Source organism: Melospiza melodia, chromosome 1 (assembly GCF_035770615.1).
Source record: "Melospiza melodia melodia isolate bMelMel2 chromosome 1, bMelMel2.pri, whole genome shotgun sequence".
NCBI lineage: Eukaryota > Metazoa > Chordata > Aves > Passeriformes > Passerellidae > Melospiza > Melospiza melodia.
This window is the reverse complement of record NC_086194.1, coordinates 100,816,733-101,970,165: the sequence shown is the minus strand read 5'-3', so window position 1 is coordinate 101,970,165 and position 1,153,433 is coordinate 100,816,733. Positions and strand designations below refer to the sequence as shown.

Here is a 1,153,433-nt window from a genome sequence, read left to right as displayed (position 1 = left end):
ATATCCCTCTGAACAGGGGGTTTAAGGGCCAGTCCTTGGTATGGGAGCTGGGAATGGTCACCTCTGGGGCTCAAGGAGGGCAGCACTTTCTGCAGCTGAAGCAGACGCCATCAGCCACTGTCACCCCTGGGCTCCCAGGGAAAACCCCAAGTCTCCACATATTTCTCCCAAACCACTCCAGCCCCAGCTGAACACAGGTAGTGACTGACCCAGCTCAAGGCACTCTGGCAGTCATGGGATTTGATCTGGGGACTATTCCAGTGATTATTCAGGAAGATATGGCAGCCTGAGACAAGACAGCAGCTTGGCAGCCCCTGGTGACTCAGTCATTCAGCTGCCACCAGTGCTAGTAGCAAGGTGCAGGGCAGCTGTGCAGGATGCTGCTGCAAATGTTGAAGGGTTTAGACCCCTGGAGATGCCCAGTGGCCTCTCATGTAGAAGTCTTCCTTAATCAGGTGGCAACATTCAAGGCAATAAGTTTCCCAAAGTCAGCAGCTCCTTGTTTGATGGCCCAACAAATTGTCGGGTGGCCCCAGCTTGGGGGCAAGCCACCATGGTCCCTGCCTGACTGGCCACTGCAGGCCCCAGAGATGCTCCTTCTCCTCTGCCACCTTCTTCTCAGGGTCCCCAAAATCCTCCTGGGCCTGGAGTAGAGGTGCCCTCTGGTGGCACCCTTGGAGTTCTGTCACCTCTCTGCATCGGTCCATGCTCCTGCTCCTCGTGTCCAGGTCCCCGTTGCCATGAGATTCTTTCACTGCACATTGCATAATCTTGCTGTAGGTTGAGATAAGGCTGACTGACCTGTAGTTCCATGAATTCTCTTGTTTTGCTTTGAAAATTGTTGTTTCCCTGTTTTCAAGCATCTTTTCCCTGTTTTCAAGCATCTCTCCCTATTACCATTTTTTACTTAGGATCATGGAATGGTCTGGGTTGGAAGGCACTTTAAAGATCATCTTGTTGCAACCCCTCCACCATGGGCAGGGACACTTTTCACCAGACCAGGTTGCTCAGAGCCCCATCCAGCCTAGCCTTGAGCAACGCTTCCAGGGATGGAGAATCCACAACTCCTCTGGGCAAATTTTTCTAGTCTTTCCCTTAGCCCCACTCGCACTCCTCCCATCTTGCCCTGCTCACCTTGGCCGTGCTATTCACCATGATCCTTTCCACCATGATCCTTTCCACCATGATCCTTTCCACCATGCATCTCTCTGGCTCCTGGCTGATCTTCCTGCACTCTTCCATGGTAGCACCTCTATCCACAGAAGAAACTGTATTTGCCCAGCTTCTGTTTACCCTCATTGGGAGTGAGTTTGAGGGAGAAAAAGAGTTGTCCGTGAGCCTTTGCTTTCATTGAAGCTAATTCTCCCCTACCTTTCCATAGAATCAGGATCAAGAACTTGGCTCAACATGACCAGGAGCATAAGGAAAGCAGAAATAAATGAATCTCCTCAAGAATCCATAAATAATTTGAAGACCCCTGATTTCCTTCCTGTAGAAGATCAGTAAAAGAAGAGGTAAAAGGAGTAGAACGAAACTTGGCGATCCAGAGAAAAATGAAAGAGGAGAACCCAGTTTGTCACCCTGAATATGTAAGATCTTACTGGAAATTTTGGTAAAAAATTTTGACAGCATTTTCTGCTCTCAGGGCTGATGTGATAGTGAATCAGAAAAGACAGGCTCTCAGAAGACTTTTCCACCCTAAACAGTCATAAACTCCATACTGACTTTTAAGGTAGGAATTTTCCCAGATGTTCTCAATTGATAAGTGCATATTCCAAACAAGGTTGTTCTCAAAAACTGAATGGTGATACTGAATGCAGCTGCTTAAATAGTCTTCAGACCCACTGAGGACCAGGCCATCAGAATGAAATACCATGCACTGCCATTTCTCTGTGTGTTGTCATCTTTGTGAGATTACTTCTTCTTTAGCACCTCTAACCAGGCTGAGGCCCTGGCAGAGGCCCACATTACATGACTACGCTAAAAAGTGAGTCTAACAAAAAAAAAAAAAAAAAAAAAAAAAAAAGTGTAATTGATACACAAAGGAGAGTGAAGAGAATGTACCTTTTGAGTAGTAAGCATGTTTGACATTTCATATCAGTCACCCAACTGAAAATCTACTTCACTGAGCCAAGCACTTTTTTTAGACAGCAAATATGTTCTTACCATAGGGAAATGAGTAAAAGCTGGGGGGTTTGGCTGGCCCGTGATGCACATTCTGTGTGCAAGCTACTGTGAAGTGAAAGTCACCACAGAAATCAGACAACCTCACAAAACAGAGGTCATTGACTCTGACCACCCTGTAATAACTCTGACCTTTAACCATGCCTCACAAACATTTGAGGAAAAGCAATGACAAAGTTACTACAAATCGAAGCCCTTCTGTACTCCTTTCCCAATCAGTGCTGCAGAAGCGCAGGCAGTGACACAGGTGTTGTTATAGAATGTGTAACTATAGTGACTATGTGTATCATTCTCCCTAGCAGACACATTTTCTTTTTGGCAACTCTCATGGTTTTAAATGAAGTAGAACTGAACCTTGCCCTGAGGAATTAAATTTAATTTGGTTGCCAGTCATAATGTTTAATATTGCCTGGAAGGTCAAGATAAAGGTTTCTGGGAAAATAAGATTGTTTCTTCTAAATACAGAGGATAATCCTAACTGCTGTCATCTGCAGGGATATTTTCACAGAATTTTAAAGACATGAGAACCAACATGTCCTCAGAAGCACTCATACACAGTCACTTGATGATGGTAGTGTTTCACACCACACCTTCTATTACCCAGGAGATCAAAGTTCTAGAAGTAGGAAAAAAAATCTTTCTAATCTAATGACACAAATATCTAACTATCTAAAAGATTCACTTGGACATGATGAAAGTGTTTTAGGTGAAGAACTGTATACTTCAAATGATAAGACAGTTACTAGGAATGGGATATTCTGAAAGACCAATACAGCCTTTTTTTTTTTTTCTTGAATGCAGGAGGCCTCCATCGAGTAACCACAGCCACAGAGCTCTGAATCCCAAGTAGATTGATTAAATTTAAAAATTAAAAAAAATAACAGCCATTGGCTCCATTCCCAGCATGAAGGCAGCATCCTAATCAAGCTGATGTGGCCTATATTTCAAATAGGAAATCCACTGCAACACGTGTGAAAAGATCCCTGCTGTGCTTAAGAGAAATAATTTGGTGAAGCACATTCTGCAGATCTTGAAAAGAGCCATGAGGTTCAGCAAATACTTCTTTACTCCATGGAAATGGCTTGTGTTAATTATCAAAGTATTGCCTAGGTTCTTAAAATCTAGACATGTATAAACAGCCTTGTTTGTCTTTTCAGTCAGACTCATTAAACAGTAGCATCATCTAGACTGGGTTTATTTATCTCATCTCTCACTTAAAATGCTAGTGGAAATAGTTTTTTTTTCTTGGTTGAAATATTAATAATCCATAGAACAAACAGGAGATGCGTAGCCAAGCATCTCCTCAGAAACAGTTTCTGAAATAAACAGGTCTAGAGCCTGTGTCATGGCTGTGTCTGATGATGCTCAGCCATTATGCCCATCCTTTAATTTATGTTTAGTGCAGTACTAAACATTTCATAGCACAAAACATGAACCACAAGTCACACATTCATTCAGGAAGTTTGACTCCTGCATTAGCTACTAATCATAGCCCAGGTTTAGTAAGAAGCAAGCACCAGCTGAAGGGAAACACGGTTCAGTAGCTCACATACTGAGGTGTCAGAGTCAGTATTTAGCACCAGGGCAGCAGCCTGGCCAATCTCCTGGTGCAGCAGCAAACACCATTGCATTCACTGTACATCTGAGAGTGCTTCTCTCCATCTTCATCCCAGGAACCCATGGCCACAGCAGCTACCTGCTGGTTTGGGATGGTTCAGGAGATGTCAAGGCAGAGCACCACTGGCCAGGAAGCACGTGCTCTAAAGCCCCTGAGTGCACAGGGAAGATCCAGGCTGGCAGTGTTTTTCACCAAGACCTCTGTGCTTTCTGATTGTGTCAGGCCAATTTTCTGTGGCCCATATTTTGTGCTACACACCAAAGAGCCTGTTTTGATGGCTCTTCTCCTGCCAGGGAAGCTCTGGGCCTCCCTAGTGATGGTGCATCATTTAGGTACCAGATACATGTTCACTCCAAATACTGCTTGGTTTGTCAAGAAAAGCTGACATCCACTTCATTTTACTTAAGATAACCCACTGTGTTTTCCACATTTCTGGAAGTTGCTGTTCATAACTAACTGAACCAATTTTGCAGCGCAAGTGAGGTGAACAGCTGAGGGAAAAAAACTGGGACAACACTGAAAAAAACCTCAAAACCACTGGTTGAGAAAATAAATGCATTTTGAAGTGTTCATCTACAGAAAAATTGAAAAGCAGTAGCTTTTGCTGTTTGGTTTTTTCAATGCTCTGAACTTTCAAAATAACTAAGAGTGTAAGGGAATCATTTTTATGAAGCCATTTGAAAATGACAGGAAATATATAAATGTCACTACAAATGCTGAATAGTTTTCATTTTGCAATTATTGTTTTGTATTCTCTTAATATAACTCTTGAATTAAAATGCATTATCTACACATTTAACTCATGTAAAACCAAAACAAGACCATTTTGAAAAGAACCTTGTCTTTTTTTCTACTCTTACTATCCCCACTTATAAACATGCCTTTCCTTTTGCCATAACCTTCTTTCATTTGGAGTTATATCTATTACTGTCTTCAGTTTACACCTGTACAATTACCATGTTTCCTCCATAATCTAGATAATAACTTGTATGGATCAGAGACTTTGGTTTTGTTGTTCAGCATATTTGTTCAGCGCCTGTTTGCAGTAATTCTTGACCTTGTCAAGAGTCAAAAGCTAATAATAACCTAACGTCCTTCTTTACCAAAAAATTAAAATCTACATAAGCCATCGGTATTTCTTAAGCAAAAAACACCTAATATATTACTAAAAAGACAAGGCTTAATAACACGTTTGCCAAAAACACCAAGAAGGCTGAGAGATACTTAATTTAATTTACCCTACAATAACATACTATAGGTTTTTGGTTTTTTTACTGTTTAAATTATAATGGTCTGCCTCCAACTCACGTTTACTGGTAAGTAAGCTAACTATATAGCCCATATTGAAACACTAGGTGTGAACAAAATTTTGGGATAAATTCTCTCTAAATGCTGAGAAGATGGTACAAATGAAATATTTGGTAAGTAATTTAAATGGCTGAACAGACAGATACACACAGGCATGAAATTATTCACTGGCAACAGACAGCAACTCCTTTCAAAAGCTTTAATTAAATTTCAAGAAGCCTACCATGAGAGACTGAAATTGAAGAATTATATACATTAATCTTGCCATGGTCTTTGAATGCAAATTATAATTTAGAGACTTTTATTGACATTTAATTTACATTTATCACAGCAGAGTAACCATGTTGTAATGAAGAATGGTTAAATGTTTGGAAAATAAAGAGTGGGAATTAGGAATATACTTGGAAATTGAAAGTCTCCGTTTCTTGGCTTTTTCTCCTGTTTTTTTTCCATTGATTTTTCCTTGCATTGGCAAAATTAGTATTGCAGCATTTCCCACATTCTCAGTACTACGCTGGCAGATTTTTAATAGGCCAAGATAATTTGCTGACACTGAGCAAAGCGAAACTCAAAAATGAGCTTATTTTAAAACAAACAGATTTTTTTTTGGAGTTATAAGCGGGAATTTTTCCACCTTGCCTTTCAGAGCAGAGGGACACAGAAGAGCTGAGTATGGTTGTCTAGCCCAAGTGTATTTATTGCAGGACTTTACTGTACTTTTTCAGCTATTGGAGAGCTGTATGAAGCCTTCACTTTTTCCTTAATTTTTTTGGTTACACAGGCCAGTATCATACACTCCACCAGCTTGAAAAATGTAATTTTGAAGGAACGAACATGGTTGCAGTTTAGGAAAATAGAGTTTTAAAATCACAAATTGGGCACGTGCCACCTCTGGCCTCTAAGGTCAGACTTGAATTTCCAACCACTCTGCAGCTGACACAGAGCCTGAAGGCTGAATGCAAAGGATTTAATGACTGCCTGGACACAAAGATCATATGCGAAAGAGAGCTGAGGGTGGCTACGACTCATTGATCAACTATAGGTGTTGAAGCAGCTGCCACAATGGAACGCTAAAACAAGGCACGCATACATTTCATCAGGATGGAATTCATCCCTACCCTGAGTAAAATTAAATTGTTTTCTTCCTTAACAGTGTTCCTGCCAACTCAGCAGAGCCCGAGCGACAGCTCTGAGCGCACGCGGCAGAGTACAAAGTTTTAATGCGTGCTGCCCTGGCTATGTAGGGCAGCAAGACATGGAAACATAAATGATTAAGCTAAGAGAGAATTTTGTGCTTTGCTGTGCGGTTTATAGCTCGGTTGAAAAGGCCCAGCTCCGGAAGGGATGGTGAGATTTCGCAAACAGCACAGGTAACGCTGAGGAGGAGCTCAGCTGTTTCCAGGGCTTACACATCCCTGATCCCTGGAACATTGATCCTCTCAAAATCTGGCCGACTTCACCTAGGGATGCAGCGTTTCTCTCCGGTTTGGAGTAGAACTTAAAACCAGTTTTGGCTACATTTTGTCCGACTCCCATGCTCTTCCCCTGCCCTTCCCACTGCCCTGGACATGGACCCGCCCGAGCCGCGCTGGCAGGGCTGCAGGGACAAGTGCTGAGTCCTGAACTTGGGTCACAGCAACGCCAGGCAGAGCTACAGGCTGGGGGAAGAGTGTCTGGAAAGCTGCCCATGGGAACAGGGCCTAGGGGTGTTGGTCAGCAGCTGGCTGAACATGAGCCAGGGTGCGTCCTGGTGGCCAGTGGCATCCTGGCTTGGATCAGGAACAGCGGGACCAGGGCAGTGATTGTGCCCCTGTACTCAGCATTGATGGGGCCACAACTCGAGTGCCATTTCCAGCTCTGGGCCTCTCAGTTCAGGACACTGAAGTGCTAGAAATTGTCCAGAGAGAAACAGCGAGGCCGGCGACTGCTGTGGAACACCAGTCCCCTGAGGAATGGCTGAAGCAGCCGGGGTTGTTTAGCCTGGAATAGAGGCTCAGGGGAGGACATTATCACTGTGCAACTGTGAAAAGTGCATATTATATGGCTCTACGCAGATATTTAATATATGTATTTTGATGTACTGATTACTAGTGCTGTGTCAACATTTTAATAATATGATACATGTAGTCTTGTAGTTAAAAGGTAACTTTTGTGGTTAAAATAAGAATTATGTAAGTGAGATATCTTTTTAAGAAAAGTATGAAGCACTCGCACCAGATAGCAGCCACAAGACACCTAAATCTTTCAGAGAAAAAGAATTTATTGTTCTCTTATCAGAAGAAACTGAATTCTTCCTGCCTAGCTAAAGATCGACGGTGCCTTAAGATTAAGAAGAAGTTTACGATGACCAAACCCAATCCTTTGTTTGAATAGAATTTATGCATCATGTAAGAGGTGTATGAATTTTCAACAAGCTATTGCTCTTAGAAGTTAATCCTTTGTTAAGAGGTGTCTTTTTTTGGGCTCGTGCTGCCCAGAAAAACGTACCTGGACATCCGTAACTCTTTGTCTCTATTGTCTCATATTGTCCTAATTCAAATTGTCCAAATTATTATTACTCTAATTGTATTACTATTTTTATAACCATTTTATTGCTATTAAACTTTTAAAATTTTTAAAAAAAACCCACAAGTGATTGTGGTTGTTTTCCACACAACCACATGAAATGAGGTTGTAGCTGTGTCGGAGTCAACATCTTCTTCCCAGACAAGTAGTGATAGGAGAGAGGCCATAGTCGCAAGATGCAGCAGGGAAAGCTCAGATTGGACATAATGAGGAATTTCTCCACAAAAAGAGTGATTGGGCATTGGAATGGGCTGCCCAGGGAGGTGCTGGAGTCACCGTTCCTGGAGGTGTTTCAGGAAAAGCTGTATGTGGCCTTTAGTTGACATGGAGGTGCTGGTTCACAGGTTGGACCCGATGTTCTCGGAGGTCTTTTCCAACCCAACTGACTCAGTGTTTCTGTAGATGAGAGCGGGGCAGGCCCGCAGCAGCTCCCGCCCATCCCGGCCCATCCCGGGCCGCCAGCCCCATCCCGGGCCTCCCAGCCGGTGTTCCCGGCAGGCGGCGCTGTGGGCGGGCGGGCGGCGCTCCGTCCCCGCGCCGCCGCGCTCTGTGGCCGCGGGCTCGGCGGCGCGGCCGGTCCGTCCGCTCTGCGCGCGGCCCCGCCCCCCCGGTCACACCACCCGCCCGGCCGGCGCTGCGTCAGCCCGGCAAGATGGAGACCGCTGAGGAAGGTACGGCTCGCCCCGCCACCGCCGCCAGTCCCGGCCGGGGGCTCTGCCGGGGCAGCCTCGCAGGGTGGAGGGGCGCGGGGGAGGAGGCGGAGAATGTCACTGGGCCCGCTGTGCGGTCTGAGGGCTGTTCACGCCCAGAGGGGCTTCTCGCACCGGGGCTGCAGGTGCCCGGGCCCTGCGCCCCCCCACGCCGTGCCGGGCCCGCCGTGCCGCGGGAGCCGGGCCGGGCCGGACCGAACCGAATCGGGCCGGACCGAGGGGGCAGTGTGTGAGGCGGAGCGCACGGGTGCCCCTTACATAACCACGGGGAAAGGGGGGCGGTGCTGGCAACACCCGGAGCGGGGCTGGGACGGGCCCTGCCGGGGCACCGGGGCCTGCCGGAACCTCCCGCTGGCTGAGGAAGTGGGGCCCGGGGAGAAGTGAGAGCCTGGGGCGGGGAGCAGCGCAGCAGCGGGGTGCGCACGCCGGGGCAGCGGAAGAAGGGCACTGCCCGCGGCTCCCTCCTGGCCAGCGGACTCTGTCGGACCCGGCCGGCCCTGGAGCCCAGGGAGCCTCACAGTTCCGCGTTTGGCTGAGGAGTAATAGCTGCTCCTTTCGCAAAGCTGGCTTTGTTACGTGCGCTGGGCAATCTGCTTGAAAAATTGAAATATGCAGGAGCTGACATGTTTTTCTGTCTAATACGTAGTCACTTATCTAACTTTAAAAAGGCTAATAAGTAGTCACTTATCTAACTTTAAAAAAAAAAGAATTGTCAAACATATAGTCATGAGGTGGGTTTTGTGTGTGGTATCCATTTCTAAGGGTATTGCTTCATTTGAGATCAAGCATGGATATGTTTAGTCAGCACTTTCGTTATGCTTAGATAATCACAAAACCACAGCACTTTTAAGGTTGTCAGGGACCTCTGGAGTTCATGTACTCAAAGCCCCCTGCCAAGGCAGGTCACCTAGAGCAGGTGACACAGGAATGTGTCCAGGTGGGTTTTGAATGTCTCCAGAGAGGGAGAGGGACTGTGTCGTTCAAGCAGATGCTGGGGAACTTCGACAGATCAGCACTTCATATTGTAGGGTAAACCAAACTAAATAAAGCATGTTTGTTGTGCTGTGTTTCCTGCAGTATCTGAGCTTTGTTTATCATCTCAACAATGAGTGCAAATACATATTGCAGTACCAAGGCAGTTCCAAGGAAAACATTTTGTGTTTTAGCTTTTGTTACTTTGGCATCATTTTGAATGTAGTTTTTTATCAGGTGCTTGAGAGGATAAAAAAAAAAAAGGAAAAATATGAACCACTGGATGAAGTAAGACAGCACCTTTGTAGTAGTGTTCTTTGGGTTGTGCTGTAGGCATCCTTAATACCCATGATCACTGATGGTTTATCAAAATATTAGTGTTTCTTAAATCTAACATTTAAAATTGCTTGCTGCAGATTTGTAGACCAAGTCACTTACACCAATGAAGTCCACAACAAAGTGAAACTTTGATTGCTTTTCCTCTGGTAGCCCAGAAAAACTGGTTTTTTTGCAAGCTGTGAAGTGGATACTCAGAAATGACCTCCTGATTTTCCTCCACTCCAGCAGCTGGTAAATCCATCTCGGTGGATTCAATTCAAACAGCGTAGTTGATAATTTGTTACAGGCTGTTACCAGTGGTAGACTTTGATCATACCTGACTTAAGTAGGTGAACAGACCAGCAAGACAAAGAGGAGGTTTTTAGTTACATCTTAAGGCATTGTCGTCTTTAAACCTTTGTGTTAAATTCCACGCTTGACATTTTGACTTTTCTGGTTTTATATACAAGCACACCCCAAGGCACATGTATATGCAGCCTTAGATATTCTGTTGTGGCCTTATCAGTGTTGACCTCAAAAGCTCCCAGTGGCAGCGTGAAAGTAACCGGTCTGGTCTATATCCTCACTTTCCATAAATACCACCAGAATGTTACAACTTCTACAGTTTCAAGCCTCAGATCCTACTATTAGAACTTCACGGGGCTTGCCAGAACGCTGAAGAGACTTCCCAAGGTTAGAAAGCTCTGAGCAGCAGCAGCAGCAGCAAACACTGTGTTAGTGCCTTGAGGAAGAGGAAATATGATATTATTGTGTGTGCTTGAGCTTCTGCTGCAGAGTGTCAGGTGGACTTTGTGAGCTGGTGCTTGTCTGGTAGCGGCGTTCCGGCCCTGTGGTTCTGATGCGTGACTGAAGCGTATTGAGGAGCTGGGAACGGAGCTGTGTGGTGAGAGCTGAGGTAAGAGAGGCACTCTGGGGTCAGCTCAGACCTGAGTGGGAGCTGCTTCCCCTCGGAGCGAATGTGAAAGTTGCCTCTCTGCAGCACCTGAAAGCACCAGATACCCAGCTTTGCTGGAGAGGTAGTTCTGGTTCTTTCTAGATAAATCACTTTGTTGCTAAATAACGTAATCTTCACTTTTTGGTATTCCAGTGTTGGATTCAGTTGGAGAGATAATAGGCAGTGAATCATTCTCGGGGGAACAGGAAAGAATTTATTATTCAAGGTCATTTTTTCCAAAACATGTGCCTGAAGAACAGGATGCAAAGTGTGGGTGCACATAGAGAAATAGTGACTCTTGCACAGTGCAATTCTCTGACTATGGCTGTAGGTCATAAGGTGCATAGCTTAACACATTGACCCTCAGCAGAGTTTATTGATTTGAAGCTATCAGTTGCTTAACAGTCCAAACAATTACACTCATAATATGTTTATTTGGATTTATAAAACAAGTGGAAATATCTAGAAATTATCATAGCTTTGAAAAAATAAAATTTAGGTTTATTTTAGTAAGCTAACAGGCAGTCTTTTCTCAAGTAAAGAGCTCTTTTGCTCACAGTAATGCAAATTGCTTTTCCCAGAACTTTTGACAATAAGTGAAGAGTTTGCTGTGAGAGTCAACAGGCCATTAAATGGACAGATTCAGAGAGCTGTGGGCATCCTTCAGGGAACAGTGTGCTTTTAGCTTGCTTTCATTGGAGCCAGAGTGGCCTTAGAGCAGTGGTTTCGTGTGCTGTCTCGTGCTTGTCTGGCCCCTTGTGAGGCTGAGCCAGCCTGCAAAGCTGCCCAGTGCTGCAGTGAAACAGCTCCCGTGGAAGGAATGCCACAGCCAGGGGGTAGGGCAGGGCCCGCCTGTCGGCTGGAGAGACTGTCCTGTGCAGCCATCTGGAAGTGCTCTCTGGGATGAAAGAATCGTTTGTTGAGAGAAGCAGCAGTTCTGATCATTCCTGTCAGCAGAGGAACCGGGCACTCCTGGTGTTGGCAGCAATACTGCCAATCATTGCTGCTACATGTCGCAGTGATGGAAGTGCTCTTTATTCTCTTTGCGGCATCACTGATGTGGTATTGAATTCCTGCTTCTGTTAATGCTGGGCTTTCATGCTGCATAATGAATTCACTCAACATTTTCATAAATAGAAAATTGTTTGAATTTAATAATTTGAATTCTTATGCTTTATGTGTAGAAACTGTCCTAAAAGTCTATAAACTGTGGGTATGGTCATAATGTGACTTCTATATAGAAAAAAAAAATCAGTCTTTGGTGCCTTTTTGAAGTTTTTGTAGAAAAGCATAAACTTTTGAAGATTTTGGCCAAGAACAAAGATAGGTGATTTAGATTTGGAATTGCATATTTGCAGTATTCTCACATCAGCCGGTTTTTTCTGACAAAGATCTCTGATATTCATGTGTTCCATTCTTGCACATTTGCTGGGTAGTGGCTGATAGAGAAATAATTGACAAAAGATAAAATCTCAAACTCACATATTCTATTAAAACGGGTATTTTATGTTCACTTTCTTAATAGAAGTAAAAGGAAGAGTCAAGGAAAGATGTATCTGTCAATAAACAGATAAAACTTGATTTTTATTTCTATTTAATTGTGTGTTTAGAGCTCTGGCTAACTGAATAGTTTAGATGGAAAAGTTTATGCTCGCTTCTTTATCCATAAAACTTCTTGCAACCTTTAATTGCAAGAAAATGTCAAAAGCAGGGAATAAAGAAGGTGTGGGATGTATGGAAATATTACTGAAATTACAAAATAAGAAATAGAAAGTGACTTTTCTTACTAGACAGTAGCCTGTCTCCAAGTTGGGTAGCAAATTGTAAAATACCTGTGTCTGTTATATTGGATTTTTTTCCTTTCATCAAGAGCACCAAAGAAATATGTGTGTTAGGTTCAAGCAAAGTATTTAAGTAATTGTTGGACATTTTTAAACATCCAAACTGAGATGGAATTTTTCTGTTTCAAAGTATCCACATTCAGGAAAATTATCCTTAACAGTTTTTATGTTGTTTTAGTGATAACTCTTCAGGTAGAAAACACATCCTCCTGTAGTTTTACTGTGTGTATTTCCTAGAAATCCTAAAATTCTTTAAGACATGTTTTGAGTTTGTGTAACATGATCAGGCAGATAATGTTCGTGTTGCTCTTGCTGGTGATCTCCCAGTCTCTGTCTTCATCAGATGAAATCTCTTTCATCCTATTTCAATTTATCCTGGCTTCATTTTGCTACATGGTAAAGTTTCTAGCATGTAATTGTGTAATTTGTCTTGAAGATGTAAGTTCTTTAAGCAGAAGTGTAATAAGCTTTTTGTCCTTGTCAGCAGATATATGCAGAGTCTGTCGGTCGGAAGGAACTCCCGAGAAACCCCTCTATCACCCGTGTGTGTGTACTGGCAGTATTAAATTCATTCATCAGGAATGGTGAGTTCTGTGTCTCTGTGTTCCTTAAATTTTTTTTTTCCTCATGAAAGCATATTAATATGTTTCTAAAAATACCTCAAGTCTTGAGGTTAACTAGTGAAAAAAACAGTTTTCAGTGGAAACATGTTTGGGGTTTTGATGTTGTTTACCTGATAATTTGTTACAATTCAGGAAAAATTTAGTAATTATATATGGAAAGAAAGCACTGATAATTATTTGTATTTGCGACTGCAGTTCTGATTGTATGTCAGCTTAATGAACACTAAGCAGAAAATCAGCATGTTGGGGCTTTTTTACGCACTTATAGTTGTGAACAGAAAAAAAAAAAAAACCCTAATGCTTTTTAGTCATTTTGAGGTGTGTTTGATCAGGAAGTGCTAAAGTAAAAACTGTCTTTCTGGTCTATATGGTCATTTCTGATATTTAGTAGTCCTTCTTTCACAAATACAGCAGTTGTAAATCTTAGCTGTGCATCCATATGTCTATCTTGAAGGATTTATAAGAGCCATGTCACTGGTGGGTGTCGGCGCCGGGTGTCTGCTTTGATCAATAACGTACTCAAAGAATGAGTGTTCTTTAGCAACACTGGGACACATTGTCAGTTTACCTTCTTCTACTGTTTGAAACTTACTTCATGGCCTAAATGGACTCCATAAACATGCTAATTTAAGTCCTGCTTCACAGTACAAATATCCTGATTTAAGTGTGAAAGCAGGGAATTGGTGTGTTTTCCTTAATGGAGGGATAGGGCTGAGAGATGTATAGTGTGTGTTAATGTGATCACTTTTTATTGCAGCTTAGTTCAGTGGCTTAAGCACAGCAGAAAAGAATACTGTGAATTATGTAAGCACAGATTTGCTTTCACACCAAGTAAGTATGTTTTACTTGCTCCTATTTTTTTTCAGAATTTTTCTCATATAATATCTATGAAGTGATTACTTTTTCATTCAGTGTGGTCGATCCAAACTTGTGGCGTAACTTCTGTATTCTTGTTTTAAATGCAATTTCTATGCATGTTATTGCAGACTGTGAATTGCTTAAATGATGGATAATTTGGTTCTTTCATAATCTTAAGTGAGACATAGAAGTATTATTCTGCACCTTTTTCTGCCAGCCTCAGTCCCATTCTTTTGTTGCCAACAGTACAGAGTGTTGCATATTTTCAGCTTCATTGATAAATTTGAGTTTTTGGAAGTCTGAATGGTAAAGTGAAACAATTCAAATTTGAAAGGCAGTTTTCAGTTACCTTTAAAGGATCTACTGCAACACTAATACTTGGATTCTGTCAGTTTCAGTTGAAGTGGTCTTGACAGCTAATAGAAATTATGATTATTCCACTTACATTTCAGTCAAGATATGCTAACTACCCAGTGTTAAATTGACTTTTATCTTAGATACAACTAAATAGAATGATGAAGAATATTCATATAGTTCCCAGAGGATTCTTAATTACATTTTGGATGACTGTAGTAGGAATAGGTGAAGTGGCAGGCTAGTGTTGTCAGTTTATTGCCTGTTGAGCAGGTAAAGTGGGTTTTATGCTACATTTTTCCCTTTAAATTTACTGATTTATTCCTGCTCCCCTCTCACCTTTTTTGTGGGTGTTTGGGTTTTTTCCCTCCTAGTTTTGTACTTTGGTAGAGAAAACTTAGGTCAAGGTGGTTTAGTTCATGTATTTTCTGTTCCAAAAATCCCTCAATGGACCTTCTTTCTATATGTTGAGCCTTGGTATAATGTATTCCTGCCAAGAATTAATTAAACACATTAGACTGTCAGAGAAATGTGTGATATTAACTCTGTCTTGGGAGGGCAATATTGTATTTTACATTGAACACAGCAGTGCTTTCCAGTTACTATTCTTAAATACTACAGTGACCTGTATGAGGATTGTTAGAGATCATCTGCTTGCAGGTTTTATTTGTTACATATTTTTGTAGAGGTATTGTATTACTTCTGTATGGAACTTGCACAAACTAAAAGCGATATGCAGTTCTGAATCTCCCTACAAGCTAATTAGCCACTTCCAAAATTGCATACTGTGACCAGGTCCTCTACAGGATTTAATGTGCAAGACCAGAAAATGGCATTTCAGTGATATATTAGTTGTTAAGAAAGAAGACTTCCTAGTTTTGTATGAAAAAAAGAAAGCAAATCAAAAAAGTTAATAGTGTTTTCCTTGGGATCTAGAAAAAGAGGATAAGCCATTCCAAACTAAATACATTTTATATGCATGTTATTCTTGATAAGAGGAAGCTTAGTTGCTGCCCTTATCAACAGAGGTGTTCCTGCAGAAGTTAATTCTTTACTGACACTGCTGTTGCCAGCACAGCTTGTAATGTACTTGCAGGTTATGGACAGGGGAGAAAACTTAGTTGAGTTAATGTGGCTCAAAAAAATTACCATTTTTCATAGGACCTTTGAAATTGGTAATAAGCAATCTCATTCTTCCTTATGCAATAGAGTGTGTCCTCCACATTCAGCCTCTAGTAAAGGTCTGCTTATCCTCTGCCACACACTTGTCACTCCCTTGAGTGAGCAGGCTCAGCTGATAAGGTTTCCTTCTCAGCTTTCCACATTGCAGTGTGCTTTTTTCTACCGGGCTTCACACAGTGGTAGCAGGTCAGGTACCCTGCACAGATTCCTCCTGCCCTTCCTACCCATGGGATCTTCTTTCACTGTTTCCCTCACACCCAACACTCATGCAGTTACAGTTTCCTTAATTTCTCATATCCCTCTTTCTTTGGAAGATAATGTGGCTGTCGAGTCTGGAAACTGGATCTGCTTGTGGGAGCAGGGAAGGAGTCACAGGTGCTGGAGAGAGAATAAGGCAGAAAAAAAAGGTGACTTAAGTGTGTGCCAGTCATCCCAAGCAAAGATGGGTCTGGTCTGTAACCATGCCCGGTGTAACACATTTTCAGATAAGTTGATTTCACCACAGGATGTGGTCAAATAAACACATGCATGTAATGAGTATCTGTGCTCCAGCAGACAAGCACTAGTGGTGTAATAGAGTATTAGTGCAGTAATACCAGCAGCTCCTCTCTTGTTTAGCTTGGTTTGCTTGCTGAGGCTGTTGCTGTCCTTCTGTCAAAAATGCTCCCTTACTAGTGGAACTTGTCATCCATGGAGTATTCATAAACTATTTCTAGTGCATTATTCTCTAAGTTCTGTAACATTTTGGGATTTTTTTAAGCACCTGAACTACTAGTTTAGTTATTGCTTGGAAAGAAGGAAAAAGGAGAAGATTCAACTTGTATTTTGGCTGGAGTACAAAGGAACAAATTTTTCTTTTGAATGATAGCATCATTCTCTAAATGTGTTTAGTCATGTTGGTAAATTACTTGATTTCAAATGCATTCTTTAAAGCTAAATTTTTATGTTTTAAAATTAATTACTTTTCTGCAGTTCTACAAGTTAAGAAGTAATACAACTATGAAAAAAGCAGCTTTTGATATTTTTTGATTATCAAGGTACTTGTTAATTTTTAATTTGTGAGTTTTCTTCCTGAGTTTTTAAAGACACATGCACTTTCTTTTGTCATGTGCAAGGATGTGCTTCTGTTAGTGCTACACTAAACGTAAGCATCGACACATGAAAGATGGTGAGGCCATATTTCCTAAGAAAATACAGTTGTCAGAACTTCTCCACTCTGTAGGAGGTAATTTTAACATAAATACTGTCAAAACCACAAATGCAGAAGCAGACTAGGCTGATCTTTGTCTGAGGATTGGGAGGGGTTCACTTCTGCCCTTCCTGTGCAGCTTCATTGCCAGTATGCAGTTCATTCAATGTCTCAAGCTTAGTTAAAACAAAGACTGTAAAACTAAAGGAACCCATATGAGTAGGGTGTTCCTTATCATGTAATTTGGATATTACATTATTGAAGGATATAATAAACTGATATCTCTACCTGTTTTGATAAACTTTTAACACAGTAGTCCATAGCTTCAGCATTTCTAGAAAGGCTAATTTCAAGAAATAAACTTCTGGAACAAACTACTACATGCTGGCACAGAATTCAGTGTGCCTTCTGCCAGTTCCAGTGTGCAGAATATGCACACAGCTGAGAGTTGTATGAATGTTACTTCATATATTAGAGCTGTGCTTGTCTGAGAAGGAGTGAAGTTTTTCTCCTTTTACCTTAGTGGTCTGAAGCAAAGTCTGCATGTGTTTGAAGGGTGTAAAACACAGAAACATAGAGTGGTTTGGGTTGGAAGGGTCTTATGAAGATCATCTAGTCCAACCTAAAGAATAACTCACAAGCCCTGTTTTACCAAATCAGTGTTTCCACCCAGGAGCTATCAAGTATATGGTTTTTACTTATGAGTTACACAGTCTTATTTCACGATCAGTGCACGAGCATGACTGAGGTGGCATATAAATGGCTTGCAAATGTAGTAGTAAATAAAGAACCTGTGGGTGAGAGGGTTGCAGGTGTGATGATTCTGTGAAGTAAGCTAAATAGCAGCTTCTAAAGCTAGCCTTGTGGTTTTCCTACCTTATTTATGTCAGTGTAAGAGCATATTTTTTGTCATACCATCTGTTTTGGAGAAGTAAAATTAATAATTGTGTTCCTGGAAAAGTTAGGCTTACAGGAGAGGAGGGTAGAAGAAAACCCCACCTCCTGAAAACAACCAGCCAAACAAAAAAACCCCACCTAAATTTAGGATTCACAACTAAATTAGCAGTTACACTGCATAGCTGTGACCTAAATATCCAAAAAGCTTTCTAGTAGTTTTTCTATAACCTGTACAGCTCAAAGAATTTGAGCTAAACCTATGAAAAACTCACCCAAAGTCTGTTTGAATTTCATACTGTAATAGAAAAAAAAGACAAGCTATTGTTTCAATTGGTCTCTAGTAGAAAGATCTTTACTTGGAGGAACTGTGGTAAATAAAGTAGGGATTTGCTTTCTCAAACTGAGTTAGGAAAGGTTACTGGGGTGGAAAGTAAGGGATGGAGGTGCAGTGAGGAGGATGGATGCTGTGGTGGCAGGGGTCAAAGTGGTGGTGGGGAGGGGGTGCAGGGAGCTGCAGTGTGGACAGAAAATGGCACTGGGTGACAGACACAGGTGGGGAGAGAAGTTATAAAAATCACTGGCAGCAAGCTGCAGTGGTGCAGGATGATTGCACACCAGGGGTTCCTGTCATGCTGGGAATTCCTGCATTTCATGCACCTCAGTGTTGCAGGACAGCAGGATTTTACCTTGTCATCATGATATAAAGCTTATAGTGGAAAAAGCTGTACATATTTTAAGGTGTGCACAGGACAGTGCACAGAAAAACCAGCTTTCTTCCCACCCTCAGCTTCTCAAATCATCAAAAATCACCAAATGGTTAAAATTTGGGGGATATAGCTTGTGTTCTCTGAGTAGTAGCTACGTTGTGCTTTTATTTGAAAAAGCTCTGTTGTAACTCTGAAGCCTTTAGAAAAATGAGCGCACAAAAATGCCAACTTCTGTAAGCACTTTCTGCTTTAAGTTAGGATGGACATTCTTTCTTATAGTTCTTTGTGTGTGTTTGGTAATTCCTGGAAGATGCATTTTTAAATTTCAAATCTTTCCAACTTAACAACTTGTCCCTAACAAATTAATCATTAATACAAAGTTAATGTTTTCTGTGTAGTCCTTGTTGCAAAGTGTAGATCAAAATGCATTTTTTGAAAATGAGAAGGTTCTCTAAGTATCTGCTGAATTGTCTGTGAGTGGTGCCATAAATATTTAACAGATGCACTCTAAATAGATATTCTTTTGCACCCTTGACAAAGCTTTTTTGTCTCTCCTGTGGCAGAAATTTTCCAGAATGTTTGTTCAGTGTGAGCTGAGATCATTAGTTAGACTTCGGCTGGCATTTTCTATAGTTCCAAATTGTGTACTAAATCTGTTTCTGTAACAAGAAAATTTTAAGACAATGTCAAAATATGTTTGTGTCCTGCTTTCAGTTCACTACTCTGTGCTCTCACAGCTACAGTTCCCTAGTGTTATACTTTCAGTCCTGTGTTTCATGAATTCCAGTTCCCTGCCAGATACCTGGCGAATAACAAGCTTTGAAATTTCAAACCAGTTACTACTGGGGTCCTGTGCTGTTGTTACTTTGTGTCAGTTGTAATCCACACATTGCTGAAATGCACCAGTCTCTCCCCATTCCTTGACTGCTTCTGGATGTTGATACTCTTTGTCTGTGTTCTTGACTTCTCTTTACAATACAGAAACTGAAGGAAATAGCTCTGGAGAGAAAAGAGTTTTTCTCCTGTAGAGGCTTCTTCTCTGAGCCTAGTAAAAGGATGATTGGGAATGTAGGTGAAGGAGCTGCAGGTAGATAGCATAAAGCAGTATTTATTAGACACTTAAAGGATTGCTCATGAGAGGAATTGAAAACTTCTCTCTATTTATTCTTATAAAAATTGAGTATCCTTGTGCAGTTAGAAGTATGTAAGGTTTTAAAAGATAGTCCATGATGTTAAACTCAGATGTTTCCAACATTACAAACATCCAAGCAGAAATGTCTTTGTGCAACTCCCAAATATAGTTTATCTTCTTTATTCAAATCTGTTATTGATGCTGTGCATTACCACTTCTTAGTATCATGTAAGTGTGTAGAAGCTAAGTACAGGTAATGAAATTTTTACATGTTTTCTAATTGTTTGCAAAAGAACACTTCACCACTGTTTTTCTTGGCTTTTGAGTAGGGATGGACCTATGCAACATATAGGTGTTGAGTTTAAAATGTCAAGAAAATCTAGTATATGAGAATATCTGTGCAGGATCAGAGATTTGCATTGTGCTCTGTAGTAGGAGCGTTCCTAGAAGAAATTCTGCCTGATATGAAGCAGATATTTGTTGAAAGTCAGTCATGGTGTGTAAATTTCAATGTCTGTGGATACTTTATCAGTTCTCTCCAATTTTCCTCCCTGCGTGCTGCTTTTATTTTGCTGGGTTTTTTTTTTTTTTTTTTTTGGTCTGTGCTGTTGGATGGCAAGTAGGATCTAAATTATGTAGCACAAACAAATGGATAGTGTGCAAAATTGCTAATTTGTGTTATTCCTCGTGCCCTGTCCATGAACTAGGTTTATAAATAACAGAGGGAATCTTTGAGGTAGTGTTGAGTGAGAGTTACACTGATTTTAGAATCTGCTTTTTCTTGAGCTTATTTTTAGGTAATTGGAGTTTACAGTTAACAAATAAAGCTATTAAAAAAAACTTCTGTTAGGTCAAAATTGGCATGGAGCTTATTAATTTTCCCATTCCACTCAGTACACATTGAAACAAATGTGTTATGTGAATTTTCTTGTTGTTTGGAGTCGTCTCCTGAGAATATACAATATGCTTATTCTTCTAGTAAGCTTTTGTGAGATGCAAACAGTTTGTAGTTGGCAGGACTTTACATAAATGCTTCTCTAAAGGGCAAACTGTTTCATAAGTGCCTTTTTCCACACAGTTTATTCCCCAGATATGCCTTCACGGCTTCCAATCCAAGACATCTTTGCTGGACTGGTTACAAGTATTGGCACAGCAATACGATACTGGTTTCATTATACACTTGTGGCCTTTGCATGGTTGGGAGTAGTACCTCTTACTGCATGTAAGTATTCATTTTCTGTACATAATGCTCTTATACACATGGAAATGTGCTGCTTCCTGCAACAAAATTTTGTGAGACCATTATTGTCTATTAAAAAATAAAAATTCAAGGATGCTGTTTCGTTTATTTTCACTCAGAAATTCTACCTGTTTGATTCTTAAGCCAGTAGTGCAATGCAAAAATGTTAAGACATAGGAGAGAATGCATGAAAGAGCTTTTAAATGTCTTACTCCAATAAAATGCCTCTTCATTATCTTCTTTAAAATCTACATGGAAGGTTTTTATGCCATTTACTAATATTAGGATAGAAGAATTGTCCTATTTTTATTAATCATCTCTAAATGGAAGTGCAGGGGTTATGTGAAAAGTAAAATTCCTTTACAATCGTGGACAAATTGATTTGTGAAACTTTTAAATATCAAAGTCATGTAAGTAGTAAAGGAATTCAGAAAAGAGAGCACACATTTAAATTACTGTAGTATACAGTTTGAAATTTACTTTCCAAATAGATATTTGCAGTGATACTTCTTGTGTCTTTAACCTGCTTCCATATTCTTCCTTAGGCATCCATTAGTGTGACCAGTGCTGGACACAGATCTAGATGAATCTTGGCTCTAATCTAGCATGGCAGTTGTTACACTTTGACTGCGTACTTTTTAAAGATGTGCAGCTGAAGTGCAGCTTTGTTCCACTTGGTTGTATATGATCTTGAGTTCTGTTCATGCACTGAAAGTTGAGATTTTCTTCCACGTCATAAATTTAGTTGGCCACCAGGTGACAAGAGGGTACCTGGGGGTCCTTTCCAAGTGAAGCTATAGCCAAAATTGAATTTATATCAAGCTTCTGTTTATTCCCGCAGGTCGTATCTACAAGTGCTTGTTTACTGGCTCTGTGAGCTCACTACTGACACTGCCATTAGATATTCTGTCCACGTAAGTACTTCAGCAGTTTGATACAAAAACCTGTTTTGGTCAGGTTATCTTGAAAACAGGAACTTTGGACCTTAGTTTCCTTTCATCCAGTTACACTTGCTGTCTTCTACCATCTTAATAAGCAACTGCCCCATTACCCTTTGCACAGCCAGATGTATGGACAACACCATTACAGTAGAAATCATTTCACTTTGGAGTTCCATTATTCAGGATCTTTGGAGCTGGAAAACAGACTTTGCAAAGCAGGCCCTAGTTAATGAAAATTTGTATTTGATGTCAAGAAAACTTATGCTGCAAAATTACACTTAAAAATTTAAAAAATCAAGTTCCTATGGTTTAAATCAGATACATAGTAGAATATTAAGAAATGTGTCCCTAATAATGTCACTTGGTTTTCTTTGTTGCATTTTTATATTTTGAATTTAATTTTATCCATTCTGAGTCTCTTATGTGAGAGGGATTTTTTTTTTATCAGATTTCCATCTAGCTGATACTTGGGTTTTTAATGCTTCAATCACCATCTGCTATTGCACATTGTATTTCCTTGTCCTTTTTACACCAATTTTGCCTGTAGAATCAATAAATACCAAACAACAGAATTCCAAGCTTACCTAAATTCAAGCCTCTTACTTTTTCCTTATCTTGAACATGAGGAACTGAAACTGAGTTTAAGTAGAACCAGCTGCAAATCAAGCAAATTTGGAATGAATGTTCTCTGTGGTTCATCTAAATTATCTCAATTGGGCTCATTGATTTGAGAAATCAGGTCAAGTTGCATTTAACTTATTTTCATTATTGGAGAGACGTGCTTGTTTCAGTCTAATAACAGTATATTTCCTGTTAATTCTGTAGTGTAGATTGTATTTTTATGTTTTGGAGAAGAGTCTGTAACTGAAACCTAGAGCACCTCATGTCTATTACAGTCTAGGGAGAAAATAAGAGACTCAAGTGTTTGTCAGATTTTAATGGTGTGTGGAACTGTTTTGACATTTACTTCTTTGGCAGAGTCAATTACAGTAGCTTCTTGTGTCATCTTTTCATTTTGGACTTCATGTCCCCATGGTATTCATTGTGCTCTGCAGGCACAAGTTTGCAGCTTCAAGGGAGACCCGACTGATGCTTCTTTGGGGATTGCAAAGTACTATGATGCCACCTTTCTTACTTATTTTTAAGAACATATTGTCGTTTTCCAAGGAGGAACCTGAAATTAGGGATGAGAACTGCTTAAGATGATTTAAGTACCTCTTGCATTGCATGAAACCCTAGTTTTGGTTGGCTGACTGAACTTTGCTTTGCTGCTGCTATACAGTTATGTATGATCTGATTGAGTAAGATTTTTAAGGTACAGAGATATCTGAGGTAAAATGCTAGCTGAAATGCAGAGCAATTGAAGGGGAAACCCAGCAGTTCCATTCTACTGGTTCAGGTAGCTCAGCAGATAAAATGCTTTATGTGGTGGACTGGATATTATGCATTTTGCCATTTAAGTGAACCTCTTACTATATCAAACCATTTACTTAGTGACTATTGTATTTCCTTTGCTGTTCTGGAAGATTGTTTTTTCTGAGCTACTCTGTAGTGTTCCCAGCAAAATATTGTTTTCATTAGGTTTTGTTTTTTGGTTTTATTTTTAACAGGGAGAACTTACTGGCTGACTGTTTGCAGGGCTGTTTTGTGGTGACATGCACTCTGTGTGCATTTATCAGCCTTGTTTGGTTACGTGAACAGATCGTCCATGGAGGAGCACCACAGTGGTTGGAACAAAATCAACAGCAGCCACTCAATGGGGTTGGTCAACAAAATGAGGTAAAACTCACTGCTCATTAGTTCACAGTTAATTTAGAAAATGTGGTTCTGGCAGTAAATACTTTATCAGAACACAGCAGTAATGGTATTTTACTTCATGGTATCTTTATTTGTTAGCATAATTTGAGCACTTTTTGCTGTATAAATTCGGTGACACCACTGTTATGTTTCTGAAGTTGTTTTATTGTGTAGCATTGCATAGATTTTTAGCTCTGTATTGGCACCATTTTTTAAGATAACTTTATGCACATAAAGCTGAATTCTCAGGCATAGTCAATGAAGATACAGCTTGCTTTTATTTTGTCTTTTTCATAAGTATGCTAGTAGTTCATGAGGTAACAATTCACTGTTCTCAAAGCAATTGGAAGTTTTGTTGACACCACTGAAGTTGGAGCTTCTGTGCCCTCTTCCCACTCCCTACACACCACATGCACTCCTTCGGTGCTTTCAGGAGTCTCTTGGGTGAAGAAGTGATCATATAAGCAATCCATTCATAGGGAAAAAGTAATTCAAAATGTTGTTTTCGTTTTAGTAAATGTCAGTTTTTAAAAGACAGAGATTGTCATCTTGGTGACTGGCTTGAGTTGGCCTTGAGCTATCATCTTCCTCATGTAATGATAGTTTCCATGAGGGAGTTCCCTTCTATTAAGCACTGGTGAAACCACATCTGGAGTGCTATATCCAGTTTTAGGGTCCCCCAGTACAAAAGAGGCATCAACAGTCTGGGATGAGTGCAGTGAGGAGCCAACAGAAATTATTAAAGGACTGGAATGTCTGACGTTATGAGAGGGTTGGAGAATTGGAATTATTTTGTTTGAAAATGGGAATGCTCAGGGTGGACCTTACCAGTCTGTATGAATGCCTGATGGAGGACTGTGAAGAAGACAGAGCCAGGGCAGTAGGCTTAAATTAAAATGCAGGAAATTTCATTTAGATTAAAAAAAAGGTGGGTTTTACCTTTTTTTTAAATATACTACTACTGTGATCACCTACTGGAAGAGGTTGCTTAGAGAGGTCATAAAGTTTCCGTTTCAGGAAAAGGTGGCTCAAAAGCCAAGTGGAAACAGCACTGACCCTGCCATAGCTGACCCTGCTTTGAGTAGTCAGATTGGCTAGATGATCTCTAGAGGCCCTTTCCTACCTCAGCTACTCTGTGAAGTTATCTGAATGTTTCTTTTCCTGTTTTTAGAGGTTTAGTGGTCCCAAGTTTATTTCTTATCTAGAAAATATATTATTGACTTTTTTTAATACTGTTCAGTTTCATGCATATGCAGGATAAAAGCATGAAGAGTGCTCTATCAGTTTAACCAAGTACTAAATCCTGTTTCTGCAGGCTCAGGCTGCTGTAAATGGAGGTGTTGATAATGCTGTGCTTGATCAACCTGCTAACCCAGCTGCTGAGAATGTAGTTGTAGGTGAGAACCCTGAAATTCAAGAGGAACAAGTAGATGAAGAGGAGGAAGATAATGAAGATGAAGAGGATGCTGTAGTAGAAGATGCAGCAGATGCAAACAATGGAGCACAAGGTAACAGGTGACTCAAAACATTAATGTTCTAGTTCTTATTAAATATAAATTAATTGAATACCGAGCTGTTGTAATTGAAGGAAGCTGTGTAAGTTCCCACTTTAGCTTATTTATCTTGCCTCTGCAATTTTCATGCATTTTGAGTGCTAAAGCATCTGCTTGCTGAAAAGCTGTCAACAGTTACAAGATGGATATTTTGCACTAAAGTCTTTTTGTTCATTTAGAACATAACATAGAGTGGTTACATCTTGTGTTGAGTGATCTAACAGCTGTAAAAATGGCCATTGTCTCTTCAGATGACATGAACTGGAATGCTTTGGAATGGGATCGAGCAGCAGAAGAACTTACTTGGGAGCGAGTGAGTAAGAATGATTTTCTTGGATTTAATAATTCAGGCTCATACTTGAAATTATTTGTAGTATTGCTGTGTTAAAATGCACCTGGGATAGATTTGGAAATAATTCTTTTGTAAGAGCCTTTAGACCTAGAAAAGTTGTTACATTATAAACAAAATGTTATTATGTTACTTCTTAACCATTATAGAAAGCATTTTTTTCAATTTTAAGTATAGGAGCAGCTTATAAGTATTTAGTAGCAGCATAAAACATTTTTAGTAGTCTTTTCTGAAGTCTTCCATAGAACTGACTTGCAGCTTGCTTTGAGGACACTGGGCCAAATTAGGAGTGCAAAGATGTTGCGTTAGATGTAGTTTAAGGTTTAATTTTTGTGTTCATGAAAGCATTAGACTAAAGAAAAGAGAAATGGAATGTGTTTCTCCGAAAAATGATGGAGCATTTTAATGTAACATGTTTCTGTATTGTTTATGGATCACAAATTCCATAACTGGAGCATGACATGCATGTACACTGTAATCATGGAGTAGAGTAGAGACTTGAAAATTAGGTTTTTTGTAGCTGGTCTAGAGGTACCTAACATCTTGAGTTCTAAGCTCACCACATGCAAAATCTGCCTGAAGGTCGGTGCAGCAGCTTCATGTGATTTATCAGCATCACTACTAGGCTGTGGTATACTTGTTGTCTTGATTGCAGGGTGGCAGAAATACAGTTTTCATCGTGAGTGGCACATCTTGATATTTGTTTTGTATCTATTGAAAGCTTCTTAGTGTGTTTTGAAAGATATTTCATAAAAAAGGATGGACATAAATTCAGGTTCCTGAACCATTCTCTTGTTTATTTCAGGATGGAAGTGCTGTATTTCTGAACCCAATTTATTTGCTAGAAAGTGCTGATATATTCCTAACTGATGATATTTTGTTGCTTTTCCCTGAATAGAGAAGTCAGTTTCAGCATACTCTCATAACCACTTCCAATGTTATGTGCTGACAGGGGCAATAGATGTGTAGTCGACATTTAGTATTGAAATGCGGGTAGCCTCCTTATTATAATATAAAAATACCATGCAAGTTTTCTGAATTTTCAAACATTTTTGCATCTTAGTTTGATTTGTAAAATATGTGCAACTCTTATATCTTGGAACTTAATGCAAAGTCCTCATACAAAAGAGCCTTGAACATGGAACTTTACCGTGGTAATTGTGGATTAGGAGTGTCTCAATAGAAATAGTAACATACACTCAAAGTGGGGGGAAAGGAGAATTTTTTTCTTTTTGTGATGGATGCTTTATTTTTGACTGCTCTGTGGATGCTTCCCATAACAGCTGTGCTGAGTGATGAAGAATTTGTTTCCCGTCTTCCCTAGCTGTAAAACAGTTCTGTTCAGAAGTTAATAGCATACAGTGTAGCAAATTACCCTGTTAGCAGTTGCTTACACATCGAGGGTAAAATACTAACTTTTCTCAGTGCAGCATAAACTGATATTTTGCAAGTAGGATGAAACAAAAATTTGCTCTTGTATTTAAATATTGAGTTGATTAAACATGTACTTAAATAGCCATTCAATCACTACAATATTTTGTAAATGCAATATCTTTGTCAAAGTCTTCAAAGTCATGGAGAGAAACAGCTTATAAATTGATTCTGTGATTGGTTTGACTAAACACATATAGATACATGTGTATTCAGATATTCCACATGTATATCACTGCCTTTGAGCACCTGAGTTTTCTGTGTTGAATGAGAACTTAGTTTCTCTCTTTATTGGTAAGAATTTACTTGCCAATACTGTTGGTTGAGCCATTAAAAAACTCTTTGACTGCATTGGACAATAAAGGTCAATGTGAAAGAGGCTTATTTTAGATTCAGGTTAGTTTTTCTGATAAGTAAAAATAATTTTCTTACCTTCACAGATGCTTGGACTTGATGGATCTCTGGTTTTCTTAGTAAGTGCAATCTTGTTTTTCAAGAATTTCTACCGAAGGATTTTTTTTAAGTATCTGTATTTTTTGATATACATAATTGTATTTAAAGTCCTTATTTTCATGTTATATATATATTTCTTTAAAGAGACTTACATATGATGTCATGTTCAAGCAAACTGGGATTTTAGGAGTTTCACAAATTAGTGGGGTGTGTGTAGCATAAAAGTGGAATTTCTTAAAAGATATAGATAACTTTGGATCACTTACTCCACTGAAAATAAAAACTAGACCTTTTAAAAAGCACGCACTGAAAATACATATGTGTTCTAACCTTATGTTTTGATCTTTGTTATAATTAAAATACAGTTCTCATTCAAATATATTTTTTGTCCTAATACCACCATAACTGCTGCATCTAGTGTAGACTAGATTTTAATACCTAAGCTCTTCAGTTGACTCTATTTTCAAAATACTCTTAGAATCATTCAGTTTGAAAAATACCTCAAAGGTCATTAATGTCTCTTATTTAAATGTGATGCCTTAGGTTTACAATTATGTTATGAGTCATTTACGTTGAATATTAATATCAAAAGTAGTAAAAATCCAGTGTACTTGTGGCTGAGGTCACATCTTAGCTAAAAGTAATATTAAAAAATGGAGTTGTGCTGTCATTTCTAGAGTCAGAGCTGTCAGTTTTGTTGATGCATTTGTTGTGGCAAAGGCTAATTGTTAAAAGTTCAGATGAACATATCTCATTTATAAAAAAAAGTATCCACATACATTTCATGTAATTCTTTTTAAAGATGGAACTATTTGTATAGACTTTAAAATAAAAGCCTACTTTTACAAAATGTAAGCAAGAGTAAGTGCACTTATCTAGATAAATGTTCATGAATGTGACTGAGCTGCATGTTAGAGCAAAACTTCCTGGCTCTGACATGAGATGTGCAAGTCCTGGTGATAATAGACTCTTGAAATAAGAAGTTGAGATACAAAAGTCAAGTCACTTATTTAAAAGCTGACATTTATGTACTGTTTTCTTGTCACTTCCTTGTTCTTTCCCCTGTACTCCTTACAGGAACATGTGTTTTGGGTGGTGTCTTTAAATACCCTGTTCATACTTGTCTTTGGTGAGTATTGCTTGCTCTTAGGTTTTAAAATGATCCTTCTTTGTGAATTGGTAGTGCAGGTCTATTTTAAGGCTGTTCGAGAAAAGTGAAGATGTGACCTCTAAAAACAGAACCAAAAATGAACTGGCAATATGAATAACAAATATTTTTTTTTCTAGTTTTGTCATTTTAATTTCTTTAAGTGAATAGATTTAAAATAGGAAACCTAGCAGAACCTTAACCATGTCAACTAAAGCACAGAAAATATTTATTTCCAATATTGTTAAATTAAAGGAGGAATCTCAGGGATTTAAATTTGCGAGGAAATGCAGTGCTTTGAGGAATAGCTAAGACTTTTTTTTCTCTTCATAATTCTTACTAGATAGTTATACAAATTTTTCCATTAAGAATCTATTCTTGGAGCTCAGACTGAAAGGGAGGGAGGTATGCAAGAATGTACCATTTTAGTGACAAATGAAGCATGTTATACACTTCAAAAAATACCAGACAAAAAAACGACAAAGTTTCACTTCCTCTGAATGAGCAGTTCAGAAAACAATTTTGTTATGTTGCTTTGGTGTGTTTTCAGTGGTCTTTCTTGGCAGAAGGGTTGGAGGTTGAAAAGCTGAAGTTGTACTGTAGATAAGTTTTTACTGACAAAGTAAAGCTCATGACACTGAACCAGTAATTTGAGCACCTAGATACTGAAACGGAACAGCAAATCAAAAGCAAATAAGCATAAGTACATTGTATGTTTAATTCATGAGAAACTGTAACTGTTCTAAAGTAAGAGGTGGAAAATACTTGAATTATTTCTTTCTGATAATTATTCTATTTTAATACGTAGTTATCAGAAGTTAATTGGAATTTTTTAAGCTGCTATAATACATTGGCTTTTTTACTAAGTAGATAATAACCATGGAATTTCTAAACCATAGATTAAAATTCAATAATAAGGAAGTAATAAGAATGCTTAATGAGGCTGTTGTATAGAAACATTTTCAGTAGCGGCTTTGCCACGGGGAAACTCCCAAATAGAGAAGAGAATGACTTTCCTAAGTAAGCAGGAGGTCTGGGAATTTAATATGTGCCTCTCTAGCCTATTTTTAGTATCTTTCCCATTAAGTAATACTGCTTAATTTGCAACTGCCAAATCTCTAGTAATTTGTAATTATAGTACTTGTGAGTTCAGATGTCACAGGAGGTACTTGATAAAACAGAAAGAAAGCATTTGTAATCTTAATTAGTGGTCCAGAAATTCTCCTTGGACAAATTAATTCATTTCAACTTAATTAATATTTTCTATAGCTCAGTCTAGTACTCACAGAGGAGTTTGTACTCCTTTGTGCTTTTTTTTTTTTTAAGGAATCCATTAGAAAATGTTTTAAATAATGTTATTTTAAAAGCATGACCAACTGTGCACTATATTCTCATAAAATGTCAAAAATGCAACTTAATTTATTAGTCTGATATCTGTAGGAGTTGTGATGTGATCTTTGTCATCTCACTTTTCTTCCTCTTGTTCTTACTGGACAGGGAGAGTTCAAGTCCTCCTCCCTTTATCTTTTACATGTTTGCTTTTCCCAATAACTGCTGATTTTCCTAAAAGAGACATAAATTAAAACTTTTCTTATCATTGATTAGGGTAATATGAATCCTGCTAAATCTTTTCCTGTTTTTTTGGTTTTTGTTGGTTTGTTTGCTTCTTGGGTTTTGAAGTTGGAATTTTTTTTATGTTTGTCATACAGAAATGAAGAGAGAGAAAATCATCACACTTTTCATTTGAGGGGATGTTTAGTCTGTACAGTTCCCAGGGTGGGCTGCCATGATGTAGTGAAGACAATATAGGTGAAAACAGAAGCTTGCCACCTCTGCAGCCCCTTCTCTTTATACTGATGCACTCTGTTCCTGTAAAACAATTATTTGAATTCTGTAGTCCTTCATAACTTGGTTGGAAGAAAACAGAGTGAGATAAAGTAACTAAAAATTTGATTTAGTTGCAAATATACAGGTTACTAAAAATGGGGAAGTGCTGTGTTTTCTAATGCATTTCCCCTGAAACCTCAGAATGGTCAGGAGTGAGTTCTCAGGAATAATGAACAGTTTTCAGTACATTAATTCAAAGTAAAAGACTTCTCAGTTGCTCCTCATCCCTTCACTGGGTGTCATCTTTCTCCACCTCCTCTTCCCTCTGCAAATTTCTGCAGGGCTTCCATTTTTCACAATATTTTAAGTATTCTTAAGAATTAAAGTACTGGAACTGAAGCCTTGCTAAAGCAAGTCCCATCTCACCAGGCTGTAAAATGGCTACTGAAATCTTTTAGTGCACAGGAAAAAATGAATATACTGCATAGGTTCCTTCAGGAGTCTGACAGATGCCATCCTAGTACATAACTCTGAGAAGTGGAATTAATTTACAGAGTGCAATGTGAAGTAAGAAGGAAAAGACTGTCCTCTTATTCTGTGTAGTTTTATATTGTTTTAGTCCTTAAGTGCAAATTATGATCTGATTTCCAGTGTTTGTAAAATTATAGGAATCTAACACTTGCAAATACTTGCACAGAAATTATTTTTTTGTATTTTTTTCATGAAATTTACAAGAGGTAGAATAAGACCATGTTATAATATTCATCCTGCAAATAAGGGTCCATTTACCAGTTTTCATGGCCTTTTTTTCTCCTTTCTGCTTACATTATACAGCATTTTGTCCATACCACATTGGTCACTTCTCCATTGTTGGCCTGGGCTTTGAGGAATATGTGAGTACTGTTTTATAATTGCAAATGAAAAATAAACTACCACTGTTTATTCGATCACAATATTTTTGTAGCATCTTTCCATTTTCTATTTGTGGTTGCAAAAGTAACTTTGAGTATGTCTTCTTACTAGTTCTTCAGCCTTTTTGAATATATGATTGAAAATGTTGTCCCACTCTTTTCCACTTCCTCCATTATTTACATCTCAAGTGAAGTTTTTACTATTTGTAAAAACTGTGTGTGTCTTCAGGGTTTTTTAACAACCTCTTGTTCCTTGTGTACATTTTATACTTGTTTACCAAGTTTCATAATGGATGATACTGAGATGGGGAAACTAGGGGATGAATGAAACAGTGTAAGGTGGCACTTTTTGTTTCATATATTAAGGTTGTTTTGGGTTTGAAGAAAGCAGTTGTAATGTAAATGTAAACATTATCTATTCTTGATGAAGTACAATGATAGTAGATTATTAAAATATGTAAAAACTAGAGAAACTTGGCATTCTTCTTGAAGAGTTGAAATTTGGAATTTATCTTAGTTACATAAAAAGGACATGTAATCTTCTAAGAGACTGATAAACTTTCACCTGTTTTCCTCTTTGCTCCAGGTCCAAGCATCTCACTTTGAAGGCCTGATTACAACTATAGTGGGATATGTTCTTCTAGCAGTGACTCTAATTGTTTGTCATGTATCCTTTTGTCAGTACTTACCTGGTTCAGATTTATGTGTCAATAATTTTTTCTGACTGTGCTTTGTGGAGGTGATGTAGGTGCACTTAACTCACCATTTTTCTCTGCTCTTTTGGTGAAATTGGAAGGAAAGATCTCTTCTGTTCTCTCGGAGATTTAGAAGTTGTCAGTGTGACTGCCTGCTTTCAAATACTGTCACATGCTTAACAACACAATCAAGGGCTTTTATGTTTGCTTGAGAGTCTGTCTGAGAAGAGTGTAGAATCATTTTTTCCTCACTATCTGTAGGCTTCTGCTGTGAACTGTAGTTCCAGCAGAGAGATTATAAAAGGAGGTATGATGGGAAATTTATTCAAATATTTTTGATCCTGCCAGATTTTTGAATAAGAATTATTTTCGTTTCTTTGTTATGTCTCTGAACTACTGAGAGTTTGCAGCAAGAATTTCTTTCTCATTATTACTTTCTCAGAGAAAACTACTTTCTCTTAGATGTAGAAAATAAAGTACTGGAAGCTGGAAGGATTTATTTGGTCACAACTAAGAAAGCTGCAGTCAAGCTGCATGGTTTTTTACATCAGCTTCAATTTGAAAGAATATACACTTGTTACCAGCTTTCTGTGCAAAAGTAAATGAAGTTAACATTGACTTTCCACATCAGTATACTGATGTGCAGTGCATGTGTAAAGCATTAGTAGATTAGCATGTAGGTTTTGCCTCCTGAAAAAAAAAACCCAAAACAAACTCCCAAAGTGCAGTTGCATCCAACTTTTCTTGAAAAAGGTGAGAATTTGATTTACACAGCAGTGAAGGGAAAGCTGCTATTTAAAGTAGGTCTTAAGTTTTTAAATTTACTTATTTGTAGCAGATGTTTTCAGAGACAACTATTTATTTCTCGAGAAAACTGCTGGTTGTTTAATTTAAGAAAGGTCCTATTATTAATTGATATTTATTTACTTTAGATGCATGTTTAGGGATGTTACTCAGCACACCAGATCATGACTACTGCCAGTTCTGGAAATAGAATCCTGATAGTACACATACTTACTATTTGATTTTTCTCTTTTATAGAATTTCCTATTGCTAAAATCAGTGTAATATAATGTTTGATATTAGACTATTACAAAATGTTTTCCAGTGCTATTTTCTTGACAAAGTTATTCAGGGTTTGGCAGCTCTTGTTAAGTTTCAGCGATCACGTCGTTTACTAGGAGTTTGCTATATTGTTGTCAAGGTAATCCTAATTTTTTGTGTGCAGAAAAAAAACCCTCTCATTTTAAGCTGACATTATCATTTTCTTAGCAATTTTTGTTAAACTAGTGAGATGTTATTTTCTGTCTTTTCCTAAAGGTTTCCTTGTTAGTGGTGGTTGAAATTGGTGTGTTTCCTCTCATCTGTGGCTGGTGGTTGGATATATGCTCCTTGGTAAGAACAGAAACAAATAATGATAAAATCTTTTGTAGCTGTTTATATTTGAAGCAGAAAAAAAAAGTTCTGATGCGAAGAGAGCTCTTAATGTGAGTTTGACAGCACTCTACTGTTTTCATAAACAGCATTTCCAGAGGGAAATTTCTCGGGTTTTTTAGGTACTGCCTAATACTAATTTTGGGGTTTTTTATGTTACTAAATACAAATTAACATGCTATTACTAAAATCACAAGATCCTAATCCTTTTTAGTGCAGTTACAAGACCACTGTGATAATGAGCTTACTTATAGGCAAACTTGTGCTCTGAATAAACCTCTTTATGTAGCCATCTCATGTGGAATGGTAATGACTTTGTATTTTAAGTTGTCCAGTCTCTTTCTGTTTCGAAAAAGATCTTTGCTGCACTTGTTTGGAATTGAGGACAGTTTTTCTGTCCTGAAAAATACTGAGTGATGAATTTGAAATTGACAAAATTAGTTTTTTCGAACCTTGGTAGAAATAGAATTTTACTTAGGAATTATTTGCTTCCATCATAGTGTCACTTTGTTTGAATTGATTTATAATTTATCTAGAGTCTGTTAGTGATTGAGTTCACATATTTCTTCTTTCAGAAGAAATAAATTGATCAGGTATTGATCTTTATTTGCTGTTCTTATCATAAATAATCCCTTTTTTCTATAAATTGTGTATTTATGTGTTAAAGCAAACATTTAAATTATGCTTAGTATATATATTTAACTGGGGTAAACAAAATGAGTACGTGTGGATGTTTGCCAAACTTTATTCAAATTTGTCTACTACTTACCTTCTTCTAGGAGATGTTTGATGCCACTCTAAAAGACAGAGAATTGAGCTTTCAGTCTGCCCCAGGCACCACAATGTTTCTGCATTGGTTGGTTGGAATGGTTTATGTTTTCTATTTTGCATCCTTCATCCTTTTGCTAAGAGAGGTGAGTCTGTAAAAGCAAGATTGGTATGTAACACAGTTAGAGGCTTATATACAGAACTGTTAAATCTTTCATGTGTGGGTATTGCTTCTACCATTTTTTGTGTGTCTATTGGATTCAGTTTTATGTAAAAAGGGCCATGCTGGTACTTACTGTAGTGGAAAAATCATGATTTTGAGTACATTTTACTTAGAGATTTTTGTTTAACTGTTAAATCTGAGCGTTGCCTTCAAATGAATCCAAATATGTTTTAGTTGTTGAAGATCAATCAGTACTTGAAAATTAAGCTTGTATTTGGTTATTAGTTCTCTAGTTCCCTGTTCTATTTCTGTGCAATTTTGGTGAATCTTGTTCAACCAATATCCCTATTATGGTAAAGCTTATTTTCTGCAGCAGTGTTGTTCAAAATGAAAAATAAATACAAAGATTATGTTGTCCTCATATTTTTTTTATTTCCTACTTCAGGTATTGAGACCTGGTGTCTTATGGTTTCTCAGGAATTTGAATGATCCAGACTTCAATCCTGTGCAGGAAATGATTCACTTGCCCATCTATAGACATCTCAGGAGGTTTATCTTATCAGTGGTGAGGACTTGTCAAAAAGATTTCTTTATTTGGAAATATAGCTTCATATGTACTGTGTATATAAAGAGGAACATTTTCACCATGGAAGTAAACTGGTACTGGAACAGGTTGCCAGCAGAATCTGCATCTTTCAATATTCAAACTCAATAAGATACGGTTCTTAGCAGCCTGATGTATGTGGGTCTGCTCAGAGCAGGGGTTTGAGGAGAGTTGGTTGTACTTCAGAGCTCTCTTCTAAACCAAGTATCTTATGCTAAGTCCCAGAAAATGTTTGGATATTCAGAAAACAAGTGTTGTTATAATGGTTATTGTAAATCGCATAACTTTCATGATGCCCTCAGTTACTGCAGTAAACATTGTGTGTCCAGTTCAGCCAAAGTAGTGCAGCAGAGAAAGTAATTTTCTGGACAGATTCTGGATTGGAGTCTGCTGCTGTAGCCAGTGGTGGCTGTTTCCAGATTATCACTGTAAGACAGTGAAAACTTTGAGAGTTTTTTCCCTTTGGTTGTTTGTCTGAGGTTTGCTGAGCACTGCTGAGGATGCAGTGAAGGAAGGGTCGCAGACCGTCTTTGACATAAATGTTACATGAACTGTGTAAGCTGACACACCACAAACATTGTTTGATGTACTGTGTTGTTACACCTGAGCTGCTTTAAGCAGTGAAAGCTCAGAGAGATCCTGGTTTGTTACAGAGCCCTTCAGTATGAGTGGAGTTGACCTTTCCACCTTTCTGAGTATTCTGTCCTTAGATAATGGTAATTCTTCAGTTGCATGAAATTTCATGGTACATCAGGTGGCCCAAATACAAGCCAAGATCTACTGGTTGCTCATGATCTCACTTATGTTGTCACACATAAGTGTTGAACAGGCAGTTACTTGAACTTCACCTTTTGACTTGCTCAGCTGATTAATTCAGAATTTTCACTAGCCTCATGCTAAAATATGGGGTCCAGAATGGTAATCATTTACCATTTCAAAGAATAAATCACACCTTTCAAGCTCTGTTGATCTTTCTGTATTTTAAAGAGATGTCTCGTGTATGACATAAACTCTTATTTTTCAGGAAGAAGGGGATTTTTCTATTTGACCTAGTTAAACACAATTTTTTTTTCCACATCTTTAGTCTATTTCATTTATATGAAATGTAAGAATGTGTTTAAAATGTACTTAATTTTTCATCGGCTTCCTTAAGGAAACAGGAATCATAAAAGTGCATTGTCTTCAGGCACTTGATGTCCCCCACTGAATTTTGGTCTTTCAGTCAATTTGAAATGTGAAGAAATAGGAACTGAAAGGTCTTTTGATGCTTCAGCAGGTTGCCTAAGAAGTCAGCCACTTAGAAAAGAGAGGAATACAAAATAAGCAATCCTGTTGTTGGGGAAGGGGAAGAAAGAACTCTCTGACATTGCTCTAGCTGTCAGCAGGCTTATTCTGGTGCTTATTCAGCTGCAGTCCTATTTGGCAAGGGCATCACAGTCAACTGGTGTGCCTAGGATGGATTTGATTTTCTTCATAGTGTCTTCAGATGTCCTTCTGCACCTGAATGGGCAGCTGGAACAGTGTTGCTAACACAGGCCTGTTGGCTGTGGCTGGACAGTGCTTGCTCAGCATCCAGGCATTTTCTTTGCTGCTCTGCCCTGCTCCCTCACCTCCAGTGAACAAGCTGTAGGCTGGAAGGAGGGTATCCCTGGAACAGCTGACCTGAACTGACCAGAGGGATATGACATCATGCTCAGCAGTAAAAGCTGTGAGAAAGGAGGTTGGGAGGGGATGTTCATGGTTATGGTGTTTGCCTTCCTGACTTCCCAGGAAATTGTTGCTTGTCTGTCTGCTGATGGGAAGTAGAGAGTGGATTCTTACTGTTTTGATTGCTTACTTGGTGCTTTCTCTATTAAATTGCCATTATCTCAGTCTTGCCTGCCTTCTGTTTTGCCTTCCCCTTCAGCTGAAGAGGGGAATAAGCAAGCAGCTGGGAAGGCATTCAGCTGTTAGCCTGGGCTAGCCCACCACCCCAGGGAACATGTCAGAGATGAGTGGGAAACTAGGTTTGGTAGTTTCTACTTTTTGGACTAATTTGTTTACTTTATAATTGCAGATTGTCTTTGGATCAATTGTACTACTCATGCTCTGGCTTCCTATACGCATTATTAAGTATCTCCTGCCTAACTTTCTTCCATATAATGTTATGCTCTACAGGTGAGCATTTATTTTAAAAAGATGGGGTTTTTTTAATGTTTGTATAACTGGAGAAAGTGTATTTGCTCTCCCTGAGCATTAAAGTGACATTTTTTGTTATGTTATTTTGTCTTCCATTAATCTAATCTTCATTGTTCTAAGAGAAGTAAAGGGTAAAGGACATGGCTACATCATACAATGTGACAAATTAAAAGCTGCTTGAAAAAAGAAGCATTTTGTATTCCTTCCATAAAGATAACTATTTGGGGCTTTATGCCCTCAAAACACTTCCCATTTCAATTTTCTGATAGTGAAGTTCCTTTTGTGTTTGCTCTTTTAACACACTCATTCCTGATTGTCATTGCTTCAGGAGTAAAAGAATATCTGTAACTGCATTTTTTTAATGGTAGCAGTTTTTTCATATTTCTGAAAAATAATTCAAAGAGTAATTATAGATGCAAATAGGGATGCATACTATATTCTTAGATATAATCTTTCTCAATGTTTTTTTCCTAAATTTGTTATAAGCCAAAGTGGCTAACCTCTCTGCTCAGGGTAGTATATAGGGAAAAACCATAACAAAAAATGAAGAATTTTCCTTTTTGGCAAAATACAATGTGTTTTTGTATTGTAGTGGCATTAATAGGATTCAGTGTAAAATATTTCTATTGGGATGTTCCTTATGTTTGATTTTGTGCTCTTTCCATTGTTTCCAGTGATGCTCCAGTAAGTGAACTTTCCCTAGAGCTGCTTTTGCTTCAGGTGGTGCTTCCAGCTTTGTTAGAGCAAGGACATACAAGACAGTGGTTGAAAGGTCTTGTACGAGCATGGACTGTTACTGCTGGATACTTGCTGTAAGTACAGAAATCCAAAATCAACTACTACCACTGTGCCCAGTTGGGCCTTTACACATGAGGGGAGCTTTCCAGAAGGTTATCCCAACAAGTAGGTTTAATAGCTTTTCTACAGATAAAGACATTATGAAAAACTTCTATAGTGATTGCTTTCTTCTAAGCAGTAGATGTACATACTTCTGGACTAGCCTTTGACAAGTAATTCTTTTGGTATACCATTACAGCATTTGCTTAGTGAAAGAAATCTGTAAAAGTATGACTGACATCTTCTTCACTCCCTTATTATATGAAAATAAGGATATAAATATCAGCAGTGTGTTTCCATGAATCATCTAAATAAAATTCATGTGCACTTCTTAGATTTCTTACTATAAGAAGGAAAAATAATTTAGAACGTTGAGCTGAAGAAGTAAGCAACTTAAATTAGTGGTTTTAAAGTTGCAAGTTCAGATTTTAGAGAAGGATAAAACCATTTCTTTGTCAAATAAAGTAAGTTAATGTACTGCCAGGCAGAGTTCTAGCACTTGAAATTATTTTTTAGTTCATCACTTGTTTGCCAAATTAGTCAAGAAAAAAGTAAGGTTGATTTTGTTTCTGTACAGTTTTCAGTTTAACTTCATAGGATATTGGCATTCTCCCACCATGTTGCACTCTTAGAATAAGGAATTATTCTTTGCCAAGTTATGTCTGAGAAAGTGAGTGAATGAATGAAAGATTTTTTCTTCACTGTAACCCAAAATGTTTATTTTAGTTTCTCATAAAGAAACTCTGCTCACCTCCTCTTCTCTTGGTTTACATTTTGAAGAAGTTTTAATTATTTTCCAAGTTTTGATTATGTTTAAGTATAGTGTAACACGAGAGTTTTAGAGATTATGATAGAAATTACTTTTCTTACTCCACTGTTGCCGCTCTTTAGGACAATTGCAAATTACCTCCTCAGTAATTTTAGTTTAGCACATATGAAAATCTTCTGCTCTGTCATTCCCAAAAAGCAAACTGTTGGGTAAATTTCATTGCTAATAGAATATCTGCACATACTTTACTCTGCTAAAGCTGAGGAAAACTAAGTTCTAAATATTCAGTTTTAATCAGACTCAAATTTTGCTAATTGTATGTGTGGAAAACATCAACAGAATAATTTTTAAGTAGATTGATTTTTTCCTAGGATTGATATTCTTAAAAAGCTGTGAACAGGTTTGAGCAATTTAGAATCTTCTTGAAAGGCTCTGCCTGCCTCTGCAGTTTGACAGCACGTCCATAGCAATGCAGCACCATCCTTGTATGGTTTAGGTTTGAAGGCCCTTGTTTCCTATAGAGCTTGGTGATGGTAACATAAGAGCTGTTAGTAGAGCTGTGTGCTTACATGAACTGAAATATCCATGTCATTTTCCTTTCATGTGCACAACACCTTTAATACCAGGTGGTGTTTTTAAAGCAGTCAAACAGATAAGTGATCTTCCCTTGTGATGGGATTCTGACTGCATCCACAGCAGCACTTCCCTTCGATATTGTGTTTATGATGATATTGAGTATGTCACCAAAAAAGGCTTATTTTACTTAATCAAGATTCTGCCAGCACTCCTGTATTAGTTTTGTACAACCTGTATGGATTCTGGGTAGGCCTATATTTCTGTAAGTTTCTCATTCATACCAAACAGAACAAAACTGAAATTTTGACTGTTGCAGGGATCTTCATTCTTACCTACTTGGTGATCAGGAAGAGAACGAAAACAATGCAAATCAGCAACCTAACAACCAGCATGCTCGCAATAATAATGCCATTCCAGTTGTGGGAGAAGGTCTCCATGCGGCCCATCAAGCCATACTTCAACAGGGAGGACCTGTGGGTTTCCAGCCTTATCGTAGGCCTTTAAAATTCCCACTCAGGGTATGTATACCTAACACATCAAGAGAAAAGAAAAAGGCATTTGAGAAGTTTTCTTTTCTAAGAAAGATTTAGCCCATGTTGTCAGAATCACACGGTTGGTCCTGTTTTATGTGGTTTGCAGCTTTCAAAACATAGAGTTGCAGTCATGCTCATATATATATATATATATATATATATATATATATATATATATATATATATATATATATATATATGCCTGTAAGATCTTCAATTACAATTTTATTTACAGGTCCCATATATGTTGAGTATTATGTGTCAATGACATCTTATTTTCTTTACACTAAGTAATGGAGAGAAAGACAATAAGCCCCTCTCAAACAGGTAGTTCAGGTGTGCCTCTAACAAGGCATGGCTTTCAAGGGGGCATACTTTGGTCTTGTAGCTGAAGGGTGTTTAGAACTATTTTGCTTCATTAAGAAAATAAACAGAGAACTTCTGTTGCTTCTACATCTGTATTAAATATAGAAAGGCATCATATAATGCTTGAAAGTTCTAAATCCTTAAAATTAGAAAGGAAATTTTATTGGCAAATACTTACATTTCTAGAACAATATACAGCTTAAACTAGATAGCTGTTTTGTTGTTAGTAGAACTCTGAGTTAAATATAAACTGCACCACAGCTCACTTAGTGTGGTTTCAGGTGTAGCTGAAGAATGGAAGTAATGGCTAACATTGGGTCAGTGTGGTATTGCATCTGAAGGTTCCTTCCTTTATACCCAAATGTCTTGTCAAGGAAAGTCTGTTCCAGATTGAACTGTCTCTTGGCAGTCTGTTGGAATAAGGTGTTAGCTGTCCCATAGCAAGCTTGCTTGTTGTGTGGCTTTGATAATTAGTGAAGCAGAACTTCATAGCACCTGGTGCTTGAAAAATATTTTAAAAAGTCAAGTACATAGTAATTCTCTGGTAAGGTGAAAACCTGGCTGAGGAGTAATCAGCTTCACTGTCAGCTTCTGGTCACAGAAACCTGAGCACATCTGGAAGAACTTTGTCAGCAGCGTTTTCCTTTTAAAACCACTGTCTTGCTCATATGGCATACAGAGCTAGAAATCTTTCAGGATTATATGGGAGTCATGCTGCTCAGTGCAGAAATTGAGGTGGTCTTTTTTTTATGTGACAAAGCAAAGAACTTAAGTCATTCTGGATTCATATGTTATTTTTTAATGTTGGAACAGTTAATGGAAAGTCTTAGAAATACACAACACTGCAGGTGTTCTGCATGTACTGGGGTTAGGTTTCTTTTTGCTGATTTATTTATAGTGAAACATCAGTTAGTATTTGAACATCCTAGTTTAGCTGCCTTTCTAGGATAATGTATTTTTTGTGCTGGGATTTCTTGGGGTTTGGTTAAATAACTTTCTTACGCACTTCCCTTCCTTTTTTTTCCCTTTTTCAGATATTTCTTTTGATTGTTTTCATGTGCATAACATTACTGATTGCTAGTCTTATCTGCCTTACCTTACCAGGTGAGTCTATTACAGTAAACTATCATTAAAAACAACTCAGTATGTTGCCATGGCCAACCATGGCAGATGTTTTGAAACCATTGTTTGAAATCAAAAGGCAAAAATATGGAAACTAGTCTAATTTTTAATAATTTGTTGTCAAATTGTAATCTAAAAATCTAAACAACGGAGATTGCCATTCCCTTTTTGTTGTAGAATAATTTTCTTCTGAGGACAGGGCTTCAAGTGCTTCAATCTCAGTAGTATTGACTGGAAAATAATTGAAATTCTTGCACCTGTTTTACTGTTTCGAGAAGGAAAATATGTAGATTGTTACCAGGTCTTCTACAGTATTTTCTTTAATTAAATATTCTGAAGGTGCCATTTTTGAGTACTGCGAGGAGCAGGGGGTTGGACTCCATGATCCTTAGGAGTTCCTTCCAACTTGAGATACTCTATCCTTCTGTGATCTTGACACATCACTAGGAGATTTTGTGAAGTGGCATGTATATCACTTTAAAATGTCCAAATAAGTACTTCAAGAACACTTGGTATTTTTAAAAATAATTTGGAGTAAATGAAGCCATGTCAACCAGCATAAATTTCATAACCTGTCTGCTGTAATACTATGTAATTTATTACCTTCTTCTATTAATGAAGAATTTCATAACCTGTCTGCTGTAATACCATGTAATTTATTTCTTCTACTAATGATCCTAAAGTCAATAATGAGTTAAGATCAAAGTTATAAATTCTGTGATTGTTTTAGTAGTAGGACATAAAATAATTCCACTGTAATACTAGGGAAATGAAAACACTATTAAAAAATGAACTGTAGCAAATCAGTCTCCCATTTTTGTCAGAGAACTTCAGAAGCCCCATCAGTAAGTCTTAAAAAATTACATGAGACAGTGAAACGACCCAAAGATAGCTCATATAATTTAAGTTCAGGCTTACACACTAATGCATGATCGCCGTTGCAGTTTTGAAGATCAGTATTTAGGCTCTGAACAGTGCTTTGTTTTGCTGTAGCTCAGGTCACATTGCTGTCCTAATGAAAATTTAGGTGGAAAAGGATTTCTATGTGTTTATTTGGCATAATTTTTGAAACCCTTTGCATAGTACTTCATACCTTTATGCATTACGAGTATAGTACCAAAATAACTGTTTTATGAGGAATAATATTTATGCAGGAATATTTCAAATATATTTGCTGAGTACTTTTTTAATCCTTCCCTAATAGATCCAGAAGCATTACTGTATGTAACAGTGCTTGTGTTTGCAGTGTTTGCTGGCCGGTGGTTAATGTCATTTTGGACGGGGACTGCCAAAATCCATGAGCTGTACACAGCTGCCTGTGGTCTCTATGTCTGCTGGCTGACTATCCGAGCTGTGACAGTGCTGGTGGCCTGGATGCCACAGGGTCGTAGAGTCATTTTCCAGAAGGTCAAAGAATGGTCTCTCATGGTGAGTCTTGAGAAAAAGTTCTACTGAACTACCAAAATTTAGCTAATGGCACTTGTTTTATTTTTTGCTTGGAGGCTTTACTCTGTCGTATGTACTACATTTTGCTTTTCAGACCATTTTGAAGCTTTTGCAGCTTACGTTCCCATTGCCTAGGCTAACTGTTTTTGGAAGGCAATCAGTGTAAATATGTTTGGGTGTATATATGTTTAAATATATGTATGTGTATGTTTTTCTGTTTTCCTTTAAAAGTGAATTTATTGCATTATTATGGCATATGTTACATGTTCTCAAAAACATTTACATTTTCACATACACCTGGAAACTTAACAATTTACTTGTTTAGTTACATGAAATTATCAAATGGGAAAACCTAATAAAGCTGATAGATGATGATGACCATATCTCTACAAAGTAGCTTGATGCATATTTTCAGGAAGATCTTTATCAGCTGTTGAACTTGCATGGTTCAAATAAAGATATTTTCCTCAAAAATATTAATTATGAGGAGTTGGCATTCTCAGCCTGAAAACAAATTCATACCCCAACTTTTTATCTTGGTGTTGATTTTGAGGATTTCTGTAGTAGATTTCTTGCTAGTTCCTTTAAACATCAATAGCATAAATGTATCTTGTTATGGACATTTTAATGTATTTATTGAATTGTTACACTGTACATGTTCTTCATGTACTACCATGTTTCCCAAATACCTCATCCATCGTTTTGATTTTAGCTTCTTCAAGAAAATTCATAGCTAAAGCTTAATTTCTACTTGTTCTTTGCTGCTTCTTATTATCTTAATTAAGTCAGGCTACTTTGTATGATGCAGTTAAACTAGGAGAATTTTAGAATAAAGATTCAAATACTGTGTTCTGAGTCCTCCATTTTTAAGTCAAATATTCCATAATGACTGAATTTTTAAGGTTGGTTTTGTTCCAGAGAAAAAATTTGCAGCCTTGGATTTTTATTTTTTTTAATTTCCCAGCATATGAGCGAGCATATGCAATATATTGAAGTGCCTTTGGACAGTATTCCCTATTGATAACAGTCAATGTGACTGTGGTTTAGAACTATATGAAAACTAGTAGGCACAGTCATGGTTTTTTCTGGAATTCCTTTTCCTATGGAATAGGACCCAATCTTGAAAACTTGCATTGCAAAACTATGCATGTAGTAAAAATTGTTTCTAGGGGTGTATATGTGTGAAATAGAGGTTTATGTAGTTTTGGGGTTTATTTACCGGGGCTGTGTGTTTATGTTCTAATTACATTTTTTAATTTAAACTAAGAATCCTCTGGCAAATACATTAATTAAATGTCTTGGGTTTTTTAGATAATGAAGACATTGATAGTGGCTATACTGCTCGCTGGTGTGGTTCCACTTTTGCTTGGTCTTTTGTTTGAACTGGTCATTGTCGCACCTTTGAGAGTTCCTTTGGATCAAACACCTCTCTTCTATCCCTGGCAGGTCAGTTGCTCCCACTCTTTTGCTGCTGTTGATGTAAGGAGTATGGGCTGCCTTGCTTCATGTGGATTCGGTGCTTCAGAGCATTTTCCACAAATGTGTTTGTATGTGGCAGAGAAAAGGCAGCTAGTCTGGATGTGAGAATTATTTGAACCAAAAGGATATGCTGAGGAATTTAAACTATGAAAAGCTGAACTGTTGTGAGATGACATCAGAGGTTGCATTTCAGTGATCAGCTATTTTTCCAGTAGCATAATTGTAAAGTTATGTAAGAAGTTAGTATATCTATATGTATGTGTGCACAGATGCACATACTCTAATCCTGCTGGAAAGCTTTCTGCATACAGTTATGCAGCAAGAGGTTCTGGTATTTTTTTTTTCCTTGAAAGACTTTAATTCAGTGATGAGGCACATTATGAATGTAATTTTTAAATTATTTAGGGTCGTGCTGATTTTGGCCTGAGTTGTCAAATCATTAATACAAAATTTTGAGGTAGTTATGTGTTATTACTCTTCAGTCACGTCTCACAGGCTGAATGCAAATTTCTGTCCTGCAAGTTGGGAGATGAAATGAAGATACAGGATTGAATGACAAATGCTTCCATCACTTTAGAAGTCATAACTCAAACAAACCCATCTGAGGGAACCATAACTCAGGCATCTAGAATGCCATTACTAAATAAGAAGAGAGTGTTCAGGGACAGTGACTTTCTAAGCTGCCCTAAGCTTTCATTTACTTTCAATGTCCAAATGTTTAAAAGCCGTAATGCAAAGGAGAATTTGGCTACAAATTTAATTATTCCATTATTTTAAAATCCAAGTATATTTTTGAGCTGAGTAGATGACCAGAAAATCAGGACATCATATAATTACAGTGGTAGATGATCATGGTTTCCAAACAATTTTGGAAAGAATTTGTAATGGTAGAGATTATAAAAATTCTTTAATATTGCATAATAGTTCCTTAAAAGTTTTAAAAGAAGTATACTGATAAGCTTTATTTTCATGTAGCAGAACTTCTTCAAAATATAGGATAAGTGTGATTTGAGACTTGTTCTAAATGAACAAGGAACTATCAAAATTGAGACAAATTTCCATTTTTCCCAAAAGAGTTATGCAGAGGTTACATTCTTAAATAAACATGAATCAACTTTAATACTGGTGCTTTTTTTGTAACAATTTTTAAAATCCTTTAGAATTGGCATTAACAAAAGTTGTCTTTTTAAATAATCAGTTCAAGAAAATGTATTTCCCCAGCAGGTTAAGAAAGTTAATTTTTGGCAGGTTTTGTTGAAAATCTCTTACAAATATCTGTAATCCAGAAAGGATGGACTTACGATGTGAAGTGTTTACTAGAAGCCAGTAGTTACAGTGTCCTAATTCCATACCATAATAAGTGCAGTTTATGTCAAAACAAAAATTTTCCATGAAAGAGTATGACTTTTTTTGTTAAGACCATTGTTTTGCTTTAAGCTTTCTTACATTGGGTAGGGTTTTGGGAATAATTAAACTTCAGAAGAACTTGTTTCCTAATGCATGATATCATCTTTGTATCTTTTTTTATTCTTCTATAGAGAAAGGAAATTAATTTCCTTTTATGTAAGTTAGTTTTTAACCAGAATGTTAGTCAATTGCTTTAAGTCTAATGCTTTTATTTTGTATTTGCCTTTGGTTTAATAGAAGTAGTGATTTTCCTGGTCCCAGGGAGCTAAATTTACAGATGTCAGTTAATCTTGAGAGCATTCTCTTTTTCATAGGAATTTGCAGATGATGTCATCTCTGTGGATCAATGTCTCATGTAAATGGAAAAATAATTATATTTTCACTTATAAGTAATATTAACACATTGCTCTTAAAGCTTTTGGTTGCCAGACTTTTTAAAGATATGTTATTGCTAACACTATACATTTTTACAAAATTAGGACTGGGCTCTTGGAGTTCTGCATGCCAAAATAATTGCTGCCATAACACTGATGGGTCCCCAGTGGTGGCTGAAAACTGTTATTGAACAGGTAGGAAAAATTCTTCATGTGAATTATCTGCAAAATACATTTTTTATGTTTCTAACTGTGTGTCAAAAACCAGCGTTACTCTTGCAGTAATGGGTAATTGAGTAGAATTCAACTAGTCTTGTAAAAACCTTTTAAATTGTATAGCCTAATCCATTAAGGTACACTTAACAGTAAAACAAAAAATCAGAAATCTGAATTCAAGAAAATGCTTTGTATACATATATGCGTTTTTCTCAGGTTTGTAATAAAATTAGAAAGAAACATGATTATTTCTTCAGATGAAGTGTATGTGTCCAAATACTTGTCCAAATATTGGGCAGTATTTACATCCACAAGTCAAGAACACAGAATTTTACTTTTTCTGCAGCTGTAGGGATTACCCCATTCATAGATCACTAGAGATGAAAGACACAATTTCTGTTCCCCTTTGATTATTAAGCAACACAGAACAGTTTCTCTGAGCAGTTTAGAGGCACATGGCCTGTAGCTTTGTTAGAAGTATTTTTTTTCTTGATTATAACTGTTAAATTCCATAGTTGTCATCTCAATGAAGTATCTCAGTTGTTTGTCAGAAGGTAATTTTTCAGCCCTGCACTGTATGTGATGCCTGTGGTGCATGTCCCAACCTCTGTACACAAGGTGCCCCTCATGAGTAAGTCTAGCACACAGTCCATTATTAAATCACTTCAGCTGCCACAGTGCAGAAATATAGTCTTAGTCTGGGAGTATGTTTGATGCACACCACGGCTCCCTGTTCCATTCTGAACGCTCTCCATGGGCTGTTTACCCACCCTCCTGAGCCTTCCAGGGTGTGGCACAGCCTGGCTGTGGCCATTGTTTAGCTGTAGCTGGTAGCCATTCAAAACTGCTTTTTTCCCATGCTTAATCTGGTTGTGTTTTGACCTTAGCTTCTGGTAGTAACTGGAGAAGCTTAAGAATGTGGAGGCCTTTTTTTTCAGGCACAGACTCTATGTACAGAGGCTCTGGTCTGCCCCACCAAATAAAATAGGATCCTATTTTCTGCCCATTACAAAATGTAATAATTTATTCTATTAGCCAATACAGGCTCCTCTTCTAGTAAGTTAAGAGCGCAAAGTGATCCCAGGTCACCCACAGAACCATTGTCCACAGCTCTATGAAATGATCTTTCAGAAGGTCTCTTGCATTCCTGCAGCTGAATCTCAACTCTGTTCCAGTTTAAGTTGGTCTCTTGGGCATTGTTTAAATGATTTCCTGGAACCTTCATGATGTAAATTGGCAGAGTTTTTTCTTCTTCAGCTGTGGTCATGGAAACACCCATTTCCTTTCATAAGGAGAATTGTGTTAAACCTTCTGATTATTACTGTAAGTGCAAAGCAAGTCTTTCTTAATTGATCTGTTCTAACTTGTTCCATTTCAGGTATATGCAAATGGGATTCGTAACATTGACCTACACTTCATCATCCGTAAACTGGCAGCGCCCGTAATCTCTGTCCTCTTACTTTCCCTGTGTGTGCCGTACATCATAGCTTCTGGTGTTGTACCTTTACTGGGTATGTATGCATTCAGAACACCTGTTTGTCATCTCATGGTTTACAGCAGGATAGATATGTTTGTGGAAATAAAACTTCAAGCTTTAGTTTATTAAAAAAACAAAACCAAAGAAACCCACCACAAAAATGCAAACAAAAAACTCCTGCTGAGAAGTGTAAATGTTTAAAGACTTCCAAGAATCACACCATGTTCCAGGAATATTCAAAATACTTCTTGAACTCTGTCAGGCTTGGTGCTGTGACCACTTCCCTGAGGAGCCTGTGCCAGTGCCCAGCCACTCTCTGGGGGAAGAACCTTTTTCTAATACCCAGCCCAAGCCCTTCCCTAACATAGCTTGAGGCTGCTCCTTGGGTCCTGTCACTGGTCACCGCAGCGAAGAAATCCGTGTCTGCCCCTCCTCTTACTCAAGAAGAGGGGCAGACACTGATTTCTTCTCTGTGCATTTTAGGTATCTAGCTAGTTTGTGAAAGGAATGATTAATTAATTTTTTTCTTTGGACTATCAGCCTTTGATTTTAGTCCCTCTATATACTGAGTTGAGGCCATCTTTTTCTGACTTGTCAGATTCTAAATAAAGCTTAGAACAGGTGAAAATCATGGGTTTGTTTTGAGGTTTTAATAGTATTAAAATGTAAATTTTAAATATATAGGGTTTTTTCAGACTTTCCTATCTCCTAATAATTGAGGTAAATAATTTGATTAGAACAAGGGTATATAAGCTTTTTCATCAAGACTTGTCTTGTACTAGTTAGTTTCGATGTTAACATGTTCAAGAAGTCCCGCTTTATTCTTCAGTCTCACTTGAATGCCGACCATTATTGCATTGACTTTTCTGACACAAGGACAAGTCAGTAAGCAGATAAGCAGAAGTTAATAGGCAAAAAGAACTGATAAGCTCTTTTCTTTTTCTACTCTGGATTTTCACCCTGTTAATGGAAAACTTTCCACTCATAGTGCTTCAGATTAAAAAGAACAGCAGCTGTCACATTGGATCTTTGAACTAAATGGATGTGTCATTTATTTCACAGCCCTTCTACTGAAGTTACAGTATAGCAAAAAGTATGGAAGCAAGAAGTGAAGCAGAAATATGTTAGTTGAGCAGTATTACAATGTCTAAGGATTGTGTCTTGTTTTGTAGGAGTTACAGCTGAAATGCAGAACCTCGTTCAGCGACGCATTTATCCTTTTCTGCTTATGGTGGTGGTTTTGATGGGAATTCTGTCCTTCCAAGTCCGCCAGTTCAAGCGCCTTTATGAACATATTAAAAATGACAAGTGAGTATATAGTGGGGTTTTTAAAATTTTTCCTCTTTATATGTATCTATATATGTGAATACTTCAGGTCAAATTCAGGTGTTGTAAATACGTAGGACTAAAAGGGTTTTTAAGAAGTTTTGTAGACAAATGACGCTCTAAAACAGACAAAGTGTTCTTGGCGGATGTTTTATCTGTGGTTCAGGTAGATAAACACAGGGATAGACTGTCTTTATAAAGGGAAGACACTCCCCATGTCTAACATGAGTGTGTTTTCCCACAAATGAAGCTGACTGTTGGTCTCACCTGTAGTCTTGAATAACAAGTGACTATAATGAATTACAACATACGTGGAAGTTAAAATAATCTCAAGCTGCTGCTTATAAAACCATTTCTTCAACCTTTTCTGTATAACTGTTTTTCTTACTCTTTGTACTTATTAGTCCAGCTAACCTGTTAAAGAATGTTCAGTTGTTTTGATAGTTTGTCCTTACCAAATTTTGAGTGATTTTCTGATGTTTTCAGTAATTATTACTCTGTATTACTCAGAAGCCTGATAAAAATAATAATTTTCCTATTATTTTCTGGTTATCTTGCTTAGTTGAACCTTTTATTTGTGTTATTAAATTATTTTTGGTGTTACCCTAATTTCCTTTTTTATGGATTAAGAAGATTAGCAATTGATCTAGCAACTACTTCATAGGTGTGTAGGGCTCTTGTACACACAGAACTAGTATGCAAATAGGAAGCATGAAAAGAAATTTAGGTGGCAAAAAGCGTGGAATAGTGATATAGAGGAAGCAAGGAATAATGTGAAATGTATGAAAACTGTTAAGCTGCTCTGATAGTTAACTTCCTTTCAATATCACACTAAAGGAAGCCTGCAGCCCTTAAGCTTTCCATGGAGTAGCATCAGGATATTTTCTTTCCCTTTAAGAAAGCTTAAGGACCAGCTAAAATTGTTCCTTTACAATTTATAGAATAACTTTTTATTGAAATGAAAACATTACTTTGGCAGCAAAGGAGATAGAGTGGATTTGTGTTACAAAATAGTATTCTCTTGTGTTAAATTCTGTTTTTACTGTGATCCCAGGTACCTTGTTGGACAACGACTTGTGAATTATGAACGGAAGTCTGGTAAACCAGGCACATCAACAACTCCACCTCAGTCTTCACAAGAATAGATGGTCATATTAAACATGTTGACCTTCCCTTTGCCTTTACATGTCCTTTTTTCATAGACTCTTCTCGTCTTTGGATATCTCTCCCAATAATACTCTCAGCAGTGTTTTGGCTTCTGTTGGTAGCATCAAGATAGCAGTTAAGGCTCTGTTTCTTATCTGCATTTTCTGATGTTGTAAATGCTGTCTGAGATCTGTATATGTGTATATAGAAGTGTCCTGACACCCTAAAACCTTGGATTAAAAAGAATGTGCATTGTACATCTTTAAAAAGTATATTAATTTATTAAATCTAGTTGTCACTTTATTTTGGACTGCTGTTCTGTTGACAATGTGCCACAAAGCAATAGTGCGAAGAGGCAAGATGTTTTTATAAAATTTGGAGCTTATTTTATGGTGTTCATAACAGTTCTTATTGTAGTAATACAGTATGATTTTTCATGAGTGGAAAGGCCACGTAGAGAGTATCAAAAGTAAATAACTGTCTTACAGTCAGCAATGAAGTTGCTGTGTTGAGAACATAATGAACTATGTATCTTGCTGTCCAGTCTTTTTTATTATTTTGTATAACACCAAAGCTGTTGTACATTTTTCTATTGCCTGATTGTTTTTCATGTGTCAGAGTTTGTAATATTGTACAGTTGCTGTTAAATCAAGAAAATATTTCCTCTTCTGAGAATTCAGATGTACTTGTTGAGGCTCAGCTGGGTTTTTCTGTTTGGTTGAAGGGGGTAGGTGGGTGTTTGCTTTGGGATCAGGAATCCATTAACTGAAGCAGTAAGTAAAAATTTACTAAGGCTAGGTGATGGAAGTATTTAAAGGTACCGAGAAAAATTAAATAGGTTCACAACTTAAATTGTAGCCAATTTCTTATCAATATTAGAATTTTTCAGGATCTCAAGAAAAGGGATGAACATTAACTGATGTGCTTGCACAGCACGAAGAGCACAGTGTGAGCAACGTCCTGACCTGATCCTTAGTTAAATGGCGTGAAATCTTTTTTCTGTAAGTTACCAAAGTTGAAAATTGTAGTATGAATTTTATATTGCACAATTACTTTTAAAAAAAACCAAACCCAACCAAAAAAAAATTCTCTCAGAATTGGTCACTGTGAATTTTTACAGGAATAATGCTGAGGAAGTGATTTATCATGTACCATTTATGGCCTGAGGGGCAGGGAAATACATATGCTATTAAACAGGCAAGGAAAAGTTAGCAGATTTCTTTGCAAGAACACAGTCAAACAAGAGCCACCAAATCAAGTCTGTGTTATTTCTATATGTAGATAGTTCTTTTGCAGTAATATTTGGGGGTGGGGGTTATGTAGATAAAGAAAACACATAACAGTATCTCAAAGCTTTAAGTAGCATCAAATCACATGCTTAGATTGCAGTATCTTTCCTGGACCAATGTGGAAAATGTGAATATCCATTGCTGTAATGAGAAAGTGAATGGAACATTTAACTTGCTATTCAGTACACTCTCCTTCAGTATTCTGTACTTTACCATGTGTGTATATAATTAATACTTGAGAATCTGGCAGGTGCTTTTAAAGTATCATCTCCTTTTATTGTTGTTGCATCTCTGATCTGACATGGTATGAGCTAATGTGGTCCAGGCTGTGATGGTGGTGGTTCATTCTTTGGTGTCTGGACTCATGTTCTAAGGCAGTGAGCACAAGCCAAATGCATCTGAATCTAGTGGCAGGAGGATTGGGCTGTCACTCTCAGATCCATACTATTTTACAGAATCACTGTTGTCCTGATGGTTTTGAACCACAAATATTACCCTTTGGAGTGATTTATTAGAAAATTTCCAGTGAAATGAAATCATAGAAAAATAGCCAAAATATTTTTTTCATTTACTGTTGCTGATTTAATGCTGAACTGAGTATATATTCGCCCCATATATTTTTGATGTTCATAAATATTGCATTTGATTATTTACAGTGGTGTACATTGTGGGACAGATATATTTTCACAATAATAAATTCACTGGTAACATACATTATTACTTATGCCAAGATTCTGTTTTTGACCTACCTTTCACAAACAGTTCCAAAATGGTCTTGCCACTCAAATGTTGCGAGCACTACTGTGCATCATGCAGAATTTGCAGTAGTGTGGTACTTGTAACTGTGTTTTTATCCAGACAAACTGGTCTTAATATTAAAATTTATTAAGGAAAAGCCTTTGTGCTGTTTCTACTGGTATTTTACAAGTCATGAAAGAAAACAGCAAATCAGGTCAGTCATGCAATGCGAACTGCAGCTATTTTGATGTAGCTCACAGTATCTGTAATTGCTTTTTTTTAAATGGAAAACTGGTTTCAAATCCAACTGTTGTGCCGGCATTTGCACTGCTTTACAGATCCCAGGTAAAGTTTGTTTCCAGAACTGCCCATTGTGAACTTCTCAGAAATCTCATCTCCTCATCTTATTTTTACACATTTTTGAAAGAATATGGAGGTTGTAGAGAACAGGAATTAAATAACAGTACTTTATAAATTGTTTTAAATTTCAGTGGTTTGCCTTATTGTGTGCTATGTACTCCCCTGGCATAGAAACCTGATAAGTAAGCTTGTAAGTGGCTGTTTCTGACACAGCTGATGAGCCCTGTACCAGTGGCTTCCATCTGTGCTGGAGTGATGCAGAGTGGTGTGTGCTCCTGTTACTTTTCAAGTGGGAAAGTGAAAGTGTGTGAGTGTGTGTGTGTGCACTCTTCCACCACAATTTGTGTTGACCTTGGTCTTGACTGGAGGTGTTGGAGGTGTGTAGTGGCACAATTGTGTCCCCTTTGTGTGTTGAGAATCTGATGCTGTTGTTAGTTCCACAAGCCTTCATCCATCCAAGAACTGTCAGATGGCTCTGTAGCTATCTTGTGCATATTGAAAAAAGTTAATTGCAGAATAGCTTTGACTGTTTTTACACAGGTTATTTTATATTGATTAAAAATAGTTAAAACTCTGCATCTTTTCTGTCTGCCCCTTCTCTATTGAGTGAAGCCGAAGTTACTTGTTTTTGTTTCTGAGGGCCCTTCGGTGCCTGTAACTGCTCTGTATCAGTGACTTCTCAGTAAGGTGCCAACTCCAGCCTATTTCAGTGCTCACATCACTTTTCTGCTGAGTGTGTTAATTCTTTGCTTGCCTTCCCCTATACTTGCGAAAAGGTTCTCATAAAAATCTTCACAGCAGCTGCGCTGTTCTTCAGAGACCTCTGCAAAAAGCTTCACAAAGGCCTGTACCTCACAAAGCACAAATGGCTGGGGTTTGATTGCCTGGCATGCTGATCAGCATCATTGTGTTTCCTTGGACGTCACTGTCCATTTTTCTACATCCACATTGGAAAGTTTTTGTGGTAGGATCAGTGTTCTTGTTCTGCTTGCCTTGGGAATAATGGCCATGGTACAGCCTGGGCAATGAGTGAGGCTCTTGGCAGAAATGATGATACAAATAGTAAAAACATTAAACAAGGAATTCAATCTTGGTAGTGTAATGAAGTTCTGGGTGCAAAATAGAAGAAGCTGTTTTCTGAAAAGAGATGAGGAAACAACTTTTACAAGCATAATGGTAAGTTAGAGCTGTCTTACTGTGGCATTTCAGTTCTTAATTAGTAGCTGGAACTAAAGAATTGCATAGTTAACAGCATTTTTTAAAAACTGCATCTGGTTTTAATTTCTTCATTAAGAAGTAACCATAAATTGAGAAATCATATGCAGAAATCAAAGTTATTCAATAATGGAAAATTTTTAAAGATTGTATTTCTAGAGGTCAAATACCATTTCAAAATAAACTGAATGCTTTGAGGTCAGTATAATACTGAGAGATGGAGCAATGGCAAAATTATTTCACAGCTCTGCATATCAATTTTTCTGCTTATCTGCATACCTGCTATTATCTCTTACCTGTTGAGTACTGGCCAACACCAAAGCTGCAGAGGCATTTTCCCCTGTATAAGGTGAAGTCAAACATCTGCAGGTGTCTACATCAGGCATGGGAAGAGTGGGTGGTATTTAACATTACTTGCCTTTCAAGGGCTGTTTGTGTTCCTGGAAAAGGACACTAGTTTTACTTAGAATTCCTTGTTGCTTACAAAACCAGAGAACAGTGCAAAGCTCTTTTATTTATATTGGATAGAATTTCTGTATTAAAACCTAAATAGTGCAGAGCTGCACTGGTGTGCCACGTTCAGCAGATACAAATTGCCAAAGTGGCTTGCTAGGGTTAGGTAAGGAATGTGATGCATCTAAAAAATACTGCTGGATTAGAATGGAGAGTCCGTGGGATGTTTTGACTAGTTGTTAGCAGGAGTCATGGAAGTAGGAAGCAGCAGAAATTCTAAGGTATGCTGCTTTATAGCAGCATTTCTGGCAGTGCTGCTATAAAGCAACAATTACATCCATGGATATACTTCTAAATGTTCTTTATATACGAGACTCTGCATTACACAGTGGGAGGAAATACTTCTAGGAAGCAGCATAGATTCATATAAAGAGTATTTACAAGAGCATGTAGTGACAGGACAAGGGGGGAGTGGCTTCAAACTGAGAGACAGTAAGTTTAATTAGATGTTAGGAAGACATTCTCTACTGTGAGGGTGATGGGACACTGGAACAGATTGCCCAGAAAATATGTGGATGCCCCACCACTGGAAATGTGAAAGGTTGGATGGAGCTCTGAGTAGTTTGGTGTAGTGTAAGTACTTGTGCCTGTGGCAGGAGGGTTGGAACTAGGTGATTTCTAAGGTCCAAGCCAGGCCAGTCTATGATTCTATGAAAATACATTTAATTAAATGCAGGAAAAAATTTCCACCTACATGCTGCTGTTTCCCATAATACAGTGTGGCAGCTTTATGCATAATTTCACTGCACTGGACCAAATTGCTGGAAGAATTCAGAGTATGACATCTACTTTTGGAGCATTTTAGGGATAGTTTTGAGTGTGTGCAAGGACCACAGATGAGAGATAATATGCATCTTGTTGTTAATCTGTTATCACTAGGCACCTTTGAGAAACTGCACTGTGAGATTGGTTTAATTGAATTCTATTCTCTGAGTTCCTGAAGGATAATGTTTCCTTCATGTTTTTCTTGCTATACATTCTTAAATGAGGAGATGCTTTAAAACAACTAAAGGGTAGAAATGTATGTCATTATATGTCAGAAGTTACTGTTTTCTTTAGTTACAGGAATCTGTAAAGTATTTTGAGGCCAAATAATTAGCCTGTAGCTTATGCTAAGTGTTCCTGTTTTATGAAAGATTAAACAGTTGTTAAAATGTGTGCTTATTGCTTTCCACAACCCACAATTTTATCTTTGTCCTGCATGGCCTTGCATGTTCATCAGCAGAGACATAATGTGGATTAAAAAGGCCTGGCTTCAAATAGGATTGTGTGCTTCTGCTTGGCCTGTTTTGAGCATGCAGCACCCAAGTTTCTTTGGAGCAATGGCTTGAGAAGGCTTTCTGAAATGAGTAATCCTATTACCAAGTTGATTTGAGTGCTCAGGCTGTGTACAGTCCATTTTAGAAGGTACAGGAGGGGTATTGCTTTGTAACCAAGAGATGTGCTGGCATCTTTACAGAGGATGCAAGTCAGGTTACCTCTGGTGCTGTTTTTATCCACAGTGGAAAGAAGACTTTGTGGCAGAGAGGGCACTTTGGTTCCTCACATTCTGGAGCAGTGGGAGAGCCCACGCTGCCTCATGGTGCCAGTTTGGACCAGCAGGTGCTGAGAAGCTGCTGCCACTGGCTGTGCTCTCTCCATGGTGCCAGATTCTCGGTGGTGCTGCTGTCCTGAATGTCCATCACTGTGGAGCCTGACCAGCAGACATTGATTGTGGCTGAGCTGTCCTTGGAAGCAGCAGCTTCCAAGGGAATTTTTGGGGATACATTGTCCTGTCTCTTTTTCAGCTCACTCACCATTTCTTCACATTTCATCCAAGCCAGGAAAGGAGGTGCAAGAATGCCAAAGGCAAGATGGACATGCCACCCTAACACTGCTCACCCAGTAGAACATCCTTGTGGCCAGGGGACATGCAGGGGCCAGCAGGCTACAGGGAACCCAGGCACCTGCAGGAACCAGCCTTCCCAGCCATGGCTCTGCCAATTACATGGGGCTCAGATGTTCACAGAATTGATCAAGTTGGAAAAGATGTCTGAGATAAAGATCAGCCTATGACTGAACACCCTAGCACCTAGACCGTGGCACAAAGTGCTAGGGTGGTGTTTCCATACAGTCTTTCCATAAACACCACCTGGGATGGTGATTCTACCACCTCCCTGGATCGACCCTTCTACTGTCTAATCACCCCTTCTTGTGAAGAAATTCTGCTTAATGTCCAACCTGAATGTCTTGATGTCCCCTGCCACAGCTTAAAGAGCCCTCTTACTCTGTCACTGGTTGCTTGGGAGAAGATGCCAACCTTCACTTGCCTACAGCCTCCTTTCAGGCAGTTGTAGAGAGCAATAAGGTTACCCCTGAGACTCTTCTTCTACAGGCTAAACAACCCTACCTTCCCCCGCTGTTCCTCATAGGACTTGTGCTCCAGGCTCTTGTCCAGCTTTGACACCCTTCCCTGCAGCATCCTCCAGCACCCTCCAGTTCCTCCCTGAATTGAGAGGACACAGGATTCGAGGTGTAGCCTCAGCAGGGCCGTGTACAGGGGAAGAATCACTTCCCCCATCCTGCTGGCAACACTACTGCTGTTACAGGCAGGATGCCGCGGGCCTTTTTGGCCACCTGGGCCCACTGCTGGCTCCTGTCCCGCCGCTGTATCCTCCAGCCTACTGCGACCCACTCTGCAGGCTGCGTCTGTGACTGTACGAAAGTACAGTTCGTAACTTTACATTCAATCTCCTCATCCATGGTTTGGGCCTTTTCCAAAGTTTGTACAAAGAGCAGGTGCCGCTGTTGCCCTTTAAAGCTCGCCGCCATTGAGTTTTGCCCCGCCCCGGCCGGTCCCTGCGCGTTGCCGGGGCAGCGGGGCCGCGGAGCGGGGCAGGTGAGGGGCTGTGTCCGGGCCCTCCCCGAGCCCCGGGCCGGCCTCCGCGGGGGTGTCCGGGGCTCTGGGGCCGTGGGCGGCCCTGGGGCTCCCTCCGGCCTGTGAGGGGCCGCTGCCCGCCGGCGGTGCCTGCCCGCAGCTCGGGGCTGACGGGCCGCGGGCAGCCGGGGCTGGGCCGGTCCCATCTGCGTGCGGACACGCCTTGGCCTTGTTTCCTGAGCACCTGGGGCTGGCTTGGGTTCGCGGAAGGAAAAAAGTAGAAAATTAGAGGGAAGTGAAAGTAGTGAGCTGATCTTTGTCTGTAGCGGGAGTAACCCATTCTGAAGGGGTGCAGAGGCTGCCTGACCTAGCTGTGCTTTTCTTTGACCATTAGGTGTGTATATATGTGCAGGAGGTTCCCTCTGGACAGCAAGAAACCTTCTTTCACTGTGAGGGAGACCAGGCACTGGCACAGGTTGCCCAGGGGAGTGTGGAGTCTCCATCCTTGGAGATTCTTGGAACACACCTGGACATGGATCTTTGGCACCCTGCTCATAGGTTGTGCAGGGGTTCAGACCAGGTGACCTCCAAGAAGTCTCTGGCCACTTCTGCCCTTCTTAATGGCTTACTGTAGAAAAGCAGCTCTTGCAATACATTTTTTTTTATGATTTTAATTTTAATTCTTTTATTTGATTACTTCCCAAGGGTACATGCATACCCCGCTGTTTTCCTTCCTCAGAGTTCTTCTGTTATCCTGAAATCCTCAGCTTTTTTGCCTTCAGCTTCTGTTCCTTGGCTAGAGCTGTGTTTTTGAATCATTACTGAAAGTGTGTGACCAATGTGGTAATTAAATGTGCACTTTGAAGTCTGTTTCTGATGCAAATTGCCTGCATTGGAGTGATGAAGATGCTGTACCCTGTCTGCATTTCTCCATAAATAAAGCTCTAAGTATGGCTTGATCCTCAAAGGAGCCTTGAGCCACAGCAGTTCCATTGCTCTATCTCTGACTTTTAATTTTTTTCTTTTCCGCTACAGGAAAATTAATGTGAGAAAGCCATCTGCCAGGTACTCTTATCTTTAAAAGGTCCAAAGGGATAGAGGATTCTGTTACATGATTCCTGATTACTTTCTTAATGCTGTTGCTTTTACTGCTCCTCCTTTCTGCAAACAACTAACCATCTTAGGTTCTTGTTGCTAAATCAAATTAAGCATGCCATAGTTCGTCCTGGAAATGATGAGAAGAGTTTCCACCAAATGTGCTCCATTGCTATGGGACAAGAACCATACAATAGCCTATCTCTGTCCCTTCTTTTGGATTCCTTGCAACAAATGAGTTAAATCCTGAATGAGACAGACACACCTGTAGAGCTGTATGAGCCAAGTGGGATATGTGCTTGCAGCGCACGTGAATGTTTTGTTTGTCACTGTAATTGTTTGAAGTAAAGTCTGTCACGAGCACAAATTAGTAACTTTTTGCCACAGCATTTCTGAATACATAAACACAGTACAGACTTGCTCATCTGCGTATTCTGGTATCTGTACAAAAATGCCAAGATTTTCCTTGGCATGCAGTAGTGACTTGTCAGTGTAGATACCTTTCATGTTGGCATGTGCGGTGTGACTTGTCTTGACTGCCCATTTTACAAATTTTCTTTGTGGTAGGTTTGAGGAGAAAAATCAGTTTAAAACTATCTGAAGTCACCTGTTAAAGCAGTAGTTGTCACCCATCAGTGATTGGTGCCCAAGCTGATGCGCTTTACTTGGTGTAGCCATAAAGTTTTTTAGAGCCTAGAGCCACACAGGGCTTTGTCTATTTACCCTTTGAAGTCTGTCAGCACCCCAGAAACCCTAGCTGTCAAGTAGGACAGGAGAAAATCTGGGGACAGGCACTATTCACTCCCATGTGCACACACAGCTTTTCATTCCCTTTCTGCATCTGTGAACTGCTGTTTTATTTCTTTCAGGTCCTTGTGGCTGGACACCATGCCTCTTCCAGAAACCATGTTCTGTGCTCAGCAGATCAAAATCCCCCCGGAGCTACCCGATATTCTGAAGCAATTTACTAAAGCTGCTATCAGGACTCAGCCTTTTGATGTTTTGCAGTGGGCAGCTGCGTAAGTATGGTGTTCACCTAACAACAGAGAGCTCTACATATGGACCCTCAAAACCTCACTCTCCTCTTTACTGTATAGTGGACACAGCTTTGAATATTGCATCAGCATATACATTGCATATACACTTCTGTGAACTAATGCAGCACGTAAGCCTTTAAAAATTTTTATTTATTTTATTTCTTTTCTGTTTCCTTGAGGTTTAGGGCTGGCTTACTTCTGAAATAACTGGATTTCCATTCAGAAAAATGCACCTTAATTTGATTTTTGTTATTAGTTCTTCTATCTGAAAGACCAACTCTTTTTCCTTTTGGTTTGGTTTGGTATTTCTTTTCTCATCTGAGATTCAGTTCTTGGAATTTAAAGGAAAAAATAGACATTAGCTTTCTAATTCTTAAGCCTGGTTAGGTTTCTCTTCTTTCTTTCTTTCTGGGAAAAGTACCTGAAAAATTGCACCTTTAAAGTGATAATCGGCATAATAAATCTCTTTCTATAAAGTTGATTTAGATGTTTAAATGTTTCTCCTTTAACAGTTTGTTTGTTTTACCTCAACTGCTCAGTATAATTTTTTTCCTGCCCTATGGTTTGTGTGGGCAAGCTCTTGCAAGGTATCTGTGAGATGTTCTCAGCTGGGGGGATTGGAAAACATCTGTACCGTTTGAGGGAGGGGAGGTTGTTAACACAGCCAGGCTGGAGTCCGGCTTGTCTGTTAGAAAGAAAATAATCTGAAGCTGAATTGTTACCGCTGCAGTGTTGGACAAAGCCAGCAGGACCACCTTGAAATGGTGTGGCGTTTCTTAGGAATGTGATGGAGGTGAGGTGCGGCTGCCCGTGTAGCTGGAGCCTGCTGGGACTGGGGCTGCGGGAGCAGGGGCAGCCCCGAGCTCTGCCTGAGCACTGCAGCAGCGCGGCTGCTGGGATCCTCCTGCTGCTCCCATCGCAGCCCCTCTCTCTGGAGCATGCTCCCGACCTGGCAGAGCAAGATCCGTCCCTGGGAGCCATGCAATGCAGAGCAAAGCTGTGGCTTCACACGTGCTGCTGCTGCTGTAGTGCTGGTGCCTGTGAATCATCAGATGAGCAACTGGATCTGGGTGAAAAATAGCCCGGGTGTTATCTGTGCATGCATACTGTGCATCTGTTTCTGTAGTCACACTAATTCAGTTCTGGAGTGCTGCCTGCTGTATTTTAGCAGGTATTTGCACAGCATGGGATAACCTGGACATGGACAGGGATGACCAGGGCAGATGAGGCAGGACAGGTGGAGAAACTTGTTAATTAGATGCACCTGAATAAAAACTGAGTTTTCCTTGCACAATTCAGTTTGCTGGCCAGTTAAGGCAGAGGCAGTTCTTAAGGTTGATAGCCTTAAAATTAAAAGGATGTGCATCCAATGCCCTTTATGCTCTACTCTTAAATTTTACTTTAGAGTGGACAGAAATGCTGAGTGGCAATGTGAATATGCAGATGTACATTTTGGGTAGTGCATGAGGGGAGTGTTAAACAGATAGGTCCTCAGGTTCATCAACCAAAAGAACTGAATATAGCATGCACAAAATAAGTTAAATACCTTAAGAATTATTAGAGTGTCATGAAAAGGGGCAAGTAAAGTCTAAAGATTGTGGGTTTTGGGCACAGGAATATGGGAGTTGTGCATGTAGGCAACTTACCCGGTGCTGCTGCTCCTGTGGGGGAGCCTGCAGACTCTTACACTGAACTGTAAGAGAATTTACTTTTGTGCAGTTTGTAATGGCCATGGGCATTGAGGTGTGTTGCTCTTTCCATTCACTTAGGTATTTTTCAGCCTTATCTAAAGGTGAACCCCTTCCTGTGAAGGAGAGGCTCGAAATGCCATTAGCAACAGAGAAAAAAGATGCTGGTTTGACCCCAGGACTCCTTAAGGTCTTGCACAAACAGGTACAAGCTGTTCTTTATCAAATGCACAATGCTATTGAGGAATGCTGATGTGTTGGGGATGGCTGGGGAGAGAGACTGTCAAGTATTTGAAGTATTTTGGGGAGACACTGTGTTCTTAAATTTGTTCTGGTTTTTGGAGTTCTTATAGTGGTACCATGATTTTGTTCAAAGCTTTCTTCCAAAGGCATGGTGGCCATTGCAGAACTGAGGGAAAAATGGAAGCATTTGGGCTTGCCAGAGGAGCAGCTGGAAGCTATCCTGCAGTTGGACAGTTTTGGCGAGGAGGTGGAATGGATGAAGTTTCTGGCACTTGGGTGCAGCGTGCTTGGTGGGGTACGTTCACAGCAGCAGCCCTCATATCCAAACACAAGGGGTTGCCTAGGATCCATATGCTAGATAGACCATAGAACAATTAATGCAGAGGGATTTGGGGAATGATGATTGCTTTTGCAGCAGCTGGTAAAGTGGCTTGAGTGTTTACTTCCCTTGTGAATCAGATTTTGGTCTGGGGAACTTAACCAGAAGGATGGCTAAGTCCTCAGTGGAAGAGCAAGTGTGTCTGCCGGGTGCTTGTCCTGTGTGAGAGAGGATGATGCAGGAATGATGCTGATGGCATCAGTGTAAATGTCCATGAAGGAGAAGTGAAGGGAGAAATTAAAGAAACCATTTTTAATTGATTGTGTAACCAATTAAATTTTCTCAGCAGCATTTAATGTTACTACAGCTGCACTTAATTCTTTTAATGTCAGTAATAAAATCTCAGCAGAGCATTTCAACAGAATGAAAGATTATAAAATGCATTAAGCTGATGTTCTTATAAAGTATAATACTTCTAATGATTTCTACAGTAGGGAAGAAGAGGTACTAAAAAGAAAATATATGTGAAATAATTTTTTGTGAATGTTGCAATATCTGGAAGGCCTGAATGTTAGCCTGGCCTGGCAGTGCAACTGTGCAATTGTCTGTCTGTGTGTCTATCCATCTGTCTTTCCATCTGTCTGTCTTTATTTACTTGATTCTAGTCTTCCTCCCAAAATGATCTTGTCATTCAGGCTCTTCTCTTAATTTAAAAATAGTAACAGCAACATTACTTATCTAAAAGACAACAACCCCTCTCTCCTGCAAAAAAACCCCAAATAAACCAAAACTAAAAATGGAGTCACAGGAACATCATTCTGATGGAGCTAGACAGACTAAATTTCACCATCTCACCATCCTTTTGGATAGTAGGTGAACGGTTTGATTTCAGTACTACATAATGAAACCTAGATCTCAGTTTCCTGAACCAGAGAGAAAGACATACATGAGAAATTTACATTCATTTCCTGCAGCTGTAAATTGTGTTCACAGTCAGACAGGGTCATGGTTGAGATACAAGAGTAGACAAATACAAACTTCTTAAGAGCACCAGTCTGAAGTATCCTTTTTGTAAAGCATCAATACATTTTTACAAAAGCCTTTACAAAAGGAGAAATGACCACACAGGTAGCCTGTTAAATTGTCTTTCAAAGTTGGCAAAATGGATGTGAATAACTTTGCTGTGTTGTGAGAGAGACCGTGGCAGTTTGGGGTGGCAGGACCAGAAAGGACAGTAGAGGGGCAGCCAAATGCAAAATGTAGAGTTGGCCATCATAGGGTCAGCTGCTTCTCTTTTCCCTGAAAAGTCTTCCAGGGGAGAAGATACATTAAGTAAAACTGGTAAGAGATTATACGATGACACTTCTTTGGCCTGTGTTCTAGATCTTAAACAGATATTTTATTTATTTTAAGTATTGCTATTCTACTGTTAGGAAATACTTTCTTTTTACATAGATGTCGCTTGCTTGTTAATGAAAATGTAAGAGTAAATTTTGAAAAAGTTGCAGTGAAAAATATTAAGACTTAGGTGGAAGAAAGCCTGTGTGGGTTTGGTTTTGTGCTTTTATATTTTGAATATATATGGTGCATATTTGGTGCATGGTGGTTTTACTTGTTTGTTTCTTCAATGGCATCCAATCAGTCTTTGAATGAAACTCAATGCTGAAATTTTCAACACTTTTCCCAATATAGCTCAGCATGCATAGGGCATTGGATTGTCAACACCATATTAAAGGAAGTATTTTTTCAAATTATATTTGGAACTAATGATTTGAAGCATGTTTTTTAAAGGTAACTTGGATGTTATTGACCTTTGACTAAACTGAAATATTCTTTAAATGCCTTTGCCTCAGTGCTTTTTCTACTATTGATTAAAATGAAACTTGCATAGAGATAGGGGAAACAGTAAATATCAGCCAAAATATAATCTAAAAATTATGTAATATAATATCATAATAAAATTACCAAACCTGTATTTATTTTCTGGGGGTTGTAAACTTATCTATATTAACTGCTGCTGAGAATTCATTTGGAGCAATTGAGATAATATACACACACAAAAAGATCTTTTACTAGATACAGTGATGTTGGAGCTTTTACAGTAGCAGAACAGAGCAATTCGGCCCTAATGGAGAGAGAGCTCAGATTACCCTATGCAATCTTTAACCATCACAAGATTCTGGTATTTTTTACTCCTGCCTCTACTAGAAATACATTATTGTTTCCATCCTTGGGCCTGCACTAGACAGTAAATTTGGGGTTTAAAGCTAGGCAATGATGATAACGCCTCCATCTCATTTACCCTCCCTTTTAATGGCTTACAGTGTGGATTTTGCCATGATATGCAAGGATGTTCATGGCTCTGATACTTTTCCTTTCATTTCTTGCTGGAACCCTGCAGTCCTTACTGAGTTCAATGAAGCAGGCCTGTGAGATCCTAACAAGAGACCCAGAAGGTGGAGCAGCTCGAATTCCCTTCGAAACATTCTCGTTCCTTTATTTGTATTTGGCCAGTATTGATGGAGAGATATCAGAGACAGAAACTAATGCATTCCTCGAGGAAATTAAAGAAAAAGCGTAAGTAAAAAATCTGTGCAAGGAATTTTAATGTATCAGTTGCCTCTGGGTTCTCCATAAGCCTTTAATTTCAGGTGAATAGTACATTTTCTTTTGGGCATAGCCATGATGACTAAGATTGTATCAAAAATATACAGAGTTATTTTTTGTCAACTTCAGCGTTTACACTGTTAAAAGATAAATTGTTATTTATCCATCTTTCTGTGAAATATTGAAGTCTTTGCAGGATGGTATAATTTTCCCTGTAGGAAGCTATTATATACAGGCTTGTAACATCTGCATAGTCCCGCTTCTGGAACCAGCAGCATTTTCTGGGCTGTTTCTTTGATTTAACAGATCATAAATCCCCTTTTTATTGCATTTCATATAGACCTAAATTGTATCTTTACCAACACACTAGATTTACCATGTGAAAGTGCCATTTAAAAATTTTGGTTTATTCCTTTCCAGGGACAAACACTCTGGCATGGTGCTGATCAGACACTTCCTGCCATACTCCTTCATATTTTATTGATCAACCTTACCAACCCTACTCTTCAGCATGAGGTGAGAAGAAAAATAAAAGAAGGAATAAATAAGTTCAAGAAAGTAATTTGTGTTCAAAGTACCATAATTTGCACATTTCAGAACAACATGATCTTCTTCTCCTCCTCTTCTCATTTCCTTTTCTTTGTCGTGCTTTTGAGATGGCCCTTCAGGGGATGTTGATTGAATAATACATGGTTATATTGTTCTCCAGCCTCTCAGACACTGATGGCCACCCCTAGGGAGTAACCCCTTCACTCATCTGCTGATACTGAATTGAGCAAAAGTTGTTTTGTTACCGAGCTTCCTACCTACACTTGATAGCTGATTAAGTAAAACATGGAATTGAGTTAAGCCAGGGCAGATGTAACTGGAGCATTTCTCATTATGCTTCTGGTAGCTCTCACTTCATTTTGACTCTGCACAAATACAGCTTGTCTGCCAGGACATGCTCTATTTAAACTGTTCTACCAGGCCCTACTGAAAGAACTTAATGAACTTAACAAAAGCAATCACCCTGTGGCTGAGCTGGTAGACAAAACCAATGCAAGGACTGCAGTGGTTCCATATTGTTTTCCCTCTAATTAGAAGCCTTTTAGATCTTAAATACTCTTTTTCATTTTTGGATAAACTTGTCTAAATAAGGATGTTTTAAAATATATTTTGTTTTCTGACAGGTAAAGCTACTGCATTTATCATACAGGTGAGGAATACCTTACACAGAGTTGTTTGGTTAAACTGCTGTAACAGGTATAGAAGTCTAAATCCATCAAAACTAGACCAAATATTTACTGACAGATAGTCACACTTAATTGCAGAAACAACTGAGATATGAAAGAGGATACTAGAGGCTACAGTAAAACTGGGAAGATTCCCTTTGACTGAGAAGGCCACAACCAGGAGCAACATGAAGTGCCCTTTCTTGGCACATTGAATAAACAGAAGTATTTTAGGAAAGATGGATCTTGTTCTCTTATAGTTGTTTACTTTGTTGAGGCAAGAAGCTTGGCTGATGGTGACTGACCTTCCTGAAGTAATTGTGTGAGGAATTAACAGAACAGTACATCCTTAATATCTACCTGCATGTTTAAAGTCTGTTTCAGCAACCTCTATCACAAACACATGTATGTTAGTTCACAGTGTGGGAAGTCTTCCTAGTTAGTGCTGGAAGGAAATGCACCTGCTGTTTGAATATGGTACTCAGCAATACTCAAGTGTCCTTGGTGCCTCCCCCCAGCTTCTGTGGAGAGCTACATTCTCATCACCTTTGCCAGATTGTATTGTTCTGAATTTTCTTTGCGCATGAGCTTGGGAACACTAACTTTTGTGTTATTGTCCATTTAACACCAGCTGCAGCTGAAGATGTTTTATCCTGTTGGAGAACTGTGAAATCTGCCCTCTGACAGATGCTGTAAGTAGGCAATGTCACCTGCAGGTAACAGTGTCAGGTAGGAGAGGGAGCTCTCTTCATGCCTTCCCTGTTTGTAACTGATCTGGACTCCAGGGATTAGCTCTGTTCTATATCCACTACTTACAGGCCAGGAAGGCCAGTAAGTACAGCCTCTCATAAATTTTATTCTTCAGCCTTGTCAGAATAACTCAAATACATGACAGATCAATATAATTTATTAACAGATGTATAAATGTTACAGATTTACACATTATCTGAAATACACTGCTTCCATCATGACAAACTGTAGCACTTTTTTCGTCTCCAAGCAGCACAGGTGTGATGCAACACCAATATTATGTGCACACCTTTACTGTCTTGGGCAAAACAGTAGTAACAATAGTTCTTGTGGAAGTTATGTTTTGAACAGCTGACAAACAAAATCATCAGGTTGTTGTTCCTACTTTCTTCTTTTATGATTGTAATACTTGTCTTCATCCCTGAAACAAAAATATAAACATTGTGTGGGGCTGTTAGGCTCAGCATGAAAGTCTGAAGAGAAAAAACAACTTGGAAAATGGAAAGCTCTCTAAATGTAGTCCTCTAAGAAGAGAAAGTAAACTGCTCTTAGACAGTTTATTTTCCATGCTGCTTTAATCAAGCCTTGTCATGCAGTGCCAGAGTGGCAATTAGTTTAGGATGAATGGCATCACAGTGTAATGAAGCCAGCTTTTAGACAAGCCATCATTGCCATCCCTGCAGTTATGTAATGCATTTACCCACACACAAGGGGCAAGGCAGCATTTCTTCTGCACAACAGTCCCTATCATGTCTGCTCAAACACAGGTCCCACACACCTGTGCTCCTGCAGATGTAAATATCAACTTTGTTGATGGTATTACAAGCTGTGGCCTAGATTTATTTTCTTTTGTTAAATTGTATATCCAGATGTACCAAAGAGCAATAGCATTGTTTTGAAGCATCTAATGTGGAAAGGTTAATAATACTATTTATTAAGGTCTAGAGCCAACTAGAGCAGAAATCATCATTAGACATGACAGGCACTTAGTTGTGGATGAGAAACATGCTGTCCCTTTAACCATACTGATCAAGGAGCAAAATCAACAGCCTGTTACAGTACTGTTGCAACCCTGCAAGCATGCTACAGAAAGTGCCACCTTTCAGATGTGCCAGTAAATTCTGAAGTCTGGATCACAGTTTGTGATCTCACAGTATGTTCTGTTTAGTATTAGTAGCCTCATACCACTGACTTGTCATACTGCACATGAGGCTGGCCTAGCTTTTTAACTGGATGAGACATTCTCAACCTCTGCATGAAGTTCTCACAGAAAACGGCTACAGCTGCCTGACTGGGAAGCAGGAGTCAGCTGTCACTGTTTCTGCTCACCTCTCTCTTTTTCTCCGCGAGTCTCTGTCTTTGCCTCTCTCGCGACTCCTCCTCCGTTTACTGGGACTCCTGCTGGTGTCTCTCCTGTGTCTCGTGCACTCCGTGTCCTTGCTGCTGCCCCCTGACTGCCGCGAGTCTGCCGAAGCTGACCGCCTGTCCTCCCTTCTGAAAGTAAACTTAAGTGACTTTCATCAATAAAAACAGTTTCACAGTCACTGCTTCCAGTACCAGTTTTGTAATATAGTGACATACTACTGATGTAAGACAGAAGACATATCTTTTACAAAGCCTTTCTTTCTAAGAAATGCAATACCTCCCAAAAGAGGCCCAATGTCCATGTGCATATTTCAGCACTCTAACCCAGTTATTTCCTATGAGCACTGCTCCTTAACACCTCTGCTTGTCAAACAGGAGACAGTAGAAGGGGTTCACTCTGTTTTGCTTCAAATCTTTTAACTCTTCAAGCACCTGCCTTAAGCTGCAACCTACAGCTGGAGAACCTAAGTCGTGATCTGACAGAATCACAGAATTGTTTGGGTTGGAAGGGACCTCTGGAGATCTTCTAATCCACTCCCCTTGCCAAGGCAGGGTCACCTAGAGCAGGTTACACAGGAACCTGTTCAGGTGGGTTTTGAATTTCTCTAGACAGGGAGACTCCAGGATCTCCCTGGGCAGACTGTTCCAGTGCTCTGCCACCCATTTATCTTCATTTTAACGCTGTCACTTTCTAGCGTGTTTCAAAAACATTCTCCTCTCAAAGACCTGAAGAGGCACAAATAGACAATCACTAGGTCATGACTCCATGTCTACTTCAGGGACAAACACGTGGAAGGGTGTGCAGTGTTGCTTGACACAGCAGAAATATGTATAGCTACAACACCATCCCATTTAGCACAGCAGCATTTGCAGGGATAAGAACTGTAAAGCCTCCCCATATTTACTATGTTATGGAAACTTTTACTCTGAGGTGTAATATATCTAGCACATGTCATGTGGTAGGGAAGGGTAAGAAATTGTGTACTTGTATTTCCAAGTGTCCTTCTGTGCCCAGCTACAAGATATATACACATTTGGGCACAGAGGGAGCACTATTCATCCCCCAGCTCCACCAGAAACTCGCTGTTCAGCTGAATTACTTGCAACTAACCTACTTACCTCTGAAAGAAAGATACTTATTAATTTTTCTCCATCCTCCATGCGGGCAGAGTTTCTCAAGCAAGACTTAATAGAATTAGTATAAAATAAACCATGCATATGACTCAAATAATGTTGATATGTGCTATTAGAAGAAGGTGGTAAGATAAAATTACAATCTGCTTCGTGCCTGAAGAAGCTGTCAGCTGTGGCATACCTTCCTGAAGCCTTTGACTTCCCTCCTTCACATATCTCTGAATTATCCAACCTATTCTCCTCCTGCCACTGATTGCTGAGTTCTTCCATATGCACACCAATCACATCCCGAATCACCTGGAGATTAAGATATATTAAAAACAAACATCTCATGGTAGTGCCTGAACTAGCACTAAACAAACTGTAAACATCTCAAAAAAAAACCTAACCTCACAAAAATCTCCCCCAAACCCTGTACATCAGATATTTGAATGGAAAGTCTTATTTGCAGAAAAATGTTTCAGCATACATTTAAATAGCACCATTTTATGATAGTGAGCTATATCTTGCTGGCATTTTCACATTCAAACTTTAGCAGTTAGAAATGTTCATTATTTGTAACTTGCTGCAACAAACCAAAAACATTCCTCTACAGTTTGCAACAATAACAAAGCAGAATACAAGAAGCAGAGAAAGACCCATTATTTGTCTTTGAAAGCATATGTATGCTGATATAATATAATAAACATTTTGTGCAAAAAAGCCTTTTTTCCCATCTCACCTCAGTGTAGGACTTCTTTGTTATGTGAACATTCTTAGCTCTGTATGACTGCCGCCGCCTTTTGTAATCTCGCATTTCAGCCAGAATTTCAAGATGGGACTTTGGACCTTTCTGACTATCATCTAGCAAAAAATTGGAAGTAAAACAAATGGTCATTAGCAGGATGTTAGCACCTACAGGTGTGCAGGCCTCGTATGTTCAGAAACATAAAATAATTGTGCTCTTTCTCAAGTTCCTCCTGTACTTAGTAACTATGGTGAATTTATCTCAAGCTTCCTCCTCCAACCTTCTTGCTGGCTGCTTACACACAAGTAAAAAGCCACCAAGCAAATGCTGTTATGTGATCTCGGTCTCCAAACTGTGATCCACACCAATATACAGGCTTGTGATTTGGTCAAATGCCTTCTAAATACAAATCATGTTTTCAAAGCCAGTATTACACTAAGACACAGAATGAGAAAGCCAGATTCTGTAAAAAAGTTACCTGCATAGATGCCAAGCACTGTCACACCTCCTAGGCACAGCAGGGCCTGCAGGGTGACACAGATGCTTTTGCTGCACTTGGAAGTTACAAACTGGCATGACTCAACAGGGATGAGAGGTTCCAGAACAACACCAAAGTATGTTTGCTCAAGAACTCCACCTGGATGACTCCCAACCTCTCCTGTTCAGCTTTTACTGTTAAGCAATCTTTAATCTCACCACGTCTTACAGCAAATAACTGTTCCAGGCTGCACAGCACAGTGGCAACATTAGGCAACCTGGAGACAGCTGCAGCAAAGACAGAAGATCCATCCACTGAGATACCCATAATACATGTGCAAAGGGCAGAGCACTGAGATTTTCCAAGAAGGTAAACATCATAAAGGACAACAAACTAGCATTTTGTTATCCCAGATCTTTGTTGTAGCTCTTAAGAACAGTATGCTCTCCACAAAAAAAAAAAAAAAACAAAAAAAAAACAAAAAAAAAACCAACAACAACAAAAAAAAAAAACCAAAACCAAAAAAACCCACAATCAATTCTGTTTGGCTACCAACAAAACTCATGTAACTGGACAAAGTGAAAGTTCTGAGCCATAAATTCAACAACAGATCATTCTTCAAACCTTGGGTGATTTTTGCTGCTAAATCCACAAAGAGATCACTGTCATTTTCCGTAATCTGGGATCTGGACCTCTGTTTCTTTGTCTCCTCAACAACGTAATCGTACAGGGCAAGGCGGTCAGCTTGGGTCAGGTCACAGGTGAAACGCTTGTGGTTTTGAGGAACTTCTATGGGCAGTAATGAGTAAGAACCTGGAGGTTGGACAGAGAGCTGTTACTTGTAAAGTAGCATAATTATGCAGGAAAATAGCAAGAAGCTCGACAAACAAACAATGCAATATCTCCCAGGCTGTTTTCATCCTTCCCCTATGTATCTGTAAGAAGTTTCAACTTTCTTAATTTGAAAAGATGAAAACTGCTCCCAAGCCCTCCTCAGGCTGTAAAACCCCTCTTGATTGCTTACACAGATACAGTTTTCATATGCCACAAAGGAATCATACTAGATTAGATCAAAGCAACCTCTGTAATTTCCCATGAGTTTCAGCTCTTGGCTTACAAGCTAAATCAAGAGAGGCTGCAGCTCTATCTTGTGGGTTTATCTTACTCCTAAAATGTTACATAAAGTGCTAGCTGCACAATACCTGTTCTGCCAGCAGGAATGAAAGGTTCTAGGAGACTAGATAACCAAGCACTGTGAAAATCAGTCTCACTCACGCTGCCACCTTCTCTACAGAGCTTTTATAAGAGACTGACACAGGAATTTATAGCTAAAAGGACTACAAAGGCACTTTCAAAGCGCTCCAGATCAGATAACTGACTTAAAGCTATGGAAACAAACACTCTGCCTGAACACTCTTCTTTCCCATCCCCCAGTTAAAACACACATGCCTTCAAACTAACAAATCCATTCTCAATCCATTGTAACAGCAGTTAAGTGACTTCCACAAAGATCCAGGATGCAATCCTCTAGGACATTGCCAGCAGAACACCATTTGAGTCAAAAACTTTCAGGTTTCCTGCAACCATTGATCTGACCTCCATAATCCTGCCTCTTCCAACACAATCCCACACATCTCCAGGCAGACAGCAGAGCCAATACATAAGAAGGATGTATGCAACAACAGCAAACCTAGAACTTTTCCAGATTATTCAGCTCTTAATGGAAGCTGGGCAATCTTTCACATCCTACTGTCACTAAAGACACTAAAAAAGAGGAAGAGAAACCACAGTAACTCTACAAACAAACCTAAAATACAAGATTTCAGCATTACTGTACTTGGAACCTAAATCAGAACTGTTCTAACATGAACAAATGAATTTAAACACAAAAACTAGAAGTCTCTTTTTAAAATGCACTGTTCTTAAAGGTCACAGAAGTCCATAAAAATGCACTGATAATTACATGCTTGTGATTTTAGAGGAATTACACAACTTGTGATTAAGACGAGTTTTTCTTTTCAACAATATGCTTGCTACTATTATAAATATGGTTGGAATTGAAAAAAGAAAACAAAGAAAGAAAATCTCTTCCTTTGAGACAGTGACTCAAAAGGAAATTTACAATGAAAAATTATTTTTCTTTTGTTTCTGTTGCCAAAGCCTTTACAAATCTCACAACAGGCCAAGCTGTCACAATGAGAACCACCGATCCAGTTTTAGTGTTATCCTCAGGGCAAGGCAAGCTTGCAGGACAGTCTGGGCAGTGAACACTGGCATCTAGTGGCTCACTGGTGCACCTCTGCAATGAACCACTCCACAAAGGGTTTATCTGCTGCTTCTCTACTTGGATGTGGTTGTGTCAAATTTATGAGTTCCCATGTCCCTTCAGAGGAAATGCACCTGGCATGCTCACAGCACAGTGCTCATCCCAGGACTTCCCCTTTCCAAGAAACTGTCCATTAAGCCTCTATTTGCTATGCCAGAGAAACAAAGAAACCATGAAAAGCTGTGCAAGCAAGTGCTGCTGTATTTCACTGTCAGAAAAGTTTCAGTGTTACTTTTCCTTCTGCCTATATATGTTTAACAAACCAAAGTCTACAGAGAGCAAGTGTTCTTTCAGGTGTTGCAGTAATTTCTCAACCATACACTAAATCTCAACAGATTCCGCAGGGAGCCCTATTTTTCTGCTTGATCTAAATCTGAACCTTCAAAGACTCCATCCTAGCCTGATCCCCTGTCTGGTGACAAAACCCAGTGAAAAATGAAATGTAAAGGAATTAGTGAGCCTGGAGCAGTGACAAAGGACAACATCACATTTGCAAATGTGCCAGCATAGTTCTTATACAACTTCTTAGTTCAGTCTTGAAACAGTCCAACATAGTAACCAGCTTGTTGCTTGGTTTTTTCAGTCCTGAAGGCAATAAGAGATATGAGCACAACAAACTCAAAGTCTCTCATCTAGCTGCCCCAAGTGTAGAACCTAATCATGCTCCAAGACGTGCAGGGGAAGGGATATTAAAAATAAATGAAGTGAAATTCCTCACAGCAGTTCTCAGTGGAATGAAGGAAGCAGCAAGGAGGGAGACAAGGGCAGCTCTCCACAGGAGGCTGGTGAAATCACATCAGTATCTGCTTGCTCCTTACCTTCACTGTAGCCTGCACCTTCCTTCACACTTTGGGCTCTAGCCTGCTTAACAATGTGAAACTGTAGATCTTTATCTGCAGGCAGAGAAGAAAATAAAATCATAACACTTTTACATCATGTTCTTGAGTACTTGATTGAGTTACTCTTCATTCCTCAACCTCTATTATGACACTTACGGTATGGCACAAAACATCATAGTTTTGTTCATTTGAACTAAAAATGTAATTTTCATCTATTACATATTTGAAATGAGGGGAGAAAATTAAGGAAAAAAATGTATTTCTGGGGTTACAAGGATACGGAAAAAGAAATGTATGTATATTGCTCTGTGTACCACTGCTTTATCTCTAAATTCTACAGACAATCTCCCCACCTTCTAAGCATTCATTTTAATACATTTTCTGCATTTGATGCAAGAGTGAGGACTGAGAACACAGGAAGAAACTCCTAAGAGGGCAAAACAGATCCTCCTTGGATTTTAAGACAAAAATATAAAAGTAATACAGAGTAGAATTACACAGTGATACAAGCATAACAACGGTAAATTAAGGCAAATTGCAAATTACAATTTGAGAAAACTAACGTACTGATTGAAACAGTCAAGACTTTCAGGAGGTCTTGGGGAGTTTACAGCTACCGTGAGGACCCGGCCTCCTTAGTCCCACATCTCTGTCCTTCCCCGGGATCTCCCCGCGGCCCCTCATCCCCTGCACTCCTCAGCGTGTGCCGCCGCTGCCGCTTACCCATGGCGATGCTGGGAACCTTCAGGTTTCCGTAGAAAAAGCTGGAGTCGTACATCTCGGCCTGCGGGACCAAAGGGCTCGGTCAAGGCCCGGCCCGGCGCCGCCGAGCGGCGCTGGCAGCCCAGGGCAGCAGCCCCATTGCCGAGCCCGCTTCCCGAGCCGCGCTCCCACCTCCTCCTCGGCGGAGTATCCCATCCTGCGGAGCCGGCAGGACGCCGCGTGCCTCTCCAGCGACGCGCGGGGCACACGGTGATGGACGTCGTAGGGGCACAGCACCCACTCCACCTGCGAGGGGACACGGGTGGGTCAGCCCCGGCCCGCCGGCCCCGCCGCCCTGCCCCGCGCAGCGCCCCGCCGCCTCACCGGGTCCCCGCCGAGCCACACGGCGCTGCGAGCCGCCATCGCTGCAACGGGCGCCGCCATGGCCGCGCCGCGCAGCCCCGTGACCGAGAGGGGCGGCCCCGGCACCGCCTTCCTGAGGGCGCCCCCACCTCCGAGGGGCGGCAGCCGGTCTGCAGGGGGTGCGGAGGGGTCTGAGTCAAGCTTTGCCTTTTATTTTTTAAAATTAGTGTCCGGTAGCTGGTCAGTTACGATTAATCAGTTGCATTGTCAGCATCGGATGCTTGGTTAGTGTCAAAAATGCATATTTTATGATTGGCTTTTCGCAAATATTAAAATGAATACTATGTGTGTTGTGTTAGAAAGTAATGCTGCATTCATTCTCTTAAGTAGTGTGTTAAATATAGTTTTAGGTTATAAAAAAATGTTAAAATAGAAACTATGCTATGGAGGATACTTTTTTAAAAGAAAAGACTTGCAGCGAGATAGCAGCCACAGGACACCCAAATCTTTCAGAGAAAAAGAATTTATTGCCCTCTTATCAGAAGAAATAAACTTCTTCCCGCCTCGAAGGCGCTGTCAGGATTCAGAGGAAGAAGTTGGCGATGACCAGACAGAATCCTGCGTTTGAATTGAATTTATGCATCATGTATGAATATGCAACAGGTTATTGTTTTTAAGGGTTAATCCTTTGTTAATGGGTGTCCTTTTTCGGGCTCATGCTGCCCAGAAAAAGGTACCCAGACATCCGTAACTCTTTGTCTTTATTGTCTCATATTGTCCTAATTCAAATTGTCCAAATTATTATTATTCTAATTGTATTACTATTTTTATAACTATTTTATTACTATTAAACTTTTAAAAATTTAAAAACAAGTGATTGGCGTTTTTCACAGTTAGAATTTTAGGAAGTAGGGAAGACAATCCCAAGTCGGACGGGCTGGTCGGACGAGAGGCACCAGGAGCAGAGTGAGGTGGCTGAGCAGTAATTGGGGACTGTAATCCCGGCAGTGGGCGATCCGCGACCTCCGACTCCCTGGCCACTCAGAACGGACCCCAGGCTCAGATGGAGAGCAGGACCGCGCCGCGGACTGATTAACATGAGCAGCAAGAGACACAGCCAGCAGATGGGGATTGAGTAGCAATGAACACAAAGGTTACGTAATTTGCAACCAATGACTGCTAATGCCCCTGCTTGCTGAAATGTGTAAACAGCGTGACGTTTACACTCGGCAAGGCAGCGGCGTGCGGGTCACTCCCAGCTGACGGCCTGGCGAGACAGGAGCAAGCATCGGGAATGCCGCGGTGCCTCGGGGCCGCGGGCGCCGCCTGCCGGCGGGAGGCCGCGGGAACACGCCCGCCCTGCCCCGGGGGACAGCGGGCTTCGCCTTCCCTGCACAGGCCGGGGTGCCCGCCCGCCTCATGAGGGCTCCTCGCTGGGCCCACAGAGCCGCCAAAGCGCTCCCGTGATCGTGACGGGGCAGGAGGAACATCAGCCCCCCTGTCGCCATCCAGGACCTGAGGCCCGATTCTCTCTTGGAACATGTGAAAAACCCCAAAAACGCCAATCACTTGGTTTTGGTTTTTTTTTTTTTTTTTTTTTTTTTTTTTTTTTTTAAAGTTTAATAGTAATAAAATGGTTATAAACATAGTAATACAACTAGAGTAATAATAATTTGGACAATTTGAATTAGGACAATATGAGACAATAAAGACAAAGAGTTACAGATGTCTGGGTACCTTTTTCTGGGCAGCACGAGCAAGGACACCCATTAACAAAGGATTAACCCTTAAAAACAACAGCCTGTTGCATATTCATACACTTCATACATGATGCATAAAAATTCCATTCAAATACAGGATTCTGTCTAGTCATCATCAACTTCTTCCTCTGAATCCTGACAGCGCCTTCGAGGCGGGAAGAAGTTTGTTTCTTCTGATAAGAGGGCAATAAATTCTTTTTCTCTGAAAGATTTAGGTGTCCTGTGGCTGCTACCTTGCTTCAAGTCCTTTCTTTAAAAAAAAGTATCCTACATAGCATAGTTTCTATTTTAACATTTTTTTATAACCTAAAACTATATTTAACACACTACTTAAGAGAATTAATACAGTGTTACTTTCTAACACAACACATTTAATATTCATTTCAATATTTGCGAAAAGCCAATCATAAAATACGCGTTTTTCACAGAACATGAGGAATGTGGTGTGAGATGACAGCAGGCCCTGCAGCAGGCCACTGCCACGGGACCGTGAGAGGATGCCCAAGCAGCAGGATATGCAGGGCAGAACCAGGATGGGTTTGTGTCCCTGTGGAGCACAGGGGTGTTGTCAGTGCGGGAGCAGCTGCATGGCTGCACAGGGATACCTCAGGGTCCTGCCCAGTACTTGGCATTTCGCTGAGGGGCTGAGGGAGCAATAGGGCTCAATCAGACTGTAAGGCAGGATGAGGAAAGAAGGACTACGTTAAGGAATAGATTTCACATGATTGACATCTGTGCTTGCCTATTTGCTGTCTCTGGAAAGCACACGACTAGATGGAACAGTGGGTCTATCAAGGCAGGGTGGGGGAGAGGCAGCATGACAGATGCAGCTGCCAGAATGACTTCTGTACATCTGCTTTTCGTTAGCAGATTACAGCCCTTCCCTGCACAGTGAATTTGAGACTCAGCTGGGATTTTAGCCCTCTGAGAGATTTGGTGCCTCTAACTACATTTGCCTGGGGATCTTTGACATCACATGATACAGAATACTTGTTGTGAAGACTCTTCCCAGCTGCACTTGCATTTTCATCCATGCTGTGCTGCAGTACACTCGCTAGCATTAACACATTTTATCAAAAGAGGACTGAGAAAAGCTGTGCAAAACTGTTTTGACCATCTTCACTGGAAAAAAAAAAATTTATTCAAAGTTATGAAAGTCAAATTCAACAAAGTATCCAAGCAGATTTGTTTTATGACTAATAATTAAACAAAAAATTGATTTTGTTTGTTTATAAATTAAATTGGTAGTAATCGGGGTAGATGTTTTGTTCAGTTAAACAACAATATTTTGAATGATTCAAAATTATTTTAGGGGCTTCTTTTCCTCTAAAAAACCCCAGTTCCTGTTATCATGGTACAATTGTGGCTACAGACTTTCCAGGAGTAAACTGACTGGATGGGAGAAAAAGATCATCAGCTTACAAAAGTTCATAGCACCACTTTTTCTTCCAGGCACAATCACACTTAGGTTGGCTTCCCATCAAGCACAGAATGGGATTGTCACAGTCTTTCAGCTAAAACTCTTCCCCAGCTGTTGTCTCCAGTCTGTGGCACACCCTCTCCTGCACCCAGCACTGTGCTGCTGCTGCCCAACAGCGCTGTGACTTTGTCATCAAACATTAACACGTGGTTAATAATGTAAGCTTAACACTCTCAGTCTCATGGTCCCTTCTGAGAAGGAGAGAGGAAAGTGCACAGCTGCACTTCCCCAGGCAGGAATGCTGCCTCACTGCAGGATGCTGCAGCAGGGGTGCTTGAGGATGGTGCAGCGCCTTTGCAGAGCTGCAATTAATGGCAAGGAGTGTGGTGCTTTTGTAGGCGCTCTTTCTGGACAGCACTGATCTATGGAGAAAGGCTCTGTGGAAATCAGCCCCAAATATCCTCACAGTGCAGCAGAACAGTCCTAAACTGCTGGACAAGCAGAAGGTACAACAGGGAATTGGTGCATACATGAAGCCAACATAAAAACCATACAGTGCTTCTGGAGAACTCCTTAAATGTACCACCTTGTGCTTTCCTTTAGATTGAATTTATACTGCTAGATACTCCAGCTGTTGGCACATCAGGAACCACCTAGTTTAGGATCATACCCTGGGGCACAAAGCTTAACCTAGGTTGAATGATCCCAAGCCAACAAAGTCACTTGGTACCTCCAAGACTGCCAGGTTGAAACCACGCTGAAATCACACTGCTCTTAAGGTCCAAACCTTCCTAATGGATATGCAGGAGGAGTGGGAGGCTCCTCCTGAGCAGCAAACCTCTTCCCCACACAGCTGACACAGGGAGGAGCATCCCATGGCTTGTGTTAGATTTTTCCTCCACTACTAAAAGAACCTTGCAGACTTTCTGCAGCCAGGTATTTGTTTAGAAGTATACTAAATTTTTCTCTAACATGAAAGAAAGATATTTTTCATGTTTAGCATTCTTTCTATTCCTTAGATTCAAAGCACTACTTAGTTTGATTGTGTTCACTGTTACTCCTAGAAACAAGGGAAAAAATGTGAAAGCTCAGTTTATTAATTTTTTAAAACATGCTTTGGGTAAAGAGAAATAAAACAAGCTTTGTAACAGTTTTCTCAATCCTTACCACATTCGGCATGCACATTTCTGGATGGGAAAAGGGCCATGGAGCCAGGCAAAACAAGCTGTAGGATGAACAGAAACCTCATGGGACTACCCAAAAGCCAAAATGGAAGCAGCCTGGCTTGTGGGCCCGGACAGCCCATGCAGGCCTGGGAGATAGAAAAGACAGCTCCTGACCTCCAACTGTGACAGATTTTTGCTGGTTCCAGCCCAACATGCTTGGCAAATCTACAACAAGATCTGTGCATCTTTGTGAAGGATATGGAGTAGGCAGCCAGCACCTGGCAGACCACAGTCTATCCTGCAGCAGGGAATGACTCTCCCAGGACATATGCCATGCAGATCCCTAGGGCAGTTGAAACTGCAGCTGCTTCCTTAACACTCACCCCTTGGCCTGCAGGAGCAGGGGGTGTTGGACAGGAAGGTTGGGGGTCCCACCCTGGTGCTGAGATCGACTGTACTCACCTCAGAGCAGCTCTGGCTGTTGCCACCTCTTCTCCGTTGCCCCTGGAGCATGCATGTCAGCCTCATCTTCTCCAGGGAAGGAGTTGTGATATACAGGCTGGTAGCAACAGTGTCACTCTGCAAAAATGAAAGAGATTTGGTGAAGATGAAGCACACTTGAATTTCAGACACTTAAATTTCATTGTTGTAGTGTGTTTTGTTGGTATGTTCTGTTTCTCCCCCATTTTGTTGTGATGGTTCTGTCCTCCCAGTTTGCCCCGCCTCAGTTTCTGTCTATTATGCAGTTGTCATGGTTTTCCCTATGTTATATAATTTCCCCCCCCCTCCATTTCCAAATATGAATGGTTTTCTCTCCTCCCTGGGACCAGTCAATCGCTCCCCACCCCTCCCAGTTTTCCAGAATGTTCCCCTCAGTGGGAGACGTGATTGGCTGTGGTCCCGGGGCCCCTCCTATACTATGTATCCATTGGTTCTCCCTTCAAGTCTGTCATGTTCAGTTCATCCCCCAACCTCTCGTGATTGGTTTTCTGTAAACCCCTCCTTTGGTTCCCACCTCCCTTTATATCCTCATGCTCTACCACCTTTCCTTGTCACTCCCTCCTGGTCGCCCTCGGGCATTAAACTTGTTTGGATCCCAGGAAGTGTCCGGCTCTCACTCGCTTCGTCCAGATTCGCAGCTCTCCCCCGAGACCTCGTCCCGCGGGCACAGCCCGAGGCCTCGCCGCCGAGGGGTGCCTGAAGCTGCCAGCCCTGGGGCCCTGCCACGGCACTGACACCCCCGCTGCAGTGCGGCTGTTGGCCGCCCTCTCTACTAGCCGGGTCAACAGGTCTCAGGCGGCGGTCCGCGCTGCATTTCATTCTTTTTTGGTCACTGTTGGTTTTACTCTCTTCTACCTTAGACTTCAGCAAAGATGCCACATTCAAAATCTGTAACCTCAATTCAGCTGAACCAGCTTTTTTATCTACAGGGACATGAGATGAGCTTCTCTAGCACATATGAATCAATTTATATAAGTATCATTTATGCCATAGGCATATTTTCCAAAATTGCCTTTACCAGACCACTGACAAGAGTTTAATTTTCATCTTTTGCTGTCCAAGTTCTCATTTTCTTGCCTTCCAGCTCATCCAAAAGTCCAGTGTCGAGCAGTACAGGTGCTGATGGCAACCAGAGAAATCAGAGAATGCTCAGACCTCACTGCTTTCTCTGCTGGGGGAGTGCAGCTGATTTTTTGCTTCAGCTGTGTAGCACTCAGAGCCTGCTGTAACTCGCTTAGCTCGTGGATGTTTATTCCTTTGTAACTTAGTCCAGTTCACAATTACAGCCTGTGGTGTATTTTATGAACTGCAGTGCACTGGACAACTCCAAATTGATTTACAGGCAGCAACTCTAGCATCTATTAATGCCTTACTGATTCTTCTCTCTATATCTCTCTGTGATCTCTCATGGATTAATCAGATATAGATCAGTTTAATCAGGCTGGTATCATTCTCATCTTTCAAGATAAAGCATGGTGTTCTCACTTGATGGAGCTGGGAGTTCACTGTTAAACAACCAGAAGTAAATCCAATGCCCTCTTGCACACTCAAGTTTTAACATGTATTTTGAAGCCTTCATGGGTTTTTATTTTTAAGCCCTTCACAGTTTCTGCCCTGCAAACCTGGATTCTTTGCCTGCTCCCTTCTCTGCCCTTCCCTTGCTGTGAGCTTTCCAACAAGGTAATACCTGCCACCTGCCTGGAGCCCAGGTTTCTCCCTTGCCTTTTCCTCCTTGGTTGTTAATGGTCTAGTGGGCATCATTATTTATTTAATTAATTTTTCATTAACACCTGTTGTGATTAAACATAATCCCTGTGAAGAACAAAAGCCTCTTCCATACTTTTTGTCACAAATACTCTGAGAAGGAAACTGGCTAAACTGAAATGTGGCCGTGACTGTGGAAAAGTGGCAGTCTCTGGCAGGTAACTCAGCCCCTTCTTTTGCGTAGCTGTGCCAGTGCCCTGCTTGCCACAGATGTGGAGATCCTTCCAGCACAGGGCTCCTTGTGTTCTTTGCCAGGAGGCACAGAAGAGCCTGTGCTTTTCTTTTAAAAGCATGCTATTGATTTCTGATTGATGCCTGCTTGAAATGCCACACAAGGGAGCTGAAACAGCACAGACCTTGCCACGCTCTCTGCACTTGCACTACTCGGGAAGCTTTAGAGCAACACAGAAGTCCTGTGCCAACTGCATGTTTCAGCTGGTGCTACAGTTTCCCCTGCATTTATCATGTGGGCATGTCTTAATTGTACCTCATTTTGCACTGATCTAGGGAGCTTCATCTCCTCTCTTGGGGCCCCAGTGAATCCTTGGCATGAGGCTGATGGTCAGTGTTTGGACACATGGATCAAACCACCTACTTTTGCTGTAACTGCAGGGTTGTGCAGCCTTAGAGGTCACTTTCAAAAATGTGGTCTCTCATGTTCAGCACTATTAGTGCAGTAAATAATGATAGCTGTCCCTGGATGCTGCCCTTTCTTCTCATATGTGAAACAAAGAATATTACTTTTACCTGAAGCAACATTTCAAAGGAGGAACTTATGCACAACAATTTCCTTGGAAACAAGTCAGCAGATGCAAGGACAGGCCAGGTGTTATAACAAGCTTAATATTCTGGGTGTGGATCTGCAAGTGCTGCCTACAAGCATCCTTCCTCTTCCAGGAGGATTAGTGTAGGGGATTATGGAGAATCTTTGAAGAGATTGGCATATGCTCAAATGGTCACACACTGCAGCTTTCCAAGCTCATGGGGGCAGGGAGGAGAAAGCAAGTGCAGGGGAGAAACAGATCCTGCTCAGTAATTGCCAATGGGGAGAGTACACTGTGGCTTTTGCTCTCACAGGTACTCATAATTCAAGATCAGCATATTTGCTGAGCTCATCAGTGATAGTGTTTCATCAGCACAACTCCCAGTATGTATCCTAGTGTCATCACATTTGGAAGTTCATCCCTCGTCTGAGACACAAAGCAGAAGTGCTGCTTGCTTGTGATCAGAAGTGGTCCTCAAGCACTTGTGAATGCCTCAATTACAATGTCAAATTCTACCCTTTGGCCAGTTTCTCCCAGCTCTGCACACACACAAGTCATTACAGTTTTGCACTTAAAGTACTGCACTCGCCACAGACACTGTGGTTTCCACATCCCGCTGTTCCCTGGTGCAGGCTTCTTTCCATGCTGTTCCTTCTGTGCAAGCTTTCCCCCATTTCCTCCCCAGTCACAGCTGTGGTTTGGTAGGCATCCCCACCCATTATGTCAGAAGCTGCACAATCCCAGGTCTTTCTGACTCTGCCACTGATACCCAAAACCTTCACTGAAAACCACGTTGCTTACCAGTGTGTCTGCAGATCTGACCCATCCTGCTGTCTGTCCCCAGCACACGCTTTGTCTGTCACAAGCTCAGCCTTGCAAGGCAAAGAGCAGCCTGGCTGCAGTGCCAGGAAAAGCATCCACCCTCACCCACTTCTCCAGGTCTTCATTCCCAGTGCACGCAGCAGCCTGGCACATACTTCTCTGCAAGTGTGCGTGAAGAATTAGGTTATTTTCTTTGAGCACTTGTTTATTCCACTTTCCAGACTTCCAGGCAGAGCTTTGCATGTGCTGTTCTCTGTGCCTGTCAAACTGCTGAGCAGTGAAGTGCCTCACCTCAGATGTGTCTCTTGCCCACCTGAGCAGAAGCAGTATAGAAGCACTAACAGGACATATCTTACTTAGGAGGCAAACAGCTCCACTCCCATCAGCAAAAAGCTGTTAGGAAAGCCAAAGCATGTCAATAATCAGAGTCCACCTAATACACACACAGAAGCATAAGCTGTGTAAAAAGAACTGGTTTAAAACTACATGGTTTAAGCTGCAAAGTGCAATGTTTTCCTATCTGTAGCAGAGCTCACAGGCAGTGCTGGTGCCTCTCACACCTCCAGCACGTGTGGAGAACACAGCCTGGTGGGTGGGCAGCAGATCCCACCTGCACATATTGCACAAGGCACTGCCTGGCAGAGTGAGCTAAGTGAAGATGACACACACACATGGCCGTGAATTACAAAACTCTCTGGAAGGATGCTGGGCACCAGGATTACTCTGGTCTATTCCTGGCTCCGGCAGCAGACTCTTAATGGGTACAGCCATGATTAGAAGCAGGATAAGCAGGAGCCTACAGCTGAAAGGGCTCCCTCTGAAGATCTTCATGCCTGCTTCTGGGGGGCAACCATGGGGGATTTGAGTCTGTTCTGCAAGCCATATCTCCAACCCTAAACCTGTCCTGCTAAAGAGAGAGAAGGCTATTTACACACCTTATAGGAATAGAGATGCAGCCAGGAAAGTCAGAATACCTCAGCTCAGTCTTGCCTTTCCCTGTCTGTAGGTGGCTGCATAGGGAACCAGATGAGGAGTAGAAACACTGATTTAGAAACAGATACTAGTGCAAGGTATAGTAGCATCATCTCTGCTCTGAAGGTTCATCACTCACTATTGAGAAAAAAACCCCAATGGCTACTGTGTACCAATGAAAAAAGCGACATCCTCCAAACCAGGCTTTATTTTCTGCTTGCAGACATGTACCCCAGAGCTGAAGATTCAGGATCCCATTCCCTGATACCAAGGTTTCCCCATCTCCTCATGGCGTTGCTCAGGTGCAATTGCCCAGGCAGCAGCTGCAGGGTGCGATTCAGAGCTCCCTGACTACCTCCTGTCTCCTCAGCCTGGGATCTCGGGGGCAGCAAGTTGTAAACACACAGTTCCTAATAAAAGCCTTTAGCTGTGGCTGCTCTTGCCCACAGAAAGCAAGCCTGACTGGCTGCTGTTTTAGCACAGGAGCCAGCGGTGCAGCAGCATGCTCCGGGTGGCACCTGGGGTTTGTCACTGCTCACAGCCTGGTCACGCTGATAAATGAGAAGGCCATCAATAGTTTATCCCAGTAAGTGATACTTGGCATAAAAGATCCAAGTGCCAGTCCATCCTTTCTTATAAAACCACTCTAGAACAGGGCAGCTGCAAAGCTGAAGGGTGTCGGGTACCAGCGCTGCTCCGGGCAAAGGGCAGAGCCGCGGCAGGCAGGAGGCGGCGGTACCCACCAGGGACCCCGGGAGGCCTTCCCAGGGAAGCAGTTTTGTTACGCACCGAGAGAATGGCAGTGGAGGTTTGGGATATAGGAGCAGCTTTGGAAGGTCTACCCTGCCGTGGCCCGACACCAGGTGGTGCTGTGGAAAGCGGCGGAGTCCCGTACACGGGCCGGCACCGGAGCACGGAGGGGCTCCCTGTCCCCAGACAGACACAGTCCACAGCTTTGCCGTGCGACCCTGGCTCTTCCTTGTCGCATCCACGCCTGCTGCAGGTAGCGACTGGGGACCTTCCTCCCCGCTGCCAGGATGGCACAGCAGCACGGACGCAGGGATATTTCAGTAGTGGAAAGGCTGCACGAAGCCTTTCCTTAGCTCCTGGAGCGGGCTGGTGTCTTACAGCACCTGGGGAAGCCCTACACTCCCCCCGTAATAAACCTGGAGCACAGCCTCCACGCTGCCTTTTCCCCATTTTATTTGGGAGCTTTCTTTACCAACCCCACGAGGAATCCTGTGAACGTTCCTTCCCCCGTGGGCAGCTCAGTTCTCTCTCGTTCTCCCCTGTCCCGGAGCTCGCATCGGCTCCAGGAGCAGGCAAGGAGAGCAGAGGCCAGGGCTGCAGGCTGGTGCCTGTGATCCATCTGTGCGGCGAGGTGCATGTGGCCCAAAGGTCAGTGTCCGGCTAGCTGTGGTAAAGGCCGACACCCAGCTTCATTCCCTGCCAGCACCCCTCGGCGTCTGAGGCCTCAGGCTGTGCTGGCTGCGGACAGGATCTCGCTGCAGGCAGGACGAGAAAGGAGCAGGACACTCACTGGGCGTGAAGTCAGACTTATTGCCCGAGGAAACCAATCAGGGAGTGACCAGGAATGGAGGGTGGAACAAGCTTATAAAGGGGGTGGGTGTACAAAGGAGGGGTTTACAAGTAACCAACAGGGGAAGACAAGGGAGTGAACTCAGCATGACAAACAGCATAAGAGAACCAATAAACATAAAGTAGGGGAGGGGCCCCGGGACCTCAGCCAACCACAACCCCCAGAGAGAAGATGATTCTGGAAACCTGGGAGAAGTGGGGGGTGATTGACTGGGCCCAGGGAGGAAAAGAAGTTTACATATAAGGAGACAAGGGGGAGGAGGAATTATATAACTTAAAGGACGGACAGTACAAGTGGCGGGAAAACTGGGAAGGGCAGAACCATTTACCTAAACGGGGGGAACAATACAAAAATGGGGGAGTAATACAGTAAACTTAACAAACACACCACAACACATCTGCAAAGTGAGGGCAGGGGAGACAGCAACTCTCCGAGCCCCCTGCCAGCCCAAACCGGGCACTGCTCCGCTCCCAGCCAAAGTGGAAAGGCTTCCACGCTGACATTTTACCTGCATTTTTCCTTCCTGGGGCTATGAAATAAAGATACAAGAAAATTTCAACTGTGCGAGCCTGGGGCGAGGTCAGATTGAAGGCACCACAAGACAAGCAGAGCTATTGCACTCACACAAAGCCCACAGCAATAACATGCCACGAGCAGTTCTGCAAAACCCCTGTTTCCTGCAGCCAGCAGGAGGGCTTTGTGCTTTGGAAGGCAACATCTCAAATTAAGATTGCTCCTATGCTTCCCAATGGTGTGGCCTATTGCAACTCTGGTGCAAAAACCACAGATATTAGACCTTGTCATCTATTCCTTGATGTTTGCCCATCCCAATCTGACATGAGAATTGTTTTAAACCCAGGAGATTACACAGGATTCTCTTCATTATGACAAAATGACAGGGGAAGCAAGACAGGGTTCCTCCAACATTGCCCTTCTGCTTCTGAACTATTGCTTCCAAAATCCTCCCCCCAGCAGCAATTCCCCATTCCACCATTCTATAACTCTTGCTCACAGTCTGAAATTACATATAAAAAAACAACCCACAACACAATTTCTAGAAGCAAAAGAGGCCTTCAGGTTCATCTGTCTGGAGATCTATTTCAAGAGGCTTCTAAGAATTTTCTAATATCTCTTCATTCCCCTTATACTTCTCCAGCCTCACTCATGACCTGCATGAACAAAAATTTTTAAATTAAAGAAAAATTCCCCAAGGAAGTGAGATATTTTTATATTACATGTGCATATATAATATATATATATATAAATTGTATATTATTTATGTATACATTTGAAAGGTCAACAGTGTTTATATATACATATTTATATGCATGAATATATGCATAGATATACATAAAAGGTCAACAGTATGATTAAAGAAAGTGTCTACATTTTAAGCTTTTTTTCCTATTCCTTTTTTCTATTTTTAGATTTTTTTTTCATTACCCTCTTCTGCAGGTTTTATAGGCTTACCTGCAGAAATCCTCCAGCTTTGGAGAAAATCCCCACAGAGTCTTTTTCCACCAAGCCTGGTAAATTCAACAACATTCTTCATCATGGAATATTTTTCATCTAATCATGGGGAGGATGAGTGGTGTGGGACAGGGACATTATACACATGACACCACTGTAGATTATAGTATGATCTTGTACAAACTACCCTAATTGAATGAACTAAAGGGCTTGTGTGAAACCAATCAGGGAAAGAAAAAAAAGTGAGTGGATAACAGATGGCCCACAGATAGGGGAAGCTATGAAATGAGCTCAACTGGACTAAGTCATTAGAGGCTTCCAAACAAACAGGCAAAAATAGCTGCTGCTTAATACTGGAATCATTATCAAAGATACAATTATGTCTGTAAATGACACGATGTTTCTGCTAAAAGCAAGGCTAAAAAGTACAACCTCCTTCTTGTGCAAATTTACCACAAGTGCCTTTATGAAAAGTATGCATTCCTGCTCAAGCACCAATAGTGAGCTTTTGTAACATATTAGTGTGACCTGTCAGCACAGGGGTGAAAACAAGAAATGCTTGGTTTCCTCTTACTAGAAGGTAGGAAAATCTGGTAGCAGTTCATCTTACTTGTATTCCTGTGTGCACACCTCATCTGAAGATTAAGGCCCTGATCTAGCAAAGCAGAAATGCACACTCAGCTCCCAGCAGACCTGGCTTTAGAGTTGAAATCACTGGGAAGAACCACACACTAACAGCAGATGCTGGAGCATATCCGGGTGCAGCCCACCAGGTTCTCATGTTCCAAGATTCTCAGGAGAGCTTTGAGCTGCACAGGCAACCAAGAACAAAAGCAGGACTCAGCTCTGACTGATTGTGGTGGAGAATACAACTTTTAGATGAAGTTTGTAGTCACAGTTTTTCCCTCCTACTGCCAGTGTAGGACAGTCAGTGCAAAATGCCAAGTCTTGAATTCTCTTCTTGTTGAAGTTTTTACCAGTTTCCTAAGGATGTGAGGTTAATGTCATCCTATTCAGTATATCACTGGTTTTACCTCCTTCCCACAAATATACCAGAGGCAGAATTTGAAATTGAGAAACTGGAGGAACAAAGAGCAAAAAATTTATGAAATTTTGTCAAGACTAGTGAAAAACACTGCCCTTGGGCAGGAGTAATTAATTTCAGGAGTACAAATCAGGACCAAATAGGAAGTTTTGGAGAACAGTTTCTGGGGTTTATAGTGGACCATGAGCTGAACACAAGCCTGTGGCAGACTGCTGTGCAATACAGGACCATGAAAATTGGAGATGAGTGAACAAGACCAACAAGTAATCCTGCAAATATTTCTTGCATTCTGTTGAGCATTTTTAAGGCCTCTGCAGGAGATATATGCCTAGATTGAACACTGTTTTTCAAAAACAAAATGAATCTGGAATAAACTGAAGTCAGAGAGGCTGTGGAAACTCCAGTGCTAGAAACTTGTAAGTACAATTTAGCTCCATACTAAACTTTTACCAGTAATGTTTTTTTCTGTACTCAGGAAGATGATATCATGTAGTTCATGATGCCCCATGACCAACCAAGAGGGTGACAACATTCCAAGCTATGCATGGAAATTCTTGCTTTTAGCTGGTAGTCAGAGCACAGTGTCTTTGTAGCTCTGTGCTTCAGCACAGTGTTTTTCAGGTAACTAGCACCACTGTGCTTATTTTAAGGGAGTCAGAGAATCCCTTAACTGCAAAAGAAAAAAATCCCAAGTGAGGTTAAAAAGGAAAGTGGCAAAAAAAAGAGTCTTGTAGAAATTTGAGAGTAGCATCAGGGAATAAACTTCCAGAGGGGGTGGGCTGGGGGGGGGGCGAGCAATGCTTTAAATCACTTGGGTGGGATTTTTTTTAAATGAAAAGCCTTTAGAAGATAACAGAACACTTGTGGTTGACCACTGTCTGTTTTCCTTTCTCTATTTCACATGTGATTTGTTACAATAAGGAAGATGTGCTGTCCTCTGTGCAGGCATCGATGACAGGATTCCTCGATCCTCTGCAAAATACTGCAAGTGAAATGCATGAAGCAGCAACATGGATTAGCCAGTGAGATCATGCCCTTGGGGAAGGGTCATGGGAGATGAGGGACATGCCTACCTCACCATGCATTGCTAAAGAAGACTGCCACAAAACCATCAAAATGGTTTCTTAACAACATGCCAGCCAAGTCACTCACTGATAGGCTTAGCTTTACCCTTCTAATTTTCATAGCAGGAAAGAAAATATGACAGCAATTAATATTACTTGCCAAATGGAGAGGAATCCAGAGAGACAGCAGGGTGTGCAGACAGCAGTGAGGAAGGTGGGCAGCAGAGCTGGGATCAGAATTCAGTCTGACCCAAGCAGAACTCCCCTCGGGGGCATTGCCTCAGGTGCAGGTGGGTTACACCTGCCTTTGCAGCTCTGAGTAAAACCACTATGAGTGCCTGTAAAAAACACATGCTTTTTCAGTTCTTGGTCAACATTTACCACCAACATAGACAATAAATATCCTTATCACTTTTGCAAATGAGTCATTCATTACATACAGAGTTGAAATGCTGTCAAAGTCTATTCCTCCCATGCTGCTCCACACAGAGCGGCACTCTGGTTATCTCACACTGAAAAGGAGATATTTTGGTAGAAAATGAGACTGGGTGAACTGACTTAGGGAAATGAGAAAACCAGTCAGAGAAGAAAGCAAAATATTGCACAGTACAAGTAGTACTCAGATCTTGTCTCCTACGTGTTTAGCAGTACAAATAACTTTCAAGTTATGAAAGAGAGGAACAAGTCAATGTAAGAAAGAGTATTTTTATCCCTCGTTCATACATACATGCATAGAAAGAATGAGATACGACGTCACCATGTAGTACAAAGTAAATTGCAGTAGGTTTTTCAGAGGAAACAGAGATTGGTATTATACCTACCAATCATACACTTTTATGAAAAGACCATGGAGGAAACAACTTTTTCACCATTCATCATCATTCATCATGCTCACCTTAACTCTTTGTTTTCTTTTGAATGCACATAGTTTAAGCTACTATGTATGTTGCTTTGTGTACTTTTCACTGGTCATGTTGGAAGGAAATTTGCCCTGGAATTATTATCTCACCTGTAAATAGTACAAGAAATACAATTTTTTTGCACTTTTAAAGCTGCAATGATCAAGGTGATGGCTTTTTCTAAATTGGTGCTTTAATGGCTTACCTATTTCAAAATACATTTAACTTTTTGCTATCTAAGTTTTGAAACTCCTTACTTGCCAGCTGAAAATAAAGCAGACTGTGGGTTGAGGCAGGTGGCAGATGGACAGAGAGGAAGAACTACCATCCCTCAACAGGCTACACCCACGCTTGCTAGGGAATCAGTTTCCTCAAAGCACAGTCCTAATTTAGGTTAGCTGGCAGCAATTCAGTTTTGAAGAAGTCTTATGATACCCAATGTTAAAAGAAAGAGTCAATAAGATGTATTGTTGCATCTCATGCACCTCTAGAACAGCGAAAAAAACTTACAATACACGATAGATTAACAAAAAACTCTGTGAAAAATAAAGACACTGATTTTCTCTCCTCACATGTCCTATGTTTTAAGCTATGTACATTCAGAGCTAGTAGAAAATCCCACAGAGTAGTTTTTATTTTCACATGATAGCTGCATGAGATACTTAGTATGGTGGAAATACCATTTACTGAAGTCACATTTTCCTGGGGGGGGAGGAAAGAAGAATGTCCAAGTAATCTCTTTTAAAAGAATAAAAAAATAAGTAAACAGGGTGGACTTGTGAGTGATGAAAGATGGGGATTCCCAAGGGGTATTGTAATTGGTGCTATCTGCAACAGCAGCAATAAATAGAGTTTATTCTTCCATGTCATAAACTATTTGGTTAGACATCTGGGAAAGAAAGTTTCTTGTGCGTATGGTGCCCTGTATCCCAAAATACACAAGGAAGTGCTCATGGTTCTTGTGGGACTTGACTGCACAGTTTTCACACAGGCAGGAAAACAAGGGATTGAACTGAAGGACCACGAGGCTGAGCCATAAACATCACTGCTGAACAGGGACTATGGTTTTGTCTGCCACTGAAAGCCCTGAAAGACACCGTCCTCACTGGCTCACTCTTTGTCCTTTCCAAGGGAGGCTTCATTCAGCTGGGGTCAAGCTGGGGTGACAGTCTAGCAAAGTGCAATTGCAAATTTAAAATCTGACAAATAAACTATCAGGTCACACATGACAAAATTCTACTGCCACTGGTCTGTTAGCATAAAAGAATGCAGACTGCTGAGCCTACAAAAGCATTAGCCACCATAAACAAACAAAATGCATGACTTCTCTTAAACATTTATCCTGCAGTAAAGCTGGTACAAGTAAATTATGATAATTATTTGCTAATGACAGTTTTTGGACTACTAGTAAGGTCAATATTTTAGGGGCTTCTATCTGTCCAGTCAGAGGGCAGAAACGACAGGCACTTTTGGTGAGTTGCTCATTTCTCTGTGCTCAGTGTGGTTGCTGGCTGTAAATAACTGTTTCATATTAAGGGAAAGGAAAACCTGCTGGGATTTACAGACTCATCACAGCAGTGTTCACTTGGCAATCACAGTGAGTTATGGGAGCTGCCCTACACTGCCCTGCACTTCCTAAAGTGAAAGCTGCTTCAACTTTACAAGAAAATAAGACTTATTAGCTAAATTAAAAAAAAAAAAAAAAAGCACTGGATCCACCCAGGCAATTTTCAGTTCTGCTCTAGGAATACCACAGCCTGTGACTGACTGCTCCCATGCAACTGACTGCATTGGCAGTGCATACAGATTAAGAAATGCACTCATGTACAAGCAAATTACAGGAGTAGAACCTTAGACTTTAAATTCTCCAGCACAGAACGCCCTTTTTAGCAGGAGTTATATACAATATATATTAAAAATTTGAGGCATATTTTAAAATATGCCCACTCATTATTATTATCACCACATTACAGTATTAATAATAATTTACTTTATGCCAAAATTTCCCCAGAAAGCATCTAAGTTGTTAACATTCCTAGGAAATTTTATTTTGCCATCCTAATTCCTGGCACAAAAATAGAACACTAACACCCTGCTAAACAACAATCAAAACGAACACAGAAAACACCCTCAAACACTAGCATTCTTCATCCTCTCACTAAAAGGTACTTTCTTGAGGGAGCTTAATTATTTAACAGGCAGTTTAATTCACCTCATCAACCCACTCTGCTTGGTCTTTCTTCTGCAGCTGGTTGCTCGGGGCTGCTGTGCCTGCTCCCAAACTGCCAGCTCCACACAGCCTCAGTATCCACAGCATCTGGAGCGATGATTTTCCCTGCCCAGTGCCAGCCAGCAGCCCTGCAAAGCTCCTGCACGGCTCCCAGCACATCACTCATCCAAAGCGCTGCCAGGCATTGGACAGGTACAGGTGGGGGGCTGCTCCTGTCGTTTGGATGCAGCCACGTGGTTCTGGGTGGTGGGAGAGAAGAACTCTGTGCCTGCACACTGCTCTGTCGGCTCAGCTCAGAAAACAGGACTTGAGCTGTTCTAGTGCCTTCGCAGATGTTGCTTGTGGGTCTCAGTGCACAGCAGCACTCCCCCCTTTCACCTCATCACACACGAGCACACAAACCCTCACTGGAGCCCTCAGCTTCCCAGATGTCCAAATGTGGGACAACTTCCCAAACATCCAGACCAAAGGATTACATTTAGGCAAGCATTTTGAGCCCCCCACCCCCAAGCACAGAGTAAAAGGATGAATTAGGCAAAGGACTGCCTTTCAAAGAGAAACTGTGGTTTGAAACAGGGTAAGTATTGAGACTCCAAATTAATACCCAAGCTGGACATAAATGCATTTTCTAACCCACTGCACTGTATTCTATTCCTAAACACATTGCAAAAATTATGGAGAGGAAAAAATGCATGAAAGGGCCATTATAGACTGTTAAGCATAGTTTAACAAGACAGTTTTATGCCTAAAAGACAACCAGAGTCCTATGAAAGAATCAAGGGAGACATTAACAGCACCAGAAAGAAAACTTGCTGCTGGTGGAAATTGGTGATTAACAATATGGCAATACTGCAGCAGTTCAACCAAACAATCCAATTTGACTGTCAGTCTGCTGGTTGTGACCATTTTCAGGATGTGCCTGGTCGTAATAACTGGGATTTTTTAACACTATAAGTTAAATCCTAATCACTCTTAATATTGGTAAAGAAATATATCTCAAATAATAAAAATACATTGTTAAAATGCTTAAGAATAATTAGTTATATTTTCAATAGTATCCTAAATTAAGTCTTTTATGTTGTTTTTACATAAAAGCGTGTTAACTGGTGGTGATCAGAACATTTGTTCAAGCTTAGTAAATAACAAGTGGGCTTGATTAAAGTGAAGATTTCAGCAAGTACTTTTTAATCAGAAAGTTCATGTCAATTGTTTAAATACATCAAAGATCAGGAGAAATGGGAGATTTACTGATTAGCTTATTAGAAGCATTCAAACCTTGCCTGTGTTGGTGTTACAAGCTTTGCTTTGGTAGATTAAAAAAATGCTTGACTCCTAATCCAGACATTATTTTTTCAAGGAACTTTCAAGAAAGGGGGGCTTGTAACTAGTGGATAGGTTTTATCTGTATTTCTGAAAAGAAGATGAATTTATTGTATCACCTGAGGAGCGCATTATCCTGTAAGTTGCTTCACTTTCCTCAAAGACACTGAATAAACCTTTTATTTACAGGGGGGTTATTTCATCAATATCTTAAAACAAATCTTCAGTAGATCACCCAAGCACTGTTTCTTTCCTCTTTAGAAAGATCCTGGAGCATAATGATATGAAACTAAACTTAAAACAGATAAAAATATGTAATTTTGCTTCTGGAGCAAGTATATTTTTCTAATGTGGCTCCATTTGCTGATATTGGCCCCAGGTGTCAACCCAAAATTAAACTCACTGTACCACTGGCAATATGGCCACCTCTATTTTTAGGCTGACTGTGTGCACAGCCAGCATTCTCAGTTAGCCATACAAGGCAGCCTCCTTTCCAGCTGCTGAATTAATTAAAATTGCACATGTACCACTCTAAGATAGAGTTCATCCCTCTTCTAACCATGGTCAGGCCACTGGGGCTGCTGAGTGGCTGCCCATCTGATGTGGGGTGGCCATCCATAGCATGTTACATGGGAGGCTGCACCTCTGGGTTTGTCTCTGAGCTTGTGCCATAATCAGGCAAAGGTTTTTTAAATACTCTGAGGACTGTTTTTCAGACATGCTCTTCTCTACAATTAATGGGTTCAGACAGCTCCATCTGTAATGAGCATATTCTCATTAGAGTATTGTCTCAAGGTACACTCTGCAAATTTACTTTTCTGATGCAGTGAAAAACTTGAAGTGAAATCAAAAAGTGAACTATCACAGTAATATTTAGACATTTCTAGTGTTGCCACCAAAAAGCCCTCTGGCAATAATAGGGAGGATCACAGAAGGGCTGAGACTGAAAGGAACCTCTGGGGATAATTTCATCCAACATATCCCCATCCCTATCAAGACAGGATCAGCTAGACACAGCTGGCCAGGACTATTTCCAAGCAGCTTTTGAATATCTCCAGGAACTCCACCACCTCTTTGGGCAACCTCTGCCAGCACTCAGCCACCCTCACAGTTAAATTGTGTTCTCTGATCTTCAGAGGAAACATAAGTGTTTCAGTTTTTATGCTTTGCTCTGACTCTCTCACCGGGGACGACTGTAAAATGTCTCACTTCATCTTCTTAACAACTTTCCTCCAGGTATTTACATACACATATTGACAAGTTCAGCCATGAGCCTTCTCCCCTCCAGGATAAAGAGTCCCAGCTCCCTCAGCCTTTCCTAAGAGATGCTCTAGCCCATCATCTTTGTACCTGGACCTTATATGGACTTTCTCCAATGCACCAATGTCTCATCCCTCTTACACTGAGGAGCTCAGACCAACAGTGTGCCAGGTGTGGCCTCACCAGTGCTGAGCTGATGGGCAGAATCACCTCCTTGGTGTGCAGAGGAGAGTGGCCAGAGGGTTGGAGGAGTTTCAGCACTCCCTCCATGGCACCCTCAGTCATAGCACAGGCAGCAGAACTGCTCTAGGTGAGGGTCAGATCAGCACATGGCTGCCTGTGTCCCCTGCAGCAGGGAGGTTCCTGTTTCCATGGCCTCACCATTTCATCCCCGTAGTCTTGCATTTAGGGTCAGATGGAGCAGATTCTTTTCCTGAAGGCATACCTGGCTCCTCATGAACTTTGAGGGCAGGGAATGCATCTCCCAGTTTTAAGTGCTTAGATGGGGCCAGGAACATTTCCTAAGTGATAGAAGTCATGAACTTCCATCCTTCCCATTGTCCAGCAGTTACACTTACCTCAATATTAGTGGTGGATTCTGCCTGCTTCTCTGCTGCAGTTGCAGTCTAGGGTTCTTCACACTACTGAGAAGAACCTTTCCTTTTTTTTTTTTTTTTTTTTTTCCCACAAAAATACTCATCTATCTCCTTTTTTGGCTTCTCTGATGCTGCACAGCTTGCTCACTCCCACCTGTAACTCCTCCATTTGGTCTGCATATCCTCCAAGATAGCACACATTTGGCAGGACAGGCCATCTCTAAGGCATCAGAGAGAAGCTTCAGGTACTCCCCACAGCCCAGGGCTTGGAGGCCTTAATCTGCTATCCAGAGTCTGCCTCAGGCCACTACCCTGGCAGGAACAGCTGCTCCAACACCTGCCAGGCAGGCTGCCCTGTGACACATCACTGCCATAGCTGAGACTGTCACAACACTATAAATCCCACAGAAGCCCCTTCCCTTGTTGTCTGCTGCACAAACTGCTGCCTTGGAGCTGTGCTCCAAACCAGGTTCCTTATATAGTCCTCACCCGAGCCCTGACTAAATGTGCTTCACCCTTCTAAGGATGGGCAGCTGGCACAAAGGCTCCAGGCATGCTGGGTTAAGGGCAGCTGATCATGATCATCAGAAGCTGCCAGAGCTTCCTTGAGCCCACCCCTTCCCTTGCTCTTGTCTGACAGCAGCAGGCACTCTCTAGTTTCCCAGCGTTTCCCAGGTGTACCCAATGATCCTGGATACCCCTTGATCCTTGTCCCTGGAAGATCCAGAAGCTCCCAAAGCAGAATGCAGAGACTGCTGCCCAAACTATTGGCTGCACCCGAGTATGTATTTAATCTGTGAATAACATTCAATTTTATTGTGTCTATATATCTATAAATTTCAGGCTCCCTTTGTATTTGAGCTGTTAGCAGCCTAAATCACGGATTGGTCTCTCTGATGTGTTTGACTGCTTATTGTTGGAGCTGTGCATTAAGAATTCTGGAGAGCATGTCTGAGCTCCAAGATGGCTGAGTATGCAAAAGGTGAAACTGTAGGGAGTTTAGGTGTAGAGGCATCAGAATAGCTGCATGGCATCAGACAAGGGTTCCACCTGAGAGTGTCCCACCCTGGATACCTAGGAGCTTCCCCAGTCTCCAGGGGTCTGTGTAGCAGAGAGGGACTCCTTAACTCCCTTTATGACCCCTCTGCCAAACCACAGATTCAGGCTGAGGTGAGTTGGGATTTACTCATAAATTCAGCTTCTTTGAACATGTGAATTACTCAGGGTTTACTGACAGCCATTAAACCCAAGTGAGTTAAATAGCTCAAAGTTAAATAGCTAAAAGAGCTATCCTCAGGGTATTTAATTAAAAATAGGCTCCTGACCAAAGGTATTTCATCAGATTATCTTTCATGAAAGCATTACTGTGAAAGGATATAATTGCTTGGGAAAGACATCACATAGCATGTTCTTCTGTTATAAAAACCCTTTTCCTTCACATTCCAGGCATTCTGCCAAGAAACAGAGAACCATACCTGTGTATGTTTTTTTCTTTCTATGTAGTGTTTTAAGATTATTTGACAAGAATTTGCAAAAAAACATTCTTTAGTTCTTTAATAAAGCAAAAATCAAGATCCTGCCTCTCATGGGAGGTAGTTTTGACCAGGTTAGCATCAAATCATAATTTTCTTGAAAACAGGGTTTAAAAAAAACAACTCTAACATATTTTGCATGTCAGAGTTTTTTTGATTTTTATTAAGCTTTCTTAACTAAAACATTAAAAGCTCCATAGAGATGGACCCAAGGCTGCAACAGGGGAAGGTGTGAGGAATCTTTCCCCTGATGAGGAAGAAGTATCTGAGACAACATGGGATGAGCTGACAGCAGCTTCTTCTTTTTTGGTGCACCTTTTCTGTTGCATGTGTAGGTTTCAATGTTAGGGATACAATGATAGGTTTCAATGAAGGGATACAAGTAATTGGAAGTGCCTTAGATTACTGCTTATCTAAGGCCTTCCGCAAATTCCCTGGTGTCAGACTATCACCATGCTCAGCCCTTCCTCATAAGAGGCTCTCCAGCTGAGACAAGATCCTGAGAGGGCATGAAGGACATGCAAATGCTGAGCTGGCCTTGCCCTCTGCTATTCAAGGCAGGATACTCATCCTGTAGCAAAGAAACACAAATGCCAGGGGATTCAGGAAAACAAGCAGTGAGCAGGACCACGAGTGACTTATTTAATCTCTTTTTGGCTGGAACTAGGGAACTAGAGCGCAAGTCTTGTAAGCAGCAGCTGAGGGAGCTGGGGATGTTTAGCCTGGAGGAAAGGAGGCTCAGGAGGGACCTTGTTTCTCTCTACAACTGCCTGAAGGGAGGCAAGGAGGCTGTAGCCAGGTGGGGGTTGGTCTCTTCTGAAAATTAACAAAGGACAGAATGAGGGGGAACTGCCTTGAGATGCACCAGAAGAGCTTTAGAGTGATTATTAGGAAAAACATAATTCACGGAAAGGGCAGTCAGGCATAGAAACAGGCTGCCCAGGGATGTGGTGAAATCACCATTCCTAGAAGCATTCAAACAAATGTGTAAATGTGGTGCCTGGGAACATGGTTTAGTGGTGGGCTTGCAGTCCTAGTTAATGGTTGAACTTGATGATCTTTGAGCTCTCTTCCAACCTAAAGGATTCTATGGAACCTGCATACCTGGACTATTAATTAACATACAGTTAATTAATACCTCGGAAACATGTTTAAACTCTTTGTGGTCTAGAATTATTTAGTTTCTTCTCTATGCTACATCAGCATTCCAGGGACTGCTTTACTTTTATTTGATGCACAATTCAAGGTGAATTGTTCTCTCTTTGTACCAGGTGCCATTGACCAGGCTGCACCTCTGGATGCCATGGGTTCTACCATTGCAGTTCTAGTGGTGGGATGTCACCGACTTTTTTTTCATAAAAATCCTTTCTTTGGGATTTTTCCTCTTCTGGGAAGCTGAGGCCCTAGAAATAGAATGTAAACAATAATTATCTGCTGCTGTGGAATGCAGCAGGTAGGTGCATCTGTGATTGGTCTTCTGTGAGCGTTTGGATTTTCTGACCACTCACAGGAGAGCTTTCTTGCTTTCTGCCTGGACACAGAACTTTGTTGATTCGATTCCTATTCTCTTAGCTGAGCAGCTTCTGAACTTTTCTCTCTATTCCTTTTAGTATAGTCTTGGTGTATTATATATCATAAATTAATAAATCCAGCCTTCTGATCATGAAGCAAGATTCTTGTCTATCTCTCTCACCCTGAGGAACCCTTGCAAAGCCATGTAACAGTGGGATGACTTGTGGATGACTCCAGACTCTTCCAACTGCCATACACTTGTTGAACAGTTCAAAGGAAAATCAGGCAACTAGGTTTAGACAAGAAGGGATGAGCATTTCAAAGGAGCATTGTACTGACTTCTCCCCTGGTGCTGACACCTGTTTGTGTCAGCATCTAATTGCCCCCTTTCTTTGCACTGCTGTCAGCCTGATAAAAGTCATGGTTTGTTTACTTGTTCTTCTATAACTTTCTTTTTGATCAAATAAACAAACAAAAAACGAAGCCATCCCTGTTACTCATTTGCACAAAAATATTAACAAAGCTGTATCTTTTTAAAGTCAAACAACTCTCACATGGAGAACTGGCTCACCATCTGGATGTGAAAAGAAATGTCAGGATTGCTTTTCCATTTTTCTGACACCTCAGTTTTTACTGTCTCTTCCACCTTCGCTGCCTGTGGAAGCTGAATCATGGGTCATGGTCCCTGCACTGATGAGCACTTCCATCCCCTCTACCACTACCTTATTCTCCAGTGAAACTTGATGCAATTTTTCATAATGGAAAAGGCAATCAGTAACCCAGTTGAAGAGGGGAGAATTTTAACCTCCTGGGAGCATGTCATTTGAGACAATATTTTTGCCAGACAAATAATTAACCTCTATGGAGCATGGAAAGCACAGGTTGTATGCAGTGAAGCCTTGCTCAAATATCAGATTTTTTTTTTTTTTACATCCCTTGGCTCTTAACACATTTTATTATGTTGAGCCCTCTAATTGTGCTGTTCTGATACCAGTGGGACATCAGGGTTAACACAGCCTTGCCCTAACACAGCCTGTGCTGTGAAGAAATAAGATGTCAAGATCTTAGGAGTATAATGTGGTAAAAGATCCCATTGTGTAGCAGCACACCCCTCCAGTTAGGCCAAGACTGGCCTGATCAGAAGAAAGAGAGCAATATACATTCATTGGAAAAAAGGTAATGAAGGTGGAATAGTTAACACTATGACAGTGTCCTAAAATGCTGCTCACAATCAGAGTTATGGCTGAACTGCCCTGCTGGTAGGAGGCCAGATATCCTGGGTGCAGCTTCACAACACTCCTGAAGTGGTCTATGCCCACAAGTCATAATGCAAATCTGTTCATAAGTGATTTAGGTATTTTGTTAAAACCCCTCTGACTCTGTAGGAGCACTTGATAATCTTTTGCTATCCCCAAAGCAGTGAATACTGACACCAAAAGCAATCAGCTTGGCTGGATGCTGTGGTTAAGGCATACAACTCTTGCAGTAAGCACACTCTGCTTGCTCTCCAGAGAGCAGTACAATGGGCAGCCTTGCCACCACACCTCCCTCCTCTTTGTATCAGTAGCTCTGAGTTCAGCTGGGTTGCAATTACCTTGGCTTAATCCATCACCATCACCTGATAACAACACAGCTGTTATCAAATGCTCAGCGTGGTCCTCTTTCTCCTGGAAAGAGATTTTTACTTTCTTAACTGGTCCCTTGGTGGATATAATTCTATAAGGGCCTGGAATAATATGTTCTTTGCTAAATTTTCTATATAATAACCTTGGCAACATTGCATCAGATCAATGTCAGTTTCCCTCAGTTATCCCCCCAAAACAGTTCCTTTGGGCAAACTCTGTCTTTTGTCATTCAGCATTTGACAATGGTAACTTTATTCACCCCACTGAGAAGGAAATACTTCGTTTACTCCATATAAAACAAACATCCCAGAGAATTATTCCTACATTAAGCATTAGGAAAGATGGTAATGAAAGATCTTGTTTCACTGGGCAGCTAATTACACTTGCTGGGGATGACAGCTTAAAGAGTAATGTAAACAAACCCAGTGATGCAGCAATTCCCCTCAGGACATGCCTTGTGTTATTCTGTAGTAAATAAAGTCAGCTGAGACCCTCTTGGCCAAAATGTCATTAGTGACATTAACAAAATGCCAACGCTTGCTGATTTATACAAAGTATGGGGATTCTTCAGAACTAGAGAAAATGTTCCCTGTAAATGTGAAGTCCAACAAAACTGCAGTTTTGTACAGTTTTTTCAAGTAATTTTGTCATTCACACATGCTAGCTTAAAACAAACAAAAATAATTTCATGATTTCACACCTGATTCAGCACCTGAACTCAGAATATAACTACACTGCATCAACAGACGTCGCTCTAGAAGGTTGCTAGAAGATAGAAAAATAACCTTTTAAAAGAAAATTAAATTCCATGTGCATCTACAGGGAATATTTAGTTTCGCCATCTCTTGTTCACTCACAGCTCACTGTGTGATCTTTAGCACCCTTTCTCTCTACTCTTTTATGAGTTCTGACCAGCCCAGACCAACAGTAGTGCTCAAATAAGACAGTGTCCAATTGTACAAGAAATATGTAATTATCCCTCTTTTGTGCCAATGGGTTCTGTTCTGCAGCCTTGGTCGAGCTTTAATGTTCAGGCTAGCTGCTGACAAGCTGGGTAGAGCTTTTACTCCTGAATTTTGTGTGACCACAATGCAGTAGCTCTATCTGGGCCAGGTGTAGGATCCATCTAATGCTGTCAGTGGACAGTTAGGGAGTTCATCAACATTTAGGGTTGCTCCAAGACAATATGTAATTTTTAATGCTGGCATAGCCTATGCTGTTTGCTTCCCTAAGTTAAATAAAAAATGTCCCATCTGCCTTTGCTCTATTATCAATCATGTGTAGCCACAAGCAATCTAGAAGGATTTGCCACACCTCTCATTGGAGCTGATTTGTGTGCACTGTGTGGCAGTAGCAGAAATGTTGCAGATGCTCTGCCCTCAGTAAAATATACATATTTGCAAGCAGAGAAAACTGAACCTCAGAGCAAATTTCCAAGACTTTAAATTCCTGCTCTAGCCCTGTATCCCATCCCAATTTGACAGGTTCCACTAGGTCATGCACAGCACCACACTGTTTCAGGCCCGGAGTAATTGAGTGGCAAAGGTGTGGGCAAGCCACTGGCTCAGCAAGACTCCAGGCTTCCGTGTTTGCAGGTTCTGCCACCTCAGTGGTAGGAAGTTTTATTGGGGTATCAAGCTGATCAAAGCTTTGTGTCTCTTTTTGTAAAACCTGTGGCTTCTGATCCAATACATTTTTTATTCACATTCATTGAACTTCTTTGTGACTTCATGCCATAGCATGCTTGTTTCTGCCCTATATCCGCAGGGCTCAGTTCTTCCCAGATTTTTTTACTCGCCTCTACACTGACCACTGGTACTTGGCTATAGTGCTCCCACAGTTGACACACCAGGGATGTGCCAGACATCACTAAACCCCCATCTGACCTGCAAAATCGATGGCAATTTCACTGGTTGCTACATATTTTCCTCATTAAAAAAATTGCTTTTCTGTTCAGCTTCTACAGCTCAAAGCAGGGAATCTGCTCTTCTTTTTTCAATTTTCTTTGAATGTCATTTACCCATGATTCTGTTAGGAATAAAGCATAGTTAAATGAATTTCTTTTGTCTCTGGTTAATATAAGCAGAATTAATATAATTGAGATGGGAGTACCAAATCCAACCTGCCTTTCAATTTCTTTCAATTAGGTTTCATTAAAATTACACTGTGTCATTGGGAACAGTTATGTCAGGTTTATTTGCTAAGAAAGGAGCCAGCTTCAAATGACAATTTCCTACCACATGAAAACAATAACATTTCTGTAACTACTAAGCATCTTTATTATCATTCATGCAATCTTCTTATAGATGCAAATTTCTTTATATCATTCTGGAATAAATAAATACATTATTCCTGAACAAAACCCTTGGGTGCACCCCTTTCTTTGTGCACAATTTGCTTATAATGTTTTAGTTTATAAAGATATACATCTTGGTGTTCAAATGAGAGACTATTTTTGGCTCACAGGCAGGAATTGCACATCACTTAATTCTGCTCTAATAATATTTGAATCATTTAGGGAAATAGTCATCTTGACAAAAACTATGCAGATCTTGTCCTGTTGTGGTGTGAGGAATTCCTTTCCAGAGATGTCAAAGTCATCAGAAGATGTGTAATTAGTAGCATTGATCATTTTTGTTCTTCATGTTGCTTACACTTTAATAAAAATCTTTGCAAGAGTTCTCCTTAACCTGTTAACAAAAGTTATAGGCAATAAGATCATATGCATGCAAAATGAGTGCTCATTCTATTGTTTTCACTGGTTTTATCCCCTGAATCCTATTTCCTCTGAACTTTGTGATTTTTAATTTTGTTTACTGCTGTGGTAAATTTTCTCTTTTAATTACTTTCTCTCTACGCAGCACAAAGGCATCACTGAAAAGCTCAATACAGAGAAGCTTTGCAAGCTATTCTAGGATAAAAACTCTGAAGATGATCCAAAATCCAGTGAAGTCTGTGAGAAACCTCCCTCCCCCTGTCCTTTGGAATCTGTCCCAAATGAGGTGCTGCACTTTTGTGCCAGGCTCTCCATTCTCCCCAAGGGAAACAACAGTGACTACCTGGCTCCAGCTTTTGTTCCTCACACAAAGCACTGGAGAAGAGATGGCAGCAGCTCAGCTTCTCACTGAAACAGTCTAAACAATGAGGCCAACATGTTTATGCAGGAGTGTACAGGAGTGTTTATATGCCAGCCCTGTTCTTAGAGACTCTCACTGTAGGAAAATGAGAAAATAAAGTACTTAACTGTGCAAGTAATTTCAGCTGGAGCCCATTATCCATCTGCTAATACAGTGCAGCCTGGAAGCTTTGTCAATGACAGATTAAGGTCAAACAAATGATCATTCCTACACTATACACTCCTCTTCCTATATGTATTTTTCTTTTATCATGTTGTGAAATTCTGATCAAAAAGCCTATAATAATATTATATTAGTAAAAATTTCCTGCAGTGAAGCTACAGCAAGTTTCTTGAGTTACATTTGGATCCAGAAAAGCCCGACAGTCTATTTAAGACAGGTACTCTGGACTCAAGAGCTTGCAGGCCAAAAAGGCAAAACATTGGAAGAACTGCATAAAGAAGGTGCTGTTGTTTCCTTTTACAGGGGCAGAACTAAAGCAGAGGGCTTGTGGGAATGGGGTATGCAAGGATTGCAGGCACAGAAATAATAGTGGCAATTTTAAAGCCTGCATCCCGTGTCAGGGTGAGACTGAAAATCCCCCATGATGTGCCTAAAAATATTTTCCCCCAAACTTCAATTTGTGCTGAATTTTTTTAACAGAAGCACTGCTTTAAAAGATTTTTCAAGATCAGCTGTCTTTAAAGATAAAACTGTTCAGATAGAAAATCCTAACCTGCACAGCTGTGCACACACACAGACTACATGCAACTAAAGAAGGTCTTAGTGTGAAGTGTTAAGCAAATCAATCTATAGGGACTGCTTGTTCTGCAGCCCAAAATATAACACATCAGAGACAGGAAGGTAATTAGCAGTATTTAATTTCATGCCTGCAAAGTTACACAAGGATAATTTAGGTATGTTTTGGATTCAGCCACGGGTCTTAACACTAAATAGATAAGCCTTGTTCACTCAGGCACATTGCTCAAGCGTTTTAAATCTTTGCACAAGCTGTCTTGTCTTTTACCATTGCTCTGACCAGCAGAAAAATGCCCTTTCTTCAAAGTCAGACTCTGAATATGTAAATTGAGGATGATAACACTGACTTTTCTTTTTTTTTTTTTAAAGAGCATTTTATTGTCTGATGAGAGCACTGCCTGGACGCTGGGTACCATTATGTAAACTGCAGATGTCTCACCAATTCTTGTGTAACAGGCTGAGAGGGGTGGTGCCTGCTTGCCTCCTCCCCAAGAAGCTGCTTTGCACAGGGGATAAGACTTTACTCAGCCTGTCCCACAGCACCTGAGCCCTGGCAGTGCCCCATCTCTGCTGCACACAGCACAGGTAGGAAAAGCTGTGGCATGTCACTGCCTCATCAGGGACCACAGCGCAGAATGCCAAGCACATGAGGAATCATGATGAAAAAAATGTTTTGAGCAACACTTTTGAAGTGGGGGGGGGGGGGGGGCTGTTAAAAAATGGAGTCTGCTAAAAGTAAAGGCAGTCAGGAAAATATTCAGATTTTTTTAAGATAGTCCAGAAACTACTTTACTATTCTTCTCTACTTAACTTTCATATTTCCTGGCTCAAAAAAAAAAGTAGAAGTGAAATCTGACTTTTTAAAGAGAATGCTACACTGTGAAATAAATTTTTTCACATACTGAAAAAGCTTTTTCAAAGGAGATGCACAGAGATGTGTCTACTAATTTAGAGCACATCACAGGAGGTGCCAATTCACAGCCGGCAAACATTTTATTTTATTTAGGTACCTAATGCATGTGCCTATTTACCTTCACTTTTCTCTTAGGAATTTCACAGGTGCTCTCTCTGTCCAGCATAGGTATGTTTCAGCTGCCATAGTGAATGATCAGCATTTTTGAAAAAAAGGATCAAGGACTTTGAAAAGAAGAAATCAAGGCTCTCTGAAAACCAGAAACACACAGCTGGTGATCACTAGTCAGCTTGGTTCAAAGGGCTGAAATATGATATGGCTGGAAAAAAAGAATTCATCATAATATTTACAGAATAACCACATTCAGAGATGACACCAGTTGTTTTAACATGCCACATGAGCACAATTGTTCTGGTTTTTTTCCCTTCTTGAATGTAACAAAATGACTTAGTTAAAAAAAGCCAAAACCAAAGTCATAGAAGCACCCTTCCTAAAATCCAAGGAATTTTTCCCAAGTATCATGAACTTTTAAGTAACAGAACAAGGTTCATTTAATGGGAAAATGTAAAACCAACTTAATTACATCAGGCACCAAGTGGCTGAAGCTCTGTCATGGAAAGATTGATATCGATTACAAACTGCAGAAACTTCTCTCTTAAAATGATGCTGGGTCTCCACTAACGAGAGGCTTATTATATGAAATCAGTTTATTATGTCCTTGAGCCACATATGAAAAACTTCCAATGCAGGAATGAAATCTAAAAGCACATGCAGAAAAGTAGCCAAGAATTTGCTGGATTATAGACTGGATTGTCCATTATTTCTGAAAGATTATTTTGATTATGTATCAGAATAATAGGGCAATAAAATGTGCCTCTTGTACTACTAACATGTTCCTCCCATGTTAGGTGTGTACTTCACAGGTTCCTCACATATCAGTGAGGTTCCAAAACACTGATCCCAAATTAGGAAATGTCAAATTAGGCAGAGATTTTACTGATTATTTGCTAGCTTGTGAAGTCATTGAGATATTGAGATATATTATTGCACTGTATCCATCAGCAAGCACTGGGAAAGTGGGATCTGTATCCCAGATTGCAGAGAAATTAGCTCAGATGGGTGATGAACCTGGGGACTGCTCCCAGTTTGTGCATTTGGTAGAAATGCATGACAGTGGATTCACAGATTTCAAGGCCTGCTACACTCAAACTTCCAAAGATCCTGCACTCAGCAACATAAATCACTAGATTATCTCCAAAATCATGAGCTATGTAAAATAATAGATTCACCATTACTTTTACTCATCTTTTTAGTTTAGAAGTGACATTTAGAGCTAAGCAGATGATTTCAGGAGCTCTGACTTTCAGCCAAATGGGAACATCATGAGACATCAGGACAAAAACACGACAGTTGGTTACTCAGGATCATGGCCTGTTCTTGTTATTAATAACATGTTTTCCCACCAGCATATATCTTGTTCTCAAAAGTTACTCCCAGTGGATCTCAAAGCACTTCCAAGCCCTTTAATGTGTCTCTCAGCAGCAGCCTTTGCTAAAACTTCCACTGTAACCCTCTAGTTGTGTCAGCAGCTGCCCTGGCAATGTAAACCTGTAAGGTGATCCCTATTCCATAGTCTCTGGCCTGGGCATATTGTTGGCACTGATCCTCCTCAGGCTCTTCAGAGGAATGAGGGACTTTGCTCACACCATGCCTCACTTGCCAACCAGACCAGAGGAGCACCACCAGAGGAATGTGCCCCTCCTCCGCATTTGTAATTAGCTCAAAATGCTGATGTAATATCTAAATGTAATTTAGACAGCATGTAGCTATTGACTTAATGAAAAGTTCAAATTCCTTTTCTTTCATACCCTGCTGGGAGTCACTGCCTGGTGTCGTTTTGAGCTGCAGTGCTGGGTAGGGGAGGCCTCCTTACTCAGCCTACCCCTCCTGCTCTTCCTTCATCCCTGAAGGAAGCAAATCCACCTGTTGCACGAAACCTGGTGATTCTGCTGGGAATTTGCACCATCTGTGCTGAGCTGACACCACCCCGCAGGAAGAAACACTGCCTCTTTTGCAGCACTGATGCTGGTGCACTTGGCACACACACCCGAAAATGACTCACTGCAAAACCTTCAAATGGGCAAATTATGTGTTGAACTTGGCTGTCACAGCTCTCAGCTCTGTGTTTCTTGCAGAGATGAAGTGGTTTAAAGTGTTATTAATACATTTGTCTTACGCGACTAGGGATTTACTAGGCAGAGGTAAATAAAATGGGGTGAAGAGCACACAGGATGTCACTAGGAAGAATTCTGAATCCCAGGAAACATGTGCTGCTGTCACCCCAGGAGAGGAGGAGGATAAGCCCACACCAGTGAGGTGATGTGGCTCTCCCCTCTGGGGCACATGCTCTGCTCCTCTCAGTGCCCCTCACCCAGGCCAGCCCCCAGTCTTTGGCCTCACTCCTCAGCCTCCCAGCTGTGAATCACATGGAGAACTCATTCACTCTGCTCACTTTATGAGTGTCAGGACATATTTGCTATTCAAATATTTACCACTACCTTGTGTCGTGTAAAACCAGTGGCACCCGGTGAAAACATACCTTTGATCCAAGCTATATTCATGAAACGAGACTCTGGTCATTTTGTACCTTTGCTTCTTGTTACAGAAGTCATCCCAATGGCATCAGCAAAGGATTTTCTCCCCAGAAAAATGTTGGTGCTTGCCCACATAAAAACAATTGAATCTCACCAAAACTGCTAGTAACAAGGCTCATTTAAATAACAATATTTTGTAGCTGTTTAAAGGGAATTTCATTAACTTCCACAACTATAATTGTAAACCCTGATTATTTTACAGAAACACAGGAGCGAGTTTTGGCTCTGACACAAGGAAAAGTTTATAGTTTCCAAAGTTAGGTTTGATATGGGTAAGCAAAAAGATAATTTGTGAAACTAAATGTTAGATCTCCATGGTTTTTTTTTTTCAGTATTGGAAAATGTATTTTTAATTTAGCTAAGAGCAAGAGAGAAGTGCAACAGAAGGGGGTTTAAATTGAATGCCATGTCACCATTTTTGATGGCAAAAACTTATCTGTTGCAGTTAGCAAATTGTACAGCAAGACCTTATAGCTGTGCTGACAGTTTTTTTGTAACTAGAATGGTTTTCCCTCTCTCAGTAACCTTACTTGAATGTACTTACCTTTACAACAAAAACCAGCAGCAATTTATCTTTTATAAATGTGATGTATCCTCTTATTCCCAAACCAACATTTTCAGCAGTTTCCAATCAAACACAGCTCAATATAGAGGTCCCTGCAGGTAAATCTCCTTGCTGAGTGATAAACAAGATGCCATTTTTATAAACCAATCAACAAAAAAAATTAAATCAGCTTGCTAGCAAGATCTCAATTCTATCTTAATATTTTATAAATAAAATCCCTCATGGAAATTTCTAGGAAACATCAAGGTTTATTTTTCTTGTTTGTATTCTGAAATGTCATTTTTTTACAGATCACTTAGTTCACACTGAACCCTTGTACCAATTATGCTTCATTATGTTGCTTGTAATGCTAATGTGCTAACTGGTGTAATGAAACTTTCACGAGCAATATAACTAACTGTGTTCCTAATTAAAGCAAAGCATGTGCCCTTCCAGGCTGCCAAAATACCATCTCAAGGCTTCTGATCTGAGAGTTATCATCTGCCTCAGCTGCATTCCCCAGCTTGTGCTTCCCCTCATCGATTGGCCCCATGTGGGGCATTACATGATGAGGATGATCAGTGCCTCCAGGCAGGACATGCCTCCTCCAGGCACCAATGAGAGAGGAGATACCTGACTTGACGACTCTGCCAGAAGAAGAAATATGCAGCATGACAGGGAGTCAGATCATGTGCTAAGTTAAAGGAAACACCTGTCTTCTTCCAGTGCTGATTACTAAATTAGGCAGCATATCTATATTTTCTGTGCCATGTGTGCTGAAAATGGAAAAAACCTCTGCTTTGGCCACGTGCCTTAATGTGAGGGTGAGGGCCGATCAGTGCAAAACATTCAAGTTTTGTAGTTAACTTTCCCCTCCTCAACGTTTAAGAGCCCAAATTAATGAGTACAAAAACTGATGCCATTGGGGGGCCATCTGGTCAGGGCTTCAGTAACAAATTCCCTGTCTGTGGTGCAAGCACACTGTACAGCTCGTGGGCTGCAGCAGCACCTGCCACCATGCCTGGAGTCCCCTTCAAACAGGACTGCATGGACATGGAGAAGAGTCAAGTGTAAAGCTCTCTCTCTTCTAGAGAGCCGCCTCCTCTGGTCCTGTCCCTTCCCTACACTCTCCTCTGGGAAAGCAAGATGATCTTTCTTTCCTTCCTTTTTTTCATGAGGAAAGTGCCTGTTTTCATCTTTTCCACAACCACCCACAGAATAGATGATAATTTTCCTTCACTTAGTGTGCAAGTTCCTTCATGAATGTGAGACAGACTGTAGTGAAGCAAACCAGAGAAATCTAAGTACAAGTTAGCTTTGAGAGCAACCGTGGTATTTAAGGAAAATTTCCTCATGAGATGTTAATGCTGTTGTAAGTGCAAATAAACAGAGGGAGCAAATGCAGTTATCTACAGCTGTACATAAGACAAAACTCTAAAACCTAAAATGATTGAAGATGTCTTTGACCAAGACTTAACATTGCCCTAATAATTGAAGCAAGAACTTTTAACTTGGTTACAACACTTATGGCAAATAAATAAGTGTTCAGATTTCCATGATTTCTGAAAATGTGCAGTCTTTTTGATTTTGTAGGCTTCAAAAGTTTGCAATTCATGTCATTAATTTAGCCATCGAAGTCCAACCATAAATTTTAAATTGGAAGATGTTGACCTTGACCTCGTTATTTCAATTTCACCAGCTGAAAAGCTGAGATAACAATATTTATCTATCTCAGTGTCTTCTGATTGTTAATTGCTGCTTCTGAAGTGGCTTGACTATGGAAATGTCATCCCTTGATGCCATTCTTTTTACAGGGGAAGTTAAAAAAAGTACTTGTTGCTGGAAATGTGAGAAGTAATCAAAAGGAAATCACGTTGGACCCATGGGATGTTTCCAAAGAAAATACAACCACACAGAAACATCTGTGTCCTTTACTGGGTCAGTAACAGACTTTACACAGAGTTGTAAAGAAAATGCAGGCAATGAGAACATCACAGGAAGGAGATGCTGCCCTCTCCATTTGGCACTGCTTGTTAACTGGCCCTGTAAAGGGGGTCAGCAGGACCCTCCATGCCTGCCCTCTGTGGCAGAACATGCTCTGAGCAGGGGCTGCTCTTCAGTTCCATATTCTGTATGCACACAGGGGCTATGGGCACTAACAGAGCTGAAATGCAACTGCAGAGGATTTACCACCACAATGCAGTCAGACTTAGCTACTGACTTACCCCACTAATTCCTTCTCCAGCAAATTAATGGGAACATATTTTCTTAAGTGAAAGAATTCTGATAAAAGGGGATGAAACAGAGGGAGCAGGATATTTTAAATTGCTTAAATGACTGTCACATGGGAGGTGTGATTTCTAAAGGGGAATGTTTTACAGATAATCTACTTTCACTTGAACATCTCCTGGGATGAGTCCCATGATGTTTGTGATTTGTGAAAATCACATTATGAAAACACCAAGAAACAATGGAACCATTGGGCTAGATAAGCATCTGTTTATTTTAACTTGGCAGTATGGCAATTCTAATGATTTCAGGATAATGTTAAATAATCTCATGGGAGAATATTGCATTTCTGCAAAGATGAAAATGAGTATGATCCTATTAGAGACAAGGAAACCTAATAGATAATGCACACAATAGGGAAACAATAATAGCCCCACAGTTATTCTGTGGGTTTCTAAAATGTTTTCAAACCACACACATCTTATCAGGATACTAATTCTTTCAATCACTTAAATACATGCACAAAGCTTTTTCCAGAATATGTAAGTATATTTGTCTTTCAATGAAAGCCTCTGGTTGTTCACATGTTTACATAGTCTGGTGAAATACCATTTAACACCAGAGACCAATTATCTCAGGATGGGGTGGGAGAGGAAAAATAAGAAATCCTCATAGCATGACTCATTGCACATACAAGGACTCACATTTCCAAATACAGGGTGATATTATTTTGATACTGTATGAAGAAACAAATACAATCTCTGAAATCACCTAGTAAGGCAATAAGCTGGATTTGTGTCCACACGGCCTTGCTGGAGCCCACTTTGTATCTCAGTATCCTGGTTTATATTTAAGAGCATAGAAGAAACAGGTGGAGAAAAATTCAATGCACTGATTATAATAATCAGTGCTAAAGTGCTACTTGTAATTTTCTGGCCAGTGTTCATTATGTTCTAAAAAGAGAAATAGTTCCAAGATGACCATTTGTGGCCCTTGATGGAGATACACCACATGGACTCAGATGGATTTCTCTAATGGTCCCACTTGGTAACCACACCCTATACTCCATTTGCCTAATTATGTAGGTATATGGATAAGCCATTTGAACCATGAGTCATTTAAAGCATTTGAGTAATGCCAAAATAAGACATCTGTATGTTTGATATATTATACAATGCCCTGCTGCATTTGAGTAGTCTGCAATTCAATTTCAGCATCTATAAAATGGCTATGACATTCACCTTTACAGCATGAGATGAGATATTTTGCTGAAACCTGTCATTCAATGCAAGCTGAAGTATAAAGCACTCCAAATTCTCACAGGAGAATGGATAATAAAATAAGACGGTATATATTAATAAATTATGGCAGCAAATTCTAGATTTTCCCTTTAATTTCTTTGCTTTTTTGAAAAGATTTCTGTTTCTGCTTTTATGCCAATGTTTTTCCAGTACTGGACTGCATTAGGTAGCAGTGTCCAATCCCCAGATTGAATTAGACAAAACTGAAATGGAAAGAGGATTAAAGCCATAATATTTCAGAAATAGAAACTGGGTCACATATTAAGGCTTTCTCTAGGGTTTGTCAGAAAGATTAAAATTAGGATGAATTTATCACTGACTTCTTTACAGCTTCCTGATGCAGGGCAACAGTGGGGATAGATGGACACGTATCTGGGCTACTTTCAAAACTTGAATTCAAACACCATCAGAAACTCTATCAAACAGCAATGCCCTCGGGTCCCAAACTTCCCAGAAACAGAGAGAAGTACCATTATTGTAATTCAAGAACAAAACCTCAGATATGGAGAAGCTTAAAGCTCTCACAGCCACGCAGGAAATGCGTGTAGAAGAGGAGTGAACTGATCAGAAGTGCAAGCGTAGATGTGCTACATGCTTTCTCCAGATGGAATGGCATCAGCAGGCTTACTCATACCAGCATCAAACCAGCCTATTTTTGGGTGCATAATTTCACAATAAAGGAAGAGGAATAATTTGAGGAAAATGGGAAGCAGATACATGGTTTATCCCCTGTATGTCGAAAGAATTCCTTTAGGCAGGAACAAAAGATTTTGGTATAAAAATAACATTAGTTATTTATTCTAGATACCCAACTGGGGGACACATTTTCACACATATATGTGGGGAATCTTCTTCTTCAGTAGAGTGCAAAAATAAAATAACAATTCCCAAATAAATTCTCATGTGTGCTAATCCAATCAATCCCTACCTGCAGCCCTGATGACCTAATAATCTTGCAATGGAATATATACGGGATTATTTTCCCTAATAATTTTTATACATGTGTTAATGTCTAGTATTGTGCTATTTTGCTAAAAGATATCAAAATACAGAAAAATAAAATTAAACTTATGGTTTGAGAAACATTTTTCTCTCCTTCTCTCAATCTTTGTTAATCTTCCTCCACGAAAAAAGAAATCCACTGACATTTCAAGCCATGCTCTTTCCCTATTATTATGTGGTTTTGTGGCAGTTTAAGAAATTATATGCCAAGTTAAAAGGAAAAAGAATTATTTTGAAGAGGTGATTTTAAAAATGTACTCTTCAGAGATAGAAGACTCCCACACAAAGATTTTATGCAAATCTCTGGTTTTCATCAATAAATCAACATCTGGACAACAACAAATTTTCAACAGTTTTCTCCCAAGAAATTCCCTACGACAGAAATATGAAAGCAGAAGTTCCATGCTGAAGAATTATTGAGAAGCCTCAAGGATCTTCAGCATCACAGTCTACAGCAGCATATAGTTGAAAAGAGCAGCTCTGTGGGAGCTAGAGTACTCTCCATCTTTCCCCTCTTCACTTGCACAGCCTCCTCCACTTCTACCTACTACATTCAAAAATATCAAACCACACATAAAAGCAAGCTCAGCATATTTGGTGTGCCTTACTTGTTCTTTTCAGTCTTGAGGAAATAGTCCAAAAATATTTTAGTAGCTTCCATACTTCTCCAGTGAAGCTGAACCCCACCAGGCAGTGCTTAGGTGGCAGGTCCCCACCTTTCAGGTGCCCCTGGCTATCAGGAACTGCCCTACGTGCCCAGAACCATCACAGAACTCTTACCCTGAGAGACCTACCTGCTGCTAACCACTGCTGTCCTCAGCACTGACAGGGCTTGCAAACTTTGGCTACAACTAGGTCGAGATTAGCTAGATCCAAGACCATGCCTTGAGGAACAATTCCTTTTCTGGAAAGGGCTATACTTTAGATGTCAGTGCAAACAAAATACAGGTTCATACTGAAAGCAGAACATTGATTATTTTCAGTCAGAGCTAGTGAATGAAATTAAATGAACTGGTATTACATTTATACCCTTATAACCCTTTATTGTATTAACTGCACAGAGATACCAATAAGCTGGTACTACAGATGCTTTAAACAGCATTTAATTTGCCAGACCAAGTGCTGGAAAAATACTAGCAACTGAGGAAACAGTAATATTTAATAAGATTGTTGCTAATATTTTTTATTCTCTGGCTCTGCTCTCATCATTCAGCTCAAGCCTTTGGTTTCTAGGAAACATATTGCAACTTCCACTCATGACTCCTTAGCAGCTGTTACTATTCAGATCAACCAGGATTTCACATCAAGTCTTGGACAGAGCTTAGGAAAAATGAGACTCCAACCTTTCTCCTTCCAGAGGACTTTTTAAGTGGGGAAGTCTTAGCAAGTGCTGCGGAATCTGTTAGTTTATAAACGCTCTCTCCAACACCTCAAATCAGGTAAATATGAAAACAACTGTGTCTCTCTTTGGCTCTTTAGAGCTGAGAGGGGACATTTTCTTAATCATTTCTTCAGCTTAATTCTTTACCTTGAATGCCTTCTTCACACACACCTTGCCAATAGCACACCACCTGATGTTTTTTGACTAAGTTAATTGCACTTTGATGCCTCACAGCAGCCAGCCTGCTTGCAGTCCTGCTACAACCCCCGAAAATCACCCCATTTAAAAACACATTATTATTATTATTAGGCATGATAAACAAGAATTTGGATTTATTAGCCTGCTAGCTCTGCCAAGAACTCAGCAACCCCAGAAACCAGTTTGCTTACACCTATGCCTACAAACTCTCTTGAGATTAACTTCAACCAGACAGTTTTTGAAGATGCAGGCACTCTGTTTTGAGGACCAATGTGAGGCTTGGAGGCAGTAATTGTGAAAGTCTCTCCCCAAAATTCCAAACGATGCTGTCAGTAAAAAGCGGTATCTTATCTCTTTTAGCACCTTGTTTCTCTCAGTGCCTACATTCCTCCCTGGACCACCTGTGGTGGCCTTTGGCATGAACCAGGGCAGCACTGGGATGATGCTGACTTAGGTCATGACACCAAACCCCCTCCCCACACTGGCTTTTTCGGGGCTTCAGCTCCTCTCCCATCTGTGAAGATAGGAGCCAGCTCAAGAGAGGTTTCCTTGTGCTCTGGATGCTTCCTTTAGTGGTGCTGGTGGAAATGCTGTGAAAGAGAGCTGCAGTGTCCACAGAAACTCCTCCTGTGCACCTCAGAGTTTTTACAAGCTGCTAAACAGAGAGAGGGGGTGAGTGATTTGCCTCTCATGTTTAACACTGTGGCGTTGCTATTACTGCAGGCGCTGCCAGGTAAGGAGATGCTGCTCCGTGCTTTCACCTGCTCCCAGCACAAACCTACAAAGAAATGAGTGAGGAGTCAGATGGATGCAGAAAAACCTGCCTGGTGTGCCACCAAGAGTTTGTGAAACCCTTGGATCACTGAAGTGGCTAAAGTTGCCAGTTGGTGGGAATACACCAGCAAGGTGCCTAAACAGCCTAAATGTCTTACCAGCAAATGCTCGCTCAGCCTCAGATTACCTAAGATATTTTTACAGGCAGGTCAACTAAGGAAGGGAAAAATACCCTCTGAATTTCAAAAGTGAGTGTTTAGATGTCAGATGGGTAAAAAAACCAAACAACCTGGCTTCTTGTTATTCAGAAATTTTGAACACCTGAGTAATGGAAACAACCAAAATGAAACATTTATTTTATTTTATTTTATTTTATTTTATTTTATTTTATTTTATTTTATTTTATTTTATTTTATTTTATGTTATTTTTATTTTTATTTTATTTTATTTTCCAGTGCTTTTGAAGTGACTAGATTTCATCTTTTAGGAATACTGGCAATAGCTTTCAGTGTGTTAGGAATTTTTTCCTTAGATTAAATTTTTCAATGTAAGAAGAACATATAAAATGCACTGAGTCTTACTATTTTTCTTACTATTGTCTTTATTATTGCACATAAATCTCATTAAATCTCGATTTCAGAGTGTTTTATAAATGCAACAGTTTCCAAACCTTAACGAGGCAAATTGGGGGCATCCCATGATATAGTCATTTCAAAAATTGGTTTTCTTCAAGGGAAGCTTTGTCTGCATAGGGCCAGGTATCTGCACTGAGTATTTTAATTTCCTGCCTTGGTAATTCCCAGCAATAGATTTTAATGAGATATGGATGGTGATAATGACTCATAATTCTGGGGTATTTGCTTTGAGATTTTGATACAAAGTTTAGGAATACAAGAATTTAATTCAATTATATTAAGTGGTTTCTTTTCCAGATGAAAGTTTGAGGCTGTCCTCTTACAAATGCCATGAAAATAGGGGTTGTTTTGGAAAATTTGAAAGAATCTGCAGATTTACTCTATGGCCTTTCCTCACCTTCTTTTGTTTTGATTTACAAACTGACGCACAAGTGACAAGAAGTCCCGTTTGTCACATGCAAGCTGTGTCACTGAAAGAATCAAGAAACCAGACATCATCTGCTTTACACCTATGGCTGTGCCCAAGCAGAGCAGCCTTGGTGGGCACCTGTGTGTCACAAGATAAATGGCTGCATCAGCATCTTAGAGTCAAGTAACAGTTTATGTCCGATTAGCTGCACCAGCTTTTTTGTCAAGATGCATCCAGGTTAAATAATTTGAAATACAGCCTCAATACCAGTTGTAAAAGTGAAAAATTCAAGGAGAAACACTATGTCTGCCCTGTTGCAGCCTGACACCTTGCTTTGAAAGCTTAAGCAGTATAGCACTGTTCTTTGAGAGAAGAGATGAAAGTGACAGGCTGAGGTAAGAGAAAACAGTTTTCATCTCCAAGGTCCCTGCAGAATTACTACAGCTGTGGGAGAAAACTGATTCATTTCTCCTCTATTAATAAGCTGATAAGGTAAACTGAACACAGAGAAAAAAAAAAAAGGATGACTTTCCAGAGTCAAACTTTTTTTCCTGTATAACTGTGTTTTCCCTCTAGTTAGCATTAAGGTTTTTCAAGGTTGTTTTTTTTTTGTTGTTGACTTTGGTTTTCTTTATATTCAGAGTTACTGGTCTCTGCCTCTTTGCTAAGAAATTTCACATAACATTTTAAAAAACAGTCTGGTAATGTGGTAAATATTTATTCTTCTGAATTGATTTTATAAGAAAGAAACAAAGCAAGTATATTTGATTAATGAATTCTTACAGATGAGCTGAATCTTCATTAAAAAACCCCTTTGTTCCCCTGTAGTTTCTGCTATTTGAAGTTACTAGAGCCAAGAGACTTTCTGGGCTTTTCTGATGAGTTCAGGCTGAGAAAACTCAAATGCTCCTCACCAGCTGCGGGATCTCAGGCAAAAATGAAGTTTTCTCAAGATACAAGTGCTATTGTAAGAGGTAGCGTTCTGTTAAGCAGCTCATTCATTGGCCATGCTGACTGAGAAGAAAACCATAAGTTGAATGAATGGACCCCTTAAACTCTGTGAATGCAAATACATAACAAATGGATAGGCAATAAGCGTAGAAAGTGAATCCTACAGCACTGTCATGCAGCAGCTAAAGGCAGCTCAGAAGTGTTTGATTTGGGCACAGACACACCCAGCAGCAGTGGAGAAAAGGCCTGTCCTTACCCAAGCAAATAACAGCAGACAGCATGAGCAAGCTGGTAATCTACACAGCTGTGATCTCAGAGGTGTCTGGAGGTGAGGGGATAGTTTAATCTCCTTCCTTCCCAGTTTAGCTCCTTTGCAGAAGCAGCCAATCAGGGAACTATTTAATACTAATTCTGCTTACAGATATCCTCCTGCTGGGCACTGGGATAACCCTGCCAGTCAGGATTCAGCAAGAAGCTGCTGGGTTTTGTATCACCCATCATGTCTGGTTTACACAATGATTTCTCGTAAGACTGTAAACAACTACTATTTGGGGCCCCTTAATTCACAGTTACGCTTTACTTTTCCTTCCTATGTTCTTTTAGTGGAAAAAATGTGGCTCATAGTCTGCCTCCCCTCGTGCAGAAATATCACCTCCTTTCTCTCCCATCAGACAGGGACTTGGACCTTGGACATTCACTTGCTGAAGGATGTCAAATGTATGAGATTCACTTCAAAAAGCTGTTGAGGAAAGCAACCCTATTTTGTTGGCCAAAGGATTTCTCCCCACTGTTTCCTTGGCAGAGAACAGTGCTAATCCCTGACATTTGTAAGGGAAAGAGACTTTAGAGGAACTGTGACAAAGCAGGAACTCAATTTATACATGTATTATTCCTCTCAACATAATCTCCAAATGCCTTCCATAAAAAGTACGTGCCTGATATCTCTACAGCTGCTAGAGCATCTGGGCTGATTTAATGAATTGCTTGCTTTTACAGCACGGCAATTCTGTGCAGTCATTCCCCTTAGTTTCAGTGTTTATTTCAAAAGACGAATTCCGCACAGGCCGGTTGTATTCCTGAAAAGTTTTTGCGTACATCGCTGCAGCCGCGGCTCTCGGCACCACGCAGTTGGTGCTGAAGGACCAGCGGCGGCCGGGGCCGCTCCCGCCTCTGCCCCCGCGGGTTCCTCCGAGCCCAGGAGTCTGAGGAGCCCCGGCGGCGCTCGGGGAGCCGCGGTCCCGCACCTGCAGCTCGGTTCCCGCAGGGAGCAGCCGCGCCGCCCCCGCTCCCCCCTCACGCCGCCCCGGCACCGCGCCCCGCCGCTAAACCCCAGCGCCAATCTCCGCACAGCGATGCTGAGCGGATTACGGGCCGGGAGTTCGACAAGTGCCTGCGCTCCCCAGAGCCGCCCTGCCCGCCCGCAGCCTCTCCCCGCTCCTCACGGCGGCGGCAGCTCCCCCGGGCCGGGCCGGCGGCGGAGAGCGGCCCCCGCGGAGCCGGAGCCTCCCCTCAGGCGGCGGCATGCCCCGGCCCGGGGGGCGGCCGGGCTGCCGCGGGGCCGCCCGCGGGAGGGGGCTGACCCTTGCGTGAGGGGGCAGCGGCAGCCGGGCCCGGCGAGGCAGAGTCGCGGCTGCCGGGCGCCCTGAGCGCCCCGCGGGGCCCGGGCATGGTGCTGCTGTCCGGGCACGGCGAGCAGCTGCCCGGGGAGCGCGTCTGCCCCGCGCCCGCCGCCGCCAAGGAGATGCCCGGCGCCGGGGCGGAGAGCAGCCCCGAGCAGGGGGCGGCGGAGGCTGCCGCCGAGGAGCCGGACGAAGAGGAGGAAGAGGAGAAGGAGGTGGAGGAGGAGGATTGCGAGGAGTACGAGGACTTCTCCGAGCTGCCCGACACCTGCAGCATCGCCTCGGACGACTCCTTCTACCCTCCTAGGGGGCTGGACGACGACGACGAGGACATCTGGTCCCTGGAAGGGGACGAGCGCGACAGCCCCGAGGCGCTCAGCCTCTTCCGAGCCTGCTGCACCAACAACAGCATCGTGCTGAAGGCGCTCATCCGCCAGGGCCCCCAGGAGGAGGAGGTGCGGGAGGCCGACCGCAACCGCAGGGTGAGTGAGCACTGAGCATCGCCCGCCGCCCCGCAGCCCCGCACCCTGCCCGGGGCAGCGCGGCTCGGCTGCCGCCTCCGCCCCCAGCGCCGAGCCGAGCCGTGCCGGGGCAGCAGCCGAGCCGGGGCTGAGTGCCGCCCCTCCCGCCTCCTGGGGTGCTGCCCTGCAGCCCCGCGGGGAACGGGACCCCGGCAGCGAAGGGCAGAGATGGGTGTGACTTTACAGCCCTGACTTTCCGCCTTCGGCTAAGGAAGGGTCCGGTTTATGGGATGAGACGGAGGTAGAGATTCCGGTTTTCCCGCTATCAGTTTTGAATTGTCTTGTTTTCCCTCTGTTTATTGAGGACAGAGAGGGGCATCGCTGGTAATGGTTGTGTTCAGCATCAAAAAACCTTCCTCTTTTCTGGGCTGTTCATCCCCTGCAGTATACTTTATGATATTCACCTTGAAATTTTGAACTGCTGCTAATTTCTTTTTCATTTTTCCCCCTTTTCATATTAGTTTTTTTTTTGTTTGTTTTTGGTTTTGTTTTTGTTTTTGTTTTTTTTTTTTTTTTCTTTTAGCTCCCTCAAAAACATAAGCTTGTTCCTGGTTCCTAGACTGCCAAGCAGGGTTCAGGGTGTTCCTGTGTTAAAATCAGCATTTTTCAGAGTTCTCCTTGTGTTTATTTTGTGGCTGATAGTCTATTTTTGGGGCTTGTATCACTACAAGTTTTGCGGCTCTGTTTTTTCCTGCTGCTCAGTTAATTGCAGAGGCAGAAGTGTACTCCTCTAAATCAGAAAGTGAAAACTTGGGAAAGATTTTCTGGCTAATGAGTTTCTGGGACATTTGAACAACAATATTGAAGATTAGCAATATTGCTACAGTTTGTTTTAAACTTAAGTTATTTTGCATAAACAATCTGCAAAAACAATTCTGTGACTAATATGTGACAGCAGTGTTTTGAAAGGAAACCTGTATTATTGGGCAAGTAACTTGCACATTCTGGCAACATAAGTTGTCTTTATGTCAAAAGGAATGCCATGATTTGTGTTTGGTTCTGTCTGGAGAGGAACTTTTCTTGTGGCTTAGATGTATGTACTTCTAGGATTTTTGCTAAAAAAAAAATCTTTACTTCTTCTCCAAAGGATTGATTTTAATACAGATTTTCAGTAATCAGACTTACTGTAAATTTCTTAAAAAGACAAAAGGTCATATTAACACATCTGAGGGAGAAGCAACCTATGGTGTGAAGGTGGGAATGAGCAACAAAGGACAGAAATAATTTACATCAGCTCTTCTGCCTGGGCCAGGATATGATGATCTGGGGTTCTGCAGACCTCAGTCAATAGGAATGACAGAGCTCAGCACAAGCATCAGCCCTCATCCTGCAGCTGCTCTTCTGGCAAAGGTGATCAGATCAGGGTTGTGAAAGCAGCAAATTCTCCTCTTTGGACAGCCTTCCCTTCACTATCCTCCTCCCAAAAAAGCAAGGTGTTCTTTATCTCTTCAGCTCCAGAGAAAAGAGACAAAATTTTAGTTTGAATCCGAAAGTTTATTTTCTTTGTTCGTACTGCAAAAACCCAAAACCCAACAAAACAAAACAAAAAGAATATCTACTTAGGCAAATATTCAATTTGACCTGAAATTAAAAATTGGCATAAAATTCTGTTTTCTTCATTTTTTTTATGAATACAAAGGAAAAGGTTCTGGAATTCAGCAACTTGTGAAGCTACAGGAATGATATGGTAGACATGAGTTCACTTTCTCTCTGCCTTCCTCACAGAAGAGCCCCAGTCACAGCAGTACAGGACACTCAGAGCAGGACACTTGTTCTTTTCCTGAGATGTGAAGGGGGTGGGAGAAATCTTTTGACTAGGAAGCAGAAACTTCAGGTGTGACTCCTGCTCGGAGGTATAGAGGCAAATTCTCGTTATTTTGCAAAGGAAATTCACCTTTTTTAGAGAACTTTACCTAACAGATGGAAATTTCACACAAAGGGCCTTTTATTGCCCTTTCTGCGGATTTTTTTTTCTCTTGAATTTCATTATAAAATCATTGGATATTATTCATGAACAAGACAATTTTGCTGCCACAAAGTAACAGAACAATTTACACATACCTGTTGTTCTCATGAAGTTTTTTAGTTGGTGAAACTAAAACTATTATTGGCTTTCAGCATCTTCTTTTGACAGGATAATATTTTTTCTACAATGTTATCTTGTATGCATTTGTTAGGAAGCTCTATTTTTTTCTTGTTTTAAAATATTTTTACCTTTCTTTTTTTAACTTTTTTTCTCTTCTTTTTTTCTCCACACTGTGACCAAATAAGCTAGACTTTTGTGTCTTCAAAGTTTTAATTTCTTTTTCATGTGACAGGGTAGAGAATGAAGAATAACTTGCTTTTTGAGAAGTGGGTGGTGAAGGGGAGGGCTGTCCATCTGAGGATATTAACTATTTTCGGCATCCTGATCTGATAACCTCAGGTATGTAGGTACATTACAGTCTATTTTCACAATTTCAAAATCAAGTTTTCTTCAAAACAGACAAAACAAGTAACAAGATATTGTAGTAAGACAACACCATATACTTTGATTCTGAAAGTAAATAAAATCAGCTCACAAAATGTAACATGAAATAACTTCCAAATGCCCTAAACTGGGCACAATGAGCCTGCTTTGTTTTTAATGTTTTACCTTGTTCCTGAAGTGTAAGTGTATAAATGTAAGATGTAGAAGCAGTTCTCCAGGAATTGCTAGGATCCAGAGGTACTCTTACTTATTTTCCTGCACCCTTTGTGCCAAAATACATCAATTGTCTCTTTAGAGTCAATTTCCCAAGCTTGGGTAGTGCCTTTTTGTGTCATTTCTCCAGAAGAGTGTTTTCCCTGCACACTGTTTGTGAGCTGCAGAACCTCCTGCCAGGCACAAGTCTTCATTAAATCCACCTTCCTGCAGTAAACCAGACTCCACAACATCTGATTTATTAGTCACCACATGTAGCCTGAAGATCTGCACCTTCCCTGTCTTCTTTTCATTACTGTCAAGACAAAAGCAGTCTCTATATCATCGACTGCAGAGGATCCCCAAGCGGCTGATCCCCTCATCTTCTCTTGCACCGCTGGCTGCCCATGGAATTTTCGGAAAGACTGGATTGGTACTGCTCATTTCCTCTCCTGACCCAAACTAACAGTGAAATATTTGGAAAATAACTATGACAGCAAAGAATATACAAATTGTACATAGTGCAGGGTGACCTCTCATTCTTCAGTGTGTGTTCGTTTATCCTAACAGTAAAGAGGGATTTGAAAATACACAAGGGAAAATAAAATCATGGGTCTGGTGAAACTTCCTGACCTGACTGAGACCCTAGTATCACCTGGCTAATGGTGCTGCTTTTCACCTTACCACATGGGATCTGGTTCTCCTTCCTCACTAGTCAAATTTCTAGAATTTCAGATATTTTTATCTCATCATTTTAACATCACTTAATATCAAATTTTGCCTGGCAACCAGGTTTATATATATATGTATACTTAGAAAGACAGAGTTTCAAAATCTGGTGTTACCTAACTGCAGAATACAAGCAAATTTAGAAATTTGCCATGACAATAGAGAAAGCATTAGGAGATGGGGGAGAGAGACGAGAAGGCAAAGAACGTTCCCTTGCCAGGTTGAAAATAATCACTGCAGCTGATCCACAGAAAGATTTTGTGCTGATCTTACATGTGGTATAGCCCATATTAGCAAGAATATTAGAATATTCTGTTGTAGTATTTTTTACTTATTCCTTTTTTTTTTTTTTTTTTGAGTCTTTTGTCCAGTTCCATAGACAGCTATGGACATAACTGTGGGAATGTTTCTCTGAGTGCAGCCTAGGCGTGTTTGTGCACTGCACACTGTGAGTGGATGTTTTGGAATGGCATCACTCACCTGGTTTCCTCACTGGGTCCATGACAGTATCCAAGGCATCAGACCTGTCATGTTCTCCTTTCCCGGTGGTGCAGGCTGCTCCTCAGGCTCTGCACTGCCACAGTGAAACTGCTTTGGGAAACTCACCCAATTTAGGGAGCTTTGCCCTTCAGAATTTTTCTCAGAGCAATGCACAGTGAATCCTCCATGGAGCTGACACCTGAATTTGTCCTTGCCAAAGGGCTGGCCTTCTGAAATTGCAATTGGTTGTGAAGTACAGGGAGCCAGTGGTTCGATTCCCACTTTCTGGGTGAGGGAACTTTGTCTTGGATGAGGCTTTTCTAAAAAGTCATGTATCACAAAAAGCACCAGAGCTTGTGTAACACTCCATTAACTCGTTTTATATTTATATATATATATATATTTTTTTAATCTTCAGAATGTTAACTTGTAAAAATAAAAAATCAGGAGCCTAACATTTTCTGGTAAGGGATGAAGTTCCCCTGTCACATGTTGCTTTTCAGTTTTCATGGCACATAGCTAACCCAAGTTAACCCATGTCAGACAAAGGATTTTAAGAACATAATCTCCTACAGTGCTCAGAATATTTTTTTTCATTATTATTTTCATAGACAGCTTCAATTCCTTCATATTATCTTATACAGGGCATTCTCATGGAAACAATTGTATTGAAACTTAACATCATGACACTGAACCATGAAAGGGAATTTTTTGGAGTGAAAGTACTTTTAAAAAGACAACAAAAGTAATATAATTTAAATCCTTTAAAAAGTACAGAAATCCTCAAATGCAGTAAAAAATGTCCCTGGAAATACATGTTTGTGCTTAAAAAGGAAGTGAGCAGAGAATTATAGATGTCAAAAAGGGGGGAATTCTTCTAATACAGTAATTACAGCTCAAGGTTAGCCATCAGAAAGGAGTAGACAAAGCACGGAAAATATGAAGTGAGCTGGCTAAGAGGGAATTTGGTAAGCTAACCAAAGAGCACGAACCAGACTGATGCAGGTAGGCACTCAGAGGCATTATCAGAAGAGCGTGGGCAGGTTAGCTGTCTGCCTCCTCTCCTCTGTATTCATCTGCACTGTTAGGTGACTAATGCCTATGTAAACCTGGCACAAAAAATAATCCTTTAAAGTAACTTTACTGGAGAAAAAGTATGTGCACAGAAGATAATTTCTATAGATTAAAGAGAACAATTAATAAGGACCCTGAGGGTGTGTAGAATTAAAGAATGGCAATGCAGGTCTTTAGTGCACTGCTGGAAATGCATGGCCAGAGCAGGCTGTGTCCTTCATGGAGCTGACAGGTAATATGACATAATTTGTACTTAGTGTCAAAAGCAGCATTAGCTAATAGATGTAGGTCCTACTGGAATGGACAAATACAGATTTGGAGACCAGATGAAAAAGTTGTGCAAGTTTAATCTACTTTCAAGTGATAGTTTCAGCTTCTAGAGAAACCAGATGAAGAGTAGCTTCCTTGAAGAATTTTGACAAATTGCTTAATGGGAAGTGTATGGAACAGGAGAAGTGTTTTTAGTCAGACAGTGTACAGGAGTAAAGGTCACATCAATCTTCTGTTCTGCTTTAAGCAATGTTTCATGTTAGTGTCTTAAATCAAGTGTGTGGCTTGCAGGGCTCCTCAGAGATGCAGGGATGATCCTGGTTACCCCTCTGAGCACAAATTGGCTGCAGATATTTAAAAATACAGCTGCATTTAAAATCCCATGGTAGCCTAACAAGACTGGTTGTCCTGGACAGCTTTCATCAGTAATTATGACAGACATATAATGTGTTTTTAGCATAACATGTCCATAACACATGGGACTTTGGGGTGTCTTACTGCCTTTTCCTAGAAGAATAGTAACGCTTTATTTCACAGTGCATAAATTGACACTGCTAATGCCTTCAATCCATTAGGAAATTCAAATTTATGTTCTCATAGAGGAATTGCTCAAGAAGGAATATTGGCACTAATTTCCTTTTGTAAAGCTTCCAAAGATTCCTCGGGGAAAATTTATTGAGGAATCATAGGAAGTTGAGGCAGAGAGCACTGCTACAAAACATCTGATTGCTCTAAAAAAATGGGTTCCTGTTGAGTTCAGTAGCTTATAGGAGGTACTGGACTTCAAATCTGCTGGGAAAGGAAGTGGTCCAAAAGCCCCAATATTCCCAAATTCTTCAGCTCCAAGCTAAGTAAGAGTAAGCTCCAGTAAGGCAACAGTGGTACCTCGATTTATCAAGGCTTTAGGTCTCAAGGCAAGGGCTCTGAGGAAGAAATAAAAAACGTTCCTGTCTCAGACACCAGATTCAAAGCTGCCTGGTGGTGGAAGTGGTGATCTGGGCTGTGGCTCTTGGAGGCTCCTGAGTCAGTATCAACAGATGGAAAGGCAGGGACAGGGATGTCAGCCCCTCATCAGGGAGTTCCCTTTTCAGAGGTGTGAGACTTGGTTGTCTTTCACTCAGTCTGCCTTGGTGCTGGGTTTCAGGGGACATTTCCAAAAGGGTTTTGAAAGAGGCATTAATGTTCCCTTTTGTGTGTGGCACAGAAACCACTTGCCATCACCTTAATTTTAGTCACACACTCTTGTGTTTATGCTTGGGAATATAAAATATGACAATAAGTTGAAACTAAAAAAAGTTGAATGAGGAGTACAAGCAATCAAAACATCTAATTGGATCTACTGCTCAAGAAGAAATAGACAGAAAGATAAAATCCCCAAAACTCCATTGTACATTCTGGAAAATATCACTGTCTGACAGAGACCGGCAAAAATCAGGTGTTTTACTGTAATACTTCTGTATTTTGATAGTACTTCAACTTCACAGAGGAGATGAGTAGGTAACTCTTGTATGACTTTACAGGGATTGATTGCTTCCCACTAGAAGAGCCAAATTTATCAAGTTTATGTAAAATTATATTTCATTAAAAGACATTTTTCTTCCTCTAAAGAGAAGTTGATACATGGTCACCAACTAAAATTCACTGTTAGTTTTGAAATAAAGGTAGACTTGAAAGATGTAAGCACCTTTACTTATAGAAAATACTGCCTAGATGAGCATGGGTGTGTGTGTGCATCGCCAAAGGAAACCATCTCTGGCACAGGAGCACCTGTGCAGCTCAGCTCACATCTACCCTGTGCAGGGTTAGCATCTCTGGTGTGGACACAGCCAGCACCTGGCCTGCATTTTCCCACAATCCCAGTCTGTTCTCCTCATTCATCATTTGATTTTAGGCTTTTGAGCTCAAACGCCCAAACTGGCATCATTTGTTGCGTTACGGTGTTTTGGAAATCATTAACTATGCTGGTACTAAAACTGGTAAAATACCTATTTGCACATACTTATTTCAGATATGGAAAGATGGCTTTCAAGTAGGATAACATAGATCATAAAATACTGCAGTTTTTCCCAAACTGGAATTCTGGTCATTAATTTCCATATCTTTTCCAGTGCTTGTACTTATTGGACAAATTATTCTGTTTTGGCTGAGGTTGGGGGGGAGGGGTTAGCAATTTATCTAAGTGCTGTATTGCCTGCTGAGAATTTTCCTGCATGTTCTTTCTGTATCATCTGTCATTGCACTGTGGAATTAGGTTTATCTTTTGGGAATGAGGTAGAATTGTACTAAAAACTAATGGCAACGTTGCTAAAAACTGCTGGTAGATTTTTTAAAAATAGAATAGAAAATCTCTGGAGAATGTGAAAGCAATGAAGAATTCCCACAGGCCTTATCTGAGACAGGAGTTCACTTTTAATGTTTTCATAAATAAAATTTCTCTCAGAAGATTACCCTTTTAAATGATTTTAAATATTATGCCACATCAGTTTGAATTTACCTGTTTCTGACCGTTCTTTAATTAAATACAAAAATGGAAACCCTCCAACTTGGGCTAGATATAATCCTGTATATAATCCTGATATAATCCTCAGTGAGTCACAAGAAGAAATAATCAAGTACTGTAGGAAGAGGATTGTTGTCACAGTGTCTGTGGTTGCACATCTGGCAGTGAATTAGCAATTCAAATTGTATCCACTGTGGGAAAAGCCCACTATGTGGAAATAGTTCCCAGTTTTCAATTCTATTATTTGCTATCATGTCTGTTAAATTCCATGGGGAGCAATTTGAAAGCAGGATGATGCAGAATGGGAATGACTCACGGTAAGGCTTTTGTCGGTTCACACGTTTCGGATGTACAAAGTTCTGAGCCCGATCCTGTAATATCCTCTCACATGTGAGGGTTGGGGATTTTTTTTTTTTTGTCTTCTGCCTCTCAGTACATGAGGCCTCATCTTTGGGACAGCTTGTGTGTGGACAGACCAACTGCTGGCAACAAGAGATGCTGCCAGCAGCCACCAGAGCTCAGAACTGGGCTCATGGAGAAGTTTTGAAGTTTTGTTTCTATTACTATAGGAGGGAAGCTTATGCAGAATCCATTGTTATTAGTTTTCTGAAGTTCAAAAGTAGCAGATAATGGGACATATTCAATCTGTTCATAAAAAGAGCCTTTCAGGCGGCATTTGGCTTCTTTTCTTTCTTTTTTCTTCTTTACAAAAGCTAGATATCTTGCTATTTGGAGCTAATAGTAGCAAGGCTCAGCTCAACTGTTTAGCATTTGATTGAGAAACACAGGAAGGGTATCCATGTATTCATAAAAGTGTCTTTAAGTGTGGATGAAAGGAAAGGAAGAGTTTCTTTGAAAGGTGGTGAGGTACTTCTGTGTATCTGCAAGTATCACACGAGTTTGATAAAGGATCCAAGAGAAGACAGAGTCAAAGCTCAGCTCCACAAAGGAGTTAATTTAAAATACTTTTCTTTCTACAGAGTTTTCTGCAGATTTTCTCTAAAAAGAATGAAGTAGCAATAACTTGTTAGACAAAGAATGTAGTCTAACACACATTTGCCAGTTCTGCAAAATTAAGTACAAGTATTAGTGAAATACCACAAACACTAATGCAATAGAAGTGTTTAGACTTCAAACACTAATGAAATATAAGAGCCCTTCTGAGCTAGTAAAAATATAAACATAGTAGAGAAGTCTTCTGGTTCCACTGAGACAAGCTGTAAATGCCTGGAAGCATGGAACAATGCCAGCCAGAGGAAACCTGTGTCTGGGAAGAAAAAGGTTGTTTTCTCTGCTGTCCTACAGGCACTTTGCAGGCTCACTGCTGTGTTAGGTGAGTCCATGGACAGCACGACTGTGTCAGAGACACTGCTCTGCTGCACTGCTTCAGCTGAGCTCCCCATGCAGAGCTGCCAGCCTGGAATAAAACACACAGGGTTCCTGGAGGAATAGCCTTGCCAGTGGTTTGAGAGGGGAGGGAAACCATTCATGGCTGACAGGGAAGAAACACAATGTCAAGGACTCTGGGAATGGAGTGAAAGCCTCTTTCTTGTACCCCAGGGACAGGGGCAATCTCCCAGGCAGAGGCTGTGCCACAGCCTGCAAGCAGAGGCTGTGTGAAGGAGCTCTGGTGGTTCTGGGATCCCCCTCAACCTCCTGCCATCACCAGTCAGTGGGACAGGCCAAGCTGTGCTGAGTCCTGCTGTCATTTATGTAGGGGGGGGGACTGAACCTTCCTTGCCACCTGTTTGTGGCTGTGCTTTCTTTTGTTTTACTGCACTGATGCTGTATGGTCTGCAGGAATTTTACAGTCCAGAAAATTCTTCCTCTTGTGAGGATGCAACAAGGATGCTCCAATTGCGAAGATATCCATGAGCAGAACTGCCTGTGGAATAGGAACTGGAACTGAGTACTTGATACATGCTAATCTTATTAATTCCTTACTTGAATTAAAATAGTGTGTTTATTGAAGTCAGATATGTCAGTGCATTTACAATACTTATCTTCATAAAAGTTCCCACGAAGTGTGTAAGATCCTTTACATATATGTGGATACATGAAGCAAATATTGAAATATTGAATACTCAAGTTAAACATTTTAGAAGCAGTAAGTTTCTAAAGCACCTGATAGGAGATTGTGGTAGGGTGGGGGTCGTCCTCTTTCTCCCAAATAACAAGTGACAGGACAAGGGCAAATGGCCTCAGGTTGTGTCAGGGGAAGTTCAGGTTGGGTACTAAAAAAATTTTTTTCACCAAAACAGTGGTTAAAAGAGGAATCTGTGTGAGGAGCTGCAGAAATCACTTGGTTTTTTCAGCCTGGGGAAAGGGAGACTGAGAGGAGACCTCATTGCAGTTACAGCTTTGTGAGAGGAAGAGGAGAGGCAGGCAGTGATCTCTGCTGTGTGGTAACAGTGACAGGACCCAGAGAATGGCCTGAAGCTGAGTCAGGGGAGGTTTAGATTGGATATTAGAAAAGGGTTTTTCACCCAGAGGGTGTCTGAGCACTGGAACAAGCTCCCCAGGAAAATGGTCACAGCACCAAGTCTTACAGTGTTCAAGAAACCTTTGGACAGTTGTCTGAGGGACAAGGTGTGATTCTTGGGGTGACCTGCCTAGGGCCAGGAGTTGGACTTTGTGATCCTGATGGGTCCCTTCCAAGCCAGCTTATTCTGTGTGTTTCTGTGTCATTCTGTGATTAAGTGTTGGAACAGGTTGTTCAGGGAAGCGGTGTGGTCACCATGCCTGCAAATGTTGAATAATGAGTAGATGTGGCACTTCTCAGTGTGGCTTAGTGAGCATGCTGGCATTCCATTGAAGGCTGCATTTGATGATCTTGGATGTCTTTCCCAGCCTTATTGATCCTATGATTCTGATATCAGCAGCCCAGAACCAAAAAAAACCAAAAAAACAAAAAGAGATGGTGAAAAAATGTCAACCTTTCTCTTAAAATTAATCACCCAAATTATTTTCTTCTAAGGCAAGAGATTATGAAATGTCTCTTACTTGCTATTGCCATTTTTTCTTTCTGTGGGCGTTTTTAGCTTGACCTAGTTTATGCTTATTACAGTCAGCACAGCTGATTTATGAGCAGAGGCTCCATTCACAGATGGGTGCAGGCAGAGCTGAGGTATTCAGGTATACATCTATGGCAATGTTCACAAATGCATTTACCATCCTCTTAGGATCTGAAGCCAAATGAGGCAAAAAAGGCCTAGCATGGAGGTTTCAAGTAAGGTAATGCTGTTTCTCATATCTCACCACTCTCTTTTCTGCTGTTGTTAAAATGATGAAACCCCTCAGCTATCATGTGTCAGCAGAAAGTGCTGTGATCTCTCTTTGGAGCTTCAGTACCTGATGCTAGATCAGTAGGAACTCCCTCCTGCAGGGGATGCACAGACAGTAACCATGGGGAGAAACAGATCAACACTGCCGACTGAATATCATGGATATGTGTGATATGGATGAAGATACCACAGAGGGTTTTAAAAATCACAGGGGTTCCTTTAGTGGCAGTGGAAAGAAGAGTGACTCCAGGGCAGGCCATGGCGGTGCAGGAGCAGGGTGCCCAGGGCACAGGCACTGAACCCACGGGGATGCTCTCACCCTGCAGCTTCCAGCTCAGGTGCCAGCTGCTGTGTCTGCTGGGGCAGGGGACCATTCCCTGCCTCACCTGCTCACCGGGCCACATTCACAGGTACTCACTAGTCATGTGCCATTCCCCTTTGTTTACCTGCTGTGCATGTGTCACTGAGGGACATCTCCCCAGCAGAGTGAGCTGCGGGCTGGTGGCTTCAGGCTGCACTGCTTAGAGGGCAACACAGACATTCTGTCTGAACACTTCCCAAGTTGGGTGAGCAGGGGAGCACAATCTTGTTCACAATCTTGTAATGAATATCCTTGGTGAGCTAGCCTACTGTCGTTTATCTGTCTGCCTGCAGAGTTTGAAAATTTAGGTCAAATATATCCAAATTCATGCTTTGAGAATTTATAAAAATAAATTAATTGTTTTGAGAATTAACAAAAAAAAAAAATCAGTGCTGGTTTTTCTGTAATGTAAAATAGTAACTGTAGTAATTGCAGTTGTGAGTTTAATGTGTGTATTGGCCCTTTTTTCTGTTTACTCCCTGCCATCCACAAAACACATTCCTCTGGGGAAGAGGTTTTTAAAATAGTGCTTAGTTACCCTGTTTAGATTTTGAGTACTTGCCTAAAAATACTGTATTTTCCTCTTTCTCATGTAATTTCTATTTCTAGTACAGTGACTTCATCAGTTGTGATTTATTACTAAATTGTTAGTGTGTATCCTAAAGGAACTAAGAACTAGAGCAAAGCCTGTACAGTTTGACAGCTTATCAGTCACAGGGGAAAGGGCAAGTGAGCATTGTTCATGTGATTTGTAAACCCTTACAAAAACATTCAAATATTGTCAGCATTGCTTTCACAAACTTTCTTCTCTTCCCAGAGCTGTATCCTGCTATTTCCTTTCAGATTTTAAGGTCCTCAGGGAGTGCATCTGGAATGATCCTACTTCATTACTGGTGATACTGCATCCAGTAACATTCCAAAATACATGATCTTGAAGTCTACCTATATTGGTTGAGCTTTCAGGATTATTGCTACAAAGCAATATCAGTTGGTATAACCATGTTATTTACAGAAATTCTACAGTAAATTCAAAAATCCAACGTGAGATTTACAAATGTTAAGGGGAAGAAGGTGATTTTTGGCTGTAGGGTTTTGATACCAACGTTAGTTAGAATCAGTTAATTGCAACTAGCCTTCATTTTGGGTAGGTGCTACTATTTGTTTCTTTCCAGAGATAGATTGAAGGAGTCAGACTCTGAAGGGAGCAGGAGACAGCCTGCCCATAATTTTCAGGTAGAAATGAAAAGACCAGATTTGGTCTTTAAAAGATTTCTGTACTACCAAGTAGCATTCTCTCATTTTGTGTCAGAGAAATAGAAAAATAACTCCAAATACTGAGAAAAACATTCAAAAATATTCTGCTACTGCTTCTAGGTGTCTGAATACTGTGGGAGAAAAACATAAGTTTTGCCATTCTTCCACTGCTACTTTGTGGTCTCTTTAGCTAATGGAGATAATAGAGTTCTCAGAAAATCTGGGATGAGAAATTGCAGCATTTGGTAAGTAACTGTAAACACTCTAAGCATGTCAGCTTCCACTCCTCAAATAAGAGAAAAGAAAACAAAGCCCAAACAGTATCTTCTGAAGTAATGAGAAAGATGAACTGTTAATTGGAACAAATCCATATTTATTCTTATTTTTTAATTCAATTTCTTTTCTTTTCCATAAAAATTTGCCTTTCTCATTGATGTGAGTAAAGGAAGATCTTAGGAAACCTTCCTGTTGCTTTTACTACACTGCAGCTTTTCTACACAAACCTAAGCGACCTTAATTCCTATTGAACTATTAGTAAAAGCCAGTGGAAACTCACAACTTCACAGCCAACCTCCAGATCAAGGCATTTTGAAAGAGTGATGAAAATTTTAGCAGCAGGGAAAGGAGAAACCAGTAATTACTTAGGAAATTGATTATATAGTCTCTGAAAAGATCCTAAGTCTAAGTAAACATGAGGAATTATTCCTACAGCAAATATTTAGGCCAGAGATCTATGATGCAGAAAGGCACATATTGATGAGGTTATTCATGCCATAAAAATGTAATATGAATGAAGATACACAGAAAGTAAAATGCTGTAAAATTCACAATTTTCAAATCTGAGTGTACAAGTTTTCTTAGCAAGGAATTTAAAAAGAGAAGGAGATTATAAGTTGTTAGTCTTTCAGTAGAGGCAAAATCTTGGTATTTCCTCCCTGTGCTTTCTAATATCCAGCTATGTAGGATAGGTTAGAACACACTTTTTATAAGGTTAGATGGGAGACATGACACTCCTGAATCAAAAACAGAAAGGAGCATAACCTGTAAAAGTCTTTGAAGTCATTAAGGTACACATGCCCTTCAGTTTACTGCTGTACGAGTCATTGGCTTTGTGCAGCTGACACAATCTCATCTGACCTCTGTTTCCTACCTGAGGGGTTTTGGCTCTCATTTGGTACAGCTGGGCAGAGCCTGGTGGCCTTCTGTACCAAGTGGCATGTTCTCTGTGGAATAAAGGGCTTAGAGGCTTTGAAACCTACATAGAATATAATCTCACACCTTTTCAGAACTGAAAGTATCATTTGTGCATTTCTTTGGCCAAAGAACAAGGTGGGAATCGGACCTAGGAAATGAGACACTTAGCACTGGATGATAAAATGCTTATTAGAGGAATTTAAAAAATGAAGAGCAGAATGTGTAACTCTCAGTGCCTCTGCTTTTAGAGGTTAGGGCTGAAGAACCTGCACCTTTGTAGATTTGGTGGTAAGGAAGGAGAGTGTTTGTTGCTGCTGAGCCCTGTGTCCATGCCCAGGGCAAGAGAGGAGCAAGATTTGGCAGCAGCCTGTGCTGCTGGTTTGCCTCACAAGCTCCTGTGGCTGAGCTGCTCTAGTAGGGGCTCTGTCTAAGCAAATAGGCTGGGAGGCTGAGGCTCCCTGGGGAGCTGTGCATGGAGCTGGGAGGTTTAATGCTGCTGAGATTTACTGTCCTCAGGCCATGCATAGATGGATTTACAGATGCTCCTTAAGGGTCTACTGGTGAAGGAGAGCAGCTAGTGCTCCACATTCTCAGTTGTGATGAAATGGAAACAAGTGTCAAAAAAAAAAAAAAATCTGGGCATAATATTTACCATTTATCATCTTAATTATGGTTGAATGTATTCAATCATCAATCAAATCTAGAAAAGCGAATCTTCTGGTTTTGCCTCCATCTCCTCTAAAACTGCTTGGTTTGTTCTTGAGTATGGCTTGTGAGTGACTGCTAAAAGGACAAGGGCTAACTTTAGAAAAAATATTGTTATTCTTTATGAAGTAGGTACATAGTGGGTTTTGTTCAGTGTATGCAATTATGTTGCACAGCTGAAAATTTATGTTGTCATACATTTCTAGTAAGAGAATACCAAATTTATAATAGAATAGTTAATTACACCAGCATTTACTATCTTCCTTTTAAATACAGAAATACCTCTTCTTTCCAGCTTTTTATTCTCATTATTCCTATTTACTGCTAACCACTCCATGCTTTTCTAATGGTCTAGGAGTTTCCTTCTCTGTCTTGCTCTTCAGCATTATGAAATGTAAAAATTGCACAAATAATAATGGAATCTTCTTTGCAGTACTTCTTCAAAGCAAATGTGCTTCTTCTCATGTCTTAAGAAATTCTGTAGCTTTGGAGTTGGGCACCACAAAAATGAAGAAAATTGTGTTTACAAGTCACCTGTACTATTTGAATGAACAAGTCAACGAACCAATCATTGCAGTTACAGCTTACTCGTGAGGACGAGAGGAGAGACAGACACTGATCTCTTCTCTCTGGTGACCGGTGACAGGACCCATGGGAATGGCCTAAAGCTGAGTCTGGGGAGGTTTAGTTTGGATATATGGACAAAGGTTCTTCCCCCAGAGGGTGTTTGGGCACTGGGACAGGCTCCCCAGGGCAGTGGTCACAGCACAAAGCCTGACAGATTTCAAGAAGCGTTTGGACAATTGTCTCAGGCACAAGTGTGACTCTTGGGGATGGTGCTGTGTAGGGCCAGGAGATATACTTGATGTTCCTGATGGGTCCCTTCCAACTCAGCATGTTCTGTGTAATTCTGAGTGTTATTTTCCTCCTGCACACTGAAAATTTCCTATAAGCCAGCTATCTTTTCTTTGCTCCAGGGCCTGCAGCATCATTCGAAGTTCCTGCAGTGTGTTCAGATACTGCTTTCATTAGTGAGCTGCTATCCAAAAAATGCCACCCTGCAGTCAAGCAAAGTCTTGACATACCCAAATACTCTTGTAATTCAGCTGCTGTGATACACAGAGATCTGTCAAGCTCACTGCAAACTGCTCTGAGAAACCTCCATCAGATTGATACATGCTGGGTTTTTGTAGAGTGCTTCTTTTCAGAAAAGCTGTTCATTTGTTGAGAAATCTGTGTTCTAAATGTCTACCATTTCTCCCATAGGTATCGGTCCCTAAATTAAAAAGCAGATTGCTTATATGAATTCCTGGACTCCTGTCTTAGTAATGTCTGTGTTACGGTTTATCTAAATATTCTCCAATTTTATGGAGTAGAACTGTTTCTGGATTGCTTGACTGAAACTGCTTTATAAAGTATAGGTATTGTATTAATGATTTAGCTGTTTTAACAAAGGCAAGTGATCTCTAGAAATTCCAGCTATTGGAATATAAATGTGAAATTGCTTCTCCCTCTTTTTTTCACAGATATTTAATTCTGTCTTCTTCAGATTCAATAGTATGTTAATGTTCAATTACTCCCTATATTTCTTTATTACTTAGGTGAATGGGGTGTATTCATTAGAAGATTTAAGTTTTTAGATCCAAGCACAGAGGAAGAAGATCTTTCCTGCCTTTCATTGCATGGAGCTAGACTCAGCTGAGATAAACAGGGTGGTCACAGGCTCTACAGAAGAGGGAACACTAAATCTGCTCTTGCCACCAGGCAAGGACATGCAGTACCAGCGTGTGCTGTATTTGCTTATTAAACTCAAGTTGTAATACTGTAGTTACCTTGAGACAGATAAGATGGTGATGCTACTGTGTCCCACCTGGGTATTCCGAACATGATTTTTTATCTTTCTTGAGCTGTCTACTCACACCCTGATACCTGTTAGCTGTTACAGCTACAGTGAATCCTTATCTAGCCAACTGAGATAATAAAAGGGAAATTTAAAATGGGAATGCACACTTAAGAAAAATAATGAAACCCAACAGCAAACCCCAAGCCTGCTTTTGAACCACATTACTCATGATTTTTAAAAAGTTGAGTATAAAAAAACAGTGAGCTACTAGAGGAAAAAATGTCCCTCTGGACAGATTGATTCCATGTCACAATGTGTGCTTTCTCAAACAAAAAACGCCAGGCTGAGCCTCTTTCAGATTAATAAGGTGGATGAGCCTATTCCCTAAATACATCACTAAATTAATGTGAAGCTATTCACTAGGACTTGCAAGCCAGTAGCAGCAGCATTCTTGGTTTAGCCAAGTGCTAGTCTCTGATCTTACAAAACTGTAATTCTGCCTTTTCTTAAAATAGATGTATTTTTCACAGGGTGATGCTAAACCTTCAGGAAGGAACCGTTCCTTAATGAGAAGCCTGAGGCATGCTGGATTTCCTCTCCAGTGGCTGTGTGCAGCCTATCAGTTACTTTATTACTTAAATAGACAGGATTGTAGGTTTATGGGTTTTATAGTAGGAGTCCTTGCTCTCTAATCAGCCATGAACATTACAGAGCCAGTGTTGTAGGTGTAAGTCACAAGAGCACAACCATGTTTGACCTTGACCAAAGAACATTTACATAAAAAATAGAGGTCTTACTGAAACACAGGTCATGTGTTCTGCTGTAATTTAAAATGTGATCACAGTCACCAGTGGTTCTAACAGCTATAAAAAATGAAAAAAAAAGAGAATAAAATTTATAGTGCTTGTGAACCATGCATTACTGCAAAATTGCATACTTTGTTTGAAGTTAGTGCTTTCACCCGGAAATTAAAATCTCCAGGATTCAGAAACTGTGAATTTTTCAAGATTGTATTTAGAAAAATAATTATTAGTGCCTCTTTTCTCTCTCTCTCTCTCTCTCTCTCTCCCTTTTTTTTTTTTTTTCTTCTTTTTATGGAGACTCAGTTTCAGTGCAGTTTGTGGAGTGCTACTAATAAGCCATGCATAGATGGGAAAGAGCAAAAAAACTTCCTATGAAGTCAGGAACTGTGGTACTTTCCTCCAAGTTTCACACACCTGAATACTAGGAATAATACCTATAAAATACATTTTTTTGCCTCCAGCATGGTCATCTGTGATATTCCACAGCAGCTGCATTCCGTAGAATTGTAGGATTACAGGATTGCAACCTTTTAGGATCACAAGAGTTGACACTAATCCACACATATAAAAATCCACTTTAGGTCTCTGAGTGAAAAACAGTCCCATCCATTCACCACAGATGCATCTGTTGCTCAAAACCACTTATTTTCTAATAAAAAGCAGGAGACTTTTTTATATTTATACACAAAAAAAAATTTTTTTTTGCTTTTTTAGAGCTAGGGAAAGAAAAAGAAGGGGCATAAATCAGTGGAAAACTAGACTAGGTAAAACCAGAAGCATAACCAAGATGAAGGAAGCTTTTTCATTGTGGAAAGCATAATGAAAAGGGCTTTTAAGAACCTGGACACTTTGACATCCAAAGAACCATTGTCACTTGCAGTAGTTGATGATAACCTGAAGGGCAAGATAGTGAGATTCCAACAGTGGGACCTTTGCTTGATAGAAGTAAAATAGCAATGTTTGGTCCAGGTGGAGAATCCCTTTCATATCTACCAGTAATATTTCAACATACCGTTCTTTCTACATTAGTATTAACCTTGCATTTCCATGAACAACAAGGTTGTTGTCACCATGTTATCCTCTTGTTTGAAAAGAGGATTTTGGCTGTTGCTATGTGATAGCACAGCCAGAGAGAAGGATGTAAGGTGAATCCTGTAGGGGAAATACTAATACTCTCATCTGAGACACCTGTGCCCTTCTGCTGTGCAAGGGCAGCTGCTCCCTTTGCCCTGTCTTTTTTTCACTGGGGAAGAAAGTTTGCCACATTTTCCTGGTCCATTCGGGTCAATTTCAGGATCAATAAGCTTATTAGAAGATCCAAGATCAAGAAGGAAGGTTATTATTAGAAGTGCTAGAGAAAAGGAAGCAATGAAGTTCAAGAGGTGGAGCACAGGATTAGCTGGGAAGAAGACACAATGAGGGTGTTACGTTTCCACTGATGCCATTATGAAACTCATTGTCAAATGGCACTCTAATACGGAGACTGGGCTCCTAGTGCTCTTGCAGCTTCCATGGATCAAAGGGTGAGGAAATAGGCTGGCCCTATTGTGTGTGGTATTACTGAATCATACAGCAGGTTGGGTTGGAGGGGAGTTTAAAACTCATCTAGTTTTTTTTACTTGCCTCATTATGCAGCACTGTGTGTAGTGTACGCTCAGTTCCCCTCTTTGGAGTCATAAGAAGGGTGTACAGTTTCTCTTCTTGAGAGAATAGGGCCTCTGCAAGGAAGAGATTTCACCCTGATGGGTATTTTACTTCATCAAGTTGATTTCTTCTGAGGAAAAAAGAGCTTTCAGGTTTAAGGCTTTTGTTTGGTTGGTTTTTGGGTTTTTTAGTTGGTTGGGGCTTTGGGTTTGTTTTTCCCCCCTGTGTCAGATTAGCCACTGATGGACTGAATTGCTTCTGGGCTCTTTCATTGCAAGGTTTGGGTCTGGTGTGATTTCACAGAAGAACAATTGCAAAATGAATTTACAGAAGTTGGAGGAAAACTTGGGAAACTTCTTGGGAAGGTCTTTCCTAAAGAAAACTGCAGTACCTTACTGCCACAAGAGGGTGCTTGCAAGCTCATAACTGGTCATTTCAGAGACTTTCACAGTGAAAATGTTCTGGGGGCTTTAAAATATTATTTACAGAAGAGACAGATTAGATACAGTGATAGATTCTGATGGTGTGAAAGGTTGTACATTCATCTTTTGCTCGGTGTCAAGTTAAAATTTATCTTTATGAAGATTTTGTGAGAGGTCTCCTGAAAAAAACCCTATGCATTCAAACACTCTATTAAACTTCTTGCAGCAGATCTCAACTACAACCTGCCTGCATCTGACAGAACATAACAAAAAGGAAAATGCATCTATTAAACACAGAGAGGAGTTGAATCATACACTTTAAAGCCAAAGGGAGCTCTTTTTGACAGAGTTATGTCAGTGCACACAATGCATTTCACATGGCTTCTGAATGCCCTACAAAATGCTTTTTAAATGATGTAAACTCTCCTTTTCATCCTAAGTGTGTATGAAGGTGTACATATATTTAAAGGCAAGGAGAGAAGTTGACAGCAGAGTTTGTCAGGCACAGGAGCTGAAGTTCACATCTAAACTTGTTTCTGAATGTTCCCAGAGGTCTTTTGTGCTGAGAGAGTGCACTGCACACAGGTCACACCAGGTTTGGTTATGCTGTTAGATGACCCAGCTTTGACTATCACTTTGTTTACCTTTTAGGAGGTTTAGTCATTCTGAAAACAGAGTAAACAAAATGCTTGTGATAGAGAAGGCTACAATTTTGACATTGGATTTTGAAGTAATCTGGCAATTGAGAGACTCTCCAAAATGTTTTACATATAATCATATCCACAAAAGGTACAGTTTGAGCTTTATTACAAGCACTCCTTCTTCCAGTGATGCCCAAACCCACTGCAGCTCTGTGCAGCAAACAGCCAAAGCAGCAGGTGATCCCAGCCTCAGGTGTCTTTAGGAGGAAGCAGTCTGCACTTTTCTGCTTTGAATCTATCAATAGTTGGAAACAGCTATTCCAAGCAAAGCACAGTAAGGTACTGTTCATTTAAGCACCCAGAAATACATTATCCTTGTGCACAGAATGGTTTCCAGCCATTGGGAGCCTTGGTGAATGCTGCATATCAAGTCAGAAAGAAAAAGAAATGAAATTAAAATCTACTCACCATTTGCTTTAGCAGGACCCTGATGCTGGCAGGAGTCTGTCCAATTGCCTCCCCAGCCTTCTGCAGTGAATGGTTTGAGTTGCTAATGTTCAAAGCACCTTGAAGTTAAGACATGAGACTTGTGGTAGAAATGCCTTCAGGGTTTATATCAGGACCCCCTAATTAAATAAATTACAGAATCACAGAATGCTTTGGGTTTGAAGAGGCCTTAAAGATCATTTGGTTCCCGCCCCTCTGCAGTGGGCAGGGACACCTTCCACTAGACGAGGCTGCTCAGGGCCCGTCCGACCTGGCCTGAACACTGCCAGGGATGGGGCACCCACAGCTTCTCTGGGCAGCCTGCTCCAGTGCCCCACCACCCTCACGGTACATCATTTACATTCTTTTCTGAAGCCAGACCTCTTGCTTTTTGTAAGGCAGAATGTCCTGCATTTAGCACTGATGCCAAAACATAGAGGACTGTATAAATTTGCTGCTGTGGGTCTTGTGTTACTACCACCAACACTATGAAATCTCAGCACTAACATTTGTCAATACTAACACTTGTTACTATGTGCAGTACAAACAGGTAAGCTAGGATTAGTAAAGGCTGCACTATTTATCAGGGATTATTGCTATTTATTAGTTGTACCCAGTATGACAGTCTAAATAAAATTAAAATATGACATTTAATCTGATACAATTCGTGTTGCTTCGCCTGCCATTTTCTCACACTACTTTCTGTTCTTTGCAGCAAGGCACCTCATAAACAGAACACAGAACCCTTTCTCAAAAATGGAATTCTGGACTGTTTTGCCATGTTATTGAATCTTGATATAACTTCTTTTTATCTTATGTATAATGATGGTAAACTCCACTAGATGACCTGTCAGTTCATTTGAAGGATATGTTATTTGTATTAATCGGTATTTCCCTGAAGTTTCCTTACTTAGTCCTTCTCTAAATTATGCCTTGTTTAGTTCTGCTGTGACCAGAGATCCTGCATACATTGCTAAGCTTTGTTTTGGACTGATTGCACACATCAAATATCACTCTGTGGGAAAATGATCCCAGTTTCCTCTCTTTCCATATAAACTTCTTGATTCTGTATGTTGCTTTGTTGCATGTCATTTGGCTGTGACTAGCAAAGGAACTTCTTCCTGCTGAAATTTCAGATTGATGAGTAGATTCCTAATCCTTTCCCATCTGTCACTGAAAAATAATATAGTATTTTAACAGAATTGGTATCGAGCATGAATGTGTAGATCTGCTAACATTTTGAGCAGTTTTTATTTTTTTTTAATACGTGTTAATGGAATCACATTAAATAACCTAACTCATGCATCTCAACATTTAAATATGCCCAAGCTAGTTGTGGCTGCTGCTGGTTCTTGTTCACATGTTCAGCTCCAGCTGAGGTTCAGAGGAGAGAGCTGCAAAAGATTTTTCACATGATAACATAGATCTAGTTGCTGCTGTTTCAAGAAGTGTCATCAGCATAAGTCAGAGGAAAACAGCTGGCAATGCAGCCCAGGCCTCCTGCCACTCAGTCAGCACAACATCCCTTGGCTCATGTTTTTTCTGCAGGGTTGTTCCCACTGTTAGATGTAATCCTGAGTGTCCTCTGCTTCTGGCCTGCTTCTGCCATGGAAATGATTGTCCAGAGGATGTGATACCGCCAGGAACAAAGCAGCCCTTTTCTCTGGTGATGGGGAGAGATGGTGCTGGCCACCACAGGCTGCTGGTCAGGTTGTACAGTCCAAAAATATCTTCTGTGCTTCATCACCCCCCAGGCCCCTGGACATGGTGTGGTTTGGGGTGAGAGGTGGCAGTGTGTAGGGTGGGAGGTGGTGGCAGATGGAGCAGATAAAGAAGTGTGAGAGAGAAGTCAGCCTCCACAGCTCCTGGAGCATCCCTGGGGTGCAGGATGAGGTGTGGGGCTCCCGAGCACCCAGGTGTAGACTTACCTGGACTTTGCCTCATGGGAAGATTAGAACTGCCTCAGGAGCAAGGAGGAAGGAAGGATCACTATTTTTGGTGTAATGCTCCTGTTCTCCTCCCATCAGGCTTCCCATAGGCTGAAGATCATCTCTTCCCCTGTCCTCTCCCCTAGACTTTGGTCAAGAAAGCTGTGTCAAAAGGCAGCCAGATGGCTGGTGTTGGGATACATGGGGCACTGCTGGAGCTGGGCACATGTTTCAGCCTCCTGTGGAACAGTGCACAACCCTTAGGTCCCCATCAGCTCATGGGGTTTAGATTTCCTACTGAATTATTTGCTTTTATTATGTATCTTGATATTATTAAAAAAAAAAGTAGAGAAGGTTAATATCTCATAAGCATCTCTCAGAATTGCCATGTATTTCTTATATATCCCACGCACTGGAATATCTCTGACTACTCAGCATGTATTTTTTTGCTTGTAAGTCCCTTATGGCTCTTAGCAGTTACTTCTGGTTTCTGCCAGCTGCTTGCATCACCAGTGATGCTGAAACTAATTCAGATGATGTACATGTTAGTGAATAAGGAAAATCCCACTATTTTTATTACCTTTTCCTGTTGTCTGCTTTATTACACAAGTGGCACGGCTTCTCTTTGTTGCGTAATGCAAGCTTTTGCAGGCATAGTAAAACGAACTTTGCTGGCACTATTTTTAGAGGTGATCACGGGGATTTGGATTAGAATAGATTAAGTAAGGATTTCTGCAGAGATGATACATATACCTTTCCTTAAAGACATGTGGCCTGACTGATTGAAGAGGTGCTTATGGAATAAGTGAAGCTGAACACATCAAAAAAATTGGAGCAGAAAATTGATGGGTCATCGTCTGTGTGTCCATGGACTGGATTGTGTTTTTATGTAGTGGAGCACGGTCCATACTGAGAAATGAATCTGTAAATGCTCACAACTCTGCAAAGCAAAGGTGGCAATTTTGTGCCTGTGGTATTGAGTCCCTGGCAGGGGCAGCACCATTTGAGCTCGATTTTGGATGCAGGATTAGGCTTTGGGCTACTCTGTTCCTCTGCAGAGCAGGCAGAGAGTTTTGCACACTGATGCTCCATCCATGCTTGGACACCCTTTTGTACTTCTCTGAACACTTTCCCTGGCAAAATTAACCTCTCCCTCCTTTCCCCTCCAGGCATGTGGAGTTGTCATCAAGCAACCGTTGGACAAAACTTATTTAAATTTCCCGTTCTTTTTTTGTCTCTTTCGCAATACAAATGTGCATGTGGCTAAGCCATTGCAGTCCTTTCTTTAAAAGGTCAGCCTAAATTATTTTCTGCAGATAATATTAGGGCTTATGTGCTTGATGGATTTCTGTAGCACATCAACACCACTTCTTGAGGGACTGATGACCTGAATAATTACCTCGTCTCTGTCGCTGTTGAAATAATCAACCTAAACCAAATATAAAATAAGCTCAAGCCACTTCTGAAAGTTTCTCAGATTGCCATTTTTATACTGGAAGGTTTTGTGCATGATACAAAATTAGTATGTAGCAGATCATGGTGCTCAGTGCTACATTTTGCTTTTTAAATACAACATAAATGTAAAATCTGTGTTAGAGTGAAGTTTCACACAGTTGCAGAGCTTTTAGTGGCAATCAGAATTATCAGAATTACCCTGAAATTATTTAAAATTCTGTTATCGTATGAGTTTTGTATAAGACAAAATATTAAACACATGAATTATTATTTTTATGAATCAACAAGAAAATGCTTCAAAACAGCTTTTTATTCCTTTATTCTTTTTTATTCTTTCATTTCTACTACTTTCAATATTTTTTAATAACATGTTTTTAACTTACACTTAATTTTCATTGTTGTCCTTGCATGTGATTATGGATTACAATGAATCATTATCTCATTTAATTCAATTACATGTGGTTTTAATCACTGCTAGTAAACCAGCCTTGCAGAATTGTCATTAGCACTTACAGATGCATGCAAAGCAAACTGGACAGTTGTTTATCACAGTGCTTGTGGAGAGAAATGGGTAATACCACTTTAGCCTTTTGCCAGACTCATTTTGTCTGGGGTAATTGGCAAAAAACTATAATAAGCTGTTTTCATTCTCAGCATGTTGGTGGAAAATAGGTTGCCTGAAGAGAACTTTAAAAAAGCTAAATAAATTGCATGCTGCATGTGATTTGCTTGTTATTCAGCTTGAGTTCAATATTGATCCTTCGGTATTTCTTGTGATCCCTATTATCTGTAATGATCTAGCATACAAATAGCCCTACATCAGTAATTTTGTCATAATATCTGATTTATAAAATTGTCTCTTGAGGTATCCATGACCTCACTTAATCAGACATGTTATTATGTCATTAGCCAACACAGCTGAGCAAAACAGAGTTTATTTTCATAGTGGCAGCACTGTTCCAGTCTTGCATGAAATCAAAGGCACATGGAGAATTTTAATTTGAAACAGAATCAGAAGATTCACTGCTTGAGGAAGGTGTTGCAACATCTGAGTAACTTCAGGTAGTCCCATACCTGTTGTGTTAATTTGTGTACTGTGAGAAGAAATTAAGAAAAGTAGTTATACTTTATTTAGAATGTATGGAAAACAAGTATTTTATTTGGGACTGTTTTGTCATATATTCTAAACATTTTTAATTTTTCTGACACTTCAAAACAAAGGGGGATCTTTCAAAAATGTGCTGGTTACACAAAAGTCAGGTATATCATATACCACAGAAAAAATGTGGGAAAGCTCCGTGTAATGTCAAATATTCCCCAGAGAAAAGACAGAGCCCTCAACACCTGGAAGTATTGTGGCTTCTACTTGGAAAACACCCATTCCTGAGCTGCTTTCCACCTCCCCTTCTGTGGAAAAATGACAGTAAATGTTAATGTAGTTGGTGTGATGGATGGCTCACGCTTTCCTGTTTGTCACACAGGGCCTGTGCATGGTATTTGAAAAATGAAATAGGATCAGTTGCAAACCTTGTTTCATATTTTAAATCTCTTATGCACAGAGAATCTGTCTCATTGGTCTGGGAGAATGATGGGCAGCAACCTGGCCACTGATCGGGAGAGAGCGAGGCAGATAACAGAGTATCCCTGAAAAGCAAGGATGCTCTGCTTGCACCTTGTGACATGTGTACAGTTACACTAATAATTGATACTTATTATTATATATTAATGGGAACTGTTTGAGTTTTGTTATTATTTAAAATAAGTGGTGTTGGAGGACATGGAGAAGGGAAGAGAGGGGAAAGGATGCTGTCGAAGTTTAGGCAGAGAATATTCTTTGAAGAATTATCAATCTTTCTTTCTCCTAAAGCTGTCACAAGTAGTGAGTACTTCTGAGAATTGATCTTTGTGACAAAAATAATGGTAAGATTCAATTTTAAAAATACTTTTTTTCCCATATACACTAACCATTTCATAATTGCACTGTGGCCTTTCATATAAGGAACAGAATAATGGATGCCTTTGGTAGAATATTATTGTCATGTCTCTTCTGAGGGTAACCAGATTGTTCAGGTTCAGTATTTTCTAACTAAAACTCATTTATTTTAGATTTTGAAAAGACATTAAGTTCACAGCTGTATTTTCCTGCACACTGCTGTGATAAAGGCTACTGCTTTATTGATCTCTTCAAAAGACAGTTTGCTGGAGGCGATTTTGTATCACTTATTAATTGAGACTGTTGAAGGAGTTTTTAATATATGGAAGTACTTATTGGTATATGAATTTAAAGATTCTAGACTGAGTCACTTTGATAGTGACTGATTTCACATGCTGGCTGATCTGTTTGTACTAGCTTTCAGCAAGCAGAATATAGACAGGGTCAGAAATGGATGCAAAGGAAAAAAAATAGGAAAAAGAAAAGCAACCTGAAAACACAAATTATCATTGTATCATTGCATGAAGTTTGGAAAATAACCATCAAATCCAGAAGTCTATTGCAGCTTTCATGGTAAAGCTGCAGCCTCCTGCACCCCCTTTCAGCATCTGACACTAGGGTGGGAAGGGTTGTGCAAAGGAAAGCAGTCCCTCAGCAAGCAGTCTGTCTCACCCACCTCCCATAGAACTGCAAAAGGGGTGAAAAAAACCACATCAGCTTTATAGAAGGGATTTGTTTTTATTTTTTCATGCCATAGCTTGTTTTGCTTCTCACCCAGGGACTGCTAGGTGTGCACTCCCCCGTATACTGGGTTCTCACACTCTTATCTGGCGCACTTCAGATTTGTAAAACTGTTCTTCAAGGATGATTTTCTGTGCTACTGCATCATGTAATCCCTCAGAAAGCTCCTGCTCTCTCTTGCTTTTCTTTATCCTTAAGCAAGCAGTCTTTGATAGCATCTTTGGAAAATAAACTTCAGAAAATGTTGACACCTAAGTAATCCTTCTGGTGTTTAAACACAGAATGGTGAGTGAGTTTGATTGATTTGAAGATAATTTGTGTCTTATATCTGCTGAAATCAGAATGCCAGTGTTAGATGTATCAGTTCCTATCTGTCCACTAAAAGTAGGACAAAATCCCTCCATACTGTAATGGAAAAGCCTCTTGCAAAAAACCCCTCCAAAAAACCCCCCAAAAACCAAAAAACCCACTAATGTTTGTTATCTTTTTTTTTTTTTTTTTTTTTTTTACTGCACTTTAACAATATTTTAACTTCATACTTTTACAAAGAGAACAAAAAACCAAACTTATTTTAAGCATTTGGTAACTATTTTTAGAACAAAAAAATGTTCTGTGAAAACATGCTGTGAAAATATCCTCCAGATATTGGGTGAAACAGGTTGCTTTTATTTTTTTCATTAGAGGTAGAGATAGCTACGTTTTTTTTTTATTCTTACAACCTTTTTGAAACTATCTTCAAAAATGCCATTTTTTCCAGTGAATAATAGAATCTCTTTTGTTATTGTCAAAAGCTTTTGGTCTCCAAACAATTGTAAACTTAATTTTCTGCTATCAGAAGTAACGGACATTTTACTGAATGACTGCATGGTGTTTTAAATCTTCACTGTTTTTGGAGTTGTAAAGACCTATATCCTGATCATCAGGTGAAAAATTAAATTATTAAAGAATGGAAATAATGCTCAAACCCTTAGAAAATGGACATTGACACATTTTTCTTAAAGCTAAAGACTGTTACATTACAGTAAAACTTGGATTAATCTGTACAATCTCACCAGGAAAGTACATACGTTCAGTAAAAAAAAGCTGAAAATAAATGACTTTTGGCAGAATCCTCTGTTCCTCTGTACAATTCCAATGGAAGGCTTTGAAGTATTAGATGTACTTCACAAGAAAATGAAGATGCCCTTTATAAAGCAAGATGCCCTTTATAAAGCAATGGTAGGTGTCGCTTCATGCTGAGGGCAAGAGCGAATTGAGAACAAAAGAAAGCAGAGTAATTACTTTATTGAGAGATGTAATTGAGAAATAACCTACATAGCCTGTGAACAGCCTGAAGAGTATCTCTCACTCCTGTATCTCAGTGAAGGTGTTTGCCTCCTCAGCCAAGAGAACTATCCAGAACAACAGTGAAACAGGACACTGAATAAGTAACTAGTTAAGATGACAATAAATAAGAGGCCACAGTTGTCATCTGCTGAACATCTCCGTCTTAGTAATGTCCATGGAGAAAGAAATAAAGAGAATGTGTAGGCAAGAGAAAAATGATGGAGGAGTCGGGCTGGGCCAGTCTGTTTGCATAACCAGGTTCTCCCTGCAGGTCTTTGGTGTGAGTGCATTCCAGGCAGGCAGGGCAAGCAGGCAGTTTGAGATTTGTGTCTCTGCCCCCATCTTTTGGGCAGTCAGTCAGTCAGATGCTCATGCAGAGCTCAGGCTCGCTGAGTGACGCGCTGGCAGCAGCGAGGGAGCGCAGGGAGCGCTGATGCGTCTGCGCCTGCCCTCCCCTACACACATCAGGCCCAGGCTGAACCAGGGCTGCCCAAGCAATCCTGAAGACTGGAGATAATGGCTTTAATCCTGGTGGTCAAGAGAGCAGCCAGGATTAAGCACTGTGGTTCTATTTAATTAATGACACGTGTATTTTGCAGTATTTTAGGGAAGCTGTCAGTTTGCTGCTGTGGAGTGAAACACAATCTGGGTACCGAGCATAGTTACAGGGTTTACCTCCTGGCTTGGCTTCCTCTTGGAAATTTTACAGCCTCCATCTGTCATAAAACACATTAAACAGGATCTCTTCTAAAAGCAATTTAATTTTATTTATGATTATAAAAAAAGGAGGCATAGTTCTAATGGGAAATTTGAATTATTTAACAATAGCAACAGGCAGTATGAACACAACTCCTGCCCACCACTTTCCCTTCATGGAACAAATAGCTGTTTTTCAGAGAATTAATATTCAGAACAGGTCCAGTTCATCTTACCTGCTGCGTTCATTTTATTATATAATAAAATCAGATTTATTCTCATTTGGGTATAGAGTATATAGCCAAATAAGCATAAGCCATTTATAAACAGTTACTTTGCATGTAGTATAATGTAATACCTACTCTCTTAGGTATTTATGAGGAATATCAAACATTACTTGCCAAAGGGCAGAGATAAAAAGAAGTGTATGGATCTGAACATTGTGCCTGGAGGTGATCACTAGTTGTGCTGGTACCTTTTCAGTTCTTCAGTCTGGAAGAAAAAAAAAAATTAAACAGCTGTCTAGTAAGCTTCTTCAGTGAATTTTTCTCAGTCTGGCAAACCTAAGTCTCTCTTTATATTTTACTTACAGAATGGTCTTATCGTTGCCTGTTACCAAGGTTATGTGGATATTGTAATGGCCTTAGCACAATGCCCTCACCTTGATGTGAACTGGCAGGACAACGAGGGGAACACGGCTCTAATTACAGCTGCTCAGGCAGGTAAGGCTCTCTGTATCACCTCTTACATGCAGGGTCTTGGGAGGAGTGTGTGTTTAGGTCGCTTAATTTTAGGATTTTTTTTCAAATCCCTGAAAGAAATTATTCTGTGTAAAATAATTCTGGCTAAGCCCACTCCCAAATAGGGTTGTCGTGATTTTCTTTGAACTAATTAATCTACAATAGTATTTATCCAGCAGATTAAGGGAGCAAAAGTTATATGTTTTTAGTAGACACCATTAATTATTTTAGCCTAAAATAAAGAAAACCTCATCCCAAGTGTGCAGTATTATAGTGCTTCGTTCCTTTAAGCTGATTTTCCTATGTTTGCTCTGGCGAGCAACAGTTGAGCACTGGACATGTAATATGCTGCATTAGTGCTTTCCTCCCATATTTGCTGCACCTGCCTCAGAGAGTCTGTAGGAATTGATAACTGTAGGAAAACATATCATCATTAAGAAATACCTTATCTGCTAAGACATCCTTCATCCACTCCACAGCTGAAAAGCAAAAAATCTCAGCAGGATTTAGGATTTGCCAATGATCCTTTTGTAACAGCTGATATCAACATCAACCATGTTAATCCTGATGCAGGCTGGAGTTTAGCACAAGGTTTTGCTTTTATCGCACCCAGCATGGTAATGTACAGTGAATGAGTCTTATAGATCATTTAGATGTAAGAGAAGCTCCCAGGAGAGTTCCTTGCTTCCAGTGTTGAGTTAGAAAACAATAATTTGATTATTTCTGTTTAAACTGAAGGGCTGTGCTTCAATCTTTAAGGGAAGGTTTAGTTTCCTCTAACAAGTGTCAACAAAGTGCGAAACCATGTAAATCAGGAAAAATTTCTCCAAGGAAGGAAGCCATCACTTTGTGGTGTAAAAGCCGGGGATTGCCTGGCTCTGCATCTCTGGTTTCCTTTGCGTGTTTTAAGGCACTCTGAAAAGGCAGTCACTTTCCAAGGCAATGCACAGCTGGCCTTTATCATGTCTGCTGACTGGTGAGGAGTCTGGGATGTTTGTGGGAGCTCCTGGGACATAGTCCTTACTCCTGGACACTGGCTGCCTGAAGGGAACTGATTGCCATCAGGGAGCATCAATGGGCATTACAAGCCACATTTAAAGACTGGAGCAGTTCGGTTTCCATGTCAATTTAGTAATAGCGCCACTGGACATTTCCAGGTAGTACCTAACCTTGCTTTGTATTGTACCAAAAAGTGAACTCTGTGAAAGTTCCTGCAAGATGGGTCTTGAATACTGGAAAAAAGAACTGTGACCACATTCATAGCAAAGTCATGAGTACAGTAGCTTTCCAAAGAAGGTGGAGAAGTCCCCAAAACACTAATCTACTTTTATTTATCTGCCCTAATATAAATTTGAACTAAAAAAGGTTTAACATTGCCTCCTTCTTGACCTTTATAACTCATGATAATGAGCTCAGAATTAATCCAGTGGGCTGACATTGACTTGACACTCTCTGCCAGTACTTGCTATTGATCCCAAAAGCAACTGGAAATTACTGTAGTCAACAGAAATTTATACAAACCCCCAACAACTTGGATGTTTTCCCCTGCCTGTGCTAATCCTGAGCTACAGGGTTTACACCAATACTGCTGCAGTGTTAATAGAGATTACTGTGAGGCTAACATTGCAACCAGAGGAGTTACAGTGCAATAGATGCTGCTTAATTATTGCCGGATGTTAAGTAGTAACTCTGAGCAATGCATTATAATGACCTGAAAGCAAAGCTTATGCAAGCTTGCCTTCAGTGGAGAATTTATTTGCTGGGGGAGGGGTTAACTTTAGGCTGTGAAAGTAATCACACTTTTGCAAAATAAGTTATTCTGAAATCACTGTTGTTTATACCAAAACTATGGGGTTTGCTGTGGAAAGTCTAATAGCAAATCCACGTTATTTCAGATATCTGTGAGATGACATCTGAAGGTTTCAGAAAGTGCTGCCATTTTTGTTATGATCCACTGCCAGGTGGGCCATCGTGTATTGCCAGACCTCAAAGGGGAGCTGGATGGGAAAAATCATGTGGTCTTGAGGAGTTGTTCCTTGTGTATAGATACCAAAACAGATGACAGGGAGGTCTCTTCACTTGTGCTGAGGAGTTTAAAATCCACATTTGCCTATGCCATTTCTAATTTGAGATTCTCATCCTCCAACAAAAGTATCCAAGGCTGAAGTGTTCTTCATGGGCTAACCAGAGAAAGACAGTTTGGAAGGATCAGTGAAAAGCAGTTCTGTCTTAACAAGCTTATTAATATAGAAAAATAACCACAAAGTGCTCTGCTTTGTATGTAAAGGTCACATTTGAAAATTGGTCTGTTCGCCTGCTTACTCTAGGTTTCCTATTTCTTATATCCCTTTTCAGAGAGAGCTTGCCTTCCAGAACTGTAAATGCATTGCAGTCTGCAGCAGGTGGTGCCCAGAAATGGGTGGCAATGCTATTGAAGCAGAAGCAAAATCATTAAATATCATTACAAGGACAGTGCAGAAAAAAAAGGGAGATTGATACAAACATGTGGTTGAAATAACAAGTGGAAAAGGAGAAGAAGGAAAATTACAATTTTTTTTTTCTCAGTTCTGCTGCTGATGGGGACATAGCTACATCAGTGTATAGTAATTGGCATGCACTGGTGCTCAGAGGGAGTTGTATTTGCTTACAAAGTATGGATGTTTTATGTTACAGCCACCAGTTTGAGAGCCTTGCTGGGAACACAAAATTGGAAGTTATCCCAGTTTCTGTTTATTAAGAAAGACATGAGAACACAAACACCTAAAGCACCCAGAGGATAAAGCCTTCTGGGTGTCTTTGGTTCCATCCATCTGTGAGGAAGCATTCGCTGCCCGCAGGCCAAACACAAGAATTTTGCAGGTACAGTTCAGGAGTGAGATGTTATTTGACAAAGGGTCTTCCTTACTATGCAGCTTATCCTTCTGCCTGCATTACACAGATTATTAGGTAATATTGTCATCATTACAGGCCTTTCCTTTGTGGCAGCAATTAAGTGAATTAAGCTATTACAGACATCTGTGCTGATCTCTAAATATGGCTCGCAGGGAGAAGAAGTGAGCCCTTGGCATGCCAGTTCTGGTAGGAAGTAGATCTGGCTTGCAAACAGCAAAAGCCTGCTTTGAATTCAGTATCACCAAACAGGCTGAGCCCAGGCTCGTTTATTTTAGAGCTGCACAGGGCTTTCACAGCAGACTTTACATCACAGGAGGCTCACCCAGTTTATAAATTAGGTACAGGCTGCTCATTCACGCAGACACAGGAGAACCAAAGCAAACTTCATGGCATTAAATCAAAAGTGTACGACAGGGTTTGAACTAAAACTTGGCAGCTCTGAGTTTTGCTTTGAATTTGATATCTGTTTGAACTGGAAATCTGAAGCAAAACCTCAGAGGACAGAAGATCCTCCAGATTAAAACTGGTTTTCAGGAATCCCTGAGACACAAAACTTCTGTGAATCACAAACTTCTTAATTTTCTTTCATATTTTACAGCTCTTATTTTTTTCTGTCTAATTTGAGGCCATTTCTAGTCCCTTGGAGAGTTTTGGTTAAGGTCTTTCAGGATTAATTCTAAGGATCAGTCCAGATTTGCAAAACATCTCTTACTGTAATTATACTTTTGGCAAAAGGAAGAACATTGTCAGTGATGTAATAACTGCTGAAAAATCTTCCATTTTATTATTACTACTTCTTCAGCTTGTCTCTAGTCTTTGTGGTCAAAAAGCAGGATTTTGTTCCAAAACCTTCATGAAGACACATGTTGCATATCACTGAATTAGAGCATGTCCTGCAAAACAATTTGGGCACAAAAATTCTCCCAGAAGCAACTGACTCCTTTCTAGGATTTGATTTTATGCCATAGAATCAGCAAAGCTGAATTCTCTGTATTGAGTAAGCAGGACCAGGTCACTTGATCCTGCCCTGAACACAGTTCACTTTTGCTTTGTTCAGCTTGTTGTGGTTTGATGAAACTTTATATTTCATTCTCATCAGACTGCTCAAGGTACAGGGAGCTTTTTATTTGGTTTTCTCTGGCTCTGGAGTTGCTCATCTGATCTGCATTATCTCTACATCTGCTCAGGTTTCATGAGAGTCTCCAGTTAAGCAGAAAGGTAACAGAGTAAAAAAAATTTAGGAGAGAAAGAGTAACACCTGCAACACAAAATAATTGTTAAAGACTTTCTTAACTTGCTTTTCAAAATGAATAGAGGACTGTGTTGGTACAAAGTGGCTGCTGATGAAATCTACAGCAGATGTGATGCTACAGACTTTTAACATTGTCCTGTATGAATTCTAATCTGCTTCAGTAACATTTCTAGATGAATTTGAATGGCATGCATCACTGAATAGTCATCTGGTCTGCAGAGCAAAATGAGAGAATATTTTTACAGCTCTTGCTAATTAAATTGTGATTGTTGCAGCTGCCTGACAGACGGCATTATTTTATAGAGCATCAAAGCATCATAAAATGATTGACAAGTGAAGGGAAAACTGTTTTGAATGAGTCATAATGGCCCTAGCTATTCATCTGATAGTCCAGTTATAAAGATTTGATGTCTTAATTGGTCTTCCAACCATTTAGTCAGAGATGTGTTCAGCTCCTCCATATAGCCTTGTAGACACCAGTTATCCTGGCACATGAGGCACATGAGTGGCAACAACAGTTGCTTTCATAATCAGAACTTAAATAATTAATTTTACTACCAAAACTGAACATCAATCCCATTTCCCAACTGCGGGAGAGTAGACAAGTGGCTTTACACTGTCAGATGGAAAAATAAAAATGTGGGATGCTACACAAAATACTACTTTCTCTTGTATCAGGCCTGGCATAGTTTGAAAGCATTGTTGGCTGGAACAACTATGTGCAGTCATCACTTTTTAATGAAGCAGCATGATTGTAGGGCTCAAATTTACCAGGGGAGGGAAAAAGCTGAACCTTTGCAATAAGTTGCCCCTGGTGATGGGGCATCGGGTGTAGGATTCCCTCTGCAGTGCTACTCACTGGGTCAAGAAACTGGGGCCCCTTGCAAACTCAGAGTGACCATTTCTGATCTTGAATTATTGCCTTACCTTAAACTGACTTTTCAGAAAGGAGAGAAATTTGAGAGAAGGTGGGAACCCAGATTTTCCACCTCCTATCCCCATATTCTGGTCAAAGTCAGGACCACTTAACCCTAAGGCTGATGACAGCATTGAGTGGATGAGGACACAAAGAAAAAATATCTTATTAATTATCTGCATTTTCCAGTTATCAGACCTGCAGGAGTAAATTTTTGGTTTATCCTTGAGAGAGCACCTGCATTGTATGACATTTTCTCTGCTTTTTTGTTTCTTTAAAGGGCACATAACCATTACAAACTATTTGTTGAACTATTTTCCTGGGCTTGATATTGAGAAGAGGAATGCGTTTGGATTCACAGCCCTGATGAAATCTGCAATGCAAGGCCGAACAGAATGTGTGAAAGCCTTGATGATGGCAGGTATGCAAAGTGCTTTTCTTCCTCTTTGTCGCCATCTAACAACTATCAAGAAGAAAATTGGCTCTTGGGATGTTTGGTCTGAGGACTGTGGTACAGCCTTCCCTGGAAATGGGTGCAGCTTTTAAATAAGCCATAGGCAAGACAGTGAAGGCATGTGCTGCAGGAGTTTGCTTGTACAACCTCGCCCAGGAGCTCTCCTAGAGCTGTGAAGGTGAGATTTATTGTCTCCAGGAGCGTCTGGGGAGCAGGATCACCAAAATTTGTAGAACAGGAGTTAATGAAATCCATGACACAGGGGGAAAGACACGCTGGTCGCTGGCTGCCATCTCTGTGTGTGGCAGACACTGCAAGGGTGGGACCACAGCCAGACCTCCATTTCTGCCTTGAACTGTGCTGGGGACTGGAAAACTTGGGGGGCGCCAGCCCCTGTCAGGAGTGTTGGGTGTAGGGGCCACATCCCACCAGGGAACACTGGTGGGAAATCTGGTCACTTACTTTTTTGTTAATGCCTCTGCAGCTCTGAGTTTGGTCTCCAGGTTTATGAGCAACGGGGTACCACCAGGTCTGTGTCTGCTGCAAGGAGGGAGCTGTGGCACAGGGAGTGAGCAGGTCCCTCTCTGCCCACCTGTCTCTCTTTGCATCGGAGAACAGGAATTATGTTTCTTGCTCTTGGCTCTTGTCTGCTGTTGAATTTCTGGCTGTGTTGCATTGCAAGGTGAAGGGGTCCTGGAGAGGAGAATCAGAAGGCCCCTTGAGGGGCAGGCACCAGCCTCTACAAGAGCAGTCCTAACATACAGCATTTTTCAGCCACAATATTGTATGGGTTTTTTATATGAAGTAAGTGTTATATAAACTGTTAGATAACAATTAAATAACTAGCTTATACTAGTATATATTCTTGTTTTTCAGATGCAAATATGAAAACACAAATTAAATATTGTGGGAATAATAACAAATGGCATGTGAATATTGTTACTGTCCAGATCAAGAGTCTTACAGGTCCATCTCATTGGGAGAGATCTTGAACAAGGAGTTCATTTCAGTGATTTTGCTGTCACAAGAGTCTAACCCTTCATAATCAGAGTATTTTAAGTCACACAATTTTATCAAGCATAGTGATATTACTATCCTTCATTCCATAATATCCAGTTTCTAGACATTGATATGACACAGAAAACATGATGTGGTAACTGGTGTGTTATTTTCTGCTAGGTTCTGTAGCCTCTTACTCTGGAACAAAGGCTTAGGAACTGGATCATTCATTTTAAATTTTTATGACAGAAAATTATGAAACTACTGCCAGAGCTCGAATACCACTAGAAACAGATGCACTGCCTGGACTCACACATACATCATGCAGATGCTAGTTCAGAATTTTCCAGTGAGTGTTATAAATCATCACTTAAAATGAAACTTCAATCCTACGATTTTCTGACTTGTCAAATTTGCCTTATGGTGTCATGACCTATTATTATCACTAGAGATCTGAGGGAAGCTTGTTCTTTCTGTTTGGGTCACTAGGAGCTGTTTCCCAACCTTTCATCTATGCAAATAACCCAGTACTTGTTTTTCTGATTCTTATACTAAAATATTATTATCAAAGTTCACTTCTGTGGTTGCTGCCTCTGGCATCTGAATAGCCATTTCTTGTTTCCATGATTCATAAAAAACCAGAACATTGGGGAGAACAAACCTTTAGACGGCCATAAAATGGCTTTTTTTAGCCTCCATCTTGAGTTTGCCTACAGAAAGCTTTATCAGCCTGTTTTTGCATCAGAGATGGAGAGGATACCAAAGGTCATCCACCAACTAAAGATCTGGCATGTTAATATACTTTTCATTTTCTAAATTGCAGTTTTCGTGAGTACTTGCAGTTCCTCACATTCTCAGCTGAAATTAGGGGCCACAAAGGAAGTGCAGTGATTTGCCTTCACCCATTTTAATATCCGAGTATTTTTTAGCACTGCACAGTCTGGTGAAATGGAGGGAGGGGAGGAGGGAAATTCTCATTCAGAATGGATTTAGAAGTAGTTTGTGATTTAAGAGACACTGAGTGGGTGCTGACAATTAAGTACCAGTGAGCTGCAGGAGGTAAAAGACGTCATTAAAAGATTTGGTGAAAAAATAAATTTCACAAATAAAGCAGCAAAATTTTGATATTAAAATGTAAAATGCATGGCAGGATAGAGGGGAAAGACCCATAATTAGCTATGGGTCTCCTTGCACAGCTACAAAGCAGTTATGTGTGTTTAGAAAAGAGTTACAGCCAGGAGGTTTTAAATCTGGTATCCATTCAGTGGCTTGGGTAAGACCTCTGCTGATGGCAATGCAGGAGGTCAGCAAAGCAGAATAACTCACCTTCCTAGCTGCCTTAGCATGGATTGAGCACAGTCAGTTGGGGAAAGAGGTAACAGCAATGTGTGACAGATGGTCGGAGCTGGATTGCCAAAGCAACTGCTCTTTCTGAAATTTGAGTTCGTGGAGGGGGGCCAAGGTCAATCACTACAAGATTAAGGCACTCTGCGACACTTGGCCATAGCATTGCTCTTTCAGAGGAGCCTTTGGAACATGTGAATGTGCTGTTTGTGAGCGCACAGCGGGTGAAGGGGGCCCGCTCTCCCACCGGCAGTTTGTCACAGGCTGCTGCGCTGCCAGCACCGCGCCGCTGCCAGCGCTCATCAGGGGAGCCAGCCACAAATGCTGGTTGCTGTTCACGTGTCAAGCCCTGCTGTAATCTCCAGTCTGAACTCAGTGCTGCTTTAGTAATGCTGTCAGAGTGGCCCTGGATCTGGAGACTGGGCTTTAAACACCACCCAAAAACCAGCTGGCAACAGACAACTGAGCCTCCTCAGCCCCGTCTTTAAAATCAAGATGCCAGTTCTGCATCTGAAAAGGACTTGAAGTCTTAATAAAATAGGATATTTATATCCTAAAGGAGCATGTGTGTTCAAATTGATTGTGCTGAAAATGATCTTCAGGGAAACTTCTAGGAAAAGCAAGGCAAGTGGTAAGTGCAGCATTCCTGAAAGAAAACTTGTAGGCTATAGTTACACTGAAATGGCAATTAGTTCTATAAGACTGCTATCACATTTACAAAGAGACATGACTACTCATGTATATTCCAGATAAGGCATTCTGCTGAATGACAAGTTTGTTCAGGAATGTCTCCTGATTTGTGCAGAAAGTCAATAAAACTATGGTGAATTATGCCTTAGAAGAGATTTTGTGATACAAGGTACAAAGTCAGCATTGATTTCTGTTGGTAGGTTGGGATTTCAGTACTCTGTAGTATTGTTTTCTGAGACAGAGTTTCCAAAACACCTGGGGACCCATCTGTCAGAAAGAATGGGCTTCTCCTCCGAGGAAGGTAAGCCAAGGGTGACAGCACCAGCCTCATCAACAATAGTGCTCCTTTAAGGAACGTGGCAGGGCTGGTGTCAATAACCTGGATCAGGCAGCACTGCAGTGATTGCCAGGCAAGTCCACGATGACAAAGGCAAGTTCATAGAGACAAGGTAGGTCTGAGGCAAAAAAAAATATTAAGTCTGTGGGTCAGGGTCCAGGCCAGCAGGGCACAGGCATAGCCCAGACAAGGATCAGAGCTGAGTGCAGGCCCCAAGCAAAGGTGGGGAGCCCCCAGTGAGCACTTTCTCACACTGTTCTTTTCGAACTACTCTGCTCCAGATTCTCACAGCTGCACCATATCAGAGCTGAAATTACTTTTTCTTGAAGATAATGGTAAACAGCTGTTCAGACCTCTTGCTTGTTTACAAGCTGAGAATTAATTTTTTTTATTTGAAGACAATTTCTTTAGCTGCTGTTATTCCTGTATTAATTCCTTGTCTGTTATATGTACATCAAGGAAACAACTTCCATAATTTGCCACAGTCACAGTGAGCTCTTTTGGGAAGGAATTCAGATTCAGGCAAGTGTTGAGAAGAGACTAGGGCAAGAGGCTATTGTGAGATGAGGGAAATCCAAAGATAGGAAGTTTGTGTAGGGAGGCTCAAAAAGAGGTTAGTGAAGCAGGAGGTATGTGATGGTATGTCTTTTTCCCTTCCCTCACTGATTTATCTGTAATTTCTGCAGTCATGAACTTCATCAAACCATTCTGCCTCTGAGATCTTGCAATCCTTTCTTCAAATCCATAGCTCGTGAACTCTTTGATTTGATTCCTTCCTTCTCTTTGGTTCCTTTCTGCCTTCCAGTCTGGGTCCCATGCTTGACTCCTTGCAGTGCCCTGGTGCTCTCTCTCTGAGTGTCCTTTCTGCAAATTTCACTTACGTTACAGTTGAACTGTTATCAGCAATTTTGCTTAGGGTATCTCCTTCCACATCCATTCTTGATCTATGTCTCCAGCGTCTTCTCTTTAGGGATATTCTCAGAGACTTAGGAACTAATTTAATAAAGCTGAGGTTTTAATCACTTTTCCTGTGCTCTCTTTTTGCCTTTATCTTCCTCTAATGACAAAACGTCCTTTGTGGGAAAGGTTATACTGAACCCACCACAAACTGGATTGTGGTTGCTTTTCCTTATATCAAGTACTCCTTATTCCAGTTTGAAATGCTGTCTCCAAGATAATCTACCTGGAAAAAAAAATTATTATTATTCTCTGTACCAGTATTCTGGTAACAGTCTCATTACCAGTATTCTCTGGTCCTTTCCTCAGATTTCTGGACATCTCCTTCTTGCAAAGCAATGGGATTGACTGTCACTTTTGTGACAGTTTTGTGTTGGCTGTTTGAAACTAGTCCTTCATCTGGTAAAGAAGCCCTTCAATAAATCAAATGTTCTTTGTATCCCAGCTTTAAACTCTTTCAAGAAACCCAGGAACTGTCTGCAGGGACAGAGATATGAGTAAACCATGACTAAATGTTGCAGAGCTCAGTATGTTGAAGGCGGCTGGGCAAAGTGCCTGTGCCTGTCCCAGGGAACAGATCTGCTGAGCAGTCTGCAGACTGGAGCGTGCAAAGCTCCCTCTGAGATCAGTCAAATTTCAAAGACAGAATATAAACCAAAGGATTTTCAGTTTAAGAACCTGTCTGCCTGACACCAAAGAGTATTCCTTCATTCTCTCATTGATTTCATTCTTCACCTTCACACTCATGTACTGTAAAGCATCAAGATGTGTGTGCCCAGGTGGTGTGCCTAGGATCACTTGGATGCAAAGCACAGGATATGGTGCCAGTTGTCAAGTCCTTGACACGTCTCTGAGATTCTTTTTAATTGGTGCCATCGAGCCAATTTTTTGACAGGTCTTTTGTATCCTTTAGCATTCACCAGCTGTAATCTGCTGGCTGCTTGCAACAGTGTCCTGCTAACTTCAGCTTCCAGAACCCCTTGCTGCTGTTCATTGTTCTGCAGCAATTCTTCCACAGGTGCACTTTGAATTTAGCTTCCTGTGTCCTTGACAGAGCTCTTTTCTGTCAGCAGGACTGGGCACATGCCACTCTCCTTGACAAATGCCCACAGCCCCACCTCAATATCATGGGAGGACTTCCCTGAAATTTTCTGGTTGCCAAGGAATGTGGGTATGATACTAAGGAATACCATAGGGCAGACTAGGATGCCTGCTTCTCATGATATTCTTGTATCCTCTTTACAAGCACCCAAGGGCCCCGGGGAGAAGAGTGTAACTCCACTTGAAAACAAAAGAGTGAAGAACAAGGGCAAAAGCTAATGTGTGGGGTCTTATAGGAAGATGGACAGATCAAAAGAAATTCAAAGATGGAGAAGGATGCAGAAATATGTGAGAAAGAAAGAATGGTGATGGGGACAGACATCAGAATTGGAGAGATAAAGATCATAAATTGGGAATGGGAGGAGGATAGGCCACTTGAATTAATTTCCTTCCAGGACAAAAGACTTCAGATGTCTAAGCCTCTGCTGTGTAGCCTGTATCACAGCTGCCTTTTATGGCCAGTCCACTTAGCAATAGCAGAATGTTTTGGCTAACAATTCATTTCCTTAGGGCTGGTAATCTCAGGTAGATGAGAACAGCTGTTCGGGGTTCGGAGTGAAGGCCATCTCACCCATTATCCACTCTTTGACATTTATGGATACTTTCCTTATATTTGATCACTCTTGTTACCATCTTCTCAACATTTCCTAATTCTACAGGGTCCTTTCAGACATAAGAGAGCATGAATTGCACATTTTTAACTTTCTTTTTCCCCCCCATTTTTAATGGAGATAGTTTAAAAGAAATTAATTATATTTTATTTGCTATTTTTACCCATAATGAGCAGTGAGTGGACATTTTCATGGAACTTGCGATCATTAGCCTAAGACCTTTCTTCCAAGTGGAAGTGACCAGTAAGAAGTCCACCATTCTATATGGAGAAGGATTTCTTTGTTGAGAATTGTTTCTTTCCGTATCTGTAACTCTTTTCTTGTGAGCTCATGGATATTAAAATGGCAGTCAAGATTAAATGCAGGTGAAATTCATTATTTCATTATTTGTAATTTTATGAGAATTTCATATATGCAGTCTTAATGCCTTTTACCTTGTTTTAAATACATTAGGAGTTCATAAAGTCAGCAATCAGTATCCTTATTGCATGTTCATTTTGACACAAATATTATTGTGTATTTTATGTGATATTTTTGTGTAGGGATCTGCCTGACTCACCTCTGATAACAGAAATGTGGGTGTTTTAATTAATTAATGCTAATTGTTTTTCTTTTGAGGTGCAAATGTTCATGCAACTGACCCAAGCCGGGGACTGACTTCGTGGGAATGGGCTTGTTTCACAGGAAGATCAGAGTCTGCCTTCGTCATGCAGAAGCTGATGGACAGGCCATGCCCAGAACAGTTTTCTGATCAATATAAACCAGAATGGCCAAAAATGAAGGAACTTCTTGCCAAGGCTGCAGAGCCAAAAAGCTGTTTGCAGAAGATTTCTGAGTGCGTAAGGGCTGCCGTCTCGTTCCGGTCTTTCTATGGCCCGGAAGAGGATGGGGTCCTTGACCACATGGTGAAGGTGACAACAAGTTTGGGAAGTCCCTTCATCGCCCTGGGGTGCCGGACTGTGTGCCCAGGCAGCCCACCTTGTGTGGGGAAACGCAGACTGGCCGTGCAGGAGATCCTTAGGAAGCAGAGAGCAGAGGAGATCCGATCTCAAGACAAAGACCACGTTAGCAGCTACGAGAAGCTCTTCCAGAACTCCAAAGTCACCGTGGTCGCCAAGAAGAAGGAGCGAAGAGCCAGCCTGCAGCCCATCAGCATGGCCATGTCCCAGGTGACCACAGTAGCCACGAGGAAAGCAAGCCTGCTGCCGCTCCACCTGCTTCGACGGAGCAGCGTCCGGCCGGGATTTGTCATCCCCAAGGTCCGTGTCAGCAAGGCTCCTCCGCCCACCTTCCAGCCAGAAAAGGCCAGGAGGAGGAGCAGTGCCAAGGAGGACCCCTACCTGCAGATTCCCAAATGGAGATACAAGGAGCTGAAAGAGGAGCGGAGGAAGGCAGAGGAGCTGGAGAAGAATAGAGCAGCAGAGGCTCAAAAGCCCAGGCAGGTGTCTCCTGCCCAGAGCAGGACCTGATTTGAGGGTAGCTGCTGAGGAGGTTCTTGAGCTGCTAGTCTTGTTATCCCAGCAAGGTAACAGACTGAATGCCTTTGTGCATGCCCACTGCTCATGGAGCTGGAATACTGAGTCATGGCAGGAGCAGGGAAGGAGCATAAATACAGCAAGGGCTATACCACAGCAAGGCTGATGGTGGAGCAGGAAGCTATTTTGAGCTGGAAAACTTACTAGGTTTACTGGTCTGCTGTTGACAGGACGTTCTAAGTGGTGCAGTCCTCTTGTGGATTCCTGTTTTTCCAGCTCCTGGTGAATGACTGTGAAACAGCTTGAAAAATGTGTTTGAAAGGATTGTGGTTTGTGTTTGTTCATTTTGTAATGGACAAAATTAAGGAGTTGTGCTTTTGACACTAGACATTCCTCCCTCTTCTTCCTTAGGTAGACATATTGCAAAGGTTTACAGTAATAATTAAAAGTTTAAAATTTACCACAGTGATGGTTGGCAGTGAAAATACAGGTCTACAGTTGTTTTGGATATACTAAGCACTTTATTTCTATTGCAGTAAACAGATTTTAAGTACAGGTCTATACAGTCTGTATGGATGCAGTTCTTAATGCTATTGTTTGCTCTGTTGAACCTAAAAAGGGCTGAATATGAATATCTGTGCAGTTGAGGTATTCACATCTTCTGCAAGTGTAATTCAGGTGCAGGGAGTGATTTGAAGAAATATAGAAGATGAGAAAATTTATTTCTTTGAAGAAATATAGAAGATGAGACAATTTTTGATTGCCACCATCACCTAAGATATGCCTCCTCCAATAGATTTCCCTTTATCCATTATCTGTTGTCTCCTTTTTAGTCTCAGGGAATATTTTGTCATTGCTTTTAACTGTGAAATAAGGGAGATGGTGAAGCACAGTGGATAGTTTTTAGGTTGATATTTAAGTTTCTTTTTAAAAAACTCACCAGGTTTATTGTCAGCCTTTCCAGAATATAGCCAGGACAAGAATATTATGCAGCTTTCAGAGGTTCAAGCAACTTTCCCAGGTGTCAAGTGCAGCCACAAGCTGTGAATACCCAGTCAGAGGTGCAGTACCAGGCAGCTCAGGCACTGATGTGGCCAGATGTCCCTGTAAGCTTGGGTACCACACCTCTGCGTGCCCCAGGAGGGCAGTACCTCACCCCCTGTCTCCACACCGGGAGAAAATCTTCCCTAGCATGGAAGTGCATCTCCAAGTGGCAGTTGCCACAGGTTGCTGCAAGTTTTTGTGCTCCTTTAAGGATCCATTACGTAGTCCTCTGGTTGTACCAGCCATCAGGCTGAACAGCAAGCCAAGCCCTGGCAGATTTTGGTCAGGAAGGGCTGTAAACCTGCTGCTTGCTGAAGAAAGACCACGCTCATAGAAGTAGAGGTCCCATGCAAACAGCACAGAGCACATACTCAGGTTTTGCTCAGGCTTTGCACACATTTGAACTGAAATGTGCTACAGTGTCTCCTTCTGAAGGTGTTGCTGTGCTGGAGCCCAGGCAGACTCCAGCAGCTGCTGCTGCTGTCCCAAGTTTGTTCCCTCAATTAAAGAGAGGAAAAACTTTTCCATCCTTTAGTCCCACAGCACAAAGGCTGGCCACAGTCTCACTGAATTTGTAATGAAACTGTGCATGCCATGGGAGAAATAAATTCAGGAGATTGAAAACTGGAGCCCAGATCCGCACTGCCATTTCCTGTCTGCGGGGTCTGACAGGGGTTAGGACAGATGTGGGAGATAAAGATTTTTCCACACAGCCTGTTCTTTGTACTTCTGTGCTGGCCAGACTACAGTGCCAGGTGGCACCTCCTGGGTCAGAGCTGGAGGAATATGCACCTGCCAATACACCTGCCCAGACCTGGGAATGTGAATAGCAGTTTAATCTGCAAGTGCATCAGGGCTGTGCAATTCATAGGCACCAATTTTGTAATGGCTTTGGGGTGACCAGAGTACAAGCTGAACAAATTTATTTGGAAAGCAGGCAGATAATCTTCTGGCTGGCTGTGGCAAAGGTATCAGGATAGATTTCAAATTGGTACACTGGATTGAATGGTTTAACTGTTAATTTTTGTTTACTGCCAACCCAGGGTTTTGAAGATTTAGCACTCAGATTTGGTTCTGAAAAGCAACCTGTGCTACAGCTGAGCACTTGAATTTGCACTTTCAGTACCACCTGCAAGAGACCGACAATTGACAGGTGCACTCAGGGATTAATGAACAGTATGTTAGAATTAGGGGCTGGAAATTAAGCCTATTTTCTAATCCTTTGTACTTTACTGTGTTTATGTGCATAAACGTGATATTTCCATTAAAAGAGGCACAAGATGTTAAACTTACTTGGCACTCTCATTCTTCCGAGGGGCTTGGGGATGCTGCCTTTCACTTTCCAGTGGATCTAAAAGCCCATTCACTTTCATCAAAAGACTCACCAGCATCACCAAAAAGCTGTTTAGTTTCCCTGGAGTTATTGTGGGTTAACTTCCATTCATTTTGAATTTTTCCCTCGGAGTTAAGGAAAACTATTGCTTTTGTTTCCCATCAGGTTTTCACTGGTTGTCTTGCTGGAGGGAGAAGTCATTGCTTTGCTGGCCTGTGTCCATGCTGCTCTGCTGCAAGCAGGTGGTCTCCCAGTATCCTTGCTGAGAGTGGGACTCCACTTGGGGAGTCTGTGTAAAGCTTTCACTTGCTAGTTTTGGCAGTGCAGGCCACAGGTTTCTGTGTCCTCATTGCCTTCCTCCCCTGCTGCCTCTCTGCTCTCCTGCTATCTTCCCCTCTTCATCATTGTCCTCTCCCTAAAGGCTGCACCCCTCACTGTTTATCTTACCAGTCTGAAGGTTGCAGTGGGCAAAGCTCCCACAAAACTCTTCCTGAAACCTGTGGCAAAGGGACCACAGTGGAGGAGGAGGAGGAGGAGAAGAAGAAGGAGGGGGAGGAGAAGGAGGAGGAGGAGGCACACCTGGACTGCTTTTAGCCACCTGTCCCCTCGAGCTGCTGCTGCCAAGGAGGATTTGAGTTCTGTTGGATTTCAGCACAAATAGTGTGGCTTGATCTGTGTTTTGTTGTGCATTTCTTTTCCCCCAAGAGATCCATAACTATGAAATGCCAGGCAATACTGGCTGCACTTCAGGTTGCTCCTGGTCACTCAAGCAGCACAGTTTACCTCCTGAAAAAGAGCAAGCAAACCCTTGGCAGCACTTCTGGCAGCTGGAGCCCCTGAGGGAAGGCAGAGGTGCTGCTGCAGAAAGATGCTCCTCAGAGGGAAACAGGACATTAATTCCTAGGGCAGAGGGAGGTGTTGTACCTGCCTTCAGTGCCAGGCTGTAGGGTGGCACATTAGTGGGAGGAATGTGCTGGAGTGCTGTAACTGGAATGGGGGCTGTGTCTGCCAGCACAGCCATTCCTTGTCTCGGTGCCCTGGGATCATCTCACCACGGTGCTCCCAGGAAGCTCCCACCCCCATGGCCAACCTGGTTCTGCAGTAATTGTGCTAACAGGGATTTAATGACAGTGACAGTGGAAGATAGAAGTCCTACTGCTTCCCAACATTTTCTAAAATTGTTCTCTCATCTCTGGTAAGGAAGATCTTCAGCATGGGGTTCCCAGTAGCCTTGCTCCTGAAAGGCACCATCTTCCCCATCACCCAATACCAGCCACTGCTCTGGGCATCATCCAAGTAAGGAAAAAAACCAAAAGGTATTCATAGATACCTCCCAAGGTATCACAGGCTGTCACAGTATTAGAAAAGAAGCCGGAAAATGAGAAGGGCCAACTCATCTTATTCTGGAGAGCAGGAATTTTCTTCTGTTTGGTGAATTCCTATGTACAGCTAAGTATAGCATTTATGGAAAAGCTCTGTGAACTCTGGACCCTTTTTGCTTTGGCTGTGGAGCTGCTGACCACTGGGAAGTATAAATGATGTCAGCCAAATCCATGCTGAGACTGAGATGTGTTTTATAATGCTAAATATGCTAAATATGGATATCCCAGACTGGGCAAACTGGATGCTCCAAATCAGTTCCCCACCTATCTAATTAGGTAATTTTAATTACACATGGTATTACACTTAACCATACCTATAAAACAACCTGCAGATAACAGGCACACATAAACACCATTCCAGTATAAAGTAATAATGAGATACGTACATAAAATATATAGATACATACATAATTTAAATTTTTTAAACATATATTATTAACACATATACATGTAAAAAGCCTCTTACCTCCTAGTGATATTCTGCAGCACTTATATATGTTAATGATGACCATCTCTCAAAAAGCCAGTATTAAATAATTGTTCTGTATGTGGAACAAATAATTTGGGATATATTATGGAGGCTACAAAGGGAAAACACACCAGCTGCCTTTTCACTGAACACTATGGAGCACTTGCATGAGAAGAGGCAGGGGATTATGTGAAAATTGTACTTCATTGGATAATTAAAGTTCTTATGCACATTAATTTTGCCTAGTCAGGTTTAAATTTGCCACTTCTCTTGGCACATTTGAATTTACAATGGCTTTGGATGCTTTTATATCTATAAAACTGTGCACAGGTTTGTGGATAATTAGTGGGCCAAATGCTCCTGTTTCAGTTGTCTCTCAGGGAAACAGAAGAGGTTGGGAAATGGATTCAGGTACTTCATTTTCCCCTTCTTGTTGTAGCAGCTTCCCACACAAATGCCAGTTTGTTCTTTGCCCAAGCCCTTCCTCCCAAACAGAAAATGAGCAGAAACCCTCCAGAGGCAGATGTGCAAAATCTGTGCTCATGGGTGCTGTCCTGGATGCATCCAGTGATTTCTCACAAGGCACGGATGGAACAGTGAGCTCCTGTAAATGCGGATCAGGAAAGGGGCCCAGGAGCTGCTGGAACATCTCTGCTCCGTGTGTGTGCGTGCCAATGGGGTTTTTACTCTGGGTGCCATAGTAACTGAAGTCAGCTCAGAGAGGTGTTAACCACCAAAGGTGCTTCCTGAGCCTCTGTGCACAGCTTTCTGCTGTCAAAGGTGATAAAATATTTACTTTCACACCACATGCAGCAGCAGGGAGTTAATGTTTCCTTGTGTTTGCTGCCACTATACTGAAGCCAGCTTTTTGCAGAATCCAGTGTTCTGCATTTTTTTGCAGAATCCAGTGTTCTGCATTTTTGTGTGACAGTGTTAATGGGACACAAATCAATAAGTAAATGGGGAATTTAAGTTATAGCCCCACTAAAAGTTCTGTTCCAAACCAAAGTGAAGTACTATTTAAAAAGAATATACAAACATAGTTGTACTGAGAGCAGACATGCTGTATCATCAGCTTGGCTGCTTTCACAGGGAAGGCTAGTGGAAGAGTAGTCATGCAGCATTTACTCATGTTCTGCTCAAGGGAAATGTGGTCTTTTACTGCCTGGTATCCTTTTCAAAAAGCTGCAGTTACAGCCTCCTGAAGTGCATTCATATGAGTGAAATAGAATATTTGTTTGGTGAGCAACAGAACCGAACAGACCAGCCTTATTAAAATTATTTTCCTTTGTTTCAGTCTCAAAAATTTGTTTGGCAAACAGAAATTCCACTAACATGATCATAAAAATGCACTTTGTGGGTATTTTACACAATCAGTTTCTCAGCTCTAGCTTTTGAAAAATGTGGGGTTTATTCTTCGCATGATTGACTGCATTATCCTTTTTTTATGTTCATGGGCATGATGAGCAGTGTTTGCCTGTGGTTTCCCAGGTCTTCTGCAAGAGCCTTTTTAGGCTTCTGAAGGGTTTCCAGCCCTCATGAGAATCTGCATGACTGACTAGGATACCGTGCTCAGAGAAAGCCAAGGGAGAAGTGCTCTACGTCAGCTGTCCAGAGAAGAGATAGCCAGGCAACATGGCAAGGTCTGGTCTGTTGCCTTTAAAGACAACACAAAAAAACCCCAATTGAGCCATTTTAAGCTGAACTAATGTGCACAAACTCTCTTGGGTTGGTTTTAATCAGGTTTGTATTCACTTGACTTAACCAATCAGAAGCAGTTTGTGGTTACAGAGATATAAATCATTCATCCTGAAAGTGGTTTCCGTGCAGAGAGCTGTGGCCCCTTAAGTGTGTTGTTTCCAGCAAAGAGAGCTGCCTTGCCACATCCTTGACTTGGGGGAGGGCTCTCACCTGGGCTCTCTGCTTGTCCTTGCTGGTTTCTTGCAGCTTCCATTTTTCCAAGCAGGTACTTGTTGCCCTTTTACTCGTTGATGATGAGCTCTCTCACACACAGCAGCCAATGGCTTCTCCTGGAGCCACTCAGTGCCTCTTGCTCACCTTCAGCTAATTACCAGTGTCACTTTCATTAACATGGCTCACAACTGCCAGGGATCCTTCCCTTCACACCATCCCCAGCAGCACGCTGCAGCTTTGCTCTGTCATTTGGATTTGGGAAAATCCAAACCCCCACATGCAGCACTGGGTAAGAGCCGCATTGTCACCATCCTCCACAGAGAACTGCTCTCTTCCCATCAAGTAAAACACTGGCTTAATCTTTAATTCAACACTGTCTTTTGAGGATCACAGCCCCTGCTCAGGAACAAAGTGAGCCTGACAACAGTCAGAGTCAGAAGATGAAATATTAATCCATGCTTTCGTGACATTCAGGCTGGATTACAGTAATTCCCTGTCTGCAGGTCTCCCAGGGCCACCTCCTACAAAACACAGTTTGTACAGGAGCCAGCCATGGGATTTAACCCCTGCAGACAATCAGCCCACCTCCCAGACTGCAAACCTGGGACTTGACTGGAGACCTCCCGTCCTTCTTTATCTCCAGGTGTGTTCTTCAATTGCCACATGCAGACCACCAAAAACTGTAGCTATTTTTAGTCACTAAAAAAAAAACCCCAGCTTCGGGATGTGTCAAATAAAAAAAAAAAAAAGGCATAAAAACAACAAATATGATATGAATATTCTACAAATATGATAGACTATCACTCTGGCTCTTTGTCTCCTAAGCCCATCATCCCAGGGCACAGAGCGTATGTTATATGGGTCACTCTTCTTTTAGGGCATTGAATGGCATTTCCTTGGGGCAAGAATTAGTTAAATTGCAAAAGCAACAAAATGAGGCCATAGTGAAGAGCTGAGTGTTGCACACCAGTCAGCTCAAATCTGACCAAAGTCAAGAGAATGCAAGGTTGTATGAGAGAAAGAAATCCACCACCACAGAGGGATACAACTGAACAAAACTCTGAGGGAAGGAAACAGGTTAAAGCCAAGCTCTCCATCTGGTATTTCCATAAGCATCAAAGATGCAGCTGTTGCTGTGCTGGCATGTGTTGGATCAAGTGCAGGGCTTGTTCCAGTCAGACTTGCTCATTTCCTGTGTGCCTCAGTCTACCCCTCAATTAAAGAGAAATATTTTCCTCAATACCAAGTTAATCCATAAAGTCAGCTCTTGGTTATCAGGTAGTGAGGGGAAAAGGATGGATGGGAAAATCCACAGAAACAAAACCATGTAACGAAAACTATGTCAGTCAAGCAAAGCGAGAACATGATCTCTTAGCTTTGGAAAACCACGCAAAACTCTTCAGAGGTGGCAGCTGGGACAGCAGGGGCCTGTGGAGCCTGTGACAATCCCCGTGGCAGTGTTCAGATGTCAGGTGCTGGTGAGGCTGGACACATCCAGGACACATCCAGCACACAGATCATCTTTGCTCATGGCTGCAGAGTGGCTGAGCCCACACAGCTTCTGGAGACAAAGAAGGGCTAGAGTGCTCATGCATTCCCTACAGTACAGATAGATAATATTAAAGGTGCCCTCCCTCAAACACATGTGAAAAGTATCCTTCCCTCTGAGGAACAGGAAGCTTACCGTGCCCTTGGCCTGTTTTTTCCACCAAGTGATTTCCTTAGGTAAATGCGTATTGGCTGTATAGGAAAGCTTGGCCTAAAACACAAGATTAAGAAAGTTTTGCATCATATACCACCATTATGCCCTACTCTGCTGAAGAATTCCAGCTTTTGAAGATTCCAGTGGGCCATTTAAGAGATTTATGAAGTTATGAAAGCAAAAGTCAGGTCTGTGCAGTTTAAATGCCATAAAATCCCTGTGTTGCCATTTCCCATTAGCTGGGTTCTTCTGAAAGCCTTATGCCAGCTGAGAAGGCACATCTGAGAATGACACTTGGGGGGAATTTAAATGAACCCAGGGCAGGGAAAAAAAGGAGGGAGAGGTGGCAGCAGCAGACCAGCAACAGCAGCAGACCAGCAACAGCAGCAATAAGTCTGACAAAGCCAAGATCTAATTTAACAGTGATCATCCCTCACACAGTTATTTTAAAATCACATTAATGTATGGACATGAATCTTCTTACAGAATTGTGGGTTTACACTCACCCAAAACAGCCTTTGGACTCCTAGACACAAGGAAAAGTGAAGAAATCCTTGTGGCCTGAAGATCTCTCCCTCAAGCCAGAGAAGGCAACACTGCTCACATTTTCAGGGTAGTGTCAAGAAAATCATTGTGGTGGGAAGGAGCTGAATTGGGAATTCTTGAGTACCATGCTACACCCACAGCTCTGCAGGAAGGTCTGCACTGCAGAAAGGTCTACACCTGTGAAATATTTTGAGAGCACTCATACCTTTTCTAGGATTCCTTGCAAAGTGTTTTGCTAATTTCAATTTTATCCACATCTTTCCTTTGAGAAAATATCTACTGAGTTGGGCAGTGAATGCTGGGATGCTGGCAGGGCATATAGCTATTTAAGGGCTTTTTCACATCTGTTTTCACAGGCAAACCCTATTAAATTTTAACAATAAACCACATGGATTTTACTGGTAAGCAATCAATTTCCATGAAAGATAACAAAAGCTTTCACTGAAATGGACTAGAAATCCAAATCCCTTAAAATCTGAGTCTGTATTATAAGCACCACGCTGCAGGCACTGCAGTAAACACTGCTCAGGGTGTGGTTTTCTTACACCAGCAGATGCAGTCACAGGTGGCGGGGTAACCCCACACACTTTCTGCCTGCTGGAAACTCCAGACACATCCAGTGGGCCAGAACAAAACACTCTTTTTGCCCTCTCTTCCAGCACAAGAAGCTCTCACAGCCTCTCCTGGGGGCTGGATGCCTCTGCTCACCAGAAATGCCTCATGGGCTGGCACTCTCTGAGGTGCCTGGTCCCCAAAGATCATGCAAAGCCTGTCCTGAGAGGTGGCCCTGGCAGTGGCTCTCCAAACTCCCATGTCAATAACACTTGGGGATAAACCTCAAAGAGCCTCCCCAAGGAAGGGTACAGAGACCACACTCTGGTCTTCCATGCCAGCCTCTGGCTAAGACCAAAGGCTGTCCACTGCATTGTCCAGAGAACTGACTGGGACAGAACAACACCAGAAGACTCACCTCTAATAAAAAAGAATCTTGAGAATACTTCAAAATGCTTTCAAATGCTTTCTAATACTGCACAACACCTTTTAGGCTTTGTTGATGCTCCAAGGCATCGACATTTCCAAGATGCATTTGTAAAAAAGGCTCTAGCATTTTCCTCTCAAAATATCAAAGCTAAAACAGCTCAGTTGCTGTAGCCTCACACCATTGATTTTCATTAATTATTGTATTTGCGTTGCCCGCAGACGAAGGGAGGAATGATAAATCTGACTCCATATTCTCAGAAGGCTAATTTATAATATTAAGATACTGTATTATATTAAAGAATGCTATACTAAACTATACTAAAGAATACAGAAAGGATACTTATGGAATGCTAAAAAGATAATAGTGAAAACTCATGACTCTCTCCAGAGTCTCAACACAGTTTGGCACTAATGAGTGAAAACAACTCATACCAGAAACCAATGAAACAATCACCTGTTGGATAAACAATCTTCAAACACATCCCACATGAACAAAACAGAGGAGAAGCAAATCAGATAATTATTGGTTTCCTTTTACTCTGAGGCTTCTCAGCTTCCCAAGAGAAAAATCCTGGGTGAAGGAATTTTTCAGAAAATGTGAATGTGACAATTGATATCTTCCCCAAATTCTGTTCATCAGCTAAACCATCCCTCAGTGAACCTACAGAAAAGGCCCACCTGGTGCTCAGCATGCACTGGCAGCTTTAGGGAGTGAAGATACAAGTTCAGCTTGAGTTCTCTCCACTGGATGCTCTCCCAGCTGCTGCTTTTAGTCACCTCCCCACACCTGAGTAAGGTCCCACCTTTAAGCAGTGTAGCACCCCACAAAACAGAACCGTGGCTACATCAAAGTTAATCTGTGGCTTTGCAAGGCACAGGCAGGAGCTGGGCCATGACGAGTGGTGACGGGTTGTCCTTGAGAGTGCAGCACTGGGGAGCAGAGGCCAGCAGATGACACAGGCTGTTAGACACCGCTGCCTCTCGGTGACTCCAGGCACACAGGGAGTGAAGATTTCGCTTTAAGAAGCATTTCTGTTAAGTTTGCAGAATAAAAACAAATTCACCTCTCCTTTTACACTTGAAGAGCTGCACAGCTGATGAAAGGCAAAAAGGCTTCAGCTCTATGGTTATTAATGCCAGCAAATAAGGCTGAAAAAATATACAGGGCTCATATTCATTCCTTGTGGCTTTTATTACCTATTGGAACTATAATGCTATCAAAGTGCTGTTCTCCATTTACATGGGCCCTAGCATTTCACCTTGAGCACAAATGCTAAGCTATCAAAATGGAGTGCTCAAAATGAATATGAAGGTGCCATCTTTACTCAGCCACCTTTCAGAATGCTAGTACTGGGTCAGTAATGCTATTTAGAATTGTTTCTCAGGGTAATTGGTACAGCTCTTCCTCAAGTGCTGTTCTTTAATCTTTTCACTCTATAATCTCAGCCATAGAAATATTTGTATTTTCGGAACATAAAGCACAATAAATCAAGAGTGAAGTTCTCGTTTGATTCTGACTATTAAAAGCATTTCAATAGCACCTGCAGGCTGAGCTGACATCTTGCCAGTTGTTTTGCAATCTTGTTTGATTATAGGCAAAGCAACCAGTAAAAGAGAAACTGCAGAGCAGTAACCCTGGGAGTGCCTTTGTAAATAAACAAAGGATATAATTTTAAAAATATACATTTATATATAATGTTTATGTCATTCCTCAGAAAGGGGATGTTGTTGTGTTTATGCTTGTTTCTGATGAAACAGACTGTACACTTGTTTACTAGTAAATGAAAAATTAGGATCTTTCCCCCTTAGTTATTAAAACCAGGTATACTGAATTATACAAATATATATGTTTAGAAGTACATGTACACCTGTATATTAAAACAGTGATTCCCCTCTCCTTCTCTCTCATAAGCTAATTTACTCTGAAGCATTTTGTTCAACTGTTTAAAAAATAACTCATATTCTCACTCATATAATCTTTTCTTCTATACTTGCTGTTCCAGCAAGGAGCACTGCACAGACCTGTGCTCCTTCTTCCAAGGAGCTCTGTTGAATTTCAGTCCCCTGTTTTTGTAATCATGGCGCCTACACAACTATAGGGTCATATTTTGCATGACAAATTTCATTTCATGCCCTGAAGCCAGAGCTTCAGAACACATTTGTGAGCCAGGAAAAAGCCCAGAAATCAATGTTGAAGAAGTGGCTTAGCAGTGACCAAGCTGCAGAACTGAAGATGGGACACAGCCCTGTAACGCCAGCATTCCTCTGCAGGCCTCCACAAACACAACTCACATAAAGGAAAGGATCTGCCCATAAATCTTCTCCACCACCTTTCAGGTTGATAGACCTTACATTTGTTGTAAGAGGGATGTTTGGAGGTCTCTAGGTCATGTACAATACCTAGTTTGACTCTCCAGTCCTGCAAAATAAATCTGAACTTGCCTTAATTCCTTGGAGAGTAGAACTGAAGTTAACAGGACTATAAACACAAAGTAGAAATCCTCTAAAAGACCACTGGCCGGCATGAGATGGGAAAATAACCTGCCTTGAAGGAACTTACACTTGTAGGAATCCTAAATCTCCCAGGGGAAATCTGCTTAGATGACATTGGTAACATTTTCCATACTTTTTAATGCTTAGATTCTGCCTTTTAAGACTCTTTTTTATCCTGCACCCACTAACAAAGTCATTGCTATTGTGAAGGACCAGCCATCAGAGAGTGACACACACAGCACACCACAACAGCCAGGAACAAAACCAGGTGCACAAACAAACTAAACAAATGCATCGAGGGGAGAGGGATATCATGGGTCATGATAAATAGTTGGATCAAGCTCAGCGCTTTCTTTAAGTATTTACTTAGCCACCACTGGCTGGTGGCGAGCCAGCCATCAGCATGCAAGGCACAGTTCTCACGCTGTGAAATTTTCACTGTGGATGCTGTAGGAGCTCTTTGGGGCCATGAAAAACAAAGTCTTAACCAAGGATCTTAACCAAGATCCTCGTAACAAGCTCAGTTGACAGGCTTATTTAAGGCTTCAGCCTTTCATTCCAAACCCCTCCAGCTGTCACAACTGTCACATCAGCAGCAGGCTAATGTTTATTATGTTCTGGGTAATACATCAGGCCCTAAAAGGAGAATTCTTGCATTTGCTATTCATTATCTCTTGTCCAGAGGGAAGGAATAAGGTAAGGAATTAGCTTCTGATGTGAGTCTTTTTTATTAGCGACTCAGATGTAACACTAGCTACCTGCAAAAAGGATGTTAAAGGTGTTCACCCAAACTGCATGTTCCAAAGAATCTGATCTCCCATTGCTTAATACCTCTGGGATGAATGAAATCTTACATCCTATTTTTTAAAACTGGCTGTTCTCTCATTGTAGGGACACACACACACATACATGAATATTAATTAGATCTCAGTTCAACTAAAGTATATCTTAATTCTACATCCTTTATTCACATACATGCTGCCTTTTGCAGTGAAGAGAGATAATATACATTTCTTTATGCTTAACCTTGTAGGTTAAAATAACCAGAATTTATTGAAATGCATTTGCATTTGCAAATTTCCCTCATCCAAAGGCCTCTTCCACGCAAAAAGATTCAAGGACATGTAGATTTACAAATCAAAGAATTGTCCTCTCAGTATGTAATTAGGCATGGGGAATTGAGGTCAGCACAAGAAATGGCCAGTGTACAGTTCTGAAAGAATATGACAGTTCTGCTGCTTTTCTCTTATCATCCTCTAACAACAGCTTTACAGAGCACAACTGAATCCACTTCTGTGCTGATCCATTTACTGTTCTACTTTTAATATTTAAAGCTTTACTTCTCTGATCACAGCTCCTCTTCACTGCTGATTTAAATACACAGAAAGTAAAATGAAGTGTGCAACATTCCACTGGCATGTGCCCCAGTCTGGTGGTCTTCAAGAGACAAAGCCAGATGACCTTTATGGCCTCAGAGATACCATTTGAAAAATCAGATATAGCTTAAGATGAGGTGCACATCTCATCTTTGAAATAAGGCTTAGAAACAAGGCTTTTTTTCTTTTTTTTTTTAATACCAAGTGAAGTTTTTAGTTAAACACATTAGGTTCACAAGTAGAGCATGAAACAAGGAAAAAGGTGATGCCTCTCTTCCTTCAGACCCAAACACCGGCACATTTGTGCAATTTTACTCCAAAAGGCATTGAATATGTGGCTTCAGTCACATCTGAAACATGGGAAGATATTTGTCATTTCAGCTGCTACCAGCATACAGAAATAAGTGACTAACTCTTGCTTTTCATTTTAACTAACTCCACTGTTCTATATTTTAAAAGGCACTTCTGGTTTAAGAGAGAAGCCAGGTGGGTTCCATTGTGACTCTGAGATAACTCAGTTGGCCAGAGCATGGTGCTAACCCACACCAGGGCTGTGGGTCCAATCCCCCCAGGGGCCATTCACTTAATTGGACTCACTGGGCCCTTGTGAGTCCCTTCCAACTCAGAGTATTCCGTGATTTGGAAACTGATCTCATTGCTGTGCTCTCCAGTTCACTCACTCCTCTCTCTGTGTGCAACGAAGTGATGTCACTATCCATCGTAACCTGGTATCAGACACCCACTGACACCTGAGCAGCTGCCACACATGGCTTGTAAGAACTCATTCCACACACCTTCCTAGCCTGCCACTTGCTCCTCTGCCAGAAAGGAGGATAAAAACCATTATGCTGAACCAGCTTTAGTCAGGACAATGAGACTTTACTGAGGTAACACGACGTTGCCTCACTGACACTGATGCGAGCTGCAGTGTCATCAGCAGCTGACCAATTTCATAATCCTTAAAATCACTGGGGATTACTGATGCTTTTCTTTTTCTAAAGCTACAAGTGACCTATAGAATGCCAGACATTCACGTTTTCTAAAAATACCTCCAATGTAAGCAGAGATTATGTTACAGGGCTTCTTTCAAGGTCACTTGCAAGATCTATGCTTGCCATGCCTTTAGTATCCCTCATTTCAGTTTTGTCATCGGCAGCATTCTGTGTTTTGCAAAACATCATCAGCAACCATGCATGCCTATGAGCTCCAAATAGTAATAAATTCCATTCCCAGAATGGGGTATCGTACTCTTTTTCTCACCTCTGATCAGCATTCTGAAGGGAAGGAAAACAGCCATTGCAATAGAAATTACTTCTTTGTTTTCAGAGTGCTTTGTCAAATACAGCGCACTCCACCTCTCCTCTCAGGCCTCATATCTGAATGCTAGTGCTTCCATTTTATGATTCAAGAAATAGCATACACTAGCTGCAGTATTTTCTCTGATGGGGGATGAAGAAAATCAATAAAAGCACATTCTTGAAGGAGACCCAAAACCACAGGGACAAGCAAAATACAAACCTTCCCCTTCTTAAGAAACTACCTTTACTAATTTTATATGATAGAATCATGCACAGCACTTACCAAAGGTTACAGCTACAATGCTGACTTATTTTACCTATCTGCTGAAGAAATCCCATGGTTTACTACTGCTGACTTGACTGTTTCTTCTTGAGCCTGCTAGTCAACATGATCTGCATCCCTCTGCATCCTTATATGGCAGATAACGTTAGCTGTAACCAGCTATATTTAAATGTCTTTATTTTGTGAGAGGTTTGTGTGCAAAGAATTGAAATTATAACAGAGATTTGGCTTAATTCTTTACATCATTGCAGCCTCTGACCAGCAGCATAGCCCCATTGTAAAAGTAACTGCACCCATACTGACATCCCCACATTTTCTAAAATGCAATTATGAGTACTAATCCAGCATCTTAAGGCACTAGCTTAGACTTAAAATATAATTTTGAACTCATTATACCCAAATCTGAAGTGGACACAAGAAGTGCCTTATAAAGCCCACACCTCCCTCCCCCATGAAGATGGTGAGTATACAGAATAAAGTTATTCCAAAGGGATAAAAACATATGTTAGTTCATTCCCTTCATCTTTGTATGGAAAACTGCTGGGACTATTCTCATTAAACAGCCAGGAGCATACAGGGATCACAGTACTGTGGAAAACAGTACAAGACTTCTGTTTCAAGGCATTCAGTGACAAAAGGGTAGATCATGCCATTGACATAGAAGTAAGTAATTTCTAATTACTAACAACATTTGCAATACTGCTGATTACAAGGCCACGAAATTTGGAGTAACAATGGACAATGCAATCAACAGCATGCTCGACACCATGCACATGTATTTTCCCAAAATTTTAGTGAAAGAAGGTATCTTTTGAATAGTGTAGCACGAAAAGGAGGCTGAGAAGAGACCCTATTGCTCATTACAACTGCCTGTAAGGAGGTTGTAGCAAGGTGGGGTTGGCCTCTTCTCCAAGGTAACAAGTGACAATGTAAGAGGAAATGGCCTCAGGGGAGATTTAGATTGGATATGAGGAAAACTTTCTTCACCAAAATGGTTTCAAGCTTTAGAACAGGCTGCCCAGGGAAGTGGTTAAGTCACCACCCCAGAGATATTTAGAAGATGTATGGACGTGGCTCTTGGGGACATGGTTTAGTGGTGGACTTGGCAGCGCTGGTTAATGCTTGGACTCAATGACTTTAAGGGTTTTTCCAACCTAAACATTCTATGACCATGTGAGTGCAGCGCCTGAGGATGCAATGCTGCACTAGTCCCAGGGCAGCAGCCACCACCTCTGCACTGTACCACACCATTTGCTGCATTACATGCACACCACACATGCACTAAACACGGGATGCCCAAAGTATCAGAAAGGGCCCAGAAACACTCAGCAACTTCTCCGTATTCTTCAGCAAATCACTTGGGTTTTGGCCTGCACTGTGTAAACTGCAGCTTTATGAAAAGCTTGCCACCTCTTCTGATTACAATACTTGCTTTTTGTGAAAGACTAGAACTTGAAAAGCGGTGAAAAATGTTACATTTAGTTTCCTTTACCATCCTGGTTTGTTACCAGGGTTAGATTCTCCAGCTTCACAGGGGCTGAGTGAGCATCTCCAATTTCATAGTGGAAAACAGCAACTCCCATTCTAGCTGGTGGCATCTACTTTTTATTTTACATGAGACTGGACTATTCAAAACAGCTCATCCACTGTGTCATAAAACTTCATAATAAATTTCACTATCTATAAAATGTTGATTAGTCATGCAGCAATCTGTAATAAAATCCCATAAATGCCACAAAGCTGCACCCTGCTGATTTACATTGCACTTACAGAGAAAAAAGAGCCCAATATACAACTTCATGCTTTATTGTTGCATTATTGCCACATTGACAATTACAGCAAATTTCTTTTGCAGATATTTCAAGGTAACATCTGAACATCTCCTATGCTTATATGCTATTGCAACATATTTTAAAAGTATCAATAACCATCAGTAAGAAATCCAGTTCACCAGTTATGATTATTTTGGAAAAGGTAATGCTTTGGTAAGGACATCTATGTATAAACATGGATACCTCCCAACAATATATAGCTTTCATACAGAGACATTTTCTAATCATATAGGAATTTCTGTGCTCTAAAAGCCACTAAAGCTATCTTAAGAGCCATACCTCATTGTACAAACTTACATATCTATCTAAGTAATCAAAGACAAAAATCAGGTATTATCTATATATGCTGTATATATTGCATTAATAACAAGGAGCAGTAGTTTGCAATTTGAAAGCATCCACGCTCCTAACTTTTACTGTCAGAATGGAGATGTGGTGTGGCTTTCAAAGCTGTTTTTACCTATTACAAGGCATGGAGCAGAGGTACCCAGCCCCACCTCACCGTGTACCTCCACACCGAGGTTTAGTTTCCCACAGCAGTCAGTGGAGCCAGGAGCGATCCAGCTCACCCTGAAACTCTTCCCTTTGGGCAATGGTGCCATGCCTAAGCTCTGCTGACCCTCCTGACTGCACCGGGCTCCAGGCACTGCTCCAGATGCAGGCACAGCAGGAGGCAGAGCTGGACCCCAGCCAGCTGCCCTGAGCCAGCGGGTACCGGAGGTGACGGCGACGCTCTGCTCTGCTCCATCGCCAACACAGCCCTCGGACAGCTGCGGCGGCACCACCACCCACCTCCTGTGCCCTGCCCGCAAACATTCCTGCCAGCAAATCCTCTCCTGCACACAGCCCAAGAGGCTCAGCCATGCTGCCCTCATGAATGAGCTGCTCAGGTGTGAATCACCTGTACACTCACAAGCAGCTACAAACAAGGCCTCTGCTGCACCGACATCAGACACAGACAGCAGATTTGAAAAGTTACGCATACTCTAATACAGAATAATTCTTACAAACAACACTCATTCCTTAGGGCAAGTATGGTTTCCAATCAAATTGAAAATAAGGACTGCATATGTAGATTGTAGATCTTTCCTTGGGTTTAGAATAAGTATGTCCGTGCATATCATTTGTAAAACATCATTTTCATTTCAAGCCTACAAAGAGATGGAAATGTCAGGTCCCTTGCACCTAGACAAAGTGAGTTGTTCCACTTGTGAAATGGGCCATATTTCCCATTATTTGGTTGCTGTTGTTTAAAATCAGCTGCTCAGGAAATATTTATTAAATCTACAGAATGTTTAAAAAATAATAATTTCTAAACTTTCCACACAGTTTTTTAACCACAAATGAACTGCTAAAGCCCCAAGTGACCTTAACATTTCAGTGATTTGCCAGGTGAATGGCTGCAACATTAGCTCCCACTTTTCTGACATCATTAGAAACTTTATAAACCTGGAGGCTTTATAAACCAAAGGCTGTATTGTATTTATAGTCAGTTAAAAACAGAAGGACACTTTAAAATAGGTAGAATGTATAAAACTTTTTTCCTGGTTTTTACAGAGGTGAGTTATGGAAGGAAAATGACAGAGCTAAGTGATTTTGAACTGAGAAATTAAATGATTTGATTATCTGGCAAAAATAAACTGATTGCTCCATTTGGAAATAACTTTCTTTTTACTCCCTCATATCACTACTGTATTTCAGAATAAGAAGACTAGGAAAAAAAACGATGTACAAAAGAGATTGGATCATAAACATATTTACTAATGGTACCTCTTAGTTTCAAAAGGTGATCTCAAATTCTAAATTAAAAAAAGGAAACTGATTTTTCACCAACTTATTATAAGTTCAACATGGAGGGTCATTAACTCCTTTAGCTTGCTATTGGGATGTGAAATAATCACCTCAAAAATATAGCCCCCAGTGAGACCCATGAGATTACAAATGAGCTGTCTACAGCAGCAGTCTTCTTGTAATTCTGATTTCTCTCTCCTCTCCATTCCCACAGACCACCAGAGGGAAAAATCTCAGCAAGACTGTGTGAGTGCAAAGGGGTGTAAAGAAGATTCAGCTGCATCTCTGCCCACTTGAGAATGTATGGGGGCCCTGTCATCATCTCCCTGGCTGAATCCAGAGGGCACAGGGGTGGAACACTGAGGATACTGAAGGCTGCAAGGGTTCTACATAATCAAGACTTCTGTCTCAACACACCCAACAAACTCCCTCCAGACAGTAAAGGTACCAGTACAAAAGGGCTGCTCTTCCTCACTGGCTTAGCATAAAAACTACATTAACTATCTGCTACTCTGAGTCCACAACTAAAAGTACAGATTTTAAGCCGATTAATCATATTATTCATACTGAAGTTTTTATCTTGGCAATAAGAAAATCTTATAAAAAAGCACCCCTGATCAGCAAATACCCAATACAGAATTTTCCATCTGGGATAACAACTGAACAATGTCTTCATTCTTATGACCCTTGAGAATTAAAGTAAAAGAAACAGCATTTTATTTTAGATGTCAATTTTACAGACTTGACAGTGTGACTACTAGAGGGTTTTTGTCTTCTCTTGCACACATTCAGTGAAGCAGGCTGGCAGAGGTCCTGGCGGGAGCTCACTTGCGCGGCTGGTGGATGTGCTGTTTGACGTGCTGAGGGTGGGGAAGCTTCTCCACAGAAGGATGTGGCTTCTGATGAGCCACCTGAGCTGCAGCTGGAGGGAAGTCCTTATCACCCTGTTTGAAGAACACAGCAGGAAAAGTTTAAGGAATCTTAAAAGTGTACTTTCCAGTTCAAATTGATGTAAATTCTAAAAACTGTGAAAATCAGATGAAAAACAGTGTTGCATGTCACTTTGGGGTCCTCCTTTACACATTCTATGTTTTTATTCTTACTAGCCAACTTCAAAATTTTTCTTATGCAAGCTTCACTTCTTCCAGTTACACACACTATCCAATAATAAGGTATCTTAATGTGAGCCCAGGGGAAAAAAATCAAAATATTCCTATCTTCAGACGTGTTTGGTTTCAAAGAAGCCACTAGAAAGAATAGACTATTTTAAAAGTAAGTTAAGGCAGCATGAAAAATACCTGCACAAAAAGCCTGCTGCAGGAATCAGAGTTGTGGAATGGCCTGGGTTGGAAGCAATCTTAAAGATCATCCAGTTCCAACATCAATGCCATGGGCAGGGACGCCCTCCACTAGACCACGTTGTTCAGGACTCCATCCTGAGGGATGCAGTTAAGTCACCCCAAGGCCTTCTCTTTCCCAAACTAAACAAAGCCAGTTTCTTTAGGAAGAAAGCAGGATCTAAAACTACTTATGACTCAAATCTTAGGGATGGCTGGCTTTGAAGTTTCACATGCTCTTTTAACCAGGTCTGCTAGTGTTGGCTCTCAGGTGCTGCTGCTGGGCAGCCTCAGTCCAGGTGTAACCCATATGTCACCTACTTACCATTGCCATTTCTAGGCTCAGTCCTGTGGGGCTTTCAAAAAGCAACAGGAAACAAATATATCAGTGCTCAGCCACAAGGGGACAATAGTGAAGGGGGACACAACTTCCCTCTTCAGAAAGGGGGACAAACATCATATGCCAGAAGCTCTGGGCATTCCACTGGCTCACAGGGCAACAACCATACACTGTTTTGTTTTGGTTTCATTTTAATCACTTTGTTAACTTGTTACATTTGGTAATTTTTACTCTTCTCCAACTTGCTTCTAGTGTTCAAAGATCTGCTTTCCTCAGACCTGACATTTTCTGCCTTCCCTCCCCCGATGCTGCCAACTGCCCATTCCTTATGGGCTAAGGAAAATGGCATCAGCTCACTCCTTCCTATGGGATCTGACACAAGCACAGCATCTCACAGTAAAGCACACTGCAACCCCCAGTGATGTAAGGTAGCCACCACACAAAGCCATGATAAAACCCTGCCACAATGCAGGAATTACTGATCACATGATTAATGGCTAGTTAATACTAAGGATTTACAGGTCCTGCCTGCTCCTAAAGTCCAGGGAATAGCACCCTAAATCCCAAGTACCTCAAGGCACATATGGCAGCTGAAACACTCAATCTTCAAGCATGTAACCTCACAGGCAGGAGGGTTGCTCCTCATCACAGATCAAGCTACAGCAGCAGTTTAATATGCAGCTGCCTCCAAAGGAAATGAATACAGTAATATCTAGCTTAGATATAAAAAGATGATCCAATAAACTTAAAGTGCTAAAATTCAAAGAAAAACGGTGGAAATAATTTCAATGAATAATTTCAATTTCACACAAACCCAGAAAGAATGCTCAAAGGGCCTTACATGAATATAGAAAACACAAAGCCTCCTCTCACAAAAGAGGAAGGGGTATGAAAAAGATTAATTTTGCTCTGATTGGAGGTAATTCTGAAAAGCTTACAGTAATTTTGCTATGGCTGAGAGAAATTTACTGATAATCTTACCCTAGCAATGACACCGGAGATGAACACTGCTGGCTTAGGTGGGCTGAAAAAAATAAGAGAGATTATTTGTATCACTTATTTAGAAGGTAAAAATGAAATCACACATACAGTGCAAAAAAGAAAGGTGGCATTTTTGGAAACTGATTAATTTTTCAAACAGACAAGACAAATTTTCTCTTCAAATGATTATTGCCTTAGTAGTACTTACTGCAGCCAAAACCAGACCTTTAGGTTTTTGCTGCTATTACTTCACAATGATTGTGACAGAAGAGGCTAGTCCAACAATATTGCTTCTCAAAGCTGAGTCTTTGTTTGCGCTGGTTTCTTAATCCTCAAATTTTTTACATAAACTGCCAGCAGTACTTTAGACACAGTGTATTTGTATTGCACAATTGAAACTGTAGCTGGACTAAAGTCATTGCTGTGTTAGAGAATAAAAGGAATTTCAAGTTTACATCTGTCAATCGAAAAAATGAGGATTCTGAGTCTCAGAAAGAGCAACAGACTGCACTTTAAATCACAGATTTTCAAGCAGGTAGTCTATTACAATAAAAAGAAACATGTCTGTAATCAAACAAATATTGAAAACATAAAGCAAAGCCTTTCCTGGTTTCTCATTTGCAGCCCCTCCACCCACACCAACAGGAACAGACTCTCCACAGCCAGAGTTCTCTGTAGCTTGGTCAGCACAAGCCATTGGTTTCCCTGGGTCAGCACAAGCCATTGGTTTCCCTGATCTCCTGAAGTGACCACCTCTACCTGGAGGCTACAGCATAGCCACATCCAACTGCTCGCCCTGCTGGCACTGCCAGAGTCTGAATTACAGACACAGCAACCTCAGTGCCTCTGGGGCAGGTAAAACCACACATCTGCATGGAGTCTGCAGAAGGGCTGGGGCCTGGAGCTCCAGAAAATCTCCACAGCAGGGGTAATTCTCCTGTAAGAAATCCAGGTAAGCTGAGGCACTGCAGAGGGAAGCAGAGTGGGGAGCTGAAGGTGTCCCTCCCCTGAGAACACCTGTAACTGAGAACTCAGAGCAGCTCCATTAACCTGGACCACAAGTGGGGTTCTACCCCGAGATGTTACAGCTCGCAGGGCTGGAACAACACAAGGCACACACAAATCAAATGACTTATTAGAGGAATGATAGTGATTACTATGATGCACTTTACAACTACACAGCTTGTAAAAATTTATTAACATGATGTTGTGTGAAGTTAAGATAACAAGCAGCACAGTATTAGACTAGTTATAATGAACTCATAAATATTGCCTGAGCCCTGTTTAAGTGATGGTATTGCTGCTCAGTCTCTGAACAGCCTGGTTATTTAACAAGGCTCAGAATCCCTCCTAGACATTTTTAAAAAGTCAGAAAGACAAGGTTAGAAAAAAAGGAGAAAGGAAAAGAGTTCTGCTCTAAAATACTTCCATGGAAGAATAACAATGATATTTCCTGCCATGAGAAATAACATTTTAATAGCTGTATTAGACTTTTTCTATCCAATTTTCTGTCAGTACAAGCTAATAACAAGCAAAGATCAATAGCAAAACACTTCCATTTCATTCTAATTATACTGAGCCAATTAGTATGCTACAGTCTGCATGAGACTTACTGGATGCTGAGTAACAAACTCAAAGAAATAACTCTGACTGAGAAAATACAGATGTACTGCAGTGGCTCAAGGTACAATTCACACATTTACACCATGACATTATAAAGGAAATGAACAGTAAATGAAAAAAAAGTATGATAATTTATTTTTCAACTATACATGGAATCTGGCTTTAGTCACACTCAGAGAAACTGTTTTTTGCTTGACATTATATTATTAACAATACTGGATGGTGAAAAAGTCAAATCAGATGGATTTTTTTTTTTAATATTCTTAACATGACCTTTCAATGTTCATTATGCTTGGATGATGCATGAAATTCAAATCAACATTTCCCCAGCAGAGCCTGTATTTGCTGAATGTGCCATGAGCTGTTCTTCAACTACCACACTGTATTACCTGCTGTGGAGTTCATAATTCTTACTTTAAAAACAAGTGCAATGTTCTATGGCTTTGGCCAAATCAGAAGGAATCTCTTGCATAATGGTCATTTCAAAAACATCTTTTACCACTGCAAATTACAAAAATCTGCTTAGAAACCCCAGCCTCCTGTTAAAATGTCATGCTATTCATGTTCACAGGGCCCAAACTTGCAAGTGTTAAGTCTCCCAAGTACACAATAGAGCTGGATATGGTTAGACTATTTGGCAGATTTCTGTATTTATTTTAATTTGTATTTATTTTAATTGTACGTTCTTTTGTCTCAGGAATTAGGCTGAAGATCCTGTAAAGATCACTGTCATTTTCAGGTAAACTAAAATCCAGTCTGAGGTTTATGCTTCAGGTAGTACCTCAGAAGCAGCTAGCACGTCTTTATAAAGAAGATGAAAGTCAGCAGTACCATTTTCCTAGTAAAAACTGTATTTTTCAGACACAAAGCATTTGTGTTGAACACTATCACAACACAACCTTGCAGCCTTGTTTGTATGCAGTGGGTTCTGTGACTGCCTTTAGTTACACTGCCTTGGAAACAGGACACTGATGAGGCTCTCCCAAAGGTGAGTGGTAAGCACCAAAACACCTCACTTAGAGTTCATGTGGGACACTCTAGGATAGTGCTGACACACAGACAACAACCTAACAGGAATTTAGAGTTGCAAAAGGTATCTACTCCCTGATGCAGCTGGAACAGTTTTCTCCTTGACTTTCCCCCTTGTTTGTCATCTTCATGGATTTTTTGACTGGACTCCCCCTGCTCCATACTAGATTTCCAGTTTTTAAATGGAAGAACTAATGGGAATGCTGACCCAGCTTCCAGCTCAAGCACCTCTACCTTCCATCCACAAAGATCTTGCAGAAACCCTGGCATTTGTCTCTGGCTGCCCCAGGTTTCCATGATCAGCTGCAGGTGCACACAGTAATGAGGCTTCACCTCTCTATTTAACTTGTTACACAGGAAAAATGCTTCCCTCCTACAAGAGACACACCAGCTTAATAGGAAGCTCATTTCCATGTATTAATTATCCAGTAGCAGGGAAAAGAACCAAAAGCTGGCCAGAAATTGGAATGATTGAGTGTGTTGGTATTTATGTCCCATGTCAAGCCACTGGCTTTCCTTACATTTCTACCAGATTACATTGTTTCAGAAAAAATCTTAAAAAAATTAGTATTATTCATTATCTTTGATGATCTATAGAACCAGAACCAGGCCAGAGCATATATAATCACACATCTGTACTAATGAAGAATTCAACAGATCAGAGAAAGGCCTGGATAATCAGTCACTGATTCATGCTTTAATTTCATTCCTAATGAGAGAAATCTTTCCACAGATGAACTTTGTCATAATAAATTCAATCTCTACTGCCAGACTCCCAAATCATGGGCTTTTGTGGACCCAGATTAGCTGCCAGGACCATAACTCTCTAATTGCACTCTGAGACATCTACTGGGATTGCAGTGTTGCAATATCGCTCATTATCTTTCCCAAGAACTTTCTGAAAATAGAAACAAAAATGGAGAACAGGCACAGGCTATCATTGCTACATTTATACAACACTTTTAAGTGCTTTAAATTCTATTGGTGTTTTATACAAAGCACAACCTACATTTCCAGTATTTTGTAAGCTGTGATGGTTTTTCTGAGGATATACTTAATCTGATGAAAATCGGTTTGACAGATGTTGTTTTGAAGATGCAGCATTCCTTTGTGTAGGCATCAGTAAACAAGAAAGCAAAAAAAATTTATTTTCTGACAAAACCTGATTTTGTTTATACATATTCGTGCTTTACAGCTATTTAATGCACACATTTATTTAAAGTTAATGAATAGTCACAGCTGATACTGTGTAAGGAACACAGTTTTGTGTTTGCCAAGACTGGTTAGTGTTTGTGTCAATACTTTCAAAGCAAATCCTTATTTTGTTCTAACATATGGAGAAAAAGAACACATCTGTTAAGATCTAAGTGTTCAGAGAACTCACCCTGATTTTACATGTGCAATGCTGCACCTGTTTAACATTAGATTCTCTATTGGATTCATTTCTCCTGACTGTTCAAATAGAATAGATTTCTATTATTCCAAAATACTTAGCTCAAATAGGATCTTTATCTGACACGGAAGGCAAATCACAAAGATGAAATAACTTGCAAAGATCATTAACTAGATGAAACGAGGCATTGATAATACTAAAATCTTGTGCCTTCACCTCAGAGGGATTGGTTGAACTGAAGTATGACAGACATACTATAAAGACAAACACAGTGACACAGGAGTCACTGTGAAATCTCCTAGAGGCCACAGAACACACATAGAGCAGATGAGCATTTATCCAACTCCACTAAAACAGAGATCCTGACTAAATCAGTTTTGTAACTCAACAGGGAAATTTACAGTTAACTGTATCTCTCTCTATAAATGCAGTGAAGGTGTGCACATATGTGCAGAGGCTGTGCACGTATGCACACAGAGATGACACAAATTCACAGCTGTTTCACAGTGGGCCCACATGCAGAACAAAGCAGAGCACATTGCTGTGGGGGGGGATGAACACCTGCACCCACTCTGGTGCACCCAAATTACCTACAGCATCCCTTACCTGATAGGATGGAATGCATATAATGCTGGCTTCCAGCAGAAGTTTGAAGAGCAGATCCAGTCTGGAGGAAGGATTGTGAGCACTGCTCACAGTGCCATCCAAACCAAAGGGCTCCATTCAGAGTTGACAAAACCAGGAAACACCCCCAAACATTGCTGCTGTCCACACAAACATAAAAGCTTCTAAAATGGGAAGTGGGTCTCACTGCAGCCACAGTGGAGAAGGTAAGTGCCCCATGTACACTGATGATCAGAAAAATCAAAATAACGTACCAAGACAAAGAAAGAATGAGAAAAAGCAATAGTAAAAATAGTAGCTCACAGTATACCTCTATTAAAATATGGTATTCAGACCAGGAACACCATAAGCGAAGAACAAGAACAAAAATATAGATGGAAAAAATAGTTTAGAGAGCACAAAGAACCCACATAAGGAGACAGCTAAGAACTCTTAGATACAGTATACAAAGGAGTAGGCAATAGTGCTCTCATCTACCTCGTTACAGTACAAGTAGAAAGTGACACTTGCAGAAGACTAAATTTAAAATTATTAATAGCAGATACCTTTAAAATAGATTTAAATGTAGACTCTCCTGAAAATAAGGCATCAATCTCAAAATTTCCACTATGCCAACATTCAAAACAGGTTAGCCCACTTTAAAAAGGACAAAACTACATAGATGCAAGGCTTTTATTAGACTGGATTATTTTTTTTGTCAAAATATTTTAGACTAAAGTTAAATCATTAAAACTGCATTAAACTAATCTTCTAGATGGAATTATTCATATTTAGGATTAAAGAATGGGAATTATTCATATTTATCTTTTCATATTTGTGGGAATTAATGGTATGTCTTAAAACTGGTGATCACCTTTTGCTCTTTTAAGTAAGCCTGGCAAACAGATACATGGAATCTATAAATACATGTTTTTCAAAGACTTTGGAACCAGAAATTACATCATCATTTTTAACTACCCAAGAATAATGCTGGAATTTGTGACTTGATGTTTCCTTGTTTTAATCAAATCATCCACTGGCATGTACTGTGACTCACAGTTGGCCTATAGCTGTGGAAAGCAAAGGAGCAATTACTGTGACAGGCAGGGAAAACACAAAGGAGAAATTCCTGCAAACCAAAGAGATTCCAGCACAGCACCTGGGGCTGCACCCAGCTCCCTGACCCTGCAGGCAAAGGCAGCACACAGACAGTATACCCTTGCCCCTCCAGCACCCCAAAACAGCAAGGACTTGAGAAGTGAGCAGAACCTTCCACTGATCAGCTTGCCTTTATTTCCCTGCTCATTTTCAAATAAACACCATTCACTTTCCTGACAATTAACTTTGGCAAGCAAAATGAAAACTATAGATGAAATACTAAGAACTGTAGTTACTCATTGATTCCCCAACTGCTTCCTAATGAGAGCAAGTTTTGTGGGTTTTTACTTTTTTTCCTGGCATGATATCCACTCCATGAACAGGTTCCCCAAGTATTCTGAGCAGAATTTCCTTTTCAGTCAACAAAACATCATACTTTAAACCTGCCCTTCTATTTCTGCAATTGAAAGTATTGTGCCCAGTTGTTCAAATCATTCACCTTAATCTTCAAAGTTGTTTGGGAATTTGTATTTTCTGGTTATGAAACATGAACATTAACTAGTCTTAGTTTCAATCTAATGCTTCTCTAAAGATGTCCAGATATGTCATTACAGGGGTGCTTATTTGAATTTACAGAGTTGCCTTTGATTTTGGCATTGTCTGCAAAAACAAATTCTAAGATGATTAAAACCACACTGAGATGATTAAAATCACACTTCTCAGCAACAGAACAAAACTAACAAGCCTGCTCATCAGCTTGCTTGAAATAATTTCCCGTTGGTTGTAATACGTTTAGGTTATCAATTTTATGGACAGAAAAGTAATAATTAGTCTGACTGACTACCAGAGGGAAATGTTTTAGCTGATTGCATTGGGACATACAGTATCTGATATTCTACGATTATTTATTGTGTTGAGGTCATTTATCTGCCAAAGCTTTCAGATCTTTAAGACCATCCACAGGATGGCACTGTTGAACCTCAGAGTCTCCTGCAGACGAAGAAGGGAACAACCTCAAAAACATCCAGGTGCTGCAGAAAATACTAAAACAAGTAAAAAGCAGTACTTCCCCTTGATGACAAATGCTGACAAAACACAGTGCATATACAAATACACACAAAATTCTTACACATACCTAGAGATGCTACTTTGGGATACAACTTTCCTGTCTGCGTGTCTTAGGCTGTGCCCTGACACACCCCAAGAGAATGCAATGCCCTATCAGAAAATTATAATTACTATTTATTTTGCTATTCACATACAAGCAAATCGGGTGTCCTGATCTTTTAATGAGGTGGTAAATGACTGGCCATTACATTTAATAGCAACTGATTGACATTCACTATTCTAAGATTCACTATTAAGGCATTGCAGCATATGGCCTGATTAATCTCACCAGCCTCTCATTCATCTTTTTAGTTCAAGTATAACCCATAAAAAGAAATTATTTAAGAAAGAGATCCCATCTCTTATCTATATTGTTATACATGATATTGCTATCAGAGAATAAATTTCTCTTTCAAGCTGCCTTCTGATCACAAAATGAAGATTTAAGTATTTCACCTTTTCCATAGACTCAGAGGATTTAGAAATAGTCCGCAATTCTCCAACTGCTGGTTGATTTATAAAGGTTCCATCCTGTTATTGCAGTATCTCCATTAGCTCTTAGTGAACACCCATGATCAACTTCTCACATGCAGCTACTGCAGCATCAGCCCACTTAATAATCTTTAACTACTTAACTGTGGAAAAAAGAGAGCTGTGAAAACTTACATGAAGTAAGCAGTGCTTAAAGGGTGATGCAACTCCAAGGAAACTCTAAAATAAGGAAGGAAATAGGGTAGACTTCAAGCATTTGCAAAATTACCAAAGACCATGGTTCAAAAGGGAGAGAAGACCAAATTTTCCACGTGTTTGTCAGGTGCTGAAGTGCATCCCTGTGCACGTTCCCATGACAGCAGTGCACTTCCATGCTGAGAATATCATGAGCATGGGCCTGCACCGCAGTCTTGGCTGCAGAGATGTAGGAGTCAGTTGTGGCACTGTTGTACTCCTCCATCTCTCAGCAGATGAAAGATGGAGTGCAACTGGAAGAACGGCTTGATGCTGTACCAGGAATAGAGGATGTCAGTGCAGTGAGAAAAACATAAGAAGATAGAGGCTGAGAAGGTGAAAATCTCATCATTTCTGCCCAGGTGAAGCTGTGTTTGTCTCAGAGCCACACAGCAGTGGCCTGAAATTTCCCAACCTTTCCCGTTAAGAGTTCATAACCTGAATCTTGCTTTCCAATGTTTCACAGTATTAATCATTCAGTAGATGTGCACCTTTCACTCTCCTAGTGCTTTGAGCAATTGCAGTATCATTTGTTATTATCCCCAAAACCAGTGCAGACATGAAGTCAAACATGCAGGCATTGCACATGCATAAACACTACATCACCTTCCACAGCCATACAGCTGTAGTGAAAAGCCTTCTCAACCCAATTTTACACTCTTCATTCTGAATGGTTTCCATTCTACACTCACACCCTACTGTTATGTGAAGCTCTCCAAAGGAAATGTCTCTGCCCATGGCAAAAGGGACCATAAGGAATTTCCTGTCCATTTCAATAGGCCACTCCTGGGGAAGCTCTGAACATGATAAAGGATGCTGTTGGAAGGTCATGAAGATGCTCTGGTAGTATCAGATGCCAGCTGAAGGTTGTGTAAGCTGACTGTTCTTAGTCAAAAACTTGCTTTAGTTCAAACCCTGCCAAAGTTATCGACACAATTTTCCCTATTCTCCAGTGGCAAGTGGAGTCATAAATCATGTCATCCAGACATAGAGAACATTCTTTAAATATGCAATTTTATATTCAGAGCTCACACAGGAGCAACAGAAGATGGAATTAAGAAATGTTTTTAACTTAACAGCTTACTTTAAATAGCAAGAAACCCCCTAGTCCCTAATACACTTAGCCCAGATAGGTTTTTACTGTGACACAAGACAAGGAACTAAGTTCTCTCAAAAGGATTCAGACACAGGTGCATCTTCATTTAAATGAACTTGTTGAACTACAATTTCTCCACAGAGAAGCTGACCTCCACTGACCTGAGAGGAAGCAACCACTCGATTCCTCCACTACCATTACAGTGCCTGTGCTGAGAGGTGGTGGCTGGAAAGGCAGCATCACTTTCCATCCAGAAACATCCAGTCCCCTGAACACTACCAGAACAGGCTGTTTCTTCCTTCCATATTAATCTTATGGGTTTAATCTGGAAGGTCAATATCAGATATTACTACAATCATCTGCAAAACTTCCACTGTCAATGGGACTGGGACTTGGTGCCATGAAAATACACAGAAAATAACCTTCGGGAAATCAATAGCAATGGGATTCAAAGCATTGTAATCTGAAGGATGTCAAGAGGAGTTCTTAGACACCAAGCTTTCACTCTGTGTGAAATAAATGTCTAGCTTTGTAAAGTGATAACAGAAGCCATGACAATTCAAATGGATAACAGATCAATGTGCTGTTAAATCTGAATATAGTACTAAAGTAGTACCCATTCATTTCAATGGGCTGTAGAAATTTTAAAGCAACTACAAACTCCTGAATGTCAATACCACTAGTGATTTTTCTGTTAATCAAAGAAGAATGACTGCTACTTTTCTAGTTCAATCTCTTAGATCTGCCACTTCTTGGTGTTCTATTTGTTTGAATGGCTTTAGTAACAGCAAAAGCAGTTCATTTCCTTAAAGAAGCACCATAGCACCTGCAGGATAGCAGCTGACTACCTGGCAGAATTACCTGCTACCATACAGAGCAGGTTAGACTACATTTTTTCTGTTTGTGGTGCACATCTTTGCTTCTTCACTTTGCTTCTATGGGACATATAGATCAGCCTCTCTGAGGAATGAAAATAAAACATGCATGCACAGTCTCAGCTGAGCTTACATTTATTAAGCAGCAGCAGTACTAGTGGTACTTCATGCTGCCAGTTTGTACTAGTATTTTATACTGGTCATTCCCACACACAGCACAACAGAAAAGAACGAAGATGCACTAAAAGTTACTAATTTTACTTTATCCACTACCTGGTGGGACAGTTCTGGCTAGGGTACTGTCTAAAGCTGCATTTCCATCCTTCCAGCTGAAGGGTGTCCCCAGCAAGAACACCATTTTTCCAAAATAACTGCCTGGTGGCAGTACCTTTGGCCACTGTCTGGATGTTATAACAAACGACAATATAATAATGGGAACTGACTTAAGAAATCATTACCATACTCACCTTTGAAAAGTGTACCTATCTAAGATTTGTTTGGATTAGCAAAATTAACAATACCGTTCCTCTGTATGCTTCAAAAACCTATTTCTGTAATTCTGTGCATATTTGGACATAGAACCATTTTAATTAACGGCTTTTTATTTACTACTGAATTGCAACATGCTTTGTAAAAGCCTATTAACATGCAAATGCAGATTTCCCATGATTCAGGTAATCTTTACTTTTATGTAGTAATGTACCCAGTACATCATGTGAAGATTAATGAAAACATACAACACCACAATCAGATTTTCAGATCATTAAAAAGTGAAATAGCAATTGTCACAATAACTACACTATCTATCATACAGCCAATTTGTAAACACTACTTTTTATAACTTTTCATAATGTGGGGTGACTCATAGCCTATTCTTTTCAAATTTTCCTATTTGGAAGAAACATTTTGTAAATAGGAGCAATTTCTACTACAAAAATGTATTTTTGATTATTTATCTCTTGATTTGATTATATTTCCTTATTTCCCCTCACACCTTTAAGACTCCTCAATATGCTGGGACTCAGGGCTAAATATGTGTGGAATGCTGATTATTTTAAGAGTTCAGTATAAAACACATCCCTGCTGGGTTTTCATTACGAAAGCAAGTGGTTAGAGGGAGCTCAAGATCTGCACGAACAAGTACCAGAGGAAATTTTTCAATGGTACTTTTTTGGTAGAGGGTACAGGGGAGGTAATGATCCTGTCCTTCTCTAACAGCCTTTTAGCCCCCAAGGACTTGATCCCAAACCAGTAGTTTTTGTAGTTGTTTTTAATGGCAAGACATTAACTATGCAACAGTGGCAAGTTAATCACCACGCTCTTTATTTTCTATGATGTGATGACTTTGGATAATGTATTTCCAAAGTCAGTGCTTTCCTGAGAAAGCATCTCTGTAACTTGCAGCATAATCACTTCACATGTAAATACATCAGGAATTTGGAACCTGTAGCAACCAAATTTTGCTACAGGCTGGAGTGTAAGATGATGCACTGCCTGACTCAGCTGAATTCTTCTGGATTCACATGATCTTAGACACAGCTGAAAACCTTTGCAACGAGAAGTCCTAAAAATACTTTAGAGGAACAACAGCACCAATGTAGATCTTACAGTTCTTCCTCTTTTTTTAATCAAAGACTCAGGAAGAGGACAGAAAATATACTGCCCTGGGATTGCTAAGTCAAAGAACACAGGGAAGGATTCAGTTGGTTATCCTGCTTTCATTAGAAAAACATCTCATGGAGAGCGTGAGACACAGGAGAAATCATACTGACAGAAATGCATGTATCTGAGAGAGGCCTCAGATTCCATTAAGGCTGTACATTCTGGTTTGATATCTTACAATACAGATAATCTTGAAAAACTGAGCCCCCCCCCCAAAAATAAAAGTTTTCATTTAACTTAGGTATTATTAAAATAGAGGTATTATTTGAATATTTTATTTAGCAGAGAGCTGCAAAACATAGAATAGCAAAGGTCAGCAGAATGCAACAATGCTAGAAGTAGCAATAATGTATTTTTGGTGTCATTTGTTGTCACTTCTCAGTCTCTGAGTGACTCCCAGAGCACCTACTCATGGCAGGTGCAAATAAGCCATGAGGCCAGACTGCATTTGAGGCTGCTCAGACACAGAAAGCTGTGGTTCAGTGAAAATGTATTCGCTGAACAGAGGCTGAAAAAACCCCAACGCATGCACTACAACAGGTTTTTGGTAACAACCAGAGAGCTGTGACCTCAAAAAGCTCAAACTAAGAATTTAAGAAGCCAAAACAGTGTCTGAGATATTTACTGCTTGTACTTGTATTCACTTATAAGTCTCCTTTGACATTATATTCTGAGATCACATTTTATAAATTGATACATGTAAATTTTTGACCAACAAACAAGTTTGCACACACCTTTAACATCAAATGCCTACCCATTCCTTATGTGACCACAAAAAAAAAAAAAAAAAAAAAGGCAAAAAGAGCAGGTGTAAAGTGAATGTCCTTAATTTATCAAAAGGACAAATAATTTTCTAATTTTCATCCTCCATATTTATGGAAAAAGTTTCCATTAACCAACACGGCATTCCTATTATTAACCTGCACTGTCAAGAGAGGAGACAGATTCTCTTGTGTATTCTTGCTCTGAGTACTTGCTGCTATGACATTAAAATTGACAGAAGGGTATTGGGCTCCTGTCATATTTATTTAAAATCTTCATACAGAAGAAGCCCACAGAGACATACCCTAGGCACCCAGATGACAGCAATGCTACTGCTGCTACATAATGGCCAGCTGCAAACTGAAGTTTAATTTCATTTTTGCCTATCAGAGGGATCTCTTCTAGTGACTTCCAGTTGTGAAGAAAGGTCCATGAATTTTACAGCACCAATCCTCATTCATAACCGTAGCACATCAAAAGGAGTAGAAAGTAAGGCATGCAGGAGCTTTAGGGGAGAATAGCAAGTTTTGTAGTGAAGCTCTGCTATAGAGAACAGCAACACTTCCTGAGGCAACACAGAGGGGACAGTAACACAATCCAGAGCTCAGAAGAAACACGGGGCAATCATGCTACTTGATCCGTGAATAAAGCAAGAAGAGAAGGGCTCATTCCTCCTAGGTTCACGAGTTTTTTGAGTATTGGGCAGAGGTACAGTAGGAAAGAAAACTACAAGGAGAGGGAACAGAAAGTGAAAAGAAAGGGAAAGGAGGAGGGGAAGGAAAAAAAGAAAGAAAAAATGAACATCCTCTCCTTTGGCAGCACTGCGGAATATGCATCAGGAAAAATTTCCTAAAACACAGTGGAAGTGTAAGCTTCTACGACGGGCCCCAATAACAGGGCAGGAGAAATATCCAGGGATATGCTCCATGTCAAGCACAAGCTATCTTGTGTTAATAAGTAAGGCTAGAGAAAGGCCATGAAAAGACAATGCAAGGATGCCACTGACCCGCCTATGAAGTGCCTCATGTAGGCACCCCAGGGTATCAGTGACAAGTTGCCATGGACTTCCCACCTCAGGCAGACAAAGGGCTCAGCCATGACCTTGTTAAGCACACAAAGGGACACAACACTGGTGCACAAATATTCTTTCCTCTCCCCCTTTTCTGTGTGGGTGGGCTAAGTATAATCACGCGTATGCAATTCTTATCCCCAATCCCCTTCCCCCCCAGTTTTATAGTTGTGACATGGAGAAATGATCCAAGTGTTTTGTAGCCTATGCAGAGATGAGAAACACTGCCATTCTTCTGAAAGACCATCAAAAGGCAGATTTGCCACTCATATGTAAAGCACCAATAAGCTATCAGCAGTAATGAACTACCAGACATTTATTTTGGTACCTCTGCTATTTCCTGAAGCCCAATTTCCATACAGACCACTGGAGAGCCTCAATCTTTTATGAATCAAAACATTACGACTTTCAAATGTGAGAGAGGAAAGCCACATCTCTCCTCAACAGAAGAAAATTGAATGGAGAATTTCCCACTCTCTGTATCTGCCTGTGCTGGCATGACAGACCACACTGTGTGACAGAAAGCAGCTACCCAGCATTATGTCAAAGGGAGAGCTATGATCACCCTTGGAAGTGGCAAAGTCATGCTGATTTTAGCCTGCATTCGCTTTGCAGAGCTTCAAGTAACAGTAGGGTGTTAACAACGAATGGAAACACTCCAGAAAACACGAGCTAAGGCAATTCACTATTGCAAAAGTCCAGCCTGAAGTAATTCCTGTCTTTCCCTAGGTATCACAGACTGGCAAGCAGCCCCTCGTAACTTTCTCATAAACCACTCAATGCTCAGAAAGTTTCATTTTTTTATTTCACCAAATGTTATCTCACTGTCACTCTTGGCACATGAAGCAATTTCATCATCTGTTACCATTTCTTTTAGGTATGGTAATCTTAAGGAACAAATTAATTAAAAGCTTAAACCAGACTGACAGGTGTGACTTCAGTAGCAGTTTTTTAATGAAAATGCGTATTTTAGAACTTCAGGAAGGCTGGTAATTATTTCAGGTAGGTCAGGTTTTAGACCAAATCAAAATATTAACATAACAATGGGAAGATGTAATTTGGTGATGTTTATGTCCTTGGAAAACCTAAGGAAACCCATTCAGCATCTTGGCTGTTGTCCACATAACACAACAGTTTCAAATGCAGTTTGTAAACTTGAACTCTGGCTATTTTCATTAGTATACCCTGCTGCATTTTTCAAAGGGCTTGGGCCTTCACAAATGTGACTGATTTAAACAGGAGCATCTGTACCTCTGAAAACTGAGTGAAGATTATTAAGTACGGTACTTGCACTTGAGAAACCACTTCTGAATTTTCAGTAGAATGTGTGACTGAGCCTGCAGAACCACTATCACAGAAGCATGAGAGAAGTGAAATATCTGATATAATCCTCAAGGAAAAGATGAAAAGAATTTGAGCACAAATTCTTTGAGAATAAACAGGATAGTGCAAAAGAGCTGGCTGTTCATCTTCTCACGTGCACTTTTTAACGATTAACAATTTGGTTGTAATGACAAAGAAATATAGTATTCTGCAAAATGTGGACTTGACAGCCCAGAAGATCATAATCCTTTTAAGCACAGAACAGGCAATGCAAGCAGAGGCCAACTCAAACATTGTTGCTAGTGTGACCTTGTCCCCAGACCTGCACTTCAGTGTCTTCCCTAGCGGTGCATCTGGCTGCAGCTCAGGCTCAGTCAGCAGTGCCCACACACAGATGCCAAGCCACAGATAACAATCCCATCACTGCAGCCTGTGCTGGGTCAGTGCTCAGGGCAGCCTGCCTCTCTGGAGGTTCACATGCTCATGGCAGCTGCTTTGCTCTGAAGATCACCAGCTTTTTCCTCCTCCATGGAGCATTTCATTGTGAATGTATTATTTTTTTGCACTCATCTGACACTGGCAGCCTACTGATCAGAACTCTGCTCACTTTGGACCAACACAACTGTACAGACAACCAAGAGCAGGTTCCACATTGCCCCATCAGATCATTTATAAGATGTGGGGATGGCTGTACAAGGCCACACTCTGAAAAGGCTAGATGGCTCTCCTGGATCATCCAGTCTCCAGTACGTGCTGCTTGGGTGGCTCCTCCTGGACAGCAGCACAAAGGACAAGCTTCCTCTGATATCCCTCTTAGCAGAGATCTGCCACTACACTTCAGATAGAAACTGAAAATCAATCTTAGATTATAACACTTCAACCTAAGAGAGTCTTGGAAACACTCATTCCTAACCTATTCTCTGGACATACACATACAGAGTTCATAAACCAAAACTGCCTTCAATTATTTGAGAAGAGAGTATAGTCTAGACAGCCTAAAAGTCTAAAAGACAAACAACACTGAAAAAAACTAATGAAACAAATTACAGAACTGTAATTACAGAGCACTCCACAAGAGAACCACAGAAGGGCTGAGGTTGGCAGTGACCTCAGGAGATCATGTGATCCAAGCCCCTGCTCAAGCTCAGCAATCAAGAACACAGGCTGCCCAAAACAATGTCCAGGCAGCTTTCTATTATCTCGAAGGATCAAGACTCAAAAATCTCTTTGGGAAATATGTGCCAGTGCTCAGTCCCTCTCACAGGAAACACCTTTTTTTTTGACTGATGTCCAGAGAATTTCAGTTTGTGCCTGTTGTCTCTGGTCCTGTGACAAGGCATCACTGAAAACCACTGTCTCCCTTTTCTTTGTGCCCTACCTGCAGGTATTTATATATATTGAAAAGCTCTCCCTGGCTCTTTCAATCTCTCTTCACAGCAAAGGTGCTCCAATTTCTTCATCCTTTTTGTGGCCCTTCACTGAGTTGACCATCTTCAGTAGCTCCAACTTCCTCTTGTACCAAGGAGCCCAAAACTGAACACAATCCTGTGGCACATCAGCCCTTCCTCACAGTTTTGTGTCGTATGCAAACTTGTTGTGGGCAAGGTCTGCCCCATCACCTGGATCATCAATGAAGATGTTGAAGAGGATTGGACCAGATCCAGTACTGACCCCAGGGATACAGTGCTAATAACTGGTCTCTAACTAGACTTCCTTTAAATGATCAGTTCTCTGGCCCTGGCTATTCAAGCAGTTTTCAACTGACCTCACTCTGCTCATCAAGCCCATGCTTCATCAGATCCTCTCCATGGAGATCTTTCAGCAGAGAGCTTTGAAGGCCTTTCTGAGACCTAGGTAGAAAACATCCAACGCTCTCCCCTTGTCGATCAAGCTGGTATTTTCACTGCAGAAGTTTATTAAGTTTATCAAATATGACTTCCCTTTGATGCATCTATGTGGACTTTTCCATCCCTTTCATGTCCTTCTAGTACCTGAAAGTAGTTTCCCTGATTGCCTGCTCTATCAGGAAGTGAGGTAAGTCTGACCAGCCTGTAGCTCCCTAGCTCTTCCTGACTGCCTTTTCTGAAGTGCTTCTAAACACTGGGAATTTTTTAATATTCCAAGAGTTTCTGTTAGGTACTTCAAGAAAACAAAAAAGCTATTGTAAGGGTGGGACTGAAAAGTCAAAATTATGAATAAGGTATTTGATTCTTCAAAACATTTTAACTTAGCTGAATCTTTTAACTGTCAAATACAGTTCCATATAAAGCATTCAACACTTTTAAAGTTGAGGCATAGACATCAGATTATGCAGTGATTATTCTGAATTAAATACCAAACATAATTACAGAACTATGAACTCATGAAGTGATCAAGATACTCACATTTGCATTTTATAGTTTAGAATTAACCATGTACATTCCTCTAGGAAATACATATTAGTGAATTTCAGCTGTATTATTATTGTATTTTGCTATAGACATGGTTATTATCTACCAAAATAGTTTTTTATATAGTGCTATTGCACAGTTAAATTCAATTTCCTCCTTTCCTGCATTTATGAAGTCAAGTTCTGCATAAAGCAATTCAACAATTCTAATATAATCATCTAACAACTGAGAGACTTCTGGGGTATGGAAACTTCAGGAATTATTATATGAAGACATATTTAAATTAAGCAGAACATGTAACACTAAAAATGTACTGTAGCACTGATACAAAGTCTAGACAAATTATGAGCTCCTAAAAATGGAAGATTCATGTAAAATTTCTAGACCGTAGACAATATGGAAAACAATGGGCCTCTGCAGTCAACGCAATTCCTCTTCAGAGAAAATGTGTGGATTAAGAGACATTAAAAACTTAACAGAAGACTGGTGAACTTTTGACTCAGCAGCAACTTAGTCAAATCCCATGAAAGTTAACTTGTAAACTGCTTTTTTTCCACCATTAGCCTTTTTACCCTAAAATAAAGCTGTCCAAAGGTTGGCTGGTTGCTGTTTAATCCCCTTTTGTGTGAGACCAGAATCATGACAGAGGAAGCAAAGTCTCTGTCAGAGTTACCACAGTAAAATTTAAGTAAAATGACTTTAAAAGTCCAGTTCTGAGAGCAGAGAATAGGGAACCACTGATAAAAGTGACACCCCAAAAATAATTCTCTAACTGCAATATGTAAACAAAGGCAAACAAATGAAATTAGATCCTAGGAACTGCCTTTTATTTTGGTGGGCCTGAGATGCTTCATCCTGTCCAAGCTTGGACACAAGAACCTACAACATCCCCTTTAAAAGGAATACCTAATACCCTTCACAGCACAGTTGGCTTTGGCTGACGTGAATTCCACAGCCAGGAAGAAATGCACATTTCATATATAAGGCTGATATCAAAACTTCAAGTAACAGGTTTATCTTACTCTAAGACACAGGGCCAATCTTTTTCTATTGAAAACACAAAGCTTGTAACAAACATTTCTTTCCATTTTACCATGGTATAGATATCTAGACTTTAGGCTTTCCACTTGTCTGTGAGCCCAGGTCTACAAATCTAATTTTAAAAAAAATCCAATGCATATCTAGATGGCCATTCCTGTGCTGTAATTTGACAGCATTACTTCATTCATTGCAGACAATTTCAACTATGAGAGCTTCATCCAAGATAATGTCTCTCTCAGTACGAATGAACCCCTTATCCATGGCAAGAAGTGCTCTCCAAATGCTGAGCTGTTTGGTTGCAGCAGACTGATGAGAGTCTTACATGTTCTATATTATTATCCTTTGAATTAAAAAAAAAACAAACAGCAAAATTACCTCAGTTTCTCCCAGGATACCTTAAGACCAGCAAGCTGATTAGGTAAGGGTTGTTTTCTGGGATCAACTGGCTCTTGCAATCCAGCTATAAATGCAAATGAAGATCTTGAAGAGATGCACAGCAGAAGTCACAAGGTGGGACTCAGATGACATTACTTACTTGAACAACACCTATATGTAATTCAGAATATATTACCTCATAGCTTATTAAAAATTCATCCTGATACTTCTTGAAATATTCCTGTGTGATAGATAGCAGAATTAAAACAGTTCCATCCAGGACTTGACTTCCTCCACAGCAACAAGGCTGTCCACCCTCTGCAGGCAGAAGTATCTACTCCATAAAGTGCAGATCCTCTGGAAAACAGGGATGTAGCCTAAGTCTCTGAATAACTATCTTCAAGGAAGATCAGCTGCTCTGCCATACTGAGAATGAAAGCAACTTTAAGAAGATATGGCAATGCCCCGGCTTACCAGGGACTCTCAATTGCCACTTGTTTGTCAGGAACATTCTCTGTGGCATTTGTGCATGTGGCAAAAAATGAGGCATAGAGGCCACAGTCCCAATAATGGGACCACACTGTTCCAATGATGTGACACAAGTAAAGCAAGATGTGTAGGAATCTTCAGGCATGAAACAGAAGTCTGAGTATTTCAAATATATAAAGGTTCACAAGACCAAGAGGTCATCCAAATTTTCAGCTCTGCGAGTAGGTCTAATGAGATACACCATCTGTGCTTGCAGATAAGGCATTTCTGCTTGCAGGTATCTGCTCTGCATGGCTAAGGCCAAGAAAATACAGCTTCACCTGTACAAGATTTTCAAAGCTTCATGAGCCAAATGAGACTGTCCTGCAATTTTGGCAGACAGCAATATCCCCAAAAACAACACATAAAACACCAGCTACTCTTTATCACCATTGCTTCTATTTGTTGTCCCTACTATACACAGTTACAAAGGAAAGTCCCAGGAGATCCAAGGGCAGAAAATATGAGCTTCACAGGCCAGGCAGGCACAGATGCAGACAAAAAAGACAAAAGATTGGGATTTGTGAAAACAGAGGTAAATACACCTAAAGCTAGTCTGGAGAGAAACTTGACATAGAGTGATAAGTTATGAAACACAGGCTATAGATGATGAGGCTGATGAAGAGATCAGACTAAATTTTACAACTAATATAACTAATTTCTCTCTTGGATACCTGGTGAACAGCAAGCTGAACATGAGCCAGCAGCATTTTCTAGTAGCCTAAAAGCTGGCTTTATTTTGTGCTGAAGATTAACCCGCTCTGCTGAGTGCTCACTAGACCATGTTTGGAATAATGTGTCCAGTTCTGGGCTCCCAAAACATCAATAAAGTAGTGTGAGCTCAGGGAGGGCCATCAGGATGCTCCCATGGTTGGATCATTTATCCTCTGAGGAAAGGCTCAGGGAACTGGGTTTGTTCAACCTGCCGGAACAAAGGCTTTGGGAAAACCTAACAGCAGCTTGTCAATGCCTGCAAGGATGTTACCAAGAAGCCAGGCTTTAAACAGTGATGCATGGCTGCAGGATGGGACAGCAGGGGAAAGCTGAAAAAAGGGAGGTTCTGTGCAGACAAAGTTGCCACGAGGACAGTGGAGCAGAAGAACAGGTTGCTTGTAGGGATTGCACAGCCTCCATCTCTGGAGATTTACAAGACCTGGGTCAATAAAGCCATGAGTATTCATTCTGGTCTGAGCTCTGCTCATCCCTGCTTTGAGCCTACACTACAGATCTCTCAGGCCATCTCCACCCTGAGTTATCTCATGATCCAGAGCCTGGACTGTGTCCGTAGATGCTATGGCTTATAAGAAGCTCAGAAATTTAACCCAGGCAATCTGCACCTAGCAATTAGTTTCTAATAGTGACCAATTGCAAAAGTTTAGCAAAAGTGCTAATGACTAAATTAAGTTCAAAGTGATCATTTCCCTGCTATTCATCTCATAAACAGCCCATTGTCTTAATCTGCTCCCATCCATTTTGGCAATTGGATGAGAGATTTCCAAAGTCTCACCATGGTCTGCACACATCTGAAATCATCTCCAATTAGTGCACACTCCCATCTAGCATGTAACCAGTAGAAAACAAAATTCTGCTAATGGTATGTAAATTGTTTTAAAATGAAAGAGGCTGAGAAAGCAAAAGAAAAGTAGCATGAAGGTGTGGATGAACCAGATGTTACTTACTGGAATTTAGATGATTCTACACAGTTTGTCTACTAATAAACAGAACTCACAAATTGCACTGAATGCTCCACTAATTTCTTTTACGTTACCCTCACATAAACCCTTTCTTCAGCAAACAGAACAGACCTCTGGTTATCAATGAGGATTACACAAGAGGTGCCCTTGCTGTAACAGCTGGAAAGGATTTAGGAAAAAAGCTAGGGAATGCTCAAGAAAGAAGACATCTAGAACTAAAGGAGTCTAGTAATCTCCCAGAAAATATTCAAAAGCTATACTTAGCAAATCACATAATCAAGCTTTTCACAGATTAAACTTTTTTTTTTTTTATAGCATCCAACTTGAGATGTTAAATTCAATGCAGGAAAGACCAACGCAAATAAAGGCAATAGGAGCTATAGCTGGAAAATACCAAGTGCTACGTGCAAAGTAAGTATTCTAATATGACTGCACCTTAGGGTCAAGCTGGCCAGCCCATTAATTATACTTTAACTTCAAACTTGGCTTCCTTATACCTGAAGAACATTTTAAAAATAAACTCATTCTGAAAGCACCACTTATAAGCACCATCAAAAAGCCCATAAGGAAATTATTCAGAGACTGCTGTGAAAAAAGATTTTTAAAGTGTAATAAATAGGAACTAGAGCCACAGGAAATTCAATAGGTATTATAAAAAGTTGGGCAAGCACCTTCTTAATGGCATAAATTCTGGAGAATAAAGTAAGTTCTGAAGAAAACCTGAAGAGTTGATCAGGCAACTAAAGTTTCTCAGTGAATATATAGATGGAACAGATTTGACCCCAATCCTTAGGTTTGAGGGGATTTGTTTGCTTGAATGAAGTCATACTGTTATTTTAAGACAACTACTGCACATATGGAGCTTCTGATTGGTATAATTTCAGTGTGATGGTCTAATAATTAAGAGAAGTTAAATCTGAAACAGTTGTTATTGAATTCTCAAGTCTGAAAGAACTGACAGGTTTTTTGCAGCCCCCATTTCATTTAAAAGAAAACACCAAAACAAAGATCAGTGAAGGTCAAGTTGATTTCTTTTTTTTAAGCTTGGCTTAGCCTACCCTAGTAATATCATTTAGGCTGAAATCTGTCTTGCAGCAGGGTAAGGAAAAGGGAGAAAGCTTTTTTTGCTCTTCCGAAGATGGCTTTCACAAGGGGTGCAGGGCAGCACACAGCTCATTAGATGGTAAGCCTGCATGGGACTAAATCTCCTAGTCTGCCTTTAACAGGTGAAGTTGGAAAACAGAGTTCATCATGCTAATCATCACACTGATGAAGGTTAGCCACTTAAGCCAGAAGGGTGATAATAGTAATGAGCCCTCTGCACTGGCTAGCACTGCATGAGGTAAGGACACTGCTGACATCTTGTGTCTAGTTCCTGGCCACAAAGGAGAATGAGCAGAAGTATTAGGAGCAAATCCATTTTCCTGCACTGAACTCCCTTCTGTTTCTCAAGTTTAATCCCTTCTGCCATTCTAGTAAGTCTTGATTTTGATCTCTTCCTTCCTCTCCCTCTTTCTATCCAGCTCTTTATTAATTTCAGTAAGCCTATCACTCAGTTTTCTGCCCTATCTAGTACAGTTCAGGGGTCTCTTTCACACTCAAGACAATCACCTTCACATTATCTTTTCAGAAAATAGTAATCTTTTCTTCCAAGAGTCTCCTATTCCTTGACCCTCCCTTCTTTGTCCTAGAAAGATATTCATCCCCTCAGGATCTTTAATTCCTTTCCCTTATTATCTAGCTCTGATAAATTACTGCTCGGAGACATTAGTCCCTGGATGCTTCTACAGCAAGGATCCTCTGCTGATTTACATCTTGTTGCAGGATCAAAAAGGAACTTCAGAAAACAGAACATTTCCCTGCTGCCACTAACCAGTACCCCTCCAGAGATGACAGCAGACTGCAAAACAAGAGAAAAAAACCAATTCCTTAAGAAAGAAACAAATGCTTACACATATTTAGGAGTCAACTCAACTTGAAAGCTGTGCTGAAAATCATTCTGGTACTGTTGCACAGTTTTGGCTACTGTCACAAGGCAATGTTAAGTGACTTCTTCAGAAAATCAAAACAACTGCTGGAACAAAGCAAAGAGAAGAAACTGGTGGCAGCAGTAAAGACAGCTGCCTACAAAGACAGTACTTAGCCCAGATTTGTGCCTGAAGTCCTACCTTCCTGACAAACCACTGCCTTTTCTATTTCAAAGCCAGTCTCACAGCAAGCTGCTTTTAATTTTTGAGAGGGAGACTACATTCTATGTCTGCCCAAAAGGTAATGCCTAATTACACCAGTCTGAAGCCATAACAATAAAACTTTGATGATTCATACAATTGGTTCCAAGTTTATCTATGTGATTTGCCAGGCAGTTATTTTCAGTCTTCACTTTGATCAGAGAAAGTGACCTTGCTGTCCTTTTAATACCAGCTGTAAAATAAGCTTGCAATTAGTTCTTTAAAGTTCAAGTGATTCTAATGAAATCTCTTATGACCAAAAATGCAAATTAATTCTTTAGTTCTACATCTCAGTAGTTTAGGGAATTCAGATTGCTCTCTATCCTGGATATGCTTGAGTAGGGAAGAAAAACAGGATAAACATACTAACGTTACCAGAGCTAGCAATATTTTTATGCCTATGTTAATTAGCAAAGATTATGAAACAAGAGTACAACAGTTTTTAAAAGCATTTGATGAAAAGAGCCCAAAAATCTTGCATTATTTCTACGTAAGCAAAACTTATAGGCAGCTGTTCCTAAAAACATTCATGTTTCAGCTCTTCCTTTCTCATTAAGTCAAACAACAGTTAGATAATAGAGCTGAAAACGATTTTTGGTACCAATGTATTTATCACGTTTCCCAGCACATCAAGCTGTCAGACTAACAATTAGTTTCATTTCAAATTAGACCTGACAGGCAATCCCATGGTGACAGAACACGCACTAATTTAACTAAAACACATACCTCTTCTCTTTCAAAATACTGCTTCCATCAAGCACACAGCTTTCTTGATACTCCTCCTGCTAGGTGGGACTGCTCTTCCTGTCATTCCACAAATTCTTACAGTGAATACAGCAAACCTCTTAGTTACCCTTAGGTGGTAAACAAAACAGAGGTTTTCTCTGCCCCCTAAAGAAGCAGACATGAAATCCAGACTTAGGTGTCACCATCATACACTAGTGACCCTGCTGCTAATGTACAGGAAACAAGACAACTGCTCCTGTATTACCCTGTTAAATAAGGATGGCAGCCCCTCTGAGGAACTGACATTCACTAAGCCAAATACCCTCTACACTTCATTGCTTTTCCTCAGACAGATTCTTCATCTGTCCATGCCCTTATCCTTTTGCAGCTGAGGTCTACAAGGTGCCTCCAGGCCTAAGGAACAATAGCCAAAGTCACGCAATGGGAACCCTTGATGTTTAACTACCAGAAACCAAAGGACACTGAAGGACAGCTGTCTTCCCACATCAAATGAAAAGAAATACTCAAAGAAATGCCAGGAAAATCAGCCTTGAAGACTTGGTATTTTTAATTCATTATCAGTCAGTGTTCCCTTTCCTTCACAGCCTCATCTTGCCTCAGGAAGAGGTGTCAGACATACAACAGCAAGCAAACTGTACCAGAATCTGCTTATAAGGAAACTTCTTTCTACTGTATCATATGGAGGCTGGTATTTTTTAACGAAAATGGTTTATACATAAATGAGGCTATAAACATTGCTACTCCAAGTTTTTCTTTTTCAAATCTTCCACAGCTCTTGTTTGCAATAACACCAAATCTCTGCATCAAATGTGCTTCAGTTAAACATTTGTTTTTTGCCTGGACTTTTAAAAATACAGTCATAAGTCAATGTCTGAAATCCCCTCCTCTCAAAATATTAAACAACATAGGCACTACCTGTAGACACAGAACCACCAAATGGTTTGGGTTGTAAGGGTTGTTAGACATGATCTAGTCATGTTTAAACATGACTCTCTGCCATGGGCAGGGACATCTTTAAGGTTGCCTTGAGCAGTCTGCTCAAGGTCCCATCCAACCTGATTTTGAGTACTTCCAACAACAGAGCATCCACTACTTCCCCGGGGAACCTCTTCCAGCACCTGATGACTCTCACAGTAAAGAATTTCTTCTTAACATCTAATTTAAATCTACCTTCTTTCAGCTTAAACCATTGCCCCTTGTGGTAGTTGGTCCTATTAAAAAGTCTGTCCCCATCTCTCTTGTCAAATCCCTATAGAAGATGAAAAGCCACAAAGAGGTATCCTGGGAACCTGCTCTTCTCCAGGCTTAATAATCAAAACTCTCTCAGCCTTTCCTCATGGGAGAGGTGCTCCAACCCTCTCACCATTTTTGTGGCCTTCCTCTAGACCAACTCCAACAGGTCCACATCCTTTTTACCTTGGGAGTCCTCAGAGCTGGATATAATACTCCAGGTGGGTGCAGACCAAGGTACAGCTTGCCTTCTGGGCAGCAAGTGCACATGTTCAGCCCCTCATCCACCAGAATCCCCACAAGTTTTTCTCTGCAGGGCTGCTCTCAATCCATTGATCACACAGCCTGTGTGATGGCAATTGTCCCAGCCTAGGTGCAGGACTTTGCACCTGGCCATGCTGCACTTCACCATGTTCACAATGGCTCCCCTCTCCAGCCTGTAAAGCCTGCCAACCAACCTCAACTCCGTCCTTCTGCTCACTCAGGCAGGAAGTGCCAACTTATCTGGCAAAGCTGATTCTTTTTTTAAGAGACTTGGAGTATGTCAGATTTTCATAACCTACTCACAACACTCTTGCAGCATGTTTTGCTGAGGAAACTCAAGTTCCAGCAGCTGTGTTTACTGCATGCCAGGTAATGAAGAACAAATATGAAGGACTTGCATTTAAATCCCAAAACTCCACAACTGATTAATGAACTTCAATAAGAACAAGCAGAGATCTCAACAGAGCAGTGGCACAGATGCAGAAGATTATTTCATAAATATTTTAAGGACCTATGCACTGGATACTGCTTCTCAGTGAGTGCTGATAGAGCACACAGCACCACCTGCACCAGGGGTCAAAGATCCCATGTTTAAAGGCAGGTAAAAAAAAGAAGATTTTAAAGCTGATGCCTCCACACCTTTGCTTACGCCAGGAGTGCAACACCAACCTGACTGCCTTGCAGGGCTCCTCAATAATATCTTTTCTTATCTCTGCTGGCCTGAGTACAACCCGGCTTGCAGTCTTTAAAACGTGCCTTAGGCCCTGAAGAATTTTTCCATATATTACCCAGAGCAGGAAACAGATACCCATAGATAGCAGCTCAAGTGGCCTCTAGGGCAAATACCCAATTGCCTGCAATTTCTCTTGGATGATCACAGACAGGTGGGAACACAATCCAACAGTTTCCACAACCATTTGTTTTTTCAGAGATTGCTTACAGAAATGAACACTTATGCGGCATCATTTTTTTACTATGACAAGATCATAAATTTACAGTTTGTAATTTCTAACTCACAATTGGGCTCATATAAAGCAAATCATTCACCTCTACAGAAACGTGAGAGAAGTAGTAGCCAACTTTGTTGCCTCACAAATTTATTTCTCCTCAAGAAGGTATTTCAAATTGAAGTTAGAGGGTTAGCAGTATAGTCTGCAAACCCAAAACCACTACAAGCTTGTTCCTGGCTAAGCTGAAAAGTAAGCACAGAGCTCAAATGCTCTGTAGATAACCTCAGGCAACAGATTATTCCTCCTCGCTGGTGCAAGTAGGGGAAGTAGGTTATTTCTCACTCCGGTTGCAGCCTAGACTTCAGATATTTTATTTGTTAACCAGCACAAAACTGTGTTAGCCCATGGCCAGGGCTTGCAACAGCAGCAGAGCTCCCACTGCAGAGGAGATGCATAACTGTTTTACTGTCTGACCTCACTGGCAGCATGCTGCCCCCACCTCCACTCTTCCGTCTTTCCCTACCACCATGCCAGAGACAGGAATCTAGTCAAGATGCAAAGGTGCCACATGAATATTTCAGACAGTAACAAGACTGCCAGCAGCCTGAAAGTGTTCCAATCTGCAAGGCAAAGCAGGGACGACAGTACAACTGAAGGGATTTTCATCTTCTGTTTCTCATGCTGTTGTGGTACTTGATCATAAAAAAATCCCTCCCTATCCATAACTCCTGGATTAAGACTGGGGGAGATGAGCAAAACCAAAATAATGCAGGTTCTTGCTTATCATGAACCTTATAGGAAAGGGCTCCAAACCAGGGCGCTCCAAGAGTGGAAGTGAACAGGAAGGACAGGTCCTTCTTGAGCTCAGACTGGTCTTCCAGCTTCAAGTTGGGTTTACACTGGGTGCTTGTGACCTTGTTCCCAAAACACAGTACCACCCACAGCCCAGGCACCAATGCCACTCACCAGCCTACCTGACAGCCCTTCAGATAAATGCCCTACCAGTGGAGAGGAATTCCAGAATGGCATCAAACTCTGCAAAAAAGTTTGGATTACAAAGGCCACTGAAAAATTAATAGAAAATGGTTGGTTGAAGGATGCTATATACAGGGATACAAGAAGACTTGTATCATGCTTTCAGAAGAGTCCTCTTGCCTCAGGAAATGCTGCTGTTGCTCCAGTTTAAAGAGATTTACTTTTGAATGCTGCTGAAGAAGTGTCTCTGCGTGGGCACGTGACAGATGTCAGTTCTGATCATCTCTGGCTTGCCTGTAATTACCAGCTGATGAGTGCCGCAGACAAGCGCCACAAAAGTCAATATTTATGCTGCCAATAGCACTCCCACCAAATGTGAACCCTTCCAGGACATTGTACCTAAAGGAACATCTCCTCCAAATGAAATATTTCAAGATGCCTAGCAGCAGATGGACAACAGACTTACATCCAAAATGAAAACCACCAGGGCTGCAGGGGCAGGTGAGTGAAGAGAAGTTTATTACTGAATATGAAAAGTCATGAACATCAAGTACTACACACTGAATTAAAGCAACTCAATTCTGCATAAAGATTTTCCAGGCTTCTTTCCATAAAGCAGTATTTCATATCTTCCAATGGTTTACTTTAGGGAAGTGAAAGTAAAAGATGTATGCACAGAATCAAATTAAACTTTAACATCAAAACCATCCATATCTTGATATTCATCCAAAGATTGATTGATCTTACTAGAACTTATTTGCAGAGACTGTGCTAGTTAGACTAACATGTGGTACTTAAATTTTTCATCTCTATTTACCAGGTTGTTTTCTCAATTTTAATCTGCAGAAACACACACATTTCTCCACAAAAATATCTGCCAAGTTTGTGGTAAAATCCTTTTTTTGTGAGAACACTTATATTTCCTTCCTTTTCCCTATTTTGAAAGCTAAAACATGACTTTCGGGTGGGCTATTTTTCCCCTCCTCTTTTAGTCAAGCTTATTTTGGCAGATCATGAATCACCAACTAACACTGCAACTCTTACCTTCCTTAATCTTATGAAAGAAAAAATCAAACTGAAAAATGTATAAATTGAGGCTCTTTTCCTCTCTTCGCTTTTCATTCCTTTCTTGTATCCGCTAGAAAAGCTCAGTGCATATTTACATCTGTGACTACAGTCTGAAGAAACCAGAGAAGAATTACCCATTGAATTTATGCCACATGTTAAAGATAATGGATACAAATCTAAGGAAAGCCTAGGAAAATCAAGGTGCTAATTCATACACTGTTATGCCAAAACTGAACCTCTGGAAGCACTTCTTGGCAATGACATCTTAAAAAGAAACCAAAACAAACAAACATATGTATGCCTTGAATTCACCCTCCCCCAAACTAATTCTCAGAGTCTAGCCAGGAGACATGCTCTGAGGTACTCTAAACAGTATCAGTGTTATGTCTGAGCAATTAAGATTTAAATTTTTTTCTAGCCCTTTTCGCCTAGGGAATCTTGCGAGATTAAAGGTATTAATAATATGTGCAGCAGTGGTGAATCCAGAGAGCAACACTGCTTTTGAGTTGTTCTGTGAATTTGCTCTACGTAGAGCCTACAGACAGCGCACACAACACAGGATACAGAGACTCAATCCTCATGTGAGGCTATGGAGGCAGGCCTGTCACTGCCTGAGACTCTAGCCTATTTATCCTACATCCAGCAGGGCTAAGAAAAGCAGCAGGTTATCAGAATAACTTAGAATCAGTTTTAAAATGCCTTCTTAGAAGGTGCTTCTGATTTTTCAAGTCCCTAAAAATCCAGTGCAAATGTTTTGCAGCCCAATACAGCAGTACCAGGTTACCTCTGTAACCAACCAATACCACCACAGCTACCGAGAAGAAATTCCCAAACATTTCCCTTACTCAGTTTAACTACATAAAGCTTTCATGAGATCATCACTTCTTCCCAACACATCTCTCTATTGAAACAGCAACTCATGTTAACATGAACTCAGCCTACAATCAGCGGGACCACATGCTCCCCTCGCTGCCCCTGGGTTGAAGATGGAGCAAGCAGAAGCGAGCTCCTGAGAGCACTCTCCAGAAATCTGCAACTCAGAACTTCCCAAGCCAGAGGCTGTGTCCTTGTATTGTCCTATAGTACCAACTGCATTCCAAGGATTTTGTAATCCAAAATTGTTTTTTTGCAGACTTTACTGATGCACTTCTGGAGTTCCTCACCATTGGTGTGGCATTTAACTAAGCAAAACAGCTATTTACCATTAGCACACTTGAAGATTCACTGTTTACTTCCAAGGTCACTGACAACAATCAACCCTGCTACTGTTGCATAGATCAAGTAATATGCCCACCATTCCCATAAACACAGCTTTTGTTTATTTATTCAAATCCTAATGCATGACTGTTTGCCCAGAAGCTTGGCTCAGCACTGCCTTCTCTACTAAAAGGTGGGACACACCACGGAATCTCATGGCTGTAAACACTCCCTGAAATTATGGCAGACTAAACATCAACTGTGATGATTCAGTAACTCCAATGTTAGAAAAACATCACTAAAAAGGCTGGGACAACCCAAGGGGATGTCTGATGGAAATTTTGCTGCAAGGTTCTTTGCACAGACACTTTGTCCCATTTGATGATATTTTCACCACATTTGTAGTAACATAATTAAGTTCAAATAAAAACAAATGAATGCCACTTATCTCACAGAAGCTATTTATTTGCCAAGGTTTCTCTCAAGTATGTACATAAAGATAGCTTAGAAAAGGAAATACTAAAAACAAGCAAATAAAGATTTCTTTTTTTTTCAGCAATATGAATGCTATTTTAGATTCAGCAGATGAATCTATTACTTAATAGCTTTGTTTGCATATTTTTGCATGCTATCTAACAATGTAGTAGTATTAGGAAATCTTAGCTGAGGATTTTCTAGCAAGAGAATGAGTGTTTAAGGTAAAGTTACTGTAAAATACCCCAAAACAGAGTTTATATTTGTTGGCTAAATATTTAACAGGATTGGTATTAAAATTCGAATCAATGATCAAGTGAAAAAAAAAAAGTCAGTCTATTTGGTATGCACAGAATTCCAAAAAATGCAAACAAGGCTCCTCAGTAGATAAACTGAGTTATCATGGGATATGGCAGAAGACACTCTCGAGAATCACAAACTGAAAATAGAGCAGAGGAATAAATCAAATATCATAATGATGGAGGTTAACAGTGGGATCCTGCAAGAAACTTCAAAACAGGTCTAAATAGATGACAATATATGCTAATGTTAGTGAATTATTCAAGACAAAAAAAAGCCTGAATGTAAACAGTTACAAGAGATCTCAGAGGAATGACAGAACAATAAAGGGAAAGAAGAAAGATGGCACCATGATAAATGCAGAAAACACACACTGAGAAAAACAATCTTAACTGAACCTACATGATGATAGCCTCTACCACAGTTATTAAACTCAATAACAAATGTTATCACTGGGAAAAGATTTTTGAAATCAGCAGTTTAATACCTAAAAGGCATTTAAAAAGACAGCTGTAACACAAGAACAATTAAGAGAAGGAAAACAAGCAGAAAAATAGAACTTTTTCAGTGCATATGTCTTGGGCAGGCTTTTACCCTCCACACTGCAGTTCTAGTTATGACCCCAAAAAACCAAACAAACTGATAAAAGAGAACTCAAGAAAAATATACAATAAAGAGGAGAATGTAAATTATTCAGTATTTCTTAGTATGTAATACTTGAGGGACACAGGAAAAAGTTACCAGGCATGCAAAAAGAAAAACTTTTTGCAGCACACACTACTTGGAGTGTGATCATCAAGGTGAGAAATGTCCATATGGTCGAAAGAGGGATAGAAAAACAGGAACTAGGCTGAATGTCAGTACTTTGATTAGCAAGTTCCTCAGGAGTAATTTGGATTGCTAGATGCTAGGGGAATTTATGGGGCTCATTGTACACAAATTCGCCTTGCACACTGGCCCAAAGGACCATCTGCTGGGGAGTGCTGCACAGGCAGATATTTGTGCCGGCCCTGCAGAGACATCCACACTCTCTAAAACAGAAGAGAAAGATAGAGGCTATAACAAGGTTATTACTCCCTCTTTCCTTCATTGTATTGCTACTTATTTATTGTTTTAGAAGACATGGGAACAGTATCTTAAAAAGTCATTATGTAATTAACCTACAAAAATTTTTAAAAAGGTAGAAAGGAAGACAAAATCTGGCACATTAACTGTGAGCAGTTATCTTCCCTTTTCTCCTCCCACAGCAGAGGACAACAATGTGCATTAATTTGGCAAGTTTCTCTTCCCAGTAAAAGGTATTAAAACCTGAGGGGAATTATCAAAGCAAAAAAACACCCAAAAATCTTCTAGCCTACTGGGTATGCAGAGATTTCCAAAAACACCAGTAAGACCTCTCCCTAAACTGAGTTAGCATGGGATAAAGCAGAGAGAAATGGCAATAGTCAAATACAGAAATGACACATAAATGGCCTTAAAACATATGACTATTACCATCTAGTTCTGTTAGAACTTCACAGCTCCTAAACAGCAGATTTATTTATTTCTCAGTCTGACACATAAAATTTTAATATAAGAGCCAAGTCCTGATCATCAGACCAGCTAATCTGCTAGCTCTGCATAGGAGGATGAAAAGTATACAGGTCTCTCAACATTAAAACTCTTCTCAGGAGTTAAAAAAAAAAAGGTGATTTAGGAAAATACAACAGGATGACAATAACTGGTGATCACTAACTAATAAAGAAATCACTTAAAGAGTCAGACACAACACAAAATAAGAATTTGAACTAGGAAACAAGGTGTTATGAAGAGAGATCTTCAAAGGAACTGCAGAAGGAATAGATAATACATTATCAGCAGGAATTCAAATTTTCGCTAATAGCAATTGTTCCTAAGATATGAGGGAAAAATGTAATATTAAACTTCGAAGCCATACAGAGGTAATCCAAACCATCCCAATACAGGGAAGGAACCAAACCAACCAATGTCATCAACCAGAAAGCCTATGCTTGGAGAAAACAGCAGAATACAAAGCTCCACTCCTCTGAAGCTTTTTTTTGTTCTGGACTTTTTTCCCTATTGTAAACTGGAAGGAGAATAAAATCTTTCAAACACACCAGCAGAAACAGAATCGTGTAACCTCTGAAAACAGGAAATTAATTCACCAGCAGTTTTCAAAGCAAAAAATAAGAAGGCTAAATTTCATTTAGTCACGAGCCTTCTAAATAGCCTTATGTGGAAGAATTTGTGGTAATGCTATTAGTGTCACTGTTGATATAAAACAGCATACACATGGCTAAATACACTTTTCCTCTAGAATCACTGGGTAGCATGATACCAGAAATAAAGGAAGAATTACAGAAGTGAAAAATACTCAGTTCAACTTAGAATTTCATTCCATCACCTCCCATACAAAAGCAACATTTTAACAAGCAAGCCAAATGGGGCTGTCACTTAACTGATTGATTAATTCCTTAGTGCTCCACAAAACAATTTTACATTACAAGCAAAAGAAATTTGCTTTTTAGCAACAATAACATGTTGCACATGAGCACATATGTTAATAAGCTGCATGGAAAAATAAAATATTCAAACACAAATAAAAATCTAGCAATTTTTAACTAGCAACCACTAAACAGTAAACACAGTTTACAACTGCATGTTCTAAACACTCATATGAGGTTGCAGTCTCAGGAAAGTGATCATCAGCACTGGAATGCAGTCAAGCTTATTAGCAACATCCAAGGTGTACAAGGATGGACACAGTGAGTAATGAGATTTTGGTTACTGAATTATTTTGCACATTTTTGGTAGTTTAAATACTCTCATAAGAGACACTTCAACTTAAACTGTTCTAGCAAAAAGTCAAGCCTAGCTCTTCCACTGTAACACCCAGAGCTCTGCACTGATTTATTTATTTAAAGTAAAAAAGAAGGCTTTAGAATAGGGTTTGGAAAGCAATGGGCAAACACTCAGCACTCAAAAGTACCTGGATCTCAAGGACTGTTTGATTCAGTACTGCAGTGTGAGGTGCTAGATGAAGCTAGACATAACTGAGAGCTAGCCTAGTATTTTATTATAGCTATAACAAGCTGGGGGAAAAAAAGAAGAAGAAAACAGTTAAATTTCAAGATTATTAGGGAAAAGAACTAACCACTTTGGTTGTACCCAGCAGCAACAAAGCCAGCTGCCCTGTGAATACAGTACCAGCTCCAGGCACTACATATATTCTAAGGAGTAAGTCCCAGAGAAACTGAAACTTTCCAGAACTAAGATTTGTGTGAATGTTGCTAAAGTATTTTTACTAACTGCCATCTATTTAACATGATGTCTGTGACCAAGATGTGGTGATTAAAATGTTACAGTAATATCACTGCAAGCCTACTGCAGTGAACACTCCCCCAGCAAGCAACGACAAGCAGCCACAGCAGACTAAATAAAACTCTAATGATGACAATGTAACAAATGTTTTCAGTGTTGTTCTTATCTATCTCCCATGTATCTCTCGCTTCTTGTACCAGTGTTCTGGGAGCAGCTGGGAGTGAAATAAATTCCCTCCTGTTTGGAACAGTGACAGTTAAGAAACGATAATTCAAAGTTTATTTTAATATTAAACTACTTCAAAGTTTGGTGCCTGATGCAGCTGAGGCAGAAGAAACTTAAAGGAGAGAAAGGTGCTACTGGAAAAAGACCCCCCTCCTTGGCACACAGTGACAATCGCACGCACCTCCTACTCATTTTCAGCTCTTAGTGACTTCACTTCAAACACAGGACTGTGATGCTAAATAAATGAGTAGCATCTGGTCCTCTGCAAGCTTTTGCTAGGAGAAATTAATACCTTTAGCTTTAGAAATACTCTTAGTGTTGTTGAACACTTAAATAATAGAGATTTGGGCTCAGTTAGCATAGTGAAATGGATTTGACTGTACTTCTGGGTTTGAAATTTTTTGTGCTTTATAATACCTGTGCTTTTAGACAGACTGGCATAGTCACCTTCATCCCATGCATTCCAATACTTCAGAAAGATATCAAGAGAAAAGAACTAGAAAATACCACACAAGCTATTAGTTCAAGATCATTGACTTTTCTGTAGTGACATGGAATGCTGTGCTAACTAAGCTGTGCCACAGTAAAGACAGTGCTTCTCATCCATTTTCTTCTCATATATGACTAAGCTGTTCTCACCTTTCTCATCACACAGAATACAAATTAAAGACTTTCATTCTTTCAAAATCTTTTTTCTTACACCAGCTTGGCTGACAATTCAACTCAGCTTTCCAGATAATTTCATAAGGCAGCATATGTTTTTTCAGGACAGAACCTGGCTCTCGCTGAGCTGGATGGCGTTATCTTCTATTCACTTTGAGGGGGAGAAATATCAGATCTTTTTTAGTTCTTTCACACATGCACACAGTACTTTAGGAATGTGAAAAGAACTATCCATATAATGTCATAACTGGCACTTATACTGATGGATTTATCAACTTACCGCTTCAATCATCAAGAAATACTGGAAGCATAAAACAGTCTTTCAGAAGGCTCTCATCTTCCTGTATGAGAATGCTTCATTCATAATCTTGCTTAGCTTTTTCCCCATTTCCTACATTCACAGATATTTTCAGTTCTTAAATGGAGATATTCACAGCCTATTTTCTTGCTTTACAGTAGCTCTGCATTTAAAAAATCAGTATTACACATTCTATTCTCTGTACATACACTTAAGTCTGTTACTGCAAAGGCGTTTGATAGAGGTGAACAGAGGTCATAGCAATTACTCTGCTACTTCTCAAAGTAACTGGTCATCTGCAGAAGGTATTGTCCTGAAAAATCACATGAACACAGCTAATATTGTTTTCAGGTTTTATAACTAATCAAATTATGTATGTATAAACTTTAGCAGACTTGAGCATCTGCAAATCATAAAAACCCTAGGCAAAAGATTGAGACACAAAGATGAATAATAAAGTAGAAAAATGCATTGAAGGCAATGCCACTTATGTAAAGGAGAATGGTATAACACTATTAAGAAGCTATTCCCTTAACTGTGAAGTAAATTTAAGTCCAAAATAATAAAGATAAGAATGGGGAAGGGATTAAAAAAAACCCCAAGCACTAAGCACTGTATTTTTTTTTGGAAATAAAGATATTTTGGAAGCTATCTCCCTAACTCTGCTATGTTGCTTAATAATGCTTATTATTATGCTTAATAATATTACAAAATTATAGTTGCAGTTCTTTGACAGCATTTTTCCAGCAGAACCTTCTTTTAACCTTTGGAATATTGAGCCAAGTAAAGAAAGAGTTAGTCACACAAAGCTCTAATATGACCATGGGGTAACACCCAGCGTTTGCTGCAATTCCCAGAAACCACAAGTATTCACAGCCAGGCTGCTTTTCCATTGCATCTCCACCAGACATTTCATTTTCAAGGCCAGTTGCCTCCAAAGCTCCATATCTGAGTAACAAGAGTTCAAAAGCCAAAGACAGGAATAAAAACCTCTCAGTCATACCCATTATATCCATATGTTTAATCAAATTTCATTTTTTATGTGGTCAAATGTAAAATGACAATACAATCTATGAACATAACCTCTTTTGTGCAACCATATCAGCTCATGGAGGTAACATAATCAGGCCACAAAGATGGGAAAAAAGAGATGGTTAGAAATATGGTGGAAGAAATTTGAATTTTGTCCAAGAAGAGGATGACAGATGCTTTTACAGAGTACTAGTTCACTCCTTCAAGGCTGCCTCCACTGACACAGTAGCCCAAGGGACCTTTGAAGCAAAAGGGGACTCAGTCAGTCCTCTACCCACCAAAGTTGCACATTTCCTCTCCAGAAACTTACGCAGAAGGTGTAGCACTCTGTCTGTCCTGACCTGTGTCTTTCTTTTAACCTTAAATATTCACCACACTGAGTCAACGCCTGCTTACATTTCCATAACTTTGGTTTTACAGATACATGAACATAGGTAACGAGGTCTTTTTCAGCTTTACGTCAGTGCACTTCATGGGAGGAACACCAATGGGTTATTCACTCCGAGTATTTATGGAAGTTCATTGCTACCTGCTCACATTTATATGGGTTTGCTTTCCATGTTTAACAAGCTGAAAAGTTTTGGGAGGGATTTTGTTTGTTTACACATAACTATACAATATTTCCCTCTGTCAAACACCTGTTGACTCTACAACAAACTACATCAGAACCACCTGGACTAGGACATCTTCATACATGATGGAAACTACCTCCTAAAGGATGTGCATGCAAGTGGACTGAACACTACACATCATTTCCCAGGTCGCAGCTGTCCTGAACAGCAGTTATTCCCAAGCTAAAGGGTCAGAACTTTGACTCTACACTTTCTACCCCAGCTAAAACAACCAGAACAATAAAGTACAAAGAACAGAAACAGTTCCAAACACTTCCATATTCAGGAAGTAAACAGACATACAGACCTTCTCTAATGGCTTAATTATAAAGCCAATTTATATTTTTTTAATTCTGTCAGAAGTTTGGTCAACATAGGTCACGATAAGGCAAAAACTAAGAATATTTTAATGACAGGAGAATCTTCAGTGGCAAATAAAAAAACAGAAATGCCTGAGACTTATTTCTTGTCAGTTGCAGCAGAGCAAAGTGAGGAAAAGGAAAAACAAATTTGCTCTTGAATGAAAGTATATACCCACACCCAAGTTTTTGAGATTTTCACTGCACTTCCGAAAGAAAAAACCAGTTTTAGCTCAACTTGCATATTCAGACTTAACAAGTAACACTGAAGGATAACAGGTGCCTTTGACAACTCCTCTCTCACCATGTAACTAAGTTTTGAGAGTACTCTTTGACATACAAACACCCATATGCTTCATTAGCATAATTTTGCTTTTGAGTCAACATTCTAAATTACTCTCTTGGCTTTTTTCCTTTCACCCGATGGATGAAAGGCAAATATCCACAACCTAAAAGTCAGGCATAATGTTGGGTTCACAATCTCCAGGTAGGCTTAAGATACAAAACACATACAATTTAAACATATATAGAGAAACTACACTACTGCATTTATCTTGAGTAATTAAATCATGGTAATTACCCACTTTATTTCACAAACACAACAAAAGAGAAGGCAAGAGTCTTTAAGACATAAAAGCCTTTGCAGTTTACCCTGTTTGTTAAAAACAAGCCAGATACTTTAAATATTTTTTTAAATCCAGATCCTGATAGATAATTACAGTTTCTTTTTCTTGAGATCCCAGAGTGACAATTAAAGAATCTCTTGTGCAAAACTGAACATGCAGCTCTCAATTCAAATTATCTGTCTTTCAGGAGTATTTATTATGTCTAGAGTCAGCTGCTGGCACAGGAATGCACATGATACTGCAAAACTCAGTAAAACAGGCATTAACGGGATTTTAATAAAGACTAGGACTGTGAGTAGCCTATTTATTCCAGATAATTTCTATGATAACATACAGTCCTGAAAAATGATGGTTTTGATTCATATCCATACTTCTATTTATATGGTTCACCCTCCTCTAGCATCACAAAAAAAGCTTCCAGCAGCAATCAGTATGACTGTCAATCAATAAAAACTGCAACCATATCCAAAAAACCAAACCAACACAAGTGTTAAGAAATTATACCCAGGGTTATATAACCCTGAGAAAAATCAGTAATTCATCAGTATAGAAGTTCAGCCAGACAGCATCCTAGCTCTAAACAAGTTGATCAAAATAATTCATCTTGAAAAGAATATGGGCCAAGGATCCTACCACACAGCACAGTTTGACATGGACACCCTGACCACGGGGGTGCCACTGGCTTTGATGCCACACATACCTTTAGTTCACCTAAATCAAACTGTGCAACTTTCTTCCATTGAGCCTTCTCCACCATATAATCATATCCAGACATTCCTTTTTTAAGTAAAACTGTATTTATACTAAAGACATGAAATTATTTCTGCTACAACTCAAGGCTGAGATTGGCCCTGCAGGAAAAGTTTAAATTTGTGCAAAACGGTCTTTATCACATATTGTTTTAAGGGATTGCAAATCACCACCCTGACAAGTCTCCCTACAATTTCATGAAATGGGAGGTTGCCATAACAATTTTATTTTATTTTGGGAAACAGAATTGAGTAAAATACTTTGCAGAGTAAATTACAGTAACTGACTTCAAGTAGCTAAACAACTGAGAAAAAGAAACATCAAAGACCTACCTGGTGAATGTTAAAGTCACCTTTATCACAGCACAGTTAGCTATGTCAGGGGTGTTTACCTATGTCTGCTTCGTTTACATTAAGACTAGAAACACTGATCCAATTCTTTTCCTGCAAGCTGCAAAAACAATGCCAGCTGTCTCCAAAACCACAAATAGTTCTATGAACTGAAGCCTTCTTGCTCAGCAACCGCTCAGATCTGTGCCATTATGGGGAGGTCATGTGCTCTCAGAGTTCCCAGAGAACTCTGAATTCTTCTGCTTCCATTTACTGCCAGTTCCACTAATCTGTCTTCAGATATGTTTACAATGGGATTGAAATAATGACTCATCCTAGCCTCCCTCTTCACACATAAATTACTCTTCTCTGTTTTCTTATTTTCTCACCCCATTGTCAGCTGCCCATATCAGCAGACAGAAATTTCCTGAAGGGCTGTTTGCTTCTTTTGACGTCAGATGCAATGGGAGTAGAGATTGCATCATATCAACAATACTGCCTTAAAATGGCAAAGACTAAAACCACGGCTAGTACAAAGTTAAAAACACGGATGTTTCCACACTTGCCTAACAAAGGGACATAAAATACCAGCTAACTAAGCCACAAAAGTACATATATATTGGTGCTGGAGAGCAATGCTCACTTCACCCCTCCTAACAAATCCATGTCCTGATAAACCACCCCTCATGCACAATCAGGAATCCAAGAGTTTTCAAACAGCACCATGAATCATCTGGAGCAGACACAAACTCTGGGGGACTGCACCTTCCAGCACAAAAGCAGCCGATGTACTGCAAACCTAATTTAATTCTGACTAGCTTATTCTGTCTACGGCTAAATACCTTCTTGCTCACATAGACTGTACTGCCACCAGAGCTGTGCAAGTATTCCCAAAGGAGCCTACAACAGACACATTAAATCCTTTCCCTTACATACACAAAAAGCCATCAGTTCTACCAGGAAAACAACTTCTCTTGACTTGTAAACAAACTTATAATTTACATTAATTCCCACCTAACTATGCTTACGTCCTCCTGCTGCTTTCTTTCTCAAGAGGATCAGATCAAAGAAATAAAATAGTTCAACTCAATGCTTTCAGTCTGATACACAGACTCAGAATAACTATATGTACAAGTCCCTAATACGAACCAATAATGTATCCTCCAAATGAAAACCAAAGCAAAGGGCACACTCGAAGTGCATGTTTTGACAATCAGGTCATGATTGTCAAAACATGACGAAGGAATGGATTCTGATGTACCACAGCTAGTTAATAAAATAGCTCTAGAAGTCTTTAAACTTTCTTCTCTGTCTTAAAAGCATTACCTTTGCTCACAGTATTAAAATACAGTTTATTTTTGTTAGCATCTACAGATCAAGAGTTCACCTCTTGCCCAATCATTCCAACCTAGCTGTCTAGGCTTTGTTTCACACTGGGGACTGGTCTCAGGTCACCTCACCTAGACTCCCTGAGGTGATGCTAAACTGACACACACATTTCAAGGAGACACCTAACACATGCCAGCTGGGATTGGTCCTTCAGTCCAGATGACCAAACTAATTTATCTCTAAAACACACACAGTGTGAACATGAAGTCCTCAGCACCCACTGCATACCTCTATCGATGTGCTTCTACTGTGTCACAGCACCTGCTACAGCAGACACAGCCACAAAAATCAAGGTTAAATTTTAACTTTTCCCTGCACCATTTGAGTGAAACAGGGAAAACATAATCTTGTTTGAAGAAGGGAATAAAGCAGGTGCTGTGTTTTAAGAGAGGCTTAGATCTGTGAACAGGCACAAGTAGTCTTGTCATTTGGATCCTAATGAGGCTCCTTGCCACGAGGCTGGCGTGCCAGTGAAAGATAAGCAGATGTACAACACTGAGCAGGGTCTGGCTGAGGTGGTAGATTCTTGCCACAGCAGCCCTCCCAGTGCCCTGCTTGGCACTGGTAGCTAGGAACACCACATGACATAAAACACACCAGCTTTCCCTACTGCCGAGCAGCACTTCCACAGAACCTAAGCTGCTTCTCCAACGTTATCCTCTCACCCTCAGGCAGTGGGTACACAAGATCTTGGGGGGGACACAGCCAGGACAGTGACCCCAACTGACCAAGGGAATATTCCAGACCACCCACTCAGCAATACAAACTAGGAGAAAGGAGGAGGAGGAGGAGGAGGAGGAGGAGGAGGAGGCAGGGAGAATTCATTACTATGACATTTGTCTTCCAGAGCAATCCCCAACACATACTGAAGCCCTACTTCCCAGGAAGTGATGGACATCATCTGTGGATGGGACATAGTGGATACACATTTTATTTTCCTTTGCTCCCATGCATGGCCTTCGCTTTTCCTTTATTAAACTGCTCTTATCTTGACAGATGTGCTTTTTCATCTTACTTTCTCCCTCCTTGTCCTGCCGAGCAGGGGAATAATAGGGCAGCTTGGTGGACACTGGCTGCCCAGTCAAGGTCAACACACCTCAAATAAAATGAAGTATTCCCCACACAAAGTTTAAATTGACCCCAAGATAAAATTTCTTACTTTAGACAAAACTTGACTGCAATACAGACACTTTCAACTGATGTGTCATAGTGCAGAATTACAAGATGACCAACTTGGCTGATGAAGAAAGGACACAAATTTTAATTCTCCTGACTGGTACTTGAATTTATTAATTAAAATTACTTTTCCCTTCTCAAAAAGGTGTTTCCTATTCAAGTAAATGAACACATTTGGGTTTATTTCTAGACATTTTCACAATGCTTATTTATTACCACTATTTTACGTGTAAAATAAATATCATCTAAGTCAGTCTACTTACCAAAACACAGGAATGGTTCTCTAGTTTGTTTTTTTAACTTGAGCAAATAGCAAGGACAAACCCATGCCCTAAGTTAGTAGATAAACATTTCAGGTAAATATAGTCTTGGCTGGAAAGAAAAACAGCTAGCTGAGGAAAGCAGCACAAAACCAGGTGGCTTTTGTAAGAACAGAAAAACAGCGATAGTCCATCGAACCTCCCTGCTTTCATTTCTAAACAGCAGTAATCCCACAAATCTAGTTAAAACTGCTAAGCAACTGCAGTCTTAGTATCCTCCACCACTAAAACTGATAGATTCCCATCTAAAAATAAAAGCAGATAATATTAGTACCACATATTTTTACTTGTCTATTCAAAAGCACCATACCATCAAAGACCTCACAGACAGAATTAGGGGCCAAGGGGTAAAAGGAAACACCCCGCACACCAAAAGATCACCTCATATACGGACTGCCAGCCTGATACCTGTGTTCAAGTATGCCCAGCCTCTATGCTTCTGCACAGTCTGAACTGAAACATCTTAGGAAAGCTGAGGTTTTACTTCTATTGTACTTTTTTTCTCCAGCCTTGTCTCACATGACAGGATCATTTAAAGAAGGCTCAGCAATATGAAAATTCCCAAATTCCCCAATTGCCTTGAAGGAGTGTCCAACTTGCTACTGCTTTATGATACAAAAACAACTGCATCCTTGGTCTGCTAGTCACAAGGAAAACAAACTGGAGATAAGGTTCAAGGTCATGGAAATTCACTGTACCACATGCACCAAATCAAAGTGCTCACCTGCTGGTTTCCCAGTCTTGGTCATCCTTATCTTTTTCTTCTTTGGCATCTGAATTGTGTGGGTGTTTCTGCACAATCCGCATCCCACCGGCTTTCACTGGAATGAAAATTAAATAGATAACAACAAACCTCAGTCAAATCAATGCTAAGTGAAGAATGTAAGGAATTCCTTACACTCTGCTTCCCTCCTGATACTTTTCATAGCAATTTAACAGTAACCACAGTTTGAAAAAGAGGCACAAAGGGTTAAAAAGTGGCAGGCCTAAAGAACAGCTCCTTCAGGACCACATCTGCCATTCTCCTTCACATGACGCCATCTTTGCTTATTCTGAGAACCTGTAGCTCATTTTACCGCCTGCTTCCAATGACATTTTAGAAAACTCAATTCTGTTTTAATTCCTCCTTCACCCCACACCAACTCGCAGCAGTCAGAAGAAACTGAGGCAATGACTTGCATAATACTACACAAAAGGCCACAAACCAAAGAAACTGACTTGCCATTTCATGTTAAAAGCTACATCTATAATAATGGTATTTATACAAAGAAGTACTTCACAAATGGTGTAATAAAAAGCAAAATTTAGGAGAACCGTTAACTTGGATTTAGAAGAGAATTTTTTGGTTTGTAAAACATATGAGCATTTACAACATTTCAAATCCTTGCATCATTTAAGTTTTAGAAGTGATGCAAACATGAAAGCAGCCCTTTGAAACACAAAACAAGAAGTGAAAGCAGATCCACTTATGCGCATCACTTATCCACTCCAAAGTGCAATCTAAAACAGGAAGCAAGCCAGGCTTAGCACTGCAGCTACTAAGCAGAGCAACAGACAGGCTGCTCTCGATCTGCTTTCTGGTTCAATAGTGTACTTGTCTTTTTCTTCAACAATTGCTACACATGCTTACAGGACAGCACAGGATAAGATGATGCATCTCATTAGCTAATTGGATAGGTTACACTACCATCAGCAACCACATCAGGAAACCACTATAGTGGTCAGAAGTCAATAAAACCACGCAGAGACGCACTGGTTTGTGTCTCACAGTGCCTGACACAGCGTCTGTGGTGAGCCTCGGCAGAGGCGTCACAGCTGGAGCGAGCAGGACGCCAGAGCAGCACTCGGAGAAGCTGAAGCTGGCAGGGACAGGGCGGCTGTGCTTCTGACAGCCCTCCTGTGTCCTGCCACAGAGGGAGCAGGGCACTCGCAGCTGCTCAGTGCTACCCCAGAAACCTAGACACAGGTCTAATTCCCAATTCTTAACCAGGACAGCAATGGAAAGGCCACTGCTGTGCATAAATTTTACAGCCTGGGTGAAGGAAAGCAGGAAAGAGAAAGTGACCTGCACCAGGAGAAAGCGAAAGCTTTGGCCCTGTCTTTTAAAAACAATTTTACGTTCTGAGTGATATTTGATTGACAAACTTCTAATTCAATAAAGGTCATTAACTAAAGACAGGCAATCAACAGACAAACTCAAAGAAATATCTTTTAAAACCTGTCAAAACTGTGGCCTCCTATCATGCACTAAAAAAACCCCAAACCCAAATCATTTGTGTTCCCTCTTCAGTGTAAAACTTAAATCGGTAAGAAATGTTTCACATGGGACAAAGAAAGAAAGACTACATTTCTTTGCAGAAAACTACATTTCTTTGTTGCCTGAAGTGAAGCAAAAATTAAAATTCCAATTAATTTGTCTTGATTCAAGCTCCTTAGAAATTTAAATTTGTTTGCAAAAGCAAACACTGAGTTTTGTCAAGTGCAGACTTCTTTTAACATCTCAGTTAATCACAGTACTGCCATGCTTTATTTACATTTATTTATAAATTATTGATTTATTTTAATTAATTTCTAAATTTAACATCATTGGACAGTCAGGACCTTTTACTTATTTGTTTCAAATGACTCTTCATGGAAGACACTGTCTCCACAGCAACATCTGCCAGGGTTACAAACAACAGTTCTGAGCAATACACACACTTCCATGTCCTTCAACATCTAACAGAAAACTAGAGAAAATGATACCTGAAGATTTGGTGCTAATTTAGATCTAAAATGTCTCTCCTCTCACATTGTATATCATCAGGCCACCAGCCACTCCTTTTCTCTTTATCTGTCACTGGAAAAAATACACAGCTAACACATTCAGATTTGCCTGTATTAAAAAGCAGGGATTAAAAAGCAAATAACCAGACAACTAAAAAGGCGTAAGAGTGACTAATGCAGTAACTTAGAATTTTAAATGTGATTTTTTTGAACTAGTATCGTCAGGCATAGTACATACAGCTTAGAGTACTTTGGTGCATAATCAAATTATATTTAGCAATCCAAGGTTACTGTGCAGACACAACCAGCAAACAGCTGCAATAATCATGTGTATTTGTGAGACCAGAAGTGAAATAAATAGACAGCATTCTGTACATATTTGCCACCCATGACACAGCATGCTCATACCCAACCCAGTTTTAGGAGATTTAGCTTAAGATGATAAATACTCTTGCAGCATAACTCACCTTCCTTTTCAAAAGGTATCAGCTAAGCTACATTACCTCAGGGTGTGACAAGAGAAGAACTGATTACATCCACGAAGCTAATGAAAAACACACTCAACACCTGGAGATTTTTTTCTCAGGAATTATGAAGAATCAGCTACTTCCTACTTGCCTAGCATTTACTACATAATTCGACAGATGCTTACCATGGTGATTTTGTCACTTAAAAATTATCCTTAAAAGAGCTCAGATTTCCTTATCCTGCAAACAAAGGATTTAAATAACTGATAAACCACCTTCCAGAACACTGTCAGACAGCAGTGTCCAGAAGTGGATGGTGTCAACGACCCTGTGCTGGGATTAGGAAGAAAACAGCTCCTAAGCTGAAGAGCAAGTGCAGAGCTCAGGCGCTAAGGCAGGAGAGGACAGGAAATGGCTCCCTGGAGTGGTGACAGCCAAGTGGCCCTAAGCCTTTACTAAAGTGTGAAATAAAGAAGGGATCATTTGCCAGCACACTCAGAAGAGCAACAAGTCTATCTGCTTCACTACTGAATACAAGTTTTGGATTTTAATTATCACACATCATGTTTCCCCCCCTTGAGAGGTAGACAGGACTACCTTGTCAGTCCTGTGAATGCCAGCCTGTGTTCCTCATAAGGGAATGGCTACTCCTTCTGGAAATGTATTAAGTAACTGTGTTAATCAATTACCACTCAAGCTGATCTGCAGTCAGGAAGCATGCTGCTTTTTCCTCCCTGCCCCCACTGCTGGACTGCTCTCTGTTTCTGAGACTGAATTCTGAAATAAACCCCAGTGAGTTGGAGCAAGTACCGAGAGCCTAGAGAAGCACCACAGGTCAGGGACAGGGCTGGCCCCATCTGGCTCAGAGTGCAGACCATAGCAGCTTTCCTATTCCTTGAGTGTGTATTCCATATTAACATAAAACTTTATTTCTTATGTAGTGTGTAGTAACAGATTCCATTACGATGATAAGATGTATGAAAAGGGAAACACAAAATATGCCGTTGTACATTATATTAAGGGAGCATACACTAGTGTTCAACAAAGTAAGGAGTTATTATGCCTTCATTTCACAGAAATCTCAACTCAGAGCTGTTTTTTTTCAATGTACAAAAAAAGCATATAACTATTTTCACAAATCTATCATAAAACTTCATAAATGCACTATTAACACCATCACCTTCCTTTAACCCTCCACAGCATGTACCAGATGAACAGCTAAAGCATAATTACACAGATCTCTTCAGAGGAACTGTACAAACCTACTCAGCAATGTATTATGGGCACACTTGAGCTCAATGACAGGCGGATATTTAATAAAGATTAAGTTAGGGCCCTCTTAAATTTCAGAGGGGAGGTCAAAGTCACTTCCTGCACTGAGGTCTTGAGGTTTCTTTCCATTTCATTACCCTTTGTCTTTTCAAGAGCCTTTTCTTTTCCCCCTATGTGAAAGATCAATGCAGAGGAATGCAATGCAGTCAGTAAGCAAGGGCCAACGGTGCACTTGAAACACAACAGATTTGTCAATTTTGCTTTTAATTTGATGACCCAAATCCTTCTAAACTTACATGTCCAACATACTCAGTAGGGTAAGACACATCTGTAATTACAGGTAGAGCTCTTTATAGAACTGTATGCAGCAAAACCTGGGCTTTTAAGCCATTTATCAAAAGAGATCACACCTTTTCTTTGAAAGAAATTTGCCTTGTTATTTATGAGTAAAATTCCACCTGTATTAACTTTTTAAAAGAATTTCTTACTTTCATTTTATTAAAACTTGTTTGCAGACTGATCTATTGCATTATTCTAATATTCAGGGATCTAAATAAGGTTTTATTCCTCTATGTCAAGCTATCTTCAACTACTAGAGTAAATATATACTCTTGCTAGTCATAACACTTCTTGTGGGTTTTCCAAGTCGTAAATGACCAAAGGGCCAAACAGTTTAGAAAAATCTTCTTAACAAAGTGACCTGGAGATATGGTAAAGCATTAGGGGGTTTTTTGCCTCAAAGACAGGCTGAGTGATTACCCTTCTTCCAAAGATAAATTTTGTGTGCATGTTCACAAAGATAGAAAAAAAACCAAAACAGGTATGCCTTAAATGGCACATAGGTGAAGGTGCTCTTCAATTCATGTGTGGGCCCATGTTTTAAAAAGTCAAAAGCTCAAACTGAAACATTCTGACGGCAAAGGAAACCTGTACTGTACTCCAGCTGAGGTTTTACATTGTGCATTGCTAGTTTCTCATGTGGCCTAGAGAGACTCACTTCAGGTCTTTAAAATTTTTTTGCCAGTTTCAAAAGACAGGTTTTGAAGCAAAACCTTCAAACATGGAACAACACCAGAAAATACAGTTGCAAAGCATATTTGTTTCATCAATGTTGTAGCTGGAAGACAGAGCTAAACCAATGTAAGATCTTAATGATCCCTGCACTCTGAAGCTGACATATACCTCAAGACAAGCCAGCTCCAGGAGCTAGGGCAACAAAAGCTGTCAGCACTGGAAAATGATGCTTTGGTTTGCTCCCTGAAGCAGCTCAGCAAGAAGCCAGGTAAGAGCTAATGCCATGACAAGGGAGGCTGCAGGACTGGAATGACTGCTCAGCCAAGAGACTGACTTACCTGCACTGCTGAACTGTACCTGCCATGCAAAAAGCCATTATTTCTCACTTCTATTTTGAGGAATTTCAGGTCCTCATTATAAAGAGCACAGAATTCAATTATGGTTCAACAGCTGTTTACAAATTTAGCTTTAAATCTCACTAACTGATTTGAATGTAAAACTAGCGACCTTGGGATTTTTTACTGAAATACTTAAAATAAAAAGCTCACCAACTACTCCACAGGGAAACATTAGATGACATATGTAAAGCTGCTGATGCAGGGACCAAAGTTCCCCTTTCTAAGAAAACTGTAAGAAGCAAAACTAACAGTACTTGACGGAACAGAACTTCGATATTGCAAGGAATTGAACCCCACTTGAGCATAGAGAGGTGCTACCGTCTATGGACCCTGGCAGGTCAGTTTCCCAATGGAGGTGACACACAGCTCCTGCCATGACTGTCCACTGGCATACAGCAGCAGGACGCCAGGCGATGGAGCTCCTTTGCTGGGCACTTTTCAAGCAGCTTTACCTGTTTCCTATCCTGCCAGGCTCCAGAATCGCAGCCAGGAGCACGCAGGATGCTCTGGCACTCACACCTTGATGCCCACAGGCAAAATGGATGCACAGAGCACTCCTGGTCTGCAGTGTCTGTTCACACTCAGCGTACACTCTGCTGGAACAGCCCCGCAAGCTGCCTGGGGCCGAGACCGCTCCGCTCCCCTCCACCAGCCCCAGGCGGGGTTCCGGAGGCCTCCGCCGCCTTTCGAGGGCGGGATGCCGGAGCAGACAACGCAGCCCGGCTGCCGGGTGGGAGCCTGGAGATGCCAAGCTGCGCACACCCGAGGAGGGTTTGGCCATAAGCGGAGCTCTCCTCGGGGCGAGGCAGGGCACGGAGCGTGGCCTGTCACCGGGAGAGGCTGCCGGAGGGCAGAGAGCGCCGCGGGCGCCCAGGGCTCAGGCGGGGATCCCAGCGCACCTCCCGCGCCCGGAGCGCAGTGGAGAGCGAGGAAACCCACCGGGGCTCGCACCCTCGGGGTCTCGGACCTACCGGAGCTCACACCCCCGGGCTCGCATCCCCGGCAGTGGCGGGACCCGCCCGAGGCCGCCCTCGCCCTCCTCAGCCCCGGCGCGCACAGGAGGGGACCTGGCGGGGAACCGGCGCCCGGCCCCGCCGGCCCGAGGCCGCCCCGGCCCCCCCGCCCCGTCCCCCGGCGTGGCAAGAGAAAGAGCGGAGAGACGGGAACCGGCGGCCGTACCAGCAGGAGGGTGTCCGGCCCGCGTCTCTGCTTTCTCTTTGGGAGGCGAAGACATTTTTACTGTGGCAGCTGCCCCGCTCCCGCACCGGCTACCCGCACCCCGACACGGCCCGGCGAACACGGCCCACGCCCGCCCTGTCAACGTGGCCGCCGGGGGGGCGGCGCCGCGCCGGGCGCCGGGCCCTGCCCCGGCCGGGCGGGCGGGGACGTGGCGCCTGCAACAGGCGGTGTCTGCCGTGCCGTGCCGTGCCGTGCCGTGCCGTGCCGTGCCGTGCCGTGCCGTGCCGTGCCGTGCCGTGCCGGCAGTGCACGCAGCTCCTACGGCCTGATCCGCCCTGCTGGTTTTATGTGCTGAGGGGAAACGGCGCGGGCAGTTAACGGCGTGGTTTTGAATCGTCTGCCCTTCTAATAGTACTTGTAATTAGTGACTAATTGGCAGTGCGCGCCTTGCGCTTGGTTGTGTTCTGCCAAACCGCGTTGTGCGAAGCGGCATAAAGAGATGTGCAGTTTTTGGCTGAGGTGGAGTTAATTTTCTTCGAGATTGCCGGTATGGACCATATTTTGGAATTGTGCTGGAGACCCTGTTAATAACTCGGAGCAATAAATGCCCACCTTGCCTTTGCTTCAGACCTTACTGCCTTGGTGTTTCAAATTACAGACCTGATTCACATAGTTTTAAACATTTTTCAAACACTTGAGTTAGCTTTTCCAAGTCATGTGGAAAGGCACAGAGCATAGTATCTGAATGAATTATATTTGCAGCAAGGTGTAAACCATGCAGGCCATTCTTATTTTCTTTTACAGTTTGAAATAAGAAAGCGAGTGCCCCAAAAGATGAGTGTATGATGTTTGAAAGTTGACCCTCCCTGCCTCCAAAGCGGTATAGAAATATTTCATCACACATTTGTTATAGGGAAATTAGTGTAATAATATTTTATTTATTTGCTATAATTTTATGTAACAATCATATTATCATTGCAAAAATACATGTGATGTGTAAATCAAAATACATTTTGGGTTTTTTTTTGCAACAGTCCAAAATATATTCACGTCATGGCATCCTTAACAGCTTGAATGAACACATGTAAAAATACTGTAACTAAGTTCTTACATTTTGCTGCTGGGTTATTTCAATTTCTTACACATGCAGCGTGTTAGAGTCTGAGATTGTATTTTCAGCTCTGTCACCTTCCGTGTAGCCTAACACAAATTACTCCAATTTCCTTTCTAGTCTCTGTCAAAGTCTATCCAGATTATAATTTTTTTCTGGAGTAGTATTATGAGATTTTAATGCTTTTTTGTCTACTGTCCTCTGAATTTGAATTCATTTTCACTTTTTCTTGGTTTTCCCAGGTTTATTTGCCTTGGATTTCCCTATGCTGATTACCAAAGTTGATAGAAATTTTTGCCATCACAGATTTAATCTAAGCCAGCTGTTATCGAAATGAGATTAAAGAAAAATCTGCTATATTAAATTGAAACATCTGCAAGTTAATGATTTTTCTCTAAGGAACAATTTAATAATTTCCTATTTAAGCACAAAGTTTTAGTACATGAAGGTGCACTGGGTGGAATTATTACATCAAAGATGTGCTTTGGCTGTTCTTGCTACAGTCAGCAACATTTCTTTATGTTACGAGAATTCATGTTGCCATTAACACAAGTATTTGTGTGAAGGCTTGCTGTGGCTTTGCAGCTAAACTACAACGTCCACCCTGAATATTTCTCAGAGACACAGGGCTGAAATTTCCTGAAAGCGCAGCTGTGGGTGAGGTTTGGAAGCTGGGATCTCAAGGCAAACCATAATAGTGCAGAAGGAGCAAGAACTGCAAGAGGGGAAGACAGATTGAAACAGAATGAAATGAGGGACAGGAGGACTTAGCCTTAGTGGACCAGGAGACAAGGTCAAAAAGTTGAGTAGGGGGTGCTGGAGGGGTAACATGAGAATTGTGAAGCAGGGTAAACACCATGGCAGAAGGAAATACATGTTTTCCTCAAACAATGAAGTAGGAGCTAGAGCTGGTTGAGTGAGATGAGGATGAGGACCCCAGGGAGCAGGGAAAGGGGACTGAAGGTAGGTCAGGCAGGAGCAAGCACGCAGAGCATCAGGCTTGTGGGAGGCAGAGGGGAGGATCTCTGCTGCTTTCCACGGTCTGGGGCTTCTCAGACCGACCTCTCTGTAGCTGTCAGTGCACATAATTACTGCTTTCCTCAAGAGACTGGGGACTGTGCCAATGCTAAGTTTCTATGCTTGCAGAAGAGTTATAGAGGTGTCAGTATGATACCATAGGATAGAATTTAATTTTCAGATATTGTTCTTAAATTGTTGCAAGAAAAGCAACAAGAGGACAAAAATCCAAAATTAAAACAAATGCATAAGTAAATAAATTGAGACTTGTAGAATCAAGCACCTAAATGAGGAGATGCCGTAAAGTTTTTAAGTGGTACTTCTGTTTTGTGAAACAGTGTGATGGTTTCTTTGGCAAATATAAGGCAACATGCATTTTTCCAGCTATGGTAGTGCCATAATATTAGTAACAATCACAGTATCAGAGAGTCATTAGGGATGGAAAAGACCCTGAAGATCATCAAGTCCGACCATCAACTTGGAAGTGTTCAAACGTGTGGATATGGCAATTGAGGACACGGTTTAATAGTTTGCCCTGAGCAGTCTGTTCCAGTCCTTTGCAACCCCTTCCATGAAGACACTTTTCCTAATATCCAGTGTAAACCCTCACCCTGGCAGAACTTGAGGCCATTTCCTCTCATCCTGTTAGTTGTTATCTGGGAGCAGAGACTGGCACACGCCTGGCTACAGCCTCCCTTCACAGGTACCTGTATAGAGCAGTAAGGTCTGCCTCCTTTTCCCCAGGCTAAACAATGTCCTGCTCAATTATGCCGACCTACAAGAAACAGAGAGGCATTCTTAGTGACTGGCAGTGAAATGCCAGGATTTTTCACTCACTTAGTCATTTCCAGCAGGCCGGTTGTTTGTACCAGCACGCACACATGGCAGCAACAGTGGGAAACTTTGTCGGAAAACAGGCAGAGTTTTTACAAAAAGCTGGCTGTGGAGTCGCTTCCTTTGCCAATTCAGCCACGCCTGGTGCTGACACACTTTCCCCAGAGACTGTAGCAAAGTCAAGTCTCTACTGGAAAATGAGTGAATGACAGCATTGCAGGGCACTGAAATGTAGCAGCACACTGAGGGAAGAGTAAATAAAACATGTTGTTTAGGATATTTCATGTTTTGACGTGTTTTGAAGACTGCTGGATGTTTTAGAGTATAAGTGTTTTTGTACAGGAATCCACCACTTACCTCTTCAGTTCATGGGTAAGAGCTGCTAATAGACATCTTAAATCCCTGTGACATTATCCAGCACAATCAAGAAAGAGAACCCTCCAGTTGCTACAAATTTTAACTAAAATAGAGAGCAGAAAGAAGCTATGTCTTTTGTGGTGATGGTGCAGGCAAAAAAAAAAATAAGCCAGCCAAAAATAGGAAAAAGTCCTTTACAAATTCCAAAGGCTAAGTTAAAAAAACAACCTGAAGAGAATAGTTAGGGAAGTTTGCAAAAGCATGTATGTAGCAGCTATTTTTAGTGGCAGTTGGGCATTCACAGCACTTTTGACAGTAATACCAGGTTCTTATTTTTTGTCCTATATAGCCTAAAGTATGTTCAGTAAGCAGTCTTTTTTAAACATAAACAGTCTGTTGAACTATGATTAGGACACCATTTTTTGTCAGTTTTGAAAATGCTCACCAGTACTAAACAGATGGCTGTAGTTTTGGTGCTTTTGCTTGGGCCCTGCAGCAGAATTTTGTGTTCTTTCTGAAAATACTGCAACGCATAGAAAAGCAATTTTTGGGTTCAAGTCAATGGGAAATTATAATAGTGCATCCTAGGGTCACTCAGCATTTAAAAGGCAGCTAACTGCTTTGCCACACGACTTCTGTTGTCATTTCCAGCACACATATGCACATACATGCTGTAAATCTGGGAAGTACAATAATCTGCTCTGTTTGGCTACAGGGTATGCAAAAATCTCTCAGTGAACAGGGTTTTGCCCAAGCTATAGACAGACATCAAGTCAATGAAAACTATCAGCTGATTTTGATAATCCATCCAAGGTAGTTTTGCCTCAAAGCAGTTAGTTGTTTTGAAATTTTGTTTTATTTCAACAATATGTTTTAAAATTTTGCTATTTTTAAACCTGAAAAACCATGGGGAAATAAAATAATTTTCTCTTTTATCTTCTTATTTTTCTTTTTTTCCCCCCTGCTAGTTCATAAAAATATCAGTTATCCATAGAGTTCCAATCCTTTGTGACATTTTTAGGGTGCCTTAATTTCTGAGAAATTATAAAACAAACTTAAAGGTTTACTTAGAAATTTGATCCTTCACTTTGACTTTCTGAGTTTGCAGATCTTTATTTGTATATGTTGCCGCCCACTACTTAAGAGAATGGGCTTAGTTTGATGCAGCCAGTTGGGAAAATTCCTTGTTTTTTTTACCTATGTGGAAATATGTAAAGCCTTTAGCAAAAGCCAAATAATGCCATTTCAGTTCTGTCTCACTTTTATGCCAGCCTGAGAAAAGGGTGCTGGGTTTAGGATTGTGCTTTGTTAGGAAATTTTCAGAGTTGTGTGGGATGCACCCAAAAAGGTGATTTTATTTTAATGTGCAGACTTGGGAAAATAATTTGTGTAAGTGAATAAGCAAATAAATTTGGAGCAAGGAGTAATTTGCTTTAGAAATTATTTTCTACCCTTCCCTTACCAATTGTCATTGCATTGACTCATTGAAGTCACTTGGGTTGCAGTGTTTGCTGGTTTCTCTGTATCTGGATGATCTGATTAATTCCATTTTGTTACTCTAACTGTACTCTTATTCTGACAAGGAACTCAAATTTATTTGCTTTTTTGATTTACTAATTCAATTTTCCAGGAAAACCTATATAATTAATTTTTTTTCTTTAGGGTTTGAATAAGTTTCCATTGGGTCAAACATAAATTTGTTGAGTGTTAAAAGTTTCTGAATTGAATCACAATGTAATTGTAAGACTCAAATACTCTTTTTTCTTAGTGTTTTACTAGATTTCCTTGGACATATTTCTGATAAAAAGTATGCTATGGGTCTTTCTCATGAGAAAGGTAGAATGATGATGTTTTCAGAAAGAAATGTTGCAATCTTACATTGCCACTCTTATATTGTCATGAAGTTCAGACTTCTAAGCTGTTATCAAATATTAAATCAGCATGAAAAGCAATTTCTCAGTATGATGGATTACTACTGAGATATGAATCAAATTCAGGAGACTTGTAGCAAATTAAGAAATTGTTCTGTATGCCTTTTTCAGAAAAACAGTCTGTTACTCTGCTAATATCGATCTTAGCTATGACTGGATTTTACATTTGCTTCTCCCCACTCTACAATATTATTTTAACTGTTAAGTTTTAGACATGGTGCATGCTAGAGTGACACAATTTGTTGTAGGTTTCTTTTCGTTCAAGAACAGGTTGCTGGTTGCCATACAGCTGAAGTAAAAATTTATATTGAGTTCACATGAGAATCCTGCCTTTAAGGAATACCCAAATGGAAACTGCTATCACCATACATCCTCACATTAAGCTAAAATTTATTGCTTTTCATTAAATGAAAATAAAATTATATAAAAATGGCTTTACTGCTATATACTGAAAGGAAAATAAAGAGAATAAATGTGTGTGAGTTTCCAGAGTCTTTGCCTTGCAAAATATTAATTCTTCCTCCAACGCAGTGCACTGCAGTTCTGCTTTAAAATGCTACTCATGGTGATACTGCCATAGAAGTATTCTGATATGGAAGATTACCAAAGCAATTTATAGATTCAATGGAAGAAAGGTAGAAAGGGGGAAGGAGGAAGAAGGAAGAAGAAAGAGAGCGGGAAAGAGAAAAAAAGAAGGAAAGTAGGGAGGAATATGTCTCTTCAACAGAGAAAGTAAATTTCATCTTTTGGAGGTTTTTTATCCAAAAAGACCAATGTTCTGTGTAAAGGCCATAATTTCCTTTGTCCACTGCCTTAGAATGGATAAGCAGAAGTACAGAAAATTAAGTTGCCAAGACAGAACTAGTGGCGGAGATGAAAACAGAAGGCTCTGCCAGTGCCCCTTGGGGCACGGTTCTCTCTCGATTGTCTCATTAATCTGGGACTTACTGAAGAAACAGTGTATTTTATCATGATAGAAAATGGGCTCATCAGTGCTGCCCACTTAGAGAGGTCTTGTTGTTCTAGCTCTGTAGAAGACAAGGCCTCCCTCCGCTTGAGATAAATGTGCAAAACCTCTTGCAATTATGGACTTCCATCACAGCCTCAGGATCAGTGTGAGTGGGGGCTGTGATTGCTCCTGGGAGTTACTGGTGTTCATACCAAATGAGACTCAAGAGAATTAGATTTTGCACTCAGCAAGTGAGCCTTACCCACTCCTCTCTTCCTTTCTTTGCCATCCCATTCTCTCTTACTGATTTGTACCTGTGCAAGCTGTGCTTTTTCAAAAAAGGAAGGAATTAATGTTGGCTCAAAAGTGAAAATGAAAAAAGTCAAGCTGATTTAACTTCTTAGTGTTTACAAACACGTTGGATTTGGTGGGGGTTTTTTCTACATTTTTTTTCTGAAAACAGTTATCATCTATGTGGGGGTTTTGTGGTTGTGATGGAAACTAAGAACCTGACTAACAACAAGCCTTGCAGTAAGCACTTAGTACAGAACTGATGGTTGCTTACTGTCCATATTTCATATTTAAAGTCAGATAACATGGTAAATAACATCAAATGTAATTGATTTCGGTATCTTCAGGTTCTTTCTAATTTTTCACAAAAGCTTTGTTGGCTTGAGGGGGAGTTTTGTATGTACACAAGTAAGTTGCCTTTAGCTTCTAGGAAATAACTTCTTAAGTTGTAGTTTGACTGCTGCAGGTGCTAAAGAGCACAACCTCATCATAGGTCAGCACCTTTCAGTACCTGACAGTGTGGTGTCTTTTAGCTTAGATACAACCACTCCTAAGGCAGGAGTGAAGTTGGTACTCAGCTTCCCCCAGCACCAGTACCTGACACAGGCTTTGCCTGGCTCTGCATTACCCTTCTCATGCATCCAGACCTATTCCAAAAGACACTTTTTCTTCTGGAAGAGCCTTAGTGCCTTGGTTTCAGACCTAAGATTTCTGTTAACTTTGCAGCAAACATATCAATTGCAAAGTTCTGGTCTTTACACTCTGCATTATTTATTTATGTTTCTTCCAGAGAATGTTAAGTAATATGCAACAAGAAATTATATATTGTGGTGTATATTTAGTCCAAATATGTCTTTGTCTAGAGTAATGTAGTCATTTTTTAATCTTTGAACTGATCTGAACACATACCTCAATTGTAAATGTACCCAATAATTTTCCTTTAGAAACACTACTTTATGTTTCAGAGAGAACTAATTGCTAAACAGCAAAATCCCTTTTCAGTTGAATTCTAGATGCCAGATTTCCAACCATAATTCTTCACTCTTATTAGAAGGAGTCTCGGTGTGTCAACATTCTTATTGATGTTTTCTGCTGAATGCTTTGTTATAAACTGAACATAATTAAATGTAAGTAGACTGGTATTTCATCACAGCTCAAGGGTATAAGGCTAACACATTTTTTCTCCTGTTATCTCTCCAGTCCTCTTTCTTCTTACATGAAAAGAATGCAAAGTATCAGCATTCTTTAAGTTTGGGAAGTTTTATGACCTCTCCTTAGGAAGCTGCAGCATTTGAACAGTGGTGGAAGGGTTATTTTGCTTTTCAGTTGTGTTTCAGAATTATGTCAGTTTTAATGAGTATATTTTCAAAGTACTTGCTGGCTGACAGATAAAGGTTATAAGATGTTTTTAGAGTATGTATCTATATTTTATTTTTTCTTTGCACAAATATTCAGCTTGTTTAGCAGTTTTCATTTTTTCCTGCTGTCCAGATTACATAATTTAAATTCTTCTTTATTTTTCTTTATTTTTTGTTGTTGCTAATATTACAATTTTTTATACTTTCCACAGAAATCTAGTTTTATGTTCACCAATTAACCTGTGTTAAGAATTTATCAAAATATCATTGGAATGTTTTTCATGCTTGTGCTGTGTCAGTCAGGGATGGTGGTGATTCTCATCATAACTGCCCTTATGGTCCTGTGTTTTGGATTTGTGAGCAAAGCAGTGTTAACAGTGTTTGGGCTGTTGCTGAGCAGTGCTTGCACAGCATCGAGGCTTTCTCTATTTCCCACTCTGTGCCCCTCAGTAAGAGGGAGAAAGCGGGTGTGTGGGTGCCTGGCTGTTGGCCCAGGTCATCCCACCAGAGTGCAGACTGTGGGAAGCTGAGTCCCAGCTTCACCGTGTCTTGGGTGACTCTTGCCAAAGTCACCTTTGCAGCTTTACTGCTTGTGCCAAAGATGATCGCCCTGTCAGCTACTGAAAGGCACTGACCTACGATGAGTCTGTGCTCATGGCAGCTCTTTAGCACCTGTAACAGTCAACCCTACAGTCCTAAGTGGCTTCCAGGAAAAATTGTTCCCCAACTTCTCCATACAGGGCTGGATGGCTTGTTTTCTCTGGATCTTCCTTCTTGAAGAAGGGTGTGAAATTTACTTTCTTCTGTCTTCAGAAACCTATTTGTGATTGCCATGCCCTCTCAAAAATGATGAACTTGCAATGGCAGCAGACCTCTGTCCCAGCACTATGGAATGCACCCCATCAAGTCTCATATGCTGGCTTAAGTGATTCCTAGCCCTGCTAGTTACCCTTTACCATGAGTAAAGTTGCATGGACTATTATTAAGTTCCTGGCATACCTGAGAGAAGAACATGTCAGTAAAAACTGAAGCAAAAAGGACATAAAGTACCTCACCTTCTCCATATTCTTTGTTAGTGCCTGCCACCACATTTTTGTGTAGTACTGTTCTTTCTTCCCTCCCTTTCCAGCTAAAACCTGAGGACAATTAGATGCCAGAAGCTTTCCACTTCCCATTTCATTGCCTGTAGTGCACTGAGATGAATTACCAGAGGCAGTACCAGCCACCAGGCAACACACTGACATTGCTTTCTTGAAGAAATACTGTCCCTGGATCTTGAATCCCAGCAAATTTGGAATAATGGTGTTGATCTGGTAATAGCTGAACTACCAATTTGGTGTTGCAATTTGCAAGCCATGTTACAAGGCCATGGGGAAAAATGTCTGATACTGGCGGGTCAAGGAAAATGTGTATCAACAAGCACATTGAGGGTCACCACCATCATTTATGGACACTGTGCAAGGGTAAGATGTGGGCTGAATGGATCATTCTGAATTCATCACATTCTACTGTCAATATCTGTGCTAGAGGACTAAAGGGTCCTATAGTCCTCTTTTCAGAGACCTCATTTATTATTTTTTATAGGCCATTTCTTTCCAATTCTACTGATTTTAAATTCTTGGCTGTTACAGTATTCCAGGTTCCCCCTGAAGGACAAGTCTGCTAGAAATACTGTCCCTTAGGGTCATCCTGAAACAGCCTCAAGTTTATACAGGTTACCTGGGGAAGTTCTGCCTCCCCAAACTACCTCATCCTTCTGTCCAAAGGTTAGTGCTTCTTCCTTGCCCTTATCATCTACTCCTTATCATCCTGCTTCCCCTCTTCCATGGCACAAACTTATCTTGGTTTCCAAAGCTGTGTCTAACACAGGTTTGAGAGTTTATAACCCTAAAAGACAGTGCTCTGCACTGAAACTGAGCTGCACTTCTTCTGTCATTAGCAGCAGCCCTAAGTCATGTTCATGCTACCATCCCCTGTACATCAGTTAATTCCTGTTTAAAGTCAATTGCAGGTTCAAAATGCAGTCTTCAAAACAGTCTAATAGGCATGCCTCTGCTTCTGTAATACTTGTTGCTGCCTCTAGCCTCTCCTTTCTCCTCTGTTGCTATGTTTCCAGTGCAACAATGAAAATAGCTCCATGTGGTCCTCTTTCAAATGCCTTTACAGAAGATTAGCCAGTCTCCCATGTTGCTACTAGTTCCAAACACCTAATGAAAATCCCTTCACTAACAGGTTGTTCAGGAAGAAATGCCCTGTTTCTTTGCCCTTCTCAGCCCCATATGTCAGTTAAATGCATGCTGTTTTGCATGCTTCTGCTCTTGGATTTTGGAGACAATCCTGGAACAAGGCCCTGCTGCATCAAACTCACCTTCAGCAAATGAAATATATATGATAATATAGATACTTTTTAGTCTCATGGGAATTTGTCATATCTCATGACTCCCAAGTCTAAGGAAAATTAAAAACCCAATATTAAAAATACCAAACAAAAAATCTCACACAATCCCCAAATGCTTGCACTCTGTCTCTTGAAAGTGGTTTTTATGGCCTGTTGCTCATACTCCTTGTCCCACATGGATATTTCTGCTGTCTCTTCAGCTCTGCAAATGCTGAGAATCCAGCAAAGGTAACCTATGCCTGGGGAGGCTTCATCTGTTCCTGCAGTGGCTTTGGAGTGCTGTGGCAATGTCTCAGAAGTGCTGTGTGAGAGCCTGCATGCTGCACTGACCACAGTTAGCCACAGCATGGACCTGAAATGAATCAAACCCTGTGCTACAAATATGTGTCAGCTGGGGAAACTCTTCACACATCCCATGCCTGACTTATTCTGTGACTTGCCTGAGCTCAGTTGCGTCAGGGATTATATCTGACAGACAGATGTGGCATAGTCCATTGTTATGTTTGTATAAAACATGGACAAAGCCTTAGGTGAAATGAAACTTTCTTATTAAAATGATAATATACACTGACTTCCAGAAGTTTTTTCAGTTTTGGTCAGGTAGGAAGAGATGTGCATCATCTGGTTATAAACTTATTAACAGTTTGCTAATACTCAAGCCAATGAGACAACTATGTCTGGTTTGCCAGAAAGAAAGCAGCATTATCACAGGGGCATGGGAAATTAATACTCAAGAAAAAGGTCCAAAGTGAAGGAGCACTTTTCATTTAGGAAGTTAAAGTTAAAAATGTTGTGGGAAGATGTGAGGAAATCACTGAGGTTAAAAAGATAATGGCATGGAAGTTCTAGAGAAATATGCAGTTGCTACTCCCTGTATGGAATGCAGTCAGCGTGTCCAACTTCCCCCACACAATGCAGTCCAAGGGGGACTAAACAGATGACGGAGCAGAGTGAAGCCACCGTGACCAGGCTCTGCCAAAACCCTTGCAGAGGAGAGAACTCAGTGGTACTTTCCAGCTGATAAACCACACAGCAGCTGAAAACCAAGGGAGATAAAGGAAGATGTCCTGCTGTTGCATCAGCAACAGCGCCAAAACTTTGGACTGACCCATGTCCCCTTCCCAAGGTTATCCTGAGATACCCAGCCCCAAATATGACCACGTGGTCATACTTACTTACTAGTCATACTAGGAAGATGTATGACTAAAGTCACCCAAATTCCACCTAAATGTAAAGATATAGTGTAAAATATAAGAGAGGGAAGTGGGGAAGACTCCAGCTGGAATCAGTTGAAGGGATGAACCTGTCTTCTCCCCCACAGAGATGCCTTTCTAGTAAAGAACTGTGTTCTCTGCATGCTGAATGATCATCTTCAGCCAACTTTTACTGGGGATTAGTGTCTTGGTATATTGGTTTGAATTACTATATAGCATTGAGTATATATTTGCAGTCAGGTACTATCACCAGCAATTTTAGAACCTTAAACTCTCACAATTTCATTTATGAAGAGTTTTATTCTGTAAACTGTTAATGTGAGTATTTCAAGGGTTCTGGCAGTCACTGGGAGTGGGTAAAGGTGTGGAGACCCAAGAGGGGTTTCTCTGCTTGGTGTGTGACCCTGAACAAGTCAGTCTCTGATCTAGTGAACTGCTCACTGAAGGGAACCCCTAAAGGGATGCTGGCAGGCTGGTTGGGCACAAGAGTCTCAGCATTCCTGGGTCTTGGCTTTCCTTGACTAATCAAACACAAAGGGTTTGGGTAAATCTCTCTTTTTCATCTGGTAGAAAAGAAATTTCATCCTTAAAATGTGTTTAAGTCAACATGTTATGAAAGGTAACATTCTTTCCTGAGCCAAGATCCCCTTCCATGACCTCAGCCTGAGGATGTTTTCAGATTTTTCAAGACTGAATCCTCTCTCAAGAAGATGTGAATTTCTAGTCTCAGCTGCCTCATAATGGGCGAGAAGAAACTTTAGAGCCAACATAAATAATGACTAAAGATCTGCATGCATTTTCTGTTTCCTTTTAGCACTTAGACATCAGAAAATTCTGCAAGCACCTATTTTAAATTCTGTAAGCAAACATTTTTTTGTCTTTAGTTTAGGCTTCAGTTAAGGGTGATTTCAAGGTAAATAGCTAATGACTTGATCCCATAGGTGCAGCTAACCTTAGAACCAGTTTAGTGTAATATCCTTGCAATACCCAGCAGCCTGTACTTTTTTTTTTTGCCATTTTAGAGCTTGTCAGATGGGGATTTAAGTGGAAGAAACATTGCCTGGTGACTTCAGCTAGTCAGAAAAGCACCAGAATAATGGAGGAGAATATTTAACCTACGAATTCTGCCAGTTTTGGTGTCAAAGCATTTCCTAATACTGAATGAAAAGATTTTTTAAAATGTCGAGTTTCATAAAGCGAAAGGCATGCAGCCCTGGGAGAAGCAGTAGGAAAATGGTCTGTTATAAATATTTGAACTCTTGCTGAGTTATCTTTTCTCCTTTGTCCTCCCTGGTATAGCTAAAACTAACATCTCTATTCAACTTAAAGAACCAGGTCAATCAACTATTGAACACAGAGTGTTTGTCACCTAGGGAAATGAATAATTAATGCAGCTTCACTAATCTGATATCAAAGGGAAGTAAATGTAATAGCAAATAGGCCTATGTGTAAGGGGGGGAAAAAGGGAAAAGCAACATTCTATCAGCTCTGCTCAAGCGATTCACACACATGAACCTGAGCTGAGGATGCAAACTGAAATGCTGAGTGAAAAGAGGCTGACTGAAAAACCAGAATGATTTCTTTTGCTGGGAAGAAAAGTGAGATGAAGGAAGAAAAGGTTTCTCAGCCTGTTCAAAAGAAAGCAAGGAAAGTATTTTCAGCTGGAGATTTTGGACTTAGAGATGAAATCACTGCTGCTAAGCTTGGCTATTCTCTAAGGTAATGAAAGATTCAGCCTGCTTGTATTTCTGTAACTTCTTCAGTATATCCTGCCTCTGAATGTAACTTAACCAAATTGAGAGGTATAAATCCATTTTATTTTCTATTCAGTGTCAGAATATTTCTTTTTAATGGTTCTTTTTCTATTAAAAGGTAAGAATGTTTGGGGGGGATGGGGGGAGAATATTCTGAAGATATTCCTAGAAGCTTGGTTAAATTTTTGAAAGGCGATGCTGTAGTCCAAATGTTCAAAATTGTTTTAGAGCCTGTACAATTCACAGAGAAAGTGTGGAAAAAGAAGGGTAAAAAAGGAAACAGGAGCTGGTGAACAGGAAGTGTCACCACAAGAACATTTCTTGAGATTGTTGAGGTCCCCAGAAGCTGCAGTGAAATTTATGCAAGTTTCTGTTTTCTGAAACAGCTGAAAAGCTGAGTTTCCAATCAGAAGTGTGGAAAGGATGGGGAACTCAGAGTACAGTGGGAAGAATACTCTAGGGGACTGAATATATTTTTTTCTCATCTTGCTGTGTATATTTTAAAGCCTTTTCTCCATGAGAAAGTTGCACCAGTCTGTTTAGGTGTGCAGTTTTAAATAAATATGATAGACATTCCTAATTAAGCTGAAACCATTTTCTCTCTTTAATTCAGGACAATGAAAAACTTGCATAAGCTGTATAGAGTAAGAAGGTCTACACAAGAACCTACATTTATTAAACAAGGTTGGTTTAAAACCTGGTTTAAATTGAAATAATGTATTTTTCTGTTGTGAGGAAGGCTTCCTGCATGTGTATTGTCCCCATCAGAGGCCAACCTGCTACAAGTATTTCACAGCTGTTGAGAGACAACTGAGGATTCACCATTATTCAGAGAAGTACTTTGAAAAAGAAGCTGGAAATAATAAAATTTGTCTGTCTCATAAAACAATGACAACAAAAAGAAGTCAAATACCAGCACCTCAAACAAACAGGAAATTCCAAATACAGCACAAAATTGGATGACAAAGTCAGAAACAAAATATATTGAAAGACAAAAGGGCCTGTTCACCAAACAGCTTTAAGGAAAGCAGGATCATTCATAGAGTCAGAGGAGCATCACATTTAGCTTGGTGAAGGAACCAGCTGACAAATTCAGAGAATCCAAATCATGTCATATTTAACTCTCAGAAAGGTGACAGAAGAGTTGGTGACACATCTTTGTTTTTAACAGGCTGAAGCTAAGTCAGAAAGGCTGCTGTGTTTGCACGTCGTAGGCAAAGGGCACACACAAAGTCACGTTCGTCCCTGCTCTGTTCAGCGCAGAAGAGAACTGCAATCTGGACTTAAAAAAGATCACTGTTGCATTCTGCTGCAAGGTGGGTGGACCATAGGAAATCTGTTATGAGGGAAGGAAGCTGAACTCCTTTCTCAAAAGGTTGATATGGAGATTTTCTCTTCTCCAGTGGTTCGTATATTTTTGTGAAAGCATAGTAAGCAGTAAAAGGGAGTCTGGGTAGTAGACAGACTGCTCAGATCTAGGAAATAAAGCAAAATACAGAATTTGAGGAGAAATAAATTACAAATTTTGCAGTATTTTTAATGAAAAATTTCCTCCTTTTACAACCATCTGTATGTTGCAATGAGGTGACCATGAGAGAATTATGAAAAGATAAAGTATATGAGATTCTTTCAATAACACAGAGTGGCAGTGAAGGGAGAAAAGCAATTCTGGTAAGAAATGTAAGCTAGGGAAAGAAAGAAGGCATAGCTGAGAAATAAGAGAATCCATGGACTAAAAATACCTAGTGGTAGTAGTAGGAGACCATTACATGGCTGACTGCAGACTAATTGCATTTGTTCAGTCATTGTGAAAATGGATACAGATGGGATGCACAAGTTTGGAAATATCTTACTGCTAAAGAGAAAATAAAGCACATGTTACGTGATAAGCCATTACCTAAGATGATGTTGGAGAGAACTCAGAAGATCATATGACTAAAGTATTCTTTTCTGCTTTAGCAGCTCTTTTAATTAAATTTACTAGTTCTTTTTTCCCAACAAAAAGAAATGGAGGATGGTGATTGGGTGAGAAAAAGGAGGCCAATCTTAACCAGTGAAATAGGATTTTTTAGTCTGCCACTAAGTAAAGCTTCCTTGCTTGAAACTGAACTTAGTTTTGTTGAAGTGCTAGAGTTGGTTGTAGTGATTCAGTGTCTCAATGAGTGTTTTGCATTTTCTTCACTGCTGTGGTAATGCAAGTTCTTAGTGGGATGCCATTGGAGGCACAGTCCAGATTTTACGAGCTTTTTCTAAGTAGAAACAGCTGGGGATGCAGCTGATATCAAACTTAACAATTCCTCAGAGTTCTGAATACATTCCAGATTAAAAAGGAGAAAAAGAAAAGCCCTATCTATCTTTTGTATCTGATTTTCGTATACTGATAATACAGCTAGTGGCAACTGAAACTCACAGCTGTTACTCCTGACTGCTCTGATTTTATTAAATGGTTCCTGGAAAGTTATTTTGAGCCCCAGCAAATTTTGTATTGGTCAGAGGGAAAGCATAAAGTATAAAAACTCTGTCTCCAGCTGCATAAACAATACAGTGGAGTCTTAGTTGTCAAATTAATAGAGATGGCTGATGTAAGCCAGGGAGGAAATCTGCCTTGCCAGTTAGTGTCCATCATGTCCCGCGGTTCAGACAGATTTGCCACTCAGAGCCACCAGGCAGCCTTTGGGCCAGCTGGCTGGCGCATCCTGCTCTGCAGCTGGGGAGGGACACGTGGCACCCTTCTCTGGAGCAATCCTGAGCGGTACAGGGCGCTGTGTTCCTCTGAGCAGGGTGACTGAGACATTTAGCGAGAGCCTCTCAGAGAGCTACTTCACTCTGCATCACTGCACCGCAGGTAGGTCAGCTTTACTGCAAGCACTTTTCACTTTATTTGTCTCTTAAAACACCCTGACACAAAACTGGTACATGGTTTTGTGTTTTCTTTTTTTTTTTTTCAAAATTCTTTGAGGCTGTTGGATAAAAGCAGAAAGAAAATGCAAAAGATATTTTGTGAATAGATTTAAGTCGGAAGATTAAAATACTCTGCGTGATGAGCAACTCTGAGGTATTTATGGTACTTCTTTAGGCTCTCTCAATTACCCAAATAAAGAGGAAGTGTAAGCCCTTGAGCTCTGGTAATTTAGCACAAATTTTCGTTAATTTTGACTAAATTGCTACAAACTTACACAAGCCACATTAAGTCTGAAGAGCAGGAAACAGCAGCAGGAAGGACCTGTCAGAGAAGACCTTATGGCCTTTGAAAAAAATCCTAGAAAACTGTAGAAAAGATTAAAATTGCACCACAGAAACTCAGAAAATTGAATTGCCAGGGGGAAAAAGAGCTTGTGAGGAAGAGAACAATAGGGAGGGGAGACTGAGCCAGTGATAGTAGATTCAATGTTATTTAGAAGAAAGAGGAGGTCAGGCAGAGCAGTATACACCAAAGAATTGTGTCTGGAACTTCACAAATCAGAAGGAAGAGCACACATACTTACTAGCTATAATCCACTTTTTTCACATTTAGCTGACAGAAACAGGGAAGACTGAAAAAGCACTCCTGTGGGTACATAACTAAAAGTTTAGAGAGTATTGCTATTCACTCTGAGAAAGATGGATATTAAATATTTAAATAAATTTAAATGCAACTGTTCTATTCTAAGTCAGAGAAAATACGCAAGTGCATCAAAGATGCGTGTGGGTTTTGGAAGCAGGCTTTCCAAGGAAAGGACCTGAAATGCCATTACCTGAGATGTAATACCTAAGCAACTGTCATGTCTGAAAATAGGGTGCTTAACTGGTATGACAAAGCCATTTTCCAAATATGTGGGTTGTGGCTGCAAAGGAGAGGCTCTCATTAGTATTCACTGATGTGTGTCCTGTGGACTCCCAGCCTCAGTGTGTTCCTCCATCTGAGCCTACAAGAGACCAAGCAGGGATGCCTGTAACAGGTACATTTCTAACATGACTCCAGAACCATGGCTGGTCAGGCCAAACAAGAGCCACGCTTCCTGGTTAGAAGCAGGAGAGGTTAGAGCAGGTTAGAGAGGCTAGAGGTTAGAGCAGCTGTGTGGATGGCAGATGTGCCTATAAGCATGGTTCTCTGTACCTTGGTATCAGAGGTGGCGCTAAGCAAGTACTTAAAAATAAGAATTTGGAGAGAATCAGATGAACCATAATGCCTAATATCACAGCTCTGAAGTTTGACTTATGCAGTTGGATATATTAACCTGAGTGGAAGCTTTTGCTTGGTAACAGAAATCAAAGATCCCATTTCCTCTGAAAAAACAAATTGAAGATTCAAATCCACATCAGTGGTTTTCTAGGAGAACATTCTCAACAATGAACAGATCATTATCCCAGTGAAAGGGAGTAGGAGAGTGCTCCTGCTAGGACTTTCCCCTTGGCTATACTGGCTGGAGCACACTTGACCAAAGGGTTCATGTTATATTTAGACACAATTGTTCACCTGCAACTATGTCTCTACCAATATATTAAACAGCACTTAAGAGTCTTCTGTGGCCATGAGCTTTGTACATCTGGCATGGCTGGCTTGACCTGTTCATGACAGGTCCTCTGTGGGCCTTTCTGTGACTCCAGGATGTAAATACCAGGTTTCTGCCCACCTTTTACTTCATAGTGTCTGAGGCAAGGAGAGTGCTGAAAGACAGCTGGTTATTGCTGAAACAGAAATCATGTATTGCATGCATGCATTATGATGGGGCTTGAGAGTGTATAAAAATTGTTTTGGTTGCACAGTCCCCTGCAAGTGCACTGAAGGACAGTGCAGGTTAAGCAAGTGTGCTACAGTCCTGTCCATGCTTCCTGGTGTTCTTGGTCTTTGGTTCAGCTGTCACAGAGACTGTGGGCAGGTGTGGGCAAACCTGTGTTAGGGACCATGCTAAGCAATGTGGCACAGAGTCAGGCTGGCACAGAGCATTCTTGAATGAGCCTCCAAATCTTGTTCTAGTAAGGTGCACAAGTACAGTCAAAAAAGGATCAGTCCATGTACAAGAGCAAAACTTCAAGTATCAAAGTAGCTTGACTGCTGGAAACAAAAATGCTCAATGGAATAAAAAGGAGCTTTTAAGACTCAGGTGCTTAAATTGTTTTCTAGCCTTTGTGTACCTCAGCATGTCAGCAGTGAGGGTAACCACATGTCCTTCTGCTCAATGTTGTGAGGATGAATAATATAATGATTTTGTAGGATTCAAATAAAAGAAAAATGAGGGCCAAACAAAGACTTTGAACAGTTTGGCCATGAAACAGAGTTTGACCACAGTAATTTCCCTCAGTGTTGAAGATTCTCTCAACTCTGTCAACTGTAATTGACTGCGGAATTTTAAATTGGCCATAGTATTGTGTTGAAATTTTCCAATTCCAGATGCCTCTGTAGCCATTTGAATAACCACTGAGGCAGTAGCATGTGCTTAAGCCAGGTTCCTCTGATCCACACTGCTGATGAGGATACCAAAAATTGATGTATGTAATTATTCTTGCACTCCCTCTTTTCATGTGAATCTCCTACATCACTCACCAAAGCCCTCAAACTACAGCAAGTCAGCCTCCAAGGTGCACTGAAATCCCAGGTGGGTTGGGCTGTCTCTGTTTCATGCTATAAGCTCCATGACAGCACTATGATATAGAACCCTGTTCACCCTCCAGAAACTGGAGATTCATTGCATAGTATGTCCTTCCCAGGCTGGGCTTAGTTCATGCTATTATAGGCTGCATAACAATCTCTCTGATGTCAGCATTTGAATTCTGTCAGAAATCCCAGTTAGTTGTTTTTCCCTTTGTAGATCAGAGAAAGTATTTTAGATGCCCTTTAGTGTTGCTTTTGCAGTGCCTTGAAATCTTCTGAGTTTTACGGATCCCTTCTCCTTCAGAATTTGGTGCAGTTCATGTAATCTGTTACTGCTTCCAAGCACCATTCCCTGGAAAGGACATGCTGTAGAAGAACTGGGTCTTTTGCCCCAGCACATAGCATGGAAAGCCCTTTCCTATAAGGACAGGCTGAGAGATCTGGGTCTGCTCAGCCTGGAGAAGAGAAAGCTCCAGGGAGGCCTTAGAGCACCTTCCAGTATCTAAAGGGCCTGTAAAAAAAGATGGGAAAAAATTTTAGTAAGGCCTGTTGGGATTGGGCAAGGAGCAATAATTTTTATACTAAAAGAGGGTTGGCCTAAACTAAATATAAGGAAAACATTTTTTACAATGAGAAGGATAAAACAGGGGTGCAGGTTGACCAGAGAAGTTGCAGGTGCCCTATCCTTGGAAATATTCAAGGCCAGATTGGACAGGGCTCTGAGCAACCTGATCTACTTGAAGAAATCCCTCCTCATTGCAGGGGAGTTGGACTAGATGACCTTTACTGGTCCCTTCCAACCCAGATTATTAAGGGTTCATAACTTTAGTGTTGGATCTGGAGTGAGTGGACTAAGTTGCAGGGAAACGGGAGCTCTGGTTTTGAGAGCTGCAAGCTCATTTCCAAGGTGTTGTTGTACAGTTTACTTCATTTGTAAGAGTACTCTGTCCTGTTCCCTGGGCACCCTGGGCCTGTTAGAAAGAACATTGCCAGCAGGTTTCCTTCTGCTCAGCACTAGTGAAGCTGGGTCTGGAGTGGTGGCTTTCCCAGTATGAGACATTGGCATACTGGGGCAAGAGTGAAGAGCCACAAAGATGATGAAGGGACTGGAGTGTGTGTCACATGGGGAAAGGGTGAGAGAACTGGTGCTGTTCAACCTGAAGAAGACAAGGCGCAAAGAGGATGTAGATTAAATGGAGCCATATTTTTCTCAGTAGTGCCCAGGAACAGGACAAGAGGCAATGGGTAGAAACTGGCACACAGGAAATTCTACTTAAACCTGTGAAGAACACTTCTTTTACTGTGAAGCTGAGTGAGCACTGGAATGGGCAGTCCAGAAAGATTGTGGAGTGTGTCCATCCACTGAGATATCTGGACATGACCCTGTGTAACTTGCTGTGGGTGACTTTGTTTTGAGCAGAGGGTTTGGACTGGAGAGTCTTCAGAGGTCCTTCCAGTTTCAGTGATTGTCTGATGCTGTGATTCTGTTTTATCTGTTTCCAAGGTAGAACAGGGACTCTACAAGAGATGATGGCAGCTGTGAAGTGCTTGAATACTTCAGTAATAATGTGAAAAAATTACCTATAAAGCCAAGCTTTGAAAATATAGTTTTCCCTGGAGAATACTGACGAAAGGCTAGTGATGTCTTCATGCCTAAATACATTGCTCTCTACAGCCTGTGCAGTTTCAGGTGTTTTAATACAGTCATTTGCTATTTGCTCTATTACAGAAATACAGTTCAGACTTCCCAGGCACATTTAAGAGCTGTATCAGGAACTTAAAATGAGTCAGTGCTGTAACTAAGGGTTTTCCATCTTTGTTTTTGTCCTGCTTTAGCAATCATATTGCAGGCTGCACTGCCTAGATTCAATTCTGGTACAAAGGGAATTTATTTATTCATTTATTTATTGTAAGAGGAAATTGACTTTGGTGTGTATGCTAAATAGCCCAATAGAAATATTCTACAGCTGGAAAAGCCTAATGTTAAGATGCATTGTTCCATTGTTTTCCTGTCGTGGCATATTTAATTGTTGCCAAGCATTCTGGTACATTTTTGTAATGCCAAGGCAGATTCTCAGTGGAATGGAGTTTTTATCTATCATGTTAATGAATGGTTTAATAATACAGTAAGAAAGACTACTCACATAAAATGCTTTAATGATGGATGTCAGAACAGTATCTAGAATGGATTTGTTTTAACAAAGGCAAATGTGCTTCTTCAGGCATCTGTGGGATTGCTACTAATAAAAATAAGAAACGTCATTAAACTGGTAACATCATGTGCCTACACTTTTATCACCCTTACTTTTTTCTTTTATTACATTTTACTAGATGTTTTTGGAACATAAATTGTAAAATATTTTTTGTCACATTGATCAGTGGAGTTGAAGAACCAGTGTTCATTGCAGTGTTCCCCACAGCATGTTCCTCTTGTAGCATGTCTTTAAATATGTCTAAGCCTCACACACACAGAAGTTATAACACTGCCACTCTGTCTATTGGATTGATGTTCCTTGGGAATAATCAATAGCCAATGATGATGCTATAAAAAATGCAATCAGTGTTCTGTATTTGAGAGAGTGTTATAAGCATTTTTTTCTTTGTTTAATTAGCAAGTCATGGCTGCATTTTAAACCTAACAGGAATAAAATCTCTAACAGGTAATTCAGATTATTACCCTAAAGTAGTAAACACCAAATCTTTATTCCTAGTATTTCTGTAAAGATATAATTAGAAAAGTTGTGTTAATTTTTTCTGATACCAGGAACAGAAACAAGACAGGTATGGAAAGGAGAAGTCCTGAGTAAAAGCAGAAAAAGAAGAACAGAATTAAAGACACAACAGATTTCTTTACAATACTGAAACTGTTTATATTATAAAATAGCAATTCTTGTTGAATGTTTTATCCTATAATATCATACTAATCTCTAGTATCATGTAGGAAACTGTTTTATTTAACAACCAATACCTGCAAAATTTGTACTGCTTTCAGAGGTAGAAAAAAAGTTGTAAATCACATGTCTCTTTTATAAAAATATATCCATGCTTTTCATGTCTTGTGTATATCCTAGGTAATACACTGGGGAGACAGTCTTTTCTCCATGCATGAAACTCTCATTTAGCGGCATAGTAAACCTGAAATTAAATTATTTATTCAGTCTCTGTGTTTTTGCTGCACTGGAACCATAGAGTTGCAAGCTTATGTTAAGTATATTTCAATTCAAGTTGGAAACTCTGCCAGTGGCCAGCACTTGGTGCATGAGATGGGAGAAGCAAACCAACAAACCAAAATCTGATTGTGTACTACTAACCACCCAGGGTAGAAATTTCATCCTCACTCTTGCTAAGATCATTATTATACGTGAAGCAAGTGACATAAGGGCTTCTCTACATTTGTGTCCTATTTTTGTCCAAAAGGAATTTTTGGAAAGCTACTGCAGGTAAAAAAATTATCTAATGTAGTATATATATATATAACATGTGTACATGTATCAGGTACACATATCAGTTAAATTTGTATTTGTGTATGTATATATATGTAGATATATCAAATAATACACAAGCAGAATATGATATCATTTTAGTCAGACATAAGAGATTTTTCTGAGAATTTTCCAAATATTTCATTTCATTGATAAAAATAACATTTAAAGGTCAATTGCAAATTGTTTGTATTCTTTTTCTGTGTTTTTGCCTTGACAGCTGTACTCTAAAGCTTTGACAAGTTTCCAGGGGAACTAATGTCTGCAAATGAGACTGATAATTGAATAACACAATTTTATTTCCTAATGGTACTACTAAATCTAATTGGCATAATGCACTTTTCTGAAATTTTTGTGTCTTTAAAAAGTGAGTCTTCTTTTGTCAATTCTATAAAAATATATATAATTAGTGTTCATTATTGCACAAGTTATGATTTGTTCTTTTTTCTACCCCTCTAGAAAGCTGGAAAAGGGCGTTTGCATACAGGTCCACATAACTGTTTGGAAAGGATTTAGATATCTAACACCAACCTTACAACCAACATTATAAAGTTGCCTTTTTTTTTTTAATATATTACTGGTGTATTTGTGCTTATGAACAAACTTAGAAGAGTTTGAGTAATTTCAGGGCAAAGCCTCTCCAAACCTATTTATGCATAGTCTCAGGTAGACATACTTTGCCAGAGGGACCTTGTCACAGGCACTGCCTTAAAATTGTTATGCAAGAAAATTACTGATAGATATGCATTTTCTCTGGTGTTGTGTTCATCTGGCTGGTGTCCCTCTAGGTGTCAAAATTAAGATTCGAGTCTTCCTCAAGATGAATGGTGAGTCAGAACAAATCATCAGCATCCTCAGCTCTCAGTTGGGCACAGGGTATCCCTCTTTCACTCCTGCAGTTTTCCTGTCACAACCTGCCTCCTCCTTTCTGCTTCCCAGCCACACAATGTGCCCTCCCCATTGCTCCACAGGTCCTATTTGTCCGACGGAGACTAAGTAGGGGTACCAGCCTCCTGTCCTGGGTGCTCTCAGAGTGAAATCAGAGCAGGGGAGGCCACAGGCACGTGGCCATTGAATGACTGCTGACACCTCGTGCCATAGCAGGAAACACACATCCTGGGACCCTGCACTCTCTATAGCACAAGCCTCTGGCCATTTGTTTGATAGCAAACCCAAAATTTAGTGAGTTGCAATGTGCTCGTCCTGTTTTGATCAGGTTTTTCCAGTTTTGGTCATTGCCAAATGGAAAAGGCTGCCCAGGGAAGTGCTGAAGTCACCATCCCTGGAAGTATTTAAAAGACACATCTATGTGGCTTTTAGGGACATGGTTTTGTGGTAGGCTTAGCAGTGCTGGGTTAACAGTTGGATTCAATGATCTATAAGGTCTTTCTCCAACCTAAAATATTCCATGATTTTGTGACTGCTTCTGCAAAGCCTCAAGCCAGCTCTGCCTCAGGTTAGAAGTGTGGGATGCACATTATATCTTTAGTCAACAGTCATAATTTTTTTCTACTCAAACAAATTCCCTTAGAAATCAATTGATTGAAAGCTTTGGAATTTGCAATAGTTGCAATAAAAATTTTGGTTTCTAAATAAGTCTCCAGGCCATCTACAGTGCTTTCAAAAAAGGTGTGTCTTTCCTCACAATTTTAAACTTGCAGAAATCTATGCTATGGTACAGAGGGGCATATGTCAAAACAAGACTGCAGCCTGCCAAACTACTTCATGAGTAAAACTTTCAGAACATTAAATTTTACTAGTGCAAGAAATTAGAGAAGGTAAGAAAGGGGCATCTGCCTCCTCAAATGTGCAGGACAAGTCACCAGGTCATGGTGAAATATGCTTCTGCCAGACCTCATTCAAAATTGTCAGTGCTCCAATTTTTCTCCTGTTTAGTGTCTTTTGTCATTTTGTTTATATTCAATCAGCACAGTATGTTGAATTGTCTAGGTGCAGAGAGATCTATAGCCACATGTTCACTACTGTTCCTGCAGGCCTCCCAGGATTCTAAGCCATAAACAACATAATGCTGCTTTGATACTATGCTTTAACTTCAGTAGATTGCTACATTTTTTTTCCAATCTTTGCTATCCTTGTTTAAAATCAAATTTAAATTAAAAGTGAGGGAAAAGAATAGCTCAACCTTTTAGTTATTCCTGGACTGTTGTCCAGAGTTACGCTGTCAGACTCAGATCAATAATCACATCTGACAGCTTCAAGTAAAGGTTTATTCTTGACTAAGGGGAAATAAAATAAAAGTTGGTGTAGACGAAGTTTATTTCTAGAATGACCATTTTTCTCTATTACCCCATATAGAGGTGTCACAGAGATAGACTGCATAGAAGACTCTGAAGATACTAAAAAGTCCACAAAGTGACAAAGTGCTTATTTATAGAGAGTTGAAATATTTCCCAGCGGTCTATCTTAACTGCAGCACCCTTTTTATCCCAGTGTAAACAGACTCTGATTTTAAAGGTAGAAGCCACTAATATGCATTTAAGTGATCTTGACTTGTCACAGCAGAAAACGTCTCTTTTTCCTTTTTTTTTTTTAATTTTGTTTTATCAGCCAACAAATACATTTCATTTCAACCCACAGTGTGGGCAGAAGAAAGGCTCGGGGCGCAGGTGCACCTGGCAGAAAGGACAGAATTTTGCTTTAGTGGTTAAAATTGTACCCTATATTTAACAGTACTGACTAAAGCTCAGCAGTGAACTTCCATAAGGACAAAACTCTTTTAATCTGTCTAGACAATTTCCCAGTCTACAAGGGATGTGGAGAAATTAAAGTAGAATTTGAAGTGGTCTTTAGATTTTTTCATACAGTTAATCTGTAAATTTTCCACAATAATATTCCAACAAGTCCTGCATTTTGCTAACTACAAGACATAGGAATGCTACAATTACTATAACTCCCACTATTCAAGTGTTTTAGCAGTTGAAAAATGAAAATAGTAATCCATACTCCCCAAGGGGATGGTTTTGCAATGAAGAGTAGTGGTTAGGTTAAAGAGATGGTTAATGCATCTCTGGAATCAACATCTTCCTAAACGTTTTGAAACAGCAAACACAGATACATTTCTTTTAACCGATCTTTATGTTTGCTGAAAGTGATGCCTTGTGAAGGCTGACCTAGAACAGAGGCTAGACAGAGCTAACGAATAAAGTAGGGATTTATTAGAAGGCCTCAGTGGATCCACCTTGGGCAGCCCAAGGGCCCAGCCGGGGCTACACCCAAGATGAACCCAAAATGAACCCAAAATGAATGACTGGTCATGGGGTCTCACAATTTTGTAGGTTCTGATCCATTTGCATATTGGAGTTAATTGTCCAATTACAGCTTTAGCTTATGAAGTTGCATCCTTCTTGTTTTTCTCTCTTCAGTCCACCATTGTTTATGCACTTGGGCCTGAAATTTGGATCAGTTGTGTTTGGTCCTCAGCTAGAGAAGGAATTGTTCTATAACCTCTCTGTGAAGGGAGGTTATTATATCCTAACATGAAGCTCAGAAGTACGCACTAAAGCAGTACAGAATCTGAAAAATATAAAAGCTAAAACCCGAGGCATCAACAGCCATATATATTTTTATTTTTGTTGAAAGCATTTTAAAGTTTTTCTGTAGTTATTTGATGTTTGTATAAACACTAATGTTTAAAATCCCTTCCTCATTTCCAATGCATCTACATAAAACCTTTTTAGAGCAAGTCCAATCTGTGAAATTTCCTGCTTTTCCCATTGAACATGGTGAGAACCAGCTACTTTTATTGGGCACTCTGCTTGGTAACTGAGAAAAGCAGTTCCTATATCAGGAAGCAGGCAAGAATTCTTTCTTCTTTTGAGGTTATTTAAAAAACAATTTATTTTTCAATCACATGCAGGCACTCAAGTTAGAGTGAGGCTCCACTTTAAGGGAAAGCTTATGAAGCAGAAATAGATCCTATATCCTAAAAATATTTCTAGTCTAATGCTTTAGCCACATTGAGATTTATGTTTCTACTTTAGGAGGGCCCTAATGTCATGCAGATGGAGGAGCTCTTGCAGGATTGGACAGAGCTAAGATTAATGCCAAAAAAACTCATCATGATCAACAGAAAGGTGGGGAAGACAGGCAGAACAAAACTGTAATCATGTGGTGAAAGAAAACATCTGTGAGAAGTAAAATGACTGGTGTTTATTTTCATTTTAATTGAAAAATACCAGATAAAACCTATAGAAAATGCTACAACAGGGAAAAATAAAACTTTACTAATGAAAGGCATATGTCTGCTATGAGTTTTATCAAAAGTTGTTACAAATACCTGTCTTTCCTCTAACATAATTAATAATTTTGGTTTTATTTTTTTGAGTCCTGGCAGGTACACAAAGCAAATCACAGCCACACTGAAACTTTATCCATTCAGGAAACCTCTTGTAAAGCAGATGACATTGGAGGTGCCCCAGCTAAAAAGGCAGCCAGTTCAATGATTGCAGCACATTCCAATATCTGAGGCAGTCCAACTGGAAATAAACAACGTGCTGATTCTCCATCTAAAGAATAGACTTGCATCAGAAGAAAACACATGTGTTGATAAGGCCTCACTTTTACTTACCTGTGGTAGAGAAAATTTGAATTCAGTCTGGAACTGATGCTGGAGAGAAGGTCTATTAGAATTATGAGAAAAGGAGGGGCTAACACACGGAAGATTATTCAGACCCTTCTTAGGAAAAGGAGTTCAAATGCTGCATAAAGACTTCAGGGTTCAGCATGCATTATCAGGAGGGAAAAAGAGCTGCTTGAAATATTGGACATGTAGGAGAGATATTCCCTGGAGCACTTCACCTGGATTCAAAAGGCAGCTTCAACTGCATCCCAGCACAGTCTGGATAGTGACCTGCATGTCTTTCTGCCCAAGCAGGCAGTCAAAGCAATAGGTAAGAGGTATGTTTATCCTCTCTCCAGTAGTTTCATGTGAAGTAGAGCTACTGTAACAGAAGAAACAAAATCTCCTTCATGATATTGTAAACCAGAATGCTTCAGCCTGACATCTCTCATATTGTGGTATGCCCAAAAAGTATGAATGCTCCATCTTCTTCCCAAGGAAAAGGTGCAAAAATGTTGCTACAGCAAAATTTATTTTTACACAGCCATCATCTCCAATGCAACACACTTTGTTTTGGTAAGGCTGGTACTTCTTTTAGGATTTCTGGACCTAGATGGTCAAAACATTTTCCTTCATAAGAGGTATTTCAAGAGAAAGCTGAACTGGAAGATGCCTTTTTTTTTTCTTCTTCCCCTTCCTTCTTGGTTAGGTAAACTCTCTGCCTGGCAGAGCCAGCCTGCTGTCTTGTGTGGATTCTTTAGGCATGTATCTCTCTGTCTTCATGGTTTATACAGAGAAACCAAGCCTGAAAATAACTTCTGCATTCTGCCTCATTGATGGCTTCATGTCAAGTGTGCAAGATTTAAGCATATGAGAAAAAGGTTGTGACAGGCAGATGTTAGTGAAATTGCTTCAGGCTCTACTGGAAGTTCCTCTGATGACAAAAATGCAGCCTAGTTAAAAATTTCTAGATATTCATGGTACGAATTATACAAAGCTTTGGTTTTCCTTGCTTACATAAATCTACCTAGAAATCTTGCAGTCCAGTTGAGTTTATTGTGCAGAATAAATCTTTATTCTATTTTGCAATCCCTTATATTTTTAGCATATATATCTTGTAAATTCAGTGCAGGATTTTTAATGCATCAGTGTTCAGATGACTAGAGGCCAAGATGTTCTGATCTCAGTATAAACTTTTCATTATTTTGTCACAAAAAACTTGTTAATCTAAAAAGAAGACACTGAATACAGTAACTAGCTTTCCCTTGTTTCTTTTTTTACCCCTATGTCCCATTTTTCCAAAACACACAGCAAAGTTATAAAAAATTGAAAAGTAGAACTATTAATGAGTCTCAACCATCATGATGGGGTTTTTTTCTTTTCTGTTTATCAAAGTATCAAAGAACCACACTTTTTTTTTTTCTTTTTTCAGCATAGCACAGTTCCTTAAGGCATCTAATCACAAAAATCTTGGCTTCAATCAAGGAAAGGGAATGAAATGTTTAGCCCAACCTGAGTCAAAACCTATTGAAAAATCCCTGCCAAAAACACAGGGATTCTTTGACCACAATTTCTTTCTGAGCAGTCAGCCTGTGGAGTTATCATTTCCAGCCAGCCAGATCTCACAATTCCCAGAAGATGGCTGCAGGAACTGGTGAGCAGCTAAAATGAGCATCAAAGATAAAATTACTAACACTATAGTTGAAATGATGTGTGAAAGACTGGAATAAAAAAAGGTAATTAACTTTGAGACTACTGCCAGAGCAAAGGCTTCATAACGAGCAGATTACTCAGAATTGGGGGATTTAGTTTTGTTTCTAAAATAGAATGCAGATTACCTTTTAAGTGTCTCCTTTTTACAGTCTTGTTTATGAGTAATCCTGTGAACAGCTGTTTAACCCAACACTTTGAGCAAAGAGCCCAAGTGACTGACCTGATGTAACCTCTCTGCAGCTACTGCTGCTCATCTAGACTGCCATCAGAGACTCCTGCTGCAATGCAACCACTGCGGCTAATTGATAGATTATTTTCTTCCCCCAATTTTAAGACTTCAGTAAAAAAATATAGTGAATAGCCAGGCTGCTGCCAAAAGTAAAAAAAAGATCTTGCTTCATGAAAGGACAAACAGGAATTGACTCATTATGCCTGAGATGTGCAGGACAACATTGCAAATTAAACACAAAGGATTTTACTATATGATATTTCACACGCGTTTGACTCTTACATTTATACACGTAATTAAAACCTTTGGACATTGCAGTTGTGTCCTTACAGTTAAAGTCAGTTTTCTAGATGTTGGATTGTAAGGATATAGGCAGTAGCTGCACATGTATATTTCAGAATTAATTCTGCTTTTACTGTCCAAGTCAAGCTGGAATTTGAGAGCAGTTCCAGTTTGTACTATTACCACACCCCATTATTAGATTTACTGATGTAACAACAAATTCGGGCTTCTGAAAAGAAGCAAGTTTTAGTCTATTTATGATACAGGTGAAGGCTTTTGAAGTGTACCAATTTCTGCCACCAAGGTAAATAGGGTATGAATATATAGACAAAGACAGACATTCCCTGGTAAGCAGACATTTTTTAGATGGATCTGCCCAGCTGTTAAGCATCTTAGCAGTGGAAGGTGTATATAGTTGCTCAAGAGACATGAACAATTATAATGTGAAGACGCAGCTCCCTCAGAATCCTCTTCACCTTCTTCATGTGTGTGTGCTGAGCTCTCAGTCATTGCTGCATGATCTGGTTTTTGTATATGGAAAGTTGGTACAGAAGTCTGACTTGAGTGTCATGTAATTTCTCCTGACATGCAAAGGCCAAAATGAGAATGATGTGACACTTGTATTAATAAGGACTGGGAAATAATTATTCTGGTTTTGATGTTATTCAACCTTCTGCCCTGCTCTTCTTGTGAGTGAGTGAGTGAGTGAGTGAGTGAGTGAGTGAGTGAGTGAGTGAGTGAGTGAGTGAGTGAGTGAGTGAGACTTTGAGGAGCTTACAAACAGCTCCATTTAGCTGAGGACCTGATCCATGAAACAGGTTTCTGAATTAGCCCAGGCTAAGAAAGAACAGATGAAAGATGAATGGATGGAACAGAACAGTTGTGAAATTCTCCTTTTCCTTCATTGACTTAATAATGGGTAATGACTTCCCAGTCTGTTCCTGAACCATTTAGTAGGGTAAATACGATGGCATATGTCTAGTTAATCAGTAATTATTATCTTAATATTAATTGCAGTTTGTGAAATGTAGTGAAAAACCTCAGTGTGTTGATGTGTTGAAGAAACAAGGCCAAAACACTTTTTGAGTTTGAAGCTTCAATTATTTCCATATGTATTTGGCATAGTATTTTCAGACTAGGCATATAAAACAAAAAATAATAGCATGGATTGATATGGCTCATCCAGGACAGCAAAGCCCACAGTATAACCAAATTTTGACACTAAATACATAATATCCTAGTAATAGCCACAATTGGTGTAAAAACAAAAAAAAACAAAAAAAAAAAAAAAAAAGGAAAAGTGTCTTGCCAGAAAAGGAAGGAACACAGAGTAATTGCTAACTTGTTCTACCTCCAGCATCTAAATGGTTTTTGTTTTCAGCCTTGATAAATTATTATGAAAAATCAAGTATATATTTAATAATTCATTGATATTGAAATTAAATTATTTTGAAATGTATCGTTAGTTGGATATTTAATATGTTGTACATACATGAGGTTGAAGGCAGACACATACATGCTAGAAGAACAAAGAACAAAACAGATATTAACACTTTCTAGAATCACTCCCATGCATCAAAATCATAAAAAGGCAAAGTTGAAATACTCTGTAAGCTAAAATAATTTATTTTATAGCTGAAGTAATACTTGAAAGATAAAAATATTGTACTGCAGTGACAAAGTCTTCTTTTCTGATAAGAATTCTTTCGAGGCAATAGTTTGTCATAGGAGATACCAGCCACTTCAACGGCACTGTGCTGACTGCTTCCTTATTTCAGATGAAATAAGTCACTGAGGTCTGACCAAGCCTGCCTGCACTCTCAGGACTTGAAAGGATGAAATATGCTGTTTAGCTAGAGTAGCCCCTGGCATTTACAGTTTTTGCAATCAACAAAGGCTGCTTCTGCCAAAAAGATTACTTTCTGTAGCCTAGCTAATGCCTGGGAGCCTGTGTAGAACAATCTACATCCTGCAGTACACACACAAGTCGTGACTGCAATAACCCAGAGAAAGCCTCTAGCACTCATGACTTAGTGAAATCTTGTTTCAAGCTAATCTGCAACCAGAATGAGATCATCATTTTCACTCTCAGATGCCCTGTTCCTGATAGAGAGTGCTAGGGACCAGACGTGCACAGCTGAGGCAGCTTCAGGCCAATGTGCAAAACTCTGCTGCAGAGAATCCCTGTAATGAGAATTTAGAGACTTGCTGGACTTTCTGCTTGGAGGGCTATGTTCTCTTGAAAGAACTAATTCCTTCCTTTTGAAACACTGAAGCCTCTATAATGAAGTAATCATCAGAGCTGTAAGTCACAGTGACAGATGGTCTCAGCTGCTATGACCCTATAAGTAATATATTCAAGGATATCAATGAATGGGTCTTATTAAATGTAAAACTTAGAAACTGAAAAATTCCTATTGAGTTGACCCATTTGCTGTAGTTTTCAGAGGTTTCAAAATGGAAATTCCACTCTACTCTTTTGAGACCCCATCTGGAGTGCTGCATCCAGCCCGGGCCCCCCAATATAAGAAGGACGTGGACCTGCTGGAGCAAGTCCAAAGGAAGGCCACAGAGATGATCAGAGGGCTGGAGCACCTCTCCTATGAAGACAGGCTGAGAGAGTTGGGGATGTTCTACCTGGAAAAGAGAAGTTCCAGAGAGAACTTTGAGCACCTTCCAGTACCTAAAAGAGCTGACAGGAAAGCTTGAGAGGGACATTTCACACAGGCAATTTTTATGATCTGATCATGAAGAGATGCCTCTGCAAGGTTAAAGTGCAAACAAGATCATATGTCAAAGTCAAAAATATGGATTCTATTCAACATAGAATGTGAATAGAGATAGAAAGATATAGGAAAGGGGGGTTGGGAGAGAAAAAGAGTCAGAGATACAGAATAAGCAGAAAGTTATCAGTTATTATTACAGAATAATACAGAAAGTTATCCCCACCCCATGGATCCAGGTGATATCCTGTTGGTCTTTCTTTTTCTGCCCTTCTCAGGGGTGGGGGTCCCCAGGTTGTTCTGGGTATCACCTTCATACAGTCCAAGTTTGGTGTCCACAGGGCATAGATGCCATGCCCATAACTTGGCATAGCAGGTCTTTAAGCAGTTGCTTCCTTTCCCTCAGTCTGCCACAATGAGAATTTTTTCTGGATGCATTATCTAGGAGGTGATAAGCAAAGCTCCCCTCTGCTAGGCCTGGAATCAGTGCCTTCTTGTTGCACTTCCCTCTCCTCTGTGCTTATCTGAAGTTCCTGCTGTGGTGGTTTTTCCTATACCAAATTCCTTCTGTGGCCTTGATAATGTTTAAAGGCAATTGTGATCTTTAAGTGTCTTACAGCATGTAGTGACAGAACAAGTGGCAATGGCTTTAAACAGAAAGAGTGCTGGTTTATATTAGATTAGAGTAGGAAGAAATTTTTGCCATAACGGTGGTGAGACACTGAAAGAAGTGGCCAGAGAAATTGTGGATGTCCATCCCTGGAGGTATTTAAAGGCAAGTTGACTGGGACTCTGAGTAACCTGGTCTAATGGTAGATTTCCTGCCCACAGCAGTAGAACTTGAACTAGATGTTCTTTTAAGGTCCCTTCCAGCCCAAATGATTCTATGATTATGTTTAAAAATGCCTTCTTACACAGTACATTCTAACTCAGCATAACTGAGGAACTGTCTTGTGACTCTGGAAGCTACAGGTTTTGAGGAAGTTCAGCTGTGGCACGGGGTCTTTCAAGAGCATCATTTTGTAGGATTATGGTTTTACTGATCTGTCACTGATCAGAAAGATTTGAACAGCAGTGCAAATGATATCAGAAAAATCTCATGTTCTTTTCTAGGGTACTGAGATTTTACTTTTGTGCTTATTGCTTAGAGGCCACATTTTTAGTGCTCTTTGATTTGCCTGGATTTTGTCTTGCTACACAAATCTTTGCTCACAAACTCTGGGGAATTCTCTTGGAGAAAAGATCTACCTAGCAAAAAGCCATCAGACCCTTGTTGCAGTTTAACTGTGAATTTATATCCTTGTGCCGACAGTTTTATTTAGTAGGCATTCATATATGAAGGTCTCAAAGTAACTTAAGAGTAAACCTAAGAGAAGCCTAAAGAGAAATAAAAACCTAAGAGAATAAATCTAAGAGAATGTGCCTACCAAATCGGACAAACCCATTGTAAGGAAAGGAAATATTTTTTATCCCTTTAGCTAGAAAACTCCCCCTCCCATTTCTCTTTTTTGGTCTGAGTCAATCTTCCTTTTGTAGTTTAGGAATGGCATTCCCCAACTTAATATTCCCACTAAAACACTCCCAACCATGCACTGCTTGCTCACTTCCCCTTGCCCTGCCCCATTCTCCTTCCCTCTGAGGAAGGACGGAGAGGAGAATTAAAGGCACAAAAAGTAAAGATCACGGGTTGAGGTAAGAACAATTTATTGGAAACAGCAATGAAATAAGAAAGCAAACGGTATCAGCTACAACATCCATAACAAGTGTACAGGATAGGCAAATGATTCACACACAGTTGCTTGGAAACTGTGGTACCCAACCACTCCCTTTGCCACCCTTGACTCATTACACTTCCCCTGGCCTGGCTCAGTGGCTTCCAGGGAGAGAACAAGCTTTTACTCTGTCCAGAGATTTCTTCTGACTCAGCCTGCAGCAGCCAGGACAAGGCTGTGGGGTAGTGTAAGGCGCGTTACGTAGTAAACCACAGACACAGCAGATGTCAACGGCCAAAGCCACTCACTTCCTTCTCTTCTCTCTCTGTTGGCTTTGCAGGTCTTTGCACAAGAAATGGCATTCATTAATAGATTCATAGAATCTTTTAGGTTTGAAAAGACCTCTAAAATTATAGAGTCCAAACAATATTTTGGGACAACGAAGTCTGCCATTCCAAACACTTCCGCTGAATGTCACATCAAAGCATCTTTTAAATGCCTCCAGGGATGGTGGCCACCACTTCCTTGGGCAGTGTGGTCCAGTACTTATAAATACTAACAGTGTCTGTTAGAAAAAGTGATTCTATGAACAAGGGACACCTATGCTAACGCATCTGCAACAGAGACTTCACTCACAGAAAAAGAGAGGAGCAAATGATCAAGCAAACTGTACATAAGCATCTAGAAAAAAATGAAGTGACACATCCAGAGTGGACTTCTTAATCCATCCAGAATTACAAATCTGTGTATATGGAGGAAGCATCAGAGTTCATATATCTTGTGTTTCAATAGGCATTGCCTTCCATTCTTCTATAATTAAGTTAAAAAAACATGAACTACTACATGAATTCATTTTATGCAGGGGAAAAACTGTCTAGAAAATAAGACACTGTCAGAATGGGAGATATGCAAAGCAGCATTCCAGTAAGAGTTGATCTGCATACAGTGTTTAATAAAATTTTCATTATTAACTTGAGTCAGGAAGTTTGGGGACAGAAAGTGAGACAGTGGAAGCAACAGAGGGGAAAGTATGACTACTGAATCTGCAGATGATGTCAGACTAGGAAGGACCTTAGAGAGCAAGCTTAGGATTCTGGATAATTTTGTTGAATTGGATGAATATTCTTCAAAGAAGGCTGCTTACCATTAGGAATAAGAAGAAATACACTTAGTCAGGAACAGTCCTTTATGTTAACAGTGCAAGAGTAAGAATTGGCAAGAAATCCTTCGGTGGGGAAAAGAATTGTAGTGAAGGATATAAGTCAGCAATGTCATGTTATTGCTAAAAAAAAAAAAAAAAGGCAACCCTAAACCCTCTATACTGAAAGATAATTTATATTTTTATATCCCTATATATGGTTAGAGAAAGAAGGGATTATATCTTAAAAGACTGAATTTCACTGCAGTCAGCATTGCCAGGGTCTCAGCAGGACATCTAAGTCCACTTTCGATGACATGCTTCAAAAAGGCTGAGCAAAAAGTCATTGCAGAGACAACAATGAGAGCACTATAAAATATCACCTACAGGGAAAAGTTAAGTCAACTGAGGCTATTTAATCTGGAGAGAAAAATGTCAAGGAGAGACATAATAACGGTCTTTGGATGTTTAAAGACATTGCTGCTAAAAGCAAGTGAATAAGCTATTCTCTATGTCTGTAATTCGCAGGGGGATAAAGTAATAGGCTTAAACTCAGGAGGAAAGATTCAGGTTCGACATCTGGATATCAGGCATACTCCATGTTCCCACTGAAAGAAGAAAATTTAAGACAATGGAGCTTGATTTATCTCACCAAGGTGACTGCACGTAATAGAGACTCAGGGAATGATCAAAACTTTCCCGACGATTACGGAATTTGATGCTGTGATGTGGAGAGAGGAAAGGTGAAGAGTACGGTGTAAATAACATTGCAGAAGAAAGATTAAAGAGGAGAATTAGGAGAAAGTAGGTGAAAGGAAGAAAAGGGAAATAAATTAGGTGGTGAGGGGAAAGTAAGGATGCGCTGAGAAGATAAAAGGTGAGGACGGGGGTGAGAAAGAGAGAATCTTGCACAGAAGATCCAGTCCTAGATGGATCCATTTAGAGCTCTGGGGTAGTGACATAGAAAAGTGGTCCAAAATATTTATTGCCTCCCAGATTTTTCTATTTAACAGTGCTTTCCAAACTCTTCCACAAAGCCCTCTGTTTGCATTCTTCTCTGCTCAGGAATGACTGTAAAACCACCTGGCAGTTTCATCACTTTCTTCTTCCTAGTTTTCTCGCAGCAGTTCTTTGCACAGCCCCAAGATTTCTCAGTCAGTATTCTCAGAGGGTGACACTTTGGCAAACCCAGCCCTTTCTGTGCTTGACTTTGGGTACCAGGAACTAATTACTTTGGAAAGTAACTTTAGTAATGGGCATCGTGTAGGAATTCTCCAGCAGGAGTCTGGGGGATAAAGTACTTTTCTCCATGGCACCATTCTGCTGGCTCATACCTTCTTTTTGTTCCTGCAGGCTCCTTCTTTACTCACCCCATACTTCCCAAAGGCTGCAACGTGGGAATCGAGGGAGCTGTAGGAAACAATGTAATTTGATGCTTGACTACCTCTTCCATCTGCAGCCTTCAGACATTGCACAGCAACCAAAGCCCAGGAGTTAGACATCCAAATAATACTTCTGAGGGTCTGGCAGTAACATGCTGGTATCTTTTACTGTTCCTGTAGTATAAATATAAAATAATAATCATAAACCTACAAAGTATAGCAAACACTGCTTGAAGTGAGGATGTATTAACAGCACAGAGATGGTTGCCCCTTTTGGGCAGTGTTATAGGCTCCCACTTTTTCTGTGGCAATGGAAGGGAATCACTAGCCATGATGATTTATTTGTGAATGCTAGTGTCAGTGACAAAATAAGAGGGAGGAGAACCATCAAACAGCACACAAGAGGGAAAAATGTCTGAGCAATTTGCTTCCCATGGCACAAAGTGTAGTGTTGCAACTTTAAACAGCCAAATATTTAAGATCACACAGAGGAGGCATTTAGAATTGGAAAAAACCCCAAGTTCATTTTAAAAATGTGTTTCCCCATTAATGTTTTCAGCCACATGTCTGTAAATAATTTATCAGCTAATTCTCTGCAGGTGCATTGCCTTGGAAGTATAACTTTTTCCCCTCTCAGCAACACTGCTTAATTTGATGAAAAGTGTTGTCATGATGAGCTTCAATAATTTTCCCCTAGCCCATAATTCATTGAATTACAGCCAGACTAGTGCAACTTTATGAAATTAGAAAGAGCCCCCAACAAATTCTTCTGTGAGAGAAGGAACTGAACACTCTGGTGTTTAATTGCCTGAGAAAGGGGCATGATGGCTGTGACACCAATTTAAACAAGTCACAGACCTGCTGCAGTTCTTGGGAGGTGGGGGAGTGTTGCTGTAAGCCAGAGTTTTTCACCATCTTAGTAAAGAAATTTTACATGAAAAATTCAGAAGGCTCCAGTTTTTATCAAGCCTTCTACATTATGACTTTTTTCCCTTTAGGGAATGTTTTCTAACTGGGTTATAATTAGGATCAGTATATATTTTTAAATGTAGTTTGTTTGGATTGGTAGCAATATTCATAGGAAAAAAAATCCCAATGATATTAAGATCCCAATGATATCTGTCAAGCTGAAGAGAAAGTCATGAACAAAAACCAAACAAGGTAAAAAGGTCAAACTAATAGCAAACAAGTAGTTTCCAGATCTTGTGTGCAATAATGTTTTCAAAGTCTGAACACAAAGCTCCACTTCTATAATTTCTGCCCTTTTTGGCCTGCTATATCCTCACTTTTAAAACTATTTCCTAATGACAAAGAAAGAGAAAATTAAACTGGACAACCCTTAGCTCCCAGGAACTGTGCCTCTCACCACATCCTGAACTGAAACAGAAGAGCATCCCTAGTGTACAAAGAAATTGTTCTAATTAACTTATTTTCTCCCCCACTCAGACATAAAAGATAGTTTTCCTGAAGTGAAGCTGCTGTTAGAAGGTGCCATTGAAGTAAAGCAGCAGCAGGCAGCCATTATTTCTGTATTCTACTGAGACAAGAAGAAATTATTTTCTTGTTTTAAACAACAAACAAAATTCAGAATTTGAAAACAAATTTCAGAAGTCTTACAGTATAAACCTATGCTCCTTTCACTTCATTCAGAAGGTTCTCTCTGTTTTCATTTCTCTCCTAAAGAACAAACACTATTTTGATAAGGTTTCCTCACACAGGGATTTTGAAACCTTAGTTCACAGTCCTCCTTCACTTTTTCAGAAGGAATTTTCAAAACAGATGAAAGTTCTAGACATCTTTTGTTGGATGTCCCAGGGTATTTCCTTCATATTAGAAAGTGTGCAGTCTCCAGTGAGAACAAAATGTGTCTTGCTTTCAACAGAATCATTAATGGATACAATTAATTACATCCAATGCTACATTTTCTTTTTTCTTTATGTTTTAACAGTGATTTGTGTTTATGCAGATTGAGCAATCCTTAAAAAACAAGCTATGTCTTCTACCCTTCCCTGCAATAGAGCACTGTGCTCCATGGCTGGACAAAACCAAATTACTCAAGGCTCATTGCACATAGGTGAAAAGAGCAGATTTTGAAATCCCTCAACACAGTGCTTTTCATGTAATCAGACAGATTTTTATAAGAAGATTGTTTTTGAGGAAATAAATGTGAAATAACAGTACAGCAGCAACAAAATTTTTGGAAGGATGGCTAAGAGGGGCTATCCTGCATAGCTGGCCACTTAAAAGATGGGAAGCTGAGCAGTGTTGCAGGACTGGACAGTGGTACTGGACAGGAGAGTGCAGTGCTTCTACATGCCAATGGAAAGAGAAAAGCAGGAGATGGATGAAGCGACCTTGAGTTCTGTGCCCTCTTGCTTGCCTTGGTCCTGCCAGAGGGTTCCCTGGGTAAGCAGCATCCAAGAGCTCCACCATTTGTCCTGGGTGTTCTGAAAGCTGGTGACAAGGCTGTGCTCTCAGCGTGGCTTCACTATCCCTGCAGTGCACACTGGGTAGTTCCTGCAGTTCCTGTGACTGGATCAGGGTGTTTGGAATTATACCCTTGCTGCTAGTGCAAAAGAGCTTTCTGAAGTGTGGAGGTATGGATCACTTATGTACTGCCTTGGAGCAGCAAGCTGGCTTGCACTCTATGTGCTTCTCTTTAGAGAACAAAAAAGGCATATCAGGATGGCTTCAGATCACTAAGCCAGTGTTGGAATTGAGTCAGTCATTTCTGTGCACATTTGAATCTGTTGTCCCACAGTTCTTTTAGATTTTGTCACTTTTTGACCTGTATTATTACATGGTTGGTTGCCTGCACTGTCTTTTGTTATGTATCATGTAGATGCTGAATCCTGTCTATATTACATAGCTGTACTGCTGTGCTGGACAGAGATTTGCTGGATGCACTTAATATGACAAAAGCAATTGATGCCCTATATCAATACTACTAAAACCCATTAAAATGCAAACTGCAGTTTCAGTTATTACAGGAGACAAGTACTGTGAAGGTTCTTGTTTGTACAGAGATGGCTAGAAGTTCAGTATAACATGGTTTTCATGTGAAAACAAGAAATTCCTCTGATTTTGTGTGAGAGATTAAAAATATTTTAAAGTTTTGCCTTCTGGTTGGGTGGGACTTTCTGATTGGCTTTTTTGTTGCTGTTGTTGTTTTTCTCCCCTAGGTTTCACTAGAAGGCAATTAAGGTAATTTCATTCATTTAGGAGAACCAAACAAAGCAAGGATGCTGACAGCCTTTCACTATCTGGGCAGGTCAGGCTGCAGTTAGAAAGAATTGAGCTTTTGTAGTCTGCAGGAGAAGAAAATAAGGAGCCATGTAATAGCTGCCCACAGTACTTCAGGGAAATCACAAAGATAAGGAGACAAATTCTGCATAGCAGTCACAGATTGTGCAGCAGGGTGCAAAGGGCACCAGTTGTACCTTGGTAACTTCAGATGGAATTTGAGGAAAAGCTTTCCCACTAAGAGGTCAGTGCAGCACAGGAACTGCTTACCTGGGAACATGGGAAACCTTGAAGGTTTTCAGTAAGTGGCCCGGCAAAGCCATAGCTGACCTGAAAATGAGTTGCTGATACTTGTGCTTTGAATGACATAGTGGACTCAATAATTTTTAGAGGTCCCTTCCTGGCAACATGACCATGATGCTTTGATTGCTTACCAACCTGTAGTGCAAATGAGAATTTTTGTATTATTAGCAATTGAAAAGCCATTCTAGATAACCTATCCACAGGAGGTACAAGCACAATATTAATTTCCCAGAAGAACTATATTACATTTTTCCTGTTAAGAAACAGTTCCAACAGTTCATTTTTCAATTTTACCTTCCACTTTGGGCACAAGATGTCCACAATAAGGGTGTTTTCCTGAAATAAGGACATACATCATAACATTTCTGCCTTCCCGAAACAGAAAAGTTAATATTGGCCTTCCTTTGATTGTTGTTGTATTGAACAAGATTAACTTAGCACTGTTGTTTTTTGCATAATGATAACTGCTAGCAGTGCCAAAACATCTTTCACCACTGTGTCTGTTGCTACCCATAGTAAGAGTGAATCATTGCCATAATGAATGGGCAGCCTAGAGCAAATAATGGCAGAAAGGGAGTATACATAGTGGAAAACAGAGCAAGGGACATAAGCCATGATTCACCAAACATTGCAGAGGATGGGGAAAGATGAGCTGTTAGGTAAATAATGTTCCTTTATGGTCTAAGTCAGTATTACCAGAACACAAACATCTTCCAATAATTGTTAAAGCTGGCGTTGGTTTTGTTTGTTCCACTAATGAACAGAGTGGAGTTTCCAGAAAATCACATTCTTCAGCCTCCCAGGGAAACTAGACACTTTCATAATGATTTTGATGAAGTGTCCTGGGTCTCTGCCCCTGTTGCTTGCTGCACAGGCAGAGAAGTTCCCAGTTCTTCTTTCAGAAAGAACTTCAGACAGGTTTTTGTGGCAGTTTTATTTCATTCACTGCCTTTGAGAGTATATACGTATTGCTCAGGGCAGAGGCTCAGCTCAGTAGCAAATTACTGAAGTCACAATTCATGTTTGGATTTTCTAACAGCAGAGTCATGTCTGTCTCATTTATAAGCGGAGGCAGAAATGATATCATGAGCAAACAAACCTGTGGATGTAAAGCTTTCTTGCAGCTTACAAATACAGGAAAGAGTCCCCAGTGAGTCCTGAACTGGTTTGTTCCTTGGGTTTAGCTGATCTAACAGATTATTTGTGTGCTGTTCTGTAGTTCCTGTCGGCCAAGGGTGAACATCAAGGCCAGATATCTCAAATATTGTTTCCTCTAGGAATTCCAGATTGTGTTCAAAGCTGACCTCTTCACTTCTACATGTTGAGCCAAAGTGCTGCCTACAAGGCACAGAAGTAAGAGTACGTCAGCTACAGTGGTAGGTGCATTACAAAATCATCCCACACAGCTGAAGAACAGCACAGACAAAGAGTTTTGGACATTAGGAAGATGATGGTATATAATATGAAGCAGAGCAAAATATATTTTACAAAATACATGTGCCTCAAAGCCCTTCTTCAAATTGCCAGTTCCCTGAGATAATATATAATGTGTGTCCAGATTTGCAAGACAAGTGATCTGCATTGGTCAAAAAAGTGACTGGAAAAAGCCATGGTAGGAATAAGCCATTCATGGCTACTAAATCCAGAGACACCTGTTCTGGTTCAGCAAGTCCCTAGAGGGACGGCAATTTAGTTGGGTGTGCTTGCACTCAGAATCTATTTACACTCCAAGCCTTGTTATTGGCATAAAGGAATAATTTAACATCAGCCCTACTAATATTTTAACAGCCCAATAGTCCAAATTACTAGTGCATTTACAGTAAAATGCACTCTAAGTCCAAATTTAATATAGAGAAACCTCATGAGTAATGCAGTTAAAATTGTTTACAAGAAGATGTATTGATATCACCTTCTTTTCTCTGATGCTCTGAAGAGCCTTCCAAGGGCTCTCTCAGGCTCTCTCCTCCAAGGTAAAGGAGCTGAGTTTCCCTTATAAAAGGTGGAGTGGGATTCAAACAAATAAATAGTGTCCTTATGTATTTGCTGTGAGCAGTGTGAGGATGACCAGGAATCTTCTTCTACTTAGCCTTGGGTCTCTTTGGAGATATTTTTATATAAGGTTTTATCACAGCCTACCTCCTTCTCCCTGTTTCCCAGACAAGGTTTGGCGTAGCTGTTTGTCCAACAGTGACTACATCCTGCCCTGGGCACACCCAGAGCAGAGGAAATGCAGGGATGCAGCAGGCACATGGCCACCAATCAGTTTGATGCCCCAGCTAAAACCCGTGTGTCAAAAATCTTATTCACAGGGTTACAACTATGAGAAAATTTTAAGAAAATACTGTCATTGCTGTAAGTTATCTTACTTTATAGCCTCTTCTGTGTATGTTTGCTGTTGTCTGCTCCTGAATTGAGGGCCCCAGAGTAGACAGATGCTCGGCTTGCCCCACTGCAGCCCTCTTTATGTCTCTGTATACAGAGGTGGAGCCAAAAGCCACTATCCTGTCAGCTGTACATAGTGCCAGTGCCTCTTAGCCTTCTGAATTTTTAAAAGCACCACCTAAAAAGCACATCTTTAGCAAGGATGCATCATAGTTTGTGCTTCCTTGAGTATGAGAGTCTGACAGAACACAGAACACTGGTAGATCTTAAGGAGGAAGGGCAGAATCAGTGAGAAGTGGAAGAGAGTTTGCAGAGCTGTAGGCATTCTTTCACAGGAGCATGATGTGATGCTGAACATGAGAAGAGAGGCCAGGGAAGGTGAGGTTAGCACAAGAGTACTGGTAGGAAATATGGGAGAGCTGAGAGGGTGATGATTCCTCATGCAAACATCATCTGATATCAAGAAGAGATCCATTACACATTTTAGTAAAGTCTTCATTGAATGCCTGATTGACTCATCATAGAGTTTCTATTTGGGGACCCAACAAGAGTTTACATCTCTCAGCTGAAGACAGATAAATGCAATCCTAAATTATGTAATAAAATTATCAACTGAAAAAAGAGACTACATTATGTCCCAACTGAGTTCTTTCTTGGTGCCTGCTGAAACATGAAGGTTTTTGCTTAGGAGCAATGAGTAGTTTCAACGGTACAGGTAATGGTTTTTCTTCATTATTTGCACCTTTGCTGTTGCAGTTGTAATGGACTTTTTAAAGCATACGCTTTAGAAGGTGATGACAACGCTTGTTCCAAAACCTGAATCTTCTTATCATCTCTCTCCTTTCTTCTATGACAACATTACCAGAGTGCCCAGGCATTTTTGTCCTGCTCCATAAACAGGAGTAAACTTCTTTATGGAGTAAGTGCTGACAAGTTATTACTCATTCCTTTGCTAATCTAGTCATTTCTCCACAGAGAATGATTTTCATGTTTCATTTTTTCCTCTTCTGCAATGCATTGTCTGGGGATGCATCCATCACAAGAATGAGCTGGAGTAGCTCCTGTGAGATCAATGATACAGATTTTGTGAAATTTTATTAATCTGACCCATACTGACTTTTTGACACATTGTATATTAAAATTGTGTATTGAATGCAAACATTTATTTTCACAAAACAGAATGATAGAGAAACTTATGTCTGAATGCTTTATATGAAACATGTTATTAGGAACTTGTTGAGGTTATTGATCCAAAAAGAGCAGCATGATAGGTCTGCATTTTTATATACTGCATATTGGATTCATAAGCCAGTTCATCTAAACAATCTGCTTCAACACGGAAGCAGTGTTAACTGTTACTTTACCTCTCTTATTAAATTACTTTCTAAATGAAGTATGTCTGATTAAATCATTTTAAAGACCAAACAAACAGTTCCAAATTTGATTAATTTGCTATTTATGAGCCACACTGAAGTCAGAAGAGACTTTGTTTAGCAATAAATTGATATTAAACAATGCAGGTTCATGTTCCTTCAGTATCACTGAAAACCCAATAGAAAATATGCCTTACTTGAATAGTTTATTTAAACTGACATAGACTGACAAAGGATTAATAATCACATTTATCAGCTTCTTCTTGCTTTACTGTAAAAAGTTAGGAATATTTACACTGAAACAATTGTTCTTGCTGAGATGGAAATTTGTAATCAATAGACAAAGAGGGCCCATATTTGTGACAGTGACACTCAGTGGGGCTTTCCACGCTCACTTCAATGTCTTTGTGTTTGCCTGGTGTTGGCCATAATTTTGTCCTTTTCTCCCTGCATGAATTTAGCAACATTTGTTTTTAGATGTCTCTATCTAGGGCAAGAATCACCCTTCATTTTATTAGCCCTCTAGGGTAAGATACAACGTCATGGCTACTGACTTCACTGGCCCTGGATATCACTAAACACCATCATGGAATTCACACTTTACCATTCTAAAATACAGATCCTTGGTTTAAGGACAGCTGTTTCAGCTCCCTTCATAGTTAACTGGGAAGAAAATAGGTACGTCCAGAAGTCAATTAATTTGATACCAAGATGAATCCCTCTTTTATACAAATATACAATACATGGGAGACTTAAATAACTACCTTAAACTAGATGCCTCATAGTGGCTGCAGCTTGATGGGATATGTCTCATCCCTTTGTCTAAAGAAGGGAAACAGCTACAACCTCTACAGTCTGACGTTCAATATGATGCATGTTTTTCTTAATGGTGAATACTTGAAAATACATCACTGATAACTCACCCAGAATTGCAACAGCAGGTCACTGAGGCTGCTATTTACAGCAAAGCTTATTATCATTTATCCTCCTCGGGTTGAGTGACCTTGGAAATTTTGCACATCAGACCCTTGAAATTTCGTTTCTTGCCTGGGATCTGACAAGGGAAGGAGACCATCTACATGCTCTGGTTGTTAATGTGAGCAGATACAGTGCTCAGCCTCTTCATTTGGCTTTTTACCCTTGCCCTGTGGTGACAGCAAATTGTTATGACATCCCACTTTGTAAAGAAGGGAGGAGTTAATGAGCTTCAGCCTAGCACAGGTGCTTCTGTCTGGAGTGTCTTCTGTCTTTTATCCCCCTTCTTTTTAGTTATTTCCATCACAGGCACCATGAGCAAAGCTTTCAAGGCAGGGTGCCACAATTCAGAATATGGATATGAAGAATACAAGCATGGAAAACATAAAACCATGGACAGTGCTGTGAACTCCCTTTATTCTGATCAAACACTCATAACCTCCCCCTCTGTTCCACAGAGATTAACTTTTGTTGTTTTCTATCCAGAAGAGTTTTTTTCCTGTAAAATCATGCAATTTCCCACTCAGTGGAAAATCAGACTCCCAGGCAGTTGCACACGTAGATGAACACATTGACACAATGGTACAACCTAAGGCGACATGGCAGTCTGTCTGTGGTTTGTTTATGCTGCCCTGACCTTGCAGCTGCAATAACACCTTTCTTGAGAAGGCATTTTGTGAACAACTGCCTAAAGTTCTTAAAATGCCAACGTAAACATAAGAAAACCAACATAAATATTTCTGCCAGTGAACCACCACCTGTAGCATCAGGAGGTTAGACCTATTTTATCCTAAAGTTTCCCTACTTTGAGGCAATTTTTTAATTGAGTTTATAATTTCTGGACATTCTGTAGTCATTGATGTCTGTAGTCTCAACACACCAGTGCACAAGATGAAGTCATTCAAGCCAATTTCACATTTATATTTGATCTCCAAGTGATATATCACTTTTATCCAGAACTGCAGCTTGCAACTGCAAAATATCCAGTTAATTATTTTCAGGCTTATGTAGCGCTTATGATTAAAACCTAAGTCTGAAAGTCAGGCTTTACATACAAAGAGGAAGCTTTGATTCCCAGAAGTGATTCTAGTTCTCACAATCTGAGTGATCAGGGCACAAAAAGCAGTTTGTTTCCTGAGTTCCACTGTCTGATTTAAATGCTTCCAGCTTGTACACTGCTGAGGAGAGCAGTCACTTCTGAGAAAAAAGGGACAAAAGGTTGTTCTGTAAGGCAACCTAAGGCTGTATGTAGCTACTTTTCACAAAGCTTTCTCCAGGACCCTCAGCAGAAGACCCTTATGTTAAAAAAAAAAAAAAGAAAAGGAAGAAACAATATTCTTCCCAGCTGGCTCTTGGGTATGTGAACCCAAATCCTTGCGAATACTCCAGAGAAGTTATCTAAAAACTTGCTTGCTGTGAAAAGCCACTGCGGTCCTACTGTCTGTCCCACAGCTCTGATGTCAGGATATCTGAAAGGACAACCTTGCACAGGCTCTCTCCAGCCACATCATTCACCTCATTGTGCCCCCCAGAGAGAAGGGGAATCTGCCCATCATCTTGTGTCTCCTGCTTTCCTTCCACACCACTAGTATTCCTAGGAAGTGGTGTTAATATCTACACTTGCTCTCTACTCTTTACACAGATACACAGGTTAGAACACTAGAGGATTAAAAACAATACTAAAAGTTTATATTTAGAAGGGTTTTTAGTCTATTTCACACATCACTCAGTTATTTAATACCTCAAAATTATCACTTTTCTTCTTCCCTTTTCTTCAATTTGGAATAGATACTGTAAAAGAAAATAAACCCTTGGTAGCTCCAGGTCAGCTCTCCACATTTTCCTTTGTTGCTTTAAATGGTATCCATTTCTTTGTCTTGTGCACTGTGTAATACACAGTATCTGCAGACTCCACAAATTATTTTCTGTAATCTCTGCTGAAAGGTAAACTGCTCAAAGTGCAGCATAATCTTTCCAAGACTGACTATTTCATTTTAGAAAGACATATGTATAGATAACCAAATGGTAGGTAGCATGGGGCCTATTCATAATATAATCAGGCAGTTTCAATTTTGAAACACATTATTCCAACAGCAGCTTCCATCGTTAATAAAAAAGATATTCCAGTTGCTGCTGGACATTATGCTAGCCACGTTCTCTCTGCTTTGTGGATCAGTGGAGAATTCCTGACTCCAGGAACTTCTCTCCTGTCCTATGTAGTTTAAGAAGGTCTCTGTCAGCAGCTTGTAGGCTGCATACAGAGAACCAAATCTTCAGATGTTGTGGTTGCTGTGTGTTCTGAGGGAAGTCCTCTTGCTTTCTGCCTCTCAGGAGATCCACCCAGGACCTGGGTAGGCTGCTTCATATGTATGAGCTGAACTAGACAGATAACAAGGCTTCCATATCTCTGGATGCTCTTCAGGTATAATTATATCTAATTCCTCTGATCATTACTTTGAAGGTTTCTATTATTTTCAAACACCCTGCAGTTATGCTCCTCTGCATCTGGAAATATGTTTCATAACAACTTCAAATACACAGCCATGCTGGGAAGGAACTGTGACCCTGCATGGTTCTCTGTTTTCCAATGTACCATATTCAATGACAGCTTTGAATTTTTCAGTGAGAGCTCAGATCTTTGATTTTTAAAATGTCAGGAGTCGTGATTTGAGATGAAAGGAAATCAGTATTATAGGTTGGCTTTATAAATGTAGCAGACCATTGTATTCTGTCTGCTGTAATACATATGAAAAGTGTATCCTTGTCCATCTTGCATGACAGCAAACATGCACCAAATGGCATAAATGCATAAATACATAAAAAACATTTCTTCACTGTTTTCCTCAGTTCTTATAACATGTCCTATATTTACCCAGTTCCCAGTAATTCACTATAATCAGAAAAGGTCTGTGCATTGTTTGGTGTGCACCAACCAAGCATGATATTAAGAGTAATAAATGTATAAATATTACAATATATTAAAATAAATAATAAATATATATAAGATATTAAATATCAAAGGCTTTGTGCCTCCTGCTGCCTCATGTGAAAGTTAGTTTCAAATTCCAAACAATGTGATAATGCTACAAGGAGATATAGAAGAAAATATCCCAAGTGGAAGAAAAAAATTATAAAAAGAATCCTGAGAGATTTATTATTTTTTTTATTAATCAAAATCTGTGCTCTGTTCATTTTGGCTTTGCATTAGGGGCAAAGATAGGTAATTTCTCATTAAACTTTTTAAACTCTTAAACTTATTTAGAAGGAGTTTGATGATACTAATTTGCTTTAAATGTACATTTGATGCTATTAAGAGCTGGATGGTTACTGCTTGATACATGGTCCTACAATTTCCTGTAAAGATCAGTGTAGGCGTAGTTCCAACATTAGGAGGTGAGAGGGGGCATGTTTGAGAGATGTATTAGTCACATCTTGGTGTCCTGGAATCTACATCAGCAAATCTTGTTCTGGGCTTTGGGCTTCTTCATAGCATTATAAGCTAATTTTTTTTTGTACTGCCGAAAGACATTTTTTTACTTTTTGTTCATTTGCTTTTCTCAAGAAAGGTGGCATCTTTCAACAAATAGACCTACAACCACAGAGCACTTTAAAGAGAAAATATGCTACACATCACCTAGGCAGAATGCTTAGCAGTAATGACAGTAGGTTACTAGCAGCCTGCAAAAACATTCCCATATAACAATCTGTCCAAAGACCACAAAACAGTGACATTTCACTTGAAAGTAGACCTTTCAACTCTAACTATGTTAATCAGACAGAGGAAGATTGATTGGACTTATTGTGAGTAAATTTACAGACTGACTTAACCAGTTTCCCTGTCCAGCAATCTGTTGTTCCATATGTCCAAATCTACGGCAGAGAAGTTTTCAGAAGAGAGCAAAACACAGTTTGTACTCTGAGGCATCTATCACAGCTGGGTCTGAGCTTTGCCTCCTGAAATATTTGCAGCAGTGCCCACAACTGCCTTCCTCATCAGCTGTGGGCACTTCCTCATCAAATGAGCCTACCTACCAGAGCTGTTTTGCAGCTCCAGCTGAAGGGAAAATGCGGAGTGGTAGTCAGAGGTCTTACAATTTTAAGCCTTCCTCCAAAGCCAGCCAGTTGCCAGGGAGATGATGGAAGGCACACAGCCCAGGAGCTACCCTAGACACGCTATTAGAAAGCACTTAATGGTACTGGAGCTGCTGCAGTCTCAACAAACATCATATGTCATGCCTTGGTCTGTTCTCTAAGAATGAAGATGTGATAAATGAGCAGAAGATCACTGAGACGCAGCAGTGCCATTTGCCTTGCTTTTTCAAGGCACTGAATGAAAGTTTAGACAAGTAGCTTCCTTGGAAGTGGATAGATGTGGTTCCAAACATTCACAGAGCTGCCAAGGGCTTTGATTTGTGTGTCTATTTGGTCCATGGTTAAGAGGCCTGTACTTGGCAGAAATACACATCATTCTTTGGTTCTTCCCCAGAAAACTGATTAAAAACCACCAAACCTTCCTAAAATAGTCTAAAATATCAATAAAAATACCTTTGTCCCTGTAATAGGAACAGGCCATTCTTTAATAGAGTGTGGGGTTTAAAGCCAATCCCCAGCGTGCTCCATGATGTGACTTCTTTGATGCAACAGATGTTTAAAAATGCCACAGGCAAGCTAGGGAAGGAAAACCAACTGCTCATCAAAGAGCACTCTCAAAACAAACAAAAAAAGTCCAACTAACTGGACTGGTAACTAATTTTAGAGAATTCTTTTGGTTTTGGCCATTGCTATTTAGTTAGAAGAAGACTATCAGTATTGCCTCCACTCAAAGACTCCTTCAAACAAAAGAGCAGCCAGATGAGTGGAAGTCAATTTGGAGAAAAAGCACTGTGATGTGATGTGATTAGTTTGCTTCTGAAGCAGGTAGAAAATCTCTCTTGTTCAGTACCTCTTGCAAAACTGCTGCCTAAATAATGACTTGGCATATCTTTTTCAGTTTTTATGAAATTTAGATTTTGAATATATAATTCAAAAATTTGGATGCTGAGCTTTATTTATACTAATAAACAATATATAGTTCACGAATATGTGATATACCACATATACATGATAAGAAATCACACAGCTTGACAGAAGAACAAAAAAAAAACCCTCAGAAACAACCACCCAACCCACCAAAAAGACTCCAGCAAAACCCCAAACACCTTTGGCATATTTTTCTGCTTTTCAGGTTAGCATTTATCAATGCTTTTATTGCTTTCCACTTTCCTTGGAAAACAATAGTTCAAGTTCACTACAGACCATGATTTCTAAGACTCCAATAAATTATCCTGACATTATTCTGTGCGGCTTTGTAATTCCATCTTCCAAAAATTTATATGGATCCCTAGCCCTTAAAAATGTTCCTTACTTTCTTAGATACAAAAGTTGCTGCTAGGCACACCTTTCTTTTTAAAAATCACTTTTGCATGTTCCTACTCTGTCTTAGTATACATGTTGTAGCTGGGCCAGGCTGGAACTTCTTGGGGCAATATTTATTGAAACCTACTCATAAATTTCATGTACTTGTTCCTGCACATAATTATTTCAAGAGATACCTGCTGTGATGAATGGTACAGTGTTTGTGAGAAGCCCTACCATCTACAAAACCACTTCTACAAGTAAAGAACAAGATAGAAATACACAGACATATGTGCAGCTCATCCTGACAGACCTGCTTGAGGTCTAGATTGGCTTGGAAGAGGAGTGTGAATGAGTAAAAGAGTGCAGCATGTTGTTCCATACTTTAGAAATACCTGTGAAGAATGTCAAACTCTAAAAAAAAGTAATCATTGGGTGACACCTGAATAAGACAATACTTCATAGTTTCTGGATATGCTGAAATTTCTTTAAAATTGGGAATAATTTTGAGCTATAAAATGAAAAAGCTGCTTAGGCTATATTTTGTATGTCAAACAATGCATAGTTTCAAGGCCAAATAAAATTTCAGATTGGGAAGTTAAAGTATACAAAGGAAAATGAAGAGTGCAATAGAAAAAATATTTCAGGAATTCCACATTGCAACACAGAAAGTATTTCAGAAATGCCATATCTTTCTCTCCTTGCCTTGGATATCCCAATCAGACTTTACTACTTCGTTTCAAAAGGGACATAAGTGAAGCAGAAGCAGTTGGCTTGAGAAGAGCGGCAGATCATCAGAGAGTTGGAGCTGCTGCTTATGTGAAGGGAGTTGCAAATGATCATGGCTATTACTGGAAAGAGCATTAAGAGAAGATATGATAAGGGAACCTAAAATGCTGTTGCAACTCAGGCCAGACAGCTAAAACCCAGGAAAGAAATATTGGAGCCATTGCTGACTGTCTTCTAAACTCACTGATCTGCTGTGAAACAGCAGCCAGAAAAGTCAGTGAGGCTCTGGGCATCATCAGGAAAAGTATTGGGAATGCCACATCTCCAGAAGAGCATGGTGGTCTCAGAGAAGTTACAGTGAAGAAAAACTGCAGCAATCAAAGGCATGTGATGCAGGGGTTTCTTCACAAGGAATGACAAAGAGGCTGTGGCTCATGTGTGATTGGAGGAGGAGGTGGATGGGGCATAAGACTGAGGTCACAAATCACAGAGGCAGAAGATGAACTAAATATGTAACTGGGCTGTTAACGGGATCCCATGAAGTACTGGCACTGGGTGTGCTCAGGGACACTGGTAGGAGACCGAATTAAGATGGAGAAATGAAAGCACTTTTCTGGGCTGTGGGTGGTGAGCACCTGGTGTTCTTTGCTGTGGGATGTTGTGGAGGCACACATGGTCAGCAGGTCCCGTGGGGAGGGCAGTAGTCAAATTCAGGGTCTGCAGGTGCACACAAACCTGTCAAACAGAACAAGCAGGGCTGCACACCCTCTGGCATCCCTCACACCATCCTCATTGATGGAGGGGCACGAGCAGGGTGGGCTGTAGATAGTGGCAGCCATATCCCACCTCTGTGAGATTGTTAATCTGCACCCATTAGGCATTTTGTATATTCTCAATACATAATGTAGTAGAAACAATGAGGACATCTCAGTACCACCAGTCTATAAAACATAGGCAAAGAGACACTTCATTTATTGTATATTCAACAAAGTGTAAACAAAAAAATAGAAATTGTCTTGAATACTCTGAATTCACGGAAATCATTGTGAGTGACACGCAGTTAAGTAGGTCATCCAGCTCAGACATGAGCCTATCCACCAATTAGGGTAACATCAAGAGGAATACTTGTCAGGGAATCCCTGAAGACAGGAAGATATTAATTCTGTATGTAATTTGTTAATCACAATATGACTTGGGTTGGTTTGCTTGTTTTCTGGCATTGTTTCTCTTGGCCATGTAGAAGAAGGTAATTAATTCACTGTATATTTCTGTCACTTTCTACAAGGGCAAAGACTTTAAAGGGGGGGCAGAAGAAGGTAACTTCCATAATGTGAGTGCTTTTACTTCTCCTTCCATAACCGTGGCAGTTAAGAACTCAGGAAAGGCGGCTGTGTTCAGCTACTTCAATACACAGAATTTGGCTCACAAAAGAAAGCAGGTTTGTTCATGAACTTCCTGAATGTAAACATTTTCTTAAGTTGTCTCTCCACTGGTCATGTCTGCCAACTATTGCTCTTTCTTGTTATTGCCTGGCACTGTAGGCAGTAGTTTTTCTTTTGCTTTTATATTAGACCAGTTTGAGGGCCCAGAGCTGAGCTCCATGCTCCTGAGAGGCAATGAACCATGGCCAGTGAAATCTCCAGTAGCACACGTGGAGTCCTCAATCCAATGATTGGAAAATATGTTATAATTTCAAAACAGGAGTGAAACCCCAGGGTGTGACGGTGTAGATGGCTTTGTATGAGAACACTGATTTTTTCAGCTTTTTACCCTAATAGAAAATTAGGTTTTCAGTAGCCAAATTGTTAGGAGTTATAGGTATTTATTGCTATTTTCTTTATGGTTCTAGATGTCACATTTATCAAGGTAAGTTATAAATGGCACTTCTAGCCACTGCATGAAAGAGAGGTATTTAGGGTGAGTTTGGTTTTTAGGTTGTTGGTTTTTTCTTTTTCTTTTCTTTCTTTTCTTTTCTTTTCTTTTCTTTTCTTTTCTTTTCTTTTCTTTTCTTTTCTTTTCTTTTCTTTTCTTTTCTTTTCTTTTCTTTTCTTTTCTTTTCTTTTCTTTTCTTTTTTCTTTTTTTTTTTTAACTTTGAATTTCTAATTTTAGAAAGTCTTGAAGATTTAGACATGTTTCGCTGTTCTGGTTTTCCTCCTCTCTGTGTCCCTCCTATTAAACATGGACACTGTACTACGAGAGTTTCTTGATGTGGGCTTTAGAGGTTATTGCACAGTAATGCTGCTGATAGTTATTTCTAGTGCTGAAACTCCACATTAAAAGGCAGTGACTGAAAACTAACTTAACATATTGCTTCCACATGAAGTCACAACTATAAGAAATGTTTTGATGGAACTTTGTGCTATAAACCTACTCTCCTACCCTAGTCAGCATCCAAAATTCTTGGGAATCTGAGATGCTTTTGTGTCAGGTCACGCTTAAATCATGCAACAAGACAGTTCACACATCCTTGCAGCCCTTTGTAGATGCAGGTGCCTTGGATTACAGGATTAGCTGCATCTACAACATCCGTGTTTTGTGGTGTCTGTGTTCAGCTCATGTCTCAGGATCTGACTGACAGCAGGAAGGGTCAGCAGTAAGTTCAAGTTTCAGCATTACTAATAAAACACCGGCTTTCATTCCTATCCAGAAACTGGGGGAAATTAAATTAAACTTATAGTTCCTCAATGACGTAATCTTCCTCATTTGTGAATGAATTTGCTTTATGAAAGAGCAGAGCATAAAGGAAGAATATGAAGAATATCCCCTCAGATACACTTACACAAGCATGCTCCATGGATCTCTTTTATTAATCTCTTCTTTCCATCAGGTGTCAAGAGGAGAGGCTGTTCTGCCTTTCAAGACATCACCAACTTCAAGCTCCTGTGCACAGGATCTGTCTGCATTGACAAGAAAGGGGACTGTAGCTGCAAACGTAAGGAAAAAACAGTGGAATCATGTTCTTTAAATGGAAATAAATGGGGTTTTATCAGTGTTATACTGCTAGCTTTGTCCTGCTGGGAAAAAAAGGAGACAGGAAACTTTCCTGCAAATCTTTCAGTGTATTTGCGGCAGAAAAAAAAGTATCCATCGTAACTGTGGTCCCATCAGCAGGGGAGCATGTGGTAAATATGCCCAACCTGGTAATGATGGATGGCTCCTCTGTGTAGTGCTCAGGTACAACTGAAACATTTCAGGCAGCTCACCTCTGTCAGATCTCCCCAGCAATCACTGAACGCAGAGTGCAACAACTAGGGGAAAAAAAACCCAAAACAGCACCACAAAAAAAAAAAAAAAAAAAAAAAAAAAAAAAAAAAAAAAAAGCCTCCCTGGAAAGTATGAGTAAGCACTTAAAATCTGAGGAAAACTGAATCCCTCCAGAAGCCAGGAGGACACCTTGGGGACTGAAAGCTGCCCCTTGCTTGGGTTCTGCAAGCAGCACCTGCCGACATGAATGACACAGAGGGTGCCTCAGTTTTTAATTCTGATAGTTTTACTACTTTTCAGGTAACTAGGTAGGTTTTACTGACGTGGAACTGGTATTGTCTGTGTTTACAGGGAGTACCGAAGGAGACGAAAACAAATAATTTGAGGGTGGCTTAAGGCTAAGGGATGTATTCTGCAATTTTGGCAGCAACACCAAACAGCAGAAAAAGAAGTTTACCTTGGCATCACAGCTACTGTCATCAGCCAAGGAAAGCAACAGAGCATACGGGCAGCACGAGCACTGCAAGGGTTCAGCCCACATGCAGCTGAGAGAATCACATCAGACAAATCCATTTCACAATGCCACAAACAATGTCACCTCCAAATTCCTGAAAGAGGGGGGAGTAAAGGTGGCTGGTTTTGCCTGATGGGATTTTATCAACGGCTGTTGTTTTGAAATTAGAAACCCAGAACCTACTGATGTCAAAGCAGAGACCATGAAGTTCACAACAGGCTACTGCACAGATTAGCCATTAGACTCTAGGTAATGCAAATATGTAAAGACTTCAATTTTGCAGTGTGTGACAGGACAGTTTATTTTAATTTCAAATGCTGCTGTTGGATTTGTTTCAGAGAAAAAAATGAGAAGGTCTTGTCATGACTCAGTGGGAATAGGTCACTGAGTTGTGGGGCCGCTCAGGATCTGGGTGCAGTGCTGTGAAAGAGAGATAGTGTGCTCCTTAATCATCCTTCAATGGAGTGCAAGGCTGGGGACAGGCAGTGGGATGAATGTGCCTGAGAGAAAGGCTGGAGATCTCCAGATATGTTTCTTGGAAGCAATGCTGCCCAGAGACACTTACAGAGCAAGGACATGTAAATTGAAATCTAATGGGACAAAGGCCCTTCAGCATTTACCACCTTATGCTCAAAAATGCATGTGACAGGTCTCCAGATGGTGCACAAATGTGAAGTGGATTTGCCTGGACCTTTTCCTGCAGTGAATTCCCCAAGCAGCTCTTAAACTCAGAAAAGCCCAGGTTCATTGCAATACTCCACTGCTCACATTTGTGAATGGAGACAGCAAAAAGCCACAGATAGGGCTGCAATCCCAGACAAGGCAGAGCCAAGAAGATAGAGAAGGGTAAAGTCCTGGCAGGATTAGTGAGTATTCTATCAAATTTGTGCCGTGTTTTCAAATACCTGTAAGATTTTAACTGTCATAATTGAGTTGGGAATATTCCCCCAGCTACTTCTCAATGTATCAGTAGTGGAGTTGATTTTTTACGGACAAAATTTTCTTGCTTTAATTAGTCTTGAAATGTTGGCTTCATTACTGTTTTTTGACTCCTGCCTTCATTCCATACTGACTTTCTAACAAGCTCTTCCTCCAAGCAGCCTTCATCTCCACATTGTAAGACTGTGATAATTAGCTGGAGCTTTGCTGAATTTATGAAAATCTTGTAAAGTGAAGTCATTATAATAGACTTCAGTGTTTCAGCCTCTTGCTTTTATTTGCAAATTATTGTCTTGATAAAAGAAACAGATTTTGACTATGTGATGGCTGTGGATACTTGAAAATTTGTCTCCAAAATGGTCTCTTAGTTAAGTGTAGGGTACAATCCCTTATTTAAGGGTTACAGTGATGTTGTGGGCAGGACATCCAGGAATATGGTGACAAGTGGGTGCCATTCAGCTTACATAATAAAGCAACACTGGCATTAGTTACCAGTCCCCACGGCAGTTAAACACTTATATTTGCATCTTGTTACCACTTTTTGTGGGTTCAAAATTGTCTTTAGTCTAAAAGCACACAAATGAAAAATTATTTGCCTTCTCTAGTTTATTCAGTAGTGAATCTGGCAGTGTAAGGCAAGTGGTGTATTTGAAAACTGAAGAAATTCAGTGTCATTAATAAAAGCATGAACTTACAGACCTCTAGAAATGACATCTCCTACAAAAGTTCTATCTCAGTAAGAAAAACCCCTCCAAGGCAAACTGGGCATCCAGCAATGCAGCTGTCTTTGTAGACTATTTAAAGGGAAATGGTTTGATAGAACAGATAATAAAGGAAGGGGCACAATGAAACCAAAGAAAAATTGGGTATGTTTGCAATGACAGCCAGCTGATGGAAAAGCCAAACAAGTGCTGAGTGAGTCAGAGTCTGGCTGGGAGGCACAGCAGGTGTTAATGGGCTCCAGTGACTGAAGGGGCTTTTGAACTGAAAGGTATGGAAAAGTCAGGCCAGGATAAGGATGGCCAAGTGCTAAACTTCCACCTTAACGATCAGCTGATGTTGAAAGAAAATGAAAGTTCAGCTCAGGCTCCATATTGGAACAGGAATTGAAAATTAATATCTTGTGACTCCCAGTAATGCTATCCAAGGATATGTAATGGTGTTTAAATAAGGGAATCTGTAGAGCCAGCTTGTTCATCTGTCTTACTAAGAGGGTTAATGTTGGGAACCAAAGGCAATTAATCAGTGCATCTTCCAAACCTGTTTATTTCCCGTGGGAGTTGATTTCAGACTTGAAAGTCTGAGAGTCCTTATGGCTAAATAAAACAACTCAGTGCAACATTTGAAGTATGCAAATGGTTCTATGACAATTGTAGCTCTTTTTCTTCCAGCAAAGCATTTGCCAACAGGCTATGAATCTGAATTTGTTCCCAAACCAATTTCAACATAATTTTAGCATAATTTTTGTCAGCTTGCCATGATGAGTATTCATTGTTTATTTGCACTGTATGAATATTCATTCAAGTTTGCAATGATGTTTCTCTCTACTGATTTGGCAACAATCACATAAGCAAATAATTCATTGAATACATGTAATTTTTAAATACATCTTTGGTCTGAAGTCTACCAAGAGCATTGCAGCACTGAGAAAGTTTTTCATCCAGACACTCTCAAAAGTATTTGTGTTAGTGGATTTGATGTTTGGCTTTTGACAAAACTTCATGAACCCGTCATCCTCAACTTGCCACCTCAGTGCTGCAGCACAGACTGCAGTCACAGATTTGCATAACTGCTGAAGTTTGAACTACTGATTTAATAGTTTATTCATGGAGTGAATAACCTACAATATACATAATTTAAGATTTTGTAAACCATCTTGTGGTGCCTATAGGCATGGCTGTGTCAAGTGTTATGCTTATGTAATATACAAGTTTTCATCTAAGGCTCTTAAAGGCAAGGTTAGCAAAAGGGATTTCAATATAATATAGCATAATGAGGATTATTTGTTGGTTATGTTTAATGCTGATTATTTTAACTATCCAATTTTCTGACAGAAAAGAAATTGATTTTCTAATGGAAATGAGAACTTTTCAATTTTCCATTCACTTCTATTTCCTTCCATATTTCATTTTATATTTTAAAACAAGAGAAAAAACTAACTAAAAGAGTATTTGAGTGGAATATTTTTCTGGCTGCCATCACATTTTTTAATGTCTCCCAAGCCCACAAAGTAATCATGAGGTAATTGTGGCACTTTTCTTCTGTCTATAAATTGATAATTATATGCAGAGGCTCTGTCTTAGGGTAATCTTTTCAAAAATATTTTTAATCTCAAAAATGTGTTGATAAAAAGATAGTACAAGCAATCCATAGGTGCTGTCAAGGGCTAGTGAAGTTTCTTTGATAAAATTCTCAGGCACCATATTGTGAACTTCTCTGCAGTGATTCATTCCAGAGCTATTTTCCAGTTTACAGTTTCTCTGATTGTTTGAGTAGAATAAAACCTGAGAACAGAATAAAAATAAAGGAACAGTAAAAGTTTTCCACCTTGGATTATATTTAGTGTTTGGAAAATTGAGAAATTGATCATGCAACTGGAATGGCATATTTCTCTTTTCATAATTGCTCTGTATGAGGTATTTCTAAAATAGAACATTTTGGGTGCAAACCAACTCCATTACTGTTACTGTGTTATTTTTTGTCTTTTGCCCACTTTGTTGGTTGTTTGGTAAAAGGAAAAATCAGTAAGCCTTGTGTTCATGTTCATTGCCATACTCTGAAGATAAAAATGGGGCAATCGGCATGGTTTTCTAATTGTTTATCTTGATTTGCCTTTCACTTGGATTAATGGAACGCATTGCTTAAATTCCTGCTCAATATCCCACTTTATTCTTAAAGCAGGTGGCAACTGGTACTCAAAGTATGCAGTAGGTCTGGAAATGGCAATCAGACATCTGCTGTGTGTGGAAATGAAGGGAGGGGTGTGTCTGTATATACACAAATACCTAAATATACACACATACGTATAAAAATGTGCATTCATATTTGCACCTATCTGTTACACATGCATGCAAAAGCAAACATACGTGCATATTCTAGATTTTCAAAATAAACCCTCAAATTAACCAGGTAACACATTCTGCTTAAGAGTTTTTCTCTGATTTCACCGCTAATATTTCCATGTGGGATTTTTTGTTTTGAAAATAAACAAGTAAATATTTTTCTGTCTCAACCTCCCCCACTCACATTATCTTCCCAGACAGCACAATTTCTCTTATTTATTTTCCATTTCATGTTTTCTCTCAAAGAAGCACCTCTGACTCCTTCTCCAAAATCACAGGGCTCTGACAGCTGTCTGCTCTTAACTGTTTTTTTTTTCTCTTTGAAATACAGCATTCCTGGCAGTCCAACGCCCTGTACTGTAGCTGCATTGTAGTTTTAAATTCTTCTCCACCCTCCACACCCATTAGTCACATTCTCTTCCCCACGGTGGATCTCTGTGTTTATCTTGCTCACCATGATGAATTTACCCTGTGCTGGTTAACGATGTGCTCACAGAGCCAATTCATAAAACTAACTTAGGTATTTATTAAGAGCAGTGATGGAGAGGTGCAATTGCACCTGCCTTTTAGCAATGTGTACACAGCCTTCAAATCATGCCTTCCTCAGGCTTGGACTCACCAATTCCCATGCAGCCTAGTAGTAGATTTGAAAAATAGCTTTTAATGGCTTGGATTTCTCAGTTATTCTGCTATCAGTTTATCACTGCCGTATCTGTATGGCACTACTATAAAGCCACCTGTGAAGGCATGTCTATTTCATATTTTGCATTGTGGCAGTTGGCCTTGAGACATCATCTCAAAAGCATTTTATTGACCTGTGCAACTGGAAGGGTGTTTGCAAGCTAATTTTCTAGTTAATTAGCTCTGCTAGAAATCCCATTGATGCTCTTCCTTCCAAAGTAAAGTAAAATGTCTTGGAGGGAAGTCTTTCATCTGCTTTCCAACAGAACCAGGGAACATTTGGGCAATATTTTATGCATTGTTGTATGTGTAGGAAATGTGTCCTGGAGGAATTGATTGTAAAATCTGAGGAAAAGCTTGCCTCCCACTTATTTCACGACAGGTACAAGTTAATAAGGAAAAATACAACTGCACTCCTGAACTTAATTTAGTCAGCAGTGTTTGAGCTCATGCATAGAGCAATTAGCAATACCCAAGCTCTTCCTTTCACCAAAAAGAAAAGGAAAAACCCCATCTGTTTGAAGTGGTCTGAGACAATTCACTGAGGGTAGGAAGTGAGCGACTTCTCCCAGTTGTCCCCCATGATTGTACCAAAAGGGACAGCAAACTGGCAGCCTGCTCAGATGAATCTTTCAGTTAAAAACCATGTAGGTTTTTTTTCTGAAAATATAAATTATTATCTTTTACACAGTAGTTAATTCTTCAAAGTGCGTGTTCAGAGCAGTTACTATAATCTATTTCTGTGCAAATGATGTGAGACTTTCGCAAAGTGCTGAAAAAATATTTAATTACAAAAGAAATCTGAGAACTCTGTCTTTTCACAATTATATCAGAGCCTTTAGAATTTCATTTACTTAATTACTGTCAAGAAATGTTTCAATGGTTTTGAGTGTAGGGTAGAAACTAGAGATGATAATTGCCCTGTTTTGCATGTGATACCTTGCAATAACCAGCAAATTTAAGTTATGGAGAATAAATGAGCAAGAGAAACTGAGGCTGTGTCCTTTGTCAAGCAAAGGCACTTTCTGGAGCCTGCCTCTCACCTCTTCCTTTGCTCCCATCAGAGGTTGTTCAGAAACTGATGGTGGATTTCCCCTGCCTTTGTGTGGCCCTTGTTTGGAAGCGACACCAGAATGGGACAAACCAGGATGTTGAAGCATCTCTGTGCTGTGGAACAGGAATGTGACCCAGGCCAGCAGGACTGGGGCAGAGCAGAGGGTTTGTAGGTTATATTAAGTGCTGTGTCCATTATTCTCTTGTTCTAGAATTGATCTTTGAAATCTTTATGGTCCAAATTTCAATCTGTGATGTTATCATGAATCTGTAGATGACATGCTTTAAGATCAAATTGGATTGGTTCATTACCAATGTCAGAATTGTGCTAAGCCTCTTGCTGAAATAAACACTCATGTATCAAATATGGCTACACACACACACACACACACACACACACAAACAATGAATATATATATAATCTATATGACTGACAATGCACAATACTTTAATAGCACTCTTTAACATTCTGTTAATTTTATTTTCACTTTAACTCTGCATGCCAGCTTTAACTTTTTATTTCAATGTTTTGGCTTTTTTTTTTCAAAAAAACCTACAACTTTGTTGTAATGTTAACAGAGTTGGGTTTGGGGGCTATATTTATTTCTGCTTTTTTTTTTTTTTTTTTTTACTTTAGAAAAGAAATTTTGCCTTGAAAGTGAATTTAATAGTTATAGATTCCAAGCCAGGTGCTGTAAATAGATGGCTAGATGATGATATAAAATGGAAATAAAATCTGAGAGATCAGAAACTGTTCTTAGAGAAATAGAACTAAATCTTTTAAATATCTCAGAATTTATTTTTTTGAGTAATAGTAAACAAAGTTATGTGTTTGTATGTTGGTTATATAGTCAAGTTAGAACTGACTTTATGAGGAACCTGACTAATTTTTCTGAAATTTCATCCCCTAATAATGAAAATACAGTATTTCTGCTATTTGTGGGGTTTTTTATAACCAAAAAGCATTAGGTTTAAGACATCATTATTTCTTAAGAAGCTCTGAAATGATTGTTTCCCAGTCAGGAGTGAAGGTGGCAAAGAACCCTGCAGTTGCACAAGAGCACAACAACCTCTCTGCTGAGGCAGATGTCCTTTAATGGAACTCATTGAGTGGTGCTAACTACACAATACTTACCCAAGTCTTATCAGGAAACAACCAAACCATCTCTGGGTGACTGGGCAGAATCAGTGTCCTTCCCAGCAAGGTTCTTATGGCTTTGATTCAGGTGGCTGATGGCAACTTTAGTGGAAAAGTCAGCAGGCCCATACCTAGAGCTGAGCAAAGTCCTTTCCGCCATACACAGAAAACAGGAATGTCAACCCACCCTAACCACATGAGTCTCACAAACTGTGAACAATTTGGAGCAAAATATTTTCTTGAGCTCTGTATAAAATAAATTCCCATCCTGTGGTCAAATATGTGAGAAGTTTAAAATTTCAGACAAGCAGAACTTGTGCCAAGAGGACATTATCTGTTTTAGTATAATATACATCAGATGTCAGAGAAGGGCCTGCTTGGTGAGCTTGAAAGCTATAAAGATCTCAACATAGAAAATTACAAGGTTCTCTATGGGACAATGTCCAATATTACAACTAAGGTAGCAGAGAAGCAACTCAGGAAACCTCCACTACATGCATGTGCTCTCAGCTGAGCCCTGGTGCCCCGAATTACTCCAAGCTGGATTTCTGTTGTTGTCTCATCTCCTGCTCATGCTCATGCTCGCTGTTAGTCAGAAGAACATTACAAAACAGGATTGTCTTACAAAAGTTTTTCAGGTCTTAAATATAATATCTGGCATTTGGGCTCCAGGGAATGTACAAAATCAGATCAACTTAAGGGAAAATAAAATAGTTTTAAGCAGAATTTCCACTGATTTACGTGGAAGTGACAGAGGAAACTGAGGCCTCTGTTCACCCTCAGGGCATGGAGGAACATTTTGCACTCTAAAGCCCAAGTGGGAAGTTAGGACTCTGATCTTGAAAATAATGCACAGTCCTGTGCAGCTTAGCACCTACAAATGCTCTTCCACCTTCATGGAGGCTGTGGTGCTCACATGCAGAAATGTCTGCAGCATCAAGCCCAAATGAGAAGTGGCAGTCCCAGATGTAGTATTCGTAATTCCCATTTCTCAGGCCCAGCTCTAACCACCATAAGATTTAAAATAAGAAGGCCTGCTGTCCTAATTGTACAGTGATTTGTGATCTTAAATATTATAAATATGTTTAAATCATAATAAAAATAAAATCAGATTTATAAAGCTTCCCCCTGCCCCTGAAATCCATCTTATTTTTTTCCTCACTGACCCTGAAAAATGTTTAATTTTTGTGTTTTATCACAGTCACTCTCTTTCAGAGAATAATGTGTGTTTTCAAATTAGGAAGATTTGGGCAGTCCTTTCTTGCTAAAACTGAAAAAGGTCAGTCTTGGCTTGGGTTCTTTAAAATTTAAGCTCTTGTCCATTTCTATTGTTGGTGTTGTTAAAATATTGTAAGTATACATCCAAAATCTCCTAGAGGTGAAACAAACATCTGGTGCAGGAACTTCCATGCCAACAGTTAGCCTCATGGCAATGCAAATTTTAGCCCAAATTTCAACTCAAAATGTAAAGGCAGAGGGACTGCAGGGATTCAGGACCTGTCAGGTTATGCTTACCTGTCAGGTTTCTTTCTATCATCTGCCAACTAATTAAAGTAACCTTGTAAAAAAATTAAATCAATACTCAAGTGACATGACAGAGCTTTAGATGTTCTGGTTAGAGGTTATCCCATTTCTCTCTTCTTGGCTGCAAGTTGCTGTTGCACACAGCTTTCTGCTGCCCCACTGATGTTATTTTACATTGCACCACTGAGATATTGCAGAGATGATTAATCTTTCTTCTTCACAAAGCCAACTTCTTTTTTCTGTCTGCTTTCTTGTTGAATTTTATGCACAGCAGTCAGACAAAACAAGGGTTGCACAGTGGAAGGGTTTTGGGCCGTAGAAACACAACATAAAGAGTGAGGACATGGTGCCCATTTTTGCTGGCATTACTGCAAACACACTGTGCAGCCCATCAGCTGTTTGGTAGGAGATGTATTTTATGAAAGAGGGTCAGGGAAAAAGTTTTCAAAAGGAACTCATGTTTACTAATGAGATCTTCTGAAAAAATATCTGTCCATGAAAATTATGTCTGAAGATTTAAAGTGCTGAGAATTTTATAGTTTTTTTTAATGCTTGTTAGGTTTATCTCTATGCTTTTCATTACTTTGATTCTTCATCCATGTAAAAGTGCTTTGCCTCTTACAGACATTTGGGGTAAAGGACTTTATTCCTGTCTGGAACACCATCACCACCTGAGAAAAATCACTGAGAAAGGCCCATTGGGTGGGCAGGAGAGCATCCTACTGCATACACCTAATCCACATTTTCCACCTCTGACATTTGTGATCTGTTAAATTCAATAAACATAAATGAGGTACAGTTGGAACTATAGGTAGGTTTTCTTCAGAAAGCCCCCAGTATGAATATCAGAACTGAATAGGATTATAAAGTAGATTGTTTATGAAAAACTCAAGTAAAAGAGCCTGTTGAATTGGAAACATTGGAACAATCACTTAAATTAGTGAAAATATGACAAGGAAAAAAGAAGCTGAAGCAGCAGTGTCAGCTAAAAGTAGAGTTATCAGTGAATTTAATAGCTCTCCAGGGAGGGGAAAGACTCAAGACATAGAAATAAAAATTTGCAAGCTCATTGAGGCAGGAGAACAAATGCTAAAGGATACAAATATACTTGCTTTTATAAGAGGTAAATAAGGAATATTGGAAATGAATACTGAATTAATAAGCAACGCTTGGAGCAATTATTTTGCAAGAATACCACATGAAGAAAAAGCAAGAGAGGAATTAAATAATATAAATCCAACTAGGATGAGATAGGCTGTATTTAGAAGGAGCAAGTCATAAAACCAGGTAGGAATATCAAAGTGAGGAAAGTCTCTTGATGAAGTGCCAATACATTTGCTGAGGTGACTTGTTATGGAAGATATGTTTGATTGTTTTCCTAAGTCTGAGAAAGTACTAAACCAATGCTGTGAAAGCTTTGCAGGGTATTTATTTAAATGTGGAAAAGTGTTAAGCTCAGCACAAATTATTCAAGTGAAATGGTGCTGCAGAATATGAAGCCTTGGCATAGATTACTGGAAGCATCTGTAGAGAGACTGAAATTTAGATGTGTTAGACAATTTCATGACAGGAGAGAGTGGAAAACTTGCTGTATTTATTTTCTTGAAAATTAAGATAAAAAAGACAGCTACTGAAATGGTTCTTGTAGAAATGGAAAAGGCACATGTAAGAGAATGAGAACAAGCAAGCTGGTTTGGAGAGCTTTGTATGTGTCACCTTCACCAGAAAAGGTGCTCAAAAGAGACAAAATATGAGGGGGACTACCACAGAACATGCTATCACATAATGAGATGCAAAAGCTTGTGATGGCATTTCAGCTAAATGTTAGCTATGGCAGCACTTTCTTACTCAGGCATGAGTGAGGGTGATTGTTGGCAAGAATGAAGCCTTGGCAGGAATTGAAAAGCATCCTCCACAAATCACAGCAAAGGACAAGACTTTAGAGGATGCAGTTCTAATACCTCTTTCTGATCACCTTTTCATTGCACTTTAGCTCCATAGTGTTAGTGTAGCTCAGATTTGCTCTATTTTTTAAAGACAGTGTAGAAAATCAGTGTGCTTTAATTTCTGGAAATTATGCCGTATAGTTGGTCAAATGCTTGGCTACTCTGTGAAAGTGAAAAAAAAAAGAAATAAAAATTTTAGTTCAGCTCCAGATAAGCAGGGGGATTAAAAGAAAAAAAGGCACAATTTTGTCTGGGTTGTACAAAGGCACCTCAGGACTGTATTAGTAGGACAGTCCTAAAATAACAGAGACAATTGAGAGAGGGAGGTCATAGACTTCACATTCAGACAGGATTTAGAAGCAAGAAAATTTTTAAGAGATAGTTGGTTACAGGCATGGTAAAGAACAATGCAAATATTGCTGACTTCAATCAAGAAGAATTGTACAACAGAAGAACAGCTAGGAATTTTGCCTCTTTTCTAAAAACCTGTCATAATCCAAAAATGCTGTGTTTGGAACACAAAACACAGGGGAAATCTATTTGGCATCTCAAGCACAGGCAAATAACCTGTATTATAGACATGTTCAGTTTCCTCTTCCTCTCACAGGACAAATGCAGTCTCCACATATGCGAAGAATATGTCTAGACAGACAGCAGGGTATTGGTTCTGGCTCTCCGACCAGCCTTTGGAAGCCATCAAAAAGATTTGATCCAAAATCTTCAGTGCCCAAGTTTATGATCATCACATCGATCTAGTTATGGCCATCAGTCAGGTTGCATGTTAAATTCTTCATAAGACTGACATCATATTGCCTACTTTAGCACTTTTATGACTGGACAAAAAAGGGGCTGCAAGCTGATTGTGAAAGCTGGACTTTGCAAATGAAGAGTCCAGAGCACTTACCAAATCCTCAATTTGTTCTGCATACTGCCACCAAGTCTTGGCTTTGGGATTCCTGTTTGTTTTGGGATGTGGTTTGGTGTGTGGGTAATCCAGGCCCTCCCAGCTCTGCTCTACAGACACAGCATGGCATTCTCGTGATGCTTTCCTTCCACAGACATCTGCTGGCAGACAAAAGCCTTTTGAAGCAGAGCTCTCTCTTCAAGCTGTTAACCCTGTGACTAGCTACTGCCTTGTTAGCTCTCCAGTATGTTCTATATTACTTTGGGTTCTGTAATTATTTTCTCTAACATTAATCTAGCTTACAGTTGGCATCAAAAGCCATGGATTTTGCTCACACTGTTTTTCTGCAAGAAGAAACAATTCTTTAATATGCAAATCAGAGCAGCAAAATTAGATGAATGTAGTCAGCATGCCCTTGAAGGAAAGAAAGTCTTTCATGGAAGACTCAAGGTTGCAGTTATGTTCCTAAGAGTGATGAAAAAGCTACTTAACCCTTTAGAACAGATAAGGGGGAAATTGTTTTCTCATGAAATTATTCTTGTGTAAGATATAAACAAAAAATGGGAGCTAATTAGTGGAAGGGATGATATGAGGAAACTGAACTGTCATTTTGACAAATGCTGCAGGCTTCTCTTTCTTATTTTATTGGACAGAATGGACATTCAAGCTCTAGTTAGCATCCTAAAACAACCTGTCCTCATACACACACTTCAGGAATCCATCTGGAAAATATCTTGACAAAAGAAGTCTTCTTATGCTAACAGGTGTTGGATTAGGCAAATACAATTTAATTTGATTACATCACTATAAAGTGATTGTGAGCTGTAAGATTTGAAGCCTGTCAAGCAATATGGTCATACAGACTCTTTAGGAAGATTTTTCTGATGAGTGAAGTTTCCCTTCAGGACTGAAAAGAAATATTGACTTACTGAAATGTATGAAACCCTCTTCAACAAGTCCCTGTGCATGTGTTTTTCAGAAAGCACATATCTAGATTAAAAACTCAGCTAAAATGTATGTTTGTCCTATATTCAGAACTTCTCTTTCCTCCAGCCTACATCACATCTGTGAGTCCAAAACAAGAGATGTTCCCTGCAACATAAAATGTTTATTGACTTTGATGGGATGAGTAAAGGAATTCTGGAACTAAACTTGACCCAGGACAAAAAGCTCTAGGCACCCTCTGATGTAAATCCAGTGTTAGGATCTCATTTATGCTTTTATGAAGACCCTTCAGACAGTTTTATAAAGGACAAAACTCCAATGTCTATTGAACTCAATGACTTGATCACTCTTTGTTCTTGATGCCTCCTGAAAGCAGTAGAAAGCCAGTTATGCATTATTTGATTATCACTGTAAGGCTTCAGTGAATTAATAGAAATTGCAGGTAAATAGTCTGGTTCCGGAAAAATCAATATAATCCATATTGTTCTACTTGGCTCTATCAACATTAAGGAAATTCAATAATAATGCAAATCAATTATCAAGCACATAAAAAGAACATTCATCATCCTTTCAGGAGACAGTAATAACAGCATAAAGAACACGGATGAGAACACCAGTATTTGATTTCTTCTATCTACACTGAATTCTGTCTATATTTTAAAGCATCTGTACTAATCAGAGTCAGCTTCATCAGGCCATGGGAAAAGGATATTCCATTCTGCCTTCAGAAAACTGACCTCAGGAAGAAAGGTTGATTATAGCAAAATCACCACCTGATCAAGTACAACCTTTGAATTGTCATGTGGACATCCCCTCTGATGCAATTAGTCTTCAACAGGCTTCAACAGGACTTTTGTTCCACAAAAGCTACTGAGTCCTCTCCCATGACATTCCAGCAGGCAGGAATGCCATGTGGCATTTTCCTCTCCTGAAAGCTTTTGATTTTTTAATTGCCCAAAAGAATGTTTCTTTTCCAACAAAATGAAACAAAACCAGAATTGAGCAGCTCTGTGACTTTCACAGTTGAGGACTGACTGAAGCAGTACCTTATTAGAATAATTTTTGAGGTCCTCACCTATAAATTCACAGTTGTAAATGTGCTAGGAAAGATTCACTCCCCTTCTGTTTTTCATGCTGGGACAGACGTGGATGCTGCACTGATTTACAGGTCTTGGATACTTGGTGCTGCACACCAACAACTTGGCAACTCTTCCTGATTTTTGATGTAGCTTTAGCATGATCTCACACATGTGAAGAACAGACACACATTCAGACCTAAGCTCATTTTCCTTGCCCAGGCTTTCCAGGCTTGAGAAATGTCAGACTAGAGCTCCTTCTGCCCAGAGCATCCTCTTCTGGTACCCCTGCACTGAGAGGAAAATACAGCCTCTCCCTTACATATCTGCTGCTCACCAGTTAACATCCAGTTCCTGTTACAGGTTGCTTGGTTTGTGGGCACAGCCATGCTCTTTAAGTGCTGTTAGCTTGGCCTTGGATGCAGCTCGTCCTCCTTTCCTCACCCATCACGTGCTGTTCATGCCTTAAATCTGCAACTCTTTAATTGGTTATACTTTATCCCTCTGGTATTTGGATGAGTATTTTTGCTCATGCTGACTGCTGACACCACACAATTGTGCAAGGCTAAGCAAAACCTCAGCTAAGACATACAAATACTGAGACAGCCAAAGAAAGATGGATAGCAGAGCTGCTGCTACAAAAGTTTCCAGCACAATTTTTCCATATACTGCTAAAATGGGTTAAACCCCAGACAAATCCAGACAAGGCTTAAAAAATTCTGTTATTGTTATAAAGATCAGAATTTACTGTAACTGTAGAAATGCATGATTGCCATTAATATAACTTTTGTTTGACAGCCTTGCAGACCTTGGTGAGTGTCTGTCCCATTGCCTGAGTTCAGTGAAGCCTTGGTTCCCCATGGCTCTCCTCAGCTCTTGTACCCCTGCCAGTGCCCCCCAAGCATGGGACAAGCTCTGCTGCTGTCCTGCTGTGGCCACTCAGACTGTGCCAGAGGAAAAGCTGCTGCAAACCCCCTGGCAGTGCCATCTGCTCTGGGGAAGAGCGGCTGGTGCCTGCTGTCCTGAGCAAAGGCACCGAAACGCACGTGCTGCAAACTGGGTCCAGCTTGGCAGGCAGCTGTGCAAGGGCCTGGCAGACTCAGAGCTCCTCTGCCTCTTCTGTTGCCTTTCATCCCTTTCTGTGATGAGGGGACCCCTTTGACCTCTTTTTTCAGAGGACACTTTAAACCATCTCAGGGTCTTGCAAGTCTCCTCCATTATCTCAGGGCTGAGAGTGACCCTGAGATGCATTGGAAAGTCTCTTTTCCCTGCTCGGCGCTCAAAGAAGGAGTCAAAGCTCTTCATTTCTCAGTCTCAAGGTTCATTGTTCCTTATCTATAAAATTCTTTCTCCTGTCCAGCCAAGGTCTGCTCAGCAGGACACTCTGCCTGTCCCCGGGGGCGGTGTATCTTTTTATACTAAAAACTACATGTACAGTGTTTAAATTACTTTCCAATACCTATCACCTATGTTAGACAGTGAGCTTCTACTCTAGACCAATCTGTAAGTGCCACCATCACAGCAGAAGATGGAGGCCAAGAAGAAGAAGAAGGAGAAAGGCTGGACACGCCCAGATCCCTCCATCTTGTCCCCTGAACCCCCATTCTAAAAACTCTAAAAAATCAATTTTTCACCCTGTGACTATCATTCTACTTAAAATTTCGTGGCTTGTAATTCTTCATGCAAGGTTGGTAATTGTTTTTTCCAAGGGCTAAATCAAAGGCAGAGGGATCTTGGGCTCTGTGCCAAGGTCTCTGAGCCCCCAGACAGGGGCTCGAGTCCTCCAGGGCAGCCAGAGGAATTTCCTGGGTTCTGACACCATTACATCAAACTGCTTTGACTTTTTAAGCCTCAGCTCACTTCACTTCCCAGTGTCACTATTTCATAACTTGCTATTGAACCAGGTACAGGAACTAAGCAAGCCTGCAAGGGTGTGGGTGTCAGTAAGGGGAGCAGTGGGTACATATAAGGAGGTTGCTAATAAAACATTGGCTTTAGCACCCTTAGAGGTGCTGAGGGGAAGAAAATTAGGCTGAAAGTTTTTCTGCATACAATAAGCTGGATTTCTCCCTTCGCCATGGGGCACCCTTTGCCACTTGAGTACCCACACCAAAAAAAAGAAAAGAGCTGTGGGTTCATTAGAGAGTTTTAGATGCTCCTAGTCCCACGTGGTGATTTATTTCAAATAGGCTGGGGCAGTGATGTCCCCTTTGTGCTCTTCTAGCCCTGTGCGGGGTGGACAAAGGTCTCGGAGCAAGGATCAGGAATTCAGTTGTGACAAGATGCAAAGCTGCTGATTTGCTTTCCAAGCACCTACTGCTCTGCTGGGATGTCAGGAAAATATTGTTGGCCTTTCTCTGGGGTTCCAGTAGTGCCTTGACAGATGGTCTTGTGAGAGGCAGTAAGTGCCATCAGCAAGGGACAGAGTAAATCCCTGGAAGTAAAAGAGTCCCAGTTTTTCTGGGATAATTCATGATCTCTGGACATGGTATTGGAAACACAATAAAAGACTACATCGTTCATTTCCTACTTTTTACATCCCTCAGTCCAACAGGTCAGGCTTAGTTGTGACTGAAGGTGTTCTGGTTTATAAAACTACTTTTATTTTCAAAGTTAAAGTTAATACGGCAGACAAACATCATACTTAAACTGTGGCATGTCAGAGACAAGATTCATGACAGCCATCATCTGTCACTTTATGAAGCAGCTACACAATCTTCCTGTCTTTTACCATTTTAACCTTAATTTTGCTGATTTGAGCAGTCGTTAATTAACTGTGTATAGGATACACTGCTGATAGACCTGGAATTTCACAGTCTATTAGAGTATTACATAATTTGCATTTACATCACAGTGTTGTTGAACCAAATCATTATCTTAAACTACACATATACATCAAACTTTAGGAAATCAAACCAATTTGTCTTCGGCTGTTTTTTTTCAGTTGCATTTATTAATGTCATTTTCTTTTTGCTTATTCAAAACGTATTCCACAGATGGTTGCATCAAAAATGTTTTTGTCCTAAACCATACTAATAAAAACAAAAAAACCAAAAAAACAAAAAAACCCCCAAAAACAAACCACAACAAAACCCAAAAAAGCCCAAATCCCCAAACTACAGACCTTAGCAGTGGGAAGGATTGCTCACACTTTACATAGCAAACAACTGTAGTGTTAAATCTCCTGGTATCTGGTTCCCAGCTTTACATTTCCCTCCTGAAAACTTTAAAAGCCACTTCAGACGTCCATATGCTTTTCCCCTCTGTGGGGACTGTGGAGTAAGCCATGGTCAGGGTGTCCCCACTGGGGTCAGATTTCCCCTACTGTGGGGCAGGCTGTCCCCACTTTGGGCAGTCTCCTTGCCTGCCCAACATCCTGGTGCCGTGTGCCCGGCCAGCTCAGGGCTGGGAGCTGTGCCCAGGCTATAGTGCACCAGCAAGCCATGCATACTTAAACACCCCTTTGTTTTGCTCAGAACATATCATCTAGGAGCTGAGATTTTATTTTTTCACTACATTACAGATAAACTGGGAGTGCAAGAGCAGATTGAGCTGCTGATATGCAAGCATTGGCTCTGCACCTGGGTTTTGGCAATCGGAGTGGACACTAACAACTGCTTCACTATTACAAAGAAACTGAAGAGAACAAAACAAACCCAAAAGGTAAGCTCTTAAACCATTCTGACTAAAGGCAGATAGTGATGGGACAAGTGGAGTGGTTAAACTAAAAGACAGGAGATTTAGATTAGATGTTAGGATGAAATTCTTCACTGTGAGGCTGGTGAGACACTGGAACACATTGCCCAGAGAAGTTGTGGATGTCCCATCCCTGGAAGTGTTTAAGGCCAGGCTGGATAGGGCTCTGAGAAACCTGGTCCAGTGGTAGGTGCTCCTGCCCACAAGAGGGAATTTAGACTAAATTATCTTTAAGGTCCCTTCAACCATTCCATGATTTTATGAAGTGTTGCATTGCTAGAAAAAGGACCAGAAGAAAAAAAAAAAGAAAAAAAAGAGAATAAACAGGTTACCTCTTAAACCATTCTAACTGAAAGCAAAGCAAAAATCCGGAGAGGAATCCGTGGTGGAGCTGCAGGAGCAGAGTAAGGCAGCAGTGCCTGGTCAGCTCTGAGTCTCTTGAAGCTGCAGCACCCTCAGCACTCTCAGGCCAGCACCAGCTCCTTGGCCCCAGCGTTTGTGCCCTGCCGAGGTCCGAGACGCTTCTGCCCAATTTTGCCCTCTGTGCCCGCCCTTGAGCCCCACATCCTCGTGCCCATGGTGCTCCCACAGGCCGTGGCTGCCCCACACTCTGTCCCAGCCTGTCCTGCTCAGCCCTGTGGCAGGGACAGCCGCAGGCAGTCTGTCTGTCCCGAGCAGCTTGGCACAGCTCACTCCTTTGCTCTCGGCTGTGCCTGTGGAACAGGAGGCTGACACTCTCTTTTTTCCTTCCCACAGTGACAAGCCTGCAGTGGTAGCCAGGGTATTGGAAGTGGTGGCTGTCACATTTGGCAATGCAGCTGCTATTTGGCATACTTTGATTTAATTTTTGCTTAATGCGGCTACAGCACTACAGTGGGTGGTGCTCTTGCCCACATCCACAGACCTTAGGCAGAAACAAAAGCAACACAATATATTGTTCAAATATTGCATAGAGTGCAAATTCTCCTCCCTTCCTGTCACCCCAATACAAACTCAAACCCAGGGTAGCTTAAGGAAAAGGCTGAGAGATTTTGGGGTGGTGGTTTTTTGTTTGTTTGTTTTTGGTGCTGTTTTTCTGAAGGAAAGAGTAGAAGTCTTTTTCAAAATGGACTTATATTTGCTAAAGAAGATGTTAGGCCTGAAATGGTGGAAGAGGCTTCTTTTCTCTCTCTCTCCCTTGATGACAGAGGTAATAATTGATACTGCCTGCACACAGTAGCCTGAATTCCATGGCACAAATTTTCTCTCTTCTCTTGATGTTATTAAACAAGTTACTGTCTTGATGTTTAGCTATCAACATTTTCCGCCTGTGTAACATTAACGTAAAATAAATAAATTTTGTAAAAATCAGCACCCACAGCAAGAGTTACTATTTTAATTGAATTTGTGAAAAAAAAAAAAAAAAAAAAGAATCAGCAAACCACTGTCATTTTGCTTTCCTAGATTTAGTGGCAAGTTTCAGATTTTACCTGCTTGGAAAAAGAAAGATATTTCAGCGTTTGAAACTACTCATCCAACTACTGAAATTAACTGCAACTATCAGTCACTGTGAGTACCTTTTATCTATGTCACTCTCTGAAAGCAGTGAAAGTAAAAGTGCAGAAAGGCAAAGGCTCTAGAGTAAATTTTGACAGATGGGTACTAGCAAATAACCTTTTGCTCCTGTTAGCTATTAGAAGGTTGCAGCCTTTGATGTGCCGGCAAGAGTGACCGTGATGAGGAGGTACTCCTTTGAGAAGGTTGGATCAATTCTTCACCTGTTCTCACTTGGGTCTGCTGAAGCTGATGGAAATCTTTCCAGGGAATTCCATAGGCTTTGAAATTGGGTGGAAGCTTAAACATTTCCAGGTTGTAAGAGTTTAGCATGTGCTTTCTTCTGGCAAAGCAGTACCGATGCTCACAGAGGAAGGAAACTGCTTTTAAAATTGCATTAAAATACTAAAGTGAGTTTGACTGAGAATCATGTTTAAGAACAATGAATTGGCATGGTGTCCTGCTAGAGCAGTGCACCTGACTAGCACCAGTACCCATGCATGTGCCTTGCTGGACTTGCAGAGAACTGTGGTGTGCTGCTCTTTGGACTGATGTGTCCCAGGTGAGAGGGTGCAGAACCCAGGGGCAGCACTGGCAAGGAATAAGTAGAAATGTTTGTGTTGTGTGGAGCTGTTTGGTTTGGCCCTCAGAAGAGCAGAGCACAAGTTAGAAGCAAGTGCTCCTAACACAGGTTGTCAGAAGGTGTGCAATAGTCAGTACAGCGCTTCTCTTCTCTTCCTGTGTTTCAGAACATCCTGGAAGGTGGGGATGCCCTTCTCCTTACAGTTACCAACCACAGGCTTCAGCCCCCTTGCCTAGGGATGAAACTCAAATCTCTCAGCCTAAATGTCTGAAACTGGCTTTGGGCCACTATTTAGAAACTGTCTCATCCCTGGGAAAGAGCCAGGATTGCACAGCTCTTTGGCAGATGTTGGTGCCCATCTGTCCTCCAGGGAAAATGCTGGACTTCAAATTCAAAGTGGCTGCAGCTGCTCAACAGCCCTGGCTCTGGCAGCAGTCAGACACACACCTGCACCAGGTATTTTCCAGCTGAGAGAAAAGAGCCTTTGCAAGGCCCTTGATAGGATTGCCCCCCATGTGCACCATGTGTCTGCCAGGGGGAACCTCACTCTGCCACTGAGGGTGGTGGGGCAAGGGGCAGGTCTGCAAAAAGTGGCTTCTGTTTCAGCTAATGTTGTTTTGAGTGAATCTGAAAGGCTTGGGCCTAAAGCTATTCCTCGAGAGTCATCCCTCTCCTTCACAGCAGTAAGCAGCCTCTGCCCTCATGCCCAACACCTGCTGGCTGAAACTGGGAGTGCCCAGTGGTGACCTGTGTCTCCTCTCTGTCACCCCCTCCCACTTTTCTAGCATAAAGCTTTGTGTGCATCACACTGCTACTATTAAATGTTCATTACATTAACTTGATGGTAATATTTGAAGATCTTGCTGCATAAAATCTCCTGTTGGGTCAGTTCCACTGTTAGTAATTATGAGTGAGGATCTGTCTTCATGCACACACTCGGAGTGTATTTTTAGGCCCTTCTGTTTCCTCCCCATGGTTCAGATTGCTGTCTCCATCTCTCCCACTCATGATACACGCAATAACTCTAAACTCAGGGCTCTTTCTGTCTGCTGGCAGGAGAAGATGAGTAACAGTGACAGAGGAGATGAGAAAGCCTTCCTTGCCATGCACTGGCGTGCACAGCCTGTGCTGTGCCAAGGTACAAAAAGATTCAGCATTTCTGATTTGAGTTGCAAGTCTCCTGGCGAGACACGTCTGCAAGCTCATGGAACCTGGGAAACAATTATTCCAGAGCCTTTATATGCACTGTGTGCTGGGTCTTCCAGCAATGCACAAGAAAATTAATGTTCTGCTCTTTGTTTCTTGGCTGTGGTCGATGCAACCTGTGGCCAAGATCATATATTTTACAGCATGTTTCCTATCCAGTGGCACCAGCCTTGAGCTTTTCAGGGTTTTTCTAGGGGTGCAGATAAACTCTCTCTACTAGTGGTGGCGGCTGAACCCTTGCAGACATAATTAGGGGTGAACTGGGTGCTCTCAAAAATATCTTTCCCCTTGGCTGGTTGATGTAGAGCAGCTTGTGCTCATCAACCTTGTGGAGAGGGAGAGGGCAGTGACTGACTTCAGAGCTGAAAGTTAGGTTTCTGATCAATATTTAAAATACTTAAATCACAAGGATCTGTTTGCTGTGTGAAGCTGGGCAGCTTCTACAGAGTCAACTTCTGAGTTTAAACATACTGCACTATGACCAGCGATTCTCCACAATACAGTAGGATTTATTAATAGAAAATACGTCAATATGAGTTTGTCTTTGTACATGTTAGCAACATGTACAGTGAAACACTTTTTTTTTTTCTCAATCTATATTGTTATAGTTCTTTTGTGTTATCTGACATAACCATTTATATTTTGGGCTTAAATATGTTATTTGTCAAAATGTACTTTCAGTGTTAATATACCTTTAAAATCATAGTTTATCTTTCAAATATTGAATTCATATTATTTTTTTTTCAAATCAATATTGCTCATGTTAGTGCAAATTTGTTAAATCTTGAGATAGGTTAACCATTCCTTCCAGACCATAAACAGCATTTAATAAAACAGTGAGATTTATATAGCTCTACACAGCTGAACAAGATTCTAATACGAAGCTTGTTAAAAAAAAAATCCGACATTTTACAGTACATCAATTGCATTTTATACATTTTTTTTGAACAATTTTGTTTCATCTCTATTTCTGTGTGTGATCTAGTACAAGAATGAAGGGAACAGCAATAGGTAATGATACTTTCCTCAGTATTAAAAAGAATGCATCATATATATCTTGCTCTGTATGGCAGCAGTGTTGTATTTCCAAACCTGGAAAAGAAGCCGGGAAATTCAACACCTTCTCAAAACCAAGTACAGCAAGAGTGAACGTTACCAGTCGGAGCACTTGCCACTACAGAAAAATGGAAACAAACCAACACAAAGTATAGACAAAAGGTATTTTATGCCACGTCATCAATCCAGAATCTCTCACTTGAGCAATGGTCAACATTTGACTCCAAGTAATTCCTAAGAGGAGCTGAAAGAGGGCAATGTGGGCATTTCAGTAGTTTGAAGAATGGAAATATATCCAACTTACAATGATCTCCTGTCCTAAGAGCTTCAAACAGAACGATGCATCCCCTCGGCCTGTTGGCAAACCTGTGCCTGGAGAGCTGCACCAGCCTGCTGCTTGTCAGGCAGTCAAGAAGAACTTCCAGCTGCGAGTGACATTCTTTATTAAAAAAAAGTTTTTATACTGAAAATGTGCTTTGTTCAAAAGAGCACTGCAAATGTCACTTATTAAAATCAATGTAATAAATAAAATATAAACAACCTGTGTCCAAAACTATGAATAGTATTTTTATCTACCTCACTATACATCTGGCCCACTGTGCCCCTCCCACCCACCCTTTCTGAAATTTTTTAAAAAGTTTTTTGCATGCTATTTTTTTTCCCCTTGTTTACTACAAAGAGCAAAGGTTACATATCGTACACTGGGAAAAGCTGCCCAAAAGATTAAACTATAGTCCTAGATTACCAATAAACCAATTCTACATCACAATACCCGCCTGCATGAACTACTTGGGCTGCATCCTATAGAGCAGGTGATGACTTGTGAGAGACTTCTCCCCCTGGGCACAGCCAGAAGTGCGCCAGGTGATGTTAAAACTATTACAGTGACTAACCACAGAAATGTTTGCAACCTAAAACAAATTCCTTATTGGCAACTGAAGCAATTTACAACTACTCCATTAGTTGTGGGTCTTATGCTCTGAAAACTGTATGCTGAAGTGTTTGTTGCCTGAATCATGGAAATGAAGAAATGCTTCTATTTTCCCTTCCAGCATTACAAGTGCTAGGATGAATATGCCAGCTCTTCTGGCCTCCTAGACTATATAGCTGTTGTTTACTTTTAAAATTAAAAAAAAAAAAATTTCTCTGTCCCTTACATTTTTTAGAATTTCACTTTAAATGCACAGAAATGGTCTTTATTATCATATTTGAGGAATGTGTTCTGGGTGTTGGGTTTTATTTTTGGTATGGGTTAAAATAAATGATTGTCCTAATGGTTCAAGAATTGGACCCTTCTGTAGTCAAAAGAGTTTGGAGAGTCCAGATTAAAGTCTGATGGGTCTCAGTTTTTCATTCCCTCAGGGAGATGGCAAGATCAAACTCTGCCTTCCTTGAGCACTTACTGGTTGGTGGCTGGAGAGTAATGAAATTTCCTCAAGAGGAGATCGAAAGATGTTATTTTGAAGGAAATGGCATCTAAGGGTGATGGAGTTGGTGATAAAAAATCAGCTACCCCTTCTTTTGTGAGCATGTGGCCTAGCAATGTTGAATTGCTATCGATGGTTACGGAAGTGAGTAAGAGAAAGCACATACTGGAGTTTCCACTGTTTAAAAGAACTGAAAATCAAACAAAAACTGAAGCTTGACAAGGAGAACATTGGATGAAAAGAAGTCTTACGCCACACAAACACACACACTCAAACACACGCACACGGAATACTATGCATACATGGACACACACGAGTAAGAATGTGTATTTGTATGGTAGGCTCTTGGAAATAGACATTCTTAGCAAATATGGATGACAGATCAATTGTAATTTATTTTCTTTTAACACTGTATCATCATAAAGAAAACTGGTATAAATGAAAAAAAATCTATTTCAAATATCTACATCTAAAATTTTAGGCAGTGAAAAAGCACTTTGTTGACAAGGAGTGTGGAATGATGAATGTTAATTGTCAGAAACTGCTGAATGCCTTTTTTTTTTGAGTTGCCACAAACAAAGTCACATATCAGAACAAACAATACTGCTAAATATTCCTTTTTGCTTTTTTTGATTTTTTTTTTGATTTTTTTTTTTGTTAAAACGCACCGGGGAAAAGAAAACAAAAAACTGGAAATTCATACATCTTTCAAAATTTGAAATTGAAGCAATATTTAGAACCATAGATGAAGAAACACTGTGGCATTGGTGTAATATACACAATGCACCTTTTTTTTTTATCTGTAATGTACATCAAATACTTTACAACAATGCATTAACAAAAGGCAAGAAACATCTTGCTGTACAGAGGAAACCCCAAATGCAACTTGAAGCCTAGATTCACAATGAATGAGGATATTAAACAAGGTGTGAGAAGCTGTTCCCCATAAAGTATATATGCTGCTCAGTAACTTGTGCTTAACTCTTGACCCAGATCCACTGTCATGTTCTTCCTCCTTCCTTCAGCCACGTTCAATATACAGCACTGAACTTTAGACTCTACAGGCCAACAGTAAAGTTGCCCCACACTGTAAAATATATATATGTATATATATATTTCTTTCTAATTACTCCCAGGTTTAGCTTTCATATCTTTTAGCCTTCTAAAAAAATCTCTTAATTTTCTCCATACTGGTTATCTGTGCCTTCCTATGGAACAGGCTTTAACAAACTAAATTTGCAGGAAAAAAAAATGTCTCGTGGTATGCATGCACATGCACAGTTCCTGGAGCTTTTGTATCTGCCCAAGTCTCAAACCCAGGAGTCGGGAGAGGCTGGATAGTGGCTTGTTTCATAGTTAAGTTCACTATAGGGACGAGCAGCTGAGTAGAAGTCGACGTAGTTGCCAGTTGACTTTAGTCCCAGGTGCATGTTGTATTCGCTTGCAGGCGGACGATGATGCACTTGGTCCTCAAAGAAGGACTCGTCATAGTTTCTTGTTGAATTCTGAAATGACTGATATGGTTCATAATCTTTTCTGCTGGGCTCCTGTGGAACTGGCTGTGTTGAAACCTGAAAGACAGCAACACCCACACCTTGTGAGACACAACTTGTTGTAGGCAACAGGATGGAAGGAGTTAATCTTGCTTACATTTCTCATGCTAAAAATACAAAATTGTGCATTATCTTAACTTCTGCTCAAAGACAGTCCTCTAACCTAAGGTTGCCATGCTTTTTTTCCAACATCCCTAGTGAATCTCTGATTTTATAGCTGAGACTTTACTGAAATCTGAAATGTATAAACACATGCTTACTATCCTACAAGACTATCCCCTGCTTCATTCCACCTCTGTAAGGTGGGACAGACTTTGTGGCTGCAAAATGAGGTAGCCTGTCATTCCTCAGATGGCTATCACTGGGAATACCAATGCTCAGACACCAATGTGAGAATACTTTGTGGATCCTGCTGCTCTGTACATGTTAGTAATGTTCCCTCAAGATGGCAGGAACAGTCGCATTGCTATGACCCAAACTCCTTGATATTTGTTCAGAACAAGTATCTGCATTGCACTCTAAGAAGGGATTGAAAAAGGCTGCCTAAGTTCACAACTTTTAGCAGTCCCACAAGTGATGTTACAAGTTTTGGTCTGATATTACAACTGCACAGGAGAGTGCAACTACTCTAGTTTCTATTTCTAGAACTGCTATGAAGGAGTAAATGACCTTCAGGACCTCATTTCAGTTCCCATATTCAAACACAGTTGTTTGATTTGGACACATGAGCAAAATTCTACATGAAGCAATGTGTTTATCTGTGATGTTTTTAAATTTTTCCCATTTCCATATACAATGTTGCACCAGTCTTTTGCCATCTGGAGCAGTAACATTTTAGTCTCTGTACTTACCTGGTTATGTTTGATATCTTCAGCAGGCGCACCATATGAATTCCTGTACAAAGTTGAGATTCCAGTGTTCTGAGCTGCAGAGAGAGAAAAAAAGCAGGTTTACCGAACATGCCTCTTTGGCCTCAAACTGAATTCTTCATTAAGTACATCATACAAAGCCTGTTTCCCACACACAAAAGTCTTTAAAAGCATCTGCAGGCTTTTCCTCCCACTGAATGGTCATCATCTTTGCTTTGGTGTACATACATCTCTTTGGTATTTATTTATTAATGGTAACAGGCTCCATGCCATGCTCATAACAATCTTGTGCACTTCTTATATGCATCAACAAAATAATTTCATATAAATCTAGCATTCAATAATAAATTTCGGGTTATAGATGGGCTTATGTAACACATGTAACAAACAGCAGCTGTAAATATTAAGAAACATTTCAGTTCTTTCACTTCAGTTGCACAATGTGGATCATTAATCCTACAGTCATTTTGCTTTATTATGAAATTATTCAAGCATAAAGTGATTAAATATAAGTGACAAAAAAGTATATATGCAAAAAGTAATATGCACTTATACTGAAGAGGTCTGGCCAAGACAGTCTCAAATACATGACTGCTGTCACTGCTGCCACTTTCTTCTCAGGTGTCCTACTACTCAAATCCACAGACAAAACTGAGCTATGAGTTTGAAACTGGAGTATTTCTAAAGAGGAGGATGATATACAGTCTTGCAAAAATTTATTTCTGACCCCACCCCAAAAAACCCCAAATGAAAAGCAAAGGATATTCCTTGCAAAGCTGACTCCACTGAGCCGTCTGATTTGGCAATGTAGCTGAAGCTTAGTTTGCTTGTAGGACTTGAAAGACTGTAGTTACTTCTCATATTTGAAAGACTGTGAAGATAGCATTTTGTGTGGCTGCTCCACACTTTTCATGCATTATTAACTTTCCAGACATTCTAACCAATGACTGAATGCTGTTATGAGGATTCTTACTATAAAAGAACAGGCCTGAAAGTAAAAATTGAGTAGCTGTGAATCAGAGTCACGAGTGGAACTGAAACACTTCGCTCATGACTACTCTCAGGTGTCTGTGCAATGGCAAAAAAACTGGAGGCACCAAGAGTGGCCTTTAATACTTCCACAGCTCAAAACCTGTGACAACAAGTGTTGAGCATCAGAGCTGAAAGCTGGATCTGGATCCAAGTTAGTCACATCACTAGGAAGAACCATGTTACTGAAGATGTAAGCACTCTTTCTTCCTTTGGCAATGTACAAGCATGGACATATGCATGTGAAACTTCCTCTACCTTTCCTCCCACCACTGCACCCCTTCTGGAGAAAGAAATGGCATGGCCTTAAGGCAAAGCTGACTGGAATACATTAATTCTGGTCTTCACATCTGCCATGGGTTCCATGATGAGGGTATAATTTTTGTCAGTTTGATGCACTGCTCCATGTTGCTGCTTTCCAGATCTTAGATGGTTTTTCTTAAAGATCTTCACTGTTTGTGAAAACAGGATAAAGACAGGGCTTATATGGTGGCTTGATGAGCTCTAACAGCTGGAAAATGAGACTTTTCATTTCACAGCCATTAACTGATAGGGGTGAAACCCCTCTTGTTCCTTGAAGAGCTGGATGCAATAACTAAGAGAGTGCAGAGTCCTGTGTAGGAAATGGAGGAGAGCTCCAGAGCCAAGTGCAGCATGACCCTTTTTTTTTAAGGTGGCAAGAATATGAACTCTAGTGACAGATGGTGGTTGGGCTCCTCCCGTGGTAGATACTCTTAATTCTATCTATATGCCAACAGGCTGTAACAGATAGAAAGAGGAAAAATGATGGAAAGTAGTGCTTGAATAGTTTTCTTTGGTTGTCAAAATTAATGCCAAAGATGTTGTCAACATTAATGCCAAAAGAGTTGCTCTGCAGAGGGTTGTCACTGTTCAGGTTACATTTTGTCACTTAAGGGATTTTTGAGACTTGACTGTTATTTCAGTGGGTTTCTTTATATTCCACCTGCAGCCTCTGCTGTGGTGTTTGAAAATACCCCTCCTGATGATCTTAGGTATTAGAGAAGTTTGCATCAACATTGCTCTTTATGGTGCATCTCATGACAACACAACTCTCAGTAGTACAGCTGCCAGATCTTTCCTTTATAGCAACTTTTTAATGACATTTTTTTTTATTTTCTTGCTTGTCCCACAAAATGCCAGAAGTTTTGTTATACAAATTCCTCTTCTCAAGATCTAAAGATACTCAAGTATTTCAGACATCCATTTTGTGAAGTCTTAGTTCTTAAAAAAACATTAAAGTGACATTCAATGTATTGGACTGGCTAGATGGAGGAAGAACTTCTTGTAACCATTTTGCTTTTATGAACATATGTGCCAAGACAAGTGGGTTGGAAGTTTCACGCATGTGAGTTTCTACTCAGACATGACTGGACATACTGAGTTCAGACAGGTCAATGCTGTTCCTGTTGTCTGATGTCAAGAGCAAAAGACTGGTACAAGGTTCAACTGTAATCTGAGGGTATTATGAAGAATCCGATGAAAATAGCAAACTGGACACATGCTAATTTGCTTGTTGTCCCTTCAGACAATCAGACATTAGGAGGGAGGTCATGACCTTTCCATATTGAGATATACAAAGACATGTGTACATATGTTCTGCTATTAGCCATGACTATTATAAACCTAGAAATAGTTCAGAGTTGGTGTGTAGCTGTCCAGTGCACTACTGTGACATTTGCACTGATGTGCTCACAAATGTCACATACCAGACTGAAATTTTACGGTCTCTTGGATCACATATTCTGCAATGGAAAACTGATAATTTCAGCTTATGAAAACAGTTGCAAGCTCTGTGTGGCTGACTTCACTGCAGTGATGGGGATACAAATTCAAAAGTTAAAAATGAAAAAAAAAAAAGCCTCCTCAAACCCTTAGTAATATTTTCTCAAAGCAATAAAAACAATGAGACATAAAATGCTTGACAATAAATCCCAGGAGTTCAAGAACAAGAAATCTTGGCTTAGGCTAGCTTGGAGGTTGAGGTAATTCTGATTCTGAAGGAAATGTAAGTCAAGAATGTAGCTGCTAGCAGTGAATGCAGCCCTGCTCCTGTATCTGCTTCTGAACATGCAGGTGGAATCCCTGGGAACTCCATTCCCACTCTGCCATGATAATGGGAGCAGTTGACTCTTGCTATCCAAAATCAGAGGACAAATATACAAGAAAGGAGAGAATGAGCTAGATGAATGGACAGATAGTGTGGTTAACTTCTGATTTTTCCTGATAATATATATTTATCAGTATAATAAAACTGTAGAACAAATGGAAAGAGAAGTCAATAAAGTATTTTTAAAAATAAAAATGGCAAGAGAAGGGAAAGGAGGGAAAGGAGAAAGAAACAGACATATTTCTGCAGCCATATTTCTTCACAGAGATGTGAGAACCACCTGAAAATTAAATTAAGACAGAAGTGATCAGCGTGTGTGTTTATGTGTGTATTTTATGCATCTCTAAACATCAGTCCGTGATAACGCTGAAGAGGCAAAATTGTGAACATTCTAAAATGAATACTATGATCAACCTGCAGTACTTTGTGGCTCAGTTGCATAGAGGGCATTTATAGAAAAACAGCTTTCTTTCTCCCTTCTGTTCAGTCTTCTAGGTGATACTGGTTAAAAAAAAAGTCACATAGTTGCCTATAGCAGTTTTCTTCAAAGAGGACAAAAATTGAAAATTATGTTACTCAGTGGTTTACATGACTAAGATGTCATTGACCAAATTCATCCCCATATATCCCAGTCACTTGATTAATGGTTTAACATTTGGCTTTCAGATCTTGGAAGTGCTTATTCTGAACACATTTACAGACACTTTGGAATAACAAGATGCTAGCCTTCTGCCCTCAGGAACAAACTGATAGCAAGAAAGGACAGCTCTGCTGGACAGGTAGTCTTCCTCATCTGGTATCACACAACCTGCTTTTTCTGCTATTAGCAGCAGGTCTCCATTTAAGAAAATTTAGTTCAACACAGTAAAGGAAAATGTTTCTGTGCCTCACAAATCTTAGGTAACAGAGATCATTACCTGTCACTACCACTGTCACCTTCCTGCACAGTGAAAAATGAGGTAAGGGCATGAGAAAAAGATTACAGTGCATTATTGTTTCTGAAAACAACAACAACAACAACAATAATAATAATAATAATCATCATCATCATCTGAGCACCTGTAGCACCTGATGGTGGTTTTTTTGTGTTCCAAATATGCATGGACTTGCCAGTAAGTTTAAATAACAAAAGTATTCATGATTGATTCTCCACAACCAAAGGAAAAAGGAATTAATTTTTCTCTGCTGCTGGAAGAGAAGACACAGCATGTTGACTATGATGTACATATTAGTTCACTGAGGGAACTAAAAAAGAAAAAGAAACCTCAAAGAAGGAGTCCCATGATGGTCCACAGGGACATTATCTTCCCTGTCCTGAAAGAAAACAATATGGCGTAAATAACATTATCACAGGCACTTACAGTTCCCATTTCCCTAAATGGAATATAATAGCTTTTGTCTTAAAAATATACTTTAGGTGACAAAATTTTGTAATTGGTTATTATTTTCTACAGAGAGGAGAAAATAGACAGTACATATAAAAGGCATCATAAACCTGTGAAGAGGGCAATGAAAACTTTGATACTGTGCCTCTTTTTTTTTATCTATCCTCGTGAAATCAATGTAAGTTACCGTCTTCAGCCAAACTGTTTACTTCATAGATTCTCCATTTTCCCCAGAGGTTCCCTGACAAATCCTCAGGATGGCAGGAAGCCAACATTCCTACTTCGAGAATCCATCAAAAAACCTTCATTTCAGTCTCTGCTCAAAGGTCATAAAATTTTTCAACTATAAACTGAGAAGAGCTTTGGAGAAGAGCATGGAGACAGTCATGGATAAATTGGGACTACAGCTTTGGCTCTACGCTCTGTGTAAAATCCCTAAGTCAAAGCAAGCTTTGTGTAATACATCAGCTTGGCACAAAAGTAGAAGAGCAGATCAAAATATGTGTGTGCCAGGTGGAACCTGAGAAAACATTCATCTAAGTCCCATCCACGTGGATGTATCGGCTGCAATGCACTGTCAGATGCACAAAAGGAAACGCAGGCATCGTAAGAAATGTGCTACACGAACTTGTATTGGGCCACTCAAGCCAAGTCAAAATGTCTCACAAAATCACAAATACTGACTTTATATGTTTTTTAAAATCAAATATTTATTATTTAACGAGGTACAATTATGTTACATAAATTCCATGTTGAATATTGATGAGCAAAACTCCTTCTGTCATTTTCTTTTGTTCTTATAATGGTGCTTAATTTGAGCTTAGACGAAACGTGCAGAGATTTGGTGATCTGAAAGAGAGAAAGTTACTTGTTAATTCCATAATTATTTGTACATTGTTCATGTAAGATTGTGAAATATTACATTTTTTGATTTGAATTAGTTTGATTCTTTTTCCCCTCGCTGACCTCAGGAGCTGGAAAGACAGCTGATAGCTGAGTATGATGCTAACAGTTTCAAGTCTCCTTACTAAAAGCCCACCCAAATAATCGACCCATATGGACAAAATACAAGACAATACTAGAAGAAAACACAATGGAAAAATCAAAGTGGAGTAAAGGTTTCTGAGGCAGTATAAACCCCATGATCTGAAAATTATACTGCGAGAGAAAGGAATTAAGGGAAGTAGGAATCAGACAAGAAAAGCACCACATTCAAAAAGAAAGTGAAAAGGGGTGTGAAAAAAGAAGTCAATTTTCTTAACGTGTGGACAGAGGCAAGACTATATGCAAGGAAACCCACATATTCAGCATGGAGACACTGTATTTTGGTGAACTTCCTGATATAATTTGCTAATCTGAATTTACAGATACAGCTAGAACAAAATACTACTGATTCTGCCTTTTCCTTTCCAGCCTGATGCTCTTATTCCCAAGATTCACCCTTTATGGGTCCTTGACAAATGGCTGAAAAACACATCAGTGCTTTCCTTCACAATCAGCCAAGCAGGGGCCACTGAACTCTTATGGAAAACTACCTCGTGCAGTGACTATGAAACACTCAAACAAGACAGACACATAAAATGCAGTACCTTGACTGAATCTTCTGTACTTGCCCGTAGTACCCTACAGAATTCATTCAGAACACTCCGAATTTCTGTGGTTTTTAAATGCTCTTCACTGTCATTCTTCTCTTCAGATTTCCACCTTCAGGCTAATTAACGCTCCATATTGCATTTTCACACAAGTTCCAAGGCTGCTATTTAGGTTTTCATTACATAATCACATTTAACGTAGTAGATACAGTGTGAGTATCTTCATATCCTGAATACAGCCTTGAAAGATGGATCTTATGGATGGATTGATGGTGAGTCACCATGTTCCTGGTGAGCAACTCATTCTGCCTCTGAGAAAGACCTCTACAGAGGGCATGGGAGAAGGTAACTGGCATTCAGACTTCTCACTGAGATTTTCTGCCTGCCCTGAGGCAGCATTTGGAGGAGACCGTGATGCTTGGTGCTGTATAAATGTGACAAAAAGTTCAATAACGGTTATTTCAGCCCCATGATGGTGCAATAGTGATGGAAACCAACATGTGTTTTGCAAGAGAATTCATGAAGAGGTACAGTGCCGGGAAAAACACTCAAGATTTCCTAATTACTGAAATGGTAAGAGATTAATGAGCTCACTGGGGAAGAGAGGCCTTCAGAGAAACCTGCAACAGATGCTACAACATACACAGAAGTTACTGTGTTTAAATCAGCCCCACTAGGAAAGTAACATGGATAAACTTTACAAAGAGCTGCAAACTTCCTATGAATACTGACATACAAAATAAGGTAACTCATCCTGGAGAGCATTCCCTGCAAAAGACAGATGTTAGGGATCACTGCACATGCTCAAATATACCAGTTAATTCAAAGTGATCAACCAACTTCCTCCTGAAATGAAAACAAATGTAAAATTGAAAAAGACACGCAAGATTTGATTTAGAGCCTTTCTTCTGTGAAGAACCATGGTGTTCACAAATCATTTTCACATAGTCTTGTATTCATTCAAATATATCTTCAGTTGTATTTCTCAAGGTGGCTAAAACTTGGGAATTAATGAAAGCAGGTTGACCCTTTTCCACAGTGCAGCAAGCCCAGGCAATCCTATAAAATCAGTGTTCTATCACAGCTGATTTATATATATGCTATGCAAGCAAAATCTCACCTGTCATGGTGTCTTTCCTAGAAGTGTGTTCTCCCTTGCTTCCATGGTAAGTGGCGTTAGTTCCAGTTGATTCATAGTCTGTTTTTCTTTCTTTTAGGCTGATCATTTCCCGAGGTGAGGCTGGGGCACTTGCTAGATAACAAAAATGGATTTTTTCTTTTTTTAATCATACATGACTGAAAGTAGGGTTTAACTCTTGAGTAAGCACTCCTGTAAAGTTTACATCTGTTAGTTTTCTAACATGAAGCTGATTGAAGAAACACTACCACATTATGGAGGAAAAGAAGAGATGCTGTTATTTCAAGGACAAGGCAAATGTATTTATTGGACAATCAACTGCAAACATAATTTTATTTATACATGTTAAATTTCTTTTTACTTACATCCAACATCTAAGACGATTGCTATTAAAGAAAAAAAAAGTTCAACAATATTTTTTTTCTCCTTTTGCTTTTCAGTTTCTTTAACTTGTCAAAACTTTCTGGTTATGGGCACTTCCATTTTTCCCTCAAAAGGGTTACTTTATTTCCATTGAAAAGACTTAACTTTCAACTGTGTGGGAAAAACCCTTATAAAACTACCTTCTTCCCTTTTCTCTTGAAAGTAAATAAATTAAATTATTTGAATGGAAAAGGGAAGAAAAGAACGCCTTTTTCATCCTAGAAGACAGATATCAAAGAATGCCTAGCAGTTAAAGGTAACTCAAATAATTTCTCTGTCTTTAAATAGCTATATGTGTCAATAACTGCCATTAAAGCAACAACTGCTACATTAAGCTATTTTTATAAAAACTAAAGGCTTCATCACCTATACTCAAGGTACAGCTAAAAGGAGGAAAGCACAGGTAGCACAAAAGAGAACTGGGCTTTGTACTCAAGTCTCACACACTGGAGAATGTGGAAGTGATCACTGTCACTGATCATGAAGCCTTAGAGCTTGCAATGCTTAGGTAAAGGAGAAAAGCAAAGGAAAAAAATAATGGCTTTCAAGTGAACTGACTTCAATATATTTAGGTACTGGTTAATAAAGTGCACTTTCCCTGTTGTAGGGGCAGGAGGAGCACGGGGTGAGTGGCAGAGCTCCCCAGAGCCTCGTAAGGGCACAGTGGCACAAACATTACTAAAGTACTGGTGCTTGCCCCTGCACACTTCCCTGCCTCCATCCAGGTATTTGCTATGTAAAAAGAAGCTCAAAAACAGTAACAATCCCTTTGCTCATAAACAAAGAAAAGAAAAAAAATTGAAAATGTAATACAAACTCTTTGTGAAGACTGACCTTGAGGCATATCTTCCAGCATCTCTAAACTATGTTACATTTTTTAGTTGAGCAACAGTGAAGTACTTGCACTCAACTATGGAGTAGGGAAGCACAAGTGATGTTGAATTCTGCTTTGATTGGTTTTGTTGGCTCTGGCCTCTGAATTTACAGAGCAAATGCAGGACAGATGTTCTTTCTTATGAAGCCATTAGAATTGGGGATTGCTTTTAAACTGTTTGCCAATAGTGATGTAAATCTAAAGCTGATAATCCAGCAGATATAAAGAAACATGACGTTAAACCACCAAATCAGCTAATGGCAGCTTGAGTCTAATGGGGAGAGGGCCAGAATGCAAACCTTGAAAAAGCTGCTAGTAGAGAGACACATTTTGTTTCACATACTCTGGTAATGGTTATAAACACTGGTGTTTTGAACAAAATTGACTGATACAGATAAAATCATCTGTCTCTGTTCCCTGTGGGAATTTCCTCGCTCCTCCCATGAGAGGAAAACTACTTTCTGGAAAGCATTAAAATGCAGAATCAACCCTCTTTCAGAGCTTTTACTGGAAGCAAAGATGAAGAGTCTGGTTGATATTAGACCGAAAATTGATATAATGTTTTTCTGCTCTAATTCTTAAAGGACACAGAAAAGTCTTTTATCACCCAGTCCTAGGGATGGATGGGATGGTGTGAGTTCATTTACTTCAACTCTTTACCCCAAGGTAGGATCCAGCATACCAACATAATTCTTGACAGATTTTAATCTGGAACTAAAGATCTCTAATGACAGAGATCACATAACTGCTCCAAGCACTCTGTTCCAGTGCTTTCTTTCTACACTGCTAGGAAATGTCTAGCCTGACTCCTTGCTGCTCATTATTTCCATTTGTCTGCTATGAAAGCAGAAAAAGTTCACACCATTCCTCTTCATGGCTGGCTGTTACATGCTTGAAGACTTGGTGTGTACCTCTTCCCATTGACTCCTTCTCATGTCTCTTTTACCTGAGTTAAACAATTTCAGTCCTTTCAGTATATTCTCATACCCTAATTTTTCCACCTTCCAATTCATGTGTGCAACTGACAAAAATTGCCAGATAATTTCTAAAGAACTTTAGAAATTAGGAACGTCACCTAGTCAGACATTCTCCTTATAGCTTATTTTTAAAGGACTGGTTAATTTTTTCCCTTTGAACATTACCTCAAATTTCTCAGGATCACTCTGAATTTCAATAATGCCCACCAAAGAACATGAGTGTCTCCCAGGTTTACGTCACCCACAAAGTTAATAGGTAACTTTTGCAAATTACTAAAACCACTGAAGGGTACTGGACCCAAGCTAGGCTCTAAGCACAGCATTCTGCCATTTTGGCAATAAACAATACCCTTTCCTTGTGAATGGTTTTCAGTAAGTTTTTTATTTACCACATAGGATGTTTTCTGAACTGTTGGCTAGCTTGCCTTAGGCTTTTCCATACAAATGTTGTGTGAAAGAGTCTTACTGATCATAGGATATTGTACTTACTGACTTTTCTTTCTGCAAATTCTTGTAGCAGGAATTCAGATGGATTTAATAAGAGAAATTGGTATTGAATCGATGGTTGAATTTGATATGGATACTACCAGACATACAGCAACTTATGTTATTATGTAGAAATAGATACTCCTAGAACTAAGTAATATCTTATGTTCCTACTACCTTTGAGCTATTCAGGTTCTGATTATTTGTTCCAGCAATTTTCTAGACTGACATTGAGCTGACTGGTATGTAATGACATGGGCTCTTCTTCCTTCAGAAACAGCCACTATTATTTGTGCTTTTCCAGTCTTATGATAACTGAGGATGGCAGTAAAATTTCATCCAAAATTTAGAGTAACAGAAGTGAGAAGATGGCTCTGGCAAGAGAAAGAACTAAGATCTCAGGGCCAGACATTTCAAGTACCTTGCACATACAGTCAAGATGAGCTCTTTATGGACTTGTGTAAGGGCAGATTTTCAAAACAGAGTAGCAGCTTTTGCTGTACTTCTGGCTACATTTTCACATCTCCTCAATTGTTGCTCTGCAGGACTAAGATACAGCTTCTAGATAATTAACAAAACAATTTTCTTGAAAAAAACCTATAGCATGATGGTAATAATAAGTTTGGCAATTTTAATCCTAAACCCTTTGTGTACCTATGGAATGACAGCATTTGACTGAACAAGCAGCAGAAAGGCCACTGAAAGACTGTCAGTGCACTCTGCTTATCTTGAAAATTTTTCACTGGGAATGGTTTTATCTAATGAAGGTATGTTTTACCTTAGAGTATAGTGAGGGAAAGATTACCCGATTTCTAGATAGAAAAATTAATTTGCACTATGGCATTAGTGGAGATACTTACATTAGTTCATTGTGCAGATCATATAAAATTGATAATAGCTGGTGTAAATATACTATCAATGTTAGGAAGATGTGTAGACAAATTTATGGAACTTACATTTGTTTATGTATACATACATACCCAGAATAAAAGCTGACAAAAAAAGTAATGTGGGTCTTTAAAATTCTGCTAAGTATGCAAAATGGTCATAAACCACATAGTGGCTTTCATGACTAGCAAAGTGAGCAACAGAATTTCCTGGTGGTACCAATGGATGCCATTGCCCTGGGATCTAAACAGGTAATCCTCATCAAGAAAACATTTTGGGAGAATTTATGACAAAATGTTATGGAAAAATCTTTTTTCTGTAAAACTTTACGAGATGCTAATGAAAAAAAATTAAATCCTGTTTTGACCTAATAATTTGGTGACAGTAAAGAATACACTTTGTGCCCTTTCCCCAGAGTGAACAACAATCCAGATGTTAGGGAAAATGACGGTGATGGATTTTTACCTGTGCCTTTGCCTGGGCCTGGCCTTACCTGAGCGGTTGTTGGGAGACATGCGCACGGGAGAGATGGAGGGCGTGCGGGATGAGGAGTACGGTCTTTGCCGATCCCTTTCTATTGTTGAAGATGAGGCTACAAAGTGATACTGTGACCATCCATCCTGCAACACCAAGAAGGGTGACAATGGTCAGTGAAAACGCCACACGGCTCCCTGCTTTAAGCAGAGTGTTCTTCTCTGGTGTTTTCACTATGGATACACTGGTAGGCTGCTGTCTTCTTCCTGCCACTGGGTGGTAAGTGTAGTTAGTGGTACAGGATAGGATGTGCTGACTGTGCTGACACAGCAAGATTGAAAATAAATGGAGAAAGTTCTATAAAATGACAAACCTCAGAATGACTCAAATTATTAACACTGTTTTAGGATATTTGTTTAATAGTTCTGCCTTTTTTTCCAAACCTAAATTTTCACATTGCAAGCAGCATTGGCTTGAAATATTTTTGTTTGTTTGCTTGTTGCTTGAAACATTTCATTCTGGCTTGAAATATTTTTCATTTTTATGGAGTTTTGGAATAAGAAGATTGGGAAGTTCCAGGATTATCAGTCCTCTTTTTCTCTCATGCTTGCATATGAGAGAAAAAGAATCAATGCATTTTGTTCCAGCTTTGATCAAGGCATATAGAATGAAATTATATTCCTTCTATTTAAAACTGTGTTCATGGTGATGTATTAAAAAACTGCAACAAAGTAATGGAAATACTAAAAACAGCTAGTTCAAAAATAAAAAAGGAAATGGTTTATTCCTGCTCCATAACATAGTGCAATAAACCAAAATAATGTACTTCACATTTTTAAAAACGTATTATGTATAGTCTGAAACTATCATGAGAGCATAAACTGATTTCTGGTAGTGTTCTTATTAAATGACAGTATTTCATTTAATTATTCATTTAGTATTTCATCTGCCTTCAGTATTGATAGATTGCAACTGTCTTTATTAGTTCTTAATGTTAAATCTAAATCAGTAACACTGAGATTTTCAGTCTCACACAGTTTTAAAAATGCCCACTTTCTGTTGGACTCGGGAAATCGAGTCACGCACCAGGCATGGTGCTAAACACAAGTTTTGCAACAAAATGCTTAAAGAAATAAACACAATAAACATTACCAAAAACCAGCTGGAATTTTCCTCTTGCTCACAGAAGAATAATTCATGGTTGGGGTAGTAAAGACTATTCTCATCCCCTAACTCAGCTATTCCACGCATCCAGCAATGAATCCCACACATCCAACAATGAATCCCACACATCCAGCAAAATGTCTTTGCTCAAGGTATCTGACTTTGTTCCATCCACAGAAACTATGGGCACCTGGCTCTCAGAAGAGAAGATGGGTTGAAAATCCCCTTTCCAGGAGACTCTTAGAAAAGAGGACTCATCAAGACTGACACAGCAGGAGGAAAGAAGATACACTTCTTGTAGAGGAAAATTTTATAAACAACTTAGGACAGCCAGAGGTCACACCTAACTATGGGTGCTGAATGACTGTATTCCTCATGTAATGCATTTGTACTAACAGGGGTGCATCTCAGCTGCAATTTCAAAGACAAAAATGAGCAAGAATGAAATCTGGCCTATGGCATTTACAGTACAGTCAGGACTTTCCCTGGAGTCAGCAGTGACTGTTTGTCCTCTATTGCTCCTGTTTAAGACACGTCACTGAACTGCACCTCATATTTAATCACAGTCATATAAGAAAATATAAGGGAGAAATCTTGTTAATTAATAAAAATTAGTAAGAGTAACTTGAAAAAAGAAATACTTGATCTTTAATACAACTTCTTCAAACGAAAATTTTCTATATACAACATTTCCAATCTATATCCCATCTCCAAAAAGAAGCTTCTACACAAACCACATCCTCCAAGCTAGAGGGAGGGTTCATGATAACGGAAGAAAAAAAATCTGTGAAGCCCTAACTTCTTAAAGCAAACTGGAAATTACTATACATGATATGTATATATATATAAAAAACATGTATTTTAAAGAAGACATAATAGTTTATAGTTAAAGCTGTAAGTCCATTAATCTTATCCAAGTTATTGGATAGTTAAGTCCAATAATCTTATCCAAGACTTCAAGTAACACATATAGCCTTATTTTTTTGTCTCTGGTTGACAGTAACTTGTGCATTCATTTCTTTATTATGAAACTGAAGGAGCAAACATGTAAGAAGCCTATGTCTTTATCCTGATGAAGAAAAATTGTTCTTCTTTCTCCTTCTCTGGGGTTAAGAATTTCTTACAAGAAAGGTGACTATATCTCATGTTGTTGCAGTTTTCTACAAAAGAATTTATTTCTGTTAAAAAAAAAATTCTTTTAAACAGAAGGAAGAAAGGGAAGCGATGAAGAGGACAGAGTTCAGATCTGACAAAAGGAAAAGGGATGTACTCACTATTCATTACTCTCTGCCTGCAAAAGAAGAGACATCAACCATGCTTACATAGAGCAAGGTAGAAATGTTTCCAGTTTTGTGGATTTGCATACATCCATGGCCAAGTATACTCTCCTTTTGCACTCTTGTTTCCCTCAAGTAAAACCTTCGCATATTGTTCAGGGAAAAGTGACAAGAGTCTTTCCCGAAGTCTTTCTTACTGTTTCGTATTCCATTGGTGTTGTATCCATTAATACCTGCAGCCTGTTTCTGAAAGGAAGCGGATGAAATAAATCCCTGACACCTGCACCGTCCCACGGACTCTGCAGGAACAGCACATGGCACTGGTTTGGCTGTGCAGGATATCAACAGGTGCTTTGTCAATGCTGCTTCCTCAGACACAGCCCTGTGAGGTGCCTGAGCAGCAAGGAGAGCTGCTTGGATGCTGGCACCAGCAGTCTTTTTCTGCAGCGGAGTTTTTCCCTTCTTCTCTTCCCTGCAAATTTTCATTTTTCTCTCTGGTGACAATAGTGCTTATAATGAGGCCTTTAAATAAATTCTGCTACAAACTCCCAAGCTGGCAAGCCAAATCAGCTCAATAAGACAAGTGAGGCAAACAATAAACTCTAAGGCAAGTTTTGTACTGACTTAGCATTGCCTTTGACTAAACAAGGCACACACCTATCACTGTATGATGACTTCCATGGTGTTTTTCCACAGACTGCAGGCAGCTCCCAGACCTCACAGTATTTCAAAACCCTAATACTTTCAAGTTATTTATCCTTAGCTCTCTTCTGGAGCAAGCAACAAGCTTCTTTCCTTGAAAACATAAACAGTTTGTAACAAATTTATTAAAACTATACCATTAATGATTCCAAAAGCTATTAGTTTTAAATATTGAAACTAATTTTTAAGAGCCTAAAGGGGGTATTTTCAATTTAATGGCTAGATAAATACCACCTGACATGATGGCTGCTTTCATTATTTTGTTTCAGGTCTACTGCCTGTAATGAAATTTAATTAAATTGACTTGGATACTTAAAGGTACAGTATACAGCAGTGTCCTGAAGAGAAGAAAGCTAACTCAAGAGCAAAGTATGTGAGGCTGAATTTAAGAAACCAATTTACTAGCCACAAATGTGATCTAGGAGAGGAAGAGGAAGACAAAAGGATGTGACAAATTGGAAAGCAATTCAATGCAATTCTGTTACAGAATGGATGTATTTTTTAAATGCAATGTTAAATGTATTTTGTTACATTAATTAATAGGTGACAACTGCACAGTACAGGAGGACAGAGAACAAACAGAGTACAGAAATATCACTATACATCCTTCCAAAACATCTTCTACTGGGCATTTGTCTATATTTTGACTATACTGAATATATCCATTGTACTATTGTATCAATTATACTTTATAAATTCCAAATGCTAAAGCTTGTTTGGTAGTGACATGTTTCTGACAACATCCTCTTGGACAAGCTGCAGGATTAAAACTGGGAAGGGAGTTGGATGATCGTTATAGAAAATGAAAGTGATATTGTAGTCTCTCAGTACACCTTTTACTGGGCTTATGGGGTGAACAGGTTCTTTATCTCCCTGCTCAACTTTCAGTCATTTTGAAAATAAATCATTTTCATCAGGCCCATGTGAAAATAATTATTTTGCCAGGATGACTAATCTTATTGCACCAAACACCTATTGCATGTGTCTCATGAAAATATAATTTTCTTTCTCTTTCTTTCTTTCTTTCTTTCTTTCTTTCTTTCTTTCTTTCTTTCTTTCTTTCTTTCTTTCTTTCTTTCTTTCTTTCTTTCTTTCTTTCTTTCTTTCTTTCTTTCTTTCTTTCTTTCTTTCTTTCTTTCTTTCTTTCTTTCTTTCTTTCTTTCTTTCTTTCTTTCTTTCTTTCTTTCTTTCTTTCTTTCTTTCTTTCTTTCTTTCTTTCCTTCCTTCCTTCCTTCCTTCCTTCCTTCCTTCCTTCCTTCCTTCCTTCCTTCCTTCCTTCCTTCCTTCCTTCCTTCCTTCCTTCCTTCCTTCCTTCCTTCCTTCCTTCCTTCCTTCCTTCCTTCCTTCCTTCCTTCCTTCCTTCCTTCCTTCCTTCCTTCCTTCCTTCCTTCCTTCCTTCCTTTTCTCTTTGTGTTTAAAATGTAAGGACAAAATGGGAATCAGATTTCTATTGTGTTTGCAAGAATTTCAAATCTTCAGAAGTCACTGGTAGGGGAGTCTGATTTGAGGAGAAGATTTGTGGAGGTGGATGATATCAGACACACCATTTTCTCTCTTGTAGTACAGTAACATTGTGAAGACTGAATTAAATTAAGTTCTGATGGGAACTGACAACATGGTGACTCAACAGTTCCCAACAGGAACAAGGAAAGTCCAGGAGTCAGGAAGGGTACGGTGCCTAACCTGGACACCACACAGCATGCACTCAGAGAGAAATCCCACAACAGTCCATGTGCCAATAGTCATGCAGCAAAAGTGAAAACAAGCCCTATCTTCTGACTGATCAACTTCTATAGGAAGACACTGCCTTGAAAAGCACTGAGTGCTCTAGAAGAACTGTACGAGGTATGATGGCTGTGTGATGGCTCAGTATCTTTCAGTGTTGAAGAGCACAGCCTGCTCTGACTCCTGGCCATAGGTGTTTGAACATTGTCAGGAATAGAGAAGAACAACTTCCTGTAAATGGGAAATTTCTAGTAGAGAAAAAAAAAATTAAAATGAAGCAAAAAATCCCATAAAAAAACAGCTAAAGCCTGAAAAACTATAGATAATGTTGTGTCCTACCTTCCTGAAATTTACAACCTTGCCAGCGTGCTACTTCTTGCTTCAGGTCTGATCCTCTGGTAACCTAATTTAATAGACATTTTACAGACAACTTGAAGCACATAGAACCAGACTTGCTTCATCATCCTACTTCCTTATCCATAACTCAGCTTTTCACTGGTTCCAGGATATTAATTGAAGTAATAACTGCTCTCGTAATGGTTATAAGCTGAAGAAATGTGAAGTTTTATTAGATAACCTCTTGCAGGTATCAGTAACTAGAAACCCACTGTGATGTTAGGAGTAGGTGACACAGCAACAAGGCAAGGTGCCTGTAAGTGTGTAACTGAGGATCTACTCACTGAAACTCAGCCAGACACTGCTCTGAGTGCTGCTTCCTTCACCAGCCACAGCAGCACTGTCAGGTTCAATGAAACCTTCCAACTGCTGTGCACCAGTGTGACGCCGTCTACAGCAAAGGATAAATCTGATGTGAATTAAGTCAAGGCTCATCACACTTACATAGGTCTGGGCAATTCCTCAGCGGGAATTTGCTGTCACAACTCTAATAGGACAAAGCAGAAATTACAACTGGATCAAATAATCTAGATACATTGCCATCTGAAAATTATGTGTATGACTTGACTGTGGTGAGAAATCTGAAATGGTCACAAAGTTGGGGTAATCCACATAAATATCTCATGGAGCTCTCACATGGGATTTTCGAAATAATAAAATTTTACGATCACCAACAACCACCCTTACTTATTAGGATTTACAATCTGGAATCATATTATTTTGTTTTAATAAAAGAAAAAGAATAAATACATTTCCCAATGTTTCTCAAAAAAATACCAAGCCAGCCCCGTGGCAGCAAGGGAAGAAGCTAACTAGTCCCCACCAACAGAACCTGTGCACCACTGGAGGGGTGACAAGGAAATGTGAGCTGCTGAGGAAGAGATGGTTATTCAACTGCTCTCTTAAAAAAGCCCCTGCCTTTGTACTTGAAGAGTATTGCCTTTGGAAGAGAGATTTCAACTAAATTCTTACAGCTACAAAAACTCTAGAAACACTCCTGAAAAAAAAAAACCCAACTAGTTTTATATAAACTATATAATTTAAACCCAATGTTTTTTTTTTAAATTTTTAATTTGAATTTACAAATTCAAATTGAATTTACACTGTCAAATCCTATGAACAGTAAATGACTCCTCAAAGTATTGTTTTTTTCTGGATTTGCTTGTGTAGTTTCCAGAAAAGAATTCCTGGGCATTGATCTGCTTTACTATGTATTATGAATAAACATAGTTTTACTGCCAGAAGTTACTCTACAATTCTAATGAGTATTACCATGTTTATTCCTAGGATTTTATCTTTTGCTTCTGAAGAGGTAAATGAAAATATGCTGCTCAAGACAAGAGTAGGGATTGAGCCTAGAAGGTCCTGGAGTTCTCCCAGTTCACATGTCCATTTGGCTTAAATCCTTTATTCTGGAGCAATTTCAATGGCTTCAGAAGGGCTGCTGACTCCAAATGTCATGTTTCTCCTCCTCTCCCAAGGAGTTATGAGCCAAGCACCCAAAATCAACAGACCCAAAGTGAAGACATGCATCACTGAAGCTCATCTTAATTTGAAGATTTTAGTATTTGTGCTTGTAGTCTCATTCCACAGCTTATGGAAGCCAGAAGATTATTTTTAGAAGAGAAATTATTCAAGTTTCAGGGCTTTAAAAATATTACTTTAATTTGGATAAAAGTTGGTGACAGGATGAGAAGTTAGACAAAGCGGTTAATGGAAAGCACAGCTTGCTTCCCATGCCTTTTCATGATGATGGTGAAGCCAGCTGTTTGCTGGCTGAAGGTCATGCTGGGAGTACCACTCCTGTGTGAGCCTCTGAGGAAGGCCACTCCCTCCTCCTCTGCACAGACCTAACTGGGAGGAGAGGACGGAGACTCTGTTGAGAACCCCGTGGAAGCAGTGCCATCACTTGAGCATTAGCAGCAGGGCCAGGCAGGTGGCAGAGCTCCCCTGGAGCAGCCAGCCCTCCCAGGGACCCTCAGTCCCCTGTGCCAGCGCCACACGCTGGGGCTGCCACGTTGCTCCACAGCTGCTGCAGCTGTGTGACACACACAGTGCTTCTGTCTCCTAGCCGGTGCAGAGGGCTTGACCTCAGTGCTTCTCGTCTTCTCACTCTGAATTTCAGTGTACAAATGGCTTTTACTTACACGCGACCCTTTCTGCAGTCCAGACACAGCACAAGTTCAATGCTTAAGAAGCCGAAAGACAAATAGATATTGAAATACATATTTAGGGCAGCATGAGGCTTAAAGAAGGGCTCCTAGTCAGACAGTCATTAACTGCAGCAAAACTGTCTGGAACTGGCTGAGGATTATTAAGTTTTCTGTAGGCTCTTTGAAGTGACATTTTCAGAATCGGTGGTTAAACTCATTTTTTTTTGAAATGAGATATACACCTCCCAGCCTCCACCTCGGCTTCTCTGAAAGCAACACCATTATTCTCCCACTGTCAGCATTCCACCTCAAAATAATCTATAATATTTTCTCTCCCTGTTTTTCTCTTCCATTGCAGTGCAAGGGATACTATATGCTTCTGAGAGTATCATCCATTTTTTTTCTTTCAAAATACTGCAGATGGCCTTGGTGACTTTTCTCTTTTTTCTAATGCACTTTTTGATGTGCATTGTTATCATCTTCTAATCACAGATCTTGTACCTTAATTTTACACCTCATCCCTTGATTTTAGCTATGAAGAGACACACGATGAGGGAGAGATAAGTGCTAATTACTTGCCAAATCTATTCAAGTGAGAAACAGCAAGGAAACTATCCCCGGTGGTTTTATAAAGTGCAAGTCTTGGATGTTTTAGGCAATCAGTGAGGCATTGCTTTACCTATCCATAATTAATTATTGATTTCCTGTTGTGTGAATTGCAAAGATGACAAGACCTAATCTGATAAATAAAATAGCTGCAAGAAAAGAGAATTGTATGTGAGGCAAAGCATGAAGGACAAGACTTCAGATATGGCAGAGTTCATTATTCATTTTGCTAAGGTTATATGCAGCCAAAAAAAACCCCTTTCAAAACACTGCAATAAAATGAAATAAATTCATTTCTCAAAGCATCACTTTGCCTCTTATATGGGAAAAAAATTGTTTCCATATATTTTAGAAGAAATGAAGGCAGTACTTGGCCTTTCAGCTAGAATTTCTGTTCTTCTATTTTCTCCTGCACAATGTATATAAGCTATAATTTAAATTGTTAGAATCACAAAAGAGCTATTCTTGCTTGCATCTTGTATGTACAAAAAATATGTACAATGATTTTTTATTTGTATTGTAATTTTCATTCCAGTACTGCAATTCCATCTATCTTAACATGTATATGATCTAGAAATGTGAACTGTGGCTCTTGGCCACAAAATTTCAGGAGAGAGACAAGTACTACTTTATGTTCATGGTCAGTTTCTTAAATCTACTGTCCTTCCAAAGGCTAGAAACCAATCAACCTCTTACTCTCACTTTTCATGCATTAAATCATAAAATCAACCACATACAACTCTTCTATTATACCCGTGAGTGTAAAATATGTAAAAAAAAATCATTAGCAAAGTGAAATTTGCACCATTCTCCCTTATGGTAAAGAACATGGTACACTAATGATACTAACTGTGATCAAGAGCCATTAGAAGTTTGTGCTTCTCAAACAGCAGCAGTGCAGCTGAAAACAGACAATCATTTTGTTCAAATGTGGAGCTGTCTGACACAATAGGAATCAGTGCCCCTTCAGAAAACTCACTGGAGGAACTCATGCTGTCCTTGGTTTTAGGTGAGAAGTTTGTGCATAACACACTTGGATCAGAGAGTTAGAGATCCCAGTTATTGCTGTTAACCTGTGTGAGTTTAAGGATATTCTGCTTTGAACATGTAGCTCACCAGCACACATGGACATTAATAATGAGAAATGCACATTGTTTTTTACTGATACCCCTTTAACAGTTTCCAATTCACAAAGTAAGGATTGTTAACTCAAAGAGAAACATTGCTATTGCACCAAAGATTACAACTCTCAATGTAGAGGATCCTCAACTTTCTCTAAAAGCACTCTGTTCAATTAGAAGTAATAAACCAATTCAGAAACTTCCAGTGAAACTTCTCATTTTCTACTTTTTGCAGGAAGAAGTAGCTACAGCTTTTTCATCAAGACAAACTGTATCAGCAACTAAGGAAGTAAAACACGCAGAACAAAGCACACATACTACAAAAGAGACTCCTTTCAAAATATGAAGTTTCTTTCTTTTTTCAAGTCTGAAATGGCAGACATATTTAGGGTATTTTTGAATTTCTTTAGCAGTTCTAGGAAGAGAAGAAGAAAGAAATGAGAAGGACTTCCTAGTAGTTTTTCCCCCATCCATTATTAGATGATGTAGAACATCAAAGAGATGAAAGTAGGATGTTGATGCAGCAGCTTAATATTTCATTGACCTTTGACTGAATAAACATGTACCAGCCATACTGAACACACACTTTTGACCTCCTTGTAGAACCCAGAAGGACGAAGATGGTGATGGTACCAGTACAGCAACACAGCTCAGGGTCCCAAAGACACCCACTGTTCTGCACTGACTATCCCAGCTCAGCCATTTACCTCTGAGACAGAAATATGCTGTGACTGACACAGCAATTAACTGATTTCCCTCCCCTCTGTGCTCCATGAGTGTGCTACTACTGCAAGTAAGAGTTCTAGTGGTCTGATTCACTGTGAGCAGCCATCCAACACCACCCAACAATCCTGCTCAAGTCTGCTGAGAGGAACCGAGTTCCTCACCCATACTCCTAACTGCACATCTACTCTTGATCTGTGCCTGGACCTAGATATGCAAATATTAAGCATATAAGTTAATTAAATATGACATTTTGTTCAGAATGGTAGAAATCATATTCCTTGAATGACTTTTGGAGAAAAATATTGACATCAATTAAAAATAGTTTCTCTTTGCATGTATCTGTAAAACACCTTTGAAACTCTTTAGGAAGATGTCTGGATTTTTTTCAGTGTTGTGCATATGAATCCAGCTAACCATTGTTTTCCATTAACTAATGGAAATTAGTTTTAAAACATTTAATACCTTATTTAAATGGACTAAAAATGCTCCCAGTGCCAAAAGATATGTAGTTAATTTTCTTAGGTCACTATATTAAATTCAAATATTAAAATCCTATTTTATTCTGAGGTACCATACTTTTGAAAAAATATCTGCAGATGTGACCTATGCATAACCTTCTGGATTCTGGATGCCTCCTCATAGCTCTACCCTAAGGATATTTCAGAAACTTCAGTTATACAATTCCCTTCAGAAAGAAAGCTTTAACTTAAAGATACTGACTCCTGGGCTGCATTTTAAATTTTCTTTTCTTCAGAAAAGTTCAAAGGGTGGAGTACTTTGGGGACAGACTTTACACAAGTATGAGATTAAATGTCTCTCTTCTAAATCTGTACTTAGCAACCTTAGAGTGGGCTTCAGGTTTTAAGTGAACAATACCTCATCATTGCCTTATGAATCAGCTAGAGCTTACCATGAGACCCAGCATCAATGCTGAGGATGCTTCAGTGTCACATATATATGGTGCATCCTAGAGGATTGTTCGGATAAACTTTGATTCTTTACTCATTTGTTTAGCACCTCTTGAATCTAGTAGATTTTGAATGAGAATGGTGCTAGCTTCCATGCTCTCCTTAGTGATTATCTGGAAGAATTACTGTGAAATTTGGTTGTTGAATTATTGCTTGCAACAATGCTCAATGCTAGAGGGAAGTACTATCACGCCCTTAGCACCCTCAGGGGAAAAGCAACAGTCAACTGCAGCTGTAGATACTTTCTAAGCACACAATTAGAACCATTAAGGTTTATTTCTTTAACATTCCCAAGGTCACTTTGTTTGGACATAGAATCACAAATCTCCTGAATCAGAAGGGACCCGTCTGTCGCAGACATCTTTTCATGAAAAATCCTTTCCTTAGGATTTTTCTTCCTGAGAAGCTGAGAGGCCTCAGGAACAAAATGTAAACAATGGTTATCTGCTGCTGTGAAATGCAACAGGTGCACCTGTGATTGGCCCATGTTGGATGTTTACAATTAATGGCCAATCACAGCCCAGTTAGCTTGGACTCTGTGTCCAAGACACAAACCTTTGTTATTCATTTCTTTCTAAGCTTAGCTTAGCTAGCCTTCTGAGATGAAACTTTTCTTTCTATTCTTTTTAGTATAGTTATAATATAATATATATATAATAAAATAATAAATCAAGCCTTCTGAAACATGGAGTCAACATTCTTGTCTCTTCCCTCATCTGAAAACTCCTGTGAACACAGTCACACCCATCAGAATCATCAAGTCCAACTCTTGCTCCTGGCACAGGACACCCCAAAGGTCACACCCTGTGGCTGAGAGCATTGTCCAAACCCTTCTTGAACTCTGCAGGCTGGTGCTGTGACCACTCCCCTGGGGAGCCTGTTCCAGTGCCCAGCCACCCTCTGGGTGAACAACCTTTGCACAATATCCAACCTGTGGGTATTGTGGGCACCATAATTAAAGGCAGTGTCCTCTAAATCTACCCTGTGGTTGCCTTCAAGTTTTACATCAACACAGCCCGTTTGTGTATACATGTACATGTATGTGCAGAGAGGTATTTACCACCGAACACCCAGTACGTTGTCCAACAGACACACAAGTATTTGCAAAAAAAAAAAAAAAACAATTAGTTTTGCTCTAATTCTGCTCAGTTGTCATACCTGATTTTTTAAAAATATCTCATTTATTATTGAAATAGTACAAGTAAGGGCAGGCCTGTTTTCATGAAAAATGATGGCTGGTATTGAATTTTCAGTTCAGCCCAGACTATCTTAGATTGCTGTTAATATTTTCAATATCATCATAGACATGGAAAATGTTTTAGAGAGAAACATGTATATGCTGAAAGATAATCAAAGGAATGGTAGGTGATACTTCATAGTAAAAAAATCTTTGTTGAGGGCATCACAAAAATTTTGACTATGTAAAATGCAAAATTATTAAAATAAATTATGATTATTAGTATATAGTAAATTATGAAATCCATTAGGATAAAAGAACTGAGAACATCTCCTTGCAACAACTGATGTTGAAACAAATAATTTGATACTTCTCCATGTGTTGCCATTGTGATATAGGTAAGAACATGAATAGTTTGCATTGCAAAATGTTTTTTACCCTCTCCAGGCCATGCAAAGTATATTTTTATAATAGTAATCACTTCCTATCTTTCAAGTACTGTTTGAAATAGTTAATAAACTGAAAATTAGAAGGACTAGAAAAAAAAATTGAGACGATGAAAGGCAAGGAAATCAGAACATATTCACTTGATGCCACTAGTGAAATGATAATTATGAGCATTAAAAGGAAATCAAAACAACATTTAGTTTGACTTAGCATTTTGTAATGTTTTTGTCTTTTTGTAATTGCTCTTCTTAAAAAAGTATCCAAAAGATTTAGAATGGTAGCACAGATAGGTGAAAACAATACATGTTTTGACAAATGATGAAATTTTTCTTTCTCTATTTTTAAAAATTCAGAAGTGGTTTTTACATCACTTTTTTCCTGTGTGAATACTCCTCACCACTTCTGCATAAGCCAAAGAGTTTGCCTCTATATGTCAGTTCATTTTATTTGCACAATTTCCCCTTTTGGATTCATGATTTTTCTCATGATATGTAAATTCCTATTGTGAAGACAAATAGGGTGCTATTCAAGCAGGCAATTGGCAATCAAAAAGTCAGAAATGTTAAAATTTTCTTGCCAAAGGTTTGAATGATTCTTAAAAAAACAATCCCTGGGAAGCTTTATGCAATCAAAAGAGGAAGTAATTTAAATGGTGAGTTTATATGGTGATGCTGCCTAGGGAAAATTATGTTGAAAAAGTAACATCAAGGTAAAAATGAAATTCTAGACTCTCATATCACTGCTCACTGAAGAGGTTCTCGTGTCTCTAAGAAATAATGTGAAAAGATTATCATATTATTCTTTGCTCTGTAGCAACTACCTGTTATTTGCTGCAGAATACAAAATATACCTTTGCTTTAATGATGAAATTCTTCATCTATTTGCGTGCATTGGGATAGGCAATCCTATCTAACATGAACATTGGAAAGTAATATTCAACATAAAATGTAGAATTAAGAATGCACACACACAAATCAGTAATGCTAACATTTTCTCTAGTAATGAATCCAGTGACAATTTCAGGATTCAGTAATTTGCAATACTGCCAGTTGATAAAAAGCCACATTTAAAATGCTTAACTAAAGGCAAATCACATGTTCCTTAAGAAAGAAAAAACCAAAAGTATACATTTGTAGACTATAACTCTTTTGCTACATTGGTTATAGAATCTCTTTCTACTAAAACTAATCAGATGATAATTTAAAAAGGCCTGAGAGTATTTTACTTTGGCAAAAGATTTTCACATTTCCTTTATTTAAAGTCAAATTAGGACTTTGCCTAGTTCCTAATTAACAAAAGAAAGTACTGTAATATATCAGATGATGAAATGCTGGGTGTTTTAACTATATTCCTGTTAGCTAAAGATGAAAAGGATTTACCCTAACCTTGAAAGATATTTATGTCTGGAATATTTAAATGAGGTCTTCTCTGATGTCTTCTCTTTTCCAGGCAAACTTAGTACAAAAAACCAAAGAGATGAAAGAAATAGCATAGCTACTATGTTCTGTGGGGCCAGGAAAAACACGTAAATTCCAACTTCCTCTAAATATTTTATCAGAGATAATATACAGACATATATGTATGACTGCCTATATACATCTATATATATGTATATATATATAAAAATAAATAAATATATATATATATATATATATATATGTATATGTATACATACATGCATAATGCACAGACATAAACACAATCATTCATGGACTTACTAGGATGTTGTGCAAATGCAGAAGGCGATTTGGTTTTGCCATAATGCCACAAAGTAGTATTTTATTTTGGAAAGAAATATTAAAAAAAAAAAAAAAAGGCCAGTCCAGCTAATTCTCATCTATAATTCTGTCTGAAGGAAACATATATTATCACTTTTAATAAAGATTTTAAAATTAGCATTTTAAGAATCTCATTGACTCTTAGACACACTGATTTTTCTATAAATGTGCCATTTTACCAGTTTACCTGGGATCCCCTTATTGAAACGTTCAGCCATTGCTTTTATTCTTAAGAGATGTTGTTGTGGCAGAAAACAAAGCAATGTGCTTGATAAATTTAAAATGCTGTTGCAACACATTGCTTATCAGCCTCCTTTCTCTTTGGAAGGTTGAGACAATCAGGAAAGAGATCAGAGAAATGCTAGGAGGATTGTCAGGGAACTGGATTTAATGCACTTGTCCCTCTCATTGCTGTGTGCTGTCCTCAGAGAGAGCAGAGCTCTGCACACCTTCCTTGCAGGTACCCTTCTAAGTGAAGTGAGGCACTTTCCATCTAGAACCTACAGGGTTCAGTGAATTACACTGTGCAACTTAAGAACATATTCTCCAGTCAGGCTTTGTTACTTTTGATTCAAAGGTCTCCTGAAGAACAGCTTTGGGTACAAATCTCAGTATGCATGAAACACAACAATTCAAGACTGGTCAGCTGACAGCCAGAATACCTGGGTTGGGGAATAGATTCTGGTTTCTTGGCTCTGGGAGAGAGTATGCTGAGCGTGCCATGACCCAGAGTCGTGGGTTGGTGAAAATCCTCTGTCATCAGTCACACTGAAGCTTGGGGACGCCCACTGCCATAAATCAATCAATCAGTCAATCATTTATTAATCAGGTACTTGCATTTTCATAGTTAATATAAAAATGGGCTCTAGACAATGCCTTCTCTATAATGATACTTTAGTTCATATTACAGAGGGGGGTTTATCTTAAATTAATTCATCCTTTTTCTAAGAGGGTGACATATTAATCTGAAAAGCTTTTGCCAATTGTACAGAAATAAATTAAGCCCTGCTGAAAGATCAGCACTGCAAAGTACATATGCTCATGAATAATCTGAACACATGAATAGTTCCTTCAAGTCAAGCCACTATTTTTGAGGAATTATTATGCTCTGGATTTAGAATTTAGATCTTTAATGTAAGGTTTAAGTTCTGCACAGACCTTTTCACTAGATAAATTTAACCTGAACCAGCTTCCTTTTGGGGGATGTCTGACTGATGATAATAACCTTACCAGAAGAAAATCCAAATGATGTGTCCCAAGTTTACATGATTGGACGTTGTAATTAACATTTTTAAAAGGTGAGTAGATATATTTTATTTAAGAAAAGAATTTAGATTCAAAAGTCCTTGAGACTAAGATTTTGAATTTTAATGCTGTCAATTTTCATGGAGCATTTATTCATAAAGGACTTCTCATAAAAGCCATCTTCTTCTTATTCTGAAAGTCGCATGAAAAGCAAGTCTTTTTCTATATCCACATGGCCTTAACTGTTAAGAAGACTTCAGGCAATTCTATGTATTTTTTCTAACCAATGACAGACGAGGCCATCTTCAGAGTGACTCCATTAAATGCCTATCACAAAAGTATGCCTGCTGTAAATGGCACAGTACAAGCTGAAGCCCTGCACAGCATCCCTGGTTTTCAACATTGGGTGCCATTCTTATTCAGCTGGCAGGCGAATGGGACAATAATTTCTAATATTCCGTGCAGAACAGAAACCTACCACAATAAATGGGAAAGAAAAATATTTTCTACAAATTCATCATGACCTCTACTTACACACTGGAAGACAGAGTAAATGTAAACATAATGATAGAATGTAAACATATTTTGTTGGAGCCTGAGCAGTTAGGCAAAGCAAACCAATTACCAGAAAACATATTCTTCCTCACAGTTCCTCCAGCTCTTTAATACTACACACATTTAATGTTAATTGAAGCTTGTTTTTAGCTAATAAATTTTCTTTCATGTTAAGCTCATTTAGCACAACCCTTTTGCTCAAATTTCCTCATGTAATTTAACAAGCTATCTGTATTTAAGAATAGTTGGTTATTTTCTTGAATACTGACATAGAAAAGAGTTTACCAGCTAATGGAAATTTGCTCTCTTACAGACACACCTGTATTTTCCCAGCTGTCCCCAAACATTCAACCAGTGAACACCCTAGAGACTGGAGCAGGGACAGTGATACTGAGTCAAAAATAGGTGCCTTTAAAGAGGCCATGTAGCAGCTCTTAAGAGGCTAAGCATAAATAGGGCAGGATCTGTCTTTCTGGATGCTGTAAGCAGCACTTATTTCTCCTGCTAACTCTATAATACAGGTTACCAAGACACTTGAAGAGGAGGGGTGTACCAGGAGTCTGAAACATAGGAACAAGCTGTGGGATACCTTCTGTACCTTGTTTTGCCGACATGTTGAGCCACTGATCCACCCATGGGGCTTTGGGCCATGGGACCATAAAGGATGTGTGAAAATCAGATTTTAAGTAATTTGGATCAAACTCATGAAAACAAAGATAAATGATCATTTATGAATATATGTCTTGTTTGCCGAAAACAAAGTTTGAAAATGATGATATTGTCTTCGGGAGACCATATTTCCTATACCAATGAAAAATGTCATCATCTTTCTAGAAATTAATCACACTAAATAATCTAATCACTGTCTATATGTGACTAAACCTGAACATTGTTTTCCTCTTGGCGGACTTTTTCAGACTAGATTTCTGTACCAGCTATTGCTTGTAAATTAAGCAGTACTTCCGATGAGCTCTTGCATGATGAAGGACCTGCAACTTTTGGGGTGGCTGGCAACTCCTTCATTTCAAGACTAAATTAATTGCTTCCTCTTTGTCTGTTAAGCCTCCTTTTTTTTTTTTTTTTTTTCTCTACAGTTTTAGAACCAAGAATATTTATGCATTTTTGTAATTTTTCCTTGCTGTACTGTGTTAGGATAGTGCCAACTTAACCACGTCAGGGAGCAAAGTTGATTTTTTTTCCCTCAAAGCACAAGCCTACAGAGGACTTTCTAGGACTACTGCCTCACTCACAGATCTGAAGGCTGTTTACTTTCTATGTCTTTTCTATGCCAGCCCAGCATAAAGAGTCTGTGTGTCCCAGTAAAGCCACAACACAGCTTCCATGACCTAGAAATCACCGGACACTGGATAGAACCTGCAAGTGCAGGGTACAGCTTGTGGCACAGCTTTGCAAACACAGTGCATAAGATATTGTGAACCTAAAGAGCATCCACACCAATCCCCAACTCTGGATTTCTGTCAGTGCAGTTTATCTTCTGCTGGCTGTAGGATGTTCCTCACAATGTTGAGCAAAATTAGAAAAATGAAAGAGGTTTTTGTGTTTTGGGGATCCAGTCATACTTGGACGAAATATACTGACTGCTACTGTATCAACAGTAAACATGTACTGCCTTCTTTGCCCATTAATACAAAGAATACTACTTCCATTCATTTTACAACTTCTTACTTTATTGAACATGTGAACATGTAGCTCTAAAATATGCCACGATTCAAACTATTTGGTTATATTGTTTCTCACACAGAAGATAAGTGTTGCTGCTTTCACTTAACTATAATGGGATGCTTGCAATTTCCTTGTATTACAATACAAAGTTGTATCACTGTTGGCCAATTCTTTGAAAGCAGTTGTATAGATACTTTGGTATATGGGAGCAAATTGCTATGGTTATGCAATGGGATTTACCTGCACTTCAAATAAAGGCTGTGCAAGTGCAAGATACTGCAAGTGCCGATCACATTACACTCAGCATTCATTTTTACTAGTACATATATATTTTAATGGGACAAAACAAAGATTGCAATAATCCAGTATCTTTATATTACATAAGTAGCAAACTATTAGTCTAATGCAAACTTCTGTAATTTTCCTATCATTAAACCATTGCCACTGCCTTCAAAACAATGGTTAAACTCAGACAGCCTGAGTCAGTCTATTACATGCAAGTTTAATAAATGTTATAATTTTATAAAGATTATTGTATGTATTTCAACAAAAAGGAGTATTTAAAATTAACTATCTGAACATTTTTATTAAAAGAAACCATATTTATACAAGGCTTAACAGCACATATAATAACATGTAATTAATATACAAATATGTAGCAGAGACTGATCTTCATTTTAAGATTTTGTGTAGGAGTTAAGTAATATAGATACTAATACAATTCTCTTCCTGATATTATAGGTGATCTGTCTGCTATGAGTGTCGGGAAGCTACCTCTAAAGCTAGCCTGCCCTATTTTCCATATCACAATTATGCATTTGTGGCCATGAAAAATGCTGTTGTAAGCATGTAAGGTACTTAGCACCTGAGCATGCTTAGCATGTAAGTCCATCACCAGCAGTCACACCAGCAGCCAACAGTGTCCCTTAGGTAGCAGTAAACTCAGCAGCCACACAGCACAAACATTATTACCTCCTGCATAGAGCAACCCCAGAAACTGCTTTTCCATCACAGCACATATATACAGACAGAAGGTTGGACATGAGCCAGATATTGTAAGAACCTCTAAGTGATTATGGTGCAGAACAGCTCAGCCTCTACAGTGCAGCCACCCACAAGCACAGAAGTCAGGCTATGCACACTTCCACTGTGTTATTGCCTTGGATCAAGAAAAGCCTGCTCATGTTCGTTCCCACCTCTTAATGGGACAGTTGAGGACCAGCTTGTGACTTGGAACGTCTTCACATATGGTATCCCTATGGCTGCCAAGGATGACTGAAAATACTGGAAGTGAACAATGGGAGAGACTCAACAATCATCTTCCTCACTCCTCAGACTTGACACAAGCAGGGCTGAGGCATGCAAAAGAACAGCATTTCACACAGAAGGTCAGCTTCTGCCAGCTTGAGATTTGCTGCATACATTTCATGTAACTAAGCTATTTTCTTGCGCAGAATACGTACAACACAGGCCACACCACTGTGAACCTTCCCTACTTCACAATCCTTATGACTCAGCCTTAACTAGGGCCTGAACTGAAGACACCACATGAAGTCTTAGCTTTCTCTGATGGGATTCCAAATACAAGTATCACTTACATAAGATGTGGCATTCCAAGCAAGAAGACACAGAAGAACTAAATCTGCAGGCTGATACTCACACGGACCATAATTCAGTTTGGAAATATTCAGCAAGAATTACTGTAAATGTTTCCATTTACTAAGTAGACACTTACATTAAAAAAGCTATAAGGAATGTTGTTTCACAGGGTTATATTACTCTACTGCAATTCATTTCCAAGATGTTAGCAGGCCTGTGGGAATGGCACGGTACTATGGACTCAACAGGCTGAAAACCAAGTATATGTTGCCACTGTCTGCTGGCTGATTAGAAACAAAGCTACAGGTTTCTGCCCAGCTCCATATGGAGCTGGTCCCTAAGCACCTCTCCTTCAGATACTCTTGTTTACAATCTCATGAGGAAATTTGGGAGCTGAAGGGCTGGAAATCTGCTAATCTCCTCAGAAACACGAGGAGGCGTAAGAAAGACTGTTCTAGTAGGAGACCTTACATACGTTTGTTCAATGAACAGAGGATTTCACTCTCCAGGGCTGTCAGATCCAGCACCTTTTGTATGAATTTATTTCAAAATAAAATTTACATCCACTTTTCACCACCACATACATTTTCAAAGGGCATTTTAATGTTAAAAGTAGAAGTTAAGGAAAAAAAAGAACGCCAAGTATCTGAAACTTTAAACTCCAAGTGAATTTCCAGTCCCATAAACAAATATTTTGGTCTAAAGTCTCTCAGCCCCCAAATTTGGATAACAGTATGAAAGATGATAAATCTAGAAAAAACCCAAGCCTTACCTTCTTGTAGAGACTTCTCAGGTCTCTGTACTGCCACATACTATTGAGGACCTGAGATGCTGCTTTCACCACTTTAGGCGAATGTCTGTTACACACGTACATTTAAAAAGGGAGAGAGAGAGAAAAAAAGAGTGAGAAAGAGACTGTTAAATAAAGGACACCATACATTCCAGTTTTCAGATGCATTGCTACAGATTTAAACTTTTCCATTTCTCACAAATGAAGTGTGTTTCAAGTATACTGTAAGATCTTTGCCTGGCATCTTGGAGACCAAGGTGTTTTTAGGCAAGGGCAAGATATCTTATCTCTATAGTATTAATCAATCAGTGAGGGGGAAAGAACTTTTGCATCTCAGTACACACAGGGATTTCTGCTGAGAGCATAGTAAGAGGAACAGGAGGTAACAATTGGCAAAATTGATGAGGACCCAACTGGCATTATGTACATCTAAGATATGCTACAACTTTTGGCATAAAGGACAATGAGACAGAACAAAATTTCTTTCTTTGCAAGCTGCTGAACTCTAGCTCAGGACAGTCTGCTCAACTCACTTAGTTCCTCTCAGTAGTGGCCAAAAGAAATTCCAGATGAGTGATAAGCACTGGTTTTGAAATGCAGAGCCAAGATGCAGAAATACAACTGATTACAAAGTTATGATAAATTTCATTAGGAATCCAAAGGTGGACTAGGATTTTGCTCACACCATTATCCTTTAATGACAGGAATACAATGGGGTGTTGAAAACCATGTAACTTCACATGGTATTTCTCTTCAGAGAAGTTTTGAAAGAAGATCCAAACTATGGTTACAATCAGCGGATGTCATATAATCCTGCTGGAATAGGTAATTTAAAAATCTAAAAAAAATTCCCCAAAACAAAAAGGGGTCAAATAGAAAAGGACCAGGAAGCTAACCCAGCCCATTAAGGAAGCATACATTGTGCAGGATCAAAAGTACACATGGAACAGTAGATTGCTAGAAAACCTTGCAAAGGCCAAAGTCCAGAGTGAGGATTGATGGAGTCTGAGGGAGTCATTGAGGTGATTTATGTTTTACTCAGAGGAGGTATATGGTTTGAAACATCAAAGACAAACCAGAAGACCAGCAACTGCTGGTTTGGGCAGAGGCCAGGCTTTGGTTCATTCTGTGACTTCTGAGAAGAATCACTGGTAGGCTGACGTGCAAGCTGGTAAAGCGTTTTTATGACACAACTAATTCATTAATACAATTCCCTAGTAATTTATTTGGTGCTTTTTTCCCACTTCTATTCCATTTCTCACCCAGAGTGGAGCAGTAGGTGGGTAATTGGTGAGTAAACGGGGTTTTGATAAGCCCTTTCAAGCATAATTGTTTTTATTATACTTCCAGCTGTACTGGCTAGTGGGGCGCTGATAAGCATGGAGTAACCAGGAAAATAACTGTGACAACCACTCCATAAGTACTGAGGAGAGACAGGAGTTATGTGAAGCTGATATGGGCTTGGACAATATAAATAACCTTATGAACACCAGTTCTCTCATGTGGTCATACAGAGAGGCTGATCAAGCCCTGGGCATATTCCAAAGGCTATCAGGGCCAGACTACTGGCACTGACACATACCAGGATGCATGGCCAGTTCAGTATCCTGCACATTCAGAAGCAGTTGCTTCATACTGGACAAAATAACTTCATACAGAAGTGATTTACTGTATTAAAGTGAGCATGTCAGAATTTTCTATCAGTCCAACAACTGGCAATTTCGGTTTTCAAACAATGAATTACCTGTAAGACACCAAACCAACAGCACACAGTACTGACACTTCTGAAAGCTGAAAAATGGAACTTTTACTTAAGATGGGCATTTGCAGCACTTTGTGCTGACAGGTTTTCTTGTTCTAGAACTGTGTAACCTGTAAAAATAATAATATGGGACTGCAGGTCTAAGTACTTGAGAGGAGGGATACATATCATGACTTGGAAGGGCATTTGGGAATTACTCTGCTCTAGATTAATTAGAAATAGATGTCTTTCACAGTTATGAGGTATATTCAGACAAGTAATTATGCCCTTGTATCCTCCTAAAACTGCCCATGATACTTCAAAAATACCAGACTCAACAGGTATTAGTATTCTTTACCAGATAATGAACAGGTAGACAGATGCATTATTCTGAGGAAATACATATTCAACTTAAGAGAAATGGATATGAACCTGCTTGCAATGTCAGTACATTTGATCTAGAAAATAGAAATAAAATATTCAAGTAGATTCAGTAATAACAAACTGCAAATATAAATAAATTGGCAGAGCATGGGGAGCTCCCAAAGCTGGAATCACAAACTTGGTCACACTACTTTTTACGCCTTACAATTTGAATGCAAGAATGTTTCAATAATGAATTTGGTATGAAAGGAAAAGGGTGACAATAGAGGAAAAGAAATGCAATTAAATTATATTGGCAATGCTCCGATCACAGAGGCGAGCATAAGTTCTCATACCAAATGTAGGGTGCATAAATCTTTCCTTCAGGTTGTGGCCTGGCTTTGTGGGGCTCTTTAAGAGCTCTGATGCTGCAGTAGGCTGTGTGATGACAGCTCCAAGTAGGTGGACTGATGGGTTTTGTACACTACAGTGAAGGCTTTTTGTTTTCAAACTGCCATAGTCCCATTGCACTATACTTCATCAGCTTGACAAATATGAGAACCAGGCTATCTGTTTTAGGCAAAAGAAGGATAAAGAGTGAACTCCTCATGAAGAGTGTGTACATAGCCAAACAGACAAGACGAAATTGTAGCTGTTCTGAAAATGTCACAGTTGTGTGCAAGACATTTTTTTGCCTCACAAAGCAGCCTAAAGGCTCTCTCAGAAGCAACCAGTTAGAAAATCCATGGATCTACTACCAAGCTGGTGGCAGGGAAAAGGGTGCTGTGAAGAGGGACAGTGACTTTACATTCTTCACTTCTAGATCAAGAGAAGCAGTACCAGCACTGTGGTGAGGTCCTTCCTTTCAAAGGACCCCTCCACCTGCATGTCACGCCTTGTACAGGGTGCAATCCAACCACTCTGATCCCTAATGTTTATTGGGATCTTCTGCAATTTCTTAGAGGTAGGGGTTACTGTAGATAATTACTTTTCCTTAAAATGCACATGGACTGCACTCCCTGCACTGAGGATGGCACATAAAAAATAAACCAAAGCAGAGGGAGACTTTTGGTATTGGCACTGTCTGTTTCTTGTCACCCTTTGCACTAGGCCACGTGATATCTGTTGAAACTAAAGGATTCAACTTGCGATTGCACAGAGAAGGCAAACACATTCAGGACTAGTAATAACTGCTGCAGAGGTTAAAAAGGTGCAAGGTGATTTGCAAAACATACTTGTCTCCTTTACTCTTAGATATGCCAACCAGTTTCTCAATGCCGCCTGCGTCCCGTAAGGCCTTGGCATTCTCCATGTTTTTAGTGATGACTTCGTGCAGAGTGCAGCAAATGGCAGTCACGGTGTCATCAGACATGGCCTTGCTCGCTGAGCTGTTGCTGTTGTTAGCGCCTGGCAGTCGGTGGACCAGATCCCTCATGGCATACTTGCCTTTGTTGAAAGAAAACGAAGGGACAATTCAGAAGATACAGCAATAAAGGTTGAGGGAGCAGTACAGGGAAAACACGCAAGACTAACAGCACCATTTGCATCATTGCAGGTAATTTAATTGGATACTGATGTTAATTTGGAGCAAGTGATATTTACATGATTGCACGTTCAAGCATTTCACACATTACAGACTCTGTTAATACTTCCATACTGCATCAGAGGCTTTGGATATGGCCACATCACACCCGTAAGAGAACGGAACTGTGACGGCAAGGCCCAGTATCTGCACAAAGATAATCTGAATGCCACAACTCACAGAACTTGGCAAGTCCTCACCAAACATCTCACAGCTGGTTACCACAAAGTGAATGTGCATCAATTGTTAAAACCACAACAGCGAATGCAAACCCAGTCATGTTGTTATTTGTGAAAAGGTTTTCTCTGAAGACTTCTCCCCTGTACAAGGTTAATTCTAATCTACATGCAACAATTTAAATGGGTTTAGTGGTGTTTCTTAGACTGTATTGCTCAAGAGGATGCCAGCTTTTCCACACATCCTTAGTTGTATGCACGGTACTGGCCAAAAAAGGAGTCTTTCTAACATTTATTCCAATCTGGCATTTTGCAAGGATTTCCTGAATAAAACACTAACCTCCAGAACTTAAAATCTCCTCAAATGAAAAGAATTTTTAAATGGTCACATCAAACATTTAAATAAAAAGAAATTCTGTATATTATGTTTAGGCTTGATGATCTTTTCAACCTAAGTGATTCTAAGATTATTATAATTTTTTTCATGCTTAAATAAACAGATTTCTTTTTCAAAATTGCACCTAAAAGTCATGCAGTGCTTGTGAAAATAACAAAAGATCAGCTTCTGAGAATCAATCTATCTATCTATCTATCTATCTATCTATCTATCTATCTATCTATCTATCTATCTATCTATCCATCCATCCATCCATCCATCCATCCATCCATCCATCCATCCATCCATCCATCTGGCAGGATTAGCAGCACAGATACACCAGATATATGGCAGCACAGATAGACCAGAAGCCTCACATCAGTTCTAGAAGATTTCTCTTATGGTGACTGCTCAATCCTTCAATGTGATAAAGAGAAGATCAGAGAAGGTGAAGGCCTGATGAAATTATTACTGAGGTCAGTGAAACAACTCTGAATCACCTTCGGTGCAGATGTGCTAAGAATTTGCATACAGCAATCACCATGAGTGTATCATGCAGGATGAAAAGGACAGGAAAATTGGGGAATATAAACATAATTAGTAATCTAATCTACATTACATTTTGTGAATGATCAGGTATGATTATTGTATATAATATGGTAATTTAATCAGATTTTTTTGATAACTTAAAAATGTTTACACTTAGTGTTTATGCATACTTATTAAAAATCTTATTTCTGAATTCAGAAATTCAGTTCTTTGTATCCATATCTGAAGCAGAGGCAAGAGGAAAATCACATCTTTTAACTATCAGACATTGAATAATTTTTATTTCTCACAGTTTTGCCTGATGTAGTGGAACTACAATCAGTCATTTGAACAGAATATTCATAATACATACAAAAACTTAAATCTCTGTACTGAACGGTTAAAGATAATCAAATAGATTTTTGTGGTAATGCGAAGTGTTAGAAAATACTCAGTCTATATTATGTAAAAACATTCCTGATTATAAAAAGCATTAGACTGTGTACAAAATGTGTACAGTAGGATTTGAATCTTTCCAGTGTGCTGCAATACAAATACAAATCCTGTCCTCAAATATTTTTATTTCTTTGAACTTAATATTTAATTTACTTTCACTGTAATGATTTTAAGCAATATTATTAATATCAGATGTAGAACAGTTGTTAGAATTTCTTTCTCTTTCAGAAATGATTTGTTTGAGCAAACTGAAAATCTTCCTTTTCCCCACACATTTATGAAATAAACTGCAGGAAAGTCTGAAATGCTATTTTCACCTGCATCTGTCAGTTCTGTGGAACATGAACACATTAATATCTGTATATCACTTACAGTGAGTACTTCAGTTTGCAACACATATCAAATTAAGCTGGTGTTTCAAAAAATAAACTATCATTTGATGTAGCTTTTTCTCCTCTAGTGCAGTGTCTGCCACTGGTTGGGAGTAAGTACAAGTAGATAAATCAGATCAGTGAGACTTTTCTGCTTTACTCTGTGCACACACCCAGACTAGACCAATATTCCTTTTTCTTTTTAGACCTCACTTAAATTGAAAGAGAGCATCTCAGCACCTCAGTCCTCTAGTGGAATCAGTTCATGATGATAATTTCATTAGCAGCCAAAAATTACATCCCAGAACAGTGGATGTAAGGAAATCAGGATGGCTGCCCCAAGCAGATTTCTTTCCTGGAACTGGTCTAGTATTCCAGGCAGTAGTATTCACACCAGTACACATGCCTAGACATGCAAGATGGTTCTTAAAACAAATAAAGGCTTTGGAGCTATCAGAGAAAGCTCAGTTGGAAAAATTTAATAGACACAATCAAGCAGGTTATAAGCATTCTGGAAATGCCAATGCTGAGCAGTTCTAACATTTCAGCTGTGCACACCCTTCAGTAAGGCATGAGAAGAATAAGTCAGTATTAAATATTTTAAAACAATAAAACAGGCTTTTTATACATAATGTGTAACAGTGGCATAGTACAGCATTCCTTATTCTGAGCAGTTGTAGTAATTCTAGCCCAATATTACCATTCGATTCTTAAGCAGAAGCATATTTAAAGTAAAATATATTCTGAGTGGGTTTGGTAGGGTTTTTAAATTGCTTTACCCTTCTTTCTCCCCCAAGAATTGCATCGAATGTAGCCTTTGGATAGCAAGTAGAAGCAGAAGACTCACATTTTGTAGATCTAAAATCTAGAGGCTGTATTTCATCTGCGGCAGCTGTGCAAGCTGGTGCCCAGTTTGGAGACCTCCCTACCAGAAGCTGTAATGCCAATGCCAGACTCCCTGCCAGGAGCTGCCTGTTGGGGATGCAGGCCTCCCTCTTCTCCCTGCCCTGTCCCCAGGATGCAGCAAAAGCCAGAACTGCTGCCTCCAACAAAGCTGCTCACCCATGTGGGTACAGCAACCGACCACAATCCAGCAGGCATCATGGTCAGGACACCAAAATGTCCTTCCAGAGGTTCACCAAACACAGGTGGCACACCAGCTGGAAGAAGGAGGGAGTGGCTGAGCTACAGAGTTGATCCAAGTCACTGTTTACGTTGGTCTTAGAACCTATTAAGGAGTGTAACTGTTAGCCCATTTTCTGTGGTTTAAGTACTTCAAACACTGTGTTAGCTATGTGAAAATGTACTGAAAAAGCAGGGAATTTGCTTTAATACAGAATTAAGCCATGGAATTTGAAAGTCAAGTATATATAAAGTACATTCTTTATATTGCAAGAAGTTTTTCTAAAACTATACATATAGTTAGTTAATAAATCTCTGTAGAACATGCACAGAAAAAAAACCTGTTAGTTATTGGTTAATTTCTCTTATCTCAGTTATTCTCCTACTTCTTCACTACAGACATGAAGAAGAGTCATGTTTTCTACCACCAGCTATAGAAGAAACCTTGCTCTACAGTGGTGTGAATGTGAAGTCCTCCCACAGGTATTGTTGCACCAGCCCAACACAACTGCGATCCCTGACTTCTGCACTGGTGTGTGCTACATTCTGCAGAGTTTTTGCACTTTGAATTTTGTTTGTCCATGTTAAGAGCCTCTTCTGGAAGCAGACTGAAATGTGTAATGGAAACCAGTGTTGGAATGTCAGCAAAATGATATCTAGCACTACTGTTATCTAGCACCACTAGTAGGAGAGCTGAGCAATTCAGCTTGCAATACAAGAAGCCTCCCTGAATGGAAGAAATGAGAACTGATGGGGATGCTGGGAAGAGAGGCAGATGTGTGTGAGGATTATATTTAAATTAAATAGCCTTGTTAATTTTCTTTAGGGTCCATGCAGAACTACTTTAATCTACAAACAAATTGATTTTTAAAATTTATTTTTTGTATTTGAACAACATTACACACTGTAAGACCCAAAATTGATTTGAAGCTTTTAAAGAGGATTTACATAATACGATTAAACATAGCCAACAACTAGACGAGGAAAAAAGAAAACGTATTTATTTGTCCAATTTTACTTTTAAAGGAAGGAAGGAAGACATAGAATAGACATAATAGGAAAGGGGTTATCTTGTGGGTGCTTGGAAGAGCATTTTTCTGATACTATACATTTAAAAGTTATTTTTCTAAGATAAGACTTCCATCATTTTCATATTAAGAAGGTGATTCATCTAGCACCATCCACTGTCTTTGACTGTAAGAGGATAGCATCTGCTTATTATTTCAACAATGAAGATTTAATGTCTTTTCCTTTGCATGATAAAAGCCTCAGCACCTTAATACCTGCCTCCATTACTTAATTCAGGAAAATTTTCACATCAGAGGATCAAAAAACTGTCCTAAGAATGATTCTGCCTTCAGAGCCAAACAGCACAGCAAACTATTCTTGTGGTAGATTAAACCAGAGCAAAACCATCACAGATAAGGTTCTACTTCTGGAAATACTTTCCTAGTATTGCCTTGAGACAAATTCGCTGCTGTTGTAACATTGTTGAAACCACTTCCATTTTCACTCATCTCTGAATAATGTCTTTGACACATTGGCAAATGTATTTAATAGTTGTGACATGGTTCCTAGTTTGAGAGTACAAGATTAGGAAAATTGACCTATTAAAGAAACAAGACACCCCAAACAGATATTAATTCCAACACAGACCCCTGTCCTAGAGATAGATCTTTTTCAGTAAAAGTAATTGTTCACTATTCCTCCCCTCCAAAGATATCCATTAATTCGTATCATGTAGCTAGCTAATATAAAAATGGCAAAATGCCACCATACTTTGTTGTAAAGGCACAGAGAACTACTGGTGCCTGTATGTCAGAATATATCTGAATTTTCTTCTCTTCATGATAACATGTGCACTCCACTTAGACTTACGTGGTTTGGGGCACTTTCACCACCCCCGTGTTTTTAATACTACTCAACTTCAGTGTTTCACAGACTTATGGAAAGAATATGACTGGGAGAGCTTTTATTATTACTTTCAATCATTACTTAAGAAATATGCCAAAACTGTCAACTTAATTTTTATGGAACCAATTTTGGTCTTAAGTCAGTGTATTATTCAACTGGTAGTCTAATAAATTAGAGTGTATTTATCACATGTCAGCAGTGGCAAAAACACAGCTATATTTGATGATTCATTCCTGCACTATGCTTTCCCTGTCAGATACCACTGTTTTAAGTGTAATATATTACCACTACTGGCACCTGTGGAGCACCTGGAACTCCCTCAGCTGTCGGTGTTCCAGAGGAGCTCTGTGCGTACTCTGAACACTGGAAATTTTCTAGTACATACTGAGGTGCAAGAGCCCATAAAAAAAAGAAAGATTATGCTTATTGCAATATGTAGCAGACTCTGGTCTTGGACAATACAAGTTAAGTTATAGTGTAGGCATCAGAGCAGCAGTCAACCTTATAACATTCTGGAGGGTAAAGGTGTGTTAGTTTGCATAAGGAGATTTTCTATCACCAGTGAAAGACTCAAGGGAGAAAACTGCCTTGAATTTTAAAGACAAAATAGGCTAAGAGATAAGAAATGCTGTCACACTGGGTCTTAGAGCCAAACACGTGCTTTTTTTGGGGGCAGAGTTGGAAGAAGCCCAAAAAGATGAAGCAGGGTAATGCCAGAGCTGCTGAGCCAGGAGTAAAGGCAGCAGATGGAAGGAGACACAAACCTATATCTTTGAAAGCAAAAAAGACTGCAGTACTGAGGCTGAGAGACACTTGACCCACTGAGTAAATGATTACTCCTCAGACTTTGGGGAGCAGCAGGAAAGGTGAGCGAAGAGTAAGAAAAAATCCACCTTATGAAGCAATGTTGGTTTATAAAGGTTTGTAACCTTTTGAAAGAAGGTTTATAAAAGAAGACAGAGCAGCACAATCTGAAATAAGGGTCATCAGCCAACACAGAGTTTAATGACCTCTTGCTCACTACTAAATGACATGACTGTCTCCAGACAGGCTTTCCACTGCAACCACTGAGCCAGTGACTTGGCTCTCCATCCGAATCTGTAAGACAGAGTCTGTGGCAGTGCCTGCTGCAGGGTACCCTGCATGTGAGGGACCGCAAGTTTGCATACAGCAATGGTCTCTTCCCTCTCTCTGGGGCCCCTCATTTGACATGACTTCAGCTGTGGACAGAGCAGGTTTGTGATACGCCAAGGTAATGTCCACTGTCAAACTCCCATGGCCTGGCCTGTGCTGGCTCATGGTCTGTGCTGCTGCTCAGCACAACACATCAGTTGCTTATTCCCAGGACCACCGTGCATGAATCGTTACTGGAAGATGAAAGTGGAAAAACCCCGGAGCAGTAGGACTGAAAAGCATGCCTCAAATAGCATGAGCCCCACCACTTCTGCAAGTGTCAGAGAATGGATGATTCTGGATCACTCTGGGATGGAAGTGTATAAAAAGATCAAACCATTTTCAGGTAAACACAGGGAAATTTATGTGTCCAAATAGACGGGGGCAATGTGGTTTCAAATTCCCTTGGATACCTGAGATACCTGCACAGTTAGTAGACCTATGGAAGACACACAGCCTTCTGGAAAAGCACATGTAAACAAAATTAGATACCCTTTGCTCTTTAAAGTTTAATGCTTATCTCTAGGCACCTAGATATCATTCTCAATGTTTGACCAAAAATGTTGATTAGGTATTCAGGTTCTTTTAAGTGACATGCACAAACATTTGTAACCTCTGGCACTTCAAAATAATTGCGTATTGCACTACATAATGGGAATTGACTATAGTACTGCAATTATCCATATCCAAAAAAAACTATCACCTCAGCTCAATCATTTATAAAGGAAAGAGTGATGAGTTAACTTAAACTGGTTTTAGTAAACAGCTTAAGCCTTATGATGAGCTGGAAGCCACTCTTTTAGCTGCTCCACATTAGGCATAACTTGCCAATTAAGTTGGGATAATGAGTACTTTGAGCTAGAGAACAATACCAGATATAATTTCCTTGCAGTTTTTTTTTTAATTTTAAATTTTAAGCGTCTGTAGAGATACATTATTGTTTGAGAATAAAGAAAGAATAAAAACCATTACACACGCATGCCCTCCCGTGCCCCCAAGGATCCAGGTGCACTCTGCTGATGGCTGCTGAGACTGAACAAAGAATCAGGTGGAAGTCTCAGATTCCCTCTTCACTTCAGATAAGTGATACACACTTTCAGGTTTTCACCATCTCTGATGACAAGCAGCAAGATTTCCAGACATAAGATTGGTATTTGGTATGGACCACAACAAAGAGGAACAGTATCTTCCCAGATGCATTATATGTGATGCGTCAGTCATTGGTTTTCTTTTTTAAAATCCTTTTTATCAAGAAGAAATTCAGCCATCAGCAGTGTAGCATATAAAGCCCTACAGTGAGCAGGAATAGTAACCTTTTACAGTTTTAGGGAAGAAACCCTTGAACTACCACAGAGTGATGAAAGCATGTAGAACACCAATAACTGCGTGGCAATGTCAGTTGAGATTTGCTTGTAAAAGAATCAAGTATCTAAAAGGGTAACCAATATAGAAGCTTTTATCTTTTGAAAAAGATTAAAGATGTTGGTAATATATTTTGCAAAAGGTATGAGGAGAACAAGGAATGACAAAGGGCACATCCATAACAAGGATGAAAGAGCAGCATGTATAGAAACTATTAGCATTGCACAAAGCAAAAGAGAAGCATTTTGGTATTTGGAACCTGAACATGCCATGGGAAATCACAACTGGGTGCAGTGCAAACAGTGCTTTTCAGCAATGTGCTTTCTCAGACCCTTCACAGATCTTCTTTCCTGAAACAGCATTTTCACCCAGTTACCAGCTTCTCTGAAGCTTCTCTTTCTGCTCCCAGAAACATAACTTTTCCATTTCTTATGTTTCCTCCCTCCCTCTGGCTGATTACTTTTCTTGTGTTCAACTCATTTTCTCAGGGCTACACCCTCTTCCTTCTATTACATGACTAATAATTTTTCTTGAGCTGCATCTCCTCGAACCTTTGGGTCTTAACTGTGAAGTTTTCATTGTCCTTTGCCATATCTTGTAAATCTCTGCATCTGCCTTGTTTGCTAAGCTTTTCCAATCTCTCCTCATTTTGGTTTAACTACCTACACTTTGATGATCAGCTGGATGTTGCTTTTGTCACACCCCGGCATTCCCAGTCCCACCCCAACCCAACACAGACTCACGCTTTTTAATGTTCTAGACTAAAGGACATTTTTAGCTAGTTTGCAAGCACAGATTTTAGACTCAAAAGTACCAGTATGTTTAAATACTATTGCTCTTGTACTACCCTTGCTGCCTCTCTTGTATATCTCAATTCCACGGGCAGCTATTTGATCTCCTGTTACTTTTAATACTGATTTTACTCCTTTCTCAACAGCACCCCATATTCTGGTTGTCTCCCACACAGTGAGACTACAGATATTCACACTTTATGCCACCAGTTATAGTAAAAACTACAGACTGAAGATTTCCCAGGGCTCTTTGGCTGACCATAACCTGCTGATTCACACTCTAACATGTGTTTTAAAGGCTAGATGTATGTCTGCACTTTGCATGCAGAAGCCCTTCAGCTGGCTCTACCAGAGGTAATGCCAAAGGTCGAGCACTGCATTGAGACCCTGCTGAACATCTCTGCCTCCTCCATCTTTGCTGCTGTCCTTTTGGCAGTTTTCATGGGATGCATGCCGCCTGCCACGTGGATTTCTGGAGAAACCAGATGTCCTTCAGGGGCGTAAATGTCTGCAGCAAAACAGCCAGAAGACTAATCCTGAAATGGATTTATGTGTACCGTGGCCAAATGGATTTTCTGTTTCGTAACAACACCTCTCACCCAGCGCAGTGGATGGCTTCTGCTCTGAATGTTCACCCATGCATCAGCAATCCTCCTCTCTCATGCTGGAGAAGTAAAGCAAACACCAAACACAACCCAGCTCAAGGGTGTGCTCTCTGACTTGCAATCTGCTTTATGAAGATGAATTTGGGAAGAAGTGCAAGCATTAATTTGTTGACTGTCTCACCCATGCTGGGACTATAAAAATGAGTCAGTTCAAGTTCAGCATGACCTATCTAATTATCTGCTGACCTGGTATGCCAAACAACTGCTGGGTCCACAGAAGGAGAAAAATACCCACTAGTAAGATTCTATTTGTCACCCTCAGCAGTGAAGAAAGCAGCATTTTTTTAAGGCAATCAGAGGTATTGCTACTGTTCTGCTGCTTCTGGTCTCTTGGCCAGAAAAAAGGATTTGAGTGGTGGCTTTGGCTGTCTCCCTTGCAGACTTAGCTCTGGAGGGTTGTCTGAGAACAAAAATGACAACCTCAGGCTTAATTGTTGTTGGATCCAAGGAATTTATTCTTGCACGTTTGGGTTTTATACCCAGAATGGATGGAGTCCATGTGTGCAATAACTCAAATAATTTCCTTTCTAATTAATTTTGATTGCATTTCCTGCCAGGTATACAAACTAGAAAATGTGTGGAAAGGAGCTGTGAGCCTACCTATTGATTCAAGTAGTGCAAATACATCCAATTAACCAGCTCCTTTACACGCCAAGAGAGCTATTTCTTGTTTAGACTGCACTGTCATCTTTCCTTTCATCTTTCCACTAGCCCAAGGTAAAAAAGATTCTGCAAGGGAAGTGATTCCTCAGTTTAATTGCTGCAGGCTAAGTTTTCTGATTACTGGAGCTGGTTTAAGTCCCTTGCTATGCTCTCCCCTGCTCCCTGCAGAGAAGAGAGCTTTTGGAAAGCTGAATTTTTTTAAAAATATAGTCATTTAATTAATGCAATGATTAATCAGTGATGCTAAAATGCTTTGAAGAGGAAAAGTACTATATGAGAGTTGAGCAGAATTTTAGTTTTATCTGCATTATTTTCAGAGATAGGATAATATTTTGTTAATAGTCTGATTCAAGGGACTTCAAATTAGGGCATAATGAAGAAATAAAAATGTTATCTATTTTTGGAAAAGTAAGTTTAGGCTTCCAGATCTATAGCCTGATCCAACACCCATTGAAATTAATGAGCCTGTCTACCAACGTTAAAAGGTATGAAATTGGATGCAGAAAAAAGTAGCTTTTCTTTTCCACTTTGGTTTCTATTTTGTGTCCAAAACAGAGCAAGATTCTGACAGGGGTAGGCAGAGGAAATTGCAACTAGACATTATCCTGCTTTAAGTGTCCATGAAGGAATTGCAATTTATTTGCTACTCTTTTCTGCTTCTTTACTTGTGCTAGAATATTGCCTGAAACTCAAGAAGAAATTTGTTCCCGTGGTATGGTCTGAAAGACTGATTGTTTTTGCATGCTTTTATATACAACACCATGGTGAAAACATGCAGATTCTTTTACTTCACATTAAGAGAAATAAAAGAGATCCTCATGATCTTCTCTGTTATTAAAGGTTAAATAAAAAGCATAGATGTAAATGAATTAGCTCAATAAATAAAAATCTTGTCAAAGTGGTAGTGTCTTTTGAGAGCAACTCTTCCAACAGACATCAAAACCACTTCAAGTCATACTGCAATGTTCATCTATTTTGTAATTACTTCAGTGTTCAAATATTTCTTAAGTCATCACCATGAAAAAGCTACATGGAATAGTGAGGATAATTAATAATGATGGCATAACAAATCTGAGGATATTCAAGAGCATTTCACATTGCTTTACTGTGCACCATAAAATAAAATAATTTATATTTCAGTTACAAAATACAGGTTTAGTTTCTAAGGCTCAGTGAAATCATACACTAACTTCACAGATTTCAGTGGCTGGGAGAAGGACATAAGGGAAAAGAACAAGTCACAAACAGCATCAGAAAAAGTGATGGGTGTTTAAAAGTTATTTTTAAAAACTTTAAAGACAATTAATTCATGAATGGGTAAGAATATAATACAGTATTTGATTTTTTTTTTCCCCTGCAATTTGCAATTGTTAGCAAATACCTCATGGAAACAGTGTTCATCTGTTGAACTAATAATGTATCACTATAACTAAACCAGACCATCCAAAGGTCTGCTGGGGTAATGAAGCTATAAATACATTTATTAGAAACAGGGCCTCTCACATTACTCATGTAGAAAGTGGACATGCAGTTGGTTCTACAGGTATTTTTTAGAGGTCAATTAATTTTGCAAATATTACTAATGTTCTGACTCAGTTAAATTCCTGTTCCCACTGGAAAAGAGCAAACTATATTGTAGTTCTATATTTTAAATCACCTAAAGCTACTGCAATATAAGTACAGTAAGTGAATACAGTAATTATGTGAGAAAGGATATGTACAGTGTAGAGTCAAAGGAGGTTCTGTGTTCTCATAGGAAGGCCAAAAATGCATCCAATAACCTTCTTTAACAAATGAGCAGTATATTATTGTTTTGACTACAACACTAATAATTCTTACATTTCTCATAAAAAAGTTTCTCAGCTCTTCTAAGACATACAGCTCATTTTCAGTTGTGTTTAAAGAAATTGTGTCAAACAAATCCTAGTCCCAACTGATCCATCAGAGTATAGATCTACTGGAGCACAGTTCTGTTTGTGCTTCCTCAGGAGGTGGAAGTCAAACAGTTCATAACGTGACTTGCTTTTGGGTTGTGCTACTGCTGATCCTTTCAAAGTAACAGCTCCAGGCACCACCTTCAGGCTAGGAGCTGATCAAGCCTTCTCTCTAGTGGCCCACAAAGAAACCTTGCCTCCAGACACTCATTTGAGGTTGCTCAGTGTCATTAAACTGTTGCTTTTTTAACCCAAGTCACAGCTGCTCACCTATAGCTCAGTAACACATGGCAGGAGGATTCTCAGGACTGTGTACCTACTCAGTTTCCTTTTCCTACATCCATGGAGATGCAGTTGGCCACATGGCAAGAGTTAGAGAGTCCATATGTTAAACTTGTTCTGCTGGGCTTCATCTCCTCCTTAGAGACAGGCTGGACAGAGGAGACCAGCTTAAGGCAAAGCGCAAAACCTCCGAGATCCTTCAGGTTCACTGACTTCTCCAACACTGGCTGACCTCAGTTACTTCCAAAGAGAGGGGGAGAACTGGGCAAGTATTGCAAAATACTTCTTCCCCCTTCAGATTTATGGAAAAGACAAATCTGGCAGAGACCAGCTGTCTCCCAGGCTCCAGTGCCTTATTTTAAATGATCAGAGTGCTCTGAAAAACTAGGGAGGAGTCAGAGTGAAAATTTTACATGTACCCAGCAGTCTTGCTACTTCCCTGAGATGTGGCAGAATATAAACTACACTCTGCATTGCAGGGGAGGGATGGGAGATTAGGCTGGAAAAGATTTGACATAACAACAACAGAAAAACAAGGCCGAAAAAGAAATGCTCTCAGCTACATGAAACAGCTAACAGGTCAGATGCAATGCTGACTTCCTAATCACAGGAGATTCAGGGGACAATATTACCAAAGGTAAAATATTTATTGATAGACTGCTCCTCTGAAAACCATTAAGTCTGCAGAATGTCATGTTCTCTTTGTGAGAGCAATCTTTGTTGTCAGTTTCACCTTGAAAAACTTTATACACAAATATATGACTTTGCATATTCTGATGCTAATAGAAGCATTTTCCTCTAATTAAAATTAGCACTGATGATTTGCTAAAATATTCTTGAGTTATGAAATCCAAATAATGTATAAAACATATCACTTTAAGAGCACCCTGAGTAGCACACAATCTAAGAGATCCTGTAACTTTTCTCCTGAGAGGAGTAAGTAATGAGACAATTTAGTTTTCTCATATTGCACATTAGATCCACCAAACAGCGGGTGAACTCTGAACACCACCATGGCACATTCTTTTGGTACACAGAGCTCATGCTGCAAAATCTGTAAATCTGGACTAGGAGCATTTTTATCTCTCTTAAGGTTGCAGAGAACTTCTCAGAAGAAAAGGTTACAGCCTGTACCTTGAATAAAATACAGGAACAGCCATAAAACAGCAGGGTCACTGATTAAATTGACTAAGCTCCCTATGTTAGAAAGATTAGCCCATCTCTGTTTGTATTCCCCAAAGGACTAAGTGTGTAAAACTGAAATGCAACCACAAATGAATGAGGCTCCTAGCATAGTCATGCTTGATTGTGGACCTTGATACTTCTAGCAAAAATTAAATAAATATTTATGCAAATAATTTCCTTATAGATTATGGAACAGTTGAGGTTGACAGGGTTCTCTAGAGATAACCTAGTTTAACCCCTCTGTTCAATGTAAGTTCAGCTCAGGGTTCTCTTTTACTCAGGTGGAATTTCCTGTATTTCAATTTGTGCTGATGAACTCTTGTCCTGACAGCATCACATCAAGAAGAGTCTGGCTCTGTCCTCTTTACATCTTCCCATCAGGCATTTAAACACTGTGTAAGATCTCACTGAGCCTCCTCTTTGGGCTGAACAGTCCCTGCTCCTTGAGCCTCTCCTCACAGGAGAGATGCTCCAGGCCCATAATTATCCTTAGGACCCATAACTTTCTCCAGTATGTCTGCGCCTCTCCTGCACTGCTGAGCCCAGAACTGGACTTGGTGTTCCATGTGTTGTCTCACCAGTGCTGAGCTGAGGGGCATGATCACCTTCACTGACCTGGAGCTAACACTCCTGACAGCCCAAGGGCTGCTGGCCCACTTTGCTGCTGGGGTGTGCTGCTGACTTCAGGACTTATTTAGTCTGATTTGTCTTGACAATGAAAGCGATGGCAGCATAGTGGGTACAGCAAACACAAGAGCACACTGCTGAAGCCCTTTTCCAACTCTGGCTACTAACACAAAGTCCATGTAACCTGACCCCTAAACCTTCACTAAACCCTAACTCACTATCCCAGCACCCTTCACTAAACCCTAACCCCAAGCTCTGTCACAAAGGCCAAAAGCAAACCTGAAACCCTTTCTTTTATCCCTACCCCAAATCCTTGTTCTGATGGCAGCCCTAATCTGCTGTCCCTAACCCTAATCCTAGTCCTCACTGTGACTCCACCTCCAACCTACATCCCAACGGCTTACCAAAGACTCTTCAAGGAACTCCACACTCTGACCCAAAGCCCTTCTGTAACTCTAAAGCCTCCCCAGAAGGCAGGCTCAACCCCCAGCAGGCATATTCCCAAAGCCTCAGCCCTCCTTCTTCACGCTGGACATTCAGCCTCTCTCCTGACCCCGCTCTCGGGTGCCAGTGCCCAGGAGGTGGGAGATGGGCAGGGGTCAAGGAGGACAGAATGCTTCAGCTGGATCCCTGGGGGTCCTCGTGCCTCAGCTCTTGAACAGGGAGAACCTGGAGGCTGCCATGTGAAGCTCACACAAAGGGTGTGGGAGAGCTGGGCCAGCAAGGAAGGGCTGATTTTGTGGCTGTAAGTGGGCTTTGGGTGTTAGACCATGCTTGTTAAGCCTTTACACTAACTCTGACCACTAACCCCAAGCCTGACTCCTAGATCCTACGTCTCCCTCACCTCCTACCCCAATCCCAAACTCTAATCCTTGACCTCAACAGCACAAATGACTTCTGAATCTATAACAAAACCCAAGACCAAGTAAGCTGGTAAAAGTACAAAATAAGCTGACACAAATGTTTATAACTGCCAAAAAAGAAACCAGCTTTTTTGGCATGATCTTGCTCTCATAAAACTGAGCAGGAGCAATGAGGTAAGGCTTCATTTATCACTGTCTCAAGCAAACATTAGTCTTCACTATGTGAGAAAATTAAAGATTTTACTCCTGTTAGCCCTGCTTTTCCTGCAGCTCAAGCTGGTTCCCAGCTTGATTTAGCAGAAAGACCCAATTAAAATTCCTGCCTATGAATCAAATATGATGCAATGCACTGGCAAGTGGCAGTGGTCTTCCCTTTAACAATTATGCTAAATACTCCATTTAAATGGCACCATTAAGCTAAATGGACCTTAAATATCATAGTGCTACTCCCAAAAAAATCCACTCAGATAAAATGAAACTTTTGTGAAATACATGAGGGAAGGAGAATATTAGCATGGGCATATCAGCTTTTGAGTGAGACACAGTTAACAGCAATACTGTGCAGCCACACATTCATTTAAACAAGAGCTCCTTATCTAATATAAACAGCAATACAAAGCACATTTGCAGTCATGTTGCATCAAATTTATAGCAGACAAACCATACTGAAAAGATTCTTTAAAGATCATTAATATAAAGCACTCTCTTACCAATTATGAGATATTCTACTGGGTAGCTCTTAGCTCCCAGATTTATCCACACACATATCCTTATCTTTGAAAATGTCTGAAATACATCCTTAGAACATATTTATTTCAAACATTAAAAGTAAATATACTGAAGAATATCTTGGAACCTGGCCCACTTTTCAGCTACAAAATCCTCTCCTGAAAGCAAAAATAAGTAGATAGATCTGTCATTTATGTTCAATTCTCTTTATCCTGGAATTACTTCTCCTTTCAGAGACTGATAATGCTGTCCTTATAATTCATAGAAGTATTTTACTTAATGTAGATACACATAAAAAATGATTTTATTAATATCAAGTAAATTTAAAAATTACATGTAGAACCAGAATAACTGAGGTTGGAAAGGGCATTGGGAGCTTGTCTAACCTAACCTCCCTGCCCACAACAAATGCAAAACCAATGCAATGCAAATCCATCATGAGACAACTGCAGATCAATAGAAAAGTGCTAAAAAAAATACATTTATTATATCTCATATAGTTGACATAACACACTAGATGGCACCTAATAGCCCCTCTGCTGCTCTCCTGTCAAAAAGATTATTATTCATAATCGAAGAAACATTTAAATACAATGAATGTGTGTCTTCATGTGTGCACATTTGTTTAGTCTCTTCTCCCAGTACAAATTTTAACTATATAAAGATGATAATGGGCAGCATTCTTTTTGATATGAATATATTCTGGGATATGAAGGCAGCAAGAGTATGCAAGAAAGATTAAGTAATACAGAGGAGAAAATATGTATTTATTGACAGAATGGAGATGGAAACTAAGATGGAACTGGTGCAAATAGGATGAAAAAATGTTTACATGGTGTTAATCAGAACAGGTACTAATGGCTCATCAATGAAATATAAGCATTTATCAAAAAAAGAATTTGGTAGATAACATGAATTAATTTCTGTAGACAATCTTCTATCCTGGATCTATGTCCATCCTGTGTGACAGTCTGTTGTATGGACAGAAAAAAGGACAGAGGGTGAAAAATGTTTGAGGACTGGTTCAGATTTCAGTTATCTTGATTTTGGAAGATGGAATTCATTAAAGTCAAATGGATAATATTATTACACAGAAGCAGGAGATGATTATCTGCACAAATACAGATGAAGAACAATTTAGGGAGTAGCAATTCTGGAGGAAAGGATCAGGAAGCCAGAGAAGATCGTAAGAGAGGCATGTGTTACAGGATGGGTTGCCGTGACAAAGACAGCTATTCAGGAGTGTATTAACAACTATTCCTGGCAGAACATACAGATGGTAGGTTCTCTGTGTAGAGCTTATGAAGAAATACCACAATTCAATGGCAGACTTCAGAAAACACAGGGACCAACCAGACTGAGTCCAAATGAAAGCAACAAGAGTAGCTAGGAAGACAGACTGAACTGACTGCCATCTCAGCTTTGACTAGGTATTCAGCTACTTTACACCTTCAACCAGCAAACAAGGAATGATGCAGTGTTCCTTATGGTAATGTACTGCAGTGGCACCATTCTTACGCACTGCCTTCATGCACAACATACATGGCAGAGGAGGCTGCTACTGGAGACGGCAGGTCACCAAGAGATGGCAGAAAAAGCAGAGTCCCTGGACATATTGCCCACTGCATGTTTAGGATCAGGTCTCCATATGATCTACTTAAAGAACTGGAACAAAGGAAATTGCAAGCCAAGCGTCCAAAATGGGAGGAAAGAACTGGTTCATTTGGAAAATGTTATTGCTTGCTTGCAATCTGCTCTTACTGGCCTTGAAATAGAGTGGTTCACCTTACATGTGAGGTCCATCTCAGTTTCCCATTTCTTATTTACTGAACGAACATCATATTTATAAAGGGTCAATTAGGACTGAGACAGTTTCCTTCAGTGAGATAGTCTGGATCCCCAGACTATCCCCTTCCCTTCCAGGAAGGCACTTGTTCTGACAGATTTTGGGGTCACAGTACATCAGGCACAGCACCACTGATTTCAGGAATGTTAATCCATGAGGCCCTGACATTACTGAGGGCCTAAGAAGCATTTTATATTCTCTTTGACTAAGAGTGGAAAGGTTGTTTTTTGCAGATTTTGAAACAGATTTCTCACTCTAGTCCATCTGGAATATACCCTGTGGTACAAAAATACTAGCACCAGATGCTATGGAGCTGAACACACCACCATAGCTGTTAAATACACCTCTTGCTGTGCTGCAACAGTGTGTCTGTGGTCTTCCCTCTCATCCTTGAGTGCTGAAGGGCTAATAGGAATGGCTTTAGGAACAGCATTAACATTATTGGGCTGATACTTAGGATTGTTGAACCTGTTCACTGAAGGTATTGTTGCCATTCCACTGTCAAACTTGGGAAGCTGCAATAAGCTGTGTGCTTTTGAAACAGCTTAGCGGGAATTGGGTTGATGAGAACTGAGAGATTTTGATGGTGACTGTGATTTATGTTGAACTTCACTTGTCAAGAGATTGTGTTTGGGTTTAGGACTTCCAAACTTGTGCTCAAAGGGCCTTGCAGCACTGGGTAAGGTTTTATTGTAAAGCAGTTGTAAGGAGTGAGTGTTTTCTGAATCTGTTAGTTGTGTTAACAGGGCCTTTGTCAGGGAAGCTTTCCTGAGGATAAGAAGTGAACCGCACCATGTCCTCTCCAGAGGATCTGAGAATTGCTGGCTTATTCTGAGGTGGAGGAGGGTCAGGCACAGATTTAACTTCACAAAGTGGAGGCTTGTAATGTGCTGGGAGAGACAGGACAGGACTATCAATTGACTGAGGTTGTGTATGCTGTATGTTGGAAGAGTGAAAGGTGGAGCTGTAGCTTGATGGATCAGCTCATAGCGCTTTTTACTGACAGGCCTATCAACTGATTCAGCATCAGTTCTTTCCCTATAGAATAACTGGTGAATCTCAGCTGATTCTGCAAATGAATTGGTTTAGTGGGCTCAGACTGATGGCTGCCAGGAACCTGCACACAGAGCTTATTTTCAAAACTCCTGCAGTCAAAATATAATATCTGCTTTTGATAACACCCTGTATCTTCTTCAGGATCATAATGGCTTGAGACTTTTGCTTGAAGTCTCTGTGGTTCAGGGCCCTGTAAACATACTCCTCAGATGAAATACTCTTTTAGCTTGTGAATGAGTGCAATACTTGTTGGATGATAATTTGATCTTTCAAAAGGAATGAACTGTTTAACTTCCTGGTACTTCGAAGAAAGGGAAAAAAAGAGATCCAAGGCAAAAACCTAGATGAGAAATGGCAGATTCACAATATGAATCCCCAGATCTAGGTCTCTGAATATTTTCCTTACATTTTATAACTGCACAATTCCTTGAGTACATTTGACCACCATCATTCTTTCTTGCTCATTGCTGTCTGCTCCTTTCAGAATCAGACAAGGCAGAATGCTGAGACATCTTATCTTCCTCCACTCCTCTTCATAATCCAGGGAATATTCTTCCTCTTTGTGCACAGCCTTCAGGTGACTTGGCTCCTGGGTCAGCTGCCATGGCCAGATGGCCAAGTGCCTACTCTGGCTCACCCATCCTGCAAGAGTTATGCACACACACTGATGGGTCCATACTCAAAAGCACTGCTCTTTCCAAGAAGATTAGTGTGTGAACAGCTCACCTTGGATGCTTTCTCCTGGGTTCCCACTGCAATCTAATCCAGGCTGTGCCCCAGGACTGGTTAAAAAGCCCATGCCATCCTAACTTTCAAATTAGTACCACTGCTTCTGGAAGTACTTCCATCTTTTTGTAATAATGATGTGCTTTTTAGAATTTCTTTTAGTGGGTGATGTCTAGACAGTTTCTGCACACTAATTTTATCTGACAATGACAAAGCTACACATGGTTATTCACTCACAGTTACAGAAACAAAGGCAAAATAGGCCAAAGTCCAACTCAAGAAGCCACCTAAGACTTAGTGTTTTTCTCCTCAGGAATGATTGAAGCAAATTAATTCTTCATTTGCTTTATAAATAATTTCATTCTCTTACTTTGGCGGCAACTCTACAACTAATCTCTAGCCACAGGGCTCTAAAGTGCAGCTTGTTACTAATATTGCCAGACTAATAGTTACTGATCTCTTAAGTTTTAAGTAGATTTTAGAATAAAATGGGGAAGGAAAGAGACAACATTTAATTTTCATGAGAATGTGGGAAGGGTTACAGCGAAGCTAATCTCTGACTTTTAATCGATTTTTGTATTGTTTGAAGATTGAACTAGAGGTGCAGTTCTTTTCTCTCTCTCTTTTAATAACTTTGCCTCAGCTTTGAAGTTTCTGTAAGCTGAGCACAGCTTATCAGAAAAGTCCTAGTGAATGAAAGATGCTTGAACAGGGCTACAACTGAACGAGATGAATTTCAGTCTCCCTAGGAAGAAGCTGAGCCTTTCAGTATAAGGCATATACATATTGAATCCCAAGGCAGAAGAATGGATTTAACTACAGTGGATAATGCACAAAAATCCACCCTCAGAACACCCTGTCTCAAAGGCTTTGCTTGTGATGTACTTGGTATTTCAGATTGTTAGTGGCTCACAAGAGAGAAGGAGACCTGGCCTTTTCTTTGGGGCTTGATTTAGACATTGTGGTACAGAATTGTACAGCACAGGATAACACCTTTAGCTGCTGAAGATTTAATACCAATGTAGAGAAATTACACATGCCAGCTTCCCAGCCTGCCTGATACCATTATATTCCAAAGGACCCTGCTTTTGTCTGTCCAAGGAACACACCTTCTTTGTTTTCCTATTCTAATTTTCCAGTAAGACATGAAGGAATTCCCAAAACTGGTTGTTTTGTTTTGTTTCATTTTGTTTTGGGAGGGAGGGAGGGAGGGAGGGGAAGGGCAGGTTTTTAGTAAAGCAACAGTTTACAGTAGTGCAATAATATTAAGATAGGCTTCATGGTGGCTGGATTCTAAGAAAATAAAACATCTTTCAGGCTGTGGGCAGACCTCCAGTATGCAAGTGTGAAAATTTATCATTTTGAGCCTCATAAGCACTAGTGGGGCAAGTCAGCGTTTTTCACATCTCAGGCTGGCTGCTCATCTGACTCATTTGAGTTTGTTGTGTTTAATGAAATTAGTCTGCAAGAGGAAACAGTAATCCTTGTGCTCCCCCAGTTCATTCTGACAGATTAGTCAGGCAGTGCTGACTCAATGTAGTTGTGATGTGCTAATGAGGGGCTGAATAGAAGCCAGAAGCAGGAGGATATTGTGTCACTGACTGGGTCACAGTGAACTACCATGGGTTAGCTTAGGGAACTGTAGCCTCTTCAACAGGCTAACTCAATCAGCTGAGAACCTATAATTTTCAGAGTGAAAAGAAATTCCACTATTAAAAATTGAACTGTATTATAAAATATATTTAACATTAATTTATTTCTATTAAATATACTTAATGGTGTAAGTACAGTATTTTCAAAGGATCAAAGTGAATTAACCGGCTTGCAACTCTGGTTTTCATAATAAACTGTTAGTTCCTTAAAAAAGTCCATTTAATGCCTATGTTATGACTGAAAACAGAAATTCAGTTCTTATTTTACCATCAGGCACCTAAGAATTTTACCCAGATGTTATTAACATGGTAAGAATAACTTGTACTTTCCTTTTACTCTCCTATTTAATTAAGTGATTTAAAGTAGACTTGAACATTGTTTGGCATTGTATGGTAATTAGTACCTATGCAGCCTACTCACTCTATCTTAATAATGCTGCTTTGTTACTCTGAGTTGAATCCTGCTTCTGAGGAACTTGATGGAAAAATTCCTTCTAGCTCCCATGAGATGATAAGGCTGACAGCAACAAGATTTTCTTCTAGTTGTTGCAATTGTATGCCATAATACAATGTGTGTTTTACATGAAGAGAGTAATTTTCTACATGCACGTGTACTCCTCAGCACAGCTTCTCTTCCTCTTTGGTGCAGCTTAAAGGCTGGAAGAGAACCCACCTAAATATATATGAACACACACTACCACATACATATATAGTGCTGCAGTGTGTATATATTAATGTAAATAAAGATTAGGTTAAAGGAACTCTACATCACTTTAATATGCGGGTACTTTTGCAGATGATATTAAGAGGTGAATTTGAATAAAGTTATTTTAAATGACAGAATAAAAATGCTTTTGTACATAAGAATGTTCTGATTACATTTCTTACAACCATTTTTTTCCATGAGTTTGAAATAACTTAAAATTTATGTTATTGCTACACAATGGAATTATGTATCAGATGAGAATCTATTAGTCTACATGTGGTTAGTTTAATAATAGGCATCACTGTTGAAGACTAGAGAAATTACATTTACTTCCGCTGATTTGAAAGTAATTAATTCCAAAGACTAACTTAAATGTTAGGAAAAGGTTTTTCACCTAGAGGGTGGTTGGGCACTGGAATAAGCTCCCCAGGGAAGTGGTCACAGCATCAGCCTGACAAAATTCAAGAAGAGTTTGGACAATGCTCTCAGGCACACGGTGTCTCATGGGGATCATCCTGTTCAGGGCCAAGAGTTGGACTCGATGATCCTTGCAGGTCTCTTCTAACTTAGGACATTCTATGACATTCCACAGTATTTCCTTTTTAAAATCTGCAAGTATGGTGCCTTACTAAAAATGCAACAAATGGAGCTACTATTACAATTCCCTCTGGTAAATAAAGCAAACTTCTATGTTTGAGTGAATTTAGTTACAATTATCCTATTATGGCCCTGATTCCACAATAACATGGTTATTCCCTGAAGCTTATATACACTGCCACACTGAATCTGTGGTTTAAAATTCAGTGAACCTTGTCCTGAAGTAACTTAAGTATCTGCAATGATGTCACTGAGGTTAAAGACATTTAAATTGCATTTATCCACTTCTAATTTAGGAATTAGAGACTTTACACTGCTTGAAATAACAAATGTGGCAGTTTACCCTTACTCCATATAGTGTCCTTACTGAGATTTTGACCAGATAAGTAGATGATGTGGTGGGCAGAAAACTGCTTGGACAAAAGGGTTTCATTGCCAGTATGAAACCCAGCTGGCAGCTGGTTACTTAGAGGTGCCCCGTGGGTGGTGGTACTGGGGGCAAGACTCTTTCACATCTTCATTGCCAGCCTGAAGGACAGGACAGAAAGAAAGACTGTGGTCCATGTATTTACTAGTTCTCCCATGTGCTGGGACAACTAGTCAATACAGTAAAGGGCAGGACTGCTATTCAGATGGACAGCTGAACAGCAAACTCAAAGTTCAACAAAGGCAAATGCACTCAAGATTAAACAAGCCCCTGTACCAGCACACAGATGGGTGCCAACTGGTTAGAAAGCAACTTTTAAAGAAAAAAACCCTGAAACCTAGAAGTGCTGGTAGAGAAGTTGAGCATGAATCCAGAATGTGCCCTTGCAGTGCAGAAGGCCAATGACATCCTGGGCTTTATTACATGCAGTTTTTTTCTGCCCAGTACAAAAAGGCATTGCAAAATACTGGAACAAATTCAGTGGAGCACCACAAAGACAGCTGGGGACTGGAACACCTGGCAGACAATAACCGCATCATCAGGGCCTTAAAGGAAAGTTATGGAGAGATCTTGCTATTGTTTACTTCTACCTAATGGAATGGTGTGGAGAAGATGGGGTCAGGATTGTCTTAATGAGTTCCAGTTTAAGAAGAAGAAGAAGAAGCAAAAGACACGCTGCAATACAGGAAATTCCAACTGATAGAAGGAAGACTAATTTTGCTATGGTGGTGGTCAAACAACAGAAGAGGTTGCCCAGGAAGGTTGAGGAATCTCCATCTCATCTGCTGGATAAAGTTTGAAGCAACTTTCTGTTACTGAACCAGCTTGACCTTTGGAGGCCCCTTCCAAGCCAAACAGATCCAGTAATACCAAATTTTGTCATTATTACACTTGCAGACTGAAGCCTTCCCTACAACCTGAAAAAGTTACTTCATTTTTAAGTGTATTTTCCAAAGTTTCCCAATTAACCTAATTTTCTAGGCTTATATGGACTAAAGGAAGTAAACTGGCACAATATCATCTAGTGACCAAAGGAATTTCATAGTACATGTATTCCAGACTGTTAGCAATTACTTAACAGCTGAGACCACAAAGACAATCAATTTTGAAATTCATTGCTGTTTCCTTCCCTGCACATTTATGAAGGTTTATAAACCATCAGCAAGGTAGGCTTTATTTCTATTTCTTTTTGTAAGGTAAACAAGCTTGTCAATCTACTGACAATTCTCAAAACTATCTCTCTCTAAAGATGTCTCTCTGATTATGTTTGCCTAAAGTCTTGATTCTCGAATACTGGAATGATTGTATCAATTATTTAGTTCATTTTTTTAAACAATAAAGGCCTTCAATTTTAAGTGCTAACAACATGCTATTTTCTTTTGTCTTAACCTGGTCTTTCAATTTGCACTGCTCATATTACACATCAATACAAAAAGCATGGATTTAAGCATTAATGCATCTTAATACTTTCTTAGGTCAATTCCTGAAATCCAATCTATCATTATAAAATATCATATATTATACATATATCAAATTGCTAACTCTAGGGGGTAGTCATTGAATCTTTTTCACGTTCACTCAACCTCTTGCATAACACAGCCACAAGAGGAAGCAAAAGGAAAATGGAAAACATAGTAACACAGAAGATTGTATCAGTAATACCAGATTTTATAGAGATGCCATGGAGAGATCAATGGGGCTTTGAAGCTGATTCTGAAGGTTCTCTAGGCTTTCCTTGGGAGCAAAACTACATTTCTTTACTTTTGTTTAATTGAGCCCATCGAGATATTAAGTAGAAGAATCACAGTCTTACCGTATGGAATTATGATAATAAGGCCCCTCAGCAAATTGATTATTCCCTCACTTATCTCAGATGATGAGAATTTGTTACCCTTTTAATATTTTGTAACTGTGTATTGCAAAACTGCTGCTGTTCAATCCCACCAGTTACAAGCATGAAACAGCAGATTTTGATTTTGTAAAATACTGCTTGTTAAGTAGGGGTGGAAGTGGATTTTTTCTAAGACTTATTTAACCAATAAAGAAATATGAGTCCATAAATTACCAGAAACCTAAGATATAGTGACAGTGCTACCAGCCAGTCCCAGCCAGTGCCTTCTGAGAGGCTACATGTGCATAAAGGTACAATATTAATAGGAAATACAAGCATTCATTTGCAAAGGCTGCAGCAAAAGACCATTATTCTGCTATCCGTAATTAAGAGGATATTTTAAGTTTTACTAGTGTTATCTGAAACAAGGGCCTTTAACACTGAAACTCATAATAAATGACGGAAACAACCAGGGTATGACTTGGCTCTTACAAGCGAAAACATCCTACATTGAAGTACTTTATGAAGACAAATTAAACTGTCAGAAAGCAGAAGCCTCTGAAGATGGCATGCAGAAGCCAACAAGTGTTGTGACTGACTGCCTTTTTTATATCCATCAACGACTAAACCAACACATGCTCACAGGTATTTTAGCACAGAGTGCATATAACCCAACAAAGAACTACCATCACCTTCTGCCCATACTGGGCAAGTGCTACGAACCAGAATACTGTGTAAGCACCTAACAGTCAGGAATAGAAGGAATAACTAAATTCAAATTAATTGCACTGAGATTTAGTTAAAATGCCAGTTTTAAGAATCCAGATATTCACAATCTTTCCTAATCCTGCATTCTTTGAACACTAACTCTCCAGTATCTTCTACCTTTGCTGTTGTCCAAGTTTCAGTCAAGGACAGAGTTAATTTTCTGAGTAGCTGTGATGGGGCAGAGCCTGGAGCTGTGTAGGTGTGGCCAAGATATGGTGTTATTAAACACTATCATTGTCTCAGGCTTGAGGGAAAAAGAAAGCATGGATGTGGACAGTCTGTCCACTGTTTTGTTCACTGTCCTGGTTGGAGAGCAATTTTTGCCTGTAGAACAGCCTCTTTTTGTACCAATTCTGTATCTTTTTGTTATCAACTTTGTTGCTGTTCCTGTTACTGTCTGTCTTCTTATCTCATTGTGGTTTCCAGTAAATTGTTCTTATCTCAGCTTGGTATGTCTGCCATTTGTCTCTCACTGGAGGGGATGGGGACAGGGAAGCAGCTTGTGGTTTTTCACTTCAGTGGGAGCACTAAATTAAGGAATACCATTTCTAAACCCTGACAGTTGCATTTTTATCCAGTGAAAATGAGACATTCTATGGTGCATTTTTAAATCTAATAGACGATGACAAACACATGGGTTGCATATTTGCAGGTATTTTATTTCTGTGTTAGCCTACAATTAGTCCTCCTGTGCAAGGACATAGCTTAGGTCCCTGCAATCAGAATTTTCTACCAGTATTACCTTTGTGAATGAATGCTGTTCGGGTTTTGTCCTTAACATTTTTCCTTTTCAAACACTCTAAAACATGAAGAAAACTTTGGGGACACTAAAATACAAGTGGAAGTATCTCTTAAAAGCCACACGAGGTGAGGGGGACATTGTGTGCTGCCCACTTCACCTGTCAACATCTAACCTGGGAACTAGGATTGAATGAGATTTTGCAGGACCAACTGCACTAATTTAGAGAGTGCATGGATGTAGATGCACATAGAAAATTACTGTTAATATGACTGAAAGCCATCTATAAGTAGTTTAAATTTAATCAATACACATTCATTCTTCCTTTTCTTACTGGTTTAAAATTTTTCCATTTCTCAGATTCCACCTTCAACATCTTTTGAAACTACAGTGGCCCAGACCCATTCTCAGGGTCTTCACACGTGAGAAGAAAACAACATTCCTTTATCAGATGCTAATTCACCTGTCATGTTCTACTGTCTTGTTCTACTGACATTTCATGAATGGGAATTTGAGTTACTTCAAAGAAAAGTGCTTTTAGTAAAAAATTCCATATATGTCACTTTTATAATTTAAAAGTCATTTAAGGTGATATGTATTTCAGGGCAAAACACTATTTTGAATCTTACGGAGAATAAAACTAGCTCGCTGTTTCATCAATTGAAGTTCATACAGAATAGGCTGGAAACATGTTTTGATACACTTATCTGTTACTGTAAGGCTGTCACAAAACCTGGATCTTCAAAGCTGTTTTTCCATTCTCATGGATTTAAAAGTGCTTTTAAAATTACTTTGGCAGTTTCTGAAATTTGCATTTCTACCTTTGTATATTTCATGTGACTAAATTATACGCACTTTTTAGATCAGAACTCCAAAAGGTAAGTGGCACTTCTCAGCATGAACGTACTGAGAAACAGAGATGAAAATTAATATTGCATTGCTTGAAATGTCAATCTTCTGAGTGAGAAAAGCAGATGCAGTTACAGTTTAATTGCTTGCTACCATGTGCAGGAGAAGGGAAATGAACAGAAATTGTTTATCTCAAACAAAATGTAAGGTGCAGGTCAGGGCACTTTCTCATGTGTGAAATGCACATCAGTGAAGTGAAAAGGCACATCCCTCAGCTGTTTTTGGATGTGGTGGTGTTTTTGGCAGTCACAATTAGTCTAGGCTTTCTTGGGCCACCTCTACAAGATTTTGCAATTTTTATGACTTGCATTCAGAATTCAATCTTAAGTAATACTGAATGTAAATACAAAATGATAAAACCTCTAATAAAAACTTCAAGGTTTATAAACCTTAAAGCTCTATATGGCATCATTTAACATTACCATCATCACCTAGAGAAGCTGTCATGGTGCAATACTGAAGATGATTCTCTTGATTACAGCACTTAAAATAGAAATACAGGCATTTTACAGGCATTTCCCCACAGTTTACTCTACTAGAAGGAACAGCTGACCTATGACTCGGTTGTGGTTACAATCTGTGAAGCATCTTGACCTTACTATGACAGAGATGAAATGATTCTCTGACTTGGCATTACAAGTAAAAACAGATCAGTGGAAGTAGTATTCCCCATTATCCTAGATTTGAATTTGCATGCAGTTATTTCTGCTGTTTTGGGTGACAATGAAAATTTGTAGAGCTTTTTCACTAATTGCCCTTGCCAAGTCTATTGACCTAATTAAAGGGGAGCAGGACAGTGCTTAGCCTGTATTATGAGAACAACTTCTGATGGAATACTACTTCCCTATCTTAGTGACACAAAAGTTGCCCACTCAGTCTCTGGCCACTTCTCTAGGTTCTCACACAGGACCCATTAGACTGTAAGATCAAACATTTTATGTGATAGAGATAAGTGGGATAAACACCTAGAGGTGCCACTTTCTTTCTACTGTTCAGAAGCCCAGCTGACTACATGAAACACCATTTATTTCAGATATTTCATGGAAGAGAAAAATCCCTCCAAATCCAGACAGGTGTACTTAGGCAATAGGAAAGTTCAGATGTAGAAATGTTGCTCGAATTCTGAAAGTGTTTGATCTTGAGTTTGATACTAAAAAAAAATTCAGTTTTACCAGTGTTAGTTTTCCTCCTAAATCTTCATGTGAGAGTGTTACTTAATAAGAAATGACTGAGATTGAAAACCTTTTCTAACCTCTGTAATTACCAGGTCTGCTTGTCACAACTATATTTCAGGAAACAGAGAGAAAAAAGCAATATGCAAGTGGCTAAGGCACATGAAAGTCAATGTCTCCTTGACACAAGGCTTTTACACCACAATGGAAAAAGTACTTAACATTTAAACATTCATCAGGTTAAATTCTCAACTAACTTATTTATACAACACTAAAAACCTAAAGGAGTTCTGATGTTGCTATACAGGTGCTATAAAACATCATAGTTTAATTAATCCTCTACTAACTTAAATAGCATCTTTCTCTTCACTGTGAAGAGTAAGGAGCACCAGTTATTAATGTATGACAGTATGTTTAATTTTGTAAATCAACTTCCTCAACTTCTTGATGACAGCCTGTTCTCATTCAGGTATCTGTTTATTTTTTTGCCCAGCTCAACTATCAAACACAAAAATGAAGTGCAATAAAAAAGGACATACATTTAAAAATGGCAGGATATATTATATTGTCACCTTCTTCTGAACAAATGCCTGATTAGTGCTTTCTGGAATCTTCTGCATTGCAAATTTATGTCAATTTAGCATTCCAGTGACTACGATACTTTATATATCAATTAAAAATTCTATAGAAAACATCACTCTCTCTCATTGTCAGCAGATGCTTGTGTGAGAAATTCGGAAATGCTCACATCCAAAAATAAGAGAGCTGCATGTAGGCACTATTAAGGGGGATGAAAGCTGCATATTTGATTTAATCATCTCCCAATACATCCCCACATTCCCTATCAATGTACATTACTGGGACTCAGCTGTTCTTGTAACTCCAAAACTGGAAACTCTTTTCACTTAGAATTATTACTAATTCTAAAACAAAATGCAACCATGCTCTAAGATAGGAGGACTCCATGTAGCTGTTAATAAACCAGAAGAGCCATGCTCTGCTCTGAGAATGCAAATACTTGATTCTGATCCATTTTCAGCCTCACAGCAAAAAAGCAGTCTTTCCAAACGTTGATATCACACTTTGAAATAAGATATCTGAACTTTCTTTGAGTGCAAAGCTAGGCAAGGTGACCCTGTGAGTTTCCTTCCAACATGAATTATTCTGCAAATCTAACAATTCATTAGAGTTGTGAACTCCTGATACATCATTCAGTCAAACTTTCTCAAGTTTAGCAATAAAAATTTGAAACAAACACCAGGCACCCAAACAGACTCATACTGCTATGAGATCACAAGACATACACTGACAATTTACACACTTCTTAGTTGGTTTTCATCACTAAACAACAGTGATATGGTAATACAGGGCAACTTCCATCTTCTCACAATAACTAGTATCTTATTTTTAGACAAAATAAGTCACTTTCTGTGAGTCTCTCAGTCACCTATAAGGGCATCCAATACAGGCATCTTATTTATCTTAGACAATGAACTTCTGGACACCTAGCAAAAGTAAGCAGTTTCCAGCATCCATTAGGTAATAATTTAATTGATGTGCTACTGTTGATTTTTGCATGTATAACCGCATTACTGACAGACAAACAGTGAAAAGAGGATAATAATTCAGTACAGACACACAGTCTCCAACTCAGGAACCATTATTTAAAAATGAGCCCTGCTACAGGCTCTGTTTTGAAACCTAATTCAAAACTCTGTGAAGGCAGAAGAAATCATACCACTAACTTTACTTATCTGAATCAAGCTTTTACAATAACAGCTGTAACAAGAAAGTTTTAAATATTACAACACTTCAACTTATCCCATCAAACTTCATAGAATCTAGAGCCCTGAACAGACACCTGGATTCTCTAAACATTTTAAGGGCATAGATATGCAAGGACTTCTTTTCTACACAATATAAGAAGTCAACAAAAACTCTTAGGTGGAACTGTCCTCCTTTTTCCCAAGGGATTAAAATACTACCAGTCTCTAAAAAAGGAAAAAAAAAAGTCTTTTATTTAACTGCAAAAGTGCAGACCAAGAGGCCAAGAGAAAGAATGATACTTTTCAATTACTAGTACAATATTCCTCCTAATCAGAATTCTGACCCAGAACGGCATTAGAAACCATTGTCAGGATAAAATGAAAGTGACAGAACAACTTAAAGCACAAAACTGTGCATTGAAGTTTTATACATTTTACCTCCAGCTCTGCTTTCTCTCCAAAGCCCGTACTCTGTGGACTTACCACTGAACAGTACCAATACAAATTCCAAATTTTCCTTCAAGAGGAAAAATCCTATATTGTACATATTTTGCAGTACATGAATAGTGACAAATTTCTCATCTGGGGCAGCTAGAAAATCAGCCTAACTTGTTTGAAAGACCGCCTACTGCACTTCAAAATACCACAGTAATTGCCATTTAAAATAAAAGGTAACTGCCGTGCATACAGAAAAACAAGGAAAACGCAAATTCTGGGGATAGTCATCCTTCAAAAATTTCAGACAGGGATAGTCTGTACATTCTTGTTTAGGTAGAATAACAAGTCACATTATTTTTCAATTAACTGTATAACGCATAATCTCCTCTGTCAAAGAGGTCGTGGATAACAGCAGAGAGGAAAATGCTGTCTGTCTTTCAGATAAAGGAAAGATGAAGCTGGCTTGTTTCCCAGGACTGAATGGGGAATCCTGACTTGGAAACCTTCTCACATGCAGAGTGGGGAGAGAAGGGAGGCTGCTGCACCAGTGCTGGCTGGGAGAATCCTAAGGACAAAAGTGTGCAGTGCAGGCTCAGGTAACCACAGAAAGTTCCCCAAAAGTCCAGAGGAGGACTTTTGAACCAGAAAGCCGTGGAGGGCGTTTGAACCAGAAACCCACTGAAGGTTGCTGGGGCAGACTGCAAGAAAACAATTCATCCTGCAAAGATGCTGTTTACAGGAGATGGATTTATTTTTTACTTTCTGCCCCATCCAGCTGATCCAAGTTTCTTGTTATTGAAGAAAAGAAACTATATTGAGTTAGCAATTTCTGATAGCATGCCAACGAAATGTGGCTTTAGAAAATGGAAGTTTGCAGGTGCACTCACTGTAGGGAAGACAGTGGGACAGCTTTGGTGTGAGGTGCTGGCCTTACCAGCACTGCCAGAAGCAAGAGGTCTGCAGAAAATCCTCAAGTTAAAAACTGCATTCCCAGCAGAAAGATAATAATATCATATTCTCAATCTAAGGTGCCAGTATAGCTCTGAGGAACACAGAATGGTGGGTTTGTTATTCTACTTTCCTTTACTCACCTTTTTTTTTTTTGAGAGAAAGGGACAGAAGAAGAAGAGGGAATGAACATGGGAATGACATAACTGCACAAAGGTCATCAACATAGCTTTTAGAGGACCTGTGGGATAAAAGTGATTTTCTTCTGCCTAAGTGAACAGTTGAAAACAAATAAAAGTGATTTTTGTCAACTCAGTGACATCTACAGGTGCTGGGGGTGAGAACCTAATGGACCCATGGAGAAGTTTAGCAGAGACAGAACCTGCTTCAAGGAAGGAAAAGAAGCCTTCCAAAATGCTGAGCACATGAATAGGAGTGGAAAGAAAAATGTGGCACCAGAGGGACACAGGGATGCTGTGCAGCCTAGATCACTGAAACCAAGGAAGAACAAAATGGGCAACATCAGTAGTGGATCTTCCCCTCAGCTGGGAGAGAGAAAAGGCTGAGAAACCTTTCCCTTGAGTGCTCTCTTGGGAACAACAAAGACTGCGTACTATTTTATGCAAACAAGGGTCCTGGAAGTCAACTGAAAATGAATGTTGTCTAACCTGTGACCAGGAATGAACCCGGGCAGTGTGTTCAAGAAGAGAAAACTGGGTGTTGTATTATCTATTCCAGTACTAAGTAGGCCAGATTTACCATGTTTTTGAGGGCAGTTGAATTTTGGGAAGGAGGATGAATATGTCTGCTGTCTCAGCCAAGGGACACACGGCACAATGCAAATGCAACGAGGAAGGAGAAAAGAGCAGGTCCTTGGAGCATGCCTGGAATGAAACCCAGGAAGAAGACCTCAATATAAATAAAGAAAATGTTGCTATGGGGATGGCTCAGATAAATTATAACTGAAGGCTCTCACCAGCCTTTAGCAATATAGCATCATAGTTGATAAATCTGTGTGGAAAACAAAACAGATTGGTCAATTCAATGAAGTCTAGTATGAAACTTCTGGCCTTTGAGAAAAGAGTCTTTTTGTTTCTTTTGTAGCACAGCACAGGTGAGCCTGGCTTTTAGCAAGCTTTCTAATATATTTTCCAGGTTCCTCAATACTGATTTATGGGCTGCTTGGCAGCAGCAGAATTAAATATATCATTCTCTGGCACATTTCAGTAAAAAAATGTCAGTCGGGAATGGAACGACGGCACCACTGAAAAGAAAGCTTTCTAAAGGCACTAAAACTCCCCAACCAACTCAATCCTAGCTATGTAACTTTACTATATATACAGTTGGAAAATTCTCCTTTAGGAAAGATAACCTTTAGGAAAGGTTGTTTTATGGGGAAAATTCCAGCTTGTGAGGCAGTGTGTCACCACAAGAATATGATGCACTAACAACAATCAGAAAGAGAAAAGATAAATAGCATGTTGATTTTGCCTAGGCAGAAGGATGCTTGAGGAACTACCCTGATAAAGCACAAGCTCCTTTTGAGGCTTCCTTTGCATAGCAACAGCTAAGGCATCCTGCAATACATATACAATACACAGAAGTGCAATATCACAAAAATGGATGGACTACAACATGAGTTGAAATCCTTGACCACTGCTGATGTTTAGCATTTCTAAAAATCAGCTCTAGGATAGGCCCTATTTGCTAAGAAATACTAGAGAACAAGAGCAGTAATGACCGCTATTACTGTTTCTTTGAAGTCCAATGATGAAAGTCGAAGAAATGAACATACAAAGATCACAGCTGAAATCGTCCAAGAATTATAATCATAACTCCCCTGTCATATTGGCATGTTTGGACTGTTTTTAAGCTGCAGAAAATTACTATTGCAATTATGAAGTACAATTTCTCAGAATAACATTATAAATAACATAAAGCAGAGCAGCATCCTACAGCTATTATTAGCTGGCTACATAAATAAATATATTAGGCTATTATATTCACCAGACTCTTCCCACATTTTTTAAATTTATCTTTGCTTTTATGATGTGTTATTTAAGAATTTCATAAATTACTAAAATGTTGAGGTTGTGCAAATTTACTATCCATAATTTAACCAGTATTTTGAATGGCACACCAGAGTAAAACAGTCCAATTTTAAATGTATAGTGTTACATTCCTAAATGAAATTTGCAGATCCGGGAACATTAGTACAATAAGGCACTCCTCCCAATATGAGAGGAGTGATTGCCCTGTTTTAACAACTTGCAGAGCACTGCCGTAAAGAAGCATTAACCCTAAGATAGCACTGGATGCAAATAATAAACATTATGATAACAGTATCTATTTACATAATTCTGTCATCAAAAGCAGAGAAGAAATATGCTGTAATGATAAAAAATTAACAAGTTAGGAAAATTAACAGAAAATATGCTCTTAATGTACAGAAGTAGAAATAATCTGGTTATGATTGTTGAAATAGTTAAAAATCAAGGAAGTGATTATTTTTCAAAGACAGAACATGAAAATAAAAGCTCAATGACCCACAGTGTTTGGATGAATTTCAGCTAAAAGAACCCACTAAAAACCTGAACAAAATAAAACCCCCATATGTGTGCTTCCTGTACGATCAGAATTTGGGGCAATAACGATTTACATGAATTATTGTCCTATTCCTTAAGACCATATTTGCTTGTGAAGCAAGAGTCTCCCAGGTCTCTTGCTGGAGCTACTAATCTGCCCAGTAAATTCCTGTAACCTTCCTAAAATTTTTATGACTTGTTACTTCATGACTCCAAAGTTATTTGCAATAGGTAATCTGAGGATCAGGAGGGGTGCTCTGCTTAGATCCTTGATCTGGAAGATGCAAGTGCTACTGCCAGCCTAAGAATGAAATGCTAAAGCAGAACAAAGCCATTGCTTTTCTTACAGAGATTATAGCCTGAGAGATCAAGAAACATTGCATGATGTTTAATTAATTTAACAATTCCTTGATATATACTAGCAAGCTGTCACATAAAATCTGAATATGACACACTAGAGAAAGAATTAAAGAAATTGTTCTAGAAATGTGAGAATAATTTTCATTGTGCTCATTCTGTTGCAAACTGGAAAAAAAAAAAACCCAGCCCCAATCCCACAGTATATATAGATTGTTTGGAAAGAACATACCTATTAACTCTTTATTTCTGACATCTAAGGCCATGTTTCGTAAAGCTGTAGCGACTGCACATACCACCCGGTCATTGTCTATCCGGAGCAGCTCCACCAGGATGGGCAATCCTTTCTCCTTGCGGACGGCAGCGCGGATGTACACTGACCACTGCGAACACACGGGACAGAGAGAGGGGACACGGTGAGCAATGTGTCACAGTTCAGTTCACACCTGAACTCACAACACAGTAAGGGGCTAACAGAAGCACCTGGATGCAAAATTCAAAGGAGTGGAAATAATTGCATTGATGATGCCAGGCAACCACTTGATTTGGCAATCAGCACTTTTTTTTTTTTTTATGGTGACAGAGAAATTAAATGATGAATTGACTTCTTTCCCAGCACACCTGGTTACATTTTCATGGCCCAAGTCTGCAGACAACTTACTTTTCACCAGCGTTTTGTATGCAACATCTAATGATGCTTGTTTACTGCTAAACTAACAATATTTATTTTACAAAATATGTCTTTGTATTACAAAGCAAGTTCAAGAGGTCTGAGTATTTATTCTTTGTTGTTACCCTAAGAATTATTCAGTCTATAAACATGAAAACACTATTATCATTTCTCTTGTGATTGTTAACTTTTTCAGAAGGAGAACTGAGGATAATTTCATGCCTGGTTTTGGCAGCTGTAGTGATCCTAACTGGAATACTATTGTACATTGAAGGGCCAGCCCTTCCCTCAAGAGCTGACCTGAGGGCAGTGTGTGCCTGTGCTGTGCCTGGCTGCAGGTACCACGTGGCTGCAGGATAAAGCCAGTGGCTGATTCTATCAGAGAAGCCTGTAGGCATCTCCCACTTGACAGCTGGTCATGACACCACTGGCACGGCCCTGTCTTTGTACCAAAGTGAGCAGAATGTTCTCATGTAAACATCCTTTTCATTTGACAGCAGAAATGATGAATGGAGTTGTTTACTTCTAAAAAACTCTTCAGGAGCTCTACAGATTATCACGTCAGTGAACAAGGGATCTGTGCAGTGTGTTGTAATTGGTTAGGAAATCCATCCAGAGCTGTACAACTTGGGGTTCTCCCAGCACATAAAGGGGTGAAAGATCAGCTATACTACCCTGTTTTGCATTCTGTTGCTATCTCCAGCAGTTGCAAAACATAAACAGGACAGCAGCTGTGACCTTGTGGGTTTAAAGTATATGGGTACTGCCAAAGTTAAGTTGTTTGGACACCTGTGGATGCACAGGTCTCCTCAGCACAGCCCACTTCAAAACAAGCCATCCACAGGCACACATTCCTTTCACTTCATGTTCTCTTCTCTGCAATTTCCATAAAGTTCACATTCATGTTTCTTGTACTGACAGTTGAAAGGAAATTATTGAAGCAGAATGTCTTCTTCCTTTCAGTGCCATGGCATGGATGCTTATCTTGCCATTGTACCTGGAAGGTGAAGACAAGTTCTGGAAGGCCTTTGCTTTTGAAATATTTCAATTATTTCAGAAACTAGGATGATAAGTCTTAGGATTTTCTGATCTAGATGGCTCTTCTCTTTTGACAAAGACATCCCACTGTAAAGAATAATTACATTGCAATAGCATTACTCCATAACCAGGCAGAGTAAAAAAAAAAAGCACATTCACTGTAAGCAGACCATGCTTAACCCCTGCATACAGCCTCTACTTACCACAGCTGAAGAGCTCACTTTAAAAGCATCTGTTTATATCAGATATATGCCCTGAATAGCAAAAACCAGAATACATATTTATGATAAAAACAGTAGATGTGGAGATAGACAAGAACTCCAGTGCTGCAATGTCCGTAGCAGAAGTTCATTCCAGGTGATATGATTCAGGGGAAATTGGGAAAAAAGGAACACAAACCAGAATTCCAGAATTTAAAGAGTATTTTTTATTAATTCTCCTCTGTAGCAACTATGCATAACAAAAGCCAGTTGGCTGGACTTTGCTGAAGATGAAAGTGATAACAGTTATGATAAGCTATCTTGTCAGCTACGTTGGACAAGGGGTTCTCAGCATCCCTGGGCATAATAATGTGTCTAAAACATAAATGTGCTGACATTTTGTGCTGCAAAGCAAACAGCATAGGGGAGATAAATGATAGCAGGACTCCTTGTTGATCTTTTTCTATGCTCTCTCCTCCAGTCTCTTCTCTAGAACCAGTGTGTAGGATGATCATCAGATAAAAAAAATAAAACAGATCTTAAGGATTAAAGAGTTTAACAGGAAGTATTTTGTGAAAAAGTTTGTTCCCTATACATTAATTTTAATGGGATATTAAGTATAAAGGATGCTATGGAAACAACAAATGGATATTTTCAACCTTCCTGGCTTAATAAATATGTATTTAACTGCCAGTTAGATTTATTCTCACCTGCAGCTGGGAAATGAGCAATACCTCCTTGCACTTAAAAAATGCTGTATTTTGTACATCTCTCCCAGGGGAAGCATCTGTTGTGTCTGCTGTGATTACAAGGTGACTGCCAGCGTGAGAGTTCAAGATAACAGCGAGAATATTTTGAGAAAGAAGTTAGCCTGTCTGGTTGAGGTGAGAGTTCAGGCTGGCTGAGAGTATTCTGAAAGATGCGGCTGTTCATTGCAGAAGTAAATCACAGATGTAGCATCTCCAGAATGGGCTGCATGTGGAACCAGTGGGGGTGTTTGTTTTGAGAGAAAAAAAACCTTATCTATATCTGTTCAATACCAGGGAGAATCAAAAATAATCCCTTAGATTATTCACTATATTTTAAAAACCTCCATTCTAAAACCTCAGTAAACAGTTTTTCTTTGATTTTTTTTAGCCACCTACCAAGAGAAAACATAAGCACATATTTTATAAAGCCAGGTTACAACAGACTTCTTAGGATGTAGCACTTTTATCATCCATTCCAACCTAAAAGTTTAAGAGGAACAAATTAGGAAATGTTTTGCTTTTAAGCTAGAGAGAGAGTAGGAGACACTGTAGAAGAAACACTGAAATAACTCAGAATGAAAAAAAAAGAGAAAATATAAACCTCCTTACTAAATAAACAACATGCAAGCCTTCAGGATCTGTAATGAACCAATCAATTTGATTACAACAGTAAAAAAGAGAGCTCCAAAGCTTTCACAGGGGAAAGATCCAGACATAATTTTTTACAGATGCACATATGCACACATACATATAGAACAATGGGTGGAGTACGACAGAAAAGTTAGGTACAAAACCTCTCCTCTCTCCTGTGTACTCCTCTCCTTCCCAAGCTGTCTTTTTCCAGAGGATGTCATCCACTTTGGGAAAAGTTCACAGACTCCTCAATGTGTGATTTGCTATCATTTAATCTGCTGCTTCAAGTCATGAACCTTAGGCAGAAAGAGAGAAACGCTTTTAATTGTTTCAAAGGTCTCTGGAGAACTTTCCATGTGGAAAGTGGTATGAACTGTCTGGTCCTCTTTCCTTAAGCTGCCAATTAGGACAAGTCTCTGCAAGCAATTATGCTGCACTGTGTGGATTTCAGGAAAGCTCAAATGGAGGTGCCTCAAAAGGCTATTTCATTCTTGCAGAGAATGGAGAAATTGATTCAGCCTTGTGTACACTGATGATCCCTCTGTTTGCCTAAAGCCATCGTGTGGTGCCTGCATTTCCACATTGTGGGTCAATTGCTAATACGAGCTCAGTGAAGCATAAAAGCAAAGAGATGAAAAAATCATAAAAAAGAAAAAGAGACAAAGGGTTTGTTGCCTATCAGTAAGTAAATGAGGCACTCTGCTAGTACACTTAATCATCCTGTTACTGCACACATCAGTGGCAGTGTCAATGATCAAATAGCTGTTCAGTTTGTAAAGCAAAACCATCCCTGTGGGAACAGCAAACACTTTAGTGGGAACAAGCAGCCAGAAAATAAAATCAAATCATTGTTGTTGCATCAGATTGAGGCTAAATTATCAGAGACAAGCACAGGAGCCAAAGTCTGTGCATGAATACACTTTACCAATAATGGAATTTGGGGGGCATAACTACTACACATCCCTTTGAAGGTAAACAGTAGAGCTCTATGTCCACTTTCATTAGTAGCTTCCTTTTTATTTTCATCACAGTAATTAGGTAGAAAAATAGAGTAAACTTGCAAATTATTTTTTTGTTTGTCAGATACCATCTGCACAAGTGAATGCCTCTAGGGATTTAAGATTATATTAGGCTGAAAGTCAAGAAAAGAGTAATTACTCTAGATAAAACTCAATTATATTTTTCAGAAGAATTTAAAAGCACTTATTCACTTAACTCCTTTTGGTGTTTCATATGGTTTTCTTTATTTCTCTATGAAGCAGGAACACAGGAGACCAATTTGAACAATGAAGAAATTTCCATCATAAAATGAGAAAGAAGAACACTACCAAAACAAATCCCCCCTCTAAAAATGCAAGAAGCACCAACAACTGTATACACTTGACATTTTGAATGGATTCACTTTCCTGCCATTGACATCAGTGCTCCCCAAGTGTCTGCAGAATATTTCATCCCATACTTCAGCTTTGACTAGAATTTGGATTGTACTGTACAGTTCAACACTGTGACCCAAAGACTATTGAGTTACTGAATACTAAAAGGAACTACTGCGACATAAAGCACAACATGAAAGTTAAATCAGGGGAGCAGGCATGACACAGCAAACTAAATTACTCAGCAAACTAGAGTACCAGGAAGATTAGAGAGACTTGAGGTCTGCTATCAAAGGCTTAGAAAGAGTCCATGCTAACAGTAGTAAAATAGAAGACCATGAAAGAGAACTGCATGTGAAATAATCGAAGATCAGTGAGTAATTAAAGACTAGTATTCCTCTCTGTCCGATCAGACTCAATGTAATATACCTATCAGGAAAAAAGGAAAATATTTTTATATTCAAAAATTACAGATCTACTTTACTCAAAAAACTCTATTGGGATCCCTAAGAACTCACATCCCCTGACGGAGAGCAAAGCTCTGGAATCTTGGTTAACTCTCTGCAGTTTCTGAAGAGAGCAGAAAGAGACTTCCCAAGGACTTTCTGTCCCAACTGTGGTGTTCTGCTCTCAGAAATGATTCTATCTGGTATACTACTAGCAAGCTCTCTACATCTTTGTGTTGGGACAAGAGTAAAGTATTAACTACTTACTCTTTTGTTCCACAACCTTAGTCAAGGTTAAAGAGAAAGGAAAAAGTCCAGTGGGTAAAGATACAAAGTTAAGTAAATAAACTAGAGAAAAATGAAAGTGTTAACAGATGTTACCTTAAGCAGGAAGGCAAAACCGATAAGTAACTGCCTTTGCACCTCATCATTCTTGGTATTAAGTTTCCAAAATCATCTGAGAACTTTTATGATCAGTTTTCCAAACATTGTAACTAATATAATTAAAAAAGAAAAGATTTGGGACAAAAGTGACACATCTCATGGCAAGAAAACTGCTTATAGTAAGGGATTACCTTGAACATGAAGCCACTATGAACTACTGTGCTCCCATTCCATATACAGATGGCCATGCTAATTTCTTTATGATATCTGTGATCCAAGTGTTTGCAGCAGCAGGTCTTGCTTTTTAAATATTGTCCTGTCCCTTCAATTTTGTCTTCTGTCCTCTAGAGCCAATACATGTCCAATGTATTAACAATTTATGTATTTATACAATGCAATGTATTTAACAATTGATGCTGCCTCATTTATGAGGTGTTTCTACCCAGGTAAAAATTCCTGACAGAACAAAGCATTGGGATTCCTGACAGAATAAAGCATTGGTTATTTTAAAAATTGACTTTGTTGATTACATAGTATGTTATAAGTGATCTTCTGCATCCCATCACATAATGATTCATAATACTACTGTTTTGGAGAAAATGAAAGTAAGCCTTTTCACTGTAATCCAAGAAAACTTTCTCCTGGAACAGCCTGATGAAACTTCAAAGGGTTAATACATAAATAACTAGAGTCATCAGAAAAGTCTGGCAAAGAACCCACAATATGTCCTTGCCTGATAAGAGAAGATTGATAACCTAGATGTCTGCTGCTTTAAAAAATAATTACTTATTATCTTCAAGAGTCTGCATGGTAAGGAGCTTGAAACTCTCTCTCATACTGCTCTTTGAAGCAGCTGCACTGACCTTGTGCCTAAAATGGTCTCTTTTATGTTTTCAGTTTCCTTATCTAATAATTTACTTAATGGAGCTCTTGCTCCTATGAGAGTTAGATTTCCCTGGCATGGAATTAACAAAATAAATGCAGTTGCTTGTGTAAGGAACAAAGACCAAGATAGCATCTAGCCAATCTCAAGAGATCAGGCCAATGTGCCGTAAACACCATTCACATGGGTATTGTACCTGTATGTTAGGGATCAAAGGCAGGGACATTCAGCAGTCCGACCAAAGAGCTCCTCATTCCCTGCTGAGTATGATCAAACATGGAACAGAAAGGAGAGGCACTAGAAAGAACCAGCCAAGGAACGCTGGAGTTTCCTGAGACTGATACTGACCTCAACAGAGCAGCACTTGCTCCTCATGTTACAGTCAAAGGATAAGAAAGGAGGAGGCTCAGCAGAACTGCTACCTTGGACTTGCAGAGGACAAACTCTGGTCTGTGAGGGAGATTGGTTTACCTTGGGAGACAGTACTGAAGGGCAAAGAAGTCCAGGAAGGCTAGACGTTGTTCAAGTTGGAAATCATAAAAGCTTGTTCCAGTTGTTGAGAGGAACAAGTCATCCCTCTATGTTAAAAGATGAGCTGGTGGGGAAAAGCAGCAGCCTGGTTGAACAAAGCTGGAGCTCTGGAAAAAATGAACCGAGTTTTTCCCTCCCCTTCAGAAGAAGGGAGCTCAGGAGGACTACATGGATGTTCTGAGGTTTCAGGGAGAAAATCAGAAGGGCCAAAGCCCAGCTAGAATTTAATCTGGCTACTGCTGTAAAAGACAACAAAAATATAAATTTCTATAAATACAGCACCAACAAAAAGAAGGCTAAGGAGAATCTCAATCCTTTATTGGATGCAGGGAGAAACACAGTGACAGGGGTTGAGGAAAAGGCTGAGGTGCCAAATGCTCCTTGCCCTTGGATCACAACACCCCTGGGCAGTGCCACAGGCTGGGGGCAGAGTGGCTGGGAAGTGGCCCAGTGAAAAAGGACCTGGGGGTGCTTCTTGACAGTGGCTGAACATGATCCAATGTGTGTCCAGGTGGCCAAGAAGGCCAAGGGCATCCTGACCTGTACCAGCAATACTGTGGACAAGGAAGTTGGCCATCCTGTCATTAAAGCAGATGAGAGAGTTCATAAAGCCTGTAAAGTAACTGAGACAGAAGACTGAGTGCACAGAAGGGACTAAGCAAGGCCCAGAGCAGGTGTGCTATTGGTTCCAATGTAAGCCAGAAGAAATAAAGTAAATCTTGTTTCCTGGTTTTAAAAGATAGGTATTGCCTATTAAGTCATGATAGTAGTTTTTTTTAAAGAATCATATGAATGAAGATTTTATTTTTAAGGGTTTGACTAAACTAAGGAAATGCCACTTGTGGTGACAACATTGTGTTACAACCGCATGTAACAGCAAAGGTTATGTAGGAGCAGAGGCAATGGGCAATAATTGAAACACAGGACTTTTGCAAAACAGCAGGAATTGCTCCTTCACTTGTGAGGGGGTCTGAACACAAGCACAGGTTGCCCAGAGAGGCTGTAGAGTCTCCAGTCTTGGAGACATTCAGAAAACCATCTGGACGTGGCCCCAGGCAACTGCCTCCGGGTGGCCTGGCCTAAGCAGGGGTTGGACCCGATGACCTCCACAGGTCCCCGCCAACCTGAGCTCCTTCGTGATTCTATGAGTTGAGAGCAACAGGTCTTGCAATATTGCAGTAATGTCTGGCAGATAAACTGACATCAACCTAACTTCAGCTGTCAGATACACACAAAGACACAGTAATAAGGAGATAGCCTAATATTTCCTTTCTTCCTGAGAGGGTAATTTTATTCAGAAGGGTGCTTGGATGCTTGACATTGTTAACTCGAGGACATTTTGCATATAACTTTTTACAGGCTCAGGAGATTTAATGTGTTAATAGCCAATTGACCAAGGTGAAAACTAAAAAGAATTTGCCACTTTTATTTTTACCGTCTGAGGAGAAGTACTAATGCCAGACTACATATAAAAAGATAATCTTTTACAGGATCACTCTTGTAATTTTAAACCATGTAATTTTTTTCAATCCAAGGCACTAAAAGAAAAAAAATTATATGAAGTTGCAGAAAGAACTTCTGGTTTGAAGAGTCATAATGGGAGAGATTTCTTAATAAGCAGGCAATTGTCTTCAGAATACAGCTGGGAGAGTCAGAAAGTCTCCTTTTTTCTTATTCTACATTTTTGCACAAATTTGGTTAAACACAAATTAAGTGGCAAAGAAAAATAACAGACCTCCCAGTGAAAGTTAATACCTAATGGGAAATAAAGAGTTTGCACTGCTTCCAAAGGCATGTCTCAAACCTTATTTGTTCAGGGAAAACTCCATCTAAGATTGATGAGGAAAGTGTTTCCCTAGTTTTATTATTTCATATTTCTAAGCAGCTTTAATATTCAAGTTCACATCAAGTATAATTACAAAAAGCCCATTCTTTAAAAAAAAAATCTTAGAGAGGCAATGAGAGGAAGCAAAGCCTAACCCAATGGCCATGCTTTTCACGTGTTGCTCCCTCTGCCTGCAGGATGTTCAGGATATCATGAAACTACTGTGGTTATGATCTGATGGGATAAAATATTTTGGGAAGCAATGACTTCTCTAAAACAGTAACCCTTGCAGTCCCATGTAGCAGCTGAGCTCAGCAGAAGGTGGTGGGTGGGTGCAGCTCCAGGGCTGACAAACTGCCCCACTGCTGTCAGGCAGCAGCACTGTGCTTGGAGTGGGTATTATGGCTATAGAATGTACTATAGAGGGACATGCAGTGACCCTGGCTGGTGTCAGAAGTCACTGTGCAGGGCAGCAGTTGGACCTTAGGCAATGTGATGCTCTGTCCAGTCTTTCCAAAAGACTTACATATTGGCTGTCTCTACAGATATTATTCCAGAAGGGCCAATCCTATTTTTCATGGATGCATCAAGTAAGCACATGAACAAAAAAGATATCTCTGTGTGGATATGCATGTAATTTTCCATGACAAAGATGCTTCTTCTCCTTCAGATTCCAATACCAGTGTCCTTTTTATGTGATGACATCTTGATGCTGAACAGTGAGATGAACAAATGTCTGTGTTTATCTGAAACAGTCGCTTCCAAAATAAGTTCTGCTTTGTATATAAGCTGTCAATCTTTTTCAAAACCAGAATATACACCAAAGTCATAAATTATGCCAGGTTAAATTTTCACATTGAAAATATTCTTCCTCATACCTCAAAATCAGTATCCTGTTGTATTGATAAATCTTCATTTGGATCTCTTAATGTATTTGCCACAGAGATGCTCCTTTTCTGGTTTGTTACAGACTGTGCTTGGTGTAGTAATAATTGCACTGACCAAATATGTTATTGGTCATTATAAAAAAGTCCCAAGTTTTACTTTGCAGATGAGTAATATATGTCAAGACTTTAGTCCTAAGTGTTTCATTTGACATAGAAAAATTGTCTGTAAATATAAGTAAGTCCCACTTTTTTCTTTTATGTTAGTATTTGGCTTTAGAAGGAATTCCTGCAACTGAAGCAGTCCTAAAATTGTCCCACAGATTCTGTTTCATCATGTGCATGTGTTGATTTTATGTGTATATATCCCTGAGAAACTATACACCCTGAAATAATGAAAACTTTCAGCCTTTCTGAGCTATTAATCCTGAAAACTACATACTGCTGCTTTCTTTTTGTGCCTGAAATTCTCCAAAGCAGTCTAGGGGATTTAGACACATATCGTCTGTTAATTCTAGTGGTAGACATTTATCTAAATCCCCTACATAACTTTTTATTTTTTAAAAATTACTCAGGCTTCCTTTTATCTGCTCACTTTCTCTCAGTAATAGCACTGGCTAAGCACTGCCTGTGTTAAAAATATTACCTCCTGGCCACCCAAGAGGATTAGACGGCTTTGTACCAGAGGAACCAAAAGGGTGAAACAGCTAGGAAAGAACTGTGCAAGTGTATCAATTGCATTGTATTTTTTTCCAGAAGAGACTGTATCTTCAGTAGTGTGTGAGCACACCTGGTAGGCTGGGTGCTTCATATAGTCTGTGATTCTTCTGGTGTTAAAATAATGCTAATTGGAAAAAGCCCACAACTGCTATTGCCATTGTTATTAATAGCAACACTGTTTATCTTCATACAGTTTGCTCTTCTCTCTTTCAGTTTTAAGTTTCAGTAATCATAAAGTTCTTGAAAGAATTCAAGTAAAAAAAATGTAATTCCATTCTTTATACAATTACCATTTGTTGGAGGAACTAAAAAAATTAAAATCTCCCTTAGGAATAACCTCTTCTTTTAAGAGTTTTCTATCTTTTATTTCAGTAATTTTATATCTGGACTGCAGCAGCGGAAAGGAGAGGTCAAAAGGTGGAAACATCATGCTTATGTAATCCCCAAAGAGGATTACTCCCCTCACAAAAATGGCTAGTATGACATGTGAAATTAAGGATATTCATTCTGTGTCTGCACATCCCTTGTAATAGAATTGGTAAATCTTTAGAAAAATAGAGCAATATGAGAACAACCCAGCTTTTCCCATGGTATCAGCACAGATAGTATTAAAGTCCAAAACCAGTTTTTCTAAGCCAGCACTCGCCAAAGAGCTCTGCAGAGCCTCCCTTCCTCTCACTGTACACTTCTGCCAACTAAGGGATGACAGGTATACAGATTTATTAGAAATGGGAGAAGGGACACCACTTGGATTTTAGCACTTCCATTAGTCCTGGCAAACATGCATGCATTGTTTTCTCATTTGGACCAGGACTACACCCATTCCCAGATGGACAGTACACATTTATTACATTTTGCTGCCAGGATTACACCATCTGAAGCAGTCTAAAACATGAGAATAATAAAACCATAATGATTTTCAGGCACAGTGCTACACAGGACAAAAATCACTGAACAGATACTTTGTTAAATCATTTTACATGCCATTGAATGCAACAGTCAATGACATATTATAAATCTGGTGGAACACCATTATAAAAAAAAACCCAAAAGCATAATATGTCTTGGAAGAGGTATTGAGTGTGCCAACCCAACTTCCAATAAAACTTTATGTGAAAAAGAAAACAACTTCTTAGTGCCAGTGCTAATATTTCAAAATGAATGCCTAATTAAATTGGTATTTACATATCACATACGAATGCCCAACTGCTTAAAACCCAACAGGATACCTTTTGAGACATAACTTTGATCAGTGCATTTCCCTGTACATGACTGTTTTCATTGCAAACGAGAAAAATTCCTGCTGAGAGTTAATTTAAAATCAATGCATTATAGTTACACCATAGGATAACACAGTTAGTACTTTCAGCCAATTAAACCAGTTTACCACCAGGAAAGTTGCCCTAAAAAGTAAGCAAAGTTCAATGTTGAATTTTACTGATCTGTTCTAAATTTGAAAGCATTTTCTTAAATTTTTCACTGGACATACTGCAAATAATACGCAAAAGAAAAATGGTGCTTTTGAATACAATTGAAAAGTAGGATTAGCTGGAACAGAGTGCCTTGATTGCACGTTTCCTCACTCATTGCATATAATTAATCATATTATGAATGTATTTTAATAATGCCTTATTTTTAAAAAAAGGAGATGCTAAGATTACTTGCTGTCACATCATTTATATCTTGCTCTGCCCTGCCCTGACTTCTCCTAAGGGACAGAATGCCAACCAGTTTCTGCAGTGACAAAACAATATGGATTCATTTGATTGTCAATCGTGGCATTTTTGGCTCATTTTTCATGGCTCTGTCACCCAGGTTCATAAAGAATTGCTTCTCCTTATTCTCCATATTTGGATATTGGTTTTCAGTGGCAATTTTTCATACTTGACTTGGCCGATGTGATCTTTGCTGCTGTACGCTGACATTTGCTATGATACGAGTACCTAGGACTTGAAATACTATCTCAGATTTGACTTCAGATAGTTCTATGAGAACAGAAGGTTATTCCACTACCCGAAGCAATTAGATACATTTATATCACCAGCCTGCTGTCGGCTGCAGGTACAGAACTGAAGAGGAAACACGTATTGGGTTAATATTCCTACCTTCCAACTCCCAGCAGCCAAGTTCTGCAGTGCCCCCGCTGCCCCCTCCAGCGTGTCTGGATTTGAGCACTCAGAAAGAAGTGTGAGGTAGGGTTTGACTATTGAAGGGTGCCACAGCATCTGGATTCCTTTGGGTGGTTCTGCACAGTCTGGGAGAGGTCCTACGCCATCCCACTGTTGGAAAGCATAAATCAGATTGTCAGCAAGGAACAGTGAAATACATTTGAGAATTGCCTCAGATGCAACTATAACATCTGTGAAGGCATCTGCCCATAAACAGATGTTCTCAATTTTTGCACATCATGTGATTGTTCATGGAGGAACCAAATTTCCTACTCAGCATTCCATACAGACGAACTATCAGATTGGCAGAAATCCCAATGTTTTAGCTAGCTGAAAAAACAAAAACACTTTTCAATGTATGTATATTTTTTGTGTTTGTGTGGGAACAGAAGGCAAATGAACATTATCATAAGAGGCAAATCTAGAACTTGCATGGGGAGAAGAGATTTTCTTTTCACATCCGTCTCAGTTCTCCACATTGTCTGTCTTCCCATGAGAAGAGAAACAGCACAAAATGCTACTATGAAAAACGAAATCATTCAAGGCCATGAGCCCTCTGTGCCATGAAAGGCACAAGTGTGACAAGTCTTCTTCAATGGCACAACTTCTGGCTTCTCACAATGAGAGTGCAGGAGGTACCAGCCAGCCAGCTGTGTGGTCTGAGACTCCAATGCAACCGGCAGAATCAGCCCTCACAAAACATGCTGTTCCTCTCATCACATGCAGAGTATTGCCATGAAAAACAACCCAAGTCTGATATCCAAAATGTGCGATATTTAACCTGAACAAATGGTAGGTTATTGCAAAAACCCACTCTTACCAGAAATAACTATATTCCAGGAGGACAGGGGTTCTCCTCTCCAGTGGAGCACACAACACTTGCACCTACATACGGAACATCTCAAAGGAAAATACACAGACTTTCTTTTTGCCTTTTAAACAAAAGTAAGATGTGGAATGCACTTTCAATAAAAATTTAAATGGAAATCTACTTATATATTTATTGTATATTTTGTTTTGTTTTGTACAGATAAATAGATTTTAATAACTCATGGCACTAATGCAACTGTTAGAAACAAGTCTGAACTTTTTAAGAAATACCTTTTCTAACACTTCTGACATGTCGACATTGTGTAACAGAATAAACAGTAAACTTTTAGTACCTTGGGTTACTGTGAGAGGTTACTGTGCCTAAATAAACAGAAAATCTGTACCATAACATTAATATCCACTAAACTGATAGCATAAGTCAAATTAACTCCGGTTTTAAATCTGCAACAGTTAATTTAACTAGGTTTATTGTGAGCGTACAATAATCCTTGCACTGGGAAAGACCTAGAACCTCTTGTTTTCAGAAAGTATCAACCATCATTTTATTTACAATAACGTTAAAAATAAAATACATATATTTTAAGGAACAATCAATCAAGTGTTCCCTAATAACAACTAACACAATTTCAAGGTTTTGTGTGATTAATGTCTTTAGGAATGAAACCTGCTATTCTTTTCTAAATTAAATCAGAACAAACACCTAAGTGGAAAGCTAGAGGAACCATTTCATACACATGAGCAGTTACCAGAAAGCAGCTCAGGTGTGAAACTCACTATGCTGGACAAATGTTATCATAGTTCAAAAGAACTGGCATAGCAATGCCCAGTGGTGGTTGAGAAAGTAGAGGACAAATGCCTTCTGGAGAAACAATGCCTTCAAATGACACTATTATGGGGCTGTGCCTTTGAAATTTTTAATGCATTTCTGCCTTTAAACCAATAGATTGTTTTCAGTGCATGTGATTCAATTCTTCTTCTTCCTCCTTATAAATCACCAGCCTTGCTAGAAATGAGTTCTTTTCAGCTCATAAAAAATACATTAAAGCCTGCTTCTTATTTTAACTCTCAGAATTCAATCATTCACACTGTCAGATTTTTTTGAAAACAAATGAGAGACATATCTTACAGGTCAAATCTGACTTCACCCCAGGTTTAGGTTTTGAACCTTAGTAAGATCACTAATGAATGACTTGTGATGTCCAAGGGGACCAGTTCAAGTCTTCACTTGTCTCATTCCAACTTGCACGAATTATGCATTATGCAACTAAAGAGTGTTTGTACAGGGTATATTATTTCAAGGACAAAGCACATGAAATGCATCAAATATACCAGATCTACCCATATGAGGGGGTATACCTCTGTGGGGGTATGAGTTTTTTTTATGCTCAGCTATTTACACTTGTATGATCCCAAGGACTACTGAAAATCAGCTGATATAAACAGAGCTCCATATACATGTTCATGCTGTGCTGGTACATATAAAGCACTGGAAATGATCTAGCAGATAAATTAATATTTAATGTTGTTTTGCCATTCTGCCCAGTAATGAGAAAACATAAAAAAAAAAAAAAAAGAAACAAATTACTGCATTTCCCTGCCCTCCTTGCAACTCACTTTCAGCATGATTACATTAATTTATCACCAACTGAGAGGGAAGACCCTTTTTCCCAAGATGCTGCGATGCCTTAGAGCCCATGTAATAATGATGAAAATCTTTGGTACCACACATGCATGCGCAGGGAAAGCACAGGAAATTCAGTCACCCTGGAAAATGTCCTGCAGTGCTCTCCACATGTGGTGTGTGCGCCCAGAGCGAGCAGCTGAGGGGCGGCACAGGGAGGGTGGCACTGCTCACCACGCTGTGCTGCTCTTGCCTGGGTAATTACCTGCACAGTAGTTGGTATGGAGCCATGTTTTCAATTTGTGCTGGAAACAGTGTTGATAACCCAGGGATGTTTTAGCCGCAGCTGAGTAGCACTGACACTCGCACTGAGTAACACAGCCTTTTCTGCTCCTCATCCCATGCCACCAGCGAGGAGAATGGGGATGCACAGAGCTGGGAGGGAATACAGTCAGGACAGCTGACTCCAGCTGACCAAGGGACATTCCATACCACATGGTGTCATGCTCAGAATATAAAGCTATGAGGAAGAAGAAGGAAGGGAGGACATTCACATGTGGTTTGTTTACCCAAATCACTGTTATGCATTGTGGAGCCCTGCTTTCCTGGGGATGGCTGAAGATGGGAAACATTTATGCTTGCCCATGGGAAGTGGTGAATGAATTCCTCCCTTTGCTTTGCTTCCCTGTGGGGCTTTTGCTTTCCCCATTAAACTGCTTTTACCTCAACCCACACATTTTCTCACTTTCACTGTTTTTCACCCCCTCCCACTGGGTGAGGCTGTGTGGGTTTGGCTGCTGACTGGGGTTAAACCACGACACCTGTGGCTGCTGTGTCTGTGGCAGCCTCTTCACTGGAGGGCTTGGTGGCTTCTGGTGGCTTCTGTGTAGCTGAGCCCAACTGTGCAGCACACACAGAAGCTGTGCAGCCCAACTGCTGCAGCACACACAGAACTGACAGGGGTAAGCAAAGAGCCTATTGCAAAAGAGATTTGCCTGATATCTTCATTCATTTATTTTGTATTTCACAAACATCAGCTGCCTGAGCAAAGAAAAGGATATTTTTCCCTGAGTGGTATTAGAGTCCATATCTAAAATAGTGGCTAAGGCATGGCAAAAGTTGCTTTGCAGTTTGCATTGCTAAATATTAATGAGCTGTGGCAGCATCCTCACCCAGTAAACACTTCTACCCAGTAAATTACTGGAAGAGTTACTGTACTGTTGCTGCCCATCAGGAATGATCAGGAAGGTCTATCTGAAATAGACTGAGGCTGCAGTAGGAGCCTCTGAAATAGAAAAAACATGCAATTACTCTTCCTAGCTTATACCAAGGAAGAAAAAAAAAAGTCATAAACAAATATTCCTTCCAGGCTTCCCTCCTTCAGCTGAAATTACCCACATATATTGTGGTTGAAGCTTGTTACGTGGGTGAGATACAAATCTCTCATTTCCTGAAACTGATGCAAAAAAAGAATAAAGTCTAGAAAAATAAAAAGCCAGATATCAAGATCTTTTAAGAACAACAGAATTTTGATAGTAAGAGTACTCCAATAAAATTTCCAAATTTTCATAATTGGAACTTTGAGAGGAGAAAAAGATCACTTATCGAGATGCTTTCCTGTGCTGCACAATAGATTATCTACCACCACATTCTCATTTTAATGAAAGTAAATCCAAATTTATAGTGCAATTGTACTAAATACCTGGGAAGGCTGCAGCTCAGCAAGAGAAGTATATTCTGCAGATTTTAGGGTTTGTACTAACAACCTCAAATTGTTGGGGTTTGCTTTTAAATTGGTATCACATGACCATTGGTTTTCCTGTGGTAACAAAGAAACGGTGCTCGATTTGAATCTGTTACATATGAATACTTCCTTTACCCCAGTCTGTACGAAATACCACTACTGAAAAAATCTAGGGAAAAAAAAGCAACAAACCCAGCAATGTCTAAAACCATCTAGACCTCTCTCCAATGATCCCAGACGTTTGGGATGGTATGATTACACTGTAGCTATGTCCCTTGAAGCAGCAGTGACAAAATTCACATGAGCAATTCACAGTGCTTACTAAAACCATCTCTGAAATAACAAAGACTTTTAAATTAAAAGGCCACTTAAGAAGACACTGATATCTCATCCTGCATGTCTTAGTGGCTGTGACAGTCTCTGCCAGCTCTCCCTAGACATGTCACTCCAATAACCTCTTTTGGACAGCTTTGTCCAAGACGTGAATTGGCCAATGCTAAACAAAGAGTAGAAACCAGAAATTCAGCAACAAAAAAATACAACGAAGTCACAGAGCTTGATTTCAGAATCCATGCAGCTGGTACTAAGCAGGCAGGAATACCACTGTTTACATCAAATCAAACTTCAGTTTAGATATCCAGGCCTAAATAAAGGTGGTGAATATAAATGCAGGTGTTAACTGACACAGAGACTAGAGTAGAATGGTGGGAGAGAGAACAGAATAAATAAAGGTACCTTTCCCAGTTTGATGTAACATTTACAATTGCAGGAAAGATGTTTGAAATGCTTTCAAAACATTTAAATGTATTGAATCATTATAATGAATTCCAGATACTAATAAATCTAAATTTTACTTTACATTGTACATTACACTCTTAAAATAATTGTCAGTGCCTTTACTTAACTTTTTAATAATATGCTTAATATTAGCTAAGAAAAAAATAATAATTCACTTTGTATATTTTCTCTTTGCTTAAAAAAAGACCCTTACCAAATGAAGGGGGATGGAGTTAAAGCTGCATGCCCTTCTCCTCTCCACAGAAAGCTGAAGCTAATTGGCTTTGCAGTATGTTCCAGGAACTGACCAATACAAATTATATTTAATAACCCTGCAGTTTTGACTTTGAAAACAAATTGGCCATACATGACACTGAGAGTCTCACAGAGTATCTGGCAAGATGTTGTGTTGGCAAGCAAGAAAGCAGAAATGCTTTCCAAAACGCTCTGTAAGGAATTGCTCAGGACAGTTGATTCTTGCTACTCAACATCTGACATAACCACCTTGTGCAAGACGAGGAAGAACAAGTGGAAATAATATTCCTTCTGAGCAAGAATGTATTGGCAACACAGCTTTTCATCCCTAATCACATCCCTTTTCATCCCTAAGTTCATGTTATTGGTTAAACCCAGGAGCTGCCACCATTTCTCTGTTTCTGGGCTTATTAGCTTGGTATGGCTTGGTAGAGCATGAAGCACACTTGGTAAAACAGTGGTCTCACCACATGAAAAGACTTATCTGGCAGGTTTATTTTTTATGCTTTTTGAAATATTATTGCCTTAAACCTTCTATTTCACATAGATAGAAGAATTTATAGGCCATTTAGCAAGCATGCTAAAGAGGTGTGCCAGTTAATTCTTAATGATATATAACTTGAAATGTTGCTGTTATAGCTTCAGGCTCCTGACAGAAGGTGAAAAAGAAGGTCAGGCTCATTTCAGAAGTGTCACTTCCAATCAAAAACAGACTTTGGGCTAGATTCTGGTTTGACAAGAATGATCACAGATGGGGAACTCGAGACAAGCATGAAGCCAAGAAGTCAACTTGTTTCTCTTACAGAAGAAAGGAAAAGAAATGAAATTGTGCCACATGTATACATAATGGGCTGTATAACAAGAAACAAATAAGGATTAATGACAACTCCCTGGCATTTTTTTTTTATTGAAGTTGGACCACACACCTGATTTGTCCTAACTGCTTTTTGTCATAATCCTCATTTCTCACACAGCTCAAAGAATAAATCTGTTTGCAGCAGTGAGCATGCCAGCAGCATGAACAGCATTTTCAGCAGTGGAAGAATCAGCTTCCATTTGAGGAGTGACACAATACAAGGCAGAGAGGTTGATGTCTACAAGGTTCTAATCAGAGATGAAGGGGTCTGAGGCTGGAGAGCTTATTGGGGTGAGGGTTCATACCAGCTGATCACAGGTAGGCAGCAGAGGAAAACTAACAAAACAGCAAAGAAGTACAGGTTTGAGACAGAAGCCAAGTGAGCTTTTATTTTCCTGAGGCCTTAACAGAAGTTTTGATTTCTGTATTTCCAAAACTAAAACCAGTGCTATACCTAGATTTTATCACAAACCTTCAAAAGGTTTGGGCATCTTCTAACATTTAATTTGTGCAACAAAGCAGATGCCTCAGAAACCTCTCTCAGCTCTAGTAAAACAATTGTGGCTCTTTTAACATCTCCCACTTTTATTCTGGAATGTGGAGAACACTTGTTTCATGTGATCCTAAGGGAATTCTTAAAGTAAAGTAATTTGCAAGGTGTCATTAGACCTATGATCTGAACAAAGACACATGTCTTACTTGATTCCAAGGTGCACAGAAGTTGCCATTATAGACAACTGATAGACGATTGGCATCATTAATAAAAATTAAATTCCAGTTTGTTCTTGAAAGGCCTTTGAAAGAAGACACATTTTATACTACCACTCAGTTCTGTTCTTTCCTTTAAGTAATTTACATGCGACTACACCTGAAACATAACTTAGAAAAAATTGGGATACTTGCTCCATAAATCATAAACCAAAGAAATGAACTTGTACTCTCTTTGTAGAGAAAACCCATGAGAAAGTGACTTTGATATTAAACTTCTCCTGTTTCATGGCTTAAGAAACAAAGTCCCCTGTTGTGTGAAGGATTTTTTGCAAGTACAGAAAAGTGCATCTTGATTCACATTCTTGGTCTAAAATTATACTGTTTTTCTTTTGCAACTACAATAGTTTTGCTACTATTTTTTTTACAAAGACTTTTATGCAAAAATTAAAGACTACCTCATAAATGCACAATGAAATTCAAGTAAATACACATAAAAATGAAGAAACTAAGTTACAGCGATACTGTAACGGGAAAATTTCAAAACTGCATTCACTTAAATCTGAACAATTTTCCTCCACACCGTTTTGTACATCTTATATTCTGAGAAGAACTGAAACAGCAATTTTGTTTTGCAAAAACCCCATGGGCTGCCAATAAAGGAAAAAAACCCTACACCCTGAACACATATCTTCTGGGGACATAAAATGTAGTAACCATAGAGTGGACACTACTCCCCTGTACTGAGGTGTCACAACTGACAGAGATCTGCCTGTGCCCTGGGCTTTACCTGAAAAGATAAAACTCCCAAGTATTAAAGGAACCACAAACACAAAGAAGCAGATCTTTTCACACAATTGAACAATTGTGTCCACACTGGACAAGCACCTCTGAACATACTTTTGCACTTATTTTTGCAAAATAAATGGACAAAAAGGTTAAATTTACCCTTATCACAGTTTAAGTTATTTTATGCTATTAATATAAATGTGGTTACATGAAAAAGATTGCTTTTCTTTTCCATTTTTGAGGATAAGTTGGGAGAGCTGTTTCTGGCACAGTGATCTTGCTGCTATTGTTTTTGGTGGCACTCTAGTTAACTTGATAATATATTAACTTGATAATATACTTCAAATCATTTGGAATGTTCAACAGCAATCGAGGATTATGGGGTGAAAATAACCTGCAGAAGGCTCACAAGGCCCCCTTAAAATTCCTGAACTGAGTAATATCCACATGTGAGACCTTGAATATGGCAAGATGAAGAAGGATGTCTGGATTTAAAGGAAATTAGATGAAAGAGAAAACACCATTAGAAAAATGTTTCTAATACTTGTAAGACAAAGCAGTCCTATGCACAACAGAATCAGTTCTGGAAAGAGTAAATTTATGTCCTTGCCACAGAAAATCCTAGTGGTCATAAACTTGAAAATATGTGTGTAGTTTTATTGTTCTTTACACTTTAAAAATTATATAAAACCATTCCATGAGGCCAACACTAACAGCTCTGAGGAAATCTTTACCATGCAACATACTGATAACGAGCACTCATAGAAACAGACAAAAAATATCTAAGAGCAGGCAAAAGCATGCACATTGTAAAGATAATTGGCCAAAAGGGCTCAGCTCTTTGGCCTGGAGGAGCAAAAAAATGTTTTTAAGGGAACCATTACAGTACAGAGAGGCCCCATGGGAATAGTGAAAGAGTCAACAGTACAGAGTTAAAAGTATGACTGTGAGATCCAAAAGTCACAGAAGAAAGAGAAGAGGAAGACTTAAAAAGCCTTTAGCTAGTGAGTGTGTGTGCATGTGTTAGTAAACAGAGCAGCAGAGAGCAAGCCAAGCTGCAGTGTGACACATTCATACCCAGACATGCTATTTTTTGCTCCTGCACTTTGAATAACTGCAAGCACAGTGTGTGAGAACTGTTAATTCAGTAACAGGGATGATGACTACTTCATGGGGTAAAATTAGTTTGCTTCAACACTTCTAATCTCACTGTAGCCTAACACAGGAATCCCAACAAAAGGCCATAATAAATTCAAGTTACCTGATGATAGGGTGTTTAACCACAAGAGTAGGTGAAATAAGTCTTACTAGTAATGAGTGCTGCATTTTTCAGTATCCAAAGCTTTAGCTTAGTAGTGTTGCTAGAACCTTTCCACATCAACACAATTTGGCTTCAGGAATTTAGGAATATTTTCAGTACTGGTTGACATAATTTATTACCCTGTGCACTTAATTGCTTACTCAAATAAATATTTTCTTTGAGCATTCTGAAACAGAAATAAACTACAATGCAAAAAACTGAGTAAGTGTAGGAAGAGGTGGAAAACTTACTACTGCCAGCACAGGCTGTCTGAAAAAGCCCATAAATCAGTAGCCATTCTTATTGCTATTTGCTGTGTGTACAGTGTCTTTCTCTGCAATACAACTGTTAGTATTCCCCAAATTATAAGTTCTTAATAGTATAAAAAAAGAGATAAACACATTTTAACAATCAACCCACCCAAAATGATAACCTGTGAAATAACTTGAGGAAGCAATCAAGGCTTAGCTTTTCAACTTTTCTTTGGTAACAACATAAAATATATCAAAATATGAATGCTTTTATAACAGTCACTCGTATTACTTGATTCAGTCCTGTACAGTTTTCTTTCAATGTGTAGAGACATGGTACAGGACTAACTTTGAGGCAAGTGAGTGTATATATACAAGCCTGATGTTTGTTTGCATTAAAGCCTTTCTACACACACGTGGCACCGTGGAATTACAGTGTAAAGTATATGCAGATTACACTTTTCATTAGAAATGGCTTCCTTTCAAAGAGCATTTTATGGTATTTATGGCATTCACAGTGTACCCATGACTACAGTTTCCAGGTGCACCACATAATGTACAATTTCTCAAGCAAACATATTTTATTACTCCAGAGCCATATTCTACTTTAAGCTCCCAGCTAATTAACAAGGACAACAGTTTTGTATATTATGCATGACGCATTTAATTCCTAATACAGTGCATTAATTATTTATATTTTAAATGATGGGCACTTCAACCACTCACAACACAGCTGCAAATAAGTTTCATTACCTGATCTTGTGATTTCTTTTTCTTCTTCTTCTTCCCCCAGCACCCTGAACTCTCTGCATCTTTTCCATTGGCATCACCACAGAGTAATCCATCAAGTTCATCTGTTCCCATCTGCTGTCCCTGAGATGTTTCTGCAGCTAGCCTGTATGAGAGGTTCCTCAAAATGCACACACAGTTTTCAACGGTCTGAAAAGTATGACAAAAAGAAAAATACAGAAAACAAAACCAGAGAAAGATTAAAATCCTCCCCTTGCTCACTCTGAATATGAAGCAGAAGGTATGCCATCTATCTTTGAATGTGGATTTTCCCAGCACAATTCTTATGCACACATTTCTGAGTGCTCCCCAGTTAATAACAGGTTAAGAGATTCAGAAATTTTTATGGTAACAAAGCAGTGGTCTGAACAATACTTTACTGGGAGTTTTTTTATTGTTGTTCTGAATTTCACACTGCAGCCCCATGTGAAACAGATGTCGAGGTAAAAAGCAATCAAGAGAACCTGAACACTCCGAATGTCAGAAAACTCCCAGCTCAGTGAATAGAAAAGGCTACAAACAGAAAGTGGTAACAGATCCTGGGTTTTGTCCTTTTAGAACCAGAAATGACCTTTTTTTCTGGCAGAAATTCTATGTAAATTGCCATAAAATTTGGTCTGAGTTCCATTTCACACGTACTAGTAGCATGAACGGATGATGTTTCTCCAGCCCCAGAAGTAGGACTAGAAATCTGTCTTGCTGTTTTTACTGCTTCTAGCCAGGCTGCAAACAGATACCTTGTGTGCAGCCTTTCCCTTTCATCCATTTATCCCCCTAATAGGTTGTGCCTTCTGTAGAAGATGCAAGCAGGAATCCATAAATGGATGAGACCCAGTGGAGGAAAATTCACTTGTAATTCAACCTAATTTCTCCAAGTCTAAAAGAAGTTCAGTTTAGATGTGAAACCTGCTCATTTAGTTGGTTCAATTTGGTTTGATTATCCCTAATAAGAAGGATATGAGCTTAATTTTCTCCCCACAAGGAAAGCATGGTTAAAAAAGCCATTCTCTATCTATTTATATTTATTTCAACTGCTTCTAATGCTCTATGGAGATAAAAAGCAATAGCCACTACATCCCAGCTCTTTTGCTCCATTAACCCAGAATGGAATGACTGTGAGGTTTTGAGCTCTACCATACTCTGCCATATTCACCAGTGAGGCAAACAGATGGGGCTTCATTTCCTTCCATGTATGGCATGAGCTTCTGCCAGGTATGCACTCAGCACACATTTTTTTGTGATGACACAAAGCTCCAGAGGTGACATAGAATTCAGATTCATCTACACAAGAACACTTATGTATCTGTTTTTTAACATAGATGAAATGTCACAATTTTGCAATATATTTGTACTGATTTGAAATTTCTGCCAAATACATAAACACATGTGGAAATATGTATGCATGTGTGTGTCTGTGTCTAGAAAGTACTCTTAGTGCAGCTTTCACAGCTGAAAGCTTTGCAAACATCATAGTGACCATAATTATTTTTCAAAGTTTGCTACCTCTTTGTTTTTTTTTTACATGAATTTTATTCACTTCTGATATAGCATGCTGAAGTTAAAGCTTTGCATCTGTTGATTAGAATACTAAACTTTAATTTTCCTTTTAATAAACCATAGTTTTTGCATTTAAAAATCTCATTTTGTGGAAAACATAAGGTAAGGTAACAAGGTAACCTTGTTACCTTAAAGTAAAAACTGATAAGCAAACTTGCAAGGCTCCAATTCAATCAACACCTTCTCTATTAAGGCGAACTCCTACATGCCAAGAAAGCTGGTTCTAACCACACAGCTGGACAGACTTCACTCCTCCTTGACTTCCAGGGATCCTTGAGTTCCTTACTCTGTTTTCAGTTTCATCATAAAGGGGCTAGGTACAAGTTCACTAGTTTTTCTGCTCCAGCTACTTTTAAGCTACTCTGAAGCTAATGAAGTCAAAAACACCCCTGTGTTTGGGGACTGGCAACAGCCAGGTTTGCCCCAAACCCTGCTGCCAGGTGTTGTGCCTGCCTTGTGGGTTGGTGTCCTTCTAGCATCCCTCTACTAAACTTCTATTAATGGAACATTGATTACAGGGTAATGGGTTGTGAGATTTTTTTGGGTGTTTTGAGGGTTTTTCTAAAAAAAAAACCAAACAAGCCATGCTGTTAGCCCAGCACCTCATGCTATGAACCTCTCTTAATTCCTCTCTCTGTCCCCTGAACTCACAGGCAAATTTCCCCTATTTGATTCAGATGGTAGCCAGAGACTCCTGGAGATTATTCCTCTAAAATCTATAAACCCATGGGGGTCCACAGACAACCCTGTGAAGTAGTATTTGGAAATACAAGCCGAGTGGGCTTTAAAACCTTGCTGCATAAAAGGCTGCTCTCCTGCAATTCCTAGGGGTTTGCAAATGGACCAAGGTTGCCCTAGAGCAGGAACTGTAATTAATTTAGCACCATTTACTGAAAGCAAAAGAAACTGGCCTTTTTCTTCTTCTCTGGAATACTTTAATGCATTACAAATCTTCAATTTGTAAATGCTTGGAGTCTTTTTAATTAGGGAGTGCCTTTCACCTCTGGAGAAGCTTGTTCATAGACTAGCATTTTAAGAGAAGTAAAGTTGACATAATGAGGCATCTTAACACAGTTGTTATTGAAAGCATTCATTGATCCTCTTCAAAGAAGAAATAATGTTGGTTTTACTGCAAAACTGCTATTAATTGCCCAATTCTTTTTTGCTTGTTTGCCTTTTAAGCCTACCTCACTCTCATTAGCTCTCATACTGGGTACTAAAAATCAATTTTAAGGTAAAACTGGCAGAGCAATGTAAGGAACTTTACAGGGAATATGACATATTTTCTCTTCTTAAACCAGTATCATACTTTCTACTTCAATAATTCAATAGAGAGGATGACATGTTTACCTGTCCACACTACACTGGTACAAATACAATGCTTAGCACATGAAAATAAACAGCTCAGCAGAAAAAAAAAAAAAAAGGAAGAGATGGGCTAAATTATGCTTTGCTAAGACATTCCTCACAATGCATTGAAAAAGGAATATCAAGAAAAACTGGTCTGTTTATAGTCCCCATGTACCCTGAATACCTGTATTTGCTGCTGAAAAGACAAAGAGGACAAACCTTACTATCAATTTCACTGCTCCCCAGAGCAGACTGGATCACGTACAGCAATGCATCTGTCAGGCCATCACACTCCCTCATTCTTCTGCGGGCCTCCTCTCCAGCAGAGCTGACATTCCTGCAAGGCAACAGCAAGGGTCACTATGCACACAGCTCCCTGCCCCACTGAAACCTTCTCACAGTTCACACACAGATAGAACACACGTTTTCCTTCTTCCTCTCATCAGGTCAGAGCTGTGAATAATGGAGACAGCTGCAAATGAGCTCAGGAAATGTAACGCAGAGGGGAACAAAGGGAAGACATCAGGTCCTCCACAGGATGGGGCTGAGTGGCCAAGCAGCATGCGCCCACCTGCATGGGGAGACTCATGGCCCACTAAATTTGGAGAAGGGCTGATAATTTCCTTCCCCTTCCCTTCCCTTCCCTTCCTCCTTTCTTTTTAAAATATGCATATGTACATATAAATCAGGATTTTAAAAGTCTAGAGGTTTTGACAAATACATCTCCTAGGAACTGAAGAGCCCAGTAGTTAGGGTTCTTAACCTGAGAGACAAATATTATCAGAGCATAATATAAAACACCTGCTGTTGCTTGCTTCTCATTTTACATGAGGGTTTCTTTTTCTCTTTCATTTTGAGAGAATGTTAATGCCTCAATCTTCTCTTTACGTAGTTTATTTTGCATTGCAAAACTTAAGGCCTCCGATTATTACAAGAACATTGTAATTCTTGTGTTCCTTAGATGGGGCCACATGGCCTTCTGAATATATTTATACAAATCCAATTAAAACAAAATTCACTGCATAACATATTGTGTCATAAAGTTCAAAGTACTGATACACAAAGAAACAAATATGTATGAATGAGCATTTACAAACAGAATCTATATTTGCTAACATCAACTCTCCCAGAGAAAAACTGTATGCAAATATGCATAGCAGGTTTGATTTGGAAATGGGTGAATTAGCAATCTCAAGAATGGGGTAAAACTTTACAGAGTGTCTTTCAGTAGGGGAAGGTAACCCTTTGCTGATGTGGCTCATCTGCAGCTCTTCCCTCCCCACTACTAAAGTTTACACAAAGAACATTAAAAGCACACACACCACACCTATGTAGTTAACGCTAATGTGTGGAAATGGAAGGGAGGACACTGGCCCTTGAATTTGGGAAGAAGGCAAGGCACTTTCTATCTTTTATGCCATATTCAATGACCTTTGCACTAAAGGTGGAAAAGGCAGAGGAATCCTGGGAAAGAGGAAAGAATTTCAGATGGAAGAAGATGAGAAGACTTAGGGCTAGGTTTCCTTTCAATCTTTTTCTGTTCTATCTACTTCATCTTGCTCTGCCTCCTTATTATCTAAAAAAAAATCTGAAAAAAGCATTTTCATTTCCCCAAAGCAACAGAGTCCTATAACTGGACAATCCCCCAGTTCCAATGCAGGTTCCTAACTGACTCTGCCCCCTAAACATATATGATTTGCCATCTATACTTGCATCCCCACACAGTCCTAATTAGTGCTGCTCTCCCACACACAAACTGGCCCAATTAATTCAATACTATTCCCTTCACCTCAGCAGACAGCTTGACAGAAAACATATAGCCCCGGAGCACTGGAATGAATTCTTGTATCTCTCTAGCAAACAAATTCAGCCTCCTTGAAACCCCTCATTTTTGGCCACATTACACATCAGAAGCCTGCCCTTCATAACAGATTGCAAGTTTTGTGTTGTCTGGTTCCTCTGGTCCCTAAAGTCTAATGCCTCCTTCCTTTATCTCTCTGCTGCTATAAGATCAGCAGGTGAGTGGTTTTCCTCCAATTCATGGGGAAACTTTCTTCTAGGAAGTAGGGTCTGGATAACATCAATAGAAAAACTCTCTCCCTTAGAAGTGATGGAATCTTCTGACTTACCTTTGTGTGGCAGAAATAAGAAGGTAAATATATAGAGTATGGTTTTCCCCAAACAAGTATCTGTGCCCTATATTTGCAGGGCTGGGGACTCCACCTGAAGTAGAGTAGACCACACTCTTTTAAAGGCAAGAGCTCTACTGATATTCTGAAAGGGCAACACATGGAGGAAAAGCACAATCATGGACTGGAAAAGCTCATTGTGGGGTTTAGAGTGAGGACAAGAAGGATTATTTGCCTTCTTTCTGAAACTTCATTCTCTTACCCTCTAGGCAGATAAAGACAGCAGTAGGTAGATAAATAGAGATGGAGAGAGGGCACTGAGGCACTGGTGCAGGTTACCCAAAGAAGTTCTGGATGTCCCATTCCCTGCTAGTGTTCAAGGCCAGACTGGATGGGGCTTTGAGCAATCTGGTCTAGTGGAAGGTGTTACTGCCCATGGTAAGGTGTTAAAATTCAATAGTCTTTAAGATGCATTCAACCTTAACTGTTTTATGATCCTATGACTGCATGATGAAGAAAGTTGTATCCAGCCCTAGAAGAGCAACTGCAGAATAGGAGGATGCTGAGGAAGAGTTCTCAGCATGGCTTTGCACCTTTCTTTGCACCACTAGGAAAAAAAAAAAAGTGAAATATTCCTGAATCCTTTTAAACAGATGTACTAGAATAATTTGTAACTAGAATAATAAGGCTTCTTTAAATACTGAGTGCAAGCTTTCAAAATAAACTGATTTAGACACCACCAGAAACAGAGATATAGTCTTCCTGATCTTCTAATTGAGGTGATTTTTCCTTCTCTCTATCACAGTGAACCGCATGTCTCACACCTTGACTGTGCAGAGCCTGCAAAGACTGTCAGCCTCTCAGCTCCTCTCCAAGTTCACCAGAAACTCCTCTTCACCAAGACAGCAATGTAGACAACCTTATAGTCCCTGAGCTGTGAGCTATCTGCCTCATTCATTTCCAGCAAACAAAGAATATGAGGCCTCTGCACAAAGCAATACAGACACACCAGGGGCACATCTTGCACAGACAATGCATTTCCTGGCTCTGTATGGAGGAGATGTCGAGTCGGGTTCTTCTGTTTATCATCCTTCCCCATTATGCTCCAGTTGCTCCTTTAATCAAGAGATGGATATTCTGAATCCCCATGACTGCCTTTTTTTTTCTTACAAAAGTCACTGTTTACTTTCTGCACTGACTCACAGCTACTACAGCTCCCACTGAGATATGGTGCATTTATTTACATAGGAAACAGCTAAAAAACAACACAAATCCCAACCTTGCCTCAGCATTTTGGCAGAAATAATCAGTTGATTATTTCAAAAGACATACACCCCAATATCTAGTTAGTCTCATGTCACCTCTACTGAAGTAATCACTCTTAACTGAGACAATTCACAGAGGGTCTCTAATACCACCATGTTCAGGCTATGCAGTTCTGCAAAAGAGAAACACGTTCCAGATTTAATGAGCGGTCAAAGAAAACACGCTGTCATTTAACTTGGACATGCTGTAGCTGTCAGTGTGACAGGGAATAAGACATGATTTGCCATTTGTGAATTTACAGGCCACTGTGCAGATGTTAAATTGGAACATTAGTAGTATCTCCTGTTGGTAAGATGTCCCACTAAGTCAGTGAATATTTTTCCAGCGTCATTTTTCAAACAGGTGAAACCATGTTTTCTGGATGTCTTACAGGATGTGGAGATACAATACACAAGTTTTCAGGGAAAAAATACTTCTCCATTATAAATGCAGCCACCCTGTATACTTTGATTCTTAGTGTAAACTCTACTCATGGTGTCATTTTGAATCTAACAGGACAAGGAGTCCTTCAGCCTGCCATAAAACAGTAAAATGAATTTCAACTAGAATCCAGTCATGCAGGAATACCTAGAATACAGAGGGCTGAAGAATAACTCTCAGTTTAGTCAGAAGGTTCCAGGTAGACCTTGAAAACCCAGCTAATGTAAATAGCTTTTTCTGATGAGAAGAAGACTAAGGACAGATGGATCAAGAGCTCAGACCCATGGTTCATCAAACTGATTTTCTGAACAAATGGCAGATTGACTTTGCTAATTACCTAGAAATGGGAAGAGAATTAAAATAATCCAGCTTCAGTTTCATGGGAAAATGTGCCAACTATCATATCATCACCTGAAAGCTATCAGCAGGCATGACCCTCCATACCTAGGGCATGTCAATCCAAAGTTCTCGGGATATGAAGGGTGTGGTATAAAGGAGAGCACTGTGCAGAACACACCTGGCTCCTGTTAACCCTGGCACTAGCATTAGTTATTCAATGCCATCGTCAGGCTTTGAGGTAGGGGAAGATGGGTGGTGCCAAGCAATTTCTTTCTGCTTTAGGGTCATTTTGCATACATTCATACAAACTGTGGAAAGTTCAGAGCAATGTCTTTATGATTCTAGGATAACTAAAATAATCTGCCTTATACAGAGGCAAGACATAGATTTCTACAGAAACATAATTCAAAAGGCAAGCCAGTGTGCTGAGACATGAACTCTGGATATGGGAATATTTAGCAAGCTGTTGAAACTACTCCCAAGGCAGTTTTATCCATCTCAAAGACAGAATTAAAGCATCTGACTACTCCCAAGGCAGTTTTATCCATCTCAAAGACAGAATTAAAGCATCTGCACCTGCCTTCCCTAAGCATGCTCAGGTCTTGCCAAGTAGTAGGACCTTCCCTGTAGCAGCTACCAGTCTTCAGATTGCAGATCTCATTGAAGTCATGCCAGATAATGGTTGAAAACAAATAATCTGCATTTAGCAATGGTGAAATTGAGACAGGCATCCTCAAAGCCCCATGACAAAAAGAGAAAGTATGTTTAATATCTAGCATATGTAATATTTTGTCATGGACTGAATAAGAGAGGACAGACATGGGAAGGATAATATCCTAAATTAGCTGGAAAGCAGAAGTTATCTTCATCACCATGAAACTTCAGGGGCTTTCCAAATATATAATTATTCCAAGAAGTTTTGTGTAAAAGGGACTAATCATAAAAGCCTCAATCTTTTTCATCTTTCTACAGGTTATAAGAGCCATCAAAAAAAGATTTTTCACAGCAATAGGGAAAGGTTTACAAAAATCAAGAACTATACCAACCCCATTAATATTATAGCAACTGCGATTATGTTTGCCTGAGGATGCCTAGGATGGGAAAAGCCCTCAGAATACTGAGTAACTGAGTTACAACTGGCACACAAAATAATTGTCTTTAAATCACAAACCCAAACAAACAAAACCCCACCCTGAAACTGGCCTTCTCTAGATCTGCTCTTTTATATGCTGCCTGTTTCTATTTCTGTCTGACTGAGCATTTCTCCTTCAGGGACCAAGCCTTGTCTCAGGGGGAAGCTGGCATCCCCAGTCCCATCAGAGGGTGCTGTGGTGATGATCCTCTGAGCTGGCCTGCCATGTAACACATGATCCCCTAAGAGCTACTTCTGTATTTCTGTGCTTTTTCTGTACACTCCCAGCTGCTTCTGGCAGCATTCAGGCTCTTTGCTGCAAGTGTTTAATACAGTGACACAGACAGCAAAATGAAGCAATTAACACCATGTATGTATCCATCAAGTGTGCCCAGTGTTGTCAGCAGACCCTGTGCAACCATACAGTTTGGGGGGCTTTTTATAGTGAAGTAGACCTCGAGTCACATTGGCTTATCTGTGAGCACTCAGGGCAGCCTTTGGACATGGAATAGATAGGTTAGCTGTAGTAGTTCTGGTTACTACTGCAAACTTTAGACAAATTTTGATTTTTTATCATTTGTACTGTAAGAATTTTTAAAATAATTTCTTATTGCTGGAAACTAAACTAGCTGATAAGACTAGCTACTTCTCAGACAAAATAGAAATTTAAACAAAGCAGTGAGACAAAACCTTAGAAAACACAAGACGGTTCATTCTTCATTATTAGAGTTTCTAAGTGCTAGGCTTTCAGTGACTATAAAATCAGCTTATAGTTTGGAGGTAAAAATAAATTAAAATAGATTTTTCAGTCACTGCCACAGATTTCCCCTTAACTTTTCCTGACTTGAATGACAGTTCAGTGCTGTATCACCAAAATCAGCAATATTTCTTCTTTGTAAGTATTCTTAGCACCACTTATAGCTTTCTCTATAAGCTGGCTTCCAGAATTTAGCAATACTGTATGTGGATTAAGTTTAACCTAAGTTTTGGGCAAAACCTGTCTTGTATTAATTAGAATAGCTCAACTTTGTTAAAGAAGATCATTCTATATCAAAAAGGAACTTGGCCTAAGTGAGATCTTTCTCTCTTTCACTTTAAAAGAATAATTTGCAATTAGACAAACATCTGACAGTCTAATACAGTCTTGGTTATTAACCTTTCTATCAAATGCTATGACAGTGTTATTTAGCTTTGGTTATTCTGTGGTACCTATTGTTTTCAAAGCATCAGAGCAATTACCCTACAAAGTCAAGCACTCAACAGGTGCCTTTTACTGCCGTGCTTCTGCATGTCCAATCCCGAGGCTAAATGCACTGTTTTGAAGGACTGCTCTGTGGGATTTGTGAAGCAGTTGACTCCTAACATCATTTTTTGCTATTTTGATAGTTTTGAAAGATACACAATGGGACAGAACATGAACTGCAGTAAACATCTTAAAAGAAACTGTCTCTGTAAAACAAACCCAAAACCACCCCAAATTTTCTAGCAGGAACAATTTTGGTAAGATTTCATGTTATAATCAACCCTGGCTTCATCTAAAAGGAAAAAAAAATTCTATTTACCCCTCTCCTTTTTTGCTGTGTTTTCATTTGATGTGCAATTCTATTTAACTACAATACACAGAATTAGACATAGTGTATTGAGGGAATCTTTAAAATTATGGTATAAAAAAATCCTAACTGCATCAAATTTCTGTTTTGATATTTAATTTCTCTGACATGTAGTATTTGGTTTTATAAAAATCACTGCACTCATTAATGCTCATTAATGTTTGTACAGCTTTTAATACACTACCTCTTCATTCAGAAAGAGCTGAAATATTGAGTCACTTACTGCCCTGGGGAAGACCTGCTGTGGTACAGACTCTGAAGGGCAAAATGGGAATAGTTTAAATATGTCAGTGTCAAGATACTTTTCTCCATTTACAATTGTCATGGTGCTAAATGGAGCTGTAGATGTGTTGAAGACTGCAAGAATGTAAATACAACAGCATCAGCTTTTGATGATCCAGTATTAAATACCAGCATTAGCTCAGGTACTTCTGTCCTACAGAAGCACTGTCCAGAGGACTCTGCAGCTCTTCCTCTGTTCATGGACTGAAGAGCAACAGGACAAATTTGTGGGGAAGGATGGCACTGAGGCTGCCAAGTGCGGGTATCACTCCCTCCACCAGCACTCAGTGAAACACCCACGTGCCCGGTGGGAGCATGCCCTGAGGAACTACTACTGGTCTCATTCCACATTTCTTCCCTGGCTACCTGTTCTGATCACTGTGAAAACTCAAAATTACTGTGTCAGATGCTTCAGCATTGAAAAGCAGTCCGTTTTCATTTTTCTGTTCAGCTTGTTATCTTATTCAGAACAAAACTGATCAGACATAAATGGTTTTAAATTAACCTCCTTCTACTTATTGTTTATCAGGTTATTTTCTTCAAATTCTTATATATTGGTCTGTTTTGATGCTCTTTCTCTACATTAACTATTCAAGCAATCTCTAAAGTATTATAATTCGGATTATTTGTACATAATTTCTATGTCTACTTTTCTTCTCCACTAAAAGATGAAGCCTCTGTTTGTCCAGTTTAGGGCTGTGGGAAAGCCTTTGACTTGCATGAGACTGCCCTAGCAAAAATACTTCTGCAAGAATAAAAATGTCCCCTCTTTTATTTTTTGTAGGCTTTAGTCTCAGGAAAAACTTGGTATTACAACTGCATTCTTAAGAACAATTGAAAAGAAGCAGACAAAATGCTTTAAAGCTTGCACTAAGCATCAAAGAAATATACTATCTGTAAAAGGCAATAATTTACTGTGTCTAAAATATTATTCTGAGTGTACCAGCACACCTTACACTGCTGAGACCTCTTTATAAAATTGTTTGAAAGTTATTTCTCTAATACAATTTTAAAGAAAAGTCACTCTCCTTCAGTGAAAATTGTAACATACACAACAGCTGAGGAAAGGATTTTCATTCGTACCTGAAACTTGGAAAAGGAATTTAGCCAACTTCTCACAGTGTGTGAAATTTCTTGCCATCCTTTGATGTATTTGACCTTTTTTTTTTTTATCTTAAGAACAACTAGTACTAACAAATGAAAAAAAAAGTCTTAGTTTTGACAGCTCTTTCCCCATGACTTAATCCCAGTGTAGCTCTTGTGCTTTTCAAGAATACATGCAAGCCCCTTTTCTATGCAGTGAGAAATATTTCAATGCCTGAGTTGGTCATGACAAAAGGGGAACTTCAGAATCCAACATGGGGCCAAAATACATTCCTGGCCTGCTGCCAGATTTTACCTGGAACTGGTCACTACTAGTGGGCACATTCTACCTACAGAAGACCTATTTGACTATAGTAATAGAAAAGGACCAAACCATCACATATAAGCATGATGCCTTTTCTAGCAGAAAAGCAGGTTTTCCTATTTAATTAAACTTAGGTTTTCCTATTTAATTAAACTTCTAAACAACAACAACTAAAAAATCTATGAAAAAGTTTCACAAGTATAATTTCTGTAATCAGAAAAAAACCCCCAAAATCTAAGGGCAAAACCTATGAAAAACAGACTTTGGGTTATACTGGTCTTAAAGGACTAATTTGTGCATCCTTTCTCCCATTTCTCAAGTAATGATGAACTCAGTACCAGAGATTTGGTACCCTCTGGAGCCATCCTCTGCTCCATTCTAATAAGGCACTTAGAACTGGGTCTCCAGCACACTCAGAAGTCTTTGTGCAAAGAATGCCATTGCACTACCTCACAGAAGCAAAAAAGGAAGTGATTTGAAGCCCAATATCTCTGTATTAAAACTTTCTCAGTCATTTGAGTGTCTTGCAGTCCAGTGAGTCCTGCGGTCCCTAAATTCCCTTAACTGAAAACTATGTAAGAAAAAAGTGCTTTAATGCTAAATTGTGGCTCCCTGTCTTGGTCTCCTTTGTGGCTCATACAAACAAATGGAACAGTAGGAAGTCAATTTTCTAGAAAAACCAGCCCATTTAAATATCCAGTGAATGCCTGTTGCATGGAAAACAGTCCATTTGCCACATACACCCACTGGCCACACAAATTGAGTTTAAGAGCAACCAAACAAAGGTAGTAAAAAGCAAAGTGTCACAACTGTCAAACTCCTTCTACAACATGATGCAAGAAAATAAATCTGTGATTCAGGTATAAACCCAGTAATTTTACATTTCCAAATAAACAGAGACTTTGAAAGGATGGGAAGCTGAAATGAGTTCTCCTAGTTTGATGATAAAGGGATGTGAATGCATTTCTAGGCAAACAGGAAAGCCACATCTTGAAAAAAAATTAAAAAATAAAATGAAAAATAAATAGAGCTTATTTCAGACATAGCAACTCAGGAGAGCATCTGTATGAGGAAAAACTACTTTAAACCCTGGGATGGGATTCCCTGACGCTGTCATTTTGGTTTCTCACTCTGTTAAAACAAGTATTCTACTTGGGCTAGATTATTACAGCGACCTGAAGAGGTCTCCAGGGTGAGAGAAGGATGAGAATCTTGTTTGATGATCAGAAGGCTGGATTTATTGATAGATGATATATAATACATTATAACTATACTAAAAAGAGTAAGGAGAGAAGTTGCAGAGCTGCTAAGCTAAGAATAGCATAGAAGAGAATCAATAACAAAGTTCAGTGTCCAGGGAATCTTTTCCTGAGCTTGCCCTGTGATTGGCCCTTAATTGTACACATGGAACATGAACCAATCACAGGTGCATCCTATTGCATTTCACAGCAGCTGATAACAATTGTTTACATTCTCTTCTGGGGCCTCTGCTTCCCAGAAGATGCACAAATCCAAAAGGAAGGATTTCTATGAAAAATGTCTGTGACACTAGATGACAGTTCAGATGTGACTTTCTAGTTGTATAAATATGAAAATAAATAATGGCATTAGAGATGAATTTTCGATTCCATTTTGACAGAAGATTATACTTTTTATGCTCTGATTTTCACTTTTCCATTGGGTAGGCTGATTTTTAAGTTGACACTGTTGTTACTAAACCAAACCTGAAAGTTTTTTATGAGATATTATAACATATTGCATATTATTTTTATATACTTTAGTAGACACTTAAGCTCAAGTAAGCCTGTTTGCCTCTGCCCTTAAATGTGAAACATTTAAAAGCATTATCGGGAATGCAGTTCTTCTCAGGTCTTATGAATCAAAGTACTGGAAAGTTATACTGCTCTCTTGCTTTGGTTTTAGAACTCAGTGGACAAGATAACTGCAAAAATAAGACCAGAAACAGTGTAAATAGGTATATTTAATGAAGTTACCACTCTAAAAATCCTATTAATAAAGATTAGGTTCCAGAAAAAACACAAGCAATATGCAATCCGATCAAACTGGAGGAACAAACAAACAGGATGGTGATTGCTCAAGTAAGATGATTCCCTTAACCTACAAAGCAATCTCCCTGTCACATCTGAGTTTCAAGTGCCTTCCTGCATCTATTTTGCAGTCTTGAAAAGCCGTTATCAGTGCAGTGCCTTGAGAAGAAAGGAGGGTAAATCAGCTTTGGTTGTTGACTAATCAGATGAGCACAATTAATTACAACACCAATCAGTTCATTAGATTATTAGCTTCATCTCTTTTTGATCAGCTACTTAGAAATTTTAATACAGAGGATAAGAAGTCACAATGCAGAACACTTATTAGAGTATCAGAAGTATGAAATGCTGCTCTGAAACAAATTAAGTTGGACCACAGCAAAATAGCACAGCAAAGTAGAAGACACGCTTTTCATCAGTGTGATTGCCCATGCTCTCAGTGAATTGACTGCTATGGACATTTATCTGGCTGGAGTCTCTCTCCAAATCTGAGAGGCATCTTTCTTCCCTACCAAACTAAAAATCTTTAGAAAAGCTGCTTATTTGCCATTTCTCCCTGCTCTTTGTCTAAACTAATTTGCAGTATGTAAGTTCTTTTACTGCCATAACCCTGTCACAAACGCTCTGTTACCAGCCCCTTCCTCCAAATTTTCAGTTAGGCATCTTAAAATTAGTTTATTATTTGCTCATGTTATTTCTTTCTAGTCGCATAATTAAATGATACTGTTCCTGTGAAATTGCATTTTCTTATTTCTAGAACAATCTCAACCCTCAATTTTCTTTTCTTTATGCTTTAAATCCATTGAAGACATCAAGGTATCTCTGCTGTTTCCCAGTAATAGCATCTCAGATTGCTATGAATTTTTGAGCTAAATACCTGTTAAAAAATCTCATTATCATAAATTGCCTAATTGCAAAAACATATAATGTGATGCATAATAAATTACAATTCTTATGCTTTGTCCAAATGTGCCTTCAGCATAAGAAATAAGTATGTATGTTTGTGTCCTATTTTTATGACAGTTCACCTAAAATGGCCACTGTGCATCCTACCTCACATTACGTCACATCATCTCATCTCCAAAGGGCTCCAAATGTGCACCCTGAGGGATGGTGAAAGAACTGACCCTCTAGGGTGCCCTTCAGCCTAATGAGCCCCTGTGCACCACTGCTGCTTAGCACCATGCTCTAACCAACTGAGCTAATCTCAGGGCCAACCTGTAAAAAAGAAGGGGATCATTCTACCACAACTCTACTTAGCCCCACTTAGCCCATGCCATACAGAACAATGAACAAACTCTGCTATGAGGGTTACTGTTGATGCTCTGCACCCCTTTGGCTGGTACTCCAGGGATGGCATCTGACAACCTGGATCTTCTGCCAGAACCAGCTTCTTATGAACTGCTCAGGAGGTATTACTTATTGTCAGAGATTAAATTTTTCCCTTTTCATTTTAGCAGATACCCTTTGAATCAATTCGCTCATTCCTGCTAAACTAAATGCCAAATTCAAACTTTGCATTGGTGCCTTAAAATGCTTGCAAAACTCCTGCATGTGTATCAGACTCTCTACTTTCTTATTTGCTTGCCCATGAAATACACTATTATGCTTCAGATATTCCCCCCCCCGCCCGGTCTGCAAAGACATGCATTTAACACATTACTGTATTTGTCTCATCCTGATTCTTCCTATACATTGTACCAAAACACTTGTATGCCGTGAAAGAAGAGAACACCTCACCCTCAACCCTTTCTCTTCCCCAAAATATAGTTTGCAGGAGCTGTGTGTATCTGACTGAGTAAAGTTTTGTGCAGAATCATTGTCTCCTTTCTCTCATGATGCACCTTTGTGTGTCCTATTTCCATCAAGTTTCACCTTACATAAGAGGACATGTACATAGATACACGTTTCTTGGGCCAAGAGACAGAATGCATTGTGTTCTAGAAACACACAATTCGCCAACAATAAAAAAAAAAAAAAACAGTGGGGGAAAAATTTATGCAAACCGAATAACCAGAAAAAGTTGAGAGTTGGTTTCAAGTGCAAAGTTACTGGTGCTGTGATAAACTTCAGCCTCGGTCTCTAGTTAATTATTCCTATGCTGAGGAATTCCTGCTGTTGTTCTTACTTTTCAGTTGACAATAAGAATTCCCTGAGCAAGAGATACTCAGCACCATCAGTACCTGCTGCCATGGGACCTGCTTTTACAACAAACCTCACCTCTAACAGTGCTCTGACTGCAGTGGTGCTATGCGCGGGAAAAGAATCATCCTCTGCTTTGTTTGCCAGTCAGACCAAATTAGCAAAAAGATAATTACAGCTTATAAAGGTGCCTGTTCTTTTATGAACAAACACTCATTCTGATTTTGTAATTATTATTTTACCATTCTCAGTTAATTGTCAGTTACTTGAAAACATAGCTTCCTCTGAAACAGTGCAAACACAATTCCCTGAATTACAGTAAAATTTCCTGTATTAGGTATAAAGACTGCAAATTATTTAATAGAACTTCAGGAAGCTTAGTACTTATTTCCCAGCTCAGAGAAGATTTCCATTGCCAAAACCTTGCTGAAATAAATATGTTAGTACCAAATCCAAGACCATTTTTTCTTCCTTTCTTAGCAGGTGGTGTCGCGGACATCTTTTCATTAAAAATCCTTTTTTAGGATTTTTCTTCCTGAGAAGCTGAGAGGCTTCAGGAACAAAATGTAAACCATGGTTATCTATTATTCCAATGCTGTGGAATGCAACAGGTGCATCTGTGATTGGCCCATCTTGGATGTTTAGAATTAATGGCCAATCACAGCCCAGTTAGCTTGGACTCTCTGTCCGAGACACAAACCTTTATTATTCATTCCTTTCTATTCTTAGCTTAGCTAGCCTTCTGAGATGAAACTTTCCTTCTATTGTTTTTAATATAGTTATAATGTAATATATATATCATAAAATAATAAATCAAGCCTTCTGAACATGGAGTCAACATTCTCATCTCTTCCCTCACCTGAAAACCCCTGTGAACACGGTCACACAGGTGGCTCTGGTAAAATGACACTCCATCAAGACAGTACGTGTATAAACTGAGTATTGCAATGTTCCAGTTCCTTGTCCTTGAGTTATCTTTCTGCCTAGAGCAGACTGTCTCCATGTCCCTCCTCTGGACTTGCTTCAACAGGTCCATGACCTTCTGATTTTGGGGGCCCCAGAGCTGGATGCAGCACTCCAGCTGCTCTCTCAGGAATAGTAGAGCAGTGCAGGAGAGCCACCTCCCTCAACCTCCTGGCTACACTGCTTTTGATGCAGCCCAGGCTACCACTGGGCTGTAAGCACACACTCTTGGCTCATGTCCAGCCTCTCATCCACCAGAACTCCCAAGTGTTTCTTGGCAGGGCTGCTCTCAGTGGCTTCTCCCAGCCAGCACTCACCTCTGTGATTGCCCTGACCCAGGTGTGGCACCTTGCAGTTTGACTTGTTGAGCTTCATGAGGTTCTCATCGGCTTTACTTCTCAAGTTTGTCCAGGTCCTCCTGATTGAGACCCCTTCCTTCTCTGGTGTCACCTGCACTGCTCAGCTTGATGTCACCTGAATATTCACTGAAGGTGCACTTGATCACTGATGGTGATGAGCACCGGCCTCAAGACAGAGCCTTGAGGGGCATCACTCACCACAAATCTCCCCTTAAGACAGAGCCATTGACCACAACTCTCTGTGTGCATCCATCCAGCCAATTCCTTATCCACCATGTGAGGCAGAGGTATTGGAGGGGCCTCATCTGGGCTCACCCTCTCTTCCCTACTGCAACCAGAGTCAGAGAGTGATTGGGCTTTGCTGAGCACAAGCACCACTCCCTGTATCCTTGGGCTCTGGCAGCTGGTGTGTCTCTGATCACAGCTCTGGGAACTTCTTGGCTGTATAAAACCACACCAGGGTTTACAGGAAGGGAAGAACTGCACACCTGCACTGCAGGAACATCCCCAGGCACCAGCTGGTGCCACTGAACACTTCAGGGACATTCAGGCACTGTATGAAGTCTTCTACTGGAGGAAGCTTTGGAAAAGTTATCTGTATTTCATGGGCAGTATTTATCCTGTACTAACTTCCTCTGGTGACACAGGGTCTACCCTGAGAGTATTCACTGGGAGAATTACTGAAAAACAATTATTCTGCAGTTCTTTGCTTTATGCTATTCCAGAGTGCAGTGAAGACCCTATGATAAAACTCTTAGTTACAACAGACAAGAAGTAATCCATACCCAGCTTCAATTTTATCTGCTTAATCTGCCTGATTCTCACCAAATATATCTTCACTCTTGCCTCACCATTTTACCTAAAATGTTGCCTTCAGCATCATGGTATTAAGCCACACAACACCACTGTCATCCATGTCATCTGTACTCTTGAGAATCTCCATGGAAAGCAGCACCCTGGCAGATGGAAGACACATATTCAGTGTTTTCCCACAGTTTTGGGGGTGTGCTGGGCTTCTCCAAATACCACGTGAGCCGGTGGTACTGCTGTGACCAGTGGTACTGCTGTGATGGCTGCAGTCAAAGCCACTCACATGATTTTGGTGAATGCCTGAAATTCAATCCACACCATGAAATATTTTCTCAAAACATGCCTAATTAAACTGAGCTCTTAAACATTCCTAATTCAGGCAGCAAAACCTCATACACCTGTCTTTGCTATCTGTTATAGCCTCTTAGGAATCACATCATGACTATCAATACGCCTCCTACCCTCTTTCCCCAAGTAAAAGTTATATCACCTAGGTCTTCAATTTACACATTTATAACCCAAAGTCCACTTGAAAACTGGCACTATAACCTGCCTCAGAAGATTCAGGCAGTCTGCTAGGCTGTAAACTTGATTTACAAATCTGCCCTGTTAACTGAACAAAACATGACAGCCAAAAAAAATAGCAATGCCTGAGAAGTTGATCACTACTATAACACCAGAAAGAACTGCAGTAACAAGCATAAACTCTCAAAGTTTACTTTAAAGTTTAAGTGCAACCATCTTTATTTATTTAGACCAATAGTGGAGTCACTCTGAACAAACAACACAGAGTTCTGGAAATACTGCAATATACGAATTCACAGAACTCCAGAAAAATATGGAAGTATCAGTGAGACTGAAAAATAAGACCTAAATGTTCCAAAGTTGTATTAGTTAGGTAAAGTGATTAACAAAAAAATCTACTGTCTTTCCTCTATGTCCAGTTCTTCAAAAATTGTAGTATTAATATTTTGCATAGAATTTTCAAGTTTGGTTGCGATTTCAAGGGGATTTAACTGAATTTAGAGACTTACAAATGGCAAGACACTGTAAATGTAATGGTCAATACTTTTTCTCTGCAATTTCATCTTGATGTAAAGAATATGAAAACCAGCTAGCAAATGCAATTCTGAAAGTGTCTATTTAAATTAACATTAATTAAAAATGTCCAATTTGTAACTGTATATATAAATTAAAAGTACCATCAAAATATCACTTATTTGCTTATCTATTAAGAGACCCCAAATGAACACTCATTAGCCTATGTGACCATAACTGAAAAACAATTTTCAAGTACAAATCTTTCTCGAGCTGTTTGGCTGACATTTGAAAGTAACATACTTGCAATTGCTAATCAGCTCGTTGTAACATGCTTTACAGACCAGTACAGTTAGAAAGTCAAGCACTAAAAACTCACTTAATACCTAAATTAAGCTGGCCTCTGCATTCTTCATTCTACCCATTTTACAGAATGGTTGTGATATGTTGTCTACGCTGTCACTTTTCACCCCTGTAGAACTCACTGTGTGTGTGGGAACCCACCACACACAATGGATTTATTTGATGTGAATGTCAGTTTCGCTTAGAAGGGTTTGTTGGGGCTGTTTTCCATTAGCCTGCTCACCTCTGTCAGCAAGTGCTCCATGATCAATGCAAGGCAAGATGAATAATGGCCCTGACTTGAGAAAGGAGGGAAGGGAATTTTGTTCAATTCCAGATTTTGTCTCAGAGCTTGTACTTTCTGTATTCCCAGTTTTCCAGGGGCTTGACTTGGAACTTGAGTCACTCACGTAATCTTAGAGCTGTTGGTTGGAAGACCCATCAGGAAGCCATCAGAGTCCAGCCTGCTGCCTATGGAAGGATTATCAAGACCAGATATGGTCAATGGTTTTGTTGGATAGCCTTGAAGTGATCCAAGGATGGTACATTCCACCACCTCTCTGTTCAAGAGCTGCACTGCGTACCTGGTGAAGTGCAATGTCCAATCCGAACTTCCCAAGCTGAAACTTGTGACCTCTTCCCTGCACCCTCTCCAGATTCTGAGAATTCTTATTGAATGGAGTAGGCTCAAAGATGGAAACAGCGTTGCCCAGGTGTCCATAGCAGTACCAAGAAAAGGGAGATAATCTTCCATGCACCTGCTGGTCACAGATGTATCCCAGTCTACCATATACAGGAGGAAAAGACATTGCTGGCTCATATTTGGATTGGTGTCCGCTATAAACCCCAGTTGCTTTTCAAAAGTGTGCTGTTTTAGTCAGGATTTACAGCCTGTACTAATAAAACAATAAAGGAATAGTATATTCCATCAGCACTCTCCTTTCATCCATGTGGACAAACACTTTATTACACAAGGCAATCATGCTCACTAAACATGATTTGCAAGTGGCAAATCCATGCCGACTGTTCCTCCATCATATGCTTTCAAATGGATTCTAAAAAGTCATAGTCCATGTTTTTTTCGAGGTTTGAGATAAAGATGATCTTCAGACTATTTCTGTTCTCCTCAAAGCCAGATTAATTTTCAGCCTTTCTCTACTTAGCCACCTCCCCAAAACACCAGTGAGACAGATGCCTCACAACTGCACCAATTAGCTTTTTTTGCAGTACCCTTGGGTAAATTCCATCCAGTGTCATGGATCCAAATACATACATACATACATATATATATTCTGTTGATGCCCATTCCTGCTTCTTCTTGCTCTTCTTAAAACACACTGAAATGTACAGGAGTCCAGGAGCAGGATTTGCCTGATAAAACTGTGGCACAACAGGTGTTGAGTTCTTCAGTCTTTTCCCTTTTATCCATCACTAATTTGTCTTCCCCATGCATTAATAGACTTATATTTTCTCAACTTACTTCTCCTTTTAGGATACGTATGCTTCTAAAATCCCCTACTGTGACTCTTTATATTCCAAGTTACCTCCTGCTGGTCTTTGATCTTCCTCATTTTATCTCCAAATGCAGCTTCTCATATTCCTTTAAAGGAATATGAAAAGCTGCATTTGTTGTTCTGGTGTCCATTCTGGTTTCTTCTTGTGTTTCAGGAGACTTTCTGTTTACCCAAGTGAGTGGTTCTGCCATAATTTCCAGTCTTCCTGTATAGCAGCATGATTTGCTTCTAAGTTTCCAGCAAGCTGATTGCTTTTTGTTTGGTGGTTTGAGGGATTTTTTTGTTTGTTTGTTTTGGGTTTGTTTTTTTTTCTTTTTTTTTTTTTTTAATTTGTGCACACTTTTCTCCTCTGAAATAGATTCACAAAGGATTCCAAGTCCACTGAGTGTGTGACTGCCATGGATACCCTGATGCTGCAGTCAGGAGGAATGACCAAATACCTGGGCAGGAATGTTTAACAACCAAACTTAAACTTAGAAGAATGCCACTAGAGTTGAGAATAACAATCTAAATGTATAGTAAACAACCACAGGAGGCTGATATCAGATGCAACAGTCTGTACTGCTGGCTGAATGTGAACCTGCTGCAGGGCACACGTACCCAGTGCCGCGAGTTACCTTCCACTTGCACTGCCAACATCATTCCTATTTCCTGCCTGGGTATCAAAGACTGCAACAGCAGTACTGCTTCAGGTGAGACAGTAGCAGGAGCTGTGCTGAAGTCCCTAACTTCGTTTCACACTAATTATGAAAAAAGCAGAGCAAACTCCCAAGTGGCATCTTCTGGAAACATTCTGTTTCTCATTGCAGATTCTAAGCATGAGCAAATATTTATTATTGATAAAATTGATTAATTGTTTCTTACTGAATACATGAACTTGAAACAATGAATAGCACAAGGACAGACCTCCAGCAGAGAGGAGTAGATGTGAAATGATTAAACAGGAAAAGCATGAAGAACCTTAGATGCCTGCCAAGAGACCAATTCCCAATACTGCTGCATGTCTGCAGCAGTAAAAACCCCAGGTATTCAGATGTCACTATAAACATGATCAATCTCCTTTCTTTCCTTATCTAAGAGTAAGAAGTAAGGAATGAAAGAAGGAAATGTTATTATTGGTACTATTTGAAACCAAGAAGAGACCAGGTAGGTAGTTTCACTGTTATCCTCATAACACATTCCTGCTCTTGATTTAAGATGGGGGCTTATCAGGGTAATTTAGATTATAAGGAACAATGGAAATCAATTTCTTTTACTGTATGGCAGCTACCTCAGAAGTTTTTGATAGATGAAGGTCAGTACATGACAGTTACCACAGTATTTAAAAAACTCCAGTTCCTGCATATTTTAAAAAATCTATTACATCTGATACAAGCTGTGGCTTGCATTAGAATCCCCCAAACTGTACTAAATGGAAAATACATGAAGTACCCTCACACAAAGTTAAATATATTTATTTTGCTAAAGTATGATCAGTTGAAGGTCTCACATATTTATAGGAGAGGAAATATAAATAGTATCTAAGGGTTATGCTACTTTCATTTTGTAAACTCTAATCTTTTTAGTTTATAGTATAAAGATAATTTACTATAATGGTCTACCCAAACCATTGAAGAATGGCTGACTACATAACACATCCACTAGCAATAAAACATAATGATAGGGCTCATGCTATGAAAAACTAACATTTGTTTACATAAATTAGCCCCTATTTAGCAATTACACTGCATGTCTGCCATAAGGTCAGGCAAAATGTAACCCCAGCAGCAGCAACACTGTAAGCATTATAATTTAGACAGAGATATGTTGGAGAATTATGGGGGATAATTAATCAGTTAGTGCTTTCAATGGTGTTTCATGATATGTGGAGCCATGATCCTCCAATAAAATATTTGTGCTAATGCAATCACTTCCCAGTGCCTCAAAACAAATTCTACCAACCCCATTATTCAGACCAAAGAGTACAAAAAAAAATATATAAATACATACAATTCCCTCTAGAGATGCACACATCGTCCTGTTTTATTAGAAAGTAATTATGCATTTTCATTACAGATAATAATACTAGAGAAGTGCTTAAAGTACCTACATATTCAGGGGAAACAATTGTTAAAAAACCTGATTATTTACAGATCACCTTTGTAAACACAAATGTGATATACATACAGCACTAGTATGCCTCTAAACAACCAGTACCTCATTCAGGTGTCCAGTTAAATACGACACCTAAAACAAGTCATAAATTGCTTTTATAATCAAAGGAAGACAATTTGTTTTCCTGAAATCCTTCAAGGTGGAAACACTGCCTGTTTATGTACTCCAGTTTTTTTTTTTTTTTTTTTTACTAAAGCACAAATAGAATAATAATAAAAAAAATCTTGGAAATCTTTGAGTAATTCAGTGCCCAAGGACTCTTTTAGATGATTATTCTATAACCTAGGTGAACGTAAAAACAAAACCACCAATTCTCTAAAAGGGAAACAAAAAAAGCAAACACGTTGTTCTTGTAAAAACAATTACAAACTCCCATGTCATTCCTGTATAAAATTTCAGTTCTGAAAATGGTATCATTCATGTGAATTTCCCTCTTCCCTGTTTCAGGGCTGGTGACTCCAGTGGCAGCCACACTCCTGCTGATTTTACTGGTGGATCCTATGCCTTGAGTGTGGACCAGTGACAGGGAAGGGTGGGTGACAGGTTCCATCTACGAGTGGGCTAAGGAGGATTGCACTGTTTCCAAAGCACATTGATACCCAGCACAGAAGATACCACCCTTGTCACATCACCATCCTTAATGTTAAATTAATAAAGCTGCACCCTCCTTACTTAACTTGGCACTGTTGGTTCTTCTCTTAAATGCGTCCCAGTTGATCCTTCTGTGGCGCACAGCAAACATTCACCCTAACTCACAAATGTTTGGTGTTGGTCATGCTGTTGGTGAATGCAAACAGAAACACTACTCTCTGCTCTGCTCCCTTTATTACATGGGCTATAAAAAGGATGAACTCACACTTTAGTTTGTTAACTAAAAATAAGATAGTCCTTATTCCTGTGGGTTTATGAAACTTAGATAGTTCTGAGGTGATTAGCTGTGCCCAAGGCCAGGCAGCTGTAGGAGTGTAGGTCTCTCTCGTCACTGACTGCAAGTGCCCACCTGTGCAGGCAGACCACGAGCACAGGCAGCTGACTCTCATGCCTAAATAACTACCATGAGTGCAAACAACATTGGGCATTTTCTCATATTTGCATTGATTAGAAGACACTTCTTTTTAACATGAAGTCTGGCAAGCAAACACAGCAGGTATCAAAATCAACCAAAGTCAATCAATTTGACTAGTCAACTAAAAAACCTCCTCAGCACAAATCAATTATATAAAGTGAATACAGGGAATTAAGTAAGTTTTTTTGTAAAGAACTATTTTTATTATTCATTCTAGTGGGTATTTTTACTTCATTAGGGGATTAAAAAACCTCCTAAACTCAAATTTGTGTGGGCACAATACTTATATTGTGCCCTCTCGTGACCATATTTTTTGAACATTTTCCGAATATTGTTCTTTTGTGCACAGTAAATCCAATACAAAGATGGATGAATGACAGCAGGGGGAGAAGAGGAGGTGTTTCACAATACTACTGTCCTTCAAGAGGAAACACTGAAGCTGGAACCAACTAACTGCAATAAATGACTACATGACAAAAATAAATGAGCTGTGAATGTAAAAAAGCTACACTAGGACAAATACTCCACAAGTACTTTGTCACAGAAACTGTCTGCATGGAGTGTGTAATCCTAGCTAAAAATGGTATTATAGAATCACAAAATGGTCTGGGTTGGAAGGGGCCTTATAGACCATCTGGCTGCAGCCTCCCTGCCATGGGCAGGGACACTTTCCACTGTCCCAGGTTGCTCAAATTCCCATCTAGCCTGGCCTTGAACACTTCCAGGGATGGGCATACACAAGTTCTCTGGACAACCAGTTCCAGTGCCTTACCACCCTCACAGTAAAGAATTTCCTTCTAACATAATCTAAACCTACTCTCAATTTGAAACCATTCCTTCTTGTCACTATATGCTCTGGTAAAAGGGCATCTATCAGGCAGATGTTAAATGTTTTCATAGTACGTGCTTATGCATTTAAAATACAGGATTCCTAAATTTTTTTACTGAATGTATTCTTTCCCAAGAAAACTGTCCCACCAGTAATAAAGACATTGAAAATACTGTATATGAAGCTAATTTAGGGAAGACAGTCGGGAATAAATACCTGAAATACAACCCCCCCCCCTTATCTCTAACTAATTTTAGAAGAGGTCAGTGTGCCACCCTGTTTTCTGTATTAGACAAAAGCAGCACAGACTTTGCTGGCAGAACACACAAAAATCTCTCCTTTTATGCTGCTGCTGCCTTTCTGAGGCAGTGTTTGCAAGGCTGTGTGTGTCTCAGTAAGCTGTAGCTGGAAATCAGCACCACCTTGCCCCAAGATTTAAACCATCTCACTTCACTTGTGTGTTAGTTTGTATTATGATCACAGAAATATTCAAACTGGATAAAATCAACAAAATAGAATTGAATTAGTGAAAAAACATCACTTGCTTTTTACTTCAGTTTTTATGGAAGCGTCAATTTATCCTCAAATCACCTGTCCACTTTACTAATCCTCTCAGAAAGGGGAGAATCCATTTTATTGCAAGTAGTGGTCCTCATCTCCATTTCTCAATGTGTTCTTACCAGACTGCCTGCCCTCTCTTCATCAAAAGAGATCAACAACAAATCTTTCAAAGTGCTGTAACTCCTCTATGGAGATTTGCAGTGATGATAACAAGAACACAATCTCAACACTCACTAATCAGTTTCACAAAATATGATATTCTGAAATGATCTGCTTTTCAGGGTTCAGATCAGACATTCTAAGTGGACTGCAAATCAAGCAGGCCTGGCAGTCTGCATGTTTCATTCCACCCCTCAGGAGCTGTATTTTTATTTATTTACTTACTTCATCAGGAGAGTTCTTGAGTTCTTGAGAAAATGTTTCCCAAACAGAAAAAAAAAGTTACAAAGTTTGTGAATGCGATTAGTAGGGACTGCAGCTCTTGGGGCTTCAGTGCTACACTTACTGCTGGAGAGCATTTCTCACCAGCTCTCAGCAGCTCACCAACTTGCAGACATGGGGAATGCCATCAAAGCATCTCTCAGGAGAAGATTTGAGCACTGCCTCAACTTGGGTTGCTGGCATTAATTACTCCTGTGTCTGAAGCCAAACAGTTCACACAACCACAACATTCTGAAAGGAGGTGATAAAATGTTTACTCTGTGATGTGGGCTGGCTTATCCAGAAGGCTGAAGCAAGCTCAGTGTACTTCACACACATCTCTCTACTGCAAATGCTCAGACTGAGCAGAGACCAAATGATCTCCCATTCCTAGGCAAAATTTATTCAGATTTGAAGCCATTTATCAAGAGACAAAGAGGGAAAGTTGCAGAAGTACACCCTGCTCTCCTTCACTATTCAGAGCCACGTGTTTTCACATGTTTCTTTTTCATATTGCCTAGTAATGCAAATAGTTTTAGGAAGAGAAAATCTAGTCAGTATAGAAACCATGCAATAAGCACCAAAGAACCCAAACTTACTGAGTGTTATTTTATTATCTCTGGTGAAATTGAGTGGGCATACAAACTCTGAAGGACTGTGTTTCTCATCTTTCTTGGGTAAATAAAACATCATCCTCTATCATCAATCACTGTGACCATGAGTGGTGCCACAGAATTGTCACAATCAGCTTTTCTCTCATGCTGAGACAAATAATATTTTCTGTGGAGCCAGACTATATGAGTTTGTCAAAGCACCCATTCAAAAAGGACTATTTAGGATTTTTGATGGTCAGCAAAGCCACAACAGAGGAACACCTTGATTCCCAGGGACACTCCTGGTTATTCTTCTCAATGGGCCCAGACAGCCAAGCAAAAATTGGCTCCAACTCTTTATCTTCCCACACAGTGACTGCATGGATGAGCTCTAAAATACATGTGGTACCACACAGGCTTAGGGGGCTCTTCCCTGAAAGAAAACATCTGTGGCACTGTGATACTCAGCTCTGCAGCTGGCCAGTGAGGAGACCTGTTATTGTCAGCTGTGCTTCAGAGTCAGCTAAAATCAAACCAGCAGGACACTAAGACTCAAATAAAATAATGCTTTATTACAGTGTCTGCCAAGCTAACACTTGTTACTGCATAAACAGAAACTGTTTTGAAATGACAAAAAACCCAAACAACAAAGTTGAAGCCATTTCACAAAATAAACTATTTACTTTCTTCAAAGCATTCACATCCACAAGGCTTAAACCTCTGGCAGAAGAAAATGTAAATTAACACTACCTAACTATGCAAATAAGAATGGACATTTAATTTTCACATTAGGCACTACTTAACAGTAGGCATTCAACCTGAAAGGAATTAAAAATCATCAAAATCTGGTAAAACAGCCAGTCCTTCAAAATATACTTGAGATATTCAACACCCCCCACATTTCAGGCTAGGGCACATCATAAGCCATTCAGCCTTAGAAGGAACACTTTATAATTTTGTCACTGTTGCTGAGCCTAAGAATATCATAAGATGCAAAAGGCATATTCATCCTTTTCACATGTAGGTCTATAATTCCAGAAACAGTAAATTACTTAAATACAGGAAGAACACACTCCTGCCATGGCAATAAGTAAATACTTTTAATTGTATGACACCCAGTTAAGCTGGGGACTTTTCCCCTGAAATAATCCACATACACTCATGTTAAAGAGAATAAAGTATGTCAGTTGAAGAATAAGAACTAAATTTCAGCTAGGTCGTCAACTCTCAACATAGAAGTTAAGTATTTCTATTTGGTATCCACACAAGAAGCCCCAGTGACCCATGAGTGAGTTTCCTCGTTTGCCCAGGAACCATTTACTCAGTTATTTTGAAGATGTATGTTGACAGATCACGTTTTGGCTAACTCTGTGCAAAATCAATACATTGGGAGTTTGTTCTGTGTTTGAAAGCAGATTTTTGCAGAGCAGCCCAGCATCTCTTTTATCAGATAAAATGATGCAGGAAGGAGATATGCTACCAAAGCTTCTATGTTTTTAAGTACAGAAAAGTAAAAAGTGGCTGGAATTATGTTGTATTATTTTTTAGACCAAAAAATGATATAAAGAGCATTCCATAATATCAGCTGAAAATCAAAATTTCTGTTTAAGATTTTCATTAGCTTCAGCCCAGAATAAACTTCTAGAGCTATATAGAATTTGAAGCATCAATTTGATATGTTGAAATAATGCTTTTGCCAGGAATGCTGAAGAAGCATTAAAAGCACTATACTTGAGAGTGCTATTTGAATGCCACTGCTATAATTAATACAGTATGACCTTGTATAAACCTTATAAATTAGTTCATGAATATGCAAATTAGGAATAACTACACTGTGAAGAAAAAGTGGGGTGCTTAAATATCTGACACAACTACACATTTAATTCTGTTGGTACTTTTCCCTTGAGTATCTTCTGAATAAAAATATTACAGCAGTAATCAGAGGACGCTGATCTATTCCTACTAAAATCTCTCTCTCCCTCTGAGTCTTAACATTAGACTTTCATTTCAGCTACATTTCTGAACAATTGCAGCATTTAGGAAGGAACAATCTCTTTAATATTTTGCAGAAATTCACCTTCAAAACTTTAGGCTTAACTGGGATGCAATTGTTGTGACCTCTCGATTGGTTTGTGACTCTTTTCTAGGCTGGAACCTAGATTCTTGAAAAGGTGATATACACATTTTCCTGCAGACTTTTTTATTTCCTCTGCTTTTTCCCATTTTGGCTTGTGGGAACTGCTTGTAGTAACAGTCCCTCCCTTGAGGAGGCTGTCTGTGGAAATACACAATTCAGTTGAGTTTTGTCCTAACTTTGCATTCTGACAGGTTTCTTTCTGACAGAAAATATGGGCTTTCTGTGGACAAAATTACATGGTCAGAGCCTGAGAAGAGCTCCACGTTCTAGAAAAGCATGGAAACAACTGAGATGGGTTGGTAAGTGCAAAATATCTATGTCCACCACAGCATGAACAGAGATGGATAAAACATGGCTGCTCTGTTAACAGGTCCTACTGTAAGAAGCCAGCTGCATCTATACTCAACAGCAGATCTTCAGAGCTTGCAGCAGTCAGTGAAGACAGAAAGGTATCATGGTTTCCATAATCATACTTTCTATATCAGAATGTATACAACACAAACACACACACACCCTTGCACATACATACACGTATCACTTTAGTCTCAAACATATTTCACATACATGTGTGTACATATATATTTCTCTAGACTAAACAGATGACAAGTAATACGGTCTGAGACATTTATTTGATGCTGTTCCCATGTCTTATTTTGTCAGTATGCAGCATGTTCTACTGAAAACAGAGTACAGAAGTTCCTAAGGACAGGAGTCAGACTTTGGATGTTTAGAAGAGAACGGGAGAAGATATAAGACAGTGAGACAAATGCATTGGATGTAAATCTCTGTGAGATACATCACTCAGCCGCAAACCAGCTGACAACATTTGATATTCAGGTGTCACAGCTAACAAAAATTGTTTTAACAAGGCAGTTTGTTGCTTCCAAAAGTTGATCTATCCAGAAAATACTACTGAGTCAGTTATTCAAGTCAAGTTCTAAAAGCACTTTTCCCCTTTGCTCTTCTACTTTGAGAGCTCGTTACATATTTATTCAGTTGAAAAATAATTGTAATTAACAAGGTATTTTGTTAAAGGTTTATAAGTAAGTAAGTAAGTATGAAGTATGAAGCTTGAAAAGATGTGGAGCTTTCTAAATAAATAACTTCTTGAATGATACTCCCATACAATTTCTAACAGACTAATGGGGTAAAGAAAAATATTTTAACAAGTCTTTGATTTTCACAGTTGTCCCTGTACTTTCAGTGTATGATTATAGATTAAGTACAACATGGAAGAAAGAAAAATAATTTAACAATTCTGTGTCTAAACCCACATTAGAATTTTAAAATAGTAAAGTCTTAAAATTCTTTTAAGTCCTCAGATTGTATTCATTTAACTTAAATTAATTTTAAATTAATAGAAAAAACAAAGTTCTAGATTGCACAAGGCAAAAATTTTTGAAAATTTTTTTGCCTGCAATTTTTTTCAAATAAATCGCTGGACAGGGATTTATACTTTTGTGATAAGTAACCTTGATGTTTCAGGTTAAGACGACATCATTCAGTGTCTCTCTTGCTGATTTTTAAATTTCAGTTTGGGGATTGCAAACCCCCTCCCATTAACAACTGGGATTACAAATTCAGTTTTCACCTGACTATCCCTAACTTGTTTAAGTGGATCAGAAATTATAAATCAAAGATACAGTATTTCCCTAACACAAGTAAAAGAGTCACAGCTAAAATACAAAAGGAAAAAAAGAAGTCTAACTTGACCAGAGCTTAACGAGTAAGGTACTAGTATCTCAGTGGGGAGGCAACTAAATTGGGTGATTACTCCAACGTGTCACACTGAGGTCTGGCAATTTATGAAAGCTGAATATTCAGATTAAATTTTTAAGTGATAGCCATAATGCTGTATTTAGATCTTTGAATTATCTAAACAATTTCAAAGTGTTACAGCTATTAATTTGTTTCAAAACTAATTCGTACAATATTGTATCAAAATAATTTATTTTTTTAAATTAGAAAAGTATGCAAAGTGTAGTTTGTAAATAACATCTTTAAGGAAAAGAGGAAATAACAGGAGAAGGTCTGCTATTGCTGCTGCTTTTTATGTGATTTCAGCTGCATTACTGGGTGACTGGAGTTACAGACATAAGAATGTGGTTAAGAAAGATAATGAGTAAGCATGAGTACTAAAAATTGTAGGTAATGACTAAATTTTTAAATTGAAAAATTGTAAGAAATTCTCATCAAAAAACTGAGAAAACAAAGATCAGCAGAAAGAATAATGATTCATATACTGCTGTGACAAAAACACAAAATAAAGAACTCACTATTCCTGCATAATGGTCATTGTAAACTACTTACTAGTATTGTACATGGGATGGATTATATTACATCACCTCTCAGATATGATTTCATGTTTTCAGCAGTGAATACACCAGACAAGCCAAGTCATAGAAGACTGAAAAAACCCTCAAGCCCAAATCCTCCTGGCGTATTTGTTAGCATTAAACCTATGTAATACAACCTGAAGTCTCTAAAATTTGCCAACATCAGATATTCAGAATTTGTCAAGTATCCTGAACACCACTACTCTTCCTCTGATACTGAGCACTGTCACAGGTAATCCCAATGCAAGTGAATTTTAACAGCATCCCCTCAAAATGAGCTCTAGCAAAAACAGAAAAAGAAAACAGCAAAGGACAACCAAACCAGAGTCTTAGAAGAAACTCTCTCATGGAAGATGACAATGGACTTTCCATTTAGCAGATAAGCACAGCACAAACTCAGCCAGCAACCACATTACATCTTTTTGATTTACCTCCCATGTCCACTGAGATCTTGAAATGGAAATACAGGTCTTGTAACTAGACCCAAGTGGAAAGTGTGAAAGCTGTTCAGTTTATTGAGGGTGGTGGGTATTTCACGTGAACAGACCCAAGACTCCAGCCATCTTCACATAATTTTCTAATCTTTTCATTCTGACACCTGCTGTTTCCTCCAGTCTACAGTCCCAGTATATTACATGAACTCAACCAGAAGAAACCAGTTACCTTCTCAGGGGTGAGCTTGCACTTCTCTCTTGCACAGTCTCAGATTTGACATTTTGCATAGAGAGAGATATTTTCAACAGTGGGGAAAAGTAAGCAAGAGAAGTTACCGCTGGTGTGAAGCAGAAGCAAGTTTCAACCCTCTCCAAATGTTCTTGCTCTGCCAAAGAGCATCCACACAGACTCAGTGGGATGGAACTATCTAAAGAAGATGGATGGAGGCCAAAAAAATATCTGAAGCCACTATAGAGGATAGAAAGATGCATTTGGGAAATAGTGAGAGTTTGATATCAGAAAGATATTAAAAAGCTGTATTATGAATGAAAGGCCTGGGTTTAGAAGGAAGACCAAGCTGCTCAGGACAGCAGTTTGAGCTGCTGCTACAGCTACCTGAGAAGGACTGAGGAGTTATAATATGCACAGTCTTTTGCAGGCAGATATGAGCTTATCTAGCACGAGCTGCCCAGAAGCCATTCTGCTGTGAGAGCAGCCCACCAAGCGCTGGCTAGGAAGCCTTGCTGCAAAGCCGTGTGTGTTCCAGAGGCAACGTACCCTTCTGCCGCGGCCCCAGTCCTCAGGCTCACCCGGGCTGCAGGCTACTGTAAGCTCACATCAGTTTGCAAATGGGCGTGCACACGCACTCACAAGGAAAAAAAACAGAAAGAAGAAAGATTTCAAGACCAGTGTGCAATGAATCCATCAACTAAGAGATAGGAAAAACTGAAGTTTGCAGGATCAGGGATGAGCATTGGTCGCTGAGAAGCACTTGAGAAAAATTAACAGGAAGATGGAGCTTGTGGTGAGGGGAGAGCAACACCAGACATGCTCACTCAGAGAGGGGACACTGTGAAGACCCAAATTTGTAACAGAAGTTTCTTTCAGAGGCAGCTCTTCAACTGAGACACATTAAATACTGGAAATGTGAGACTTTTATGGTAGTAAAGGTCTTCATGTTACACCTTCTGTCACCTCCTAGTGATTATGGCAACTTTTTTTGGCAGTGATTTGAATTCAATGCAACACAATTATATCATAAACTCTTTTCAAAAAAAGTCAAAACAACTCAGGTACAAACACCTGGCTTCAGTCACATACCCCAAGATAGCTGGTATTCACATAATTACACCTGGGTTGAAGTCCAATACTGCACTACTGCATTTAATTCCATATTTGCAATATGGAAATTATTATCTTCTATCTTTCATTCTCTACTGATTGCATACAAACTGTCAATAATATTTATTGCCTTTTCCCTTAAACTTTTCAAATATAAATTTGGAAAGGGGGGCATTTCATTTGATGAAAGAGCACAATGACAAAAAGGTGTTTGCTACAGATACATTAAAAATATTGCTATTTTACTTTGCCTCCTATCACTTTTTTATTTAGCTCTTTAATGTATATCTGCTTTGGATGCAGCATACAACATAGATTGCCTTACTGACACTTACTATTCACTATGTTATTTCCTGTGATGTATGTAAAAATATTAACTAATTTATTTTCATATCTCTGGGACAGATTATTTTCTCCAATATATCTGGAGAAAAAAAATCTACACTTAAAAAGAACCTGCCTAGTATCTTAAAACATTTCATGAAAATTATATGCATTGGAATTCAGAAGTTGCTATGACTCTATCCTTTAGTTTATCAAAACTGAAACTCTTGCTCATTCTACTTTCATTCTCCCATCTACAATGACTTTCAGTCATGGACAGATCAAATTACACATATTTATATAAATGCACCTTTGCATGGCATATACAAGTTTGGCATTGAAACACAAACATAAATAGTTATATTTTGTAAAGATTTATTTAAGTATTTTGGTTGAAAAATGTTAAATTGATTGGACTCTTACTGAAATTCTCATCTTCCCAGAGCATAAAAAAATCTACCTATATATTTGCCACAACTCCAGCAATGGCATCTGGAACCTTTAAGACACGTTACTTTTTGTGAATATCTTAATCATTTTTTGTACTGATTAAATTTGATGTAATAGTGAGAACATACTGACTTTATTTTAGTAAATGGGGGAATAAGAAAAAATCTACAAGAGAGAAAATACATGTAATATACAAGCTTGGATGAAAACAGCTAAGAAAAACAGAAAACCCCCAACAGTCCTTCTAAAGATTGTTTTTTAATGACCTGAAGCTTGTATTCTAAATAATTTCCAGCTTTGGGTTTACATCACTGAAAGTCATCATCTTTCTTGATGGACAAAGCAGTTGTTTAGTTCATAAATGTTTAAGAATAAGGAATAGCAATTCAAACAAAAGCAAGATGATTAAGGCAGAGCACAGGTTTTGAAGTACTCACCGTAGGCACCCAGTGGCATTGCGCAGCACCTGTGATGAATGGAGCTGTATTTTATGATCATCCTGGAGTGGAGAGTTTTCCCATCCAGAGTGAGGGATGATCACTGCATTGGTCAACACTGCAAGGGCATCCTGGATGATTGGCATTTTCAGTGCATCACAGGAGGAGAGATTCCAGAGAACTCCTACAAAAAGTAAAATGACTAATAATTAACACTTCTCCAAAACAAGTTTGAATGGTTTTTTTGTTTAAAAAAACCCAATCCAAACCAATATATTTAACAGCACTGGTGTGTTTAATTTAGCTGTTTCTGTCAAAAATAAAACAGACTACATTGTAGATGGGGCTGAATGACACCTGCAAACTTTTGAATATGAAACATGTAGACACAGGAGCACTGGAAATTTCTCAGAGCTCTGCCTAAAAACTGAGCAGCTGGTTATGATCTAGGCCTACACAGGCTGTGAAGCACACATGGAATGAAGGAGTATTACAAGGAATTTTTTAGGGCTTGGTCTTCAGATAACTTCCTTCTAAGTAAATTTAATAAAAACCAGTAGCAGAAAACAGGTTCTGATTCACACTAAAACTTTCACTGTTGATAGAGAGAACAAAACCTCTACCCTGTGATCATCACTGTGATGGAAGTAACTGTCTAGGCTTGCTGGTCCTACAAGCAAAAAGACTTCCTCCACAACCTGATACAGTAGTACTTGAAGCAAGTAATATTATATTTTGTAAATATTTAGCTATACAAGTTTGAGAATACTGTAATTTTTACATGAAAACAGCAAGCTCAATGGTGCAACTAACAAGGAGATTTACTGAAGTTTAAAAAAACCAAAATCCCTTCCGTAGCAACTTGCAATGGGCCAAAGAAGAAGAAGAGAAATCAAGAGTCAAAAGTTTTCTAAGCACATCTACAAAGATCAAGGTCACTGCAACTGTGTCACACAGAAGGCAGACAAGAAATTGTTAGGAGCAAAAGACACCCTGCTTTCCATTCCCATATTTATGTATTTGTGTATTTGCTGGAAAAGCACATGTGACTTCAGTGCTGTGCCAAGTGCCTGATGCTGCTGGGCAGCTCTTACTGCTGGGGGAAGCTGGAGGACCATTTGCTGTTCTGAAGAACCAGTGGCCTTTATTTTAGCTCAGCACCCTCCCAGGAGTAGCTGGAAGAGGAAGCTGCCTCATCATGCCCCTCCCTTCGCCAACATGCATCCTCCTCTGTAGAATCCAATCCTACTCCGCCCTACTCTCCTTCTCAAAGGACAGTAGCCTGGCATCATGCCTGTCTTGAGGGGCAAAATTGAGTTTTGATTTTACATCCATCAAAGTTTTCAACCAAAAGAGAAGAACTACTATCATCATCATCATTGTACATAGGTTACAAATACACTACAAAAAATCCAAGTGGGTGTTGTGGGAGGATAATGCTGAAGGAAGGCCTTAGGAACACAGACTCAGATATTTATAAATACAAGCAGCAAGAACACTTCTTGCTCGAAATTTTCCTCAGCATTCTGTGCTTTGACAGAGCAGTATAATTAACAGGAATCAACTTACATTTTTGGATTTCCCTTTGAAATTAATTACTTCTATGGGGAGACTGTTTCAGTTATACCATTTCATGTTTAAATTATTTTATATGTAACTATCTGCAAAGGTAGTTACACAGTTTAATATAAAACTTTGATCAGTACACCAGTAAAAGAAACCCTATTAACATGATCTGCATGAGGCAGACCAACTTCAGCTACAGACAAAAAAACCCAGAAATAAGAAAAATGTTCATTTTAATAATATTCATTTTTTCATTAAGAATTGCTACTTTAAAGGGAAAAGAGTGTTTTGAATTCTGTTCTGAATGTCATTATGAAAAGGAATTCCACATTTAAAGGAATAAAGATCTTCCTAAGGATAATTATATTTGCTTTTCTGTGTGTTCTTGCTCTTGGAAAGCTTTAATGGCACATCGACTATTCTTGAAATACCTAGCATTGGCATTTTGCTGGGTTTTGTCAGTAAAAACAACAATACGGTTGCCTTTTTTTTTATATATTTATCTAGACAGGTGTAAATGATGTGCATGGTATAAAAGCAGAGAATCAGAATTCAAATCTTTCCCCCTTCAAAGTTCAATTTAGTTCTTATGCAAGACAATAGGCTGTAACTTTGTAAAGAAGTCCAATTTTAAAAGTGAAGCAGAAGAGAGTATTTTGATGGCAACAAAACAATATTTTGTGTTTCAAGAAGCAGTCATGAACTGGAAAAGCAGAAAAGAATACAAAACAAGCAAACATAAGAGCCCCATCTAGAAAAATGCTTAAAAACATGTATGTCAAAACTATTTTCTATTCACTTCAGATTCTTGCTAATTTAAAGTAAACTCACATAAACATACGGTATTGAGCAATAGCTGAGCCTAGAAATATTCTTTCAACCCTCTTTCTCTCTGATTTCTCTAACTGGAAAATTAAGCCTTCAGAGTAAGAGGATGATGGGATCACCAGGCTAAAATGCCTATTACACCTTCTCCTAGAATGATTTTAAATCAAGGCAGAAGCATTGCCCAGTAAGCCTGATGCCTTCTTCCAAGTTTTTACTGCTCACAGTTTTAAAGAGTGAGATAATCCTCTTCCCTCCAGAACAATGTGTTTTATCTAATTGTGAGACTGAATACTACCAACCATATTAATCAAAAATTTTCTCCTGATATGTTACAATTTATTCTCACAAGTAGTGCAGTCTGCTACATGCTGAGGTTGGCATTCTACACACCTCCTTGTAACCTTCTTAATTAAGAATTTGCAATTAAGAAAGGGCACTGGCAATTCACTTCTCACTCTTTTTGCTGAGGATAACATGGAGCTAGATTTATGTGGGGTCTGAGAAGATGATCCATTGCCTTGACTTTGCAAGGGAGAATGACAATAAAATAAATCCTTTACCTGATATACCTTCCTTTCCAGAGCCACCTTTTCACCACGTGATTCTGAACATTATTTTCCAAGTGTCTATTCATGACATGCCTTTAGGGCTACTCTAAGAAGCTTACAGAATATTCTGAAAGCCCTGCCTGACCTGGGTTTCTGAGCACAAGAAGCAACTCTGCAATAGCCCCAGAGTGCCTTGACTGACCCCTGGAGAATGGGCATTGTCATCAGCTGCTCACAGGAAGGTAAGGGACTGGACCCACCAGTGGCCAATGTCAAAAAGTGGGATCCACTCAACAACCCAACAGTCCAACCCAACTGTTTACCATCCACAGACTGACTCTTGTGAGAGGTATGAAATAAAGAACTAATCAGTGTTGAACACCTCTTAATCACTTTCATTCATATCTTATCTTCTTGCTTTTAAAGCTGTGAGGCATTCAGATTAAGCATTTTGTGTTCCCATTTTCAGATCACTTTTTGGTTATATTAGAAGACTTGTAGAAAGACAAAAAGAGCTACACCAGACTGAGCAAGTCTTTTTGCAGGTTGAGGTTTTCCACCCCTACATATAAAAAATGGAAATACAGTGAAAAAGTATATTGCAATCACATTTTAAACTTAAAATTGAGGAGAAACTGGTATTGAAAATATTCAGTTCATTCCAGTTAGAAGATGAATTTTGAGTCTGAGTATTAGTCTAGCAGACATCAGATGAAGGATTCTTAGAGAAGACTATAGGAATGCTTATTCTGGAGATCTTACTGCATCAAGTTGCATCTTCTGGAGCAGTTTATCAGAGGTCATGCAACTGCTATGGCCAATGGGTTGCTCGGTTTATTGGAGCAGTCAGAGTGAAAACCCCATAATTTCTGAAACAGGCTGGAGCTCAAACTCATGGTGATTAAACACTTCAATGCATTTTTGTGCTTGGTGTTTTAGTTACAACTGGTATATGTATATCTATAGTCAGATATAACTCAAGACCTGATAAGCCACATGCTATCCTTATTCCATTCAAAGTTAAGAACATAGAGATCACATACATCTATGCAAAAAATACCATCATAGTAAGAGAACATATGCAAAACCACAAAAGTCTAAACAACTATTTAGCTCATGATTTAATGCAACCTCAAATTATGACACATATAAAAAACAAACCTATCAGAACAACTTAAGACTACAAATATAAATGGAAACCAAGAAACTGGAAAAGTCATCTTTTCCAGAAAGCATTACACCTGCCACTATGTTTTTAAAAATAAATTATATGATAAAAAGATTGTCAGTAAACAAACACTGTTTGGAAAAACAACACTGATTCTTCTCAATATGGGATGTTTAGGTCAACTTTCATATTCTCTGTAAAAATAAAAATCAAAAAGTATTCTAATACATCCAGGTTCTCCTTTCCATTATAATTTAATAGTTTGGTCATGGAATGATGCAGAAATCGATTTGATATTGCTGGGAGACTGCATACCACAAATAGAGACCAAAGCATTGGCAGGCATTTTTGTTTATATGCTGAAGGCACAGAAATACTACTGGGAGTTTCCCTTACAAACATGACAATTAAGATTGAAATCTGAGTGCTAAATACCCTGCACAGAAGCCAAGCACAAGGGATCTTTTGCTGGAATCCTTAGGAAAAACAACTTCTACCCCAAACTCCCAAGTGCTAGAAAAGTCATTTGCTGGCTGCTGTGTGGAGGCCCTGCTGTAATTGCAAGGCTGCTCTGCAGAGCTGGATCTGCTCCCTGGCAGCAGGTGTGGGCTCCTGATAGATCACAGCAGTTCTGCTGCAGAGATGCTGAATATCAACCACAACATTTCTTAATACAAAGTGCAGTAAGACTTCACAGCCAGCTCAACCGTGAGAAACTGGCTCAGTAACAGACTTTCTGTAGGAAAGAAAAAGTGGCTGATTTGAAAAGTTCTGGCACCTGAACAACACACAGCTCAGAAGGAATCTCCTTAAAAGCACACTCTGAAAGTAAGTTAAAAATTGGCATAACAGATCAGGAACTTTCACCAGTTTTCTTGAAATATTTATCTGGTTTGTGAACAAGTACCTATGCATACCTTGCTGTAATTCACAGGTTGACATGCACAGAGGTGGTTTGCTATCTGCGTATAAGCTGACATAGGAAAATTCCTCACTGAGAAATACTGAGCTTCAGGAAAAGCCACGAGCAGGCAGGAGCTAATGGAATGCTAAGCAAAGTCGCAGCAGTAATTTCTTTGCCTTTGCATCCACTCATAGACTTACAAGGGAGAAGCTTCCACAGAGGAGAAGGATTATTGTGGTGTGACTTTTTTGTTTTATTACAAAAGATACAACTGATCTTGACTACATAAAAATACAAGACTACATAGAGTATAAAAAAAGAAATAATTCCTCTGAAAAACTAGCCCTTTTTTTCCTCAATTGCTGCTCTTTTCATCTGAAAATTACATCTTGGATTTTATTAAAAGAAAAAGGAGGGGCCAATTTTAGTAATAAAACCAAGTTCCACCCAAATGCTATTGCAGTATTGTATTTCTCTAATGGGACTGAATTCTGACCCAAGGTTGCTCCTCTTTTTCTGCTGTACACTGAAAATTATCACATAACTGTGGAAGGGAAGAAGTATCAGCCAAGAATGTTAGAGAGTTATTAGCCTTCATGTTAAACAGCAGAGGAAATACTAGGAGAGCTGACCAAGGTTACTGCGGAAAGATCAGTAGTTCCTGCTTAATTTCCTTTCCTGGCTGATGAAATCCATGGAGTGCTGTTAAACACTGAAGCCAAACCTAAACCAATTCATTCTAAGTGACAGAAACACAGAAAAATATCTCAACTGCTTTCAAAAAAACTTTTATCCTAACACATGACTAATGGCAATGCCACTCCAAATTAAGTACTTTATTAGAAAACATGGGAACCTAACAAGGATGGATATATATGAATGGCAAGGTGTTTCTCAGTGCTTACACCTGCATTAGCACCCAAATCAAAACACATGTTTGATAACAGACCCTAATACAGAGAATAAAAATGCTATAACTAAAGCTGAACATTAAGTTACAGCTCTAAATACAAAACTCCATTCTAAAAAGAACCAGTTAGAAAGTTAGTCCTATCTATAAAATTGCATCTATGTGCAAAATGAAAGCCTTGGTGTACAGCTGCTAGAAAACAATAAAGAAGGAAACATTTACTAACCAAATTGTTCCTAAGAAAAAGAGAGCACTGTAAATAACATTAAATGTAAATAACATTTGGGAGGGAAGAAGGGAAGTTGGCCTTTGAACTTAAAAACAACAAATAAAATTTTAAAAATAAATAAAAATAATTAAATTACTGGGCATAGTGAAAACAGTAATTTGACCACAGAATGAACATGTTTCACCATAACCTCAAACTTTCATTTTGTAAATGAAAAGTGAAATATTCCAATCTTTTTCTAAACAAAAAAACATTTTCAAAATAAAATTTAAGTACTTGGTGTGGCAAATCTCAAACATTTCAAAATACAGAGTGGTTTTAAACTGCAACTTCAATAATCCATCTTCGGGTAGGCCCATCAAAACTGCAAGTCCAGCTGACTTTTTCCAAAGAATTACTACTTGCTGAAAAAGTTCAATGCAGCTCTCATGTCAAGCCATATGCTGCAACAGATGTCCTCTATTTATCAATCCAGATTACCCTGTTTGATATTTCCTCTTAAACTTAAAATTTGACTGAAGTAAAAAAAATAAAAAAAGAAAATTATTTATGTAATACATTAACAAGCAAATTATGAAATCAGTTTCACTGCTCCATGAACTAAAACATGGGCAAAACTTGAATGAATTTTCTATAGAAGATGCATCTCACTGTACAAGAGAAAAACAGTTATTCCCACTTAGAGAGAAAAGGAGAGCAAAAAGGGACCACCTTGGGTTTTGTGTTGCTACTGAGGGTGGTAAATGCAGGACACATGGGTGTGAATTTGCCTGGGAAATAGGGAGAAGGAAGCAGGCTGTGATGAGAAAACAGATTAAACCAGCCCAAGCAGAGCCCTAAGAGAGAGGAGAGGGACTCCCCGGGCAGGAGCATTGCACTGTTCCAGCAGAGACCTCAGCACCAGTGCCTTCTTCTGCTCTGCCACATTCACCTCCAGGGAAACAGGCACTGCCAGCCTGGGGAAGGTTTGCTATTGCTGTGGAACAGTACATTCCCTTCCACCTCTAAAAATCCTTTGGATTTAACACCTTACACGATAAATCAGTACCCCAGCCTGTTGCTAGGAAAGCAGGGTGTAAGATTTGAGAAAGTAGCTATTTTAACACATCTCCTGATTTAACTGGGAGCAGCAGGGGGTGAAGAAGTTAATCTGATGATTCAGAAAAAGTTGAGAATAAATCTTCGTGAAGACAACAGATTCTATCAGTGGGTTTTCCCATTTTCAGAGCCAAAATAGTGACAGCATATTGAGAAAGGGGGCAAAGATTGTTTTATAATTAGACAGTAAAATTGTAATAGATATGGTGTAAAATGATCCAGTTGAACTGTCAACATTGTTTGCCCAAGTGTTATTTGATAAGCCAGCATCATTTCTGAAGAAAAATTACACAATTTTTATTAAATTACTTCTAGATTTCCTGGTACATATGAACTATAAATAGGATGTGTTTTGAATGACTCTGGAATTTCTTTAAGATGTCACAGCCTATAGGCTGGAAATCAGTATCCCAACATCATATGAGTGTAAGCTGTAGAACCTTTTACCTTCCTGTTTTGTAAGGAAAATGACTACAGAGATTTGGTATTTTGGTGAGTGGTGCCACACTGGGTTCATATGAAAACTTCATAAAATTCCAATTAATTCCTGCTCTGAATTTGTTTGAAAATCACTTCCACATTTCCAGAAGTAATGACAGTATTTTCTGTAGGTGATGTTAAAATCTAAATCTAAATTTAAACTCTGCCACACTGTAGAATTATACTGTAAAGTACAACACACAGCTGTGCCTAGCTGTAGCACATGCACTGACTATGAAACGTCAGCCTATTAGTCTGGAGAAGTACAAATAGTACATAATACAAAATTCAAGTATTTTACGAAAATAATGATGATGATGATGCAATATTGGTTTTTGGAGACTGTCTGTAAAACCTTAAAGTAACTGATGTCTGGGGTGGAAAAACAGAGTTGCCATGCAGCCCACTAACCCTGCCACAGGGCTTGCACTACCTTGGTGGAGTTGTTTGAAGTTGTGTTGGGGCACTTGGACCTTCACCTGAGCAGCTGCTCCTGCAGACCACATGCCTTCATTTATTTGGCTTTTGCTTAGCTTTGATAATGGCCTGGATTAAGCAAAATTTTATCAAGGTAGCAGTAACAAGTAGTCTTTCTGAGTTAAATAAACCCTTGGTTTCCTTTTGTCCCCCCAAAAGATTTTAGATGTAACAGTATAAAGTGACAAACTAACCGGTGCAAAGTTTTGGCTGTGAGATGAAACACAGCCTTTAAAGGCAAGCTGAGACTTGCGGGGAATTTGACAGAGTCTGGCTTTTTTTTTTTTAATTCTCAATGGTTCACAGAACTCAGGGTGGAGGTTGAAGTGAGGAGGTTTGCTTAAAAATGTCTCAAGCTAAAGGAAGGAGTCAAATTACTATGTAACCTCAGGGAACTGAAAGAGCTCTTATACTTGAAAGAAATACTGAAGAAACTAAAGTAATTCTTTATTCAGCCACTGGCTTCGATCCAGAGTAAATAGATAGGAATTTTCATTACACAAATAATCTTGTTAATGTTGAAAACAACTTTTATTTAAAACACCTAATTAGAAGTAAATTACTTCATAAGCTTTAATCAACTTTTAAAATTGATTGTGGTAGGATATTGTACTTGCAATTACATCCATTTAACGAAGGAGTAGGAAAGGTTTATTAGAGCTAATGCCCTTTAAATCTCAATTTTAAATAGAAATCATTTAAAACATACAAGCAAACTTTAGTGCCCAGGCAAGTAGATTTGTAATTTGTTAATCTTATCCTAAATCTGTTGGTGGAAAAATAATTCAAGTCTGTAAGGCACCTGCCTTTGCTTGGCAGAGTTCCTCAAAACACTTGTTTGAAGTTACCATAGAGAATTCGCTTATGTTCAGAGCAGACACTAAGTAAGAAATGAATGAACATATTTTCCTGCCAAAATCTAAATCATCACTTCTAAAAGCAGTGTTCTGTGCTAGCAGTTATCTAACTCCATGCTTAACCTTTCTAATTTCTCTGACTTGACAGGACACAGATACTGGAGGTGGAGGAGCTGCACCTTAAGAGGCACTTGTGTACTTTCTGCATTTGTCCCACATCTACATTTTGTTTTGCCACATGCATTATGGGCCCCAAAGGATATTTGGCAGTCTTATTCTCTTAGCTAAGCATATATTGGACCAGAGCTATGTCAACCTTGTTGCAGCAGTCTTACAGCATGACAATTTAAACACACATATATGGCTTTCCATGTCATCTTGTTTGAAAAGCTTCTGATAGGCAGGCTATGTATCTGAACCTAAATCATGTATCTTTATAATCTGCTTTTCAGTTTGTGGAATGCTGAAATCGTCTCTTTGGTTACAAAAGCAAGCCACTTTGTACATTTATCTTCCTACTTATCTTTTTACATTACATATCAAAAGCTGCTAATTAATTAGCTTTGTCTGGTCAGGCTTCCTTACACTTGCAATGCTCCATTTCAAAACCTGAATACAGCTAAGAAATGGGATACTTTATACGAGCAATACTGGAGCAACACCTAATATAAACCTGCGAAGGAAAAGGGATATAATAGAGATTTAAGGAATTACATCAAGGTGAAATACTGTAAGAATACAGAACTCACGGAAGAGTTTGGTGTTTTTGGTTGGTTTTTTTTTTTACTTAAGGCTGTGGGAAAGTCATCTCAGAATGGGATAAAAGAGCCTTTATTCATTTTCAAATCAAATTTCCAGAGAGCAATAAGATTACAAATAGGTGCCAGCTCCAAATGAATGTTTATATCACAATAAAATTTCACATCTGTGTTTACACACTCCAGTAACTCAGGTATGTCAAGGGCACATTTGCAGAAAACTATTAAATTATTAAATTAAACTGCTTCAAGATCCTAAGTACTAAACAGTCAACCCTTTGCCATAATATTCTCAAATAAGATTTACTATACAAAAAAATCACAAGTGTGATACCTTACAAAGTCCAATTAGAAAATAACATTACAAATAGAAAACAATTGCAGACATGTGATTATGACTTTGGGAACCCACAACAGAACAGCCACTGTACTAGGGAGTTAAAGATTCTAAATAATTGGCTAGAATTACTTTAAAAAAATAAAATCCAATTAAATATTCCACTGAAGTGAACTAAAAGGTCCATTTAAATAGAACACTCACTTAACCATGCTTTACATATCACTGCAGGCTCACTAACTTAAAACTACACAAGTTAGCAAAGGCAGACACAGGGCTCAAAGGGGCCTTCTGGAGTGACTTGACCAATCTGCCAATGATTTATGCACATGCTAAGAAGCAGCATACAATCAAAAGGAGCTTTCTCCTGCAGTACTTAACTCATACCAGACAGATCTAAGGTGAACAACATGCAATTGCTTTCAGTGACACTGAGAGTTTATCCATAAGGTTATAAACCCCTCCTTATAAACACACAGCAGCTACTAAAACTGAAACAGGACCATGCAATAATATTGCATAACATGGGGTGAAAACAGGGGACCAACCAGGCCAAAACACAAATTGGCCACAGCTGAAATTAAAGACAGCACTAATGAATACTGCAATCCAAAATCTGGGAAGTAAATGAAATTTTTCCCTGTCCAGCTTGACTGTGGGCTAAGGACACTTGGAGAACTAATGCTTCTTTGAAAGAAATATTTTTGTATGCAGTATCTTGTAACATTTTGCAGGAATGGAATATAAGCCATTTAATTCAGTGAATAAAAATTTGAATGAAGTACACAGAGTCAATATCTACCTATCTATATTTAGTATATATGTATAGTGTCAGTTTCTGCTTTATAAGTTTTTTAATGTGCTAATTTTTATAATTTATATATTTTTAGTAGACAACAGTTAAATCTCTGACACTTTATTGTCAACCAAAATAAGCAGGAGACTGGCTGCTGGCACAGGAAAAAACCAGTTTCTCCTGACATTTATAGCTGCAGCTTTTTATCATCATGTACTTTCTAAAAGTGGATTATCCACTTCTACCTTTCAATCAGAAATGGTATTTACAGATTTTAAACAGGTGATGCAGTCATACAAGGGCCCTCTTTAAAAGGAGTTTCTTAAATCCAGCTACCTCATTGTTCATAGGCAGAAGCTGTCATTCTAGCTGTGAAGGATCTTGTTTGTCAAAACTGAGAAGAATAACAGTTTAAACTATTTCATCTCAGACAGAGATCAACCAAGTCAACCAATCAAGCAGATGGAAGAAGGAGCAAGCATAAGTTGAATCACAGAATTATAGAACAGCCTGAGTTGGAAAGGATCTAGCAACAGCTGCTTGACCTCACCTTCTGCACAAGGCATCCATGGGATTCCTCTCTTATCCTTACTAAAATGTCAGATTTTTTCCATGTATTTTTCCCTGACAGTAAAACAAATAGAAAAAAATTATAAAATAGAATTTTGGGGAAGGGTTCATAATTAACTTGTTAAAGGCAAGAGAATTAGAAATCAGTTACTCATTGTCATTATTACCAAGTGAAAACATTTCTTTCTACCATCTGCAGGATCTGCGCTAATTTTGTACTGTGTTCCTCTCTATTTATATTTATTAGAAAAGCGTTAACATTTAATTATTTTAAAATAGAAGGCTTTTATTTTTTCCCATTAACAGGTGCTACTGTGGAAACTGGCAGCACTGTGCTGGGGTAAAAAGATGGCTAGATTAAGTGTGGTGCATCCAGCTTAACCTGTATTTCTTTTTATTTACACACTTACATTGTGATTCAGGTTCTCTCTGTGTCTTTGGAAACTACCAGATGCTGTAGGCAATGCCAACATCTCTATTTCTATGAGAGTATTTCACTTTTGCACAAATGTTCATGGGTATACCTAATTTTATCCATGTTCTTCTAGTAAAAACCTGTAACTGTGGAAGTGTTTCTGTATGAATAATCTTTCCATATCTCAGGAAATATTTCCTGGGCATTAACATAATTTAATTTAATAACAGCCAAGCAGCACACTTCCCTCAGAGCTTCTTCATGGGAGCCTGCACTGAAACCATTTCCTTGACATAAGACAGCCTTGAAACTCTAACACTTTGCTATAAGGTTAAGTTTGTGCAGTGGTAAGGTTTTCCAGTATTAGCCCATGACCTCTGCTGAGGAGGAGGAGAGAGACAAGATAAAAGAAAAAGTAAAAAACCTCTGTTTTGGAGAGATTATGGCAGAAAGAAATCTCTGGAAAAGAGGACAAGCCACAAATGGTGCTGAAGGCAATCCTGACAATCAAGGAGCTACTGGGCTAGAAAGCTGGTCTGCAGGTTTAAATACCCTTCCAAAACCAGGCTTGAGATTGCCAGAAATTGAAGTTATAATCTACTTAGAGAAGAGCAACAAGAAGGAAGAGAATGTGCATGTTTGAGGAAGAAACTAATATCAGAACTTTTGCTCTGCTGGGCAAGTGCTTCATGGTACTTGGGGCAGGCAATGAATGCTTCACCACTGCCAGACAAATTGAGCTGCTAAAAATCCTCTCCAGGCCATATTTCTTCCCTTGCAGCTGGGTGCCTACTCAGAGTGATTCACACCTTCATCTTGCCAGATTTCTGGACAGGTCATTTACACTTGATAGGCTCAGTTCCCCATCTGTAGGACCGAGATAATGATACTTCTCCACCAAAGAGAAGTGCTCTGCAGACAAATGTGGATGACTATTTAGGGACAGCCATGTCAGAGCCTCTATGAATTCCTAAGGCATGAACTTCGTGTCCTCCCTAAAAGTAACGAACGAGAGCAGCCTTTATACAGACAGGATGCACAATGAACATGAGATGGAAAGGCTCAAGGTATTATGTTTACTCCCAAAACAGACATTTGTTATTATTTTCTCTGAATCTCCTCCAGGCTGTGGAGCCCCTACTGAAATAATTAGCTTCCTGCCACCTCAGCTCAGGAAGGCTGATGGAAAGCATGAGGAACTTTTTACTTTTCCTTAAGCCTGCCACCAAGTCAAATCTTTTCATTACCAAGGGAGCTGCTGCAGGAGCTACCTTTCATTCCCCAGAAAGGACAGAAAGAGGGAATTCAGCTGTCACACTACAAAATTTTACCAAAATAAAAAGGAAAGGAGAACTGAATCAGATGCACGGCTTTAGCCTGTTTCCTAAGAGATGCAAGATGAAAGCTGCAGCTATGAGCCTTGCTTTGGAAGGAGGCTTTGCAGAGCACTACCACAAACACATCTGCATTTTGAAAGCCAGGGCCAGTGATCTGCATTCTGAGAGGCACAAAACATCTGCCTTTCAGAAAACATGGTACTGTGTCCCAGGGCAAGCAGTGGCCTTCTGGGATGTAATGGCTATTAAAAACAAACAGAAAACTCCAACAGAGAAATAGGCTCAGGAATAAAATCTTGAAATACTACTGACTTTGATTCCATTCCTCAGGGTCACCATCTTGGTCTTCTCCCCTTTTGTACACATCCAGCACTCCTGATGCTCACCATCCCTGGGAGCTGCATCTACCTGTACAAAGGCAGGTTACTGCCCACCACTAATGGTCAGTGCCTACTCCTCTTGGTAATAACACTTTGAGGGCATACTAGAAAAGAAACATCCTTTCTTTCAGTGGGAATTTGGGAATATTTAACAACATACTGTGCAATGGAACCAATGTAAACTGTAGCCCAGTATATATTTTTTAAATGACCTAATGACATTGTGTGTTCCATCCACATGGCGTGGGAAGTGCCACGGTGACTGCTGAGGTGTATTAGCAGTTTGTCACTTACTACTCAGAATAAATAGGCAGGATGTTCCCTGGAGCCAGGATACTGACAACATAACCAAGAGACAAACAAGTATGCTGAATATGAAGAAGTGGTTACACTTTATTAGATCTGTCAGTAATTCTGTCACTCCACAGGAGGCACAATTTGAGCTCATGTAACCTGTATCTCTGCCCCATTAATCCTGACTAACAAGTAGGAGGTGATAACTGTTGCAACTAAGAAACAAAATTAAATATAAAAAATCTACATTTAATAAATACCATGCAGATTATTCAAACACCCTCAAGGAAGAAACCTGGACCCAACCAAAGGATGATAATCTTATCAGCTGTATCCTAAATGAGGCCTGATGTACAAGGCTAAGTAATTTCTGCACAAACATAGATGATAACGTGTACTCTGATGATTCGTGACAGAAATGACAAATTTTCTTACATATTTTAGTAGGAAAGTCATAATGAAAATACAATTGAAAACTGGAAACAGGATAATAAATATATTTTTGATTTATAGTTTTAAATATTCACCAAATAGAATGAAATCACGAAGTGAAAAATAAAAAAAAAAACCCTCTATCTCACTTCTTTTTGCATATTAGATACACTAGCTTAAGGGCAAGGTGAAAAAAAAAACTCCAAACATTTCATATCAGTCCCGTTTGACAGCACTCCTGTATTCCTGAATACCACCACCCCTCCCTTGAATTTCAGAAAGGAAAAAATCCACACAATCTTAAAAGACCAGATCCTCCTACATCAAGGAAAGAAATAAACTACCACTACCTGCATGCTCTGTGTGCAACACATCACATAGCATGCTACCAAATATCAGAGAAAAGGCTTCAGAAGGTGATGTGCACACCTCTCCAACAGTTTTCCACTTTCTGGTAAGAGCCCCAAGAAAGGCAGAAAATCCCTGAACGAATCCTCCCTCTCACAACATCACTACATAGGATATAAAAGAAATGAGTAACAGTTTCTAAGTCAATTCAGTAAAATATGGCTCTTGCCTGGCCAGCCCTACACAAGACAGGAGGGAGAGCAGAGGATTCCCACCAGAACATATCCATGTGTGGAGTACATCTCCCACAAGAGCACTCACAGATAACCAAGAACAAAGTGAACCAGCAACGACTGGCATAAACCATACCTACATCTGTAAACTGCATGATATTGAAAGCTATTCATACATTTACATAAATCCAAAGGGCTTGAAAGCTTTTTGTTATGGCAAATAGGATGGCCATGAAATGGTTACTGATGGAGCAAGTGGCATGTGGCACAGAACTGTGCTTGCAAGAATGACAGAGAGTTTGAACAAAAAATATTGAAAAATTCAAACCTGTGACCAGTTCTCTGATTTCCAAATCCGTAGTCTTGCGGAGTAACCGTACTAATGCTGGGATACCACCACAGTTTTTCAGAGCTATTTTGTTGTCATCGTTTGCTTTCCCATATACCAAGTTTCTCAAAGCTCCACAGGCACTACGGTGGACTTCTGTCATCCGATGGTCCAATAGGTCCACCAGTAATTGTATTCCGCCTTGTCTTCTTATCTGAAACGGGCCAAAGTGATAATCACACAGTTAGGCAATGAACACCACTACCAATAAATGCTGTCCAATGTAATGAAGCTGTGTTTTAGGCAGGCTGCAGGGCAGTAAAGGTGTGCTGGTAACACCACAGAGCTGCTACATTTCACTGCCTCGATTGCTAGTATTATTCCTTCAGTGGCAACAAAACTGTACACTGACAAACCAGAACTTCTGTAAAAGCAGCCAAAATTAGTCAAGTGTTTCTCACAGTTCGTCAAGGTTTGCCTTGGCAAGAGTTTCTTCTGTGCTAGAGAAACATCATCTCCTTCAGAGTGTAACACATCACAAGCTAGGGAAAAATCACAAGGATACAGCAAACAAAATAAAGCACTTAACATCATACAGTTTTTAGGCGTCCTGCCTTTACATTTTTTTATTACTGGGAATGGGAACAACTACTGTAGTCTTAGTAAGGACATTATATCAATTAAACTGGGATGAGCAATGATGAAAGGAAAAGGAGGAACCACCAGAAACGTAAAGATAAGGATATGAAATAAATTGTGGTAAGCTTGTTCTAACAATATTGAGGGAGACCCTTAAGTGATGCAGGAACAGAAGTCTTATGTGTACCCAAGGTGCCTACAAATAAATTTCTAATGTGATATCTCATATAAAAATAATTCTTAAAAAAGCATATCTAAAAAATATTTGAGACCAATTATCAAGAAGGTCAGGAATACTAAGCACAATTTAATATGAAACCATTTCAAACAAATACTTTATTGTTCTGTGGCACTATTTGTTTCTCAAAGAGTAATGATTTTTGGATGTAATTTTAAGAAACCGCACAGGTTCGTAACTAACAGCTGAAGAGTACAATGCTTTAGCTTCAAGCAAATTACACAGACAACTCTGAAAAGGCCAAGAAATTTCCCCGTATGTGTCGTTGGCTAAGGCCCAAAACAAGCCAGGCATTTCAGCTGGCCATTTTACATTTAGGACAACAAAAATTAATTTGAAATATTTGTGAAGCAGTGTTTGCATGGACGTGTGTTCTTGGGGCTCTGCTGGGGAAAGTCTCGGAAGAAGGAAACAGTTAAAATACAATAAAATCTATTAGGAGATCAAGCTTAAAAGTAATGTCTATACAGCTACCACACAGCTTTGGTCTAAATGCCAAAGTGATAGTGTTTAAAGATAAACTAGGATATTTTTCCTTAAATAGGCATTATATCAGTACTAATGTGCAACTTTCTGAGCAACATGCAGGTCACCTCAAAGACTGCAGCAGCTGGCACTACATGATGCATGAAGAGATATGAATGGACATTGGTAAAATATATCAATTTCAGGCAGAAAAATTCACCAATCGTTTTGAGACTTTATGCTTCTGCTGCTTAGAGAAAACATGACCTCTTTCAGTTTAGAAATGAGAAAAGCAGGTCAAAGAGAAAAGGTGCTGCAAATTATATCACTAGTCAAATATTTTCCATGTGAACAGGATGACTTGCAATTAAATAATTAGCTCATTTCTGAGTCAGAAAAAAATTGACCAAGTTAATCTGGGAGAGACGCGGGGTGAATCTTGCTTGCTTTGTTTTGTTTGCTTGGCTTCACAACCCATTACCATTTAACCTTCATATAAAAATACATTTGCTTCCCCTACTAACCAGTTTTTAAAAACCAAGCATGCTACATGAAGAGCCACCTACATGACAAAATGGATGACATTTACTAAAAAGACTAGGAACAAAAATTTATGCATCAGTTCTACAAAAGGTGAATCAACCGCAGAGCTTCACACTTCAACCTTGGAAAAGAAACAAGATCTGATAGAAGAAAGAATACAGTTAAAAAATATATGAGTTGCCTGGTGTGATGAGTAATATCAGGAACAACAGAATGAAAACATGCCTGCTGATCTTTGTGAATTATATTTTTAAACCACAATATGTTGAATGAATATTTTAATTGCTTTGCTGCTAAAAAAAAAGGAGTAAGAATGAAAAAGTATCAATTTGTAGAAAAATGATTTTGTGTGCTACAATTCAGCTAAAGACTCAGAGGGCTCTGTCTCCATTCAGAAGGACTCTGTGCCTATGCTGTTTTTCCCACTCTTCCCCTTGCACATAATCAAGTGGTATCTCATGCTCCCCAGCAGTTTATCCTGTGGGTGCTCTCAGGTGATAGGCTTTACTATCTTCTGCTCATTTCTAAAGGGAAATGTGTGGTTCTGCAACACTGAGACTATTCCTGAGCTGCACCTTCCCTTTCCAGTTATGGTAGCTGACAGCACACTAGTGTTCAGCTCATGCAGCTCCTCCTCTCCCAGGAACCTGAAGCCAGCAGCAGACTAAAGTGATTCAAAGATAGCTTCTTAAAAGCAAAGGCATTAAATATTAATCTAAAATGCATTTCTGTCAGAAAAAAAGGGTAATACAACAGAAATGAAACAGTTGTTACATAACGCTTTACATAACTTGACAAAATTTCTTGAATTTTACTGAAGAAAGAACCTATTCTTACCTAGGAAATAGAAGATTTATTTTACAAACTTTTCATGAATTTCCAAGCTCAGGTATTTGGCAGAGTAACTGTGTCATGCAGGGAGAGATGGAGCTGATTGTTCACAACTAGGAGCCCAGTTTCTGATGCTGTTCTTTATCTGGACTCCTCTCTTGCTTTGGCTGTTTTTTCTTTTTTTTTACAACAGGACTTTATTCACCCCATCTTCATGCTTCTATCAAATATCTATATAGATGTTTAGAACTATACTCTCCAGCAGTTTAAGTAAGCCTGACAAATTGTGAGATTGGGATGGATGTTAGCAGGATCTATTTAAATGTATTGAAATAGAGGCAACACACAAAGGAAATGAAATTATTTGTTCAAGTCCCTTAGGGAGCTAAGAGCCATAGCCAGGAGGACAATTCTGACCTAGTCTCCTGGGGCAGATCTCAGCTAAGTTAGTCACAGCTCCAGTGAATTCAGCAGTGCTACTGCCAAATGTCTATGCCAAAAATGCCTGGATGGATGGATGGATGGATGGATAGATGGATAAGCAGCAATTTGCACCAATGGGGCATCAAATCTCAAATCCCAATTTGATACCTCTGTCTCTTTCCTAACTTAAGATGAAGAAAACATTTCTTAATACAATATTTACTGACATATCAGTGGCTGCTGCCTTGGTACATCTAGGAGGAAAAGAAAATAGAATATGTCAGAGTCTGCTTAACCCATAAAGATGAACAGTGGAGTACCAATTTGTCAGGAGATACAGAGGACCAACTCTACTCTCACACAGAGCAGCCCTAAGGTAGCCATTTCTGATCCCAAAAGAATGACCTTCAACTCCCCAGCAACCGAGTATGCCCAGTTGCATCTACCCATGTCCCAAATGCATTGTTCTCTTTTTACACCATCTTTTCTCAAAAATAAAAAAGAGGAGCAGAGGAGAAGGATTAACAATATTAACAAGGCTAGGTGAATCTGTGTTGTGTTCTTTCTCAGAACTCTCTTAATCCAGGGATGCCAGTAATTTCTGAAAGTTATTTTCCTTCCTTTTTCTCACTGAAAATATTTTGTAGATGTCTTAGGAAGACACTGTTAGAGAGCTGTTAAATACAGAGCTGTGATTAGGAATCTATGCCAATCAAAGTGAAAACTGAAAGAACAGAGATTACATAAATTTTGGGAAAAAAACTATTTCCATGGAAGAATGCATCTTTCTTCTTTCATCTGAGAAACTGTGTTTCCTTTAACCAGGATATTTTCAAACTTTCCTTTAAAGTTGGCTCTTTGCTGTTAACGTCACTGTCTACTTCCTGGCCACAAGCACTTGACCAGGCTCATTGATGCCAAAACACAGGCAGACAGGACAGGAATAGGTGCCAGACTCTCCAGTACACAGATTGACAAAAGTGCACTCATGTCAGCTTGATGACAGTCTTCTCTGGCATAATATGAAGTTTTTTTACATTACATCTGAGAACATGTATTTGCATCCACACTATGAAAATAAAACTTAGATTCAAGAAGGGGTTCAGGCTGCTACTGGAGGCAGTGAAGATGTCAATTATGTTCTTAGTAAGGACAGCTTCTATACCCCTTGCCAAGAGCCTATGAGAAATTAATTTATCTGTTTCAAGGTTTATCTTTGACTCAGTGGTGTTCATCCCAAGAGTGGACTGTTAGACACTCAATCTACCAGGAGTTACACATGACCAGCCTGAAGCATATGTGAGGATAAAAACAAGTCAAGACATCAACAATATGTCTGAAACTATATCTATATACATATATATATATCTGTATGCTTGATTACTGTAAGATTTTAGCATATGAATTCTTGATAGCCTGCTTTCCCAATTCAATACAACAGATTGTCTGAATGTGTGGAAGGAAATTAAATGCAGGATGTGAAGGGTATGTAGATACTTGGAATGTAGAGGCACCTGTTTTGTGAGGGCATCTGCTCAGTGGCTGTCCAGTATATAAACACAGATGAGATGGGAAAAGTAATAAACCACACTGATGTACACAAACCCTGCAGAGCAAGGGACAATGCCAAACACCAGGTCTGGGAGGTCACTGCTCAATGGGCTGCTGAAGGAACCACTCCAAGGCTTGGGGAGGTTCAGCCTGAGCTTTGTTAATTGGTAAAGGGAGGAAGGAATGGAAAGGTCCTATGGTAAAGAGCTTGCTGATGGGATTGTGGCAATGTGCCAGACTCACAGGATGTTTAGCAGAAGGGCAAAGATAGGAAAAGGGAGTCATTCCAAATGCATGGGGGAGGAACAACATGAGGAAATAGAAAAAGGGCACAATGAAAGGGATTGGTCACCTGTAAATAAGTTGTGCTTCACCATGTGTGTCTGGTCACACTCCTCATTTGATCACTGCACCTTGTTTTACCTTCTTATTAATCCTAATTGCTAACAATGGCATAACACTAGTGAACCTTTAGCTGGAATAGCTGAGGTGAACAGGAGATGTGGGAAAGAGCTATCAGAGACACTGTGGTTCTCAAGGATAGATGCCGGTGAGACCAGGGTGGACAAAATGTAGGTGAGTGACCTCTCTTCATATCAAGCTATGAGAAATCTGGCCCTGGAACCTGGCTATTGCAACAGCAGAAGCAAAGTTAAAACAAATAGATATTATCTGTTTTGACTCTCACTAAGGTTTTGAACCCAATTTTGAAATATATTCTTTGAAATATGTGGAGTGGAAATTATTCGATTCCTCACAGCAGCAAAGAAAAGAAGCAAAACCCTTTCTTTCAATCACTACATAATGGAAATTGCCTCTTGCAATTGGAATCCCTTGGAATGCTACAAAAATTAGAGCTAGAGATACAAAAAGAAAGAAAAGTGAAGGTTCAAGTTTTAAACAGTTTAGCCAAAGACTGTTAGATAATGAAGTATTCCAAAACAGCCTAAAAATACTTCTGTGACAGAAACCAAAACAGCCGTCCTCTTCTATTTATACTCAGCAAGTGGGTATCTGAGATATTGTTCAAATTTTGCCAGTAGGTATAACTGAAACATCCTTTTCTGCATTTCATTTTGAGTACCCTGCCTAACAAAGTAAAATATAATGGAAACAGAAGAGAAGTAGGAATAGGTAAAAAAAAAAAAAACAACCTGTTAGACTGACAGAATGATGAAGTGTGCTGCTAAAATAACACAATCTCCTCTTCCCAGTAAGACATTAAGTGTTCCACTATTAACAGCTCCATGTTCCTAATTCAAAGATTAATTCACAGTTAGATGCTTACTTTCTACATTTTTCTTAATAATCACTATTGAGTAACTCTTCATCCAGAGGAGGTGAAGGAAATCTAGCAACAATCAATCCTTTCTACATATCATAGATATTAATTGCCAGTTTAATTGACATAACACACTGCATCATCTGCCACTTATTCTGTGACATTTCTGCTATCAAGAAAGCATGTTTTAATATATCAAAATACACATATTTAAACACATGGAATTATTTTTAATGCTACTCTGTTACATATATAACAGAACTAGAAAATAACTGCCTGCTAGCACTGGTGATGTTATGTATGCAACAAACACCAAATTAAAAGAACAATTCAGTTTAAGTCTGCTTCTGGAAACAATTAGTAAGAACTGGCTTTAATGTTTTTAGATACTGGTTTTCCAACCAGCAGGGCAAGTGCTACTACTTCCTGTATGAATGGATTTTGAGCAACTCTGTTCCACCAGTGCTGGAAGGAGAAGCTACAAGAGCCAAACCAAATTCCCAAGAATATTTAAATGGTAGCAGGCTGTGTGGTGAGACACTCTGACTACAGGCACCCTGTTCTTCTCAGGCTCACTGTGTGAGCTGACTGGTTTGGCCACAAGCACCAGGGCACTGCAGCCAGGGCCAAGATGGCTGCACAGCAACCTGACTGCACTGGCTGTTTATCCACAATATCCATGAAATGATTCTATTTCTTCATGATTTTACTGCAGTTACAAATTCTCTAAGTTATTTATCTTTGTCTTGTTTACATTACTAAAATGACTTCCATCTAAGAGGGTAAGAGCCACACTATTTTTTTGGAGAAGGGTTTGGAAGACAAGCAGCCCCACTGCTAGCTAGTTTCGGAGGCCTGACTCCTAGAACTTCAAATGGATGTGGAAGGGAGAAAACAACTCATAAAAACAAAATATGGGAATAATATTTAGTTCAGCACATCCCTTAAGACAAATATACTGGTTCAAACTTTAAGTCCTCTCCATTATTTCTTCTGATGTGCCTATGGAACAGCAGGTAGACAATGCAAAATCTGTACATTGCAAATGCACATGAGATTTATTACAGACAAATTCACCTGTAACATCACAGGGTAATTTTGCCTCATTAGTGAAGTAATTTGCTACAGGTTTAAAAAAGTGCTGAGCAATTTTAGCTGAAAATAGAGCAGAATGTTATGCAAATTGCTGCATTAACTCCAAAGTCTAATTTGTTTAGGTGATCTAAATCAGGGTTTGGATGTAGGTCCCATTTAAGAATGGCTTTCTCACTAGGACTTTTTAGATCAGATACAAAGGTAACATAAAGCTGTGAACAGGCATAATGTAAATAAATTCAACTACCAGTATATATACAATATTCTGCTTAAAATGAAACAAGAATTGTTCCCTCTGTGTTAAACTGCACTGTGTGGAGAAGGATGGGGATCTCTTTTTCTGTGTCTATAGAAACCAGGTGGGTGTTTGGTGGAAAGGTTGAGTGACATGAGGATGTAAAGCATGGGATCAATACTCAGGAGCTTTTTTTTTCAGGAGTTGGTATCTTATTTTTGTTACTGAGTACAGATTGTTTTTTTCCCTGTGTCTCTTAAGTGACCTCTTTAGATCTTGGGATCTATGCCTGGGGTTGACAGAGGGTCAAAACTATTTTCTGAACAGGAGGAGACTCAAAATCATGTTCTAAAATTGCCCTGAGAAGGTATGAATAAATCTGTTGCTTTCTCAGTCAGTAAGCCTTAATGTATTCTGCTCTGTGACACATTTTGTTTTTCATGCTTGGTAGGAAGGCTATACCTATCATAAATCAAAGTTTTCATGTGATTTGAGATTTTACAAAAAAAAAATCCCTGGGTAGGCCTGAGTTACCTATAATTGTAAAGCACTTTAATACTTTCAAAAAACATTACATTTGAAGGACAACACAAGTATGCTACTCTAATCATGAAGGGCTAGTGGGATCTTCCAAATAACACTTCTAACTGCAAGCACAGAGCTGACCTTTGTGCTTGTCTGACTGAGAAGGCATCAGAAAAGCAATTTTCAGTCCCACTGTTAAAAGCAGTGGGACTAAAAAAAAAAAAAAGCAGTGGGACTAAAATTAACAGATTGGCATTGACCCACATTATAAACTGAGGAGCACACATAAATATGATAAAATCCACACATGCCAAAGCCCTCAGCAGGTATTGCAACTACTTGATATTGATTCAGGGTCTTTGTTTTCCAAAAAGTGCAGAATGCCAAAGAAGGTTCAGCAGTGTGCACTACACAGATAGTGCAACAGCAATATTAATTTAGGATGCAAAGCCATTGGCATTACTCAACCAATTAACAGATTTAGAACTGTCTGACATTAAATGAAAAATTATGATTAACACCAATGGTTTGGATCATTCTTTCTGGTATTTAAAAATGATGAATTATCTATTTGAGAAAGAAGGTTTACATTTATTATTGGTGAAAAGAATTGACATATCTATTTAAACTAAAAACATCCTGGTATTCCTATAACCAGCTATCTAGTGAAGCTTAACAAAATAAAGAAAATTCAATTTTTTTAAAATGTAAAGCAAAAGTAAGTTTTTTATAGCAGATAGCTGTACATCACTTTGAATATTTTAACAGCAACAAAGGACATCACCTCAGTGACATATGAAAATTTTTGAAGCTGTAGTTCACTCTATTCAGTTAAGGGTATAATAAATGGGATTTAGTCGATGTGAACACAAACAAGATCAAAGAATTTTTTTTTCCCAATCATTTAAGCCCGAACAACAAAACAACTCTATCTGACATTTCAGCTGTAATTGGAAATTCAAGGAGTTCCTTTTTATTGATGCTTGCTGTAGCTACCTGAGTTTGCCTCACAGAATAAACAAAAGGCCTCTTCTCAGATTAAAAATACATTTACAGTTTATTATGTTGAACATCACACCTGATGACCTCTGCTCTCAAGAGATTCTATACAGTGATTTGAATGTGAGGTGCTCTCTTCTGAGAAATGAGGTATTATCCTTCAAAGAGTCTCAGTCACATGAGAATTTTCTGTCCTGAAGTATTTTGGGAGCAAGCTACTCCCTCAAGAGCTAATGAACGCATTCTAACAACATCCCTCTTTGGTAGGAAGCTTTGCTAACAGAAGCCCAGGCACATAAAATTTTAATTTTTGTCTAAGCTCACAAAAGCAGGCTAAGACCTGCAGTTTAAGAATTTCAGTGAAGCAGAAAGCAGAATTTTTCCTCAATTTCCCCATTTACATGAGTTTTATAAATTAAGTAAAAGTCAGCACAAGTAAACACCTGCCTCACAGCTAATACACTTAGTATTACCCACAGATGCAAAACTTTATATATATATATATATAAAAAATATTAAAAAAAAAGAATATATGTAATATATGTACTGGATTCAAGGTGGGCATTTCTGTTTTAGAGCCTTAGGTTCTCTTATGTCTCTACAAACCTGTGCCTTCTGCTGCCACCATTCTCAGTAGCTAAATAACAGACATCTCTTTGTATTTTTCAACACATTTTGAAGATCAACTGATGGTCTTTACCTTAAAAGTTTCATTTGGCAGGTCCTTTTTATCAGGACTATGATTTTCCTTATTGAAATCATTTTGCTGTCAACCTTTTTAGTAGAGATATGTTGAGAAAGCACCAAATTACAGATACTGATATCAGTCTAGGTTATTTTATTTCTATATATAGTGTGCAAAGTCTTACCATGGCTTGCTGGATGATAACAGTAATAAAAAATATGCTCTACAATAGGAAAGTGATCCTCTGCATTCACACATCAGTCTAATAAATCAGAGAAACAATTGGCAGGAGAGTTATGAATAGAAAGAAATCCACTATATTGCTTGAAAAAGCTGCAAATATATTTATTACCCATTCAAAATGTCACACTACCTATGCCAAATGACACTGACTTTCAGTGAATTACCCTTCTTTCCCTACCACCGAATATTTTCAAACACAAAATATAAAGCTTTTGCAAATGTTTTGATACAACTATGACATGCTTTCCTCAGACAGTGGAGAGAGGAACAGTACAGTGCAATGCTCTTTCTGTGTCTGCTGCATACCACAGAAAGAAGCACAAAGGCATTCATCTTGCACACATTATACTGCTTTTTTTTTCCTCTTCTAACTGCATGAAAAGCATTTTCACCAGATATTCACATCTGAATTTTTTGGCTTATCAAATTCATTGACTGAAATTCTTTTCTAGGTGCTTATTCTGGCTGCCCAGAGATGAAAAAGATAGAAACCTTTAGCCAGTACTCCCATCTCCAGTGAGGCAGACTGAAGGAATGGATGCTAAACCCAGATAAATAGAGAATCTAGACAGGTTCTTGTCCAGACTCTCCCTTCAGCCTGCAAGAAGACCAGAATCAAGATCCTAAACAGCAGCAGAACAAAGGTCAAATTCTGCATCCCAAAGATGTTTGTGAACAGCTGCTACCAGCTTCCACTGTAGCGAATTAACAGCAGAGCACAAAGAGCAAAGTTGCAATTATCCAAATAAAACACAGGCATTTGTGAACTAGTACTATTACCTAAATATATATAAAATTTTGGCTCACTTTCACTCTAAAAAATTGTTGCTGACTATTACTATCAGAAAAACCTTAGAGATAAACTTCTTGGAAGAGTGGGGAAAATACTGTCCTTTTGGTTAGTCCCTGGAGAGGGAATAACTGGGCAGTGGGAGAGGAGGAACACAAAAGCAGTGTAAAGCAGTGTTGAGATGAAATCACTAACATATGTTCTCAATATTAAGCCCACAATTTCATAAAATAATGTTTTAAGTCACCTTGTAAATTTGCTTGATTCAATCTTTTTTCAAGATGAGATGCTACAAAACAACTGAAAACAGTAAGGCAAGAAAAATATCTAATTTTTGCTTACCCAGCATTAACTCAAAAAACCCCAACCACAACTAGATGTTCCAGTACATTTATGAAATAATACACTCATAGTTACTTCTTTTTAAAATCATGTCACTTTACAGGACTAAAGCTTTTTTCCAACAGAAATAATGCTTGCCATAAACCCAAAGCATTTATCAAGATCCTTAGCAGAGCAGAGGATTACAAGACAAGAACTGGCCCCAGCAATCTCCCACTACTTTGCTGTGCAATGTTCAGTTAACATCCCAACTTAACATCCTAAATCTGCCTTTCCCCTTTATAAGAAATGTTACTCCTGCGGGGCTTGTCATTAATTCATTTATTGAACAAATGGAACATTTTCCTTAAGTCAAGTGAAATATATGCCAGGTACACAGTAAATCATTATTATAATTCAGGCACAGTATCTCGATGATGAAATCAAGAATAACATTGGTTTAATGATCGCAGAGGGATCCCAGAGTGTGAAATGACACTTTAGTGCTACAGAAAGCACATATTATGGGGACACAGCACAGCACTCAGTGACAGTCATTAATACTCAGTCTCAATCAGTGTAAAGACTGTGCACAAGACAGAGATGAAAAGAGAAATATCATCTCTCATCAGAAAACAGAACTATAATAAAATGGTACTGTGTAAGTAAGATGGCAAAAAGAAACACAGAAATGCATTCAGAATTGCTTTTGAAAACAAGACTGCAGCGTAAGATTTAAATGCTAGATAGAAAGTACACTTTTACACTTTTTTCCTGTGAAAAAGTGAAAAGGTCTACCACTTTATCATTTTATCTGGAAGTTACTAGCAAAATTAAGACAATATATTAGCAAGAAAAAAACAGATACTTTCATAAGTATTATTTAGTAACGCAGTGTTGGTCTGTAGACCGAGAAACATAATTACAATAGCTTATGTAAAGTGACTGAAACTGGGTTTTTATTAGCATTGTAATTAAGACCACTCATATTTAGGTGGTCTTAACAGTGTTAACATAGACTATTGTGTCAAGACCAATGTAGCCATTTCTGCCTCACCTGTTCTAGTTAATATTAAAGAGGAAAAATTTTCAGCCACAGGCTTGTACTCTATGCACAACTGAAACAGGAGAGAGGGTATCATGGAGATGGCATAAAGGGACATCCAGAGCAGACATATGAGACACTTCAAACTGGCACTGTAGATACTGAAATGCTGTCATATAAACTCTCTTGTACACCTGTCAATAGAGAAGAGCTTGAAGCACAGATATCATTGCTTTGCTCAGGAGAGACAAGCCATTTATATCTGCCTGTGTTAACAGAGAAAGAGAATTCAAGCTACTGATTGTTGGAATGGATAAAATGGAAGGGAGCAGAGTGATCACAAGTGGTTACTTAGTGTAAAAGATGGGATTAAAAAAAAGAAGAAAATCAAAACCACATAGAAGTAGCAGAAAATGGGCTACTCTACTACTAAGTTTTCTAAAAAAATTTCTGTGGAAAGAAGGTAAGAAGGTGGGACAAGCCATAGTTAGTGTATCCAAATGATGGGATTTTGATCATATGAGAATAAAAGGACATAATTTTTATTTCAAACAAAAAGTGGATTCATCTTTCAGCAGTCCCAGGTGCTTTAGAGCTCTTCCAATAGGACAGGGGAAAAGATATCTTCAGCCCCTCTAGACCACTTCAAATTACTGGGACTGCAAGAATACCACAAGATGTATGATGCCAGGCAAAGTGCCTGCCCATGCAAAGTGATGGAATAGGAAATTCTTTGTTTTGCTGTGACAAATTAATTCCTTCATTTGCTTTCCTAGTGTATGTGGCTTTTGCTCTCCTTATTAAAGTGTCTCCTTTATTGCATCTCTTGAGTTTTTTTACTTTTCACTTTTTTCACTCCTCCATCCCACTGTGGGGAAGTGAGCGAGTGGCTGCGTGGGGTTTAGCTGCTGGTTGGGGTCAAGCCACAACAGAGGAACAGCCCTCACAAATGTTTTCATCCTGAAGCCATGTAGGAGTTGATATTGACAGGTTGTTGCCAACTTAGAACCCTTAAGAAGAGTAAAAGGAAATAGTAATAATAATAAAAAATTAACATCCCCGTTTACAAGAGTGCCCATTGTCACACAGAGCTAAAAATGGGCCATGGGTTTGAAACTTAATCAAATGCTTTCACTATAAACCCTTTTAATTTCAAGTACATTCATGTCTACAGCTTTTACTTGACATATTTGCTATTTGTGATACTCTCACACATTGACCCCTTTCTCTTCTCTGTCTGATGCTAATGAAATATAAATATGTGGGGATTTTTTTTCATGTCACAGCATGATAGGAGTATTTGAGCCATACGTGTGCTACAGAAAGCTACAGCAATGGATACTCAAATTGATCAAATTTATCATTCCTGTCACAGTTTGGTTTTGTAATTATCAACCACCCAGTCGACCAAATGTCATTTAGTAATTGCAGGTCAGTTATTTGACACTCAAAGTTACTTCTCTTGTAAGGTATATGCAGTACACCAGAAATACTGTAACAGTGCAGCCTCTCTTGGCTGAAATGCATTTTTTAAGTAGTTCAACAGCTCTTTGGAAAACTAACATTAAAATATAAATAAATTTTGAGGTAGAATGAAAAATGGCATTCCTCATTCTAAAGAACAAAAATCTTGAACACAGTGGGACAAGAAGTAATCATATATCTATTTGCATGCCTTGTCTTCCTTGTCTTACTGTGAAGAGTGAGACTCCCTGGGGGTGTTGATGGCTCTGCATGGAAGTTACACCTAACTTTCTCTCAGTGTAAAATCATATCGTTGAATAACAAGATGCTAAGAGTGGAAAGCCTTGCTGCAGAAACTATTTCAACAATGCAAACTAAGACAATTTACAAAAGACAAATCAAAGGATCATTTCCAAAAATGCTTTGAGAGTAAAGTATAAAAAACCCTAAACATGCAGCATTTTGTCTTTGAATATTTGACACTAAATAATCAATAAAACCTTCCAACCTTTACTGCAAAACTATATACCAACTGTTGATTGACTTCTTAGAAAACAAACCAGAGATCAGTAAGAACCCAAAGGTAAGTCTTGTAAAATTGTCAATGAGGCTTTAGAAAATAAAATAAAAAATAAAAAGAAAAATTCAAAGACTGTTTCTGGGTATGCCACTGGGTGCTGCTTTACTTCAGTTAAGTAATTTCTACCAGTAAAAACTCCACAGAAAGTGTATTGCAAATGGATTGCTTGATGTCTGCCTGCAGAGATGAACACAGCTGCCCAGGGGAATGTGGGCATAGACACAAACTGTACTGCAGTAATCCAAACACAGGTAAGCAAAAGCATGCAGATCTCAGTGTTCATTTTAGTAATCAGGTACAGGCAAGCACCTTTTAATATAAAAAATCATCACTACAATAGGAAATTCCTTGTGAAGGCATTGAGGGAAGTATTTCTCAAATTGTGAGATTTTACCCATAGAGTTATATTAATATATGAAAATTACGGTACTTATCAGAGTACTAACAAAATGTTTATGACCAAACAGGAAAGTAAAATTTCTCCAAAGGTATACAGGTGTTGTCTGCACTAAAATGCACTCTCAACAAATGCTGTAGAGTCTCTGCAATTACTACAGTGCTTTACAGTATCACCTGTGAGATACTTCTTTCACTTAAATTAAATACTAGGCCTATATCTTCTTGTATGCAGAAAGTAGAGGAGTTCTCATAACGTCTTTAATGGAAAACTGACAGGATCACCAGTGTACAAGCCACATTCCAGCCTTTAACTGAAGACATTTTAGAAGTAAAAGGAGAAGAGCAAGGCTACGTATGGGAAAGTGAATCCAGAACTAAAATTCTTACTCAAACACATAGGGGGGAAAAAAGAACATCAAGTCATTTGGGTTAGAAAAGACCTTTAAGATCATTGAGTCCAAGCATTAACCCAGCACTGCCAAGTCCACCACCAAACTATATCCTCTAAGTGCCACATCTGCACGACCAGCCCTTTCACCTGCTGCCCTTCTCTAGGCATGCTTTGGCACTTTGACGTCCTTCTGGTAGTGAGAGGCCCAGAACTGGACTGGTACTCAAGGTGCAGCCTCACCAGTGCTGTGTGCAGGGGGACAATCACTGCCCTGCTGGTACAAGCCAGGATGCCACTGACCTTCTTGGCCTCCTGGGCACAGCTGGCTCATGTTCAGCTGGCTGTTGACCAGCACCAGGTGGATATCCTTTCCTGCTGGGCAGCATTCCAGCTTTTCCAGTAACTCTCTTCCCCAAGCCTGCAGCATGGTAAGATAATCTGTTTTCTCTGATATCCTTATGGAAACAGAGGGGAATCTTGCAGAACACTGTAGAATTCAAATCAAGATACCCTCTGAGGATGATGTGAGCACTTCCAATCACCCTTCTGGATCCTTCAAATACTATGAAGATTTCTGTCAGTCAGCATGTCTAAAAGCAACTTTTTCTCCATCACCCCATAGTAAATGCAAATATTCCCTGGGAGAAAACCATGCTAGAAACAGGTATGTGAGTATCCTTGATCATCAGGAATCTATGTTGAAACGGGCAGCACTGAAGTTACTACGACACTGCAACTGTGTGTATTATAAAGAAGATGAATGAGGGGCTAATGGAGTTTATGTCCACTGCCTGACACGTGAACAAGCAGGGTACTGTGTTGGAAGGGTGCTGGGCACAGTCTAAAGAACTCACAGAAGAAGATGTAGAAATACCTTTAGTTTAGTGAAAAAATGACTGTGAATGATGGGCTTCAATGAGTTGGGAAAAGAGATGCTTTCAATGTGCGGTCACTTAGTTTTTACAATTCCATGTTATAGTGTCTGGACTGATACTTTTCTTCTGAAGGGAGTTTATGGAAATGCCCTCCAAGATAATGAGGACACTGTCCAATTCAGCACTATTAATTAAGGATGCAAGGGAAGGCTTCAGGCAGGACAGTTCAGCAGTTGCTGTTCTTTTATTTGGCATCTTTGAATTATTTTCCTGAGACGAGAATCTCAAGTGTTGTGACTTTGCTGGCAAAAATTAATTTCCTAGCTTGAGGAAGGGAATCACTGGTGCCAAAACCCCCGAGTGAACTGTTACACCTCTGCAGCTGATGGCAGGCTGCCATTTTCCATGAGGGCAAAATGGTGTTGGCGTGTGAAACTGCACAATTCAATCCTTTTATATGGTGACCTCATGCAAAGGAGGAAAATGTCATTATAGGAAGAAAAGAATGCTGTGGAAGAATGAACCCTGTGTTTAATAGAATGTGCTCTTTTAAAGAAATTTTCTCCGTGGAGTATTTTAAAATGCTTCTCCTTTCCTATATCCCCTGTCTGTTCCTTCTTGGCATCCAGGAGCAGCTACTCTGGCCCTGCTCACAATCTCACCATTGTTGGTGTAAGAGCCTCTCCTGAGGAGAAAAATGACATCTGAAAGGGTCTTCTTGTGCTCTTCTGCCTGATAGGCTTGTCATTTGCTTTCAAATATCTGATGAAAACTTCTTCCCTCCTTCCCTTTTGCCTTTAAGCTACATTCTTCACTGTTACCAGTGAAAGAATAATTTATAGAAGAATTTACTGAAGTATTCTGAGACTCTCAATTTTGGAATTATTATGCCTAACTGAAATAGGCTGCCTGGCAAATTTTATAATCTTTATATTATGACTTCTGCCTCCCTTTGTCCCCTTCTACTTATGTGAGACCTTCAGAGATGATTGGTCACTACTCAAAGGAAGATGAAAAATCTATCTATCAAACAATAGCAAAAACAATCCAATTTCTTCAACTCCATTCTAATATCTGCTGCACCACATAAACACCCAGCACATGGAATAAAAATGAAGGCACAGAATGAGAAGCACTACTGAGAACATGTATAGCACCTGCCTTGCAATCAGCAAGACTCAAGGAGACTCAGGAGTAGCATTTGTGAAAAACTTTCAGATTAGAGCAGCAGTTACAACTGTACTTTGAAATAAAGACTTGCACTGAATGGTTCTGAGCAGCGTAGAAGTGGCAGCACCTGCAAGAAGTAACACCACCATCTTGATCAATGGCCAGTGCTTATTGCATTTGCCCATTGCTGTTCTGCTGTGATCAGGGATGATAAGGGAAAAATAGAAATACAGAACCTAATTCACTCCAGAAGCTGGGTTTACTCTGTGAGAAAGAAAATTACTTCTGATAACCTTAGCAATCAGCCTGGGACATCTTCACATAAAGTTACCAACTTTGTTTGAAGTACTTAAGGATAGAGAAAGGGATTTGCAGACCTCATTGATATGTAAGACTGGGTGGGACATTTATGTTGATGCAGTAATAAAAGCACATTTCCAGTGACATCACCAAATTCATAAGCACATCTGTGATCAATGTGCTCTAGAAATAACACCTACTATAAAGAACATGGTCAGGAAAGGAAAAATAGCTCTAGTTTCCCTAGTCGTGCATCCAACATTTTTGACCGAGCATCTTCTTCTCAGATGTTTTCTGTGGAGAACATTTCCACTTCTTTACTTGAGGGGAGGGTTCAGAAGAAGCAAGGGGTAGTGTTCCACACTTCAGCCACAGAAATTGAAATATTTTAGAAGATAAAAACATAACGGTAAAACCATAAAAGATACTAGGAATCTCAGAAATGCATATAGTCACAGCTGCTATTATCTATTTCTAATAGAAATAGATTCTAAATTTTAGGTGACACTCTTCCACAAAAGGAATAGAAGATAGGCCTTTGTCCTACCAAGTACATGAGGAGAAATTTTATACATATCCCACTAATTTATGGGAGTAGGACAAGTCTGCCACTATACAAAAAACAAGTCTGAAACAATGGTAAGGTTCAGAGGAAAGATCATTAATCATCTTTTTGGATAGGTGATAGAGTCTAAATCATGTTTAAAAGAATAATAAAAAAAGAAGTATTTCAGAACAGTTATTTCCAGAAACTCTGGATGAAATAGCCATTAATTGCAGTGTGAGAATTCGATGCTCAGAAGTGACAAAGGTAAGAGAAAATTTTTTCAGCTAACTCCAGAGTTAAAACTTTAACAATTGCATTACATTTCACATTCAATACAACCAGGTAAACAAACTAAGTTGTTGTATAATATTATTCTTTCTGTTCATGCATGATCAAGTGTACATTAAAGATTAACACTTAAAAACTTATTTTGTGAATTCATTTGCCTTTTCCTCAGTGGCTGTCAGGCACACAAAATAGCAGCAGCTATTCTTTACTTACACATATTTATGTTTGTCCTTTCTCTAGGATTTGAAAGACCACCAAGAGAGTTTCTTATCTTTAGCCAAGTCCTTTGCTATATTAAAGCTAGGTATTTAATCAAAGAGCATTTTTCTCTGCTTCAAAAGAAATTTTTGGAAATTTTTTTGCTCTGTAATCTCAGTAAGAGATTGTAAGGAAAATATACTGTATCCTGGTACTTTTTTCCTTGTGTCAGGGCTGGCAAGATTCCTTGCAACCATGTGCAGTAGGACTGGAATGCTGCTAGAAGGAATTCAATATTAAATGTGGTCATTTTCACACAGAGGAGGACTGGCCATGACGCACAACTACAACACAAATACTTTGCAGAAAAGAGAATTTTGGTATCAGTGTGTATTATTTAGGTGTATTATTTATAATTCAACTCATAATTCAGATACATCCTTAACAGTTATCACAGGAGTTGTCCTGGGCAGGTTTGACAGGACTGCTCAAGCTCCTCTGGCTAGGTATACACCTATGAAGAACCTGAGATATCTGTTGTGATATCTCCTTATCAACAGGATTTTGAACTCTCACAAAAAAGGCTCCTTGAGAAACTGACTCAGTGGAAGGTCGAGCAGGCACTAGGCACACTTCTGAGCCATTTGGGTAGACCCTGATCCCAACAAGCAAACACAGAAACTGTTTCAAGTGCTCTGCGAGGCATGACCTAAACACAACAGGACTTGCCATTAAACAACAGAGGTGGGTACATAGATAGATACAGAGAGGGATAAAATAGTTTGATAATGTTGGGTGCTTTAGACTGAAAAGCTCCACAAAGCATTGGGAAAGTATTACAATACATCCCCTCATTTTGTCATCTTACAAAAGTCCAAAGTACCAGAAGTTTGAAAGCATATTCTTAGACAAACTGTTTTAAGAAAGTTACTTTGGTTTGTTTACATAGCAGTTTGCATTATTACATAGTGAGTGGTATATAAAAGTCCAAATGAAATGGCAAATGAAATGGGGGAATCCTTGTTTTTTCTGTTATCCCTTCTCACAGAAGAAGCTCTGAATGCTGCCTAGTGCTCTAGTGTTGTATTTACCTACCTTCACCCTCCCAGCTCACGAGCCTGAAGCTTACGAGGGCTGATGTCCAAAGGCTGCTGGGATGGGTGAGATCAACAATGATCAGACCCCTTTTTTCCTAAATGGTTAGCAACAGAAATTACACCATCTGCCTCCCTCAAATGGGACAGCTAGTTGAGGAGTCTCAATCTATGGCTAACAGGAGCCAGCAGAGATTGTGCAATGAATAAAGTGCTCTAACAATTGTGCAATGACTAAAGTGCTGTAATAATTGTGCAATGAGTAAAGTGCTCTAATAATTTCACTTCCTTTCTCAGGGATTTATCAGTTCTTTTACTGAAGAACTTATTTTTGAATAAGGATGAGAGTCAAGTACAGAGAGAGCATGCAGTTAAAATTTTCAGTGGTACCTGTACCAGAGTTCTCTTCTCCAGTGCACAAACATTCTTCACTTTACATTCATGCAAATATTTTTATTACTATATCTAAGATGTTTGAGGTGATGTTTGCAACCAGTGCAGTTCTGCCAACACCAGCAGACTACATGCTTACCCACTAAAGAATTTCCTGAGCATGAAAAAGCCTGCAAGGGAAAGTTCTATAGTGGGATGGATCCACAGAGTGGGTTTGCTAAGGGTGAGGAAGATGAAGCACTGGCAAGTCAGCATCACTGCACAGTTCTGACAAACAGGCAGTAGCAGATCTTGATCTCAGTTTCTCTTTACATGCCAGGCTAAAAGGTGCCAGTAGAGGCACAGATTTATGTGCACACCACATGTCCCTGATTAGCAGTGTCTCTGAGAGGGCCAGGGGAAGCAGCTGGGGCTGGTAACGGCTTCACTCATTCAATTTTAATTGACTGCTGTGTGTTTGTCAGATCCCTCAGAGCTTCTGTTTAACTTGTGCCAAAAGCTGTGCTGGTCCCATTAACCACAGGGAACAAACAAGAAAGAAGTACCTGTCAGCTACAGGTACAGAACAAGATGTATGCTGATGTCTGAATTACATTTTAGATACAATCTGCACTGAATTCCAAGATCACAGACAAATGAGCACCATTCAAGCTGCAAATACAGCCAAATTAAACCTATTCACACAATTATGCATTAAAGGATGCTTTGATTTAGAAATTTCTTGCTTAATTTTATTATTCTGTGTTTGTATTTAGTGTCTAGATGGCTCTCAGAGAACCCTAAGGAAATGCCCATATGTTTCAGAGAGATCAAGACTACACCACTAGCTGATTACTGAACAACTATGATACAGTGTTTAAATGGTATGCAATCAATCAAACTATTCCAAAGAAAAGAAAACAATAAGTTACAACAGTATTTTATGCATGTTTTTCATTTTGTAACAGTAACAAATTACTTAAATGAAAGCTTTAGTAAGAAAAGAAAGCCAGGCATATATCCATGATGTCTCTTTTAAGCTTTTTAAAGCACATATAAATAATTGTTGATGATAAATAGCAGACAGCAATACTGCTGGGAAAAGGGTTTATAAATCTTACCTCTGCTTTTATTTTATTGTCTCCGAAACAGAGGTGTTGTAAGTAGGCTGCAGCATTTGACTGTACTGAGGGAAATTGATGCTGTAACATCTGTATAACTTCTGGAAGCTCCGGATCCCGCCATCCAAACTCTCTGTGCAAAAGCAAATACAAAAAGAAATCAAAAAATCTGCTATTAGTGGATAAATGTGCCAACAGTTAGGTCAACAAAGACGACAGAAATGTCTAAATAAAATCTTTTTTGCCTCCATCATTGTCAAAGCAAACATTAAAATAAAATTTGAAGCTATTTGTCATTTTAAGCTGTACTCCTCTGGAAAAAGAATTAAACAAAGTATCACTTTGTTTATCAGAAGTATCAGAAGAAGTAACCATGGATAAGTTTTCTAAATAAAAAGGCTTCATGAAATCTTAAAGTAATAAAAGAAAGAAAATGCATGCTCATATCACCACAAATGGTTTGCTATGAAATGCTAATCTGCAAAAAAGTCCTTTTTACTTATTGCTGTCTCTATGCAATACCAAATGCTATCTTATACAGAAAGCAATGACCAATTTTGTCTTTTGTTTGGGTTTTTTTCAGATACAGTCAGTGTAAAACTCTTACACATTTTTGGCCCTGCTTGAGCACTCAAGTCTTTGCACTTTAATCATACAAAACATGAAACACCATTAGCATCACGTAAAAGAACTGAATTCAAGTATGCAGAACAAGCCCCAGTCTGTATTATGAAGCTTCCAGACCTGAACTTAAAATCAATCTATCAGTTCAAGTGAATTTTTCCACTCTAGGTTTACAGGTAAAATCATTCATGGAAATGGTTTTGGACTTCATGTCCCTAAAACTAGAGATACACACATGATATATTTAGTTATCATATGCCTTTTCCCCAAGAGATTATTTTTTGTGACATAGAAATATTTTGACCATTTTCCATCTAGTGATACATTTTTAAGCTAAAAAAGGGAAATTAGGGAAACTCGGAAAAAGAGGTAACTTACAAAAAAGTTCTCTGTTGCAGTTACTGTGATCATCTGGGACCTCATTGCCAAAAAACCCCTGGCAGACCTGTTGCAGACTTCAGCTATAATATTTGGCTAAATATAATACTTATCACAGTGTCCTTCCTAAATTATAAAGATTTTTCTGCACTGAGGCCAAGTTTACGTCACAAGGGGAATTCACAGCATCTCTCCAATCTGTCCCAAGCACACTTTAAATACAACAATTCCCAACAACATTTCAGGGAAGGAAGACTTATCTTACAATAATAATGAATTGCTACGGAAAGAGGGATTGTTTATTCTTTTCTCATATGTGACATTTGCCAGACTGAGTGTTGTCACTACAGCTGTGTCTTTATGGAGATTCAGAATACGAATATGAGATGTAAAACACCACTCAGAATTTCATTGGTTATTTCTCCTCTGCCAAAACGTAAGTTAACTCATAAATATTAGAATTCATATTAAATATTTAATACAAAGAAACCATAAAGATGTAGTAATAAATCACATATGGACTATTCCAATGAATTTTTAGATGATACAGACTGCTGGAAATCTTTGCAAGAGATATCTTTATTTGCATAGGTTCAGAAAGATTTTAACATTTAACTGATGCTTGGAAAAGTTAGAGAACATTGTAAAAAGTATCAGGGAAGGCTACAAACTTCAGTAGCCAAAGATTGTGAACATCATTGTTTCCAGTTAACCATAACTCTGTCAACAGGTGAAAAGAAAGAGATTCACTGGGCACACTTTTTTTTATGTTTGAATTGCTAGAGATCATAGAAACCTGACAGGGCATCTTCCTCTTACATCTGCTTTCTTTCAATTAACAATATTAACACTTCCTAACAGGTTCTTCAAACCTGTTAGAACTGCATTCTATAAAAACATCTCTAAACAAACCAAAGACATCTTCCAGATTTTTTTGTTTAAACAAAAATAAGAAATGAGAGCAAAATCCAATAAACTAACTGAAGACAGGTTAATTATCCTATCTCCATTTCTTATTTATTCTCATTTTCAATCCTAGATGCTAAATGCAGGTGTGGGTAATTTGGAGATCACACAAAATACCACAAGAAAACAGCCTGAATGACAAGACTACAGTACGTGTTGAAGTGTTGGAACTTGTACCAACAAATTCTCTTGAAAAGGAAATTTCCCCCTTCTCAACATGTGTACTACTTAATCCAACCAAGAAACAAACCAACCAAAACCAAACCAAACAAAAGGTGGTTTGGTTTTGGTTTTGTGCAGTGGTAAATTATGGGCTCTAACCATCTGCTCAGGTTTTTCTTCCTCATGTCTGGGAATCCAGAACAGAACAGGCAATGAGGGGGCAAAAGGAAAAAGGTCCCTTCATCAAAGGAAGAGTTAAGTGCTCTGAGGTACCTGAAGCCTCTACATGGTATTTAAGTATGAAAACAAGCTCTCCCTTCTTTCACCCTCTGATCTCCCAAAGCAGTCAGCATATGAGTGAATTATGGCTACTTGTTGCAAATGGATGTGGGCACACTGGATGTAAGCAGAAAATCAATTCAGAAAATAAGCCCTTAGCACTGAATACTGAGTTTGTTAAGTAACCAGTTTTTTGAGAGATAATGAACAAAGCAGGAAAAGAAGTTTAAAAATTTAGCCCTAGTATGAACTGTCATTTTAAGCAGATGGTCTCTAAGATGATTTTATTTTTAGTAGTTTCTAAATGAAATACAGTAGCTACATAAAACAAACAAAAACTTCTGTCAACAGTTAGGGCTGCCTGGATAATTGTGATAATTTTAGCCACCTTCAGGGCAAGAAAGAGTAGTTTCTAGGAGTTTAAATTTTTCATTTGTTTTATATAAGCATTTTATAGGTGGAAAAAAGTGAGAATGAGAAAGAGGATTTTTTTTTAAGAACAGCAAGTTTGCAGCTCTATTAACATTTATTTAAAAAAATTAAATATAGGTTTATTTTTTTAAATTTAGCCTTATTATGAAAAGTTACAAGGCTACTTAATGAAGTCATCTGGCAGATGCCTGGAGAAGGAAGGAGGACTGGTATTCTTTAAAGACAAAGGCACAAAATGTATATGGAACAATTTGCATGGATGTGGGGGAAAATCAAGGCCATGCCTCCACGTATACCTACTTAAATGACAAAAAAAAAAAAATGTATTAAAATAGAGAGCCAAACAAAAAGTAACAACTAGTAGAAAAGACCTATAATTCAGTGATCTTTTACTCCCTACCAACGAAAAGCAGCAGGGTCAGTATTTGACAGAGATGAGATGAAAGGAAAGTAGAAGGTTAATCAAAATCCAATCCACCTTGATTTCTGTGAAATGATACTGTGCCACATGCAAATTGACAAAACTTGCATTTACTAAAATTATAAAGTAGAATTAAGCGGAATTTGAAATCACAGTGAACACCCTAAACAAACACTATCTAAGTCTGTGTCCCTTATTAAAACATCACCATGCTTACAAAATCTGAGCGAGGCAATCCACACAGATGGTGAAACAAGCTGAAAGGCTGGAGTAAATCTGAGGAGGTGTGTGGCATTTTGAGAATGTTAACAAAGTATCTGTGTGGTAGATCCAAAAATTAAGAGTAAGGTAGTGGCTGCACATGCAAGATCTTTTCCTAATCTACCATTTGCCTATGATTTCCCTGGAGTAAGAGCACTAATCCATTTAGGTCAGCCTAAGACTTCTGCTGGCAGTGTGAGTTTGTCCACAAGAGAATCCCAGCTGTACAAGAACTTCACAGTTTGTCTGGAAGGCAGCATTTGCCATGGACTCCAAATACTTTGGCAGGTTGTAAAAGTGCATTTTTTCTAGGAAGCATCTTCATCTGAGGAGACTGACTGGAACACAGCAAGGTGTTCCAACCTTCTTTTTTTATGAAAATTGTGGTCTAGGATTGTAGGATCGATCTGATTTTGAATCCTGCAGAAGGTTTTAGCTTGAAGTGATGACCAAGGCAGATGTTCCAGGGATTACACCAGACTGCTGCTCCTCTAAGTAGAAGAGGAACCAAGGGGGAGCTCAAAGCTCTATGTAAACTGGCAATATATATGCCTAGAGTTATTCCAAAAGGCTATGCCATATTATGAAAAACTGAAGAGAATCAAGGAGGAGTTCTACACAAAACACAACTCTGATATAGAAGCAGTAGCACTGAGAAATCCAGGCTGACTTGGGTACTGCAAGTAATGCACTGAAAACAGGTCCTGCTCCTGCTATCATATCACTTACACATGCCAGGAAGTAAGAGAGATGCAAACTTAAAAGAGATTGTTTGCAATACAGCTGGGTGCATTGGCTCTGTGGGTTCACTGAGAAGTGCTGCTGAACACAGAGGATGTACTGCATCTGAATATTTGCTTTAATAATGCCAGAATTTTCTCCTTCCGCTACTGAAAATGCTGATGGTACACAGAAAAGCAAAACCAAAAATCCTGTTACATATATATATCTGCACTGATTTAAAAAAGGCTACTAAGTGAGTTTTAAAACCACAGGTCTCCAGCTGGTGACTAAGGATACTGATTGCTTCTACAAAGCATTGCAAGAGCAGGTGTGATGGCTCTGTCTACTCCCCAGCCATTGGTCACAGTGAATCTCACGAGAGCTTGGTTCTTATTTCTGATTTACATTATTAGAGCAGAACATTCACATCTGATCAGGCAGTTGGCACAGGCAAGCACTGACACCCAGAGCTATTCCTGTCTCTGCAGCATTCCCCAAAGGCAGTGCTGTGAAGACGCCCGCTATAAAGAACCATATGCTTGACAAAGACTGAACTACCACCAAGCATTTATCAAACAAAGGGAATGCACAATTTTTTATTACAAGACTGTTTAAACCAAACTCGCCTGTGTGTTCCTGGTTGTCTTAATATGCATGTGAAACAGTCTTAAACTGGAGAAGGAAAGTTTTTCATATATGAAGTAGTGCTCAAAAGCAAAGGCAATTCAATTTGAGCTAAGATTATTTCCTCAATTTTTACCTCATATACATTGTGGCATTGTTAATGCCAGTTTAAAAGACTTTCTGTTGAATTTATGCCTACAGACATAGACCCTTCTGTTTGCTTCCTCCCTCAATTCAATAAAGTCTGAAAATCTCTTTTCTCTCATTTCAGAAAGGAGAGCTGTGAAAATGGTTTTCTGGTAGTACTAAAAGAAAATAAACTACATGTAGCTCAGGATCAAACAAGGAGAACTAATCAAAAGCCAAGAGAAGATCAAAGAACCAGCTTCTGTGTTTAAAGGGAGAAATTAACTTCTATTAAAATATTTGGAAGGCAATATACCAATACTACAAGAATCTCTCTCTAAGGACCTGGTACATAAAGAAAAAACAACAACATAGGAAGTTACACCCAAATAGAAAAAGAAATCAAGAATACTTAAACATAATCCACAGAAAATGTACGTGATATAAAGAGGAAGGAGCCATCTAACAACTCCATTTCCTTATTTTCTTTCTGTGGTTCTCTGACAGTCGGTCAAACACAAGAGAACACAGAGTTATTATACTTAATTTATTGTGAGTTAAATTTGAAGTGCTTCCTTAAAGTACTTTCTCTTTTTCAAACACACTTCTCCATATATATACACACATACACAGAGATTGCCAGCCCGCTCTGAATGATCTCCTACAGTTTGAGAGGAGGCAGAACCATTATAATTTGAAAATGGAACATATGAATACTGGGTAACTTCAGCACTCAATTTTAGGAAACAAAACTGATATGTCAATCTCTCTTCCTCTCACCTTGGAAAACCCTCAAAACCCTTCAGCATACTCACTTCCCCAGTCAAACCTGGTCAAAGGAGTGAACCCTAACAAGCAATTGATCATCATCCTCAGACCCATGGTGACACAAACAACACATAACCCAGCACAAAGTGTAGTAATGGCCTGTTTGGGCCTAATGCAAACCCCTTAGGAGAGAAATGAACCCTTATCAGCAGACAGTTCCCTATGCTTCTCCTTTTGTCCTTTCAAATTAGATAAGCCAAAACTTACTGAAAAAGTAAGGAACAAAATAATCTGACATAGTTTAGTCTAAATTTGGAAGCACCAGAAGGACGACAGAGAAAAGGCACTGAAGATGTATTTTTATTTTCTATGAATAAAAACATTAAGTTCATATGAAACAAAGAAATATGTTATTGTTTATTCCAACCTGAAAACTGTAGCCTATGTGGGGCTGGTCAGAGGTAATCCTTCAACATGACTGTATGTAAAACATGAAAAAGTTGTTGGCACTCCTGCCAAAAATTTGGATGTTGTTCTTGGGTTATGACATTTTCCTTTGTTTATGCTTTCATGTGGCCTAAACTAAAACTGCCATGCAGTAGTGCTTACACAGATTCAGCACTATGTGGTTTTTACAATACATTTGTGTCTGCTAATGAGGTGCAGAGAAGGATGTGATGTACCAGATGCACAGGATTCTTGTCAAGCAGCGATGGAGATGCTCAGCGTGTCCCAGGTTCTTAACACAGCCCTAAACCTGTGGTCTCAGGGTTAATCCAGTACTTCAAAAACTTACATCTTGAATACAGCAAAGGGCTAAAACTGGCTTGTACAATGGCAAATATATCCTCCTGCAGTTCTGCCTTTGTATCCTCGACATTTTCTCTGATAAGGCATCACTCTTCTGCTATTTAGATTTTAGAATTAAAAAAACCCTAAGAGGTGAGCATGCAAAGAGGGAAGATGAGAACTATTTCAACATAACAAAAATGGCCTGGAGCTGAACCATCTTTAGATTTTGTGAACATTTCATTAGGCGGAAAAGATTTTAAAGATGATTTAGTTGAGTAAAGATTATCAATTGACACTGGACAATGTGTTACTACTTACAGCTCCAGGTTACTCCCTTCAATACAACGTGGTTATATTCAGAGTATAAGTATCATTTACTCAAGGTTACCCTCATTTCATTTACAAATGTTGTTTTTATGAACATTTATGAAATATTTTTTTCACTCTGTATTGGTACTGATCTATATATTAATTCTCTCACATCTTGTGAGGGAGCTTGCATTACTTATTCTTATGAGAAAAGTTGCCTGTACGGCGAGGTAACCATACCCTCAGCACCTGGTACAGTGTTATCTCTCCTCTAGACTGTGTTTGGAGCAGGGACTTCAGTGCTTTAGACTATCTCTTTCCCATTTGTATTACTTGGTTTGTTTAGTTTGTTTTAGTTAGAAAGTGGTATTTGTCTTTAGGGGCTGTTGAGCTGAAACTCTTGAAAAACTTGTTTTATCTGTTCCTCTGCAGGTATTTGCATATACAGGGACTCCCTCTGCAAAAGCAAGTAAGAGGCAAATTAGCTAAGCTATCAAGATGTCTTTAAGCTGCCTAATTTATCTTCTTTTTACCTGTGATGAATAACATTTTTCTGACCTGCAACTACCACAGGGCCTTACAGTAGCTTAATACATTGCAGCTGTGAAAATGTGCCAAGTTAACCCTTCCCTAGGAGACCAGCTTACACTTGGCCTCCCTCCATCTACAGGAGTTCACACATCACAGGGCAGATTCCAGGAGATTGTGAAATGTTATTCCACTGGCAGCACTGCTGTTACAGATGCAGATATGTTTTCCTCATAGATCAGAAAGGTGGGAACATAGGCAGGAGATCAGAACAGTACACAGACCTCGGGGATTCCAGCCTTGACTCTGTCATTGACTTACACTGTCAGACAGAATTATTTACTTTAATGCCTTTCTCTGAGGTTTGAGAAGTTTTCCACCTCCACAGCCCCATAAATCAAAGCTGTCTCCTTTTCCAGAACTACTGTTACAACTAAGAGGCTCCTAAACCATTCTCTATTTCAACAACAGGGGAAAAAAAAGGCTTTTGAGCCTCTGCTCCTATACGGCCATATAGAAATGTATCCTTTCTAAAGAACAAATGTTACTCCACAAACCCCTGATTTCCCTAGGAAAATGGGAGAAGCATTTTAGAAAGGAAGATATTTATTTTATTTCCCTACACGTATGATAACACCTAAACATTGCAGCTATAAAAAAAGAAAGTGAAAAAAGCAGCAGGAGCATTCAAACATTAGCCTAACAGCACCAATGTTAATGACTGAAACCACATTCATCTGCAGGAGGGGAAGCTGGCACGCACAGTGTTCCCTGAAAGGCTCAAAGCATCCACATTATTTTTTTTAATAACCAGAAACATGAAAAGTTTCCAAAAGGTTTTGAGGCACTGCACCTCTCTCCAATCAAAGCTTTTCAATGTTGTGCAATTAAGCAGCATGAGTTTCACAATAAGGGATGTGACAACACATGGTTTGTCTCTCCCTGCTGCTCTCTTTGCCTGATCAAGCTTCTGGCTCCAGATCCCAAGTTCGATGGCAGTGACAGGAAAACTGCTTCTAACCTTTTCCAGAAGGGATGACAAAGTCAAGCTTTTAAAGGTTTAGGCAAACTAAGAAACAATGAAACTGGATGTTTCTCTCATGTTCTCAAATGTAAAGCTTGGACTTACCACTGCCTGGGTAACCTGGAACTGCCAAAGGAAAGCAGTGACCACCAACACTAGAAACTGGGTGTTTTCTATGTGTGCAAATAGCAAACAATGGGAAATTCCAACAGAGCATACAGTTAAGCACAAGCTGCAGAATTACTTTTTACAGTTGGGCTGGGGCACCAGAAAAAGGCATTAATCTAAACTAACAGAAAGTCTTAATCCTAAATATCTTGTGTTGTCTCAGTCCTTAAATGATTACTCCACTGAGTGCACTATTGCCTTGATTTCTTGCTGCACAGCAGAAATCCAAACCATTCTCATCCCCACACATACATACCAGGTATTATTCTTATCTATGCAACATTTTCCAGCACTCCCTGTTTTCCTGAGCACAGTAAACTCTTCATAATAGGCATTCATTTGATGCTTAAGAATGAATATTAAACAGCAAAACTTAACAGTGAATCAAGACATTGATAAAAACAATACAAATTGGTAAGTCCAGAATTTGTCCTGAAACACCAACTCTGGAAAGCCAAGAAAAAAGCTTACATAAATTTCTAATACTGAATTTTAAAAAAGAGAAACAACAAACAGTATTCATTTTCTTTTCTTACAACTAGACTCCTATTCAGTCTTTTGGAAAACTAAGGAATTAATTCTGTTCACTAAAGTTGCAAGCTGTACAGTACTATAAATGCCCTTGAAATTGCTTTTCTTGTCAAGGGGAAATACAGACTAATGGTTTTCCTGCGCTGCCTTTATTTCAGTTTTCATTAAGCATGGAAAAACTGATCTCTTGCATGCTAGCTTGATATACCCCACTGTACAACCACCAAAACAATGCAATAATGCAAGGCATACTTGACACTCATAAGACAGAAAGTTCATGGAGTCAGTACGAGGGGAGTTAAGTTGTTACAAAATTGCTCAAATAAAAGCCGTTGGATTGAAGAAAATGTATCTAACAGCAGTGAGTAGCTCTACTCAAATACTATTGCTATTTCCCATCACATGCTTTTCATCTTCTTCAAAGCCTTGTAGAAATTCTAGGGAACTCTCCTAATGCAGTACACAGATATCATCATCTTCACGCCAAGCATGGGTAAAGACAGACAGTGCTTACATGACTCTCTGATAGAGAGGAAAAAAATTGGCAAAAGCTAAAAGGCTGCTATTAAATCCTCAGCCCCGGAACCCAGAGAGACTGATGCACCATTAGCTGACTGCAAAAGGTTTTCAAGTGTATCAAAAATGCAGAGAAACTGGACAGCACTTCAGGGGAGTGCAGGGCAAGAGGAGACCTTCTGGGCTGCCAAAGCCAACCTCTGACTGTGACCCTCCTGCTCTTTGGCATGGATGCTCCCACATCCATTCCTTAAGCTAAAGATGGCTTCTTGTAGCCATCAATTGGCTTGAATTTAAATCAATCTCAGATTCTGTTGATACAAACTAACAACAATTTCATTTTATAAATAATAACAATAATAAAGATCTGTCACACATTCTTTCAGAAAAAGTGCTTTTGTTTATTGGTATTGCTGTTTCTAACTGGGTACTTTGATTTCATCCTATTCCATGCAAAGCACCAACAAACACAATACATGTCCCACTTTTCTGAATATTAAGAAAACAAGGCTGTGCTTCAGCACTTAAAGGGGGAAATTAACAGAGAAAGGATGGTTTCTAGCTGGCTACCTAGCATGGTAATGTCTCTGATCTCTATTTGGGCCACAGGGTAACTCAGAGAGCCTTCACAATGACTCAAAAGCCAGCAGAAGAATGATGAGTTTGTCAGTGGTTAAAGTACTACCAAGTTCTTGTCAACACCAGAGAAATCCACAACCCTGAACTGATGTATCAGCAACAAAAGCAGACCAAAAACAGTGAATCTCGGCTGAAATCAGGAAGTATCTTACTAACATTAATGCAAAAGCTGAATCAGAAAAAAAAAATAAATTTACACGGATGATATTCAGATATGAATATGATATTTAGTGCAGAAGTAGGCTGCATCTTTTAAAAGAACCTAAAATAAACATTTCACATGTATATTTGATAGTTTTACCTGAGTAAAATCCAGCTCACAGAAAAACACCCTTTGAATGAGGAAAACTAGCTCCTCCCTTAATTGCCATCCTGCCCGGATACAATGGGGAGATAATTCTTCTACTCTTGAGTAAAAGAAGGAGGCTGCAGAATGTGCTGCACAGCATTTCTACAGAAACGTTTCCAGCTGAACTGTGAAACACTGCATGCATCTAATAAATCCACTGGAGACAACAATCATGGCACTGACTCAGGGAATTGCCCTTATTAACAAATGACAGATATACTGCCAAGGAGCTGTCATTTGGAAATCAGAATCAATATCTTAAAGAGGCCTTTGAAATTTGAATATATTAAAGGAAAATGTGTGCCTCAATCTATCAAAAATCTTTCCTCAGCCAGTGGAAGTACAGCTATTGACACAAAAAGAGTTACTAGTATTTTGCTCAGTTGCTACTTCTATGGTACTTATTTCCATACAACATGTTCTGGGTGGATTTTTCATCTGATATACTAAATTCCAGTGCCCATTCCTTTCACTGATCCAACAATTTAGTTGGTGAGTGACACTCTGCAACATGTTTTGCCAGCAGCAAGAAGTACAGACTGTGAATCGTACCTTTCCCTTTTCACCTCAGAATTGATTCCTTTCAGACTTTGCTAATCTTTCCCTCCATATTTCCTTATTGGAACTGAAAGGACAACACCACTCCCTCAAACTTTGAAACTCTTCTCTCTGTGCTCAACTGATACCATCAACTACAGCTATAAAATCCTTCGAAGCAGAAAAAATAAGTTTTTTTGCACATTCTAATTTTACATTTTTGTTCATATTAGGAAAAACAGGTATGATTTGGAAATTCATATTGCAAATTCTTGTTGCAAATTCCAAAGCCAATTTCAAACATGACAAAGTTTGAAACAGACAACACAGATTTTCAGCTGTGTTGTCTGCACAAGGGAGACTGGAAGTGGGAAAAGTCTGAGATTATTTAGGTTTGTGTCAATACCTGCTGTTCATAAGTTTTGTTCTAATGGCAAATACAAATTCACCTAGGAGCTGGTGTTCTTGCTATAACTTGATAAAAATGAAACTGATATCCAATTTCATTAAAACTCACTGTGGAAAAGCCATGGAACTGTTCTGCAACAGAGGATATTATATCTGGTATTATTTATTTATTAGGGGAGAAATCACTATATAGGTATCGAAATTATTTTTCTCTGTTTCATAAAAATATGTCCCTCTTCTATGTTTTTTCATTTCAGCATAAAGAAAGATGATCATACAGTAAAGCCCTGTAGGCAACACTGCACATGAAGTTCAGAGCACACCAGACTTGTGTTTGAGATTGCACTTTTTAATCACTACTTTAATTTAAACTGGAGTCTCTTTCACTCCAAAGTCAATGGAAGGCATTATTATGCCCAGGGGTGGCTTAGAAAAATTTCTATATATGAATTTATATGCACAAATCAAGCTACTGTATCAGATTTTCCTAGAAACTGATACTAATATACATCAGGAGAATGTTCTGCAGCCTTCCTTTCACACTTGTGAACACCTGAGACGTACAGCTATAAAGGGAATTTTTGGAACATATAAAATTACATGTTTGTTCGCAAACACCTCAAGGCTTTCAGTCTTTTAGATGGGGGTCAAGTAATTCTGTGTTCTTTGGTTTTCAGGACTACTGTACCATGACTATGCACTACAATACTCTAAGAGATATTTAGTGGATGTATCTGAGCATAAAAGTAATTTGTTCTTTTCTTCCTAAAGCCATGCTAAGGACTAATGCCAGCTGGCTGACAAATACAAAAATTAAAGTTAGATATACACAGAAAATAAAGTCTCTATCTTAATTTGCTACACAATGAGATCCAAAGCAATTTAACTTTTGTGGAGAGTACAAGACACTGATGCTGTAACTGCTTTAGTATGAATTACAGCTATAACTGTCAAACTGGCAACCACATGGATTACTTGCATAATATATATTTTAAGTAGAAATAAAGTTTGTTAATTAGCGACTTGTGTCCATTGCAAGTTCCGACTAGGAAAACTAAGAAAAATTCCAGCAAAACAATAATTAAAGAGAGATTCAGAGTACACTCCCCATTGGCTTTGCAATATATTCATTTCTCAAGCTTTAGTATAACTGATTATATCTTTTTTTTTTAATTTTTACAAGTAAATAGCAAAACTAATTAGCTGCACACTATTAAGTTAATGCACATTTATCTACAACAATTCGATTCTGACTGTGAAATAATCTTTCTAGCCCATAATTACACTCCAGCTTAATTAGCATAATTTCCGCAGCACATTCTTTAATAAAGAAGCTGACATAAGGGTTGTTCTAAAACACCAAGGATATTCTAGACAAGTAGAAAAAGGGAGACAGGCAGAGCTGCATTAAACACCTATTATGTTACCAAGATAGTACACATAAAACAAGAGTATGAATTCAATACTCTCTGTACCAGCACAAGCATCTCAAGATGCTTTTGCTAAAGATAAGCAAAATACTTGAAGGATTTGAGATGTCTCTTGTCCACTTCACTAGAAGTGGCTCCACATCCTTCACAGCTCCTTCCTCCCCTGCCACTGCATCTCACCCCCCTCACCACGGGTAGCCTGCAGATTATTCATTCGCCCACTCCGTGCATTAGTTTCCTTCAGAAAGAAAACACATACTGTCTTGCATTTCTTACACTAACTTAAGCACAGGCAGTCAAATTCCACTGAAGAGAGTCACTGTAGGTGAAAACACAAATCAGTCTCCAGGCTCATTTAGTCTTTGGTTTGCTAGTGAGGATTTAGCAACTGGGACTCCTGTGGACACCTATTTCTAGTACCACCACACCAAACTAGTTTTCTATGGCCAATGCAGACAATGGCACCTGAGTACTGCTGTGCTTGATATTAACACTGAGTTTGGAGGAGAGGCTCTGCCTCCCTCAGCAACCCTCTGATTCAACTTGTTCTTCTCCTGCCAAAGCCCATGATGAGCTGGGTGTCAGAGTGTATCTGACTACAAAATGTAATCTGGCTGTATCTGGGCTACAAAATGTAATCTCAACCATAACACAGTCACAAAATCTCTACTGACAGCAAAGAACTATAATTTAAAAAAACTGCAAACAAAGAAACTTTTTTGTCTTCACCTGTCTGTTTCTAAGTAAAGGTCATTTAAAATGAATTGTTATCTGAAGTGCTCTTGGATTCTGTGAAAAATTTTGACTAAATCTATGCTGTTGGTGAGGATGTCCTTGTACTCCTCCACAGCTGAGAGTGGTGAATTTCACCTGAGAAGAATTTCCATTTATTGTGTGAAATGATGAAAGACTCTAAGATTATCAAAATCAGCAAGGTGATTTAAAGCCAAAGTTCTATTTTCATGTAATCTCATAAAGGATTTTAATTTAATCAGGTTTCCAAAATGCCTAAGACTCTCCTGAAAAAGCGTAGACTTCAGCTTTTAAATCACAGAGGCACTTTTAATAACTTCACTTGCTCTAATTAACTTTTTATTTTGAGGTTAGTACTATTAGGCAAGACCTGGACCAAAATGATCTCTGCATACTAATCAGTCATGGACTGCTTCTGCTGCAACATAACATAGGAGGAGATGTCCTAGAAATTCAACAAAATTCAGAGCAACTGATAAAACAGGTCTTGGAAAAAAAAAAAAATCGGGAATTCCTATTTCAACAAACTGCTTTCTTCAGAATACATTCAACTAGGCAAGTTCTGCCTGATTAGAATTTAAGATAAGGAAATACGTCCTAAATTAGGTCCTAACAGAATTTTTGTTCAGACATATAAATGATGCATCAGCTCCTGTCTCGACACTATACAAACACAGCCCGTCCAACAGGTTCCAGAAGCGCGGGGGACACTGAAGATGCCCTGCGAAGCTGCTCCGCTGCCCCGTCCCAGAAGTGATGCCATCCCACACTGAGGGAGCCCCTGCTTGGGCAAAGCAGGGAGGGAAGGAGGGACTGAGACCACGGCTAACCAGAACTACACCTGCAAAATCTGCTTGACCCTCAGGCCCAGGGCTGCTCAGGAGGATGCTCCTGAGACAGGCAGCTTGGGTCTAACCCAGCACCAGCCAGGTTTGCTTCCAGCTGCAGCTGTGCAGCTCCCAGCAGTCTGCATTGCAAAGCCAACAACAGCTGAGCCTTCTGTTCTCTTCCCTTTGAACTGGAGTTCCACACAGCAGAAATTAAAAGCTGGCTTGTCAGAAGACAAGCATTACCTTTTTTTGAAGGTAAACTTTCCTTGTGATAATTAAGATTAGAACACAGGAACAATAAAAATAGTAATATTTTTCAAAAGACTGAATTACCTTTGGAAATAACATTTTATTTTAGCCAGCTGTTTAAAATCAGGTTATCTATAAAGATAGTGTGGTAGCCAAGTTTCTTAAAAGATGCTAACGGTTTTGGCTGCCAAATTACAAGGGCCTGGCTGTGAGTCTTCGTCAACTGCATATCCAAAATGAATGCACCTAAAATTACTAGCCAATTTTGAAGACCTTGATCTGCTAGGTTTGTCTTGTTCTTTCTCTTTGACAGTTATTTACCTCTGCCAAATTTTCCTTGGAGACATCAGAGCACTGAGAAAAGAAGAAAGCAAATCAGCTTTGCCTTCAGTCCTGCAGCTTTGAGTTAGGAGATAAAGAGTTATGGCTTGAAGACATGAGATAAAAGCAAAGCAATATAGTCACAGCCACAAACTCCATGAATTAAACTAAGAAAAAACCCCTGTGGGTCAGACAGAGATCATGCAGAGTAAGCACAGAAAGAGACAAGGAAATGGGAGGCATAAATATATTGTTATTTTTTCCATGTCATTTCATATGTCTATACATCTGGTTTGCTACCTATTAAAAATAGCCCTTCTGAATGGCCCTTTTGAAAGATTTTTGAGACCTTGCTATAAAAATCACTGACTCCAGGGCAAAATGTTATTATTAGTGCTGCCACAGAAGTGCAGAGTAGTCACCGAGACCGAAATGGTTTTAAAGAGGGTGAAGATCTAAGACAAAAAAACCCATCAGGAGGCAAATTATTGACTATCATTTGTTAAGCAAGCACTGTGCAAAAGAAAATGAGAGCAGTTTAGTAAAATGCAATTTGTTTCACATGCCTAAAGAAATTCTGTTTCTCAATTACGTTGTCAGGTATTTTGCCTTAACTCAAATTTCCTTGGAATATAATCCTAACATCCCAGTTCTGAGAACTGATGCTGACTGGAGAATACAGGCACTACATGTATCTAAAGAGAGGCTTAAGAAAAAATTCCTCACCTTATTAAAATTAATCCCAGTGTATGCAGCTGCAAAATGGTAAATTACAAATACTCACTGAGGACAGCCCTTAATAAAATAACACCTTAGGTCAGCATTTTACCTGATACCACATTGCTGACAAAATACATGAATGACTCTCCCAGTTGAATAATTGAAACTGGGTGGTTTCATGACTGTTTTAGCAAGTTAGACTAGCTCTTGATTTTTCCCATGATAATGGAATTACTCAGCAATACAGAGGCTGAAAATTTGGATTTTGCTTTACATACACTCAAGAGCAATGTAATGACAAATCTTGAACAGACCTGGGATGTAGACACAGGATAGCTGAGTATTTACGGGATACCAATCACCAGACTCACCAATACCTATCAGCCTGTACTGCCATCTGTTCAGCAGTCTCAACTGTTTACCAACTGAGAAGCATCTAAATACTACTCCCACCATTTTCCTTTAAAATACTTTCATCATCCACTACAACCAGATAATCAGCTTACATTTCTAGTGAGTGCTGCTGGCCTTGGAACTGATGTCCTTCCACATCAATAAGGGATAACATTTTTAAGAGTCAAAATTTTGCTTATCAATGTGGTTTCTCAGCACTAGATTTTCTTTTCAGACATTTTGATTTTTATATTATAGCCACATACTTGGATGGCATCTTTTATTTCATTCTAAGTGACAGCAAAATTAAAGTATCAAATAGTTTCTTTGTTGACTGGAATTCACTGCTGTGTGTTTCATTAACTGCAATTTATGTGTTAATAGTTTGACATTGCATTTTATCCAATGTTCTTTTTCCTCATAAATGGTATCTACAAGCATACAAACCACAGCATTCAGACTGTCAGGGGGCTTTTTCATGAGGAAAGTCAAATGTGAATGAGGGAGAACAAGGAACATGACGAGAAATTTTCCATTATTCTGGAGAAGACTTCTGAGAGTTGGAGATCAAATAAGCTGTGTGACTATTTAATGTGTAATTAACTGATCCTGGAAGGAGGACAAAAGTTTTGTGCAAGTGCCATGGGGGTATCAATAAAGAGGTAACACTCACCCAGGAAAAAAGCAATTGAACTAATCAAGCCATTTGCAAACTTTTATCCACAGCTGTGTTGAGTAATTGTTAAGAACACATTTATTACCACATTAAACCTTCTATGTCTTTCCAAGACTATCTTTGGTGCATGGTAAAACTCATGAGCCAAATGTTTCTCTACCTTTAAGAATTTATTGACATACTGCAGATCTACTTTCTTCCTGACTTCTACACATCTCAAAATAAGGACTTTAAAGGAAAACCTCCTCTAAAATGCCTGTTGTGAGGTGAAGTCATGAGCCTTGCCCATGTAAAACATCCCCACTGGCTGTTTCTTTGGCAGACAACTGCTCATGATCTCCAGGTGTGACTGGACTGACTGACAGGCAGTTTCTTACACATCCAAGTGTTAAATCAAAGAGCTATATCACACTTCATTGTGGTGATTAGGCATAATCTAAAAACTCCAAAGCCCTGTTTAAACTCATGAGGAGGCAACGGTGAGATAAATAACCCTCTGTGAAAACCACATGTCATATGAACCCCAGAGAAGAGGAATGCTCAGCCAGGAGCCTGTCCAAGCTGCTCAGCTTTCCTTTGGGTGTATCTGTCCATCTGGACTGTGACTGGATCAGGGTGTCCAGCCCTTGGAGATGCACTGACTGAAGTAGCTGCTGAAATGACCAAAACTATTTCAGCAAATCCCATTTTGTAGAGGTAACAGCTCATGGATTTTTAAAAAGCAATGCATTTTTAATGTTTGTAATGAAATCCAGAAGTTAAAAGTCTGTGATAATTCAAACATTTCCTAGAGCTGTAATGGAGGTAAAAAGCAATAATTATCAATATTTTCATGTGATACATTTTGAACAAGAATGCATAATAATGTTCTAAGACTCACTATTGCTGAAATTCAGATGGGGCCTCAGGAGTAAATAAGATCATTCATCACACAGCTCAGTGACAAGGACAGTGATACAGTTAAAAAAACCTTATGGCTCTCTGTGAGATTCATTTGACAGTGCTGGAAGTTAAGGACTAGCCAAAGGAATGTACAGAAAAACTAAATAATGACTTGCTTTCAGCAAAGGCTTGGTTTAAGGTATATTCAGAGCAAACTGGCCTTCAAGCATCTGCTGATATTTCGATTTCCATTTCAAAGGTGCTCACAGACATGGTAAGTAGACAAAAGAACTCCCAGCTATTCTCTCTTCCCTAAGAGAAAGCAAAACCTTTATATAACTATCTGCTCAAAGAATGTTGTCCTACCACTGCTAGATAAAAGGACATGGAAAAGATAACAATCCATCAGTGCAGAGCAGGGAGTTACCAGATTTAAACTCAGCAAGATCCAGTGAGAGAAGCAGCAATTAGATGTGGAACACTGCAGTCAGGGGACAGCTTTCTGAGCTGAGGATGCACACAGGCACGCACAGGATGCCAAGGCTGTACCAGCAGCTCCTAAGACACAAGAAAGTGGTGCCATAAAACACCCACAAGGAGCACTGAAATGTGCAGTCAGGCTTGCAAATGTGTGCTGCTCAAAGGTTTGTTCACTTAATCACTAGGATTTCTGCATCTCCCTATGACCTTCTACTCTAGCTTTTAGTCTTTAAACAGAACATTCACTTTCCATATAGAAGATCTGCTACTATTTCAGTAAAAGATGTGAAAGCAGGGATGAGTTTTCTTCTCTTTTAAATAGTGGTCGATCCTATGTACAGATACAGAAATCCTTAAAAGTTACAGACACTTTTCCCTTTCTAAAATTTCTCCATGCACATTAAAAATGACAATTAATAGTGCTAGATCTTGTAGTGGAATGCACTAGAAGATAATGAGGTCCAGCTGTCCAGACACAGAAATAGGGGAAAAAAATGAAAAGCATCCATTAGCTTCAGAAAAGCACAAATATGTACACAGGGGGTTAAGCAAAAGAAGAATAAAACCAGAAGATGTCTTCTGCACCATTCAACTGGACCCTGAAAATCATCAGTTTTTCTGGCATATATTTAACATGCCTTTTCTATTTCAGCAGAAATAGAACACGCCTTTTCTATTTCAGCAGAAAAAAAATAAAACATTTAATTTAGTTTGTATATGATACTGATATTCAAATAATTTCCATATATTTAAGTTAACTGCAAGAACAGAGAATTCTCTGAAGTGGATGAAAAACAAGCAGCTAACACATACAACAGTCTTTACATTTTCAAACATGGCCATTTAAAAAATATCTTTGCAACAGGAAGGAGGCCAAGTTGACACTGCCACTGCACTGAAGAGCCGTGTCCATACAAAGCCTTCTAACATGGGCTGTTGACACTTGGGAACAAGTGAGCTGTGTCCTGCTTCACAAAACAAGTGAGCTAAGAACAGCCAATTTTTAGAAGGATAGCACAGCCTTGAATTTGCATTATCTATTAGAGAGTATTCTGAATTTGGGATATATCAACTGCCTGTTGTTGATACAACACGTGCTTATGTGAGTCTTCTTTTACCACTGGTTAAACAAGATGGACAGTGTATGCAGTTAACATCTTTATACGCAAACTTTTCTTTTAGATTGTACATACATTCCTGTGACCATGAATTCAAATCAGGTTTAAGAAACTTGTACAAGGAGCCATTTAGCTTTAAAACGTTTCTTAGCCCTGGCTATATATGGAGCAAAAACCTGCAAACACTTGCAGTACTTCATAATAAAATTAAAAGTCTGCCCACGACACTTTTGCTTTTCTTCTCAGTGTAACAACGAGAATACAGAAAACTGACACAATTAATACTGTAGTTCTTCAGGGAAAAAACTTTTGAGGTTTTTAAAAATATTGTCATTAAGCATAGTACAGAATATATCAACATATTTATTTGAATCTGTGAGATAGCATCAATTAGCCACAGTGAGGCAGCCACTGAACTTGGCAGATTTGAAGCTTCTGACAGGTTACCAGGTATTTTTCTTCATTTTCTTCAGTTCACTTGTTTGGCCATAGAGCTCTCTGACCACCCAGTGCCACAGAAAATTTGGGATGAGTGTATTATCTTACACTGAAGCCCCCAGTGAAGGTAGCTGCTGGCATTCTGGCTTAATAGGGAAACATGGGTATTTTAGCTGCCAGAGCAACTCAACTCTGAGCACATGCCATTTGTGCACAATGACATTCTGTCAGCAAACTGCACCACTGAGCAATCCCAACGTTATTAGATTCTTAAATCCTAATTTGTTTCAGGTTGACATGACATAGTATGTTTCAGCTCCTGCTGTTAGTGATATTGTTGCAATGAAGAAAAAAACCCATCTGTATCTTCCCACACAGTCAATGCCTGTGAGAATCTGCATGCTAATGGATTTTTTTTTGCTGCTCTGGAGTGTGAAGACATTAAAATACATCTCTACCACAAACAGCATGAATGAGTGTTTAGATTTTCTAGTAGGTTTGTTAGTTTTTTGTTGGTGGTTTTTTTTTGTTTTGCTGTTTGGGAGGGCATGGGGTTGTGTACAAATGTACATTTTTTGCCAAAATCTTCAGTTTTCTCCACAGTTTTAATTTTTGAACAGTGCTTTGGATCATGTAGCTGAGTCGCTGCATTTGTTAATACAGTGTTGTTAATAATAATTGTTAATTGTGTGTTTTAAATTAGACTGGCACTGTTGGGAAAGAACAGAAAATGGCAGTTGGTTGTGGAGACCCATAGAAGTGATTTAAAAGTCTATTTGGGACACACTTCTCAACATCATTTATGACTCACAAAGCAAAAGATCACTGATGTAGGGCTAGCACTTCCACAGAAGAAAGGACAGCATGTGGTAAATCTCAATAATTACACTTAATAAAAAAGGTCTAATTTTATGAGTTGGAGGAAAGATACTTTAGTAATAAAAATGTATTTCACTGGTGGAGTAGATTTTAAGAAGACTGTGAAGAATTGCATGTGGACTAAAACCTTTTACTCCACCAGAAATCAAGGTTTATAGTAGTTCTGACCGAAAGTGTAGCAGAAGAATGGGCTCTCTCTCATTCTCAATGCATGATGTGAAAACAATATTTTTCATTTGTATCTAAGAAACAGTACAGAATGCATAAATTAATTCTCTGCTTATGCTACTTAAAAATGGTAATATCAACCCACATTGTGTTTTGAATGGTTAAATGGCTGTCATGTGGGTTTTTGCTCTGAAGAACTTTGTTACCTTATCAAAACCAAGACCTCTGACTGCTTATTCTTTGAAAGTTTTCAGCAGTAAATTCTGATGAAGATAAACAGATCTGAAACAGGCAGATGCTACTGGAAAATTTGGGAAACAATTCAGGACTATTTCAAATGGCAGTGAACTTGCAAAGCTAAATCAAAGTTTAAAAAATGCAATTCTGAGTTATACGTTACAAAGTAGGAAAAGCCATTCTGGGTTGAGCTACCAGGTCATCTCAGGCACTTCTTTTCAGCATCTTGTTACTGACAACTAAACAACCATTTTAATGGAATGATCACCACAAGACCCTCTTCATGCCTCATACTGGCTTACAATGCATCACATGTCTATTTGAAGTCACGACTTTTCCACATACATCACTTCAGACTTGCACAAAATCAATTTCAACTGATTTCAGTGTGGCATCACAATTTCCTTCTTAAAAACTCAGTGTTTTTTCTCTCACACCACATTGTATGAGCATGCGAGCTAATCAGTTCTGCTCTTGATTGCCTTTTCTATTAGTCTGATGCAAATGTGATATAGATCTGAGCTGCCTAGACCTACGTGGAAGCCCATCTGGAACACAGGCGTCCTATGAGACATTTTGTGGAGGCTAAAAGAGAAACTATAGCCTTCAGTTTAGCTCTTTTGTTTCTGAGTGCTCTTGCTACTCTCGGATGAACATTATCTAGTCCTGGCAATCTGTTATTCCTAATTCAGTATTTGTTCCCCAATTTTGCCACTGATACATTTTGAGATATTTCCTATAAATTATTTTTCTCTTCTCTCAGAAATGCTTTCAGAAGGAGAGAAAGCCAAAGCTTTTCACTTGCTCTTCAGTGAGCAAGTGCTGGCAGAGAAACTCAGGAAGAAATAAATGTTCCTCTAGTGTAACAAACACTGTGATTCACAGGCTGAACCAACTATTGGCAAAGTCTGCACAAGCAATCTGACACCAAGGGCATTTTCACTGAACTATTTCATTACATTCTTCTTGCCTTCATGCAAGCTCTTGTCACTTCTATGCTTTGCCTACCTAGACTTCAGAACAGAACATCATTTTACATGACGACATGAGGCCATTTTCCAGGTTAAAAGCTGGCCATCAGCTGGGAATGGGCATATACATCTGTGCCTTAAAAACTGTGAGAATCAAATGGGAGGCAGTGCAGGCTCAGGGGGCCAGGAGGTCAACAGGTAGCATGGGAATATTTGTCTCAAAGCTACCCAATGCTACATCAAACTCATAGCTATGACCAAATGGCTCACCATCCCTTATGCAGCAGAGAAAATATGGAAATTTTCTGGGCAAACCACAGCCTATGAGAGAAGGGGAAACCTGGAAGTCTTACAGACCAAGATTACCCTGTCAGTCTTGATCACGAGAAAATGAGTAAAATGAGATTGAGAGATGCTGCGAGTAGGCTTGGGAACTTCTATACTGCATTAGGGGTGGTAGGATATAAAACCTCACACCAGACTCACTGAATCCAGCAGGTTTAGCACATTATGTTTTGGACAATCCCTTATTCAAGAACGGCAAGTTTATTCATGGCACAGTGTATATCAGGGAAAAAAATATCAAATTTAATGTGGTGTCTCAAAAATAAAACTTGGAACAAAATTTAAGGTTAATTGTTAGATAGTAAAACTTTAAATTCCAAACACTATGAATCAGAACTTACTAAGCCAGAATTCCATACCAAGCTTCTTACTTGTGCTTCTTCATATAGAATTTGTAATAGTTAGAGGGAGGAGGAAAAAACATGCAAGTTGGGTTGAGGCGCTCTCAGCTTTCCACGTTCTTCTGTCTCCTCAAGGAATTATGTAGACACAGAGCAAATTCAACATGTAATTCCTGGCCAACTCTGCTGTATTAATAAGAAGTAGATTCTTTCCTGACAGCAGGTATAATTTGAATTAACCACAAGATGGAAAAAAACCCCAAAACAAGCTAGCTAGGAGAACACATATACAGGACTCAATATTTTGGTAGTTCTGGAATAACTTATTAAAAGAAAAATAAAAAATATCTGATTTTCAGAGGAGCTACAGTGCCAGTATTGAGCTGTGCAAGCACCTGGCACTTCTGGAATGCAATTCCCTTTAAATGTATTGATCATCTCTATTCAGTAGTAGTTGACTTTAATATATTGAACTTTGGCTTTGTTTTTCCTGCTTTTGTTGTTTCATTGAAAAGATGTCATAAACTGTGATTGTGACAAGGTAAATTACAAAAGTAATCCAAATTACATATTTTAATATTAATTTTAGGTTAATGAGAAACTTCATAAATTTCTTTTTTACAGCAATAAAAGTTATGTGATCTGCTTATTCACTATTTTCAGATTTTGCAATTTGCTTCTCCAATGAAGAGTAAAATTTGATTTAGATAAACACAATTATTTACATTTTTTCAGCAAATGCTTCTCAGATGAACTAGAAAACAATTACACTCTGCATACCCAAAGGAGTATCAAAATTCCTGCAAACAGCAACCCATACAGAAAATTTTAACTAGCTTTTTCTTTCCTGTGTTAAATTTAACACAGGTGCCTGTCCATCTTCTGACTAATTCTGAAGAACACCTTCCTGCATGTTATCCTGGTTAGCTTTCAAGTCACAAAATTTTTTTGCACTTAACCATAGAAGAGTCTTGTAAATTACTGTATCTCAAACATCATACCTCTAAAATATCTGATTTGCCCTTCACTCTCATTTGTCATAATTTTTTCTTCAAAATCTTCTTCAAACACATTATCAGTTTGAATGTAAATACAAGGATTTTACTTACTGCCTTTTCTAGGTCTTTGATTTTTCCCTATTTTTCTGAGGTACTGTAAGGCAGGCTTCCAAAGAAGAACTGCTTAGGGCTTTTATTGTTGTGTTTCCTCACTCCCTCTTTGGCTTTTTTAATATAGACATCTCATTTAGAATGATCAGCCACAGACATTATTTCAAAAAATATACATTTTTCCACAACCTAAGCCAAAAGATTTAATAATCATGACTAATCTAAAGCCTTTAACAAGCTCTTGGAATAGATGACAACATTCAAACTGAAAATACGTGAATTAATTTGAGACATATTTCATGTGACACAGTATAAAATGCAAACGTAAATCCTAATAGATTTCATATAATCTCCCCAAAGTACTAATTAAAATTGCAATAAGACACGCCAAAATTACAGATGTCTGTTCAGTTTTCTGTAGTACAAAAACAAAACATAAAAAAAACCGAACGGGACAATCATAATGAAACAATGGTCATAGAAGATTTATGACTGCTGGAAATTTATAATTGAAGTCTGAAACAGCCCTTTAAGAAAACATCCAGGCTACAAAAGAATAAATACAGCAAGAGAAAACAGGGATAAGTAAATGAATCAATGCTGTAAGTGTTGTGGAAAAGCTCATGCCATTTACACATCTATATGTCAAAGTCTGTTCCCTTGGAACACTGCTGAATCACTCAGTGCTCAGCAGCTACGTATCCTCCCTTACGCAAAACTCAGAATATTCTGACACAAAGTACCTCTGAAAACACAAATCATCTATCCTGCATAAACCAAAACAGAATAATGCATTTTTATATTGCTACCAAACACAGATATGCAGCCACAGTAATGGGAAAACGAACATGATGATATAAGGCCAGGAACAGTTTCTGTGAAATACCTGAAGGACCACACTACTCACAGATCAGGATGCTTCAAGTCAATTGCAGAATGAACTCACAGAACTGCCCTCAGTTAAACCAGGAATTTCTTGGAATAACAGAGTGTGCATTCACTTGGTTAATTTTTGTTGAGGATGATGAACTTTTGCTCCAGCGGTCCTAAGTGGTTAAAGCTCTTCAGCCCAGTGAGACTCAGCTCACCATTTCTGGGATCAATTCACTGTCCACATACAGAGCTAATACAGGGACATTTTGTTTGGATTTTTGTTGGCATTGGTCCAGTAAACAACATGATGCTCTTGTTAACAACTTATTTAAGAATACCGGGGTCAGTTCAGATAAAATAATATGAAATGGCTAGGGATCGAACCTGGAGATACCCCAAAGAAGGTAGACACACCCAAGCCTTGCCAACTCCAAGAAAGCCCTCAAAAAATGGGGTGACCATGTAGCAATATGCCCGTTATGGATAAAGGTGGTAAGGTAACCTCAAGGTAACCTCAAGCTGTTACTGCCTCTCCCTTAAGCATGATTGATTCCTGCTCAGAGGATGTAGCTAGTTTTGGTCTAATTTCCCTAAACTAGGAAAGTCATGGTCTATTTTCCTATAGAAAATAGATGATATATGGAAAATTTTCCATATTTTACTATTTTGTATATTTTATAAGTGATGTTCAAAGACAAGTTCCTAATACAATTCTCCGCAGTAAACTGCTCATTTAAACTGAAATAAAAACTATTGGAAATTCTGTTTTGACCATGGCATATTCCTTAAGGCTCTTCCTATTTTTCAAAGACAGGATCTAGGTTTCTCTCTGGTAATTTAAAATATGTTACGTGAATATATCACTTTGTGCAAAAATATTTACATGTTTTGGCTTTGTTCCTCTTGCATTAATAAGAAAGCAGTCAAATTTCTGTAAGATCAAGAACAGGTACTTACTCAGTAATGCACTATGTGTGGCAGGAAGAAGGAAGAGAGGGAAAGATGCAGCTAAAAATCTGAAATTAGCAATGGGGCTCTTGCTGAAGGTAACATGAGTCCTAGTGTAGAGTGAGCAGAGCTCCTGGAAACATCAGAGGAAGTGAGCTGAGAAGAAAAAATGGGTTTTTGGATCCAGGAGCAATTCAGCAACATCTGGAAATCTGCCAGTTAGGTGAATCACTGTGATACAGAAACCATCTTAAAGAGTTGCTGTTACCCATCCAGAATAAAAAATGAAGATAGAGCTTTAGCAAGGAGATATCTGTTGAACATTTCATGTACAAATACTGAACCACAGGAAAGCAGCCCTGATGCACCATGATGAAGACAGCATTTCTGGGAGCTTTTCTGAGGGGGTTGGACCAAAGGGACTCCAGAGAAACACAATCCCTGTGTTAGAGGCAGTGTTTACAGAGACACTGGTGAGCAATCTGCTCTCCAAACACAGAAACCAAGTCCTCTGAGAAAGAGGATGATCAGCCTGGACAGAAGATTTTCAGGAAGTTCAGGAAACAACACTCAGGTGCAGGCTAAAGCCCATTCCATCACATGGCAGGAGGACATGGCAATAAGACCACTGACAGCTGTGCTGAGACATTTCTATCCAAACACCAAGTATCCTTCTGTCCTTGAACCAGGGACTTAATGATAAAGGGAAAAGTGGGATTGGCACTGAGGAACTAGAGGTTTTCAGGACCAGACAGCGCCACACAGTCACTCACTTGCTGGAGGCAAAGTCATATGAGGGGCACAAAGGTTGTGGATCACCAGGGAAGAAGCACTGGGTCTGAGAAGACTGCATATCTCCTTTCTGTGGCTGCCAGTAGTACAGAGAAAAGCCAAGAAAAAGATTTTAGAGAGAAAATCCAGGACCCTACAAGGGAAGCTGGAATCAAGGTCTTCCATGTAATTATGTGCTCGTATACCATACAGGACTGCAAATGGACAAATTTTCAAGGATGCTTGGCTAAAAAGTGGGGTTTCCTACTCATACTGGAGTGGAGATTCCTTTGTATGAGACATTTGAAGCTAGACACAAGAAGCTCATTTGAATCTTAAGGGAATCAACCTGTTAGCAATTCAAATCCAGAAGGTCATGAATGAGCTTCTTACTGACTAGTGGGGGCAGGAGAGTGGCAGGGGGGGTAAAAGATGGAGGGTGCAGAATAGCACATGGTCTAGGGTGGGTCTTCTGCTGATGAAGACAAACAGTAAAACTCCTGCTTAAGGAGTCCAAACCAGAAAGTGCAACTCTTGCCTCTGATGTGTAATCTCTTGTTTGAGCTCTTGCAACTAAAGACACATTCCTCAAGTGACTAGAATGTCCTTTGGCTCAACATCCCAATGTGAAACATGAAGACCACAATATCTTCCAGTCTCACTGAACTTCAGAGAAGGGAGCTACAAAAAAAGAAAACGACTTTCCTCATAAAAGGGGTAGTGATGATACTTAACGCAGTATCAATGCTCCTTTCCAGTACCCTAAGGAAAGGACAATAGTAGCAGGAATCACCTATCAAAAGGACCCTCACGAAAGGGAAAAACAAGCAAAAAAGATGAGAAAAATTCATTTATATGATGTGCTTCTGAGATCTTTGAAAATACAAGCCAGTGAAGTTGAAGAATGAAGATGAATCAAAAGCAGGCTTAACTCTTCAACTCACTACAGGCATTGTGAAATGTTCTATCAACATTGATTGCATCAAACCCATGAGATGTGTCAGTAAGGGAAGAAGTATTTGCATAGAGGTCAAGGATAACAGCAATATAGCATTTAAACTGTCTTGTGATGTGCGAAGTCAAAAAGAACCTATGAAAGGAGTACCTAAACAATTTTTGTGCTGTTCTCACTTCACCCTAAGAGCTGAAAATAAAAAACAGTTTACTGAGATGGATAAAATGTCTGGTTTAGGAATGAAGTCACATCTGAACTGGGACTTAACAATGGCTGAACACTATTTCCAAATGCTCAGAAAGAGCATATCATTATTTCATTGTAAGGCTAGAACAGGAGCTAGCTAATTATCTCACCGAAGGAGCAAATAAAACTAGATTCTGTCATTGAGGAAAGAGTCAGGCCTTTGGATATTCTCTCTTTGCTGGCACTCCCCTACCATGACCCAAAAGGCAGAGCTACCCTGACCTGCTGCCTTCCTAGCATCCTTCAAAGGTTGTATTTGAATGTGCTTCTGGCACACGCCTAGAAAAGTGATAAAATCTGAAGAGATGGAAGCACAAGCCAGGAGGAGGAGGAAGCCATAGTACAAGTTAAGGTGAGAGACACATTTAGAACACTTTGCTGAACAAATCATTATTTTTTAATCTTTGCTGCATAAGGATACATAGAGAACAACTCTCTGGACAGTGATTAATGAATACTTCCTATTTGCTACCAAAGCAGCAATTGCGAAATCTTTACAAACAAATGATTTTCAAAAGCTGAATATTATGAAACATTTCAGAAAACGTACTGCTGTGGAAAAACAAGGGGAAAGGCACAGATATGGGAAGTTAAAAGAATAACAAGAAACTCTAAAGTAATAAGTCAGTAGGGAATTTACCCTCTGGATCCTTTCCGTTTCGAGATTTTGCATGACTTGCATGATTCATTAGACTATTGAACTAGACAGTTCATTAGTCAAAATGTCTCTTGTTCCTGAAGAGCATCATGGCCAAGTACCAGTACCTAAATTCATCTAAGTCTGTTAAAAAATAGCTTGAAGCACTTAAAAACATTAATTGAGTTTATTATAACTAGCGACAGTGTTTAGTAAAATGAGATCAGTGGCATATGTGATTTAGTGAATATAACTTAGGCTGAAACAAATGTCTACTGACCATCATCAATGACTAGTTGCAATAGTATTTTAGCTACTCTTTCAACCCTCTAGTAACTACTTTTTATTGAAATCATATCCATATACTTTGTGAAACCCAAACATATGCTTCCAGGCAAATTATTGAGCCATTTTTATGGATTTCCAGCACTGATACCACGTCTATCAAGTTGATGTTCACCAACATCAATTCAAAGCCAGACAAAAGACATCAAGATCATTATGTGTGATCTTAAAACATGAGTGCCATCTCTTGTACTGCAGCTGAGTTAACTCAGGCAATACGTGGAACCCTCAGTTACTGAGCTGGCACACATTTCCAGAGTACAAAAACTGTATTGATTCAAAAGACTTTGACCTTTTGGATACAGCACTTGATCTGTATTTTAGTCTACTTTAGTGAAGTATGTGGGAATGAACTATACATATGTAAGCAACTAAATCCAAGCTAAATTTTGAAGACTTTCTATTGCACAGAAGTACCATGGCTGCATGATGCTTGGTTGCCAGCCTGGGTGAAACCACAGCTTAGTACAAAAAATTTTTATTTTTACCCCAATTAAATCATAACACATAGAAATCAGAGAAGCAATTCTAACCTGGGTCATTGCTTGGACTGTTATTATTCCTTTCCTGTTGAATCAAGATGGTGTGATCTGATGTCCAACCACGGAAAATATGGAGAGGAGACTCTTGGTGACTCCAGAGAAAATAGCGCGATACAAAAATTCACCCATAACAATACTTGAGGGAACACTGGGTCCTTGCTATTCTTTGAATTGCTGGGATAATCTCATCCTGAAGGGTAAAAATCTTACTGATACTTTAACATTTGCATAGTGACTGAGCAGTACTGGCTTGAGGTATTTTGAGAGACAACTAAAGAGATTATAGAAAAAGTCAAACTAAGAGACTGAAAACAAGCATTTTATCAAGCAAATTTCTTAATCTGACTGGAGAAAATAATTTTTTAAAGCTGACTTTAAAAACTGTAAAACTAACAAAGAGCAATACCAAGATTCTCTGGATAATGTTTTAAAATAAATACGATTATCTTCATTAATCAATGAATATGAAGCTTGTCATCCCAATAATTATTTGGCTGTTGTTATTGCAGCTGATCATTTTCTTTCACTTATTTACACTCGTCCTAGTTTTTTTAGGTACATTTTCCAACTTGTTCATGTACTATCCCCACTTAGATACAAACACAGCAAGTCGTTTTAAGATGTCAAGCAACAGCTCCTCAAAGAGCAGCTTATTGATTCCAAGCAATGCAGGTTTGTATATAGTAAAAATGAAATTACACCAGAAATTTATTATTAAATCTGTAATTTAAATGTGTTTTCCTAGACATACACTCCTGAACATGCAACTGCACATATTGTGAATTAATTTCTTAAGTGAATGGTTATTATTCCAGAGCAATCCCTCTATGAAGTGACTAACATAAATGCTATGTTACACATACTATGTAAACATCTGTCCAGCTTACTATGCAGTCACTGTTTCTTGAAAAACAATCTTCAGAAGAAACTGTAACAGGAACACTGTAATGACTGTGGAATTTTCCTGCAGGATTCACTAGAAATGATAAAAACAATTTGGTATAAACAATGGCATTATACCTTCATTTTCTGAATTTTCTATTTGTTATCATTAATTTGACATTTAGTGAATTTCATATTTATAAAATATAAAGCTAGCATTACTTGCTAAATGCTAAGAAGTACTTTTTCAATATGTTTTATAGAAGCAAAGTTTTAATATGCTGTAGAGACTAAAACCAGCAAGATATAGTAGCAAATATCAAGCAAATGTCATGCATAATCTCATATGCAGCAGAGGACATTACTTAAATATTCTCTACTTTTTTGAGACTGCTTGAACAGAAATTTTAAAAGAAATACATGAGAACACAGGTGAAGAAAGTAAATTTCAGTGTTTCAGGTCTGAAATTATTCTACTATTTTTTTATTGTTATTAAAGGATAAAACCCAAACCACAGTTCCACACACAATGAAAGCAATAAGGAAGAAAGTCAGGCACAAAGATACCTGTTGCTGAAATAAGTTTCCCTTCCCAGACAGCAGATGTAAAAGAAATGCTGGTTTCTTTTCTATCCCCCAGTTTCATTCACCACAGTGTTGGCAAGCAAGTACTTGCTGCCTGAAGGAGTATCAGTGCAAGAAACACACTTGGCATTCTGAGCTGCTGTAAAACAACTCCAGTTTTGCTGTTCCTGTGCTTGTGCTGATTAACTTCTGCATGACAGATTTTCCTGATAACTGTTTATGCTTTTCAATGTATTCAGATGGCTTTTTCACACTGCAAAATGGCCAAATTCAATGGCTGCCTGTAGCCTCTGTTCTGCTTAAGAATCCATAACAGTTTAACCATGCTCCCTAACGCTCCAGAACATCCTAGTGACAGATTTAGCAATATGCCAGTTTTCTTTTTATCCCTGTGAAGTTTCAACTCAGCCTTCAACCTGTGATTTAAGTGCAGAACTGATTACTCAATTTACTTATTACAAATGACTAAAACCAAAAGGTCCACACTTGCTCAACACTGTCACATATTCTAGTAGTTTTCCTTAAATCCCAATCTGACCTGTTTTTCCCCTCTCTGCCAAACAGCAACTCATCTTTGCAGGAAAGGGCAGCTCCTTCTTTCCTCATCCATGAGTGGAGAACTTTGTAATACAGCTCTCTGCACTCCCATCATGCTGCCAGGGAGAAGGAATGCCAAGGGTGTCTTGTAGTACCATTATTTCCTACATGAGTGTCTCTGTCTTTAAATAAATAAATTGGCCTCATTTCCCCTCAATTACATTAGCTTGTAATTTCCAAGTCAAATACCATTCTGCCTTTTTTTTTCCCCAATAAAAATATAATCATGCCAAATCATATTATGCTCTGTCCTGACTGGTAAAGTACAAGATTCTTCAATTCATAAGGTTCCATTTATGCAAAGAAAAATATAAAATAAAATTGAACATATGTTTGCATTCTTTCCAAATTAATAATGAGGATAGAGAGTGGGACTGTTCCCAGCATCAAGCTCCTGGCACCATATGCTTTGCTGTCTATCCATACATTGCTGTCTAACCTTCTAAACAGTGTTTAGCTTATTTTTCCTTATGAGATCCAGCTTTTACATCAGCTGCTTTGAATTCATGACAGGCAGTATCAACTGTTACACAGACACACAAAGGCTACATCTCCTCTATCCAATTTCTTCCAGACAGGACATATTTCTCTAATTTTTCTCCGGATTAAAGACTACATTGATAGTCTTCGATTTTACAGTAAATTAATGTTACTGGCATGACCTTTCCACAAAGCATGGATGAGTTTCAGTTATCACTGGAAACCTAGCTGAAGCTTCTCAGAAAATTCCAGACATGTGTTCTAAATACTGATTTATTTGTAAGACTAATTCAAATGAAGAAAATTAAGGCTAATTAACTGAATTATTTTTAGCATTTCATTCTCAGCTTTTTTCATAGGACAAAGTTTGCATCAAGAAAGAAGAAAGAAACGTCAAGTTTTAATACTGAATAGACCACAAGTCAAGATTGTGTTAGTGTACCAGGTAAAAAGTCTGAGGAACTCACCACTGAGCTCCAGAGTAGCAAGGACGGGTACATGGGATGCAAGTGAGGACAGGATGTGGAAAGAGGAAAGCAGAAATACAGCCTGAACATGCATGGGTGCTGCTAAGAAAGCTGAAAATGAGCTTGAATTGAGATATGTAAGCAATATCAAAGGCAATGAAAACAGCACTTATTGCAACAGTAACACCAGAAGATGAACAATGAAACTACAAATTTGATTACTAAACCAGTAATCACACTCAGGATGAAGGACAAGATCAAGTACCTGATACCTTCTGTCAGTCTTCCCCAACAAAGTACCCCTGGGTTTTATGTCGGAAGAGTTCAAGGAGGAGAGACACTGACACAGAACAGTTTGCAAATAGTGAAAGACTTGCCAAATCTGCTGCATGTGATGGTGCTGAGAGCCTGCTGGTGACCCTGAAAGTCTGCCATTTGGCATGGAATGAAGACTGGCTAAGGGCCTCAGTAACAGAGGGAAAAGAACAACTACACTGGTGTTTAAAAAATGGCAAAGGGATGGGACAGTCTTTCTTTGGCACCTGGAAAAATCACGGAGGAAGTTCTCCTGAAAGCCAATTCTAGACACATGGATCAGAAACACAAATCTTTGCACTTCATCCAAAATTCCTCTGTTCCAACGTGTGTCTGCTGCCTCTTATCATACCTGGGGGCAACTTTGAGAGCTGTGCAGACAAACCTGGGGTCAGACTGGAGGAACAGACCACAGCAGGAACCTCATGACATACAAAATGGACAAATGCAAAGTTCTGCTTCTAGGAGTAAACACTTGCAATGGTACAGGGTAGGAAATAACTTTCTGGGGAGCAGGACCTAACAGCAACCTTCCTTTATGTAAGAGGAGGTTTATATACCAAAGGTATAAGCTCATTACTGAGATCCGTGGCTGAAGCATAAAAGACCATGGTCAAAAATTAAAATGAGGGAGGCTCTGACTTGGCATAAAGAAAGGAATGTTTAAAATAGGAGAATTAAGCACTATAAAACATTGGCTAAGGAGGCAGCATAATCTCTGTTCTTGAAGATTCTCAAGGCACGCCTAGAATTCAGCATTCTGGTCTAAATTTGGTCTAAATTTGGTGTTGACTTTTTGCTGAGAAGATCACTGGATCAGAACTTCCCAAGAGGTTACAGTGTCAGAATTTCTACAATCTTACTAGCTCTTTTCAGGAAAGCACTAACCTGGCAACTAAAAACACAGAAAAAACACACCACTCCCCCCACAAACCAAACCAAACCAAACCAATCCAATCCAATCCAAACCACAACAATAAAAATATCACCACCAGTAGCATAGCCACCTTCTATTTGGCTAATATAATGTTTTCTCAGCTAGTTAGAATTGACACTGGATTTACAGTCTCAGTGTTCATACACTGCAGATTTTTCAAAACAGTACTAAGTTGTTTCCACTTCAATGATTCAAGAATTTAATAATGTTTACTTCATGAGATAGAAAACATTTACTTCTTTCTATGATGGTGCATAATTTCTACAGCAACATGCAAGTAGCAAATTCAGCTCTTCACCTTTTTAGATGTAAACACAGTGGGAATAATGCCATTTTTCCTGCTCAATAAGACAGACACAAAACAATGTTTTGTTTGTTTCATGTGAGATAACAGAAGATTTTCTTACTGTAGATGGTCTGTGCAACCATATCACAATGTAACCATATGTATGTTCTAGTTTCTTGGCCAGCACTGTTACAGATATAAAAATCATTAAATGTGTTTCACTTACCCTTAATTTCAGAGAAGTATGTGCACCAACTCCAAAATCATTATTAATGAGCCTTAGTAGAAGCAAATCTCTTGAACTGATAATGACTAGTTGTGTAAGAAAGGACTATTTACATGAGAAAGGAACACCAAATACTTCCCATCTCGAATATTATACCTTAATAAGTATGTTTAGTGTCTTTATATGATGACTGAACAGGAAAAGACTTAATTTGAATTTCTCTTTTATAGTTAAGCTGCAGGCTAAGCAACATAAACTGCTTCTTCTAATACAAAAATTATTTTAACAATCTGACCAACTTAAACCATAAAGCTACTAGGAAACTGTAATTACAACTACTCATACCTCTTAAGTGACCTGTTCAAGTGGATTAGAGGGGCAAATGAAAACATAAAGTAGTTTAAAAACCTTTGTGCTGTAACAATTACTCCTCTCTAAAGGATTCTCTGACCCTCTTAAAAAAATTTCAGCAGTGATTAATACTTGCCTATTCTCATATAAATAGGAAAGCAAACAACATGTACAAGATAATTAGGTCTTTCTTTAGGAATATTTAAGTACTGAAGTATTAATAAAACAGCCTCTGTTTATGATGTTTGAGGGAAAAAAATAGCAACATGAAAATTTTGTTTCAAATGAGGGCAAAATTCCTATTATGATTTTTTCTTTGATTAGTGCCAGCATGAACATACAGAACACAATAAAATTATAAACCAATTATCTTTCCATAATGAATTAGTGTAAGCAGGTTATTTTAGAAACTCATAAAGCACATTAAATATTAACTCAAATAAACAATGCACACTGATTACTATTTATTTTTTTTTCCATGCAACCAGAAGGTTACTCAGAGGTTTCCCACAACACAGATACAGGTTTTCAGCTCCTCAGGCTAAAACATGGGTTGTAGAGATATGCACAATACTCTAATTTAAAATTTCAATTCAGTAGGGTTTGTCCTTAAAATTACTTTTTAAACTATTAATTCTTTTTATGATGTTTACCATTAAACTACTAAATCCCCCATGAAATACTGGGCAGCTTTATGTTAGACATTTATACAATAATAGAAGTTACCAAAGTGCTTTGAACATGTAAACTATGATGAAATATTATAACATTATTTTTCAACTTATTTTTGACTTCTGTCTAGCATCTGTCCCACATTGCTGCAATATAAGAACCCATTATAGTTTTCTAAACAGTGTACAAATTTTTATGTCAAAACTTTACGATGAACTTCATCATTTAAGGATGATGAAGGAACTGGATGTGAATTATGAAATGCCACCAATGACAAACAGGTCTGGAGCTGTCAGCCAGCTACAGAAACAACTGCTTTGTCCTATGTGCCTTACATGTTTGCCTTAGTTTGCTCCCTAGAGATAAAAAGGATTATCAAGGATTTGCAATTCGGTAGATTTACAGAATCACAGAATATGCTACATTGGAAAAGACCTACAAGGTTCATTGAGGCCAATCCTGGTGCTATGCAGGACGCCCCAAGAGTTACACCCTGTGCCTGAGAGCATTGTCCAAATGCTTTTTGAACTCTGTCAGGCTGGTGCTGTGACCACTTCCTTGGAGAGCCTGTTCAGTGCCCAGTCACCATCTGGGTGAAGAACTTTCTCCTGATATCCATCCATCCATCTCGCCCTGACTCAGCCTCATGTCATTTCCTCAAGTCCTGTCACTGGTCATGAGAGTGAAAATATCAGTGCCTGCCCTTCCACTTCCCCTCATGAGGAAGCTGTAACTGCAGTGAGGTGTCCCTTCAGTCTCCTCCAGGCTGAACAGACCAAGTGACCTCAGCTGCTCCTCACAGAGCTTCCCCTCAAGGCCCCTCACCATCCTTGTGACCCTCCTTGGGGCACTCTCTGGTAGTTCAATGTCATTTCTATACTGGGGCACCCAAACCTGCACACAGGACTCAAGATAAGGCTGCACCAGTGGAGACCAAAGTGGGACAATCCCCTCCCTTGCCTGGCTGTGATGCTGTGCCTGATGCACCCCAGGACAGGGTTAACCCTCCTGGCTGCCAGGGCACTGCTGGCTCATGTTCAACTTGCCATCAACCAGGACCCCCAGGGCCCTTTCAGCAGCACTGCATTTAGTTGCTAAAGTTTACTTTAAAGAAATTTGCCTCTCTTCATTCCTTTAATCCCTAAAAACAATTAGTATTTCAAAATAAACAGCTAGAAATGGTGAACATCAATGAAAGTATAGCAGCATACCCATTCCTTGAGTTCTTTGCCAAATGTGAATGACTTCACAGCAGCAGTTTCTCAAGGAAAAAACATATATCCTACATATAATTATGTATGTGTATATACAGACATAGCTGTATGTATATTAAAATATATATATTAAACTCTATGCTAATAAATGCATTTATGTGTACACATACATAAATATGCACAACTTCTTGAAGTACTTTGCATTAAGAGGAGCAGAGTCATCACACCCTGTGGTATTTACACATCTGTTTACTCTTTTAATATGCAAAAACTGGATTGCTCGACTTGATCCCTTTCCTTTCAGATGCCATTAGGATTCATGCACTATTTTGTGGAGGTTTTATACATACAAGATTTTTAACAGGTGATTATCTGCCACAGTCCACAAGTAGAGGGCAAAACAACCCAAGCCCTCTTTGAGGAAAGAAATGCATTTTGATACTGAGTCCAGAGCATACACCAGATTTTGAAAATTGCTGTGATTTGGCCCCACAATCAGATTAGGCTTGCATTGAATTAAAAGTCCCATTTCTAAGGAAAACCAGATGTTGGGATCCTAGAGGAAGGTAATGCACCTCTAGGTGAAACAGAGAAAGGTTTACTGTATCTCTGTTTGAAGTGCTGATCACAGCTGCTGAGACTTGTCTTGCATTGAACACACAAGAGCCATTTATGTTGGACAACAAAAAACTGGGTTATCTTCTACAAGACTAAATGCTACAGCAAATAATTATTAATGCTGGCAGAAATGTTTTGTTTGCTATTTTTTTCAGATGCGTCCACCTAACCTCTGATTCAGCACTATTTGATTCATAGTCATGTTATTTCTATTATCCACATATCCACACATTCCTTAACAGATGTTCAACTCCTAATACTTTGTTAAACTAGAAGGTGAAATTTCTCTGAAGTGAATACTATGTTGTGAAATAACTACCATACAAACTATTAGATATATACTTGGGATGGGCTCTCAAATAGATCGGTCATGACTACATATGAGACTGACAAATCCTGACAAAAACTGCAGTGGAATAAAGACATCTGTAAATGGCGCATTAAATCTCAGTTAATCTTAGTTCTGTGGAGTCCTAATGGAGATTTTGCTTTTTCAACTGATGTTAATGTCAGCACAGAGTGGAATTTACCTATCATTCTCAAAAATGACAGCTGGTTCCCAGCTCTTTTGGTCATCCTGCAGTCCCTGTGACAAATGTCTGAGTGGCAAGCCTGAATGGTGATATTCTCACTAAGATGCAGGGGGAAAAGGTTTCTCTCGTCTTCCAAACATGACCTGGAGGAACCAAATCTACGACTCAGTGGGCAGTTCAGAAACCAGATCCAGTCATTTATTGTATGTTTTCCTGTCCATAACCCTGGAGAACACTGCAACATTGTGTCTAGAACTGAACACCTATTCTAGGCTCCTAATACTACTTGACCCCTTGAAAAGCAACTGTGATTCCTGACGTTGTGCCGTAGCCTCCATGCCCTCATCAGCAAGAGAGGGGAGAACATAACAGTGCTGTGGCCAATCCCCATCAGCTCAAATGCTGGAGCACAGAGCTGTACATCCAACAAGCCCAAGCACTGGTGGCAATTCCTGTCATGGGACACTGACTCTGTATGAGCTAAGTCCTTTCCTACCCCTGCCAACGTTAAAGATAAACTTTAAGAAATATAACACCAAAAACTATTTCACTGAAAAGCATGTCACAGCCTGTATGCAAACAACCAGATGGAGAAAGGAGGCAACTTTCATTTGCATAACGACTTTAATTGGAAATGCTTTGCAAACACAGCATTAACAGCATGTAATATATCATTGTTACTACAGTGGCGTCCCCAAATAGCACCGATGGGATCTAGGCCTCGTTAGAAGATGTACTCTATAAATGTATACGTAGAGACATAAACCATACTTTTAAAAAACCTTTCATCTATTACAGAATCTCATCTACCCCAACTAACTACAACGCATGGAAAGGCAACAGATGGTTCAGATGGCAACTGTAAACAAATTTTACAGATAACTAAACTGCTCCTAAATATATCAGCTTTGAGATCTGCTGCACCTTCACAATTCATAATGAGCAGCCCCCTTAACCTCTCTATAAAAGTAACTACTGACTCCCTGCTTCTAGTTCAACACTTTCTCTGTCAACTGGAGTTTTTCCTTGCTCCCTTTATTAGTCTTCTAGAAGGAATGGAAAAGGTATGGAAAAGGGTTTCCCTTAGCTACTGCCCGAACTAGGAAAAGACTGGACAGAAAGAACAGCAGCTCAGGCAAAATTCACATTAGGGGTAAGGCAATGTTTCTGTGTGGTCTTGCCTTATGTTGCCTCCTTGTGCAATAGTACCTGGTAGGGTCTTGACCAGCCTCTCGAAGGGCCAAGGAACTGGAGCCTCAGGTCACTGAGACAAGTCTGTTGCCATGGATAAGAGTGGCAGAAGGGCACCTGTCTCCCTGTCTCTTCATTTGGATATCACTGCTCCCCACCCTCCTGATGCTTCATTTTAGGGAACAGTTTCTGGTTAGTTACAATACATTATTTAAGCTCTCATTATTCTCATTGTTTCTCTTTACAAGGGAATATCTAAAGCTAATTGCCATCTCATGGAGGGAAAAAATGGATCTTTTGTTACCTACAAGGAACATTTCTAGGTAGTCACCATGAGAAAAGTGCAGAAAAGTACCATTCTATTTTGAGAGCTTGAGTGCCCTCTTAGCTTTTAGTAAACTGAATGTCTAATGACTGCCTCATATATTGTGGTTGTAATCCCAGGATTCATGCTCTTTTCCCCAAGATAAAAAGAATGTGTATGTTAACAGGAAACACACACATGGGTGGAGGCTGTAATTATGCTTTCTGTCCTCAAAGTCAGCTACTACCTACACCTCTTTTTTGCAGTATGGACACAGAGCACCGGTCACATGTAAAAAAGAGAAACAGCACCTGAACCCTAGGTCCAAATGATGTCCTGAAACAAGATTTTGCAGAGCTCATTCACTACCATACCTATAAGAGGACTGCAGCTCAGTTTGGTTAATGATCTTCAGTCTAGTTTAACAATGGAAGGTTTTATTTTATCTGTCATTGTGAAAGTATACACAATTTAAATCATACTTTTAATTCTGAAATGTATCATGAAATAAGAGTTTCTTTACTTTAAGTCCAAGTTATAGTTGTAATATCTGTAATTTAATTTTCAGTGCTGTGTTCTAGCAATATTTTTAAACTGAGATGTTACACTAGTGGATATATTCAACCCTGATTCCTTGGGAGAAACACAAGCAGCCCAGCCTAATGAAACAGAGACATTAGGGAAAAAGTGCTCAACAACCTTAAGGCAAGCAAAACAAAAAAGTGACATTCATATACTCCAGCACTTGTGTTAGGCTTACTTGATTTCTTAGCAGGCGTATTAGGAGTTCTATATACCTGAATTGAGTTTTAAACCTAGTAAATCATAACAAATTCCATCAAAACCTCAGTAGCTTTGGGCAACATTTTCTTTCAGGGGAAGCACTGTAAAATATCAGATCTGACTCTGCCTCAGGGACTATTTGTCTTCCTGTGCCAGCCTTCCTAACAACGAGTTGGGCTCAGATTGCAGCAAGGTGCATTCAAAGTCACCCGAAATTCAAACTGCTTTAACTGCCAGCTAATTAGGAAAAAACCTAATGGGTATAAACAGGGAATTCAGATAGCATTTTAAGAGTGTTGAAAAATGATGATCCAGTGGGGAACAGAGTGCTTTCACAAAGAAATATGACAGAACCAGTAACTGTGTAGGGACCAAATGACAGCTACTGATGTTCAAAGTGAGCTCTTGGTACGTTTGCCCACTGCTTGTCCCTCCCAAGCTTTCCATCTTGTTCTTCTTTTTAAGAAAATCTATCCCTGCCTTTGAATACTCCATGTAAGAATACAGAATACAGCAAAGACACCTTTGGTCATGAACAGTAAGTAGTAACCACTCTTTAGCAACAGATTGCAATAACCACAACAAACTGGTTTATTTCACATCATCCACACTACTTTCACTCCTAATTTCTAAAAAATCATTAATTCACCTCAAATTCTTCATGTACACATGTATGCGTATGCATATACACACACATACAGTAAAAAAAAAAAAAAAACCCTTGTAATTTTTTTCTGAAGGTCCAGTCAAACAGCTGGTAAGAATTAATGGTCATTCTTGGATGAGCTTGTGAACAAACTCAGAAAGTTTAGGTTGGAAGTGACAACCAAAGATCACCTCCTCCCACCTCCTGTTCAGAGCAGGGTAAGCTTCAGACTAGATTGTGCAGGGTTTAAACTTGTCAGGTTTCATGTCCTGAAAATCTCAAGGATAAAAACCAGAGCATCGCTGAGAGCAACCTCTTCCCAGTTCGAGCCTCCATGTGGTAATAAAGGTTTTCTACATGAGGTCTACACCTCTCCTGTTTCAACCCTCCTCCTGTCCTTCTACCACACAATACGGTGAAAACACTTCTCAGTAACATCCTACTAGGCACTAGAAAAGACACCACCAAAGCCTTCTCCATAAGCTCCATTCTCTGAGGATCTCCTCATGGGACTTACATCTAGCTCCCTGCTCATCTTTGGGGTTCCCTTCACAGGAGCTGCTTTGGTTTGCTGACATCCCTCCTGTATCAGGTGGGGGATTTGTGCACAGTAACTTACATGTGACTCAACAAGCACTAGCCAGAGACAGATCATTCTTCCCCTGCTGTCCTGGCTGTGCCCCTCTTGACACAGCCCAGGGTGCAGCACGCTGTCCCTGAAGTCAGGACACAGTGCTGGCTCTGCCCAGCTTGTGCCTGCCAAGATGCCATGTCCCTTGCTGCAAAGCTGCTCCCAACCAGCCTGAGTCACTGCATGGCCTTATTCCTTGTCAGATGCAGGACTTGGCACCTGTCCACCCGAAATTTCCTAAGGTTCCTCTGCTAACCCATTGTCCTCAAGGGTATCTGGTGTCATCTAGAAATTTGAATACAGTGTTCTCTATTATTTCTTGCCAGTTATTGATAAAGAAATTAAGCAGGACAGGTCCCAGGATATTTCACCTGCTACTGGCCTTCAGGCATAGGATGTCCTTCAATCAGCCTCAGTGATTCTCTCCTCTGCTCTGCTCTGGTGAGACCCCATCTGCAGTATTGCATCCAGCTCTGGGGTCCCAGAGGACAGAAAGGACGTGGAACTGTTGGAGTGAGTCCAGACAAGGGGCACAGAAATGATTAGAGGACTGGATCACTTCTCCCACGTGGAAATGCTGAGAGAGCTGGAGCTGAGGTCCTCTTATTGTGGTCTTTCACTACTTAAAGGGAGTGTCCTAGAAAGCTGGGGACAAAGTTTTTAGCAGCAACAGAACAAGGGGAATTGTTTTAAACTGAAGGAGGGTAGTCTGAGACAAGATCAAAGGAAGATGTTTTTTAGATGTCTTCCAGATGAGGATGATGAAACACTGAAACTGGCTGCCCAGGTAGATGCCCCATCTCTGGAAACATTCAAGGTCAGGTTAGATGGGATTCTGAGCCACCTGGTGTAGTTGAAGATCCCTGCCCATTGCAGGGGAGGTAGATTAGATGGCCTGTAAAGGTCCCTTCCAACTCAACTATTCTGTGATGGCATGCACAGTGAAAGAAACGCAAGGATGAAATAGGAGAACCTCTAGCTCCTCTAGCTAAACTGTGCAAACTCCTGCTTAAAATTACATGTGTATTAAGTAATGGGGTGGGGGGGGGCAGATAGAGGAATGCTAATTAAAAAAGAAGTAAGTTGCAGGGAATATTTAGGGAACCACAGACCTGGTCAAATTTTTAGAAAGTATTTTTCAAAACTGAAATAATGAGCACATGCAACCACATGAGCCACTGGAAGCTTGTGAAGAAGCCAAAGAGTGCATTGTTTTTCAAAAATGAAAAAAACTTGGATTACAACAGATCTAGGAAAGCATCAGCTTCATACTGTGAAACATCTGTGAAATCAATATGTGATTAGAAAAACAATGTAAGACAAAGGCACCATTGTCATTATCTTTACTTGCATATCTGTGGCACAAACCTTGAATGCCTGGTTGTAGCCTCCCTCTTGCAAAAAGAATTAAGCAAATCTTAATGAAAATGGAGAAGACAGTAAGGGAAACCTAACAGTTAATTAGCAGCTTCAATAATATATACTTCTAAATATACAGAGAATGCTTCAACCTATAAAACAAATGAGTTACAGGACATGTGGTAGAGATCTACACAATCATGACTGCCATGGAGAAGAGGAATATGGATCTCCTTTTAAAAGCTGTGTTCAGTACAAGAACTGAAAGACATCTAACTAAAATATCAAATGCAAGTTTCCCAAGAGATCTTCAAAGAAGGTGCATGTGAGTTGAAACACTCCTTGAACACAACATGGATGCAAAAACATTTTGTATAATAACAGCAGGCTTGTTCTGTCCTCTTCCCTGGGCGCTGGCCTCTGTCAGAGGGGATACAGGACTCAAAAGCCCTTTGAGCTAACTTAGAATCACAATTCTGAAGTTTCATTGCTTGCTCTGCCAGAATGTTGTGAGTGTACAGACCTCATTTAACATCTCAGATTGAAGTCAACAGGAATTTGAGAGGAGGGGAAAAATACATATATGTCCCTTCCAGTGGTATTAATAAATAAAAAAGCATGGTGACTTCAGAGCAGAAAATCAGCTAACACAATTCCATTGAGGAGTCTCCTTTGAAGAACAGTTATCCCTTAAGTTAAGAGGGCATTTAGACACCTTGAGGTAGCTGATGATGTGACCTTGTTTCAGACACACTATCAGCCTGCAAGGACAGGCTCATCTCCTGTATTGCTACATAATATCCTTTTTAATCAGGAATATCCTTCCTTCCCTCACCTACCAAAGTACAGAAGCATCTGCCTTTGTATAAAAACTGTGTACCTACCACAACTATCTCTATTTCCCTGAACTGAAAGAAACAACAGACACAAAGAAAATGCTTTGAAGCACTAATTTCTTTCATTTTTCTTCATTGGTAATAGCATTTAACAATCCTAGGCTTCAACAAGTTGCACCATCCAGCATTTCCTGACCAGACTTTTTTCTTTAGTGCATTCCTGGCTGCAGCTGAACTCCCTAGGACAAGGAGTGTTTTGGACTTTGAACAAAGTATGTTATGCCATTATTCTAGTCTTATATTTTACCTGGCCAAATCTTACTAAAGGATAGTTACAATTTTAGAGATAGAAACACTCTCAAGAATGTTTGGCCTAAAGAGTATTGTTTTCATTGCTACTGAATGATGAAATAGACAGACCAGATAGGCAGTCTAGAAAAAAATGACAGATTAGAAAAACTGAAGTAACTTTAAAAGGATTTTCTAGCAACATCTTGTAACAAGAAAAGAGGAGGTCTCATAGCTAACAAGCTTCATGAGCAATATCAATCTAAAAACCACCTTCCAGGTTGTACAGTGTGATAAAAATAACTGATGTTTTTGAAGTTTATAAACTACTTTAACCTATATAAGGTAAGAAATGCTCAGAATCCACACAAGCTGTCTCCCTCTTGGATTTTGTGTAAGTGAAGTCTCTAAGCAGAGCACAAAAAAATATTGTAGTAGGAGGGTGTAAAAAACATGATGGGAAAGCCTCCCCTAGGGAAGTTGATTTTAATACAGATCTTGCACTGTACTCTGGAATATCACAGTGTTAAGAAAAATAAGTACATTGTTTTATCATCTAAAAGCCCAGATGGCCACCAAGGAGCTGTTATTCAAGATAAGCTCCAGCATCTCAGAGGATTTCCAGTTTAATAATATGAAGTCATTATGCATCTGAAAAAGTATGGAAACATTTTTTTTTTATCTCAAGTCTAGTTAATCTTTTTTTAATGTATGGAGAGATATGGCCAGCAGTAAAAATTAGCACAGTACAGCTCTCATGGATAATTTCCAATGTGCTATGTGACAAATCTGTGTGTGTCGCCATGTCTGCTTTTCAAATGAGATGCTATTCCCCTGCTGAACAGAAAATGTTCTCAAGCATGTAACAGGAAAACAACTAAAACTGCTAGTTTAGGTTGTGGTTTGTTTTTATTTCTTTTAATTCAAATCACAGTGTTCAGCTTTCTTATGTTTAGAAATTTTTTTAGTAGTAATACAGTATCTGCATGCCTACATTTAACCTCTGGCCAGAATGAGAGGTATATAATGAACCCAAGAGGGTTTTTGTGGAAGCTGAGCAACAAGATTTCATATGCATTGCAGTTGGCTTCTCACCAGATGATCCTATAATCACACATGGCTGAACAATGCAACTACAATTTGGAAGGCTACTCACAACTCATTTGTAAAAAAGATGGTATTCTTACTCCCAAACCTTTATGGAGACATAAAGCAAGTATTCAGTCACCATAAAGCAAAGCAGACACAGCTGATAATCAAACTCTGTCAAGTAATCTAAAAAACTCCAAAAACCCAAACAAACACCAAAATCCCCTAAGAAAAAACTTTAAGAAGGTATGTTCAGCCATTGAAAATAAACCCCAAACAAAATACTCCAGGTCAACTCTTTATGCCACCTCTCTAAACACTATCTACACAACTACAGGATGAGTTCTCCCTTTACTCTCCAGTAAAGTTCTATACATGAACCAGAAGTATGAAATAATATTACTTACTACCTGTTAGAATGAATTAGGATAATAGTACCTCAAGAAATTTCCAAGGATTATTTCAATTTGCAGATAAGGGGATTAAGGAGAGTAGGTAAATACTCTGGGCCTGAAGCAACTGATAGCAATACAATAAATGTGAACCACAGCTTTACATGCATGACTGTAGAACAAATACCAAGAACACATGAAAGGGATCATTTTAAAAACCCGACTTGTCTCAAAGTAGTGCAAAACAAAAACAGAATCTGTGTCCAAAATTAGTGCTCATAACTGAGAAAAGCAGCATTTTGCTTCATGGGTAAGGCTGAAACAGGAAAATACCTGAACAACAACTATTACATAGTAAATCATGACTGTTTCCACAAGCCAAACTGGACCAATATTGCTGGAGCTGCACAGGCACTGTAACAGCCACCCTGTGACATGACACAGGCTGAGTTCTGTACTAGACAGTGTAAATGAAAGATAAGGGATGTCACATGCCTTTTTTATTCCCACTTTTCCTTCTCTGTAGCTACTATCCATCACACCTTTTACTGGACTTGAAGAGATTAAGCCTGTTTCTGTGATACACAAGCAGCTACACATGTATCACCTCCCTTAGGACAACCTGCCTTCTCCTGAAGATGACAGTGGACAGTAAGGTGGGCAAAATTTGCAGACTCAGAACCCACCCAAGCTAGAAATAATGTACTCTGTAAACACTGTCATGCATTCAAATACTGTCCTCTGGAAGTCCCAGAGACGGGTATCTTTCGCTCACATCAACAAACAGATTTTCTTGACAACCTGTGAAAATTTTTGTTGGAGAATTCAGTAATTTCAGTGTATATACAAGCTAGACAGAGTTTATGCTGACAATTCAAACTATCTTTCAGTTATAGCTGCCTCACCTTCCCGCTGAGATAGCCCGTGACAGCCTCATTTTTTGGATTGCTTCGCAGAGCGATCTTGGTTGTGCACATTGTTATCAGCACCCAGGCTGCCTGGCTCAGGTTCACAATACTTTATTTATTCTGCCTGTGTCAAACTAACAGTACTGTACATGCACCTTTAGAGACAAGGCATCACCTTCAACACTTAGAGCTTAACGAGAGGTTGCAAAGAGTATATTTTAGAACATTTATTTTGAATCAGATACTAAACCTTCTGTTAGAGATTAGTTAAGACCAAGTGTCCAAACAAAAAATGTAAATTTTGTAAATAAAATGAAGAATGCCATTTCATGTGAGTGCATTGAAAAATTTCCTCCTCTCAGTATTTTATACTCCAGATACTCCTGATACTCTCTCCACTGAAATTCTATTAAACAAAAACTTAATTCATGTATTTGAAAGCATAACTTTGTATCTTAGAATGCAAAGACTGAAACATAATTTTATGCCTCCTTTATTAATAAAAAGTTCAAGAAAGGCACTTTCCTTTCTGAAGGCATCTACATGCTTCTTCAACCATATAAAAATAAAAAGCCAAAATACAGAAAAAATTGCATTTTGTCTGAAATAATTTAGAATATTTAAACTGTTTTGTAAATTCAGAATGAAGGCACAAAGACAATTCCCTTAAAAAAACATTAAAATAATTTTAAACCAGCAAACATTTAGTAATGCCATATTTTAGTACTTTACAGGTTCATATAATCTTCAACTTTACTAATCTGTTGGAACAAGAACCCTCAGACCTCTCAGTCTTTTTTGTGGGGAAAGGCAGACTTCATCCCTTGTTCTCGTTTTCCTGGTGCAGAATTACTGAGGCTATTGATATAAACTACAAGTAACTGCAACAAGTCACAGCTTTCAGGCCAGCCTTAATTCTGAAAATATTCATTAACTGCCCATGACAAGATTCTTGATCCTTGCTTCCCCCCTCAAATGGCATTCCATATGGCACACCATAAATTGCACTGCTGCAGTCTAACTACAACTTGTGGAGGAGACAGGGCCATGGAGGGAGGCAAAAAAGACACCCTCCTCTATGTGCATCCAACCAGCTTGAAAACCAAGAGGATAAGTTTTTCAATTATACAATACAAGTCCAGTAAACTTTGAAAAATGAAATCCAGACCTGGTTTCCAGTGTTGTTTCTGGAAGTCTGATATACACAAAAGGCTCCTACCACTACCTCATTAATATATAATTTCTCAGCAGCAGCTTTCTATCAACCCTCAGAGCTTCTTCTACCAACTGCAACCAATATGGTTGTGCTTATTAGACCTGTTCCTAAAAACATCAGACACACCAGCTAGTGAACTGCCAATCATGACAATCCAAATACTAAACAAAAATAAGTCAAATTGATATAGCCTAAGCATATTATGTACAGTACAGCAAGGAATAAGCCCCTCGGCGAGTATGTGTCTCCTCCACCACCAAATTTAAGCTGTAATTTGCCCTATGAGCTATTCTGAATGATGAGGCATTAAAGCCTTACATTTCACAGCTGATGTATCACCACACTGTCTTCTTTTACCCTTCCTAGCATGTAAACAAATAAGAGCTCAGCTTCACTCTCTCAGCTACCCACAACACTTTCTGCAACCATAATAAAATCCTGCTCTGAATTCTTCCTCTTTCAGCAGAGAAGTTAGTAGTTAGCCCAATAAAAAACTGGCCAGCATCCTGCTCCGTGAGGAGAAAAAAAAGGTGTGCGCGTGAAATAGAATTCCCACTTGCATCAGGGACCACTTTAGACTGAAAACCCACATGAGATGACATGGCCGCACACCCTGGCACAGAGCACATCATTAGAGGCTCTGAAAATTATTTAAAAAAAAAAGAGAAATAAAGGAAGAGACCAAGTGCCATTCCAAGGGAGTGTTACTTAACAGGACTCATGCATGCTACAGTTCCCACAAACATTAAGAGAGGAAATCCGGAATGATGCCTTACACGTCACATTTCTAATTTGAAGGTTCAGAAGCCCAAGAGCCAGAAATGCCTCCTAGGATGAAAATAAGCAGGCAACAAATTCGCAACTAGGATACAGCTCTTGGAATTCACAAGCAAATCTACTTTACTGTAGGTCTTAAAAAGTTTTTCTGCTTCACCCTTTGACAAATTTAGAAGAAACACATTCATGTCAATCTTCTGACCATTTAAATTCATTCTAGTTTTATATCTGCCACTCTCCTACATATTTTTAGCTACTTGTTGAAAAATCACTCAGCTCTGTCTAGTTGAAGTGTCAAATAAGAGAACAGGAAAGGAAGAAAGTACCTATTTTAAGAACTTCAGAGACTCAAGTCTTTGGTTTGGAAGTGAAGGTAACACAGGAGGAGGAATTTTCACTTGACTCCTACTAGATTTGTATTCTTGCAATGTTTCTGAAATTACCGAGGGATACAAAAAAAAAAAAACACACAAACAAAAAACCCAAAAAAACCCCAGACAATTTATTACATTCCCTAATTTCTTGAGGTTCCATGGAGACCAGTCTTATGTAATAGGCTATAAAATATAAATCTCTATTAAGCACATAGAGAATCTGCTTCCTACCCAAAAGAAGAAAGCATCATCTTATTAAATGTAACGTACAATCCTCTTAAATTATTTTACAGGTCCTCAGCAAATGCAATTTTGAGTCTAAAAATTAAAATTAAAACACTATTCAGGGATAAATGTTCTTACAAAATTTTTAATAAAAAGCAAACAAACAAAGAAATAAACAGTACCACATCAGCCAATAATTAAATCTCATTTGAAAACACAACTTTGTTGTCCTAAATGGCAAATTTGTCTTTTTACAACACAGAATTTGGTCACATAGATGTGAAATATGCAATAAATAAATATACTTATTTAATATGAATATTACTATTACTCTATAACTAATGCCTTAAATAGTACTAGTACTCTTTAAAGTTCAGGCAAATCCAGGTCCCAGTGATGCATCTTGTAGGAAGAGCAACATCTCCTAGCAAGCAAATTAGCTAGGACTTCAACAAATCCTACTTATTCCTTTACCTTTTTTGAATTGGAAAGCTTTTTTCCATCATAAACTTAGCCGTGAAACAAAGATAGAGAACTTCAGTCTCACAGATCGGTTCTGCTGGGGGAGAGCTTCCAAATATCACACCCCTAGTAAGACACCAGCCTTTCCTAGACATGCCAGCTGATGCAAACCAAGTCAGAACTCCTGTCACTTCAGGATTACACTACCTTGTCACATATCTTGGTTCTTCATATAATATGCCTGTGGATGCAATTTGGTTAGTCTGGTTAACCACTGAACTGGATGTGCGTTACTATCCAAGGTAAAGTTTTAATGTGAAACCCAGGAAATATATTGCTCTTTTTTGAATACTCAAATTATTTTCATTTCTTTTTGACAAAACATCCATATTAATTCTGTATTTGAAACCATGGAAATAAGAGATTCTCTGTAACTTGCCTGTAACTTAAACACTGAAAATGACCATGACTGTTCCTTGAGCTGTCAGTGAAAACCATCACAAATACCTGAAATAAAATGATACTGGAGTTTCCACTTTATAATCAAGGAAATCCCAATGGCACAAATAAAACTAGCTGCTGCAATTGAATTTGCATATGTATAATTTGCACCTCCTGAGTTTGTAATTTCAGACAACAGAAGAGATACTTTGGAGAGACCAGCAGGAAGACCATAAAGGATATGGGGAATGACTCTACCTTAAGCAGAGGACACAATGAACATGTATCTTTTCTGAAGGTGACACAGGACACACCATGTCATTTGAACCTGAGGTTTCTTTGTGAAGACTGCTGGAGAGGCTGGGGTCTACATCAGGCCAAGTGCTTATCAGCATTTCCCAGAATCATAGCCTCACTGAATGGTTTGGGTTGGAACACATCTCCCAGTTCCACTCCCCCATGACCACGGGCTGTGACCTTACACTAGCCTGTGTTGCTCAAAGCCTCATCCCATCAAGCCTTGAACACTTTCAGGGCTGGGGCATCCCCAGCTTCTCCTGGCAACCTGTTCCAGTGCCTCACCACCCTCACAATGAGTAATTTCTTCCTAATATCTAAGCTAAATGTACTCTTTTACAGTTTGATTTACACAAGGACTTTCAGCAGCAGCCAAGGAGATTCCACTCACGCTTTTCTGATACTGTTTCTTATAAACCAAAGTAATCTCACATGTCTTTGAATACAAATCACACCCTGCTCCCGTGCTCCAACTCCTCCCCTACACACATACGCTGTCAGCATACAGATTCAAGCCAGACAAACATGGATTATGGTTTCTACATATGCATATAAATTGTAAATATATAAATTGCATTTATTCTATATACAGAAAGACTGAAGTTTCCACAGGAGGACTTCCACTGTCCTTTCGTTGATAAAAATCCTGTGCTCTGTGCTTTCTCTTTTCAAGACATTCCATGGCCAGCACCTGCTCAAGCTAAAAGCCCTAGTTAATACTACATACAGAGATAAATACACAAAAATACATGTTTATATAATAAGCTAAGAATAGCAAATGCCATGTGTGGAGTAGTAAAGGAAACAGATATTTTTTCCAAGTTAGTTAACCAGACTTAATAGTCATGCAGTTAAATTGCTACTCTACTTCAAAGATATGGGTTTTTCATTCCAGCAATCAAGCTTTCAAAGCAATTTTGATTTTTACAAGATGGTATCATGAGACTGTTGAATACAGTTGGGTACATTTTCCACATAGTTTCCTTAGATGTCCAAGGTCCTTCAGAGTTCTGCCCTTCACCGGCAGTCTTTGAAAAGTTCCTTTAACAACAACCTTGAGTATGTATTTGCCCACATTTTCCAAAAATATTTTTGCAATTTTCACACTGCATCCTTCTTACAGGCCTTCATAGCAGACCTTTCCAGAAAGAAGCTACTGATTCTTAATCCCTGGCATAACTAAACAATTTAACTGTTCTTGTTTTCAATCCTGCCTTTCTTTCTCTTGTTCTTCATCAGTCCAGCTTTTCACATCTCATTTCAAATTGAACATGAGCTTTTTGGAACTGAACATGTACAGCAAAATGAAACCACTGGACCATTTAAATGCTAGCAAGATGTGCAGAAACAGTGGCATCAACCCATATTTTTTACTTTTGGTTTGCATATTAGAAGGGGATGCTGGCCAGTAATTCTCCAGGCACTTTTCACAGCCTCCATTCCAACTTGCATCTTCTCAAGAGAGCTGCATCACTATCACAGGCTCATATTGAGAGAGATAAATAAATCTTCACACTAGTCTCCTTTACAATGGGATCCTAAGAGAATTCAGTATTACAAAGCCTAAATTTTACATGGGTGTGGGGAGAATGAGGAAGAAAATGTTCTTTGCCAAAATGTTCTTTCCCCAAGGTCAAAGAAACAAAGGCAGAGATCATATTTTTTAAAATATTACAACACTCATGTAAAGGCAGCCATCTCTCTTCCCTCTGAACTTTCTAAACACCCAATCAGTCTTTAAAGTCCCAGAAAACATAAAAGCTACATTTATTAATTTTAGCTTTTATTCTTTTTTTCCTGGCTTTTATTTCAAAAGAGCATTACTTTTTTCTGAATTTTCTAAACAAAACCAAACTCCAGTATATGAAAATCTTACTTGCTCTATTAAAAATTTATTTGCTTTACTTTTTTACCACTGAAAGTTTGATCTTTAGGTCTTACAAGAAAATCTAAAACATGTCTCTCCAGAAGTTTAAATTTTTTTAAGCTGGATGCATGACATCCCAACTGAAACAAAATCCTTACTTCAGAGAGATGCTGATAGTAAAAAATTCTTCTCTTGTTACACTGACATCTTATAATTTGAGTGATAAGTTGTTAGTCAGTTAATATCCAAGAAATGTTGTTTTCTTGTTGAAATCAAGCAGCTTTATTCATTTGAAAGTATGAAAAAAATCCCATCCCTGAACTGCTTCTAGCTGCTGTGAACTTGCTGAGACTCAGCTGTTGCACATAAGAGAGGTTCAGGGAAACTACAAGACTATTTTAAAGGAAACAGGATGAAAATGTTTTCTCCGCGTATTTCTCATTGCACATATTTTGTGAATTTGACAACAATGCCTTTTAAACATTTTCTCCCCCACATACAAGATTCATGAAGTGGAGAATAATATACTGATAAAACTCCTGACTCTGCTTGTACTGTGAACAAATGCTGAACTTCAAACTATCATCACCAAATTCCTGAACCTCAGTAGTTTACACTGTAATCTAACAAAATGTCACATGACAGTTTTATCCTCTTAGCCTCCTCTTAGCCTCTTTTTTTTCTTTTTTTTATCAAAAACTAAAAAACTGCCTTTTAACCACTGATGACCAAAACTCATGGTCAATATTCCAGTAGAATAGAAGTTTCTTTGAATTGTTGCACTTACTCCATTCAAAGTCATGTCACAAACTAAATGAAATTTCTCCTTTGAAAAGACTGGAGGATTTAGCTTATATTTCTTATATTCAGCACAACTGGGAGCACTATAAGTTTAGCTTTTCCAAGAAGCCTGCAACAGCAAGGAACTAAATCAACACCACATGCAGAGAATTGCATTTTCCAAAAAGTTTAAAATGTTAGAGACGTGAGCTCATAAATAGTTCTTCTTTAAAATGTTTCTGAAAAGAAACTTTGTGCATTTAATGATCCTTCAGGCTATGCTGAAGTTCTCAATACAAGTGTAGCAGGCTACCTTCACTATTCTGCATGTCTCAGCTGTCACCTACCAGCTCTATCATTTCTCTGCCATTCATTTTATTCATAATTGTAGAGAGACAAAATAAATAAATAGTGCTCTGAAATAAATTTTAGTGAGATTGATACATTTTTTTTCCTGACAAACTTTCTTTTGAAGGAAAACAGCTCAATCAGCTCTTCCCTTCACCCTTCCAAACCACCTCTTTTTTTCCTTTTAGCAATGAAGTGTACACTGTTTCTCATCACATGTTCTTGGAAAACAGTTGAGAAGCTAATGACTCCTACCCCACTCTCAGTGCTAACTACAAAAAATAATTAACAAAAAAAGTCCACAATACAAACACTGAAACAGAATGAAACTTAGTCATGTTTAATATTAAAAAATAATAAAATCTAAACCAAAAGCTGACTTTATTTTAGAACAAGAGCAAAGAAGATGTAAATTTGGTATCAGATAGTTTTATGTTGGTGAATATGAAATGAAACAGGAATAAGGCTTCTGCATTCACACTGCAGTTATTAAGTTATTCTGAGAGGCTGTCTGCATTATTATTATAAGGCAAATCTGGCTTAGTAATAAACCTACTGTGGATTAGGAACTATTAGGCTCAGTTTCACTGCACCCATGTGTACAACTGAAATGATTACAAGCATATAGGAGGTGATAAACAGGCTTCTCAATGAAAGTATTTCCACTTAGCTGACTTGAAAATTGATCAGCTCAAACTCATAACTGGAAAGAAAAAGGTGGAGAGGTGTTCAGTGTGCATTTCTCCTGAATTTCTCTGTGAAAGTCATGCACACACACTTTTGAATGAGAAAATTTCATGCAGGCCATTTCCCCCTGTGCAAAAGCAGCCCCTTCCTCCTGTGAAGCATAATTAAATTGCTCTAAAGTCTCTCTTATCAGACCCAAGAGCTGGTCACTCACATTTACTGAAATCACTTATATAATCTTACATACTTCAAATGAAGCTTTTGTGCAACACTTCTCTACAGTTTTGTTTTTGTGGTTTTGTTTTGGTTTTTTTGTTTTTTTTTTTAGGAGGGGAGATTCTGGTGTGTAAATCATGCAGCAGCAGAAAGGTAACAGGTGGTTGCTGGAGCCACGCCACAGAAAAGCAGTGGCTGACAGGATCTGTTATCCCTTCACAGCTGCAGATAAAACCTTGACAGTTTGGGATAAAATTTCATTTAAAAAAATGTAGCTGCTGACAAATGAAAAAACATCCACCAAAGAAGACTATGCAAAGAAGATTTCATCCTGCAGAGATGATTTCATGCATTTAAAAGAATTTCTAAATACATGAGAGAGGAACTGCTTTGCTGAAACAGAGGTTCTGCAATTTGACCAATCATGGCAAACTCAGGTAAAGGCACAAGAGAAATCAAATGCCTTTTCCCCATTTCTTCCTGAAAAAGATAACAGCAAAATATCTAAAAGATCCCCTTGTGTGTCCATTTGTGTGCAGCAAGAGCTTTACAAGACATTTGACAGGTATTCTCATGCAGAAAAATGTCAAGCTTTCTTTATAAAAAGGTACTGACTGGACAGAATCAGAACTATACAGAAACCTAAAAAAGCATCAAAAGGGTAAGCCCTTAAAAGCCAATTTCTTGCAGGATGAAAACAAATTCCTTTTATTTTAAGGCCATAAATCTAGCTATGGTGTAATGTAATTCATACTATGTGTGTAATTATAGGATCATTTCACCAAAAAAAGAGGCTGCTTCTCTGTGTGAATCATTGGACATGAATTAAAACTGACTAAAACAGTTCAAATATTTTGTGTCTTCATCTGCAGTAAACTTCACAGGCAGCAAAGCCCCTGTTGTGAGCAGGCCTGGACACCCTGGCTCCCTGCAAGCAAGGAACTCCTGCTTCAGATCTGCAGCTCCAGGTTCTGAATTGGAATGGGCATGGCAGCAATATCCCACAGCTAACAGGAAAGTACCAACACCTCTGAAAAACAAACACCTCTGGGTTGCTCCAGACTCACCCTTGGCCTAGACTCCTAGCAGCCATCTCCTGGTGAAGAAAAGGGACCACTTTTCACACTAGCAACAGGAGCTGGAGGAAGTGAGGCTGATGGATCAGCACAGATTCTGAGAGAGAGTCACAATGAAATGTTACACAGCCCTGGCTAATGGGAAAGTAATGGAATTGCTTTTACTAAGAAACCTGCGTTGTCTGTACTCATTCCTCTCACCAACACACACACACACACACACACACACTCTCTCTCTCTCTCTCTCTCTCTCTCTCTCTCTCTCTCTCTCCTTAAGTTGCAGCTATTAGGCCCAAACTTTAAACCAAGTTTTTACACTCAAGATGCTCAAATCCAGGTAGGTTCAGAAAGAAATTATTTTCAGAAAGAAAAACATAGCATCAAACAGAATAAAACCAAAAATCAGCCCTCCTCTTCAAAAAGAAATCTATGAAATAAATACATCATGTCCTCACATGAAATAAAAATATTATCAAGCTAACTACAAACGATTTCTAAAGAGTAAAAAGCTGTATTAAAATACTTTCCTTAAACCTGTATAGCTTTTGGTCATTTCCTGACATAAATTATTTGTCTTGGGACAGAGTTTACATAGCTCTTCCTTCTCCACATTTTTACCTTTGGTATGTTCAGGAAACCTAGATATCTCACTCTCAGCCCTCCTTTGGGCTAAGAATACTCAACCATTTCATTCCAGGTCTTCAGCTATCCAGAAGTTATTCAGGTATCCAGATCCTTCTACTTGATTAAACAGTGAAGACAAACAAAACATGACCCCCAAATTGTTAATGGTAAGTGGCAAGCTAAGCAGCAAGTGGTCACACTGATACTGCAGTGGCTTAAAGAAACTAACCAACCAAAACCAAACAAGTAAAAACTCCAAATATTTCACACTAAGTCCAGAGACTAGGAGTTTCCCTGGCAACAATGGCTGCAGTTTTCTATGGGATCATTGGTATCTTTTGCTTCCTAGGAAACCGCTTGCCTAATGCTAAGAACTGAGGTGATTCTGTGAACCTCACTTGTTCACTGAGCTCCTGCAGTGGGGCACTGGAGTGGGCTGAGAAAGAACAATCTAAGTGAAGCTGGTGGAGATTGCCAGGGAACACTGATGCACCAGAGAAATAAAAGGTGGAGTCTGGACTTCACATCAGGCTCTGATCCCAAAAGAGGGCTATGAAGATGGTGAAGGGCCTTGAGGGGAAGCTGAATGAGGAATGGCTGAGGTCACTTGGTCTCTTCAGCCTGGAGAAGAAAAGACTGAGCTGAGACCTCACTGCAGTTACAACTTCTTCATGACAGGAAGAAGAGGGGCAGACACTGATCTCTACTCTGTGGCAACCAGTGACAGGAGCTGAGGGAATGGCCTGAGTTGTGTCAGAGAAGATTTAGTTTTGGTATCAGGAGAAGGTTCTTCATCCAGAGGTTGGGCACTGGAACAGGCTCCACAGGGACCTCCACAGGTCACAGCACCAAGTCTGACAGAGCTCAAGAAGCCTTTGTACAATGTTTTCAGGCCCAGGGTATCACTCCCTGTGCAGGGACCATTCTATGGTCATTTGATGATCCTTATGGGCCTCTTCTGACTCAGAATATTCTGAGTTTCTGTGATCTTGAGTGAGCTAGCAGAGATAGATAGGTCTATTACCATCTAAAATTTTAAATCTACATAGAGCTGAAGTTATCAAAGTTTTTAATTTATAAAAGATAATTTCTGCTAGAAGCTAATAAAAGTTGTTGATCACTCTTTTCCTTCAAACATTTTAGCTCTGCACTACACTAGAGATATTTTTTTAGCAAACACTTGATACTATTATCTTGAAGAATGTTCAGAACTCTCAATGTTAGCTCTTGTTTCCTGCTTATAAAATAGCTATGGTATATGACACTGAGGTCCAGGTTCTGAAATCTGCATGGCAATTTATCTCACGATCAAGGATGACTTTCAATTGCTTTTTTTAATGAAAAAAATGAGACTATGCATCCTGACCTTCTATCACTTCTTTAAATTTCCCCCCATTCATCATCTCCATCTATTTCCCTCTTCTTGCTCCCATTGTATTTTTGTATTTCCCATGAAAGTAAAAGCACTATTATCCTTTGATCCATCTTAAAAATTTAACTTATTCTCAATGTCTCTGTAAAAAAGATCATTATTATCCATTTGGCTGATGAGTTGTTCAAGAGCTATTACTGAGAAGCTTCTTATGTGGTTTATCTTGCCAGAAGATCATAACAGCTTACAATGAGCCCAGTAAAGCCTGAAAGTATGATTCTTCTCCTTGTTTTTAATGTCTGGTTGGAAAATATACTTACAACATTTCCTGGCTCTTACAGTCTGTCATCACAGAAAGGCACCACACAGATTTTGCATCTGTCAAAGTTAGCAAATGAGCCACAGGATGCTGAGCAAAACGTGTGGCAAACAAAGGCAAAAACTGCACTGAAACATATATTTGCCATTAGAAGCTCAGTAATGCCATGCAAAAACCAGAAATGAGCTATGAACGGTATGAAGTACACTGTCCACTGGCTCCTTCTTGGATGAATGAGGCCATTAAAATACACATCAGATGAAGAGAGAAAGAGAGGGAAGTGCTTTGTTGCTGTTCTTCAAGTGGCAGTCCAGCACTGGGGAGGAAGGGAGGTTAGAAATAACAAAACTTCAAAAAGGAAACATCATTCTTATCTCCCCTGAGCTATGAGAAGTGCATTTACCACACTACTGGCTCTCCTGTCAGCATCCTCCTGAACACCCTGCCTTGGTCACAAGCACCTAAGGAGCCTTTTGCTTCTCTCCCTTCAGCATAATGGAAAGGAATTACTTTCTGGTAGAAGGAGAGGACTGGAAGAGCAAAACTTGCAGATCAAAACAAGAGACATCTCTCTCAAAATTATACCCTGCTGCTAAAAATAAAATAGTTATACATAACCTCTTCTACTCTGTTCACAGGTTAGGAACTGTAAGCTGTCCTAGACATACTCATTATTCAAAATTCATGGACCAGCACCATCCATCTTACTGCAATACCCTGAAAGTGTGATGTTCTGTGAGCACAACAGAGCAGATTTTCTAATGATAGGATTGGATTTCTTGAAAGACAGGATGGCAACATTACTGAGTGGCCTCCTGCACTGTCAGTAAAATGGTACCAGTCAAAAAGGAGAGAAAGAGGGCAGTAAGTACTTCATAAGCTAAAAGCAGAGTCACTTAATTCCTGTAGATTACAGTTCAAAAGAGATGTTTTAAAATGTTGTTTCTTTGGTTCAGTTTGTTTTGGTTTTTTTTTACTACCAAGCATTTATCCTAGAGAAAGAAAGTTGCTAAATAATATAGGGCAAATTCCAGTGAGAAAAAAATAGCAAATACAGGTGGATAATTCTGTACATACAGAACTGCATTTGCTGTGCTGTAAGATAGTTCCACCTGTGCCCAACGCCTCCCGCCTCCCCAGCCATTTATAAACCACATCAATGTAAACAGTGGAAAGACAGGAACTGTTAGCACATACCACAATGTGCTCAAATACAAACAAAAATAAATTTTACAAGTTTTGGATATCGATTCTTTCCCTCACCATAAGTTCACACTTGCAAGGACAAGTTAGGTGCCTGTTTATTTTGCCATGCTCAAGCGGAATTAAATATTCTCTGCGAAAATCTTTCCCAGACAAGGTTTCCAGCTAGGTCCCAAAATCCCAAATTAACAGACTGTAGGACAGTCTATGGATTCTATCCCCATCTATTTTAAGGAAGCAAGATTCATCCTTAATTACCTTCATCAGGAAAGGAAAACAGATTGCTGTTTATTTTATCATAGCTGTTATGCTTTTTAAAAACTAACTTGTGCACTAAGTAAAAATTCCCACCTTCCATGTAGAAGAGATCTCTATGAAGAATTCCAATGTGCTCCAGACACATTGCTATTCTTGAATTGGGCATATCTTTGTGCTGTTTAGACTCTTCAAATTTATTCTTCTGGGGTCAGTTTGTCATACTGAGGAGAAGTATAGATTAAATCCTGAGAGACTGTATGATTTCTGGGTAGGGAAAGCAAACCTGGTATTTCCTTCCTGTATGAAAGAAATACTTAAACACAGACCCATGAAATGAGCACTCTCAAACACCGTCCAGTTTGTTCTACCAATACAAGGGGCCTGGCCTGAGTAAATCTGATATTAAAAAATCCCCAAAAACTGAAGGTGTTCATAGGACCTAGAAAGTTGAAACATTTGCTTCTGGAGATAAAGCCTACACTGCCAAAATTTATATTATCTGATTCACTAAAAGTGTGTTTCCCATGGCTGCCCTACTACCACCACCTCTGGAGAAATCTTCCCCTTTACCCTTAATTTCAGATAAGGGTAAGAAGGACCAATTAAGAGAAAAGGAGAGCTGCCTATCATGCCTTGTGTCACATAAAAGCAGGAAGAGTATCTGCAAGCCCTGTTCTGTCTCATCCAGACTGGGAATGTGAACTTCAATCTTCTACACCTTGCATTAGAGAGTTAGGCCAGAAACCCACCGATGGCACCACCAGTCCCTTGGGATTCTGAAAATTCCAGCCAATGTCTCAGGCCTGAAAACAGCAGTGTTGCACAGTGCTGCCACGAGCTATACCACAGCCATAGCAATGCCTTCCATCTCACCAGAAGTTTCTTTCTGAAAGTGACAACCCTTCCCAAAGAACCTACCAGAAATGTTCCCACCAAGATTGCCAACGTCCCACCCATGTAGGATTACACTGTTATCTTCTTAATTCTTTAGACTCTCAGAGTGCCTGGCCGCTATTCAGACTTACAGCAGACTAACACTATTAATATTGAGACAATCCTTGTAACAGAGTGAGATTAAGTATTTGGAGAAGACTCCTGCAGAAACATTTAACAGGCCTTGCTCCAAACTCTGTGTGCTAATCTCATAAGCAGTTTTACGGGAGCACAGAAATTAAACTAGAGTTTATTTTACTTCTGTCATTTTTCCTACAGAAAAAGAATGCTCTCTAGCTTGTATTTTGCAAATGAAATATATTTCTGGGAAAAAAAAAAAAAGAGAAAAAAGATGAGTTTTGAAACTTACAGTTCACATAAAATGTTCTGATCTAATTTATATCCTTTCATAAGTGAAAAGAAAGCTAGTTTAGAAGTCTAGAAGATAGACAGCACTGTTGTTTTCTGCTTAGGAGGAAATTAAGGTCAGCAGAGGTAATGAAATGAGAAGTTGACTCTGAAAATGCAAAACCGACCAGAAACGTTTCAGAGTATTACAGTTAAGTCCTGCATCTCCTGGAAACTTTTGTCTCTGTGCTGACTTACACCCAGACAGTTCTAAAGGTGAGGACTGCCACAAGATAACTGGGGTTTATTTCTTTTTTTCTTCTGAAGTTGCAACATGATTCTCTAATGATAATGTGCTGTTTTTTCTTTTTAGACAAGAGCCAAATCATTATTGCAGTCTGTTCTATAATGAATAATGTACCTTTAACAGTTTAATTCTCCAAATTATCCCACTTTTTCTGAATAAATAGTTCTAAAGGTTCTGAAGCACATGGAAAGTGAAGCCATAATGGAAAGTTTTAAGTACAGATCAATATAATTCAAGGCAATATGAAAAGGGACAGTGAGCTCTGAAAACCACTTTGGTATCCATGGTGGAGTGTATTTCACACAATTCTTGCTGTTACCTCAGCTTTCTGCCAGCTTCTTTGCAGGAGATGACCTGTCTATACGTGTGTAAATAAAAACAGGTGGGAAGTCACACAACAATGAAGAACACCTGGTGACTGCACACATCAAACCACACAGCTTGAGTTCATAAACCAGCAAAACCACTGCAATCACAAAACCTCACTGCTATGTATTTAAATGGAGGAGATGAAAATGTTCTATTTTCATCTGTCGTGTAGCAAGTGTAACTTAGCCACAGTGGTTCACGTATGCGGTTTCTTACTAGATTAAAACTTCAAAAATTAACTAACTTATATACATTTGGCAAGTGTGGAATTTGGAATTAAATCTGGAAGGCACGCATATTGACAACTGGATCTCAAAATTTCTAGGATTCCCCAGTTTTCCTAAAATTTAGAAACAGACAAGATAAAATTGAAGAATAAAATAATAATAAAATAATAACAATAACAATAAATATACACAAGTCACAGATAACTTGTTGGTGCCAAGAGAAAGATTAACCTTCCTTCATGAAAGTAGGCTGGTAAATATCACATTAACATGTATTTCTGATACCTTAAAACACTCAGGACTTCTCTCAATCACAGTTCAGAAGAAACTAAATAATTATAAAACAGATATTGTGCTATTTCCCTCCTTACACTATATCTTCATATAAGAAATTATGGCATGAAACAGTTGATAACACAGCCCTAGCACATATTTCTTTTCTTTTTTTTTATATGAAGGAAACATGAAAGAATGCTCTAAAAAATCGGTCTGCAATGATATGAATTTTTCCATTTCCCATTTGCAGAACTTCAGTATTATTTCTGACAGTGATATGGGACTTATTTCCTTTTCAAACAGTAAAGCCTCACTCTCCAACAGGATAGATGTGTAAAGTTTTTACTACCTGTCTATAAACGCCTATGAGATAACAGTCTACCTGCAAAAATTAAAAATTATCCCCTGCCACAAACTTGATTGTAAACATTTTAATACCCTTTTTTTTTTTAACATTTTTGTCCTAAACTTTAACTTAATGAACATTGAACTGCATTTTATGACAGCTGGATGATGCAGAACAGATGTTGAGCTAAAATTTCATGTGCCAAATGTCAGCTCAGAACACGTATTTAAAATGAGGAGTATCAGTAAGACAAACTACATGGTGAAAACAATGGAAAAAAATGTCAATTACATCAGTGTCTGCCAACCATTTTTCTGGGCCTCCAGACAGAAATTCTGCCTGAATTAAAGATTCCAGAAAATTATGTTCAATTTTAGGAATGCTAATTGCTTATAAGGGTTGAGTACTATCTCTTCTGGATATCTACATTTTCATCTTGAGCTGAATGATACATAGGCTAATCAAAAGCCTACAGATAGTGTGCTTTTGTCTTGCAGATTTTCCTCTGCCACTGAGCATTTTTTTTGACCTCTGGTTGGACAGGTAGGTTTGGTGCCTGAAAACAATGCCTACTATTGCCCTCTACAACTTGTGACAGTCATAAAACACTCTGACCGCTAGCCAACAAAAGCAGCAACATGTCTGTAAGGACACTTGTGACTCATCAGCTGACAAAGTGCAGCTGCTGACCAACCTGTGTCCTTTTTTATTGCAGTGTAAGACATAACTGGTAACCCTCTGGGGCACACAGCACAACTCAACACAGCCACTGAAAACCTGTATTGCATTTGGGTCATCTTCCTTTTCCTGATTGTATCTCCCACATTCTACCCAGAGTCATTTCAATCCTTCCATAGTATTTCTTGAAGTATCTGGAAAGTCTTTCATTTTATCACTTCCACACTAGTAATACATTGGCATTTTTGTAATCTATTCATATAAATCAACATGTTAAAAGCATTCTGATTGCTTTTGTAACTTTTTTCCCAACTCCTTTCAAATGATCCATGTCTTTCCAATAGCTGAATGATCAGCAACTGCTGTAGGGCCACAGAGAGTTTCACAAGTCAGTCTGCCTCCGTGGAGTATGGCTTCTGGGGATTAAGGCATAACATAACCAAGCGTGTTTCTGACATTTCTTTATCAGAATTATTCAAACTAACACGCAAGGGTAGAAATACTAATATATACCACACACTGCCTACGGATCAAATAAATGAAATCAAGAGTAATGCAAACCCATTTACAAAAGGTTTGTACAAATTTCCAACCCATCTAACAGTAATCAGTAATAATATTTAATGATCCCCTCTAAAGGGTTTATGAAGTTCATTTTATACTTAGATGCTTCCTCGCTCCTATTTTACCTCCAGAAATCAATACTCATGAATGTACAAATGGCACGACAAGGAAGAGCCAAAAAAGAAGCAAATGAAAAATACTAGCACATATTCTATACATTAACAGTTACAAAGTGATAGCAAAGGAATTGAACAAAAATAACCTTTTCTTAGAAAGATTATATCTAAGACCTGTAGAGATATTGTAAGTACGTCTTTCCTGTTTAGAGGGAATAGCATTTTCAACACCATCATGCTTCTCCTGAGAACATTTCATCCAGATTACAGTCATTTCTCATCTGGTCTAGTGCACTCCTAATGTAAGTTTCCTTAACTTTCAACATAACACAATTACAAAGCAAAGCTCTTTTTTATACATGGGCTCTTGTATTCTGGAATAGAAATATAATACCATCATTTCAGAAAAATACCTTTCCCCTCTTGTTACTAATGTTTCCTTTGGCACAGGGGGAAGAAAGGAAGGAATTAAATACAATTTTTTTTCAAATTTCTCCAGTTAAAGCTAAGAGGGAAAAAAAAAAGCTTGAAGACAGAAGTGTTCTCAACAAGTAAAACCCTGCAAGCAGTGATGTTTCTGATGTGCTGCAAAATGTTATCTGCTGTTCTGTTCCTGGGTGGAGAGAGAAAAAGAATTGCTATACTGCTAAACAAGTAAATAATCAGTTTATGAATTTATGTTTTAGATTTTGGGAAAGAAGTTTCTTCAAATTGTTACTTAAAAACCTCCAGCATTTTTGTTGCAGGCAAATTTTTGGACTCTCCTATTATTAAGTTACACATTACAACAAACAAATAAATCACACCATCTGCCAAAGAAAAACATTGGTATAAACTAACACTTTCAACAAGTTCAAAGTCAAGTTACTAAAGGGAATTGTTTCTTTTCCCTCAGAAAACAGAACAGAATCACAAAGTGCATTGAGGATTCCAGCTAGCACTTCTGTTGCTGTTATCATAGAAGTCAAATAATTTCCCAGAAAAGTCTCTCTCTAATCTATGTGCCTGCTTGGGCTGTTAAGTTTCCTCCTTGCACCTTCCCTAAGTAGATTAGGATGGTCATCAGCAACATTAAAAATTGTGCTAAATATTTGAAAGGCATGCACAGCAATAACCATTTCTGCAAAACTGTAATCATACATTCTATTACCACATACTGGCACTGCAAGCCTGTACAACACATGGGATGAAAGACAACCCTGGTTACATGTTGTTTTCACATTGCTCAGTCTCACTCGCAACACCCAAATATCCTTTTCCGCAGCATTTTAAACATGACATGTAGACAAACCAAGAACTGCAACAACTTCTGCCCAAGAAGCAACTTGAAAATTCAATCCACAATGGCTACAGAGCCAACAGTCACTCCACTCCTCCCATTTCCAGAGAAAATTACTTTTCTTAAGCTTTTGAGGGGTGGCACTACTGAAAGCAGGCTAAACACACACACATTCAGGACCACACCTATCATTTCATTGCTCATGAGAGCTTTCCAAGGTGAAGCATCAGGGCAATGCTGACATGCAACCAAAGTCTTTAGTGTACCACCACGGGTGTTTCTTTTACATCCAACAGCAGAAACACGCAAAGCAAACCGCCACTACAACCCTCAGCGCGAGCGGGAAATAAATAAAAGACAATGAAGAAGGTTTCACCCACCTGGGGTCTTTCTGAATGCTATCAATGGAAGGTGACCTAGCCAAGGTCCCTTCGGGTGGGATGGCTGGCCCAGATTTGCTGTATGGTGATTCAACAGAAGGACAATACTGCAGCTGTCGGTAGGGGTCTGCGTAATTGGAGGCGGGGCCGGCCGCATAGCTGGCCCTCTGGAAGGTCGCGGTTGCGTTCTGTGTGCCGTGCTGGCTGCCTGTGCGCTGTAAGGGTACGGAGTCGACACCAGGGGAAGATGGGGCTACGACAGGAAAGTAGGGACAAAGTAAAAAATTGAGGACCTGTTCACAGAAATGGTTAACCAGGTCTAGGCAGAGGAAAAAAAAAACACACACATATAAAACGAGGGTTCAAAAAGAATGAGAAAAAAAACAAACAAAAAGAAACAAGCAACATTGTCATTTTCCAAACCTTAGAAGGAAATAAACATCAAACAAATTTCTAAATGGCATGCCAGTTCTGGACTAGAAGACCTTAATTCCAATTAAACAAATTGGAGAGGCATTTTCACCCAGGGTTCTAACTGCACTAACATGAAATGAAGTACAGAAGCAGCATGGGCACGAATATTCAAGCTAAAGTTCACAACCACCACTGAGTGAGGCTTTTGCAGTCCTTACAGGGGTGGAAGTCAGTCAGATCCACCAACAGGAGGAAGATCAAAGCAGGCTCAAGAGTCCAAAATGAGACAGATGGCTCTCCAGCAGAAGAAATACCCAGCCATCCTGAATTTGTAGCCCTGGTATCCATAAAGCAGGTAAAACCAGACACCTGCTACTGAGATTCACTGCTTATGCTTTGTTAACCCATCTCCTGGAAATTCACCTTAAGACTTAGGAGAGTGTTATTGCTAACTCAGTCTGAAAAAGAGCTAAGCACAAGGTGACCATGTAGATGTCTTAATGCACACCAGCAGCGGCTGCGCTCATACACCACAGCTCAAGATTAATGCATTACCAGTTCTGAGCAGCTTAACCAATAGCTTTAAACTGGCTTAATGCTTTTGCGACTCAAAAATCTTATTAATCTCTCTTGTAGCCCATTATCTTTCTGTTACAGCACTGGGTAGCAGTCCACTGGATTAAACATGCAGTATTTTTGAACCAAAGTCCAGTTAATGGCAAATGGATTATCACTGTAAGGGCAAGAGGACCAATACCCACACGATCTTTGGCATGGAGACAGATACAAATTAAATGCTGGCTCTGCTCAGAAGAAAATTTGGACTGTTTGAAGTGGCACATGAACTCATGGTGGTTGCCATTTCTTCCTGTCCCAAAACAACAAGAATTCTTTTGCCAAAAGGAGTGGCCTGAGTCCAGGGCTGTTTTTAGCTGGGTCAAATTCATATGCTAAACTGCAGACAAAACCACATGCTGAAGAGACAGGTTTTTATAACAGATATTCCAACCATTTTTCATTGGCATGCACGTTTTAAAATAAATATTTAATGCATTATATGTTCATGAAAGGGATTGTAAGCATTTTATCTCAAAGTGTCAGCAAACGAAATACAATGAGCTTTAAATACAATTAACATGGTTTTGTATGACCTTGTACTTATCAAAATTACAACACCTGAAAATTTTAAATTTATGTTGAATTTTTTTACTTATGTTAATTTTTTTTCTTATGGTCCAAAAGTATTTAATTTTACAATAGCAAGTATTGTAACTTCATTCCAAACATAAGAAAGTGGGATCACCCACTTATCTATTACCCCATCCTTGGAAGTGCTCAAGGTCAGGTTAGATGGAGCTTGAGCAACCTGATCTAGTTGAAAGAGTCCCTGCTCATTGCAGGGGGCTGAAACTGGATGACCATAAAGGTGCCTTCCAACCCAAACCACTCTTTGATTCTATAATCACATTTACTCACATATATAGTAACATTTTACATGTATTGTTTTGGTTTAATTACTAGTCTGTATATATATACATACTTCTTTAAAAAATGAGTAATTAAGACACACAGACCTTTTCATAAAACTGCATCAGTTCAAATACATTAACAGTATCACCATATTTATACACACCATGCACAAATCATGCTAAATTCAGTGTTAGAAAGACAAACATCACATTTTAACAGAAAATACAGAGTTCAAAACCAAAATCAGGCGCCTTGTGAGAAAAAAGAGTAATAAAACAAGTTAGAGAAAATACTAGAAATATTTTCAAGTGAAAAAGAGAAAATGTAATTGCATACTGACATAGCATACTCTTAAGCACTGTCATTCCATAGAATATGCTACTACCTTTTGACAAATTGTGTGGGGAATTGCAAAAAACTCTACACCAATACTGCAGAAAACAAGAACTTCATCGTAATGTTTATTGCTTTGCAAAATACTCCACTGTATTTCCTTCATCTTCTTTGCAAGACAGTTCAATGAAAATCCTGTTTGTTTTTAAATTATTTGAAAAGTTTTCTTTGTATTTTCTCCTTTGTCTTGTTATCAAAATAAGTATTTATATAAACTGAAACTGGCTGTCATCCTAACACCTACAAGCTTATCAAGTCACTCTGATTCATTTCTCAAATTACCTTCCTAGCAGACTGCTACCTCCTTTTGAATTTTATCACTATGAACACAGAAATGCCATATTCAAAATATGAGAATCAGACAAATCTATGACTTAAAACATCCACAATTGTGTTTATTTTAACTGTGTTACCCAGATCAATTAAAAGAAAAACAAAAAACCCAAACAACTACACATTAGAAAAACTTCTACATCTAACTTGACTACATCCACGGTCATTGACTGCGCATAGGTTATGCTTTAGCAGACATTTTTACAAAAATAAGTGTATGTAAAACTGAAAAAAGTTATCTTCTACCAATATACTTCCCTTGCCTAAACAAAACCCTTTGGCAGCCAAACCTACTGAGTGAACTGCGGCTCTTTCAGGCTGTGGCAAACTATTGAGGGCTCCCATCTATTTAGCTATTCAAACAGCAAAGCCAGAGTGATTATGTCTAACAAAACAGATTTAGAAGTTGATTTCCTCACCCAGCACAGTAAATCTCCTCTGAGCACAGGGCATCCAGAAGGCAAACACCTGGACTGAACCAGAAAGCATTCACATACCAGGAACATTTGCAGATGGTCAGGCAACCTTTTAACCTGTTTGTCAATTGAAGACAGCCCTTTCTCTAACTTTTGCATTTGAGTGTCCTGTCAAATCCAAGTCAGCTACACCTTGACCAGAACCAGGTCAGTTTAGGTGAGCTGACAAGGACAGGGGGTTTGCCCCAGCAAGGGAAGAGAGGAACAAAAAGGAATTGCAACAGAATGTTTCTGGAGAAATGGGCTGTCTTTCCCTCTCCCACCAGCTTGAGATCTGGCCTGGCTGAAGCAGAATCATGGTCAAACCATGTTGTTTCCTTGTGCCTACCGCTGACCCTATTCTGCCTCTATATAAAGGTAAAATCAAAACTCATAACCACACTGTGAAGAAGCAGGTTTAGTTTTGTGAAGCTTGAAGGAAAAGGTGTCCACAAAACTAGACCTTCCTCTGATCTTCAAAGTCCCAAAGTTCACAAGGGAGATCAAGATTAAAATCAAATAAGCAGAAGAACTCGAAACCTTATTTATCCTCTATTGTGTCTTACTTAAGTGAAAACACTTCTTTCAATAGTGACTGCTCTCCTCACTTTTTAGGCATTTACCTGGAAATTCAGTGGATTCTGATGTCAGGTAAGTTTCTGAAGCTCTGCTTGCTCCTTTTGCACTGGTTGGCCTTGCCACAGCTCCTGCTCAGCACAGTGGCCTTGCAGAGACACAAGGAGAGGGTGACTGGGACCTGACTCCCCTCCCAAGGGTCCCACTCCAGACACACAGGAAGGGCTTGCACTGTCCCTGGCCTGCAGCTGAGGCTGGCTCATGCTGGAGGGAAAGCCACAGCACACACTCTGTGCTGCAGCCAGCAAAGAACCAGCACAAAAAATGACATGCTCAGTTGGAGGCCAATAAATCTCTATATATTATCAATAATTAAACTTCAATGTAAGAACTGTCCTTGAAAAGGAAAATTTTAATTTTGGATTGAGAAAAGGGTTTTACTGAGAATTTCTGAAATGAGAATTTTCCAAGTGAGCATCTCACACTGCAAATCAAGCACTACAGTCTCAGTGATCTCAGTTTGTCCCCTAAACATTTAAGATCTTGCTTTAATTTGTCATGCCATTAATACCTAAAAGATACTGTATCATCTCGGCCCCTCACTACTCCAACCAAAATCACATACCTAGTAAATAGAGTATCTGGGGTACCACACAGGCATTTAGTATGTTCTTACAAATTCTGTCAAAGAGAAAGAAAAGCCCCTGTTAAATATAATGAAAACCCTCTGAAGACCTGATATATGCCCTAATTATTGTTCTCTTGATTGCAGAAACAGCATATAGAAAAGCCAGTCTTTATAATTTAAATATCACAACTTTAATATTAATGCTGAAAATTTAGGTGTATCACTAAATATGCTCATAATGTGATACTCAGAAGCTAACTTTCAGCTTTTGAATGTTCTTCTCACATCTGTGGCAGATGTTAGGAACCACTAATGTAAAAAGCAGGAACACCTTGATCTAGGCAGGGATACTATTGTACCATACCTGAGTATCTTAGGGAGACCAAGTTTGCATATGAACTGCCAAAAAGTTCAGACTTTCTAGAAGCCAAAGGACATTTTGCCAAGTTAACATAAGAATGATCAGACCTTCAGCAATTATAAACTCATTAATGAGAATTATCTTGCTACACCTGCTTGCTGAAAATTACCTCACGGATGCTGCTGTCTGATTTGCAGGTATTACCTTGTAATTTTTTCTTCTTATTATTTGATATTAGACATTCAATTCCTGTGCTAACATTCTCCTAGTTTCTTCCATGGAGATTTCAAAATTACTTTCTTTGTTTTCTCCCTTTATTTGTTTTCTTCACTGATTTGCAATTGCAGTTGATTTATATCCTTTCATGAAAGTTGAAAATTGGATCCCAGTGAGATATCTTTTCAGGACAAAGTATGTCCACCATCCCACCATGAGTTCATAAACTACATAAATGCAGTGCATTCTGTTGATACCAAATGTATAAGAAGATTTATAAAGGAGATCCTTTTCTCATCTAATATACCATAAAAATAACAAGTGCCTTCTCTGTGAATTATGAAAAAAAACTCATCAAGCTTGGGACACACAAACACTTTAATTCAAAATGCTGAAATTAGTGTTTTAAGGCATATACCAGCCTTTTTGGCATAGAAGTTTAAGAAAATAGATGTTAATCAAGCTAATAGCTAACTGGCAATCCAAAGGAACAAGCACAAACATTCAATTTTAATACTGCTCAAAGTGCACGGTATTACATATAAAAATAATAAATAATACTGATAATAAATTGCTTAGATGTTACTTTTAGAAGCATTTTTCCACATCGGAAGTATAAAATTTTAGAGAAATACATGGTTGAGGGAAACTGAAAATATTTACTGAAAGAGGGTAAAAATCCTTCCCTGTGCTTGGTATTAGCAACTACCTCTAATGCGGTCAAGATTTGATACAGACACTATCATATCTTCTGCTCAAAATACAGATGCACATGCAATTTTGTACTTCAGACATGCAAAGTAAGAACAGAACAAAACAAAACAAAAAAGCAAATACTACAGGATTTCAAGATACAAGGCTTCAGTTTAGATTTAAAATATTTAGGACCTTCTGCAAATACTAAATACCACAGGAGTTCTCTGGAGGCTGACATCTTTGCTATGTGACTTCTCATACTCAAACCAGAAAAAACCACTGTGAAAACTCCTACAGCTTTCTATTTCTCTTGTTTTCCATTTGTTCCTTCCTCACTTTACTGCACTCTTTATTTTGTCCTATCTAGTTTTTCTTGCAATCAAAATTCTCAGCCAGGGACAAATGAAAAGGACTTTTGAGCAAATCTTCCTTTGCATCCTCATGAGATGGGCTCTTCACCAGCCAGCCAGCCTTTGATTTCAAACACATCAGCCCTTTAGGGCTTCCAGGATTGTTCTGCCTAATTCTTTCTGTGGGCTCCAGATGCTTCTATTTTGTGTAAGTCAGGGGAAATACAACCTCCTTCCCTTCAGTCAGCTTCCCCATGCTCAGCTCCATGCTTTAAGTAGCTGGTCATGGCAAACAGGTCTCCCTGCTGCACAAGGATATCTTTTAAGGGAACACAGCACAATGTACAAGGGAAATGCAAGCAAACTAAAAAAAATTAACACAGAACAGGATGGTGCATAGCAAAAAAGGCCTCTTTTCCACCCACAAACATGTTAGTCATAATTTCCTCAAGTACTGGTTACACCTAGCTGTCACACCTACTTGTAATTAGCATGTCTACAAGCTGGTGCAAGTAGGTATTCAGTAATATTTTAATCATCGGATATTTTCATGACATGGTGAGGAGGAAGTCTTTTTATCAAGGCAACATCCCTGTCTACCAGATACCATCACAGGAGATTTATATTTTTCTCACTTTTCCATCCCATCTTAAAAACCACAGGTGTCTGTTTAGCTGCTACACCCTCACTGCTATGGGAAATACTCAGGGCCTCTCTGAATTATTTAATAGGCACATTGCCATTGCTGGCAGCTGTAAAGTACTAATCCTAATGAAGGTCATGAACACACTCAAAGTGAGTGTACACTCCAACCAATCATCTCCTCACCTCTGCAATATCTGCAAGCCGTTCTTTTGCAGAAGAATTCCTTGTTTCAGAGAAATCAAGGAAACATCACTTGTGCTCTGTATATTGTGTTCAATGAGTCTTTCAACAGAAAAATGGACAATTTTTGAAGACTGAAGAACTGAACTTGCTACTGCACAGAGGTGTCCTTTCAGTTCCATTTTCTAAGAGTGTTCTTTAGATCTAACACTAATTGTAACAGTAAGGCTGAACACTCCTTTGCTTAGAAACCGACGTTTATTCTATAATGCAGGAAGGGTCAGTCAAAGAAAACACTGCAAATACTGCTTCCTTGGTTTCTGAGCTATTCCTCTCTTCACATTACAGCTGTTACCTGGGCACTTTGAAGGCTTTTGTCCATCTTGTTTCACATCAGTTTGCCCACTCTCACACTGTGTCTTAGTTCCTTTTTTTTTTCTTCTATTGGGGGAAGTTGTGTAACTGGCACTGCCTAAACCTCAGCATGGAAAATCATGGAATTATTTTCTTCATTGCAAATTTAGACTTGGCATTTCTTTACTACTAATTATTTTACTTATGGGTTCATTAGGTGATTAGCTGGTGTTAATCTGAAATCACCTGGTACCACCAGGGTTGGCAAGGGACGCAAATGACTTTATGAATGAAGCAATCTATAAAGATTTTTGTACTTCTAAGCAAATGCTAATGCAGAAACAGGTAGATGAAGTAAGTCGGTGAGCAGCAATGGTGACAGAATTTGTATTTTAGAAACCTGTATTTCAATTCAACAGATATAGTGGCTGAGATGAGTGAGTTCCTGCCCAAGCTAATTTTGAAACAGTGCTTCATGAGTCTTCAGTGAAGCCTGAAGTCCAAACCTGAATGCAGCCTCTTCCACAGCTGGGTTTGTCACAGGCTTCAGGGCTGTGCCCCATCTCACATCCCCCCACCCACAACCTTCTCCAATTCTACATCCTTTCCTCCAGTCATTTACCACCAGGAGGTTCCAGAGTTACGGGGTGTCCAACACAGTAATATTGCCTGCATCTCAAAAGCACATATAGTTAAAGCATAATTTTAAAATCCACATAGTATAAGTGGACACCAGGGTTTTATGCAGATATTAGAATTTCAACTATATATTTTCATTATTTCAGATTTCCAGCTCAAGGCTGGAACGACTTCCTTGTTTACAACCAAACAGAGGAGAAGCCTCATTTTTCAAGTTATCAGTATTAAGAAATATAACACTCCTTTCCACCTCCAGGAACTGACTGCATTTTAAATCTGCCAGATTTTAATCTCAGTAATATATGCAACTTTCATTCTCAGGTTCAGCTTCTACCATGTTTCAGTGATGCTGCTCTGCACGTAAAAAATGGTGCGTACACATAATGTGATAATCAGATGCCAACTTTGGCTGCTGAAAACGTTATTGCCAAGATCTTTTCTCAGATTGTGTCTTCTCTCTCTGAGCTCCATCCCTCAGTTTAGGAAGAACATGCAGTTTAATTCATTTGTTACACGAGCATTTAAACAGAGAAATCAACAACTGCCCTTCCAGAATTTGACATACTAAAATTCATCATGGGAATTTCCTCACTAGAGATAAAATTCAACCCTGAGCAATGGCACAATATAGGAGACATTATACATCACTTTCCTCCTCTTTGCAGTAATACATGATTTCACATTCTGTGCGTGGGACAAAATGACCCAATCACAGCAAATCCACACAGACCACGCTGATGCACATAAATGAGCCTACTGCAACTAAATCTCTGCTTTCACTCCTAAAAGAACATTCTCTTAAAATTTCTGAAGTTTCCCGTCCATCTGGCCAGCATAAAGCTGAACACTCAGATAGAAGTCACACTTAATATATAAAAAATATATATAAATAGTATGACACAATACAGATTAACAGATTGCACTGCATCATGCTACAGCCATCAAGCACATGGACATCTTCTCCTTCATATTTTGAGTTTTCCTTATTTAGGGCACTATAATCCTCAGTAGTCAAGTGGCTACTAAATGGTATTTCTTAGAACACCCTAATAAGCTTCAGCTATTTTAATTAGTAGTTTCCACTCTGGAATAGACAGTTGTTTTGTTATTAAGGTAATCACATTTGTGTTCCAGTGCCAGACCACGTGGTATGTTCACCCTAAACATTAACCTAACTTCTGCAAATGATAGTTTAAAAGTTGTTGAATACATTTAAATAAAAACTACTCTATTTGTATACTTGTACTCAGAAAAAACCACATGTGAACTGCTTAAATTATGACAAAGGGATAGTTCTAAAAGTAGCCAGTCTTATACTAAGAAAAAAGAGACAGAGTACAGCCCGAGTAAAAAAAAAAATAATGGGCTGGTGATTTTTAAGAGTGCCTTTAAATGTAATATGCAGAAGGAATGATCCTCTAACAAAAGATTTAGTCATCTTAAAGACATGACTGGGTAGTTACCTGAAGCACAGCAGTGTTTTTGTTCAGCAAAGATTTACAAGAATGAAATTTATGAAAGGTGTTTGAATTGAATTTTTATTTCATGAATGACAGCCTTGCATTTCTATGCAACACTGAATTATATAAATGAGAATGGGTGTCCTGCATCACTTAAATCTAATGTGATGAATCTTTAAAGAGAGATTACACCTGTACAGTAAATAGATGACAAATACACCTACAGTTTCTGGCACAAACACTGTATTTCTTAGAAGTGGCAGATGAGATTTACAGAGTATGTACTCCCCTGAGCAAGATTTTATAATCACAGCTCTCCCTCAACAGGTGGCAAAAGTCAAGGGGCACCTGAGAAATGCTCAGACATGTTACAAGTCATTCTTCTATGAAAAAAGGAGAATAGAAGAAAATATATGGAATAAAATAAAAGTCTCTGGAGGTATCCTGCTCATGGGACACAGGAAAGAAGTCATGGATACTAACCATTCTAAAATGTTTCTATTCCGAGCGGTAAAATCTTGTCTGTATTCATATAGGTGCAATTCCTCTACAGAACCCAATCATGGGTTCAGTACTTTGAAACTACAACTGTTTTATTTGGAAGATGCTTCTGCACTATAAGGAAGGGGGGGGGGTGGGTATTGCTTTCAGATTTCAGTGATTCTATAGGGTTTTAAACTCTGGCCCCTCCCTCTCCACTCCTGTCCACAGGATACTGCTGAAGTTGAAAACAACGCATTTTGTTATTCCTCTGCCAAATTTTTAATAGGAAGGAAATAAAATAGAAAATCCTTTCTCATAGAAGAAAAAAAAATCACCTAAAACATATATGCAAGACCATAACACAGGTAGGACTATATGAGTGAACCTGGATCTGACAAATGAAATGAGATTATGACTTTGTATTGCTTTGAGGTGATTTGTTACTCTTTATGCAGATTACTAAGGTATTTTCTGCTCAATTTACTTTGTACTGAAGATTTGTTCCCTGCTTGCTTCCTATAATTCTCTCTCCCAAAACAATGTTATCAAGTGGATGTCAGTTAGGAGTACAGGTCTATTATCACAACATTACCAAACTGAAAGAGATGCAGTCTTAGGAGTAATTCTTCTTTTTAATTTCTCTGAAAACATTATGTCCTATAGCCAGAACTCCATGCTGTGTGATTTATCAGCATGATCCTCAATTAATCTACAGCTGTGCCATCACAGCACATCCATATACAGCAGCTTATGACACAACAAAACAACCTGTCCCCCAGCCAGAAAAAAAGCCACCATCTAAGCAGAAAGAAGTGATCTTTGGTGTTTATAGTCTAACTCTTCTAGGTCAGGAAGAATGAAAAATTAAATACAGATTTGAGAAGCAGCATAAAGGACAAAGTGTTTAATCTAAATGGGGCAAGTGAAAGCTGATATTTTTGTTGCTCCTCCTTTTCCCCTGAACTGAGAGTTTTAGAGACAAATAAAGAAAAATGTATAATTGAAACCAAAGTTCCCTTTTTCTTTTAAATCAAGTATTTGTAATACGGGAAAGAGCATGTAATGGGTAACTTCTCATTAACAGCTAGATGACATTCTGAAATTAATTACTATACCAATGTACTCACTAGTGCCCCCTGTAAGAACCTGAAAATATCTAACTGCTTGTATACACAATTTTTTCTCCTCTAAGCCCCTTTAGATTCCTTTCACTCATTAATCTGAAGTCTATGGAATTAGAAGTGATACATCTGGTTAACTAAATTCCAGTTCCCTGCTGAAAAGCAATACTTAACCTGAGAAAGGATAACTGTCCATTTACCAGGATATGAAGTGCCTTTGGAAACTGCCACTAGTGATATGCACGGATCAGACTTCCGATTCCCAAAGCTGAAGTTATGCTTGCACACCTTACAGGTGTAGAAAACTGAACGAAACCCTCTGTATGTGATTCATCATGGCACTAGAACTGCAGTCCCTCAATGTCATTTTACATAGTCTCATTTTATTTCATGCTGTGGTAATTTTCTAAATTTTCTTCAGCATGTGTAAATCATAAGACAGCTTCACTGATTTGAAACAGCTAATAACAAACAAGTTACCAAGGGACCATCAAAAAGATATATCTCCAAGTAAAGCTTAAAAAAAAATCCCTTGTATTTGTTTCAGATATCATCTGAATGTTGAGTATCAAATGCAAGGTGCAGAAAACCTGTGGTATCAATACAGGTTGGGGGATGAAGGGATTAAGAGCAGGCCTGCCCAGAAGGACCTGGGGGTGGATGAGAGGCTGGACACGACCCAGCCATGGGCACTCACAGCCCAGAAACCCATTGTATCCTGGGCTGCAGCCAAAGCAGCACAGGCAGCAGGGTGGGGGGGGGGGGATTCTCCCCAGGTAAGCTGCTCTGGTGGGACCCCACCTGGAGTGCTGCAGCCAGCTCAGCATAAGAAAGACACAGACAGGTTAGACATGGTCCAGAGGAGGCCCACAGAGATGGTCAGAGGGCTGGAGTGCCTCTCTGATGATGAGAGGCTGAGAAAGTTGGGGATGTTCAGCCTGGAAAAGAGAAAGCTTCAGGGAGACCTGAAAGGGTACCTGAAGGAGGCCTGAAATAAATCTGGGGAGGGACCTTTTAGCAGGGCTGTTGCAATAGGACAAGAGGCAATGGTTTTAAACAGAGGCTAGAAAGAAGGAAGGCTTTTTTTACAATGAAGTTTGTGAAGGAGCAACTGGAACAGGTTGCCCAGAGGCAGGTGGTAGATTGCCCATCCCTGGAGACATTCAAGGTCAGGTTGGACAGGGCTCTGCACAGCCTGGTCTGGTTGAAGAAGTCCCTCCCTACTGCAGAAGGTTTGGACTACAAGATCTTTGGAGGCCCCTTGCAACTCAACCTATTCTATGACTATCATTCTGTTTTAAACTATTTCATAACCATTAAAAAATCCCAACAAATTTCAAAGGTCAAAATATTAAGGTTTAAAACCTTAAAAATGGTTCAAAAACAATTTATCTGTAAAAGCATACAGAAAAGCACAATCCATTTGCGATGAAACACAACTGCAATAAAGTAGCTTAACTGTTCTTGAAAGAAGAGTAAATCACTCTAAGGGACTCAGACATCTAAATTTTTCATACGTCAAATTTTTGAGTATTTGAAAATTACTTCACAATATGTAAAAAATACACATTGAAATAATGACTTCTAAAAATTTCAAAGATATTCACTACTTTATTACATACCAAGACAAATATTTAGGATCTTGTGAAGATGATGTACTTTGGCTCATTTCATGCATTCTCTATAGTCTCATTCTCCTTTTGTACAGGGCAACAAAGGAGGTAAGAGACATGAGAAAAAGGTGAGAACCAAAGAATGGCTAAGCTGGACCAGCATAAAAAACATAGAGCAAATGAAGCCCTTGGGTATTTCAAAGCAGCATTAAGAAGCCCTCTCCTCCATCCTTGCTGTAAAAATCTGTTAAAAAAACATTCCTTGGACCTACTCAGCAATTACTGTTTCCACAGACCTCTGGCTCCCTTGGTGGCAAGGCAGGGCCATGGGACAGCAGAGCAGCACTCCCTCCCAGGACAAGGCAAGGTCTGTGCCCCACCAGGTCAGCTGCAGAGGGAGGGCAGGGCAGAGGCAAGGAGATGGTGGCCAGTGCAGCTTTCCAGGAGCCACTCCACAATGCCAGACTTCTGTCTACCAGGTCAGTGAGATGGAAGTTTGAAGAGGTCAGACCTTTCATAGAGAGAGGGAGCCTCCAGAGAGCAGGGGCAAATGACACAGGAACCTGGCTCTGAGAACCTGGACTGCCCCACTTCACTTGTGCAAAGCAAATGAGAAGAGGCAGAGTCAGAGCCATTTGAAAACTCCCAAGAACCAAAACTAGTAATGTCCCCTCCCTGCAAAAAAACAAACAAAGAACACAATTTTTTTTGATTGGGCTGTTCCTGCCTGGAGCAGAAGAAAAATGGGCATTTGGCTTCTCCCTCCTACCTCTTTAGGTCATGAATAGAGACATGATCCTCACCACAGACACCTCATCAGACAGAACAAGGCTCTCATGTTGTGAGAAAGCCATCAGCCCAGCGACAAAAGAAGGACTAGGTTTTCTTGTACACCTTCTCCTTGGACACTGCCTAAACTTCAGGACAGCAAAAGCCAAGCCCAAGTGTTGTAGTGTGTTCGTTAAGTTCATTTAATTCCTCCCCCATTTTAAGTATCTGCTCCCCCCCATTTTGTGTACAATGGCTTTGCCCTCCTCAGTTTTCCCGCCACAGCCCTGCCAGTTCTATTGTCAATCTGTTAGGTTATATAATTCCTCCTCCCCTTTTTCCCTTATATGTATGCTTTTTCTCCTCCCTGGGCTAAGTCAATCCCCCCCCCACTCCACCTAGTATTCCAGAAGCTTCTCCTCTTTGGGGATTGTGGTTGGCTGTGGTCCCGGGGCCCCTCCCATACCTTGTACCTATTGGGGTCTCCACTATGTCATTTGTGTTAAGCTCATCCCCTCTTCTCCCCCTATTGGTCTTCTGTAAACCCCTCCTAGGTCCACTCCTTCCCTTTATAACCCTGATGCACTTTTTGTTCTGGGTCACTCGCTGGTACATCACGGGGTCCCTCCCTTACTGGCATCGTGGGCTTTCCAATAAACCTATTTTGCCCCCAGCGAGTGTCCAGCTCCTTCCTTCTCGTCGTTTAGCAGCGATGCAGTCCGCAGCCAGCACAGCCTGAGGCCTTACAACGCCGAGGGGTGCTGGCAGACCATGCAGCTGGGTGTCGGCCTTAACCTCAGCTAGCTGGACTCTGACCTTGAAGGCCAGTTACACCTCGCCGCACCCAAGTGCAGCAGGCATGAAGCAGCAAATGCTGCCACTGCCACCTGGTTCCTCTTCCCATCCCTTCAGCAGCATCTAGTCCATGAAGAAAGACTGGACTCCAGAAACAAACCCTGCTTCTACCCTACTAAAGCAAAACACACCTTTACTGGAGAAATGCAACATTACTACAAGTAGCCCTTGAGATAAAGCATCCTTGGTGCAGACACTTTCTTCAGCAAATGAAGTACGAGGCAGGAGTGGGATGGAAGGCAGAGAAGAGGGCAAGAGCATCCATCCAGATACACAATGGCAATTCTCACCTTTGTCAGTTTTTCCTGAGCTGCATCACAGGACAATGAAATACTGCGTTTATCCTTGCCACTGGCAAATGGCCAGGAGCAGCAGATAACTCTTTCCTTTGAAAGGCAGCTGCCTTGGCTGTTAACAGCTCTTCAGTCAGCATTCTTCCTCCACACAGAAACCCAGCTTGCAAGCTGACATATTTCTGCTTTGCACCTGCCATCACAAATTCCACAGGCCTCTTCTCTTGGATCTCTGTGCCATGATGCCCAGGAAGTGGTGCAGCCTGCGGCAGCACAGCTTTTGGGAACAGACATCTTCAGAGGTGCTGGTGTACTGGTGGAAGCACTCAAGCATCAGTGGGAGGAATCTCAGGGAGATGGACCTGGCCTGAAGGAATGGAGGCTGTCAGAGAAGCCTGCGGGCAGCCTGGCAGCTGTCTGCACACACAGGGACATTGGGCAGTTCTGAGGGTAGCAGGCAGTGCTGCAGTGTGCACTTGCCACAAACATATTCCCCAATAGGTAACCCATTGCAAGAGCATGCCTGATGAGCCCTGCAGATCCCACCCTAAGTGACTCTTCAGAGACAGTAAAACTTCTACTGCTTAGCCTTCTACTATCCAACCTCCTTTCAATTAATCCTTCCTTTCAGGGTTCTCTTTAATTCCAGCAGATCAATCACAGCTCCTCATTCTCCTAATGCTCTCAGAACAGTCTCTGCAGTACCTTGCATGCCCTGTCTCTATCAAGGAAAGGAGGCAGCTCAGCTCCACGCACCCAGCACTCCAACGAGCACCAAGTGGTTGTGGAACCATATGAAGCAGCTGGACTTTGAAGTCCATTCAACTATGACTGAACTGTGTCACAACACCTTCCCTATGGTGACCTTCTGGGGACTGAGACAGACATTCTCAGGTTGTGTGCATTCTGAGACTCTCCCTAAGCTTTCACCCAGGCTGCCAGGGTTGTTCTGATGCCAGCAAGATTCATGTGCCCTTCACAGAGCTGTGGAGGACAGGCTCACTCCTCCAGTGCATCTTTGTCACTTTTGTAAGGTTGCGGTCAAAAGTATTTGCCTGCAGCCCCTGAAATCAGTGAGTGCTCTTAAAGCATGGTTTAAGACCTCAGCAGGTTTTAAGATCTAAATGCTCACAGTTTACCAGCAGCACCAGTGCTCTTACACAGCAACACTTACTTCATCTGATAAAGTCGTTCTTTGTAGGGAGCTCAGAACAAGCACAGCTCTCCCATTTCTCATCCCACCGCCCCAGACCACTGGGGATATTACTCTTCAAGGCTTTTACAAACTTTATCTGGAAGTTACATCCTTTTTACAGAAGAGGGCTCATCTGTTTCTCTGAGGGAGCACAACAGAAGCATGAGCTTCCAGACAGTGATGCCAGCCTCTGGAGGGTGATGACAACTGTTCACACAGACCCCACAGCTGACAAAGCTGTGCTCCCGAGCTCAGCACTGACAGCCCACAACCAGAACAGTGAGGATGCTTTGTCCTCATGGCAGCTACAGAAACCCCAGGCTTGCAAAATAGTGTGATTTTGTCTGTTTTGCCTGGTTTCATGTTTGACGTGGATTAAATGTCAATAACTATAGACTAAACCTCTAGTTCAAAATTCCAATTCTGCAAATAAGCAAACAGTCATTGATTCCATGTGCCACTCTGGCTGAAAGGCAACCCTTCCTCCCTCTTAATTAACAGCCCTCTTCAAATTCCATCAGTGTTCATGTAAACATCCCATCAAAAAAGCTTATCTCTCCTATATGAATAATTCAAAACCTTTAGGTTTATGAGGAAAATCAGTAACAAACCTGCCTGAACAAAAATTATTAGTGTTATTTGGTTGAGTTAAAAATACAAGCTGTAAGTTGCTTTTCAGTAAATAAATTAATTTGCCTTTTGTATTGTATCTGAGTGCTCCCTCCAAGCACATCCTTTGAGGCTTCCGATTTCAAAAGGAAAATTTCACACTTATTGCTTTTAGTGCAGAAGTCTAGGCTAGTACTTTTTATATGAGAGAAGGCATTACCCTTTGAAGAGCAAAAGGGATTGTTAAGTAAAAGCTTAACAACCAAAAGAGCTTTTACAGCTACTGCTGTCAAATTTGAAACATTATTTTTAGCTTAGACAGCATGACAGTAACACACCCAGTTATAATTTACACCACAGGTACAGGCTGGCTGGAGAATGGAACAAGACTAGACCTGGCGAGACAGACTGGGAATGTTTGTGGATGAAAAGCTCAACGTGACCTGGCAATTTGTGCTTGCAGTCCAGAAATCCAACTGTGTCCTGGGCTGCATCCAAAGCACCATGGCCAGGAGGGCCACGGAGGGGATTCTGCCCCTCTCCTCTGGTCTCCTCTGACACCCCACCTGCAGTGCTGCAGCTCTGGGGTCCTCTGCACAGGAGGGACAGGGAACTGCTGGAGCAAGCCCAGAGGAGGCCACCCAGATGCTCAGAGGGCTGGAGCACCTCTCCTGTGAAGATAGGCTGAGAGAGTTGTGGCTGCTCAGCCTAGAGAAGGCTCCAGGAAGACCTTAGAGCCCCCTTCAGTACCTGAAGAGGCCCTACAAGCGCTGGAGAGTGACTTTTCACAAGAGCACTAAGTGACAGGACAAGGGGGAATAGAGTTAAACTAAAGGAGGATAGGTTTAGATAAGATATGAGGATGAAATTCTTCATGCTGAGGGTGGTGAGGCTCTGAAACAGGTTGTCCACAGAAGCTGTGGACTCCCCATCCCTGGAAATCCTCAACACCAGGCTGGATGGGGCTCTGAGCAACCTGGTCTAGTGAAAGGTTTCCTGACAGGGACAGGGAAGACAGAATGGGATGATCTTTAAGGTCCTTTTCTACACAAATCATTCTGTTATTCTATGAAGAAGTCATCATCTCTAAAGGTATTAGGGAAAATTGTTCAGACATGTTTTGCACCTTCTGCAGTAGGTACTGCAGAACTATCACCATGCATTTCATTCTCAAGTGAAATACAAAGGAAATACTAAATTTAAGAACCAAAACATCACCCAAAAAAGAACAAACTTAATTAAGAACAAACTTAATTTAGTTCACCCCATAGAGAAATTTTAGCCTATTGTATTTTGCTTACTGAATGTTCATTCACCTAGAAGACAAAAAACTCTTGAGAAGGCTTTATCCTCAGTTGTGTAAACATTCTTGAATGTAATATGTATTTAAGGGCTCATAAAATAGAAAGAGGTGATGTCTATAATAAGTAACCATTCTTGGTTACTTTTCCAAAGTAAGTGAAATTTTCAAATTCAGGAATAATTTTCTTTAAAAGCAAAACAAACAAACACACCAAAGAAAAACCCCATAAAAATCCCCTCAGACACCACAAAGTCCAACAAAACTAAAAAAAAAAAACCAAACCAAAGTCAACCAAAAAGAAACCCCACTAAAAAAAAAAAAAATAAATGGCTTGCAAGTATAACTAACTTAATTTTAATTTTCAATGGGCAGTGTCAGCTGCAGAGAAAAAAATCCTTTGGACAACATCTTTAAGTTTGTCTTCCCTTTTCTTTCTGTCAGATGTGGAAAAGCATGCATCATCATCACGATTAATGCTATTTTTGTCATACACAAAGGGTGTGAACCATGGTGTTCGAAGGAGCGCTCTGAAGTTTTAAAGCTCCCCACTCTGCCATGACTCATGTACACGGAATATACAGGCCATGAATCTTTGGCACGTATCTTCATGAAGTACACAGTAATCTACCTGCCCCGTATCTTACACCAAATAGCAATCTAGTCCTAAAAGAAAATAAAAAAAATTAAAAAAAGAAAAATCAACACTTATGAAAACCCAATAAAGGAAAAAAAATGTGCAAACTTGAACTCTTTTCCCTCCTTTCTGTTAATTTGAAAAAAATTGCATGGTCTCCATCAGAAAGGATATGTTCCTATTGGTATTTGTGCTAGAGGCAGGAGTCTGAGAGCTAATCCAATGCAGCTCAAAATTCCCTCTGAGCACAGACAGCTCTTCAGCCTGGCTGTGTGAAAAGCTGACAGCTACCACCAGAGCACCAGAGTGATAGGACTGGCACACATCCATCTGCTCGCGTTTCCCCTGACCCTGATGATAGGGGTGCAGGGTGGAAGGCATGGGAGGATCAACCCAATACAAAGCTGGACTGATGGGGTCTTTCTTCGGAGGGAGCCTGCAGCAATGTTCAAATCCACATTCCAAGTGCCAAAACAAAACTCATCTTCACAGTGGATGTTTCTGCTACCCATATGACTGTGGGGATTTTTAATTTTTTTTCTCTTTCCTTTGAAAACCCATCTCCATGTGTAACCAACTAACATCCCGTGTCCCAGTTCAATTCACTGTAATTGTCATCTGTGTTGACTAGGTTTCCTTCCTTACTGAGGTGCTGTGAGCAGTACAGTCACAAGAGAGCCTGCTACTCCAGCACAGACAACCAAAGGGATATTTTGAAAGCAGAACAAGAAAACCCTCTTCAGGGCATGTCAGGGAAAGAGGGCATCCTATAGGCACTATGAGGCAGCCACAGGTGGAACAGAATGCTTAAAGTTCAACAGAAACAGTAGTTTCAATCACTACCACTGTCTCCACAATTCACTGATGTAAGCAGATATTTTTCTCCCTTTCATGCAAAGAATAGTAATTTTTCCTCTTATCCATGTGTGACTCTATACAAAAAATGAGACTGTGATAGTTTCTTTAACAGATGGGAAATGGTGAAATGGTGCTCTTCAAAAAGCATAAAGCTGTTACAGGTATTTTGCTAGATAATTCTCTGGCTAAATTTCCTTTTTAAGATTTCCTCTTGTACTCTGAACATCCAAACTTGCATAAGGCAGTAGGACATGCAAAAAGTGCCAGCTTTTCCCTTGGAGAAATGGGTTTTTTAAAGAAGTTTTAAAAAAATAGTTTAAAAAGAAAGTGAAGTATCTTGCTCTGGAAAGTGCACTTAACTTTTCCTTGATGAAAATAGGAGTGATCTGAAAATGGACATAATCTTCCCTCTTTGATCAACACAGCAAAGATGAAACACCAGAAATACTTACAATTCCTAAGGCAAGTTTCTTCTACATCTGCTTTAGGCTATTTTGGCTGTAGCATTTATATACTCTAATTATTTTGTGCATTAAATACCATAAATATCCCTGTTGATTTTTGATCTATTTGTGGGTTCCAACATACAGCTGTATTTCATTTGGCTGAGAGGACATTCTGCAAGTAGGACTTGTACACCAATGCATTTCAGGGACAATCATTATTATTTATGGATAAATCAGTGATGCTAACAGCTTTTCCCTATGTTATTGTTCAATTTTATATCTGTGTACCTACAGCAAAGCATAGCTCTGTGGGACAGAGGAAGAAAATGTACTTATGATTTACTTTGAAGTCAAGTGAACAATCACTTAGCTTTATGTGGCAGGAACTTTGCAGTCCATTTGCAACACAAAAAATAGCTTTGTAAGCAAAAAAATCCTAGCAATTTCTTCAGAGACAGCAGATCTTTCTCCAAGACAATACACTAGATTAACAGAAGTATTTTCTCTCCGTTTATGAGTAAGCTCCCTCCTCAAATTAGCTTAACCTACTGTACATGTAGCACAACATTAAGTATTTCTCCCTTTTGTGCATGTATCTGGGGTTCTATTGGTAGCTGCCATCTGCAAAAGGTATTTTATTTGACTGGCATGCACAGAATACATTTGGTTAAGCACATGAGGAAGAGAAGAAGAGTTAGTAGCAGAGAGTAAGTTACATATCTCAGAAAGACAATCATGCAGGTTACATCCACCTACCTGTACTAGTGCGATATGTGCCTGTGTGTGCTGGTTGCAGAGGGTCCCCCTGGCTCTGGCTGAGACTCCTCATAGGGGGCTTCTGATAAACTCTGTCTTCGTAAATAGGATCTATGTGGTGCTCTGGAGACTGCAGTGCCCTTAACTCCGAGCCAAGGTGGCTGTGCTGGCTGCTGTAAGATGCCCGAGACCCAGCTGCAAACAGATTTATAAGAGACGTTTAAGAGGGAGAAAACAAGAGACAAATACAGCATCTGACTGATAAAATTTTACTTTAGCATTTAAACACAAAAAAAATCCCCAAAGCTAAGTAGTAAGTGTTTTCAACATGCAAATAGAAATAGCAAGCAAGGGCAGCTACAGCTCCACTTAAACCCTTTAGCTGCATCATTCAGCTGCCTGCATCTACACAAAAATCCCATTTCTTCCAAGGAAACTACATATTTTGGTGAGATTGATATCATGATTACCATCTCTTCTTAAAGAGAGACCAAAGAACCCACCACCTCCTCTCAAAAAAAAAGAAGAAAAACGCCAACTCTCCCACTTCCAAAACACAAAAAAATCCCCAAACCGAACTAAACCCAAACCAATCCCCCACCCCCTCATTAAAAAAAGAAAAACCCAAACAAACAAAACCAAACAAACAAGAAAAGACAAAAGCTGTACAACCCAGGAATGTCCTCAACTAAACGGGTCCAGGACTGGGGAAGGTAGGAGGGTTGGGGAGAAAAAAGCAGCAGCAGACAGAAGGAGTTTCACATGTTATGCCCACATCTGAAGACCTACAAATAAAATAAGCTGGAGTAGATGAATGGATCTAGATTTACATGAAGGCTTATCTTTCAAATGCTTCTCAAAATCGCAAGAGAATGGTTGTGCCTTATCAACATTTTGTCTTCAACACTTTGAAAAAAAATCAAGTTGCTAAGACTTTCTACAACTTAAATATCCTCTGAGAATGAATAAATATCCTCCTGAAAAAAACCATTTTAATGATACAGCATATTTTTTTTTGTAAATAACAAGATCAAATGCGATTTTAATAAAACATCTTATTCTACTATTAAAACCAGATTATATTAGAACATTTAAAAATGAGACTTGTATATTTCCAGCCGTGATTGAAGTTGTCACTTCAATCCTTTTGCCACTCAGGTACTTCAGCTCTGTGGTCTGTTATCAAGAGTGGCAAGAAGAGTCATGGGGATGCTGTACAAACATTACACGTTTTGAAGGTAAGAATAAAGTAAAGTAGGCAATAAGTATGCAAGTGACACTTTGCAAATGTCAGATCTATACCACAAAGTGGTAACATGCTACTTCAGTGTTTAGGAAAGCAATCACAGATACAACTGTTCTGGCCCTTGCTGCTAGTTCTGTGAGGTTGAAATGGGGATGTAGGTGATGTTCCACTGGCTGAGCTTGTACTGCTCACACCACGGGCGTAGCTATTCCTGCTGAAAGCCTCTGCCACAATCATTGTGCTTGCAGTGGTTTTGTTGCATAAACAGACACTGAATACTTTTAAAATGCAAAGCACAGATATAAAGTAAGATGAGATAGCAACACAGGATGGAAATGAAAAATATACACTGACACAACATTACTTAAACTTTAATACAAATTGTCTGGAGAAAAGAATAATTTATTCCCTTTCCTTCTTCTAATCAGCTTGTGCCATATATGTGTTTTCTTCCAAATTTTTCAACTTTTGTGCATGTTTTTAGTGGAATGCCCTATTTGCATATTTTTCCCTTCAAACATTTTTCAGTCTGAATCACCATTAGCACACTGCTGAAAGTAATTCTGTTGCTCCCCTTACTAGAAAGTCTGCCAAGAGTCCCAAATATTTTATCTATAACTACAGCAATTATCCAGAAAGTTGATATTACTATTACAGAATTAAATTTTTCATGGTCTACATTTTCAAAGTGCTCTTTAGCCCCGCACCCTTGAGACAGATTTTCAAAGCAGCTGAACTGCTCCCACCAAGGTCTAGTATCCTTCAGAGTGGCCTGAAAAACAGCCTGTTGTGATTATGTCCAAATTTCAGTGCATATTTGGCTCAATCTGCATCAAAGGAAAAAATACAGAAAAATTGAGAACATTTCAGACATTTACCAGTATATCAACAAATCAGACTTGCTATAAAATAAAGAATTACAAGCCCATTCTAGAAGCATTACAATTCTTTTGCCCATATACAAGTTAACAGTGGTTTTCAAACAACAGATTTTCTTTCTAATTCAGCTTCCTGTAAGCCAAAAGATTTTTCCCACTGAACTCAGTAGCAGTATAATCCAGATATCAGCATGTTTCCAAACTGTTATGGTAATCTTCTGGTGATGTGGGCTTAATTCAACCTCCTTCATACTCTATCAATAGTTCTGCACTTAAAAGTGCTGATAGTAGTCTAAATAGAAGCTTAATAATAGTTTTTTATGCTAATATTGAACAGAGATTTATTTGCAAATTATACATGTAATTAAGACTTTACTACTGTAGTAAACAGTAAGCACATGTATAACCAGAGAAACTTCTTGACCAAAACATTTAATCAACCTGTTTTGACTGAAAACAGTTAAGTGGCAATCTAAAAACAACTTCAAAGCATCTGAGTAACACATTATGACTGAACATCCCTCCCAAGAAGGTCAAGAGTTAAAACCCTATCAGTGAGTAACTGCCACTATCCCTCTAACACTTCAGAAAAATGAAGATTTCAACATGTAACCAAAATATTTTCATTTTAGAAACTAAACTACTCTCAAATCTCAGAAATTAAGGCCATTTTAAAATCATGTCTCTTAAACACCTTAAGTTTTAAGCAAAAATGATACTTTTCTATATGCAATTTTACTACACTATTTCCAAATTACCAGGTATCAATATTTAAACACAAAATACTACTACCCTTTAAGGTTCTTAAATCTAGCTAAAAAGACAGTAAGTCAGAAGATTGAAAAAGAGATGTAACACCATCATACTTTTTAATGTTTCTATTAAGTAGGTATTTAAAAAACTACAACAGCAAGTTGATTTAAGTTAAAATTTCCTTTCAGTTGCTCCTAGAAGTTTTTCTATGTATTAATTTATTCAAGTCTCAACTAAAAAGCAACAAGTTTTTATTGCATATTTATTTTAAATATTAAAATCAACTAACTAGTAGCTGTTATATCAAGAGTTATATCCAGGAAAGGTCACACAGATAACTTAGGGATTTCAGACAACTGAATCCCACCTCATCTACACACTCAACCCTGCACCATATTCTGCTGCTTTGGAAGGCACTGGAGGGACAGTTGAGATGACTGATCAAAACAAGGACCATGAACTCAAAGAACTGATGTCACTGAGAAGGACAGGTGGAATGGGGCTCCTGCCTGTATCCCGGGTTAGCAGCCAACAGCGACATCCTTTCCTGTTCAAAGCTGCAAGCTGATCTGTACCACTGCCTTCAAAAACTCTTGCATTAAAGCAGTTTGAAGCTCACAGAGGCTGGAAAAGCAACCAGATTGGAATGGAGAAGCAGCAACCAATATACCACCGGAAGCAATAGAAGCAAGGCCCACAAGCAGTCTCGCATTAAGGAAGCTCAGCACCCTCAAAAACAGTTTCCCTAAATGTAGAGGCATCATCAATGCACTCACTAAACCTTCTTATCCAGCTGCCAGCCCTTCTCCCCTGCACTAATAGCCCTGCCCCTCTCTGGGTGCCTGAAATCAAAGCAGTGATGTGCAGCAAGGCCTAGTTACTACTGTTTACTACAGTAGTAAAGTCTTAATTACATGTATAATTTGCAAATAAATCTCTGTTCAACATTAGCATAATAAACTAATATTAAGCTTCTATTTAGACTACTATCAGCACTTTTAAGTGCAGAACTATTGATAGAGTATGAAGGAGGCTGAATGAAGCCCACATAATAAAACCTTTCTCCTACATAATCTGAAAATGGACTCAGCCCCACTCCCTGGCCAGCCTGCCCTAACAGCAATGCTGGTTTTATTTCACAGACGTAATCAGGCATCAAGCCCATTCACAGACAGGTCTATGCTCAAGTTCAAAGAAAACTCATTATTAAACTTTCAGTCCTGCTAGTTGTTATTTATAGTTGTTATTTATGATGTATCCAGCATCAGCGCATAGCCAGAACTCTCATGATCATGGTGGTCAAAAAGTGGGGTAGGAGATTAATTTAAAAAGCCCAAACAAACCAAACCAATCCAAAACCACTGAGAAGAACTAAACCATTATTTAGGTGTTCAATAAACCATCCATTAATCAATTATTCCAATAGTGCAGTCTTGTTTGACAAATGCACCTGTGGCATCACAGCAGAAGGCATATAGAAGACTATACAGCTTTAAAATAGCTGTGAGAGGCACAAAATCAAGAAAAAAAATTAATATATTTTTTAGAACAGAAACTGATTAACTATTTGAACCAAAGCATATGGTAAGAAGAGTCTTCTCTGTCTTCCGAAGCCTCCAAGACTGAAACCTGACAGCAAGTGGGACATCCTATCTTCTGCATCACTGTGGAGCTTTTACAAGTCATCTGTGGCACGGTTCCACTGGAGTATCACATGAGCCCCTAGTCAGGTGAACTGGATTAGGGCAACAAGGATAACCTAGAACTGTCCAGATGAAATTACATATTCCTACATGTGGTATTTCCTCTCTTCCCACATTCAAGAGGAGCGATATGAAAAGTGCAGTCCTACCAAAATGGATCAAAAAGTTGATCTCCACTCTTCACACCTGAAAAATGCCCACCCTACTAGCTAAATCTTTCCACATCAGTTTGATACGTTCCTCCGCAGCACAGGGAAATAGTTGTTTCCTAGGAAATGCTCTTTTTTGACAAAGTCTCACTTCCCACAGGAAGATAAATACTGTAATCAGACAAGTGTAACATGAGAGATATACACCAAATAATCCCTAATTGCTCTTCATAGCTGGTGCAGGCTGTCAAGAAAATAAATACAACAGATACATTTGAATGACACTGCTGATCTGACAGTTCAGGTCAATAAAGTAAACCAATATATTGCATTTGTCATTGCAAGAAACTAAAGACATTAAAATTCCTGAAATTAACGGATCACGGGCATTGCATATGCTCTAATAAATCTTGGACAGTTTTTATTTGTGCCTCTTTGGAAAGGCTTTATAACCTATCATCCTACCTTGCTACACCTTTAAGAAGAAGCCCTACAAAGTCATAATACTCTCTAAACATCTCTAATAGCAAGAGCATACAGTACTGTCCTCCTGTCCAGGATTTAAGAGCTCCTTGGAAACACAAAATATGAAAGTGATAATCTCAATGTTAAAAAACCCATTCAGATCTAACCAGGTATACCATTCAGCCCTCATTCAGAAATTCGGGATCATTAAATACATTGATCAAGAGTCCTGTTAAACAATCTCCTTATGTATATGATGGAGGAACATCATTAGTGACACATGAGCTGAAGATCAACAGCCATTGTATTATCCCTTACCAGTTACATGTTAACAGCTTAATTTAATTAATTAAACTTGGTGCAACTCCAGACCTTCCAACACACAGCAGACCTCTGGCTACTTAAGGCTCTAAGTACCAAAATCAGACTGAACACACTACAACACTACACTTAGAAGATGCATCTTTCTGACAAGGAAGATTAAAGATCTACAGCTGGCTGCATCAATTTTTAACTTTAAATATAATGACAACGTTGCTTACATTACAAGTTAAAAAAAAACCAAAAACCAACAACAAACAACAATCAACCTCAGAGTATGATAAAATTGCAATAATTCCATCATTGAGATAAGAGCCTGCAGGCACAAAATCTGAAAGAGAATCATAGGAATTTTGTGGCTTTGATATATTGCATGCTTTTCAGAAGACTGAAAAAACTTTTTGATTTAAATAGCACATGATGGCTGAAAACCCTTTTTGATGTAACTTTCTCTTAGATGCTTGTCCTGAAATGCTACTATTAAATAAACAGTAGCATAATAATAATGCTACTTATTAAATAAATATATATATACAGTAGATCAGGTCAGAGCTTCACTGCAATTCTGAAAACACAACATGTGAGAAAGAGCATATGTACAGTGGGATTTTTACTTTGAACTCATATGTTATGAAACCTGTTTTACAGACACTAACTTATTTTAATTTACATAGCAAAGAAATTGATGTGAACACAAGTGCAGAATTAGAAGCGAACAGGAGGAGAAGTGGAGTCAAACATTCACAGCTCAAGTTTTGATACTGACTTTGTTTTGTGCCAGAAATTTAAGCAGAAACATCTCCAAAATGCCTGCCTGAATGTACGCATCTTCAAGTCATAACATCGGAAAAGGGAAGTATGATCTCCAAGTAATATGATTATAAATAAAACTAATAGAACTCAGATAAGGGAAATGTAACAGCACTGTATGATGAAAATTACTGTACCAAAGAGAAGAAAACCCTTCTAACCTGACTACTGAAAGTGAATACAAATTGTTAAGACATGACAGATGGTTAAATTAACCAGTAAGACATGACAGGCCATATGGCAGCTCCAGCTAATGCACACCTTGGTACATCAGCTTGGGCCCCTAGCACACCAAAGACCTGCAGTCACTAGAATCAGAACCAGTGAATTCTTTTTAACTGGGTTTAGGGGTTTTTTAAACACAGGATTCTCACCTGTTTAGATTTTACATACACACAGACACAAATGTTTCAATTTTTTCTTTCCCGAAATACCAGAATGAAAGATTAACTAATGAAAGCTCAGAATTGAAACTAATTTCTGTTTTTACAGTTTTTCCATTCTCGCTACATCATTCTCTCTCTGACTCAGGACTATTTGTACAGATACAGAAAGAAATAATGCCCTCAGTGAATTGACTAATTACTCATGACATCTTTCAACTGATATCAAACTCTGGATGCCTGAAAAAAGCCCTACAGATATGCTACTCTGGCATCCTCAGCCCACACTATAGGAGCTCACCACCAAACAAAAACTCTGCCCCAATATTCAAGTCCCCAGAGCTAAAAGAGCAGCCTTGCCTCACCTGTCAGTATCTTAGATTGCTTTTCTCCAGGTTTTCTCCTTAAAGGATTGAAGTAGAATACAATGCATGGTCTGGAGTGTTTCTGCAAACTCTCACTGCACTGTCAAACCTATTAGCAGTGTCACCGTCAGGATACTGCCACATTCAGCTCACACTGAGGAATTTCCCAGACATAATTTGTCCATTAACCAGATTAAGCATCTTAGAAAAGTCCTTTGAAACAGATTGGCTTTGGCTGCTTAAGGGACACTGCAAAACCAACATCTGAACTAAGGCCAGCAGTTTTCACATTAGTGCTAAAAACAGAGAAAGGAAGGAGGAAAACAAGAATTACACTTTCATAAGTGCAATAAACAGGCCTCAAATAAACTTTAAAAATCATTTAATTAAGTTTATTGTGTCTTATAAGAGATATCCACATAATTTTTATCCTATTTAAACTAAGCAAATATTAAGTTAATAAGTTTTTAACCAAATATTGGCATCCATTACATTTCTCAGCATGTTTAAAAGAAAAATAAAGGCAGAAATATTTTTAAATAGTCCATGATTTTAGCCATGCAATCTAACTTCACTGTAAAGTATTGTATCAGTTATTACAATTCTAAGAACCTAGGGAAAACTGAAGGAGACCACACTAGAAATTTGTACCTCAACCTGAGCATTTTCTTCTTTCTGCTACTGCCCTTGTTTTGTTGAAAAGCACTCACCTGCTTACAACATTTTATCAAAAATAAATTGCTGGTGGAAAAGAAAAGTTTGACTGGGAGCAAAGATATAAGCAGCAAATACAGCCAGGAAGAAACAGCAGATTAAATGTGACAGACAAATTCAGGGAGATAATTCCTATTTCATTTCTCATCTAGGGTACTGTCAGTGAAGAAAAAACTAAAAACAGAAACTGCCCCAAAGAAACCACTACCACACATCAACAATTTGCCTTCAGCTGGGAAGGAAGTAAAAGATAATGTTTTTTTAAACCATTTAGCAAATGATCATCCTGGGTGATACTTTGTGTTTGTTTGGTGTTTTTTCTCTCCCCTCTTTCAAGCTCTGCCTCTTCCATGCCCCTCAGCCCTGCCAATTTCACAAGAAAAGGGAAGAGAAGTGCCACGCACAAATGGGAACAGATGCTGCTGTCTGGTTATACAAATCCCTGTTCCTAACTTTCCTGCTCGCTACCCACTTTGAGTGAGGGCCGAGTGCCTCAGCAACAGGATGATGTTACCAAGCAACACGGCCAAGCAGCTCTGCAGACGCTGTTTGGATAGCTCACCACAGCTCCACGACTGTTGAAAACAATATGAGGCCTTTGCAGCAGCACAGAACTTTGAAGTTTTGCTTATCTTGATCTTAGAAAAGATAAAAATTTAATATTTCCAATTCTTAATGTTTATAGTTTGTGTTGCACCATGGGCTCTATGCTGATGCAGGGGTTGTGGCAATGCATTCAACTCAGGATTTCCCAGGAAAGGAATGAAATACTGGTGTATTGATGAGACAGGCCCCAAAAGCAAATATCCAGAAATAAACCCTCTATGGAATAGTCCGTGAAGCCCCACAGTGAATGCTTCACTGACAAGGATTGCAAACTAAAGGGAAGTAACAGTTCATCTTTAATTCCCCAGGCTGTGTCTTCCCTCTTTCACAAGGCTGTACCTAAGCAAACTTGGAGACCCAATTTCTGCTGGTTAAGCAGCAGTATGGGCTAAACATCCAAAACCCTAAAGGTCTTTGGAGGGCTAGAGACAACTTCCAGCAGCATGAGTGATTTGCTAAGAAGCACTGCTGCCTCCAGCAAAACAAATCAGGCACTACTGCACTAATGCCTGCTGGTGAAAATTTAACTTTCTGATCGTGTTTAACACTGTGGAAAAGCACAGCAGCTAAAAACCCCAGCAATTCTGAAGCCTTCCCCCAAACCAAATATCAGCTCAGTCAACCTTAAACGGAGCAAGTTCTCACAGCAGCTCTGGTGCAGGGGGAAGGGGAAAACCTTTCCACATCAACTCCTCCCTGCACAGGGAACAGAAAGAATATCTAGAGCTTAAATCCAACTAGAAGTGAGATTCTCAAGATTTTCAGAGAATTTGTTAAGCAAGGTGTTTTGCGGAACAGTGGTTCCCAAACAAAAAAAAAAAAAGTGTCACTGTGCAACACTTTGGAAAAGGTAACAACAGAAAAAACCAAAACTCAATTGGGTAATGAAGTGTCAAGTCTGCCCAACTACAGTATTCATCAACTGGCTTTTGCTGGGCAACCTGAATTTTTTATCTAATGGTAATGTCCTTCCTAGAACTTCACTGTTCCAAGCTGAGGTTTTCCTGCTAACAGGGAAGAGGCAAACATAGTTCTAACGAATCTCAATCACACATGCACCTTTTAAAAAGTATTAACTTATTGTGAATATTTTTATTTTGAGAATCTGTGTTCCAGTTTCTTGCAGACACAGCTGAAATCTCAGACACTGCATCTGGGGTTTGCTCACAGAAAAGTGTTGGGCACTTATCTTTTGTAATTCCTTTTACAATAAGATTGCAGATTATTAGAGGTCTGAACAACACCAAATTTGGAAATTTTATCTGTAACTCTTTGCATTCAAACTTGCCTTTCATTAAGAGAATAGAGAAAAGCATTAGTAGTATTTGTTTGTTCATGTAAGGTCACCTTTGATGGAATCTTAAACTTTCTCCTCCTCAGTGAACACTTAACTTGCAGCCCCTGGTTTCCAGACTTCACCAAGACATGAGGTATAAGTATGTGACATTCCAGGAGAAAAAAATGGAGCTCATTATCATTGTCTTTTTCTCAATGCCAAATTCAAGAAAGGGAAGATATCTCTGGGTATTTTGTGATACTCTATTACTCATCAAGTTTTCACTATCCATTTGAGACTCATTGCATTTAAAATATGGGAGTTAAAACATGGACATTTTAATAAATGTATACAAATCAATTTGAATGCAATTGAACTAAAGAATTTAGTTATGCCTGTAAAGAAGTTTAGACCAACAATTACTCACTTTTAGAATTATGCTCAAAAGATTATTGTACCGTTATTCAAACTGGTTTTAGGTTGTTTCCATTATGTACCTATTGAGACCTCTACTAGAAAACTTAAAATAATCTCCTATTACTAAAGTCATTATAATCTAAAGCAATTCTAACAGGGATGCTCTAAATAAAAGAAATGCTGAACGTAGAGACAAAGAAAAGGAATACTGTTAACACCAAGACATGAGTAGCTCAAGGACTTAAAATTTATGCTGAAATAATCGTTGCATCCCATAAAATAAAATTCTCTTTTAATTAATTATTCTTACTAATATAGCAATCACTCAATAGCATGCATTTAGCATCCAACTTCCAAAGATTCAGAAAAATACCTTAAGTAAAACCTTTCACAATAAGCAACAAGCAAAGGAGGAATGGATGGCTACAGATTCTTTTTAGCAGGAACTTATTGTAAGGAAAAAAAAAAAAGAGCAGAGAAGAAAAGAAACAAACACAGAAAAACAGACTTTGCAATTAACCTCACAAATTCAGATTATTGCTGAAAAGCATGGCCAGAAAAGAACCTTAGGCTGAAAGAGTGCTGTCACTCCAGCAGAGAGTCCATGCTAAAATGAGATGGCCATGACAAATGCTGCAGGAGACAAATGGTGAAAGAAGGTCACTGGCAAAAGGAAAGTAGATCTAAGATAAGGAACATAAGAAATGTGCTCAGAGCAGTTTGCAATAAACTACTGGAAGTGTTTAGCCTCAAGAATGGCTTAACAGTAATTCCAATTAGAAGAATGCGATTCATGTGGTCCAAAGGTGACAAACACTTGAGGCATTCTGAAGTGTCAGGCCATTAGTTACTGGTTATTCATAAATGCAAATTGACACTATTTGCATGTCAATGGCAGCTTTGCCGGTGAAGCCAACACTTCCATAGCCATATGGCAGGCTGAAGACATGTTGTGCCTGCATCAAGTATGCCTGATTTCAAAAAAGTGGTCCAAAATCTACTGCTGACTGAAAAAAGCAGTGACATGCAATCACAGCCTTGATAAACTTCAGAGAAAAAGAGTTTTTCAGCTAAGACAATTAATTCTTGAATTTCTGGATTCACAAATAGGATCTTAAGCATGGTAGGACACAAACTAGATCACTTGGGAGAAGATGTTCAGTTATGCTCATGCATTAGCTGATTCTTGCCAAAGGCATCTCAAGATGCAACACAGACAAGGATGACATGAGCTACACAGGAACTACAACTCTGGAGAGAAAGAAACACAAAATTTCAACTAATAAACCTTGAAAACTTTGAAGTTTGGTCAGAGAGCAGACAAAGAGCAATCAAGGCTGGGAGGTCACTGTATTCACTAGGGCTATCAGGTTCAAATCTTTTGAGGGAAAATGGAGGAGCACTAGCTGACAAAGATGCTCCAGTCAAACACATCCTGGCCAGTTAGCCAAAGCCCTAAAATCAAAGGGTGATGGTAAAAAGCCACCCAGAAGATACCTTTAGCTCTCTTTCCCTCCTTGGTCAGATGAATTATAGAAATAAAAACTTGAGTTGGAAGGAACCTTACAAATCACCTAATTTCAAACACCCTGCACCATAGTTCATCAGAGATGAACTATACTAAAAGCTGCCAGGGACTCAACTAATCCTGTATTTTTTCAAAGAAAGTAAATCCTTCATCAAATTAATTATTTTTACCAGGACCCAGCACTCTTAACAAATAACCTCTATTTACTGTGAGAAGCTATATAATCTAGCAGCCTCTCCTCTGTTAAGAAATGGAAGAAACACTAAATCAGGTCTGTGTACACCAAGCTTCTTTATTTCTTGATAACCCATGCAGGACAGTTCAGAAGAAATGAAGGCTAGAAAGTGTCTCTTGCCTACAGAGGGTCACAGCTGTGTACAGTTCTTCAGATGAAGTCCTAACTCTGTGTACAGCTCCCAGTTTTGCTTGTTCTGTGGGGCCATGAAATATTCTATTACGTTCCTAATACAGGTGGCTGAGATATGCTGTACTCAACCAGGTCACATAGGTATTCTCCTGCTCTTCTTTTCAGCCAAAGATTCTGAACATGCAACCAGCTATTAAGTGTATTATTACCTCGGCTCCAATCCTTTTCTTCCCCTTCCATCTTTCTATCTTCCATCTTTCTACACAGGATTTATCTTCCTCTCTTCAGAAAATGCCTCCTAATATTCCACTATCAAGAAGTTTCCTTGGCTTATTTCATGGTTTTGTGCCAAGATAATAAAAATAAAAAGTACTTTTCAAGTAGCCAAAAAGAGTTCTCCTTGTGGAACTTTATTAGGAGTACTCTTTCTTTCCGTTACTTCAATCTTCAAAATGACAAACTGAAAATGTTCCTTTACCCAGGTCCCTGCCCAGCTACACTCTTGCAAGAATATCCATCTTCTCTAGCTTAAGTAAACATTTCCCAAGTGGCACTACAGGAAAATCCATGCTCAGAGCCCTGACAGGAAATAGAAAGACATCAAATATCATCTAAGAAAAGGTCAGTAAGTATGTCATTCCAGCACAATCTGGTTTTGGAGAACTCCTCTTGCAAATTATCCCTTTGACCATTTACTACCTTCATTCTTATATTATCCTTTCTATCAGTTTATGTTGTAATGTCCAAAGAGCACTGTGATTAGCAGGCCTGTAATTTTTCTTTCATTCAGTCCTCCCTTTCTCCATGGTATATTAGCCCCAAATACACAGAGGGCTGTCATCTTGTCCCACTCCACCTTCTCTTCCCCCACAAATATCTGAAAGAGTCCATCTCACCCTCCTTTATGGACCATGCTCCCAGAACTTTGAAGAGCTCATGACACCTTTTGGTGATCAAATGTAAACATGACTGCATTCCCACTGAACTAGGATGTTCAGGACAGTAGTGGGGTGAGGGAAAGGCCCCATGGAGAGGTGTCATTTTGCTCTCCAATGACAGGAAATCTGCCCTGGTATCAGAGGGTCACAGTTCCTTCTCCACCCTTACTTTCCTCCCAGGCAACACTCTTTAAACCCAGCGCCAGCTTTAGATGGATGATCAAAAGCTTTTACTGCCCAAGAGCAGCACAGCTGGCTAGCTGATAAAAGGGATGCTTTGCACCTGGTTTGGACTGAGAGGATAAGGGGCCATAAGGCCACAAGACATAGACATACACTGTGGAGGAAGTAAATATAGAGAAGCATATGCAAAAATTCCCTCAGTAAAGGGAGGATTGCATGAGATTGCAAACCACTTGTATTCAAACTAACACAGCACTTTACTATTATAGCATCACAGAACGGTTTGGGCTGGAAGGGATCTTAAAGATTAGTTTCAACCCCCTGTCATGGGCAGGGACACTTCACTAACACTGTAAGTTGCAACCTGATGTACTTAGTAAAAATCTGTGTGATCCAACTGGCAGTTTCATATGCCATGCCTTATAACTGTAAGATTAGTCATCACTTGGTCCTCCTCATATCAGCATATTAAATTGTGACTTTAGCTTCTAACCGCTTATGATAATGTACAGTTCCATGAATTCATTATCATTACACAATATCACTCTGTCCTCTCCAGTATCACTTCTATAAAACCAAAAGGTATTCTGTTCTAGGTCCACATCTATGTCATCTTCAAATTTGACCCTATGATTACTGAAGAATTGCCTCATTTATCTCCCATGATTGCTCATAGAGCAAATTTGGCCCAATGTAGCTTCTGGCAGGTGTTACCACTGACAAGTAATGTGTTTCACCCATGAGCACTCTGCATGTGGCACAGGCAGACATGGGCAAACTCCCCACACAGGCTTTGGCCTTAAAGAAAGGGGCTTTCCACAACTGCCCATTTTGCCATCTTCTTTCTGCCATAATTAATTATTCTTGACAGAGGCACCTGCACTGCTTTAAAGAGAGTGTGTGCACACAACAACCAAAAAGCCATTAGATATGCCAACAAATTAATACTTATATTACTGATGAGCTGCATTCCAGCTTCCTAAATCTGAGCTACTCCACCTATTACTAAAAGTTTCTGTGCCACAGCAACTGGAAAGGATGATATTTTCCACCATAGTAAAAATGAAGGGCTTGTTCTCACATCCCTTACATACCCAAAAACCATGATGAACATAAGATTTCTGTCATTTTTTTATCAATACTTTTGCAACAAACATTTCCAGGCTACTGGATAACGCCTTGCAACAGGGTTTGAGACTGAGGAAGCTGCAGCTTTCACATGTACCTTCTTTGCCCAGTGCACAAGCAATACAAACACAGTCATCCCATTTTGGACTGTATAGCAGAAATAAAACCATGCCATAAAAGACTGAATGTCAGAAATTTGATAGAAGGGGACCTTGCCTTTGCTTATACTCCCTATCCCATACAACAGCACTCTCCTCTGCCCTCAAGGAGCGAGTTTGAGGCCAAAGACCTATAGCACAGAACCACACTCATGGCAACTGAAGAGAACAATAGGTACATGAGAACACCACTGAGATGGTGTCCTGAAGGCAAAAAATGGGCTGTAATAGGCAAGGATGAGACTTAGCCTCACTAGCACACCCTTAAGACCCAAAGGTTTGGATGTATAATCGTTTATGAGGCTCTATTATCTTCCTGCAATCTCATACTAAACAGAACACAGATCAGTATAAGCAAGACGAGCATAGGAACTGTAGTGCCAACACTGGTTAATGTATTTCCATTGCTCTAACCTAAATTCCATAAAGTCAGGTTCCCAAAACACTGCTCTTTAACTTCATACATTCCATTGGATTTCAGTAGCCAAGAAAAACTGGCAAATTCCAGCTCCTTGGCTTAACCATCCTTCTGCTAGGGACAGAGACTCTTCTCTGTTACCTTTTGTCAACTTCACCTCCTTCTTGTCCTCCTGCCCAACAGGTATATAAGCAGAGACACTCCAAATTCTGCTCTGATGCTTAAGAAATTTCTTCTAGTGACTTGCATGCTTAAATTTGAATCCTGGCCTTCTTAGGTATACTACTAAAGTTCAGGACCAGAGGCCAGAAACCACATTTGTGGTTACCAAGCAACAGCACAGGCCTCAGTAGTCCCCAGAAGCATGTCTGATGTTACATTCACCCAAAATCCCAGAAACAGCCACTGCCACACAGTTTCCCAGTCATTTCATTAAAATGCTTGCAGCTTTATACAAGTTGAACTAATTTCCAGCAGTACTGCACACTGGTGCTCTTTGCCCAAAAAGCTTGTTAGTCTGCAATGTTATTTGATTTAACACCCCTCTGAAAGATCATTAGGAGGATCAGCCAAACAATGTCCCTTATCAAGAATGGGAAGCAAAGGGAAAGGTGGTAATCAGTGAAAGAACAGGACCCAAGTTTAGACATATTTTTTGTGTTTGCTCACATTGGGAGCCAACATCAAGTTCATTAACTCAAAGATGCACATGGGGCTTCTGTATTTGGCTCTTGTCAATTATTCCTCTCCTACGAGGAAGCTAATTTCATGTGATCTAAATCTGAAAAATACAGGAGCAAAAATCATGGCAATAATAACATATTTCAAAGTCATTCACCCTATTCCTTCTGCTTTCTTGCTGTACACTGTCCATTGTGGATACCTTTTCCAAACTGGAATCGAGCGCAATTGTAAAGGTTCCAGTTGTAACAATCAGAAACACAACTATTGCTAAAGAAAGAGGTAGAATAAGTGACAAAGAAAATCAAAGTGAACATTTAGTTGCACATTTGTATCAACTCTAAAGCAACACCAGCATACCTAACCCCCAGGCTGCAATGTGGGAGCAAGTAAGTTTGTATCTTGAAAGACACCAAATTCCATGTTCTAATTAATATCTGATATATTGCTGGATATTACTCAAAATCTTCCACTTTGTTTTCTTATCTGAAAGAAAGAGTCTCAAAACAAAAAAGAGTAAAAGGAGAAGAAAAAACTCCTAAGACTGCAGTGTCTGTCCCAGAACAAAAGAGCGTTAACAGTGTTCTCATGTGTAAAGGCCCTGGCAGCAGATAAAGGAATTTTCCAGCTAATAAAAACAAAGAAAAAAAAAAACTTAGAAAAAAAATCTATGGAAAACTACTTTGGTTAAAATTAATGAAGCAATTTGGTTCTCTCTATAAAAGAGATACTCTCGGGATTCTGTAAAAATACAGAATAGTTACGGGAAACAACTGAGTGTCCTTTCTGTTATGATCAATCATATAGATGGTCCAAGAGCTTATCTTAAAGCCAAAAAAAAATTCAAATATTTTTCTTCCTTGCCTGTCCAAAAATGTACAATGGACACATCACACGTAGACTATTTTATTAGGTCAGCCCTGTGTCTCAGGTGGGGGTTTAAAGGCAGGGAACTTTTAATTCTAGATTTACTTTGGCTGTAAGTTAACAGTAGTGCAGCTCTTCTAGCACAAGTACAAGTGAAGTGTGATTTACTGGAGACCTCTAACACTTAACAAGATAATCTTTATAAAGATGGCAATGAACTAGTTGATATACAGATGATCCAATATTTTCATGCAATCAAAAGGAAACATTAATCCATGCTAATAATAATGTACATCAGTTATCCCACAGAAAGTTGCTTAAGCTGCTCTGTGCCCCTATGACTGCACACTGACATACTTTAACATGTCAACACTCACCACCAAATAGAAGTCCTGCCTAAGTCCCACAGGAAACCAGGGTTCAACACATCATATACAGTGAAAAGCTTACAGAAGGAGAAAGGATAAAGGATGGTCCCCAGCAAAGAGAGATGAGTGAGGCAAGACATATGAAGGAGCAGAAGGAACCAATTAAGAGCCTGATAAATTTAGAACTCTTTGCTCAACAAGGAGTGGAAAGCATATTTTATGTATTAACCCATGCCACAGTTTTATAAACTGCTGTTATTTTAATGTTAGTATTACACTTGCATACAAACAGTCCTCTTCAGAAAGGAAAAATTCTTTTCCATTTTGTTTTACTTGAAAGAAGATTATAAACACCAGGCTGAGCACTGAAGTTTTCAGCACTGGTAGAAGCAGAGCTGTCGAGAGGGATGCTGCAGCTCTTGTTTCAGTGAAATGTGTCACCACTACATGAAAGATAGCTGTGTAATATTCCTTCCATCTAACATTACATCAAGTGATTCACACCAACACTCATTTCTTAAACTTAACCTTTTAGTATAGCTTATGAAATATGGTGCAGTCTTCAAGCAGGATTACTCTCCTTTGAATTTTCTGTAATAAGGCAATACATAAAACTACTTTCCATTGCTTTGCGTGTCCCTAGTCTTCCCTAAACCTGGATGAAGAGACAGGAATGGCTTTGTAACATTGGGGCTGCTCCCAGGGACATAACCTGAGGCACAAACCACATGAACAACACAGTTTGACTGCCTCCTTCCCCTTTGCTCCTAAATAAACTCAGTACTCCTCTAGCACTGTCTGTCTGATTCTGCCCACCAGAAGATGCATCAGAAGAGCGTGAAGAGTGGGCACCTGTGCCATGACCTGCCTCCTGAAAGAGTTTTCCCAGCAAGAGTTTCTGCTGCTTGCTGTCCTAAACACTCCTCCTTCCAGGCAAAATGGGCTGCTTTGGGGAGTCTGGCTCCCAGCAGCACTCTGAAGCTCAGTGCAGGTGTGGAAGCTGCAAGAAGGTATTTACAAACTGTGCTGTCTGGATTTGGATCGCTGCTTGAACAGACGGTCGAATATGCTTTGGAGCAGTGCAGAGCAGAAAACTACTTCTAAAACTGTAATTGCAGATCATAGCAATGAAGCAGCTAGACTAAGAATAAACACAGCAAATGTACACTCACCAGAGCCACTATATACACATGTACACACACACCCATACACACACACTTGGCAGTGGCAGCAGCTCAAATATAACTAGACTAAAAGCCATTTCTGAAGACGTTTCTAAGGTTACTCGGTTAAAACTGAGTCATTGCACACTGTTGCATGTCTCATTTGAAATTCAGGATGAAGTCTAAGAATTGCCATTTTTAAAATTTCAAGTTGTTTCATAATCAAATTTGTAGGAAATTAACATAAATAATGCCATCTCCTCAGTTAAGTCTCAGACAGATTATATTTTGGGTCATCTATGTAACTTTTTACTTGAGTTTTTTTAAAAAATGGATCTTATCTGAATGTTTTCTCTTTTAAATATCTAAATCTGGCATTGATACAGTTTGGCTTGTTTAGCACACTGAAACCCAGTAGTATTCATGAACTAGATAGCTCCAGGACAAATTTCTAGTATAATGCAAAAATAATTAAAACAAATGCATCATTTGTGGTTTTAGTAATTACTACAAATACTTACATTTTTATTGCCAGATATAACAAAGATTACTTAGTATAACATCATCCCTGTGATGACACATACATGCCAATGCAACTTCACATTAATCACAGTAGGCATACCATCAATCAGTGCAATGTGACAACTGTTCTCCATTCTTCCTCCTCCTCCTCTCTCTCTCTCTCTCTCTCAAAAACCCCAAAAAACTTCAACTCATCTTTGGATGTTTTGAACAAGAAACAAAACCACTATTTATTGAACATTATTTTTTCAAAGTACAATTGCTTGCTTTCCTTCTCAGTGAGTTTGATTTCTAACACAATGACTGAAAAACTCCTGCAAAAATATAATATACTTAGAGCCCAAATTCCAAACCTACTCTGAGCAAAAATACTTACAGAAGGAAGGAAGAAATTAAGATTACCTCAGTAGTATCTGTAACATCTGATCCTGGCTAACTCTAAAGCATATGCTAATTTTAAGCCTCTGAGTAGTCCATTGGCTTCAGTGAATCCAGTGAAAGTCTAGAAGATTAGTCAGGCACTTAACACTGCTGGCAAATGTGTAACTCTGGGATGGCAGTCAGGCCACGAGGAACATGCATAAGAATGGCAGTGGAAAATAAGGGGTAGGAGCTCACAATAGAAAACCTTTGCAAAAGAATGGATCATGTGAGAGAGCTCCTTTCAAGGACTACTTGAAAGGCATGTCACCACTGTGGGGAAAAAAAAAAAAAAAAAAAAAGAAAAGGTATTTACTAACATACCCTTGCTTACACTGAGTCTTTGAAGTAGCAGAACTTTCTCTCTCCAGGTCTGCCACCTAATACTTATTCAAGTTACACGATTTTCCATTTGTTATAAAACAACGAGGGTTTTTACATATCTTAAAATCAAATCCCTAAGGGATGAGTGACCCAGTTGATTGTTTTGTTTGCTCTGATCAGTCCAGCACTAAGCAAAGTTAGTGCTGCTTTATCAATTTTTACAAACTCAACAGCAAACTCAAATGGTCAATCACTACTTCCCTCCCATAGGAAAATCCACACAATATACACCAGCCATTTCCTAATTAATTCCTAAACGCATGTATCATCTACAGGCTTTTTATTTCACCAAAGCCATAAATCAGTAAATCAGCCAACGCCCTGCAGTAGGCTTTAAAAATATGCAGGTTATGCAAGATGCAGAAGTCTAATCAAAAGCTTTTATTTAAAAGCAATCCAAGAAAATTAACGTCAGTTCCTTAACTTTCATTCAAAACAAAGCAGAAAATTCTGTTAGGAATATCTATAGAAGCATTATTGGCCAAGAAGGCCAAAAGAGCCTAAACCCAAGTTTCAACTTGGATCTAGCTCAGGACAAACAGCTTCTGTAGCACTTCAGAGTCATTATGCTGGACCTTAACCCCTAAATAAAAAAGTTTTGGACTAAGCTACCATGACAGACTTGATGCTGCAATGATACAAAGATGCCTTCTTAAAAAAAAAAACCAAAACCAAACCCCTAACACAACACAAATGTCAATGCTAACAGTCCACAAACAGGAAAAAGTACTTTGCCTGTTAGAAACTTCCCAAAGCAAATACTTCTATCCTAGAATAAAGGTAAGAAAAAATCAGGCAAATACTGATAGCTCATAGCCACAGGTATATAAGTTTTAAATCGATTTTTTTTTCTCCATTCCCTTGATGCTGACATCCATGCCTTTTTAGACTCAAACTCTTGCTATACAACAAAGTTATAAAACTACCTAAAATACAAAGTCTGTGGCAATCCTAAATTTCCATTGTACAAAGGCAGTATTTAATACTTGTGGCCAACAGTGTACTGGACTACAGCAAGAAAAAGTTGTATTAATATAAATGGTAAATAAACCACTTAGTGTTCTGAGACTCAGTATTTGCCAACAGGCTTGATACAAGCATCCCGAGATCTTGAATTTCGCCTTAATTTAATGATACTGACACTTTACTCATTCTGAAATTAAAATGTGGTGTTATATATACATAAAGATACAAAATTCTAAAATTCTTGCCCTTAAAATATGAAAAAAAAATCCAGCAAATAGTTCTTACAAGGAGATAGATCAAAACAGTATTTTATTATTAGTTAATTCCATCTGTGTGTTTAGACACACAGGAATTACATAGGATGCTGACAACAGCTGGAGTGGGGGAGGGGAGGTGGGTGAGAGGAGAAAGGGGGTGAGGTCCTCACTCCAGTAGGAGACTTGTGTACCTGACTGATAAACTCAGCCTAACTTCTTCATGTATCCTATTTATCTTCAAATCTATTTATGTCACACAAGAGAACATATGAGCATAGCAGCTGTTACTATAGCAATGAAACTGAAAATTTTGAGAACACAAAAAACCCACCCCTGAAGGATGCTCAGTTTAGCAAAGAGATGGTTTAGAGAACAGCGCACCAGTATCTCACTTCTTGGATCTGCTCAAAGTCTGCGTTTACAGAGACATGAAATCAGCTGTAACAGCCTGTTCCCCAAAGAGCACTCGGAGCCAAATCACCGCTACCTCTTACTCGGCACGACTCGGTACACCGGCAGTTCCTGCTAAGTAACCCCAAACTTGTCAAGTACGCCTGAGCCGCCTGTAAATCCGGGGAAAAGCGATTCCCTGCAAAAGGCTCAGAGGTTCTGATGGCGGCAGAGAAGAGATTCGCCATAGTAACAAACCCCCCACCCGCACCGCGGGTCACAGCGGGGAGCGCGGCGAGCCCCGCACCCCCGGCCGCACGCACACCTGCCCGGCGCCGGGAGGGCGGCACGGGCCGGGACAACTCAGGTACTTCGCTCCAGCAGCGGCAGGCAGCCTCCCCGAGCACGGCCCGGGATGAAACCCACCCGCAATTCCCCCAAGTGCCGTTCTCCTGTCAAACGCCCCCCGCTCCCTCCTCCCGTTCCCGGCCGGCGGCCCTGCCCCCCGCCTCACGCCGTCCCTCGCCCCTCGCCGCCCCCCTCCGCGGGCGCGCCGGCCCCGCGCAGCCCCGGCCCCGCTGCCGGCCGCGGTTTTACCTGCGAGGGAGCCGGGTCTCTGCAGGGTGGCGGTGGCGTACAGCTCCTGGGAGTGCTTGCTGTACTGATCGGCAGCGTGAACAAGCCGCTTGGTAGGCGACAGGGTGGCGTAAGTGCCGATGGTGGAGCTTAACTGGTGGATAGGAGAGGAGGAAATGTTAGACTGGACGGTGGGCGGGGAGGTCACTCGGATGGGGGACGGCGACAGTCCCGCCGAGGAGACGACGATGTTGATGGGCGAGCTGGTGCTGTAGGACTTGGCCAGGCGGCTGGGGGACTGCTTCGGGGAGGAGAGGCGCTGCGCGGTGGCGTAGGCGGCGCCCTCGGCGGCGGAGCCGGCCCGTGGCAGCTTGGTGGGGGAGCCGCCGGGCTGGGCGGGCAGCGGGGAGCTCACCCGCTGCGCCGGCAGCGTGGAGCTGGCGTAGTAGAGCGCGGCGGCGTGCTGGGGCTCGGGCAGGTGGAAGGCGCTGCCGTGGCTGGGCGCGAAGGGCTCCCGCGGCTGCGGGGCGGCGGGCGGCGGCGGCGGCTCCGGGCCGCCCGGGTGGGCGCCGCGGCCCCCCGGGCCCTGCTGCGGGAAGGAAAGGCAGAGGCGTCAGCGGCGGCGGGCGCCCGGCTCCCCCGGCCCTGCGCGGGGCGATGCGGGCCCGCCGGCCGGAGCAGCCCCCTCGCTGACCTCGAACCAGGCCGGCACCCGGCGCCCGCGGGATTACGGGAGTTGGTAATCTGCTAAAGCATTCTCGGCCTTTCAGGGGAAAAACCAGCCGCCGGCTCGGCCCGAGAGGTGTGGAAACTCCCCCCGACGGCTGAAGCCGGCACCCGGCCGTGGGGCACAGCGCTCCGGGGCGCCGGCTCCGGAATGCGCTCGCCTGCCAACCCCTAAATCAGGCAGGGTTTAGCCCCGGGTCAAATACTTACGTACGTACATACACACAGATAAATACACCCGCGCCCCTTTATTCTGCATACATTAGAGAAGAGCGGCCGAAGCCCCTCGGAAAAGCCTTTAATCGAGTAACTTTCCTCGGTTTCCAGCAACCTGTGTCCCTAACGAGGAGAGGCACCGCACCGGGAGCTCGCTGCTCCCCGCGGGCCGGACCTGTGTGAAGGGGCGGAGGGAGGGGAAGCCCGGGCCGGTGCACGCCGAGCCGCCCTGGCAGCACAGCACGGCACGGCACGGCACGGCACAGCGAGCGGCCGCCTCGCACTCAGTTACGCGGCACGAAGGGGGCGGGGGGTACGGGAGGAGCTGCCGGGGCCGGGCGCTTCCCTGGGCCGCTTCCAGCGGGGAATCTGCATAGACAAGGAGGGAGAGAGCTCCCTGCGCCGACCCGCTGGCCGCCGGCAAGGCAGCGCTGAGCTCCCTCTAAGACCAGTAATTGAGGGGGGCTGGGATGAGGGAGCGAGAGAAAATCCTCGGGAGATACTGCCTATGAGAAATTTCGGTTCTGTGCCTGAGCCGCTTCTGAAGCCGCAGAGGATGCAGCTTGCCCTTACATACAGGCGGCTCCCCCTTTTTTTTTTTTTTTATCGGGGATCTTAGGCTCAAGAGATCATCTGTGAGTCTGGTAACATTAAAATCCTCTCATAACTGCACCCCGCAGTGAGGGAGAGCTCAGTGCTCTGTTGGAAGATGTGCTGTTAGATTCAGATACTGGGTTTTTTCTGGTTAGTCAGGGGATTTACTTGAACCTCAAAAAGTGCTCTGGATCCTCAGAGTTGACAGCATAGTTTGAATCGGTCTGACCGATGCTTTGCCCGAACACATGCACACGCCTCTCAGCTACTGATTTCCTTAGCCAGAAGAAGCTTTAAAATGTGAATGATGAATTTTGTGACTCAATTCAAAGAGGTGTTGTGAATGCCAACAGTAGCATTGTTATACATTGAATAGCAATGTGATTTTCCAGTAGCATCCTACAAAAAAACAAGTGGGCAAAAGCACCATGTTCCTGGTATGAAATTTGATTTATTTGCACTAGGATACTCAATAAAGGATTTGGTCAGGAACGGAGGACAGCATAACTAATTGCAGCAGAAAATAAACAATATTCAAAATGCCAGAAATCTGTACTTCTTCCTATGTACACCCACTGGAAATGTTTGTGGGTTTTTTTTTACTTTTGGAGCCTGCCCTTCATCTTAAATGCTTTGTGTCTGGAGGAAGAATATGTATTTCCCTAGACAGAGACAAGAAACAAGGCTTTGGAGAAGCTCCTCCTGGAGCTTTGCTCCCAGTTGCTAGTCGCATGGAAGAAGCTACCAGCACTGACATTGCTCAGGCTTCTTTAGAGAGCACTGCCAGAGCCAAACCTCCCTGGCTGTGCAGCTCACAGAGCAATGGCTTTACACATAAATGAAACGTGAACTGTCCCACTCCAGGTGCTCTGTATGGTGACTGCCAGGTGAGCAAGGGGCTCACAGATGGGAGTAGCTGCTCTCTTTTGAGCTGGACTATTGGGATTGCAGCAGCGAGTGACAAACACCACAGCTTCAAGGGCAAGTCTTGACATTCTCAAAAATGGTCAACAAGCTCAAGTTGCTCACTTGAAAGGCTCCTAACAAAAACCAAGAAGGAAAACTGTGGGAACACCAGCAAACTTTTCAAAGCTACTTTCACACTGAGCTACTTACCATACATGCTTTAAAGTGGAAAGAAGGACTAATCTTCAGCTGACTGTCCAATAATGTATTTGACAGGAGTACAGTTTTCATTTTCCAGGTTTAGACTATATGGTAACAACTTTCATTAGACAAAAAAAAAGACAACATGGGCAGAGCAAATTTTGCACTTAAGAAAATGTCATTCAAACTAGCTACATTATCTATTGATATTTGTTAATAAATTTTACTTTTTGGACTTTTAAGTGGCATAATAATAATAATTTTCTAATAAACAGTGCTCCAAAATACAGTCTTTTGCAATGTTACCAGTGCACCAAGTACTTCTTCAACACACTGGTAACTTTAACAGTTTGCTGTTGATGCTAAGGGTTTTAGGCAAGTACTGTCATCATGTATACAAAATTTCTTTTACTAATCTACTTCTACACTGCTTAATGTGTCAAGGATTTACAGTAATTAATTTCAAGTAAATCAGTATTATCCCATATTCCTAATAAATCTCTATAAAGCTGTGAGCATTCTGCAAGCACTAATTCAAAAAAAACCCCAAAAATCCTATTTCCTGATGATTTGTTATAGGGAACAAGGTGTAGTGGTGAGACACAATAATTAAATGCTTAATTAAAAATGCAGTGTATATCACTTCCTAAAAAGCTAAGCATGTGCTCTGTGTGAAGGAGAGAACTTGTGGATGAACAGATTGCAATGAAAACACCAGCATGCAGTATTTTCTAGGATGTGACTAATCTCAGACCTGTCTTAAATGTACCGTGAGGTTCTTAGGCTTTTTCAAAGGGCCAAGTGTGCAGTAACATTCTCCACACATCTTTTCAGAGACAAAATGTGGTTTAGTTTTTCATTGTGTTTCTCCCTGTCTCTGGCTTAAGACAGACACAAAGACACATCATTGTTCACCCTGCAATGTGACATACTTTGTATGGAAGAATAAAATACAGTGGTATTTTTCCCTTATTTTTTCCATTTATCCATTATTTTTGTCAACCTGATAACAAAACTGTGTTTAAGCTAATAAACTAAGAGCAAATTTGCTTCTCAGTAATTATATTCTCTACCATCATCCTATTTCATAGATGTGAATAAAAATCAAGGACTTTCTTACTACAGCCCTATGAATATCTATTCCAAGACACAGGGGTTTCATTTCCCTGGCATCCCAACGAAAAGTAGCCTTGCTTATTTCGATTCAATATATGGATTCTGGTATATCCTTTTTAGAAACAGGAATGTGTGAAAAAAACATGAGAACATTAACACAGCTATAAAAATATTTTCTTTCCCATTTAATGTTACTAAGAAGATAATTTTCTACTGATTCAAAACAGTATCTTTAGAGCTTCATACAGAAAATTACTGGGGGTATCCAGATTATAGGAGACTCAGTTAGGTTATAGGAGACTAGAGAACAGTCTAACTGTTGTTTGCCTGTTCATTCAAGCATTTAATGCCCAGAATTCCAGGAAATTAGTTTTTTGGGGGTTGGGTTTTTTTGTGTTTTTTTTGGTCGTTTGGTTGTTCTTGTGTGGGGATTCTTTTGTTGTTGTTTGGCTTTTTTTTTGTTTTGTTTTTGTTTTGGTTTTTGTTTGTTTGGTTTTTGTTTGTTTGTTTTTACAATCCAATTGATAACTTAAATTGAAACTTTACCCAAGAAAGAGTAAATAAAAGACTGCAATGTAAGATTTCTGTTCTATAGAGTAGAATCGAGAGGGCCAAATAACTAAAGTGTTGACTTATTTATTCTTCAGAAAATTTTTCATGGATAAGGAATTACAAAACAGCTAGACAGCTTTAAGTGAAACTTTGGGGTCAGCTGCTAATATGAATCAGTGTATTGATTCTTGGAGATTGCTCCCAGAGGTTTGAGTAAGTCTGCATGCCCATCTTAGCTCTGGATGAACTTTAGTTTAGCAGTAAATACCAGTGCCAGTTTTTAGCTCATTTTTCTCTCTGGATCTCTTTGCCTTTATAAATCTCAAACAAGCCACATCTGATGAATACTAACAGTCATATACAGTGCACCGTGGTCCCTGAGGAGACCCTTTCTCTTGATTTTAGGGAGCATTTTCCAAGTTGTGTAGAAAACCTCCCTCCAGGCCCCTTTGGCTTTTAACTATTGGTGTGTGTTGGTAGCTTTAGGCAGAAAAATTGTTCATCCTGGTCAGGGTTTTCTAGAGACAGTCCACAGGTGCAGCTCCATTTCACAGTCTCAGTGATGCTCTGAGCTTTGTCAGAGACTGCTAGACTTGCCAGTCTGTTGAGGGCTCCTTTTCTTCCTGTAAGCCCAAAGAACCTTCCATAAGGCTTCACTCAAGGCATCACTCTGCTGTGGTCCAATGCCTCAATCAACACTCTCACAAAGAGAAGAGGGCATGGAAATTGCATAACTTTCTCTAGGCTTGGAATGCACCCTTCAGTCTTTGGCCAGGACCTATAGAAGAGCCTTTCTTCTGCAAGACTACTTTAATATAATTTCTAAGTTCCTGACCAGAAAGATTCTACCTATGTTCAAATGCTTTCATACAAAAACAGATGCTAGACTATACCTCTGGGTCCCTCAAATATGGCCTATTCCATCTCTTTCTCCTGATTTTGTTCCATCGTTCCATTCCAAAATTCCAACACTATTAGGAAAATTTGTCAGCATACCATATCCTGCTCTCAAAGGTCATATATATAGATGAAGGTAGGTCATTGTAGTCTTCTACATGCATAAACAGAATGGTGTGAGACCTTCTGAAAGTGTCCAGAGATGGTCCATCTCTGGTTTTAAAGCAGCAGTGAATGCTACAGTCATTACCTACGGCAGAATCAAAGCAGCATTGCAGATTTCCCCTGCCATAATCTCTACTAGTGAATTGTTCTCCGAGTGCTGTAATAAGAGTAATCTGTCTTAAGATTTCATCTTGTTTCCTTTATGACAGAAAAATTCTTAGGTTTATATCTGGAATTTGGTTTTAAACACATTGTCATTGGCCATACCTACCAGAAGAAAAATATTTATTTCAGCTTTCATCTGGGTAGGTTATCAAGCAGCCTGTTACCTTGTGGCCAGTACACAGATTCTGCTTAAAAACTTTAAGCATTTGTTAGTGAGGTGTGGTGGTCTGACAAACTTGTTTCTAGGAAAAAGGAAACAAGTTAGAACACTAACTGTAAAATGTGTTTTCAAGACTTTTTAATCACCTTTAATTTCCATATAATTTTTTGATTTTAAGGTTTTCCAATTCTGTGCCAGCTTATTCAGTCCAAAAGCATCAGGTGCACAGGATAATGCACAGTAGGGATTTACCTGTGTTGCAGCCACAGCCTCTGAAAAGACTTAACATTACCAAGAGCGAAACAAGTCCTCATCCAGAACGTAAACTTCCTTTCCTGTTCCCTTGCAAACACATGGCAGAGCATGCAGAAAACTACTCTATTTACTACACGCTGTACTTTATACTCCTTTGATATCTCTGATATCATTGATAAGATGATCATTCTCCAAGTTGCATGGAACCTGACTGGACACTGAATTTGAAAAGCAGTTTTCAGTGGGGAAGCAGAGTAATTCCCTGCTAGAGGAGCAGTTTTTGCTAAGAAATGTGTCCCAGTAGTATTTAGAAGATAAAAGTTTTATGTTCAAAAGTAGGCAAAGCACTGGAAAAACTCTATGATCTATAATGAACTCCACCAAATTGACAAAAATGTTAGATTGCACTTTGCAACACTATACAGGAAGTCCCAAAACTAATCAGTTTCGCTTTTTTATACAATTGCATTTTCATAAATTGTTCTTGCTGTCACAGCTGGCCTTGGGACTATTTACATTTTTTTTTTGCAAGCATTTGGACTATCATTCATGTTGAGAGATAGCTATATTCCTTGCACAAATACCAAAGGAAATTATCACAATCTGAGAAGCTTCAGCTCCTGAGGCTTATTTTAATTATAATAGGTATAGCAAAACAATTCTTAGGATTGACTTTTTTTTTCCTTGTAATTGTGGGATCAGCAATGGTCATATTCAGAATTTTTAAATTTTAACTTTTGAATTTTCCTCTTCCTGTTTACCTCTTTTAAAAGCCCTTTTACATACTTTTAATGGTATTAATCAATAGTTTATGTGGCAGTTTGTTAGTATTTTCAAAATATATATAAATTCATCTGAAGTTGTCAAGCATCTTTTGCAGCATCATGGTGTGAAAAAATATTAAGTTCTCTGAATTATTTTCCTGCAGGAATATCTATCCTACAATGTGTATGAAAATAGAAAGAACATCTATTTTCTGTCCTCTCATACCAAGGAAAACAAAGGATAGGGAATGTTGCCTTACTAATTACCTTTCTGAAAAAAACCAGTTCTCTCTGAAGTGATGGTTCAGGAGAGCTTCTCAGATCAAAGCAATGTCTGACCAGTGTAATTCCAATGAAAAAAAAAATCTAGGTCATTAATTTTTCCCCCTCCATAAATTCATCTTTTTCTATCAATGAGTATAATAGAATTTATATTAAGAATATATCTATTTCTAACCTTTACAAATCTGCATGATTTTCCTTCCTGCCTTTAAAAAAAAAAGATTCTTTCTCCTTCCCCTCTCAATTTTACTTTGTTTTTGTTTCTGTTCTCCCATAACCTGCTCTGTTTCCATCATCTTATTTTTCCAGCCTTCTTAAAGACTGCATCACAGTCTTTCAGGGTAACCCCCAGGGTAAGATGCTTTTCAAAAAGCAGAACTCCAGATGATTTTTTCTGCTATTTTCCACAAGATGCACCTGGAGAAGCTGGCAGCCCATGGCATGGCTGGGTGCACTCTTCACTGGGTAAAAACCTGGCTGGGTGACTGGGCCTAGGGAATGGTTGCATCAAGGGGGTGGCCTGCCACAAGTGGAATTCCCCAGGGATCTCTGTGATATCTTTAACAATGACCTGGGCAAGGGGATGGAGTACACCCTCAACCAGTTTGCAGAAATAAACCAAGCTGGCTGGGAGTGTTGATCTGCTAGAGGGTAGGCAGGCTCTGCAGAGGGATCTGGGCAGGCAGGATCAATGGGCCAGGGCCAGCTGCATGAGGTTCAGCAAGGTCAAGTGCCACGTCCTGCACTTTGGCCACTACAGCCTCATGCAGCTCCACAACATGGGGGAAGAGTGGCTGGAAAGTTGCCCATGGAAAAGGACATGGCAGGGCTGATACAGGCAACTGAACATGAGCCATTATAAGCCCAGGTGGCCCAGGTGGCCAAGGGCACCCTGGCCTGGAGCAGCAATGGTGTGGCCAGCAGGAGCAGGGCAGTGATCATCATCCTGCACTCAGCACCGCTGAGGCCACACCTCAGATCCTGTGTCCAGCTTTGGATCTCTCAATGCAAGAAAGACATTGAGGTGCTGGAGTGTGTCCAGAGAAGGGCAGCAGAGCTGGTGAAGGGTCTGGAGCACAAGTGTTATTGTTATCAGGAGCAGCTGAGGGAGCTGGGGTTGTTTAGCCTGGAGGGAGAGAGGCTCAGGGGAGACCTCACTGCTCTCTACACCTGCCAGAAAGGAGACTGTAGCCAGGTGGACGTCAGTCCTTCTTCCCAGGCAACCACCCACAGGACAAGAGGAAATGGTTTCAAGCTGCACCAGGTGAGGTTCAGGTTGGACATCAGGAAGAATTTTTTTCACTGAAAGGGTTGTCAAATCACCATCCCTGAGGGTATTTAGAAGATATGCATATGTGGCACTTGGGGACATGACTCGCTGATGGCCAGTCCTGGGTTAATATTTGGACTCTGTTCTTACCTACACAATTTGAAATTTAATTTAACTGTGCTTTATTTCATTTTTCAGTCTTAAGGAATAGAGAGCTTTTCTAAGAAAATTGAGAGAATAGAATATTGTATGTCTCTCAGCATCTCACAAACTGTGCAACGACTCTAATACTTGAAATCTCTTAGCAATTTTAGGCTTTGAAATTCAAATAACTACTCTCTTCTACAGAATCCTGAACTGCAAAATGTCCTGGTATCACACTGAGATGATCTGCTTTGCTAGGATGGTTAGCATCTAAACAGAGAAAATAACCAGTGCTGACCGACACAACCCAGTTAGACTTTTAGGTACAGAAGCATGAACACATCTTGTCTAAAATGAAGCTTAACTTTCTCCTGAGAGGCTTTGATGTCACAGTGAAAAGCAAAGAAGGTGAGAGGGTTACATATCAGAGCCAGGAGAGATGGTTTAGACAGGCAGAGGGATTTACAAAGTTTTCATGTGTATCTGAGACAATCTTTCAAAATGTTTCAAAAGCAAAGGCGACAATCCTACAATATGTAGTGAAAAAAACTGTTTCCTACACTTGAGATGAGGCCATAGCACCATGTGATGCCTGGTATCCCAGGCAGGTTTCACATCTGGTGTCAGCCTGGCTTTGTTTGTTTCCTGGCACTTACTGCTTTCAGTAATGTGGCAATACTGGCAGGTCCTAGACTTTAGGATGGACTCATAATCAGCACAGGCACAGAAATTTGCTGTGAAAACTAAATGCCTGAACATGCTATTACCAAAATATATATAAGCAAGCAAGTTAATCTGGTAGGCAGATCTCCTTGTTAATCAGGATTACTTTATCACTATGCAAAGTCAACCCACCAGAGATTTACAAAAATCAAGATGGTAACTCCACCCTGCTGCAGGTGTGTTGAACAAGACAGAAAGTAAAGGCAGAAATGCAGGTGTGGGAAGCAGCAAACAGCTCTTTCCTGGGAGCTCCTCCACACAATTTCAGGAGAGAAAGACCACAGTTGCTCAGGACACGTACCTGGCTGTAGCTCTGGATGGCACCTCTGGCCTGACTGCTGCGGGACGGGAGCTGGGCAGAAGCTGTTTCACCCAGGGCGAGGGTCTGGTTGCTGTGGTAGCTGGCTGAATACTGGAAGGATCCTTCAGGTTTGGAATTGAGCTGGAGTGCACTCTGGGAGAGGAGGCTGGGCCCTGTGGGAACAGGATTTGAGAGCAGTCAGAAGGCCTCAGTGAAAGAGCATACCAGCATTATCTGTCAAGTGAGTCTTGAAATTATCAGATGTATCTGGCTTCAGATTTTCAGAATTTGACTTTTTAGTAATTAAAACACATGCATTACTTTGTTTCCTTACCACTCAGTCATCATGTTCAAACAACAGACCACATTGCTTTCTTTGTAGGAAATGTATCATTTTGACTGGTGAAGAAATTCTATGCCTGAACAAATCCAACCATACTATTTGGTAGAGAACTGCTTTTCAACTCAGAATAGCTGATGAGGGTTTTTCCCCCTAAGGATAAGCCTTGTTTATTTCTCTTAATTATATCCAGTCATTCTGCCTGGGAAATGCTAACTTGTCCCTCCCTGAGCCCCCAGCACATTAGATCTATTGATTACTGCCACTGTCCTGTACACAGAGTGATGTAATACTTTGGTGCCTGTAGGGATGGATGGCAGCCTTTAAAATATTAATTGCTCTTCTCATGATGCAGGACACACCCTGATCTCAGTGAACATTGATAACTATTTTTCAGCTATCTTATCTTCCCCACCACAGCACTGCATAGCAGGAGAGCCAAGTACAGGCAGCAAGCCTGAACTGGGGCTGCCAGACTGAAGGGCATGTCAGGACCAGGAACACTTTCCACAGTTATTTAGTAGCTCTGTGAAACTAAAACATGTCCTAATCTTCATTAAGTTCACCTGCAAGTGATTTAGCTTACCACATGCACATAGCAAATTTCCCACAGGAATCAAGTGCACCTGCAGCAAATTTGAAGATGACACCAAGATGAGTGGTGTAGTTGCCACACCTGAAGTATGGGATGGCATCCAGAGGGACCTGGACAAGCTTCAGAAGTGGGTGCATGGGAATCTCATGATGTTTAACAAGACCAAGTGCAAGGTGCTGCTCCTGGATCAGGGTAAATCCTGGTATCAACCCAGGCTGGAGGATGAACAGATCCAGAGCCTCCCTGCCCAGAAGGACTTTGGGGTGCTGGAGAGGCTGGACATGACCCAGCCATGGGCACTCACAGCCCAGAGAGCCAAAGCAGTGTGGGCAGCAGGGAGAGGGAGGGAATTCTGCCCCTCTGCTCTGGTGACATCCCACCTGCAGTGCTGCACCCAGCTCTGGGCATCCCAGCACAGGAAGAACATCTGTTGGAGCAAGTCCAGAGAAGGGCCACTAAGTTAAATGGAGCACCTCTCCTATGATGAAAGGCTAAGAGAATTGGGATTGCTCAGTCTGGAAAAGTAAAGGCTTTAGGGTGATCTAACTGTGGGCTTCCACCACCTGAAGGGAACCTACAAGAAAGATGGAGAGAGACTTTTTATAAGGGCATGCAGTGGCAGCACAATGGCTTCACATTGACAGCTTTTCTTCCTAACAGCTTTAAATTAGCTGTTAGGAAGAAAATCTTGCCTGTGGTGGTGAGGCAATGGCACAAGTTCTTCAGAGAAGATGTGGATAACTCATCTCTGTAAGGGTTCAAGGCCAGGTGGGATGGAGCCCTGAGCAACCCAGTCTAAATGGAGATGTCCCGATCCACAGCTGTGGGGTTGGAACTAGATGATCCTAAAGATTCTCTCTGACCCAAGCCATTCTGTCATTCTACACACAGAGAGCTACATTAAAGAATACACACTTAATCCTCTCTCTGTCTTCGCTGATACTATTTCAGTGTCTGGGCCCAGGAAGTGAAATACAAGAGGAGGAAAAAGGGTTGTACCTTGGCCATTGCACAGGTTACCTTCAACCCAACAGCTGTCATGTGTAGCACACTCAGTGGCTCCACAGGGATGACAGGTTCATCCTTTGGTTAGCACTAACAAGCTCATGAGAGCACAGAAGGTGACACAAGCCTTAAGAGATGTGAAATGATTACAGTGATTTTGCTCCTACAGAACATGTGGTAAGTTCAGTTTTAAACAGACTCACAATGGAAAAATTCCAATAAATTTACCAGAAATAACATCCAGTACATTCCTGATACAAAGGCAGTTTTTATGACCTTTAAATCTTTGCTATGAGGATGTAAAGCTGTTCCAAAATGATTTCCACTTAGAAAACATGCAAACAACCCCACCCCCGAATTACACAGAGAGTATTTTTTCCTCTAGCCCATTTCTCAGAAATGGCAGAACCATTAGAACTGCTATTTTCCAAATCCAACCTGGACTGCTCGTATTATAAACAAATTGTAGTAGGCTATGTAAAGAGGAAGTGCTCCCATCTAAATGCAGACTGGGATTTTGACACTATTTTACACATCAACACAATTTATACTGCGAAATCAATGGCATTCATCACAACATTTGACATACAGGACAAATTGAGAACGTAAGTTCTGGTCTCTGGATTTTCCTTACAAGTACAGAAGGAGGTAGAGCACTGTGTATGCTGTGAGGCCAGTGAAAATGTATCACATCCACAAGAGAGCTGAATTTAATCTTCTATGGGTAAGGCTTATAAATCCAGCCTTTGGTATTTTCCATTCCCTGGCTCTGCAAATAGGGTTTATTTAGCGTTTTCCATTTAACTGGTTGTGTTGCAAAATTTCTTCTTTATTAAATAAATACTTTCACTTTTTTTTTTTTTTTAATTTTAAGAGCATAAAGAAAATACACGCTTAGTTCTAAAAAGATCTGTAGGGTTTATTTCAATCTCTTGGATTTTGAATTTTCACTGATAATTTTTCTGTGATCAAGTGATGAACAAGATCAAGTTCAGAAATTTCACAAAGGCATAAGTTTCCCATGAGAAGCAAAAGTTGCAAGAAGAAAGAATTTTTTGTGCATGAAAGTGTTTGTACTCATTCTGAAAGTAATTATGCTGTGACATTTCTAAAGCTTAAATAATGATTAAACTATCACATGCTATGAATGCAATATGTTTAAATTTTCATTGCATCTGGCTTTCAAGTGCTGCTTTCATATTACTGTGGCTCACTAGGGGATTTACATTGCCAGCTAGAAACACATACATGGGTTCCCTGCACCATTTAGTTTAAACACTTCCATGCACTTAAAGAAACTTATCCAACCTCTTAAAAAAAGAATGTTAAAAGTTTGGCACACATAGTTTGAAGTTCACTAAAATACTGGTTTTATTTAGCAGTTTTTATTTTTTACCTTAACAAGCAGTAATGAACAATTAAAATGAACATACATTTCAATAATTACAATAATTATTTCAATAATTAATAATTTTTAAAAAGCCCAAGCAAGTGTAGAATAGAGTAGTGGTTGCTCACCTGTAAATAGCAAAGCCCTAAATCAAGCATACAAACTAGAAGATACATTTGAGATAATCGAAGTGACCATGAGAAAACACGAGTTTGTTTTTTAGGGAGTACAAGCATTCCCCCCTTGTCTGATAGGGAAAAGATGGATTGCTTTTCTCATTAACATTCTTAAGATTTCAAACTGAAGGTAAAACCAAATCTTCTAAAGAGCCTGCAGTTCACTCAGAAGAGAAGTTTGTGTCCTGTACACTGATGCCTCTTGACAATAACCTATCATTTCTTCCAGGCTAGAATTTAAACTCTGTTCATCCAACTGTTTTTCATTTGCTTTCAGAAGAGTTAAGGCAGCTGGAAATTCTCAATTTTCAGCTATGCACTGGAAATCACTAGTTAACTGCTAGCACAATTCAGTCTTACTGGTTCCCTTAATGAGACATAATTTAAAACAAACACTTTGGGCTTCATAAGATTTGGTGTAGCAGATATCAATGATCTGTAGTATTGCTTTAAAATTTTGTACTGTTTGGTTTCCATTTGAGTCTATGGGGAAGACATAAATACCTGTTCTCCCTTATGCTTTCACCACCACATTAAAAAAAGAAAAATTCCTTGTGAAAGAATATTGATGTTGGATTATTCAGGGTTGATAGTACCAATTTTTCTCTGATTCAGTTTGTGCCACTCTCCTCCTTTATTGAAATGGTAGAGGTAAGAGTGAAAATTCAGGAAACTGAGTCAGAGCCATCATACTGCAAGAGACACCTCTGTGGACTCACTTTGAATGATGGAGCAGGGTAGAGCAATCAACTCTTTAACTTGTCTCCAGTTTGGAGGACAGATACTGCAGACAATACCTTCCTCTTCATCTTATCCTTGAGCAGAGCAGTGTGCAAGCCTCCCTAGGTGGCTCCCCTTGGCCTCTGTAACCCAGCTCGGAAAGGAGCTGGCAGGACAGGGAGAGGGAGGTGTCTTGCTTGGGACACAAAGTGCACTAGACTGGGGGAAAGCTGCTGGAGCACAGAGAAGACCAGGCAAGAAGAGAACAGATGTAGATGGAGGATATGCTTACATCAGGGAGCCAACCCACAAAGAAACTTCAGAGGTGATGGAGAGCAGAGGACTTTTCTAGGATCAGAGAAGGGAAACTGGAATTTCTTCTGTGGTTTGGAAGTCCAGGTGCTGGCAGGCACTGACAGGGTTAGAGGAAAATGACTCTCCCATTCAGGCAGTGAGGAGAGGGGGCCTTGTGTGAAGCCCTTTCCCTTAGTTTATATTATCCACCCCTCTTGCTGCCAGTTATGCTGGTTATTATAAGGTTATAATTTTTTTGTATTTCAAAACTTCCTAGTTTAAGAGATGTGGAGGACCTGAGTGTACCTCGCACACCTCAAGCCAAATGGACAAGAGGAGCAGAGGCAGTGCCCTCTTACCAAAGAGAGCAGCACTGAAGCCCACACTTGCCATCTTCCTGCCACACTGCATTTGCCAAAGCAGTCTGACACTGCACTGGCCAGCCTGGTTCTGGGCACGGGGAACTCTGCATTGGCCATCAGTGTAACCTGGTGAGCTCCAGGCTCCAGACAAACCACAGCAGAGGGAGCTTCCACAGCAGCTGCCTGCTGCTGCCACGGGGGAACCAGGAAAAGCAGGAGGCCAGGGCTGCAGGATGAGCCCCATGGCACAGCTGGGGCTGAGCTGTGCCCCCTGGCCTGGGAGCAACAGGGATCTGCACTGGTGGGATTCCTGCAGGGGCCACTGCTTTTCCCTCTGAAAATACCATGCACAATGCTGCAATGAGGTGCAGTGTAGCTATTTAAAAACCAAACTAAGGAAGTGAGTGGTCTTAAATGATGAGACTATTATTAATTCAAGGACCTCACAGTAGGAGTTGATTACGGGAAGCAAGTGATGCAAAGAACCGAGGCTACTATTATAATTCATGACTGGGTCAAAAGTGAACAAAAAAAATGAAATTATGAAAACATTTGTCTTTTTAATTTTCAAGAGCAATATTTTCTTTGAAAATAAAATATCTTGCCTGTCATTTCTGCTCTCTTCAGGTCATGTCCTCTTCCTTCTTACAACATTCAGGGTAATAAAACCAAAAATCAAACCAAGGAAACAAAAGCACAACCTAAAAATTTAATTTTTAGTTTATGTTTTAAATAAATTATTCTTGAATGGAAAGTGTTTGCAAGCAAAACTATTTTAAATAGCAGAAAAACAAAATACTAAGAAACTTCCCAGTACCTGCTTATACTGTTCCAGCTAAAAAATAAAAAACAAATCAAACCAAAACCAACGAAGACCAAAGTGCATCAACACACTGACTTTTGATTCAATGAAAAGTCATTAATGCTGACTGAAGCTTCATTGAGAGATTACAAAAAATAGGCATCAGCACCAACAGTTGTTGAAAAGACAGGAATCTTGTTTGGGCGTCAGAGCTGGTGAGTCATTAAATGTTTTCTTCCCTTTAACCGTAGGGTAAGAACTTGTCTAGTGACCACACAAGTAGCAGAGCTCACCTGAATCATACCCCATGGTGGTCATAAGCAGAAGAGTATCTCATATAAGAAAGCTAGTAGGAACTTGGGCTCCAAGGAGCTTACCAGTGTCAGAAGATAAGCAATTTTCTAAGTGCTGAGAGATTAATTCAGTACACTGACATTGATTTGAGATGGGGGGCAATGAAGCTCATCCTATTAAATTTGTAATATTTCTAATACTACCAGATCACAAGTGAGGTTTTAAAAACAAACACAGGATGGAATCATAGAATTGTTAAGGTTGAAAAAGACTCCAGGATCACAGAATCCAACCTTTGACTGAACACCACTTTATCAACTAAACCACAGCACTAAATGCAACTTCCAGTTGTTTCCTGAACACTTCCAGGGATCATGACTCCATCACCTCCCTGGGAAGCGTCTTAACCACCCCTTAAGTGAAAAAAAATCTTCCTGATGTCCAACCTGAACCTCACCTGGTGCAGCTTGAGACCATGTCCTCTTGTCCTGTGGGTGGTTGCCTGGGAGAAGAAGCCAACCTCCACCTGGCTACAGTCTCCTTTCTGGCAGGTGTAGAGAGCAGTGAGGTCTCCCCTGAGCCTCTCTTCCTCCAGGCTAAACAACCCCAGCTCCCTCAGCTGCTCCTGACCCTTCACCAGCTCTCCTGCCCTTCTCTGGACATGCTCCAGCACCTCAATGTCTTTCTTGCATTGAGAGGTCCAAAGCTGGACACAGGATCTGAGGTGTGGCCTCAGCAGTGCTGAGTGCAGGATGATGATCACTGCCCTGCTCCTGCTGGCCACACCATTGCTGCTCCAGGCCAGGGTGCCCTTGGCCTTCTGGGCCACCTGGGCTTATAATGGCTCATGTTCAGTTGCCTGTATCAGCACCCCCATGTCCTTTTCCACGGGCAACTTTCCAGCCACTCTTCCCCCATGTTGTGGAGCTGCATGAGGCTGATGTGGCCAAAGTGCAGGATGTGGCACTTCACCTTGTTGAACCTCGTGCAGCTGGCCCTGGCCCATTGATCCTGCCTGCCCAGATCCCTCTGCAGAGCCTGCCTACCCTCTAGCAGATCAACACTCCTGCCCAACTTGTTGTGAACCATGAACTTGCTCAGGGTGCACTCCATCCGCTTGTCCAGATTGTTGATAAAGATATTAAATAGGACTGGCTCAAATCCTGGCCACAACTGACTGGCCACCAAGTGGATGCAGCAACATTCACCACCACTCTTAGGCTCTGGCTGTCATTCCAGTTTTTAACCCAAGTCCAAGCCATAGGCTGCCAGTTTTCCCAGGAGAATGCTGTGGGCAAAAGCTTTTCTGAAGTCCAGGTAGATTAAATCCATAGTCTTTCCCTCATAATCAAAGCAGGTCACCTGGTCATAGAAGGAGATCAGGTTGGTGAACAGGACTTGCCTTTCCTGAACCTGATCCTGACAGGGCCTGATACCCTGCTTGTCCAATATGTGCCATGTGATCACACTCAGGATAATCTGTTCCATAATCTTCCCCAGCACCAAGGTTGGGCTGACAGCCCTGTAGTTCCTCCTTCCAAAACTTCTTGTAGACAGGCATCCCATCTGCCAGCCTCCTGTTGTCTGGGACCACCCTGGTCAACCATCATGGTAACTGATGGTAACTGATGGAGAGCGACTTGGTGAGCTCTGCCAACTCCCTCAGCGCCCTCTGGGAATCCCATCCTGCCCCATACAGACTTGTGAGTGTCTCAGTGGCACAACAGGTCACTCACAACTTCCCTTGCATTGCAGAAGTCAGTTCTGCTCTCCATGCCTGTCTACCAGCTCAGGGGTCTGGTTCTTCTGAGGGTAACTGGTCTTTCTGATAAAGACTCAGGCAAAGAAGACATTAAATACTTTAGCCTTGTTCCCCCTCCTGCCCAAATCCAATAATGGCATTGGCAATGTTCCCCCTCCTGCCCAAATCCAATAATGGATGGAGATTTTCCTGGGCCCTCCTTTTGTTGTTAATGTATTTGTATAAACACATTTTATTATCTTTCACAGCAGTTAACAGATTGAGTTCTAGTGAGCTTTTGCCTTTCTCATTTTCTCTCTGCATGACCAAATGACATCTTTGTAGCCTTCCTGAGTTGCCTACCCCTTCTTCCAAAGGTAATAAACTCTTCTTTTCCACCTAAGTTCCAGCAAAAGCTCCTCTTCAGCCAGGCTGGACTTCTTCCTCATCAGCTCATCTTTTGGCATGGAAGGATGGCCTACTCCTGCGCCATTAAGATTTCCTTCCTAAAGTGTGTCCAGCCTAGCAGGACCCCTTTTTTCCTAAGGACAGTTTCCCAAGGGAAAGTCTGATAAGATTTAAGTACAATCAGTACTTGTGATACATATTTAAACTACAGGAGAGCAAGTTAAGGTTGCAGGGGTGTGGATTTAACTCTATTACACACTGAAAGATCTTTACAGTTTTTCTGACACATTGTAGCACCATTACTGTGTCACAAAGCTAAATAGTCAGATAAATGTGAGTTTTCTTGTAAAGGAGGAACTCCCAAAAAGAAACAACAGAAATTGCTCTCTTGGGGATATCAATGATAATCTATCCCTAGTGTCTGCCTGTCAAACATCTGAAAAGTTGCTCCCATTTCCTAATCCTTAGACCACAGTATCTTAGGGAATAGTTCAAACATTTTAGCTTCACAGTATCTAACAATTCAAGATATAGCAATAGTATGGTTGATCTCCAAAACAAACAAACAAAACAAATAAAAAGGCTGATTTATGAAACAGGATTAATATATTACACCACAGAGTAGAATTTAGTGTGCAACAAGTATTCAATAATACATTATCTGATCGTTTTTCCATTATAAAATAAATATCAGATAATGACAAGTTACATACAGCGTTATATTATTGCAAAATAATGGTACGATTAATTCAGTATTCCAAATCTGTGCAATAATTACCTCTGAATTGGCTAAAATAATCACAGTACAAACAACAGAAACATCTACCTAGTCACCCTCTGTGAGGTAATTGCATGTTTGTTACCTGAGTTTTTCATGTGAAGTTACAAACAAAAATAGCAGACAAGTGAAAGGAGAAGGGTTTTTTCTTCTTGAGATTAAATGTCTGTTGGCTTCCCATTTGCTTCTCCAAGTAAGTAGTAAAATGTAGCACTACTATTGTGCTATACATCTCCATTTGGTCAGTCATCTATTACGATGCCAGTTCTAATTGACAAAGGAAATAGACCAAAACGTGCTTGAACGACCATTTAATTAGCTCCCATACCAATTATAAACAACACTTCACTCACCTTCGATCAACTGACAAAAGTAGTAATGATAAATTATAGAGTAAGTGTAAATAAAGTGTTTTTAATTAGTGTAATTAATCACTTCACACATTCTTCAACCTGCTTTGCTCATTTGGATAACAGTTGAAAGAAAAACACCGGCAAAACTCCTTTAATGTCCTTTAAACATTCATTTACAGAGTTAATAGGTTGAGGTGCCTCACATCCCATTGAGAGGAGCCACCTCCTAACTGTTAGTATATGCCTAATTAAGGATCTCAAATACCAAAAAGTCATCACTTACTTGTTTCTTCTGCCTCCCAGGTCATTTAATTTGAATGCAAAAGATCGATTCCTACCCTACAACCTACTTTTTTGTTAGTTCATTAAAGTGTCTGCACTCCGACTAAGCAGTTGCCAACCCCTCCTAAAGCTGAGTTCTATTTGTTGCCCAGTTTTGCAAAGGAATGGATAATTTAAAAAGAACAGAGAGAGTTTCTGATGGTAACCTGCTGGTGTCCTTCCACAGTATCTGCTATTGGAGAAGAGGTGATTATAGTTAATGACAAAGTGGACAGACTATTCCTGGTGATACTGAATTCTTTGGCATCTCACTAGTACATCCTGGTTTCTAAGTCCTGCTCCCAGAATTAAACTGCTCCATCTAGAATGAGGAGTGAACTTTCCTTCCAAATCAGAAGGTTAAAGAACACTTATCTGTCTGTTTTAACCCCCTCTGTTGCCCTTTGTCCTATTTTGAGGTCATCTGAAACATTCTTTGAAGAAACTCTCTATTGCCAAGATGATTTAGGATGGTTTTGGAAGTGGAGGGATTGAGTGAGCAGAAGGGAGGCCCTGCAGTACCACAGAGGGTGGCAAAACACAGTGACAATGCTATATAGGTACACACCTTCTCCATTTTCTAGTCTCCAGGGAAGCTGAGAGAAATGCAGAGGCACGGGGCAATAAGGAAAGTCCTTGGGAACTAGATGACAGAACTTTGCGGCAATCTTAAAAAGAAGACATTTTCTTAACTTGAAAAGGGAGAGATTTAACCAAAGCAAAACTTAAGATCTGCAGTTGGAAACACAACTTGTCAAACAGATGTTGTAGGAAAAGAATGGTTTTCAAGGCACCTGTTAGTCTGACCTCAAATAGGAGATAACAAGCAGCTCTCCTATACCAACAGTAATAAGCATGGCACCCATTCTCCCTCCAAATCTTAGACTAGAACTAGAATAGGTCTAGGAAAACATTTCAACATCCACCTCCTAGGAGATATTAAATATTAAATATATCTAGCTTTATATTACTAGAAAAAATGCTAAGGCTGCACAACAGCAAAGGAATTCCATACCCTATAAATGAAGAAAGTTGAAGGGCAAAAAAAGGCAGGGGAAGGTAAGAGGGGGAACACCATCTGCATACTTAAAATGAAGAAATAAATGGTAATACTTTAAATGCTTAATCACAAGCAGCTCCCTTGTTACGAACCAAACACATCTCTTTAGATGAGAGGCAGTAAATCTTAAATGGCTACACTGAAAACAAACCTGTTTTACAAAAAAGGAAAGTAATTTATATGCAATGCCATGCTCTACCAGCATTAAGAGGGCTGTGTTCTACCTACAAATACAGAAAAGGTCTTTAGTACTGCAATAGAATGTATTCTTAGGTAGTGGAAAATAGGATTTTGTGGAATGCATTCACAAGAGTAGAAAAAGTTCATTTTTAACCAAGAATTCTATAACTGATACATACATATATATATATGGAGAAATGATGCAAAAAACTAGGCTGATACCATTATATAAGTGAACAATACAAGGATATTCCTTCTAACTCTCCTTCTGACCTAATTACTATTGGAAAGAAAGATGAAAAACACTTCATCAGTAATTGAACTGTAAATAAAAACTAATTTCATTAGATACTGATTATCTTATGCTTTTTGCACAAGGTAAATCTTCTGCCAATACTGTAAGAAGAAAACAGGCATCTTCTAGGATTTGAAATAATAAATCTCTACTCCAAGGGATAGCAAAGCACCATAAATGTCCACAAGAAGTAGTAGAAAAGTATAAGACTTGAAGGGCATAGGAAAAAAAAAAGTTTTCATTCCATCCCTACAGTAAATATTTCTTTTTTGATTCTTGGAAGATTTTTTTTTTAAACCTCATAGAGTAAGGTAACATAGTAAAGCTTAAGTAATCCTGACATGATAGGGTAACTTCAGATAGTATGTATTTTGCTTTTTATACCATATCATGCGTAGCATTACTCCAGATGTTTGTATGAAATGCAAAACCAGCCAGATCTTCTTTCATAAGCAATACTGGGTAATGTTTGACAGCAGAAAAAATCTGGAGTTCCATTACTAATGAGAGAAATTCCTGAAGATGCTGCAGACCAGGACTGAAATACATGCACTGAGCAAGAATAGATCTATACATATTTAAGCTCGGAATATAGAAGCTGGCCTCGTCTTTGTTTTTCTTCTGTTTGTTTGTTTTGGTTTTTTTAACAGAAAATCTATCCTCAACTGAGTTTAAAACCAAGGATAACCATACTAATGTGAGATTTTAATTGACCACATGATTAAACCAATTTTTTTTGGTAGAAGATTAATCATATTTTATGAAATTATTTGCTAAACCCTGCCGATATCGAAATCAGATAGCCTCTGAACAAGATAATTTATCACTGGCCATTAGGACAATGAGCTTTATTGGAGCAATAGATAGACACAGTACAAGAACAAGATGGGCAGCATGGATGATAACTAAATTACATTTCTGCATTACAGAAGACACAAAGAGGAAAAATAATATCCTCAAGCCTTTCTGATGCTGCTTCTGTGACACTGTGCAGCACTAGGAGTGGTAGAACACTTCAGTGTAACAGAAGCACGCTCTCTATTAAAATATCACTGTGGAACCACGGGAGAACAGAGGGGCTCCTTCATGGGATTAGATACATTTGTGAAAGTGACCAGAAGAAGAAACTCGTGTACAGAAAGAGGCACTGCATGTCGCAACACAGACAGGAAACTCCAACTCAGAAGGAACTGCCATCTTTCCATCTGAGAAGCACTGGGTTTTGGCATTAAAAACTGTCATTTTTTAATTTGTGTTTTCATTATCAGTGTCCCATTTTTAAAGGAATAACTATATTTTAAATGGTGTGTGGGCTTTGTTTACAGGGAAAAAAAAAGGGCTGACTACATTAAGAACATATTTTGCATTATTAAATCTTAATTTTTTCTACCTGTGAAAACCAGCTGCGAGCATCAAGTGTTTCTAGTACCCTCTGTGCCTAGCACAGCCTAAAACTGCTATCAATAGTACTTAACTAATGTGTTCCCTTTTTATTACTAGGAAATACAATCAGATGTTTATAGACATCCCACAAACATGATGCACATGGAAGCTGAATGCATTATCTGAAAAGAAAACGAACAGACAAATCTCCTCTGATAGACCTAAATTAGACTGCTGGAAAAAAAAAAAGTGCCCAACAGCTTCTGATTATAAAAGCCTATAAAACCCCTCACAGATATATGGATCTAATACAAAAGATATCAGCAGATCTATTACACTATTATGTTGCTCTATGAACTTAACTACTAGCACAAAACAGGTTTCTTCTTCTTGTGCAAGGCAGAACGCAATTTTTTTCCAGACCTTTGACAGGCTTAAATCCTGAATCTTTTCTGTCCACAAAAGAAAATGACTATTTGGTCTCTGAGGTGAGGCAGTTCAGAATGTGTTTAGCTCTGTTGCAGAAGTCAATTAAAAAGTAAGTCAAAAAGGTCAAAATTTTATTACGATCTTTTTCATCTGCCAAAACCTCCTCTGCCATGAACCAGAAAGTATACCCTTCTGCTTTCTTTCTCTGTGTCCACACAAATGAGCACCATTCTCTGCTCTCACATTGTCCTGAGAAAATGCATTTCTCCATTTGTAATGCCAGAATGGAAAAAATGGAAGCAGCTCCCTAATCTGCATTACCACAGAAGTCACAAAATTCCTACTTGATTGAGAGCTGTGTAAACTGCATGTAGCACAACAGAAATCAAACCCAAATCCATACCTGCCAAAATTTTATCTTCCACATACATCATTTTACATAGGGTAACAAGCCAACTACCTCTTTTTTCAGGGCTGCCTCTCCACAATGCTTATGCTCCCAAGCTGGCAGCGGCAGATCGCAGAATTATGCGGCTCTTGGCACTCGTGACTGAGCCGAGTGTGCAGGCACTGGCACTGCCACTGAGGCAGGAGCAGGGTGAGTGGCTGATCAGTCTGCTGTGGGATGTGGGTGCATTTGTTTCCTGGCCTGTACTACAGGCACAATATTTACTGATGTTCTTTTGCGCTCTGGCTTCGCATGCCAAAAGCCTTTCTTTGTTCTGCTCCTACAGATGCTACTATAAGTCACTGTCATTTCCTAACGAGCTTCAGTAGCTGCTTCCTGCAGTGGATGAGGAAACACCTGGTTGCCTGTAAAGGATTTGTGTTTGACACAGACTAAGCATTACAAACCGATCATTACCTCCTATCCATCTTTGACATTGCCACTAATTGTTCCTGCTGTCCTGGTCTTGACTCTCATCTTTCCATTTTCCCCCTCCACGTATGTTTTACCTGCTGTTACTGCTTTAGTTTTTTTTTTTTTTTTTATTCTCTACTACAGTACTAAAGCTAGATTGTGAGGGGTTCTTTTCCTTAAGCATGGACTTTAAGTCAGTTGCACAGCATTAAATGACACCAGATACCAAAATCAGATTCGTCACAGGACAAGTTCAGAGAAATGAAGTAATATTGTGATATCGGTATGGAATTTATATATAAACACATGTTTCATCTTGCAGATATAAGTAAACATCAAGAAAATCCATGTTACAGGTCACAGCACATTTAAACAAAAATTCAGCCTGTATGCTGCTGTGCAGAAATTGAGGGAAATTAGAAATTCATTAGTTGCAATGTTCTCATAGAGGTACTTCTGACACAGCAATACACAATCTGGGTTTGCTTCTACTTAATGGGAAAGCATGTGAAAAGTCAGGATAGCAAGGTCACTTATATGCAGAAAATGTGTGTGGGATTTGGGGAGTTTTGATGGATTTTTTTTTTGTCTCTGAGGATGAATGATCATCTGTTTTGGGGACAAGCACTGAGGCTTTATTGCATGCCATGCGAAAAAATAAAAGATAAAGGAAATAGATAAAAGAAAATATGGGAATTGAAACAAGAAAGGATGCAAAAGACAAGGATGTGGTAAGACAGAAATGGGTGGTTTAGGGAAAGATGGTGCACTAAGAAAAGGCAAGAGAGCACAGGAAGGGAGAAGGGTGGATGTTAAGAAGGTGTGAGTGTCTCCATCTGGAGAACTTCCTGAGGAGAGGAAATTGCAAGAGGCAGCCTGCAGAAGTTTAGGTCCAACAATAAGGGCATGTGCTGGGCTATCAGTTTTGAACAGCACTTCTAGTGCTTTCCCCCAGAAGCCTGTAAACTTCCCTAGGCACCTACCAATCTGCAGAAGGGCAGCAGAAGAATTGAGATGATTGAAGCTCTGCACAGGAGGGTGCCTACAGCTACTTCTGTGCCACCTCTGAGGAAACCAGGGAGAGCATAAACTGCTTCCCTGAACACATTCAGCCTTCACCAGGTTTCCTGCTTGCAACAATCACACATGAACTTGAAGACAGGCAGCAAACCAAAGAGTAGCTGGACCTGAGTCCATCCTGAAGAAGATACCAAAGTCTGTCAGGAATCCTGGTGGTGAAAGCCCATTCTGTGACTCTGCTCCTAAGACTGCTCTCCTGCCTGCATAAGGGAAGCAGCCTAAAAGGAAAACTTCATTCCTGCATTTAAAGTAAGAACACTGGCATGAATTTACCAGGATGTGATATGTCAGTCACAACGTTGTGCCTGTTATACCATCCTGATACCCAGAAGGGCAGAGGTGATGGAGTACTGCATGGCAGTGTTTAAGCTACATCTCTTCTTCTGGGGCTCAATGTCTTTGAGCTCTGCCTGTGACAGAGAATGAAAATATTCAATGGAGTCCAAGCTAAGGATGCTCAGTGCTGATGGAGCATTTCCTGAGGCAGCACTGGCTGTAAACACTGCTGCTGAGATGTAAGAGCTGCTCTCAGCAGCACTAGAGCCAACTTCATTTCATCAAATCCTAATGTCTTAGTGGGGTGTAGCAATGAATCTACAGGAGCTTTTCATTGTCAGATATTTGGTAAAGACATTCATCTCCTGCTGAGGATTGCCCCTGGAAAGCAGGGCTCTGCTTGTGATCAGCCAGTGGCTATTACAATGTTAAATGACTTAATTCATGATCACACTTAGGGTGACTAGGGCCAAAAAGGGGAGATGGGTAAAGGCAACAACATCTTATCCCCATTTCTAACAAATATACATATTTAACAACTACTTCAAAAGACTGAATTTGACTCACAGTTGAGACGATTCCTTTAAAACTTTCTCTGTGAGAACACACAATGAACAACTGTAAAACCATCCTTTGAAAAATGGTGTTCCCCTTTCAGTGATTTACTCCATTACAAATTGGTCAAAAATGACTTTAAAACCCTGAAGATTTGAAGGAAAGATTGGCCAAAGTCTTGTTTTAGAAGAGATGAACTGAGTAAAGAGAGGCATACAAAATGTCCAACCATAAATATTTACCCTAAATATATTACAATACTGACAGAAGTTTCCCTAATAAATCAAAATTTCATCAGACTTCATACTCAGAGAGATTTACCTGGAGCTATGAACTCTTGAATCAGACACTGCCAGGTTTGCATTAATGCAGCAGCCAGAAAGATAGTGTAGCCTGTGTTAGGCACTTATGCCACTTCTACTCCTAAAACTCTGATCCTGAAATGGAGGAGGGGCATGCACACTTCCTAGGGGTTTTTCAGCTTGGAACATGCTCAAAGAGCACATGATTCTATTAGTGTGTATGTTTACCAGGAGATCCCACAAGAACACCTCCTTTGTGTGCACAAAGAATGACTAAACTGGACAGCTCTGGCTCTCAGAGCAGATAATGAAATGGAAATAACTTCATCTGTCAAAAACTGTGATGTGCACTGTTGCCAAATTTCATCTCATTGAGCATGTCCAGCCATCTGACAGGTGGCAATTTCACAAAGCAGTAGCTATGGGATGGAAAACAGACATCCTTTTACACATTCATTGTGTAAATAGTGCCTTTTTGTTTCAATCCATTTTCAGTATCTATAATAAAATCAGCTGATAAAAGCTGAAAATCATACAGGTTGAACAAGGAGTGCTTTTTTCATGCTGGAACAACTGCTTTCCATTAGGTAAGGAGGATCTCTCTTATTACAAAAAATTGCTGAAACAAAAGTGAATTAAGAGAATAAATTAAGAGTTTAGCCTACCTTTTCAGTCTCATAATTAGACAGGGGTTTTAAGTGAAATCCACATCTGTCTAATGCAAGATTTGTATGTAATTTCATGTGGTAAAATGCTCTTGTAACACAATTCATTCTTCAGAGGGAAAAAACCCCAGCATCTCAATGGTACTACTACCTGTTTGTGTTACATTTGGGGCAAACAGTTTAAAATTACTAAAAAAGTTAATATACTGTGGGATTGAGACCAGAGTGGTTAACCATTTTTTTCTTCCCTAGAAGAACTTGGACACACTTAATTGCCTGCATTTCTGTCAATATGTAGCATCTGTGAAGCGCATTAGGAAATGGCCTTAGCCAAGAAGATGGCATTATTAAATCTGCATTGTATTTATTCTCTTATCAGTGCTCTGAATTCTGCAATTAATCCTGAGCACCACGACAACAGGGTCACAGACATAAATAAAAATATGTATCCATAAAATGTGGGGAAAAAAATTCATTTGGAGTACTGGCAGTGTTGTGTGGGAAACACTGCAATCCTAATAGAAACTGCTTGTTCTAAAAAAAAATTAAATACTGAAATTAAAAATGAGCATTTAAAAATTATCAAGACAATTAGGAGAACTATCCAGGAAGTTTTTTGATCCATGTCAACAAGAGCCCAGTTCCTACAGTCTGTACTGTTGATTTAGAGAGCAAACAAGGAAGGTTGCCAAATGAAGTGATGAAGCAAGTGAAAAATAATGAAATTATTCTGTTTCACTTAGAAAATAAACACCAAAAGCTTCATAAATCTGACCAATAATCCTTTAAAGACCAGTCCCATGGTTATTTTGTGGAGGCTGAAGCAAAGGAAGAAATGTGGAAGATTTAAGAATAGATAAATTAAAATTAGAGACTTCTGTATTAGCAGACATTTAAGCCTGTGGTTTAAGCTAGGAAGAAAGTGCCAATGGATTTGTTCAGTAATCTTTGAAGTCTGCTACCCCTCCTTTTGCTAATGGCGTAACAGAAAGAAAAACCACTGCCTGTCTCCACCACTGCAGACTGTAAGGAAGCAGTGTATTCTGTAAAGACACAGTGAGCTTCAGCTAATTCTCTCAGAAACTGTTTTGATGACAGTGTCACATCAATCCTCTAATGTGGCATGCTAGTGACCCACAGGAACAGGGGGACAGAGAAACTATTAGAAGGGTAAGAAATACGGAACCAACTTTTCTTCTTGTTCCACTTTTACCTTACACTACCCATCTGTAAACTGCAAATTTACAAACATCAGGAAAAGACAGTTTGGTCTAAACAACTGCTTAGAGGACTGCAGTTTCTCTGTCACAGAGTATGAACATCTGGGGGCCTCAGGCAGCTCATCAGGACCTTTCCCACTCATCTGCAGGCCACACTGCAACCTTATTAAACCTTCATGACAAACGTCCTCAGCAACCAATCTTCTTAACTCAGACAGCTGTATATCTGTGTTTACTCTCCTTCCTCCCATGCAGCTTTCCACCTTTTCAATTGTTCTTACACATAATGTGAGTGGAATAAAGGAAAAAAACAAAACAAAACCAAAAAAGGAGATGCATTGACAAGGTAGTAAAAGGAATGGATCTGAAGTAGTTGTGTGATTTTGAGACAGTGGTGCAGTGATGGGAAGGGGAGGAAATAATGTCTTGCTTCTTTTAGCCTGCATTTTTCCAAGATTTCTAGTCAGAAATATTAACTTTTTGTCTCCACAGTGTATACTCAGCCCTCACAAAATTTATTTTCACATGCTTTTTCTCACTAGATTAAACCATTCTGCTATGAAAATACCCTTCCTGAGCTACATTCACTGTTCAGTATTGCTGTGTCTCCTGAAACATCCTTAATGAGATAACTCTGTTCTGAACTAAATTTTGTTCCTCTGCATGCTACCTCACCCAGTGACTTCAGGTCCTGCAGTTACTGTGCATTCCCATCCCTCTTCCATGACTCATTTCCAGCATCTTATATGTGATTACATTGGCTCTCGCACATCTGGTCTTTCCCCTGACCCTATTTGGGGAGGCAGTTACTTATCTTCATTTATGCGAAAGCACTGCTTTGGAGTTAGAAAAAGCTAATGGCAGAAGGAAGAAATGTTTTCAGAGAGGAGCAGCCAGGCAAGCTGGGTGTTTCAGCAATGAGGAGCAGGGAGGAGGATGGATTGGGTGCCCTCAGGGTGACCCCTGGACCCTCTGTACCTGATGTCTGCCGACACCAGCAGGAGCTGTATGTGCCCTCCCTCGGGGACTGGGGGGATGTGTGGGCCACTGCTGTTCTGCTGATGATCCCCAGGAACACTCAGGACAGGCTGAACACCCCTCTGAGGCCACAAAACTATGACATGTTTGATGTAAACTGCAGTGACATAGTCTTGACAGATCTAGAGCTACACGGAGACAATGAGAAATCACTGCAGTATGGGAACTGGACCATGGAGATGCAGGCTCAGGGCTCCAGTCAGATGCAGCTTCTTGCATAATTTTGGAAGTTTCCTGACTTTTTGTCTGTCGGTTGTAGCTGGAAGCACATGGTTTGAGGAAGACAACTAACACTGAGTTGGGACAGAAGAAATAGGTGGGGGACAGTGCAGGAGCTCTCCTTGGTGGCATATAACCTTGTCCAGGGTCAGCTCCACCACAGGAAGCTTGTATGAGAGCTTGCAGCAGTTATGAATCTGCCTGTCTGCTAATAATTACTTTAAAAGCAATGATCACTCTGCTTTCATTTCACCAAATAAAGAAGTTAAAACTTAAAGTTTTTAACATTTGCTGATTCACTCTCAGTAAAGATGATTAGTGAGCATCTCTATTAGCAATCCAGAGCCCCTCCTGTGTAAGCCTCTTTCATGTGACTTGTCCCATTAGCCTTTTTTTCACAGCTTTTATTTGCTACCAAAGGAATAGCACATGTGAAGTGATGTTTGGGATTTAGAGTATTATAACAGCTCACTGCTATGTGACAACTTTTTACAATTAAGTCTGAGAAAATCAGAGTGCGTGAAACCAAATTGTAAAGATCCTGAGTAGAGACACACTAATCCTCTCCAAAGGCAGGGCTACTGGTAGATTAAGTCATTAGACTAGATGCACACAGTTCAGAAAAGGAAGCTGTGGTCACATCACTGGGCAGGCTTTCATATGATGATTTCAAAAAATCTGCTTCAAATGCATGGCAGGCAGGAAATGCTCTCCTCAGAGTCAGTCTTGTTACTTAAAATACAGTTTTGCAGTCAAACTGCAGAGAAGTAAACATAAGTAAAATTGTCAAATTGGGAGCTCAAAAGTTAGAAAATGCCAGACTAAGTTTCCTTTTCTGAGTCATCGCTCTTCCCCTCCTTCCATGCCTTATGGCCAGTGCACACAATGCAAGATGGTTCTGTGGCTTTTATGCACCACATCAGGTCTCCACTGGAAAACGTTCAATACAAAGAAAAAACTAACAATAGCATCCTGGTGGATAATTCTACAGCACTCCATGTTTATTTCAGATACATCACAAATGGTGATTTTTGGAATATCTGTAAAGTGAGACATTTATATAGATCTCATTTCCTATTTCAAAATTGAAGGGATTAAGAACTGAAGTGTCTAGGAAATGCAAATACTGTGTTTGAGACATTACAGAGTGGGCTTTAAACTTCCTTTTTGTATCATGCTTCAAATATTTGAGACTGTGCTCCCACAGTGTTCTGTAACAACAGTTTGTTCTCAGCACACCTAACTGGGAACACCTAAAACTAAGTATCAGCAGAAAATACTTTGAATGATTTCACAACTATAACAGGAAAGCTGTGGCACAAAGGAGGGACACAACAAAATATTAAGTAAATATGAGACTTTTGTTTTCATTGTGTATGTGTGTTCTACTCGTTGTTACAGAAGTCAGAAGCACTCTTCCCTCTAGTGTGCTGTTGCAATTTGAGCCTCAGCTTGGGGTAAATTAGGCATAGACAGAAAATGTAAAAAATAGGACATGATAATAATTGTTTTCTAATGAATTCATAAGGAATTCAAATTATGCTGTACAGTCTTGACTTTTGACTTTTGAAACACAGTAACATTTTACCTGTCCAAAGTGTTCGTAACATTTTACTCGAAATTCAAAAAAGACCTCCAAACCAGAAAAAAAAAAAATCCAGTATATGACATCCTAATTATATTTATGAGTGATTAGCAGAGCTGCAACTGTTAGCTTTGGCATATAGATCTGATTCTTAATTAAACCCATAAATGGCAAATAGAAATCTAGTTTTATTACAAGCTGAGCCCAGAGCAGAGGAATAAGGGCACTGTGACAAAAGGCTTTATAAATATTTCCTGACAATAGAAGATCAAGCTTGCAGCCCTGTGGGGAAGCCTGCTTCCCTGTGAGCACATGCACCTGCCTGTTCTCTCCAAACCTGTGTTTCTTAGGGACAGCTACTGTCCTGTCCATGATAGCACTTTTCCTTTTCTGGGCTGTCATTCTCATCACCCTGTTGTCCCCTTTCTTTGCACTTAGCTCTTGCTCCACAAACAAATCATCCAGCCAAGCAAATTCTGCTTTCAACATTCTGTATGGACCTCCTCCTTCAACAAACCTCAGTTCCTCTCCTGATGATCCCCTACAAATCCATCTCTATTGTTCCTCTTCTCCATCGCCATTTTCCATTTGCCCATGTTCTTTATTTTTCTATCTACCTGCATTCCTATTTGTCTTTTAGCTTATGCTGATGCTCCTCAGAAATGTCTTTAGTATTAGTTTTCTTCACATACACAGACTTCATTCCATGTACTATCTTCATCTTTCTCCAATTTTTTTTTCTTAGTTTCCATCTCTTAAGCCAGTTTTTGGCAGCTCTCCATACAAGTTGGCCCCACTTTGCTCTCAATCTCCTCTATTGCCATCTACCCAGTTTCATTTTTTTATCACAGTATCACATTTTGAAGGCAATCCTTATCATGCTAGTCTGTTTTGTTTCTCCTCACCCCCAAATGAAGAAAAAAACAAGGGCTTGCATTGTTTCATCACTTTCCCCATTTTGATCAGATCAAGCAACATTTTAACAGATGTCAATCATACAGACTGTGCTCAGATTAAGCAAAACCATAACAAAAGTGTTAGTGACACTGTTGGCCCAGAAATCTTGTGCACATGAAAAATGAAACACTTTCTACTGTCCCAGGATTGTCAGCCTTTATTTGACAGCAAACCTTGTTTTAAAATAATGAAAAGTGTTCTGGAAAAATAAAATTCTGTATCCAATGTGCAATGTCTTCCTTCTGTCACCTGATGACCATATTGCAGGTGATGACTTGTCATTGCTAGAGACACTTTGAAGAAGGTGCTTGTCACAGTTCATCAACTTCATCAGATGCAGGGGAGATTTTCCCTTTTGATATCAAGAAAGCTGAATTTGGGCAGCCACCTCCAAAGATGTGACTCAGTCAGAAGGTACTGGGTAGCAGGGATCAACTGAGAAAGAGGGAATGAGACGCAGAGAAATACTAAAGAAAAGCAAAGCCAGTGTCAGGAACTGCAGAGAAGTGAATGTGGGTTTATATTGTGGCAGATGGGAACAGAATATGAGATAGGAGGCTGAGAAAAAAAGAAAGGAATCTAGGGAATTAACCTGCTTTTCCATCATCTAGTGCTACATCTGATAACAGACCAGTTAACATGCTGGAAAACAGTCTTGGTGTGACTCATGAGCACAACTCTTGGTAGACATCTGCTCAACAAACACACTGAGTGGCATGTCCCTTGATCACTTTTGCTGTTGTGGAGCCTTGATTCCCTTCCCCAGTGGCTGGTTCCAGCAATCCATCCACTCACTGAATGGCTGGTAAGTGACCAGTGAGCCAACCTTGGAGACAAGACTTCACTTTTTTGCTCCAGCTGCTGTTCTGTGCATCATCCTTAAGTTCACTTAGTTCTGTCTCTGTGTCCACAAGAAAATTTTAGTTGTAAGGAGTTACCAGCTACCTGGCCAAGTGGTTACAATCAGACATCAGACTTCCTCACAGCCACCCAGTATGTTTCATTTTATTACCTTTGGATAGTGAAAAATTGCTGTTTGAATGTTGTTTTTATGGTTGTTTTATGTTTTTATGGTGGCGATGCTGAAGTTTTGTAACATGACCTTATAGTATAGTACAGCAACATTGCAATTAGAAAATATTTTCCTTAAAATATATTTCATGTGCTTGTTTTTGCCCCAAAAAACTAGCAGCACTTAAACACATGCATTCAGTTTTAAAGTAAGAAATTTTTGAGTTCTAGAAAATGTATTTCTAGCAACTTACTTTCACTGGCTGCATAATCCTGTGGATCAAGTATCCCTGATTCCTGCAGCGATCTAATACAGGAGTCCACCAGCTCCAGACCAGTGGTGAGTTCATCTTCTATATCCTTCTGACCATCTGTAATGAAATTAACAACATAAAAATGTAAAAGAAGGCCAAAAAGGTAAAGCCATATACAAGACAAAAGCTAAAACCAGTTTTTTGTGACTAAGCATTCACAGCTGATGAAGGGATGGAGGCCACACATTCCCAGGACACTGGCCATACTGAAAATTGTGCCATCCTTTGAAAGCATGGCCTTGGATTAATAAAAGCAAAATGAGAATATTTAGTTCTAGTAGTAAAAAAAGCCAGAGACACATGTAGCAGTGCCCCTTCTCAAAACTCTACTTAGTTTCAGTGTACTTTTTGTCAATCCTAAAAACTTTTGCCAAATCTTGTCACTTTTTAAGTACAGTTTTCATGCACTAGCAATTAGAAAAAACACAAAAAACCCCCAACAAAAACCTCCACACACATCAATGTGCTTTCCCTCTCCATCTTTTTTAGGTAAAAATGATCTTTCTGGGAGAGAATGTAAGTAATACATAGGTGTAGATAGGTACATTACCTTGTGTTTGCCAGTGAAACTGCTCTTCTGTTGAACTGGAAAGAGAAAGAAAAACGTGATAATTTTTAATTAAATTGTTTGGTAGTGTGCCATGAATATTCAGATATAAATCTATTCTGAAGGAACTGATTTAAGAGAAGAACACACTTAAGAATAAAAAAACCTATTTAGAATACATAATTATATATATTTTTTAATTAATGACTTGTACATCATTCACTCAGCTGGAGGGAAGCATCCTTATTTCTTTATGAAGTAATTTCAATCATGCATATAGAAATTGGCCTCTTGGTCTTGATACACAAACTACACTATTTCCAAAAAAAATTAGCATTCTTCAACTTTTTTGGATCCTTCCATTTGTCTGATTCTCCATGTTTATCAAGAAAATTATAAATTGCTTTTTTAAGTGAACAGTTACATGTGATTTCTGAAAGAAATTATGAGTCCTGGTTCTACTGATCATTATGTGCATTTTTATATTATTCAAATGTGCAGCCAAGTTAATTCAATTGGCCTACACAGGAGAGTAAATTTAGATATGTTTGTGCTTCTATGTACAAGCACTTAAGCAACAGAAGGTCTTGATTTTAAAATAATGAGCATGCACACCAGAGGATGGGTTAGGTAGGGAGTTTTTTTCCAATAAAATGAAAGATACATTCAAATGAATTATAAAATAAATTGTACATTCAATTAGGAAATGACTACACTTTCCTCCAAGGCATGTTCTGTTTATGCTTCAATATAGGTCTTTCTCACAGGACAAGAATACAAAAAGGATTGAAGTTACCCAGTGCTACCCATTCTTTTGATAACAATGAACTGATTATTACATCCATGACTGAATGATTTTTGTGTACATTTTTGTAAGATACTTACAGGGGAGAACAACATTATCTGTTGCATCCATAAGTTAAAAAAAAAAAAAAGAAAAAAACAAAGACTGAAATGATTTTAACTTTTCCAACAATTATATTTATTTTTTCATTTATTTTATGATGTTGAGACTAAATGCTCTTTTGGATTAATAAAAGGATTTAAATCTCCAATTATTTTCCCTTTTCCCAGCAGATGCTGGATCACTTATATATCAGTATACCTCCTACTATCTAAGTTCTGAACAATAGTAATGTAAATGAAATTAAATGCTTCCTTGTGGAAGTTTATTTTTACAGTAAAGAACTTGTGCAAATTATTTACCAGATTTGATAGTGTTAAGAACAAAATATTGTCTAATTTACATAAAAATAGTTCTAAAAGAACTTTTAATTTCTACCTGGCATCATAAATGTTAACATGGCCAGTTCAAATCTATACATCATCATAAACTTCCTAATATTGATGGTCTGTGGTTTATCTTGATTCACAGTAGTGAGATGTTATAGATTAAGAAGCCAGTCCTTGGATGAGATAGTGAACTAAAATTCTTGCATTCAAGTCCACTGAAATTAACAATATTGAAGATAAGTGCTGCCAGAGTCCTCAGATAAACAATAATAACTGCAAAGTACTGAACTGGATGAAATTACTTTAAATTAAATTACCTTTGAAATGAAGTCCTAGTCGTGACTAGGGACAGTGACTTTTTTTGAAATAACATTTTTTCCAATTTTACATTCCTTTTGTCTGATTTTCAGAAGTACTAAATAACTGCAGCTTCATCTGACACACTGGGACTTGAGAGCAATCTTCCCTTCTGTAATTAGCACAATCCATAATAAGTAATGTACTACTTTCCACTCCGAAGTCCCTCTTTCAGTATCCAGACTTCTTTGTGATAGATATCACCTCACCAGCCAGAAAAAAAGTAATATCTCAGGTGGCATTCTTGCTGGCAGAATGAATTACTAGATGTTGCTGGCAAGAACATCATGATGTAAAAGCCTATGCCACCTCATCCAAATAAGTTAGAAAAGAAAATCAAGTCATGCATAAAGAGTGAATTACCACTTACAGGAATTCCAGCTTAGCCCATTTCAAGTAGCAAACTCGTACAAAATTTAACAAAGGTCATTATGTTCAATGAATCACTTATGGTTGATTCATAGTAATCCCCAATATCACTTGTCTGACTTCCACAGAAACACTGTGCAGTATCCATATTAATCTCAGGATCACAATGAATTTTCACCACATTTTGACATTTCCAATTTTAGTCATGCTTCTCCTCACCAGTACTGTAATGGTCTTTCAATAAATAATGTAGCTTTTAGAGTCACGATGGCAGAACCACCATCAGAATTTTTATCCCAATGCTACCTTCTTATTCAGCATGTGGAACATGACCCAGGCTGAGCAGGGCAGTGGTGAGTCCCCGTCCCTGGAGGTATTTAAAACGTGTGTAGATGTGACACCTGGGGACATGGTTTAGTGGTGGACTTGGCAGTGCTGGGTTAATGCTTGGACTCGATGGTCACAAAGGTCTTTTCCAACATAAAAGATTCTGTGATTCTCTATTAAAGTTGTATTTGCTCCTACAAAAATATCAGTATATTCTGGTATGGAAAGAGTGCTGTTTTCCTTAATTAAATTCATGTTCTCTAGTGTTTTAACAATCCAATATAGTTGGACATTGAAGCTGCCATTTCTTGGTTGCAATGCAATGCCAGAGCCTTGCAAACAAAAATTTAAAGGGTTTCACTAGAGAACTTTATTAGAATTTGCCATAGTTTTAATCTAAATACTCTTTATTTTTCCTTTTTCCCTTTTTTTAACTGAGCTTCCCCTGCTTTTGGCCTGAAAAAGATTCCTGACTGAAGCAACCTGACTTGTTTGTGCAGGAAGCCTTTAGGCTGTGTCACAACTGTGCCAAATCTGCTTGAGTGAATAAAAGGGCACACTTTTCTGTCCTTTGCTTTCAGGTGTTTCCCATTTGCACAAGAGATCAGTACAATTGACTGCACAGTTATATCGAATACATGAAAAGACAAAAAAACAATAATTAACAATTAACAACAAAAAAACAATAATTAATAAGAAGTATTGTCCTAATGAATTTTTTCAGCATGTTCAGCAAGAAGTATTTTTGCTTCATATTTTTTTTATAAAGAAAAAAATGCATTAGCAACCACTTTTCTGAATATTCCTATGCCTCATTATGTAAGTTTGCAAATGTTAGGATCTTTGTCTGAGATAGATGAGCAATAAAATTCTGTATCAAGCTGTTCTGAGCTATGGTAAACCTGAGCCCACCTTAAGAGTTTGAGGGAGGGATTTTGACTAGAACTACATTGGTATAGCATTAGAAAATCCTAGCATAAAAAACGGCTGAGAACTCAAGCAGGTAGAACTACTACATCCCTTAACCCAAACTCAGAAGAATAATTGTAATTTATTTAGTCTTCTTTTATTTTTGGTAGTCACTGCATCCTACTTATACTTCAAATGTTCTAGGTACTACTGTTCTAATTAATTCTACCCGACTTACAGAAAGAATCCTCCATCACTATTCATCTATGCAAAACTTGATTCTGCTATGCTTATATTGTCTTTGGAAAACTCCATGTATTGAAGGAAAATTGCAAGGAAGCTGAGTAACTTAAGAATGAGAAGATAATGCTAAAACCCAAACAAATTAGCAAAACACTAAGAAGAATATTTTTATATGATTAGTTCTTGATGTTAATGTTTAAGCTAATGAACCTATCTTCTGTAAAGATGCACTACATTGTGCTTAAAGCCTTACCTTTAATAACCACCTAGGAAAGGAGATATTCCAGTGAAATTTTTTTTACCTCCCTAGGCAAGAATGAGGAAAGTAAATATCCACAGAAGAGTCATCTTGATTCCAGCTGAACTCACACGTTCCCATTTCTGCACAAATGGCATAAAAGCACCAAAGCAGTGAGAACCCTCTGTGTGTGCCCTTGAATGTGGGGAGGGCAAAAGGCAAATGAGCACAGCACGCTGCAGGGAGCTCGTTTTGGGGAGCATCACCTGGGGAGCTCTACCTGCCTCTGCACAGCCAGGGAACAGCAGCAGCACAGAGCATTGCAAAAACACAGATTTTCTACAGCCAGCTGAGGATGTCTGACTCTTACCAGCAGCTCTGTACATCAAGTTTATCCCTTTTCAGGCACAAACAGAAAATTCCCAGACTGACCTACAGTTTGTCCACAAACAAGCAACAAACCAGGCCTTAGAGAGCCTTCATTTTTTCCTGTGCCTCAAGTCGAAGCGCGTGTCCCTTCATGATGGACTTAATAGGAATCCACCATGATAAGATCAGCCAGCACCTGAATAGCAAGGTGAGTTACAGAAGACCATCAAATGCCTCCCCCAGCAATTTACAGGAGTCAAAAGCAGTTTTGGTGGTGTAGCAGTGAATGCTCCACATGACGCCAAAATAACACTTTCCTGGACAACATTCACCATATTTCTATAAAAGCAACCAAAGTCCTCAAGGGAGGTAACCCAGAGGTGGGGAAGGCTACTGAGTATTTTGGCAGAAGGAAAGCTGCCTGGGACACCCTCAGACTGTGTTGCTGTTAGGGCCTGTACAAACACCCAAAGATTCCCTTCCAAAGCAGGTGCTGGGAAGCAGCAAGGGCACCTTGGACACAGCTGAACTCCTGGAAGGTGGACGTGTGCCTGTGGCACTGGCAGCAGGGACAATGGTAGGCAAGGGTAAGTTACACCAAACCCCAGGCCAAGACACATTTTGCACACTACCTGGCCACAGCAGTACTTGCAGCATCACTTGGGTTTAGTTTGAGACATTACATGGCCTAATGTGAGACCAGGCCCACTTCAGAGGAATGCCTTGATAGGATCAGAACCTTTCCGTGCAAGAAGGAGCTCCACTGCCCTGCACAGCCTTCTCCAGCAATGGTATTTACTAGGCAGCCTGCAGAAATTCATTGTTCTTCCCACATGCACCAAAACACAGCAGTGCACATGCACAGCAGGCCACAGCAGTTATGGGCATTCACTGCCTTGCTGCTCCCCAGGAGAACACCACAGCAGAGAAACTCACTTCTTGTTGGGAAGGGAGGTGGGTCTTCCTTCATTCACTGTTCCTGGCACACTCCTTGCTTTATCACTGAGCCTGCATACAGGCTGCCAGGACAAATTCACACTTCTGTATTCTCTAATTACCCAAGAAATGTTTGTGTGCCTCTCCTTTGTGGGAAGTCATTCAGTTTACAGTTGTCACTCATTTTTTGAAAAACTGCTATAGCTATCTGCTACACCAAAATATTTTTCTTGTTTTCTAAAACAATAATGAAATTATATCTAAAACAATTAATGAAATTATATATAACACTATTGTAGAAAAGCTATGAAAGCATTTTACAAGGAGTTGTATCAGCACATGGTCTTTTAAATTATTTCTACAATGAAGCTACACAACCATTGCTGTATATATAATTACAGGCAGATATTGTCTCATTGATTTTAAAATTTTTTTTTGTTGTGGAAGGTGGAAGAAAAAAGATCCAGAAGCATTTCACAAAAAGCAAGGAGGCTGAAAAACTAATATTCCATCTAAAGCAAAGGAGAATCAAATTTTAAATCATCAGTACATTTCAGGTTATCTGCAAAACAGTAAACAACTTTTAGCATCAACTATCTGTTGGGGAAAAAAACCAAACAGCCTAAGAATAAATTTTACATTAAATAACCCTGCAAAAAAGTACCAACCCTTCAATAAATTGCCATAATAAAAAACAATCCTCAAGAGCAACTTTTGGGTTTTGAGGCCAATTTAAAATAACATCAAAATCTATGACATTGGTAGGCACTCCCTTCACCTCTATAAATGTGACACTGTAGGCTCTCTCAAATATTGAATAGCACTCTGTTAGTCAGCTGTGGTATCAACTCGGCTGCCCTACCAAGAAGTCCTTTTTCATGTTCCAACAAACTTCATCCAATTCCCTACAATGATCCTGGAAAATGAAAAAAAAAAAAAAAATACAACCCAGTCCAACAAACCAAAATAAATAAACAATACCCCCACAAACCCACACATATTTTACTGATGGCTGCTGTCTTATACCTTGGAAATTTCAAACTGATTTTTAGAATGATGACAAAGTTCTTAGCTGCAGATGCCAGGAAACCATTCAGGTGGTTAATTCCCACCTTTATTAGAATAGCCTCACTTCAAGTTCCTGCAGGGAAAGAAAACTGTCTAACTTTTTTTCACAGAAAAATGATTGTTATTCCCTAGGTTTTATGAAATCAATAGCACAACTTTGTGGCTCTGCTATGAAAGTTTTGTACTTCTTTCCAATGATACAGGGAAATATTTGCAGCCAAATTTCCAAACAGGTCTCAAGAATCAATGCTTTCCTCTACATTTAATACCTGCAGAAATTTACATTATTTTCCTTTAAAAACAATTTTTAAACTGCTTTGGTCCTATTTATAATTTCCTTATGCTGATTGTGCTTAATAAAAGTGTTCTGTTTCTTCTTATTTAAAAATTATTTAAAATTCAGGTGCTACACCACTAAGAACACTGTTCAAGTACACAGCACGCATGGAAAGGCAGCAGCAGCCTGGCATTCCACACAGTGCCCTGCTAAAGGGCTTGCAAAGAGGTGCCAGAGGCTGTTATTTAATGGACAATATCAAACATAGCCTGTTTCCCTGTAGTTTTTGACCACCACTCCTGAAATGGTCTACAAGAGCATCAATGATAGTAAATTTTATTTTGTAACTGAATTAATTTCACACAGACCAAACCCCCAAAACCCATTTTCTTCAGTTTTGAATTAACTTGGTCACCTAGGGAGAGAACACTTGCTACTTCACTTGCAACCAGCCAGTTTCCTTTAGCTTCAGTTCTGCAGACAGACCCGGCATGACAGTGAACACAGAGAATTCCTTCAGAGTGGAAGCCTTGAAAGCTCTGCTGTTCTAAGGAAAAGAATTCAGAGGGCAATAGGTACTTGGTGTATTTATTTAACTTTAAACTTGGACACCATTACAACATTAGGGAAACAAGCACCATGTGATTGCCCTGTTGTCACTCTTCCCCCAATGTCCCTTTCATGCCCTTAAGCATTCCAGCCAGGATACTGGGCTGCATAGACCCCGGTTTTGAATCAATACAGCCACTCTTCTGTTCTTATTTAGAGAAGCCAAAATCAAACCAAATTACTTAATTTTGTAATTTCCCATTATTAATTAATTAAGAAAAAGGATAATGGTTCACAATAAGAAGGAATTAGCTCAAGGCTGGATTTCTGCTACTAATGTTAGTTCTTCTGGTTTGCTTCAAACCTATTTTTATTTGAGGAAAGAGCTCATTTCCCAAACTGAACATAGCTACACAGGAACACATTTAGAAGAGAATAGAATTAGAATATTTCACAATTGCAAGGGATCTACAATGACCATTGACTCCAAATACCTAACCACTCCAGGGCCGACTGAAGCTCATACAGCAGATTATTAAGGTCATTGTCCAAAAGCTTCTTACACTGACAGGTCTGGGGCCTCAAGCACCTCTCTAGGAGCCTGCTCCAGTGTTTGACCACTCTCTTGGTAAAGAAATGCTTCTTCATGCCCAGTCTGAGCATCTCCTGACACAGCTTTGAACTGCTCCCGCGTGTGCTCTGTCTCTGGATCCCAGGGGGAAGAGCTCAGCTCTTCCTTCTCTCCTTCACCTCCTCAGTCAGCAATGAGCTCACTGGTCAGCTATGTTAAAATTTAAATTTTGCCCCTTCTACACAGCAGAGCCGTTTAGACAGCAGCATACTGTGATATTCATTCAGTCCCAGTGGTGGTATTTGGATCTGATCCAAACTCAACAAGCATCTAAAATAGAACCAGAAATGGCAAATTAGAGAAATCAATAGTGGATAGATAGAATCATCTCTGCCCTAAGGCAACAGAGCAGTCTGGTGTCTAAATCACACCACAGCCTATCAGTACCCATAAAACTGTGATCTTCAAGCATGCCTTATTGACAACATTGCACAAAAAGTAGGATAGTTGTTGCCATGCTTTAAAGAGAACACTACCATGCCCTAAAAGATAAAGTGGGGTCTAGTTTCTTCATTCCCTTCTCCCTCTTATTCCAAAAGTTTAGCTATTAAAGCAGTCATGCACAATGTGATGGAACCAGTTACAGTATTTTGTGAGAAATCAAAGCAGTGATTAAGTTCAATGTAACCATCGGGCTATTCCCTGTCTTTCCTATTGAAACTTCTACTCTGTATAGAAAACAAGAAATTATTTTGGTTAAGAAACTCCATTATAAAAGACACCATCACAGCTATATTTCCTTCACACCAAGTTTTGAAAGATGCCTTCAGGGAAAGAGTGCACACAGTAGCACTGAGGAAAGGTATTTTCCCAGTGGAGCAGAAAAAGGTACTGAACACCAAGGAGTGAGAGTGAATTTCTTGCAAGGTGCTTTGAACAACCCGTGTTTTGATGCTGGCTAAGAAACATTCAGTGAATATGAGATTGATTCTTTTCTGAGGCACATAGTTCCCTATGCATTGTATGAGCACTGTGGTTTGGGTGTTAACTCAAACCATGGATGTGTGGAGACAGTCACCTAAAAATAAGCATTACAACACATTTTTTCAGTGCATTTTTGGTTCTGGTCCTTGGTACCATAACATTCATTTCCAAATATATATGGTGTAATGTAAATGAAATTCCTTTAAGGAAACCCACTTCTGTAACTGAATACATTGCAATATTTTTTTCCTAGGGACAGCTAATTGCTAGAGCAGGTAAAAAAGACACAGCACTAGTAACATGAAGCTCCTTCTCTTTTCAATACCAGCAAATTGCACAAGGATATCCCTTCTGCAGAAGAGTTAATCCTTAACATGAAGATCAAGCTGAGAGCCTCATGCTGACCATTGTTTTAGGTAAATTATGTATGTACTTTATATGACTATTTCAGCTACAATATTTGTTCTGTGTTGTCCTTGGTAAATAATAGAAAGGGATTTTCTCAATGTTTGGAGGAGATGATTCATTTTAAATTCAGCACTTCCTTAGGGAAATAAAGCAGACAGAAGCCAGACGGCCTCTACCTTGAAGAAAGTGCACTCCATGCAGGAAATTCCCAATACACACACACAGAGCCTGTCACCGTGAAATCACACATCACAGCCCTCCCCAGCTCTTCTCCCTTACAGCCTCTTCACATTAGCTTCACTCAGCTGCTTCCAAGAAACCTCCCTTCACAGGGCTCTCACCTTCACCTCTTTCCTTGTAAACAATTCTTTCCTTTTCTTTGCATTCCTTTTCCCCTCTACAGAAGAAAATATAGAATCAGGATGTTTCTTCTTTTTATTTAGCTACTTCCTTCCCTGCAGCTTATGCCTGTTGGAGCCAAGAAGCAAACTCCTACTGTGCCTCCACAGTGGTCGGAAGGCCCCTGTAACTAACAAAGAATAGTCTCAGTGTCAATATATTGTCTGAATTTGGCACTGAAGAGACTGCATGGTGGTCACCCATACCTTATAGATTGTCTTCTGTTTCCGTATTCTCCACCAGATGTGTGAGCATGAAACACTCTCATTAAACACTCCCATTAAACACTCCCATTAAACACTCCCATTAAACACTCCCATTAAACACTCCCATGAAACAGAAGCAGATTCTGCAGGAAGCAGGAAAGATTTTGTTGATCTTTTTAAAGGGAGAATTTGGCAACATTTGGTCCAGTTCCCACTTAAAGCTGGGCTACTTTCAAAGTACTGTCCTGGACGTAATTCAGCAAGGCACATGGGAGACTCCATCAGTAATCTGCTGTTCAGCATTTGTTCAGTTAATTATCTTTTTTTAATAGAGAAAATAAACACTGGTAAAAGGTGAAATCAGAAGAGTTTGGTGAATTTAGATGAAAGAATTGAAGTCTGAGAAGGGAGCACATCTGGCTTTTATAATTTAGCAAGGTTGAAGAACAGGAGAAAAAGAAATAGAGGAAGCACATATGGGACAAGGACAAACAAGTTCAAGCTGGTCACTGAAATTTTTGATGGAACTTAAAAAAATGTATTAAAACATCGCAGAAGCAGCCAATCCCACACAATCTGAGTTGAGGTGTGAAAACTATACTCACTCTGCTCTTAGAAGGCTGGTTGGTAAGTTTATTAGAAAGAGCTGATATTAGCTCCAGCTTCAAGAACTGGAGGGCAGCCCAGGATGGTGCCTCCAGTTCTGTATTTGAAATAACCTTAATCTGTGATGCTGGCAAAGTGATGATTGTTACAGAGCAGTATCCACAATAACTGACACCACCAGAAACACAGGCAATAGAGTTTTCTAGAAGCAGCCAGTACCAAGAATAATGTATGCAAGAACTGATGAGTGGAACATTTATATTTCAGTGGATGAACATAAAGACAACAGAAAACTACTTTCTAACCTAAAATGTTAGATGAATATAAAGGTAATTGGGTCTGTTGGGTGGGTGATAAGCAGCTGGATCAATCCATGAAGAATTGCTATTGGTTTATGATTTTAACAACAGGAGTGAAAGTTCTTATTTGTAAACTGTCTGTTTGTATATAGAGTTGACAAATTATCCAAGCAACTAAAATGGCACATGGTAATAAGAGCTACTTAGCTATATGGATAACCTTTAATCACACATTTATTACTGAAAATGACTAAAATTATATTAATGCAAGCTGACAAAAAATAAATGTAACCTTTAGACAGATTGGGAGCATTGTTTTAAGCACAGAGTCTTTTTATTCTGGCTTTTTCCACCACTAAGGTGCAGAGGGGAAAACAAGAATCAGTTCCCTATGAAAATACTATTTCTTCCATTATTCATTGCCTACAAGAAGAAATAGAACATAGGAGACACAACACAAGTAAAACCAGGTTCATAGGTCAGACATTTAGCAAAGACAGATGTAAGAAATATGCTGTATTTTTAAAAATTATATGCAGGCATTAAAAAAAATATTCCTAAAGAGTAAAAGGATATTTTTTTAGAATAAAGAAGAAAATATCTTACAGATATCATACTAGTGATGCTGAAAAAAATATTATTTTCAATCATCTTTATTCTTAGAATATTACAATACAAAATATTGTGAAAGTTACTAGACAACTGAACTAATCCTTTGAAATTTTGTTTTGTTAACAAAAGGATGAAATCATCTTTCTGCTTATATTCTTTACATCCAGAACATGAAGTCTCACAAGACAGTTAAATATTAAATCTTTTAATTTAATATATAATCTACATATTTCAATACTGAATTACTTCTGTTGCAATTACTTTGCAACAGAACTTTATGTCCTGATCCAGTCCCGAAGGTTTGCCAGCCAGGTAAGCCACGAAGGGATGTACTGCAGTAGCCAGAGTTCGACTAAAACTCTGATCAGATCCAAAAACAAGTGCTCAGTCAACTTTGGAAATTTTACATGCAACTCCTTTGTTCTTTTTGGCTTTTCTATAACCACTCCATTGCTCACTGTCTGCATATTGAAGCAAGCTCCAAATTCCCCATCTGCACCTATTGCCATGCAGCTGATATTGCTACAGCTGAGCTGCAAATTCTGTCCTAACACTTGTGGCCTGTTTTGGGCAATCTTACCAATACTCATTAAAAACAAAAGCATACCCTTGAATTCCATATCACTGCTCTGTTAAGCTGCAAAAAAGACCATCTTTCTCTCCACAAAATGGGGAGACCAAAGCAGAGTGTAAATTGGAAAAGTACTGAAAGCTGTCTGTTACTTATTTATTGTAAAGTTTTCCAATGCAAATGTGGCAAATATTAAAGAAGTGACAATATTCCCAAATATTACAGGTTCTCACGTTACATTGAAAAAAAATGCAGGAGGCTTAGCTATATGTTTTTATCACTTGGAAATATTTAAGAGACCATTTAGTCTGTCATTTATGGTAGCACCTGAGTTCATATCTAACAACATTTTAATAAAAGAATTCAACTGCTGAGATGGCTTGTTTGATAAAAATTCTACCGACTGCAGTCCTCAAAGCACTTCAAATTTGAAAGTTGTAAAACTTTAAAGCACTAAGATAGGGCAGTGATCCTCATCCTGTGCACAGGACCATCAAATACTTTCTATAAAGTCTGCACAATTATGCAGAAAAATATTAAACTGTTTGGTTAAATAAAATCACTGCTTTTTTCTGCTGAGTCTGCTGAAACAGTAGACAAGGGAATGAAATCCAGATCTCAAATAACTAGCTGAGCTTTACACTGCCAGATACAATTCTTTGAAAGTTCTTTGTTTTGGTGAAAAGGTTACTGAACCATAAGAAAATTGAGTTCTTGGCTACCTATGCAAATCCCTCTCTAGGATGCCTCAACATCACTTGTTCAAAACAATTAATTAAATTTTTTTCTTTCCCATGCCATGTAGATCCAGAATCCTGCTAGTTTTCACTAAAGCTCATGCCACTAAGTAGTATTTTCCTCTTCATGCCCATCTAAATCACCATGTTCCAAGTTCAGAAATACTACATATATATAGAAGTTACCAGCTTTGCATTTATTTTAAGCTTTCTTTTCTCTGATTACACTAAATGAAACTTCAAGGGGTTGTCAACTGAGTTATGCCATCATTCACTAACTCTCTTAGCTTCCTTCTCCTTGAATACCTTAATCTAGTCTTAAAAGCTGATTGTAAAATTGAGATTTTCTATTACTTATTCAGTACATCTTGGAAATAGTTCAATCAAAAAGCTAAATCTGTTCTCACTGCAAAACAGAGCTAATATGAAAAGCAAGGAAGCCGATTTATTTTTTTTCTCTCTGAATATGAATCACATAAAATCTGTTCTAGACTTCACAAAATTAATTTTTCACAGTACAGAAATGATAAAGCTAAGAGTTGAAAACAATAATTTTGCTGAAGAATACAATAAGTTTTGTGGCCATTTTGAGGAAGAACAGTATTTGCAAGTTAGCTTCAGGGCTGTCAGTGTCAAGAGTAGAGAAAAATTTTTACTGCTCATCATGCAGCAAAACCTCTGCTCAAAGCCAGATCAATGAGTGCTGGTTGGGAGGTATTCCTAGTCTTCAATTGTTAAAAATTGTATCCAGATCCTAATTTTTCTTATGTTTAAGAAAAAAAAACCAAAACAGTGAGTAAGCAAAAAGTTTATAAAGAATACATGAAAATACCCACTGACAAACAAAATTCTAAGAATTTCAATTTCAAAAATTTCTTGTATTGAGAAATACAGTTCAATACAACTCTGTGCACAACAACTGGGTAGTTTAGACTTCAATGCAAAACAGCCTTGTTGTTAGGATGAACTGGAATAGGAGTGACCTGTGCAGAGAAAAGCATTTATCTGGCCTGTTTTCAACAAGAATGGTGTTCTACTCAGGGATAATGGTAAGGAGAAATTTAATAATACAGTATACTCAATGTGCCATGATGAACTATATTGTGTCCAGTCCATAAGTGAAATAAGCAGACGTAATCACACATTTTGTTATTCCATCAAGCTGGGGGTGGCAATTTCTAAACAGACATTACAAAATATCATACCTATTTAAGAAAGGAGGAAAAAATCAAAACTATCAACTCAAGCCTAAGCTGGCTTCTGAAGTTAAAAATTTGCTAATAAGTTAAAAGGAAAAGAAGTAAATGCACTTGATTTATTAAGGTTTCACAGAGCACAATTTCTTTCATGGAGTAAAAAAAAAAGTAGATCTAATACATCTGGAATTCCATTGGGCATTTGACCCATTATCAGATGACATTGCCAAGTTAATAGCTTCAAAAAGAAAGTGAGAAACAGTACAAGATTCAAACGCTGTTCATAAAAAGAGCCAGACAAGAGACAATTGGCAGTGTTAAACTGAAGCTGAGCAAGTGAGACACAACCCAAAAGTCAGTCCTGGGGGAATTCAGTTTTGCACAGAAGCATGCAAGACAAATTCAGGCAGTTTGAAAGTGAGGCAAGATCAGTACCTGAAAAAAGGTATTAAAGCAGTCCTTTGGTATTAGATAAGACTGCACTTCTTGACCTCTGTCTGAAACTAAATACTATTAAAAATTGCATGTGAAATGTCAGCGATGCACACTAATAGTGGCCAAAAGTTTTCTGTCCTATTTTTCTAGTCATTGTTCTCACCACTGAAGAAAAGAAAAATTTGAAAACCTGTTCTTCTGCAGCACTGTGAGCCCGTAACACCTTTAAAATTTCCATCTTACACATAAAAGACTTCCTTCTCAAGACTGACATGTTCTGTGAAGCCCTCTTTTCAAGAGCAGAAGCGCTTTCAAGAAGTAATACATAATTAAAATAACCTACACAGGAATCCAGGTTGCACTCCATCACCGAGTGACTCCCCTGTGTGCCAGGTCAGCTCCAGGCAGCTGCAGAGCACAGAGCTGGGGACACTGACAGGAGGTGACCTTGGTGTGACAGCCAGCACCCTCGGCTGCCCTTTCACAGGGTGAGCCGAACCAGTGCTGGACAGAAGCCAGAAATACCGGAGCGCATGAGTGAGCACATCACCAGGAGCAGGAGAAGGGGATCGAGGGTTCCCTGGTAAAGGAATGAGGGAAAGCTCTCCTACCGCACACGGTGTTTGTACCCATGGTGGGTGGCCTGACTGCCTAGTTCCTTCCTCTTCACTCCAACCCAAAACTTCTATGTTCCTGCTACCCAGCACCTCTACCCAAAGAGCTGAAAACCTTTTACATGAGTTCCTTGGGGTTTTTTTTAGATTTTGTTCTGTTTATTTTTTTTCAGAATTATTATCTTCTCCTCCCATCTCCTGCCAATTACAATAAGCATTTAATGGAACCTGTGACAAGACTGAGCACACTGGAATCTCAAATACTATTTATCCAGTGAATAAATATATTTATTGCAAACAATTAATGGATCCTTTTGTTTCTTCCTAAGCAGATTTTAGATTCAGATTTTACTCAGATTAGTAGGAGTTGAAGAAGGTAGATTACTATGCAAGTGAGGTTGTCCATAAAACATGAGATTAAAAATGCTGGTATATTAAGCAACTTGATTCCAAGTACATGAAGCAGGTATATTTGCACATGCCAGTACTTAGTTTCCACACATAGATTTAACTCCTGTAAACCCAGAGCCAATGCTACTTAGAAAAAGCAGGTGGTTTTTTCTGGTTTGTACAGTGTGCTTGGCATTACTGTTGGTGTCTTTTAACCAGGACATCATATGTAAGAAGGTCTGGCTGCCTTTAAAATCCAGTCTCAAATTGCATTGCAGACAGTGAAAAGAGAAGGTGAATGCAATCCCCATGTTTGCTTTGAACCTGTGAAAGTATAACCTGGAGTAACTGGGACAGCAGAAACAGCAGGCCATGATACCATCTTCTCAGGGCTGAGTTACATTTTCAGAAACGTATTTGAAAGGAAAGGATTCTTTCAACAACTTCTTCAGCTGAGGGCGAGACATATGTGGCATCTCCTGAAAATCAAGTGAATCTTGTGGCCAGAAACCTGCCTTCATGGAAATTCACTCTCTAGAGTGCTGACACAAGATATACATGTGACAGATAGGGCCGCCTTTCTCACAGCTGCAGAACAACCTCCTAACCAAAAGTGTGACATCAACTAAGTGAAAGGCTATCTGACATAAGATGGGCACCTTCCCCTTTCTCCTTCAAGCCCTTTATAAATGGTCATTTGAGCAAAAAGCTCTTACTTCTGGAGAAAAAAAAATTCCTTGTCAGTGTATAACTAGCTCAGGACACTTGACATAATTACTGTGTGTGGCAAATTCAGCTTTATGGGTGTAGCTGACCGCACAGTTATTCTGTAGTTTTCACTTTCTTCCACAAGGCTCAAGCTTTTCTGTTAATCCAAACAAATTTGTAACATCAGCCCCATTACTTAATGAAAGCCTTGACTACCTGGATGTGTCCATAAAAAGCTGGGCTCTACGATGATGTAGATTACACCTGCCCTGAATTCAGCCTCTTTTCTCCATATCCCCCAATGCCCCTGTCCTATTTTATATCTTAAATGCCCTGCCAGGAATCTCCAACAGGCAGATTCCACATTGCTCCTCTGCAATGTAAGTCACCTGTGTCTGACTTACTGCATCAGAGCCATCAGCCAAGGGTGCCCACAGCTCAGACACTCCACTATTGCCACTACACCTTTCTGAACCTATCACGCCGACTTCAAGTGCATTTCCATTTCCTTCCTGCTCAGTGACAAACTGAACGTGGTTAAAATGCTCTGCATTGTAGTAGCCAAACAATACTGCCTTCCTTAGGAGTACAAACTCCTCTCAACTTCTCAGGCTAAGAGACCAGCCAGGGTCAGCACACCTTGTTGGCCCCACTCATGACATGTGCACCAGCAGGTGATCCACTTGACAGCCACACTCTTTGGCTGAGGAAGCTACAGGCTACTAGACTGTCAGAAAACTACTTCCCTTACAAATTTGCCACGTCTATGTAGCAAGTTCTAGACATACTTACAGCAGCAATAATATTTGAATAATTCTATAAGACTAGAACATGGCCCAATCAGTAGCTAAGAGGTTTATTTTTGTTTTATTTATTTATTTAATTAAAGAAGCTATGCTCACTCCTCACATCACAGTGTGAATCACATTTAAAATTAATTTAACCTTATAAATATTCCAGTCACAAACATTTTTTTTATCTTTCTCTGACTTCCATGTCTAAATTCTATTTTATCAATTTTCAGCTTTAAGGTCGTGAGTAATACTTTGATTTTTATACAAATGGATTACTGGATCCACAGCTGTCAGTACAATTATGGCCAAGAACTTTGTAGCCTAAACAAAACTACGGAAACATTTAAATACAACCTACTTAAATGAATAACAAATAAACCGATATTCCTGATAAAAATATATTTCCAAGGAGAAAGTTTTTAAAGATGTTTTTATTGTCCATTAAGTATGAACTTTGAAATTGTGAACTACTATGTACAGACATATGTAGAATACAGATTAGGTACGGCAGCAGTAATTTTATGATGCTATTATCTGCTAAAAATTTGATAAAGCAATATGTAAGAAGACATTTAAACAGAATGAGATATGTACTTAGGGATCAAATACAGATAACAGTAAATTTAGGAGATGTTACATGTGTAAGGTAGAAGATGAATACAGTGAAAATCAGAAACAGCTGCTAGAGGTTATTTCCCTTTCAGTGAGCCAGACCCAAAATTAATACATTTGGAGCACAAAATGAATTCAGAATGAGGCCTTGCATCTGAAAATGCTGCATTTTTACAGTATTCATAACCAGACTCACCTAAGTTTCCAAGTCCAATATCCTTTACATCTGAACTGTTGTTTTGTAGCCTCTTGTGAGGCTACAGGAAATTAAGAAGTGGTCTTTTGTTGTTTGTATACAGCACATCTATTCCCTAACATATATTGCCTCTCTTGATCAATTCAAGGGAAAGGCAGCTGGTTGAAAATACCACATGAATTATATCAGTGTGGAGATGAGCATTTTGAGCATCATAATTTAACTGTGTAGATAATTGGACAGAGTGCAGCCTCAGCAAGTTTAGAGATGATGAAAAATTTTGAGAAGCGTATGAGAGACATGGGGATTGTGTTGCCATTCAGAGAGATCTCAGCAGACTGAAGAAATGGGCTGACAGAAACCTCACCAAGTTTGTGGGATCTCAGCACCTCAGGATGAGGGTGCAGAGTGACCGAGACCACCCTTGGGGGGCTCGGGAGTCCTGGAATGTTGCCAGAAGTGTCTGGTGGCTGGACTTTGATCCCACACAGGAGATAACATCTGTATGAGGACTGGGAGGATTTCACTGGGGTGAATGGTGAAGGGATAAGTTAATTAAGGTGTAGAACACAGGGTTTAGGATTTCTGTACAGGGGGGTCTAAAGAAGTAAGATGGAGGAATTGGGGCGTGTCCTGTCCTTCTTCTTCTTCTTCTTGGCCTCCATCTTCTGTGGTGATGGTGGCACTTTGGGATTGGTCTTTACTAGAAGTGCACCGGTTAATAAGAGTAGAAGGTATTGGGGAAAAATTATAAATATTGTACACGTAACTTTAGGTATAAAGATAAGTGACCGCCCCGGAGGCTCGGGAGTGTGCCCATGGCTGACTTGCTGTGCAGACCTCTGTCGGGCTGAAAGAAAATCTTTTAGATAAACAATTAATAAACACCGAGACCGAAACAAGATCAGAAGTCTCTCCTCGTCCTTTGAAGCGCCGGGCTGTCCAAGGCCACTCTGGGCCTTTCCAAGTCTTTGAAACAGCCGAGAAACCGAGCAAGTGGCATCCCTGAGCTATCTCCGGACATAAATCAGCCGGGAAGAGAAACCGACAACCAGCAAACATAAATCAACCATAAAACAGAAGAGAAAGAGAAAAATGGGATCCGACACAAGTTCAACAAGGGTTAAGGAGGAACAATCCCACCAGTGCAGGCTGGGGTCTAACCAGCTAGAAAGAATCTTTGCAGAGAAGTCCTTTTGGGTAGTAAGTAGCACACAAACCAACAGTGTGACCTTGCAGTGAAAGGTGGCCAAGAGGACCCAGAGCTGTATGAAGAAAATCATTGCCAGTGAGCTGAGGGAGGTGATCCTTCCCCTCTGCTCAGCACGGGTGAGGCCACACACTGTGCACAGGGGGCACTTCTGGCCTTCAGGACACAGGATACAGGGAAATTGAGTGAGTCCAGTGAGGGGCCACAAAGATGACAACTGCACTTGAGTCTCTGCCATGCAAGGAAAGGCTGAGAGAGCTGTGAAGGCTTCAAGAAGGAAAGGTTGGAGGAATTGTACTGATTTGTGTAAGAACCTGATGGAAGGGTGCAAAGAAGAGCCAGGCTTCTCAGTGGCAGTGAGTGAGAGGACAAGTGGCAATGAGCCCAAATTAAGACTGAAGAAAATCCACTTAAACATGAAGAAAATTGTCTTACAGTTAGTAACTAGAACAGGTTGGTGAGAGAGGTTGTGGAGCCAACCCCACTGGATGCAATCTTGAGAAACCTGCTCTAGCTGACCCAGCTTTGAGCTGGCACCAGACACTTCCACAGGTGCCTTGCAATCTTGACAGTTCACTGGTTTTACATCAGAATGTCAAAAAGATGGAGCATATTGGCATCTCAATATAATTTAAAAATACTTGTGTTTTGTAAAGGAACAGAGAGTAAAGGAAACCAATTTCTAGATTACCCTAAGACAATGTTATCAAGATCAGATAAATTATAAACCAGAATTTAAACCCAGGCATGCTGAAAACTGCAAAATAAATAAGTTGGCAAAAATGCTAAAAGATCATTGTCTTCAACCTTTACATGCAACTTTGTGGCCACAGAGAAAGTATGAATATTCTCTGTTTAGAAAAGTAAAGCATGAACTTGTACTGCAGGTCTCAGCCCCTAACCACGGTGGTTCCCCTGGCTGAAGTGCTGATCTTCTGAAGAGATCTGTCCCACCCATGTGGGCCATGTACCTGACTGTACATCATCACTTTTCATTTTAATGAAAATAAAATGCACCTGCTTTTGGAATAGAAGGATGATGCCAGCAGGTACAGAACTCTCTGACTGCTTAACAACATATGGTTTCATTTCGATCTAGTCTTGAGGATGCATACATGGCAAAAAATGTCATGTAAGTTACCCTTGTATGCCTCCTCCCCTGCTGCTTGCTATCACAATCACAGACCTAATTAAGAAGACTCTATATTATTATTTTTCAAATTAAGAGTATTTTGAAGACAACATAGACACATTTTTCAGAAGACAAAGTGATGTTCGTATTTGCAAAAGAAAGTACAATCACAAACAATTTTTTTAAAAGAATCTTAGCAGTACCCCACTCTCCTGTAACTCAGGTTCTTTTAAGTTTCAGAACTCAAATGGATTATTGTTCCATCATCTAATGGTCAGCTGGAAGAAACTGAGATTTGATTTAAAACTGAAAAGACATCCTGAAAATAAGAAATGTTTGCAGCTCCCAAAACCCTTTGCCAGCACATATCAACTTAGCTGGATCATAAGCAAGCATCGGAAATACCACTTCTATTTTCAGAACATCATGCATCCAGGATGAAAGCTGGGTTCCTCCCACATCTAAATTGCTCAGTAAATCTTATATTTCAAGAACAGTCTCATGATAAATGTCAATTTTGTGCTAACTGCATTCTGCAAATATTTAAACTGAGATGTGCACAAAAAACAGATATGGTTTTTTGAACTGAGGATGCACCTTGACCAAGCAAGAAAAACATTTAAGCCATGTTTTTGTACACCCTTAAGATGAGTTAAAAATATAACTTTTCATACAAGTGGAATGATTAAATATGAAGGTATGTGATACTACAAAATAATCACAGTTAGAACTTGGGAAAAAAAATTAATAGACAGATGGTCTCCACTTACTCTGAAAAGTTAAAAAAAAATATGATCATTCTAATCCCTGCACAGCAAACTATTTTTAAATTCCAGATTTTTGTGATGTATTAAAAAATAATCTGTTCAAATCAGATAGACATGGGAAATGAAAGCCTTGTTCAAATTTTCTGCCAATGCTGATTTCAGTTAAAATTATCATTACCTGAAACTTGAACTATTAGAAATCTTTTCTTTCATGAAAAGTGTGACACCAGTACTCCTTCTAATTAAAACAGGGATTGCTACTAAATAGCATCTTCTATATATGAGTTATATAAGTATAGAAAAAAGAAATTACAACTCTGAGACAAACTAGCTTATCATTCAAAAGAATCAAAATATTCCTTTATTGAGTTCTAAACCTCAGAACTGAATAAATATCTACCATGACTACCCCTCTATAAACTGCCTGATTTTTTATAGTTATGTTCTTCTACTGCAATAAGCAGAGCAAAGGCAGATAGGATAAGGATCTCCTCTTATTGTCTAAACTGGAATCCAAATTGGAAAGACTGTGTCCCCAGCTAGCTGGTGGTTTGTGGATTAAAATTGAGTGGGTAGTTTCAGTTCAATTTTTCCACAGACAAAACCAATAATAACTAAAGAAAGACAGCTTGGTTATCAGTCTTAGTGCAGTGAGAGGTAGGCCTGGAGATGATCCCTGTCTCTATAATGTGATACCCCAACATGTACTCTTGAAAATAGGCCTAAGAATTAGTACCTGAATATTCAGAGCATTTTAGTCCTTCCCGTACTTAATATCCTCTTTATGAAGTCAATGTATTTCAATTGTTTCTGGATATTTGTCATGCATTAAGAGAAATCAGAGGCCCTTACAGCAAGTATCATCTATGCAAAATTCTGAGGTTGTAGCTGAATCAAATAACAAAGGGCAAAATCTGAGCAGTACACAGTAAGTATTGCTGCTAGAAAGGCATCTCTAAGAAGTCTGGATAAAGCTACTGAAGATGCAAACACTGACTTTCTCTCACTTGCAAAATATTGTCAAATCATTATGACAGTGCATGCACAGCTGTACATAAATGTTTAGTAATGATGATGGTATCCGTGCAAGAAATGAAAGAATAAGGATAGAATAAGTGGCTCCAGAGTCATCTTGACAGAAAGAAAAGCTTCTTCTGAAGAGATCTATAGATAGTAAATAATATAACTGGTTACTGAAAGCTATTTTATTTTTGAATATTTGAAGACATTTTATACTGTAATCATTATGAGAAGGCCAAAGAGAATTTTGGCTAAAAAAAATCAAACTGCATAATCAGTGGAGAATAATATACATAGATTGAAGGAATGTTTCTAAATGGAAACATCATGGGAATATATTTTGAATAACATTACTCACTACCCAATATTTCTTAAGCTACAGCTGCAAAAATCTGTAACATTTTTATTTAATAGCTGAAGCTATTGAATTTTACTTGCTCTACAGAATTCATGTCTCTCCTTAGTTGTCTTTTCCTGGAGTAAAAGATTAAACTAAAAAATTTGTATTGGAAATAAATGTTTCAATGGGCAACTGTGAACAGAGTATGAATCTTGTACTTCCCCATCAGCTAGAGATACAAACTTCTAGAAGATGCCTGAAGTAGATCAAAATTTTGAAGGCAAGAAGCCAAACTCTGCCAGTGTTCAGACTAGGAACAGTGAGATATATTCTCACTTATGGCACATTCACAAAAGCCATAAAATGGGCACATAAAAGAAACCACAAGTTGTTTGACAAAGGCAAAAGGCCATTCACTGGACAGTTAACAGTAAGCACACACCAAAGGAAGGGAGCTGTTTTCTCCTGCTCATATCTCTGAATATTACATACTTTTGAATTACTCATTGTGAGTACCATATAACTTAATCAGGCTAATCACCAACGAGTGCTGCAAAGTGCTGTGATGCTGTATTGTTCTTCCTTTCGAGCAAATTTGCCAGGAAAAATGAAAGTGATTACATGTAGAGCTCCCAGCAATGTGAATTATATGCAAGCATAAATACTTTAATTTTCATATTGTATTTTTGCTACAACTATAACATTGACACATGCATTATCTACATGCTCCTGGTTCCTTAAGTGTTTTGGACAATTTTACACAAAAATAAGAATGGCACTTCATCCTGTAAAATTGACACAATTGGGATGCTTTTTTTTTTTTTTTTTGATGCTGGACAAAAGAATTTAATTGAAAAAGGAGAAGAAAAAGGTCTTAGCTTTGTTATAAATGACTGTAACAACTGCCGATGTCAAATACAGCGTCACCCACCAGACTTGGCAAAGACACGCAAATCTTTGTATTTACTGTTTGAGGGGATCATCCACCCTTATCAGCAGGCTCCAGAGCAGTCCCTGTACCCTGTCACCTCCAGCTCCCACACTGTGTGCTAATCCAAGCCAGATGGCTCCTACCTACATCTCCTCAGCTGAACCCCTGAACGGGACAGTCAAGGGAGGGGAGGCTGCTTCGCTCTGTGATCCTTCACAGCTGATCCTCAAGCGCGACGCAGCCACCAGCGAGCGCTGCCACAGCTGTGGGAGCTGCTGAACTCACTGCTCTGCTCTCTGTCAAGCCTGGTGTAGAAAGCATGGTCTGATACTATGTCTGATGGTTTAAAAAAAAAAGAAAAAAAGGCAAAAGGCAAGCTGCCCCCCTTTCCCCTCAGAACCGGGTACTGTCACAAACATTATGAACATCCTGCACACCTGCAGGCATATTAAAACCTACAGAAACAGATTTGTCTCACCTGAAAAAGTAATCTTGACACTGCTGTGATTCAAATGTGAGAATCTAATATATTATACAGTCCAAACTACTTAACAATTTGAATAATGGAAAAGAGAAGACTGTGGGGTTTTAATTAAAACAAAAATTTAATACAGAAAACTCTACATTCAGTTAATAGGTTAGTTTATTCCTGGATCCTATAAAAAGAATGGTGAATTATTTACAACAGATAGCAAATGCAACACCTTACAAAGCATGTGAAGGGCAGTTACAACAATTCCAATACTGGCTCATTTGCCTGTGATCTCAAATGCTGATTCCAAAACCCTTCTGTCTCAATGCTGTCTCAATGAATTTAAAAAAGGTCAAGGTTAATCTCTTGCACAATTTACACTTGAAAATTGTAAGATTCACAATCAAATTTAAGTCACATATTCTAGTTAGCAACTTAGATTTAAACCTGTATTCTGGTAAGACAATTAATTGTAAACATACTGACTGGCTGGACTATGCATGAACATTCAGGTACTATTAGGTAGTCTTGCTTATTTTCAAGAATACACTGAATACTGGACTATAGGACTATAGAGATATTTTGTTCACATCACTTGTGATCCAGTTATCAGACTATATGTTGGTTCAAACTGTAAATTTTTTTAGAGAACTCTGGTCAACAAAAAAAATAGTATATTGTTCTAAGCATAAATTTGTCAATACATCATGCCTGAGTAACAATCATGGAAGCTGAAATTCTTTTGAGGGGTTCTACGGCAAGGGAGAGGAGAGACAACTTTATGAAAGTCTTTTTACAATTTTTGCTTAGTCTACCTTATTATTCTTCCACTTGCTGAATCAATTGGTGGGACTATTAAGGTATTTTATCTTTGCAGAGACCAAGAGCTGGTCTCAAATGTCAGGCAATAACAGCTTACCAAGAATAGTTATTACAAACTAATCTCATTGTCTTCCTAGATCTAAAGTTTCCCTTTTTAAAATTAATGGTAGATACAGTTTACACAATGCCATTCTGCATCATATTTTCAGACAGAAAATAGGACTGGGCAGAATCAAAGCACATGTAGAGAAATGGCTGACATCTTCTGTAGCAAATGGGACAGTATGTAGGACAGCTAACACTATTTTCACTGATGAGCTGTAAGAAAGTATTACAATGACTTGATAAAGCTTGCTGATGCCTGGCAAAATTATTAGATGCGAAGGAAACAAATGGAAAGAAAAATTATGACTACTTTCCTAGGTATAAGTGTGTTTTATTAAGGTCAAAAGAAGAGTAATTCATTAAACAATAAGGAATTCTGTTTTTTTCCTGAAAAATGGAGAATGTATCTTGGTAAAACAGTTAAAGAGGATTTTTGATGTTATGCTTAAATATTTAGGTAAGCAATATGCTGTGGCAGAAAGAGCAAATTTAAAAACCTTCAATGTAAAAAGAGCACAAAAATAGTGAAGAATATTCTATTTCAGTTAAAGGCTTCCAGAAATATTCTTGATATTCAAATATGACTTAGAGAGATAAAATTCAAAAGGAGTCATTGAAAGAACTGGAGAAAAAAGTGAAGAATAATACAAATTAAACTAATGAAAATGTCTCTCTATGACCTGTATGATTAAAAGGCTTCTTTTGATCAGTTAATCAAGAAGATTGAGAGGGTTTCTGATTACAATATATGAAACTTTCTCCCAGTCAAAGCATTAGGGTTTTCTCCTGGTACAGAAAGCAGAACAGGAGAACATTACAATAGCAAAGTCTTCCTTTGAATAATCTGATATAAATATTCATAAATGTATGTAACCACTAGAGCTGCAAACTACCAAGGGCACTTATGGACTTTCCATTCCTTAATGCCTATAAATCAAGAGTTTGCATTTATCTGAAAATTATGTGAGGTAAACACATGTTAGTCAAGAACATATTAGCTGGCTGAAATGAAATGGCTTAAGGCAAATGAGAGGTCAGATCTGAACACTCACAGGGTCATCTCTGTCCATGATACTTTTAAAGACTGCACCCAATTTTTATCTCCATAACAGGGAAAGTAGTGAAATCCATACACAGAAGTTAGTGATTATGCTGAAAACCAGAAAACCAATGGCACAAGTCAGACATAGTTTCAACTACCGATATTTAGTAAGTAGATTCTTGAGCTCCTGTGGGATCTATACTGTCCTGATAACCATGGCCTAGACTTCACATTCAACTTTTCTCCAGAGCTCCTCCACCCTATCAGAATTCTGCTCCACTTTAAAGACCAAGACCATAAAACTCTGTCTTTAGAAGCAACTGCATGAGAAAGGCAATTAGTGAGTACAATATAGTCCCCAAGTGCTTTATGAATGCCAAAACAAGCTAGACTTAGTTTATATAAAAATCCAGTTTCTGCTCTATAAAGTACCCAAATAATATGATGATGGGTGAAAAGGTAGAAGAAAATGGGTGCCCTGAAGTGGCCTTTCTTATGTCACATGGGCTGTCTTCCAGTTCTGACAGCCTTCCAGTTCTCAATATCAACCTGCTCTGTAACCATCAGAGAATGCTTTCAGTTTTATTCAGTGACTGTGACAGTATATACCTAACTTTTGCAGCCCCCCCTCACAAACACAGAAGACAGATCCGACAGCTAGGTGAGCTGAAAATTGACTTTGGACCTTAGCAATCAGCCTGTCCTATTGCTCTGTAAGAGTTTCACACAAACATTTTGAAAGGATGAAAGTGCAACAATGCATGTGTCAGGATCATTTAGGTCTTGTATGCACTTGCTTACAAGGTTCAGACTTATTTGCATCAAGTTTTCCTAATTCTCAGCCAGATCCAGAATAAATAAATGTTTTCAACTGCCATGGGCACTCATGAATTGATGGGAAATCAGAAAATAATGAACAAATGAAGTGCTGAAATTCATAGCTGCAGATTAAGTGTTTATTCTTTATTTCTGATTTCACCTAAAGCATTATTATAATCACAAACACACACGTATGCTTTTCCATGTTGCTCATGAAATTGCCTGGATGATTACAAAGACATAAAGATGAAGTGCACTACAACAGATTATTCTAACACTTGATTGGTTTCAGATAGCTGCAGGGCTTTGACAGCTGATACTTGGCAGATGTGCTTCCCTTTTAATACTGTTTATCTCCAAGTGATCTACTTCAAGGCATTTGATCTTTTATTTGAAATGTGTGATTGTCTTCAGCAGGATCAGGCTAACCCTATGTAACCACTGGACTGCGTGCACTGAACTAGAAGTGTTAACTGTATAAAAAAGTGTAAACTTAGCTTGTAAAACCTTAGAAACAGGATTCATAAGGATAATTATTCTTATGACATCTGGCTCAAATGCTAAGGCTTAATATTTCACAAGTTTTGTTTCTCTGCATGTTGTTGCATGAGCAATGAATTGAACGTTGATGTTCTTTCTGTGAGAGCTACTTCTAACTTTGTGGTTATACTGCTTCTCAGTGTAGAAAAAGCTGGTGGGAGAAGGAAATTACCATTCCTTCTCATCAGCCTTCTGTTCTCCTAAAAAACTAAAATAATTTCTTAGTTAATTTATATCTCAAACCAACACAGAGCTAGGTATACTTGCAGGTAATGGGAACAGCTCTTGTCCTGGATTTCAATAGAAGATGTGATTTTCCAAGTTACAGTTCTCTCTTTTTTTTTTTTTCTCCCTAAGGTTCACAATACCACTGGGATATTCTCAAAAGAGAAGTGCTCAAGTATGACATTTGTGTGTGTTGCCAACAGCACAGTAGCAGTGATGTGTAAGATCATATCCACAGCTCCATGGGTGCTGATTTAAAAAAAACCAAACAAACACAACCTTTTGAACAGAAAGCCTGTGACTTTTTATAAAGCCCACCAAATTTGATATATACTCTCACCTCCCTGTGCCATTCTTATTGAACACCCTTAAACAATTTCAGTTACACAAACTGTATTCTAACCTTCTCATAACAGAAGATCCACTGCTTTTTTTAACACCAACAAGCAGAGAAATGACAAAACATCTTTCCATTTATGTTATTGCATTTGTTTACCTAAAAAAAAAATCACTCTTAGCAAATGTGACATGCAGTGGTGATAAAGAGAAAAAATAAAAATAAAAGCTTTAGGTTTCAAAGGCTGATATTTCAGTGCATGAAATCACAGTACAGAAACAGTCCTGGAAGCACAGATGGAAATGCAGGTACCTCCCCAGCTGTCAGAATAATGTTCCTTGACCTCTTTCCACTCTAATGAATCTTCAGTTCTGTGCATAGTAGAACAGCCATCATAGGAAGTATAAAAATAAATCTTAGCCAAAATAATTTATATTTCTTGTCATTAGAAAATTCTCCCTGTTGGTTGGGGAAATGAATTGGACTTAGCTTTCATACATTTTCTATCTAGAGCATAGAACACCTTTCCTGGTGGCCTTTTGGATATGAGTGGAAGACACCTGGTACATGTTTTAATACACCAGAGAAGATTTAGGCCAGCATGCCTTAGCTGGACAGAGCTGACCTCCTGAAGGTTGCAGTGCTGGACTGAAAATGTGACTAGCTGTGCACAGCTGTGTTCTAATATGCTGTTGATTCAGGTGGTGCCATGTTCAGTATGCTGCCTGTTCCACATCCCACTGACATGCTCCTAACCTCATGTGGTTTAGCTCACAGTAAGAGTAATTTAAAGACCAGTTATGCCTACTGTAGGTAGTATTTAAACTCTTTGGTACACAGTGCACTTGAAAAAAACTCCAGGCATACCAAAAGACACTCAGCAAATGTCTGGTAGAGCAGTAACTTCACTGCCCTATGCATCTACCTGACCAAACCACAAATACCAGAGATGAGCTCACAGAGCCTTACACACATGAAATTGAGGGTAACAGCATAAACATGAGCTATAATCAAATGCAACCACACTAAAAGCTATGCATCTTTCCAGAATTATCCAAAAGATAGGTTATGATTATTACTATGTCGGCCTTCAAAATATTTGGCTACAGGTCAAATGATAACTCAGCCTTATTTTGAATTACACTACTTTTCTGGACACTGAGACTCACAAGGAATTTGTTTCAATATCCTTGAAGCATTTCATGATAAATCTTGAAGCCAAAACTCCATTTTTACAGAGCTAAAGTTCCAGTCATCCCCAAAGATTTTCTCAAAGCTGTAAGATTTGACCTGAGATAACAGATGTCAGAAGAGATACGTGCACAAATTTTTAACACAGGAAAAGAAGACAGGTATGTCCATGATGGCTAGGCAGGACCAAACAAACAGATCATCCCTTAAAAGTACTTCAAGAATCAAAATGGAAAAAGAAAGAACAAATCTTTTATTTTGCTTTATCCTACAAGTTACTAAACAATACACAACTTTATGAGCACTATACTATAAGGAACCATACATTATGTCTCAATCTTGTGCTCTCTATCATTGTGACAGTTCTTGCATCTGCTGCTTATTGTTTTTAACTTTCTGTGTAAAATCAGTATTTAGATACCAGAAGATTAGTAATTCAATTTATGTTAAAGGAAACTCTGGGAGGAGTCAGTGCATTTGATTTCATTATTCCAAACCAGAATTTTGGTATTATTATAAATATTTTGGATAACACATTCCTTTTCTATCTAAAATTCCTTTACAGGTGGACCCTCTGCCACTTTCACTTGATTTTCTAGTGTGGTAGCAATGCTATTTAGATTAAAATCTGTAGCCGCTTTGGCAATCTAGACTAGAGAACGTTTTCTTTCTGAAACATAAATGCATGAATATCACACACTGTGATTTTAGTCTTCAGCACACAAATATCCAAAGGTCCTGCACTTGAAATGGTGTTAAGAAGTGCTCTGAATTTCAAATCTCCTGTTGATTACAGCTGGTTGAATGTAGATAATGAACATTTGATTCCTATTAAGCGCTTTATACTGGGCATTCACCTGATGCTCAGTTATTTTATTTCTGCCAAAATTATGCTTCATAATATTACCCCCAAAATGAAGTAACAGAAACCTTAAAGCAATTACTAACACTGCTGTCATTTCTGTATTTGCTATAACAATTAGAAGTTGCTATATACCTGTTCTCTTAGGTAAACATGTAGGAAAGTTAATATTAAGAACTAATGCTTACCTAGTAAGCACTGAAATGAACTTATAACTAAGAATTTGCTCTGGTTAAAGATGACTTTTCTTTTTAAAGAGAGAAGAAAAAAACAGATTTGAACTGATAACTTCCAAGGGATTTGGCACAGGATTTTTTTTTTGGTTTTTTGGTTTTTTTTTTGTATACTTTGGTCATGAGAAAAGCCATTCACATATACTTTAGCTAAATGCAAACAACAACCTCACCTCAAAGAATCCATATTTTGTCTCTTTTGATGTAAGTTCTAGAGGAAAAACACTGGACCTTTGATATAAAGAGCAAAAAATACCCATAAACATATTGGCCTCTATACTTTGGCTGAACTTGAACAATACAGAGTAATGTAAGAAAATCATCCAACATGGTAAAGTATATTGAAGATAGGACTTCTATCATTTTCAACATGTGAAAAATGCATCTTTCTATCTAATAAATGAATAAGAAAATATATAAAATTAAAAAGAAGCTACTACATTGAACAGAGAATTAAGCAATTTTTTTGTGCAGTAGTTTTTGTGTCTTAGATAGCTGTATTTATAGAATCATGGAGCAGAATTGTTGAAACTGGCTTGCAATAACAATCAAATAATGCAACTCAATACACCTCCCTAAATTAGTTACCATCTTGGCACACTACAAAAGAGAAAGGTTTAAAAAAGTGTTTATAGCTAATATTCCTCACAGAAAAAGAAGACCACAGATAGAAAGCTTGGTTGATACGTATCAGCAAGGTTTTTGTTTCTGTCCCTTCTAATAGCACAGTGGCCTCGCATTCTTATATCTCCTCCAGGAAAGTCACTATTCTTCCCAAAATACTTTAAGCATTTACTCACTCATCAACTGCTGTTCCTTGGACTTCAGAAATAGAAAATCAGATCCAAGAGCTCATCTCCTTTGGCTTTAAAGGGACAGCATTCAGACCCAGCAGAACACAGTTTCTCATTTCTTGGCTGATTCAAAGAATAAGAATAGGTGATAACTGAACTTGAAACCCAGTGCAACATTTTTCCTTAGAGAAGCAAAGTAATTTCCAACCAAAAAGCATTTGGCAACACAGATTTTGTACTGCTTGCCATGCTGTGGTTTCTTCTATTAACACAAGGGACATCTACAGGCATGGCCACGAATATGCAGTGCTCAATCTCAACCATTTTTATACTTTAAGAAATACAGATTCCTATCCCAGTTGTAAACAAACTACTGTCTGTAGAAGGGAAAACTAGAAACCATAACTTCTTGCCTTCATGCATTTTCCTAAGACACATCAGTGCTTGTCTCAGAAAGAGGGAAAGTGACATACACTGCAGCAAAGTAGAGCTGGCAAACCCTGCAGGGGTTTTAGGGTTTTTATTGTGGTGCAACTGTTTCCCCCTCCCCTTTTAAAAATCTATTTCTTGATCTCACATGTAATCAGCCCAGTATTAACATGAGCTGCAGCCCAAGGGAAAAAAGTAACCAAAAGAACAAAAGCTGACAATGCAAGAAAGCCACAAGAAGTGTGGCTTGGAGAATAACTGTTGCAAGCACATGGATGAAATATGAGGTCACAAGGGTCAGACAACTGGTGAAATTCAAATCACGTTTAAGCCCCAAACAAGGTGGCATCAATTTGAAATGCACGTTCAGAATTGCAGAGGGAGGGAAAATGCAGTATTGAGGTTCTACAGCTTTTTAAAGTCATTACTCTGACAAATGCTGTATTCTGTGACTTAACAAGCCTGCTAACTGTTTGGCTAAGCTTGAGGAAGAAAAGAATTCATGGGATATCTCACCATTATGTGCCAAGTGATGTACCTGTCTAAGTAAAATCTACTGAGTACTCATGGAAAGTATGAATAGAAAGCAAGAGTAGTTCAGGAAGCTTCAGAAATCATACCCAAAGTGAGTGACTACGCAATCATCTTTTAGGGTAAGAGATGAGAAGATTCCCATGGAAGACATGAGGACACCAGCTTTTGTGTCAATTTTTGACCTAAATCTCATCCTCTAAACCATTCAGATCCTACACTGCCTGGTTTTCTGCATTGCAGCAAGGCATGCCTCTCAAGGAGAGGCAATTTATCAGGACAGCCATTGCAGATGGCACAGAAGCCCCTTCTCCAAATCCTGCACTAACACAACCCTTTTTTTTTTCTTCAAAGAACCTTTCATGTTCCTGGTAGTATTACCAGTTAGTAAGTTTTAAAATTGCCAAAAGAACTTCAGTTGTGGATTGGATTATTTCACTAACAGAACTTTCAGATCAGAACAGAAATACATAGGAGACCTTAGATGGTCTTTACATTATTTGACATTTCAGCCCTTAAAATTCGATTTAAACAATAAATTCTAAGGAAAATAATTTTGAGAAATTCCCAAATCTTCCATCAGCTTTTTTTTCAGACAGAAAACTGTTTTTATGTAAATAAAGATTAGGAATGCTTGGATTTTCATGCTAATTGACTTTGAAGACGTACTAATGTTAATCAGCAAATCAAGACTTAAGACTAAATCATACTTAGATATATAAAAGCCAATGAAAAACCCAATAACTTGCTTGCTGCTGATAAATGTTAAAATTTCAGAACAATTTTTCAATAGTATAAGGATGAAATGCAGTAATCTTGAGGGAAGCTGGTGAGGGATAAATGCACTCCAGTTGTTTATTAAAACAAGAATACTTCTCTAATTTTTAACACAGTACACTTCAGTTTGGGAACTGAGTACATCACTAACCATGATTACAACCACTGATCATCTGTGATTGATCATGACTGCAACTATTATAAATGCTGTTATATTTGCTAAAAGACAAAAAAATATTTGAATAGAAAGTCCATGTAAAATGTTTTCATCTATGGCTGAATAAAAAAAGAAGGAGGATTTGTGGCTCAGATTACTAATGAATCTGAGACACTGGAATGCAATACTGAGGAAGTGATGAGCAGTCATAACAGTATCAGATCATGTAGTAAGAAACTTTACTACTACTCAATTGATTAAGGTTAATAATTACCTCACTCACATTAACTGTTGCATTAGTTGTACCAGCAACTATCACAGTCAGTAGGATCTCCCAGCCCATTAAAATAATTACTTTTAAATGTTTCTTTCACTCTTTGCATATAAATTACAGGAAAGAGAACAGATGTTTTCACCCTGCAACGATTTCTGGATATTAAAACTTGTAGAAAATCTTGATAGTTTATTGCAGATACAATGTTACTGATTTTCTGAAGTCTACTAAACTACTTGTTTCTTTGTTTTTTCACTGATTTTAAAGCATTTCTATGCAAACTTAGTGTTTCATCTATCTTATTTTTTCATAAATTCCCTGTTCTCAAATGATTTTTTTTTACCAATTTACCAACCCTTGGATTGATTAGTCTTTCAGGTAGCATCCACACCTGTGGCCAGTTACACGATTTCAAACCAGTGTCCTTAGTTAAGGACACTGTACTTTAGACAGTCAATGATGAACTTTCATTAGGAAAGGTAAATTGGATTATGGATTATCTAATCTCCTTCAGGACTAGCCCATTTTATTTCCATGGTGAACAGATCAGCAATGCTTCCCTGAGCCCCACTCCTCCAGTTCAATTAGGCCAAATTAAAAGTGGAAATTATGCCATCAGACAATTTGTCACCTAAAGCAATACAAGTGAACTCAAGAATACTCAAGAAATTTCCTTTTGAGAGACTAAAGCTATGTTAAATTTGTTTGGCTGTTTGTTTTTCTGCTTTCTATCCTTTTTTCAGAGCAGAAACAGAATGGAAACTGTGTAGCAAGACAAACTCCTACCTGCACTAGCAAGACATTTCCTTTGGTCAGAGGGTTCCAGGAAGCTCTCTGAGGAAAGTGTTACAGGCTGCCACCATCAGTGCTTTAGGGAAATGTGCAGAGGCCTCCCCACTAGCCTAAGGCCTCAAATCTTTGACCAGCTCTTTCCCTGGACAGATGGTAACATTTCAGCATTCATCTTCTGTCTGCCCTACACGTGCCTTACACCTCTTTGTGGACACACAGTGTTACAAATAAATCTGCAGCTTATCACTTTCTCCTGTAAGAGTCTTAATTTCCTCCTTGGCTTGCACCCCCATTCCAGGCTCTCCCCTCAGAACCTTCCTGTTACACCAAAACACAAGGATAACTTATTGTATCAACACAACCTTATGCAGGACACCATTTCTGCATCCCCCACTGAAACTGCAAGATGAATGCAATGCAGGAGAACCCATGGCAGTTGCTAGGTCAACTTGAAAGCCAAGTGAAGAGAATAAATAGCTTAGGAATTTCAGGTTAAGAAGTAATGCAGTCTTTTTTTTTTTTTAATTAGTTGGTTATGGATGAATTTCTTATTGTTGTCTATATATTTTTTTGCCATAAGGAGATGAATTGTATATATACACACACACACACACACGTATCTCTTTTCATGTTATACAACTGGTATCTACATAACTTGATGCTGACTGCTCCATCTTAGCAATACATGTGCATGTGAGTGTGTAACTGTGTGTTTTCAAGGCCTGTCCTGATTCTACCATGAAAAATATGCCAAGCAAACACTGCTCCATAAGACACCAAGATCCTACATTTAATTAATTTCACTCTTTGCTAAGGCTTCACAGCTGAGTTACAGTAGATGTGAGACATCACACAGATCTAATTCAAAGCTACTTAAACAAAGACTTTTATAAGGCAGGAAGAAGCAGACACACCTACATCAAAGCCTTAATTTGGAGACATGCTTCCTGCTGTTAGCTTTTCCTATTCCTCAAAAAGGTGTAGGGAACAAACTGAGGTGGCAGACACACCCACTGAGTCCTGCCTTAGGATCCATCTTGTGAACAACAGCAATGCCCACTGAAGGATTGCTACTAGGCAATCCAAAACAGCGTGCACCCAACCAGTTTACCTACTTTATGTTCATGAAAAATCAGGTGTAAGACCAGGACCCTAAAGACATCTTTCATGATATCAGACATCATTCCCCGAACCCAACATGCAACAGCTCAATACAAGATGACTCAATTTTTTTTTTACTGGAATACTTTTTAACAAGGCTTTTCAAAATGCGCAAGTCTGCCTAAAGATAAAGAAATCACAGCACATTTTTGTATTCTGTAAGATTTTGCAACTTACCATATTTTTCTCACAATTATTTCCCTTCAATCATGGCAGCTATTTAACTTAAGATAAATGGACTTTATAACTCCAAATCAGCAGTATTTAATTTTCATCTAGCTATCTGCCATGAAATTCAAACATTAACTATTTTTGTGACACCACTGAGGAGAGTGGCTGCATAAGTATTTCAGAAATAAAAAAAATTCACATGTATCAACTCTAATATTTACTTCTGTAGCTCGCATCACAGAAATTTTTCTCTTCACAGTTCAGGTATAATCCATAGTTGAATTCTTAACTAAGTTCTGCAAAGAAGCCCTAGAGCTGCAAGAGAGAGGATGCTGGCTTCTTCCAAATACAACAAATTAAGTGCCTGAAAACAAAATGTACACACCAGGAATAAAAGGCTGCTTGTAAGAAAAGTCCAGGATCATACATAGATCATACAGAGTTCTTTCCATTCACTGAGACTGCACTACTAAGATTTGTGTTTTGCAGATAAATCCTGTTAGACATTCGGGATAAGTAGCCATAAAAATCTAAAAAAAATGGAGGAAATCATTCCAACTTATCCCTGTTCCTCATAAAGGTGACATACAATTTTCTGGACTTGCAGTGAGAAAACATGAATTGGAATCACACAGTTGGTAAAGACATGCTTGAGAATTTGACTTCCCTAAAAAGCATTTGCATTATGGCTGATTTAACACATAAGATTACGTTTAGAGGTGTTACTATATTTTTGTTTTAATTATAATTATTTATTTTTAGACTGTCTGGCCAAAAATTGCAAGGAGCGCCTGGGAGACAGAAGGAAGTGTGGCAATTCCAAAGGCATCCAGTAAGCTTTTTTCTCTCAAATGGCATAGTTCTGCTAGAGTGAACAATACAGAATAACTGGATTAATAAAATTTTAATATATCTTACAATTAAATAACTTATGTTGAAGCTACATTGTGGATAAATGTATTTCCCACTGACCTCAGCATTAGTTTATGCTGAAATTTCTTTAGCCTAGTGACATTTGAAAGCAGCAAGTTTTATTTCTAAGAGAAATTGCCTGAGCTTACTCTATTATGACTTGACATTTACATCACAGTCACAGCCTGCAGCTCCAGCCAAGATCAAATCCTCACTGTTCATGCCCATATAAATGAATGGTCCCTGCTCCAGGGGATTTAAATCTGAGGTCATCTGCTAAGCCAGCTACAGAAAACCAGAGAAACTAAATAAAAAATTACTTAGGTAGCCATTTAGACAACTACAACCCTGAGGTTATAGTTACTGACATAAAAAAGCCTGAAGGAGGATCTTTGTTACCCACAGCAAAACTACTTTTTGCATGCAGCCCACATAATCTGGGTAAATATGCTTTCTATGATGGAAACCAAACAACATGGATTTGTTGTGTGGTCTAGTATTTGAATACAGCAGCTTTTCTTGTGCATTAACATCATGCCATGCTTCAAACCACTGAGGAAGAGTCATTAATTTAGAATTCAATTTATTTTACTTGCACATGAAAGGTTTGCCTTACCAATTTCACTGAAGTTTTATTATGCTTGCTCAGATGAAAGCATACTTCTTGGAAAGGGTTTCATTTTCCACTTAAAAAAGCAGACCTTGTTGAAGTCTATACTTGGATCTTACATTTGATTGTGAAATGCACCTTAACTTGATTTCTATGTCAACAAAACTGGAGAAATATTGAAGGGCTATCTACAGGTCAAAGACCTGGACTTTTCTCTTAATATTTGCAAGGCAACTAAACAGTGCACTGTTTAGCTCTACCTCTGTATTAGTTACTCTTAATCCCTTCTAAGATTCTTTTTTCAACTCCTGCTCTACAATAGTCCCACCTACATTAAAAAATCAAACTCAAATACAGATCAGTAAATACTTATCAAACACATAGCTGCCAATGCTTAATATTTTAAATTTTTTACCTGGCCTAAAGTCTACTGCTTGATGTAACTGCGCAGCCTGCCAGTGAACTGTGAGCAGTTGGCATCCAAAATTCAATGTCATCCTATTTGGGAAGGTCACACAGTGGGACACTGATAGGTTTCTCAACCCTCCCTCATTCTGTCTCCCCTGCATAGGTGTCTTTAGCAAGAAATTCTCTGGTGTCAGATAAACACCTTCAGGCACTAATAGCATTACAGAGACAGGGCTTTTTCAATCAGTGTTGCAGCAATTGCTGGTGACCCAGCCTGTTGTAATTCTGCAACTAAAGCAAGACCCGTTCTCTATTACAAGACATTTCCTTAAGCATGGTCATGAAAGATTTTGCTGTCTCAAACTTTTTTTAGGCAAAATCTATTGAATCTTTCCTTTAAAACATTCTCCATATAGAGGTTCTTTACAGCATGCGTTTTTAGCTGTTCAAGACTCTAAGACTGCCACTATATCCAGTATTTTTTTCTATGCTCAGCTTGTTGCTTACATGTGGAAAGGTAGCGAGCTTCTTTCACAACTGTACTAATCTTTTGTAATTCACTAGCAAACTACTTCTCTGAATACTTAGGAAAAACAAAACACTTGGTTTTCATGGCTGGAGAGTTTTCACTTTAAATTTCTCTGTTTGAGTAACTGCTTTCATATGCTGTATTTGACACTCCTTCACCACTTTGGATCAGACAGAGGAAAATTAGAAAGGCAGATATTTTGCTCAAACATAATTTTGTAGGGGTTTATAATTTTCTGGAGTCAAGAAGTATAAATATTAGAGCTGAATCTTAAGAGCTAAAAAGCCTAAAAGACAAAAAACTTTACACAGTAGAATACACAATGTGAATGTCATTATTAGAATTTCTTTTTCTTCATATTCAAATAAGTGTTCAGATTTTCCATTAAAAGAATGCTTTCTTGTTAATCCAAATCTGAGTTAAATTCTTGAGTTAAATTTTACTATTACACTTGGAATACTTTTGTAATGCTATTTAAATTCTTTTACTGCATGACTGCATATCTCTGTTATGAAGAACTTTATTGGTTTGCTGGATATACTTCAAGTGCTATTAAAGTTTACTCAGGATTTTGTTTCACTAGTTATTTTCCCAGCAGTGAACACAAACTATTTTGTTGCACCTTTCACCAATCTTGATTTGATCAATTTTATGCTTTCAAGGTTTTTTCAGGCCACTTGCCAATAAAGTTGCTCAAATACCTTATTTATTAAAAGTGGCTGCATCTTCTGCTAAGTTAGGTGGATGAACCAATTACAAGTACTTATTGAATTAAAACAATGACTGAGGTTTTAACTATTATTGTAATTTTCTCTGATTGGGATTATATCAACATTCATATTATTCATAGCGGTATCCTTTGAACTCTGAAGGTGATGAAGAAACTGAGATGCCAGTTTCAAGTTAGTGAAGCTCTAGAAGCTTTTAGACTTCATGAGGAGTTTAAAATCCAGCATTACTATTACAAAGCTCCTTTACTGTGTGGTTTGGATACATTTCAAACAGAGCCACTGACAGAACATGTCTCTGTCCCTGGCCCAGCCTATAGACAGACCTGTTGACCATCATTCAGATAAACACCTTCCTGTGTGCTCTCACTTGTCTTCGTTTGTCAAAGTCTACTGGACTGAGAAGTCCTTCAAAAAGTTTGAATTCTGCCAGGATTTCTACTTCATTAATGACAGCACCCTCCCAGTCACAGAAGAGGAAAGGGAGACTTCAAGAACAAAGTGAAGGAAAAGGCAGCACCTCTCCAGCTCAACTACAAGCAATTCTTTTTTGAAAATTACAGCCATTTTGAAAAAAGAAAATACAGGTCAATAAGGAAAACAGAGTTACTCACTTCATCTAGCTGCCCTAATGCCATCCCTGTGATTTACTCCACTGCACTCATAACAAAGTTTTTGCTTCATTGTCTCCTGTAGCTTTTGAAAGTATGTCTAAGGTGTACAAACATTTTATTCTAATGCCTGTAATATCTACTTGCAGCTGTTTGGGGTGTCCATTTTTGGGGGTTTTTTTCCCCTAAAAGATGCTGCCAGTAGACTCCTGCTGTCATGAGTGGTCAATTCATGAGCTGCCCAGACATGTCAGGAACCCACGAGGCCTTGCAGTCCCTGCCCAGTCTTCCTGGGTGCTCCCCAAACCTAGCCACAGCCCAGGACCTCATGTCAGTCCCCCAGGGCTGTCAGCCTCTACCCCAGTGATGCTGCAGCAGGGCCAGTCTCCAGCTCCCCACAGCCCTGCCCAGCCAGGGATGGGCCCAAGTCCCAGCCTGACCTTCTCCCATCCCCAGGGAGGTGCCCAGTGCCAGGGCTGGATCTTCCCCTGTGCCTCTCTCAGCTGCCCTGCTTGATCTGAAAACTTCTAAGTTCAACACCAGCCCTAAATCACTGCCTTTTTTGCTGCCATCAGCAGAAATCCAAGCCTGCCACAAGCAGCTCACGGGCACTGTGCCCCTCCTCACAGTTTTTGTCAATGGAAATACTCATAATGCAGCAAGGCACAGACACTGGCAAACAGTCATTGAGAAAAAACACCAAAACTTGCTAATCTATATGCTTTGCCTTGGGTAGCACTCCCAGTCATACACAGATTTCACACAGAGCATGGCCAGCTGCTGTCTGAGTGGCAGCAGCAGCCTCTGCATGCACCCCTGCAGCAGTGGCTGCAACTTGGGTGAGATCTCCAGACTGCTCTGCTGGATTCCCACCAGAATCACATGGCACCATGTCTCCTAGCTGTCTTACCTCCTGGCATCATCATTTCTGCATCCAAAGAAGTGGCTTACAATGGATCATTTAAAATTACCCACATGCAGTTCAGCAAATTTGATGGTTGAAGGCTCCTGGTGTTGGCCACTTCCAGAGCAGTTGCAAAGACAAATGCTGAAATAACACAAGTCTAGCTCTGAATATGGATAATCATTTGGGTTATAAACTTTCCACATAAGAAAATCACAGTGCTTATTTTAAAATAATGATGGTCTATTCCATTCAGCAGCGCTGCTGTAAGACCAACCCAGGTGAGTACTGGAATATCAGGAATGCAAGAAATAGGCTCATTTTCTCATAACAACACTGATTTCTTAGCAGAAACATGGCAAGCTATTTTGTCAAATATTGGAAAAAACCACGAAGTTCAAGCCCATCAGCTTTTGCCTTTTTTTCTGAATATTTAGGCACACATAGATAAAACAATTCTAGATCTCTCTGAATCATCAAATCGTGCTAGCTGAAAGATGTATGTAGACTACATGTTATGGAGTTTTTCTTGGCAAGACTGAAGGTTTTAAAATGCTAATCACAACACACAAAACTCAAAAATCAAGCATCACATTACCAAGTCACAGTAAGAGGTGATCTGAAGTCAGTTTGCTAGAAACAGATATTCATTCTAGGAGGGTCAAGATAATTTTCATGCTTTTCAACACAATTTTGACACTACAGCCATATACACGTTAGTGACTACTTTAAATACAAAATGAAAAATGCTCACATTTATATGCAGTGTATTCAACCTCACGCTGTACCACAACCTATTTCACTTAATATTCAAATACTTCATTTCTAGTTTCAGTCACCACATTTATACTGTGTCATCTTTTGCAGATGTCTAGCTGCTAAAAAATCTTTTAAAATACAGTATGAAAACAAAATTAGTTGATTAAAATTTTTTGAGTCTTTGTATATACCTAGTGACATAACATAACCATTACAATGCAAGAAACAAAGTGACTCTATACAGCCTATGAACAATTACTGAAATGCTAATAATCTCCTGACAGTGTTAATAATTATTTGATGGCTATGTCCCCTTGAGGCTTTCTTTGGATTAAACTGAAGTGATTGATGCTCACTTAGAAGGGTGGAAGGTATTTAAGCACACTGGTAAAAAGATATCACTAAACATGGACAGTTAGTTCAGTATCCTATATTCCAAAACACTTTGTCTGATGAAAACAATTTTTTTCTGGAATAAAAAATGAAACAAAAATCATTTCAAGGCAAAAAAAGAAAATGATGAAGCAAGATTGCTCAGTGACACTGACCAAAGCCCTGTGGCACCTAAATATTCCCTGGAGTTCCTGTGTCTGTTAGGCTTTTCCTGCTGAAGAGATGAGACAGCATTATGCAGATTTGCAGTGGGAAAAGACAATTTCCATTAGCAGTAAGGCTCACTAATTTTACTAGGTCTTCTGTAAAGAAAGAACTACTCACTGAGTGGTGAAAGCATGTGCCAGGTACAAAGGGAGAAGTTCTAAAGTATTACTGACAGATGTACCACTTAGTGCAGATGGCGCACACAGAATATTAAAAGCAGTGCTGCCATCTCTTGGTTGCTTTTGGCTGTAGTAAATACTGTATTTGCCACATCTGAACAAAACCAACAATGAAACTGCAGAAATGATTGCCACAAGGCAACACTGTCGAGCAGTGTCTGGACGAAAGGACATGAAAGGGTGACATTCAAATATTTCAGGAAATGGAATTAACCTTACAGATTAAGTCTGTTCCTCCCTCTTTGCCACACAGGAGACATATATACAGTGGTGGATGTTTTCCCCCTTTCTCTTTTTGCCTTTTGGGTAATTTTACTTCCTGAGAAAAGATCATATTTGGGTTAGACAGAAACAAAATATCTCAGGGAATATTTAGGATGTTATCTGTTAAATCCTAGGCATATACGTGTACGAGTCCTGCAGGGAAGATTTCTGCTGGGTTTCATTTTTTTACTCAAGAGAATACATCTTCTACATTTCTATGTTTTTATATGTATGCATTTAAGTTTTTTCATATATACAAGAATGTAGAAGCAATACAGTTCTCCTGTTACCTTGGAGGAATTACAATTCATTTATCAATACTGCACAGATGTTTGGTGTTGCTGTTCTGGGAGAACCCAAAAGGGAAAACTTCCTAATGAAACATCAGAGTTATAGCCTTGTCTTCTCTGTCTACATTTCAACTTCCTTGATTTGTGAACAAAGATTGTATTGTATTGTATTTCCTTCCATAGAAAAAATACAATAATCATGGTGCAAGAGAAATCTACATCTTGTCTCTCTTATGATTTAACACTCCTAATATTCTTAAAATAGATGCTTATTGCTGTGGCCCTATTCAACTAAGTTTTGCTTGGATATCAATTTTAGAGACCCTGAAAATAGTCCTGTCTAACTTAATTTTTAAGATACTCCAATACTTACTTCCTACAAAGCCTTTCATAAGTTCTCAGCTGAAAATCTAAAACTTGAGTCAGTCACTGAAAAAAAAACCAAAAAACAACAGGTTAAAATGTTCTTCATAGTAAATTCATTAGACATAGTGGAAGTCACAAAATTCAGAAGCACTTTTTGAAAAATGTACCTCATTTAAGTTTGATTTCTTCTTTTAGATTGAAAATTATATACATGAAAGTAAAAAACATCCCAAATTCAACAATGAAGTTGCTACATTAGGTACTTTCTGCTACCCATGAAGGGCTCACCCTTGCTTATCATGAAACTATAGAGAAATTAGGGTCACAAAAGACCTCTGGGGACCATTTAGCCCAGCTCTCTGCCCAAAGCACTTCCAAGTAGATCAGGTTCTCAAGGCTGCATTTGTGTGAGGATTCAATATTTATGAGGATGAAATTCCACAATCAAAGTGTGCACCTGTTCCCAAACCTGACTGCTCTTACGGTGAAAATAAAAGAATCCACAATATTTAATCAGAATTGGCTGTGCTGCAGTTTGTGACTGATGCCTTTCATTCTGTCAATGCTGGTTCATGTCTGCTGTAGACCAGGGCCCCTGAGCTGCTTTCCACCCAGGCAGCCCCAGCCCTGCTTTTGGATGGGGTGATTCCATTTCAGATGCAGAACTTAAATTGTGTGTAAAATGGAGACAACTGGAGGACATCAGACAATTGTCACGAGTGATTAAATGAAGTACAGGGTAGAAAGATAATACTGAAAAATACTCTTTTCAATGAGCACCCACCTCCAGGGTTAGTTTTGTTTGGGGATTTTTTGCTTGTTTTGTGTTTGTTTTGGTTTGGTCTGGTTTTGTTTTACAGCAGCTATTTGGCAGCTAATTTCTCTGTCACCAGGGTACAGGTGCAGGATGGGAAAGGCATCAGATTATCAATTATCTGCGGTAGCAGGACAGCCAAGTAGCGAATTGCAATTTATAATATAACTCTGTCACACACGGCTTCCTGCTGCTTTGCTCCTGCATGGATAACTCATGACAATTCAGCTGCCTTTAGATTTGGATGCAGGTAACCACTCTGTGGTATTGGGGCCCCTCTGTAAGTAGCATGGGCAGAAAAGAAGAAAAATGAGAAGCCAAAGCACAAAAATGAAAAAAAGCTAACCATGATAAATAGAATTTAAAATCTGCCATAGATCAAACTAAGATATTCTGCCTAGAGCAGCAAAAGTATGCTAGTAATTAGTATGTCAGGTAACACAAGAGAAGGGAAATGCTCTGGTACTAAGCTGCATGGAAACTAAACAAAAACCTTCAGTACACTGTACAAACTTAACTGATTAAAATTATCTCAGTATCACGAAATCCTTTATTATATGTCAATATTGATACAGTCAAGCACTTCAAATGGTGTACTCAGACATTTATATTTTTTCTTTCAATATCCCAGTGTTTTTGTCCAAGGGGATATAAGCAAAAATAACCATTACGTGAAGAAACTTATACTTAAGACTGAATGGATATCTCCATCTACTTACCTGCAGTTTGGCCTGACGTGTCTCAAATCTTTAAGTCCAAAGTGTGCTTAATTATTTAAAATTGGAGAAGTTGCAATAAAAATCAAGAACCACTAGGATATACCATTCTGAACCTTCTTTCCTTATATTACTGAACCCAATTTTCAACAATAAATGGTCCTTCATCAGATTATACTGACTAGTCACAAGCATGACGAGAAACAGACAAGCTGTGGGAGATGCAATATTATGTTATGCTACAAAGAAATTTTATCCCTCAGTGATATCAAGAAGAATACAGAATCACCTTTTGTACTCAAATAATGCGGTTAGAATGGTTTAAAATAATTTACAAAGGAACCACAAATAATGCTTTTTAAGATATTATATACCTGTTGCAGTATTTTACCATATAATTCAAGCATCATTTGCCATGCAAACAGTGTTTCATATTAACTAGGGGCATCCAAAGGGCACCTGTAGTACGGAAGTCATCAGATGCAAGAGCTGGGACTGCTCCGCCTGGGGAAGAGAAGACTCAGGAAGGATCTTATTAATGGCTATAAATTACTGAAGGAAGATGCAAAGAAGATGGTGCCAGACTCTTTGAAAGTGGTGACTAGGGACAGAACAAGAGCCAATGGACACAAGGTGAAACACAGAAAGTACCCCATGAACATCAGGAGACATTTTTGTACTTTCCAGGTAGTGACACACTGTTGTAGCATCTCCATCGCTGGAGACATTCAAGAGCTGCCTGGACATGGCTATGGACAAGTAGATCTAGGTGGTTCTGCTTGAGAGGCCCCTTCCAACACCATGAGACCAAGAAGGCATGAGAATAACTGGCACATAATATGGCATCACTGTCACTACCAAAAGCAATCATCCTGCACCAACTGTAGGAGCTAACAACCATACATAGCTATCAAAATGTTTGAAGACATTCTCCAAGGTCTAAAGCATCATTTCTGTATGACAGTTGCTCAGGTAGTTTTCCAGGGCATTATGTTTATTACTTTCAATAGCATTTGGGTCATAAATTAACCACTTTTCACAGACACACACAATATTAACAAGAATGGTAATTACAATAGTGTTTTATGTACTATTGACCTTCCACAAGTATATAATCTACATAACCATGAATTTTTATAACAGTATCAGTCTCTGACAAGGCTTTTATTTATCACTTCTTTAGTTACAGTATCTAACACTGGCAGTTTATCTGATGGATCCAACAATAACCTGGAACCAAGTTATCTACTTTTTTATGAGACACCTCTACTCTCATCAGTGCAGCAATGTACTGTCGTTATTGTGACTGATGGACATTATATGGAATTTTATGGTTGGGACACTGGAACAGAGGCTAATGCCATAATCACCTGTAACATTTTTTTCAGTACCATTCCTATGGATTTTCCAGGCTGCAATATAGGAATGCTTGTCAGTTATATTAATTACTATTTTCACTGAATCCTGTTTCTTAGGAATCTTACTGATACTATTTCCTACTTAAATCAGAAAAAGAAGAAAAATGAGGACAGACCCTAACTCAAGGGACATTTTCAGAAACTAAATGAGAAGATTTATTTACGTAAGACAAGCAATAGTACAGGCTGGGGGCAGAACTGTTGAGAATGAAATGAAACTCTTTTACTCCTGTTTTGTTCACAACAGGTACTACCTCAGTGCTCTTTGCTAATATATATGCATGGTTTTCTTAACCACTTGAACTCAAACTGCCTTGCACAACATATAAAGTTGAATTAATGATGGTTTTGTCTCATATAAGCTCAGAGAGAATACTGCTCTTCCTAAATAAATATGTCAATAGCAGTGAGTTTAAAGGTTTAAAAACAGCACACGAAGTGGCCAAAAATAGTGGTTTTTTAGCTATTGAAATTATTAACACATATGAGAGAAGAGACAGAACGTTATCTTCATGAAAAAATTCCTTAGTGAAGCCCATTTCTCACCTGAAATTCACAAAATGTCCTATTTCAGAAAATCAGCATGACTTCCAGCATTCAACCCAGCTCTTGGCTATTCTGTAAACTGTACATCCACATGCAGCCTCTGAAGCCTCTGCATCCTCCAGTGTCATGTCCCACAGGAATCCAGGTACTATCAGATCTTCCTAACTGTCTGTTAACCATAAGACTTGCCTTAAAAAGAAATTGGTTGGTGTGGAGACAGCTACAGAAAGGAAAAATTCATCCCAAATTTGTCTCCTCCTTTCATATTGCCAGTATAAATATAATAGACAGTGGTACATTCTGTACTATTTATCTCTATCCCCTTCTATGAACTTCTCACAAGAGAGCTCCCTAGCTATAATGAAGAAAAAAATAAAAGAGTTGCTCCTAGAAATCTCAAGATCAAGGAGTTTGTTATGAAACTTTCTTCAGTTTCCAATGTTAACCCATTGAAATGCACTATGTGAGGTCAATTCACTTTCCTAGAATATCTGTGAAGCACATTCCACAGCTAGAAACCTTTTACAGACAAGTTTCCACAGGCTCACCACCTTTAAGGATGAGCCATAAGCTTAAGAGTTCATGTTATCCACAGCTGTGATAAGGATAAAAGCAAACTTTCTAACAGGCAGGTACTGGTCTTTGATAGTGGCCCAATGGCAGATTTCCTCCTAGGGCTTAATTGAAAAAAGATGTGAGCTGTCTCAGACAAGGTTGTTACCTGGAAGCCAAAGAAGAAAGCCTACAAGGAGGGAACTGAAAACACTTTCAGGAGGGTGAAGGAGGCCCATTTTACAGCAATATGTGCCCCCTTCATCCACCAGGCTAGAGAGAAGTGTTTGCCATGGATGTGGCAATGATTTCAATACATTAATTAATTTTCAATGTTTTTCTTCTACATCTGTTCTACCCTACTTCCCTCCAATGCTAATGTAGGATGTGCATTTTCAGGAAGGTATAAGTGTCCAGATCTATGAAGCTTAAATTGTAACTGTGAATCAAAACCAAAATTATAAATCAGTTATGCCTGGGTATCAGGGATTTATCTGTGTGCACATCCAGGATGTCAGCCATCAGTTCCCTGGGTGGACCAAGACCTGCTATGCTTGGGTGAACCTAAGTGACAACCTGGACTGATCTGAGCCACTGGACTAAGTGATCTCCACACTAGCTGTTTTTCAACAAGCAGCCTGTCAGTGAGCACATGCTCCATGCAACAAATATATCCAGCAGATCAGACACTGGAATCAAGAAGAAATGTTTCTCAGTTAGGGTGAAAACTGATAAAGGCTATTTCCCCTGCCTCTACCCCCTCTTTCCTGAAGAGCAGAATGTGATTAAGATTAATTAACAGAGATATATTACCATGTCCAACCAATGGTTTGTCCCTTAGTGCTTACACCCTGTACAGAAAAAAATATTTCTCAGATAAAAAGACTGCCCAGGGTATTGCTCAGAGAGCTCTCTGACTATGCAGGGAAAACTTCAAAGCATCACATGGTGGGGACATTTTCATTAATCAAAAGGAAATTGGTCAATAAAAGAACAGCACAATCACATTAAGTTTGACTTTGAGAAAATCCCAGTACTGCTTAAAACCTGTGTTTATCTAAGACTTAAGTCTCCCCAAGTCCAGTGCAGACTCACAACCTCAAATGTCAATTGAGAGTCAAGGTAGAGCCAGGAACAGTTGTTCTTCACTGAGAAACTGGAATGTGAGCTGGTCACTTCAGGTACACTTAGATACAAGAAACCCACAGCAAGCAGCTGTCCAGGAAGAAGCTAAAGACCTACTTGAGGAGTCTTAGCCTATAATTTCCTGAAAAAAGATTGTTCAGTCAAACCAATACTAGGTGAAAAATGAAACCTAAACCAGTATGTTACCCAAGATACAGCAAATATTATGTTTACACAATTTGTCCAGAAGGAGTTGAACTAAGGCTGTTTGACAAATGATATCTGCCACCAAAATGGCCACATAATCAATGGAGAAATAAAATCATGACAAAACCATTAATGAAAAGAGGTTAAAAAAACATCTGGACTAGTAGACCCTCCTACATGCAGGTTAAGTTGTGTTTGTAGCATTATTAGGCACTAACCTACACCTTTGTGTATCCCTAACCTTTATGGAGGTTAGTGCCTAAGAGATCCTCATTTGTGTCATCCTCCACTGTGCCAGGAGCTATTATAGCTTGCAAGTCTTTAATAGGTATTGTAATCATAGAAGTCTTCATTTTATTTCTAAAATTCTAAAGGGCGTGTTTATAAGTATCTATGGTGAACCTATAAACAACTTTCTTTAAAAAACACTTCCATTTCAATTTCTAATAAACCATTTTTATTTCATGCTTTACTACTTACCCATCATCCTGGATCATGTGAGATGCTTCTACTGTTTATTAGACATCAATTGACCTTGGTATAACATCCACCTCAGAAAAAAATTCAGTGAATGAAATCATGTTTAGCTATATGTGAAAGACCTAGACAGTTCTGATGAGAGAGTATACAGTTTAATAGAGGTCCAGGCTTTGGGAATTGCATTACCACTTGCATCAGCCTAAATGATCCTACAACAAGCATCTCACATTGACACAGCTTGCAGATTTATGCACTGTGTAGCAAAGAGCCAGCCTTATCACAGCTCATCCTCTATCAAGTGCTTGGAAAAGATAAGAATTCATTTGCATTTTTAATGATGGTTCAATGTCTTGACTTCTTTGCAGATGCTACACTGACAAATATAAATTATAGCTGCAAAAATTCACTTCCTCTAAGCTTACTACATGTATTTTGGGGATGCATTTCTTCAATAAAGATCAAGTACTTGTATGGCACCAAATGACACAGTTGAGTAATTGTGCAGTATTTAAAGCTATATTAATTCTTTGATGGAGTATTTAAATATAACCTACAACCTCCTAGATCAGAGGACTGAAACCTTATTTGCATTCCAAGTCCACCCTTTCAATAAGAGACATCACTAAAAAGGGTTGCCAATTGATATACACAGCACAGAATTTTTTTCCATCCCTTATTCACATTCCTGTTCTGCCCTCATCAGCAAAATATGCATGGAAGACTGAAATAATCCACATTCACTTGCTAAATTACCTAGTTGTTAATGATAGGTATTGGGCAGACTTCGATAGCGTTATCTCCTTTGTTTAGTTTTAACAGATACTCTTTGTTTCACCAATGTCCTTCCTCAAAAAAAGTATAATAAAATGGATGTAGGATATCCTGATAGTAAAACATTCACAAAAAGACAATCTAAGATACTGTTAATGAGCTATGCACCATCTCTTTGACTTAGGATCAGCGTATGACCTTCTTACTACAAAGGTTTTAAAAAAGTGGCGTAGATCTCCTAAGAAGATAAGCTGAGATGAAGAATAATTAGCAAACCTAACACAAACCACATTGCAAGTCATTTAATTAAACATTTAGTTCTGATACATTTCTAGGAATGCACACTGACTTTATATGATTTCTTATGTCTGTACCCAAAATTCTGTATACTCTGAATTAAACACTATTCATTCCCTTTCCAGATGTTAACTCCTTACACCCTGTGACTATGGAACATTAACCATCCCTGCTCAAATCTCAGTTGATTAACAAGGCTGCTGCTCATCTTCTGAGGCATTTGGTAAGGCATGGCAGATAAAGACATTTAGATAAATTCCATGCTGACACACATAATGTGCAACTTCACTGAAGGATTTGTATTTAAATCAGCCGAAGCATCTTGTATCATCATCACATGTGTTTTACAGCAGCTATTTAAAAAATGCAACAGCAACTTCCTAGAGGAGCTTTCACAGGAAATAGCAACAGAAGAGGGAGGTTGCAGAGTGCTTCTTCCACAGGGCTCACTTACTTACAACTCCATCATACACTATAGCATGTTCCACCGTAGTGACAGTTATATGCAATTTTCTCTCACATTAATGCTTTGGTTATATACAAAAGATAGAAAAAGTGGAAGTAAATCACTGTTGACAGTGAATACACTGTAGGAGACTCAAATATGTTTTACTGTAACAGTGATGGATGGACCGCTCAGTGGATAAGGAATTGCTCAGATGGTCATATCCAGAGTAATGGTCAATGGCTCAATATCTGAACAGAGATCAGTGATGAGCGGCGTCCCTCAGGGGTTTGTACTGGCACCAGAACTGTTTAACATCTCCATCAATGACACAGAGAGAGGGACTGAGTGAACACACAGCAAGCCTGCAGGTGCCACCAAGCAGCACGGTGAGCTGACAGGCCTGAGGAATGGGATGCCATCCAGAGGGACCGGCACAAACCTGAGACGTGGGTGCATGGGAATCTCATGAGGTGCAGCAATGCCAAGCACGAGGCTGTGTGCCTGAGTCAGGCCAACCCCTGGTATCAAGAGAGGCTGGGAGATGAAGGGACTTGAGAGCAGTCCTGCCAAGAAGGACTTGGGGCTGCTGGCGAATGAAAAGCTGGACAGGAGCCAACAATGTGTACTTGCAGCCCAGAAAGCCAACGGTATCCTGGGCTGTATCCAAACAAATACGGGCAGCACGCTCTGCCCCTCTGCTCTGCGCTGCTGAGACCCTGCTCCAAGTACTCCATCCAGCTCGGATCCTCAGCACAGGAAAGACATGGGATGGGTTCACAAGGCAGTCACAAAGATGATTACAGGACAAGGTGAGAGAGTTGGGCTTGTCCAGACTGAAGAGGAAAGGGTCCAAGGAGACCTCGTTGTGTCCTTTCAGTACTTACAGAGTGCTTCTAACAAAGTTGAGGACAAACATTTTAGTGGAGCCTGTTGTGACAGGACGGGGGGTAAAGGTTTCAAAGTAAAAGAGAGTAGATTTAAATTACATGTAAGGACAACATTTTGAACTATGAGGCTGGTGAAACATCAGAGTGATTTGCACAGAGAGCTGTCAGATGCCCCATCCCTGAAAATATTCATGGTCAGGCTGGGTAGGTCTCTGAGCAACCTGACCTAGATGAAGTTGTCCCTGCTCTTTGCTTGGGGTTTGGACTAGATGATCTTTAAAGGTCCCTTCCAACACAAATTCTGCATTCCCATAAGAATGGAAATAGATATATTTTATAATTCCATAACAATGAAAACTAACAGCTCAAAGTAACTTGTGCAATATAAGAAATTTTCTCAAAATGTGTCTGAAAATACAGGCACCTATCACAGTTATATTAGAGTAAGAAACTTTTTCTCAGTATTACCTACTTTGTTACTAAACACAATACTTTAAACAGCAACAGTGTTATTTCACAAACCCATAGCCAAATGTAAAACTTGGCAACACACAGGCTAATTAATGTGTGTCCATCAAGAGAGCATAAAAACAAGTATGTATTTGTTGGACTGTATATTTAGTATTTGTTAATTTTGCTAGCAAACAACATACTTGTTTTCTCAGACTTCCATCTCTTAATTACTAGATTTTTCCTCAAAAGTTAAATATTTGACTTCTATTATATACCCTTTCATCCTACAATGCAATTTTATTTATAATTTTATTTGCACTCTCAGACATTCATATTTTACATTAACAACTTAATATTTGTACAAGTATTTTGATTTTTTTACACATAACCGAATCATTTATATCTAAAATGATAAATCAAATTCTTCAGCTCTGAAGGAGATTTAAGTAATTAGGCCTGCAACTTCTCCTTAAAATTAACAGGAATTGATAACTTTATCAAGGCTTCTTTGAAAATCTTAAATCAGAAGATCAACCTGCTAATTTTTAATTTTTTTCTTCATTTACCTAATCTACTTGTATATACAATTTTAAGTTCTTGCTCACATTAGCCATAATATTTTTGTCCCAAATTTTTACAACTCTTTGTTTCTATTTTACATAGTTTTCTCTTTGTGCAGTCATATATTTGCTATGTTCATATTTCACTTATGCCCAAGTCACAAGGGCAAGTGTAGCTACCACTTGTGTGTGCAGCACATGTGTGTGCCTGTGTGAGGCACAGAGAATGCTCATGCCTTTTAGGATAACTGAGAGAAGCCTTCTTTGGCTCAGTGCTCTCAGCTCCACACAAAATGAAATCACAATCTAAGTCTCTACCCTTCTACCTCTTGCAAGCAATGATTGGACAGAAAACTTATTGCTGTAATGAAAAATGTTTCATCCACAGACACCCTGCAAAGAAAAGAAAGAACAAAACAAAGGGAAGTACTAACCCAGGCCCACAGTGACTTACAGAGTCGGCATTGCAAAACTGAAGTCAAATTGCAAAATTTATTCCATCTTGTGAAACCAGTGAAGCAATCCCACACATTTTCTTCAGTCCCACACTCAGTCCTCTCTTTAGACATCTATCCTGCTAGTTCATATATTCTTGGTTACTTTTTATTACCAATGCACTTAATTTTACTAATTTGGTGAAGTCAGAGATGTTTTCAATTAGCAATTTTTGCATGCCTTTAGCTGGATGTTAAATAAAGATGACAGGCAATATCCACAGTACAGTACACGTTACGGTATGCATCAGAAAATTTCATCTGTAAACTACTCACAATACACTACTGGGCATGCAAAAGAAATCTGAATCAATGCAGCAATAATAGCTCCTTATTTTGGTGAAAATATTTTCATGCAACATTTGAAATATTTCAAAAATTCAATCAAAGAAGTCTCCATGTATGCTGTCAAAACCCTGGGCTTTTAGCAAAATACAGATGTAGTCATCCATTGCTGTTTATCTGACCTGACAGGCAACAAAATTGCACAAAGCTCTGGTGTTCCAGCACCCCTTTATGAGAAAAAGGTTGCCTTCTTCTGCTGAAGACTCCACACCTACCACTTCATTAACTCAAAGGTTTAAATAGGATTAGTCCCTACGCTCCAGGAGCTCTTTGAATAAATTCAATTTCTTCCCTTTGACCTCTGTGATGGAGCATTAGTAAATCTGCAGGTGGTAAGACAACACATTAGTATTGCTTGTTGACCTTTTTTATTTTTTAAGCAATTTTAGATAGGCAACCTTAAGACTGCAGTAGCTCATCTTTCTGCATTCAAATACAAGTACTGTACACAAGCACTAACTAAATACATTGATGGAACAGGATAAAATTTGACATTTTGGAATGTAGGAAATGCTATTAAATCAAATTTTTAGAGTAGTATAAAATTCTCATTTTATTAGAAGGAATCAATCAACCAGTGCATATTCTGATCTTTGCATGCCCTGCAGCACAGCATCTGCGCACAAATTACAGTTTTACTGGGAAACAAGGAGCAATTTTCAGTAAACACAAACAGTTAGGAATATAAAAATTGCTTATGGAGAAAGGGAATATACACATACTCAAGCCATTCAAAATGTAGAAATTAAGTGTCCCACACAGTTCTTCGCAGCCATCTGATTGAGACAGTTTAAATGTGGCACACTCAATAGCAGATGTATGGAATACAACATTCTCTCAGATAAACAGGAATCATGAATATTAGCTTAAGTTTCCAAGAATTTAAAAGTCCTTGAAAAAAATTTCATAATTTTTCTTGTCATGTCTTCCCATACTCCCTGATATTGTATTTCAGAATTTAAACTGAGATGCAAAATAGATATGTACAGTTAACTTCAGTTATACTCCTATACATTCTCTAGAAGAAGAGCAAAATTTTAAAAGAGATGCAGATATGACAAAGCAATGGAAAGGAGAAAATAATGAAGTAACAGGATAATAAATTCTCACTTTCTCCATGTGCTCTTTACAGCCTGTAGAAATTTAAGACAGCTTAAGAGTCCACAGTGGATTACCAGTTTTTTATGCCAATCCTTCATATTCTCAAAAGGAATAAGTTTGTTACCTGCAAAGTTATGATTTTCAAATAAAAATCCTGGCAGTCTGGGAATTCATGCTGAGCACATACACACCAGTGCTGAAGTTTTGATTAACTGATCCAGAAAAGGGCTCCTAAGCAGGTCAAAATAACTCTCCCTGTCTGATGAACTTACTCGAAGGCTATAGACTCAATGACCGTCAACACATTTAATGTCAATATTTCAATCTTTGGGAACAGGCTCCCAAATTCACTGTTGTCAAATGAAATCCTCAGACTTCCATTCAGTTTTCAGTGGTTAATTTGTTACCTAAAAAGAGGAAGTGACTATTGAAACATGACTGAGTTTTGCAATGTCCATCATTAATGACATGTATGTGCCAGCAAAACCACAAAGTGGAATTTCACAGTAAATAACATCACAAAAACTAAATATTTCTTATGGTGGTGGAACCTTTGTGTACAGAGAACAGTGACAAATTGAAGTCAAACAGTCATGTGTGAAATTTTACTATAGCTGATTTCTCAGAAATTGAAGGTTTTCCTCTTTCTTCTCAGCACAAATGCATTGCTTCCATTACAGTCCATGTTCACACCTTACACTTGCCCTCTCTTGAGAAGCCAGTCAGAAAATGTCTTTGATTAGTTTATGGATTAAAAAGAAAAAAGGTGAAGAAAAAGAACCAGGAGATCAAAAAATCCTTATTCTTAAATGCTTGGGAGTTCTGGAAGTCACTGCTAGCAAATAAATTGTCCATTCCACTCAAGGCACATGAGCTGAAGACCACAACTTTGACTTGTCATCTGTAGCCTCAGGAGTTGCTATTGAAAGAGTTTCAACTTTTTTTTGATTGTAATTGCAGGGTTAAACCAGGAAAGCTCCAGTAATAGCAGTAAAAAATACATTTAACTTGAAACAAATGTTACTAACTCTAATCTTGAATAGAGGCCTTAATGTTTCACTCCTGAATTACAGAGAGGATTAAATGCAAGTCCTTTTGCTGCATCTACAGTCCTGGAATAGTTCTTGTCAGTTACTAGTTACAAAAGAAAAACAAGCAGCAGTTAATCTTTAAAGAAAGCAAAGTTAGTCAAAAACTAAAAGTATTCTCCATAAATACTTATTTCTCCTTCCTTCCTTCTTTGTGGAAGCACCTCAAGTTGACTTACAAATTTACTCAAATTGATACAGTATCAATGTCACACATTTTAAAAAACAGACAGATATAGGAAACATAATTTTGGGGTTTTATCTGATGTTATACTGTAGCCATTTTCAGTTTTTTTTTCTCCTCCTAACATGTAATTAGAGTAGTCGTCATTAAATACTAGAGCTATTTGTTTGAACATGAAAAAAAGACATGCACTACTATCCCGACATTTGTTCTTTTGAACTAGACATTTTAAAATAATTTTTTTTCTCTCAAGTCAGAAAAAATACTAAAAAGAACAAGCATAATCTACAAATTAGGTAATTGCAATCCTTGTCACTTGTCAAGATGGTTTTCAGTCAAAGATATCATCTTCATGTCAAAATCCTTTGGGTTGGAAGGCACCTTTAAAAATCTTCTACTTTCATTTATGTGACAATGAGATGGACTAGATGTCTAAACTGATGACAACTACTATTTTTAAAATTACATACCTGGATGTTTTCAGAGATTTAAAAGAAAAAAAAAAATCAAAATGAGTAATATTTCCAAAGTAAGAATTCTTTAAATACTGGCTGTAGTGAAACAATCAGGTTCAGCCAGGGCCCCGTGGAGACTCTGAATAACTGAATGCTGACACAGCAGCAAGAAGCTTCCTGACTCCAGGGACATCCGCCCTATAACCTATCCCTATAGCCATGTAAGGCAATATCTTGTTAACCCTACAATTGGTCACGTATGGTCCTTCTAACCTCCTGCCATTGGTCAGGATTGGATAGGTAGCATACTGTACCCCTACTAACTCGGAAGAAGAAGAGCCAAGACCCTTCACGGAACCCCTGCAATAAAGCCATACTCGTGGAACAGCCAGTGTCTTCTGCTTCTCCTCTCTCTACTGTCTGCTGGAGCCTTAGGCCAAGGGAAAGCCCCTAGCAAGCAAAGCTGAAATCACAAGAGCTGCCTAATCACTAAGAGCTGAATATTCCCTGCTTGCTATGGGCTGACCCCCGGCCTTGGTCTGAGCGAGCTGGCCTCTGGCACTCAGTCCCCTTGGGGGCTGAGCTCTGCTGCTGTGATAGCTTGCATAGGATAAGACCAATTAAGGCTCATTTAACTGGCAATCTTTTATCAAATGTTTCCTTCAATTTTGCTTGCTCATCTCTTTATCAACATATTTTTCCTTCTCTACTTCCTTCAGTTCCTGTCTTCTTGATTGGTTTTTTTTTTCCTGCATATGGAAGTTCTGATCCTGTTAAATAATGAGGTTTGTTGACATACATGACCAGATTAAAATGTGGTCATCTTCTGCAGGCATTTTCTAACAGAAGGCAAGCTGTTTAAAAAAAAATTACCCCTCTTCATAAAGGTGAAATGCTGCAGATTATACACATGAGAGCCTCCCTGAACCTCTACAGGCATGGAAGAAAATATCAGCACTGGAAATAAAATGGCAAGTCAAACCTTCTGAACTACTGTCATAGGGTGACACACATCACTTACTTCTAACAGGATTCTTTTTTTTTCAACATGTCTGTAAGCACTGCTGTTTTTCTCTGAAAAAAGGTTCAGAATCTCAGTTTAAGATGACTAATATGATTTCCTGGATGTTTACAGTAACTGTTTGCTTAAAAATCTGAAGAGCTTAACCTGTTCATGGCTCTTTTGAAAAGACTGGGCCACACTACACAAGTGTAGAGTGCAGACTAGACTTCATGGATTTGGGATAGATACTGTGTGTGACCTCCTCTTGATGAAAAGACAATAATTCTAACTAAACACAAGCTCAGTCACTGAAGCACAAAAACCATGAAATGTGCATTCTGTAAGCAACAGCATTATCTTTTCCAAATTAATATGGAACTCTTTTTATTCATGAAGTTAAAGAGAGTATGCAAAAATAATGAAGATTAAAGAGATGAAAAAAGTAACAAATTTAAATGCTTCAAACCTATCACTGAAATACTTGACAAAACTTCTTCTGCCCTTTGAACTGTAATATGCCTTCATCTTTGTTTTAATTTACATATTAGATTTTAATATCTTTGAATCTTAAGTGAGTCCTGAACCTACTACAGTGAATATTTAGTTATTAATTATTTAATTGCTATTATACCATGGACAGCCATTTGTTCAAATAAAAATGGCACCAAGTAAGCTTGCTGCACTTTTCCAAATTGGTGACTAAAGTGCAAACACTCCAACTGATAACTATTTGCCAATGGATTTAATATCTTCCAGAGTATGCTGTCACCTCAGAAGACAATGATTTTGAAAAAGCAAAGACTGCTTTGGTAATAAAGCAGGACAAGGGGAAAAAACCAACTGGGTAGAAGTGGCCTAGTTAACCCATGCTATTAAGTACAAGGCCCAAGGGCTCCAAGCCGATCTGTACAGTGGGGAAAGGTTAATTTCTTCTGTATATTTTGTATTCCATTTTTTACTGGTCTAGTTTCAGAAATCACCTCAGAAAATCTGAGCTCTAATTTTCTGAAGTACAACTGTTGCCTTCACAGAGTAGATGTTCTTGTTTCCATTTGGTCACTTACAAATACCTGGATACTTGAAATTTCTAGTTAAAAACTATATCAAATAGCTGCTAAAAAACAAACAACAGAAATGCCTTTCAATCTATCACTTGTTCCAACTATGTAGCTATATATAATTTCTCTTGGACTCAAAAACCCTTTCTCTTGCACCTTGTTTTTAAATAAGCTGGAATTACCTTATCTTCAGCAAGGCATTGTAAATGAAATATAAAAAGACGCCATTGGTTTTAATCTGCTTTTGTAGTCCTCCTCTCTTTTGCTCGAGATTTTATGCATGTAAAAATTGTATTTTAGCAGAGGAAAGAAAAAAGCTACAGAAATTTAAACAAAAAAAATCTGACATATTTTTCTTATAGTTTTCTCTTTAGCTTTGTTCCCCTTTCTTTGCCCATTCTTCTGCACTTAAAGAGTTCAGCTGAAGCTTCTATTTACAGTTTTATATTTTAAACCTAGGCAATGGGAATCCCAAAATATTTTGCCAAGAGTAAGGAAAAAATCAATCTAAAATAGGACATTGAATCACATACTAGTTTGAGTAACTAATTTCTTGCTCAGAATACATACTAAACCAATCATATGGCTCAGTTACCATCAGTATTGCACACACAGTCTGTAAGTGAGAACAGATTGAAAGGAACAAGCAGGGAGCTCAGGTGAACAGTGCAGCTTTAGAAACAGATACCTAAAATTATACTGTGGTAAATAACTAAATTTTTACTTCAAAAGTTTACCAAGGCTATACTCTTTGGATATACAATATCATTTAACAGTGCCATGTGTCAGAATTCAAAAGGATCTTTTCAGCACTTGTTTTAGTGTTCTGTTTTCCAAACATTTTGGGGGTGGAGGGCATAGGCAAAGAACAGGATAGTGCTAAAAACTTAGGCTTCTATTTTATTTTTTCAAAGCATATTCAAATATGAAGGTTTTTATCAATAGGTAATAAGATTTCTTAAATTAAAATAAATGTGCAGACAAAATGGGGGTAGTAACAGTCTTTGTTCACAGGAAACTGTAAACCAATAGAAGGGTAAAAAGCCAGACAAGCTAAAAAGATATGTCACTTGGAGGATTTCTACCCATTATTTACTGGATAGATATTTGACAAATTCATCTTACTCAGCTTGTGAAGAAATACAAAAGATTCAAAACATAATGTCAGTGTCAGCTTTTTAGTGAAAAACCCATCAAGCTGCAGTCCCGACAGCCATTCAATGTTTCTGCCTGCTCTGGTGTGACACTTGGAAAAGCCACTCAACAACCATTTAGTACAGGGCACCTTTTCTTGTTTCCCTGCACTTGCCCATTTTCATAGCACACACACCCTTATTAGCAGGTGTGGTATAACACAACAAAGAGGACTACCACTGAGAAAAGATGCCAGAACTACTTTGAGATGCTGAGGAAAATTTCCTCCAATCCTGTGCTTGGAATTAAGAATTTTCCTCACTTGTATATTGTCTCCACAGAAGCAGTACAAAATCACACAGAAAGTAGGGAAGGTTGCTCAAATGAAGAAATATCAGCTTTATTAAGTCCTGGTTACCAGCAAACCCACATCTCTAGCAGTATTAAAGCACTCTTCCCTTTGATTGTCTAGTAACAGTAAGCCTTTAAATTCCAGAATAATTAAGGCTGCAGGCTGTTATTCCTTAAGTCAAGGGCAGCTTTGTTTTGCCTCTGCCTGAACTGTGATTTAGCAATTGCTGGAAAGCAGCAGGCAGCTGCATGCTGAGTAATTCAGTGTCTGTGGGGAAAGCTCTCACCATCCTCCTCATCGAGGCCTGGGCTCCCAGAGGTACACTGCGCTCCCTGAAGGGACGGGGCTGGAGCCTGTGCTTCCCCGCTGGGATGCCCAGGGATGCCACCTAAAAGCAGAATGCCTGCTGGGGCAGGTGGCCGTGGTAGCATGTGAGGTGTGGGGGGAAGAAGAGAAGCCAGAGGAACTCTGGAGCAGCTGGACAATAGGGGTAAGCAGAGAGGAAATGCAGCAAATCATGGCAGGGGAAGGAGGAGGGGGAGAAAATGTTCACAGTTTGCAACTCAAGGTCACTAGCTGGCATAAAGCAAGCCCAAAAGGACTAAATCACTGTACCATGACACAGTAGGAGCCACTTTCACCTCTGTGCTATTTTCTTAGTCATTTGGAATTTTTCTGTATTTAAAAGATAAGTTTTCTACCTTCTTTTTTTTTCCCCCGCTGCCCCTTCTGCACTTAAGAACCCTTTTCATCTTCTTTGGGGAGCTTCTTTTTAGGGGGAAGACTAGGCTTCTTCATCTCACTTGAGATCTTGTCACAACCTCCCACATCTAGCAGCAAGGTAACTTCAGTAAGGTTCTGGTCTGAGGAATGGTTTTCAAATCAGCTAGCACATAATTTCTGCCTTACTGACTTTTCCTCTAAGAAGCCACAAATACAAAGAGAGGGTGATGGGTTCTTCTGAAACAGAAGTTGGAATACTGGAGTGGTATCATCTCATTGTCAGAAAGACTTAAAGACAATATACTGTATACGCATTTCAGAATTATTATCCTTGACAATAAACTAATATGTCTATAAATCATTAGGGTGTTCTAACACTTTCAGATTTTGTAGCATTTTTTCCAAAGATAATTGAGGCTACATATCCCTTTTCACAAATTAAATTCAACACAATGTTCTTTATTAACTGTACTAATCCAGGAATTTGGCAGCATTGCTTGAATGCACTCGCCATTTCAAAATAAAACTTTCTAAGTGCACTTAAGTTGAACAGTTAAAAAACCACACATAGCAAAAATATTTTAATTTTTATACAAACCATGTACCATTCAGAACAAGAACCTACACAACAATTTTACAGCCACAAGTAAGTTTTCCTCATGCTTTTCGCTGCCTCTGGGGAGAAAAAAAAGTCTTCCAACTTTTATTCCTGACAAGTATGTATTAACTTAAGTACCGAAGTAAATTTTACTTTTAATGTATGTTGAAATTATTTTCTTTACTACAAAACCTCCAGTTTTCCTACTCACTCCTTTCCAGTGCACCATTAATCTAGTCAGAAAATAAACAAATAAAAATTAGTAAACAAAAATTACTGAGCCATCAAATGCAGTCTTCCCTAAACATACAGACAGTTTTGATTTAAGGGACTTTGTGTTTTTCCTGAATTGCTTTGTGCTGTGTCATTGCTCTATGCTGCTTTTGGCTGCTTCTCGCTACTTTTCTACATGACAGAAAATAGGTCCTGACACCTGTCAGAGTTCCCCTTGATCACAGAAGTTCAACAATGTCCCAGAACATTATCAGAGTAACCAGAAACCTCTCATTAAGTTAATTATTTAATTGCAGGGAAACAAAAGCAGAGAAGGTAAGAAAAAATAACAAGCCTTAATAGCAGCTGGTGCCTTTAGCTGGGGTGAATGCCAAAGAAACTCTGAAGCACAAAATCCCCTCAGCAGTTCCCTGCAGACTCCCTGCCGAATGTCCCCACAATGCACAGAAAGCTTTGCATGGGCTGTACATAAAACACTGCCTTGATTCCAGTACTGAGGTCCACAGAAACATATCACTAAATATCTATTCTGGTATATTCTGCAGGCAGGTCACAGTTGTCAGCAAGTGCCAGAAGAGACAGCTTTCCACTTCCTAAAGTCTGCCCACTAAATTGTGCCCAGGATCCCATAAATCTTCAGCCAGGAGAGCTAAGAGGCTAAGTCCATAGGGACAGGTGAGCCAGCTCCAGCAGGGAAAAAATACCCCATGCTTCATGGTTATGGAAGGGGGAAGTCCTTCCCAATGGCAGTGAGCAGAAGAAATTGCACAGAGGGCACAGCTTGCACACAAAACTGCAAGGCATCACATCTACCTTGCCTTGCTGAAAAATACTTCTTGCAGCTTTTGCTGCTTCACAAAACTTGATACTACAATGTTGGATGTGAGGGGCTAGTCCTAAAAGAGAGAAAATGGAGAGAGCCTTCATTTATCCTTTTATTATATCGTTTAAGACCACGTGAATGATGCTGTCACTTATGCTGACCATAAGGTTAGCATCTGTGCCAGGTATAGTAAATTCAGTATTTGAGCTTCTGTTAATGATTCACTGAAACGTTTTTGTTGCAAGTATGTGGAATGTAAATAAGGAGAGGAGTCCCTCCTTAAGCTGAGCTTTCCTGGGATGACATTACCTCCATGAGTCATGGAAGTGATGAACAGAGGCCCTCACAGAGACCACCTAGCTTGCCTCCTATCATTCCCCACCCACTACCTTCCTATGCCAGAAGAGGAAGAAATAGTCTATGGATGCGACTTTTTGTAAAAAAATTAGATACTCTTTTGCTGATAAAAGCACATCCAGGGGGCTGAAGATCTTAAAATTTATTTCCCTTAGATCTGCTCTGTGGCAGGGTAAGCTAATCTGCCTACAGTACCTGAAAGCAAGTGTCAGTCTCTGAAAGCAGACTTTCATGTCTGCCTCGTCACTGGTTGACATGTAGGGTCTGCCTCCATCATAGAGAGCAGAGATTTGAATGTCATTGATCTGTGAATAAACAGTATAAACAAGCAGTCTTATATAGTTTTTCAAAATTTTTTTATAATTCTTGACCGTTCCATGTGCTATGGAAGATACCCCAGTGGGTTGTTCTTGGAGATGTATCAGAAATGTTTTTACTTTGTTAAACATTGATCAAAAGAGAGTATTTTCTTATCACTGTTATGAGGGAGACAGAAGTGAGACTTCCCAGTGATTGTCTAGACTGCAACACACTCCAGCCCAGCTTTGTGTGGCAAAAGCAGTGCTGAGATATCCTGGCAAGCCTGAAAGAACTTTTCAGGAGAAGCTGGAAGAAGGTTTGGTGGCTGCCCTACCCCTTGTGTAGGAGTGGCTGCAGAGCTGAGGCTGCCACACTTGGCCACAGCCACGTGAGCTATGCTGCCACCACACTGCAGGTGCCTGTGCCCGGCCACCAATCCCACTGAGCCAGAGCCAGACTGACTTCCCAGGCTGGCACAGGAACTGCCTCATCCCTGGGATCTCACCTGGGGCCTCTGCACTCAGGCTGACCCAGCTACTGCCTCTGGGCCTGCCTCAAGCAGGAGTCACTGACTGCTCTCCTGGGCTTCACCTCACCCTGCCTCATCACCAGGAACTTGTCTGACCTCTTCTGAACCTGGGGTGAACTCCTTTCTCCTCAGAACCTTGTTCCTGCCTCCAGCCCCACCCTGCTGGGACCCTGAGGGTCAGGGTCCTGGCTGGTGAGCCCCCATGCTGCCAGGCTTGTTAGCATGCTCTGCCCTGGCTCCTCGGTGCTGATGGCCAGCCATCCCTTGCTGGGGCTGACAGTCACGCTGGAACCGGGAATACAGACCGGATGCCCACAAAATAAAGGTCTGGCACCGTGTTAGAGCCCTGCTGAGTTGGAAAAAGAATCCAAGAGCATCCTGTTAAGTGGTAAGAAATACTATTTTGTATTTAAACACTGTAGCCTTTGTGAGGGATGCTGGCACAGCAGCAAAGTAAAACCTCTCGAACAGTCATTCCAAAAGCAGAATTTATACTCCTTCAGCCTGACGCTGGGCAAAAGAGAACCTCAGCTCCCCGCAACAGTTTGTGGTGTGGGATGATCCCACACAACAGAAATAGACTGCCAATGTGCTGACTAGTCTGATCACAATGGAAGTCTTTTGGCCATCAAATTTTAGTGCTGGGCCAGTTAAACAGCAACTGAACATAACCAGTAAATTACAGTATCACCCTCTAGTGATATTAAAAGCAAAGTCACATACACAAGAAAACTGTACAAGATTTTGGGCACTGTGACTGAAGTTTAACATTAATGGGAAAATACACTAACTTTGACAAGAAAACAAGTGGTATACTGTAATACATATACAGAGATTAAGTCAATCTCCAAAATGCCCAAATGTTCCATTCAATCAACATACTCTGAGCACTGTAAGTTCTTAAGTTTTTTTAGACAGAGTCATCTAGAGGCAACATCATCCTGAGCATCAACTAAGAACACTCAGTGCTGTGGTGTATCTAACATTTATTGTAGATTATAACCTATATCTTGACACCGATATTTGACAAGTGAGCAACTTTATAAATTTGCATTGTCTGATACTGAGTTGCCAATTTTAAAGTTACTCCATACAAGATAATAGAAAACATTTTTTCTTCCTTCTGTTAGTTCTTAACTTAAAATATCATCTATCAAACCCAGATACTTGACCCAGCCATCAAAACTTGCATTTCCCACAAGTGATGCACCAAGTTCTAAGAACCATGGCCTGACAAAAGAAGGGTAAAATTGAGGAAAATAGAGGCCAACTAATTATCCATCATACTTTTCCACTGCAACACATTTAAGCTCATTAAGTACAGCACTTAAACCACTCTGGCTACATGAAAGGAGTCAGAGCCACAGGTGCAGAGCCCTGCAGACAGTGGTTGCTGGACTGATTGTGTAACCTGCTCCTGGCACTGCCCTCCCAGAACTGTGTCTTCTCCCCTAGTGCTGCACACAGCTGCAAGCACAGCAAAACACAGCACAGGGAAATCCAAGCTCCCTGAGTGTCTCTATAGTCAGGAAGGACAAGACAAATCCCAGCTAGCTCACACAAAAGGCACGGTAGCCCCCTGGGTACGGTGGCCCCCAAAACACAAGCAGTTCCAGTTCTTGGGCAGCAGGTCAGCAAAAAGGAGTGTCTGCAAACACTGCCACAATAGATTTTGAGTTATAATTTAAACTTTCTCCTTCCCCCAGTCTTGGCATTTCAATTGCAGCTCAATAGGAACGTTTTTTTCCTGCAATTCCAGATCTCAATTAGTCTGTCGGTACTTTCCATGCCCAGAGCAAAAAGACCTAGACAGGGGATGAGCCAGAATGTGCAATGAACATGCCCTCTTTGGAGTTAAGTATTGAGTTTGAGCAGTGATCCCTGAATCACTTACTCTGCCGCAATAAGAATCCTTGAGATTAATCAAACCATGGAAAGAAAGCTGTGTATGCACCGGGCTTTCTTCCCAAAAGACACAGCACTGACGTTTTTCCAAAAAATAAAAATCAAAAATTAACAAAGTCTCCCCATCAGTGACACTTACATTTCTTGGTATGTTCAAGAGAGCCTAAAATATATGTTGGTACTGAGTCGGACTTTTTGAGCTCAATTTACCAATAAATTAGATTGATGACTGGGTTGAAAAATGATTTTTTTTCTGAAAGATAATCAAAATACATCTAAGCTGAGCACTTACTTTACTGTACTGATATCAAACAAAATTGTTATTGCTTTTACCTGCCATTTAATACCATGGACCAAAAATCCCTGCACTACAGCCTCAACACACACCTTGATTGTCTCATTACAAATACATGTTTTGGCTTCATCCTCATCTACTAGTTTTGTTGATAAATTCTTCTTTTCCTAGAAAGGAAAAAGCAGGTTATTGTCAAAGACTGAATATCCAATTCAACTGTTTTTTCTTAAGTATATCCAAAATATAACAAAAGCACAGATTAAATAAGTTTTTCCATTCATTAGACTGTAACTGGCACCCTGACATGATACAACAAACCTATTACTGCAAGTGAAGAGGAGTGCAGAAGTCTGCATGTGTCCAGAGATCTATATTCTGTGTGTATAAATATATATATATAAAGATTATTAGGAACTTATTTTTGAGAATATTGAGTACAATACAACCCATTTAAACATATTAATCTTTAACTTTTATAACCTCAAACAGCATAATAATTATGAACTATTCTGAGAGCTGTTTGCAGAATGACACAAATGATTGTAGAAAAATACCCCTGATCACCCTCTTAAGCATTGTAACTTAAAATGCATAAAATACTATTAACCTTGAAAATCTTCAACACAGATACAACCTATTGCACAGTTTTCTCCATAAATACAGCATCATGCTGAGATCCATGCAGATCAATAGTATGATGAGACTTGGCTTTGAATTGGTTTTGCATTCTGTATTAACACAGTAGTTGGCAGATTTGCAGGCTGGTACACTTTGCCTGTAACAAGACTGGACACTTGCTGACAGCAAAGAATGGGAACATGCAGGATCAATTCTGAAACCAAACCCACTTTCCTGGAGGATATTAGTTCCTGCTCCAGAAGGCTACCTTTTCTCCAAGCCTAACCTCCCCTGCTTTATAGTGCCAAGCTGTTTTGCCAAGTCCTGTATCCACAAGTACACCATAAACATAAGTCTGGCATCCCTTCCTTGGGTTGGAGGCAGTCAGACTCCATCTCCCTACACAGTGATATGGAGGTTCACTTTTCACTTTTGATTATAACTCCAGCATCTTGTCTTTTCCATCAGCCTTTCTCCCTTAGCTATGTAAATACAGTTTTGGCTATCACTAGCACAAGGTCAGAGGCTTGTTGCTCAGTCAGGAGCATGGATGTGTCTGGCTCTGCCTTGGTGGAAGCTGCTTTTAGCTGCTGTCTGGTGGCCACATGCCTGTGCTTCCCTACAATGGCTTTGGTTTGGGGGCACCCAGAGCATGGGGCTGGCACTCCATAACCCTGTGTGACAAACAGCCCCTCCTGTGTAATGGGACTCGTGGAGGCAGTGTGCAGCTCCCCAGTTTGGAAAGCAGGGGGAAGACAGGCTGTGGTAAGATAGTACATAAAAAAATCCCAAGACTGAGGAGAAAGGGACTGCCTCTGTTAACCTTGTTCAGCAAAGCCCTCACACTGCTGACTTGTTCCAATTGCCCCTGCTCCTCTTCAGAAACATTGACACTTTCAGCTCCAGAACCCAGAGCAGCACTGAAAGAATACACACAGCAGCAGGGTGAAGGAGCAGCTACTTTAAAGTGTCTCTTGTATTTAAAATGTAAAAGCTATTTCCAATGGGGTTTTCCTTCCTTTAAAGCTATTTAAACTTTTAGACAATTGAAGTATTTATTTGCATTGGAGGGGTCCTCTTTACATATCTATATGGTATGTACCCTTTTGTTGATAATAAGATTTTGAGTCTAACAATCATCATTTTGTGCTGAAACAGGTTTTCTTTATCTTTAAACTGCCTACCCACTTCCTTTGGCTCCCATCGACCCAGCCTAGTTCCTTTTATAATCTCATGTTACTCTTTTCTCAAGCTATGGTACACCACTGCCTTCCTGTGTTTGCTCATCCAGTCCCAGCTTGCCATTCACCCTCTCCTGCTCCTAAATTACTCTCCTTACCTTGCTACTAAATTCCTGGTCATCTCACCATTAAACATCTATTTAAATTTCTCTGCCACCTCCTCATGGCTTTTTTTAGGTTTTGCTCTGTTCTGTTCCTACCTTCCCCCTTTCTCATGAAATAGTAGCAGGTTCTTCACAAGGAGAACCTTATGAAGACAAAAGGTCTGGAGGCTTACACTCCCTGCACAGAGCAGACCCTTCTGAAGGCCAGAAGAGTCAGGGGCTGTATCCACCCTCCTCACATTTATCAAGGACATGCAGAGAGAAGGCACATTTGCCAGCTTCTTTCAAGAAGCCCTAGGTATTCATGTGGAGGTTCAAGAGCTGAGGGAAAACAGAGACTGACTTGTTTGCTCAGGTGAGATATAAAAAGGACTTAGGAATGAGGAATTCACCAATTCTGTCTCCTAAGTTTTTAAAAGATGAAATGTACAGAATCATGGAATATTCTGAGTTGTAAGGGACTCACAAGGATCACTGAGTTCAATTCTTAGCTATGCACAATAACTCCCTAGAATCACACTATGTGCCTGAGAGCATTATCCAAAATGCCTCTTGAACTCTTGTGGTTTTAGTGGTGCTGTGACCATTTCCCTGGGGAGCCTGTTCCAGCGCCCAAACATCCTCTGGGTGAAGAACCTTATTCTAATATCCAACCTAAAAACTCTCATGACACAACTTCAGGCCATTCCCTTGAGTCCTGTCACTGGTCACCACAGAGAAGTGGTCACTGTTTGTTCCTCCTCTTCCACCTCATGAAGAAGCTGTAACTGCAATGAGAACTCCCCTCAGTCCCCTCCAGGCTGAACAGACCAAGTGACACTCCTCATGCAGCTTCCCCTCAAGGCCCCTCAGCATCCTTGTGGCTCTCCTCTGGATGCTAAGAGATTAATGACTTTTTTTTACTGCAGCATCCAAACCTGCCCCCAGCACTCGAGGTGAGGCTGCCCCAGCTCAGAGCAGAGCAGGACAATCCCTTCCCTTGCCCAGCTGTGATGCTGTGCCTGATGCCCCCCAGGACAGGGTTGGCTCTCCTGGCTGCCAGGGCAGAGCTGACTGAGATTCAAGTTGCCATCAATGAGAACCCACAGGTCCCTTTCTGTGGCACTGCTTTCCAGCTTCTCATTCCCCAGTCTGTCTGAACATCCAGGGTTGTCCCATCCCAGGTGTAGAATCCACCACTCGCCCTTATTAAAATTCATATGGTTGTGCCTTGGACTAGTTTTTGTCTCGGACTATTCTTGACTTCCTTATGTTGTTTTTTTCAGTTGGATGAAACTCAGAAGTGCAACCAGAAGAGACACAACAATTTCACCCAATATTATGGGGAGAGACAGGTTCCTTGGGGACCCTAGGCAAAACAATGAAGGTACCAGGGGAGCAGGGAGTACCTGTGACAAACAGATGTGGGTCCTCCTTGAGGTCAGCAAAATTTGTGATAAAATGCCATGTATGCAAATTCTCTGTAAATAATGACTCTAAAGCTTGTTCTAGCACAATCCTTAAGCACTCTCCAGAAGCAATTACTTGGCAATTTCTGTCTAAATCTCCAACACACAAACTTACATACTTCAATATGTCCTGTCACAACCTTGCTGGACATACTCACATGTGCATTTTTCACAGCAGAAAAATCATTTTGGTTTCATGAATAGTAGCCATGGAATTGTCAGTTCAGCCAAGGTCTCCATAGCTAGATTTGTTTATCTCACTTCACTTTCCCAAAGCATGCTTAATGTAATGGATATAATAAACATCAGATACCTCAAATTGTTCAACCATTCAGTTGTAGTCATTTGACACACACCTAGTACTAAATCTGGACTGTCCTAGCTACAAGAGGCTCACAACAACTGCAGGATTTAATTAAGGCCAAAGGATCTTCCTTGGTATCTGCTTCTGTCTTCATAATTTAACAGTGTGTTGGGCAAATTGTGCTGTTGAATGTGATGCACAAACATTATCTGCTATTATTGCTAAAAGTGTGCGTGGTCAGCTATCTTTCCTGGCTGCTGCACTCGGAACAATTATCCAGAGGGAAGAGGAAGGGCTTCCAGGATGAGGCTGAAAGGCAGAAATGCCCAGTAGGGAGAGGCTCTGCTCAGAGCAGAAAGCAGACGTCAGCCACACTGCAGAGCAATCTCTGGGGAAAAAAAGCCCAGACCCTTAGGAGCCTAGGAGGAAATGTATGGTACCTGTTCCATCTGGAAAAATCTCCACAAGCTGCTAGTGTACAAAAGCAGCAAGAAACAACTTACAGTACAAGAATACAAAAGATTTTATTTTAAAACTTCCACCTTAATCTGCCCATACATCAGCACTGAGACTTCCCCATTTCCACAACTAATATGCTCTAATTAGATAACCTTATTTCTTACAAAATGTATATTTAGGGAATAGAATACTCTCCCGCTGTTTCTGTTCAGTTTAGCTCAAAGTGAGCTGAGAGTAGTTCCAGCAGGAGACTCAAAATTCAATCCTAGACTGAGTGGTGTTTTAATATGGCATTTTATGGTGGTGTTTTTTTCTTAGAAGAAGATAAATAGATTGGAAAGAAAGCCGATAATATGAGTTTTGTAAATTATAGGTAGAAAAATACAATACAAAACTTTTATCTTTATCATCATGCAAGTACAGATACACAAAACCATATTAAAATTTGGAAAAACACTGACCTCATACTAAAAAAGATTTTGGAAAGATGAATAAAAGAAGCATGATCTTAGTGGTGCATTAGCTACTGCATCTGCCTGTGAATATCATACTGATTATAACAGTTCACTGTTAGTTTCTGAATTTTTTTCATTCTTCTGAGAAGGTCAGAATAAAAGAAGAAAACCAAACACAAATCCAGTGTTTTTCCATTTGTCAGGAAAGACCTACATGAGACATCTGACAATGCTTATTATCTGCTGAAAAAAAAATCTCAGGAATTTGGGGAATTCCACCACATTTCTTAAACAGTGACTCTTCAGCTGTGTGAATTCTCAACCAGTAGCAACAGTGATAATCTTCTCTAAATAAATTCACATGCTTCTCCTTCAGGGTGTATTTTCATATTAGACTTAATTCAATCTAACAGCAGGCGGAGGCCAGAGGGGGTAGACCTGTGTTCTCCCTGCTTTTCTGACACTTCCCTTGAGTTAAATTTAGTAATTGTGCAACTCTCTTGTGGCTCTCCTCAGCTTGCTGATCTGAGGGAAAACTCAGAGGTTTTCATGAGTTAGCTTTCCCTCCAAGCAGAGAACATTTAGTGTGACAGTAGAACTCAGAAGAGGAAGCAGAAGGAGCACACAAAAAGTGATGTGAGCACAAGACAACTCTTGCTCCTTTCAGTGGCAGGCAGTCATCATAAGATGAACCTATGTCCTAAGGCTGCATCTATGGTACTCTTTTCAGTCTTAAGCAGTAGGATCATTTTGAAGCCAATCCATGAAGCAAAGACCCTTTGGAATGCCAGTTCAGCTTGCAGAATTGGTACAGGGTATGCTAACTAGATCCTTTTAGGAGGAAATTTAGCTGAAAACATTGTTCCAGAGGTACACCCAACACTCACTAAACATTCGTATGCCATCCAAAAGGCTCTTGAAAGGCTTAGGGGCTCAGAGCTACTTTCTAGTGCTTCTTACACTACACTGCAATGTGCAAGCTGACCAGGGGCTGCACTGTCTTCATGGAGATGAAAACCTTCGTCTTTGAAGACCCTAAACCACCACCAGACATTGGGGGTAGCAAAACAGGCATGTCTCTGTAGCAGGGATCCCGAGCTCATTCTCATACGGAAACACAGCACCTGAGCTTTGATCTCATTTGGATACCCCCACCCACAGAACCAGGATCATCACATGGGAGAATCCTTCAGGATAGAAGTCTTCAAGCCCCCAAGGACAGAAGACCCTTATGAAGAAACATCCAGGGACTAATCTTCGGTGTGCTCAATGGCCCACACTGTGCTGTGGGTAACCTACTCACTCTTGCCAAGGAATTGAGCAGACAGGGTGCTGGTATCAGTCTACCTACAGTTTCTGAAGCAGTGAAGTAACTGATTGGGTCTAGAATCCATCTAGGGGCTTGAGTCACAAGCATCCAGAGATAGGGCTGGGAACAGACCTGAACACAAGCTGTAGTGCACATGCAAGAGGTCCATCCAGGAGAGAAGTTACCCATAATATAAATCCAAGGTGCCCCTGGGTGACACAACCATCCACAAGGCTGAAGACATGGCTACCTACAACAGACATTCAGTGCTCCTCAAGGAAATGGGACTGGAAAAGGAAAACCTACAAACTGGCTCTGTGCCCTTAGGACAGGGACACTTGGTCTCAGTGTCATACATTTTCAGGCTGAAAGCTAGCCCACATGGAAAGACATGGAAAGTTTTCTAGAAACTTGAGCATTATTAGTGTACCATTCTGTAAATTTATCTTGCAGGGGGGCAAGGATACCCACACTCTTCATTTATTTTCCATTGGCCCCTGAATGCCTTACCAATACTATGTTGACAGCAGACAAAGAATGCTATCACAGATAACTTAAATTGCTCTGGGTAGGGTAATGAAATGGAAATGACATTAAAGATACCAGTGTATAGCAAAGTAATGGTGACACATTCATTTCAAGCATGACCTGCCTATACGTTTATGGAGTAGCATAAGCAAAATAAAAAGCAAGTTCTGTGTCACTGTCACTCTCGCAGCCAGCCTGCAAGTGCAGTCATCCTGTACACATCTCAAAGAGAACAAATATATTGCCACTTGGCTGCAACACTTGGTAAAACTGACAACACTATCTATCAGAGAAGCAGTATACATTTTCTGCAGGTGAAGCACTGGAATACATTCAGAAGAGATTTTCAGGTATAATTAGTTCAGAGAATGCTTAATTAGTCCCCATTAAGTAATTCCTTGCCTTTTTATTTGCTACAGCTTTTTTTCTTTACAGATACTCTCTAAAAATGTCTGTGAAAGCCTTAGTATACATTTTTTATAGCTTTCATTGAAATGGGACGGTTCCTTAACACCACTTACATTTTATTACACAGTTGTCCTGTGTCCAAGGCAGCAATGACAGGTGCCTTGCTACAGTACACCAACTGTCCCTGGTATGTCATTACCATGACACAAGAGCAAGCATAAATTTAAAGTTTCAAGTGCAAAACAGATTAAAACTATGAAAAATTCATAGGTGAAGTAAGAACCAAAAGGCACAGCTGGCTTCCACTTGAAAAGAACTTGGTTGAACAGACAGTGATGGAGCTAGAACCAGACACCCAGAACTCCAGGTCTGGACAACTGGTGGCCAAGGGCAATGAGATTGTAAGGCACATAAAGCCAGTCACTACAGAAACCTTAAAGTTGCCTTTATTCCCCAAGTACCAGTAGAACAACTCATAGTATCCAAAATATCACAATTTTGAATGTAATTGAGCGCTACCTTTAATAGTTATTAACTATTTTGAACACTTGAACTTTTAGGCTTTTTTACTTACAACATGCTTAAAATCTCAGAGAAAATCTGGAAACCAGTGAAGAACTCACAATAGACTTTCAAAGAATTGCCTAATATAATTTTCATAATTTTGATTCTGAGGAAAAAACTCAGCTTTTTACATAGAAGATATTTCCTGCAGTAATTATTGTATAGCTCATGAATTTAGATGAAATATGAAAATAATCATATGCTGCAATATTGAAAAAAAATTAATCTGAGCTGTAAGGCATTTCTTTTCTTATAGTAATAGCTGGAAATCCCTATGGTTGCCATAACTTCTAATAATGTATTGAGCTTGTTTAAACTTATTTAAAAAAAGGTATTTTGGGAAAATAACCACACTTATTGGAATACCCAATGCAGTTAACACTGGCATTTGAAGGCATTTTGAACTGCATTCAGAAAGTAAGCAATGCCATTTTAGATGCTATATTTCCCATAAGAGGCTGTGTGTCCTCATGTATTTGAATCTTTTTTCCTTAGTGTTAATAGCTTTGCCCCCTAATGCTACCTAAAGGCCATCAAGATGCAGTGGAGAAGATAAGAAAAGTCACACTAACTGTGCTTATTGTCCTATCAAAAAAGTAAAGAGACTTTATATCACATTCATTATTCCTCCCCTCTGTTGCCATTTCCTTCACTGCAAGCCTTCTGCTCAAACAGAACTGGCCAAGCTTTTCCAGGCAGTAGCTGATGCTGAATCCTTCCCAACAGGCTTCATGCTACCACACTGCAAAACCACAGGCCTAAAAGCTCCTAGTTTTAGAAAGTCTCCAACTTCAAAATAAAGGAGCTATCACAGTGTGACAATCTTGGCAGGGTACTGATGCCACAGAAGAGAATGGCGGCCTTGGCAGAACTGAATGCTTCATTCAATCCCTGCCCTTCCTCCATGCAAATAAAGCTCTTTTTTCCTTTTATTTTTTTTTCATTTCTTCTTCTTTTCCTTTTTCTTTTTTCCCATTTCCCTGCACATGGGAACAAAAGAACTGAAAGAAGGAAATCAACTTGCCTCCACAGGGTACAGCACCTAGGTCCCTTCCTTTTAAAAAGAAGCATGACAATTCAGCAGAGAAGTAAAACTTCAATATTTATCTCTGTTCAAACTGTGTTATAAAAAGCAATTAAGATTTCACCTTGGATCATAAAAGTGGTCCATTAGGAAATCACCTTGAATTTCTGCCCTGATGCTCTTTATAATCTTATTCCTAGAGATATTCAGGGGTCTCAAGTTCCACAAAAGAGAACTTGTAATTTAATACATATTGTTTAAATTTAACTGCGACTGTATAGGTTGTTTTGAAGCCTCTGCTTTCTCTTGCAATTCCATCTTACAAGAAGGACCAATGTCAACCAGATGCTGTAAGGTGGGAGTTTTGTATTTTTTCTGTTTTGTTTTTCTTGGAGATTAACCCTTAACTATGACATATTAAGTTAAAGTAAACACAGAAGCAAATCTACAGAATGTACTTCCGATTTTGTATTTACTACCTTTTGTTCTGCTTCCACAGAACATTCCTTTCCATAGGAATGATGCAGCATTTAAACAGGCAAAATCAAAGGTCATTTTCTAACTTCTTTACCCAAGCAATACCAATGAAATAATGAGCAGTCAATGAATTGAAAACTGGCTGCAAGATGTGTATCTTCCACTAAAAGGCTTGCTGCCCACTTACAAGTCACATTGCATGGTATCCCTATTTGTCTGCAATAAAATTAAACATCAGTCAAAACAGGTTTATTGGATTAATTTTTTAATAGATTACTTGCAAACTTCAGCAACATTTACTGGAAGACTTTCAGACTTAGCAGTTCAAAGGAACCCAAGGCAGGAAGGCAAGCACATTTCATTGAAAATCATAAAATTTTAGCTGCAATAAGTGCATGTGTTTGCTTATAATATTCTATTTATAGTGACTATCAAGAAATGTAGCATGCAGTATTTCTGACAGACCTTCATAAAAGTACTTTTCTCAGTCAGACTGCTGACTGATCATCAGTACCAATGACAGCATGACCATTTTTTCCAAACTACACTGCCTCTTGTCTTGTGTCCCCTGACTCTGACCCAGGAACCATTTATTGAATTAGCAGAACATGGAGGGGCCTATCATCACCATCAAGTGATGGAAAAGCAATTCATTGTTCTTGCAGAAGCAAATAACAAGATGCCACCAAAGCCAAAAGAGAAAGTGGTACGGAGATTCTAAAGAAAGTAGATTGGAAAATCCTGTATCTCCTCCTAGATGAGAACCAGAGATATCAACAGAGAATAAAAATCTCTGTCCTTTTAGACACACCTTGTTTATCAGAGTAGGTTACTTGGTAAGGATTTGCAGTCATTAAGACTTCAGGGCCCTTGGGTCTTGAAACTCAGGAATATGACATCACTCCAGTAAAATAAATTATTTACCTCATCAGACATTCCAGGGTGGCAAAACTATTGAATCATACAGAACAGATCACTGCTCACCAAAAGGCCTACACATTTATAATATCAACAGAAGAGAAAAGGAAAGAGAAGAAACTGCTATAAATATGGCAAAATCTAAAGCAGAACTGAAATGTTAAGAAAAATACAGAAGTGATTGAAAAAATGAGATTTCAAAAAGTACAAAAATGAGATTAAGAATATTCTTGTAGTTTCTTTCATGAGATCTGCTGTACCTCACAAGCTAATTCAAGCCACTTGAACTCTGAACAGCAATAGTAACATCAAAACAACTTACTCCTGGGTATAATTTGAAAAAAATAAAAGTAAAATAAACCTTTAAAATCCTATCTTTATAATTGGATTAGATTAGGACTATTTAGCATTATTACTGCTTAGAATCACTTAATATAGCTTTAAATCATAACAGGATAGAGTAAAAAAAAAAAATTAAGATCCAAAAAATTGTACCCTAGGCTGGCTGCACTCTGAAATAATGATTTGCTAATATCAAAACATTCAATAAATGCAGTACTCCTTTTCACTAAAGTCAACATTAATGCACAAAGCTGTACATTAACCACAATATCTTTCTAAATGACTAGCCACAATTGTATCTCTTCGCTATGTGTATCCTGCATTATTTTGAATAAAATAAAAGTAATTCATAACCAACATTTTCCCTAAATGCTTTAAATATTCAAAAAATGCTTTAAATAATCAAAACCTGACAAGGGTTATATTATGCATGGTAACAGGGCCTTCTTTAAATTTTATTCATCAAGGGATAAAAATCATGCTTATTGAAATATCCTTGATGTTAGGTGGTTCCTGTCACAGATTATTTTAATAGCATGAAAAAGGGCATTTACTGTAATTATATAAATATCCCTTTTTTGTTGTTGGGTTTTTCTTCTAAGCTGAATATAAATTGTCATCTAAATGCACTGCAAAGGAGTAAAGCAACATAGTACCAGTGTCTCACTGCAGAAACAGAGATTAATATTGAAACAGTTATTATTCTAAAGCCACTAAAATAAGTCCATATTTAGGTTTTATTAGTAGAGTTGACTATAGAAAGATTTACATGGATTTAAAAAACAGTTCAAAATCAGAACAAAAGTGACTTGTAGTACAATTAGATTCTTATAGTGGTAAGGAGGGTAGTGCACAATGTCCTCTTCAGATTAGTGCCAAAAATAAAGACTCAAGGAAGGTCAAAGTCTTAAAGTCTTTCTCTTCAAATATAAATGCAGTGCCTTCTTAATTATGGCACTAATTGAGAATACTATGACGATATAAGTCAGGAGGAAAGGAAAGGAGAAGAGGTGGATGAGAAAATACCCTATAATAAAAGTCCTAGTCTTCTGACATCTAAATGGAGGTATCTTTTACATCATAAACAAAAGCTGGGAAACAAATGCTGCTACAGAAGCTGTTTCAGATTAACTTCTAGAATCTACTGCATAAAGTACATTGCACTTTTCAAGAGCAGATTTATAAACACCATTAAGTACGGATAAACTACATCTCTGGCTCATTTCTTCAACACGATTAACATGGACTGGATGGAGGAAATCAGAAAGCTTTTTGCAAAAGCCTTTCATAAATATACAGAGTTCCTTATGCCCTTATGTTTACATATCCCTAGGAAGCAACATGTAATATATTGTGATGCAATATATTTAGCAGACTAAGAAAGAAAGTGGAGATGATGATTACTTCAAATTATTAATAGGGTCTTCTGTTCTCATCAGAAATTTGCAATGATTCCTCCTAACAGCTACATTTACCAATTTACATCCAATACATTTCATTGACAAATTATTTGGCCATGAGCTTCCAAAGATCTGCCAGAGCTTTCAGTGAATCAACAAGAAGGAGAAAATCAGATAGCTGAACTACAAAGCACTGATTATAACTGAATGGGTCCTGTGAGTGTATTAAAGCAAATTCTTGTAATGCTCTCTACCTACTAGTCTGGTGTTCTGACTAAAAGTGGCTCCATGCAGACTAACACTGTCAGATCGATGCTGCTGAAATGCTGTTCCTGTGTTAGCCTGACGTGCTTGAAATGGGTTTAGATTTCAATACTACTTACAATTGGTATTTAGAATGAACAAATTTATTCATGAGTGATCTAAAAGTGAAAAGGAATGGCATAATAGTACCCCAACTGCACATGCCTCAGCTTACAGAACAGAACTTATCCCAGTACAGGCAATACCTGCCTTTAAGGACAAGATCCCTTAGGTACTGGGAACTACACCAAGTGTGGCATGAACCTACTGTAAAGATAACTGTACATATTATTCAGTAAACCCAAAACCTAGGCCAAAAATTAAAATAATAATGACATCTCTCTTTCACACTGTGAGAATGGGGGGAAAAGGCAGTGAAAGGGGGAGAAGAAGCAAACTACAACTTTGATGTAGTTGTTGCTGCTGCCTCTGCATTCCCTACACAGTGCCTGATGCTGTCAAAGGAGGACTGCAGCTCTCACATGGTTTAGGTGAGAGGGAAACTCCCATCCGCCCATCCACAGCTCCCTTGCTCATCTTGCCAACACTACTGTCCTGCACACCTTTCTTGCAGAGCCTGAGCTAAAGCAGGACTGCTTCTAAAAGGCTTCAATCAGACTCTTCAGCAGAAAGGTTATTACCACTGAGAGATTAGTCCTCCATCCCAGCACTCTCCAAAGTGGGATGCAGATACTCCAGGCATTCCACAACACAAGTTGCTGGAGTGCAGGAAAAAATTCTTTTTGTACCATCACCACATAAAAGAAACATTTTTTTTATTGTGTTTACTTCATTTTTTATCCCATATTTTTTTAATTTCTGGGGGTTCATAAGGTTCATAATATATTAATACAATAGTACACAAATGTAATGGATAAATAAATAACCATATATTGTGGGTCCATGCTCAAAAATGTTTTACTGATAGGGGTTCATTAACAAATAGGTTTGGAGAGCAGTGCTCAAACCCAGAAGGGAGCCTGGAAGTACTGGCCAGAATCCATAGAACCTACTACCAAGTTAATCCTCTTGAAAGTGTGGATTCACTAGTGGGGGGAGGAATGCCATTGCTGTGAAGCTCGTTGAAGTCCTCCTGAAACTAAAACTTTTCTACCAACAACTGGTGCCCTTTAATTTTTTTTAATGCCGTTTCTGATAAGCTTTGAAGAAAGCATTCTTACCCAAGCTAAAGACATTCTTTTCAGGTTAGCCACTGACTCCAGCTAGCCATTCATGAATAAGGCTATAAAGTCAGTAGCTCTATTGGGAACATTTAAGGTAACTTTCATAGGATATTTGAAATTAGGCAAACTTCACACTGTATTCAGTTCAACATGAATTCTATTGCAGCTGCACTCACAGCCAGCTTTGTGATAATATGCATGTTGAAGACTTTCAAGACAAAATTCAGAAAATAGATTTAAATGAAAATACAGGTATATAATCTTGTTCTAGTTAAGATAATAGAACAAACATAAATGCAACATTTGTACTAAATTTTCCTTCTCTATAGCTGGGGAGTTGGGGTATATTGCTCTATAGAGAGTAAAGAAGCAGTGAGAGATGTGTGCAAAAGTTTTGGGTTTTTGCTTGGTTTTGGGTTTTTTTTTGTTTGGTTAGTTTTGGTCTTTGGGTTTTTTCACTGCATGTTTGTACAAACAAGCAGGATAGAGAACAAGGTAAAAATGAAAGGGGTAAAGGAAAGCCAGCAGGAGGCACAGTATTTATTCACAATTAGCAATAGCTGAGAGTACATCTATGAGTTGAAAGCATGAGAGATTTAAAAGCTCCTCTAAGTTTAATGTAATAAAGTCTATAAAATATTCCTTAACTGCTGAAGTGGCAACATGCCTAGAAAGCATCTAAACCTAGCCATTCAAAGTACACTGCTATCCAGTTCTGAGATGCCAGTGGAATAGAACTGTGTCCATTCATGCCTTTCATGGAATTCAACTAAATATACTAGTAATACTTCCTGAGCCCTTCTGGTAGTTGAAATACTTGAGTATCAAAGAACGCATAGCTCAGTTTCCACTACAGAACAGTCACAGTTGTAGCAGCACCAGTAAGAAGTTCATGTCAATCCAACAGAAAAGTATACAGACAACACAAAGGATAATTGGACCAATTATCACATATCAGCAAGGAGAGAATACCTAATAATTAAGAGCATTAGAACAGTCAATTTCTAAAGTTAGGATAAAAGAATAGAAAAAAAAAACCCACCCCCAAATTGTTTTCGAAGTGAATTGGTAAGTTTAAAATTTGCTGTATCAAACACTACAGCTAAATACAACAAAATTAATCTTTTTTTTATCAAGATGAATCACGGCAAGATACAGGATCCACTGTTGCTCTGACTGCAGAAATTACTACTGCCAAGAGGAGTATATCTTTGAGAGCTGTGACTTCTGGGAAGTCTGTAACTTCCACCAATACATTTCTCCTGAAAATCAGTTTCTTAAGATTGCATTGGAAAATAAGTATGCTTTAATAAAATCAAGAACTCAAAAAATGCCACCTTAATAGAAAAATAACTTGCTAGGGACAGATAAAGTAGCCAGGATGAGGGTTTGGCTGGGACCTTTAGTAACTGTTCCCATATCTGCACTGAAAGGTGGGCAGGACTTGTCAAAGCAAGGAAGTACTGAGAGCATGAGGTAAGAGCTCTATTTTACAGCTCAAATTACAGTCTAGTGATTTAGATGGAATTTAAATTTAGGCAGGGTTGAAGAAGAAAGATATCAGAAGAGTGGATGCTCCAGACATAATTCAAGGTTGTCTACACAAGATCAGATGGTGAGAACCAGAAGGCAGGGGTGGTAAAGGGAGAGAAATTACCATGCCTGACTGCAAAAGTTCTTTGAAATATTTCTTTGAAACTCAACATCAGACTTTTTTTTTCCCCTCAAGAAATCAAAAAGATTGGCTTTGTTTTTACTGGTGAAACACACGCACAGGAAGAAAAGGTATACCTGGAATTCTGGGACACCTTCAGCTGGTTGCATTTTGACTTAGTCCTTGTACAAATGCATTGTTACACAACTTCTGTTTCATGATCACTTCATTTCTAAAATGCTTGAGGGATAAGTCATACTTGTCTGGAGGGACACTTGTTTACAGGACCAATAGATTTCACAACTCGCAAAACGTGCATTAGGAAAAGAACTATCTATCTATCTCCTTGTAATAGCTGAAGGCAATCCAGTGGAATGATATCTGTGGAATTGTTCTACTGCCTAATGCTGCTAATGGAAAGATTCATTTGAAACCCTGTCAGGTATTGCTTCTTATTTCTCTGTACAGCTTTCCAGACATGCAGGGATCCTAATAATCAGATCAGGAATCCATGCAAAGATGTGATGACTGCTTATAGCCACAAATGAAGCCAGCAAGATCTCTTCAGCAATTACTCTGAGATTTCTCACACTGAGTAGCCAGGATAAAAGGATATTTTCAACTTTAGTCTTTGATCCTCCAGCTGTAAGGAAAGAACATAGCTCCCTGACTCCTCTGCCTTAGCCACCTCTTCTGCTCTTCTCTGCTCCTGTTTCTTCCTCATCCTTCTTCAACCCACTCTTCACTTCTCAAGTCTCCAATTTTGACCAATCTACACTTTATAGACTGAATCTGCATTCTACCAGATGCCTCATCCACATTTTGAACAAAGGTTCCTCCCCTCTAACCTTCCCCCATCCATGCATTAACTGGGATGTTAAATGCAGCTGGAAATCTGCTTCTTAACCTCTTGCCACTGCACTCAAAGGACACCTCCTTACCCTGACAACATGGAAGGAAGGATGGAACAACACTGAAGAGACTTCCCTCCACGCTCCACTATTCTGCCCCATCATACACCACATTAGATAGAAAGCAAAAGCACTGTAGGAAAATAGGGAATTATCTCCATAACTCTGTGCAAAGCTATGTTTAATTCCTCTGATAACAGCAATGTCTTTTGGTACAAATTTATAAAAACAGCAAGTTGCTTAGCTGAAATTCCCTTCAAAACCTCAGTATGTGCATTTTGGAAAGGAAATACTCAACCTGGAAGGTGCAGCTTATCAAAATAAGGAACAACTGAAATCCTGGTTCTATAAAAAGCAGCAAGCAACTTTGTATCTATCTACAAAGCAGATAGCACTTTGGTCTCTGTCCACAGTTTTTCAGAACTGACATCTTGAAGCATCTTGGATACCTTAATTCTGTTTCAATGTTTGATGTCAATTGCCCATGGCCATTTTTTACTGGCACCACGTTACAGGATTTGTTCTCAGCTGTATTCTACATCTAAGATATCACAAAATCACTATCTAGTACCTTTGACTCACAAGCAGTAAGCACTAAAAACGAGCATTCCTGGAGAAGTTTTATCAAACTTGCCTTCAAGCACTCTAAATTCAAGAACTTTTAATAATAAGGCACTTTCTCTCAGTATATTCTCAATTTTGTCTTCCTCCTAACCAATCCAAAAACATTTTGACATACAATAAGGAAGGATAGGAACAAAAAGAATGCTGTCCAATTATTAAAGCAGTGCCCAGCAAGGAGAGCTAGAAGGGCTGCAGAGAAATAGACTTGTCACTCGTGTCCCATTCTTGATAGATATTCTACATATCCTTAAGTTTCAAATGATAGTTTTTATTATTGTGTCCTTGGGCAAACTGCTACAGTTTGCTTATCAACCCCTTATGATAAACTGAAGTGTCCTGATATTTCAACAAACAGCTTGTGAACAGCAGGCTGAACACAGAACCTCACTTTGTAAGACATAACCAAGTTTTACATTAACAATATATTTCCTAAGATCTGCAATTCCATGTATATTTCATATTAGCCATACACAAGTGTCAGGTTTTCAAAAACACATTGAAATTGTGAACGCAAAATTTGAAAACCGTTTTCAAATAACTTATTAGCCTGCCAAAAATGCACTAAGGTAGAGAATTTACTATTAAGTACAGTCTTCACTGGCCCACATATCAGTAAAAGTTGATAAGTAAAGTATCAGCTTTTTCTGTTGTCATTCTGCTTTTTTGTGCTTTTGCTTATGTTCTTTTTCCTGTATTATTCCTGTATGTTCTGTATTAATAAAACAGAAGACATAATGAAAAGCTTGAGAGGGAATATAAGTGACAATTGGCAGCCCCATATAAGGCTTTCAGACTTTAAGAGCCTTTCTTAGGGCAGAAAAATGTCCATATCCTTACTGACATATCTTCTCTTTATGAAATTAAATAAAAATCTGATACTTGATTTCATTAACGCGCCAATGTAATGAGTTTGGCAATGCTGGATATTACTGTGTTACTTCTCTCATGGGGATGGCATCCCGGGAGGGTATTCAGCAAGCAGAAAAAGAGGGAGAATATCTGTAGAAAGGGTGTTTTAAAAGTCCTGTTGGAGCTTGTGCCTTCAGAGGTTTATCTATTTGGGAATTATATGATCCATATTATTGCTGTAAAAGATATGGATGTACTGTAAGAAACAAAATTACACCAAACCTGATTATTTGAACATATGCTGGAAACTTGCCTTTTAGCAACAGAAGCTTATCTGTTCCAAAACTATGAAACTAGTTAGTTTTTGGCAGAGGCTAACTGGACTAATCTAATAAACTTTTTCTTGATATATCTCATTGTGGAGAACCAGCACAAAGAAGCTACAAATATTCTAGTAATTGAAATAAAAACAAAAAAAGTGGACAACCTTTGACTCTATCTCATTTTTTTGCTCCGGTACCAATTCCTTATCTCAGTATTTTTTAAACCATTTCCTTCAACGCTGGACGTACTACAAACTGAGGACAAACAAGCTCAAACTTAATCTAAAATCAGATTGTATAGAATGATCATTTCACAAATCTGATACTTTAATCCAGTAAAATGTCATTCTTCAGAATATAATTAAGTAGGCACATTACCAGTATTAATTGTGTAACTGTTCCAGCCATAATTTACTTCCTAGAGTGACATTTTCTTCAAATCTTCTTCTCTTGGTGGATTCAAACTAATTTATTGACCAAGCCTAACAGCATACAGAGTTCATCACATTTCAGGTCTCTAGGTCTCACAATCGAAAGGTCAAGAGGTACCAAGTACAAGGTGATACTGAAGCATTGAAAATATTATCCCTGGTATTTCCCTGACCTTTTCTATGACTCAGACACTCTTATATGTGGTGGCAAACACAACACCAGGAGCATCAATTTGATGTCAAACTGTGTAGGAAATTAGGCCTGGAAATTAGGTACACAGTTACAACAACAAGCAGAATCTGCCCACTCTACTTCTGGACAACTTACAGTATTCCACAAAATTCTGATTTCCAAGATTTCACAATCAGAGAAACACAGAATATGCTGAGTTGGAAGCAACCCACAAGGATCATCGAGTTTCCCAGTTCCTGGCCCAGAGCAGGACACCCCAAGAGTCACATCCTGTGCCTGAGAGCATTGTCCAAACACTGCCTGAACTCTCAGGCTGGTGCTGTGACCGCTTCCCTGGGGAGCCTGTTCCAGTGCCCAACCACACTCCAGGTGAAAAACCTTTTCCTGATGTCCAACTTAAACCTCCCCTGGCTCAGGGCTTCATGTTGTTTCGAGCCCTACCACTGCTCCCAAGGGTGAGGAGATCAGCACCCAGCCCTGCACCTTCCCATCATGAGTAGTGCCTAAATGCTGTGATTTAGCATGGGAATCAGTAGCTCAATTTTCAGAAGTGCTTCCAGCTATTTTCAGAAGGATTCCAGCTATTACCTAGCTGAGTACACATTAGCACAGTGACTATCAACCATCAGCTAGCAATCCTAGCAACCCAACAAAGTCACAAACATTTTTTGTGGTAGCTCAGTCGATTATTGGAAAAGATGAATGGTGTGGGGAAGAATCCCTCAATGACTTAGTCAAGCTCTAGGCTGAAAACTGACATGGGAAAAAAACAAACAAACATCAAAACAACAAAACAAATCAAACCAACCTTTTAAAAAGCGGCAAGCATTTTTCATTCTAAATTATGGTCTGACAAAGGCTGCTTCAGTTTCTTTGTTTCTGAGATAATAGAAATGAACTCCTTAAGGATTCTGAATGTAAGAAAAATACCATCTTTTCAAATTTTTTTAAGAAAACCTCTGTGTTTCACTGTTTTGTTTAGTTTTTTTTTTTTACAGTAGTGATGCTTTTAAAGGTACTTTTTTTGATTCATGCCTTCCAGAGATAGCAAAGGACTCACTCAAATAATGCAAACACTTCAATGAAAACCTTCTGGCACAACAAACTCATGGACATTTTCCATTGTTTTGTTCTAATTGAATGCTTCCTTCCAGCTAACTTCATTTTCATTCTGGCTTAACAGTATTATAACCAAAACTAGGTTTCCTAGCAAAGAATGTAGGATGTTTTTAATCTCTTCGACCTTGAAACCCACAACATATTTTTACTAGCATGTTCGGGATGGGGGGGGGGTCGGAACACAACAAATAAAAACCCTACAAAATATTCTCTTATCACAGCTAATGAATTCTGACTTGTACAATTTGTGATGAATATTTTCGCAATCTTGCATTTTCAAAAACCTGCATGCTTTTACTGCCATTTTTAATTTTATTTCAGATAAACTTTTTTATTAATTCAGTTGACAAAAGTTCATCCAAGTATGAATTGTTAAGCTTTACACAATCCACAATGATGAACAACAGTGTGTGAAAAAAAATTAAAGCTTATTCAGCTTCTGAACTACTAAGCAAACACACATTACAGAATGAGATTAATTTTAAGCTACAGCATTTGCTGACAAAAGTTTAGTAAAATCTTCTCTTCCCACTGGTGAAATGTCCATCTCTTTAAAGAACATCACTATTTAAAATCCTGGTAAAAATAGCCATGTTATTAGCTTGTTTTTATTAAATAAGTACAAACATGATTGGCATTTCCATAGCTAATGAAAAAATACTGATCCTTTTAAATTCTGCTCTGCAATAATTGTTGATTTTTTTTTCTTTTTAAAAGTTAGCTTTCTAATTTACATATAATTAAAAAGATTTTTTAGTTTTTGTTTTCAAGTTAGAAGCTTTCCAGTAGCATTTGAAGATATTACTGTAAGCAAATCAATGTGAAACAGTTTAACACATTTAACTGATAAATCTTGAGTTGACAAAGAACCACAATGCAGGCTAAAGTATTTTGTAGGAAATGTATGCTCAATATGTATGATGGTGTATAAATTTTACTTGAAAGCTGCAGTATTTTATCTGCAGGACTGCTGATCAAACTCTTTGCATCAAAAAACCCTGTTCTGTCCTCATAATATGACAAACACATCTTTGTCTTTTGGCTCATGTTTTACTCCAGAATCCATACTAACTGTGTATTTTTCAACTTTATTTTAATAACTATATTCTTATTTTAACACCCACATTCAGAGGCAAAAGCAAAAACATTCATCAGTTCAGGTAAGAGAGGGATTTTTTCTGAAATACTTGAATAGAAGAATCATAGAATATCCTGAGTCAAAAGGGACCCACAAAGATCATCCTGGCACTGCACAGGACAGCCCCAAGAATCCGACCATGTGCCTGACTTATCTAAATGCTTCTTGCATTCTGGCAGCCTCGATGCTGTGACCACTTCCATGGGGAGCCTGTCATTTTATGGGGAAAAAAAGAACACTAGAATACTAATACAATTCTATTCCCTGGATTTATGAAGAAATAGTAATAAAAAACACAGGAAAATTTAGGTGGGAACAGAAAGTCCTTATTATTTCTACAGACGGAAACTCTAGAATGTATCAGCGCAACCTGCGACAATGTATAACCAAATTCATTTTGAAAAACACCTTACACCTAATTAGAATGTTCTGTGTTCCACCTTCCATCTGTCACCCATCATTCTACCCACTGCACCTCTGAGAACACTCTTGCCCTGTCTTCTGTATGTCCTTCCTTTACCTGGTTGCAATCAGAAGCTGCCCCCTCCTGACCCTTCTCTTGTAGTTAAAGCCCCTTCTTTCCTCAGCCTCTTCTCACACCCCAGGTGCTCCCTGGCCACCTGCCTTCCTGGCACTCCTGCACAGAACCTGCTCCAGCATGCCGATGTCTTTCCTATAGTGGGATGCCCAAAACTGGATGAGGCACTCAAGATGGATCCCTTCAAACAGAAGGGATGAATCACTTGTCCTGATCTCTTGGCTACACTTTTGCTGCTGCAGCCCAAGGTGCAGCTGGCCTTTGCTGCAAGGACACACTGCTGACTCAGAGAACCACTAACTATCACAGTAATTCAGACAATCACTTAGGTTGGAAAAGACCTCCAAGGTCCTGAAGGTCTTTTCCTGCAAGGCTGTTTTCTATCCCCGGCTGTGTTGTAACAAGGGGATACTCCATCCCAGATGCATTTGCAACCATTTATGAATTTCAACTTGATACGGTTCCATTCAGCCCATTTCTCCAGTCTGTGCAGGTCTAGGTTCCAGCAGCCTCGCCTCTTATGAGGCTACTGGATTTGACAATCCTTAAAATTAAATATCTAAAAAGACTACCATATACCCCTTCACAGTAAGTAGCCTAAATTAGATTGAACACTGACAGCTGTACAGGAAAACTCTAATTGCAATTTTATTTACTTGACCAACACAGCAGCAGCTGTCTGCTCATGTCACAATGCATCCCAGCTATTTCTTCAATGAAGAAATGAAAGGTCTTATATGTTTATTAATTAGACTTGCTGTACTTTTATTTTCAGTGAATTTGCAAAAATTGTATCTAACTAAGGAAAATATAATTTTCCTGGTAATAAAGTGTGAATAACATAGGCATTTCTAAGGGAGAGAATTTTACTGAAAAAAAGCATTTATAAAGCAGGTATGTTATCCACACTATTCAATTTATTATACTGTATTTTTGCTACTTGTAAGATACAGAAACTTCAGCATATTGCTTCAGGCACTCAGGCAAAAATGCCAGTCTATTCAAGAGACCTTCAATAACAAATGGCACATCACTTCTACCAATTTCAGTAGTAAGTAGAAATTCAGTTGAGAAAAAGTCTCTTGCCTGACCAATTTGCAAACACTGTGTTCAAAGAAGAAAAGTCGGCTAGGCTTGAGCTATGCTCCTCAGTTCGAACACTAAGGATTTTTCAAAAAAAAAAAACCCTAAACAACAAAAACCCAAATAAACTGCTCAACACAGTGATAAACAGTGATAAAGACTATGAAATAGTAACTTAAAGTTTTAAGGATTTGCTAACAGTAGATTTCTTTAATATGTGCTTAAAATTATCAGAGACTGAAGAACTCTAAAGATACGCTGGCATCCAATTCCCCCCCCAGTACCAAAGGGAGTGACAGACTGACAGGTCTGGCCCAGAAGGAATAAGCACTTCAGCCAGAGGAATGGAGCAGCACAAAACATCACTTGTCTCCTTATGGAATGTATCATGAAATTTTGATACTCAGCAGGCTGAGTAATGAACTGTTCAGTATCTGCCAACAGGGAAACTGGGGAAGGGAAGAGTTCACAAGTTTTGTCCTAACTCGTGGTCTAAGCATTTTATTCAGTTTTATCAGGAGCGACTGATTCTGCCTTTGGTTCATAGCCAAGTACCTGTTCCTGAAAAGAATGCACTCAAGTCCTTTTTTAGCAAAATTCCTATTGAACACAGTCCCCAACCCCCTTAAAAATTTACTAGGTCAAGTATATGTCAAAGAATACAATGCTAAAGAAACTTTCTCAAATCTGGATGACCACTGGAAAGTCAGCACAGCAGGCAGAAAGATACCTGACTGCATTTTGTATTTGTGTTAGTTCTAAGCCCCTCTAATGAGGATTTAGAATTTTTTGGACAGAAGATTACTAATTTAATAGATATGGGATAAACAACAACCCAACAAAAACAATATTAGATTATTATTTATTTCCTCTTTACATCACTTGCCAAGTCAAAGGACAGCTATCTAACTGTAAGCTTTCAATGTTATTTTTTACAAAACACTCTTTTGGGTATTTCTTAATATGAATTTACTTTAAATGCTAGAAACTGCACATGTAAAACATCTCAAGGCCAATTACAGATATCAAGAATTTGCTTAAAATCTCTTCTGTTATACTATTCCATTATTCTTCTGTTATTCACAGATTAGCAGTCCAATTATTAAACTTCTGGAATAACCGGAGTCTCAGAACTCATTCCAAGTCATCTGACCATGACACCACTGATAACTCTAAAGTATAAATTTATCAATAGGAAAAAGGTTCGCCAAGGAAGCATCTCCTGCAGAGCAAGAAACTTCCCAACCTTCATACCACTGACTGGAATAATCCTAAAATAACAGCATTATTTAAACATACCTCAGTATTACTCAAACATATTCAGATAACTTTCTTGAAATGCAGTCAAACCATTTTTAAATTAAAATTTAAAGTGCTAGAGAAGCAAACTTGACATGCCAACATAGGCCATGCTTAAAGAATTTTAAGTAACTTTCTCTACTGTTAGCAAGTCTAGATGGTGACATTATATAAAATAAGAGTTTATCTTAAGGAGTTAATTCTCACCTGATTTATTAAGAATGATACATTTAAGTCAACTTCACATACAGCTTCTGCTGAATTTGTGAAAGACTCTTCTGACTTCTGCCATTTTTAACTGAACTTGCATTCCATATTTTTGTTACATCTTTGGCATTCTACTGAATAGTTATGGAAAAATCACTCATTTCACTTGATTGAGGGGTGGTTTTAATTGCTTAAACTGAGGAAGTGAGCAATGTTTTTTGTAAATTTTTGCTACTATTATCACACAAAATTTTGCATTGAGCTTGCCATGTTATACTTAATATTATCTATTCATATTTCCACTGATAAAAGAACACATGCCTATACAACTTATTTTTTCCTCAATTCTTGAAACTCAAGTACCATCATCTTCCATTTTTTAGGTTCACTGAGAAAACAAAGAAACACTTATCAAGAAGCTAAAAAATGAAAAGTCTTCACTTCCATGAAATTCACCAAGAGACCAGTTTCCTTTTGTTACAATTTCTTAAATAAACCTGTCATCCTCCAAACAATGTACCAGAAGAATTTCTTCAAGTAAACCAATATTTAAACAAAGAGAGGGACTTCTCATCTCCTCATGAAGATATAAGATACACCTGACATTTTGAAGACAGGTCAGCAGCTTTACATAATTAATTCCAAACTTTTAATACCTTGAATAATAAAATTGTGGTTAAACAGCTTCACAAAACTTCACAAATCAGTCTCTGCAAGTAGGAAGCTAAAAGTCTTCAGCTGAAAATTAAAGCAGTATTGGTGGTGGAAATAAGTTGCTGATAATCCATTCAAGCTCCAGCAAATCAATGAATTCCAAATAAGACTACTATTTTATTACTGAACAAAAAGATACAAAATTGCAAGAAATTTTCTTTTTAAAAAGCAGGTCATAATGCAAATTTTCAAACTCCACTAAAATCTCATGCTCCCTAGTGTATATTATTTTTACAAAAAAAAAAAAAAATCAAACTTGTTCTTGGTGATGATTCATAACAGCAACAAAGTTTACTAATTATAAAGATATCAACAATTTGTACATTACCTAATGCTGCTCATGCTTCCAGTTTCTGATCCAAGCTTACATCTCTCCAGTTGGCTTGCCACAATCTGACGTTCAGCCTCAAGTTCTCGAGTCAGTCTCTCAAACTGCAGTTCCTGAAAAAAATAATTTAAACAATTTGCTTTGACTTCTCTTGAGATTAAGAAGTAATTGCAGCACATAAAAATGAAATTTTTGCAAGAATTATTAGCTTAATATCTTATAACAGAGTTTTCTTTTTTTCTTTTTTTAACACATTCAAAGTTCACATTTTTGTGGTGACACCTACTTGTTCCTTCCTTTATTCTAACAATGTATGTCATAGAATAAGACTGTTTATCAGGAAAGGAAATTCTAAATATATTAAATAATTTAACTTACATATTCATGCAGATCTCTCAGTAACACTGAGATCCTAGCAAACTGATCTAAGTGTGATCACAATTAAGTACAATTGGTGTTACTGATAAAAAAAGATGCTAAGTTCTGTGGATAATCAAATTTAAGTTTTCTGCACTTACACTTAAAAAGATAACCATCACAGTATACACCAGTGAAATAAACTAAATGGAAGGTGTGTTGATATGGCTTGAGCACAGCTTAATTTCTGCAGTTAATGATGTGTAGAAGGGAAGCTCAAGTAGTTTAGGGCAAAAGTTGTGCTTAAATTCCTACCACTAATTAATTTTCTTTTATTCTATCAAGGAAACCAAACCAGTCCTACCAGATAAGATTTATCCACAGAGCTTATAAAGGTACTTATAAAGTGACTTTTTTTATACACAAAAGATTCTTTTTTTATTAAAAAAAAAAAAAAAAAGGAAAACCAATATAATTAAAATCTCCACCATTTCTCAAAGGGCTACATTCCTCACATATTGTAGTACTACTTTTTTCAAATAAAGAAATCAAACACCTTTAGGGAGTCATAGTTATTGTGAATTTGTCAAGTGTTGCTGCCCTTTCATTTTGAACATTGCATCATCTTCACAGGTAAACAAAAACATCTCTCCTGCCCCTTTTGTTTAGGCTTGTTGAAGGCTCAAGGAGAAATATCTTGAGAATCCATTTCTTAAATAATTCCCTTATCCACACAAATGAACCCATTATCTCTTTCTCCCTCTATTTTTTTCCAAAACGACCCCCCTGTAATGCAGAGGCGCAGGAGGGAGTCCCTTGAATAACTCCCCAGCAAAGTTCTGCTGGGCAGAACAGCACTAGAAATTACTGGAGTCATGATTTATGCCCACCAAGGGACATTGAAGGACTTAATATCTGAGAGAAAGGAAGAAATGACAGAAATAGAGCAGGATTTGTAAGTGCTCATTTTAAGTCCTACCTAAAACTTCTGACCAAGTAATCAAGGGTAAATAAAGGCCTTACACTTTTCAAATCTCTGAAATGAGGCAAATGATAACTGAAATGTAAGAAGGAACTGGCTGATCATCATTCTGCTTAATCCAGCTGGATCACTCCCCTTTGTTTCTCTTGCTATTGTCATGGAATAATTTTTACCCTGCACTATGAGTAAAAGGGGCATCTACATAGGGAATATTCAGCATGAAATAGCCAGTGAATACTTAAATGGCCACTCACTATGTGACAAAGCCTGCTTAAGTGTGAATTTATTACTCCAAACAAATCCATACAGAGTACAAGAATACCACTGAAAGTCAGATTGGTGTAAAGACCAAAACATCACTGTTCATTAAATGTCAACACTGCTGTAGTAATCAATAGTTAATAATATTGTCTGCACATTTTTGTAGTGTACAGCAACACCTTTTTCACTGCTGTCTGAAGACACAATTAACAAAAATCACCTGACAATAATCATCTATTTCATATATGCCTCCTTCACAGAGAGTATTCCTCTCACCTAGAAGAATCAATTGCCTGAAAAGCTGAAGAGACAGTTTATCGGCTTTTCAAGAGTTATTATTCAAATCCAGATCTTGTTTGCATAAAATAAAACCCTGAATGCAGTAAGGATTGTATTAGAAATATTACTAAATTGTTGAAGAATGAGAAATCAAAGTGGTACAGCATTTGCCATGCCAGCATGCTTAAATCGAAGTGTGTAAGCCTGGAGAAATTATGATAGTATAAAATACCCAAGAAAATCTAACTGAGCATTATGTTTACTTTCAAAATACAAGCAGAACTTTAACAGCTATTCTGTGCCACTGCATTTTTTAAGCCACTTGAGTCTATCTCAACAATGCAAATTGAGGTGCTTAGCACAGGTTTTCACCCAGTCACTTCAGCTCTCACCATCCCAGGTGAGGCAGGTCAGGAGTGCTCTTTGCCATGGCTCAGCACGGGCACTTGCCTGACCTGCCCAGTGAGGAGGCGCAGCTGTCCCCTCAGTGCTGCTGAGAGAATGTTAAGCACCAAGAACTCAGGCAGAAATGCTCCTCACTCTCCATGTTGTCCCACTTGCCTTTGCCTAGACAAAAAAGTTCAGCTCCTTGTGTTGTTTAAGTCTAGTAGGGGTGCAAACAATGGTTCTCTAGTTTCTCCCTTTTGTCCATGCTATCCCAAGTCAACTAAATACAGAAATGCCTCAATCCTATTTTACAGAAATACTTCAAAAGTAAATATTATTCTGCCTTTTTTTTTCCTTTCTTAAGCTCTCCAGATTGTATGTCTTCTTATACTTTTCTATGCTTTCTATTCCTTCAGTTAATTACTCTGATTGACATTTCCAGAAACTTCTGCATTTCCTCAACAAATACCCTTTAGCTATGATTACTTTGTCGCCAGAAGATTTTTTTTCTCATTACTCTAGTCTCTAAAATATACTTTTCTACTCTTCACTCTGTCTTTTTTTTCCTACTTACAGCTTTCTGTTCTCTTCTGCCTTCCATCTTTCTTTCATTTCCTAGTGTATTTCATGACTCATCCTCCACTAAATCTCTTTCAGTCCTATTACACAAAGTGCTACTCCAGCAAATGCCCTAAATTGATTGGTTTAAAGAGTTTCTCTCATTCTCTCTCTCCCTGGGTCCTTATTGAGGAAACTCTTCTTTTCTTAAGATGTACAAATTGATGTTTTCTGGTTTCACTGCCCACATAATTTAAGTCCTGCCCTGCAGAGATGATTAGCAAAGGGCAGTTGCATCTACATCACTCCTCAAGCAGGAAGCAAAGAAAGAAATAACTTAAGAAAGAAATAACCTCGGGTTTCTAACACATGAAAATGGCTAGGCAACATGAACAGGAACTTCACTACTAGCTCTTTAATTGCTACTATTTCTTACTTAATTATCTTCTGTCAGGTGCCACCAGAAGTTAGAAATGAAAGTAAGGAAACAAAAGGTGGGGAGGTGGGACATATGCAGAGCCAAACAATTATAACTTCAAGAACTGTCCCCTAAATTGAATTTAATAAGCAGTTTTCTTTGGTATTCCCTCATGCCCATAAAAAAGGTGCAGGTCCACAGGATTGCCTTTGGACTGAAAAAAGGAAAGAAGAGCTCAAGTATGATTTGCAAATCTGTTTTCCCTCCATATCAAGAAATCCTGGCAGAAAACAAATTAATAAGCTTCCTTGTCTTTGCTTGGGAAGCAGTGAGACTGACTAATATTTGAATAAATCCATATCTTTAGATTTCAAGCAGCTGTCATGGTGCAAGTAGACAGAAACCAGAAATAGCATTTGCTTACATTTTATAAAAATAATCACTGAACCTGACTCCATCATTTGTATTATTTGTTGTGTTTACAATTACTCTCACCAGTTCATGCCACGTTGTGTTATCTTCACAACTTTCTATTATTTCTCTGAATCAAGCTAATCAGAACATCAAAATTAAAAACAAATTCCTACTCACTGATTATGCAAATCTGTTGTCAAGACAATTGCAGAATGAAGAACAGCAGAAACCACAATGCAACATCAAAATCAATTTCCATAATAACATGTCAAGAGCAGCCTCAAGGACTGTGCTGCAAAGGGCAATAATGCCAACGCAAGTGCCCACACAAAGGCACTACAAAGTGCAGTGACCAGCCTGGCAGTCCTGGCACTTGGCACCAGGAGGGGGTGTGGGAGTGGGAAGCCACCAGAGATCAGAGATAATGATGAGAGTAATCCAGAGAAATCACTCAAGAGAGCAACTTGGAAAAGGAGGAACTTCATGATAACCTTATCAAATTGTTTTGAAGTGATACAAAGTATTTATTCAGGCTAGGGCCTGATGTAATTTATGTTTTAAAAATGGTATTGTCCACAAACATGGTGGGGTTTATTTTGTAAAAATAATTCATTATTCCATAGATGGCAATTCAATGTACTTTCATTGTCAGCATGAGTTTTGTATTTTATCTATCCTCTGCAGCCACCAAAGCTTCAAGCACAATATAAGACTTGAGCCAGGTCATAACATTTCACAGTGATTCAAACAATGAACAAGCAAGAAGGAAATCTTCACAGCCTTTGGACAAGTTACGAACTCCTGAGCTCAGGGCACACAAACCAGAGGGTATTTTTTTATGTTTTATGCTTTACATCTGAATGGCCATCTACTGTATAGACACATTTGAATGTTGGGAAGGGAAAAATAGGGCAAAAGAAATTTAGCTGGTATTTGGAGTTGATCTCATTTTACTTTGTCCTTTACAATCTTAAAGTAATCCTTCAATCCTTCCACAGAGATGTGTACCATTGCTAAGCAAAAGACACATCAAAACCAGTACTGACAGTAAAAAGCAGCTAAAAAAACAACAAAAAAAAACCTTAAAAAAATCTAAATTTAGGCACAAGAGGCTTGCAAAATTATTGGGTTCCTAAGAATCTTTAGGTCATGACATTAAAAAAGGAGAAGTGTCTAGCCAAATATGCTTTACAAAACCTAATTGGGGCACTGGTGATCATTGGAATCTTGAAATACAGACAAATAACAGCACTGATAATCCAGGGTGGGAATCCCTGGTGAGATGAATACAGGAAACCTGATTACAGCTACACAAACAAATAAATTGTCTCTGGGATTGAAGTCTATCAGAGGAATATGTTTAGAAACCACAGAACTTCAAAAAGTACACAGGCGGTAAAAGTGTACAGCATTGGCTCTACCCTTTTGTAACCTATTAAACAAGACAAAACTTACCTCAATTAACATCACAAATATGTGAATATTCCTAGGCACATCCTATAGCATCATGCACAATTCCACATACTCCACATCTGTACATTCCACTGAATGCCACCACTCAAAGCCATGCTGGCAACAAACTATTTTTAACCTACAGTACCAACCGCACATGAGCAGCAAAAACTGGAGCACGTACTTCCTAAGGAAAAGAGCAAAATCCAGGAAAGTCTAACTTGGCAGAAATATAGGAACAGATATCATCAGACATAAACCAGACCTGACAACCCATCCTGTAAACAGAAGGAAAACAAGAGTGTCTTCATGCTTTCAAAACGGGAAAAAAACACCACTAGCAGTGCCCCTAAACAACTGACACCAAATGTTGTTCAAAAGCTTCAAAACTGGGCTTTAGAATGTACCAATCAATACCTTTCACATTTTCTACACTCTCCATTGCCGGACTGCATTTTCATTTGTTCTGTTCTTACCCTTTTTCACTGGATTGTTTCATGCTTCCATTATACTGAATAACATGAGGGTGATGGAAAAAGCTCACAGAAAGGTAATTATGTAAGCAGAGAGGCAGCAGATTCAGACACTCAGAGGTGGGTATGTATGTTCTTGCAGAATCTTAGTGGAGAGATGACTGCACCTATAAGCAAGTCCAAGTCTCCAGGTAACTAACCTGAAGGAAGCAATTCATACACTGGAGGGCAGGACTACAATTCAGAGGAACTCTGACAAGCTGGAAGAATAAGCCAACAAGAGTGTCATGAAGCTGAGAAAAGAAAAACAAACAGTCCTGCAGAGAGGATGGAATGCCATGTAACAGTACAGCATCTCCCCAGGAAGGACCGGGGGTGTGGCAGACACAAAGTTATGACTTAGCAGTGCATTCCTGGGGTGACAACGGCCAGCCACTCATTTCATTGCAATAACAAGAGAGCCCCTAGCAGAACAAGGAAAGAATTGAGCAAATTATTCCCTTTTATTTGCTGCTCCTTCAGCTGCATCTCGAGTACAGTGGTTGGCTTTGGGCCACCAGGACAAGACAAGACGAGATTTTGAAGCAAGATCACCAGAGGGCCACAAAAATGATCAGAAGATTAAAGGGCACATTGTACAACCAGAAAGTGGAGGAATTTGGTTTGTTTAGCATGGAGAAGAGACCATCTAGGGAGGATGTATTTTATAGAATCTCCAAGGCTGGAAAAGATCTCCAAGATTAAAAGTCCAAGCTTTGACCAAATACTGCCCTGTCAACTAGACCATAGAACTAAGTTACACATCCAGTCGTTTCTTGAACACTTCCAGGGATGACTCTGTTCCAATGCTTAACAACCCTGTCAGAGAAAAAAATAATTCTGATGCCCAATCTTAACCTGCCCTGGCACAGTTTGACGCTGTTGTGCCCTTGTCCTCTCACTGGCTGCCTGGAAGAAGAGACTCATGACTTCTGATACCAGAAGAGACTGGTGAGGTGACTCCCTCCTGTCAGGCACTTGTAGAGAGCAACAAGGTCACCCCTGAGTATGCTTTTCTCCAGGCTAAACAACCCCAGCTCCCTCAGCCACTCCTCATACAAATGACCCTCCAAATCCCTGACCAGTTCTGCTGCCCTCCTCTGGACACACTACAGCCCCTCAAAGTCATTCTTGCAGGGAGTGGCCCAGAAGTGAACACAGGATTCGAGGTGTGCCCTCACCAGTGCTGAGTCCAAGAGGAAAATCTCTGCCCTGCTCCTGCTGACCACACTATTGCTAGCACAGGCCAGGATGCCATTTGACTTCTTGGCCACCTGGGCACAAGCTGGCTCATGTTCAACACCCCCAGGTCCTTCTTTGCTGGGCAGCTTTCCAGATGCTCTGCCCCCAGCCTGTAGCGTGGTTGTCACACACTTGCACTTCTTTAAGGCAATTACAGTGAACACATCACCAGGCTCTTGCCAGACATACGCAGCAAGGAGACACAGGCAACAGTGACAAGCTGCAATGAAGTAAATTCTAACTGAACAAGAAGTAAAAGAACAAACACAAGCAACCAAAACAGTAATTAAAAAAAATCCAAAACCAAACAAAAAATTAAGGGTCGTGAAACACTGGAACAGGTGAAACACTGGTACACATAGAATTGCCATTCTTGGAGATTTCAAAATCTATCTTCACATGTAATCTAACATTGAAGCTAGACTTGCTTGGAGCAGACCTCCAGAGTCTCTTTTAACCTATTTCCTCCATGATCCTAGAACTGATGACCTCTGAATATTTTTTTCAAGTCTTTATACCATGGTTATTGATTAGATCAGAGGTTACCAAACTCCCCGAACATGATGATTACATACAGACAGATTTCACTTGATGTAAATGCTTGTATTTTATCAGCCTGAATTTCTCTAGCTTATTCCTTCACCTGATTTGACTGCTTTAGTCATCCCATGCTTCTTTACAAGAGATTAGCATGGCATCTAGGCTATTATGCATATGGATTATTTATGGGATAAAGAACTGGTTTGGCAGATTACAGTGTTTAAAAATAAACTATTCCTTCATTTTCATGTAGGATTACTTCAAAGAAGTCCCTTTTATGCCTTTAACAACTTTTATAGAAATAAGGCCCTATTTTATTTTCTATGTTTAGGATTCTCATACAAATATGGTGACAATTGCATTCCATGGCATTGTTTTAGCTCTCTAGGCATTCTGCCCTGTTCCTCTGTGAATTGCAGGCAGGCCTTGCTCTCTGAAGGCACACTGCCCAACTGCCTGGACTTCTGTTCCTAGGCAAATTGCATTATTTCTTTTCCAACATGATCACCAAAGTTTTTAAAATTTCAAATGGTCCTTTTTTATCCCATTTTTTCTTCTCTGTTTTATGCTCAGCTTCAATCTTTAAGCTAACTCTTTTCTTCTTCTCATTAGTTTTTACATCCCTTGCCAACACTCCCAATGGTTCATCACCCACCATGATTGCTGTGCTATTCCACTTCCTCCCATGCAAACTACTACTATCCATAAAGCAATAAACTCTAAGTAAAAACTTTAGAGTGTTAGGACAGGATTAGGACTGCTATGAGCTTTCTAATGTAACTGCTGTGCTTCTCCACCCTCTGCCGCAGCAATTTAAGGAGTATGTAAGATAAAATTGACTTTCTACCTTACCTAACTTTGACCTGCTTTAGGGCTTACCGTTATTTTTCATAAAGCTCAATGTGAGAGCAAAACACCTCATCAAAGTGGTAGGCCCTCTCCAAGGAGAGCAAGAGAAGTAGGGTTGCAGGTTAGTAACAGACCCTGACTCTTCAGTCTCACACTGGCCAGAGCTTGTAATTCTCATTTACTTCTCAGCTGTCCAAGCATATGTCTAAGTGGAAAAGGGTAATTCTATTTACAGTAGCAGCTCTTGAAGCCTGACTTTAGATTTTCAGCAAATCTAATATAAAAGACAAAACTGTAGACTGATGGATTTTTACCTTGATTTTCCAGTACATATCTGCAGAGTCATTTTATTAAGATGGAAGATGCTTAATTATACATATATTTGTATATAGTTTAAAGACATGTGGAAAGGAAGTTTAATGACATGGTCACAAAACGTGAAACTTCTAAAAATGCCCTAGACATTGAAGCACTAAGAAAGCTTTTTTTGGTTCTGACAACATCCTCAGGTACTACTTTCCCTTTCTTATCTGATTAGATCTGCGCTCTGTTGGGAAATGTGCCAAGATGCCAGCAATAGCTGCAGAGCTGTCAGAGCACACACCAACCCATGTGCACACCAGGGACACACACAACTTCTTCACCAGTCTGTCTACGTGCTTGGAGATCTGAAGTCTTCTACATCATTTTATTCATGGACTTCTCCAGTTCCCTATCTATATGCCTCTGAACTAGTTCTCCCTCCCAGAGAATGCACTGGAAACAGATGGAGAACCAGCACGATAAATCATTAGCTTTACAATTGCCCAAAATGGTCTAAATGTACAGCCAACTATTCTCTTTCTCTTCTCCTACTTGAATTGAGGAAATTATTCTGGTGAATAATTTTTTCTTTTGATTCTCCTCATCTGATAAGAAAAACTTATTTCTCAACACAGATATAGAACCACAGAATCACAGAATTTCTAGGTTGGGAAAGACCTTTAAGATCATCGAGTCCAACCCATGTTCTAACACCTCAACTAGATCATGGCACCAAGTGCCACATCCAGTCTTTTTTTAAACTCTTCGAGGGATGGTGACTCTACCACCTCCCTGGGTAGATGATTCCAGTATTTGACCACTCCTTCTGTGAAAAACTTCCTACCTAATTCTAGCCTATATCTCCCTTGGCGCAACTGGAGATATAGACTGTAAGTACGGCATATCCAAGAACACACTCCATAATTTGCAATAATCCCTGAATTTATGAATTAATTAGGATACTAGATCTGAATATTTCCATGAGTAGCTATTAAAAAGCTGGTCATTAGCAAGTTACTAAGAGATTCAAAAGTTATCTAACAAAGCAAGATGGGCCTCTTTTTTTGAAGACAACCTAGCACATGCAAATGAATACCTATAGGATTTTTTTTTCTTGTCTTGAGACTAACAACTTAGAAGCTTGATTTTCTGCACACTTGAGACATGCAGTTAGCTGCACTAACTTAATGTGGATGCACTTTCAAATAAATAAAGGATTACATCAAAATTGTAAATTCAGCTCAAATACAGAGATGTTCATAAAAAAAAATCTAGTATTCTGGCTGACAGTATATTGATTAGTCAAATAATTAATTTATTTGTGCTACTAAGTATTATTAAGTGCTAAAGAAAAAAATTCCCAGCATGGGCTAAAAAAAATTTGAACTCAAGGACTGCAAACCCTTGAGATTTTCACATTTTCTTCACAGATGATTCTATGGCAGTAGCAGTTAACTTTAATAGCTTTTGAATATTTCCTCTTTTATTATATCTTTTATTACAAAGAAGAGAACTAGTAAAATAATTAGGCAATTCATTCCTTTTCTGGCTACCCTACGGAAATACCACAGTTTCATGAAATTCCCAACAGATTCATATTGTTCCTTATGAAAGGAAAAAGCAATTAGTAATGAAAATGTTAGTTTTAAGAAGTATCATTAAGATCTTATTCTTCTAATTTCTGGTATGAATAGCTCATCTTTTCAACAAAGTAAAAACGTTTCCGTGATGAAATTACAGGCTTAAAATCACCTGTTTGAAAACAAATAGGTAAGGAACATGTACCTCAGGGTAACATTTATAATATGGGGAATGATAGGTAGGGACAGAGCTTAGAACCAGTAAAAGAAACAATCTCACTGAATAAAAATTCCTTTTATGAGTTGACATATGGGTTGACGCAGTCCTGAGTTGGCAGAGATGTAGTTTGAAAGATGGGTACAAAATGCAATAGTTCTGAGAGTCTTCAATTACCCCAACACTTGGTACAAAAAACAAAATAAAGTAACATGAAAAGGTGGCACATAAGCTGAATTTTAGATAATATCATACACAGATGCTTGGGATGCCCACAGGAAAAGATTAAATTCTTGACTTGGTCAAGCAAGATAGTTTCACATCTTGCAGCTGAGAAGCCAACCTTAGTGAACATTCTGTCTTTGAATCCAACATCCCCACGGAAAGCAGAGCATCTGCCAGTTAGGAATCACATAAAAAGAGAATACTTTAGCAAAAAAATATCAAAAATTTTGCTTAAAGCTAAAAGTAAAGTATTTATAGACAGCAGGGAAAATAATTGTTGGAAGTGTACGATGAATATACAGAATCAAGGCAGTGTATCAAGAAAAGGTCAAGACACAGAAGGTTAGCAAGGGCAAACGAAGCTGTTACCAAAAAAAGCCCTTTTTCTGAAAGTTGAAATTATCCTTAAGTGAAGAAAATACAATAGCGTAAATGTTGACAGGTTAAACATAAGAATACAAGACAACACGATTTGATTTTAAAGGACAAATAGCCAAAAGCATCAAAGCAACCAACAAATATTTCTCCAAATGTATCAGGAGCAAGAATCTGCCTGGAGAGTCTGTAAAACCACTGGTGAGGATATAAAAGGGCTCACTGAAGAGAAACCAAATGAATCCCTCATGGAGATTTTTACTATTTTATGGGAAATTCTTGTGCTAAGAAATCATTGAGGGAGTCTTATCAGAGGATCTGCCCGAAATTGAAGTGAATAGGTCATGAAACAAACTGACAAAACAACCTGTAGCAAATTGAAGATCAGATGGTATTTGCTCAGTAGTTCTAAGAAACTAAGAAATACACAGCTTAAAATTATAAGACACTGAATGTAAGGCCAGTTTCAGGGAGATCTAGAAGACCACAGACTAGCAAGCCAGATAATCTTACTGGAAAAATTATCAGTCTGTAACATAGAAGAGAATCCGTGCCCCTAAGATAAACATGAACAAGTTATCTAGAAGGCTTCTGCGTGGATAAGTTTTTCTTGAACAGGAAGTCAAATGAGGAAATAAATGGTAAATTCTCCCAGCTGAAGGTGTCCACCAGTGAAGTTCTGGTGCCATGTTCCACTGTTTAATACATATAGAATGACTTGAAATAAAGAACAAGCAACAGGTCAACAAAGTTAGGCAACAATAAAAAGTTATGGAGGACAGTGGGGCTGAAGGGCAACAACACTTGACCCTTCTGCATTATCAGTGGTTTGCCATTTGCTTTGCTATTTCTTTTTGACGCAGAGTTTTGGGGCCTGTTGTTACCCAAGAAGAGAGGCCGACTGCCTCAGCCTTTTCTGTGCCATTTTTGATGAACTCACTGGCTCTTGGCAGCAGCAGAGCTGTATCTTTCTTGTACTCCTACTTGCTAACATACTTGCAGAAACTCTTAAGTTATTCTTATTATCTCTTGCTGCTTTGAGTTCCAGCTGAGCTTTTGCCTTCCTAATTGCATCTCTGTACACTGAAGCAGTACCTCTCTATTCATCTGTGGAAGCTTGTCCCCTTTTGCATTGCTCCAGTGCTCCTTTTCTCATTTGAGCTCTTTTGGTAGCTTGCTGCCTTTCCAACTGATTTCTTTTTATGTCTGCTCCTTTTCCTGCTTAGGGGGATAGACTGCTCTTTTGTACTTCAAGAAGCAGCTGCACTGGGAAATCTCCCAACATTCCTGAGCTTCTTTGCCATCCAAGACAGGTTCCCATTGGATCCTTCCTAGAAGTTCCCTGACTGAGTTGAAATCCGCTTTTCTGAAGTTCAGGTCTTTATTTGATCACTTCTCCTCCTCAAGTCCTTGGCCTCTATGCTCTTACAGTCTCTGCAGCTGCTGTTGACATTTTTATCTCCCAACATGTCTTTACTGGTAAACATTCGGTCCAGGAGAGCACTGCTGCTAGCTGGTCCATCCACAATGACATGAAGGAGCTGTTCCCAACACATCCTGGAAATATCCCAGATTGTTATGCACCATTGTGCTGTTTTCCCAGAATGGCTGAATTCCCTCTTGAGAACCAGAGCCTGAGGCCTCCTGCAAACGAAGATTTGACCCATCTCTTCTTCCTCACCTAGGTCCATAGCAGGCACCATGAGATTTCTCTCATAGCTCTTATTTTGACCCAGGAACACTCTACTGAATTGAAAACAGATGAAAGAAAATGATTCTTTATGTAACAGGCATGCTTGTGATGGTTACTAAGTACATCATAACTTCACTGGGTCGTGGAAACCTGAAAAGGGGTGGCTCTTGAGAATTGTAAGGCACTACCACATATTATAGTCCTGTTCTTGCTCTTTAGTTAGCATTTACTTGATGTCATCGGTGAAGACAGTTCATCCAACCAACAATGGCTGTTCTTGCTAGTGAAACATACATTTACTGCCACCAAACAGATACCAGAAAACATAATGTATCAGGTTTTTCTACAGAAGAATAGATTTTCATCCTTAAAACATCCAGATCGGGAATCCAGGCTATTCTTTCAAAAAAAAAAAAACAAAAAAACACTAAACAGATTTTACTGCTGAGTTCTCAAACAATCAATCAGAAATATTCCAGATTTGTACTACTCATTGTAAATAAAGCAATGAATACAACAGAATAGTTAAATATACTGGACTAGATTTGTGGCTATGCCTCTGGGAGATCAGACACACAAGCAACACTTGCTGCACTCCGGAATTACCATGCCTCACTAAGACAACTGTGCTGCTTCCACAATTACAGCACAGATTTCAGTTCAAAGACTACTCAGTTGTCACCAAAATAATGTCAAGGAAACTGTCAGTAGACAAAAAAAAAGAAGCATCTCTACAGGGATGCTCTTTACAGAAGGAATATCAAAATTATTCCTATGCTACAATTATAAAATAAGAGAGCCATAAGAATCATTGTTACTGTCATTGATTCAGAGGAAAAAAAAAGAGGGAAGAGAGAATGAGTAGGAATAATGAATTAATAAATTTGTTGTACGACTTCAATCAGAATATTTAATTGATAGTATTGTGAAAGTCACTTGAAATTTAAGTCTTTATTACAGCAAAACACAGTCATCAAAACTGCATCTATCCATGTGGAACTGGGTTCCTGCTAGGAACCTTCTAGCAGTGTTGATAACAAGTCCAAGACCTGTCTCAAACAATGCATATTATTAAAGCCCCTGATTCCAAATGCAGACTAAGCAGGGAGGAGTTGCAACTCCCTTTTTAGGAAAAAAAAGGTTCATGATGTCACAGAATTGAAAAGGAAAGGCAAAGTAAATGGAAACAAGCCATGCATGCAAAATTTTAAACTCAGTGTTTTAAGTGAATTTAATGGCAGAGAGGCAATTCAAATTAATTTCCAGACATGATTTCCAGGCTGCTGTTTAGAGCCATACAGTTCCTTACCCTGCCTCCTCATCTTAAATCTGACATCTCTTTCCCCAGTGGGAATTTGGACTGGGTAAAATGAGGCCTCTCTCCTCCCCACACCTGGCAGCAGCTGAATGCCACACATATCCCTTCTTCTGTGACTCCAGGCACCGTTTCCATGACAGCAACAGGAAAGTCATTTCAAACTGGCCTGGGAGGGAGGGAATGAGAATCACCCCTCCAGCAGAGCTCCCCCTCACCTCCCTGGACAAGGCATTCTGAGAAACCAGGGACAAGAGTGAAGGTGATTGCACATTCCAGGAGGGACCGAGGGCCCAGCAGCACCATGCAGCCTGAGAACCTCTCTTTGTGCCTGGTGAGAGCTGCTGAGGTCCAAGCCCATGTGATGTGGTGGATGGTGTGCCCAGCTTTGCTGGTATGTGGGAGCAGATCTGGGATGGGCAGAAAGCATTTGGCTCTCCTGCCCTCCCAAAACACTTTGATTGTACAGCAGATGGATTTCTGGCCATTCCATGGCTGAGGGGAAGTGGAGATATGTACTTGCTATGAACTGAAGCAGCACAAGGGGAACATTGTTTCTGCTTCACATATCAGAAATACCAAACCCATGGTACCAAAGTTTTAGCTGTATTTTTCAGCATCTCAGAACTGTGTATGTGTTGGGATTACCCGTCAAAGCCATATGATTTGCAGAGCCAAACATCTCAAAGACAGAAATGAGATGCGATGTGACACTTCTGAATGATCTTCGCTAGCCTGAAATAATGAGAATCTGGAACGGCAATCTCTGCTTACACGACAGAACTAAGATGCAAGATTACTCTGTCTGTTTCCAGTCCCCAGCCTGCTCACAAGCCAGCATGTAAAGCATCAGCACTAGACATATGCCCTAACCACGCATGGCAGGCACCTTTAAAGGACCACAGAAGTGTGGAGGTAGGTAGGGGCCTCTGGAAGCTTCCTTGTCCAACTCACAGAGGGCCACGCTGAGCAAGCTGCCCAGGACCATGTCCAGGTAGCTTCTGAATATTTCTAAAGAAGAAGAACCTACAATCTCTCTGGGCAACTTGCTCCAATGTTCAGTCACTCTCCCAGTAATGGTGTGTCTCCTGGTTTTCATACAGTGTCACTGTCACATTTTCTGAAAAATCCCTTTGCCAGGATTTCTTCTCTTGGGAGTTGAGAAGCCTCAGAGACAAATGTAAATAATAATTATCTGATTTGCTTCTCCTGTGTTTGCTGCTTTGGAATGTGGTTTGGATATTGTTTGCCAACAGGTGCACGTTTGATTGGTATCATGGGAATTGTTTTTATTTAATGACCAATCACCATCAGCTGTGTCAGATTCTGAGGAGTCTATCATGAGTTCTCATTATCATTCTTGTTAAGCCTTCTGTCTATATCCTTCTCTTTCTTTAGTATAGTTTTAGTATAGCATTCTATCATATCATATCATAATAAATCAGCCTTCTGAGAACATGGAATCAGATTCCTCATCTCTCACCTCATCCTAGGGACCCTCACAAACTCAAGACATACAGCACCTTCTGTGTTTCAGTTTGTGTCCACTGGCTTTGGTCCTGTCCCTGGGCACCACTGAAAAGAATCTGACTCCCTCTTCTTTGCACCCTCTGTTCAGGTGTTTGTACATTTTGATGACTTCCTTCCTCAAGCCTTCTCATCCCCAGGCTGAACAGTCTCAGCTCTCAGCCTTTCCTCAAAGAAGAGATGTCCCCCTCATCATCTTAAGTGGCTCTTTGCTGGACTCCCTCCAATATGTCTGTATCTGTCTGGAACTAAAAACCCCAGAACTGGACCCAGTGTTGAGGTGTGGCCTTACCAGTGCTGAGAGGAGGAGAAAGATCACCTTGACCTGCTGGCCACACTCATCCTCCTAAGGCAGCCAAGAACACTGGTTACCCTCTTTGTCACAAGGGCATATTTCTGTCTCATGCTCAACTTGATGTCCACTAGGACCCCTCGGAGCTTTTTATGGCAAAGCCACTTGTCAGCCAGGTAGCTCCCAGCGTGTCCTGGTGCATGGAGTTACTGGGCACAGCCCTGTCTGAAACCAACCTTATCAAGGTTACTGAGGCAAACACATCACCTCAGAAGCAGCAAAATTTGACCAGACAGTTGTCAGGCACACTGTACTAGGTAAATTTTTTTTTGTGCCATCAAAATTATTTTCCCTCTCAGAACGCTTCTGCAGTAAAAGAGAGATCTTCTAGAATTTTTCTCTGTCTAATCAGAGTGAGAGGTGTACCTTCTTCCTAGTGTGCCTGAGGGCTAGGAATGGCTAAGATATCAGATTATATCAATTTAGGAGAATACTGTTTTATTTTCTGAATTGATCATAGATGGTTCAACTTATCTTACCTTACAAAGTTTATTCCTCTCATCTCCCAGACACTCTAATTTAAACAATAGCCTGTGCCATGCAAAACACTAACTTCCCCTAGTCTGATAGCTGCACTGGATCCAGTCCTGAGAAGCCTCTTTGCTCAGAAAGTCTGGCTCCTTGGATTCAGACCCTTTCGAGGACAGTCTCACCAGACTGGAATACACAAGTACCAGAAACATTTGCAATGCTAAACTGTAAGAATAAAAGAAAAGCTACTTAATTTTCTGGACCTGTTCTGTTGTCTATTCCTTCTGTATTTTACATTATCCAATCATGTGACAAGCAAAATGTGACATCAAACTGATTTAGCAAGTGCTAAAAATTTATACAGCAAGTTCCTCTCTGTCTTAAAAAGGGAAAATATATATTTAGTGTACCGAAATCAGGATTTTGAACCAAATTTCACCCCTGCTGAAGCTTTCTTATTATTGTGTTACTTTCCCATCCCTAACGCTTGATTCCTATTTAGTACAGACTGGGTTTTTTTATTGCATGGCTGGCAAAGTGTGTTTCCTTTCCAAAAGCAAAGTCACTGAAATTAGAATGAAAGAAATAATTTAATGGGATGCACTTTACTTCATTTCCTCAAACAAGAGACTGCATTGACCAGGAAAGACATTTCTCTGGCTCATATCCACTGCAGAGAACAGCCAGAAAGAGAGAGACAGAGAGAGAGAAATACACCATACCCTCCCTTGAATACATTCATGAAAAGTGGGCAGAGACCTTGCAACAATGTTTGGGATGTCTTTGACAGCATCATTGGAATATAAAGTGACTCTAACCACTTTTCATGTCTTTTTATGGAAGAGCAGTCCTCCAACAGTGTAATACCACTTAAAGAGGAGGACTTTGAAAATTAAAGCCTTATAAATCAGTTTCCTTCCTTTTAAGCAGCTTCACAAACACTGCAGACAGTTTCTACCTTTTGTTCCTCCAGCTCATGTTTGATACAGGAGACATGCAAGTAGCCCTTATGGATCCAGTACTTGCATAGGGTACAGTCTCTACATACAATCCTAATTGAAGTTTGGCACCTGGATTATGGTCAGGACTGGACAGAGGGGAACATAACCTCCTGGAGGTAAGCCAAAGTGCATAGGGTTTGGTTACTGTAGGATTTCACCTTCCTTTCCTGCGTTTACAGAACACATCTCTCAAGCCAGTGACACAGGTTTTGTACCTGCCAGCGAATTTTCTGCACACCGCTGCTTTGGGCATGTTTGTGCCAGGCTGGACTATCACTTTCCTAGGAAGACAGGATGACAGGTGTCTCCATAGCAACTGAGTACACACGGCTCTGGATACAGCACCTCACATAAATATCTTGCAACTATGCGTTCCCTAAAAGAAAATACTCTACAGTTAGAATTCCACTAAAATGGAAACTACAGAATTATTTACAGTGAAACAAGCTTAAGCTTGAGAAGCAGTCATGTGAGAAATAACACTCCAAATAATGGATAGCACAAAAACTATGTGACCTAAATTATAATTTCAAATATTTCTAAATGAGAAAGCTTTGGATAACTCAAACAACTGCAAACACTGAAAATGCTAACTTTCTAATGACAATGACTGTATGCAAATGATCTAATTACAAACATCAACACACAATGCCTTGTTGAAAAACAGGGGGAAACATTTTGAGCAGCTTAGGAAGAAGAAAAAATTACACTTTGAAAATATTATCATGCATATGGAATAATGAGGCCTCATAATAAATGCTGCATCTTATTTACTAAAATTTTGCTGTTTGATTCAGATGTTAATTTTGTGCTGCATTAAATGAATAGCAGATAAACCCCCTTTCCTTTAAATGTTCACATCAGCTTCAAAATTATAGTTTAATACATTTTTTGAATTAATCTTACAAAGCACTGAATTTAAATTTGCAAGCTGTGTTGATTTAGAATTTTAAGGAGTTCTAGTAGTGGGAATGAAAAGAGACAGGAACAGATAATAGACAGAGGATGCCCTACCCATGCCAACAGGACCTGATGATAGAACAGCTGGATACACTACCACTTTTAATTATACATCAATGGATCTGAAGAACAATGACTCATAAGTTAAACATCTGTCTAAATATTTTCAGTAATTATTGATACATTTTATATTCCATAGATCAAGTTGAATCAACATTCTATTTCAGTAATTTTAGGAGTAGATATACTTCTGGCACACACAGAGCAGAAGATAAAAATCAAAAGTAAAAGTTATTCAGTTAGATAAACCTAAAGGCTTTTTTTTTTTCCCTAAGGGGGACATTTGAAAAGTGTGCAATTTATCTTCTTCTGCCTGTAAAGGTCTGAAGTATCCAGTCACACTGCAAGAATACCCTGTTGTATGTCAAAACCATAAAGCAATTCATCCCACTGTAGTCAAACCTAGCACTTCAATATATTTGGAAAGAAAGGGTAGGGGAAAAAAAAAAAAAGGTAAAAAATCCTGCAGCTAAGGCTGCAAAATATGGATGGCTGCTGCAACAGGTGAACTGTTTTGCAAGATTAGCAGCCTGCCAAAAAATCCTTCTTTGTAAGAGGGCAAACCACAACACGAGCGTAGATAAACTCCATTACAGTGAATTTAAGTACGTGTAACCATGTAGACAGAATAAGACAAACATCTGCCCATGTTTTTTTCTATACTTTGTTGATGTTGCTATCATCTGGACACATTATCCAAATGTCCCCTGAAACCATGTATTGCAATTTCCATCAAACGCTATTACACCTGCTGAAGAGGGCAGAACTGATCGACTACAGCTTCTCCTGCTGTTGAGCTCAGCCAACAAGCTGTTTCTGAATCCTGCTCATGTTTTGGTAAACTGAGCCAAATTGATTTTGTTTGTAAACTGATTTTTTTAATTCGTTTTCAAACTATTTTTTTAATACTGTTTTTCAAAGCTATATTGTGCCTTACTAGTGCATGCTTCAAAACTTAACTAAAATCAGTATGAGGTGAATGACAAAAATCATAATGAAAATTGATTCCTTTATATATAAAAGAAATAGTATGTCATGCACAAAGATACTCTGAAACAATAAGGACAGCGCTGCCAAACAGTAATGACCGGGCCTCTCATTCCCAGAAAAACTTTCAATCTGTTCACAATGCTTGTATATAATTTCTTTTTTTCCAAATTCCCTTTCAAATATACTGATTTTTAGATGGAAGAGCATATTTGAGGTTTCTTAATAAACCTACTTTGCCATTCAGAAAAATCAATCATAAAATGCCAAGTCCCAATGGTGACTGTCCCAAATCTGCATCTGACTTCTCCATCCAAATAACAAAATGGCTAATTATTCTTTTAAAGCATTCCATGAATATTAACAGTAAATATTTAAAGGAAGAAAAGACAGCAAAACACAAGGAGGTTGTGTAAGAACTTGGAAAATGCACCTAGGTCCAAATAGGAATTTCACTGATTTTATGGACAGCTGTTTTACAAGGGCCAGTACTAATTAAAACTTAGGTTCTGTCTCTTTCCTGTCTTAAAAATGTTAAAAGATTACATTAGGAGGCCCATGTGCAATAAAAGCCCAATCATAAGGCATTTTAGAGTTTGTCTAAACAGATATCCAGAGTCTATCTGGAGGTCACAGCCAAGAAGGCAGTTTCTTTATCCTGCAGCTCTACCCTGCAGCTATGCCACAGCCACCCTTACTTGTATGACTTCCTAACCCAAAGCAGTTATTAACAAGTGTCCAGGCACTGCCTTTATCCATTTATCCAAGCTTATTCTCATTTTAAGGCATTATAACACTGATGCCAAAGAACTAAAAACAAGAATAGAAAAACAGTTGAGATTATTGCTACCAGACTTTCTGAGTAGAAGCCCCTGAACACATTACAGAAGGAAGCAGTGTAATGAGATACTGACAGTCAAATAATGTCATAGATTTTAAGCATGCAAAACTGATAGCAGGGCACTAACTAATAGTATGAGTCAATAATACCTGAAATCTTAAAATAAACAAAATAGCAAATAAATCACATTTTGTTTGGAAAAAGAAAATCAGAAGCTTTACTCTTCATGCATATATAGACAAAATAAACCCTTTTTAGATGGATGCAGGTGCTATTTGTACATGCATTCCTGTTTAGGAGTAAATGAGTCCACTTATATCTAATGCTGCATTTACCACAGCCAAATATGTAATTTCCAACCATTTAAATAACTCAAAAAGAACTCAGAATTTCATTATAAAATAATTTCAGACACACGATTCCTAATGAAAAACAACAAACAGTTCAACATATAATATCAGACAAGAAAATTACACCCCTAACTCAGAGAACTCTTCAAGAATGTAGCAAGACCCATTCATAACACATCAGTAGAGAACGGCAGGCGTGAACACAGAGCAAAAGTTTGGGAGAAGAAAGAAAGTGGTGCAGCAATGCTAGAATCACTGCTGCACTTGTTTACTCCCAATGCACCAATTATTCCTGGGGAAAAAAGCAGAGAGAAAGTAATGACAAAGAAAACATTCTGTTGCATAAACCACAGGAGAGAACTCAGAGTCAGGAGACAATGGAAGTAAGGCCATCCTGGAGCCTGCCAGAACAGACACCCTCCCAAGTGCTTGACACTTCCTCAGTGGTCTGAGATCAACCAGGGAAACACTTCTAAGCACATAAACATTTAAGCCCAATCTGATTTTAACATCACCTAGTTCCCAGAAACACTGGCTGCTTAGCACGCTAACCAAACTTGTCGAGTTGCTTCTGGGTTTTACTCTCTAGAAAAGCACAGAAGTGCAAACTCAAGTCAGGGGTGTCAAGATTTTTCAGCTCAGATGCTGCCAGCTCACTAGCCTGGTACCTGACCATCCAGGTAGTAACAGAAATGGCCTCAAGTTGCAATGCAAGGGGCTGTCCTCCATGTGAGCACTTGAAAATGATGGGCAGCTGCTTTGTAACTTGTCTAAACATCATAGCAAAGACACTCCAAAGTATGTAGAATTTTACTATTATTCAAAACAGTAAACGTCTTATAAAACACCTTCACTTGTCTTCATGTTAGCAGTGCAGTAACATGGATGACAAAGGAGCCACAGCCAAATTTATTCCCCCTATTTTTCTTCAAACATCACCAAGCACGTTCACAAGGCTGAGATGCCTTGTGTCTTTCCATATGGCAAGGCTATAAATAAAATTTCATATACTTGAAGTAGACTCCTGGTATTTCCAGAATATTAGTTCAGGTAACATTTTCTGCAAAGAGATAAATTCACATGTGTAATGCACATGCTCTGAAGCAATGCTATTGTGTCTGTGTGCAAGTCATCAACAACACATGAACAAACTGGCAACATTTAAAAAAAAATCTGTCATGACAGCCTAAAGAAGAGAACCTAAAGATAGAAGTGTCAAGAAGCTGTTATCACAAGAGTTTATCCATTAAAGGAAATCCTGTAACTTTTAAGGAATTTTTTCAGGTAATCCAGCAGATAGTGTATTGCCATAGTCCACTGGAAAAAGATGAACTTTGCCCATTCCATTTGAGTGTAACCCAGTCCTGAGATGCCTACAGGGACATTGCAAAAGTGCTTTGGGTCTCATTCAAGGTGTGATAGATCTATAAACCCTTCTGCTTTAATCTTTCCTTGAAAATGTCTATACATTTTTACTGCACTGTTAAAATAATAGCAGCCTTTTTTCTTTAGTTGGAAGGACCAATTTGTCAGCTACATGTCCAAATGAAAAATATCACCACCTTTGAAGACTTTACTTTTTGTTTCCCCCTTCCCCTTACCTGCCTCCCTGAAGCTGTGACCTAGTGTTAGCTCTTCAGCACAGAACTACAGCTACCAAGCAAATGAAGTTCTGGCCTACCCCATCAACTCAATCAAGGAGCATCTGTCTGATTTACACCAAATTCTCATTGTACAAAATTTACAGTATAAGCCAGACAGCTCATACGGTATTAGTAATAACTTATTTTTTATGTGCTGCACAGGTTCATTATGATAATTTAACACTAATTTAAAAATATACTTTAAACTACTATTAAACACAGTGAAAATAAAAGACCGTCAAACTGAAAGACACTGTGAAAATAACAATTTATTAGGACTAATATTGTGTGAAATGCCACTTTTCAAAGACAGACAACTTGTACAAAGAGCACTGAGGGAGTACAAAGATGCACATTCCAGGTAAAGTTCCTATTTAAATACAGAGCAAATATGGTCATAGCTAATTTTGATATCATTCTTCATTTAATTCAGCACTGTAGTTGTATGTACATGGGCTTTAAAAAAACTACAGAAGCTTGTTTAAGAGGGGCAATGGCACTTGAAAAACCCCACTAATAGGTATGCTAAAAAAATAGGTAAATAACTTTTTTTTGGTGGTAAATACTTATTAGAAACAAAGTACATAGAGTACCCAGAGCAATAACTATATTACAGCTGTAAAGTGAACAAAGTAATTATTTCATCTATGAAACAAAATTTAAGCAATAGTAGTAAAAACACAGACCATAAAACCAAACCAAAAAAACACAACAAAACAACAACAAACAAACAAAACAAACCCAAAGACCACCAAAAAGAAACAAAAAACCAAACAAATCCCAAACCAAAACCATGGACTGCCAGCACATTACAAGAGCAGGAATGGGAGAATGGAGATACAACATGACCTCCTCAAAAGTGTATGCAAGTAACTCATATGAGAAAAAATGAATGAGAAATCTATACACTCCATTATGCTACTGCTGAAGGAAAATTCTCCATCTCTGTAACTACAATTTCAATACATTTAATATTTTGGTACTGAATACACAGTCTCTGTTATTTGTGATGAAAATCACAAATCACTGTTGGACCACAGCATACATAGCCTTACAGTGAACTGAGGCAGAAAAAGAATTATGAAGAAGGAAATATGATTAATGCTGGGGTTACTCAATACTCACATGCAGAATTAATCTCATACAGGAACAATTGTATTAAAATAAAATTGCTGTAAATTCTTTTCTATATGTTTGTTCAATAATAGATTAGGGACCGCAAGTTATTCATCAGATCCTAGCACCAGCAAATCATTTACTGGAAATGACTTTTTAGGCATCTGTGCTTGGTTAAAATTAAACCCAAAATACATCAGTGTTTGAAACATTATGAATGTCAAGCACACACCCTTCCAGTGCAATGTCTACCCTTATGACTGTTTAGAGGGGAACAAACATGGTGAGGATGCTGTAAAGTTATTTAGGAAAGTCCAAGGGCTTTTGCAGTTTATATATTATTTTCTTTTCTCTTTTAATTACATACTTCTAAGCACATAATTTCAAATACAGTTTATGCAGATAAAGCTGGTGACATTTCACCTCCTCCACAGGATATGCTGTAGTTTACTATGGCTGAAGTTACTTAAAGCAGTTGTGTAGCAGTTTCAGCAAGAGCACAACAAAACATTCGGGTTCCATCAGGTCAGGCAAGTCTTCCATAACTGCAAGGGCAACATAAGGCAAACCAACACAGATCCACCTCCTGGTAAGTAAGCCAAGTTCCACTAATTTCAGCAAATCTTGATACCTCATTTTAAACCATCTGAGAACTTCTGGCTTTGACTGAGTATCAACAAGTTCATTAGAAAAAAAAAAAGAAAGTACTAGAGACAGATCACTAAAAATATTTCCTGATTCAGCAGCCACAAACTTCCCTCCCTAATGGCTCCAAATTTCACATGAGAACTGAGGAGCATCCCTCTCCCCAGCTAATGGCCTGGACTGGACTGACAGGAGCTTTTCTGAAGGACTTTACCCATGTGACTGAGTATCAATTAGGTGGGAATTATTTAAAAAGAGTCATAGCTCAGCAGTATAGAGCTGTGAATACATAATGGCTTTGAATGCCACAGAAAGACAATGAAAAACAACAGAGCCACTGTGCAGACTGAGGTGGAGAAAAGGAGCGCAGACCAAGGACAAAGATGAGAACCCACTCCTCACAGAAAGCTGTCAGGGAGCCATTTGCACGCTTGACTCTCAATTTGAAATTTGACTATTCAATTTTTATCACATAAAAAGACAATTGAGAGGGTCAGCTGAGGAGCCAAAAGAAATCTAACCTGAAATCAGGGCAGGAAAGACAGGTAGCCCAGTAACCTTTAAAAAAAAGAATTGCAAAACTGTTTATTGGGATTTGAAGGGTTTTGTTTGCTTAAAATCTCTGCTATCCTTCTATTTTAATTCTTTGTCTTCACCTATTGTCAGTTAACCATCTCTTGCATTAGAAGAATGTTTTAGGCTTTCTAAGTTAGTTCCCAGCAACAGGCTGACTTTTCTACTGCTTAAAGGCCATCTTGTGACAACTAAGAGTTTCAAGACTTTAAAAGATAAAAACATGACTACAAGGCTCATGCTAGACTGGGCTCAGCAATAAAATACTGACCCTTCTGACAATGGCCATTAACTGCAAAAAAACTACAAGTGTGTAATATTTCCTCTTCACTTTTTGTCATTGTCATATTTTCTGAAAAATCCCTTAGCCAGGATTTCTTCTCCTGGGAAGCTGAGAAGCCTCAGAAAAGAATGAAAACAATAATTATCTGATAGCTTCTCCCTGTTTTGCTACTTTGGAATGTGGTCTGGAGATTGTTTACCAACTGCTCAATGTTTGACTGGTTTCATGTGAATTGTTTTTATTTAATGACCAATCACCATCAGCTGTGTGAGACTCTGAGGAGTCAGTCATGAGTTTTCATTGTTCTTTCTTGTTAAGCCTTCTGTCTGTATCCTTCTCTATCTTTAGTATAGTTTTAGTATAGCATTCTTAAATATATTATATAATATCAAAAAATAATGAATCAGCCTTCTGAGAACATGGAGTCAGACTTTCAATTCCTCCTTTGTCCTGGGGACCTCACAAACTCGACAACTTTTATATTGTTTTCTACATCTTAGTCAACAACACCCCTCTGACGTTATTGATGATGCAGTCATTTTAACCCTCTGTGCAAGAGATTTGTATCAGACATGTCCCTTTTGCACATTCATGAACTCTGCCAGTTAAGAAAAGTGGAAAGAGCTGGAAACACAGAAAAGCAAACTTATTAGACTTCAGATTTACTACAAATTCCAAATGTGCAGTGGGTTCACAAAAAATAAATGAGAAAACCAGTGCTGTAGAAGAAATGCTGTAACTTATTTATAGTCTGCTGGGCCATCCAGGAGGCTGGACAAGCAGTCTGCCCTTTTCCCACCATGGCAACAACATCATCTTTGAGCCACTGTGCATGCAAACATCACAAGGAATGGGTACCTGTGCCAGGTGAAACAGCCCTGAGCAAATGCCAGAATGAGAGCCTGTACATACTAGAAAGCAAAAGCATCTTCTACCCTCAGTTTCCAAACTGACAGCTTGGTACCACTCCACATGTAGATATCCTTACAAAACACTTGTACAAAGCTAAGAGAATGGCAATAATCAGTATTAATTAATTTATTCATTACACAATCAAAATATCTTAGATACACAGTGTACACCTGCTCAGTGGTAATATTATTTAAAAGAAATCAAGTTTTCTTTTTAAAAAAAATCAGTATTCATCACCACCAGGAAAACTGATGCCAGAACTAGGAAAAAACCCCAAAAACGTGATGACATCTGAGTACCCGCTGATCACCAAACAACTTAATGTAATTGCTAAACAGTTCAAAAAAATAATATTTCTCTGCCTATAGTTTTAGAAGAAATTGTCAATAAATGTTTATTGCAGTCTCAAGAGACTTTTACAGAATTCCTTGGTACAGAAGAAAGAGGTGTCCCAAGACTTAGCTTCTCTGACAACTGCTAAAGCTACAAAAGTTATTTGACTCCCAACATGTTTCATTCCACTAAGAATAACACTCATAGAACTGGTCTTAACAGGAATTACACACAATGGTGAGAACTCCTTGGCAACATCTTAAATGTGTGTTTTTCTTATTGACTCCCAAGTTCTGATTTGCTCCACTGTGCTGTGCTAACAGGAAGGACTTTTGCTGAATAAGATGGCTGTGCACACTGTCATTAGAAAATGTTAGACACGGGGTGTATTAAGCAGACCCTAACTTCAACTGAGTGTAATCAAAGCTCTATTTCCACCTACTTTTTCTTCCAGACCCCTAAAACTGCTCACTGGCAGAGAGGTTTCTCATGGGTTCACAGCTAGGAGGACAAAGTTTCTGCTTCAATTTTCAGGTTAGCTTTTTCAAAAGCCAATTACTGGAATGAGCATTCTGAGAATGCCACACAAAGGCCTTGATCTCTGGCAGAAATTATTCATAATTGCATGAACCCCATGCTAAGGGTCTTCTGATAGGATCGCTCTGGATCTTAAAATTAAATAGTTAAATTTGACATAAAAATTTCTTCAACAACATTATCTTCTTAAAGAAAGAAATAAAGAAAGAAAACTCCCCCACAAACAATAACTTCTTTCATATACACATTTAAATGTAGGGATAGTAGCTTCCATCAAATGCATGATATACTCTGCCATGTGAATGACCTGCTCAGAGACAGCATTTTAAACCCAGTCCATGCAAATGGATCAAGGCTTTCCATTTTCTGTTACCTCTGCCTCTCATTGTAAGTTAAAGCAAGTACCTAGTTATTTAAAACAGAGATAAATGTACAGTTTGTATATACACATACACACAAATGCAGCACATCAGTATCATGGACCAAGGCACAAAAGGCTGCTTAAAACAGGCAAAGAGAGTGGATTGCAGTACAAAGAAGTGTGTCAAGAACTTCTAAGTTAGTAGGTTATGAGGATGAACTTTCACCAATGACAGAAAGCTGGTTTATCCCACCTCTCAGTCACTTCAGCAACCAAAACACTAGCCATGGGGTTTTTTTCAGAAAAAAAAGGAAGAAAAATTAAATTATACATTCTGCTTACAATTATCTTAATGAAGAAATGCTTAAGCTAGCAAACATTAATAGTTAGTGTACAAACAACTCTTACCTGTATAATAAAATCACCAAAGTAATTCCTACTTTGCCTTGGACTTCCAAAAAGCAAGATGTACACATATGGTTGAATTAGCTCAGTTACTCAGAAATCAGTGGAGTAGTACCAAAGATAGATTTGGCCCATTATCTACCTGCACAGCACAAATGAATAATGCAAATGTGTATGCAAAGGACCATGAAGTATCTCAGCTTAGCAGTGCATTTAAAATGTATCACTAACTTTCAGCTTCTTGAAATATTTATCAACCGCAGGAGGTTCTACTGAGAGCACACTGTATTAGGAACTTCACTGAATTTTTATTTCTACACCTGACTCAGAGGACTTTAGTAAAGGAGACTGGAATTAACTGCTGTAACAACTCCAAGTACTGCTCTGACACCACAGGTTTCACGAGCACTTCATGAGTGTTCCTAAGTCACTTTCATGTTCTTCCCACCGTTGAGACCAACTGGGGCCTTTATGCAGCACATCTTAAGAGGGAGTGGAAGAATGTACCCAGTTTCTGCAAAAGACTTCAGAAGCCACTAAAACTAAACTGTCTCAAATTAGAAAGCTACTGAAAGAATCCACAGTAAATGAGCACACTTTAAGATGCCACAATCAAGTGAAAAAAAAACACAGAACAAGTTAAGCAGTCTTACTAAAATCAGTCCAGTGGTGTAAACTTGTTAAAATTACTAGTTGGAGCAAGTGAGAAAAAGCTTGGATCAATTGCACACAGCACTTAAAACTACTGAGCACAGTCAAATGTTAAATCTGTCTTACAAAACTTTTTTTGAAATAAAATTTTGTCTTGAAGTAATTGCAGAAGTTCTATTGGTCTAATAAAGATGGTAACATCTGAAGAAAGACGAATACTCTAGATTACCAAAAGGAAAAAAATAAGGAAAAACAAACAAACCAAACCCACACCACAAAACACCCCAGCACTTAGCCTAACATTGAGTAGTTATACCATTTTGATCTAGAAAACCTTTTGTTTCCTACTTTAGCTGATAAAACCTCACTATATCAGAAAAAAAAAAAATCCCCAAAGCCATGTGCTTCAGTCCTTATGGACTTTGGGAGGATACATGTTTACTCCTTTAATTGCACAAATGCAGTCACCTAGTAAACACATCAAGACATTCCTGCAGTGTTTTGATTCAGGAAAAATGCATAAAAACAACATGCTCTAAAAACTCTTCTCTTTTTTTATTGTTAGTAGAGAGTACTAGACATAAGGAAGGGTGGTTTGTTTTTACATTTTATGTATTTCATTTATTCAGCCAAAAGACAAAACTACTGAACTGTTACCTTAACAAGTATACAGATCTGTGTAAAAGAAGGCTGTCGGGACTTTTTCCACACAACTGCCTTCCACATGAAATTCATTTATTTAATCCCTTGAACAGTCAGTCACATTTCCCTGGGACTTGGGCAGCACCAGATGAAACTATCAAGTCATAACCATGCATTATTTTACTATCTGTAATAAATTGCAAATTAGCCGATGCAACCAAAAAAAAAAAAAAAATCTACCTGAAAAGCCCCCAGCAAAGTCTGAAAGGCTAAATATAAGACTATAATTTGAAAAGAGATATATCACTATAGTTGAGTATATGCCATTTTACTGAGAACATTTTCTAGGGCGACAGTACAAAGCAACAGGTCTGCGAACTCAAAAGCATGCATCTACAGAAACACATTTTTGCACAAGGGAGATCGGCTCGTTGAATTATTATAACTCTGGAATTACTTAAAGCTTTGCTTTAGACGGGTCGCACCAAGAAATAGCCGCGGTCAAATCAAGCGCTGCTCAACAAGAACACGAGGCATTTGGGGGAAATAAGGTACTGAAGAGTAACATTCTTGCCATTCCTGTGAACTCTAAAATGTGGCCAATTGTGCTACCTATGGTAAGAGACTTACAGCACTTTGAAGTCGAACACCATCCGAAAGACATTCAAAAGTGACGTTTTGAGACTAGTCACAAACCTTTCCACGAAAGCTCCCATTCCATCTCACACAAGCGATCCATCTTTCAGGCTTTACCTTTTGTCGCCCACTTCTAAATTAATCTCCCGAATCAGTTCACTGTGCCCGGGGAAGCCTCCTCACCGCCGGGGCGACTTTCCCTTCTCTCCGGAGCGGCGGCTCTAGCAGCTCTACTCTTCTTTTTCAATACCCCCTCTCCTTTTAACTCTTACAAAGAGAAACTTGGGGGCGGCAGCAGCAGCAGCAGCAGCAGCGGCCGCTCCCAGCGGCGGGCAGGGCGCGGGGCCGACAACAACAGGCAGGGCAGCGCAGCGCAGCCCGCGCCGCCGTGCGCTGAGGCGGGCGGGGGCCGGGGGCGCGGCCGGGCCGCGGGCAGCGGCGGCAGCTGCCGGGCCGGGGGCAGCGCGGGCGGGCCGGGGGAGGCGCTCCGCGGGCACAAAGGGCTCCATGGCAACGGCGGGACGAGCCCCCCGCGCCCCCGGAGCCGCCCACGCCACCCCCCGCCGCAGCGAGCGCGACAGCGGCTCGGGGAAAGGGCGCTCGGCGACACGGGCCGGGAGCTGCAGCCCCTGGCCCTCACACACCTCTTCAGCATTTTCTTTTTTCCTACCAGAGTGCAGATCAGTCTCCTCACACAGGTATAGTCACTTAGGGTTTCTAATTGAGGGAAGTCGATAAGCTACTAGTGAACAAATTGGAGGGCTGGGCGATCACCAGCCCTGCGAAGTTTAACAAGGGAAAGTGCCGGATTCTGCAGCTGGGACGGGCAATCCTGGGTGTATGGGCAGACTGGGAACCAGAGGCTGGAAATCAGCGCCATGGAAAGGGACCTGGGGGTCCTGATGGATGGCAACTTGAATCTGTGTCAGCAGTGCCCTGGCAGCCAGGAGAGCCAACCCTGTCCTGGGGTGCATCAGGCCCAGCATCACAGCCCGGCAAGGAAGGGGATTGTCCTGCTCTGCTCTGCACTGGGGTGGCCCCACCTCGAGTGCTGGGGGCAGGTTTGGGTGCCACAATATAAAAAGGACTTTAAGCTTTTAGAGACCATGCAAAGGAGACCCACGGGGATGGTGGAAGGCCTTGAGGGAAGCTGCTGAGGAGTGTATGAGGTCACTTGGTCTATTCAGCCTGGAGGAGACTGAGGGGAAACATCATTGCAGATACAATTTCCTTGTGAGGGGAAGCAGAGAGGCAGACACTGATCCCTTCTCTATGGTGACCAGTGACAGGACCCCAAGGAATGACTTGAAGCTGTGTTAGAGGTTTGGGTTGGATATTAGAATAAGGTTTTTTACCCAGAGGATTCTTGGGCACTGGAAGCTCCTCAGGGAAGTGTTAACAGCACCAAGCTGGACAGAGTTCAAGAAGTGTTCAGACAATGCTCTCAGGCACAGGGTGAGATGTCTTGGGGCTGTGCTGTGCAGGGCCAGGGGTTGACATTCCTTGTAGGTCCTGTCCAACTCAGATACTGTATGATTCTATGCATAGCATAACTTCACAGTGAATGGATTTAACTCCATATCAGAGTCTGACAGGTCTTACCAGTCTCTTGCAATACATGAAATTACATTTTGGGGCATATATTATTTTTTAAACTTTTCTTTTAAACTTCTGCTTTGCAGACTGTAGGACCTGAAGCTGTGAAACTTTAAAATATACAGTCATCTAAAAAATGAAACTTACTCTTGAATTTTTGCACAGCAACAGGTGAGAAGGTCACAAGCGAAGGGATAAGTGCAAGGCCCAGCCTTCAGTGGGGACAACTCTGAGGCTCCAAACCACGTTGCTAGGAACAGATCCCTGTACAGCATTACTTGCCACTGAATGCAGCAAGACCTTGTGTGCACCCTGAAGGCTGAGAGCTCTTGGGTCAAGGATCAAGATGCCAAAGATGGAAATGCAACTCAAACAATATTCATGAGAAATTTCTACAATCCCAGGCAGGACCCTCATAGTTGTAATTATGCCCATAAAAGAGTGGTGGTGTTTTTGGCATGGTGTAAATGCTAAAGTGGTTCAACTATTCTACTGAAGTCAAAAAGATTTAACTTGCTCCTAAAAATTTCTTGCTAAAGTGCCTTATTCAGTACATGCATTTCCATTGGTCAACACCTCTGTGATCTGAATGCTGGTGGAAAACAACTGTTCCATTATTTTGTATATAAATAATGATATATACAAAAGGCAAAATAGCCTTCTCTTGTTTCACATAAATATTACGTTTCATACTCAAATACTTGGTGTGAATAAACTGTCAGCTTAGATTCCAAAATGAGCCCTTCCCAAGTTTTTTAATGTAATTTTTATACCCATTTTAATTTAAAAAGAATTCCTTGCACACAGCCTTTGTTATTTGCTGCCAATGATTAGGTAAAAGGCTGCAGGACTTGACTAGAGACTTGCATTTTAGCCTTTTCTTAAAATTCCATATTCAGTACAGATCTCAAAAAAGCCGCTCCTTTCTACTTACACAGAGCCATCCCTTTCTCTGAACCCCAGTGACCATGTACTTAACATTCCCTATCATTAATATTTACCACTTTTGATTAGGAATCATAAAACTTCACTGCACACTTCAGTAGCCTTCTCTCAAAATGTCACAATGAAGCTGAGGTCACTTTTGCTTGATTTGACAGGACGAGGCGTACACATTGAGGAAGGAAAAGCAGCATTTCAGGATCTGAAGGGACAAAAATGTAGCTGATTTGGCTTCTACCAATCTTGCCTGGGTTTGTGTGTGCTGCCAGGTGCAGGGATTGCCCTCAGATTCCTCCCAAAAGAGGGAAGAAACAGATAGCTCCAAAGAGGGTTCAGAGGTTTAGCACCAGAAACTTATTTTAAACACCTGCTGAGGCCAAATAAATAATAATAGTAACAACAACAACAACAACAACAACAACAACAATAATAATAATAATAATAATAATATTGTTAAAGGAAACAATCAGCTACTTATCCCAGAAACCTTTGGAGGGGGAAAAATCCAACCGTTAATTGTATTTCTAAAATTTCAAGGAAGTAAAATGTTGCTGGGAGCAACGGATAAGTCCTTTATTTTAGCTCCTGAATGGCAAACCTACCAGCTTCCTTGTATCTCTGCCAAGCTGTAAGTGTCATTTAAGGAGGGCAATACAACAGTTTATTGTTGTGCTCCAGCGCTGCTTAGGATGTAGAAAGAAGACTGTTTGTGATACATTAAAGGTCACAAATAAATGGCAATTTAATAGGAAAAAAATCTACTCTACATGCAAGAATATCTCAAAGGCATAAGTTAATTACATAGCAGCCTGAGCGTGTTCTCTTTTATTAAAATATTGTGAAGGGCCATCCTGTTTCATTTCAATGAGCTAATATGCATCACCACCTCAGAAAAGCTCTGTTAAAAAAATAAGAAAGCACATACTATGAGGTTATTGCATCTATTGCAGCACTGCACAACACTCAGGCCATTTTGCAGTATATTTAATAGAGAAATTTAACCTATCAATACAATTCAAAGGGATTTCACTCTCATTGCCAAAATCAATGATTGGTATTAAAATGGATTGCCACATATTCATGAAAGAGTTGTTCAATCATTTGACATTTGTGCAGATTGCTATCTTTATATAAAGGGATTCTATCTCATAAAACTGATTGATGAAAATGGAGGAAAACTATACCCATTTCAAACCCATATACTGTTACTCTATATGGATAGAATACCTACTTTTTCTGAATCACAGAAACTCCTACACACTTAAAATTGATCAACTCCTTAAGTGCTCTGTTGATATTTGACCCATTGCATGCTGAAGCCATGCAAACTTTGAGAGTTTGAACAGAGAGAAACAGAAAGAAACCCTATAATTTATTCTTGAACTACTGGAATAAAAGGAAAACTGTGTTTTAGTTGGAACGCTGAGAAAGGAGATCATATGTATGATTTTTCTTTCATTCATGCAACACATGAACAGTTATCTCTGAACCATAATTCAGTGTTTTTATGCAAACATCCACACCTCACTTTAATCTACAGAAGTGCTCATTCCCCTTTTTTCATGTTGGCTCATCAAGAATAATTTGAAACATCTCCAAACATCAAGAGTGTAGTGCCTAAGTGGATTCATTGTAATTTGACTGAAAAACATCAATACAGAAATCTATGTTTTCAGAAAAGATACATCTGTAAACATTTCAATGCAGTTGTACTAAGGCCAGAGCCAAGGGTTAGCTTGTGCTATCCATAATGTGTGTAGTGAGCCAACACTCATGCACAGGATAAACTGCTGTACCTGCTAGAAATAAGAGTATTTCATTTAGATGAAATCAAGTAAATATATCTACTGATGTAGTTTCTGTACTGAGCTCTGGTAGGGTTTTTTTCCTCCTAAACCCTTTCTAAGGGGACTCTTTGCTGTTCTGCTTGACAATCTATGCCTATGCAGACAGAGACTACTCCAGAATTTTTCCTTTTTCTCTACTAACATTTTCTGGGACACTAAGTTACCATGAAATAGTCCTCAAATACTGCAAAACTTCAGATGTTTTTCAGAAGCTCAGGCCTCTGTCAGAATATCTTATTATATTTTACTCATGTTTCTCTCTTGATTTGATAACCCTATGGGGACACCCACTCTAAGAATAAGCAAGAGGTTTGTGAGATACTGGGCATGGTGGCCCTGCAGATCCCTACAATTTTTCTTCCACAACATACTAAGCTCTGGCAAATTGAATAAACAGGGAATTTTGTTCTTGCATAATAAATGAAGAAAGCTTTTTTCAGGGTCTGTATAGACAGTAGTAGATAGCAGTTATTTCCACCAACTTTTGCTCTTTATCTTGTGTAACACCAATGAATAGCAAAATTATTGTAAAATTATATTACAGGCCACAGAGTCTTTAAGACTTACTCTGTTTTCCTGTTTGGGGGAATAACCAGTTCAGTAACAGAAAGCAAGAAGATAAAATGCCCATTTGCTAGGCAGCTTTGTTAAAAGAACCACTAAGAATTTCCTACTACTGTGTAGCAGCTTTGAGAAAAACATTATTGCTCAATGTTTTTAACACTCAGCAAGAAGTTTGAAGAAAGTGAGCCACATTTAAGTCATAGAATAGAAAGCAAAACAATTCCAGAAGGCATGCTGAAGATAATCCCAGTTTCTTGGAGAGAACATGGATCACCTGGGCTATGCAGAGCCTTGCTACAGAAAGCTGCTCTGAGCTTTGTATTAGAGAAGTGGGATGGGACAAAAAAGGGCAAAAAATAAGAAGGTTATTCCACAGTGTAATCTGCATGGTTTTTTCTGTTGATGATTTAATCACCATCAGAACCATGGGATCTGATAGATAACCTCCTTCTCCAGAAACCCACACCACCCACCTCTCACAGGCAGTGCTCAATGGTCAGTACTGTTCTGTGCTACTTAGTACTTCTCACTATCACAAAGATTAAATGCAAGCATAACAAGAGGACACAGAAGCCATGACGCTGGGGATTTTTTCCCCTTGCTTTCAAATCTTGGTTGTTGACTTATGCAGATAATATAGGAGAAATTGAAGAAATTCTCCCTCAAAAGAATATTCTGTTTCTACCATCTATGTGCATTTATGGCTATATTGCAATGAGCACAAATGAGACTAATTTGTAGCCTGCAATTTGTTTATAATATTTCATCCTGAATAGCTATAGTTAAAACAGAAGAAAATTGGTGCACTGGTAGGCTTTACTGCTAGGTAAGTCATCCAGAATAGCTTCATTGCCTGTTCACAACATGAGAAAAACCTATTAGATGACCAGCAATGCAGAATACAATGCATTAGGATAAGAGGAAAGAATCACAGATTTGTAGAATAGTTTTAGTTGGAAGGGACCTTAAAGATCATGTAGTTTCAACCCTCCCTCCATGGGCAGGGCCACTTTCCACTAGACCAGGTTGCACAGTGCCCCATCCATGCTGGACTTTGAACGCTTCCAGAGATGGGGCATCCACAATCTCTCTGGGCAACCCATTCCAGTGCTTCACCACCCACATTTCTTCCTAATATCTAAACTGAACCTGCCATCCTTCAGCTTAGGGTCATTCCCCCTTGTCCTGTCACTACACGCCCTTGTAACAAATCCCTCTCTTGCTTTCCTGTAGGCCCCCTTTAGGCACTGGAAGGTGCTATAAGGTGCCCCTGGAGCCTTCTCTTCTGCAGGCTGAATAGCCCCGATCTCTCAGTCTGTTTTCATAGGAGAGGAGCTCCAGCCCTCTGAGCATCTTCAGGGCCTTCCTCTTGACTCAAACCAACAGGTCCTTGTCTTTCTTTTGTTTGGAACTCCACAGCTGGATGCAGCACTCCAGGTGGGGTCTCACAAGAGCAGACCAGACAGGCAGAATCACCTCCATTGATCTGCTGGTCCTGCTTCCTTGGATGCATCTCAGGATACAGTTGACCTTCTGGGCTACAAATACATATTGTCAACTCACATCAAGCTTCTTGTCCAGCAATGCCCCCAAGTCCTTCTCCACAGGGCTCCTCTCAATCCATTCTCCACAGAGCCTATATTTGTGCTTGGGATTGCCCTGACCCAGATGCAGCACCTTGCACTTGGTCTTGCTGAATTTCACGAGGATTGCAAAGGTCCACCTCTCAAGTTTGTCCAGGTCCTGCTGGATGGTATCCCTTCCTTCTGTCGTGTTGATCACATCACTGAGCTTGGTGTCATCAGCAAACCTGCTAAGAGTGAACTCTGTCCCAGTTCCATGTTGCCAACAAAGATGCTGAACATCACAGTCCTGATACCAATCAATGAGGGACACCACTTGTCACTGGTCTCCACTTGGACTGCCAATTCACTTCCCCCACATCAAGTTGTCAGTAAAGATTTCCTGATCAAAATTTGATCTTTCAAATTTGATGCCAGTTCAGAGTTCGTGTTCACATCCTTCTAGGACAACTTTAAGAAATGTAGGGAGGGAAGGTGCTTTGGTTACATATGTATTCTTATTAAACTTCAACAACACAGAATTCTGGAAAACCAAATTAATGAGAGGATGTGCTCAACTGTATAAAATCCTGGAGGATTGGGTAATGTGGGCTATTTTCACTTGAATTATAGGATCTTTTTTAGTTAGTATTTACTGTTTGAATAGAGAAATCCTCAAAATTTGCTGCATTTAACCTCAAAGAAAGTCTAAGGCTATATTGGAAAAAGATTAATCAATACTGGAACTAACAAATGGAATTGAAAATGTGTTATTACAGCCATGTAGTCCATTGCTGGCAGGGTGATCAGTGGCAGAAACAATTCATCATCACAACACAAAACAATGTCTGTAACGCAGCTTCACTTGCTTCATCTTATATGATGTATACAAGCATCAAGAAAAGTTCAACATCTGTGAGGCTGAAGCTTTGTAATAGTCAAACATTATGATGGGTTTTCTATCAAACTAAAAAGAGTTCAAGACTCAATACTTTGCACAGAACAAGTGCACAGAAGCGGTGTGTGTCATATACAGCCTTACACGGTGTCACTTCTTCAGCCTCCAAGTCACTTTGAACAAGTAGAAAGCTTTTGAAGTCTGACTTTGTGTCACAAGGCAAAGAAGATATATATCCTTTTATCTGGGAATTCATCTCTGACCAGAAATAAAGACTTGCTGCTCACAACAGGTTGTTTTTCTTCTCTTTCTGAATATAAAAATACAGTACAGGTCAGGTAGCATGAGGCTGCTTTCTGCTCTCAAAAAGATCTTTAAAATGAAACTACACATTTGGAGAAGGAAGATTTGGATCTTAAAGCAAACCAGAATATAAACAGGACAGGAGCTGGCAATCAAAGTAACAATGCACAGAAATCCATAAAGGGAGTGTAGAATATTGACAAACATGCTTTTCATTAGAAAAGACATTTTTGCATCAATTTTTAAATTAAGAAAATCAATGAGAAGTGAAGATATATGCTGGACAGCAGCATGAGGAAGCAGCAAAAGTTCAACAGAGAGAAGCAGTGCAATCAATTTGACCTTTTGTCAGACACTTTACCAACTCCACAGAAACTGGGTATTAAGCAAGTAGCCATAAAATAGGTTGAATTATTTAGCAAGTGTGGGACTTCTAAATCAACCCAGGCTATGACCTACCTGTGTCAGCAAATCCAACTGCACTGGAAAACTGAGTCTCCCAGGATGCAGCCATGGTTTGATGGGAGAGTAAGAATAAGGAGAAGTTCTTCAGGACAGAAAAGCCAAAATCTGTGTTCAATTCAGTTAGCCAGCAGATGCAACTAAAATTTTAGAGGGAAATACAGAAGTGTTTTTAAAATCAAACTGATGGGAGAAAAAAATTGGGGGAGGTTATGAGTGAGCATAAAAGGTGTTTCAGGCTTCTCTTTTCATAGTTAAAAACTCCACTTTTTGAAAATTACTGTATGATGCTGACTTATTTTTTTCCATGTATATTTAAAATGGACATTATAAAATCATTGGGCAGAGACATAATAATGTTAACAACTCCTCTTTTTTCATGCAAAATTTCTTTGACAGCTTGGCATATAGTTAATCACATTTTAAAAACTGAATGCACCCCAATGCAGCAGACCTAATTTTTTAATCTGTCAGCCAGAATTTGTCATTAACAAACTTTAAAAAACTGATTAAATACTTTATTTTTTTCCTCAAGTTTGTGCCTTGGCAATGGGCTGAAGAAAATGTGTATTTCCAGCAAGATTAATGAGCAATTATTGGTTGAGATTAAACTGCTATATAGATTTAATGGATTTCTGTTTGGGCTGTAGAAGTACTCAGAATAAACTGATGAATGATTGCCACAAATGAAAACAAGTTAACCTGATCAGAAGGGAGTTGAGGAGGCTGAGGGATAAAAAGAGAACAGATAAAAAGCTGGGGATGAATCTGATGTTCAGAAAGGTGTATGGGACACTGATGCTACCAGGAAAGAGAGAGAGGCACCTGTTAATGACGGCACCCACCCTTCCTCTCAAGGTGACAGCCTTAACCTTCCCTTGCTACAGCAGTCATATCAGTTAAAAAAAATAAATCTGTTTCAGGGAATTCTTTTGAACAAGCATGACTGCTTGGCTACTGGAGTTAAGGTTTTTAATGGGATAAGGATGGAGCTGTACTTTTGGTATTGGTTTGGTGTGGTTTTGGTATTGGGGTTTTTTTTCTCCTAAAAGCACACAGTGCATCTGTTCCATAAGTTTTATTACAGACACAATGATTTTGTAGAACAGAAAGTTATGAAGTATAGTCACATATTACTATAGCAAATACTAAATGCCTCACATTCTACCTGTTGAATATTTGTGGCAAAAACCAAGGAACAATGTTATGTACACCCAAGAGAAAGCAACCTGGACAATGATTAACAGAACAATTAATTAAGTTATTTAAACTTCTGCTAACATTCTCCAGTCAATAAGGCATTCATTCTAATAACAATGCTACGTTAAATAACATCCTTTTCACACTTTGTCTTCAACTCTGCAGCTCCGTATTTTTCTTCTTCTCTTCTCAATCACTCCCTTAATTCTTTCCAGCCACTTTGCTCTCCTTACAGTAAATCCAGTTCTCTTAAGGAAAAACAAATCCCAGCAATGCTCAAGCACACAATTCCTTCCCTCTGTTGGCATGTTATCTCTCTGCCCGTGTCCTCAAATAAATGAAACAGTATTTTGTGAAGAAATAACACCTACTGCCCTTTATGCACACACTCTTGGAGACTATGTTGCTTGTTACTTATAGTGCAGTAAGCATGAGCTGTAGTAGTATATTTTTTAAAGTCCAACTTGCCTTCCAATTCCTTCTTTCCACTTCAAAACATTGCAGGAGGTTTTAAGCACCCCAAAAACCTCAGTGCCCCAAAACCACACAACTATTTCAATTCAGCCTGGAAGCCAGACCCACTGTTTCCTGTGCAACACCAACAGGCTGCAGTGCCAGACCTTCACTGCCCAGCTAGGGCACACACCCCTGCCCATGTGAGAAGGGGCTGAATTCCAGCTCTGCTTTGAGCACGGGGTGCTGGCTCCAGTGACCATCAGGGAGCAGCAGGGCTGAGCTGCACTGGAGCAGGGAGAGGCATGTCTCCACCATGGGCAGGGCAGGGTCCTCCCCAAGCAGGTTCCTGTCTAGAGCACCTCTTTTATTCTTCAAATGTGACAGTACACATAATACCTAAAATATCTTTCACCCCACCTTTATGTGCCCAGTAAACCACAAGTAACTTTGACCTAGTGGATTATTATTTTCCTGTGCACAGGGTGCTCCACCACAATATTTTCTTCTCCCTCTTCAGAGGTGCCAAGAGATTTTGGTCATTGCATCTTCCCATGCTGTGATGCAAATTTATTGTCTCCTTTTTTTTCATGGCAACACATTGTGCAAGAATTTCTGCTTGTGTCTTGGCCCATGCTGAGCTGTCTGTCAGCCTTTACACCTTGCCCACAAGTGTTAAATTCAAAATCTGTTTCTAAGCTTTTTGAGTAGCTGTCCTCATGTGATATAAAAGCTATCAGGAAACCAAGCTGATATGCTGGGTAGAAAACATTAGTGGAAACTACCAAGTGAATGTTCAGTCTAAGAACTTATATTTATGAGATGGCATTATCTCTATAAACTGGACAGTGAAAAGTTACATTGTGTTGACCCACATAAGAACTCAAATTCCCTACATTCAAAATATTTGCTGGGAGTGGACACAGAAAGGTAGCAATACATTTCCTAGGATGTCTTAGTTGAGTAAGGAATTTAACCCTTCTAATGAGAACCTTTTTCACTCTGTCTACCTTTATAAGAAGAACTGCTAAATCTTCCCTAACTCATGCCTCCTGAACAACTTTGAAATAGCTGACAACACCATGTCTCAGGGAAGACTGTCTCCTTCCCTTGGCCTCCAGAGTAAAAGGGGTGTCTTTGGGGTGTGTTCAAAAACGGGTGGATAGGGCCTAGTTACTGTAAATGAAGTTGCCTTTATGCTTTGCTAGTTGCAGACAGAATTTCTCCCAGCTAGGATGTTATGGAGATTAAAACCAAGGGCATGACAGAGAACAGGGACTTTCTGCATGAATACAAGCAATTGTATCTGCCTAAAAGAATCTTGAGACCTATTCTGCAGGCATTTGTGTAAATTACAATTGAAATTTCCTTCATCATGAGGAAAGTGATGCCTACTGCACATTTCTAAACTAAAAACACCTAACTGCACAGACACATGCTGGGTTTCTTCCACTTTACAGACTGGGTTGTGCTCCCTGTGACCTAGGGAGAGCAGTTCTGCTCACTCACATGCAGACATATCCCATACATGTCAGCTGGAGCTGCTCTGGAGAACAAAAGAACTGATTCTAATAGACCTGCATGGCTTAGACAGCATCCAATTTGGCCTTTACTTATTCGAACAATAAAAATAATTGCAAATAAATGCAGATTCATGGAAGGAAGTTACACTTGCTCAAGTTGAAAGGTCTGAAACAGGTAAATGTTTATGCGACACTGGAATATGTGGTATATAGCTGCAACATAGCTGCCATATGCATTCCAGGAGTAAATATATGAGCAGAAAGTGTTGCACTCATTTAAATAAGCTTTTCCATACTTGAAATCTTTATGCAAAAGGTACCTAGAGCTTAATCTGCTTAGAACTTACAGAATATTATATTACTTATAGCTGTGGGTAGTACAGCCTTCTAGCAGGCAATATGTGACAACCACCTTGTTCTTAGAGACAGCAAGAAGTACCAGAACAACAATCAAAAACTTGTGGGTTTTAATGAAACTGTTTTTCTCATATTCAATAAAACAAGTAGACTTATCAAGCATCTAGAATTTCAAGCAGATGTAAATAAGTGATAATCATAATTGATACTCATGTCCACCTTTCTGCTCCTTTGCTTTACTGAAAACAATGAGAAAATGAGATATGCTTCAGTAAAAAAAACAATTCTTTTGCCAGCTGTTTAGCACTAAGTAGTGAAATAAAATCAGTCTGGAGATTAATTCACACTACTTCATAAGCCTAAAGCAAATTATTTAGACTGTGGGAAGGCAATTGAAAGCAGTGAGTAAGGAGAGCATAGAGTCCAGTGAGGCAATTTTCCCTGCTCTCACAGCCTGGGGGGATATTCACTTTTAGCATTGCAGCAGGAAATCATGGACAGGAGCCTGTGGCAGTGTGCTCATGGGCAGTGTTCCACTGAACAGGACAATGGCTTGGAAACACCATGTTAGAAGTCAGCTGTATTCCTTATACCAGCCACCAATTCACACAAACATTCTGGTTTTGGGGTACATCATGGGCTTTGAATCATTTTGGGACCTTGATAAGAAAGGCCGTGGAGCATCCTGGGGAGAAGCAGGAGTGAGTAAATCTCAGTCACTCGGAAGGGTGAGGCCTTTTCTGGGGTTCTGTCTCTTGCTGACAGCTGCTGCTGTTAATGAAGCAGGAGGTGGTGAGGAGGTAGAGGAAGCGTTTAGCACTGAACACAAGGCTTGGTGCACAAAGTGTTTGCTTGCTTGGTTTCTCTTGACTCTCTGCAACCTAACATTTTGAAGCTATTTTTCTTATTCTTGCCTTTTCCAGTTTCTTTTCTCCATTGCTCACAGCTTTTGCTGTTTTTATTGGAATGTCTCTCTAATTATTTTCCTCCATGCTAAAGTAAGGGCAACTATGCTTTTCCTTCCTTCAAATTTAAAACTGTATGAAGTTCATGGAAAACAACTGAGTTACCACACAGTATTTTTCCTTTTAATTAAGATAACTGCTTCAGAAATCTACTAAATTCTATTTCACCTAAAATGGCAGGTAATTTTTCAATTCAGGATTTGCATAAAACAGAGAACCTGCAAGCCCCCTACTGATTGTTTAATTAAGAAAAAATTGATATGGCCTTGAAGACATGAAAAATTCTCTGTGGCCCAGACAATTTGTCATCTGCTGCTCTATCACTGGAGATAAAAGCATCAAGTGCTTTCAGAATTTCTCCTATAATAAAGATTTGATCCAGCTAAGTGAAATATCTAAGACAAAAAAAAATAATGGAAAGCACCATGTGCCAAATGTGTCATATCTTTCTCAATGTGAAGATATTTTTAATTTGATAAACTTACCATGACCAATCTCTTAAAGTAAATGCTGGCTGTATCAAGCAATTAAAGATCACTGAGGAATTGTTTAAATGTTGACATTATTACATGGCCTTATAATATGTTTAACTTCTAGACTTAGAGAAAATGTATGAGTATTATTTATCAGATCAAAATACACTGACTCTTTTCTGGAAAAGCACACTTTAGAAATGGGAAGAAGTTTATAAATCCAGAGCAACCCTATACCTTAAGAATTAATACTTTGTTATTGAAGACTGAAACAAGTCAGAGTCATCCTTTTGGGCTAAAGAGAATATTGGAATATAAAAATATAAAATTATATGAAGATAAAGGTAACAGTAACAAGAATTGCATCTCAGCTTGGAGCGTAATAAAAAAGGAATACATGGAATTTACATAAGAAATTTTAAAGTACAAACAATAACACTTCTTTTCCATTCCACCATGACTTTATATATTTATAACCAAATGTGTGACAAACAGACACACAGTATGCAATTCTTTATGTAAAATTGCATCAGTGAGAGAGAAGTTGCTAAATGGCTGTGTAGAAGTTAAGGAGTATTTGTGGGATCTCAGCACCTCAGGATGGAGGTGCAGAGTGGCCAAGAACACCCTTGGAGGGGCTCGGGAGTCCTGGAATGTTGCCAGAAGTGTCTGGTGGCTGGACTTTGATCCTACACAGGAGATGACACCTGTATGAGGACTGGGAGGATTTCACTGGGGTGAATGGTGAAGGGATAAGTTAATTAAGGTGTAGAACACAGGGTTTAGGATTTCTGTACAGGGGGGTCTAGAGAAGTAAGATGGAGGAATTGGGGCGTGTCCTGTCCTTCTTCTTCTTCTTCTTGGCCTCCATCTTCTGTGGTGATGGTGGCACTTTGGGATTGGTCTTTACTAGAAGTGCACCGGTTAATAAGGGTAGAAGGTATTGGGGAAAAATTATAAATATTGTACACGTAACTTCGGGTATAAAGATAGGTGACCAACCCGGGGGCTGCGGAGTGTGCCCATGGCTGACTGCTGTGCAGACCTCTGTTGGGCTGAAAGAAAATCTTTTGGATAAACAATTAATAAACACCGAGACCGAGAAAAGATCAGAAGTCTCTCCTCGTCCTTTGAAGCGCCGGGCTGTCCAAGGCCACCCTGGGCCTTTCCAGGCCACCTAAACAGCCCAGAAACTGACAAGTATTCACTTTTTGTTCTGTTATCCAAAGTAAATCACTGCCCAAACACAAAATGCCCATGGTGGCTTGGTGGCACTATAGGCACTAGGAGGTACTGACATAATTTCATGGTCTCAGTTGATATCACTGGTGCTACTCACATGTATTTGTACAGTTCAAAAGTTAGATATCATAGCTAGGAAGAGTTACAAATCTCCTTGTTGTAACATTAAAACAATTAAAACTTTAATTCCTTCAGTGAGAAGGAATTTGGAATGAAATTACAAAATGTCGGTTAAGAAGAATAAAGGCAACAATACCCCTAAATACCACATGATGTTTTCAACTTTTTAAGCACTTTCAAAATAATTACAGCAGAGTACATGTATTATTTTAAAAATGGCTGAGATATAGTACCATAGTACTATGAGAATATGACACATGCTATGGCAGGTTTTGTCTGTTAGGAAACAAAATGTTTAATTTTTAAAATAAGTTTATGTGGCTTTAGCAGTGTAATAGCCTTATAGATTGTATGTTTTGCATCAGCACTCAACCAAAATGGCACTGCCATGCATTGTATTTGAAACCTATTTTGTGAAAGGCTTTTGAAACCAACATACCAGAAAATCTGTTGTTTGATAAAGGAATAAAGCTTTACTAGAGTATTAAACCCCCCCAAATGGTAGGTATTTGAGACTTGCTCTTGGAAAGAAGGAGAGCAAAGAAATAAAACCCCCTTGTGTATGTATCTCTTGCATAGAAAATTTGTTGCCTGAAGTCCAATGATATGAAATAAATAGAAAAAAAGAAAAATTCATTTGTATGATGGAAACTGTATTCAAGCTAACATCAAAAGAAAAGTGTACTCAGAGGGAACAGTTTCCTAAAAATTGAATCTTTCCTTTTTTCCCATCTTTTTCTCTCACAAACTCACTTTAATAGCCTTGAACTCCCACTCTCTCAAAAAGAAACACTATAACACTCTTTCTTTGTATTTACAGGATCAGTGCTGCTATAAAAGATGAAGTGCTTGGAAAAACTACAGTTGATGAGCAATGTCAAAAATTTATCCTGCACAAGATACATTTAAATATTTGCATCCAATCTTTTTTTTTTTTTTTTGAGGGTCTTTGAACTTCTGCTGTGCAATCTATACACACAAATCTGTCTGAGCAGGTGAACTCCAGAAGGGTGACAGCACATGGCCATTCACCTCATTTGCACAATGTTTTACAGAATCACAGACTCACAGAATCCACTATGTTGGAAAAGATCTTTGAGATCATCAAGTCCAACTTATGAACTAGCACCACTGTGTCAACTAGACCATGGTATAAAATGCCAGAACCAGTCTTTCCTTAAACACCTCCAGGGACAGTGACTCCACCACTTCCTTGGGCAGCCCCTTCCAGTATCAAATCACCCTTTCTGTGGAGAACTTCTTCCTACTTAAACCTCCCCTGGCACAGCTCAAGACTGTCCTCTTTTACTACTGCTAGTTGCCTTGGAGATGAGACTGTCCTTCACCTGGCTACATCTTAATTTTAGAGACAATGTAAAGGGTGGCGAGGTCTCCTCTGAGCCTCCTTTTCCCAGGCTAAACAGTCCCAGCTTCCTCAGCCACTCCAGACCCTTCACCAGCCTTGTCCTTCTCTGGACACGTTGAAGCATCTCAACATCCTTCCTGTACTGCAGGGCCCTGAACTGGACACAGCACTCAGTGTGCCCTCACCAGTGCTGAGTACAGGGTGGCAATCTCTGCCCTGGTCCTGCTGGGCACACTATTGCTGACACAGGCCAGGATGCCACTGGCCTTCTTTGTCACAGACATGTTTTATGAAAAATCCTTTCCTTAGGATTTTTTCTCCTGAGAATCTGAGAGGCCTCAGGAACAAAATGTAAACAATGGTTATCTGCTGGTGTGGGATGCAACAGGTGCATCTGTGACTGGCCCATGTTGGTTGTTTTTAATTAACGGCCAATCACAGTCAGCTGGCTCAGGATCTCTGAGACTCAGGAGCTTTTGTTATTATTTCATTCCTTCTCTATTCTTAGCTAGCCTTCTGATTAATTCCTTTCTTCTATTCTTTTAGTATAGTTTTATTGTAATATATCTCATAAAATAATAAATCAAGCCTTCTGAAAAGTGGAGTTAACATTCTCATCTCTTCCCTCATCCTGGGACCCCTGCAAACACCACCACACTTCTTGGCCACCTGGGCACATGCTGGCTCATGTTCAGTTGACTCCCCCAGCAACCCTAGGTCCTTCTTCACCAGGCAGTTTTCCAGCCAGTCTCCATCCAGCCTGTAGCACTGCAGGGAGTTGTTGTGGCCAAAGTGCTGGACCTGGCACTTGGTCTTGTTGACCCTCATGTTGTTAGATTTGGCCTATAGATCCAGCCTGTCTTGGTCCTTCTGCAGAGTCCTCGTACCCTCCAGCAGATAGACACTCCCTCCTACTTGGTGTCATCTGCACATTTGCTAATGGTAGACTCAACAACCTCATCCAGATCATCAATAAAAGTATTGAACAGGGCTGGGCCCAACCCAGATCCCTGGGGGACCCTGCCAGTGACTGGCCACCAGCTGGGTACAGCACCATTCACCACAGCTCTCTGGGCCTGGCCATGCAGCCAGGAGAGCACCTGTCCATGCTGCAGGCTGCCAGCTTTCCCGGGAATATGCTGTGAGAGATGGTGTCAAAGGCTTTGCTACCATCCAGGTATACAACATTCACGGCCTCTCCCTCACCCACCAGATGTCTCACCTGGTGATAAAGGGAGATGAGGTTGGTCAGGCAGAACCTGCCCCTCCTAAATCCATGCTGGGTGGGTGTGACCCCCCCAAACACCCTGTAGGTGCCATGTGATGGCACTCAAGATGGTAACTGTTCAAGTTAGGAATGAAAGACTGAGATCGTAGTGAAGACTACTGGATTTCATAAATAAAAAGCTTTCTCATGAGAATAGTAAGTCATATCCTGAATAAGGGCTTCCGGCCTTTATGAACTCACATAGCAAGAAAGCCATTATTAACAATCTAATTTCAGGTTTACAGATAAATTTAGAAATTAAAATAGTTACTAGTTACCTTGCAACATTTTCTTTCTTTGTATCTCATACGTTATTTTGCCTTAATAGTGTTGTTTTCTGCTCTACCTAAGACAGAATGGGAAAATGTGTAATATGGACTTTTCATCTCTACTAATCTCCAGAGTCCTGCTCTAGTGTCAGCCTGACTTCTCTGTACTTTAATGTATTGTTGCTTTACTCACAAAGGTGAATAACACTGGGACAGACTTTGTGCACTTTCTGCTGACTTTTGATGCTTGGTTATTATATTTGCAGTTGAAGATGGAGAGTTACACATTATTAATGTTGATGATGCTTCTAATTGGCATTGCAAGCTTTATCAATGGGGATGCTGAGCCAATTTGGACAAAGAGATTGACAGCAGAAAGGCAGTGATGCATGTACTAATCACAGGAACCAAGGGCCACACTGCCTCAAAGGCTAATTTTGCTTCCTAGCATGTCTCAGAACATTTCCCTGCACAGGGTCACGTAACGAAATAGTACAGCACTGGGACCATTCCTGATGTAATTCAGCACCCCTTTGTTTTCCCCCTGAAAACTTTTGCTTGTGTTTCAGGAAAACCAGGATGCAGCTGGGGGAAAGAAAAACCATCTGAAACAGTATTCAAGCCCTCCATCATCTTCAGCAGCATATACAGGAGTAGAGAGCCTTGTGCTGCTGCTGCTCAGTGCTGCAAGCCATTACAATCTTCAGAACTGTCACCAGACCTAGAACAGGCTAGAAAGACAGAATTTAAAGCAAAGGCCATTTAAGATAATAACTCCTGAATCCACTTCCTGTTTTCTATATTCAGTTTAGGTCAGAATTTCAATTCTGATTTCAATTATTTTCCATAAGAATCAATAAAACTACTAACATTGTGATAATAATCAGAAAGTCATTGAGTACTGCTTCTTCAGAAGCACAAGTACACTGGATTCAAAATACTTTTTCTCCGTAGCCCCTCTAGTATTTACTCTTGGTGCCACCTATAGGTAGCCCTCACTGAAAAACATTAGTCCACTAAGACAGTGAAATGTGTTATGATCACCGACACAACTTTTTTAATGCAGAAGCTGTTGGGGTCTAGTAAGAACAATTAAAATTTCACTTGTTTTTAAATTACATCTAAGCATTATTAATCTAAACTTAAGACTCAAACTCATCTTCATTTGTTTGCATTTTTAGAATTCACTAAAATAGCCACTGAATGTCTGAAAATTGAAATTTCCATGTGATTTGAGGAGAAAGTCAAGACAGAAATCTCAGTTGAAAATAAGCTATAAAAGTTACCAACAATTTCTTTGGCCAGCATACAATGCAGATGTAGGATTTTGTGCAAACACTGTTAGGCTGATATAAAGATATAATTATTTTGGAGTTATACCTAGAACAGGAAAAGAAAACCTTCTAATATTCCCTTTCAAAAGCCTTACATAGAAAAAAAGTCATCTTCCTCTGACCCAGCAAAATGAAAAGGGGAAAAAAATGCTTTCTTAATAGGCCATGAAGAAAGGAACCTAGGAAAAGAACTTTAATATATGCAATATTGTTGCACTAATTTAAGATGTATCTTTTTCTTGCACACATGTACTATCATGATGACTTAGCTCTTTTATGATGCAGGAAAGGAGAAATCTATTCTTGTATGTATTTAATGCAAAACCTGTATTTGGATAACCTAAAACAAAAAAATAATGGTTCATATGCATGTGGTGTGTAGCAGACTTCAATTTGTTTTACTAAATCTAAAACACTTTAAGGTGAAAAACTAATAATTAAATCCATAGTATTTCTGCATTTTTCAGTTCAGGATCATGCTTGGTTTTGGTCTCTCAGTTGAAATGGAATACTTTATACAAACCATGAGCATCACCCAAGCAATTCTTTTGAATTGTAAACTTTAGGAATTGCCTTATTTTAATTATTACCAGGAAGAAATAATCTGAAAAGCTTTAGCTATAGTATATAAAAAGGATTTACATGAGAAAGAAAACCTCTTTAGTTGACAGTTCAAGTAGACTTAGGTGAAGAAAAGTAAAAAAAATTGATAAATAAGATGGAAAGTTTAAACAATAAAGGAAATAAAAATTTTGAGTAACTTTCCAGCATTGTACTGGATTATGCATCACTTCCTCTTTTTATACTGTGTCTTTCTAAAACAATTCAATAGATCAGCCACAGCTTTTGAAACAAATACTAGGATTGTTTGCTGAAATCCTATGGCCTACATAATATATGATGGACTATCAGAATGTGCCCCTTTATCCTTACAATGTATGAAATAAAAATCTGAATGGATGACAGCAGAGATATCAAATGAAGACATTGCTCGTAATCATAAATACAAGTCTTTCTAACCTCACATTACATCTTTAGAAAGTATATCAGCCTTAGAATGTGAATATATTCAATTATTGCATGTGCTCTGAAAGGTATTGATGTAAACAGTAGTTTTTCATGTAAATGGATAATCAATTAATTTCAAATAGAAATAATTCAAGAGGTAGTAGAAGTGGAAAGAGAAAACAAACCTAAAAAGAAAAATGGGTAAATAAAGGATTTTTATATTACCCAAAAAAATCTGAACTGATGTGTTCTTTTATATCATAGCCAACAAGAAATGACTTCAGTATTTCATTATCAGAGATGTAATGTATTTACAAAAGATAGGCAAAGGTATAAGACATTCTTTCTCTACATGTGATAGTATCTGCCAGTGAATTGATATATTTACACAGTGAATGACAAGCCTCTACCAACATTTGCATGGCTTCAACAAGCTCTGTCAAGTACCCTCCTCTGACATCCTTTCCACCTACCATCTAGTTCCTGTTTTATACTTACCCTGGAGTCCACATCATTTAATTAGCCAATAAATGCTATCAGGAAAAGGTTTGCCCGATGCTTTTTTTGACTGTTCAACTGCATGTTATAAACTGATTATTTGTTGCCCAGTGATGCAAACTGATTACCTGAGTTAAAACCCTTAATTAAATAGCCATTCATTAAACTCACAGTTAAACAGAACACATGATACTTTGTAATTAAAACAAATCGTTGTACGCAATATCTTTTAATTTTATGGATTTATGACCTATTAACAGTATATGAAGCTTGAATACAAAAGAAGCCCTGTGACTGAAGTGAAAAAAGGCATATACCATATGCTTCAAATGGGAAATAGCTATATAGCAGGAAATAGTTATCATTTATTATAGCTTTTATTATTTTGTATCACATTTAAACTAGCTCACAATTATCTCACTCACTGGGGCCACTTTTAATGCCTGAACATATACTATGTGTTTTCTATGAGGTGATCACTGCTCTCTAAATAGAACATGTGACTGGTGCTGCCATCTACTATTATTAGAATATAACAATTCAGGTTTTCTTTAGCAGAATATAAATAAGCACAAAATCATTCCAGTTCTACATTTAAGGATTTGAAGATGTTTCCCTGACCCAGTAAACCAGTTTCTTTCTGAGGCTTTTCCCAATATCACCATTTGTTTTTTGAGCTCCAGCACAGCTTCCTTTCACCTCATGACAAGACTCAGAGAGTTTTCTAGCTTCACCCTTGTCCCTGCAATTCTGCTCCCCGAACTATTCCTTTCCTTTTTCCTTAACCATCTGAGTCTAGTCAGGTCATCCTGCTCTTTCAGAGAGAAAGCTATTTCTTTTTCATCCTCCCAGGACAGCACAAGGACCACTTGGACTCGACTAAATGAGAGCTGGAAAGGAGGTGATTTTTATCACAGCAGGGCAAAAGGTAAGATAAAAGCAGCTTATGCAACTCCATACAACAGAGAGAAAACCACTATGAAATATGTGGTTAACTTCCCCAAGGATACATATGAAAAACCACGGCCTTTTTCAGGGGAAAAGTTATCTTCAAATCACAAGGCTTTTGCTGGTTTATTCTTCAACAGGCCCTTCACTGCCCTGTTGCACATAGGTAGATTTTCACCCTCTTATGGAATAAACCCAAATCAACACTATGAATTCTGTCAGTTTTCTCAGATGAAGCGGTAAAGAAAACAAGGAGGAAGAAAGTATAACTCCTTCATTCTTCACACTCCAAGTTCTCATATAGGGAATAATGACCCAAGAAATTGAAGTATGTTTTAGGTGAATTTTTTATTAGAGGACCCAGGAAAAAAAAGAAATTGAATAAAGTTTGCCCAGCATGATCTCTGTATAATATAGAGTACTTGGGTTTTTTTATATTCAAAGTAGACAAATAATTTCCTGGTTGGAAGCTTCTGAATAATGGCACTTTCCTCTATTTTGAGTTCCTCTAATTTTTTTTTTCTTCTGTCAATTAAAAATAACTTGATAAAAATAGCTTTATAAAGAATAACTTAATAAAATGCTTATAGTTTAATCCTTTAATGAGAATCAGCACATAGTACCAATTTTATTCAAGTGCATTTAAAAATCTTACCTACTTGCTGCTAAAAACTGAATTATCTGAAAGTCAAGTCAATGTCAAATTAAATCTTGCTTTTATCCTGCAAAAGAAGGCTCATGAAGATCCAAAGAGCTGCAAGATTAAGGCAGCATAACTAATACCTGAAAGCTAAGATAACTCACCTGGTTTTACTTTCGGAGTACAGTGCTCTGTGTGCAGCACAGAATTGGTCTCACACCTTGTCCTAAAATTACAAGATTTTATCAGCATGGCTGCCTGTGCTGGGGCAAGAGCCATGACTGTGAAACACAGATCTCAGTTAAGTGGTATCCCATATTGTAACATGGGAATGGTTTTCCATAATGAAGGCAATGAATGGTTTTGCATAAAAATGAAGGCAATCTCAGACAAACAGTTGTAAAGAGAGGGTTACAATCAAGAAGAAGCATTACAAAGTAATATTAATAGAACAGACTATTCACAGTCTCTCTTGACTACTGATAACTGCTATTAAGTTGCAGGCATAGTGCAACTCTGAACTTCATCAGTCATCATGAAGCCTACCCTTTTCTCACCTTTAGCTGCGAACATCAGCTGAAAGGTCTCGCTATGTGCCCTTTATTTACAATATTCCAAACAACCTTCCAATCCTACTGGACTACTTATCAAGGAGATACAGATCTGCAGTGATGAGACATTTGTCTGCCTAGGCATCAGAGTCAATGTGAAGTGACAAGTTCTGCACTCATTTTAGGAGTCTAGACAACACATGTTTCTAAGTTACAATATTTATTTCCACACAAGAAGAAATTCTCAGAATATGCCAATTCTGTTGGCAATGGCATATATTACTTAATACTGCTGAAATTGTGTAGTCCACTTCTCAAATGGATTTGTTCTTGTGTTAGTGCCATACTAAAAAATGGTACATGCAATATGAGCAAAATCAAACCTTCCCTGATCCCTGTTCCTTCACTGTAGCACTGTACCACTTTTATCACCCTATGCTTTTTCCTGTCTACCATTATCTCTCTCCCTCTCAGTGTTTGCCTCCATTCCACTGCCTTTCCCACTCGAATAAAACATCATCACAGAATTTTCACAATATTTCTTCTATCATTCTTGTTTGGTGTACCCCTCATGCTATGTATGCAGAGTGTGTCCACTAAACAGCTCAGGATAAGATGGAAACACTAAAATTTTCTGTTTGCCCTGTACCTAGAATGACTATATTCAGCCTTGATTCTTAGTCAATGTAACTAGGAAGTCAGGGATTATGATTTATTTGGAGCTAAATGATTTCTGTTACAGTAATATCTGATATCTAGCCCCTTTTAATCTTTTTCTCCTTATGTACACCATTAAGCAGGGAAATGTGGAGAACTGGGAAACAAAGAAATTCAGTGTCATAAAAGCATTAACAAGAGAAAAAAAAATGTAAGCATCTGGTACCTATTGACCTGTCAATTGTGTCTCACCACCACAATCCATGAGAATCGTTACCTCCTCTCAGGATGAAATTCAACCTCAGTATCACCAATAACCTTTTAAGTGCTCCCATTGGTCTTGCTGTTGATGCCATAGCATCTAAACCTCTAAATACAGGATAGTGTATCAGTAACCACTCCGCCTCCAGCTATTCCAATAACTGTCACAATGAATATGAGGAGCAGCTGAATTGACCTACATCACTACTCACTCACACAGTTACTTTATTTTCACAGCATTGGAACAAAGCGTTTGCTTGGTGTATTTTATATCTTTGTTTTGTCAAATAACAACAATCTTTGCATTGTATTTTCACTTACAATGCATGCCAAAAAAAAAAAAAAAGTCAAAGGTCTTTGTAATCTACAAACATTTAAAAAAAAATGTCAGTGCACTCCATTTCCAGTCTTCTTAGAATCTGAAATATGAGTTGCAATTCACATCTGGAATCTCTCATTGGTGGTAAGTGAAAAATCGATAATGTTATAGTGTATTAATATAGTATTCATTCGGGAAACACAGAAATCAAGGAAAAGTAGTGACATAAACTTGCCAACATAAAGGGATGATCAGAGTTTTTCATAACATAAAGAAAAAAACGCCCAAAGCATGAAAAAATAAAGCATAAAAATCAATGAGAACACTTTGAATTTAATGAAAACACTTATCTATTTTCTTCTGGGCATCTGATTCTGAAAGAGATGCAAGGCCAAAAGTCCAAAAGTACAGACTAGAGCAGAACTTCTTGGTAAGGTAAAAAATGAAATAGCATTCCAATACCATAACTAGTCAGAAAAAATTGTCTAATGTATTTTTAAAAAGTAAAGGAACTTGCTTTCCAGAATGTGACCTTTCAGGATACAATATGGATTAGAAACATGACAGCAATACAGATTATGAGAGACTTCTTTTAAACATGATAAACTAGATTTGGGATTAAATGTTGGTTACATCCTACCCAAGTCACAATTAAGTGTATTTATATGACTAACACATGTACACTGGCAGGATTTTTTTCAGGGTCCAAAAAATAGACCTGTAATGGGAACTGATAGTGTATTTTGCTACTTAAAAAGGAATGACACCATTTATACCACTAGATGAACTTGCAAGGGAAAGCAGGTGAGAGACAGAAGACAAGAATTGCTTAAAAACTACCCTCCCACCTACACATATAGATTCTCACAAAACGCCTTCTTTGTACATCAAAAGACAAAGTTTCTGAAAACTCCTAAAAAAAGTAACACAAATAGAACTTGTTTTGGTCCTCTGCTTTGCCCCCATTCACCACCAGAGGAAACAAATTGTTAAGGGTGCACTGCTGAATCTTACTCAACCATCCTTTGACAAAAAGAATTGTTTTTGTGGAATAAGCAAAATGTGTAAATTTGGGTTCTAGAAGAGTTGAGCATCTTGCCTGCTTGACAGTGAGTCAGGAAGGGGTGAAAAACTTGTCTTGGCCAGGCAGATCTGCATTTTGACAGTCTGCTGACCATAACCTAAGCTTGTTAAATTGTTCAGGGATTTCTTACATAACACAGTCTAAAACATTAGTAATTGTCAAGAACTAGCTGGATTCAATTTAGCAAGCAATTTAAATAAGAGAATTTTTTAAATGATCCAAATAAAATTCATGTATGAGTTCAGGGTGATTCTCATCCATAGGAAATACTACAGAACTGCAAGGGGGATGCTGATAGAAAAAGTGTAAAGACACCCTAGGAGTCAGTAACTGTCCAGGCCAGCACATTCTGCCATGGCTGCAAAGGATGACAACAGCAATTAAAGGGATCACTCTGTGCACTCTATTAGATAATTATCCAGATAAGGTCAAGGCTCACATTCTCCTCAAGTGCTCTGATAATGGTTTATTACAGCAGCCCATTTCAAGTCACATTAGGCTGACAGCTGGTGTATGGAATACATTTCAGCACAGCTGCAACAAAACGGTCTGCAGATTAATGGGGGGGGACTGGCAGTCAGAAGGACAGGCTTCTTCTCCCCCCACTTCCTCCCCAAGGGCTGGAAGAGTGGCACATAAGGCTGCACTTTCTGTGCAGTCCCAACAGGATACACACCCCCAGAGTGTGCTACTTCCTTAGTCACATGAGACCTGGGCATTGAACCGGCAGCTTCTGCAGCCAAGGGTTTCTGCTGACGGGCTTTGAGGACAAAATGTCTCTTGTGGTGTTAAGAGCCCACCCCTGGGATTCTTCTTATTTGCACAAGCCCTGCAGAGAAACCATAGCCAAGCCTTGCAGTAAGCGCTATTTTATTGTTTTAACAAAGTCCTCTTTTCATCTGTATTTTTAAACCTGAATTTTCAAAACAATATTGTAATGACTAAAAAGCACTTTAACAGTGCTGTTGAAGATATAATTTTAAAATTATCGATGCATATATACCCTTGTAAAGCTCTAGCTAAAATAAAGAACTTAACAAAAAATATAATTTTATTTCTTCTACTGACATTAATGAACTTTAAATTATGCCTATTAGTGCCACTCTTTGACTTCCAAACACCTGCTGTAGCTGAAGACTCTATTCATTTGATATTAAGCCCTGCTTACAAGAATTTATTTATGGATGAACTCTTCAGAGAAGGCACATTATGATTTCCCTATATAATGAAAGCTCTTCTTAAATTTTTTAGTATTCTGAGAAGACAAGATAACCAAAGCTAGCTTCGTAATTCCATACTTGAAGCAGCTGTTTAAGTGACCTCATTAAAAAAAGAGAAAAAAACCTAAAAACTTTGCACATTTCCTCTTAACTTTACTGAGAGACGCTGAGTGCTCAGAACTGAAAATAAAGTTACATTTTCAGCTTCTTTACTTTGATTTAATTCATCATACCACAGTTCAGAAAATATGGTCAGAAAGATTTTAAATCAAATTTTCAAATGCAAGCTGCAGAGGTTTTTCACCTCCCAGGATTTTGCTTCCTAGATTAGAAAAGGAACTTGGCTCTCTGACATAAATGAGATTGCTCAGATAAAAACCAAATAGATTGTACTCTCTTGTGTCTTAGATTTAACATTGTCCTATTAACTCCTCTTTGAAACTCTCTGTAAATGCCAACTAATTAATCCTTATAACACAGTGGGAAGAAAACGCCGCATTTTACAACTGGGAGAAGAGAAGCAAGAGCCACACCTGCCAAAAGAAGCGTGTAACAGCAGGTAGGAAAGCTCAAAAGTTCTGTCCTCAATCCCCATTACTAGATCTGGGCATCCTGCTGTACTGTGCACACTGACCCCATAGGCTGTCTGCCTCATTCATTTATCAAGAGCACAAAGTAAGCGGTGGCGGTGCACATGCATCAACAGTCTTGCTGTTACTGCATAATCTTTTGATTACACCACTCTGTCAAGTGACTAAAATAGCTGTCTTGAGACAGCATGCTATCTTGCAGCACACCTTTTGAGGTCTCGTAGTAATTCCCTTTGTAACAAGAAAATTACTCTCTCCCTCTGGTGATGGGATACTACCAGAACAGGTGGGCCAATGAAAGGGCTGGCTTCAAATAATTCCATCAGTCAGCCCTTTTCTCCTGTTGGGATTTCATGACAGATCTTGACTGTTTGTTAGTTCACAGTAGCTTTAGGCTTTTGCTCATGTGCTTGTAAAAAAGCAGTAAAGCTTGTGCTGCTTGTAAAAAAAGGAGTAAATATTGTTCCAGCACAAGAAGTTAAGCTGCCTGGATCCAGTGGCTCTAACCATGTACAGCAGGCATCTCCACTGGATGGCAAAGTGCTTGAGATTGGCAGGGGTCTCTGGAGCTCATCTGCTCTAACCCACCTGCTCAGGCTGGGACACATAAATAAATCCGCTTGTTCAGCACTGTGTCTCGGTAGCTTTTCAATACCTCCAAAGAGGGAGACTCTGCAGCCTCCCTGGGCACTCGGTGTCAGTGCTCAGCCACCCTCATAGTGAAAAAGTGTTTCCTGATGTTAACAGGGAACCTTCAATGTTTCAGTTTGTGCCCATGGTCTCTGATCCTGTCACTGGCCATCAAGGAAAAGAGCCTGGCTCCCTCCTTGTTGCATCCTCCCTTTATGTATATACATACATGGATCAGATTCCCTCTGAGCTCCATCCTCCATCATGTAACACTTCAGCAAGCACCAGTAAACAAAAGTAGAGGTTTCAAGTGAACACATTCAGACTGAATGCAGCATGAACAGAAGTTGATGCATGCATATATACCAAGCAGTAACATTTTTTTCTTGAAGCTTAGGAAACCTCACCCATAGCAGAATTTGACTTTTAAAAAAAATTGGTTTTTTGCCTTAAATTTATGACTGTCAAGTAATTCACTATCCAATTCACTAGTTGCATTTTAGATTTGAAAGCAAGAGTACAAAGCTCAGTCCTTGCTGTGTTAAGCAATACATCCAGCAGCCATGCCCATGAGGCACCATTTTGAAGAACCAATTGCACCAAAATTTTAATGCTATCTGTTAATAAAACTTTTGAAATTATTTAGCCAATTTTTGTCTCAGATCTTAAAAATGAAATATTTAGTCCTTACAACAGTGAAAAGGTGTGAAAGCCAGTGTTTAAGATAATTCAACCCAAAAACTTAAAATACCTTTTAGACCTAAGTGCTTTGTATTTTTAGGGTCTCTCTCCTCACTCTATGAGCATGTACAGCTCAACACATTCTCTTATAGGCATTCTCCTTATAAAGCACACCTGCCTACCAACCAATTATGCACAAGATTAAATGCTTCTAAGTATAGCTGCTCCCTTTTGCAACCAAGACCTTTTAGAAAAATGGTGTACAGCAAGCCAGCTTGCCTTTTAGACTTCCTAGATCTTACTCTACATCTGACTCTTATATCTTACTCTTTTTCTACAAAGATTTCCTACAAATATACTATTATTTAGTTTCCTTCCACTTCTTTAGAAAAAATTAGTAAAAAATAGTATTTATTTCCCGTACTAAATTATCTTAAGTGAATAGATCCTTTACCCTTATAGGAATTCAGCACATTACAAAGTGTTGGAGATGATCCAGATTTTGATCTGTGAAGTGTTTGCAGTAATGATTCACTGTATATATCAAAAAAACTTAGTGAGAAACAAAAGCTAAGCTGCATTGTACAGTGAAGATAGGGTTGAAAATCCTGTTGAAAACTAGCATTTCACTGTTAAAGTAAAAATTAGGGGGAAATATATGATCCAGCATATTTAAAATAGCATGATAACTTTTCTTTATCATAAAATTTGCTCCAAATCTTTTGCCCAAGTTAAACTTATCAGGACAGAGTTCCATAATGTTATCTGCTGAACTTGTCAAAAGGCAGGAAGGCAGGAAGGAAGGAAGGAACTGAACTAAGCTAGGACAAGAGTGAAGGTTAGTTTACTTGATTTTTTTATGGACAAAATATAGCTTGAAGACATGGTTGCTAGGAAATGGAAGGATGGAAGGATAATGCACTTTCTCTAATTTCTCTCCTGGTAAGGACCAATTCTTTATTTGCTTGTCTTCTAGCAGGCAGAATTTCAGACATTCAGTGCTATGTGAACAGAAGCTGAGAGTAAAGTTGTTTATAATTATTAACAGAACAATCTATTTCATACTGAAATAAATCATCTAACTTTACAGAAAACATTATGTTCAAAACCTCTGCTGATTATCATATCCCTGTATTATGTGGTCATGCTACCAACATTAAGGTTTACATTTTTATTCTTATTTCTTATTCCTTAGCTGAAACACTTGCTATTGAAGCATACACTAACCTGCCTTTGTTTTTTGAGTCTTACATACAAAAAACTCTCTTTTTACACCACTATAAAGGATGAGTACCTTACTTCCCAACAGTGGGATATTGCAGGATAAATAATATCTGGTTATAAAGCCAAACTCTAAGACTGATTTTTAGTCAGGAATCTTGCGTGAGTGTAGAGAGAAGTCAAACATAAAAACAAACAAGCAAACAAACACAAAAAAACCCCTAAATCCTGAAACTCACTGTCCTCTCATCTATTTTGCTAAGGTGGAAACCACCAGATTATATGGGACTCAGACATATGCATCAGCAACAAGTAGGAAAGACTGCTCTTACCCAAGTTCTCATCCTACTTTGGAAAGGAATGAATTTCATTGAAGTCAATTAAATTTTTGACATGAAAATTAGCTTTGGAAGTATTATGGATTTTTTTGGTCATATTTAAGATGTACCAAGGAAAAATGTTGCATCCCTGTTTATGACCTTAGTTAAAATATTCTAACCAGCAACTTTTCATCTATATTGATTACAGTTCAAACATGCTGTAAAGGTTAACACTGTTAGCAGTACCCATGGCATTTCCTCACTGTAAATGCACAAAATAGAGAATATTGGTTGAAGTGGTAGTAATTATAAATTTGAATGAACTGCTAAAGTGGATTTATTGCATAGATCATTGAAATGTTAAAGCAATTAGAACAACTTTTTTCAGCAGATTAATTCAGGAAAAATTCCAAGCAATGGTAAAGTAGCTCTTGGAAAATAATTACTAATACAGCAAATGGAGTTCATAATCAATAAAGATGCTAACTTAAAATGAAGCACAGTTTCCTCCTGAATAGATGGCATGTCATGTCACCTGTTTTGGTTGGTTCAGTTTTGCTCAGCCTGGTTTTTTGGGGGTTGGGGGGACACAGAGGTGGCTTCAGTGAGAAGCTGCTGGAAGCTTCCACCACGTCCAACAGAGCCAGTCCCTGATGGCTCTGAAGATGGACATGCTGCTGGTCAGGGCTGGGCCAATTAGAGATGATGGTAATGCCTCTGTGATAACAAATTTAGAAGAAAATATAAACAAAAGCACACACAGTTTTTTTCCTAGAGAGGAGGAGGAGGTGAGAACATGTGAGAGAAACAACATGGAGACACCAAGGTCATTCAGGAAGGAGGGGCAGGAGGTGCTGAGGTTCCTCTGCAGTCTGTGGTGAGACCATGGTGAAGCAGCTGTGCACCTGCAGTCCACGGGGATCCACAGGGGATGCAGAGATCCACCCACAGCCCATGGGGGAGGTGCCCACGCTGGAACTGATGGATGCCCGGAGGAGGCTGTGATCCAGTGGGAGACCCATTAGAGAGAGGGGACCCTGCTTCCAGGCTGGAGCAGCTTGGCCCTGGAGGACTGCAATCCATGGAAACAGAGTCATAGCAGTTTTGGGAGGACTCTGCCCATGTGAGGGACTCAAGTTGCAGCAGTTTTGTCAGGACTGCGGCTCATGAGAGTGGACCCACACTGGAGAAGTTCACAGAGAACTGTCTCTCATGGGAGGGACCCCACAGTCTCAAAGGGGAAGGACTCCTCTCCCTGGGCAGTGAAAGAAAACCTCAGGTGTTGAACTGTCCAAAACCCCCACGCCACTGTCTCCCTGTGCTGTCAGTGGGAAGGAGGGAGGGGTTGGGGGGAAAAAGCTATTTTAAGGGCTTATTTCACTTCTCATTATCCTGCTCTGATTTAGTTGGTAATAAATTCACTTTGTACCTTTAAGTTGAACCTGTTTTACCCCTGAAATATTTTCTCCCAATCCTTATCTCAACTCATGAATCCTTTGTTAATTTTTTTTCTCTCCACTGCCCAGCTGTGGCAGGGGAGGGTGAGTGAGCGACTTTTCTGTGTGCCTAGCACTTGGCCAGTGTCAAACCACAACATCATCCTAACCAAACTACATGCAGGTCACTTGAAATCATATTTTGAGGAAAGAAAATAAACTACTACAGGAATACTGGCTCACACATTACATTTCTGCTGGAACTGCTTTAATTTAGAGAAATTGTAGCTACTCATCACTGAAATGTAGCTTCAATAAAGGACATAGAAGTAAGAGGAAGAAAGAGGAGACAATGTTGTAGTCATGGTAGTATCATGATAGTTATGAGGAAACTATTTCACTAACTAGTTCCAAATGCTCATCTAAGTAAATGCTCAGACAAACTTTAACAGCAAAAATTTGGGGCTATTTGGTAGCAAGGAGACAAGATACATGGCAGATAATATTAGCTTTCTGAGGAAAACTAGAATTTTTGGAGCCACTTTATGGTACATTTAAAATCTGTTTTGTTACAGAACACAGATTGCTATACTGTTTATAATCTGTATTGGCATTTTTTTGTTACATTCTAAATACATCTTGGATGCTGCATTTCAGAATATTGCAGAGAGTTTTGAATCTCTTCAAGTATCCTAAAAAGGGCAGCCCAAAGTGCCAAGGCAAAAATGCCACGCCTGAAAGGCAGGTTGCAGTATCTGATTCAATAATACTGGGAGGACTAGGGAATACTGAACAGGCAGTAAGTTTATCACTTTCCAGTTGAGAAGGGTCCTGACAGGCAGACCCAGGTTGCACTGGGAATCTGTATCAGAAGGCAGGGCAACTCCAACGAGAGGGAGAGAAATAATACATCTGACTCCATTGATAACAGAAGGCTAATTAATTACTTTATCATACTATATTATTCTGTACCATATTACACTACATCTAAACTGAGTCTGCACAAGCACCCAACTCAACTGAACTGCTCAGAATCTCATGACTATCAGCTGACAGTCCCGACACATGCACACACACACAGCCCTGACAGGCCAAGGAAACAAAGCACCATCATTTTGGGTAAACAATCTCCATATTGCATTCTACTTTGGCACAAACACAGGAGCAGCAAATGAGATAAGAATTGTTTTGATCATTCTCTTCTCTGGTTCTCTCAGGTTCAGAGAATGTGAATCCCACAATCTGCTCTAGTGCCAACCCTTCTTTATCTCAGCTGAGCGCCACCATCCATGTCCCTGGCTGCTGCAGCTGGTCATGCTACAGCACAGGAGCTACACTCAAGATGTTGCTGGTCTATTTGGTGGTTTAAAAGCCTAAAGAGGCCAAGGCAGGAGAGCCACAGGCATGTGGCCACCAAAGAGCTGCTGCCCCTGCTAAACCTAGCTCTCACCAAGGCAAGGCCACACGTGTCCTGAGACACTATCAGGTCTGCACCAAGCCTGTGGCCTCCTACTGTCAAAGCCAAAATTGTATTTACTGGATTTCAGAGTGGGAGGGATGATGGAGAAATTAGCACCAGCTCCTGTAACATCTGCTTTTGGTCTATTTAGCCAAAACAAGACTTGAAATCTTGTGCAAAACAGAAAAAGCATTAGTCTGATTAGTGGTTTTAATTTGAAGAGAATGCCTGGCAGAAAGTCTGCTCCCACAGCACATTGGCTGTTGAGCCAAGTTCTTAATAGGGGCAAGGACTACAACAGCTAACTACTACCTCTGAAGGGGAATATTTTTCTGGAGGAGACACTTAAAGGACTTCCTAGGAAGATTGCTCAACAGGATGTGGAACAATTCAGAACTGAGTGCAAGTAACAGGGTAGGCACTGGGCTGGGGTTTTTCCTGGCCAGAGGCATATGTCTACAAGGCTCATTTCTTCATGGACAGCTCTTCAATGGCATTTCTGTCAACATTCCTTCTCCCTGGAGTAGCAACACATGCTTAGATGGAGGCTGTAGATGCTACAGGGGAGGCTTCAGAATGTAGGCCCTGGCAGATGACAGGAGCCGCAAAAAACATTCTATCATGCACAAAGGCTGGCCAACAGTGACAGAAACTGGACACCCATTCTGCATTCCTGGGATCTGTATGCGTCAGTCAGTTTCAGTCAAGAACAAATTGTTAGGTTGTTTGGGGTTTTTTGGTTTGGTTCCTTTTTATTTTTTTTTAACTCAATGGCTCCAGTATGATTTGGCCAAGCGAATTCCGGCAAGGCATTCCTGTTATCCAATTACAATATATTACAATATGGAGAAAAGAAAAAATAATTTGGAAACTCTGGAAAATTTGGCTTCTTTCTTTTGTCATATATAAACATACAAGGGGTTAAATCTTGTAATTTAATCTTTCTCTTTTCTCTAGGAGAAAACCAGAAGTAAAAAACGCCATAGATTTGGAAGAATAAGTGCTTTGGGTGCTCTTCTCTATAATAGGAAAACCTTCATTAATAATTAAATCAAGAGATGAATCAATGAAACTCAGTAGAAATAACCTGATTAATAGAATATGGAAGTCTGATAGATTTTGAAAAACCAGAAACAGGATACACATAAAGTACCACTTCACCTAGAATGTAACCTATTTTGGTTTTACTTAGTTTCTTTCCCAGTATCAAATATGAGTATTATTTTTTTGGAACAAAATGTCTGCAGTGAAATTATCCAAAAAAAGTCCTGCTGATTTCATGAAACTTTAATTGGAACAGTATTTGCAAAGGCTTATCATATTTTAAAAGACTATTTTACTGATCCATTTATGCAGAAATTAGAAAGTTCATCCTGAATTGTTGTAATAACTATTACTTACCTCTGAATCAAAACCAGGAATAAAGAGCAAGAAATATGGAAATAACTGTAGCTTAATCCATCCCTTTGAAATGGTGAATGAAAAGGTTGAGATTTTTTAATGAACTGTTATGCCAGGATAAGATGGCACCTGTATGTTCAGCTTTCTGAATGGGTGGAAGGATTATTCATGTTTATTTAAGAAAAGACTCTGTCATCTTCATTTATCAAGGTAATTGCTTTTCGAGGCAAGTAGTCCAACTCTCTCAGCTAGGGCTTTCATGTGGAATAAAGTATAAGACACTGTGAATAAAGATGGTAGGAATTGGCACAAAGTCAGCATTTTCATTTCCTTTTGTGAGGAGCCAGTTCGTTTACCATATAAATTATCAACCACTTTTTTAATATGCTTAGAAATTCATCAGTTATTTTTTTCTTTTAAAATCAATTGCAGCTGAACAGTAATGACTGCAATAAAACTAATTTTAAGTAGAAAAGAACTTCATTGACATTTTTGAGTAAAATCTTCACAAAAACACAGTTTTACTGCAGAATACATGTTCTGTGAAACCTAATGACCTTCTAGCATAATAAGAAGAAAATTTAATATTCATAAATTTGGAATCAAGTTTTAGCACAGAATTCTTTCTCATTCTTCTAACTGAAGTTTTTCAAAGATATAATCTAATGATCAAACACATTCCATAATCTAAATTCATTAGAGGTTTTCATTAATATTCATTCATTACATTTGAAGCACTCAGGTAGAGAATTGCAAGGACACTCAATTAGCAAGTGATCAGAAAGCAAAGAAGTTTCACTTGTGCCACATTTCAAACAGACCAGATATTCTTAAAATGCATAAAATACATTAGCTCAAATTAACCCCTATCAGACACTCAGGAACTGGCATCCCTGGGCTTATAGATGTGGAAGGCTGCTGGAGTAGGGACTTCCTAGATACAGACTGTAATTTAGGGGGCAACCAAAAAGGCAAAATCACAAAAAATTACTGTACTTTGAGCCTTATCTTCAAAGCTGAGAGGGAAAAGTAGCAATCTTATTTCTGCTTCAACACTTGCAAAGTATTTTTCACTCAAGTATCTACTTCACTCTTCTTTAGAAAAGATGGCTGGTATTCACTACTTCTAAAGTACAATCAACATATAAAAAGTTCTGTTTAAAAGGCTTTCAATGTTAGGTTGCACCTTGGGATATTGAAACTCTTAAGTCACTACACCAAATATTAGGTGAGAGAGTATTATTTTTGCCATTCTTTTGCTAGGTAACAAGCCCTAAATAACTGAGGAAATGCCTAATCCTAGCCTGGTGTATGAGCTTTCCAGATTACATATTAACTTGTGTGCTATTTCACACATGCACATTTATGTTACACGTGTACAAAAATGAGTTCAACATGTCAGTTGTCACAGCTGAAGTACTGCAACTTCTGAAAATCTGAAATAATAATCCCAATAAATTGATTTATTCCCCCTTGCTGTGGTCAGTTTACTTAGCAAGTGCATCTAACAGCCCCCAAAAAAAACCAGAGAAAGACAACAGACTGTACAGATACATTATCTTTCTAGAAATTACTTTCTCAACAACCAGCAGCCACTTCTTACACAAGTAAAGTTACCAGTTATCCTTGCTATAAGATGGCAAGAAGCACAGTATATAATTACCAGAGTAAAAACACAAGTTGCTAGGCAGGAAGCCACTTTCTATGAGCCTCCACTCCTAAGGACATAATGGTAAATAAATGCTGGTTACTTTTGGACTTTGGTTTGTATTGCTGAGCCTCAGAGCTGAACTGCAGAGAAGGGAAGAATTTAAGTTGCTTTGTGATGTTTTGTTCAGATCAGAGAAACTATCAAGCATCCAGTCTGCCTCTATTCCTTTAGTCTTCATTGCAGGAAAGAATTTGAGCACATAGATAGTTTCAATTTGCTTTATTAGGATTTAAAGGTATGTTAAACTACTTCTAATTGTATTCTGACTTGGCATCTCAATGATTAACACACCAAGAATATTTTCTGTTGCCATTACTGGGAACCCAAATGAGTTTTAGACAATAGAGGGGCCTGTCATGAGGTGAGAAACTGCTTCTCAACACACTGGAAGATATTTCAGGCATGTTAAATTTTTAATCCCATCACTTTAGAGGTCGATCATATGTTCCAAGAAAGCAGCAAACATGGCACTAGTTCTACAGGCATTTGAAATACCTTTTATGGTACAATTCCTTTTTAAATCAAACTAGAAAATATGCTGTTGAAAACACTATTCACTAATTTTATCCCCCTCCAAGTTAATCACTGCCATGCTCCTACAATTTACGTGATCTTGTGTAAGAGAGAAATCACTAGATTTGTATTTGAAAAATATGTATTTTATAATTGCAAACAACAGCTGAGATAATTCCAACTAAAAGGGATTTGGGAAAGACTAATTACACAAAGGTATCTAGTGACTTTACATCTTACAGCTTTTTCCCACCAGGAAGATGAGCCCTCACAATCTACGCTGAAGCTTTTTCATGGAAACAGAAAGAAAAATAGAGACTTTTTTTTTTTTTTTTAAAGAAATTAAATATAATCATGAAGAAATCCTACTTCAGGTAAGCACTAGTGAAATCTATGGCTCAAGGCCAACTAACAGTATGAAACTCAAAATCACTATTATATAAACTAAAAGTGTTTAAGAAAGGCATTCAGGGAGGAAATTTCCTGTTTCATTTTCACAAGATGCTCCAATTAAACAAATTCCCCACAAATACAAATTCATAACATTTGAAATTATTTCTTACTGCCCAGGAAAGAAAAAGTCTTTGTGACTGACAAGTAACTGATGTCTTACTGAAGTAGTCAGGCTGTTCATTAACCTGAGACCTGCCACAGGAATGCTACATTACAGTCTGAGACTGCTAAATGTTAAGACCCTTGCTGTGGCTCCTCAGGTAAGATTACCCAGCATTGCAGTGGATGGTCCAAAGCAGCCCTGTCTTTGCTCCTTGCTCCTGTAACAGCTGTGACTTTTTTATTATAACATTAACTTATGTTTAGATATTATTGAAACTTCCACTTGTAACACCTGCAGGTGTAAACTTAGAATTCAGATTTTCAGCGATAGCTTTTAAGGCTCAGATTCAAAAAGCACTTAAGTAAATATTTAACATGTGGTTCGAGCTCCAAAGCGTTCCTGCAATTGTTAATGGGCTCTGGAGCAGATTTCAAAAACATCTTCTTTACTAAATGAAAAAAACCCCACCATGTGGACATTAGCTAGCAGAAAATAGAGTGCCCCTGTGGAGTGAGAACTGCTCTTATATTAAGCCCAGCAGGAAAACTCTCAAGTTCCCTGGATTGCTGGTACATTTCTCACTTTTTGCCAATAAACTCCCATACATTTGAAAAACCAGATAAAAATAGATCAACATTTCTAAAATAAAACACGCTAAACTGATTCCCATCCCAAAAGCCCTATGACAAGGCAAGCAGTTAGGTAAATTTTGACAAATTCTTGAAATACTGGCCTTGGTTGCAAGAATCACTCTGTGCAAGGAAAATTACTGCAATGAGCTATTTTTTCCTGACTACTGACAAAAAATCACTGGTTTCAGCCATCTTGATATTCAGCAGCTGCCAAAGTTTTCCATGTAACTAAAAATCAGTTCTTTAAGTATCTACACCGAGGCTGAAGTAAACAGAAACCTTTCCTTATTTAAATGCTGGCAGTGTTCTTGCACAACACATTTCCAACAAGGACTAGAAGTTTTGAAAAGAAAGTTAGTGGAATGGATATCATTTTATGGAACATCCTCAATGCTCAGACAACAGTGGGTTGCAATGACATGGAACTAAAGAGGGCTCATCTGTTGGGTAAGCTGAGCAGGGCCTCTGCCAGAGCACTGGTGTGTCATTTCAAGCCAGTGTCTTGAGCTCAGCTCAAGCAATACACATTTGCAACTTCTATTCAGTTGCAAGCTTGTCATACTGGTCCTGCTTGTTACTTCTGAATGACCTCTTGCACATGTGAGTTGTGCATCAATGTCTGCTAACTTTAGCAACCACTCATACCCAAGATGGCTCCATTTTTCTGAGCCATTGCCATCCGACTGCCTCCTACCTGCTCCAGAGCTCCACTTCTCCTCACTCTATGAGAGACTTACAAGCAAGATAGAGAGAAGCTTTTTACCCAGGCCTGCAGTGACAGGATAAGGGGCAAAATTTTTAAACTGAAAGAGGGTAAATTTGGATCAGATAAAAGAAACTTTTTTTTTTTGGGGTTCTTTAAAGATGAGAACATAAAATATTTTATGTGGAACAGGTTGTCCAGAGGGGCTGTAGATATCCTGTCCCTGGAAGTTCAGGGCCAGGCTGGATGGGGCTTTGAGTGACCTGGATCATTGAAACATGTCCCTGCCCATGGCAGGGGGGTTGGACTGTGTGATCTTTAGAGGTCTCTTGCAGCTGAAATTAAACTATGGTTCTAAAATTTCATTTCTATCTCCAAGGTATCTATAACTGTAGGTCCTTCACAGATGAAGGTTTTTAACAACACATTTATTAGCTAAAGAAGGATAGAAATTCTGGCCTCAAAATGTTTTATTTTCAATTAATGAAAAAAAGCACATATGTCCAATTAACTACTGTTGTGGTGGGTTTTAAATGTCTTTTAGACCTGGTCAATCCCTTTTCTGTGTGTACCCTGGAATAATGCTGAAGCCAACTGGGTGTTGTCTATTCATCCAGCCTTTTTATTTCTTCAGGTTCTTTAAGCAAGGGGTCAGTATCAGCTACACCTATTCATACCAATCTTAGTTTTGGTTCTCCCTTGGCAGTGATAGTAATAAAGTTCAATCAAATTCTTTTCTAAAAAACGTATTTGGAAATAAATACTGTAATTACATTTTTCTGAAATACAGCAAAATAATTTGGTTTCTTGCCTCAGGCAAGAGCTAATAATTTTCTAAAATCAAAATTGGTACTGATGGAAAAAGTCATCTTCCTCTCTAATATTCCTAAAGACTTTCTCTATTAAAAAATAAAAATCCTCTTATTTTCCAAAGGCTCCCTAAAGGCAAATTGTCTTCTAAATTTCAAGAGTTTCTTTTATAACGCAAAGATTACATTCTCAATAAAACCTTCCTTTTACACTGAGTTTCTATTCAAATGGACATATTCCATCAAGCAGTCTCCAAAAATTGACTGGAGAAGAGGCCCTCTCACCTGACTGAAGTTTTCCAGCTCACCAATTTCATTGCTAAAACTCATCAGGTATAACCATTTTTCTTATTTATAAGGAAAGGGAAAATACCCTCACTTTTTACTGCTTCATCCTTGAAGAGAGCTTTACTGTTTAAGCTTTAGTGTCTCATCCCCATCGGCTGCCATCATCAACCCATGTAGAAAACAACAATAAAATGAATTCACCCATAGAGGTCATTCCTTTTGTCCTGTGATAATATGAAGACCCAGAAGCCTAGCAATGAATTCCAGAACTTTAACAACCTGAATAAATTGTGAAGTACAAAGCAGAATGGATATAGGATATAACAGTCATTTCACATGAGTCAGTGCACAGAGGTGCTGTCTGAAATCTGCAAAAATATCCTCTTGTTTTTACAGAGGAAAAATGACAATGAAAGGAAATGATTGCTTTTTATATACATCTTTCTCAGTAAGGCAAAATAATTTTTTAAAAAAAAGTGTGAAAGTGTAAATAGAATACATCTGAATGCAAGTACTCCAAAATTGAAACAGAGGACAAGTGACTGACCTAAGTCTTCTGATTATTCCAGTTCCTTTCTCTCTCTCTGTCTCTCCCTCCCTTCTTTTCTCTTTCTTTGTTCTGTTCTCTCTCTTCCTTCTTTCCTCCCTGCCTCCCTCCCTCCCTTTTACTTCATTATGCAGTTTGTGACAAACAAAACCAACAAAGCCAAACCAAATCCCAAAATCCATACCTAAACCTTGTTACTAAGCAAATTCCTGAAATAGACTTGTAATGACTCAAGCTGGACGATCACAACACAAATGCTTATTTAACAGCACCATCTTTTGATTGAAAAAAGCTTCAGTTAAGCCTGATCACCAAAATGATGATCTGACAATTTGCATTCATGTAGTTTTATCACTGTAAAATACTAGCATTACTTATGTGATAGCACAGAACTCAACATTAAAGAAACATAGAAACAGTCAAATTTTCCAAGCCCCCAAGATGATCTCTTGATGACTCAGCTTAAAGAACCCAAGCATGGTTGTCACCTTAAGGTTTTGAGATTCATATAAAGTAATAAAAACAATACATTTTGTAGATTCAATAACTACAGCACGTTTGATATGACACCATCTTTCAAGTTGCTTTCAAGTTGCTATTTCTTCCTCACAATATGACTCTACATCTGTTTTTCTTTTTTTCAAAGACCTACAATTGACACCTATGATTTATGTGTATTTCAGAAATACACATTGCTTTCTGTGAGTTCATTGTTGCCAATTTGTAATTTTAAGACTGTTTGGCTGCCCCAGGGAAAAATCCATAGCAAATATGCCTCAAAGCAAGGGAATACAGTAAATATAAGCAGTCATAATTCCAACATATATCTGAGTAGTTGTATGTTTACTACAGAATTTTTTTCCAGAAAAAAATACTTCATGGCTTTTGATTCCTTTATTTATTAATTCAGTTCCTGCATTTAATAAATCAGGTGATATATATGACACGTAAATGAAAAAAAAGTCATGCCTTGTTTAGCCTGTTATATACTGCAGTAAAATGATATTTGGCAGGAAACAATCTCTCTTGTGACAGAACTCACTCAATACAGAGACAAAGACCAATTTAAATTGGACAGATAAAGATTTTACAACAAAAGACATAAATTAGGTAACATTCAAGGAATTCATGACTTAATCTCTGAAGCTTGAAGGAGAAGTGATATCTTTGTTTATACTCTCAAATCCAATGTTAACCACAAGCTACAATCACATGAAGTGAAGCTTCTAAATAACTAAAACCCCCACTTTGGTTTACATGTTTATATTTCCTGCTCATCCTGTGCTGACATAACAACAGCAATGTGATACAACACTTTTATTCTATGAGTTCCAAGGGGCTTCAATTAAAATCACAGTTCGTGTTTATCAGATTCACTTTAAAGACATGAGATTCTTTTTTCTTCCAGATGTTGCACTCCAATCAGACAAAATCTAGAGACTTACCGGAAGGGATAATCACAAGAAAGATATAAGATTTCAATCAAGTTAAGCAGAAAGATTTTAACCAAAATAATAATAATAAAAATACTGCACTCTTCCTGACAGGCTTAAACTTCAGAAAGGAAGATGATAGTGTTATATCCAATAAGGTTTCTTTGGAAATAAGAAACAGCAGCACACCCTTATTATAGAAACTGAAAGTGATTACATCACATTACCATGGGACCACTTATGCAAAGTGTGCAGGAATAACAACAGAAACAGTAATCAGAAAATGTGTCATTGACTTTATAAAACCCAACGTTTCCATTTCCTCTCTCCTCAACATGCAGAAAAGCTTGCTATCAGCAGTGATTTTATGGCTCTTTCTAACTTTAGAATTTTAATACTATGCACTTCAAAAACTGTATCACATTATCCTTTGAAACAGAATGCTGTATAAATTAAGTATAATAAAAGGTCATGTTGCAGGAACCTCAGAATGACAGTGCAAAATAAGAAGACACCTTTGTCTGTAATTGCTCAGTCTCAGTTCCCCATCACTGAAAGATGGAATCTGTATTCTTCCACTGTAATCAAGTCTGTGCTATTAGAAACTGTCGTGGAAAAGCCAATGAGGAATTTTAAAAATCTATCTTAAATCACAAGGCAAGTGGTAATAATTAATAGGACCCGAGGCTGAAAGAAGGTAAAACAAATTGCTAAACAGCCAAGTGAATACTAAACCCTTTATAAAGTAAAGAAGGCAAATGCTGTGGAAAATTGTGTTGTGATCATGTAACAGGAGATTTTCTGAGTGTGAACATAAATAGTTTCCAGACAAAGCTTAATCCCAATGACTCAAGTTTTGAGCAACTGGTTATTAAACATAGGTTTAATAACCCTAATGATTGCTGTCTTTCTGCAATTATTTCAAAAATTAACAATATCATATTGGTCCTAAGTTTCATAAAACAGAACGACCAGGAGAATGTCATTCAACTTCTCTGAAATTCACAAAGCATTTCCTCACTTTCAAATGATGTTTTACCAGCATCTTGATTTATTTCCTTTTCCAGAGTTTTTTTCCGCAGGCATTTATCTCTGATGTGAAAGCCTGTCAAATTCTTTTTGAAATGTGAGGATGCTACATCCTCTAAATTTTCCTTATCTTTCTTACCACTAGTATCTTCAAAGAACTCAAACAGATTAGCTCAGCATGACCTCTTCTGCCTGAATTCATGCTGGATATCCTTTATCAAACTGTGTTATTCTGCCACATCTTTCTCAAAATAGGGGCTTTGGGATATTGTTTTTTTTCACTTTACTCTCCCTTCAGACAACTATTGTGCCATCTAAGAAATCTCAAGCATTGTATAGAATATTTAATTAATCTTCATAACAAGTGAGAGTTGTGCTGAGGTTTTTTTTAACATTATATACTTTGCAGATAATGCATATATTTAATAAAGGCTGTATCTATTATCACTGTACTGCACCTCAAGTCTCTGCACAGAATTTCTGTACCTGTTTCTTGCCTGTTTCGCCAGCACCATCTACTTTCAGGTGGTAAGGAAGGTGGCCTATGTTTTTGATAAATATCCAGGCCCTCTGATACAGAATTTCCCCACATGCACTTTTCAAGCAGACAAGGTTATTTGAGTTAGTGTTAGAATTGAAAAGATCCATACCCAGACCATCTCACAGTACCTGAGATTTTTTGGAAACTCTTCTCCTGAGCTGCATTTCAGTACAATTATACTGGATTAATAACTATTCTTAGCTATTTCTAGCAATAATTTCAGGGCAGAAAAACTTCCTTGACATACCTCCCACCAGATGGAGAAGCACATCAGCACTGAACTGCACACCATCAGACAAGGTAGGATAAGCAGGACCACAGACAATGACAAGAAGCAAAACCTCTGATCTTACAGAGAAGAGAGAGTGTTCCTGTGGAAAGCGAAACCACAGCAACAGATGTGGTTGGTATTATAAACAACTATAGTTCTAGTTTTCTCTTTCATTGTGTGACTTTTTCTTACATAATTTAGCCTCTTGCCTGTCAAAAATCCCTCCCACTTATAATTATCTTCTATAAGGAACAAGCATCTCACACCTTATTTTCAGCCATAATACTATACATTTAGGCCTTTTTCTGTGGTGATTAGGTTCTGTTTTTCTTTGCTTCTCTTTCCAATTAGAAATTATTCTTTTCCTGGTTGCTGTCACCAGTTTACAGGTTCTCTCTATTTCATTCTTTATGCTACTTCTAATTCTAATTCTCTTGCATTACTACTAAATGATAGTGTTCAGTCTTTTTCTTTACTCTGCATTTTAATATTCTCAGTGTTTTCTTAATTATAATAAGCTACAATTGCTTATGCTCCTTTCTCACATATTTTAGGTTTCCAGTATGACTTTTGGGTATGGGTTACTCCACATTTACATATCTCTTTACTCTCCAGTACGGACCTTTCAGATGCTACAGAGTTTTCCTCAAATCATTCGATTTTCCCTCAGAGTCTGCTTTACAGAAGTCAAATATTTTCCTACTACTGCTTGCAGAACCCATTTTTGGCGCAGTAAATTCTAGGTGCTCTCCCAGATGAATGCATTTATCACACTTGACTCATAGCCAGTAATTTTCCATGTCCAGTATAGCTTTTGACTGTATTGATTGCTCAGCATTCTACATCTGACTGAAACTGCATTTGCAGCTTAGGTTACACTGTCAAGATGTCTGGTTGCCTTTTCTGAGAGGGAATTTCCCTACATAAGAGGAAGTGCTTCTGGCCTTTTGTGCTCCCCAGTATCTGACTGCCAGAGAATTCTGCCAGCTTTGATTAGCATAGAGTCAGGCAAGGACATTCATTGGCATAGCTGGAGTTGAATTCCAGACCAAATGGCAAAGCCTGTTTATTCTCCCCTCATGTTATTCTCTCCCATCTCTCTCTCTCTCTCAATCCTCTCACTTTCTTTTCATTGCACTGTTCCTTTTGTGCACTCCCATCTCTTAACTTCCTACTTCCTTTTTATCTATTTAAAACCAAGGAAACACTCTTTCCTTGTGTTGGAAGAGGATGCTATCCAGCATCCAACACTGCCATAAGCTTTTTCTCAGTGTCCCACCTTGGGGTTCACTCAGGACATCTCACAGGGAAGCGGAGGAGGCTGACAATGCCCTCGCACAACCCTTGGGCAGCATATTCTTGGTACCAGCTACATCCTGCTGTGTGTACTGAGAAGCTCCTGCTAAGCTGTTGTGCTTGTGAGATCATTTGTGGGAACACAGTGAACAAGAGTTGCTTGTCTTTGTCCCTATTCTGTATTTAGCTGTCACCAATAACCTTTTTTTGTGCCAACTGTTCAGTGTTTGAAACCATTGTTCTTTTTTCTGCATTTGCTTCCTGCCAGATTTTTCTATTACCCTTATAATTACCTACTTGAATGAATTTTTTTACTACCCATGTAAAATGGACTGGTTTAAATGAGTAAGTCATTACACAGTCCAAAGATATGGGTTAAAGCTAGATTTTATAATACCAGTAGTTACATTTGTTGATGATTATGCTTATGTTTCATAACATGAAAAAAACAAAACTGTAAGAACCTCATAATAGTATCTAATACTGAAGAATGGAAGTATTATATTATTTTCCAATCAACTTTACCTAAATCAAACGAATCTGGGCAACTAACCTGAATATAATGATGTGCTTTACTTGCAGGTAAAATAGGCCTTTTGGCATTATTCTCTATCCCTCTGTTTGGAAAAAGGTACAATAGTAATGCATTCCTTCATTTCTTGCCTTTATCAGGTACAAGCTCATACATTTGTAACTGGGGACACTGTCCCAGCCCCTCATGCTCCAAGCCCACTAAATACACCTTCTTTACCCATTTAATATGATGACACAGGCTTCATACCACCAGCATAGTGTTTTCTTCAATCAGTTATTTTTGTTTGTATTTCTGGGTTGGTATGCTGCACGCAAACAGCTGAACTAAACTGAATTTATATTCTAGGGCAAAATCCAAAATTGGATCTCCAGTGGGGTCAGCCTGATTAAAGGAACAATTATACTCTGATTTCAATGGCAACCATCAGCTTTCAGTTCCATAGAAGTCAAAAGTCTTAAAAAGCAAGCTCCCTACTATACATGTAGATTAAATTCCTTTCCTCACCATATTTTTTGCTTTTATTGAGGAATTTGAGATATCTAAACTCCCAAATTAGAAAAAAAAAACAACAAACCACTAAACAGAAAACAAAAGCCATTCAATCAACCAACCAAAAAGTAAAAAAAAACAAAAAAAACAAAAAAAACAAAAACAAAAAACCCAAACAACCAAAAAACCCCTTAAGCCAAAAAAAAAATCTTTTTCAGAGTCTATTAAAATTTCTTGTTTGGTAATCATATGAGAGGTAGGATTGCGAAGGACAGCAAATCTTTTTAAAAAGTACTTTCCCTTTTCTAAAGATTTACAATCTTTTTATATGGAGAGAAGCACTCTAGCAATCCGATAAGTCTGTGTAAAATAAGAGTTGAAATGTCATTTTTAACAAGATTTATTGTTTCTCTCATAATTTATCACATTCAGATGTAAAATTCCTAAAGTACTCACTGGCTCAAAACCCAACAGTGGCTATTTATTTATTTATTTTTCTTGTACAGGCTTGTTTGGATTTCAGTGAATACCTGCAGCAGTTTCTGAATCATGCATGTAAAAAGCAAAGAAATCCCTATACTCACTGAGCATCCACACATACACAAAAAACCCTCCAACAAACTAAAAAACCCTACACACCAGGCTTATCACTTCTCTACCATTTGCTGTGGAATAAAAAGATAAAATGTTCACTTCTGTCTCAGCCAAGATTAGCAATTCAGCTTATAAAATCTATAAACAAACTCATGTTTATTTGAAGTTTTAAAGAATTATTTAAACTGGTCTTTAAATGTTCCATCTTTGGCATTCCACATCTTTCAAACACCTTCTTGCATAAATATTGATTATAGTATATAAAGATGCTTTTTCTTCTTGTTCGTGGTTCTTTGATTTAAATCAAAATGAAATTAAGTCACTAAGTTTTAAAAGTCTTTTTCTATTTTTTTCCATCCCTCAAAAAAATTTACTTCCTTCAGTCAGTAATCATTAGGACATATTTATTTCACTTTTAAATGGCTGAATATGGATACAACTGCTAACTACAGAAATGAACAAGGAAGGTCTTAGTGAGGTTGGGGACAAAATGAAACGCTATCAATATATGGCTCAAGAAGTAAATGAACAATTCACTCAATTTTTAGAAAGGAAAACTGTTTAAGAAGGAGTAAAGGAGAACGACAAGTGGAATGGAAACAAATAGCAATGTCCAAATTGGAAAAAGTATTGAAGAAAAAAATCATGGACCTTATAATGTTCAAACCAAGACATGACAAAACTTAATGATTGAATTCTAATGCAGCTAATATAATATTACTCACTGAATAGCAGCCAGTGCATGGAGTGACTGTAAAACATTGTAACTGAATTTCAGAAAGGAAAAAACATCTTGTATATGTCTAGAGATACACAGAACACTTGTGTTCACGGCACAGGCCAAGAGGTATTTTGTGCTTTTGATGTCTCGCTTTTAGAATGGCCTAAAGAGCCCTTCAGCTGTGTGCCTTGATCCCTTTGCTCAAGCTGTGATGGGAGTGCTTTCTAGAGCCTCACTGGCAGCATTTTCTCTGCTGTTCTTATGCACTCATTCTTGTGGTGTAATTCCTATGGCCTTTTACCTGCTGCAGACCCCAACAGTGTTCTCCTGGTGGTTGTTAAGGGAAAGAACTATCACTGGTCACTCCTTCCTCCCCCTTTTCATTGTAGCTCTTGGGTTTTCATTTGGGCAATCAATTTATGCATGCAGAGAGCTTAACAGGATGGGGTTCCCTGGCACTTCTCCTCCTCCTGCCCAAGGGGAGTTTATCCTTTCTCTCTTGTTCCTCTCCTCCTCTTTTTCCATTTCCCCCAGAAGTTTCCATTTCCCACCATTTGAGGCAATATGTGGCTCATTAGCCAGAGATCTCTGCATCAGTATATATGAACTCTCTTGTATTCCTTTTTCTACACACATTACATACATTCTTGTGACTGAACACAGGACACTCAGGTGGATCTTTGCAGTGGTTTGCTGTAACATTGATTATATCAAGCACAAATTGAACTGCTATAAGTCAGTGAACCCACACCTTTCGTATTATGAAGGATTACTGAGTAATAAAATTGTTCTTAACATTAAAATTTGAGTCATTATATATTACTTCCCAAGGGCTGGTAAAAATATTTTGTGGTAATTACATCTACTTTGGCTTCCAAAACAAAAAGAACTTGCAATTTCTTTCTTTCTTTTCTTTAAGCATTCATAAGGTGTCTCTGAACTAAGCATTCACACACAATAGAATAATTTTGATGGTATATATGTGATAATTCTTGTAACAGTTTATCAACAGTTAATCAAAATTAAATCTTATTTAATTTTATTGTCAACAATTTATTACCTGAGTCTGAATTTTCATAGCTTCAATTTCCACAGTTTGGATGATTTACTTCTGGTGCACTACAAATTAACCCTGTTATCAGATATCTTTTTTCTAGGCAGGTACCTCTTATCATCCCCTTGATAAACTAATCAGATCAAGTTCTGTGAATCTTTCACCACAGAGAAAGTTTTCTTGATCTTTGGTCATTCTCATTCTGTAAATACTCTTAAGTTTATCAGCATCTTTCTTGAACTGTTGACAAATAAGAACTAGTTAGTAAACTCCTGTAGGACTTGAATTAAAAACAAAGACGCTCTTAAAATAATCACTCCACTCCAACGAAATAATATGCTTGGCTTTAAAGTCTCACTTGGAACTGTCCCATCCTGGCTTCCAGTCATTTGCCCAACAAAGCTGCCTACATTAAGTATGGTCTGAAATCTTCGTGTATAAAAGTTACAAAGATATATCTCCATAATGATATCTATCTATCTATCCTGCATGGCATCTTCTTTGACCCTTCTGAGACAATATTGATTAACCTTAAATTTGCTAGCCATGACTTGCTCCTTTACCAACAATAAGCCTTTTCTAATTGTAGCATTCATCCTTAAAATACATGTAATATCTAGGAGGTAAGCAACAATCTTGTTTTGTCATCTGGGACACTACAAAGAAAGACTTACAGAAAAAAGAGAAAGTTTTTTGCTGTTGACTACACATAGCTGCATTTGAAGGCTTTTTCCTGATACATCTGAAATTCATCAGACCCCTGTCTTTTATAATTATTTAATGCATGCTATTTTAATTTCTTAGGACAGAGGTAATATTAAATCAAGTGTATTATGAAAGCCTATTCTACTATTTCTGTCATGTTTATTAATGCAATTTGAATTTAATTAAGAAAAGGTATAATCATCTTGTTTCTTCAGTTCTTAATTAAACAGCAATGATTCTGTTTCCTCTTTGAAGACTGTAGTAATAATACTAATAACAACAATAAACCCCCCATTAATTGAAGTAACTTTTTGACTTTTAGTATGCCATGTAATATCAACTCCTGTTATACTTCAAAAACCACTCTTTTGTTGCCTCTACTTTCCTTATTACACTTCTGTTTATAGTTCTCACCAGCTATTTTCTAAATGTTCCAGATTCCTCAGATTGTGTTTACATCCAATGGCTTGAATTTTTAATCTATTTGTGTATATACACATGCAAATATATACATATTTTTAAACTGACTTAGATTGCATTTTTCTTCATGCTGCTCTTTTCTACCCAGTTTATTTCTAACTGGCATTATGTTCTAGCTCTCTTGAAAATTAATTGCTTTCCAAATATTATTTCTTCTTCTTTCTTAAATACTTCCTTCCAAATAATATTACTTATGATGGTGAAAACCATTATAAAATCATCTATTTAGAAACAGCACCTATAATTCCTATTAACTTAGATTTTAATCCATTTCGATGCAATAAATAATAATCTGATATTTTATAGAGGTCATTTCATTAACCTTTATTTAACAGGTCAGAAACAGAAAGGATCTTTCCATTATTAACTTAAGCTTAAAAAGTAACCTCTCCACACTTATGATCTGAGAACTCTAAGAATACTTTCTCTTCCTTTTGCCAGTCACGATTTGCTATGGCAGGATGGGTTTTTTCATTTGTGATTTTCTAAGCTACTTCTAACTCTGGAATACGACCGCAGATGAAAGAAACCTTAACATACATCTCACTCACTGATATTCCAAGTCTTTGCATTTCTTCTGTGTTATTCATTTGTCTTTCACATTTTTTCTCTTAGATAGTACCACAAAATGCTGCTCTTGTTTTGTGCAATGCAATTCTGATGTATTCCACTGCAGAGACCAACAGGTTTTCATGTAAGCAGGTAACAAATTATTCACACGAATAAGAACCAAGATGGCATAATTTGGAATTTCCCTTCTAGTACACATAGTTGATACAACATGCTTCCCCATTCTGGGGAATCCACCATTAAAACAAACCCGGCTCCTAAGGAATTACTTTGACAAGGAATATGCTGACTTAGGAGCACCAAATGTAGAACACATCTTGCAAACAGGTTTGCCTAAAGCCTAAATATGGAAGATGTATCACAAAGATTTTAATAAGAGTCACAGTCTATGGCAAATCACCCCTATAACTCTATGAAAAAGAACCTCATGAAACTGTGTTAAATTTTTAATTTAATAAATAAGTAGTAATAAACAAGCAAAGAATGTTGCTAAGGACACCATGACGGATATTATTAAGCCAACATTTTAAGGACTACGGCAACAAGAAAAATAAAACCAAAAAATACAACAAAAGAGATGGAAATATTTCTTACAAATTTATTTCTGCTGTAGAGTGTTGCATCCAAAACATAGACCAGTTATTCTCCATGTGACAAATAAAAGGGATATGGACTGTTTCACTTCCATTTTACCACTGAAAAGAACAAAACACCTGAGGTGTTTTTTGCACTCCTCTCAAATATACTAATAAGCTATTGCAATTGTATTTCACTTCAGTTGATCATCATTATTTGATCTATATAGTTTAATAAGTATGCTTTTTTTGAATTTCTGAAATAAATTAGTAGCTGAAATAAACAAGTAGCTGAAATACTGTAAAAATCTTCCAAATCTGTAGGTTGCTTGAGGAGAGGAGGGGGAAGCTAAAATAAGTTTAAGCAATTTTACATTTATTCCTATCTTCTAAAGGGATTTGAGATGAAAAAGAGTTAGAAAACACAATGTGGGATGAAAGAAGATCAATGAAGGCTGGAAAATGATTTAATTGATTATCATTACAAGCTGTAGTAAAATAGAGGTCAATTAAATGAATGAGTTGCAAAGAAATATATTTGCAATATTAATATAAAGCATTTATTTAACACTTATCAGAGAAGTGCTCTGCAAACAATGAATAAGTCTTTACAAAAAACAACGGTTAAGAAGGCCAGAAAGTTGATTTAATTCCATCTTTTCTTTTGTCTTTGTTTTGAGCAGAATTCATTCTATTGTATTACAAAACAAGTTACCTTAGAATAGGGAGTTAAGAATATAAGAAGAATTGACTATGGCTCAACAGGTTTGAACCACTATCTCATTTAAAAACACGTTTTGTCTCTTGATTACTAGCTTACACACAGCTGATACTGTTTTATTTAAAAAATGGAGAAATTCAAGTGTCAGAACAAAGATGTCTCATATAAATGAAGTAACCTTTTGAGCTTGCAAAGAAATACCTCATGTTTGTACTGTAAACTGTTAAGATAAAAAAGACAAATTTATGTAAATGTAGATTTTTAGTCAAGCATATTATGATCTGAGCTTGTGATTCAAAATTAATTGGAAGCTGTGCAAACCCATTAAACAGCTTAGACTGCTGGAAACAATGCACTGCATGGAAGTGTAAAGGAAGTAAAAGCAAGGGTGTTGGAAGTCCAATGCTTGAACACGTATTTCAGAAAAATTACATCTGAAAAACCTAATTAAACAGAGATCTTTTGTCCTTGTTGGGTGTTTGGGTTCTTTTATTGGGGTTTTTGGGTAATTTTTTTTTTACAGGAAATGGTAATTTCTCCATTCTTTTGGTCAAATACAAGCATACAACCAGAATATGCTTTTTTTGCAAGTTTTTTCCCCTTTTTTCAGAGAGGCTGTGAGTACATTAGCAATCCCATTTAGATAAACACTCTCAAACCAAATTCTCTGGTTCGCTTCACTGCGTTTCCTGTGTGCTTGCTCAGTTCTCAGAGCAGTTTTGAAAACAAATTAGATTTTAGAAAAATCAACTCGAAGCACTGCACCAAAGTGCTCGACAACTCTGATGGGGATAATTACGTCCAAACTCCTACAGAGCTGACACTGCCACATGCAACTTTCAGCACCACTAAAAGTTTGTAAAGTACAGCAAACATGAGGAAGCTCCTCCACTACACCAAGTGGCTGAAAGTTCTTGAACTATTCTTCAATTCTGCTGTTCCTTCTTCAGTCACACACATTTTGTGCTCTGCAAGCCTTTCTTTTCTTTACCTGCACTTTCTTCTACTGCAATCACCCCTGGTTAAGCTAATTTTTGCTACTATTACCTATTATAGTTTTCTATATTTAACCACCTTCTGTCTTCTGTCACCAACGGCTACCTCTTGCAACTCTTGAAAAAAGAGAAATGACTTCATGAATATGACATTACCTTACATATCTTAACCTCTGAAAGAGGACTACAAGTGTCTAGGGCAGTGGTTCAGCAGTATCAGCAGGTTTGTAACTTACAACTGCAGTCCAGTGTGAGAAGAATATTCCATTAAACCAAAAAAGGTGAAGTCAAGTTTCTTGGAAACAAGGAATAATAATCATAATACAAGTAAAACTACTTTAAGTAAGACATTAATCTACTAAAAAGGGGGTTCTGACAGAACCACATCACTGAACCCTCCATTTTATAAGGGATGAGCTGATCTCTGCAGTTATTTGAACCCCAACTTCCAGGCTTGCTGTGAAGGAGAACCTGAGAAGACCACACCATCCATCACTGAAGTATTACTCCCACATGCATTCCTTACATGTTTATCCTTGGGAGTTTGGGGACAACGTGGGTGGCACAGGAAGCACAGACCCAGATGCATCAATGGATTGTCATCATTTGGGAGGTGCATGGACACTCAATGAATTGCTCCCTTTAACCTGGTGATAGGTACACCAGGGCACTTGGTCAGTAGCTGCTCCTTGTGCAGAACAGACTTTGGAGAACAGAAAAGGTTTCTGTATGAGGTCTGAGGTTCCTCAGACCTTTTGCATGGTGATTATCCATCTGAAGGTAGAAGATCCACATCCACTCATAACAAAGAGAGGTGATATCTCCTGAGTGTTGAATATAGTATGGAAAATAAGATGGAGGTTCTTCTCTCTCTGGGCAAAGAGAGACAAAAAGGCTTCCTTATTGAGAGGGCTCTCTCCCACAGGCACAATTAACTACTTCTGCCCTTGGTTCAACTCTCACCAGGAAGTTGCCCTCTCTCCCAAGCCATGGACTCTACATTCACACCCTTTTCAAGTCCCCCTTCCATTCTGTCTCACAGCACCTACATGCAGCACTTCTGAGCAAAGAGCAAAGCCTCTCTCCCTTGCTCCTGAACAGGGACTGCTGCTCCCACCCACAGTTCCTTAGCTCACTTTGCACTCCCACCTCCTTTCCTTGGGCAGTGATTTACAGAGCTCTAAGCTGGCAACCAGCTACTGAGATCCTCTACTGATACACAGAAAGAGTAAACACAGAAAGTGTGGGACTGTGCCAATGGCTACTTCTGAGGCTTCAGGACCTCTGCAGTAAGAGGTAGGGTTCAAGGAGGCAAGGACCTGCCATCAGGTAAGGGATTACTCATGAGAGCTCAGCAAGTCTGTAGGATCTGCTGCACCTCACCATCCTAGGCTGCTGCAGAGCTGGCTGAAGTCATAAGAAAGCCAGTCAGCCTCACTTCAACCCAAGGGAAAATCATGGAGCAAGTTCTCTTGGAGCAAGTTCTGAGACGTGAAGGACAAAGACCTATTTCAGTAGGAGGTTGGCATAAATTCCTACTGAGGTGCCTTTTAGCCTGAATATCATCTGGAAAATTTACAGAGATTTATGCTACTGACAGTGCTTCTTGTATAGGAAAATAAAAAGTCACTGGAGCAAGTGTCCAGAGAATGGAAGCATGACCTAACATTATCGAAAAGATTTAAATACACAAGATATATGGAGTGCACTATAACTGATAAAAAATATTCCAAGTGTAAGGTCATTTTCTGCAATCTTACTAGCAATGTGCATAAACCAAATCACAACTGGAAAAAGCACATCTGCATGTATAATGTTGGCAGGTAATATGTATGTATTGCCAAGTAATGTAAAAGCTTAAAATTTAAAATTACTCCCAAGAGTTATAGCTTTTTATTCTTATCTTACAAATATCAGATATTGTTCTTCATAAGCACAAATAAACCTTTTTGAGTTGAAATTTTCATTTATAGAAATTATAAGCACTGAAAATTCTGTATAGATGAGACCAGATGACAGTAGCAATATATGTATAATGCTCAGTATATATATATATATATATATATATATATATATATATATATATATATATATATATACTGAGCACTTGTATAAAGGTAATATCAAGATGCCTTAAGGCTCCTGGAGACTGTGATATGACAGAATGCCACTCCTAATGTGTGTACAGGCAGCTGGAGTACAGTGACAGCAGTCTCTAGAAACACAATTTGCACCACTGACTCTGGATGTCTGAAACAAAACGTGGAACAAATATAATGAAGGAAGGAGAAATAGGCAGGGGGGATAAATCCAGTAAATGTCAAACCCCTTTTTATGATACCCAAAACAATGACATCCTGCATATTAGTAGGCTTCTCATTACCACTTCCACACAGTACTTGAAGTGGAATTAAATGAAGATAAAACGGAAAAAGAAATTTTCAGCTTCTTCATTCTCCTTTCACCAACAGAGCTACTTCATTTTTTAGGTTTCCTGTGATACCATGACCTAACACAAGACAAAAACTCTTCTACTTTTCAGGGAGATTTGTCCTTGAATCAACACATAAAGCCCCCTGCTTCAGCCACATATATGCTTCATTTAGCAGCCCCACTCAAGAGCTTCTTATACTAACAACTCTTTTGAAAATATAAAAACTTCAGCATGTCAAAGTAGCTTGCTTCTAAATTTCTCATTTGACAGTCTCCCATGTAATATATTTTTCCATGTATAACTAACATATTTCCCCTCTTGAGTTTTTGGGGGCTTTCATTAGGCTTTGGGAAGTTTGAGTTTTTTCACTTTGTTTTGGGTTTTTCTTGTATGTATTATCATGCCTCTCAATCTCTCTTTCTGAAACCAGTTATTGGGGGTTTTTTTTAAATACCTTATGTTAAAAATACTACCCTTTTCTCCTTAGCAACAACAGCTTCCTTTTTTCCCTTTCTTCATTTGCTAAATTCAGAATTGTTTTGTTGCCTCAAGTAAATTTACAACATTTGGGAAGACATCAAGTTATGGGGTTTTCTTAGTAGTTTATGAAGGGTTGGGAACAGAGTGCCACTGAAACAATGGTTATTATAAGAAGCCCTGACTACTTAATTATTATGTTTTTAGTAGTATTAATATTAGCATTAACATTAGTATTATTATTAAGAGCAGAACATAAGAGCTTAGGTTTGGCTAAGCATTAAAAATATGAATGCTCAGATGAATTCTGTGTTCCCCTAATAATTTATTGGAAGATAGAAAGTAAGATTATATCATTCTGTGTGCTAGATGAAAACACAGTTGAGGCAGAATGATCTAAAACTGCAGTACTGCCAACACTTTTATATGTGAGAAAGAACATGCAAACTGCTTATGATTAAGTTAATCAAACATTTGAAGCAGAGAAAGTTTGAACTGAAAAATGACATTTTACTTAAAAAATGGCCATAATAATTTTGTGGTAGAGTTACTTCCAACTTTGGACTCTAGGGATGAATGAGATGACCTCATAGATCTTCTCTAGCTGAAATTTTTTAATGGTTCCATGAAACAAACCAGATGAAACAATGTGAAATGACAGATTATACTAATCTTTCAATGAACAATATACACTCTTTCCAATACTGTATGGAATTATGTTAATGCAGAAAAAGACATACAAACTAAATGCACTGTGAAAGCTTATAATATTAAACCTTTGCCAAGAGCAGCCTCCCTTAGTAAAAGGAGCTATTGGGATTTCTGATAATATGTCTGGCTATAGCAGATCTGTAGGAAGGGTTAAAGGAAAAATAATGACCTTCTTTTGAGAACAAGCTATCATACTGCATCATCTTACTTGGATATTGCAAATGAGTGCTGATGTTGGGTTCCCTAAAGCAATCCAACAGAAATAATCAAGCCTAATACTGTGGAAATACAAGACAAAAAAAGTTTGAAAAAATACTGTGACCATCTGCAGCAGCTTGGGGGAAGAATTTTGGCAATGGGGGAAAAAAGTAAGAAGAATAAGCTTTGTTTTAAATCAATCATTTTCCATCATTTGAAAAGCTTCTTCCATTTAAAGTCATTAGCCACAGCTAACAAGGCATCCAACTGATCATCCTCTCTCAGTTTTTATGCCTTAAATTGTGATTTTCAAGACAATAAAGTAAAAGAAAAGGCTTTTAATCTACAGTAAAACATTAGTTACTTTTACTCCAGTAAAATAAAATGCATGAACAATTACTATATGCATCTGTTTGGCTCCATGTATTGTGCAGAATGAGGAATTTGGGACATGTGCTTAATAATAAATTCATACTTAAACTATGTAATCAAATGTGTGAGTGACATTTCTGAGTAAAGAATGAAAAGAATATGAGCAGTCTTCTACTGTCAGATGTTGTTTACAAAAAGAGTTTCAAACAACAATGAATTATTTAAAGAGCTAAAATTTGGGTGCACCTGTTGACATTGAACAGGACTGTGTAATTCTGCTACTTGAATGAACTTGAGGGAATATGAGACAAAAGACATTCACCAAGAGAGACAGAACTGCACAGAAAGTCAATAAAAACTACTGAGTGATAAGGCTTTCTGCTGTTTTCCAGCATGGAAAACATCCTGAAATGCACCTTGGGGAGTTTCTTCTCTCATAGGCATTTTACAAACAGGTAGTTGAACTGTTAAAAAGAAAATGAGTTTGTGTAATTCATTTCTACCTAAATGTTGAGATAAAATGGATTAAAATTATAAGACACAGTCATGAAAATACATTTTTAAATTATGTAATCTTCCCAGATAATTGCCTAGGTGTTATTTTTTATTAAAAAAATCCATTGCTTTCTTACTCAATTATAAATTTGCTATGGATTATTAAGGTCTCTGCCATAGTAACTGTAAATTGCTTCATACTCATTTGATCCTTCTTCTGATGAATTTATAAGTGAAGTGCTTATCTATATGGCAGTTAGATTATAAATAGAAAAGCATGAGAATTCATGAGAATGCAACAAAGATGATGAAAAGGACAAAAATGTATTTAGTCTGTTAGAAACTTGAGCTAGATTCTAGCAAAGCATGTTCTGCAATATTTTTTTCCTGCACGAAACTCCTTGTTGTGAGGTGCTACATACATGGCTATGATCTCCCATGCATAATGTTAATTTTGACTGTAGCTGTTTACATACTGACTGGAATTCTTGATTTTAAAGTAGAAATTTGGAGAATTCCCTTAACAGACTTAATTTTAATCTAACCCAGTGTGCAAAGGGTTTCTTTGCACTCAGTTGCCTTCTGATAATGAGCAAGTGAACAAAAAACTACGTTTAGTGTGCAAAACAGCAAGGCTGCCTCTCAGAAAGGTAGATCTGAACAGCTTGCTGGCCCCTGTGCAGGTAAATGCCATAATTATTGTCCTGGCCTTCCCACTGTTACTGAGTAACTCAATAATAGACCATCTGCAGCTCACTGCTAGTGAATCATCTTGCATCCTAATACGTCTTTTGAATTATCTTCATACTACTTAGTAGATGTGATGCAAACATTATAAGCAAAATATTTAAGAAAGGTGGCTGTGTATCTGAGTAGCTGCTCCTTATGCTCCTAAAGGAGGATTTATAAAATAATCTAAGCCAATCCATTTAGTGGAAGTATGGTTCAAGAGAGAATGCTTCTACATAGCCATATGCACTACTTGCTATTAATAAAACTGATGGCAATGAGATGATATTGCACTTCCCCTACATCACCTAGAACTTCAGAGATGTCCTTACAAGGGAAATATAAAACAGCAAGCAGGCAGGCAGTTCAGTTCCCAAAACAGCCCTTGCCCTGGTATCTACATCAGATGCCAATCTTAAACCGTGCAGTCAAAAGCACCAGAACAGTGTATTTTTTTCTTTAGATATCATCTCTGGGGCAAAAGGTGAAAGGAAAAGGGAGGGGGAAAAGGCCCCACAACAAAAAATAAAATAGAGAATACAGAAGTTCCTTTCACAAACTTAAGCCATTAAAAACAAGATTTTTAACAGCCTTTTTCCAAAACTTGGTAACATCCTTAAGAAAATGTAAACATACTACAAAAAGCTGAATTTTTCAGGCCTACAGCTTGTTTTCAAATTCTGCTTGGGATTTTGATCTCTATTCTTATTTCATCCAAGTTTATAGTCTTATTTTCCATTCAACTCAGCTACCCTCCCTGCCACAGTATGCATTCGTGTAACTTGCTAATCTTGTCCTCTGTTCTTGCCTTTTAGGCATTTCTTTCCTTCAGAGAATTGTGTAAGTGGAGGGACCAGCCAATAGTTGAAATACATACATATACACATATATATGAAATACATACATATATACATATAGATATATATATTCCTCAGCAAATGCTGAAGAAAAAACCCCAAACTTTAACCCCAGAAACACCCATAAACAAGACACTAATAAGGCCAAGGTTAGAGTATTTAATTTCCTCCCTGTTTTTAATCTACAAAGATAAGCTTTCAGGCATATGCATATCTTAAAACTGTTTTGAGATTTTTTTGTTTGTTTGCTTGTGCTTGGGATTTTTTTTTTTTTTTTTTTTTTTGCTTTAGGTTATTTGGAGAGGTTAGTGGCTCTTTTTCAGCAGTCCTCATAAATACATTAAAATCTGCAGAATAATAGGAGCATAAATCCTTTTCCCTTAATGATAATACATATTGTTATACCAAGGAAACACCACAGTCCAATGGACCCACAGTACTTTGGAGAAGCAACACCTGTGGAATATAACATGGGAAAAGAGTAAAAGAAAGGACTATTTTGCTAGAGGCTGAAAATATTCAATTCATATCCTCCTCTACCTAGCTGAACTCAGGGAGCAACTCTGCACTCACATACTCACATAGGGCACACATCTCCTCTTTCCTTAACTTTTGTTACATCATTCTGACCCTTCCCAGGGTCACAATTCCTGTGTGATTTAGGAAATCTAAAAAAGTCTGGATGATGTGAATTACCCTGAAAAGTCAGTCTTGTATTTCATGTATCTCTTGTGCTTCCTATTCTGTTTCATATGCTGTAGGGATCAGCAGGAGAAAGCGCTTTTGTCTCCCTCAGCAGTTTTTCTTCACTTCCAAGAACAAAAGGGCTCCTGACATTCACTGGAAACCTCAAAAAAGTAACCTGAAACTTTCCAGGGTTCACTGGCTAGGGGGCAGATGCAAGTGTAAAACCCCAGGGAACACGTGTGGAGAAGGAAACAGAGTTAGTGCCTTCTCCTCCAGTAAATATCAGCTTTTTTGTAATTTTTAGAGGTGATAACAGGTAACAGCAAACGACCAAGGGGGAAGGGAAGTCTGTATAGGGGTAATAACACTGCAGACAAACTCCTGAAACAGAAGCAGTAACCGAAAGGACACCAAGCTGTGGAGAAGTCCATGTGATACCAGGAAATAACATGGCTTCAAGGCTTCTTGTGGAGGCCACACTGACCACTTACTGAGACACTGAAGCTTCCACTAGAAGGACTAGTGGAAGTTAGTGGAAAGACTGGAAATTGTCTTCAGCAGCAGTCCAGATTCAAAACAGTCTTCACTTGGTGGAAGTCAGTGAAGACAAAAGCTCTTCAGATGCACCTTCAGCTCCAGCAGCTTTCCCACTCAGGCCCTTCATGCCATATCCTTCAGCAATGGAGGCCAGCAGGAGGACATGGGTGACAGTGACTCCCAGACACAGGGCTCAGGACCATCAAAAACTGGGAAAAGTGAATCTCCCTGAAGCAGCCATCACCTGGTATTCCACCGAGGCCAGATCTGCCTCTTGTGTGATGCAGCTCAGTGTCACTGTCAGCACCAGGACTGAACCTCCCTGTCTCTGTAGAAACTGCTGCAGAATTAGCTGACAAACTGGTACCTTCTCTGTCTCAAGCTTCTGCAGCACATGCTTTCCCTGGAGTCATACGTAGGCACATCAGGCACTTGAAGGAACAGAACAGCAAACTGGGCAGTGAGAGCAGCTGTAGGCATACTTGAGTTGATGAGTTAGCTTACCCATCAGTTCTAATCTTCATACTTTTTAAATGGCACTTTTTAAAATTGGTATTGAGCCACATTACTTGAGATTTAAAAATCAAAGGTTTTTTCCCACCAGATTAAAAGAACTTTGCATCAGTATAGAAATAAAGCGGTTTTCTTATGCAATTTGGCCATAGAATTAAGATACAGACTCTTAAATTTACTGCTTGTTCTCATTGTGAAATGAGGAATTAAAATATCATTCTTTTCCATACTGAGTTATTATTGGATTGAGTTAAGAAAGGAAAAGCAGTTTCCCATAAATTTTGCAAAGTTTTAAAAGGCTCTGGTATTTTTTAAACAAAAAGACCTGCCCAGCAGATTTACCACTCAACAACATACAGGGTGCAACCTGAAATATTTTGCTTTTAATCTGGCAGAGTGAATACACAAACCAGCTACTCCTGGCTTATTTCTCTTTTCTTAAGTATGGATCTCAAACAGTAGCAGTTTCTCAAAGCCCTGCTAAGATGACACCAAAAAAATTACAGAATTACAGCTAGTTTAATGCAGAATTTCTGAAAGGTTTAATAAATTTTACCACATCTAACCTACTTTATGATTACACATATGAGGCTTAGACCCAGGTTTTCTTTTTGTTTTTAAGTCATTTTATCAAGCCCTTCTCTTCTAAAGCTGAAATTTAAGCCACCTATGAAGTCACCCACCAAATCTTTTTATTTGCATATTTAGAGAATTAAGATTTTCAAGATTGCATAATATAAGTAGATTTTAATAAATCTGTGGTTCTGAGATATTTTGCCTCCCACTTTGATTTGACATTTTGCTTAGAGATGATCTGAAAAGGTATGATTTTCTCTATTCTGAAGCCTTTTTATTACCTTGTTCTATCAGTCTACTTTATCATTTGCAATTGTATTCAGCTCTCTCCTGAATGCGTTAAAATTCTTTGATGACACATGTTCCTTGTATCTTTATTAAAATCAACACACCCTATTTCTCACCTTACTAGTATGTCAGGTTTTTCCAATACTTTTCATACATAAAAGGCTTTGATAACTTCTCACAATGTCCCTATTTATGATTCCCATTGTTGCTCACAAGTCAAAGGTTGACTTCAGTGTTTATAATCTGTATTTCATCTGAAGCACTTATACTTGCAAGGGGAAGCTATATATTAAATAATTTCTATGTGTTTAGGAATATAATTAGTACCTAGGACAATTGCTTCTGGCAAATGATGTAAGCCTAACCCAAGAATAGGCATCACAATGCCTTGAACATCTGTGTCAACTGATGCTCAGAAAATTTGAGGATAATATTTAAGAAGAAAGTTGTATGGAGTGAGATTTTGGAAGATATGCTGAGACTGAGCTATGCAAAATGTGTAAGACAAATGTATACAATATGAGGTATCTAAGCCAAGGTCAAAGAGTATTGTCACCTGATCAGAAGTGGAAAAATGGAAGAAAATTATGAACAGCAGACCTAAATTGGACAATATAATCTATCAAACATCTCCAAGACCTAATCTGGTTGATGCTAATAAAAAGACCAAAAGAGAACGAAAGGTTATTAAAAGCAGAACAAAAAAACAAGAATGGAACAGAAAGCTGCCTAATGAAGATGCAAAATAAGGAAAACCTTTAGTAAAATAAAAGATTTTTTTCCTTTTTTTTTAAACAACTATCAGCAAATTCTACCTACATGAGGTTTGGGGGAGAAAAAATAAATCACAGATCACCTAAAAAAATAGTGCTTTGCATTTCTGAGAACAAAATGCTATGATCTCTGAGAAAAACATGCTGATGTGTATCAGATCATTGGAGTCTTAAAATTAAAGCACATATTTCAAAAGAAAGGCAACAAAAAACCAATTGTCCCTAAAAACCTCCCTCACTGTTTCTTCACATTAAATATTTTAATTTAAATGGAACAGATGAAGTAGATTTTTCAGTGCTGTTTTTTCCATACTTTTCCAGGACCAGCACTACAGTTATGTAAATTCTGTACCTATTACAAAGTAAGCTTAAGGCAGATAGAAATTTTGTATTTTTCTTTATCATTTGCTATTTTTTTAACTCCATATTCTATGGATATTTGCTGGCACTTAGGTTTCTATTCTTCTTTACCTTTCATTACAAACAAAATCAATCTACGTTCCATAATTCCCCAGTACAACGCCATCTGTGTGGGCTACAAAATAGGACTGCAGCAATCTATTTCTGTTGGAAGAATTCAGGTGTGTTCAACAGACCTTTTATTTTGTTACAGGGGCTAAATGTATCTCTTACTTTCCCAAGGTGTTCACTGGGCTGCTACTGGGCAAAATACTGACAAAATACAGAGCCCTACACCACCAAGGGTTCTCTCCATAGGTTGTTACAGCGATTTTTGTTTGTTTGTTCCTTGGGTGGCCTTTTTTAAGACACAGAATGGCCAAGAGCAATCCCTTCTTGTAGGGGGGAGAGATACGACGTGGCTGCACTGAACGTGGCAGCCTAACAAAGGATCCCCGTCTCGAGAAGCTCCCTCCGAAATTCTGTGTGAAGCCTGCCAGCTGCCTTACCGCATGGTCAGATAAAAGGGAAGTTTTTCTGTGGGAAGCAACTATGCAGTGAGAATGGGATCTTCCTTTTTAACTAGTTCTGGAAGCAAAAATAGTACCAGTAAAAAATGCATGCTATTTAGAGTATTACTATAGAAGTGACAACAAACAGACCATGAAGAAATTTCATTGAAATCAGTCATGAGCAAGATACTTATGCACAGCATTTGTAACTTGAAAACACTGTCTATTCCAATGACTTTGACCTATTCTTGTTGTGACAAGTTCAAACACTGTAACTGAAAAGGGGTTTCGAGAGGGAGGGATTTATTTTTTAGAAATGCACTCTCTCCTGTACAATCCTGCAAAAAAAGAGAGTACTTTAGGCTATCCAGATGTCTGTACCACACATAAGGAATCCCTTAAAGTGAATCAAACCCTGACAGGAGTCCTACAGGTTGTGTCTTTTGTTTGTTTTTTCCAGATCCATTTTTCTTCATTAATTTAATATCATCAAGTGAGAAAAAAAATAGTCAGTATATTAGGTAACTTTGACAATGAGAATTAACACTTAGCTTAAATCAGCTCATTAGTGGAGAAGACACACAAAATATAGGGATGTACATCATACCTTTTTAGTTAATAAATAGAAAATCATGTTTCCTTCCTAAAACAAGTTTCAAAGTTTATTTTATTTATTATGCTATGCCATAGGATATTGGCCTTTTTAATTCACAGCTATTTGACAAAGACAAAGGTCAAGTTATAGTAGATTCTCTTTTGTTTTTTTTGGCTGGTAAGTAATCAACCTAATCCTGTTACATTCTCCCCTAACTTTGAGCTCTTTTATGATTAACTACTCTGGACACATATTCGAATTGTGTAGCAGCAGAAGTCAACATGACTCATAATCCAGCATGTAAATTAGTGTTATAATTCAGTCACTCTAATACATTTACTGAAACACTTGCTTCTAGTGTGCACACCTCTTGCAGGTACGCAAGAAAGGGGACCTGTAACAAAGAGCATTCAGAAAGCTCTGGGGACAAAACCATTCTTCTTTCCACTGCCTTTTACGCTTCCTTATTTAAGAGAAGATTCAGACCACACACAAACTCTTAAGACACGCTAAAGCAGAAAGAAAAACTTTAAGAGATTATTTTGTAATGTGCATAGTTTACATGATGAAGATTGGCCTCTTGATACTTCAGATGTGGAGTTGTACTTTGTAACAATCCTGAGTAGAAGGAGGTGAAAGATGAACCACTGACAGCTGATAAACTCTGTTTCATGGGATTCAAACTGATATATTAAAGGAACTGAAAAACACATCTTCATTCCCAATGAGCATCTCACATGGAAAGATGCAGCTTCCATTTATAGGATGGTACAGTGGCACAGAGATGAGACTCTACCAGATCATGCAAGAGCATCTGCCACACCAAACAGTGCCAAGAAAAGGCAAAGTCACTGTAAGGCAAAGTCACTGTAGCTCGTGTGATAAACCTGTGTCTGTCTCACACCTGTTGTGCCATGCTCTTGGACCTCAAACTCCCAGTCATTATTTAGAAAATTATGTTATCCTATACTTAAATATAAATATGTCATAATCTTCTTAATCAAAAGCTATCAAAATAAAGAGGCAAGAATTTTCTGAAATCATTGGATGAATCTGCTTCCAAAAAGTTGAAGTGTCTGGCATTCTTCCTTAAATCAGAAAGTCTCTCAGGAAAATAGTATTCACCATGATTACATCATTACAGGCAAAGAGTGACAACAACTAAAATCCACAACAGAAAAAAAACAGAAAAATTAAGAAAGACACTCCTATGAAAATTTTCAAAGTTGAAAGAGTTGCATCTTTTCAAACCTAGGACACCGAGAAACTATTTCTAAGATAAGTGAACACAGTGATGGAAATTACTTTTTTAATCAAGCTTTAAAACTAATGGGATTTCAGCTTACTGGCAGAAATTCTGAATGCTTAGGAAAATACTAAGGCTATTAATTTATATAGGGAAAACTGACCAAAACAGTTTCTGATCAATCCAAGATGTACAAATAATTTAGAAATCATTCTTAGGTAGCAAAACAAAGCCCAGTTCAGCTACAATAAACTTTATATAGCTAGATACTGTGATGACAAAACTTGATGTAATATCAACTCCAATGTGGTCTTAAGTACAGTATTACTGCTGTTAGTTCATAAAATGAAATCTAAATAATATTGAGTGGCTATTCAGTGAGGCTTCTAAACAAATTCATTAACAAAGAAATAAGATTATATGCCTAGCCAAAATACAAAGAGTAAAATATAGATATATTATTTCATTTCTTGGCTCAGTTAAACACATGCCTTTCATAAACAAAAAACCTTAAATAACCCTCATGATTTCATTATTGCCAAGTTGAATACAAAAACTACCAGAAACCAGATAATACGAAACTATTTTAAATCTTTAACACAAAGACAGGTAAGACAATTCCCTTAAAAGCAACCCCTAGAGAAACATCCAGTATCATCATCACTGGACATGCTATTCTAGCTGCACATATATTATATACACAGTTTACCGCAAATAACCTCAGTTTGGAACTCTATATATGAAGGAAATTCATCACATTCAAACAAAGGAACAGAATAAGCATTCTGCCTCTCAGCATCAGCAGGAACTGATGTCTCAGCCTCTAAAGACAATATGTTTTAGGAGCAACACAGAAGCAAAGGCCACTTAAACTTTGCAGCTGAGAGCACTGGACTCCCTTTTTGGCCACAAAACAAAAGATTCCTCAGTAGAAAGAGTTAAGTGATGAGGTAAATTAAACCATATTAAAAAAAAAAAAAATCATGACCACTGAGGAAAAAACACAAAACACCAGATTAACACTTCCTCTTCATTACTCCTTATCTTGTTTCCTCACACTATGACATCTGTCAGTCAGTGCTATAGAGGTAGGATTTACTCTTTAATCCCATTTTACTCCAAACAATTACTCAATGCCACTCTGGGGCATGTATTTCTTATCCTCCCTTCTCTCACAGAGAGTTGAAATATACTTGCTGAGATCCAAGCTGCTATCCGCAATAAGGCTGCAAAAGAATTTACTTAGCATCCTCCAAAATGACTGTACTCCATCTTTCACAGATGGGTAAAGAGAATGCTCTTTGCCAGATTTTAATGACATGGATCAAAATATGAAATGAAAACCTTCCATACAAAATTTTATGCTACATCTTCTTAATAACAAACCTAATTGCTCTGTGAATACTTTCAAACATGTCTGTTGGAAACAGGAGCCTGTATATAATTACTGTCAAAATAACAAATTGAATGGGTATGCCTTTAAAAAAAAATGTTTTTCTTTGGTTTTTACCATCCTTTAGTAAGTTAACTACAAAATCTATATATAAAGTATAAATGTAGCCTTTTTTAGCTGATTTCCCCTATCAGAAGACTCAGTGAGAGGGCAGGGATTCAGAAACTGGAAGAAAAGCCAGGAAATACCCTACAAGAGGTATTTGTTTGTCTGGTGAATCAGCAGGTATCAGCAGGGATCAGTGTGGGATTTGAAAAGTATGTTTTCTCAGAACATGTCTGTAGGTACACAAAGACCATAAGGCATGAAAAGAATCAATATTATCTTCAACCAGAATTTTCAGAGCTTGATGTCTGAATTTAGGCTTGTAGATTTTTTTTCATTCACCAAATGCATAGCTGCTTTTAAAATGTGGAACACTTGCTGTATCCACTAGCATCAATAACTTTAGAGTGTTCACTAACTAAAAGCAATATACCCCTTTCTGGATGCAAATATTAAATGTCTACACAGAGGCTTAGGGCTTTAGAAACCAAGTTTTGAAATTCTCTGTTTTCTTTCAGTTTTGGCAAAAATGTATGTTCTCAGTTACATGAATATTTCATTTTGCTTTTCACGTAATTATATGACTTTGAATATTCAGGCTACTTCTGACTATTATGGATAACAGTTGTGTTTCCTCACCCCTCATGCAAGCTTCACCTGTGTGTAGACTAGACATGAAGTTTTAGCAGAAATATGTAAAACATATGTAAAATATGAATTTGGGTGTGTTAAGAGACAAATGACCAATTTACAAGCCAACATTATAGTTCATGTACTGGGAATTTAAAAGGGAATCTTGTGAGGCTAGACCTGAGCTCTACATTCTCACAAAATTACAATTAAAAATAGTCATGAATGAACTTTAAAAATATCAGGGCAATAAATCTGGCTTCTTTTATATTTCAAAAAATAAGAATTATTTCCTTGGGCTTTTTAATGGTACAGAGCTTGACAGCACAGACATGAAGCGGTCTTTTTTCTCCATGATCTGACAGAGTTCAGATGAATCAATTATCAACTGGATTTCAGGTACTCTACAGCTGACACACACAGATACTCACACTTCAAGAATATTGGCATATGCAGTGCAGCTCTAAAATTACTGCAAGTAACTCCAAAGGGAATAGCAAGGATCTACCTACACACTTCCTTGCTTTCATGCCCACTCCTGCAATTAATATTTGTAAAAATAGGCTGTGACATCCACTTGTCTGCTCAGCAGTGTAGCTGCTCAAGGCGATCAGCAGGGATGCTCAGGATTCTGGAACCATTTGGAGCCATGCTGCCACTCTTCAGGTCATCCATTTCCTCAAATTAACACCTGTGTGACATTTGAGAGGCACACCCCAACAAGCTCTTGGCCCTTTCTTTTACAATGTCTATTCCATTACTGCTGTTCTCTGCTCATGTGTCCCAGATTGTGCAACACCTAGCTCTGACAGCTGCAGGTCGAAACTGCAATCAGGCGTCCAAACCTGTATTTAAAAGCATAAAAGCAGGATACCTTTTAAGTAGTATGGATGTCAATGACTTACCAAAATGTTTTCAGTTATATAACAAGCAACTTCTAAGTCTGACATAAGCTTTGCTATGCAAAAATAGAATTATTTCTGTGTTCAAATATATTCTGCCCTGAAGATTTCAGTGAAACTGAAGTGTGCCTTTGGAAAGCAGCTGTGATAAAGCACTTACGGTTGTGTGGGCATTGGTGATAGGGCTGTTAAAGTTACATGAGTGCCCTAAGTGTACATTTCCATATCACAATATGGCTCACCTAATTTTAGAAAAAGCATAAATAGCTGAAACTTCATGTATCTAAATAAGGTTTGTACCTTGCCATATGTAATGGGCTTGATCTGATTCACTGAATAACTCTTCTAAATGACTACCTTACTTCATAACTCCCCTTAAATTGAATTTTGGAATATTCAGTAACACTTATTGTCCTCTCTATTTCATAACAGATAAACAACATACTGTCTCTGTTGTGAGTGGGTAGTAACAAGACACTATCAAAAGAAAACATTTGATCATCATGTGGATTACAACTGTAATCATATTGAATATCACAAGATAGCAATTGAACATTGCTGAGATTATTATAATAATAATTTGGAACAGAATAACTGGTGATTCTTTCATATAAATCTGTTACTACAGTGGTAGGCAGAGACACACTAGATAAGTAACTAAGCAAAACAACTACAGATGCACAGAACTGAGTTTTTAGTGGTTCTTCTTCCTTTTTAGCATAGTCTATATTTAAGATTCAGTAATCATACAATATATAAAAGACTTGAATCATACAATATATAAAAGACTTGAGGCTTAGTTAAAATTTGTTTAAAAAATCATATTTTCCATACACGTTTTCTAAACTATCTCTCCTTCTGAAATCTCTTTATTTTATGTAAAATTTCCAAATAAATATCAATACCTAAATCATTAACTGGAGAAATCATATTAAAAAAATTCACTTGACCTCAAGTCTTCAACTTTCTTCCCCATTAATACAATACACATATATAGAAGTTTTGAAAATAGAATCCAGAGAAAGACATCTTTTACTCCAAGATACTTATCAGTAGAGAGTTCCAAGAGGAATAGAACTATGATTCTGAATATTTTTATTACTGCTAAAAGCACTAGTCAAATGCAATTTTTTTGTATTGAACTATAAAATAAACTGGACCAAATTACAGTCACTCCAGTGGTGCTGAGGATAAATGATAACAGAAAGCAAAGCTTTCACATTGTGTACATCACATCATTCCTACAGAAGCATTTAATAATGTTTCTCCACCAAGGAACTGTTATGCACAAACTGATGAGAGAAAGCCCACGTAGAAGTCTCCTGTGTACCTCTCAAAGTGCAAGCTTCAAGTGCTTCTATTTATATGCAGTTTCCCAGTTTTCTCACACATGCAGTGAGCATTCACATAAACTAAATATAAATGGAATAAAACTCTTCCTCCGTCAGAAGATGGAAGCAGAGACAAGCTATAAAGGAGAAGTTTGAAAACACTGCCTGGGCATGCAGGGGATGGTTTAGGAAAGGCCAAAGCTGAACTAGAGTAAGATTTGCAAAAGAAATTGAATACAACAAAGAGACCAATAAATTACTGGTAAAAGTGAAACAAGGCAAACGTGGCACTATGTTGAATGGGGTGGGTGATTTAATGACAGCAGACACAGACTGAGATAGACACATTGAGATAACTGATGCCACCTCTGCCTCCTTCTGAAGGTGAAACGACAAGGTCTCCCAGTTCTCTATTTCCATAGGACAAGATAGGAAAGGAGAATTACTAGGCATAAAGGAGGATCCAGTCAATGATTACCTGAGAGATCTTGTTCCACAAGTAGAACATGACCGGCTTCACCCAAGCATGCTGAGAGCTGTCTGATGTTCAGATCCAGAAGGACAGCTGGACAGTGGACCACAAATTATTGGGAAGGATACAGAGTGGATACAATTCTTGTAGTTGTGTTCATCAGAGGAAAAGGGGTGGTTCATGGGGAAAAGGAGTGTCTCAGACCTGTCTCAGAAGCCTTTTCATTTCTGCTTGGGGGGACTTGGATCTGACAACCCTATCTTCCAAAGCCATAGGTTCTGGAAAGGCAACCTCCTTGCCTTCTCCCTGCATATTTGATGGAGCACAGCCCTGTTGCACTGTGCATGTGATCATTTCTGAGATCCAACCCCGCTCCTCTGAGCAGAGCATGAGATGCCTGCTGAGTGGCACTCTGCTTAGCAACTGGGATGAAACTTGGAAAACAGGCATGGCTGGTGCCTGAGACAGGTGTCCCCAGACAGGACAGGTGATGTACAACCACAGAGCTAAAGAAGCCTTCTTATTCTCTAGACATCTGATAACTCACTCTCATCCATCTGAGAATCTTTTGTGCCTCTGCCTTTAGTAAAATCAAGATTATATTTAAGGAGGATTTATAAATCTTCTAAAAATTGCATGCTTACTAAAATTCAAAAGGGTTATGTCAGTGATCCAAATTTGGGAGGGGGATGGTGAAGGAAGGGAAGGAGGGAGGCAACAAGAGGGAAAAGAGACTTTAAAAAATCAATTTTCTTTGGATTTTTATTTTTTTTACTAGTTTATTGGATTTGGAAGTCTGTGTTGTTGTATTTTACTTGGAGGCTTAATCAAAAGTGCTCACATTCTAATTTCTAGGTACATACTTTAGACACTAATATGATACAGGTACTATAAGGAATGAGCATTCAACAAAGAAATACGGCCTACAAACCAATGGCATGTAGCTATATGCAAATTTGCATTTAAGCTCTACTCCCTGCTTTCCTCTCTAAGACTTTAGTCTCTCCCTCTGCCTTTCTTACTCTGTTGCCATATGACATTCACAATCCTCTGCAGATTTACTGAAGTGAAGGAAATGGTCAGAGAGATGAACAAATCCTAAATTTTGGTTGTGAATGAACAAGTGAAGACAGGTTAAATAGGAGAGCTAAATTTAATATATAAACTGAGCTAAATGACAAACTACTTTTTGTTGTCCACTGATACACTGTTTGAGATACAGAGGACTAAAGAAGCACAAAACAGAAAAATGGCAATATTTGAGTAGTATCAGATTCTAAAATTATTTTAAAACGTTGTGGGTAAGGAAAAAGGTAAAAGTGATGGCCTACATGTTGAAAGGGATGAGCGATTAGGGAGTGGAGCAGCAGAGTTAATCAGCTTAAACTTAAGAGTTAGATGCTTAAAATTACTTTTCCCCACAGATGCCTAAAGCTGTTAAGGCTGAAATGAAAACTGTGATTTCATTCACCAGTCTCATTAAGTAGTTAAACTGAAAAAATCCAGCCTCAGCCCCTCCCACAGCAGCGCAGAAAAGTGGGGAGAAGCCCTTTGCAATTGTGTATTCTCCTTGTAAGTCATGGTGAGAGCAGCGCCACAACCACTGCCTGCAATCCTCACATCTGCCCCGCCCTGTGTGCTCATGGCCTCTTGAAAGCAATACTTGCACTGTACTTTGATTAATTACAAGATACATGGTTAAATTCAGGCATCCTTGAATTTGTCTGTGCTATCTATTGTCTTTGCAACCCAACTTCAATTACTTGAATACTCAGAAAGCTAGTATTCGAGATCCATGTCTGATAGCCAGCACTGTCCCCCTCCTCCAGAGACTGCCTCCAAACTTACACAGTTTTACTAGAAAGCTGCACTGAAATAATGACTGAAATGCTTAGTTTACTCTATATAAAGAAAATAATCTGCTTATGCTTACACTGTTTCCAGCCTACGCAATCCCTCCCATCATACACACGATGCCACCCACCACCACACTATTTGTACTTGGCTAGCATTTCACTTAAAAACCTCATTTAACTTTCACTTCACTGCTAAGGATCTCTAAGGAAAAGGACACATATGTCTGAACTACAAAAGATAAAACTGAGAAAAAACTTCCATGTATATTTGCTTGTTTTGTTTTTGCTTTATTCTGACCAGCACAAATAAAGGTATATCCAAATGGTATTCTCCTAGCAAACAAAACAAAGCTAAAAACTATTAAAACATTGTTTAAAGTGAAGTAAACCTCAGTAAGCCAAAGAGCCCAACTCTTCTAGATTTAACCCAAAATTTGAGAGTCTATGGGTTGTGTTTTAAATCCTTCAAAGAGATAAATGCTGAGATGACTTTATTTCATTCAGAGGATATGCAGGATGCTATATAATTATGATGTGAAAATTTTATATAGGAAACTGTCAACAGGTTAGAAGGAACAACTTTGTAAATATTCAATTAATATAATTTTACTAATAGTCATAGCTTTTGCCTTTCTACCACTCCTTCCTAGAAAACTGAGTCTCAATGAGTAAATTAAACTTGTATCCATTACAAGCCTAACTATTTGAGTCTAACTTCTTTCACAAAAAAATCTTTTAATGAAACAGTTCAAATTTTATGGAGCTACCACTCACAGTTCAATTTTGTAATGGTATTTGAGGTTCCACTCCTTTCCACAAAAAATATTTCAGTAATGTTCCCTTTACTTACAAATCAATGTAATAGTATAGGCTTAATATCTCATAAAGTACAGTGTTTTACAGGGAAAGGCCCAGAGTTATTACACCAATTTTCTTTATGAGAAGATTAGTGTTTAAAGGTTTACACAGTCTATGAAGTACGAAAGGTTGAAACAAAAGTTTTATCTTTTAAGTACTGTAGTTGAAAAAAAATCTTCTTAATTAGAAATAAAGAAGTTTGGTGTTCCTTTCCTTTTTCTGCCTTTTCAAAAATAAAAAAAATAATTTTTTTTTAAATTAAAAATTAATGATCTCAAGTTGAAACAGCGCCTGGAGTAATTTCAGCCTCTGAAAAGCACTTGAAGTTACAAGCATTTAAAAATCTATGGGTTAGGTAATGAAAACTGCATTTCAACATGACATTTGCTTATTAGCACTGTCTTCCAGACTTTCAAAAACCATTTAAGCAGTGTCTGAGCTTTGTAGCTGTAAGCTACAGAAATGCAAATCTTCTCCTGACTCCCAGCAATGCATCACAAACAAGCAGACACACAGGTGAGATTTGTAGCTGTGTTCTTTATGGAGATACGGAGAGGTTTAGATTTTTAAAACTGTAAAGATAGGAAGCACCTTACTGAGTAATCCCAGGATTCCATGGCAGCTTTAGCTGTGTCCATTGGCACACAGCACTAAGATAAGCAGCTCTCAGTAGAGATCCATGAGAGCCAAGAACAAGGTGTTGACTTTCTCCAGGGTCCCTCTACAAAGGTCAGCCCTGCTCCATCCAGTGTGGCCAGCACTGAAACAGAGCCAACAAGGTGACTTATACCCAAGCTGAGTCTCAATTAACAAGTTAGCTACTTGAAGGATGACCCCAAAGCTCATGTGCACAAAGATTTACCAAAACAGACTTGTTGCATGTACAGGGAGCCATTTAAGTTGAAAAACCATATGTGTGCAAATAGACTTTTCTGGTTCACAGACCACTTGTGTGTACAGCTTTACATACAAATGTAGGAGTTACCTCAGAATTAGCCAACCCATTTTTGTGTCTTGTTTAACTCACACCATTTTGCATATGGGTGACCCCACTCCTGGGCAGTCACCAAGACATTTGTGTGCCTAAGATTCCATGAATCTCTTCCTACAAGTGTTCCAGGGCACAGCTGTCTTTCCAAGGGCAGTGTGACCCACAGCATTCCCACGGCATCACAGGTAACAGGAAGCTGACTGTATTACAGAAAACTGCATGCTCCAAAATATTTACTGAAGAAGGCTATAAAATAGAAAAAGTAGAGAATGTACCTAGGTTTAAATATATGTCTTTACTGCCAGAGTAAAGAGCTGGGGTTTTTTAATAGGTTACAGTAACAGGGAACAACCAGAGGTGACAGCAGATACTGATCTGGTTTTTGTATTTACTATGTTCTTGAGGTAATGCATGTTCATGAGGTAATTTGAGAAGGTTCTAGTCAATAAGAACACATGAAAAATGTGAAGCCTGACCATATACTAAGTGGATTATAAAATGAGTGTCTAATATACATTTTATTTTAAATACTAGGTGATATGGATTTTCAGGCAGGAATGAATTAAGTGAAAAACTGTTGTGAAATCTCAGTGTTTACTCTACAGGGATCACACGGGATCAATGCACTAATTAAGAATGAGGTGACAGTGAGAATTTCACATCCTCTTAGTCTCAGCTACCTGCAGAGCTGGCTGTGACTGGGTAAACAAAAATTGAAAACTGAATCATTCATCAAAATAAAATATCAGCTTGCTCATATAATTTGCATTGTATTTCAAGAAAATTACTCTGCAATAATCACTTCTAACTATGACATGACCACAGAATTCAGCTGGAAGCAGTTTTCACTTTACTCCTTATCCTGCCATCAGAAATACTGTATGGCAAAACCATAGTATTACACTGCTCATTCTCTTGCTGAAAGGAATTTGAGACACTCCTATGCATGTTGGTGGATTTGTCCCACACCAAAATAATTTACTGACATTTTTTTGCAATTACAAACACTACATTTTGCACCCCCCTTTTCACTAATTTGTTTCTCCTCTCTCACCCAGAAATTTTGAAGTCTGTTATTTTTGTACTCAATTCTTTCAACAAGTCTTTATACCTCAGTATAACTCTTACTGACTGTGATGATATGACAAATCGAGTCCTGGGCTATTCTACTGCATCATCAAGGCTCCTTGATGTTCACGTTTTCATATGTAGAAGTTCAGATGAAAGAGGTATCTACTCAGTTTTCAATGTAACTTAGTGCAGGACTAGGGGCTAGAGCTGGGATGTGTCCAAAAACAACTGGAGTATCCAGTACCACTTGGACACTCCCCTGAGTCAGTGAGAATCCTAAAACTCCCTGCTACTCCTACCAAGCACCACCCTTACATGTGCTGGGTAAAACATCACCCCATGCAACACAAATTGCTTTTAAGATTAATCAAACTGACTTGGACTTTAACAGAATTTAGATACTCTCATTTTCGTGACACTCAAAAAGCACCCTGTTCCTAACTGTGATTTGGAAGTTGGACAGGCTGAGGTCTATCATTCCCCATAAACCATGAGAAAATGGCATTGGCCAAAATTACCTGTACCCATTTTCAGCTTTTTAATTATTTTCTAGCTACGCTGAACATGTGTCAGGTATTTTGATTTTCTGCCCATGTAAAATTATGCCATTTTGCTCAGATTTTGAGATTTCTGCATAAGTACAACAGTAGCCAGAAAAGTAGATTAAAACCTGTACCTGTGCTGGCCTGTCAGCAATTCTAAGAAGACTGTTATTTAAATGCAACTTTGACAGCAAATTAAATATTAGTTTAATTTGAAATTACACTCTAAATCAAATTTTCTGGTAAGGGCAGTGAATGTTTGCTACTGAGTGATAGTTTAATTTATTTCTAACAGGGGCTTAAAAGACTTCTCTCGTAATTGTAACTGAAAAAAAAAGTGGAACAGAGTAAATGAATACAAAAAGTCTTTTGTAGATATTAGAATTTTGGGCATCATAAAAATGGCAAGTTAAAACCTTTTAGAGACTCATAAGCCATGAAGTTTAACACCAGAATTATCTTTCGAATTATTTAAACCATTAGGGGAGAGGAAGGGGTTGTTTAGAAACATCTGGGGGACTGCCTTTATATTTTATTTTACATGGCTCCCTGAAAATTGTAAAAAAAAATAATTCCTCAACAGTTTCAGTCCCTGTTGCTACATACTGCTACTATGAACATAAAAAAAGACTGGAGTCACCAAAATATTCACACATGAATTATTGACTTCTAGTGACTGATTGATGCTCAAAACAGCTGGTTTTAATATGTCCCACCACTGGATATTAGGTCATTTATTTACCCACACAAACATGAATGTGGTAGGCCAATATCAAGATTAAAACCAAAACCAAAATCAAAACAACAACACAGAGAAATGCAACTCAATCCAAAAGACTCTACAATAAAGGAACAGAAGCAATAGGGCCTCATTCTTCTCCTTCCCAGAAGCCAAAACCATATTTCAAGTACCCATCACTGCTCACTGCTTCTAGCTCCAAGTTTCTGCATCACAGATTCTGCACCTCAAGAATTTACAAGAATGTGATATCACTTTGACTACCTGGCATTTGAAGAGTTATCTACTGCGTTTTTAAAGCAATGGTGTAATTGCCAGTGTTCTGCTGATACAGATATTTAGATCAGTGATAGAAATGAAGGGAGAGAGGCTGGGAAGAGTATTCTTTTACCTACTACACTGTAGATAGACCATGTTTATAAAAAGATCAAAAAGTAATGGAGAGACTTGAAAACAGCTTAAAATACCAGTGGCTTCAGTGGCTGTTTTATCTTTTTTGCCCTCAACATTTTGAGAAACTTTGACAAACAATCAAGGAAATTTTGCCTTACATTATTTTTCCATTGAAATGATTGTAATTCAAATAATATGTAGTATCCATAAATATACTTTAACTGAGCTAAGGGTTTGGGTAGAGTTGTTTGAAACCAAACTAGGAATTACTTCTTATTAGAAGCTTAATTATTTTATTGTAAAACTATGAAAAAAATAAGTACTACTTCTGACAAAGATTTAGTAATGCTTTGTCATTTACTCCTCATACTTTAAACTGAGGTAAATGTTAATTTTATCCTTTGTGTTTAATGTAATGAAACTTTTCTGTGTGTTTACATTTGCACAATCTATTAGTATTGTGACTCTTAAATGAATCCAAGAGTGGCTTGCTTATAGCTCAACAATGCTCAACTTGCACTTCAAAGCAATAATTTTAATAAACACACACATTAGTGGATTGACTATATAGTACCTGCTTATTTGGTATGTCAATCATCATAAATGGAGACAGATATTCTAGGAATTCCTGTACTTGAGAAACAGTAGCTAAGTTCAGACAACTACGCAGGCTATTTCTTAGCTTAAGATCCTGTAAGGAAGAGTTATTTCCTCTGAAAAATCAGAATTCTCTCTGAAAAACTCTCAAGAATAATAAGAAACCCTACTGTTATTGTTCCTGAAGGGATGCAGCAAATTTTTCTCATACTTTGTCCCTACCTATACAAAAGGTAGGTAATAAAGGAAGCCTTCAGTCATTTGTTGTCGGACTTCCTGAAACTTCTGCCTTCTTTGCTCTCTGGTAGTCAGCAAGAAAATCTCATTTTTCATCCAAAAAGAAAGGCCTATATTTATGTAAAAGCACGAAAGTAAGTGAATTCCTATGTTCAAAATCTGAAAGATTAAACAAAAGCAAACCAAAATAAAATAAAAGGACTTTTCTTGGCCTGTCTGATCACATGTTTGGTACTAAAAATCGTGTCTGAGGAAACTGATGTTCTCCATTATGATACAGAAGAAGAAATCTTTACAGTCTGGTTTCTACATGTACCACCAGAGTGGCACAAGGTAAGAGCCCATCCTGCTTCCCTTTCCCACAATGAATAGGCTTGTAGGAGGCAGAAGTTTCTCTCATTACAAGATATAATAGTAACTTATCAGTGCCATTGAAAACATGGTCACATTTTGAAATAAGTTTAAAGAACTTCTTTCAAGTTCAAATTTTTGCATTGCCTCGCCAGCATTCTGCTTGATGCAATAGGAGAGAGATATAAAAGTATTTATTGCAACAAAAGATTGAATTAGGTGTTTCCACATGTGAACCATGATGGAAAATATACTTGTTTCAGCATATGCCAAAAACTACGGCATGTGAAGGATAAACCAAACATTGCCAATTCCTTAGGCATATTTTAAAACTTACTAGGACTAACAACTTCATCTCAAACCACTTCAGTGCTCCTTATCCTGCAGACAGCCAGCAGCAGATTGATCTCTCCGGATATAGAAGGGCTGCCTGCCCCTGCCAGGCTGGCCAAAGAAGAGACAGTGCTATCGGTTATGTTGGAAAAACAGGAAATGCAACCCTCAGTGCAACACCAAGTCACCAGCACTGGCTACTGTCTTGTTTCTTCTCAGTTTACTGTCATACAGTGTCAGCAACATCCAGAGGCAATGGATTTAGCAAGCACAGTTGAGCACTGTAGCATATATTCCCACAGGATCTGAAGCACCCACCATACCTTACTCCAAGACTTGAAGTAAAGAATAAAATTCCAAATTAAAAAAAAGAAAGGCACAACAACACTTTTCCCCTCTTGAAACTGAAGCACATCATAATTTTTATTTATATACTTATATATGAATAAATTTTCCCCACTCTCCAAGCACAGGAATACAAAAACTTTTTCCTACAGTGGAATATTTTCTTATTCTAACAAAAAAAAATACAAACAAAAAATTATTTTAGCAACTGAGAGCTTTCACCTTTTTTAAATCTGACAGGAAAAAGGAAAAAACTGTTGCCAGATTTACATGGAGGGAACACAGGCACCTCAGGCAAGAACATAATTAACTGCAATCAGATCAGAAAACATAATTTGAACTTTCCTGTTTTACTAAGAGCAAAGATAAAATATTTATATGTTATTGCAAAATGACTGTTTTTATTATTATTATATTTATTTGTTTCACTGAAACTGACACTAAGCAGAGGAAGTATAAATAAATACAAAACCAAAAAGCCCATAAAAAATACTGAAAATATTTGGATGGCAGATTTGTTCCTTCAATCTTCCTTTTCGGTTTCAAAACCTGCCATTAACAGAACTGCAAAGAAGGAAGAATAAAGAGCTGCTCAACGAATTGTTTGTTTCTTAAAGTACTAAAGAAATGAAATATTCATTTACTGGTAATTTATTTACCTTGGAAATTAAAACCAAAAAGCAAGTAAGAAACCTGCATTGAATTGAGAATTTCTTTACAAATAAATTAATGAATGATCTGTCTGATTTGATTCTTAATAGGATCCTGGGGAGTCTAATGCAGAAATCCAAAATATATGTTAAAAAAACTACTTTTAAAGCTATCTTTAAAAACTCCACACTGTCTATGTGACTGATCAAAGCTGATTATAAAACATTAAAACTATTTTGGAATGAAGGCATGGTACTACAGTTCTGAACAGCACAGCCCTTCAGCAGCTTTTCATTACGTTCAAGTGAGGCTGGCTTTATGCTAAAAGCATCTTATATCCTTTTGTGCCTATACAGACCATACAGTCCTGCCTGCGTATGTCAGCTCACAGTGACTGTGCTCATGACACACACCCAATCCCATTTGCTAGACTGCCCTCGGCCACTGCACGCTTCTGTCAGCTCCTTGCACAGCCCAACCTGTGCTGTGCCTTTGTGCCCCTGGTGCAAAGGCAGGACAGACAGACAGCACGTACGAAAGCACAGGCTGCCTCTGGAGTCGGGCACAAGAGCTCCCTGACTCCAGCCTCAGCAGACAGACTGCTGCTCCCTGCTTACAGCACTGCCTTGATCTGAGCTTCTCAGGCCAACCTGCACCACTGGGGAAAATCTCAGGGCAAATCAGCTTGAAATCTTCAAGGCGTCGTTTTTGTGAACCTACAGAGCAGGAACAGCAGAAAACTGTATTTATAAAACAAACACATCCTGCACTAAATATGAATTACGAGCAGCAGTTGAACAGGTACAACCCCACTAGAGAGATGTTTCCTCATTCCAGTCTTTATGCCTGCTGTAATGCTGTGAAATTATCTAACTGCAGAGTATAAAAGTGCTCATTCTGGAAGCTTAAAATACATACTTCTATGTACACAAAATAAATGGCTTTATTTTGATAGCCATGATCAATATTCAGGCACAGCTGTTTCTGCCACAATCACACACACTCAACTAGAGAGCATTAGGATACACTTCTGTTACTGTAAGATAACGTAAATATGAGCAGAAATTTTTCCATATTGGTCAAACTTTTAGAAGACAGTGGGAGCCCACACTTCTCACTGTGGGTTGACTTGAAAAGACTGACTTCACTGACTTGAAAAGACTAAGAATGCTAAGCATCTGAGAATTAAAGAGACTATATTTTCTTTCCTTTTTTTTTTGGGTGGGATTTTTTTTCTTTGTTTAGTTTTTTTGGTTTGTTTTGTTATTGGGTTTTTTTTTCCTTTTTTTCTTTTTTCCCCCTAGGTTTGGTTGATTTTTTTTTTGAACATTCTCAGTGCAAAATGATTTCATTTTGTGAGAATCACTTGTATATTGGTTCTGGCAAAGTTCCTGAGATCTATAATCAAGCTCATTTTGTCCTGTTTTCATATCTGCAAGTAAGGATGATGAGGCAGTTCAGACTCATATCACTGCAGCTGTGCAACTACTTGTATTTAATTTAGCTTGCAGTGATAACTAATAAAATTCAATGAGCTTGCAAAGGAGTAAATGAAGACAGAATGCAAACATTCAGAGCTCAGAGAAAAAAAAAGACAGCAGATGCATGAGATCAAAATGATCGCTCTCACAACTCTACTATAGCAGCAGAAATAAAATAGCCTTGCAGTTTTCACTAAATGCATCAGATTTTGTGCATTTAATGAGTAAGATCTTTAAAAACAGTTTCCTCTTCGTGTTAAATAACAAATGTAAAATTAATTTGCATCAGTAGTTTGGTAATATTTATAATTTTCACTGCTTGTCATATTGGAATTGGGTTGTGCAAGTGGTCCAGAATTGCTTTGCACACTGATTAGGTAACATTAAAGTTTTAGCTGTACTTTCCATTAGATTCCCTTTAAAGCATTCTGCTGAAATATTTCCTTGTTGGAAAACGATTATTAGTCAGAAGCAAGATATTACCTTGGAAGTTGAGAGACAGGAAGCAGGGGAAAGGAAGAAAGATGGAATATTTCAACAAGTGTCAAACGTTTCATCCTGAGCATGTTTGGAAAATAACAGTATTTTTTTTTCAGAAAAAAACCCCAAAAACAAAGAAAGAAAAAAAACAAACAAACAAATATGATTTTGGACAATTATTTATTGGGACCTTGCGATGGAGAGAACAAGAATGTAGAGAGCGTAGTTCTGTATTACTATATAATAAGACAGGAAAACTAACCTTGCTAACTCAGCTAAATAATCCTCAAACACCTACACATCCCACCACAGTCTCCAAGTCCTCAATTGTAGATTATCTAGCTTTCTACTGATACAGTTATTTTTATTAATAATCTCCTAAAGGTTATTATTAAGGTTATATTAAGTTTATATTAACTAATCTTTTATATTTTATATATAGTTTATATTAACTAAGTGTTCAAATATTTCTCTTCAGTAGAAGATATTTCTTTCTGGCCATTGAAAAAAAATCCAATTAAAAAAACCCACCACCACCACCACTACCCAACGAGAATAACTTGAAAGACATAAAAGCCAGTGTGCTTTTTACCAAGAGAGAAATAACAAAAGCTGTAATAGGGTTTTAACTAATTTCTCAATTAAGACTTGTTCAGCATTGGACTAGACTTCTAACATTATACTGACTTTTTAGTATTTTAAAATATAAAGGAAATTTCCAAATTCTTGTACAAATACATAGCTCAGATACAGATGTCTTAAATTTGAAACCCATCTAAAGTTTGAAATTTACGAAAAAGTTGACAAAACCCTTCTGAAAGCCACATAACTTGTTACATACTATAAGTTGTTAGTATATATATTATTCATATACAGGTTATTTGCTATACTTTAAATTTGTGTAATGTCACGTAAACATATCCTGCTTCCTTTTAAAACAGGAAAGTAAGTTCAAATAGTCAAAAAAAGAAAGCTGCTGTAAAAGAGTCATAGAATTTGGATACTGTATCACTCACATTTGGAAATTTATATGCTAAAATTGCTTTTGTACTTCCATGTAATTATTTATTTTCAGGAATTAACTTAAATATCACTTGAATCCCAGTCTTCAAAGCCATCTCTTCAAAATGAAATTCAGGATTCTACTCAAATCTCTAAGCCCTCTGACTGGCAAACAATTCATACAAGTAACTTCACCAGCTGTATTATGATTTTCAGGTGAGCACAGTTATGCTCAAGGATCTGCAGGATTATTCCCCTTTCACTATAATATTTACATAGAAATTGCTAGAAAATTTAACTTCTAGCTACTCATATGAACACAGCTACATCAGCACTTGGGAAAGGACTCCCCAGATGCCCAAGTACAGCAAGAGTGTGACAGGGAGGTCACATAAAGAACTGAGTAACTCTTTCCTGCCCAAGAAGTAAGATCATTTCATATTTACCATATCCAGACAAATAATCTCCTTTTGTATAATTTCTTTTTGTACCATTTTGGTTTTTAGCAGCCCTGTAGGTGGATGCCTTTAGAACCTTTCATAGCTCAGAAGACTGAACACAACTTGGTCTAACAAAGGCAACTTTGGAGCGTGGAGAAAGTGAAGTTCAGGGAGCTGAATCCCAGAAGACAGCAACATAAAACAAAGTCCTGCACCTAGGGAATTGTGGAGAGCTGAGAGGTCAAGAAGAGACAGGTAGAGCACCAAGCCTCTGTGAGCCATTCATTCAGCACATGCCGGGATCTAGAAGCAATTCATTTATTTCATTTTGAGACTGCAAGTGCTCAAAACCACGGGAAATTCTGATCACCTGAAGCCACCTCTGGTCATCCTCAGCATATTAACACATGCAGTACTAGCCCTCCCAGATACTGTCTGTCTGTCAAGCCACTGAGAGAGAGCTACACCTGTATTAATGATGTTGCTCCATTACAAAGGTGTGCAAATGAAAAGGTCTTGTTTACAAAAACGTGCTCCTGGAGATTGTCCTAACTCACTATGGAAGTGTCAAAGATACTGAAGATTAAGTTATTTTAATTCAAAAATTGTATGACAGCATCCATAGGTCCTAGCAATGGGAAAGGATTTTACTGTGTTGGGAATAAAATGCTAATGGAAAAAAATAAGCTTTTTATTCACTATGCAAGTCCCTCTTTCAATAAAATATGTCACACTAATGAAAAAAATTGAGATACTAACATGATAACTGCATAGGAATTCTTGTGTTGTAGAACAACAACTTCATTAGGGCTAAAATTAACTAGTTGAAATGCAAAACCTACTGAAAAAATAACCCAAACACAGATGATTTCTGTAATCCAAAGCTAGGCAGCATCTTAGTCAGAAAGCATCTTGATTCCTGTAATAATCAAGAACACTATGGCAAAATTACTTTAAATGGCCAAAATCACAGAAACTTGCTGTAGACAGTAAGGCTTTACAAGTATATGAAAATGCAGAACATCAGTTTTACTGATAGTGATGCAACAGAAGGAATTGGAGAAAGTAAACTTTAACTGTGAACAGACTGCTGAAGAAAATGCTTGCACATTAAACAATGCACATTAGCTGCAGCAGATTCTGCAGAAAATTGTATTATTATTACATCCCCCTTCTGGGCACTGCTCAAATACATTGGATTATAGGGTATGGCCCAGATTTGAACAACAATACTCATTAAGAGTAGCATAAAAGGTAAACCAGCACTGTTGAATAGCATCTCCGTAAACTACAAGAGGTTCACAAAAGCCCTTAAAGTACAGATTTTCTTTAAAGCACCAAGCATTTCTTAGGATTTAAGGAAGAAGGGCAGGAACAGGTATTGGTATATGTCTACTGTATAAATAGTCTGATAAAATAGGCAGAAAAAGGCCACAATCAAACTTCTGTTGCCTGAAATCCTCATCTGGCATGCTGGAACTTCTTCTAAACAACTCCTAAAAGAACAAGAACTGTGTCTGACGTGAAAGTCATGTATTTTCATGCCAACCAGTTCAGTATTAGAAAGATAACAATCAACATACTATATCCTAAAATCCATCATTACAACAATTACATTGTATTTCTCCCTCAGCTCAAGGGAGAGCAGAACAAACACCAGGAAATACCTTGCTGAATCTGAGGATTAACACAAAGAATAGTCTCCTGCAGAACTGATCATGCATTCAAAAAGTGTTGACTGTTCTCTGTGCCACTGAGATCAAGCAGTCACAGACAGTCAGTTTATTGCAGCAACATGAAATCTCTCAGTCTCCTTTATTAGCAATATCTTGTTCTGGTTTCCAGCCTAATTATTTATATGCTACACATGCTACACACAGCCTATGAAGTGATTAATTTTCCTGCTGAAGGCCTAACTGACTTGCCTGGACTTATTTTCTGTGACCTGAGGTCCAAGTCACATGGGGAGATCCAAAGTCTCTATGAATTAGCTCTGAATCCTCTGAAGGGAAGGTTCAGCCCTCATGAGATAGGAATCTTTGCCATATTAAAGTGTGTAACATCGTTTTCATACCTGTTTTGCTCTTCTCCAGATATTCAACCTGACACAAGCAACTGAGAGAAAAGTGCCCTCTCTCCCTTAAGGGACCCATGCTGTCTTTCTTCTTGTACATATACACGCAAGCTGTCTGAAAAAAAAGGTAAATGCTACTTTTCCAAATAAAAAAAAAAATTAAAAAGCTAAGGCATTGTGAAAAGAATGGATCAGTCATACAAAGTTTGACAGAAAGGATATCAAATCTAAACGTGAGGCTACCTTTACACTTTTGTATTATAATATCAAGTAAACACCAATTATTTATTTCCACATGTTTATCTCTTGCAAATACTAAATTCTGATAGAGTTTGAGAATTAATAAAATTGGTGTCTAAAATCTATTTTAAAAGATAGATGACATCTCCAGGGTTGAAAAAAACCTAAATCTTATCAAAATCTTCCAGTATTCCACTCTGTGTTAGCTAATTTTCCTCTTTATCCACCAGTTTTGTTGGTTGATCTATTCCATTGCTTGCCACTTAATATAAACAGTGAAAAGTATTGAGATTATACTTCAATAATCAGTTATCCTCAGTTTCTATACTGTTTTTAAAGCATTAAAAACTAAGTAATCACAATGGGGGAAATGTTAAGCTACACTGTCCTCCCTTACATTTTATTTTCCCTAGTCTACATAAAAAAATATTTAAATCATAATTTCAGTAAAATTGTATGTTATCAAAGAATCAATACAGAATCACAGAAATTTTGGCTGGAAGTCACTTAGTCTCACCTCCCACTAAAAATATGGTCATTACCAACACCAGATCAGGATTTATGTATTTGACTGGAAAAGATCAAACTCACAGTGTTTCTAGTAACCTCTTCCATTCCTACAGTTAACTCTTCATGAAGAAAATTTTCCTGTGTCCAGCCTGAACTCCTCAAGCTGTAATTGATGGTATTGCCCACTGCTGAACTGTATACCACTACTGAGAAAAGTCTGGTGCCATCATCTTTGTCCCTCCTTTTGATGATATTGTGAACTAAAGCTAAACACACCCTCAGCCTCTGCTTCACCTGGCCCAGCTCCCTGAAAATCACAGCTCCTTAACTGCTCCCATTACATCATGTTGTCTATGTCTCCAACCAGTTTAGTATCTTGAACTCCAGATTTCTCAATATCCTCTCTGTACTGGGGTTACCAAAACAACACACTGTTGTGCAAGAAGCAGCTCCAAGTAGGGATGGTAACAATTTCCTTCAGTCTGCCAGTCATGTTCCTCCTTCCCTCTAATGCAGCTCAGTACACAGGGAGTTTTGTCTGCAGTGCTGGCTCCTATTCAGCTTGACATTCCTAATGATTACAGGTCCTTTTCAGCAGGGCTGTGACTCAGACAGGTGCTTCCCAGCCATGGTGTTGTTCTACCTCAGATGCAGGATTTCAATCTGTTCTTCTTTAAATGCATGGGTTTCCTATTGGCTCAGTCCTCAGTTCATTCAAGGTCTCAGAATGATTTAAGACTGAAGCTCAATCTGGCTTTCCAAGCATCGCCTTAATTTAGTATCATTCATAAATCTGCTGAGGGTGCATTCTGTTCAGTTCTGTCATCCAAGTCACTGCAGAATTGAGTAGCAGGAGTGCCAGAATCAACCCTTGAAGTATTTTCACTTTACTGTCTGATAGTTGGTCAATTGGTTAGTTGCTAATATTGATTACTACTCTTTCAGTACAGTAGTGCAGCCAATTTTCAGCCCACTCAACACCCAGCCCATGCTTCCTCAGCTTACTACTCACAACAGCGTGGGAGAAGGAATCAGAAGCCTTAATAAAGTTACAGTTTACACCACACCACATGTGCTCCCCTCATTCACAGGCAAATAAAACACTGAATGCACTGCAGAAATCTGTTCTGACTCTTTCTAGACACACTTGCCCTTCTCATCAGAGGATGATGCTCTCCATGATCCCCCTGGAGACTGACACTGACCTGACACAGCCTGCATATCCCACCCAGTACCATTCTCCTTACTTTGGTAAAGGCTGCTATAAGATTAGGACTTTCCTCTGACCATGTTTCCTCTTGGATGACAGCTGCCTTGCAGTACTATTACATAAATGAGCTCTGGTCAGTCTTGGCATAGATCCCCAAGAAGGTGAATACATCCATTTTCTACTAAAAAGTTCTGAACCTGTGTCTCTGTCATGGTACTGTCCCTTGTTTGGGAACCACTAAGAAAACAAAGAAAATTTCTGTTTTTTCTATATTTCTACGTCCACCATTAGATTACTGCCGACATTCAACCATGGACCTGCAGATTTCCTAAGTTCCCTCTGGAAAATACTTGAAGGATCCTTTCTCACTATTCTATGTGTTCACATTCAGCTCCAAGAAGGCTTTGGCCTTCCTGATTCCTATTTCACTCCTTCAGAAATAATGCAGGAGAAATTAAAGGCACTATATGAAGCACAACAGCAAACTTGAATTCAACTTAAAGATCATAACAATGTTAGGAATGAATTCTGTGTTCTTTGAAGGAATGGTGGTGTAGGCTTTTTCTTCAGTGACATAAGGCATCACACATAGAAACTTTCATCTAGTAGGTAATGCAGGTGAAAAAATTCTTAGAAGTCTCAGGGATCATTGCAGAAAAAGAAATGAAAATAGATGAGTTTTTCCTGCTATAAATCAACTAGTCTGATGCCGGGGAGGGGGAAGGGGGGAAAGAAAAGCATACAGCTGGTGATAACCTGTTTAATTTACCTAACAGAGTGAATGGAATTGAAGTGATCTTTCTCATATTATGCATTTTAGTAATGAATAGAAACATTTTAAAACCTGCACGGCAATTTTTATCAAAAGCAATTAATCTTGAACTCCAGGGAAAAAGGGCAATATTAGACCACAACTGAAGGACACCCTGATGCCACCATTTAATGACTCTTTTAAGTACATATACAGAAAACAAATCTTAAAAGTAAACACACCCAACTAGGAAGGTCTATATCAAGAATATTAAAATTAAAATCAGAATTATTTTCATTTAAGTCGCTTGTGCATCTTTGTCAATGTTAATTTAATCCCTTTCAATGTTAACCAGAAGATTTTCACTTTTCTTTAGTTTGTCCATTCATACCTCACCACAATCATTGATGAGAGTTTAAACAACTTCTCTGCCTATTTCTCCATTTTCAAGTAATGAAGATTATTAATGCAGATTACGGATCAAAGAAGTCCATTTAGAAAAAATCAAACTTAAGTTTCACAATGTGGAAATCTTCACAAATATCTAAAATACTGAGCAGAACAGACACAAATTAATATTCTTTTTTAAAAATACTGCTCTGTATGCCTATCTGTGCACTGCTACACTAAAAGGAACCACTGAACTAAAAAAAAAAAAAAAGGTAAATACTGAGGTGCATAAGTTAGACCACAGTAAAGGGTGCAGTTGGCCTCATAAAAGTTGTTAATTATACCTATAAATCTTGCATTATGGCTACAGAGTCACAGCTTACCTTAGTAAATAAAAACCAGCAACAACCAAAAACTCAAGGGACTCTATGTACCATTCAAATTCAGTGTAAGAAGCCATAATAAGGCAGCTCTTTGCATGGCCACAGATTGAGAGGGAGTAGACAAAGTTGTCAACGCATGAAAATAAAAAGCAAAACTCCTTATGTGGTGGGGAAAACTGAGATGAATAAACTTCACATGAATCTCACTGTACACAAAAAAGATAAAAAGAGGAGGGAACACACTTGTTTCTGCTCTGACTAAACTTATGACAACCAGACAGATTTCTTTAAATTCCTTTCACCCCAATGCATAAAGGAAACACATTTAAGTATGGCCTTTGCAAACCAAAATGCACTAGAACTAGTGACAGTGTAAAGGTTCTCTCTCTCACACAAAAACAACCTAGCAAAGGCTCCAAGTATTGGAAAATTTCTCCTGCCAAATATGAAAATACAGCTGCAGATCACTGACACATCACTGGTGAAGAAAGTACTTTTTTATTTATTTTTATTTTTAAAAATTTGTGGAATAAGCTGTAGTTCACTTTCTAAAATTAAATGTAAAGCACTTAGTGGACTTCTCATCAGCCTTTAAATATTGATGTATTACTAAATAAATAAGTGATTTATTTAAGTTATTAACTCAGCTCTTCTGCATTTAGATAGGCATCACTGTGGCATATGCTATCCATTAATTTATATTTCTGTGTCTGACAGACAATCTGGCAGGTAAAGCACAGCACCAGCAGCAGTGAGAATTCAGAATCAGCCAACAGGCACTGGTCCAAACCTCAGTTTTAGTGGCCATCAGATTCATCATGGACAACTGTTGAGGTTCCAGCTGGTCAGCCCCTCATGCAGCCTCAGTGTGACAAACCTCCAGGGTGGATGCTGGTGCTGCCTTTTGGCTGGGGGATTTTTGGCTGTGGGGATTTTGGCAAATCCCCACAGCCTGCAGTCTGTATCCCTGCAGCCTGTGGTCTGTACCCCTACCTGCACTGCTTCTCAACCCAATGTCACCACAGTGGGACACCCAGTCCCACTTTCAGCAACACAGGCCTTACCTAGTGTTGTACCTGGTTCCATAATACATTTGTTGGGCATGTAGGATGAAAATACATTGCTAGTTTAATCTCAAGAATTTATTCATTGTTTATAAAAACCTTTAAGGACTAGTACAGAATGTGACAACGATGTCATTTTTGGATTTTCAAAGCTCCAGCACCACATACAGTGGTCAAAGGTTTCAGAATGGTGCCCATGCACATGCTGCAGACAGAGCTGCTCCTAACTCCATTTCTGTGGCTGCAGCCATACAGAACACAACCTATTCCCAGGTTTTCCATGCCTGAAAATTTTTAGCCAGTAGAACAGCATCTTAGAGCTATACCATGCACCTACCTTTGTAGCAAGAATGAGTACTATTTGGTTGGTCTCTGACACAATTTGTGCCAAACTAACAAACAAAAAACTAATCCCAAGAATCATCTATTTTCACAGCACAGGCTATTGAAAGATACAGTAAGAGAAATAGTATTTTCTAAGATCTGGAACAAAGAGAACAGCATAAAATGCGTTTGAACAAGTTTTCTTGTGCAAGCACTGCTTTGTGAAAAGAAAAATAGAAGTTTTAAAAAACATAATTAAAAAAGAGATCATCTAAAGAGTCCATTTCACCCTTCTAAACAAAATTAGTAATCCTGCATTAATTCAAAATTACTAAATTCTGGAATGTCAGTTTTGAAGATGTTAATTAATTAAACATGATTATGTTACTGGCTGACAGAAGAATGCAGTAGACCTTCCATTTCATCAAACCTACTACAAAGCCAAGAGTTTCCAAGTGAATCTGCTGACTTATTATGAAGAATCAGCCCTATTTATAGCATCAGATGTACTTACCCTCAAGAGGTCTGTCAACAAAAGCTTCAAATAATGACCTAGATTGACAATGAGCTGAACAAAGACGAATCTAACTATGCACAGGAAAAATAAAAAAGGAGGAAAAAATCTGCAACCACTTTGAAATATGAAAACAATATTTTCCAGGAGTACCAGCTGTAAAACCTAAAGCACTGAGCTACTTCAGAAAATAGCAATACACTGAATATATAAACAGGATTTTACCAAGATGTCTTACTCTGCTGGAATCAGGGGGAACAAAATATTTACTGTTTTCAAGACAATACACAGTACAATTCTTAAACCTACTTATTTACATCAAGACTCTGAAGATTATGAAATATGTAGAAGTGAACACATAAAGTTGCAAAATTTTCCCATTCTGAGCTTGTTTTTTTATTTTCATTTTCACTGAAAAAATCTGTTGAAAATTGCCTAGCCATGTGAACATGAACTAGAATTTTTCCTGGACGAAGGGGCTGGTAATGGTATACAAATGGCTCAATTTAAATCTTATTTACAGTCAGGCACACCACTGCACTGTGTTACTGTTGGGGTAGATGGATAATCATGGCCATGGGATAGCAGTGCAACATGAATTGCAGGTTTGAGTGATGGAATACCACACTAAGCAGCAAAATGTCATTCCAGATTACTCAGATTGTTATGTTGAAGGGCACTAGAAATCCAAGCAAGGAAAGATCAACACAGACAGGAGCTAGTAATGCATAAGACATGGGACTGTCTGAAAAACTTAAAGAATAATGCCTTTTGAGAAATCCAGGAAAAACAAATGTGGCAACTAAAGGAACAGAGATGAAATTTGAGAAGTACAGTTCACATTTTGAAGCAACTAAGGAAACAGACCACAAGCAGGTATCTGCTGTGTTACAATCCAGACTGGAGAAACTGAGGGAATACTAATAGAAACAGAAGTTTTACTCTGTATGCTGTCCAGTAGAAAACCAGTGGCAGGTTTTTGCTTACAAAAGCTGGTGTCACAAATGATTATTACCCAAAAAGGTAATTTTCTGCACAGGGGAAAACAAGATTTTCCAATCATATATTTTTAAAATAAGGGGCCAAAGAGCTTTAAGAGATCAAAGACACCCCCTCCTCCCACAGCCCCCTACACACTCCCAGCTTAGACACACACCCACAATGAAGGAATGCTCTGAAGAGATAAATAGAGGCTTCATGACCTGAAGGCTCAGGGGAGAATAATGGCATGATTAATCACAAACCTTGAAGAGGAAGCCAGACTCATCTTCCTGCCAAGGGAAACCCAAGGGTGCCTTTGTTTTAGACAAACGGACTGTATCAGCAAAGTATTTTGACTGTTTGCCTAAGAGCCTGTCCCTGAATGAAAGGAATGTAGACCCAGAGCAAAACAAAACTAATTTCAGGGGTTAAGTTAGTTTTAGCTTCTGGTAGAAATAATGTAACTTCTGTATGTACTGGACCTGCTTATAAATTATCATCCTATAACTCTAATCAAGGGAATCTTTTACTCACTTAAAAAGTGTTTAGATTGCTTTATGCTTTTCTGCAGAGCCCAGTCATGCCCTCAGCAAGTGACTTTGTCTGCTGTGATCCCACCGACAGTGAGTGACTGATGCAGTCCCAGTGCAACAGTGTTGTGGTGTGATCATCCCACCTGTGACCTCCTGCATAGTGCCTCAGCCCAAACCACATATGGACTTTCTTGACAAAGGCTCTCAGACATCAACAGAGAAACTGACAACTGGCTGAATGGACTGTTCAAAGGCTGGGGACTCTCGGGCTGGTTGGGATTTATTCTGAAAACTGTGTTTTTAGTGCTGTTTATTTTAGTTATAGTTATTGTAGTTTTTAGCATTGTTTTTGGACTAATCAAACGCATGGTTCTCAAGTTAATTTCAAGCTCATCTCCCCCTCCTGAGGTCTACCATTTGGAAGCCCTCAGTGCTCCAATGGATGACCTAGAAGCCTCAGTGGAAAACATTGACCCTCCTGTAGAGGAAGAACTGATTTACCAACCATGGTTTGGCAATCATTCTGCACCACAAACACAGTCCTTTTTAAACAAAACTAGGGGGAGATGTTGTGGTGTGCTGTATTGTCCCTTTTTGGCCTTCCAGGTCACTTTCCCAGGTGTGCCTATACTCTCTCCCTTCCCCCTTGCCCCCATGCTGAGTGAGTCCTGTCACTCAGACTTAGCATTCCAGCAAGGCGTGGTGTGGTTGGTCAAGCTCAAAGGATGCCCCTATGCCCAGAGGTCATTGGCCTTTCTGGGTGTCATCTTCCCCTGAGACCCTGCCCCTCTCACCTGGTTGGTGGCTCACCTGTACCTCCCCTCCCCCTGTCCCTGAGCTTAAAAAGGTGATCAGACCATGCGGCCGAGATTCTGTTGGAGCAGTTGCTCACGTTCAGACCTCTGTAACCATGGAATAAACCTCTGGACATTAAACCCTCCAGCAGAATCCTCTCCTTTTTCTCTTCACCATCGCCTGAAGCTATTCCTCCTGAGGTAACGGGGTTCCTAACAAGCCTGGACTTGTTCAGTGCCCAGCTGCAACCACCAGCAAGCCAAGGTATCTCTGGGGTGATACACCGCAGTTGCTGCCTTTGGCCCAGCAGCGAGGGTCAGACTGGCCCAGGCACAATCTAACTGGTAATATTGGGAGCATATTTTTTTCAATACAACAGCAGACTCCAGGCAAGTGGGCTGAGGTGGGACCCCCCTCCTGGGAGACCTGCCTCAGTGCCCTGCGGCTGCCAGCCTTGAGCTCCAGGCATGCAGGACAGCTCCTGCTATTGCACTCAGAGGGGCATGGAGGAAGGAATATGGTCCCCACTGGGGAGCTTGCTGGACAGCTTTATGTGAATTAAATGGAACTCTTAATGAACCAAGTAACTCCTTTCTGAACAGAGTTGTAGCCTTCAGCTGACTTCAACAAACACATTCCTTTCTGAGGACCGAGAGAAGCTCAACACCATGATGCTGAGCTTGTTCCAAATAATTAAATTCCATTTATATTGTATCAATTGTATGGTGCAATTGCTGCGCTTCACTAACTCAACTGTGATTTGAGTGAATTGTAGTATCACTTTCAAATCAAAACCCCCTGTAACTGCAAGTAACGTGAAATTAATTAACCTTTTTACTATATATTAAAGATTCCTCTACATATATCTAAAAAACCATGATCAAAAAGTACTGCACTATGACAAGGTCTCAACAAACAAAGAAGTTTAAGCTGCTGTCATCTCATATCTACCCCTTTAAAAAAAAAAGCAATGAAACCTCTTAGAAAATAAAAAGGAGAAAAACATCTTTGGGCCTCAGGACTTGGATTTGCTCTTTGCATAGAAAAAAAATTTCATTCATAAAAAGTAGCAAGGAACCCCCACAAAAAGTCTGGCTCCAGACTTTATTAAGCATGTTATAGGTTATACATCTAAAGCCTTCCTCCAAATCAAAGCGAGTAAAGTTTTACCTAAAATACAGTGTTAATGCTGAGGAAAAGAATTATGAATTAAGCAATTAATTTGTCTCGACCTTTACTATTAATCTTCAAAGTATTTTTTTAAAAATAATAATGTCCTTTGCTGGCCTTTTACTCCTTTACACTGGAAAGATCCTCATCAGAAGCAACCAGAATTCACCAGAAATTTCAGAGGTAAACACATTTTCACCTCAGAGAAGGAAAAAGAGAAGTACATACTCCACATGTTGAAATCGATTTATTATGTCTTTCTAAACTGGTTTATTCTTATAATAACTCTCTAACTCACAACCTAGGTTAAGGTTATTTTGGTAGTAAAGTACTTTAACTCTGGGGTAGGCTTAAGTTTAAACTTAGTTTAGCATTTCTTGGGTTCTATTTTTCATGTAGGAGGATAAACTAAATTGTAGCTTATTTCATCAAAACATAACATGAATAGAATTCAGCCTACCCCTAAAGTAGTTTTACCTAGAAATACAAAAGATTTAAACTATCCACATGAAGATATAGTTTCCTTTAGGAGTAAATGCATCAGGAGTAGAAAATAATAACATGTGAGAAAACACATAGAAACAGATGGGGAAACACAACAGAAGTAGTAAAGTTTTCAAAATTACATAAGAGGAACAAAAATTGCTAAAATAATTACAAAAATCAAATCTTCTTCAAAAATCCCATTTAAAATGTAAGTTTTAAGAGCAAGCTGCATGAGAAACACTGGCAAGACAAGTAAACAGGGTCACTGCAGAATCTGGAAAGTGCTCTAGTAGTTTTTTAAATTTCCCAAGAAGACAAAAGAAATAAAAGCAATCACTAACTGAAGCCTTCAGAGTTTTGCCTTTTAAAAGCACCTAATTTTCTCTGTTGAAGAGATGTGATGGTTTTGAAAGCCTTGGAACTCAAGCCTCAAATATTCTCTATGCAAATGACAATTACCGTTGATAAATATTGCCTAATTCAAGTGTAGAAAGAGAAAAATGCTGAAAACAGGTTAGATAGCTAAGTCTCATAAAGACTGTAATTTGATTTTAGAGAAAGAAGTGGGGCAGATTTGTGGGAGACACACCCAAAACTTCCGCCCCCCTGAAAAATTATACAGGCCTTTTATGTTGGACTTTCTGAATAATTCCAAATATTACAGCAAAGTTGATTAAACTCATGGCCTGAAGTATATGTTTACAACAGCCATGCTAAAAAAGCCCAATACTTGCAAACAAGCTGACACATTGACCCATCTGCCCTTCACCAAAAGGGACAGCAACACACTTGACCTCCAAAAACCCAAAGCTGCCATCTCAACTTTTCATATTTCCAACCCACTCAGCTCCCCAGCAGCATTCCCCACGTGGCTGCAAAGTACATTTTTTGCCAGTACAACAGAGGGTGATGCGTCAGAAACAGAAAAGGCACAACTTGACTCGCTTCTTGTAAGTATTTTAAGCTCAGATCTGCCTTTCAAGTGACTTTGAGGTGAAACAACCACTACACTGGTTAAAAAAGTCAGGTTTAGAAGTAAAAATATTTTATGTTTAAAGAAGCCCTAATGAATGAAACCAGAGAGAAAATAATCAATGATCTTAAAAAGTTATAAATGTAATATGTTAAAATGTTAAAAATGTAATATACTAAAATTTAAATTATGTTGGCATTGAGATCAATATTATTACTTACATAGGGTATCTTTATTCCAAGTTTGAAACTATTCCACTATTTTACTAGCAAAAAAATAAGCCAAGGCAGAAATGCTTTGGGATTACCAAAAGCATGTTCATACACTGGCTGTCTGATAAGAAAATATACTTTGCCTTTCTTTGTGATGGCCTTTATTAATGCCTTAAATTAGCATTCGACTGAGCTGTGGCTAAGTGGCTTTCTATCCAGCTCCTCTGAAATTCCTGGCTTTGAAATATTATTTTTTCAACATTACTTCAAGTCAAAATAGTATCATATATAACTCTAATTTTATGCTGATAATTAGCATTTTCTTCTCTCTCTTCAAAGATAGTTTTGCTGGGAGGGTATGTTGCCTCAATACTCTTCGATCACACTAAGTCTCTGCAGAAACCTTTCCACTTCCAGCTCATGTCAAACTATTCCAAAATATTTTGGGTTATCACTGCAACCTTTTATCAGTGAAGCAATTTTTAGTTTCTTCATTCTGCATCTCCTATGGCTACAGGGCCTTTGGCATGACATAAGAGCTACAGGGTCCTGAACACAAGTAACTGTTGCTTGTTGAGTTCTCCAGTCTTGTTAACTTCTGTTTCCTGAGAAGCACAACACAAATACACTCCCACTTGCTCTGAAGAACTGTGTGAAAGCAGTCCCAGACTAAATTAAGAGCCTGAGAATCTTGCAGAGCAGAGTGGATACTAACTCCATTCCATGATTTCCTGTCACTGTTACGATGGTCATAACAAACAGAACACCATGTATTTGAGAAGGCTTATCTCTCTTATTTTTGCAGCATGCTGTCTTTTTATACCTTCTCACAAAGTAAAAAATAAATCAACAATGTTCATTGGTGTAAGGCGGTCTCCACCACTGTTTTCCACCAAAATTTAACTGCAGGCCCCTCGTTTATTTTTTCTCCTCTGTTTCCATGCCAATGGCCTTGATAGAACTCCTTTCAGGGGAAAAGACAATCCTTATCAGCCTCCCTTGTTCAGCTAACTCTTTCTGACTCACAAACCAGCTGTGAGCCCTTCCACAATTTCCTTCTTCAACAGGCAGTGTGATGGTGTGCTTAAAAACTTCTCCACTCACCTTGCCATTTCCAGTAGCAGAGTTGGACATCTCAAAAGCAATTCCCATCAACCTGAAGATGTATCTGGGAAGCACCAGCTGTATTTCAAAGCTTCATAATTCAATAATGTGTTGGTCCATTCAGCAACTTAGAAGCATGGTATCTACTGTACAGACCTCTGCTATTCTAGTGCATATAATACAGCAGGGTCCAGTTCTTGTCTTAAATCAATATATTAATGAAAATAGAAGAGGAATATCTCTCGGGAATATTTTAAAACCCAACTGGAAACAAGGGACTTCTATAACTAAAGGAAATGAATATATTGACATGCTACTTAAGGAAAATTATGAAAGAAATACATATTGATTGAATACAACTAGCATTGTTTCGAAATAGAGTTGCTAGAACTTTTGAAGGCAGAAACAGGGCCAGCTGTTTAAGGGGAAGCAAGACATGAATATATCATAATTGAACCTATTTAGAAAACCTGTTAAACACTCAATACTACTAGAGTAATTACTGGTACCAAAAGGCAAGAATGGAGTTTTATTTGGAGAATATTACATATTACAATATGGCATGCATTATATTAGGGAAAACAGTGCATATGTCATTCTGTAGTCAGATTTGGGGGCCCAAAACTTAGATGACTCTATGAAATGTTATGACCTGCTGGTCAGACTAGATGATTTTACATCTCTTCTGGACTTCAAACCTCAAAAAAAAAAGTCTGAATTGAAGCATCCATCTACATATATGATTTTTTTTCTAAAACTTCAATCATGATATAAAGACACAAAAAACACAACCAGACAGACCAAAGGAAAAAAAAATACTGCAATTTTACTTACACGTATCTATATAAGATGTGCATGGCATACATAACCCCACTTCCAAAGTGTACTAATAGCTAATATAAAAGTTTCCTCAAGTCAGATATATTGCCCTTATTTAATACTGACATGAATAACAACACTTAGTAATTACTGCCTTGTATATGATTTTAATATAGTTTCAATTCATAATTTCTTGACAAACAAGTAGCTTTCTAGTGGAAAAACATCGTAAATATTAAAAGCAACATAAGCCATTTTAGGAACAAAGCACATCTTACAAAGACAAAAAAAAACCCCAAACAACCCAACCCAAAAAGCCCAAACCAAATCCAAAAGCCACCAGCAACCATAAAAGCCAGACTTCTGTATTCTCTGGAATCAGCGATATGATTTAAAGCACATATCAATCAATACTTATTTGAACCATGTGAGAAATATTTCAAAAGAATTAGTCTAAATGTTTTTCTTTAAAGGGTGCAACTGGATACAAGTATCTTTATTCAAAATAGGTACGCATAAAAAAGATTCAAAAGAAATATTAACATTGCCACAACTTGCTCTTTGCATAAGTTTTCTGAAAGTGAAAGCTGTTCTCTGAAACAGCCTACTACTAAGATGCTAAAGGAATCTAGAGCCACAAAGAAAATAAAAAGAGATGCATGATACTATTTCTGAGTTGAAAATAGCTGCCCATACTTCAAGATGGATCTTACTCCTAGGAAATTAAATTATCACATCTTTTCCAAGTGTTCCTATAAAAATAAAATCTGCCAAAACAAGCCTCTGCTAGGTCACTGCAATCCTGCTCAGCTTCCAAGGGAGCAGTTTTCTGTATGCCAAGAACCAAGTACTGTGAACTACATATGCCTGGAGACTTCCAGGAAAAGCATCAGCTTCATTACATGTTTACTCAAAAGGCTCCCCAGCAGCTATTTCCACCTTCAAAAAAGCATCAACAACAGCTCTCTTCCCTGGATGTTTTCTAACAAGTGGGCTCAGAAGCCTCTTTTGCAGGCGGAAATTCCCAATCAGAAGCACATCATACTTTTTGCAGAAATAGTTGCATCTATCACATATATTCTCACAAATTAAGAGTCCTGATATCTCACTTTTTGTTGAAGAAGTTTTCCCATATTTACAGATGCAAAACCAGATGACAAAATGCAAGGAGAAATGGCCTTAGGTTTTCTAAAATCTATGAAGCATTGGGCCAAAGGTGTTTGCCAGTATATCGTAAGAAAAAAACTGCTTCATCCATTTTATGGAAAACTAAAATTATGTCTTTATTGCTTGATTTCTCTTTAAAGAACTTTATACTGTCTAAAAAATCTCAAACAAACAAACAAACAAAAAAAAAAAAAACCACACAAAAAACCCACATAAAATAACGCCAAAACAACTTTCATTTTCACAGAAGTTATTTACTATTTCTCTTCATAAGGACTGCTCAAAAACAGCTAAGCCAAAGGTGACTGCCTGGCATCTCATGGTTTCTTAGACACATGGTGAATGATCCTGACCTTGCCTCCAGCAGTGCTGTCTAACCTTAAGAAAGTTCACAGCAAGGGATAAAAAATGGATTCAAGTTCCATATCTATCAGTTCTGAACAGCATCTCTGAAGTCTGAAACCCAAACATGAATCAGCACGCTTGTCCAGAGGTAAAGCAAAATTAAATGGCCTGTATTTCAAAGCAAGGAGTTTTGCATTTGCATTTTCCAAAATCAATCTAACTCCTCAACAGCAAAATTTCTCTCCAGACAGATACCCTCAGCTTGAAAAGCATGTGGCTAAATCTTCTTATTGAGTCATGACAATCATGTGTGTCACTTTACATTTGACATAGCAAGCACCATTTTTTACCCCAATAAACTTTTTAGACCCAATAAATTAGTTCCTCAAAATGTGACAAATTTTCATTATATCGTTTAAATTTCACATAGGAGATTCAAGTAAAACAAAAAAATACAACATTTATTACCACTTCTCTGTGCCTTTCATGTATCCTGTCCTCTTCAAAGATTGCAAACACTTTTGACTTTTTTCCATATCATAGATACCACAGTTTATTGCCATCACTCAGTGACAATGTTCTATTTATTTTATGAGAAGTAGCACATGAAGTTACCCCAAGTGTTCCAAAAGAAAAAATGCAAGGAAACCTTTTAAAGCTAAGCATCAGCAGAGAAAAAGAAAATGTAATATACTTGATTGGTTGAAAACCATCCTAATTATGACTGATATGTTGAAAAACACCTTAATTTCTCAATATTGACAGTACTTTTGAATAATTGTATCTGTGTAATTCTAGTTATATTTTTGGCTACAGTCAAAGAGCTTGCAGAGCAAAATCACACACCAGACAGTAAAGTAACTCTTTCGTTCTTCTAAAAAGGAGGTGGCTACCCATTTGAACAGTCAGTTAGAAACAACTTCATTTACTCCAACAATGGAGAATCAGTGCAATGTATTTCATCTGTCTGAAGACCAGGATTGTGGCATTACCTAGAATTTTTCCAACAGAACAGAATATTAAATAACTGAAGTGTGTCAAAACACACAATCTTGTGAGGAAAAAGGCCGAAAGTAGGTTGGGGATGGGGAGCTTGGGGTTGTTGTAGTTGTTGTTATTATTATAATTGCTATTATTATTGCTATGGCCATTGTCACTGTCATTGTTATTGATATTATTATTATTATTATGGCTTGCTTTTGAGCTTAGTACAGTCTTCCAGCTTCAAGATAGGTCTGACTAGAGATACCTGCCAAGAAGCAAATTTCCTTAAGAGAACACCTGTTAAATTTTGGTACCTTGTATTACAGTAGTTCAAGACATTATCTTTTTAGTCAGCAGTACCTTAGGTTAGCTGGCTAGGCTGTTCTTGGTGATAAGTGAATGCAGAACTACTTTATTACAGGCTCCTTTCTGCTGTGGTTCACAGGAATCAGAAATAACTTTGCTAATATATTACCACCTGAAATCCTTTTCATCTGGTGGATTCAGCAGCAATTTCCTCGGGTACTCAATTGATTTATAAGGGTGGAAGGTTCATTTGTAAAACACATAACCAGGTGTAAACTAGTGAAAATCACAACAGCAAACAACAGAGTTCTTGTCACTATTCCATACTGTGATTCACATTCCAACACACAGATACAGCTTCTATCTATGTAATGTCCCTGTACACTTTTTCACTATCAAAGAGTCAGAAAGTAAGGCAGGTATTTTTCTACAAAATAATGCAGTGACACAGGCTGAAACACTGGCACACACCCAAGAAATATCATTGACATGGAAGAGAATACAAACATCTAAACCATGGGCAATTTTCAATTCCAATAATGTGCCACAAATCTCTAGACAAAGCTCCACATTTTAACATTTCATTTTTGCACTCCTCTTTTCAGAACAGAAAATATGACTAACCTCTACCACCCAAAAGAGAGAACTGGCATACACCAAAAAAAACCAAGGAAGAGAGACAATTTTTATAAGATCTCTAAGACTCAAGAGCTATTATTCCAGGGCTGAGAGATATCATAAGCTGAACTCATGCATTAATTTAAATCAAGAACAAGTCAACGTCTTGGGCAAGGAAAGATCAGTACCTGATAAAGGAAGAAACAATTTAAACACCTTCAGCAAGGAGAAAACTGCCTAAAAGCAGCTGATTTTAACGTCTCTCCTTGGAATTCCTGTTGATGTGTCAAAACAAAGGAGGCAGTGACAGAGACCAGCTGTTTGCATTAACTGAAATATTAACCATCTCCTAAAGTACAAAAAGGCATTAAAAGCAAAATCTCTGACATTCAGCCCACAAAAATTTACCTTAAAATGTCAAACCTGTCTTACTAGCATCAAGCAGACCATCACACTGAAGACATTTTCCTTGAAAGTTTCTCATATTTTTGTTTTAATCATCCAAAACTGAGTGTCTCTATCTATACCCAGTTTTGCCCTGATACAATCTCACATTAGGTTTTACATAAAACTCCCAAAAACATGTATATAAATTTTAAAATCCTAGGGCTCTTACTAATCCTTAAAAAATTCTGCAATAACACACCTTATCCACAACTCATTTGTCTATAACTCTTACATGCCAGTATACTGTAACTCCACATGCAGATGCCAACAATAAAAGGAGAGACATCAGAAAACCATCATCCACAGTAAAGTTTGAAAATAGAGAATAAAATGAGCAATTAAAATAAATTATATTAAACTTACTGTAGGAAAGCTTCCAGAAGTATACTAAAGCATGAAGAAATGGTTCACATTCTTTGCAATATGCATTTGTGAACTAAATTATTCAGATACCAGCTATGAAACATTTGTTAAAAAAAACAAAAAAAACCCAGTAAATCATACTATTGTTTTCCAGTTTTCCAGCCTACAGATGCATCACTTGCCTACCTGTTCTTTGACTGAAGCTAGAATGGCAGAGGTTGTCTCAGTTTCGGAGCCATCGCCATTGGATGTGTTCAACACGGGACTAAGGGAACTTGTCTTGTCAGAAGACGAGGGCTGGTCTGGAACAGGCATAGTTTCTGCAGTTCATGGAAAAATAAAACAATGGATTTGTTATCATAAACCTCATAAATATCAGACTCATATAAATACAAGAATAATAACACTCATTTAAAGTAAAAATTATAGAATATACTTTTATACTGTAGAATATATCACTTATTTAAAACATAAACAATTCCCAAATTAAACAAAAAAATTATCTCCCAGTCTTACTCTGAAATAGTTACCAGCCGTACATTTGTCAGGATTCAAATAATTTATAGCTGTGATTTTTGTATAGTATTCCAGTGGCAGCATACAACATAAAATTACAGTATCATGAAAGTAATGAATCATGAAATGCTTTGCAAACAGAAACCCAACAAATGATACATAAGAGAAATATAAGGTATCTAGTGTTTGCTTGCTAACACACATGTTTATTTACCATGTGTAATATTTTAAATCTAGGTAACTTTCATACACTTTCTTCTAGTCTAGAAGGTGATTTTGCCAACATTTTATCTGAGTATTTTTATGAAAAACAGCACACCAGTTGTTAAGCTATTTTTAAGATCTCTTACCAATAAAAAAAAAAAGAAAAAAAGAAAAAAAGGAAAAGAAAAAAAGGAAAAGGAAAAGAGCCTTGGCATTTGAAGGCATTTCTAGCATTTCTTTTCAGAGGGCAAAAACAGTGGTGTGACTGTGGAATGATTTATCTTTCTGAAGGCTAAGCTATAGTGCAGTATCTCTGTTTAAATGTCACTATAGGCACATCTCCAGAGGCAGACACGTTGTGCCACATTCCAGAAATAAAGGAGCAGAGAGGCAGCTTGCATGGTTATGCACAGGCACGATAGGATAAAATCATGTTCATGTGGGAGCTGGCCAGAATTGTTCTGAGCAAGAGAAGTGGCCCACAGGCTGCCAGCTGGATGGGCCTCATAAAGAGCAGTGGGCATATTCAGAGCAGTCACCACTTGCATAAAAAGCAAAACTCCTGCCTTGGCTCTATTCTGCTGGAATATAGTAATACAGCTTTTTCTTGAAGAAGTGAGAAGGCTGAAAACAGTAGGAAAGGGTAGTTGGTAAAAACAAATACAGAACTCAATACCCAGCCCAGGCATCCTTGCATCAGTCTGCCATGGAAATTAGATCTCTAAAAGAAGGGAAAAAGACATTCTATAAAGCTTTGTCTCTGAAGCCACAGTGCTGCCCAAGAAGACACAGCTAGTGCAGCTGGGCAGTATTTTTCCAAAGCTTCCTGAAGCTCAAGACACTGGCATACATATGCAAGACAAAAACATGAAAACACAGATTATTCATAAAAAAGCCAGTTATTTGTTAGAAGAAAAATCTCCCTAAATCTCAGGCTAGGTTAGTTTATATATTGAAGAATGTGATAATATATAATTATTAAAAAGTTAAAGAAGCCACATATTTTCATACAGCTTTCTTTTTGTAAGCAAATCTGGCTGACAATGGCAAATACCAAATCTTTGGCTCTGGTAATGCCCTTGCTCCAGACACAAACACTATTTGAAGTTAAACTGGAAAACCTTGGGGGAAAAGAATGGTTCCTGGGGGGAACCTGGAAAACCTGCCTTCTTCCATCACCAGGACAAGCAGACCGAACAAAACTTCTTAACAATTCCAATCCCTCAATCTAAAAGGACTTCTTGGATTACATTTTCTTGGGTTTTTTTTTTTTTTAACAAAAGAACTGACTTCTGTTATAGGAATTCAACTAGCTTGTGACATACAATTAAACTTGCTGCCATCTTGTAAGTACCAGAGAAAAGACATGCAGGCACACACGTATAAATCTTTATTCTGTTACCTTGCTTTCAAACCATCTAGTTATTATATTTTCTTAGTAAATTAATAATTATATTGTCATAATAGAAACAAAAGTAGTTTTCTTTTTGGTGTGGCAATTTACATACAAAAAAATTACAAATGGCCAAATAATTGATTTCATTGCCTGATAGTTAATTTTGCAGAGCGATCTTTGCAGAAATCACTGTAATGCAACACTCCTTGCTATCAGCTCTGTAGCCTGTGAAGCCTGAAGGAGCCCAGGGGACCCGAGCACACAAGCAAGGCCAAGTGCAGCAGCAGTCCCACCTGCCCTGCATGCACTCGCTCCAGGCGCAGGGAAGCCGTGCTCCCTGCTCGGGGCAGCTCACTGGGGAGACACATGGAACTACAGCGGCATGAGGCTCAAAGAACTGCATCCAACACGGCGCTGGGCTGGGGAGGAACACCAGTGCTAGGAGGAGAAAAGCTGCACATTTTTTAAAAAAAATTGCAGAGTTCACAGATTGGGCTGGTTGCTGCCAGGGTGGAGTTTTAACTGTTTGTTGTTATAATCACCTGTTGTTTTCATTAACTACCTGTTGCTGATGGTTAAGAATTCCCCCTTTTGTGGAGCTGCTGCTTCCTGGAAGTGAAGAGGAGGGGACATTGGAGTTGGCATGAAAATGATATTGGAACCAGCATGCAAAGGAAGAAGCCGCTCACCAAACCTAACAAAAACCCCTAAAAACAACGAGCCAACACGGAATTGACGGATCAGAGTAATGTCTGGACGTGAGGAACAGAATCCAGTATCCACTACGACCTTTTTTACCCCTCACCCTGACCAAAAAAAGATGTTGGCTGGACAGAGGATCTCAAATGTCAAACTGAAAAACTGGGAGCCTCCTGATGCTGTTGTGAGCACGGAACCCCCAGCTCTGCCCACAAACCAGTGGACCAAGCTGCACTTTTCTGTGACCATGTTCACAGGGGTCCAAGAATGAGGGAAGAGTACAAGGACCTGACTCCATGTTTCAGAAAGCTTGATTTATTATTTTGTTATATATATTATAATAAAACCATACTAAAAGAATAGAAGAAGTTATTTTATCAGAAGGCTAGTTAAGAATAGAAAAGGAAGGAATGATAACAAAAGCTTGTGTCTCAGAGAGTCCGAGCCAGCTGACTGTGATTGGCCATTAATTAGAAACAACCACATGAGACCAGTCACAGATGCACCTGTTGCATCCCACCGCAGCAGATAACCATTGCTTACGTTTTGTTCCTGAGGCCTCTCAGCTTCTCAGGAGAAAAAATCCTAAGGAAAGGATTTTTCAGAAAACATCATGGCCATACTTTTCCTCCTCCTCCGTGCAACTCCTGGAAGCAGCGGCGTGTGCGCGACCCATCGGTTCTTCCCACCCGAGCTAGTTTTTAATAAAGGCATTAAAAAGGAGAAAGATCTCTTGCCCTATTTATTTCAACCAGAGCTGTGAATGGGGCGCCTGGGGAAATGTTTTCGGGCTCCCTGGCTGGGAGCAGACCCCTGCTGCACCCCGCTGTCGGTGCCGTGCTGAGGGAGCTCTCTGGGAAAGCCCCTTTGCCTGCTCAGCTCATCCCCACGCCGCCCCAGGGCCGCCTGACCCCGGCGGGGAGGCTCTGCTGAATCGGCTGCTCCATAAACAACACTCGCCCGAGGAGTAAAACCCAGCAAAGGAAACGAGACTGGGAGGCCAGGACTACACAAAATGTTTGCCGTAGCACAAACGCTCCAGAATATTTAAAGGGTATTTGGGAGTGACTGCAGGGCTGCATGGCCAACAGGGAAGCTGCTCTGTGACCAAAAAGATGCTACTGGTACAGGAACAACAGTTTATGCGAGATCAAAACAATTACATCCATAAGACACAGGCAGCAGCTACCTGCTGCTATTGTTAACTTCTTTAAGGGCTATATTTAATTTCAGTAAATTTTAATTTTTAGGCCGTACTTTTTTTTAACTCCTTGTTTTCACCAAAGAACACTTCAATAACTGCTTTATTAATCTACATTTGCAAGCATTAGTTTAAATGGAAAAAAAAACCCTGATTACATAATCAACTACTGTCATAAATTGTACTGGGTTCAAATAGGTTCAATATCTGGATAGTAGCTAACATTCTGCAGCTACTCCATGTTCCCATAATTTTTGTTTGTTTATTTTTAAATAGAGATATTAAAAGATGGGGGAAGAAGAAGATTTTAAAAGATTTTTAAAAAGGCGTGCTGCACATGTCCCCTTCATCTACAAACAGAAAAATCAAAATAAATGTCTCTGAAATTAAAAGGAATGTTTTGTGCCCCTATTAAAATATTTGTTCTGGACAGAGAATGTAATTTCAAACATCTATCATATGAGTTCATTTGTTACTATAGTTCTTCAAGGGGAAAGGCTGCAGCCAATAGCACTTAGTAGCCCAGTGTCCCTGATTCTACAGTTCTGAGATATCCAGCTGAACTGTTAACATTATAGACTCCAACAGTTATTTGCTCATTACATAAATTTGTATGAGATACCATACAGAAAGGAAACACAGAATGAATTTTCACAAGCTGCAGAGACACTACTGTACTGAAGGTAGATTAAAAAACAGTAGATTAAAAAACAAACATGACTCAGCAACATAAAACAGTGTTTCAACAGCAAACATCACCATAGCAAGCACTCGCATTTGTACATCTGTTCAGAAATGAACTTTTAATTTAGCTCAGTCTTCAGCATAAGAAATTTTACATTCTCAGGTTTCAGTGGGACCTAAAACTGCCAGTACTGTCGAATTACAAAAAAATATGGTTGAAATGAGCCTCTGCACCCCTAGCCCACTACCAAATCTCTAGACAAGGCAGATTTTTTTCTGTCATTTCACATCTTCAACACACAGAACTGATCCTGCACAGCCTCTCTCACTGCAACCTCTCTTAGCTACCTCCCTCTGCTCCAGGCTCCACTGGCCTTATCAGTAGAAAATTTGCTTTGCTGTTTAATACAATATATTTAATGTCTCTGTTTCCTTGACTGTTCAGCGTGGACACAAAAACCCTAATAATTCCACCAGTTGTCTTCAAAAAAGCATTTTCGCACATAATGATAATGACCATGGTACCTTTCCTTCTCTAAAAAAGCCACCCTAATGCTTTTCATTTTTCATCATAAAGTAGGTTGGCCGATAGCCTTTTAACCCACACTCCTGACAACTTAGCACCAAAAACAAAGGGAAAGTTAGACGGAGTACAAGAAGAAAAAGAAAAGCTGAGCCCCTTAAGAGAGTACGCCATAGGTGAGAAACTGCTAGAAGTAACTTGGCTGCATTTAATTTCCACAATAGCAACATTATTTTCTATCTGAGTCACAAAAACACAGATGAAATTCTGTAAGTCAGAGCATAAACATGCTCCTGAGAGGACCAAATTAAAATCTTAGGCGATCATAGACAGATGAACAGGGAAAATACTACCAGCCTTTTGGGACCATACTGGCAAGTCAGACATAAATAATTCATGGCTTCCCGTATTCCAAAGCGCTGGCAAAATTCTGTCTAGAGTTTGACCCTCGAGTTTTTTTCCTGTCCTTCTAAGAGCATCTAAAAACGTCAACTCAATTAAAAAAAAAAAAAAAAAAAAAATCAACAACCAACCAACCCTGTTGTTGGGATGGTCTCCGGACGAGACCATCCCCTCTCTCCCCAGCTGGGCGCAGTGTCCCGGTGCCCGGTGCTGGCTCTGCGAGCGGCCGGGGCTGCCCGGGTCGCTGCAGCTCCCCAGCAGCGCAGGGCACGGCTGAGCCCCGGGGAAAGCCTGGGCAAGGGAGGGCAAAACGCTGCTCGGCAGCCGGGGCTGAGCCAGGGGAAGCGAGCGAGAAACAGCCCTGCGAGCCCCGAGGGGACAGCGGGAGCAGGGCCGGGGGCAGGAGAGACCCGGCAGGGATGGCCCTGCGGCCTGCGAGAGAGCCCGGCCCGGCTGGGCCGGCCCTGCGGCCCCTGGGAAGGCCCCATGTTGGAGCAGGGATAATGTGAGTAGGAAGCCCGGTAGAAAGCTGCCCTGCAGAAAAATGACCTGGAAGGCATCCAAACATGATCCATGTGTGCCCAGGTGTCCAAGAAGGCAATGGCATCCTGGCCTGTACCAGCAATAGTGTGGCCAGCAGGACCTGGGAAAGGATTACTACCCTGTACTTGGCACCACAAACCCTATGTCCAGTTCTGGGCCCCTCACAGCAAGAAGGACATTGAGCTGCTAGAGCGAGTCCAGAGCAGGGAGCCTGAGGGAGCTGGGATTGTTTAGCCTGGAGAAAAGGAGGCTCAGGCAACACCTTATCATTCTCTACAGCCACCTGAAAGGAGCTTAGGGTTGGTTTCTTCTTCCGAGCACCATATGATGCAACAAGAGCAAACAGCCCCAAGTTCTGCCAGGAGAGGTTTAGACTGGATATTAGAAAAAAATCTCCACCAAGAAGGTTCTCAATCATTACAACAGGCTGCCTAGAAAACTGGTGTAATTATAATCTCTGGAAGTGTTTAAAACACACTTGGTGTTTTAAACCAAGATGTGGTGCTTAAGGACGTGGTTTCATGGTGGACTCACAGTGCTAGGTTAATGGCTCGACTCGATGATCTCAGAGGACCATCAGTCTGTACCTCTGTGATCCAAATCTTTATGACTAGATCACACAAATATCTGGCAACAGTAATAGCATGACATTCAGAACCAGAGAACAAACGATGGCAAGACCTCATTCCTTCTGTGACTCTTGGGATGGCAGTGGATGCTGGATGGCAGACACCCTTCCTTGTAGGAGGATGTCATGCCTCCTCTGAGGTAACACATCCAATGTAGCTAGTTCCAAGGTCAAATTGCAAAAGTCTGTTCAGGCTAAACTCAGGCACAAAGGTCCATTCCACACTATAAATAAATCCTTAGATAAAACAAAATATTTATAGGATTGAAAAATGCATATGAAAACGGCAATGTCAGACGCTGAGGTTTCACTTAAAAGTTTAACACTTTGCATAGGTTATGGGCAGAGATTTGCTACATAGGGAACTAAAGAAGTAGAGTCATGAAGATGTCATTGGTTGTATAGTTCTCTAATTACACATTGCCAGTCTTTCTGCTCTTTCTCAGATGGGGTAGTTACGCCTGCTTTCACTGATCTTATTCTCCTCCTCCACATAGAAAAAAACCAATTTCATTCACAGAAAAAATATCTGGCACTTAAGAAGCCACAGCATCAATGCTTAAAGAAGGAGAAAATGTTGCTAATGTTGCTTAAAGACCCAGATTTCAGGTTTAAATATCAGATTGAAATTCCTCTAAAAGCAACTTTGTTAATGATGTTTATGTAGTCTAATGTTTTATCACTCTTTCATGGGTCGAAAGTACATATAGGTTAAAAAAAACCTCAAAACTCAATGTCTGAGAACCCATGGCAAAAGCCAAGTCAGCCACTACACTAGCAACTGCATCAAATCATGGAAATCAGAAAATCCAAATATCTTTCTTTAATAAAAAGATATTGCAGTAAGAAACACGTACACGGCAGTGAGTGCTTCCTGTGCAATGAACCATTAATCAGTGAGTGCATTCATTAAAAAAGTGTAAGTCCTGCTGTCTTACTGCACAGTAATCAAATCTGGCATGTTACTGAGCTCATCTGGAAAGCCACAAATGATACTGAAGTAGCCTTGGATAAGAATCAGTCACTTAAAATAATCCAATATGCAATCATGCCTCAAGAAAACTTTTTTCTTCCTTTCCTCTACCTTATGCATGCTATGTAGAGATTACTGTATGACCTAGAATTTAATAATAGCCATTTTCATTGTTCCTATTAGAATTGCTCTTACCTTTTTACCTTTTTTCTGTTGTTTCAAATATATGAGGACTTACTATAAAATGAAAATAATTTATTTTTTCTTTTTTTTTTACCTAAAACTGTTCCTACACTTAAATTTACTAAATATCTAAACTAATCTCATGATATCTAAACTAATATCATGATGTCAGAAGAGCTAATGTTGATCCTGTTTCTACCTGTTCACTGAGTCATTCTGATAAGCTAAGAATTCAGTGGTTATAAAATATGAGTCAAAATGACACAGAATTAAATAGGTCTGGTTATTCTTGCAAATTATTATATGTATCACAAGTCATATTAGTTACAGATATGGATGGGGAAAAATACCCTAAATAGTAATTCTCACTATTACATATTGGAAAGTCAGTTCAAATATTATCACATAAAACTGGTTGACTAACAAATATGTTTACATTAGACTTTTGGAATAAGAGTCCAACTGGAAGAAGTAGAAATTAGCGCTGCTTGAGAATTTAAATATGCAAATTATCACTCCCAGTAGAAAGATGACCTGTTATTCCTTCAGTAACCTCAAACTATGGAAGTGTCTGAAGGGTGAGATAGCATTGGCTCTAGACAGCAGGACACATGCCTACTAATGCTGCATTGAGTTTTTCTGCAATGAATCTGAATCCTGCAGCTGTGTGACAGTGAAACAGGTCTGTAAACATGGGCCCTCCCTCCTCCTGCACAAAACCCCTTTGAAATCACAGATTTCTGTTACTGTCCTATCTCAGCTGACAAGCCTGGTTCAATTTGTGTCTGGGTAAGTGTTCTTAAAAATAGGTTGATAATCTCTTGAGTCAACAGTAAGATAAGAAAAACTGCCAGAACCTGCCAAATACCTTGAAGGTGAAAATGTCTTCTGATTGCCTAAGTAGTTATCACAACATCCCAAAGCATATATCTTCTATGTTGAAATTACTAAGGCAGGAAAACAGATTAATTAAAGGAGACATGATATCTTAAAGACCTTAGGAAAGGCTTAGGCTCAATTAAGGATCAGGGATATGTGGGATCAGTCAGCACTCCTCTTATTCTAGCTAACGTATCATGAGGGCTTTCCAAAGAGCAGGGGCTGTTTTCTTTCTGGGATTGTTCTTTGTTCACAGACTCATCCATCTCCCTGCTCATTAAAACAGATGAGCTTGGCTTTTGTCTTCTTTTGTGACTTCAGCTTGTTGCACTCAGTTATTTCAACCAGACTGTATGAGTATTTAGGGCCTCTAAGGGTGTGAAAAAGAATTCTCTGGTTTAAAGTTTAGGCAGAGTTGAGGTTCAGGTTAGTTAGATCATAAAATTTCTTTTTCTACCCTCCTGCTCTTTGCAGAAGTGTGGTAGAAGACATAAAAGATCCCCACTAAAGTAAAGGATAAAGACAACAATATTCTAAAACCTAATAGAACAGCAGCTATACTGGAAAACTTCCTCCAGTATTTTCCTTGACTTCACCTGTTCTAAAGGCCGATGGATAAACATGAAATACCTAAAATTTCCTTCTCTTCCACAGATGCCTGACTCAAAAGGCATTTCCTGAAACATTCCAATGATATAACTCGAGACAAAAAAAATTTCTTCCTCAGGAACTCTTTACTTCTGCCCGGTGTCTTGATCAAAATATTTCTATTTTCCTGCTCTGCATAGAGGAAGCAAAACAAAGAGTCCTATGTACACAACAGCCTGAGGCCTGCACAGGTTGTAAATATTTTCCTGCCCCTGCCTACAGTAACCAGTGTAAGAGCACTGGAGGCTATATGAAACTTAAAGTCTTGACCAGTGCTTAAGCCATCTGCAATGATTCCAAACTTTTTAGTTCAATATGATCCTGATAAATATTTTTTTTTGCTCAAGTAATATGTCATAAAGCATGGCTATAATGTTTACAATTTCAAATACTTTGAATTACTTATAAAACCAGCCTCCTTAAAATTAAACAAAAATTCTAAGTAATTCCCAATTATTTTAGCGGGATAAAATAGAAGTGCTTATGAGAAAAAAGGTACAGCATTTGGCCAAAGGACCTTGAAAAAAAGGCAAAGTCTAATTGTAATCCTTTGTTGTTTTTTTCTCTCAAACATGAGCTCAAACCACTGCTGACCAGTGCATGATGATTTAAAGATCAGACTCAAATCACACAGCCAGAGCTGTGTCAGTTCACTACCCCCAGCCCCCTTCCATGTCAATTTATTGTAGCAACTGAATAAGTGATTAATCAGAACAGATAAACCACTGCTGCTTCTTCCTGCTTCATTGGTCCTGAAACCACCATCCTAATCTGTAAGGATTCACCCTAACCAGCTAGCATGACCATTTGAGAACTGAGCAACCTCCTCAAATTCTTAGGAAAATATTTCATTTGGAGTTAGTAATGTAATCATATAGAGAAACCAACATCAAAATTCCTCCTCTTCTCACTATTTTAGAGACCTCAGCATGAGGATTTGCAAAAATTTATTTCAGTTTTGCTGAAAAATCTATTCATAAAGCAAGCAAATTTGTTTCATTGATGGAATCCAATGAGAGAATATTGTTTGCTGCTCTTACTGAGGGAACAGGAGTTCTTACTTCAGTGACAATGCCAATATCCTCAAGCATAGAGAGCAAAATGCACATCTACAAACAAAAGCCAGAAACAGTCCTTCCAATGAATTCTTAAAATCTTCTATTATGTAGACACCATATGAGTAGGTGATACTAACATAATATTTTGTTGGGTTTTCTTTTTTCATCAGTTGGTCATTTATTGCCATGGGGTGAATTGAAAAAAAAAGAGTGGCATTATGTTTTGTGGAATGGAGTTAATTTTCTTTATAGAAGCTCATGTGGTAACTGTGATTAAAAAGCAGAGTTTCAGCCACTGCTGAGTGGTGCATGCACAGAACTGAGCCTTGTTTCTTTCCCATTCTGCCCCTCAGCAGGGTAGGGAGGGGACACAGCCAGGATAGCTGACCCCAGCAGATCAAAGGCATACTCCATACTGTACAATGTCATGCTTAGCATTTGAGCTGGGGGCAGTTTCTCCAAAGTAGCTTTTGCTTGGGGGCTGGTTGGGCAGTCTGATGGTGGTGAGTGCTTTTACATAATTTGTTACTTTTTTTTTTCCTTTTATCTATTAAGTTGTTGTTATCTTGACTCAATTGAGGTTTTTTTTTCTTACTTTTGACTGTCCAGTTCTCTCCCTCATCCTGCTGTAGTGGGTTACCAAGCAAATGAGTGAAGGTTTAGCTGCCAGCCAGAGTCAAACCCCAACTACATCATGACTAATTCCTCCAAACACCACCATCAGTAATCAGAGGAAAAAGAAGTTTGTAACGAAAGAGATAGGGTCAATGGCAGAAACATCTGAGGACACATGTTCATTACAAAAAACAGAAATAGCAAGGCAAAAGCATGGCCCTATGACTCTGAGATAAATAATCCCCTAAAGTTCTTGCCAAATTAGACTCCTTATTACTACTACTTTAAATTTAAATTGCAGGCTGATTCATGCTCACTACTCTTCATGTCTCCCATGGCTCTGAACCTGAAGGAGGATAGACAGTTCTGGTATTGGTGTAATCTCAGGACTAATCTACTTCCTCACTAATTCCTGCAGTTAAGGAGCTTACTTATATATATCATACTGAATTGCACAATCCTCTTTGCTCACATCTCTCCCTTTTATTAGAGCCAGACACCAGAATGCATATTTCCAAGCCCCATACAACACTCCGCAACCTACCTCCAAGATTGATCTGCAGAGACACAATGTCTGGTGGGTAGGGCTGCCCTAGGGAACCAAGACAGCAATAACTGGGGGTTCTTTCCATGCCTGTACCCCTTAAATAAGGGGTTGGCAGCTGAGCACAGCATCTCCTCACTTGTTCACAGCATGCTGAAGTGGGGATCTGCTGAGTTATGGACATCTGCTTTTTAAACATCTGGATGCGCCTCCCCCAGCCAAAGATGAGCTTGACAATCAAACATTTCCTAAGTGTTTTCCTGAAGAGTGCTGTACTCCTAATGGGAACTGTAGGATCTTGTCTTCTCATTCCTTTGATATGGGTTATGCACACATAAAGCAGCAAATCCCAAATCAGATTCCTGTGTAAAGCTGGGATGTCGTATTACGCTTGTTCTCCATATATGCATCATTTCAAGTTTATCCACATAAACTTTTTGTCATCCATTATTTTGATTTTTTTGCTTCATAAACTCTTTACAATATTTTGAGAGTCTAGGGCATCTCCACAAGTAACACTGCAGAATGGGAAGCTCCCTAAACAGACTTGATGACCAAGAAAGTTGGGACTATAAAAAAATAAATACAGAACTTAGCGTTTTTTCTTCACTCTCTGTAGCAATTAGCATGATTTACATCCAGACAGGGTAGCTGTTAGCATAAGCCAGTATATGGTAAACAGGTCTTTACTGTGGCAAAAGCAGATGAAATACAGTCAGCCAGCTGTCCTGAAAAAGAGAATTAGTTTTGTGTGCTGAAGAAAACAGGTAGCCAAACTATGCAAACTGCCTCATCAAAAAGTGCAAAGACTCAGTATCAGGAACAGACTGTGAGCAGCAAGAGCAGCAAATGCAAATCGGGAAAGATCAAGATCTGACAGGACTCATTACCAACGTGATATTCCATGCCTAGTCCTATAACAGAGGATATTTAATATTGCAGGAAACCAGAGTACAAAAGTGAGAGGTGAGAACCTCATGACTCTACAGCAAGATTAGGGACCACCTCACCAACATGCAGAGGACCCAAGAGCATCAGAGAGTGCTCTGGGGGCCCCATGACTCCACACCAGGTCTGCACACAGTCCAACATGAAACACTGTGCTCACCCACCTGAATTCTTTCCTTGACTTCACTGTCACCCTGCAGAAAAGAGAAGATGTGTGAAGGAACAATTGCACTAACCTGCCCAGATTTTCTCCTGGACCAAATAATCTCTCTGATGAGACATCAAAATCATGTGACACTTAAAACGCCATTCATGCCTATAGAGTCACAAAGAGGCAAGGTATCTCACCTAAGACACAGCAGAAATCTAAAGGGCATCAGAGTTGAATTCAGCTCTTTCAAGAGTCAAACTTCTTTGATCTATGTGACAATACGTACAATTTAATGGAGAAAACAAACCAGAAATTCTATCAGTGCAATCCTAGCCATTTTTCTAAACTCTATACAGAGGAATATTTTATGTGGCTCCCAAGCATGAAATCTGGATTTTCATAGAACTATACTGACAGAAATTTCTGCCGAAACATTAACTACTAAAGTTCATTAGATACATAGTCCTAAAAAAATTCCATAGAGTAGAAACCGTTTCTGGATCTCTGCCTGCCAGAAAGCACAGGCAGAAGTCCTTGCATTAATGGGTCATTTTCTGCTAAGTATACTTTACCCACCCAAACCAAGTTTGAAAGTTTGGATTTAGCTGAAATATACTTAAATAAACAATGACAATCTTTATAAGAATGTGATGACAACTGCATTTTCTCCACAGTTTGTCTGAAAGTTTGGAAATTACTAACCCCCTCACAGTTAAACTGAACCCAGTGTCCCTTCACAGTATGTATCTTCTGTTTGACTTCGTTTCTAGCCAAAAATTATACTGTCCAGGAGATAGCTTATTGACAGAAAAGAATAAAAATATGTATGTTTAAGTTGTGTAAGACTGTAATTAGTCTAACAGTTTCAGCCTTCACTCTGTCACACTAAAGGGGTTTCAATTTACAGTGTTATCATCGTACCCATATGTTGAGAGCATTCTTAAAATATATCAGTTAAGCATCATTTGCAAGGCTTCTAATAGACTGGCTATGTTAAGTCTGTCTTCTTGCTGTTTGCTATACAAAGAGTCAGAAAACCTGTTAAATAGTAGTAAAAAATTGCTGGGGGAAAAGTAAGAATAAACCTAAACTTTTGTATAACTCTCTCAGAGTCAATTGTTTTACAGTTGATTTACGGGACAGAGCAACCAACATTGTCTCCTTGGACTTACTCAAAGTTCTTGACACTGTCCTGCATGGCATTCTTGTGGCCAGAATTGGAAAGACGTGGATTTGATGGATGAACCACTCAGAGGACAATGAACTGTGAGGATGGCAAAGTGGAGACCAGTGACCAATGGTGTCCCTCAGGGCTTGGTACTGGGGCTGATACTGTTCAGCACCTTTGTTGGTGACACGGACAGTAGGATTAAATGTACCCTCAGCAAGTACAACACCAGGCTGGGTGGAGTGTTAGACACAGGGAGGAAAGGGAGGCCATCCAGAGGAACCTTGACAGGCCAGGAAGATGGGCCAGTGCAAACCTCGTAAGGACCAAAAGGCCAAGTGCAAGTTCCTTACACTCGGGTCATGGCAATCCCAGGCACACCAATAAGCTGGGCGGAGACGTGGTTGAGAGCAGCCCTGTGGAGAAGGACCAGGGGGTGATGGTGGATGAAAAACTCAACGTGATCCAGTAGTGTGCACACACAGCCCAGAAAGCCAGTGGAATCCTGGGTTGCATCAAAAGGAGCTTGGCCAGCAGGTCAAGGGAGGTGATTCTTCCCCTGTACTCTGATGCTGTGAGACTGGACTGTATTAGGACAAGGGGTAATGGGTTCAAACTGAAAGAGGGGAAATTTTGGTTAGATTCTATGAAGTAGTTCTTTACTGTGAGAGTGGTGAGACACTGGAACAGGTTGCCCAGGAAGATTGTGGATACCTCTGCCCTGGCACTGTTCAAAGCCAGACTGGATAAGACCTTCAGTATCTTTTCCAGTGGGAGGGGACCCTGCCTATGACAGGGACATTGGGAATAGATGATCTTTAAGGTCCATTCCAACCCTTAACATTCTGTTATTCTAAGTGCAGAACTAGTTCATTCAAATATTTTTGTTGCTAAGCAATGAAAGACAGGAAGCAGATAAGGGCTCTGCTGTTGCTTAAGAAGAAATTCTCTCCAAACACAGGCTGACTAAACTTAAGCAGGAAGGAGGCTCAGACTGAGTTTGAAATGTATTTGTGAAGAATGTACATCATGTCTTATCCATGGCCATTTTGCCTACAAGACCACAAGTGAAAAGCCACCTCACATGGCATCAACTGACTAATCATAAAACAGTGAAGTGTCACCATAACTCGCCCAAATGAATGGTCCTACAGTACCATCAGAACCTTAATCAAATTCCTTATTTCAGTGCAAGGGATGTGCTGCTTGAAGACCCACAAACTCTCCCAGAGCAGAGATACTGGACCATTTTTCAGTGAAGATAAGTAACTAAACTAACACAGCAACATAAATTGACCTTTAATTATGATTACACTTTTGTGACACCTTGCCCTATTCTGGGCAAGAGAACTTGCAATAATTTTCTTTGCAAGCCGAAAGCTAGGGCCTTGTTTTACAATATTATCATATCACTGGCTTTTATTGAGGGCCTGTTTACTTTTTCAGGACTTGTCAAGAACATGTAACAGTACAAAATTTGGTTACTAAATAATGGGCCCATTATTAAAGACTATGCTAAAAGATCAGAAACAATAATTTAGTTGCAGTGGCAGTTAAGCATAGGAAGAAAGTCAGCTCTCACTTCAGTGACTTGGGTTTAAACCAGCTAGTTACACAGAACTGAAAATCACCTATGATTTATGTGTACTTGAATTTCATTATACACTGTGTAACTCTGTTTTTCTAACTCAAAGTTATTAGCAGTAACAGAAAAGAAATCAATATATTCAATTCAATACACATCCTCCAGCATCTACTTCTTCCATTTGTGTTGCCCTACAAAGACACACTACTCCTTTCTTTTTTCCTTAAACACTCTCATGGATTGAGAATGTATCCCAGTCTTCATGTAGACTGATTTCTTTTAATCATTCTTTCTTTTGAGAATACTATTTTCAAACCCATACTATTTTCCAAGTCTTCAACAGAATTAAAGCTAAATTACTGCAATATGTAAGTCCTTAAAACTGCCTTGTTGGGTTAAACTGGAGCTGTGTAATAATTGTTATCTCCCATTTTCATTGTGAGGTTCATGTGAGACAGCACTGAATTCCTTTGCACTGGCTGGAATGGCAGCAACATCCCCTCAAAGCAGATACATTTGAGTGCCCATGGAAAGACATACACACAATTCTTTTAAGTTAGACACATTTTCCAGTGCTGATCTTGGCTGCTTGCATTACCTAGTTTTAACTTCCTACATACATACTTCGAATGTATATACAGCAATCTTTAATCTACTTATATCCACAGAATCTCAGTTGTTTTTGTGATTCTAATTGCATGTTCATCCTGTCAAATTACACATCATAACAGAAAATTAAATTTCTTTGCCATAAAAAACGTTTGCACAAGTTAAACAAACATAGTGTTCAGGAATATACTGCCAGAGATATATCCCATGATACTGGGGAGGAGGCCAAGCATGTGGGCAGGAAGCCAAGAAAGAAGGTGCCACTCCTCTCTGTGCCTCTTCTTCCTTTCCCCTCCCTTGACTAAGATAAGAAGAGCTGCTTCCTGAAATAAAGGTGGTAAAGAGGGGGAAGGTGAGCAATGCAGACCTGAGACATCACAGCTTCTAGGAAAGCAGTCAGCAACAGCAGGAAGTCAAATTTGCTGGGAGCAATTTTTAAAAGAGTTCTGGTGGAATTCCATGATATAAAACTGGTGAGGAAGTTTCACAATTTTCTTTCTGGTTGCAGACAGAGTTAGCAGTGTTTAGCACTTTTCATTTTAAGATCCTATTTTGAGTCACTTACACTTTTCACAAGCTCACTGTTTGGGCTGAAATACTCTATCCAGGCAGCTGTCTCATAATTAAGCACACACACACACTCCCCCCTGTCTTTAACTGTTCCGACATTTCCAATACTTGTATTTCTGGAGAGTATCTTTTTGTGTTTGCATTATAAAAAAATCTCTCAAGAAAGTGGAATCTCTGGAAGTGTTTCTGTTCTACAGGGCACAACAGCAAAATAATTATTTGAACTATTGGAATATCTAGAGCCTTCAACTGCAAATGAAGATCCATTGGCCTGAGGACTGTACAAATTACAAAAAGACTAGAAAAAATATCATAAAAGCATAATATGCAGATCTCTACTGAATTCAGTGTTGTCAATCAAGTACCGAATTTAACACATGCGGGTATTTTCTGACTAAAGAATAAATTATTCACAAGGATTATTCATAAGCTATTTGATACTGTTATTTGATAAGATACTTGGGGCTTGTTAGTCCAGACATGCACAGGAAAAAAAAAATCCACTGGAAGTTTACCTGTCTGCAGTAAAGCCAGCTATGAGAAACTGAGATTAAAAGTGACTCAAAGCTGAGGTAATTAGAATTTCAGGATCTGTCTAAAATAATTAAAGAAGCACTCTAAAACATTTAAAGTAAGTAGAAAATCACTAATTTATGACCAGCAAACATATGCAGGATTTACTGAATGAAAACACTACTAAACATAGTGACAGTACAAGGTTAGAAATAGCACTTCACTGGCTGTATTCATGATTACCCATTTCTTTTAACAGGGATGTCGGAATTTGCCAGAGATGTTTGAATGTACAACCCCAAAAGAACAGTCTTTCTAATTAATCCACTAGATTTAACACTTATTACAGTGTTGCCCACAAAAGAGAAATCTTAACACAGACAGCTGTTTCCTGTCCTGCACCTTAAACCCTCAGATAAATTCTACATTTTGAGCTGATTTGGCATTGCTTTCATTGTTCAGGTGCAGGCAGTCTTTGAATGCCAAGCATTATTGCTATCACCTTTAGCCCAGGAGTTCAAGTTGGGCTTTTAGAAGTGCTTATCAATTACATGAGTTTTCTATGAAGTACACACAATTCTGCTGCTAGAAGAATGAACTTGCTTTCAATTACTTTCCGAAAGAAAAGAAAGAAGTAATACTTCAGATTTCATCTGGTTTAATCTGAAGTAGATACAAACTCATGTCTGACTTGTCCTGAAGAGGATTAATGTATTGCTAAGGGAGAAGAAAAGAGGTATGTATCCAACATCAACCTGCTTTTAAGTCTAGCTAGTAATCAAGAAAAAGAAGCATAAGAATAGAAGGTCCAGTATAGGTTTGGAGTCTTATTTCACTGACATCACTTCTAGAGTTTCCACAGTCTCCCAATGCTACTGTGGTGGGTTGACCTTGGCTGGATGCCAGGTGACCACCAAACTGCTCTACTACTCCCTTTCCCAGATGGACAGGGGAGAAAAAGCAAGATGGAAAACAACTGATAGGTTTAGATAAGAGAGTTTACTAAAGCAAAAGCAAAAGTTTTCATGAGCACAAGTTAAGACAAAAAAAAAATAATTATTCTCTACTTTAGCAAGTAATGTTCAGCCACTTCTCAGGAAGTAGGGTTTCAGTGCACATAGTAGTTGCTCCAGAAGACAAACATTGCAGATAAAAAATGCCACACCTTCCTCCTCCTTTCCATAGCTTTTATATCTGAGCAGATGTCATATGGCATGTAATATTTCTTTGGATATTTTGGGTCAGCTGGCCTGATTGTGTCCCCTCCCAGGATCTTACTCAAGCCCAGCCCCTTGATGTGGGGAATATTGAGAGACCGAGCTGATGCTGTGCCAGTGCTGCTCAGCAGTACACAAAACACTGATGTATTATCAGCACTTTTCCAGTTACTAATGTCTCCTGTGAGACATCCAGAGATGGGGAAATGAAAAAAAATGCACACGCACACACGTGCACAAAACCCCACAACAAAAAAACTACAACCTAAACCAAATCCAAAACCCCCAAAGAAATAAACCCCAAACCAAGCATCACCACTGCATCATGTCCTGCAAACAACCCACTCTGTAGTACAGATGGTGCTGACTTCATGCTTCCAACAAATCATCATACCATGTATGTATCTGCTCCAGATATGGGCTCCAGCTGAGTTATGTTACAAAATTCTATGCTGAAATAGACATTTGCATCAGTTACTATATCTAAGGATAGCTTAAAGCAATTTACTTTTTTGGTTAGGCTCACTTCTGTTTCTCCCAAATATTTCTATGATATTTGAGAAACAAAAAGTGACACAGGATGAGTCTGAATGTAGAGATTTAAAACATAAGCATTTTAAACTAGTTCTCCTAGAAGAGCTAAGTGCCTAAAGTCCCCTTCTATTTAATAGGGTAAAAGAGGTGCTTTGCAGGGTGATTAATTTTATCACAAGTCAAGCCTCTGAGGCAGACAGCATGACTCATGTTTGGGGATAGGAAGAATCATCTCTATTACCTGTAGCGGGTGCCTAGGCAACTATTTTAAACTCAGTGACTACCTTCTCAGGTAGCTAAAATTAGATAGATGAATTGCATCTGAGATGCATGATAAATATACCAACAAACAAGCTCATCAGGGACACGCTATATAATCAAAAGGTTGTTCAGAACTTCTTCTGGAAAGATGAGTATAATTATCCAGGACTTAGAAATTGTCCCTGACATGAAAACATCCAAGCCCAAGCTTGCCTGTATCTTTTTTTTTTTTCCACACACAGAATTAGGCATCATCTGAGATTTTTTAGTACAATATTTTCAGCAGAAACATATGCACATGCAGATTCAGTGCAAAAATTATTATGCTAAGCATACAGCATTTATGATAGAGATTTTTTCCTTTGGAAAAGGAGTTGATATAATACTCCTCCAGTGCAGGGGAGGAGGATTTATTTCAAACTAAAATCCCTTACAAAAACTATATCATTTTTGCACATTTTTAACTTATGTGTGCATATTGAAATGTAAGAACTCAATCATGTGAGTGCTGAATGACAATATGAACAAACCTGTTTTCCAAAGTATAACTATTTTTTTAAAATATTGCTTTTAGTCAAGAAGCTGGATTTTAATAAGCATGCAGGTAAGAAGGTGAATATTAAGAAAGAAGCAAGTTTAAAATGAGCAATGATCATCCAGCCAGAAGGGATCTCAGCAGACCTTCTGATACAACATCCCAATTCAAGCAGAGCAGGAAAATCTGCTTTAGCCAGGTGATCAACATTCAAGATCAGGTTACTTAGGCTTTGTTCAGTTAGCTCTTGAACCATCCAGGAATGAAGATCTTATAGCTTCTCCAGGCAATCTCTTCAACTGCTTAATTACACTTACGGTCAACTTTGCTTTCCTGAAAGTCAAGCCAAAATACCTCCCCTCAATAATGAGTCAGCCTCCAGCCACAAATCTCACAGAAGAGCCTGCCTCAGTCATCTCCATAACTTCTTCACACATACAAGGAGGTGGCTGCTAGGTTCTCCAAAGCCATCTTTTTTCCAGGTTTAACAAGTCCCATCTCTTTGCACAGAGCAAGTACTCCTGCCACTGCTCATCGTGGAGGTCTCTGCTGAACTGGCCCCAGTGTATCAATGTCTTTCCTGTGCTGGGCTGTCCCCCACACCTGTGCATGGCAATCTAGGCCCAGGCTAATGAGTGCTGACTAAAAGCAAATAAACTTCTCCCTCATTGTCCTGGCTGTGCTGCTTTTAGCAAAGCCCAGGATGCAGTTGGCTGCCAAGGCATCCTGCCAGCTCACGCTCAGGCTGCTGGCCACCATAGCCTGCAGGTCTGTAACAGCAGAGCTGCTTGCCAGGGACTGCCCAGGATGTACCCATGGCCGGGGTTTGTCCATCCAAGGCTCAAGACTAAGTTATGTTCCTCATTTCACAAGGTCTTTGCCAGCTCCCTCATCAATCCTGTGCAGGCTCCTCTGAATGGCAGCCAGGCCTCTGAGTGCTTTGAGTGCACCTCACCATTTGTTGTGATACACAAACTTGTCAGCAAAGCCTTGCATCTCTGCATCCATGTCACTGAAGAACTAAAGAACTAAAAAAGTAAATATACACCTCTGGTCTGATGTTGCACAGTTTTTCATCCATTTGCTAAGACCACTAATGTCCCAAATTGGATAAAATGATGCTGCATCAGCCTGTGCCAAAGCCTTTCTTAAGTCCTTCACTAAAAGTTCTTGGGAAAACTGTAGAGGTATTGCAAAGGATGGAAAGTTCCTTCATGAGTGACTAATTTCCTGTGGACAAACAAAAGCAGAGAGCATAAGCTCTTTCAGCAAACACCACAGACAAATTCCAAGAAATAGCTGGGTTGCAAGCTAAGTTTTTATAGATGTTCATCCTGTTCATTCCTTTTTTTTTTTTTTTGATTACAGGTGGTAATGAAAGTTGCTAATGATATGAAATTGAAATATTACAGAAAATGGTTCGTTAGGGAGAACAGCAGAAGCCCTTGCAAGACTAAATAACTAGTCAATAAACAGCAACTTGCATCTTCAATAGTGTGAGCAGGCCTGGCTCCCCTTTGTTTAAAGGCTACAGCAGAACTGGAAAGCCAGAGAAAGGTGACAGAGACAATCAGAGGCAAGGAATGGCCCCCACATCAAGAATAAAGATGCATGTCAGAACTCCTTGGTTCAGAGAAGACAGAGTTGAGAAGATGAATGAGAAAACTCTGAAAATCTGGGTAGCACAAGAAGGGTGGATTAGAAGCAAACAGGAGCAGTAGATGAAGTGAGTGAGCAAGTGGTAAATTACACACAGACAAAAGGAGGAGGCTCTTTCTACATTGCTGAGCTGTTGAAGTCCTTGTGAAATGCTCCTGCAGTTGCTAAACACATACCTGGCTTCAGGTGAGAAAAATGCACCAAGATGACTAAGTAAACACACTGAACCACACTTCTTCTGGAAAGTGCCTGAGGCTGGCACTGTGCTAAAAAGATAGGTAATGCACACTTGCTGTTTTTTAGACCTTTTCTTTGGTCATTTATATTTGGCAATTTCTGGGACAGGACAGTCAGATCCCATAGAGTTGTTCTCATCACAATTCTCAATTCAAAAATTGAGTAATTACATTAATGGTAACCAACAACAAGTGTCTACCTCTGCTCGAGAGGCCTTTGGGCAATCCTGCCTGGAGTCCAGGTGGCACTCAGGAGGAGTCTCTTGTAGATCCTTTAATGTATTTGCTATACTGGAACCACAAAAACTTGGGCTCTCTCAAATGGCATTAACCATCTATGTTGAGGTAACTGAATTGAGCCCTTCATTCCTAGAACACAGTGAAACAGGAGAAAAACACCACATAAAGAGCTTAATGCAGGCAAAATTGATGTATTTTTCATGGAAAGCCATTGTTTTTGCAGTGCACACATGATTCGGAGAAACCAGAGCTTTCTGCAGAAACAAGACATTTGTTTTCACTCCATGCTGTGGAGCTGTGGAACAGGTTTAATGCATAACCAAAGCAGCACTGCAACCTCTCAGCAGTTGCAAGTTACATGAAATTTAAGCACTGAATTATGAAAAGCTGCAAAGGCTCAAAATAAAACCTTATTAACCAAATGTGATAAAAATGCCACATGAACTCATGAAACAGAAGTCAAATTGAGCAATATGGATATGGTAAAATAGAAAAAGTAACCTTGATACTGGCAAATAGCTTAATTTAGCATAAGAACTATGCCAGTGATAAATTAGCCTATTGAAAGCAAGGAGACAAAATAATTTCTACCAAATAAAGTTAAGGCTTCTATCCCTCCCTTTTTAAAGGGTCTGACAGGGAATTTGAATATAGCTTTGGAAAGATCCCACACAGTGATAAAGTTGGCCAGATTATTTATTTAGAATTGCATTTAATAGAAAATGTTGCTTTAACAGAAGAAGAATCTCTGTAAATTCAAGAATACTTAGAAAAATATTATTTCCTTTGCTTCCTAAGTCATTTTACTTAACCTCTGGAACTTAAAAGGTCTACTTTTAAATATCAAAAGATCTCTCATTTTGTTAAAACAAATTATTTTTCACTTTCCTACTGAGGCATCCAATAATAACCAGCATAGAAGATCCATGACCTACCAACAAATGCTGGTTGTTGCAAGCACACCAAAAGGAAACAAAAAATATTCCCAAACACTCTGTGACCCAAGGATCTGAAGAAGCGGCCAGCAAATTACACAGAATTACTGGCAAGTAGCAGTGGAATGTGGCCAGAGCACTCACTGAGTGAAGTTGCTTCCTTCAGATGGGCTGGTGTTCAGGAGTGACAAGGCAAAGTGCCATCAGTCTGTCACATTAGACAAGCTCTCTGACTGCAACAATCACACAATATTAAGCTCTATTTGAGCTGGTGGATGTGAACTGAACTCTTTCTGTACAAAAAAAGCCTTGACACAACTTTGTGTTCCATGTTTTATTTTTGTGTTCGGGTATTAACTGCTTTTAAGTCACATATTGCAGGATGATTTATATAATTTTTAAAAAATCAAAATTAGGATAACATTTGAAATTAGGAGTGGACACCTAGAGACTAAGGTCCAAATGAAGAAACCTGAAGGAAAACAAATGTAATTAATACCCATAATACTTAAAATCCTACTTTCTTTTACATTTCACATTTAGGATAAGTTATATGTACAGAGAGTGCAAATAACAAACTGATTACACCATGTTATTGAGAATACAGATTCAAATAGGTAGTTGTAATACCAAAGTTTCCTTTTGCTTGACTATTTGCATGAAGACTTTTTTTACTAAAAATAATAATTCTCTGAGCAGGAAAGCAATGAGACCCACATAAATTGCATGACAGACTGTAGAAAACCAGACTCCTGTTTGTTTCTCTTTAAAACTCCAGCTGTATTACCATGCTTCTGGCTCTCTGAGATAGGGCACATCCAGTACAGAGGAAGGCACAGTATTCACTGGGTGTGAAAACTGTGCTGCCTGCTGTCAGTGAACCTTTGGCCTCTTGAACAGGATTGCAAGAGAGGTGCATCAGGATCAACAGTGGTGCACAATCTGCTTCTTGCTCTGTACTGCCTTACACATGCATTCATCAACATCAGCGTTTATCAACTGATAAACGATGGTCAGCTAGATCTGAACTGCTGGACTGAAAATAAATCACCATTTTAGCACCATTATCAGCACTTTGAATTATTCTGTTTACAATGGAAATCTCCTCTTGCCCACAAGGGATATCTCAGTATAAATAAAATCAAATCATTTACTGAAGTGATCTACAATGATTTTCACAGATATGGAATTTTTACTGTATGAATTATCTCTTAAAATGCTCCCTTTTACAGTTTAAAGTATGAAATCAGGTGCATCAAAAGACACATACCCAAGATGATGAACAACAAAGATCAGTAGATGCAATGAAGATTTATCATAAATCTAGGCTTTACAAATTCCTGTGTACATGTTTTGCAAAGCATTTACAGATTTGCAGTATTATTATTTTTCTTAACCGAACACAATTTGCAGTGCAACACCACAGTGTTCTGCTTCAAAACACTTTCCTTTTCTTATTGTGACTCGGTTAAGGAAAAGGATAAAACACAGGTATTTTACCATGCTTATTGTTTGCTTATTGGCATTAACAGTGCTTCCTTATCCTTTACAACCACAAGCCTTGAGATCAGCTGGATAGGCAGGCTACCTTGAATAGAAAAGAGAATTTCAGAAAAGTCCATACAAAAAATGCTATACTGGAAAAAGGAGGAGTGATTTCTAAATATCTTCTTTAATGCTGACCTTCAAAAGCAACACAAAGCAGCTATTTTAGGAAAACATAAATACCACAATGTACTGCAAATTGTGCAAAAGCCTTCTGAAGAAATTCTTCCACAGATATCAGATTTTACTGTAAAACTTACTATATATTTTATTTTAAATGGATAATTCCGTGATTCTGGGAACTGACAAAGTACCATACAAGTTTAGAAATCCTTCATATAAGATATATTTTTTTAAATGTCCTTTGAAACTGTGCACCTGTAGGGAGCAGCAGTTTTTCCAGACTATTTCCAGTTTTTCCTCCAATAGAGACAGGTATTGTTATGTGCAGAGTTAAAATTCCTACAACGAATATCTGAACTTCATCCACATATTTCTGCACTAATTCTAAACTGTGCATTATATTTATAGCACATAATGACATGTTGTACATGGTTGTACATGGCTGTAAGAGTAAAGCTTACTTCCAACATGAATAAAAGCAACTGGATCTCATGGAAATCAGTGTTATTAGAGCTCAAGAAAAACAATATATAGCTCACTTGAAAACAACTAATTAATATGTATTGTTAAAGATCAGGGGAAGTCTAGTATTTCAACACTTGTAATCTCAATTTCTTCAAAATTATGAAGATAAAAACATTACTGGAGAGAAATACATATCCTTCTGTATCTGAAATTGGACTTTGATAATTTGCAGGAGGTGCTCACTGAGTAAATTTTGGATGAAAATCTAGCAATCCAGAGATTGCAGAGCTGTAAAGGAGTCCCCTTGGGCAGTTTGTCATGTCCAGTTGGAAATCATATGCCAAATAAACCATTTTACTGGAGTAATTCAGCACTTATTACTGCTGTGAGGTGACTTGTCCTTAGTGTGGTCAACAGATTGTCACAAGACACAGAGAAGTAATGAAATTACTAGTGACAGCAGCCAGTCTTTTTGAACAATGCTAACAAGACCAGGCAGAGAGCAGGACTGATTAAGTCAATAAACAAGGCAAGATTTCCACCAGAGCTGACACACAGAGATACAGAAAAGTACCTCTCTACTGAGGAGAGAACTGAAGCAGGATGCTGTTGAGAAATGCAGCATCTGAAATCAATTCATAGACTGTTAACCTGAGATTGAAAGACAAATCAGAGAAGGAATAGAAGCCATAGAAGATGACCTTGTGATGTTGACTCATATCCTTTCACTGCAAAGAATCCACAGACACTGAAATTGGAGAAAATCACCAAAGAGTGGGGATTTGTCTCTGTGTCTCCAACAGTGAATGAGATACACTTTCACAAAAGCTTTGAGACCTATTTCAATTCCAAAATGTTCAGTATGCTAAATATTTTCTCAAGGAAATGCTGAGCTCTGTTATGCTGGGTAGACAGGCCCCATTTCCATTCACTGTGCAGTGAGAACCCCATTTACATTTACTAAAAGCATGCTAGTTTTCATGTATTCATCTTCAAGGAATATTTAATCTCTAAGTATCTTCTCAATGGAAATAATTAACAACTGCAAAGTCTAGTGCTTTGATTTAACCTTTTTGAAACATTTAGCACTTGCACACAGTTGCAAGGCAGATCTGGTGAAATGCAATGTACAATAATGCTATTTCAGCTGGCTACAAGGAATCACTTTTCTAGCTTGCATAATGCAATGCTAGTATTTCCCTTCCCTCTATCACTAAGACTGATAAAAAGAAATAATTTTCTTTTTCCACCTTCTTTCACTCCCTCGGGATATAGATGAGTCATGTAATTTGCACAGAAATCCATTTTCCAAGGTACCTAGTACATACCTTACAAGGAAAAGAAGCTTGGCTGGGAAAGAAATATTTTCTGCTTTTTGGGATTTTAATTGCCACAATATTATACTTCTGTCTTGTAGATGGAATGAAATGAAATACACTAATAATTTATTTTGCTCTTTACAAGAAATCATTTCCTGTTTTTAGAATGGTTTCTCTATTATTACTTCATTATATTTATAGAGCTTGTTTGGGTTTGTTAGCTTCTTTGTTTTATTTCCCCTTCCTCCTTGTCTGGGCATAAATGCAATCCTTTCTGGTTTTGATCTTTAATTGACAATTCCTTTCTCTGTGTCTATCTCATGTTCTGTCTGCTACAAACCTGTGTCTGTGCACTGCAGTAGTATTTTTATTTTTTCATGATTTAGCTGCATCAATATCAACAATTTGCTTCATGAAGAAGTCCATTACCATGTTGTAGGCTAGTAGTCCCGAATCAGTTGCACAATGCCCTTTTACTGTCTCTCTTGCCCTGGTTCTCAGTTTGTGAATTGTGCCTCATCCTCAAATCTGATAAATTTTCCTTCTCTCCCAAGAGGACAAAAAAACATTTTAAAGTTATCCTTAACACAAAAGGTTAATTTGATTTGTTTTAATGAGTCATTTGTCAGATGCTTCACAGAGACAAGAAAGATCCTCAAAGACTTTCAGATAAAATTTCCTTGTAAGGTTTTCACCAGTGGGGATGACCAAACCTATTTATATCTACACCACAACAAGCTGATCTACAATGTCCCAAGTCCCTGCAGTGTGGAGATTCGGGTTGCCTTTTACATCTGCTTCACAGCATCACTGCAATGCCAATTGCTTTTCATTTCAACAAGACTGCTTAAACATAGACCTGTCTATCATACCTTCATTGGTTTTTTTTCCAGATGTGATGTTTACCTTTGTAATCCTCCTACATTTATTTCAGAAAGTTCTGAAGTACTGAGAGCATGCTTTGCTTTTCTAAATGCCTCATTACTTCATTATGCCTCTTTCTAATTCAAGATTTCGTTTACCTTATTCAAAGGCCCATGTGCATTTGCCTTTCCTATGAACCTTTCCACAGAATTCTCCTCAACATTGTAGCAATTAATGCCTCTCCCTTCACTTTTGCGCCTTCTTCTACATTGGTTCTCTTTATGCATAAGCTTATCTAACATCTGTAATATCACCTTACCTCTTTAAGTAAAGGCACATCCAGTACCAAGACATGAAGTGTTTTCTAAAAAAAGAAAAGTATTAACACGATTTGTATTTAGCCTAAGAAATAAATTTCAGCCTGATTAAAATTTGCTCAGAGCCTGTTTAATTTTTCTCTTGTGAAACTCAAAGGCAAGAACCATGCTGTTCATTTCATGTGGAATGGCATAAGCAAGGTACAAAATAAATTCTGCTTTGACTTTAGTATTCTTTTCCCAAAACATTTCCCTGGTATTATATTACATTTCACTAGTGCCATTTCAGCGTTGCTAGTATGATGGTTCTTTGCTGGTGGGTGGCTTTAAAATTACTGTGGCACTACTCTCTTATCTTCTGACTACAAGTGGGTAAGAGAATACATGATATCTGTGTCTTATATAACTATAGATACTTTTTATAGGATAACCACTTTTTACTCCTAGCCTAAATTTTATCCATGAGCTGTGGTTCAAGAAAAACAGACATGATGTCCTACTTACAATAAAATCCACTTGAGCATTGCTTATTGGTGCAAGCACAAACAAATATTTCAGGAAGGCATTGCATTAAAAAAACTAACTTCAAAATCAATCAGTGTTATGGATCTTAATATACCCAGTACTATCACACATATTTAAAGGGCAGTGTCTCACATGCAATGGATAGCAATGATCCCTTCCAGAGGCATATGCAAAAGGGGAGAGGGAAAGAAAAGAAAAAAATATTTTAAAAAAATCTTTCTTTGGACATAATCTCCATTGAAGTAGAGAATGTCAGAGATTTTGCCTTCATTTTCTACTTTGTGTAACTCCAAGTCTCTTTACTGCCCTTGTCCAAACTCCAATGAACATTAAGTTTTGATTTCTGCATAATTTCCTATTTCTATGCAAATTCTCAAATAATCAGATACATAATTTGCTTCTCTGATGTACATGATGTTCTCTTTCCAGCAAACTCCTAAAATTTGCTTCACTAAGCTAATTTGAATAAATTTGTATGTCAGCCTTTTCCAAAACCATCTATGAATTTATTCCATGAGATTAGAAATACTCTGCTCAGTGCATAACATCCTACACTGGTTCTGCTAGGGAATAAAAATCTTATGAAATTACAGGTAAAAATAAAAATGTGAGCACATGATAATGTGACATACAAAGTTCCTTTCTTAATAATGCTGAATTTAAGACTCTGACTAAGCAATTTGAACTGCAGGTCTGCAGTACACCTAGTGAAGCAATTTAATTTTTTTACAAATTAAAATAATAACTCACTAATTACTGCTGAAGGCTAAACAACCTTCTCTTCTATTTTCCTTTTGCATTTCCACTTACTTCATCTTTGCTTCTCCCAGTTTTAATTTCCCTGCTCTCTTGCTGCCTGATGCTGAAGGCACTCGCAACAGAGAAGGTACCTATCAACCTCCATTTGCAAGGGTGGCTCAGAGCTTTGATTTAGTGCAGTAATGATTACAATGCTGTAACTCAGAGCACAGCGAGGCAGGCAGCTGACAAACTGAAGTATGTTGACATCAAGAGAATTACTTGAGCGCTGGTTAAGCTTTTACACCTACAAGGCCATGGCGAGAATCACCTCTAAACAACAGGAGGTTATGACACTTCAGGAAGAGAAAGTAATAATTTTCTTTAGCTGCAGTGAAAACAGCACTTACACTAGGCACTGATTTTTACCATTCACATGCAGAATAAACTTTACCACAGCTTTTTGGCAGTAGTTCCAGGTAGAAGTAAAAATAATGTAAAAAGAAGAATGCCTAGATCGACACTTTGAGACACAAGTGATGAAAAATATTCTTGAATATTCCTGCCCTAAGTTCAAAATAAGGTACTGAAAACCCAGTGCCCAAAAAGAATACATCTCAAGTGAAAACTGCTGGGGGACTGGCATGACACATGGACACACAGGGACAGGCCACGAACAAAGCAAAAATAATACTGGAACTTAAAAAGATTGGTCATATGTATTGCATCCACTGAGGTCAATCATGAACTCACAATTATTCATGAATTAGCCCAAGTCTCTTTTCTGCAAATCAAAAATACACCTTGAAGTCCAGCACAGAATTCTAACACAAAAAAAGCAAGTATCATAGGATTTTTAACATGTCTTAAGAATAATTTGCTTTGTGTATATTTCTGCACCAGTGTGAGGAGAGATGTAGCTACAAATGCTGGACAAAATCGTTCCTATCACAAGAGTAGCCAAACTGGGATCTTTAAACTGCCTCTCACTTACATGCAAGACACAGCCAAATTCTCTCCCAGAAATTTCAGTAAGAATAGAAACAAGTATCAAAGGAAATTTCAAAAACAAAATTAAAAATTCCCCAGCAATCAGGATTCCTGTATTACAAAAGCAATTTTTATGTTCTGTATCCCTGTGCCAGATGGTAACTGGACTAGATGGACAGTGTTGCAAAGGCATCTCATTGTCATAACATTAAAATCCCAGTGGATATACTGGAAGTTTATCTCCAGGTAATTTTTGAATGAATTTTGAATTTTGTTTCAGTTGAGAGGCCCAACTTAAGAGAGGATGGAGAAGGGAAAACACAACTATTACTTAAATAAAAGTGATAAATGGAAGATTTTTCTAGCAACTCTGCGTAGGTGACTTACTAAGTACCCTAACTGATATGGTTACTTTGCATCAATTTTTGATTGATAATAAAAAAAAGCACGGTACTCTGACAGATGTCAGAGTCAATCCTAATGAAGAAGCTGCAGGTTTACAACAGCACTTCTGAAGGCAGAAGAATAGTGTTTAAAATTCAAATTTTGAACTGACAAGCTCAATCCTGAACCAGATGTGTGCACAGAAGGGCACAGTCACACTCATTCATTTCAAAGGGGGAGGGAGGGGAAGAAAAAACGGAATATTAAGAGTAACATTCTTTCAATTTCATATATTCTATTGGTTTAAATGTCATCATGTTATTTTGAGGCTTCTACAAAAAGAATACCTGTTGTAGGATGCACATTTTAGCACAAGATAAAACTGCCTCTCCAAGGCAATTATTTTGAATGAGGACCACAATTTCAGCTTTTCATCTGGCATACATTTACAGAATATAAAAACAGAAACAAATTGGGTGGATGCAGATTCTTTTGCCCCCTTTAGACAGGATATTGTGGCAAAAAACTGTGAACTAAAGCATGCTGTTCCTCTGGCCTTGCCACCTAAGCTGACATTTGCAGTATGCATATGCAGTACTAATAGGATAAAAGCATCACACATGCACCATTAATTCATAAAGCATCACTGAAAAAAAAAGAGAAGTGGAAAAAGGAGGGAAATTGTTTCAAAGCAGTTGATGGTCCCAGCCTGATTACAGTTTGGCAGGGATTCCCTCCCCAGTTCTGCTTCAGTAATGCAGTAAATTTGCACTATTTCAACCAACCATGTCAGTCTGTCAAGAAACAGATGCCCCTATTTTCAATTGCTTCCACAGAGTTTGAATAACTTTGAGAAAAAAATATTTTGAAAGTTGGGGAACTTAGAGTAAAAGACTGCTGGGGTAGAAAAACTCAACCACCCCATTTTTCTCCTGTTTTGACCAGAGGGAGAATTTCTTAGCCATATAAATGCTGGTACAGCAGGATTCTATTGGGAGGCCCAGCATGGCCATCATCCACAGTGTGCAACAGGTTTCACTTAATGTCTGGGCTTCACTTGGCTGTCTGTTCTTTTCTTACGTTACTTTGTCTGCTTCTTCCACTACCAAACTCCATGGCAACATTCACCAATAGCACAAGGATGGCTTGCTAAGTGGAAGAGATTTTAGTATGACTTACAGCAGAACATTTAGGCCCTGTTTTCACATAATCAGATTTCCTTCTGATCATGGCAATAGCTACTATGCTTAATATCATGAATAAATTAAAAGTCAGGGGCTTATACACTTAAAAAAAATACATTTACAGTGTACTATTAAGCCTTTGCTTTCTCCTTTCAGTTTTTTTTTTTCATTTAACAATGTAAATTAACAAGTAAAATTAGCTCTGCGATTCTTTGCAAATATGTACTGTAGATAATTAGTTTTCCAAAATAAGATCTCCCATTGATATTACTTGAATTTATTGCTTAGCAAGTTTATATTTTAAAATATATATTTAAAATGCTTTAAATAAATGTATATCTAAATTGTGTGTGATTATAGATTTTGTTGCTATAATAATTGTAAAAAGGAAATTAAACTTAGTGCATTATATATTATATTATATATTATATTAGTTGATCTGCCTATTTCATTCACTATTTGAGGAAAAAAAAGCATTTTCCAAGATCATTAGCATTCAAAATTTGAAATTTGTCCAATACTGTGATAATGAACAACTTCCCTATGAAGAAGTGCTGAGAGAATTGGTGTGGTTCAGCCCAGACAGGAGAAGGCTCAAGGAAAACCTTACTGCAACCATTCATTATTGAAAGGCTTACAATAAAGAGGGAGGTAGGCCTTACTGCAATTTCTGTAGGGATTGAAAAAATCAGTAGTTTTAAAAGGAAAGAGGGCATGTTTAGATTAGACATTAGGAAAAAAAAAAATCGTTACTGTGAGAGTTGTGAGGCACTGGAACAGGTTGTCCAGAGAAGCTGTGGATGCCCCTTCCCTCTAAGTGTTCAAGGTGAAGCTGGATGAAGCTCTGAGCAAGGTGTCCCTGCCCCTGGCAGGGGATCAGAACTGGGCAGTCTTAAAGGTCCTTTCAACCCAAACCATCCTATGATTCTATGACAAGGTGACCCTGTTCCTTCTCTGAGCTATTACCTCTGCCATACAAAAAAACCAAATTATGGACTTACAGCTTTCCACAAGGGCAAGTATTTTTCCTAGCATTTATCCTGAGCATATACCTCTCAGCACATAACAATTTTTGAATTATATTCATACCTTCAGGTAGCAGACAAGCACTCCAACCTTTGCCCTCTCTAGTAATCTTTTTCTTAAAACTGAAAATTGAACAGCCTATGCTTTAGTTTCAGGAACTAGCTCTCTCATCCAGCTCCTGTGTTTTAGTTGAGACAAGGTATGGAAAGAAGGCAGCTGTTTCCACTCCTCTGGGCGTATAAGAATTTCATCACCGTACAAAGCTAATCATTGCTACTGATGGCTCTCTGCCACCTTCCATTAACTGGTCATTCCAATACTCCAGTGGAAGCACTTTATATGCTGAACAAGCTGAATCTAGAATCCACTCTTTTAGGGCTAGCTACATCTTCAACCAAACAACAAATGAATGCCATACCAAGCCTCATGGTCATAAAGCAGCACTAAGAATGCCTCAAGAGAAAACCAACATTTTCTAATTTGATGCATATCCAAGCTCTTGAGTTACCAAGGAAAAAGAAAAAAAAATAGGTAAGAAAAGGAAACAGAAGGTGAAAATGTATTGTTTTCCAAAAGATAAAGGAACACAAGAAAAGGAAACAGAAGGTGAAAATGTATTGCTTTCCAAAAGACAAAGGAGACAAAAGGAGGCGGTATATCTGGAGGGACTGCTTAGGATCTGAGGATTTCTTATAATGTTCTTTTTCTTAAGCCTGGGGGCACATGAGGGAAGCCCGCTTCAAGTATTTGAGAATGCGAATTTATGAGTTTTATTTATGTGTTTTTCAGGGAGCAAATTCCCCACAAGGTCTAATATTTCTCCCCTGGATAGTCTAAAACACAGGCTAGTGACATGGGATTGTCCAGGACAACCCACCTTGCCACATCCATGAAAATGGTTTGGATGATGACAACAGCAACAGTTCAAACCTCGTTCTCCCTGCATGACAGGGAATGCAGTGGAATGCCAAAGTAACTCTCAAGTATGAGACAACTACTAAAGGGTCAGACACAAAAAAACCACTGACAAAGGACTGAAGAAATACTCCTCACCAGCCCAGCACAACACTTCACATTCTGCCACAAGTCCTCTACCAGTTTTAGCATAAGAACTTTTGGAGACACTGCTGATAAAAAAGATAAGCAAACAAAATTAAAAAAAAAAGTAATCAATCCATAACAGCAAGACATACATTAAGTAAGTTGCTTCAAAGGACTCTCTGGACTGTCAGAAAACTTATAGAGAATAAGAACACAAAAAGAAGTATGCAGTATCAACCACAAGAAATATCTGGCAGCAAGGATGGTTTTCCTTCTGAGTTACTCTATATGAGGGTGAATAAAATACAGACACAGAAGAGAAACAGGAAGGAGTGTTAGCAGTAGTTCACCAGCTAGCAAATCACAATTATGCTTAAAAATGTACTGTAGTATGTCTATTCAGCTTATATGGGAGGAAAGGGAAGATGCTGAGAGCTGAAATACATGCAGAAGAACACAAAATTTTGCCAGACTTTTTCCTGACGATAAATTAAGAGCAAAGGATTTTTCCCTACTAGAAAAAGCATTTTTTTTTCCCTGTCTGGAAACAAATGCTCCCAATAAATGAGACTGCTGAGTGCTTTAGATGCACATTTTATATCTTCTTGCTTATAAACATTAAATGAACTGCTAAAATATAAGATGCCAGTTGATCATAATCTATAATATTTCAATATCTTATGAGGAAGAAAGTTGTTACAAGTAGTTTTATCAGCGATGCTCTTGAAAGTAAATTCAGTAATAAAGTTCAACTGTTACCTTTACATGGAAGTTATCAGTTTAAAAGTCTTACAGCAGATGGGAGTCTCTCTATAACCACATTTTTCTGATGAAAAATGTGTAAACAGACGTTCTTGTAGTACAAGAATTACAGAAATCTGAACTTAACTCCAAAAATTGAATAAGAAGTCTCACTTCTGTTTCTGTCTAAAGCTCAAACTTTTGGCTCCACCAAAGCTTTCCCCTGTTTAAGGAAAAGCTTTTCCCTAGGTTTGAGGCATACTGCAAATATTCAGAATTCCAGACGCCTTTCTACACTTGCCGCTCCTAATACTCGGAAATCCCCTACTTTTCATCGAACCACAGAATAAGTTGGAAGGGACCCACAGGGATCACTGAGTCCAACTCCCACAAACCATCCTGATTATTGATTTATATCACACTAATTCTTTCAATAGGTAAGAGTATGGAGGGAAGCTGGGCTGACCATGATGTTATGGACATTTTAATTCTAACATCTATATCATTCAGTCTTCCATGATGATTCTGAAAACAACATTCAGCACAAGTGAACTGGATATTACATAGTACTTACTCAAGATCAGCTAATTTTCATTGTTTTCTCTTCTTTTTCACTATTTCCTTCTTATTTATATATTAGAAAGCTTAAGGCCATTTTAACACAGGCTCTAAAAATAACACTTGGTATGGATACGTATCGAAGCACTACATTGCAAATTATTCCAAGCACACATTAATCACATGCAAAGGTTGTTCAAATATATTCTTTGTTCAGTGACTACCCTTGTCTCAAAAGTGAAAGATCAATAAAAGAAAGTCAAGACCTTGACCACAAAAAATCCACATCGTAACACTAAATCAACAGTCATTCAACCCACTTTGCATACATTCATTTATTCAAAATCTTGCTTGCAGAACTTAATGGCTTTACATTTTTGGTATTTTCCTCTACAGGAGCACAGCAGTCGATACCACAGCAGCCCTGCCAAAGTACACACTGAGAGGATGCACTAGACCGTGACTTAGAGGAATGGGAGCACAATGAATGAAGATTTTGAAGGCACAATAAAGAGGAGCAAAAGCAAGACATGGGGTTTTGGAGCTGCCAGGAGTCCCTTGGGGAGGGATGTTCTGCCAGGCAATCTTGAGGAGCAAAGAAAACAAGCAGACAAGACAAAAGACAGCAACTTAAAGTCACTTGTCTGAGTCAAGTCTCAAAGCAAGAAAACTCACATTGTACCTGTTTTGTTTTTTTTTTTTTTTTTTTTCTTACAGGGCCTAAGGAGGGCTTTTTTCTTCTTATGAGCTCACCAACTTGCTGCAAGGCAGCTTCCCATATTCCATGGGACCAAATCTCCTAGGCTCTGCAGAAGGAAAATCTTTTCCTCTTCTAACTGCACTAACTGCTGAGGACGTACCCAGCTTCAGAAAGCACTAATCATCAACAGAGGGAGAAGTTTAAAAGTTTTCCCAAAAGAAGGGTACGGCACAGGGTAACAGCAACAAAAAAAATTTACAAGCCTGTCTAATCTGATCATAGGATAAAGTTTAGATGCCAAATTCCAGTGTATCCTGTTTACTGAAAGAGCACATTATCACTGATAACGATATTTCCATTTTTTAATATTAAATGTCAAGGAATTTAAGTTCTGCTTATCATGCACTACTCAAAGCATCCTTAACTACAGGAGCATCAGATACTCTGGCTTTTAAACTAAATTGTATCTGCCATTTTAGAAATATTTCAGGTGCTATTTGGGAAGAAAATGCTTCTATGGCAAATGAAGAAATAGCAATACTATTTAAAGTCAACTTAGTAAAGCAGTTATCACTGCCAAATAAACTACCACCAGTTTTGTTACAAGAGAGGGAAGAACAAATGGTCCAAACTCATATCTACATATAAGATTAAGGACAAAGTTTTAAATTTGGAAATGTTTTATAAGGCACTTTGAATACTAATAAAATGCAGTCAAATTTACAACAAAAATCATTGCCCAAACATAATAAATCTTTAGGAAATATAGTGATATTGATTCACTGCTCTTGAAAGCTTCCATGTACTGCTTTTATAACTGATATTTTTTCCTCTGCTCGCTAAAGCCAAATCTGTCTCCTCTGCCTTGGGAAGGGAAACAGTGAATGAAAAATCAAGCATCACTCCATTCTTGGTGATTACTCTTCGAGGGCTTGGAATTTCAAAAATTTCTTATATATTTGAGAAGAGTGTCTTACAGAGTTTTGTTGTTTGGAGTAGGAAAACACTGACAGGAAACTGAATTTGTCCAGCCTAGATCTATATTATATATAGCTATATCTTTTCTGTTTCTTTGTATTTTTGGTACACACAGAAGTCTGAAATGTTTCAAAGTTCTAGGAACATTGCTGTAAAAACCTGTATCATGCTTTCCATAATATGCTATTGCATGGGAGGTGAAAGCCCAGTATATGTTTTGGGCTGTGCTGCTGCTCTGTGGCAGCTGGCAATATTCTGTGTGAAATGCCCAGTGCTGGACAGACAGTCTAGCTGGCAATTCCCTGGATGCAATGCCTTTCTGAAGGCTCACTGTCTACCCTTCTCTAACCCAACCACACAAAGTTTGATGGGTTCCAAGCATTTTGGTTTCATGCACCCAGGAGGGAATTCTTGGCAGATGATATCTATCTCTGGGGTTTGCTACTGGCAGAAATTAAATCAAGAGCAAACTTGGCTATAATCAGAATGAATCACAAGACTTCTCTTCCCTGGGTTTCCTTCTGAACTAGAGGCCCTGACATCCTGAAGCTACATTCACTGAACAGATGCTACTCACGTCCCCATACTTCAAGTTGTAGGCAATGTGGGCAGTATCTAAATTTTTCTCTTTTTACAGAAGTATTAACACCTCAAATGTGTAGCAGTGAGAGGTTTACACAAATAGTGTGATGTCTGTAATTTTCTAAACATATCCAGCACACATCACTTAATGAGATATTAGCTCTTATGAAATGTCTCCCAAAGATGCAATTATCTACTTACATTTTACATCACAGATTGAAATAGGGGAGAAGCATGGTTACTTCCAGAAAGGTACTTCATCTAAATTAAATACTGCCTCCAAGGAAAAACACAAATGCTTTGCAAAACAATTACATTATTTGGAAAAGAAAAACAAACCACAAACAAAACAAGCACAAAACCAAACACCAAAAAGAAAACACACACAAAAAATTCTGAACCAAACACAAACAAAAAAAATCAAAACCAAACACCTTCATCCTCCATAAACCACACTAAAATAGCTAAACTGCATGCCAAATCAGTTTTACTTTTTCCTGTTTTGTATAAGTCAAAACAATTAGTTGTTTCTGACTTATGTTTAAAAAAGAGATTAAAATATTCAAAAAATGAACTTCAAAACTTAATTTTATATGGCAATATTGTCCAACAAAGCATCATGGAAATCAAACGTATACAGTAATTATCAATTATAATTCTTTTGAAACAGAGAGAAATGATGCTGCAAACTGGATCTCTTATTCTTACAGACAGTATTCTTACATAATGGCCTGTAAAACTCTTAACATTCTATTTTTTTTAAGTTTACCTTGAACTTCAGGAAGGATATCTCTGAAAACATTAAGTAAACTAATAGGAAACAAAGTTGTTTTGCTAAGACAGTCCTTCCCTAAAAACATCTTTTCTGTAACAGACATGTTGTTAAAGGTATTTAAGTCACATTATGAAGAAAGCTCTTTCCTTCTTAAATCCAATTTATCAGATTATGAAATTACCAGGAAGAATCCAAAAATTTATTTTCAATCACGAATATCACTATTACTTCAAACTGTACTTTGTAATGCCTATTACTAATGAAATATTGTCACAGTGGTTTATAAGCCACAAGCTTCCAACTTTTACTCAGACCTTTGACTTTCATGAAAACTGCCAATCCTGCACTACCACCTCATTTTCTTCCCAGTTTGGCTGCCAGCAGATGATGCAATTTTTATGGAAGACCAATACTTTTATGATAGGCAAGTCTTTTGCCATATGCACACTGCACTTTAAGCATGATTCAGAGTCTACACAAGAATCAAAATTCTCCCATCACGTTTGTACTGGCAACACCAGGGTGCAATGCTCAGAGAAACCAATGGTCTCTCCTGGGTCTGCCAACCTCAAAACTTCAGAAAAGAATTTCAGCCTCTTTAATCATGAAGGCAAAAAGAGAAAGTGCCTTTCCTAAATATCCTCTTAAGGTGCTTAAGGGATCATCATCCTAACGTGCTTAACCTCGATGCAATTATTAAACCTCTTCCATGCTGCTGATGAAATAATTTTTTGGATCAATATGCACAACAGCTGAGGCCTGATATTTGATTTTGATAAACGTTTCATACTGTAATGACATTTATCTGGCAACATCATTATCTATAGTAGCATCTTTATCAAGCAGGAATCATGTTGCTACAACATTCTTTTTTGCTGGTCACTGTTTTTTGTAATAGCCATCACAAAGAGTACAGCCTGCTAATTTTATATCCTTGGAATTTAAGTGTTTATTAAGGTGTTGTTTTAATTTAGATGGAGAAGAATAAAAAGACCATGATAGCTAAAATGACATCAGAGCTTAGGTGAGAGGATGCTCAAAGTAAAAAATATTGAGAGAAGAGGTTTTGTAAATAGAGCAAAGTCTGGGCTTGGCTAACATAAGACAATAATAAGGACATATTTCACTTAGGAAAGGGTTTCAAGTAGCAGGAATGCTTTATTACTGAATTACTTGATTTTCTCACAATCCAGTGAGCAAAGTGGAGCACAGTGCAGCAAAGAGGAAGCGTAGCTTGGGAGCTCATTACTAAACCCACCCCAAGTTTAACTTCTGCAGAGTTTGTTCCCTTTGGCTCGTGCTTATTAATATCATCATGAGTACCTCCCTTTTCAGTTTCACACCCAGTAATAAAATCTGACTCCAATTCAAACAGAGATTGAATTTTTCAAAACTGACTCATTTTTCTCTTCTTGGGAAACTGTTTCTTGACTTTGTTCCTGGCATCAGCAGTCACTCTAGAGCAAACTTAAAAGCTATTTAAAACTCTAAGTAAGCAACACTGACTTACAAGGGCAAAGTATAAATGGAGATGTTCACAACATCAGCTAGAAAGACACACTGTTCATGAACTGTTTTCATTTGTTCTTGCACTGAGTTGCAGGACTTGGCAAGATTTCAGGTTTATTTAGCTATACATTAAGTGGAACCCCTGAGTATGGAAAGTGCTTTATCATAACACAGCTTTGAAGGAAAAAAATCAAACTTTTTTTTCTCCTCCATAAAAACAAACCTCTCATGAAAATCTCCAAGAACTGCCTACTTAATAACCATGGTGTTGCCAGGAGCTGAAAAATTCCCAAATGAATGAGAAGATAAAAAGCAGAATAAATGCAAAATCACAGTAAGTTCATGATCACTTCTCTTAAGAAAAGCTTGTGTTATTTAATGATCTACCATGAAAACAACAGATACTTTCTGTTCTTTTGCTGGTCTCAAAGCAAACACAGCCTAATTAATACATTAAATGCACTATTGTTTAAGGTAACAAAAGACTTCATAATTTCATTTTCCTTTTTAAATTACATAACAATAAGGTGTCATATCCACATATATGCAGATAACAAATTTTCTACAAGCTGCAATTATTGGCTTTCAACATTATGACACAATTTTATTGCATCTGCAATAAGATGTCATTATTGTATATACATAGAGGTAGGACTTTTAAAATTTTCCTAAGGAAATATAACAGGTTCATTTATCATTGCACAGAGAAAAACTGAGCAACTGAAGAGTACACATTAGTGATTAGATTTTGAATTAAGTATTAAATTATCAATAAGTGACTCTTTCTTTGGGGCTTATTTTCAAGCCCCAAAGCCCCGTTATCTTTTTACTTACCACATTTTTTAAATAGATAAAATTTATTACAGGAAAGAAAGGAACAAAAATGTTGAAAAAAAATCGAAAATGCTCCTGAAAGAAATGAAGGGTAACTGCTGCCAGTTTTCAAATAAGCATTTTTAGTAAGTCTGGGCAGGGGAGGGGAAGAGCTTGGCAGGTAGACAAAGGCCATTTTTCCCTCTAGCTTTCAAATGAGCAATAAACTAAAAGCTATTCACTTCCATCTCTCACTTAACATAGCCACAGTCAAAGCAATGATTTCTTTGCTCAGATGAAGTGCCCTTTAAGCATGCCCTAGATTTGCAATGAATGCAGCGTGATTTTAGCTATACAACTTTCCCTGACTTAAATGGAAAATGCATGACAAAAAGACCAAGCAATTTTATATAGAATTCCTTGAGATGATCACTACACTCATAAGTCAGGTTTTGGAAACCTAAGGACATCTCTTTTTTTCCAGTTCCTACCACCAGCAAATTGTAACACATGGCTTTTTAATTTAAGTACATGCATATAAAGAATTACAGTAATGGTGCTTCACCAACAATAAATACACACATTTAGATGATTAAATAAGATGGAATACTTCTAGTCACTAACCAAGTAGTTTGATAAATTTATTATGTAAAATTGTATCTGAAACAAAATTAGCTTCCCTTTTTAAGATTTAATTATATAGAAATACACAATAAAAATATGGTATACATAACACAGCAGTGGTTTCTTGCACAGATCCCAAGAGAGAAGCTTTCAAATCCATCTTGAACAGCTAACACTCCATTGATGAAATGCCTCTATATTACTTTCTTTTTCTGTTTATGCTTTTCAGGAACTATAATTACTTCAGTGAAAATATGGAAGCTTTAAATAAAGGTAAAGGAAAAATAAGTGGAATTTAGGTGGTTTGGTTGTCTTTTTTTTTTTTTTTTTAAGTAACACATGTAGGGAAATGATTTTAAATTAATAATACTATCCATTTGGTAGTGTTCAGCTGAAGTTGAAGAAGACTTCAATGAGAGGCACTGGTGAAGTCAATCAAACTCCAGGCATGAATGAGAGTAGCATAGTCAGTTTGCTAAAGTAGATCCTTTATTATAATTTTTTTATACTTTTGCATAAGGTCAAGCACTCACTATGACTATTTAATATTTTAAGAAATACATTAAATACTAATTTTTTTTTCAAAGCTATTTCAGCAGTGGAAGACATTTGATAACAAGTCTTTGTTCGCTGCTGAAGCATTAAGAAATCTTAAAATTTCCCCTAAGTTGCTTATCTGTCACAAAGTTTCCCATCAGAAATGGAAATACTTTAAGACAGAAAGCAAAACCTTCACTGGATATGAAGAATAATTTTTCATAACTACTATGTAAATGTATATGCCCAATACTATTTTGTCTAACTTCTTTTAAGAGTTAGACTGAAAATAACTAAGACACCATACATCTGCAGATCAACACCTCAGTCTTGCTGTCACGGCTGTCAGTGTTACCTTTGAATTTCTGATAGTAGGAAATCCTAAGGGAATTGTACAGCTAATGCTTTAGAAGAAAACTGTGAAAGCTTCACTTTTATCTGTTAAAAGATGGAACAACATAACGAGAAATAGTTGTTCTTTTTCCATCGCTTCAGCTTTGTAGTTAGAATATCAAAATATACTAAAATACCAAGTTGGAAGAAACCTCAAGGATAATCTGGCCCAGCCTTTCCTGGCAAAAGCACAGTCTAGTCACGATGGCCCAGCACCCTGTCCAACTGGCTCTTATAAGTGTTTGACATTGGGGAATCCACCACTTCCCCAGGGAGATCATTCCAATGGGAAATTGCTTTCATTGTGAAAAAGTTTCCTTTTATGTTCAACCAGAATCTCCATGAAGAAACTTGGATGCATTACCCCTCATCTTTTCCATGTGATTCCTGGTAAAAATGGAGTCTCCATGTTCTTTTTAGCCAGTCTTTAAATACTGGAACATAGAGATAAGCCTTCTTTTCTCCAGGCTGAACAAACCCAGTGCTCTCGGCCTTTCCTCACATGGCACACTTCCCAGTCCTTTGATCATATTTGTGGCCTTCTGTGCATCCTCTCCAGCTTGTGCTCCCTTTTTTTGTGTAGCAGAAATCAAAACTGAACAGAGTACACAGGTGTGGGTGCTGAGCTTGTTTCTGGAAATACTAGCAAGTGTAAAAATACAGTAAGAGACAAAAAAGATGTCTAAGGAGGGGCAAGTCTGTGTATTCATCAAGCAAGAGGGTTTTCAGTTTAAAAAACCTGCAAGTGCATATCGGTAAATACACCCTACATGTTACAGCCATGTTTATGTGTGCATACATATGCATTCTTGCCTGCATATTTACTTTAAAGCACTCCTTACATAGTAATCCATATCCTGTGAGCCTTATGTGACACAGATTCATGGGAGCCCTTCACTGCAGGCTGCTTCTTTATGTGCAGTGAACAAATTCAAGTAGGTACATATGAAATAGTATAAAGATCTTTGAATTTCACTGTTCCACAGAAAGAAGGACACTGTGAGAAAGGAGTCTCCCTCACTTACAAATCAGTGGGACATCTGGACAGCTATGGGTTAAGAAGATAGTGGCTTGGAAAACTGCAGTATTTGGTGACCCAAATCTCACAGATGTGATGACAGGCAGCACTTTGCTCTTCAGAAGCTGTAGGACCACACTTGAATTCCTCAGTAAGAAAAGCAGGTCACTGGGAAAGCAACTGTGAGGGAATGGTTATCAGAGGCTACATTGCTCCTTTAATCAATATGCTGGCAGATTTACTTTCCATCTATATCTGCTTTCAGGAAAAAAAATACTATGAGAACCTTAGGGATACTGGTCTTAAAATAATAGCTTTGCAAGTTTGTAAAAGGCATTGGGGCACATGTTCTCTGCTAGAACCAGAAAGGTGGAGAGAACATTGCAAGGGTGTTTTTCTCAGTACAACAATGGAAAGAAAATTACTTTCAGTAGCAAAATATCAGTGAATTTAAGAGGTAGGACCCATGGCTATTAAGGCTTTCTCCTGTGTCATGCCAGGTTCTAAACTCACCTGGATGAATGAACTACATTTTCTTTGGAAGAAACTTTCCAGTCATAAAAGAGCTGACATCCTGGGCTTTCATATTATGAATATCCTATGGTAGACTGGGTCACTGTAAGTTTCCACCTCATTTTCTAATCATACTGTAGCCCAGTTTTCAGCCTACCACTAAGAATTTCATGTTTCTACCTAGAGAGCAATGAAGCTGATGAAATTTCTTCCTGAAGGGATCAGATCAAGTGAAACTAAATGGAAGCCTAAGTAAGAGCTCACTCTTTGCCTGCATTAGTAGCTCCCTGTAGTCAGGCTATAGGGAATCTTTTGCTGTGAATCTGATTCATTTTGAATGCTGAGTCCAAACGAGCCTAAATTCTAAAACACATGGAGAGAGTCCAAAATAATTTCTGCACTTTTTGAAGTACACAGATTTCTAATTTTTGCACATTTCCTGACTGGAAAAAGAAAGCATGTGGCTGCATCCAGAAATCCCAGTGCAGTGTGTACTTTAACACAGCCCGTGCTTGCAAGGCAAATAGAGCACGTGTTGTGTGCAAGTGTCACTCTTGGTGAGAATTACTTCATGTCACTTCAGGAGGTTTTTCTTGTATATGTAACAAATGTATATCCTATCTTTAGAGTGGGTAACAAAATAAAGAATGCAGCCAGCTTGCAGATTCAGAAATAAGAAAGGGAAAATGCCGGGACAACAAAGAAAACCAAAGGGGAAGAAAAGAAGATACAGTTCATTGAGTCATTTCTTCCTAAAGCATAGTGCTGAGAGGAAATGCTAAAAAAACCCTTTTTTTTTTTTTTTTAATCAATGTACAGTTTACCACAACCATTCTTGGATTTGAACTGCAAGTCCTTCCTTAGTCCCTGGCTCAATTCATTGGTGCTGGAAAGCAACAAGGCCAATTCCTTAGGCCCCAAAGATTACCAAAGACATAAAAGAAGTGCCTCAAAACAAGAGCTCTGCAGATAGTGCAAGCAGTGAGCTGAAGAGGATGAAAGCTGTTTGATCCCCTCTAGGAAGAGGGAAGGAACTGGCCAGGAATAAGGCATATTGGTGAGACTGCTGAACAAAGATAACACTGGCTGTGCTCTGTCTCCAGAGAAAAACAATACAAACCAAATAAACAAACCAATGTTCTTTCAGGACACATCCTCTGTCCTCTACCTCTCAGATGATTAAAGTCAGCTTGAAAAACAAATTGAAAAGAAATTAAGGAGACAGCTTTAACTTTATAAATTTCACAGGGAGTGCAAGCAATTTTAAACATATGAATTCAGGGCAAAATGCCTGCTCAATGCCCACCTTGCCATTTCCTCCTAGCACCTGTACCATTACCTCTTACCATTACTTTTAAAAAAAGAAGCTATCATGTAGGAATGCAGTTTCTGCTCTTGAGAGTGTTGTGAAAACTGAGTGGACATCAATTAGTCATCCCCACACACAAGCATATGCTGTGAATTTCAAAACACTGTGCAATTAGAGACTGCTTTAGATTGCTCACATATGGTGCTGCAGTTCACCTCTAAGAAAAAGTCAACAGTTTTGAGCCTCTTGGTTTTAAAAATTATTACAACATTATGTTTTCTCCTCTTCCTCCTTGAAGAGACATGCTTCCACAGTCATGTAATTCTCTGACCTGGCTACAAATCCCTTGAACAGGATGAAAACCTGAAACTCTGAACTTGATTGTGCTCAAACAAAAAAGCCCCGTGCACAATAGAATATCACATAAAGACAAACTTGATTTCAGGATGACAGTAACAATATTTTAGCATCAAAAGAGAGCATCTGAAAAATTACTATTTTCTAGTTGTCCCAAACCATTGACTCATAGAACGTTTCAGTTGATAGGGATGTTAAAAGTAATTTAATTCCAACCCTGCTGCTGTGGCCTGGGATATCTGCTATCAGACTAGTTTGCTCAAAGTCACATCTAATTTGGCCTTGAGCACTGTGAGGGATGGGAAATTCAAAGCTTCTCTTAACATTGCATTCCAGTGTTTCACCACACTTCTTACAAAGAATTTCTTCCTAGTATCTAGTCTAAATCTACCACTCCTCCAGTTTGATGCCATTCCCCCTTGTCCCATGACTACATGTCTTTGTAAGAAGTCCTTCTTTGGCTTTCTTGTACTCCTTTAGGTACTAGAAGTCTGCAATAAGGTTTTCCCAGAGCATTCTCCTCCAGAACAAACAACCCCAATTCTCAGCTTTTCCTCCCAGGAGAGGTTCTCCATATCTCTGACCATCTCAGTGGCCTCCTCTGGACTTGCTCCAACAGTTCCCTGTCCTTCCTGTGCTGGGGCCCCCAGAACTGGATGCAGGTGGGGTCTCACCATGGCAGAGCAGAGGGGCAGAATCCCCTCCCTCCCCTGCTGGCCACACTGCTTTGGATGCAGCCCAGGACATGTTTGGCTCTCTGGGCTGTGAGTGTCCATTGCTGGGTCATGTCCAGCCTCTCCAGCACCCCCAAATCCTTCTGGGCAGGGCTGCCCTGCTCTGTTCACCCTCCAGCCTGGGCTGGTACCAGGGGTTGCCCTGACCCAGGTGCAGCACCTTGCGCTTGGTCTTGTTGGACCTCATGAGATTCCCATGATGCCAATTTCCAACTACAGACACGTCACTTGCAACTTGTGTGGTTTTTCCCAGGTATTGAGTATTAAATTAAGCAATTTCCCCCCCACAATTAAGCCTCTTCTGTTATCTACAGACCCCAAAAATTTTTAAGGTGAGATGAATGTATGGACAATTTTTATTTCATAATTTTGGAAGGCTCCTTTAGAATACGACCAGCATTTTTGTATTTCAGAAGGATTCAATAGAAACCAGCATTCTTAATAATTAAATGAAATGGATTATGAAATTGCATTATGGTTTAGAAACAGAATTTAAGGTCCTGCTGAAGGAACTCTGGCATCCTTTTCTCATCTCCCTAGTTTCTTAATGATACCTTAATGAAGCTTAGAGATAGGACTAGTTCTATTTAATTAAAACTGAGATTGCTTGAAAGAGAATTTGATTAAGAATAAGGAAGGTCATATGGCTGGGACTACAGACAGTTGGGTCCTTTCACTGACCACCTTAATTCACCTTGAGTGAATGACATTTTCTTTTCTCTTATCCTTTTCCCCATCTGTAAACCTGGGAATGAAAGAGAAGGAAGAAAAAAAAGATACTGGCCACTGTTACAAAGTGTTTGAACAATTATTTTTTTTTTCTTTTAAATGTTAAAGACATGTACATTTCAGATAATGGGGGTCAGAATGGATTTTACATACATCAACTTGTATATCCAACAACTAACACATGCATTAACATATGAAATTTAAATCAATGTTATCAACAAGCATAGTGCAAGGTTGAGTTCCCTTCCATGTAAGCTTGAAGCAGTTGAAACAATTTCAGAGGCACTCCCTTTATTTTCATGTTCTGTGCTGTAAACTGCATGTTGCATACCACACAAATCCATTCTCTTTTCTCTGTCTTCAAGAATAATTACTTTTTTTTTTTTTTAATTGGAGGTAAAAACTACATTTTCCAGAACTGGGAATCAAACAACTGGCTTTGTACTGTCTTCTTAATGTACAGAATATAGGGCCCTGAAAATATCATTTTTTCACAATGACATTAAACACTGCACAAAAATGCAGATCAACTTCTCTGTCATGTAAAAAGTTCTATAACTAGAAAGCAAGTTGTATTAAAATAGACAGTAAACTATAGTACTGAGTCAGCTAGTGAGGAGGTCCAAATCCCCACTGGTTTTTGATTAAAAAAAAATCATACATAGTGCAATTTAAATAATAAGCATCAAAAACTCTATCAAGTTTTTAAAATATTTATAGTCTTTATTTTGTATTCTTTATTTAAGAATATATACATTCTTTAATGAAGAAACTTAGTTACTAAAACCTTTTACACTGCTGAAAAAGATATTTCCCTCAGACAGTGCATTCTCCTGGCCTTGCTCTATACAACAACCACAAATCATGATTCAGATGTGAAAATGGTACCCTTGGCAGAAACCTTAAACTTTGCACTAGATGAAAACTGACCATCAAAGTCTGGCTTTTGGCTCTAGAAATTCAACCAGCTGTTAAAACCACACTAGTTTCAATATCCAATTCAAAATATCATTTCACTGTCCAGTAGGATCTACTGAGTCTACTGAACTATTCACAGTCCTGGATGACTATATAAGCTAAATACTTCTATTAGCTTGTCCTGGAAGTGATAGTGTGCAACCTTGTTATATTTATTCACTAATTCAGATGAAAAAGTCTGTTTCATTTAAGGGAAATTTTGCACAAGCAACTCTGTGTTATAAAAATTACAGCAGAAGAGTATTGAAATTTCAAACTGGAAAGCCTTTGCACCTTCTCTATAGGGTCACCTTCACAAAAATAGCACAATGGGCTTGGTTCAATCCATATCATTTTCCCGTTAAGATTCTGAATTGATTCCATAATCGTATAAAACCAAGTTCAATACACAAGTAGAGCTGTTGCCCTTGCAACTAAAATGCACACAGTAATTTGTAAAGAAAAAGAAAAAATATTCTGTTCTTTTCTGAGGCTCATTTCTTAGAAAGGTATTTTCTACAGTAAGTGACATTTCTCAGCGTAATTCTGAGAATTAATCAGATTGGTTTCAAGAAAATGTCAAACCATTGCCCCAAGCAATGTTCTGAAAATTAAACTTACATTTCATTCTGTTTAAAAGAAATGAATTCCTTTTTTCTAATGAATGCTTTTCTTTATGTTAAAAATGAGCATATTTGCTGCTTAATATAAATATGCTTTCAATTACAATCAGCTTTACTGTCTTGGATATCTACAATGTGATAACCAGAAACTTGGATTCTAATGTTCCATGTAACAGGCAAACAACAAACACATTTGTGATACTCTTGCATTAAAAAAAAAAAAAAGGAAGGGTCTTTTACTTGATAGGCAGTTTGGATGAACTCATTTTCATATGAATTGATAGCTTTGCTGTAAATTCTGCTTAGCACTTCCAAAGGACAGGACTAGAGACAAAACCATGTATTTTGAGCACACTCAATGAGCTAGAGACCTCAAGCGGCAACATCGTACATCAGAGAAGTTAGGGCAAACCCAACAGATATTTTAGTCTCCTCTCACAACAAAAATGGAGTTAGAATCGAGTGGGGAATAGGGATAAAAAAATGGGATGTGCCAGACCCCATGCAGACAGCTGTCGGATTCCAGCTAGAAAACTAATTGCACAAAAATGAGAAAGAAACTGCAGAATCAGCCCTGCAAAGAAAGGTCAAGTAGCCACCAGAAGAACCTGTGCTTTCTTCACGTGTTAGACTTTTCTCCCATGTCTCAAGGAACAGGGCAAGAGGAAACGGCCTTGAGTTGCACCAGGGGAAGTTGTTTGGATATTTGGAAAAATTTCTTCACTGAAAGGGTTGTCAAGAATTAGCACAGGCTACTCAGGGAAGTGGTAAAGTCACCATCCTTGGAGATGTGGCACTGAGAGACACGGTTTAGGGGCAAATTTGGCAGTGCTGGGTTAAGCATTGGACTTGATGATCTTAGAGGTCTTTTCTAGCCTAAATGATTACATGAAGTTCATTCATATGGTTATGAAAACATCACGCTGACACGTACAGGCAGCAGCACAGCTACCTCAGAGCCATAAATTGTCATCTGGAAACATAAACATTGCCAGCAGCTTCACCCTGTTCACCACTAGCAGACCAGCATGAAGGTCCACTAGTGGGAAAACCATGCTGGGCAACTCTCCAGTGACTGACCTGGCATTCTCAGTCTGCCCTGTACCTCATGTCTGAATCCTCTCATCTCCAGTGGCCTCATGCACCGACACTGCCACCCCCACACTCTGGGAGTCTCTCTGGGAGCTCCCCTGGACCCTCTGGTCACTCCAGCAGCCAACTCCTGATGCTCAGCACACCTGCTTCCCAAAGCCCTCAACCTCCTCACCAGCTGGAGTAATCTTGGGATGCCCTTCTATGGCAACCCATGATTTGCCCCATACCCTTTTGGGCAGTGAGCGCACACAGGCACTGCAATAGGTGCTCACAGAATTGTGCGTCAACTCTAAGCTATTAGGCTGAAATAATAGGGTTTCCCACCTGCCATCACATGTCTCTTGTCTTTCACACAGGTGTAGATGTGCATTTTCTTATATAACTTGCTTTTTTGAAAGGGAGTCATCAGATAAAGAACTGTAAGAATGCATATGAAAAAGTGAAGCATGGAGTAACAAGTCTTGTGTGTCTTTACTTGTATGAAGCAACAAATATCTAGAACCAAGTATGAGGTAAAAAACACCATTGCAGTTGCACTTTATTCTGTATTTAAATGTTTATAAATTACCTAATCCATTGTTTTTTCTAGCAAGTCAGTCTACTGAAGAAAATGCAGTTTTCATGGTTTTCAAGTTCAGATTAGCCAGGAACCAAAGGTATTTCTTCCCCCTCTTCATCAGTTCTTAGCCCACCCCATTTCAGCCAAGGTACTGGCTGCTCTCATGTTCTTGATTTTTATCTATATTGTTTGTTTGATTTGTTTCTTTTATTTTGTTTAGGAAAGGGAAGGAAAGATCAGCACCCAGAGACATGGGTTACTCCTGCAGAATCTCTATTTGCTCAGTTTTTCTGGGGCTCTAAAGCGTAGGTCTGTAATATTTTCAATGACAAATGGGAATGGAAATAAGGAAGGTAAGATGCCTGCTAAGTTGTAGCCTCCCACATTTTCATGTCAGGGCTGAATTCACTTCCCACAAGGAATTGTAATGGAATGAAGAATACTCCCAGAATTTTTATGTCACTATCCAAGACTCAGCCACAGAAGCAAACAATTAATTTCCACACACAGACTTCCTCTCCTCTAGTACTTAGACTCAGGTATTCTGGCCATTCAGTTTTAAACACCTAAGTGTTTAAGAAGTTAAAACTCTTCTCAATCCACCAAAGATAACTCTTATTACTTGACATGGAATTCCACCAATTGAAAGACATCAATGTATCTCATTAATATGCTCTAAATTAAAAACAAAAATTAAAAAATCATTGTGTTGTTTTACAAGAAGCTTGAAAGTCCTTTTGCACAACTGCTAGGGAAATCCAACTAGGGCTTCTGAGAAGCATGGCACTACATAGAAAATAATAAGGTTTTAGAATAAAGGTAAAAACCTTTTTTTCCTAACCAGTGGCATTTACTCTTTTTAATATACAACAAAAAAACTATCAAATATTTTTTTCATCTGAGCAATGAAAAATCTTTATCCAAATTGTAAATGTGAAGACACTATTTTCTCTTCTCTGATAAAGGACAGCCAGGAATCACACCAGGCATTTCTAGCAAATAGGCCAGACAGCTCATTACCTTGAGAAGCTAAATGAAGTACACAGTTGCTAGATTACCTTATCCTACTTGATTGATCTCACTACTTCAGGTAGCAAAATATTCTGAAAATCCTCTGGTGGTTCTATATTGTGCAATAAATATAAAGGCCCTTAGGAACTGTACACACAGACTGATAGGAGCTGTCAAAAGTGAAGCCTGAGCTAAGACTGAGACTAGACATCAAGATTTATCCTCTGAGAACTTAGAACTTCTGTGGTAATTTGCTCAGAAATACACAGCGGTGTGCTGGCAAACACAAAAGTACCTTCCCATTCCCAAAGCACACAAGCAGCAGAGTTATGGGATGGAGCAAGACAAGGGGCTGTGCACAGCAGCAGCTGGCATCTCCCAGACCATCAGGAGAAAGAAAACAGGGCAGCTTTTGGGTTATGGGGATTTCTTATCACCCTTCCTACTCACAAAATGCTCCCAGTGTCCCAATAGCTGTCAGGGGGTGGGGGTGAAGGGAAGAGAATGGAGAAATAAAAAACCCCAGTATGTCCTTTTCCTGCTGTCACCCAACACCCTACCTGACCAAGGCTACCACAAACACTATACTAAGAGTATGTGCATATATACATATATATATAAATATTGGTGTATATATATATATATATATATATATATATGAGCAATGATTTTACTAAAACCAAAGGCAAACATGATCAACAAAAACAAAAAGCAAAACCACACAATCAAACCCCTGGAAACTCTTCATTGCCTCTGCAGATGGCCTTAGATGTTTAAATAAAAGAAAAGAATATGAAGTCATTTGTTTTAAAGGCGTATTATGCATATTGCCATTTGTGCCAAGGAAAATAAAGTTTTACACTATTCTAAATATTCTATAGCCCAAGATCCAACTGCTCTCCTGTTTATAAGAAAAAGGCTTGGTGCTAGACTGCAGGGTCAGTTAAAGTAACCTGTAAATATTGCACACAAGAAAAACTAAACAAGAATTTCTAAAAACAGTATTTAAAGGTCTCAGAAAGTAACTCCATTCATATCAAATACTCAAGTGATTTTCCAGGCCTCTTCTGGACATTATTCTGCAGCAAGCTCATTGAGTTCAGTACATCTCTTCTAAATATATAGAAATTCATTACTTTCATCCAGCTATATCTCAATTCCTATTTGTTTCAAGTACAGAACACCTTTTTTCACCATAGATCTGCAAAGACAATCCATGACCACCTATGACCAGGTATCCTTTCAGAAACTGGGAATCAATAGCTCCTTGTATTTGCCTGATATACTGCAACATTTTGGGGCTACCAAACTTTCTTGACAACAAAAGGCAATGGGAAAAATCTAAATATTCAGGGTTGAAGGTTTTCCTGCACTAAGCATTAAATCTTGTTTCTTTCACTATCTTTATACAAGGTATGACTGATTAAAAGAGACCTGTAAGAGTTACAACACAACTACTTCACTCTCAGCAGCAGCAGGTGACTTCAACTCATTTTCATAGAATCAAAGGCTAAATCAGGTTGGAGAGTGTCTCAGAAAATCATCCAAGCAAAGCTTCTCCTCAAAGCAGTGTCAGCCATGAAATCTGACCAAGTTGCTCATGGCTGGCTTCACCCATCTGGGTCTGGAATGCCCCCAGGGTTAGGAGGCTGCCTAACCTCTCTGGGCAACCTGATCCACCTCCTTTCTCTTCGCATGCTCAATTTCTTTTTCACTAGAAACAAAATTTTCCTAGACTGTGTAAATAATGCTGGATTTGATATTTGTGGTCACATTGTATAATGAAAATTATTTTTCTGTGTAAAATCAGTAAGGTTTTTATATAACAGTTCATTTAAATAATTTTCTTTTATCTGATTTCAGAGAGTATTAGTTTTAAACTTTGTTATTTAAGATACTCATCTTTAGGTGACCAAAAATAATACCTTGTTTAGAAGCTCTTGTTGAGAAAATGGATCTGTCTCTATCACAGGATGATTGTATGAAAAGTTCTAAAAATGCCAAACGTAAGGTAAGCTGGAATACAGAGAAATATCTTAGTAATTCTTTAGCACATGCATTCCTCTGTGCCAGCTACCATCATACAAATGAGCTTGAAAACGGTGTTTCATGTGCAGCTCAGGAAGAACGTCCAAGAGCGGCCTAAACCAACCAAAGGCTGGAAAGGAATCAGTAAAAAAATGAAATTTCTACAGCTGTGGAGGCAGGGGAAACACTTGAAAAACATTGCTTTTAAAGGTTGTGCCTCATGCTTGTAACCATCTGGGCTGATAATATCCAATAGCAGAAATCTCTCACAGGAGGAAGGAAACACTGCAAAAATTATGTGTGCAGCTTGAGAACAGGACAGCCCTTAACAAACACAGGCTTGTCATTTCACAAGTTTATCTGAATTCTTCACTGCTGCCAGCCAAATGCAAAACCAAAATCTAACAGAATCGGAATAATCCAAAATACAATATCTCATTTACCTTGCTAAAAATACATCACTTCAGTGCTAACCACTAGACTGGGCACCTGAATAAAAAATGCAGGAAACAAAATCTAAGAAGACACTTGAAGAGCAAATCCTTCTATTTATAAAACGTTTTTGTTAGGTTAGCTATTGTAACTAGTAAAAAATAAAAATCAGAAAATATTAAGTAATTTATATTGAGTAATTTATTCACAAGGACAGACAAAGCACCTGTGTGCAAAAAAGACTAGAATAAAAACAATTAAATCCCATCACTGTGAAAATGTCTGCTGCTGCATTTATTTCTCTCTACCCTCATTTATTAGTGGCAAGGTCAAATGTCACTATGTGGCTGTGGTAGTGATCTCTTCACACTAACTAATTGCTGAGAAGGTTTCTAGTGTCATAACAAAAAAAAGGTCAGTAAATGACCACAACCTAAAAAAAAACCCCATAAAAATCACTCATTCATTAAGAAGAAAAAAGTGAATTAAAAAGGGCACTTCTGTGTTGTTTGGAAGATTATGGGACTTCACTGTAGACTACTAATCAGCCTACAAAATGATTAAAAATTCCCTCTGATTTCAATAAAAAAATTTAGGGGACTAAGGTTAGAAGAATACATAGTGTCCCCCATACCATTTCCCCCACCTCCCATAAACTGGGTTGGAAAATATATGCTCAAAATACATGCTAAGGCTGTGGCTTTGCTTAGCCATTTAAATAGAATATGCACTAAAATACTCAGAGACCTTAAGATCATCTCTTTGTGCTGTGAATATTTGTCAAAATGGGGATTTCTTTGATTTAAAAAGGTAGTTAAGGAAAGTTAAGATAAATAAGTCCAGAAAAATTATTCGAAATGCATAGCCTGGAATGAGAACATACATATCTAACAATCTAGAAATTCTCTGAAGAATAAAAAAATTATAAATACAGTTATGAATAGGCATATGTCTTGATCTATGGAAACATTTTTCTTCAGAATTATATGACAACTATTATTTGTCTCATTTATAACCAAGTAAAATGAGAAATATAGCCTTCAATGGCACCTTTTTTGCCCTTTTTTTCCCCATAGCCATTGAGAATATAGACTGGCATACAATCAGGGCCCCATTTAGGATATGGATTTGGAACTCTACCAGTTCAAATTACTGGAATGAGGTTTACACCCACAATTTTATTTCAGTGTCTTTTCATTGGAATGTCCTCCAGAATACTGATACATGGACATTTAAAAACAATTTCATTATACTTAAGACCTAAACCCCTTGCAAAGAGGGGATTACTTTTCAAACTTACAAAATGGGACTAGCAATGTGAGTAGTAATAACCATAATTAGCAGTCTCAGGTTACAAATGAAACACTGCACCAAACTTGCACGTTATTGCTTTTACTACAAACAGCATTGATTGAAACCTTACAGATGTGAGCAGTCAACTTAAGTATGTGCAGGACTGAGGTACATTGCAGGCAAGGGGGAGCATGCCAGATTTACAGAAGCACTTACACACCTTAATTAGTAGCATGGGAAGAATTATGTACAATTTTAACCCCCCTAAAAGCCAGGTCAGATCACCCCAAAGGCTGCCTGCCTTCATACCCTGAGGTAACCCTGGACACAGACCCCAATCCCTGCCTGCAGTTGCAATGCAGAGCAATCTCAGGGCAGCATTCCTGCGCCATATAATAGATCAATCAATAAAAAAACCAAGAATAGCTGGGTAAGTTGATATGCACAAGTTAAAATGCCACTTACAATTCTTCCCTGATAGCAGATTAAATTTTACTTTGCAAGTGAAATTACTAAGAACTGTTCCTAAAATATTAAGTAGGCTGAACAAAAAGAATACCCCCTGTAAATGCTCCATTGATAAAATAATTAAAGCAATTATGTGTCTATCAAGATAACATTTTATATTAAGTAAGGAACAGAATACAGAAGGACAATTTTCCTCTGCTGAAAGCAGTAGTAATGTTGGAGTTCTTCTCTTAGGGCACGTCTTTATGTACATTTAAATATTCCAAAAATGGATCCCCGTGGTACACACTGAATTGATATATACAGGTATGTGCAGATGTGAAATTCTCTGCTCAGTGGGAAAGAGCACAGATAAGAACCATGAAATGACAGTGGAAAGACAGTTAATAAATCCAAAGACATCACATGATAATTATGTTAAGTTCTGGTATCCACAGTACAAAGAAGGTGCACTAAAGGAGAACCAAGACAACATTTCTATACTGAAAAAAAAGGGCCTTATGTTTAAAATCAATTATCAACCACCTGGCAGGTTACAGAAAAAACTTGAATTCCTTAAATATATGAGAAGATATAAACTAGACAGAAATATTGCCTTTATGTGCTAGACCAAGAGGTGGATCTCAAGGACTGCTACATTGGCATTCTGAATGCATTTCAAACCTTTAATGAAAAAGCTAATCATCCACAGCAGCAGTTTAGCAAGGATGTTTATTCACAGTGGACATCTTGCTTTATAAAATACTGTGTAAATAGTTTTCTAAAAATGAAAATTTTCAATTTTTTTTTCCAGGGAAAAGACAGTTTTAGTGAAAGACAAGTGAACTTAGTTTTCCCTCTCGGGATTGAATTTATTTCCTGAAACTATTTCCCACAAAAGATTTTTCCAGTTTTCCTACTCTACTGTTGCACTTCAAAATAAGAAGGGGAGTTTGAATTAATTATTCTAATAAAAATTAGAAAAAAATTAAGGAAAAAAAATCTAGACTACAGAACGTCCCAGACCTTTGCTTTATTTAAAGAATTTTAGAAAAATTTCCATTCTGTCAAGAAATAAAAAATACCCAAACAAACCACAAAACAAAAATACCAAAACCAAACAAAAACAACAACAAAAAACCCCAAACAAACAAAATTGAGGACCAGGTGAGACTAGGCCCAAAACTACATAAACTTGGGTGTGTGCAGTGCCCTTGGAGGAATTAGAACATAAGTATCAAAGTCTTTGTGAGCAGGACACTCAAGTCCTGGGCAAAAAAGTGCATTTCAATGAAGGATTACATGATTACTCAAGTTGAAAATATTTCCTCCTCAAGGTACATCAAACAGTCATTGCTTTAATAAAAAGCATAGCAAACAAAGTTCCCTCTTTTCTAATTATAATATTTCAGCTGATTTTAGGTAGGGCTTACCAATAAAAGTTAAAATATCATTCACACAGCCTTAAAAAAATCAGCAAGAGCCAAGAAATAAAATTATTACATTTAAGTCTATTTCACTCTTTCTCTGCATTTCTAATGCAGTGTGCAATCCCATGAAGGCATATTTTTGGAAGGGTTCTCAGCTACTGATTAAATGAGATCAAGGATAAAAAGCAGGATAAAATGCAGGCTCTTTTGAGGTGTAGTTCCAGGGTTTTTCATTCCTGCTATTGAGCTTATTTGTTTGGTTTTTAAAGCAAGCATGCATCATATAGCTATGTATGCACTTGTTTCATCTATACCTACCACCTGAATGAACAGAACAAGAACAATCCATTATCCCAAAATCAAGTATTTTAGGATTATTACCAATGCAAACATTCATTAAAATTATTTTTGCACCACAGAAAGCAGATTATGGAAAACTGTTATACTCTTTATACCATTGAACAGAAAGAAATTTGTGCAAATTCTATTGGGTCTTTATTACTCAGAGGCCACTGATTCAGTGCAGGTGTTTCAGATGTTTATCCATTTGAATTCATTCTTTGAATAACATGGTTTACATTCTGACTTTTTTTTTCTGAGAAATTATAGTGATTTACTCTATTAAGCTGGATTCAAGTTCACCTAGTGCAACCACAAACAAGTCATGTTTGTCTCAGAGAGACTAGAGAAAAAAAAATGGTTTGTTGGTTGGTTGATTTAAGGAAAAAAGGGATACTTAGCAAAACTTTTTGTTTCTTTCAACTATAAATTCTAAGTGAAACCATCTGCAAGGTGCCAGGCAACATTCCAAGAAATCCTCTGAATTACAAATCATTGTATCTTTTCTTGTAGCTGTTGAGTCATGGGCCATGCTGAACATTTGGAATAGATCACATCCTGGTCAAGGTATCTACATTTCTGGTCTGGTCTGTTCCTTCATTTAACCAATAATTGTAAAAATCCTGGGTCATGGTCAAAAACATTTAATTTCATGTTTCTCTCAGAGCAAGGGTACATGTCTGAAGCCATCATAGAAGACAACTGAGATCTTTCATAAACTGCTTAACATGCAAAAATACAAACCAGAATCCCCATCACTCCACTTTCCAAGGATCTCTTCATACTGTTTTTTTTCTTTCCCTGTAAATGCCAGCTGTAAATTGTGACGTTTTCATATTGTGTTCAGTCACAGGTAAGGATAATTCCAGATGCTTTGTTCTGATGCTTAATGCATTCTGTATCATCCTCTCACTGCTATCTTTGATTTTTCACATTCAGTGCATCCAGTCTTGAAACAAAAAACCCACACAACCACAGTTTGGAAATTTGAAATAACAACTATGATTTTTTTTATAGACCATGAGGCTGTTGAAACAGTGAAAACACAGATGAACTCCCTAAAATACATTCTGCCATTTTTGTGTACATACTCATAACAGGAATGTATAATTTTTCTAACTTAAAATTCTTCTGTGATTTTAGAGCAGAAAACACAATTGTTTTCATTTGGGGGTGAATCTAGAGGAAAAGGGAAAAAAATCAACATCTTTCCATACTAATGTTTGAGAATATTATCCTGAAATTTAAACTAAACTGAGCAGAAATAGTATTCAGCCCACTATCACACAAAATTGATGAAAGCACTGATTCAAGACATGCATTAGTGCTTTTTCCTCATAAAAAGGTATCTGTATTTGGTACTCATTTTTCGGAAGCTTGTCAGCAATAGGGAAGGAAAGTAAAGTTTTGAAACCAAGTCCATGCTGCAACAGGATAAGAAATAAGAAGAGAAGAAAATTGGACAAGATGATGTTCACTACATCAGCAACCTTCGCTTTGAATTTCAATCTTCTTCATATAAAAGCAAAGTCTGGAAAGTTTTATCTTTAATACAGACTCATTCCTGTCATCTTGTAATTAGCCTTCAAGCTGCTTTTATGCATCCAAGTTCCTTGAACTGACATTAGATAGAAATACAGAATGAAATTATCTCCATCACCCCTATGCCCTATTCTTTTGACATCCTTTGCTCCCTCCTCCAATAACAGTTCTGAAAACATTGAAGCATTGTCCTGAAAAGCATCATAGGGAAAGATTTGCAAAGTCATCTTTTTAAAAATGGAATCCTATTACTTCTTTTTTTAGAGCTAGAAATCCTTCAGTACTGCATTGTCTGGCATCCTCTCCTTCCCCCTTTTGTTATTCATTATCAATTTGACTGATACTCCTACATTTTGTCCCCTTTGCTCTTGATTTATTTGCTCATGGTCAACATAGTGTCCACTGGACCCCCGTGTCCTTTCCTGAAAAGCTGTTTTTCAGCTGGGTGTCATCCTGCATGTACTGCTGCTTATGGTTGTTTTTCCTGAGAGTTACTTAGCCAGGAGATATTTGTGAAGTCACACAACAGCCTGCTCAAAACATGACTCAAGCTCACTGGAATGGTCTTCAGGCAGTAACTGTGGAGTGATGAACCACAGATTAAGTGCATTGTTCTTGCTTAACATCTCAGCTTCTGGTATAGTTTAGCAAGTCCTACTTCACTTTCATCTAATAAACAGGGTGCCTACAGTCATGCAACAGGCAGCCCTAGCTATGCATTCCTCATTGGTTTGTATCCCTCTTTCTACCTGCCCTTGATGCTTTCCTTTTATATACCTCCATCCTTTCAACTGCATTCATGCTGGCACATAAATAATGTAAACATCTCGTCCCCCCGAGAATAACTTTCCAGTTTGAGAGGGAAACGTTGTTACTATGGAGCAGGAAGTAGAAAAATAGACATGCCACTAAACCCACAAACACAATCTGTGGAGAATGCATCAGTGTTCAAAGCAGAGCAGCTTTCCACCTCCCCAAAAGAACTCACAGGATTTGTCATAGCAGATCACATTGCCACTCTGTAAGATCCAGCGTGCTGCCTCCAGCACTGGCCAATACCTGATGCTACACAGAAAAGTGAGTAGCAGCATATTGCACCTGGCTAATCTTGAGAGATTTGCTCTTTAATTGCTAAGCAGAGCAGAAAAAAAAAACAAAAACACTCTGAACCTCCTCTTGGGCTATGTAAGTAATTCTGCTCATGTTTAAATTTAGCAATATAGACACTTCCAGGTGACACTGCATTAAATGCAGTCAATTAGAATTAGCTTCTTGCATTTATTTATTTGATAGAGCCAATTTAGATAAATGTTCCAGTAGCTACAAATAATATAGCTCTGTCTCCCATAAAAGCTAACTTACTAATGTGACATTCCTAGTCACTACATGAACAGGTAATGCTCAGGAATTTGTTTCATATTTCTTTTCCCCGCAGACAAAAGGAAGGGTGCATTCCACAGGCATTCATGGCTGCTAAAACTGTGATCTGGGCTAGTATAAAAATTACTGACCTTAGCAGTAAGGAGGTTAGACTAATTCCAAAACTCAAAAAATATTTCCATGAATAAAACTGCAGAAAATAACAACCATAACAAATAATCATTAGGGGTTATCATAACTGGTGGTGCAAAATTTATCTCACCTGTTTATTGTTGCCCTTCCTTCCCCCTCCATCCCCACCTTGCCCCCAGTCCTTCTTATCTTCTATTTCTGTCTATACTAGAGAAAACTCTGAACAGATACATTTCCACAGAAAATATCACTCATTGTATCCTGAAATAATACTCAGGCAGTGATAAGAAACAATGAGGACAGAGGAGCCACATTTTTGTAGTGAATGGTTACAACAACTATCTTTGACAACACGATATGAAAGTCATTTATTCAACCCAGCACCAACATAATGGTTTCATGGAAAAAAAATGAGAACCCATCATAAATTACTTCTTATGACTAAATTATGCCACATTCAACTCACATTTTTCTCAAGTTATCTCATTTGCTTTACAGATTGATGATGGTCTTCATCCCTAAGCCTCCATATTCTACAGGATAAACATTTTCAACCTACTCATCAATCTGTCACATTCCTCACACTTTATGACCCTCTTCAATTTAGTCAAACTACTTTTGTTGGCAGAGTAGGGTACAGTGCAATTGGTTTTCTCACCATTTGAGATAAACAAGATGGACTTCAGCCTTCTTTTCTCAAGTCTTTCAAACACTTTTGTACAGATATGATATTGGTCTTGGAAGGCTGCTTGTTTTTGTTTCTTTTTATAGGACTAGCTTTGGTAAGTTTTAAATGGACAATAAATAAATTTGAAGCCAAAGGAAAAAAAATAAAATTTAACGTATTTTTTCAGGTCAATCCCACTACATGTTTCCTTTTACAATTAGCCCCTTACTATAAAAAAGTCCACTTCAGCTGAATCCTTAGACTCAGGAAAGCAAAATTCAAAGTTTTTAAAATTCTATGGACTGTCCTTAGTTTTTTGATATTGGCATCAGAAGAGGCTACTGGCATGGAAAAGACTGAGAAAGCCTACAGCTTAGGGCAATCTTATCACACTATGATTTTCCTCAGCAAGGAAATGGCAGATAGTATGTGTCCATATAAAAAGGGATTACTATTTGGCATTGGTAGGTTTATTCTCATTGCTAGTAACATTGTCTTAGTTGTCAAACTACTTGCTTTTTTTTTTCCATCATGTTTCTGAAAAAGACGTTTATTTTTATATTGTATTAGTTATGTTGCAATCACATTGTCCAACCCTTTTACATGTTTGCAACCAACGGAAAACTTTATATTCAGCCCATTACAGAAACAAGAGCTACCTATTTTATGTAAAAAAGCTCTCATTTGTAAATTCTTTTATCTACTAAGTGTTGCACTAAGTCACAACAAGATACTTGAATACACAGAGGAAAACTGAAGAAGTTTCCAGGAACCTTGCACTCATCCCCTCCAATATGGGGAATTTGAAAGGAGGATTTGGTACTTAGACAAATCAGAACATTTTTAATAACCTGAAACATCTTTGGCTCTGGGGTTTTTTAAAGTGAATAATTTCAGAAGTTTCATATTCATTATATTTAGTGAAATACGAGTTACATGTAAAGATCTAACCAAACTAAGGAGTCACCACAATGAAATTGATAAATGTTAATCCTTACATCTTCACAGATGTCAAGACTTGTTTGCAGAAATCATACAGTCTGTACTCTTCACCTTAACAAATCAGTGAGTAGCAATACTGTACAAGCCAAGATAAGTAACTAGCCTTTTTAAGATGATGTCCACCTAACATAACTTGAACATGTTTAAATGTACAAGAAACTCAGTAGTATAGCCTAATGTCTAAATATCTATTTGCATTGAAAATACTTTTTTGAAAAAAAAGCTGATGAAAATCATGGAACCATAGAGTATCTCAAGTTGGAAGGAATCCATAAGGATCCTGGAATCCAGAATCTCACTGAACTCTGTGAGGCTTGGTGCTCTAAGTTCTTCCCTGGGAAGCCTGCTCCAGGGGCTGACCACCCTGTCAGTGAAGAGCCTTTTCCTAATGTCCAGTCTGAACATCCCCTGAGAGAGCTCAGATATGATAAGGTGATATGAGTAGAAAAATTCTTATGCCTGTCTAAAACCCACAAGTCTGGCATGATCTTGTGTCATCAGGTGGAAATGTATAGACTTTATCTGCCAGGAGTCCATATCACACCACAGTAGTTGTACTGACAGTCAAACATTCCAAAACAGTGGTGGTGTTTCAATATAGTGCTCAACAGGGCTCAGTCTGCCCTCAACAGGACCAGGCAAATTACAGCTTTACACTGCTCAATTTCCCTTCTCCTACATTCCTTCTGACCTGCAGAAACAAAGACAGCCACATTTCAACTTTTCCAGCAAACTCCATTCCCCACCATCACTGCTCTGCTATTTTCCTTGATGGCCATACCCATCTCCTTAAACTGATGTTGTCAGTTTGGCTGTCAGCACCGATCATGTCAGATATCCTAGAAATGGGTGCATTCAAGAATGGTGAAAAATACAATGTTACAGGATGGGATACTGCAAGAAAAGGACTGAACAACACTTATATTCTAGGAAAGAGAATTCTGAAGGTACACATTCAAAAATTGCTTCTGAAGCTGTAGTGTCTCAGACTTCAAGAAATCCTTGTTCAGAAGTGGGAGACCACAATTTTATGGCACAACTTGATCTCGAGTAGGATCAGCACTGCTAACCAAATGGGAAGCCACATCTATCATGCCTCTGCAGTGGAAGGTTACCAAGGTACAGTACTTTTGAAAAGATGTTCACTTTTCAGAATAAAGAGTTACTTAAAGCCTGAGACTAATTAACATTTTAGAAGGACAGGGGATGGAGAGCATCAAACACTGTCAGCAGTGTTGTTTGCAGGCTTGATTCCAGCAGCCAGGTGACTGCTCTAAGACTGACCTCTCTTTTACACAACAAACCTGAACTAGTTCCAGTGGGACTACGCTATTTATGTTAAAGCTATAGCACAAAAGCACAGCACCACATTTTGCAGCAAAGTGCAATTCATTATGATATGTTACAAGAAAAATTTGGAAACATGAAATCCAGTGAAAAATCCCCATTGCATTTCTTAACCTGGAGACAGGCAAAGGGCAAAGAAGGATTTGATCATGGTTATACAAAAGATGATGAAAAGATAAAACTTTTTAATGTTTCTGCTGTTTTGTCCCTTCTACTGTACTACATAACTGAAATTGTACAGACTCCTACACAGTGTTCAGAAAGTTTTTTTTACTTTCTAGTTGCCTATCTTGTCATGCTCATAAATTGATATATAAGGACAAAGTATACTGACAGGGATCAAAAAAATAGTAAAATGGTATCCACCATAAGTGCTCCTGCAAGCAGAAGAGATGAACATGCCATACTCATGCACCTCTGCCGCTGCACAGCTATGAAGGAAATGTCACCATGACACAAGCAGCAGGAGCTGCAAGGCCACTCCAAACTGAGCCAAGGACTGAAGAGGTCTGTGATACAGATGAGTAACAAAACCACACAGTACTTTCCCTACTGTTCCTCATCACCATTCTGGAGTTCTCAGCCTTGGAGGCACTCATGTTCAGGATAAGTGAGACTCAGTCTTCCTCTCCTCCCATTGGGCTGCAAAAGTAACTACGGGATACGTTCGGAGTGATCAGGATTTCACACCATGCACAGGCAGCTCCTCAGACAACTGATTCTTAATTCTGCTACACATAGTTCAAACTGTCAGACTTGACCTTCACCTTTCACTTTCAAGTTCCCACCCTGTTTTATTCCTCTTGCATCTTTTCCTATTATAGAAGGATTTGTAGTTTTCCATGTCATGGTTATTCAGCAATTCAACAGCTCCTTAAAAAGCTAATTTAGGATTAAATACCTCTTCTGACAAGTGTTACATAACATTTCCTATTTAAAGGCAGTATCAGTGCCAAGTAATTTATGATTTTAGATTATCAACACTCTGAAAAAATGTCACCATTGAATTCCAAACTCATAAGCTTTCTTGATCTCTCTGATAAACTTGCTACAGATAACCTGGAGTTCTCCTCTAGGTAGTAGAGAAGAATCCTTTTTTCTCCTCTTATATGCACTGTCTTACATAATTTTTTAGAGGTGGTCCCTGTGTGATGATGGCACCAAAATGTGAAATTTGACATCAATGTTGCTTTCCATGGAATAGAGCCCAGTAGCCAAACTGTAACAGGGGAAAATGTAAACATTTTTGGGTAAATAATTTTTCATTTATTCTTTTTGAGTAAATAAAACTCAAATAGCCCAAGTGTCCATGAAGGCATGCATGAATAGGTCAATGCTCTGCCACCAGCTACCACACTAACCTCAGCTGACAGATCCATGTCACTGTAGCAGACCATGTTCAGTAAGTCCTTTACCCCAAATGAATTCCTTTTTCACTGCCATGACATATGTGGACAGTTCCTAAATTAAACCAGAGCCAAGTTCAAACTAACATCTCTTACCACCACAGGTTATTTCCACTAGCTGACAGAAATGAAACAGCAAACTGCTGCCACTGTAGCAGCAGGTACACAGGCAGAGTTGTGGTTTTGACAGCATTACCTATCCCACAAAGGAATAGGAAATAAAACTTCAGCCTACAGTCGACTTGCCAGCTCTGTTCCACTGCTAGAGTCACATCACAAAGCTTCTTCAGCTTAGACATATCCTTGGAGACTTTTTAGCTCAAAAATCATAATATAGGTGGTTGTCATACCCAAGTCCCTTAAAAATTTTCTTTTTTCTTCATCCTGAGATAAGGGCACTGACTTGAGAAACTCAGTTGTTTTGGGAAGGCTTTTATGAGGGTAGGTTTTTTGGGGGGTGGCTGGTTGGGGTTTTTTCGATGTTACTTGTGTCTCATTTAAATTAATTTGGAAACAACAAAAACAATTTAGCAGAAATGTTTCGCTTGATGGTGTTAACATGTTCCAGCCTCTTGCTTAGGATCTGATGGGGAAGTTCAGAGGAGGAAGGAAAGGAAAAAGACTGAAAAGTAGACTGAACATGTAACACCAATAATTTAGGAATAAACATTTTTTTAATCAAAACATGATAGTGCTTATATTCAGTTTTGATTTTGGAATTCTGGGAAGTTTGATACTGTTCCAAAACAAGCTAAAAAAATTATTCACATTAAGACTGACCTGTCAAGAATAAGGTTGATGCATAATAAAGGCATGTGCAAAATAGGCAAAGACTCACAATTTCTCAATACCATACTTGAAAGGCATTTAAAAGAATCATTCTGGTAACAAGTGTGAGATTCTGGGTGGGAAATTATTTTCCAGCTTATTTAGAGATGTTCATTAACCATCACAATTAACATTTCATTCTGAAAGTGGGTTTGAGTTTTTGTCTTTTAATTGAAGCATTTAAGCATCAGTGACTCTGCCCACTCCCAGTATTTTTCATTATCTTAATCAGTTCTGGCTTTCAACCTCTGAAAAATACTTATCATTTCAAGCCTTCTATTATTGTCCCTTAATTTTTCTTTCCTTTGACTGACTGGTTGCAAATATACACTCCACACCTACTCTCACATGTATCACCATAAAATCCTAAGGACACAGCAAAATAATTTTTTTTTTAATTACATTTAAAAGCTTTGTAAAAGTATAGTGTTAGAGCAAATTGATTGGGAGGATACAGATTCTCCTGGAAGAGTTAGGGTAAAGTCCAACTTTGGGTAAAGTAAACTTTGCCAAGGTTCTTGACAAAGAAGGGGGAAATGGACTTGGATTCTGTCTGCATACTAATAAGGCCATCTTAGCATTCCTTGGGGGTGGGGAGTAGATATAAAGAATTTTGGGGACTTCTATTAAGACCCTGACATTTTGATATTTAAGATGTACCTGCTTATTCTATTAGTTTAAACAAATGCAATCTAAACTGAATGTTAGCTGAAAATCTGCTGAATGCTAGTAAGCCAAGGTAATTATTCCACCTGCATAAAGTAATGCAAATACTCCTTAGATAAGTCTAATTTGGAGCATAAACTCGAAAGTTACTAATTTACTGGCTAATTTGTGGTTAAATGATGAGCCAATTAAGTAAAGATCCTAGACTATCTTTTCAAAGAGAAGTACTTCCAAGTCAGAATGTTAAAGCAATCTGGGATGGGAACTAATGAGGTTCAGCATCTTAATAATGCTTAAGTGACTTCTGAAGGAAAAAGTCCAGCTGTTTTCCTGGTCAGAAAATCAGGCAGATACCTCTAGGCCATATGTATTAAATGTCTGCAGTAACATCTTTGGGCTTTTTAACACTTTAATTATTGTACATTTGCATAGGGAAAGATACCCAGAAAGATGCCCAGTTGGAATGGACAGATGAAGCAGTACAAACTCCATGCAGGGATTTCTGTATTTAACCTTCAACAACATTTAAAGCTTTCCAAGATCTAGAAGAGTTTGCACTCGTGAGTAACAACCCCATAACTGCTGCAATACATGCCTGGAGCACCACTTGGTCAGATCCACAAGACTCGGGAGACCCTGCTGTTGGCTGGGAAGTCTAGCAATTATTGACAGAGGCTTAAGTGATCTCCTTCTCTAATTTCTCCCTGTAAGTGTCAACACACACTGACTGAGATGTCCTGAAGTGTATCTGACCTGGCAGACAAAAAACTACCACTGAAAGCCATGTCACTGCAGTGCTGACCAAGTGACACATCAATAGAAAAAACAGCTTGTTATCAATAACATGATGCATTTCCTTGAGAAGCATCACATCAACTGCATGCCTGTGACAGAACTGAGCTTATCTTTCAAAAGCATTTGTAAAGGCAGCTGAAATGGGTTAAAAATGACACACCACTCCACATCTCACACCTGGAACCAGCGGCACAGTCTGATAACTACTTGTGAGAACCCCCCCAGGAAAGGGCCCTGGGTCTACACCTGAGAGAGATTAACTCCTGTCCCAATGAAATAACAAGGTCATTTCCTTGAAAACTCTAAAATTAAGAAACAGGATAGTTTTCGCAAGGAAGACAGACAATGAGAGCAACAGCAACCCAATCAGCTCTTTATACAAGGATTAGAGATTATATATCATTGAGTAGTGCTTATATTGACAGAATACACCATTGAGCTGCTCTGCCGCAACATCCTGACACCCCTCAATCTCTCATTTTCATAGGTCTGTTAAAAGGGAGAGGGCAAATGTTTTCAACTGGGCCCTTTTAAAAAAAAATCTTAAAATTAACAGACTACAGCTAATACAGAGACTTAGGCAGGCTTTTTAAAGACAGCTTATTTAAAAATTAACAGGCAAAAAATGGTACCAGGTAATTCTATGAGATATGGAGAATGAAAGAAAGAAAACCAAGGAGAGGGTGATCAATATAGTGTACTCACATTAACCTTTATTTAAGACACATTTCATTAGGGATTACGTCTCATTTTCATATTTCAGCTCCATAGATTTTTTTTCCCCCTCAGTAGTAGATCTGAGGGGGAGGGGACAAAAAGATGTAACAGGGTTTTCCAAGGTTTGGAAATTCATTAAAGTAGACTATTGTAGCAATTTAGAGCTCTAAACTGCTGAATGAATCAAGATTGCTGAAACAAGATTAAGTTGACAGACATTGGAAAAAAAATCCGCTAATGCCTCAAATCAAATGCATTTGGTTAGGGAAATAAAGCTTAGATCCAGATTTGGTTGTGCTCTCTAAAAAACAGAGAAGGAAAAATATGTTTCTCAAAGAATAAATATTAGTCAATATTAAGTCATGGCACTAACAAACATTTTTCCTCTATTTCATTTGTAGAGCGCTCCAATTACAGACTTATTTAAAGCAAAAGATCTTATTAATGGGTTGTTACTTTCTATAAAATCAATTTCAGTTCAGTAGCCCTGATTAAGTCTCAATTCATAAAAGTGGAAGGAGGCCAACACAGAAAATCAGTGTAACTCCCTAACAACATAGATTATTTTTTTAAGAGCAGTTCTGAAATAGATTACAAAGCCTTCTAATGAAAATCAATGACATTTTAAAGTTAAAGGCTTAAAGAGCAATCAAAGATTTAAAATGCCAAAAATGGAAACATGTGCTCAAACTCTGATTTTTTTCTTATGTGCTCAAATTGGCTTGGTCAGTTCATAAGCTTAAGGCAAAAAATTGACTTTTTGAACTTCCACTATCTGACGTAGGGTAAAGAAAGACCTCCATAGACCCACGTGTGGAGTGATGGGTAACATGTTCTGATAGACTGTCCATGGCTGCTGTGAAGCTGTACTTTGCTTGCACCCACCCTCAGAATCCTCTCCCAGGGCACCTCCTCTCCTCAGCTCACATGGTGTTCATGCCCCATCCCACGGTGCTCTTCTCCCCTGCCCCTGCAGCCCCAGCCTTGGACATCAGAGCCCAGCAGCAGCTTCACACTGCTGGCCATGGGGCCTGACCAGGGAGTGCTTTAAATGGTTATGGGTCTGCTTTAGCTGCAACTGGAAGTATTGGTAAGGGTCAGGAAAGAATAGGAAGATTATATCCTAGAGCTGGACAGTGACTCTGGATACTGAGAGCAGTCCTGAGGAGAAAGTCTTGAAGGTCTTTTGTGGACAAGAAGCTTGACATGCGCAGCAGCAACGTGCACTTGGAAGCCAGAAAGCCAATAGTATCCCAGGCTCCATCCAAAGCAGCATGGCCAGCAGGGTGAGGGAGGGGATTCTGCCCCTCTGCTCTGGTGAGACCCCAAATGTGGTGCTGCATCCAGCTCTGGGGTCCCCAGCATAAGAAGGATGTGGAATTGCTGAAGCAAGTCCAGAGAAGGACCACAAAGATGATCAGAGGGATGGAGAACTTCTCTTGTGAAGGCAGGATAAAGGGTTTTGGGGTTGTTCAGGCTGGAGAAGAGAAGGTTCCAGGACAAACTTGTAGCAGCATTTCAGTAGCTAATGGAGAAAGCTGGACCGAACTTTTTACACAAGGCCATGTAGGGGTAGGACATGGGGTAACGAATGGCCGTAAGCTGAAGGAGGGTAGGTTTAGATTATATATTAGAAAGAAATCTTTTATAATGAGGTTGGTGAGACAATGGATGCCCCACACCTGGCAGCATCCAAGACAAGGTTGGATGGGGCTCTGAGCAACCTTGTCTATTGGGAGGTGTCCCTGCCCACATCAGGGAGGCTGGAACAATCTTCTTTTTAAGTTGTCTTCCAAGCCAAACCATTCCATGACTCTGTGACTCTACAAAGACCTATTTTCTAGAGCTTGACAGGAGGTTCCTTTGCTACTGCTTCCTGCCAACTGTCATGGTGTGCTTTAACCTTGTGTTGTGATGATGGTCTGAGGGAGTCCTTGTGCAAGCACCCTTTGAGTCATTTAGAAAAGAAAGTGTGGCTGAACAGACAGCAAATATATAAAGCCAAACCTAAGCAGACCTGAGATCAAGGGAGAAGCTTGCCCCTCATGCAGACAGTATCTCACCACTCCCAGAATGGTGCCAAGGACATCAGTGCTGCCCCGCCACCCCCATCCTCAATGCCACTGACCTCAGGACCCAGGCGATGTTACATGAGCGTGACCCAAAAGGAGTCAATTCAAGAACATTTATGAACAACTTTAAACATAATGCTAATGAGTTTTTTGAGTTCAAGATAACCTGGTATTATTAGTCCAATTAAAATGATGCTTCTTGATTAGACTGCTACAATTTCAATTAGACTAACAATAAATTCTCGTCTTTGTGCGTAAGGTGTGCTTCTTTAACCTGCAAAAATATATCAGGTGTAGTGCAACACTGTACACTTCTAAGCATGATTGCTTAACTTCTGCTTTCTGTGTTCCTGAACAGCACAAAGTCCTGTTCTCTCCCAACAGTGCTCCTCTTCCCTGCCTTCCATTCATAGTGGTAGAATGGATGACTCAACAATTTAGCTTTTACACGTTTCAAATCCTGTACCACATTAGTGCCTAGCTCTAAACTCCATATAATGTGTAGTTAACTGTCATTACCTTTTGGTTAGGCCAAACAATCCCTCTAGGCCTGTGATCCAAGGACACACCACAGCATCAGGCTCCCAAAAGTAGAAACAAAAGTGAATTGAGGTGGGAGGGAGCAAACTGGGGGTGTAGCTTCATTACCTGAAGCTACAATTGGAGAATTAACACCTGATATGCAAATAAACCACTCTTATATCTGAAAACCTGGCTTATGTCTGAAAAACTCACAACCATTGTCCAACTTGGTTGTAGCCTCTGTGAGGCTTTTGACTGCCCAAGGTGTATCTATTGAAGGCCTTTAATAAATACTCACATTATTCTCTTAACTCTGTCTAGCCTCTGCTGCAGGTAGCCAGTCCAAGGCATCAGAACAACTGGCACAGGAGCTGTCTTCCCTGTGCCTCCCCTCTCTGTTGGCCATAAAAAACAACCATCTAAAAGAAAAACCACACATCTGCTCCACCACCATGCATTTTTCCATCCACAGCTAGCACAAGCACTGATCCCAAGGTCTGTCCAATAAAACTTTACCAGGGGAAGAAGGGATGGGTGCACACTGCATTAATGCAGTCAAATGTAACACAGGGGTGTGGTGTGTGTTAACAGCAGAGATGTTTTATTGATGCTTCACTCCATGGAAAATGTATCTGCCTGCTCTGGATAACCATGCTAACTCCATATTGAGAGTTCTCATCATTCTGAATGAATGAATGAATGAGCGAATGAATGAATGCCAAAATGAAGACAGAATACTAACAGTGCATAGAAAATTAACTTCCAGGAATCACCTTCACATCAATATTGGGAACTTTATGCAGAATGCTGCATTTTTAGAGCTTCCTTTTCAGAATCATAAATCTGAGAGATCAAGTAAAATGCGTTAGCATAGGAACACCATTCTTCATGTATCATAGGAGTTCATAGGAGAGTAACAGTAGTCAATCAGCCTGAGACAGAAGTAGTTTTTAATCTCTACCAAATCTCCCACCTGCAGAAATAATTAACAATTTTGAGCTTTATATCAGATTGAATTCATATGAATTCAAAGGGACTATTCTCTGCATAATCTAATAATTTCCTTTTCTTTTTGACTACTTAATGCATAATAATTTTATTTTATACACAATGTTCGTATCCATTACCAAACACTACCACTGAATTAAGTTAAATTTCCTTCTGCTTACTAGACCTGTTCACGCACACATGTCAGTGTCTGAAAGTACACTATGTTAAATCTCACCTTCCCAAGATAATTTGTACATCTACAAAATATTTTAAGGGCAAGCTTATGAAAGGGTAACAAATAACATCCCAAAGTATAGAAAATGCTTTAGAAAATAATTACACCAAGTCCAAATAATCAAGACAACTCCCAGAAGAGAAAGAGGCAGGAGAAAGCTGGAGAACAAAGTATGCCACCAAAAAGAGAGGAAAGGAGAGGACAAGGAAGGGGAGAGGAAGGAAGGGGAGGATAAAGTTCAATTTGCAGGGACTTATAGTGATCATCTAGTCCAACTGCCTGACCTTGTCAGGGCTGACCAAGAAGTGAATCCCATTATCAAGGGCAAAACCAAATGCCAAATGTTTCTTTTTTTTAGGCACTGACAGACCTGGGGCACCCATCACCTCTCTAGGAAACCTGCTCCAGTGTCCACTTACTGAACTTTGGTCAGCTACAGAGTGATCAGGTAGCTGGACCAGATGATCATCCAAGTCCGTGGCATCTGGAACAATTCTACAGTATGCTAGGCTATTTTTTTTTTAAGTTCACATAGAAAACAACCCTTCAATTTTCCTACAGAGAGAGTAAATACATTTATCTAAAACTCAGGAGTTCACATTCAGATTCCACAGGCTTCACACGAAGTGGAGCAATTTCAGCACTGTGTATCTGTTTTCAGAGTAGATGTAACTACAGAAGTACAATCTGTTTGCTCTTCATGTCAGATCAGCCTAGTGTTTCTTAGCTTTGATATGCCTCCATGCATAGAACCAGCTACCAAACTTACTCTCAAACCAAATGGTTCCTCCTCCAGCCTTCCATTTCTGTCCAATGGCTTGAGGCAACTCCTACCCCCACCTTCAGCATATGCTGCCAGTCAGAAGAAACACCCCAAGCACAACTCCAATTGTCCATCTCATTAAAACACACAAGCAATCTCTTCTGAAGAAGAATATTTTCCAGAAGCAAGGAACACAGAAGAATGTGACGTTCCTAGTGAATTTCTCCACGACTTCAACAAGTCATGCATATTTGCATTTTCTAAAAAATGTGATCTACTTTAGGCTGGGGAAAAAGAAAAAGATTCAAGCAACTCAATTTTATTTGACTAAAATATTTGATAATTAATACTTAGGGATTTTTTTTCTCATCTGTGTCCTTATTTGTAATATCTCCTTGTTCACCAGATAGGTTACTAAATTAAATGGAAATTTCTTATAGATGCTCAGCCTGCCAATTGTGCAGAACTGATTTTTCCCTACAATTACATTTCACAGAGAAAATGCTTTGTTTTACCATTTAATTTCTATTATAGCAGCAACGAGGAAATATTAATTATATATTCCCATTGCAGCTATGAAATTTAAGCTCTCCTATTCTTTCACAGACAAATGCTCCCTTTTCTAAGTGGATAAAACATTTTTAAACTATTTTACAAACTCTTAGTACTAGAATAAATGACTCTATGATGGTTTTTGTAAAAGAAAACCAAGTTTCACAGTCATTGTGCATCTTTCCTTGGGCACCAGGAAGTCTGAGTCGGGTAAAAAAGGACAGAAGAAAACACTAACTATTGAAGCAATCCTGAAAATAGGTGTTTGCTCAGAAAGGTGTAGCTTTTCAGCCAACTATACAATCTCTTCACCTGCTCTTTGTCTCACTATGCCATCTGTCAAACAATAAAAAATTCACTGTACAACCGGATGGTTTTTGTCATATCTGTGCAGTAATTGGCAACTCAAGTCAAGACATTTCTGATTTAGACAGAAGTCCTACAGCAGTGCGTGCTACACATATACACACGCAACACACGATTATCTAATGATGAGAAACAAAAAACACTTTAAGATGCGATTGTTGACAAAAGAACAAGAATTTTGTCAAATCTTTAGTAGGGAAAGCAGGCAAAAGAGGAAAGTGAATTAGTTACTGAATATAAATTTCCAATATTTTTCTCTATTTTATTATTTCAAGGTCTGTTCCTGCAGGTCATTATCATGTCAGCAATCCCACTGTTTCTTTTTAATGCCTCAGTTAATGAAACAATTCCTCAAACTTGGTTTAACAAAGTAGGAAGCAAAGAAACATCAGGAAAAAAAAAAACACAGAGAGAAACAAAGACTGGAAAATGGAAACTCATTGTATGCAAACTACAAGTAAGTGAATGGAACTAAGAAATTTAACCATATATATTATTCCTTGACATGAGAAACAAAGATTTTTGTGGTGTAGCTAAAATACTATGTTTATGCCATCAGAACATATCTTACCACTAAAACAAGATTGTCAAGATTGAAGGAATTACAAAAAACAAGAATAATTTCCAGTTCTCCTGTTACACATTGAAGATCTTGCACTGAAATCTTGAACTATTCCTTTAACCACATTTCTGCAATAAGTCACTGTTTTCACTGTCATATTTGACATCAAGGAGGGAGCTGAAAAAGAAGCTGAAGTCCTGACACAACAGCAGCTTCTGTATGAGGTCAACTATGAATATTCTCATGTGCATGGCTTTGAAGTTTCATAAAATTATGAAACAAGCTATGACCATGTTTAACAGTGAATGTATTTTTAATATTTTTTTTAGCTGATGGTTGTACACATCCTAAACAGCTTTTGAAATGACAAAAAAATTTGAATAATCTGATCTAGGAAGGATGTTCTAGCTCCACCATCTTCAATTGCAAACCTTTTAGGGGTCGTATTCTAAAACACCTCTAAACAAATCCAGCAGCTGACAGAAGTTCAGATGGAGGCATCTGAGTACCACACACAGTCCTCCTCTCCTTATGACTGACACATTCACACTAACACAAAAATTCAACCCATGCCACCAAAGGCCTTCAAAGCATGTCTGCTTTGCTGTGACCTGGATGGTCTCAGAGAGCCCGTTCTCAGTTCTCACAATTACAACCACAGACTCCTGCAAAATGGACACAACCATTTACACTGCAAGTACTATGATCATTTTGCAAATTAGGAAAGAAGCTTGGAAAACAAATAGAATTTCTCAGAGTCCTCTAGCATCTAATTCATAAATGCAAACCAAAACATATTTATTGAGTGGCCCAGCACCTGCTGTTTATCTTCTCTCATTGACTCTTTTCCAGAAATGGGTGTTAAACTCCAATGACTTTGGCTATGTTATTGAAACTGGTCATGTTTCTGACAATCAGTAAATACAAAATCATTGCACTGACTGATTAACATCATTGTTAAGCAATTGCTTCACCGTGCCTTCCCCTGCATTCTAGAGCAGCACTTGCATTCTTTAGGACTACTTTAATGTAAATTTATAGGCCCTGAAAACAAACTAAATTTGCTTGAGTTAGAAGTCATCTTCCTGTACACAATGATGTCAGTTTTGATCCATGCTAATAAATTATAATAAAGATATTTTTGTGGCAGATACATTCAAACGTCTCCTGTTGTCTAAATCAACCTGTTAATGTACCAGCAACACTCAGGAGCTTGGTAGCTATTTTGCCATTTAGCACATGGACAAAATATGAACTGGTTCAGAAGAAGTAGTCACTAAGCATATCTGACATTACCTGTCTGTCACAAACATCTCATCAACTCCATTCTGAAACTATTTCATTATCCCCAGAAATGTTTCAAAACAAGCATTTCATCATTCATCACTAACAGACTGCATAAATGAAAAATCACATTGTTCAGAATACCTATTTTTTTTTCTCTAAATGGTTTCAGAGTATTCCCACAAATTCCCATTACATCATTCAGGCTACTTATTAAATTCTTATTTTTGCTGTTTGGGTTTGTGTGTGTGTGCATCTGTTTTGTGTTTGCTGGGGGTTTTCTGTTTGTTTGGTCTTTTTAATAAAAGTAATTCTAACTGATGCAAACAAAATTGGACCATCTGAGCTGGAACACTTATTACATGTGGAGGTTAGGGACCACCAATATAGAGACAGATAAAAGTAATTCAAACTCTTTAACACATCCTTTTATAACACAGCTGCATAAAAGATGCCAAAATTAGAAATGAGTAGAGTGTTTGCCAGTTGATTATTCACAGCTGAACACAAGCATCTGAGCTTACAGCTTTAGGAAATAACCTTTTTATACAATTTTTTTTCTTGTTTTAAGTAAAAGATGGTACAATGCACATTGAATGTTTTATTTCACTGCCAGTGTTTTCAACTAGCATAAAGTAAACAAAATGGACTAACTGTATTTAGTTACTCCTAATTATATATAAAAATAATTTTTTTAGTTATGAACTTCTGTGATCAAGTAACAGACATAATCTGTTGCTGCTAAGTCTCTGGGTTTTTTAATGGATGATTAAGTATGTAAGACCAAAAACAGCTGTACAAAAGAGTGCATTTGCTTAATAGCATCACATTTTTGCTTTTATCGTATACACGCATAGGTACTTGTTGCTTCCAAGTGCTGTCTCTCCTGCTTAAAATACAATATATCATTGCTTTTTGCCATGCCATGTAAAGATTGTTCTAACAGTAGCTTTGAGGACAGTTTAAAACTTGCAGATACAGAGATGCTTTCTGGCTTCTCCAGATGTACCTCAGTGCAAAGAATGTAGCACGTGGGAAACAACCATCTTCCAACTACAGGCACTCTGTGGTGACTACTAACATTTGTTTCTGCACTGAAGGGGAGATGAGAACTGTGTGTTAAACACCAACAAAGAGCATGCCAAGACACAGCCTATCCTCACTTGGAAAAGTTCATATGGAATATAATCAGTGTTCCAAGTTTTTGTTTTATAAAACATGTTCCTGGCAGATGTAGTCAGGGGTGTACTTCCCTTTCACTGTCCTCTGCATCCCACACACGCACTTCTCCAAGGCTGGATGCTGTACCCACAAATCAGATTCAATGTACATCAAATCTGAAGAGGAAAAGAGTGCATAAAGCTCTGGAAGTTCATTAGTATTTCTGGATCTCTGTTCCTACTTCTGAAGCAGTCATCACATATTTGCTATTAACATAAATTTATTCAAATATGAGGAAGCTGTTACAGCAATTCTCTATCTGCAGTTCTTGAAACATGTTGTGATGATTAAAAATCCCACACACATTGAGAAAAATTTACAGCGCATAAATTTGTTGCAATACCCTCATACCCCATGCTCATTTGAAGTGCCCAAAGCACACTATGTTAAATTACACACTCTTAACTCTGTACTGGGTATTTTCTATAGACTATTGCATCCTGCCACCAACTACACCGGTCAGAAATTTGCCAACTTAAAAAGCTCATTTTCATGGCATTTGGACTTCAGTTGCCTACGTGGATTGTCCAGTGAAGTCTGGATTTTGAGCATTATTGAGTGTGATTAAACATTGGATACTTAGTATGTGCACACACACATTCCACTCCTGCTTGATGTGTTGCCCAAAAGACAAAGTAGTCCAAGTATATTTTTTTTTTTGCTGTCTGAAATAGTTTCCTTCTGACCTTATTACATCAAAGTATCATAAAGTTACTGCTCTAAATACTTCTACGTATATGATATAGCCTATTGACATCTTCAAAGGACTGGTTTTTTTCTTAACCAGAGAAAAATCAGCTTACAAGAGGATGAAAACTCTGTGGAAAAGATCCAGTGATAAAACATTTTTTCCCAGACTGAATGATGAATGGTTCCTGAATGTCAACAAAACCAGCGGCAAGGAGGACACTGTGTCCCCTTCCAGAAAAATCATCCTTTTAATGTCATGCCTTTATGACCATTCCAGGTTCTTAGATCATTGGTATTAATCAATAATTGATCAGTTGTCAAACTGTGACATAATATGATTTTAAGGTTTGCAAATATGGGAAATTCTAAGCTGATACAATTCACACTTCGGTAATAGACCATTCCTTTAATCAGAGCACAGCAGTACTAGTAGTCAGATACAGAGTCCTCTCTGGTCTCCAGTGTTCATCAAAACTAGGTTTTTTTCTCTCACATACTCTTGTCAAGTCTATGGTAGACCACCTGTAACTGATTTTTTAATCTTCCATTATTTCTTCCATTTTTTAAAAAACATATTGAAGGTTATCTATTTATTGACTTTTAAATTAACAGCTGCAGCAAGCAGTCCCACCCAATTGCCTTTATTAGGGGCGAACCACTGGCTTGTATTTTCGACCTGTTTCTTGTTTGCTGCATTTGATGACCATGTTTGCCTGCTAGTGGAAAAAAGACAAGAGCTTCAAGTTCATATCCTGCATATTTCCTGTGATTTACCTCACACTTGTTCAGTTATCCATTCTCTAGCCTGTAGATCCCAAACATACACCACCCCTCTCAGGGAAGTTGTGCCCTACGCTGATAATTATTTCAGCTTTCTGTACTTTCCTGATCCCTGCTATACTTTTGGAAGACTGCATAATTTTGGGGGTCAGAGGGATAAGTCTCTGAAAAACCTGAAATATGGCCTCTTGAAAACTATTTGAAATCTTTTTCTTGATCAGCTACAAGGAAGCAGGCCTATCTTCTATAAACCATTGTCTTTGACAGCAAATATTCTTCTTCCCAGGATCTTCCTTGGTGATCTTCCTTGGTTCATAGAATCAAATTATAAGTCATGCTGGAAAGGAATTAGGTGGTCGTCTACTCCAATCTACAGAAAGCAGAGTCGATTCTGAATTCAGATCAGGTTGCTCAGGGCTTTGTCAGGCAGGACTTGAAAAATTTCAAGGACAGAGATTCCACAGCCTTGCTAGGCAGCCTCTCTCAATGCTTAATTATCCTCACTGTGAATAGATATTTCTCCTTAAGACTGAGCCTCTCATGTCTTGATTTACGTACCTGGTGTCTCATTTTCCGCCCAAGCACCTCAGTAAAGAGCCCAGCTTTACTTGATTGCCTCCTTATCTGTCATGGAAGGCTGCCATCAGGTTACCCTCCCCTTGGAGCATCTCCTCCAGACTGGACAAGCTCCATTCCCCCGTCTTTGCAAAGGATGTATGCTTCAGTTCCCAACTGTTTTGGTCCCCCTCCATTGAATATATTCCAGTCATTCCATGTCTGTCTTGAACTGGGCTGGCGTTGAAATCTCAACACATTATTCCAGGTGGGTTCTGACAAGTGCTAACAAAAAGGGGAATGGAATATTTCCATCCGTGTTCTGTCTGACACAGTCCAGGATACTGTCAGCTTTCACTGCTGCCAGGGGACACTGCAAGACACTACATTTGTCTACTGAGCTTTAAACAAATTTGCTCATCCCTTGCCCACCTCTGAAGATGTGTGGCACAGTTCCATGGAGAAATTTCTCCCTTTCTTATGTGTTTGTAAAACTATCCTGAACTTGACTTCCTAGATGTCACCACAAAACCAATTGCTATTGCAAAAAAAATGAATTAAAATTTCTCCTTACTTAATGGCTTAACAACATTTAAATGCAGCATGGAAATATATAAGATGCTATCTCAGTTCAACTTCCACAACCACATCTGAAGTGTTGGAGAATGGCTCAACTTGAGCATTAAGAAGAGAGGAAGAACTCACAGGCCTTAAAAAAAACCCTCCCTCACCACAAGAGCAATCCTACTTGTTTTCCCTACAGTGATGGAGAAGTAATTCTACTGTTCATGAGAATGAGAGAAATGAGATTGTAGAAATTTGATTCTGGCTCTGACAGGTATTTGACTGAGGAGATTACAGGCTCTAAAATGTTTGAAATAGAGATTGTACTTCAGCATTGCCTATGTTTAGGGAATACATTCGCCAGACAGTAAACACTACAGAAGAAGAAAATCACAGCTAAATAAAATAATAATTTAAACAGCAGAGATGCCTGTCTGAAATTTTTGTCAAAAATGCAATTGCTCACTGTAGTCTGACACGTTAGAGGCGAAGTTCTTTTGCTTGAACTGCTCTTGACAGATTTTAATGTTAATTGGTTTGGGGAAGATGCCAGGCAATCTAAAACATTTGCTGCAAAACAAATGTGAAGGAAATATGGCTCAGGGTGCAGAGTCTCACAATTCACTTACAACTGCAGAGAATAAGCACCATTCTCTACAGAGAATGACAGAGCAAGATAAAGAAAAAAATAATTTTAAGAAGTGGCAAGTAACAAGCAACTGTGCCACAAGATTTACATGCTGTACATTAAGCAGCAATAAAACATTAATTTCACGATAGTAAAAATGCTGACTATGAACTCCAGCATGGTCTCAGCAAAAGTACAAAGCTGTTGCAGTCAGCAGGATCTTTTATGTATACAAATTACCATTTATGGCTAGCAAAAAGAAACTACTCAAGAAGGTAAAAGTGCTGGAAACTGAATAGTCAAGAAGTCCCTCAAAGAGAAGGCAACAAAGGTTGTCTCATCCCACATATTAACTCAAAGCACTCACCCCTTCTGCTCATTCCCCATGCTGCAAATGCTAAGCTAGAACAACTGAACTACAGACCACCCACTTTTATTTTGGGATCCAGCAATGTTATTGTACCTCAATTAACAGACCAACAGGGCCACTATTTCCAAAGGAAGGGAACTTTGAACTGCATTGGCATGCAACACATCTTGTGTTGGTTGTGAAGCAAGTGGAACCTCAGACTCCTCAGGGCCACATTCAGCCAAGAGATCTGCAATTTCAGGAGCACCCCTTCTCAAACAAGACAACCATGTCTCACACTTTGCAGAAGGACTTAGCATCCCAACATGAATTGGGGATGCAGGGGAGCTTTGAATCACAAAGTAGCCTGGATGCCCAGTTCTGATTCATTTTCATTAACAGAGTGTGCACTTGTCTTCTTAACAGTCTCACAAACTGATGAAAAGTTGAAAAAACATCCTTGGGTAAAGCTGCAGAGACATGGAGGTGAGCCAAGCAGATTTCTCTGTCTGGACGGAGACCTGCTTCCCAGATCCATTAAGGACACATGAGCACATGCAGTCTGCTGTCTAGGCTTTGTGTAACAAAATTTTATTTCTGCATAGTCTCCCACTTGCACTTCTGTCTGCTTCTAAAAACCAGCAAGAATGCACTTTTCCTTCAAAATGAAAGGGTAAAATACTTCAGTGTTTTACCAAAATACCAAAAGTGCCCAAAAGAGGGAGAAGGAGTGGAGGAGAATGAGAATCTTCATGCAGTACTTTTGAGTAACAGCTAAATTAAAACTACTTCTCCAATGAGTAATCAATAAATCAACATAAGGAGAGCTCTGGCTAAAAAGAGAAAGAAAATCTCATTTGTGCTTAGTGCAGGAGCAGTGAAACACAGACTGCAAATAACCAACTGCAAAATACCATCCTTCTCTTTCAGAAGAACAAATAGGCTACACTGACTATCAGTCTCTCCACCATTTACAGAGAAACCCCAGCTATTTATCCAAACACAAGGGCTCAAAGGCAATCCAATGTTTAGCAGATAAAGGAAACAGAGATAACAGAAAAGGAACAAGAATTTTGTAACAGCACAGAACACAAACAAAAGAACTTCTCTTAAGAACAATTGAGGACCCAATAAAAAACCCAATGAAATTCTTCCATATATCTATTTTTTTTAAAGTAATAGATCTTCCAGTAAATGTAGCTTATAGTAAATATTTGCTGAATTATCTGTGCATGCAATTCCTACATTTCTTTGAAAGCTAAAGTTTATCATTAAACAGTTGCTAATTTTTTATCTTCTGAAGGTATTTCCATCTTTAAAATCAGTGTATTTTTTAAACCATTAATCTAAAACTTAAGTTTAAAAAATAGTAGTTGAAGAATTTTGCACAGAACCACTGACATCATGCCACCCGTGTTTAAAAAAAAAAAAAATTATTTAAGAAATTGTAGTGATGACTTCCTAAAGCCTGGTACAGGTCATACTTCTTTAATTTATTCTTTATATAGTACCAATTAAGCATTACTACTTGTCATTATAATGAAATGGTATCTAAGCATTGTAAGAGGATCATTGTTATCATAGAAAAAAAAGTATTACATACAGCTTACTTCACGAGACTGCTACTAATGAGCTATTATGAACTACTGCAAATTCATTAATGCCATTAATTCCCCCTGCCCCTCAACACTGCAGCAGAGACACACCTGACCTTTCCTTCCAGGACCATGTCCTCAGAAAAGGCACCTTCCATTTAACAGGGAATTAAATGCCTGAGGTCAAATCAAGAAAATACCAGCTTGCTCAACGTGCTCTTCCATAAAAAATCTCCACTACCACCCATTTCAGGCTGGTCTGCAGGAACTGGTCTGAAATGTTAAGCAAGCTTACCTGTGAGATACAATTATTGAATATAATGGTTATTTAGCCCTACGCTTTCTTTAGAAGAATATTTCCAGATAACAGTATCAAGCCCAACAAATCGTGTAAATAGGATTTATTCTGTTCAGGATTTTTCAAACGAGAGACTAGAAAACACAATTCTCTTCCATTATTTTCCCTTTTCTGGATGCAGTTACTACACAGCTGCTACAGAAGCTTGTAAAAGAATTAGCAAATCTCATATACTTGAAGACATACACACATATTATATTGTGAAAACATTTAACTCTGTGTCCTGACACATGAGGTTGAACAACTGTGCTGGCCCATGTGTTGCCAAGTTTGCAAATGTTTCACAAAACCACGCTACAAAACCAGAGAGCACCATTTCTAGAGTTATGTGCAGACAGCAGCTTCAGACAGGTCTTCCTGATCAGGCTGGGAATTCAGCCTATTACCCATGACATGCTCTTAATGCTCTGGTTTACATGAAAATTACTAAAATCCAGTTGTTCTTTCACCTACACAAGAGAATCCCTGAACTAGAGAGGCACAAGCCTGAAAGAAACTAGTCTGCCTCTGCAAGGGCAGGTGGGCAGCAATGGCTTCATTTCCTTTACACTGAGACTGCAAATCAAGAGAAAATAATCCCCACACACACACCTTCAGCAACATGACCTCATACCTTTCAGGGCTTTTTAAGAAGCCATTGTAAGAAATTCAGCATCATATATGAGGCTGCTATAAGAAACCTGACAAGACTGATTAATACAGCCAGCACCCTAAAGACAAAAGCTATGTCCATTTTAAAGAAATACTCATTGAACATACTGTAAAACCCAATTTATTTCTGATTAAGATAGTAAAGTTCCCTGAAATCTCCTAAACTGGGAGAAATACTGTCGCAGACATCTTTTTCACTAAAAATCCTTTCTTTATGATTTTCCCTTGTGGGAAGCTGAGGCCCCAGAAAAAGAATGTAAACAATGGTTGTCTGCTGCTGCTGTGGAATGCAACAGGTGGATTTTTGATTGAGCCATCTTGGATGTTTACAAGTGATGGCCAATCAAGGACCAAGCTATCTCGAACAGAGTCCGAGAGAACTGGCTTTTGTTATTATTCTTCTTTTCTTTTCTATTCTTAGCTTAGCCTTCTGAGGAAACCTTTTCCTTCCATTTCTTTTTACTGTAGATATAATGTAATATATATATATATCATAAAATAAGAAATCAAGCCGCCTCATCATGGAGTCAACATTCTCATCTCTTGCCTCATCCAAGAACCCCTGTGAACACGGTGACAAAATACAAACCAAATGCTTTACCATTGACAAACACAATTTTACAAACCAAAGACTTTATACTCTTAATTCAATGTATTCTATTTCTCTTTTGTTAAAATGTCAATTTTTTGTGGTCACTTATTTTCAAAGAAATTAGAAATACCATACTTAAATTTTTGTGACCTTCCCTGCCCCCAGCACAAGAATCCTCTTAGTATTTACAGGCTTCTACAGTAGAAATATGAAAGCAATGTTTCTACCCAAGATTCAGTCCAGATATGCTTTTTCTCAGCCAGCTAGTCAAGTCTGCCAAGGCTAAGCAATTTCTGTCAGCCTTGGTTTGCACTAAGGAAAGTGTTTAGTGCACGTGCAGTTAGTCAGTGCCGTTCTCCACGATTAGGGTTGACTGCCACAGGGGGACAGGCATGCTTCACATGTCAGTGGTGTATTCACCCCTCTAAAGAGTCTGCACTTGAAGCAACAGAACACCAGTAAAATGTTGTCTGAAATTGTTACCATGCATACTCCATCCCAAAAAAGAGCAGCAATTTTTTAGCAGCCTGTGTATGGTAACAGCAGACTCCCTCCCACTTAGCATCCATGAAGCTCAGGGAGATATTTGATTCCCTGGGTATGTGAGGCAGAACAGCTCCTAGCATGTCCCTTGTGTAGGGCAAATAGACGCTCTGAGTAGAACTGGTTTTGATTGTAGGTTTTTTGTTGTTGTTTTGGGGTGTTGGTGGGTTTTCTTTGAGTTTTGTAGTTTTGGGAGTTTTCTGGGGGAGGACAGTGGTTGGGTTGTTTTGTTTTGGGTTTGAACTTCTTTGTTCAAGTAGGAATCTAACAGAACTGTTGCAACTACTTCACTTGAGTAGGGCTGACAGGTCCATGGATTTAGATTCTGTTATTTAGCATACAGCCATGTCTGCATAAATCCCTTGTGCCTTGATCTCCCAGGTTCTCTGTCTTGGATACAGACTCCATAATTGATCAGACGGGAATTCAAGAGCAAAATGAGTTTCAATTACCTAACAAGAAATATTACTTTATTGGGACTACTGCGTAGGATATCTTTTTGATGGGGCTCTAAAGTTTATTTAACACTAGGCAAGTACATTATTTAATAAACCATGCTGATGTATCACACCTTCAGCATTTCTGTTTTACTCTGCCCAGGTAAGAACCAAAGTTCAAAGCCCCATTGAAGCCAGGCTCAATGGCTCTAATTAGTCTGTATGAAATAAGTCAGCAGTGCTGAATAGCATGAAAGTTACAGTGCTTTAGGTAGTACACATCATTCATAGAAACTCCCATGCCTTTCCATTCAAAGGTATCACACCATTTTTTAATTTAAGGATTTTGTAGAGGTATAAATTATATTTCATCAATTATTTCAAAACAGCCAAATGGAGTAATTAGAATAAAAGGATTCTTAGCATTTGTTATTTATTTTGGATAGCAAAAGGCAAAGATAATTGCTTGTGGTTTTTGTTTTTGGGTTTGTTTTTTTTTAATACCAACTGTGTTTCAGGCAATTTACAAACATTAGGATTGTTTTAAAATGAAATGACCTAACATTTGCCAGATTTCCACTGCCAGAAAAAACAATTATGTACAAAAAAGGTTTGATAGATTATTATTAAAGCCCGTAGCAGTCATAGCATTAAATGAGTCCAAACACAGCTCAATGTTTTGCAACACAGCATTAAAGAACAAATGGGAAAAAAAATGATACCCCACAGTAACAAAGAAACTATTACAGCTTTCTGATTCTGAAAACACATCATATACTCAGAGCTTCATAACACTGCTTAGCAAAACAGGTAGTCCATAAGATAGGCAAAACACTAACAAAGAAATACTGATGAGTTTCACATAAACTGTGAGAACAGCTCAACTCCCACAGCCACCTGGTAACCAAGCTCAGCAGCCAAGAGTCCAGCACATCAATAAAATCTCCAGATCCAGGAAACTGCAATATCAGGGCAGTATCTGTGCAATATGCAGTCACTGTTCAGTCCCTCAGACCATAAAAAGTAAAGAATATAAAGCATGGAAGAACCACAAGCAAAGGCAAGAATAAAGGATGTTAATACTTCTGTCCACAAACATGTAATTGTCATGGAGAGATAGGATTTACACATCCTAAGAATCAAAAAGACAGGATTGATTTTAAGTAGTATTTAACATAAAACTCTTTCCCAATTAATAAGGCCAAAGATGTTCTTTCCTGCACAAAGCAAGGGCAAGAATTACATTTGTGGAGAAATCTTCTCTAAAATCCAAAATTATTTTATTTTTCTCCCCCCTGTGATGTATCTAGGCTTACATCTTATACCTTTAGCAAAAGTAAACACAATCAAAAACCAGTTTAATTAAACTAGATTAATTAAATTCAAAAGTGAATGGAGTCAAGCATATCAAAAGTCTGGCTGCACAGGATCCTTTCCACCATATTTGGAACTCATTTTGCACACCATTTGATACCACAGAGCAAGACATTTTTTCTCATTATCACTCAGTGCAGAGAGCCAGACATTTATTTAAAGAGAAGTTTCTTCATTTTGTATTCAACACAGCTCCATATTTTCCTGTCCAAGGCTATTGGTGTCCTCCATACCTCCTCTCCCTCAGGTAAAATAATGCTACATCACCCCTACAGACTGGGACCCTGAAGTTAGTTAAGTTTAGGTGCAATAAATGAACCACAATCTGGAAGCTTACACTCTTTCTCAGTGGGAGCAAGCACAATTGTCAAAGCCTGGAGTTAGGAACTTTCTAAACTAAGTTCTGTAACACAGTTTTCTGAAGGACAATAAAAAAATAAGTGTAAGCACTTAATTGAGTAATGATTTATTTTAACCTAAACGGTAAATTTTCTCAACTACTGAAAATTAAAAAGCATTTAATTTTACTTTCTGAATAAAAACTTGACTTGTTTTCTAACCCTGTGAGAAAGCAAGCCTTTGTCACTGTTGAAATGTGGAGGAAATATAACACTACATCAGTGTTGTCATCTTATTGCAGGGGTTCCATACTGCTATCTCCTTATCACAAAAGTTCCATACCTTCTTGGTGTTTCTCATGGTCATCTCCTCAGAGCACTGACTCTTTCTCCTTCACAAAGCAGCCAACTGACCCCAGTTCCCTTCTCACCCACCCACCCCACTGTTTTATAGCACTCTTCTCACTGGTTACAGCTGGGGCCTGTTAAAGTCAGGCCTGTTCCTAATCTTTGATAATTGGCCCAGCTGCAACTCCTTAGGGGTAAGATTACTTTCTACACTATCTTTATTTTCTTATATTCTATCCCCCTACATATCAGTAACTGTGGGTTATAAAGCAATAAGTCAATATTGTTTCAATGCCATATGCATGTTAAATGTTTTTTCTATTAACAGCAATATTTTATAATTATTTGATGGCCATGTTTTATAGTTATTTTTCTACTTATTGAAAGGGTAGTCTGTAAAATGTGTAAGCATTTTACATCTTACATGACTATGTAAGCATTTGAGGAGAAAAGCTGTGCTCATAAAGCAACACAGGACTCCCTTATTCTTTTACTAGTCTCCTAGTCACTGGTTTGTATCTTCACTACAAAATTCAAGCTATCTTAACTCTATGTTGAGAGTCCTCTTAGCATAAGAACATCTGGCAGGAAGCCAGCTGAACAATAAACTTCTCTATTCAAATAAAAAATTATATATTGACTTAACACTGGTTCTACTTCATCTCTCCTCATCCTCCTCCAGGATCTAAATTAAATAATACAATACTTCTTTCAGAATCCTGGTGAATAATAAATAGCAATTCTGATGGAGAAAACTTCTTTGATGTTGTAGGAAATCGTATTTTAAAGGAATTTAAATAAAACATGTTAACTGTTGTAGGAAATCGTATTTTAAAGGAATTTAAATAAAACATGTTGTGGCAAAAAAGTAGAAATACCTGAAAAAATTATGAAAGCCAGTAAGCCTGAGACTTCATAAGGTTGCCAGCATGCTAATTATTCATTTACCTTGTAATCTTTACGTCTTCATTATAAATGCAGTACTGGATGGATTATCCATAGCATCTTTCAGACAACTGAATTCGTTCACCATGAGTAGGATGTACTTCCAATAGAATGACTTAAAAAAATCTCTCTCCTACTTGAGAAAATTTTCAGCCCACATCCCTGCAGCTAAAAGAACAGATGACTAGACTCAGACTAATAAATTATCAGTTTACTGCTGGTGAAAATACATTTAACACTTTTAGGAATCGAATTTCAAGTTAATTTCATTACAGCAAATCAAAATCCATTCATGTAAACAACATACATTTTTTTCCCACTGTCTGTGTGCTTCAGTAAAGTCTACTCCTCCAGACTGATGTGTGATGCCAGACATTTTTCTGCCTAGGTACAGTATGGCTTACACAGACATCGAACTGAATGAACTTTTCCAATACTATTGCTGTGTTACAGTCTCCAGTTTCTCAGGCTTCTTCCCTACACCAGCAAGTAGATCCACTGTACACGCTTCTTTGGGGGAGCAGTGTGTACACCACACCTTTTACCTCAAAGCTCCATTTATTATGAACATGTAAAGATCACAAGGTAAATGAATAATTTACCGTGCTGGCTCAGATAGAATCATGGCCTGTACAGACCTAGGAAACTTCTGCTACCATTCATCCATATTATAAACAACATCCTACATCTTGTGTTGGCAGAACAAAGCATCTTCACGCCAATGAGGGAACCTTGTGAGAGACCCCAAGTTAAAGAATAACTGAGAAATCCCCAAATTTAGAAAGACTTCCCAGAGCCTAACACCAATGACAGAAAAGGATTCTTCATGCATGAAGAGTAGCTTGCTTTACAGATGTTATTGAATGGAGGTACAAGTCAAACCGCTGATTTCTTTTTCCTATTAATTCACCAGACTCATGACAAGGGGTGGAAAAAACAAAGCAAGAAATTAACAGTTACACACTGATTAGACCAGTGATGGCTGTGAAATACATGAGTGTTTATCATTTCTTTCCAGATTTAACTTTTCAAGTACCAGTACCTATTCAGACAAAAAGAATGGAGTCCTGAAAACCCCACAAGCAATCCACAGCTTTTTTTTCCAAACATTTGAGGAAGATGAAGTAAAAGTTCTGCCTTTCTTTTCATTTAAAACAAAACCCAGAGCAACTTTTGTTATTGCTTTGACCTGATACCTATGGCATAAGGGTCTCCTGCAGGAAGACACAAACCAATGAACCCCCCTTCCTCCTCACACCCCACTCACACCCACCAGGCAGCACCACTGACACAAGCAGCGCTCCAGGACCAATGCACTGAAGAAGCATAACAACATCTTGGTGATTGAGTTTCTCTGTGTGTGTTTTTCTGCTTTCATTTGTGTTTCTAAGTGTTTTTCCAGTGCTTAACTGCTCACAGATGGGATATTTGAGAAAAACATATGCAGCACCCCACGGAGACCCCATCAGAGTGCCATAATCCTCAGTTACGTCAGGAGCGATGCATGCAATGGTTCACTGGTGAGCAGATGCCAGCTCTATGTAGGGAACGCTGCTCCATTACCGCGGTGCTCCCGTAGCAGAACTTACACGAGAGTAAGGCGGGTTTGCCTTTCAACAAAGCTGCCTTCACTCACTCACATTCTTGCTTTCATACCCAAATGTTCACCGGCACCAAAACTCGCTGGTCTGAGCAGCCTGCCCAGCGGTGAGGCTGCAGGGTCAGAGTGTCACTGGTGTCCACCCATGGCCTCCCAGGACGGTCTGGGAGCCAAGGCGCTGGGAGGATGAGTCCTCTTCCTGTCAGATGGCAGCCAGAGGCAGCTATGTGTGGCTTCTTCCAGCCTTCAGGAGCTGCAGTTATCAATCTTTCCATCCTCAGAGCCACCAGGGCCTAACCACGGCCCCTTAACCCAGGGCTCAGGAAAAGCTGCATTTAGACTTGCCCCTTCCTACAGCCCCTTTCCTGCAATTTATTCCTCCTGGTGCTTTCCTACCCATACATTCCTAACCGGATCATCTTTAACAGTACTGCTGGAATTTTCTGCACACGCAATAGGAGGGATCAGACCCCACTGATTTTTCCAGCTACATCTCAGTCTATGGCTAGTACAGGAGACTATGAGAGAATATTTTCAGAAAAACAAAATCCATTCTGGGTCAGTATGCAAAAAATAGCTTATCACAGACTTTTCTTCCTGATCCCTTTGTACTTTGCAGACACCCTAAAGTATAAGGTCATATTTTCTGTCTTAATCCCATTTAAGGAAACATTTTTGCGTACTTACAGTTTTTTAAGGCCTGGTAATCTTTTTACTCTCCAAATCTAATTTTTTTTTTCAGAAGTTTATAGCCAGTTATTTAATCCTCATAAAAATAAGTTAATCAGCCTTTTTTTGTACAAGAAAGGACTTAATATTGTAAGGTCCATAATGTTTTTCCAGAAAGATATCAGCCAGGCATAAGAGCATAGAGACTTCCCCAATCCTGTGCACAGAAACCTGACTCCCGCTGCATTCACTGCTTGCAGCCTACTTACTGCACATTAGGGGAGTAGAGGCCCAAATGCAGGACAGTGCATTACACTGGAAAAAGCAGCAGCTTTGTACTGGAAGCTTTATCACCATCTGCAAATTCACAATTCCTAGCTATGCATGTATTTTGGCTCACTTGATTCTTTTCCAAGTATTCCTTGATATAATTCAGAATCAGCCTTCCAGCTGAACTGGTTTCTTGTGCAGCTATAACTGATGCATTTATTCATTAGCTTTGGTAAAGCCCTAGGCAAAGTGACAGCATGAATAATATACAAAGTAAAGCCCAACATGCTCAAGAAATACCATAGTTTATTACAGAAAGCAAATAAAATGGGAATGGGGAAGTGGGGTGTCTCCCCCTTTCTCTTATTAACAAACATGTACAATCTACAATCTCAATAGGCAGGATAAGCAAGTTCCTTACTTTTCCCTGGATGTGTGCATATTAGAACATAAATGAGCTGAAATGCATATGGCATGTTCTATTCAAACCCTCCCATAAAACTGCATAGACTTCTATTAACTTAAATTTAGAAAAATAAACTACTTGCATTTTGGTTCTAAAGTTTATTCATTCGCTGTGATCTCCAATAATTTTGCTCATAACTCATACAGAGGAAAGGAGGTCACATAAACCTTGTAAAAATCTAATTGGAAGCAATAGTCTGAATTCATTAGTCCTATAAAAATTTAATTTAATCCTCCAATAGAACATAAACAGTAACAAGTATTCTTACCAAGCTGAAACACCTCTAAAACTTTCAACCAAATATCTTTGATGCATAGTGGGGCTTGTCCTCTACACTAAATAAAAAGAATCATCACCCATAAGACCTTCTCTACCCTCTCCTTTGCCTCATACAGAAGTTTATCTTGTATTTTCAGCAAAGTTCAGGTTGTGTGGTCATTGCAGCAGTATGAATTTGGTGAGTTTAAGGGTAGCAGGGGCTTTGGGGTGGGAGGAGAGCTTTCTAGTGTGCTAACATTTAACTCCCATTTAAGAGGAGGAAAAAGGCTGCCAGGCTGTTTCATCTTCTCACTAATGCCTCAGTAAAATTAAAGATATATTTAGTATAAAGACTAATGTCTTAATAAAATTAAAATAGGCATAATCTTTTACTAAAAGCTAAAGCCATATATAAAAGGTTCTGTAAATCTATAAAGAAACACAGAGGGTTCTTTCTTTTTTTTAATTAATAAAGAGAAAGAAAACATTTTTTATACAGATCATGTAATGTACCAAATAATATACAGGATTTCCTACTTGCCTTGGGACTTATGTTCATTGTAAAACTACTCTTAAATAAATATGACACCATGATTTTTTGCAATTTATATTGTGGTGTTCCTTTAGTCAGCACTGTGTAAATTCAATTCAGAAATTGTACAGCAGGGTTAAGTACTTAGCAAGAAAATTCAGAGTCTTGATGACCTCCATACCACAGTGTTTCACAGGTTCCCACTGGACACTGAAATCACTGACAAATAAGCATTATATTTTTCTGAAGTTCACAATGGGAACAGAATAAAATCCATGCACATAATAAGTGATGAAGCTGGCTATTGAACCAGCTATTTCAAGCAATATTTTAGTATTTTTATGCTAGTTTTTATATTTATGAACACTACATGGTCATCTCAATATGCAGTTTTTTCCTCCATAATGTATCATGTAGGGTTTTTTTTTTTTGATTTTTAAAATACATTTGCAGAGTAAATAGCAACACCCATGATTAAACTGAATTGTCTGAGATCATTTGGCAGGATATATACAGTCACTCCTTCATTAGCTCTCTCTTTGAGTAAATAACAATGGAAGTTATTTACAGATGCTAAAAATCAACAGCAGACACTCTTTACTTACTAGAAAGCGGCACCATAAAATAACTGTACAATTGCAAACAGAAGAAAGAGAGAAAGAAAGACAAAACATTTAAAAAAATCTGGAAAGATTTCAGTAAAGAAAAAAAAAAGATCCCAACACAACAACAAAACCCTCACATCCAACCAAACAGAAAAACCCCACACCACGCTACTAAAACATCCAGTAGGGAAAAAATAAACATGTAATTTTACCATAGATTAAAAAGCTGGTTTCTTACTTAGCCTCATAACCTCTTGACTGAGCTAATCCAGTGCTCAGACATTCAGTAATGACCTATCAGGCATTACTGTCCTATCCTGAGGATCCTTTTGACAAATGGTATTCCTTCCAGGATTGTAGAATGGAAAAACCCTCCCCAAATCAAATGGATCTATGCAGTTTGCTGCCATGACAGCCATGCCCAGCCACAAGGCTCTCCCTGCCAGGGCACACTTGAACAGAAGTTACTCACAGTCTTCCTCTTACATTCCTGTCTTCCACCCAACACTTAGGCTTTTTTAACCAAGGAATATCTTCCCCCCTGGTAAAACCTGATGCTTTATCAATGCAAAAATCATTGAGGCTTCTCTGGGGACCTCCTGAGAGGGGAAAGTCCAGGGAGCTGTATGTCAAAACCTCTTGTCACTCAGAGTACATGGTCAGAGCAGGCATTTTTATTCAACTCCATGTGTTTCCTCACTGCTTTCATCCCACAAGCACAAACAGCTAGGAAAATGCTCCTGGATTCACTGTAGGTGAAAGCATGCTCACAGCAGACCATGCCTGCCTTGGAGGTGCCAGAAAGGCAAGGATACATACAGAAACCACTTCCACCATCAGGAACAACCTGGCATCCTCCAGCAAGCAAAGTTATTCCATCTCATACCTGAGCACTGCCTGCAGCGGAACAGGACATGGAATTGGAAAGCTGGACACAGAAGCTATACAATGTTCAAAACCTGGAAGTAATCTAGTAGAACAGATGGATAATTCATAGATAAGACCAGCAGTCCTGAAGAGAGTCCATACCACCAGAACCTAGCGCAAGAGGACGACAACTGGCACATTCTTTTCAGTTACAGCACAATATTATTGCCAGAGAATGGTTTGGGTTGGAAGGAATGCTAAAGACCATCTAGTTCAGCCTCCCCACCATGGGCAGAGATACCTTCCAACAGACCAGGCTTCTCAGAGCTCCATCTAACCCAGCCTTGAAGGCTTCCAGGGATGGAAAACCCACAGTTTCTTTCAGCAATCTGTTCCAGTGCCTCACTACCCTCATTGTAAAGAATTTCTTCCTAATATCTAACCTAAATGTACCATCTATCAATTCAAAGACATAATCCCTTGTCCTGTCACTACAGGACCTTAGAAAAAGTCCCCCTCCATCTTTCTTGTAGGCCCCCATTATTATGGAATGCTGTGATAGTATTTTCCATGGAGCCTTCTCCTCTCCACACAGAACAAACCCAGTTCTTTCAGCCTGTCATCACAGGAGAGGTACTCCATCCCTCTGATCATCTTTGTGGTCCTCCTTTAGACTTGTTCCAGCAGTTGCCTGTCCTTCTTATGCTGGGTGCAGCACTGCAGCTGGGGTCTCAGCAGAGCAGAGCAGAGCAGAGCAGAGAAGAGCAGAGCAGAGCAGAGCAGAGGGGCAGAATCCCCTCCCTCACCCTCCTGCCCACACTGCTTTGGATGCAGCCCAGGACATGTTTTTTGGCTCTCTGGGCTGGGAGTGCCCATGGCTGGGTCATGTCAGGTTTTGCTCCCCAAAATCTCCAAACCCTTCTCCAAAGGGCTGCTCTCAAATCATTCTCCACCCAGCCCATATTTGTTCTTAGGATTTCCATGACACAAGTGAATATTGTTTACAATACTTAAAAATACAAAGACTTTTGTTTACACATATACATCCTCCAACAATTATATACATCCTCCAACACGACCTGGAAAACCTTATCACTAATATGAAGGCACCTTTCCCACTCAAAGTGAAATATATCTCAGCCAACAGGCTCAGCAGAGAGCTGGAACTTCACATCAGCCCTTGTAAAGCCTTAAAAATATTAGCAAGTTAGGATCCATATGATCCATACTCTTTCTGCTGAACATATGAAAAGGGCACATTTCACAGCTACAGCAGAAACCCATCTCCTCACATCAGCAAAAAAAGCCCAGCAAAACACAGAAATGCAGAGCTGGCCTTAGCTGGAGTCAGCAAGCAAAGATGCCTGGTTGCATTGATGGACCATGTAATAGGCTTGATGCTTTGATGAATATTCACCCTTACAGACCTTTTCTTCACCTTCTCAGACAGCTTCCAAAAATACCATAGGAAGTTATTTGCAGTGCAGTGCCTCTCCTTTGCCAAAGTTTCCTAAAACACTAAAGCCGAATATAATATTTTGAGTGGAGGAAAGTCTAGATAATGGTGAAATGTCACATTGAAGAGAGAAGCACAGAATAGAATAATGTTTCAATAGGATTTTTTCACCACATTAAAATTCATCCAATATATAAAATGGAATGGCTCTGCAATTGAAACAAATGTTTCATTTAACTTAAATTTTCTATTTCATTAAAATTTAAGCAACTCCACATCTCAAAACTTTACTCCTAATATAAATTTTATTCCTTTTCAGCACTCGTGATACTTAAGCTTACTAAAATATAACAAGTTAATATCTGGTAAAGATCATTTCAATTTACAAAAGGTTGAAGGTTGCAAATGAGTGAATTTATTTAAAGATATACTTGAAAATTTACATTGACATTTGAACGTGAGTTTATTCTGTGCACACCAAAACAGATTGGCTCTTTTACCTAGACACCTGAGAAATCACCCACTTCTAAATAACAGCAGGCAGATGGAGTAATTTCTAATTTCCTAAAATTAGCTGCAGAAGAAGCTTATTAAAGCCCTGTAGTAAATGTGCAACTTCATGTTCTTCCTCAAACTTCAAGATAAATATGACATTAAATGAAAGGACACATTTTAATATAACATTTAGGAAAAAAATTTTCACTAATTTTAACTGACTTCTGAACCATGTCTGAACTGGATGCAAATGACAAATAGTTGGCGTTTATCTGCAAGTGTTGTTCCTGCATCATAGATATGCTCATCTGATCCTGAAAAAATACACTCCATCCTCTTCACAGAGTGGAAGCAGCTGCAGTGACAACTCATTTTTGGCAACTTTAGTCCCTATCTACTTGTAGATAGCAGAAGCAGCCTCAATCACATATTGAAACTAATTAACAAACCCACTAAACTACACCATAGCAAATACAGATGCCAGCTTCATCAGCAAGAGCAAATATCTAACTCTTACACTGCATTTCCACAGCAATTTGGAAGAAATTTTATGGCAGAGGACAGCAGGCCTGTCCATCTCAGATCTTCACATGGATCTCTTACCCCACCTTTTTCAATTCATTTCAAAGGCAGATAATCTGGACTGTATGCATTAGACCACAGTATTAATAAAAATTAATTATTGCAGGAGGAGCATTACAATTCAGCAGATGCCACAATACTGAAAATAAAATTCCATCTCTGTGCAGTGCTGCACAAGGGAGATTTATGCATTTTCTTCGAAACTTCATGCTAGGCAGGAGAATTTTCTGTGTTCAGTACAAGAGAGCACACTGTGATTGAGACCCCACAATAGGAGCAGAAGCATGAAGTGCTGTAACAGCAGCATTAGCAGTACAAAGCAAGCCACAGTGCAAAACAAATCTTTTGCATGTGACTAACTTGCTTTGGAAGTGGAGGGACTTGAGAAGAACAGGGTGGAACAGATCCTGGTTCACGAGGAATAAAAAAATTAAAATCTTGTCTAGCGGGTCTGAAACTCATTACACCTTGAAATACCCAAAACCGACAGTTTTTGGTCAATCAGCGTGGAATGCTCCAAAAGCATGTTTAAAGTGAGTCAACCACTGTACAGTGAGACATCCTTGAAAATACTGCTCAGACTTTTTCTTTTGTACCCTTCCTCCCACTGAGAAGGGAAATAGAGAGCAAGAAAAACCCAAGAGGTCAGGACATGAATGCGAGAAGTCCTGAAACCGGAGAGTGCGATAATCTGGAAAAGGAAGACCTTTTCTAAACCACCAGCAGCCGTTCTGAGGATCCCATACAGAGAACAACAGAGAAGCCAATGCTGCTACAAAGGGACAGCAAAGGCAGCCCCCACTCTCAGGAGTGGACTTGAGAAGGACCACAAGTTTTCTTTTACCATGGACTAGCAACAGCACGTATACCCTCACTGCTTAAAAAAAGAAACATCCTTAGGAATGTTTAAATTATACTAATGTGGCTCAGATGCAAGAGGAGATTTTGCTTGGCTCAAGCACTACTCTATCTGAGATTACCACTAGCACCACCACCCTAAACCCTGTTATCCTGGTAGGAATCAGATAAAACACACAGATCAGACTACACAGCACAAAAAAGTTCTTAAATTTATATATTACTTTGCTAATTATCAAGAGGTAAAACCTCCTGAAGCAAGTCAAACTGACTGGAAGCTTTTCCTGTTTCAAATTATTCCATCATAATAATAGTGGTAATAATAATAGTAAGAATAAGAAGCCCTACTACATGATATAACAGTAAACCTAAACTTGGTAATGCGAAGTGCTGTAATGCTGTCCCAAGCCAGCAGACGGAAAGCTGAATTAATCTCCGCTGTTACACATGGGCTTGTTAAACCGCAGCAGAGTGAAAACAAAAAGACCATGTTATTATCGCTCAGCGCTGCCACTGAGAGCCCAGTGGGGAGCCACGACACCTCGCATGAACCACGCTTATTTCACAGCGCTGCTGTTGGCAAGACCCTGTGAAGAGCATCTGAAACAAGTGGTGCAGTTATTCATGAGCTAAATGGATGCCAGAAACACCACAAAGAGGATAAAGGGATAGCGAAAGAAATTTGCACCTCTCTTTTCGTCTGGCAGAGCCAGCAGGTGGAAGAGACAGATCTGTTTCTCTGTATCCTGATGTCTGCATTGGCACGGAGGTTTTGGCCAAACCAGGAAACAGCTTCGGCTCTCACATCCACTCTAAAACTGGGCTTGAAAACACTCTCAGTGCCAGAAGAGAGAGAAGGAAGCTGAGGACTTTTCCTACAGCTCCACGGATCAATGCATGTATTCTCTAAATGACGAAAAACAAACAGCATAAACTGGAGCAAAGTCATTACACAGGATCTATCCTTACAGCAGGGATAGAGTGGAGAGACTCTCTGTAACAATGACCTAGACAGATATTAAAGTAGCAGGTGTCGCATACATCTGGGAGACAGACAAAGCACTATTAATCTCAAAGAAAAATAATGCAGCGTGATAACATGACATCTGGTCATGCACAATAAACACACTGTAAAACATTTATTCCTCCCTATTTGCTATGTAAGCAATGACGCTTTTAATTATCCACATCAAATCCAGGTTCAGAAGATGGCAATGAAAACATTTGAAACATCTGGAAAATGCTTACACATGTATTTTATACTTAGTAAAAAAGGGTGTTAGTGCTTGTGGACCTGATTCTGTCCATGTTTATCAAGTTTTCCTCTTGAAGTCAATGGTTATCTGTGCACAGGAGAGAGTGGATTTTTTTAAGCAGAATTCTAAAAGTGAAAATAAAGTTCTACCAGTGTCATTTCAAATCATGTTTGAATCTGGCTTTGTTCTTTTGTTCTTTGCTTGAGCATTTCTGTACCCTTTTTGTGAGTTATTTGCCTGTTTTTTAGTCCATTCAAAAAAGAGATGGCCTTAAAATGTCTTAAAAAACAAAAAAACCCCACAAGACTCAATGACACTTTCCCAGTGCACAGAGCAAGCACCAATGCGGAATTAAGCATGTTTGGTCACCAAGAACATAAACATTAACTGTGCTGAAAACAGCAGCAGTTTTTCTTAAAGCAAGGTAAAAAAACCAAAGAAAAACCAACAACACCAAAAGCAAAGCAAACAAGTCCGCACAAAGGCCACCCCCACCCCAACACTCCCATCCTAGTCAAGATGTCTTTCTGAACTAGTCTGAACTCCACTAATAGCTAAATATATTACATTTATGGGTGCTTATTTAGAACTATCAATTGGGTTCCTTAAACAGCCTTGAAAAGAATTCAAATTCTTTTTATAATGTTCTCCTTGCTGAATTTTCTACTGTATCTCCAAATGCTGACAAAATCCTGCTTCATGTTCTATAAGCCAATATATTTCACCAGTTTCAGGAACAAAAAAAAGGTCATACTCTCACATTGTTACACACACCATTTCACTCTGAAGTAAAGCTGGAGCTATCACATTAGCTGCTAATCACTAAGTCCACTCCCTCTTCTGTTGAAAATGGAGTGAAATTTAATTTATGGATTTACCATAAGGAAGGGTGCAGAAAGCAAACTGTCAGCAAACTGGACTGAATCTTGTCCTGATTACTTCAGCTTGGAGATGTTTCAAGACCCATTACATAATGCTCTTTTATTTCACCTGACATGGCAATTGCTCTTTCAAGCATGATTTATATAAATCGAGAAAGCATCTTGAGTTCTCCTTTCTGAAAGCCTTATCTTCAAGACAGCAGTTCCACCCCCTGCTTCAGAGTGACAGTTCTAGGCCCAGATCATGGTGCAAAACTGGTCCCTGCAGCTGTCCAAAGACTCAATTCATTCAGAACACACAGCCCAACAGCAGCATAAAACCCGTGTCTCTCTTGACAAAGCCCAAAGGAGCGGCTCAAGGAAAGCTACACACCGTTTGAGCGATTTCACAATTTATCCACTGCTTAGGAGAGAACCTTTGATGCTTTAGCCAAAGCCCTCAGAGAACACTTTAAGAGGCAACAGAGAGAATAAAAGCTTGACTTTCTGACAAGCAGGTGGCTGCTCAAGGTCCACCAGTAAACAGTGGTATTTATCTAAGATTTTGAAACTTCACCTCTGCCTTGAGGCACTAGGAGACCATCATCGCAATTTCCTCCAAACTCTCTGAAACAAATACTAATACCAGAAAAAAAAAAAAAAATCCATTATCTCTGGATTTTAAGAGGCCAACAGTCTGACAATCCAAATAAAGTGATTACAGGGCAGTGTTAGCATCCTCTGAAAAAAAGGATCCTATGAACAAAGACCGCTTGAGTAACAAGCTTGAGTAACCTAATACAACTGAAGGCAATGCCTCGTCTCTCCAGGCAAAAAAGAAGCAGTGAAACATGGAAGAAATAGTCCAAAGTGAAAACAGACTCAGAATTTCATTCTTGTGATAAATAGCCCACTGTATTTTTTAAAACCCCAAGAGCAGTAGTGCCTTTAAGCCAGGCTTCTAATTAGCCACACATAATTGAAATATGCAGCTGTTAAAACTCTGAGGATAAAAATAAGCACAAGAATAATTTTCTACTTGCACGTGCATTTCTCTGTCAATTAGTTATGAGATGCTCTATTTCTGAATGCCTAAGTTCACTTAAGATCTTTTACTACTATAATTGAGGGAAAACAGAAAGAAGTGTCATTGTCATCTGACCCATTTCAATTTATAAGTGGAAATGATTGTTAAACAAGTGACCGTTTTCATAATTAAACTCTTACAAGAATTATTTCTTAACCATTTGAAGATGCCTAGGTTACACTGGTCATCACTCTTCAGAGAAAACAACACCACAAATTGCCATTATATTTTGAGAGAAACCAGGATTTAAAAGACTTATGCATGCTGTCTTAGAATGAGCTGGACACATGGAGCTCATGGAGCCCACGTGTTTCCTTTATTTAGGAAGTAGTAAAATGCAACATGTTACAAAAATTAAATTGTTTGGCAAACTCACCATTTTTAATAATGGCTACTATAATTTCCCAATAAACATTCCTAATACAGTTTTACTAAATGCCCAGAAGAGTAACAAGTCTCACACTTAGCAGGTAACAAAATAACCTGTGCTCGATATAAATACTGGGAAATGGACAAGAAGGTAGTCACAAAACATTACATATTAATCAACACTACCAAGAGGAGAAGGCCAGGATATACACCAGGATGCATGCCAGGATATATGGCTTTAACAGTAGACTGATATGACAGAAATGCATGAGAAAGAGCATCACTTTCTGTTGCAAATAAATCTAGCTCTGTGAGTAAAAATTTATACAAATTACCCTTAATTATCTATCATTAAGAACAAAAAAAAAAAAGTGGCATACTACATAATACATCAAGGTTCGGAAAAGTGGAATCTTAAAACTGAACTTGTAGGTGTCTACTTGTTAAAACAAAAAGCTACTCAGTAGTCAGCTGGATTTTAAAAAGGTTATCTGTAGTTTTTACTGCAATCTTAGGAAGAGATCTTTATTTCTTATGAAAGAAATTTGGAGAAGAACAAGGTAGAAATACCAATCCCTTTCTTTCCTCGCTCTTTAAAACATAAACAAATGCTCTCTTGCTCTTCATAACACGGTTAAGGCATTTAAAATTAATAAAGTTCAATTAGAACACCTGTGAAGCCTAAATTAAATTTCAGAACTGCCAGTCAGGTAAGAAGTCAGCTGCAGGAGAAACATGCTTACTCTCAAATTACAAACCGAAGCACCACCACACTTCAAGGGTGCTGGAAACCTGTGTTCTACACACATGGAAGAGCGTAAGCCTCATAACTCTAGTTTTTTATAATATTGTTAAGAAACTAAGTGGCACATACCGTTGCAAGAATTTGGATATTCAGAGATTGCCAAGTACCAAAATACTCAGTAAGCCTGTCTTGATTGTAGAATCATGTTTAGGAACAAGTTCTGGAGTTATGACAGAGAAGGTTTCCAAAAGGCCAGCAGGACCAGGGCAGTGACTGACCCTCTGTACTCAGCCCTTGTGAGGGCACAACTCAAATCCTGTGATCAGTTTTGGGTCCCTCTCTGCAAGAAAGATATTGAAATGCTGGAGTGTATCCAGAGAAGGGCAATCAGGCTGGTGAAGGGTCTGGAGAACAAATCTGATGAGGAGCAGCTGAGAGAGGTAGGGGTGTTTAGCCTGGAGAAAAGGAGACTCAACGGAGACCTTATCACTCTCCACAACCACCTGAAAGGAGTCTGTAGCCAGGTGGAGGTCAGCCTCTTGTCCCAAGTAACAAACGACAGAACAAGAGCAAATGGCCTCAAGTTGCACCAGGGGATGTTTAGATTGGATATTAGGAAAAAAGTCTTCACAGAAAGACTTGTGAAGCATCAGAACAGGCTGCACAGGGAAGTGGTGCAGTCACCATCCCTGGAGGTGTTTAGAAGATGCCTAGATGTGCTGCTGTTCAGTGGGGACATGGGTTAGTGGTGGGCTTGACAGTGCTGGGCTGATGGTTGGACTCAATGACCTGATAAGTCTTTTCCAACCTGAATGATTCTATGATTCTGTAACAGAAATGCACTATACGGAGTAATCCTTATGCAAAATCCAGAGGTACTTGCATTTCTGTCTGAACAGAATGTTATCATTTTAAGGCTACCTCACCAAAGCAGTTTGTTTTAGAAAATTATCATAAACATTTATTACAAAAAGAACCCTGCAGAATTTGACTCTGTCTTCCTGTTCCTCAGTCATATATGGTGACATTATAAATCAATGAAGAAGTTCACTTCTACAGCTTAGCAAACAGCAGCAGAGACAAAAACAACTCCATCTTCTGCAAATTTTGTTACCAGTTAACACTTTTTTAGTTTATTTTCTAAAAAAACCCACATTCATTATGCAAAGTCAATTAGCCAAGATTTGGAACAGACATTTGTGACCGCTGCTATTCTAAGACAAATTCTAATCAAACAGATGGACAAACTAAAGACCAAGACAGAATTATCAATAGCTTACATCCAGTATCTTTTACTGTATATTAACAAGAATCCTATTGAAGCCAAAATCTCCCTTGTGCTTTTGAGAAGTAAATAGAAGTAAAAATCTAAAATCACTAAGAAAAGGTAATCAAATGCTACGTTTTGCCTTCTGGTGCTAGTTTTGTGGAATATTTCAACACAAAGATGGAAACTGATTGCTCATGAATTTCAAATGGTGAAGGAAGCAGGTCTTTACAACTGCACATGAGATTCTGTTCATGATTTTAAATTTCATAAGGTTCTTACATTCCATCATCATGAAATGAAAACAAATTAAACCAGGGTTTACTCTGCCTATAAATACATGGTTCTCTTGGAATCATCCCAGAACCAATGGTAATAGAAGCAGTAAATATCAAAAATTTAACCAGTAGTATTACCTTTGGTGATTTAAGTAGAAATAAATGAACCTCAAGTGTTCTTTCAAAAGGAAGGATGGAGTATGCAACCAGCACACTGAACTAGTGAGCAACTGAGAACAATTTAAAGAATCTTCCGAAGTGCATTAACTTAGTAATGAATTCAGTAGTAAGGCCAGAATATACTATCATTTGATATCCACAACAGTTTACCAATCAGACTATTTATGTATTTTAAATGTATATGCAACATTCAAGAAATATATCCAGACAGCTGTATTTTGATGGTTTTATTTCCATGATGAACTACAACAAGTATTAGAAGTCTAAATTCATTTCTAAAATCAATTGTTCATATTAGCCACCAACTCAAAATCTCATTGTTTTATTTGCTACAAAATCAAAAAGCCATCCAACAGAAACCACTTTCCCGGGAGGTACTAACTGTCTGCAATAATTTGATTCATCTGGCAAAGGAAAACACTTCAGCTTCTTTATCATCTTCTGCAGGTGTGCTTTCTAGATCATGATTCACTCCAGAAAGACCCTGCCAATACAGCTGCAGTGTCTCAGCTGACTGCACTGAAGGGCAAGAATCCTTAAACTTTTGCTGTTGTGTGTTTTTTTGGGGTTTTGGGTTTGTTTTTTTTTTTTGGGATTGTTCAATTAATTGTTACTCCAATAAACAGCATGTGATTTTGTCTGGGACAGACTCATCACTCCTTTTTTCTTAATCCCCAAATTTTGCTCTTCCCTAGAAATGACATCAGATTTTCTCTGCACTTGCATGATTAGCTTCATAAAAAACCTTTTTGGTAAAACCAATTGATTTTGTCAATTTTGCCCATTAGCCTTGCCATTCTAACAAGTCCATATTTTACTGGGACAATCTTTAGCTAGTCTTTTCATCATATTTTCTCAGGACCCTATTCAAAATTAGCATATCCAGTTAAAAATATATGCTACCCTTCTTTTTAAGAGAAGTTTTTTTCAGGCTCCTAAGTCTGCAATGTTCTTAAGGTCCTCTTTAGGCAGGTCATGTAATTGATTTACATGCAGCACAATTTCTGTAGACTAAATATTTATCTTGATCAAGAGCTGTAAATGTTGTTAATACATTCATATTATTAAATTCCTTTGGAGATTATATAATTTGGGACAAATCCCACTGGTTTCACTCATATAAAGAGTTCCACTGATGACAATAGAATTCTGAGAGCAATTATGAACAAGACTTGATTGTGTTGACCAAAATACAAAGATCTTCCGTACCTTGAAGGGTGGGGGCAATGGTACTAGGTCATTTACAAATGCTCTAAACAATCACATCTTACAGCAGAAGCTTCCAAATCCCTACAAAACTCTTGAGAACATTCTTCCCCAACTTTTAATTTGTGCTGGTGGTTGAAAGTTTGATTAGCACTTTATGTTTAATGGCACATTGTTACTGTCTATAAGCTCTACAACTGTTGAGGCTGTGTGCGGCTGCCATTGAGAAGAATTCCTAGCAATATTCCAACCTAAAATACATGATCACACCCAGGTATTTTTGGCACACCTACACAGAGAGGGACAAGAAACAAAGCATATGTCATGTCTCTTACAAGGTGCAGCAGGAGCAATTACAAGCCAATTGCTTCTGATAGTGTCCTCATCACCCCTAGCCAGAGATGATCGGCATTGATGCAGCTTGATACATTGTTCAGTCGGCAATACTTTGTCATGTACATGTTTATCTGCTAGAAAACAGTGTTTATTAGGAAAAAAAAACTGATCTAGTTGTTCTTAAATTGTAGCTACATGACAAGAAGTCGATTAGAAGTAACTACTAAGAGAATCTCTTTCTGGAGCTTCTACTCTACACCAATCTCCATTATTGAACTCCTCCCCTTCCTCCCTGTTCTGTTTTGGGGTTTTGGAGTTAGGTTGGTTTTGGTTTTGTTTTGCTTCCCTTTAAAATGCAGTGTGCTCTTAAGGCTAGCTGGAGCTTTTTAAAACCTGGCAATGGTGAAGGGCAAGATTAAGAGTCACAAAGGAATGGGAAAATCTACAATTTGTTGACATCCTGATCTGCTGGTACAAGAAGCCTTGGTCAAATAAACACTACTTATCTTAGTGTATGTTCTGTGTGACATTAGAAACATGATGTATTATTCCCATTTGGAGAAATTATAAACAAAGGTTAACCAAGTTTTCTAAAAATTCCAATGCCAGTCCTGTCAATCATACAGTGCCTAGTAAAAAAAAAAAAAAAAAGCCTACAAAAAAGATTATTATCACAGAGTAGAAAGGCTTTGGAATCAGATTTAAAGGAGCAGAGATTTTAAAGGTACCTGAATTACTGGGAGGAAGAAAAGCTTTCAGAGCCTGATCTGTGACCTCCACTTCTGACATTAGTAGTGCAGGACACAACAGCTTCTTTACCCAAAACCAGTTTTTGGCACCCTCTAGAGGTTTTGCTCCCACAAAGAAACAATTCAGAAGATAGCTACTTTTAAAATTTAGAAGAGCTTACAACCCAGAACTCAAGCCTTGAACCAGTGAAGCTTTTTACAAAAAGGTTTATGCAAGAATGCAAAGCTAATACATCACAAAATCAATTCTGGTTTCATTCTTTGTGATCAGATTGTTCATCTCAGTCCATCAGCCCAGGACTTTTGGATTTGTAAGAACAACTAGAAAATCGGATGACAATTAATTCCCCCCTGATAAAACACAGGGAACCACCACATAACTGTGTCTTTATAAAAAATAATGTTTCACTTAGTTTATGAGAAAATTAACCAACCTGGAAGACAGCTAGTGAAATAATAGCTCACCCATCTATGCAACACTGTAAAATAATATTCCAAACCTCTACTGTCACATGGATGTATTTCTATAAAGTGGAAGTTAGATTTTGTTCATGTTCTCTAAATAAAAGCAGAATTAATGGTCCATTTTGCCATCATTTTTCCAGACATCTTCCCACAAAATCCTGTCCATACAAAATATGAAGGGAAAAGAGCTTTCTGTTGAAAAACTGCCTTCTGACTTTTTGACAAAGTTAGTGCTAGGATGCCATTTTCTATACTATATAACCAGTATAACTAGTTCTATACTGTATAATTCTTCAGATCTCAGTAGATCGTGCTCTTCAAGTCCAACACAAATATGATCAGGAATGAAGCATTCATTTTCTGCTATCATCACTTTATATCTAAAAATAGAGGATATTTCTAGCAGATTTACACAACTTCCTAAAACAAAGCAGAAGGCATTAGCTCATTTTAGATGCTTCATTATGAAAGAAAAAAATCCCAACAAAACACTCTGCAATCTGAATATTGAAGAAGCATTTCTCATCATCAATTATATCACAGAAATTCTGACTGTGAAGTGTTTATTTTTAGAATCCTTTGAAATTGCAAACCATTAATCCAGAGCTTTCCAACCACTGGTCTTTTGCTGCAAACATCTCGCCTTGATTTTCTTAAGAAAGCAAATTTAAAAAACCCCACAACACACAGATTAGGGTGTTCAGGGTATCCCAGGAGTAAAAATAAAAAGAAGGAATGCTATATCCTTGGCCCAGTTCTTTTCAACATGTTCATTAAGCATCTGGACGCAGGACTCAAAGGAATGCTAAATAAGCTTGCTGATGACACTAAATGGCAAGGAGCTCTTGACTCCCTTGATGGAAGAGAGGCCCTGCAGAGAGATCTCAACAATCACCAACTGTATGAAGTTCAACAAGGAAACATGCTGGGTTCTGCCCCTGGATGTATGGACAGCCTGACTGGAAACAAGATCCTGGAAAGCAGTGCTATGGGGAGGTCCCTGGGGGTCCTGGTCAGTGACAAGTTGAACACGAGTCAGCATTGCCCTCGCCAACCCTGCCCTGGGGTGCATCAGGCACAGCATCACCAGCTGGGCAAGGGAGGGGATTGTCCCACTCTGTTCTACACTGGGGCAGCCTCCCCTCGAGTGCTGGGGGCAGTTTTTGGTGCCACAATATAAGAAAGGCATTAAGCTGCTATAGAGTATCCAGAAGACAGGCACAAGGATGGTGAAGGGTTTGGAGGGGAAGCCATGTGAGGAGCAGCTGAAGTCACTTGGTCTGTTCAGCCTGGAGAAGAGGAGACTTGAGGGGCGACCTCACTGCAGTCACAACTTCCTCATAAGTGGAAGAAGAGGAGCAAGTGCCAATCTCTTCGCTCTCGTGACCAGCAATAGGACTTGAGGAAACAGCACAAAACTGAGTCAGGGAAGATTTAGGTCGGATACCAGGAGGAAGTTTTTCACCCAGATATTGGTTGGGCATTGGAAAAGGCTCCCCAGGGGAGCGGTCACAGCACCAAGACAGTCTGAGTTCAAGAAGCATAAGGGAAATGCTCTCAGGAACACGGTGTGGTCCTTGGGGTGCCCTGCACAGGGCCAGGAGTTGAACTTGATGATCCTGACAGGTTCCTTCCAACACAGTACAAGCATTTTCTATGATTCTGTACATATACCTCTCCAGTTCCAGTATCAGACTAATTTGAGACATACTCATCACTTTATTTGAATTAGACTGCCGTATCAGTGACTGGTGAAATGAAATGAAGACCAATTGTTAACAAAAATCATACAGCATCTGCTTCGGAGAAAACTGTAATGAGACTCTTGAAACATCCTGATGATGGCTCCTAAGGGACACTAGTCTAGCTACTGTGAATTCTGAATTTCAGGAGACAAGCTCTTGAATGTAGAAAAGGCAGTCTCAGACAAGGCTGAATGGCTCTGCACAGGCACATTTACTGCAGTCTTTTGGGGTCTGCTGGAAATCATGCAAAGCTCCTTTACATCCTGAAATGCCTATGTCTTCAGGCATCATTAGAGTATTTCCTTTCCATCTGCCTGTCAAGAAACAAGCCATGGTAATTAATGCAAGTGACATCCTTGGGATGACCACCACATTCAATGAACAATCTGACGACCACATACAGATTCCCATTTGCAGAGAAACAAGTTGTCTATTGTGTTAAAAGCAAGCATCAATGGAAACATAGCAGGCCCACACCCAAAATTCTTCCATGGTCTAAACAGCTTCCATTCCTGGTTTAAAGCCTTGTTCTTTGTTCAATATTCAGTAACAGTTAAACTGATACTACCGTCCATTAATATCTGAATTTCTTTGAGACAATGGAGATGTCAACACTTAAGTCAAAGAACGTGAATTATGAAATAAGCAGAACTGTGCACAGCTTTTCAGACATGGCTTCATCAGTAATGCACAGAATGAAGAAGTCACTTCCCTCTGAAGGCCGGGAAGTTGTTGGATCTTTTCTGCCCTGAGAGCACACTGCTGCCATCCACCAGGAACTTTCAGATCCTTCTCTGCAAAGCAGCTTGCTAGCCAGCCAGCCTCAGCATATAACTGGCACAAGAGGTTATTCCAACCCAGGTGCAAAACTTGGCATTTTGTCTTCATTGAACTTCACAAGGTTTTCTTCTTCTCTTTCCTCCAACCTGGTAACACGTTTCTGAACAGCAGCACAATCCTCTGGTGTATGAGCCAGATACACCATTTTATCAGTCTGGTGCATCCTCTGAGTTTTTATCAGCTGCAAACTTGCTGAGTGTGGCTCAGTGTCCCATCACTGAGATCAGGAATAAACACAAATGTTCAACAACACAGGACACAACAGAAACCCTTGGTGTACACTATTAGTGCCTAGCCTCCAGCTAGGTGTCATTGTTGCTGACAACAATCCTTGGGCCCAGCAGATCTGACAGTTTTCAGCCCATGTCAAGTGTTCATTTATTTCCTCCATACTTTTAAAGAATGAGTATGAATCGATTATGGAATGCTGTCAAAAATCTCCCATAAAGTCAAAATAAATTACACTTGTTGCTCTTCCTTCATCCTCCACGGCCATTTTATCTCACCATAGAAGCCCATCAAACTGGCAAAGTTTGTCTTCTCCTTCATAAATCATTATGACTACTCCCAGTCACCTTCTTGTCCTTCATATGTTTGGAAAGTGTTTCTGGGAGGATTTTCTCCATCACCTTCCCAAGGACAGAGGTGAGGCTGACTTGACTGTAGTTCTCCAGATTATCCTTCTCGACAGCAGGGACGATGTCTGATTTCCTCCAGTCCTCAGGAAATTCCCATGATAGCCATGACCTTTCAAAGATAATTATTAGAGATTTTAAATCTCACATAATTAGTAGGTAAGCAGAATTTTTAAAGTAGATGATGGGCAGATGCCATGATAAAGAGGATTGGTATAAACTCCTCCACTCTTCAGTGAGCAAATATGGCAGAAATGCATGAGAAAGAGAGAGATATCACTTTCTGTTGCTGGAATAAACTATTGTCTAGAGGACAATTCTGAAGCCCAAATCAGCTGTTTATTAGCACTTGATCAGATATGTTCTTGCATCTGTAACAGAGTCCACACCACAATAAAAGGAAAGGCCTTACTTGAAACATCCTGAGACTGCTTGATAGTTACAGATCAATAAGGAGATGCCAAACAATTTCATATTACCACGGTCATGATGAGTGAGCCCAGGTTTTCTGTCACTAACAGCACCCTGTGCCCTAAGTCAGGAAAAGCAGAATCAAAAACAAGCTAGCTAGTAGCTGAAAATATAGGAAACAAAGCCTAGAGCAAAGCTTAAGAGAGGAAACTAAGTGATGTCAGGGAAAGATGCTGAACTGTGGAACAGTCTATTGGAAGTAGGAAAAAAAACGATTTGTGGTCTAACCATTCTCTGAGTCTATAAAAAATACCTATACTATGGATAAAGGAGGTAATGTACTACAGTCACACACATGGGTAAACACAGTTGGGTAAACAAAAAGTCCTAGAAACCATCGGTTTTACTCTGAATTTTCTCTTCAGATTATATCTGTAGGAAACACTGTTGTCATTGGTGCTGTAGTTACCCTTTTGAGGTGTAAGTGGTTTGTTAACTCCACAAGCCTGCTGATTATAATCTGACAACCTAGAGGAACAATGGATAAGAAAAACAAAGATATGCTTTGAGCAGCTCCTAGAATAGAAATGTATAAAACCATAAGGAGTAATTTCCTTATGTACATGCTTTTAGGATAGTGATATTTAACATAATTAGAAGGCAGATGTTCTAAAATTCACTGTGAATTTCAATAGACCATGCTATCAAGGCTGACTACAAATATATAAATGGATCAGAGTTGAGTAAATTAGATTTCTCCTGTAAATTAAATTAATTTTGCTCAGCAAACCTTCTTTAATTATTACTTTGTCTGAAAGAGCAGCAGCTACAAAAGCTACAACTAAAGTTTCATGGAATTTGTTAGGTTTAACACATTTTCTTTTTCAAATTAATATTGCATTAATTATGGTTTTGAGAATGTATTCTATTACTACCTGTAAATTATTCTAGAACAATAAACACAATCCATAGTATGTCCAAAAATATTATATATTCTTGCCATCAAAGTAATTACCTATATTTGTTGAGATATTTTACTTTATTTAAAACTCATGAAGTGATAAAGGCAACTTTTACCTAATAAACCAACTACAAAGAAAAATCTGTGGTTACCTTCTGATCCACTGGGCCAAAGCCTAGGGTTCTCCACCACCTTGGCCCTTCTCTTTCCTTTTTGTTTCTTCTGTATTTTGTTTGTTTATTTCTCCTTACAAAATGAACACCAAGAAATTCTATATCAGAAAAGACTATATCAAAAAAAAAAAAAAAACCTTTTAAAAAGCACTGAGATATTTTCAGAAAAATATTAGAGTAGCATTAATGTTTTGTGAAAGTGGAAAACAAAAGCTGAAAGATTGTTCAAATATTCTAGGGCTTACCTATGCTAGTTATTTTGCTGAAACAATCTCTAATTACTCCAACATCAACTTTACCCTTATTAAAAGAAGAAAACCTACAGATGTAGGGAATTCAAGCATTTGTCCCTCATCTTCCTGCTCTGAAATGGCTCCTTTTTGCTTGAAACAACAAAGGACTGAAAGAATGCTATTGGTACCACAGCAAGGCTTGAGCAGAAGTTGTCTGTCCACTTCTCTCTTAGTACATAATGAAACAATAGCAATCTTTGCCTAGAAATTTAGTACATAATGAAACAATAGCAACCTTTGCCTATAAATGAGTATAATGCCATTCCTTACGCACTTTGATAATACAATAAAAGTAACAATGTAGTAAGGGACCAGCAGCAGGGTACTAGCTGATGCTTTCTAGAGCTTCATTATTCTTGCCAAAGCAAGTTCTAGTTTTGTTCTTTAAAATTCTCACAAAAAGGGATCTAGTACAGCTTACTTCTTCCCCCCCCCCACCCCTGCCTTGTTTACACCCTTCCAAATTACTCCCTTTTTACCTATTTTCATTTTATTAAATAGGTAAAAAAAGCTCACTAATGAAATTTTCTAGTTTGGACAAAAAAGCCTCTTACATCACATAAAATATGTTTTTACTTGTTTTGGAAAAAAAAAGCTGAAGTCAAACAAAAGTTAACTTTTATGCCACCCATGCACTGAGAGCAGTGTAGCAAGAGCTTTCTGCTTAAGCAACATGGTAAGGGCTACATGCTCTAGAAGACAGAGTACATAAGCAACCAGGAGCCTATTTTCATGCTTGCTCCTGACCTATTTTCAGCCTCTCTTGAGTTGTTTTCCCTTCAGCAGTCTTGTTAGATAGGATTTTGAACTTTTCAGCACAAGGACCATCTGTGAGTGTGTTTTGGACAGCACAGGTTCAACAGGGCTGTGATCTAAGTATGGTTGTCAAAACACTGATGTAATACAAAATAAAGAGCCACCACAATGTTTGATTGCTTAGATGAGTCCAGTCTGTTCCTCCATCTGCATTCCTGCATATGGTCTCTCATACATGGAGCAGTTAATGAAGCTGCAGCACGCAATTTTCTAAGCATGCCCCGGGAGGGAGTTGGTTACACACCACTCTGCAGAGGCAGAGGGTGCTGGAGCACAGTCCAGCCTGTGGTGCTGTTTGCTATTATAAAGAGTCACAGATAGACTCAGGAGTGTTGACCTCACTCTGTATTTCAATGTGAGAAACACTGGGATATTTACAGCGAGACTCAAGGTCCTGCTCTAATTTAGGGCTAAGGTCCAGTTCCATAACAAAATTCACCTACTGAAATTCAGTATCAATAAGAACCAAATATACCTCCACTCAAATACTGAGAAGTTTGGTTTCCTGTAGGCAGAATGGTAAGAAAGTTTGAAACAACAGCTGCAAACAGGAGTGCTGAAGGAACCTCCTGGGGCTTCCACTGTGAGCCAGCCTGCATCTAGAATTAGCAGCTTCGGGCCCTTCGCAGTATCTTTCTTCACCATAAAATTATTTCAGGGGTAAAGTAGTATCATAAGCTGTATAGCTTATCAAAATAGTAAAAAAATTAAAAAGGCAAGAACAAAATTCACAAGGCCACAACAATTTCCATGATATTCCATTTAACCCATTAATGACTGTTTCAAGACAACCAAATAAAAAGTCTATTCAAAAGAAAGCAGGAAGCCTGCCTGGCAGAAATAAATAATAAAGAGACAGAAAGTATTGCTTTATATGCCTGTTACACTTTGGGTAATATTTGAATGTCATCTTTAGGTACTATTAAAAGCTCTGCATACATCTTCAAACTTCAGAAGTTTTGGATGTATAAATGCTCAGACTTTAAATTGCAAGTCCCTTTTATTCTTCTCTTCTACACATGTATGAAAAATGTGAAGATTAAAACATCAGAAATATTGAACAATGTTCTATAAATTCATTCAGCAAGGTAAGTCACCTTTTTGAAGGGGCTTCAGAAGGATTCATCTGCAAAAAAGAAAAAGCTTTGTGCTGGCCTTCCTTTCTTCAACTGTTCCTGTGAAATGCAGATGTATAGCTGCGCCTCTGAAATACACTTTGTATCTAAAAACTGGTATTGTGAAATCAATCACAAGTCTCTAACCCTTTCCTTTCACAGACTGTGGACAGAAGTGCAAGCTCAGACATAACCATTCTTCTCCATGCTTCTTGAATGCATGTATATTTATTTGTGGGATATTGCCATTCAAATAAAAGTTTTAAAATAAAAATGAGAGAGAATTTGGACTCCATAAATTTCCCATCATGCTGTTAGGAAGTGTGGTAGCCACTGGAAACTCGGATTAGAGGAAGTTCTTTACTGCTTTTTAAGCAAAAAATGTTTGTTTTCTTACAGTGAAACAAGAACACTACAGTAGCCATAATAGTTATTGTACAACCAACTTAAGTGGAAGGCACAAGAGAGACAGAAATCCATCAGGGTCTGTATCAAGGTGCAGGAACATACTTAAAGGTAGAAAAGTCTACATAGAAGTGGTACAAGTTTTCAGTGGATGTCCCCATTCAGACAAAAGTCAGCCTCAGCAGTAAGTGGTAGTGACAGCACCTCAGCTTGCCTGTAAAATTCACTAAGAACCTTCCATGTTGGAATGATATGACCTGAGACGTGTTTTGGGTCAGCTAATGGAAGCAATATCACTGCAATAAATCTTCTACTATTTCCATGGAGTTTGAGGATGGATAAAATAATTTTATTTCTGCATTTATTCCCTTAAATGTGCAGCTTAGTGTAGATGATGTGAAAGAGTTAGAGACTTATAATTCACAACACTAGGTTTTAGACACAACATTTATTTCTGAAGCACAGCTATACATCTGTATTTCAAGACCGTGTCACTTTTCCATTTGTTCCATTCCTCCTGGTCAACTCATCTTTTTAATACTCACCATTCATTCTCTTTTGTTAGCAAAAACATGAATGCATTGCATAGTATATACAAATTAGACACTCCTAAACAAACCCATATGACCAAAAACCCTTTTTTTTTGTCACTCTGCCAGTACTATTTAGTTATTAAATCCAAAGTGGAACTAAAAGATCACATTTAAGTAAAGATTTATTAGAAAAGTACTTGAAAAACATGGATACTTGAATGTTATTATGAGAATATTAAGCCCTTCAAAAATCAGGAGTCCTTGCTTCTTTATTACAGCATTTTACTGGAGGCATGCTAAATACTTTATGAAAAAGTGAATTTAAAACAGCAGAAGGGGAAGAATAAATTGCTTTATTCCCAAGAATGCGTATTTCCATAAACTCAGTCACTTGTTTTAGGAGATCTGTACAACTTCCTAGAGAGCAATTCCATTTGATGACTAGCATACTACACCATCAGGTAAACTGGAACTATACTGTTCTACAGGTCACAAAGAATCTTTCAATAAGAAAAGTTAGCTAAACCAACTTCTATTCTGATCTTTTCCTTCACTTTCCCACTTCACCATTTTTATCCCCACCAATAACTCATATATTGACCAAATAGTATAAAAACTATTAACTGCTACTTAGTTTACTTGTCCTACCTGTTTTATGGTAACAGTGCAATAACTGCAATTTTCTTTAAAAAAACCCAAAAAAACAGCAAAAGTCTCCACCAAACAAAAAAAGCTCAACCAACAAACCAACCAACCAAAAAACCAAACCAAAAACCACAAAACAAAAGCCACTGAAAAACTCACCCCAGCTGTTTCATGACAAACATGATCTTGTGGAATTACTAAAGAGTCAAATGAAAGAAGGCAGAATGAATAGAAAAAAAAAATTTTACTAAGGGATATCTAGTAAAACACAGGGGTCCCATGGAATCAGTTTGATTTCTGTTACCAAATTCAACAAGAGTACAGCTGGGTTTTGCCTGGGGGAGATGACAACACTACATTGCTTTTGAGATTAATGTGCAAGTTGTGTAATGTGCATGCAAGAGAGGAATTTTTACATTTGACAGAGGTGCAAGTAATTCCATATGTGTTTAATGCACAAAAATATAATATATGCATGCATGCATTTCTTAAGTTCAAACTCTATTTTGCTTATCTGCACAAGGTGTTATGTTAGAACTGATGCACTTTAGTAAATAAAACACTTCCAAAAATGTATTTCTGAAAGAATTTGCTAGAAATTTGCTAGACTGGATCAACTACCTGTGTTAAGAGATCGAATTTGCATCTTTGCTATTCATTGATGACATGAAAACATAGCAGTTATGCCTTCCAGTCTGTCCCCCAGTCCCCACATTCCCATCCAGCCTTTTATTAGCCTGCTATAACCAGTATCTCAGATCTTTTCCTTTGCTTTGAACACTATGTACAGCAAAAACAAACAAACAAAAAAAACCCCAAATGAAAACTAAACAAAACAAACCCCAAAATGTAAAAGAAATTTATATTGCAGACTCTTTGGCTCCTTGACAAACATCATTGCTCCAAGTCTGTTCTGTCAATAGATCACCAACAATCTGTCATTTGGGGACCTGAAATATTTCCATCACCACTGATCAAAAGCCAAGTAGTTCCTCCCTGGATATTTTTAGGGGGAAGAGAGTCTCAGGCAGAGCAATCCATCAGCAATGTCAGCCTGAGGACTCCAGTGGGCAGAACACAGCTGTGAAGGGAAACCTGCTCCCCCTCACTGGTCAGCTCCCCTCTGAGTAACTAGATACAGAGACTTCACACACAAACAGGAAAATCAGATTCTTTGAAGTGGCTTTTTTCAGCCAGATTTCCAATTAAATGACACCAGCATCTCCAGGAGTCAGGGACACCAGGTCTCAAAAATCTGAGATGTCCCAAAATCCTACGGGTAGGTCAAGTTTATGTTGCACCTAACTGTCACCATCAGGTATAGTGCATTCTTCAAATACCAGTGTTGCACTTGCTCACAAAAAAAAATTATTAAGTACATAAATTTTATTCTGGAAATCAGACTAAATTACTTTACATATCTGTGTAAAAATTTTACCCACTCTAAGCTAAATTGAAGGCATTAAACATGATCAAAACTTGGAATTTTGGTTTACCACACAAAACCAGATGTCTCCTCTGCTGAGTTCAAATACTCTTTTTCTAATACACATGAAATAGAAGAAGTATTTATTATGCATTACAAAAATATCACTTCTCTTACTGACTGAAAAAAAAAAACAATACAAAACAGCAAGACCTATACATGCACTGTATTTCCAAGACTTAGAGATAGAAAAGTAAGAATAAATAAGCAGATTACTCTTGGTTACTTTTATGTATAAGGTATTTATGGAGAGGGAACATGTAAGCCAACTAATCAAAACTCAACCTCAAGAAAAGCAAAGAAAAAATGTAAAGCTTACATTTTACACTATAGCTTTCCACTTCATTCACATACAGTACTTGCTGAACAGATCTATGCTACATAAGATACATGGAATATAAGGAAATGTTTGTTCCTTGCTGAAATGAGGAGTATTAGCCATCGTTTGGGTGCTCATTATGAGAGTCTGCATTGAGAATTAAGTGCACAGGATCCCAGTGGAAACTGGGAACTTCCATGGTTTGACCAGAATTGCATGCTTTGGAATTTTTTTAATTGAAAAAACTATGTAATGACTCATATTAGGAAGAACTATGTACCTGAGAGTATTAAACAATTGCTTATCAGAATAGTGCATTATGCTTCACAAATATACCATGGCTTCATGAAACCAAAGATTTTTTTGGTATCATGAGTCTGCTTTTAATGCCAGTTCTTAAAATGTGTGATTCTAAATTTACGCTTTGATTAGACATGCATGTTCCTAATTAAGCTCAACCTGTCCATTCTTCTTTGAAGAGATTAAAGTCAGAGTCCCCCAAGACTCCTGAGGCTCTGTGCAATAATTTACTTGTTCTTGGTAAAGGCAATAGAAGTCAGAAGTGAAAAATAAGTGCAATAAGCTGCCAAGCTTGTCAGAAACACCTTCAACCAAAAATACATACTACTGAATCTATAAAATCTGTAAGCGACTATCATATTTATTATGGCAGAAAAAGAGAAATTGGTGTTGCCTATCTCCTACGCATTCAACTGTGGGATGATGTAAGTCATCAGTAAAACAAATGTATGTGCAGTAGCTAATTCCCAAGGTCTCTGGCAGATTGCAACTCTTTTTTCCCCAGAATGGACCAAACTTTATCGTCTGAAAATCATACAGGCATAGCTGAGAAGGATCTGGAATTAACCTGGTGAGCTGTAAGCAGGAGAGGACTTCCAAACCTTTTACTCAAAATTCTTCTACTGGGAAGGCTAACACAGTTAAAGGCCAGAAGTAAAGAAAACAGAAGCCAACAATCTTCTGTTGCTTTAATTGCAATGAAAATTTTGAGAATGCATTCTATATTTTTGGCACATACAAAGAAGAAATGTGTTGCAGCAGCTTACTGACCACAGAGAGAAACACAACTTCCCTAGGCATTGTTCTGGGAAAAGGCTGTGAGAAGATCAGAGAAAAGAATGAGAAACAATTCTTATCTTAACTCACTGCACCTGCTATTGTGAACATGTGGAATGTGTTATTGAGATTTGCTTACCAAAGGGTGGCTTCTTAATTAGCCAATGGTGATGGTGTTTTAATTAAAGGACCAATCAAGTACACCTGTAGCAAACTAAGATATAAAAGAGCAATACATGGAGTCTATGTAAGCTATTACCTGCCTGGAGGCTCCCTGCAATGATAGAGACGCACTATCACACTTCCAAGTTTTGCCCTTTGTACCATCAGATGACATACATCAGCACAGCAGTGGAAATCCACATATAAAATCACATTATTTTTCTAACTCAGGCTTCAAAACCATTTGCAGCAAGAATTCTACAACTCATCAATTACTGTCAGCCTCCTTCATTAAAGCACAAACTTTTAAAAATACCCAGAACTTTTTTGCTCTATTCACTGCATTTCTAAGCACACTAGGTCAGACAAGGTTAGGCACTGAACTGAAGGTTCAGGTTACCATCATGTGGTGATCAAGGATACAGGTGTTTCATCAGAAGTACTCAGAAAGTATCAAATATGACTAATCATTTTGTTAAATTTTTTCAAAATGCTCACAGACTAACCTAGATTTTGATTGGTAAGAATTCACTAGATGTACCACTCCACATTTAGTACCTACATTTTTTAGCAGCCCCAACTCCAACTTCCCACGAGACTTAAATTTTCTCCATCACACAAAATCTCACCTACTATGGTATCACGCCAAGAACAAATTAGATGATGCCATTAGGCACATTAAAAAGTTGTCCTGAAGCTTGGTTGGCATAAGAAATGTGAGAAAGTTATAGTGTAATTAATGTCTCCAAGTACCTGCTTATTTAAAGAACTGACTGTGACAAATGTAAAGACAACAACAAGGTTTGTCCAGGCAAGATTTACATGTTTAATCCTGAGGCATTTTCACTGTTGAAAACCTTTAAGTTGTTGTTTCCTTAGATAATCATTCTCCGACCTAGCTTTCTGCCTTGTCACTCTGCTTTTCACTGAATATGAACATCCATATCTAATGTCATGACATTTTTCACACAAAAAAAGAGCACGAAAAAGCTTTTTACTTTCCACATGCCAAACAGGTAAAGCAACAGTCAACCTCTTGTCAGGAAGAATAAATTTTTCTGAACAAGCAAATTTGACTGGGACAATAACAACCTGCTTTTGAAGAAACCAAAGCCAACATCCCAGGATTTGATTAATTTATGCCATCTTAGAAAAGTTACATTTTTGCTCACATAATTTTAAAACCACGTGTACATTTATAAAACAAAAAAAAACCCAAAACAACAACAACAAAACTAAACAAAAAACACCCAAAACCCCACCTCAAACAAACAAACAAAAAACTATACCCACTTATTGATCAGCTAGGATATCAGAAGCATACAAATTCATGAATTCCAGCATTTAGGTGGAAAACTGTTAAGAACAACTAAAAAGTTCACGTCCTGTTTATAACATCCAGTCATGTTTTCTTGCCTTTCAGATACCCAGCTTCAAAAACTGTAGAACTGTCTTGGGAAGCAGGAATTAAAATACCTTGAAACTCATTGTCTGGAGCCTTGAATTAGCTCTCAGACCATCCTTGCTAGTCACCCTTCCAAACTGCTTGCTGGTTCTGATGGAAAGCACATACTTTTACAGGATGAAGATGACAACCTAGTCATCCTACTGAGCTAAAAGTACAGCAATTTTCTACCAGCAGACCGAAGCTTATTCCTAATTATTTTCCCAAGCATCTTAGTAATTTGAATGAAGCTATCTAATATAAATCTAATATAACTGAATGTTTAAGGATTAAGTCTTATTCAGTTGGTTTAAAACAATCAAGAATCCCATCAGAATATATATTTACACTACCTGTTTATCTCCTTTGGCTCCCTTCAAAAATTCAGCCTTAAAGGGGTATCTTGGCTACTTAATTGAATAACAACTGACAGTATTTGAACAGGAAATGTAGCCATGGCTGAAAAAAGATGTTTATGTTACATTAAGCAGGCAAATTTAAGTTACACTGTCAGTAAAAGTAATTATCTTGACCAAAAGGAAGTTGCTCTACTGTGAAGACTTTCGGGAGATGAAGAAATCAATTGTAAATTTGGCAAGGAAAAAAGAGTGGAAGACAAAAACTCTGAAAACATAGGAGGGGAAAATGCAAAATCCTCTTCTGCAGAAAGTTTTATGTAAAGCCCCTTTGAGTCTCAGATGTTCTTGATTTTGGATGCTACAAGTCAAACTCTATATATTTGTGGCTTCTTAAAATGAATTAAAACAAGTGGAAAATAATAGTTCATTATATAGTAGAATTATTACTATTAACACAATAAACTGATACAAAATGTAACATCGAACACGGTTATCTTACATATATGAGTTTTAGAAAGTTAACACCATTTTGGCAGCTCTGAGAAGTACAAAGTTTAAGTTTCATTAGAAACCTGGGGGATTTTTTGTGGGAGTTTAGGTTGGGTGGTTTCTTGGGGTTTTTTTTCCAGAAACTTTAATAAAATAGGCAGCAACCAAAAGGACAAGACAATTCATTTTACTCCATGCTTTATATGTCTTATAAGTTATTGTTTATTATTATAATAGAATTTTGTAAAGTAGAATAGGCAGATTAAGAGCCAGTAGGATGCACTAGAACTTACCATGCCAAGAGCAATTTAAACAAATATTAAATGCTTGCTCTCATGGATAATGAAATCTTTCTCTGTTTCTTAGTTCTAGACTAAACTGGCAGTTTATATAAGAAAAAAAAATCTATTAACATGGCAACTGGTTTACATAGAAACAAATAGCATATTTCCTTTTCAATACTACTGAATTTAAATTTTGTCCAGCATAATGCCAGACAATCTGGTCAGGCAATCTGCTTTTACAACCCATTCACTACACAAAGTTAGCACATCCTGAGGGGATAGAAGAAATTGTTTCAGTGTGCCATGGTGCGTTCAGATTTCTTTCCAGGTGAGCCTAACTACCAAGAAGCCATCTAGCCAAAGAGTTGTGTGGTTCTGCAGTGTGTGAGCAGAGGACTACTTACCTTTCCTGCACAGAGACTTCCTATTCCTATGAGAGAAAGTACTTTTCCCAACATACCCCCATTAAAAAAGGCCAAAAATACATGTTTTTCCTGGTATAATATCTTCTGTCATGACACAAGCAATCTCTTCTTTAAGCAAATGTGGTTCAGTCCTATTTGAGAGTCATTCTGTCACTTAAGAAATTAATTTTCCATATTTAAAACTGCTGCCTCTATTAAGGTATATTGTTGACTTGTATGTATTAATAATTCTACTACTAAACTTAATATTGTACAGGTAAATAGGCATCCAAAATTCATCCTCTAATGGGATCTTACTGGGAACTTCAAAGAGAAGAAACAATCACTTTCATTTTTTGTCAAACTTCAGCTGTAACTTCAAATATCAAACTCTTCCTGACTTACAAGCACAATCAATGAGCATCAAAACCACAGGTCCTTATTTAAGTGAAGAGTACTGTAATAATGCATTTTCCTTATCTTGCTGATACTCCTGAAAACAGTTGCCTCTAGGATAGAAACAGATGCTTGAAATCCTAACAAAGATTTGCTGGAATTTCCACAAGTGATCAGCTCTAAAAATCATATCACACTGAACCATGAAATAGAAAATGTACCTGAAATTTAGTGCAAAATTTAACACTCATGAGTTCCGCTGATTCTGTTATCTGCTCCATTTACATGCCAATCTACACCCCTGCCTAAAAAGGCTTTTCTTAAAACGCTTAAAATAAACTACTCCAGCACTTCTTTCGTAGCATAAGTTGATTTTACACGTGTCTTGAGCAACAAATACTCAACACCAAACCATAGTCATTAAATTGCTACCATCTATTAGCAAAGGTAAATTATATAAATCAGAATTATGCAAAACAATTTTTTAGTTGCTATTTCTATTTTGTGCAACTGTCTGTTAGAGTTCATTATGTGAGGATCAAATTATCTTGGTACTGCTATCAAAAAAAACCCACAGCAAAAGTCAGAGGCTTGTGTCACTGATGAGCTATTTATTGCTTTTAACATCTCTTAAGGCACCTGACAAACAGAACTCGAGAACTGTTGCTGGAATCCTCTCCCAAAAGCATCTTTCTTACAATCCACAAAAAGTCATGCAACTGGCATTTGGAAATAAATACTTAGCTTCCTACTAGCAGCTTTGGGGGGTATTTCCCTCGGTAGGTATCCACAGCACAGCCCGCTACTCCTTTTTTTTCCCAAGCCTCTCTTATATAACAGACTGCAAAAACCATCTCTGAACAACGTGATCAAGATGTGATCTCCTCTTTTGGAACTACAACATTCAACATAACCACGTTCAACCCAGTCCCGAGCTATTAATCAACTTCTTACTAATGACGATGATCGATCGCAAGTTCTCTACAGTTTTGCAGCTGACAGTCAAGGCTCCCAAAGGATCGTGTCATTCACAGACTGAAAGGAGACAGCTTCACCAACTCAGCTCAGAAATTAGTCTTACGAGGGTATTTGATCATCGTACAATGTTTTGCTTAAATATCACAGTCATTCCAGGTGGTTTGGGTTTAGTGTTGGGGCTCCTCCCCAGATAACCTGTGTAAAGGCAACAAAAGCCCTAAAGCCACTTGAGTCTCAGAGGCCCACAAGTAGGATGTACAGCAGCTTTCTCTGGAGACCTGCCCTTAACCCCTTCGTGCCACATCATTTATACGCTGCCAGCTAACTAGGCTGTCTGAAAAAGATAAACCCAGCCTACATGAGTTACATAATCAGTTCATTTTTTAAGACAGGATGAATATATCCCGAAGTACAGAATGATTAAAGATGCTTTTCCCTCTCTTGATTTTGCAAGAGACACAACAGACTTACATAAACTCCGTATAATTCTGGGTTGTCCTCCCTCTGTCTTGAGGTACGTAAGTCTTGACGTACCCTATGGAAAGGTTTGCTACAAAGAACAGCTCAGGCTGACTCACTGTTTTCACTTTACATATAGGCTACCCAGAAAGACTTCGAAAATAAACCTGCAATGTGAAGTTTTTACTTTACCTTGTTACTGCCAATAAAAAGGCATACATGTTTTAAGGGGTACAGATATCAGTTACTACAGCCACTAAAGTTAAGAGCTGGGTGTTCAACAAAGAAGCCTATTAATTTCTAAATATTTCTTCTAAGTTTTGGATTTTTCTTTTCTGTAAAGCATAGGGTTAACCATGACACCCTGAATCCAAACAAAGCACACCCTAACAAAGTATAAGAAAATGTAACAGCACAAGATGCTGTATTACACTCTTCCGTGTATTGGTCCTTCCAGTCCCTCCAGAGGAAATTTAACATGGTTTCTAAAATTATCCCTCTAACGGGTTTTTTCATTTTCCTCCAAGATCCCCGGCCAGATGAATTTGTGTATTACATGTACCGCCTGTGCCGCTGCACCTCCTTCCTCTGTGGTGACTTGATTCAGCTGAAGCTACGATTTGACCGATCGATGCAAGCACATTACACACCAGAATAAGAGTAAGGTAAGGGTAAGGGAAAGAAAAGCATCTCTTCTTTCAGCCATTAAATATAGATCAACAAAACATCACCGCGCACATCGCGGCTCCCCTCCCCACCCCCTCCGCCCGCTCCTCGAGCGCAGCATTTCGCAGACGGTGCCTTCAAAGGAAGAGCACACACCCCACACACCCCTCCGCGCAGACACACGGACACACAGACACGCAGCACAGACACACAGAAACAGCAGCAGCCGTCGCTCGGAGCCGCCCCAGGGCGCGGGCTCCGCGCAGGGCCGGGCGCTGCCCCCGCCCGCCGCTCCCCGGGCCCCTTCATCTTCTTCTTCCTCCTCTTCTTCCTCCTCCCTCTCCCTGGCCCATGACTTCACCGCCGTAACGAGCACATTAGTGCAGGGCGCCGGGAGACACCGTGCCGCGGATGCCCTACATAAGCGGCGACTAACGTAGCAAGAAAGGGAGGAAAGCGATGGAGGGGGGAGGCCCTGGAGAAAGAGCCATGAGGAAATAACGCACTTTGTTACCTTTCGGCTGAGGGCATAAACACCGCTCCTCGCAGCCCAGCCCAGCCCAGCAGCCTCGCCGAGGGGAGCAGCGCAGGACCCCGCACCAAGAAGAAATATCACGCAGGCGGGAAGGGTGTGTGGGGGGGAGGGGGACGGACCTGGCACCATTACGGTGCCTGTCGTACTCACCGATCGGCGCCGATTCAGCCTGCTTGCTCCCAAACATATACCAAAACCCAAGAGCAAATCCTCAGTCCGCTAAGCGAGAATGAAGCGGGGGAGCGGGGCGGCGGGGGGGGGCGAGCGACGGCTCCGGGCTTCACCGCAAGGTCCTGACCTTGCCCAGCTGCAGCATCTTCGGCTTGCCCCCCCCCAGGGCGTGCGTGTCCGCCCGTGTGTCCCCGTGTCCGTGCGAGCGCGCCGATCCGGCTCCGAGGGGCTCGGCCGCAGGACAGCTGCCCGCTGGCTGCCGGGGCGAGGAGGGCTCGGCATCCACCGCCCCGCCGCTGGGGCGAGGCGCGGGGCCGCTGCTGCTGCGGCGGCGGCGGCTGGGGCAGGCTGCGCGGCGGCGCCGTAGCGCAGCGCGCCGGGCGGGCGCACCGGCCGCGGGATGTGGCCGAAGGAGACACAGCCGCCGCCGCAGCATCTGCCGCCGCCGCGCTCCCGCCCGCCCTGCCTCCCTCCCTCCTCCCGCCTGCCTCCGCCCCTCCCTGCCCGTCCCCTCCCCAGCAGGAGCGCGCCCGCCGCGGCCGAGGCGCTGCTCGGGGGGGACACAGGGGGGCGGGCCGCCCCGCCGCCGATGGGGCGCTGCCGCCTGGGCCGGGCGGGGCTGAGGTAGGGCCGGGCCGGGTCCCCCAGCCTCGCCGCAGAGGGGCGCGTCCCCGTGTTCCTCAGACCCCCGCGGCCGGGGGCTCTGATTTACCGGGGAAGGGGCGGCAGGGCGGAGGGCGCAGGTGTGGGAGCGCACCCTGGGGCGGGGGTCCTCGGTGGGGAGCAGCCCCCGCCGCTCCTGCTGTCAGGGGTTGGGAACTTGAGGTCGGCCAGGCAAAACGGTGACAGCAACAGGGAACCCAGAGCTCGTTCTCCGGCTCGTGTCTACCTCGGGTCTCTCTTCCCATGCTTGGGAAACCTAGGTGGAAATCCTACCGTGTTTTCAGAAGTATTCTTGCGAGCAAATAGGGTAAGGAATATGGAAGTCATGTTTTACTCCTGCGCACCCTTAACCCTTCGTTGAGAAAGTTGTGTGGAAGGCAATTGCAGCGCTCACCTGAAAGTTGCCACTCCACGGCTCCTATCAATTCGCCGCTCGGAGTTTTGGTGCCCGAACAAAACCACCCAATTTTTGGGGTTGTTGCCCGGGGTAACCTCTGCTAACTCACGCGCGCAGCGGGCTGAGCATCAGCGCGGCACTGGGGACAGCCAGAGCGCGGCCGAGGCTCTCGGCCAGCGCCTACAGCCGCTCATTTGCTGCCCAAAACCGCGGTCGCAGCACCTGCCCCGCAGGGAGGGACCGCGTGTCCCCGGGCGCCAGGGGCGGCCAGGCGGGCCGCTCCCGCGGGACACGGCGCTCCCATCCCTCCATCCATCCTTCCCTCCATCCCGCGCCCCTCCAGCCCGCACCGCACGGATAAGGCATGCCGGGCCCGCAGCCGTACCCGCGGCCGGGCTGAGCCCCGGCGGCAGCGGTGCGGACCGACCGCTGGTGGCTGCACGGCGACTCGCTGCTGCCACCTCTCGCTTGGCGTTCTCGCAGCTTCCCCAAGCTCTGCTGCGAGCAGGAGATTCACCTGCCTGAAGATCCCACTTCTCACCGACTTGCGGTGGCTACCCCTCCCTTAATGTCATGGGAAGGCCAGAGGCTACGTCTTCCCACTGCCAGAAGGCCGTGTTTTAGGCTTGAGGTCATTTTTGGGGGGGAGAGTTTATTTCCATATTTATTGGACCATATAGATGACTGGTATGTGTCCTTTCCCTGGGTTCGGTGAAGGTGGCCTGTCCACCTGTGACAAAATCGGTAAGTTACAGCTGAGGGTGATTCAGCCTAGCAGCATCCCTCAATGCCAATCCACATGTTGCCCAGCTACTAGGACTTGTGAGAAAAGCACCTCTGGGCTCAAGTCTAGCGTAAGCCCAAAACCTCATTGTCAGGTTCTGGTCTGGCATGTCTTGATGCCTACTGAGTTGCAGCTCTAGAGGGGAGCTGGCTGGTGGCAGAACACAGTGGCCAATCCACTCTTGTCTCGAGTAGGGAAGTGACCAACTAGTCCATTGTCCAAACTTTTGGTTGGACAAAAAGTTCATTTTTTCTGCAAAGTGCAAGACCCTGGGCTTGTGATTCCCAGCCTAAGAGAGACATGTAACTCTGAACTAACTAGTGGGTCACTCAGTAGTTACCTGGAGTCACTGTCTTACAGTTAAACTTCAAGATTTACTCCATAATAAAATTACTGGGTGCCGCAGTATCGTAGATATGCCATAGTATCGTGTGATCCACCTTCTGCAGCCCAGCCTCTTTTTCAGAGCTGAAAGGTCGTTCTGGACCTTCAATCTCTCAAAGTAGAGATTGAAAGACAAGAAGTAGGCTGTGTCCTCCTTCCATTCCCCCCCAAATATTCCCATGTAATAGGGGCATTTCATGGCTCTGGGGACTGTATACATCTGACCTAATTGTAGGATAAGCAGTGTGAGCTCATGAAGAATGAACCTAAGACATCTGATTCTCCCTACTCTGCCAAGGTTACCCAGCTGGCTATACTGATCTGAATAGTGAGTATGGAAGCTGTTAGCCTGGAAGTTAAATATAGTAACTATAAAGATATATAATAATGTAGACTCTCCATTGGGAAAGTGAGGCCTGGAGACGGAAGAGTTTTGGAAGAATCTGGGAGGTGTCTGAAATCTATTTTTCTCTCACTAAGTTTCCTCTTTTCACATCACAGTTTTGCATGAGAGGGTTTCCATCTTAAGATGCTGCAAGATTAAAAAAGCTTCTCCTGTTCCTGTCATTTTCTCCTTGATTCTCCCTGATGCATCACATTTTCAATGTTCCCTGTTACCACATGAGGTCAGAGAAAGGGCCAGGATCAATATGGAGAAATGAAACAAAGGAATTAAATCAGAGGCTCCATGTGACTTAAATCAGAGATTCCATATGCTGTTGTTGCTGTCACAGAGGAAGAGTAAGAGAGAACAGTGAGGGTTAAGAATGTGAAAGGCAGTGAGATCAACTTCTGGAAGAGGCTGCATTCCACAGAGCTCCAGGAAGAGGTCTGCCAACTTTATTCTCAGTGACTAAACCTCTTCTTCTGACAAGCCAAAAGCATACGTAGGAGGAAGCTGTTCACTTTTTTTGGTCAGTCCCAGACTTCTTATATATAGACAGTCTGTTTTCTCAGGCTTCTCAGGTCTGTACCTAGAAGTGGTGTATCTGTCCTAATCTTTGGTTAACTTCCCTGAGGGTTTGTTCAAGTTGGAGGTTTTTTTTTTCCTTGAAAAAGATGGAAAAAGAAAAGGAAATTATCAGATCAAGGCAGGTATTTTCTAGCATGGGAACTACAAAAGCATCTTTGCCATTTATATTTACCTGTTAGATTTACAAAGGTTCTTGAGCCTCCAATTTCTATTTGGTTCAAGTAACAGCAAGTAAAAATTTTAGAAAACAGAAAAAACTAAGTAATAACATGAATAGAGTTAAATGCAGTAATATAATTTACAGATAATTAGTCTTCCAAATGACTATCTGATACTGAAAAACAGTATCAGTAACAAATTTTCCAAGTTTAGGCTCAAGGGTTCCATCTAGGAATAGCTGTTTACCAGCGATAATTTTCCCTTTCTGCTAACTAAATATATATATTTTTCTTTGTGAAAAATTTCATCATGAGGTAAAGGATGAAGGTAGCAGTGGAGGAACCCAAGGAAAAGTCCATTAGTCAACAGTTGAGTCAACAGCCAGGATGAGTCATCTAAAATACAGGATGCCTAGATACTAGTTGTGTCTGCATGTTTTGTCTCAAATCATGTTAATTTTTGTTTGGCCCTTCTTGGAATGGAGTTTGGAAGCTTGAATTTTTGGACAGAAATAAAAACATTTCTTTTCTGTTTTGACTTTAAGAGTATGTTTAAATTTAAATGTATACTTCATATGAAGATTGTTGAGATCCTTTGTCATGTCCAGGTCCAGCTACTTCTTTTTTCACGCTGAAGTCAATGGGAACTTTCCATACTAAAAATGTAACTGGAGTGAAGTGAAACTTGCTATATGTTATAATTTCCTGTTTCAGGCAATCTTTAGCAAATCTAGAATAAAATTGGGAAAACTTGTTTTTGTCCTTTTTAATAAACTGAAAAATCAGTCAAGCATGGATAGTTTTGAAGTTTAGAGCAGTATTTCAAAGAAGTTCTTGAAATTACTGTCTTATCCCTTTCTAAGAATTATTTCAAGGCAAAATTATTGAAAGATATTAACAACATCCACCAAAATACATTTCAGATAAGAAAGAACATGTTTCTTGAGTCACACAGTATGACATCTTAGTGAACCTAAGCTGGAAATGAATTCAAATAATTGGTCCAAATTTCTTTTCTTTTATTTGACTTTGATGTTATTTTTAAAAATATCAAATCATTCTTGAATTATAGTAGTACTATATGTATTTTCCATTTCTCCTAAAATTTTGCAGAATATTGTATAACAATAAAGTACCCATAAATCCTGGGATGAGGATGATTTTCTATGCAACAATGATGATATGACCAAAGGAGGTTTGCATGATTTTATTCTCAAAAGCTTGCATTCTGATCTCATGAAAATATTTTTTAAACAGAAGTCTCACAAAGAAATATAAGGTATTTTCAATTCTGAGGCACAGCTGGCTTTGTCTCAGTCTGATTATGAGTAAATTATTGCTGAAGTGCTAAGCTTGACTGGCAATAGGAAGATACAATTGAATTTGTAGTACCTGCAGATTTTGTAAATGAATCTGTATTTGCATTGAGAGAGTTTGTTTTTATGTACTGAAGACAACTCACATCCCTAGGACCTGACTGAAATTTTTTTATTCCCAACTTCATCCACTGATGACCAAATGGGCAGTAATGAACAAAATCTCTCTGAAACAGCCATATTAAAGTATTTTTTGGACCTACCTTACTTTAAAAAGTCATTGTAAAAATTATTATTTAGTGAGTATCTGCCATTTGTTTCCTAAACAATTTGGCATTTTGAGCATGTCAAATTTCCACAAGAAATTATACAAAAGGTTAAAAATTCAATTGAATTCAATGGTATGTGTTAGTCAGGATCAATCAGAGCTCCTATTCAAGGTATAGTAAGGAAACTACATTTTTAAATAATAAAACTTCATTTAAGTGTTCCTGGTTAAGGAGATAGTTGGAGTTTTACTTAACTTCACAGATAAACATGGTGAAAATATTAAGAGGGTAACAGACAATGTAGGTGCTTTTTCCTATCAATTAAAGAGATCTGATTTAAAGAGGGCTTGGGGCTTTTTGTTGTTTTTTGGTATATTGTTATTTGGAAGATGGAAGGCCAGAAGTTGAAATGAAAATTAGCATAGTGTATAAACTGTTCTTTTCAGCATCCAGTAAAACAAAGTTTACTGTTATAAATTCATATACCCTGTTACATAAATAGGTTATATGAAGAGCTGATTGTTCTGAAATAATTTGTAAACATTAACCCCATGCAAGAAAGTAATTTCATTTTGTTTTCATGTTACCTGGTATTACTAGCAGTACAATGTCATCTCAGCTGCAAATTGTAATCTATAGATTGGATATCCTTGAATGTTCAAAACATGTTTATTATTGTCAATTGAAATGACAAGCCTTTCTCAGGATACATCCTTTAATACATTTACAGCTATAAAAGCATTTAGGATTAAGGTACAACACTTACAGAACTATACCGTGCTTTTGGATTCTTTTTTCTCTTTTCTGTATTTGCATATTGAATAAGCCCATCTCAACAAAAAAGACCATCCTGCAAAAAGTCAAGCAGAAATCTTGACACAGGTTCAGAAAATGATGCTGTTTTAATAAAAGTTAGTGAAACCTTGTTACAATGACTATCCTTTTATTTAGTCCATTTATGTCTGGGTTTTACTTTGTATCTTTCCACAGTGTAAAAGACTGTCGGAGTTGAAGGAACCAGTGGATTGATTATCTAGTTAGACCTCATCTTGCATAAGACTGAGATATTACCTACCCTGAAGTGAAAATTAATGACTTGGCATTATGGAATTATGGAATCCTGGGTCATTTTCTAATCTGGGCTCTATTATAATTAGTAAGTATGAGGAAAGATGAAGCTAGTTTTACTTCACTGTTATACTCCATGAAAGCCATGCTCCAAAAGAGACACACATTTACCTTTTCCAACCAGTGTGATTTTAATTTTCTGGACAGACTTGGTGTGTTTTTTCAGTGCCCAGAAGAACTTCTCATCTGACACTTTTTCAGAACCTTACTCTAAATTTAATTTCATAAACTCTTATGAAAACCGACACCTTGGAAGCTCCATGGGTATACAACCATTGGCAAGGACAGCTCACAAGGATTGTCGTCTTATGAGGCATGCACATGAGTGTTTCAGTGTACGGGAAGACACCGGGTAATATTCCCCATACCTGAAGTTTCTTGGGTATGCCTCTGATGCATTCAAAATGTTTGCCCCACCCACCAGTGGCACCAAGGCTGAAGTCACAGTGGGGACTGTCTGGAGAGCACTGATGCCAGTGTGGACACAAGGCCCTCCAGCATATCCTGTACATTTTGAGGCCCAAAATACTTAATTTAATTTTGTTTCTCAGCTGAGCTGTTCTGCACTTCATAGCTGTGAAGCAGATTGCCTTACACTTTGACCTGATAATTTTCTCTGTCAGGCCTCAGTTCACCTCAAAAAAGGTTTGACTGCGTCAGATCATCTGGTTCATGCCTGCTACCCAGTTTTACCACTTTTTGCTACAGGCTAACTTGCATACTTGCCAATTTCTGGTCCTATACATGGTTTGTAAAGAGGTATGTTTGTCACCATCCTGTAGAGTTTTCAGTAGCAAGCTTACTTCTACAAAGTTGTTTAGAAAGAATAAATTTCAGCTACGAAGGAGGACCAGTTGCTGCAGTGTAAATGTTCATTCACATAAGAGTTGAAAGGTTGACTGTGCAATGGATGAGTACAATACTGATTTTTTCCTATGAAAGTTTACAACATCATGGTGTTCTATCTGGGAAACTAGATTTTCACAATGATATTGTAAAGATGGAAATAGTAAAAAAATCTGTGACACAGAATTTAAAAAATTACAAATTGTTCAGCTTGGTATCGTTCTCAAAGTCTCTTGCTGTCTCATGTTCTTTGTGATAGTTTTCATCTTTTAAGTCCATCAAGAAAATACGTGGCGCACAGGGGGCAGGATATATTTTTCCTTATTTCCTCCTACTCCTGCTCTTTCAATTTCAGGGTAAAAGATTTTGAAGGAAAACTTGAGTTTCTTACCCTATGCTTTTTCAGCAGAAAAAACAACTCCTTATTTTCATGTAATCCTGTTATGTAAATCTCTGTATTACTGCACACTTGACCTCCCTTGTGTTATTTTTAACTTAGTGGAAAACAGAAAATATGTTTTATCAGCACCACCTGCTAAAATTACAAAGGAAAAGATAACTGTGTTAAGGATTTTCTTACCTTTTATGAAAGAAGAAATAAATGAAAATAATAAACTATAAAATAGTACCAAATTCGAAGAGGAAAATAAGATGTTTAATGATCCTAATGTAAAAATTTTATCAGCACAAATGTTACTTATCAAGTACTTATTAAAATGCATCTATATACATTTATGTAGTCAGTCATTTTTGCTAAATTTTGAAACTTCCACAACTTCTACTGTGGCTATACATTATGAAAACAACTATGTTACAAAAGTAACATAGTCAGTGCCAGCAGAAGTCCTTTAGGAAAGACACTGAAAGTATACTGTGACAGCTCTGATGAGCTCAACAGCAAGAATCCATTTAAAGGGGTAAATCCTTTTAACTGAGTTACAAAAGATCTTTGACATTTCCCATGTCAACTCAGTCCCTAAAGTAAGTTAATTTTGTCACATACAGAGTTCAGATGATAAATCTTCTCTTTTTTCACTCTGGGATATCAATTTAGAAATTTGTATTAGATTCAATGACTTTGGTTATATTTATGTTATTTGTGATGTCTGTGAGATTTTTCAGCTGTTATAAAGCAGCTGAGAATGGTAGTGTGGTTTTGGAAGCTTGAACATATTCTGTAGAAAAATACAGGTGAGCAACTGTCTATCTTTGGATTCTTTTTTCCTGCTGTTTAATCTAATGAGTGATTGACAATGTAGCTGCCAATTTAACCTAATACTTCATCAAGCAATTGTGTGACACACAGTAGGCTTTGATCTTCATACACTTTGCATGAATTCTATGGCTAGACTGTACTTGCACTTTGTGGAGGTAGCTGTTTCTTGTAAAAAATGAACAAACTACAAAACAAAATGTAAGAGATGTCAATATGCTGTTACTTCAGTAGTACATAGTGGCTAACTCCCCTCACTTTTCAAAAGGGGCAGTTTTTGTTTTCACACACAGAGCTCAAAAAAAGAAGGATCATAGAATCACAGAATGTTAAGGAGTAGAAGGTACCTTAAAGATCATCTCGTCTCAACCCCTCTGCCATTCACCTCCCAATAGACCAGGTTGCTCAAGGTCTTATCCAATTTGACCTTGAACACTTCCAGGTATGATGCATCCAAATTTCTCTGGTCAGCCTGCTCCAGTATCTCACCACCCTCACAGTAAAGAATTTCTTCCTAACATCTAGTCTCAATGTCCCCTTCCATTTTGTAATCATTACTCCTTGCCTCTTTATAGAATGCCCTGTCGGCTTATAATGGCAAGCATTAATTTCAACAATTTGTAAATTTTATCCTTCACTTAGGTTTCATGTGTAGAAGTCAGTGTATTACACTGAAGAAAAATACTTTTAATCTGTAAAAGATGTTTCATTAGTGGTTATTTAGCGACTTGTTCTTCAGATATAATATTACATCAGCCTATTATGAAAAATGTGATCTGGAATTTTTACAGATCTAATAACAATCTCAATATGGTCACAGTCATAGGTATAGAAGAAAATTTGTGTGTTTAATACATATATCTATATATCTATATATATAGATATAGATATATATGTATAAAACAGAGGGCTGAGGGTCAGGATAGTCTGTTACACATCCTCACTGAGATGGGATTTGTCTGTAGCTTCCATGCAATGGATTTCCACTGTTTCACTTATTGAATAGGTGTATCAAACTTGTTAGATTAGACTGAGGTTTTTGGGTAGGAACAACATATAAGCACGATAGAAAAACTCCCCCAATATAAGCAGTGTACTCCAGAATGGGCAAATATAAAGAGCCACGACAAAATGAACATTTGTGAAAGGCAGACTGCCCTGAGTGTGACTGTTTCACAGGCTTCTCCTCTCCCACTGGTTTGTCAGGGGCGCTCAGTTTTCCCCCTTATGACTAACTGGCAAATAAATATGGTGTTACTGGAAGAGGTGATGTTGCCCACAAGATGTTGCAGTTTAATATTTTGTTTTTATGAAGAATGGCACAAACTAGGTACTCCTGATCGTTTTCGTAAAAGTCCTGACTGCTCTTTCAGCTCAGACAAGCAGTGGGTGTTCATCATCCTTCCAGAGCACGTGGGAAGGCTATTCCACTTATATATCAAAGGTGCCTCCTTTCCCCTAATTTCTTGTCTCTGTGGATCTATGATTACCTGATTTCACTTCAATGTTATTGTCTATATCAGCCAACTCTGTCAACCTTTGTTCTGAATCCCCTAACATTCTATAGTCAGTTTAATCCATTGCCTTAAAGCCCCTGAAAAATTCTGAAAATGTTTGTTCTTTTCTGAGACCTGTGATACTCTTCCTCCCTCTCTGCACCCCTTCTTATCAGTTATAAAAAGCTGATGGAACATCTCCAAGGCCTTGAGTGATTTGTTCAGTTGTGTTCCCTCAATCTGTGAGCTGGGAGATCTGGTCACAGATATTGTCTCTGCTATCTCTTTTTCCAGAGGGTCTGTGTATTGAGGTGGGGTTTATTATATTTCAGGTCTTCTTTTTGTTTTTTTTCCAATAATATTCTCAAAAAATGTCCTTACATTATAAATGTCACATATCCATTACACTTCACACAGCTTTTACCTTCTACCTATCCTTACAGTACTTAATATCAATATTAACAAAATGTTAGAGCAACTGGAGCCCATCTTCTTACGAGAACTGATCTAGATGAAAAAAACTAAGCCAGTTCTTTTATGGTCATTTGTTAAATTGATTTTGAAGGCAACACCACCTGGTGCTCTTTCAAGCAATACAATGTATATTTTGCAGACTCTGAAGAGAGCAACAGCTACATAAAATTGCTTTGATTTTACAAATTATTTTACTGGTAGAAGAAGAGCACTGATATTAAAAGAAAAACTCCCCTGGTAACAACAAATAACTAGCCACTTGGATTATATAATAATTTAAAATCAGGACTCAAAACCAACTCCAGTCCTGTGAGCTTTTGAAATACCCAATAATCTTCAGATCTTTCTGTGCTGCTTTGACAGCTTTTTTACCACAGCAGCTAAGACAGTCTGCATATTCTGCACAGAACTCCCAGCATTCAGCAAAAGCTGATACACCAAAATATTTCAGCTGCAACCCTCTACATTTTCCAGGGTAACTTCCTGAGCTATTACTAGGTAATTTCCCTGCTCTATGAGTAATGTGACAACTTGCCCATGTGACTTCATTTCACTTAATGATTTTTACCTGTGAATCAGAAATTATTGAAAAAGTTCAGTTTTCAATAATTATCTTTTCCTACTGAAAGTGAATCATTGAAGAACATAAACCATCATGTGAAGGAAAAAATAAAACAACAAAGGAACTGGACAAATTAATCTCAATTTTGATTGATTAAAATATTTTGATTTATTGTAGACAGCCTGCCAAGATATTCCATGTACTTCAACCCCTTCCCAGAGGCAGTTTACCCTTTCTTGTTGTATCTCCAAGTGACACAAACCAGAGTTGCACTCACCTCAAGGTGTTCAGACTTTTGAATGAGCCAAAAATTTGATAGACTTCTTTGATCTAGAGCTCTAGTTAATAAAAGAGTGGGGAGGTGGGAATTAAAGTGATTTTGGCCTTTCCAAGAATTACATCAGGAAAGCATCCTACATCCTAGATATAGGAAAATACATGGATGAATAAAAATAATTTCTGAAAGACATGGCATAAGCTTTTACAGCCTACAAACTGATATTGAATATTGTATAGTATATAATACAAAAAAGAACACCTTCCTAGAAAATGGTGATAATTTTATTTATTGCAGATTCCTAAAAATTCACAGATTGAGGAGATTTCCCTCGAAATTTGATCCTCACATACTGAGCCAGCCAGCTAATCTAGAGATCAAATATCCACCAGGTCTGCTGCAGATACATTTCAAAAACTCAGGGAAGGTATGGTTGCTTCTGGAGGCAATAGTAAAGAAGAATTATTGTCTAGATAACTATAGTTTTCTGGCATGGTTTATCTATTGAGTGGATATCATCCTTTTCTGAACTGTATTTAAAACCATTAAATCACCAAAATTAGATCTTACCTTACCTAAAATATTCAGTGTACATAGATGATATTAAATTTTCTCCTTTATTCTTGGTATATGGACAACAGGACTAAGTAACAGGTGCACAGTGTGGACACATGGATGGCTTAAAACTATGCTGCCTTTCAAAAATGATCCTCTGAGAGTAACCTTTTCATGCTTACATAGTTTATTTCTTCCCATAGGATTGACTTCTAACAGGTTGCTTTTTGCCTTTTGCATGCACAACTGCGCACTGCATTTCTAACCATTAAAAACTTTTTCCTAAATTATAGGATGATCTCTGCAATTTATCAAAGTAATTTTGAATTCTAAGCTTATGTTTCAACATGCTTGCAGTCTCACCTGATTTTCCATCATCTGTGCATTTAATAAGCTTGTTTTTACTTTAATATCAAATTCATCCATGGCAAGATTCAAGTAAAAACAGATTCTGAGCAGACCTCTTCTACTGTGAGCGGCAATTCATTGACAGATACCCTTCTGATTACAGGTTTCCAAAAAGATTTACACCCACGCTGGAGCTGATTTATCCAAATTGTCCTGTAATAAATTTTATCTACATCACATCTCCCGAACCTGCTTAAAGAGTATCTCATAGGGCACCATTAAAAGTTTTTATTATCCTTGTGATATGAAACATGTAATTATGTTCCTGTGTTTCCATTCTATCCACAGGTTTCATCACCCCACTGTAGGATAAAATTATATTGTAATTGACACATTTTATTTTTTTACAAATCCACATTAGCTGCTATTGATCCTGTAATCTTTCAGTCTCTTGCCTGCTTGGAAACGGTTTAGTTGCTTTTATCAATGTTGCTCAGGGTCCATGATGAAGCTGAAAAATCTGCAAAATCCCCATGAAATTGTCCAGATCACTTCTTTTAACTGTTCTTGGGTTCTTAGGGCATTTAGGCCACCTTTTGTCCCTATACATTTTATACATTTTCAAAAATAGCTGCTAATATATATGTTTATTTCAGCCATTTTGATAAATATTTTAGAATGAAATGTATCAGGCCCAGCTGACTTCCAAGCTGTTATCTAAATGCACTCTTTTCCCCTTGTTCCAAGGTAAGATCTTATCCCACTAGTGTGAAGTAATCAATTATGAAAACCAATGATAATTGATGGGGAATTCTGGAAAGGCAGTATTCAAAAAGGGCATGAAATTCATGGGTTTTCTTGACAGTTGCGTAACGAGCAGGGATTTTTTCCCTACTTTTCTGCTAGCAAGCTGTGCCCATGTTATGGGGATATGTCTTGTCAGTTTCATGGGGTTTATATTTTGGTCTTTTGTTTGCATAAATCTCATCTACGTTGTTTTGCATTAATCTTTAGCACCCTGATTTTGTCTTCACTTCCTGGATTCATCTTTTGCTTGAAGTAAGTGAAGAAGTCATTAGTTACATCAATCGCTTCTTATCCTTCCCCTTCACTGCACTACAAAATTGTGTGAAAATATATCTGTGGCTTAAAAGTCATGTGTGACATGACATTCTTCAGAAGAAGTGAATGTAATGTGATGGATAAAAATGTATCAGAGGGAGATATACAGCTAACAAAGAGCAAATTAGCTTTTTATAAAGCAGGTGTACATTTAATTTACATAGCATGCAGAGGCATTGGAATTGTTGTGCTTTATCAGTTATGTATTTTAAGATTACTGCAAACATATTGTCTAGGAGAGCATCAATGCCTTTTTCAGTTTTCACCTGTTTCTATAAAGCCTGTTTTATAATCCTACAAGTCTGTTTTGCAAACAATGCTAATACCAGTCAATTATACTAGCTGGCATTTGACAAGACCTACAAACACCTAACAAATTACCAACTGAGTCACTACACGAGCAGGAATTTACAGCTATGAACAATGCTACTATTTCTATTTATAGGTGTTTCTGACTGATTTTGTTTTGATTACTTACACACACATGCACATAAGCAGGGCTCATCAGCTCACTGTGGCCTCACAGTTGACTCAGTCTGGCAGCTGATGCATCTACAGCAGATCAGCTGTTCCTTTGTTAAAAGCTGTCACTACAGTCTGTAAGAATTATTATAATTCACATTGCAGAATTCAGTGTCTCTGGACAAGGGTGGATGTCCTTATACAGAAAGCATTAAATAGTGTCACTGTTTACATAATAAATGACATCTGACAAGGCACCAAATATTTGTCCTTTGTAATTAAAAATACTCATTATATATATAATACATAGTATATTACATAATAATAATAATAATTTTTTCTATTAATTCTGGAAAAAATATGGCTTATCACTCTACGAAAAGAAATGGTCTAACAAATAATATGAAATGAGATCTTATGTTTATGCTGTCATACATGCAATCAGAACAAAGGAATGTCTGCATTACACACCTCAGGCTGTGAAATATTGCCACTATTTTTTTTTTTTTTGAGAAGAAGGGCTTTTAGGGTCCATTTGGCCTCCCATTCTTTGTTTGTGATGTCATCAGAAGAGAGAACTCATCAAACCTCTATATCCTGAGATCCACAGTGGAACTCCCATAGCATTATAGCACCTCCTTGTAGCCAACAACTTCTTTTACTCTATCTTTAGACTCAAAACCATTTATATCTTGCTTTTTCTATTGGATTCACCTCTGATGTGCTTGATTCAAGAGGTGCAGTTGCTCTTGTGCAGAGAAATTCTTTACCATTTCAGGACAACATGCACAAAACAGCTCCCTACCACACTCCAGCTCCTACCTCATGAAGCTTTTCCCATGCTGAGAAGAACGTAAAAAAACATTATAATACTGAAGGTCGAATATGTGTTTCAAATTCACAGAGCTTAGCTTTATAGAGCATGATACTCCCACAGGCATTGACTGAGAGGAAAAATGAGCCAGGTTTAATGTCTGTTTTTTCTTACTTACACACTCAAAGAATGTGCAGTGGAAGCTACTCACTAGCTGGTCCCTGCTTTGCTTTTGGGAGTCAGAGCAGAGGTGGTGTTCCAGGGTGCTGCTTGTAGCACCCACATTGCCTGCTACTGTCAGAAGCTGTTGCTATCACAGGGCAGAGCAAATGGGTGAGCCAAAGAAAGCTGGAAATGTCCATCAGTTGACCTCTTCTGGTGATGAAGAAAGCAGTGAGAAGGGCTTATAAAGGAAACACTGAGTACCCCAGGAAAACTGAGGAATGCCCGGCACTCCAAACAACCCCCACCTCTGGGAGACTTGGACCTCACATGTCACATGGGGCTCTGGCTGTAGCTGCAAAAAAGATAAATGAGCTATGACTGGGCACCAGAAGGGCTGGGATGGAAAAATTGCCAGCACAGGTTCTGGACAGAGTCAGATGGTGAGGAGTATGCAGCATACACAAGAGCTGCTTTCACCCTTGTTGTAAGGCCTTTTCCCCTCTTGTCTGCCTAATTTTTGATGTAGTAGCAAGACTTGGCTCTGATTGCATTAGAACAGACGTTTTTGTGTTGCAAGATACACTCAGGTATCATTTTGGACACCATTTGGCAGCGCGTAGAAAACAAATAAGGACTCTTAACCAGGACACAAAAATGAAGCTAGCATTATTTTCAAAGGCAAAAAATGCTGAAAGGTTTTTCATTTTATGTTTGAAAACCATCTTATCAGAACGTGCCAGTGGTTAATTTTCCTAACATTTTATGTGTGTAACATGAAGGGACAATAAAACATTGGGAAAGGTAAAAACAATCAGAGGTTGTAGACCATATGGCGAGGGCAGATCTAGAAGAACAATAAAGTCATCATCCTCTGGCCTTTAATGTTCATTTGTTTTCTGGCTGTTTGTAATGTGCCCTGTGGCAGCATTATAAATCTTCCTGTGTAATAACTCTTACTACTTCTTTTCTTGCAATTACAAAAGGTGTTTTATTTTTATCAGCCTTTCCAGACAACACAGATCCTATCTAATGTATATCTGGAGCAGTAAAAAGATTGAGTGTATACGTGTCTCATATAGTGTGATACATAAAATCAAACATTAATAAAGGCTTTTGACAACCTCCATCTGTTTGATCTTCACACTTCTCCCTCTGCTTTTTTAAGAGATAAAGTCTTGAAGAATTTCAGCATTTCCTCTAACTCATCTAGCCTGCCAATTTTTTTCAGCAACTTCTCAGTTGCTTAGTCCTATGACCAAATCAGAGAACACTGTTTTTGTTGGGGTCATAGGTGTTACTTTTGTGTCTCTGGAAAACACACAGAAAATATCTTGGAACACTTCTGAATCTGAGGATGAGCTGCTGCAAAGCGTTGACTGTGGGGTCATGGAAAGTGTGACTACATGTACCGAGATGTAGGAGTAAAAAAGATTGAGAAATTCTTGAAGAGAGTTTTATCCAGTTATAAAGCTACACTTGAGCTGAAAAAAGAATTACCATTTTCTTGTTTCAAGCACAAAGTATCAGGATAGGTTTTCTTGATGCAGTTTGTTGCATGTCCATGTCAGTAGCTCAAGCATGGGAAGTGCAAGTCTTGATCAAAAGAATTCTCTTATCAACAGTTCAACCTTCTTTTACACAAATTAGATCTGGAAAATCAAAAGTAAGTACCTAAATTGGTAGTTCTGTATCTATACTTAGACTCTCTGACACTGCAACTATGTTTTATAATGCTGTCCTGGAGTTCAAGCTAAAATCAGATTTTCCCAGGCTTAAAAAATCCCATCACCAACAATAAAAAACCAAAAACAAACATCCCCCCAAAATCAGGAATTATGAATACATAGGCTGAAAATCAGCAAGTTCTTGCTTGTCTTCCACATATGACTTGCTTTCCTGGAAGCACAAACGTTAGGCTACAGTTTCATGCTCTCATTGAGTATAATGTAGGTGAAATAGATTTAAGATTCATACATAGGAAAAAAACCCAAACTATATATTTTAATGTGTGAAGCAATAGTCTGACAATTAAACACATCTCAGGAGTTTTTATATAAACCAGTTAATTCCTTGGAAAAATTCAATCCTTTCCTTGTGTGTTTTGTTTAATACAAGTAATTATTTCCTTTCATTTGCTAAAAGTGATATTATTCTATTTTGAAAGATAATATAAAAATGAAAAAATTATTATCAAAACTTGTATATATCATGCTATGAGAAACCATTCAATGATATTATAATGGCCTTAGCCTAATTCAAAATTTCTTCTTCATGAAGATGTATTCTCAAGTACCAGAGAGATGAAAAAACACTTAAATGATTGTTCTTTGCTGTGCTTTCATAGGTGATGCTGTATATGTTGTAAAGAAAATATTTGTACCAATTTTAATTTTTTGTAGATCTTAATTCTAACATACCCAAGCAATGGGAAATATATTCTAAGAAATAATGGAAGATAATACAAGAAGTTAAATCTATCTGTAGAATAAATATTTTACGAGTTCCTTTTCATAGAATCAAATTATTTCCTATGTTTTCACAATGTAGCACAGCACTTCTTAAGAGCATCAAAACCAAGCAGGACCAAAACAAACATCTGCTAGATGCTTATGAATAAAAATCAAGCAATCTTGTATTTGTTCATCTCCTTAAGGAAGAACTGCTTCACTAAAATTTTAGCCCATGGTTGTACCAATAAATCAACTTAAGAAAATACTTTCCAAAGGATTATGAGTTGATGTGAGTGCAGGAATCACATTTTGTTAAAATAGAGGCTGTGTGTATTTCTGTAATTTCAAAAGGAGCCCCACTAAAGACTCAAGAGATCAAAAAAAAACAAAAGCAGAAGGCAGGTGTCTAACAGAATGTTTCTCCCACCAGACCAGTTGTTTGTTTTGGTTTGTTCAAAACCAAATACAGTCAGGAAAATCAGTTAATATATTTTCATTTCCTAGACTGGGACAATATCATTGCAGTTCTGTTACAATTATATCCTTTGGAAAATTCCTGAGGAACTTTCTTGGTGAAGTGTGTCTGAGGTAGTCTTTTTCTGAATCAATACAGAAAGAAATGGCCAAGGAGTTTTCACAGGACTTTTACTATATCACAGATGTCTCAAGTAGCTTTAGAGAGGTTTTCAAGAGCTGGTTGGACAAAGCAGCCTGGTCTGTGTTGAGCACTGACTGTGCTTTAATAAGGGAATTGGGAATAAGTGATCTCCTAAGGTCCTTTCCTAAACTTATCAGTGATCTCAGTGTGATTTTTGAAATGTATATTTATGAGAAACTAAGCTAATGTGTGATAAATATTCTATTACTTATGAAGTAAAATTAGTTTTCGCAGCATTATTCACTTTTATCGGCATAGTTTAAAAAGTGACTTCTGGACCAGATGTGATGTTGTGATGGATTACTGGGCACCTACAAAAGAGTGAATAATAATTGTTCAAAGAAATCAGTGCCACTAAAACATCCAAATACCTCCATATGTATTTGATCTATTTTTCCTCTGTATAGCAGGCTGTCTCTTCAGTCTCATTTTTTTTTTTAATATGATTTACTCAAAGTTCTTTTGTTCTGAAGTGATTTTCCATATATTCTGCTAGGTCAAATTTCATTTTCTTGTTCTACTATATTATGATCCTTGAAAATCTTTCATTTTTTAATGACTGTAAAAAAAAATGGAATATTGTCATTCTATCTTAGAAACTTTATTACATTACATTTCCTTTAAATTCTAGATCTGCATATCTTCTATATCTTCTAGGACAAAAATTTTACTGTAAAATGATGGTTGAAAAATATGTGGAACCATGTGTTACTATAATGGAGACAAAAATATTGTTCAAACTCAGATTTTTCTTCTTTTCATGCACAATTTTGGTTGCGATGTAAAAAATATAGGCTCTGGGGAGCAGGATTGAGAAAGAGGGAACTTAAAATTCATGGATATTTAATGAGGTAATGTGCTAAAGCCTCAGATAGTCTTCTACTCTTGAGGCTCCCATCCTTTTTCCATACATAGACTGGAATTGATCAAACTGTATTTTTCTTGTGGGGTAACTGATGTGTGCTAGCACTTCTATAAAGCCACAAGGAATTCTAGTGGTAACAAGGTCATTTCTCCACAAGACAATGAAACTTCATGTGCACTTTTTCTGTCATCCACCTGAATAGTCCTCCCAAACAAAAAAAAAGTAGAGAAAGAACTTCTTGCATTGTCTGGACAGGCTCCTAGTGAGAGTAAATGCGTGTGACAGCACACCAAAGGCTGTCTTCTTCCATCATCCTTGACACTTTTACCATCATGCTTTAGTACAGGGCTCACAATTGGATTTTGCGGTCCAATCCACTCATTACTGTTATTTATTTCCTTCTTGTCTCTGTGTACCTCATATTCCATGACTCTTTGGAAAGACTTCATGCCTACATTCTTTTCCCAGTCCTTTCCTAACAGATGGCACAGGATAACTCTGCTTATTTTCTTTAGACTTCTTCAGACCAAGCAAACGGCCTCTCCAGTCCTTTCCTCCCATTTTCTTGTAATCACTAATTCCAGGATTTGTCAGAGGGTCTCTTTTTGCACTACCATTCCCAAGAGTGCTTAGATTATGAGTACTCCTGACTTACCTGAAATCAATCTGGAATCATTCATAAATGGACCAGCATGAGCAGATGTGTGAGTGCTTGTGCATGCATACATATGTCTCTGTGTTAGCGGTATAAAGGAAGGGGAGTTCCCATTCTCATGGGAACAATAGCACTTCAAAGTTTTGAAAATGGAGAAAACAGCAACATCAAAAATTTTCCTGAGCAAAACCAAAAATGTCCCTTTTTATTTTAATGAATGCTACTTTTTGTGTAGAATCCCTATCTGCAAAAAGACAATAATCTGCTAATTGCTAATCTCTTTCTTGATTTTTAAAACCAAAAGAAGACTAAGAATAAAACCAGTAACTATTACAGAAGGGTTTTTCTATGTGAATGTTTTCTTTCTGCTCCATCTGTACTTTCTTTTTTAAATTCAGACAGCCTGTAGCACAGCCTGAATTGTGTTACAAAAAACTGCATAAATCCCCTCTGTGTTTAAGCAGCTGGTTGCTGCTTCACCTTTTTTCTTACACATGATGCTTTGTCCATTATAATATCCATTTCTGCCAGATGGATGTAAGTTTGAGGATCCCTATCCATGAATGTTTACCTGTAGCACCATCATTTGAGTGCACTGCTGAATCAATGATCAGAATTCTTAACGAGAATCAATATGTTGTTTCATTTGATCTGAGATACCACCTTAGCATCCATTTATGTAAACCTCAAAGGCCTCTGGAGATTACTTTGAACAACTATTTTTTCAGAATATAATTTTATGAAAAATTAATTTAAATTGGCAAAGCACAGTTGGGAACAAAAATCTATAGAATTTTACGTATAGAAGAAAATACTGTAGATAAACTCCATATATGAGTGTGCTGGTCATTCTGCAAAGAAAGATTTTTCCTTATTTTCACCCTACTTAATTCATTTGACTCCACCATATCTTGCAAGTATAGTGTACCAAAGAAAAACAGGTTTAAAATAAAAACTCAAAACCAATATAAAGCATTTAGTAAGGAGTTTAGTTCTTTAAGGACTATAATACATTTTGAGCATTAGAGGCTAAAAAGGAATATGGCATAAATTCAGTGCAAAAACTTTCACAGTGATTTAAAAACATTACAAAATAATTCACAGCTGGCTAGTACTTGCATTTTACAGTATACTTTCAGACATATTAAACCAAATCACCTTAGTTTCAGAATACAAATATACTAGTTACTAAATATATTATAGTTCTAGTTGGCAAGGAAATAATTTATATCCAACTTAGGGAAGGTTTAATAATTAATATCATTGCTATTTCACTGGGATGAACAGCCAGCAATGGAATTCCCTTCAACCATATAACAATCACAACGCAGATGCCTTTACTTAAATATTTGTTAGCTCAGGATTTAAATAGTTGTGTCATCTAAGGAAGAGACAAGCTGTAAATTCCTATAATAAAGAGAAAGCAGTATTAATATAAACCAGTATGTGACATTATATTGGGTGATGTATAAATTACCAAGTGATGCGTCTGACTCAAAACTCTCAAACTTTACCTGCTGAAATATAATTAAAGAATTGGGTTGAGTCATATGCCCTGGAATGAATTCTGTCTAAAATGAAACATAATAAATGTTTGAATGAGGTAAGAAATAAGACTGTGGCAAGACCGTGGGAAGAGCATGATAGTGCAAAAGGAAGGTGAAATAACCTGGATCATGTAGGCAGTAGAGAACATGTCTAAGTAACAGCAAGCTGTAAATAATTCATGGAGAAATTTCCTAAGTGTTAACAAGATCATATGATTTCAGAATAATTTCATTTTGGGTTGTGCTGGTAATGCAGTCCCGCTACATATGAAAAAAAGAAGAATTTTTCATATTCTGTGATAACATTTCACACTGCAAAATTGGACATCTCCTTTACCCATAGAAATTATTTTTCAGACATGACCAGGAGGGCCCTTAGTGTTTTCCACTATTCATATAATAGCAGATATGAAACACATAGTTGTCCATTAGCCCCTCCACCTGTTTATCAAATTAGACTATATTTTAAACTACATTGGGCTATTTAAAGAGAGCTTGCACTTCAAATATCTTCTCTATCAGTAGTCATGGGGGAGCATAGAGTCCGTGGCTCACTTTCAGCAAAATGTGGTTATTCTGAGCAGCATTCATTAGTCAGCAGCAGCTGTATTCTGGCAAGGAAAGCAAGGGCAAAAACTTTTCCAGGAATGGATGAATGTGGATTGGACAACAGCAGCTGCAGTGTGAACAGTGCTCGTTGTTTCTGTGGTCTGATGTCCTCTTATTTCTCAGCCAAATCTCAGCTCTTCAGCCCTTCTGCCACAGCCCACCAAAGGGAGTTTAATGCTATGACTGAGCAGATCTGGAGACACTCAGGATTGCCAGGTATACTTCAGCTTCAGCACAACTGCCTTTATTCAAAAAGGATAAATAAGCATACCGAATTATCAATATTCATATGAAAACTCCATTGTAACAGTGTGTCAAATGGTAAACAAGTAGAGGAACTTATTTACTATTTCAAAGAATCTAGAAAATATATGTTAAAATGAGAAGTAATTATTTAAAAGAAAAAAAAAAAAAAAAAAGAAAAAAGTATCACACCTGACTACAAATCTGAAAACTATGGTCAAAGATCCCCAAAGAGCCTTTTTTAAATGTGAGGATCTAGCAATAGAACTAATTTGTTGTTGTTGGGACATATTTCATAGGAAAAAAAGGTTATTTCTGTCCTTCAATTATTTGAAAGATGGTAGTTTTCTTACTATTTTTTAAAGGAAATAAGCAAAAAATAAGGAAAATTATATCTGGTAACAGAGGACATCTCTGATCTTATTTTCTTTTTTTTCCCATTTTTTTAGTGCTTTTTACTGTCCGAGGCTGGAGCTCAATCACTGTAACTTCTATCACCAAATTAATTTCTCTGAGTCCTGGGCAGATAACAGAGAAGAAAGGCTTCACATTAATCAGAAAGGGGATTTTGTTAATTTTATAATGAGCTAATCTGGAAACACCCTTAGGGAAATGAGTTCAGAGATCAAAATCAAAGGCTGAAGTCTCTGGAGTGAAAAACCCAGTTATTTCCCTACTTGATGGTTGGGTTTTGTGTCCACCTGTTCCTTTCAAAGTGCCTCTTTAAAGACCATTAAAAAGGCAGTGATTAAGGGCAGATGTTGAACAGACTGTGTTCCCAACACACCAGTTTGCCTTCATTTATTTCTATGCTGCTTTTTTTCTAGGTAAAGACAGTTTCAGTGCAGTCCTTTTATCATATCCACAGACAGATATAATTTGTAATTTTTTAATATTTTTTCCCTCTTATTTCTCTCTCTTTGGTAACTTTTACCCCTCAGTTTATGTTATTAACAGCTATCAAAACATTTTATAAACTTCCATTGACTTTGCAACCCTTCAGCTCACAGCCAGAACAGACCTCATGAACCACAGTTATTAGAGTCGGCAGAAACAGATCCGTTATTTTCTCAGTGTAAAGCTGATTCAAAACTACAGTTAACAAAATGGAAAAAATGAAAGTACTCCCCACTGCATCACTGGGCTTGACATTTCCAAATAATCTTAGCGTTTCCCTTGTCATTTCCACCGTCGCTTAAAGATTCAGGCTCTGGGAAGTTTTTCATCAAATTACACCATTTTGTAGGAGACTACATAAAGTGAATAAGGGTCAAACCTGGACCAAAAGAAGCTTCTAATATAAAATAAATATTGATGGTTATCTCTGTGGTATTGCATAACTACAAAATTCAATGTTATATCTCATGAATGCAAGCTGTGTTTGCTGATGACTAAACTCTTGAGTTAGAAGCAAGACTTCAGTGAAAGTCTGGAGTAGTGCCTGGCACTGGAATTTTGCTGAGGCTTAGCAAGGTAATACCCTCATCTGCTTCTGAAACAAAACTGATCCAGTAACAAAGTCATCATGTTGCTTCAGTAAGGAACCCTAGAGAATTAACAAGTTGTTTAAGAATGCTTATTGCAGATGGTGTGGGAATCAGTCCAGATACAAAAGAGATGAAACTCAGCTACTCCTTCTCTTGTGCTTGATCTTGAACTCTAGAAAGGAAAAACTTGTAGAAAAGTCACTTTGAAAACTCAGCAGGCGGCTTGCCTGACTAAAGCCTGCACTCTTAGGCCTGTAATTGCATAAATGCTAATTAAAAAAGACATCTAATGAGAACTGACTGACAGGAGCTGAGCAAAAGTAAAGAGCAGCTGCTTTTTGGGATTCTGCCACATGTAGTCTTCATCCCACTCCAGCAACAACTTTCCATATTTCCCTCATTCCTCTATTGAATGCAAGCTTAAACCAATATCCTGTCTGGCTGGGCTAATTCCCAAAGTAAAAAAGTCTTTTTGTTCCCTGAGGAACAAGTTTCGCTGTGCTGGGGAAGTAAAAAGGGAATCAGGTAAGAGACAGGGTGACAAGGACAAGGAGAAAGGAGATTCTTTCCATCGGAGCAGACAAAGAAGAAAATGGGAGTGGATAGGGGCAGTAATGGCCCCAAAAGGTGAATGATGCCAAAGAGACTGTAAGAGAAAGCTGAATGTGAAATACATGGGAAATACAAAGGCCTGCTACAAATATAACAAATCTGTTTGAATTTTTCTAGTGGGGACTGCTGTTAAAGAGCTTCCAGTCCTAAATCCAAAGAAGAACCAGTGAATGGAAGAATGAATTGCCTGCCATATAGAACAAGATAGGTGGAAGTAAGGTGAAAAAAAGAGATTCTGATAGAAACAAAGAAAAATATACAAATTGCTATTCTTGAGGTAAAATATTCCCACTGAAATGGCCCAACCATACCTGAGCTAGATTTGAACTAGGAGAGGAAGAACAGAGGCACTGAAATAATATATTAGTCAATTTCTGCAAAGGATTGCAACAAATTAGTACAACTGCAACAACATAAAAATATTCTAAAGATTCCAAGAACTTAAATCAATGGATCTTTACATTATAAATACAAGTATTTATATTTCTGTGCTTACCAGACTTTAAATTCGTAGATATGGATAACACAAAAAATTATTGCGAAGAATAAAAATGTCATTTCTGTGTGCAAAGGCTAAAAGATTTTGTCATTCAAGAGTGATACAATGTCAAGAAATAAAGTTATTCTGGAAGGCTTGTAAGTACTAAGTACACAAACCAGTATCTTGGAGTTGTTCAGCTTAAATCAAAAAGAAGTTAAAAAATCCAGGCTACTACATAATTCTTTCTAGTTCAAAATCACAGATTTGAGTTTTACAAAGGAATTCAGGTCAAACTGAGAGGATTCATGTGTCCAAGGCTCTGGAAGGATGTGAAGGAAACATTTAGAGTACTTGGAGTTTGTTGTCAAGCACAAAGGAAATTCTGTAGGGCTCTAGATTTAGTTGAATACCTAGGCAGCTGAAACAAGATGTAACAGAAGCCTGGAAACTTGGATGAAAAAGATCTTGAGAAAATACTGATCATCAAAGAATCTTATCAGGAAGACCAGAAAGTTAAAAAAGAAGATGATTAAACAAAGTTGAGCTCATCCTGATCAGTGATGAAGAGTCAAAATAATTACAGGAGTGGCTAAGTTAAAGCAGCACTCTGCTTCTCTTTGCAGATGATGAGACATCGCTGTTGAATATATACAGGAGTAAGATGGCAATGAGATGCATTGTATGGAAGTGGAAACTGAGACATAGAAAATACCAGGGAAAATTAAGGAGGCCAGATCCTTCTCATGGGTTACTCCTCAGTGCGGGAGGAGAAGTGGTCTACCTGTTAGGATGGTTTACCTCCAGTTTTTAGATTTCCGAGTACAGAAACATAGTAAAGTGTGCAAGTGAGTCTAGTAGCAATGATTTTTTACTAAAACCTCAATTTTTTAAAGTATCAAAAATAGTTCTTGAAGCAGTAACTTTTCAAAAGGGATAAGTTATCTAGGCAGCCGCAAATAGATGACTTTGACCTCTACAGTGTGTAAGACTTGGAATATATTGTCAAAGAAAAAGCAATTAAGACTAGAAAGGCAAATAGGAATTGGTATAAAATGCAAGAACAAGAAGGTCTTGCTACTACAGATTGACAAAAGAATTTTATTCTATAAATGGAAGGTTCATGAAAAGGAAATGAACCAGTGACAGTGGAAAAGAAAAGTTTGAGTTCATCAAGATGAGTCATAAGTTATCAGTGTGATGTGGTCAGGAGAAAGGAAATATAATTAAACATATCAGAAGAATTGGCAGGAGAATAAGAAATATTAAAAAGTCCTAGAAGAAAATTATAATGGAGAGTCCTACATACATTGTGATCATCCACATTCAGGAAAAAGAAATTTACATTAAAAGGAGTACAGAGACTTCACAGAGAAAGGGCAAAACTTCCTGCAAACAGTGACTAACAGAATTTGGTTTAATAATCTCACTAAACAAAGACTGAATGACACACACTTGATCCCTCTGTGAGAGACCTTCACCTCCCTCTCTACTTTCTAGACCAAAAACTGTGAAGGAGTTTGTTAAGCCAGAAGAAAATATTGATACAGGAAAAGTAAAAAAGCTCTATGCTGTGCACAAATAAGTTTAGATTAGAATTGACAATACGTTCTTTAACAAAATGAGACTTTGAACCATCTTTACAGTAAGAAGTGAGGTGAGAAAATGAAACAATTGTAAGATAGAATTGGTTGTTTTATGACACAATTAGACCCAACTACTTGGCATAGTTGAAGATTCATGATCATTTCCCTGTGATAGTATTATGATGTGCTTTTTATTGTACAAACAAGTAATTGGTGTGCTATATTTATTTATTAATTGAGAAAGTATGGAAAAAGTTGAATTCTCAGAGGTCATCAATAAATGAAAAGAAGCAAATAGCAAAATATATCCAGCAATGTATGTTTATTAAACTGTCTACTAAATACTTAGATAGAGATATACTGATTAATATATGCATCTAGGAAAATTCTTTTGCTGTACCCTGCTATCAGGAGTCACACATTTATCATGAACATCCTGACAGCCACAGAAAGAAGTACCCAGGTGTCAAAGAGATTCTTACACAGCGTTTTTCCTAAGCAGCAATAAAGACTGACTGTTGTGTCAGTGGTGAGCATAAGAAAGATGCATTCCTTGCTGAAAAAATGAAATGAAGTATGCTATAGCTGTGCTTAACATCTTCCATTCCCCAGAAGGCACTTTCAGTCGTTCCAACAAATCCCAGTGATATTGCTTGCTATCAAAGAGTGGAAATGAGTTCAGAAGCCAAGCTTGACATAATGCACTTCTTATTGCAACATCTATACATGGTGGAGAGAAGCATTTCAGATGCAGTCTGTCTTTCATATTTTCCTTTGGCAACCAAGCACTTGGGCCTCTGCGCCTAATGGCCGGGCTTCTGCCTCGGCCCTCGCAGCTCCTGAGAAGGAGGTGGCCAGGTCTGTAAAGAGCCCGACACTGACAGGTCAGTGGCTGTGTGCTCAGCAAGTGGGCTCCTGGAGCAGTACCCCTGGCTCAGTGGGAGCAGATACAGGCACACAGTGTATTTATATATGTCCACAGATGTATGGACAGTACACCTGCGGATACTCCAACACATACAGACACCAGATATGTCTTTCAGCCAGAGGTGGAGAATTGTGTGACGGTTCTCCAAACCACCAAAATACTCACTGAAAAAGTGCTTTCAGACAGTATTGGTGTTACCCAAGGTCTGAAGCAGCCAGCTCTTCACTTGCAGCAGTATCCTAGGCATCTAAACACACGGGGAAGCACTGGCTGATTTTCAGGCACACCCACAGAAGCCTTATAAGCATTTCTTCCTTTCTGAGTTCTTGTTTGCTCAGATCAAGACCTGAGTCATAACTCAAATGTTTAGCCAGACAGGATTAAGTATATATATATATATATATTTTTTTTTTTTGAGAACTTTCAAGTTGAAAACAAACAGAAAGAAAGCTCCAGCAAGATTTGCTTGCCCCAAAAGCTATCTGGTCACAGGGGTGTAAAAATCTGCCTATGCTGGTTGCAGACACTTACAAGAGTAAATTAAAATTTGAGCTGCATTATGAAAAAGAATGCTGCTTAAAAATGAGTGCAAATATATACCTTTCCCCCCTTTTAACTTGTAGTTAATTTACATCCATCACAAGGAAATTTTACGCAAATCTTGTATTTTATTTCTCTTCCTGATTGATGAAATAAACTCTCAAGAAAAATAAGGCAAAAATAATTGAAAATTAGTAGAAACTAAAAGTAAACTTCTGAAAAATAAATGTACTGCTCTTTGAATAATTTTTTATATAATTTTTTCCTCATATAGTATTATTAATTTAATATACTTAGCAAGAAATATCTCAACTGTTTATTGAAACAAAACCAGTCTCAGGGGTAGATACATTTTTAGATCTCAAAGAATTTATCTCAGCTGAGACTTACACTGTGTTTTTAACATGGGATATGTTGAACCACCTCTCTGTAGTTGTTCTGACATATGGATTCACGGAAAGACCAACTTCACGAGACCTTTCAAGTCTTTCAAGATGTCAGATTAGAAACCTCATGGTATTTAGTGCAGACATACAGGGAAAAAATGCTCTGCTTTAATTAGGCGGGAGCATTTGTAGCAACTATAAAGTACAGCAGCTTTTGCATTGCTCAGGCCCTAGATTTTTTTTTGTACATGTCTGTTTTTTGTGACTCTATCCCTAGCTGACTTCAGTGGCTGGCTAAATATGTATGTTGCACCTCTTTTAGGGAAAAAGCTATTTTTCAGTGCTTTCAGTAGTCTCTCTCTGCCACCTCCACAGATGTGCCTTAATGATATAGTCTGCCCTGCAGTGCTGCAGCCTTCAAAACCTGAATTTTGACATAATACTTGTTAATATTAGAATCTACCCTGTGCTACATTGAATCCTCTTACATTTTACTGCATTTCTTTTTCTTCAGGATCTCTTATTGGGGTGGCTAATTTTAATTTAGCACATTTATCCAAAACAAAGAGTGGCATAAATAAAAACGCAAAACAGAGAGTCATATTTATAAACAAATTAGATAATGTTTGCAAAGCACTTCAAATGTGGTTTGCTAAATCAGCACTACATTTTATCAACCTGAAATAATTAAATCATAAATAACTAGGTTTTCTTTAATTCTGCTTCACATTTTGTAGTCTGGCAAATTGTCAAGAACCATGACTGATTCCAGCTCTTCACCAAAGCAAGGCATCTTCTGTTCAGCAGGAAATTAAGTTTTGTCCATTTTTCACCCTCAAGTGGTACTCTAAATTTCTATAGTCCTTAAAATATTCATATTGTAATATGTATTTTACTTTATTTGGAACTTACTTTTAGGGAAACTACTTAGGAATTAAACTTTTTTCTCTTTGGTTAGCAACTTTGAATGACTATCTACTGAAAAAAAAGAATGAAAAAAGGTTATCATAAATATATTTTATCTGAAGAATTTTTACCATTTTTCTGAGATTTTTATGGGTCCTCCAAAAATATTTTTGCCTGCTGCAAAGCACAGCTAGATGTATTCTATCTGGTCATGATCAGCTGTCCGTATAAAATCTTTAATGTCCCCTCTTTTCCCTGGACAATAACATTGTATCTGGTCCAGATTCATACAGATTTATTCAGTGACAGACTGCCTATTGTCTGAAAACCGCATGGTATTAAGAACTAAAAGATTGTCCAATCCAAAACTCACCATTTATATTCATTAAGTAGAGCATGCAGTGGGAAATAACACATAGCAAAGTAGAAAACAGAATTTTAACTAGAAATCAAAGGTAAGAGTAATTGGAATTTCAGTTTTGATGTAAATGGAGAGTAGACAACATGACACTCTGAATGATGATACCCTGGAAAGCATTCCAGCTTTGATGTTACAAACTCAGGAGCATTTGAAAATGCCAACTGCAGTAAAATTAAGTATGTAACGATTGTTTTATACTGACAGGTCACTCATGAGGAAAAATAGTTTAAATGGACCTTGTCCAAAATAAAATTCTTGCAATTCAGGACAGGGGCTCATAATGTTCATCACACGTACATTGAGAAGTTAGTTCACTCCCTTGGTTCCATAAATTTCAAGGTTAGATTGTCAAGAAGATGAGTGCATTCAGACGGGGTATTTTACTGCTCTTTACTTCCATGAATTTTGGGATTTCAGGTGTAGACAATCATTCATAGGCACAGAATGATGAAGCATACAATATTTTTGCAGTCCTTGAGGTCCCAGGGCAGATTTGGGTTGAAACTAGCTTATATTTTAGAATTGAAAAGAGTAGGATGAATGTAAGCTAAGGAAAAAATAAGCCAAACTTGTAATATTACACTTTTGATTTATTGTTACCTTTAGTGACCATTCCATGTTTTATAAGTCATCATATTAATGAGTAAATTATAGAAAGTGATTCTCAATAGTATTCTGTTTATGAGACTTCATCTTTTATTTTAGACAATCACATGATAGGTAATTCATTAATTCTGACATTGACCCTAGTATTTAAAATAAGGATGTTCAAGAAATTTCTTTCTAAGTATATGATGGTCATTATCCTTGTATTCTGCAATGCAGTAATTAAGGTACATGACAAAGCTCTCATACACAAACAGATCCACTTTTAACTCTCAAAGTGTCTGAGTCTGAATTTAGAGATCACGGGCTCTATTTTCAGTGTATGTGTAATCATTGAGTGAAATGCTTGTCCATAAGATTGCATCAAAGTAATTTAATTTAATATTTGCTGTCTGCTTGTCTAAGTTTGTAGCAGGAGGAGAATCTAGTTCATACCAGATCTACTTGAAATATTTCAGAGGTAGTGAAGTGTTTGGTGATTCATGGAATCAGGGTAGACCTGCTATACGCTTAAATACTAAAGAATCTGTCTTAAATTTCAGGCAATCTGGGGCAATCTTTTTCATTTCTGTTGCATCTGTGATAAATATTAGACACATTCAACACCCAAAGCATCTTCATACAATGCAGTTTAGAAAAGTGTACTACTTTGAAAAAAACTGTGGCTTTAAAACCTGGGGTTTTGTATTGTTGAATAATTCTTATTCTTTTTGACACTTTTTGATTTTTCACTAGATAGCAATGTGCATTGTTCAAAAATAAGAAGGCGAACACTGATATCTAAAAAAATGTACACTAGTTTATCTGCAGCTGATCCTTGATATCACATGGCATGGATACTTTTAATATTAGAAAACTCTGGGTTCCTTTCAGTGCATCTACTATATGCTTTCTGCTAACATGAATGCATTTTCAGCCTAGTACCTGCTGTATGCAGCATATAACAGACTATCTGCTTGGAAATCAGATGGTTAGCTGAGTTCTCACCCTGTTTCCAGTCTCCTGTTGCTGTCTGCATTGCCAGGTTTCATGAGGATACTGTGATTTTCAAGCTATTACTTCATTTCTGATCTCTCAGTCTAAGCTGGAAGACATCTGTTTTAGCGGATGCTTCATAAAGGGAGATCTTCCAAGGCAAACAGTAGCTGAGAATCAAGATTCCCTGTAATGACTAAGATATCATATGTAATTTCATGAGGATGATGTAGAGAACTTCAGAAAGAAAAGGAAAAGCACATTTCAACAGAGTGGTGGAATTGAAATCTCTCAGGGACTGAGTATCAGTACAGGATAATGCAGGGAAAATTATCTCAGGGAAAGTCCTGCTCTGATTTTCCCGTGTTAATTCCAGTTAACTCCAGTAATTTTGGTATCTGAGTCTGTATTTCACCATATCCTTGAATATGACATTTGATAGGTGCAACCAAGTCAAAGCTCTGGGTTATTTTTTTTTTGTTTTGTTTTGTTGGTTTTTTGGTTTGGGGTTTTTCTTTCTTTTTTTTTTTTTTCCTTTTTTTTCTGTCCATGTTTATCAATTGCCTTAACTATCCAGCAAGATTTTTTTCAAAAGGTCTTTGAAATTCTGTTTCTGTTAAAATAAACATGCATGTAGCCACTACTTTTAGTAAATAGAAGTACCTGCATCCAATTAATGATGGCTTGTGGATAGAGTAATGAACTTTTATTTTCACTATCTCTTTTTTTTTTTGAATGTGAGTTTTCTTGAAAAAGTAAGGTTATTTTTCTTTGATTTTGTTAGTTGCTCTTGGTTCCTCTTCCTTACACATCCCTGAATATCCTTGATGATGCAGCAGCTCTTTTACCAAACTTTTGTTTCTTTTTAAGAAAAGATCTTGTGAGAAGCACAACTTTATTTTATATTCACGTGTAGTCTTCTTATGTAATTGTAATCCATATAGTAAAAAACAATGTTAGCTGAATCTTTATGCATTTCCCAAAAATATTTGTATGAACATTAGTCTTAAAATTGTATAATCAAAAAATATGCAGGAACCAAGAGGTAATAAAACTTTTAATCCTTGAACATACGGACTATATCACTGTTCTGTAACATATATATGCTGTTCTGTAACAAACACCATTTCTGTAAGTTCAGTGTTTTCTTGAGCTCTTTTTATCAAGTGGATTAAAGAATAACAAAACCAGTCTTGGTTTGTTATTAGTCATAGTGTGTTATTTATGTTTTTTTCTCATGGAGGAAGACCTATTTTAGAACTTGCTGAAGTTTATCAACGTATATTCCAGTAAATTTGGAAAATTACCTGCCAACAAACTTCTTGATAGTAGACCTAAGTACTGGACATTGTCTTAGAAAAGATCTTGAAGGAAAGTGTGAAAAGGGACAAGAGAGAAATGCAATTCCACCTGTTGAGGTTTTTTAATATTTCCAGTTTGTCAGAGAAGGGATCTAATTCAGAGTATGTTTAGGTTTAGCACATCTGTATGTGACTTCTGATTAAAAAAGGGAGGTGTGGATGACAGAGATTGCTAGTGAATTGTGAGGTAGATAAAAAAAGCTGGAGGAAAAGGGGCAGTTTAAGAGTTGTCAGAAAGGATAGTGATCATTTTTTGGTTACACTTGGGAAAGGGATCCTGTTGAATAGATGCAGTAGTGGCCATCAGGTAAGGGCTGGCATGGGTTCATTTCATCAGGGAAACAAGAAATCTGGAGAGGATTGTCACTATTGTGGAGACATAGGAATAGAATTGTATTAAACAATGAAAACTCAGGCACAGAGGGAGTCACAAACAGCTGCTGTAGTTTGATCATTTGTCCAAAAGGAGACAACAGATGACAAGGGGAATCTCTGTGCATGGTTGTCCGGAGAAGGCATCTGAGCCATCCCTGTGAGTTGTGTGTGAGAAGTGCTGCTGTTTTAAGATAAGTTTGGCAAAGCAGGGCAACAGTGAGTTTGGAGAGAAAACTATCATCTGATGGGGATATAGAATTATCAGAATTCTTATTTGAGACAATGTCAGGACTTCCTCTGAAATAATATATAATGCTTAGATTAGCATTTTTCAAGTTACAAAATTCTTATCTGAAAGCAGCCTGTGGTTTACTAGATTAATCAAAGGAGAAGACTGCCCTAAAGAAGTGGAATTAAAGGTAGTTGACTTGTTTTGATTAGTGGAACAGAGTCTGAGGGGGTTGTTGACCACTTATTAAAATAGACAAGTAAATTTAAGGGAGGAAAATAGCCACAGAAATACAAAAATAAATTTAAACTCTGTTGACAGTATCACCATTGTCATCGCCATCGTCATCTTCACTGCCTTTTCTTCTTTCTTATTTCTTCTTTCTTCTCCTTTTTTCTTCTTTATAGGTTTATGCTCAAAAAAATTTTCCAAAACAGCATAACAATGACGAATCATCAGAACATGTCAAGTTTATGGAACCTATGACAGAATATTTGAAAAGTGAAGCAGAATCCCTGTCTGTCTGATGTATTGATATTTTAGGAGATTGATTGTTCTTTTTATATGCTGTAAATGGATAGTTATATTGATATGCTTTGGAAATTTTGTCTGTTGCCAAATAAGACCAGCTTAGTTTTTATTCCATGAATAATGTGGGGTACTTTTATGTTTGTGTTTTGTTGCTTCTTGTTTTTTTTTTTTCTCCCTAAAGTATTTACTTAATTGAACACAGTGGCAGACTGGAGATTAGTGCTCACCAGTACTCTCAGTAGCATCAATTTATCAAGTACTGTGTTTTTGAGCCCTGCTCACATGCTCAGAGTTGGAGTGGAGACCATACTGGAAATCAGGACGACTGTTCTGTTTTTTTTTTTTTTTTTTTTTTTTTACTTCCCCCCCTTCTTTTGTACAATGTTGTGGTCTCTGTTTTTTTCTTTAGATTGAAATTATTTCTTTTCTTTTTTTTTTTTTTCTGTAGTAGTCATTATATTTATGGCTATTGATTATTGAGATTGAGATTATTTGGCTCTTTGTAGGTTTCTGTGGATTACTGTTTTCTGTGAAACTTTCTGAAATTAATTATTTCATTGCTTAGCTGCTATGGTGCTAGAGTGGAGCTGACTACAGGGATGATTCTCTCCAATTCTGTTTAAAATCTCAGGCAGGGTCTAGGTAGGCACCAAAGTTTTAGACATGCCACAGATTTGTTTTATGTCATGAGTCACACTTGTAAAATTGCACAGCATTATTTTATAATAGCAAAAGAAATGAGGCTCTTATAAATATTTCATTGACAGCAGTGGAGAATGATCAGAAATAATAGAAATATTTCTTTAAATTGGATTCTTAATATCTCATCAGAAAAGTTAGGCTCCAGGGTTCCAGTATTGAAATTTTATAATATCATATGAGTATGACCTGACTTTATTGTAAAATGTCAAAATTTCTCTAGTTCAAAGTACACCAATGGAGAAAAATTACCAAGTCAAAAAAGTGAAAAATGGGAGCAACAATATCTAGAATAAACTCATACTTTCACAAAAACATGGTTGTGGCATTTTAAATTCTTTCCCCTGTTCTGTAGTGTTTGGATATTTTTGGCTGTGGTTTCACATGTTGATCTTTCAGCCCCTCCTTTTGTTATCTTGAGCAATCTGGATATTTTTTCCATGATACATATTGTTTTTCCATTATTCTATCCTCCCTTTTCTTCCTTGATGCTAGTATAATGTTTTAATACTTGGGTGTGCTTCATTATTTTTGGATTTAGTCTTGTGTTTTCAGTCTGCAGTACATTGATGTTACAGTTTCTGTTTACTTCTTGCTTTATGGCTAAGGAGAACAGCAGTGTCATATTTTCATTTTCTTTGCAAGATCTAGGTCCACAGTAGGCTGTTGGTCTTTTGTAAATCTCTAAATTCCCAAGATGTAGAAAAGTGTTACATTCAAATTTCCATATTTGCATGCTCTATTTTTATTCCTCATCTCTGTAGGAACGGTTTAGTCATCCCAGGAAGTCTGTAACCCTCTCAAGGTTTGTAATGGATTTTTCCCCCTGAACTTTGAGCACTAAGCGAATATATTGGACACAAAAGGTTTCTGCATCCTCTTCAGTTTCAGAGGTTCAGAGGTCCTTGAACTCATCATTCTAGGCAAACATGTTAGAAAATTTCCAATATTCCTCAAAGTTTGTTCTTCTGAAATTTTAGCTGAATTTACTGACTCAAATTATAAACTAAAATTTTCTATTGCTTTGGTAAGATTTATCTCATTAAAGATAAAATTTATATCAAATAAAATTTATATAAAACTCATATTTTGTTGTTATGTCTTAACTGCTTATCAAAGAAATACATTTTGTTTTTTTTTATCTACCAAGGAATGTGATATCTGCTGACACCCTTGCATTAATTTTCTAGAGGTAGGTTTAGAAAATTAAAATTACTTAATAGCTTAACATTTTACTGTTTGTCTTCTAATTTTATAAACATTTCTAACTCAAGGCTTAGTTCTCTATAGTAAACACTAACTTTTGGGAAATTTTTGCCATTCCTCATAAAAAATTACTAATTTTGTACAAGCCTTAAATTCAAAGCAATCAATAATTTACACAAAATATCCCTTTGACTCTATTTTCATTTATATCTTTCCATAAAGATGGTACAGACATAGGTTTGTGTTACACAGATCACAGACCTGCTTTCTGTCTTGGCTGGCAAAGAACTATTTTTATATGCGAGGACTTATTTAGGACACTTTGCATGCATTTAGGACATTGACATGGATTGTACTGTGATGTGCAAGAGCATGAAATAGACTGCCTGGTGTATATTGAAAAATTTGGCTAAAAAAAGGTTTAAACAAAACATTACAAATTAAATAATTTGTAATAATTTACAAATTAAATTCTTCTTTCACAAATTTCTTTTCCTTTTTTTTTTTTTACTTAGTTGAGACTTTTGCCTATATGTTTGTGTAAAATTATATTAATAATTTATCATTAAATTATTAAATTATTAACATAATAATTTAATTATTACATTTATTAAAACTTGGTCTCAAATTCTCACAAAACCCTGGTTTTGTTATGTTCAGAGATCCCTGATTTTAACTACTGAACAAAACATTAGTTAAACTCAGTATGATCTCATTAATCTACCCAGTCATCAAACCTGCCGCTTTACTCAGGTTTCTTTCTCCCTTTAATTTTAATTTCCTTTGCTGGAGCTTTGTAATTTAAATTTCCCTATCTGAAAGCATTCAGAAGGAGGGAATAGTTTGTTATTTTGGCCCTCTTAAAGTGAAAAACTCTAGCACTGTTGCTCCCACTGAAATTTTATAATTGACTTGTCTGAAGTAGGAGAGGTTGAGCGCTGATATAATTTTCCTTTAGGATTAACAGTTCTGTACTACATATCTTGTGGGTCCTTGAGAACTCAGGCCTGTACCTAAGGAGAGGTAAAAGCTAATTATTCAGCAAACTAAACAATATTCTTAGCAGAAATGAAGAATATAAAAGGAAATTATATGTAATTCATTATAGCTTTTTTTTTTAACAAGCAAGATCTTGCCTCTAATGGAGAGTCGGTGAAAGTTCAACTGAAAAAAGTCTACCACTACATAGTAATTTACAAGTATTAAATATGTGTATGACTAAGTAAAGATAGAGTAGAATACAGAAGATTATAATTCATTGTGTATTCTAATATTCTAAGTAAAATGTACATGAAACCCAAGGCACATATAATGCATGCAGTGAAAACAAAGACCTAATAGAATGATTTTACATAATGCAAATATGAAACAAGGTCTGAAACTGATCATATGATTAAAAGAAGAGATGAGGTAGGAAATAAGTTTTTTTACCTGCTTGGTATATGAACCAGAGGTAAAAGAATTGAATCTTTTTTTTTTCAGCTTTTTGAGTTTTCAGTTGCTTTTCAACTTTCAAAACACAGTGTTCAAATCAGTTGAGTTTGTCAAAGAAAATTTTATATACTTAAGCCAAATGGAGGCTTACATGGTAAGTAACATGATAAACCATATTTATCTCCTTCAAATTGTATATATGGCTGCATAGTATCGTATGTACATATATTTGAAGTCGTTTGCTAATAACTCCATAGTTATTCCTGGATAGTTCCAGTATTTGAAAAGTAGCGTGAATTAAAAATAGGCTTCATATTTGGGAATGGAATAAGTTTGCTTTTCCTTTTCTTTACTAAAAATAATCTTTGTATGGAATCCACCACCATTCATCTGGGGCTGCCATAAATCACATACATGTTACTGTGGATATTTAATTACCAGCTTGCATAAGACAGCTTTGTAAATGAGAAACCAACCTTGCCACCGAACATAGCAATCTGAAGCCTTTAATTCACTATATATTTGCCTAGTCCTTGTCAAATGCATTCAAACAAACAAAAAAAAAAAAAACAAAACCAAAAAACAAAAAAGGAAAATTGCTCTGTACTGAAACTTGTGGTTCCTGCCTGCCTGCTGTGTCTGCAGCCTCTAGTTTTTTTCACAATACTCTTCCTTAGAAAACTGAGGAACAGAGCCCATTTAAAGAATTAAAAAACAAATTCTTTTTTCTCCTTTTTTCAAAGAGGGGGAAAAGGGAGCCTGAAGTAGGATAAAGGCAGAAGGAAGAATGTGGAAGCCAGATAAAAATAGGTGAAAAATTAAGTTAAAACAGTCTGGGTGATGAAAAGTGGGAAAAATGTGGTTAATTGTTGTGCACCACTGGTTGTAAATAACCCATGAGCAGTTTAGAAAGAATCTGTTATCTTGTGCAGGTGATGTCCAACCATCTCATGTGACAGGAGAGGCCAACCTTTCAGACAAAATTGCAAATGACAAGCTAGTCTCTATCCATTTCACGAAAGATTTTTGTTGGACCTTGAGACCAGAATCCTTGCTATGTCTCCACAGTGAGGAGGATGGAAGGGAATGGGGCAGGAAGGAGCCCAGGCTGACAACCAGATGAGCAGGCTGGAGGGATGTGGGTATGATGGAAGCAAGGTTGCTGGCAGGCCGCTTCTCCCTGGGGCATTTGGGCAGCACACACTCCCTCCCCGGTGCCTCACACCCAGACACCCCAGGCCAAAGGAAGGTACACGTTGTGCATTTCAGGGCCCACACTGGTGGCTTTGCTGTGAATCAAGGAGGGCTACATATGTTTTATGGTGTCAGCGCTGGTGACAAATCTTTAGTGACTTTATTTTTAAAGGTTCAGAATAATACTTTGGCATGTGATCAGTGGTAGTGCTCACAGCCAAACATTTTATATCTGGTAGTTTATGTATTTGGGTTTGCTGAACTGATTTTTTTGTTCTTGTTTTCTCACAAAAAAATTAGACTGTTGGTTATTCAGGTACCTGAAGGTGGGTTCCTGTGCCATTTTAGTACAGGGTATGCTGTTTAGCTTCCAGCTGCCACTTCAGAAGAAAAAAAGGTCCTGGGCTTACCCCTGTCTGTCTTATCTATGTTTCTCAGATACGCCATGTCGCATTAAAGGGGCTAGATCTCCAGGACAAAAATAGCTCCTCATTACCTGTCTCCAGGATAGGCCAAGATCATTTGTCAAGTCCCTTGTAAAGCAAATTGTGGATTTATTAAATGTTAATTTTGCTTTTTTCACGAATCAGAGTTACTATGAGAAAACCAAAATTTGTGTTACTGCAGTTCTTTCACAAACCTGTATATATAAGTATATGCAGGCACGCCCATTTCACCCTGAAGTGACACCCAGCATGGTTAGTCTACTGTGAAATAAAGGAGTCCAATATCATTTACAGGTCACGTAAATGTCAGGCTCAGCAGTTCCCTCCACTATGAAGTATGCTGGGTTAGATTTACTGCTCCAGTGGGAGACCTCTGCATGCTCTGCTGGTGCAAAATAATCTACTACAACTGGTTTACCAGCAGGTAAGATGGAATGGGAGATACACAGCTTGCCAAGTACCAGGAGCTTCAGGCTGCTTTTCCCACTTTTTTGTTATAACACCCATCCATAACACTTTGGGGGTTTTGGAATTAAACAAACCTTTTGTCTCTCTCCTCTGGGCACTGTCTGTATGTCTCTGCCATATGGTACAGTGTGAGGCTGGAAGTGGACATCTGTTCAACCTTGGCTTCCTTCCCCTGCTGGGTGAGCCCAAAGTGATACAGAGCACATATCCACATGTTTTTTGACTGTTTAGGGCATGCTCTGCTCCAGCTAAAGACACAACATGGATAACATGAGCACTCTGGCTTACAATTTTCTTTTGCTGACGGTTTTCAGTTCTTAACAATGTGATTTGATGAAGAGTGTGATTTACTTTCTCATTAATGCCTTTTCCTGGTCACAAATGGAAGCTTTCCTCTTCTAGTGTTGTATTTTCTGAATCTCTATGCTTCTTTATTCAAAAAATGCTGCTAAATTTGTCTTTCAAGACATTGACCAATGAAATAATTCAACAGAACTTAGTCATGTCAATACTTCCTTACAAAGATTTCATAATTTCTTCATTCAGAAAGTCATCTAATCTGGGTGTTTGCTGTGCAGAAGTAATAAAAATGTCAATTTTTAAACTTTATTCTTGGATGTTCTGGTGCAAAGTTGTCACCTATTCCAAGTCATAATGCTTAGTTGAGTCCAACAAGTTTCAAGGCATTATCAGAGAAGAAAAATTTCTTGGAATTACTAGCTGGTGATAAGTAACAGACAAAAACATATCTATTGGCAATATATACTCATTTATACTGTGAAATGAGAAATATCCATGAGAGGATCCTTCTAATCTCATTACATTTGTTCAGTTCAAAAACTGCAGTGAGGTCATTTACTGTGAAATCAGCCTCATGCTCTGCAGATCATAGGATTTTAGTTTCTGAAGCTTATTAATGCTAATGCAACATTTTTCATTTGCTTAGTGAGCTTTCAATGAACCCAGAAGCATCAGTTCAACAAATCAGTCCAGTACAAGCTTTATTCTGATCAAGCCCAAGGAACATGGTTTTTTGCCCATGTGATCAGACTAAATGGAGAATAAGGCCATGCTTCTATGCTTTGCTGCATGAGAGTCCAAATACATTTAGCTGGTCTCTATTTCTGGTCACCTAGTAAAGCTTTTTTTCCTTTGGGAGCTACACAAACATGGTTTCTGCTCAGTGCTTGGCAGAAGTTTTAAAAATGTGAATCCTGCTCAGAGATGTTATTTACACCCTGGGAAGTTTTAACCCAAGATGTACTGTACAGCAGCTCATCTTTCAGCTTCAGCCCTTTCTTAAACAACCATAATTCTGCAGACTGGCTAAAGCCTGACACAGCTGCAAGTGGGTTGTGAGACTCCTTGTCTTTACAAAGAATGAAACATAAACAGAAGGTGCTGTTGCTTCCCTTCCACGTACACCCCCCCAAGTCCCACCAGCTCTAGTTTTACTTTGTCAAAAAAAGAAAGAAAAAGAAAATAAAAGAAAAAAAAGGAGGAAGAACTTCATCTTCTGATTGTAAAAGAAAGCTAATGAAAACAAGTAGTTTTTAAAAGGCCTTTCCTTCCATTAGGTGACACGCCTGCCATTTAGAATGTGCTTTTCATGAAGCATTTTTAAAGATAAGCAGTCCACAGCACGTGACTGAAAACCTTCCTGCTCATTTTTGCATCTGCTGGTTCATAGGAATATTGTATGTAAAGGGGTAGCAAGCATTGGAAGGTTTAGTGCAAACTTGAAGGGCTGTTAAAGAAAATGCTTGATTTGAAATATTTTTTGTAAGAAACCCCAGCAGTATTAAGGTATGAATCAAAAATTGAAAGAGGAAAATTCCTTAACATGGTACCATTCAGAAATCCCATTTCAGAAATAATGGTTAGAGAACAAACAAATTTTCCTCTTCTGTTAGCTAATAATTTAGATCGTGATTTGCATAATTTCCCCAATACTTCTTTGAATGCTTTTTTTTGCTCTTTAAACACTAAATGTTATAATTTTAAGGTGGACTAGTTTTCCATACCTTTTTCTAATTTTGTGTTTCAATTTCCAGTGTGGACACCTAATATTTTTTATTATTGTTGTAATGGTATTTGTACAAATGAAAAACTACTTTTCCAGAGAAAGTTAAGATACACAAATAAAATCAGTACTTGGAGATATTCCTAAGAAAATAATACTTTAATAAATGCTCATAAAGAATTAACATTGTGTGATATAAAAGGCAACAAATTATCATAATAAAGATGCTCTAAAGAACAGTCAAAAATGGGAATTAGACAGTTATGTCTTCCTGGCCCTAAATAGAAGTTGCAGTTTTGCAATTCACATTTAAGTTATATAAAATGCAGGTTTAAAAAGTGTTACTACAGAGACCTAAAGGAAAATCTCATATTCCAGAGATCTTTGCTAATTTTAAAGGTTTAGAATCTTCTCCATTGCCTAAAACTTTTCCTGAAAACCTATGCTCCTGATCTCTGTTAAAATCATATAATACATTATCCATACTTAATTATTTTATGCTTATTATGTTACAGGGATGTAATTAGTGCTGTTCATTAGCCTCATTTCTTGTGATTATAAATCTGAAATTCTATTTTATTCATTTTGGACATGTACAACATAATTGTGATCCTGCACATTGCTTTTAATCTATTACTGTAATCCTTTTGAGATATTACCCGTATTTGTTCTGCATACAGATAGAAGAAGGAGAAGGAATTTGTTAGTTGAGCAAAAAAGAAGATGAAAAGGACTTGTGATGGAAGTGCTAATGCCCAAGAGCACACAGACACTTTGCCCTGGAACAGTGGTGCTACCATGCTCAACAAAAATTTTATTGTGTAGATACATATGTTACAGTATGGTTTTCTACAATGTCTCATGGGGTGGCCATCTGATTTAAGACCTTTTCCATCAGAGATTCTCCTACCTCTTATGTCAATCTGAAAGCCCACAGTGTTTCCAGGGTTGAAAATCCTTCAAGCGAATTTTAAAATCAATTAAGAATCTCATGGAAGGAAAGGAATGTAAAAAAATAAAAAAAGGCTTAAAGACCAAAACTGATAATGCTAGAATTAGTATTTAAGATTACTACATTTGCATTTGAATGTGTAATCAATAACATGTACAATTTGACTTGATTTAAAAAAAAAAATCTACTGGGTCTGATCCATAAAGTGCCCTTTCTTTGCTTCCAGAAGCAAAACAGCAGCCCGCTTTTCCAACAGAGCAAAGATAAAGCTATTTCCCATTCAGTGCCTTTAAAGACACAGGAATACAGGAAGGAAAAAGAAGGCATGTGGTTTCTTTAGAGTAAACAGTCAAAAAAGTCATAGACAAATGATCGCAGGAGCTCTACTCTTATGAAAAAAAACAAAACAGCAGTAAAAAACACATAAAAGGATCTCAGCTTCTATTGGCTAGAAAGAAACGTAAATTAGAAGAAAAAGTAAGCAGTTTTTCTAACAGCTTCTCAAATGCAAGGCTTTGAGGATTCCTGAGTTACCAGAAAATTATATAAATGTTCAAAATTTTTCATTGACCTCTTCATTTTTGTGGACCTAATTTTTTCAACTCTAAAAAAATGTGATTTTTGTTTTCTAATTTCTTAATTCTTCAGTCTCTTGTTTTTTAAATACACAAAGGATCTACCTAAGTGGAAATACCATTCACCATTCTGCAGCAGGGTAGGGGGCACCTTTTGCTCTGTTTACCTCCCTTCCTTTTGTTTTGTAGGGAAAACATGTTTTGTCATTCATGAATTGCAGATCAGTTTCTCATGAACTGGCAGGACTGATAGCAGTAGTTCCTCTTCTCAGCAGTCTAAAATTCCACTTCTTTCTCATTATTTGTCTTTTATGGTTCCCCCTTATCTATTACTTTCTCTTCCATTAATGGGCAGAGCTGCCTGGAGTACTAGATGGCAATTACATTCTGCAGTAGATTTCTGTAAATTGGTTCACTTTTCAAGCACTTATAAGCAACATTATTTTTGCTGAGACCACATCAACTTAGGGAAGAAGGAACAAATATATTATTTACATGGTAGGATATACAGGCTCAAGATTAGAATGTGCCAATACTATTTACATTTGTTGGACACTGTTATTCATCTTTGCTATTTAAAAGTATTTTTAGCAGTCTTATTTTTTCAAAGCAGGATTTTATCACTAGTGCTTTTTTTCCCCCACTTAATCTAGTTGTCCTCTTCTTGTTTACTCTGTGTTTAACTATCTTATTTTTCTTCATTTTTAGCTGAAATAAAATATGACAAACATATTTCTAAAAATGCTCAATCTAGGTTAGTAATTGGTAAATCTGGAAGAGGTTGTACAAAAGCGAGCATCTTGAGAAATCTCATTATTTATAAATCTTCCGTGTGTCTCATCCTAAAGAACTAGAGTTCTTGCTTCACTGTAATTGTCACTTTATGGACCATGAAATAATAGAACCATGGAATGTTTATGAAAAGGATCTCTACAGATCATCTAGTCCAGACACCCTGCCATGGGCCAGGATATCTTCTGTCAGATGAGATTACGCAAAGCTCTATCCAGCCTTACCTTGAACACTTCAAGAAATGGAACATACAGAACTCTTCATGTCTTTGTTCATATTGCAAAGAACATCTTTCTTATATCCCTTTCAACTTAAAACCATTACCCCTTTCCAATTAGTACAGATACCTTCATAAAAGGTATCTCTCCGTCTTTCTTGTGAGTCCCATTTTACATACTGAAAGGGTGCAATAAGATCTTCCATGAGTCTTCCCTTCTCCAGGCTGAACAACTCCAGCTGCAGCAACTCTCTCAGCCTTTCTTCATAGGAGAGGTGCTCCAGCCCTCAGGTCATCTGTGTGGCCCTCCTCTGGATCAGTTCTAACATGTCCACGTCATTGCTGAACCCCAGGCCGGGACTCAGCACTTCAAGAGGGGTCTAACAAGAGCAGAGGGGCAGGATCCCATTGCTCACCCTGCTGTCCCGGCTGCAGCCCTGGTTACAGCTGGCTTTCTGGGCTGCAAGCGCACATTGCTGGCTCATATACAATCGTGGTCTGAAGTCCTTCTCTGCAGGGCTGCTCTTTATCTATTCTCCACCCAGCCCGTATTTGTGCTTAGGATTGCCCTGACACAGGTGCAGGTTCTTGCACTTGGGCTTGTAGGACTGCATGAGGTTCATGTGTGCTCATTTCTCAGGCCTGTCAAGGTCCCTCTGGTTGGCGTCGCTTCCATAAAGCACACCAGCAGATAACACCAAGCTCCTCACCACTGAGCTCGGTGTTATCTGCAAACTTGGTGAGAGTGTACTCAAACCCACTGTCTATGTAACAGGTGAAGATATCAAATAGTATTGATTCCAGTATGGACCCTTGAAGGTCACCACTCATTACTAATTTCCACTTGTCTACTGAACTGATAACTGTGACTGATCTTCAGACACAGTCATCCAGCAAAGTCCTTATCCGTCTTTAAGTGCATTCATCAAACCCATATTTCTCCAATTTATCAAGTAGAATATAGGGTGGGGGGACATGTCAAAGGCCTTGTCCACTGATGCAGTCATTACATAATAAGAGGACACTACCTTAGGCAGCTAATTGCCTCAAGACTCTGACATGCATCTCATCAGATCACATAGACGTATGTACATTCAGTTTTCTCAGTTGGTCTTAAAAATGATCTTCTAGAGCCAGGGAGATCACTCCCTCATCCCCTTTCTTGAGGCTTAGGGATTTGAGAGGTGTGGGATGAGAGATTAAAACTGAAAACTGAAGCAGAAAAAAATTTAAGTACCTCAAGTCTTTATGCTTGTTGCCATCAGTTCCCTTGTCTTACTTATCAGGGCAGGTACTTTTCTTTTTATCTTCCTTTTCATATCAACATACATATGGATATCCTTATTATTCTTTGCATTCCTTGCTTAATTAAGCTCTAACTGAACCATATCTTTCCTGATACCATCCCTACATATCTAGGCAACTTGCTATATTATAATCAGGAAACCTGTCCTTGGTTCCAATGCTTGTGCATTTCTTATACTTAATTTGGTCAGGAGGTCCTTCCTCAGCCACGCTTATCTCCTTGCCTTCTGTGCCTGATTTCTTAAAAAGGGAAATTGAAAGTTCTTGTGCTGTGAGAAAAATATTCTCTAAGCTCTGTTCAATCCTTTATCCCCGAGGGCAGTTTCCAGGAGGCCACATCCACTAAGCCCTCAAACAGCTGAAAGTTTGCTGACACCACTCTTGACCTCTCTAATTAGTTCAGCTATATTCAGATATTTTTTTTCCTCCAATACCTAAAACAATCATGAGACATTACAAGAAAATATGCTTCTAGAAGCTCTGAGCATCTTAAATAATAGCATACACTCAGAAGCTTTTGCCAATAACTGTAGTCAACCAAACTAACAGCATATACAAGTTAGAAGAATTAATATTTGACATTCCATTTTAAAATTAGCAAAAGAAATAGAGCACCCTTTATTTTTAAAATTATTGAGAAGCTTCATATTTTCTTTTAGTATCTGAGACCCTTCAAAATATTGTCCAATATTTACTAATTTATTTGGAGAAAATGAAATTAGATGACTCAAAATGAATAATATTGCAGTTCTACAGTTTAAACTCCTCCATTAAAATTTCCAGGATTTTTTCCCAGATCAGGTGAGGTTTTTTTTGGTAACTACTGAATTTGACAGATAGTCTGAGTTGAGGTATTATCATTCATGACACTGACAAACTCATCAAACTGAAAGACATTTTAAAAGTAAGATGATTATTTTGGGATAATGGCCTCTAACCTTTTTGCATTATGTTTCAGGAAATTTCTCTAAATTAGATACTGATAGTTTAATTCAAGTTTTTCAAAACTATAACTAATGTATTTTTCAGTGAAGAAAAAGAGAGATGAAAAGACAGAGAGATGAAGAAATAACTGATAAAACTATTATTTTCATTTTATTTATGGCATATATTTATTTTGTCATCTCAAATCAACCTATCGTATCTCACCTTTAATAATTATAAATTTTACAAAGGCTGCAAACAAAATTATACAAATTGATAAGACCAATGAAAAGTTGAAGTACTAACATTTCATCATATTAAATGCAAGACGACCAGCCATTTTTTAAGGTTGCAATACCTTAAAACTCTGTGATAGAAACTTTATAAGGTACCTGGTGTACTGACATGATAGTCAGATGGTCTCAGGGTTGCAAAAATCTTCAAGAGATACAATTAATTGCATCATCAATTATAGTGAGATTGTCAAAATTTCAAGACTGAATTCAGTGGCCCTGCTAACTTTTCTTTAAATTATTTTAAATTACTTATTTTTTTAAATGAATGATTCAGTTTTTTCATTTGTTTACTTTTTTTCCTCAAGAGCTATGAAGTGATTCCTTCACATATGGCTAGACTCAATGACCCGAAAGGTCTTTTCCAACGTAAGTGATTCTATGATTTGATAAATCTTGCTGATTTTAGTGTTTATTTATCATTCTGAAATAAGTGAAAGTACTGTGTATCTTGTTACAGGTGGGGAACCAGTGTATTCCTACACCTAAAAAATCTGAAACAGGAGTTAATTAAGAATTGCCTGAATTTTATCTGCTTCTCTGAAGAGAGAGAGTTAAGTTTAGAAAAGAAGCTAGAGAACACCTAAAGATCATTATACTACAGCTACTTTGCTACCTGAAACAGGAAAAACACCTGCAACCAATCACGTGTAATGCAGACAAAATTGAAAGGATATAAAAAACAGAAAATGCAGAATTTCTCAGTACAATAAAAGAATCTACTTCTTCTATCAGTCCCAGGAAAACAAAACAATACACAGAAAAATATGCATGAACAACAGTTTCTATGAAGTCATATTGACCAAAGAGCCCTGTGGAAGAATATGTAGAAAGATTCTCAGGTTTATTTTTGGGATACTTTTAATTTAGATTGTATTCATTACTTTATGATATGTATTAGGTTCTCTAACTCTTGGACTGGCTTTATAAAGCAGTTGTAATATATTTATTTTAAAAGATCATGAAAAGTTGCAATAGCTTGATTGTAATTGACACATTATTTCTGGATCTTTACATTGGAAACAGACATCAAATGGTTTATCTTCTTGTAAAATAAAATTAAATTATAATATTACATCAGAAGTTTCCATAGATGGACTTTATTTAATAGAACATAATTCAGATCTTTCATTCTCTTACATTCTGTCTGAAACCTCAAAATCAAGGGAACAATATCCACAGACTCAAAGATATAATTTGTAAATTCTCATTTTGAACTGAAACAGTATTTTGGAGAGTTCTCTCAGGCTACTATATTGTTTCTAAAATGTACTGATGACTTTATTTTATATTTACCTTCTGTAAATTTCATTTATCAAAAGATTAATTAAAGCTCACTAAAGGAAATAAAGTGGGCTTCTGCTTTCTCCTTTACATTCATCCACCACTCTGTCACCCAGTCAGTCACTACTAGGAAGTGCTTTTGTGTTTTTCACAGCCACTGGTCATGTATGTTGTACCAAATAACTTATTAACTTTGACAGACTTTTCCACCTCACTGCTCAGCATCTTTTCAAGATCATTAAAGACTAAATTAAGAATTATGGAGTCAAGTGCAAATCACTGAGGAATACTTCTGATAATCTTCCTCCCCTGTGAAATCTAACTATTTTTGCCACTTGTTTTCTGCCTCTTAATATGGAATTTATTTATTCATTTTGGTCCCTTCTCCAAAGTCATCTGTTTAAGTCTTTGTTACAAGAGCTTGTTCAGCACCTTTTCAAGGTCAAGGTGCACTTTATCAGCCTTCTTGCATCAGTCTGGAGGTGTGCTGATTACTTTAGAGAACTGCACATTTGTAAAAACCATTATTCATTTGCAAAAGCCATATTGCTCTTCCTTAATTATTCATATTTATGAACCATAATTGTTCATATTTATTCAGATGCACATTAATTTCATTTTTCAGGCAGTTTCAACTAATTAACATGGTGGATGTACTGAGCTATTGGTTAGTCCTCAGGTTCCCCTGCAGCTTTCTGAAATAATTGATGTCAGGATGTGTCAGTCCTGTTCTTCCACACTGTATTTGAGACAGAGGTTTGAGATTCTTGTCTTTCATCTTTAAGTCTCCCTAGAGCCTAAAACGAAATATCAATTAGACTTGCAGATTTTTTATTCTTAAATCTATTACTTCAATAACTTCTGCTGACAGTCGAGAGTATCCTTTAATGAGTCTATAGCTAAAAACCATGGTTCAGCTGAGAAATCTCCCTGAACTTACCCAAGTTAAGCAGGGATATAAACAAGTAATTTTTCTTCTCTGTTGAGGCCTCCTTTCTTCTGCATGCTGTTTTCATGCTTTGATTCATTTCTGTGTGCTACATATTCCCTGGAAAGCTTCCTCTTCATCCATCTTTCACATAAAATTACCCTTAAACCTGAGATTTCCTTTTGTTGAGACAAAATTGATTTGGTTTTTTGGAGGGATGGGGGAGGCTATGATTGCTGTTGGCTTGGGGGAGTTTTGTTTGGTTTTATTGTCATCTCCTCTTTAATAACAAAAAGTCTACAAAAGCCTAGTAAAACAAAACAGAAAATTATCTTGGGATCAAAGGGGAGTTTTACAGGAAATGTTCCCCATCTCTTAAACCTTAGGTTTCCATTATATTAAAACTACTTGTGCTTACTAAATTAGTACCTGCAAAACTTGCAGCTGCCACACTTCCCTTACCTTTGCTATACAGTGCACAAGTACAGAGATATAATTCATAGCATCTCTTATCTTTCCCTTGAAGAGTTAATCAATTAATTGCTGCTGCAGAGCAAACACTTCTCTTTTTTACCATTCCAGCTGTGTCTTTCTTCATTCACTGGTTTCAGATGAATAATCTTTCAGCTGAAGTTTCTGTGAAATTTTCAGGGAGTTTACATTCCCAAAGGATGCCTGTAAGAACAATATCAGCTATACTATTACAATTCTTTTCTCACTAAGTTTAAAAGTAGGGTTTTTTTTTAGTTTGTTTGTTTTTGTTTTAGGGGTTTCTTTTGGGTTTGGTTTGGGTTTTTTTAGTTTTGTGTTTTTTTGGTGCCTGTGGATTTCACAACTTGTTGCTGACTGCTTCAGGGCCCAGAGAGAGCTAAGCTGCTTTGTGCTGGATTAATTCCTTGGCAGTTTCTTCTCTCTTAAAGAAAATTATGACTAAGATAGGGTGCTGCATTGACAGGCACAGCCTCTCTGGAGTTGCATGATGCCACAGAGCCACACCAGAGAGATGCAAACTCTTTTAACAAATGGTTAAAACCACATACGTAGATTATGGGCTATGATTGAAATAATGATAAATTCCTGTCATCCCCACAGGCATTTCATGTAGACAATGCTTATCATTATTTCTTGATATTTGTTCACAAGGCCAGTTACTTTTGTAGGGGAAAAACACCAAAGATTTTGATGGGAGGGGCTATAAAAATATAAATTCACTGGAGAGAAAAGAAAGATTTTTTTTCTCCTTTCATTATATTTAATTTTTCCTTCCCTTTTCTTTTGAAACATTGATACTGGCCACCTGTGAATGCAGGAAATCCCAGAGAAGACAGCATTATTGTTCAGATAGCATCAGTAAAACCAATGACCCAAAATGTCAGCTGTGCTATTCTTGTTCTTATGCTGTCCTGGAGGGAATCTGAATCAGATGGATATGAGAACAGAGCCACACCACTCAGTGACACACCGTTAAATTTATGTAATAAGGTAAAAAAGGTGAGTAATAAGTTCTATTCTAAGATTTCTGTTCCACAGCACTCAAGTAATTCTCACATAATTGAGGCCCTGCAGTGCAGGTCTGACGAGCACCACAGATCTGGGGCAGCATGACACTGGTCTAATTTCTTAACATGTGGCAGGTGGCCTGACCCCTAACACAGTGGTTCACCTTGGACTCACTCTTCACAGTGTCTGTGTTAGAGTTCCCCTTGTCTCCACAGAATTGTCTTCACCATTTAGTGTTTTCTAAAATAGATTCAATTTTGTAATGGGCCAAAATTTTAATTTTGGGATAATCATGTAGCCCAAAACAATTTTCTTGTGTTTCCTTATACTGAAGGCCTTTTAATATTTTTGTCTTGATTTCTATGACACTCAGGTCTCTTGCCCCCAAAAATGTTAAAAGGGTGTTAATTTGGCAGCAGCAATTTAAAGTTTATGTGGCCTTTTTTGTTTTCTGGTGTCTATAGTGGATTGATACAGTCAGGGCTGTGAAGATATAAACAGGATCTCGTTTATGTGAGCAGTGCTTTCAGGTAAGCTTCATCCCATAAGACAGATTTTGTGAAACAATACTTGCTGGCTTTGAAGTGAAAAAGGACTTTTCTTCCCAGTCAGACTGACTGAGACTTTGGGCTTTTGTTTACGTTCCTCTGTGGTATTGAGCAGTGGCTGTTGCCTAAGCCTGTCAATGAAAGCCTATGCTCCTCTAAATGATTTCTGCCGGACCATAAGCCAAAGGTGTGCTCTAGCTTTCCCTCCTCCTAACAGGGCCTCTGGAAACCTCTTTTGTTTGTGGCATGATAGTCTGCACTGCTGAGACTCGAGGAAGAGCAGGGATCCTTTCCCATTTTTGAAAAATATTAAGCTTAAAGGATCCCAAAGAGCCAGAGGAAATGGCGCAGAAAGTGGCTAGAACCCTGTGGCAGGAAAGCTTGGCTTATTTTTTTGGGAAACATAATAATCCCTAGGTATTCTTATTTGCTTTTCCAAGCTGAAATAATTGATTGGAAAATAAATGGCTTTTGCAGACATGACAGCTCCTCCTGATGGTAAAATATGGCAAATAACCCTGGTAAAAATCAATATGGGCAAGCTATTAAACCCCAAACTATATTTCTTATTTTAATATTTTTTTATTATTATTGAAACCTTCTCCCTTGACCATACTGTCATTTAAAATATCACTGTAATACAGGAGAAATATGGTTTTTCTATACTATTGATTGTGCTCTGCATGAGTATAAATGGTGTCACCAGATGGAAGGCAGATCAATAGGTCAGAACTTACTGATGATATAAAAATTCTTCCAGGTTTCAAGATAAATACATCAATTCTTTCAAATGTGGTTGTAAAAAACTGCCCATTTTCTTTTTACAAGTTGTCTTTAAGAACTAGGAAACAGTTACTTACCTTGCAGTCTATTCTGCTATGGCAGTTTTATTGTCTTCCTTCTGGTATGTGATGGAAAGGGTATATATTTTCAGCATGGAAAGGTTTAAGATATGAAAACACTAAGCCCTGAATAGCCCTTCATCAAAAAGAAAATCTCACATCCAAGGTCTTTTAAGGGAGACAAAACACTGAGGTGCCATTGGATCAAATGGACGCATGCAAGTAAGAGATGAAATAGATGTTTAAAAAAAGACACACAGCTCTTCTACTCAGTCCAGTAGTGAAAACTGTCTCTACCTCAAGTCTGGCATCTTGCCTCTTATTTGCAGTTAGTAGCAAAATCATCCCAAAATTTAGATGAACAGCATTAGATGCTGCAGTATGGCATATCATAACTCTATAATCAAGAAAGCCAATGTAATGATAAATACTAAGGGTTGGCTTCAGACATAAGGTCAGCTCATCTATAGAGTATTATTTCTAGATTTTGCCCAGAAAGGATCATTATGGTACAATAAGACTTCTCCAATGATTTAAAAACCTCTTTGTTCAGTATTCCAACCTTCTGTTATGAGAGAGACTAGACCAGCACAAGGTGACAAGGGCAGAACATTTGAATCCTACATTATTCTAGGGGACTGTTGCCAAGCCATTGTATGGGGCTATTCATCAGCAAATCAAACAAAAAATCCCTTGAGCTAATGGACATGCATTAGTAATAAAGAGATGAAAAATAAATCACAAAAAACTAAGAATAATAAGTGATAATAGGTAGGAATGGCCAATGCCATTTTAATTAAATGAAGAGCATGATTAACAAATCTATTTCCTTTTTTTCACCACTACTCTCCTCCCAGCTCAGCTGTTCTGTGCTTGACAATTGCAAGAAAAGAGAAAAAAGATCAAAAACCTCAAGTATGTATGACTTCTATTGATGAGAATAGATATCTTACCATAAGAGTAAAGAAGAACAATATTGGACCCCTTTTCTAGGTTATGGCAATATTACTGAAAAATATGAGATACAGAACTCAAAAATAATTCACTACTTAGTATTTAATCAAAAACATTAATTTAATGTTAAAGTGTGGTGATGGCCCAAATTGTACCCAGATTGCAATTTCAATGCCAGCAATGGACTCTTCATCACCTTAGCTTTGCTTCAAATTTTCAGCTGGGTCTTCATCTCCATGAAAAAAACAAACACTAGGCAAAGCCATATTTGGGTAGGTTGTCACAGGCCTTTCTTTCAAAACAGTAAATAATCTAATCGGACTAAGTAACTGTAAGTTTCCAGAAAGGTAACTTGCTTTTGTTGAATGCTGCATACATTATAATCTTGATGAGTTCATCAGAATGGGTTATTTTTATAGGAAAATATACTTCTGCCTCTAGATAAATGCCTATCTGTTTACTGAAAATAACAGTTGGAACGCTGCAGAGATGGATTTTAAAAATTGAAGTGGTTCAAGTAAACCACTTCATGATTTGAATGAATATTCATTTGAGGAGCAAAATGGCTTTTTGTGTTCCATTAAATGACCAAAAGGACCTCAAGCTTTTTCTGATGTACTTCAGAATCAAGTATTCACTTGATTCTCAAAAAGTGGCATCATGAAATAATTGCAAGTGACTTGGAGGTGAAGAGCAACAAGGCTGGTGAAGTGTCTAGAGAACAAGTCCTATGAGAGTGGCAGAGGGAACTGGGGTTGTTTAGCCTGGAGAAAAGAAGGCTCAGAGGGGACCTTTTTGCTCTTTACAACTTCTTGAAAGGTAGGTGTCAGTCTCCTTTCCCAGTAAACAAGTGACCATACTAAAAAAATAGCAACCTTAGGTTGTGCCCGAGAAGGTTTAATCCAGATATTAGAGAAAATATCCTTCACCAAAAGAGCTGTCAAGCATTTGAACAAGCTGCCCATGGAAGTGGAGGAGTCACTATCCCTGGAAGTATTTAAAATATGTGTCAAAGCTGCGTGTGGTGGTTTGACCAGGAAGAAGTGGGAATTCTGGGATGCTGTGGTCAAACCAATGGGTGCTCGGATTTTGATATTGGCACCTGGTGTGGCCAGTGGCGTTTGGACACACCTCCGAGAACACACAGGGGTTAAAAACCAGAGCTTCGGCGCTGGGAGACTCTCTTGGGACTTCGAGGGACGGAGGTCGGATCTCCCTCCCCCGTCCAGCTGCTGCTGTTGGGCAGGGGAGGGGCAGCCATGTGGTAGGCCTGGGCCTGGACAGAGATGGGGGGTGAGGACGCCCTTGAGGATGGAAGGGTGGGAGAGCACCAAGAGACATCAGGCAGCCATCCCCCCCAGGAGAGAGAGAGGGAGAGCCAGCGTCTGAATTTGATAGCGGCCGGCCCAGGAGGAAAAGGGGGGGGAATGCAGCAAGGAGGTGCCCAGTCGGAGCAGCAGTGAGTGTGGGAGTGCCGGAGCTCTGGGACAGGCAGAGACTGAAATTTTTAACCCTTTCTTTCATGATTGGGACCTCGCAAAAATGCTGATCCTCCTTGGAGCTGAACAAGAAGAAAGATAGGAAATGAGATGAGATAACCAAGAACTAGGCCCGAGGGATTTGGAGAAGACTGGCTGAGTGGGGAGAGAGATGATTGGAGTGGCCTTTTGGCTGGACTTTTCTTGTGTAGCCATAGACTCAGTTTTATTCCTGTGACACAGAGACTGCACTTAGAGGGAGGCAGTGCCTCAGAACCATGAGGGTTCATTGTGGGGACCCCTTGACCCCAGGGGGTTGGAAAAAAATGGGGGGGGACAGATGTCCCAAAGCAGAGACTGTGCCTTTTTGGAGTGAGACAAGGCATCCTTAAAAGACAACCCTAAAAGCAGTTCTGGTCCATGCACAGAGCACTGAGCATGGAAGGAAGATGTCACGATGGCAAAAGGACTTTCCGGGTGGTGCTGAGTGACATGGAAGCACACGAGGTTTCAGCGTGTTTCCAGGGGAAGCCTATGGTGCAAGAAGGACTCCTCTCCTCTTCATGGACTGAAGTTTGAGTATTCTAAAGGGTGGTGCCAGACTGGGCAGTCAGTGATGTGGGGGAATGTATCGGATTGGGAAATCTTTGGTGGTGGGGAGGGGGAAAGTGCTTTTTTGTAAGGTTTTAAACTTTTTTCCCTTATAGGTTTTTCCTTCTTTTCTTGTAGTTTAGGTAATAAAGTTTTCTTTATGTTTAAGCTGGAGCCTGCTTTGCTTATTCCTGGTCACATCTCACAGCAGAACCAGGGAGAGGGTATTCTCATGGGGGCACTGGCTCTGTGCCAGGCCCAAACCATGACACCTTGCTTGGGGAAATGGTTTAGTTACGGTCATGGCAGTGCTGGGTTAACAGTTGTACTCAATAACCTTAAAGGCCTTTTCCAACCTAAACTATTCTAAAGAGTTCAGTTCTTTTGGATTGAACTACCCAGCAACACTTATCATACTTCCAGCTGAATTAATAGCTTTTGTTTACAGACCTTGGTAGAGACAATTCCAAATGAATATTGAGATTTTTGTTTTGTCGTGTTATTTGTTTCTTCCAGCTGCAGTCAGTTGGTAGCACATATTCAACAATAAAATTTGTTAAACAGCCATTAGGAATGAGTGGCATGCAGCAATTTTACAGGTAGTCAGACAAGAATAACAGCTATAACCATTATATACCTTCAAACAGCCTTAGAAGTATAGTACTGTAATTATGGAAGCTTTCTTAGTGATTCCAGAAGTCTACTGAGTGTTATATTAAAGGCAGTTTATTTTTATCCTGGTTTCCTAAACAGAAAAGTTTTATGCAATCATGTTGTCCATGGCCATTTATCTGTCTGTCAGTCTGTCAGTCTACCCAACAACTTTCAAACAAGGTATCCAATTTAAAAAAAAACATGTGAAAGCACAGCTGCGGACTCACAGCTTTTAATTTACCACAAGCTTCATAAAAGTAAACTATTGCATGGAACTTGAAGGTTCATATTAGTGGTCCCTTGAATGAAAGATCACAGTCTCAGTACAAGAAGTCTGTCTGGCAACTGGCCCATTAGCATCTTCATTCAAATCCTCTGTAATGCCTGTTACTGCACTTGCTGGCCACATCAAGTTATTTCAGTGAGGTAAAAAGAATATAGGGCCATATCAAGCCACAAAAAGTCCCCCTTTCTTAATAAAAAAAAAAAAAAAAGAAAATAATCTGCTTCTCTGCTTTGTCCTTCTTGATTCTAAAAAAGAATTAAGAATTTCTGCCAGTCAATAGCTCAAGCATGTCATTTATATCAGCATATTCCCTATTTTGAAATAAATTAGTTTTTTTTCCCATGCTGGAACCTGACCTACAAGTATAACTCATGGAATTATCTTTTTATTTGCTGCAGATTAATTTCAATGTAATTACAGTACAAAAGGGGCTGTTGTGATCTGAGATAATCATAGAAATAGAGGGTTTTGGAAATTAGAAAAATGGTTGGGAGACAATTATTAATGTACTATAATGCTAACCATAGTCTGATAATTGTGTTTGATATTTGACAGTGTGAAATAATCCAGAAAGCCAAATCTAGAAAAACTGGCATGATACAAGCACCTTTGACATTTTGTTCTGAAGTGTCAGTTAACAAACCTTGCTTCTCTAAAATTCTCTGTAGGATTTAACTACAGAAGTACTCACCAGCAGTGTCAGTATCAAACTCCCTTCCCCTTTCAATTTAAAACTTTCTCCTCATGCCATTTTGTGGCAATGAGTTCTTTCAGTGAATGACACACAGTAGTACCAGATTAGCTACCTGTTTTTGTCCCCTAAAAGAAATGCAAAGGGATTTACTAATTTCTGCCATTTTTTCCCTCTGGAATTCATTGGGGTTTTTTTAATAACAAAAGGGATTTTTATTCTTCTCTAAGATAAACCTACACAATGGAGAAAAACTTCTTTATGGCTTTTTCACTGCTTCTGCTGATTCACATTGACTCTTACTAAGCCTGATCCTTATATGCTCTTTCCCTTTCTAATTAAGACGACCAAAACTGAAAACTGTACAGCAGTTGAGCTGTGTAGCTGGTACAGAGTTCCTTTCCCTACATAGCTGTGCCTAAGTAATTGTATCTACCCCATAGTGTCCACAAGAAGTTCATTGCAACCCTTGCATTGCTTTGTACTTGCTAGCTCTATTTTTGCATGAACAATACTACATAATAGCTTGTGTTTACATAGCTGCCCTAAAAACCTTTAGAATGCATTCTGCTGCTGCAGGCCCAAACCCTTTTCAATCATGTGAGAAGCTTTTTTTTTTTTCTGTTTATACTCTGTTCTCCATCACTAAGTACTGCACTGTGTTCTTCTAGTGTTGGCTTGAAAATTTGTGCCTTTCCACAGACAGGAGATACTACAAACATTTAACATTTCTTTTTTTCCACACTGGAATTTGTGCACATAGTTATTTGATAATTAATGCTAATTATGTATATTAGTTATCAGAAAGTGACATTAAATCAACTTTACATATAAGGGCAAGGCTGATAGGTGTGAGGTGAAACTGGATGACTCTGCAGCTGTATCCAGGCCTTCACAGAAACAGAGAAAGTTGAGGGTTTGGAATGGACCTTAAAGATTATCAAGTTCCAGCCCCCTGACACGGGAAAGGACACCTCCCAATAGACCAGGTGGTTTGAGACCTTATCCAGCCTGGCTTTGTGCACTACCAGGGATGAGGCATCCACAGCCTTCCTCAGCAACCTCTTCCAATGTCTCACCACTCTCACAGTAAAGAATTTCTTCCTAATATTTAACCCAAATTTCCCCTTTCAGTTTGTACCCATTCTCCCTTGTTCTGTCCCTAAAGTTCCTGAAGAAGAGTCCCTCTCCAGCTTCCCTGGAGACTCCCTTCTGGTACTGGAAGTTTGCTACAAGATCTCCACACAATGTCCTCTAGGATGAGCAGACAAAACTTTCCCAACCTAGGGAAGAAGCTCTAATCCACTTATTGACTTCATAATCCTCCTCTGGACTTGCTCCAACAGTTCCATGTCCTTGTTATGTTTGGGACACCAGAACTGGATGCAGTACTGCATGTGGAGTCACAGAGTGGAGTAGAGGGGCAGAATCATCTCCATTGACCTGCAGGCCAAGCCCATTTGGATGCAGCTCAGGATTCCATTGGCTTTCTGGGCTGTGAGCACACACTGCTGGCTCAGGTTGAGTTTTTCACCAACTCTTATCCCTAAGGCCTTCTCCACAGGGCTGATCTCAAACATTTCTCCTTCCAGCCTGCAGGTATTCCTGGGATTGCCATGAGCTGGGTGCAGGACCTTGCACTTGGCTTTGTTTTTTGCTTTCACTGCCATTGCAAGGCTCCAGAAGTCTCATTTCTCTCCTGCAATGAGACATAACAGGCAGAAGTTACCCCAGTACTTTACTCATGGCATGTACCAGCAGAGAGTCATAGCCTCTGTCTTTGTAGCCTTTACTCCTGTTCAGACACACCTTGATGGGAGCAATGGAATTACTCTGGAGATTCTGTTCCTGCATGCCTGGAGTCATGACCTTGTAATTTGCTTTGAAGTACAAGGGTGTTGTGTGAGCTCTTCTTTCTTCTACTGTGCTTAATCGCAATTCAATTATTTGAGTTTATATTGATAAAACTTGAGCTAAGTTTCCATAGCAACCATAATGATCAGAACATTGTAATGTGGTATACAAACACTGTTCGCTTTGGAAACTTAAAATGAGATGAAGCCAAGTAAAGAGCAAAGAATCAGTGGCTTACATTCACTAATTTAGAATTGGATACATCTTGCTGACCTTTACTTCAGCACCAAGTATTCGTGGATCTTTACACTACCTTTACATCTCAAGGGAAGCAACAGGACCTTTCAAAGAATGATTCATTTCTCTCTAAAGTAGCTTAGATCTGATATATGAAGTTAAGGAGCATCCAGCCTCAAAAATTTTTCATCTCATTGATAAATATCCTCATTTTTCATACTGCTGCATCCTTTGACTTGTAAATGATAATGCTGGCAGACATCTACCTCCTCGAAATTGGACTTCTGTTCTACAATTCACAGCTAATGACATGCAAACAAATACTCAGTTTTCCCATCTGTTAAATTATTACAAAGGAAAAAGTAGGGTAATTGATGTATTTAAGGGCAGAGGAACACAGGATCCCAGTAGGATCCTATATGAGAATAATCTTTCCAAATCTTAAGTGATTATATTAACATAGCTTATATAGATATTAAAATTTACATTAGGTCATCATTAGCCTTTGCATCTCAGTTTTCTATGCTAGTGGCTTAGACTGGTGGAAGTTGTCAAAGCCACAGTGTCTTTATTTAATATTAGGATGCAAGACCTTTTCTTGGTTGTCCTTTTCAATTCAGTTAAAACAAAACTACATTTACAGTTTATTTTAGCATAAATACAACCAAAGAAATTACATTCATAGTTTTATGTACAATTGCTCATCTTTTTGTGTCAATTGAGATTCCTCCCATGTCGCTCTTCTCTCTCCATGCACTCTTTATACATATTTCTGAATTTATGACCATTTATCAACAACAACTTCTATGTTTACTCATAGATTTTCTATTCTCAATCTTGTACTGTACTCTTTAGAGGCTTTTATTTGCTTTAAACAAAAAGGTCTTTAAAGATCATCTAGGACTTTCTTCAAAATGCCTGTGGATGTTCAAGTTGAAAACTTGTGAACATAGATGCAACTAATGACAAACTTACACCTTTCTCTGTATTTTCTACCTTAACTATACTTATAACCAGTAAAAAGTCAGTCTGAATTTTCTCAACTTTGAAAAGTTAGAAAGGCTTTGCTAAAAGTATTTAGCACTTGGTTTCTGAAAGAAACTATTGTTTTCCCTGGCTGTCCTTTCCTTTCTTAGTTGTTTGTTTTTTTTTTTGTTTTTTTTTTTTTTTTTTTTTTGGTTTTTGTTTTTTGTTTTGTTTTGTTTTGTTTTGTTTTCCAGAATTGCTTTATGCAAGCATTATTTCTGATGTAAAAACCAAGAATGTTTCAGGATTCTAAGAACAGAACCTGGAAGTTCTGAGATGTTGGCTAGTGTCACCAGTTTGGATATTATGCTTCATAGATATATATGCTCAGAGTTTACACGATTTATCAAAAAGAAGAAAATAAAATGTGGAAACTATAAGATTGACATAGTTAATCACAAAACCTGATAGGAATAAATGGAGAATTGAAAAGACATGAAACAATAATTAAAGGGATTAGAACAGATGAATTATGAAAAATTTGGACAAATTTCTTCTCTAATTGTCTAATACTTTTGAAAACTTAATGACAATAGGCTTGAAAAACCTATTGACAAGAGTGGAAAAGAATGGAAATGTTAATTGGCAACAGCAACAAGGTTTGACTCCAACAAGGCACATAGTTTATTTAGACAATTCTGAAACATCCTGATTAGGAAATATTAACATCTGGACACTATTTACTTGTAGGAGAGTACCAAACACAAAAAAGTCAGCAATAAAATGAAATATCTTGAAATTCTACCTCTCTTGCAAGCAATCCCCAGTGAAAATTATGCCAGTTAAATGTTGTCTTATGTTCACTTTAGTGAAAAGAAATAAATACACTCTCTAATCTTATACCATGTCAGTTTACCTTATAGACTTCCATGCAGAAGAATGTTTTTGTTATAGTCCTTGTTAATTCTGCTGATAAAACATCTTTTCCCTGTAATTTTTTTAAAAGATTGATAAATGAGATAACATTTAGGAATGGATGTGGGGGAAGAAGATAAAACTGTATTTTACAGTTTGTTCTTTGAGACAGCCAAAGAACATTTGAAAAAACAGATTTACACACATATATATTTAGTTTTCCAGCAGAAGAAGAATTGGCACATCAGTCCTGGAAGAGTGTCTGACATAATTTCTTCCTTTGAAAATATGTTCCTTAAAAAAAAAAAAAAAGCTAAACAAAAAAATTAAAAAGGCAATCCTTTTCTCAAGTGAAAGTCGAATGAAACCAACCAAAACATGCTAAGCACAGCTGAACATTTTATCTAGCTCTAAGGACTGATATGTGGGTATTTTGCAACTGCATTCCAAGCAAAGAAAGTATTTAAAAATGAAAGATACAGAATTCACATTTTACTTTCCTATATGATTTATTTCATTATAAGAAGAATTCTTATGACAAAAGCCTAGAAACATGAGGGAGTGTTGAAGTAGATTGATCTCTACTATGAATGATTGCATTCTGGTTCAGGCAACACTGGAAATATATGCATGTCCCTCAGTCATGGAGTTAGGAAAGCATTTGTAAATATTTTAGTTTTGCATATGGTGGGTGTAGCACAATTGGTTTCAGTAAATTTTGCTTTTTTATTTGACGCAGTTCCAGTGAAACCCTGTTAAAATATACCAGCTGCATAGGAACATCAACTATTTTCTAAGCTTCTCATGATGAATCTTAAGTAAATGTGTAGGGGTAAAACGTAAATGTAAAACAATAAGTGAAAATAAATGTTTTCACATATTAGCTGAATCTTTATAATAGCCTTCTCCAGCATATGCAGCAAAGGAATCAATTAATATTTGACAGGATTGGCTGTATATTATGTGCATTGTTTATGTTGTCTATTCATGCACATTCTACTGGATGTCTTCAGTGATGTTAAATCCAATTATATTTAAACTCTTAGTACATGCAGGATGGGGGAAGAAGAAAACATGTGGGTTTTATTTGAATAGTCCTTCTTTGAAGCACAGCTAACCACAGAAAAATATGCACATTTTTAGGTGGAATTAGTTTGCTTGGACAGAAATTAAATAAATGCTCAGAGAATTAATTACACCTTATTTCTGAACTTAATTAATTTGTAGTGTGTTTCCAGATCACCATGAGACTGAATGATGCTGTTGAAAATTGAATGTATTAATTTCCCATGCAGGCAATCATAAAGGACTCTGTGAAAAAGACACTCAGTGTCAGCACTGAAAGATATGGTATTATTTTTAAGTAAAAATACTTCCAGTTTCAGAAATCATGTCATGTCCCTGCCCCTGATGTTTCAACCCTGAGAATGGATTATTGGATTTTACCTTCACCTGCTCACAAAATGTTTTGTTATTTTGATGTCTGGCCCTGGAGAAGGACAGCCATGCTCCACTGACCTCAGTCTAGACATTGGCTATATTACTCCTCCTTACATCCAACTGTGCTATTTACAGTGGCTTCAAAGTAGTCAGATTAAAATAAGCCAAGCTGCATTTGGCCATTATGCTAGGAAAACACACCCAAAAATCTAATTTACCTTGATATATTCTTTCATTAATGGGCAAGTAAGGCAAATTTTTTTACAAGTGTTTGCCTAGATTGTACTTTTGAGGACTGAAACTTTTACACATTTTAAAATTTGTAAGCTTGTATTTTCAACACACTTCCATAAGACTAGTTCTTGTTTGTTTTAACTTTATCTTCAGATTTATGGTTAAGTTATTATAATGCACTTTTCCTGACTGAAATGCCTTTTTTGGTTCTATCACATATCTTCTCTGTTCACACAGACCACCTTGCCCTTTGGGAGAATATTTAGCAGACTATAAAGGGAGAAATGTTTCAAAATGTTTCTTAATTCTTCCTTTTGGCAGAAGAGGAGGAGACTGCATGGAATATGAGATATTAGATTTCCTCTTCAAATCCATAGATGTGTGTAGATGACTGTAATATTGACCATTGCTTCCAAGGAGCCTTCCTGAAAGCCAGGCATCAACGCAAATGTCCTGAAATGTCCTTGCACCTACTATTAGCTTTTCAGACCAGACCAAAAGGCAACCTGACTGTTTTTTGGGCAGAGGTTTGTAGAGGATGCCTGGTAAAGAATATAAAAACAGAGCAATCTTAAAGTGATGCTGAACAAAACGCCCAGCATTCAGTTGGATAAACACTTCATGCAATGGGTGATCAGTTGGCTCACAGGTTGGCACAAAGGGTTCCAGTGAATGGGGTGACTGACATCAGACTGGGAACCTTTCACTAGTGGGGTTCTGCAGGGCACCATCCTCAGCCCTGTGCTCTTCAACATCTTCATAAATGCCTTGGACGCAGGACTGGAAGGGATACTGAGCAAGTTGGCAGAGGATACAAATCTGGGAGGAGCTGTTGACTCCCTCCAAGGAAGGAGTCCCTGCAGAGAGACCTCAACAAATGAGAGGGGTGGGCAATCACCAACCAGATGAAGTTCACTAAGGAAAAGTTGGACTCTACACCTGTGACAGGGCATCACTGGATATATGGACAGACTGACTGAGGGTCCTGGTTGTTGGCAAGTTGAACATGAGCCAGCAGTACCCTGGCAGAGCAAATCTTGTCCTGGAGGGACATCAGATCAGGCACAGCGTCAGCAGCCAGGCAAGGGAGGGGATTGTCCCACTCTGCTCTGCCCTGGGGTGGCCTCCCCTTGAGTGCTGGGGGCAGTTTTAGGTGCTAAAATATAAGAAGGATAATAAGCTGTTAGAGAGCTGGAGGAGGGTAACAATGATGATGAAGGCTCTGGAGGGGAAGCCGTATGAGGAGCAGCTGAGGTCACTTGGTCTGTTCAGCCTGGAGGAGAAGGGAAGACCTCATTTAGTAACAACTTCCTCATGAGGGGAAGTGGAGGAACAAGCACAGATCTCCTCTCTGTGGTTACCCATGGCAGGACCCAAGGGAATGGCCTGAAGTTGTGTCAAGGGAAGTTCAGGTTGGATATTAGGAAGAGGTTCTTCAACTAGATGATGGTTGAGGACTGGAACAGGCTTTCCAGGGAAGTAGTCAGAAACAAATCCTGACAGAATTTGTCAAGGGTTTGGATGGTACAGTTGGGCATATGGTGTGTCTCTTGGAGAGGGTCCTATACAGGGCCAGGAGTTGGACTCAATGGTCCTTATGGGTGCCTTCCAAATCAGTTTATTCTATGACTCTCTGATTCTCCAGCATATTACTGCGGACCAGTCTCAAACTCAGTGAAGCAGATGAAGATTTTCAAAGTTACTCTGTAAAGTCTAAGAGGTTTTTGTTGCTCATTGCTCTCAAACTGCAAAGTACCAGAACAGAACTAGAAGACTGTTTTTTTTGGGTACAATTTTATGTAATTTTCCTGTTCACCTGTTCTCAGCTTTCTATGGGCTGATGCAGTGCCAATCCAAATTTACCTACAACAGTGCTTTCATCTGAAACACCCTCAAGTCCATATCTGTTCCGGGTTTTTAATCACGTGTTTCCTATAGTCAGACAAGAAGTGTGCTGGGTAAATGTGTTGAAGGTTTTGGTGTCATCAGACCCAGAAGAGGTACTAAAAATGTGACAGTAGCAGGACTGTCTGGACATTCTCCACTAAGCATAGGAAGGTGTCTGGATGTCCTTGGTCTGCCTAAGAGTAGAAGCACATTCACCACATTATTTACGGCCAGAATAACAGTTCTGTTTTGCTGTGCTGCCAGGTGTAGTAATCAAGCACCAAGACCATTAGCTGCTCCACCTCCATATCTCTAAGTCATCCTTAGGTGCTGCTTTCTTTTCCCTTTTTTCTTTCTCAGGTTTTCCCCTTTTTACAACTGTTTCCTACAAAATAAACAATATTTCCCTAATTACTTTTCATATCATGTTCTAGTACATCTATCTGTAGTCTAATCTAGTATTTCTGCTACTGTTTTGGAGGTGTTCTCAGCCATGTGCTACTGCTGATATGATTTTCTCAGTATCTTGGGCCTTGCAAGATTCCCTCTCCCAAAGGTCCTTTTCACCTTCTGTCAAGTTTGCCTGTTTCTTGCATACCTACTCCTGACCTGTCAGTGAAATCCAACCATCCTCTCATGGAACTTCTGTTACTGTTCTTACATTCCCATAAATCCATCTCATCATGTCCAGGAGTTTCTCTTGTCTAGCAGTTTACCATGCTCATTTAAGTAGCTAGGTCAAGACTCAGTAAACCATCACCTTGCAGTCCCAGAAAAGTGGGGATAGCTTGAATGACAAAAAAAAAAAAAAAAAAAAAAAATCAGCAGAAGAGGATATCTCTTCAATAAACACACACAGAATATCAAAATGTGTTTCAGAATATTTGCTTAAGGATGCTAATATCTGTTTTTAAAAGCATGGTAATGCATTTTAGATCCCTGTCTTGTTCAGAAGGAAGAATCTAATTTGTACTATGCTCACGAGAGCAATCCACACTGACAGAATAAACAGCAGGAGGAATGATGCAGGTGTCCTTACTTACTGAAAGGAGAGGATAAAAGCAATGTGCTCCATTTGCCTCATTCATGATGCATCACTGCCTTCACAAATAATAGCCTATGTGATTTAGTAATTAAATATCTCTACTACTTCCCACCTTATGTAATCACATTTAGTTTTAGGACTATAGCACTCAAGAAGACCTTCTGACCCATCAAATATACCCAGCTGTGAATTACAGCCATGCATTTAACAAATATCTAATCTAGAAGGGACCATACTGACACACCCTGAATCACAAAGCAGTTCAGTGCCTTAGAAATTAAGAACTTTAGTGTGAAAGATCACAAAAATAGAAGGAGGGCAGGAGCAATCAAGTGTATCAGCAATCCCCATATCGACAGAATGGCAGATAGCTTTTTTAGGTGAATGTGCTCTGATGAGCCTATGAAACCTATGACACATGGTGATACAGAGGAAGCTAAAAAAAACTTGGGAACCACAGCAGCAAAACATACCACCTCATCAGAATGATGGGTTTTTCCATAAATTTTGTGTCCATGTAGTTCAGTACATAGAGGGGGTTCAATAATACCACGGGAAATTATAGTATGTACCTGAAAGAGCAGAAATAAAATGATGTGAGGATTTTTAGCTTGCAATTTCTTTCCTTTTAAATTTACTGCATGATCATTTTATTGTTTTTTTTAGATTTTAGTTTTTCTTGAAGCTTGTGAAATTTGATGTGTTGAAAGATGTTAGACTGATAAAGCCTCTGTAAGGATATACTTATAAAGGTAAACATTATTTTTGAAATTTTTTTTAGGGAAGCTTTAAATACCGCAAGCATTTTTTGATAATATATTTGAATTTTCAACAGAAATCCAGTACTTTGTTATCTACAGTCCTTTCACAGCTGATATACAATATAGACACTAGCAAAATTATAAAAATAATATATATTACTTTTTCCTAATTTTTCTGACCTTTTCTTAATGACAATTTTTACTGTAAGTAAAAATTATGTTGTAATTTTGCTTACAGTTATATTTGTTTCAGTATGTCAAGCATGTAGGCAACTACAGTAAATGGTCACATCATTTGAAGAACAAGAGAAGGATATAACTAAGAAACATTTTTTGTTTGAATTTGATTTCAATGATGCTTTCATGCACATGTCAATTCAGGTTTATAAAGCAATTGCTTTGCTGTAGGTTGTATAATTTAAATGCAAGACTCATAAATTAATTGCTAATAAATAAATTAATATAAGTAATTAAATATAACGTTGTTTTCCATGATGGTTTTTGAAATAATGAAAAATCTTTGCAAATATTTATATATAGCAGATATTTCTGTTATCGAGAGAAATATCATTCCTCTAGGGGATTGTTAGAATCAGGAAATTTTCAATACTTTAAAGCAATGCAGTTTGTTAATACTTTTTGCATTACATAGATAATGAATCCACGAAGGAACAGGATTGTGGTATATTAATGTAAAATGGTAATGTGTTATGTTTAAGGTTTGTTCAAGTGGCTCTTAGTCTGGGCATTTCAAATACTATCTTGCCATATCTCACTTTAATTTTACATTTCAACTACTCTGAAGAGTCTTCAGTTAAGTATATTGTGTGTGGAAAATTATTCAGCTCCCATTTTTTTCATATAAATAATCTGCAATTGCTGTCACCATTGTTTATGTTTATTTCACAAATATTTAGTTAGACATGGGACCAGCTGAGGAGTATCTGTTATTTGAGTTTGTACTGCAGTTTTTTGTATTTCATAATAAGCTTCCAATGCTTCATTTGCTTTTTAAGTTGAAAAGTTTTTAAATAACTCATTTAAGAATGACAGAATCTATAATGGAAAATATGATGATATTTTACATAATTACTTGCAGGGTTACTTAGTTGTCATCACTTTAACTTGAAATGTAGATGCATCAGTTGACTTTAGGAAGGGAAAAATTAGATGCTTGGATTCTGGGAGTTCCTAAGATATATCCCAGTCTCCAATCACAGAGTTTTTTTCCAAAATATCTTCAGAAGTTAAATAAGGAGGATTCCATTGTACAGGTTTCCTCTCTGCCCAAAAGGTGGATTGAAATAACTGCAGTCACAATTTTGGTTAAATTTCCAAAGAAAAAACCTGAAGAATATGCTAAAGAAGTCTTAATTATGAATCTGTAGGTCACATGCATTGCTTCTGTAGCTTTAGAAAGATGCCAAAGCAACCCATCTTGCAAAATCAATTTAGAGATCATATTAGCAAGGTCTGTCTTACTGCAAACAAAGAAACTTGTTTTGCTCTCCCATCAAACCTATTTTTCCCTCTGCTCATACAGGAGACATGTCAGATATATATAAAAATATTTCCACATTCCCCACAAAAACAATCCTTTTAGGTCAAAAGAAGCTTTGGGAAAGTAAGAAGACATATAAAAAGGGTGTCTATTTTTTCTGCTCATGTAGAAAGATGTTTCTTAGCAGCAGTGGGTAAAAGGAAAGAATGATAGGGTAGTAAAGTAAACATGGCTTGGGATGAGAAAGGCCAAAGAGAAAAGACCATATTTACTTCTCTGTTTTTTTTAATAAAAGCTGTTCTCTCTGTGGCTGACTGTAAGGCAGGTACTCAATGCCTTGAGAGCCAGAAAGAAGCAGACATGCAATTCAGGTGTCAACAGGCTTCAAGTTGGACACAAAAAAGTGCCATTTAGAATACAAAGTGAGATGAGTGCTGTTTCACTTAGTGAGCCTGGTTTAAGTCCAAAATAGTAAAGGTGCTTAGAATTTCCCTCTCACAATCTGTAAAAAGTTAGACACTTTAGGATCACTACAACTGTAAGGCTGTAATCCACTCCTGGTTATTACAAATACACTGAAAAACAGACCAGTGAGAGGTATGAGGAAAACCCTACTAGCTAATGATATGAAAAGCTGCGAGTTGTATGTTTATAGGATAACTCAGGTTGGAAAGAATCTCAGAAAGTTTCTGGTCCAGTTGACTGGGATATCAGACTGGAATGCTCACATTTTTTTTCTACATTTTTGAAGGTATTAAGCAGCAGAGGTTGCATACAATCTCTGGGCAACCTGGTCCTGTCCTTGAATTTTTTCATTTATCAGGCTGGATTTTCTCTATTTCCTGGCTTTGTCTGTTGTCTTTTGTTATCCTATCATGCACCACTCCAAAGTGCCTGACTGTGACCGTGGTCACAAGGGTCTTCAGGGGAACGGAGAGACGAGAATGTTGACTCCGTGATCAGAAGTCTTGATTTATTATTTTATGATATATATATATATATTACATTATAACTATACTAAAAAGAAAAAGAAGAAAAAGGTTTCCTCAGAAGGCTAGCTAAGCTAATAACAGAAAAAAAAAGAATGAATAACAAAGGCAGCTATCTCGGACTCTGTCCAAGATAGCTCCGTCTTGATTGGTCATTAATTATAAACATCCAAGATGGGCCAATCACAGGTGGACCTGTTGCATTCCACAGCAGCAGATAATAATTGTTTACATTTGTTGCTGAAACTTCTCAGCTTCAGCAGGAAAATCCTAAAGAAAAGATTTTCACAAAAAGATGTCTGTGACACCTGACTCTCAAAAGAAGAAGCAGAAAATGTTACATTGCCAAAAAAAGATCTGTGATGCTTTCATGCTGAAAGACATTTTCTGTTTCCTCGTAGTCTACAGTCATGTTGAGATTGCCTTCTCAGTCCTGAGAAGCCATTATTCACATGTACAAACACAAAACTTCTGTACAAAAGCAGTTCTTCTAAGAGGTCTTGGTATATTTTTTCTGCTCATCTCCAAAGAGGGATTGCTGGTTGCTCATGGCTAAAAAAAGTAAAAAGCTAAGTTATTTTACTTCCTAAAATTCACTAACCTTAGAAAGCAGTATATTAAATCTGTATTAATTTCAATTTTTCATTTGTAGAGGGCTTGATTAAAAGGCACAGATAACGTTCTGAAGCTGTTCAAGTTACTGTTCTGCAATGACTTCATAATCTCTTCTTTTTCCTCTGAGGTTTATAAGTTTGCAAGAAATGTTGTGCCAAGGCAAAAGTGGCAGAGATTAAGATAATTCTTTCATTTGAAAGGAGAGGGACACTATTCATTGGATCCAATGAAGAACTTGCTTTTCTTGACCCTACCAAGTAGATCAGAGCCTCACCTAATTATTGTTTCTGGATTTCACTCTCACATCCAATTTGGATCTTCTGAGTATTCAGAACTCCTACTACATTTAGCTTTGGCAAATTTGCAGTGCTGTTTCAAAAATTTGATAATTAATTTGCAATTTTTGTTACTAACAGTTCATAAAGGAATTCTAAAATTTATTTTTCTTGGTTGGTTGTATGAATTTCAAGCCATATGGTGCAATCAAAATATTGCTTAAATGAAGTTGTATCATATTTACCATATCTTCCATTCAGTAAGTCTCTGTTCTGCTGATGAAGGACATTAAGTCTCAGCAAATTTGTATCAGACATTTGTTACACTCTTGAATTTATGTATGCACACCCCAATTACTTAATTAGTGCTAAAATATTTCAAGGCTAAATAGCCTTGTATTTTCATTTTTATTTTCCCTGCTTGAAATATAGGTGTTCTACAGCTCCCACACCTCCAAGACCAGGGCCAGCATCCTGTAACTCCCAAAGTTAAGCAGCATGGACATTTCCTTGTTTGACTCTTAAACAGCTTATTGTAAACCCTGAAATGTGACTGATTTATCTATCACCTTATCAATCTATTCTTTCCCTATTTTGTTGCTGTTTCTTATCATTGTCACTACTGATAGGTTGAAAGGTTGACTTGTGAATATCCTTTAGCTGAACATTGAAATAAAAAAAAAAAAGACATTACAATTCTTAAGAAAAAAAGCATTGGCCCATGTCATTACAGGAAAAAAAATCAATAGTTCATTGCTATAATGAAAAGCTATCTATAATTCTGATTGATAGCTTCTGATAAAGGTTCTTAAATTAGAATCCTGGTCCAAAGTAACACATGAAGCACTAAAGAATGAGCTTTTAGCTTACTACATTAATGAATTCAAGAGGTATATCAAATTTTAACTAAGCAACATATACTGGTTTAAAGATGCATGATTATAATACAGATTATTCAAAAATAGTATCTAGCATATTTAAAACACACTATTAATTTTTCAGTGTTTCCAGTAAGACATAATTCTTCCTGCTCTTTTTTTTTGTTGTTGTTGTTATGTTGTTTTGTTCTGTTTTGCTATATTTTTTTCCAAAATACACAAATGGTATGCAGGGACCTGAAATCTTAAAAATATTGAAAAAGATCAAAATAAAATATCCTTTTAATGAGCTCCGAAATAAACCTAAAATTGGATCCTCATCCCTGTGAAGTGTGAAGGAAGAAAGTGGAAATTAAAGTATTATTAACTAGGACTAAAGGATAGCATATGTACAATCTTCATATCAGTTAATACTGAAGAAATACAAAATGCAATACAGAATAAGATTTTTTCTAAAACAATGCAGAAGACTTTGCAAAAAGCCTTATCTAAACATGACTAAACCCACATTCTTTTTCACTACTATATTAAAGATTAATCAATCTAATCACAATAATCCTCCTTCTACAGCTTGTATTAACACAGGAGAATAATCTTCAATGCAAAAATAACTATCAGAATTGTACATACAGTTAATTTTATCAATTTCCACCTAATTCTATGCTTCAGCTATGCAAATAAAAATGTGAAGGAAAATTACATAGCTAATAAGGCATCTACAGGAAATAAAGCAAATGGGTTCTTCTCTGGGAATGGTATTTAAAAGGATATCTGCTTCAAAATGTGCATTAAAAGAATAAGGGGAAAAAAACCCCAATGTTTTGATAACACCAGAGTTTTCATGTCTTAGCCTTCCCAAGATATCTTTCAGTGGCTGCCTCAGTAGAAAAATATACTGTAAATAGATTTTCAACCTTTTGAAAAAGGGCAGTAGCAGAGAAAGAAGAGAAGAAAAACATTCTATTTTGAAACAGCTTCTACAAATACTTCCCACTTTCAGACTGTGATGTTGTACAACAATAAGGGTGTGGCAAAAACTACATTCTCTGGAGCCATGCACTTCCACAGCTTTCCTGGCTGGTGTAAAGATGAGTAGTTGCCAAGACAATGTAAATTCCATAGAGATTTCTTATCTGACTTCCTTCTCTTTTTCATCATAAAGAAATGTCATCCAGACCAGAGAAAGAATATAAAACACAGCACTTCTTTATCTTAGAGTAGATCCTCTTATCTAAGAGTATGCGACTTTTTAAAGAAAAATTTGTAAAATAAACACACTTTCAATTTATAAGAGAATGCAGTTCCTTTTTCTTAGTGGAAGACAGCACATCCAATCCTCACCCTCTTACATATGGCAATCTTTATTCCTTTTATTTTTCTAGTCAAGACCTAATTTACTGGGCCCTGGAGCTATAGATGCCTCTGAAGCCTTCTCTGTTTTGTTGGATAGGCTGTGAACAAAGAATTCTTTTGTATGTGATGCTCTAATATAATTTGAACTAAAATAGATTCAAGACTCAGCAAGGAAGCAAACTAAATAACTGTCGGAATAGAAAACCAAGTCCATAATTCTAACATAAACAATTGCAGAGTTGAATAAATAGACATCTGAGCAGTTATCAGAGCATTCCAAATAATGCATTTTTAATACTTTAAGAAATGAGTGCAGAAAGGAATCAACATAGTCCCTCAGGCTATAAAGAGCTTCAAGTGGCTTTTATCTTACATCCTGTTAGATTATTAAAAGTTTGTAATTATAACTATATTAATATTTCAAGGCTTCTTACCTCACAAAACCTTCAAACAAGTAGAAACATAAGAAAAACACATGGCAATCATAAAGAGTATTGAAAATGTTAAATTCCATTTATGGTTTTCTGATCATACCTTTTTGTATCCTATTTTAATTTGAGGCATAGTTATGATTTTATGGTTCGATGCGTAGTGTGTAAGTACAGAATACAAAATCTTAAATCTGTTACTGCAGATTCAGTGCAGGCATGAGCAATATATAAGTGGCATTTAAAAGTTATCAGCCTTGGTTGAATGGTTTTATGTTTGTGAAATAATTTTGGAAGTCTCAATAGAGGTATGGATTAATATGACAAATACACTGTTTTTAATTCTGTTCAAGAATGTGAAAAACTTGGTAACAAGATGAATGACAACTAAAACTTGATACAAAACCTGATATTCTTCATGTGACATCAATACTTTTGTGCACATCAAGCCATCATTGTCACTCCTCAAAGTTTCCTGCATGTAGTGATTGCTGCAATACACAACCTGCTATGCAGAGAAGTAATTCTTCACTGTCACTAATGTCTTAACACTCTCCTAGAATGAGAGAAATGAATAGGAATCCAGTGTCAGCTAAAATTAGTGTCTCTTGATGGCTCAGAGGGCAGGGAAACTGGGAAAGATTAGTCCTGTCTCTGCAAATAGAAAGAAAATCTGATGTTGACTCTCAAGTGCTGGAACTGAATTCCCATAATTCAGAACAAATTTAGATTCTGTTTCACTAGAGTAAAATTCAAAGTCAGGCCTAGGTTGGTTCTGAACCCAAAGAGAAAGAACTTGCATATGTGAAGGGGCAGAGCTTTTTGATGGCTGAGGTCTTATTTACATATCCAAACAAATGGTTATACTTCAGAATAGACTAGTACATCATGTTATTTTAAGAAATCTGCCATGATGGTCTTTGTGGGTACCAAGTATGAAGAAAAAATGGTGGCATTTAACTGTCTGAAAGCTTTGCTGTGCTTTTTTGAATATCTGCTTCATCTGTGTGTCTTCAGCACTCTGTAAACAAATTACTGCTTCATTCATGTTGCACTTTGTCATAGAATGCTGTTCACACCTACTTCTTCCTATGGAAAAACACAGACTTGCATACATAAAGAGTTAAGCACCAAAGATATGAGCTATCCTTTTTTCATGCCATGCCTCTTTTACTCCGAGAGTTAGCTGAGTGTGCTGTCTAGAAGCTGACATGCAGTGTGCTACATGTAGTAATTAGATTCAATACTTCTGCTGCAGCTCCTGGAGATGGATTTCACCTGCTGATTTCTGATGAATGCCATGTTAATGGGAAACTAGATAAGTATTGGATTGTATGTAGCTGGTAATTTTTTTCTGGCAAAAATAAATTATTTACACCTCTTTAAGGAATGTTTTAAAATACAAATGAGAATCTAACTCTGTTTAGTAACTTTCATAGAGGAAATAAAAATATCTTACTGCACAATAAAAGTGAAATACAAATAAAGGCAAAATGAATGTGAAAATCAAACATTTTAAAATCTCACAAGAACTTATATTTAATTCAGAGTCTGCCTCATACCTTAATGTTACGTACAGGAGTAAAAGAGAATTCTATTCACTTTTAAATATGTGGAAGATGTGAGAAATACAGTGTAAGGTATGGCTAGAGTGACATTGCTTTTTTCCTTAAATGAAGTGAAAACAGAATATTGAAAATAATGTTCATAACTCAAGGCAAATCAATGACCCTTTTATTAGTATCACCAAATACTAAGAGAATCTAGAATCTCTGGTAACAATGAATTCTGATCATTGTTATAGTTCCTGGCTATCCAAATCTCATCCTAGTTTCACAGAGAATTTTATGTTTGCAAAACTAATCTGTCATTATCCAATTTTTAATCTTATTATATTATTATTCTGCTGATATATCAAAGGCAATGTATGGCAAAATATTGATATTTACACTTAAAATATGTTAGAAAATATTTTTTAATTAGAGGTGCATACAAACCATGATGTTTTCAATATTTATTAACTCATTATTCTTTTATTATGCTAAACAGCAGCATAAGCCTAACTGCATGACTAAAAATCTGTCTAGAAAGAAAGGAAATTAAAGATAAAACAGCAAATTTCTTCACAAAGTGTTCTCCAGAATTAATGAGTTTAAGAAGAAAAATTTGTGATGCATAATCCTTTGTGTAATCTCTGAGTTAAAGAAGGAGAAACAAGGTGTCTCTATTTTCTTCAGACTGAGTGAATTTACACCAATAACTTCTTTTTAATGTAGTACTGCTGCTGCAATGGCAGTTTAGAGACACAGGCAAGACAAAGTTTACAAGTGGCATTCACATTTTCGTTACATCCCCTGCCATCGATAGAAAAAAACCAGAAAAGGTTTCAGGCAAACAAATCCTTCAGATCAATGAACAGAGGGAAAAAAATTAGAAAACAAATTTGGAAGAACCAATGGGAATTTAACTAGATACATATTAGTTATACTATTTCTGAAAGATGGTGCAGCTGCTATCTAGGAATTGGAAAAATATTTGGGATGAGGGCAGTGACTTCTAATTCTCAAAAAAGATCAAATTCTGAGAGCTGAGATAGTAGCAATCTCGTAAAACAAGGATGGAGACAAGTAGTTTATGGTCTTTGTGGTCTCTAGATTTAGACTGTGAATCTTAGTTCTTAAGGAAAAACTTTCTACAGCAGGAGGCTGCCAAATATATGCTCTTAATTACTGGTATTTTTTAATTACTTATTGGTGCTGCTCTTAAACCCTGGACTACTTTCCCTTTCTGCAGTGCAAGTACTAACTGTAGGACATTTCATGTTAGGTGCTTATAATTCAGATAGTTCTTGAGTGTTAATTCAAAGGGCTTTCAAGAAAAGACATTGGCAACATTTTTCATAAACCTTAAAAAAATCCCAACAAATAGGAGGAGGAGTAAAAGTACTGGCATGTCCAAAAATTATTTGTAGGGTAAACCCCAGGAAATAAGATGAACTATTCAGCTCTTGGAATGGAGGCTGGCCAGCAGTGGGGTTCTGCAGGGAACTGTGCTAGTTAGTTTAATCTCAGATACCCATGAAGAGATTGAGCAGTGAAGACAAAAATCTGCTAATATACCAGGTTACTCAGAACAAGAAAAGTATGGGCTGCTTGTAAAATTGCAGGAGGCAAATTGAGAGGCAACAGAATGTCAGCTGAATCTCAGCGTGAATGAATATAAAGGGTAGCACGTGAGGAAGGTGGTATGAAAGTGTAACTGGGAAAGTGAAACAATGGGTTTATGCTGATGACTCACCTCACGGCCATACGCCTCCCTCCCAAGGCAGAGGCATATCACCAGTGAAGTTTAGTTCTGAGAGCCCTGGTGAATGACCTTGGAGAGTCTGCCTCCAAGGAGATGGACTCTGCCAGAATGGCCATGCTGAGGAGTCAGTGGGGTGATTGCTTTGGGGGAAGTGTCTCCACAGTGCATATCTTTATGAGTAATTCTATAGCTTCAGCCAGGTGCATATGATTTGCTCAGTATCTCAAGCCACTATAAAAGTACTCAACATACCAGATGAAGTAGATTAGGTAACTTATTTTGCTGCTGAAGTGCCAAATAATATCACTTGAAGTAGAGAGAAAAGAATAAAGAGCAAAAGAAAATAAGAAAATGCCACTGAAAGCTACTAAGAATCTAAAGTTCCTATGGGATAAAAACAGACAGAAATTCTTGAGATTGGCAGTATCTCTTCTCATATTTACAGCCAGTGTGTTGGGTTGACTCTGGCTAGCAGCTGAGCAAGTCAATTGTTGGCGTATTTCCAACTCATTGGGATGGGAAAGAGAATTGGAAGGATAAAGCCAAGAAAATTTGAGCATCAAGATAAGAAGACTTTAATAGATAAAACAAAGCTCACATGGAAGCAAAGCAAAATAAGGAACTTTTTCATTATTTCCCATTGGAAGTCCCTTTCTTCCAGATGTTCCAGCTGGTCATGATATCATGTGGTATGGAGTATCTCTCTGGTAAGTTTGGGTCAGCTGTTCCCAGCCATGTTTTCTCCCAGTTTTTTGCACACCCCCATCCCGCTCATAAAGGGGAGAGAATGGGAAAAAGATAAAGCCTTGTTGCTGGGTGAATATTGCTTGGCAATAGGGAAAACACTGTTGTGTTTTCAACACTGGTTCAGTTACAAATCCAAAACAGAGAATGATTGTATGAAATAATTCAATCAGGTTGTGACTGAATGAAATCAACTCTGTCCCAACCAGACCCAGTAAATTCAGTAAAAACAAGGAGTACAAAACCATGAATAGTAAGCAGCAGCCTATTCTTAAAAGGTACTTTTACTAAAGATAATATAAAGTAAACAAAATTTACCAACCAGGTAAGATTTCTCCCCTAAGAATTTAAAAAAATGGAGTGGGAAAAGTACCACTGAATAAACTGCTATGTGTTGCAGTTTGGAAGGCAAAAAAGTGAACTAAGAACGAATTCTAGTCTATTTCTTTTCTGGTTTTGCACTCCGTGATAGTTTTTGAATATTGCCACAGAGAAGAAAGAAATCGTTCCCCAGTCTCACCATAAAGAAAATATAGAAAATAATGTGTACATTTAATTGCAGGATAAAATGGAATTTCTCTAGACACAAGAAATGGTGGAATGACTATCACTGGGAATTTTTAAGAAACCTTGATAATCATGTGTTAAGAAGAGATGGATATGATTATATTGGTCCTAGGTAATTTTCTCTTTCCTCTGCCCTCTTAATTTCACTTCTTTTGTTATGTTTCATGATTTTACTACTGATGCCCTACAGGACTGTTTTTCCCTGTAGTTCAGATAAAAGAACTGTCATGGTCAGGAGGTAAAAACCAAGACATACACACACAAAAAGCTTTCCACTATCTTTGAAGTACCTACTAAAAAAGTAAAATAACTTATGCAAGCACAAAGCTGCCTAAGTTTGACTCATGTTCATACGCCGTATTTCATGCTATTTGCTTTCAGGCCTTCATTCGTAAATTTAATGTTCCATGTTGTTTGAAACAACTGACATTTCCCTTTCATGCTTTGTTTCCAAGGTCCATCATAGGTTTAATTTATCCATTGAGAGGATAACAGGTGTGCTTTTTCAATTACAGCAGTAATGTAAACATGCTTTCTTGACTTTCAAAGGTGTGTTTGATTTGCAAGTGGCAGGAAAAGGAAAAAGATTGCAAACAGTGTAATCCTTGCAATGAGATCTCATGAACAAGGCGTTCAATAAATCAATACAAATACAATTGTGAGTAATTTAAGTCTGGAACCTTGTTTCCTTAGTCTGTTTTCTGGTGCTGCGCTGACAGATGCAAAGTTGAGCATAGCAATGACATGGCTAGGTAAATTGGTCAGTTCTACAAAAGTTCATAAGGAATTTTATATCAAAATAGAAACTGCTAAAATAGTGACGTTATCTGTAATGGGTAGTGCAGTACATATGATATATTTTTTGGGTACTAGGTTAAAAATCTTATTTATATCTGCAATTATTGAGTAGTAGTAATGGATTATTACTTACCACCTTTCTAATTTCTCTTTTGTTTTAAAATCCTCTTCTTCTAACTCAAGCTCTTGGCATATGTTTTCTTTTTGCTGCCAGGTTCAGCTATCTGAGGAGCAAAGGCAAAACAGAATACCGAGCAGCAGAGAGGAGGAAACAATTGCTATTTTTCCAGATTTTTGTGCACACCAGAGTGATAGCAGATATCATGGCACAGCAGGGGCACAGAAGGACACATTAAAACCACACAAGGCTCTGTGAGCCTGCTTGAAAACTATCTGATAATGGTTTCAGCATGCTGAGGGTACATTCTTTGGTATTGACTGGTACAATTGCCATTGATGCTTTGGAGACCTTTTTCCTGACAGAGCTCCAAGGGAACTATATCCATGTTCAGCTGCAGAGCTCTGGGGAATGCTTGGTCCCAGAGACCTCCCAAGTGTGAGATGTGCTTATCTTGAGGCACTGAGTCACTCAGTGGAAGAGCTGAAGGAAGAGGTGTACAGGCTGTGTACAGGGAAAATAAAAAGGTGGTTGAGTGAGTCTTCACTGAAAATTGGCAGAGAGAACAGCATGATCCATACAAAGCAGCAAAGGAGAAACAGTGTGAGGTCATGATCAAACAACAGTGGAGGTTCACTCTCAAGAAGGAGAAAGCTGGAAGTTTATGAGTTCTGGTTCCTGCTTCACTTGCAGATCTGAAACTTAACAAGACATTTTAAAGTAGGTGGAGAAAGCCTCAGAATCGTGGGTCACAATGCTCATGTGTTAAACTGCTAATATGTTTTCTGGAAGAGCAATATAGTGAGGGTACAAGAGAGCTACAAGATTTCTAAAATGTACAGAAGACTTTTTAAATGTAAGTAATCAGTGAATAAATTAAAATGGTTTCTTGGGCCAGTTATTTATTCCCAAGTAAGTAAAAACTGGTTTAAGATATTAAGGTTTAAGGACAACCTTGGCTGCAGTGGCTGTGAAACTATGAAAGTTTAAAATCCTGAGAGAAGTAGGCAACACATACATTTGAATTTTAGCCTTGGACTCAAAGAGCAGATGTTCAGCTCTTTGTGGACCTGCTTGGCAAGATTCCCCAGGAATCTTGCTTGGAGTTCAAAGAGCCCAAGAAAGCTGCACAGACTCCTCTGGGGAGGCTTCAGTGACAGCTTACTTAAAGGGAAAGAATGGTCCATTCCAACACACGGAGAGTTGAGCAATCACAGCAGTAAGCCAGTGTGGAAGAACATGAAAATTCTGTCTGATAAAAAAAAAATACACAGAAGGTGGAAAAAGTCTGCTCAAAAGGAATAAAAAGGTATTGCCTTTGTGTGCAGCAATTTAGCTAAGAAAGCTAAAGGTTAGCTGGAGTTGAATACAGTGATGGAGGTAACAGAAAACAAGAAGCAATTTTGTAAATACATTGACAGTTTGAAGAAAGGCTAGGAAATGGGTCTGCTGTTCAGTGGAGCAGGGGACCTAACAACTAGGGATGTGGAATACATTTTCTTTGCCTCAGCTTTCACTGGTAATATTTACTAGTGAAATATTTATCATATTTACTCAGGCATCCCAGGTCCCTGAGCCCTCTATCAGAGTCTATGAAAGTGAAGCTCTACTCACAGTACAGGGAGAGTCTGGAATCACTTAAGCCAGATAGAAATTGAACAGCCTTTGGAACCAGATGGAATGACTCCTCCATCTCCTCCAGTGCTGATGGAGATGGCTGATGGCCTTTAGGGGTGCTCTCTGTCATTCCCTAATGGTCATGAGAGCCAGGAAAAGTTCTTAATGACTGGAAAAAGGCAAGTGTCATACCCATAAAGATGGGCCAGAAGGGAGATTCGGTTAGCATGCTGATCAGCCTCATATCAATCTTGTGAAAAATTTTGGAGCAAGTCCTCTTAGAAGCCACTCCCAAATATGTGAAGGACAAGAGAGTGACTAGCAACAGCAAGCTGAGATTTACAAAGGGCAAGCGATGCTTGAACAATTTTATGTTTTTATGGTAAGATGCCTAGTGTGACTCCCAAAAGGATGGTAGTGAATGCTTTATAATTTGAATTTATTTAACAAATCTTCTGACACTGTCTCTCATAGTTTCCTTGTCACCACATCGGTAAAACATGGCCCGGTTCTCAAGGTGGGTGGAAAATCAGCTGGACTGCAAGTCTCAAAGAGTTGTGATCATTGCCTAGTCCATCTGAAGCTCAGTAGCTAGTGGCCATCAGGGATCCAGCATTGTTTAATGTCTCTGCTAAAGCCTGAAGGATGGAACAGAGTGCACTCAGGGATTTTGTGAATGATGCCAAATGTGGGAAGGGATCAGTATGTTAAAGGACATGGGCACCTGGGCAGACTGGAGGAATGGTCTCATAGAATGTCATTAAGTTCAGTTAGAGAAAATGCAGTCTTATATCTAGAGTGGGATAATCCTGTGCAACAGACCAAGGTGGGAACAGACTAGCAAGGAGGTCTGAAGAAAAGGACACGCTCAACTCGTTATCCTTGTTGGATAACAAGTTGAGCATTAATCAGCAGTGAACCCTTGCAGCAAAAACACCAGCTGCATCCTGGACTTATTAGCAGGAGTGTAGACAGAAGTTTCAAGGAAGTGATCCTTCCAACTTATTCAGCACTTATCAAATTATATTTGGAGTTCTGTGTCCAGTTTTGGGTTCACAGTACCAGAAAGAAACTGACATCATAAAACGAATCCAGTGGAGCCCACCAAGATTGTTAGGGTCTTGGGGCACATGATGTACTAGGACAGACTGAGACAATATTGTTAGTTCAGTCTGGAGAAGGCTAAGGGGAGACCTTATTGCTGTCCAAAGTTTCTTGTGAGGATACAGAAGAAACAAAGCTAGACTCTTCTCAGAGAGTGACAAGTCAGGATGAAGGAGGAAGAAGTTGGAACATGGAAAATTCTGATTAGAAACAAGGATTACATTTTTCTTTCCACAAGGCGAGGTAAAATGAAAGAACAGGTTGTCCAGAAACTGTCCTTGTAATTGTTCAAGACTTGACAAGACACAGCCCTGAGCAACATGATCTAATGAGACTTACTTTGAGCAGTGGGTTGAATGAGATGCCCTCTGGGGCTCCCTTCCAATCTAGATAATTGCATGATTCTACAGTTCTACAGTCCTATTAAAAATAGATGCAGCCAAGAAACACTCTTCAGTTGACGTTTGTAGAGAATAGAGTAGCATGCACAAAAAGATGAGAAGGGGACAACAAGAGAAATAGGGAGGTACCTTGGTACCAGTGGTAAGTTGTTAACTGATGGTCCTTCTGTACTTTGCAGTTCCTGCTTATGCACATGATGAAAACAATTTGAGGTACTTGGTGCTACAAGCAAAGTATGAAGCAGGATTTAACATTGTAGATGACTGGGAGGTGATAACATGGTATTTCTTAAATACAACTTCAATGCAGAAAGAGCTTTGAGGTAAAATGAGGGAACGTAAATACTTGTCAGTTATCACAACTTTAAATTTTGATCTGTGTTTATGCTTAAATGCTATCCTTACTTGGCTTTCAGCTTCAAGCAATTTTTGCTGCTTCATTCTTTTTGCTTCGCTTGTTTCTCATGCATTTGTGTTTTAAAGAAGGAATAAAGTGACAATGTCAGTCTTCAATTTCAATTATCTGGAGTCAGAACTTTTTTCCCTAGTAAGGAATAGAATTTTTTCCTTAACTTGTACTTTGAAAGTTCATTTTGGAACCTCAAAATCACGTGCTAACTTTCCTTGAATATTAAACTTTGTCAGTGATTTAAAGGAGAAGCTCTCACTCTGTTTACCCTGTGACCATTGAATGCATTTGCAGAAGAAGTGATTAAGTAATTAAGAAAAATTAGAACTTGTTTAAAGGTCATCATTAATAAAAAGAAAACTTATTCATTGTTCCTGAGATGTTTTTGCTGAATTATTAATGGAATATGAATGAAGCTGAACACCTGACTAGAAGTTTTAGCACTAAAAATTTGATGAAACTTACTTGCCTGTAGGAGCCCAAGCAGACAATCGCTGTCTTTTAGTAATTAGAGAATTATGACTTTTCTACCAATAAGCTTTCTACATAATGAAGGTCTCTTTCTCATTTGCTTTCTTCCTTTGAATATCTTTGTCTCAGTTTTGCTTTGACTTCTCATATACTGTGGTTATCTAGAAACAGAATAAAAATAGCTTTTTTGATGAGATAAAAATGAATTCTGCAGGGTGTTTACAAACAGAGAGAAAATCTGAGCAACTTGCTACAAGTTGGCAAATACAATCTGAGTGCCAGCCAAGAAAAATTTCAAACATGTTCACAGTGTGAGTCAAAATCCTCAGATTGTTCTGATAACACTGCCAGTTGTTTTTCCCTTGCATTTTAAGTCTGCTACTTTGTGGTGCCTTCTACTGAATGATTGCAGGTTACCAGAAGTCTTTAATATTTTGTTATCATGTAAAGTTTTTGCGCTGGAAAGCTGTACTACTAAAAATCTAAAATTACTCATTCTATCTTTACAGGTTGTTTTCCCCATCTGAAAGATGGAATCAGTCTGTTAGACTTAAGTGGCTTCTGCCAATGGCTCCCCAAGCCAGTCTTTCCTTCACCTGGGACTTAAGGAGAAGGAATAAAAAGGGAAGAGATCCCAGAGTTATTCTGGAGGGCAACTTGTGTTTTTCAGACTTGTAGTGTAACTTCCCTGTCGTTTTTAATCACTGCACTGTCACTGGATTTGTGTGTTCTAATCGACTTAATCGACGTGATGCAAGCACTCTTCCCTGCTTCTATTCAGTTTCAGTCTCTTGACTTCCCCTCACCATTGTATATATGATCACTAAAAGGACTGTTTTAGACTGCTACTTTGCTCCAACTGGACAGGTTTCTACAAATTAAATATAGTTAGGAAAAATCACTATTTCAGTATATCTCTCTCTTCTTCTTAACATACATTTACATTGGTTATATGTACTCTGCACTGACTTCGTTCTACAAATTATATGTGTATATGAGACTTTTTTTACATTTTGTACCAGCTTATCTTATGTTACCACTAGGTTAAAAAAAAAGTATTTTACTCAGTTTTGATTTGCACATCATTAATTTAAAAAATATGATTTAACTATTGTATGTAATAGATTTAGATATCTGGAAATATATTTATATATATGCATACAATAGATTTACTAATCCTACATCACACCTTATAATCCTCCCCTAGGCCTATAAATCCTACTTGCCTTATGTAATTCCTGTGATTAATTTACAAATCATCCCAATAAATCCTAAATTAAAATGAGTAGATGTGTAAATCCTTTCTTCGCATTTGAAGTATGCAACCAGCAGATGACTTGCAAATGAGGTCTTCAAAGCTTGGCAGTTACAACTAAATTTATTCTTATTCATCTTCCTTCTCTACCTTTCCAACTTTCCCTGTAAATCCTGGTCATCTGCTTCTTTCATGAAATTAAGTTTTATTTAAACAAGACAAATTGTATAAATCTTCCTTTGCTTCAGTTGGCTTAACCACCCTGCTGTAATCACACCAGCTTCAAGCCCTCCCAGCCTGAGCTGTACTGGAGAATGTGGATTGAACCAGAGACCAAAGAGAGCATGCAAGATGTGTAAGGAATTAGTGATGGAAATTCAGCTGAAAGCATTTTCTTCTGAAAAGGAGCACCTGCAACATGCTCCATCATGATGTTTGGTTATTCTATGACATTCCAGATTTCACTCTAATGGCTCCCAAGGGTGTTATTCCTCCAAAATGTAAGTTTCTGTGCCAGAAATTCTGGTTTTACAGATAGTTAGAACTCGCATCATTTATAAACTCAAAAGGAAGACTGTCCCACTCCTGCCATACATAACACAGTAGCTGAGAAACAGAGAAGATGTTCATGTCTCTGAAAGCCTCAAATGTATTATCCAAATTACTTTCCTATGTCCTTCAAATGCACATATATGTATAACATTGCCCGCACATTTATACAATCCCCTGGTATCCAACTAAAGACATGGACAGCTTCAAACTGAATGAAAGAAACAACTTTATGTGAAAATCAGATTTGATTACCGATATATGTATTAAGTGGCAAAGACTCCTTTGTTATTTTGTCAGCATTTTTGCAGTCAAGGCTGTGTTTGGGTCTTTCAGCCTGTCATGCAGGGAGTGGGGAACATTTAGCAATTCATTCGTTCTCTCAAGTCCTCCCTCCAGCCAATACAACCTCCATAGTCTGCTAAAAAATGTCTTCCCAGGAGAAGGGTTTTCCATTACCCTTTTCTCCACAAGTGCATAGTTATTGAGCACTTTGAATTTCACTCAGCTCTTATTCCTCTCAAAATTCAACCAACATCCTGCCCATTCCATGTCGCAATCTCACATTGATTTTTTGTGACCATTTCCATGTGCTATCACTGCCTGACTGCAGGGAGCAGCGTGAAATTCCACTTTTTCTTTTTTTTCAAGTCCTATAGCCTGTCCTGCACAGATCCCTTTGTATTCCTCTGTGGGATTTTCTTGCCTTTATTCCTGATTTCTGAGAAGCAATTCAAGGAGCTCGAGGAGACTGGGTAGTTGCTAGCAAGCTGGAGAAAAAGTGCTTAGTATGTTAAGGAGAAATGAGAGACTTTGAGAAATGTGGAAGTTCTACTTTTCAGCTTTTTTTGAGGAAGGGGTAATTTTCAATTCAGAAATGTCTATATTTACACTTCTATGTGCATTTGTATGTACAAGTTACGGCAGGGGAGCCTGTAGAATACATTCTCTAGAAGACCCTCCTTTATCTGAAGTCCATTGCTTATTCAAGACTAATTTTTAAATGTTTGTCAGGAATTATTTGAATAAAAACTGTTCTAGAAAATTTAGCTGACTACAGAAGGATGAGTGAGTTTAAATACCAATCTTGAAAATTAAAAAAATGAAAGAATTATTTCATTTTTATTTTAAATAGCAGGTATCTTGTTTATATAGTCTCCTGGATAGGTCTATAATTCCTAATTTCCAAATAATAAGCAGTAGAAATTTTAATCTTCAGACTGAGAAATCTGTTAAAACAAATGGAAATCTCTAAATTGGTACTGCAAGGACTGTCTAGCACTTGGAGAAAAGGAATTGTTGAAGGGTGTTCTTTTCTCTCTTCCCTTTCTACATTAAGATTTAGTCACTTCTGTTTCAGCAACAAGCTGTTGGTGTAGATCATGCACAAAATTTTAATTAGATTAGATTTTTGGATGGGTGATGTCCTTAGCTATTCTGATACCTGGAAATTCAAAATAACTGTTGCTAGCTATACTTTCAAAGCCCAAAATGTGCCTATTTCTTTGCATATATATAAAGACATGTCACATGTAATGTATTTGTGTTAGTGTGTGTATTTTGCATGTGAGCATGTCTGTGTGTATATTCACGCAATAATACAGAAATATTGTGCTAGTAGTATAGCTTTTGTTATGCTTTACTAATACACACCCTGATATATGAATTTGTGTGAGTGTATCTATACTCATGCATACAAATAGGTGCTATCACACACTAAAACTTAATTCTCCCCAGGTGTTAGAGGAAAGTTATTACCTCTTCATTAGTAATACAGACTAGTGTTAACAGCTCGTGAGTGACACAGTATTTTCTCTGTGTCTTTGTTTCTTGGATATATAAAAGGAGAGAAATATCTAGACAATATCTTTTACCCAAACTGTACTTCTCCGTGTTATCTCTTGCCTTTTCCAATCGGTTTCTAATCTCCTATATGACTTCTTAATTATACAGCTATACATTTGTATCCCCCTTTACACCTCCTATTCCTCTTCTGGCTAAGCTGTCTTCAAGGACACTTGTGACAGGGGCTTTATTTGTAAGTAATCAGTCTCTTTGCAACATATGGGTAGGGATGAAGAGAAGTTTTAGCAGACAGCCAGCTTTTCTGCAAAGGGGGTGGACACACCATGTCCAAAAAAGTGAAAAAGAAATTAAATCAGTGCTACTAACCTAAGATTAAATCCATTCAAATGTTTTTCAACAATGGAAGAAGCAGCTAAAAGAGAAGGCAGGAATTAAGTTTAAAATCTTGCCTGGAATTTCAGGAACTAGGCCTGTATTTGCCATAAAAAAGTTTATCAGGCCAAAAGGAAGGTAATAGATTCAAAGAAAAAAACACTTTTTGTTTTTTGCATAAAACAGACAGGATATAGCCCAATTTTCCTGACAAAGCCAAAGAACAATTTAACAGAATGTTTAAATAGAAGTACAATGTACAAATACTTAAGTATTCAACAGTTAATTACTTACAGGAAACAGATTATTTTACGCTGATGTTTCCCTCAACATCTTGGTCATAGATAAGGAAGATTATTAGTATTACAGTATAATTATAGCTCCAGACTAACTGCAAGAATTCTCCCATCATTTTTTCCTATAGTTTTCTATAGTTTTATTTAACAGGTTTCCAAGTAGAAAATCGTAAAAACCCAATTCTGACTTGAAAAAAGAGGACACTTATTACAGCAACCTGATGAGGGTCTTCAGGGTGAGAGAGAGACAAGAATCTTCGTTCATGATCAGGAGACTGGATTTTATTGATATATGATATATAATACATTATTACTATACTAAAAGGAATAAAGAGAGAAGTTGCAGAGGCTTGCTAAGCTAAGAATAGAATAGAATCTAAAAACAAGAGGGTTCTCTGTCACTGTGTTCCAGAGAGCTTGCCCTGTGATTGGCCCTTAATTGTACACATGGAACATGAGCCAATCACTATGGCACTAGGTGCACCCTATTGCATTCCACAGCAGCTGATAATCATTGTTTACATTCTCTTTCTGGGGCCTCAGCTTCCCAGAAGATGAACAAATCCCAAAGAAAAGATTTCTATGAAAAAATGTCTGTGACAGACACCTTCATCATTGTATCTGTAATTTTGTGTCTGTTGTTTACCAGATCTTTTGAGTGCTATTACACTTAAAAGTGAAAACCTAATTAAATTATGAAAAGCAAAATTCATTTGCATTTAGTAAATTATCCTATTTATAATACTGCATTGGCCTATGTCAAAATCGTCCCAACTTAAAGAAGAAAAAAACCTCTGTCCACCAGAACCACCAAAGTCACAGAATTAGTCCAGCTTAATTTTATAAAGAAATTGCTGTTACCATAACAACAAATTTTAGTTTATTGCGTCCCTGTCCTTGTTACAGACCTTCATAATTGTTAAAATTCTTTCAACTCAGTCAGTAATACTAATCATGAGGCAGGAGAACCTAATTTCTCATATTCTAATGATTTTGTAGCTGCTTTGACAGAGGACAGAAATGCACCTCACTAAGAGAAATGATATTATGTAAAAAATCCAATCTGTTGAAGGAAAAAATACCTCTGAAAGATAAAAGAGGATTTTTACAATACAATTGGAATTCTAGCTTTCTCCATGTTCTGCCTGTCAATATCATTCTTTTATACAAACTCATGATTTAAATATTCTAGGGACTGTAAAAATATATCAACCATTCCAAACTTTCTTTTATTTCTGATTTACTAGTGTAACAGAAGCAAGGTCAACATTAAGGATTATAAAAACAATATTTGAAAACATTTCAAGGAAATGAAAGACATTCATTAGCATATACATTTTCTAGACAGAAGGTCAAAAATTCATTTTAAAGCCTATCAAACAAAGAGAAGCTATTAAAAGCCCAGGGTTCATCCTCCCTCCTGTGGCCTTGGCTGCAGGATCTTAAGGCCAGCTCAGAGGTAATGCAGCTGAGGCCTGCCCCCTTCCCGATCAACTCACTGAGGAGAGCATTTCCAGGCCCATTTAATTTCCTACATGCTCCCAACTTGTCCCAAGAGAGGGACCTGGTATGTGGGACTAGAGCTGCCTGTGGTGCCCTCCACCCTTCCCTCACCATACCCATGAAACACTCCCTGTCATGCTCCTGTTCTGTTGTAGAACCATTTCATGACCTTGGAGAAAAATACTGCCCAATTTGAAAGGGAGAGAGGTTAAAGCTGAAAGTAAACATCGGTAATGTTTTAATACCAATGACTCGTGTGTGTGAAGGAATTCCCCCCTTTTGTACCCATCACATGAAATGTGCTTCCCTCAATTGAATATACACGCTCATAAGAGTGCCAGACATTATCTTCCTCATAATTAATAAGCTGCTTAGCATCTATATGCAGGAAAACAATCAATCACATTTTTGTATAAAAATTCACTTGCAGATGCTATTCTATTTTCTTGGGATGATTATAAATATGGAGGAAACTAGATTGAGATCCATGCACCTGGAGAGAGGCTTAACACAAGCAGAGACAAAGCACTGAAGTCTTTCCTGAAACTTGGAATGAGGCTGTGGTGTTCCCAAGACATTTGGCTTCTCCCGCATTCTTTTTAAATGCCTCTTTCTAAATGCTTGTACAAAGACAGGGAGGTGGATGTGAACCATATGGACTCCACATTTCCCCAGCCATTTTCAGCTCAATTAGTTCCTTTATCTGCTTAGTCATTTTGTATCTAATTAATCTCAAGCCATTCCTAAATTAGATTCCACCCTGCTCACTTTTAGAGCAGTCTAACCACTCTTATGTTGCCTACTCTTGATACCCTCTGCAAACCCTTTGGCATTCTGTATTTCCCACCTTGGCTTGTTTTCCATATGTACTGATGTCAGTGGAGCAAAAGAAAGGTGTTTAAAGTGGCAAACTGAGATGGTAGTTCCTTATTGCTTTCCTCAGAAACCAAAATATTCTACTTCTCTGATCGAGCAGCAGGGAAGATTAGGCATATATTCAGATGGAAAACCTTTGGCAGCACAGCAAAGTGTCACACCACATTTTTAGCAATTTATATACACTGGACTGAAAGCTGTCATTTCATCATGTCATGAAACACTAACTGTCTTAATGAATCCTTTTGTCACAGCCAAGAGTTTGCATTACTTCAGAATATTATTAATGCTTTTGAATATAAACTACTTGGTAATAAATCACAATTGTTAAGAGTCTCATAAGTATTTGCAATTATCTTTCAAGTCAAGCGGATCTTCAGACTACTTTACACTGCTGCTTAGCTTACAAAATTGTCACATAAAAAAGACAGCACTTCAGTGTTTCAGTCAACTGTGAATCCATGGGACACAACTGTAGTGTGTATTTATGTTGTCATATAAAAATAAAATGAAGAATCCATTCAGTGCTTTTATGCCCCAGTCACAAATGAATAAAAGGGAAATAGAAGTAACTAGAGAATGAACACTAAATTCAGCTCTTTTTCTCAGGAAGGCAAATTTTTTTCAAAACAATGGAAATGTATAGATTAGCAAGAATTATGACCTTCACACCCACAGTTATGCTGGACATCCTGTACCAGTCTTCTTATCTAGCCAGTTAAAAAGTCCTAGCACTAGCCAAGAAATTGGGGTCAGAATTACTTGAAAAGTATAAAACAACAAAAAATTAGGGAAAGACTACATCTGCTTCTATTCTTACTGCTGAGCTGGTAGTAAGACATGGAGCAGCCTGACTCCCTAAGCATAAGTTTTTATTCTTGTAAATAGAAATGTTCTTGGGTCATGTCCTGATTATCTTCATGTACATATCCAGAATGGTCCTTTCCTATGACTGTCATAGAAAGCATTTCAAATTTTTGAAACCTGAAAACTCTGCTTTTACTTTACCTGCCTGAAGCATTTCAGCGTTCACATTTACTGAGAGAGAGGTTTAATTTGAATAATGTCTAAAACTGCCGTAGTGGGTGTCAAAACTGTGGAAGGCTGCTACTTACTCTAAAATAAGAGGCATATTTTAATGGGCTGGTATTATGCCTTGTACCACATGGGAATAACTCAGCTGGAACCTTTCCGCTCACTTCTGTCAGTAGATGGTAACTCTAGGCATATCCAGCACCAAGAACTTGGATACAGAATTCATGAGAGGAGGAAATACAGTCAGTTACAAACTTTGAGTCTGGAACTCAAACAAAGGCTTTTAAATAGGCCAGGGACAGTTCTTGGGCTCTGGAGTAAATAAGGAAGTCCACATTGGTGTGCTTCCTGGGAAGCCTTCCACAAAATGTGAAGTGGAAAGAGTTCTTGGTCTATACTATGCCATGAACTGGGCATTGACATAGACAATGCTAGCTGGCACAGGCCAAAACTGGGTCAAGAAATGTGCTTGAAATTAAATGGTGAAGGTTATTTCATGGCATTCTTTCACTTTTCACCAGGCAATTTCTGGTGTAAATGTCAATGGAGGAGTAGAAGTGGGATTTTGAAAGATCTAGAGTTGTCCCATCCAAGAAGAAGAGACAAGGACTTCTTATCAGGGTAGACTCACATGTCCTTTATTTCAAAGAGCAAAACAGGTCTGTGTCACACTATTACTTATTAATGCCCTCTAATTCTCCTGATGCCACTCATGCGACTGCAGATCAATCGTTTGGTTTTTTCCCTTAAGTAAAAGAGTGCAAGTCTACACATCAAATTTTCTACAGGAATGCTCTAAGTAAATAATAATCTGGTTGTTGGGTTCTGGAGATATTTTCCAGCAATGAGCGATTTGACATTTGTGTAGATAATCCAAGGTCCATTTGGCCAGAGATCAATCGCAAATGAAAGTTAAACCAAATGTTTTAGAAAAGGGAATTATTGGTAGTGTTTTCTGATTCAGGAAATTAATATTTTATCTTTTTACTCTTTTACACTTCAATAAACATTCATGCTTAAATGAATGAATGCTAAGTTTTCCAGCCATGTCCTCCTGAGGTGTTTCAGTACACATGAAGTTTATAAAATATGAAGCTTAACTGTAAGAAGGAGTTTCAGAACTTTCAAACAAACCTGGTAGTTGTGAATTCAGGTGGATATCCATGAAGGAATCCCCGTTCCTCTGTTTGCAACAATTCAACAGGGGCTTGAAAAACTCCAGATTTTGGACTTGCATTTTTAAAATTTGAATATCTAAATTGTTTTTTTATTCCAATAACCATAGAGAGTTTTACTCTGTGCTAATGTTCTCAGCTTGTAATGTCCCTTGTGGACTTACCCAGGTCCTGTTGAACTGCCATTCTCTAATTCCTTCTATTTCATAAATAGAGCAGAGAATTTTTTTATTTGTCACAAGAAAACACTAATGAAAACAAGCCCATAAAAAGATTCACTCCTGTTCCATCTTCTTCTGGCAGAGATGTGGAAAAACCAGAAATCTGTGCACTGGTCTGGGCTGTAGCATGCCACTATAGTAATAAATATGATGCATGGAAAAGTACTTTATCCTTCAATTCCATTTGTAGTAAAGCAATTCTAAGAAATAATTTAGACATAAGTGAACATGATTCTAAAATTCTAAAGTAAGCCTATTAAAAATTTCTAATGAGCTTTAAAAAATCCTTATCAGCCAACCTGTTTGCTTAATTCATTTGTTAGATTGTACACCTTGGCATATTACCTACGGATTCCTCAGAAAAGCTCTGTTTATTCTTCTGCTTTACCTCACTAGAATTCTCAAATGAAGGAAAGCAAACACCCAGGAAACAAAGAGACAACTTAAAAAATGTTTCAAGTTTTTCAGACAGCAAAGATGCCAGACAGCTGCTGCAGTTTAGAGTCTTGTCAAATAAGAGACCTAGATGTTCACCTGAGCTTTTGCTTTATACAGCCAACACTGTTAGAGAAATAAACCTAAGACTGTCTTGGTAATGTCACATGGATTTGATTGGTTTGCATTTGGTTTTGCTTCCATTTGAACATTAATTACTCCAGGGAAAATGTGGCTTCCAGAATAAGGTAGAACAGTTCAATTATTTAATTGAATTGCTGATACAGGTGCAGGCACCAGCAGATATCACAATTTTTTCTTTTATAAAGTTATTGCCTAACCTTGAAAGAACTCTGTGTTTTAGAGTTCAAACTGGGAATAAATTTTGATTGCCAAGTATATTCAATTTGAATCTCAGTTTGAAGCTCAAATTTTTTTTTTTGGACTTTCTGTGAGTACAGGAGAAAAGTTAGCTGTGATGAAGAGAGGGAAGGAGCAGCTTTTCAATTTACTTTGGGAGTTTGGCTCTATAATATTTTCAGGGACCTAGCAAGAGGTTTCAACCATAATCTTGGATAATGCCTTTTATGACTAAAACAAATGTCATTTTTTGAATTAATCCTATTAAGTCCTATGAAGATTATAAATACTTGTAAATCCCATTTTCATTGGAATTTAGACAATTAGTTTTCAGTAATTAGTAATATCTATATAATAAAACTTCCATGTTTTAATAATTGGACAAAACCTGTCACTGAATATTGAATACTACTGACATTTAGGCCATTTAGAGCTGTAACCATGGGAAAAAAAAAAAAAAAAAAAGAAACTCACAAGATTGATCTGTACTCTCAACATAGCCCCAAAATTGTTTTTTAACATATCAGAATCACGGAAGGGTTGAGGTTGGAATTAACCTCTGGACGTTACATGGTCCAATTCCCTTGCTCAAGGAGGGCTACCAAGACACATTGCCCAGCACTGTGACATCTTTTTAGTGTCTCCAAGGATGGAGATGTCACAATCTCTTTGATCAATCTGAACCGGTGAAAAAGTATGCCCTGAAGTTTTGAGAGAACCCCTTGTGTTCCAGTTTGTGTCAATTACCTCTGGTCCTCTCACTGGATAGCACTAGAAAGAATGTGGTTCTAACTTTTTATCTTCCTTCAGATACTTATATACAACAATGAGATCACTTGAAGCCTTCCCTTCTCCAGTGTGAACAGTTCCTGTCCTCCCAGCCTTTCCTTACAGGAGAGAGGCTGCGGTCCCTTCATCATCTTTGTGGTCATTGACTGATCCCTCCCCAGTGACTCCTTACCTCTTTTGTGCTGGGGAACCCAGAACTAGCCATATTGTTGTTCAAGTATACTTCATAGAAATCATAGGAAAAAATAATTTGGAAAGGATCATTCAGGCTTGTAATGCAGGACTAGCTTCAAAGACAGATTAGTTTGCTCGGGACAATTTCATTTCAAAAACCTTTGAGGATAAAGATTTCACAACTGCAGTCCACCTGTCCAAGTCCTTGACCACTGCATTTGTTCGTGGAGATATTTTCCTTATATCTATCTAGAATTTCTTTGCTGCAGCCTATGAATATGGCTCATCTTTTTATTGTGCAGCTCAGAGTTTATTTTGTGCCCCTCTTTTGCATAAACCAACCTAAGTGCAATGGACAGCTGCAGTTACATCTCCCCATCTTTTCTCATCCCTATTAAACAAACAAAATTTTCTCAATTTCTTTATGTCTATATGATGTAACCATTTCAGTAATACTTCATTGAACTGTTCTTAAATACTTTATTTAGTTCAGTCTTTTGACTGTGTTGGCTAACATCTGTTGAATTTAGTTTTGATTAATTACATCAGTGCTTTCTTTGGGGGTTTTTAAGCAACTTGAGAAATGTCAGTGTCTGATCAAGTTAAAAATAGCAGGCTGGAAACTGGTCTGAACTCAAAATTTGAACCTTAGGCTCAGTACGAATGTTCTGCGCATGCTGTGTGGCCTACAACCCATAGCTGTGCGCAGCTAAAAATCTGCTGCAGGCTTGGTAACACCAGCTCTGAAGACTGTCCATTGAGATTCCAGGTGTGAAGGGAAAGAAAAAAGTACATAATATCACTTCCACTACATTGTTTAAAAAAAGGAAAAGAAAAAAAAGCATTAACAACAAGTGCAAACTGTCCAGCTAAGAAATATATATTCACAAGGGTTATCTGCTAGATTTTTTTTCAGCAAGAGTTCAGTAAATGTCTGATATCAAAGAATATTATTGTAAGTGTAGGTGATAACACCACCTAAGTGTTTTCCTGATAAGTAACCATTTGTAGGAGGCAACAACTTGACTGAATTCAAGGTTTTGGAGTTAATTTTTTATGTCCTGTGCTTCCATCTGCCTTTCATTTTCAAGTATTTGCCTTAATTTAATTGGTGAGATTTCTGCAGTTAAGGGAAGCAGGAGCTTATGCCATTCTATAGCAGTCATTTCTGAGAGGAAAAGTATCTTATCCTCAGCTGTTCTGTTACCATACTGAATGTTGGTCTTAGGTCCTATGGTCCTCCCTGTAATATTAGGACCTTGCTGACAAGCTGTACAACTCTGGTAAGACTAAGTTTCCTCACATTTAAATGAACTTATGTGTCAGCAGTTAAATTTTTCCGCAACCCATCTTCAGTGGAAGGGTGCTCCATGCCTTTCTACCTAAAACTGATGACAAGGGTTATTTAAACTTTCTGGCCTTCACTGAAGAAAGTTAATACTTATTTTTAAAGACACTTCTTAGGAAGAAGGGGATGAACAAGTGATTCAGTCTTTTTATCTGAGTTCTGTAAACACAGGATACTTTTCCTTTTGTTAAAAAAAATCCTGCAAGGTCTACCAAGAATTAAGTCTTTGCATGGGTGTTTTCTTAGTAGTTGTAGCTGTTCTTTTTGAATGAGATGATTCACTATGTTTACCACATTTTGTGGATCTATGGCATAGTCACAAACTTCTATAATCTGATTACTTTTCTCAGATAAATATTCTTTATGTTCATTTATATTATTTCTCAATGGACAAAAAATGACATTCTTGATTAAGGGCATTGCAACTTCTACCTCATTTGAAAAGAAAAATATGACATTCATCTAAGGTATCGGAGTGATGAGTGCACAGAAACTGTCGGCTAAGAGGCAGTCTTGAAGTAAAATTTCAGATGCTCTAGATGGTAATAAAATGTTGCTTAAAGATAAGAAGTAGGCATGTTTTTGTAATAAACTCAAAAGCAAAATTCTTTACCGTGCCAACTACTGCTGCTGGTTTTCATGTCTCACATGGCCTACTCAAAACTTCATTACACTGTGATATTTTCTTCCTTAACCCAGATAAAACAAAACCAACAGAACAAACCAAATTTATTCATAATTTAAAAATGTGAATTTGATACTATTTCCTGTTAAGAACAATGCCCAAAATTAAATTGTATCTAGTATTTCCCGTATAGAAACGAAGGAATATTTTGAGATATCTTTCTAGTATACTTCCTTCAGGTTCCACAACATGTAATGTTTCTGTAAACTGAACTAATAAAATCTGGGGTTTGACAAGGTTTTACTATTTTTCACTGCCTGAAAGGCCTTTCCATTATTCTTCTAAAGGTAATAGCCTGGAAAAAAAAAAAGGAATATTACCTAGTTAAATGGACATAAAATGATGCAGTTGTATGATTTGAAAGAAGAAATTAATACACTGATCATCTGTTCAGATTCAAATAAGTATGTGATCCTGTTTGTCTTAACATTATTCACAGCAGTAGTATCAGAAAAAAAAAATCTTATCTTAAATTATGAAAGCACAACTGAGTGAAAATTAGATGAATATCTACTTTATACAATAAAAGAAAACTTATTCCTTAGCCACAAAGCAATTATTGTATTTGGATCTGACTTCAGTTTGCCATATGGCATTTTGGATTTCTGTCCTGCCAAAGTGTGCAATACCTACGGGATTCTTGCAGCTGAGTCCATAGCAACTTTTAGATCTCTTAGGCATCCTCAGTCAGATGCAATATGTGATATTATAATTTTTAATTTGTTATCCCAGTACTGAAATAGCATTGAATAAGCATTTGACAGTGACATTTTCTAGTTTTAGCTGAGATTTACACTCATTGCCTAAATAAAACTCCAATCTCCATAGACAGAACAGAAAGGAAATGGTTGTTCAGAAATTACTATTACAAGAAATGGTGTTTTTTTCTGTTGAATTTCAAGGGATGATATCAGGAATAAATAGAGGAGTTTAGAAAGTTGACATTAGGTAAAAGCTATGAAAATGAAATTTTAAGATGGGGTGGATGGCATTCTGTAATACAGAAGCTCTATTTACTCTTGAATTATTTAAATGCAGCATTACTGAAGAGTTACAGCTTACAGAAAGCAATAAATTCTTGTTTTTCAATATTCCTAGTTCTGAGTGATCTATTGATCACTCCTATGTGAAAAATCCCATGTGAAAAATCCTGTAACACCACAGAACAGCAGAAGTCTACCATGTTAGGACTATAAATGATATACAAGAAGCCAGGAATTCAGTCAGCAGTAAGACCAAAAAGAAGATGGTGAACTAAAGGATGGTCGTAAGAGTCTAGAAAATGTTAGGAACTTTAACACCAAATTGTTATAGTGAAACTATTCAAGTGAAAAACCTTTTAAGATGTCACTGGCCAAATTTTCTTTCCCCACCAAAGAATACTTGAAATAATTGGCCTAATCAGAGAAGTAGAAAAGGAAATCAGACTTTGAAATTAGGAAACTGGCAGTCCTGGCTGAAAAAAATTGATACTGTTTGCAAATTAATGACTTGGGACTGTAGCAGGTATAACAAGCACTAGGAGTGGTGTCATGGTCTGTTTGAACATCTTAAATTTAAAGGACAATATACTCTGTAAATGAAACTCTGCTTTTTAAGGAAAGGAAAACAAACACTCAACCTTACTTGTACAGGCTAGCCAAACATGAGTTCACTTAGGTAATTCATGACTCACAAGTTCTTTAAGTTTTACACACATGCCAATGAGCAAACCCCTTACCTTGCAAAGGGTGGGAGTGCTCATTCTTCCTCCTCCCTCACAGCACAGGTGTTCCCTGTGTCACACAGGAAAAAATGAATGCCTCAGCAGTCTGGATGCTATGGGATCTGTTTCAAAATCTCCTTGGGTAAGATGATGCATTTATCACCTCAGCTTGGAAATTTGGCCAATGTCATTTCCATAAATTAATGGATACAGAAGAAACTTCAGGCAATTAATATGCAGGGATGGAAGACACAATGGCTGGAGAAGACAGCAAACAGCAGGTGACAACAGCTGCGTGGTGCCCTTTGTGCTGTCCTATCCATCCTGCCCTGCCCACATGTGGCTCTCCTGCTGACCTCACGGTCCTGCTCCCAGCACACGTCAGGTCTTGGTGTGAGCTGTGTACCAGGCCAAGACCCAGGCAGGAGCTGAACAGTCAGAGGGAAGAGATTTAGATTTATATTTCTTTAGAGATATTGATAGACTACTCCTAAGCAAGACAGGCACTTACATTTCATTTTCATTGTAATGCTGCTGTCCTGAGTAAACAGTGCTTTTCTTGGGGAGAGCTCACTGATCATTAACTGAACTTATAAGTGTTCTCACAAAGGAAAAGTGCAAGTACCAAGATGAATTTAGATTTGTTGAGATGATTACAGCATATTGCAAGAGAAAATTAAATTGTGCAATTCCCCTTTTTCTCTTCCAAAGGCTGACCCTGGCTATACCACAAAATACAACTCTACCTCAGAATCATGAAGCTAATTAAAAACTTTTTTTTCCCTATATCTATGATATTGCATTGTAATGCTCTGGGCTTTTCTGCCCTTTGATGAGGGTACTATATGCAGTTCTCCGCCTTTCTGGCTGTCAGACTCCATAGAATCATGCAGGGCATCCCTGCTTTGTATCTGCACCCCAAAGCTGCCGCAGGATGAGGCCTTTGTCGGGGATGAGCCATTTGTCGGGTGCGGGGAAAACTCAATATGAGACATAGGGGCTCAATATGAGACATCAGCAAGTTCCGTTTATTGAAAAGAGCATCAGACACTTTTACAGCAAGTAATAAGCTCATGAATATTCTGTAATTTACACCGTCCATTGGCTACACCACAACATCAGCTCTTCCTTAGGGGAGAATGTAACCCCATTCCTTAGGGGTTACATCTCTCTTTTCTCGTGTCTCTTTCACTATTTGTTATCATACTACAGCTAGACCCAAGGACACGCTATCTTGCAGGTGCAGGACTTAGAATTAGCCACGGCTTTGTACTTTTCCAGTCTCTAGTCAGCTAAATTCCCAAAACAAAGCCTGTGTTTTAATATGTGGATCTTGGTTTGAAAATATAAAAAAAGTGCATTTGTTTGTTTGTTTGATCTTTTTTTTCTGAGAGAAGGCTTTGGATTTATGCACTTTGACTTTTGTTTAAAACTTCTAGAGCATTTGTCAGATTACCACAGCAATCAGATACACCTGTCATGGCAAAGATCCTGCAGCTAGGTAAGGTTTTTATGTCCAAGCAGACTCAATGTAGACAGCCACAGAGAGTCTAAGCTTGAGAGAGACCTCATCCAAGAAACATTGATCACTATGTCACGCTGTATATTTTGGTATTGCTATTGTTTTTGCTGTATTAGAGACTATATTATAGTATTGATGATGCTTGTCCTTGGTCCTGAGGCTTGATGGGAAGCAAGTCAGATCTCAGCACTACCTGATTGAATAATGGAGCATCAACCTCTGATATGTCCTTATTCCACATTCTAGTTTCTCATCCAAACATCATGGAATTGCTTTTGCTGAACAATTCCTTTTACTTTTCTCCGACCAATTGCGCAGAACATGTAAAATTTTCCTTGCATTACTTGTGGTTTAATCATAGCAATGGCAATACTTTGCAGTATTGCAATAACCATGCTTGTTACTCCTTGAGCTTTCAGATTTTTTAAAATGTTCTTGTATTTCAAGTGTGCAGACCCTATGGACATTAGAGATTTATAGTACATATAGATTTCAAAAAAATTGTCTCTCCTGCTGTAATAACATGCTATATTTTTTTTTTTTTTTTGTCATGCTAACTGGTCCTACAAGTAGGTTTATCTAGGTTAGGTCCAAATGACTTACAACACTATCAAATGAAGATGTTCTTACAAAATACCAGACATAAATAATTTATTACTATTTCCCTCATTCTAACCAAATGGCTGTGCTGGTGACATTTTGCCTCCCAAAGCGCCTCCTAAAATGCCACATAAACACATTCAGAAGTGAATTCCTACATGCTGTTTAGCCACTGATTTTAACATTTAGAGGAAATTAGAAAATTAATGGTGGTAGAGGTTTGAGGAAAAAAATGCAGATGTTGTAAAAAGAAGAGAGCTGCATGCCAGGCCATAAAGAGAAAGCACCAGATAAGAAAAGGTCACTAATGCAGGAAAACAAAAAGAGGATTGAAAAAGAGATTGCTAAATGAAAAAGATTGGCAAGTAAATATATTAAGACAAAGATACAAAATATTATAAATTCTCCTCTAACCAATTTCCAGAAAGAGATGCTGATTGCTGGGAACTGGTAAACTTCTTTTAAAACATTTGAATTTGTGAGGTGCAAGAGGTGTAATTTCCAAAGCTTTTGCTAACTCCTAGTATATAGACCACTCATCTAGATAAAAACTGAGGCTGAGAAAAAGTTTGAATTTCATCTGCAAGACGCAGAACAGGATTTGCACATAACCTGAATATCCTTTTCTTTGGCATAAGCACAGAATTTGTGTCAGTTTACATTAAGCTCTTTTTGTGCCAATTAAATGCACCTCTTGCTTCATTGTTGAGTTTAGTTTTTAGAGAATCTAAACAAGATAACTGAGAGAAAGATAAGTTAACTGCATCTAACTTGTCTAAAGAGAGCAGATCCTTAATTCAAGAGCTGATCTGTATGGTGGATATATAAATTTGTTTAAGTATTTGTTTAACTATTTCACTAGTGACCTTTTGAAATAAGCGTTTTGAGCAGATCCTGTGTGGGTAGGAAATGTTTGTGTTGATTTTATGAACTAAGTGCAGAAGTAATTATTTTCCTTTAGGGATTAAGAAATCTCAGTCTTCAAACCAGGAAAAATTTGGCAGCTGACAACTGGTCTGAGCTCAAAACTTCAACCTTACAAGTAGTATGAATGTTCAGCTCACACTGTCTGGCCTACAACCCATATCTGTGCAGAGCTAACACACCATATAGGCTTGGTAAGACCAGCTGTGGGGACTGGCTATTGAGATTCTGGGTGTGAAGAATTAAGCTTCTGGGAGACAAAATAACCAGTTGTCATTTAATAATTTTAAATCATCAAACTTTCAAACATATGTAGGAGCAAATAGACATATATACAAACAGAAAAATGTCACACAGACTTGATTTACAAAGACCATTGCAAAAAGACTCAGAAACTGACACAGCTGAGCACTTTAAGGAGAAAAACCACCATGTGTTGGCTCTAACTCCCTGTCCTCACTTTTACTCTGCCCATATGCTTGCCAAAGGGGCTGAAGTAGTGGCACTAGCAAGGGTGGAAGTAGAGGAATCGAGAATGAAGGAGTGAAGATGAGACTTGGAAATGGGACAGGAAAGGTGTTGTTTATTTGGTTTTTTTGTTTCTCACTGCCAGGTTAAAAATATTTAGTTGAGTTAGCAACAAGGTAAATTAACTTTGCCTGAGTTGAGCGTGTTTTTCCCACACTGGCATTTGGTAAACAATATTACAGTCTTAAGTTTGATCTGTGCCTTCTCATGCCTGTTCTTCCTGTTTTCTTTCCTTGCCTCCCTGCAGGTGAACAAGCAACTTGTTGGTGGGTGTTTGGCTGTCAGCTAGGTTAAATCCACCACATTCAGAAAGGACAGCTTTTATACTTCTAGAATAAGTACTGAAACTCCCAGAAGATTTCATGGCATCCAGCTTTCACACAAATCATCTATCAAAATCATTCTACTTAATTCTGTTAATTTTTTTTAATGTAACATATTCTCAGTCTCAGATGGTTAAAGGAGAAATATTAATTTGGCATTTGGCAAAAGAGTGAGAGTGTTAGGTAGACTCTGAGACGGGAATGAGTAAGTTAAACTTCCCATCTGGTATTTTTGAATGTTTAACAGTATGCTTTTTCTCATCCCAGTCACTGAAGTATGGGACACTTATTATGATGAAGTGTTTTATTTCTTGCATCTAGACTAATCTGTCTTCTGTTAAGGGACACCATGAAGGACAGTGCTTTGATAAGTACACCTGTGCCAGTGATTTTTCTGAATTAAAATTGAAGGTACTAGGCAGAACCTGCTGTAGAACCTTACCCTGGTGGCTGGTATTAAAGAGTTCAGATAGCACAGTTGAAAAATAATTGTTGTTTCAATATTCTTACAAGTTTGCTTTAGTAAGCAGTGGCATTCAGCTATTAAGAACCATTGGTAGCTCTCAGTTATAAAGAATTCATGGTTTTTCAAGCAGGAAAATGAGGAAAGATATACTCCACACTTGATTTTCTTTTCACTTTGCTTTGTAAAACACTTAATTGGTGTAGGAAATGTCAGTCATTGCAATAACAGGGAGATACAGCTTGTGCACTGGCCATTATTCTGTGCTGTGTTCTGTCTTTTCCGCTTCTATACAAGAGATTTCAAATGTAAAAACAAAATAAATAAAAAAAATAAAAATTCCTATATAGTAACTTTGCCAAATTTTGACAAACATTTACCACAACACTTCACAACAACCTGAGCCATAAGTGCAAAGTTTGCCTTACTAGCTTGTCAGTGCTTTCTGTTTTCAAAGGCTCACACGGAATTACAGTCCAGTGCTAACGTCATTCAGAATGGCTCTCTCCAAATGTGCCACATCCTCATCTTAAACAGCAAAACACTGCTCTGTGGCAACTTTCCTGTGGCTGCTGCTCTGTGAAATGAATGTGCTGGAAGATCAGGGGAGACAGTTCACGCTTCAGGACTGGTTCCTGCAGTTCTAACTGTGTAAATTCTGAGCTAGTGGCCGCACAGGTTAAGCAGCCAAGGAAGCTCTGTTATCTGGGGAGTTTTAACGGTGGGCAGACAAAACAGGCCTTATTGAATTTAAACTCTGGGTTTGTAGTGTGTTTTTGTGTATAAAATTAATGTATTTTAAAGGTCTTTCATATCTGAGAGGAGGTGTTGTTTTGTCCCTCTTTTTCCTCAGATGTGGATCTGAAGTCCGTTTTCCTCATAATACATAATTAAAGGCTGACTTGAAGCATCAAAATGTCTTTAAGGCATAGGACATTCTTCCTTTGAAATTTTGTCCCAAAGAATAATAAGTTGTCAAATAGCTTTATGCTGTGAAAAAATGTATGTAAAATATGGAAGCACAGGGGATTCTGGCACCTATACATGTGTAGAATCATAATGAAATAAAGAATATGGCATAAGCAAATATCAATTTTGATCCTTAAAAATTCATCATATACTAACATAACAAATGCACAATTTTTAGCTTTTTTGACCACAGACAAGGTTTTTTTGACCACAGAGAAGGAAGTCAGGATAATCACCTATTAATTCAAAGAAGATCATGCAGAGACGAATACAAATTCTATGAGCAGTAAATTTTAATAAGGGGCAATAAAATCTAATGTATGAATACAAGCAAAAAGTAAATGTGCACTCTTGTAAAAATGAAATTTGATGGAAAGCAATAATGCATTTACAGCAGCTGGAAAAACTGAAGAATTTCCTCTCTACTTTAGGTAAGGAAAAAGTGAGGCACTAAGGATTTTCAAGGTATTGGAATGATTGATTTCACTCCAAATGAAATCAGTTGAAGTTGCTCTATTTCATTACAACATTAGATTGACTGCTTGTAGAAGTATTTTTATCTGCAGCCTCATATTTTTAAATTTTCTGGCAAATAAAAAATAATAAGAGATTATGAAATGTATTCTTTAGAGAGATAGAAAGCAAAGCAAGGAAGAAAAAGAAAGAAAATTTTACAAGAAATGGAGAAGCAGTCAACTCACTAAGTAAATAAAAGCAGACAGAAAATCAGCAAAAACTAAATATCTCTACAGTTAAGCTGTAGCCAATTTAAAGGGAAAAAACCCCAAACAACCAGGATTAAATCAGATTTAATTATTTAAATGAAAAAAGAAAAAGCAAGACCATTTCATATTGACTTGTTTCTCCCACATCTTGACTTCTTCTTTAGTGCTTGCTGAAGGTAGTGTATGTCTTGTATCTTCTAGAGAAGAAATGAAGAACTGCAAAATCACGTGATAAAAATGACATTCTGATGGATGTATGATGTGCTGAGAGAATTTGATGACTTCTGCTTGTACCTGTCATTATCTTGATGTATTGCATCTTCAGTAGTGAGAAAACTGTTCTTTACTATAAAATCAAATAGATTTCCAGAAAAATAATGAACTCAGAGAGGCATAAATTGTAAGTAGGGTCTAACTTGCACATATTATGTAAAACATGCAGTAGCTAAGTTATACTGAAATAAATATGTTTTCAGCAGCTGTGATTTTCAGATCTTTAAGGTGTGTACTCAGAAGGAAGTTTAGACTTCAGCCTTTTTCTTAGGCCAACAGAACAAGTTTCCAGTTATAAATTCATTTAAAATCTACTCAAAAAATCTAATATTGTCTTCACATGCATCTATATAAAATATTAAGGTTTTAAAAAATATAATTATATTTAAAAGACCAAAGAACACTTTACGCTGTCAAGCACCATCTCTCATTTTCATCAAATTCATTTTGGCAGAAGTTCATTACCAAATTAAACTGTACCTGTCACAGTAAATCTTGAGGAGTTCAAAGCTATGCCACTCCATAATTATTACGATTAGACCTCTAACTGCAGCCTGACATCAACATTTAGAAATTGATGGTTAAAAGTTAAGTCTTCTTCTTGTCTTTCTTTTAAGATATAATGAACACCAACCACTAATAAATGTAAGAGTTCTCTGAATGGACAAAAAACCCCCAAAAAAACCCAAAACACCAAAACCAACACAATTCTGCATATTACTGGAAAAATACTCACTTTCTTAAGTATCTGGAAAAGGCTATAAGCACACTGAACATAAGATACCTGATTATAGGTACAGAAGACATGACTGAACACTTCATGCTCTGTACAACTCAGCAAGAAGTTCTTCTGTCAACACTGAAATGAAAATTTATTTCCAGACTAGGTCTGTTCTTCAAAATTATGATTGTATATATTCAATGCTGGTTTTATTTAGATATTCTTAATTTCCTGGGTGGAGTAGGTATTGGCATACTCCATAGTGGGGTACATATGGCTTTTGCAGGGCGTTGAATGTAGGGTGCCATATCCCAAAACACAAGTGATGGTAAACAGAGAGAATAATCAATCATGTAAGAGTGTACTGAGATGCTTTCATGATATTTTAGAGGTAATGGTTACAGAAAGTTTGTCATTTAGACAGAGGAGGTTTCTCCATTGCTTGTGGTTAATTGTCAAAATGCCAGCAAAATATATAATGAAGCCAAGTGCAGAACAGCTTCTGATGACTCTGGGGCTTTTGTTTTCCCCAATTATTGTATTCCCCAGTTGTTCCCTCACTTTTACAAATTAAAACTGAGTCAGAGAAGACATAAATGTTTATCAAGCCAATCAAAATGTGATAATAATATAATGAATTAAATGATAATTGGAGATTTACCTGAAGCTAAACTATAACATCTTGGTAGTACAATATGGTAACTGCCATTTCATTTGAGAAGAACACGGGTTTAAATAAAAATTGCATGTTTTCGTCCATGGCAACTGTTGTCACAATCCACAGAAGTATTGTTGCATTTCTGATGTTTGCTTACTGCTGAACTTCTGGTAAAAGGAATTAATTATTTCCCATTTGATTGTTTAATGGACAAAAGTTAAATTCCATTAAGAATTTTTAACTACAACCACAACAAAAATAAATGCCAGATTCAGGTACTTTGAAGCTTGGCATTTTATCTAATAATAATTCAAAGTTACTTTTCAGAGGGGTCTGTAATGAATACCTGAAAAGAGAAATCAACCATTTACTTCCAGCTATCTCTTTTTAGGTGAAAAAATAGGTACATAAACTCCAAACAAGTTAACATTCAGAGATTCGTGCAACAATCACTAGAAAGAATTGGAAGTTAAGGGTTTTTCTGTTATTTCTTTTTTTACACCAAATTCTAAATGTATTTTCAAAAATTCTGGAGATCCTGCCTTCATCTGCCTGATGACAATGGCATCTTGAAACACATTCCCTACCAGAGTTTTATCTCAATACACTGACATCAAAAGGTCTTTGAAATAGTTTCCAATTCCTGAAGCTAGTTTTATATAATATCCAAAACACAACAAATCCAACTGCAAGTTCTACATATTGCATATTGTCCAGGTTATGAGAAGAAGATATTGTTAGCAAGTAAAAATATGGCTATCTCTTCAAATTTCCAATGTTTTTTCACATTCCAGTTTTAAAATCCTAGCCAATGCATTTTCATATTGAAGTTTATGATGCAATACATTAATAGTGCAAACTTTGTAACTCATTTTTTCAAAGCAGTTTGGAACAGTGGGTAGGGGGAAAACATCCTCAACAGCAAAGGTTTTCATTACCAGAAGCAATATTGAGACTGAAATATCCAAATCTTTAGCCCAGTGCAGTTGCTTCCTCTGGGTGAAGGTGCTGACCTTTCAGGAAAACACAAATCTAGTTTAAAGTTTTCGCTTCAGCAACAAAAGTGTACAAAAATTGTCTGTGTCCAGTAAATATAAACCTAATGGTTAAAATCACTAGAAAATGACAAGGAATGGCTTATAAATTAGTGATTTAAATTATTTACTATTTTTGAGGTTTAAACATGGCTTGTGGCTTCTAGAAATTATCATCAGTTCTGATCCTATATAGAGAAATATTTAATCTCAGCAATAGAATTGTTTAGATAGATATGATGTTTTAGAAGATTCCTAGAATAATAAAAAGGAATGAAATTACTGTCTTTGCTATTGACTCTCCATTTAAATAGAACGATTGGAAAGATACAGCAGTAACAAAAATTGACCTCAAGGGTTACTTGCTTGAAATTGATGCCTGATACACTGTGATATATTCAAAGGAAATAACATGCTGAGTATCTTTGAAATGAACAAAACCAGTCTTGAATAAAAGGAAATGAAAATACTCCAGTTTCCTCATATTAAAAAAAAAGACAGAATCTATACTACTGTTGCTTTGGGAGTAGTAAAAACAGGGAACAACTCTGAAAAACTATTAAGAACTGTTTTGTTTGAGGATATTTATTTGTCCTTGAAAACAATCTTAAAATATCTCTGAATCTGGATTATAAATGTTGTAAGCTAAATGTTGGACTGCTCCTGCAGCACAAGAGAGTCCTAAGATTTTACTTTAAAACAAGTTATTTAATGATGATCTGGGTGCAGCACAGCATGGAATTTTCACACAGGCTGAGGAAAAACCAGAAAAATCTAAAAGAATTTCAAACACATTTGCCTCAAAGGTACCTTTAGAAGGTCCATTCAGTCTGTCTTATATGAAGGAAAATAATCCTTGAAAAGTATTTGGTTACCTACCTCTCCCAAGAAACTGCAGTGATAAGGATTTTATAAACTCACCAAGAAAACCCTTTTCCCTATTTATGATTAGCCTTGTGGGTTACATGCGGGTTGCCTGGAGATCTTGTGGATGCTCCATCCCTGGAAGAGTTCAAGGACCTGTTGGATAAGGCCTTGAGCAACCTCAGGTTGGGAGATGGTCTCGTGGGAGATGTCCCTGCCTATGTCAGGGGAGTTGGAACTTGAGGGTCCTAAAGGTCCCTTCCAGGGCTTAACATTCTAGGAATCTATGAAAACTCGTAATAACTGATGACCTTTGATTAATATCTAATACCAGCCCTCTCTAAACAAAACAACCAACCAACAACAGAGAAAAACTGATGGATCATTTTCAGCAATCTTTTCTTTTCTTTTTATTTATGTAGTAGAACTTGATCTTTTGACTCAGTCTTTACAAGACAGTGTAGCAAATATTTTAAATTGCTGCTTATGCTCTTTTTTTCTCCTTTTTGGTGTCAGCCTCTATATTCTTACCAACCTAGACATGGTATTTTGGCAAGGTGTCAGCATTGACAAGCAGAGGAAAAAAAATATTCCATGCTGTAACAATGATTCTGTTAAAACTTTTTCAAAGTCCAGGTGTATTTTTTTTCTTCATCTTCTCATTAATCTAACACTTGAGTATATGGGGCAGTGTAGTATGAACATTCCCCAGTTTCAATCTGCTGAGTCCCAAGTGCCTAAGAACTTGAAGAAGATATGGAAAAGAATAAATAATATGTGCATGGATAAAATATGTTTAAAATTCCCAGTTACTTTTCTGCTTTTTATGCTTGTCTGCATATGGATTCACACCGTAGGGGTTTTCTTTTTCCTTTTCCTTTTCCTTTTCTTTTTCTTTTTCTTTTTCTTTTTTTTCTTTTTCTTTTTCTTTTTCTTTTTCTTTTTCTTTTTCTTTTTCTTTTTCTTTTTCTTTTTCTCTTTCTTTTTCTTTTTCTTTCTTTTGTATGGAAAACATGTAAATAGAGATATCACTCATCAAAGAACCTGCAATAATATTGGCTCTGTCAGAATATACTTTGATCAATGAAGGCAGATCTACTTGGGTCTTAGATATTTTAACAAAGTCCCTGGTCCAGATTCTCTTTGTGCAGAGATTTCTAACTATTGATCCAAACAACCTGGTTTTTCAGAACAGACAGCACCTTTGCAACAGGAGATTATTCCTGCCTTTCATACCTGTAATCAGGCAGGTATTTCTTTTTTGGCAATGGAAGAGTAGACTACAGACTTGCAAAGGTTTTATTTAAAAAATAATACAGGAACTCTGTGCAGTCAACAGGCTGTAGCTGATTGACCAGCTGATGCTTACATCAGATAGCTAACCCATCTTTGGAGGGTTGGGCTTTATGGCATTCTTTTCTTACAGCCTCTTCTTGCTGCATTTCAGGCAGATCTTTTTTGTCATGCTTCTTTATTAGAAAATTTTTTACCTGGTGGGTAAATACATTGATCGTCCTTAGCAAGATATGGTCTGCCCTATTGAACTTTATTATTAAATTAATGAAATATACTAGTGGACACTGGGTGTACTCTATTCACTCAGTCCAAACAGCATGAGAAAAATCTGTGTCTTATTTCAGTTTTTTGTTAAAAAAAGTCTCTTGTTGATTTCTACTTCTCACAAGTACAATTTTGGTAAAACCTTTTTCATTATCAGCCACTCACAAAAAAGGGTGGACATTTGTTGCATTGACACAGAAGACTTAGTTTATGCAGGAAAAAAACAACCCTTGAATTCATAAATATAAAACTAGAAAAAAAAAAAAACCAACTGGTTTCAATCATCTTAGTACCAAGTCAATTTTTCACCTTAGGTAGAATCTCAGATAAGTTGTGACAGAGGTCTCATTCATCAAAGAAATAATGTAAGAGGGATTACCACCCAGACAGCTCTCCTGCTCCCTAGCAGAAGAAATATTCTCAGGAAAAACTGTCCTCACAGATGGAAAGAGTAAAGAGCAATTTGCAACTGTACAAACTGTATAACTGTATTCTGTGCAGAAGTAAGATTTCTGGTAGGCAGAATTAGATTCACAAATCTCTAAGAATCAGTGAGAATAATATTGGAATGAAACGAGGAAAGAAAGGAAAAGGAAAGGGCTGACACAGAATTTGTACTTCTACCCTGAACTCAATTTCAGCACTTGAAGGCAGACAGCTGTGTCAATTAGAAGGCTATACCAGCTACCAGGTTTTGATAAAATCAGCGGTGGTGATCTTCCCCCTAGCTGGTCCAGGGGATGGCTATTGTGCTTGGGATTTAGAAGATCTAAATTGGCATTGTGGCCCCTTTTGTGGTACCACAGGCAGAACCTCTGGACATGGTCACGGCATGTTATTGATGACAAAGGCAGGAACTGAATCAAATCTGCAATTACACTGCTCTACTCCTGAGCCAAATCAACCCTTTTATCTAGGACCCATGATCCTCACAATGAAAAAAATCCCTGAAATGTTTTCAGAGAGACACAGACAACTCACAGCTACCTTACTTCTTTCTTCAGCAGGAGTATATATTAAAATCAAATTGGAGCTTGCATAGAATTATCTCACTACAATATTTATAACCACTAATTGGGACCTAACTTTGCAGTGGTTAAGAAGAGATTGGTTGCATACTCAGAAAACTTTGCCTTCTGGGGCCTTTTTCCAACCTCTTACTGCCCTGTGGATATTTCATTCACCCATGCCATTAAGAAAGTGGTAAAGGTCAGGCATAAAAAGAGACATAGATTGTGCCTGCAAAAGGAGTAAAACCTTCTTATTGTTCTTCCTGCTGTTCCAGGAATCTGGATGTGCTAGATTCTTAACCTCTTTTTCAAGTAAGAAAAAGGATTATTTTATCTCCAGTAAAAAACTGAAGGATAGCCATGTGAGTGGGTTGATTTTTTAACTTACTCTATTCTGAAGTAGGAGCTGTCTTCAAGTAATTTTGCAAAACTTGGGAGGATTTTTTTTTTCCAGACAAGAGGGACTGAAATTGCAACCCTGAGCAACCTGTTTGGTATAAAGAAAACAAACAGTTCCTTTCTAGGGAAAATATATAAAAGCTGACAAAAACTAAAAAATAGTGTCCATGTGTTTCTAGTTTCCATTCAGCAGTTGGACTTAGATGCTCACATGCTTCTGTTGAGACAGTGTCAGATTATTTTTTTGACATCTCAGCTAAACAGTGTTTTGCCTTGAAATCTGCCTTCTTCAAAGTTTCAAACAATAAGAATAAATAAACTTTGCCTTTTCAGAGGAGGAGAAGCTCTAATAGAATCTAAGATAGATTTCTTGCTAGATCCAGCCCTGGAAAGGGAGAGTGAGCTTTTGCAACTCAGAAAGACATAGTAGGCAACAATGGACTTATTGCCCTGTAGTGGAGATGGGAGCTTCTGATACTTTATTAAAGAGAATCAGGGAAGATTGTCATTTAGACTTCCTCTTTTTGACTTTTCTAAGCAAGTCACCCTCACTGCACTTGGGGTTGGCACCAGGGTCATTGAAGGGTTGTCCCCCTCATTGACAGGAAAGTGTTCCTGCTGTTTGCATTCATAGGGGGTCTCCATCAGCAGAAAGCTCAGTGCCTGCTGGAGATCAGACTCTTGTCTCAGATAGATTGTTGGATGTCTCTTTTTTAGCAAAATACTGGTTGCTTTTAATTTATTTTGCTCTTGTGAATATCAGTTGCATTTTGAATTATCATTTTGTTCTTTGAACTAGAAATTCCTCTTAGACTGGCACTTTGTGGAAATCTTACAAACACAAACTTGATTATTTTTTTTCTTTAAAGCCATTAATGAAAATTTCATTTAGAACTTGGCCCAAGCCAGAACCCTACAGGCATCCGTCTAAAAAAATCACCTCAGCTCATCAGCGAACCATCACTATCCACTCAAAGAGCACGCACTGACTTGGGAATTTGGCTTATACCCATAGTATATAACCTGGCCATCATTATTTTCAAAATGCCCCATGACTAGTGCCAGAAAGATTACTAAGGTTATAATATATCTCAAGTATTACATCATCCTTATCTTCTAAGCCAGTTATATTGCAAAAAAGTAATGGCAACAATCAGAAAGAGTACATGATTTTTTGTTGTTGCTTACAAATTGATAACTCAATGAATTCAGAAGGCAAGTTGAAGCCCTAAATCTATAATTTATCAATTATACCTTTTTCAATTGATACAGTTTCCTTTGGAGGGTAAATTTCCTGATGTAGCAAATGTAACTATTTGTTCAAAAATAACAGCAATATGGTCTCTGTTACCTCTGAGGTACTCCAGAATGAATTTTATCATTCTCTGAACATTTGAACCTCTCTAACATACCCTGTGCAAAGTTCCCTTCCACACATTTTGCAGGACTGTGCCCTACATACTCTTTTCCAATAAATAATTAAGTACTCAGTCCCACATTGCTTTCTTCCTTTGGTTGTCGTTGTTGCCTGATCAAAAATTTAATCTGCGGCTTCTTTTTGATAGGAGCTTTTGTTTTGTTCTTTCTTCTTTTATCTTCACCTAGAGAAATGCAACAAATTTGCCTCTCACCTTATTCTCAGCTTCAGAGAGTGACTTCAAAGCATTCTTGATGTACAGTATAATATTGGTCTCCTTTTCTCCTGTTCATGCTTCCTGAATAAACTGTTTCTGTTTTACTAGACCTCCAATTCTACTAATTTGTTTTACCAGCTTCCTCTGAGGTTGGTTAGCCAAGTTTTTTTGGTTATAAAGCAATATTTCAGATCTTTTCTCTACAGTTCCTCTCCTGTTTCGAGTTTCTGCTGATAGTTATATGGACAATTCATAGGTCAGCACATCAGGGAGGAGTGTGCTTCAAAATAAATGCTGCATATGAAATGTTCTATAGTGAAAGTAGTTTTGATGCTTTCATTGACTGCAGCTGATTATAATCATGGATCCCAGTCTGTTGTCTGTACCTGTATGTGAAAGCCACACCCTAAAAATACAAATGAAATACACATCTATGGCAAGTCTCTGGAAACATCATGAAGTAGTGAGTATCCTTATACCTGTCATTGAATCATGAGTGCTAGGGATGCCAAACATTTTATTATATCAGATACTTAATACTTTTTCTTTTTTATTTCACACAGGGAATGTTTTCTGTGAGAAGTTTAACTACATCTTCTAGCTTTTATAAAATGTGAATTTGAAAGTTATATTTAGTAGGATAGTGATTAAGAGTCCTGATAGATATCAGAGAAAAGTGGTGTCCCTCAGGAGTCCATACTGAAACCAACGATATTTAACTTATTCATTAATGGCATAGAGGGATCAAGTGCACTCTCAGCATACTTCCAGATGACACCAAGCTGAGTGGTGCAGTTGACTCACTGCAAAGATGGGATGGCATCCAGAGGGACCTGGACAAGCTCTACAAGTGGCCCATGGGAATCTCATGAGATATAACAAGAACAAGTGAAAGGTGCTGCTGATCAGTATCAATACAGGCTGGGAGATTAAATTATGGGGAGCAGCCCTGCCCAGAAGGACTTGGGGGTGCTGGAGAGGCTGGACATGGCTCAGCCATGGGCACTCACAGCCCAGAGAGCCAAACGTGTCCTGGGCTGCAGCCAAAGCAGCGTGGGCAGCAAGCAGGGTCAGGAAGGGGATTCTGCCCCTCTGCTCTGCTCTGGTGAGACCCCACCTGCAGGGCTGCATCCAGCTCTGAGATCCCAGCACAGGGGGGACTTGGAACTGTTGGAGTGAGTCCAGAGGAGGCCACCAGGATGATTAGAGAGATGGAGCACCTCTCCTATGAGGAGAGGCTGAGACAATTGGGATTGGTCCCAGGTGTAAAAGAGAAGGCTTTGAGTGACCTAATTGTGGCCTTCCAGCAGCTGAAGGGAGCCTACAAGAAAAATGGAGAGGGACTTTTTCCAAAAGCATGTAGTAATGCGACTGGGGATTGGATTCAAAAAGAAAGAAAACAGGTTTAGGTTAGATATTAGGAAAAAATTCTTTACTCTGAGGATGGTGAGGCATGGGAACATATGCCTAGAGAAGCTGTGGTTGCCCCTTGCTTTGAAGTGATCAAGACCAGGCTGGATGTATCCCTGAGCAAGCTGCTCCAGTGAAAGGTACCCCTGCCCATGGCAGGGGTTTAGAACTAGATGCTCTTTAAGATGCCTTCCAACTCAAACCATTCTGTGATTTTGATGTAGAATTGAGATACATGTCTGTGGCCACAACTCCATGGAAACTCAAAATATGATTTACAACTCCCTGACTTCTGAAGATTTGGCACCAGAATTTCAACTACCACAGGGGAAGCTTTGGTTTTTAAATGCCTATACCTGCAACTGTGATGCTACTATTGCACTTATTTCAAGTTTATTATAGATCAGGGAGTTGCGCCATCATTGTGTAAACCTGGACCCTAATTTGGAATTCTTTGTACTGTACAGAGCAATTTTAAGATCTATTTTGACCTCTAAAATTTTTGTAACGTGTTTCATACCCTAAATCTGAATGAAGTGATATAAATTTTAGGCCTAAATGTAATACAGCTTAAAACATTTCAGTGGCAATCTTTGGTGCCAGGATAGAAACAGAAAACCTAGCATGCCTCAAACAGATGGAGATATCCATCAAGTTGTTTAAATATTTATACTAAAATACATATAAAATCTATGTGCATGTTAGAAAACAGTAGTTAGGGAATGCAGTTTCATTTAAGAGCTGTGTAAGGCAGGGGTTCAGTTTTATGATAGCTCTCTGACTAATGAGTTGTTTTCATATCATTCTGCTTTTCTAGCTTTTACATAGTTTATTTTTAAAAAAAACCTTAGAAGATGAATCTATCTCTATAAATTACCTCATTAATTTCAAGCTGATTATTTTCAGGTGCCACTTTCTTTCAGTGTAAATGGCACTTAAGATTTTATGTAACAGTCTGCAAGGTCAAGAATTGATAAAACTATATGTAAATCCTAGTCTACCCAATGGCACAGACATGCATTTCTTTTTGCCTGCAACATGAGGAATTTAAAAACAAATTCTTGGATTGAGCTAAGAAATTCAGGTATAGTCCATAGTTTGGATATTGTATCCAATACCACCACTTTATGCCTCTTCTTGCATTGACATTTTGCTTTATTGGTGCCTTTTATTCTAAAAGCTGCCTAATTAAAATTGTTTGCCGCATCCTCTTTTTTTCTCAGTCACACAGGAAAGCAGATAGAGATGCACCAAAGCTCTGGACCACTAGTAGAGCCAAAGGAGGTTTGTGAGCTCACAAGCAGATTTCCGACTAAATATAACACTAAACTCCTTAAATTGCTGGGAAAAAAACATTGCAAACCAAACACTGTGACTTTAGCATTTGCCCAAGGGCTTATGCTCACCTGAGTTGGAACAAGTTTGAGCTCACACTTCTGAAGACAAATTCCACTGTTTCTGGAAAGCTCAGAATGTTCAAACAGCTGGGCTACTACTGGGAACACGGAGTTTTCAAGATTCATGGCATCAGCCAGAATAATGGTCATGAGAGCCTGCATCTCTAATCTAGTAATGAAGCAACTTGCTATTGCCATTTGTATTAAGTAGTTACTGAATAAAAATAAAATTAAGATAGAGAAGGCTCCTAAGTTACATCTGCTTCTAATTCTTGGTGAGAAGAGAAGTTGTTTCCAACATGGCACAAAGCATAGGCAGAGGTAATTAGGTCTTTTTTTCATGCTCTTTAAGAAGAAAAAATGTTAATAAATGTTAATATTCAAATACGTTTTCCAGGTTTGAAGTAGAACATAATTATAGTTTAAATTCTTCCCTAGGGTTTGAGAAGGTATTGCAACTCCTAACTTGCAAGTATGTGGAAGTCCTTCTTGATGATGCTATGTTTATACCAAATGCTACCACACGGTTCTGTATATTACGTGTACACTATCTTATTATGGAAAAATGATGCAATAACTTATCCTTATTCCTACTGAACTTATGTTTATGTAAGTACTAGTTTTATATATATATCAGCTAGAGAACCATGATGTAACTACAAGAGTGGCAAATCAAGCCAGCTTTAGAGTTTGTTCATTAGTAGCAGATTTGTTAGTGGTCAGCTTTTAAAAGCCTTCATCAGCAATATATGCACAAAACTCTTTGTCTTTGGAGAATCCCACTCTAAATTATCTGTCAGTACATACCACCATGGAGCACATGCCATAAAATTACTATCAAGAGGTGGAGCGCTTGGTGGATTTTAGTTGCAGAGATCCCACTGATCAGGCTTGGAAGTTATTCAATAAGAGAAGGCAGAAATGAGATGAGCTTGTCTTCCTTCACTTTCTCCCATTCTTCCATTCTACTCACTTGTTTTCCATGTGCTTGTGCTAGTGCCGTCCTATCACAAGAGGGAAGGCAATTTTATCCCGTAACTTTTAGCTTGCCAGTCATCCACGAGTATTTGGAAGGATGTCCCTTTTCCTGATCTTGTTCTTGCTCTGGCAGCTTTGATTGTCAGGATGCTTTTTATATGCAACCACACCTAGCTTTTTTTTTACTATTTGGTGAATGTATTACTCAAATATTTAAGCCAAGTTCTCTTTGGCTATGCTGTCACAGTGTTATAAATACATACTACTGTTAATTATAGCATTTATTATTTCATATTTTATAGTGTAGTTAATGTTGATTATATCTTCATTAGTCCATTTATATTTAATTGGTGACACAGGTCTCTGCATTGGCTAAAATCTTATTTGTCTTGATTTATTTATTGTCAGGTTTTTTTTTCATTCTACTGTGAAAAGTATGTGGCACAAACCTTTCAGACCTAGAGAGAAAAACCCATCTGCCTTCTGACTGTCTGCAGAGATGACTCAGCCTCTTTTACACAGTGAGCTTGCCATGGCAGAACAGCTTTGCTTTTCCTGTCATTACTTACAGTGTGACACCTGAAGACAAAGATGCCATTTCCCATCTACTAAATGATTGTATCATTGTCTGTAGAGAAGGAAGTATTAAGTTCCCACCAGGATCAGCACGTTCAATATTAATGCCTCTAGTGCTGAAGTGGTTTAGTTATTTCTTTAATCAAACAGCCAAGAGAAAACATCATTATAATAGCACAAGCGTGAATGGCAAATTAATCAAACCTCTTTAAAGTTCTGATTTTGCAGCTGGAATTTTGCCTGCTGTAGCTCAGAAACCTTTTGCCAAGTACTTAAGGTGCTCAAAATTTACAAACCAGGAAGGATGTGATTTTTTTTGGCAAATGCCCTCTGGATCTTCTTCAGTTATGTTTCTCTTAACTGTCACTCCAGAGTAACAGTGCTTTGCTAGTTCTCAAAGTATGTGTTTTACTACCAGAGAAGAAGAAATGCAGTCAGTAATTTCTCAGTCTAAGTGTATTTCCTCCTGACCTGTTCTGAGTTGTTAAATTGAAGTGAATAATGAAGGCTATCCTAAAAGGACTCAGTAAAACCTGCAAAGTAAATGAAAGTTTGGTTCTGTTTAATAAATGGTTACTCAGCAAGAACAAGGAAACAAGTCCCTTCTGTAAATACTACTCATTTGTCCAAGTGCAGCTTTCTGACTGCATGCCTCCATCCCTTGATCCTGACACACAGATAGCCCAATGAACAAGCTGTTGTGCAGCCATTGATCATGTCTGTGTATTTTATCATAACCCAAAAGCATTTATCTGGACTTCACCCAGTTCATCTCAACAGAAATTTTACCTTGGGAGAAAATTAATATCTCTGAGGAGGCTCTTTTTAAAACCAGTCACAAGTGACACTTTTAAAAAAGCAAAGCAAGGGAATGCCAACAAAGTAGTCAATTGACTCACCTCCTGTGTTAAGGTGGGAAAGGGAATGTGTCTGCCCCAGAAAGGAGAATTAACCATCACTGAGGTTTTGTAGACACTGTTTTAAGTTCTAGATAGTTAAGAACTGGCTTGGAAATCTGCCCATTGGTGCCTGCAGAGTGAGACTGCAAGTCTCACTCATCCTCTCCTCTCATCTCCTCATCACTTTCAGTATTTAGACTAAAATAGAGAACCTGTTGTCTACAAAGCCTTCCAGGTGCCTTGGTATTTTGGTATTGCTTTTTTTCCTGTTTTGTCTGTCTCTATGCAAAGAGACCCAAAAGAAATTAATAGCAAATCCAAACTAAATTAGCATTAATCTGAATGAAATAAATGCTATTCCTGCTTTCACCATACTGTAAGAAAATAATATAAATTGATAATTTGAAATCTGGGTGTTAGTCAGGCATTACAGAGTTACCTCAGGGTTGTTTTTCTGCTTTTAGCTCTCTCTGTACAAGAAAAATTATGGAAAGAATATATTAGTCTTTATATTTGTGTAGAGCATATATCATTTAGCAGGGGTCAGCAACTTGCAAAGGCTAACACCGAAGTCCTGAAAAATCAGAGTGATTAGTAGGATAATGCTTTTAAAATTAAAATTTGGATCAAAAATATCCTTAGCATTCATCTGTAAAAAAAGATCTGAACAATATAATTTCTGTTGGTCTCCAGCAAAAAGTTTCTTGAAATTAGTATTTCAGATAAAGAACCTTCATACAAATGAGGTCAGGTTGAAGTCAACAAGTACCTTAATGCATTACAAATCTCATATTTCATGCTGGGTTTGCAAGAAAAGGTGGGTCAGGACAACACACACTGACTTTTTTCCAAAGAACAGAACATTCCCAAGTTATTTCAGGGGAAAAGAGTCAACAAGGAGAAACATCCATGAAATTCTCAATTACCAGATGCTCCATAGTGACACAACATAGAGCTCGAGTATGAAGGCAGTCAAGGATGGGTAGAATGAAAGGATGGTTGTATTATATCAGGGCCCAGAAATGGTATTCATACCTGTTTGGAATATACCAAGAATAGAAACAAACCCAGGTTCACCTCTGCAGTCATGTGAACTCTGGACACTTCCTTCTACAGTGCTCAGGGGACCTGTCCCTGTTTTATCAGAGATAAGAAACAGAATTTAAAACTGTGAGACTCAGCAAAAGATTCAAATTTCTTTTTAGATGTGTTGTGCTGTATTCTACTGTAACAGGTAAAATACAAGATTGAGATGTGAGTAGAGTTCTGGAAAGAAAGTGCCTTAGCCATTCCTCGTGTTGTGATCCCCTTTCAGAGAACCCCAAAGGGAAATGATGACACAGACCCAGTGCACTTTCTCTGCTAATCTGCTTAATTGTGTGCTCACTCATTTCAGTGAGACTGCTATGCTCCACAGGCTTGCTGCAGTTCTACAACAAAGCCAACAAATCACTTTAAACTTTCCTCTCTAATATCCTCTTTTTTCCTACTCAACTATAACATATAGTGTTTGGCAAGAATAATTTTGCCCAGAGTGAAAACTGATGGAACAGGACAACAAATTTTTGTGCAGTGCTTGCAAATCTGGCACAATACCCAGCTTTGCTTTTTGCACTACATTTGTCACTGCAAAGACACTACTGAGGTGGAACAAAACTAGATCTTCGTATCCCCTTTTGCAGTCTCATTGAAATAAACACAATGCTTTCTTCCACAAAAATGTGATTAATTCTTTCCATCAAACAGTACAATGTAATATTCATGTGATAAAAATTGTCTTAGTCTACTCATCAAAAGTATAACTACAGCAGGGAAAGAGACTTTTCATTATTTACATAACACTGAAGACATTAATTTGTCTTTCATTTATCTATTATACTGTACTAATGAATAAATGACTAAATTGAATACCTCATTCTTTAATTGCAATTAAAAAAGGAAGCCATCACTCAGGGATACTACCAGAATTAACCTTCTTCTGTGGTTAATTTAAGCATATGCAGTACAAATAATCTTACTTGAAGCAGATGGACAGCTCAGAAACATTCATTCTGTTTACCAAAAAAGATTTGATTTACAAATACACAAATGTATTTATCTCAGGTTCTGCTGCAGCTAAATTGTAAACTTGTACTTCTTGCACATTTTAAAATTACAATTCTTTTCTATTTCTGCAAGCAATAACAAAGGGTAAATAAATAAATTGATCTCAAACAAACAGGGACAAACAAAAAATTTTTTAATGTAAAAGAGAAATTTAATAAAAATTAATATATTTGGGATAAAATGTTAATGAAATAACAGAAACAAATGTAATTTTTGGTTTTTTCCTAGATCAAAGTTGCAGATCAAAGTCCAAGCCCTGCACAGTTCACATTGTTAGTCTGACTCACTGCACAGCAAAGGTCCCTGACCTCACAGTTTGAATTTATATTGGAAGAAAATTCCAATGGATCAGGTGATAAAACCAAGTCACCCCTACTATTCTTCTTCTATAGCAAATCAGTTTATGAAAAGAACTCACTGAGGCCCAAGTATTATCACAGGAAAGCCCATGGCAAGTACTAATTTAAATCACTCACTGGATCAATTAGCAAATGTGCTTGGGACTAGGGAGCAAGGTTAGGCTCCCTCCCCAAGTGAGGAGTTTAATAAGTAAATATGGTAATGCAGGGTTTTAGATGTCATGAGCATGAACTTTGTGTCCCTGTCTGACCTGCTGGGTGAGATTCTTTGCTGTGGAAGAGCAGAGCTTTAGCAGGAGCAGAAGGATTCCCTGGCACATTTTGCACCCCAGACACTCCTTCCACCAGCAAAAGAGAGGGGCAAGGCATGCTCTTGGAATGGAATGAAAGAAAAGTGAGGAGGGACGACAGTGAACTCACTTCTGTTAGCTCAGCACTGACATGTGCTGACTTCAAGTGCACACAACTGTTGTGCAGTATGACAACATTGATTTAAAGGTTTGAGTCTTTGTCATCAGATCTGCTAAGGTTTTCACATTCCTACCCTAGTCAAAATGCAGTTTTCCAAGTAACACATATTTCTTGTTGCTTTTCTTTTACTTTTTGTATAAGTGAAGTGGTTTTGTTTGCTTGCTTTTCAGTTTTGACAAATATTTAATTTGTTTCTTTTTAACTTCCAAAGCACTAGTAGATTATTTCTTATTTCAGGTAAAACACAATATACATAACAAATTGGACCCAATTAGCAATGTCTCTCCCTTTACCCACTCCTACATCTTTCAAAGTCAAGGATGAACAATGAGGGTAGTTTTAATATCCTAGAAATCAATTAGTTTATCATCGGGCATAATTATTTGAGACTAATAGAATATCCTAAAGCAAGAGAGCACCTCAAAATTTTATTATTTTCCTTTCAGCAAGTGTCTTCAATTCTGTCATCGTCTCTCTATATCATAATGTCCATGTGGCGTATGTTGAATTTGCATTCAGGTCATGTTTCAAGTTGGAATATGGACTAACACCAAGTAAGTATAAAAAATTACAGTTTCAGCTGACCCAGAATTTCTCCAAGTGAAAGAAAAGATCAGTACTGACACATGGCAATCTAGTATTTCCCCTTCTTACAGATTAGATCTTTATAGAGTGTAATGCTCACTGACATCCAGATGAACAAGTTTTCTCTCAGAGAAGTATTTTAGGTTTTCATTCAAGATCAAAACCAAATATTTTTTTATTTCTGGGCTCTGATTCTGGAGTTTTTGATTGTGAACTTTATAAAAGTATTTGAAATTAACAAATTGCATTGCATATGTACAATAATCTTACAGACAGTAAGGAAAATAAAGGTATTTATGATCCACCCAAGGTAAAGTACAACTCATCAATTAATGAAGACAGAAAGATCTCTAATCTTTCTATTAAGTGTTTCTGTATCACCTGCAATCTTGCACAAAAAATTCCATACATGACGTGTAACATTAACAGAAATATCAATAACTTAAAAGAAAAAAAGTTCCTATGATAATCTCAATTTTAACATTTGAGCATTAGAGTTTTTAAAGAACACAGTGATACAAGCATTGTAGTATACTTTTCAGTAATGAATTTCATCATATTTGAATATACACTCTTACTCTGATGCTAAAATCTAATGTAATATCTATAACCTGCAAAGAGGCATTTTCATCAGCAAAAATATAAAAAAATCTTTAAAAGCCTATAGCTTACCTGCATATTACAAGTTGTAGAGTATAGGTTATATGATGAGGGAAAAATTTCTTTGAACAGATTTCTCATTCTTAGTTACCTAGAGCCTGCATTTTTCATCTGGAAAATACTTATGATTATATAATGTTTTAGAATCTCTGTGTATGTCACACCATTTTTAAATCACATGGAAAATGTGGTGCAAATCTGCAATCTCTAAAGCTGTGTAAGAACAGAGAAGGCTGCAGACTGTGCTGCACTGAATAGTGAAACAATTTGTACTGGATGGTCAGAGTGATATATTTCACACACAGCTCTAATTTTCACAACACCTTCAGATTGACATGATCTGTAGTTTAGAATAAGGACATTCCTTTGGTATTTGGAATGAGCATAGTAGGGATCAAAGAAGAATGAGATGTCTCAAAGCAAAATATTTTTTTAAAGCTAAGTCAGTGAATTTATTTCCTCCATGGAGATGCAGTAACTGGGCCTCTTCTTATAGAAGCAGTCTGATGAAACCTTGTGTCTTCTTAAGAATTAGTTTATCTGAGACTAAGAAATTGCTTTTTTTAGTTTACTTTTTTTGGTGTTTTGTTTGTTTGTTGGTTAATTGTGGTTGTTATTTTGTTTGTTTGGCTTTTAAACTGTCTATTTGTTCTTAAAGGATCTATGCAGGAGTCTTGGGAAGGGAGCAATGATGGCAGGCAGGGCAGATTCTTGTACTTCTAAGCAGCTAGAAAAGCATTTCATATGACCAGGGGCTGCTACATCATGCTCTGTTAGACTGCAAAATCATCTGAAATGTATGCACAATCTCCTCAGCAAAAGCTTGACAGAGAGGCTTTTCCAATTCTCTGTTGTAAGTGTTCAAAACCAAGCTTTCAGGAAAGTTATTACAATGTGCTTAAAAGAAGTCCTTTGATTGAAAAGCATTCCTAAAATATACAATTCAGAGGACTTTAACACAGCTTGCTGTGACTTAAAACGCAACTAAAGGTAAAAAGCAGATTTAAGAATATTCAGTTTTTCTAATATGTATTACAAAGGACCATACATGATAAATATGTCCTAAAAAGATATTGTTGTTGGTTCTGTAGTCAAAACTGAAGTCTGTATTTCGTATTGGAATTCCATGACAGAATATTTTCTCTAAATCTCTTACTGTCTATATATGAAACATTTACTGTATTGAGATCAGTTCTAATTTTTTGGTGACTATCAAAATATTTTAATTAGATGCCTTAAGAAATATAACCTTGTTGTTGGAATGCTTTTTTGTCAATGATAATAATTGACTGCCAGAGACATGTAAACTTGATACAGAGCGCAAAGCAACAATAAAGAAAAAATCAAGGAAAATAAGGAGGAGAACAAATATTTTATTGGGGTATATTAATTTTTTGAAAAATTTTCTTTTTTCTGCTAAGAAAGGATTCTGAAAATGATTGTGGGTTTTTCACCATTTTTTGCTAAATTCTTCTAATAGCTATGATAACTTTGAATAAAGAAATAATACATAATGAAGTGCTAAAATGCAGTGAAAGGCTAGTAATGGTTCTAAGCACTTAGCTAATTAGGATGGCACAATAAGCAGTTCAGGTTGAAATTTTAAAATTTTAAATAATTTCTGAAGAAGCATTTAGTTTTTTTTAATTGACTTTCCTGCTAAATGCATTCAAAAAGAACCTATGGCAAGTTTGGCTGACTTGAATTTTTATTTTTCAGTGACAGTTTTCAACTAAAAGAAAATTTTTCTCTCCTTTCTGCAAAATTTTAATTAACTTCTTATATGTTAACTACAAATAATATCTTGCTTTTTGTTAGAGGGATTTTTTTTGTGTGTTTTTTTTCCCTTTTTCCTTTTCATGAAAAGAGTAGAGCATATAAATTTGTTGCTTTTAAAACCTTCAATATCAAAAATAATTAAAAACTATATTCTTATGGAATACTTTACACAGCAAAATAGAGAAATATTTTTCTTAGCTATTCCTTGTGGTGTTTTGCTTTTTTAAATTTCTTATAACAGGAATACCCAGATAATACTTGTAAAGTATCCACTCACCAATAAAAAAATCTTATGTTATGAGAATCTGAAAATAACTTCCTTATTATCTATGAAAATAAATGTAGGGACAATGTTCTTTTGTTGTTGGATTTTACACTCAAATTTTTAATGAAAAAAAATCAATTAGAAAACCAAACAAATTATTTTGTCATATATGTCATTAAGAAGTACAAAAAAGTTAAAAACCTGAATAATAATAACAATAATAATATTTCATCACTGTTGGAACTTGTTCTCAATTTTTCTTTGAAATTCAATTACAAGAAATGTAATCTGAAAGGAACATGTAGGATAGATTGAGCAGTATCTGACAGGCCTTTATCAAAGTATCATCTTCACCCATCTTCTGTACTTATTTTGGCACAGTTCAGTTGGATTACTCACCTCCTCCTGAATTCCCCATGTAAAGTAACAAGTTAATTCTTGGCTAACCTTTCTGCTTGACAAGTTTAGAATGTTTTCCCTGCTTTTGACTTTGTTGCCTTTTTCCAGTCCTTTTGCATCAGAATAAACAGGACTGTGCATATCCATGAGACAAGGTGGTACTCATCTTCTTTATTCCATAGTTCATTTATTAATTTAATATTCAAAGGGTGAAATTAATTAAATAGAGATTCTTATAAAGAAAGTGCCTCCAGGAAACCAGTCTTCAGACTTTTTTTTTGTTACTGTCATTGGCCTAATGAATTTTTACCCCCTCTAAAAACTAGTAGCATGTCTGGTGTCTCAGACTGGCATGTCTAATAACATAATAAGATGTCTGTCTTTCCCAGAAACATCAGCTGAGCTAATAAAAGTTATAACTTTTCTACACAAATTTTGTTGTGTCCAACTATACTGAAGGCAACACATCGCTGCAGAAGAAGAAACACATTTAATTTTTTATTTTAAAGCATGTGCGTGTAGGCACATGTATTTATTACACTCTTCTGATACTATACTTAAAATGAGCTATTCTGTGCAGCAGAACTTGCAGAATTCAAATGATCAGGCTCCTAAACAACCACAACCTGAGATCTCTAATATTATTGAAATCCATGCATTATTGTTTTTAAAGGTGCACTGAATTTAAAATCACCTTCATTAATGGCACAGTTTCATTCCAACTGCTATTCATGTTTTGCAAGTGTGATTAATATTTCTGTCCACGAGAAAAAATTCTTATAGCCATTCAACGAAACAAATTTAAAATGCAACGATTCAATTATACAGGAAGATAGGTTAAAGAATTTCACCAAACTGGTAAACACTCACAAATCATGGATTTTGATTATTGGAGTTTCTGTATTATATTACGTTTTTCCCTGCATAACTGGTTATTCACTTATTATGACTCCTATCTCTTGCAGCAAACCACTCTGATAAAATGTGTCCATGATGGAAATACACAAAGCCATCTACTGCAACATCAACAGCTATAGGGAGAAACCTGAGGGTGCTCAGACAATGGCCTGTAGTGTTGTGGGTGGCTTTTTTGGGTTTCAGAACTTACTAGAAAAAGGTCTTCATTCGATAGAAGATCTTATGGCTGTTCTTCTGACAAAGACTTATTAGTTCAGAAGTAGTAAGTTTGGGTAAAAGTAAATAAGGTCTGTGAAAAATTCAGAATTTCTAGCACTTAACGAATCTTTCTTCCTTCTGACTTTAAAAAAGGAAAAAAAAATTAAACAACAGAAGAATTTTTTCTTTTATTCCTTGATTTATGTACTAAATCGTCGCGCTTTTGTCCTACATGGGTCTACTTTGTGATATGAAGGAAACATAGATTTTACAGGAATTTGCCTGAAACACTTCCATTTAAGTGTTAAGGTATTCTTGATTTTACAGCATTTCTAATGTTACTTATGTTAGAAGAGTTTTCTGAAGTCTACTGTCATCCTTCTGATACAAAAACACCTACTATGCCACCAAAACTACAATCCTCTTAGCTTTAACTGCAGGTATTGTGAGATAAGACAGCCACTTGCCAACCATTGTCAGACTAAGTCTCTATTTTTCCAGAAACTTCAAAGCAGATATTTGCTACTGGCAACATCCTGGGTTTGTCTCATAACAAATATTCAGGGCCTTACATCAAGTACAGCTGAGTACCATAATAGGTAATTCTGCCACTGTGTTTCACTGATAACCCAGCTGCTATGGTTTCTGGATGAGTGTCAAAACTCTGAAATTCTCCACTGTTTTGTCATTGTTTAGGCTTGACAGCTGGGATAGTGTCTGAACCAGGTTGATATAGCCCCCTTTCCAGGATTTCAAATACATTTGCTGTCTTATCTGAAAGAAAGCTGCATCTTTGCCTCATGTATATGAAGTGGCTTAGATGGGAGTGCTCAGGGAATGTGGGAGACTTAGGGGAGTCGTGACTCCTTGAAGAGGCACTTCTTCACACATTGACATGGACAGAAAGCCTGCAGAAGGCTGAATATCATCAAAACAGGTACTGCCAAATCTTCTAGATGCCACTGCCAGCGCCTCCTGCCAGAACTAGCATTTTCAGTGTATCTCTCTGCTCCGACCTGTTCAGAACAAGCTTTGAAAACAGCTACAATATCTCCTTTTTCTGAATAGTTTGAAACACCTCAGCTTAGAGGGTGTGATAGCTTCAAACAGCTTCTTGAGTTTTAGATAGTAGCTGGCCCCTTGTAACAACTGTCAGTACCAATGGCTCTGTTCAGCTAAATAAAAATAGCAAAGCAACTTTTTTTTTTTATAATTTTTAACTTTAAGCCATTTCAGCCCTATCGCTCCTGTCTGTTTTATAAGCCCCAAGAACATGCCCAGCTTGCAACTCTTTCAAGGGTTATCGTTTTGTGTGACACCACTGGATATTTGCTGACATTTGATTTCAGGGAGACATCCTACATCACCCAGTCAACTTTAAACTCACTGTCAGTCACACATCAGTGTCTCCACTGTTTTGTCCAATTAGCTGTGTCATTGAAAAGTTGCAGAAAAGCTACACCCCACCATACAGTCTCCACAGACTGCTGTGTGAGTCATTCTTTGGAACAGACAGTTTAATATCAGCGACTGTGCCTAAATCTTTTAAGTGCAGATCTCAGTTAATGCTTTCCTTCTCCATGGACAATTTTATTTAGATAATCCTTTCAGCCATGTGCTTCCTCATTTTACTATTTTATAAAAACCCCAATATTATTTCTGTACGTCACAGTAGAAGAAAACTTGAATTCACCATAAATTGCAGGACCAAATGGCTCATTCTCCACCCGTGATGTTTCAAGTTTTATTGCAATAATTCTTTAAAATTTTTGAGAAATCCTTTGAAATATTTTTTTTCTTGGATATGAATCTTTGAGGTTCATATACAAGGAATGTATCTTAATTTATTAAAATTAACTGCTTCAGAGTTTGTTTCATTTTTATATATTTATTTCATATCTTTTATTTCTCTGTGTCCTTTGTGTGATTTTAAAACTTCATTTATATGGATTAACATTTTGTAACTTCATCTGGAACATTAGGAGATATACTGAGCAAAGGTACTTAGGCTACTTAGATTATCTTATTACCTATTATCTGTATTGTATGAGTCACATGCTAGGGAAGAAAGTTTCTAGTCACATTTCTAGTCACAACCCCAAAAATCATGGAAAAGCTGGTTTATCCAGAGTATAGTGGACCAACAACCTGCAAACTTTAGTCTTCCTTTCCTGCCTGAGCCCTACCACATTTTCTTCCAAAACTCCCTATAACCTAATAATTCCGTGACTTCAAAAAAGCTGTAAAAATGTGTCTCTCATGTTGGAAAAGAACAGTCTCCTGCAGAGCATTTTGTTACTTCTTGCAGATGCTACAGAAGAGAAAGAAGATGTTGTAATCCCAATCCTAGGACCACAGAAAGATACCCTGGGGACTGAAATGGAATTTTTCATCTGCTTATGCTGGAAGAAGAGATGCTTTCTGGAGAATTTCCCAGTAAGAACACCTGGAGAAACATGGCTGAATAATTTTTGACAGAAGCATAGATTAGTGCTGTTTCAGGAAAAGAAAAGCTGATGGAATGAAGGCCAAGGACAAAACCACTAGCCAGGAAATATTTGTACTGAAATAATGTATTCACATTGTAGTGTTATCTAAACTTCATCTGAAAAGACATCAATGTACAGCAGTGTTCACAAATACACTGGGTGTTGTGAGACAAATGAAGACAGTCTGCACTCTGGATCAACAGCAAAATCTGGATCTGAACACAATGAAGCGGACAGGGAACCCCATTCCAGGGAGAGTGCTTTAATATTTTTCACCTCCATTCTCTGGCTTCTTGATAGTTTGTCAAAATAAACCATTGAAACTTGTCTTTAGCAGTGCAGAGGAAACCTGGCAAAAATAGTCTATGACTGCTTCTGGAGAAAACGAATAATAAGTGGCCCTTAAAAGAAATATGTGCCCAGTCTGCGTGTGGAAGCACACGTACAGCACTCTTACCCTTGCCAGTATCTTACAGACCTTGTGGTACTACAACCAAAAAAAGCCATGTAAAGTGCAAGGGGCTGCCACAGAGAGTGAGGAAGTGACTTGGCAAACTGACAGATCCCACATCTCTCACACATTACAGAGAGCAATGATATTGTCAAAACTAATCTCTCAGGTGTAGAAATTCCATTTCAACATGCAGTGATATGTCTCAGCCACAATCCAAACCATGGATCTAAAATTGTGTAGGGCATACCAGCTGCCCACCTGGATGACATCCTATAGGCCAGCAAACATCTGACTGACAGCCATGATAACAGTGGGATCTTCATTCCCAGGCTTCCCTCTCAGAGGAGACCCTTACAGTTTACACAGCAAGAACAGAGGTAATGACATAAGATGCAGTAGAGTAAATTATCTCAGAAGATATGGCAGCAGGACTAAGATTAAGTTTACAGAGTACCAATTTTATGCATATATAATTCTGTTACGACATAAAAAGGTATGTAAGCTGGCAATTGTAGAACAGCGTAAAGAGACTTCCATTATGTGATTGCACTGGCCAACCTAATTAATATGTTTGGAAATGTAAGCAATTTAGCAATGATCAATTGCAGGGGTTTGTCACTGGCTAGACACCAGGTGCTCACCAGTACTCCTCTATCACTCCCTTTTTCAGCCAGACAAAGAAGAGAAAAAATAGCAAAAGATTCATGGGTTGAGATAAGGACTGGGACAGATCACTCACCAGATACCATCACAGGCATAACAGACTCAACCTGACAATATTAACTGAATTTATTCCTAACAAGATCAGAGCAGGATAATGAGAAGTAAAATAAATTTTAAACTTAAAAACTACTTTGCCCATCGCTACTTCTTCCTGAACTCTATTTCCTCTGCTGCAGTGGCACAGGGAGACGGGAAATCGAGGTTATCATCAGTTCATGAAATGTTTTTCCTGACACTTCTGAGGGAGAAGAGTCCTTTCCCTGCTCCAGCATGGGGTCCCTCCCATGAGAGACAGCCCTCCATGAACTTCTCCAGTGTGAGTCCATCCCATGGGCAACAGTTCTCCATGAACTGTTGTAATGTGGGTCACTCTTCCATGGGATCAGTACTTCAAGAACAACCTGCTTCCTACTGGATGCCACACAGTGCCACAAGTCCTACCAGGATATCTGCTCCAATGTGGGCTCCTCTCTCCATGGGTCTGAAGGTCCCTGCCAGGACTCTGTTCCAGCACAGGCCTCCCATGGGGTCGCAGCCTCCTCTTAGGCATCCACCTGCTGTAACTAGGGGTCCTTCATGGGTTGCAGGTGGACCTCTGCATTCCCATGGGCTTCCATGGGCTGCAAAAACGCAGCTTCTTCACCATGGTCTGCACTAGAGCCTGCAGGGATATCTCGTCTCCAGCATCTGGAGCACATCCTCCTCCTCCTCCTTCTGCACTGACCTTGGTGTCTGCAGAGTGGTTTCTCTCACACATTCACACTCTACTCTTCTCTGGCTGAAATTAGCTTTGCAAAATATTTTCTGTTTTCCTTTTCAAATATTTTATCCCAAGGGTATTATTATCATCCCTGATTGACTCAGCCTTGGCCAGCGGCAGGTCCATCCTGGAATCAGATGGCAATGGCTCTTCCAGTTATGGAGAAAGCTTCTGTCAGCTTTCAAGAAGCCACCTGGGTGGCCCCTCTGCTATTAAAGCATAGCCACACACCCACTCCACCAATTCAATTCTGAGTTTCTTAAAACATGAAGGAAAAATATGAAGTATAAACAGCGTAGTCTATTTCTCATCCTAATTTCCAGCAATAGTCAACAACTTCTAAAGGTCTGATAAACAACCTTGTCTCCAAGGCAAAGGTCAGGAAAAAAAATTGTTTAGAATTTCAGTTGTTAATTTCTTCAGTTTAGTGCATTTATTGAAATACTCCCTACAAGTACGCATTTCACACAATTTGCACTATATATTCGTCTTTAAAAATTTTTTAAAAAATAAATGAATAAATAAAGAAATCACCCAGGATACATTTAATCTTTCAAATATATTCCCATTTGGAATTCCAAAAAGCAATTTTATCTTGGTTCTATAGGATCATACTCCTATTATATGTACCATTGGAGACCTAGCAGGTACTTCAGTTTAGCTCAGGGTGGAGTGGGGAGAAATACTTCAAGCTGAAATGTTTCTTACTAATTATTTTATAGCACTGGGAAAGGAATATTTTTCTGCTAATCACCACTGCACCACATGCTTAATCTCTGTGGGCTGTGCTTTTTTCAGGACCTGATGTTCATGTGTCAACTTTTCTCCATCTCTGACCTTCCATAGTTTTCTAGACGTATCACTGGAACAGTGAGCAGAGTCCTTGGGGAGTGAGAACATTACAGATCTGGAGTGGGGTTAGAGACACACAGCTGTTCCCTGTGGTTCACTGAAAATCCGTGAAAAAGTAAAGCACCTTTAAAAAGCTTGGACTCTGTCATCCACCAGAGCACTACTGGATTTTGCTGGACAGTAATTAACAGGAAAATAAAACTTTTATTTTATGACACTATAAGTTGTGTGGTGGAGTCAAAAACAACTATCATGGAAGAACCAGTTAATCTTTAAGTTGATGTCTAAATCACTGCTTCTCTATAACACAATCAGAAATGTTAAATATTTAGTGGAATAGAGAAATATCTACTTAATTAGAATAGAGAAACTCTCTACTGAATTAGAAGTGGAAATCCTTTTGTCTTCCCAAAAGAAGAGCAGCAGTGCAAAGTTTTACTGGTTTCCAACATTACTCTGTGTCAGTGCATCACTGAGCTCTGAGAAGTGTTCTTCTGCCATACATCCTTGCTGCAAAACAATGTGCTTTGCAGGGATGTTCAGTGTGACTTAACTCATTGGGAGCCTAAGGTTGTGCAAGTCCACTGTTTGGTCACTAATATTCTCATTGCTCAAGGTTCCATTTCCACAATCCTGCAATATAATACAGAAAAAACCAAAAAAAAAGTCCCATATTTAATCAATCCTTTTTTTTTCTTGCTGTCATTCTGCTGTCAAACCCACAGATCCATCAAGTGCTTATCTCAGCCTTTACAGAGATGCTCCACAGAGAACACAATAGAAGAGTTATCGAAATAGATTAGATCTGAGATTTTTAATTATCTTCTCCTCTATGCTTTCAATCTTCCATGCTTTCAATCCGTGCTTTAAGTAAATTCTTGCACTGTTCCCACTATCTCCCTCTGGAAGCTTTCTAGTATTTAACTTGACAATGTATCCTTTCTCATGAGAATTAGGAGATCTTTTAACTTTTGTAGTCTCAGCACTATGATGAAATTTGCCTTTTTTATTTTCTTTTTTTTTTTTCCCAGAAGCTCCTGGAGATCCTGCTGGATTTTAGTATGAATGAAGAGGGAAGAAAGAGAAAAAAGTTCAAAATGGGACCAGGTTTATTTCAAAGTCTATCTGAAAGGACCAAGCCTTTGAAAAAATTCATAGAATCTCTAGAAGTTACTTCAGATGGAGAATTTTCCCCAGATGGAGCAGCTCTCCATCACACATTTGAAGACTATACAATATGTTAGTAAATGAGAACCTGTTTAGTATGATAGATTATGAAATGAATATTAAAAAAAAATTCATTTCCACAACAGTTTATATACATCTAAATTAAATTTGATTTTCATTAGGCTCTGAAATGTTTGACTCTGCTTTAGGAAAGTATTTGTGTAGATATATGGCCAGTAGAGATATAAATTATTTTCTATGTTAATCTAATCTTGTTTATTTTTATTGTATAAAATTTCAGGGTTTTTTTGCTAGGTGCATTGTTCATAATATTTGTAGAAATTAAAAGAATTTTTTAGTTCAAACCAAGTTCTTCTTTTATCCAAAGGAACTTGAAAATTTAACAGTTAGAAGAATTTTCAGGACAGAACAGAAATTTCATTGGAGAAAGTGGGCATGTAAAAAGAGATGTATTCTCATTTTCCATCTAATGAATAAGCATCAGGTTTCACCAAACAAAAACCAAGGAACCTGAGATAATTCCCAAAAGATAGCAATTTTTGAACATCCTATGGTTTTCTATAACAAGAAAGAAACAGCTGAATCTACACTTAAAAATATTGCCACTAGACATGGTAATAGTTTAGGCAACATTGAAGAAAAGAAATTAAAGAACTTCAGCTTTTGAATTCTCCTGGAATGGGTATAAAGATCACAAAAATTTGAAGAGTGACACTAAAAACCAAACAACAGAATTTATCTCAGACAGTCCCCAGAATACAGGAAGTCTAACTAAAAAAATCATAGAATATCCTGAAGAAGGGACCCACAAGGATCATCGAGTCTCCAACTCCTTCCCCTGCACAGGACACTCCAAGGGTCACACCATGTGCCTGAGAGTGTTGTCCAAATGCTTCTAGAACTCTGTCAGGTTTTGTGCTGTGACCAGTTCTCTGGGGAGACTATTCCAGTGCTCAATCACCCTCTAATTTCCAACCTAATCCGTCCCTGGCACAACCTCAGGCTCTGTCACTGGTCACTGGAAAGAAAAGATAAGTACTTGCCCTGTCACTTCCCTTTGTGAAAGAGCTGTAGACTGCTATAGCATCTTCCCTCAGTCTCCTCTTCTCCAGGCTGGATAAGTCAGATCTCAGCAATTCTTTGTATGGCTTCCCCACAAAAATTTAGTTTTCAGTCTTACCCTATGATTTAATGAGCAGTGGGTGGAAGCATATATGACCCGAAGTCCCTTCCAGATTGCACTATTCTATGTTTTCAATCTTCACCTTTGAGAAGAAGATGCTGATTCAGAAAAGTTTGGGTATTCCAGCTCCAGTTGGAGACCCCATATGCTAAAAGAATAAACACATAACTATGGCTAAACTGAATCAACAACAACAACAAAAAAATCTTAGAAAAAACTCAAGCATTGGGGATTTTTTCTGGTACAGAAACTCTATCCGAGTTAAACTACAAGTTAGAGAGGATTGGTGATTGAAGTTACACAGTTCATAGCTGCATTCTTGTCAAACTTTTGTGAAAGTAACAGAAAATAGTAGAGCTTTCACAGAATTTGAGGATGAAGCAGGTATAGCAGTCTCAAGACTTTTTCTTCCCAAAATTGTTGAAGAGGCACAAAAGTTAGGGCAGTAAAAAAAGAGACAACTATTCATTGTCATCACTTCAAGGGAAAGTTGGAGAAATCAAGAATGATCACATAGGAGAAAGTCAGTCCTTCCCATGTAGCAAATGTTGGCATCTGTGAGGTGGATAAAAGCAGTTATCTTATGGTATGTTCTTTTCAGATAGAAAATCTGTGTCTTTACCAGATAGCTTCTGTGAATGTTACTTTCTTGCCATGCAGGAGTAATACAAGTTTCTAAGTTTATCTTTATTTATCTGATGTTTCTTTTAGACCTCTAAATTTTCTCAGTTCTATCTCATAGTCAATATAAAATAGTACTTTAATTTGAGCAAGAAATGTGCTGAAATTAAAACTGCCAACAAAGGAAACTTGAAAAAAACAAGGGTGATGTGCTGCACATTATGGCAAAACAAGAAATCAGAACACGTGTTTTCCATGCTGTTCTTTCCTGGGATAGCATAAATAAAAACTCACTTACTACTGGCAAGATGCAAGAAAAGCTCATACTGAGATGTTCCTCATCATCTAACAGCCATCTAAGGCTCTGAGAAAGAAAACACAAAGGGCACAACTAAAAACCCTTCTGATTTGCATCAGTATTGGAGTTCAAATTTATATTTTCAGCAAGGGTTCTTCTTTAATTCAATGTTGCAAAACATCAAGAAGATGTTGACTTTCCATCAAACAGATCTTGATCAGGCTGCTCACTGTTGTAATTTACTAGCTATGGTTGTTACTGGAGAGCTTCATGTAACTGATGGTGGTATTTGATCTAAAAGATTATTGATGTACAATGAGTGATCTTTAAAATATTTCTCTGACTGCAGCAAGCAAGCTCTTCAAAGACAGCAATGTTTTCTCTTTTTTCCTAATACATTATTCATTAATAATCTGAGTGTATTAATTGGCTTATAACTTTGAAATAACCAGACACTTTATATGAATTATAGGCCACTGTGATCTTCATATCACTGACATTTATAATTAGTGAAAGGGCTTAAATTTTCTTCTGACTTGTGACTAGTCCTTGAGTATTTAGTCAGTCTTCAGACATATCTGCTTGAAAGAATGAAGAAGAAATTGAAGGGAAGAAAGGCCAATGAAGTCTTCTGTGTGAATATACCTTTTTATGATTTCTTTTAAGCTCAGAAAAAGTTGAGTGCCATTTTCATAGATAAAAATCATGGCTTAAGAGAAGACTGTAGAAAAGGAATTATGCATTCAGGAAAAGCCAGCACTCTGGCATTTTTAAAATTGAAAAAATTGTAAATATTTAATGCATTTTACAGTGTCAGGTAAAGAATATAATGTCATCAATACTGAGGGAAAAGGTTGAAAAATGATATCTGAATGTCTTTTAGCTACTTAATTCAGTGCCATTATTACTCCATGACATAATTCCTCAAAAAAACATTTGATTTTACTTCATCGTACTGATGGGAGGGAATATTTGAAAAGAATGTTGCATGTTGCCAAAAAGCTAACACAATTACAAAAAAATGAAGCAAAAAACACAGTTGAAGAAGGAAGGTACAGTTAAAGGGAGGAGAGAACAGTACAATGATATGTAGTATTTTTTAGGAGGCATGAATTACTTATGGCTTGCAAAAAGCAAGCTAGTAGACTTCTATATTGACTTACATTATTTGAAACTTGTAAGATATGAACTTTTCAGTCGCATAATCCAATGCAAAGGGTGTAAATTATGTTTTTAAACTGTTTTGACCTCAGGTACTTGGAAAGCAAATAATTTTATTGAGTGCAGGTCTCAAGGTTTTGGTAGCAGAGAGTGGCTTCGGGGTTAGTATCAGTGGTGGGGGATAGTGAGAGGTGAGAGAAAAAGTGTGATAAATGGCCCTTTGAGACCTGAGGGGAAGGCAGTAGGAGCAGAGGAGATCTGGGAGCCTCAGCAGATATGCAGATATGTCCCTGTGGTCCCTGCAGAGTCTCTGGTGGAGGAGATGTTGTCCTGCAGCTCCTGGAGAGGTCCCATGCTGAACTGGGTACCCACACTGCAGTGCAGGAGAACTCCACTGTGTGGGTGGATATTCCCTGAAAGAACATGGCTCATGAAGTCCATGCTAGAGGACTTATTAAACTTTCCATGGGTCTTACTAGAGGACCATGAAAAGTATCTTGATTCTCACATCAAAGGTCTAAATAGCATATCATAGTATTACCAGTGTTTAAGAAAGGAAGAATATAACTCAGTCATCCTTTTGGTATGACTGCAGTAGCTTTAAGCAGAAAATGAAAAATCATTCCTTACACACTTTCTCTATATTCATGATTTCATTACAGCCATCTGTTTTCAGCTTTTTAAAGAGAAGTACTGCAGATGGTTTCTTGTCTTCTGCAGAAGGCACTTCTGACCCCCGTTATCTTTTCTGTAGCCTTGGCCAAAGGGGAAAATAGGTAATCAAGAAGTGCAAGCAGTACCCAAGTTGTGGTAGCAATGAATTTACTTAGTGGGATATCATTCTTTCTGTTATTTTCTCTGCAATTATTTGAGCATTCTGTGAAGAGTGAATGATTACAATGATTACAATCTCTCTATTAAGCAGTGGCAACTACTTCTGAGCCATAATTTTCTGTGTATGGTCTTGTCTATGCTCCCATGTTTTATTTTTCTCATGTGGATATGAAATTTTATTTGCAAAATTTTCAGCAATATAAGATCCTGATGCAGTTCTCTGGAGAGTTTTAGTTTGGACTGACACAAAGTTGGGTTTTTGTCACTTCAAATTCCTTGGTTATATATCCTCTTTTTTCAATAACTTGGTTATCTATCCTCTTTTTCAAGCACTTGTGGGTATATTGACTGCACAATTTCCCTCTTTTCCCTCAGCATCTTTGTTCCTCCATGAGTCAACCTTTCCAGCTTAACTAGTGCAACATAGGACCTAAAGAAAAGAGTAAATATTTGCTGCTCTATGGAGGGCACATTGGATTATTTCTGGAAAAGTGTGAATTACTTGCTCTGATGCACTCTCATAAGGTAGTGAAATATCACTGATATTTTCACTGTCAGTGATATTTCACAGACAATGAAGAGACTGTGAATGTTGTCCGGCACTTCTTTAAGACAGTAAGAAGTTCTGCACGCATCAGTATTCCAAATATGCAAGGTATAACATATTTATGAAACAATTAAATATTGTCAGAATCTGTTCTTTATTCACACAGAAAAGTATAGATAATATTTCACTGTTTCGATACATTGGCGATACAGATAACCATCAAGAGAAATACAGCAGAAAGAGAAATATCTTAGAGGGATCCTTAAGTCAAGTACCAGTAGAATGAAAGCTCATAGAATTAAAATGCATAACTCAAACACATGTGGTAATGAAGGAAATACTTTAGAGATAGCACTGGAAAACTAAACCTGCCTGATGAAATACAGTTGCAATATATGAAATATCTAAAGTAAAAACATTCAATTACTCTTCTATTGGAGTATGATCTAGACAGGGAAAGGATGAGACTTAACAGCTCCTCTTCTTACAAGATTTTCTCTGTCAGTTTAAACCCTGCACTCTGAAATTCATTAAATACCAGCCAGTCTCCAGGAATCCCCCTTCAAAGGAAAATTTAGGGCTTTCTTTAAATCCAAAGAAAACCCCAGGAGATTGCTACATTTCTTTTCCAGGTATAACCAAAGAGTTGCAAGAAGAATCTGTTTATACTGCAGAATCTCTTTATACAGAAGAAAAGCTCCACATTAATTTAAAAAACTAAATATTAATAATGGTATAATCTGAGCTACTTAATAAGCTTATTAATATATCATGCAATTCCAAATAACATTGTGCTCTATCCCTAGATTCAATGGAGTAGGATTCAGTTAATTTCACTCTTTCTTTCCCTACTCTCCTTCATCCCAGAGATAAATTTGACCACAAAATGAAGGGTTTGTCCTACAGCAAGGCCGAATTAATTTGAAGAAAACGAGGCTTTCCAAAAATTAAGGAATCTTTCACATTCAGAGTGATTCTGAATCATGACATTTACCTATGTTGCACATAATTTCTATCTGTTTTATGCAAGGAGAAGATTTCTGTTGTCATTGCCAATCCTAAACTGAGATATTCTTTTTTTCTTCCCTGTTAGGCCCTTTTTCTGAATTTCTGTTGAAAAATTACTGTATTAATAATTTATTTAGTATTACTCAATAATTAAAAAAATTAAAAGACTGAGGGAACACTTAGGAAGAATTTGAATTATTTCAAATTTAAATGGTTGACAGAGTAATTTGTACTGCACATGAAGGGCACGTGCTTTGGTGACTCAGGCTACAAGGGGATAATGCAGATGTGAAAATTTGGTTCCTGGTGAGAATCCATGGGTTTGAGCTGTTAATCAAAACAAGGAGATTTCAGGAATTTTAAAGAGCAAGTATTTTAAAGGGAGATTATAAAGACAAGCTTTAGATTTTTAATAAATAAGAAAATAAAAAATAAGAGAAGATTAACAGAAGAAATAGTCTTTATTATAATATACAAAAACGACAGAAGACTACTATATGGGCTACTTAGGCAGAGTAAAAAAAACCCACCTTGTCAGTTACAATGTCTTTAAACCCAGTAATTTAAGGATCAAATGAAAAAAATTCCCCTTTGATATTTTACAGTAGATTATTCATCTCAAGGGCCTTTCTGTGTGTCAGAGAAACACTAAATGTAACAGCTTACTGTTCTAAATCTATATTGTTTTTTACCATTCCTGATTTAGTACCTAGCTGTCAGACAAAATTTTATTTTCCAAAACAATTCCTATAATATACTTTTAGCTTTAAAGATACTTTTTCCATATCAAAAGATATTCATTCACATCTCACAGAAGACTGGGACTAACAAGCATAACTGAATATGTATATGACTTATTTAAATATGTTCAGGGATATTTTTTCAGGGAGCTTTATTGAATCACAGTCTGAAGTCCAAACTGCTAAATTACCCTTTCATATTAGTCTCCTGCTAAAAAAAAAAAATGCAGCGTATATCCTACCCTTGGGGCAGAATACTAGCATGAAAGTTAAAAAAAGTTAAAAACAAATTCTGAATTGTTTGTATAATGCGTCAGTTTTAAAATACTAATGTAGAAATTAAAAAAAATTCCCATAATGAAATACATATTCTCTTTGAAATCTCCAGGAATGCTTCAATACTGTTCCACTTGTAAATCACCTGACCTGATCACCCCTTAAAATTCAGTAGGAGATTAAACCATTATTTTTGGTTGTCTGCATTCTGGACAGACAGCCATATGATCTAAGGCATTGTAGCACTGTCATATGACATGATGATGAAATTAAGTCAATCTGTCCTTTTTGCCTACAAGAAAATATGCCCATCATGCAAGTGACTCTCAGATCTAATTCTCATTAGTTAGAAAAGGTTTACAGATATCTTCATCTGTATACTAATAGAATAAAGGCGAAAAGTTCAGACTCTTAAACTGGAATGGATTTTTTTAAATCATGAAAAATGAGCAAATTTTAACATAAACTGAAAACATTGCATGAAGATCTTCTGTTATTTCTATTTCCCCTAGACTTACAAGACATTAGAATTTTCTTAGAAAATTTTGATCATTTGACAAGCTAATTGCTTCAAAAGAAATCTGAGTGTTTTCTGATTTTCTAGTCAATGCAATAATGCCTGGTGACGCATTTAATTTTCTTGTTTCTTAAACCTGCTCTTCTCCAGGAGGAAATTTTCTTTTCCTTCCCATAAACAGGATTCTGAGTCCTGGATGTATCACAATCATCTCAGAAATACCAATACCTTTTGGATAAAAGTTCATCACAATTCATCAAAGTCTACCTGGAAGAAAGAACAGTGCTATTTCAATGGAAAAAAAAGTAACAATGATGTAATATGACATCTGTAAATGGGGTTCTGAAGGTAGTAATTGAAAACTTCTGGTGATAAAATATAACCTGCATCATTAGGCACCCTCATAAACAGTAAATTTGGGGAATGACATCTATGACAGCATTCAACTGGGATAACCACTCTAGTTTTGATAATCTGCTTTCAGTAAATTTAAACTTTCATCCAAAAAAGTCTGCATTGCTTAAGCCAAGGCCATTAGTAAATGCTAAATAAATTACTACACAGAGTGTGTAAGGATTTCTCAGTGTCTATGATTTCCAGTGAAGCAATTAATAGCTCTGGTTTAGGCACTCCAGGACTAACTTTGGCAACAAAACACTCTCCTGTTTGTACTGGTGAGGAAAACAATACTTCTCTAAAACCTCATCAGGGACAATATGGATGCCACATATTGTGGCATGTAGAGGTTAACTATTTCCTATTAGCATTTTTTCCCACCACAATGACAACAGACTTGCTTTTTCCAAGATAGTCAATGTCCTTCCAGAAGAGCCATCCAAACACAATCAATACCATCTAACAACTTTGCTTATCCCAAGAATAAAAATGTAAGTTTATTTCATGCTTAATTGAGCAACTAAAATAGTTAAGGTAGTAAAAGCTTACAAATAAGGAGAAACTTTACATTCTCTCTTTCCTAGTACTCATGAAAGCACAAAATGAAAATAGGAATGATAGGACATAATAGACCAGAACATTTGACACAGATTCATTAAAAAAAGGTAAAAACCAAAACCAAACAACCCCCAAAACAAAAACAAAACAAAAAACCCAAACAAATTAACAAAGTAAACAAAAAAAAAAAAAAAACAAAACAATCCAAAAAACCCCAGGTAAAAAGTAAAAGACAAACACTAAACATGTTGGTTTACAGCACCAATGTTTGTATGGATTGCTCATGTGTAACATATTCAGAGAAATATATTTCAAGGGTTAATGTCTAAGATTTGGGATAATTTAATCACAAATACTGGCAAAAAATTACAGCACCCTAAACTGACATGTCCAAAAGCAAATAAAACATTTTTTGAAATGCAATAATTCAGTTCTTTAATATTTTATTTCTGTCTCCAAAATAAAAGAAATGTAGATTTCATAGTTTCAATCACTTCAATGCCACTAAAGCTTCAGTATCTGCCTCCACAACTGCTGAATTAACTTAAAACAGAAAACATTTGTTCTCTAAATATAGAGAATGACTGCTAAACTTCCACTCTTTATTACCCATAGCAATCACTTGTAACTCATGTGTACCACTTTGAGACCTAAATCTGCATGCATTTAAACATAGGTTAATAGTTTTTTTCACAGCATCTAATCCTGATGGGCTTATTTTCTGCTGATTTTACTTAGTCAGAAAATACTGTTGATTAAATCCTGAAGTACCACAAAATAAGAGTGACTCTTATTCAACATAACTTCTTTGACTTTTAAATCGTTTGCAGTTCTGTTAATGGCTTTATTTTGAACACACTGCTGCTGTGTGGGCAGGCCCAAGAAACAGAACATTCCAGTAAAAGCTTGAAAGTTTTGCAGGGATTTAGGATTTTCCTAGCAGAACTACCTTTGCAGTTCCCAGTTTAAGGTGACCAGAAAGGTCAGAGCTGAATGGCACTCACACAATGCACTGGTAACAGTGCTACAATGGGCATTAGCCTCTTGCAGGCTCATTGGGAAGCAGTGGCTTGTTAGCAGAGAGCCAGGCCTGCTCTCAACAACAGAAATAACTGGAGAAGGAGGCCACAGGATGCTCAGAAGCCTCAGCTAAAAGGTAGTAAATGGGTGAAGAAACTGAAGAAAATGGAAGAGAGTTGCACATCTATGACCATTTAGCAAAGGAAATACCAAGCCACTGATTTAACACATGGGAGCTAGAAGTTCATCCAATTATAAAGGGATCATTCCTACTCAGATGGGGGAATATGTATGGGAAGAGGGTAGTGAGATAGAGAGAGGTGAGAAGGAAGGGAGAAAGCTGTCTAATGAACCTTACAGGTTAGTTTCCTAACTTCCAGCTTTTGGATAAGTCTGAGAATGCAATGTGGAAAATGGTGACAAGCAAGGGGCTGAGGGGAAATCCCACAACTGAGTCTCCAGCAGAGGCACAGTCACGAGTGTGGTAGGTTTTACCATCTGTATGAAAGCCAAACAGCAAGCAAAGGAGAGTGGGAAGTGTTGGGCATGATATATTTGAGCAGTGGGTTTTATTCTACACATGGTACCCAAATGTCTATCCTGGAATGTCAAATTATTGTAGAGCTTGCTCAACACAGTTTTTTTGTTTTTAACTTTCAGAGTTTTTCTTCTTCAAAGCAGAATGCATCTTTCTTTCCAGGCTAATCCATTTGTTTCACACCAATTCATAGCCTTTCTCAAAGGCTCATAATCAAGGAACAAATCATAAATTAACTGAAGCAAAAGAGCAGTTTATGGCATACAAAATTGGAAAACAGGTAACTTATGTTCTGCTTTATCCTTGAAAGAACAGAAGTCATGGTGATTTACATATTTAATTTTTGACCAATCAGCATGGAAATGTTTTCTGTTCCCTGGTTCTCACCTATTGCACCCATATTGTCTCTGTAAAGCGAAGAAGTGATGGTAATGATGAAAAATGTGGCTGAAGAGGAAAAAATAGAAGAGGTAAATATTATTAATGGCTCAGTAAAATTGTGAAACTCCTGCATAGCTCATATTCTCTCTCCCTGGCCATTGTCTTGCAGTCCTGACTTGGTTAAATGTTTTATGACTATATGCACCTCGTGTTCAATGTTTCTTTGCCTTCATTTCTTGAAAATCTTGTAATATTTCCCTGATATTCTTATGAAGGTAAGAGTTTTAGCTATTGGAATTTAAACATTTATTGGTTTGTTTGTTCTTGTTTTCTGAATTGCAGAATCCAAGAAAGAAACAAAGTAAAAGAATATTGCACTGTGAAGTTTAACTAATAGTTTTTTGTGTTGCAGATGTTCTGATCTCAAAATTGTGTTGTTGACTGGTTTTGCTGCTACGTTCTCAATGGTTACAATGTAGGAAAAAAGAAAATCTCCTCAAATTTCCTCTATTAATAATTTTCTTAATTGATTAATGTGAACTGAGAATTTGCATGGATTCGACTACATGCCCTAAATATTTTGAAACACAAAGATTATTATAAGAACATATTGCATAATAACATAGATGATAATTTTAAAATATAAATGTATTTGGTATTGAAGACAATATCCGTGTCTCCAGTCCTATGTGGATATGAGATTACTTTAGAAATTGCTGTAATAATGATTATCTGATAGACTGGGAAGACACTTTCATTTCAATTTTACAGGTAACACCAATTAACCAGAAATAAATTTCTCTCAAGGATTTATGAACAAAAATACATGATAATTTCTTGAATTTTGCTAATCATATGACTATTTTAAAATGTTTTAAGTAAAAAGTTCTAATTTACAGGACTCTCACATTTAAACATAAGGACAGAAAATATATGTGTTTGTATAAGCAGATATATCCTATCCATAGCATATAAATGAGATGTATACTGTTCCTTTGCACATATATATCACATGCATATAAAATTATGAATATATATTACACATAATACTTGCAGTATTCATAAAGTAAGTGTTACTTGTAAAAATGCTTCTGTTATTAATTTAAAAAACTCAGAATTTCAAGTTCTTTATACAATGAAAATTACACACATTTGACAACATGTATATATTTTGTATGTTTTCCAATCTTGTTTCTTTCCCTAGTTACTCATACAATTACATGCTTGATTTTTTTCTCCTAAAAGACATCTGTATCGGTTCATGTACAATTATTCACAACTAGAACTTGAGCTTTTAACTGGCACTTATTTCAGTAATCAGAAAAATAGCTATTAAAACAAATTTAAACATTAATTGAAAGCTAATATTACAATTTATGCTCTCATTGCTGTGCTCTCTGGTAGCTTGTTTTCTTGTTATTTATTCTAACTGACAATTTCAGCTACTTTAAAAGAATTGCAATTAAAAAAAATGTAAATCCAAGGGCATTTCTAAGCAATTTTCCATGCCAATAAATATTATACTTGAGTACATGTAAAATATCTGATATGTGTATATAAATACTTAGAATTATTTCCTTTCCCATGTGTGGAATAAGTGAGTAGTTGTCTAAAGGGATATAACCTCAATAATTCTTCAGACTTCCTGCACAGAACATTTCAGTGAAAAGTTTGAAAAAACTATTACAGGAAAGTTCTGACCTACTATTTGTGATGAGACTCTCCCCCATCAGTGAGTCGGAATGCTGGGCTCCTCATTTCAGGAGAATGTCAAACCAGGCAGGTGACAGCCCCCAATGCCTTTGGGCACAGGGTCTGAGCTGTTCTCTGAGTGATGAGAGGGACCAGACGCTGTCCAGATGTTCCAGACAACCCAAGCTCACACAGGATGTTATTCTGTGGCTCTCTGGAAGGGCACCAGAATCAGCTGCTGAGCTGGAGACTGAGAAAAGCCTAGAAAATACAGAAAGTCTTCACAACTACTGATATAAACTACTCAGAATGGTGAGACAAGTCTTCAGAAGGAAAACAACTTTGTCAGTGCTGCACTGGCAAAACGCAAGCAGCTGCTCTTCAGCAAAAAGATGTAGTCACAATAAAAGGTTCTGCTATGTAGTGATAAAACAACATCAACTTTTTTGTCCTTAGTATTTGACATAGCATCAGACTCTCACACAGTCATATTTTTCTGAACAGGAAGCCATCACACACATTATATATATACTAAAAACAAATGTTTAGTGATGGACTAGGAAGTGCTAGGTTAAAGATTGAACTTAATGATCTGAATTCTTTTCCAGCCTAAATAATTTTATGATTCACTGGGACACAAAAATGCAAGATGAAGAGTGCAATCCAAACCTCTTCATACACACACTGTGAGCTTTGGCTTTGCAATGCAAGAGACTGAGGTAAAGGCAGATAAAAGAGTAGAATTCTGCACTGTATATGGACTCTTCTGTTTCCATCTATTGCTCAGGAAGAACAAACCCTTTTATGTCTCACCCCAAATATACTCCAAGAAAATCCCCCAGGGTCATCCCCTTTCAGACTAAAAAAATCTGAACTTGTGTAATATCTTGTGGGCTGGAAAGGAGGAAGGAAGAGAATCTTTTACAGGAGAGTGGAGTTCATCTTCTAGGACAAAGTCCATTGTAAGGAGCTCATGCAGGAATGGAATAGAAGGGTAGGATTTTTCTAGTGCAACTCTTCTTGAAGCAAGAAGAAATTTGGGACCGACATTTTCTGTGGAAGGTGTTTGTCCCATGATCTTTTGCAGAACCTTCTGCATTTGCCACACTTGCGGTGGTAATGTGCCCACAATCATAAAAAACCTCCTCCTCCATAACTAGTGATAAAGGTTACTATCCTACAGTTCTGACAAGGCTGTACTGGATCTTATCTCAATGCTAGAGTGCTACAGTCACTTTGACCAAGATCAGAAATATGGCCAGGGTCTGGAAAATCAGTGGTTGTACTTTTGTACTTTTGTTGCTGATAAATGATTTTTTTTATAATTTAAATAATTTTATAAGAAAAAGCTGTTGTCTGGTCCCTGAGCCTTTTATTTTAGCAAGTAGAATCTAAAATGTGTGAATATTCCATCAAATTCAGCATATGTTTTTGCAGTTCATCAGTCCCAGTGCTAATATTTTGAGTTGAGAAGGCAGTCAGGGCAGAATCCCAACTATAAAATTGTATGTGAAAAGATGTATGTGCAGCAGCTTTGACACTTCTAGTTAGGAAAAGAATTCATGGCTTTTTCCAAGCTCCTGGCCTCTGCAGAGCACATACACTGAGATAAAGGACAAAATTCAGAAAACAGCATGACACTGAGAGGAGTGCTTCTAAAAGGTAAACAGTAGGTGTGAAAACAAAGGCATGTGCTCTGTCAGAAGCCTGGAGGGAAGAGACAAAGTGGTAGTGAATTATGCTTTCCAAGCAAGGAGAGAAAATTTGGAAGTAAAGCAAATTTATTTGTTGATTGGATTTTTTTTTCTTGTTTGGGATTTTTTTCTTGTTTATTGGTCTGGGTGGTTTTTTTTACCAGACAGCTCAGCTATTACACTGATTGAGGTGTCTGTGCTGAGCTGGGCATGGTGCATGCTGTGAGTGCATGTGAGAGTCGAGCCTTGTCCAGGGAACCAACTCCTGAAGGGAAAAGTGAAGCAGCACCTTGCACAAGTTCTTAAAGGATAAAACTCTTTTCCAGGATACTGGCAAGGGCCTGCAGGCTTCACCTTGTAGCCATCTGGCTTAGGGCAGTCATGACACTGTGAGATGTTAGGGCTGAGGACAGGTGTCATGCCAACAACCTGTGTGTTCTCTCCCCCAGTACTGAGCTACAGCTGGCCCCATCCATGCCACCGAACACAGTTACAGAAAATGAAGCATATATGTGACGGTGGTCACAAGGGTTTTGGTGAAGAGAGAGAGGCGAGAATGCTGACCTCATATTCAGAAGGCTTGATTTATTATTTTATGATATATATACTACATTATAACTATACTAAAAAGAAATAGAAGAAAAGTTCTCAGAAGGCTTGCTAAGCTAAGAATAGAAAAGAATGAATAACAAAGATCTGTGTCCCAGCAGAAAGCGAGAACAGCTCTGCCGTGAGTGGTCAGTAAATCCAAACATCCACAGGAGACCAATCACGGATCCACCTGTTGCATTCCACAGCAGCAGATAACCATTGCTTACACTTTGTTGCTGAAAATTCTCTGCTTCAGGAGGAAAAATCCTAACAAAAGGATTTCAATGAAAGGATGTCTGTGACACATATATTTATTTCTTCTGTACACTCATCCTTACAGAATCACAGAATAGAGTCATCTAGGTCGAAAATAGCCTCTGAGATCCCTGAGTCCAACCATTATCACAGCACTTCCAAGCCCACAACACCATGTCTCCAAGTACCACATCTGCATGTCTTTTAAATAACTCCAGGGATGATGACTCAACCACTTCCCCAGGCAGACTGTTCCAAGGCATGAACAGTCTGTGGAGTAAAAGTTTTCCAACCAGTGGAAAATAACTTGAATTAATACTTCCCAGAAACACAACTCAGATGGTAATAGCAATTCTCAATTGCAGAACCAGCAAGAGCAGCAGCACCTTGTCATCCCAAGAGCCAAACATAGATTGCTGACTGAAAATGACATGACAAAGAGTATTCTCTTATTCTATTTGATCATGGTAACATAGTTAATGATCTTAGTAACAGCTCACTCTTTAAATTCTTCCTATATAGGTTAAAAAAGTGTAGGCTGAGGAAACTAATGGATTAATGTTTCACTTCAAGAGTGATGAACTTCAATACTTAAATTTCAGTATAAACAGATGTCAGCCTGTCAGCTCTTATCCAGCCTTCCACATTTTTCAGCTTATAAGGAAAAATTTATATATGCTTTTAAATTAGGGCAGTTGTGTACTTCAAGCTGAACTGAAATGTAAGTCTGAGCTGAAAAAATACATCTGTCATGATACCTGCATCAGCTGGAATGCAAATACAAAGCAGACGAATGTCACTGAAATTTCATCTTTGAGTGGTCTTTGACAGTGTGGCTGAGAGGTGAGTTGAGTTGTGATTTTTAAAGTATGGACCATTGCTCATCTTGACCATGGCAAGGCTTGATCACTATATAGAAAAGAATATCCAGGTACCAAATGGGGTAGCAGATGTCCATTTTCTACAAGGTTAAGAAGAAAAACAAGGTAAAATATCAAAGGAGCCAGCTTGTGGATTTATGGTTGAATCAATTTCATAGTGATAGGAAGGGGTTTACTTCTCTTGGGAATATCCAGAGGGAAAAAAATCATAAAGAAAATAGAATTAATTTTTTTTTTATTCCTGTATATTCTGGATGGCTTCTTAGCATGTTCTAAGTTAGAGATTCTGGCTTTAATTAAAAAAAAAAAAAGCTTAAAGATTGATAACATTTTTCTCAGATTGACCAGTTGGGGCTTCCAAGTTTTCAGTAAATAGCATGACGTACTGCTATTCTTGCACAGCACAATTACTATGAAGTGAGCACTGGAAAGTTGTAAAAAACCATTTGAATTCAGTAATAGCTAAACCAGAACATTTTTATTGTAATAAGACCACAAATAAAGTTTTGGTGTACCATTGCAGCAGGGGCTTATTTTTAATTGATTATGATACAACTAATTCTTATACTGTGCTACCGTGCAATTTCTTGGAGATAGGTTGAACAGCTGGAAAGTTAGGTAGAAAGAGATGTCTTTCTTAAGGTGCTAATAGACAATGCAGATAATTTTCAGGTTTAGCAATTGTAATGAAATTGTGTCAGAAAAAATATTCTATTATTGAATGATGAGGATGTTTAAGATTTTGAATATATATTAAAATTTGTGCTTTTTCATATGCTAAAAAATTTGTAGTTGTACCTTAGCCTGACTTCATATAAATATTTGATGACAGAGAAATATCAGCTCCGAATGAACTTAATTCTTAAGCTATTAAAGTGAGTTGAACTTTGCCATTGAACTTCGTATGTGTTATTCTTTCCCAGAGAATAAGTCACAAAAATTGTTTAGGAATTTCATTTAAAAAACTATTGAGAAAAAAAGTTCATAATTTTCTAGACTGTTTAAAAAAGACCCGTCTTATTTATTAGGAAATCAGCCTACTGCATCTCACCTGCATTTCAAATTCAGGCTGCCTTTTTTAGAGTTTTACCTTTTCAGATAATATTTTCTTTCAAAGACCTCTGGTCATTCCTGCTACCTGTCATCAAGGTATTTGCCAGGTATTTCAGTTTTTGAGAATCTTGTAGATACAGAATTGTTTTTAAGGCCCAGATCTAATTTCCACCTTACATTGCAGGTGTCCAGCATGCTGAGAGGAGGGAAGTGGCATTTTCATTTAGCTTAAAGGAAAAATATTCTTATTTCAACAAGTCCAGCTTTCTAAGAGTTCACACGTTAAGAATAATTTGTCATCTGAGACATAGGATGATGTTAAAAAAGATGATGTTTAACATCAGTTGGCATTGCTGAACAGCTATTTTGTAGACAAATAATCTGTGACACAACTCACTGCAAGAAGCCACACAAAATTTTCTAGCAATGTTTTCCTTATGTCTTTTAACAGAATTAAAAAGCAGTAGACCACTAATAATTTTCTTTCCTATGAAAGTTTATTGCGTAATAATTTTCAGTGAAGTTTCTAGATGTTCCTATGAAGCAATGATGTAGACAAGATGCTGGACTGGGCAGCTGCCTGGTGACATTTAGACTCACGCCATACATCTGTAAGAGAACAGCCAATTTTCTTAGGAAAAGATCAGGATCAAACCACAGCATTACACCATCCCCCCCAGTCATTTTTCATGTTGCAAAAAGAAGCAAGTTGTCACTAAGATCTGTGGCAAACATCTTTTGAGTGGGGGTGATGCAAGAAAGATTTTGAAAAAGTTAAAATTGGAGTGACTTAAACTGCAATATAATTTTGAAATTAATTTCAATTGTCATCAGACTATGTTCAATTTGTGAAATATCCTGAAGTCTGATCTTATATGATCTTTTTAGATGTGGCTTTACATTATATCTGTAATTGTGCTCTCTTTTCTGTTCTGATGCATCATTTTGATTCATCTAAAAATTACACCCCACTAAATAGGCAAACTTCCCCCCTCCCCTCTCCAATAAAGCTATGATATATATGTGAAGTTTTATTTTGAAGCCTTACTGCTACTGAGAATACTGAAGAGAGATTAACTGAAAATAGAGGGATTTTACAGGAACACATACAGATTTATAGCTCTCTTAAATCTGTCTAGTGTACAAGTATAGCTTTTTAAATTTGCATTTAGATATACATTAAAGTTCTTTGATTTAAAAAACTTTGACCTTAACTAATCAATTTCTTTTTTGTCCAGATGCATAAATTCAGGAGATATAGAAAAGAATTCTAGAGAGAAGAATTAAGAAGATAATATCTTTGAGAGGAAAAGGAAGGTTATTAGCAGGATGAAGAGGCTGAGAAAGCAACTGGCTTGATAAAATGGGAATCTGTAGAAAGAGAAATGAAGTGTCACAGATAGAAGTGTGATCTGAGGTAGGGTGATGTGGGTGAAAGAAGCAAAAGTACCAGCACTGAATGGCAAGATGTGGATAGTAGAAATACCAAGTTAAAAAAAAAAAAAGGTAGCAAAAATGATCTGTAAGAACTTTCACCTGAAACAGAGAGGGATAAGAGAGGAGTGATTATGATATTCTGTAATTTTTTCCTGAACTCTACAAATCTACTCTGCCTATGGAAAACTGATTTCATTCTCACACTTTTGTCAACAAACTTTCAAACACACTTGACAAAATATTCCAAACAATACAAACAATAGCTGACATGTATTCCAATCAATAGCTGACAAAATAAAATTTTTATTTAAATGTTGAAACTTTTTTGTTTTCTTCTGAATGAGTTCATGAACCTCCACCCACATTTTTATGATATGACAGGCTACACTATGCTAGAATGGATTACTTTTTTAAGCACTATTCTGCTTTACCAGCCATGGTCAGCCTTTCCGAAATTAGTATCTCCAGAGAGTATTCTGAGATAATATTTATCCTGAAAGTTTTCAAAAAAATAATGAGTCCCGGGCAGTTGATTTCAAGAAGTAGCTCCCTGCAAAGACAAAAAAAAGCAAAAAAAGTGCCCCCCAAAACATCAGAAAGACAGTGGTACTGTTTCTAAGGAACTTAAATTATACAATTTTTAGAACTGCTCTTTGAAACTCACATTTTGTATGCATATAGATAGATACACATATACACATGTCCGCATGTCGTGTTTTCAGTTAGTGTGCTTGATAATTGTTACAAATGTGTAAGTTTTGATTGTAAAATTAAATCTCAGCTATGATACATGACAGACAGGCACAAACTATCTAATAATCTTATTTGTCTTAATAGGAATATAATTTTTTCAGCCATGCTTTAGGCATTCATCACAAGTGCTGCTATAACATCTGTGTGACTGCTGCCCATAAAGTTAATGAACTAGTTTCAAGGCATGGTGTTTTATGGACATAAATTGGAAGCATTTAAATGGGACAGACAGAAATCATTCTGTTGTGAGAAATAAACTACCTGACAGAAGCCTAAGGGTCCAGGCTGCAATGAGTCAGCCAATACTGTTGAGTGACACTTGACACTTTGCACTACTGGTGGTACAGAAATTCAGAGTAACACAGAGGTTGCAATACATTAGAGATATTATTTTTAAATAAAATAAAATTTAAAGAAATTAGGCAGTGCTAGAAGATCTAATGGTAGCTAGAGTAGTTCAGAGCAGCAGATTCCTGTAGTGTGGCATATGTTCACTCTGTCTTCTGTCCACTGAGAACCGGTACTGTAAAAGAGGCAGTTTCCTGGAAGTATTTATGCTGTATACTTTTGGTTGGGGAACTTTCAAAGGGGTCTGACCTCACCTATCCTGTGCCTTTGCACTTCTCAGAAGATGTTTACAGTATTGTATTTCAGTCAGGTTTTTTTATTCCCTATGTTGAAGTTTCAGAACTTACCTCAACTATTTTACAGAAGCAAGATCCTGAGAGATGAAACATACCTATGACATTTGACTGAGTTCAGGCACTGGGCTCTGTGGAAGAGCTGAAAATATATCTGACAGATTTCGTCTTCGTATCTGATATGTACATCAACACGATGTTTGGTGTCTTGAATCTCTGCTTCCTGGGTATCTCTCAGCATACTGAACAGAAAGACACACACACCTGGAGGCTGACCTTCTCTTCTGGTGACCTGTATTTGAAAGATCTAGGATACTCAATTTAACAACATACGTTCAGTGTATTTGTTAATCCAAGTCTCTAAACAATTCAGAAGATAATCACAGTGTGGATTACTATTTTCACTTCAAGCCTAAGTGAATTTACCTGTTTTTCTTTTCCAAAAGTGGTTTTGATTAGCTGATGAACAAAGACCATTGGAAATTGATAAAAACCAAAAATCTTAATGTTATTTGCTAAACATGTGGATCCTTCCTAGTTGTTTACATGTCATTTTGATGACAATTTGATTAGGCAATTGAAAATTATTGGCAGTAGAGAAAATTTGCAAGTACATGTCAAGCTGCATGTGGTTTGTCCTTTAGCATGTAGAATTAAAATATCAGCCACTCACTACAAAATGTAATGATTTCCGTGTAAAATAATGTTTACTTGTCACTATCAGGAATGTATTAATTTTTAATAATCCTGCCCTTGGTTGCTATTTGATCATACATCTTCTGGATTTCCCTATGTAATGGATTTGAGATGAAAATCAATCATATCATTGTTTTTCAAAAGTGGTGTGTCCACTTGAGACAGTTCCACAACTTTTCTGAAATTTTATGTTCTTTGCCTTAGTTCAGAGTGTGGATATAAGGGAACAAAAACCTTCAGGAAAAAGTTGTGGCAAACTAGCATATATTATAAAGTACAAGTGAAGAGAGAGTTAAAAAATGTTGACCATTGAAAGCAAGTAAAAGGTATTCTTAAATTTATTCAGAATCAAAGTAGCACAAAATATATAAGTTGTAAATAAAAAAGAGCCATTACAAATCAGCCCAGCTAAAAAGAATCTCTCAAAACATAAAAATGAAACTGAGCATTATTCTGACATTTTAGTTTTTTGCGTGATAATGAGGTGAATCTGGAGGCCTATTTGGCAAAAATTTTGACCAAGAGTTTTGACCCTCTTTTTCTGATTTGAGAGTTTTTTCAGAATTTTGTTATTTTGTTAGTCAGGCATTTTGCAATATCTGTGCTCAGTTTAATTATAACCAGATCTCTTCCATTTGTGTTTTTGCCATCATTGATATTGAGCTTTAACGGCTTCTTTCCTAAGAGCTTCCCTTATAACATATTCCAAGACAGAATCATACCCCTTTTGAATCATCATTTTTGTCATACAAACAAGCAGCTTCTACCAGAATCTTCTTCAAGTGTGAACTCCCCATTCTCCTAATGTTCCTTGTGCTCTTATATGCAGCTGTTCTCATCTCAGTTTCTTTTATTGAGTATGGCTGAATAGAACAGTTTTCCAGATGAGTTTGGTGTGGGACCTTGTACAATGGCACAAAAACTTCCTTACTTCTCTTGGAAATGTTTGCCCTGGAGCATCTTAGAATTGGATTTGCCTTCTCCACAGATGCATCACATTATTTCAGGAATTTGATTCCACTGAAAAGAACAATTAAATTAAAATGACATTGAAATAAGCTCATTCTCACCCTGATGCTATATTGACTCAGTAAACAAAGTACAATTTTTGCAGACGTCTTTCCCTCATTATATATCAGATTCCATCTTTTTGTCATAAAACCATACTTTCTGGTTTAACAGTTTTATTTTCCCCAACAGATCTAACACGATGAGCCTCCATATGTGAAATTCAAATGTGGTTTAAACAAAAACGTTTAGAAAGCATAGAATGAATTTTTATGGAGCCAGTTCAGTCTGTTCCAAAACATTATATTGGATACGTCACCTCTGTGGAAAGTACAGTTTTCAGAAATATACTGCAAATTACTTTAGGTTGATAAAAATATATTGAAATACCAAAAGAGGTTTCAGTTGATCAATTTTATTATAAGAAACCATAAGAATGGAAGGTATCTCCTTTGAAAGTACATAAATAAATGTATAAATATACAATATATATATATGCACTCTATATTTCTTTAAAATCTATTAAAAATATTAAAATACTCTTTGAACTTTATTATATACATACATACATATCCATTACAACCCAGGGAAATTTCACTAATGTGGAAGAGAAACAGTACTGAAATTACTCATCTTACTAAAATGGACAAAAAAGACACAAACTCAAATTACATGATGATAGAAAAACATAACTACATGCAAATTGCAGAAGAAATTCGTAGAAACTAATAATATTAAGATAGGACAAGGATTATGGTTTTATTTAAAGGACAAAAAAATAGATTGAGCTATATAACAATATTGGTGACAGAGGAAACAAAGAATACCTGGACTGGAGACAAATTGAGAGAGGAAAACAGCTAACACATCAGTCTTTAACAAAAGAAATACTACTTTTAATGGTTAATGTCCCCTGAAATACTCAGATTTCTGATAATTTTATTATGATATTGTGATTAAAAAGCTTCTTATGAAAATGATCATCATAATAAATTTAAGTATAGCTAATTTGAAAGAATCAGGACAGAAGGAAGAAACTCAAAGTAGGTAAATGTACAGTTTTATAAATGAATTTGTTGGCAAATAATTTCTCCTTCAACACACTACAAAAAAGAGTACTGAATTAAGGAAATGCATCAGACTACTCAAGTTTTTTTAAATATTAGGGAATATTACGTCATCATTTTGACTGTCATTTGTGTCATTGCATCAATATATTCTTACATTATGAAAAAACACAAATCTTGTTAACAGTCCAATATGAAGTGTAATGATATAAAGCAATGGACAGAAATGCAAGAACTTCTCACAGAGCCTGACCAGCTTAGATTTTTGATTTATGCAATAAATAAAAGATAATAGGATCCAGAAAGGTTTGCATTATGGTTAAAGTTAATAAACCAAGGGAACTAGTCACAAGGAGAAAGAAAAGGAAACATGATTTTTATGGGAGATAGTAACTGGAAAAAACAAGACGAGGGAAGCAAGGACCAGGGAGTGTAGTACAACGTATATTTAAACTGAAATCTGTCAGCAATTTACTGTGAATAATAGGAGGGATGCAGAAAATGGTAAAAAAGAGAAAATGTAAATCAAGAGGTAATATCCAATTTTGTGTTTATGTATGTTTATTTTGGGACAGTTAAATGCACAGTGACTGATGCAAAATCTCTAGCACCATGAAAGCTGGATTAAAATCTGCAGCAGAGGGATGCTCATTCTTCCTGTTCATAGAAAGAAGAATAAATCCACACTGATTGTGGTGCAAAGTTCGGATATGTATTGAGTGTTTTTAGATTTAGGACATTAAGGGTCATTTAATTCTACTTTTGAATTCTATTTTAAATTCTTCCAGCAACTCTCTCCGCATTGTGCTGCTTGACAGCAAATATAAATCTGGTGCTTGAAACAAAGCTGAATGCTCTGTGATTCCAACAGTAAAGAATCAAGAGCCCCGGTCTCTCATCTGTAATTTCTACTGTCAGCTTTGCTTATGAGCTTTTTCAAGTGGGCTGATTTTACCTTATCTGCAATTCCCTTCAAGATGGAGGCTAATATAAATAAAATAGAATGAAGTATTGCATTTTTAAGTATTGTTGTTACTTTAAAAAATATTGTGAATTATATAATTTCTGAAATCCCTAGTCCAAATGCTAACTATTATTAACTAGATTTTGAGACTAAAAATCCTTAGAATAGCTTCTGTCAGACTGTAGGATGATACTTGTAGATATGCAAGAAAGACTTATACATTGGAAAATATTGTGTAGTGTAATCCTACAGTGGGGAAAAAGGACCAGACAAAGCTGTTGCTGAATGAAAACCAGGTCACAGGGAGTCAGTGGCAAGGTGTTCTCTATCCATTTTCATGGACACTTTTCAGAAAATATCCAGTAGTCTATAGGAAAGTGTTAAATCTCCCAAAAACCCCAACAAAACAAAATAACCCCACCAAAGTAAATTCTTCTTGCTAGATATACATAAAAAACTGGGCCAATAACAGAATTTTACAAGATTGTTTAAATGTAGCTTTCCCATCAATTTTGTTGAAAATTTCCAGGCAAAATTTTTGGTATGACTATTAACTCTGATTTTTTGAGGAACATGTTATTTAAGGCTTTATTCTTCACACCTTATTATTGCACAATAACATGTTTCAGTGCCGTTCTTTAGAAAACCTTTCAATTCTACAATCCCATGTTCATTTGACCCCAATGTATAAATAATGTGAAGATCAATATCAACAACAACAACAACAAAAACAACAACATCAAGTTGAATTACTTGCTTTTAACTAACTGGATGTCCTGTTTCACTTGAATCACATAAGAATGTTGTTTGGACCCTGATCCTGAACTAGATATAATATGCTAGCATTTACACCTCCATATAAGCAGCGGCATGTTCCTGTGTTACTGTGAGTAGGTTTGGAATTTTTGTGGCTGACAATACAATAAACAGAAATTAAGAAAATTAACAAAATGACTACTTAAAATAAATTGAGTTTGAAGATCTTGTACAACAAAACCTTCCTACTCTACTGGTAAAGCAACTAAGCTTTCAATGATTTCAATCCTAAGTGTGTCATTATTACAGCCTATTGCAATTTTTAAGCTTCCTGGCTTGAACCAAGAAAGAAAAAAAAAGGGAAAACGGGACACCAGGAAAAGTAATATTAAATAGAATTCATCTCATTCATGACAAACTTCATTATTTCTTCATATCTGTTCAGCAAGCAAGAAAATCCATAAAAGTATTTTTACTGTCTGAATGTTATAATATTTAAAAAGTGTCATCTTAAAAAAGGGCAGTTTGTAGTGTTCTAATGATATTCTAGGATCAAGAATATCAATGTTGTAAATTAAAGTGAGGTTTATTAACACCGGAGTACATATTTTTTACTATCTTGGCTCTTTCACACATATTTTCCGTAGAAGTGAAGTGACCTCTATGAGTCACTGAACAATTTTTACTTACTGGTCTGCAAAAAACCCAATCAATCAAAAAAGGCCTGAAGATATGTGGCTACACATATCAACCACTTGTAACAGGTACCTGCATAACCAGGAATACATTTACACATCTGCCTCACTTAGCTTAAGAGTTCTGCTCCTTATTCTATTTTCTAAGACAGAAGATCCTGTTTTGGTGCAGACAACTAAAATCACCTTTCTCATCACAGCTCATTCAGCCTGCAGGCCCACTGTTGAATGTGTCAACACACACACTTTTGCCAATGTAAGTGCTCTCCCACTGGGAACTGTTCTGAGTTGTACACAGAAAACAGACAGTGCTCAAAAATATTAACTCATAAGACACTTTAGCAAGTTACACAGGAATGGGTCAGATCAAGGATTGCTGCACCTCAGAATCTTCCTTCCAGCTATGTCTATCAGCCAGCTCCTCAGACTGCTTCCAGGGAGTAGAGGTGCTGCTTGGGGTGTCCCTGTTTTTCAGGTGATCTTCTGGGTTCCTCATTTCTCCACTTCTGAGCCTTTGACTTCCAGGTCATTCTGTTGCCCACTCCCACCAAATTTGTGGTCTTGAACCCTTCATCCCCCCACCCTTCCAATATCTTTTAGTAACCTCATTTTCAGGGACGGCTTTAAGTGCATATTAGAGATTTAGGTGTTTTCAATGTGCTAAAGAAAACTAATAAGCATGTAATAATGATTCAGAAAGAATAAAAACTAGGCAAGAATACAAGATGTTTCATCTTAATACCTTCCAGCCCTTCAAGTGTCATGATCTCAGTGCTCTGATAGGATTTTTCTTCCTGCAAATGACTCTTTAGAACTAATGTAATCTTCTTATTTTCACAGCAACCTTTGGAAAGGTTGCTAAATGTTGCATGAAGACTCACCTCCTTGTTTGCTTTGACTTGACTCCTAATGGCTTTATTAATTGGATTTGAAAGGATAAGTAAGAGAAGAAAGCCTCGTTACGCTATTACTTCCAGCTTTTCTCTAAAAGTGAGATCTTTATCACAGGCTTCTTTCCCAGCAAGATTAGTTTTAGTTAGCACTAGTTTAATAATCATAATGTCTTGCCTTATATCTTGAACTTGATTCTTGCTTTTCAATGAACAGTGTTTCAACTCTGAGTAATATGTCACATTGCCTGGTTACACCTCTGTCTCATGGTGCTAGACTGGCATAAAAGAAAAGCCAATTTAGAGTTAATCAGAAATACCAAAAATCAATCAAGGAAAAGCTATATTTGTTCTGTTCAGAATTATTTCTAGACCAATTATCAGTAGGAGTGATATGGGTTAGTGCGCTGCTTTTTTGTCTTGCATATTTACTTGTACAATGCTCATCTATTATACATTTTCGGGTTAATGTCTTTGAAAGAAGTTTTGTTATCTTGAACTGCAAAAGAAAGCATGTGTTACTTTTCTATTGAAATGTGTTACTGGTACTTTAAAATGTGGAAACTATTGAAGTATAATAGCAACGATATTTTTATTTAACTTATTACTAAACTTCCTTTTAAAATTTGTGGTACCTAGATTTGGTTATTGTGGAAGCTGTGGTGCTACTGTTTAAAATGCACTTCATAATACAGAATGTAAGTAATTACCATTAAAGAAGTAATAACTTTTTTGTTTAAGAAAGGAACAACTATTTACATTGTTTTATTGCAATTGTTTTCTGTCTAGAAAAAAAATCAGATCATTAAAATATTGTGGGAACAACAGTGTGGGAAAATTCATGGTGCTTTAGCTGGATCAGTGAGATTCCTTGAACTTCTTAACTCCTACCCACTCTGGCCCACAATTCTGTGAGACTTCTCAACATGCAATATTTATTGCTAATAATTTACTTAAACAATGTACAGAATATCTCCTAGCTACTTATCTGCACAGAGAACATTTATTTGCACTTCTAGAACAATTTTTTCTGACACTTTAGACGTCTCTGACCTGTGTATGGTACAAATAGCCACATCAGAAACTGTGAATCTCTGGGTGGGATGTATGTCTCTGGGATGGCCAGATTCCCCACCTAGGATGTTAATTTACTTACTGAAATATGCATACTGGTTTAGGTACAGCAGGAGCGGCATGAGATGGATCTCCACAGAAGTCAGAGAGATCGTAGCAACTGCTCAAGTACATAATTATGGAGGTGGCTAGGGGTTCAATCACTTGGTCTGATTTTAGTCCACTGTGCAAATTAATTACTCCCTTGACTCATTTTTGTATATGAATAACTGGGAAGTCACTAACTGAAAAAAATAATTACTTCAGTGCACTATAGGTAAAGATAAGCACAGCACTGACACAGCTATGCAATAGTTAAACTGAAAGGACAAATTTTAATTTCATCCTTAAAGCTAATTTCCAACTGAAGTTCCTGTTGCCACAGGAATGTGTGACTGAATCCCTCAGTGCATGTGTGCCTACTGTATATGGCACTTGATCTCCTGGCTTGATTACAGTCATAATTTACATAGACCATTATGAACCTTCACGCGCTGCAGCAATGCAGATGTACCTGTTGAAGTAGCAGGTCTTTTGAGTCCTACAATTAATGAGCCGTATACCTAAGAAGTTGGAGAAATAGAAAAGCTCAGAACATTCAGAATATTTTTTCCACAATTGATAGATCTTCAAAATCCAACTCAGTTTAAGCTTGCTCTAATACCATAGGAAGTAAGAACATTAGGAGATTTATTTTTACCTTTAGTTTCCATCAAACTGCTTCTAAATGAGTGATGAAAACTGGGGAACCTAACATGACTGGCAGTTTCATCACCGTCTCTGCAGCCCAACAAAACGTCTTTAAGTGCATATTGAACCGGGCAGTCCACCAAAGAACTTGGCTGAATTTGGTGTTTAAGAAATAAGGTTTATGCATACTTACTCTGCTCTCTTGAAAATTGTTTTATGTCAGCCACTGAACTTTCCCAAACTAAATGATCTATTAGTTCACATAAAATGCAGTCAGAAGTGAAAACTAAGATGCGCTTGGCATGTATTAAATGCTTTCTTTAGTCACACCTACCTATCTTCATGCACACACACATTATAGTCTGGTTTGACTGATATTCTTATTCATGTTATCTTCTGCCAACAGCCAACAAAAACTCTTCCAGTTTAAGAACAGACACTTAAATGTGGAGCTCATGGAGCTTAAGAATAGCAGTGAATAAAAACATAGATGAAAGACATTCTGAGCAAGGACTTGATTTTTAATTCCCTCTACCTATACACTTGGATCTAAGGGACTCTCATTTTAAATTTAATCAGCCAAAAGATCATGTCAGAAAACAAGTTAATATTTCACACTCTAATGTTTTTCAATAAATGCATCGCAACTACAATGTAATTCTCAGGTTGGTTTTTTTCACCTGAGCAGTCCATTTGGTATCAATATGTTACACCATCAGTTTCCATGTTGCTTTAAAAATAGATACAGAAAATTATCCAGAAAGTAATTTATCTCAAAACCAGTATGGTCAATGTATAAAACTATACATGATGGTCGTTCCTGTGTCCATCTCTCCCATGGCATTTTGTCTTTTCACAGACTTTGAGTTCCAATCAATAAACTGAAGTAATTTTCTAGTGCATTCTCTCTGCTTTAAAGAACAAAAAAACAGGAAAAATCTCTCAGAGATTTGCATTTTTGCCATCATAAAATTATTCTGATAATGGTTAGATACTAGCACATTTGTGAGTCACATAAGTGCGTCACGTTTGCAGCTGATATGAGTGAAGGATGGGAAGAAAGGATCAAATCATACGCATGCCTTCATAGGCAAGCGTTGGTTTAACTGCTTGTTCCTCCTTTAAGGTTTATGTGTTTTCTACCACATAAATAGGGATCAGGTCTGAGAATCATACATTCATAGAATGGTTTGGGCTTGAAGGCACCTTAGAGATCACTTAGTTTTACTCCCAGTGCCATGGACAGTGACACATCAAATGCCCCACTCAGAATGGCTTTGAATGCTTCTAGGAATAGGGCAGTCAAAGTTTCTCTGGGCAATCTGTTCCAGTGCCTCTCCACACTCATAATAAAGAATTTCGTCCTAATTTTTAATCTAAACCTACTATCTTTCAGTTTAAAGCCATTCCCACTTGTCCCATCACTACATGACCTTGTAAACTGTTATTTCTTTAGGTCCCCATTAGGGATTGCAAAGTCTCATTAAGTCTCTTAAGAGCTTTCTCTTCTCCAGGCTGAACAACCCCTACACCTAGCCTTTCTTCATCATACAAGTGCTCCAGCACTCTGATCCTTGAATAAATTCATTTTACAGTTATTTTATGACAGCTAAGGCACAGGTCTGGGCTTCAGAATTTGAGAATATGGAAGGTGGATTATCAGGGAGGCGATTTTCTAATCCATGCTGCATTATTCCTGCTGCAGGATAGGATTTGGATATTTCAAGGCAGGTAGTTCAGGCAGGGATTTTGACTTGCAGTTGTCTACACTGGTTTTCAGCTTCACTTCATCTCCCAGTAATTTCTTTTTTGCAGATTTTACAGCTGGAAATCATCTTTAAAATCCTAAATAGCTTAACAGAGTCAGCAACTTTGTCATTTCCCTTTTCCAGAATGCATGTGAGTATGATGAGCTCCAAGGAACACAGCATAGATACCCAGGGACTTTATGCACTGAATTGTCTTTCGCTGCAAATGTAGTTATTAATTTATTCCTGTCCTATGTTTCCTAAGTTTTTATTAGCCTTTACCCTTAAGAGTACTTCTGTTTAGTTTTCTGGAAAACTTTTGGTGAGGTACATAAATGAAAGAACCCTGCAAATCCACAGGAATGGTAGTCAGACCTCCTTTATCTAAATGCCTGTTAATATTTTCAAAGAACCCTACTAGTTTTGTGACTTATAGGCATCCATATGTTCCTTAATTCCAGTTTTTATCCTTTTATGGTTCTACTGGAGTCCTTTTTCAAAAACTGGCATTGTTTGAGCCACTTTCCTGTCCTTTAACAAGGACTCAGATTTTACACACCACGTTTTTTAGTTTGGCTATTTCACACTCGAATTCCTTTACAGCTCTGGGGCAGAGGCCACCTGCTCCTGGTGATTTCTTATTGCTCACATCGTCTCCTTGATCCATTCACCTTTTCTGCCAATTCTTCAATTTTAAACAAAACCTCTGCCACACATTCTGTAAAGAAAGGTCCCTGTTTCTACACTTCAAACTCCTCTGTGGTTCACATAGATGGGGAAGAAAAAAATCGATGTTATAACCATTGTTTACGTAGGGTATTTGTTCTATATTTTATTTATTCTATTACGTCTTAAGATTCTCTGTAAAGCTTCCGCTTTCTGTTGTGTACAAAAAACATATTCCTTTTAAATACCTTCTTAATTTCTTAGCTTCCTCTACCTTGCTGCTTACCTATTTCTCTGTATCACTTCTCAACTCTTTACTGGTATGTGTCATGCTTTTGCTCTGTAGCTCCAATATGATTCCTATGCTGCCTCTAAACATTTTTTTTTTTGTCTGCTCCTGCTAGCTTTCTGTTTTTTCTGTAGATCCCCTTTGAAAAACTGTGTACAGCTCTGCTGTATTTCTCTTTTTGTTAACTTAATGAAGAAGTCGTGATGCGCATTTACAACTTCAGCCTTATCACCATGCTTCAGCCTCACTCTCCTCCAATTTGTAGGGAGGTAAGTTAACTCCTCAACTGATACTGTGCTTCCTGTTTTCATTTGCCTCTTTGACTTTCTCAGCATGTTATTGGCACTGCCACCAGGCTAGAAAGAAATGCCTCACATTCCTTTTCTCAGATTTTTGGATGTGTCTGAGGTAGCAAAGAGTAGAACTGAAAAATCAAGAAACAGAATAGTCTGTTCAGCTCAGCTGAAACTTTTTGCATATACATCATGTTGCTTCTTAAATACACTCACATTTTCACATGTGGACTCATTACTAAACAGAGCCTAGTCCAGATTCTTGTAAACTCTCCTTTCCTGTTTCCCTATCCAGACTTATCGCCCACATCAGCACCCACCCCTTTTCCTCCACCACACCCTTCCTCACATATGGTTCCTCTTTCTCAGTCTCATTTTCTTCCCAGCTTTATTGCAGATGTTGTAAAACTATAAATTCAACATAAAGGAATACTTAGATGCCATAGTTGTAATTTGTTGTTCAAACCAATGTGCATGGATGTAAATGCTTAAATATGTGCAAAACCCTTCAGCTGAAATAAATCAGAACCCTTTATAATTCTGCGGCAATGAGTTAATATTTATCATTGCCATATTATATTGCAATATTGTAGTGATAGTCATGCTGCAGTTTTCTTCCATTTTTAATGCTCTTCTTCAGAGACTTCCATATAATCTCTTTGAATTAATGTAATAACTGTGAATACATGACCCTCAATAACTGCAAGATGTGATATGCAAAATAAAACAATTTTTTGCACATCCTTCTCCCATTTTTCCAAAATAAATGCAAGGTCCAAAATAAAGCAATCTGAATGTTTTCCTCTCCTCTTTTGTTTATATTTGCTTTCTACCCATCACACTTCTCAAACACTGTTTCCAAATGAGTCCTTTCAAGTTGAGTACTGTACACAAAATGTACCTTCAGCCTATAATGCCCAGGTAAATATTACCCATCAACAAGAATGATACCTTATGCTCCAGATGTAAACAAACTCCTAGCATGAATAACAGCTGCTGTCCATCTGTCCTAGGAAGAATATCACTTACAAACTTCAGCTGCAGTCATTTGATTTTAGGAATGGAATGAAACTCCTGGATTGCTTAATCCACTCTCAATTTTTGCAAGCAACAATGGTGTAGAAGTTAAGTTCACATAAAACCTCAACCATCAAGATGAAGGAAAAATCAGAGATGCTGCTCCAACAGAGATTGGATTACAGGGATTGCCAGTATGTTGCTGAAAGATTATATGAAACTCTAGTCTCTGTCAGCAGAAGAAGCCAATGAAGGGTCTTGCTGGTTGTTGGAATATGTTTTGACGGTGAAACACGAAATTTGAGTAGACCCTCTGGGTGACCTTGAAAAGAAACCAAGAACAGTTTGTAAAATCAGCATGCTTCAGCAATGAATGCTATTATCTGAGGTGCACAGCCTGCAGCGCCAGGCATTTGTGAAAACCTTTGTGAATCAAAACACAGACATCCTAAGTATAATTTTGTCTTAAAGTGAATATCAAGGTGTTTCATGATTGTTTATTTTTTTTTGTTAATGTAGATTTTTAAATTTGATTATTATTGTGGAGGTTGTAAATTAATATCTACACTTGCATTTTACCTTATTTCATTTGACTTGAAGAGGATTTTCTGGTTAATATCAGCCATTTGTTACAGATGGATATGCTAATTAAACATGGGGTATTTGAACAGCCTTAGAAATGCTTTAATCCCAGCATGAATTTCCATGAACATGAAGAAAAACTATCGTCTAGGATGATTTGATATCTTAGAAATTGGGTGTATCTTCTGGTGATCATCAACCTTCCATGCAGGAAGGTAACATGCAAGAGATTAATTCAAAAAAATTAATGAGAGACATTCATCTAAGGTCCTAGGCCATCATACAATTGTCCAATTTATACCACATTTCTAGCCCTTCAAATCATGAGATAGAAATGCAAAAATCAAGAAAGGCATCAAGACAGAGAAATAACTCATATGCAATCTCAAAAGACAAATCACTGCCTGTGGTTGGAATATTTATTAATTTTTAAATTCATTTTATGACTTGTGTGCTTTTTTCCATAAATCCTCAATCAGCTTTGCTAGTTTTAATACTTTGAGTTCTGGCAATTCAGGTTTTGCTTACAATAACTTTGAAATCCTTAGAGATAGCATAACACCTCTTCATAAGAAGCAAGTGCAAGTCTTTCTACTGACAAACAGCCAATGATTAGCACAATGTGGATATGCCTCCACAATGGCCACATTAATTGTCTCTTCTAATATGACAAACTACCTGTTCTTATTTTTTCATCCTTTCAGTTTAAGGGTTAAGTTCATACTGAGCTTCCATTAATTTATACAATTCTCTTTCCTGCAAGCAATATTTTTATTAAAAATTACTCCTCCAACTAAATTTCTTTTTCCTCATCAACACATTTTAATAGTTAGGTTTCAGAATTTACTTGCCCTTTGCTATTGCTTCCAAGCATCTCAAAGTTCCTTTTAAGTATATCACCCTCATGACTGCTACTAAATTTAAAACACATTTCCCCAAGATCTGACCTTAAGATAATGCATTTGCAACATCTAGCTTCTGATAGCAAAAGGCAGGAGGTAGGCTGGACTAGAAATGACTGTAGCAGAACTGGCCTATACCTCTACTCTTCTACAATCTTTTCAGTTGTTGAGGGCACTAGTCAAGAGTGAAAAACATTGAGAAAAACAGCTGACAGACCAGTAGTTTAACAGACAACATTTCCTTGTCTGCCTTAGGGATCACTTCTCATGTAATGTGACTGAATATTTAAACAGATTTATAAGACTGGTGCAGCCAGCACCAAATATTAAAGCTGAAGCTGTACTTTCTGTGATTTTGTATCTTAATAGGCAATTGGTATTTTCTTTAACACCACTTTCTTAGGATAAAACATTCCTTGAAAGGATTTATCACCTAGAAAAACAGTGCTGTTTTTGCTTATGTCTTATATAAGTTACCTTCTGTTTATGCAAACAAATTTTGAAAAGAGAATCTGCATTTCTGTGGAAACTCTGAATAAATATTTAATAGCTGCTGGGAATGAGAAAGGTTACTTCTTAGGTTACCTTTCCATCCCAATTTACTGCCTCTAGAGGTGAAGGCATCTGATTAGGCTTTTTGGCAAGCAGAATAAACTCCAGCTTAGTAGCCTAGGGCAGCTCTTGTAAACTAAAAACAGGACTGTGATGAGTCCAGCAGCTCTCCTCATCCATCAATTTGCTTTCACTCTGAGGAGATGTCTCCCCTGCTCTCCCTGCAGTCCACAGTCTTGGGGCAAGGGGATTCCTTCTGTTGTCTACAGAAGTGTGTGGAGAATATTATAAGAGGAGAAATAGTCAGGAGAGGCAGAATGTATCTAGCAAGGATTGTGGAGCAGATGTGGAATGAAACCCAGGGGATGGGTATGAGACAACAGAAGCAATTCTTCATCAGAGAATATTTTTGTGGGAGTGAGCAGTTTTAGAACTGATGTTTCAACTCCTTAGGCAAGAGGGAAATAATAATGATTATGAAACACATTATATCTGGGTGAGAATGGAGAATACAGAAAGAAAAATGAGGAAGACTGAAACCCAGAACATAATCTGCCAAAGAATTTTTAGTATTCCAATCTAGTGATCAAGAGATTAAATTTTCATCGATTAAGAAGGGGCTTCTTCTGTCATACATACTGCACTATTGAAACGTATAACGGTGTGATTAATGAAAATAATTTATGAAACTCTAATAGAAAGAGTAAGGGTTTGTGAATGAAACAAATCAACACTAAAAGAAATATGAAAACAGTAATGTAAATGATTGTAAAGATGCAACATTATCCATTTACAGCACAACTCAATCTTCAGAAAGAAGTGCTAAAATGAACACAGGACATGCAAAATACAAATCTAACATACATTTTAGGTAGGAAATAATTGTTCCATTTTCTTCTTCCATAGAAACCTCTGATCAGTTAACCTTTGCTGTCTGCCAGATGCTCACCAAGCTGTTGCCTCACCTCCTTCCTCAGCAGAAAACTGAAAGAAAATAAATGAAGAAGATCGTATTTTAAGATAAGCACATAGAAATCGTTCAACAATTACTCTCATGGGCAAAACATATTGGTTGGACTTGGGGAAGATAAATTTATTTCTAATTAAAAATTGAGTCCTTTCCATGTGGTACAGTCCTCCAAGAATGGCTGCAGTACTGGTCCCCTCATGCCACAGATTGTGCCAGAAAAGCTGAGTATGGGCTCTGCTCCGTTGACTGCAGTCCTTGCCAGAAGTTTGCTCCTGCATGGGATCTCCATGGCCTGCAGCTTCCTTCGGGGCACATCCACCTACTCCAGCATGGTCTCTCCACTGGTTGCAGTGTGGTATTTCCTTCAGTAGGTCTCTCTGTGAACTTCTGGGAAACACCTTCTCCTCCACAACTTCAGGAGTTAGCAGGAAATCTCTGTTCAGGAGCCTGGAGCACTTCTTCTTCCTCTTCCTTCTCTCACCTTGATGTCTGCAGGACTGCTTCATTTTCCTTATTCCTCTCTCTGTCACAGCAGCTTTGTAGCATTTTTTACCCCTTCCTGAATACATTATCACAGAGGTTGGGGTGAGTTCACACTGGGGTTGCTGGTGAGTTCAGATTTTGGTCTGTGGCAGGTCTGGTGAGGAACCAGCTGGAATTGGCTGTTTCTGACAAGGGGTCAGCTCCCAGTCTCTTCTGATAAGAAACTGCACACTCCTATCCCACACTGAAACCTTTCAATATAAACCCAATACTAAATGTAGCGCTAGTTTATTTATTTTAGTCTGAGTGACATGCAGTTTATTCAGACACTGGCCACTCATTCTTAATTTGCTTTTCTCTCTCAGAAACCCAGAAAACATGTATTTACTTAGGCTGTACAATAATACAATTCTATAAAAGTCTGCGTGTGCAAAAAATAGAAATTACAGGAGGCTAAATGGAGGTTCCTTTAATAAACCTCAACCAAGAAGAGAAAAATTGAAAACAATAAATCCTGTGAATTCCAGTAATCATTCACTGTGCATTTTAGGGAATGCATTTTTTATCTATAAGCCAGTGTTTACAAGGAAGGTAAAAAAAGTTTGCATTTATTGCAATTTCTCTGTCTCGTACTCAAGTTTCACTGGAAAAAATTTAATGTCATAAAATCATAGAATCATAGAATGGTTTGAGTTGGAAAGATCTTTAAAAAACATCTAGTAGAACTTCCCTGTCATGATTAGGGTCATCTTCTCTAAGATCAGGTAGCTCAAAGCCCTGTCCAATCGGACCTTGAACACTTCCAGAGGTGATGCCGGCAACTTCTTCCACAGTTTCATCACTGTCATTGTAAAAAACACCCTTTCAGAAGTCCAATCTAAATCTACCCTCTTTCAGTCTAAAACCACTGCCTTTGTCTCCTGTCACTATCTGCTGTGGTGAAGTCTCTCTACACCCTTCTTATAGATCTGATCTTTGAAGATATATTGAAAAGCCACAATATGGTCTCATGGTAGCCTTCTCTTCTCCAGATTGAAGAATCCATAACTCTCTCAGCCTGTCTTCAAAGAAGACTTTCTTCAGCACTCTTGATCATTTTTGTGGTCGTAATGAGGGAAACAAACACAGCAAACTATGTTTAGATTGTGGATTAAAAAAGATAATCATAGTAAATCTTAAACACATTAAAAGTTTACGGGAGTTTTGAGGGTTCATTTTGCATGTGGGTATGTTGTTTTTTGAATTGTTCTCCCCTGACCTTTGAATTTTCAAATTTCTTTCTAAAAGACTTTAAAAACAACTGAATATAAGTACCTGGACAACTTTACAGCCCAAGTTTTTATCTGTTTACTTTTATTTAATTGTGGAATTATCTATTATTCCTCTCCCTATCCTAAATTATTGTAGCTAGGCTTCTAAACTCACTCTTTAATTTGTTTGGAAGTATTTTTAATCTTATAGTCCCTCTGAAAAAAGAAGCTAGTGAAAACTGTCACATATCAAAAGCAGAGAGCTCTTCCATTGGACCATTTCTTGATCATATTTGCTTTATCTCTTAGACTGCTTTTATTTCCATTTGTTAGTGAGAGAACTTAAGCCAAATACAGAGGTTGGAGCAGTCTTGTTTTGCTTTGCTTTTTGTTTCAAAGTGATATTCACTAAAGGGAAATTTTGGTATTGTAACAGGAGTGTGGACCTGAAAGAGATATCAGAGAAATTCAACTCTCTTGTTTTAACTTCATTTTTCAGTCATGGTATAGATTTCAAGAACCCATTGTTCCTAACTGTCCCTCATACCTAAATCATATATTCTTAGCAAGGCATGAGGACCCATGCATAGAAGTCATCTGAGTGCTCATAGCTTTCATGAATTAACTTGATCACCCAATGAAATATTTTATTTCATACACTTTTTACTCAAAACATACTATTTAACTAGCTATTTCAACTTAAAAAAAAATATTTTCCTCAAATAAAGGCTTTATATTACCAAATTCCAATTATCTATGTAAAATCATTCCAGAACAAAATTTTCAGTCAATATGAATTTTAATTCATTACTTTTTAATTTCTTTAAATAGTATGAAAATATCCTAGTAACATTAAGACAATTAATTTGCTTCACGTTTCTGCCTTACCCTCATAAAGCTGGCTGACTGATTTTAGCTTCGGGAAAACTGTCTATTTTCTAACATGCATCTGAAATGTATGTTTGCACTAGGACCTAAAGCTGCTTAATACCTGATGTTAGAGCAACCACATAAAGTATTAACCAAGCATATGCATTCTACTGATAAAAACCGTACTGTTCCTTCCTGAATGACATAATAAATAAAAGAAAAACCCCTTATTTTTCTTGACACATTTACAGCAGAGAGGAAACTACTGAACAGATTTCAAAACAAGAAGAGAGAGCTAGAACTGTTTGCTATCTGCATATTGGTGTAATTTGCAGTATTTTTTCATAGAGTCACTGGAATTACTTTGCCAAATGTGAGAAACACAAAGCTGAAAGGGACCCTGAAGTCCAAGTACAGATAGAAGATGCTGCTATTGTAATCAAATTTATTTATGATGCATCATAATTGCCATTTTGCATGAGATATGTTTGATGTGTGCCTTCAGGATATCCTATGTTTATAACTCTGAAGTATGTTAAAGAAATCCTAGAGAAAAAATGGTAAAAGATATCTCAAAGTAGAATAAATAATATTTTTATTTATTTTACCTCTGTCAATTTAACCAATATTAGAGGTTATTTCATTATTTCTTTGTAGAGGGAATGTTTATTCACAGCCAGTTATTTGAGTTATAGGAAAGACAGACAGGTGTTTTAGACAGAACAAGAAAACTAGAATGAAGAAAATGCAAAATACAAACCAAAAAATCAATGCAAAAAATTTTAGATGCAAGAATGAACTTAACAAATTTAACAGCAGCCCCCCCTCGCCCCCAAGTAAAATATAAAAATATGCTGAAACAGTACTCCTTGTTCTTCAGGAGAAAATTGTAATACTTTAGTCAAAAAGTTAATACCACTTGAGGCACCTAGTTATGGTATACAGGTGTCTGAGGAAATCCCAAGTGTGCCTTATAATAGTGCGTTCCATGAAGAGAGCCATTTGCATTAAACATTTTCCTCATTTGAAAGAGATAAAGCACCATTATAAGAGGAACAGATGATACATTTCAAATGTTTCTCTCCTGTGGATTCAGCTAACTCTGACATGGAAAGAAAAAACTTTTAAGTCTTCAGCATAATATCTTCCCCTACCAAAAGCAAGTAGCTGGTATGTTAATAATGTTTAGAAGCTTTAATGATGCTATAATATAGGCAGCAGACCATCAGCAAGTCTGTATTTAAATTTAATAGAGACTAGGAGCACTTCAATGTTTACCTAATAAAATGCTTCACACCAAGAGAGAGCAGTACTCTCCCTTAAGCAGAGCACAAAGAGGAAAACTGTCTTGTCACAGCTATTACTGAGACAGCATCAATTTTACCAATAGCTATGTATTGGTTTGTTTATCCTATTTGGGAAGATTTCTGTTAAACTGCAAAATATTTATTATTGTTTATTATTAATTATGATAATAGGGTCAATAATTTGATCCTCAATGAGAACTCCAGCTAATCACTACCACATCACACATGGAAAATTTCCCAAATGCTCCTATCCCAGTGCAGGATCAATTTCTTGAAAGGATATTAAACAGAATGGAGAAAAAGAGCACAAACTAATTAATGCCTTCTCTGCTCTTTTGTGCACACTTGTACCAGTACAGCTTCATGATCATCATCAGGTATTTATCTGTGGCAAATGGTCAGACTTGCTACAGTCAGAGCCTGAAGTTTGAAGTTTAAGTCAGAGAAGAATTGATGAGGCTGTTTGAGAAAAACATGAACTGGGTCTCTCATCCTGTACCTACCTCAAGCAGGACCTAATGATTGAAAAATGTTTGCAATGAAACAAAGGACTGGCCTGATGTTGTTTCAGCTAGAGACAAAATCCATTAGTCTCGGTCCCCCTTTACTGTGCATACCAAGCCTTGCTGTAAATCTGGTCTATTAAGGAGATAAAGATAAGCTCAAAGACCCTCTGGGATCAGACAGTCTTTACTGCCACCAAAACAGGTAGAGGCAGAACTAAGCCTTTAATTTATCTTTTGAATCAACTGTAAAATCTGACCAAAAGTAATCAAGGCCCTCATGAGCCCCATTTCTTTGTTAACTTTCTTACCCACAAGAATGGAGATGAAGAGAAAGAGAATATGCCTTGCATATATGACCACAGTTTTCAAACCTCTAATTACAAGACACACAATTGTTCCACTCCTTTGGGAAGGGCCTAAAATTATAGGATTAAAAGAAAGTGAGTTCCAGAAAAAAAAAAGAGAAGAGAAGAGAAGAGAAGAGAAGAGAAGAGAAGAGAAGAGAAGAGAAGAGAAGAGAAGAGAAGAGAAGAGAAGAGAAGAGAAGAGAAGAGAAGAGAAAAAGGAGAAGCACGTCTGTTTTCTTGAGATCAGTAGACAGACTGTGTATATGTAATATATAGTATTAATTATCTCTGTTACCATACCTTCTGTAGTGGCACATATTAACAGTCACTAATTAGTGAATTTTCCGCTGGCAATTCTGAACCTGTTGCCCTGTTGTTTCAATAAAGTGTATTTTTACTGAATTTGGATTGTGAAATTCTTACAGAACTCAGCCAGGCTCATGAATTGGATTGGTAAACTGTGCTATTTGTGAATCTGCGCTCGTGAAAATTATTGTTGAACATGACTTACAGTACTGAATTGATTCTAATCAGAAATTAATCCAGACACACTCAGTCCCTTTAATCCCTGAGGCCCATCTGGAAAGCCAGGCATTTTATTTTTTTCCAAATTTCTGTACTCTTTGTGCACTATTACCCCCTCCTCACATCAGTGACCTAAGTAAAGAGATGTTACCCCGTCCTCAGAAGCTCCTCTTAACTTAATATCAACTTATGCTCAGACAATAAGTATTTTGAACTAACTACTTTTGGTTCCTAAATGTAATGGTCTGTTGCAGAAGTAAGTGGAATTTGACATGCAGTCAAATCAGAAAAGCAATTTATTCCTGTACCTGAGGGAGAGAGCCCAGGACAGCAGATCCAGGCTCTGCCAAGGCTAGCTCCACTGCATGGAGCAGTGACAGAACTTGAATACCTTTAGGTTACACAACACATTCTTCTTCAAAACTGGGTCAGATAAACAGGATGTGGTAAATAACAACAGACATCAAAGGCTTTCAGATACTGAGGCTCCATGCAGGGCATTCTTTTACAAATAATTCACTCCTTTGATAGACTGTGCTGACTGACAGACCATTGCATGCAAACGTCCTTTGGCTAGTGAGACCTGCAAAGGTCCAACCAACAAATGTTTAACCAACAAAGCTAGCTAACTGATAACTGATTTATTAACACTAACTGCTTTGTATCCACAGGACACGTGCTGGAAATTACAAGGAGAAACACAATCCAAAAATGTGTCTTCAGTGAAAGGAACCAGGCTAATTTACATCCATATATGTGTTTTGGTATAGTCTCATTTCTCTGATCAAATGTCAGACACGAAAATAATCAGTGATGGCTCTATGATTTCATTCTATTGCATAATTAATTGTCGTATTAGGGCATCAACATTCTTAGATACATGACTAGTTACAATTTTATGTCAAAATCCCAAATGAATTCATGACTAGCACTCATCCACAAAAGCTGCTGTTCTTTCTATATGCAAGCACATGATTCACATTGATATGCTGTCAAGACTCAGGAGAAAAGGAAATTTAGAATAAAGAGGACAGTTCACCATAGAATATGTAAGGATATTCTTCAGTCTTCCTTCCTAATTTCTAGTCTTAGAAAAGCAACAGACAGAGAAGACGGAAGTGAATGACTGAAGGTCTTTGCCTGCACTCCAGGAGATGATAACATTTGTCCATGCCCTGAAGTGTAAGGAATTAGTGGAAATAAGCAAGCCAGTCCACCTTCCTATCAAAGAAGAATAAAACCAAAAAAGAAAATTGAAAAATTAATGTACTTTCTATATTACAAAATCATTTGCAAATTTCTAATTTTTGTAGGAGTTCATCTCTTTGCAGTCAAGGAGTAAAAGACAGGAGAAGAAAATGAAAGCCAGTGGTTAATTTAGGAATTACTGATATATATAGATATAGATATAGATATAGATATAGATATAGATATAGATATATAGACAGATAGACAGATAGACAGACAGACAGATAGATAGATAGATAGATAGATAGATAGATAGATAGATAGATAGATAGATAGATAGATAGATAGATGCTCTTCCACTATAGAATTGAAAATGTACAATGATCTCAAAGTAAAGTATTTTCACAAAAATATAAAGGTATAAAAAATTGTTCCGGCTTATCAAAGAGTATTTTTGGCTCCAGCAAAGGAGAGAAAAATTTCTTCCTCTTGCCACTGATTTTTAAAACAGTAATACAAACTTGTCCAAATTAATTTACAGATTTCATTACATATTTACGTCCTCTTCTTTTGTTTCTTTGAAGGGAAAAGAACATATAGAGGAACTGTTGGGCTGAGTTGCTTTTTAAAAAAGGAAGGTTTCTTTCCCTAAGGCTTTAATTTTGAGAGCAAAGAAAAAAATGCAAAGCATTTTCTTTAGTTAGTATTTCAAGATACTATGCTAAAAATGTTTACACAGCATTAAAAATATTATTTAAAGACATTTTTTTCAAATATATCTAAACTTTGCTTTTGGAAACAAAGAAAATCCCTGAAATATTTGAAGTTTCCTAGGTAGCCTGTAATATAAATATGGAAGAAAAATATATGGTCATAGGGGTTTTCAGGGGAACGGAGAGACGAGAATGTTGACTCCATGTTCAGAAGGCTTGATTTATTATTTTAAGATATATATATATATATATATATATATATATATATATATATATATATATATATATATATTATAGTATAACTATACTAAAAAGAAAAGAAGGAAAGGTTTCCTCAGAAGCTAGCTAAGCTAAGAATAGAAAGAAATGAATGATAACAAAAGGCAGCTCTCTCCGACTCTGTCCGAGATAGCTCGGTCCTTGATTGGCCATTAATCATAAACATTCAAGACGGGCCAGTCACAGATGCACCTGTTGCATTCCCCAGCAGCAGATAACCATTGTTTACATTTTGTCTCTGAGACCCCAGCTTCTCAGAAGGGAGAAAAATCCCAAGAAAAGATTTCTCACAAAAGATGTCTGCAACATGATGGAGCACAGTTCAAAGGCTGTTCAAGTGTTATCCAAAGAATATGAGCGCAAAACACTTTAAAAAAAATTAAGAACAACAAATAAACTGGCTTTTCTTTAAAGAGGGGTACTGGCAACAAGTGCAGTAACATCCCTGGGGAGCCTCCAGTTCAGGGTCAAGCTGCAATTCAGATGTGAAAAACATTTCTGAAGTAAATCACGTTGTCCCTGTTTGCTCTGCTTTAGTGTCAAGTGAGCAAGCTCTCATTTTTTGCAATATTTCTCTTGCAACAAAAATAGGAGCATGCTCCAGGAGCACACCAACTCTTTTGCTGTAAGCACCTATTCTTTCTCACCACATGATTCGTTAAACTAAACATAATTTGGGAGTCCCATGATTCTGAAAGTCAAAAAGCCATGAACAGTCCTTGCCATGACAGTTTCCCAGTCACAGGACTGTGGCTCATCTGCACGGTGAAGCAGAACTCTTCTCACTTGTTTTGTTTCTCACCACTTCAGGTTTTGTCCAACAGTTTTCATGAAGATTTCTTCTGGTTTGAGGATGGAAAGGAAGATTAAACTATGGGCTTAATGGTTGATAAGGAATTGATAGATTATTCCTAATATTTTTCCTCCTAAATTCCCTAAAGATATTACATACAGTAAGATCTTCATAAAGTTTGAAGAGGGAGATTTAGGTAAATATTTCTCAAGCAGAACATGTTTGCATTTTTTAATGTGCTTGGAAAGCATTTGGGAACAATTTAACATAAGAATTTTGTAGCCCAATGTAAAAATACAGTAAGATGCTAGCTGAGCTTTCTCATGTTAATAAATTGTGCCTTAGGAACTCACAGCTACGTGTTGAAATGCAGTGTCCCAGTCCCTTGTGGGCCACAGGCGTGAGCTCCTGGTGCTGCTCTGGGTTTTCAGTCCGGAGCAGGTTCGAACAGTTCCAAGAAAAAGAAAAACCACAGTCTAGGGATCTTCACTGCCTCAGCTAGCAAAAAAATAACTAAAAGCAAAGGAGACCTCTCTTCATTCCGCAGACAACACAGTCCAGGAGAAGGATGCAGAGGAGCAAGTACAGTTTCTGATAACAAGCTCTGTGCTTCTTCTCTCCCCTTCACTCTTCACTCAGAACCAGTCTAAAAGGTGCAGAATTTAATATTCAGCATAAACAGAACAGATGATTGGGGATACAAGCATCAAAAAGTCACTCCAGAACATTCCTAGTATGAGACATTGATGGCCCCAAAATTAAGTAGAATGAGATTTTCTGTCCACCTTTCCTCCAGTTGCAAAATGTAACTAAAGAAACTTAAAATGAAATATTTGCTGCATGTAGCAGGAGAATGGCTGAGCTGGGACTGTTTCTAATAGCTGAATCATAGTTCTTCCATAGGCAGATGTATCATCAGGAAATTCTACTTTTTCAGAATATGGATCTGGGTTGTAAATCACTTCTCAATCTTTGTTCTAAAAATAGAAATGAAATCAAAAAGAGGACGATTTCTGTGACACTATTGTTAAGGGAAAACCCCCCGTACAGCAATCTCCTCCTCATTTAATAACTACTCACAACTTGCCCCATTCTGGGCCTGCTTGCCTCTAGGTCAGGCAAGAAGCATAAAGTGCTATTGCAGACCAGAATTCAGCCCTTCCATATGCTCTTCTCCACACATGTAAGGTACTGCCACTCAAAGGCATAAATGCCAGTTGAGGAAGTGTGGCTGCACGAACACAAAAAGGTCCACGGAAACCCCTTGGGGAAATGCATTTTCTACGGTGATAGGCACTTATATAGGCACGAAAGTGGTTAAGCACGTTGATAACACAACTTGAAATATTCAGGAAAACAAAAGCTGTCTCTGTGAACTGACTGGAGAAACGGTGGAGCAGCGCAGACCTGTAATCATCACAGATCACGCCACACGCCGCTGATCGCTGCCATGGCAACAGATGGTGCTTCATGACGTCACCCAAATCAAGGGGGGATAAGCAACAAGGGCAGACAGATATTAACAATTTCTGGAAGGAAAAAATTCGAGAATATGCATTGAGCTACCTACAATGTGACACAAACCAAAGGGCAAAGGAAGCAGGGAAAAAGAGCGCAAGATGAGCACACAGAAATTTCCAGTGAACAAACAGGCTTCATTGTAACCTTACAATTTTACCATGGAAATTGCATTTGTGTTGAACATCTTTAGTCTTCTCTGATATTTTTCAGTAATGTGATATGGGACATTCTGTAAAACAAGCTCTCCAGGGAAGTTAAGAAAAGAGCAAACCCTTTTTATATTTGTTTTACGTTAGGGATGAGAAAAAAAGAGGTATGAGTAACACTCTTACAGGGGGAGACATATCTTTGGTGTATAAAGAACAAGTAAATAAATGTTGTTGGGAATTGAAACCAAAACACTGCTAATGAGACTGTGAGAGTCAGCTGGCATGACAGCTTGCTGCAATCCAAAGAATGATGTTCTTATGGAACTTAGCATCATTAAAGTCTAAGTATTTTCATGGATTTCTAATTGTTTTGCACCTTTCTAAAAAATTGAGTACTTTGACCTTCAAGATATGCAAAAAAACCCAAATTATGAACTGATCCAACCTCAGATTTCTCAGGTTACTGGTATTTTTCTGCTGTTCTGTAGGGCTAAATTATGTGAGCAAGCCTTTATAATAATTTAAGTAGATTCTTATTTTCAAGTTTGTTTCCCAAACCAGATATTTTGTTGCAGATTACTTCTTGATAGCTTTTTTTCATTCCCTGATAGAATTTTACATTGCTTTTTGATGTTATATTTTTGCATGGTTTCGCACAAATTGCATAAAATGACTGACCAATTATCCATAAAAAGAAGAATTGAAAGGAAAAGAATAAGTCCATGAAACAAAAAAGGAAGATGAATAAGAAAAAATTACCTTCAGTAGCAAGAATTCTGTGGAGAATGAAGTAGTATTAGTTCATAAAGGTGAATACTATCTCATAGAAATTTACTTGAATTTAGCCACTTATTATTTTCAATGTAATGATTGCTTCTACATCTTCCATAATGCCTAATGCAAAATATAGGAGAGCAATTCAGCCATGGCAGGAATTAATCAAAGGAAAAGAAATATAAAAGAAAACAGGTGAACAAGAAGTTTTAAAAGAAGTTTTAAAAAAGTGCTTGGAAACTTACATGAATAACAAAGTTTATTCATTAGTTGTGGGTATACAAAGATTTCAAAATATGTCATTTGTGACACTTAGTGAAGAAACTTTTTCAACAGTTACGCAGGTTCGGAAACATTTTTTTAACACCTTAGATATATATATATATATATATAATCTAAGTTTACTCCTTTTTTTTTTTTAAATCACTGGTACAAAAAGACTACTAATCACGATGAAAAATTACATAATATTTTATTTCCAAGGTGTAAAAATGCAGAACTGATGGTCTACCTTTTAAATTAGGCTTCTATAGGGAAGCAGGATCAGCATTTACTGAGGGAGTGGGCTTATATCAGGCTGACAACATAAGAATGTAATGGCATGTTAAGACAAGGACATTCTTCTTTACGTAGAAAACTGAAGTTTCATAATTTTGGAATAAATTAAACTGTGGAATTAGAGATAGTGTAACTTGGTTTCCTCTTATAAAATAAAAGAGAAGTTCCAGTTATGCTTAAAATACTTAAGATACAAATTTTCTTTTGACTATGAATAAAGCTTGAAAATATGTATTAGAAATAGTCACAAGCCATATAATAGAGATTTAATCTCTTTTATTAGTACTTTAATTTAAGACTGATATTGTGCTTCCACTTCAGGGCACTCTCCAAATGAATTAATTAAATACAGTTTAATTCATGTATCAAACATTTTTATGGAGCTGACAAAGCCTTTTTAATTCAACTGGCATGTGCAAACTCTTCTCCACATGTCCCCTCTTTAATTTCAGAGATAAGTTCTTTGCAAACTGAAGAAACAATAAAGATGAAAATACAAAAAAATGTTACAAATTATATTCCAAAACAATCTCAAATACCATCATCACAACAGATACTCATGGAGCTTTATTTTCTTTATTTTAACAGAGAAAAAAAACAATGTCAAGTTTGCTCCAGAGCAAAATAATTTATTTCCTTGGTTTTTGTTCTGATTATTCCGTTGCAGTATGCCAGCAGGAAGGATTTTGTTGCTACTTTAGAGCAGTTTCTGTCTCTATGCATGTGTTAGTAAGCTATAGGCAACATTTCTAAGAAACCTTTAAAAGGAAACCTTGGATGATTAGTTATGTACAAATACATAAGTACCAAGTAGACATTAACAATGGGCTTTAATTAGTGTGTCAGCAGTAGCAAGCTTCTTATCAAGAAGAAATTATTAATGCTACAGGGGAGAGGAGATTACTCTTTTACTGCTGTACTGGTAGACCCTATAACTTCACAGAAGCTCTCTCAAAGTGCTGTGCACATACTAATCTAGCCACAAATAGCCCTACTGAATAATGCCAGAGCTCACATGGTTAGCACTTAGTCAGAAGGAATGCATCCCAGCTCCAGGGAAACCTCAAAAGGGCAGCTCCTGAACATTCAGTCCGTACCTCCACAGCGCTCGCAGCGATACCGGCACAGGGATGAACTTCACTGAAATGAACATAAACAAAGCTGCTTATCAGGTTGCACTAGTGCACTGTCATTTTGCTGTAGCCTTTATGTGCTCTGATTTCAAAGAAAAAGAAAAATAAATTGAAATAAATCCGTTCAAGTATAAAGTATATTTATTTGCTTTGTTTTTATAAAATGTTGTGTTTCCATAAGGAGCAAAGCTGCAATTATTAAAGTAAACAGCTAAAAATCCTTGTCTTTTAAAAGAACCCTACAAGGTAATTACCTTTAAAGAGGATCAATTCTAAGCAACTGCCTGCCCATGGGAAGTGGTGAATAAAATATTGTTTTGGTTTGCTTGTGTGCATGACTTTTGCTTTCCATATTGAACTGTCTTAATCTCATCCCACAAGTTTTCTCACTTTTACTCTTCCAGTTCTCTCTCCCATCATGTTGGTGGGGAGTGAGAAAGCAGCTCTGTGGGGCCTACTTGTCAGTCATTTTTAAAAATATTTTTTTAAATCAATTGATTTAAAAATATTCTGATTTATTGATTGGAGCCCTTAAAAATTGTGTCTCTTTTTATAAAACTGGAAAAACAGAAAAGTACTAGATTTTAACTAATGCAACTTGAATATCATATTTTTTCCTTTGAGATTTGTCACATGACAGAGTTTCAGGAAGAGCAATAGTCTCCATAAAGTCAGCTGATTCTATTTGGCTATCATGAAAATATTTTTAAATAAAATGCTACATAACAGGATTCCAACCACTCTTAAGCTGACTGGTTTCATTCCTTCACCTAAGAGATGTTTAATTATCAATTAGAATGCAAAAGGCAAGTAGGTAACTCTGTTGTAAAATCTCTTGATCCCCAGTATTGGTTCCCTGTTGTTCAGCTTTTAAAATTGTTTTTCAAATGTTCCATATGTCCTAAAGGTTTATAAAATTGAGTTTTGTGGTCCAAACTGAGATACACCAGCCAATCCAATGTGCATTTTTTAATATGAATATATGTAAGGGTTAGGATATTTGGGTCAATCAAGTAATGAGAAAGCTCCTAAAACTTTGGGAGAACTTATCTAGGGAAAAAAAGAAAAAACAAACCTTACTTGTTTATTTTCTTTAGTTTATTTCATGTTAATTATACTAACCATATTTGAGTTGAATTAATCTCAAATCTTAAGTCAAAACAGTGATTCTCCTAATTCAGAAGAACTGAAACAAATTTAAACATCATTAAACCCACAGTGTACCGAATCTGAAAAGGATTTTGAAAACAGATCTTTAATCATAAGATTAGGCTGGTAAGTAACCAGATAAGGCTCCTAGAAGATTTATCTTCAAATGTGCTCTTAAAGTTTTATAAAAATATTTCGAAAGAGACAGAGTTTTAGTTGTTGTTTTATTTATAGAAATAAATTCATAATGAACATAAAAGAAGCAGAAAATGTCTATTTTCTGACTTCTCAGAACTGAAAGTATAGTTTGATGATTAATCTGGCGCAGCTAGTTTTAGGACTAAGGTGAATTATTCTAAAGAGCAGAGATTACCCAGTAGACTACAATTTAATATGCTTACAGAAATAAGATGATGTACTAATTACATTATAACTGTACCTATTTAATGATTTAAGACTAATGCCTGTAACCATTTGACATCAGTTGACATCAGATGTTTTTGGGATGACACTGTAAATCTCCTTGTGTTTAAGTTTTTGCCAGGGTTCAAGCACATATGTCAATGTTTTATCCATATTACAAAGCGTAGAGAAAAAATATTTCATCTGTTTAAATAGGTAGCAATAACATTCTTATGAAAGAAGCATTTTTATAGACAGAAAATATTGGGAGCTGGTACTTAATTATGTTAGCTGGCACTTAATTATGTTTCCAACTGAAATGCTTTAATAAGGCTGTGTGTAAAAAGTTATTTGTGGGATGCAAGACAGTTCTAAGTTATCAAAACACTCAGAATGACAAAGTACCACCTGAAAACTTCATTCAGAACTTTACTTCGGTAAGGCAGTTACCTGGAGGAGTGATTATACCATTGTTTGGTTTTCTTCCTGTGAAAAGGATATATTTCAGTGGTAACTGGGCTGAGATCACAGACATATTTAGTCCTGGTCACTCCCCACACAAGAGACTGATCAAAAGAAGTGATCAGGACTGACCTTGGTCGAGCAATGCTTGGTTAAAACACCTCTGCTTGTTATCAATACAGCGAAAACTTAATACCTATGAAATTGAAGCTGTACTTGAAAGAAGAAAAGCTTCCCATAAGGGGCTCTCAGGGGGCAAAAAACAAGTATTTTGGTCATAGGGAGATCTTAGAAGTGGTTTTTAGAAGTGGGTTGATTGCTTTTGAGGAATATATGTAGGTGTAGCGCCCTTGGTGTCTCTGCAGAGTTTCCTTAGTGGTGTGGATGTAATTATTTCATAGATAAATTTAGACCTCTTTAAGACTTTTAAGAACAATATCTGCATCTTATGTAGAATTCTTAATATTTCAAATAATGAAAAAATGCTCCAAAGAGAAGCAAACAAAAAATACTCTCCCTGCCCCACAGAAGCGAACTAATTTTCCTGTTATGTTTATGCTAAAACTAAAGGTTTAATCCTCTTCCAAAGGGTTTCGCAATCTTGTGTCCATTAAGAGCAGGAGTGATATTTGTACTTACAAATTTCTCTGTGTAGTAGCACAAAGCAAGGACACAATGTGCTGCAGACTGACAACATCTAAGCAGAATAAGTGGAGCCTTCAGTAATGGCACAGCAATTTGCTTCTTTTTGCTGCTGCCTCATTTTTGCCAGCCCATGCTGTGTTTTCACATTTTGTACTCACTCATTCTAGGAGGGCTTTTCTCCTATGGTAGGTCTGTACAATGGCCAAGAAAATGAGATTCTGACAGGTACCTGTGGATACAATCCCTGTGCAAGTTATAAATAACAATGGCCAGTAATTTGAAAGCACAGGTTTATTTGATTGACATACTAAAAAGAGTCCTAAATGCTAATTTCCTTATTGGAAGTGTCAGGTAATAGATGTACAATATCCACATCAAAGCTTTTGGCATGGCATAACAAAGTTTTGCAGGTTCTGTACATATAATTCTATGCCATAGAAAGGGATATTCTTGTGAGGATGGAGCTGCAGAGGACACTCTGAGGGATGATTTCAGTTCCATTACCCAACTTCAGAGAGGGTACCACTGTTTTTAAGTATTCCAGAGGGCTTGGATTTCTGAGTAGTTCCATATGATGACAAGACTTTTCTCCTTCCTCCCTTTCCACAGAAGGAAATGGGGAAAGCAGAAGGACCACAGTATCAGCAAAAATGTTTCTTGCCCGGGTGAATCACGGTGACATTACACCCACTGGATGCCCGCTCACAGGTCAAAATTTGACAAGGTCTCTGGCATTGAGATGACCCTGAGGTGTTAGAAAGTCCCTTTTTCCCAGCCCCAAGACTGAAGAAGAAGACAGAATTCCTTGGCTCTCGCTCTCAAGGTTGTTTATTTAATGTTTTCTATAACATTCTTTCTCCAACCCGCCACAGATCTGTTCAGCAGGTCGGGTTGAGGCACACTGATCACCCTCAGGGCAGTGTTATCTTTTATACTAAAAACTATGTGTACTTTATTTACAATAATTTTCCAATACCTATCACCTATGTTAGGCAGTTTGTCTCTACACTAAACCAAACCAAAAGTGCCACCATCACAGCAGAAGATGGTGGCGAAGAAGAAGAAGAAGAAGAAGAAGAAGAAGAAGAAGAAGAAGGACAGAACACGCCAAGATTCTTCCATCTTGCCTCCTGAACCCCCATTCTAAAAACCCCAAAATTCTACATTTTCACCCAGTGATAAATTCACTATTATTCTATTCAAACCCTTGTGGCTTGCAACTCCTAGCACAAAGTTGGTAATTGTTTCCAAGGGTTAAAATCAAAGGCACAGGTATCTTTGACTCCGTGCCAAGGTCTCCTAACTCCCTGTCAAGGTTCTGAGTCCTCCAGGGCGGTCAGAGGAATTTCCTGGGTACCGAAAAAGGTTAAGCCCTATCTACAGAATAAGGTGCATCTAACAAACTGAAAAAGCTAAGTTTCTGTGTAACAGCAAACAGCTAAGAACCGTGTCAATATGGCTGAAGGTTTGCACTTTAAAGAGGGACAAAAAACACCATAGAGCTAGAAATTAGCTTCCTATATAGAATGTATTGTGTTTTAACCTACCCTGTGACTCATAACAGCTCATGACTAATTTAACCCCCAGTCTGTTGAGAATGGATTTTTACTGTAATGAAATGTACTTAGTAAATGGGACCATTAGTTTATCTAATGGAGTGTCCACATTCACATCTGCAGGTGCAAGCTGCCTTCATTTTTGTTGCAGGGTAAGACTATAAGAAACTTAACAGTATGTAGAAGATTGATGTGTTTCACTAGACAAAGAATGGCTTTTCAGGCTTATGAAATCTTTCAAAAACTGATTTAGAATAAGAAAGGAATAACTGTTCTCAAACTTGTCTGATCAAAATCAGTACCAAGTGTTCAGCTCTTAGCTTCAAAATCCTGTTTGATGAGTTATAACAGAGAAAACTGAATCAATTTTTACCATTGTGCATGAATGGCTTCCTACTGATTTTTAACTTAATATTTCCTCATCTGCCTGCCTAAACATCAATTAATTAAAATGTACATTGATTTCTTTGTAAAAACAAATAGATGTTAATCCACCTTCTGTGACTTTTCCTGCCTTATTTAAGAGCCATATGTTCCATAGAATCCAATACAAAGCAATCATAAAAATACCTTCCTGCCTCCAATAGTGTGAGTTTTTTATGTTTGGTGACAATAACCTGCTTCTGAAGGAGTGTTTCACTGGAAGTGCTATTAAGCACAACTAGGCAAAGATAGCAACATGCTTCAAAAAGTTATGGTTAGTACATACAAACACACAGATTAGCTATTTAAATGTAAAAAATCATCCAACAAGACAATACTGTTTTATGTGCTATTTTATGAAATTACAAGGCTTTTGTTTCCTCTATTTCTGTCTGGAAATCACAGAATATCATATCAGGGAAGCAAAGCTAAGGAACATAGGAAATATGAGTCTAGGACTAGACCTTATAATTCCCACTTATCTATCATGTAGTTTTTTGCCATGGGCAAAAGGACACACAAATCCTTCCAGGGGTCAGTGTTTAGGCTTTCCTAATAATGTGCCACTATGGGCTATATTATCCTAGTGTATGTCCTGGTTCCAGCCAAGACAGAGTTAATTTTTGCAGTGGCCAGAAGTGGCATGGCCAAGACCGAGAGGTTATTCCTTACCACCTCACCTCATTTTGTGCATATGGAGGAAGTGGTCCTTATTTTTTATCTTATTGAAATTGGAATTTTAATCCAATAATTATAGGAAAACTAATATAAGTATGTGCAATTTATACAGGAAACTAAAAATTATGACTAACATTTACTGACGTTTACAAGAAAATAAGCCTCAAACAATGCTATGTCTTATTTTGAAAGCCAAAGGTTTTTTGTAGGAGTCTAATTTTTGGTCAAGGGGGTCTGTTATCTACAAAAATAATTTCCTATAGAGACAATGCAGGTTCCTAAATTACAGTAAAATTCAAGGTGTATTTAACCACAGGCAGGAGAAAACTGATAGCTAAAAGTGTGGGAAATGTGCAGATCATCCTGGGAGACTACCTCCTGCTGCAAATGAACATGTTCACACAAGAGATAAAATATACTTCCCTAGGTGCAGTGTAAGGGAGCCCAAGATTGAGTGTTCATCAAGCGCTGCATCTGGAGGGCAACAGGGATGGCTGAGAGAAGCAGACAGTAGAAACAAATCCAAATTATAGAGGTGATCTATTATTATCTGGAGACTTAAAGAAGGCTTTAAAGAGTTTGCAGCAACCGAAAACTAAAAAAAAAATTGTAGATGTTCTTAACTAAGAGCAAGCTGGAAAGAAAAGAACTGGCCTTACTCATGTTCCAATTCATTCTGTTTAGTCTATTTGCAAGACTTCAGGAGGTTTACCTCATGTTGAAATACAAATTGATTTTACAGGTTTTGGTCTAAATATAAAAGTCTACTCTTACCCATCTGACACTCAGGTCAGTTCTGGGTCTTGTCACAGAGAGACAGCAGTGAAAGTTACTCTGCAACAGAGGCAAGTTTGATCAGTCTGTTTGGGTGGCTGCAAATAAATAACATCAAACAAGTGACCTCTTCCCTTTCCCTCTTTTAAAACAAATGTCAAAACACAAAATCAGTATTCCTGCTAAATCCATTTTGGCATCCAGTTAGCATGACAAATGATATCCTATGACCTATAAATGCAATTTGCCAGACAGTCTAAAGATGTAACAAAGCTTTCTAATCTTTCTAATTGCTGACATGACAATATCTACTATTAATTTTCAATTTCATTGACAACCTTTAACACTCAAAATGATCCAAATTAATTTAATCTCCTCCTGCACCCTAATTCAGTTCCAACAAACATTTTAGTAAATACTTTGACTGAAAGCAGTAAAACAGTTACTACATTGCTGGGTCAGTTAACCCATATTTCATCTCTTTCACTGTTACACTGCAATTTAGAATTAAGTGAATTTTACCAAGCAGAAAAGGCTTCAATCTGGAGACCACAACCATCACGGAAGTTCTAGGTCATCACAGAATTACAGAACATGCTGAGTTGGAAAGGACCCACAAAGATCATCGCATCCAAGTCCTCAGCCTGCACAGAACACCCCAAGAATTGCATCATATGCCCAAGAGTATTGTCCAAAGGTTTTGGGGTGAGGAACCTTTTTCTAATATTCAACCTAAACCTTTTTCCCTCAGGTCCTATCACTGGTAACCACTGAGGAGAGATCAGTGCTTGTGCCTCCTCTTCCCCTCAGGAGGAAGCTGCCATGAGATCTCCCCTTAGTCTCTCCTCTAGGCTGAACAGACCAAGTGACCTCAGCTCTTCCTCATACAGCTGTCTCTCAAGGCCCTTCACCATCTTTGCTGCCATCCTTTGGATGCTCTCTAATAACTTAGTACCTCTTCTTATATTGTGATGATGCCTTAAGTTTTAGTTTTTATATTTTTCAGATCCTGTACTGCATGAGTGTATAACTCTCATCTCCATATAGAGTGTTAGTAAATTCTCTTCACATTTTGTTCAGACAAAATAATCCTTCTAAGCCTGAGAACCAAGGATATTCTCAGCTTCAGGCTCCCCAAAATATAAACAAAAGTGAATCAGGGAGAGGAAGCAAATGAGGGGTATATGACTTCATTACCTGAAGCTGTAATAGGAAAATTAACCTCTGATATGCAAATAGACCCAACTTAAATATGTTTGAAAACTTATATAAGTCTGAAAAACTCGTGACCATTGTCCATGTTGGTTGTAGCCTCTGTGAGGTTTTTGCACTGCCCAAGGTATATCTATTGAAAACATTTAATAAACACCCACTTTATTCTCTAACTCTGCCTAGCCTCTGTTCTGGGTACCCAGTCCAAGGCATCAGTGGAGCTCAAAATTGCCTCCAGCTGCCAGGGCACTGCTGGCTCATGTTCAACTTTCTGTTGACCAGGACTCCCAGGTCCCTTTCTGTGTGGCACTGCTTTCCAGCTTCTCATTCCCCAGTGTGTCTATTCATCCAGGAGCACCCCATCCCAGCTGCAGGATCTGACGCCTTCTGTTGGTGAGCTTCATGTGGCTGCTGACTGCCCAGCCTTCTCATTTGTTGAGGTCTCTCTGCAGGGCCTCTCTGCCTTCGAGGGAGTCAAAAGCTCCTCCCAGTTTTGTATCATCTATGAACTTGCTTAATATCCCTCCCAGCCCTGCATCCAAGTCATTTATGGAGATGTTGAAGAGCACAGGGCCAAGGATGGGGGCCTGTGGAACCCCAGATTCCCAGTCTGATGTCAGTCACCCCATTCACTGTAACCCTTTGTGCCTGACCTGTGAGCCAGTTGCTCACCCATTGCATGATGTGTTTATGCAACTGAATACTGGGCTTTTTGTCCAGAAGGATCTGTTGTGAGACAGTACCAGAAACTTTACTGAAATCCCAAAAGATTATCAACTGTCTTCCCCTGATCAACTAGGTGAGTTACTGTGTTGTAAAAGGAAATCAGGTTTGATAAGCAGGACTTTCCTCTCATGTCCTGAATGTGACCAACGACTGCGTTGCCTTCCAGGTAATATTCAATACCTGCCAAAATAATTTTCTCAATGACTTTCCCAGGCATTGATATGAGGCCATGGGCCATTCTCACAGCAACACCAATTGCTGGCCAGGCCACTGCCCCTGCTAGTAAGAGCTCCCTGATGTTAGTTAGCTGATTGTAGAGAGCTTCATAAATATAGGGAAATGTTTCAAGAAACATGAATCAGCTCTTTTTGTGGTAACAAACGAAGAGTAACACTGTTACTATAATAAATTAAACTCCTTTATAATATAGGTACACAGATCCTCTCACACGGAGCTAGATACTTGGTATTTGCCTATTACAAAAAAATACACAGGCTTCAGACTTCTGCCTGCATATGTGGTGAGCAAGAAAATTTTTAGTATGTCGGTAGACAGCAGTATTTGAACTAATACAGAATGTATGTCTTGAGAATTAGCTATGTTATTATTCCTTTGCCAGCAACCAACCCTGCCATTAACTTGCAAGCTAAAGTCTGAGACATATCCTGCCCTTATTTTCAAGGACTTTAGTGGGAGTTAAAATTCAGTGGGAGCTATAATTCCCCCATGGGAGAAGAGGGAATCTGGAAGCCGAGGTAAACAAATCTTCTCCAACTCATGTGTGCACATATTTCTGAATTTCTTATTCGTGTCATCCAAACTCAGGATTAGGGCTGAAACAAGAACAAACAGCTAAAAAGGTGCAGGAAATACATTTACCATCACTGGGCTAGACTCCTTTTATGTCTAAATCAGGTTGGTGCCAAACAGTCAAAGAAGCTGTATCAATTTGCAGCAAATGAATGTCTCACTTTATTCTAGGTTAGGAGCAAGGTCATTAATACCTTTTCATTTTTATATTAGAAATCAGGCATATTTTTTAAAAAGCTTATTATCTGTGAAAACCCTGGTGACATCTCTTTTTACATGCTGTATTATTAATGCACAATTCCAACAGGTTGTCTGTGCATTGGGATGAGGGATAATCAAAAGCAGATGTCAGTAAGGGACAACTCACTATTTCCAAGTGTAAAAGACAGACTATAAAACCAAAATGTTCTTTTCTTTCCTGAAAATGTACAGTGCTTGTATGATCACAAGTCTTGCATAGCCATTACATAGCAAAAGAAAATCAAACTTTCACTGATGCTTTTCTAAAAATGAAGAAAAAGAAATCTCATAAGTTTCCCTGTGATCTTGAGCATGATAGAAGAGAGGGGTACAGAATTTCTGTCTTTAGGTGACACAGCATCTTTCCTTGAAGTCTTGTGTTTAAATGTATCTCCTAACCTGACCCAGACTGCTTACCTTTCTCTGCAGAAGAAGTCAACGCTGAAAAATCCCAGACTCAGAAAGGCTGTATTTAATATATCTTACATGAGTATTTAACAGGTCTTCCCTGGCAATTAAGAACCTAACTACCTTTAAACATCCATGGTTGAAAAGCTTGAGAAAAATGACCTGAAGTGAGACCCTGAAGCAATGAAATAATTGCAAGACAAAACATAAACGTACTTGCATATTCATGGATATGAATAAATTTCTCCTGCACAATCCAATCCAGATTGCTTAAATATGTCCCATTTAACCTTGTACATTGATGAAGAACAGGTGGGTAGCAAACTGAAGAACAAGGCATGTGGACTTTGAGCATCTTATCCAGTTCTAAATTAAGTTTTTGTTTTATCATAATATAGAAAATGAATAAAAAGATATTACTCTGTATGTTCTATTACCTTAGTAACTTTGCCTTACAGCTGTCAATAAAAAGATTACTAAAGCTGAAACTCAAAACAACATATTTAATATGGTTAACATTGGAATATGTAAGATAGTTATATGATTGCAACAGAAAACATATTTTTATCTCAAACAGTACTAAATTATTGACTGTTGCATTGTATACCCTCTTATCAATGAAATTATTGAACTGACTTTTTCACAACAACAAAAAATAGTTCATGATACATAAGGGAAAGAGCAAATTTTACAAAATATTTTTGTTTGGAGCAAATGTAATATTATTTAGGATGTGAGAAAATTATTTGACTTCTTACTCCTCTGTTAAGTCATGTTATCAGTTATTTACAACAAAATAAATCTTGAAATACTGTACCAAGAAATCTGCAACTTGCCTAATAGACACAATAAAAGAACGTGATTTGTCCTTCAAGCAAGAAAATATATGTGGTAGTAGGGAACATTTCAGGCTGAACTCTAGCCACCTGCTTTCATGATCAACTTTCTTTTCTGATTCAATAAATAGTTTTTATACTATTATTTAAGTTAGTTCTCTGCCACAATAATTTAGAAGTAATTTCAGAATAGAAGACTAGAAGTAATAAAATCTAATTTAAGGTAAATTATCTTATTATCTTTGCCTGCTGATTGAACTGGCTAAGATCTTATTTAGGTTGGGGTTAGAGGTGATAACTACCTTCCCCTAAATTTCCCAGAAAACATAAAATTGAATTGGATAGAGTAAAACCTCTGGAAATCAAGGGAGATGATATGTTTATGCAGTGATTAAGATACACAGGGAAATGATGCAACCTTTAAATGTTAACTGATGCCCAGAGAATTCCTTATATTTCTTGTCTGAAAAATGCCCAATAGTTAATGCTGTTATAGGGCTGTTTTAAGACTGTGGTGGGTCAGTATGCGTAACATTACATGGGATTTTAGTTGATGTTACCTTGTGATGTTAAAATAAGAATGATGTTTCTGGTTGTGGCAATTAAAATTCTATTTATACTGTAATTAAGCACACAAATTAGACTGGGTACTTTCCCTGTTAGATTAGTTGAAATATTCAAACATTAAACACTGCAAGTAGCAATGATTGAGTTCCAGCTCTTTCGTGGCCCCAAATATTAAATGTTAAATGCTGGCATCCGGGAGAAACAAACCAACCAACAAATCAGCCAGGTTTAGGAACAGTTGCAGATTGCAATGCTATAATAGCAAATAACAGATGGGTTGCATTTCCAGGCCTGCAGCAGGAAAAGGATGGAGAAGGAGAGAAAAAAGATATAGGCTGAAGTGGTAAATTGAGATGACTGGGACTGATTAAAACAAAAAATTTGAGATAATTCAAATAAAAACAACCTCAGGTACTTCTGTGTCTCAGTTTGGTCAAACAACACAAAGTTGTTGACTTAATAAAAGGAAACTAGGCTGTCAAGAAAATCATGTGAAATGACATGACACCAATGTGAAAGTCTGAGTTGAGTTGCAATGAAGATTTCAGTGTAACTGCTGGTTATAGAGAAATAGAAATATAAACAAACCTGCCTTGGTGCCTACCGCTGCTGGAGCTGCACCCATTCAGACTTAGGTGGAGGAACAGAAAATTGGGCAGATAGTCTATCATTTTTCTAGTGCCCAAAACACTGTATGTTTCTTTAGAGAGACTTCAGAGGTGGGTAAACTGCTTAGACCAGAAGTGATGACTTTGTTACTGTTGCATAACTTCACAGGGGGTGCACAAGTAAAATACCATGGGGCTGGACATAAGAGGCAGCGTGGCTCAGCAGGTGAGGTACCTGGCAGAGGTGAAGTGCCAGCTTCTTGGTGTTATCAAGGCAGGTTATGAATATGTCCAGTTATAGAAATGCATAGCACTTCTAAAGGAACTTTTCTGATGATGCTTAATGTTTCTGCAGTGCAGTTCAGTACCATAAAACAGATCCCAATTTACTTACACAGTGCATGGTTACATATGGAAAGGAGTTCAGGCCCATAAGGAAAACAGCTAAATTATTTTGTTCCAAGTTTATGAAGCTTGCAGCTCCAGAGATAACCTTTTGGTGTTTGCCTCAGGATCTTTGATCTAGATCATACTGTACAATACAAGCATGTTCCTGACTTTCTAGGGAATTTAGAGGCAGGGAAGAAATGGTTTGAGTGGTTATCTTTTCAACTTGCTGCTCATCTCTATTTACGGAGCTAGTCTAATGAGCAGATTTTTGCCTGACACAAAATATTTTGTCCCAAAATATTCACAAATTTTTAAATCAATCAAGATATTGTGTACTCTTTAGACATCCATTTTTTTGGTTGATAGAAAATGTAAATGCTGATTGATAAACTTGCTTTGGCTGTATTTTCACTATCATTAAAAATGATAGTGCAACACACACTTTAAGCAGCCAGCAACAAATACAAAAAGGTCCAGGAATACAATTACTCCTCAGGCTGCCTTTCTCACCTCCACCTATCTGGACCATTTTCCACTTTTGTCAACTATTACAGAGTAAGGCATGTTCAAACAATCATTATTATACAAACCTGAATGACTGCCTGATGAATTTTGGAATGATGCCTTAGTGTGAATCCCTATTTATGGCATTCTAACAGAATTAGGGCAATAGTAGCTTTCCCAGAAAATCAGTTTGCTTCTTTACAAGAAGGAAGGGGCTAGTTTGATGTCATAAGAGTCCACAGTTGTGAGATGAACTGTATATGATGAATGCATAGAAATAAATATGCTTAAGATTTCTGAACAGAACACTGAACATAACTCTGAAGTTCATGTCCAGTGTATGTAATAAGAAATTGCTATGCATGAATTTAAGTTTTGATTCCCAAGAGGTATTGAGCTAAAAAATATGCTTATATGTTTGAGAACATTAAGAAAGAGCAAACATACAGTTAACTAATATGATAGGTTTTAAGTGTAAACCAAAATCATGTATATCTGAGTGGTTCTTTACCTTTTAGGATCCCCACCATTCTTGATCTCAATGGGATTATTTCAAAGGTCTTTGTATAAAAGTCTTTTTTTCAAGGTAAAGATGCACACATATTTTTATAGGATATTGGTGTAAAATAATAAACTCCTAAAACAAAGAAGTATTTTATCTTCATTGACTAGAAAAGGGACACTTAGTAAGCTGAAAATAAATCCATATTGATTTAATCCCTTCATATTTCCTTAAATATATAAAATCTAAAAAAATAAGGATAAAGTAGAGAATGGTTCATAGGTTATGTAACGTAATACCGATAATTTTTAAAGTATCTATCAAATGAGTCAAAAGCTGTTACATTAATTAGCCCACCAGACTTGTCTAGAGAAGGTTTACTACACTTAGCAACAGGTGTAGCAAGAATAATCTTCAATGCCAGCTTCCTGTGCAAAGGCCCAGCAGTTCTAAATAATTTAAACCAAATAGAACTAACCTATGAACAGATACAATATTACAGCTCAGGATTTGTTTGCTTTCTAAAATTTATAAGAGTATTTTTATTTTGTACAGTTTTAATTAATTACTATGCCTAGCAAAGTTTATTGATCAACTGTTAAAAAAGATGAGGATATTTGTAAAACTAAAAGCTTCCAGGCCTCTCATAGTGCTTCAGATATTTTACTGATCAAAAGAACCCAACAGTGAAAAATCCCTTTCAAATAATGAGTTTGGGGTTTTATGGTTGTTGATTTTGGTTTCAGTTTTTTTTTTTAAGTTATTTTTTAATTTTAAATTCTCTGACATTTTTCTTTTTTTATAACTAGTAGTTGAGAAATGTGGCTGGGTCAGGTAGGCTGTAGTGGTCATTATGACAGAAAGGTTAAGACACATTTAGCAATTCTAACAGTCAGGAAACCAAGAAATCTCTGACTGTACAATGAGAGAAAATAACAAGAAGCATATTAGCAATTTCTAATCTTGATATAGACCTTTTATATGCAGTAAGAGATTCTTGTAGTCTTCAACAATTTGAGTGACAGACCAGCAAATATTCCAAGCACATGCACAGATTAGGCCAAAAGAAGTCAATATAAACAGTTATCTACTTAAATCTATGGATTTTACACATTGTTGCTGTTATTGGAGTAATTGTTTTGTAATCAGTAGTACACCTCTTCAACAGATGCCATTCTCAGAACTGTCACAACTGTCAAAGCCATGCTTGCCAAAATATTCAAATTTCGAGGAGAGAGTAGGAAAATGTTTCTAAAAATTCGTAACACCAAATGTCCATTTTTTATGAAATACGGCTCTGTTAGAAAATTGTAGAAAGATACAAATAATTATCAAAGGGTCATGATTGAAGGAAAAAATACTGCAGTCAGATTACATCACCCTTTATGGAAAGACCTTTGTCACAGCTAGTCCCATATGAAATAAAGAAAGCTGATTGTTGAAGCTCCACTGAGGTTTCCATTAAAAGAAGTGTTTCTCATCAGGCAGTAATTCAGTCCTAATATTAAAAGCATCAGTACATGTTCCTCTTATTTAACTTGAAAACTTATATAATAAATCAACTGTAAAACATTTTACCCTATGAATAGTTGAAACAGTGTCACTAATTTTTAAATTTTTTTAGTATCACAAAAAGATGAGAGAACACAAAGTCCTGAAATGCCAAATTCAGGATTTTATATTTTATCAGTGTTAGGAAGACTACTTCATTCTTATGAAATCTTAAAATTTTAAATAGAATTTCTTCTAATACAAGAAGTTCAGGGCTTCTTTTTTTTAGTTTATTTACATTTAATACTTTGGCTTTGATGGTTTTCTTCCCCATTGCTAAAATATTAAATAAGCAGATCTTGAAAATCACAGAAACCAAAACCATTTAACAAGTTAATGGAATATGCTATGAAGCTCTTGAAGCACAAAGTTTCATAAAAAAACCAAACCACTGAGACTTTGACTTCAATCAAATGAAATACATAATTAGAAAAACTGTCTACCCTACAAATAGCTCACATGGCTCCTTTGGATATGTAGATCAGGATATAGCCAGGAAAGATATCCAGTGTCCCTAGAAATCCTGGAAAGAAATTCAGCCTTTGTGCATGACGTGGGGAACCTGCTCTTCTCAGAGAACCAATTTAATGGTCTTTTATTGAATGAACAGAACTGACCAGAGTGATCTGTGGCCACTGCTGGCTTTGCATGGCGGGCATGGTAGAACGCAGGGGAATAAGAAGTTTTGTCAATATCATGAGGCATATTAGTGCCATTTTTAAAAGATGCATCAACTTAAACCAAAATTGTATTGTGGCAGTCACAAGATCATTGCAGAGAATACACTTCAGAAAGTACAGCCAGTTACGACAAAATTTATGAGACAGCAGTAAGTGCCTCAATAGCAAACCTGTACTTTTATGAACATTCCTAAACTATTCTGCTTTAAATGCTAAGGCAAGTGGATTAATTTAGATAGACAGAAACTACTGTGTTCAATACAACTAATCAGCAGCACAATAAAATATTTCAGAGGGCATAGCTTCAATAGCATGAGCATTATTAAAACTGACAAAACTTTATCTGTTTTCTGGAAGCTGAGTTTCCCAAGCTATGACAAGAATGCATACAGTAGCAGCACCTATTTTATCCCAGCCTTCAGACTATTTTTTTTATTTCCTTCTCAAAACAAAGCTTGTGTCTGGGAATTGCTCTGGTCTTTGAACAAGTACAATACAGTAGCTCATCTATACTTCTCCAGATCAGGACTGCAATCTTCATATTCAAATTAGTTACCAGTAGTCAGGAAGGCAAAATAATTTTAGGAATTTTGCCTAGATTTAGTTCATGATTAGCCAGATTTGACTTAAATTGCAGACTTCAATGTAGAAAACATATATAGGTTTCCATCTTTGGTTAACTGATGTTTTTGAAAGATCAGTTATTAATGGCTCAGCTTCTCTATCCCCAGGTTAGACAGACAGCTGATTAATCAGCAGTGTGCCAAGGCATCCAAGGAGGCCATCAGCATCTGGTCGTCCATCAGCAATAGTGTGTCCAGCAGGACCAGAGCAGTTCATTGTCCCTCTGTACTCAGTGGTGGGGAGGCCACACCTGGAATCCCATGTGAAGTTTTGGGCCCCTCATTACAAGAACAATGAGGTGCTGAAGAGAAGAGTAAAACTGGGAAACAATCTGAAGCACAAGTCTGATGAGGAGCAGCTGAGGGAGCTGGGGTTGTTTAACCTGGAGCAGAAGAGGCTGAAGAGGGATCTTATCACTCTACAAATACCTGAAAAGAGGCTACAGCCAGGTAGGGGTCAGCCTATTCTCCTCGGTAGCAAGTGACACAAGAGGAAAAGGCTTCCAGTTGTACCAGGGGAGGTTTAGTTTAGATATCAGAAAAAACTTCTTAAAGGTCATCAAGCATTGGAGTAAACCACCCGAGGAACTGGTGAAGTCACTATCCCTGAAGGTATTTAGAAGAAGTATAGATGTGACACCTGGGGACACAGTTTAGTGGTAGATTTGGCAGTGCTGAGTTGATGGTTGGACTTGATGATGTTAATGCTCTTTCCCAACCTAAATTGTTCTAAGTCTAACACATTGTTAATGGAGAGACTCTAGCCTGACTTTGGCCAGACTCCACCTGGAAGTACACAAATCAAGGGCAGTCTTTGGCCTTTTCTCTTCATGGATACTTACAAAAAGCCCAAGAGCTGGTTGAGAATATTTTTTGCTCAAGAGCCCAAAGATGGCAGAGCTTCAAGAAGTGTTTGTGCCATTAAGTACTTTCATTCTTTTTTTTTCAATGTTTTATTAGTACTGCAGGCTTGACCCTACAACTCTTGTTCAATCAAAACTTCCATAGCTTTGATCAAAGTAGTGACTAGAATATGAGCTGGCACAGTAGTGAAATTGGTTCACAGTTCTTCCGTTTTCAAACATCCTTGAAGAATATCTAGCTCACTTGAACTTGGCATGGGAAGAAGCAAAATCTGATAAATTTTAAGGGCTTCACTATGGTCTATTTTTTATTTCTCAGGGTAGGGAGAGTTATATGATATGTCTGATACTGTCTTAGAAATGCCTCAGCTTTCCCAAGAGGCATCTGGAATATGCATTTTATACATTGCAAGGCAACCAGATACAAACCCAAACAGTTAGTGGAAAGGTAACATTTCTCGGGATTACTATTAATACTCAAGAGATGATTGCTTATTGATAATTTTTAATTCAGAGCATCACAGACACCGAGGATAAATTTACCAAGGTTTTTAAAGTGATATTGAAATTGTTTTAATCAGGAAAATACCACAAAAGAATATTAAAAAAACCCTAGTGAGTAATGAAAAGAGCACAAAAAAATCTTCCAAGGAACTTAGCTGGTTATATAAGAAAAAATGCATATATTCTGTGAAAATTCGGCTGTGGCACAAATGGGGAAAATTTTTACTTATTATGACATTTTTTAAACAGGACTTATTAAAAGTTAAGTATAGATGCAGATTAATGGATGGATGTAATCTTGGTGGGAAAAATTTGAAAAACCAAAAACCAAAACAAACCCACAATCTGAGACATCTAAGATAAACAAATTAGCCTGAAACAGCATCACAAACTGATCAAATACAAGGCTGGAAAAACTGAAGAAATATCCTCAGAAACTGCTGAAAAAAAATGCTATTTTCATTCCTTTTAATGAAACAGGATTATAAAACCATATTGCTAATCCTAAATCAAACTTTCCCAGAGAGTGTAAATTACTATGGTCTTTATTTCCAGATACATGTAAATGATCTGCTACTTGTGTTGCCATTTTAGTCAGAGGGTTAAGGTCACCAATATGTAAATATGCTAGATTTTATTTAATTAGCTCAGTCAGACGACAAAATCAACTGAGATAAACAAGAGTTCTTTTATTCATTCTAGGTTAGGTTCATTTTAACTAAAATAGGTCTCTAGAAGAGAATCAAACTCACAATTCCTGTAATTAGACATGGAAAAACACATAAACCTACAGTGGAGTAAATTGAACTGATTAGTCATCATTTCTTTTTGATCCTCTAATGCTGGAATAACAGATTGTAACTTCCATCAAAAGTGAAGATACCTGCCAATTGAGCTCTACAGTTCTTTGAAAATATAAAAATAGGCAACTAACAGTGGAAGAAACAGGTGATTTTAGTCCATTGCCCATGGAATTACACCTTTCCCCTGAAAAACTCCAAACCCACAAAAAAGCATAGTGCCTTTTCACTAGGCAGTCAAATACACATTCATCACCTTCTAAGAAAATGTAGAGCTGAAGGGAAAGGAGGAGTTTGAGGAATTTGGGGATATTAAGAAAATAAAGCATTCCACAATCATCCTTTTATTTTTCTGCATGGTTAATGACAGAGCTGTTTTACAGAGTAAGAATTGTTATTCCTTTCTGTAGTCAAATTTCACATTGCTCAGAAGACAATCAAGACTGAGATCATACAGGCTGAAAAAAATTAAGGAATTTTCTGGGAGAAATAAACTGAAAGAAGAGGAAAATATGCAAGATAGATCCTTCACAAGAGCAGACGACAAATATAATCCTGTGCATAATATCTCACAGGAAAAAAACCAACATCCCAAAATAAAACTTTCTGAAATGGATTTAAAGTCCAAGGTAAGTGACAATGCTAAAGTGAAAGTATGCACCCTAAGAATGAGACTTCTGATGGGATATGTTCCTTCTATTGAATTTAAAATTCAAACTTGATTCTTTATTCCCAAAATGATTTTGAGGAGAACATTTTCATGGTTTATGTGCTCCACTTCTTCTTCAGTTCTCAAGAAATTCCAATCTACCTGCAATAAAAATTATACAGTTCAAATGGAAATCATAAGGACTGGTGTACTGATAATGTCAAATGTGTTGAACCTAACAGTTTTTCTTCTCACAGCATAATCTACCCACTATTTCTTGCATGCTACTGGGATGTTGATTTTTCCTTCCACTTCAGCACTGCAGAAGCTTTACTGCCAATTTAACAATTTTCTTTCTAAGTAACCTTGCATTTGCTGATATTGTCTTCCTGGGTTTGTGGAAAGCTCTTTCTAAAATCATAAATAAATGGGCAACCAATTTGGAAACCCCAGTGAAAACCCTTCTAAAAACTCCATTTTGCTGTAGAAATTCTCCACAGAGGTACACAGTTGATGTCTCAGGTTTGCTCATTCTTGGAGAATTTGTGAATGCCTTTGTTTCCTTCTGTTTTCTATTTTTATAACATATCGTTTATAACATTGTTTAAAGGAAAAAAAAAACATCACTTTTTTTATGCCGAGCGTTGCTGCAAACAACTTATGATGAGGACTTCTACAGCAGAAAAAATGTTAAATATGATCCTTGAATCCACATATCAATATGCAAGCAGAATTGATTTATTTCATGTCTGTAATGCAGATATTTTTGTTTCCAAGGACAGCACATGTTGGAAGGTTCTAAAACAATAATATTTGAAAAAATACTCATGGTTTCACTTGAAGATACTCTTTTTTTTGCTATCCTTGCTACAGGCCAATTCAGAAGAAACTTTTCTTGGATTGAATAATGTGCAAAATTATCTGAGATGAAAGGTGCTACATAAATTAAAAAGCATTATGAAGTGTTGTGTCTAATGCCACACTGCTTTTTAAAAGCCAAATGTTCTTACTTTTTGTCACTTGCCATATGTCATTTAAATTGACCCAGCTTTTAGGTTTACATTTTGCTTCTGATCTGTTGGAAAATCTGAGTTAAAGTTAGTGAGAGCTGTTTGTTGTGTAAGCCTAAAAGTGTAAATGACGTCTTGCATTTCATTTCCTTACTCTAAAGCAGGGTCAACTCTACCTACAGATACCACACTAAAACCTCATCTTAAAGATCTTGAATGATGGAGAATTCTCCCTCTCAGCAAACATGATTTTATTTTCTATTCCATTCTATTTCCTTTTCTAGTTCTTGTTGTGCAAACTGAACTGTGCTTGCTACAAGATGAAGAAATTCTTTGTGTTTCTAATGAAGTCAGTTTACTAGTCGCAAATACTAAGCGGATAATTTGTATAATACCACTGTATTTCTTTGTATTTCTTATTAGCCTGTAAATTAAGAATACCGGAAAGTATTCAGCAAAGGAATTAAATACTCTGGGGTCCTGTCTTCTAAACTAAGTTCTCTTGTAAAGATTGTCAACATCCTTGTATAAATAATAATACAGGATTTTGAAATGCTGGAGAACTCTCTTGAAGATCCTTCTTTGCCTAAGGTGAAGACTTACTTGTAATTCCTGGTTGGAATAACTTGTAACATTTGTTAGTTTACGGGGTTGCCACACCCAAGAGAAATATCATGTTGTTCTTGAATTGCCTCAAATCACCATTGTGCAGAGGTGGTTTGGTCAGCTTTAAAGAATCACCTTCAAATGTATGGGCGAAAAGTAGGTTTTATTAAGAACTTGTGGGACTTTTAACAGAGTTTGATGCCAATGCTCACTCTATCACTTATTGCATAGATGAAACATACATAACAGAATTGGCCTAGAATCAATTTAGAACAACATAATAGAGACTGGGTACAAGCCTTAGATGGTACCATAAGAACAAATTTCTTTTTTTGCTTTTCTATTTTTATCCAGAAGAATATTTTCTTATTTATAATAAGCTATGTGTTTCAGAAAATGCTGAAGGGTTAATGTAAATAATCTTCTTCCCTTCAAGTTATTTTTAAATATCAATAAATAATTTATGTCTCATGTAACTTAGTGAGTAACACTTTTCAAATAAATTTTAAATTAATGGGCATTTAAGTTATTCAGTTGCTTTTTTCCTTTATTTAAATTTGGGGTTTTTTGTTTGTGTACGTTTGTTTTTTTTTTTGGTGGTGGTTTTTGTTTGGTTGGTTTTTTTTTTTTTTGTTTTTATTTGGGTTTTTGTTTTGCAAGGAATAAATCCTCTGAATTAAAAGATTCAGATTGGACAGTGTTTAATGTCTTTAATCAGTACAGCTTGAAGAAAAATTGGTATCTCCCAAAATGAGATATTACTCTATCAGAGAAATTAAACCTGAAGAAGGAAAAATAATTATTCAGGTGACATTGAATATTGAAAACTTTCTTAATTTTTTTGTTGTAAATGGGAAGCTTGCAAAGAAAAATGTAGACACTGAGAAATCAGAAAAAAAAAATCCTGTCAGTAGTGTTCTCATTCCCTAGAAAAGTCATCTTGAGAAATTATGAAGAAAAATACTAAGGTATAGGACTTTTTAAATTAACATTTTTAATTCACATTTTTAGCTATTTAGCACATATATATGTGTGTGCATAGTAATGATATTACTAATTACGATTTACTAATGTAACTAATTCAATTTTTTTCAAAGGAAACATTAATAGCGAGAAATCAAATGCTTTATAAGGAAATTAGAGTGCCAGAGTCTCATCCTTTCTGACCAGGTACTTTTGGACATTCTCTGAGTGAAAGATGCAATGTTTAGCATCACATTTACTTGCATGAGGTAGTTGATGCCAAATGGAATTTCTCATTCAGCAGAGTTATACAAAATATACTGAAAAAAATAACATGAATTAAAGTTACACGTCCAAAAATAAACCCCAATTGCAGTACAGGATTTAATCACAACAGCAATGAGGTGCCAATTACCAGGTTCTGCAACACACTCACCATCATGATTCTAGGTGTCCCCAGTTGTTGGGAAGCAGAACATTGGTTATAAACAGCTCATGCTCATTGCTCTCTTTGAACTATCTTGGTTAATTGTTGAGCTTTCACCTCTGAGTTGGGCTGGGCCATGCATTCACTTTCCTGGTCTGGCTAACACAGGGAGACATTCAGGCTCATTTAAGGAACTTGGGGGAGAAACATTTATACTGCAAACTGATGCACTGAACTGTTAACAGCTGTTTATCTAAAACTTCCACTGGTCCCCACTGTGGCAAATACAGACAGCTTCTGTGCAAGAGCTGTCGTCACCCACACCCTACAGTGTGACTCCCTCCCTGAACTTCCTGGGCTTTCTTACCAATCTCCTCTGAGCCTTCTTCCATTGTAGGGTATTATTGGTCAGTGACTCGGTGACATAAAAGATATTATTTGCTAGCAACATTTACAACTCTGCAAATTAAACATCCCAAGTATCTGAACACGTATTCTGGCCTCTAAATTAAATCTTTTTGGCTTACACAATACAAATAAGTTAATCAAATGATCAAAGGCAAAAAACTAGAACGGCTTTGATTAAAGATCTACATCATATGAACTGCCTTGTCATGTGTTCATGAAATTATATTTAAATTATATTTTATCAGTTAGTTCCAGAAAATAATTTTTCCACTAATGTTTGCATAGCAATTGTGTTACTGAGAGCCAAATCCTAAGGTTGTCATGTACTTTTTGAAAAGAGTTGGTTAAGAAATTTCTATAAAAGCTATGAGGCACATCTTGCATCCAGTGAATGATAACACCCATTAGAAACAACATCAGTACCACTGACAGTCTATTGAACATTCACAACTGGTAGATTTTGCCCTTTTGCAGAAGCATATTAGAAGTATTAGAACTACTGTGCTGCTGCAAGCCTGTTCAATTCCAAGACTCTGAGGACAATGTCTAGAACAGTGTTGCAGAATATTAAAGCTCAACTCAGTCTAGTATTCCTTTTATGAAGAGTTTTCCTTTCTCTTGTTCACCATCCACCCAAAAACTTTGGGTTTTTTTGTTCTTTCGCCTAGTTTATGCATTCATCTGACAAATCCTAAAAGTCAGCCATCAATGTAATGTCTCAGTTTTGAAACTGAAACTTTCCTGTTCAGGGCATGGACAAGTAATTTGTTGAATTGTTTACATAATCCAAAACTGATCTAAATACAGATGTGCAGGAACACATGTGCATAAAACACATGTAAGGGCTGATAGAAATACAATAGCAGTGAAAATCCTAAAGATAGGTTTAGTCAAGGACTTTAGTTTGCCAACAGTTGTGTACTATCAAAGCTGACCTATGCTTGCATGTCTTTCTGCTATTCTTTACCCTTGGCTTGATAAATATCCATCCAAGGTATGAATTTCATCCAGATATAATTAAAACACATTTTAAATACCTTAAAGACATAAACTTCATTTCTTTTATTCCCACAGTTCAGCAGTTGCTTTGGCTGCATACATCTCTCCTTACCCCCACGCCCAAATTCATGTCACTGTGTCAGATCTAAGACAAAGAAAGTAAGAAACATACCTAAATACATGGATGTCAAGGGAGTGATTTACCTAGCAACAGTAACTATGTGAAAGTTTTTCAGAAATGTCTGTGCTGGTGATGGTACCTTAATGGCTTGCATTTAAGAGGTTTGAAGAAATGGCTGGGAGGATTCTAGCAAAGCTAAGCATCAAAGACATGCAATGCACATACATTCTGGGAAATATAGTGCCATCAGTTTGCAAGAAAATTTATGTTCATACTTTCAATAAATTTTGTAAAGATTTTGCTCGTAAATCCATAGTTAGAAAAACAATATTTTACTCTGTGCTACATTGGATAGAAAAAATGTGTGAACAGAGGAAACATGTTAGGATAAATGTTTCTCTGTTCTAATAGCCATCATTTTTTAAAAGCAAACCACCACATAAAGAATTATCTGAAGTCTGACAACAATAACCCTGAGAATAAGGAGAGGTAAAAAGCTGAGATGGCACTGTGATATATAACTATCTACTGCTGTGTCAGTAATGCACACTGCTGATCGATGGCCCAGGGGATCAAACCCTAATGTACAGTGAACAGCTTTCTCTTAAACAATGAGATTTAATAGATCCCAATAAAAGAAAAGTATGTTCCCATCAAATCAGCATAGTAACAAGTGAAAATAAGTTAAAATATTTCAAATCCAGAATAATCCAACTGAGTTCTTAGTCAAAGTAATTGTGCATAAGGATCCATGCTATTTAAATTCAATGTACAATCTAAAGTAGAGTATCCAGATGAGATAAAAAAAATCCCTATTTTTTCTTTTCTATTCTTATCTATCCTCTCTCTTTTCACAGACATTTGTCTTCCATTCCTGTAAATGCAGTGTCTTTTAGAAAGACAGTGGAACCTGAATCACCAAAACTTTGATGTTGATACCCTGTAGTGAGATCCCAATGAAGACTGGAAAGGTTAAACTCAGAAAAATCAGCTTTTATTATAGAAAAGTAATTAAATTTTAACTAGGAAAAGTTCAAATTAGATCAGTTCCAAGCAGTGTCCCTGTATCTGTCTGAGCCAGTATTACAGAAACCCCCAGCTGAGAAAAAAGCGGCACAAAACACCACATGAGTGAAACATGGCTAGCCATGTTTCTTTTCTTCTTCTTCTTCTAAGACCTGTTTCTTTTTCTGGCAATATTTATTGTATTTTTCCTCTTCTATAGCCTTCTTCAACCTGGCTTCTTAGAACCATTTCTATGTCTTCCTTTCCCACAAATGTATTTCTTAACTTTGAGTCTTTGCATGCAGTTTCATTCCTCCTCTTCATTACCAATGATTCTAGCAGCTCATCTTTCCCCTTCCCAAATCTTCAAGATTGAAGAGGTATTTCCAATGCTGTTCCTCTACCTCAACTAGTTTCTTCTATCAGACTGTCTGCTCCCTTAATGCTCCTTCCACTCATCTTCCCACATCAGCAGTCACTTCTTTCTTTTCAGACTCTTCCACTGTTCTTCAAAATGACAGAACATTGTAACAATAAAATGATTGTATCAGGATCACAGAATCACAGATCTGACAAGGTTGGAAAATACCTCTGGGATCGTCAAGTCAACCTAACACCACCTTACCCATAAACCGTGGCACTGAGTGCACATCCAGGTTTATTTTTAAACACCTTCAGGGACAGTGACTCCACCACCTCACTGGGCAGCCCATTCTAGTGCCCAATCACTCCTTCAGTGAAGTATCTTTTTGGTAATTTCTAGCCTAAACTTTCCCTGGTGCAGCTTAAAGACTGTGTCCTCTCTTTCTGTCAGTGGCTGCCTGGAAGAAGAGACAGACCCCCATCTGGCTGCAGCCACCTTTCAGGAAGTTATAGAGAGTGATAAGGTCTCCCCTGAGCATCCTTTCCTCCAGGCTAGACAACCCCAACTCCCTCAGCCCTTCTTCATACAGCTTGTGTTCCAAGTTCTTCACCAGCCTTGTTGCCCTCCTCTGGATGTGTCCTTCCTAAACTGAGGGGACCAGACCTGTACACAGCACTCAAGGTGCAGCCTCACCAGTTCCAAGTAGAGATGAAAATGTACATATATCACTCAATTCTTGATAATTCTACAAGTGACAGGAGAATGTGGCTTTGTTACTGTTTTCAAATAAAATAGCTACAGCTTGAGAGAATCTCAGGCAAAGAGGCCAACACCACTGGATGTACTACCAAGCAAATCAATCCTAAACAACAAAACAAAAGCATTTTATCTAAATTTGACTAAATTCAGTTAGCAAGATTCTGGGAACAGTTCCAGTAGTCTTGCTATTCCATTAAATTCTTCCTGAAGAAACCCATGTATTTTAAAGTCCTCCAGATTTTCACTTTCCAGAGAATTGGTTACTTCAAAATTCTTCTTTACAAACTGTAGCTGAGGTGCTGTGATCTCTGTTGTTTGGACATCGACTTCTCTTCTTTCCTTGTCCCCTGTGATATATTTTGCTTTTTTAGTTCCAGTATGCCCGTGGCTGGTTCTAGCCACATGCTTGCTGCCACCATTTGTTTTGTTGGTAAGAAGCAGTAAGTGAGCACAAATGGGGTCCATGTTATGTATTAAGATGTCTTTGATTGAACAGTCTGGATGTAGTCTAGCCTTAGCACTCGCACCATGAATTCTCTTTCCTTTTCCTGCTGTTGTTATCTGCCCTAAGATATTTACATACATTATTCTTTCTCTCTGTAGCAAGCACATGAACCCACCTTGCTTGCCTGGATACTCCACCTCATCTAAATAGCAGCATAGGTTAAGTACTAGTTTGACATGGGGCTTGGGCTCATATCTGAATAACACCTCCTCTTTCTGACACCATACTAATGAAATCCTGGCTTTTCTCTGCCTCTAAAACAAGAAAATCACACACAATCTCCTTGTTGTTCCTTTAGCTGACAAATGCCTTGACTGGAGGTTAATAAGGTGTACTAGAAAAAAGGTACATACAAAGAAATCCACAGAAAAAATAAAAAATATTCCACCTTTAGAGTCAGCTAGCTATTTCCCATGCTACCAATGTACTCACCTGTTATTAAATACTGATATTTTGGGAAATAACACAGATATAATATCTCCTTTCCTTGTAGTGAAGAAGGCAGGAGGAGAGGCAATAATATGACTGTGGTTCCTACACTGCTTAGAGAAGATTCTTGACAGAATAGAGAATTACTTGCTCTTGTTGAGAAATATTCTAATTTCAAACTTCTACCAAGGCAGAAAATAATGGCCATGGATGAAGTACACCTCCACTGAACCATGCGTTCATGGGCAACATGAAGTCAGTTTGCATGAAGTCCCAGATCTTAAAAGTCACGGCGTGTGTGTTTTGCTAAGGTTAATGGAAAATCCTTTTATGAAGTACTATTTTTGGACTACAGTTTTGAGACCTTGAAAAAGAGGAATCTTATTCTCCATGGACCAGCTTTCATAGCACAAATGTTAGTTAAAAAAAAAAACAAACAAAAGCTGGCAAAAATAATAATACAGCGAGAGCACTACAGATCTTCAAAGATTCATTTTCTCCATTAACCATGTATGCTATCTGTGTACTTCATTTTACTTTAATTTTTTGTCAGTCATAGAGAGAACTGTAGAGTGTTATATTCATTTTCATGTACTCATCACTCAATTTATAATAAAAATTTCAGTGCACGTCAAAAAATCTAACCTTTTATAGAAATTTGTTGTGAAAGGTTTAAACTGTATGAAATTTTTCAGTATTTGTAGAACTCTTAAAGTAATCTATTTTTTTTCCCTGCAAAACAACTGTTCTCTGAAGTACAAAGAGGGTTCTATACATCCCTTCAATAATGTACAGGGTACATCAACAAAAATTTTTTGGCAAACAGCAGAGTATACACTCTTGTAAAAAGGAAATATTTTAAAATGGCACAAGGTTGTGCCATAAATTTAAAGTGAAAAATAAAAAGGGCCAGATGGTTCGTTTTATGCTTGGTTACCAGTTTTATACATACATGTATGGGATTCATAGTAGGGTTTAATCTTTATTGGTAGCTTTTAGTGGTTATACTTTCCAAGAAAAATAATTTTGGTTCAGTGATTAAAATAAGGTTTACATGTGTTTTATATTAAATTTATTATGCAAGCTTATCTTTTACAAGTACATTTAGTTGTGATCCCTGGTCAAACCCACTTCATGACCTCAGGTTAGAAACCACAAAACCTGACAGAGGGGGAGAAGATCTGTCCATTACTGCACAAAACCCCCATCTGCTTTAAATGCTGCAACAGGCGTCACCTGTGACTTGAGCATTGGTACTATTTGCAGTTTGAGAAGTTATTCCCTCCTGTGAGAGGATTTGTGGTATGGATATTTTGCCTATAGTGGATCACTGTTTTAACATAATATGAATAACAACACAGTTCTTTTATAAAAGTATGGGGCCTTTTTATTAGCCTGGCACACCTGGTTTCGTAAGCATTTATATATTACCTACAAGAATGAAGCTTACTGCTATACATATGGAATGAGGGGAATAACCTCATTCCATATGAGAAATTTGACCTCATTCTTACATGGATGGTAAACCTAACAACAAGAATTTCTCTTTTTTCCTGGTACATGCATTCTTCTGAATTGCTTACAATTTGCTTATCTATATTAAAGCGTTCATATAGTAATTTTCAAATAAGAACATTCTTTTAACATTCAAATAGTTTGGATGATACTTACAGTATCATGTATTATGGAAATTCATTTAATAAAAACAATGTCTGCAGATACAACTTCATGACACTCTGAAAATTACTTAATTGGAACAATTTTTTCTCTACAACATGATGTGCCATTTAAATAATTTTACAGAACTAAATTTTGAATAACTGGGAAACGGGAAGGGTGTGCTCTGTAACTTGATTTTCAAATTTCTGAATGAGAAATAATAAACTTGAAACCTGCATGATATGTATTGCACAGCATGTGAAACTGACAGAAACATTTTTCTATCTTCTCTAATGGATTATGAAGCACTTGACTTTTTGCCAGAATATTTTCTCATTACTTGTTCAGCTCAGAAAAATCCCTCATCATCCACCCAGCATGTCTGTATGAATTGTCAATAGAGAAATCATCAGCTAAGCTGAATATGAGGCATGGAAGTTAGAGTTCTGTAAAATGTAAAAACACTAAGATTTTAAAAAGCCCTACTCTTTTTACTGAAATTAAAAGAAAAAGCTCACACTCATTTGTAATAGTACTGGCATCTCTTCTGTTTAAGCCATGAGATGACAGCTTCAGTGAAAAAGGCTTATAAGTTTGACTGACAGTTCAGCAGAGAGAAACCCTTGAAGGTGGCACAGCTAGCTATTGTAGGGTTGATATTGTAACATGACTTGAATAAATGGAATTGAAGAACAAAAGATAACAAAATAAAATTACTTGGTTCATCAGCTCGTCATTTCCAGTCCAATCTGCTTCAAATAGCACAAAACCAAAACTCTGAAAGCTTGCTTCCTGTAAGAAGCTCAGTCTGCAGCTCCTCTGGCTGCTAATAAGTGTTCTCTCTATAAACACTCCCATTTTAAATGATTTGTTGTAATACTTGGGAAAGTGGTTCACTTAAGATATTCAGAGACAAAAATAATTTCCAGGTTACAAAGTAAAAACCTAACTGAGAATTGAGAGATTTGGCTGCAAGGCCAAAAGAAAGAAATGTTCCATGCCTCTGTATTTTAGACAAGAGAGAGGACTGGTTAGTGCATGATCTATAAAAAATCCACACAGAACTGATCCTTGTAAAATGTCATGTTCTCCCAGAAAATCTGAGATTTAAAGCCAAAATGACCAAGGAAATCCTGGATCTTCAGAAGAGATTCAGTGTCTAGAATGATTATGGTTGATGGGGTGAGAAGAAAAAGCCATGGTAGCTAAATGCAAAATACCATAAATCAGTTGTATGTGTGACATTAGAGCATAAATAATTCAGCTGAAATCTAGTCCATGTTAACATTCTGGAAATTTTCGCCTGCAATGATTCTTTTCGAAACCTGTAGAACAATTTGATAATCAAAACCGAGCAAACAAAAAACAAATTTCACTGAAGCTTTCTGTTTAAATTATCAGTACACTGTATTTTTTCCTCTTAAAGAAAAGCAGTTCCTTGTGTTTTGATAATTTATTGAGATACAAATTCAAAGTATTTTGAATACACATGAAACCCTTTAATTATGCCATTAAAATCGTGTGCCCTTGCAGTGAGATAATGGATTTAGTAAATAGATTCTTTGACATATTCTGCAGGAAGCTTGTGGTTGGCAGCTGCTGCTGCATCTTCAGGGCAGTGACAGAGTGTTGGGGGACAATGAGGGACAATACCAAGACTCTGCCTTAAGAGATACACAACATTATCCTTCATGCAGTTTAACTGGTAAGGATTGTGATAAAAAACGTCTTAATATCTGTTATGTTTTAGTGGTTGAGCTCCATTCTGTTGTAAACTTTCCAGGAAATATGAAATACGAATAATAGATTGCAGTTAAGATCAAGTTATGCCACAGCTAGCATGTTCACATAAGAGCTAGCAAGCATGAATGTTGGCTGTATTTCCTCTTGTAGTCACTACTTCAAGAGATATTCAGAATTTTAATAGTCTGGTTTGATCTGGTAAGATTCCTATCACTGGAGAAAGGAATAAGCTAATTAAAACGCTTTAACACCTAATTGCTGGTATTGCTAATAGAAGGATCTTCAAAATATTCTTTTTTTGGGCTGCAGTACACTTGGACACCTGAAACAAAGCAAAAATATAAATTGGTGTTAAATCTGTAATGAAAAATTTTAATGTCTTTTTAATATATTTCATCCTAGTGAATTTAACAGGAAGATGTCTGAGTTCCACTTCATACACAAAGGATTTTGTTATTATCAGAAAGAAAAGTATCATCTGTTCATGTGGGCTACATGATGAATGGGTGAATTTCTTTTCAACCACCTTACTCTCCTGGTAACAGTTTGGGTTCCACCTTTATGCTATATTACTCCTGAATTTCATTACTTCTTAAAGGCCGTCTATTCCCAGATCACTCACTGCAGAATGGTATCTCTATGGGGTGTTTCTGGAAAATAAGCTTCCAGCTGTTTGGTCCTCAAATAGAACAATATGACAGAGCACCTTGGATGGATGTTGCAAGATCTGGTCCTCTTAACATCATGGATATATCTTACATTACCCTGACACTGCAATTCTTGTTTGAATCACAAACTTATAGAATTCCAAGTGAATAGAGTCCAAATGAAGATGTTTCTGAAAATTCGTAGAAAGCACAAGCAAAATTGTTTCTCTTTTCCTTTCTGTTCTGATCCATCTGGGTAATTACTTATATTTCAATCTCCATGCATAGAAAACACCTTGATAGATAATTTGGTATATATTTCAAAGTGTTAAATTCTCTTTAGCTCTTGTAATCTTTCTCTCCATTGTATTGACTAAAAAAATTACACAAAATAAAGATTTCTTACAATCACAAAATTATTTGGTGTGTTGTGGTTAAGCAAAGTATCTTTAAAAGAACATCTGTTTTTTGAAGTTAAGTGGATGTACCTTTTCCACACTGTAGCTATGAAACTAATAACACTTTCTAAAGACAAGCAAGGTTGAGTGACAAGTGTTCATTAAGTTTATGTCTCCCTGCATTTAAAGGTTAGTTTCAGCTTTATCTTTCAGAGCATTCAAAACAAAACACTAAGATATCAGTATTAGGGGTCTGTGGTTTGACATAGGTTGGTTTTAGTTAAGGCATAGATATTTAGCACCAAACCCACTACATAGGGATTCATAATTTGTTTAGTAAGTTGTTTCCTCCTTTTTTCATTTATGACCATGCATGATGAATACCTGCTTATTTGCAGAGGCGAGGATGAGCAGTCTATGGTATGTGTTGTGATTTTTTTGCACACAGAGTTGGGGGGCAGCAGGAACCAGAGAGTCCAGGGGAGAGGGAAAGCCAATTGTGGAGAGACAGCACCTCCAAAGATAATGGACACAGTCTCATGGTAGTCAAGGGAAAAGAGAAGCTCCAGTGATTTGGTTCAGTGGACAGTTCAGACCACCAGGCTAGCTTATAGCCAGAAGGCAGATCC

General features: G+C 38.6%; 6 protein-coding genes across 11 annotated transcripts; 3 read left to right on the top strand and 3 right to left on the bottom strand.

Annotated features, from left to right (window-relative positions):
* Positions 1–8,281: 8,281 nt before the first annotated feature.
* On the top strand, positions 8,282–52,495 carry MARCHF6 (membrane associated ring-CH-type finger 6). Of its 2 annotated transcripts, none has more exons than XM_063162820.1 (26): positions 8,282–8,346; positions 12,959–13,055; positions 13,852–13,925; positions 20,492–20,635; positions 21,495–21,567; positions 23,205–23,373; positions 24,707–24,899; positions 25,196–25,257; positions 27,165–27,197; positions 28,255–28,306; positions 30,986–31,044; positions 31,649–31,729; positions 32,893–32,961; positions 33,078–33,152; positions 33,971–34,105; positions 34,568–34,687; positions 36,783–36,883; positions 37,579–37,716; positions 39,403–39,604; positions 41,020–41,089; positions 42,354–42,535; positions 43,865–43,999; positions 45,919–46,008; positions 47,408–47,540; positions 48,679–48,814; positions 49,887–52,495. In XM_063162820.1, exons 1-26 carry the CDS (start codon positions 8,328–8,330, stop codon positions 49,975–49,977), a joined length of 2,733 nt encoding a protein of 910 aa, XP_063018890.1. In that variant the 5' UTR covers positions 8,282–8,327; the 3' UTR covers positions 49,978–52,495. The 2 variants fall into 2 exon arrangements, with proteins under 2 accessions (XP_063018890.1, XP_063018884.1); XM_063162814.1 differs by having other exon boundaries at positions 8,296–8,346; positions 12,956–13,055.
* A 4,460-nt stretch (positions 52,496–56,955) lies between these two features.
* On the top strand, positions 56,956–65,154 carry ROPN1L (rhophilin associated tail protein 1 like). The gene is made up of 6 exons (XM_063162808.1): positions 56,956–56,971; positions 58,915–59,064; positions 60,852–60,975; positions 61,147–61,308; positions 63,734–63,909; positions 64,360–65,154. Exons 2-6 carry the CDS (start codon positions 58,934–58,936, stop codon positions 64,421–64,423), a joined length of 657 nt encoding a protein of 218 aa, XP_063018878.1. The 5' UTR covers positions 56,956–56,971; positions 58,915–58,933; the 3' UTR covers positions 64,424–65,154.
* Positions 65,155–66,042: 888 nt separating this feature from the next.
* SNRNP48 (small nuclear ribonucleoprotein U11/U12 subunit 48) lies at positions 66,043–73,918 on the bottom strand. 2 transcript variants are annotated; one of them, XM_063162805.1, is made up of 9 exons: positions 73,859–73,918; positions 73,667–73,780; positions 73,496–73,556; positions 72,752–72,826; positions 70,232–70,420; positions 69,124–69,245; positions 68,584–68,699; positions 67,233–67,394; positions 66,043–66,324 (listed from the first exon to the last, which is right to left on the bottom strand). In XM_063162805.1, the coding sequence occupies exons 1-9, from the start codon at positions 73,916–73,918 to the stop codon at positions 66,285–66,287; spliced, it is 939 nt and encodes a 312-aa protein (XP_063018875.1). In that variant the 3' UTR covers positions 66,043–66,284. The 2 variants fall into 2 exon arrangements, with proteins under 2 accessions (XP_063018875.1, XP_063018876.1); XM_063162806.1 differs by having other exon boundaries at positions 67,233–67,397; positions 73,859–73,915.
* A 43,773-nt stretch (positions 73,919–117,691) lies between these two features.
* ANKRD33B (ankyrin repeat domain 33B) lies at positions 117,692–162,700 on the top strand. Its single transcript, XM_063162794.1, has 4 exons — positions 117,692–118,126; positions 147,189–147,318; positions 152,677–152,817; positions 159,508–162,700. Exons 1-4 carry the CDS (start codon positions 117,692–117,694, stop codon positions 160,356–160,358), a joined length of 1,557 nt encoding a protein of 518 aa, XP_063018864.1. The 3' UTR covers positions 160,359–162,700.
* A 16,808-nt stretch (positions 162,701–179,508) lies between these two features.
* Positions 179,509–229,631, bottom strand: DAP (death associated protein). Its single transcript, XM_063162780.1, has 4 exons — positions 229,489–229,631; positions 223,117–223,213; positions 181,467–181,509; positions 179,509–179,752 (listed from the first exon to the last, which is right to left on the bottom strand). Exons 1-4 carry the CDS (start codon positions 229,541–229,543, stop codon positions 179,633–179,635), a joined length of 315 nt encoding a protein of 104 aa, XP_063018850.1. The 5' UTR covers positions 229,544–229,631; the 3' UTR covers positions 179,509–179,632.
* A 77,145-nt stretch (positions 229,632–306,776) lies between these two features.
* On the bottom strand, positions 306,777–947,672 carry CTNND2 (catenin delta 2). 4 transcript variants are annotated; one of them, XM_063162733.1, is made up of 23 exons: positions 947,502–947,672; positions 826,194–826,327; positions 696,966–697,078; positions 608,713–608,747; positions 608,103–608,219; positions 585,153–585,325; positions 575,737–576,304; positions 554,316–554,510; positions 534,212–534,464; positions 470,035–470,167; positions 449,326–449,539; positions 434,033–434,216; positions 403,307–403,424; positions 400,145–400,330; positions 390,197–390,370; positions 377,988–378,138; positions 343,669–343,879; positions 340,312–340,396; positions 335,120–335,245; positions 320,237–320,363; positions 316,078–316,209; positions 308,806–308,879; positions 306,777–307,972 (listed from the first exon to the last, which is right to left on the bottom strand). In XM_063162733.1, the coding sequence occupies exons 1-23, from the start codon at positions 947,536–947,538 to the stop codon at positions 307,712–307,714; spliced, it is 3,801 nt and encodes a 1,266-aa protein (XP_063018803.1). In that variant the 5' UTR covers positions 947,539–947,672; the 3' UTR covers positions 306,777–307,711. The 4 variants fall into 4 exon arrangements, with proteins under 4 accessions (XP_063018803.1, XP_063018833.1, XP_063018814.1 ...); XM_063162763.1 differs by having other exon boundaries at positions 575,737–575,869; positions 947,502–947,651; XM_063162744.1 differs by lacking the exon at positions 947,502–947,672 and adding an exon at positions 947,331–947,351.
* Positions 947,673–1,153,433: the final 205,761 nt, after the last annotated feature.

What these genes read in the sequence shown, in the direction of transcription:
- MARCHF6 (XM_063162814.1), top strand. An exon ending in GCCTGGGCTTTGAGGAATAT is followed by an intron (nt 31,045 to 31,648) that starts GTGAGTACTGTT and finishes TCTTTGCTCCAG; the next exon opens with GTCCAAGCATCTCACTTTGA. An exon ending in TTTGCTATATTGTTGTCAAG is followed by an intron (nt 32,962 to 33,077) that starts GTAATCCTAATT and finishes CTTTTCCTAAAG; the next exon opens with GTTTCCTTGTTAGTGGTGGT.
- ROPN1L (XM_063162808.1), top strand. Translation starts at nt 58,934, where the DNA reads ATGCCTCTTCCAGAAACCATGTTCTGTGCTCAGCAGATCAAAATCCCC. An exon ending in GTTTTGCAGTGGGCAGCTGC is followed by an intron (nt 59,065 to 60,851) that starts GTAAGTATGGTG and finishes CCATTCACTTAG; the next exon opens with GTATTTTTCAGCCTTATCTA. An exon ending in GAGGAAATTAAAGAAAAAGC is followed by an intron (nt 63,910 to 64,359) that starts GTAAGTAAAAAA and finishes ATTCCTTTCCAG; the next exon opens with GGACAAACACTCTGGCATGG.
- SNRNP48 (XM_063162805.1), bottom strand. Translation starts at nt 73,918, where the DNA reads ATGGCGGCGCCCGTTGCAGCGATGGCGGCTCGCAGCGCCGTGTGGCTC. An exon ending in AGGTGCAGGCTACAGTGAAG is followed by an intron (nt 70,421 to 72,751) that starts GTAAGGAGCAAG and finishes TCCAACCTCCAG; the next exon opens with GTTCTTACTCATTACTGCCC. An exon ending in CAAAGAAGTCCTACACTGAG is followed by an intron (nt 68,700 to 69,123) that starts GTGAGATGGGAA and finishes CTTAATCTCCAG; the next exon opens with GTGATTCGGGATGTGATTGG.
- ANKRD33B (XM_063162794.1), top strand. Translation starts at nt 117,692, where the DNA reads ATGGTGCTGCTGTCCGGGCACGGCGAGCAGCTGCCCGGGGAGCGCGTC. An exon ending in AGGCCGACCGCAACCGCAGG is followed by an intron (nt 118,127 to 147,188) that starts GTGAGTGAGCAC and finishes TTTTACTTACAG; the next exon opens with AATGGTCTTATCGTTGCCTG. An exon ending in AATTACAGCTGCTCAGGCAG is followed by an intron (nt 147,319 to 152,676) that starts GTAAGGCTCTCT and finishes GTTTCTTTAAAG; the next exon opens with GGCACATAACCATTACAAAC.
- DAP (XM_063162780.1), bottom strand. Translation starts at nt 229,543, where the DNA reads ATGTCTTCGCCTCCCAAAGAGAAAGCAGAGACGCGGGCCGGACACCCT. An exon ending in CAAGACTGGGAAACCAGCAG is followed by an intron (nt 181,510 to 223,116) that starts GTGAGCACTTTG and finishes TATTTTTTTCAG; the next exon opens with CCCACCTAAGCCAGCAGTGT. An exon ending in TCTCCGGTGTCATTGCTAGG is followed by an intron (nt 179,753 to 181,466) that starts GTAAGATTATCA and finishes TTCTTCAAACAG; the next exon opens with GGTGATAAGGACTTCCCTCC.
- CTNND2 (XM_063162733.1), bottom strand. Translation starts at nt 947,538, where the DNA reads ATGTTTGGGAGCAAGCAGGCTGAATCGGCGCCGATCG. An exon ending in ACAATAAAATAAAAGCAGAG is followed by an intron (nt 449,540 to 470,034) that starts GTAAGATTTATA and finishes GGCCCGTTTCAG; the next exon opens with ATAAGAAGACAAGGCGGAAT. An exon ending in TAGGAAAGACACCATGACAG is followed by an intron (nt 308,880 to 316,077) that starts GTGAGATTTTGC and finishes CTCTCTCTGCAG; the next exon opens with CTCAGAACACTGGAATCTCA.